The following is a 930,760-nucleotide window of genomic DNA, read 5'->3' as shown; positions in this document are numbered from 1 at the left end:
AGCGACGAGAATACTTTTTGTGTGCCAAAAAAACAAAATAACGACTTTCTTCAACAATATTTAGTGATGGGCGATTTCAAAACACTGCTTCATGAAGCTTCAAAGCTTTACAACTCTTTTGTTTCGAATCAGTGGTTTGGAGCGTGTATCAAACTGCCAAAGTCACACCCCCCAGTGGTGAACCATTGAAATTTCGAAACACTTATGTAAGGAAGCCTCGTTTACTGAAATCATGTGACTTTGGCAGTTTGATAGTTTGAAAGTGTTAATTATCTTGCTGTCAATGGAGGCCTCACTGAGCCATCAGATTTTTTAAAAATATCTTAATTTGTGTTCTGAAGATGAACGAAGGTCTTACGGGTGTGGAACGACATGAGGGTGAGTAATTAATGACAGAATTTTCATTTTTGGGTGAACTAACACTTTAACAGGACAAAATGATTGGAGAAGTCCAACATGTCAACAGAGAGAAGTCTGTGAAATCACTGGAAGATCTACATTTTAAGGTAAAAAAAAAAAAAAAAAAAAATGAAATGCATAGATGAATTATTCATAGTAAGATCAATAACGTATTTAGAAAACAGATTTTCTTTACTATTTCATTTCCTTATATTATTAATTTGTTATCCTTTAATATATTTAATTTTCGACTTTAATATTCTTGATTTCATATTGTATTTCAGTCTTCATTTTGCACCATTTGATAGTTAAAATAATTTTAATCAAATCTTGATATTTAAATAAAAAGAAAATATTGTGCACAATAATGGACAATGGACTTTTAAAATCCCAAGCAGCTTGTCTTTAATAGTGTGTATTTGTACTTTATTGATATGACAGTGATACTACACTTTAACAGAATGAAGAGCATACAAAAATAGTATCATATATTTCCATTACAATTGCTATAAATGAACCTTCTTTTCCATGCATTTCACAGGTTTTGCATGTACATGTACAGGGTAAAAAATAAGGATGAGGAGGGGGAAAAAATCCAGAATTCTGAATGAACTGACAGTCTGAGATAAAAACTTGTTTATATACCTGTATTAATGACATATAGGTGTTAAGAATATGGCTCACAACAAGCAAGAGCTATTTGTATAAAATATCAGCTACGCGTGAAACAATTTTTGTCTGCTCGATGGTGTACGTAAATGATTGTGGGCTAAAATATTGGTCATATCTACATCTACATCTATGTTAGAGATTTTGAAAATATATTAGGTATTATTTTACAGATTAGTGTTGAAGAGGGTTGTTTTTTATGCAATGCTATGGTTTGAATTACTGCCTTTGATCAGCCTCTCCTCTCATGTGGAGCGAGAAACAACATTCAGGTTATTGTTTGACGTTTTCTTTTCAAGCCAGTCTGAGAGCTGTCTGCGCACTCTCCGCCTCGCCATCATTCACAGCGGTCCTGGCTCCTTTCGCTTGGCTATGCCCTTGTTCTCTTCGGCTTCAGGGTCACGGCAGGTGCACTCATCGTGATCGCAGTCCACCCCGAACTGAATGACCTGTCAATCAAACGGACACACTTTTACAAACAGCGTCCAAAAAATATTCGGCCACAAACATCTGATACGGTATGTGGCAGCCACACGCAGTCTTTGAACGAGAGATCAAAGTGTGGTTCTGTAATTCGGCTCGAAAATACATTGCAGTAGATCAAAACAATGAACAATACCTTTTTCCAGATGTGTGATCGATATCAACTGTTGACTAAATTACTCAAAATGACCAATAGAATAAGTCTATTGAAGAAATATGTACAAAAACTTGGGGAATGGTCTGTTCGGGTGTTTATTTTCATAGCTAGAAAATTATAAGGATTGGGGTTTTTACACTAGAAGGATTGCTAGGATTGATTAGGACATTACGGTCATGTTCAGTGCTGCAGGGAACGAAAGACAGAAAGCAAGCCCGACTGCGAGCAGATGAGTAAAGGAGGTGAACACATGTTAAGAATCAACAGGAGGAGGTTCTCGTCCAGGATTCGTGCCATCACCACAGGTTACAAAATAAACCCAAATTCCCAGCTAAGCGGCCTACTGCAGGAAAAGTAAATATGAAACTAGAGGATAAGGGCTGATTTCACCTGATGCTTATGGGATGCAATTGTCCAATTGCAGTCCAATTGAGTATATTCAAATAATCTAAATTATTAATGCGTTTTAAAAGGGACCTATTATGTCCCTTTTTACAAGATGTAATATAAGTCTTAGTAATATAAGTTTTAGCTCAAAATACCCAACAGATCATTTATTATACCATGTTGTAAATGCCTACTTTTTAGTGGAACGAAAAACATGCTGTTTTTGTGCATGTGTCTTTAAAGGGTTAGTTCACTCAAAAATTCTGTCATTAATTACTCACCCTCATGTCGTTCCACACCCATAAGACCTTCGTTCATCTTCGGAACACAAATTAAGATATTTTTGATAAAATCCGATGGCTCAGTGAGGCCTCCATTGACAGCAAGATAATTAACACTTTCAATGCCCAGAAAGCTACTAAAGACATATTTAAAACAGTTCATGTGACTACAGCGGTTCAACCTTAATGTTATGAAGCGACAAGAATACTTTTTGTGCACCAAAAAAACAAAATAACGACTTTTTTTCCAACATTATCTAGTGATGGGCGATTTCAAAACGCTGCTTCATGAAACTTCGAAACTTTACGAAACTTTTGTTTCGAATCAGTGGTTTGGAGCGTGTATCAAACTGCCAAAGTCACGTGAACCATTGAAATTTCGAAACGTTTCGAAACACTTATGACGTAATGAAGCCTCGTTTACTGAAATCACGTGACTTTGGCAGTTTGATACGCACTCCGAACCACTGATTCGAAACAAAAGATTCGTAAAGCTTTGACGCTTCATGAAGCAGTGTTTTGCCTCATGAACTAGATTGACTAGATTTTGCCTCATGAACTAGACAGACTGTTGAATAAAGTCGTTATTTAGTTTTTTTGGCGCACAAAAAGTATTTTCGTCACTTCATAACATTAAGGTTGAACCACTGTAGTCACATGACCCGTTTTAAAAATGTCTTTAGTACCTTTCTGGGTTAATTATCTTGCTGTCAATGGAGGCCTCACTGAGCCATCGGATTTTATCAACAATATCTTAATTTGTGTTCTGAAGATACACAAAGGTCTTACGGGTGTGGAACGACATGATGGTGAGTAATTAACAACAGAATTTTCATTTTTAGATGAACTAACCCTTTAAATGCAAATGAGCTGCTGCTCCCCACCCCGCTTTCCAGAAGAGAGCGGAGCCTCTACAACTCGTACCTCAGATACTCTGCCAAAAACTAAAACATCTGTTTGGTTTTGATTATCATCTCTTTCACGGTCACGCTCACGTGACATTGCAGTTCTTCATCATTATGAAAGTTTATTATTTCCATGCGTTTTTAAGCCACATCAGTCTCAACTTCTGATATATGGTTTTCTGAGCACACACATCCGAAGCATGCGCAGAGTATTAAACTAAGTTCTCTTTCACGTCTCATTATGCTTAAACTGTCAAATACACACAAGGTTATGCCAAAAACACAAAGTTTACATAAACACAGTCGGTTATGCTTGTGAACAAAAGCAGCAAGTAAAGAAATCACATGTGTATACTAGATCTGTGTATTAAAGTGAAAGCAGCGTAATATGCAGTACCTACTGCTGTATATGCTGTTAATATGAATCAAACAACAAAAGAAAAACAGAAAATCACTCACTGCTCTTGACTGAATAACTTCAATACATTTCTTACTTGAATGCTGCTGTTAAATGCTTTGGTGAGGAGATCAACATGGCTCACTCAGGGCAGGGTCTATGCTAATAGGACAGAGTCCGTCAGCAGTCGTGGGCGGGGCTTGTGCATTGCATAGAAACTGCAAACGGCTTATTCTGAGACACTGCTTATGATTTATGGGGATTAAAATAAAAAGAGTGGGTGGATTTTTACCATTATTGGGTGTCTGTGTATACACATTTATGTTCAAACACCATGTAAAAGTGAATTTTGCATAACAGGTCTCCTTTAAAATACCCAAATATTTGCTTTCGGATCACCCACACAAAATAGAGCAATGCAGAGTATCTCTGCATATCATTTTGTTTCCTGTGCATGTGGAAGGTATTTGGATGCTAGAAAAGGAGCTGAGGGATGAGAGGAATTTGTTCTTTATTGTCCAACCTTCTTTCTGGCTGTCATCCTAGACGCTCTTAAACCAGGCTGCCCCACCAACGTACTCGGACTTTTCCATGGCCTGCGTAAACAGAAGCATGGCAGCTCCGCCGGACCTACAGTGGCAGGATGCTGTTCCTCACGGTTTATTTCACTTTCTCAGAAGCTGCTTGTTTTACAGTTGCCCGTGACCGCTGACACCTGGTCCTCTGCTAATAAAAGCTGCTCTATTCAGTCATTTATTTATGACAGACACTTTCCTCCGAGCTCATTCTCTCTATGGGAGAACACGCCACCTGAGTGCCTAATGATGTGGGCGACGTTCATGGAAAGGGTTGACAATGTGGTGGTACGATATGAGACAGGCACTCTGGGAGAGGGATGAGAAAATGACTATGCCGCATAGGATGAACGAAGATGAGAGGAATAGCCTTTCAGATGAGCTTTAGAGGGTTTGATTTACCTTTTTAGATGAGAGAGTGGACGGACAGCAGTCTCCTCCATCATATTGGCAGTAAGCACGATTATTGATTGTGTCGCACCATCCATCTCCTCCGAACGGCTGCAAAAAAGTGTATTTAAAGGGTTAGTTCACCCAACAATGAAAATTCTGTCATTAGTTACTCACCCTCATGTCGTTCCACACCTGTAAGACTTTCATCTTCGGAACACAAATTAAGATACTTTTGCTTCGAATCAGTGGTTCAGTGGTTTTTGATGAAATCTGAGAGCTGTCTGACTCTTCCATAGACAGCAATATAACCACCATCCCTTTCAAGGTCCAGAAAAGTACTAAAGACATTGTTAAAATAATCCATGTGACTGCAGTGGTTCAACCTTAATTTTATGAAGCGACGAGAATACTTTTTGTGCTCAAAAACACAACAAAAATAACGACTTTATTCAACAACTTCGTCTCTCCCCAGCCATTCTTCTACGCTGTTTACGTCCAGACCAGCGCATCCAGGTTCTACGTCAGAACGCCGACTCATTAATTTTATGAAGCGATGAGAATACCTTTTGTAACCTTTAAAAAAAAAATAAAGATTTTATTCAACAATATCTCCTCTTCTGTGTCCTTCTCCTACGCTGTTTACATCCAGCACTTCCAGGTTCTACATCAGAAAGCCGACTCATTATTGGCCGGCTTCTGCGTCAGTATCACACGCATGTGTTGTGCTGCTCACGTCAACAGTGTCGGCCAATTCTGACATAGAACCGGGAAGCGCTGAACATAAACAGCGTTGGAGAATGACACAGAAGAGAAGATATTGTAAAACAAATAAAGTCTAAAATCAGGCTCACATTATATGCAATTAATCTAAGAATGAATCATAGTATATTATTAATTTTACAGAAACTAACTGGTTAACTATAGGCTTCCATATGCAGAACCTTACAAAACAGTTTACGTACATCCAAACAACCTGAGCAGACTGAACCAGTAAATGTGCCCTTAAAGTCTTTTAAAGGTTCATGCATGAGTTACTTCATTTTACTATGTACAATTAACAGTTTTCTCTGAACATGAGGCTGTGCGGATGTTCTTTGAATCTCAGAGGAATGAAATGCATGGATCATGCCAAAATGGATTTCTTTTACACTTTATGGTAGGTGGCATTTCTCATTTATTCATTTCAAATAAAATTAAATTGCATCTGTTATTCCAGACAAAACTTCCTAACTTCCTTGTACTTCCTTCAATGTCATTACTTCACCTGTGCGAGAGCGTGGACACCTGTTTTGCAATGCCCAAGGGAGCGAAGTCCAACCTTCTTGAGTGGACTACAATTATCAAATTTAACATTCATAAACACTTTTAAAATGTGTCATAATGCCTTCCTAAAGGATTTTTACCTAACCTAAAGGATCTGATGCCAATAACAGGAAAACAAGAGCAGTCTGCCAAAGATACTTTTGGCTCTCTTATGCTTGTGGAGTCCTTTCAAAGAGTCCAGCTTCTACCTGATTTCACATCCCTGTGCAAGAGCAGCTGGCGAGGAGATCTCTGTAGAATTTATCCCTGCTAAACCTACACCCAATCCAAAATGTTTTTCCTGCCGTGCTCTCGTTCTCCAAGTCATAAGCAATAGCATTTTTCATTCTTCAGTTTCAAGCTTGTGTATATTTCATTTATTTCTTTATTCTTGCTCTCCATCCCTTTTATTAACTTAAGCACATTGCAAATTTATTGGCAATTACAATTTGAAACCAATCGCACTACCTTGTGTTTAAATGAACGTGCTACACATTACAAGTTAAATATCTGAATCTAAAACACGTGCGTTATTAATGTTGTTTTAGAAAAGGCTGGAAAAAGAAAAATGACCTAATGCCTAAACTAAAGAATCATGTAACAGTAAATGGGAAGGATGTGTGGAATGCATCTGCCCTGGCCAGCAGAGAAAAACTGCCAGTGAATGCTAAACAACGCTGTAGTCAACCATCTGAAGCGCTACACAAAATCATCTGACCTAGACCTCATGTACATCTGGCACAAAACAAAACAATAGTCAGGAAAAGTCCAAATCGTGACCGCCGCAGACACGCAGATGACCACAAAAATAGACAATACCCTCTTAGAAAAAATGGTACAAAATCTGTCACTGGGATGGTACCTTTTAAAAACGTTCCAATATGTACACTTTTGGTACCAATAGACCAAATTGGAGCAGATGTCTCAGTTACGTCACTTGCAGCTGCGCTCGCATAGTGGTGGCAGAAAAATAGTGGTAACAAGTGGTGGAAAATGTGCAAAATCCACAGAATAAGAGAAAAAAAAAATTGTTGTGCCTTTGGATGTCAGAATCGGAATGCAAAAAATATAGTCTTCATTTTTACAGAATACTGTCGTGGAAGACGCCCTTTGAAGCTAAACGCAGACATTTATGTTGCAAGTCACAGACTGGATTGATGAAACCTTCAATGATTAGTCTACTATTAAAGCATGCATTTGATGTAAACAGTAAGTAAGTAAGAGTCATCAGCCTGAAGGGGTTTATTCTGAGATAACCAGCTGGATGTACATTATCCCGCTTATTACAGGCTACTTGCCACATCCGTAAATAATTAGACATGAAATACTGTATTGATCTGAGTCGAAATATTTTATTAGCTATTTAAACGCAAAGCTTTCAGGGAGAGAGCGGTTGCTAGCGCGGCAAGTTCAAACTAGACAGACATTTAAGGGATACGGTACATTCACACCACTTATTAAATGGCATTTCGCCAGTTAAATAATTATGGGGTTAAGAGATATTGATCTGAGATGAAACAGTTTTAAATCATACCTGTTTGTTATCTTATAATCCAACAGTGTACAAAACAATAGTCTCAAAATGGCAGCAGCTGCGTTTGTATGAAACAAGAGAGAGCGAGTCCACAATACTGGATGACATAATTAAATAACTGTACACAAAATTATGATTTGACTGAGTTTTAATATTTTATTAGCTCACCAAACGCAAAACTTCGACAAAGAAAAAACGTTCCTAGCAAGCGTATAGCACTGCTGACTTCAGTAACCTGGATGAGCCTGTGCTATCTGTTTTCAGCGGTTGTTATCAGGGAATAACATACCGCTGGATGGCACGATTGACCAATCAGAATCAAGTATTCCACATAGCCGTGTAATAAGTCTACATAATTTTTATTTCACAATTCTGGCTTTTTTTCTTGCATTTGTGTGTTTATATCTCCCAGTTCGGACTTTATAACTCACAGTTTTTGAGTTTATATCACAATTCTGAGGGGGAAAAATTCAGAAATGCAGAATATACGTGCAATTCTGAGGAAAAAAAGACAAAATAATGAGTATATCTCACAATTCTGTTTTTCCTTCTGGGAATTGTGAGATATAAACTCGGATTTGCGAGAAAAAAAGTCAGAATTGTGAGATATAAACTCAAAATTAACTTTTTTTTTTTTAATTCTTTATTGAGTGGCTTCCACAGACTGCTACTGCATTTTCTACCACCAGATAGGCTCCGCCCATACGTCCAACGTCATAGCTGTTTACAAACACAAAATAGGTCTATATATACCTTTAAGGTATTAATATGCACTCTTTAGGTACAAAGGTGTATCGTGTGAGTGTATAATCTAAATCCAGCCTGCAAAATAAATCACATTTAAGCCTCATGTCTTTCTTCATAATTAAACTTCCTAAATTGTTACATTAAACTGACATCCCCAAAACTTGCTCATTCTTTCTGTCTTGACTAAATAGTTTTAGGTTACACTTTATTTTAAGGTGTCCTTACAGTGTAATTATACATGTAAGTACTGAGTAATAATACATGTACTACATGTATTTAGGATTGGGGTTTGGTTTAGGGTTAGTTGCATGCAATTACACACAATTTACAGTTATTACTAAATTAACTACATATAAGATGTGTAACAAGGACACTGTAAAATAAAGTGTTACCTAGTTCTATTTTAGGCATAAGGACCTGCGGTGTAATTTATTTTCATCAGTGTTTTGAGACTTAATAGGAAAGACACCATGACCCTACTGTAATCCGATGATGAATATATATTTATCTCAGATAGCCTACTGCTCAGTGTAAGTTCAAGCCGTCCACTTTGAGGTATCTATCCTGAAATATTTTTTCCTGGCCTCCTCTCAAAGAGGGGCTTTCGGAGGCAACCCTGCTATGTTTTTGGGCAGTATCCAAAGCATGATTTAGATTACAGAAATTTATTGAAAATGAAACCCCCTATGAGTCACTTAAAAAAGATGTATTTTCAAAAACATAATTAACCCCTAGCAACAGTTTCTGGGATGAGCGTACGCAATCTGAGACATCGGAGAACAACAAAACGGAATCGTATCTGAAGCAAACAATCGAGGTGTCTTTTCACCTTACATGACGTTGGGAGAAATTGAATCCCTACTGGAGCGAGGGAGGACACACTCCACAGGTTGCCTGACCGACCACATCTAATGCTAAGCGAAAGATAGAATAAACAAAAACTCCATGGCAACAACATGTTTTCATGGACAACATTGTTTTGAGGCCCCATGTTAGTGCTGGCATCTCACTTCACTGAAGTATGCGCCCCTTGATTGGCTCTCTCCAGAGTTCCCAAAAGACTACTAATTATGTTCCCCTCCATTTCATTTCTAATGTAAACTTTTCCTTTTTGTCTTTAAATGCAAGCTGAATATACTGAAAAACAAATTTTAGGTAACACACCACAACAGTGAAAGGGTGAATGAAGTGTTTCCAGGTTGTTGTTTTTTTGTGTGTGTCTTGTCAACTTTTCCCATAAAATTAAGATGAAGAAACCCAGCGCATGCCCTGAGAGGAATCAAATGACCATTCTTTTAACCATATTTGCAGCAAGGAATGTGAACAGTGGTTCTTCAGTGGACCTGTGTCATCATCTGTAAAGTTTCTCAAATGGAGCCACACAAAAAGGGGAAAAAGTTGACTCAAATGCTGGTTTGAAGCAGCCAAATAAATTGTGCTTGATAGTAGCAGAGAGAGAGAGAGAGAGAAAAAAAAAAAACAATTCCACAGCTCAGAAGATCATAAACAAAATCAAAAGCATTCATAATACAAGGGGCAAATCAAGACCAAGCAACTAAACACAATCTGAGGGGTTTCAACAGAACTGAATAATACATGGAGACCTTTAATTCTTGAAGAAATCATTCCGTTAGCATTCACATTCATCTGAGAGACAAAAATTCATGGTCTCCTCCAGAACCAGAGTTACAAGAGCAGACTAAACGTCTACCTATGATTGGCCTTGTTGGTTCAAAATAAAATATTAATCATGACACATAAACTAAAGCATAACCTAAGCCGACCTCTTCACTTATCATCAGCCTATAATGGGAAAGACCTTCTGGATGCGGTGCAGAGCAACTGGAACATGTGCTGTGGTATAATTTATATTGAGTCTCCAATATAAAAGCAACTGTTTTGCTTGGTAACAAACGAGGGCAAGAGGAGATGAGAGGGTCTGGCAGATATGAGGGGTATTTGAAAATCATAAAACATCCCTCTACAGGAATGGTGTTCCAAAGTAGAATGAATAGTTCATAAAACCTGTCAGCTTTAGTCTGAAATATTAAAAAATATATGGCATATGGCATACTAAAAATGATCAAATCTGATGTTCTTGGGAAAAAAAAAAAATTGCTACTGCTACTGACATGCTACTGACAATAAAAATGAGATAAAATTATATATATATATATATATATATATATATATATATATAAAACCCTTGTGTTGTGTTGAAAACCCTATCACACTTATGGTGTTCCCGGTCAAAAATGACCAGCCTGCAAAAAATTACTTATTAATCTCTCGTTATGCTACCTTATCATCAAATATTGGATTTAATCTTTTGTCAGCTTGTTTTCTTTCAATTAAGACGGATTTTGTGTTTATTTTTGGAACTGATTGATCGTAGGCCTTATTTATTTGAGCTCACGTACCTCCGTTTTTGAGTGAAAAAAAGTGTTTTTTGTGGATAATTTTGTCAATTTTGCACAAAATATGAAAAAACTATTTGCACCATTTATCACACTAGTGCGCTTTAATGTTTAAATATGAATTTTGTTTTGAAATGGTTTTATTTTGTTTTTATTTATTACAAAATGGCACAAAATCACACTTCTTGTGTTCCCGGTCAAAAATGACCGGCCTGCAGAAAAATAACTTATAAATCACTTGTTACACTATTTTATTACCAAATATTGGATTCAATTTTTTTGTCAACTCATATTCATTTTCAATGAGCGGTCATTTTTAACCAATATAAGCTCAGATCAATGAGGCCTACAATCAATCAGTTTCAAAAATAAATACAAAACCTGTCCTAATTCAAAGAAAACAAGTTGACAAAAAGATTGAATCCAATATTTGGTGGTAAAATAGCGTAACAAGTGATTTATAAGCTATTTTTGTAGGTCGGTCATTTTTGACCAGGACCACCACAAGTGTGATTTTATGCCTTTTTGTAATAAATAAAAACCAAAATAAAAACATTTCAAAACACATTTCCTGCAAAAAACACTTTTTTCATTCAAAAACTGAGGTGCCTACTCTCAGATAAATGAGGCCTAAGATTAATAAGATGCAAAAAGAAATAAAAAAAAACAGTCCTACCTGAAAGAAAACAAGCTGACAAAAAGATTGAATCCAATATTTGGTGATAATATAGCATAATGAGAGATTTATAAGCAATTTTTTGTAAAAAAACGGTCATTTTTGACCGGGAACACCACAAGTGCGACAAGGTGAAAAACCTTCCCCAAAAAAGTACTAAAATTATCAAAAAATTTTTGAGAAGTAGTTCTTGTGTGTGAACAAAGTCACAAAGTTTCAGTCCAATGCGATAACATTAACTAGTATTTTCGGGAAAAAGAAAACCTTGTTTTATGTGTTTGTTTTACTGTATATGTGTATATACAGTATATATACAGGATATATACAGAGTACAGTACAGTACAGTATATATATATATATATATATATATATATATATATATATATATATATATATATATATATATATATAGTCAAACCAAAATTTCATCAGACACCTTCAACATTTCATTCATTAATACAGTTTATTCACTATAGTTTAAAAAAATGTTAATAAAATATGACAAGATCTCAGAGTTAAACTATGTCAGATAACACTTAAGCAAAACATGGTCAGGTCAAAGTGTCTGAATAATTTTTGGTTCCAAATTTTTATCAATTTTACTGGTAGTCCACTTTATGAAGAATTTTTGGGTATAATATGTCAATTACTATCCTCACTTACATAAATGAACTATAGTGTCCTGCACCCATTAGTAAAAATATATCAAAAATATAAAAAATGTCTGAATAATTTTTGGTTTGACTGTATAATAATATATATATATATATATATATTTTAAACAATTTATCCAAGTTACTAACATTTGAATGGCATACTGTTTTAAACACCGCTCCACCCTTTCACTTTCAAGACACGTCCCCTGACATCATTGACGGAGCTAAAAATCCAGAGAGAATTGCAATAAACAGTCATCCATTATTTTCCAAAACACTCGACTGTTAATTTCAACACTATTTTCGCTTCCAGCCTTCACATGACTCTGCTGCGTTACTTCTATTGACTTTTAGCGAAGCCTGGTATGTTACTTTCGTCACATATCATTTGTGATTATTTTACAACTGGTTTAACGCATCCATCAGTTACATAACATCCTTTAAATTTCCTCTGTCCAACTGACCTGCACACACACCGATAGATCATTCATTTGCTTTGGCACCTCAGCACTATGATTGTTGACAAAGTCTGATGAGTTAGTGCTTGGGGTGAATTTAAACAGGATTCTGTGAATTGTGGGAAGGACTCTGGAGGAACAGAAACTGGAATAATATGTTTTATGATCATGTATATACCACATTTTACAGTGGCAATGATATTTTCATTCGGTTTTACTTTTGTGATAAAAGGAGCGCCGGTAAGAATCAATCTGTCAGCATGCTGTGGGAAGATGTGGCACGCAGTCCATCAACCATTGCGCTAAATGTTTCTCTTGGCCATGAGAAATGTTCAAGATGTCTCCATACAAGAGCGGATGGTGTCGGAAATCCCTGACAGCAAAATGCCTCATTGCTGATGTAAATTTAAACTCGGGAATGTGTAAACCAAGAAATACACAGACAAAATAAAAATAGGAAACAAAATGATTCTATTTCATGACCCTTTGGATTGGGTTCATCACCAGCAACCTCAAGTATTGCTCTCCAGCTCTGAATTCCTGTGGCCATAAATGGCTTCTGCGAAAATCACTCATGAGACATATTACATGCTACTAGCTTGACCTATTATGCTTTATTTATACATGCTTTTAAAAAATGTTTCAATGTATCACAGGAATTGATTTGGGAGTTCCATATATAGTCAAACGGCCCAGTTAACAGACGTATATAGCGTTATGATTACAGAGATAGTGAAGAGCAAAACAGGTTCCCCCATCCGCGCATTGGACCACCATGACACAATAATTGGACCCTAAAACTAAAACAATCAACACCGTCGTCATTCATCACTGATTATGGTGCTCCCTGTTCCTCCTGGACCACCTCAATGCTCTGCTGGTGGTTATCTATCAGATTGTCAGAGTGCTCTTTCCTCTCTAGATCTGACAGGGAGCAGATGTGAACTCTGCCGTTTGTTTCTACGTCTTCCATTGAACACCATAATACTGATGGCGTACACTACAAATCAGTATTATAATACAGTTCTTTCACTCTGATACTGTTTCAAACCCAAATACTGTAATTTTTAATCAGTGGTATTTATTTAAAGTAGAATTTTTCAGTTTTCTTTGCCACACAAAAGATTTAGCAGTTTTGTGTGCAGAACAAGATGTAAGTTGTTTTTCACAAAAAATCTCTTTTGTTGTAGCTTACAGATCAAATACGGCATCAAATTCTCATTCATCTGTTTTTTAACCAAGTATCACTGATGTAAAATAAATTACATACATATATATATATATATATATATATATATATATATATTATATATATATAGAGAGAGAGAGAGAGAGAGAGAGAAAAGTAAAACAATTTAATTAGAAAAAATTCTTTAAAATGTACGTAGAAATATTTTATAACATTATGGGCCCTATTTTAATGATCTAAGCGCATGGTCTGAAGTGCATGGCACAGGTGCACTTAGGGCATGTTCAAAACCCCATTTCTGCTAGTTTAATGATGGAAAAAATGGCCGGCGCACCAGGCGCATGATCCAAAACGGTTGTACTTAGTCTCTTAATGAGTCATGGGTGTGTTTTGGGCGTAACGTGCAACAAACCAATCAGAGTGTCATCTCCCATTCCCTTTAAAAGCCAGGTGTGCTTGCACCATGGCGAATTCGCTATTTACATGGCGGAATATAGACACCCTCAACCTGACGAGTCAGTTTTAATACATGTGTGCATTGCCACAATTGAAAAAATAAATACTGCGCCATTGACTTTAGATCAGGTTTTTGTTGGTCAGTGCGCAGTCATTTTCAGTTGCCTCAAAATAGCAACACGCCAACAATGCGCCTGAACACACCTCGTTTTCAGACCAGCGCGCCGATGGGTGAACAGATGGCCGTGAGTACATTTGCTATTTAAACAACATCGGCGTTTACATGCGCGTTCTTAAGCCAATTATTCTGAATAAGTCGACAACGAACGTGGTCATGTAAACACGGTAACCCATTTTCTTTTATCGGAGTAAGGTCATAAACGGCTTAAGCATAAACCGGTCAGAACAGGTAGTTTTTTGGCTCTCATCCGATTTTGCACGGCATGTAAACACATTAACCTGCTTTCTGTCAGCTTATTGAAGTGTGCATGTGTGATATGTGACAGAAACGCATCCTTAGTGCAGATTTAAATGCATCCAGACAGAGCGAGCGTTTTGCAAGAAAGGAAGAAGGAAATATATTGCAAACGTAGACTCTTTCAAGACCCAGAAACTTGTAAAAATGTGTTCTCATCTCTCGTGAGGCAGAAGTAGAAGTGGTTCAGACAAAACGCTGCATCTGTTACTGCATGAGAGAATAATAGCCTTTATGAGCTGTAAGTTTCTCCCTGACATGTTGCAAGCTTTATTTAACATCACAACTGATATAACATATGGAATACTCGGAGTCAGATACGCAAATGATTATTTTTGACGTCAGTTTACTGGTTTGCATGTAAACGTGGAAAACTGTTATTTTTTTTCAATAAGCTGATATTCGTTAGTTATCAGCTTACTGGTGTGCATGTAAACGTACTTCTTCGGGCTGAAACTAGCAAAAAAAAACACTTGCGTCACGTCTGCCGTCACATTGCGCAGGGTGCATGATAGGGCCCTTAATCTTTACTGTCACTTTCGCTCAATTTAATACGTTCTTTTATTATATTGTCAAAAAAAATCTTACTGATCCCTAAACTTAAACTAAAAAATGAAAACAATAATAGATTAAATAATAAAAAAATAATAATAATAGATCAATTTTAAAAAATGTATCCAAGTCTCACACTTCATTAATTTAAATGGCATACTTTACTAAACACCTCTCAACCCTTTCACTTTCGAGATAAACTGCTTGACATCACTGACAGAGCTAAAATCCAGAGAGAACACAAAAAAAAACAAAAAACATTCCACTGTTAATTTCAAGACTTGAACCATAGTGCTAAAGTTACATGGACTACTTTTATGGTGCTTGTATTCTTTGTTTTTATCCTTTTTTAAGCTTTTGTTCACTATAAACTGTTGCTATATGGAAAAGAGCTGCATAAATATTTGTGTTCTACTGGGAAAAAAAAGCATTTTGTAATGATAAGAGGGTGACAGAATCCTTTAGATTCTAGAAAGAACCTAGAATCATTTACATTTTGCATAAAATCGCATTAGCTCCCAGAGCTTTTTTTTTCTTGTGCAATACTGTACTTGTACACCTTTGACCAGAAAGACTTCACATAATATAATTGGCACTCACTCACCTCACAGGACTGAATGCAGTAGATCTGTGCTGGATTTGGATGCCACTTCAACATGCCAGTGCAGACAATACTCTTTAAAGGGAAGAGAAATAGAGGAGCAAGAGAGGGAAGGGGACAGGGTTAACTTACTGCATTGTAATGAATGATGACATCATTAAACAAAAAATGTGATTTATTACTCTTGATGGAGTTCTTGTAACATGCATTTTTTTTAAAGAGGAAAAAGATTAATTTCTATTTTATTTTGACTTTTCCAGAAATCTAATAATATTTAACTCAATTTTAAAAGACAAAATCAGCCATGGTGCCTAAAAATAATTAATATCTAATAACTATGACATATAAAAAGAGTTCTCTCTGTCCTTTCAATTTGAACAAATATTTCACTGATTTGACGTTTTCTCAGAATTGGAAAGCTGACCTGTTTCTACAGCAGAATTTCTGGAAAGAAACTTGCTTATCTCTTATTCATCTCCCTCCTACTGTGACCTTTCCTCCATCATTCTTACCCAATCTGCAATACTTTGGACAACATTCCTGGAAAGCAGGCTGTTCTTAGGGGTGCTGATGTATCTTTATAAACAATGGGAGTCTGACACCTTCAGAGGCGTCATGCTTGACGTGTGGCTCTTATAAAAACATCACACTGTAATCATTAATCACACAAGCTGATATGACAGCGAGAGACAGAATCAACACTTTCGCAGAGAGATTTCAACGGTAAGGTGAGTTGAACCTGGTTTTGGAGTGAGAAACAAGGTAACCCAATCCAACGTATCACTCTGATGTGCCAATAATATGATTCCAACTTTGTGTCCAAAGTATTAAGTCTTGCAGGTCCTCTGCCTCTTAGAGCCAAATAATCCCCCACCCCCACCCCAGACAAATATCAGAAAAGTGAGCAGTTTTACATTTGATACATGTCAAACACACCTCATGTCATGATGTGTGGAACAGGGGAAAAAACACATTTCATGTTAGTCTTAGAAAAGGACTGCAAGGGACATTTTTGCGGGTCAGCCTTGACTACATTTAAAAGACATTTTTTGCATGCAAAAACCTTTTGTGTGGGGTTTGAATTAGTGGACAAGGACCACTTGGTCCTTAAAGGGGACATATTATGCCCCTTTGCACAAGATCTAATATAAGTCTCTGGTGTGTCTGTGAAGTTTCAGCTTAAAATACAGAACAGATCACAAATGTGCCGCTATTTGGGTGTGAGCAAAAACACGCCATTTTGTGCGTGTCCCTTTAAATGCAAATGAGCTTTCCAGAAGAGGGCGGAGCTTTAACAGCTAGCACTTCAGATATTCAACAACAACAAAGCTGGAGAATCTCACGCAGCCAAAATGTCACACAGCCGGTAACACTTTACAATAATGTTCAATCCGTTATAATGCATTATAATGCAAACTAACAATGAACATTTTCACAGCATTTATCAATCTAAGGTGTTAGGGTTAGATTTATCAATCTAACTCTAACCCTAAATGATAATATATAAATATTTATTTTCATAATACAGTTATATGTGAGAATATTTATAAATATTTAAAATGTATAAATACACTACTGTTAGTTGCTAATTCATGTTAATATAGTTAACAACTTTTGATACACAAATGTATTAGAATGTACACTGTGTGCAGAATTATTAGGCAAGTTGATTTTCTGATCATATTACTAATGCAATACTAGAAATTGCAAAAGTTAATACTTGACCAATGGACAGCAAAATGCTCATTGGGTCAGCAGGGTCAGACAAAAACAGGTGGAAAAGAAAAGACACATGTTGACTGCAAAAGAATTAAGAATTAAGGTGAAGAATTAAGTGTGAAACCATCAGGAACCCTTTAGTCTCCAGAGCCACCATTTTCCAGAACTGAAACCTACCTGGAGTCTCCAGAAGTGCAAGGTGTCAGGATCTCAGAGACTTAGGTTAGGTACAGACTTGATAAGAATCACAAGCTGAAGTGTTGTAAAATACATGAAGACTGTTTTTTTATAGGCTTTATAGACAGACAGATTGAGAGTGACTCTTGAAGGACCAGCACCACATCCTCTTGTACCACTGTTTGAAGAATTTATCTTCCAATTTGGCAGTAAGTTTTGGGAGTTCAGTTTTGCAGAGATGGACTAAAAATTATCTTCCAAACCTTACTGCCAAATTGGAAGATAAATTCTTCAAACAGTGGTACAAGAGGATGTGGTGCTGGTGCTTCAAGAGTCACTCTCAATCTGTCTGTCTACAAAGCCTATAAAAAACAGTCTTCATGTATTTTACAACACTTCAGCTTGTGATTCTTATCAAGTCAGGGTCATTTTTTAGGATTCTTTACCTAAAATAAGTCCCTGAGATCCTGACACCTTGCACTTCTGGTAACTCCAGGTAAGCTGCAGTTCTGAAAAAATGGTGGCTCTGGAGACTAAAGGGTTCCTGATGGTTTCACACTTAATTCTTCACCTTAATTCTTTTGCAGTCAACATGTGTCTTTTCTTCTCCACCTGTTTTGTCTGACCCTGCTGACCCAATGAGCATTTTGCTATTAACATTTGCAAGTATTAACATTGAAATTTCTAGTATTGCATTAGTATTGCATCCTTCTCATGAGCATTTAATAATTTTTGACTTTTCAGTGTGAGTTAAATCTCTTTTTTGGCACATTTTGCCTGTAAAAGAAAACCTGCCTAATAATTATGCACACCTGAATATAAGGCGTTTTTCATTTCCAGCCTTCATGAACAATTATATATCACTTATAAATGATTAAATACAAAATTAATAGTAGTTATTAAGATTGACGTGGTTTGGAATTGGTAAAATGTGCTTGGAAAAGAAATCAACTTGCCTAATAATTCTGCACACGGTATAGAAATTAAAATAAATTGGCTTAAATTAAATTAACATTAAATTAGATTGTTAGTTCATGATTTCCAACACAAAGACTGCATATAAAGAGTCCATTAAGACTTGAACTTGGAGTTTGGTTAAAGAACAAGAACAGCCAATGATATCAAATAACAATTTGTGGCAAACTGGCCCGACCACCTCACCTGAACCTTGCTGGGAAGCATCCAATGCTCTACTGTATCAGCGCTGGAGCCATTGGCTAAGACCACAGGGTCACTCAAGGCCACAATGCATGTTGGGTAACAGACTGCACCTGTCATGACACAAAGCGAGCTTTGCTTTAACCATGATTTGCATCTGTTGAATTTATTCATGTGAGCACATGAATAGCCAAGCTCCAGACTAGTCATCCATAGTTGAACAGCTTGGCAGGTTGGCACTCAAAAGTATCCTACTGCATGCAACTGACTGTGGTCTAGCGGCCCAGGTATGTCTAGACTGCGCATTAGAAAGGATCCATGCAGTAGCCTAAATATATTACCAAATAAAACCAATATATTTAAAAATACAATGCAGAAGAAAAATAGTAAAGATGCATATTGTATTATACGTATATTCAGACAAATAACTGAGATGGCCAAGAAAAAGATTTCTTAGAAATCTCCTGACTAGTCATTTCCATATTTTAAAAGGGTAACTTTGATCTGATAACCAAACTGGCGAGTGAGCAAATTTTTTTGCCAATTTAAATCCTCACCCACGTCAAAGCCCTCCTCACAGATGTATTCCACCAGGTTAATGTCAAGAGGAGCCTGGCATGATCCTTCTATCTTCTTACACATAGTGAAGTTCTCAGTCCATCTGCCATCTTTGGTGCATCGAATGCTGGACTGAGGGAACAAACATATATGAGTGTTTAATTACAGTAGCATTTGGGAATACACAGATAGAGCTGGCCTACAAAGTGCTACAATACCTTTTCTATTGGATCGGGACACTGAAGCGTGCAGATACTATCAAAGTCCAAATTGTTGGTGCAGGTGTACATGCCCTCAAACATCGGGGGAAGAGGAGGGCATGTGACAGGTGAACAGCTGCCCTCTTGCCACATCCCACCCTCCAAACACTCCAACCTCAGAAACTTCCTGAGAAAAACAAGTCATTATCATGAAGGAGGGGTAATTCATAATGTCAGTACAAAAGCATTACTTAGACTGTGTTTCTAAGGCCTACACTACTAGATTTATTAAGGTATTAGACAGATTTATCTTTTTATTCCTGTAATGCCAAAGCTGAATTTCCAGCAGCCGTTATTCCAGTCTTCATTGTTACATGATCTTTCACAAATCAGTCTAATATGCTGATTTGATGCTCAAGAAACATTTCTTTGTTTACATGTGCACTAATAATGCGATTATTTCTCATAATCGGAATAAGGTCTTAATCGCAGTAAGATGTTTACATGACACGAGCAGAACTCTTTACTCCAGTTTACATGCAATTTTCAATACGTTACTCTGATTATTCGCTAATAAATATGGTTATACCAAACACAGATAGGCATCCAGTATGTATGTTACCGGCCATTTTTTTCTTCGTGTTGTCTGGATGAAGAGACGGAGCAGAGATTTTGCAGCGAGTTGTGTTGACAGAGTTTAGCGATTTGGTGAAGAGAAAACTTCAGAATAATGTCACGGAGTTCATTCATGAAGTTGTGTGAACGATACACGGCATCCGTGTACATCCGAGCACACGCGCACATTGGTCAGAGCGGTAATAATGCGATTAAGGTGTTTACATGCCTTTATAAAACGAATAGTTCCGGCCCTTGATTCTGATTGGTTGAACCGCGTTCGAAGCTGTTGTAAAATTCCTGAAAACATACAGCTGACCGCATTTCATAAGTATCGCTGCGCTACTGAGTGTGTATGTTGCTGCATCTGTCTTAGCATTAGCAACCACTCTTAACAACGTAAACTGTTTGTTCTCAATTGATTTTGTTCATTGAAGCTTACTGCATTATGTAGAAGAATATTGTGAGAGAGATATCGAGTGACCGAGTGTATTACCTGCATTCAGATTTAGCATTTTCCTTCAGGTCCTATGTTCATAATAATAAATTTGTTTGAAGTTCACTGCGATCTTGCCCTTTTAACATTTAATGGGTTTTCCCGTGCCCTGCTGACACTGACAGTGCTAGTCAAAGCATGCGTTTTGTTCCGTGTTCACAACAAGTTTCAATATAACAGTCTTTGCGACTGAGTGACTCGCTCATAAAAACAATCTTTGCTGCCATCTAATGGCGTAATAAATGTAAATAATAAACTTTTGTTGCTGTTCACAGTCAGGGACTATTTTTTCTAGCGGAAGGAAGGCTTTTAATGATTTTACTTCATTAAAATTGCATTGATACATATGTTTTGGCTTTAATATTTGTATTGTGTGGTAACTGTTTAATAAAAGCATTAAGCCCTGTGAAGTCGTGGTTTACAGTGAATTTAAGGGGGTTTTAGGCACTCCGCGTCATGCCTAACAACGCCCCTTAGCTGTTATAAAATCACTGTAAACCACAGCTTCTTGAGGCTTATTGCTTTAGTTTATTGCGATTAAAATCGGCATCCACCTAATTTAATGCGATGGTTACTACGATTATGAGCTTAATCGCATTAGTTTGATCGAAGTATTGCGTTTACATGAGGTAAAGTTTAATCGCAATATTGCCAACATCCAATTATAATCGCATTATGAGGGTACATGTAAACGTGTATTTTTGTGGAATACTTGACACATTTCTTTTCAAGATTCTTTGATTGAATAGAAAGTTCAAAAAGCATTTTTTTTTTTTTTTTTTTGTAACAATAAAAAATACTTTAATGTCACTCGAGCAATTTAATGCATCCATGCTGAATAATTTAAAAAATCCTATCCTATCTTAACTACCTGTGATGCTAGCATGTCGCTAAGCAAACAATTCAATAGGTAACGCACAAATATTGGTTAAAAATCATGCCTTTTTAAATAAACTGAACTATGTTGTATTAAGTGAAAGTGAAGTGTAGCCAAGTATGGTGTCCCATCCAAGTGCACACACACAGCAGTGAGTACTGAACACACACACACTGTGAACATGCACCTGGAGCAGTGGGCAGCCATTTTTGCTGCGGCGCCCAGGGAGTGATTGGGGGTTAGGTGCCTTGCTTAAGGGCACCTAAGTTGTGGGTAATGAGAGAGGAAGAGACCACTGTTCATTCACTCCCCCCACCTACATTTCCTGCCGTTACTGAGACTCGAACCCACAACCTTCTACTCACAACTCTCTAACCATTAGGCCACAACTGCCCCACAACTTAACAGTACTTAATACTGAATCTTACTTTTGTTGTTTACAAATAGAGAAAGCTTTCATTTTGTGAATACACTTTTGATGCCCCAAAAAGCTCAATAATACGGCCAATAATATCATTACAGTAAGCACACTGTGAAATTTAAATTGTAGGTTCTCTATCTGCTTCTGGTCTGAATTTTTGCACAACATGCATGCAGCAATTACTATGTTTCTTGAATGACATTACCCTCCAGCCACAGGGGCTTTATTCACATCTAACCCATGTGACAAACCATATGGTACGTCTAAATAGCCAATAAATCCTGAGGAAATAAATTGGGGTGTAGTGTTCATTGAGAAAGATCATACGGAAGCACAAGCTAAAACTACCTTGATAATAGCATAACACCTCTCTTTAGACCATCATAAACCATTTTCTGAACCTTCATAATGAAATGCCTTTTAGAGCAAACATGCCAATGGTCTTAATAAACAGGATCATTTAAATGGCTTTATGAGACACGTTGGCTATCGCTTCTGGTATTAATGCCCAATTAAAAGCAGTTAAAAGACACTGAGGTATTTTACCAGCCATTTTAATAACTCATAAAGACGAGGCAGGTGCAAAAGCTAGTCCCCTCAGATGTGCTAAAATATGCTATAGCTTGATTGGATGGAATACCAAAACAACACGCCATCAGACCATTCATCAAAGTACACTGCTGACTCCATCGCTGAAAGATATTTGAAAACACATGGAGAGAGATTTTGATCTTATTAGAACCATGTGAGCAACCTAGATGCTGGAAACAGATATTTTTCCTTCAAAATTTGTCAACACAGTAACCTATGCCTAAAAATTAGTTCAAAATATACAGGTTACAACTCACTTTCTTGGCTTTTTGTTGAGAGTGATGTAATAGCCCGAGTTGCATTTGTAGAGGCACACAGTGCCCACATCATGCCTGCCTCCACGACACTGAGGAACTAGTAGCATGGCATTGGGTATGGAAGGTGGATTCGGACACTCAATCTTGCAGTAAGCCTCTGGGTATGACCATAGTCCATCCTCAAGACAAACCAATGTGTCACTTTCACCTGAAAAACAGATTTTGACATGAAAACTGCATTAAAATAAAACAATCACCGTCTGGTCTAAGACTATCAGTAGCTAATTGGTTGAGGTCTCTTCAAAAGAGAGAGTCGGTTCTATTATTTCTGGGAGTACACAGCTTAATCATTATTTTTAAAAAAAGTTTCACAATATTTTTCAAGGTAAGTTTTTTTTTTTTTTTTTTACTTCATTTTTTTATATATCAGGACAGTACTACCCTGACATTTTTTACTTCATGCCCCTTAAAAAATATAAAAATTAATTTTAATACACATATTAAAACATGTTTATCATGGAAGAGGTGTATTGAAAAAGTGATTTTAAGAATGAAATGCATTATAATACATAATAAACTAATAAAAAAAGGACAAAAAAAAAAAAACCCTCATTGAGTTTGTGTAGGTATACATTTTTTTCCAGTTATATAAAAAGTCATATATTTAAAAAGCATTCTGTTTCTATTAACTCAGAAGAGAAGTATTGTACTAAATTTAAACAAAATTGCCTTAAGTGCACATGGTCCATTGGCGCCTAAGGCCTCAAGGACTCTCTCATTGTACTATTATAGTAACATATCTAATTAGATTTTAAAGTTAAAGTTCTAAAGCAATTTTATTGGTCAATAAAATATAATGATTCCTTTGCAAAGTTTTTTAAGGTGTCTGCATACTTTGTAGCCATGATTAAATTTAGTAATACCAAAAATGGCTGCAAACTGCATTTTTCCAACATACACGAAAAGTTCTAGCTTGCGCTACTCCAAAAAAAAAAAAAAAAAAGGCTCTCACTAAGTACATAAATCACTGCATTACAGTTGTGTTAATGTCAAGTCATGAATAGATTTTAAAATGCCTCCCAAAGGAGCACTACAGCCATCACTGTAACACACTACAGTACAAGAACCTTGCCATCAAGACCAATAAGCATAGCTACTAAGTGATGCAATGTCCTGGACCTTCCAGTGAAGCCACTGACCACAGACTGCACAAATCCCTGCCAAAGAAATAATTTGGACCAATCCATCAAAGGTCTGCATTTAAAACAAATAGTGAAAGCGTGAGGACTGGCCCCTCGACCCCTGAGCCACCTTGCCTTAGCAGGACTCCTGCTGTCCAGGATCAGGAGGGCCAGGTGCCACCCTGCTCTATGCTGTTTAAAATGAGGCGCTCTCTGGGGGCTTCAGTAGTATGGGATAAAACGCGCTCTTGTTCTCGCCTACTTGCATGTTTCCTACCTCCACCTGTGTACTGTTCTCCTGCAGCTCAGGATTTCTTTCCTATTTACACAGCTAGGAAAGATGGCTGGAATCAGAGCCAGACCGATGCAAAGTTCCTGAATGAGTGCAAGAGCAACACTGACACACAAATGAGTATTCTGTATGCATATATAAGCACACACACATATCTAAATATTTAGCCTTTCAGTGTAAAAAAAAAAAAAAAAAAAAAAAAAAGTTAAAAAACAATTCTAGGCAACATGACTGATTGGGATTTTATTAACAAATGTACTTCGTTGACTATCACTGTGGTTTCTCATCATCTGTATCATGCACAGCTTTAAGTCACTATTTGTGAATGAGACAACATCATGCAGCATAAAGATGTTTACAATTATTTTTACTGTATACATAAAGACCCTTTAACACATAAACCATAATAGCGGTGACAATCAACAAACACATCAATAAAGTAAAAAAGAGCTCTGAATATTACCACATGCCAAAAAAGAGATGAAAACAACAACAGTATAAAATGAAAAGAGCAAACATTAAACCAATAATCCTTAAGAATAAAAAAATATATATCATATCATATCCAGCTAGCTTGACAGAGTTGCCTGGAAAACACTTACATATTGAGCAATATAACCATGTAATTTATGCAGCAATGCATGCTGGGAATATGAAAGTAACACTGTAAGTAGCAACACTGCTCAATATGAAAGTGTTTCTGGGCAATTCTGATGTGATGTGAGATGTGATGTGGGATGTGAAGTGTGATGTGAGATGTGATGTGAGTTGTGATATGATGTGATGTGAAATGTGAGATGTGATGTGAGTTATGATGTGATGTGAGATGTGATGTGAGATGTGATGTGAAGTGTGATGTCAGATGTGATGTGATGATGTGATGTGAGTTATGATGTGATATGAGTTGTGATGTGAGATGTGATGTGAGATGTGATGTGAAGTGTGATGTGAGGTGATGTGAGATGTGAGTTGTGATGTGAGATGTGGTGTGAAGTGTGATGTGAGATGTGATGTGATGATGTGATGTGAGTTATGATGTGATATGAGTTGTGATGTGAGATGTGATGTGGGATGTGAGGTGATGTGAGATGTGATGTGAGATGTGATGTGAGCTGTGATGTGAGATGTGGTGTGAGATGTGATGATGTGATGTGAGTTATGATGTGATGTGAGATGTGAAGTGTGATGTGATGTGAGATGTGATGTGAGATGTGATGTGAAGTGTGATGTGGGATGTGGGATGTGAGGTGATGTGAGATGTGATGTGAGTTATGATGTGATGTGAGATGTGAGATGTGATGATGTGATGTGAGTTATGATGTGATGTGAGATGATGTGATGTGAAATGTGATGATGTGATGTGAGATGTGATGTGAGATGTGATTATGTGATGTGAGTTGAGATGTGATGTGGGATGTGAAGTGTGATGTGGGATGTGAGGTGATGTGAGATGTGATGTGAGATGTGATGATGTGAGTTATGATGTGATGTGAGATGTGATGTGAAATGTGATGTGAAGTGTGATGTGAGATGTGATGTGAGTTGTGATGTGATGTGAAATGTGAGATGTGATGTGTGATGTGAGATGTGATGTGGGATGTGAGGTGATGTGAGATGTGATGTGAGATGTGATGTGATGATGTGATGTGAGTTATGATGTGATATGAGTTGTGATGTGAGATGTGATGTGGGATGTGAGGTGATGTGAGATGTGATGTGAGATGTGATGTGAGCTGTGATGTGAGATGTGATGATGTGATGTGAGTTATGATGTGATGTGTGATGTGGGATGTGAGGTGATGTGAGATGTGTTATGATGTGATGTGAGATGATGTGATGTGAAATGTGATGATGTGATGTGAGATGTGATGTGAAGTGTGATGTGAGATGTGATTATGTGATGTGAGTTGAGTTGTGATGTGGGATGTGAAGTGTGATGTGGGATGTGAGGTGATGTGAGATGTGATGTGAGATGTGATGATGTGAGTTATGATGTGATGTGAGATGTGATGTGAAATGTGAGATGTGATGTGAGTTGTGATGTGATGTGCGATGTGATGTGAAGTGTGATGTGAGATGTGATGTGAGTTGTGATGTGATGTGAAATGTGAGATGTGATGTGTGATGTGAGATGTGATGTGGGATGTGAGGTGATGTGAGATGTGATGTGAGATGTGATGTGATGATGTGATGTGAGTTATGATGTGATATGAGTTGTGATGTGAGATGTGATGTGGGATGTGAGGTGATGTGAGATGTGATGTGAGATGTGATGTGAGTTGTGATGTGAAGTGTGATGTGAGATGTGATGTGATGTGATGATGTGATGTGAGTTATGATGTGATATGAGTTGTGATGTGAGATGTGATGTGGGATGTGAGGTGATGTGAGATGTGATGTGAGATGTGATGTGAGTTGTGATGTGAGATGTGGTGTGAGATGTGATGATGTGAGTTATGATGTGATGTGAGATGTGATGTGGGATGTGAGGTGATGTGAGATGTGATGATGTGATGTGAAGTGTGATGTCAGATGTGATGATGTGATGTGAGTTATGATGTGATATGAGTTGTGATGTGAGATGTGATGTGAGATGTGATGTGAAGTGTGATGTGAGATGTGATGTGAGATGTGATGATGTGATGTGAGTTATGATGTGATGTGAGATGTGATGTGAGATGTGATGTGAAGTGTGATGTGGGATGTGAGGTGATGTGAGATGTGATGTGAGTTATGATGTGATGTGAGATGTGATGTGAAGTGAAGTGTGATGTGAGATGTGATGATGTGATGTGAGTTATGATGTGATATGAGTTGTGATGTGAGATGTGATGTGAAGTGTGATGTGAGATGTGATGTGAGATGTGATGATGTGATGTGAGTTATGATGTGATGTGAGATGATGTGATGTGAAATGTGATGATGTGATGTGATGTGAGATGTGATGTGAAGTGTGATGTGAGATGTGATTATGTGATGTGAGTTGAGATGTGATGTGCGATGTGATGTGGGATGTGATGTGAGATGTGATGTGAAGTGTGATGTGGGATGTGAGGTGATGTGAGATGTGATGTGAGATGTGATGTGAGATGTGATGTGGTGATGTGATGTGAGATGTGATTATGTGATGTGAGTTGAGATGTGATGTGCCATGTGATGTGAGATGTGATGTGAAGTGTGATGTGAGATGTGATGTGAGTTGTGATGTGATGTGAAATGTGAGATGTGATGTGTGATGTGATGTGATGTGGGATGTGAGGTGATGTGAGATGTGATGTGAGATGTGATGTGAGATGTGATGATGTGAGTTATGATGTGATGTGAGATGTGATGTGAGATGTGAGATGTGATGTGGGATGTGAGGTGAGATGTGATGTGAAGTGTGATGTGAGATGTGATGTGAGATGTGATGATGTGAGTTATGATGTGATGTGAGATGTGATGTGAGATGTGATGTGAGATGTGATGTGGGATGTGAGGTGAGATGTGATGTGAGATGTGATGTGAAGTGTGATGTGAGATGTGATGTGAGATGTGATGATGTGAGTTATGATGTGATGTGAGATGTGATGTGAGATGTGATGTGAGATGTGATGTGAGATGTGGTGTGAGATGTGATGTGGGATGTGAGGTGAGATGTGATGTGAGATGTGATGTGAAGTGTGATGTGAGATGTGATGTGAGATGTGATGATGTGAGTTATGATGTGATGTGAGATGTGATGTGAAATGTGATGTGATGTGAGATGTGATGTGAAATGTGAGATGTGAGATGTGATGTGCGATGTGCGATGTGATGTGAGATGTGATGTGGTGATGTGAGATGTGATGTGAGTTGTGATGTGAGTTGTGATGTGATGTGAGATGTGATGTGTGATGTGAGATGTGAGGTGATGTGAGATGTGATGTGCCATGTGATGTGAGATGTGATGTGAGTTGTGATGTGAGATGTGATGTGTGATGTGAGATGTGAGTTGTGATGTGAGATGTGGTGTGAGATGTGATGTGGGATGTGAGGTGAGATGTGATGTGAAGTGTGATGTGAGATGTGATGTGATGATGTGATGTGAGTTATGATGTGATATGAGTTGTGATGTGAGATGTGATGTGGGATGTGAGGTGATGTGAGATGTGATGTGAGATGTGATGTGAGCTGTGATGTGAGATGATGATGTGATGTGATGATGTGATGTGAGTTATGATGTGATGTGATATGTGATGTGAGTTGTGATGTGAGATGTGATGTGAGATGTGATGTGAAGTGTGATGTGGGATGTGAGGTGATGTGAGATGTGATGTGAGTTATGATGTGATGTGAGATGTGAGATGTGATGTGAGTTATGATGTGATGTGATGTGAGATGATGTGATGTGAAATGTGATGATGTGATGTGAGATGTGATGTGAAGTGTGATGTGAGATGTGATTATGTGATGTGAGTTGAGATGTGAGATGTGATGTGATGTGCCATGTGATGTGAGTTGTGATGTGATGTGAAATGTGAGATGTGATGAGAGATGTGAGATGTGATGTGAATGTGAGATGTGATGTGAGATGTGATGTGATGTGAATGTGAGATGTGATGTGGTGATGTGAGATGTGATTATGTGATGTGAGTTGTGATGTGATGTGAAATGTGAGATGTGATGTGTGATGTGAGATATGATGTGAAGTGTGATGTGAGATCTGAGTTGTGATGTGAGATGTGATGAACGATGTGATGTAAGATGTGATGTGAGATGTGATGTGAGATGTGATGAGAGATGTGATGAGAGATGTGATGAACGATGTGATGTAAGATGTGATGTGAGATGTGATGTGAGATGTGTGATGTGATAATAGGATACAATACAATATAATAAATATGATATGATATATGATATGATTTTTACAGTGTTTATCTTTTTTGCAAGATTGTAATGTACTATTTCCTTTAAGATAATCCACATGTAAGATAATAAAATAATTAAACAAATACAACAATTTATAATTGTATCAATAAATAAAAATTCAATAATATTTTTTATCATTTATTATTTGTTTGCAGTAATATATTTGCACTGTTAGTCTGAATACAAAAAAAAAAAAAAGTAAAAAGGAAGGCTCATGAGCGCAATTACTGGTTTTATTTTATTCCAGTGTACAAGATACTCAAAAGAGACACACAAGAAAGGCTCATCCACAAATCTACTGTTATTGACTTACAGTCTTATTATTTTAGAAAGAAAGGAAGCCCAAGGACTCACAGAAACAGACATATGCACTGAATGTAAGTGGTCCAAAAACCCTCAGGTCTTACACTGTAGCCCAGTTCCCATCCTCACCTTGCAGGATCGCCGGGGCGTTACAGGAAAAGGTGCACTGCTTGCCGAATGTGGTGCCCCAGGGACATGAGAAGGAGGCAAAGTAGACATGTGACTGAGGGGGTGGGCCGCAGTCCACTGGCTGACAGCTCACTACACGGTCCCAAACTCCACGCACACAAATCAGCTCCGCTTCCGTCTGAAGAGAAGGCGAAACAGACAGAGAAACACAACCACTAGTAAAGTCGTAGTTGGCGACAGGTTCATTAGACAACATGACACAGCATCTTAGATAATTTGATGAGAAATGTGAGCACGATTTGAGACAATGACAATGTGAACATAATTAAGATGTTTATGTTCTCCACAGCTATGGGAATATTCTTGAAATCTACATAATCTGAATAAACTGAAAGACGTGTGTTCCTGCTCGTCTTCTGGAAATACTGGAGATGCTCTTGCCTTTTATCACACTGCATTTTTAGTAATTCTCCACAATAATTTAATCACCTCCTTAACAATAACAAACAGGAATCTGATGATTTGGAAAATGTAGGTCACAAGACTTACAAAAGTAGGCCACAACCTTCCTTTTAATGTTTGCAAATTGTTTCTTGATGCAAAACAGTTGTGAAAAAGTCAAGCTATTGAATAAACACTGTCTATATCTAATATCACCCCAAATTATCTTTGTTTGGACATGCGCAGATATAAATGAGCCTCCAGTTATGGTGGACTTTCTGAAAAAGGTGTTTACATGACCCGATTAAGCCAATATTCCTAGAAATCTGAATAAGACAGCTGGCATTTGGCTGTATTAATCAAAATATTGGGTCATGTAAACATGTTTACCTGAAGCTTACCTAACTGGAAAATTACTAATCCAACTAATATCAGAATGTTCTTGTGCATGTAAACAGTCATTGTTGAGATCTCTGCAGAAAAGGTCACCAATTGTTCTCATTTAATCGTACTGCTGTTTAGCAGAAACTAGATATCATATAGGGTTCATCACATCGGTTGTAATAAAAGACTATAAAAAAATCTTTAGAATAACATGCATTTACTGTACATGAGAAAATACATGGATTTGATTCTGAGAGAAAGAGAGAGAGAAATAGGCAGTTAACAATTCTTGTACACACTTGATGAGAAGGAAGGCCCTGGCCTTGGAGAACAGTGAGCGTATAGCCACGATGACAAGACACAGAGCAGTGTTTAGAGTCTAACACTGGAGTACAGTGGATTGAAGCGTGTTCGACGCTCAGAGGACTGCATGACTCAGTACTGCACAGCCTATGCACACATCTAAGTGAGAAAAAGACATATTAAGCTTGATTATTACTGGCAGACAAAGACAGATATCATATCTATCGTCAAACATGGAGGAATTTTTTCTATTTTTATGTGTGTATAATGTGTTTGAGTATGCCTTTATATAAGAGGGGGTCGTAGATCATCCAGGTAACGACACACAGTATTAAGAATTGAGGGTATGTAAACTTTTGAACTGGGTCATAAACGGGGTTATAAATTCAGATATTTTTTGTCTCGTGGACTATATGTAAACATCTTTTATGTAACATATCTTATTCAGGACAGTACTAATTAAAAAAATAACATGCATTTTGTATGATCCCTCTTATTTTGTTAAAATAATTAACATTTTGCAGATTCTGCAAGGGGTATGTAAACTTTTGAGCACGACTGTATGTACACTACCATTCAAATGTTTGGGATGAGTAAGATTTTTTTTTTTTAAAAGAAAGTAATACTTTAAGTACGGATGCATTAAACTGATCAAAAGTGACAGTAAAAAAGTTTATAATGTTCTGTTATAATGTAGAACCTAAAAAAAATGTATCCTGGATTAAAAAAAATATCAAGCAGCACAACTGTTTTCAACATTGACAATAATAAGAAATGCTACCTGAGCACAAAATAAGCATATTAGAATGATTTCTGAAAAGTAATATGACACTGAAGACTGGAACAATGGCTGCTGAAAATTCAGTTTTGCCATCACAAGAACAAAATTACATTTAAAATAAAATTGAAAAAAATATTAAAATGGAAAAGAGCTATTTAAAATTATAATAATATTTCACAATATTTTTGATAAAACATCTGCAACTTTGGTAAGAATAAGAGACTTATTTCAAAAACATTAAAAAAATCTTGCCGACCCCAAACTTTTGAACAGTAGTGTATATATCATGTGCAAATGTGCGAGTATGTGTGTGTGCTTGTAAGTTGTGGGAGACCCCACCCTCAGCGCACCCGGTCAGGGCAAAGGCGCTGAAGTGACAAGATGTACGCAATGCAACCGCCAGCACTGCCACTTGAGAGGAGGAGAAGTTCAGCTGCACTGCTGAAGTCTGGAAGAACGGCACACTCAGGTTATGAGTCACATTCACCACTAGGGGGTTACGCTGACATGACAGCTCGTACGAACCTGTGGACAAGCACAAACAACAACATGTAAAATTCACACAAATACTATAATACAAAGATTACAAACTTTCCCAAACAAATTATAGATATTATATGTGTTACCAAGCATGTGTTTATTCCCAGTGGTGTCACACAGTTCAATGGTCACTGTTTTCTTGCAAGTTTCCCCATGCCAACTACCATCATAGGCGAGGTAGATAATAACAGAGGCTGCTACACCCGGTCGCTCAAATCCTACCTGCAAAAACAATGTATCAGTTTCAGTAATGGTTATATACGCAGTGAATATTTTACTCCTTGACTAACATCATTTATTAACAGTGTGAGTGGGCATGGATGGCACATAGAAATTTAAAAATAGTAATATAAAATATAGAAAAATTATGAACATACATTACTGTTCCAAAGTTTTGGTCAGTATGTTTGTTTTAATGTTTTGGAAAGAAGTCTCTTATGGTCACTAAGCCTGATCAAAATATGGTTAAAAGTAATATTGTGAAATATTACAATTTAAAAAAAAAAAAAAAAAACTATTTTCGATGTTACTATATTTTAAAATGTAATTTATTCTTGTGATGGTAAAGCTAAATTTTAATGCCACATGATCTTTCAGAAATCTTCCCAATATGCTGATTTTGGTGCTTATTATTATCAGCGTTGAAAACAGCTGTGCTGCTTAAAGTTGACATGAAATATAAGTTGTGATTGTCTTTTCTTCCCTATTGTGATGTATATCTGAATGAAACAGCTACTCGACACAGGATAAAATGTAGGGTGGGACATTGGGAATTAATTGGATCATTGGATTGTTGTTGTTTGCTATTGCTGCGAACTCATTTGATTGACAGGTTGTCCCGCCCACGTGTCGATATACATATGAAGACTTCAGATGCAAAAGTCTCTAAGTGCTGTCTGAAATTTTCTTATAAAATGAGCATTTTTATCAAGCTTGTATGTTTATGTTCAGTTAATTCACTTTAATGGCAATGAAAAGGACCTATTAATTGCCATTAAAGTGAAATTACTGAACCTAAATATACAAGCTTGATAAAAATGCTGATTTTAGAAGAAAATTTCAGACGGCACTTAGAGGCTTTTGCATCTGAAGTCTTCATATATATACACACATATACACATATATATACAGGTGCTGGTCATATAATTAGAATATCGTGAAAAAGTTCATTTTTTTATTGTAAATTATTTTAAAAAATGAAACTTTCATATATTCTAGATTCCCTACATGTAAAGTAAAACATTTCAAAAGTTTTTTTTTTTTAATTTGTTGATTAGAGCGTACAGCTAATGAAAGTCCAAAATCCAGTATCTCAAAATATTAGAATATTTACATTTGAGTTTCATTAAATGACCATCCCTACAGTATAAATTCCGGGTATCTCTTGTTCTTTGAAACCACACTAATGGGGAAGACTGCTGACTTGGCAATGGTCCAGGAGACAATCATTGACACCCTCCACAAAAAGAGTAAGTCACAGAAGGTCATTACTGAATGGGGTGGCTGTTTACAGAGTGATGTATCAAAGCATATTAAATGCAAAGTTGACTGGAAGGAAGAAATTGGGTAGGCAAAGGTGCACAAGCAACAGGGATGACTGCAAGCTTGAGAATACTGTCAAGTAAAGCCAATTCAAACACTTGGGAGAGCTTCACAATGAGTAGAATGAAGCCGGAGTCAGCGCATCAAGAGTCACCACACTCAGACATCTTCAGGAAAAGGACTACCAAGCCACTTCTGAACCAGAAACAACGTCAGAAGCATCTTACCTGGGCTAAGGAGAAAAAGAACTGGACAGTGAACAGTGGTCGAAAATCCTCTTTTCAGATAAAAGTAAATTTTGCATTTCATGTTGAAATCATGGTCCCAGAGTCTGAAGGAAGACTGGAGAGGCACAGAATCCAAGCTGCTTGAAGTCTAGTGTGAAGTTTCTGAAGTCAGTAATGATTTGGGGGGGCCGTGACGTCCGCTGGTGTTGGTCCATTGTGTTTTATCAAGTGCAAAGTCAATGCAGCCATCTTCCAGGAGATTTTGGAGCACTTTATGCTTCCATCTGCTGACAAGCTTTATGGAGATGCTGATTTCCTTTTCCAGCAGGACTTTAGCATCTGCCCACAGTGCAAAAACCACTTCCAAGTGGTTTGCTGACCATGATATTACTGTGCTTTATTGGCCAGCCAATATGCCTGACCTGAATCTATGGGATATTTTCAAGAGAAAGATGAGAAACAGTCGATCCAACAATATACAGACGATCTGAAGGCTCAATAGTGCCTCAGCAGTGCCACAATCAATACACAACACACATATATATATATATATATATATATATATATATATATATATATATATATATATATATATATATATATACACACACACACACACAATGCAATACCCCCGGGAAAAAAAAAAAAAGAATCAATGGAAACCCTTGTACATTTTTTACAATTCTTTGATGAATAGAAAGAACAGCATTTTATTGAAATAGAAATCTGTTGTAACATTATAAAAGTCTTTACTGTCATTTTTAATCATTTTAATACATCCTTGCAGAGTAAAAGTACAAATTTATTTAAAAAAAAAATAAAAAATACTGACCCCAAACTTTTGAATGATAGTGTACAAAAATAAAACTAAAATAAAACTACTCAAATTAAAAGACCATTTGATTTCCTTTATTTTATAAAACGTTCAAAATTTACTGAAAATACATGTGCATTATTTAAAGCTGCAGTCCATAAGTTCTGCCTCTTTGTCGCCATCTCTGTTTGAAACCTGCAATTGCAGTTATTTGCGGAATTATCATCTTTACATGGGTTGTGCATCGGCACGGCTCAGCACGGATGAATCTAATGTTTTGAGGAGAATGTGTGGCTGTCAGTCACCGCACTGGTGGATGCTGTACTTAGATTGTAGTCTTGTAAGTATGACCAAAATAAGAATTTTCACTGGAAAATGTCATCTAAACAAGTAACATGTCTGCCACTTTTGTTCTGACCAACTGAGGAAAAAAAAGCATTACAATAAATCACGCTGCCAATGGTGATTAAATCTAACGATCGCTTAGCTCGGATCACGTCAAACCGTGCAAATTATTATTATTGTTATACTTAGTTCTCAAATTGTTAATGTTAACAACATCAGCATTGCGTGACAATTTGTATTTAGTGTGTATTAGCGTTACCTGTAGATTCAAATTTCTGTACAGTCTAATCTCAAACGTTAATTTGTCATACCATACAATCCGCCATCAAAATAAGTTTAATTATTCCAGCTGCTGTGAGAAAAGGCAATAGATGATGCATCATCTGTAGCATCCTCACATGCCATATAGCCTACTAGCTTGGGCTCGTTCTTTATGTAAACAGACGTGACGTAATGATGCAAAAACGAACGGCTGCATGCTCGAATTTCCCACGGAAACCTACCAGTACCACTCGAATCAGAAAACATTATTACAAGCTTACCGTTGTGAATCGAGCTAAGGTAAGGAGATAGTTTTGAACACTGGCTGGTTATGTACTTGCTCAACAATGATTTTGAATAATTTTTAACCAAAAAAAAAAAAAAGTTACAGACTGCAGCTTTATGGTTGTCAGCAGAAGGGGAAGCTAATACTTATCAAAAAGGCCCAATATAGACCTGATTATTTTGATAGAACAATCAGTAAAATTCAAAGTCTTTACCCTCAGCATTCGTTCACTGAGCATGTGTGTGTACCTTTAGCCAGACAGACTGATCCTGAGTATAGTAGCTGTTCAGATGGGCAGTACAGGGGCTCCATGCGTCATGAGTCATTACTTCATTTATGTCAAAATACTGCGACTTGCACATCTGATAAGGAAACCATAAAAAGAAATGTAAAATATATATGATTTCAACAATCATAATGGTTTGTTTTTGTTCATTTGAGTGGTTAATTTGTGATGAGGGTCAATAAATAAATTGTTCATAACGGGGAATGAAATATAAACAGTGGGCTTAGCTGGAAGGGCAATACTTGTGTACCTGAGTGAGCACAGGCTCCCCAGTCACCCTAGAGGCAGGGCATCTCTGGTCCTGATGCGAGCCTGAGGCGGTGGACGCCCACTGATCACTGAACCCCTGGGGAGTGAAAAAGCCACAGTCCCGGATGCTGGAACCTCTTTCAAACTCCTCACACACCCCATCCCCTTCAAACACGTAGCACAAGTTCGGCTGACCTGAAAGAGACAGAAAAAGTAAGAGAGAGTGAACACAAACTCATCATAAGAAACAAGTAATGACTCCACTGCCAAGTTGTAATTGTGTTTTCATAGCAATTCAGTGAGAGTAGGTTTCACTTATGTGTGAATTGAAAATAAACAGGAACATGATTTCACTCAGACGATTAAATAAACAACCAAGGCGTCACATTAAAATGTGTGGATGATGTCATTACATATGAATGAGTTATGACAGAAGTGCACTTGGAGGTAAGAAGAGAATTAGCATGTCATTAAAGTCAATTCGTTAGAGAGGGGCACGTGCGAATGACATCAGAGACTTGCATGAGCTCTTGTCTGAGAATGCTGCAAGGTAAGAGGAAGATGACTCATTGGTGGGAACAGCTTATCAAAGGCAAGGGGCTCAAAAGGGTTCTAACAACAAATTAAAAACACAAGCATTTGATTGGCCGTCCCTGCTGCAGAACAGCTGACCTAACCCACATGCCAAAGCCATGGATTTACTCCTAAGCTTTGTTGATCTTTGCTCCCCAAATACACTCGTAGAGATAATATATAAGAGCTCCTAATGTGGCATTAGAGTAAATATCGCAAAAAAAGCCATTCCTGAATGCCCTAAATCCACAAAAATGTGGTTACAAGCTACTATGAAAACACTGGGATGTTTGAGGCATGTGAGTCAGTCGCTGCTGCCTCTGTGGTCATGTTTGAATTAGACACTTCTCATGCTTCATACTCATAGAAAATATAGCGCTTTCAGTCACGAAAACAACACTGACTAAATTGGTGCTTTTTTCCCCTAACATTTTCTGTGAGTCTTTTTGAATTGTTTTACTCTCACTCGAGTACATTTTGTAACAATGGCATATACAGTTAGATAATATAATTGTTATGAAGATCAGTTGCAGCCTACAATATACTGAACATGCAACACTTCTGACCGTTTCCAGTTGTGTGATGGCAGAAAACTGAAAATATTGAATGAGAACATCTTATTTCTATGAAATAGCACCAGTTGTGTTACAGTAAATGACCTAAAATCCTGGATAGAATTAATCTTTGAATACCTCTCCAAATATATTGCGCAAAGATTCAAACTGAATGATCAGACATTACAGATTCTGCTGTCAAATTACGCATAATTCATATTGGGAAAGTGTTTTTTCTACTACTTCTTTTTCTGGTCAGCCTTGAAATAAAAACAACAGTGATTTCTCGATAATCCACACCTCAATTACATGAGAGGAAAAGGTTTTTTATTTATTATTTATTTAAAATATCTTTCATATTTGTCATTATACAATGTTGATGTTATAAACTGTAAACAACAATTTTAGCAATTTGTGAAGAAAAAAATTGTCAGTATACTAGATTTTGGAATAAGTATTTTATACTACAGTATCCATATAGAATGAAAACAGTAATATTGTGAAATATTCCAAATTAAAATAATTGTTTTCTATTTTTATATACTTAAAACAATGCTATAAAAATATGAGCAATGTATTGGTCAATCGACCTTCCTCAGGTCGTTTTTTTCCCTAATTTATACTGTACTTTCATTCCACGCACCTACAAATTATTTCTTAATAAATATTAAAATATATATTTTATTCCTGAAATGGCAATGTTTAATTTTCAGCATCATTACTCCAGTCTTCAGTGTCACATGATCATTTAGAAATCATTCTAATATGCAGATTTGGTGCTGAAGAAAAATGTATTAGTATTATCTATGTCGAAAAGGGTTGTGTTTCTTAATACATTTGTGGAAACCATGATCATTTTTTATTTTTTTTTTTTTGATGAAAAGAAAGGTTAAAAGAACAGCATTTATTTTGAGGACAAATATTTTGTAACATTGTCAACAAATTGTCTTTACTGTCATTATTGATATTAAATGTATTGATATTAAATGTGTAATATATAATATGCAACAATTAACTTTTTTGTTGTTGAACTAAACATTGTTTGTTTGTACAGTTTCTGATCTAAAGATTATAGATAATGATTTTGGCAATATTAAAAGAGTAATGATTCTCTGATGACAGATAGAATGGATTCAGGAATTTGTCATTTTCATATAATCCACAATGCTTTTCAGAAGGAATACTCAAGATATAATCTTATATCACGCTGAAAACTTTGGGGCATTTTTATTTTTTATTTTATTTTTTTCAGAATATGTGCACAAAATAAAGACAGGCTCATTTGACAACCTCCACATTTTCTTCTTAATTCAGTTTGAGAGAGAAAAACAGTAGCAGAAGAATCCAAATCTACAGGAGACAGCAAAACTATATTGTATTGTATTGTTTTGCCTTGGTTTGTTTTGTTTTGAGAGCTGGTTATGATTATTGCCCTGGTTTATTATCCTGTGTGGAAGTTTTCTGGTGCTTCTGTTGTGGTGTTTACAGTCTGAGGGCCAGAGTTCTCAGTGGACAGTGAGAGTATTTGTTTTTGCAAGAGTGACTCACCATGACACTTGAAACCTGGTTCAACATGGCATTTTTTTGAGCAGCCGTCTCCATCTAAGAGATTCCCGTCATCACAATCCTCAGTCCTATGGGGGAAAGATAGCGATGCCAAGAGTTACAGTTATGAAATATGTGGAAGTTCTTTGGCTATGCTTCAAAACATGAAAGACAACAAATACTCAAAAATATGAAACATTCTTTAAAAATGACTAAAGCCCATAACATGCAAAGCCTCTGACAGACCCAGTAAGTTTATACTGACCCCTGTAGTGTGCCATCACCACAGAAATGTTCTCCATGAGTGTAAACCAAGCCTGGGGAAAGTTCACTGAACAAACCGTCCGACTCCACCTGGATCCTGTACAGGTACTGAACATCCCTCTGCACATCACTAAGCAAACACATGCAAACACATTCAGAAAATATACATAGTTAGTAAAGTGATGAGCAAGTGGTGAGAACATTAATACACTGAATCATTCCTTTAAATGATTTGTTAAAACACTGTTCAAAATCACAAAATCATTCAGGAATAAAACACTACAATTGTGTGTTGCTTGGCATTCCAACAGTTCTGCTGTGGCTTTCTTTGGAACCATTTTTGTTGGAGCACCAAAAACAAAGTAACTGGCAATATTGTGTTTACAATGTTACTCGAAAGTTACTCAGTATTAACTTGACAATGAAACTGAAACAACAAATATATACACTAATAATAATTATATACATATATACACACCGATCAGGCATAACATTATGACCACTGACAGGTGAAGTGAATAACACTGGTTATCTCTTCATCACGGCACCTGTTAGTGCGTGGGATATATTAGGCAGCAAGTGAACATTTTGTCCTCAAAGTTGATGTGTTAGAAGCAGGAAAAATTGGCAAGTGTAAGGATTTGAGCGAGTTTGACAAGGGCCAAATTGTGATGGTTAGACGACTGGGTCAGAACATCTCCAAAACACTCTTGTGGAGTGTTCCCGGTCTGCAGTGGTCAGTATCTATCAAAAGTGGTCCAAGGAAGGAACAGTGGTGAACCGGCGACAGGGTCATTGGAGGCCAAAGCTCATTGATGCATGTGGGGAGGGAAGGCTGGTCTGTGTGGTCCGATCCAACAGACGAGCTACTGTAGCTCAGATTGCTCAAGAAGTTAATGCTGGTTCTGATAGAAAGGTGTCAGAATACACAGTGCATCGCAGTTTGTTGCGTATGGGGCTGCATAGCCGCAGACCAGTCAGGGTGCCCATGCTGACCCCTGTCCATCGCCAAAAGCGCCAACAGTGGGCACGTGACCATCAGAACTGGACCACGGAGCAATGGAAGAAGGTGGCCTGGTCTGATGAATCACGTTTTCTTTTACATCACGTGGATGGTCGGGTGCGTGTACGTCGCTTACCTGGGGAACACAAGGCACCAGGATGCACTATGGGCAGAAGGCAAGCCAGCGGAGGCAGTGTGATGCTTTGGGCAATGTTCTGCTGGGAAATCTTGGGTCCTGCCATCTATGTGGATGTTACTTTGACACGTACCACCTACCTAAGCATTGTTGCAGACCATGTACACCCTTTCATGGAAACAGTATTCCCTGGTGGCTGTGGCCTCTTTCAGCAGGATAATGTGCCCTGCCACAAAGCAAAAATTGTTCAGGAATGTTTGAGGAGCACAACAATGAGTTTGAGGTGTTGACTTGGCCTCCAAATTCCCCAGATCTCAATCCAATCGAACATCTGTGGGATGTGATGAACAAACAAGTCAGATCCATGGAGGCCCCACCTCGCAACTTACAGGACTTAAAGGATCTGCTGCTAACATCTTGGTGCCAGATACCACAGCACACCTTCAGGGGTCTAGTGGAGTCCATGCCTTGATAGGTCAGGGCTGTTTTGGCAGCAAAAGGGGGACCAACATAATATTAGGAAGGTGGTCAAAATGTTATGCCTGATCGGTGTATATATATTAACTAACAGACCAAACTCACCCTCCTGAAAAAAAAAAAATCATAATCTAATTTTTCAAGTCTAAGAAATCCATTTCATTTAATGCCCCTTCAAGAGAGAATCTGAGGTGTTTTCCAAAATCATCTCAGCTTCTCATCCTTATGCTGAAGGCCGTTGTATGCATATATATATATATATGCACATACATACACTGATCAGAAAAACTTAGTGTTCAAAAAATATATATATATTGCTTGAACGCAGAGTATGAATTTGAAACACGCAGCAGTAATACTTGATCTAAGCTATATTTATTCTTAGGGTGATCTCAAATCTAACCTTGTTAAAAATGGAAACGACCTTTTAATGTTGAGGGTATCACTGCATGTCTCACTGTGATGTACCTCAGGGTATCGATCTGATCTGATTCAATGACCCTATAAAAAGAGTCTCATCATGATTGCCAAGGCTTGTTTGATTTCAGTCATTTTCCGGCTGGAGGTAAGAGGATGCCTAGCTAACTGAGCGCCATCTACTTTCTCCAGCAGGTCTTATTACTCAACAAATTGCCCTTATTAATTATGTATTACTTCCAGGGACAGGGAAGGGGAGATAGACTACTTAAAGCTATTGTTCTGAGGTCGCAAAGGGAGATCCAATGAAGGATTCTGTGCAAGTGATAAGATAAAGTCATACTTCTCTCTTCGTAGCACAGCCGGTTATAGAGAGAGGTAGTGACCTACAGCACAAGATCTCTTCTGTTGAGGTAAAACATTTTATTTTGCAATTGTACACTAGAATAGCCATTAGACTCTTAAAACCTTCATCTCCATGACATAGGAGAACATAGTACACTTGAGCTTAAACACACCAAATGTTGGGCTTGCCTAACTTTAGATGTTTTGACCTTCTTGACTGTATCCAACAATTTAAATCATTCAACAAAAAACATAATTAAAAAAATAAATAAATAAAAATAAATAATGAAAATAAAGAAATAACATTTAGACCCTTTTTACAGCATAACAAGTACATAATCTAATCTAATAAACCATTATATATATATATATATATATTTTTTTTTTTTTTTACTTAACTGCAAATTACAGTTATATATATATATATATGTTCAAAAAAAAAAATCAAGGTTCCAAAAAACACCAAAAAAACCTCAATGTTCAAAATATTTCAAATGCTTTTCTTTGTGAGTTTCTAATCATAATCATCAGAAATTACATTTTAAAATATATTAAAAAATATATTAATGTATGTTTGCTCATTTATTTCATACAAAATAAGGTTTTATGCCCTAAATGTTGGTGAAACCGCAAACCTCACATAAAACGAATAGAAAATAAAACCCTCATATAATATTATTACGGGTTCTCTTAAGGTTAACGATCAACATTTTCTGAAGGTTAAGCACTTTCCTTCACTGGCAATGTGAAAAAAGAACAGAATATCTTTATTACCCTACCCAATTCATGGGAAGTGCTTTGTTTTTGCTGCAGACCTCATGGTGGCACTGTAGCACACTTTCCCACAAAACCATATTTAATCCCACTCCCATTTTTTCCCTCTTCTCCTTGTCACTCTTTTGTCTCCCATGCCAAACGACAGGTTTCTCACTTACTGCACACTAACTACACTGAGCACACTACTCTCTCTTTAGCCAGAGATTGGAAACAATTTTAGAGCAGCTACAAACAGCCACGGGTGTTTACTGTTTCTACGGGTAAAGCGGTCACATTTGGTTTATATTCTAGGGTTTCATTGTACCATTCTCTCTCTCTCTCTCTGATACAATCCGTCTTTCTTTCCTTTCCCTATCCACATAGCTCAATTCCCAGTAGAGTTTCCAACTTTCGGAGCTTACAGGACTTGTGGAAGGAACTTTTCTGGATATGTTACATTCTCTGATCCACACTATTAATCTCTGGACATTTTGACCTATTGCAAGTACTTGAACAACAATCCAGTGCCCCGTTGATGAATTTCTATTGGAACAAGCAGAATAAAATGTGACAGGAACAGAACAGAAATTGGCTATGCGTTGATACTTGTAAAATTAATGGCTAATAAAATGACAAAGTCAAATCTATGATATTGTTATTCTTCAAAAACCGTTGCACAATACTTGAACAGTTATACGCTGAAGATACAATTCGATGACAGATTTAGAAACGCAACATATTCAGCATTTATACTTAAGCCAGACCTAAAAATAATACTCCCAGAAATACTGTAAATCAACCAGAAACACAATGAAAACATGACAAAGACATCATTATTTGAAAACGCTTGACAGCATTACTAATGGCTCACCAATTTCAAATAAATATTTAAAAATATAAACTTTAATATGGTGTCCACATACAAAATAAAGTGCTCTTATTAATCACACAGACACAAGCTCCTACCTGTCAGTGTACGTGGGCTGTGTGACAATGACAGGACTCCTGTCCTCTCTGATTGGTGGCTCTCTGATCACTCTGTAGAGAAGGGGGCGGCAGCCAGAGCACAGAGGATTTTGGGGTCGCGAGGTCAGCAAAACAGCATCAATCTCAAGCTTCTTGTCAAAGGTGGAGATTTTAATGGCCTTGACCTTCTTACTAGTGTGTAAATGGAGTGTCAATGGAATATCACAGAAAGCATGCTTGGGACCTGTGTTGACCGACTCATCATTCTCCATTATGAACATGATATTAGCAATTGCTTTTTGATCTGTGGAAAAAATGTGGAATAAAAGTATTAAAAAAAGAAAAATCTTACTGACCCCAAACTTTTGAACGGTAGTGTATATTTCCATAATGCCAGGTGTTTTATATGTTCAGACAGTACTCACTGGCTGAGGTGTAGGTGATCCAGACGGTCAAGCTGTCAGGGACAACCGGGTGAAGGAAGTGCAATTCCAACACGCAGCCCTCAGTGTGAGGGCACGGCGTAGTCATGTTGGGCTCATACAGGTTGACTTCAGGACTCCAGGCTTGCATGCTGGGCTCACATGGCTGGTACACATCAGGGGCCCCTGCAAAAACACACATGCAAACCTCATCCAAAGCCAAAAAGAAAATACTGTAACTTGCCATCAAAAGATGAAGGATCTTTTTGGCAACTGGGACATACACCTGGAAAGATGAAATAATTCACTGCAATAAAACTGGCATATTAGACCTAAAACAGCATTTCCATAGCAATGCATTAAAAAACTTGACAAAATAGTTGACTGCTTTGCACAGTGCACTTACATGTGCACTCACTATCTCTGTTTAAAAACCTTGTGAGCTGCCATACTGCCTACATAGCTACTTTCTTCTAAGGCAGCATACTGTCATGAAAACGGATTTGGAATGATTTGGCATACAGCATGCAGCAAATTCACATGATACACAAATTGACCTCACGCAAAGGATTCCAAAAGATATGGATGTTAGCATGTTGCTAAGCTAACAATGGGGTAGTACCATAGACTGTAAAAAAAAAAAAATGTGGACGTAGTGTCCGTGACATCACCCGTAGGTTTCTGAAAAGCATTTTTGAAGCCTAAAGTGGGCCGTCGCCATCTTGGCAACGTGTCACTCCCAGATAACTGAAAATGGGCAAAGAGGTGGGACGTGGTTGGAACTGAGGTGTCTGCAAACATGTTTTTTTTCTGCTGTAAAGTTGGGCACTTTAACATGGGGCTCAATGAGATTCTGCTCTCTTTTGGAGCCTGTCCCTAGTGGCTAGTCGTTGAATTGCAGTTTAATTTAAGTCACTTCCGTATTGGCTTCAAGCGAAACGGGGGGAGGTTGCCACTTGGGTAGTACACAAAAATTAAATATGAGTAATTGAGTAAAAGTCATTCATTTTTATTGATAATTTTCAGTAGTGAATTAAATGTAATTAATTTAAAATATATTAAATTGTTTAAATAAAACTATCTTGCTTTTTTCATCCTCTTGGATTTATTGGGGGTTTTTTTATTGTGAATGTAAATTGTGCTCATCAAAATGTATTCTGGGATTGCCTTTGTGAAGGATATGCAATGATGCCTTAGAATTAAAGGGGTGGTTGATTATGATTTCACTTTTTTAACTTTAGTTAGTGTGTAATGTTGCTGTTAGAGCATAAACAACATTTGCAAAGTTACGACGCTCAAACTTCAATGCAAATGGAGATATTTTCTTTTAAATAATTTGCTGTTTAGGGACTACAACAAATGGCTAGTAGGTACTACAACAAGCTTCTTCCCGGGTTAGTGACATCACTAACCCTAAAATTTACATAAACCCTGCCCCCGAGAACACGCAACAAAGGGGGCAAGGCCATGTTGGGCTGCTTTAGAGAAGAGGAAGGGTTGTTGTAGTAGAGTGTTGTTACCATGCCGTCATTTTACACTGGACTGCTTCACAAACAAGGGTCAATTCAAAACTGGATTTGCACAAAAGATTAACATGACGGCACATGCTAGTCGATGAGTTGAATCAACTCCACAGCAACTACATAAATTTATCCACTAAGCATTCAGAAACATCCAGATGCATTATATACACTGTAACTTCTTCCTGAGTCTCTCCATCAGTGTCCGACTCCGGTTTGAACAATGTAAGGCTGAACACCGTTAATGACAATCATCATTTTGGCTGCGTGAGATTCTCCAGCTTTGTTGTTGTTGAGCAAATGAAGCACAAGCTTTTAAAGCTCCGCCCTCTTCTGGAAAGCGGGCCGGGAGCAGCAGCTCATTTGCATTTAAAGGGACACACACAAAAACCGCGTATTTTTGCTCACACCCAAATAGGGGCAAATTTGACAAGCTATAATAAATGATATGTGGGGTATTTTAAGCTGAAACTTCACAGACACATTCTGGGGACATCAGAGACTTGTGTAACAAGGGAGACAGCATAATTAAGTTGCAAACCTTTTTATAACAGTATTTGCTTGAGGAGCTCACCTTAAAATGCTGCCTCCACAGGCAGTTCACTAGGTTTTGGAACCAAGCAATTCTGCGTGTTTATTATGAACAACCATTTAATCTCTTGAATCTTCCATCTTGTTATGACAATTTTCACAAAAAGACGGGATGGGAGGCAAAGAGGGAGAAACCGAGTGAAAGGGAAAACAGAAAGAGAGAGTGTGTCTGGGAAAAAACACATTTCTTGGCAATGGATGTGAAGCACATTTCCCCAGACCTCAATCAACCGTAAGACCCAGGTGCAACTTGGCAAAGGAGACAGATTGGCGCCTTAATTGGGACAGACAGGGCTCACAAAATAATTTATTAAACTAAGAGTTAATGTCCTTGGTGGCCTGAAGAACAGAAGCAAGACAGGGGAAAGTGATCCCAGGAGCCCTGGGGCAGCACTCAAAGAAACACATTGTGGGACTTCACTAAGAATCAACTGCACCCACTGATAGCGACATTTATTGCACGCATGATCAACGCCACCTTGGTTTATATGCCAGTGTTCAGATATGGTGAATGCAGCAGACTACTGCAATCTGGCACAGTTTTCTGGGAGTGTACAGCATCGCTAAACAACCTAACTTTTTAATGTTTTTCATATATTTTTTTAATGTTTGTTCACCAACCCTTTACAATGCGAGTAAATCACTTGCATATGCAACCAAATTTCATGCTAGGGGACTAAAAAGTGTTTTTAATTATCCAATGGCTAGTAAATTGTATGGTTTCACTCACCTGTGATTGAGTTAAAGGCAAAAGATAAGTTTAGCACATAAAATTTCATTACCTGCTGAGCTTTACGCACCGTCGCTTGGCTGAGAGCGCCCTCTGTTGCTTTCTCTTATACACCCACTCAAAGAGAGAGGCTTACATGCAATGTAAAGATAATTGAGGAGCTAGATTTAAATGCAGGGCTCGACAATAAGGGCTGCCAAGAGTTGATGGAACTGTCACTGTCCTGATCAGGCAGAGCTACATCAAGTTTATCATTTGCACAAGTTTGTAAGCCTTGCCTATCTTGTCAATTGAGTACTCGCGCACTGTGTGAGAAGTTTTGTGCACACACATTCGAAGCGTGCACCAAGAAAGTCTCGTCTGACAGCACACGAACACTGAATTGAGTCCTCTTTCATGTCATCTTGTGCTTGCAAAATTGTCAAAATGCCCATCTTGGCAAGTATCCTAGTAAATAGTCGGTTATGTCTTAAGTGTAGAGTTATCAAAAGTACCGACTTCGGTACTGAAATTTAAAAAATATGACGCTGTGAGCGCTGTTAAGCGGATTCGTAAACACCTCTGATTGGCTATTGTGTTCACGGCTCATCGGATATGTCTGTGATTGGCTACAATGATCAACGCTGTAAAAACATTGTAAATAATCATCAATGAAGCTTTCCACGAAGCGCTTACACAGATACACACGGGAGCGTTTGAAAGCAGGCATCTATTGCGGACCAGTCCTCTGATAGACGCCTGCTTTCAAACGCTCCAGGATTACATACCCGCTCCCACTTTCAAAACGCTTTCAAATTCAAACACATCGTGTGCTTTCAAACGCTGCCGTGCGTTGATCATTGTAGCCAATCACAGAGGTGTTTACGAATCCGCTCAACAGCGCTCAAAGCATCACATTTTTAAAATTTCAGTACCGATAGGTACCGAAGTCGGTACTTTTGACAACTCTACTTAAGTGAATGTAAATATTTGAGAAAGACAACACGTGTACAGTATCAGTATACTGGATCCATGCATTATGTCTTAAAGTGACAACAGCCTAATATTCCTGCTGCTTTCTGTGTTTTTAATGTTAATAAAAAAAAACAATAAAAAAAAAAACATGCACTGCTCTTGACTGAATAACATTTGTAACTTTAATAAGGATTCACATATATATTTAATTTATACAGTGAAAGACTATGCAGTTATTTTACATTTGATTACTTTATTCAATTTCTGCACCTAATCTACGCAATCCGTGTTTAACTACTGTTAGATATACCCAAAAAACCTGAAAAGTACTGTTTATTCAATTTGTATCTTTGTTAGTGTTTATTTGTGCAATTCATTGTATTAGTAAATTAGTAAAATCAAAGGCTAAAAGCATGCTTGTCTACATCACGTCAAGCTTGTTTATACTGATTTGTTTGTTTTTAGCGGAAAATTTACTCAAAAGTCTCAGCCTGCTCTCTGCATCCAAAAACAGTGTTGTTAATTGCTCCAGGCAATTAGCATTGACTTTTTTAAATAAACCAATAAATAATCTATAACAAATATCATTTACATAGAAAGGAGATGACACAGCCTGGTTAAACTGGACTGCAGGGGGTTAATTAATAAGCCAGGCACTTTTGCGGCAAAAGTGAACTCATCCCATTGGGTATTAATGTGAAGAGCACAAGTGTTACTATCAGGCCATGTGAACTCCCTGCCTCCAAAAGGTTTTACAATGATAGATTAAACTGCACTCTAGGTCGAGAGAGAGACAGATAGACAGCTAGAAGCCTTGAGTCACAGAGCGCTCTTTTGCACCCAGCGTGGCCTCACATGTGTGGATGTGTACAGGGTAAACAGCAGCAGGCCAAGGCAAACCATAAAACTCAATTGGTCAGATAAACAGAGCGAGGGCCTCCACACACGGTAGAATTAATGACTGTATCAGATGTGGTGTAATGCTCCCGCAGGGAGAAGCAATGCGGCAAGATCTGTGAGCGTGTCATCCTTCCTTCTTTCAGCAACTTTAACCAGGTCTCTGCTTTGCTCTGACTCAACTCTTATTTCTCAAAAAGCTGCCTTATGGTACATACCGAGGCTACGGTACAGGTGAGCAGGGGTGCATGTTACAAGATGTGAGATCTGAGATCCAAGTATGATTTGTTGGTAATAAATTGGCCTGCGCTGATATAGATATCAAATGATTCACCGTGGTATTACCGTGAGCATTATTTCATATTACACAAATAGTGTTGTCAAATTGCTCTTAAAGTCTTTCTGACGTGATTAACTGACCGACAAAATAATTCACATTAGGTAGTCATCATGCACTTCATCATGTTTTTAAAAATAAACCAAAAACAATAGGTTACCGTAATTTATTACAGACCTGAACCAATGGTAGTAAATCTCATTCATCATTAATATCGCAAAGATATTGTTTTCTTAGAGATATATATTTTTATTTTCAAATTTAAGGCTTCATTTCTCATCAATCTGTTTCTAAAAACAAGCCTCCAGGCCAAAAATCACTCTCCACTACCACCTAACTGGATGATTTTATGTTTGACCTCTCTCATGATACTCGACTTCATACATTTTGGGTGGACTTTTCAAAGCACAATCTTATCCGTGACACGTCAGTGAGTGGGCAGACCAGATGCTAAGAGATTCCTGATTAGAATAATCAGTAACATCTGTTAGGTGAGGAATAAAGTTGAAAAGCTGCACAGGATACACATCGCTTTTTATGATGGGCCGCTTCTGGACGCCACCCAACATTACCAAAACTTGACGCTGTGCCAAGGGCCTTTTTTACTCATTGATGGCAAAGAGAGTGTTCTTTATCCTGGCAATTATGATTTAATGATTTATTCCCTAAATTTTTCCAGACTTGCATGCACCTGGCCCGCATGAGACTGAACGATCCACCTGAATATGAATGCACAAGCTCGGAGAAAGAAGCCAGGGCTAAATTCTCTCTATCCTCATTAATCAAAGAGCAGGTATTGCTTTTTACATTGACGATCATTCGTGACATATTCAGTGGTGTGTTGAGGATCAAGCACACGTCCAACAGCATTTATGTCAGAGACGGCATTCAGTCATGCGCTCACCATATTACAATTCATGACATATGCTTGTGGAAGAACTTTGTTGGTTCCTGATATAAAGACTATAATATAGCAGTTAGTTCCGGTCTTCTGATTTGATTGCCTTTTCAAGGGTGTTAATATACAGTCCAACAGCAGTGAGCTTTTTTTTTTACTGTTTGTATTTGCACAAGCACTAATGTTACTAATGTTATAATAAAGAATGACTGAGTACTAACCCACTGCTTCCTCCGGCGTCCAGTATCCAGTGGAATCACAGGCGTGAGGAGAAGTGGCCTCATGGGCGTACTGATGGAGCGCACCGTTCTCATCACAGAGATGGCAGTATATGCCACCCTCCCTACACAGACACAGAGAACAGCTTTTAAATAGTGCACAAAGTCAGTGATATATCAGAAAATGGGGGGCTAAAAATATTTTTTCATCCTGCTTCGAAGTGTCATTTACACTAGATCACTTTATGCACTTTTATTGATAGTGAGCGATCTGATGATTAAAAGAATATGTGTAAAAGGCCTCCAAAACACATTTGGATAGCACATACAAAACATGGCAAAACTACATCCATCTATTTCCATGTGTTTTCAGGTAACAGAATGAAATTACTAAATTTGAATAAGTAGCTGTGGAATTTCAAGGGTTAGTTCACCCAAAAATGAAAGTTCTGTCATTAATTACTCACCCTCATGTCGTTCCTAACCCGTAAGATTTTTGTTCACCTTCGGAACACAAATGAAGACCTCTTTTACGAAATCCATATATAGACAGCAATACAACCACCACTGTCAAGGTCCAGAAAGGTACTAAAGACATAGTTAAAACCGTTGACGTGACTGCAGTGGTTCAACCTTAATGTTATGAAGATACGAGAATACTTTTTGTGCGCAAAAACAAAACAAAAATAACTTTATTCAACAATGTCTTCTCTTCTGTGTCAGTCTCATACGTTGTTTACATCAAGCGCTTCCAGGTTCCAGGCTGACTCATTATTGGCCGGCTCCTGCGTCAGCATCACATGCATGCATCGTGCTGCTCATGTGATCAGCTTTGGCCAATACTGAGTCGGCATTCGGACGTAAACACGGAAGCCTTCACTGTGCTTACTGCGGCACCTGCGCAAGGATAATGACAAGGAAGAGAAGAGATTGTTGAATAAAGTCTTTATTTTTGTTTTGTTTTTGCGCACAAAAAGTATTCTTGTCTCTTCATAACATTAAGGTTGAACCACTGCCATCACATTGACTGTTTTAACAATGTCTTTAGTACCTTTCTGGACCTTGACAGTGGTGGTTATATTGCTGTCTATGGGCGAGTCATATACCTCTTGGATTTCATCAAAAATATCTTAATTTGTGTTATAAAGTTGGACAAAGGTCTTACGGGCGTGGAACTACATGAGGGTGAGTAATTAATGACAGAATTTTCATTTTTGGGTGAACTAAACCTTTAACATCTAGTAAAACTGCATTGCTGGCCTTAGTAAATACAAAGTGAATTTCTCAAAAATAAGAAGTAATACAAGAAATAATGTAACATAAATGCATAAACATTTATATTGAGAAATTTTTATTTCCTCTTTGTTTTCTGTATGTACACTCCTTACTTTACCTGTGGGCAAGTGGCCCACTGACTGGATACAGCCAATGAATTGAGACAGAATCTGATCCTTGACCAATAACCACTGGTGCAAGAGGAACGGGGGTGGGCTTTCTGCCATGGAGCCAGGCTTTGTAGACCAAATCAATATAGCAGTGCATCCGAGCTACTTGATTGGGTGTAAAATGGTTTGTACAGTCATCATCTGTAATAAAAAAAAAAGGTTGACATTTTTTACATTTGATATTTCCATGGTTATTCACATGTGTGATTAATTTGATTGAATGAAATCGAATTTTACCATTGAGGTCTTTGTGTATATACTACTGTTTTTCTTTCGAAAGAAATTGCTACTTTATTCAGCAAAGATGAAATTGTTTAAAAATCACAGTAAAGACATTCAAAATGTTAAAAAGATTTCTACTTCAAATAAAGGCTGTTCTTCAAACTTTCTATTTATCAAAAAATCCTAAAAAAGATACTTCTTTAAGCAGCACTAATGATACTAATAAGAAATGTTTCTTGAGAAGCAAATCAGCATATTAATATGATTTCTGAAGACTGGAGTAATGATGCTGAAAATTCAGCTTTGCCATCACAAGAATATATTACATTATAAAATATAAGGATCAGGGAAAAAATTTTATATTAAATTGTAATAACATTCATTATTGACTATTATTGATTAAATAAATGGATTTGAATTATATATATATATATATATATATATATATATATATACATACACACAGTGCTCAGCGTAAATGAGTACACCCCCTTTGAAAAGTAACATTTTAAACAATATCTCAATGAACACAAAAACAATTTCCAAAATGTTGACAAGACTAAGTTTTATATAACATCTGTTTAACTTATAACATGAAAGTAAGGTTAATAATTCAACTTAGAGAACAAAATTTTCAGTTTTACTCAAATTAGGGTGATGCAAAAATGAGTACACCCCACTGAAAATCTCTGGAGCAAAGCTAAATTTTAGACTACAAATGTCTAATTTAGCAAGAATTCAACCACAGGTGAGTCTAATTATTCATTACACAGGTGTCCAGCAGACAGTTGACTATAAAAGGGTGTTAAAACCCCTTCCCATTTCATGCTGTCAGCAATGGCACCACATGGAAGAGAAATGTCACAAGACCTGAGAAAGAAAATAATTTCTTTACACCAGAAAGATGAAGGCTACAGTATCTCACAAAAGTGAGTACACCCCCACATTTCAGCAACCATTTTAGTTTATCTTCTCAAGAGACAATACTATAGAAATGAAACTTGGATATATTTTAGAGTAGTCAATGTGCTGCTTGCAGTACAGATTTACTGTCCTCTGAAAATAACTCAACACACAGCCATTATTGTCTAAATAACTGGCAACAAAATTGAGTACACCCTAAGTGATAAAAGCTGTACGGCATTTAACCATGCAAAGCCACATGTCCTATTCATAATGTTCATGTTTTTGTCTGCTTGACAGGACCATACAAATTTTTGTATCCTATATTAGAGCAGTTAAAATTTGGTGCTTTGAGCACAATTCTCTCATACTGACCACTGGATGTTCAACATGGCACCTCATGGCAAAGAACTCTCTGAGGAATTGAGAATTAGAACACCCTGAAGCTGAGTTACAGCACAGTGGCCAGGGTCATACAGGGGTTTTCCAAGACGGGTTCCACTCGGAACAGGCCTCGCAAAGGTCGATCAAAGAAGTTTAGTCCTCGTGCTGCACGTCAGGTGCAGAAGCTGGCTTCAAAAAACAGATGCATGAGTGCTGCCAGCATTGCTTTAGAGGTTGCAGAAGCGGAAGGTCAGCTTGTCAGTGCTCAGACCATACGCCGCACACTGCAACAAGTCGGTCTGCATGGCTGTCATCCCAGAAGGGAGCCACTTCTGAAGGTTGCTCGCAAGAAAGCCCGCAAACAGTTTGCTGAAGACAACCTGTTCAAGAGCATGAATTACTAGAACCATGTCCTGTGGTCTGATGAGACTAAGATAAACTTGTTTGGCTCAGATGGTGTCCAGCATGTGTGGCGACGCCCTGGCGAGGAGTACCAAGAAAATTGTGTCTTGCCTACAGTCAAGCATGGTGGTGGTAGCATCATGGTCTGGGGCTGCATGAGTGCTGCTGGTACTGGGGAGCTGCGCTTCATTGAGGGAAACATGGATTCCAACATGTGACATTCCGAAGCAGAACATGATGCCCTTCCTTCAGAAACTGGGCCGAATAGCAGTTTTCCAACATGATAACGATCCCAAACACACCGCCAAGATGATAACTGCCTTGCTGAGGAAGATGAAGATGAAGGTGAGGGTGATGGAGTGGCCAAGTATGTCTCCAGACCTGAACCCTTTTGAGCTCCTGTGGGGCATCCTCAAGTGGAAGGTGAAGCAGCGCCATGTGTCTAACATCCAGCAGCTCTGTGATGTCATTATGGAGCAGTTAAAGAGGATCCCAGCAACAACCTGTGCAGCTCTGGTGAATTCCAAGCCCAGGAGGATTAAGGCAGTGCTAGATAACAATGGTGCTCACACTTTGGACACAGTTTTGACATGTTCACTTAGGGTGTACTCACTTTTGTTGCCAGTTATTTAGACAATAATGGCTGTGTGTTGAGTTATTTTCAGAGGACAGTAAATCTGTACTGCTATACAAGCTGCACATTGACTACTCTAAAGTATATCCAATTTTCATTTCTATAGTATTGTCCCTTGAGAACATATAATGAAATGGTTGCTGAAATGTGAGGGGTGTGCTCACTTTTGTGAGATACTGTATAATCATATAATATAATATGTAATATATAAAATCATACTGATGCCAAACTTTTGAACGTGTAGCGCATATACACTAACATGTGTAACTTGTACCACTAAGTTAAACACTAACATCAGTATTTTTAAAATGAAACTGGTTCATCTTGTTGGGCAAACACAAGCAGTAAACTGATCGTGACTACCTGTGTAACTCATGTAGTTGTTGTACGGTGTATTTTTGTATTGGGTAAGGCCACATGTGTCATTGACTGGATCAGGGTCATGACAAGCTTTAGATTTTGGCGTTGGTGCTGTATCGGCACACAGATCTCCAGTCTCCATGGATGCAGTGGTCTCTTGACAGGGGTCATCACATGACTCGCGTTCACTCACACCCTTAAATACATGGTACAGTCCCAAAATATGACCCATCTCATGGATCATGGTGTTGTTGTGTCCTTTGGTGCCAAAGTAGGAGGGGTTAAGAATCATTCCACCTGAAAAATGAAACAAATTGACATCTCTGCAGTTGATTAAACAATATAAACTTTAACCTGAAAGAACACTGAGGTGTAGATTCTCAAGTTTAACTTTAATCTCAAAGCCAGAAGTCTGTGAGTATATCAAACTAATTTGTTCTGAAATACTGCTACATAAAATTTATCCTGTAAACAGGACCACCGCAGCTAGGATTACCAGAAAGAACAGTACAATATTCTAACTACTTTCAGAACATTACAATAAATTTAAGATCCCACACCTGCTGAATGGTACCACATTGGCATCTGGTTTTATATCTAAATAATATAATAGATATCTTAAAACAGTGTGACATTTATATCTGCTTAAAATCCATGCAGATGTTCAGCTGTTTAACAGCAAATATGAAATGACATTGTGAGAATAATTTGAATATTTTTTGTTATATAGAACTTATAGTTTATACATGTTATTAGGTTTTAAAGCATAAAAAGAATTTGTTTACTAATTAAAAACAGAAGTTGGTTTATCTGGCAATCTGCGAAAAGCTTTCTATTCTAGATTTGTGCTCCACCACAGACAGGCCATTACGACCTTTTTATTTAGGAAATATCCATGTTTTATGGGAGTTCAGCCAAACGTACAGAGCTTGGCTAGACACATCTGACAGACACAGCTCATTTACAGTTACACCACAAGATCAGCAGTTCATGCTATAGTCTGATTTTACTTAGAGCATTCAGAGCAGTAGTTTGACCTTGTTCCTCAATAGACATCAAGGAACTCTCGCAAATAAGCTCATGATTTATGTGGAATTAAACCAAGGCAGGCCGTCGCCCAAACCCATTCCATAAACCCGAGCCCCCTAATTTATGAGAAACTAATCTTGCGTTTTAACCTCCATGCAAGTACACCGAAACATTTGTGGACAAAGATTGTCTTGCACCAAAGACGGTAAATCAAAAGCGGAGGTGGATTATGAGCATTATAAGAATGGAGCCATATCTCTGTGTGATTCAAAGCAGTGTGGTCAGTCATTCATGAATTTTATGTTACCTTTCATGTCTCAGACCACCTCTGGAATCTGTATTAACCATCCAAGCTGAATAAAAAAACAAAACTAACTTTTTGAATTTAAGACTCAACACTCTGGTCAATCATTTTTATGAACATTTCATGGCTCATTTTTCCTTTTTAACTTGACCTGCCATGGTTATTGGGATACAATTCTTCTTGGGTCTGTTTAGATCATTAAAGAGACAATTGAGAGCAAATAAAACATGACAGGGTGACCCCAAGGACCCCTTCCTGAAGAGGTTAACTTTGTAATTACGACAGGCTGGCTGGATGATCCTGTTTATTACATGGCTACCAAATAAGACAATATTAGTGCAATTATACAATTTAGCGGTCACAAAAATTTGACAAATAAGTATCCAGTGTCAAGTAATCAAGAGAATCATGAAATAAGCCAAATTTGGGGCTCTTAAAATAAATCTTTAAGGGGGTACAAATATAATACACAGCAAAATCCCCAGAGTTAAATCAACTCTGCTCAGAGAACATATGGTCCCTCCCTACATAGAGTTAAAATAACACTGAAGCAGAGTTAAAGTTAATGAGAAAATATGCTGTTTGTGGAGTTGTTTAATCAGATCTTGAGGGATTTAATGTCTTCTATCTTCAGTTGATTTCATCTAAGGCTGTGGCTGGAAGTCATTTGTAGTTATTGTGTTTCTCTTCAGTGATTCTGCTTGTTAACAGCAGGTGTTCATCACTAATGCTCAATCATAACTTAATTAATCTCATTAACTTTAACTCTGCTTCAGTGTTACTTTAACACTATATAGAGAGGGACCATATGCAATCTGAGCAGAGCTGATTTAACTCTGAGAATTTTGCTGTGTATGCGATTCAAATATAACATATAAAATCAAATGAATTGTATTAAAATATGAAATATAAAATTGACTGTTATACACTTTGCAATAAGGCTCAGTATGTTAACATTAGTTAATGCAACATGAAATACCAACAAACAATACTTTTACAGCATTTATTAATCTTGGTTAATGATACATGTTCTAATATATTTTTACATTTACAAGTTTTATAAATTAAAGCATTTAATGAAACAATAATATATTAATAAAGTAGCATCTAGATAAATAAATGCTGTGAAAATGTTGGTTTGATACCTAATAAATTAACTAAATGTTAACAAATTGAACATTAATGTAAATTTTTATCACTTATACTTTAGAAAAGACTGTAACCACATTCAAGCTAACAAAAAACAAGTTGGCGCTAATTACTCATGCTAATATCGGTTTAAAAGTTCACATTCTACACACAGGCCAAAATCATCTCATTAACAAAAGCTATAACCCAAAAAGCCAAGACCTGATCATGTATCCTGAACCAATGGGCGGGGGACTTATATAAGAAACCTTCCTGCTTGAGAGAAATCTCCTTTTTAAAGGAGCTGGACTTAACCGAGACCATTTTAATGAGCTCTAAAACACAACAACGACGGGTACTATAAAATCAGCTGGCAGTTGGATGGAGATGGCAACAGGGTAATACCTTCCTTTTGTTTTTGTTTGGTTGTTGTCGAGTTCCTTTTCTTCTCTCCCGGTGGACAGCCTTAATGATTAAGGGGCAATCTACAGGGAAATCTATGCGTGCTGCAAGTGTTTTCTTTTATGCTTGAGATTACGGCCCATTAATCTCGTAAAGGCAAACACAGACAACAAGGAGGAAGAGACAAGAATTTGTTTCTTTAAAGAAAAGATTTAAGGCGATCGGGGAAAAAAAGCAAGTCATGAACAAGATGATGTATGGCATTAGGTACAAAAAACACATGTGCAGTGGGGAATGTAGCGACTGGAAACAACTGAGGTCTTAACTTGACATTGTCCATGGTAGAATGAACCCAGTTGGGAATGGAGGCCAAGAGGCAGATCTAACGAAACGTCTTTTATTTTGAAATATTAATTTGTCTTTTATTTTAAAGTTATCTTGTCTATTTTTTATCCCTTCTAAAAACAGGCATAGTACCAACCTCTTCACTAGCGACTATGCTGAGCTATGACGCCAAATGTGTGGGAAAATATAAATCCATTTCACGCTTTTAAGAGCATTTAAAAAAACAAGCAATAAAACATCTGATATAATGTGGTAAAATATTTGTGATTTATAGGTTACTTGCCTTTTGAAAGGCCATCAATAGAAAAAGATGCTTTTAAAACCAAATGGTGTAGTTGCGACATCTACCAGCAGGGCCTGACCAATGCTAACCAGCCAAACCTTGGGTGAGTTCTCCACTCAAGTCTAGTCTAGTGTAGTTCAGTCTAGTCTAGTCTAGTCAAATGACATCATGTTTTTAGTTTTCATAGTTTAGTCTTCAAGGCATGTCATAGTTTTGGTATTTTTATTCTAGTCTAGATCAGGGGTTCTCAACTCTGGCCCTCGAGGTCCACTTTCCTGCAGAGTTTAGCTCCAACCTTTATCCAAACTCATCTGCCTTTAACATTCTAGTAACCCTGAAGCTGGTTCAGGTGTGTTTGATTAGAGTTGGAGCAAAACTGTGTCCAAAATGACCCCCTATTCCCCTAAATAGGGCACTATTTGAGGGGACAGACATTTGTAGTGGTGTCCGACGTTACCGAGTGCACTCATTCAATCCCACAATGCACCGCAACAACGAGTGTGCAACCAACTGAACTGAGTGTGTCAGGTAAGAGAGACATACAAAATGTGCAGAGCATTGGGTCCCGAGGACTGGAGTTGAGAACCACTGTCTTAGATGACATAGGGGTGAGTAAACTATCAGGACATTTTAAATCTTAAGTGAACTAATTCTTTAAGGTTCATACATGCTAGTTTTCATGACAGAGCTCAAGATAAATCTTTTCATTACTACTGGAGTTGCCAGTGTGCTAGGTTTCAAATGATTATTAAACAGCAAGCACAAACTATGCAAAAGCAGCAGCCCTTTCAGCGCACTCAGTGTCCCAAATTCACTCACTCGTTTTCATTCACTCCTTCAAGTGGACTATATTAGTGGACTAATGTAGGGAACAGTGAATGAGGGTATAGGGGGCAATTTCGAACACAGCACAGGAAAGTGGACCTCAAGGGCCAGAGGTGAGAACCTCTGGTCTAGATGTACAATCGACTACACCTAGAATGGTGTAGAGCATTCTAGTTCAGTCTAGTCTAGCTGAATCATGTCTATGCTTATAGTTAAGCCATGTTTTCATCATTAAATCTTCATGTTCACATCATGTTCACATCTCCTCATTTCTAATGAAACTGGACTTGGGTTCTTCACTTTGTCATGTTCATGAGCTCTTGCGTTACATTTGAGTGGACATCTTACCTTGATGAGTAAGAGCTTCTTTTGCCCATGGCCAGGTGGCGACCCCAGCAAGCTCCTCACGTGCTGAATTATTAGCGAAGAACACGTTGAGAATGTCTGAACTGCTCAGATGAAGCAGCTCCTTCAGTTCCTTTATGCTCAGATAAGCCCTGGAGCAGAGATATTGACACACAGTCAAGCACTTTGCATATAAAATAAGTTATTATTAAGGGGAGTGCCATAAGTAAGCAATAAGGTACAAGAGGCTCTGCAGTATCATGAATAAGTCACGGCTGAAGGGTGTTGTTAGGCGAATATTAAAGCCAAAAATATGTATCAATGTAACTTTCATGAAGTAAACTTTCACTAAAGCATTAATTCCGCCGGTAAAAATAGTCCCTGACCGTGAACAGTAACAGAAGTTACATTATTACGCCATTAGATGGCGGCAAATACTGTCTTTATGAGTGTGTCAGTCAGTAGCGAAGACTTTTACATTGAAAAGACTGAACTGTTGTGAACACGGAACAAGACGCAACTGACAAATGCTTTGACTAGCGCTGTCAGTCACGGGAAAACCCCTTAAATGTTAAAAGGACAAGATAATACATCGGACATTTAAACAGATTTTTTTATTATGAACATAGGAAAGACCTGAAGGAAAATGCTAAATCAGAATGCAGGTAATAAACTCACTCACTCGATCTTTTTCTCACAATTCTCTTCTACATAATACAGTAAGCTTCAATGAACAATATCAATTGAGAACATTCAGTTTACGTTGCTAAGAGTGGTTGCTAAGGGTGTTGTGTAGTGATACACAGAACTGTTGGGTGAAGCAGTCATAGCCGTGTTTTATTCAAATAAAACACAGCTATTGACCAATCAGAATCAAGGACAGGAACTAACCGTTTTATAAACATGAATAAACAGCATGAAAACCATTGGCCAAAGGAGAACTGGCCACTGACTAAGTCTGGTATCTCCCAAGTTTTTCTTTTTTTTACCCTTCCTTTTTTCTCCATTTCAGTCTCCTGATGGAGTTTGGGTTTCTTCCCACCAGGGTTTGACATTAACACCCACCAACCCTCCAAACACGGTCACTCAAACAAGCCTCTTTGGCTGAATTTTATATATAATATAGGCTATACATTTTTCAATTTTAGTCTTTTAAAAAAGGCATCTGAAATAATAAACTGTGTGCAATGTAATGTTGTCAAAAATATAGATTTTTTGATAAATATCAATACTGAAAAAAAATACTTCCAATACTCATTTTCTGCAGAATAGATACATGATACCAGCTGCCCTTTCTCGCTCTCTCATCTCTATGACAGCGAGTTGACACACAAACCCGCCTCCCCTCACTCACTCATTTAATTTGCTCCAAATGAATATTGTTGGTGTTACAGAGCTTGAATTTCGGAGTGGGATTGCATGTATTGTGCATAATTTTACTCATTCCAGCAGACTTTGTGCTCACACCCGAAGTGCCGGTCTTGGCGAGTAGTCATGTAAACACAGTCAGTTATGTTTTAAGTGAATGTAAACACGCATGTGTAACAGTATAATGGATCCATGCGTCAGGACTTAAAGTGACAGCAGCCTAATTTACCTGCCAAATTATGAGATGATATTAAAAATATCTATATTGCAGTTTTTCCCATGGTATTGATGTCAAAATTATGGTCAGTGAAAATGCTGAGTGGCTAGTAACTTTGAAAAAACACTAGCCACAGTGCCTGGTGAGCAAAAAAGTTAATGTCAAGCCCTGCTTGCCACTATCGCCTTTGCCTTGCTTAGTTGGGGGCACTTAATGTTCAGTAATATTATTGATTTGACTGCACTGACAATATTGGATGAGAGCCAAGCATGATCTGAATTTAGCAGGAAGATGACAACCATTTTCTGCAGAGCTGCTCAAGCTGAAGTGAACTCATTTCATAATTGATGATTGATACACAGTTATTGAACTGAATTAAATCAACAGTGAACTGTCTTTTTTAGAGCTGCTTTACAGCAGAATTAAATTCTGTTTGAATCATTGATCATTATTTCAAAGTTATTCAAAGATCAAGGTTATTCACTTTTTCTTTGATGGATTGAGACTGTCAAATCAAGATTTAAAAGGGATTGAAAATTTCAAATTTTACTAAATTAACGGTTTAAAATGACACTTATACGATGGTAGATGCCATCAGAAGCAAGCAAATGGAATTTGTAAGAGAACTAACATAAAATTTACTGTGGTACAATGTCATATACAGTGTTTCTAAATTTGCCTCAACTTTTATTAGCAGTTTTATTAACAACAGTCATAAAAAAAAATCACTTTATGTCAAAATGATTAGAGATTATAATTGTTCGAAATGGTTATGGCGCATGAAACGACTACCCACTTTTTTATTCCACTCCCAGCTGTGATGAATAGCCATAGAGGTGCTTTGAAGTGTGATGTTAACTTATTTTTACTTTGGAATATGTCACGTGTAATTTTTCTCGTTTGCTTTCATAGCTGCTTAAGCCTTTGCACCTCATATCATTGGCCTGTTGGTTTGAAGAGGTCCGGTTCTTAATGCCCTTTGGATCATGCCGAAGGGGTCGAGCCCATTAGCTGAACCACCTACTGTTTCTTGGACCCGTTCCATGCGAGAATAAACCAAGCATCGTACTTTTGACGTCATTTTTTATTAAACAAGCAAAGGCTGAGCCAATCTTTTTGAGTGCTCAATTTGCCTAAATCTCTCCTATATGGCTAATTCAGTAAAATATTTCAAATGATTTAACAATTTATATTCACATGACTTAAAGGTGAACAATGTTCTTTTCTAGATGTGTTCTGGAAAATAAGTGTTTTGGACCATAATTTTTTGTATAGTGAATTATTGTTGATAGACAAGTAAAGTCAATCAGACACAGAATACTGGCAATAAAACGCGTTTAGCAAAAGTGAAGGTTGCACATTATGACAGGTGATTTAAATTTACTGTTTTTTTTTTCCTTAGTCACAACCACTTAGCTCTGCAAAAAAATAATGTCCTTAATCAGTATTTTGTCTTTCCTTTTTAATCATATACTTAAAATTAGTCATAAAATTATGTTAAATTTATGCTTAAATAAAATATAGTTAAATATAATAGTTGCCAAAGGGGTAAAACAAATCAGTTTAATTTGAAATATATTCTCTGAAAACAAGTTATGTTATGTTTTAGTATTACTTATTTGTTTTATTAGCAATTCATCTTCAATATTAACAAATCAAAATTTTGAGCTGGGGAAGTTTCTGAAATTTGGTTTATTTGACATAGAATGACCCTATTAAAAGTACAAAAGTTTGTAACATAGATGTATTGACTTGATGTGTTGAATTAACATTCCTCATGGAAAGACGATGAATTGGTTAAAACAGGAAACAAAATGCACCTAGAATTCACTGCAGTTATCCAAAGTCACTTAACTAAATCAGTAAAGTTAAGTGTGTAATTTCTCAACAAATAATACATTACCAAACATTTTAAATCAAATCAATGCATCTAAGTTATACAATTTTGTACTTTTAAGCAACAAATCACATTTTACAGTGTAAGAGGCCAAATCAAATAATATTTCGGCTGGATTCAATAATCATTTTTTTTTTCCCCAAACAACTCTCAGACTCAAGCCTTAAATAAACACTTCCTTCATGCCCGGACATTAGTGGTTAACTAATAACTGTAAGCTGCGAGTGCAGACATTTACCAGTCCAGCTTTTCAATATGTTTAAGAAAAAACATATTTCTATACAGATCAATCAAATCAATTATCCATTATCCCAAAAAAAACCAAAAAAACCAAAAAAAAAAAAACATGTTGTCCGTTTCTCCCTAAGCTTTCACACAGGGGAATCTAATACCAACCACAAACCAACTGATGCCACAAAAATGCTTATTCAGGGAACAAACACAATATGAAAAAAACAACAGCAAATGAAAATGTCAGCACAGTCCTCTAATCTAATCAGAGCAATCACATGTGTCAGGGAGACTCGGGTTGGTCTGCACTCAGCACCACGGTTTGACTGGCACAGGGTGTAATTCTGAGACTGAAGTGGGTTCTGCCACAAAAATGAAAATTGAAAATAAACTCAATATTTGCCCTCTTAACCCTCACTCATTGACTCTTTTGAGACATTACAAGGTCAAAACCTAGTGAGGTAACATTATATTGTAACATTGTAACATTATAAAAGCCTTTATTGTCACTTTTAATGAACTGAATGTGTCCTTGCAGAATAAATGTATTTATTTATTTAACCTCACTGACCCCAAACTTTGGAATAATACTATACATACATAATTGTACTTGTATAATCATTTTATACTGTATAATTTTACTTACTGTATATATATTTTACTTTAACAAAGTTTAAAAGCAGGTGTTTACACTTTCTGAGTGTTTCCTGGGAGGTATTCCAGAAAGCAGGTTATGTGACATACAGTACAGTAACACTCCGGCTGTGGCGTTATGCAGGGAAGGAGACCAGAGGCCATTACACGATAGGCTGAGAGGTGCCACACGTGATTAAGTTAGCCGTTACACTTTCTCCAATGGTAAGAGATAAAGACCCTCTCATCTCCCTATAATAATACAATCTCTTGTAGAATGGCACGCTTTTTCTTAGCGTCTGTGTTTACATGGTGAATCATCAATTCGTTGCTCTGTTGAGAATGTCTGGTGTGTTAACTGGGAACATACTCTGGGTTGGCTGAACTTACTCCTGGACGCGTGTTTTGGAACCAGCATACCTCGAGTAAGCAAGGTTTGGGTTAATCAACAGAGAATTCAGAGTATATGTGATGGTAAGTTAACCTTGCTTTCTGGAATACACCCCGGATGTTAACACAAAGTGGTTTTCCCTGTGCATGAAACTGGGATAGAATGAAGTATTTTTATGAAAAAAAAAAAAAAAAAAACAACACACTACACACTTCACCTTTCAGGTGGAAACAATCCTTTTGAATAACACAGGAAAAACTAAAAAAAGCAGAATGAATAAAGAAATAAATGCATCATAAATTGCTAAAATTGCTAAGCATCTATCAAAGTTAATTACTAAAGAGAAGAGATATCAGGTAGTTCAGTTCTACTGGCTTAAATGTCTGGACTAAAATGTCTTTGCTTTCTTCTCGTTCCATTTCTGGAGCTTGCCAAAAAAGCACCTGGTGGTTCCCCTGTGCTGTTTCTCTCTGCTTCAACAACAAATTTGAGTAGTGACAGCCATTGGCAGGTCCTCGAGCTTCACTGCCCAACAGCAGATACCTGGGCTATAACTCACACAGCAAAACATTAAAATCCCAGACCTCCACATAAAAAGCACGCTATACAATTGCCATCAAAATGTCATCCCTGCATTAATTCTCTGCAAAATCTGAACAGTTGCCTTAAGAGATATGCACAAGCATGCTAAGGAAAGACCTCTTAGTCTATGGTCCCATTGGCTATTAGCATTTGTACTTATTGACATCATATTTAGAGAAAAACAAGTCCAGTGAAAGAACCTTTGGGTTACCTTTGGATAGCTTATTGAATATGGATTGCCAAGGACAGCATGCTACTCTAGGCTACCACTACTACAAACTGTTGGCCTTGACAGAATTAAGGAGGTCTGAAATTCCCTGAAGAAAGCTATCTTTTTAAGCATTCCCATTCATCTCAATGGCAGTTGCTCGGCTGGCACAGGATCGCAGGGAAATTACATCATGACAATGTCCCAAGCCCTTCACTAGTGACTATCCTGATCTGTGTGAAAGTGAGAAATATCCATTTCACACTTTTACGAGCCTTTCAAAACAAACTGGGAAATGGTAAAACAATAAAATATTAGCAACAAATCAACTACAATTCAAAAGTTTGGGGTCGGTAAGATTTTTATTTATTTATTTATTTATTTTTTTTTTTTTAAAGAATTCTCTTATGCCCACCAAGGCTGCATTTATTTAATCAAAAATACAGTAAAAAAAACAGTAATATTGTGAAAATATTATTACAATTTAAAAGGCTATTTATTATTGTGATGCCCAATCTGAATTTTCAGCAGCCATTACTCCAGTCTTCAGTGTCACATGTCCTTGCTGAATAAATGTATTAATTAATAAAAAAAAAAGCTTATTGACTCCAAACTTTTGAATGGTAGTGTATGTTGCTTATTATTATTATTATTATTATTATTAATATAACTATTTATCAACTACTTTTGAATGGCTGAAAGATTGTCTGCAAAATGTGTAGTTACATCATCTACCACCAGAGGCTAACAGGCCATGATAAGCAGTCAAACCTCGTAGAAACAGCGTTGAGATGGCGTTCAACTGATTTATTATCCACCAACGTTGAACAGAAGAAGAAAAAAACCTTTGCATGTGGATTTTGGCTATAAACTTGCTGTTGTCCACTTTAAAAGTGTCCCAGGGCAAAACTACCAAAAGAGTGTAGACCACCATCCAATGGTATCATTGGGGCTTATTAATCTCTATAGGAGCCCTTTAGGAACAGATAGGCGTATCTTGAAGAAAGCTTGTTCTCAAGCAACCATAAAATGACAACAGCTGGTGGCTGAGACACAAGGTCTCATAGCACACTGAGTCTGGAACAACACTTCCCAGACTGCATCTGGAATTTTGACATAAAAGCAATTTTATCCTGCTATAAGATTCAGACTGAATATGATTAAACATTTATGTGAACATGCATATATGCAATAAGTGCAGTCTGAATTGCTAGCAAAAAGGTAGGAAGTTAAAACGATGCTTTTATCACCATATATCTTAAGTACGACTAGTACTAGTACGACTTTGTGAGTGTCTACTTATATATATGTAGCATTAGAAAAAATGAAAGAATCTATGACAAGCCATCAAACAATCTGTACGGGAGCAAAACTGTCCTGCCTTTCACAATGAATAGAGCCGAGACCTCTGGTTTTGTTGTTTAGCCACATTAAGTGTATACTTTGGCTCAATTCTACATCCAAGTTTTGCATGCTTTTTAAAGCTATTCCAGAAGGCCGATTTGTATGCTTTGCATGTTGAGTAATACAAAATGCTCTGACAATCTTGGAAGGACAAAAAAATGAACACTATTTCACAATAAGACACTATGGTTTCCTTTTTCCTGATGCTGCTGTGAGAACATTTAACAAGCACATAACTTTTGTCAATTTCTTGAACTCAAAAAAAAAAAAAAAAAAACAGTTTGTAGAGATCCTCAGCGAGGGATAGGGAATGCTTTCAATCATTTTGTCTTGGCCTTTAAGACCTAGCACTTTAACGCACGCAGTTTTGGTAGGAATGCATCTGCTAAGGATATAAATGTACACAGTTGATGTAATGATGTGGTAGTCGACTATGGTACCTGCATCGATTTCAATAGAAGCAAGCAGTCAGTCAAATATCATCCTGAGGGTTTTTTGCTAGAAAGATTTTGCAATCTTTGAGTTAGGACCAAAACAAGAACCCCCTTGCACATCCCACTAAAATTATGCCTGGGTTCAAGTTAGTTGCCAAAGTGGAACCATATTGAAGCATAAGCTTACCTCTGAGGAGACTCTGGATCAAAGCAGGTCTTTGCGACATCTGTGACCTCGGGGTCACAGCAATCACCATCATCGTAATCATAGTGAATGCTGTTGCACTCTGGGTTGCAGACTCCATCTCTCCGCTTCCAGTTGTAGCAGGGCCCCATGCGCAAACAGTCGCCCCCATCGTGGCCCGTGAGAGGATGGTCGCACTCGGGATCACATTGGCGGTTCCCCACCTTTGCAATGTGGCAGTTGCTGAGGACGAAGCGCCGTTGGAGGGAAGAGTTGTAGACGCTGTGAATGCTGAGCTCTAGTGTAATATTGTAAGGACGGAAGGCATCTTCCAAGGCTTGGTGTTGGAGCTGGATCTGCTGCAGAGAGACTGTTGGGTCAGCGCCGTCATCCTTACAGATGTTCACGATGCGGTAACGTAGGCGCTTCTCGGCTCTCAGTTGCCAATGCTGGTTATAACTGAGGGCGATGTCGGCATTGTCACACACAGTCACGCCGCATGGAGGCGGCAGAAATGGAGACACAAGCTGTCTTTCTGGGATGGGAAGAGCCACAATGACTGGGTTGTGACGGTCTTTGTAGGGCGCCCACTGTTTCTCGACCTCTGAGAAATCTGCCCACTGGGACAGGAGGGGAGATTGTCTCTCTGCATGGGGTTGGTGACCTTTAAAAAGTGCTTCGTGAGTGTGCGCATAACCCCAAAGCGTGACGCCTCCCAAATGCCCGCGGAAACTGTGTTCATGATCAGACTGGTGTCCGCCGAGCAGAAGCAACCGACAGGCCTTGATGTAGGGGCTGTACAAGTCACCTGACTGTTCGCTGCTCTCGCCGACCTTGGCGTTGTCTACGTACAGCGCCATCTTGTGGCCGTCATAACTGGCCACCACATGAGTCCAGCTGTTGGGCTGGTAGCGCTGGTGTCCGACGATAGTGGTGGATCTGAGCGCACGATCCGTGCGAAGGGAGAAGAAAAACCTGCCATCTTTTCTTCCTGTAGGGTCTGCCGCTCGAATACCGACAGACCAGCCTTTCTCGCTCAAGGGATACGAGCAGTTGTCAAACACGCCTAGAAAAAAAAAAGTCAATGAACAGAAACGTAGCTTCATCAAGCACAGAGTAATTGTCATTTAATTATCTGAAGAGTTTAAGAGTTTAAGTCATTTCCATTCAACAAATCCACTGATATTCCCAGCTGCCTTTCGTACGGCGCAGTCACATCTGGCAGCCAGATGTTACCGTCGAAGGACAGAGAGAGGTCAGGGAACCCCTTCACCCTCCCAACAACACACGCACATGCGAGCACATACACACTCGGGTGCATTATTCCCTGCAAACGGGAGAACGAGAGATGGGCAGCTTTAAACAAAATATCCTGAGGGACGCAGACCACACTGAAATTTCATTCATTGGAAAAGCCTGCCGATGTGTGTGCGGGGCTCCTGCGTGTGACAACATCTGCTAATTTCTGTGTGTATCAGCCCTGAAGTCATGAATTTGAAGATAAACCTTTCCAGAGTATGATCCACTTGGATGGTACTACATTTTCAAAGCTCGGGTTCTTATCTTACTGTTTTTATAGTGTCGGTCTCCCACTAAATAAAGTAGTAGTACCTCAAACTTGCCCGGAGTGCTGAGTTTGGCTCGAGACGAAGTGCGCTAAAGAAATACTTTATTTGTAAGACTGTATGAGTGATGGCTTCGATATGATAAGTGTTTCTGAGAGAAAGGGAATATTTTTGAATAGCATCACTTATTAGCGAAAGAAAAGTTAGCACTGAAAAGACCACTTCCAGTAAAGCCTTTGAACGCTCATTTGGCAGAGTGGGTGATTTTTTATTTATTTTTTTTAACTGGCTTTATAACAATAGATTCGTCCACTGATTGTTAAAAGAAAGCTATTGACCTCAAAAGGAGCTGGAGTGAATGTTCACACGATTTTAGTGATGACAAATATGTCAAAGTGAAATAATACAATCTTAACAATAGCTAGATGGTAGAACCCCTCATTTATTTAAGAGGTTTGTGAGATTTCACGTCATTGGGGAAAACTGATTTTATCCAAGTGGTGGATAATTTTAAAATGGAATATCTAATGCTCTCTTTGAGGTCTGACGGATGACTCATCAGTGTTAGAAACAGATGAATAATATTTGCACCCCCTTTCGCCTAAAAGCATGTATTTTGGCATCTATGGTAGAGGAAAAGCCTCATGCAGGTTACAACCAGAGAACTCTGGGCTTTGTTCTCCTTACTGGGAACTGGTCTCAGAAGCACTTCCAGATATAATCATTTCCACATTGACCCACCTCAGCAGCCATTCAAAAATGCACATTTACCTGATTATGAAAGCTCCCTTGAGGGATCCGGCACCTTCTGTGATGTTCCACACCTTATTTTGTTTTTGTAATCATCATATGTGCATCGAAAGTCAACTCAGTCAAAATCGTACATCAAAAACCTAGCGACTAACAGTTAGGGAAAACCTGGAATGCTGCCGTAAGCCCTACAATACGGTCCTCTATAGAAATTAAATTATTTTAGTGATGGGTTTGCAATGACAAATAAAAAATAAATATAAATAAATTATATATTTCCCTTATTTTACATAAAATAAAATATATATTACAAAACATTAATCGCATATCAGCTTTGCATGTGAAAAAAACCTACTTCTGCTGCAAATGAAATGTTTTAAATATATCAAACTATTGAGCTGATTAAGGTAGCTGTCAATGTGAGGAGTACGGTGTCCAGACCATTCTGCTTATGAATCAAGTGATTAAATACAGCAGACAGGACACACTGAGACTGAGCAGGTGGTGGCCACTTGTTCCTCTAACCCTCCGCCCTTAGCAGCACTACTCATCGTTTGCACCTCGTAAGCAGCTGATTTCCCCATTCTCCTTTCATCTGCTTGTCAGCTGATATCCTCAAACAAAGGCCTCTTAAATGAAACAACAATGTGTCAAAGTGTGACACAACACAGATTCCACCGCACACATTTGATGCACTTGATGAACTGAGTCGAGTTTGAGGAATGAATCTGACTTCCCATAATCATTTTGGTCTGCATGGCTCTATGCCTTACAGCAGTATTTATTCTGATTAGACATTTGCTAATTGTGAATTATGTATCCTTCAAGTAATAACTGCTGCTTTTAAGTAATAGCCTATGACAATTTCAATTCCTAGAAAACCAATTTTGAAAGAAAAAAAAGAGAGAGAAAAGCTGCATCTCAGCTTCTAACATGAAAAAGAGTGATTTCAGAATATGAGAATGATGTATGAATGAACACCCACCTGCGATGATGGCAGGATTATTCTGACCGCCTTCCGGCTTGACCCACAGCTCTAACGTGAACCTGGAACGAGGAAGTTCTATGCCAAATGCAGGGTTCATCTTTAGTTGCTCCGCCTGACCGCTGAAATACACAGCTGTCATCCACTTTGCGGGCACATCGCGTACATCGGCCCTCCATAGCTCCCCAGCAGTGCTCTGCAGCCCCTCTTGCTCCCCGGAGTACTCATCACTATCTGTTGAGTAGTTGATGTGGTGGATATGGGCGTCTGGGACTTCTTTGTTGAACTCTGGAAGGCTCCGTGCAACCCTTCTTGATGAGGACAAGCTGTCTATCAAATCACCACCCTGATCTGTCTGTAAAGGGTGTCCTTTTGATATGGATTTAAGGGGTTTGTGTGACTTAGTAGATCCAGGAGCAGTGACCCCCTGTGACTGTTTGCCTTCTTTCTTCCATATGATAGTCTCTTCTTCATATTTTTTCTTCTCATTACTATTCCAGTTAGTTAATTCAACCGCATTTGTGTCACTAGAGCTGCACTCACCTGAACACGACCTCCCGGTTTTAGTTTTCCTTAAGTGCAAGTCTATCAAGCGAGCGTACTTTCCAGTCATGCCCACTAGGGGGTACTGCTGCGCCGTGGAGAGCGGCGGCCGCTTTCGGCTGATTGAGCCGCACTGCTCACCATCTAGCGCTCGGTCCGCCTTCTGTGCCAGTGTCCGCTTATACTTCTGGATATGATCTGACTGAGCGCTGTTCAGCGGCCAAGCATGAAATACTGCAAGAATAATAGCTAATAGTCTAAAAATCATCATTTTATTGAGGAGTAGGTGTAGCTTTTAAAGTGTGGACATTTGTTTGTTTGTTTGTTTTGAATTGCACTTGGGAAGGGAACTAATGGTTGCTTCGCTTAAATTGATTTGGGTGCCTTTTCTTTATCAATGATAGCATATACTGTCTTTAAGTTACAATAGTAATGTGTATCTTTTTTACTGTTTAAAAAAAAAAAAAATTGTAATGACAATGGAAGTCGAAATTGTCAGTGCATCAAGGTGGATAGTCTGTTCCTCAACTAATTTACCATTTATGCAACTGAATGAGTACCCTAACTGACAGCAAACAGTCTACTTTAAGTGCTTAGCTCCAAACACAACATCTCGTGTCTCGTGGATCTCCTCAAAGCTGTCTCTGTAGCGCGCTCTGGGTCTAATTGTCATTCACTTATAGTTCATTTACGCGCGCAATAATGTATCCTCATTGTGGTCGAATTAAAGTGATAGTATCGCGTTTGACTGCAGACTTACATAGCTTGCTGTCTGTACAGTGTAAGGTTGTTTGGAGAGATGTGACGCTGGATAAAGGTTATGTGAGGTTGCCACCTTTCACCGGCGCGCAATGGGTCGCGTCCAAATGATCGCGGTCACGCTTCGTCCTGCGAACAAACCGCCAAAATTTTAAAATAAAAAGTTTGTCGAGGTTTATTCTAACAGTGGAGTGTTTCAGGGAGCTGTGAAAGTCCGCTTAAAAAGATTTTATTTTCACAAAATATGGATCAATATCCAATAATGTGAAGGCACTGAAAGGAGATTTGTCTTTTTGCCATGCTGCTCCAAGTGAAAACGACTCTTTGGATCACCTTGAGATGGTGCGGAGACTCCTCTTGCGCTCCGTGTGTGTCTATATTCCTATGCTCAGTCCCGCTGCACGCGCTCTCCACATCTCCACATCAGATCAAACTAACGCGCTAAACGTTTTATCTGTTTCCTCCAGCCTGACATCACAAACCCAGCCCCTAACCCAACCATTAGGAAAGAAAACTTCACCCAGGTCCAACCCAGCCCCTGCATGCATGCATCTACTCTCACTTTCTCCCCCAGTGCCATTGACACCTACTTCTGTATTGTAATGCAAGAGACAGCACATCTGCCTGACAGCAGGGCTGAAACGCTGCACAAGTAGGAAAAGACAAGTGAGGGATGTGTAAACACTGAAAAACAAGGATGGACCAATGGCCAATTCCAGAACACTCTCTCTTAGAGAGAAGTTAGGGGGAAAAAATGCTGAGGGGAAAAAAAAGGCAAATAGTCAGGTGGATCTGTTTTGAGTTTTTTTACTCAGAACATTTATTTAATTTAAATTGATTTATTTAAAAATATTAATAATAATATTACTGCCGATCCTGTTTCTACCTGCATCTTAAAATGCTGAATTTTACAATATGCCTTGAAATATCAAATTTTGTGTATGTAAATATATATAAAATAAAATAATTTAAAACAAATAAATATTTAGGACAGCTGCTAAACTGGGCAATTTGTATTTTTATATTAAAATAAAATAGCTTTAAGATTAATTTTGATACAATAAAATGACTAAAAATAATATTTAAATAATATTACAGCCAATCCTGTTTCCACCTGCATCTTAAAATGCTGAATTTTACGATATGCCTTGAAATATCAAATTTTGTGAAATGTTATATATATATATATATATATATATATATATTATATATAATATATAGTAGATAAATATAAATAAACAAAATAATTTAAAAAAGTTAAAATAAATAAATATTTAGGACAGCTGCCAAATTGAGCAATTTGTATTTTTATATTAAAATAAAATAGTTCTAAGATTAATTTTCATACGGTAAAAAGACTAAAATTACACTTTTAATCTAATCTGCCAAAATCTCTCACCAACACAAAGAGCTTTTCTGTACTAAGATAGTTAACTCACTGCATCATTAATTTTAACTGCAATAAAGTACCAGTAAAATCTCATTTTAATAAACACGAGTAAACTAGTTAACCATAGATTAATAGCTGTTAACGAGTAAAATTTTCTTGTGGATATAAAACATTAATATTTGGAAGGAATTCTCCCTTTCTACAAAAAAAAAAAAATAATAAATAAATAAATAAAATAAATGAAGGCCTGTGAACACAATTTACCATCTAGGTAAAATGTAATGTATCACAGGCTAATTCAGTATCTATAATTTATTTCTGTGCCTTTATAATACCTGAGATGCAGTCTGTTACTACCAAACACATTTTTCCTGAATTTCCTTACAATGGTGTTCAGTTGTGAAACGGTTGGAGAGAGACGACTGCATCATATAATATGACTCCAGTAAATGTATAGTAACTATTTCTGATTATTAAAATGACTATGATGTGCCGCAATTTTCCCTGTGTGGAAGTTTGCCTTATTCCCATGCTTTTTCCTTGCAGTGAGAGTTTACTAATAAAATCTAAGAGAGTCTTTTGTTCTTGTTACTCTTTCTCGGTCCGAGAATTATTTTATTCCGATATTATTTCTGATTATATCTAAGCATTTCAAAGGCAATTCTGTCCTATTTCTTCTCATGTAAAGAATCTAAAAGGATACAGAAAAGCTTATATAGCGATCTCAATCTATTCAGAATCATAAAGTGCCATTGTATAAGCACTTTGAACTACTTTGAACATTAATGTTAGTGTGCCATATTTTTTACAAAAATATTCACACTTTCAGCTGAGAGTTCAAACATATCAGTGTTTGCCTGCCACATTTAAATAAATAAATAAATATGTGGTCAGAGTATCTTTACTGTTTTGTACAGTGAATAATAGCCCTGAACGGCATTCAGCACCGCAGGTGCATATAGAGTGATGTGACTTGCAAATGAGTAGATTTGTGACCCACAACAACTCAGCAACCACGCACAACATCTCACACCACAATGGTCAAAAAGTTAGACATGCCGCTGTTTAATTTCCGAAACGCACCAGTTTTTGCCTCACCGTTTTTGTCAGGCTCAATTTGCAAATGGCCCCGACTTGGGGTAACTGGCAGTTATGGCAGGGGCCCCTTCGGGGTTAGAAAGGGCCCTAACAGTGGGAGGTAAGAATTCCGCAACCAGCCCAAGGATCTGCCCGCAAAACATTCAGCTTTTTTGTATCAAAGTGCTTTGAGACAGCTGCAACTGTGTAAAAAAAAAAAAAAAAAAAAAAAAAAGTGAATGGTCGCTCCCGGGCCTCACCCCCCACTGCAAAGGACCTCTAAGAGATTATCCTTCATTTGAGACTGCCCTACCCCAATCCAATTCTAAATGACCAGAAACGCAATGGGAAAATCCAACCTGATGTGCTGGACAAATAACAAGGAGCCTAGCGAAGTTCAAAGGCAACCCCCTTCCTTTATCAGCAGAGGTAGAATCAAAAATAGACACTATAAATCTGTTGCAGATATTTACTACATTTTCAACCAGTGACAAAACTGTTATTCTATCACTTGGGAGACACAACTAACTTCCACAGGGAGCAAATAATTCCACAGAATAGATATTTGAAAAGATACAGTGAGGGAAGCAGGTGTGCACTGTGTGAACTATAACGTCATTTCCTAGTTAGTCATGGCTGGCTTGGCTTTAAGACTGGATTATTCTGAGTGAGCATCTGACGGCATTTTTTTTTTTATTATTTGCCTTCCTTATGTTCTAGATATACCTCAAAAACACGTCTCAGTGGACTGCTTTGCAGATGGAGTCGCTGTTCATCTTCAACAAGCCAGGACTCTATAAGTTTTTCTAACCACTTTTCTTGATGCTGTGAAAACAAATAAAAAAGTTTTGTGTGTTTCAATAGTGTTAACATTTCAAAAGATTCTGTGACCCTTTAAATAAAGTGGTATTGTCTCATAGTACTGCCTTTAGTATTGTCTCATAAAAGCACTTTAATGGCATAATACCTGTATGCAGTGCTGGGGAAAGTTACTTTTAAAAGTAATGCATTACAATATTGTGTTACATCACTTTTGCTTTACTTTTTCTCACCTGGGCTGTGCTTGCTTGTTTGTTTTTTTAATAACAACAAAAAAGTTCTATTTTTGGCCAATGTTAAGGCCCTTTCACACCAAAAGTGAAATAAATAAGCCTCAAGCCCAAAGTATAGTTCACTTTTTACGCATGAGAGTCAGCGCACACTGCGCGTGACGCAAATTTTGTCATCAGAAGAGTACACGTACCGCCGGATTTTGTAACCATGCATTCTTGTAAAGCCGCGGTCACACTAGACTTTGAACGTGCGAAATTTCATCAGATGCTGCAACGGTTGTGATATGATGTCACAGTCTATAGCCTCTTTTTTTATAAACAAGAATTCAACATATAACATATATTAATAAATTCAAAATATAAAAAATATACAACCTACTCGACTTTACTGCAAAAATATCATTCTTTTAATTCAGCCAAGAGGTCATGCCGTGACGAATCAATTTTTTACAGGTCGCACGTCTTCACTTGATGCGAATTCGCAGATCAGAGTTCATCAAATTTCCATTCGTGCGTATGAATGGAAGTAAATGGGACGAAAAGTGACCGCACCTTAACTCGTGGCGAGAGACTGCGCATGCGTCGAACGCCGGTGTATGCGTACGAGTCAAATGAAGTATACTTTTCAAAGCTGCGCGTTCGACTGTGCGTGTACACTAACGTACGCGTAAAAAACGAAGTATACCAAGGGCTTCGGGCTGAAGGAAATGTATATTTACGCCTGTACAGTAGAGGGTGCAGCTCAAACAAACCTATCAGCTGTTGCTGCAATTCTGGATTAAAGAAGAATAGGATAGAGGACAAGGAAGTTCAACACTCTTATTTCTAAATCTAAAGTCATTTTTGCTTATTAGTATGGTTGAATTGGATCATTGAAGGTCAGCAGCAAAGACACTGGTTAATAAAGTGATATTAAATACATAAAGTATCTTTGTGTAATTTAATATATTTAATTATTACAGGTTTGTTTAAAATTCTGAGATTGCATTTTACTGTTTTTATTCATTTACTACATACTGAATGTTTTCGTGCAAGTGTGATGAGTAAATGCATGTTCACATTTAGTATAAAACTACAATATCCATCATATTTACACACAACGCTAGTCTGCACTTACTATATTTCTCTCAACGTGGGGACAGGAGAGCTGTCAGTCAATAAATGTGAAAAAAAATAAATGTTGCATTACTTATTTGAGAAAGTAACTTAGATATTTTGTTGTAAATTGAAAAAGTAATGTGTTACTTTACTAGTTACTTACTACTTTACTACTACTTACTATTCTTACTATTCTACTACTTACTATTCTTATTACGTAACTCAAGTTACTTGTAATGCTTTACCCCCAACACTGCCTGTAAGTGCATCATATATCTGTTTTATACGCTTGTATCCATATGAAAGTGTGTTTGCATATGTGTGTGTTGGCAGGTGGGAGGCGGACAGCTGGGAATTGTTACTCATTTTCCTGCATTGCCCATTAATATCAAAAGCAGACATCTGATCCAATTAAAGTGCCTAATGTTTTAAAAGATTTAATTTTGTTATTGTTTTTAGGATCATTGGATCTTCACTCCAAGCAAATGATAGGTGTGTCTCAAATTAAATGATACGTTTTTAACTACAGTAAGAAAGACAGTCACATAACAAAGTCGTAAAATCAATCCAGGCTATGCTTTTATCCAGAGATTAACAATAGAACTCATAATTCTTTTGCTTTATAAGAACAAAGACATGAATTCAGCATGATAATAACAAACTAACTTTTTTTTTTTGCGTGGTGTAATTTACCACTTTTCTTCCAAAAGACACATTGTTCTCAACAGTGGCAGATCAGTCAAGTATCTCCAATATATTTGAAGTATATTATCAGTTAAAAGGGGTTTATTTCTCCCTTTAGAGCCATAACAGAAGCACTAGAGATATATAAATGTTTGAAATGGCAACCAAAGTTAGCCCATTTGTAATTGAGGCACCGCACTGGCCAATGTGAGCCGACACAAATCATCCAGACGTTTTGCCCGATCCCCTCCTTTGAGGGCTTATCCATTTGGAATTTAAGTTGGCTTTAAACTCTTCTGTTAACTGTATTAACAACGCCAGCTATTAGAGCTTAATTTCCTATGAGATATAAGTAAAGAACATCTGAATCAACAAAAGTAAGTGTTGGAGAGCTTTGAAGTGTGGTCCATTATGGAGGTCAGGAAGGGAGAGCAGTGCTGTAATTAACTCATTGCATGTGAAGAAAATGATCTGTACTGCCAAAAGAACATATAATAGCGGAGTACAATGAAAATAGTATCAGCAAAGCTTATCTTTGATATGGTTCCCTGTTAAATATATATTATAAGATTATTTCTACACATGTCCTTCAGTCAAATTAATGTTCTGCAAGCTATCTAGTAAATCCGATAGCCTGAAATGACAATGTTTCCAGCTCATAAACTGAATAAAAAACTGTTGATTCCAAATATCATGGACAGAGAAAATCCTTTATAAAATCTATGAATAACAATGTAACTAATATGTCTATCTAAATATATTTAAATAAAATATAAATTACTTAGAAATAACAATTATCTAAAACAAATGTTTTAATATACCTGAAACACAAGTTACAGAGATATTAAATGGATTAGCATTTCAATTCAATTATGTGCTAACTAAGTGTTTAGCTGATTTTAATTTGTCTAAATGAGTGTTTGAAAATAATGACAGCCAAATAGACGTACCGTGATATGCGAGTGTCCTTGGTTGAATCTAGCTGTAGTGTTTCTGAAGATATAATAACTCCCCCTGCTGTGTAAAATGAAAACTTCAGTCATGAGTGTCTGTAGGAATTAACACGGACAAGCAAAGAAAGCTAATCAATCGTAGCTGTTACACTGCCATCCAATCTCGATGAGAACTTAATGCAAATTGTACAATGACAGAACATGGCTGACATTAGCTAATCTTGCTAATGTCCTCAAGCTCTTCGGTGATTGCCTGGTTAACATTACTATGAGGAAAATATTGTAGTCTCTAAATGTACGCACTGTTGCAAACTATTTTCAAGGGAATGTAGCTAAAGCCTGTTCAAAATTCGCTAAATGTCGTTAAATGACCGCGTGCGCTAATTAGCATATTCACTGCGTCATTACATCGCATTTGCATTCTTCACATCAGACCTTTACATTTGTTTGTTTCTCTTCTACTTTCTGTGCTCTATTTTAATACTGCCGAATTGAGACAAAAGCTTTTATGCTTCAAGGACACAAAAGCACAATGAATGTAGCCTATTATAAAAAGTAGTTCATTCATATATTCCAAATCTTCTGAAGACATTCTGTGAGATAAAATGGCTGAACTGATTTAGTCATTATTCACTGATATTCTTTCCCTACAGTGGGTTGTTGACCACTGTAACTGAACATTGAGTCATTACTCCAGTCTAAAGTGTCACATGATCCTTCAGAAATCATTCTGATACACTGATTTGATGCTCAAGAAACATTTCTTATTCTTATCAATGTTGAAAACAGTTGTGCTGCTATATTTTTTGTGGAAACCATAATTTATTTTTCAGAATTTTTTGAAAAAAAAAAAAAAATGGCTGAAACATTTTTGAAACGGCTTCAGAAGACTTGGAATATCGTACAAATATAATATGGGCTACTTTAATGACACTTTTAGTGCTTTTCTGTCCTTTTGAATCTTGAAAGATTCAGTACCTGCCTGGTCATCATCAAAGCAGGTAAAAGAAGAATGAAAGCTATGTGGGTTTGAAACAACATGAGCGTGAGTACATGATGACAGAATTTTTATTGTTGGATGAAATATCCCTCTATGAAGTCTAATGGGACAGAGCTTCTGGTCAAAGAAGTCTGATGACAGAGAGAAAGTATGGTACAAGATCAGAGAAGATATTTTGGATAGAGAGGGCAGGTGGTCACACGGTGGGTGGTAGAAAGCTGCGCAGCGTCTCCTCTGGCGTGGTCTCAAATAAGTCTGGATCAGAGTGGGTTGTGTAAAGGGCTGTGGGTTACTGATGTTGACCACTCTGTTTTTGAGGTAGATGAAGAAGGGGGAACAGGTTGGGGGCTCTGTTTCTGTTTTCCTAAAGCCACAGCTTAAGGCAGGGCAACATTCTGACTACACTGCTCAGGATCTTATTAAAGAGGTAACAAAAAAATAACCACCATTACTTTTCCATGTTGGCTTATCAATCAATCAGTCAATTTATCTATATATCTATCTTGGAGAACACCAATATAACATATATTGTATATATTATGCATATTGTTCAGCTTATTATGACATTATCAACACAACAAGCTTTTGAATTAGCTACTGTAGGCTATTTAGTAACATGGAGAAGATATAGTAACATCTTTGGGAAGATTTAAATTCTGATTTGTTAAACCTATAAAATAGAAAAATTATTAAAATGACTAATCATGATTAATCTTATGATTTTTTTTTTTCCAGTTCATTTTAAGGAAAACCAAAGCAAAGCCAATGTAACGGTTTAAATGTTTTATAAAGTTGCGTATATACCATGGATAGGCTATACACAAACAATTTAGTTGATAATCCTCATTTTATTATATTTTTATAAGTAAAACTAGGCCAGTGGTCAATATTACATAAAGAGACTTTCGTGTTGCCCCAAAACAGTATAAATTACATGAAGTCATACCTGAAACATTGATGCCGCTTTGTTTTTAACAACATAATGTGCTGCATAAGGACGATGGTGACTACTTCAATGTTCTTGAATGATTTACCTAATCTACGACGGTTAGTTGTCCTGAATAATTTGAGAACTGCACAGCGTCTCCTCTGGCATGGTCTCAAAAAAGTCTGGATCAGAGTGGGTTGTGTATAGGGCTGTGGGTTACTGATGTTGACCACTTTGTTTTTGAGGTAGATGAAGAAGGCGGGACAGGTTGGGGGTGCTCTGTTTCTGTTTTCCTAAAGCCACAGCTTAAAGCAAGGCAACATTCTGACTACACTGCTCAGGATCTAAGTAAAGAGGTAAAAAAAAATAACCGATAGACCACCATTACTTTTCCATGTTGGTTTATCTATCAATCAATCAATTTATCTATATATCTATCTTGGAGAACACCAATATTGCATATATATATTGTTCAGCTAATTGTGACATTATCAACACAACAAGCTTTTGAATTAGCCACTGTAGGCTATTTAGTAACATGGAGCGTCTTTGGGAAGATTTAAATTCTGATTTGTTAAACCTATAAAATAGAAAAATGATTAAAATGACTGATCATGATTAATCTTATGATTTTTCCCCCAGTTCGTTTTAAGGAAAACCAAAACAAAGCCAATGTAACGGTTTAAATGTTTTATAAAGTTGCGTATATACCATGGATAAGTTATACACAAACAATTTAGCTGATAATCCTAATTTTTATTACATTTGTATAAGTAAAACTAGGCCAGTGGTCTATATTATATAAACAAACAGTTCGGGTTGCTCCTACACAGTATAGATTACATGAAGTCATAACAGTTACCTGAAACATTGTAGCCGCTGTGTTTTTAACAACATAATGTGCTGCATAAGGACGATGGTGACTACTTCATTGTTCTTGAATGATTTACTTAATCTACGACGGTTAGTTGTCCTGAATAATTTGAGAAACAACCAATGGTTTGGATAGATTGTTTTGATTGATACCTGCAGTTTTCTTCCAAGCCAGTAGGTGCCGCTGAACTCCGAGTCACTCGAACGTTTCATTCGGGGAAGTTCTCGCGTGAACATCCTGCAGACAGTGGATTGAAATTTCTAAAGCTCTCAGAGTTGTCAACAAATCTCTGCGGAGCTGCATATCCACATTAGCATCGAGCTGACCCAATGCAAACCTCTTGCATAGAGAAGAACCGTATCAGCTGTGCTCAAATAAGCGCCTTTCAGTGCTAGGAGTGCGCTTGGAGGAAGTTTCTGGTTCTTTTCTCTTATCTGTGTCGCTTTAGCTAGTTAGCGTATCTACCACAGCCGCCCGGATGCGGTGAAGCCCCGCAGCTTTAGCTTCAGCTCTGGCCTTCCGACGTGCACGATCGGCTTCAAACATGTCAAGCACTCGACAGCAGCAGTCTGGCGGTGCAGCGGGGTCCGTCCCCGGGACGAGCTCTGGGAGTATGAGCAGCAGCGGCGGCGCCGGTGTAGCGAACAGCGGGAGTGGCGGCGCTCAGAACGGGAACAGTTCGGGTAACGGGGTGTCCTCGCGGACTCTGGGCTCGGCAGCCGAGGGACAGAGCGCTCGACTGGGCTCGTCAAGCAGGAAAAGACCCCTGTACAACGGTCTGATCAATCCCTATGAGGACAAGAGTAATGATTTTGTATGGTAAGTGCATTTACCGTCCCTGCAGAGGTCTAAATTCACTTGATAATGAAGTTTTTGTTTGTTTTGAACAATTTCCCACATTAATTGCAGGTATATCTGGCGAATCCTGTGATTTACTCCGCACTTAATCCTGTAATTCCATGGATAAAGCTAAATGATAATTGTCAACATGGTGTTAAAGGGATAGTTCCCCTATAAAGGAAAAGTCTTGTCATTGTGTACTGCTCACCATCATGTTGTTTTGATGTTACATGTTGTTCATCATATTTTTTTTTTTTTTTTTTTTTTGCGGTGTACAAAAGGGAATGTTACACTTTCCCCCGGTTTCACAGACAAGGCTTAAGTTAGTCCTAGACTGTGTGTTTAAGCCGTTTTAACTGAAAGCAACTTGCACTGACATACCTTTAAAATATGTCAGTGCCATTGTTTTCTCTCAAGAGCTCACCAGTAATGTTTTTTTTTTTTAGTGTACGTTTATAAAAAGCTACTTAAATATCCTAATTGATCTAAGGCTTAATCCTGGCTTCTGTGAAACTGGGCCATAATGTTAGAGACTGACAGTTTGTTGTCAAAAAGTTGCCAGAAAGTCATACAAGTTTGATGACAGATTTTTGGTTGAAATTGTACATCTGACACACTCAAAATAAGAGTGTTTTGAAACGTTTGTGTGTATAGAGATAGAGATCTGTTTGCCCCTTCAGTCAAATTATGCTGATAATATAATTTGTGATGTTAAAATAATAATAATAATAATAATTTTTTAATAGTGGCCTCAGACTTTTAAGCCCCTCTGTATAATTCAAAACAACAGTCAAGTCTGAGCTTTTTGTTGATGTGTTGGAAAAGGGAAGCAAGCCTTGCATGTCATGATTTTGTTTTGTTTTCTCAACAGCCCTATATGTTTTGAGATGATTGAGGAAGCTCACATGACAAAGTGTGGCCACAGTTTCTGGTGAGAAGCACTTGTTCTCTAAACCGAGAGTTTATTCTTGTCTTTTCGTGTTGCATTTTCTAGACCAGTTATAGGTTTCAATCAATCAATCATGTCTTCATTTCTATTCAGTTATAAATGTATACGACAGAGTTTGGAGGACAGCAACAGGTGCCCGAAATGTAATTATATCATTGACAATGTGGATCAACTTTACCCCAACTTCTTAGGTATGTGTATGCTAATGCATATCAGTTGTTTATTTATTTATTTATTTTGCATACTTGTCTAATTCGACATCCTCAAACCTTATTGTTACCACATAAACTAAATATTTCTATATCAAATAAGACTTTTGGTTGATTTTTTTTTTTTCAGTCTGAGAATTGCTTAGATGACATGATTCTCTGATTATTTTACAGTGAATGAACTGATCCTGAAACAAAAACAGAGATCTGAAGAGAAGCGTCTGAAACGAGATCATCCTGTAAGTGCATCCCGCTCACCATTTGTATAATGAGTGGAAACTATTTAAACAAATTTGATTGACTTTTGCAGATAGTTTATAGCACATTAAATGATGTCTTATTGTTCATGTTTTGTATGCTGTTTATAGAATGGAACCAAATGGCAGGTTTTCCAAGACGTCCTTGGCGCAGATCAAGAGAATATGGATTTAGCCAATGTCAACTACATATTAGAGTACCTGTTGCAAAAAAAGAAACAACTGGAGGCGGTGGGTATACTTTTTATAGATAATATTACTGTTGGTGCAACATTTCTGGGTTCTTCAGATATATTATTCTTTATATTAGCATTTCATTCACATTGAGCTGAAACTGACTGAAAAGTGCTGCCTATGGTGTTGAAACACAGAAGACTGGTGGAGATTGGTATTCTGTAGATTTTGTTTTAGGTGGATCAAAATAAACTCAAATTTGACAAAAATTATGATCACACAAACCCTAATGTTACAAACCACTGGTTTTAAATTCCAAAGCGTAACTGCTGTGACAAAAATAAGGCCAAATAAACCACCACAGAATGGTACATACTCAGTCCTTGTGAAAGAATATGCAATTTTATAATGCTGAAAAAAAATTACAATACTGATAAAATATGTTTTTAAGTGAAAACAACATTGGTCAAAATCTGATCAATTTCAAAATGTTACATATGTGATCAATTTATAATAACCTTTTATTAAAGCTTAAATCAGCATTAACAAGCATTATTACAGTATATAATGCTTAAAAGATCAACATGCAGTACTGTTGATTGTCTCTAAAAGCTGCTTGTGTGAAGAGCCTGGAAGCGTTGCTGATTGTCGTGTGACGTCACAATAATTTGTATTTTAAAGGGACACAAAACCTCCTGCTGTGTGACTCATAAAGACCAATTGCTTGTCTTTTGCTGATCTTTCACTGATTTCTGTCCATAGGAATCACAAGCTGCTCAGCGCCAGATCTTAATGGAATTCCTGAAAGAAGCCAGAAGAAATAAAAGAGAGGTTTGGCCTCCACATCTATTTTTAAAATGTTGAATAATGCACAGTTGACAGCTTTGAGGTCATTAACTCAGTCTCCCTGTCTTCAACAGCAACTGGAGCAGTTACAAAAAGAACTGAACTTTTTGGAAGAGGATATCAAACGAGTTGAGGTCAGTTTAGTATGGTGACCCAGAATTGTCAGAGATGGGAACTTGGTTATTTTATTTATTTATTTATTTATTTTTAATGGTCTAGCATAGAGCAGTGTTATTTTGTATTTTTAAGGCGTTTTCCTGGCTCGTTTGGAGCATTTCCCAGCAAACATTTGGATGTTTAATGACTCAGAAAAGACGTCCCTCCAACATGTCCCGTCATGGTTAAAAAATAGTTCCAAAATGACAGTTGAACGAACGTCTTTGACGTTATCTTATTAATTAAGTTATGAATTGTTATATATTGAACTACACGTAGCTAAAAGTCAAAGTAACAATTATACATGCAACCCCAGAGAATTGTACGCATGTACAAACGTATCTGAATGCATTTTTAGGAAATGTTCTGTTACATATTTTTACCGATTTATGCCGTCCAACTGTGACTATTTTTGGCCAGGGACATGACGTTGCTGTCGGACCAATGTTTGCTGGGTTTTTTCGGAACCTGGTGCGTTTTCTTCATTATTTAAGTTAGTTTAGGCATATATGAACATGGCAATCGTGCTTTGGTCTGCACCAAAACAATCTCTTTGAGATTGCCTGAACGAGGTGGTCTCGGCTGAATTGAAAACAAACTCTGTGGCTGTTCGGGTGAGAAAGGAGAAAGCAATCTGACCCAACGGATGAACAAACCAAGCGGTATCATAATTCATAACATGAAAAGTGTTATATAAAAAGCAGCAGTGTCTGATTCTGTGAGTTTTTGTGGTTGAAAACCAAAGAGCGCATCTTCATCTGAGTAATTGCTCTTCTCCATGCATTGCAAGAATGCTGTCCAGATGAAGCCTTGATTCCTGCTCTAACTGCATTATAAATTTTATATATACATAATTTATCAGTCAGAGCGGGAAACAAAGGCTACATTCATATAAGTGTTTGCTTGTCACCTCAGCTATAGATAAAACCACAATAAGCCTGCAGAGCAAACTTGTTAATCCATCTTGATGGATGACGCAGTCATACAGGGGAAACTCTGACCAATAAGAGGACAGATTTACTCGCATGTGATTTGCATAAACACATTTTGGTATGCTTTGAAATGTTGCCTTGTGAAAGCGAACCAAACCAAGAAGAAAATGCAACATTGTAATAAATTAAGTCCCTGTTTCTTAACAAAGAAAATTATCTACAGGTGTGGAAATTAATATATTTACATATACGAATAAACACTACTGTTTAAAAGTTTAGGATTGGTAATATTTTTTTAAAATGCTTTTGAAAGAAGTGTCTTATATTCAGTATTTGTTCAAAAATAACAATTAAAACACTAAAAACAAGAATAAAGTGAAATGTTATTACAATTTAAAATAACTTTTCTATTTGAATATATTTTAAAGAGTAATTCATTACTATGACGGCAAAGCTGAATTTTCAGCATCATTACTCCAGTCTTCAGTGTCACATGATCTTCAGAAATCATTGTAATATCCTGATTTGCTGCTTGAGAAACGTTTCTTATTATCAATGTTGAAAAAAAGTTGATTAATTTTTGGAAATTGTAATTTTTTTTTTAAAGATTTCTTTGATGAATAGAAAGTCCAAAGGAACAGCATTTATTTGAAATACAAAATCTTTTGTAATATAAATGTCTTTACTGTCACTTGTGATGGGTTTAATGTGCTTTTCTGAATGAAAGTGTCACTTTTTAATAGCAGTGTACATCTGATGCGTATGTTTATTTTAAGGAAATGAGCGGTGTGTACTCAGTGAGTGACATGGACCCCAATTTAGACAGCACTGTACCCCAGTTTGAAGCTCCCTCACCTGCACCCAGGTAAGACCTTACTACATTTCATATTGCAGGTGCACTCAGTATTTATTTATTTATTTATTTCCCATTTAAAAAATAAAATCTTGATTCTGTCTACAGCAGTAGCATAATAGACCCCACAGAGTACATTCAGCCCCCTTTTGGTGGAAGCTCACAGGTAACTTGTTTTAATGAATTGTTCCCATTTGGTTATAGCTGGTTCATATCCCTTGGAGTAATGCTGATATTCTCTTTTTTCATGTTATTACTTTTAGGGTAAGAGACAAACATGGTACAACAGCACTCTGGCGTCACGGCGGAAGAGACTGACTGCACACTTTGAGGATCTCGAGCAGTGTTATTTCTCCAATAGGATGTCTCGAATAACAGGTTGGTGATTCAAAGCAATATATTCTGTTTATAAATCTATAACTCTGTAATATTGTTACATTTTACACAATCGCTTTTCTTGTTAATAGATGACAGCAGGACTGTTAACCAGCTGGATGATTTCATGGAGTGTCTATCAAAATTTACCCGTTACAACTCTGTGAGGCCTCTGGCCACCCTCTCTTACGCTAGTGACCTCTATAATGGCTCCAGTATTGTGTCCAGGTAAGGCTGCAAAAAATTACTTGAAGTGGTTAAGACCACATGTTGTTGGACTTTAATCTTTGTTCGGTTCCTTTTTTGAAGTAACCAGCAGAGGGTAGTATTGTATTACTGAATAACATCACAGGTACTGACTGAGAGCATTTTGAGTACTGTCTATTTTCCAAAAGTTGGAATTGTGGCCTGTTTCAAGGTGTTCTTTTAATGTATATCCAGCTTTTTTTTTTTTCTTCTTCTTCTTTATTTTTAATAATTTGTTTTTCTTTTAACACATAAATCCTCATGATCTCCATTCCTGTTTCTTAAAGTACATTTATTACAAAATATCCAAATGCTTATCTTTAACCATGCATTCTCATTAATCAGTCATTAATTACACTGATTACAGTCTTCTGAACCTTAAGTACAACATAACACCTTAACAGTTTTCAGCTTATTTATAGTTGAAAGTAATAGCTTGTGGTTTAATGGTATTAATTCAGATGTTAATTCAAAACTACTCTGACTGATAATTTTAGTGAGTCAGCCAGTTAGGCTGATTTGTTTGGGCTTATTTACAGGTGCTGGTCATATAATTAGAATATCATCAAAAAGTTGATTTATTTCACTAATTCCATTCAAAAAGTGAAACGTGTATATTATATTCATTCATTACACACAGACTGATATATTTCAAATGTTTATTTCTTTTCATTTTGATGATTATAACTGACAACTAAGGAAAATCCCAAATTCAGTATCTCAGAAAATTAGAATATTGTGAAAAGGTTCAATATTGAAGACACCTGGTGCCACACTCTAATCAGCTTATTAACTCAAAACACCTGCAAAGACCTTTAAATGGTCTCTCAGTCTAGTTCTGTAGGCTACACAATCATGGGGAAGACTGCTGACTTGACAGTTGTCCAAAAGATGATCATTGACACCTTGCACAAGGAGGGCAAGACACAAAAGGTCATTGCAAAAGAGGCTGGCTGTTCACAGAGCTCTGTGTCCAAGCACATTAATAGAGAGGCGAAGGGAAGGAAAAGATGTGGTAGAAAAAAGTGTACAAGCAATAGGGATAACCGCACCCTGGAGAGGATTGTGAAACAAAACCCATTCAAAAATGTGGGGGAGATTCACAAAGAGTGGACTGCAGCTGGAGTCAGTGCTTCAAGAACCACTATGCACAGACGTATGCAAGACATGGGTTTCAGCTGTCGCATTCCTTGTATCAAGCCACTCTTGAACAACAGACAGCGTCAGAAGCGTCTCGCCTGGGCTAAAGACAAAAAGGACTGGACTGCTGCTGAGCGGTCCAAATCTCTGATGAAAGTAAACTTTGCATTTCCTTTGGAAATCAGGGTCCCAGAGTCTGGAGGAAGAGAGGAGAGGCACACAATCCACGTTGCTTGAGGTCCAGTGTAAAGTTTCCACAGTCAGTGATGGTTTGGGGTGCCATGTCATCTGCTGGTGTTGGTCCACTGTGTTTTCTGAGGTCCAAGGTCAACGCAGCCGTACACCAGGAAGTTTTAGAGCACTTCATGCTTCCTGCTGCTGACCAACTTTATGGAGATGCAGATTTCATTTTCCAACAGGACTTGGCACCTGCACACAGTGCCAAAGCTACCAGTACCTGGTTTAAGGACCATGGTATCCCTGTTCTTAATTGGCCAGCAAACTCGCCTGACCTTAACCCCATAGAAAATCTATGGGGTATTGTGAAGAGAAAGATGCGATATGCCAGACCCAACAATGCAGAAGAGCTGAAGGCCACTATCAGAGCAACCTGGGCTCTTATATCACCTGAGCAGTGCCACAGACTGATCGACTCCATGCCGCGCTGCATTGCTGCAGTAATTCAGGCAAAAGGAGCCCCAACTAAGTATTGAGTGCTGTACATGCTCATACTTTTCATGTTCATACTTTTCAGTTGGCCAAGATTTCTAAAAATCCTTTCTTTGTATTGGTCTTAAGTAATATTCTAATTTTCTGAGATACTGAATTTGGGATTTTCCTTAGTTGTCAGTTATAATCATCAAAATTAAAAGAAGTAAACATTTGAAATATATCAGTCTGTGTGTAATGAATGAATATAATATACAAGTTTCACTTTTTGAATAGAATTAGTGAAATAAACTTTTTGATGATATTCTAATTATATGACCAGCACCTGTATAATTAGCTTTGACAGATTCATTAAAAACAACCAATAAATAAATAAATAAAAGTAATATTTTCAGAAATTTGACTACAGGTCTCGCTGTATGTATGTTCATCGATACCAGCAAGGACAGTGTCTGAGAACAAGATTCAGGCCTTTTTTTTTGGGGGGGGGGGGAAGAAATTAATACTATAACCCCCGGTTTCACAGACAAAGCTTAAGTCAGTCCTAGACTAAAATGCATGTTTGAGCTGTTTTAACTAAAAGGAACTTGCACTGACATATCTTAAAATATGTCAGAGCCATTGTTTTGTCTCAAGATACACCAATGATGTTTTTTTTCTAGGGTACATTTATAAAAGCTACTTAAATACCCTAACTGAACTAAGGCCTAATCCTGGCTTAGTCTAAGCCCTGTCTGTGAAACGAGGCCTAAAAGATTTAAATTTCAAATAAATACTGTACTTTTGATAAGTTCTTTTCATCAAGAAATCCTGTAAAAGATGTATCATGGTTTCCACAAAAATATTGAGCAATACAACCGTTTTCATCATTGATAATAATAGAAAATGTTTCTTGAGCACCAAATCGGAATATTAGAATGATTTCTGAAGGATCATGTGACACTGAAGACTGGAGTAATTATGCTGAAAAATCAGCTTTGCCATCACAGGAATAAATTCCATTTTAGAATATATTAAACTATAACAGTTATTTTAAATTGTAATAATATTTCACAATATTACATTACATTTAGCATAAGAGACTTATTTCAAAAATGTAAAAAAAAATCTTTTCAGACCCCAAACTTTTAAACAATAGTGTATATTTCATAGGGTACACAGTCTTTACACATTCAGTTCAGACTGTAAGTTCTGTAAGTTTAAACGATTTTCTTTTGTAGCTTTAACTGTGCAGGAAACATGATCCGAGTGGAATTGTGTTTCTTCTGCATCGGTGAAAGATGGCAGATGTTCAGGAACTGTTAATGAATCCGAACGTCATGAAAATCATTTGGTTCAGTTCTCAATTCCCAGCCATAGTATTGGGTTTATAAATATAATTACTGGCTCAAACCAACCGTAATTTTGTTATTTTATGTAATCCTCAACTAGCCAAAGAACCTTGCTCGGGTTTCATCACACCAACATTTTACAGACATCCTTGTATCTGATCACCTAAAGCAGCTGAGAGGCTGTTTGGATGCATTACAGCTCTTGTCTCTTTCAGTGTCCGTGTTTGAGTGGAAGTAGAGCAGATAATGAGCATGCACAGTCAGGAGAACTCGCTGTGCTAACACTTGTTCTGTCTCCTCTCTTTCCCCTCTTTTGCAGCATTGAGTTTGACCGCGACTGTGATTACTTTGCCATTGCCGGTGTCACTAAGAAAATTAAAGTGTTTGAGTACGGCACTGTGATCCAGGATGCTGTGGACATTCATTATCCTGTCAACGAGATGACATGTAACTCTAAAATTAGGTATAAAGAGTGTCTGAAATCAGGGGTTGGCCTGAATGTTCTTGGTGGATTTATGCAGTAGCTCAACAGTATGTCACATTTTCTTCTGTCTTGTCTCTTTCCAGCTGTATCAGCTGGAGTAGCTACCACAAAAATCTGTTGGCGAGCAGTGACTACGAAGGGACTGTCATTCTTTGGGATGGGTTCACGGGGCAGAGGTCAAAGGTCTACCAGGTACCCTCATGTGCCGGGCTGCACCAGATAACGTTCATTATTCTTGTACCCCTTTTAGTAGGAGAGCAATTTATTACATTTTCCTACAGGTCTACATGTCATATTTTGTTGTAAGAAATGTACATGCCAAAAAAATCTTACTGACCCCAAACTTTTAAACCGTAAATGTGTTTGTTTTGATGAATGATTAATTTCTTAATTATTTCTTCAGCTGAGGAAAAAAAAATATATATATATATATATATATATATATATTTTCTGTGAAAACATGTATACATAAGCATATTTCACATCTTGCCCAACATTCTTTTCTTAATGTGCAAATTAAAGGGTATAAAAATAATAAAAATACGTATAAATATACTGTAGGCTATGCTGTACATTATGTGTTAAAAAAAAGATTAAAAATCTAAACATTTTAAATTAAATGAAAAATTTGAAAAATTGAAGCACAAACTATTTTCATTATCAATTTGATTAGTTGTTGCAGCCTTAAATACATTAACATTGAGATGTGGATTAATTTTGAATTTAATATGCAATATAACATAAGGCATGTGATTTGAAGTTCCTTTAGACTTAATCTAAGTTAGATTCTGATTTTCCACAGGAGCATGAGAAGCGGTGTTGGAGTGTCGATTTCAACCTTATGGATCCGAAGCTCTTAGCATCAGGATCAGATGACGCAAAAGGTATTTTTGCAACTGAACTGTTCCGATCAAGTTATTTGATTTAGGATTCTTAGAGATATTCTTCCATAAATACTTATGAATGCACTCTCTTTATTCCAGTCAAGTTGTGGTCCACCAACCTTGACAATTCAGTAGCCAGCATTGAAGCTAAGGCGAATGTATGCTGTGTCAAGTTCAGTCCATCCTCTCGATATCACCTTGCCTTTGGTTGTGCAGGTACATAATTAATTCGAATCGATCTTTTAAAAGATTTACTTCCCGCAAAAATCGTAAAACTTTTCAACTCAATCTAAATCTTTTCCAGACCACTGTGTGCACTACTATGACCTGAGAAACACTAAGCAGCCCATCATGGTTTTCAAAGGCCACAGGAAAGCAGTGTCCTATGCAAAGTTTGTCAATGGAGAAGAAATTGTGTCTGCGTATGTATACACTGAAAACTTCTGTGCTTTTTATTTTATCAATGGATAATGCATGTCTCTTTATATTTATATTAATGCTGTCAAAATTTACGTGTCAACACATGTGATTAATTTGTTCAGATTATTGCGTAAAAAAAATATTTAACGCAATTAATGCAGCATCCATTGTTTTTCCGTCATCCTTTAGCTAGCGTTACGTTATATGATCATGCATACAAGACACAAAAGAGAATGCAGTGCTGTCTGTGAATGTCCTGTCTGTGAGACGCATACGACTTGTGCGCACAGAAAGCCACTTCAGACAGCGCGTCGGTGTTCTGACGAATAATGCTACCCATTAGATTGTGCTACCAACACTATATTTGCATTGTTTTAAGGGTAGGTTTATTCATTCATTAATAAATCCTCAAACCTCATGAATATGATGTTGGTAGCACAATCTGATAGGTAGCATTTTTCGCTGTTGAATTGTGCTACCTACCTACAGTGAAAGACAGTCTTTTGCACAGGAACTGACAAAAACACACAAAATTATATCAAAATGCCAGTTTTGTTGAGTATCCTTGTGAGCACAGTCTTGAATGAGTTAAATAAAGGTTTAAATGAACACAAAAAGATGTTAGAAAATCCGCGTCATGTGCGGCAGGTCTTAAAGTGACAGCAGCCTAATAAACCTGCTACAGTCTGCCATTAATGTTAAAGGAATAGTTCACTTTCAAATAAAAATTTCCTGATTATTTACTTACCCCCATGTCATCCAAGATGTCCATGTCCTTCTTTCTTCAGTCGAAAAGAAATTAAGGTTTTTAATGAAAACATTCCAGGATTATTCTCCTTATAGTGGACTCCAAACGGTTGAAGGTCAAAATAACAATTATAGTGCAGCTTCAAAGGGCTTTAAACGATACCAGACGAGGAATAAGGGTCTTATCTAGCGAAACGATCGGTCATTTTCTAAAAAAAATCAAAATGTATATGCTTTATAGGCACAAATGATCGCATCACAAGTGCTTCCACCAGAACGCGATTCCGTATTCTTCAAAAAGCTTACGCTAAATGTCCTACACCTTCCCTATTCAACTTACGGAAGAAACGGAACTGGTGCCGCGTTCGTTCCGTAAGTTGAATAAGGAAGGCGTAGGACATTCAGTGTAAGCTTTTTTTTGGACATCTTGGATGACATGGGGGTGAGTAAATTATCAGGAAATTTTTATTTGAAAGTGGACTAATCCTTTAATCAAAGAACAAAAGAAAAAGAATATCACTCACTGCTCTTAATTGAATAACTTTTGTAGCTTTATTAAAAAATTTGTTGTTTCTACATTAATTTAGAGAATAAATGTGAAATTATTACAATCTAAAAATATATTAAAAACTTTAATGTTAGGTGTGATTAATCGCAATTAATTACAGAAAAATGATTGACAGCACTAATATTTTTTTATATATATATATATATAAGTAAAAACAGTCATGATAACTACCTAAATTCCTATATCACAAAACATCATCTATTGGAACAGTATCGGCTTACAGTGTTACAAAAATATAGATTATAAATTGGCCTCAAATTTCCTAATCTTTAAATGAACTATGATCCAAACCGTACCATGAGAAATCTGAACAGTTACACCACTAATTACAAACAAATTTTGAGTTAAAAATCGAACATCGAAGTGAAATTGTGACATCCCCACAGCTCAACGGACAGCCAGCTGAAACTCTGGAATGTGAACAAGCCTCATTGTTTGCGCTCCTTCAAAGGCCACATCAACGAGAAGAACTTTGTGGGTCTGGCATCTAATGGAGACTATGTAGCATGTGGTGAGTGGCACTATGCAAATTGATTAAAAAGGTTAACTTTTGGCACAGAAACAATTTGAGTCGGTTTATAATCAAAGCTGTGATAATTCTGTTTGAACATTAAACTTCCTCTGATCATTCAAATCAGTTTATTATTAAAGAAAAAGGAGAATAAAACAAACTTTTACTCTGTAATAAATAAGTGTGAAAACCCTCAATAATGCTCTCACTTCATACCCCACAGGAAGTGAAAACAACTCGCTGTACTTGTACTACAAGGGGCTCTCCAAGACGCTGCTGACTTTCAAGTTTGACACTGTGAAGAGTGTCCTGGACAAGGACAAGAAGGAGGACGACACCAATGAATTTGTCAGTGCCGTGTGCTGGCGAGCACTACCTGATGGGGTATGATTCGGTCTTATCTCACTCACATTTGACAAGATAAATCACTGTTCTAGTACCAACAGTAGAACATGGACTGGTAGGGCTGTGGGGGCACATGGGGACAGAACTGAACCCGTTGGTACATTAAGGACAAGTAATGACAGGGTAGGATAGGACAGTGGGTTGGGAGGAGGTTGGTGTGCATCCGCTTTCAGAAATCCATGCTTATTATACCCACACTCCTCTGCTTCACTGTCTAAATACTGTGGTTTGCAGTAAAAGGCATTGATATAAAGTCATCTTTCAGCCCATGGCTAATTTGCCATGTGCAGTGCTGTATTTATTAACCAAGAAGATTTATAATGTTTGCTCTCCTCTTTAGCAGGAAGGCCAAACAGGGATGTCACGATCATGACATTTTGTGAGTGATTTAATTGGCATGGCTTTCTTTAAAGGGTTAGTTCACCCAAAAATGAAATTTCTGTCAATAATTACTCACCCTCATGTCGTTCCAAACCCGTAAGACTTTTGTTCATCTTCAAAACACAAATGAAGATCTTTTTGATGAAATCTGAGATATTTATGTCCCTCCATAGACAGCTATGTGACTTTGATGCTTCAAAAAGTTCATAAAGAGATCCTAAAACTAATCCATTTGAATTGAGTGGTTCAGTCCAAATTTTCTGAAGAGACTCGATCACTTTATATGATGAACAGATTGAATTTAGGCTTTTTTTCCACGTATAAACATTGATCAGCAAACATCAACAGAAGCTCCAACAAACCTGATTGACTCGTGAGAACAACCCTCTTGCGGAAGCTCAAATGTGCTGCGTAACACACGAGAATGAGCCTCACTGGTTCTCGCATGTACAGCAATCATGCTTGAGCTTCTGTTTACCATAACTGATGTGTTGATGAATGTTTATATGTGGTTAAAAGCCTAAATTCAATCTGTTCATCATATAAAGTGATTGAGTCTCTTCAGAAAATTTGGACTAAACCGCTCAATTCATATGGATTAGTTTTACGATCTCTTTATGAACTTTTTAAAGCGTCAAAGTGGTAGTTGCGTAGCTGTCTATGGGGGGACAGAAAGCTCTCAGATTTCATCAAAAATATCTTCATTTGTGTTCTGAAGATGAACAAAAGTCTTACGGGTGTGGAACGACATGAGGGTGAGTAATTAATGACAGAATTATCATTTTTGGGTGAAATAAACCTTTAAGAATTTGTAGGCACATTTCACAGGGGCACAATGATATGAATAACAGTTTTTATTTTTATTCCAATATTGATATATTTACTAATGTCCTAAATATTTCTCTTTAGGACGCTTTAGTTTTTACTTTTCCAAATACGGCCAAACTGAATGATGTATTATAGTATTATAATATTGATTATTATTATTATTATTATTATTATAGTAAATGAGAATGTTATTATAGAATAGTGATATTTCTAGCCTAAAATCTTACTTGCGTAATTTCAAGGCATCCCTATTAAATTGGTGAACCTACATTTCGGATGATGGAAGACCTTTCAGTTTCTGTGTATTTAATAGTTTTTTTCCATGTATTCTTCATTTTGTCATCTTTCATTGAGAGTAAGTGGGTCATCTCCCCCCGCCCCCCCTTCTTTTTTTGTATCAATTAACTTTGTATGACATGTTGTGTCTGTAACGGCCCAAAATATTTGCCTTTTAGTGTTATTTTACTATTATGTATATAGTATTTATTAATATTTTGAATTAGTTTTTATTTTTTCAGTATTCATTTTAATTTTAGTTGAAGTTTTAGTATTTTCTTGTGCTTTTGTAATTATTATTAGTTAACTATTTCTATTTAGCTTTAATTTTGTTTTAGTTTTAGCAAGTTTAGTACTTCATCTTAAACTTGTTTCAGTTAGTTGCCAAGGCAACACTCACTGAGACATTCCCAGTTGATTTGGAGTGCTCGCACAACTAAATGTGCATTTCATGTGATTTCTATTTTTACTTCTAATTGCACTATTTGAATTGCACTATGCCATTAGAACTGAAAATGCACAGTAATTGTGGTTCCCAAAAGAATTAACATGCAAGTAATTTTAATCAAGCCTAATCAGCTCAGAAAAATTAGAAAATGCATAATGTGGATTCATGTTTGCCTGATTTATCAGCTGAAACCCCTATGTAAACATTACGTCTGCTTCCAGATCCCTTGTGTATTATATACCTTTTATACTTGACATTTTCCTAGAGAAAAAAAATGACAATAATTGTGTGCAAAACCAATGTGCTGACCAGACTGAATTTCTGCTTAGTGTCTTGGTCTTAATTAATTGCCTTTCTCATCCGTACATAAATTATGTAGAAGTAAAATGTCAAGGCCTTTTTGTGAGTGTATAACAATAATGAAACACAAACTGAGATTTTGAGTCTGGAATGACCAGGACAGTTTTTGCCAAACATCCCAAACATGCAAATACATTCTGTCAGACCACCTTCCCACCCGAGATTCAGTCAAATACTGTTTGCCACATTCTGTCAATGCACTCATTTCTCTGTTTTGATCCTCAGGAGTCAAATGTGTTGATTGCAGCCAACAGTCAAGGAACAATCAAGGTGAGCTGTACTGCAAAACAAGCTAAATGGCTACATAAAAATCGATATTTATTGCCGAGAGCTCTGTTATTACTAAAAGCAGGAGGATTTGTAGTCACATTCGCTCAGTTATTGAAAATTGCAACCGTTTTTCAAAACTCTGAATTGATGCTAAGCATGAATTGTGCCCTACAAATGTTTTTCTTCCATTTCTGAAGGTACTTGAGCTAGTCTGAAGGTCCACTCGAATCAGTCGTCGGCGCCTACTAAAGAACTGTTGCTTCACTGGCGGGTTGATGGAAGGATGCTAAAGCTGGGCAGAACTGAAGCAAACATTTCCAAGGAAACAACCAGCAGAACTGGTTTTTAGCAGCATTATATTTGTAAAAGACTCGATCATTCTGCATCGTCATACTACCGCTGTATGTGAGACGAGGACCTGTTTGTGCTGACAGGGAGAAGAGCATGAATGCCTTTTTGAATAAATTGTTGAATAAAGGTATTAACAAGTTGTTGCTGAATAACTGAACATCTTTAAACGTGGAGGGGAAGAAACATTCTCAAATCTTTACTAGAGGTAATTCTAGCCAGAAGAAGAGCTATGAGACATTTTAAGGCCAAAGCACAAGACCATAACACAATGAAATACTTTTTGTTCTATAAATTAGCTGTCTTTGATTCTTTTGAGCCTGTTGTATCCATTTACTTGTTTGTTTTGTTTTTTGATAAACTGTCTGTTTATCCATAAGATATGTGTGAGCTTTGGCATATTCCAATGGTCTCCCCAAATGAAATTACAGGACCTTCTTTAGCTTTTCTGTTGGTTAAGTGGACATGTTTATATCAAGGGTATTTCTAGGTATACATAATATACTCTTAATTTGGTGCATTTTGAAATGATTTAATTGTCCCAGGAAATCCTATACTCATCAGACAACCTTTGCATGAGATTCTTCTCAGTTTTTCCATGATTAATATTTGTCTTTATTCACTATGATGCCCAGGGCTCTTTCACGTGGTCACAAATGATCAAACAAGGACTAAATTATAACTCGTCAAAGGCTTAATGACACTATGTGTACTTCATTGGGATTATTTAACATCACCCATAACATTGCTGCTCTTTCATCTTCTTGTACAAGTGTTATTTATTTTAATAATTTATAGAAATTGTGTGAACATTGGACCCATAATAGCCTTTAGGTTTCAAGCTTTATTTGTAAGTCCTCTGTTGCATCTCAGTAATTCTGTTTGTTTGTTTATTTACTCATTTTAACATTCATTTGAATGAATAAATGATTTTTTTCCCCTTTGGTTATATACTGTGTTTATCTTTGCATTTCTGCATCAGAATGTATTTAGACTGTAATATAGAGAACATGAGGTTCATACACTTTCTATTGCAGACAGATTTTTATCAGGGTAATTTTACTGACTACACTCTCCACTGTATCATCTTGTACAATAGTTTCCTGGCAATGTAGAAGTTTGGCAGTGACATGAAGATAACTTCATTAGCACTTGTTATGGGATGGGTCGTTCTTTATATGCAGTACATTTTATATCCCTGTCATGTCTTAATATATTGGATAAAAATGAAAATCTGTAAAGATGAAATCATACTAGTTTGTTTTCTTTCATCACAATGCAAAATATGCAAAAGTATGTTATAAATTCTGTATGGTTTTGTGGTCTTAGCTGGTTTGTCTCACTTTAAAACATCTATCATGTCGGATAAAACAACAGACATCAGCATGATATCAAAATATTAAAAGGTGGTTCGAAAAATATCAAAACTAACATTTAGTTGATGCTCTCGCGTAAGCAAACTCTCAATCCCTCACTGAACAATGGCTACAGTAACTTCTTTTCCGTCCTTTTTTGGTTTTGTCATGTTTATTTTATTTTTAGTTGAGCCTTAACTTGAACATAATTTGAGTAGGGTATTCCATTTTATAGTAATACTGCCTTAAATAACAAAATAAGCATATTCATTCTAAGTGAAGTTAAAGAGATATTACATGACAGGAATGGCCAGTTTCTTCTATTCTGAGAAAGTGGCTAGAAGGAAACTACTAAGTAAGCTTGCTAGAAGCCATGTGATAAAACAGTGTGACGCAAACAAATTTAGCCTGACAAGCTGATAATGGCACCCCTACTGTCAGGCATGGAGGCAGCAGCATCAGGCTGCTCGAAATAAAATGCTTAATACTATTAAAGGCAACATGGACGGAACCAAATATAGAGAAAACCGTGAAAAAATTTTAAGTCACCTGCAAAGGGCAGTTTTATTTTCCAGTAGGTCAATGACCCAAAGCACAAAGGAGGATAACAGAAGAAAAGGAATTTAGTATCCAATAATGGCCCAAAGCCCAGACTCGAGTCCAATTGAAAATAGGTATTACCTGAAAATTACCCTGAACCGGCACTCTCTATCTAATTTGGCAGTTGAAGCAAATTTGCTCTGATTAATGTGCCGTGATTCCACAGTCTAAAATGAACCCTAGAAGACTTCTGGCCTTAATAGTTGCTAAGTGACTATGGACAAGTAGAAACATATTTTATGAATGAGAAATTAATTAATTCTTTGAAAATTAATATTCATAAATCTGGTAGTTAAGGAAGCCTGTTTCTATCTCAGACAAAAAAAAAAAAATAATAATCAAACGTCATTTCGAGAAACTTTAAAACAAGATATCAAGTCTGATTGTGAGATATGAAGTTACACTATAAGAGACTGTGAGATTCAGGCACATTATAAAGTCACATTTCAAGATATAAAGTCAGATTATGAAATATTGTGACATATTAAGTCACATTTTGAGATATTAGAATTCAGAAACCCTTGTTATTAGCGACACCGATGGCCGTTAAGTGAACTGCAGCCAGCAAGTTATTGCTCGTGCTCGCACTCGTGCGCACACTTCATAACATACAAGAGGTTGAATGTGATTCAAAGCACCAATACGTTCTTCTCAGAAGTACAAAAAGAAGTTGGAAATACCTTTACAGCGATACAGACTCCTGTTAACGAACATCCAGAGCGACGTTTAGATGAACATGTTTGTGCTGCGCGCTTCAAATAACAAAATGGACGCACAACTGACAGCAGCGAGAAAACAGCAGTTAAGAAAGCATCTGATCATGTGGATATGCTTGCACCAGCTCTGAAATTCACGGCCATCTTGTCGACAGATGAGGTAATTAAAATTACAGTTATGATAGTTTGATTTAAAGTAGGCTATATGTGACTGTAGTAGACTATATAGATGTGAGACTAGTTTTAATTAATCCCTTTTCTTTGCATGACACAGTGACAATGCATTACAGAATGGCACTTTCAGCAATGGCATTATCCTGAAGCATTCATTTTTATGTGTCATTGTAGTTGACCTCGTTAAATCATTACAGATTATCATTGTTTATGTCACTGTTATACAGAAAACTTTATTATATATTTTAGTTTGTGTTGTAGTTAATGTTGTGCTGTGCATTTGTTGACTAGTGTTGCACACTTAGAATGGAAGAGAGGCTCTCGGGAGAGCGCGTAAGCGTCACATCCTTTTGATTTTCCCGGCAAAAACGTCCCGACTGCCGAGTCCTTCGCATAAAAATCAGCCTACAGGCTTTCAACCAAACCCTAGACAACCTAGTTTTTTTTTTTTTTTGTACCTTCGGTAGGCTACAACCTCTTTTTTTTTTTTTTTACACATTGGCAATAAAAAGCGATCAAATTCACATTTTATGTCTCTTTTTGATGATTAAAGTCAAAATATAAGACAACGTCACATTTTGAGATATAAAGTCAGGTTATAAAGTCTAAATTTTAAATATAATGTCAGATTAATGCAATCACATTTACCATTACTCTGAGGCATAAACAAGCTTGCAAAGGAGTTTTACTAGGAGGAACAAAAAATGAAGGGGGGTAAATACTTTGTAAGGGTACTGACTGTCTCACCAGCCATTTAAAGGTCAAGTCTAATAAGATATCGATTAGAGTATGTACAGGTTTTTTCCCAGTTACAGTATGTTCATTGCCTGTAGCTCAGCTACCAGACCAGTACTGATAAAGGGCTGATAAAAACACCTTGAAAAAAGTATTGCAGTACATCATGCCTCACAGTTATATAGTAAAGTGTATGAATGTTATATAACCTACAGTTGGTCATAATACTGGTACATGCTTTTTAACCCTCCCTCTTAACTTAGTCTTGTGTTATTTGCTTCCGAGTTAACAGCTTCTTTTGTGTGGCATCTTCCTGTGAAGACCTGAAGTCTTAGGGCTCTCTTAGGGTTGCTTTGATGTAGAGGTTTAGTGAGTCTCCAGTACTCAGTTAGACCACATCATTAGCGCATGACTCAGAGGAAGCCAAAAAAAGAGGAACGAACGGGAAGCTTCCTGAGACATGAAGAAATCTGTTGATCTGGCCAGTTTGTTTATTTGTTAAAGCGAAATAAAGTGGAAGTTGCAATAGTCTGTCCTTCCCTGTTGTGACGTTTATCCGAGTGAAATGGCTTCTTAAGCAAGAAATAGATGTAGGGTGGGACATGATTTTGTCTGATTGGATTGTTGGATCAATGTGGTTTGCTATTGCTGCGATCTCATGTGACTGACAGGTTGTCCCGCCCTCGCAGCAGAAAGAGAAAACACATCATTAGAGAAGAGATGTCATTGCAAGAGGGAGAAGTTATTTTACTTAAAGATTATAAGGGCACATGATTTTTTTTTTTATTTAAATAATGGTTTACACAGATAAATCATTTAGAATAGTGCAATACTCCATAAAAAATAAGAATTGTCCATTTTGATTTCACAGTGACCTTAAGAAGCACTTTTACATTGTTAAAATGACACCATGTCATTAAACTTGTAGATTTCTGTGGTGTGCTAGTTCTCTTTCATTCTACAATGAGTGTACAGCACCAGAACATTCATTATTGGATAACATTGAACTAACTAGCACACTAAGGATATATAACTTCTGTCTCAGCATTTCTATCAGGCAATCAATATGAACCATGCATGCACCTGTCTGGCTTGTTCCTTTCCAAGATATAGATTATTAAGGAAAAGTTTCCGTTTCAACCTTTTCCCTATGCTAGTAAATACATTAGGAGTAACCAAACACTAATCCTTGTTTTATATAAGTGATCTAGAAAAACCTTTAATGAGCTAACATACAGGTCCATCAAATGAGAAATTCAGCCTTGCCGGTCAAAGCGTAGCTCCAAGAAGCTTTCTTCCTCTCTCAAGACTAAAACCATTAAAGGTTCATGCTAGCTGTAGTCATGAATGCTAAACAATGATCTAATTTAGGAGCGGTGTTCCATGAAGCTCTGTACAACAGTTCATAAATTACAAACATAAAAATGCCCGTCAGTCTGAATGGAAGAAAGATTGAATCTCATTCCATTACCACGACACCACATTCTGCCTGCGAGCATCGAAATAAGAATACAAAGAATCCGGACAATAACAAAATGCCTCTCTTTTTTATCTCTGACAAGCAGAACGTAGACAAAACATTATATGGTGTTATCAGACTAGTTCAAGTCAAAGGCAATTCTCTGCTGTTTTAAGGTGGATAGTCAAAGCTGTTCGAAATGATGTACAGTATGTGCAAATGCAGCTGCTGAATTTTCACTACTTTTTGTACTAATGTTGTTTTTTAGTTTTTTTAAAAGAAATTTCAAATTTTCATTCAGCAAGGTGGTTAAATTCATCAAAAGTCACAGTAAAAACTTACATAAAAAAATGAATGCTGTTCTTTTGAACTTTCTGTTCTAGGGCTGCATGATATATCATTTTAGCATCGATAACATGATGTGCACATCCGCGATAGTCACATCGCAGGATGTGCAATGTCAAGTTTTGGTATTGTAGTTCATCTGCACGGACCAGGCACCATGGTTCGAAACGCACCTGATTCTCTGATTAATTGCAAAGTTTAACCATCATAGGGCGAAAGTTTATTATTTGCACGTTTTAGGTCCTGTCAGTTTAAACACCCAAGCAATTTTAAACCATTCGACTGCAAGATGACACGAAAGACAAGTCAATTTGGACCTTGCACTTGCACACATAGAGCAGCACAGACAGCAGGCGAACACCTAATTCTGTTCTCTTCCGCTTCTATTTTTGCTTGAATGGACAAGCACTGTCTTGGTGAGTTTCCTCATAAGCACAGTCGCTTATGGCTTACATGAACGTAAACAATTGAGAAAGAAAATGGATGCATATCAGTATATTGGATCCATGCATTTGGTCTTAAAGTGACAGCAGCCTAATATTCCTGCTGCTGTCTGTGTCATTAATCTTAATTAAACAACAAAATACAAAGAGATAATCACTTTTGAAGATTAATTATATTTAATTTATACAGTGAAGACTGAGTGTTATTTTACATTTGATTATTGAATTTCTGTACCTTACTGTTAGACTTACCTGAAAAACAGAAAAAAGCACTATTTATTTCATTTGTATATTTCTATTGTATTTACCTATGATTGTAATTTATTTTTCTATGCAGACCCCTACAAAATCACCCCAACCATTCTAGAATGATTAATTCTTTCCAGATCTATTCATGTCATCTGTTGAAATTGTTTTCATATCGCAATATGTATTGCAGAAAAAAATCGCGGTGTCTGTTTTTTTTTTTTCTCCAATATCGTACAGCCCTATTCTATTCATTAAAGAATCATGAAAAAAATTATCAAAATATTAAGCAGCACAACTGTTTTCACCATTGATAAAAACAAGAAATGTTTTTTGAGCACCAAATCAGCATACCAGAATGATTTCTGAAGGATCATGTGACACTGAAGACTGGAATAATGGCTGCAGAAAATTCAGCTTTGCCATCACAGGAATAAATTATATTTTAAAATATATTAAATATAGAAAACAGTCATTTTAAATTGTAATAATAATTCACAATATTACTGTTTCTTTTGTATTTTTGATCAAATAAAAGCAGCCTTGGTGAGCATAAGAGACTTCTTTCAAAAACATTTAAAGAATCTTACCGACCCAAAACTTTTGAACATAGTGTACACTAAAAAGTTGCAATGTGTGGATTTAAATCTTGCAGATGCTGAAGTTATCCTGAAAAAATCCTCTATTCTGAGAGCCAGCTCAATTAGCCCGCTGTACATGAGCTGTGATTTTCCATAGCAACATTATTGCTTGGCTGTGCAGTCCTGTAGCTCAATAACTTTCCTATGCTCTAGGGTTTGCAATCCATTTGGCATCTAACATCGTATTTACATTGAAATATGCAAACATGAATTGCATATGCATGTTTACATTTACATGTAATTTGCATATTCATATACTGCATGTATATGTTTACATACACTATGGCTGAAATTGTGTGGACACACCAAAGCTATGTGTGTTTATGGAGCATTTAAGGTTCAAAACGATTGACAATAATAGGGAGTTTTTCTTTTTGCTGATATAACTGCATGCACTTTTCTTGGAAGGATTTAGACTCTATTGGAACATGGCTGCAGGGATTTGCTCCCATTCAGACACAAGCAATTGGGTCTGGCTCGCAGTCGGTGTTCCAATTCATCCCGAAGGTGTTCAGTGGAGTTCAGGTCTGGGCTTTGTGCAAGTCTAGCTCTTCCACACCAGACTCAGTAAATCATTTCTTTATGGCACTTGGTGCACAGGGGTATTGTCATGCTGGAACAGAAAATGGCCCTCCCCAGACTGTTGCCACAAAGTCGGAAGCACCAGGATGTCATTGTATGCAGTTGCATTAGGATTTGTCCTTCCTGGTTTTAAAGGCTTAACATAGACCTTGCAAGAATTCCATACCCGGGGCATTCTCAAAATATGGTGAAAGTCTCCTTTAGATTATTTTTTCATGAAAATGATTTAAACATTGACTTATTTTTTATATATTTTGTTTTCCCAGGTTAAGAATTAGATGCTTGGATTGCAAAAAAAAAAAAAAAAAAAAAAAGGAATTAACAACATATGACTCTTCACTTCATGTCATTAGCATTATTATTTTTGAAAACTTGTATTTTGAAAATACAAGTGGAGTAATGGCTGCAGTAATGGAGTAATTTGCAGTAATTTGTCAATTTATAGGTCAAAGTTCAAAAGAATTTTTTTTTTTTTTTAATGAGCACCAGCCCTGTTTCTCAATGTGCATAGTATTTTCTTCTAACTTAGATGTTAGATGTCTTCTAACTTATCTATATATATATATTGATACAATTAATGTTTTGATTTTGTGAGAATTTGCCTCTGGTGACAACTCTTGTTTTGTTCGTGAAATACAGTAAATATAATTACAGGTAACAAATGTAAAGTTTTCCTTAGCTATTAGTAATAATTTCAAGATGTCAAAATACATAACATCAGCTTTTATGGGAGAAAACTGAATTCAATTTATGAATACACATTTTGTAAGTCAGATTGTCACCATATTTTTGCAAATGGTCCACTCGACGCCTTTCACTTTGCAATGTGGGCAGCGTTCCCGATTTCTCTCAGGCAACAGCTTGCACTTTAATTCCCTCCGGTCTGACCGAGTTCTTACTCAGAGCCCAAAAAGAATCGAGAGAGGCAGGAAGCTGTCATTGCCATCTTTAAACTTTTTTTGCCTGGTTAAATGATGCAAAAATTGGCAAACTTCTTTCTCTAGCCATCTTATCTGAATTTGGTCAACAGAGAATCTGCTTTTTATTTTGGTCCTGTCAATGCTGTAATCCCGTCTGCCTAAAAAGATGGCCTATCCTCTCCACATGGCTTTGTGCAATTTGTGATATTATATGTATTGCAGTACAGATAAATGGACACAGATTTTTGCAACATTGATAAATTGCACCATAGGTATGCAAAAATGTCAAACAACAAGAAATATCTTGAAAAGCTTCACTTCAAATCTTACATTTGGTACAGTTGTTATCTTGCATTAGAAAAGACATTTTGATCAGTGTCATCTAAAGTGTGGAAAATTTTCATCTTTTATTAATGGTGAAGCTGGTATCTCTGGATATGTTGTAGTATAGGCTACATCTTAAATGTTTCATATGAATTACATACAATATTGACTATATATTGCCTATATACAGTGTATTGACTATATTGCTCCTCAATAGTTACTTATGCCACATTAATTGATTTAAAGAGATAGTTCACCCAAAAATGAAAACTCAGTCATCATTTACTCACCCTCAAGTTGTTCAAAACCTGTATGATTTTCTTTCTTCTGCTGAACACAAAAGAAGATATTTTGAACTTGAAGAATGTCAGTAATCAAACAGCATTGACTTCCATAGTAAATGATGCCAAAATTTTCATTTTTGGGTGATCTAACCCTTTAAGGGCCACTAGATTTCCTATTGTCCTCAGTCAGTAGTATTATGAAGGTATTATGAATAAATATTATCTAGAAAGTATAAAAATATTAATTAATAGGAATATGTTAATACAAAAATGTTATGACATTCAGAAATCTTTGTCATTGAAAAGAATCATTGAAAAGGCTTCAGAATACATACTGTTAATTATTCTAAGTAAAAATGTTCCCAACTGAAATAACAGTTTTTCAGACCATATAATGTGACTTGCTGGTATCAGAACAGAACACCAAAGGACCCACATTTCAGAAAAGACAGTATTGCAAGAAGATTGCATTCTGACTTTTTCCTTGCACCTGCTTCATGGGTAAGATGACCTCTAACCGAATACAACCGTGTACATTAAAATTTCAGCACTGCTTTGAAATGACTTCCTGATATTCCAAGTCCATGCTTCTGTTACAGACTTTAATGAGACAGTTGGTACCATAATACTAGGGGTGTAACAGTTCTCTGTAAAAAAAACTAATAATACTGTTCTCCACACACGTTTCGGCACACACTTGTTTGAAAATAAATAAAAGAGACAGACAAGAGTTAGGCTAATGTATGTTTCTGTCGATGGATACACATTCTGGCTTCCCCTAAACTTTGTTCAGTGTGGGGAAAATTTGTGCACTCACCCGAAGCGTGGATGCGGAAGCACGTGTACAGCGTGCAAATATTGAGTTCTCTTTCAAGTCTTGCGCTTGAACGGACAAATTCACACAAAAATTATGTCGACATTGCAGAGTATCCTAGCAAACATAGTGGGTTATCTCTTAAGTGAACTTAAACACTTGAGAAAGAACACATGTGTTCAGTATCAGTGTACTGGATCCGTGCATTATGTCTTAAAGTGACAGCAGCCTAATATTCCTGCTGTCTGTATGTTTTTAATGTTAATCAAACAACAAAAGACACCTCACTCATTGATCTAAACTGAATAGCTTTTGTAACTTAATAATTAATAATGATTAATCTTTATTTAATTTATACAGTGAAGATTATATGCAGTGTTGTTTTACATTTGATTAGCTACAGAAAACTACTGTTAGATACCTGAAAAACCTGAAAAGCACTGTTTATTAGGGCCCGAGCACCGATGGTGTGAGGACCCTATTGTAATTGCTCAGTCAATTATTCTTCTTCTCCGAAATTAATTGCATTTTTTAGGGCCTAAACATGCTCGAAAACTCATGAACTTTGCGCATGCATCAGAAGTGGTGAAAATTTACGTCTGATATGTGTTTCAGAATTAGGTGTGGCAAAATGACTCAATAGCACCACCTACAAAATTTCAATTAAGCGCCTTTCGCATACAGGTATGAAATTCGGTAGATAGATGTAACAGCCCAATCCCTACAAAAAAGTCTCTTGGAGCAAAATCTGAAAACCCAACAGGAAGTGAGATATTTTGAATTTTCTCTGCAAAATTTTTGCAGTTTTTGCCATTACCAGATGTTGTACTTTAACAAACTCCTCCTAGAGCTTTAATCAGATCAACATCATATTTGGTCAGTCTAATCTTAAGGCCTTTGTGACATTAAATTGTGAAGATCTAGAGTTTTCACCGAAGGGCGTGTCCGTGGTGGCCTGACAAAATTCGATGTTTCGCGATGAAACAGAAAGTTGTTGTAACTCGGGCATACAATGTCTGATCTGCCCCAAACTTCACATGTTTTATTAGAGTCCTAGCCTGAACACATCTACATGGCAATATTAAGTTACAGTCATAGCGCCACCTGCGGGCAACAGGAAATTACTTGTTTCTCACTGTGATTAACTCCTCATTAACTCCTCATAGAGATTAAACCAGATAAACACCATATGTTGTCAGTCTAATCTTAAGGCCTTAGTGATGTTAAATTGCAAAGATCTTGAGTTTTTGCTGAAGGGCAAAAAGCCTGATGTTTAGCCACAAAAGAGGAAGCTGTTGTAACTCAGGCATACAATGTCCGACCTGCCCCAAACTTCACATGTGTGATTAGAGTCCTGGCCTAAAGACATCTATATGCCAATATTCAGTTAGTCATAGTGCCACCTGCTGGCAACAGGAAATGGCATGCTTTACACTGTAATTCACTCCCAGGAAAACATTTCAATATGCCACAAAGTACCAAACATACTAGAAACATGTTAAATCATGCAACACTTGGCTAAGTGCTAGTGTTTGCGATTAATGCCATGAAACAGGAAGTTGTTGTAACTCAGGCATACAATGTCCGATCTGCCCCAAACTTCAGATGTTTGATAATAGTCCTGGCCTGAAGACATCTACATGGTAATATTCAGTTACAGCCAAAGCGCCACCTGTTGGCAGCAGGAAGTGTGGCACTTTAAAATGACTTCACCATAATTCTCCTGTATTTTCTCGCTTACATGCATGTCGCCCACTGTTCACTGATTTCCTGAGGCCAACGTGTGGCGGTGAGACCGGGTGCGAGTTTATCGCTGCTTGCAGCTTTAATTTTATTTGTATCTTTGCTCTACTGTATTTATTTGTGCTGTTGCTTGTAGTTTGATAATTTGTTCTTATTTTCTTTATTTTTATTTGACAGTAGTCCTTTTTGCCCTGAACATAGCACATACCAAACCGTACCAAAACTGTGATAAAAACCGAACTGTGAGTAATTTGAACCCTTGCACCCCTATAGGATATGTGGCATTTAGTCTCTGTTTTCGTTTGCTCCTGGATGTTGTTATACAGCTGCAGTGAAACGCTAGGAAACAGAGGTTCACTGACAACATGTGGCAAACAGTGAAGCTCCAACCACATGCTCTTGAACGCACACATCAGCAGGAGCTGCCCCGTCTCGCAGACTGCTGTCCCTGAGCCCGCTGGGTAGGAAGAGTAATTGGATTTGATGAGAGGGAGGAGAGAAAAGAGCGCCTATATGTGCACGCTTAGATTCTCTTAGTCATACCACACACTGCCAGTAAATTCACTGAGGCTGGCTTTATCGGACTGACAGTTTGAAATTGCCTGTGTCTTCCTAGAAGGTTTAAACCAATTAGAAATATTACTATTATATACAGTGAATGTTTAGGATAAATTGATAAATTAATGTTTATCTTTGCAACAATAAACACTGATTATTGTCAATCGGCTTATCCAAATGAATGCGCCATGAATGAATGATAGTCTTCTTTCCCGGCAATCCGGTTCCTGTTAAAGGGTTGATTGAAATGGATGAAAATTTCTGCCAGCTTTTAAGGTAGGGGCAGATATAACACTCTAGATTCCTTTAATCAAAAATAATCAGAGTAAATGATGACACTTGTTCAGCACATGCACATTTTCTCTGCTTGAGAGAAAATGGTGCAATTGTTTCATGATTTTGAATTCAAATAATATCTATTTTATCTTGGTTGAAAGTTAAGACAGTTTCTTTCACTGACACTATACAAGTACGTGCAAGATTTTGTCTTGACTGTGAGGTCGGTGGCAATTTTAACACTATGAAGTAAAAACTGTATGACTAAATTGTTTAATTAACATTATTCCATCAAAGTACCTAGTTAAAACTGTTCAAATGGGTTTAACTTATTTAGATCATTATAATGCTTGTCCTACTTTACCATTATAATTTAGGCTTTTGTTTTAATCACACAATATTCCTGGCAGCTAAAATAATTAAAGGTTAAAAACCATTCAGTTAGTATTAAAGCAATGATATGGGTGCTCTGATGCGTGATCTTATTTAAGATACACTGGGTTTAATTTTCATCCTTTACAATCGCTCATAATTAGTTGTATTCAATATTACAATCATATCTTTCTCATGTAGTTTGTTTTGCGGTCTGTAAGTTATGAAGGGCATTGTAAAAATGTTACAATAATCCCTTTAGGCACATTGAAGTTTGTTGTCTTTCTTAACATACAGTATTCCCCAGTCAAACATGCAAAAAATATTTTTTATTTTTTTATTTTTTTTATTTTTTTTTATTTAGTTTGTTTTTCCCAATACTCAGCGGGTTTATTTCTGACATTATAGCTATTTTTATGCATTAAGTGACTTTTTGCACAGTCCAACAATTTTAACCACTTTTCTCCCCACATTTTCCATCATTCATTTACAAAAAAGAAAAAAATAGTAATTTAATCCCATCTGGAAGGCAAGTGATATCAGCTCTATCTATAGCACACTAGCTGCGTGTGATGTATTGTAGGGTCACAGGTGAGCAGTGCTGTTGGAAAGTGCCAAGACCTTTATTCCCAAGGGGTTCAATAAAGCGGCTTCAAGGAGAGTCAAAGACTTACCTTACAAGATCTCCTTAACAGTCGGCTTCCATAGCACCAGTTCCTCCCTGGTTACCTGCCCTGCAATGGGATTGTTAGGTCCCAAAAGAAATCTCTTGAAATAAGTTGTCAATTGCACTCACTCTGTCTATCAAAATGATTGGCAGCAAGAAGAACCCACTGAATCTGTTATGAACAAGAGGTTACAGATGTCTGTCTAAAGCTCAATGTACTGCTAGAGTACATAGAAACAAATTGAACAACAGACAAAATACAGAAACAGATAACTGAATGAAAACCATGTCATGACAAAGTGAAAGATGAATGCCTTTCAAGGTAGATAAAGGTATTTATTTCATAGCCCTGTTACCTGTTTTGAGAATAAAAAAAAAATGATTTTATTTAATTTTATTTTCCCATAGCCCAGTTAGCTGTTTTATTTATTTATTTTATTTATTTTTCCATCATAACCCTGTTACCTGTCTCTTTGCATGTATTTGAGAAACAGCGCTCTCAGCAAAGCGACGGCGAGTCGTGCGCCTTCACACTTTGCGGTACATCAAATACAGGTACGCTGCGCATCCATTGAGCTGAATTGAAATAGTACAGATTGCTTGATGGAGAGTGAAACTCTCAAGCGCTTAGTCAGAGAGTTCAGCAAATGAAAATATATGCTAAACGTATACTAATTTTTTGTCTCTAACACACACACACACACACACACACACACACAGGTGAGTAAAATCAAAGAATTTTTTAGCGAATGGCTAATGATAAACATTATTTAGTCGCCCAGAGTGAAGATTTAGTCGCATGTCATAACCGTAATTATGAGATGGCAACCCGTGAGCAGACCATGCTGTGTCTAAAATATAACACAATATTTACTTCTTATTAATGTAACTGTTGTATAAAATTAAATCACATTTACACTCATGCTGTCAAAAACAGCACTCATGTGATATTGCGCTCGTGATATTGCTTAACTATCATGATATAAATATGAGACAAAAACTCATACAGGGGCATTTTTGAACTGATATCTTGAATTTTAGGGGCATTCTAACGTCATTCTGTAGGTGTCATCATGCAGCGAGTTGTTGCCCTGGATCATGTTCGTCACCAATCAACTTTATGAAATGTAAGATGAACTACATAGGTCTGTGGTGGGGCGGGTCTGTTAAATGCGTTAATAATTTTAACTATAATTATTTATTCCCATAACTAATTAACTTAACGCATTAAATCGACAGCCCTAATTTGATCATATTGGTTTCTAATCATAATTGAGTGTAGTACTTCTGAAGAAAATGCATTTTGCAGTACATTCCTGGATTTCTTTCACAGAGCTTACTGTCAGATCACTAATGGTCTTCATTTATGTTATGTCTAACAGTTTAACCAAAAATGTGCAAGGGCCTGCTTAAAATCTGACGAAAGTATTAAAAAATAATATTCTACAGAAGAGATCACATTTTTAAGAGATCATTGTTTCATGATTAGACTCATTTTTCATGAGCTCTCTGCCTCTCAGAGTAATGAAGCCATTATTGCCTGACCTTGAGGGCCCCAGTCAAGGACGGCACATTGACAAGTACTCAGCCATGCCCACAGGCAGGCCTACTTTCACTATTCTGCTGTATACACACGTAATTAGATTTTCAGTTGTCAAAGCACATATCACGAAAGCACACCCTAACCCTCTGCCCCCATTTAAGCAGAACAACCACTGGCCTTACGAGTGCCCGGCCTTTCATTTTAAAGAGTTAGATAAGAAAAAAGGCTGGTCTCCGACATGCCCGTTCCTTTATTGTTGGTCATTGTGGTAGCTTAGACTAGTAGAATGACCTTAGAAATGTTTATGGATAGCTTTTCAGACCAGAAACTAAAAACTAAAACTGCTTGTTCACTTATCTAGACATAGGTCAAGTTGTTTCCAAAGACCATTAGCTCCAGAACTGCTGAATTGTATTAAATGTGGTGTAGACCTAATGATCTGGTGCACAAATAATGTCAAAGGTACACTACAGTGGATTTCTCATTTTATTCTTTATTGGAAATGATTTATTGAGCCAGTATGTATAATTTTTTTTTATTTTTTTTTATCATACATAATGTTTACAAGTGTTTTTTTTTTTTTTTTATGTTTGGATTTATTGTACACTTAAACGTACAAGACACTTGAAAGTATTTACAAAGTATTGCACAGCTCTATAAATGTAAAAATGTTTACAAATACCTAATATAGGCTATATTATAAATATAGTTTTATAATTACATTTTATTATTTATCCCTTTATAGGTAACACTTTATAATAACTGCACACTATGAAGAATTAGTTAAGCATTAGTAAACAGTCAATTCATCATTTATAAAGCATTAATAGACATTAATAAGCAGTTTATAAATACACCTATAAATGCTTTGTTCTTGATTTATAAGCATATCTATAATGTGTTTAATAATTGTATTTTCATACTTTATTAATGATCAATTTATCATTTCTAAATTAAGTATTACATTTTTTACAAACCAGTTATTTAGGAGTTGTCAGTGGTTCATAAGATCATTTAGGAAATGTAAGTAAATGATTAATAAACTATTTAAACGTACATTTATACATCTTATTATTTAGACCTATAGTAATAGTTACTCAGTGTGTTAATAAATGCTTTATTAATACATATTCCTACTGTAATTCATGATTAATTCAGGTAGTTATAAAACATTTAGAAGTGGTCAGTTAACTATTGTTGTGAGCTCATCTAAAGTGAGGACTATTCATGCCTCGTAAAGCTTTACAAAGGAGATTTAAAGGCTCAGTGATCTTCTGCACTACTGTTCTCTAATGTTTTAAAGTTAGTACTGAGGTAGTTTTAACACTATGAAATATTTTATTACATTATTATTGTATTTTGGCACTCCTGTAATCCAGTGTTGGCACTGGTAAATTTTTATTCAGCAATGTTTACACTTTACAGAAATTTATTTTTATATCAGATTGCAAAAGCTTAGTTTCATTTTACTGCACAGTTATGTTTTCTGGAGGAGTACAGGGATTTTTATTTTCTTTGAAATTGCAGAGGTTTACTTTTAATCAAGTTACCTATCGTAAAGATTCATTTTTTTTTTCTTGAAATAAATATTTCTATGTTCTGTATCTCTTAAATCTCCTTTATAAAAGCTTTACGAGGCATGAATAGTTCTCACTTTAGATGAGCTCACAAAAATAGTTAACTGACAACTACTAAATGTTTTATAACTACCTGAATTAATCATGAATTGCAGTAGAAATATGTATTAATAAAGCATTTATTAACACACGGAGTAACTATTACTATATGTCTAAATAATAAGATGCATAAATGTACATTTAAATTGTTTATTAATAATTTACTTACACTTTATAAATGTTCTTATGAACCACTGACGACAACTAAAGAAATGGTTTGTAAATAATGTAATACTTAATTTAGAAATGATAAATTGATCATTAATAAAGTATGAAAATACAATTATTAAACACATTATAGATATGCTTATAAATCAAGAACAAAGCATTTATAGGTGTATTTATAAACTGCTTACTAATGTCTATTAATGCTTTATAAATGATGAACTATTTACTAATGCTTAACTAATGCGCCATAGTGTGAGTTATTCTAAAGTGTTACCCTTCTAAAGCAGCTATTAAACTTAGTTAATGTTAATCTCAACATTTACTTATGTAAACAATATTTACATTTTTTTTTAAAAGTTAACATTAGTTAATGCACTGTGAAATAACATGAACATTTTTATTAACTAGTGTTAACAAAGGTTACTAAATGCAGTAAAAATATATTGCTTATTGTTAGTGTTATTGCATTCATTTAAATAAATGAGACTTTATTGTAAAGTGTTACTGTAGTTTGTATTATATAAAAACTAATAATCTATTATTAACTAATAATCTACATATACAAACGAGATAGTATGTGTACATGCTAACATGAGTTTAAATGTTGGAGGTTTTTCTAATTTACTGAATAATTTTTTTTCATAGTAACATTACGTTTGCATTGAAAATCTCAATTATTTTCCATCAAGTCATACAGCTTTTTTGTTTTCTATACCATTAAGAATGTCCTAAGATTCCAAAGTAGATAAAAAAGGAAAAAATAAAAAGTCTTTGGTACAAATCAAAGTCATGGGCCTGAATGCTTGCTGGCCAGGTGTGTTGGGAATCGGTAAGCCTTTCATTTGCTGATGAACCTAGTGGCACTAGATCCATCAAGCCAGCTGAAAAAAAAAAGAAAGAAAGAAAGAAAAGAAAAAAAAAACACTGCCTCTTCCACTTTGATCACTGGGGGCCAGATGATAGATGACTGTGAGTGTGGTGAGAGTGGTAAGACCAAAGTAATATAATGGAGGGAAAAAAGCCTCAAGCCTCATTCTACTCAACACTGAAGTTCTTCTGTCGGAACACTGAACATTTCAGTAAAAATGCATCACCACTCTTTGCTGAACCATTCACTTTCTGCTTTGTGTTGTTTTTTTTTAACATTTCATGTAGCTTGTGTAACATTCAGTAACATATTTCCCCCCCTAATTTTTCTTCCAAAAAGACACAAAGAGGTTCAGGATAGCCCCACTTGTCACCCACCCTATAGAGAATGAATGATGACCTTACTTATGGATCACAGCAATCATGACACGGCTGTCTCCCAGCAGGGTGTGTCATGGTGGCAATGCTCCTCAAGGGCAAAAACCTAGAACAGCACACTGACACATCGCAGCGTCCCAGTGGCCACATTAATTACCATCCATGTGATTCAAATGAGGAGAGCGATCACGTGGCCTTTCTTTTTCTGCCCTTACACAACCCAACCCACCATCTCTTTCACTTTGGGCCTTTATGTATTATAGACTGTGATTAATGTTGTCCTCGTCTCAGAACATGTCAAGTTTATCTGCTCTGCTTCACTTAGATTGCTGCCATTTTCAGGGGTGCAACTGAAGTGAAACACTGTTACTCTTCAATTAAATTTATTAGAAAATGATGTAATATATACCTTTTTGTTTTCATAGATCTTCTGTACTAATTTATGTTATCTTATCATGCCTACTTATGGAATTACTGAATTCAAAGGGTAAGCATGCTGTAAACCCTAATGCTCAAAATAATTAATTGTTTTGAGTAGGACAAACTTAAATTAAACAAATTAGTACTTTTATGAGTATTTAGCACTTTCTTTTTCTTTCAAGTTCACAGAACTGATATATTTTAAGTAAACTAAAACGGTTTCATTGTTTTGAGTTTTATGAACTTGTTGCTTTTAATTTAGATGAACTTAAAGGGTTAGTTCACCCCAAAATGAAAATTATGTCATTATTACTCACCCTCATGTCATTCCACACCCTGAAGACCTTCGTTCATCTTCGGAACACAAATTAAGTTATTTTTGATAAAATCCGATGGCTCAGTGAGGCCTGCATCGCCATAACACTCCCTTTTTCAATGCCCATAAAGCTACTAAAATCATATTTAAAACAGTTCACGTGACTACAGTGGTTCAACTTTAATATTATAAAGTGACGAGAATACTTTTTGTGCACGAAAAATAACAAAATAGCAGCTTTATTCCACAATATGTAGTGATTTCAAAACACTGCTTCATGAAGCTTCGAAGCTTTACGAATCTTTTGTTTTGAATCAGTGGTTCAGAGCGCCAAAATCCCATGATTTCAGTAAACGAGGCTTCGTTACGTCATAAGTGTTTTGAAACTTCGATAGTTCACGTGACAGTTTGATACGCGCTCCGAACCACTGATTCGAAACAAATTATTCGAAGCTTCACGAAGCAGTGTTTTGAAATCGCCCGTCACTAGATATTGTTGAATAAAGACGCTATTTTGTTATTTTTGGTGCACAAAAAGTATTCTAGTCGCTTTATAATATTAAGATTGAACCACTGTAGTCACATGAACTGTTTTAAATATGTTTTTAGTAGCTTTCTGGACATTGAAAAAGGGAGTGTTATTGCTGGCGATGCAGGCCTTACTGAGCCGATTTTTATCAAAAATAACTTAATTTGTGTTCCGAAGATGAACTAAGGTCTTACGGGTGTGGAACGACATGGGGGTGAGTAATTAATGACATAATTTTCATTTTTGTGTGAACTAACCCTTTAAGTTTAACTGAAACTGGGCTGGGATTTCTATTTCACAGGATGCTTTGCCCATGGCGCTCAAAAGGGAGAGTAAATGCTAAAATTAAGTGTGATATAATGCAAGATTAATGTTAAGTGGGAGATTTAGTAGTGATTAATGGTTTGTTATGCTAATTTAGAAGAGTTTCTGTTAATGTGGGTTTTTGGAGAGTTACCATCGGTGACAAGTGGCACATGCGGCTTGGTTTGAGGGCATGTTAAATTCTTTATATTTACACTAATAAAAATGTTTATACTGAGGTTGCATGATAATTTTAAGTTAAATGTATGAATTAATGTACTCAAACTTTTCAAGTTAAGTACAAAATAAGAATCTGATTGCCTCAAATTTTTTGAGTTTGCCAACTTATTTGGATTTACAGTGTGATGAGATTCCATGAGTCAATTTATGAATTGATAAAATACATTAGCTGCATCCGAAATCGAATACTTCTCTACTATATACATGAAAAACAGTATGCGAACAGAGTAGTATGTCCGAAATTCATAGTATTCGAAAAACAGTAGGCGAAAAGTACCCGGATGACTTACTACTTCCGGTGAGATTCTGAAGTGCGCATACAATGGACACTTTACTATCCCATGAGGCCATGGGAGAGGATTTGTGAATGGAGTTGAAGGAACGTAACTGACGCTGGTAGGTCATGTGACAGTAAAAACATGGCGGATGTAGTAGGTCCGAATTCATTCATATAACATACTCTTTTAATGGTCGTGAAGTAAATTTAAATTCAAATGTACTCAATAGTACGCGATTTCGGATGCAGCTATTGTTATTACATTGAATTGTTAGAATGATAACAATATGAAATTAGCTTTTTGTTATGGTGTGCATAAGGATCTGAACAGATCTGGTCTCCGATCTGGTAATTCTTGATGTCTGTGGCAGAGATGTCTGGTTAATAGAGCTTAAGTGGAATTAGCTGTCAGCCTGTGGTGAGAAAACACCACGCTTGCACAGACAGAGAATACATTAGTATTGTACAATCTTATGACATGCAAAACTTGCCTCCAAGGTCTGATTAAAAGTCAGAATTTATTTCTTTTTTAATTTTTTTTTTTAATTTATTTGGAAGCTGAAATGATTCTTCAGATTTGTCTGAAGTAGAGGAGTAATACAGCACATTACTGCAGTCATGGACAGTGGAGTTCAGGCATAATTTAGAATTCCTATCCATTCTCCTTACATAAAGGGTTCAAGACAGTCATAGTACACTGACAATGATTTGTTCATTATCCCAACTGTGGTTTGATGTGAAATTGTTTCTGCCTGAATAAAATGTAATTCAAATCATCTTTAACTGGGCTTAAATGACAGTGAGAGACCAATAAATGATGAAAAAAGTAGATTTCTTCACCATTTCCCTCGCTGCCTGTTCCTGAAAAGCTCTGATGCTGATTCAGAGTACATATGCAATCTTGCTGAACAACTTTTCCTTAAGACACACAAAACTTACTCAATTGTTATATTTAAAGTGGAATGGCTAATGATGTAAATTAAAATAGCCTGCTCGTCCAAATCAGGACTACAAAGGCGAGACTCTGAAAATGTTCGACGAATGAAGCTTACATAATTAGATGTATAACACTTTTAAGCATAATTGTCATTTAATTTGTAATGCCACATCAGCTGTTAATGCGTAATTATTCAGAGCCTGTTTCAGGGACAGATTAAACCCATTCACAACTAAATTGCATTTTAAATCCATTGAAAATCCTTTTTTTGTGTGTGTGTGTGTGTGTGTGTGTGTGTGTAGACTATACAGGACTAAATTTGAACTACATCCAAAAATATTTTTTGTAATGTATATATTTGGAAGTGAAAGTGATGTGACGAATTTGTGCTCTGCATTTCACCCAAGTGCACACACACAGCAGTGAGTATTAAACACACACAACACCGTGAACACGCACCCGGAGAAGTGGGCAGCCATTTTGCTGTGGCGCCCGGGGAGTGATTTAGGCCAGAACTGCCCCAACTGCCCACTAGCCATTAGGCCACAACTTTTATATATATTATTAAAAAGTACTTCTGCATTCCTGCACATTTGACAAGAAAAAGTGTATCTTTTGACATTAAAACAAATTGTACAATCATTTGAAGCATTGAAATCCCCTGACGTGATCAAACTAAACACGCACTAAACAAAGAGGAATGGTTAAAGAGAAAATGTGAGCAAGTAAAGAGAAGCGACACCTCTGTATAAAGTAGTCAAAACACAAATAAAAGAAAAATACGACCTATATGCAAATGATCCCAAATCCATCAGAGTAAACCAACAATATCAGGACGTCACTGAGTTAAACATTTCCCCAAGCAACTATTGCACCCTTTTATAAACCATTAGAGTGGATGAGCTATGCTGCGCTGTTTACATCCATGGGGAATATTTAAAACCATTTATTATTCAAAGTCTAAAAGGCTCAAATGTAAATGTATATCTCCACAGAGCTGACAATAAGTCTCTCAGCTTGGGTGGGCTGAGAGAAGCTTTGATCACAGCATATACCCATAGACCCTTGGCTTACTGTAACTATAGAAACCTTAGCATTACATACATGATGACAGTGTTGCCTGAGGTAGCCCTACATGGCTTAGCGAACCACAGAAACATTCTGTTTTCATGGCAGCTTTTGATTGCTTCCGTCTGTTTGTGTTTGTGGGCCATGTGATTCTCTCTGGTGACCATGAAGAACTGTTTGAGAACCTGAACTGTTCCATTCTTTTGTCTGTTTATATGTATAGCCTTAATAGAATTCCCCTCAGGAGGCTGAGAGCACCACTGCAGCCACAGTGAGATGATGTATGCCTTATTCTTATGCCCAAACAATTTCTAATTAGTTTACCTTCTTTCCTTTAAGCCAATGAGGTCCTACTGCTTTGAAATTCTATTGCTTTTTTTCTCATGAGTATGAAAGAGAAGTAGAAGATCATTAACCTATGTGTTTTTAAGGGGGCAACAGTGATATTTATGGATCACGTGGTTCTTTAGGTGAGATAAGTCTTCACCAAAAGGAAGGAAGAAACCTTTTGCCAATTTATGTATATGAAAATATGTGTAAGATGTGTTTGTTGTGTAATTTTTTTCCAGTTGGTTTGGGGGCTTGGATTCAAATCCTGATCGAATGCATTTTTTTTAAAAAATTAAAATTTACCGAAATTGAACTCAAACTTCGAGTCATCGATCGTCATCCATTTTTGTTGAATTACAAAAGCTACTTTGATGACTTATTTCCTTTTGTTTTCCACAGGAATCTTAAGACTGTATCTTAAATTTACAGTGTGTATATATACCGTCAGTAAGATTTAAATTGATCAAAATTGGCCGTAAAGACATTTATAGTTACAAAACATTTTTTATTCATAATAAATGTTCTTTTGAACTTCAGTTTCCACAATGGGACTTGTGACGACTGGAGTAATGGCTGCTGAAAATTCATATATCAAATATATATTTACTGTAGATTTAAAAAAATAGAGCTGTCAAAAAAAGATAAGCTTTTTTTTTTTTTTTTTTAAATTATATCACCTTCACTCATAAATACTATCCAAATAACATTCCAATTAAATGTTGAAGAAGGACAAAACTGGATGTATGAGGTGTACTTACTTTTTCACAGCACTCTATGTTAACACTGGGATGCAAATACGTAGCCCTTTATCGTAAAAATTAGCATTTAACTGCAAATTATAGCAATATGATAGATTTAAAAATAAAACTCCTTCCCGCCTCTCTTTTGGCGTACCACAAATGCCTGCAAGACTCAATTATACGAGAAATAAATTTTTATAGCACGGCAGAATGATGCTGAGTGACATTGAGATTAATCCAATAGAGCCGCAACACATTACGCCGTAACCACTTCCCCTGTGCCGCGGATCTTTTCAAGCCCAGAAACATTTGTAATGAAATGGTTTGTATTGATCGAAGGACATTTAGTGGGACAAAGGTGCCTAGTATCGATCCACCTCTTTTGGGGCATCCAGTCAACGTGACTATAACATGGCTGGCTATTTAGTGAGCATGCAGAGAGGCAGGAGGAAGCTTCTCAGATGTCTGCTGGGACAGTGCCAGTTATAAAGGGCTGAAGAGATAATGAACTTAATGCTGCCGGGCATCATGGGGAGTTTAAGTGAGGTTTTCTGCAGCAGAGCCAGCTGGACTGTGGTGACTGTGGCATGGAACATTAATCAGTGGTGCCCATTCAATTCAAAAGAGCTCATTTATGTCCTGGATTCTGGTGGGATTATAATAAAATAAGGATATTTTTTGGGGGGGGTAAAGGGAAAGTTGTGACAGTTTAATTAGTTCAGCCAGCAGTCTGGCATGAGATGGCAAGTGTTTTAACAGCAGGTGGTAATTTCTATCCATTGGCATCCCTGACGAATTTCCATTTCAAGCTTTTTTAGACTTGTTCTAACTATTTTGGAGCTGATTTAGCTGGTGGACCAAGTCTCACAAGCATCCTGTGACTGGCATCCAAAACACAATATATAACTTGTGGTAAATACCCTCTACAAGTAGTTGTGGAAGGTATTCACAAGTATCTGCAGTTTGATGCAGTTGCCTTTATTGAATTTTTAAATGTGTTTTCTACAGATAAATGACACCATTTGCAATCTGATGACAGTAAAAATCCACTCTTCAATGGCCTTCAATGCAGTTAACAATTTTGTGTTAATAGCTTGTACAGTGCAACTAACTAATGTATGAAAAGAGAAGCTTAAGCATTTAAATCGAGCCAGAATTCCATGCTTTATTATTTTCACTATATTCATGTCTTTAACCTTGATGCAATGGCATAAGCAAAGCAAACAAAACATTAACACTGCAAAAGCATAAATCGTTTCTCACATTCAACTCCCAGTAGTCCAGGGCACTTTCGTTGTTAGCAACTTTAAATGCAGTGTTTTGTTGTCATATAATGTGGTGAGGTGTGATAAGTATTTGATTGTCTCTACAAGAAATGTCATTTCATGATTATTCATGCTGTTGATGTTGAACTTTTTTGTCATTTTGCTATAATGCACAATGTTTTACTCTCTAGGGCCATCATACTGAACCCTGCAATTGACAAAAGCATGTTTTGTGCACTTTTGATTTTTAAGCTGACTGCTCAAACATATTAAAACTATTATTTGGTTGCCAGTGCTTTTATCCATAAATTCGCCTTTAAACCCTTTTTATATGTAGTATGCAAATGATGATTTTGGAAAGCTGCACGTCTATCAGATAGGCTGGTAATTATAATCATTAAGAGTGGAAGGCATGGACATCATCCATGTTGAGCTGAGTTTTTTCACAGCTGTCAAATGACATGACTTCAAAACATACCATCTACAAAGAGGTACACACATTACTGTTCCCAACAACAGAACGGCAAAACAAACTCACTTCTATAGGGAATTTTGTTTTGAAAGCCTTAATCAAAATAACAGATCTTTTCCCTGTATAACCCAGAGGCCAACAGAAAGTTGCTATCAGGTTTTTGTACTGACGCTGGGGAATGTTTGAAGAATGTTCAAATAAGCCTTTGGGCATGATAGCTAAAACAAACTGACTTTAAAGGTCTTCTGACAACCCAATCTTTAATATTAGTGGTCCTGATGGCCTCAAGCTCTTGAGCGATTTGTTTGCTTAATATTGCATCACAAAGGATCACATTCTCCTAATGTAATTGGCTGCAATTACCAGGCATCAAGTTGCAGTAATGTTTATTTAACCATCAGCCATTTTAAAATGACCACAAAATGCAGTATATACTGTTACTGAATGACCAGTTGGATATAAAATCAATAACTTGCAGTTATGGGCCTGTTAGGATTTCATTTATATTGGTAGGGCTGGTTATCAATGTAGAATTCCCAATTTGATTCTGATTCATTTGGGCATATTTCAGTCATTTTTTTCAGTATGACATAAATTATTTCTATGTTAATGTTTAGGCAGGGCAGTGTTTTAGACATTGTTTTTTTTTTTTTTTTTTTTTTTTTAACTATTCACACCTCAAGAATTATTCATTTCGAAAATCGTGTTACTTTTTGCTTTACATGACATAACGCTCTGTACATTTTCGATCAATCTTAGGATTTTAAAAATGTACATTGTGTTTGATCTAATGAATTATTAATGATTAATTAAAAATTTACACAGCTCTTTAATGGTAAATAAAATTTTCAACACTAAAGAAACTAAGCTTGAAGTACACTAAAGTAGATCACATTCTCTTTTTAACTTAACTAATTTATGAGTTTCATGTTTACACCAGAAGAAAAACACCTACCTAATGATCGTCAAAATAAGTTGAAAATCCAGTGCAGACAGCTTAAGGGAAGTGGATAATTTTGGTAAAGGTTTTGCTTTTTCAGTAAATGTCAAGCAACAGTGGAGAAACAAAAAGAGTAATTATTCATAATTCAGATGAAAAGTGCATTCTGTTAAGTCTACACTCCTGGGCAATAAAAGAAAATGCCAGAAATGTCAAAATATTTAGTGGTCTTTTAATGGTCTTAACCATTTTAATCACAAACCACTGGTTAGGAAATTAGCAAGACTTACATAAATACTGTAGATAAGTAACTTAGCACGGAATAGCCTTCCCCAACTTGCAGACAGCTTTTTACAGGAGGAAAAGTCAGTGTTGTTCCACTCAAAGTTAATGGCTTCAAACAGTTCATGAGTAGTTGAAAAATGTGTCCCAGTTCCTTTAAGTTTAATGTGAGACCAAATATTCACTACTGGACTCGACCAGGCCAAAATATGAGCCTGATGGACTTGCTCTGTAACCACTTCATGGTTGTCTTTGCAACTTGGGCAGGAGCATTGTCTTGTTGAAAAATAACATCTGATCATTCCTCTTTAGAGAACAACTTTTCATTTGTGGGAACCAAGCCATATATTCTCCTGTACTTCAAAGCATTAACTGACTTTTCACAGTGAAGCAGCTCACCAATATCATCAGCTAAAAAGTCTCCTCACACAATGACACTCTTCCTCCATGCTTCACTGTGCTAGAGATGCATTTATTATTATATTTCTAAGCAGATTTTCGTGTTGGAGCATCACCATGCAACTAGTGTTTCATTGTGATTCATCACTTCACACATAACTTCCCATATTCTGCCAAAAACTTCATTGTCTTTTATGTTTTTCTGAGACAGCAATGGCTTTTTAAGTAATGCATTTGCATAAATTTAGCTAACACATTTTGGGCTTGGCCCTTTTTTATTTCTTATTTATTTTTTGCCCAGGAGTGTATTATTTCTGTGTTCAGCAAACAGAGTCATATTGTTGAGTCATGGTTTACACAGTAACTTAATAAGAAATATGCTTTTAGTAGATTGCAGCGAGGAAACACTAAAATGAATTAACTGGCATCAGCGAACAATGGTTATCCTCAGAATAGGGGAGAGCAGGGATAATTGTAATGCTTGGTAATAACTTAATGCACAATGCATATACTCACCATAGTCATATCAGATATGTGAAGGTAAATGTGTATTCCTTCCTTCCTTGTGTTTTCTTTCCTTGCCCATTTTTTTAATAGGGATGCACTGATGTATCGGCCAATAATAGAATTATTTTCACTATCTGCCATCGGCTGATTGTTTAAAAACAGATGATGATCAGGGCCGATTACCCTGTCAGTCAAAAGGGGGTAGGAAAATGTGTCAGACTGCAACTCAAACTTTTTATTTTTTTTTATTTTTAAATGTCTCTTGTGTTGAATTTAAGGCTGTCAAAGTTAATGCATCAATAGCCGCATTTCCAAAAAAAAAAACTATTTCAAAATTATGGCGTTTCCATTAACCAATGTTATGCAACTAAAACGTTTTTTTTTTTCTCTTGCGATAAGTCATTCCAAAAATCATGGCAACGGATGTTGGTAGGTTTACATATATCCCAGCCACTGCACTAGCCATTATTTTTAATCAAAGGAGATGTAGGTGTGTTATCCATGTATTTATGGCACAGAAAGCCATATACTTGGGAGTGGCCAATAAGGAGGTGTTTCTTTCTCCCTCTCACCTGTGTTGAGGTCTTGATAGATTCAAATTGTGGCATTTCATTGTTGTTTAGAATCCAGTAGTCCCGTAATTCTTTTGTCTTTTATGAGTTTAATGAAGAACTCTTGTCTTCTGTCCAAACATGCCGTGCCCTTTTTAAAAAATGATTGACTTTTACATACGGCAGATGACCTGTAAATGCGAAAGAAAATGTTTCCATTGCAGTTTTGCAAAATATTCCTTTTTCGAATTGCCTGAAAAACCATCTCATGCGAGCATAAAATTTATTTTGCAATATATATGGAAGTTTTTGCAAAATCAACGTGTTTCCTTTGAGCATATTTTCAATTCGGAATTTCAATTTGCGCAATTTAAAGGGTAATGGAAACACGGGTAATAATGCATTAACTCTTAACTCTTAAATGTGAAGTGACAGATTGCTGTAGTGCCTTAGTTCAAGCAGCAGTAGGGAGCATGAGTCTTTTCTTCCACTTTAATACAAGTTATAGCACAAAAAACATGCATGAACATCAAAAGGTACATTGAAAGAACTTGTATCATGTCTCAAGTAATCACTCAATCAGCGTTTCGACCGCGGAAAGACATCAATAAAACAGCTTGTAAACAGTGTCACCTAATGTTGCATTTACTTCAGGAAAGTTGTCCAATGTTCACAGTTTGTTAGTTAGCTATAATAATAAAAACACTAGCAATTTCCGTTTTATCCTTACTTTAATAATAGTGTAAATGAGGCATTGATTTAAATTACTGATGTATTTCACATGCATTTAAAAAGTGTCTCTTTTGGGATTTAAATTTGATTAAAAGTATGTAGTTTATATGTTAGCTTGTCTGTCTTGCTCTATATAACAGTAGCTTTAGAATATGAAGGCCTGTGCATCATAATCTGTGGATCAATCAATGGAAATTTTAATGTATTCAATTTACCAGTAGTCTGAACATTTTCTGAAAAACTGAGCAAAAACCAAGTGTTACTTTTCATTCTCTCCCTAACTGATTTATATAAATACATTTTCCATTTCAAGACAATATAGTATTATAAGCTCTTACAAAAGAAAATGAATCAGCACTGATATTTTATTACGTTAACAATCCACTTGCGCATTGCGGGAGATCCATTTGCATACCCATATGTGGTTAATTATAATGGGCAATGAATATTGGTTTTGAGTTGTAGGTCAGAGAGATTGACTGCAACAAGAAGAGCACAGCAAGTTCCTGAATATGGGAGTCTTAAGCTAATTGTACACTTTGTGTTGTGTACTATTTCTAGTATAAAAATCATGTGAAATCTAGCATAAAGGACAATGAGCTAGCCGCAATCTGTACTGTACATGTCTGTATATACTCTGCAAAATGCATGTGCTATGACCTCAAGACCTACCCTTTTTCATTTTAATTTGCTTCAAGTAGGTGTTCTTGTGTAGAATTGCAGTGCAGAACAGTAATTTGGTATAGAGAACAGAAGAAGAGCTTTGAAGTTTGAATGGCACTAGGTGACGTAAGACCCATGCATCTTTTACAAATGGCCTTTGGAAGACAACAAATAGCAAAATGTATAACAACAACTGTGATTTCATCAGCTTGAGGACACTTTTGTACAGCAGTATGGGTGGTTTTATGGAACAGCTTATAATATTACCTGGGCTGTGCATATTGCCTTTCTCTCTGAATAATTGCAGCCTCTCAATCAAACGTTCCATCTGTTGAGTAGTGACACCCACACTGCCAGCCTGTAGCTCATTTACCTGATCGGCTCTTTGTGCAGAACTCTCCTACTCAGCAAGATTTTTTTTCCAGGAATACTGTTGACTACAGTGTTGGGGTGGGGTGAACTTGAAGAAATAGTCCCCTATAATCATATATGAAAAGACGTAATGAACAAAGAAAAACCTGCCTGCTGATCAAAGACTTGTATAAAGCCTGCTACAGATTGTGTGATTTCGGCAATCTTTCGGTAATCCGTAGGCTATGATGCAAGTTAGTAGTATAGAAGAATAAAATATCATCAACATGCGCTAGTGGTAAACAAATAAAAAAGATTAATCGCACTTTGATGATGTGGTTTTTATGTGCGCTGAAAAAAGAGGAAGCGAGTATATGTACGCGGTCATGGCTAGAGGATAGAAGCCAACTTGGTATGCCAATTTTGCAAACGGATCTTGAGGTAAGTAGTTTCAGAGCCATGTCGCGTTAATCAATACGCCATTTAATGTTACATTTTTATTGGCTAGTCAGTGGTCGTAGTCGGAGCCATGACCACAGAAATCGCCACAGTCATCTTTCGTCTGGGACAGCCAAAAAATTTACAATGTGTACTGGGCATAAGGTGTAAGCAATGCTGAATTTAAGCACCTTTATAGTGTTTCTGTTGCCATAATGAGACATGAGGAGTCATATTCGGATTGATTTTGAAAGATTACGCAAAAAAAAAAGACCCTTGAAAGAGGAAATAACTACACACCACCAATGTACTCATTTCTCGTTATTTAAAATGTGCCTGCAGTGTGGTATGAATAAAGTATATATTTAGTAAAAACAGTAATATTGTAAAATATTAATACACTAATTTAAAATAACTGTTATATATTTTAATATATTATTTAAAAAAATAAAACTTATTTCTGTGATGGTAAAGCTGAATTTTCAGCATCATTATTCCGGTCTTCAGTGTCACATGATCCTTCAGAAATCATTCTAATATGTTGATTTGGTGCTTAAGAAATATTTCTTATTATCAATGTTGAAAACAGTTGTGCTGCTTAATATTTTGTGGAACCTTTTTTTTCCTTTTGTCTTCATTGTGGTATTTGATTTAATTAAATTCATTATTTTGAATACAAATCAAATATTACCTGTTTGACAGAACTATAGATTAAAAATATTATTTGGTTTTACCAGTGACATTTAGGGTGGAAGAAGAGGTCAAAGGTCTGGATGATAACAAATTTTGGTAACACTTTACAATAAGGTTTTATTAGTCAACATTAGTAGAACTAAGAATGAACAATACTTCTACAGCATTTATTAATCTTAGTTCATGTTAATTTCAACATTTATTAATACGTTATTAAAATCAAAAGATGTGTTTGTTAACATTAGTTAATGCACTGTGAACTAACATGAACAACTGTTTTTTATTAACTAACATTTACAAACACTAATAAATACTGTAACAAATGTACTGATCATTGTTAGTTCATGTTAGTTAATACATTAGCTAATGTTAACAAATGAGACCTTATTGTAAAGTGTAACCCAAATTTTTATTCCCTCAGCATCAAGTGGAGAGTCCTTTATCGACCCTAAAGTGTGCTTTCATGATTCAATAGAGACTGAGACTAGCATCTGATTTGCATTACAATCACCTTTATATTAATTGGCAAAGAATTTCTTTGCATGTTCTATGAAGAACATTGTGTTAAAGGTAATGCTTTAATGAGTGTCCAACTATACCAGCCATGCCAGATCCTGCTGCTGGAGATTGACTATCCTGTAGAGTTTAATTCCAGCTCTAATCAAATGCACCTGAAGCAGCTAATCAAAGCCTGTTGAGAGGACTTGAAATTTATAGGCAGGTGTGTAGAGCAGGGTTGGAAGTAAACTCTGCAGGAAGGTAGATTTTCAAGAGTGTGACTGCACACCTGGGTAGGGTTACTCCAGCTATTCGTAAGTTCTTTCTTAAATTGACACGTAAAGTCCACACTAGAGGCTTAGAAGCTACTAGCTAGTTTGTAACTAATACTGTACTTTATTGGGTTGCACCGTTTGCAACCCAATAAAGGGTTAGTTCACTTTCAAATGAAAATTAGCCCAAGCTTTACTCACCCTCAAGCCATCCCAGGTGTATATGACTTTTTTCTTTCTGATGAACATAATCGGAGAAATATTAATAAATATCCCGGCGCATCCGAGCTTTATAATGGCAGTGAGAGGGATCAACGAGTATGAAGCTGAAGAAAGTGCTTCCATCCACATCCATCCATCATAAACGTACTCCACGTGGCTCCGGTGGGTTAATAAAGGCCTTCTGAAGCAAAGCAGTGCGTTTGTGTAAAAAAATCCATATTTAAACAAGTTATGAAGTAAAATATCTTAGGGCTGTGCAATTAATCGTATTTTCGATTTCAATTTCGATTTTGGCTTCCAACGATTAGGAAAACAAGATAATCGAGATAAAACGATTAATGTACCGCTGCTGCATTCCGTTCAGCACACCTTCCTTTCCTTCACAGTGGTGTGCTTTTATTCCTCCCTAACCCGAACTTAACATCCAAATCAGCCGAATAAGAGAGGGACGTAAAATGCAGTCTACTGGTGCTAAACTTCGGGATGTGCTTGATATTAAACATAAACCGTGCTATTAAAAGCGCATTAAGCCGCAAAACGGACACTGTTCCCTAGGCGGCCACCTGTGCGCGCGTTCCGAGACAGTGCGGAACGCGCATAAGCAAAGGGCTTCAGATACGCGCCTAAATATAAAATATATCGAAATGCTGTTTTGGTAAGTATCCTCGTAAATGCAGTCAGTTATGTCTAAGTGCACACTGAGAAAGTGTGTGTGTGTATTGCTGCCTTCACGTGCTATCGGAAACTTAATAATTACCACTTCTGAAGTCGTGATTACGAGCTCATCGCGTTCATGTTGCGAAATGAAAGGGTGTTCATGTGCAATTTTTACCTAGGAAACTCGTATTTACCATAATTCCGAGTCCTCATGTAGGCAGCATAACAGTAGGCTTATATTGGGTCCGTGCAACTCTTAAAGGGACAGCAGCCAACATTAATGATTGCTAATGTCATTGTAAATCTAACAAGAAAAGACAAAGATAAAATCACTCACTGCTCTTGAATGAATAACTTTTTTTAGTTTTAAATAAGAATTAGTCTATATTTAATGTATACAGCAGTTATTTTACATTTGATTACTTTATTCAATTTCTGTTGAGTATTTCTTATCTGAATACCACTGTTAGTACATCTATCTGAAAAACCTAAAGCACTGTTTGTTTCATTTGTATTTTTGTTCTGTTGTATTTTTTGTCTGCTTTGTTTGTAATTAGTTTCTTTGTTCTTATTTAATTGTTCAGTGTTTATTGTCATCTGTAGCTGTTTTGAGGACTTTTTACTTACATTAATTAACCTAGTATTAGTTTTTGCTGAAGTATTGATAATTGTGAAATTTCACTGACATTTAAAATTACTCATATCATGAAATAAGACTTTGATCATTTCACCCACCAATAATCGTGTTAAATAATCGTGATTTCAATATTGAAATTGCCATAATCGAGCAGCCCTAAAATATCTAGCTTCACCAGACCGCCTTCCACATTCAATGTACGAAGAAAGTGGAAAACTCTTGCAGTTCACAAAGCTTACGCTACGTCCTACGCCTTCCCTATTCAACTTACGGAAAAAGTGTAACTGACGTGACGCCAGTTTACGCTTTCTTCGTAAACTTGAATACGGAAGCTAGATATTTTACTTCATAACTTGTTAAATATGGATATTTTTTTTTACACAAATGCATCGCTTCGCTTCAGAAGGCCTTTATTAACCCCCCGGAGCCATGTGGAGAACATGTTTATGATGGATGGATGTGGATGGAGACACTGTTCTTCAGCTCATACTCATTGGTCCCATTCAGTGCCATTATAAAGCTCGGATGCGTCAGGATATTTATTAATATTTCTCCGATTATGTTCATCAGAAAGAAGAAAGTCATATACACCTAGGATGGTTTGAGGGTGAGTAAAGCTTGGGCTAATTTTCATTTGAAAGTGAACTAATCCTTTAAGGCAGAACGTACAGTAGTTAGTAGGTCATAAGTAAAGTAATGTGTAGTCGCATAATATGACGTTTACCCTCAATTATCAAATAGCAGCCTACAAATATGATTAAACATAAGTTGTGTTTAAATGCTGTGAATTTCAGTTTACCCTTCATTCTTATTACTTATTTTACCTCACGTAACTAACGGTAAAAATAAGTTTCCATTAAATACGATACTACAAATGCTGGGTTAAAAACAACCCAAGTTGGGTTGAATATGGACAAACCCAGCGATTTGGTTGTTTTAACCCAGTGGTTGGGTTAAATGTTTGCCCAACATGCTGGGCAGTTTTATTTAACCCAACTATTGTTTAAAAATTACAATATAGCTGGCTTAAAATTAACCCAAAATAGGTTGGAAATTAAAAATCAGACACATAATTACTAGAGGCAACAATAATAATCAAAAGGTCAACATTTATTAATTGTTTAATTATTATTCATTAGACGTATTAATAAATGTTCATTTATTAAACATATTAATAAATGGTAATTTCCAACATACTTTGGGTATATTTTAAGCAAGCAATACAGTAATTTTTAAACAATAGTTGAGTTAAATAAAACTACCCAGCAGGCTGGGCAAACATTTAACCCAACCGCTGGGTTAAAACAACCCATTCACTGGGTTAAAACAACCCAATTGCTGGGTTTGTCCATTCTCTGGGTTGATTTTAACCCAGAATTGCATAGAAAAGCATAGTAAGTGTTTTTATATGTAAATAACTTTCTGAAACTAATTAATAAGGATCAATAAATAAATACTGATACAAAAAAACAAAAACAAAAAAAAAACATGAGAAATGACTTAAATATTTAGTAGTGAGTAAGTTGTGCACAGCTGGTGCAACCGGCCCCTGTACTCTAATGTATTCTATGGGTGTACGTGCCGATCGACAAATAGTGCTCTGCGATGTGGACTTCACAGGCTGCTTGGCTATCATGAGGTTTCAAATCACATGGAGCATATATGATCAGTCTGAAGGACATTGCAAACAGCATAGAGAACAAGTGTACATCAAAATATCACTTCACAAGAAGCGGTGAAGGAAAATGTGTGCGTGCTCCCATGCTCTGACTCATTGCATTGCTTAAACTTAACATGCAATACACACCACCTAAGTACTACACAAAATTTGGATAAAATAAGCTATTTGAAAAGAAGTTATACCACTTGCATTTATTTATTTGGACTTAATTTACTTTAAGAGTTGTTTCTGGCAGTTGTTTGCTAGTTGGCCTATAAAGCAGACAAGTTATGTGATGTTACAATGCATTTATCATGCTCACACATTAAGTCACCGTTAAAGACACAGTTTGTTTTAGGAAATTGATAGTAATTGATATTTTATTAATGTTTTTAAAGATCTTATACTCATTTGTTGCTGCTGAATATAATAGCATCTTCTTTGCTCAGGTTGCTTTCACATGATTGGAGGATTCAGCACTCTCTCACAAAACTCTGAATCACAGATTTTTATCAACTCTGTTGACTTACAAAGGATTCGAGTCAAGGCATGGATTTCCCTGGGACTTTAAAGATGCTGCATAGGCATTTTGCATGTTTCCTTTAAAGAAACGGTCATTCAGCCATTGTTGAATCTTTAAAGACATTTTGAGTTTAAGTTCGGAAGGACATATCGATTCTACATTAACAGACCTGTGATGAAACCGAGGTGTTAATTAATCAGACTCTGTCAAAGCCCATATGCGAGTTAAGTTAGTGTGACACTCTCTCCCACTCAGTTTCTCTCTGGCTATTTTCCTTTGTCAAAGTGTATCTGTGACTGCAGCCTGTAATTGGATTATTGGCATTGGCAGGACCGCATGTGAAACAATGAGAAAAGTGTATTGATCACGGTCTGCCTGTACCTTCAGTCAGCATGACATTGGCTAATTTAAAACTCGTCTCTGAAACGGGGATGTTGAGATCCCGCATTTTCCCAAGAATTGCCGCAGGATTCACAGATTAGATTCAGTAACTATCTAGTTTGATGGGATTGCGAGCTTAAAGGTTAAAATGTTTTATTTAAACACAACTTGATGTGTTTTATTTTATTTTCTACTGCTGTGTGAGCCTGCAGGATGTTTAAAGTTTAATGGATTGTTTTCGAAGCTCAGTTTGTTAGCTGAATATCTCCATGATTTTAAAAGTGTTATTTTTTTATATTAAAATATTTAAAAAACTTGCAGAGACAACTATAGGCAGGTCATTCATACAGTCCAAAATTTATTCAGACACCTTGAACATTTCATTAATTAATTCAGTTTATTCACTATAGTTTAAAAAAAATGGTAATAAAATATGACACGATCTCAGAGTTAAACTGTGTCAGAGAAAAATCATCTTAATTATGTCAGATAACACTTAAGAAAAACATGGTCTGGTCAAAGTGTCTGAATAATTTTTGGTTCCAAATTTTTATCAATTTTACTGGTAGTCCACTGTATGAAGTATTTTTGGGTATAATATGTCACAGTTTACTTTATTTTGTTATCCTCACTTACATAAATGAACTATAGTGTCCTGCACCCACTAATAAAAATATATCAAAAATACAAAAAATGTCAGAATAATTTTTGGTTTGACTGTAGGTTGATTTCCACAAATAATATAAATACTGTTGCTCTGTGGTTTTGTTTTGTTGGCATACACAACATAACTCTTGCCTAGATTTTTTGCCCCAATTTGCAGTTTGGATGAGTCAACGTTAGTTGCCAAAAGACAGAGCCAGTCTGCAGATTTTGTTCAGTCAGAGTTGACAAATTTAGCAGAAAATCGCAGTGTGTGATTATATTTAAAAAAAAATATGGTCACACTTTAGATTATGGTCCAATCCTCATTATTAAAGGGTTAGTTCACCCAAAAATGAAATTTCTGCCACACCTACTTCTGCCACAAAAGTAGTGTTTTCCACATCTGTAAGATCTTCGTTCATCTTCGGAACACAAATTAAGATATTTTTGATAAAATCTGAGAGGTTTTTTTTCCCCAAAAATGCAAAAGTGAGTACACCCCACTGAAAGTCTCTGGAGCAGAGCAAAATTTTAGACTACAAATGTCTAATTTATAGACAGTTGACTATAAAAGGGTGTTAAAACCCCTTCCCATTTCATGCTGTCAGCAATGGCACCACATGGAAGAGAAATGTCACAAGACCTGAGAAAGAAAATCATTTCTTTACACCAGAAAGGTGAAGGCTACAAGAAGATCAGCAAAGCTTCACTTATCAGTCAGAATACTGTAGCAAAAGTGGTACAAAAATGTAAAAAAGATGGAACTGCAACCATCTCACAGAGACGTCCAGGTCTTCCACGGAAGTTAACACCTCGACAGGAGCGTCTTCTGATGAGAAGCGTTGACGAAAATCGGCATGCAAGTTCACTGCAGTTATCTAAAGAAATAGAAAGCCAAACTGGGGTGACTATTTCCCGTGACACAATACGGCGTACACTGCAGAGGAATGGCATGCATGGGTGCCGTCCATGAAAGAATCCTCTCCTAAAGCCCAGGCACAAAAAAGCCCGCCTAGAGTTTGCCAGGGCTCATGCTGACAAAGATGAAGACTACTGGGACTCTATACTCTGGAGTGATGAGACCAAGATAAATGTTTTTGGAACTGATGGCTTCAAAACTGTATGTTGTCGCAAAGGTGAGGAATACAAAGAAAAATGCATGGTGCCTACAGTGAAACACGGTGGTGGCAGTGTCCTTATGTGGGGCTGCATGAGTGCTGCTGGTGTCGGGGAGCTGCATTTCATTGATGGCATTCAAAAGAGAAGATGCTTCCATCACTCCGTGCCCTTGGGCATCATGCACTTTTCCAACATGACAATGATCCTAAACACACATCTAAGGCCATTGTTGGATTTCTATGAACACCTATGGGGAATTCTGAAGAGACAAGTTGAGCATCACTCTCCATGCAGAATCCAGTCTCTAAAAGAGGTCATTCTTGAAGAATGGAAAAAGATAGATGTTGCAAAATGTTGCCAACTTGTTCATTCCATGCCTAGAAGACTTGGTGCTGTCATTAAAAATCATGGAGGCCATACAAAGTACTAAATGTAGTAGTTTTTGTTGTGGGGTGTACTCATTTTTGCATTACCCTAATTTGAGTAAAACTGAAAAATGTGTAATCTAAGTCATATTATTAACCTTACTTTCATGTTATAAGTTAAACAGATGTGATATTAAACATAGTCTTGTCAACATTTTGGAAATTGTTTCTGTATTCACTGAGATATTGTTTCAAATTTTACTTTTCAAAGGGGGTGTACTCATTTATGCTGAGCACTGTAAGTGCCACATTCAAGGTCCAGAAAGGTAGTAAAAACATTGTTAAAATAGTCAACATGACTACAGTGGTAATAATGAAACAAGCCACTCTGAGATGCAGAAAACATTGTTCTACAAGTCACACGCATGTGCTTCACTATAAAACACACAGCTAGCGCATATATTTATATAATTAAATTGGAGCATTTGCAATTTGAAAATCGCACTAAATAAAGCAATATTGTGATTTGGTAACACTTTAGTATAGGGAACATGTATTCACTATTAACTACGACTTTTCCCTCAATAAACTCCTAATTTCCTGCTTATTAATAGTTAGTAAGTTAGTTGTTAAGTTTAGGTATGGGGTAGGATTAAGAATGTTTGTCTGTTTGTCTAATCAATGGAAGATGGGAAAAGATGGGAAACCTGTTTGAAAACAGTTATTATTTTTACAATTCCATTTGGTGATGCTAATGACGCAGAAATTAAACACTTCAGCTTTAAGATGACATTTTAATAAGAATACCCAAGATGTCGAGATATCATTCAGTGTAGGCTGTGCTAAAGAATGACTTTATGGAAATTATTTCATAAAATCATTATTGACCCTTATTGATTCTTATTGGTCATTTGTCCAAGGGCAGGAAATCTGTGGTTTTCAATTGCATCCCAGGCTCACTGGAAAAATGTACCTGTGGCAGTATTTCTGCAAAATGATATTACATTGCTTCTTGCATGGTCCATTCTGAGGCGCTAAAAGTTTTATCCGAAACAGCTGAACATGAATCTGCCAACATTTTATTATGTTGGTGGTTGTATGTATCACTAAAAGATTAAAGCTGTATCGCATTTGAAAATACTGTACCACCTACAGTACACTAAACCCTACCCTAAACCTAATTGATAACAAAAGCAAACACAGATAAAACATTTTTCCTGAAGCAACCATGCCATTTTAGCTGCTTCTTTGTGCTCTTTTCACAAGTTTATTATGCCAGACAAGTTGTACATATGGAGCTGGTTATGTGATGCAAATTTTAAAATGTATTAGTTTACAAATCCTGCACTATGGTAAAATTGTTTTGAGGTCATAACATAGTAACGTGCAAGAAACAGCATGAAAATAAGTCTGTATTAATAATCTGCCCCTGTAGTCATAATTTGTGTGAAAACGATAGTTGTTGGTGTTTTACTGCCACTACTGTTCATTTGTGTCTGGAATTTGCAGTGAATTGTTTGCAAAAATGTAGGTAGAGGAAGGTTTTTCCAATGAGACTCTCAGAACTCAATTTTGAGCTCAAAAAAAAAAAAATGCCTTAAAGGGTTAGTTCACCCAAAAATTAAAATTCTGTCATTAATTACTCACCCTCATGTCGTTCCACACCCGTAAAACCTTCGTTCATCTTCAGAACACAAATTAAGATATTTTTGATCAAATTCGATGGCTCAGTGAGGCCTGCATTGACAGCAATAACACTCCCTTTTTCAATGCCCATAAAGTTACTAAAAACATTTAAAACAGTTCATGTGACTACAGTGATTCAACTTTAATATTATAAAGAAATGAGAATACTTTTTGTGCACCAAAAATAACAAAATAGCGTCTTTATTCAACAATATCTAGTGATGGGCGATTACAAAACACTGCTTAATGAAGCTTCGAAGCTTTATGAATCTTTTGTTTTGAATCAGTGGTTCAGAGCGCCAAAATCCCATGATTTTAGTAAACGAGGCTTCGTTACGTCATAAGTGTTTTGAAACTTCAATAGTTCACGTGACTCTGGAAGTTTGATACGCACTCCAAACCACTGATTCGAAACAAAAGATTTGTTAAGCTTCGAAGCTTCATGAAGCAGTGTTTTGAAATCGACCATAACTAGATATTGTTGAATAAAGACGCTATTTTGTTATTTTTGGCGCACAAAAAATATTCTAGTTGCTTTATAATATTAAGGTTGAACCTGTAGTCACATGAACTGTTTTAAATATGTTTTTAGTAGCTTTCTGGGCATTGAAAAAGGGAGTGTTATTGCTGGCGATGCAGGCCTTACTGAGCCATCGGATTTTATCAAAAATATCTTAATTTGTGTTCTGAAGATGAACAAAGGTCTTACGGGTGTGGAACAACGCGAGGGTGAGTAATTAATGACATAATTTTCATTTTTGGGTGAACTAACCCTTCAACCTGTTGAAGTGAACAGTTATTTCTATAGTATAGGCTTTGCAAATGGAGGGAGCTTCCAAAATTTTCAGAGAAATGTCATTTTGCACCATTAAAATGTGACTTTAAATCCATTCACTGTGTGGAATATGGAAAGCTTTGTTGTTTTCCCCTGCGCACATGACAAGTAGCCAATACGCAGCTTACAAAACAAGACTCACTTGAGGATGGTTTTTATGAGCACTTGTTTATGAAAACCATAAAGATTACTGGATTACTTTGTCAGAAAAAAAATCTATTGAGATAAAGTCGCAGTAATATTTGTCTTCTTGTAACATTGTAGCTGTTTGTTTCTTTCTACTTAAACTCATTAATATTGTCACACAATAGTAAAGCTGAAAAACAGTTTCCAATTTTCAAGCGTCTTTGCAGTGTGAAGAGCTTAGCTACATGTTACCTGTGTGGGAGTGATTGTGTCCTTAATACTTATGCATGATTAATTGCGTTTACACAGTGCTCTTGCTAACCCTTGACATGCTTAGAGCAGCCCAAGGGATCTTTTGCTTAAAGTAAAGAACTTACATTTATTTTAACAGCATTGCAGATGGAAGCTGTTTATTTGTAGCCTCTGAACATCTGCCGTTCTCTTAGGGTATTAATATTATGTCAATAAAAAAATGCTAATTATGATCAGATTAAAAGAAGGTTTTCGGGAATGCAAACGATGTTTTACCTAAAATGTTTTCGTTTCACATCACATGGTTTGAAATATTCTGTAAGTGCTTGACTAAACACTGCAGTTTCTTTGAGAAGCGCATAGAATTAGAATGAGAAGATCAGGCCACTGTACCATGGCAATTTGGAGGGGTAGATCAAAGATGGCTGCTACAGAATTGCTATGATACCAGATATATCTCTATGGTGACTGTGCAAGCGCCTACTGTGCCGCTGTAAATCGTACAAATGGCATGTCGACTAAGCTTTGGGGCAACACTGCTTTCAGCTAGAAACAGTGAAACTGAATGAATAAATAATGCTTTTGCCTTGTTTCTAGATGTGTTGTTATTTTGCTTTAAAACACAAGACCGGCTGCAGTGGTTCTCAACTGGTTGGTCATCTAAACATCCTGACAACAAACAACCTCACTTCCTCTATTTTTATTTTTTAGCATCCAATCAAACTCTACCATATTCTGGCACATTTTCTGATTTCATCCACACTGTGAATTATGTCTAATAAATGAATATTATAAATACTGTACAGTAGACCGCTGTGCAGTTACTCAACCACTTAATTGTCCCTGTCTGACTGAAATAAAATTATATTTATAGCAACAAGTCCTGAGCATATGTGGATTTGCTAAGGATTGTATTTATTCATTTAAATAACTTCTGACTGTTACATCAAAGTCAGCTTGTGATTATTCTGAGCTCTTGCTTACTTACCGAAATCATCTTGTATTTCTATCTACTCTATATGTAGATCTACATGCTAACATTACTGTACACTACCATTCAGAAGCTTGGGGTCGTAAGATCTTTTAAATGTGTTGGCTCTCATGCTTAAGAATTATACAGACATTACAATTTAAAATAAGTGTTTTCTCTATTTTTAACATATTTTAAAATGTAATTTATTTCTGTAATAGCAAAGCTGAATTTTCAGCTTCATTACTCCATTCATTCATTCTTTATTTAACCAGGATAAAAAACTCATTGAGATTAAAATCTCTTTTACAAGAGTGACCTGGCCAAGAAAGCAGCAACAATAACATAAACATACAAATACACATCAAGACAGAAAAATACAATCAAGGATCACAACAGCAATTTACCAAAGGATAAAACACATAATCTGTGAAAAGTAACTTAAACTCATTTAGTGATGGAAGCATAGTCAGCTTTAAGATGTTTTGTAAGGTATTCCAAGCACTAGAAGCACTGTAGTTAAAGCCTTTTTTCCCTAGCTCTGTTCGAACTCGAGGAACTTCAAGATATAACAAATTGTACAGACATTTGTGTTTTGAAAAGCTGAGAGACAAGATGGAGCTAGACCACAAATAGACTTATAACTAAATACCAATTAAAAGTCATATAAAGCAGAACTCTGTAATCCAATAGTGGTAAAAAGTTTGCAGGTACCAAATATTTCCTTGCACTAAAAGAAAATAAAGATCTGTTTCTGAAATAAAAACCCAATTTAAGCTTAAGTTTAGAAAGTAATTTATCAATGTGTGGCTTAAAGGTTAATTGACTATCAAATAAAATATCCAGGTACTTATAACTTGCAACACATTCTATTTTTGCTCCCTGGGAAGATATTATATCAGGAAGATTGCTTGATAGAGCTTTAGAATTTGAAAAAAATCATTAATTTAGTTTTATCTATAATTAAAACCAGTTTAAGTTGACATAGACGAGACTGTACAATATCAAACGCTGATTGTAAATAATGAAGAGCTTGTGAAGCTGATGAAGCATAGCAATAAATAGCAGTGTCGTCTGCATAAAGATGGTACATTGGGAATGTTAGCACAAATATTATTTATATACAAAGAAATTAAAATGGGTCCCAGAACAGACCCCTGAGGGACACCTTTATAGACTGACAAAACAGATGAGGTACAACCCTTTAAAAACACACACTGTGTTCTCGCTGAAAGGTAGTTGGCAAACCATTTGATAGCATTATCTGAGAAACCAACAATGGCCAGTCTTTTTAGAAGGATGTCATGATCAGCTGTGTCAAAAGCCTTCGATAAATCAAGAAAAAGAGCTGAACAAATTTGTTTACAGTCTAAGGCATTTATAATATCACTAAACACTTTCATGGCAGCAGTAACAGTGCTATGCTGCTTTCTAAAACCAGACTGAAAAGGAGATAGAATATTATTTATTTCCAGAAAAGTTTTTAATTGCTCATTCACTAATTTCTCCAAAAGCTTAGATAAAACACACAGTTTAGATATTGGCCTATAATTGTTCAACTGCAATGAATCCCCCCCTTTAAAAAGAGGAGAAACAAAAGCAGACTTCCAGATCTTTGGGAGTTCGCATTGGGAAATAGAAAGATTAAATAAATAAGCAATAAAATCAGCTGCTAGCTTTAAATAAAATGGTTCTAGCTTATCGGGCCCTGCAGACTCAGGACTTTATGGACCCGAGAAACAGAGAACTGGGTAAGTTCAAATTTTTGTGTAGTTAATTTACATGGAACATCAATTGAGGGTACGGTAAGAGAATGGGCTATTGCACGGTTACTTCCTGGTTGTCGTTAAGCCAGCTCGGGCATTTCCGGTGAACTGTTAGCTGTTCATTCTGTACTCGCTGTACATCGAAACAAAACCATCAGTGGTTGACTTTTTAATGTTGTATTCATATTGTAATGCAGTTATCACATTTACCTAATGCCAAACCAGTTTGATTGATTGCAATAAAGACGAAGCTATTAGGACCGTGTCTGTAAATAGACACACACACGCATTTTTTTCCCCAGCACTTCAAATGTTATTTTTAATGTGATGACCACAAACATTACTTGTTCATCCTTCTGAGATTGTTCCCATTGTAAAGCCGAACATTTCAAAATGTAGGAAATTCAATATTTGATAGAAAACACTTATTTAAAAATAAAAAAGACAATAATTACCACTATAACCAGCAGGTGGCGGAGTAGCATTTATTTGTGCATATATCAGCCATTTCCTCTAATCGTTTTTCACCTAGTTTCGTTTTTTGACTAAATATTAAACATTATAAAATAACTAGGTTTAAAAATACATTTTGTCAATGTGAAGTATGAAGTGCTCAGAAAATCTTATGAAAAACAATAACTTTTCTTGTGAATGAATTACACAGAAAGTGAGCACCGCTCTTTCCCTTTGTAATCACTGAAGCTGTCAGTCAGTGCAGCACAAGATCAATGATTTCGGCACACTTGTGAAAACACACAATTTATTTAATGGATCAAACTAAAGTGCACAATAAATATTTAATTTTTGACGCTTTTTTCCACACGAAAGTGTAAAAACTGATGGTCGAATTGAATTTAGCCGAAGAGGAACACTGAGGTACGTCTTTATTTATTTATTTTTTATGCTGTTTGAATAACTAAATTAATGCTATGCCTGACTATTTAAGTGACTATATTCTGATTATAAACTAAGTTTTAGACTATTGATGCTCAACACACCAGCAAATGACATCTCACTGGAAGTTTTCGAGCTGGCTTATATTATTGCGGAAGTTCTAAAGAACACTCCATGCATATAGTCCATTAGTCATAGAACAGTTTAGAGACTGAGATTCAAATAAAGATATAAAATGCTCGTTTAAACTATCTAAAATAACTGACTTCTCTGTAGTCAGGTGATCATTTTTAGTAATAATTTTATTAATCTCCATATTATCAGCTCGAGACAATGACTTGATTGTTTTCCAAAAGAATTTGAGGTCTAAATTTTGGACGTTTAGTATTTCTCACAGCAGCTATGACACAGTGATCACTAGCATTATTAGCAAATATACCTATGTCTATATTTATGAGGTGCATTAGTCAAGAATGGGTCTAGTAAGGTTGATTTTTCTGAACATTTAAGATTTAATCATGTGGGACTATCAATCAACTGTGTTAAATGAAAGGTGTCAAAAAAAGATTTAAAATTATTTGAAACAGAAGATAACCAATCCCAATTAAAATCACCGGCTAATAATATTTAAAACAGGCGAAAAAACTGTTTCCATTGCAATTTTGCGAAATGTTCTTTTTTTTTTCGAATTGCCTGAAAAACCACCTCATGCGAGCGTAAAAACGTTTTTGCAATATATGGTATTTCTGCAAAATTGACGTGTTTCCACTGGGCATATTTTCAATTCGCAATTTCAGTTTGCGCAATTTGAAGGGTAATGGAACGATACATATTGTTGCATTTTTGTGTTGCGATATATTGTGACACGATATATTGTTACACTTGACTTGTACAACCATGTTGATTATACTTAAATATTTAAGGCAGCCAATGAACTTAAGTTTGTAAGTTGAAATAGATGGAAGAGAGTTGTTGGTTTGGAGACAGTTACCTTGGTTACTTTTATTGCCAGCTTGTACACTTGCTCTTTGCTTGTAACTGAAGATGACTGTCAGCTGACCCACAAAAGGGTGCTGATTAGGCTATGATTTCCCCCCCATGAATTTCAGTGTTGTGGTGCCTGAAATTATAGGTTTTATTTTTGTAATCACTGCAATTTCCTGACTTGGGTATTCAGCAGAAAAGTTGAAGGCCCTGCCCATTCATAACATGAAGAGTATGAATGAGGTACACGACAAAACCAGCTAATTATATCTTTATATAAGGCAGGCACAAATAGTGCTAGGTAATCAGGAAACTCTCACAAATACATCAAAAGATGTTTTTGAGGACATATAATGTCCTGCTCTGTTATCATGGTTGCATTAATGAATAGATGATGAAAAAGAGATCAGCAAAAACAACGAAAATGCAGCAGAAGCACAACAGTTGAATTGAAGAGGAGTGGAATTTAATGCTTGTTTTTGCAAATCAAACTCGACACACCCTCATCTTGAACAGTACTTCATGTTCAGGGCTGAATGATCCTTATTCAGTGTGTGATTCATTGAATAATGATTCATTTTCTTAATTATAATAATTATAATCATCATCATGTCGTGATTTCTCAGTGATTCTTTCTCTAATAATCAATAATACAAAAGCATAATAATTATTTCTGTGAAAATATCTCACAGTCATTGACTAAGTGCCACTAAGAGATTCTGTGCAAAATAAGATATTTTGAAGAACTATTTTTGTCCATAAATTCAGTGGGATCCAAAACAACACTGGACCCCATTGATGTATATTGAAAAAAAAAAAAAAAAAGTTTTTAAAGTGTCTTCTTTTGTGCTCCAAGGAAGAAAGTCATCATTCCAGTTTAGAATGACATGAGGGTCAGTAAATTATTATTATTTTTGATGGGTAAACTTCTCTTTAGGATGCAAAAGGAGATGGGTGGTTTTGTATTTTTATCAAATTTGTGTATTGTGATTCCTCATGTAACACTTACAGCATGCACATTCAAAGCTCACTTTCACCAAACTCTTAAAGATGTTCAAGGAGCTCTGAGTCTGTGCTGCAAAAGCTGTCGACTCTCCCAACCTCTGACTCGAGCAGAGCAACAACCAATACACAAGCACTATCACTATTCCATTGCTGTCTTTAAGCTTTGCCCTCTATTTGTGCTGACAACCCATTTAACACTCTTAATGTAGCTGGTGGTCTACTATACAGGAACCGGAGGCTCTAGGAATTCCAAAAAACTATGAGCGCTCTCAATTATTCATCATGGTATTGCAGGTTTTTCCAGATGCCTGTTATTGTTAGAAGCAGCCCACTCTTTAGCACAGTGAAGGCTTTATCACAGCTTAAAGGGTCAGTTCACCCAAAAATGAAAATTCTGTCATTAATTACTCACCCTCATGTCGTTCCAAACCCGTAAGACGTTCCTTCATCTTTGGAACACTAATTAAGATATTTGTGATGAAATCCAAGAGCTCTCTGACTCAGTAGACAGTAATTTGACCACCACTTTCAAGGTCCAGAAAGGTACTAAAGACATCGTTAAAATAGTCCATGTGACTGCAGTCACATGAAGTGACGAGAATACTTTTTGTGCGCAAAAATGAAACAAAAATAATGACTTTATTCAACAATATCCTCTCTTCTGTCATTCTCTTACGCTGTTTACGTCCAGCGCTTCCAGGTTCTACGTCAGAATGCCGACTCAGTATTGGCCAAAGCTGATCACGTGAGAAGCACAACACGTGTGTGATGCTGATGCCAGAGTCGGCGTTCTGACGTAAAACCTGGAAGCGCTGGACGTAAACAACGTATGAGAATGACACAGAAGAGAAGATATTGTTGATTAAAGTCATTATTTTTGTTTCGTCTTTAGTACCTTTCTGGACCGAGTCATTTGTCTCTCGGATTTCATCAAAAATATCTTAATTTGTGTTCTGAAGATGAACAAAGGTCTGACGGGTGTGGAACGACATGAGGGTGAGTGATTTTTGGTTTTTTTGGGTGAACTAACCCTTTAAACGGATAGTTTACACTAAAATTCATTTACTCAAACCTGTGGACTGTGTCTGTGGACTTTACAATAAAGGTCCTTATAATAAAAGACTATAACTGTATGACAAAAAAAAATCATAATATCTTCTTTTGTGTTTCACAGATGAAAGAAATGGTTTGGAACAACAAAAGTGTGAGTAAGTGATGACAGAATTTTCATATAGTGCACAAGACTGAAGCTAAGTGTGCGACTAGTCTGTGACAAAAAGCTGTGGCAATGGAATTGAAGGAATTACCCAACTAGTAATAAGATAATACAATATGAACATAAATATTTCTTTTTCTGTGTTGTGGGAAAACCTTGCCTCAGGTGAGAATCGCAGCATTTAGTGTAATTTACCTTGCGTGTCGCGCCACAGGCGTGTTGATTTATTGACAGATTGTTATATCACAGCCTCTCAGCTGCGAGCACTAATGCTGATTGTGCAAAATATTTCCTGAAAGGCAAGTTGAACACTGTCACCATGACAAAATGATGAAACGTATCAACTAATAATAGTCTGACATCCCCCTAGGAGGTGCTATAAAGGTTCTTTTCCAATTTTGATTTGTAAAGACCAGCGCAGCGGGGATATGACTTCACCTTCTCTGTTTGTATTCATTTGCTTCAGACTGCCTGCTGAAACATTAATGCCTGTCTCAGTTTCACTGTTTCTCACTGAGGTAGGGGTCCCGCTGCCCAGCTGACAGCACAGATTGCACTTTGCCCGAGAGGAAGAGAGAGGCAGTGAGAGTGAAAAATATTCCGAATTTTAATGGAAAAATAATGAAAAGGTCAGAATATTGTAAAAAACTTTTAATGTGATTGCATGTAATTTAATTGTTAAAGAAAAAAATAATGGATGGTTGAATATACATATACATATTTAACCATCCCTTATTATTTTTACAGTTAAATTAACTGTAATCATTTAATGTCCCATTAAAATTTCTTTACAGTTTTGTCTTTGTGATCTTCTATTTTACCACTCTATTATGGTTTTTGTCCCGACCATAGATGTCACTAAATCTCATCTATATATTACTTTTATATATTACTATATTACATGAATGACAACAAAATTAATAAATCATTAAAAATGTATTTTATATAATTTATATTACAAGATTTTTTTATATATATTCAGAAAAAATCAAATGACAGTTGGGATAAATTTACTCACTGGGCTTTTTTCAAGTAGTTCAGAAAATGATCACTTTTATATGGAAGCTTGTTTCCAACACAGGATAAAATTGGCTGAGTTATAAAGGCCAATTCTGGGGGGAAGAAGACTGACTTTCTTTTCAGAATTGTGAGTTTATATCTCACAATTCTGACTATAACTCGCAATTCTGAGAAAAAGGTCAGAATTGTGCATTTGTATCATGTAATTCTGACTTTGTAACTCGCAATTGCAACTTCATATCTTGCAATTCTGACTTCATAACTCACAACTGCGAGATTATATCACGCAATTCTGAGGAAAAAAAATCAGAATTGCAAGATGTAAACTCGCAAATATATTGCGAGAAAACAAGTCAGAATAAATAAGTTATAACACAGTTATAACACAGTTATAATTGTGTTATAAGAGTTAAAAAGTTGCAAGTTATAAAAATAAATTGTGAGTTATAAAGTCACAATTGCGACTATAACTCACAATTGTGACTTTGTTTTGCAGTTCTGACTTCAAAACTCACAATTGCAAGATTATATCATGCAGTTCTGAGAAAAAAAGTCAGAATTGTGAGATGTAAACTCGCAACTATATTTTGAGAAAAAAAGTCAGAATTGTCAGAGAATGTCGAAATTACCTTTTTTATTTTTGATTCAGTGGCAGAAACAATCCTCCATACTTTTAAGTTTTGTGCAATGACAACTAAATTAGTAAATGTTTTCTTTCATTTCCCTTAATAATATATTGGATGATGCATCATCATTGTGTGTCTGCAAAACTCATATTGGAATATGCTAGCAGTAAATGCACACTCTTCTTAGACAGGCATATTCCACTATATATATAAAAGTACAGATTTTATCTTATTTGTGTAAATAGGCTGGTATATTAACATCTCATGAGTTAAAGATATTGTATTGAACTCTAAAACATACAGGCACTAAAATAATGCCTCCTGTAATACCTAAAATGTTGTCACTGTATTTTTACAGTGAATTTGTGCCAACAAAAGCTGCCAGCTTTTACTGTAAATTTAACAGGCTTTTTATATAGTCTGTGAGAGAGAATCCACATCTCATCCTTTTGTCTCTCTCTCTCTTTTCATTCTCCTCTCTCCACAGCTTTCTCTTTCAGAGCGAAGCCGAACTGAAGCTAGTGGGATTAGTTCTGGACTGGCTACTGTCGGCTATTGGAACACCCTCTAGAGGCTGCAGGAGGAGAACGCCAGTGCTGGCAGATCAATACAATGGGAGAGAGAGAGAACGAGAGGGGGTAGAGAGGCATTAGGAAGGGAAGGAGAAGGAAAGAGAACGAGAGCGGGGGGGTGTCGCTGGGTGAGGGAGGGAGACAGAGATAGCATGCATTTGCGTGTGCGAGAGAGAGAGAGAGAGAGAGAGAGGAGGGTGCGAAAGACGGATAGACAGAGAGAGACCGAGTTAGAGCGAGAGCAAGGTGCACACGCTGCTCAGCCTCCTCATTGCAGCCGCGACAGGCAGCCAGAGAGGAGCTCCAATCTAACTGGTGGCAACAATAGACTACTGAAAACACAGCTTGAACGATCAATAGACCTTTGCCAGAAACATTGTGAGAGGGAGAAAGCTGCTCAAGGACCAGGGTGGAGCAGATAAGGTGAAGATCTGAGGCAATTACAGCACCGGCTTCCAAACCTAGGTAAGTTGAGCTGCTTGCGTTTAATAAGTGCTCTCATAGTGGCCGTGCTGTTCCTGAGGGGACTGATTGGGGTTTGTGTCTTCTGCATCAATCAAAAACATTATCAATTTGAGCTTTAGACCGAATATCAGGTTACTGAAGTCTCATCAGGGACAAGACCGTAACCAAAGCTGTATTCTTGTTCTGTTTGAACATGTTGATTTTGTTAAATCAGTACTCTAGAAGTAGTATCAGTATGCAAGTTGTTTTTAAATGACTCACAATTGCAAGTATACAGTGAGTAAAAATATTGCATGGATTGTTTTAAGGAAGTTGGTTTCATATGCTCTTTTGATGCATATTATGATTGGAGAACTTTACTTTAAGTAATATCTGTCATTTAGATAATGACAATGAATATAGTTAAGTAATGAAGAATATATTTAGAATTGTTGGAATAGAATGTTCTATATGATGCATGCAAAATTCTATGGAAGTATATTAGCAACTGAAAAATTATATACATATGTCACAAATCTGAATATCAGTATTGTCAGTATCAGTTTAAAAGTTTTTTACTTTACTAGTTACTTGAAAAAAGTAATCTGATTACATAACTTGTAATGTACTAGATGTAGAACAAGTGTTTTGGGTCAGCTCAATTACTTCAAAGTTTGACATATCACAGCAGTTTCCCTCAAATCTAGATGTAGTTTGTTTCAAGAATCGATCAAGTATGATCTGATTGCTCTATGCCTTTTTGAATAGATGTTTTCTGAATGCCAGCCTCACTGTACCCCAGAGTGAGCAATTATTCTGTGCAGTGGGAAAACTTTCCATCCAAATAGTTGGGGATGCTGTTATGGGCAGATAATGATGTCACATCCATCCTGTGGATAAACTGGCTGTTTATTTCTTCCACTATATCCTGTGGCACCATTTAGAAATATTCTCACACTTGCTGTTGTGCATCCATTCCTCCTCCCTGCAGAGCTGCACTGTGAGGGATATTGTCGTATTTCTTAAGTGTTTGATTTGTCAAAGTCAGTTGAACATATTGTCCATGGGCAGAGAGTGTGGTATGGGCATGATATTAAAAATCTGGTGTGGGGGATCCTTTCTGCAGATTTATAGCTGGGAGGATAAATCTTAACACCTCAGCTACGAGACCTTTTCTTCACCGCGCTGCCATGCGAACGGATGATACCGCACGCCTCCCCACATAGTGTAAGATGAGAGCCCAGGGGTACATGGTAATCTCTCCGTAGGTAGATCACACCTCTCCGCTGCTCATTCCTTCCTTCCTCCTGCTCCTCTTTCATTAGTCTTAGGCATGATTTCAAAGCTTTCCCTGAGTCTGAGAATTCAGATAACGCGCTCTGCTCCCACTAGCACACAGGCCTATCTATTAAACATGCAGCCATCAGAAGGTTCTCTCTCAACCAACACAGTCAAATTTATGGAAATGTAAATCAATAATGTTGACCAACAAATAGTACATTTTAAAATGTTTGCTTTGGCTGAAATGGCAAATGGCACACTCATTGTTAGGACAAAGGTACTGAGAATGGCACTAAAATGGACATAATTCTATTTTAAAAATGTCGGCAAATTCAAATGATGCTTCCACACAAAAGATATTGTGAAAAATTCCTTAATGTTTTTTTTTTTTTTCTCTCCATACAATGAAAGTCAGTGCGGTCCAATGTTGTTTTGAACCCCACTGACTTTCATTATATGGACAAAAGCAGTTAAAAATTCTTCAGATTCTTTTATGTTCCAGAGAAAAAAATCAGTCAGTTTTGAAATGACATGAGAGTGAGTATATGTATGATTACAGAATTTTCATTTTTGAGTGAACTATCCATTTAAGATGATGTAACACAAGATGTAATGACAAATCATGGCTCTCTTTCTGTGCTCGTTATTAGTCCGCAGAGCTGTTGTCTATCCATCTTAAATTTCTGTTAGATTGCCTATGCCATATCATTTATGGTGAAAATCTATATTTTATTCAACTGATTTTACAGTAAAATATTGATACAATTCAGTGGGGTTTTTGTAAGTAAAAAATATTAATATAATATAAAAGCATCTTCACAGTTATATCTTATGTTAAAGGTGCAGTAAGTGATCTGGAAAATGCTAACATTAGCCTGCTAGCATTTAAAAAGCATACAATCTCACCCTCCCTGTAAATCGCGGTCCAAAGCCACGCCTCCTCCAAAACGCATGACGCACTCACACACAGCTTGTCTCGGCAAAGCATCACAAGAGATGGTGTTAAACTACCTCATGTCTCAAAGCACATAACATTACAATAATAATGAATGTAAACAACTTAGAGAGCTTGTACCTGACTTCTGCAGATTCATTTCGGTGTTGATACTGTTGACATGGATACACATAATTCTGAGTCTGACTGAACAGCTCTGGTTAGAACATCACGGGTTGCCATCTCTTAATTACAGTAGTTATGGTGTGAACACAGCATAAGCTCGTTGTTTTGATTCGGTAGGAAATGTTAAAATGTGGCTGCTGTTTGTTTGCGGTGCTCCGTGACTGAAGTCTGTCTACATAAACTCGGCATAGCATAAAATGCGCTGAGATGTATGATGTCTGCGTGAACAGGGTGCACGAAGGTGTGTAAAAACACATTGTATTATTTAATTCAGAGCGAATATAAAGATTTTGATGAATATTTTATGGCCGCACACCTTTCACAGATGATATACATTTATATATAGACCATATAGACCATTTAACGTAGTGATTGCTATCAGGATATAAGGAGACTTTCAACCAGTATAACAAAAAAAAATGTTTCTGTAGAGAATCACCTATTGCACCTTTAATCATGATTGTATAATAAAATTTGATTTTTCTGATACTTTTCCCTCTAAGTGAGATTAATTAACATGTAGCGGCACGCTTGTGGGTAACCAAATAGCACAACTGTGTTAGTCTATGAGGAAATTAATAATTTACATAATATTTCAGTCCAGGGGCTTTGCCTCTGCACAATGCCCAGCAGTGACTGTTGCAGAAGTTTCCTCTACTCTTGCTATTAGACTGCTAAATGGTAATTAAACCAGGGCCCCATTTGCATGTGCTCTGCGGAAGAACGTGAACATTTAAAAAGAAATCGGGCTGCATATATTGGACCACCCGTGGATCATTGTCCAAAATGAAAGCAGGTTGAGGAGGCTGCTCTCTATGCACTCCCTGTTCAACTGCCACTAAATGGCTTTCAAGTGACTACTTTTTTTTGACATTGACTTAAATGCAGCATAGCCGATGGATCCGTTTATCATAACGACATGTTATTGCAGTTTATGTGCATTTTTAATGCGCTCCTGCTGTTGAAATTACCCTTTTGAGCACTATTGTTCTCAATTTAATTATCAACCCTCAACGTTCAGCATAAGGCAAGGACATGCTAGGCGACAAAAACTGTTGTTGCTGAAGAAAATTGTACCATATAAAGGAGGCATTTCGCATTCACCCCATCACACATGAAGCCATGGTCTGTTGTGTCATGGGTTCAATCTGTTTGATAAATGCTTCGCCGGCTCCGAGCTGTTTTGGTGTTCACCTTCTGATAGCCAAGCTAGCTTTAAATAATACCTGGGTACAAAGAGAGCAAGTGATGGAGAAAGAAAATACCTATCCTGCCACACAAAAGTGTCCTAATCCTCCTCAGCATTCTTGCAAATGATTCCCAACTCATGTTCAATCAATAGGGGGAGCCGGTGAGCTCTTGCTTTGGTTTGAAAATGTGTTTGTGGCTTGATGATCATTTCAGAACATCAGACAATGACTGAACTGCAGTGTGATGCTCTAAATTAATGGGATTAATGTTTATTTGGCTAATCTGATTAGTGAGTTAATCGGATTGAACTGTTTCAGAGTGTGCAAGAAATCCTGTAAGTAAAAAACAGATTCATCAACATTATTTAAAGGTGCAGTGTGTCATTTCCACACCACTAGCGACACCAAACAACATTATGAATGTATTCAAATATGTTTTAAGCACTTACTCCATCTGCCATTGTTCAGCAACCGTAGTCCCATCCCAAATTTATTCCAGTGAATAATAAAATGGCTCAGTTGTAACATAATGCAATTCTTTTTAGTGCTGCTTGTAGTGAAGAAATTACACACTTCCCTTTTAAATGTTCTGTAAGAGAATATGCTAAGTTCTGCTGGACTTAGCCAATGAATTAGATTGCATACTCACATAAAAACCCAACCGACCACAGACATGTCAGACAGCTCGAAAGCGCAAAAATGATTTACTTGCAGAGAGCATTTCTGATTGGCTAAAACACTGTGTTCTGTGCATTTTACAGAGCCTGTCACAGAAACAGGTGTGATTTCTCAGGACACCTATTTCAGTGACATCTGTCAGGTAGTTGGAACATTTTATGCTTGGTATTAAAAAAAATTATAAATAAAAATGGCTTACAGCACCTTTAATAGTGAAAATGCAACAAGTCAGCACTTTAGGTTTTGCGTGTGTTTTTATTGGCCTTATATCAGGTATACCTGACGGGTAGCCATGCAATTTAAGATAAATTTCCAACTACTTCCATATTGAAAAGCTTTGCTGAGCCAAAGAAAATCAGCAATCAATATAGGGCTAAAAACACTGTTATATAGTGCTCAGTGACAAAGAACATTTGACTTATCAGCTCGCATTCGATCAGGGCCAGCTAACAGGGCGATTGATTGCTCTGTAAAGCTCTGGAGGAAATGGAAGAAATGAATAAATCAGGAGTGATTTACAAACGCACAGATAAAAGCCAGGTATTTCTCAGCTTCTATCAGGAATGGTCAAGCGTGTTGATCTGCTGTGTATGTGTTCGTAAAGAAGAAGCAGCTAAAAGAGGACAGGAAGTGAGAAGACAGTCAGTTATGTTCATCAATACTGAGTGACAGACAAATAAGATGTTTATTTGTTTTGTTAATGATGCTGAATTTGAATGCTGAAACTGAATTTGTTATTATGCGAGTATACACCGATCAGGCATAACATTATGACCACTGACAGGTGAAGTGAATAACACTGATTATCTCTTCATCACGGCACCTGTTAGTGGGTGGGATATATTAGGCAGCAAGTGAATATTTTGTCCTCAAAGTTGATGTGTTAGAAGCAGGAAAAATGTTGAGCGTAAGGATTTGAGTGAGTTTGACAAGGACCAAATTGTGATGGCTAGACGACTGGGTCAGAGCATCTCCAAAACTGCAGCTCTTGTGGAGTGTTCCCAGTCTGCAGTGGTCAGGATCTATCAAAAGTGCTCCAAGGAAGGAACAGTGGTGAACCGGCGACAGGGTCATGGGTGGCCAATCCAACAGATGAGCTAAAATTGCTCAAGAAGTTAATGCTGGTTCTGATAGAAAGGTGTCAGAATACACAGTGCATAACAGTTTGTTGCGTATGGGGCTGCATAGCCGCAGACCAGTCAGGGTGCCCATGCTGACCTGTCTACTGCCAAAAGCGCCAACAGTGGGCACATGAGCATCAGAACTGGACCACGGAGCAATGGAAGAAGGTGGCCTGGTCTGATGAATCACGTTTTCTTTTACATCACGTGGATGGCTGGGTGCATGTGCATCACGTACCTGGGGAACACAAGGCACCAGGATGCACAATGGGAAGAAGGCAAGCTGGCGGAGGCAGTGTGATGCTTTGGGCAATGTTATGCTGGGAAACCTTGGGTCCTGCCATCCATGTGGATGTTACTTTGACACGTGCCACCTACCTAAGCATTGTTGCAGACCATGTACACCCTTTCATGGAAACCGTATTCCCTGCTGGCTGTGGCCTCTTTCAGCAGTATAATGTGCCCTGCCACAAAGCAAAAATGGTTCAGGAATGTTTGAGGAGCACAACAATGAGTTTGAGGTGTTGACTTGGCCTCCAAATTCCCCAGATCTCAATCCAGTCGAGCATCTGTGGGATGTGCTGAACAAACATGGAGGTCCCACCTCGCAACTTACAGGACTTAAAGGATCTGCTGCTAACATCTTGGTGCCAGATACCACAGCACACATTCAGGGGTCTGATGGAGTCCTTGCCTCGATGGGTCAGGGCTGTTTCGGCAGCAAAAGGGGGACCAACACAATATTATGAAGGTGGTCATAATGTTATGCCTGATTGGTGTACATTAGGGCTGATAATTTAACATTTTCATATGATTATTAAAAAATTAATTGTTAAAAATCACTGCAGGCAAAAGTCAGTATGGAAAATGTTGGGCTTGGAGGGTCATCGTGTGGTTCAGGAAAACATTTCTTTTGAGTAGTTACCTTGCCAAGATAGGCAACCAATTAAAAAACACAACCATTGTTTCTTAATAAACACAATTAATAGACAAATAAAATTAAATACATGTCCAAAAATGCAGAACCTGATTTCACCAAGTGCAGCATATTCCTGGATTAACATCTTAGTTGATCTTGGAACAACATTCCAATCAGATTTGAGGGATAAGTTTACAATTTATGTCAAGTTTAGGCTTAGAACCAGGGTTAGGTGCTTGTACATCAGTGTTTTCACCTATCATTTCCCTCTGATTTTAGGGTTAACTTGAGTAGGGTTAGGTTTAGGAGTAGGGATATGGTTAGGATTACATTTTCAGACAAAATATGTTGACCCAGGAACGTGTCTAATTTTGCAAAATCAGGATGTACGTCCAAAACAGTGCGAACCAATAAAGATTAATCCTCAAATAAATATGAATCTGTGACCTCATTTTGAATTGCGCCCTTATTCAATGCATTTGTTGAACCTTTTGCTTCCTTTTATGGGATTTATTTGTGATTTAAATATCATGCAGTTCATTTGATTCAAGTATATTAGTGGTTTTCTTAGTCTCTCACATTTCTTTTGATGTCCAAACTGGTTGGTATATGTTATTTCAAAATTGTTATGTCTGCACACTGTACAGGCCTTTATGCCATTGGTCTTAAACAGCTAAAACTTGTTTAAATACTACAGTCCATGCAGTTATTGCACCAAAACTGTGATTAAAAGTTCATACTTTGATTTGATCTGAGGCATACATACTGTATACATTCAAGGAAAAGAAAAGAAAAAAATCAGGTTTTTTTTCATTTTTAAATTGCCTATTTGTTTATCTCATCCTAAAGATACTGATAAACAGAAATGCTATCACGACTTGTAGGGACTGTCACCTGCCAAAGCTGGCAAAAGTAAACTTTTCTTTTTGCTAAGCATTCGGTTCACAATTTTTTTTTTTTTTAATGCAATGCATTATCTATTTAGTCTAGCACAGTAATTTTAGATTTCCAGTGTGGGTGAGGTCACATTTATTTCAGCCAATCAGGTTTGCTGCAGATCTTGTGCTTGTTAATTGGCGTGATTAAGGAGTAAAACAATTATTTGCTCCAGTGAAGATTCCATCTGTCTTCAATTAGTTAGAATTGTATCATTAACTTAATATGTTATCTGCTCACAAATTTCCTCTGCTAAATGTTTGGAATGGAAATGTGCCGACTCGTTGGTCACATTTTATTTGTAGCTCTGTAAACGCGCACCCTCAGAGATACGGATGTGAACCCACATGTAATATTAATCTTTCTGATACAATGTCATTTTCGAATATCGTTAGTGTAACGGATGTGTTCTGACAGTTCAACTGGATTCTGGAAGAGACATTGTCAATGAATGCTGTCACAAGCAATCATTGACAATGTGTCAAATCTATATTGCTAAAGGACACAGGGTACAGCACTCATGCAAACTAACGCTTGGCATGTTAGAGAGAGAGAAAAAAAACCTTAGATAAATATTTTCCTTTTTTAATTTAGAAAAACTGCACACCAAAATAGTTTGTATTCATTATTTCAGCCCAAGATGGCATAAAATTAATGATTTTATAATGACTTCTAGCCAGTGCTAGTAATTACAGCAGTGGAACTGATTAAGTTCATCCAATAATTAAACAAATATCATTGATTTCCCACAGAGACAGTCCAGTTCCTGAACACATCCACCATCCGTTCCTGCTTCCTGTTCCCCCTAAAGCAATAGGCCAATCAGATGACTGCGATTTGAGAAGTGCAGTAAAAGTCAGACACATTGATATTCTGTGCAACAGACTTTCCTGTCCCTTTGTCAATAGATAAAGATTGAAAAGACATGGTTTGTTGAAAAATAGATATATATCACACAGCTCTTCTGTTGTAGCAGGAATCGGCAGATCTGTTATGTGGATATTTGCTTTGACCTACTGTTTGTAGTTGTGTGGCTGGCTCATGTTAGTCTTTCACTCGCTAGTTCTCCCCATCTGTGCGGGCAGATGGATGAACACTCCCACATAAAGTTTTCTTTGCCAATTGCCATCCTTCCTGCTTTGTAGTTAAAAGAAAAAAACTGAAGCATTTTTGGATCCTTTGTATCTTCACTAAGCGGTCCAGCTATCATTTCATTGCTGCTTTTATGGACATTTCAGGCTAACCAATAAAGTCTTGATTTGTCAGCTGAATGCATGCGAATGATATCAGTGTGTGTCTTATTTGAATGGACAAGTGCATTCAAGTGATCGTCTGGGAGACTTGATCTTTAAACAAAAGCCCACACAATTGCTGACGAGCGTAATATTTAAATGGATTCTGCCTGCCGAACAGAGTTGGGGAGGAATTGCGAGCAGACTCAGAGATTTACATTCAAATACGCCGCAGCAGTGCTGTGTTGTCATTTGATGTAAATTCCTTTGGTCAACATTGTGTTCGTCGTAGAAAGAGCTGTTTGTAGATGCCTCTAGGCATTTCAAAGAGACTTCTAGGACAGTCTTTAAAACGATTAAAGGGATAGTTCAGTCAAATATGAATATTCTGTCATCATTTACTCACCCTCATTTTGTTCCAAATCTGTATGACTTTATTTCTTTTCTAGACCACAAAGGAGTTAATATATCCATGCTGCTTTTCTTCCATACAATGAAAGTAAATGGTAACCAGAGACTGTGAAGGTCCAAAAATGACAAAAAATACACCATAAAATTACATTTGTGCAATTTGAATATGTGCATAAAATTTGTCAGGTCGTGATTGCTTAAAGTCGGCATGAAGTGGAACTTGCGATAGTCTCTTCTTCTCGTATATCCGAGTGAAACGAATTCTCGAACAAGAAAAAATGTAGGGAGGGACATGATTTTGTCCATTGGGAATTGATTGGATCATTGGATCGTTGTCATTTGCTATTGCTGTGATCTCTTGTGAGTGACAGGTTGTTCCGCCCACGTGCCAGTGAACGTCATCAGAGAAGAGAGCCATTAGAAGTGGGAGGGGAAATTATTTTGATTAAAGATTACAAGGACTAGGGTTGTCAAAAGTACCAACTCGGTACTGAAATTTTATAAAATGTGATTATACCAGCTTGGTGAAGAGCATCAAAGGTTTCTATTTACAACATGTTTTTGAAGTGTTGTTCATTGTAGCCAATCACAGACATACTGTATCTGTTGAGCGCGTGAACACAATAGCCAGTCAGAGGTGTTTAAGAACAGCGCTCAAAATGCTAGGGAGAAATGCTAGTATCGTCATATTTTTAAAATTTCAGTACCGACTTGGTACCGAAGTCGGTACTTTTGACAACCCTAACGAGGACAAATGAGTAAAAAAAATAATAATAATGATGTGCACAGATAAATAATCTATAATAAATACTGCAATATTAAAAACAAGAATTGTCCATTTTGATTTCATAGAGACACATGAAAACCAAAGAACCAAAGACGTTTGGCAACAATCCTGTTGTGATGCATTATTTGAATATACCACAACAAATGATGTAACATTTTGATCCTTTTCTCACATAAAATATAGCAACATAGCAAAAAAGTAATTACATTTACTGTGCTGTTTTACATTTTTGAAGTTATTCATCATTCACTTTCATTGTATGGAAACGAGCAGTGTAAAATATTCTGCTTAAATATTCTGCATATCTCATTTTATGTTCCGCGGAAGAAAGAAAATCATACTGGTTTGGGCAACATGAACAGATTTTTTTTTGGCAAACTACCTCCATGCTGAATTCTGTGAAAAAATAAAAATAAATTCTAAATAAATAAAGTAATACTATGCCGAGTTTCTAGTAACATAAAAAAAACTGCTCAAGAATTCAACCAGCAAACAATGGGTTATTAATTCAACACAGCACTTCCAATATCTAAAAGTATAATGTGATTTTTTTTTTTTTTTTTTTTTTCTTTTTCTTTGCACATCACAAGTGTCATCCTACTATTCACAGCTTTTTTTCCTTCAGGTTTGTTCCTCATAAACAAGCAAGACACGTCTCCTTCTCCCCACTGCCATGAAGCTGAAATGGCCTGTGCATGTTTTTTAAGCGGTGTTAATGTGTGCTGGCCTGTGGAACACACATCCTTGGAGAAAACATCTCCAGTCTGATTAGCGTTTATAAAATCTAGCCACGGTCTGCGCAGTCTGACTTCATATTTCACATTACATTAACCCACCAGCCCAGCAAGAAAGTACAATGAGGCTTTTCTGGGCCAGCAGTTTGCGCATGTGTTACAGTGGAAGAGCTGTTATGAGGGAACGGACACTAGAATTGGCAACAGGTCTTTGTTCTAATCAGGCTATCTTGAATAGGCGCTTTCCTTTTTATTTTTTAATGGATAGTTCACTCAAAAATGATCAGTTTTGTTATTATTCACTCACCCTTTACTGTACTGTATGTTGTTCCAGATCTTATGAAACAAAAAAAAGGTGTAAAGAATATCCACTTTTGGATATTCTTTGGCACTTTTATTATATTTATCCTGATTTTTCTGTCAAAAATGTCATGAATTAATCATTCTTTTGAGTCATAACTTTTTAATGAATCAGTTGATCTGGTTCATAAAACTGGTCTGAGTGGTTCATGAATCAGACTGGTCTGACTCAATTATCCAGTTAACAGCTCACGCAATAATGACTTACTCAAAATGGGTTAGTTCACCCAAAAATGAAAGTTCTGTCATTAATTACTCACACTCATGTTGTTCCACACCCGCAAGACTTTCGTTCATCTTCGGAACACAAAGGAAGATATTTTTGATGAAGCTTTCTGTCACTCCATAGACAGCCTATACAACTACCACTTTGATGCGTCAAAAAGCTCATAAAGAGATCGTAAAACTGATCCATATGAATTGAGCGGATTAGTCCAAAATTTCTGAAGACACTCGATCACTTAATATGATGAACAGACTGAATTTAGGCTTTTATTCACATATGTTCATTCATCAACTCGCACATCAGCTGTGGTAAACGGAAGCTCAAGCATTTCCTTGACGTTGAGGTTCATTTTCGCATGTTACGCAGCACATTTGAGCTTCCAGAAGAGGTTTGTTCTCACGCGTGAAGCAGGTTCAGCTTTTGTTTATATTTGCTGATCAATGTTTATATGTGAGTAAAAGTCTAAATTCAATCTGTTCATCATATACAGCGATTGCATCTCTTCAGAAAATTTGGACTAAACCGCTCAATTCAAATGGATTAGTTTTACAATCTCTTCATGAACTTTTTGAAGCATCAAATATCAAGTTGCGTAGCTGTCTATGGAGGGACAGAAAGCTCTCAGATTTCATCAAAAAGATCTTCATTTGTGTTCCGAAGATGAACGAAAGTCTTACGGTTTAAAACAACATGAGGATGAGTAATTAATTAATTTTCACATTTTTAGGTGAACTAACCCTTTAACTTTTGATCTGTTTGTGACATAAAACTAACAAAATGCTTCGTATATGGACTGCTTTTATGATTTTTTTAATATCCTGCAGTCCCCATTTGTAATAAATGAATAAAAGAAAACATTCAAAAATTCTCTTTTTGTGAAGAAACTAATTTGGGAAGATGGTAGAATTATTATTATTTTTTTAACTTATATTTAATGAACTAATCTATTAGGGATTATTTTGTGATTCATGCAAAAAATGTTTGTTCCTCAGCTTTACTATAATAAGGAGCTATTTTATCAAGGCGTCGTTCCAAGTGTTTTCTGTAATTGTTCCAGGTGTTTCATCTTTCTAAAGAATGACTTGTTGGTTGCAGGTCAATCAGTGTACCAGATGCAGCCTACAAAAGCTTCACTCAGTACAGGTGCAATATCAAAGACATTTTGTGAAAGGCATCACAATCTTCACAATCTAAGCCTTTGTCATGTGTTGTTGTGAGGTGAAGCTCTCGCCATAGGACATGGGTTTGCTCTGGTGGCATATTTGTTATGCGCAACTGATTTATATACTGAAGACAGAACAAAATGACATTTCCATGCGTTACGCTCGATATTCACTTGACCTCAATGTGTATTGACTTTGTGCACTGTAGCGAGACAGAACTGACCAAACAAAATGCACAAAAAATGCTTTGACCTTTTACTGTCCATGTCCAGATCAGGGACAAAGCGATTGAACTATATCTAAAAGCACAAATGCATAAATTATGTATTTTAAAAGTGTATGTTAGTGTAAATAAAGTAATAAAGAACACTGGGTTTCCATAAAAAAAAAAAAAAAAAAAAACAAGCTCCAGTTTGGAGAAAGAAAGAAAAATCAGCTTTATACTGCTCTCACAGACCAATCCTCAGAGCAGTCAGTATAGGCACAGCTTCTTTGTATTCTGTGAACATTCAGCTTTGCCTCTGAGTTGAAATAAGAAGTTATTCATGTGTTCTATTTGTTTATTCATCTATTCATTATCAATTTGACTCTGTCCTTTTTTGCTGCATCAAATCCAGTTTTGTTCACACACTTTTTGTTCATCAGCAGGCTAGGAGACTAACAGAATATTATTTCTTTTTGTTAAAAAAAAGGATTACTTGCAATTTTTAGCATGAAATCGAGTATATTATTGGATACTGAACTTTCCAAAAATGTTTTTGTTATTTGAAAATGTTTTCTCTACATTTTACTGGTAAAATTGCTGATATTTAAGACATTTTAGTTGTAGTAGATGTTAGATTTATTTTTTTAAATGTTGCCTCCTTTCTCTCTGCGTTTTCTTGGCAAAATACTTTTCTTTTTGTTTGAAAGTGTTGCCCGTTTTTACTTTACTTTTTAAGATTAATGATATTTAAAACATGTAATGTCTCACCTAGTAGTTGTTTTTATTTGAAAATTTTTGTCTCCATTTTACTGGCAAGGCATTAGTCATGTAGTGCTTTTCTTTTGTCTTTATTTGCATATGAAATTAGCATGCTTATGAATTAGATTAGTGTACTTATTATATCATGGCCATTGTACTGCATCTTTTGCATGGTGCCCCTTGGGTGTAGTGCTGCCCCCTCCTGAACATGGTGCCCCTGGGTATGTGCCCAAATACCCATATTATTAATCTGGCCTCGGGATAGGAAGCCTACCAACATTTTGTTCCTGCTTTATGGGTTTTATTAATCAATTATCTTTAGCAAAATAGCCTACATTTTTGTAGTAGTCAGTTAAACTGGTTTAGAAACACATTTTACCCCACACTTTACAACCTGCTGCTTGTTGCTGGTCACTGAGTCACATTTTTAGACCCACAAGATGTTGAAATCACCATAGTGAAGATGAGAAGACATCTGTCTATTGAGATAAGGCACAAACCATTTCAGAGCAGAATGGCAGCCTTCAGTGCGCAGGCACACGGTGGTTTAAAAAGCAAGAAGCCTTTGAAGTTTGATTATTCAAATTAAAGCTAGCGGAGTTAAATGAGAGAAAAGTGAACTGGAAACTCAAAAACAAAAACTATTGAAGTTAAGGAAAACCCAATCCCTTATTTTAATTTGGTATTTTCTTAGCTAACAGCATTAGCAGTAGAAATACAATGCTTGCATTTGCAAATTTGACACTTTCCTTTCCAAAACAGCTCCTGCAGGACTGGTGCCCGTGCAGACGTTTGTGCCGACCCGGTTGTACGCTATCCAGCCTGCAGAGCCAAGAAGCCCTGAAAGGAATTAGATAAATGTTTTCCGGGAATATTTTAAGGAAAAGCGTGAGTCGTGCAGAGGCAGTCATGCTTGAAATTGAGTGAAATCACATATTCAGGCAGACATGTTGGATCACATACACACTTATTGTCTGCCTCGAGTGATCGCCCTCCCTCCTGTCCTCTAGCCGTTCTTATATCACTAGAATGAAGGAGCAACTCATGGGCTAGAATCACGAAGAGCCGATTGTCGTGAAGCACTTCAAAGGTCACTGCTTTTCTAATCTGACCATAATTTTCAATGCACACCTTTATGGTGGAGAGACCTTCGGACTGGAGAATCAATTATGTTGCCAAAGAAATGGTGAAGTGGGGGATAAAAAAAGAGGTCAAATTTATATCATTAAAATCCTTTTGAAGAGGAAGAATGAAATCTCAGTGGACTTCCCCAGTGTTCATGTTCTTGAGAGAAAATGAAATTTTTATCCTGGGTAACATCATTGCAGTACTAGTTTAGACCCCAGACTCCACATATACGCAAAAACATTCAATACAGTTTGCATCTTATCATATTCTTATTATATCAGTGATTTTCAGTGATCAGTGTTTGCATTATTTAATGTATTAAGTATCATTTACTGCATTAGGTATCACAATTTTTACAGCATTTATTAGGTTAATGTAATATATTCATTTATTTATTCATATATATGATGATGATGATGATGATAACAACAACAACAATATTTATTAAACAATAAAACAGTAATAATAATAATAATTATTATTATTATACCAGTAAAAAATATTGTAACACTTTACTAAGTTTGATTTTTATTGAAATTTTTTAAATATTTTCTTTATTAATTGAAATTTAATTGCTTTTAATTGAAATTATTTCTTTACTACTACTAATAATAATAATAATTTATTATTATTATTATTATTATTATTATTATAGTAAAATAAATATTGTAACACTTTACTATATGTTTGAATTGTATTGTAATTTTGAAATTATTTTCTTTATTGAAATTTAATTGCTTTTAATAGAAATTATTTTCTTTAATAATAATAATTTATTATTATGATTATTATGATTATTATAAATTATTATTGTTATTATTATTCTAGTAAAACAAATATTGCAACACTTTACTATAAGTTTGAATTTTATTGGAATTTCTGAAATGATTTTTTTTATTGAAAATTAACTACTTTTAATTAAAATGATTTTCTTTAATTTTATATATATATATATATATATATATATATATATATATATATATAATAATTTAATATATATATTATAATATATATGTATTATAATAAATATATAATACATATATATTAATAATAATAATATATATATATATATATATATATATATTATTATTATTTTATTTATTTATTTATTTATTTATTTATTATTATTATTATTATTATTATCCCATTAAAGTAAATATGGTAACAGTCTGTAATTTTAAACAATTTTAAAGTACATAAAATATTACATTATTATTATTATTATTATTATTACTACTACAGCTATTACTACTACTACTACTATTTGTTGTTGTTGTTCTTTGCGGAGTATACCAACCAACCCGACACTACAACATTGGCTCAACAAATGTTGTGAGTTTGGAACAGGGCTACAGGTACGGTCACATTTACAGTTGTTTGCAAATTTTCATCGGCAAAATCCAGTCATTTCAATAGGAATCCATGCAATCAAGATTTTCTCGTGAGGGTGAAAAATATCCCCATGCAGATTTGACAAAGAGATTCAAGTTGGTAATACGGATTTGCCGCACTGACCAACAGAAATCTGCTTTTGTGATAGCTGTATACATCACAACATGTTCTCCAACCAATACGACCATATAGGTCGTTTGTCACTTCCCTGAAATACGACCCATAGGAGCGTTTACTAAAGTTGCGCCCCTATCGACAACAGGACATTTTCATTTTAATGCATTGTTCCCTTTTATCTGCGTCATATTTCGGGTTTCGCGTAGCTCAATTGGCAGAGCATTGCAATAACAATATGCAATCATGTGATCATGCAATTGTGGCTTTGATCCCAGGGAACGCATGTGCTCATAAAAAGTATATGCACTATAAATCACAGGGGGTAGGTTTAGGGATGGGGTGGGTGTAGTCGTTAATAAAAAAAGAGTTTTGCTAAATGGAAATATGAGAAATGGTGTAAAATTCCACACATTGCATTTAAATGAACACGCATTTGATTGGTAACGACAGTCATACGTCATTTCATGACGACAGACGTAACATGACACTGTCATTATTTTTACGCTAGCTAGAGGGCGCATGACTTTAAAATGTAAATATAGGTCGTAATAAGGTGCTTGAAAAACGACCTATAGGGTCGTTTTTTTGTTTTTTTTTGTAGGACAGTCTCATACATCACTACAGTACTGACAATAAACAATTAACCTTTTTGCTTGCAAAAATTCGCTAATGTGACCACACATTATCTGTTTGTCCAACAAAAGGCAAACAGCAAGGGGAAACCTATTTGAGTTGATCATTTCTGCCTTTTGATTTAGTGGCACCAATGGCACAGAAATTACACACTTCAGATTTAAAGGCAGATATAAAAAGAATAGCTTTAGAGAAATGCATTTGATTACAGTGAACTACATGAATACCATTTCCTGTAATCTAACCAAATGTACCTGTCCTTTCATTTGGTGCAGCTGCTCATCTAAAGACTTAAGCACTATATCTGTCTTCACTGTGCTGCTCAAAGTATCCAGACTGCTCAAATAGAGACAGATACTGCTCTGTGAAGAAGTTGCAGCCTCATTCACATAGACTTCATTAAAGACATTCCTTATGGAAAGGGTTTTAGCATATTTCTAAAGTTGTCTTTTTGTGTGCCGTGATCCAGTTTAAACAAGCCTGAGCAGCCACAGTTATCCAATTTCCATTTACCTAATTTTTTTCGGAACACTGCTTCAAAATAATCTAAGCTCGCTATGCTATTAAACAACAATAATAACAACAACTAGTCCTTGTTCATTGTGCCATATCTGTCAGTTGCAGTGCGCTGCTGGTGCCAGAAGACAAATTGGTGAGCCCAAATTACCCAGCGATACCCTTATACTTATGTTCTACAGGGGCAGACCTCAATATATGGAGTAATGCAGGAATGATCAATAAACACCTCTAGGCTTTTCAACTGTTATGTTCTCAACAAGCATAACTGTTATCAAGTGCAAGATCAGAATTTTTGCTCTTTTAATAACATTTTGGCCCACCAGTGCATTGAGGTTTTCAGCAAAAGAACTTATCAAAAAAAACTTGCATATATTATTCATTCAGTGTTGCATAGGTTTGTTTATGTTGACTGTAATCCTAGGAAAGGGTTTGTGGGACACAGAGAGCCACTTTAATGAAAACAACATCATACATTATTCTTCAAAGAAAGAAAAGAAGGGCATTCTCTATAGACCATATCTGTTCTGCCGCTGTGTTATTCATGTTGACAAGCAATGTTTAATGGCAGTTTGCTACTAGTTTGCACTAATGTTTAAGAAGTGGCACCTTTACTTTCACTGATATTTAGATTCTAACCATTTTAAACTATTTTAAATCACAAGAATGTATGTGAAATCTGTGAAACTGACATTGATGTTTTTCATCAAGAACATATGTGTGTGTAGGGATTTCCTGAGCCGCTCTCAAGGATCACTCGAAAGTGATTTATTTACTGTTTATTTTTATCTACCGCCAGGCTATCTGAGACGTCGTTGCCATAAAGCGTTGCTATGGGTTGTGTTTTGCTTCAGACTTAACTGACAGCTTGGCTTTCTGATGCTGTATGCACTGTGTATATATACTGTACAGTGTTTATATATGCAGCGTGTGTATATACTCAGTGGTACACATAACTTTTTTGGTCTAGTCTCAAGGGCGCACCTGGAGAAGTTGCTAGGTAATCAAACTTGGTGCTCTCCTCACTATCTTCTTTTCTCTTGAATATGGTAGATGATGAAAATGATGTTTTATTTTATTTTATTTTATTTTATTAACATTAATGGCACAGACAACAGCAAGAATATTAGGCTGCTGTCACTTTAAGACGGAATGCACACATGGACTGAATATACTGACACACATGAACTGTTTGCTAATGACATAACCAAGAGAATACTTTTGTGTGTATGTGTCCTTCTAGCGAAAGCAAACGCGAAAGAGGAATCTATTCGGTGTTCGAGCGCTGTCTGAAACGTGCCTCTCTCTCTCACGGGTGTGGCACAGATAACAGCTTGCGAGTCCTGATTTTCGCCTCTTCTTCCTCTTTTAAAATCGTTTGAATGTGTTAATTGGCGAGACAAAACACGTCCAAATGATAAACTTTCACTCTATGATGGTTAAGCTTAGCAGTTAATCCGCGAATCACATGCGTGCTGAACCGTTGGGCCTTATCCATACGGATCACGGATTAACTGCGATCCGTTGCACCCCTAATAATTAAAGAACACACTTATCGTCATGATTGCTATCTTACCAGAGATGGAGAAAAATCCTACTCCAGTAAGTAAACGTGTCCCTGTGAACCGGTCCCCAAAATTGTTGGTACTCAAAAGCACTTCCCTCTATACGTTTCTGATGCGCATCATTTATTTTTACCACACATGCACACCAGTTATGTGCACCCCTGTATATACTAACGGAGGCTTGGTCCAACTGTCAACTTGAGATTTGAATCCGTGGCCCTGGCATGTGAGGGGCCCTCAACGATCCTGAAATTATTATAATTATTATTATACAATTGTGCGCATATACACTGTGTCTGCGCTATTTCTATGTTCGCAAGCTTTGGCACACATCTGTTTAGGCGCCTCCTCCAAGCACAGCAATTCGCATGATTTAATTGGTTGTCTAGGAACGTTGCAAAGTGCTAAATGGCTGTGAGGGAGACCAGATGCGCGGGACTCCGGAGTGTGGTGATCTTCGAATCGCGCCGCCGCCGTTCAAGCTAAGATCAGGCAAAAAGTAAACAGTCATGGAAAACAATTCCTCATAAATTTCTTTCCAAAGAGACCAAGTGAGAACCTATATTGTTCGAGCGAGGTGATGGCGACCTATATGCCGCTGTTTACGTTGTGTAAATAGATGCTTGCTGAACGGTAGTCTGCATTTTCCTACATAATGAGAAACAACTTGTTTCTAAGCCGGTAATAAACGCTCTTATCGTACTCTAAATGCCGAAATAACACGAAAAGTGTGTGACAAATCTTTAGAGATAAATTGTAAATATGGAAAACAATATGTAAACGATGTTTGTGTGGATCTTGCATTATATTAATATGAGCAAACTTGGTCATATAGTTTTAAGATAGCGTGTGAGGATAATAAACTAAAAAAATGTATGTCAAAAACAATTAAAAACATTAAACACTCACAAAATTCATCACAAGATCCAGGCAGCTATTGTTTACAAATCCAACACACTTTTAACGTTTTACAGAAATGACAAAAATTATTTAAATTACATAAAAATTGGCCATCTCAGTAAGTCATGAAAGATTAAAGTAATATCACAAGTGTCATTATTTCTACCATGTATACTACTCAGCAACTATTCTTAAACTTTACACATATTATGATAGCATAAATATCAGACATGTAGCCTAATATATGGCTCAGGATAATATCAATCCTATGTTCATCATGCTTGTAGAGGTACCTACAATGTTAAATAGCTTAGAAAGATTGTAATGTTTTGGAATACAAGGCACAATGTCTGTTAATAAAACACAAAACTGTCATTTTTATGTCAAATATTACTGGGGTGCTCTATTTATAGCACAATTCAAACACAAGAGTGTTACGTGATATATAGTACAACTGTTTTTCTATCAGTGAGTGCTCTGTGTGTAATTGTGCACTATTATTTAAAAAGTGTATAATACTATATATATATATATATATATATATATATATATGTGTGTGTGTGTGTGTGTATATATATATATATATATATATATATATATATATTAAGGGGCCCCCACACATTGTCTTTGTGTAGGGCCCAGGAATCAGTGCTACACCCCTGACTGTTATACATGCGTTTTCTTTCTCAACTGTTTATGTTCACTTAAAACATAACTGACTGTGTTTACATGAATACTCGCCAAGACCGGCATTTGTGTTTATTTGACTGTTTAAGTGCAATAAGCAACGAAAAAGAACTCAATTCAAGCCCTGTAACAGCAACAATATTCATCCGGAGCAAATTAAATGAGTGAGTGAGGGGAGGAGGGTTTGTGTGTGACATTGAAAAATGAAACGGCATTGAAAAAAAACAAAAAACAAATCAAGATTTTCACAAAATATTAAACAGCGCAGCAGTTTCACCATTGATAATAATAATAATACAAAATATTTTTGAGCATCAAATCAGCATATTAGAATGTTTTCTGAAGGATCATGTGACACTGAAGATTGGAGTAATGATGCTGAAAATTCAGTTTTTAAACATGTATAAATTCATATTTTTATAATAGTTTTTCATACTTTATGTCTGAGTCTGGAACAAAGGTAAAACAATAAAACCTCATAAAGTTGACAGTTTAAAGTGACCTTCATATACCAAAATGAAAAGCTGAAGTCTGTTAGTTATAATAAAAATGTGCAAAGCTGTGGGAAAGCAGCCCTTACTCGCTGTATTGGTTAAATAGTTATATTATATGAGTGGTTTTAAATTTAAGCTTTAATATAAAATGTAATTTCTTTCTGCGTATAGTTTCTTTGAACTCATGCAAAAAGTAACAGGAGAATGGGGCTAGGTATTAAAATGAAATAAAACTGGTTTGCATAAATTTTGTTTTCAATTAGGCAGGGAAGTGAGGCCGAATATTGGGGTGAGGTGAGGAGCTGTATTTTTAGACAAAGCCAGCCAGTAGTGTCAGGACCTGCATAAGTAGTTCTCATTTCTTCTGTCTCAGATGTCTCAGAACTTCACGACCCCCACAGCCCCTGTACTGTCGATGCGGTTGCCAAGGAAACGGGTGTCAGGCTTAGATGAAGGGTGTTGGAAATAGACAGGGACTCTCAGGTCTGCTGCACCCTCTGTCCTGTGTTTCCCATTAGGTGTGGTCTGCACCGCTAACACCGATGGCATCGCAGTAAAGATAAGGACATGCATTATGAGTTTGTGTGCCGTTTTGCACAAAAAACAGGGTCTTTTTCCCTCCTCAGGAGCCGCTTTATGAATTCAGCGGTGGCAGAACCGGACTATGAATCAGTCCACTGAGTTGCCAGATCATGTAACCACTCAATAAACTGCCAAAAGTCCAGCTGGCGATATCCCAGGGCTGCCGGGCAACTGCTGTAAATTAGTGCCCGATCCGACTCCCTGCTGACTAAGGAACAGTGTTTAGACTCTGTGTACCCACTGGCAAAAAACAGCCCACCTGCTCACATGAGCTCAGGTCTGTGGCTTTTCATCAAAGTCGCTTGTAGGAACAGGGCAAATGTTACTTCACCAGGGCAACAAAAGGTTCCCACTTTCAGTTAAACGGCTTCAGATGTCGGTCTGCCTAGATAGAGTCAGCCAAAGTGTACGTGGAGAATGTGTGAGTGCTTCAATCCAGTGAGGAACTGTTTTCAATCCTGTTCAATGACTGTTTGGCTTGACACTGAGAGTGATAAAGGCCATCAATACATTAGCATGGGTATAGACGGCCATGTTGTGATGCTCTGCCATCTTCTTTCTTTAATGCTGCTGTGCTTGTTTATTATTGCTGGATAGCTGATGTGATTCTGTGAAAACAAAATTAGTTTAATTTAATTGTAAATTATAGGAGTCAATCTGTCTGCTTGGCTCATTGTCTTAATTGCCTTCAACCTACATTTGTTTACTGGATTCTTTCAACTCTGTCATTTGATGAAATTAAAAGATACATCTAGTCAAAATTCCCACAAAGTCTTTTCTTTTTTCTTTCTTCTTTTTCTATTTTCCTTTATTTTTCATTGCCTCTCTTAGCTTTTCCATTTTCTCTCCTTTCTCTTTTTCCTTTTTTGTCTTCTTGATCTCTTATCAGATCTCTGTCCTTTTCTTTGCTGTTTTGTTTTCTCCTTTTTTAGCTGGTTGGGCTGGAAGACTAGAACAGCTAAAAACCAGCAAACCATTGTTAAACCTGGTTTAAGCATGTGTTTTTTTTTGTTTTTTGTTTTTCATTTAGTTGTTTTTTCCTGTCCTTTCTTTTCTGCTCACTCTTCTTCCTTTCTTTTCTTGTTCTTTTCTTTTTTTCCCTTTCCTTGCTTCGTTTTCCTTCTCTTTTTTTTCTTTTACTTTCTGGCTTTATCTTTTTGCTTCTTTTTGCTGTTATTTGGCTGGTTTTAGAGAGGTTTTGGGTAGTTTCCTTTTCCATTCCATTCCATTTTCCTTTTCCTTCTTTCTTTCCATTCCATTCCATTTCCCTTTCCTTTCCATTTGCTTTTCCCTTTCCTTTCCTTTCCTTTCCTTTCCTTTCCTTTCCATTTTCCTTTTCCTGCTTTCTTTTCTTTTCTTTTTCCTACATTTCCTTTTAATTTTCCTTCCCTTTTCCTACATTTCCTGTCCATTTTCCTTTTCCTTTTCCTGCCTTTTCCTTTCCTTTTCCTACATTTCCTTTTTCTACATTTCCTTTCCATTTTCCTTTACCTTTCATTTTCTTTCCTTTTCCATTTCCTTTTAACTTTCCTTTCCTTTTCCTATGTTTCCTTTCTATTTCCCCTTTCCTGCCTTTCCTTTCCTTTTCCTACATTTCCTTTTCATTTCCCTTTTCCTGCCTTTCCTTTCTTTCCCTTTTCCATTCCTTTCCTTTCCTTTTCGTACATTTCCTTTTCCTTTTCCTGCCTTTCAGCTTCCTACATTTCCTTTCCTTTCCTTTCCTTTCCTTTCCTTTCCTTTCCTTTCCTTTCCTTTCCTTTTCCTATATTTCCTTTTAATTTTCCTTTCCTTTTCATACATTTCCTTTTCCTACATTTTCTTTCCATTTTCCTTTCCTTTTCATACATTTCCTTTTCCTACATTTTCTTTCCATTTTCCTTTCCTTTTTTCATACATTTCCTTTTCCTGCATTTCCTTTCCTTTCCTTTCCTTTCTGTACTGCACTGTATATTTTCTCTTCTCTTCTCTTCTCTTCTCTTCTCTTCTCTTCTCTTCTCTTCTCTTGATGATCATAGGGTTGCAGTAATTCTGTACCAACAGGACTTTGCAGAACAAGAGGCAACATTGTTTACGCCCCACTTTTCATGCTGGGTTCTGTAATCAGCCTTTATTTCTCTAGATCTCAGCGTTACTAATTATTCAAAACTCTTTTTGGTATCGACAGGCATGGGACAATTGCTTCTCCAGTCACACGTTTTAAGCAAACACTCTTGTCACGCTTCAAATACAGAGCAGTCAGTAGCCATTTAAGGGGTAATAAAACACTAGATCCCTGAGGAAAAGTGGTCGGCGCTATTGGCAGAGGAAGCCGAATCTCAATACCTCTCTCTCCACCACATCCCCTTTCTCACTGGCATCCTGCACCTGCCAAGCAGCTGAAACTTTTGCACCGTCATGGAGATGTCAACAGCGTTACAGGCCAAACGGCACTGCCACCTCAGCGACAACCATCAAATCCCTCTGAACTCCTTCCAAATCCATCTATCTTCCTAAGCACCCCCACATGGCTGGCAGATACTCAGCTTGGGATGTGGGTCTTGGCCGGAGAGTTCTCCTCTCATCTCTCTAAGCTCGGAGAGCTCTGAAGTGCATGACTGGGGCCAGCAGCACTGCTTCTGTACCTGCGTTTGAACCTGCCATCCTGCTGAGATGCAAACGTCTCCTCTGGGACACCCTTGCTCATTTTGTCTGGCTTTACTGTCTGTCTCACTTCTGCTCTTCTGACTCACAGGTGCTGGGTGTCACTTTCATCTCAGTATCCTACCTTTTATTAACTCATAACTGGGTTGCTGTGTGCCTCACTGCTGTTCGTACACACTGATAAAAAGCCAATTTACGTTGTGACATCACACTGGCCTCTTGTCACAGCATTACCCTGTGTAGTTGAAGCAAAGGTTTATTGTAACGGCTGCACAACCAAAAAATTTGATTATAAGATCTCTTCACCCCCCAGGCATGCAAACATGGCAGTCACGCGGCTCTTAGACGTAAGCTTTTCTTTGACTGTTAGCGTTTTTAAGACTGTCTTTTTTGCATATTTTGCACCTATTGTTGCGGGTGTATCATTGACATATAAAAGTCTAGACCCTGAATATAAGACAAACCCGATTTTTCAGATGTATTTCTAAGAAAGAAAAAAACCCCACTGTCTTATATTCAGAACAATATGGTAGTATCCACTAGGGGTGTAACGGTTCTCGTACAAAATCTAACCGTACTGTTCACCACACACTGTTCGGCACGCACTTGCACCGCGGTTAATCTAAAATCTGACGACGCATAGGCTATATAATATGATTTGTTGAAAATAGCGTGTAAAACAGACAGTTCTGCTAATGTATGTTTATGTCAATGGATACACATTCTGGCATCCCAATATTTTACAACAGCGATGATCAAAAAAACATGGACAGTCACTCTATGTAAACCTTGTTTAATGCCAGTGCCGTATGCTCGAACATGACTAGTTCTTTTCCAAAGCGTGCACATGGAATGCCACGCCTCAGACAGCGCGCAAATATTGAGTTGTCTTTCAAATTTTGCACTTGAACAGACAAATTCATACAAAAATTATGTCAGCATGCCCGTCTTGATGAGTATCCTAGCAGACATAGTCGGTTATGTCTTAAGTGAACATAAACAGTCGAGAAAGACAGCGCATGTGTACAGTATCAGTATACTGGATCCGTGCATTAAATCTTAAAGTGACAGCAGCCTAATATTCCTGCTCCCTGTGTTTTTAATGTTAATCAAACAACAAAAGACATGGAAATCACTCACTGCTCTTGATTTGAATAGCTTTTGTAACTTTAATAAGGATTAATCTTTAAATTATACACTCAAATATGCTATGCTATTTTACATTTGATTACTTTATTCAATTTCTGTACCTGAAAACTACTGAAAAGCACTGTTTATTTTATTTGTATCTTTGCTCTATTGTATTTAGTTGTGCTGTTGCTTGTAGTTTCATTACGTGAGTAATTTGAACTGTTACACCCCTGGTATCCACACTGTCTTACTAAGGAACAAAGTGCTGTGTACCAAGAGTACAAGCAAAGGCATAGGAGCGAGTACTGTTAGCGCCAAGCCTGTTTTTGTTACTTGTAGAAGAGTAAATTTAGAAGAAAATATAGTGAAAATGCACTATAAACCTATATAACAATTTTTTTTCAGTATATACTTTTATAAATCATTTTTAAAATATATATTTTTAGAAATAATAATAATGATAATGAAATAAAACATTGCTTTAGTAGCTATAAACTGTTGTTTATAACCACAGATTAGGTTTTGGTTTCCATTCTGTGTAGATTCATTTACCACATATTGCAAATTTGTAATAATTTGTAATCAGTAGCTCCTGATAACCATTTTATAATTTGTCAATTATTAGTAATTGCATATTGTAAATATACAGTGTGAAAGCCCAACACGAGCCTATACACTGCTGCTTCGCTTACATGTCACTTGTATGTGCAGCGTCTCAGACCGGCCTCGACTCCAACCCTCTGTGGCTTGGCTCTGTGGGGGTTGGTGGTGCGTTTGTGTTCAAGGAACTGTGTTGAATGATTAATTGTATAGAGAGCTGTGAAAATCACTTTGTTAATTGTGTGGGAGGTTGAAGGAATAGCACACAAAGATTTCTTCCAGCTTCTACCCGACTGCTTCGCTTTACAGTTTTAGAGCTGTCCATATAAATCTATGTTTTGAAAGCGTACTCATGAAAAACAATTAGGTATAAGCTACTTGTAATTCCAGCATATTTGCTGGAAAAAGAATAGCTCAACATGTGCATCATAACGCATATTTATCAAGACAGAGAGCATATGAAGAGCACAAGCAATTTGTATAGGTACACAATTTATCAAAGGCAATTGTTGCAAAGCAATACTCATAAATTCCTGCACTCTCTTATATATGCATAGAAATTCTCTCCAGGTAGAGTTATGGCTGGGAAAAGATGCCTTAGTGTATACCTCTTCAATTCACAGTACTTCAGTCTTTGACATGAAACAAATAGGTGTCCTTATATTGCCATTTATAGCCTGTCCTGAATAGAGCTCCTCAGGAAAAAAATGCCATTGTATCTGTGTGTAAATGCAGTTTGGATGGAGGGGGGAGCTCATTTACTGTGCTGGCCTGATGAATGATATTGCTTACCGAGTGTACAGTTCGAATATCACCTTGTGTGTGAGAGTGCATGATTGTAAAAGCAGGTATTTGAATACAAGCTTTAAAGCAAATTAGCCAGTGAGCCAAAAAGAAACAGGTCTCCAGACTGTGATGAAAATGCTTTCAAATGCAGCAAAAAAGTAAACATTTGTGACAAAATTTTAAAAAACAAAACAGTCTGGATATCTTTGAGTGTATCCACATAAGAATTCATTAAATTCGGGTGTTTGCTCATGTTTCCTGCAGGCAGCACCAAACACACCGAGAGCATTTGAAACCAGTTCTTTAAAATAAGTAAGTCGTTATAAAGAGCAGTTACTGAGTTTACAACTGACTCCCTCACTGAACCCAAAGTCATTTTTCGGTTAGATCCATTTGTAGTTCTGTTCTCTTGGTTCTTTTGGTCAGAACCAAAAAAAGAAAATGATACATTTAGTCCTGGTTCACTCAGGCCACGTTCAAACTGTCAGTTTTTTAGATTGACAACCCCATTTACTTCAAGGTGTGAGTCTCGAAATGTCCCGTTCACACAGCAACTTACAGTGGCGTCTGGAACACTGGAACGTGCAGCAAGAGTCAAGCCCATATTCTCTTACTAGTAACCATAACGACAGTAACCAATGTAATATTAAAGATGGCGACATCCATTAAAACTGAAAAGTCTCATCACTTTTGACATGACAAAAGACCAATTGAACCATGAGTTCATCCATTCAGATTTCATTAACCAACAGCAGCATCAATGTAAACACACGCTAGCTGGAGTCTTTAACTATTGCACTCGCGTGTCACATCCTTTGCGACGTCTCCCGCATGACACGGCACAAAACTGATGGGAGCCGCTCCGGTGGAGGACGGTGACTGGATCTAACACCTTAAGATAATGCACAGCACATATTTCTGTCGTTGTAAGTTACCGAAAGCGAAAACACACCCAAAACACCTTAGAAGAGCGGCTCTCTCGCACTGTATGACGTGATAGACAACTAGTTGTCCATTCCTGTTCCGTTCACACAGTGCAGGATTTCTAAAAATGCGGTTGCGAGTCCTGAAAATTTACGGGTGTGAGTTCGGTTATAGAATGCGGTTATAGAATGCGGTTATCACTCCCATAAATAACCGTACTGCGTGTGAACGTAACCGTATTAAGACTCAAATACAAGACTGACAACCGTACTCTGCTGCTGTGTGAACGTGGCCTTAGCGTTCATCACACTGTCATTTTTTCACACCAAACCTAAAGATATATGATTTATGATGTATATTTTGCGATTGAACTTACAGAACATTTAAAACAATACTGTGTGCTGGGCTAAACGTTCTCGTTGTATGTGCGTACATGTGATGGTGTTTTTTAGCAGCTGAGAACTCACAAAGAGCATATAAAATGTGAAAAGGAGTCAAAACAGCACCAGGAAGTCCTCTTTTACACACAAACTGAGATCTGCTGCAAGAAGTTGCCGGTTCCGATGCCTGTACCAAACTGTAATTGGCAACATACTGTAGCTCCTATAATGAGAAGAATTGTTGTGCATTCTGTTCTTTTTTGGTTTGATTCTTGTGACGTCATGTCGTGTTTCTGGTTCATTTAGATGTCTTTGGTCAGTATTGCATTCATATTTTAGTCCTTGATTGGTGTGCACTGGGTTCAGATGGCAGCGTTTACACTTATTCCAGTGAACAAAGAAATCGCACCAGAGTTTTTTTGTTTTTTTTAATCGTTCACGACAATGTTAGAAGATGCATATTCACAGCATATTTCACTATTCAAATACTATACAAAATTTTTTTGGATTATTGTTTGGCATGAAACATTTATATTGCACAAATACAATCAGGATCAGGGGAGTGACATCATCAAATAGAAAAAAAAAATACACATACTACATGCAGCCAGAAAAAACAGCTTTATAACTTTAGAACTTAAATTGTCATATTTTATAATAAAACGTTAATTCATTAATCACTGTTAGAAGCTAAATTAAGAAGATGTGCACTTATTAAAGTGAATCACTTCTGAAATCTGATTTAGTGATTATGATATTTAGCAACTAAAAAAAGTCTCCAAAATGTTTCATTTTAGGAGCCGTATAGCTCAATAGTCATTTTTTTTTAGTCTGGAGCCCTGAGAAATGCTGATATTTCACTTACATTCCTACACACATACAACAGTTCAAGAAGCTTGTGTTCATTAGCGAAGTAATGAGCACTGAGTTATGATGGAGTTTTAGAATTCACTCCATAAACCCCATAAAGCCAATCTTTGCCAAAGAAAAATACCTCCTTGTCACAACCGAGAGGAAATATCACAGCCATATTTCACATTTTATTAACATAATTTTGAAGTTGCCCAGGGCTAGATTTGTATTTATACCGCGTGAGCGCCCTGGTTGAATCTCAGCTGAATTAAATTCAGTGCCTCAAAGTAACTGTGACATTTTGGCTGCATAAATATTATCCTCACCCTCTTGAACACTGATTAATTACAAGGCCTCCATAAACTAAAGGCAACAGTTGCTGGTGTGTTTGCTATATTATTGGCTTTCCTTCAGTTTTTCATTTTTCACAGTCTGTATTTGTGGTCTCTGAGAACTGCCCAATTAATGTAATGTGCTCAAGTCTTTAATGCCCACTCTATTATAAAGCAGTTAAGGATTCCTTTCCATTCAGGTTTCCCCTGCATAACTTTGCCTGATCTTTCTGGAGGTTTTTCATCCATGCATATTTAACTGCATGGGTCTGTACAGTACAGAGAGAGAGAGAGTCGTATTTTTGTATGGCTTCTTTGGTGCATTGAATGCCAGTTAGTTTGTTCAAATTCAAATAGATGGAACAGAAACTTCTGCTGTTATTAAACAGAGCCTATAATCATGTCAGTCACACTGAGGTTAAACTATAGAAATTCACACTGAGATGCACAAGTTTAAAAGCAAAGTGGGGTTTAACAAGTCCAAATCTCGCAAAGCTCCTCTTGTAATTCAGCAGTGTAATCTGCTGTCACATTCTGATCATGTCGTGTTACTTCTGCTTCAAAGGGCTCAGTACAAGTGGTGTATTCTGTGTGTGTGTGATTTCTGTCATACATTGTCTTAAGAGAATATTAGACTTTGCAGAATGTCACAGTTTATTTATTTAATTATTTAAATGGAACATGTTAATTTAATGTGTTGAAAAAACTGAGCACAATTAATTATAAGTTATGTCCCAAATGACACACTATACAGTGTGTACTTACACACTATGTACTCAACCATGTAGTGTATGAATTTTATAAGGTTCTTTTGTCATTCAACATTGGAGTCCAGCTGCGACTGTTGAGTGCATGAAGTGTCCAACATTTGACGCTTTGTTTTTTCGACACTATTTATACTACAAAACATTGCATAATAGTGCACAAGTACGTGAATCGGAACGCATCTAAACTTTAACTTGAAGTTACATCTTAAACATGTACTGCCACAAACCTTTTGATGGGTGCTCATGTGTATTATTCTGAGCCTTTTAAGAAAGCAAAGACATTGCTATATATATATATATATATATATATATATATATATATAAAACAATGTTAGAATTACGTCAGGTTCCTGTGACTGGTAGGTTTAGGTATAGTGTAGGGAAGGACGATAGTATATTGAATCAACAATTAGGGTGTTTTCACACCAGAGCGTTTGTTTCAGAACCTGGTACATTTTCTCCCTTGGCTCAGTTCGTTTAGGCATATGTGAACACGGCAATCGCGCTCGGACCCGCACCAAAACAATCGCTCCGAGATCACCTGAATGAGGTGGTCTCGGCCCGATCGCAAACGAACTCTGGGGCGGTTCGCTTGTCCATTGGGTTGGTCCAACCCAATGGACCAACGAACCAAATGATATCATATTTCACAACGGGAAATGTCTTATATAAAATGCAGCAGTGTTTGATTCTGTGAGTGCGCACATTAGTTACTGCAGTTAAAATCAAAGAGCGCCTCTTCATCTTAAATGTTGTGTAGTCGCACTACTCCGTGCAAGAACGCTGTCCCGACGAAGCCTTGATTCCCGCTCTAGCTGCATTATAACATTCATATAGTGTTTGAATGTGTCTTGACACAGTCTATTAGACAGCGCTGGGAGATCCAGAGAGATCACACTTGAATTAGTACGAATGTAGTACATAATTTAACAGTGAGAATGACGGCTGTTTGCATGTGTATTAACAGTAGGTACTAAACAAGCCACAATATGCACATGAAGTGAACTTGTTAATCATTTTAATGAATGACGCAGAGCAAATTCTGACCAATAAGGGGACAGTTGTACACCAATGTGACTTGCATAAACACATTTTGTTACACTTTGATATATTGTGAAAGCAAACCGAAGCAAGAAGAAAATGCAACATTGTAACAAATTAAGTCCCTGTTTCGGAACAATGCAGTTGATCTACAGGTGTGAAAACACCCTTAGTCTCATAAAAAAAAAAAAAATTGTTCTTGTGGGGTCCACAAAAGTCAGAGATTCCATATTAGATTCCATATTCTGTATCTGTTTAATATTCTGTATAACAAAGTAATAAATAGAAGTTCACATACACACTGTTATTCATCATTTTGAGGACATTCCATAGGTGTAATGGCTGAGCTAATGACATTTTCTATCCCCTACCCTTAAACCTACTTTCTCCATTTTTACATTTTCAAATAATATCATACAGTCATTACGCGACATGGATGAATGATAAATAAAAAGTATTTTATGCCTGATAGCACTAAAAAAGAGTTGATAAAAGCGCTGTATAGGCTACGAACTCAATTCGGCTCTGACACGCTGACCGACTGGCTGCGGATTCTGTGCATGAGTTTGCCGCCTGTCAGCGCTCGCGCGTGCATACCGAAATGTGTTATATTTCTAGGCTTATTGGCCTTGAACGGTCAAATACGCACATAATTTTGCCTAAATGTCCATCTTGGTACTTATGTCTTGAGTGAACAAATTTGAGACGTGTGTCAGTGTTGGATCCACTCATTACAGTAGGTCTTAAAGTGAAAGCAACCTAATATAGGCCTAATGTCACGATCACCGTCTGTTCCTGTCAGTTCCTGGACTCCATTTCCCATAATCCTCCCTTCCAATCACATGCACACTCCACACCAATCACCAATTGCCACACACACCTGCAGATCATTACCTGGACTATTTAAGTCACACACACACACTCTCTCACCGCGAAGTCTTGATTTGCCCCGGTGATCATTACTAAGCGTTTCCTTGTGGACTGTTTTCCTGGTTTCCGTTGGATTGTTTATTCTTTGTGATTCTCTGCTGCCTGCCCTGAACCTTGCCTGTGTACTGGACTGTGTTTGTTTGCCTGCCTGCCCTGATCTCTGCCTGTGACCCGATACTGTTTGTCTGCCGCCTGCCTCGACCCTTGCCTGTCCCTGTTTATGTTCTTGCCTTTGCCCCTGTCTACCTGTGTATCTACTATTCTTAATAAAGCTGCAAATGGATCCCCGCTCTGCCGACCCATCATTACACCTATACCCGCTCCTGACTGTGTCGTTAATATTAATCAAACAACAACAACAGGCGAAAACAAACAGTACTAAAACTTAAAGCACTGTTTGTATCTGTATCTTTATGTTGTATTTATTTGTCCTATTGTAATTTGTTTATTCTTATTTTATTGCTAACTGTTTACTTGATTATTAATTGCTTGAGAACTTTTTATAATTAGGCATTTGCTTATTGCTGTGGCTTACCTGTAAGATTTTGGTCACATTTCCCACCGTAAGTGATCATGTTATTAAAGCTAGATAGCCTAATACACCACTGGACTAGCCTTTTTTTTGGCAAGACACCACAATAAACAAGATTTGTGTGTTTCGTCTGTTCTATTGCCATGCATGACTACTGTGCATCTAGCATAATACATGGTAAATGTTGTATTCTAATTAAAAAACATCGCAAATTTTTTCGCAAATTTCTGAAAATTACCACCACAAAATCAGTCATTTTGATCGCAAAAATCACAAAAAAATATCGCGAAATCCTGGAGGGACTGATCATATATGATTTATAAGTTGTTTTCCTAAGTAACTTAAGTTGCTTATTGCAACATTCTTATATTCTCTCAAAAGAATGTATGACAGAAATCATTGAAAAAAAAAAAAAAAAAGAATTAAATTAAAATTAAATTAAACAAATTAACTGAATATCAAAATAATCATTTCGTTCCTCACTTTTGTCTATTTTTCTATGTAATTTACAGGCACTCTGTAAACTCTCATGGCTGGTGCTTGTTCTTCACACAGAGAGTTTGCCAATTAGTGTCAGTGGTATGAAATAGTGTCAACGAGCGTTCAAGCAGAAGTGTTTTTATTGTGTGGTTGGGAAATAACCAAGTGGGTGGCGGATGTTACGCATAGTGGAACAATTCTAGCTGTAAGCATACTAGTGTGGGTGGGATTGAGGCCCTAATGTGGGTTATGACCAGTTGTTTAAAACACTTGATTAGGACGAGTGTGAGTTCACGGCAGTAGTCATCATTAAGGGATGTTAACATTGACTTCTTTGGCACAAAGATGATTGTAGTAGTTTTGAAATGTAAGCACAGCAGCCAGTGTTTGCGGGGTGTTGAAGATATCTGAGAGGACATCAAACAGCTTACTAAGGTATTCTCTCAGCACTCTGCCAGGGATTCCATCTGGGCCAATACATTTCCATAGGTTGACTTTTTGCATTGTCTGCTAATCTCAGCCACAGACAGCACCTGATCATCATTTGGAGAAGTTGTATTCTTGGCTGCAGTGTTGTTGGCAAAGAATTGGTTTTACATCAGGTTGGGGGAGCTCCAGGTTTGTGCATAATTCAGAATTGAAAATGTGGCTTCCTTTCAGTTTGAGAGCTGAAGTTTGAAATGGCCACGCCCCATGGGAAGTTGAATTGGAATGATGTTTTTTTTTTCATCCTGGTCCACAAAAGCAATTCAATCAATCAATCAATCAATCAAAGTTAAATTTAATTAAAATTGAATTAAGCATTTGTTTGCTACCTCAGTTCAATTTCAGGAACTGAGCTGGAAGTCATTCTAAAAATTTCTGAATGGTAGACAACCCTGGAGGGTTAACAGCTGTTATTGAAAAGTGGGCGACACATTACATAGCTTGTCAGCCTGGCTCATGAATATTAATTAGGTAACATGGCAGGTAATTTGGTGACAGCTATATTAAGATTATCACTTAGCGTTCGCATGTTCGTTCAGTTTACCATTGGCGCAAGCTCTGTTTTAAAGCTCTCCTTTTAGTTGTCTCACTAATCTGATGTACCCAATTCAGATCATGAAAACACTCTGCTAATGAGCTAATGTGTTAAATCTGGTGTGTTAGATAAGGGAAACATCCAAATTCTGCTTTGCTGGAGGGTCTAACACTGCTTTCGGTTCTGCCATATGTACTGGCAGTTATTAAGCTTGGATTTTATATGTGTATGCAGCTTCTGATCTGTTTAAGTCAAAAGTATCCTTTGAAACTGAACTGGTCATCAAATATAACCCCAAGATTCCTTGCTGACCTATCTGACATGCGATCTAACAAACAGTTCATCAGTAGATCTGTGTGGTCAATCATTCACATACAATACAGTATCTGTCAATAACACATAATTTGTGTTTTAACTATATACTCATAACCCAGAAAAGGTGTTTTTTGTACTGATTCTATCATTTTAAGGTGTGAAAGAGTTAAAAAGAGAGCTCTGTTGAGGAAAGGACATGTTCATTTGGAGCAAGGTTACAAAGGTGACCAGTGAGCACACTTTCTCTCAAGCTTGGAAATAAAGACTGTGCTCACTGATACAGATTCGTACACAAGGTCAGCAGCATCCAGCGATGACAAAGAGGCCTGGGAAATAAATATACACAGTCCAGCCATCACTATATCACATTACTGTAGCAGGACTCATTGTTTCTTCCCTGAGTGAATGTCCTAGCCCATTATCTGAATTCTAACCAAGGCACTTGCTACCAGAATCCTTTACCAAGGAAGAGGGTTGTGCAAAATTTAGAATTGCAGTACTGGCTTCCCAAGGACTTTCAGTACTTGGAATATAAAGTGAATTGACTACACAGCACTATGTATGTCCGTCTGTCCATCTATCCATCCATCCATCCATCCAACCAACCAACCAACCAACCAACCAACATACTTCAAGCTTTTCAGATTATTTTAAACTTTTAGATAGCTGCTATAAAATGTAGTTTTATTTGCACGTTTCCAATACCACTAGTCATCTATCTGTCACAACTTAGTCCACAAAGGATGACAAAGAGTAAGGTATCCATTCAAATAGTAAAGTAACTTTAATTAAACCACACAAAAGAGAGTTTCAAAGTAACAGTGTACTCAAACAGATGATGAGTGGGAACACGGGCTGTGTCTGAAATCCCCCCCATACCCTTAAATAGGGCACTATTTGAGGGGACAGCCATTTGTAGTGGTGTCCAAAACCTTAGTAGATGTTATTGAGTGCACTTATTCACAATGCACAATGCACCACAATAACGAGTGTACAACTGATGTACGCTTGTGAGAGTCGCGTGTTGAACTTGAATGAATTCCCGTGTCTCGCCTGAAGATGGCGCCTGCAACTGAATCATCCATCCATACCTTTTCCAAACCGCTGATTCAATAATATCCATACAGGTATAAATTCCTTTTTAATTGATTATTAAATTGTTTAATTATGATTTATGCATGCACGTTTTTTCTTTGAACACTTTCAAACAAGGCTTTGTCAAGCCAACATTCAAAGTTTTTCTTGAATATTACAGTATGAAAAAAGTATTTGAATTAGAATTCAATTTAATTATATTTGAAATTAAATGTAAACTGCATTTCTGCATTCTGTTTACTATTTAAAAGTCTCAATTCAAATTGTTGCACACAACCCTTCCAGGCAAAAAGAAGAAAAAAAAAAATCATAAAGAAAATGTTCAGTCAGGATAAGCTTGGCTATAATGGGATAAATCTACCAGAATGAGTTTTGTTGACCAATTTGTTGACTGTGACAACAGCTTACACTATAACAGTTTTTTTTTTTTTGAAAAGAAGGCTTTTAAAAAGTTTTAAGATGAATTTCTCTTTGTTGAGCAAAAGGCTTTCATCTGAAAGAGTGTAACACTGTCTTTTTGAGATACTCATGGGATTCATGCTGTCTGAGGAGTGTAGCAGACGCCTCACCTCCGATTTTCAAAGGAGAAATGATGCATGTCTCACCCATGATGGAGTACCTTGGGATTATCCTATCAAACATGAATTTGTCATTTTTGTCAAATCCTCTTTGAGCAGACAAGGTTTTTTTTTTTTTTTTTTTTATAAAACTCAGAGTACAAATTCTCAGTTTGGTCTTCTGAGATGCAAGAACTATAAAATCACCTTCTACTGCTCAGCCATCACTAATCAGTGAAGCACACTATAGGGATTCAAGAGACTGTAGGTCAGTGTGTCCGCAAACACATTTGTATAAAATCCTCTTCTTATCTATAGCCAAGTTTTCAGCTTTGCAATAAATCACAGTTCTTCTTAAGCAAATCAACACAACATCCTTCTCTCTCCAAAAAGTAAATAAAAACTTCGAAGCTTACTTTGGTGAAGTGGGGATTTAATTTCTAAAGATTGGTTTAGCAGAAAACTCATAACATTAATATGGATCAAAGACCAAGGCTTTGTTTTTCAAATTGACTGAGATTAATGAAGGATGCGGATTTTCTCATTAATTATTTGCGGAAGAGTGGTTTTACTTATTAAATATGTGTTACTGTCAAATTATGGTTTGGGAATTCAGCCATGTTATTGCTGATAGGACTGTAACTGTGTTTAGAAGCTGCAAGTAACTAAACCTTTCTGAAGGGGATGCAACTATACAGAAAGTGTGTTTTGAATCGCAGAGGATAAGGAACAAACAAAAGCTAAAGATAAGCAAAAACACAGGGGAGGCATCAGGCAAGTAATGCCAGAAAGAGACGGTTTGCCCTCCTGTTGTTCATCCTTTGTTGAAACCATTGTTTGATATGAAATACGAATTAAAGAAGCACTTGAGCTTTACTGATGGGGCTGTGGTGTACAAAAGACAAAAAAGGTTGGGAAACACTATTTCTAGCTAGGTTAAATGGCCATTGAAAACTCTGTTGCAGAAACTTTCCTTTAGCCTACAATTTATCGCCATATACAGCAGGGCTGTGGAGCTTGCCATTAATTATACATATGGATATTTAAAAGAAACAGAAAAAATGATCTCATAAATCTCATAAAGGGATTCTCTGAATTTTTCTGGCTTATATATCAAGCACAATTGTCGGAAGGAGATCTAAAGGACAAAGGCATTCAATAAATGATTAAATGAAGTATAATTACTGGAGAAAACAGAGTGCCATTTCAGACTCTGCTTTCATGACCTTTAAACAGCTCTTCAAACAGCTGACATTTCCTGCTTTCCTTTTTAAATAGTCCACATAGAAAAACATATATATATATAAATAGAGAGAGAGAGCATTTTTGTTTACATTACCACTTGAGTGAGTCATTAGTATCTCACAAAGAAAAAGGCCATACAGACCTATTCAAAATCCCAGGACCCCCAAGCTTTTTGGGTCCTTGAGATGTAGTGGGGCGGACGGTGGCCGAGAGCTTGATGAATGGGGTAGGAGTACCCCAATCAATACTAACCTGAACTGCCCACACAGAAGAGAGAGAGGGAAGAATTGGGACAGGGTGGTAAATATGAGCTTAACAGATGGAAGCATCTGTGTTTGTTTGAATTAGCTTCTCTCAAGAGTTTTTCAACATGGTATATGCCTGTGTCGTAATGACACATTAAATCTGTGGTAAGACAATGTCTTCTGTCAGTGGGAGCATTTCCTCTTATGAGGCAAAAAGTGGATATTGTTACTCATTAAAATCCCATCAGCCTAAATCACAGTATTCAGTTTTCTAGAAATGTATGCCGTGTATGGAGTTATTATCTGAACTATTAAGATGACTAATTAGTCATCTTTTTAAAGTTCATCACACAGATTATTGTAAGTACATGGATATAAAACCTATGCATGGCTATGATTAAAAAAAGTTAAAAGGCTTAGTTCAAACAGTCTAGAATGTGTACAGTATTTTATTAATTCATTGGTCTGTAGGTTGTTATATTAAGACATTTATATTATATATAAGGTATGAAGTACGTACCTCGGTTTTGGGGTCACTGTTCGGTACGATTACGGTAAAATAGGAAAAATGGTCACACCTTAGTTTAGGGTCCAATTCTCACTATTAACTATCTATTAACTATGACTTTTCCCTCAAACCCCTAATTACTGCTTATTAATAGTAAAGTAGTAGTTAAGTTTAGGTATTGGATAGGATTATGGGATGTAAAATATATGGTCATACAGAATAAGGCATTAATTTGTGCTTTATAAGTACTAATAAACAGCCAATACTAGTAATATGCATGCTAATAAGCAACTAGTTAATAGTGAGAATTGGACCATAAACTAAATTACCGGACAAAGGAACAAATCCACAATGCTAGGTTTCTTTTATTTTATTTTGAACAGTGCAAAACAGTTTGTTCAACCTAGCAGGATTTAGTCCCCCCTGAGGTAGTTAGTACAGTAACTCCACTTAAACTATATTTCATTAAACATTCAAAGCTTAAGCCCATCCCTCCTATACTTAATTTTCCATGTTCCTCAAACAGCACTGTATTACGGCACGCACCCCCTTCTGGATTGGAGCGTGGATCGCCTGTGACTGACTATTCGTCGTCTGTTCATCAGCTTTTTTGCAGTCAAGATTCTACAGTATGTGTCTATAAATTGACCCTAATAAATATTCAGTGGAGTTAAAAATGTGACAACTATCCCTGATCTCCCTTTATATTTAATTATTTCTTTATTTATTTGATACCAGTTTTTATAATCTAATCTAAATTTAAGTTACAAAATATTTGCTGATAGAAACTGACAAACACTTAACTGACAGTATATCCGCACGTTCAGTGCATGACATCTGTGCCACATCTGTGCCTACACTATTCTATTCTCCTGGCAAGGACGATGATGATATGGAAATATCAGGAGGGATAAGTCCTGCAGTTTTATGTCATTCCATTTGCACCTAAATCCTGCATTTAAAGGTCACATCAATAAGTCTTTCTTTCAACCACATGCACCACTAATCATTCAAACTCACGTCTGTCATCACAGAGGACTAATGTGCTGTCTATAGATCTGTTCTGCCTTGAGGGTCACCCTTCACTTTTAAAAAGTGTCATTGATTCCTCTGCTTGCACACCAAAGTTCAGGGAATATGTGACATCCTGTCTCAATCCGTATTTTATCTATTTAAAAATTAAGGCAACAAATTATTTAAACACATTTAAGTGTAATAAAATAATTTATGATTAAGTGGAAACAATACCAGACAATCATCTGAGAAATATAAGCAATATCACGTGAGCATGGTAATCACAGCATTGCGAGTGTGATATTGTTGATCAAGTTATAACTTTATCCTGTTTAATTATCACTTTGTTTTTGTTCTACCAACACAAACAGTTAATAAAAAGCCACAGCGGAACCATTCAACACACAGTAGTTGTGTTTCATGCATTTTTTAACTAATTGGTCGAATAAATGATTCAATGACTCACATATAAAAGACACACTTGTTTAGTTCCTGAATGAATCAGCTTGTTTGAACAAATAGTGATTCAATGACTCACTCATAAAGACTTTTTGCCACCTATTGGTGTAACTATGCAACCTGCACTCCTAAAAATAAAGGTTCCCCAAAGAACCTTTCAGTGAACAGTTATTAAAAGAACCACTATTTTCTTAGTGTGAAAAAGATTTTAATAATCTATAAAGAACCTTTTGTGCAATGGAAAGTTTCCATGGATGTTATTTTCTTCATGGAAGCACCGATGCCAACGGTCGGTGAAAACTCTTCACCACTAATAGATTGCGCAAACTTTTAATAAAAACAGTATCTAATATCATCTTTGTCTGTATGAAAAAATAATTATTCATGCTGTCAGTTATTCAATACATAAAAAAAAATCGCAACTTTGGGCTAATGAGTAGATTACATAGGCCATCAAGTGATTTATTGTAATAAGCATTTCCTATAAATCATCAGCATCATATTCATATGACAGTTGCTAAGGTTCTCCTGAGTTGTAGACCATCACCAAACAAACTAATGGGGCCACATAATTCTGCATATATTCTCCAGATTGTTGTTTTTATGTCTTTTGTAATGCTTACTTTAACTGTATTTTGCAGTAATGCATGGTGTTGTTTACCAATAATATATTCCGTAGAAAAGAGAAACCTTTTTGAGAAACTGTTAAATGGAGGATGGTTTTGCACTTTAGTTATGAAATGAAAGACGTTGCTTATTAGGTACAGAACAACCATTGGTAATTTCTCCCTCAAAAGAAACATTTATAAGGGGAACAAAAATAGTGCATAATTATGTGTTCTTCAGCATACTATAGAGACTTTGTCTAAGTAAAAGCCTTTCCTAAGACTGCTAGCACCGGAAGGATTTGCGCTAGATGTAACGCCTTTCTATTCTATTCATTTCTGTTTTTAACATGCCCACATTTGCATAACCAATGTCCAAGTGTTGTTATGCTTTTATGACCCTTTTAACCAAAGAACCAGCCTCTTCAAAGCAAACGACATAGAGCATCAAATGGTGGTTTGGGGGCGTCTGGCAGAGCTTAATGTTTATTTTCAACCGTTCAGATATTTGTGTTACAGTACGGTTCTCGCTGTGCTTGTTATGAATTATGAAAATGACTGAAATATTATGCAACTCACTCTTAAAAGGTTGAGTTTCCACCTTTGAGAATTTGAGAAAAAGGTTAAATCACTACATTGGATGGCTTGATGAAAATAATTATGATGCTTTTTTTTTTCTTCTTATTTCAGAAGACCACTGGGGACTTTGCAGAGCATCAGAGGGTAAGTGTGAAGAGAAAGATGTTCAATGCTTTTTAATTAATGCAAAATGAAATCCATTTATGCAATTTGATATATAATTTGCCTATAATAGCTAATTTTCTAACAAAAAGTACAAAACCAGATCTGTTACAGAACGCCTCACAGGTTTTTTTTTTTAACTTAGTTTTTCTTACTGCATATATAAAGAAAGAATTGATAAAAATCAAATCCAAGTTGATGGCAGTGGAAAAAAAGCAAAGAATTTGAAGGTTCACTGCAATAGGCGACACTTTCTTGTCAGTCTAACAAAAGCATCACACAGCCTTGTGTTGAAAGGTCAGCGAGGAGAATCTTTATCACTATCAATCCTTCATTGCAAAGTAGTGTTTTTGTCTAGTCCTCCAACAAAAACAATGTTGATGCAAATAGCAGCGTACAGTGTAACAAAACAGCATCTCAATCTATTTAATTGCTGATTTTGCTTCACAGAGAAATCGTGGTCTCTAAGTAGCTGTCCAGGGTGCTAAATCAATGCAAAGACATCACTCAGTGCTGAAGCTCATCTCCTCTCCTTCCTAACAATCATTTTAGTTGCCTCTGTATATGAGAGATGTACATAACAATCAGGAGGAAAAATACCCCCGTTGTCTGGCCACTCCCCATACCAGTCACACTTAAAGGAACACCTCTCACAAAACAAGTGTCATAAGTGGCCCACGCTAGAGAAAACAATTGCAGCCTGTGTGTGATTACAAATAGAGAGGAAGTGTAAAAACACCGCACTGTGCATGAAATCAATGGAGTCCACTGCTTTTTCTAAGTCCTGCTAATGCACTCAGCCTCATAAAGGATCTTTATTAGACCCAGACTGGGGCACTTTGTCAGGTCTTGATAATGTCTCAGAGACTGCTGGTAAAGAGCAGGGCCCAGATGAAGAGTGAAACGGAAAAATTAGTGGCTGTCCCCAAAAGCAAATTATAGAAGATGGATATTTCACATAGGCTAGTTTTTACACAAAGTACACTACTGTTTAAAAGATTTCTTAATGTAAAGTTGCTTGTTCTCACCAAGGCTGCATTTGTTTGGCCGAAAATACAGTAAAAACAGTAATACTGCAAAATAGGGGTGCGACGAGACAGGTAGCTCACGAGACGAGACACGAGATTGAGTTCGCGAGAAAGAGACGAGACAAAATTTTTACACAATATTTTTAAGGAATCCTCAATGACGAAAACATGACTAGAAAAATAGTCTGCAGGTAAATTTGAAATATTTTAACTAATCATCTTGTAATCAATGTCATTTCAGTTTTACTTTCTAAATATGAATGATCATATGCAGTAAAAGACAATACTTATTAGCACTGTAAAAGGTTTTGCCACAAACTCAACTGACTGGCTCCTCTCCTGTATGACTTCACACAAGTATCTTCAGACCTTGCTGTACATGAATCATGAGCTTCTACAACTTTTGACCTTCTAACTGAACTCCACAAATTGATCATAGAAATAAAAACAGTGTAAATAAAAATGAATAACACAGTTTTCTCTTAGTCTTATTAAGAGCAAACAATAAGATGCAACCATAAGTCATCAAATAGAGACCAAATTTTTCTTCAAGCATGATACAGATCTAAGAGATGGTTACAACTACCCAGCCCAGCCTAAGATAGCTTTCATATAGACCCTTTTCACATTTCCGGGCTTCTCAGAAGTGGAAGTCGTCATAGTTGGGTAAAATTCTATAGCGATGAATGAGAGAATACATTAAATATATGTTTCCATTTGCTCAAATAGCACAAGAAAAACTCCACAATAGTGTTTTCACAACTTTAACAAATAGGAAAAAATAGAGAGTGATTGATAACGGCAGTCAGAAGAGTGAAATATGTCATTTTTACTGCCACTCCCATAGCCGCTGTATTGGAAACACCCTCACAGCAGTGTTAACTAGGTTTTTGTAATTTGATGCAAAGGTAATATAATACTAAGTCTATTGTTATAAATGTACATAGGTTTTTTTTTTAAAAAAAGAAAATATAAAAATCTATCGGAAGATATTTGCATGCATCAGGAAGCCGCTTTCAAAATGCGGGGTATTGAAATCGCACTCGCATTTTACTTTTGTTTTCGATTTTGCGATCGCACGTACTCTGTGAATAGGGAGTGGCGGTGCTGAGCGTGTGTTCTACAAGATAAGACATTTATCAGACGCTTAGGCTCTGTTGTGCAACAAATCCTCCGCCATGGTCTTGTCAGTCATTTCGTCACTTACTCTCGTCACGTGATCAGTGAGCTCTGATTCCTGCTGCGCTACGTATGACTCTGTGTTGGATGAGCTGGATGGAATTGAAGCAACTGTTATTCAACTGTATTAAATGTTTTTTATTTCTATAAAAAGCAAAATGACAGTGGAGGCGTGATGTAAACATAGCGGTGGCATATTCTATCCTAATTTCACCCTCGCACTCTGTCATGGCATTATCGCAAGACAGCTTTTCACCTCAATGAGAAATCTCATCACATTTTAAACTCTCTCTGTCACACCCCCACTACAAAATATTATTCCAATTTAAAATAAATGTTTTAATATATTTTAAAATGTTGTTTATTTCTGTGATGGCAAAATTTAATTTTCAGCAGCAAGTCTTTAGTGTCACATGATCCTTCAGAAATCATTCTAATATGCTGATTTGGTACTAAAGTAACATTTCTTATTATTATCAATGTTGAAAACAGTGGTGCTGCTTAATATTTTTGTAGAAACCATAATGCATATTTTTCATTATTCTAGAAAATTGAAAAGAACAGCATTTATTTGAAATAGAAATCTTTTGTACCATTATAAATGTCTTTACTCTCACTTTTGATCACTTTTAATGCATTCTTGCTTAATAAAAGTATTTACTTCTTTAAAAAATGTTAGTGTTTACATGCATTTAAAAATTAGTTTTTAGTCAGATAATCTAATCTAAAAAGAAATAATCTTATTAAGATGTCATATAAATGCTTAGTAAAAAAATAATAAGTTGTGATTCATAACACACTTTTTAATAAAGTGTCTGTAAACTGTATTTAACACTAAGGACAGACTGTACTCTGCTTCTGTGTGAACATGGCCACACACACAGCTAGACCTTCTCCATCCATGATGAAAATGGATGGATTCAGGGTCCTGAGTTCAATCCACAGAAAGGCTTTTGTAGTTAAAAGGCCAGACCATTATAGTACGGCATGGCCTTTTTCAAAAGCATTTGGCAGAAAGTGGATTAAGTTATTGATTTGTGGAAAATGTCACAGCATAAATATTTGCGTTTTAATGCAGTACAGTGCAATCAGTGTTGACTTTTCTCAATGAGTTTTTCATTTCAGCACTACAGCTGGAGCGAGCAGAAACTGTTGCCACAATTCATGCGCTTCTCAAATAAGGGCTTATGTGTTTAGCATAGCTGAATGATTAGCATGCAAAACGAAATGAATTGCTTTCATTGATTGAGTTTCACACTGTCATTAACAGCAATGAAGACAGACAAGAGGCCATGGATGACTTGGCTCATTGTGGCGGAAAGCCTTGACGTTAAAACATATATCTCGTGGGATCTCACTTAACCTTTTTGTTTCGCAGTTTAAACGTGATAAATGACTGCATTAAATGAAAGTGAAACATTTTATTATCCTTGACAGTTGTGGAGTACCTTGGGTTTCAGGCCTTTTCTTTTACGTGTAGTGGAATTTGACTGAGTTCATTGTCATTTACTGGTATTATGTGTTGTAGAATTTTTTATTTATTAATTAATAGCATTAATCGCCATCTCTGAAACTTTCTTTGGCTCAAACTTTAAAACTAGGTCATTTTTGGAGAATGATTGAGGTAGTCCCTTTGCTTATATACTTTTTCCCCTTAGGGTCAGTCCTAAGAGATCCTTTGTAGGAAGTTTGGAGGCCATTATGTCACCAGGACAAAAGGGGAAAGATGCCATTTTAATTAAAGTTGGCAGATTTACCATCCACATAGGGTTTAAAACATCACCCGTCTGTGCAGATCGAGGCCGAAGTACCAGCGATAAAAATGATTTATGCTAGCCAGGGCAGCGGAGAGATTTCTCTAGGGGATTGGTGGAGGAATTAGCACAGGCATTGGAAGGCTGTACTGTAATGAGGAGGAATGACATTAGATTCATACCCTTAAAAAACGAATGGTGCAGCCGGGCCAAACAATCAGTTACTGCCTCAACATGGGCCCAAGCCCTGCCTAGAAACTTATGTTTAACCTGGGATTAGAAGACAAAAGATGGTAGATCAGGAAAAAAAAGATTCCAGATTAGACTGTCTCATTAGACTGTTTAATTACTTTCAAACTCAAATTAATTGCATATATCAGTGCTGTATTAACTAAATCTAAATCTATTAAACATTTAGTTTTTGGTAATTGAAATAAAGTAAAATATAAATATTAGATGAAAAACTTTAAACTTAAAAATCTTAAACAAAAATTACAAATGTTTCTTTGGCAACTAACAGAAATAAATAAGTGTAAATACTAAAACTAATAAAAATAAATCTAAATAGAAAAAAAACTAATAAAAATGACAAAAGCATGTAATAAGATTACTAAAACTTAAAATGAAAATGAAAACTGAAAACAAAATTAAAGCTAATTTAAAATATTAATAAATACTGCCATACTATTTCAAAAAATCATCAAAATCATGATAAGACATTGGATTACTGAAGTGGCTGAATGAAATTAATAATTTTTTTAATTTAATGACTCGCTCCTTAAGACAGTCACTTGTTTCATTTCTGAATGAATCATTTGAAGCGGTGATTAGAGAGCAGACAGCTCTGTATGCCTTTAAATCGCTCTCACGGTACTTTGATGTCATACACCGATTGGTCTACGCAGTAGTGTCGAACAAAAGTACTGACTTCGGTACCAAGTTGGTACTGAAATTTTAAAAATGTGACGCATTTTTGAGCGCTGTTGAGAGGATTTGTAAAATCCTCTGATTGGCCATTGTGTTCACACACTCATCAAATATATCTGTGATTGGCTATAATTATCAACGCTTCAAAAACATGTTGTAAATAGACATCTATGACGCTCTTCACTGAGCGCTTACACACAGGAGCATTTCCATGTGCTTTTTTGATCACTGTAGCCAATCACAGACATATATGGCTAATTACAATGGCCAATCAGAGGTGTTAACGAATCCTCTCAACACCGCTCAAAGCGTCACATTTTTAAAATTTCAGTACTGAATTGGAAGTCGGTACTTTTGACAACACTACTACGCAGTGCCACTTTAAGTCGAAAACACCTATCGTTTTTGAGCAAATTGGTTGAATGAAAGATTTAATGACTTACTCATAAGTCACTTGTTTAGTTTCTGAATGAATCAAAACCTGAAAACCTGAAAAAAAAGCCCTACCACTAATACGTATATCATACATTTCTTTTTTTTTTTTATTGACTTGCTTCACATTTGATGCTCTAATTCAAGCTCAAAATGTTTGTAATTTATTTACAGAGGAGAGGGCATGAATAAATGTGTTAAATGTTTTATTTAATAATTGTTCTAAATGAGTATATTAAACTGACAGCTACTGATTCTAGAGGAATATTTTAGATACACTGGTGCACAGTATACTGTAAAATATGTTTACAGCTAAATAAAATCATAACTACAGTTCCAAGATATATTTTAATGAAATATTTATAACTCTTCATCTAGTAAAAATCATTATCTTTGTGGCTGTAGGATCTGCAGCTCTCTGTTATATTGGAGCCAGCCTAAATCCTTTAATTATAATCCTGATCTTCCAATTGCACATCCTAGTGTGCTTTCAGCTAAAACTGGGAAAAGAAACAAAATATATTTTCTGTAAACAAAGAATCCAAAACACTTGGACAGGTTCCCTTAAGGACACATCTTCACATGTTTACAGTGAATGTGTACCAAGGAAAATGAGAGCTTGTTTTGTTGATATTACCACTTTGACCTCAGCACAGTTATGAGTCAAAGACTCGCTTTCATAGCGCTCAGCTGTTGGTAATGGTCTCAGAAGCTCAGTTTCCATGCTTAGCTGGTTTTGAGGAAGAAAGGTAAATGTTTGAAGCATTTATGTGTGCAAAGGGTATGCAAAGACTCTAGGCACCAGATGCTGGAGACATGAAAACAAGACCTTCAAAAACATTACACTCCCTTTGTTTCTCCACCTCAAACAGCTCATTCTGCTGAGAGTCCCTCTGTCCCAAGAAACTGAGCTGAATTGATTCTCTGAAAAGATAATCATATTATTCCTCTCCCCCATGGAGAGACAAGGCGATTGCATCTCAGGCGTTGTGTTGTCTGTCAGCACTGGAATTTTTAATTAGCACCTGGAAGCTTATATTTTATGCCTCCCCACGGCACATTTGAGAGGAGGCCAGGCGAGAACTGTTCATGTAACCATTTGGAACGTCAATACTGTCTCCACACGAGTTAGTTTCTCTTGAAAAAAAAAAAATCTCTGTTTGTAAATAGAGATGGGTAATGGGTTACTAGGTCAACAATTGTAAGCACTTCATGTTTATATATTCAAGCTTAGCATTGTGTGAATCATGCATTTTTTGATGATCTGGACTCTAGGTCCTAATATATGTATTTATTTGCATTGTATAGCAGTGGATTTCAACTGGTGGGTAGCTTTAACAGAAGACATTGGGTCTTATTCAATAAGAATGTGTATGCATGTGTTTGTATGCAAAACCTGTGTGTGACAAACATTATAATAAGTTCCCACATTAATTTTATTCTTTAGGATAAGATTTAGAACGTCTCAGGTTACACATGTAACCATGGTTCCCTGAGAACAGGGAACGAGACACTATGTTGAAACGCATATGGGGAACGCCTCCGCGTGAACTGGTGTCTGAAAACAATATCAACTCACAACAATCCTATTGGCCGGCGACAGCCTATGACGTCATCATAGCGCGACCCGGAAGTATATAAGGAGCACCTAGAGAACCAGTCAGTACCTCATCGTCTGAAGGGACTGTTCAGCAGGCAGCCCCGATGCATGGCTAGGAAACGCAGTGTCTCGTTCCCTGTTCTCAGGGAACCATAGTTACATACGTAACCTGAGACGTTCCCTTTCGAAAGGGAACTCTACACTGCGTTGAAACGCATATGGGGAACAATATACCCATGCCGCCATGCTTGAGGGGAGTGCATGCCAAAAATGGCTAGACAAACGTCAGAACTAGCAGCTTCAACTGAAATGCCAGAACCACTCCCTCTATGGGTCATACATAGGCTGTCAGTGACAGCATTCCCTATGACCAACAGCCCAAGCTATAAGCCTCAAAGAGGCCTTCCACAGAAGGCCTACCAAGGCCGCTCAAAAGCTTCTGGAACCAAACTTCTTTCCGAAGAAGATATCCAGTAAGAGTGACTGCAAAGAGGCAGTAACCAACTCAGACCAGAGCGTAGAGATGGGCATCCCGGAGAGCAGGACTCAGCTTAGCGCTTTTTACCCTTACCAATGAGGGGAGTAACGATCTGCTCAATCCTAGGATCTACTCAGCACGTGATTATTTGCACTGAGGAGGCTGTGCACTCTAAAGGAACCCAACAAGGGGAGTACATTTACTAGCCTGTTGCCTACTAGACAACGGCACCAGGGAGACTTATCAATTGTCTGCTACCTTAGCTCCTATCTATTTTGCACCTACACCGAAGGGACAATGGGCCTTGGCCTGACAACTCTGATAAGAGGAGGCCAGAACTAGGAAAACTACACTCACATAACAGGGGTAGTATAAAAAGGGCGTAAAATGCTACAAGCAGACCGCCTAAACCCTAGTTCTAGCCTAGGCCAGCTATAGCTGTGGGCCTATAAGGCCAACACATAAGCATAGATCTGCCTGGGGCTAAGAAACAACAGCCTCTACAAACGACTCTCAACTGAGAGGAGGCAAACTCTGAGAATACAAAATTTCTAAGTAAAGCTCAGAGGAGCAAAGCTCAACCCAAGCACACAATGTCAGGCGGCCTGTAAGGCCGACGCTAAACATAGATCTATCTGAAGTTAGTGAAAGCTAATCTCAAATCTCTAGCATTTACCAGAGGAGAAAGCTAATTAACTAAAAGGTGGCTAACAGTGCGGCTTAGTTAAAGCCGACATCTGAATAAATATGAACGGTGGCATTCATTACTTCAAGGGGACAAACAAAGTACTACCCTAATAATATATCGTTACAGCCAACCTAATGGAACTTCAGGGCCCTTAGTCTGCATCCTATACAGGAAACTGATCATACATATAAATATAAAGAGACCTACCAAGCCAATTTCAGCAGATCTAACTGATATGCTTACAAACAGACATTGTGTGTAAAGCAACACCTGACTGACCTGCTGCCGCGTATAGAGCGTTGGAGCATACCTATATCACGAGATAGTTGCACCCATCTCGTCAGTAGGAGGCATCGACGCATACTCATACTCACTCCATCAACACCAGCCAATTAACCTGCTGATGTTGATGAATGTGAGCTGAATACAGGTCCTTCCATGCCTTCTCGATCTCAATATGAAGGTCAAGAAGGAACGGAAAGCTTACCGTGGCTGGAGGATTATGGCAAAAAAGGAACCGCTCGACGAACAATCCGTGAGCGGTTTCTTTCTTAACCTGCTCCAATGGCGGCCGCAGTCTGCCAGAGGCGCGTTCCTTAATCTCACACAGCTGTACATATGCGGGGGCAGGGTGGCTTTGAGGATTCAGGAGGCTCACCATCTTCATCCTCATCAGCCATCTCCTGCTCTCTTGTTTGGCTTAGAACAAGAAGAGCAACTGCTGCTGAATCTAATGATATCATAGACAACACATCATCATAATCACACAGCTCTCTCCCGTCAGCCGTCGAAGGTTGCGGGGAATTTCACCCCTTCAACTCTTCAACAAGCTTCAGCTGAGAACCCCATGATCTAGTCTCTACTCTGCCTCAGCAAGAGTAAGACCCGAACCATTAGGTGCAGCTGCCGGTCCTTCTCCTCTCGAGGAAAAGACCAGAAGAGAGTGGAGCATTTTACAAGTAAAACACACTCACAATAACAAACAGACAGATCCCTCAAGAACTGCCAGTACATGCTCTTTTGTTCTCATAAAAGACAACGTTATAAGTTATGTGTGTGATCAGATGTCAACACTATGGGACACGGATGTACACACTTCCTGAAATGTTTGGCAGACATAAATTGTCTTCGATTCGATATCGTTTCAAACAGAACAGTCCCTGAAGACGAAAAGATACTGACTGGTTCTCTAGGCGCTTCTTATATACTTCCGGGTCGTGCTATGATGACGTCATAGGCTGTCTCCTGCCAATAGGATTGTCGTGAGTTGATATTGTTTTCAGACACCGGTTCACGTGGAGGCATTCTCCATATGCGTTTCAAGCAGTGTAGAGTTCCCAACTGAAACCACACATAGAAAAACTACAGACTCTGAGTGACCTTGAAAATGGAATTTGTTAAGTATGTATATAAACTAGCTTTCAAAATTTCAGGGTCAGTAAGATTTGTTTTAAAGGAAATTAATACTTTTATTCAGCAAGAACGAGGATAAAAACTGATCAAAAGTGACAGTAAAGACACTTACATTGCCAGAAAAGATTTCTATTTCAGATTAATGCTGTTCTTTTGAACACACTCTTCATCAAACAATCCTGTTTTTGTTTTGTTTTTTATTCCAATTTCCACAAATATATATATATATATATATATACTGTGTATATAATCGGAGTGTCTATTTACACTAAGTGCAAATAGCGTCCCTTGTTGGCATACACTATTTACACTAGTAGCAAGTTAGGCTTGCAGACCTGGCTTTTAACGTGATCGACACGGGTTCAAATCTGCCTTTTGCCAAGCTCACTGTTTTTCCAAGCTCACCCATTTTCCCATCACATATCACACCAGAAAGGCATTTATTTTCAATGAAAATGAAAATGAAAATAATGTTCTAAAAGTGGAAATTAACTGCCTAATGAGTGTTTAATAATATTAAAAGTGTTTATTGAGTAGGGTTAGGGGAAGGTGTACGGAGGGTTTTTATTCTCCTAATAAGGCAGCAGCATCCATTTAATAATTTTAATAAATATAATCATTTACACTCTATGATATTATTGCATCCTGTTAATGTACAAAAATACTGAGGTGCAAATAGTGTCTGCCAATATAAAATATATAGGCTACAGCTAGCATCTAATTACTATTTACACTTATTGCAAAGAATTGATACTTTTACATGGTGTAAATAGAATCTATCGCAATTGTGAACAGTGTAAACAGCATATCGCAAAGAAAATGCTGCTATTGTCACTTAAAGGAACACTCCACTTTTTTTGAAAATAGGCTAATTTTCCAACTCCCCTAGAGTTAAATTAATCAATTAATTAATAATCAAAGAAGTTTGCTGCCGTACCATGGGTGCAGCAGGTGCAATGATATTACGCAGCGTCTCTCACAAATGTCTCCATGGTTGCAAGGCATGCTCCCTGTGCAAGCAGGGGATCACAGGCGCTGCGTAATATCATTGCGCCTGCTGCACCCATGGTACGGCAGCAAAGTTCCTTGATTATTACGCCAGAATGAGAGTACAGTTCCTGGCCATATCTGCCTAGAAAATCGCAACTTTTCATTTTCCGTCGATCTTGGTACACAGTGTAACTACAGAATAGTCAAGTTTTAAATAGGAAAAATATTGAAGCTCTTTGGTCATTTTTGAGCGAGATGCTAACGGTCTAATCAGATTCAATGAACTATGCTAAGCTATGCTAAAAGTGGTTCCGCCAGACCCGGAGATTGGCTGAATGGATTTGAAAAAGGTAAAACTCAACTGTTTAACTCTAGGGGAGTTGGAAAATGAGCCTATTTTCAAAAAAAGTGGAGTGTTCCTTTAATGTAAATAAAATATATTGCTATTTGCACTTAGTGTAAATAGCGAAAATCGCATAGAAAAAATTTTTCAATTCAATTTTTTTTTTCAATTTTTAGTACATCGTTGAAGTCACAGCAATAACCAAACGTGACAAAAACCCTTGAGAAATGTGGACTGGGGCTGCTCTGATGTATTCATACAGCATACATCTCTTCAGCCTTAGTTAACAGACTCCACCTTGCATGTTTATTAGTGCTCAGGCATGCACAGCAGCGGATGTTGAAGTTATTCACCCTGAGAGTGATGGGAGCTTCCGCCACTCTGCGCAGCGTGGACAGCTAGGGTCAGTTTAATTGCAAACGGGTCAAGCAATAATGAAAGCCTTTCCCCTCGTGAACAACCACAGGGCAGCGGCAGAGACTGGCCCACACAAAATACTGCATAAAGTTTGTCTGGCTCAATCTCTATTGGTTATTTTTCAGCCTGTCACGAAGTACGCTGATATTAACGACAAATAGGTCTTGCAAAGTGCTATCTAAACAACTTTGTGATTCAAGCGTGCTTGTGAGTCTCTTTTGTTAATTACTAATTGCCAGGATTAGATCTGAGATCCATTGCCTCATGCATTTTAAATGAGGTGAGTCTCAATGATTTCTTATTAGTGCCTCTGCACAAGCACTGCATTCAAGGTGTATCGAGCTGCTCTAAGTAGAGCAAAAAATAGCAGAATGCTCTTAATAAGATTTTTTTAATGGATAAAATACATTACATTCTTTTCTCTGTATTGCTGGAATCTAATATGATGAGTCACCTTGATTGTGAGGCTAAAACACATTAATTCACTTCTTTGTTCTAGCACATTCTCCTAAGAAATGGATACAGCATATTGAGGCTTTGTTGACCTCATTTACAGATAAATAATTTTTTATTCAAGCAGAGGAGTGACCTTGTAAAAGAGCAGCTTCGGATATGCATCATCACACTTACCAAACGCTGAATACGACCTGGTTGAATGTAATGCATTCTGTTCAACACTGTCACGCTCAGAGAAACAGACATCGGGAGGGAAAGTAGACCTAAATATTTAAACAGAAGGAGGTCAAAGGATACAGTGAAAGCATCAGTTTGTTTAAAAAGTGATAGGGACAGTTGCAGGGAGAAGGGTGCACAGATGTGCTGATTTGTATCATCACAAAATGGAAACATCTTAGCTTTTGAATAAAAATTAGGTTATGCACTAACAATTTAAAAATTAATGTTTTGATAAATAGTCTATATGGTAAATCGACCCGTATTTGCTTATTTCCAAGTCTAAAAGTGTCCAAATCAATAGCAAATTGAGTCGGTATTTTTCAAATACAACAAAGTTTTCATTTCTCTGGCATTTGAGGGAATAATTTTTCATGCTGATCAAATCAAATGCTCAAATATTCATTCATCTGCCACTGTTGGTCCTGGGAATTTGTAGCACAGCAGATAAATGGATCAGTCTGAATGTTAAGTAGCATTTTTTATTTGAGTACATGGGGTTCTGGATTCAAATGTGCCCTAATCTAACTTTTTATTTTAATAAATCAAAATTGCAGTTGTACAGCATCATGAGTGTGGTACGTTTATTTGCATTTTATTTTGTGGTTCCATTAGAATGGATAGCGAGGTGCAGAAATGCAATAGATTGGGACACGCTTAATTATTTGATAAGAAAAAAAAATGGCAATTAGACCAACCTTACCAGAAACTGTTTACTCCTCTCTTGCTAAATTTCCCCAAAAACGTTGTCACTCCTCATTGACATTTGATATGAAAGACTGATGTGTTTTTTTAATCACCTGTATCACAGGTATATGTAGCTCTGGTCCCATTCTAATGGAGTGTGGGTCTGCTTTCTGTCTTCATTACAATACAAAAAGCTTCTACCATTCCAGCTTGCTTTAGCCTCTTTGAAGATAAATGAAGAAGAAATTTTTAACACATTCCTCTTCAGCTAAGAACCTTCACATCCTTCACATTATATTCCCACCCACCTGGAAATTAATTGGTACTCTCCGAGATGGAAAGAGAGTGAAATTCAGGCTCCATCTGCTTGTTCCTGCTGCCATACGTGCACATTAATTCTACACATCTCTTGCTGTGCTAAAATAATATCCTGATTCTTGCTTTTCTAAATAAGCACAGCAGAAAAGCATTCTGGCTAATTTGAAGCTGGTAACAGTGCAGAGAGTGGAGAATGAGGGTTTTGGCTTTGAAATTGTAGGTATGAACCACGCTCTCAAAAAGGGTTGGGAATCGTCAGTATTTTTCTTTTCTAAATACCGAAACCGAATGACGCGGTTCCCTTCTCAGTGTTCTCGCCTACGTGTTCTTCCTCTGATGTGGAAGAAATATCGAACATACTCTGATATAGATTACTGCAATACTTTTCAGTTGTACCACAATTACTAGATCCACAGCGCGAAACAGGCAGTGCATTAAATGTAGTCTGTTTCCCGAACGAATGTCTAATGAGACGTTTCTTTTCACTGAATCAAAAATGGACATTTCAAATAGTGTAGTCCAATTACTAGGGCTGCCCCCTAATAGTCGACTAACCATTAGTCGATGAGAAGATGCTTAGTCAACCAAAATTGGTATTAGTTGGTTAGTCACAGAACAAAAAAAAAAAAAAAACCTCCGCAGGAAGTGGCGGAGTCACGCAGTCTGTGACGGACAGATTGTTAACGGCAGGAAATCAAAACATTCGCCTATCATGCATCATTCATTGACCTCAAATATGGCTTATCACTTAAAACATGTAAGTAGTAGCAACTTTACAAGTCCACTCGCACTAACGTTAACCTAGATAAATGCGCGCTATTTTTTGGCACATATCCAAGTGTTTGTGCGGAGAGTGCACTTACTGCATGACATGGAGGCGCCAATGCAATCACTTGCGTTTAATTTAAAATACTCCATCATTTTTTGTTCATACAGATAAGAATAATCCAACATTCGAAACTGTAAATGGTTTGCTTTTATTTTTGTAAACTCACAATAACAGCAAAATGTTGTGCTATTGTAAAATAATAAAAACAAACAGGATGCGTTTTCTGCCGTCTTGGTCTCTGTGAACTTGAGCGCATCACAAAAATGAACTGAAACTCAGCATATACTTTCCTCACAGACATGAGAAATATATATATATATATATCACTTTTATCAATAAATTATTAAAACGTTCACAGTCTCCTTCTGTTTTTTTTTCTACGCCACATTCATCATTACTTTTCCCGCTGCAAGCTTTATGCGTGCGTTTGAGCGCTGATTAGGCTATGTATTATATATAGCCAATTAAAGGCTCATTATTATGATTTACTGTATATGGTTTATTAATATAAATGCGCGATTAGTCAGCTAATCGCTTAAATGAATGACTAGTAGTTGACTCGAAAAAATTTTTAGTCGAGGGCAGCCCTACCAATTACAGAGCGAGTCGGTTCCTTTTATTTAATCAAAAACATACAGTCCAGTGTAGTCCAATTAGATTGACACATATGATTTGGTTCTTTTTACTTAATCAAAAACATACAGTGCTGCCGGTTTAGTCCATTTCCCAATCGAACGAGTGAAAAACGAGTTGCAGCCAACCATGTAAAATGACAACTTTTGCAAAAGCCTTTGCCAACTAGTTGCATCGGCAGTAGAGTTAATGAACATGCAAGCTGTAACCCTAATATGACTAGTCACATTAATCATCTTTCAGCAAGTCATTTAGGACTTCTTGGCAAATGTTACTGTTATCTAATTAATATTTCATATCGTTCTTACACCCTGGGTAGAAAGCATATCGAAAACATGGGATGGCCTTTGATAAGGAAAGAGCCAGTCTGTGCATAGAAATCCACTAATGACCCTTTTCCTTGTGCTACAGCACTACAATATATACATTTATGAAGCAATTGCATTGATGCGGAAATCCTATTTCCACCCACAAGAAAATAGTTTCACCTATCTAGCATTGTGGGATCATTGCACATTCCTTTTATTTTAGATTCACTACCTCACTAGATGGACTTGATGCATCCAAGATGTTTAACAGAACCTCCATTTATTATATAACCATGCATTTATATACCACATTACCCCAGGGATGACTTTAAAGAAGAATTGGCTGTTCCTTACAGACAGTATATTGGGCTAACACTGCATGTTGTGTCTGAAAAAGAAGCAGAGCTTGGGTGCAGGGTACATTACATCAATCATGCTAATCCTCCTGTTTCGAATCAGAGAGCCAGCTAAGCCAGAGGGAAGCAGTTGAAGTTCTAGAATCGCTCTTTGGAAGACAAGCCTGTAATTTGATAAAAAGTGCAGGAAGGGTGAAAAGGGATCTGAGAATGAGCTGTGTGCCGTATCATTTCTGTGATGAAAATTGTGATGTTAACGCCGCCTGTAAATAACGTCTGCAGATGGCTACTCCTGTGGTGTTTGCACAGAGGTTGTGGCACAATTCTTAGTGGTACGAGGTGAATACTGATTTCATAGGACCGATTAGTGTTGGCGGAATATGACTGGACTTTAGAATAAATCAAAATTAATTTATTCTCAGAACTGGACCATTGGCTATACCTGTCCTTACATAAATTGATTATTTCACCTCTATAGAACAAGAGTACAAACTATTAATGAAACCACCTAATGTGTATCCTGAACAAAGAGAAATACCACTATAAGTACAAATTATCCCAAGGCAAGATTTCTTTATTACTACATTATTCTCAAAACAATAATAATAATAATAATAATAAAAGCATGTTAAACCGAACAAAATGTTCAAATATGCACAGCATCGCAGTGCATTTTTCTTCACTAGTTTATTAGATTAAGTCGGTACACATTTTCTAAATCATTCTTCAGTGAGACTTAACCTGAATTGAAAAATAACAAACCCTTTAAGGAACTGTTAGTTTTAACATATTCCCCTTTAAATCACCAAGACATTATTACATGGCCAAGGCACTAGACCATAGGTAGATGTGCTTGGCAGAACTAAGTTTGGCTTTCTAATTACTCCTAATAGGAGGCCTCTATCGATTCTGTGAGTGTGCATTGATTGGTTGGATTTTAAAAAGGCATGTGTCTAGGCCCCCTCTATGAATGCCTCAGAGGCTGAAGCGGACACCCCCTGCTGCGACAGGGAGACATCGATTTGCCAGGAAAACAATGTGCGTACGTGCACATCCAGATGGCAGCCAATATTGGCTAAGTGTTTGTTTTTATCTGGTGCAATCAGAGGAACTTCCTCCTCGCAGCAGAGCAAGGTGACTAAAGATCAGTAGGTAGAGTTGTAAGCAGGGCTTGACGTTAATTTTTTTTGCTCACTGGCCACAATTTTGACAATGATACCATGGGGAAAAACTGCCATATAGATATTTTTAATATTATCTCATAATTTGGCAGCAGGTATTTTAGGCTGCTGTCACTTTAAGACCTGAAGCACGGATCCATTATACTGTTACACATGTGTTTTCTTCCTCAGCTGTTTATGTTTACTTAAAACATAACTCACTGTGTTTGTGTGAATATTCACCAAGATTGGCATTTTGACATTATTTTGTGTGTATTTGACTGTTTAAGTGCAATAAGCAACAAAAAAGAACTCAATTTAATACTGAGAGGTGGCTTTATGTGTGCGCACTTTGGGTGTGAGCGCGAAATCCGCAGGAATGAGTAAAATTTTGCGTGATACGCGCAATCCCACGCCGAAATTCAAGCCCTGTAACACCAACAATATTCATCCGGAGCAAATGAAACAAGTGAGTGAGGGGAGGCGGGTTTGTGTGTCAACTCACTGTCGGAGAGATTAGAGAGTGAGAAAGCGCAGCTGGTATAGTTTATCTCTTCTGCAGAAAATGAGTACTGGAAGCATTTCAGACATTTCAGTATAGATATGTAGTGAAAAATCTATATTTTTGAAATTGCATTGCACAGATGCCTTTTTAAAAGACTACAATTAAAAAAAATTCTATTATATATAAGTTTCAATTTGCCAAAGTGGCTAGTAGGAGTGACTGCGTTACACGCCACTGCTAAAATCCACCCGTATTTGGCGGGTTGGCCGGTGTTAATGTCAAGCCCTGATTATAAGACTTACTGGTTAAAGTGTGATGCTTCAAAATTCTTTTTTTTCTTCTCTCTCTCTCTCTTTTCTTGAACTGCCAATTTGTTTAATTTTTAAAAGCAAATTAGTAGAAAAATTTGTAGTTATTTGAAAAAAATCCTTACTGTCAAATTTGCTCAAGTTGGGGGCATGATTAATTGCTTTTTTTTTTTTATTATTGTGTTATTTGCTTTACAATTGAATTAATACATTAAATTAATTAATTAATACATCAAAACTAAATTAATACATCAAAATGACAGCTCTGTTTTTTCCTGAATTGTACTTTACTACCACTGTACTTTGAGCTCTGACTCTAGACAATCTACTGCTAACAATGCAATAAGTATTCACTGCCAGTTCCAGCACTTATTGCCTGGGGAGAAGGAGGTGATGTGCAAAGCAAGGATGGCATGATGTAATACAGGATCAGTCCCATTGCAATCAAGGTGGATTTAAACCATAGCAAACAGAAAGGCTGAGGGGCACTACTCTGAGTCACTGAACATCAATGGACTGAAAGAAAAAAATAGGGAAAGATAGAGACTGAATGATAGAGGGGAAATCAATATACATGTTCTGAATAACTGGCTGAGATGTTCAACAAATATAACAAGCAAACTCATTATTTTGATGTTCAGTTTATCTTTATAGCTTCCTTTCCAGGGATAGTTAACCTAAAATCATCATTTACTTACATGTTGTCTGTATGACTTGCTTTCTTTTGTGGAACACAAAAGTTTTGAAGAATGTTCATGGCATGCTGCTCTCGTCTATACAGAGAAAGTGGATGGTGACCAGGGGACGTCAAGCAACAAAAAGGACAATAAAAGCACCATAGTAATCCATATGACTTGTGCACTATAATCCAAATCATCTGAAACCATATGATAGCTTTGTGTGAGGAACAGATTAAAAATCTTGTTTGAGAATGGTTGCCATTCACTTTCATTATATGGAAAATCAGCATGATCCTTGGAAGAAAGAAAGACATACAGGTTTCAAAAGACTTGAGTCATTTTCATTTTTTGGGTGAACTTTTCTTTTTAAATGTCAAAATGCAATGTTAAATTATGTTTGCATTTTCTCATCTTAATATTCAACTGCAACAATTTCTCTACTACTTAAGTCATTCTCATACAAACCGGATATTGACTGGAGAGAAAGGCATTATGGAAATTAATTACATCCAAGCAAAAATAAGCACATTACAGAAACCTTTCTTTTTTATGCACAAAAACACTGTCACAGATAGTTACCACTACCACAATTACAATCATGCCAGATCTCACTTTGATGTGCTTAAAATGTCAAATGGCTGCTTTACATTCAAATCCATCCAATTTCCGGCAGTGACAAGCGTTAGACACAAGATGGATAAGTGGGTGGAATCTGGATTTAAATGAAAGTAAAATCGTTCGCTCCACTAATGAGACATGAAGCCATTTGGCTTCTTTCACTGGAGTCTGGTGCATGTCATGCTTTGGTGCATTGCGTACCTGTGTCCTGCTTGATTGCAATTTATTTTTAGGATATGGAGACTGTGGGGGCTGAATGAATGAACCTTTTTCTTATGTGACAGAGGAGAAAACAGCTGCAGAGTTGGCAGCAATCTCTCATGGACATTCCTTTGTCCTTGTGGACATCAGTACTGTGCAGCATACAAATAATAAACTGGAATCCACTCAAAAGATTGTTTTATATATGTTATTTACAATGAAAAAATGATCTAAGAACGAAGATTTGAGATCTGTGTCCCGCCACAGGTGCCCAAACAGTCAAAGCATTCTGAGTCCTGTGGCATTATTCAGCTAAAAATTCTGACAAAAATGTTGACCGATGCAGTAAATTAGATGTCACAGAAAGGTCTTAGAGCTTGTTCTGGTGTTATGATCATAAAAAGATCATAAAATTCAGTGATGGGTAAAATAGAAATATGGTTCAAGGTTGGCGATTGAGCAGATTGACAGATCGTATACCAGTAAAACCCCAGCATGCTCAGATGGAGTAAATTTGTTATGTCCTCTCTCAAATAGAAGTTATGTCTGGTGTACTAATTGAAAATTTGGGGCTTAACACAAAGTTTGTAAGTTCATATTTACTCAACAGGTGTGCAACGAAATGATTTCCTCATCTAATATGGCATTTGTTTATAGCTGCACCATCTTGAACTGTAAAAGTTATTAAGTAAATTACAGTGCAGAGTGATGCGAGCCAAACTATGGACTGCTAAGGGCCTCCAAAGCCTGAGGCCATGTGGTCTGATATTGCCAGTGAAAGCTGGACACCAAATGCCTACGCGCACACAGTACAAACTTACAACTCTAATACGGCAAATATGGCACGATCTGACCACTACCCTGAGGTACGCTCAGTATATAAAATGTAACAAGACCATCTAACATATTACATTCCTTCAAAAGTTCCTAGCTAGAGCTGATGCCTAAATTCAGCTATATAAGCTTATCAGCTACATATATATGTATATATGTGTGTGTGTGTGTGTGTGTGTGTGTGTGTGTGTGTGTGTGTGTGTGTGTGTGTGCAATTTGAATTTTCACATTTTTATCAGTGTCTAAATCATGTCAAGAATAGAACACTAATTAGACCTCTGTGAAAGCTGTCCTCCATTAAAAAGACGAGCACCAACTCAGTTTTATGATTATTTAATATATTCATATTATAACATTATAGAGACTACCTTTATGAACACTGGCAATCTTCATTCTGTGATTTAAAAAAATTGTAATCTGTCTAGACAGCTGATTTTCCATGAAGACAAGAAAGTTATTCCAAAGCTCGGATAAGAAGGGCCCACCTCATCAGGTGCAATTTCACAGAAACTGTCACAGTATTTAATTTCCCATTTCCAGTGGCTGCCTCCGACCAGAACTCACTGGTTTAAGACAGAGCAGAATAGGCCAATAGCATTTAATTGCCTGGTTTTATGGCAACTGCAGAGAAGTAATAGCTAGTCAGCAATTCTGTCCACATGATAGATTCTGCTGATGGTTGTGGGCTCTACAGCAGTGTAAGGAGGTGTTAAGACAGTAATGCTGGGTTAAGGAAGAGCAGGTGAGGCCAGCAGGCAGGCCAATCCACATATTCTCATCATCTTCATCAGCTGCACTTCCCATGGCTCTCATAAACGCTAAAGCTCACACTAGCTTGCTTTGATATTATGGATGTGCCAGGATGATGCAGGCCTGTTGAGATAGAGGGATGGGAATAAAATGTAAACACTGCTCTATTGTAATGTTTTCTTAAAGGGATAGTACATCCTAAAATGAATTCTGTCATCATTCATTCAAAATCTGTATGATTTTCTTTATTTTGTGATCAGCAAAAAGGAGAGTTTTGACTTCAAAAGTGTCTCATTTTAATGTTTTTGAAAGAAATCTCTTATGCTCGCCAAGGGCTGTATTTATGTAATCAAATGCAGTAAAAATAGTAATATTGTGGAATATTATTTGAAATAACTGTTATAGTTTAATATATTTTAAAATGCAATATATTCCTGTGATGGCAAAACTGAATTTTTAGCATCATTACTTTAGTCTTCAGTGTCACATGATCCTTCATTCTAATATGCTGATTTGCTGCTCAGGAAACACTTCTTATTATCAATGTTGAAAACAGTTCTGGTTAAAATGTTTTTGTGGAAACTGTGATAATTTTTTTTCAGAATTCATTGATGAATAGAAAGTTCTAAAGAACAGCATTTATCTGAAATATAAAATATCTTTACTGTCATTTTTGATCAGTTTAATGCATCTTTGCTGAATAACAGTATTACTTTCTTTAACATGACTCTGTGCGTGGCTTTTGTGGTGCTTTTGTCAGTTTGGAACTATAAAAGAGCAGTGTGATCATTCTGTCTAATATATCTTTTGATGTTGCATGGAAAAAGAAAAGAAAAAAGAAAATCATATAAGATGATGGTGAGTAAATGATGACAGAACTTTCATTATTGTGTGAACTATCTCTTTAATTCTCTAAATTGGGCCACAAACACACACACAAAGCACTTTTTTTGCATTATAGACACATTACAAATGGGATTGGATTGATCGACTTTCCGTCAGATGGCACACAAATATCCATAATGAAAAATGACTGCATGCATATATCTTACCAGAGATCCAGCTGAAAAGCATCGTTCAAAAGGATGTGGGAGGGGCGCAAGCTGTCTGAATAAACCGTCTCCTCTACTATTGACCTGAGTGCCAAAGCACAACAGCAAACACAAGGTATCTATTATTGTCATTGCAGTGTTTGCCAGCAACAGAGAACTGCTGATACTGATGTATACTAGAAAAGTGCTATCAGTTCAAAAAGAACTCAATCTCACTGACACAGCACCAGGAGTCACAGCATTCCCCCTTGGACTGAATCAACACTGTATTTTGAGGCGGACAACATATTTTTTGTTTGTTCTCCTCCTTTTGTCGATGTATTAAGTTTGCCAGTAGATTCTGTGAGCTCTGTGATGGAAAGAGTTGAAAAGAATTAGTGGATTAGTTATAGTTGGATAAATTACCAAAGGGCCTGTGCCTATAAAAAGAAAGAGAAAAGAAAAACTGTATGGTGTAAAATTAGTATATTTAATAACAGAGAAAAGGAAAAAATAAAGTGCTGGATTATAAACAATGAGAGTATATTTTGCTATTTTTCTTAAAAATGTGCATTCTGGAAAATGGGCCAATGTGTTTGAATAGCATTAGGTGAATATGAATATTTCATGACAAAACAATCTCTGACCAGCCACTGGGGCATTTGCTGCTCCCTATTAGCAAAGTCATTAAAACTCACAAAAGACATAAAAACAATGCTAATTAACTCTTATCATTGTCTTTCTGGTGCAAGTCCTGGGAAAAAAAAAAAAAAAACATGAATTTCGAACTGGCCTTTCATCACTAACTTCATTAATAATGAACACATTCAGTATTATAAAAATACTGCAGTTGCTCAGCCTTCATTTTTAAATGTTTGGATGCAATCTTTGAGGTATAACATTTTTGTTGAAATAGAAAATCATCGATCCCAGCACTTTTTTAGTGCTTAAAAAAGCCCAGCATAATAATGCCACTTAAAGGGTTTGTTCACCCAAAAATGAAAATTCTGTACATCTAGAGTAACAATGCATCCTTCATATCTCCGAAAAGTCTTTAGTTTTGTCATATTTATAAAAGATAGATGCGCTAAACCGAGTCTTTCCGAAAAAAGCCGAGATCCTGGAGGCGTGCCTGCCGTCAGTGCTGTGGGCGGAGCCAAAGGGTCATGAGCGCGCTCAGCTTCTGCGTAGAGATCGCATGCTAGCTGCGACATTATAAATAAAAAGGGAACAAAAACGTTCATGTTGTTTACATTATATGCACTTGCAGATGAACGAAGGTCTTACAGATGTGAAACAACACGAGGATGAGTAATAAATGACAGCATTTTAATTTTTGGGTGAACTAACCTTTTAAATGTCTTTTAATAAGCTAATACAAAAACAAACAACATACCAAAGCAACCTGTACTCCTCTTTGACACTAAACTGCCATTGTCTATTTATAAATGCAAATGGCCAATCTTGATGGCAAGAACATTTTCTCACTTCTAGACTGTAACACTTAGTGTGAATAGCATCTACCCTCTTTTAGAGAAAATAGCTGATGCCTAAATACATATGATTAATTTGTAGTGGCCCAACAACACTTTTGCCATTTTGCATAGCTTTTAATATAGCAAATGGGATAATATCTTTAAAGTTGGCTTAGTAATCATAAATTGAATGATGGCTTTACATGAAAGGTATCAAACCTGGCTGGAAACCGAAAGGTCCACAGTAATACACCATCAGTCTCAGTTGGCTTGTTACTATGCATTGAGAGAGTGCAACTTTTCAGCAGTTCAATCTTACGAATGGCTTCCCAATGTCACAAGTAATGGACCTTTACAACTGAGCATGCTTACATATTTGTCTCAGGTCTGCCAAGTAGTCTTACGATAACAGATTGAACGGGTACCTGCTTTTAGCGTTCGGTGGCGCGTTCTGTGCCTCGAGGCACTGACTTATATCCATGTCCTTGATAGAGCTTGATAGGCATTGACAGGTGAGTGTAAACGCAGCGCTGCCCTGCCTACCTGTGACTGATGTTGAGCATTTAATGTGCATCAGCGCTTTCAGATCTTATTATGAAGCGTAAGCTGGTATGTGCCTCGGCCTGTTCGGGAAAATCCTTGAGTCTGCTCACACTTCCTCCACTTTTTCCTCATAATCTCATTGAGATCTGTCAACTAAATGGCCATTATGTTTTCAGCCCTCAGTGAGCATGATGCATAGGCGGCAGTGGAAAATCTGACTCGGGTTCACTTTAAATCGAGTTGAGCTAACGCCGTTAGTGTAGATGGGAAAAGGGCTTATCCTTGAGAGCTTTTATGCAATGGCATTTTGTGGGGATGTTTATAAAGCATCAGCGGTAAGCGGCGATATGCATCATCACCTTGCTTCTGGTCGTTCGGTTACGGTGAAAATTGACAGTTTGTATTTCTCTTGAGTCATTTTATTTGGTTTAACGTGAGCTCAACCAAGGAGAAAGGGTGAAATCTTCCAAATACATGGTCCTCTGCAAATTTCAGAAATGCACGGGTATCTGATTATCTATTTTCCACGGTGGATTTTGGCTCTCGCATTGCAAAACTTGCCATTACGCCACGGTGGCATTGACGCATTTTGTAATATCTGAACTGTTACTCTCACCAAGAAATGACTGACTGCCAGGAAATGTTCCAAACAGTCTTTTTTCCATTACCTTAACTACCCTATTAATCAGCTAGAAGAAAATGAAACATTCAGAAGTCAGTTGTCGGCACCATATTTAAGCATTCAAGAGAACGAGAGTGAGAAAGTGCTTAAAATGGGGAGTAAATGTAAATCCGTATAGGCCCCTATTGTATTAGTTAGTTTTCCTATTATTTTATGAGAGACTGTTTATTAGAAGCTCAAAAATCATCTTAAATATGCATCTTGGGCTGTGGAATATTATTCCAAACAGGTCTGGTCTCTAAGCACGAGTATACATATTAAAACACATACACCACAGGGGGTTAATAGAGATGAGAATTTCTGCTTATTTGCTTTTCCTTTGTCCGGTGTGAATTTCCTGTTTGGATGCTTGAAAATCACTGTTGCTGAGAAGGCCAATGACCAAGCCATTATGGTCCAATTACATTGGAAAGGACTCAATCACTCAGACATTGTGCTAAAATGGTCACCATTTCGTTCCAGCAACAAACCTGCAGAAAAGGAACAGAACAAACTCAAAATGCAGGGGAAACTAGGGAGAAAAGTTTTCTTTTTCTGCCAGGCTTCTCAGCTTAAAGAATAAGATTCTGAATAATGAAAAGTGTTTCTGTGACTAATATGGGATTTTCTATGACATTATAATAGCAGACAACCATTGTTAAGGCCTTCACTCATAATTTCAGCTCCTACTGCAAATCTCAACCTCTTTATGAGTGTATTTATGGCAGGTAATAAGATTCTTGAAATATGTTTTAAGATCAAGATCTTTATTTGCATATTTTATTGCCATGATAATCGTATATTTTGGTGAGTTCGGTGGGTGGTGTTTTCATGGGGATTTGGGTGAGTGGCCAACCCTCATCCTGAGTTGAGCATGCAGTATTTCACACATGGAAAACAGCCCCCAGTAAAAATGACTTTCGATTACTTTTGACCTTAGCTGCAAATGACTTCCAGCTGGAGTAATCCATTGCTTTAAACATCAACTGTGCCCACAGATTTAGTTGGGCATGACAAAGTATCCTCCTCATTTAAATATCTAAAAATAGATTAATGTGCTCCTCAAACTTTCATGCCAAACCAAGCATGATGGATGATATACCAAAGTAGCAGCCCGTGATACCAGCGTTCACTGTGCTCAGTGCACACACAAACGCAGGGGTCTTGTATTTCTTTTTATTTTTTTAGGGTCTGCCTTTGTTGCTGCTACTAAGCTGTTGCACCCTCTTGTTCTGGCTGGAACAAAGGAGCTGACTAGAATTAATGTGAAGATGCAAATAAAGTCTCATCAGCAGTTTGACATTATTCAGTCTTTAATGAAGAGCTGATGGGAGAGAAGAGTATATTTATGTGACCCACCTCTATAGAAATACAGTGTTATCTCACTGAGCTACTCTCCAGTGTTTCAATATCAGATGGTGGTCAGGCAATTAAAAACGCCCCTAAGAAATTACTGCATGCAGAGATAAGTGACCTTGCACATGTCCTGATGCTTTTTAAAAGATAGTGTAGGTGGAAACAAACAAAAAATGATCAGATCTTTGGGCTCGTGATCTGTTTAGGGACTGATGTTAGAATTTTTTTTCTCACTGAGATGATTGATATTCTTGCTAGTGGGTTGAGACATAAGAGCTCGCAGGTTGGTTTTGATATATGAATAGCAAGTAAATAATGCTGAATGCAAATAATAAAACGCAACTGGAGACATAATTGTTAATAAATGTTTTTACTGACTTTAAACAAGAAACACTTTCTGTATCTTTTATTGTTGATATCAAAAACCATGCATCCAATCAGTTGCAGTTTTGGCGCACAACATTCATCTGTCTTTTTTGTAGAAGCCATTGATTTAGGTCGCCAGTTGGTGTCCAATGTAAATTTGGTGTAAAAAGAACCTCTTGGTGTTAAAGAACGTCATCTACGATTTTCGGTAATTACAGGCGGTGTTGATTCAGACCAAAATACCACAATTCAATATTGAGTAACTTATATTTTAAACACAATAATGCCAGTTACTTCATGTATTTTGCGAAAATATTTCCAAACGAAGTCAAAGCAGAATCAACCTCGTCGTCTCTGAGCAACACACAGTAGCTGTGTTTTGTTCAACATGTTCTCCAACCAATACACCTATATAGGTTGTTTGTCACTTCCCTGAAATACGACCCATAGGAGCATTTACTAAAGTTGCGCCCCTATCGACAACAGGACACTTTCATTTTAATGCATTGTTCCCTTTTATCTGCGTCATATTTCGGGTTCCGCGTAGCTCAATTGGCAGAGCGTTGCGATATATAACAATATGCAATCATGTGATCATGCGATCATCGGTTCGATCCCAGGGAACGCATGTGCTCATAAAGTGGATATGCACTATAAATCACACGGGGTAGGTTTAGGGGTGGGGTAGGTGTAGTAGTTAATAAAAAAATGAGTTTTGCTAAATGGAAATAGGACAAATGGTGTAAAAAGTCCACACATTGCATTTAAATGAACACGCATTTTGATTGGTAACGACAGTCATACGTCATTTCATGACGACAGACGTAACACGACACTGTCATTATTTTTACACCGGCTAGAGGGCGCATGACTTTAAAAAGTAAATATAGGTCGTAATAAGGTGCTTGAAAAACGACCTATAGGGTTGTTGTTGTTTTTTGGAGGACAGTCTGGTTTTGTTGGTCTGCGCAGTGCCGCTTTAATTCGAACACACCTAGGCTGTCCAAAATCGCCCCCTGTATCCTTAAATAGGGCACTATTTGAGGGTACAGGCATTTGTAGTGGTGACTGAAACCATAGTGAATGTTATCGAGTGCACTCATTCAATCCCATTATGCACCGCAATAACGAGTGTACAACCAATGTACACTCAATGACTAAAGAATACCCATAATGCACTGTGATGGTCACACCGAATGAATTCCTGCACCACGGAAGATGGCGCTCACAGGTGAATCATCCATCCATTTTCCAAACCGCTGGTCCAATGTCGCTACAGCGTAATATCATACAGGTATAAATTCCTTTTTAGTTGATTATTAAATTGTTAGTTTCCATGATAAATCGCTTCATTACTAGCTGCCAGTTTGCTAAGTTTCAAATAATTGTGTTAAATAATTGTATTAAACAGCAAGCACAAACTATGCAAAAGCGGCAGCCCTTCCGGCACTCTGTGTCCGAATTCACACACTAGTTTTCATTCACTCCTTCAAGGGGACTGAATTAGTGGAGTAATGTAGGGAATAGTGAAAGTGGGTATAGGGGGGCGATTTGGACACAGCTCTAGGGTGTTTGAGCGAATCGATTGAATGAATGATTCAAAAATTTGCCATCAACTACAATTGCTTTAGTTTCTGAATTAATCGATGTGTTTGAGCAAATTGATTAAATAAGTGATTCTAAAACTCACTCATAAACACAGTTGCTTGTTTCGTTCCTAAATGAATCGATGTGTTTGAACAAATTGGTTTTGCACTAATGCATAGCCAGTCAAACTGGAGAACTGAAACTAACTGTTGCATAATTATAATACAAAATATATGACTTATGCACATATATGAGTTTGTACTGTCACTGGGAGGCAGTTCATGTGGAGAGCAGAAAGGGATACTGGTCTCAATCCAGTTGAACTGGGCAGCTTCCCCTGATGAACAACCTCGTATGATCCACTTTCCAGCACCAAAGTGGGCCAATAGATCCCTCATCACAGACCAGAGTGTGAATGTCCTGAGGCCAGCTGGGACCTGTCAAACCAGCCCTTCTCCCTGCTGACCAACTGAAGTCAAGTGAAATATTGAGAACTGGCTTCGTGAACTACGCTGGTCCATGATGGACACTTCAAACCAGAATGTCCTTTTGATGATTTTCTCATCTAGAATGAGATGGTAATTGGTGTGATTGGCTCAGCCTTACTTGGGCTATATTTGTTCATCCCACATATGGCAATATCTATAATTTATCAAAGAGGACAAGAGCAAATGGAGGAGTTCATAACATTATTAATCACCTTGTACAACGTGCGGTTTTGCGTGATGGAGTATTTGGTATAGGCACTGTTAAGTGCACTCTCACTCCAAGAAGAACAGAAAGACGTGCACTGCAGATGACCATGATCCAGGGTTGTTTTGGGGGGTTGAATTTTGTGTGTCAGTTTGACTTTGATTCTGTGTAAAAATCAATTGAGCTATGCCTATCTCTCTGTCTTTCTCCAAGGAGACACCCTTGTATAAGTCTAAGGACAGCTTGTGACAGTTGTGACAGTTTTTCAAGCTCATTGAGTGACTTGGTGTGTGTGTGTGTGTGGGTGTGTGTGTGTGGTGTGTGTGTGTGTGTGTGTGTGTGTGTGTGTGTGTGTGTGTGTGTGTGTGTGTGTGTGTGAAAGTGATGACTGCTGTCAGAAAATTGAATTCTTATTAGGTTTCTCAGAGGCGATAGACAGCTACCACTGCAACTGCATGTTGAGAAAGCATGAATTAGTTAACACAGGTCTCACATTCACACATTTGCCACCATTTATCACATATTTCAGAAGACATGCAAACTTGACAGCCATCACAAATAAATAAACAATCAATATTGTAAATAATTTGAACATTTGGAATGGTAAATATTTACATAATTTTACCAGTACAGTCAGCTGTACTGACTGACTGGCCCCATGCCATTTACTTAAATTGCAATTAAGCAAAAAGTGTTAGTTGCACTAAAAGTTACCAACAAATGAAGCTGACTAGATTCAAACTAAAAGAAATTATTTTTTTTTTTTAAATAAATAGCGATTCAAAAAAATTCTAATTTCCTAAAGCTGCATATGTGTGCCATTTGGTGTGATTTGATTCACAAGAATGAATCATAAATCATTTAATATGAACTGATTCACACAGCCCATATGAAAGAATAAAAAGAACCAATTAGCGTGAACCAATTCATCACTTCTTTTAGACTGAACTGATTCACAAGAAGGAATCAGAAAGAACCGTTTGGAGGGAACTGATTCATTTGAAGCAATCAGATGATCCAATGCTAAATTTAAGAGGAGGAATCATTTAGAACGAACTGATTCACTAGAATTCAAATTAATTGAAGTTTATTTATATAGTTCTTTTCACAATACATATTGTTTCAGAGCAGCTTCACAGAAAATGCATTTTTAAATGTTACAATCAGGAAGAATTGTTGATATTAAGAGATGAGTGGGTCAAAGTAAATATGGCAGTAAAAATAATATAAGATAACACAAGTTATGTGGCTCGTAAACATCATGTATTTAGTTAGAGCAGACATAATGAACATGTTAGGCAATGATTACAGCATGTGATCGTAATGTTACAATATAAGGATATTATTTCATTAGTTCAGTCATATTTTACAACAGTAGATATGAGAGAAAGAAACATTTAGGGGGGAAATGATTCACTGAATCACTCGGTGGATATGACGTTGATCTTGAGTTGATCTGTTCTGTAAAGCAGCGTGTGCAATGACAGTACATTTGAATACTTAACTGTACAACCAGAAAAAGTAGCTTGTCAAAAAAGAAAAAGAAAGAAAAAGAAGCTACAGCATCACAACCTTTAGTTAGTAACTCACAGCACTGGGAGAGTTCATTGTGTCTCTATTGAGCTTGTCTTTACTCTTAGAAGAGAAATTGGTCACTTTTCTCCTCATGTATGAGCCTTTGAAGTGAGGTTCTGGCATCAGTTCCACAGTCCCCTGCGGTTCCACAGTCCAACCAAAGAACATTGGGTTGCTATACCTCATTTTCCAGGCTCTTAAAAGGCCCAGCTCCAAAATCTGTTGTCGTGCAGACAGACTCCAGAGAGCTCTGGGGAGTTGCTTTCCAAAGGCTCCATCACACAACTCTATAAAAAACGCTTTGCACAACCAGAAACCAAAGGCGAGGGTAACTGAAAAGAGGAAGACATGAAGACAGAAAAGGGAGCAGTGAAATGCAGAAAGAAAAAAGGAAAGGTGGTGGAGAAGCGGGCAAGAGAGAGAAGAGTGCAAGGAGGGCAGAAGAGAATAGAGAAAAGGAAAGATGGAGAGAGGACAGGTTGCTGTGTCAGTACAAATATGGCATTCCATTGCTTCGCTATGCATTTTACAAGAGCACAGAGCAGTTCAATTGATTGTTTCATAGTTTCTTAATTAGCATTCAGCAAAGTGCCCTGTAGTCCTGAGGCCATGTGTCCAATGTTTTGAGGCAGGGCAGGACTTGCGATTTACGCAACTATCTGAACACTACACGGTAAACAAGATTATTGTGCTCGCTTTTCCTCTTTGCTGCTCACATTGATAGCATCTGTGTGCATCGATGGTTTCCTCAGGCCATGTTTACAGCAAATGTTCTGGGTTTTATTTTCTTTTAAAACAGGCCTGTCTATATTAATGAGCAGAATATATGCAGAAGAACAGCTCAAAAATGCACCTTTCCCAGCTCTTTTCAGCATAAACTAAATCTGTATCTTACATTACAGCAGCCAAAAGAAAACTGATCCTGTTTAAACTGTCCTTTTTAATCCCATATTGTAAAACTGAAGTTATAGTTCACCTCTCTGAAGAACATCCAAATGCAATAATGGCTCAATAGAGATTCACTGAAGATTATAGGTTTGGGTTTTCTCACGGCTTCTCTTGCCGACCTGATGGAAATCTGTCTGGCTTTTGCTCACCTTTTCCTTTCTCTGAAAGTGTAGTGATCTTACTAACTCTGGGTAGCTCTACTTGCATATTCTCTTAAGGGGCTTTCGCGCTGAACAGTTATAGGAAATAGCCACTAGGATAGTTCCCTGAGAACTAATTTCTCCTTCGGGCTATGTTCCTGGTTGCATTCACACCGGAAGTAGGAACTCTGAAGCAGCCAACAGCAGCGTCTTTAAGCGCGGCATTTACAAACGCTAAAAACCAGTGGATGGAAGATGCCGTGATCGGAGCTGTGTTGTTGTGTGTCCTGGGTTTCGTGATAACGGGGATGGAATGTAAACGCAGAATTTATGCGACTGAAAGATCAAAAAGTGGAGCTAAGAGACTAAATCTCCTATGACAACTTTCAGTATTACATATCATCGAGGCGGAAATAAGAACACAACCCTGCAGACAACAGCAAAAAGCCGTTATCATTGTTTTCCATGTTCGTGAAGTAAATATGTTTACACTGCTTTTTAAAAATGTCGGGTGCTTGTGTTTGACATGCGTTTGACCAATCAATGTACACTCACGTCACTGATAGTTCCGATAGTGCTGGTTTAGACCTTACTCTGAAGTAGGAGCTAATATAGTTCCCCCAAAAGGAGTTCCTAGAACTAAAATCGTTACTAGTTCCTGCAGTGCGAACACAGAAAAATCCGGGTACTTCAGCCAATGGTTCTAGGAACTATGAAAAGGTTCCTCCGGTGCGAAAGCCCCTTTTGTCAAATGTTCAGGTCAAGGATCACTGATTGAGCAAACTCACATTTCTATGAACACAAACTTAAAGAGTTAGTTGACCCAAAAATGAAAATTCTGTCATTAATTACTCACCCTCATGTTGTTCCACACCCGTAAGACCTTCGTTCATCTTCAGAACACAAATTAAGATATTTTTGATCAAATCCGATGGCTCAGTGAGGTCTTCATTGCCAGCAAGATAATTAACATTTTCAAACACCCAGAAAGCTACTACAGACATTTAAAACAGTTCATGTGACTACAGTGGTTCAGCCTTAATGTTATGAAGCGACGCCAAAAACAACAAAATAATGACTTTATTCAACAATATCTAGTGATTTCAAAACTGCTTCATGAAGCTTCAAAGCTTTACGAATCTTTTGTTTCGAATCAGTGGTTCGGAGCGTGTATCAAACTGCCAAAGTCACGTGATTTCAGTAAATGAGGCTTTGTTAAGTCATTAGTGTTTCGAAATTTCAACGGTTCACCACTGGGGGGCATGACTTTGGCAGTTTGATACATGCTCCGAACCACTCATTCGAAACAAAAGATTCATAAAGCTTTGAAGCTTCATGAAACAGCGTTTTGAAATCGCCCATCACTAGATATTGTTGAATAAAATCGTTATTTTGTTTTTTTGGCACACAAAAAGTATTCTCGTTGCTTCATAACATTAAGGTTGAACCACTGCAGTCACATGAACTGTTTTAAATATATCTTTAGTACCTTTCTGGGCATTTGAAAGTGTTAATTATCTTCCTGTCAATGCAGGCCTCACTGAGCCATCGGATTTTATCAAAAATATCTTAATTTGTGTTCTGAAGATAAACGAAGGTCTTACGGGTGTGGAACGACATGAGGGTGAGTAATTAATGACAGAATTTTCATTTAAAAGAATTTTCACCCTTTAAGTACTATGTGAGTGGCATACATGTAGTGCCATGTTTTGGTTAATATCAATATTTCTGTAGTTAAGGTAAATAATTCTGCCGTTGACTGGTCCTTCTTCAGATCTGTGGAATGACCCTTTAAAATGCATGCAGTGTGATTCAAGCATATCATTTGGAATTTAATCTTAAAACTTCTCACATTTGTAAAGAGCTTGGAACTCCTCTGATTGGTTACATTATCAGTAATATGTTCGAAATCGAGATTTTAATCAGTGATGTCAAAAGTAGGCCACTCTTAAAGCTTGCATTCATGAAACAAAACATCTAGATGTTTACTTTGAGTGAAAACTGAATCTTTTTGACAGTCTCTTCTAACCATTAAATTGTAGTGCACAGACAGATTGAAAGCAACCAACACATATCCTATCACAATTCACAATTAAGTTGTATGAACTAAACAATTGTACAAATGTTCTTTGAATAAATGCAAACTGTTTGTAATTAGTTTTAATTATGTATACATGTCTTTAAAATTCGTCACCTTGGAATTAGAAGGTTCTTTCTGCATTCTGAGCAGTTTTGAGATATTGAGCTTCAAAATTTTTGCATTCCATTCAACTTTGTAGATACAACCTTTTTTGTCTTCTGAATAAAAAGTCCCCCACAAAAAAAAAAAAACATCACATAATGTAAATAAGTTGTCACAGAATAAGAATATGTGAATAACTCAATTTTGACAAAAATGTCAGATAGAACCTTCCAAGGGGACAAATTCTATTTCTCACAGAACTGTTCTAGGTTATTAATTGTCTGCATAATAACAAATCCTGAGTGCCTGATAGAATCAACGGAGTTAAATTATTACAGCATTATCTTCATTAGCATAAAGGAATGAATATCAGATTTGGTGTCTGCTGAGTTCTGAGAGATAATACCACACTTGTGGTTTTCTGTATTCAGATTCTGTGATGCGTGATGGAAGAGGGTTTCTGACCTCCTTAGACAAATAAAGCCGATGCTGGTTTAGCTATGAGGCATAAAAGTGCTTTTAATAAGATACTGCAAACCCCCTGCACATTATTTTCAGGCTCCCAGGCCCTTTTATACTCTTTTTGAGAGAAGCTTCTCCTATGAATGCAATGGAAGAACAGAATAAGCCCGTGTACTTTGTTCTTATGTGTTACACTGAATAGTGCACTCTCATCAGAATCAAAACTTTTTTTTTCTTTCTACTTTTCAGGTTTTAAGTTTAAAATCATTTTGGCTGTCTTTGATGTCATAGCTTTACCAGGTGAAGGCTGATGCTTTACCTATAGTAAAGAGTGCTATTTTAACTTAGCCTCAGAATTCAGAAAAAAAAAAAAAACTTTAAAGATAAAAGCAAAATCCTGAGGCCTTAGCGAAAAGGAAAAAAAGTAATCCAGCTTCCTAGGATGAAAGCTCTTTTCAACCTTTTCTGCTTTTTTTTTCCCAGGCTAAAGATAGCAAGTATAATTTCATTGCAAATGTGCGTTTAGTATGTGCACATTTAGACATCAAAAAAAAATAAACATCTTGACTTCATCAAACTGAAAGACATGCATGCGTCTGCATGGTTTTTTTTTTTTTTTTTTTTTTCTTAATATAAACAGTGATTTAGGATTTTGATTGGGTGGCATGTGGAAATGGCAGATAGCCATGGATATGGAGAAGCCAGTTCTTTCTTATTTAATACGCAACACCATTTTAACAAGGAATCGCCCATTAAAGAGAAAGGAAAATCCTGTGATTCGCTGTGTTGTACTAAAGAGTGACTGAGAGAACGAGGGAGATAAATATTACCCACTGTCTTACCACAGGAAACATATTCCTTATTCACAGTCTGTAACTGGTGAATGAAATTCATTATCGCAAGTGTCGATCATAAAAGACCAAGCCATGAAACTAATATTAATTAAAATTTGACAGGTTTTATATCAAAGCTCTGAGGTGTGGCCATGGTTGCAGGCAGAACGCTGATACCGGCACTTTTGCAGGAGACCTTTCTAAATGGGAGGGTGTGGCGATAGATTATTCAGATACACGAATGCAACAAAAGGCATTGTTCGACCTGTTGAATTTGCTGCTCTGATAATTCAATTTCATTCTCATAACTTCATTATTATTTAATCATCTATATGCAGCCACAGAGGACACTTCCATTAATCATTTCTAACCATTAGACGTACTGACCAATCAAAAGTGTGTTTGCTCTCCAAACATAGTAAGGCACGATTAAATGTCATTTACAAATAGAAAAGAACCCTGGCACAACTTTACTAAAAGATGACTTATAAAAACTAATATTTAAATACAAATGGATTCATAAATCATTGAGCAATGTGGTGCTGAGATTTCACGCTTTTTGTCAACACATACTTTAATTCCAAGACAAGCAATTAATCTTAATCAGATTTAATTGAACATCACCATTCCATATGTGAATCATTTTTCACTTATGAAAACACAACAACATGTGCCATTTTCATTACCATACTTTTACTGTGAAATATTTAAGCAATGTTGCACACGCATGAGTCGATACTCGATATTAGTCACTGTAAACTTAACAAACGTCCTAATTAACACTTTTTAGCTGGCTTTACTTAATGTGCACCAATTTGTTAAACTTAATTGCATAAAAAACTTGATTCCCATAAAATATTGATAATATCTTGCAAGAGACCTTATTAGTTATTGTGTAGACATGCACAGATGTCAAGATTTAGCATGCACAACACAACAATGGTAACCATCAAATAATAATTTGAGAACATTGGAAAACCAATTGCTAAACAGCAATTAAAAAAAAAGAGTGAACAAACGACTGCGTAAGTCAGAATAGAACTTGAGGCTCAGAATAAGTATAGAGAATAAATAAAGAACACTCACTGAAATCTCTAAATTGTATGAACTAAGTTCAGTTTGTCAAATACTGTGATACTCACATTTTTTGCTTACCTATAACTTTCGACACCACTTAAATACTGCAGGATGGAAAACAAAAGAAAAAGAAAAAACTTAAAGCTGCAGTCCGTAACTTTTTTTGGTTAAAAATGATCCAAAAACAATTTTTGAGCAAGTACATAACCAGCCAGTGTTCAAAACTATCTCCTTACCTTAGCCCGATTCACAATAGTAAGCTTGTAATAATGTTTTCTAATTCGGGTGGTACTGGTGGGTTTCCACGAGAAATTCGAGCATGCCGCCATTTGTCTTTGCGTCATTACGTCACGTCTGTTTACATAATGAAGGAGTCCCAGCTAGTAGGCTATATGGCATGTGGAGGATGCTACAGGCGGCTGATCATTTATAGCATTTTTTCACAGCAGCTGCAATAATTAAACTTCTCATTTTGATGGCAGATTGTAATCCAGAATAGTCTAAATGACAATCATCAGTGACAACTGAGATTCACCCGTAGTCAAAAACAAAAGACTTCGGACTATGGAGTGGCTACAGAAATTGAAATCTACAGGTAACGCTAATACACACTAAATACACAATCACGCAAGGCTGATGTTGTTAACATTAACAATTTGAAAACAAATTATAACAATAATAATAATTTGTACGTTTTGATGTGATCCGAGCTAGGCGATCGTTAGATTTAATCACTATTGGCAGCGCAATTTATTGTAATGCTTTTTTTCTCAACAAAATTGGCAGACATGTTACTTGTTCAGATTACATTTTTCCGGTTAAAATTCTTATTTTGGTCATACTTACAAGACGCAGAATCTGTGATTCCGAAGTACAGTATCCACACCGGTGTGGTGACTGACAGCAAACATTAGATTCATCCACGCTGAGGAGCCGTGCCGATGCACAACCCACGTAAAGATGATAATTTTGCAAATAACTGCAATTGCAGGTTTCAAACAGAGATGGCGACAAAGAGGCAAAACTTACAGACTGCAGCTTTAAAATGCCCTGGCATGAGGACACTTGTGGGATTACTCATTTTATAATCTGTGAAAGAATTCACAGAAAGAACTGCAGTTTTACTGAGCTTAATGGCTCTGGCTATTGGCTATTTTAAAAAAGGGGAGGAGCTGTCCGATATGTCCCGCCCTGCCTTCCTGTTTCAGTGTAAATTCCGTCAACACATTGAATAATGCTGCACTTTTCAAGGCACTTCAGTGGACCTTTAAGATAGCTAATTATCTGTGTTCATTATGCATGAGCTGAACTCACACCAACATGAACATTGTTTTGCAAACAACAGAAAATATAGTACTTTGTTTACATCTTCTGACATGCATAAATGTGCACAGTGTATTCATATTGTTTGTACTTTTATACTGTATGTTGTTTATGACTCTAACCCTTCTACAGGAGAAAAAAAAAACATTTCTCAAAGCTGATTTTTTTTCCTGCAGAAAGATAAAAAAAAAAAAAAAAAGTGTGACAACAGTTTCCAGTGACAGGCGATAAATGGTTACGGTATGGGAATCTATCTGCTGCATCAACACATCGGAAATGGGATCACCGAAAGATAACAAATTATAGAGAAATGGTGCCATGGCGATCCCTCTCTGTGATGCTTCACTGACATACTGTAACTGGCAGCACAGGGACTGGATGTGAGGCACAGGACTTCTGTCATGTTGATGCTGAAGCTCTAGGCCCATGAATCATATGGGAAGACTAGAGAAATTTTACAATGGTTATCCTGTTCAAACAGTGAAGAAAAAGTGTGGGTGGCAAAAAGCAGAAACCCAAGTTTATATTGGTCCCTCATGAATTTTTAAAATTTCTTTTCAAGAGCAAAAGAATTGAAAAGCTACTGCAAGCGAACTGGCCGCACGGTTGATTGTAGCACTTCACAGGTTGTGAGAAGTGATGGAAGGTGAGCCAGAAAATGAGCACCGGCATCTTTCGGAGCTGGTTTGCGTAGATTGTTTGGCGTACCATTGAATGGATAGAGTGTGTTTGTTTCGAGCATGCTCTATTTTATTCATGTATTCATTTTGTGGATCCATTTTGTTGTGCCTACACAGCACTATTTTTGTTCGGCCAGCCTCCTGCATGCTCTGCTCGCTGGGAAATTATTTACATTCTAAAAGTTTGCTTACTTTCTCTTCCCGAAATGCCTCAGTAGTTTAGCCTACCTCTGAGGGAATAGACACAGCATTATTTATATTATTATTTATTTATATTTTTTCATTATTTCATACAAATCCTGACTATTGTTTGCTTATTGTGGACTAAATATTTAAATTCATTCAGACATGGTATGTGTCCTTAGGGGAAATGTGCTCTGTGGTTTATTTATTCAGCTCCAATCAATATCCATATGCATATTGGCAGAATCGTGTTATAGGAATTATGCACTTAATTTACATCTCTCCAGAACAGTGTTAAGCCTCAGTCTACCCTAAAGCCACCCCTGTAATGACACTGTGCTATGGTCAGAAAGAAAATTAAATACTTTCACATTTGTTCAACCTCACTGTTGACAAGCAAAGCCAGAAATACATTGGCTTTATTTTGGTGAACAACATCTCTCCCTCAGGAAGAAATACAAAGATTGTGGCCACACTGATGAGAAAATAACTTCTGATTCAAACAGTAAAAAGGCTGCTAGCCTATACAACCAAGAGGGTAGAATTTAGTAGAGACGCTAGGTACATGTCCTTACCCATATCCAGCGACTATACTGAATTGTCCCTATCAATAATCCAGACAATTAAAATATATTTATATGCAACCACTGTTGTTGTAATTCTAGCTGCATCTGAAATGGCTCATATCATTGGCATTGAAATTACCTGAGAAGTCAAAGTAAATACGTTCAGAAACCTGGATGCGCTCTTTCAAGGACATGCATTTAATGCATGAACAGAGAACATAAATTAAGTGTTTAAACATACATTATGTAGGCCTGTGTACTCTGATGTACTCTTAAGTCTCTGTTAAACTGCCTCCTTGTCGTCATTACTTACTGTACCATTAACTTATAACATTACAGAATTGATTAATTGAAGTCAATATAAGCTAAAAACCTTAATGTCAATCCCTGAATAACGCTTTTTTTTCCAGTTATGAATGTATGCTTGTTTAGATATATTATCATAAAGCACAGAAAGCTAAATTGTAATGCTGTTGGTTGCATAATCAAGATAATGTTATGAGTTATGAGAAAGTTCCTACCTGTAACTGTGAATAAAGACTTTAGATGACATGAAATTGCGATTAATAGTATATTATAAATGCAAAAAAATGCTTTTATGTCCCCACCAGTGTCAAAATCAAACCTACGCCCTTGTATACAACAGTTCAATAAACAAGAAGCTAATATTGAGTAACTTACATTTTAGACACATCATTGACAGTTACTTTGTGTAGATTTGTTCCGCCTTATAAGGAAAATATAATAAGCAGGATTTAAGGGAGTACAGAAAAAAAAACACAACAGTATTATTATCATTTAATTTATTGTAAAGTAACTATCTGCAAATTATATTTTTTAAAAAAATCATATATGTGTAATATGTCAAAAACGGCCTTTTCAATGTTTCTTGTCTCGTCACATTCAATTATAAATTACATGAATCATTTAGCCTAAAAGATAGGCTACTTTCAATTCAAAATAGTGAAATTTCACAAAAAAATGTGGTAGTTTGCATCATTGGATATTACTGTTTGTTGTTTAACATTTCCATCACATAACAGTTGTCAAATTTTAAATGGTTATCTACGTACAACTTATCTTGCACTCTTTCACCGTTTAAGTCTGCATGAAACGTACTGTAAATTGTGAAAGTCTTTTCTTCCCTTTTGTGACATATATCCTTCATGAACAAGTACAAATGTAGGGCAGGACTTGATTTTGTCCGTCAGGAATTGATTGGATCATTGTTGTTTGCAATTGCTGTGATCTGTGACAGGTTGCTGCAGGACGGGAGAGGTTATTGTCCCGCCCTTGCGGCAGTAAACACCAGGGTGACCACCGGGTTATTGCTGTGTTGCAGGATGTAGATGTGATTTTGTGGGACAATGTGGGAAATGTGCGAGAGAGAGAAATTTACTACTATTATACTATGCAAATATTTATTTACATTATTTGGAAAGCCTATATTTGCCATTACATTGGATGATAAATCGCTAGTAAGCTTTGTTAATTGTGACTGGCCCTGTGACTGACACTCAATTTGCCCAGGTTCGAGAGATACAATGTAATTTATTTTACAGGTAATTTACAGGTTTGATCAGGATGTTCTTATCCAGTATGTGTCTAGATCAGTGGTCTTCACTTTTTTTTTTTAAATGAGAGCCACACTGATAGGACAAAGTCAATAGGAGAGCCATTTTTACCACAAAGTATCAAAAGTTACATCCAGCACATGAAAAAATACTATAGTAATTTATTGTAAATACTCCGATTTATTGTGTTTTTGAACCATACTATAGTAAATTGTAGTATACGATATTATAGTATTTAAAACACTTTGTTAATGATTGCTACAGCATACTATTAACTATAGTGAACTGATAAGCTGTAATAAATACTGTGGTATACTTTAGTTTTTTACTGAAGTAAACTGTAGTGAAAAGCAGGATTACCTTAATGCTGGGATGAGCAGAAGCAAGCATTTCCATGACTTTCTTCATGCTGTATTTGTAGCTTGTTTTTGCAATCCTTGTGAGGCATGCAAGATGTTCATTGGTGAGGGGGTTTCTGTTTTGTCTTTATAGTGTTCATGGTTGAGAATTTTTTGGATTTTCTAGACTATTTTAAGTTGTAAAGTGAGCAGGATATATTAAAATGTAGCGCACGGATTTGGACAGCCGGTCTCTCTCGGAGGGTTTGTGGAGCCCTCCCTAGCTCTACAGCGCCCCACAAATTTCCGCAGGAGGCTCGCAAGCCACGCAATGAGTAACACTGGTCTAGGTGAAGTCCTGACTGGTGTGGCTGTATCACGATTTTTGATGATGTCCACACTGATACCTTTGATCTGTCCAGTCGTCATCAGAAATCATCAAAAATCCCTTCTATGATTGTGTTGGTTGGCTATTTTCCCTTCTCTTGCTAGAACATGACAACTTTTGATTCATCCTAACAATGACGAGAGCAGTATTGACATGCGGAAGAGCATCAAAAATATCAAAGATTGAAGGGAGACAATTTGTCCCACATCAGTTGTTTCGTGTTTCGTTCCTGAATGAATCAGCGTTTTGGAACAAATCATTTGAGTGTATGATTCAATGACTCACTCATGAAGTCATTTTCAGCCATGTACTGCCATGAGGATGTTATTACTTATTTTTGTTTATTATTGTTATTATTTATTTAATATTATTATATAATATATTATTTATTTTTTTTATTGAGACTTTTGTTCACCATTCAGGGGTTTTGAGATTTGAAATGAATTATCTGGGGTCTGCAGAGAAAAAAAAAACGTTGCCATAGTGTGTAATTGTTTCAGGCATGTGTTTTATGTGCATAAGTTAATTTACGAATGCCTGCTGGGAGTGTGCATGAATGCATATGTATGGTTCAATTCATTGATGCACTTCCTCTTTCTTCCAGGCGCAGGTTATCCTTCTGTGTGGAGAGACAGGAAGAGCATAAGCACTGGCACATAAGGTAAGATAAGACTCAGTTTGTGAGAGCAGTGGTAATATATCTCTTACAGCTGTATTTCTCAGTATACATTGTGTGTGCGTGTGATAATATTCATTCACGTATTTATAAATAAGGTAAGGTCTGGTAAGTCTTTTGTAAAGTAAGGTAAAGTAAAATTTGTAAAGTCTTTTGACATGCCAGTTTAAACAATTTCCTATAATTTCCTGTATCAAAGGTGTGTTTTTAAAAATGTTCTTTGACAGTTTTCACTTACATGTGATTTTTTTAACTCCTTACTTGAAGCCTGTAATTTTTGCTGCTGTGCCCACTTAAAAGGTTAGTTCAATGAAAATTCTGTCATTATTTACTCACCCTCATGTTGTTCCAAACCTGTAAGACTTTAGTTCATCTTTTGTTCAACACAAATTAGGATATTTTTGATGAAATCTGAGAGACCCCTCCATAGACAGCAGTTTAATTACCACTTTCAAGGCCCAGAAAGGTAGTAAAGACATCGTTAAAATAGTCCATCTGTGTTCTACGTCAGAACACCAACTCAGTATTGGCCAACGCTGTTCATGTAAGCACCATGACAGATGCGTGTGATGCTAACGCAGGAGCTGGCCAATAATGAGCCGGCGTTCTGACGTAGAACCCAGAAGCCTGCAGTGTCTACAACATGAACAGCGTAGGAGAATGACAGGGAAGAGAAGAAACTGTTGAATAAAGTTGTTATTTTTATTTTGTTCATTTTTATTTTTGCACACAAAAAGTATTCTCGTCGCTTCATAACATTAAGGTTGAACCACTGTAGTCACATGGACTATTTTAACGATGTCTTTACTACCTTTTTGGCCCTTGAAAGTGGTAATTACATTGCTGTCTATGGAGGAGTCAGAGAGCTCTCGGATTTCATCAAAAATATCTTAATTTGTGTTCTGAAGATGAACGAAGGTCTTATAGGTTTGGAACGTCATGAGGGTGAGTAATTAAAGACAGAATTTTCATTTTTGGGTGAACTAACCCTTTAAGTTCATTCTTTTTTATGTGCTATCTCAAGCAAACAAAAAAAAGAAGAAAAGAAAAACTTTTTGTTGCTAAATAAATGTCCTTTTTTTTTTTAATCCCTGGAGGACCATGAGCTCATTATCACACATTGCATGCACAGTAGAGTCCAGGTCTACTGAAGACTCAGCATTTGCTTTTGTGAGTTGCAGGCACGAGTGAGGCATCCAACAGATTGAAATGTTCAGGGAGATGCCACGGTCTGTATCTCACAATGGTAAATGAGGATTTCGGTATGTGACTCAGTGACTGGGTCCCTTGAGGGGGAGGCGACTTGGTATTTTTAACATCTTAATGAAACGCTGAGAGGGCTCCTAATTGCGGCGCGAGTGGGTAGGGGAGAATAGAGGTGAAGTGACAGCGCTGGAAGCCTTTGATCTGAGAACTCTAATCAATGGGGATTAGTGTCCTTTAGCTCTGTGCTGCGCGATGTCTTTGACAGCCCCATGACTCTCATATTAATGAGCCATTAGCATGGCTTGAATTAAGAGAGATACCAGTTCACAGATCTCTGTGGATAAGAGTGCACTTTAGGGTGACACTGATAACTCGTGGTTGCCTGTGGTGGCCTGCCGTTGTCGATCTGTTAGTCAGTCCGAGTCATCTAAGAATAGTGTCTTTAATCTATAAGGAGTCCTAAATGAAGGGTGGCAGGAGCATGTTTATTTAATTACGCTGATCGCAATACAAAGATATATAATCAAGTCCTGTTGCACCTCTCAAATGATACCCTCAGACCTTGCGACACCCCCCCGCAACTGACAAATGCTTTGACTAGCGCTGTCAGTCACGGGAAAACCCCTTAACTGTTAAAAGGACAAGATAATACATCGAACATTTAAACAGATTTTTTATTAGGAACATAGGACTGACCTGAAGGAAAATGCTAAATCTGAATGCAGGTAATAAACTCGCTCACTCAATCTATTTCTCGCAATACTCTTCTACATAATACAGTAAGCTTCAATGAACAATATCAATTGAGAACAAACAGTTTTCGTTGCTAAGAGTGGTTGCTAAGGGTGTTGTGTAGTGATACACAGAACCGTTGAGTGAAGCGGTCATAGCTGTGTTTATCGTGAATAAAACACAGCTATTGACCAATCAGAATCAAGGACAGGAACTAACCATTATATATGTATGTATATATATATATATATATATATATATATTTTTTTTTTTTTTTTTTTTTATGGCAGAAATATTAAGAATATTTTGCATGTTCTGAGTGGATTCAGAATGAAATAACCTTTTTTTTTTTCATCAAAACTGATGAGAGATCTTTTTTTTTCACAGTCAGCTTTTAGAGGGGCTCACATGAAAGACAAGAGAGCAGAATTCTCCTAAATTAGAGTAGCAAAGAACAGCAAAACCAATGCGATCCACATCAAGTGTGTGTCAATTGGGATTAGGCCATCTCACCACCTCCTAACTTTACCTTTATGTCATTAATCAGGTGAGAAATTCTGAAGCGTTTACAGTGTCTCCCCATGGATCATATAAACATGATATAATCTGTCAGTTTTCATATTGATGGCTAAGAAAGAGAGAACTGACAGTGAAGGCTTGAGAGCTTTGTAATGTTATTCAGACAGGTGTGTTTCGAGTTCGGAGAAGGATCGAAATCTAGCGACCTGAGAAAGACAGCAGTGAGAGATCCCTGATCAGTCTGAGCCCAAGCTACTCAATAATGAATGTGTGGGAGTCATATAATCCGAAAACATGTCTGATTTTACCCTCTAATCCATCAGCGTCTCGATATCTGTCAGCATCAGGTGCACCATCCGAGACAGTCCTGTCTTTTTTCTTTATGCTTTATGTTATATCTACACTCTTATCTCTACTGGCAGCTTACACAACCACAGATAAACATACAAAGAGTTTATATAGTATGATCAAAGACTTAACTTTGTTTGGCAGTGCTGAAAACAAAAGGTGTGTGAATGTTTGGACCATCACTGAGACGTTGGATTTTTAGAAGGATATGTATACTACTATATACACTCTAAAAACAGATGGTTCTTTGAAGGTTCTTTACACTTAGTAACAGTTCTATTTAGAACCACATGACCCTGAAGAACCCTTTACATGCTGAAATGGTTCTTTGTGTTAGAGTTTAGGGATCTTTTTTCCCGCCTTTTTGATTTTCAAATCTGTAACTGTCAAAGCCACATCATTACTGGTTTTCTGGAGCTTAGCCATTCAATTACATGGACTGTCAACACACTCTCAACAGGTAAATGATTTCTTTCTTAAAATGTCTACAAATTTTAACTTTCAAATTGTGACTGGATTCCTACCAATCACCTTTATCACACTATTGAGGTCCTATAGCACTTTCAAAGCATGGTTCTTTATGGAACCTTATAAAAAGGGTTCTATTTAGCACCAATAAGGGTTCTGCTATTGTTACAAGCTGAAGAACCCTAATTTGGTACTGTTTAGAATTTTATTAGCAATATTTTTTATAATGTAATTTATATACATGTTCCTAAAGAAATCATTCTGACATGATGATTTGGTGCTCAAGAAATGTTTATTATTATTATCATCAATTTTGAAAATGGTTGTGCTTTTTAATATATTTGTTGAAACCATGATACGTTTTATTTCAGGATTCTTTGATGAACTTCAATAGAACAGCATTTATTTGAAATAACAATCTTTTACAACATTATAAATGTCTTTACTGGCATGTTTGATCAGAATTGATGCATCACTGCTGATTTTTTTGTCTTTTATCTTTCTGACCCCAAAATTTTCAACGGTATATATACGTTAGACAGATAAATATACTTTACTATAAGTGTCATATTAGGGTGAAAAAATAGTTTAATAAAATAACTTCTTTGAATCTCACTTTTGAGTTATTTCTTACTTTAAAATGTGAAGTTTCTTCCTGTAAAATATGGATATCTAATCAACCACATTACTTTACTTTTAAAAAAATCAACTATGACATATATATCAAACAAATATATCAGAAATCATAAATTTTGGATATGGTTTCCCCCACTGGAATTATATAAAGATCAAATTTTATGTGCAGTAGCAGGGCTGTAAATACTGTATGCCATATTGGTTGAAATCTAATATTAAGTGCAAAAAAAAAAAAAAAAAAGAAGGAAGGAAAGATAAATCACCCCTGAAAAAGTATACACACACTACTGTTGAACTTCAAATAATGTAAATATGACAAAGCAGTGCTACATGCACATATAAGATATGCTTAGTATCAGATGTGATAGAGTGTACTGTCAGTGTCCAGTGTCTTTATTTTGACCTCTAGGTAACTTTACTCTCTTCCTGATATTCAATGATAGTCTATCTTAGAACAGAGACATTTCTGTCTTTTCTGAAAGCCCAACAATAACTGTCAGTTTGGGGAGTAAAAGAAATAGAGGGTTGTGAGAGAAAAAGATGAAAGGTAAATATCCTTCAGAAAGGGATGGCAGATAATAGCTCTTTCAGAGGGGGTTGAACTTGAAGGAAAGTGGGTAATATGCTTTGTCATACACAGCTCCTGATAAGTTATTCGATTCACTGACATATAGGAGAGAGAAACATTGTGTTATAGGGAGAGCACAAGCAATGATATCACCACAAACACTCTGCCCGAGAGGCAGTAGAAGCTTCTGATATATTCAAAAAGTTATGAAAGATTTATTCATATCTTGCCAAACTTGCTCAGCACAGAACTACACATAGCAGGACTTCACTGTAATCAGTATTTCAGTGATGCAATAATTCAAGGTCTAACCCAGACAAAAGCAGTCGTCAGATGTTTTGCAGTTATAATGGGTTGTGCTATTGTGCCAGGACTGCCGAAAATCATGATGAGTTTGACTCAACTTTTGGCATGAAAATGAACCAAAAACATTTGCAGCATTTTCAAGACAATCAGAATGAGACAAACAAGCCTAAAATGCCAACAGGTTGTGTGCCATTCGGAAGTAAATTTAGAATGCCTTTAATGTTCCAATTCAGTTCTTGAATTTAAATTGATAGAGCATATACGGCACAGAAGTGTAATTCAAATTTGAATTTAAGAACTACTGTAAATGTACATTTTGTGAATGTAAATGTATTTTTTTTTTAGATAATAGTACTTTTTCAGTATGAATTGCACATATATATGTTATCATTCTGAAATATTTTTTTAATAATCAGTGTATTTCATTACATGGTCCCACTTTATATTGGCCTTAACTATGTACTTACATTTAAATTAATCATTTGATACAATGGACTTACTGTGTACATACATGTTTTTACATTGTACTTATATTTAAAAAAATACCTGCATGTAATTACATCTTTAATAATTTCTGTAAGTACAATTATTATTAAACTGTTGACCCATCCCTTACACCTTAACCCACCCTTAAACCTACCCATACCACCAAACCGGTCCCTAACCTTACCCTTGTCCTGCTCAATAGCAGCAAATTATTGCATATTATTATTATTATTATTTATTTTTTTATTTTTTTATTTTTTTTTTGACATTATTGAATGTATTAGTTTAATTTGCTGAGAAGAAAATTACATATCAGAGAATAGGCATAATTAGTCAAAATTCATGAATATTTTATGTTCATTATTTATGATTTGAATTTGTTCTGTAATTTGTTTATGTTGAATTTCTTGGAATTGTAAATTTCTCTTCCATTCCAGTTTTATCTCATGAATTGAAAGCGAGCCAGTTCTTCCAGTTGGAATTTTGTCTGACTCTGAATGGCGCTTTTCTTGAGCTATAGCAAAATAGTGGAGCAGTTTATGAACAGTTATTCTTGGTGGATTGAGGAACTGAATGGACACTTTGTGCAGGGAGCTTCTTGAATGTAAATGAAGTCTTTGAACATCTCTCTTGCTCCCTTTACTTAGAGGTTTTGGTGTGATGACATGCATTTTTACCTCCCGGGTTCTCTTAAGAGTGGCTGAAAATAGCTACTCCTTAGTCTTTCCTTTTCAATTCAGAATAGTACCAGCATGACAGTACACACCTTTTGAATATATATATATATATATTATGAATCACTCTAACCCAAGCCAGGTCTAAACTCAACAGTTTCCCACTTTATTCTGAAATGAAAATGAAAACTCAAGCATAAAATTAAGTCAATCGCATTTCTCTATTCACAATTCACTCATGCAAGAAATTGGCAGGCGCAAACAGAGCAAGGACAAAGGACAGTTAAAAAAATAAATAAACAAAAAACACAACTGTCATGAACAAAAGACTATTCAACAATGTTTTGGTACAATGGTTGCAATCAAATGACCACAAGTTTGACCTTATCCATAATTCTATATGACTATACTCTATTTATTTTTTTGACACAAATTCAACATTGCTTATGAAAGAACTTCTAGTATATATACTACTCCACACGATGGGCATTTTGACATCTGTGTGTGCGTGTATTTGACTATTCAGGCGCAAGGAGAACTGATCGTGCGCGCGAGAGCGCTTCTGTTGTGTGTCATTCAGCGCGATTCCGCCTATCCCGCCTTCACTAACAGCAAGTTAATCGATAAAGAATTGTGATTGTATTGTAATTTTATGATACGACGAGCTTGGCTACCTTTCATTTGGCTGTAGGCTGAAATTATATTCAACCCACCAAAGTGGCTAGTGGGAGTGTCTGTCTTACCCGCCACAGCTGAAATCTACCCGCATTTGGCGGGTTGGCGAGTGTTAATGTCAAGCCCTGATTACAATGTACTTATTGTGTTCATATTGTATTGCAAAACACTTTTGTTGCTATTGAGGTGGGATACAAGTAAGGTTAGGGACAGGTTTGGTGGTATGGTTAGGTTTAAGGGTGGGTTAAGGTGTTGGGGATGGGACAACAGTGTATTTATAAATTTAATTACAGAAATTTAATTACAAAGACAAAAGCAGAAAACGAAAACTGATGCTCTCCGTATGTTTTTCTGTCATCTCCGGCCGTTCATATGTAGATTGCGTGAGCTTATTTTGACCATTAGATCGAAAGATCTGAAAAAACTACATTCATACATTCATTCTACATTCAAAACATACATTTACCCATCCATAAATCCCACCCTCGAAGATATCAGGGCAGAAGTGGTTGAAAGTGGACAAAAGAGACGGATTAAAACACCAGGTGAAAACAGGATGTGTCTCCCTCGTCCACTTGTGATCCAATCGAACAAAACACATCTTAATACCAGGTGGAAACAAGGCCTTAGAGACAGAGAGAAAATGTTTAGTAACGTCTGTGAGTAGCAGCCCCTTTTGTGAAAAGGAGTGTGGCCTTCACATTGTGCTTTTCTAAAACACTTTTCCTTGTGTCCCAACATGCTTAAATCCACGTTGCCTTGGGAACTCTTGAGTGTGAGTGTGAAGGAGGCTGAGAAGTGAAACCCGCTGGGTCGCAGGTGCTGGAAATGAACAGTGTCCAATGATCCTGAAAGACAAGGCAATTTGGCAGGCACCGTCGGAATAATGAGAATAGAATGGTAATGTTGCGGGGCTGAGCTCTCTTGCAGGGGCGTTTGTGAGCCGGGCCGAGGCCAGCTTGCATGCACATCGAGGTGTTTACACATTAACCTGCACAAATAGGGGTTGCAGAACCCCCAACCATCCACCTAGATGATTGTGTCTGACTGAGGGTAACGCTCACCTTGCAAAGTCGTAGTACGGTTCCTTACACAGGCAAAACAGACATCTCTTCATGTCAGTCTAGCAAGTGCAAGCAGAAGATACCACAGGAAGCAGTATGAGGAAAACATGTCGAAGTAAGAGAGATTGAGAAAGACAGAGCGAGAGAAAGAGGACTCTCCAGAGAGGGATAAAGAGATGGATGAGGCATAGCTGTCTCTTAGGGGAACTGCTCCTCATGTTCTCTCAGACGTGACATATAGTGAATCTAGATTAGACGAACTTGAAATAAAGGAAGAACTCTACTAACCTGCTGCCAGATGCACCATGGCCAGCTGGAAACATCCTGTAAAATGAGGAAAGAGGGAGACTTAAGACCAGGGGCTGGCTGCACCAGCTGTGCAAAAGTTACAACTTAGACTAGTTTTGACATAAATGGGCACTAAATTACAACTACTAAATATTTTTGTGTTGCACCATTAAATTTAGTTAAAGCGTAACTCTATGTATAAAATATATATTTCGCGGAAGCCTCTGATCAGGAGTAAATGTTGGAATAAAATATCAGACTGACTAAACTGCATTAAAGGGATAGTTCACCCAAAAAATGAAAATTATCCTGTAACTTTTTCACCCTGTATCCTTTCTTCTTTCAGCCAAATACAATTGGAGTTATATTAAAAAAATATCCTGGCTCTTCCAAGCTTTATAATGGGAGTGAATGGTGCCATTTTTTTTTTTTTTTTCAAGCCCAAAAAAGTAATCCATACAGTTATAAAAGTAATCCATACAGCTTCAGGGGGTTAATAAAGGCCTTCTGAAGCGATGCGTTTTTGTAAGAAAATATCCATAATTATAACTTTATAAACTGTTATCACTAGCCTCCAGTAACATCCGTCCACACATTACGAGAGAGTCGAGTTCCGGCGTATGATGTAGCCGTAGCGTAAGCTTAGGTGAGAGTAGATGCCTCTTGCGGTTCAAACAAATAGGGCTGGACAACAAACTCAAGCTCCTCCGACATTTCTCTGTAAAAATTCTCATTTTAAACTTCTAATTCATGACCGGGGTTTTGTTTTGCTCTATCCTCTGTGCTTCCGCTTATTTATTCCTTTGATGGCAAAGCTACATTTTCAGCTGTCGTTACTGACCAGTCTGATGTTCACTCATGAGCTACTACCAAAACAGACAAACGAATGAATTAATAAAGTTATGTAAAATAAAATATTAGGTTAGTGTACTGTACCTATGTTTACTATGATAACTATGTTTACTATAACTGGGAGCGTCAATATATATATAAAATTATAAATTATTTTTGTGAATCCATAAGTTTTACAAGTACATTTTGATTTATGTGTTTTAATTAAGACACATAAAGATCTTATCATTAAGATAGATCTTCAAAAGCCTTTTTTTTTAACCATTTAGAGTGTGTAACGACCACAGGTTTGACCTTTTCCATAAATCTATATAAAATAAACTGTCAAATAAAAATAAGATTTAAATAACTACAATAATGCAGTTAAAGGTACACTAGTGTATGTAACTTTTTTGTTCAAATTCAATGCATCATCAGTCCTTCTTCAAAAACGTGTTTTTTTTTTTACTCAGATTGACTATGGTAAGCCTATAATAGGTGTTTATATTTTAGACCTAGCGGCATGGTTTTCACGAAAAATCTGTATATTCGTAAATAGAGAAAAGGCGCTCCTGTTACTTTGACATGTGTATGGTATGGGAGTGGCATAGGTTAGAAAGGTTGACATGGAGCAGCTAAAACTCAAACCTCCAGGGAATCGTAATAAAACATGAATCAACATTGGCTTGGCTTTTCGGAGATGGTGAGAACTGAGGGATTTGAAATGTTGTAAAAGTGACGTTCTATTATTCAACAGGTGAGTAAGGTATTTTATTGAACAGATAAATTGCCATTGTTTATTGCCATACATAGCTTTCTAACAGAGTTCATTGTAAAGTATTATTTATTGTGAAGGGTCATTTCATTATGGTAGCGCTGTGCTGGAATTTATTCTCAAGGAAGTACCGTGTCTATTAAAGGGGGGGTATCACACACAGTTTCTGCCATGTCTGCCATCTCATGTTAATCTCGAGTACCTATAGAATAGTAGTGCATCCTTCATATCTCCAAAAAGTCTTTAGTTTTATCATATTTATAAAAGATACATACACTGTATCGAGTCTTTCTGAAAACAGCCGAGCTCCTGGAGGTGTGCCGTGTGAGCGGAGCTAAAGAGTGACGAGCACGCGCAGCTTTTGCATAGCGATCGTCTGCAAGCTATCAATGGTCAGCTAAACAAATGTATTTAAACACACACAATACACCATCGCATTTTCCCTGGATAACTTTTGAATCACTATAATGAATATAGCGTATAGTGAATAATGAATTTATGAATTCACTACGTTCATGTTGTTTACATTATATGCACTTAGGCGCCTATTGCCAACAAAACAGACATTTGAAGCAGTTTTACTCACCACCTGCGGTTCAGACTCATGACCGGGATCATTACTGCTGTGACCACTCCATCTTTCAGTTTCAAACGATCTGTAAATCCAGCGTAGAACTGGGCCTTGTTTATGAAACCATAAGCGCCGATCCTAAGGGCTCGAGCAGCCACGGAAAACATATTCTCCATTCATTTTAACCAATAAAAAAGTGATTGCAGCTATCAGTTTCTATGGTTATTTTAATAACAAATATTGAGAGTACATCAATGTAATGCGTGAGAACAAATCTCTCAGCTCCACTTAACGCTGGGTTCTTTGGGAAGCAAGGTTATCTTTCCCTCACAACCAAAAACACACTTCTTTGGTGACATTGTTGTTTTTGTGAAGTCCTGTGACCTGTGCAGCGCTGCCGACGACTTCCTTAAAGCCGAACACGCGTTGATGGGCGTGCTCTTGCCCTCTCACTCTGGTCGACGTGTATGCACGCGCTCTTCTGGGAGAAGTGCCCGTACTAGTAGGATTGGGTATCGTTTAATTTTAGCGATTCCGATTCTGCTTATCGAATCCGGTTCTTATCGATTCTCGGTTCCGATTCCAATATTTTTTAATGGAGAGAAAAAAAGAGCAAATGCTTCAAGAATAATGTTTTTACCTTTTATTCTTGCCACATTTAGGCTATAACCAGTAGGCTGTAACTGTTAACAGTGACAATTCGTCTAATAATGAAATAAATAACACTTTCAATAAGGAATGATCAGAAGCGATTACAAACCAAAACTATTTAGGTATAACAAAAAAATACAACATAAAATATACAACAAGCAGTTGCTATTGGAGGCAGTAACGTAAGAGAGATTAAAATGCAAAGTCAGTAATATTGAATACATTAGTACTCCACTAGGCAACAAGTGACTGCTTAAAAATGAATTTTTCACTGAATCATTAATTCAAGAGTCGTTCAAAATGGTGGATCGTCCATTAACTAAACAAGTATTTATGAATAAAACAGAAAAAAATTAATTTTTAAAAAGTGATTGAATGAATGATTCAAATTAATATAGGCTAATTTTAAATAAACTAGAACATGTTGTCCTGTAGCTGCCTGAATGTATTTAGTCATGATCACTATTTAAAAAAAATAAAGTAAACAAAACTGATTGTCAGTTTATCCAGAATTATCCGGCTCTAATTTGAAGGTGAATGTCTGGGCTAATTTGAAAGCGAAGTTTATGAGGATTTGGAAGAGTATTTTTGGCACAGAAATACTCCGTCATATGTCCAACTCGTGTTTTGAAACTTTGGCCATGTTTAGCATGAGAATCCCCCCCCCCCTTTAATGAGTGTAGCTATAGTAACATCTTCAGCTAGTCAGCTTGATATCCTTTCCATCTAAACTGGTTAGATCTCTATTAGTGAATGTTTTATGAGCAGTAGGATAATCTCTTTTTTTTAAACTATTTTTTGTTATGAGAAAGAACCATATTCATCCACACAGTCATGCAGAGCCTAACCACAACCTAAACACTGTTCTTCTGCAAAAAAAATAAAAATAAAAAATTGACCAAAAGTTAAAAGGGCCAAAAGGTAAATTTATTTATATATATATATATATATATATATATATATATATATAAAATGGCAGCTGTATAAAATGTATCGGTGAATGGCACCTTGACACATTGTATTTAACTAACTTGACATATACTGGCTTCTATCAAATACAGACTTTTTTCATGTGCAGACTACTTCAGCTTGAGCCGACAGACAGCAGCCGAAGTGAGAGGGAGCAGAGGACTATTTTGAAAAAAGTTTCCCACCTTTATAGTTAATTTAAGCGGTGAGCGGAAATGAAAGAAACTTGATGAGTGATAGAGAAGTGAATGTTGATCTGAGAACTGTCTGCCAGGATCCGCCACTGAACAAACTTAAAATGAATGATAAAACACAGACTAGTTATTTGAAGCAGAGGCACTTGTGTTTAGGTCGGGAAAACGTGTTCTCATTTTAATGTGAACTAGAAAACAGACTTGAAGTTTTGAAAAGCAGAAAAACAAGGAAAGAAAAAAGGCACAGGGGTTTCATTGAAGCCTTGCGTCTGTTATTTTGCTCAGAAAATCAGCAAGCAGTGTTCACTCTCAACTAAAACTGTGTCAGGCAGACATTAACGCTGTTTCAAAGTTATCTTATCCAGTTTCATCTATAATGGCGTTTTTACTCTTTAAGACCAGTTAGAGACCGTTTACATCACGTTGGCACTGTAGCTCTTAAAGCAATAGTGCGCAGTTATGTTCCTTGCTATCTTTCCATTATCAACAAGGCTTTTCCAAATGCAGTGCGAAGCCAACAAACATTCCCATCTGTTATCTTGGTGAGAGGTTAATGCTTTTGTTGACCTCCTGATGCCCTAACATCATGTGGGCTGCATGTCTTTATCACAACTCTGCTGTGCACGCTCTGTTTTTTTAAAGTCCCCTGCTTTTCTCTCTAAACAAATCATGGCTTAAGAACACAACAAACATTTACTGAACCATAGGAGAATTGTCCAGCAGGACACAGGAGAATTACCAGCTATCTTTGAAGACATGCAGGCATCCATCAGGCTACTGCTTGAAAAATTACGACTCATCTTCAAGCCTGTAATGTGGCGTATTCATATCACCTTAACATCTGGAAGAGCCATAATTATCTGACATCGTGAAATACAGTCATTCATGCTTTCAGCTCTGACATTTCAATCAGTGGTGTGCTTGTGTTCTCTGAAGAATGGATGATGTGTCGTGCAGGTGAAAATGAGCTCATCACAAGGTTTCAGTAGATTCAAGCATGCACATTGCTGAAAAATCAAGCTTAAGCTGGTATTTCTTTTTTGCCCCAACACCTGTTGAAGACATGACACCAACCCCTGCGAGGACTTCAGATGACGCAAACTCTGAATCAACATCCACCAATGCTAAATGTTCTATATTGTACTCTGTTATATATTGTTTTGGAGTGCACTGGAAAGAAAAACTAAAACATCTCAAATTACTTTTCAGTTCATACAATTTTTATTTCTTGAACATCTTGAGTCAGCGTTAACTCTTGATGAAGAGGAAGAAAGAGATTTAAAATACTGAAATTATGTTGTCATTATCTCAATTGTGGTGGAGCTGGTCTTATTTTGAAAAACAAGAATATGTCATCTCACCAAAAGATGATAAGGCGCTTTTCAGCAATGAGAAGATATTGCTTCGCATTCTTAATTTCTTTCTTAAACGTTGTCAATTTCCTGTCTCTTTAAATACTATAATAATGCCATTATACTTGCACTTATATTTAACTTTAGATAGTTCTAAAGGAGTTCAAAGTTTATCAGTAGCAACAACATCCACAGAGCAGAAAATGCTGTTTAAATACCAAGGAACTAGGATTATAATACAGGATGTTACATCAGCTCTTCCAATATAAAATTCAGGCAATAATGATGCAATTGTTCTTTTCTTAGTTATAAAACATCTCTTTCCACCATGTATTCATCAATTACAGATCTGCAGCATAATTTACATTCATTTGAAGCAGAACATTTGCAGACCAGTATTTGAAAAAATCTTTAATTTATTTGCTTGGCTATGTAATAAAATAAAAAGTTATTTTAGAATTAATTATTTACAGTATTAACTTTTATTTTTATATTTTCAGTTTTCATTTTAAGTTCTATCAGCAAACGGAATGAAAGGGTTGCAGCTTTTTAAACATATAATTAATTGTGTTAATTAGCACATTAATATGGCACTGTTAAAATAGATCTTCATCTCAAGATATTGGCATAATTCTTATTTCTGTTAGCAATGACTCTTTTCACAAATGTACCGCTCAAAAGTTTGTGGTCTATAAGATTTTTTTTTTTTTTTTTTTTTTTTTTTTTAAGAGAGCTCTTGTGCTCACCAAGGTTGTGTTTATTTGATCAAAAACTATTTTCTATTTTAATATATTATAAAATGTAATTTATTCCTGTTATGGCGAAGCTGGATTTTCAGCAGGCATTATTCCAGTCTTCAGTGTCACATGATCCAAAAATCAATATGCTGATTTAGTTCTCAAGAACTTTTTTTTTTTATCAGTTTTGAAAACAGTTGTGCTACTTTAACTTCTTTCATACTTCCCGACACTCACGCTGTCAGTTCTGATTGCAGTTCTACCATGTGGACAACCATTAAAGGGATAGTTCACCCAAAAATGAAAATTATCCCATGATTTACTCGACCTCAAGCCATGCTAGGTGTATATCTTCTTTCAGACGAACACAATCAGACATATATTTAAAAAATATCCTTAGTCCTCCAAGGTTTATTATAATGGTTGTGAATGGCTGCCCAAATTTTAAAGACAAAAAAATGCACCCATCCATAAAAAAATTAATCCATACAACTCCAGGGGGTTAATAAAGGCCTTCTGAAGCGAATCGTTGTGTTTGTGTAAGACAAATATCCTTATTTAAGACTTTATAAAGTAAAATAACGAGCGTGACAGCCATACGCATTCAATGTACGTCCAAAAAAACTCTAAAGGATTAGTTCACCCAAGAATGAAAATATTGTCATTTATTACTCACCCTCATGTCCATGATCCGAATCACTAATTCGAAACAAAAGATTCATAAAGCTCAGAAGCTTCATGAAGCAGTGTTTTGAAATCGGCCATCACTAGATATTGTTGAAAAGTCATTATTTTGTTTTTTTGGTGCACAAAAAGTATTCTTGTCACTTTATAATATTAAGATAGAACCACTGAACTCACATGAACTGTTTCAAATATGTTTTTAGTAGATTTATGGATCTTGAGAGTTTCCAATGGCTTTGCTCTCAATAGAGGCCTCACTGAGCCATCAGATTTCATCAACACTATCTTAATTTGTGTTACAAAGATGAACGAAGGTCTTACGCGTGTAGAACGACAAGAGGGTGAGTAATTAATGACATTATTTTCATTTTTGGGTGAACTAACCCTTTAACTTCCACGACGTAGTACACAATGACATGGCCGTCATTAACGTTATGGCATTGTGTACTACGTTGCTGAATTTATTGCTTTTTTGACGTACATCGAATGCGTATGGCTGTCCCGCCGGAAGCTCGTTATTTTACTTTATAAAGTTTTAAATAAGGATATTTGTCTTACACAAACGCATCAATTCGCTTCAGAATGCTTCACATGGAATAATTTTCATTTTTGGGTGAACTATGCCTTTAAGTGACTGGAAGAAAAATCCTAACAAGAAACATGTCCTGTTGAAAAGTAAATTAGGATATTGGGAAAAATGCACAGTCGACGGGCCCTGTGGTCTTCTCTGTCATATTTAATTGAGAGCTCTACTAATTGAGTCTCTTCGTCATTCAGTCTGATGGCACTCCGTTCTCTTCAAAGGCAAAGGGCTGCTTGGCAATGCCAAGATCTCCAGTCAAAGAAAAGTTTCCCATCAGCCCATTATAACAAGAGAAACGCGGAGTTGTCTGCATGACCCGTTCTGACTTCTCCTTTGAAGGCGGCATGGGTAAAAAAACAGAGCGATTCATGAGAGAGAGAGGGTATGTGACAGTCTCTCCAGTAGTCTGTGGTTTCTGTATGGATCTCTAGTCTCTCTCATCTTCTCCATTAGAGAAAATACTAGACCATAGGAAAGACATTTTTCAAATCTCAACAGTTTAGAGGAAAGGACTTTTGCTTTGTGATTTTTAAAACAGCATTGTTTTGGCTAAAATTTGTGAAGCAGACTGTTACTACTATGCAAATTTAGAAGGTGTGAAATTGGTTGTGTAATGTCAGACCGCTTCTGTGCGAAAGAGAAGTGAAGTTTGCCACCCAGCCATGTAAGAGGCAGGATGGAGGCGGAATTAACAAGCCACCTGCTCCAGGGTCCAGTGCCACAAATAAAACGAGAGCAACCCGCTTAAACACACCCCCAGGCTCTGACAGATAGAAATGTGACTGGAATATATGACTGTACAACCCTATAATAATGTATTAATTCATTTGTGTCAAATTTTCAATAGATTTATGTAATTAATATGAAAGTACTTTTGAATTGTTAGTGTAAAGAGGCCATATTATGCCCTTTTACAAAGTCTTAATTTTGTTTTTGGAGTCTACTAGAGTAGGTTTTCATGCTTGAATGTTCAAATCACATTATTTTTCACATATTTTACAATGTTGCAGCACCTCTCTTCCCAGTCTGTCAGTAACAGTCTGTTTAGTTCCAGTCTCTATGAAGCCCCTCCTTACGAAAAGCTCAATGTGCTGTGATTGGTCGGCTGGACCAGTGTCTTGGGATTGGTCTTCTGCTTCCAGTCTGTTTCAGAAATGTCACGGCTCTCACCATAACCGCGTTTGATCCAGGGTGGAAAAAAACATGTCGACAAACATGGTGACGACACACTACTAACACAACTCTATCAGGCCCCGCCCCCTTTTTTGCATATGCTTTCAATTGTAATTTATTAAATGAGGAATATTGTGATGTCTACTTTTCTAGAAGAAATCTCAAGACTATAATCAAGGCAGTTCAGAAACGGTGTTTACTGATATGAAGAATAACTCCCTTTGGAGTGGACTTGTGCTTTATAATGTTGAAGACCTTTTTCATGCTCAAACAGCAAATTACAAACTAAAGAAAGCTGAAAATGTAAAAAAGCATAATAGGTTTTCTTTAAAGCGAAGTGAGTGATTGGAATTGATTTTGATGGATGGATGTTTTGTTCTCCACAAATGAGTTCTTATTCCATAAGAAATGATGTAGCACTGGACATTTACTTTTAAGTCTCCTTTTATCCAGGTGATTGAGCAGTGATAAAAAGAGTTTCTTCGGTAGGGAAGAGAATGTCTGCCAGTCCAGGAAAAATAGAAAATGTCAGAGGAGATTATCACTCTGACCATAGCCCCAAAGACCAGGTGTCAGTCTGATTCAGTGATTTATTTTAAAGTTTGCTCTTGTCCTTAGTTCTGTTGCTGATAAGGGATTATGGAAGATTTGAAGAAAATTCCTACTGAATCAATGAACTGTATCAACAAATTTCTCAATTGAATTACTCCAATATTTTCTCATGCTGTAGGTAAAGCTTCTGGGTTAAATCTCTACAATTAAACAATTTCAGCCAAAAATATTGAATCAATATAAATTCTGCTCACCAGGTGTGGCTTTGTGTTGATTATATATCACGGCTCAACAGTTAAAATGGTCTGATGGAACGAGGCCAGTGTGAGAGGATTTGGATGAGCTGACAAGAGCTGTCACTTCCCATAAACATTTGGATTTCTCAGCATTGTTTTTGCAAATTAAGCTGATTTATATGTCACCAAACTGACATTGTCTACATTTGTTGAAATTGCAAGAATTAATTGTGATAGTCCTGGAAGCATTAGTTCGAATGGGCTGAACATTATAAACAGTTCATAATACAGTGGGTAAAATAAGTATTGAACACAACAACATTTTTTTTTTTTTTTTTTTTTATTGAACATGGTTTCAATGCAGCAATTCACATAAAACTTTGAACAGACATCGATATTAACTTAAGAAAGCTACACAGACAGAGAAATCATAATTTTCCAATCCATAAAAAAGCTATCTGTAACAAAGGGAAATGACTCAGGAAAAAAGTATTGAACACACTAACTGAAATTGTATTTAATAGTTGGTGGAAAAGCCTTTTTTGCAGTGACAGCTTCAAGGTGCATCCTGCATGACCAAACTTTAAATCTTGAATATTCTAGGAGTCTCTCTTGTGAATTTTGATTTTCACTTCCTTCCACAAATGCTCTGTTGTTTAGGTCTGGTGATTTACTGGGACATTCTAACAACTTTATTTTCTTCTTCTGGAACCAATTCAAACTCTCCTTTGCAGTGTGTTTTGGATTGTTGTCCTGGTGGAAGGTCCACCAAAGTCTCATCTTCATCATCCTGGTGGATGGCAACAAATTAATCTCAAGAATTCCCAGTGCATGGCTCCATTCATCTTCCCTTTAATAATATTGATTCTGCCAGTACCATGAGAAGAGAAACAGCCCCATACCATGATGCTTCCACCTCGAAAACATCACTCTTGATATGGAATTTTTAGGGTCATATGCAAAGCCATTTCTCCTGCAAACATGGCATGTGGGATTGTTGCCAAAAGTTCGATTTGTGTCTCATCTGACCACACTAAATTCTCTCAGTAGTTCAGACCTTTACAAATGGTGTGTAGAAAACTTCAAATGAGCTTCAACATGCCTTTTCTTCAATAATGGAGCTTTCCATGGTGAGCCTGCATGGAGGCTGTGGTGGTGGAGTGCATTTCCTATTGTTTTCTCTGTGACAAACCGTACCTGCTGCCTCCAAGTCTTTCTGGATCTCTTTCCGAGTGGTTCTTGGGCTACACTTCTGACTAACCTTCTGACTCCCTGATCGGAAATCTTGTGAGGAGCTCCTTTGCATGGCCAGTTGATGGTGGAATGATGTTCATTTCAGTTGTGGAAAATGGACCCAATGGTGCTTACAGGAACATTTAGGAGTTGGTTCTGTAACCAGTACCGTTGTTATGTACGGCAAAAATCTTGTTGTGAAAGTTTTGGGAGAGCTCTTTGCCTCTACCCATCATGAGATGTCCAATACTTGCATTCAGAGATGGGTAAGGCTTTTTCTAACCTAACAACATGCACTAATCCAACTGATTCTAATTTGCACAGGTAGGAGGTAGAACTACTTAGTGAAATTTGTTGCTTTCTTGACTTGCCTTGCCTTGCCTTAGTGTACTGCTTTTTCTTAGTGTGTTCAATACTTTTTTCCCATGTCATTTCACTTTATTACACATAACTTTTTTATGGATTGTAGTATTATGATTTCCTTATTTGTATTGATTTCTTGAGCTAATACCAACGTCTGGTCAAAATTTTTATGTGAATTGCTGCATTGGAACATTGTATAATAAAAGAAAGAAAAGTTAACGTATTCAGTACTTATTTTACCCACTATATATGACCCATGCTGGCAAAATGAGTTGGAATGTGCACGGGCTAATTTCAAGCTACAGGCAAAACAAGTGAAAAATCAATTTTGGTCGAAATTGAGATTTTCACAAAAATGAGTTCTGTAAAGTAAAGTGTAAAGTGCAGCATTCCAACTTTGTGAATATTCATGGCGAATTCTCGATGGCATGAGTCTGAACCAATGAAATGTGATTGTCAAACTCATGCAGAAGTAAACAAAACGATCTTACTTGTGCTGACTGTCAGATCCGAAGCTCGCGCACAAAGATGCCTCGGACAGCGCACAATCCCGATATACACATATACACAGAATTACAGTATTTCAAAAGGTCTTGGTGAGTATTCACACAAACATTATCTTTTATGTCTTAGGTGAACGTTTGGTTAACTGTTGGGGAAAAACTTCTGATGTGTAACATTATATTAGACCCGAGTGGTACAGTAGTAGGTCTTCAATATATAGGCTGTCTGTTTCATTAATGTTAATCAAACAATTGTGGAATCATGGAAAAAAAAGTTGAATATATATATATATATTCCTAAAGATATGGGTTTTGACTTGGTTTGTGCTAAATCTAGTGGTATTACCAGGGATTTTTAGGTAGTTAGGTGATTTTGTTTTGGAGCCTTCAGAAAACTTGATTTTTCTCAAAATTAACTTTGCTGACTTTATCGACGTCAAACAGGTGTAGCTCAGTCATTTTTTACATTTTGAAGGTTTTTTTTAATAGAGAATGTGTGAATAACAATAACTAATTTTGCAGCAGAGGTGTTTTCTCTGAAGGACAAAGATGTACAGTACAAAAAGTATTATGAAATAGTTGTGTACCAGTGTTATTTTAGTACTGTTGTTCATATATTTTATAGCGGCTTGAGAGGTAGACACAGTGCCTCTTTAGCTTTTCTTTACTTCAGGACAGCGAGATAGTAAGGAGTGACTCAATGACACCCCCCCCCCCCCTTTAATATTTACAAAAATTGTTGCTAAATTTGTCAAATACAAACTTTATCATATTTGTGTTGAGGACAGTGAAAGTATTAGGAGGCCTAGTGAAAATATTGCAGTTGTTGAGTGCTGCTATTTTCTTTCTTTTTCTCTAGAGCTAAAAATGGTCTCTTCTTGTCCACAGTGCCAATCAGAGGTCTATTTGTGGAGTTGATGATCTCGCCCTAGTGCCCGAGTTGTGATGTGGGGGTGCACCATGGCAATACAAGGCTCAATAGTGAGCCTTGCTCTACTGTTCTTTGGGATTCAAGCTGTTCCTAACCCCACCAACAAACTAGTGAGGACCACAAGGGTGAGACGACAAGTTCCAGAAGGTGGGGGTCCCCCTAGTAACCTGACCCAGCCCATGATCTTCAATCATGTATACAACATCAATGTACCTCTAGAGTCACTCTGTTCAGTGGACCTAGACACAGTACCAGGCCCAGAGATAAACAAAGGTACAACTGGGAGTGACAAGATGCCGACGGAGTACACAGAAGAGACAGTAGACTCGGACAGCCAGGTGACCTTCACCCATCGCATCAATATCCCTAAGCAGGCCTGTGCTTGTCCTGCGGCTGCCACCATGGAGCAGCTGGCTAACCGCATAGAGATGCTGGAGAGGGAGGTGTCCTTGCTTCGAGCACAGTGTAGCTCCAGCTGCTGCGGAGAGAGCTCTGTTATGGGTAAGTTTATGCATCTGAGGTGGATACACGTTGCTTGCACATCCTGCAGTATTATAGAATGTTATGTGTCTGGGATCTGACTGGATTTGCTCATTCAAGCATGTTTTCTGTTATAGTATTTTGTAAGAGATACATTTTTTGTGGTAGCACTTTATTTTATGGTCTTTTAACTAGCTTATTAGCATGCATATTACTAGAATATTGGCTGTTTATAGTACTTATTAAGCACATATTAATGCTTTATTCTGCACAACCTTATTCTACATTCTTAATCCTACCCAATACCTAAACTTAACAACTACCTTACTAACTATTAATAAGCAGTAAATTAGGAGTTTATTAAGGGAAAAGTCATAGTTAATAGTTTATATGTGTTTCCTATAATAAAGTGCTACCATTTTTGTTTATGAATGATCTAAGTAAAGATTACTTCAAAATGTTCAAGCAGTTTAAATCAGGAATTTTAAACTTCTTTTAGGGGGACTAGATTAGATAAAATAGGGGTTTATGTTATTGTATTTTATTTTTTGCCCCCTATTGTAACCATAGAGAATGTATGCACAATACATGCTTTTCTAAAGCTAATACAGTCCATAATCATATTTTTGCTCCTTTAATACAATTTTTAATTAAAACTAAAATTAAATACAGGTACATAATACCATTAAAGTTTGGGGACGGTATTTTTTTATATAATACTTAAATAAATAATACTTTTATTTAGCACGAGCATATTAAATTGATCAAAAGTGACAGTAAAAACATTTATAATGTTACAAAATATTTCTATTTGAGATATATGCTGTTCTTTTGAACTATCTTGAATCTTGAAAAAAAATGTATCACGGTTTTCACAAAAATATTAAGCAGCACAACTGTGTTCAAAATTAATAACAATAAGAAATGTTACTTGACCACCACATTTCAAAAGGATCGAGACTGTCCTCCTCCAAAAAACGACCCTATAGGTCCTATATTTATGTTTTAAAGTCATGCGCCCTCTAGCTGGCGTAAAAATAATGACAATGACGTGAAATGATGTATGACCGTCGTTACCAATCAAAATGCGTGTTCATTTAAATGCAATGTGTGGACTTTTTACACGGTCCCTTACCCGCCATTTGTCCTATTTCCATTTAGCAAAACTAATTTTTTTATTAACGACTACACCTACCCCATCCCTAAACCTACCCTTAGTGATTTATAGTGCATATACACTTTATGAGCACATGCATTCCCTGGGATCGAACCCACGATCATATGATCACATGATTGCATATAGTTGTATATTGCAATGCTCTGCCAATTGAGCTACGCGAAACCCGAAATATGACGCAGGTAAAGTTTCAAATGAAAGTGTCCCGTTGTCGATAGGGGCGCAACTTTAGTAAACGCTCCTATGGGTCGTATTTCAGGGAAGTGACAAACAACCTATATGGGCGTATCGGTTGGAGGACATGTTGGAAGGATCATGTGACACTGAAGACTGGAGTAATTGCTAGTGAAAATTCTGCCTTGCCATCACAGGAATAAAATACATTTTAAATAAATTAAAATAGAAAACCTTCATTTTAAATTGTAATAATATTTCACAATATTACTGCTTTTACTATGCTTTTTATCAAATAAATCAACCTTGATTGGCATAAGAAGAGACTTCTTTCAAAAACAACTCTTATCGACAGTTTTGAACAGTAGTGTACTAATTCAATTTATCAGAGGCCTTTGGATTACATATACATACAAAATTAGTATATAATCAGCAGTATTGACAAGAAAAAGAGAAAATCACTGACAGCTCTTTGTTGGAGAACTTTTACTTTAATAAGCCATCTAAAACTGTACGTTAACACTACATTAAGCTCAAAAAATGAAACTGTTCAACTCATTTTAATTATAGACTTGCTTCTCAGTCAGGCTCGAATAGCACTAAATCAGTAAAGTTTCATCTAATAATCATTCATTAGAACTCAGAAACTATTTTTACCACTTTCTACCCCAACATTTTTCCTTGTACCTGTTTATGTTGTCATTAAATAGGAAACTATACTGAGTTATCCTGGGATAGTTGTGTCACCCATAGATAAACTTTCATCTTAGAAGTGTAAATTGGTGCAAAAAATAAAAATAAAATAAAGGTTATAGCACTTTAAGATGCAAGTTATAACATACAACACAACCATTTGAAGAGTCATTATGTCTTGCTGTAGCTAAATATACATAATCAAATATCAATGGATATATTATAAACAGACAGTATCTTTAAAACACCTGGTTGTTTTATAGTGGATTATTTAAACTCAACTTCTTGAATCAGTTTCAAGTGGCTTTGGCTCGTTAGTGGACGAAAACAAAAGCGCATCCTGGTCCTTCTGTCGGTTATGATGTGACTGCAGTGCTAAGTGAAGTAGAGGCTGTATTGTGCATTGACCCATAGGGACAACAGAACTGTGGACGGTGGTAGTGTTGTGCTTGTTTAACGTCTCAAAGGGACACTCGAGTGGATTCACACCTGCAAACCTTGGCTGTTGAGCCTTTCCAGGGCAGCTAAAAACAGCTGAAACACTGCAGTAGTAAAGGGAAAAGTCATATTAAGCTATACAAATGAGGTTAGATTGTGAACTAGATTAATTACAGTACTGCTGCTGGATAGGTCTTCCCCTCAAGCCTTTGATAAGCCCTCTGTTTGCTGAATCAAACCAGGCTACATGTGCTGGAGCAAATAAGATTGCAAGATATTGCCTCAGAATTATTATTTATTTTTTTCTCCTTCAGCTTAATTTTAGTCCAACCTGATGAAAATGGAATGAAAAGGAATAGCTCTCCCAGTGTGAATTCTGTCATTATTTACTCGAGCTCATGTTGTTCCAAACATCTCTGATTTGGTTTCTTTTGAGGAAAATGTGTTCATTTTTGACAGACATGTTTAAACGAGTGTTCAGGATAACAAAAAGTGAGGTGGATGAAGACAAAAAAAGCACAACAAAATTATCATGAAATGGTCTAACTTGTTTTGACACCCATAATAATAAATTTGTGTGAGAAACAGGCTGTAATTTAAGTCGTTATACACTTAAAATCATAGAGTCTGATGAATCAGTTGACCCAGGTCACAAAACCGATCTGAATGAATAATTCATGAACCAAACAGGTCCAGTTCTTTATTTAAATCACAAATTTACTTGTTCAGTCACAGTGTTAAAGTGCCCCTATTATGCTTTTTCAAACATTACCTTTCATGAAGTGTTAATATAGCTGTTTGCAAATGTAAAAGGTCTGCAGTTTTAAAGATCAAAATGCACATCAAATAAAGTTATTTTCTCCTAAAAGAAAGAACTGATTCTGAACTGCTGAAATGAGCCATCAGCATTTCTAGTCTCACTTCCTGTTGCATACCTATATAAGAATGTAACAAATTTGCATAATTCCAACCTATGCTCTTCATTGGCTGTTCGCGAACAACATCTACTTTGACCCGCCCTCAAACACTGTAGTTGTAGCTGAGGCCCGGAAGAGTTTGGTTCGTGTTGTTGAGATGTTGAGAAGATGCTGTTTTCAGCGCTGCGAATCCACTTTGCATGCAATTCAAAAGGATGGGGACTCGTGCTGGAATTGATACATAAAAACCAACGGCATCTTTCGTATCACTGTGTATTGAGTACTGGGGAAGCCTCTGGTCCAATCAGAGCAGAGCAGGCTTGCAGAAAGGAGGGGTTTAGAGAGACTGAAACCGTTTCAGACACTGTGAGACATCAGTTGATGCTGCAATGTATATTATGAGAAAATTAAAGTGTTTTTTGACCTTGGATGCATGTAAACCTATTGTAGGAGACCTTTAAAACAAAATTAGGAACCTTCAAAATAGCATAATAGGGGCACTTTAAAGGATTAGTTCACTTTAAAATGAAAATTACCCAAGCTTTACTCAAGTCAAGTCACCTTTATTTATATAGCGCTTTTAACAATGCAGATTGTGTCAAAGCAGCTTTACAGTGATAACTGGAATATAATTTTGGCTGCACAGCAGCTCTTAAAGTAAATGGTCAAAAACTCACCTTCAAGCCATCCTAGGTGTACTGTATATGACTTTATTCTTTCTGATGAACACAATCGGAGTTATATTAATAAATATCCTGACACATCCAAGCTTTATAGTGGCAGTGAACGGGACCAATGAGTATAAAGCTCAAAAAATTGCATCCATCCATCATAAACGTACTCCACACGGCTCCAGGGGGTTAATAAAGGCCTTTTGAAGTGAAGCGATTTGTTTGTGTAAGAAAATTATCCATATTTAACAAGTTTTAAAGTAACTATAAAGTACGTTTTTTTGCACTTTCTTGAGCTTTATACTCGTTGGTCCCGTTCACTGCCACTATAAAGCTTAGATGTGTCAGGATATTTATTAATATAACTCAGATTGTGTTCATCAGAAAGAAGAAAGTCATATAGGATGGCTTGAGGGTGAGTAAAGCTTGGGGTAATATTCATTTTAAAGTGAACTAATCCTTTAACGGTCACCATCAGTCAAAATTTCTCATTGACGTTAGCATGAGTAAAATGATGGCTTTCATTTTTGGGTGAACTGTTTCTATAACTTCAACACATTTGCTCACTCTTAGGTCGCTTGGACTTCGTCCCTCAGTGTGGCCATGGCACCTTCAGCATGGAGGTTTGTGGGTGTGTTTGTGAAGAAGGGTGGATTGGCAAGAACTGCTCTGAACCCCGCTGCCCAGATGACTGCTCCGGCCAGGGCATTTGCATCGAAGGCGAGTGTGTATGCGACCGTAACTTTGGCGGTGAGAACTGCTCAGAGCCTCGATGTCCAGGTGATTGCTCTGACAGGGGGTTGTGCATTGATGGTGAGTGTGTTTGCGAGGAAGCCTATGCTGGGGAGGACTGCTCGCAGGGCAGATGTCTGAACGACTGCTCAGATCAAGGAACCTGTGTGAACGGAACCTGCCAGTGCAGATCCGGCTTCCTGGGGGAAGACTGCTCTCTCATCTTCTGTGCTAATAACTGCAGCCAGAAAGGGGTGTGTAAGGATGGTTTCTGTGCCTGTCAAGAGGGATATACAGGAGATGACTGCACTTCAGGTCAGTGTTCAACATGTATGGTTGAGTACAGTAAAATATATTATATAATGTTATATAATATTAAATATGTTATAAAATGATTTATTGTATATTTCATTACTTGACATATAATGTCTGTATACCCAGCCTGCCTTAAATCTGCTTTGTAGCTTCAAATACAGTACCGGTCAAAAGTTTGGACACATTTTTAATGTTTTTGAAAGAAGTCTCTTAGTCACATGATCCTTCAGAATGATTTCTGAAGGATCGTGTGACACTGAAGACTGGAGTAATGGCTGAGGAAAATTCAGCTTTGCATCACAGAAATAAATTATATTTTAAAGTATATTAAAATAGAAAACCATTATTTTAAATTGTAATAATATTTCACAATATTACTGGTTTTTTTTTCTGTATTTTTGATCAAATAAATGCAGGCTTGACGAGCATGAGAGACTTCTTTCAAAAACATTAAAAATAGTAAAAAAAAAAAAAAAAAAAAAAGTAAACTTTTGACCGGTACTCTACATTGATAATAACATGACACTAAAATTATGCAATAAACATGAAAAATAAATAAATAAATAAATAAATAAATAAAACGTAAAAAAAAGAAAGAATGTAACAAAGCACACATCAGTGTACATAAGTGATTAGAAATAAGAAACAATTATTTAAATATATAAATATAATAAAATGTGATGCATGACTTTTGGGTTTAAATTATAAGGCGACTATTTTTTATAATTTTAACTTTTTTTTTCCCTTTTAAGGAAACAGTACATCCGTTGTCTTGTACTGTCATTTATACAGTAATTCATGCCTTAATTTGCAGCAATTACATGTGTTGTTCTGTTAAATTTAAGCATTTTTTCATCATTTTAACATTATAAACACCTACTAGCTTGCTGTATTGAAACAGTACAGCAGTACAAGAGAGTAGTTAACCATTCCCCAGGACTTTCTGCTGGATAATTCACACTTTCCGCCTTGTATATTGCAAGTGAATATTTAATGTCTGACCCACTTGGTGTTCTTTGGGCATTTAAAATCCATCAAAGAAGAAACTAAGCCATAACAAAAGCTTGTTTGAGAAAATACAAACATAATTTCTATCGTATATATTCTTTCTCTTTAAGCCAATTGCAGATAAACAAGCCACTTTATTAAGTGAAGTCTAAATGCGACTGGTGTATTGTGTTTCCACTATCAGTATAAAAATCCTCTCTGGGAAGAACAGTGTCCGTTTCCCTAGTTACGGGCACACACGACAGATGCTAAACCCCATGGTAGGCCCCCCGCTCCTCGAGTCATGGCTGTAAAATTGGTGACAACTCGCAGCGTAACACCATTCATTTGTCAAAAGTCACATTCACTGGGGAAGATGTGTCATATTAACCAGGCCAAAGCAATTTCTCCATCACGCTTACTCAGGTTCACAGCTAGTTCGTGGAAAAGGCTGTCGAAACCCCACATCGCTGAAGACAGCTGTCATCTCACGAGTGGGAGAGGGAAGGGCAAATCATATTACCAACCCAGTTCTCTCCCTCTCATTTTCTGCAAGACTGAGTGGAGGCAAAATTGCTTATTTCATTGCAATTAGGAGAAAATAGTGAGGTGTTGTGTGCGAGAGATGGTGGAATACTGCAAGTGGCTGCTCAATTATTACTCTCCACACAGCTTCTGAAGATTCGCTGCTCTCTTAGGTCTTCATATTATCAAGGGAATGAATTAGGATATGGCTTTTCTTTCAGTTACTCTATCCAATTTTCTCATTTCATTAGGCAGATGAAACCGTAAGCAAAAAGTATTTTGCAAACAGGTAGCGATTGGGGGGAAGACATAATCAAGGAAAGAGGATGTGATGAGAAGTTCCTTTTTTGAAAATTTCAAAGCTTTTTTTTTAAATGTCTTTCTTTGACAATGACCTTTTTTTTCATTAGCTGATATGTTCTATTCAAGGAATCAAATTGCAAACATTAACATAGCTCTATACCTGCTTTTACCAACTCTTTTAACTATAATTGAACAAAAGTAATAGCAATTTACACTGCGCACTTTGCCAAATACAGTCTTGAAGTTATTCTAAAAGACTGTTATCTGACATATTGTTGCTTTAGTGCATGACAATCAATAATCTAGACAAGCAGGGCTGACCAAGCTGAGAATAAATCCAGTTGGAATGGATTGAGAAATAACTGCTTGAATTTGTGACGCTGTGTTGATCTAAAAATTAACTCACAACACATAATGTAAATACAACAAAACTGAACAATTAATAACTTGTTTGAGAAATGTGTCAATTATTTTAAAATATGTTTCAAAATGCACAAATGCTATTTTGTTAGCAAAATATTCTTTTAAAATATATACAAAGTTCTGTCATGAAACTCTAGATGGCACAGGCTAATAGGTTCTTTAACTCAACCTGCTCGTAATCTGTCATTATCTATAGGGCACAGCTGATTGGTTCCTGCTGTATCAGTAGCCAATGAGCTTGCGTGCTCAAACTTCAAAATACTTTGGTAGCATTGCTTCAGAAACCCTCCTCCTTCCCCAGCTCCACCCGTATAGATCTGCTACGGGTAATTCATGTACGCTATATTGTAAAACAGCAGCATGTCTTACTTGCTCACAGCAGCATGTCGTGAATGTATTGGCAGTAGCAAGTCCCATACTTGCTCTGCAGCAGCAGCAATAACCTACTGCAGCAACAATAAAAGCAGCAACAGCAGCGTAGCAGATCTATCCTGCCAAGACCAAACATAAAACATACCCATTACCACGCCAAACACAAATATATTTTGCGACAGTTTACTATAACTTTTTTTGTATTTATGTATTTATGAAAAAACCCTATGTGCTGACATAATAAGCTGGATATGATATTTCTTGTCAAAAAATTGCAGTCCACTTTAAAATTGGTTGGTGCGGAGACTTCTATTTAGACAGACCATTGTTCCCTTTTTGTCTAAGACTGTATCTGCTTCGCTTCCTGGCTTCTTTTCCCTCCTTAAAAATAAAAAGTTGAGCTTGGCAGCTCGATATGGGTGAAAAGCACAGATGCTAGAGTGATAAATTTTGCTAAGTACGCACCCTGGGACTTTTTTTTTTCTCTGTTTTGAGGGGTCTGTTGTAGAGGGGGAACAGAAGGAACACCAGCCTGTCCTGTTCGTGTGGAAGGAGCTGAATTGCTTCTTCAAGTCCTTAGTAATTCCTTAGGGGCCACTTATAGCTACTCCTATGAGCCCAGTATCAAGAGGAAGTCTCGTGTGTTCTGTGGACCTGGGATGCTTCTTAGTCTCATGGGTAGCCCAAGTGGGATCCTCCAAACTCTTTTTATAATTAGCTACATTTTCAAACTTTTCAAGTTCATTACATCCTGGAACATCAATGTCAGATAATACTGCTGATACATAACTACATAACAATACTAGCTGCGATTATACACATTATTATTATTATTATTATTATTATTATTATTACAATTTAAAATAATGGTTTTCTATTTTAATATACTTTAAAATATAATTTATTCCTGTGATCAAAGATGATTTTTTATCAGTCATTACTCCAGTCTTCAGTGTCACATGATCCTTCAGAAATCATTCTAATATGATTATTTGATACTCAGTTATTATCAGTGTTGAAAACAGTTGTGTTCCAATATTTTTTTGGAACCTGTGATTCTTTTTTCAGGATTCAATGATGAATAAAATATTAAAAAAGAACAGCATTTATTAAAAATAGAAATCTTTTCTAACAATATGAGTCCTTACTATCACTTTTTATCAATTTAACACATCCTTTCTGAATAAAAGTATTAATTTTAATGTTTTTTAACCAAACTTTTGAACAGTAGTGTATATTCTTACAAAAGATTTCTATTTTAAATAATTGCTGTTCTTTTTAACTTTTTATTCATCAAAGAATCCTGAAAAAAGTATCACAGGTTATAAAAAAAATTAAGCAGCACAACTGTTTCTAACTTTGATAATAAATCATCATATTAGAATGATTTCTGAAGGATCATGTGACACTGAAGACTGGAGTAATGGCTGATGAAAATTAAGCAGAACCAGTAACCAGAAATAAGTTATATTAAAATATATTATATTAAAAAAGTATATTAAAATAGAAAAACATTATTTTAAATTGTATTAATATGTCACAATATTACTGTTTTTTTCTGTATATTTGATCAAATAAATGCAGGCTTGATGAGCATAAGAGACTTCTTTCAAAAACATTAAAAATAGTAATGTGTCCAAACTTTTGGCCGGTACTGTATATATTATAATCTAACAAAGATGATATATATATATATATATATATATATATAGGTAAATGCTTCCAGTATGATTCACCTCAGATCACATAAAAAATACATTTTCCAAACAGTCTCCTAAGAATGATTGCTTTTTGATCAGAATGATTCATATTCATATGATGCATTTGCCCTTTTTACACAGTATCACCTCCTATGAATCTGCAAGTTCAGGGAGTGTCAGAGAACGCCATTGATCTGCAGTGGGAGGGGCCAGTGTTCCTGACAGACTATCTCATCACTTACGCCCCTACAACCCCTGGTGGAGTCCAACTAGAGATCAGAGTCCCAGGAAACGTTACCAACACCACCATCAAAGGGTTGGAGCCGGGTCTGGAATACAACATCAACGTGTACGCAGTGATCGACAATATCATCAGTGCCCCTATGAACACCTTAGCCTCCACCTGTGAGTGCACTTCTCTCCTGAGAGCTCTTTTATTCAAATAACATCAGTGTTTTGGTCTGATAAGGCTTTAAAATGTCTGAGGTATTTTGCATATATCTTGAATGTGACATTTTCATTGTAAGTGCATCATTGTTACCCAAGCATGACCCAGGTTTAATAGACCTGGATGAGAGATTACACACTCCTTCACAATCCCATTTGCACACACACATACCTCATGTTACTTCTTCAGAGGAACAACTGGCTGTCTTTGCCAACAGGATATGATTAGACACCCACCACCTGGTGAGTAGCAGTGCCAGATTGGCAAAATGCTAGAGGGCCTTTCGTATACAGTCACTGCCTGTCAGCCTTGAGCAAAACGCCTCAGCCTAGAATAGAACACATCATAACAAATATTCCATTATTTGCGAAAAGCCAGTTGGGCATTCTGCAGACAAACACTAAGCACCACTGACTGGCCTTCTGTTTCGTACATTTTCGCAGGTAATTCAGAGATGATAATTAAGATAATCGGAACTTAATGAATTTGAAAGAAATTGCTATTTGCATGTGGCATCTGGCTGGCATCATGATCTGGCTTATACTTCTGAGATATTCACCTAGTGGAGCCATAATTTCTATAATCTAACAAAGATGAGACTAATGTTGAACATTGTTGCAAATTTTCTGCAACTGAATTATATGCTTGCGATAGCTAAAATCCAGTGCAATTATTAATAGGGAAACATTGCAAAAAAGGAATGAATGAGAGAAAAAGGAAGGGTTGATACAATTTAAAATAACTAGTTTAAGTTTTATAGTTTAATTTGTTTTATAATTTATTCCAGTCGATGTTGAAAATGGTTATGCTAGTTAATATGTTGTGGATACATTTTTTCCAGTATTCTTTGATTAATAGAAAGTTCAACAGCATATATTTGAATGAAATTCTTTTGCAACATTTTAAATGTTTTTCCTGTCACTTTTGATCAATTAAATACATCCTTGCTGAATAACATTATTTATTTATTTTATTAAAAGGGGCCCTATTATGCTTTTCACTTTTTCAATTTTAGTTAGTGTGTAATGTTGCTGTTTGAGCTAGGGATGCTCCGATCTGCATTTTTTGCCTCCGATACTGATACCTGGGCTGGGATTCAATATTGGCCAGTACTGATCCGATATTCAAGTAATAATAATAAAAAAAAAAAAATGCTGAATTACCTAATAAACTCTATGTGTGGAAGAGGCTGGGATCATTCTTTTGTGCAAGGCATCAGTCCAGCTGACTCCTTCATCCATGACTCAAGACTTGTTTTTCATGAGTGTTCTAGTCATACATGACATAAAGTAAATATATTTATATATAAATATAAAATTAAAAGACATTTCTTTTAAAATTATAGCGGTTTATTTAATGAGGCAGCAACATATGATAGATAGGACAAAACAAAAAAGGCTATTAACAATCTTTCATTGCGCAAAAGTATTATAATATGAGAGCGTTTATGCGCATCCCGTGTGCAGAATGATGCGCTTGAAGCAAAACATGAGTCACAGTGCGCAGCGGCAGCGCTCCGCATTTTAAAGTTCAAAGCACAAAGAGAAGACATATTGATGCGTATTACCGGTATATCTATGCAATAGTTTATTGAGTATTTTCTTTTAACAGTTTCAAATTTCAGTTACTGTGCGCGTGAAGAACAATTCATAGTGCTCTCTACTCCAGTGTTTTGATCTAACAGACACCCGGTAGAAAGTAAAATGATTTAGAAACCGCGATAAACTTCAACAAGAAAGTCCTTTATGTAAAACCATAGACCTTTGTCTACAGTTCAAGTCTAATAATAGAAACATTGAATCATCTTGGAGAGAGTTTCATTGTGTTGACTGTCGTAACCGAACGCGACACGCAGTTTGAATGCAGATGGAAAATGACTGACAGCCGCAGCAGAGGGAGGTATTTACGTGAACTTTAAATATTCGTCTGTACCTCACATTAATTACTAATTAGTAATTCTTAAAATCTCTATAAACCTTGACCAGATAGACAATAGAAAGGAAACTCTTTTAATAATAAACTATGGAATGGCTTCAGAGCACTTGCACGGAAACTTTATGGTGCTTTTTAATGTTTTTGTGCCTTTTGTGGGGCTTAACAATAACCCAGAATAGTACACACATAATATTGGATTTGAATAGGTCCCTTCTGACCGATACCCAATCCGGCAAAAATGGCAGTATCGGAGCCGATACCCGATCTGAGTATCGGATCGGCGCATCCCTAGTTTGAGCATAAAAAAGATCTGCAAGGTTACAAAGCTGAAAGTCCACTCCAAAGGGAGATATTTTATTTAACAGAATCCACTTTCCAAGTACTACAACGAACGACTCATTTTTTCTGGGTTTTGTGAAGTCACAATGTTACTCATTTAAATAATCCCGCCCATGGAATATGCAAAAAAGCTTCCAGGACCTAAGAGGATACAACGCAGGCTATGCACAAAAGCTTTTCCTGAAATGGAGCAGTTCCCACTTTGTCGGGACAATCTGTTGTCAGTGGATCACAACTTGTTCCAAATATAGGTTTTATGTTGTTGGTTCAATGTAAATTTAGCTCACCTGCTAGCCAACATTAGGGTTGATGTAGTGTTTACTGTAGCTTTTGTATGTTCTCGCTTTTGTAAGGCTGTTCACTGCCCCTTAGGAAAATTAACCATGGTTTTGTGATCAATTACTAGTTTTCCGACAAATATCATGATTAAATGCTGTATAACATTATCTAAAATGTATCTAAAAAAAAAGCATACCACTCTGAAATGTCCTGTGAAATCCGTGCTTGCAAAGTCTGTGCATGAAATCCCTTCTGCGCGATCCTCTTGTTTGTTAACATTCTAAACTCTGAATCAGGCTTGAATTGGTTTGAAATTGACAGCATCCTTAAAATTTACATCTGAGAAGAGCTCGCTGTTATGATAAGGGCCGTGACATTTCACAAACACACGCTAATGGGAACTAAACGGCGCGTTCGAGCCAGACTGGGGAGAGATGAGCTGTAATAATGTAAAATTTGTGAAAACGAATGTGTTTTTTGAACAATCAAGCATGACAGCATATTCTAGTACACCCCAAAAAAAACTTTTAAAAAATATATTACTGACCCCAAACTTTTGAAAGGTAGTGTAGGTATATCAGTGACAAGGAGAGCGACCGTGGCTGCTGACTACTGTTAAAGTTTATTTAGCAACTTATTGTATGACTGTACATTATCGCTTACTTACAAACCTTTGTATGTCATCATATACATGGAATAAGCAAAACGCTCCCGGCAGAGATAGTGTTTTATTACTGTTTCCTTGAAATTATTTTCAAATCCTCTGGAGGCTCTTACTATTATAGACACTGAAAAGGCTGAAGGTTCACTTTTGTGTACTGTGAAATTACTGTAATACTATTTCCTGACTTCTATTATTTGGATTTCCCGACTTCATGTGTTATAAAATAAATGTAAACTGATTAAAGACACATTCCATATTGAAAATAACTGAGAAAAATAAAATAAATCCTGAATTTATCCGCAAAGTAAACCTCTCTGTATCTGCTCTCATTGCTCCCTTTTTACAGAGCTAAAAGCTGAGAGTAAAGATCTGCCTTGGCTGAGAAAAATGTTGATTTATTGAACACACACAGGACGGAGGCCAATAATGCATCAATCTGTACCTTTTAGATCTCTCGAATCCAGACGGTTTACTCTTCAAATCCATCATGGAGACATCCGTGGAGGTTCAGTGGCAACCCTTAGACTACTTGTTTGATGGTTGGGAAATAAGCTTCATTCCCAAGGTAAGGCTTTCCTTAGAAGGTCACACTTCATTTGATTCTGCCCCTGCTGTAGCTCTTGGCGTAACAACACAGAGGTTCTGGAATCTTGTAGCATTTGTGGACCATCCACCGCATTGTATTCAACAACAGTAAACAAGGAAACTGCAATGTAAGGTTTTGACAGCCATCTGTGAACAGCTGATATATTAATGCTTTTTTTTAAGCCAAAGATGATTCGGTTTCTGACAGGTGCCTCTCAGTGTGATAAATGTCAATCTGTCCGTGTTTGAAAAAGAATTATTTTGCATCATGGCAGGAACACAATACATCCAGGCAGAGATGTTCACACTAATCCCCTTTCAAATGTTCCATCTGGAGAAAGGACAAAACATTTTCAGCGTGTGCATACTGCACCCTCAGAGGAAGAAGAAAAACGTCCAGCTCCTGCATGCCAACAAAATGTGGAGCTTGTGCTTGGTGTCTCATTATGAAATAGCAGTGGGAGACATCGGCGTATGCAAAACAGCATGTTTCCTGTGCAACATACCTGTCATTTCACATCGGGGTGAAACATCTCTCCCTATGTATAATAGCAAATATGCAACAGAGCCCCTGAGGTATTTTGTTTAGTTGTAGCGTGACTATTAAGACCAGCCATTGAATTTGTGAACATCATGTTTCCCTCCAACAAAAAGATCTGACATATCAGAGGTGTGCTTGAGTGTAATGGATAGCAGTAAAGTGGGGATTATGGTTTACTTAAATGGTTCACACAAAGGATTTCCTTCAGCCAGCAGCAAATAATAGGCGCACTACTTAGGGACCCTTGAGAGTGCAGTTTTCTGTCCTGTGCTGGGTCTTATCCCACTGTCTTGAGCTACATTCAGACTGCAGGCAAAATTGGCTGGAAGTGGCTTGCTTTTTTTACCATTGGATGGATGGATGGATGGATGGACTTCCATATGTGGTCCTAAATCACATACTGGTCTGATGATTTGCAGTGCGACCTCACTCTGAAGTCATATCGGAATTCATGTGACATTTACATTAGTGTTGTCACGATACTGGAATTTCCAATTTCGATATGATACCTTGACAAATATCGATATTCGATACCATTTTCGATACCACGCAGAAAACTGCCATATATACCGCCATACAGATTGCCAATTTGTTATCTCGTCATTTATTTGATAATTTAGGTAATTTTGTTGCAGTAGCTTACACGCAGCACAGGGAGGCTTTATTTGAATCATTGACCTAAATTTACTATAAAAATTTTTTTTTAAAAAGACAGGTAAACAGTCAGTAATAAAATAAGAAAAAATAAACAAATTGCAAACGATAGCACAAATAAATACAATAGAATAAAGAGACAAATGAAATAAACATTGCTTTAACTTTTTCAGGTTTGTCTAACAGTATTCAGGTAAGAAATGCTACAGAAATTAAAGTAATCAAATGTTAAATAACACTGAATAGTCTTCATTATAATAAATATATACAGATTATAATTAAAAGTTACAAAATGATTCAGTCAAGAGCAGCGAGTGATTTTCTCTTTGTCTTTTATTCTTTTGTTAACATTACAGACAGCAGCAGGTTTATTAGGCTTCTGTCACTTTAAGAGTATACACACGGATCCTACATACTGTTACACAACATACGTTTTCTCAACTATTTACGTTCCAAAACTGACTGTATTCACCTGAATACTCAGCAAAAGGGGCATTTTGACATAACTTTGTATGTATTTGACCTTTTAAGCACAATAAGCCATAAAAAAGAAGTCAATTTGGTACTCGCGCGCTGTTTGAGTGACGGCTTTATGTGCGCGCCACTTATATATATCAGTAGTTTTGGTTTGAGCGCAAAACCTGCGGGAATGAGTAAAACTATGCACAAAACAATCGTTTTTCAAACGGACTGCCGGAGCGAATGAGACGAGGAGGCGGGTGTGTGTCAGTTTGCCTTCGGAAAGAAGAGAACAAGAACGTGCAGCTGGTATCGGTGTATCGATACTGCAGAGAAGAAGTATTAGAACCGTTTCAGATATTTCAGTATCGATACATATCAAAATATCAATATTTTTGACAACACTATTTTACATCACTCTAGATCAACATGCGTCACAGTTCTGCTGACTGAGTCACTCCAAAGATTTTACATACCGGTAGTTTTTTGGTCAAAGTTAATCACTGGAGGGACAGTGAGCTGTTATGCTTATAAGAATTACGATGACAGCTCTATACGAGCAAAACTTTATGAGAACACTTTTCTCTCTTTCTCCTCATTCTTTTGTGTGTTCTCTTTATCGCTTCTACACAAACTTCCCTGACATGTGTGGCACATTAACTTATAAATATACATGTAAATGCTGGCTTCAGTAGCCTCCATGTTTATCCGTGAGTCCATGACCAGTTCACACTCGAATGATGAACAGAATGATAATGTGAACAGCCACACAAAGAAACTGGATCTGAGAAATAAATCAGAATTGAGCACTAAGGCTCAAAGAAGGCTTTGCAGTGTGAATGTAGCCTTAGCTTTCAGCTAAATCCATAGCCTATGCCCTGGCAAAGTGAGCTCTGGGTGGTTCATGAGTCTCATAAATCCTTCATTTTTGGAATGAAAGAAGAAAATACCTTGGAAACAAAGTCAAAAGCCTCTTTCCGGAGAATAGGACGTGAATACAAAGAAGCTGATGTTTGGGTGTGTGTGTGGGGGGTGGTTATCATGGTGCACTTCAATCTTCCATCGGTAAGAGGGTTTGCTATGAGTACCGTGCCAACTCCAGCACACCACTGGGGAAATCATATTAGAAGTGGAAGTCCCATCCTCTGTGGATTTAATCCTACAAAGCGTAAGAGCCATTCTGATTTTCCACAATATTGTAATGGATGCGAGGGCAGAGACAAGTGTGCGTTCACAGAGTCAATGGCAAAGAACATGCATTTTAGAACAGTCACATCTTCTGAAACCCTCAAGCACTTTGATATTGCTTGATTTCATAAGCTTCCAGGGGAGGTTAGCTGATGTCTTGTGGGGTACGATGCAACTCACAAAGTTCTCTGCCTAAGCAAGTTGGGGGAAAAAAACAAGACTTGATTCAATACATCAAACATCTGGCGAAACGCATCTCCACTGAAATTTCAGCAGCATCTTTTTTTTTTTTTTTTACACAGCCGACTGCCTTCTGAAAACAATCTCGATGTACTGTTTGTTCCTGCATGCCTGCCTGCACTTTGATGCCAGAATTGTGAAATGTGATATTTCTGTGTGTGTTTGTGTCTTTTGCACGTCAAAGGACAATGATGGCGGGATGACAGCACAACTACCCAGTACCATCACGTCGTTCCACCAAACAGGGCTGAAGCCTGGAGAAGAATACACTGTCAACCTGGTGGCCTTGAAAGACCAAGGCAGGAGCCTGCCTGTTACTGCAACCGTTATCACACGTACGCCTCCCACTAATTATACTACATTTATGCATTTGGCAGAGTTTTATTCCAAGGGATTTGAAGTGCACAGGTTATATGCTTAGTGTATGTGTGTTCCCTGAGAATCAAATCCATGACCTTGGCATTGTTAGCACCATGCTCTACCAGCCGATCTATAGAAACACCCACGCCTCACTGTTTCATTCTCCAATAACTCGATAGTTTTGTGTTTTTTTTTTCTTGAACTTTCTGTATATATCTTTGATTTTGAATGATCTACCTAGAGTGTTTGGTTCATCATCCCAATACATGCGATTTCTCTTTTCACCTACAATGTCATTATATTGCAAATCGTCAATAAGTTCTAAGATTTCATAGTGCGACTAAAGCACTTTGTACAGTAATTGTTTCTGAGGAAGAACATTTGCATGGCTCCACAGTGATAAAACTAATGCATTCTTGTTGTAATTAATTATCTAGGAACAAGGTTTGTCATCAGTCGTTAAATGTTCCACCGTGTTCCAACATGAAATTGAGGAATCAACACTGGACACTTCTTGTCCACTTTGTTTGTACACCGATCAGGCATAACATTATGACCACTGACAGGTGAAGTGAATAACACTGATTATCTCTTCATCACGGCACCTGTTAGTGGGTGGGATATATTAGGCAGCAAGTGAACATTTTGTCCTCAAAGTTGATGTGTTAGAAGCAGGAAAAATGGGCAAGTGTAAGGATTTGAGCGAGTTTGACAAGAGCCAAATTGTGATGGCTAGACGACTGGGTCAGAACATCTCCAAAGCTGCAGCTCTTGTGGGGTGTTCCCAGTCTGCAGTGGTGAGTATCTGACAAAAGTGGGTCCAAGGTAGGAACAGTGGTGAACTGGGTCATGGGCATCCAAGGCTCATTGATGCACGTGGGGAGCAAAAGCTGGCCCGTGTGGTCCGATCGAACAGATGAGCTTCTGTAGCTCAAATTGCTCAAGAAGTTAATGCTGGTTCTGATAGAAAGTTGTCAGAATACACAGTGCATCACAGTTTGTTGCGTATGGGGCTGCATAGCCGCAGACCAGTCAGGGTGCCCATGCTGACCCCTGTCCACTGCCGAAAGTGCTAACAGTGGGCACGTGAGCATCAGAACTGGCGAGTGCTTCGCTTAACTGGGGAACACATGACACCAGGATGAACTATGAGAAGAAGGCAAGCCAGCAAAGGCAGTGTGATGCTTTGGGCAATGTTCTGCTGGGAAACCTTGGGTCCTGCCATCCATGTGGATGTTACTTTGCGTGCCACCTGCCTAAGCATTGTTGCAGACCATGTACACCCTTTCATGGAAACAGTATTCCCTGGTGGCTGTGGCCTCTTTCAGCAGGATAATGTGCCCTGCCACAAAGCAAAAATTGTTCAGGAATGTTTGAGGAGCACAACAACGAGTTTGAGGTGTTGACTTAGCCTCCAAATTCCCCAGATCTCAATCTAATCGAGCATCTGTGGGATGTGCTGAACAAACAAGTCCGATCCATGAAGGTCCCACCTCGCAACTTACAGGACTTAAAGGATCTGCTGCTAACATCTTGGTGCCAGATACCATAGCACACATTCAGGGGTCTAGTGGAGTCCATGCCTTGATGGGTCAGGGCTGTTTTGGCTGCACAAGGGGGACCAACACAATATAAGTAAGGTGGTCATGATGTTAGGCCTGATCGGTGTATGTATGGAGTACATATTTTATTGAAATTAAATTTCTTATTACTTAATTTCTTACTACTTTTGTTATCCTTAGTTGTCTGAAATAAGTATGCTCGTCAAGCAAGCAAGTTTTGTGAGACAGCATAGATTCTCAGTGTGGAATAGCAGAACAGGTTGCTTCATCATTAATGGAGACAAAAGTTTGCAAAGCAAACAAATGCTCCTCGGATGGATGCACAATACAGGGGGGTTTAGTTGCATTCTGTGTGCAGAGAAGATGAAAGAGAGAACATTGTGAAGTGCTTTTCCCTTCAGGTTACTCAGCCAGCTGAGTCACTAGTGTCTCTTTTGTAGCTGGAGTTGACAAGTTGGAAGTGGCTTGAGCAGTGATTTCCTCCACCCATCTGCCATGTCCTGTTGTTTTTTTCCCCTGTCCTTGGTGCTGAAATCAGTGTTAGTGCAGCAGTGAGGCTGAACAGAGGGCTCACCTTCAAACTATACTATGAATACAGTCATTTTACTGTTAGTCTGCTGACAGTGTGTTGTCAGAACGTAACACTATTGCAAATATGTCTGACAAGACATTCAGAAAAACATACAGTCAGTGATATAGGGCACTCACAAAGGAAGGTGTGTAAATAGTCCATTCAAAAGGTGTGTGAGAGGGGCTAGACTTGGCTGGGAAGGCATAAACTGCAAGGAGGTGTCACAATGCTTCAGCTAATGGAAAATGTCACCATGATGAATGGGTGAGTCTGCCAGCAATTATGCACTTAATGTAAACTTCACCCGAGAATTCTTCTTCTGTCACTTACAGACAGGAGGATTAGATTCAATTGAACTTTTCATGGACAATTGAAATTACATGTCTGCTGCGAAAACGCCATTAATTTCTACGGGCCTCACCGTCGAGCATAATTAAAGAGACATTAATTATGCATGCGGGTCCATTAATATTTCACGTGTCCACTGCGGATACCTTATTGGATAAAGAAAGACAAATTTGATGTCATTTAATTATTTATGTGTGCAAAGATTTATCTATCCCCGGAGAAAGCCCGGAACGACGAGCTTTCGCTAAGCACACGCATGGTTCCTCCTGAGTTTGCAAGCTGCTTCACAGTAATTATGCTTAAGCGCTAAAATACAACATTTTCAGTAAAAAATAAACAGTAATCTATTGCCTTGTCTCTGGTGTGACTAGACTTAAAAATGAGACTATGCTGGTGTGCCTTGAATAAAACCAAGAAATCACCCTTGTGGATTGAATAGGCTGTGCATAGAACTTAAAGTAAATATTCCCATGAAGCTGACGTGACATAATTTCCTAATTTGCTTGGGGTTCCTCCTGAACCTTTGTGTTTGATTAACGGGTCACATTTTGTAGTTGTAATATCCTTTAGAGAGTCACAATGGCATCATGCGCGATTTATGCTTTGGACTCGTCCTTGAAAAGGGAAATGTGGTATTCAGTGCAGTCTCACCTGGTCCAATTAGTAGCGTTTTACATATCATAGCAGAATGAGGGCGAAGTTGGCGATGAGGTCAAAAGTACCAGAGAATGTTCATCTTCCTTCACAATACCTGTTTCTGAGGCAGATGGTCATGTTGCCCTATATAAAGAAGCAGGTTAATTATTCACACAACAAGTTAGCATCTTATTAAAAGAGCCTGTTGGAGGCTCAGCATGGCCACTTGGTTCAGTCACTTGAGTGTGGGTTTGCCTGCTGTCAATATCTGGAAAATACTTTCTCATTAACTGTATTGAAAACATGGATAACTTAAAGGTGAAGTGTGTAATTCTCAATATGAAGTTTAATATGACTTCATTGTATACACTGTGGCTCTCAGTTTTTAAAGATTGTTTGGTTTTAGTGGTCCAACATGGAAACTTTTGACTTAACCAGTGGTGCAGGCCATTGGACTACCTGTTTGTCCAAAGAGGTCAGCGTTTGGCTGCTTAACATGGTCTAGTTAGCTGTAATAATACCATAAAGAGCATCTTTCTCCATTGACAGCTGTCCATGTCTTCTGATTTTACCATGTTTTCTGACAAAGTAGTATTTTTTTGCAAGAAACATACATCATAAAAATTTCAATAGATTATAGTAGCCTATAGTTTTGCTGAGCAACTATTATAGATGGGGGCAAAAGAGGTAGTTTTTGGAAAACCTGTTTGGGAAAAAAAAGCAATTTCATTTGGTACTTTTTGTGCCACATAAATTACACCTTTAAAATCTCAGACACAGTCACATTTCAGTATATTTAAAGTTCAAGCTTAACTTGCAAATTCAGTGTTATCAGGTTCTGCACATTCCTACAACATTGCGCTTCCTCATTTTTAAATAAGTTTTGCCACCACTTTTTGACCCTGCACCATTTCTTTGGTAATATTCTAATGATGTGATAAAGAAATAAATAAAATAAATAAATTGACACTGCATCCAATAAGCCATGTTAGGTCTATAGCTCAGGGCTATGTTTTTGTGTGAAAAAAAAATAAGCTTTAAACAAATTCACATATTTGCTTGTTTGTATTTTATCTTTATTTGTATTTAATGGTACAAAAAGGGATGTTTTTATGCCCTTCATTCATCACAGCATTTAATCATCCAGACAGATGAAATTAAATTAAAATCATCAAATAAATTCCCCTAGGCTCAAATGTCAAAAAAAAAAAATCTCTAATGCCACTTTTACCATGTTCTTTCCTTGTTGTTGCACAAGGGTTTTAAACCTTTACAGATTCAAGAATCTTTATCCTTTGCTAGAATTTTTTTTTTCAATATCACTTTATAGTAACTACTTACATTTAGATCATAATGTGTATCAGATCATTAGTTTTTTTTTTTATTAAAAGAGTTTAAAATGTCAGGAGTTTTCTATGTCTTCTCAATGGACCCCCTGCCGTGCATTTACAGGCTCCCCGGTGTCCACTGACTCATGATTGAAGACTTTTCTCATTTCATTGATGTTGTCTTATGTTTTTTCTTCAGTAATCGATGGCCCAACACAGCTTATTGTACGAGATGTCTCAGACACGGTTGCCTTTGTGGAGTGGAGCCCACCCAAGGCTAAAGTGGACCAGATTATATTGCGGTACGGGCTGGTAGGGGTGGACGGACCAAAGACCACCTTTCGCCTGCAGCCCACTCTGAGCCAATACTCCCTCCAAGTACTGAGGCCTGGATCCACGTATGAAGTATCAGTTTGTGGAGTCCGGAATGGCACTGAGAGTGGAGCCATTTCCACAGAGTTCACGACAGGTGAAAGAAAGCAGTTCTGACTGTGTAAATCAACTTTCTTCAGAGTTTAAAGATTAAAGATCTTTAAGTGAAGTAGGTCTGCTTAACAGAAGTAAACATTTGTATTCGATTCAAAAAATGCAACATGATAACAGAGCATGATATCCATTTTGTGACCAGTTCATTATCGATTATATCATTTTTCTCAGAAATTGATGCACCAAAGAACCTGAGAGTGCTGTCAAAAACGTCCACTAGCCTGGAGCTGGAATGGGACAATAGTGAGGCAGATGTAGAAGGCTACAGTGTGGTCTACAGCACTCTGGCTGGCGATCAGTATGACAAAGTCATTGTCCCGCGCAACGATGGCACCACCACCAAAACTACTCTCAATGGTAGCTCAAACCTAACCTTTTCCTTTATTCCATACTACTGGAATATATATATATATATATATATATATATATATATATATATATATGTATACAGTGAAACCAAAAATTATTCAGACATTTTTGATATATTTTTACTAGTGGGTGCAGGACACTATAGTTCATTTATGTAAGTGAGGATAGCAAAATAAAGTAAACTGTGACATATTATACCCAAAAATTATTCAGACACTTTGACCTGACAATGTTTTCTTAAGTGTTATCTGACATAATTAAGATAATTTTTTTCTGACACAGTTTAACTCTGAGACCTTGTCATATTTTATTACCATTTTTTTAAACTATAGTGAATAAACTGTATTGATGAATGAAATGTTCAAGGTGTCTGAATAAATTTTGGTTTGACTATATATATATATATATATATATATATATATATAACAATTCAAAATGGTTTTATTTATAATAAAATTGTTGAGGCCGATAGCCTCATGGGCAGCATGGACTCCCAATTTGTTTCCTGTCCCCTGTCCAACTGTACTGAATCTGAATAAAGGCAAAAATGTCTTCTTTTTTTCCAATAAAATTCATTTAAAATTTACAATTAAAAATTCTTTAAAATTCTTTTATTTAAAAAACAATTGGTTTAAAATTCAAATTTAAGATTAAAAAAGCTTTAACATTATTAAACAGCTTGTCATCCCACATTCATATTAATCATAACATTTTAAATTTATAAATATATCTTTTATATATATATATATATATATTACATTGTCACTATGATGAATTGAGGTCTTTGAGTACATCATAAAGGCATTACAATAAGGTTTCATTAGTTAACATTAGTTAACTACTTTAGTTAACATGAACTAAGAATGAGCAATACTTCTACAGCTTTTATTAATCTTAGTGAATGTTAATTTTAACATTTACTAATACATATAATGTTGTATTTGTTAAATAGCTAATGCTCTGTGAACTAACATGAACAAACAATGAACAGCTGGATTTTTATTAACTAACATTAACAAAGATTAATAAATAATGTTACAAATGTATTGCCCTGTTAGTTTGTGTTAGTTAATACGTTAACTGACAAATAAGACCGTATTGTAAAGTGTTACCCATTTATTCTATTATTAACTTCTCCAAAAACGTGAATGGTGATTAATATTACAGTCAGTGTAATCTTTTTAGTGCTCTTAAATATTCGTACACAAAGTACAGTTGTAGTACAAATTTGTTTTAGATTTGCGTGGATACAGGCCATTTTGACTCAGTGGAAAATTTTAAAGTGAATCCTCAACCTCTTTTAAATTTGCTGCCATGCTGATTTTTTTTTTTCTCTTGAACAGCTTTTTTGTTCAAGTAATCAACATTTCTGACAATAAGTGTTGAAAATAAGTGTATTTATGTTTCTCAAATGTATTACATGTTACATCAAGGTGTTTGCTCCTGATGTTTTTCATCTCATTATGAGTTAATTGTGAGCACCCACAAATCTATTTTTATGCTTGCTTATATAGTGACAACAAAATAAATTGCTCATGTGCTAAATGTATTGATCTTTTTTTTTATCTCTCTCTTTCATTTGCTCTTTCACTTTCTTTCTTCTTTAGATTTACTGCCTGGCACTGAGTATGGCATAGGAATTTCAGCTGTTGTAGGTGCCAACCAAAGCACCCCAGCAACGATGAATGCCAGAACGGGTAAGCTAGAAGCTTATGGGTCTGCCGTTGCCATATCACAGTGAAATAAATTTCTTTTCAATAGTATGGAGTTTGTATTCCTGCTGCAGACCGTGCAAATCTGTTTTTGCCGGTAGAACTGATATATGATGTTTGTGATGGCATAAAAATATGCTCAAGGTTTACTGAACCAAACAGTTTAATATTCCCATTACAAACCTTGAAACATCCTCAGTGTACTCTGTAATTTTTAGGTCTGGATGTCCCCTTGGATTTGACTGTCACAGCCTCCACTGACAACACCATCACGCTGTTGTGGGGTACAGTGCAGGGGCCTATTGACCACTATAGGGTGACCTACACATCCTCCACTGGAGTCACAACAGAGCTTACGGTGCCCAAGGACGTCACCACCACCACACTGACAGGTCTAGAGCCGGGCACAGAGTACACCATTACAGTTGCAGCACAGAGAGGCAGGCAGCAGAGCACTGCAGCCACTATTGATGCCTTCACAGGTAATTTGATCTTTTGGGAACTCGAGTACAGGAATCACTGTTGAGTGTCCAAAGCACTGCCTCATGACATGACATGTCATGTCAGTTTTGGCCAGAAGTCTCTCGTTAATCTCTTCGATAATTGCATGAGGAATGCAGCATGGTGTAGGAGTAAGACTTTTGCTTCAGTGTTAACTCTTTGCAAAGAAAATTCAACAGCTCCTGTAGATTTTTTTTTTTTTTTCTCCAGCAGGTTTGTTTCTAGTCACTTCTAATCATCTTTCATCAAAATTCAACCATACATCTGTCATTTACTTCAGGGGTTCCCTTTTTTTTTAATCAGTCGAATGAACATATTTAATCATTTTGCTTATGTAACATTTTGTCTATTGTTATCACTTGGATTTGTCTGGCTTATCAACTCTTATATATCTACAGCATCAAGATTTTATCATATTTCATCACCATTTCCACTTTTCTTCATCCAGTCTCCATTTGCTTAATATCTACTAATAAGATCATGTGATTTGTTGATAGCCCTAATTAAAAAAGTATGAAATTAAAATGATCAAATAGAAAACCGTTTATAGATAATTTTCTTTATTAGGGATGTCAATCAATTAAAAAGAAATTTGAAACAATAAATTGCATATATTGTAACTGTATGAGAAAATTAAGACAATTTATAGCCATTACTATTGTGGCAGACAAGTGAATTATTAAATTAAAATATAAAGACATTTATATTTTCACATCAAAAGGACTAAAGGCGACTGTCAAGTAGCATGTGCATTCTGTCTATTTTCGTCATTCAAAAAGGGAAACCGAAACTAGGACTGCAGATATACAAACTGTAAACAAAGCAGAGCTTGCTTACCATTTTGAACATCAATCATACTGATCACATTCTTCATTCAACTCTGCTCGTGTTATGAAAATATTCGTGCATTTGAATGCTCAGGTAAGATGACCTAAAATTATAACAGCCTTCTGTTATACCGTCTTGACTTCTTTGCTCGCTTTCATCAGTTTCGCTTTTAATCTCGTTCACCGACTCGTTTGCTAAGCTGAACAGCCAATCAGAGCTCTCTCTAAATGATGGCCCGAGGCCGATTCAACATTCTGAATCGGACCAAAAAACCCTGTCGGCGTCCAACTAGTGTGGTGTGTCCTAGCCTTAAAGGGATAGTTCACCCAAAAAGGAAAATTATCCCATGATTTACTCACCACCATTCTTTCAGACGAACACAATCGGAGATATATTTAAAAATGTCCTGGCTCTCCAAAGATTTATAATGGTAGTGGAGGAGGGGCGAATTTTGAAGGCCAAAATAAATGCATCCATCCACCATAAAAAATAATCCATATGGCTCCTGAGGGTTAATAAAGACCTTCTGAAATGAAGTGATGTGTTTTTGTAAGAAAAATATCCATATTTAAAACTTTAAAAAGTAAAATAACGATCTTCCTGCATACGGCCGTACGCATCGATTTACGGTGGAAGGGTGACCTCTGACCTGACTCATGATGCAATGACACAGAAGCTCAGAGGATAGAGCAAAACAAAACACAAATTAGGAGTCTAAAACGAGAAATTTTAAGAGAAATGTCAGAGGATTTCGATATAAGAGAAGAGGAGCTTGAGTTTGTTGCACAGCCCTATTTGTTTAAACTACTCCTACATCCTGCGTCATACATCGCGCTAGGGGTTACTCATTTGGCACAAGTCGACTTGCATAGTATGCGTACGGTCATTTGGCAGAAGCTAGTTATTTTAGATTATAAAGTTTCGCTTCATTTCAGAATGCCTTTATTAACCCCCTGGAGCCATATGGATTATATTCATGATAGATGGATGCATTTATTTTTGGCTTAAAAACAGGCCCTCCGTTCGCTACCTTTATAAATCTTTGGAGAGCCAGGATATTTTTAAATACATCTCCGATTGTGTTCGTCTGAAAGAAGTTAGTCATATATACCTAGGATGGCTTGAGAGTGAGTAAATCATGGGATCATTTTCACTTTTGGGTGAACTATCCCTTTAAGACGCAGTCTTAACATAATGGCTATGTTTACGCCACTTGTCCCCTGTGAGGTTTATTTAAAAGCTGTTTACACAGGACATGTTTTTGTATTCCATCTGTGATAATTTTTTTATTATTGTTTTTCTAGTTTTTAGAACGCTGCTTTCTCTTTCGTTCTTTTTCTCGTTTCATTCTGCACTCTGTCCAGCTTTTTTTGGCTCTGTCTGCTCTCGGTAGTGTGGTTTGGTGAGGTGTGTTGGCTGTAACAGTTGTAAAAAAAGAAATCCCTTTTTATGGGATTTACGGGATTTTTTTTTTATTATTATTATTATTTCGTCATTATTTCATTATTCCATCATTAATTAATGTGCTAAATTATTGCATTAAACAGCTCTAATTTAACATTTCTATCACAGAATTCGGGTTAGAGAATCCCTTGTTGGGAAACACTGCTTCACTTCATTACATTTTACATCTACCAAAGAAATAACTCTTCAGGTTTTATCTTCCTTATGCATTTTTGTCTTTGTTGTTATCACTCAATCACTTGCTTTGGCCTGGTGCATCAACACATTTACATCTACAGGATCAAGATTGTATCATAATTCATCACCATTTTTTCACTTTTCTTCATTCAGTTTCCATCATTTGCTTGATATCTGCTGTGTGGCTGCATCTCTTCTGCAAACTTCATCCGATCACCTCATTGTTCTTCGTTCTTGTATTCTTCTTTCCTCCTTCCTGTGAGGATGTGCCAATCATTTAAGAGATCTTTAATCACAGGAGCCACCATTTCGTAATATCATTGTTGTCATTCAATTTCAGGGTTCCGCCCTATCACGCAGCTCTTCTTCTCTGAAGTCACATCTGATTCATTGACTGTGGCGTGGAGTGCACCGGCACCGCCTGCTGACGCATTCATCTTGAACTACAGTGCTCAGGACTCGAATGATGATTCTGAAATTGCTCTAGATGGGTCCAAAACCAGAATCACCCTCACTGGTCTCCTGCCCTCCAGGCGGTACACTGTTACCTTGGTTACCATGCACGGCAATGTGACCTCAAAGCCAGTAATAGGCTCAGTCACAACAGGTATTAAGACTAATGAATGTGATTCTCAAGAATATTTTTTATACAGTATGTCTGAGGGAGTTAAGTGTGTTTATTTAATGTCTGAAAATATATATATTTTCTTATTTTATCAATTGATTTTACACATTTTTACAAACTAACCCAATGCACAATGCACTTTTCTTAAACAGAAGGGCTTTTCACACTGTGCTTACCCCCGGGTTATCATCATTCTAAACCCTGCTATTAACTCTAGGTAGAGGAACATTTCACACTTGTAATTTAGAAGGGGGTGTGAAACAATGCAGTGTTAGAATGTTACAGCTAGATGTTTAGAACCAGACAGCCAATAGCATGCCTTATATTCACATGCTTTGGACAGGCACGGAAACATAGCATATTGCATAAACGTTTAAGGGGAAAAATGTTAAATAGCAGCGGAAAACGCAACAATTGGAGTGGAGAAGAGGCCGTTTCATTTTTACCTTTTTAGTCGGAAAAGTCCATTCAGGAAAAACTTGATGGTACATTCGGCAAAGTGATAATATGAGGATGTGCGGTACTTGAGACTTTATGTAAATGGATTGCTGCTGCATTTGTCCAATGACACTGACACTGCAACTAAGACTTTTAACCCTGTTAAAGGGTTAGTTTCCCCAAAAATGAAAATTCTGTCATTAATTACTCACCCTCATGTCGTTCCACACCCGTAAGACCTTCGTTCATCTTCGGAACACAAATTAAGATATTTTTGATGAAATCCGATGCCCAGAAAGGTACTAAAGACATATTTAAAACAGTTCATGTGACTACAGTGGTTCAACCTTAATGTTATTAAGCGACAAGAATACTTTTTGTGCACCAAAAAAACAAAATAACGACTTTATTCAACAATATCTAGTGATGGGCATTTTTAAATGCTGCTTCATGAAGCTTTACGAATCTTTTGTTTCGAATCAGTGGTTCGGAGCGCGTATCAAACTGCCAAAGTCACATGATTTCAGTAAATGAGACTTTGTTACATCGTAAGTGTTTCGAAATTTCAATGGTTCACCACTGGGGGGCGTGACTTTGGCAGTTTGATACACGCTCCGAACCACTGATTCGAAACAAAAGATTTGTAAAGCTTCGAAGCTTCATGAAGCAGTGTTTGGAAATTGACCATCACTAGATATTGTTGAAAAAAGTCGTTATTTAGTATTTTGCTGCACAAAAAGTATTCTCGTCGCTTCATAACATTAAGGTTGAACCACTGTAGTCACATGAACTGTTTTAAATATGTCTTTAGTACCTTCTGGGCATCTGAAAGTGTTAATTATCTTGCTGGCAAAGGCGGCCTCACTGAGCCATCGCATTTCATTAAAAATATCTTAATTTGTGTTTCAAAGATGAGCGAAGGTCTTACAGGTGAACATTTGAAGGTCTTACATTGAAGGTCTTACATTTTTGGGTGAACTAACCCTTTAGATTAGTACTCAAAAATGGTACATGCACCATTTTCATGAAACATTTCAAATTTCTCTGATCCATGCTTCTTGCATTCAAAAACAGTTGATTCAGACAACAAAAATGCCATATTCTCAGAAGCACATGGCATGCTGTCAAATAGCACCATATTGATACCTGCTGGGTTTGTAATGCACACAGCACAGGAAGTTCAATTTATGAAATTATCAACTATTATGACTTTGCTATTTGTATTAGAGTCATCAGTGAAAACCTATTATTTTGTGATGGTGGCCTATTACCATATTCTCCATTTCTGAATCCAGTTGTTGAGTTCTTCTCTTATTACAGTAGATATAAAAAGTGTTAAACCACAACCTTGTGACAAAGAAACTCTTTTCCAAGCAATAAAAAAGGCCTGCAGAGATATTGAAGTACATTTGTGCCATTTATGGATTCAGCATTCACACTGTTCTTTACTTAAATCCATTACTTGAGAAATGCATATTGTTTGATGTTAATGAAATTCTCTGGCTTAACAGAAATTAGAGGGATGATAAATATGTAAATTTACAGAAATTTCAAGAAAAAGAGCTATCTTTATTGAGAAGAAAAATGAAAATGACACTTCACAATGAAATGCAGTGCTGTACTGACAATAATGTGCTACATTATGGACCGTTTTACTAAATTAAGAGACTGTTTAAATGGTTGTGTTAATTCTTATACAATCCTTCAGTTTGTGGAAATCGATTAAGAAAAGTGTAACATTTGCATGTTCACACTAGATTCACAGTGTTTCGTTTTATTAGGGAACACTTTAAGGTTTTTATATTTGTTTCCATTTTATAAATGTCACAAGACAGTTATTTGTGAGCGTGCGCAGAACTATACCTGCTGTATTTCCTCATTATGATTCCTGCACACAGCTGCACAGCAGATTTTTCACCCTTTTGTGTCTTAATTAATTCAACAGTATGTAATCCTCCCCTAATTACCTCTCTCTGAATGTGGAGGTGTCAAGAATAATTCAGCTGTTCTGTCAGTGAACTGATATTTGCAGTTGCCAAAGGAGATATTGTCTCGGAGCTATTTCTAAACATAGAAATCAACTCTGCAGAGGACCACCTGCACAGCAGCTTGATTAGTTAAATAAAGTAAAAGTTTCAACTTTTACTTTGCATGATATTATTATATAAAGATGGGATATGTACATGAACACTTTAAGTACTTGCACCTTTCATGGTCTGATGTGTTTTAAAGCTTGTTAGCTTAGAAATGTGTTTAGTACATTTTCGACATGTTCCTGCTTTAGTTAGAAACCATATTTTCACACATTAACACTCTTTACATTAGCATAAGTGAATAGAAGGTCACCATATGCTCAACAATAAGAAACAGAATAAATGGAGATGGAACAGACTGAAAAAAAGAGTTGTTCTTTGTGCCCTTTATACAAAGTCTGAACATATATTTATTGACTGCTCTGCTGAGTGGAAAATAAATTAAGATATGCATACATGAATAATCACAACTCATTTACTGAGGAATATTTCATCCTGAAAGCATTTAAATGAGGTTGACAACCTGTTTATGAATTGCCACCCATAGTTTATGAATTGAATGCATTAGTCTAATGAATATGGGGAGGTGTGAATGGCTTTCCACTCATTTTAAGGACTGGCCACTTCAATAATGGCAAGATTAAATCTGTTTATTTCCCTCTCAATTGTCAGAAAGCTCCAGAACGACTGTTAGTCTGTTTAGCTGTTTTCAGAGGCAGTCTAACCTTTGCTTTTGCAATGCTAAGAGCTATTGGGACAGATAAACAAATCATGAAAGAGTCCCTGCTGGACAGCAGCAGACAATAACAATGTAAATGTCCTTGTGAAGAGTGTCGTGTGTCCAGCATACTCATACTCCTCCTTCTCTCTAGGGCCTGTTGACAAACACAAATAGGAAATAAATGACAAGAGAAAAGAAAAGAATTACAATGTGTATTCCTTTGAAATGAATAACACATGAAGCATGCAAATATAATGGAGACTAATAATAATAATAACAACCCGTAAGACCTTTGTTCATCTTCGGAACACAAATTAAGATATTTTTGATGAAATCCGATGGCTCAGTGTGGCCTCCATTGCTAGCAAGATAATTAACACTTTCAAATGCCCAGAAAGCTGCTAAAGACATATTTAAAACAGTTCATGTGACTACAGTGGTTCAACCTTAATGTTATGAAGCGACGAGAATACTTTTTGTGCACCAAAAAAACAAAATAACGACTTTATTCAACAATATCTAGTGATTTCAAAACACTGCTTCATGAAGCTTTGAAGCTTTATGAATCTTTTGTTTCTAATCAGTGGTTCGGTGAGCGTATCAAACTGCCAAGTGTTTTGAAATTGCCCATCATTACACTATTGTGTATTGTGTATGTGTAATTGTTAATATTTTTTGAAACACAGTTTATTCCTGTGATGGCAAAGCTGAATTTTCAGCAGCCATTACTCCAGTCTTCAGTGTCTTTAGTGATATCATTCTATGTTGATTTGGTTCTGCTACATAATATTTTGTGGAAACTGTGGTACATTTTTTTCTTTAGGATTCTTTGAAAGTTCAAAAGAACAGAATTTATTTGAAATAGAAATATTGGTTACTTTATTTTAAAGTGCCGTAGTTACATTGTAATTACTCAAATAAGTACTGAGTACTATTAATTAACTACATGTACTTAAGATAGAGTTACAGTTAGGGTTAGGATTTGGTTTAGGGTTAGTTACTTGTAATTGTGCATAATTTACTGTTATTACTATAGTAAGTACATGTAGTAACATGTAACTACGGCACTGTAAAATAAAGTGTTAACGAAATAAATATCTTTACTGTCACTTTTGATCAATTTAATGCACCCTTGCTAAATTAAAGTATTAATTTCTTTCAAAAAAAAAAAAAACTTTTAAACAGTAGTGTAGATTTCAATGAAATATACTTTAGTTCTTACTCATGGTCATCTTGATGCAGGAATGGATCCTCCCAGAGACATGACTGTGCTGTACGTCACTGAGGAATCTGTAACCATATCATGGATTCAGCCACTCGCACCCTTTGATTACTACAAAATGTCTTACCAATCACCAAAAGGTAATTCCTCCACAGTATATTTAAATCATGTTGAACAAATTAGACAAATAATCCAGCATTACTGTTTGTAATCGTCTCACAGGTAGGATGGACAATGTGGTGATTGACAATGATGTCACCAACTACACCCTAACCAGCCTCCATCCAGCAACAGAGTACGAAATCAAGCTGAACGCAGTGAGAGGAAGCCAAGAGAGCAAGGTCATCACCACTACTGTCTTCACAGGTATTTCTGTTCTCAGTCAATTACTCAGAGACTAATCACATACTACTGCACATTCTCCAGACTAGTATTCTAATTTACCCTAGGAGATGTCTTTTGGTATTTCGTGAAGGATGTGCTCTCATAGCCTCGTTCGTCACAGAACTTTGATTTGATAGAAATGTGGATGACAGTCTGAGGAATGATGCACATCATTTACCATGTGATGAGTACCATCTCTCACCCTGTGCGTTCCGCCCGTCCTCTGGGAGGCTGCCAGCCATCTCGCAGAAGTGAAATGAAATTTTACTAATGGAATCAGTGATCAGTAGGGATGCTTACCTGCCGTCGTACTTGAACAGCACCACACGGCGGTGACAGGCACCTAGTACTATGATTGGATTGTGTCTCGTTCACTAATTAAAGTTCTCTCACAGTAAATTTCCATCAGATGTTGTGCAGAAATTTGATCTTTACCCTGCTGATTAAAACTCTTGATCATTCTAATGAGGATTATTCTATTCTAATTATATATATATATATATATATATATATATATATATATATATATATATACAGTCAAACCAAAATTTATTCAGACACCTTGAACATTTCATTCATTAATAGTTTATTCACTATAGTTTAAAAAATGGTAATAAAATATGACAAGATCTCAGAGTTAAACTGTGTCAGAAAAAAATTATCTTAATTATGTCAGATAACACTTAAGCAAAACATGGTCAGGTCAAAGTGTCTGAATAATTTTTGGTTCCAAATTTTTATCAGTTTTACTGGTAGTCCACTGTATGAATAATTTTTGGGTATAATATGTCACAGTTTACTTTATTTCGCTATCCTCACTTACATAAATGAACTATAGTGTCCTGCACCCACTAGTAAAAAAATATCAAAAATGTATGAATAATTTTTGGTTTGACTATATATATATATATATATGTGTGTTCTCACACACACACACACACTACCATTCAAAAGAAAGTAAAAGTATGATTTTTTTAAAAGAAATTAATACTTTTACTCATTAAGGATGCATTAAATTGATCAAAAGTGACACTATATACAAAATTTTTAATGTTACAAAATATATCTATTTTAAATAATCTTGAAAAAAATGATTACGTTCAATTATTACGTTTTCTTATATATATATATAAATATATTTTTGATAATATTAGTAAGAAATGTTTCTTGAGCAGCAAATCAGCATATTAGAAATGGCTGATGAAATTTCAACTTTGCCATAACAGGAATAAATTACATTTTAAAATGTATTAAAATAGAAAGCAGTTATTTTAAATTGTAATAATATTTCACATTATCACTGTTTTACTGTATCTTTGATCAAATTAATGCAGCCTTGGTGAGCAGAAGAGACTTATTTCAAAAACATTAAAAAATCTTGCCGACCACACACTTTTGAATGATAATGTGTAGAATTTGTTGAATAATAATAATAATAATCTATGTATTTACTTTTTATGAATTAATGATATATAGAGTGATTTTAGATTATTATTATTATTAATATATTTTTATGTATGTATGTGTGTGTGTGTGCATATATATATATATATATATATATATATATATATAATCTGATAATCTGTAGTATTTATAATTATATATGTGTAGTGTGTGTGTGTATATAATATAGAAAATAAATAAATATCATAAAATAATTATAATTATATATACATATATAATTATATATATATATATATATAGTCAAACCAAAAATTATTCAGACATTTTTTATATTTTTTATATTTTTTTTACTAGTGGGTGCAGGACACTATAGTTCATTTATGTAAGTGAGGATAGCGAAATAAAGTAAACTGTGACATATTATACCCAAAAATTCTTCATACAGTGGACTACCATTAAAATTGATAAAAATTTGTAACCAAAAACTGTTCAGACACTTTGACCTTACAATGTTTTGCTTAAGTGTTATATTTAACTTTGCATCTCAATCGACAAATCTCCTGGACAGGTCTTTGTTCCAGCTGTGCATTATATCACTGAAATGAATTAATTAGTCTATGTCTCAAGCCTAGAAAGTTAACTAATTAGTCATAGCATTTGATGTAGTACAATAGAACAAACAGATGCTGGCCTTTGCTTAAAGACTGCTGACTTGCTTAATAACTAGGTAGGAAGTGTTTGCCTATACATCAAAACACAGCTATACTCCCCATCGCAACTTAAAGCCTGACAGAATTGTTCAAAGCTAATAAAAATATGGCAGGCAAACAATCTCAAGCTGCCTGTGTTGACAAATCTCGCCAATGCTGTAACAATGCAAAGTGACGAGCGGCTCTTCCTTTAAAAAATGCATCTTTTGGAAACAGCTTATTATTAATGGGATATAGAAAACAGTCTGGCTTATTTCGGCTGTTATGTAAAGAGTGACAAGAGGGGTTGATAAAACATGATGTATCTGGTTCACGGGTATGTTCTGGTTCACAGCTCTGCCTAATGACCTGCTGGGGATCATCAAGTTCACGTTCATTGCATAAGGGAAAACTGATATTCTCCTCCTAGTCTGTCAGTGCAGGGCATGTCAAGACGTGGTAAAGCAGAGAGATGGGAAGGTGCGATGGGGATTTTGCCTCTGATTTGCTGTCAGGCAATGGAGATCAGCTTCTCTGGAAGGTTGTGAGAGGGACTACAACTTCTTGGAACAGAGTCAACAGTGTCTAATGGGAGGGTCAGCTCTCTACAGCTATAGAAGTGATATTGCAAGAGAGGCTGGCAGAACAAAAATGTGCGTGGGACAGGATGGGAAGACGGTAATGTGCGATTACAGTCCACTGACCTCATCTAAGAGGACGTACGCCACAGTGCAAATAGGAGAGTGAGATTTTTCCTGTCTGAAAAAAGAAAGGCCATCTGTGAAAGTCACAGCATGGATAGATGATTACAGAGAACAACATTTCTCGTTACTCATTTGTATGGAAATGCTATTGAGAATGAGCTCTGCACACATTTGACTGTCTAATTTCCCCCTCGATGTCGGCTAATTAAGGAAATTGTGATCTTCTCCAGCCAGATAATCACAACAAATTAGTTCCAAGCTGCTGAGGTGCTCTAATTTTAAATTGCCGCTGAATATCGTTTGCACGGGGGGGGGGGGGGAAGGTGAAGATGAAACTGCTGCCAATTACCTTGGCTGAGCTTATCTCAGACTGTCTGTCTGTAACCTGCACGTAATCCTCTGTTCCACACAGCTATGGACATGCCTATGGAGCTCACCGCATTGAATGTCACACCTCAGGGGGCTCTGCTACGTTGGAACCCCCCTGTTTCCAGTGTTGATAACTACGTGCTCACCGTCACCCGTAACCAAGGTATGTGGAGGCCATTCACAACTCTGTGAATCTTTCATCAGCATCATTTGCTCTTTAAATCAATGAAATGTAACTTCTCATGGACAAAAATATGCTGCTTTGCTATTTCAGGTCTGCAGGCGGCAGAGAAAAAAAAAACAGTGCACATATGCAAATGGATCTTACTAAATGACAATAATAAAATGCAATTAACCATATAATCATGGGTAGTTAGGATGGCTAAATAGATTGGCTTATCAACTTTTAGAAGGGGAGAAGAAAAAGCTTCTTGTGTCTTTTGTTTTTTGACATCAAAGATGCACGTCCAATCAAACTCTACCATATTTTGCATCTGTAACTTGGTAGCCAAGCTAGCCAAATTAGGTAGATGCCAACATGGACAGGTTGCTTGACATCCTTAAAAATCATCAGCAAATCTATTTTAGGTAAAAAAAAAAGAAATACAACCCAGACTATGTGAAATATGGTCTCACCTACACAGAGGATAAACATTGTTGGTACTGTGCTGACCACAGTTTATTTGTACGGTGAATTATTGTCTTCTGAGTGCATGAAACCATCCAAAAAGTATGTTTAGAAATCAAAATTGTCATTAATGTTAATAATTTTGTATGTTGGTGGGCAAATGCAGTTCATGGTCATATTAATAAATTCAGGTATTGCAATTTTTGTATAATAAAACTGTTGTAATATTTGTTGTTTAAATGTCAATTCAGTTAATATTTGACTTATAATAGGTATAAAGGGACAGTTCACGCAAAAATGAAAATTCTGTCATCATTTACTCACCCTCAAGTTGTTCCAAACCTGTATAAATTTATTTTTTCTGTTTGAACACAAAAGAAGATATTCTGAAGAATGTTGATAATCAAACAGTTGACGACAGCCATTGACTTCCATAGTAGGAAAAAAACACTATGGAAGTCAATGGCTGTTGTCAACTGTTTGATTACCAACATTCTTCACAATATCTTCTTTTGTGTTCAACAGGGAAAAGAAACTCATACAGGTTTGGAACAACTTGAAGGTGAGTAAATGATAACAGAATTTTTGGGTGAGCTATCACTTTAAAAAAAAATATATGTTTCCAAGAATATTTGCAAACAAAACCCTGGCAGTTCTTCACTTGCATCTGCACTAATGGATCTTACCTTTCAGTTACTGCAGACACCTTCTTAGTGGAGGGTAGCAAGCAGGAGTACCAGCTGAGTCAGCTTATTCCCAGCACCACCTACTCAGTGGCCCTTTATGCTACCAAAGGTCCTCTCACCAGTGGCACTGTCATCGCCAACTTTGTCACACGTAAGTGCTCCATCTCTGTGCCCTGTGTTCTAATTACAGACTAGAGGAGGTTGAGACCTCCTAGTTCCAGGCCTAATGTTCTTTAACCTAGTTGCTCAGGAAGGTAGAGCTAAGGTAAAGAGAAGAGTCCAAACAAAAGAGAAGGAGTGTCTTCTTTTATTGCTTCTTTGGGCATGTGACTACACCAAACCTGAGACATTCAAACTGACCCATCAGATATTGGTTAAATATAACGCAATACATTTAAAAGGTTGGCGTGCAGTGTTCTGCTGTTTTGCTTTGTTTTTTGTACTTTGAATATAAATTACTTTTCACTATGTTATTATTGTATATATTACCGTTTAACAGTTTGGGGTCAAAAAGATTTTTTCAAGTGCTGTCGATTTAACGCGTTAATTAGGTTAATTAATTATGGTAAAAAATAACGCATTAAAAATTATTAACGTATTTAACGCACATATATCACATGAGTAACTAGTGCAATATCACACGAGTGCTTTTTTTGTACCGAATTGCAAGACTGCAAATGCGATACTAATTTTATACAACAGATCAATGAATAAGAAGTTAAAATTGTGTTATTTTAGACACAATATTGTCTGTTTTTGCTCAATTTTGCTAACAAAAATATAAAGACAAAGCATAACTGTTCATCTCTGGGCAACACACAGTGGCGTTTTATTTCTGAATCCGCTTTTTGAACGAATCGAGAAAATGATTCAGTGGGCCATTCATAAAGAGAACCATTTACTTCACTCCTAAATGAATTAGCCATTTGAACAAATTGAATGAATGAATGAATCATTAAGACATTTACCACCATCAAATGGCAGTTTTAGTTTCTTATTAAGAGTTTAATTTAATTAAAAAATAATTTCATATTTCCATATTAATAATAAAAAAAATAAATAAAAAAAAAACATTAAAGGTATAGTTCACCCAAAAATGAAAATTCAGTCATCATTTACTCTGTAACCTTATGGTCACTTGTGTAATAAATTCTATGTTGAATCAAATAAAATATTTATTTCTGAAGCTACTTTTTGTAATGTCCATTTGATGCTTTACACAATAATGACTTTAAATAATATTTTGCGGGACATTTCACAGTCAAATTTGATGTGCGATTAATTTGCGATTAATTAATCCCCACATTATGTAATTAATTAGATTGAAAAAATGTAATCGCTTGACATCCCTAATTTTTTCTGAAGGAAATTAATACTTTTATTCAGCAAGGACACATTAAATTTATCAAAGACATTTATAATGTTACAAAAAAATTTATATTCAATAAATGTGTATCACTGTTTCCACAAAAAATATTAAGTAGCACATCTGTTTTCAACATTGATAATTATATAAAATGTTTCTTGAACACCAAATCATCATATTAAAATGATTTCTGAAGGATCATGTGACTGAAGATTGTGGTAAATTCAGCTTTTTAAATTATAATAATATTTCACAATTTTACTGTTTTTGATCAAGCCTTGGTGTGCAGATGTATTTAAAAAAAAAAAAAAAAGTTAACATTTTACCGACCCCAAAATTTTGACTGGTAGTGTTGCTTATAGTGCCATGCACAGACTGAGAGTAGTAACTAGTAGCCGAAACCATTCAAGGAGCAGATTAACTGTACCATTAATATTAAGGTAATATTTATTTACATCACTGTAAACAAATAAACAGAAGCTTAGATACCGTATAATTTGGAATTGAGTGACAGGACTTTATAACTATCAAGTCATAGTATTTTTTACTTTAGTGCCATGTTTTTCAATCCTTCTGCTGATGGCCCACATTTTGGGTGTCTCGGTAACCTGATGTACCCTTACAATGTCTTCAGGTCATGGAGCACTGCACTAATGAGCTGATGAGTTGAATCAGACATCCGAATTGTGCTGAGATGAGCAGGATTGAGAAACACTGGTTTAGTGGCAGTTAAAGTTGCTGATTAAATTTCAGTATTATCTACAGCTTGTTATACACTGTCCCAGTACTCTAATTTGATTGGACAACCAGCATCCCAAGAGTGCTGATATTTAACCTATGGTTACGCATTACCTGCAGTCCAACCACAGCTGCGAAGACATTCAGTAAAGCAGCACTCGTGCTTAAATATCCAACAGACAGCTGGAAGATGAAGCACTTCTCTAACTATACTATCATCCTCTACTTAGATGTGAAGCAGAAACAAGGCCGTTATTTTGGGGTTATTTTTGTAGTTTGTGTAACAAAATACTGATGTCAGCAAAGCTCCAATTCCCATATGAGAACAGAGAGGAGATCACTACCCATCTTTCCTCACAGTGAAGTTGTTCGCGGAGAGAGTCGAGCTGTCTTTCCCACACAGAAGACTGAACTAGAACAAGTAGCGGTTTCATTTCAAGCTGCTTTATTCTGCATTGAAACTTTCAGCTCATCTATTAAAGGAGGGTGGTTAGGGCCGGGCCGCTTTCAGATGCATTAGACCTCAACTTTAATCAAGCGGCCCTCCCAGAATACTTCATTAGTTTGGATTGTTTGGAGGAAATTAATTTGTACATAAAAGTGTCACAGGCCATTGGCTTTGCACCCCCAGTGCCAACTCAGTGACGTGCAGAATCTTGACACATAATCGCTTGATGAGGTTTGTTGTGTTCATTTGCCTCCAAACTTTTTTTTTTTTTTTTTTTTCTGGCTACTTAATGACAATTTAATTCGGAAACAGTTCTGCTCTAATAACAGTGGATTTAGATCCTGCCATGCTCTGATAAAAATGTAACAATGTTTTATTGGTTGCAATGCCTGAAAAAAAACGTAGCTGAAATTACCATCCTGCGGTGTTTAAGAATCTGCCCGCTTCCACCCTGAGGGAGGTGAAGCGTCATAGATGCATCATTTTGGCATTTATGAGGAGGCTTATGGAAGCTTAAGGGGATAATTAAGATGACAACAACTAACAAATTTCATGCTCATTTCAGGATTAGTGCTGTCTGTCATTTTGATTTAGATTACAGTTCTAAATTCATTGTTAAAGAGATTAAGGTGAGGACAGGAATATGAATGTGTTCCTCAGATACACACACAAGCATCTCTCTCTCCGTTCATCCCTGATAGAATTTCAATCTTGATAGGTGCACTTTGTTCATTTGCCTGCTCAGTCAATTTAAAGTAATGGGAAATCAAGAGCAGAATGTTTAGCCGAGTCTGTTAAGACAACTAGAAATGTACATTTATATCTATGCAAATGTTTGGGATGGTAAAATTCTTTTTTTGAGTCTCTTAGGCCGTGTGTCCACTAAAGTGTTTTTAGCCAACCGAAAGGCCAGTCGCTCTGCTGAAAATGCCTATCTGTGGGCGCATTATAGCACTTCGGCAGCACAGCGTTATTGTTTTTTTTTGTGTGTGTGTGTGTGTTTTTCAGTTGAGACGCTTTGCTTGCTGTGGATCATATCCGCAGCAGTGTTAAGGCTGATTTATACTTCTGCATCGGACCTACGCTGTAGCCTCTACGCAGTAGGCTACGCATTGGTTTTCATTTATACTTCTCTGTCATTGTCCGCGTCGACATGCGATTACACATGCAGAGCACTAGGATGCAGTGTCCACGGGCATGTTGATGGTGTAATCCACAGTATCAAGGCAATCACAGCGCTTACGGTCTGCATAGAAACCTACAACATAGCTATGGTATAGGTTTGATGCAGAAGTATAAATCAGACTTTACTAGTATCCCATTTCACATATAGTTTGTTTCTGTATTGTTTCTACATAAAAATGTCCATACAATGTAAAGTATTTGCTTTGGCTCTTGCTTTAAATTATTTTGTTGCATTATTACGCTTGTTGTTGTCATCTGTTGATGTTGTACAAGCAGAATTCGGTGGTTGGTCGGTGTTGTATTTGTCCCACCCCTCCTCCACTGCGATTGGACGGCTGGTTAAAAAGTGATGAGCGCTGCATTTTACCCAAAGTTGAACATTCTTCAACTCTCAGCGACCGGTAAAAAAGACTCAGCGCTTCAGCGTGAAATAGACGCTCAACGCCTCATCACGCTGCTGGGGCCTCATTTATAAAATGTTGCACAGAAACCGTCCTAAATTTGATCTTACGATCATTTCTCAGATGTGCGTACGTGTGATTTATAGAATGAATGGACACACAGAAAATGAGTGTACGCCTCTCTTTCAGATGTGATATCTATAAATCGCAAATGATCTTGAACTTGCGCACAGCTAAATGGTTTCAGTTCTCTGCGTTTTAAACGACACCTAATTAATGTCATTTACATATAAAAGATCACCAGTCATCGTCCAAATCCTTTAATTTAGAATGCCGAGCTGCAAGAATAGCTTAAATTTCCAAAAACCTGCAGTAATCTGACAAGGAAAAGTGCGTACGTCTGCTCAGATCCTGACGTGGCTCTAAACACTTTTCCACGTCAAAGACCGTTTTTATAAATATGAGCATTGGCGTGGATTTAAGCGTACGCACACTCTAAGATCAATTCTGCGCATATACGCACACTTTATAAATGAGGCCCCTGGTGTTTTAAAACATGACACTCCAATTGAATACAATTGGAAAAATATGCTAACCTTGGGGAAAAAAATGTTTTGGTTTATACACAGCCTAAGGCTGCATCTATTTGATCAAAAATACAGTTAAAATTGTGAAATATATTTTTACCATTTAAAATAACTTTTTTTTTTAGTATATTTTCAAATGTAATTTATTTGAACTTAGGTGTGTATATGAGATATTGACCTCATTTACAAATGCAGAATTGAATTTTCAATGAACATCCCTCTACTAACAAGGTGACAGAAACATAACATTGCAAGTAAAATTTTACAAAAAAAAAAAAAATCCATGTTGTTGAATTTGTCATATTTTATTATATAGTCAGCCACCAAGAAAAATGCACAAAAAACGCTTAATAAATAAAACAACTCGATATATACACAATATATGGTATGTAATATATATAATACTGGCTCTCACTGCATACATATGTTTGTGTGTAAAACCAGAATTACTTGTATTTTAATTATTTTAATTTTATTTTAATTATTTAAATATTATGTTCTGATATGACTTTCCATGCCTCCATAACTCTATGATAGTTTCTTATTACAATGTTGTCTCGTCTGCAAGTGCAACAAATCATTTCATATCTAGGACATTTCATACCTTTAGTTTCAGAGAATGAGAGGTAGGATCGGAGAAGGAGAGCTGTATTTTTTAACGCACTGAAAAAAAAAACACATTAATACATCAATTTTTCTGCACATAGACAGCAGATGGCTTTTGAAGACATGCAAAAGAAGCATCAGCATTTGTAGTATGAAAGGAAAGTGTGTGTGTGTACGTGTTCAGCTTGTGTGCTGATGCTCTGCTGGAGGGAGAGTGGCATGTTGACTGATAAGAGATCACGTTGAGAGACAGGACGCCGGTGAACACACACTAATTGTCTTTCCTCTGAAGTGGATCTGTCAGTGTGCCTGAAACATATACTACACACACTGCCATGTGATTTATTTTGTCCTCAGGCAAGCGAGCGGTTTACATGCCTCCAGCGGGTGTGCTGACACAGCTCCAAACGTACACACTGATACACAGACAAAACATCAGATAGTGAAAAATCAGCTGAATGTCAGGAGGGGGATGGTCTTTTTTAGCATGCTCTGTTAGGGTAGCTTGTCGGTTTAAACCAAGCAGGTTTGAAATACCTGTAAAAAACTATTCATTAGCATTCATCTCAGTAGCATTTTCTTGGCATTAGACCCCTGTGAAATCTGCTGCCTTTGCTCATGATTTCTGAAGCCAGGCTGTTTTGAGCCAATCACCGCTACCATAAATGCCATGTGACTAAGGAACTGCAGGAAAATGATGACAAATTAAACACACACACACACACACACACACAAAAAAACATTATTTTAAAAGCCCTCCAAAACAAATGGAGGACTTGCAAATTTAATGTTGCTTGTAAAATGTTATATTGTCAGAATACATTCATATTTTTAAATGCAGTTTGGGGTAGGTAAGGATTTGAACAAAAATAATCATTCAGCAATGACACATTAAAGGGTTAGTTCACCCAAAAATGAAATTCTGTCATTTATTACTCACCCTCATGTCGTTCCACACCCGTAAGACCTTCGTTTATCTTCGGATCACAAATTAAGATATTTTTGATAAAATCCGATGGCTCAGTGAGGCCTCCATTGACAGCAATAACACTCCCTTTTTCAATGCCCATAAAGCTACTAAAACATTTTAAACAGTTCATGTGACTACAGTGGTTCAACTTTAATATTATAAAGCGACACGAATACTTTTTGTGCGCCAAAAATAACAAAATAGCAACTTTATTCCACAATATCTAGTGATGGACGATTTCAAAACACTGCTTCATGAAGCTTCGAAGCTTAACGAATCATTTGTTTCAAATCAGCGGTTCGGAGCACTAAGTAACTATTAAGTAACATAGTAACTTAATAGTTAGCATAAGTAACTATTGAAGTTACTTATGACATAATGAAGCCTCGTTTACTGAAATCATGGGATTTTGGCACTCTGAACCACTGATTCGAAACAAAAGATTCGTAAAGCTTCGAAGTTTCATGAAGCAGTGTTTTGTAATCGCCCATCACTAGATATTATGAAATAAAGTCGCTATTTTGTTATTTTTGGCACACAAAAAGTATTCTCATTGCTTTATAATATTAAAATTGAACCACTGTAGTCAAATGAACTGTTTTAATATGTCTTTAGTAACTTTCTGGGCATTGAAAAAGGGAGTGTTATTGCTGGCAATGCAGGCCTCATTGAGTCATCGGATTTGATCAAAAATATCTTAATTTGTGTTCCAAAGATGAACGAAGGTCTTACGGGTGTGGAACAACATGAGGGTGAGTAATTAATGACTGAATTTTCATTTTTGGGTGAACTAACCCTTTAAGGGCTCATTTACACAGAACGTGTTTTTGATTGAAAAATGCAAGACGCAGGCAATGGAAAGGGTGAAAAAGGTCTCGAGACGTGTTTTTTTAAAAGCTGAACTGATTTTAACTTGAGTGCCGCGTTTTTAGAACGCCATGTCATGCTCGAGATGCTGCAAAAGACGTAACACGTTAGCGCAATGGTCATACACATCCGTCTAGCGCGTTTACATAGAAAAACAATGGAAAAGTAGAGCATTGGAATGGAAGAACACATTCTGTGTGAGCGGCCCCTAAACTGATCAAAAGTGACAACAAAGAAATTTATAATGTTACAAAGGATATTTTGTATTCTTAAACAAATATCATCCTTATATTCATCAAAAAATCCTGAAAAAAAAAACATATATCATGGTTTCCACAAAAATATTAAGCAGAACAACTGTTTTCAACATTGATAATAATAAGAAATATTTATTGAGCAGCAAATCAGCATATCAGAATGATTTCTGAAGGATCATGTGACACTGAAGACTGGAGTAATGATGCTGAAAATGGTGGAATACATGGAAAACTGAAATTTTTGTCATATTTTATTATATACATAGTCAACCACTTGAAAAACAGCTCAATAAACAAAACAGCTTAAAAAAAAAAAAAAAAAAAAAAAGTAGATCTGTGCCGTCCAAACATAGTCCAAACATAAACAAGCAAATATTATTGTCTGACCAAAAAAATCAACCTTTACTGTAAACTGTAAGTTAATGGGGTTTTACAATTTATGTGTCCAGTAGACATCTATACAGTATTTTTCTCGGAAAGTAAAGTCTAATGTAGTGTAATGTTTCTTGTCAAATCTGGTATGAGACTTTCTTCTAACAGATGTGTTTTGTCTATAAATTGCTTTGACTCTTTGATCTTTGTTTAAACAGCCATGGATGCGCCCCAGAACTTGACAGCTAGTGAGATTAACCATCGAAGTGCCCTCATATCCTGGCAACCACCCATCGCGGACATCGATAACTACATGCTGACTTACAAAGCAGCAGACGGCAGTCGAAAGGCAAGCATAATGTGGATTTTACCTTGAGTGACAAATACAGATATAAAGTAATGCAATTGTAACACATATTTAGAAAACGAAAATAGGAAATAAAAATGCATGAATTATAGTGTGAACATTTTATTGGTGGTTTTGGTATTTTGCTGTTCACATTTCTGTGCTCGCTGCATTTCAGATTTGAACTTTAGTTGATGTACAGCCTGATTTATACTTTAAAAATGCTGGGTTAAAAACAACCCAAGTTGGGTTGAAAATGGACAAACCCAGCGGTTGGGTTAAATGTTTGCCCAACATGCTGGGTAATTTTATTTAACTCAACTATTGTTTAAAAATTGCTGTATTGCTTGCTTATAATGAACCCAAAATTAACATTTATTAATATGTTTAATAAATTAACATTTATTAATATGTCTAATAAATGAACATTTATTAATAAGTTTAATTAATACAATAATGAAAACAATAAACATTTATGAAATTGCTTATTAATAAATGTTCACCTTTTGATTATTATTGTTGCCTCTAGTAATTATGTGTCTGATTTTTAATTTCCACCCTATTTTGAGTTCATTTTAGGCCAGCCATATAGTCATTTTTAAACAATAGTTGGGTTAAATAAAACTGCCCAGCACGTTGGGCAAACATTTAACCCAACCGTTGGGTTAAAACAACCCAATCGCTGGGTTTGTCCATTTTCAACCCAACTTGGGTTGTTTTTAACCCAGCATTTTTTAGAGTGTATAAAAACTTCATACTTAACAAACTACATCCAACAGAGATCAACCATCTAATCCAATAGATTTTTAAATTGGAAAAGCTCATTCAAAGCTTATTCATATTAATTAAATAATTTTACAAAGTCATTTCAAAGTCTATTAAAGACTTCCCTGAAACAATTTCTCTGAAATTATACAGTAAATACAGTATCTGTTTCAAATAATTGCATTACTTTTAATGCATGATCACTGTCCTATAATTTTTTTAGCCTGACTGGAAAATGCAATGATGGAAATGACGTTGTGGATTATAATCTTTAGATTTATGTTGTTATACACAGACACACACGATCAATGCAACCGAACACTCTGACCTAGTAGCCAACTGTTAGTGTTTGTATCCGTCCAGTGGGTGTCAGTGGTGCACAGATGATATAAACCCTGCTGGTGCATCTTACACATAAAAGCTTTCTCTTTCCATTAGAGCCAGGTTGGCATCTAATCCTGAGAGTTTTGATAATAACAGACAATATGGGAATTACCAAAAAATAATAATGCAGTGTCAACATCCACTATGTGTTGCCTCAGCCTTTATTTCAAATTCAGGATTGTGAAGGAATCAAAATGAGAACATATAAATGGAGCCAAACAGCAGCTTCCCTAATACAATTACCTGCTCAATATCCTCTGCATACTGAGCAACCTTGATGCAACTTCATTAAATCACTGCTGTGCTGCATAATTCACATTACACGTTGATCAAAAGGTGTGACTTTTCCTTGAAAAGGATGAATATGGAATCAAATGTGCCAAAGGCTTTCACTGTCCATCCAGGTCCATGATAAATCCTCAGAGTAAAAGTTCTAAAAAGGCACAGAAAATGAGTGGCACATTAGTTTGATAAAAGTGCATTTCTCAAAAACAAAAGAGGGGAAGTGAACTGTCATGAGCTAAAGACCAAAATAGAAACGCCGTTTCTCCCCAGCAGCACCAGTGCCTGATAAGACTCTTCCTCCCCCATCATGGGCTTTAGAGCTGCCAATCATATGGAAGAAAAACACTGGGAGGAAAAGCATTGTATGAAAAGCTCCCAACAGTAAGCTGCTTCGGATCACAACAATTTGCCAGGCAGTTCCTAAAGTGATTGTGATCTATGTTCTGTTTGTTTATGAGGAATATCTTTCCTTCCCACAATGCTAAGAGCTTCTGTTCTTTGTATCTCTAGGCATGTTTTCCACAAAACCGCTCTGCCGCCGAGCAGTTCTTTGTTTAGTTTTGGTCTACGCTGTTTGAACAGAGGTGATGTACTAATGCCTCGACGTGCCTGCGGATCAGTAGACTGTGTTTGATTGTGTTTTAGGAGCTGATCTTAGATGCCGAAGACACATGGATCCGTCTCGAGGGGCTGGCGGAGACCACCGAATACACTGTGAGGCTGCAAGCCGCCAGAGGATTAGAGACCAGCGCCATTGTTTCTACTTCTTTCACAACAGGTGCAAATCTTCCACATCTCCTGTAAACTTCAGATCGGGTTCGTTCACCTCATTAGGTACAAACGCACACTATCGCCCCATCAACGTCATCAAGTGCAAATCAGTAGCGACACATTCAATGCATCTGTTCGCATCTTGCTTCACCCTCATTTATTGCCTTGTGTTTCTGTGACTTTACAAGCACCCTACTTCCAAAGATAGCATTTCATAACGTCCCAGGCAGAAATCAACAAATTTATACTCCATTGTCGTGGCAGCGATGCAAATCACCGCTCATTAACCTCCCAGTGACCCTTCGCTTTCTTTTGCTCTGTTGTTTTGTATGTTTCTTAACCCTTTTCCTCCACAGGAAACCGATTGTTTCCCACGCCTCAGAACTGTGCGCAACACCTCTTGAATGGAGAGTCCCTAAGTGGAATCTACACCATCTACATCAACAGAGACCTCAGCCAAGGTGTGCAGGTTTACTGCGACATGACCACCGACGGAGGCGGCTGGATAGTGAGTGAGAGATCTGACTATGACATCTGAGCCCTGTCTGTATTGTCTGTACGTTTGGCACAATGTATGATTTACACAAAATCCCACAATGCCATATTTTAGGACTGGCCCCTGTTGAAATGACCAGCTTAGACAAGCATTTTTGTTTTTCAAGTTAGTGCTGGAGTATCCAGCATAGCCATGCTGTTCACAAGCAAACAAGTAGATGAAACATACTGTTTTAGGTTAACCAACCAGAACTTGGTGTCAACACCAGAACATATACAGCCAGAGTCCAAAATATCTGTCTGGCAGGTGAATAGAGAAATGAGAAAGTTTATTGGACATAAAGATGTCTTACTGGCCATACAGACTTACACACACACACACACACACACACACACAGACATATATATAATATATATACACACACACATATTATGTAAACACAAACTTTTATGATAGATGTGATTAATTGATTTGACAGCACTAATATATACATATATATATATATATATGGTCAGGTCAAAGTGTCTGAATAATTTTTGGTTCCAAATTTTTATCAATTTTACTGGTAGTCCACTGTATGAAGAATTTTTGGGTATAATACGTCACAGTTTACTTTATTTTGCTATCCTCACTTACATAAATGAACTATAGTGTCCTGCACCCACTAGTAAAAATATATCAAAAATATAAAAAATGTCTGAACAATTTTTGGTTTGACTGTATATACTTATATACATATGCTTATATACATATACATATACATATATACATAAAACAACGTAAATATTACAAAATGTGACATTAAACAGGTAAAGTTACAGCGGGAGTCCGCGTCTCTCTTGCCTCCCCTGAGCCCATTGACTTTTAACAGACACCCTAAAGCTTGCATTGGGTTTGATGGGGAGTAATTGAGAATGAATGGGGGGAAGTCACATGAGAGGAGGCAATGCCTCCATCGCACAATGATTGGATATGATTGGTTATGGTTGAAAATGATTGGATTGTGCTATAAATCCCACTTCTTGTTTTCGTGCGCGTTCACGTCTTTGCAAATCGGTATAAATGAACAAAATGATGGCGTTAATGGGAAGACTTATTAATAAGTAATCAACTCACCTTTTTAGATAGCACCGCTTTGTCACGTCAAAATCAAACTTGAAATGGCCTGAAGACATGATGACCAGTGTTTACCGAGCTTGATGACTGATGATCCGAAAATAAGTTGACTATTAAAAAGAACAGTTGTATGGAGGACTAAACCTATGGAGGACCAAACCTGCAGAAATTAAAAATAAATAAATTATGTATATTTAACCAGGAAAATGTGACAACATTAAGTGTAACTGGGACATGAATTTACATTTGATTTATAAAAAAAAATAAATAAAACATTAAGTGAGGACTTTGCCTCCTCATTTCGGAACATCACTGCACACCACTGATATATTATTATTTAGACATTTTATTATCATATACAAGATCATTTTATTATTACCACAAACAAAATAAGCCACTCTTTGCCACTCATTAAAACCACATGGAAGTCTGGAGAAAAAAAAAAAACTATTTCTGATGATGCCTTTTACTCCTGAGGAAAAAAAAATTTCTTTAGTAGACATACACCACTTACATCAGCAAAGGTCAGACTATCGATTTTATAATTTGACTTGAACCATATAATGATGCTGCTCCCAATAAAGTTAGCGGCCAATTGGCAAATATCTATATAATCACATTTGGCAGATCACAAGTGTAAATTTTGGGCCTTGTCTGTATCCCACACCAGAGACCAGTGTCCAAAACACAATTGCCCATTCTGGTCTTTTCAGCAGGGTCTTTTCTGGTCATGACCACCAACACAGCTGCCTCTATTGCAGATGCCGTCATCCCAAAGTAAAATGACACTGTTGGGATAAATTGCCATTCATGTGCTCCATATTGCCCTAAACGCATTATATTTAATTGGCATAGAGTGTTGTGTGGTAGCTGTACCTCTGCTGATTGTGTTTCAGGTGTTTCAGCGACGTCAGAACGGTTTGACTGATTTCTCCAGGAAGTGGAGTGACTACAAGATCGGCTTTGGCAACCTGGAGGATGAATTCTGGCTCGGTGAGAAGACGTAAAATACACTTGAATTATAGGCAGAGCAGTTAGAGCTGTCTGGAAAAAAAGCGTGGTGACCCATTAAAAATATGGTCGTTTTAGGCCTCATTAATCTCTTCAGGCAGATCTAAATTTGATCAGCACTTTTCTCGCAAATGTATGAGTTTTATTTAAGCATCAATCCCTTTAAATGTAACTCAGTGATGAGTGCTCTTGACTAGCAATCAGAAGTTTGCTTCATTTAAATATTGCATAGGCATTTTGGAAAACCATCTAGCTCAATCCTAGTACTTAACTCTAACTTGCTCCAGGGACAGTGTAAAACTTTCCTATTTGCTTGCATTATACGGAGCACACTTTCAAATGAGGGACAGTGTTGTGCTGTTCTGAATAAAGATGAAAATAACACAAAGTCTTCTAGCGCTGTGAGAGGCTGCATCAAAGCACCATCCTTTGAAATTGTCCATGTGCCCTTCTGCATACGGTATCTAGTGTTTGTGTGGGCTCTGTGCTTCAGGACCCCTCAGTCTGACTCTCAGCTTTCAGATTCTGTTTAAATGATCCGGTAATTATTTTCATCAAAATCCAATTTGATGGAAAACAATAGAGTCCCTTTTCCTTTTTATCCCTGATGCATAAATCTTATTAGAAAGCTATAATTATATTCATTAAAATTCGGGGGGAAAAATGGCATTTGTGCACAGCACGGATTTCAGAGCATTGTCTCAATTACAGATAAAAAGTAAACATTACAAATTATGCCTCTGCAGACATTTAGGCCTGGATAATATGTATAACTATATTTAGTGTGGAAGGAGCTCATTTGAAAGATTTCAGTTCCTGAGCAGAAAGTAAATGCTGTTTGCAGCAGTGCTGCATTGGACGCGTGCACATGCCTTCTTGGAACGTTTAAAGAGCGTTGTCTTCACATACTATATACACATAGACATTTAAAACAATGAAATCACTTTGTGGCTGTTATGTTGGCGTAGTCATTATTGTGGTAAATGCAACTACTGTAATCACATATATGCTTTCTTACCAAAGTAATAATTAGCAGCGCTAGGCGGTATATTCTGTGTGACCAGTAGGTATTTTATTATAACCCTGTATAACCACAGCGTGAATTTAAAAAAACAGATACCAAGCTGAAAATAGCCTATTCTGTGTACTGCATCATAGATGAATACTTACATTATTTATATATATATATATATATATATATATATATATATATAGTTTTTGTTTTTTCAACAGTGAGACACTCTGCTTGTGTCTGGTGGAAATATGGTGTAACTATAGGTTGGTTATGGTTGTTTATGATATCACAACTTTGTTTATGATATCACAACAGCTATTTATAAAATTCTGTGTTGAATCTTTTGCTTTTCAACCCAGCTGTTATGTAATGTGAAGCTGTTTTTGTAATGATGAAATTGTCATTCATTTGGGGAAAATCTTTTGTTTTCGTTTGTGTCTATCAAGTTCCATATACAAATCAAATTAAAGGGTTAGTTCACCCAAAAATGAAATTTCTGTCATTAATTACTTACCCTCATGTCGTTCCACACCCGTAAGACCTTCGTTCATCTTCAGAGAGGTATATGATTTGTCCATAGACAGCAATTTAACCGACACTTTCAAGGTCCAGAAAGGTACTAAAGACATTGTTAAAACAGTTCATGTGACTACAGTGGTTCAACCTTAATATTATGAAGTGACGAGAATACTTTTTGTGCAGAAAAACAAAACAAAAACAACGACTTTATTCAACAATCTGTTCTCTTCCCTGTCATTATTCTTACGCAGGTAAGCACAGTGAAGGCTTCCATGTTTACGTCCAAATGCCGGCTCAGTATTGGCCAAAGCTGATCACATGAGCAGCATGAGGCATGCTAGTGATGCTGACGCAGGAGTTGGCCAATAATGAGCCGGCGTTCTGATGTAGAATCTGGAAGTGCTGAACGTAAACAACGTATGAGAATGATGCAGAAGAGAAGAAATTGTTGAATAAAGTTGTTATTTTTGTTTTGTTTAGTATTCTCGTCGCTTCATAAAATTAAGGATTAACCCCTGCAGTCACATCGACTGTTTTAAGAATGTCTTTAGTACCTTTCTGGACCTTGAAAGTGGTGATTATATTGCTGTCTATGGAGAAATCCTCTCGGATTTCATCAAAAATATCTTAATTTGTGTACCGAAGATGAACGAAGGTCTTGCGGGTTTGGAACGACATGAGGGTGAGTAATTAATGACAGAAATTTCATTTTTGGGTGAACTAACCCTTTAATAAAGGCTGTTTTAATTTTTTATTATTTGTTCTATCAATCAAAGAATCCTAAAAAATTATGGTTTTCACATTAAGCAATACAACCGTTTTCAACACTAATGATTAGAAATGTTTCTTGAGCACTAAATCAGCATATTAGAATGATTTCTGAAATAAATTACATTTTAAAATACTTTAAAATAGAAAATGGTAATAATAAAAAATAGAAAATTTTCAATTGTAATAATATTTCATAAAATAGATGTTTTACTGTATATTTGATCAAATAAATCTTTGTTTAACATTACATTTAACAGTAAGATATTGTACACCAAAATACTAATATTTCATACTAATACCACGATTTAAATAAAATGCTACCTTTATATACGACTTTGGTTATACCACATAATCTACTTACTTTGTTAATATACATGAATTACAAAAAAAAAAAAGAAATCCTTCATTGTGGCCCCTGAGCTTTCAAAAGTCATCCACCCCTGACATATTGAATTATTGAGAGTATTTTTTTTTTACACATTGTAGCATGTACTACACACCTTTCCTTTTAGCTGCAAACTTTTACTGACCTACAAACACTGTCTGTTTATCAACCACACACCTCGGCAGATAAACTTTGCTGCCCTGCTCCATTCAAGCATTCAAAGAGGAGAGCATGTCTGTTTTCCTGTTCTGCTTCTCACTTCTGCACTTGTAATTCCTTACCTGGTCATGACACACAGTTACTCCTGAATGGTGTATTTAAGTAATGGGGCTGGGGTTCAACCATGCAGATAGGACAGTGCTGTAGAGATATGGTGTTATGGAAGAAGGCACAAAGTAATTCAGAAAAGTAATAGACTCCGCTGGTCTGTTTGCCATTATTCCATTGCAAGAGATTTGCAGTCTTCCTGAACTGAGAAAAAAAAAAAATTATTTTCTTTGCAACACATTTGAAAATTAGAATGTTTTTCCTCTGAGGTCACTGGAATGATTTTGCATTTTCAGTTTCTACTTGAAATAATGCTATGATAATTGGTGTACAGACTGTTCTTCTACCACATAAACCAATCTAAACCAGACTAAATGGTTTAAAATGGTTAATTTTACTCTCCAACACACATTTCACTGGCTTGTTTTCCAGTTAAAAATATTTATTAATTATATTGATTCTTTTTTATTATTACTATTATGTTGATTACACCTTGGGTAAATAAATTTTCCAGTTTTAAGCAAAAATCGTATAATATTTAGTGAGGTAAATGCTTAAAACAATGCCATTAGGATAATAAAATGTGAAGTGTGCTGTTAAAGTGCAGTACTCTGCCCAAAATGCTGATAAAAGTAATAAGATTCTGTAGTATTTTAGATATCATACCATGTGATGCCTGGCTGATTTTAATCAAGTAAAAACACACTCACTTGCTGAGATTGTACTGATTGGGTCTGTAAAAAAATAGCGTGCATGCTGCTATTTAATGAGTCCCCCCCCCCATTTTTTTTACTAATCTCATTACAACAATGGCTGCCCTTAAAAATGCTCTTCGGCCATGTCTGGTGATTCAGATCGTTTCCCCTCACTGTTACAGTTCATCAGCCTTCTGCTTCCTAGGTTCATTCTATGACTTTAAATCCTGAGGTGGGTTTAAGGGCTTAGTTACAGTTCAGCACATCCTTGTAGACACTCACGAAATAGATGGAGTTCTATTATCAAGAGACATCTACGCTATCAAAAAGTGATTGTGTCTTTAGCCAGACAGGGCATTTCTCCACTGCACAGTCAGAAAATTTGATTATCTTCAATAAACAGACTGTTTATCTGCAGTCTTTTGCTGCTTATCTTCACAACATATAAGAGTCAGAGAGAGTAAGATGGACCACCAAACAGGAGCACTGCTTTTATATTAAATTATGGGCTCTTATCAGTGTGGACCATATTTGAAGACAACATTTTCACATGTTATAGGGCTGGAACACAGAGATGGGATGTTTGGATGGTAGATAGGTGTGTTCCTATGAACATGTTTTTTTCCATTTCTCCATGCAGGGTTGGACAACATTCAGAAGATTGCAGCTCAAGGTCGTTACGAGCTCCGCATTGACATGAAAGATGGCCAGGAGTCCGTATATGCCAACTATGACAGGTTTTCCATTGGAGATTCCAAGAGCCTCTACAAACTGAGGATAGGAGAGTATAATGGCACTGCAGGTGCGGCCGGAGGACATTTGGGCATTTATTTTACATACATTGAAAGGAAATTCATTTCTGTCATTAATTACTCACCCTCATGTCGTTCCACACCTGTAAAGTCTTTGTTCATCTTCGGAACACAAATTAAGATATTTTTGATGAAATCCGATGGCTCAGTGAGGCCTCCATTGACAGCAAGATAATTAACACTTTCAGATGCCCAGAAAGCTACCAAAGACATATTTAAAACAGTTCATGTGACTACAGTGGTTCAACCTTAATGTTATGAAGCAACGAGAATACTTTTTGTGCGAATCAGTGGTTCGGAGCTTGTATCAAACTGCAAAAGTCACATGATTTCATTAAACGAGGCTTCGTTACATCATAAGTGTTTCGAAATTTCAGTGGTTCACTACTGGGGGGCGTGACTTTGACAGTTTGATACACGCTCCAAACCACTGAATTCAAAACAAAAGATTCGTAAAGCTTCGAAGCTTCATGAAGCAGTGTTTTGAAATCACCCATCACTAGATATTGTTGAATAAAGTCGTTATTTTGGGGTTTTTTTGGCGCACAAAAAGTATTCTCGTCGCTTCATAACATTAAGGTTGAACCACTGTAATCACGTGAACTGTTTTAAATATAACTTTAGTAGCTTTCTGGGCATCTGAAAGTGTTAATTATCTTGCTGTCAATGAAGGTCTTACTGAGCCATCGGATTTTATCAAAAATATCTTAATTTGTGGTCCGAAGATGAACGAAGGTCTTACGGGTGTGGAACGACATGAGGGTGAGTAATTAATGACAGAATTTTCATTTTTGGGTGAACTAACCCTTTAACTAATAGATATCAGCTTACTTCGCCGGTTAATTGATTACATTAAGAATATTGTATTACACGTTTTCTAAAATGTTTCAATATGCAAATTAGGTGTTATCTAATTAAATATGCACTAATTTGCATACATTTCTAGAACAAAAATCTGAATATTGGATGAAGTCAGGTTTAAAATTCTTGTTTCATTTTTTTTTGACATATTAGAGTCAAAGGTTTTTTATCTCTCTTTATTACTCCATAAATCAGAAAATACTGTCAACAGCCAGAAAAACGTTGTATAAAATCAGGCAAATTATATATCAACAAACCCCTCTTAAAACCTTCAGAATATAGATGGGAATAAAAGTCTGGTGTATGTAAGTTCTGCTGAAGTGGAGATTTCTGACTCAGCAGGAGAAAAATCTCATGTTGAGAAAACGGCCTTTAAAGATATGTACTGTAATTGAAATCTACAGACACAAATAGATAAAGTCCTATAAAAGATACACTTAAAAATGTATTTTGGTTGTTTTCTTTCCACCAGTCTGAAAAAAGCACTTTATGAAAAGCCAAAAAGTGACAGAAATTGACAGGTGTTTGAAAAAACAGTGTTTTTGCCTGAAGTGTCTCCCATTAAACATTTAAAACAAGCCAAAGATGATCTCTTCTTAGTGGTTTTGTATATTTAAGCATATTTGTTGTAATTATGGTCTCTTTTTTACCCCAGGTGACTCTCTGAGCTACCACCAGAGCAGACCTTTCTCTACCAAGGACAAGGACAATGACATCGCTGTCACCAACTGTGCAATGTCCTACAAGGGGGCCTGGTGGTACAAAAACTGTCATCGGGCCAACCTTAACGGAAAATATGGAGAGTCCAGACATAGTCAGGTAAGCCAGGTAGTCCTAAGCCCTGGACTGAAAGGTCTGGTATATCCACATAATTAGCCTAAAGTTGCGGTCACATTTACTGTTGTTCTGTGAATTTTCTCAGGCGAAATCCAGTCAATTCAGTAGAAATCAATGCAATAGGGAATTTCCAGTGAGGGTGGAAGGTTACTGGATTTTCTGTGTTGACCAACAGAAAGCTACTTGGTTTGAACGTCCAATGCTCTGTGTGAGCCGTGCTTCATACTGTACATTGCTAAACTATTGACCTTTTTGCATTTGGCTAATCTGATAAAATGCATTGTTTCCAACACCTATACATGGAGTTGCAATCTGCCTACACATGCAAACTCTTACAGGAACTTAGTACCTTGATTGCTATCTTAATTCAGCTATTTAATCTTACACCTTAAGCCTTTGTGAGTTGTGACTCACTCTGTGTGGTTTTGTTTGCAAGGGCAGGCGCTAAAGACAGGAAACATGCAAGAGCTTTCAAAGCAAACTGAAAGCAAATAAAGCTTGATATGTGAGAGTCACAGGCCAACGGATAAAAATATTCTAGATCCGTCCTTGCTCAATTGCATTGTGTCATGTCCTGTTGTTTCACTGTCTGCTTTCATTTCAGCTTTCTCACAAACGTTAGTGAGTTGGTGTAGCTTATAACCGATAAGGTCTTTTTTTTTTATTGGTGTCTGTGGCATTTATTCACAGAAGCAGAGGTTAACACTCTAATAAAGTTTATAATAAAAATATTCTTTTGAGAGATGTTCTTGACTTTGTGAGGTATTTCAGTAGTAATAACATTGAATTGCAATAGGCAATTGCTATTTGTACATAAATTGTATCTTTTTTGCATTTGGATAGATACTGAAATGTACATTATCAACATGATAGAATCCAAAACATTTTTCTTTTGTTAACTTACCTACGAATTAAACAGATCTTTACAACTTTTATGGCAAAACTGAATTTTTTTTTTTGTATTTTTATTTATCGGCTATAACATTAAAATAATTATTGGCTTATTAGTATTAACTAGGATTTTAATATCGGTGCATCCTTTATATTCTTTGAACCTCATAGGATTCATAAACATTTATACACTTCTTAAGTTGTATGTACATAAGAGTTATGCTAATACAATGTTAGTATGTTGATTTTTTATGTTTCATTGTCTGTCTAAACATATGACAGTGTATCTGTACTAGAACCACACTTTATGTATAAATACCTATAGTACGAATTCTAATGAGATCACATTAGTTAATATAACTGTTTGTGTATTAACATTATATGTGTTTGACTTCTGCAGGGTATAAACTGGTATCACTGGAAAGGCCATGAGTTTTCCATCCCTTTTGTGGAGATGAAGATGAGACCTTTCAACTACCGCAGCATCAGTGGCAAGCGGAGGAGGTCCACCCATTAATCCACCGTCCTACTAGCTGTTTCTATTTTAAAACGGGGCAACGAGGACACAAGGAGCGATGTAACTTATTTAAATCTTTGAATGACAAAATCCCTTTGACGAATGTCTGTTGTAAATTGTAAACTTTGAGGTTCGGTGACTTTCTTATGTGTAATGCTATTCGTTCAGTTCTGGGAGAATGAAGACTAGGTAATGTCTGGTATTGTTCAGCACGTTTACAGTGTGAGGCCTGCAGAAAGAACCTCATTATTAAGTGAAGAAAAGAGATAATTTCTCCCTTTGAGATAAAAGATTTTAGAAGAAAAATGAATGCCCATAAAAATGAGATGCTTCTATTTTTATAAATGATGAGAAATACCTTTAAAAAGTAACTGAATGATCTTCATGTTCATGCGACCAATTACAGTGTTAGATTTTGCATTTACTCCACCCTGAAGCCAACACTATTTCTTTTATTATTTTTTTGTAATTTCATCTCATATTTAAACTTACATTAACTGTTGAAGCATTGCAGGGGATGAAGTTCTTACACTGTTGCAAATACAGGGTTTTCTGAAAAGACAAAAACACAAAATGCTATTATCATTGAAACCTCAGAAACCAAAGAATTTTTCAGTATCTGAGGTCAAATCAATGGAAGCTTGTTTCTGCCACTGATTACAAAAATTAAAAAGGTAATTGCGACTTTTTATCTCACAATTCTGACTTTTTTCTAAGAATTGTGTGATATAAACTCGCAATTGCGAGATGTAAAATCATAATTGCATGATATAAAGTCGCAATTGTGACTTATAAACTGAATTGCGAGTTATAAAGTCAGAATTGCGAGTTATAGTCAGAATTGCGAGATATAAAGTCGCAAATGCGAATTATAGTCAGAATTTCAAGATATAGTTGCAATTGTGAGTTATAAAGTCAGAATTGCAAGATATAGTCACATTTGCGAGTTATAAAGTCAGAATTGTGAGATATAAAGTCACAATTGCAAATTGTAGTCAGAATTTCAAGATATAGTTGCAATTGCAAGTTAAATTCAGAATTGCGAGTTATAAAGTCAGAATTTCAAGATGTAATCGCAATTGTGTGTTATAAAGTCAGAATTGCGAGTTATAAAGTCGCAATTGCGAATTAAAGTCAGAATTTCAAGATATAGTCACAATTGTGAGTTATAAAGTCAGAATTGTGAGATATAAAGTCGCAATTGTGAGTTACAATCAGAATTGCGAGATAAAAAGTTGTAATTGTGAGTTATAAAGTCAGAATTTCAAGATATAGTCGCAATTGTGAGTTATAAAGTCAGAATTGTGAGTTATAAAATCAGAATTGCGAGTTATAAAGTCGCAATTGCGAATTAAAGTCAGAATTGCGAGATAAAAAGTTGTAATTGTGAGTTATAAAGTCAGAATTGTGAGATATAAAGTCACAATTGCAAATTGTAGTCAGAATTTCAAGATATAGTTGCAATTGCAAGTTAAATTCAGAATTGCGAGTTATAAAGTCAGAATTTCAAGATGTAATCGCAATTGTGTGTTATAAAGTCAGAATTGCGAGTTATAAAGTCGCAATTGCGAATTAAAGTCAGAATTTCAAGATATAGTCACAATTGTGAGTTATAAAGTCAGAATTGTGAGATATAAAGTCGCAATTGTGAGTTACAATCAGAATTGCGAGATAAAAAGTTGTAATTGTGAGTTATAAAGTCAGAATTTCAAGATATAGTCGCAATTGTGAGTTATAAAGTCAGAATTGTGAGTTATAAAATCAGAATTGCGAGTTATAAAGTCGCAATTGCGAATTAAAGTCAGAATTGCGAGATAAAAAGTTGTAATTGTGAGTTATAAAGTCAGAATTGTGAGATATAAAGTCGCAATTGCGAGTTAAAGTCAGAATTGCGAGATAAAAAGTCACAATTGTGAGTTATAAAATCAGAATTGCGAGTTATAAAGTCGCAATTGCGAATTAAAGTCAGAATTTCAAGATATAGTCGCAATTGCAAGTTAAAGTCAGAATTGCGAGTTATAAAGTCAGAATTTCATGATATAATTGCAATTGTGAGTTATAAAGTCAGAATTGTGAGATATAAAGTCGCAATTGCAAGAAAAAAGTCAGAATTGTGAGATAAAAAGTCGCAATTATCTTTTAAATTGTTTTATTCCATGGCAGAAACAAGCTTCCATACAAATCAGACTAAACTGAAACAAAAAAAAGGAATTACTGCAAATGCTTTTCAATCAAATAATTTCTCCCATATTTTATTTTAATTGTATTTTATTTTAAATTGTACGATTTTGTGCAAGGCTGATTAATAGTAATAATATGACCATCCCACATCAGAGTTTTATTTAGGTCAGTCTAAAAGAACATATAAGCTGGCCTGAGAGCACTGATATGTACATATGAAGAACTCATATGGAGAAATTTTACATAGCTCTGTCTCACACTCCATGCTTTAGAGTGTTTCAAATGTTTTTGTTCCTGTAGACTTAGAATAATTGTGTCCATCTGTGTCTTGATAAATCGTCTAGGTTAATAGCAATTCGTAGTTGAGTGCAGGAAAATTGCAGTCTGTGTTTGCCACTGCAGTACTACATGCAGAGTGAAGACCGTCTGAAGGGTTCTTTTCATACATGTTTCTATTCCTTTCATACAGAGTCATTCTAAAATGCAGTTGGGCAGACACCTGCTGACAAGCAGTCAGGCTTGAGCTTTCAAGACTTGGCGTGTAGGTCATAAAAGCAATGCAACTCCTAGCGCAACTTAGAACATAGTCTTTCTACTTTAACTTTTTGTACCTGACAAAACTATATGATTTCATTCTGTAGTTTAACATGTCCTCAATGTATTTTGTACAGTGATTGAAAGGTTTGTGAAGGAGTACAACCATGAGATATTTTTTCTAAACCTTTCCTCATGCGCTGTAACACTTACCTCATGCTGCAAATGATATTTCTTTTTCTAGTAGCACATCTCTCTTTCATTTCTGAACTAGAGGGTTTTTTGTCTAATTAGTTCAATGAAGTTGTAATATATTGTTTTCTATGTATTCTTTTTTTTTAAATATTGAAACAACAGTAGCATAATACAGATAATGCTAAAATTTCATTAAAACGTTTAAAGAGTTACATTGGGCAAAACCAAAAGAGAATTTTGAAGAATCTTTTTGGGTGTCAATAACGTCAAATGTTATTGTAACCACAGAAAATACTACAGTAAGTGGTCCCAAACACCAAAATCTTTGAAAAGTCTTTACATTTATTTTTAAGTCAGATTTAAAATTCCAGTTCTTCTGCTTCAGTATATCTGCATGCTCTGCCCATTTGTGTAAGGCCATAGATAAATATTCTCCAGTTCTCCAGCGTTCTGCTTCTCTAACAACACCTGTTTCCCATAGTCACAAATCTCCTAATGAGCCTCTTCTGAGAGACAACACTATGATGTTTTCAAAGAGTATCTACCCTTTTCCTTTGCGTCTATTTTTTTCTTTACTTTTTGAAGGATAACATTAGAGAGTGTAGCAACAGCTGGGATGGGAACTAGAAACCAAGTAAATTCTTAATCAGCTCAAGCTAATTGCATTTAACACTGAAAATGACTTACATTTTGCATGCACCAGAAGGCATCATTTTCACTGTTCTGTGGAGAACATGGGTGGAAATATGTGTGCCTTCTTGTGTTTTCTAACTCTTTTCTTAAGCAAACTAATTGTTTGTAAGTTCACAGGAAGCAGCCCTTCTAGTTATTAATGATAAGAGGAACAGAGACTTCAGTTTGCGTAAAAATGATTGAGACCACTTCTCAAAAGAGAGAGAGAGAGAGAGAGACGGGCAGATTTTCCTTCATTATTCATTGACTCAGCATATGGTGGAGACACTTGAAGTCCCCTCCATTCTGACATGCCTCCTATCCACCAAACCACTTATGGCTCAAGATTCACCATAGAAACTCATGTTACACATAACACTTGGAACTCTAACTCTGTGTTATATAGGCAACTAGGTCATTTTTACCACTCTCATGTACATTTATTTAATTTTGAACATGATAGGATATTGTAAAAATGCCCTACATTTTGTACCTAAGTGAAAATGTGTTTAGCATGAACACTAATGAAGCAGGTAATGTGTGGTCTCTGAGACATTTCTCCCTAACTTGCTAACCACATTGTCAGATAACCTCGGATATTATTGTAACAGATCGGATTAGCTCTAGTTGAACTTAAAATGTGCTGTATAGTTCCTTTTTTAATACATTTTCTACACATTAATAAAATATTTAAAATACAAAATCTGAGTTTGATTGTGAAGTGATTTGGGGGTATTTGTAAAGCACCACTGCAGGTTGCGTAGCCGATTAAAAGCCTATGAACGATAATCATTTTGTTAAACATACTCATCCCGCATATCTGTAAAACAGTTGCTAAATATTTATTATACAACAGTTAGCTGGGTAGGACCTGATTACATGTAATCTGGATTATGTGATCAGATTCCAAAAAGTACTTGTAATTACTAGATTATATTACATTTTAAAATACTCATAGTCAGACTACAGTTAGTTTTACTGATTACAGTATCTCACAGAGGTGAGTACACCCCTCACATTTTTGTAAATATTTTATTATATCTTTTCATGTGACAACACTGAAGAAATGACACTTTGCTACATTGTAAAGTAGTGAGTGTACAGTTTGTATAACAGTGTAAATTTGCTGTCCCCTCCAAATAACTCAACACACAGCCATTAATGTCTAAACCACTGGCCACAAAAGTGAGTACACCCTAAGTGAAAATGTCCAAATTGTAAAGTTGTCCAAGCTGTACACTCACTACTTACATTGTAGCAAAGTGTCATTTCTTCAGTGTTGTCACATGAAAAGATATATTAAAATATTTACAAAAATGTGTGGGGTGTACTCACTTCTGTGAGATACTGTACTTGAATACATATTATTCACACAATGGCAGTAAATCATTATTGATTCAACCTAATTCTTCTTTTTCATGTTTTAAATATTACTTTCTATAAAAAATAATAAATTTAAAAAAGCATATCGCTTATATATATATATTCAGAAAGTTTTCTAGTTTGTGAAATTGGATACACAGACCAGCCACTAGTCAGGTGGCTGTAATTACATGGAAAATTTAGTGAATCACAAAGCATTTGATCACTGGATTTTCAGAAATCATTTCACATTTAAGAAGTGTTTTCTCAATATTGCATATCAAATTGGCTCCTGACAAACAAATTATTTGAATTATCGTTCAACACGCTTGTCAGTCTGTGCATTTGTGGTCGGGGGAATTTTTAGGATTTAGTCTTTTTCTGGAGGATTCACTGATATAGCAGTAGGTAGCCAAGTTTATGAGTGAGTCATTGAATCATTCGCTCAAATGATTCATTCAAAACATTGTTTCATGAAAAAAACACTGTGTTGCTTGGAAACATGAAACTGTTGTCACTTTATATTAGGTGGCCTTACTACCATGTACTTGCATCAAAAAATAAGTATAATGTATTTATCATGTTCATATTGTATTGCAAAACACTTTTGCTGCTATTGAGGTGGGACACAGGTAAGGTTAGGGACCGGTTTGGTGGTATGGGTAGGTTTAAGGGTGGGTTAAGGTGTAAGGGATGGGTCAACAGTGTAATTCTAAATGTAATTACAGAAATCATAATTATCATTATAGTATATTAAAGAAAACGGCACTAGGATTCACTCCTTTTTAACAAGATGTGAAGCAGTCGTGTGGTTTTGCAGGTGAAAGAAGCTTCAGATGTACTCAAGTGCTTTTGGCAAAAACTAATAGAGCTCAGATACTGTACTTCAATGTGGAAGCACTTTGGATCTAATGTGTCGAACACAACATCGCTGTTGAACTGCTGTTAGTCTGAATATGCATGGCCTCTACATAAAAAATGTATAGGAATATACACTCCTGTAGGAAACGTCGAGAAGAAATGGGACAGTGTTGAGTACAGAAAGGAAATAGAATCAATGGTGGTTGCTTGGTGACAGAATTTTATATACCGTTTTTACTCTCCTACTGCTGCGTCATACGCTTCACAGCCATAGACACACTCTTGCTAGGTGTTAATTTATGATCTAAAAATACATAAGAAATCCTCTTTGTATGTGATTCTGCTCAGCGTTACAGCTGTAATAACCCCTTTTATCTACACAAGGCGGGTGGACAGAAGTCTTGAACTGACTTGCTGGGGCTTGTATTAAATAGCATTAATGCTTGCCTTTTCAATGCTTTCTCTGCAGTATGAGGTAAAATAAGAGCCATGCCGCAGGTATTTACTGCACGCTTAAAGTGGCCCGATAATGCACTTTAGAGCCCGATCACCAACCGAAAGGGCTTTCGAAATGGTTGACCCCTCCAGCCTCAGAACCTCTTTGCTCTATTATCAGAGCTCTAGGTCCCTGTATGCACCGTACCCAGGGTGAGTCTGATGTAAGTAGTCAGTGTACACCACCCCCAAATCTTCACAAGTCACTGAACGCTGCAAACTAATCACTCCTGACACCAGAATAAGAGGCTGGGCGGCTGCCTGTAGGAGGACTCGCTAATGGCAGCACACACACGGGGTTAAATCCAAAACCAAGTTCATATCTCTGGAACAGCTTCAACAGAACAAGTGGAGGGGGCAGTTCGTGCACATACTGTGGAGGAACACCGGCAATCAATGTACATCTGAAGGTAAGGTTCATGCAGTTGCAGGGAAATGAATAGTTTGCTAAAAGAAGTGATGTCTTTTTTTGAAAATTCTTTTACATGACCTTGACAGGTCAGCGGGACTGAGAACTGAAAAAAGAAGAAAAAAAAAAGCCGCCTGCTTTTAAAGCAGGAAATTGGCATACTGTAATGGTGTTATTTACAGCTATAAGTGTATAAGTTAATGTTGGTTCATCAGCCAGGTAAAAGCATTAAAGCTTATTTTTAATATTAAGATACTATTACCTGTCTTTAAATACATGTATTTCAGAATAAGATTATTCAATCCTACCGGTATGTAAAGCACTTTATGGTTCCTTTAGGCTGCAGTATAAATGCTAAATTAACTACATAGTATTAAGAGCTTTCTTGAAATCATGAATTAGTCATTAGTTAGAATAAGTTCATATTGCACCTTATTTTGTGACAAGTGCAAGATATTGCTTGGATTTCTAGTGCACGCTTTAACTTGATGGATGAAATAAAGCTCTTAGTACAAAAGCAGGCTTTTCTGAGTTCTTCAACCATGTTGGAATTCATGCTCTCAGGCAACATCAACCTTGTATTGAGCACGCCCGAGCTTTTGTCCTTTTATCAAGATGTCACAACATACAGTGCAAAAACCACAAAAGTGCCCTTTAGGACTGGAAACCCAATAATAAGCATGTGCCCGAGGCCTTTTATGGGATGCATTATTTTGAAACTATTTAGTCTTTTTGGCCTCAATATGGTTCAGGCTGAAGCCAATCCTTGAGCGTGTTTGATCCAAATGAATCAATCTGTTTTAAGCTTTGTGTTGTCAGCTGAAAAGACGTAAAACAGAATGTTGGAACTTAAAAATGATACTGACCTTCTTATAACTCTTATAAAAAAATTTTTTTAAAAAACAGTGAATTGTGTTTTAGTTCATGTTCTCAAAAGCAGAAGCAAGCATTCGCACATTCAGCCACAATCTCTGTAATCTCTTTCTTCAAAGTTGCTTGCTTATTTTGAGTCATTCATATTCTGAATATCAACAACACAGTCATATGTTTAGACTAGCTAACATCATGAGATATTGTGTTGAGATAAAGACTGTAGCAATAATCTAAATAGAAATCTGAATGTTTGAGATGTCTTTGATAATGTTAAAGGGTTAGTTCAGCCAAAAATGAAAACTCTGTCATGAATTACTCACCCTCATGTGCATTTCTGCAAAACATTGAAAAATGCTGATAACCAAACAGTTTCTGTTCCTATTGACTTCCACTGTATTTTGTTGTCCATATATAATGAAAGTCAATGTTAAATTGAAACTGTTTGTTGGCAAAATTCTTTGAATTATCTTCTTTTGTGCTCCACAGAAGAAAGTAAGTCATACAGGTTTGGAACAACATGAGGATGAGTGAATGATGACCATTTTTATGGATGGACTATCACTTTAAAGGGTTTGTTCACCCAAAAATGAAAATTCTGTCATTAGTTACTCACCGTCATGTCGTTCCACACCTGTAAGACCTTCGTTCATCTTCAGAACACAAATTACGATATTTTTGATAAAATCCGATGGCTCAGTGAGGCAAGATAATTAACACTTTCAAACGCCCAAAAAAGGTACTAAAGACATATTTAAAACAGTTCATGTGACTACAGTGGTTCAACCTTAATGTTATGAAGCGACGAGAATACTTTTTGTGCGCCAAAAAAAAGAAAAATAATGACTTTTTACAACAATATCTAGTGATGGGCGATTTCAAAACACTGCTTCATGAAGCTTCGAAGCTTTACGAATCTTTTGCTTCGAATCAGTGGTTCGGAGCGTGTATCAAACTGCCAAAGTCACGCCCCCCAGTGGTGAACCATTGAAATTTCGAAACACTTATGAAGTAACAAAGCCTCGTTTACTGAAATCACGTGACTTTCACGCTCCGAACCACTGATTCTTTAAAGCTTCATGAAGCAGTGTTTTGAAATCGCCCATCACTAGATATTGTTGAATAAAGTCGTTATTTTTATTTTTATTTTTTTGGAGCACAAAAACTATTCTTGTCACTTCATAACATCAAGAAAATTTAAATTTATGACTATAAATGTATTAAGAAAATGTATGGTTAAAGAATATGCTTGTTTTATGTTTGTTTATTTATGATGTCTTTCACATGTCTTTAAGCACAAATTCTGTTTTTTAAAGTATAGAATAAAGCCCCTTTTGCATTTTACTGCGATTAAATGGTTGGTTATCAGCAGAACAGGAAATGAAGCAAAACAACAGTGATAGCTTATGATAAAAACAGACCAATGTTACATAAATATTTAATCAATTAAAAAGAAAAAAATATGCGAATAAACAATTCTTTCATGAAGTAGGAAGTTCTATTTATAAAAGCACATAGATTTTGATCCATAAATATTCCATTTATTACAGTACTTATTATTTTTCACCTCTCACAGTATACTGATCTATATATAAATGTGACAGTAGGAGGGATGGGTGGGGTGGGTGAAGACAGGAAGCTCAATTTCAAGGTTCAACACAAATTCATATGACTGTATCTTTGCATAACTTCTAAAAGGAGTAGTTCCCTGTTTTGAGAAATGTGGCCCTCCAAAAGTGCAGTAATAAAATGTGTAAACAAAAAAACAAACAAACAAAAAAGATTACCTCATACTTGGTTTGAAATGAAATGGCATACAAAAAAGTTTTAAAAAAGTAAATTACTCTGAGCTGATTCTTAAGTCCCAGCAGTATAGAAGGTTAGGAGGGAGTAGGTCCATTTATGGCAGGCACAGCGAATTCTCTGGTCCCTCCTCTTGTTTTCATAGCACTGTTCTGATACATTTCATTAGAATGACTCATGAGCTTCAGTTGTGACTGGTTAGGAACGGCCTGGACTATATTTGGATTCAGAGGCAGCCTGCTTTATTTTTCATTAGAAGGACTGCACATAAACTTAACACCCTTATGTTTCCGAAGCACACTCTGTGCCTTTGGGATGTGCAGTATGCTGCTTCTGAAAGATCCAATCAGAGGACAGAACGTCAGACAGAAGGATGGTGGAAGAGGCTGGTAGAGAGGGATAATTTTTGAGTCTGCCTTTGTCTTGCCTCAGCTTTTAGCTCTTTAAAGTTGGGTGTGAATAACCACAGTAACGTCTTGAGTCTTAACCTCAAGCTTGTGAGACATTAAAGATGAGTCCAGGTTTTACAAAACCCCAGTCTGGTAGAAGGCGTATTTGTCATGTTAAATCAAACAAGACTTCTCTTGGTTTTATTTTAGTTCAACAAAGCAGCCAAGACAGTCCTAATTGTGAAAGTTGGAAATGAACATCAGCAAGGTTGGAGATCTTCCGGTTTGAGATCTTCTTTTTTTACTTGGTTGAATAAGAGAAGTTCAAGTCTCAAACATGCCCAAAATAAACACTCAGTTCTGCATTTCCATACTTGATAGATTAAAGCCCACAGTCTTTGTGCTGCTTAATTTTGGTTATATAGTATACTATTTGATTAATTAATATAATTATTAAATTAATAATATATATAATTAGTAATAATTCATAGGAAATTAATACTTTATTTAGTAAGGATGCATTAAATTGACCAAAAGTGACAGTAAAGACATGTATAATGTTACAAAAGATTTGTATTTTAGATAAATGCTGTTCTTATGAAAATTCTATTAATCAAAAAATCCTGAAAAAAAAATATATATATATCACAGTTTCCACAACCATATTTATCAACACAACTGTTTTCAACATTGATAATAAAGAAATGTTTCTTGAGCAGCAAATCAGCATATTAAAATAATTTATAAGGATAAGGATCATGTGACCAGTGTTGGGGAAAGTTACTTTTAAAAGAAATGCATTACAATATTGTGTTACTCCCTAAAAAAGTAACTAATTGCGTTAGTTACTTTTTATGAAAAGTAATGTGTTACATTACTTTTGCGTTACTTTTTCTCACCTGGGCTGGGCTTGCTTGTTTGTTTTTTAATAACAACAAAAAAAGTTGCCAAAAAAAGTTATATATAACTATAATATAACTTTTTTTGTCAAATGTAAAGGGCCTTTCACACCAAAAGTGAAATAAATAAGCCTCAGGCTGAAGGAAATGCATATTTACGCCTGTACAGTAGAGGGCGCAGCTCAAACAAACCTTTAAGCTGTGCTGCCATTTTGGATCACAGAAGAATAGGATACAGGAAAAGTAAGTTCAACGCTCTTATAGAGTACTCCAGAGATGACGTGTTTTTGTAGGCCAACCTGGAAGTTAGCGGCGCACGGGTTCCCTCGATCGAAAGCCTATGCATTTTTCCCATAGACTTTTGGAAATTTGCAAAAAATAAGCTCTGTGTTTAACAAAGGGTTTTGACACTTACACGTTTTGTCTATCAAGATAATTTTTACAAGTTAACACAACATTTATAAATTTTGAAGCCTAAATAAAGTCGTCAGATATAAAAAGCTAACAGTAGGCTACAAACGGACTATAACACACCATGGTCGCGGATCAACGTCACCACCACAAAGCTTCCTCAAACGTTATTTAAAAAACAACTATATTTAAAAACGTGTTTGCTGATTATGATCTGCGCTGCGTATAAATACTTACCCACATTTTCATGAGAAATACTGCCCAAATGTCCTGTTTGTCATGATGACGTCTAAAGTCCCCACCAAAGGAAGTAGTCCCTTTTAGCAATTTATAAGCAACCGCCGTTTTTAAGACACAATAAAGGTTTAAAAAAATCACAAGCAGGTTATAACTGGTGTGTTTTATGTCATAGATCAAAACATGAAAATATTTAGAGGCTTTGTTAACCACAGACCTTATTTCAGGCGATTTAGCAAAAACCCATTCAAAAAACACATTGATTTTATGGCGTTGGAACCGGAAGTCCTAAAATGCTAACTCGCTTCCGGGTTTTGCCTACAAAAACACGTCATCCCTGAGGCACTCTATAGGCAACTGTTTTGAAGACCGTAAATTTCACCGCCGAGAGGCTGAGTAGGGGAAACTAACTTGTCAGACGCACTTGCTGATAATGATCATGAATCCAAAGACTGCGTTTTGTAGATTTTGTTTATTAAACAAACAAGGTTGTGCATCCAATACGTTCCTTGATTGTTTCAACAGCTTATGAAATTGTGTCCAAAAATCATGATAAACTGCATTATAGCGGTCAGCAAAAATAAAACTTCCCCCATCACCCCCTCTCTCTCCATGCCCAAACAGACAGGTGAACAAATGATATACTTTTGCTACTTCCGCCACCACCACCACCAGGTGCCATAATTACCGTAAGTGACCAAAAAAAATGTGTTCAAAATAACAGAACTATACCTGGCTCTTACAACTCTTATTTCTAAATCTAATCTAAAGTAATTTTTGCTTATTTGTATGGTTGAATTAGATCATTGAAGGTCAGCAGCAAAGACGCTAGTTAATAAAGTGAAATTAAATAAAGTATATTTGTGTAATTTAATATATTTAATTATTACAGGTTTGCATAAAATTCTAAAATTGCATTTCACTGTTTTTATTCATTTTGAGAAATACTGAATGTTTTTGTGAGATGAGTAAGTGAGATGAGTAAACACATGTTCATGTTTAGTCTAGAACTACAATATCCATCATGTTTACACACAACACTAGTCTGCACTTAGCCTATTTCTCTCAACATGGAGACAGGAGAGCTGTCAGTCATTAAAGGTGCAGTGTGTAATTTTTTTTATGTCAACAGGTTCCACGTAACCGGGTTATGTTGCATTTAACTAACATTATTTATTTCAGTAAACTTAAGTTTAGTACATAAGGTTAATTCAATGCCATTGAGTTGAATCAGGTTAACATTCTTAATTTGTCCAAAACTATTAAGTTCAATTATCCTAAAATTAATATCAAACAAAAACTAAAATAAGTAATTCAGTTTAATTGATTAGTTTATTTAGTGAATGCATTCAAGATCAATTTTTACAACAGTTATCTAAGAATAACACTTTATTCTGTAAAGACTTTTATTGTTAGGCGTTAGCCAGAAGATGGTTTTGTTACAAAAACAAAGTAGTTGTTTTTTCATTATTAAAACAACTTTAATTCTTGTTAGCAGGTCCTTAACCCATGCAAGCACATGCTCTACACTTCACCACAATGGTAACCTCAAAACCATTAACATAACTGAAACTTTTAAAAACCAACATAATAGAACAGTAACCATTAAAAAGACACTCCATTTTCTCATCTTGCTAAAAAATGCTTAAAATAACACTTTATTTCAATATCCACTCTCTCATTTCAACCCCTTTGCAAAGCATGATGGTAAAAAGTCCTGTTTGTTTAACTCCTGGTTGGGTTACTTGATTGAAACATGTTATTTCAATAGTCAAAAGTCAAAGAGTAATCGTTTCAAGTCAATATAACATGAATCAATCACATTTAAACCAAATCAAAATAAATTGTTTAAGTAAAGTGAACAGCATCAAAAATCATTTTTTTGAGTGTGCGTATTCAACGTAATGACGATGCAAGCCTCTAAAAACACTTACGATTTAGAAGAAGAACAACATAGTGACTAAACGCGCTCTGTAGATTGTTTGTCCATTTAGGGCTGCTGTAGAAACATGCCGGCGCATAATGGCGACTTGACTTGTAAGGGGACCCGCGGTCTATGAGATAGAAATGGCTCATTCTAAGGTAATAAAAACATAACAGTCCATTATGTAAGGTCTTTATGTACTACTGAAAACATAGTTATGTATATTATATTACATTTCTTCCAATAGATCCTCCCACATTTTACACATTGCACCTTTAAATGTGAAAACAAAGTATTCGGAGTTAAAATTTTACATTACCTAAAGTCAATTATAATTTTCCTTTTCAAATCTAATTATATCCAATGCCTTCTTTTGGAGAGTGTATATTCATGAGTGTGAGTAACTGTTCACTGTTCATTTTCTAAATGTTGCAAAACAACATTTAGATTTTATTGAACTTCAATCTAAAGGCACACCAATTTTTTTTAAATTATAATGAGAAAGCATTTTAGACTATTCTCTCACTCCTCCAGTTCCTCCATGTACATTCAGCATGACATCTTTTCATGCTGAAAACTTTTTCGTGGGCACTATGTAAACACAGTAACACATTTTCCCCTCCCTTCGTTCTGTGACATCACGGGGAAGTTGAGTTTATAAAGTAACCACAAGAATGCAGTGTGTGTCAGGCAAAAGAGTTGCGAGCAGACAGAGGGCTCTTTCTTATAGCGTACGGCCTAGAAAGACTGAGAAACAGTGACTCAACTCCTCCTCTCACACGCAGGCTCCAGGTACAGAAGCGGATATGTGCTGTTCCTGCCTTCCAGTCAGAGCAGCAGATTGTGTTGCTGAAACCAGGGTTATGTGATGCCTTTAGAGACGTCTGGACTGACCCCTGATCACAGCCGGTAAGGTTTAATGCTTCTGGGCTGAGAAATGATGGATTACTGTCATGATGAGCATCTGTTTGTCACATGTGGCATAGCTGAGAACAGCTAACTCAATTCAGGCCATATGCCCTTTTAACTTCTGAGTTCCTCCCGTGTCGTGACTGACATTCTGAGTAACGGAGAAGCTTGTGGACATGCTGAGAAATATGTTTTTCTATTTTGATATATAGCACATGTGCATTCTGCTTAACTGCTTTTCTGGCTGATATTCCTTATATAACTTGACCTTTTCCAGATTAGACCTGGCAAAGATGTGGTTAAGCTCATTCTGTTTATATTACCGCCTGGGATTGTTCACTCTACTTTAAAGTCTGAGAAATATTGCTGTTTGGCATCACCAAAGTAGGAAGGCAGGAGATACAAATCATTCATGAATATAAACTGGGCACTGTAAATGCAGGGCAGGTGGAGGCTTATATGGGCTCTTTAAAAGTCCTCTGCTTTTGTAAATATTTCCATAACAGGTCTAGAAGCAAGCAAGTGTTTGAATATAAGACAGACGCTTTAACTTTTGTTTAATACAGAGCTTCCAACAGATGAAACTAAGCGAGTGCAGCTTTTTTCAGTCATGTTCGCCCTCTTTCTCTCAAACACATTTGCGCCCTGAGGGCCTGTGCTGTATTTAGACATTGTCCTCACTTGTGGAAGGTTAATCATGTCCCTGTATTTGTCTTTTTGAAATGTGTTACATTTGGTTGCGAGTCTCAGGAAAAAAAAAAAAAAAAAGCCTTTACTATCTAGGTGAATCTAACAAACGCTTCACAAAATTCAGAAGAATTTGACTTGATGAACGACATGTCTTTGCACGTTACTGATGTTGTCAGTGAAATTCAGAGCTCCATCCTGGCTTTGTGTGAAGCTGAGAGTGTCTTCCTGTTTAACATTCCTCTGCGGATCTGAAAATTACTTAAAGTGATTGTTCTTCTTCAGAAGGGTCATGCTGAGGAGGTGAAGGATAAAAGTAAGAAAGGAGAGCTGAATGCTCTTGAAGTCTGATGCAAGTCTATGACTGAAACTTCAAAATGGAAACTGTGATATGATGTCTTTCAGCGTTAAACTTTGAGTTTTTTTTTTTTTTTAAATTGTCTCTATTTGAGAAGAGAGTTTCCTCTTACATAGGTGTTTTTCACAGCTGAAAGATTCTACTGCACAAGTTTCCTGTTGTGAAACTGTCTGCAGGAAGCAGGGCAAACACATTGCACAAATGAACCATGCACAGCCAAAACAAGATGCTGAGGCTTCATTAAACTTGTGCAACACAACATTTGGAAACAGGTTTTTTTGTTCCACAGTGAATTTGTGAAAGAATATACAGTCAGACTTTATATTAAGTGGCCTTAACTACTATGTACTTACATTTAAATTAATCGTTTGATACAATGCACTTATTGTGTACACACATAATATGAACCCAATAAGTACATTGTACTTATATTTTGATGTACATAGTAGTTAAGGCCACTTAATATAAAGTGGGACCGAATATTCCTAACATGTTAATCTCACTTTTAAATGTGCTCTCTGTAATTTTTTTTAATGAAGGCAAAAAATTCTGTGCCATTTTGCTATAACATGCCAAAACACCCAAAATACACATGTACGTGTTTATTTTATTTCAGTCTACATACAATACTTATCTTTAAATGTAGTTTTCTCAAAATTGAGCTTTTCTCTCTGAGCCAGACATTTTGGAGATTTTGAGGATTTTTGGATGTCTCTTTTTATCGCTGCATAAATCAGAGAAGAAGAAAAAACTACCGTCCAGAAAAAAACTGCCTTGTTTTTAGGAAGAAAATGTTGTATAAATCAGGCAAACAATATATAAACAAACTCCTGTGTAAAAATATAGCCAGGAATAATCCTGGAATGTTTCCAGAAAAAAATTAAACAAGAATTTTAAACCTGTCTTTACCCAATGTTCAGATTTATGGAAATGTATGTAATGTAGCATATTTAATTTGATAATGACTCATTGTCATATTTAAACTTAGTGTTTTAGAAAACTTAACAGCTGAAATACAAAAAAAAAAAAACTGTCTTAATGTACTGTGATTAATCAATTGGGTGAAATCTATTAGTTAAAATTTTGGTCACACTTTAGATTAGGGTCCAATTCTCACTATTAACTAAGTATTTACTATGACTTTTGCCTCAATAAACTCCTAATTACTGCTTATTAATAGTTAGTAAGGTAGTTGTTAAGTTTAGGTATTGGGTAGGATTAAGGGATGTAGAATATGGTCATGAATAAGGCATTAATATGTGCTATATAAGTACTAATAAACAGCCAATATTCTAGTATATGCATGCTAATAAGCAACTAGGTAATAGTGAGAATTGGACCCAAACTAAAGTGTTACCAAATTTTTTGCCCTATTTATCTGTGGTGTCTTGACTTATAAATAATTACTATAGTTTTATACCTAAAGAAATGAACAGCACTTATGGGCTCTTTTGAAACACTGCTTCATGAAGCTTTGAAACATCTTTTGTTTCAAATCTGTAGTTCAAAGGTTGTATCAAACTCGCCAAGTCACATGATTTCAGCGAAGGAGGCTTCGTTAACGTCATATTGTTTCGAACCTTGGTTTCGAAACATTTCTGTATTCTCATGATTCACTGATGGGAGGGGTGAGCTGAAGCTATGAATGAGCGTCTAATGGTTTTAACTGATGTTGGGTCAGTTATATAATGGAGGTTCTTTTTTAATTAATTTAATGAATTTTCATACAAATTTTCCATGTATAAATAGAGAATTATATAAACCTAGTTTTCCAAGTCATGCCTATAATAACACAAAATAAGCATCACACATTAATAAAAGAACACAACTTTTACAGAACCTTCATATTTAATGGTATTTAATGATTAATTTGTAGATGGCCTTCAATTTGACATGCAAATTATCAATAATCATTATAATAATCATTACTAACAATTATTATAATACATTTACACTTTACTTTATATAGTGCTTTTGATTTTTCAGGAAAAATAAGTATATTGTCCAAACCCTGAGGCCGGGGATCAACTTAAACTTAAACCTGTAATAGCTACATCAGTTAAACAAATTTAATTAATGTTCAAAAAATTATGTTACTGTTGACATGTCAAACTGTCATTTGGTGGATATTCCTACCATCATTGTGGTATGTGTGGTATTATTCACTGGTTCTTAGGTCCTTTGAAATAATGCATTATCTCTCATTGTTTTTGGTAATATACGTGACCCGTGCTGGCAAAATGGGCTAATCACGGGCTAATTACGAGCTACAGGCAAAACAAGTCAAAATGTCGATTTTGGTCGAATTTGAGGTTTTCACAAAAATGAGTTCATTAAGCCCTCATCTAGCAACCCAAATGGTTCAAATAGCAATAAAATATCTAAAAATATCTTTATTTGTATGTTTTCTGAGAGGAGTAGGCCAACCTTTCCTTTGACCATGAAAAATGCAGTTTTTCACTGTTCGCTTCACCACCCCTCAGCAACTTCCTCATTAGTCCAAGTTTGGTATCTTTTTAAAGCGCAGCATTCCAACTTTGTGAATATTCATAGTGAATTTTTGATGGCACGAGTCTGAACCAATGAAATGTGGTTTTTAAACTCATGCTGATGTAAACAAATCAATCTTACTCACGCTGACTGACAGATCCGAAGCCCTCGCGCGATCCCGATATACACATACAAACAGAATTACAGTACTTCAAAATATTGAAGTAAAATATTGGGGGGAAAAGTTGAATATACATATATAGTATATTCCTATAGATATTTAGTTTTGACGAGGTGTGTGCCAAATTAGGTGGTATTACCAGGGATTTTAAGGTATGGTTGCTAGGTGATTTTGTTTTGGAACTCGATTTTTCTCAAAATTGACATTGCTGACTCCATCGACTTCAAACAAGTGTAGCTAAGTTATTTTTTGTTGGATTCCAACAAATCATACATTATTTATGAAGGTTTTTTTTATAGAGATTGTGAAAATAACAATAACTCATTTTTGAAAATTTGCTCATTGCGACTTATTTTGCCAGCACAGGTCACATATTTATTATTGTTATTTGTTTGTTTGTTTGTTTGTTTTAGTATACATTGATAAGTTAAAGAAATTATTATTTTTTTTTTTTAAATCTGAAATAACTATCAATCTACTTCTACAATCTGCAATATAAAGCTCATCTCATCAAGTTGATTTTTTTTTAACAATGCACATATTTGCCATTTAAATATAAAAAGTGCATAAAAATATGTATCATGACCCACTCTGAAGCTTATGGTTTGTCCTGGTTTGACTCATGTGGCTGTGCACTCATGACTCTGTCCTGCAACATTGATGAGAGTCAGAATACATGAGAGACAAGGAATCACTGGAGGAGCCACAGCTGACTTAACTTCTGCTCTCTCTTTTTCTCGCTATTTCTCTCTCTCCAGAAATGCCCCCATTCCATCACATCTGTGAGAGTCAAGGCAGAAGAGACTAAAATAGAGTTGGAGTCTCCAGAGAGACTGATGCTGAGAGGAATCCACCCAGCATAAACACGACCCACGATCTCCGCAGCCAAAAGATATGAATCGTCAAAAGTCAAAGCGAAACATCTCATAAGCAATGCTTTGTTGTTAGATCCCAAAGGCAAGGCGTTTTATGAGATGAATGGTGAGGTTTGAGATTAAAGCAATAACTGTGAGCATTGAGGATTTTGAAATTGTCCATCCATCATTTATTACAACTGGCTTGTGAGATATTTCCTCAGGATGGGACTTGCTATGACATGAGCAGAACATTTACTGCGCTGAAGCAGTGTTAGAACTGGCTCAAATGGACAGTTTCTTGATCTCTTGATAGAAATCCCATGCTAATTACTGGTTTAATCGGATCTACAGTGGCTTTACATCTCAGATCGCATTGGATTTGATCTCTACAGGGATTTGAAGAACTCTTGCTGAACCATGAAGGAGGCAATCGTGCAGTTTTTCAATGATGTATGGACCCTTGCTTCATCCAAGCATGACCAGAGCATCTACAACACGGTTTGCCTGGTAGTGCTTCTGACTCTGCCGCTGGTTGTGCTCTTCACATCTGTGCTGGTCTGCTGTCATTGTTGCTGCTGTCGTCATGCCAATGGATGTCGGTGCTGTCGCCGCAAAAGCGAGACCTCAGTGACAAATGTGAAATCCGAAAAGAAGAAGAAAAAGAAAAACGGCAGCCAGAACAGTGAAGACTTGTGGATCTCTGTCAAAGCAGATCCCATGAGTAGTGACAGACTTGCACTCACTATGGTGTAAAAAGCCACATTGAACATGAGCAATTTTATATTTATTTATCTTTATGGTACATGTAAAGGTACAAAAGTGTTACAGCAGTGTTTACTTAAAATGTGCCTGAATGTAAAAAGAAAGAGAGAATTTCAAGAGACTTTTTGTATATAAATGAAATTTGGGAGTGAATGAATGTGCAAGAATATGTTATATGATGTGTGTGTGGTCCTGAAAAGCTTTCCCATAACCCACATTTTAGGTGAAAAGAAATGCAAATCTGTCATTATACAACAGTTAATCCGGGGCCTTGGATTTGATTTCCTGAGCTGTGTTTTTGCATTTGACTGCACTGATTTACTATTGTTTTTTTGTGTAAACATGCTCTAGAGCATTATTGTGCTCACGCCTTTCTTGAGTCTTGCGCATGACATGGCTTTCTAAAAATGTGGTGGTTAATTAAAAATAGTTCAACTTTAAAAGAAAAAAAGCTCTAGACCTTACGTTTTTTCATTTCACTGCCATGCGTCTGCCACGCAAAAACGTGTTCTGTGTGAATGGCTCCTGATAAACAGTCCAAAAGCACCGGGACTTTTTACTGTTAGTATCACTCCGCTTATCTGCGTTTGTTTGTTCCGGTGGGGATTTTCAGAAACTCTTTCAGCATGATACATCGCTTTGCCAGACAAGTGACTGTCTATGAATAAGTCTTTGAAATCATTCATTCAGCGAAAATAGACTGTCTATATAAGCGAGATTGATTCATGAGCAAAACTAGTGACCATCTATATAAGTGAGTCATTGAATCATTCACACAATTGATTTGTTCTAAAACACTGATAAAAACCACCGCTGGGCTAGCAAATGCAACAGTTGATTCTGGTTTGGATTCATTTGAAATTTGTTTGTTTGCGTAGCAAAAACACACAAATGAAAACTGCATTGCAATATTCTGTCTAAAATGTAAATTACCGTACTCATAATTAAGTTTTTGTTTATTCAGCTGCTGTACAAAAGAAATATCACACTCACTGTCATATTGTTTGTCTGAATATCATGTGATTACCTGCGATATTCGATCAAAACAACAGTAACACCATGTCCTAACCAGACGCGACGCGATGCCGCGACACGATAAAAGGTGTCTGTTGCATGTTAATCGGAGTTTTTGTTCTAACAAGCCACGACGGCGACACTCGACGATTCTACTTTAGAAACGGTTTCTTTGTTTTTTTTTTTTTTTTTTTTTTTTGCGACATCGCGGCTGGAACAACAACACAAAGTATGTAAATGATAATCTCAGGTACTGTTTATGTGCTTTATTTATGTTAAAAACATCTAATGTGAGTTTGAATATCATTTTGTGTGTCTTTAATAGCTGTACTGAAAGCAACAACGGACAGTTCACCTCAGATCTTCAAAATTAATAAAAGGAAACAAGAACGATCAAACGGTCAACTCATTGTGAACAGACAAGTGTATTCTATGACAAAGATTGTTTTCAGTAACTATATTTTTTTTTTATGTATATATTTTCAATAATGTTAAAATGGTGTAATATTCATGAATTTGATTATGTACTTACCCATTTCGTTGCGAGTGCCGTTAGTGGAGCTTGCCGAGAGAGCCCGTCCACTTGCTCTTCTGATTGGCTGTGATTTTTGATTGACTTTATCGTGTCTCATAGTCGCGTCGCGTCTGTGGACAGACAAATTGTTTGTCGCTGGAATCTGGTTAGAACACGGTGTAGCAGCCAAGTGCTTGATTAACATTTCGAATCGCACCAGAAATATGTCAGAATTCCAAAGAGCTCACCACAGTTACAAACGGTTCTAAAAGCTACACTTAAAACCAAAATGTTTCCCAAAGATGTCAAAGACTTCTAGTGATGCACTAGTGGGTTGCAACCACTTGTCCTTCACTCGAAGGATGCAATGCATTTAAAATGACTTGCTTTAAATGGCTTCAGAAATTGATAGTTTCCCACAAAACAATTTCCCTATAAATATAACCTGCCTTTCTTACTGTCAACCGACTAAACCATTATTTAGAGAAAAAACATGTGGCGAGGCTGTTATGTTGGCTCTGTGACGCATATGGATGAATTTACTAGAGTATAGATCAACAGCTCCATGACACTTGTCTCATAATCTCCTCCTAAACTCCTCTGTTCACAATGGAGTGAAAATTATACCGTTCTCAAAACTCAGACTGATGGATACACCATTATCATCACAGTTGTGAGTAATTGGGCCTGCTGATAAACAAACTTTGATCTTCTTGCACTTTTCAGATGCAGGGATGTTTGCAGTGCCGTAATTAGATGTTTTTGTGGGTACTTCAACACATTCTGATTATGCATGTCAGAAAGTCATGCATTAACACCCATCATGCTCTTTTTTCACTTAACTGTTGTGTTTGACTACCACGTATTTCCATATTATCGGGTAAAGCAACCACTGAATTATTCATTGCGTAATCAGTAAGGTTGGGTCATACTTGCCCTTCATTGATTTTGGTTTCTGGCACAGCTGGATCAAAGGAGAACATTTTTCATTTGTTTGAACAGCAAAGCCGTTAAGATCTGTTTCCTGTGTTCTCGTTCAACATATGTGATGGCAAAGCTTTGATCAGTCCAGTTCTGCATGAAAATGAGTGTCAGTTTGTATGAATATGCTGAAGCAGCATTCATCCTTGTCATTGCTATGCAGGTTGATGCATGCAGATATTTTCAGCTTTGTCATTTTTTGGGATGTTTGGGGTGGGGTGGGGGGTGGGTGGATATGCAAAATTAAATAAAATTATTTTTATATTTATTGGCCTGTATTTAGTTTTTTTATACCCATCAAAGTTAATGAACTTAACTAAAGGAACACTATGGCCTATTTACACTATTTACACTGCAGGTCTTGATGCCCTATTCTGATTTGTTGACTATATCCTATTTTTCAGAACTGCACAAGCCCTGAAAATTGAAGCCAAAACGTTTCTATCACCCCCAGGTGGCTGGATGCAGTATAGGTCTTAATCCCCACTCTTTCCATGGGACGCAAGACAAACTAAACAATCAAATTACACTTCAAATACATTTTTTCAAAGATGGTTTCTGTCATTTTAGGTAGTTTTTATCATGCTGATTTAAGTTCAAGTGTTCGTTTTTTGTAATAAGTTTGGTTTTAGTTAGTTATTGGATGCTATAAAAATAGGGGTGTGACGTCATGATTGACAGCTGAGATTGACAGCTTCTCTGAGTGAAGTAGTCACTGAGGAACCAATGGACTTTTTTTGGGATTTTCTGAAGGAGATTGGAGCATTAACTCTAATTTCTACATTTCAATAATTGTTTATTTCACACCGACATGAGTTGTTCTGCAGTAAACTGTACTAACTGATTCTCATGTGAGTCATGTGATTGCAGATGGTGTCCATGTGAGCTGACATCATTCGCCACCCGACTCGCATTGAGAGGGGAATATCCGACCTGTCCGCTTGCATGGCAGATGCAAATGGGGAGGAAAAAATCTGAGTTGGGTCACTTGAACCATGTAATGTAAATGCGGCTGAACTTTTGGCCCTCTAGCGGTTAAAAAACAAAACTGCATGCATTTTGTAGAAGAACATTGTTTTTATTGTGCTTCGGCTCTGCATGACTGTACGGATGATGAACATGAGCCTTCACAATAGATAAAGATATCTGTTCAATAAAATACCTTGTTGAGTAATAAAAACAGCATCTCAGCCTTGCTTTTACAATATTGTGAAATATTACTATTTCAAATTCCTGTTCTTCTCGCCACCTCGAAAACAAAAGCCAAACCATAGTTTATTCTCATTTTATTATGAGCTCTGTCACGTTCTCTTTTTGCCAGCAGACTTTCCTCTGTTTTAAAACAGGTGATTCCCTGGAGGTTCGAGATTTAGGCTATGCCACGTCCATACCATACACGCTTCATATGACGATATGACGAGACAAGAACGAGTGTGTACACAGGTCTAAAACACTTATTACAGATAATATATGTCTTTGTGTCAGAATCTATAGACCTATAATATGGTATTAGCAAGGTGTGATAGATCTCCTGTATGTTTATATGGAGGGAAAAAAACACTTAGTGAACATTTTGCAGCCATGGACACACCCTACTGCTGCAGTTTTCCATCACATAACAGTCCTGAGTGTCAGGAAATTCTCCTCTGGCTGATGGTTGTGCACACCCACTGCCCAGATCCCTCCACGCAAACAGACCTTGTTTTGTCTCATGCCCCAGCTCACACTAATGCAGTAGGGGAAGGTGGGGAGAGGAAATATAACAAACCCCATTCAAAACAGTGATTCAGCCATGGACTGATGAGGGAAAAATTAACCACGCAAAGCTGCAGGCTGAACACATGAGGCCTGTAGAAGAGCCAATACAGTCTTGCTCCTGCTGAGGCTGATATGCCTCCTTCTGATGTCAGTTCCTCTATAAGAACAGTTATTTTCCCGGTATGATCTAATCTTATATTTTTGGTTACTCTGAGGGCAGCCGGCCCACTGCAGAGACAATGATGCTGAAATGCTGCAATATATGGTGTAATTTTCTAATTTCCCATCATTTTTGGCTGTAGAGCCAGTATGTGTATGAAAGATTCCAAATGCTTTTTATTTCAACAAATTTTATTTCTGTAAAAATATGTGACACTTAATTTGGTGTCTGTGTCAGGAATTATAGTACAACTACAGTACACATCCAGATGGAAGACATTATAGCTTAACCTCTGTTATAAAACGTCTTTTTATGCATGACATTTAAATTTAATCATAACTGTCAGCTATTACGATGGGGAAAAATCATTAATATCCATTAAAACCTTTAGAAATTATTATACAGTACAAAGTCCTTTGTTGCAAAACACTGTTATAAAATAAAAAAGAGCTTCTGTGAAGATCATAATACAATATACCCTCACTTACTTTGAGTTAGGAATGGCACTGTGATGTCAGTCATGCTACAAATTTTGCTTTGTTTTTTGGTTTTCTTTCATATACAGTGTGTATATATACTAAATTGAAGTAAAGCATGTTCAAAACATGTTCTATTCAAAATCTGCCTTTTGTAACATACAAAATACAGTTACACAGCATATAATCTACAGCGGCTACAACTAGAGTGGCTTTCCTGATATGAAGACAGATTTCAACCTGGTTTGATCCAATTCCCTCAAGTTTTGGATTATATTATAACATTTTGTAGTTTTTGTCAAGTGATTGTTAATACACAGCTACCCTCCTCTTCAGTGACCTCTTCTGTCTGCCCGCTGTTCCCACTGGCCGGATCTTAATTTCTGCAAAGTCAAGAGACTGCAGGTGCCCCTTCCATGGCTTCCAGTTTACCCCCTGGAAGACAATCAGGAATGTATTTATTACTACTGTACTCATTCATTATATCATTGGGGAGCATCTCTGAGAAAAATATAGTGGTATTTTTTCTGTTCATGTTTGCTGGTATTTTAGAAACGCTTACAAATATGCACTTTTAAGCTGGCTATTATTAAACCTCTTATTAAAAAAACCACAACTTGATTCTAGAGAATTAGTCAATTACAGGCCGATCTCGAATCTACCTTTTCTGTCAAAAATGCTAGAAAAGGCAGTATCATCACAGCTATGTTCCTTTTTGGAAAGAAATGGTATCTGTGAGGATTTCCAATCAGGATTTAGACCGTACCATAGTACTGAGACTGCTCTCATTAAAGTTACAAATGATTTGCTCCTATCATCACATCGTGGTTGTATCTCTCTATTAGTGTTACTGGATCTTAGTGCTGCATTCGACACTATCGATTACAATATTCTTTTGAATAGACTCGAAAATTATGTTGGCAATAGTGGAATTGCACTGGCATGGTTCAAATCATACTTATCTGACCGTTATCAGTTTGTAGTAGTAAACGAAGAGATGTCATATCGATGTTCAATATGGAGTACCGCAAGGCTCAGTACTAGGACCGTTGCTTTTCTCATTAATGCTACCCTTGGGAGATATCATTAGGAAGCATGGCGTTAGTTTTCACTGTTACGCTGATAATACTCAGCTCTATATTTCTTCGCGCCCTGACGAAACTTACCAATTTACAAAATTAACGGAATGCATAGCTGATATAAAAAACTGGATGACCAGTAATTTCCTACTACTAAATTCAGAAAAAACTGAGATTCTAATTATTGGACCAAAAACCTCTGCATGTAATAACCTAGAACACTTGATGGCTGCTCTGTTAAGTCTTCGTCGTCAGTTAGGAACCTGGGTGTGCTCTCTGATACCAATCTTTCATTTGAAAGCCATATTTCTAGCATTTGTAAAACCGCATTCTTCCATCTTAAAAATATATCAATTAATGACAGAATTTTCATTTTTGGGTGAACTAACCCTTTAATTTCTTTCAAAAACTTCCTAAACAATAGTACTTTTGGGCCATTTCTATTATAAAAGTGTCTAAAATGCCAAAGTTAACACTGAAAATTTTTAAAAGTTGGTACCCCCTGACACCTAAGCTTAGTTTGACATTTTGTAAAATATTTTCTACTCTTTGTGGCCTAAAATGTTGTTTTCAAACATTTAGTATACCTGTTAGCCTCACAGAAATAGGGGTTCTAATGGGAACATAAAACTCCAACCAACTTGCAAGTATTGTCTTATTTGTGAACTTATGAGATCTGATAGATTCAGGACACTGCTTTTCCTCTGAATTATTGGGCTATTCTGTGCGAGTGGCTTGCCATCAGTGTTGTAATTTGAGAGTGCCCTCTGCTGGTATTTACATCTCATTACCGTGGATTACATGGCATAACTACACCAATACACACCACTTATTTTTTCAAAATATCAGTCAGCTTCAAAACAAAAGGATCATAACTCACCATACTGTGTCTGTTATCCCCAAATCTGCCGTTCAGATTGGCCAGGTGGCAGTTCTTGTACCACCAGGCACCTTGGTGAGTCAGAGCACAGTTACCAAGCGCAATGTCATTGTCTGAATCAACTGTGGAGAAAGACCCTCCCTGGTGGTAGGTCATGGCATCACCTGTGCACAATGTGTTATTAATAACATGACTTTGCTTCATATAACTTTGTAGGCATAATCAGATAATCCAGCTCACCAGCGTTTCCTTTGTAGTTGCCAATGGTAAGTTTAAACTTCTGTTTGGATGGTGCTACTTTGAAGTTATCGTAGACGGCATATGTCCGCTCTGATCCCAAGCCCAAATCGAAACGCACCTCATACTGTGTAGGAGTATTAGTCAGCTCGTAGATCTTTTCCAAGCCTGATAAAAAAACAAAACAAAAAAAAAAAAAAAAAAAAAAAAAAAACCCACAAGCATCAGAGCAGCTCAAATCAATATCTAGTTCAGTATGAACCAAAGAATTGGGAAGTGAAAGGTTTCAATAAGCGTATGTGAAATCTTAATCAGATATACCGAGCCAAAATTCATCTTTCAGTTCTCCAAAGCCTTTCATATAGTCTCTCCAGCGCTTCATGAAATCTAATTTGCCGGTGTTTCGTCTCTGGAACACCTGTGGTTGATGCATTGGATAAGTTGTTAGATACAACACTCATACTGTAGATACAAATTGAATGAAAAAATAAGACAGGAAGAATATTTCATAATAATAACGACACGCACAATCCAGCCGCCACCATCAGTTGTCATGTCACAGTACACCTGCATGGTTCTGCTACGGTTGTTATTGATGTAGATTGTATAGATGCCACTCTCCATGTTCCCATTCCTCATAATCTGAGTGCAGTCCATTGGGAACGGGTAGGCCATCCCCACTAGAAATAATGGCAATTCAATGAATCAATGATGCTTTCTTTTTCTATTAACTTTCTTTTATTTAATATTTGGTGAAAATAATGCTTGGTGGTATGTTAATACACTAGGAGTCAAATAAAGGTGTGAATTAAGGAATATGGTATTGCATGTATTACCTGTACTAAATGTTGTCTCCACTACCCTACTCCTCTTCGAGCCCCTGTAGGCAATAAGGGTGACAATGTACTTCTTCCCCATTGCAAGGCCAGAAAGAGCAAATCTATTGTCCTGAGCAGTCAATGTTTTTTCCACAGTCTAAAAAAAACAAAGCAGAGAAATTAATCAAACAAAGAAGAACTCAGTTGTGTCTCATTGTATCATATCAGATCAAAAATGAAAATTCTGTCATTAATTACTAATTACCCTCATGTCGTTCCACCCCTGTAAGACTTTTGTTTATCTTTGCAACACAAATGAAGATCTTTTTAATGAAATCTGAGAGCTTTCTGTCCCTCCATAGACAGCTACACCAACGCTTTGACGCTTCAAAAAGTTCATAAAGAGATTGTAAAACTAATCCATAAGCTGCTTGATGCGTGAGAACAAACCTCGTTGTTTCTTGCGGAAGCTCAAACGTGCTGTGTAACACACGAGAATGAACCTCATTGGTTCTCACATCAATCAAACATGCTTGAGCTTCTGTTTACCACAACTGATGTGTGAGTTGATGAATGTTTATATGTGAATAAAAGCTTAAATTCAATCTGTTCATCATATAAAGCAATCGTGTCTTTTCAGAAAATTTGAACTAAACCGCTCAATACATATGGATTAGTTTTACAATCTCTTTATGAACTTTTTGAAGCGTCAAAGTTTCAGTTGTGTAGCGGTTAATGGAGGGACAGAAAGCTCTCAGATTTCATTAAAAAAAGATCTTCATTTGTGTTCCGAAGATGAACGAAAGTCTTACAGGTTTGGAACGGCATTAGGGTGAGTAATTAATGACAGAATTTTCATTTTTGGGTGAACTAACCCTTTAAACAAGGAACACTTTACAACAAGGTTCATTAGCTAATGCATTGGGTGTCTAACAATGAACAATCATTTTTTTTTACATTATTTTTAATTTATTACAGCATTCATTTTATATTGAAATAAAATACATTCACTACCATTCAAAAGTTTGAGGTCAGTAAGATTTTTATAGAGAAATTGTTACTTTTATTCAGAAATGATGCATTAAACTAATCAAAAGTGACAGTCAAGACATATAATGTTACAAAAAAGTTCTATTTCGATCGCAAATAAATGATGTTCTTTTGAACTTTGTATTAATTAAAGAATCCTGGAAAAAAAACGGTTACCACAAAAATATTAGGCACTACAACTGTTTTCAACATTGATAATAATAATAATAATGTTTCTTGAGCACCAAATCAGTATATCAGAATTATTTCTGAAGGATCATGTGACACTGAAGACTGCAGTAACAATGCTGAAAATTAGCTTTGCCATCACAACAGAAAAAGTTATTTTAAATTTAATGTTTCACTAAATATATATATATATATATATAGAGAGAGAGAGAGTAAAGAGAGAGAGTAAATGAGTAAATCTATATACAGTGCTCAGCGTAAATGAGTACACCCCCTTTGAAAAGTAACATTTTAAACAATATCTTAAAGAACACAAAAACAATTTCCAAAATGTTGACAAGACTAAGTTTTACTCAAATTAGGGTGATGCAGAAATGAGTACACCCCACTGAAAGTCTCTGGAGCAAAGTTAAATTTTAGACTACAAATGTCTAATTTAACAAGAATTCAACCACAGGTGAGTCTAATTATTCATTACACAGGTGTCCAGCAGACAGTTGACTAAAAGGGTGTTAAAACCCCTTCCCATTTCATGCTGTCAGCAATGGCACCACATGGAAAAGAAATGTCACAAGACCTGAGAAAGAAAATCATTTCTTAACACCAGAAAAGTGAAGGCTACAAGAAGATCAGCAAAGCTTTACTTATCAGTCAGAATACTGTAGCAAAAGTGGTACAAAAATTAAAAAAAGATGGAACTGCAACCATCTCACAGAAACGTCCAGGTCGTCCACGGAAGTTAACACCTCGACAGGAACGTCTTCTGATGAGAAGGGTTGAAGAAAATCGGCATGCAAGTTCACTGCAGTTATCTAAAGAAGTAGAAAGCCAAACTGGGGAGACTATTTCCCGTGACACAATATGGAATCCTCTCCTAAAGCCCAGGCACAAAAAAGCCCACCTAGAGTTTGCCAGGGCCCATGCTGACAAAGATGAAGACTACTGGGACTCTATACTCTGGAGTGATGAGACTAAGATAAATGTTTTTGGAACTGATGGCTTCAAAACTGTATGGTGTCGCAAAGGTGAGGAATACAAAGAAAAATGCATGGTGCCTACAGTGAAGCATGGTGGTGGCAGTGTCCTTATGTGGGGCTGCATGAGTGCTGCTGGTGTCGGGGAGCTGCATTTCATTGATGGCATTCAAAAGAGAAGATGCTTCCATCACTCCGTGCCCTTGGGAATCATGCACTTTTCCAACATGACAATGATCCTAAACACACATCTAAGGCCATTGTTGGATTTCTGAAGAAGAACAGGGTGAAAGTGATTCAGTGGCTCCTGATCTGAACCCAATCGAACACCTATGGGGAATTCTGAAGAGACAAGTTGAGCATCACTCTCCATGCAGCATCCAGTTTCTAAAAAAGGTCATTCTTGAAGAATGGAAAAAGATAGATGTTGCAAAATGTCGCCAACTTGTTCATTCCATGCCTAGAAGACTAAAAACCATGGAGGCCATACAAAGTACTAAATGTAGTAGTTTTTGTTGTGGGGTGTACTCATTTTTGCATTACCCTAATTTGAGTAAAACTGAAAAATGTGTAATCTAAGTTATATTATTAACCTTACTTTCATGTTATAAGTTAAACAGATGTTATATCAAACTTAGTCTTGTCAACATTTTGGAAATTGTTTTTGTGTTCATTGAGATATTGTTTAAAATGTTACTTTTCAAAGGGGGTGTACTCATTTACGCTGAGCACTGTATAGTGTGTGTGTGTGTGTGTGTGTGTGTGTATATATATATATATATATATATATATATATATATATATATATATATATATATATATTAGTAAATTAAGAAATTAAACAACATTAATACATGCTGTAAAAGCATTGTTTATTGCTTGTTCATATTAGCTACTGCAATATTTAATCTTAACATATGATACCTTGTAAACTAAGTGTTACCATTAAACGGATACAGTATGCAATTGAACAGGTTTCAAAAGCTGTTTGTGTGTGGAGCAAACCTGCATGCTGCCATCCTCAGCTCTGTAGGTCAGGATGTAGCCATCAATATTAGCCTGAGGAGCTTTCCATGTAATAGTGGAGGTTTCAGTCTGAACATCAATGGCTTTGAGATTCTTGGGTGCATCAATCTCTGCAGATCAACAAAAAAGTGCTCGGTTGAATGAGGCCGACATTGTGTGTCTGGAAATGGTCATGAGAATACAACTCATTCTTAATGAGCTCTTAATAGATGAGAAATGTCTCTCCTTATAACTATGAGTATTCGCATTCCGGTTAGTGTTGAAAAATGATGGATTCTTCCTCTTTAAGCTTTCTGTGCATAATTAATTCAGTTATCACTACTGCTGAGACAAGACCTTAGCAAAGACCTTCGTCATGCTTCATTAGACATTTTTAGGCAGAAGAAGAAAGCACAGGCACAGAGCCACGCTGCCTGCATGAATCAGATAACCTGTTTCAGCCTCAGTTGTGGCTTTTCTGCTTGAGCGAGAGCCTTTCACAGCCCAGACGTAGACTGTGTAGAGAACTCCCGGCGTCAGACCAGTGAACCTGTAGGAGGTGCTGTCAGCTCCTACTCGGACCTCCTGACCAGAGCCGTCTTTAGAGCTGTAGCTCAGCATGTAGCCATCAATGTCAGCCTGCACCTTGTCCCACGTCACCGACACTGAGTCCTCGCTCACCTCTCGGGTTAAGAGGTTAGTAGGAGCATCTATATCTAAAAAGCCATTTGTACAACAGTGTTAATACTTCAAGGAAGTACTTTTGTTGGTCAGCTTCAGTTATTTTTCCATTTTCTAGGGTTTATCTCAAGATTAAGAGTTGGCCAGTGAAGTTTTTTATATAAGAGACATGAAACTGTTCTGTTGTGTGAAGTACTTAAGAAGAAAAGACATCTATGTACATTCTAGAGGCATGTTTGTCATTGACTCTAGGACTTGAATGTTATTGTGCATGTGATTTCAGAACATGTTGAGATTCTTGGGCGCATCAATCTCTGCGGATCCTTGTTGACCCTAGAACAACATTCCAATCAACTAATCAGATTTGAGGGATAAGTTTACCATTAATGTCAAGTTTAGGCTCACAACAAGGGTTAGGGGCTTCTACACCATTATCATCACCTATCATTTCCCTCTGATTTTAGGGATAAGTTATGGGTAGGGTTAAGCTTAGGGGTAGGGATATGTTTTTAGACAGAAATGTCAACAAAAGATCCAGGAACACGTGTTACTTTTCAAAATCATGGTGATCAGGACTCAAACAAGTAAACCTTTAGGTGGCGCTGTAGTTTTTTCTCATATGCCCAGAGCTTTGATTGTAACATTGATGTCTCTCAGTTCTTTGGTCAAAGGTTAGTAGGAGTATGTAATTCTAAATTAACAGATGAGACATTTGATTAAAGGTGAAGCATGTCATTTCTTCACCATTGTTAAGACTTGTTACCTAAATTCAAACTGAATGAATAAAATAAACTAAAAATCTTTAAGTTGAGTTTACTCTAATGATTGACTAAACCAACACTAAAATATAAGTTAATATAATGTATATGAGTTTACAGTACTCATACTTATTGGTTTTATCAGGTTTTACAGTGCACTAGTGGCAACAAACAGAATTGCCAAATTTCTTTTTTTATTCTTTTCAAGCAGGTTTCCCAAACTCTTCTCTATCTATCTATCTATCTATCTATCTATCTATCTATCTATCTATCTATCTATCTATCTATCTATCTATCTATCTATCTATCTATCTGTCTGTCTGTCTGTCTATAAACCTTCAAACTTCAAGGCTTTCTAAACTTTCTACACAGCTATATGAATTTCTTTGAATTTGAATTTATTTTAATTCAACTTCCTTTCATATTCAAATTGCAATATTGCATCCGGTTAGTTTCCTCAAATTCTTTTCAAATTCAATTCTGAATGGTGGATAACCCTAGGATATAAGTATTTTAACATTGAAAAAATGACACACAACACTTTTAATGCTCATTTCTACATTACAGACATGCATGATTGAACAGTTTATCTGTAGAAACATAAGGCTACATGTCTGAGTACAGCACAACAATCACTGGAATTTAGGGAGGGTAATTTGAAAGTCAAATTTAGTGCATCAGAGGAAAATCTCTCCTCAAAGGCCTTGTTAAAAGCCTTATTTCTGCAATCAGATAAACGGTTCAAAACAAAGAACTCTGTGTTAGTTTGCATGAGCCGATTGGAAAGACAATTCAAAAACCTGTTTCTGCTTCTGTTGAGCTCTTTTTGCTGGAGCGAGGGCCCTTGATGGCCCACACATAGACTGTGTAGACAACTCCAGGCTTCAGAACAGTGAACCTGTAGGAGGTGCTGTCAGCTCCTACTCGGACCTCCTGACCAGAGCCATCTACAGAGCTGTAGCTCAGCATGTAGCCATCAATGTCAGCCTGCACCTTGTCCCAAGTCACCGACGCGGAGTCCTCTGTCACCTCCCTGGTCATGAGGTTAGTAGGAGCATCTATGTCTAAAAAGCCATTTGTACAACAGGTTAATACACAACATTGCTGAATTAAAGCCATGCAGGTATAGGCAGTGCAGCAGAGGAGATGTAAGATGATGCATGTCCATGTAGAGGAATCCTTTTCATACTGATACATTTAATGCAGGATGCAGATAGCAATTGCTATTATTTCCAATCACAGTTTGACTTAATTTCCCTCTTGGATCAGTAAAGTTTTTTTTTATCTAATCAGATGTTGGTTGCTTTTTTAAAAAGTTGAGTGAAAATAAATTACTTTAATTAATGTAAATTTGAAAATGCTCTGTGCTTATGAAAAGTGCAATTTTCTCAAATTAGTGTTCAGCTTGATTGATGGAGCCAGCAGGTTCTGTTAGGACGTTGCAATTCATCACTACGACACAGAGACAGCACTGAATGCTTTATAATATATTTTTTTTTTTTAAATCATGCCTTATATAAATGTCTTATATGAATGCTTATGGGATTTTTTTTTTAAATATAAAGTATCAAAACTGGCAAGAATTTCTTGCAAGCACTGCAATTATATAAAGTTATAAATATGATATAAAGTTATAAATATTATATATATTTATAACTTATTCTGTACTTTTATGCTGTTATTTTTTGTTGTCATTTCAGGAACCTCCAATCCACATTATTAAAATGTAATCGATCCTGAACAATGACAATAACGAGCTACTTTTTGACTACCTCAAATTTGTCAACCTGATTGATACTTTGAATTTAAATTGAAGATTTACACATTAAAGTGAAGCAGTAACACAATACAAACAACGGTACGGTAAAATATGGTAAAATAGAGTAGAAAAAATATCATGCTCAGACAGTGTGAATTAACATTTGCACAGAGCAAACATGTTCCGAGATGAGTGATGGTTGAATTATTGTACAATCAACAGAGATGCTAATGCACTCAGTATAAAATATTAACATAAAATCTGCATTACTACATTACATATTAAAATATCTGAAGCTAATTAAGTCAACTACAGTAGCAAACATTATGAACACTGTCATTTGTAAGTTCAGGCACCAGCTACTATAAGCAACATGATTTCCAACAAAATAATCTAAACTTTAGGTTCCCTGATTCCTGTAAGCAAATCCTCAAATATTCCACTGTAGATCTTCCATTATTCATGCAGTTTGTTATCACAGTGTAAACAGAAATACACAATGAGGCTCACACTATAGTGCGCAGATTTCTTCTAAAGCTCTTTAGATGCTGTAATGTGAGCAGTGATATATGGTTATGGAAACCCAACAGAGGATACGCATGGCTACATTTGTTATATATCCAAGTGCTTCTGTTTGGGTTGTGTTTCCTGACTCTGTCTGTCAGCTGCTAATGCACTTAGAGCATCTGGTTTACCGTCTACAGCAGCAACCACTAGAGAAATAACTTTCTCATTCTCTCTTTTAAACTTGAATTGCTATGAAGGAGTCTTATTATTACAGGGTTGGCAGTTTAAAAGAGCTGAAAAAACATCACTTCTATATTTGTTAATGATGCTTCATCTTATGGAAAATGGAAAATACTATGAACATTATGGCTCCATGATATGGTGTTGAAAACTGCTGCTTGCAACACTGATTCCCAGATAACATACATAGAGATAAAATGCGTACCGTGCATCTGCCAAATGCACAGATGTAAATGTTTTCTGCAAGGCATGCATGCAAAAGCCTTGTTGGAGAGACAAAATCTCAGTCAAAAGAAGTAAAATCAAGCAAGGAAATGACTGCTTAGATGCACATGAAAACAATGAACATCTGAGAATGAGAATGCCACTCTTCCATTCGGTGAGAAGCAAGAAAGATCAAAGCCCAGTGGCAAGATCCCTTGAGGGAACACTTGAGATGAGGAAATAAAAGCAGAGAGGGTAAAGCCCCACATCCTCAACCAGAAGGTGAACAGCTTACCCGTCTCGGCCTCAGTCATGCTCTTCCTACTGGAACGAGAGCCCTTATAGGCCCAGAGGAAAACTGTGTACAGGACTCCTGGCTTCAGAGAGGTCAGCTGGTAAGACGTAGCGTCTGCTCCCACTTTAATTTCTCCGCTGGTGCCCTCTGCAGAGCTGTAAGTCAGCATGTAGCCATCGATTTCCGCACGTACACTGTCCCACGTCACAGTTGCGGAGTTCTCTGTCACCTCCCTGGTTGCCAGATTGGTTGGGGCATCAATGTCTGTTGGATAAGTCAAGGCACTCGGATAAATAAATACAATGCTTGTTGTACAAATAAAAGAGAAAACACTTTCTGTATTAGTATTTTGTCCAGAAAAAAACATTTAAACAATTTCAATTAATATTTAAAGGATAGTTCACCCAAAAATGAAAATTCTGTTATTAATTACTCACCCTCATGTCATTCATCTTCAGAACACAAATGAAGATATTTTTGATGAAATTTTAGAGCTTCCATATACAGCTACGCAACTACCAGTGTGACGCTTCAAAAAGTTCAAAAAGAGATTGTAAAACTAATCCATATGAATCAAGCGGTTTATTCCAAATTTTCTGAAGACACTCGATCACTTTATATGATGAACAGATTTAATTTAGGCTTTTATTTACATATAAACATTGATCAGCGAACATAAACAGAAGCTCAACCGAACCTGCTTGATGCGCGAGAACAAACCTCTTGCGGAAGCTCAAACGTGCTGCGTAACACATGAGAATGAACCTCTTTGGTTCTTGAGGAAGCTCAAACGTGCTGCGTAACACGAGAATGAACCTCATTGGTTCTCACACATGTCAAGCAAACATGCTTAAGCTTCTGTTTACCACAACTGATGTGTGAGTTGATGAATGTTTATATGTGAATAAAAGCCTAAATTCAATCTGTTCATCGTATAAAGCGATCGAATCTCTTCAGAAAATTTGGACTAAACCGCTCAATTCATACAGATTAGTTTTACGATCTCTTTATGAACTTTTTGAAGCATCAAAATGGTAGTTGAGTAGCTGTCTATGGAGGGACAGAAAGCTCTCAGGTTTCATCAAAAATATCTTCATTTGTGTTCTGAAGATGAACTAAAGTCTTACGTGTTTGGAACAACATGAGGGCGAGTAATTAATGACAGAATTTTAATTTTTGGGTGAACTATCCCTTTAAATCCTTGCACACAGTAAAATCAATAATATTTAAATATATATAAGATAAATGTACCATTTACTCACAATTGCATATGATAAAAAAGACTTTTATTATATTTTTAAATGATTTATTAACTAAAGTATTTTAATAAATAATGCTTAAAATATTTGATATTGAAATATTTATTAAACATGATACATTTACTTTTTTATATATTTACTCTAAACTTAATACATTTACTTCCCACACCCCCATATTACATGGATTTTTTTAAGTTACCTGACAAAACATTTTTACAGTGAATTGATTCTTCGTGAATACATTATGGCAACTTTTAGTATTCCGTATGCAAGTGAAAGTAATGATGCAGTTAAGATTTTTATATTTCATCAGGCTTATGGATTCTCAATTATCAAGACCTGAAGAGCTGAGGACGTGCACAGGGTCATATAGGCAGTGCAGTATGCATTTGTGAGCAGCTCCACTGGAACCAAGAGAGTGCCCAAGCAATGCAACGGAGGAAGTGAGGAGACAAGGAAAAGCAATCATCATTTAGGCTACCGTTCTGTGACTGCGGCAGGGTTAGCCGAATGTCACCATGCTATCCGCATCATGGAAACTGATTCCCGATGCCTTCCAAGATTGCTAGAATCCACAGCTCTCATTTTATGCTCTCTGATTGCCATGGTGGGCTTATCATTTTTGACTTGTCTGGGTTTGAGACATGGACCAGAATACAAAACAACACCTTACACTGGACAACAGACAATGCCAATGCTAAACGCATTTGCGAGACATTGAAAACTTCATAATACTGCAATCGCCTAGTCAATATCTCATTACACAAACAACCACTCATAAACTGCGTTATGATGTGCCAAGCAGCTCTTTTCTGTGTTATTTCTTATACACATAATATGTGCTTTATCAAACAGCATGCAGCCAGAGGGAATGAGCCGAACTGCCAAATGTATCTCTATTCCTGTCTCTGACCACTGAAGTATAGTCAGATTAGAAAATATTTCTCCCAAATTTCTCTGGACACATATCTAGCTTCCAGGCCAAGGTACAGCAGGGGAGAACAAATAAGCTGAAGGCACTTTTCTATCATGGAAAACTATTTATCCATCATGAAAATCAGGACAGAATTAATGTCTGTTTCGAGATATGCGCTGTAGATTAGCTGTGAAGATACACTTCAATGCAAAATGATGCACAGAACTCGATGCCATTATTCAAACACTGGTGAGTGCATTAATTTCATTTAGCATGAGTTTTAATATAAGAAAAGAAGCTCAGACTACGATGAATATACTTTAAGTATACACCGATCAGGCATAACATTATGACCACTGACAGATGAAGTGAATAACACTGATTATCTCTTCATCATAGCACCTGGGATATATTAGGCAGCAAGTGAACATTTTGTCCTCAAAACTAATGTGTTAGAAGCAGGAAAAATGGGCAAGCATAAGAATTTGAGCAAGTTTGACAAGGGCCAAACTGTGATGGCTAGACGACTGGGTCAGTTTGTTGCGTATGGGGCTGCATAGCCACAGACCAGTCAGGGTGCCCATGCTGACCCCTGTCCACCGCCGAAAGCACCAACAGTGGGCATGTGAGCATCAGAACTGGACCACGGAGCAATGGAAGAAGGTGGCCTGGTCTGATCATTCACGTTTTCTTTTACATCATGTGGATGGCCGGGTGGCTGTGCGTCGCTTACCTCGGGAACACATGGCACCAGGATGCACTATGGGAAGAAGGCAAGTGTGACGCTTTGGACAATGTTCTGCTGGGAAACCTTGGGTCCTGCCATCCATGTGGATGTTACTTTGACACATACCACCTACCTAAGCATTATTGCAGACCCTGTACACTCTTTCACAGAAACGGTATTCCCTGGTGGCTGTGTCCTCGTTCAGCAGGATAATGTGCCCTGCCACAAAGCAAAACTGGTTCAGGAATGGTTTGAGGAGCACAACAGTGAGATTGAGATGTTGACTTGGCCTCCAAATTCCCCAGATCTGAATCCAATCGAGCATCTGTGGGATGTGCTGAACAAACAAGTCAGATCCATGGAGGGCCCACCTCGCAACTTACAGGACTTAAAGGATCTTCTGCTAACATCCTGGTGCCAGATACCATAGCACACATTCAGGGGTCTAGTGGAGTCCATGCCTCAACGGGTCAGGGCTGTTTTGGCAGCAAAAGGGGGACTAACACAATATTAGGAAGGCGGTCATAATGTTATGCCTGATCGATGTAGAGCTCGGGGTACGAAAGACACGAGAAACTCCTTTGCATGCTTTTGTGTGTGTTTGTAACTATATTTTGTAACTATATACCATAGGTACACTATGTAAATGCAAAGTGTACTATGTACACTATGGTAATAGCTTTTAGTAGGTTAAAAAAACATGTAAAAGTTAATATTTGCCTTGCTCAAGAGAAAAACAAACATCTGAATCATTTGTTTTAATGATTTTGAAAGACCTTCTTGGTAAATAAAGCTTTAAGTAGTGCTGATCAAGATGTGAGGGCTTGTTTACCCACTTCTGGGACATTAAGTTCTTTGAATCAGTCCGATCCAATGATTCTTTCAACTGAACAAATGATGCATTAAACTCCCTTGTGGTGGCAGGAGGTAAGGACACGTTGATTTCAGGGTAGAACAAAAGTCTGCAGGCAGATTGAATGCCTTCAATCGTAGAAGAAACATCCCCTATTGAGCAATTTTATTCTTTTTACAGAGGCTTTTCATTTAATTTAAAGTTGTTTGTTTATGGTTCCCAGGGATTTTAAAAACTCCATAGTGCTGTTCAAGTCATTGATGCTAAAAGAAACCAGTTTGGGGGGCCCTCGTAAAGCCCACAATCAGATCTATAAATTTCACTGTTCATTCTCAGGTCAGTGAATGCTTCAGTTGTAAAACATAAGGAATTCTACATTAAAAAGTATGGTCACCCAACATTGCATTGGATAACAAGAAGAACAATATACACCCTGGTTTCGCTGTGATGCACATTCACAAAATATGCCATGTCCATGAGTATGCATTGAAAAACCATTTCCTGTTCCTACGGTTTGGTGAGACAAAGTGTGGGAGTAACTGGTGCTGTAATTCATAAGTTGCTGAGCAGAGGGAAAATACTGTCTACCGGAGGCCCCTCTAATAGCCGTTGTAGCTGTCAGGAACAGACTCAAAGGATGTAGTGCTACCTTAAATTTAAAGGCACAGTCAGATATTAAATTCACACTAACTCAAGCACTTTTTGAAAATGAGAATTTCACTGTGGCTCAGATTGGGTAACAGAAATCAGATGGGTCTTTATATAAAATGTACAATAACACCAGGGCCGGTGCGACAGGGGGGTGGGGTCGCCCCCTCATCCCGGACTATCCTGCCCCCTCAGTCAAGATGAATGTGAAAATGGATTTCAATGATTAAATACAATAGACTATTAAAAAGAATAAATTGCAAAGTGCATATAGGCTTTCTAGCATTAATATTAGGCTACTATAGCAACAATTTGGTTAAGGACAGTCTGTTTCGCAGTCACATTTTGACATTTACCTACAAACTTCCTGCGACACGAAGAACGCAGCTCTAGTGAGTAAGCTAAAGGTATGATGAATTATTTTTTTTATGTTTTAAGGGCTAGGTAATTGGTCCTAGTTAGTTGACTATTTCACTGTATTGTTATTGTTTGTCACTGGTTGCAGTTCAGGCTGTTCTAACTTGCGACAAAATTATGCATCTGTTAAATACGTCACAATGAGCGTGTGTTTCATAGTAAAGCAGACACAATTAATTACTTTTGGTGGTGCTGGTATCATGGTAACTTGTCTGTATTGATGGTAAAACTGTTAAAATTGTGTATCTAAGACGTATTTATATATGGTGGCTTAAACATGTTTTTTTTTTCCATGGATATGGAAAAAAGGATGGAGTCGAAATTCACTGCTCTGCCATTTGTATTTGCACAGTAGCTTTTAGGGTGTGTTCACACTTGTAGTTCGATTCTCTTGGTTCTTTTGGTCCGGACCAAAAGAGAAAATGATACATTTAGTCCTGGTTCACTTAGCGTTCACACTGTCATTTTTAACACTGAATCTAAAGATACAAAAAAAAAATGTATATTTATTTTTATTTATGACATATATTTTACGACGGAACTTGTTGAACATCCAAAACAATGTTGTGAGCTGGGCTAAATGCACTTGCTGCAAGTGCGTATATATGATGGAGCTTGTGAAGAGCTTATAAAATGTGTAAAGGTGTCAACACACATAAATGAAGATCTGCTGCGTGGAGACACGGTTCAGATGCCTGTACTGAACTGTAAAGGGCAACATCGCAACTATGACAAGAAAAAACACGTATGCTTGACATTCTGTCTTTTTAGGGTCACATCTTGTGACATCATGCACTGTTTTTGGTTCGTTTACATGTCTGCTCCGGGTTGTGTTCTTATTTCAGTCGAACCGCACCAAAGTTCTTGTTTGGTGCGCGCCAGGGTTCGGATGGCACACTTATTCAAATGAACTAACACAGCAATCGCACCAGAGTTCGTTTTAATCAAACCAAACTTGCCAAGTGTGAACACGCCCTTAGTTTCATCGCTGTAGTAGTGTCAGGTGTTTATGGTCCAACAAATATGTGAATGGGCCACATATGTTTTTCTGGCTGGGGATAATTTGAATTACGTCATTGCCCCCTTTCATTAATCCACTGGTGCCGGCTCTGAATAACACCCTAACTATTTCTTCTAGAAGCCCCTTATTAGCAATATACAATCATTCTGAGCCAACATTCAAAAGATCCAACACAGAGCTAAAGGGTCCAGCGACTTTTCTGGAAACACCCCGACTGTGTAAAGTAAATTTTCTTTGCTTGGAAGGGAGTAGCGCTGTAGGACTAATATGAAGTCAGGTTTTAGCTAACTGACAGGGATCAAATAGCCTGAAGAAGCAGTGTGCTTTCGGCTGAAGCTCATTTAAAGTGATAGTTCACCCAAAAATAATTAGCATTCTATGTACTCACTCTCATGTTCGAAACCTGTATGACGTTCTTTCTTCTGTGAAAAACAAAAGATGCTTTGAAGAATGTTTCAACTGTTTGTTTCCATACAATGAACATCACTGGACTTTAATACTATGGGCAAAACAAAACACATTTTTCAAAATATTTTATGTGCTCCACAGAAGAAAGAAAGTCATACAGGTTTGGAATGGCATTAAGGTGAGTAAATGATGACAGAATTTTCATTTTGGGGTGAACTGTCCCTTTAAGGAAGCCAAGGGCCTCTAAGAACAAAAGGATCTCAATTAAACCAACACCTAAATAGTAGACAGCTTAAACACGAACACTTGCAGCTCATGTGGTACACGTGTGCCTGTATTTCTGTTACAATCAATTATTTGACCACTATAGGATTTCATATTTTTGCTATATTTATGTAGCTACTATTGAAGGGGTGCATTCTCGAATCCATTGCCACTTCAATATATATCCTTTTGTAGTGTTGTCAAAGTCGGTACTGAAATTTTGAAAATGTGACGATACCAGCATTTCTGTAGTACCGGTAAGTACCGAGAATCCGGGTATATTCGGTACCCACTGATAGGGCTGTACCAGTATTTACTTGAATATGACACAAGTGAAGCACAAAGCTTTGTTTACAAAAGAAATAATAGGTTAGCAATTAAATGTGACATCGCAGTCATGGAAAATTTTAGTTCATGCCGAATGAGAGAGGTACGTGAGTCCATACATTTAAGATTTGTATTCTGTTTTGCGAATCATGATCTGGTCACCCTATTAGCAGAGAATTTAACAATATTCCATTAGTTATTCCACTGAACATGGAATCTCTGTTTCTTTTCCCAAATCTTCACTCACGCAGGGGATTATAACGTTTCTTCCTTTCGTTTGCTTTTAGGCCTATTATAGGCTATTCGCATTCTTTACTGTGGTAAAGTAGAAAAAACACCGAAGGACAGGAACCTTTTTGCTTGCACGTCAGTTTCTATTTAACACAGTTTGTGCTTGTTATTAGACTTTATAAGGCGCGTCAAGTTTATTTGTATAGCACGTTTCACACACTCTGGTGATTTTTACTTTCGCTTTTTTCTGGCAGAGCTAAATCAAATATAGCCTGAATGTGTGAAGATAAAACTCGCTCTTCAGACCTTTTACAACAAGTGTTAGTTCCTTGTAACATCAGGAGATAGCATGAAGATATTATTAAAGCGAAATGGTCTCTTTCCTGCTCGTGTCCCACATCCCTCGCAAAGAGCAGAGCGGGAGGCTATATGACGCATTTTTGTGTAGAAATAAAAAAACGAATGTTTTTTTTTTTTTAAATAATATTTAACTTTCTTATTATTTAGGTTACCATTATTTACCGATATTTATTTCATAGTTTTACAGGCTGTAGTGTGTCGTTTTATTGAAGTAATAGCTAAAATAAACACGCACGTTTGTTACAAAATGGATGTTTGAGCATTTTTTTTTTTTTTTTTATATTTCAAAAATTCACACTAACTCAAGCACTTTTTGAAAATGAGAATTTCACTGTGGCTCAGATTGGGTAACAGAAATCAGATGGGTCTTTATATAAAATGTACAATAACACCAGGGCCGGTGCGACAGGGGGGTGGGGTCGCCCCCTCATCCCGGACTATCCTGCCCCCTCAGTCAAGATGAATGTGAAAATGGATTTCAATGATTAAATACAATAGACTATTAAAAAGAATAAATTGCAAAGTGCATATAGGCTTTCTAGCATTAATATTAGGCTACTATAGCAACAATTTGGTTAAGGACAGTCTGTTTCGCAGTCACATTTTGACATTTACCTACAAACTTCCTGCGACACGAAGAACGCAGCTCTAGTGAGTAAGCTAAAGGTATGATGAATTATTTTTTTTATGTTTTAAGGGCTAGGTAATTGGTCCTAGTTAGTTGACTATTTCACTGTATTGTTATTGTTTGTCACTGGTTGCAGTTCAGGCTGTTCTAACTTGCGACAAAATTATGCATCTGTTAAATACGTCACAATGAGCGTGTGTTTCATAGTAAAGCAGACACAATTAATTACTTTTGGTGGTGCTGGTATCATGGTAACTTGTCTGTATTGATGGTAAAACTGTTAAAATTGTGTATCTAAGACGTATTTATATATGGTGGCTTAAACATGTTTTTTTTTTCCATGGATATGGAAAAAAGGATGGAGTCGAAATTCACTGCTCTGCCATTTGTATTTGCACAGTAGCTTTTAGGGTGTGTTCACACTTGTAGTTCGATTCTCTTGGTTCTTTTGGTCCGGACCAAAAGAGAAAATGATACATTTAGTCCTGGTTCACTTAGCGTTCACACTGTCATTTTTAACACTGAATCTAAAGATACAAAAAAAAAATGTATATTTATTTTTATTTATGACATATATTTTACGACGGAACTTGTTGAACATCCAAAACAATGTTGTGAGCTGGGCTAAATGCACTTGCTGCAAGTGCGTATATATGATGGAGCTTGTGAAGAGCTTATAAAATGTGTAAAGGTGTCAACACACATAAATGAAGATCTGCTGCGTGGAGACACGGTTCAGATGCCTGTACTGAACTGTAAAGGGCAACATCGCAACTATGACAAGAAAAAACACGTATGCTTGACATTCTGTCTTTTTAGGGTCACATCTTGTGACATCATGCACTGTTTTTGGTTCGTTTACATGTCTGCTCCGGGTTGTGTTCTTATTTCAGTCGAACCGCACCAAAGTTCTTGTTTGGTGCGCGCCAGGGTTCGGATGGCACACTTATTCAAATGAACTAACACAGCAATCGCACCAGAGTTCGTTTTAATCAAACCAAACTTGCCAAGTGTGAACACGCCCTTAGTTTCATCGCTGTAGTAGTGTCAGGTGTTTATGGTCCAACAAATATGTGAATGGGCCACATATGTTTTTCTGGCTGGGGATAATTTGAATTACGTCATTGCCCCCTTTCATTAATCCACTGGTGCCGGCTCTGAATAACACCCTAACTATTTCTTCTAGAAGCCCCTTATTAGCAATATACAATCATTCTGAGCCAACATTCAAAAGATCCAACACAGAGCTAAAGGGTCCAGCGACTTTTCTGGAAACACCCCGACTGTGTAAAGTAAATTTTCTTTGCTTGGAAGGGAGTAGCGCTGTAGGACTAATATGAAGTCAGGTTTTAGCTAACTGACAGGGATCAAATAGCCTGAAGAAGCAGTGTGCTTTCGGCTGAAGCTCATTTAAAGTGATAGTTCACCCAAAAATAATTAGCATTCTATGTACTCACTCTCATGTTCGAAACCTGTATGACGTTCTTTCTTCTGTGAAAAACAAAAGATGCTTTGAAGAATGTTTCAACTGTTTGTTTCCATACAATGAACATCACTGGACTTTAATACTATGGGCAAAACAAAACACATTTTTCAAAATATTTTATGTGCTCCACAGAAGAAAGAAAGTCATACAGGTTTGGAATGGCATTAAGGTGAGTAAATGATGACAGAATTTTCATTTTGGGGTGAACTGTCCCTTTAAGGAAGCCAAGGGCCTCTAAGAACAAAAGGATCTCAATTAAACCAACACCTAAATAGTAGACAGCTTAAACACGAACACTTGCAGCTCATGTGGTACACGTGTGCCTGTATTTCTGTTACAATCAATTATTTGACCACTATAGGATTTCATATTTTTGCTATATTTATGTAGCTACTATTGAAGGGGTGCATTCTCGAATCCATTGCCACTTCAATATATATCCTTTTGTAGTGTTGTCAAAGTCGGTACTGAAATTTTGAAAATGTGACGATACCAGCATTTCTGTAGTACCGGTAAGTACCGAGAATCCGGGTATATTCGGTACCCACTGATAGGGCTGTACCAGTATTTACTTGAATATGACACAAGTGAAGCACAAAGCTTTGTTTACAAAAGAAATAATAGGTTAGCAATTAAATGTGACATCGCAGTCATGGAAAATTTTAGTTCATGCCGAATGAGAGAGGTACGTGAGTCCATACATTTAAGATTTGTATTCTGTTTTGCGAATCATGATCTGGTCACCCTATTAGCAGAGAATTTAACAATATTCCATTAGTTATTCCACTGAACATGGAATCTCTGTTTCTTTTCCCAAATCTTCACTCACGCAGGGGATTATAACGTTTCTTCCTTTCGTTTGCTTTTAGGCCTATTATAGGCTATTCGCATTCTTTACTGTGGTAAAGTAGAAAAAACACCGAAGGACAGGAACCTTTTTGCTTGCACGTCAGTTTCTATTTAACACAGTTTGTGCTTGTTATTAGACTTTATAAGGCGCGTCAAGTTTATTTGTATAGCACGTTTCACACACTCTGGTGATTTTTACTTTCGCTTTTTTCTGGCAGAGCTAAATCAAATATAGCCTGAATGTGTGAAGATAAAACTCGCTCTTCAGACCTTTTACAACAAGTGTTAGTTCCTTGTAACATCAGGAGATAGCATGAAGATATTATTAAAGCGAAATGGTCTCTTTCCTGCTCGTGTCCCACATCCCTCGCAAAGAGCAGAGCGGGAGGCTATATGACGCATTTTTGTGTAGAAATAAAAAAACGAATGTTTTTTTTTTTTTAAATAATATTTAACTTTCTTATTATTTAGGTTACCATTATTTACCGATATTTATTTCATAGTTTTACAGGCTGTAGTGTGTCGTTTTATTGAAGTAATAGCTAAAATAAACACGCACGTTTGTTACAAAATGGATGTTTGAGCATTTTTTTTTTTTTTTTTATATTTCAAAAATTCACACTAACTCAAGCACTTTTTGAAAATGAGAATTTCACTGTGGCTCAGATTGGGTAACAGAAATCAGATGGGTCTTTATATAAAATGTACAATAACACCAGGGCCGGTGCGACAGGGGGGTGGGGTCGCCCCCTCATCCCGGACTATCCTGCCCCCTCAGTCAAGATGAATGTGAAAATGGATTTCAATGATTAAATACAATAGACTATTAAAAAGAATAAATTGCAAAGTGCATATAGGCTTTCTAGCATTAATATTAGGCTACTATAGCAACAATTTGGTTAAGGACAGTCTGTTTCGCAGTCACATTTTGACATTTACCTACAAACTTCCTGCGACACGAAGAACGCAGCTCTAGTGAGTAAGCTAAAGGTATGATGAATTATTTTTTTTATGTTTTAAGGGCTAGGTAATTGGTCCTAGTTAGTTGACTATTTCACTGTATTGTTATTGTTTGTCACTGGTTGCAGTTCAGGCTGTTCTAACTTGCGACAAAATTATGCATCTGTTAAATACGTCACAATGAGCGTGTGTTTCATAGTAAAGCAGACACAATTAATTACTTTTGGTGGTGCTGGTATCATGGTAACTTGTCTGTATTGATGGTAAAACTGTTAAAATTGTGTATCTAAGACGTATTTATATATGGTGGCTTAAACATGTTTTTTTTTTCCATGGATATGGAAAAAAGGATGGAGTCGAAATTCACTGCTCTGCCATTTGTATTTGCACAGTAGCTTTTAGGGTGTGTTCACACTTGTAGTTCGATTCTCTTGGTTCTTTTGGTCCGGACCAAAAGAGAAAATGATACATTTAGTCCTGGTTCACTTAGCGTTCACACTGTCATTTTTAACACTGAATCTAAAGATACAAAAAAAAATGTATATTTATTTTTATTTATGACAAGAGCAGAGCGGGAGGCTATATGACGCATTTTTGTGTAGAAATAAAAAAACGAATGTTTTTTTTTTTTTAAATAATATTTAACTTTCTTATTATTTAGGTTACCATTATTTACCGATATTTATTTCATAGTTTTACAGGCTGTAGTGTGTCGTTTTATTGAAGTAATAGCTAAAATAAACACGCACGTTTGTTACAAAATGGATGTTTGAGCATTTTTTTTTTTTTTTTTATATTTCAAAATTTATTTCATTGAGGTATATATATACACACAAACATACACACACGCTCCAAATATTTATATGTATGATTACCATATTTAATATGTTTTTAAAATAGGCTATATAAAATAGTAAAATAGTTTCAACAGAATTTGCTGTGGTACCGAATTTGGTACGGAGAACCGTAAAATGTTTATGGTATTGGTACCGACTACTGGAATTTTGGTACCGTGACAACACTATCCTTTTGAGTGTTTTGTAATCAAGTTATTAATCAACCCTTCTAAATATTAAACAATTTGATGACTTCTTCAATCTTATGAGATTTAAGTATAGAATGAGATGTCTTTTCACTGGAACATGCTCTCACCTTGTTTTTGAGAGAAGCACCCAACACATGTTAAAACATATATTGAATTTTCTAGCTGACCAGGACAGCCTAGTTCACTGGGGTCACTCAGGCCTGTCTCCTACGTGACCAATTCACAGTTAAAAGCATTTACTTTACTTCACATTTTCAATCACTAGAGAATATTAATGACGAATATTGCCTGAACCTCTTACTGAGAGAAAGTATGTTTTGGGAAAGTTTCCTGATCAGAGCTAGAGTTCAAACAACTCCAGCATTGGAGAAGAAGCTGTGTATGTGTGTATGTCAGTATCTTTTGTTATACATCCTGACCTTAGTGAGGTGAACAACTGACACCCAGGGGAGATGAAATGACCATCTTCAGATAAACTGAAGCCTAGAAACACTGATTCATGGCCATGGTGGGTCACTTCTTACCTAAACCAGGACCCCTGCTGTCATCCGTATAATCAATGGAGATATGCTTCGAACTATATGTCCATGTGTGGAGAGATCTTCCAAGTTTATCTATGTCTTAACCAATGAGAATCATTAAACCTGAAGTAATAATGTAGTTTAGTGACCTGTGTTGGAGCAGTGGGCAGCTGTATTTTTGGTGTGGCGCCCGGTGAGTGATTGGGGGTTAGGTGTCTTGCTCAAGGGTAATAAGACTGGACGAGAGCGCTGTTCATTCATTTCCCCCACCTACATTTTCTGCCGGTACTGAGCTTCGAAACCCGCAACCTTCGGTCCGACTCTCCAACCATTAGGCCACAACCTCAAGGACAAGGTCTCCCCATTGGGGAATCGAATCCCGGTCTTCCACGTGACAGGTGGAGATACTGTCCACTAAACTATTAAGGAGCTTTTTGATTGCATCTCTGACTCCTGGTCTTTATTCATCATATCTGGTCCTCGGGTCTTAACTGTAAATTTCACTACACTGTCAATTATTTTCACACTGAGACATCACCACACTTGCCTCACAGCCCTACATTCATCCTTCGAACTGATCGGCTGACTATGAGACTTGGCAAACTCTAATCGGCAGAGTCAGAGTACAGCTTCAACCACCTTTGGCTAAGAGCTGAATTCCCATATGTAAATAGCCTGACAAAGTAAACTATATTTATGCTTACAGCAATAATACAAAGACCCAGATGCTGCTGAATACAAAATCTAGCATTTCCCTGCCCTACATTTGATATATTAAAGTCGTCCTATGAACATAACTGCGGTTATGTATGATAAGTTTTCTTTGCAACCATAATTTTGTGTCTTTAACCATAATTCTGAAGGGATGATCTTATTATTGGGCCAAAAGCACTGACTCATAAATATTAAACAGGGAATATTACAGCTCTTAAATAGCCATAAATATTAGTCCAAGCATTTAGGCTATGAAATTTAAGCCTAAAACATGAAAAATGACTTTTAATGATTTAAGGGCTATGGCTAATTGACATTTTAATATGGGGAATATTATATGAGCAGTCCATCAGAATTATTCTGCAACATTTCCAAAAGGCACAGACATACACAAATCACAAGACTTCTTTTCATTAGACATCATTGCACACATCTAACGGGGATTTACAGACCACAATAGTAATTTATTTCCACATCATTTGACAGGTTTAGTTAGTATAAAGATCTCATTGTTGGCAGACTATCAGCTCTACAGCATACTGGAGCACTACCTTTTAAAGCTCCAGCCACTAAGATACCTATAATAATACAGAAACCGATGCCTCTAGGGTTCTTCATGAATATTTGTTGGTTTTGGACATGTGTATTTTTTCAGAGCAAGAAATGTTAGAACTGCCACATTTCAATGGCCCTGGGTAAAATAATAAAATGGATTTGTTGTTTTTTCAGTCAAGGAAGCAATTTAATTGATTTATGGTGACAAGGAAAATATCTGTCTTATGCACTGGGTTGTAAAGATTTTAACTACCATTGGACACTGAATCCTTTCAGAAGAAAATATTTTCTGAGAGTAAAGTATGAAAGCATGAAAGGACTCCCTCCATTAAAAGATTGTTGTGGTAAAGATTGCTATCTCTAGCATCAACATCAGAACAATAATCTGATTTCTGCATCTATTTGTCTCTTTTATTTTTCGCTTCCTTAATTTCTTCAGTATATTTTAAAGTTGTAATTTCTTTACAGATGTAGGTCAGGTTTCATCTACGTTGTATGCACCAAATGTACCCATAAGAATAATAAAATGTGACACAACGAAGCGGGTTCATAAACATATTAAATATTAATGTTGTATAATAAAAAAGTATGACCTTAAGTCTTACAGAAAATCTAAAAATGCAAAAAGGTTTCTGTCTTGTGTTTAGGGGACAGAAAATATCATTAGCTCAATATAAAAGCCCTATAGACGTCAATGGAAAGTCCCCACTGTGACAGAAAAACAAAAGTGGAAACTCATAAATTTTATTTTCCACTTGATGCATTGCTAACAAAGCATATTACTAACCTGTGACCCCTGTGGTGTACGATGGCTTGCCTTCAATTTCACCTTTGATCGCTTGTACACCTATCTGATATTCTGTTCCTGGGTTGAGGCCTGAAAAACACACATTCATGTTGTTCTCACTACACAGTCACTGAATTCAAAATACTCTGTCTGAAGCTCAGGGACCCATGACAGCAAATGGATGCATTAGACGGACTGACCTACAATGGTGTGCTTAGTTCTGGCCTCCTGGCTCATTGCCACGTTCTCCTGTCCTCCCTGACCATCAGAGCTAGCATGGGTCAATTTGAAGAAGTCCACAGCGATCGCAGGGTTCTTCCAGTCCACTTGGATGGAGTCCTCTGTCTGGCCCAGCACCTTTATTCCTTCAATACCAGAGACCTCTGAAGAGAAAAGCAGATCAGGGCAATATCTGTTATGCACAGTAAACAGCTTAAAGCCATTTTTGTTTATGTTTCACTGTGCAATATGACAGTGGTCTTTCTCTTTACACTTAACACTCGGTGTGAATCATGCAAAAGCAAACATTTTGTTTACCAGTGGTATTGCAAAATTACCCTATATTCTCTGAATGTATTTGTCATCCATGGATAATTTTTTTCTTTAAAATCTTGAGATCTTCACAATTTATTGGCACAAAAGCCTTTAGATTAGACTGACCAAATATGATGTTGATCTGATAAAATCTCTGGGAGGAGTTCGTTAAAGTACAATGTCTAGAAATGGCAAAAACCGCAAACATTTTGCAGAGAAAATTCAAAACATCTCACTTCCTGTTGGGTTTTCAGATTTTTTGTAGGTACTGGGCTGTTACATGTGTCTACCAAATTTAATACTTGTACGTGAAACATAATTGAAATTTTGTAGGTGTACATCAGATTTGTACCCATATCAGGCGTAAATTTTCACCACTTCTGACACGTGTGCAAAGTTTCATGAGTTTTCGAGCATGTTTAGGCCATCAAAAATGCAATTCATTTCGGAGAAGAAGAATAATTGACCGAGCAATTATCACTATCGGTGCTCGGGCCCTAATAAATTAAAAGTACGGTAGGCAATTTGTTTTATAAACACTTTTTGCTATATTGGTTGAAACTCTCTTCACGTCCTGATAGCAATCATTACATCCTGATAGCAATCAATAATAGAAGTAGTCTAAATATTAAAACATGTACACATATGTTCTGTCGAAGTCTCAGGGCCAAAAAAAAATTTGGTCCGAATGCAATGATAGGATGTCCTACATGCCTATCAATATATGTATTTCCAGCAAACAAATAGCAGCCGCCTTTTACAGTTCCTCCTAAACTAAAACAATGAGCTTATATTGCGTTCATGCCATGTCGTAACCATAATTATGAGATGGCAACCCGTGACAAATGAATCTGCAGCAGTCAGGTGGCATAAGTAAGAGCTCTATAAGTTGTTTACGTTCATTATTATTGTAATGTTATGTGCTTTGAGACATAAGGTAATTTAGCGCCATCTCTTGTGATGCTTTGTAGAATCTGTTGTGTGCGTTCATGTGTTTTGGAGGAGGCGTGGCTTTGGAGACTAGCTAGCTAGAGTGATTCTGCTGCAGTGACACTTTTAGGTGGCAAACCATGCAAATTAATGCAAATCCAAATGCTGTTTCTTTCATATTTTTGATTGGATGTCTCTGGTACTCCTCTTACAAGCATCTGTCTTCAACATTCTGCCAACAGATGACAGAAATGAGTTACAGCCATGTATTTTACCACTTCAGACTGAGTTGGCCCTTCTCATCTCTGTGAAGGAAATGCTTACTTTCAAACTATTTGTTAACCAGTGACTGACAATGTCCCATGCTGACCATTTATCTTTGTCATCACATTCAGATGATCAACACTTTCTCAATGTGCTGTAAGGGAATGTAAGACTGACCACATCAAAATGATGTAGTGCTCTTCCCATTGTTGCACAACTGCAAACATTCATTTCCATGAAAATATGTTCTTGGCTATTCATTGAACTCTACAAGCTTAGCTACATCTGGCATTGTGGTTAACACAAATACCACTATTTCTTTTTTTTACAAAACACTGGAGACATAAAATCTATTTTAAGCTGTAAATAAATAAATAAAACCCCTAATACTGCATGATTACAAGTATATCTGTAGCATTTAAAGCAATTAATCTTACCGGTTGTAGCCACTATCTCATCAGATTCACTGTTAATGCCCCTGATGACAGCGTACACCTGTACTATGTACGTGACTCCGGGTCTGAGGCCTGTGATTAGGTAGGAGTTTTTCGTGTTTTCCACCTGGACCTCTTCAATGGCTCCCTCGTCTCCCTTTGGATAGTAGGACAGGATGTAGTACTCGGCTCCTCTTACAGACTCCCACTCCACCAGCAGGGATACATCTGTGACTTTGATCAGACGGAGGCCTTTTGGTCCTAGAACTGATGTACAAAACAATGTTGTAACCACAGGGAGTTCATAAGCATTCTTTTACATCAGATAACATTGGGGTATTTTCATGAACTAAATATATTTTGTTATTTTTTGTTCTTTTCACACGAACTGCAAAAGACTTGCACCCTGAGTCATGTGGGCCACTTTTATGATACATTTATGGTGCTTTATTTATTTATTTATTTTGCCATTTTAGAGCTTGACAGCCCCAGTCCCCATTGCCTTTAATTACATTTAAAGTCCCCCTGTATCAATAATTTTATCCCTTAAAACTCATCTTTGATCACCAAAATTACATATTTAAACTTTTTTTCCTGTGAAACTTAGTTGAATGTAATTCTACACCCTTGCTTCATTTAGTATACGCGGAACCATGAATATGCAACTTAGCCCCGCCTCCACTCACTCACACCAACTTAGAGATCCACTTGGTCATCTTGCTGAGGTAAACACTGCACAATGGTATCGCTCTTTAAAATGTCGGACACATAATGGTAATTAATACGATTAGCCTTCTTCTTGACTATGTTATCAAACAGCTAATAATGTGTTGCTAATGTTACACAAACCATGTTCTCATTTGCCACCTCAGAGTCAAACAGCTGCCTTGTAAAATCAGTATCCAACGCTTTGAACAACTTAGAACATCAGTGGAGAAAGGCATATAGTTCATAACATCGTAATACACCCATTATATCTACCCGATTTTTTCATATCAACAGAAAAATATACCGGGATAACCTGGCTTCTTTTGAGACTTCCTTGCGCGGTCAGTTAATGATATGCTAAAGCTTGCTGGTACGTTGACGTGATTGGTTACAAGGTAGTTTGTGACGTCATAGACACCAGCATTTTCAAACTGCGTTTTTAAAACTGTCTTTGGTTCACTGCAGTTTTACATAGAAAATACTCAGCAATGGTGTTGACTTATGAATTTGCACATGGTTTGCTTTAAAGCATTTTAAAAACACCACATAGACATAGAAACAACATTAAAAACTTGATTTTCACCACAGGGGGACTTTAAAAGAATCTTCAGATTTTGTGTCCCTCAGAAGAAATAAAGTCAGACAATCTTGAAATGACACGAAGGTGAGAAAATAATGACAGAATCTTTATTTTTTGGGTGAACTATCCCTTTAAGAGTTTCTATTTCCCAGTTCTCTTCTTTCATTTCTTAAGCTTGTTCACATTTTTGCAGCTCATCTTGCCAAATACCAGGTGATCCTGAGGTTTACTGAACATCTTAGCTGGCTATTTTAAGGAGATCTTACATTTTCACTCTGGTTACTTTGTGGTTTCAAGCCTCCATCAATAAGTAGGGATTTGAAAAACTGCACATCAGAGGAGGAAGAAAACAGGGAGGCCCCAGTAACAAACCGAGGGCCCCAGAGTCAGACAGACAGTCAGCAGCCCAGGGAGTGAAGTTTCCATTAACACATTACCCACCGGCTTACGGTGGATTTAAGGAAACACTGTTAGAGGGGGGAAAAAAATCAGGGAAATCCATGAGGGGGTGAAAAAGGGTGCTGTGGAGACCGCATTACCCAGGAAAGAATGAACAGCAGGACTGGACATTGTTCCACATGGCGAGGGGGCAGGAAGCCAAATGTTTTCCTTCAATACTACAGGAGCCTTTCCATCCAGTGGCAGTTAATATGGCCATTCCTGCCGTTCTCTCCAGGGTTTGCCAATAACAATTTCAACCGTAAATAATACCCCAAAAGGCCAGCAGAACTAATGAATTATCATCAGCCAGCTGGAAAGAAAGCATAAGTGCCGGAAATGCATGTTCCCACTGACTGATTGTATGGGATAACCAAAGCAATTAAATTACAATTACAACACAGTTCTGTTTGGACTTGGAAACACTTGCATAAATCAAAAGCGGTGGTTCTTCTAGCCAGAGAAACATCAGCCTGACACTTTAAGTATCTTTAAATAACCATAAATGCTGTTTTAATTGTACTTTATTGTGATCTGTAATAAATATACATTTTTATGATGTCACAATCATTTTATTTTTTTTATAACAAAGCTGTACAGACGTTTTATGCAGTGTCTAAGCCTGTGGCAGCAGCAGTTGTTTTCATAGAAGGTAAATCTAATCTTCAACATCTGCACTGTGTTGATCTGCCATTAAGACATCCACCAAAACCCACTAGACTCATTGTGGTCGGAACAAAGTTGCCACACTGATCTTTTGATGATCGACCACATTTACAATTAACGTAGAATCGTTTCATGGTGTTTTCTCCGTTTTTTTCACACAGGTCTAATCTGTGTAGGATTGTAATCACTTCCACATAATCCAGTCAGCCTAGGCCTGGAACACAAATGTCTTTATTTATACAGTACTGTTCAAATTTTGTTGTTATTGTTGTTTTTGAGAAATGAAGAAGAAATGAATATTTTTTAACAGCAAGGATGCCTTAAATTGATCGTTTCCTATTTCAAATGTTCTATTAATCAAAACATTTTCCAAAAAAGCAACACAACGGGTTTCAACATTGATAATAATAAGAAAATATTTTTGCCTTAAATCAGCATATTAGAATGATTTCTGAAGGATCATGTGACACTGAAGACTGGAATAAGGATGCTGAAATTTCAGCTTTGCATCACAGGAATAAATTACATTTTAATATATATTAAAATAGAACAGTTACTTAACTGTGTTAAATTATCACAATATTATTGTTTTGTATTGTATTTTTGCATAAATAATTTTGTAATAATGTATTGTAGAAGGGTTTTGAAAGGAATATTCTGTTTGTTCTGTTATACAAAAACATGTCATATTCACACATTTCTGTTCATTTTTACTCTGTTCTGCCAGATGCATGATATAATAATGATGCATAAAAATAATTTTGGACATTGTTTTAGGTATTAAAAGTACTAAAACATTCAAACCCTAATAAACACCTCATAGGCCCTGTTTACACCTGGTATCGGATCACAAGTGGACGAGGGAGACATATTCATTTCCACTTTTTAATCCGTCTCTTTTGTCCACTTTCAACCACTTCTGTCCTGATTTCTTCGAGGGGAGGGTCTATGGGTGGGTAAATGTATGGGTTTTTTCAGATGTTTCGATCTAATGGACAAAATAAGTTACATATGAACGCGCCCGGAGACGAGGGTGAAACATACGGAGAGCAGCAGCTTTCATTTCTGCTCTGATAGCCACTATACCACCCCGAATGCTGTGAAATAGTGAGAGAACATTGTGCTTGGTACGTTTCTCGTCTTCAAACCAAACTTGGGTCTTCAGCTGACAAAGTTTAAAGTCCCATCTGGCTTTTGTGGCGGTTCGACCACATGAGTGTTTCCACTACGAAAGCAATCCGATCAAATGCGTTTTCGACTACCTCTGAAAGTGGTCGAAAGCGGACAAGCTCAAAACATTTTACACCCCATTTACATCTGTATTTATCCATCACACTTGTGATCCGATCAACCAAAACACATCTTAACACCAAGTGGAAACAGGGCCTTAATATAATACCCCCTATATTTTTCATTTCTTCTGGTGTTCATTGTATAACTTTTAAAATCATCATCCTAGAATCCTCATAAGATTTTACAAGTCAGACATCCCCATATACGCACGAACGAGTGTGTTTTATTAACGATGGCTGTTCCCTTTAGCGTTAGATATGGAAAATCTTTCAGACAAGTTATGGACAGCTGAAACCCTCAAGTAATATTCCAAGGCCAATTAGTGTCAAGATTATGAGAATGTAACAGCTAAATTGATCTGTTTGACTAGTTTGCAGTGCTTGCTTTTAACTCCCTACTATTATCATTCTTGGAGTAAATTACACTGTGCCCTAACTCCCCTAAGAAGCCATTTCAGAAGTGTTAACACAGATGATATGTCACACCCTAAGGCTCTGGCCATGGCTAATATTTTTTGAAACTCAGCTCATCTATCCATGCATTCCAACTCTGAGGCACTCCACTTCTATCTGAAGGTCTGAGGGCGAAATGCATGGAACAGAAAAGGATTGATGAAAAACAATTCCCTTGTGCAAATGAGGCCTATCTTTTACTGTTTTCTTCCAGCAGGAGACTGAAAAAGAGAGTTAATACGAGCAAATGAACTACCTCAAAGTGTTCAATTAGCTCTTATGTTATTGGAAAAGTATAGGAGTAGCAGTAAATTTACTCTGTAAAGTTTGCACAATGTCGAAGCTTGAACTAGAAAAGTTGCCCCTCACTTTGTTATCTTGCAAAATCCTCGCAAATAAAGCATACATATAAGTTTGAGAGGCATGAGCTGTATTTTAGTACACAAAGTTTCTCATTGTATGCTTTTTTTTCTTAAATGCATTAATTTGCATTGATTTAACTCATGTGTGGCTTGTTGGTTCAACTCAAAAAGATGAGTATATTGTAATAGAAAAACTTGATTGAGATGCATTATTTGTGTTCCTGGAAGTTGTAAGTTTCCAGAACTTAAAGGATTAGTTCACTTTCAAATGAAAATGACCCCAAGCTTTACTCACCCTCAAGCCATCCTAGGTGTATATGACTTTATTCTTTCTGATGAACACAATCAGAGTTATATTAATAAATATCTTGACACATCCTAGCTTTATAATGGCAGTGAGCGATACTAATGAGTATGAGTTGAATAAAGTGTCTCCATCCACATCCATCCATCATAAATGTACTCCACGCGGCTCCGGGGGGTTAATAAAGGCCTTCTGAAGTGAAGTGATGCGTTTTTGTAAGAAAAACATCCATATTTAACAAGCTATGAAGTAAAATATCTAGCTTCCGCAAGGCTGCCTTCTGTATTCAAATTACGAAAAAAACAGAACTGGTGTTGCGTCGGTTAAGCTTTTTCCGTAAGTTGAATAGGGAAGGTGTAGGACGTAGCGTAAGCTTTTTGAACTGCGAGATTTTTACACTTTCTTCGTAAGTTGAACACGGAAGGCGGTCTGAAGGAAGCTAGATATTTTACTTCATAACTTGTTAAATGTGGATATTTTTTTTTACACAAACGCATCGCTTCGCTTCAGAAGGACTTTATTAACCCCCTGGAGCCGTGTGGAGTACGTTTATGATGGATGGATGTGGATGGAGACACTTTCTTCAGCTCATACTTGTTGATCCAGCTCACTGCCATTATAAAGCTTGGATGTGTCAGGATATTTATTAATATATCTCCGACTGTGTTCATCAGAAAGAAGAAAGTCATTTACACCTAGGATGGCTTGAGGGTGAGTAAAGCTTGGGCTAATTTTCATTTGAAAGTGAACTAATCCTTTAAGAATAGTAAGTAAGCAAGCCAAAACAAACCACAAAAATCAAGTAAATATTTAGTCATTTTTTCAGCATAATTTACTTAATGTAAGATTTTTTTTAGGTAAATATAGCAAATAGCATGACCAGTGTAGTCCAAATTCTGAATGAACCACTATAATTAATAGGTTACTTTTGTAAATCACGCACATACAGCGCAATCAGGGTATTCTGATTAAAAAGAGAATGACCCTTATTAGTGTGTTCACTAAGTGAAAATAACAGCATTTTCTTTGCACTAAGTGTAAAGATGCTATCCTCTCCCCTAACCCTACACCTAAACCTACCTGTTAAACACATTATTTCTACTAATAAATGCCCATTATGCCCTTTGTTTTCACTTTTCGAATATTGTTCGAAAAAAGGCGGATTCGAACTGGGGTCGGTCGCATCAACGCCACGTACCACTGTTCATGTTATCAGCAGGACTTCTTTTTTGTAATTTTATCTGGCACAATCAGACAATAGTGGGCGGAGTTAGTGTAAATAGCCTCTGCTAGCAAGGTGGTGTAAATAGACACTCAATTATATATATTTTTTTCTGTAAACCAACTTCACATTTTCACACTGAAGACAATCTTACCCATGGAGCAGTCGATTCCGAAGAATCCCTCATCGCAGATGCACTGTCCATCCACGCAGCGTCCATTACCTATGCAGTCATTCGGACAGGTCGCGACACTGCAGTCTTCTCCTGAGAATCCACTAAAGCACACACATTTGCCATCCACACAGTGGCCTTTATCTTTGCAGTCGTTGGGGCATGTGAGCTGGCTGCAGTCATGGCCGGTGTAGCCTTCATAGCAAACGCAGCGTCCGTCAACACAGCGGCCGTTATCATTGCATTCATCAGGGCAGGATGAGATGGAGCAGTCTGGACCCTCCCAGCCTGGGTTACACTTACAACTGCAAGAGTCATGCTGGTACGTGCCATGCCCACTGCAGCTGGTGTCCACACCTAGCAAAGGAGAATAGTCTTAACTTACTGTTAAGAAAACATCACATAAAGACAGGGGTTAAATGAGATTTTGTAGGTTGGGGAACCCTAAAATCTGTGATTCTGGTGCAAGATATGAAGTGCTGTCAAGGCTGTCAAGACAACAATCAACTTTCTTGACATGTTTTTATCTTGTTCAATAGTAATGCCTTTTAAAAATTCTAAATTCAAATTTGAATTTCAATTCTAGTTCCTGTTTGATACCTCAATTCAAATTCAAAAATGGAACTGAAACATAAAATTCTAAATTCAATGCATTCTAGCTTAAAATTCTGCATTCTAAATTCAAAATAACATACAACTCTGCTATTATTAGTAGTAGTAGTATTTTTAATCGAAGGTGCCAGAATGACGTTCCTGATCATTCCGGCCTAGTGTAACTGATCACATACAAAGTTAGTCTATATTACAGATGTATATGTAATTAGACAGAAAGGCTGGTAAGACAATGCATTTTGGACTTTTTTCATTACGCACTAAAATGTTCAACTATCTTTCTCTTACCATTTCAGTGGCATCCAACTCTTGGTGATTCTATGGCCATCTCTTGCCATAAGCAAGAGACTGTCCATGAATTTTCTTGGCAATGATTTTTTTTTCCAGGGTAGGTTGCTAGGTCCTTCCCCAACCCTCCCCATTACATGGCATGGGACTAACACACACACACAGACAATTTAGCATCTTCAATTCACCTATATTTTTGGATTATCAGAGAAACCGGACCACCCACACAGGGAAACTGCAAACTGAACATGCAAATTCCACACAGAAAGGACTCCTGGCTTAGCCAGGATTTTAACCAGGGACCTTTTTGCTGTGAAGTGAAAGTGCTACCAAAGTCCCTTTTAAGGAAAGTCTTTTCACTTGGTGGCCATATTTGCAACGCCTCCAGGCAGCTATTTCGGGCATCCAAGACCAAGTCCTATCTATTTGAATGAGGGAATCCTGAAATCTCATAAACTGCTTGGCGAACTCACAATTAAATAACATATTTCAAACCAGCAACAAAATCTGACACGAACTGTCCCATAAATGTTGTTTCTTATGCTCAAATAGCGTTCAAAAAAAGTATTTTTCAGGCTAGACCAACCAATGATCTTATAATGGCAGCTGCAGTGATGCAATGACCTTATCAATCAGTGATTGGCTCATTTACTTAGAAGGCGGAACATATTCCGCCATATTGCACGTTGCAGTTTCACCCATTCATAAGTAATAGGCGTGAACCGTCTTTCTGTATCTATAGTCCTTGGTGCTACCCACTGAGCCACTGTGCTGCCCCCCCAACTGTGCACTACTAACTAAGGTAGATTGATTTTTAGTTTCTCAAAATCATAGAATAATCTCTTCGGTTAGTACTACCTGACCCTCCTCTGCAGCAGCCCTGAGCGCACTGGCCCTTTAGGTAGGTGACTTCCTCCTCCAAGCCATTTACACGGTACAACAGAGCTTTGAAATCCTCCGATTCTGCACATCCACAACCAGCCGACTGTAGACGTATGTTGTGTTTGAAGACAATGTCATTCTCTCCATTCACTGTGACTAACTGTCCTTCTGAGGCCTGGTCCTGGGACAGCTGTCCCGCCTGAGAACCCTGCTTACAACCCGAGTCAATCCTGTAGACATGGCTGAATGTGACTTCTTTCTCTGCAGGAAGCACCTCCTCGGACAGCACAAGATGGGACACCATAAAGAGCATCCCCAGAAGAAAGAGACCTCTCTTCAGCCGGCTGAATCTAACAATCATGGTTTCTGAAAGAAAGCAAAAGAATCTTATGATGATTGTGTGGTTGAATTTACAAGCATTTCTTTCTCAAAATATCAAACTTTCCTTATGGTTTGTGGTCTCATCTTCCAGTAAGGAGCTTGATTTGCATGCTACACACATGAAAATCAATGCGCAAGACATCACATTATGTTTAATGGAGCGAAGTCTGTTTTACAAGGCCAGTGTTATAGATGTCTGATCCTACAGTATAGGAACTGGGCAGACCATATGTTTGCCAAGCACATTCCATCAAAACCATTAATTGCACATCCACAACCACAAGGGCTTCTGGGAGCAGAGAACCCTTCTAACTAAATGATGTAATCCCCGTGACAATGATGTCATTCAAACATTTTAATACATCTCTGTAAAGTAGGATGTTTTACAAAAGAGAAAATGCATGGTTTGAAAGAGCCACCTGGGACTTGTTTGTTTTAAAAACTAAACTGTGAATTAAAATAACCTTCTTCTCCTGAGCACCAGCATGAAGCAGGGACCCAGCATACGTTAATGTAATTCATTACCAGTAAGTAGTCGTGAATCTTGTGTGGTCTGCGAATCTTGTGTAGGGTTTTCTCTTTAAAGACTGATTATGTGGTTTATACTAAAGTTAATTATAATTGTATACGGCAGATCTTTAAAAATTACTTGATAAATTAGCCTACAGCATTCTCATATAACTAAATCAGCTATAAAATGTATTATAATGTATTTAAAAATTAAATATAACATATTAAATTATATTACATAATAAAATTTAAATATTAAATATTTTAAAAAATTTTTAAATAACTATTTAAGTATCTATTGTGATGGATACATGGTTACATGAATATATGCATATATAGAGAGAGAGAGAGAGAGAGAGTATATAAAAAATAAAAGTATAAATCAAAAAACTAATTTACATGCATCTGATTGTTGTAGCTAGACAGCATATAGAACTTGAATAAAAAATAAAAAAAAATTAAGAAATACGCGTAGAGACACATATATCTAGCTATTATGCAATGCAAAGGCGAGGGCCCCTGAGAGCCTACAGGACCTAAAATGACAGTCATCTCCTCTGCTTTTACAGCCAGATGGTTTCACTGACACTGCATAACCTGTGACAACAAAAGATTAATGTCTATAGGCCACTTTTCCCTTATGGATTTGAATTATGACCTTTTATCAATCACAACATATAAACGGATAACGTGATAAGGGGATGCTGACAAATGGCTTAAAAATTCAGTACCACATTGCACCCCGTTACTCAGTGTCATTGAATTTGTAATTTATACATCCCACGCCTTGTTTTGAACATTAAGAAAATTCTTGTAAATGTGGCGCTTAAATATAAACACGGAACAACACACATCAAAGTCCAGAAACAGATGTGGAATGACAGAAATGCAGAAATGAGAAGACAGAGCACTCCCTCAGGACCAAGGTAGAAATGTGAACAGAAGCACAGAAAATTCTGGAGCTCATGCTGTACGGATCAACCAACTGAGAAGAAAACAGTGCTGGCGGCTGTTGTTTTTGACAGATTCTCTTTTGCAGATGTGGACAGCTATTCCATCGCATAGGGCTGGGAAGACTTCTAACGGCCATTTTGTGCTCATAAATTTCCAAATAATAACTTTAAATAAACTATTAAAGCAATATGAATCATTCACTAAATGCATAATGTCTCGCCAGCCAATATATTCTTCACTGTTAAAAAAAAAAATCGTGCTGTTTTTACAAAAAAAATCCTGGCAGCTGTAGTTGCCAGAATAATTCTGTAAAAAATACAGTAAAAAAGCATATTTGCAGAACAACCTGTAAATTGTACAGTATAAAACTGTAATTTACAAACAAGAAAATTGCACATTAAACCCAGTAATGCACACAAAACGCCATCACGGTAACACACATGACTAAAATAATACAATAAACATTCATTAAACAACAGAAGATGTAACATAAAACCCAAATGTGCATAAATGATAACAAAAACTATTAAGAAACATAAATATTTAAACGAAATACTTTCAAATGTGGTGTCACAGGGAATGTCAGTTTACAGTTTTTTTTTAAATTATAATTCGTTTTTTTTTTTTTTTTACTTCTGTACATTTAACAGTATTTTACTATAAAACAATTACTTGAAATGTCCAGTTAGATCCTTTACAGTTTTTCCCTGTATACAGTATGGGAACTTACTGTTAACCTATTAACAGTTTTTTTCCGTAGCGTTTTTACAATATTTTACAGTGTTTTCAATGCAACCCAGATATACATATCAATAAATGTGCAATTGTAGACATCAATACTTACAACAAATATTAGAGACTTCAAAAACAACATCAATAGCCCAAACAAAATGTCCACACAGAGCAAAACAATAATCCTAACAGTAACCACACAACAAATCAAGTCTATTAAGCAATTTGTGTCTATTTGGGGGAATAACACGTGTTTTTATGTAGATTTAAAGCCATTCACATCTGTGACTCATACTGGAACAAAGTATTTCCCTCTGCATAATCTCTTCTAATTGATGCATCATAATAAGAATACTCGACACACTGGGAAACATTTAAACACTTATCCACTGAGCTCAGACAGGCAGGAGAGTCTCTCCATGACCTCACAGACTCTCTGATGACAATTAGATTGGATGGTGCAGTATTGAGGCATGGAGTGGACCGTCCTGCCGTAGCCCACATCACAGGCCCAGACACCACACACATGCTAGAGCTGCAAGGCCCTTTGAGGGTCTCGTTTATTGCTTTCTGTCAGAGGCTTTTATTTCATGTGCGCCGTTTCTTTTTGCTCTTTTATTTATCTTGGAGAGGACACTGGAAAAGACTGCCAACTTTCTTCTTCCATAGCTACGGAGGGGATGTGTGAGACTGCATGCACATACATAAACGCAGTAAAGAAGATGCTCTGTTTCTATCACTATTAATTGAACAGACAATACAAATTGCCCTGCAAAAAACACAAAATACTTATTGCCCACATTTTGCACGTAACTGGCCAAAGCATGACATAAAAATTGTTGAGCACGTTCCATTCATTTCTCATGAAAGATGTTGCACTCTCATGATTTATCTCATGATTCTCACCCAATGGGCTACACTGCAAAATATATATAAATGTGATAACTGTAATCAGATTCCAAAAATTAAGTACTGGCAATTTGATTATATTACATTGTAAAGTACTTGTAATCAGACTAGTTACTTTTTTTTTTAATGTACAAATTCACATCATTTCATATTTACAGTACATGCAATGCAGAGATTTCCCAACTTTTTTGTCAGCTGAAACTCTTTGACCTAATATATTTACTTGAAGTACAACCTGAGATTTGCACATTGACAGAAACACTTCTAATAACAAAACATTAATCACTACCAAATCTCCAACATTAATCTTGCACCAAAAAAAATTATATAACACTTAATTTTAGCATTTACTCTCCCTTTCGAGTGCCATGGGCAAAGCATGCTGGGAAATAGAAATCCCAGCCCAGTTTCAGTTAAACTTAAGTTCGTCTCAATTAAAAGAAATGAGTTCATAAAACTCAAAACTATGAAACAGTTCAGTTTACTTAAAATATATCAGTTCTGTGAACTCGAAAGAAAAGGAAAGTACTCATTTGACTGAACTAATTTGTTTAATTTAAGTTTGCCCTACTCAAACTAATTAATTATTTTGAGCGTTAGGGTTTACAGTGTAATAAAGCTGCATTTCCACCGAAATTACCCGGAACAATTTGTCCCAGGAACTTTTTTCCTCCCAGGCCTATTGCTAGCTGTGTTTCCATAGCGGTCTAAAGTACCGTGAAGATAGACCAGTGACATAGGACTGCGTGTGATTTTCAAGTTCCCCCTGGATTTCATCCTCTGCATATAAGCTTAATAAAGCCTGAACCTCATTGTCATCGGTCGTATTTTTTAAACTCCATTGTTGATTTGAATAGCAAACAACTCTTACTGCACGCAACGCAACAGACTTTAAAAAACGATGGTTGAAATAAAATGCTGGAGTCAACCAATCAAAATGCTGCGTGAACTCAACCAATCAGCATGTTCAGCGCACAAGTCTCACCCCCGAAAGTTCTGGAAATTTCAAAAAAGTTTCTGAGGGAGAATTTTTTACCCAGGACTTCATTTAGACCCTGTGGTCGAAACACACCGAGTACCACCCCAAAGTTCCTAGCTACTGGGGAAAGTTCCTGCGGTGGAAACGCGGCAATGATAAAAGTCAGGTCAATGATAAAAATTATTTAATCTTTTTTTTTAGTAAGTGTTTTATTGAATTATTTATTTTTATTTTACATCTTACATTTCATTTGTATGATTCATTAAATTATTAGCTTTTCATTAAACTCACAAACCCCCTCTTTCACGAACCCCAGTCTAGGAAACCCTGACGAAATGTAATATTTAATGCACTTCATGTTTTGATAAAGGATGGAATATATTTTGTATTTTTATATCAATATGGTACAAGATTACCCTATTCAAATCAATGTGATAAACAAGTTAGCTCAAAAGTAATCTTAAAGTAATCAAAAAGTAGTCCTGAATGTGTAATGTAATGGATTACGTTACCAACTACAATTTTGTCATTTGGAATCAATAACCAACTACAATTTGTAGTTCTTGATAATATTATTCCCAGTACAATATCCTTAAAAAAATATACATTTTCTGAATTTCTTCTAGCAAAATTAGCATAAGATATTAGAATAACTAATAGTTAATATTAAGAATTTTTTCATCATAAACATCACTAATAGATTTATGGTTAAAACTAGAAAAAATATAATAATAACTTAAGATATTCTTTGAAAATAATTCTTATTTTATGCCTTTTTTGTGTAGTGTAGATAGAACATTCAAGAATCACCTTGAGTTTTGCAAGATAATGTCCATTTGGACACAGTAATGTTTGAAAATTTCTTTTCTATACCCAGTGAACAATTCAGCAAGCCGTGCCCAATGAAATCCCTGCAACAGCAAATAGTGGAAAGGATGCTTAACAGAGCCTGGTTCAAGACATAGAAGAGATGCAGACATCTAAGTGGCCGTTGGCTGTTTTCTGTTGGATCTCAAAACCAAGTCAAAACATAATCTTTCAACACTGTGACTGAGACTTATTCATGGCTTTTAGGAACTACAAGGGCAAAGACTTACAAGCAATAAGGCATACAAACAGACTGTGAACAGCATAAATCACATTCTGAGAGGGGAATAAATTGAGTGAGGTAGAGGGCGGGAAAACAGAGAGCCAGACTGTGCCGTGCCCTCTCCTCTCCTGAGACGCATTAGGAAAAAGACAAAGACAGTCTGTTCCTCTGCATCTGAAGCGGAGCCCCAGTTGCACCATTAGGAAGGAGATTCAGGGCTTACCGATGCAGAGAGAGAGAAGAGGAGGAGAGGTGAGGAGTGCAGACTGCAAGCCGCAAACATGCAGCACCAGTGATTTTCCCCTTTGCTCTTCAGCTGATGAGAGCTGAAAGCAATTAAGCTTAAGTCTAGGTACAGACTCATTTCCTCTCCTCAGTATGTGCCACTGGGAATGAAACCACAGCAGCTTTAGAGGATCTTTCAGATGCTCAAAAACTGATTCTGTTAGCCTGTAATGTGCAATGTGCAGGCAGCATATAGTAAAAGTGGGCTGTGTGCAACATCTGCTGTTCATCTGATCTGGGCTTCTGATAATACCTGAAGCCAACACAGTAGCGTTTCCTCCTAATCTGGCAGGCGAAGGGGATGTTGCTTAGATCTTGTGTAAAAGTGGGGTCCGAATAGGTTAAGTACTACGCACATGCCTCAGAAAAAAAAAAAAAATGTAGAGATAGAACGAGCAGGAAATAGAGAGAGTGTAGATGACAACCATATTTTTTTCTGTTATAGCAGTATTTGTCAAACCCTAACAAAAAAAGAAAGGCTTTAGTGTGCAAATCGTGCTGCCCAGGCATCACCTGACTTCAAACATATTTTTCCACTATTATGCATTGTCCATTGGGACACTTGTCACTTGTCAAGACTGGGACACCCATTGCTCTACAAGATTTATGAATCAACTGGTCATTTTAAGGCTTTTATTGACCACTTTTGATTGAATTGAAGCTGTTTGTACTTTTAAACCAGAGATTATTGTCCCATATGACAGATGTGACCCTGGACCACAAAACTGAGATTTATACATCATCTGAAAGCTGAATAAATAAGCTTTTGTTAGGAAAGGACAATATTTGGCCGAGATACAACTTTTTGAAAATCTGGAATCTGAGGATGCAAAAAAAAAACTAAATATTGAGAAAATCACCTTTAAAGTTGTCCAAATGAAGTCCTTAGCAATGCATATCCACTCACAAAAATACATTTTTAATATATTTACGATAGGAAATTTACAAAATATCTTCATGGAACATGATCTTTACTTAATATCCTAATGATTTTTGGCATAAAAGAAAAATCGATAATTTTGACCCATATTGTTGGCTATTACTACAAAATATACCCGTGCGACTTATGACGGATTTTGTGATCCAGGGTCACAAATATGAATCGCTGTCAATGTTTTCAATATATTTATCTAAAAAGAATACATTTAGCAATGGTTCTTAGTACTGAGCATGAACATTTAGCACTTAAAAAAAAAAACCAGAAAAATAAACAAAAATTTTAGTTTTAATCTGATCTATTAAAAATAAATTACTTTAATGTGATTCAGACGGTTCACATTATATTTTTCACTTTAATAAAACTAGTTAATTTAGATTTTATCATAAAGTACATATTAAATTGCCTGTCAAAACATGTTTAGTGTATAATTAGCAAGAATTGGGAAATTAGAAAAACAATTACTAAGCAATTATTAATAAAATTAAAGTTTTTACAATTTTTTTTCAAAGTCACTGCATGATATCCACCCTCACAAACATCATAACATAATTTAATGTCAAATAAATAGAACATTTTCATGGTTGTAAAAAAGTAAGAAGTTCATGCACAGGCAATAGTGAAGCTGCAGATGTCTTACCCCAGAATATTCCCTGCCACAGTAATATCCCTGCTCACTGACTGACGCCTATTACCGCAAGCACCTGTTTACAAGCTCAGACTAGGCATTCAGGGCCCTTCTGACCAGCAATGTCCCGGGGAGTCCTCCAACTCTCTGCCTTCAAACAGTTTAAATGTCCTCATTGCAGCACTGAGCCAATGGCCAGCCTGGGTGTGGCTACCTCCAAAACTCAACCATAGAGGACAGAACTGAGGGAGGTAATGTTGAACATTGTCTGGAACTTATTTCATTAACTTAACAAGAGTGCCCCATGCATACGCAATCCCTCACAGGTAGATTTTTATGAACGTCTTTTTATTTCAGGGTTTTTCTTACAGTGGCAGTGCTAATCAATCTATTTTCCACGAATTGTGATATAAATATATAGCTACTGACAGGCATGTAGAGCCAAAGTCAACACAGTCCTGAGCTTAAATACAGCACCAAACGACACGGTTATAAGAGCAATTTTTTTATGTGTACTTTCCACAAATTTTTTCCTCTTGATTCAAAAACTTGTATAACTTTACAAATGGAAATTGATTCCTCATCTAATTTACAACTTTTGGTTTTGTGCCGTCTAATGAAAAATGTTCAACGTTGAACATGTAAAATGTTCAATTCAGTGCAACATCCACACATATGCACATTTAAAGTAATAAACTTCAGCATAACAGCCCTAACAAATTGATTTTCTATCTTCCTGCATATCTGCACTTAAAAGCATTAATATTATAAATAATTAAAAAACAATATATATAACAATAAACATGACCAGTGACCAATTAAACTGTTTGGAGAAACTCCACACATATTTTTCTGTCAGCCTATAATCATGATTTTAAGTGGAACAGAACAGCAATTATCAGAAGTCATCACTAAAGTTGTTTGGCTATAATTTCCCAGGCATCTGTTGATCACTTGGTGTTGTGTTACACTGAGGTGAAATACTTGGGCTGAAACTGGAGAGCAGGCCAGGAGTAATGTTTTTTAAAGACAACCAGGGGTCCGGCTTTATACATAATGTGGTCGTATATTCTTCCTCAGACTGATAGCAACGACAGTAGCTTCCTCTTGGACCGCTTTCAAAGGACGTTGTCATTGAAACAATCACAATTACAGGCCTTCAGTCGCACTGCAGCACTGACATACTCAATGTTTCATTTTTAAGGGCTAAAAGTAGAGCCTGAGCCCTATAAAAAAATCTTTGGCACACCTGATTGTCTCCATAAATATTTAGATACTTTTACATGTGGTTGGAATATGTAGGGAATAAGAACAGGGAGAAATTGTTCGGTAGTCAGGAAATGTCCAGCCGTATGCTGAAAAAAAAAAGTCTTGCTAGTTTACAGTACCTCTCACTCAGCAGTGATTCTCTGAGTAAGTGATTGTGTCCGTGTCTATGTCTTTAATTACTGCTGAAAAACACAGTAAACACTGTTACTACTGTTTTTTTTGGACGAAAGGCGGACTTAAGTTAAGGTAAGATTTAAGTCTGTATTTAGTCATGTATAATGATACTAATACAAAATCTATGTAGCCTTTATGCAATATTTCATACAGATTTCATACTTTGCTTTTTTGATTGCTTAAAGTACATCTCTACTCAAATAATGGCTAGATTTAAAGGGATAGTTATCCAAATAATAAATACTGTCATCGTGTACTCACCAACATGTCGTTCAAAACTGTGACTTTTCTTCTGTGGAATTTGCTATATTTTAAGTCTTCTGAAATCATATCATATCATAGCTGTGTGAAAACATTCAGAAAGTGAATCATCAGTTTTAATTTTAGAAAACTACTAACTTTAAATAAACAACTATCATTATTTATTATTTTAATTATCATTATCATTATTTATGTGCTGCTTGTGGGTGAAAATAGTGGATTTTGTTTCCTTAAAGTAATTTAAAGGGTTAGTTCACCCAAAAATTAAAATTCTGTCATTAATTACTCACCATCATGTTGTCCCTCACCCGTAAGACCTTCATAGTTCATCTTCAGAACACAAATTTAGATATTTTTGATGAAATCCGAGAGGTATGTGACTCCTCCATATACAGCAATATAATCAACCCTTTCAAGGTCCAGAAAGGTACTAAAGACATTGTTAAAACAGTCGACGTGACTGCAGTGGTTCAACTTTAATGTTATGAAGTGACGAGAATACTTTTTGTGCGCAAAAGCAAAACAAAAATAATGACTTTATTCAACAATCTCTTCTCTTCCCTGTCATTATCCTTACGTAGTTGACGCAGTAAGCACAGTGAAGGCTTCCTTGTTTATGTCCGAATGCCGGCTCAGTATTGGCCAAAGCTGATCACATGAGCAGCATGACGAATGCATGTGATGCTGATGCAGGAGCCAATAATGAGTCGGCGTTCTGACGGAGATCCTGGAAGCGCTGAATGTAAACAACGTAAGAGAATGACACAGAAGAGAAGATATTGTTGAATAAAGTCATTATTAGGGCCCGAGCACCGATATTGTGAGGACCCTATTGTAATTGCTCAGTCAATTATTCTTCTTCTCTGAAATTAATCCCATTTTTTAGGGCCTAAACATGCTCGAAAACTCATGAAACTTTGCACACGCGTCAGAAGTGGTGGAAATTTACGTCTGATATGGGTTTCAGAATTAGGTGTGGCAAAATGGCTCAATAGCACCACCTACAAAATTTCAATTCAGCGCCCTTCACGCTACGTTTCACGTACAGGTAGACAGATGTAACAGCCCAATACCTCCAAAAAAATCCCAGAGTGCAAAATCTGAAAACCCAACAGGAAGTGAGATATTTTGACTTTTCTCTGCAAAATTTTTGCAGTTTTTGCCATTGCCAGACATTGTACTTTAACAAACTCCTCCTAGAGCTTTATTCAGATCAACATCATATTTGGTCAGTCTAATCTAAAGGCCTTTAGATGTGATGTTAAATTCCGAAGATCGGCCTGACAAATTTCGATGTTTCGCAATGAAACAGGAATTCAATGTCCGATCTGCTCCAAACTTAACGTTTGATAATAGTCCTGGCCTGAAGACATCTACATGGCAATATTCAGTTACAGTCAAAGCGCCACCTGTTGGCAGCAGGAAGTGTAGCACTTTGAAATGACTTTGCCATAATTCTCCTGTATTTACTCGATTACATGCATGTGGTGCGAGGGCCTTTTCATCGCTGCTTGCAGCTTTAATTTTTGTTTTGTTTTTGCACACAAAAAGTATACAATGTCTTTAGTACCTTTCTGGACCTTGAAAGTGTTGATTATATTGCTGTCTATGGACAAGTCATATACCTCTCGGAAATAATCAAAAATATCTTTATTTGTGTTCCAAAGATGAACAAAAGTCTTACGGGTGTGGAACAACATGAGGGTGAGTTAAGGACAGCATTTTAATTTTTGGGTGAACTAACTCTTTAATATACACTTCTGGGATCAGTAAGATTTTTTAAGGTGTCTGTAAGTCTCTTATGCTCACCAAGGCTTGGCAAAACAGTAATATTGTGAAATATTATGACAATATTAAATTTATTAAAAGTCTTTACTGTCACTTTTGATCAATTTGCTAAATAAAAGTATGCATTTCTTATTTTTTTAAAAATCTGTATACTAAAAATAAATTTTTTCAAGTGGCCATATTTATTTACCACTTGAGTACCAACGAACTATGCATTAGAATGATATATACGTTTGAAGTCAAGCTCTGGGTACCGCATGTTTTACATGTTCCAGAGAGCTTTAAATCATTTACCCTTTGAGCAATACACATGTTTGAGGTCCCTCCTGACATCCTCATATATATATCAAACCAGTTCCCTTTTGAATTATTTTCCAGTTTTTCAACACTAGCATTGAGATGATACCCACAAAGGAAATATGGCTTTCATCTGTCACTCATTTTTCACCAACGGCCCTCTCTCTCTGTTTATTTGAGAAGAGGATCTGTATACACTGATTAATGTCTTTGGCCGCCAGTGTTGTGTACAAGAATGCAGCAGAAATGTGGCATGGCGTGAAGCAGACTTATGGCTTTTACCATGCTTTTTATGAGGCAGAGGCTCAGCAAGAGTTTGTGCATGAAGGAAATGGGGATATATTCCAATAAAGACTACGTGATGGGGAGGAAAAATGTTGATTGCTGTGCTGTAGGTTTATGATGATCACAATTACTTAGCAATAACCTGTAGCTATAAAAACATAAACACAATTTATAAGCAGACTACACTTTAGACAACCTCAGAGGAGTACTTTTTTTTTTTCACAACCCAACTCTCTTCTGTTGAAAGTTAAACTTATTACAGCGTGTTTGTTTTGAAGTCTACTATAGAAGCACAGAGACTTGAGGCTACAAAGACAAGCTGCAAGGAAATCTATCAAAGTAAATAAAATCTCTGTACTTAAATATATTTAGATGGAATGCTTCTGGGTTTTATTAGGCTGGTTTTGAAGGTCAACCCCACCATAAGAGAACTAAGAGGGAAAAAGAAATTTAAATCAAAGCCATAAGGTCTCAAGTTCTGCAAATAAACCTTCTACCAACTTACGTGTGAGACACATATCCAATATTCTACATCACACTGTCAACAGTAGGCTTTGGGTTATGTTATCCATTCATCTATCTGCCTGTCTCCAATGCGGGGATCATAATAAATCTTATACCACCGTAAAGAACGGAAGCTTTCCAAAGCAGTGGTAGGAACCGAATGGGATGTGTTCCAATATTGTCCTGCAATTCTCTGCTAAATGAACCGAGGCATAGTTAACAATAACGGCTGGAGAAAATATGATCCTACTAATAACGATTTGCTCTTTGTAAAGTTGACTGATGGCCTTAATCGCACAAACACACTTAAGTAAGATTGTTGTTGTAACTCAAAGCAGGAATATGTATGGCAATAAACACACCAGCATGCAGGTGACCTTTAAGTTCAGCACAAAAGGCATTCTTCACATTCATGCCATCTCACTGAATCAGACCTATGTGAGGCGAATTTATTTTAAATACATTGCAGGACTCTTTGGGACAGCATGTTCCTAACATGAAAAATGTAAAAGAGCTTCATTGCTCTATCAAGGGTAATGGCTTTTGACAGCCTTTCACTTCTTAAAGCTAACAAAGACGGAATGTAAATGCAAGACTCAAGAATAGACATCTTTATCTACATTCAGTAATTCTGTGGTGTTAAAAGAGTACTGTAAATGCAAACAATAACAAAATCAATCAATCAATCAATCAATCAATTACAGGGCAAAACAAATTACCTGTAAGGAAATATAAATTATTATATAATTCAAAACATAATTTTAGGCACCAGATTCTGTAATGGACCTTAGTTAAAGTAGACACCATTTTTAATGAGAGCCTCTGAATTTGTTGTAGTTAGTAAGTTAACCTTGATTAATATCACTATATTATTTGCCCTTTGACAAAATGTAGTTCCACTATAGTTGATTCAGCAGTAGTTGGACAGACCAAAAATAAAATTATTGCATCATTCCTATTGAAAAGTTGAGCTGAGCTCAGAGCAGCTAAACAAGTGAAAGGAAAAGGTTTAAAGGCACAGTATGTAAGTTTCGCCTCTAGAGGTCGCTTATTCAAAACAATAACAAATATATATATATATAGTCATGTGAAAAAGTTAACACATCCTATTGAATTACATGGTTTTCTGTATCAGGGCGTAATAAAAAATCATCTGGTCCTTGGCAGGTCTTCAAATTTGGAAAATAAAACCTCAGATGAATAACAACACATGACAGATCACACTGTGTCATCATTTATTTAACAACTAGGCCAAAATGGAAAACCCATGGGTGACAAAGTTAGGACAAAGTTAGGGTAAGTAATGGTCAGGCACTGCTAATTAAATGCCTTTGATTAACTGATCACCAGCAAGTGTGATCAACTCTATAAAAGCTGAAGTTCTGGCAGTTTGAGCCTCTGGAGACCTCAGGTGTGTGTTAACACAATGCCAAAGAGGAAAGATATCAGCAATGATTTTAGAGAAGCAATTGCTGCTGTCTATCAATCTGAGAAGGGTTACAAGGCCATTTCCAAACAGTTTGAAGTTTATCATTTACAGCGAGGAAGATTATTCACAAGTGGAAAACATTCAAGACAGCTGCCAATCTTCCCAGGAATGGACTTCCCAGCAAATTCAGCCCAAGATTAGAGCTTGCAATGCTCAGAGAAATTGCAGACAACCCAAGAATTACATCTCAGACTCTACAGGCCTCAGTTAATGTTAAATGATAAAGTTCAAGACAGTACAATTAGAAAAAAGACGGGACAAGTATGGAATGTTTGAAAGGGTTGCCAGGAGAAAGGCTCTTCTCCCTAAAAAAACATGGCAGCACGGCTTAGGTTTGCAAAGCTGCATCTGAACAAACAATAAGATTTCTAGAACAATGTCCTTTGGACAGATGAGACCGAACTGGAGATGTTTGGCCATAATGCACAGCGCCAAGTTTGGTGAAAAACACAGAGCATATCAGCACAAACACCTCATACCAAAAGTCAAACATGCTGGTGGAGGGCTGATGATTTTGGGCTTGTTTTGTAGCCATGGGCCCTGGGCACCTCACAGTCATTGAGTCGACCAGGAACTCCTTTGTATACCAAAGTTTTCTAGAGTCAAATGTGAGGCCATCCATCCAACAGCTAAAGCTTGGCCAAATTTGGGTCATGCAACTGGACAATGATCTGAAGATCACCAGCAAATCTACAACAGAATGGCTGAATAAAAAAATAAAAAAATCAAGGTGTTGCAATGGCACAGTGAAAGTCCAGACCTCACCCCGACTGAAACGCTGTTGCGAGAGCTGTGCATTAACAAATGCTCACAAACCTCAATAAACTGGAGCAACGTTGTAAAGAAGAATGGGACAAATTCCTCCGGAACGATGTGAGATACTGATAAAGTCATACAGAAAATGATTACTTCAAGTTATTTCTACTGGAAAGTGGATCCACAAGCAATTGAATCATAGGGTGTCCTAACTTTGTCACCCATGGCTTTTCCATCTTGGCTTTATTTTTGTTAAATAAATGATAACACAGTGTGATATGTCATGTGTTTTGTTCATCTGAGGTTTTATTTTACAAATTTTAAGACCTGCCAAGCACTAGATGATTTTTTGTAATGTCCTGATACAGAAAAGCATGGAATACAATAGGGTGTCCTAACTTTTTCACATGATATATATATATATATATATATATATATATATATATATATATATATACACACACAGGTGCTGGTCATATAATTAGAATATCATCAAAAAGTTGATTTATTTCACTAATTCCATTCAAAATGTGAAACTTGTATATTATATTCATTCATTACACACAGACTGATATATTTCAAATGTTTATTTCTTTTAATTTTGATGATTATAACTGACAACTAAGGAAAATCCCAAATTCAGTATCTCAGAAAATTAGATTACTTAAGACCAATACAAAGAAAGGATTTTTAGAAATCTTGGCCAACTAAAAAGTATGAACATGAAAAGTATGAGCATGTACAGCATTCAATACTTAGTTGGGGCTCCTTTTGCCTGAATTACTGCAGCAATGTGGCGTGGCATGGAGTCGATCAGTCTGTGGCACTGCTCAGGTGTTATAAGAGCCCAGGTTGCTCTGATAGTGGCCTTCAGCTCTTCTGCATTGTTGGGTCTGGCATATCGCATCTTCCTCTTCACAATACCCTATAGATTTTCTATGGGGTTAACGTCAGGCGAGTTTGCTGGCCAATTAAGAACAGGGATACCATGGTCCTTAAACCAGGTACTGGTAGCTTTGGCACTGTGTGCAGGTGCCAAGTCCTGTTGGAAAATGAAATCTGCATCTTCATAAAGTTGGTCAGCAGCAGGAAGCATGAAGTGCTCTAAAACTTCCTGGTATATGGCTGCGTTGGCCTTGGACCTCAGAAAACACAGTGGACCAACACCAGCAGATGACATGGCACCCCAAACCATCACTGACTGTGAAAACTTTACACTGGACCTCAAGCAACGTGGATTGTGTGCCTCTCCTCTCTTCCTCCAGACTCTGGGACCCTGATTTCCAAAGGAAATGCAAAATTTACTTTCATCAGAGAACATAACTTTGGACCACTCAGCAGCAGTCCAGTCCTTTTTGTCTTTAGCCCAGGCGAGACGCTTCTGACGCTGTCTGTTGTTCAAGAGTGGCTTGACACAAGGAATGCGACAGCTGAAACCCATGTCTTGCATACGTCTGTGCGTAGTGGTTCTTGAAGCACTGACTCCAGCTGCAGTCCAGTCTTTGTGAATCTCCCCCACATTTTTGAATGGGTTTTGTTTCACAATCCTCTTTCCAGGGTGCTGTTATCCCTATTGCTTGTACACTTTTTTTCTACCACATCTTTTCCTTCCCTTCGCCTCTCTATTAATGTGCTTGGACACAGAGCTCTGTGAACAGCCAGCCTCTTTTGCAATGACCTTTTGTGTCTTGCCCTCCTTGTGCAAGGTGTCAATGGTCGTCTTTTGGACAACTGTCAAGTCAGCAGTCTTCCCCATGATTGTGTAGCCTACAGAACTAGACTGAGAGACACAGTTTCTACAGAAGTAAAACAAGGGTATCAAGGGTAACGCGGATATGATGTCATTGAAAAGCGGACCAATGACACAGACTGTTACACTGGTAAAAATTGCTGATTTCTCTGGATTTAAACATTGGAAACATTTGGGATGATGTAAGATAACATTGTTCTACTGATGTTTGGATATTTTTATCCAAAAATCTTACATATTGTGCCTTTAATTGGTTGGAAAGAATATAGACTCTGGATGTCTAAACATGCTTTAAATGATCACAGTTTAACGCTTCTTACTGGCATATTATCCTTTTAGTTAGACAGGTTCAACCCATTTTGTATAAATCTGTAACAATAGTGTTCTTGGAGAATTTTACCAAGCATCATACACAATTTTCATTACTTTATTTATGAGACCAAACAAAACACCAACGTATAAGCAAAGGCCATCAAAACATTATATATCTGATAACAGTATCCCAGAGGTACTAAAAGAGCTCACCTCCCTCCCAGAGAGCAAAGCTCGTCTTCTCTCACCTGTTTCTCATTGGCACCCGAGGTTCTTTCCTCCTCAGTTATAATGTGATCTGGGACACTTGACTCGAAGCATGCTGTTTCTACCCACACTGCATGGCCCAAAAATACATTCTTTCTTTATAGGTATAGCAGAGGTCAAATCTCTGGGAGAAGTGTCCCATATGGCATTAGAAACTGACAATCCAACACCACTGGTTCTTTTCACCATTTCTGAATTGCTGTTTTCTTTTTCTTTGTTTTACGTTCTTGTGCTCCAGACAGACTTTTCAGTGACAGGTTGCACAGTTACGCCAGTAGGTGGCAACAACTGACAAGTATATGAGTGAATCCTTAAGTCATTAACTGAATTGATTCGTTAAAACACATTGATTCATTAAGAAAGCAAATAAATTAATGGGTTTACGAGTGAGTCATTGAATCATTCACTAAAATGATTCATTCAAAAACACTGATTGATTCAGGAACGAACGTTCACTTGGAAGCACAGAAGAGTGTGAAAGAGTGTGATATGATGAAGAGCTGTCCTGTAACATATATCAAGATCAAAACACTGAGATCTAAAAATAGTTATCACATTACCACATCATCACATTAACAGTTTCCACTGATTGTTATTTATCCTGTAACTATCTGATCTGTCCTTTAATCTGCTTTCCCAACAGGCAATTATGACAGCATTAGAAAGCTTCAGATCACAATTTAATTTATAAGTACGCAACATGATTAAATGTCTGCTGCCTCCTCCAGAGAGATTTCTGTTCAACACTGTCACAAATATTCACTAAATAAACCTCTCACGAAACCTTATTGTCAAGCCTATGAAATGAGCCCTAAGAAATGTGAGCACATTTTAGACCTTATGTGCCAGACAAACAAGCACACAGCCATCTTTAGGATTTTATGTTTGAACTTCCATTTTTTGTGGCAGCTCTGTATATTTCTATGGCTTCGCTGTCGAAGAGTAATTAGCTGGTGAAGTAGATTTACTTATTGTAGAGTTAACAAAAGTTATCATGAGCATTGTAATGTTTGAAGCGGATCTCATATCAAATGTTAGTAGACCGTGAAGTTTTTTTAAAATGAGCAGTTCATTCATAAATTCGTAAGATCTTATCTTCATGCTGTGGAAATGCAAACCGGAAAACAGAACACAACGAGCGCAGTGCTGAAAAGGGGCGGGGCTACATAAGGTATACACCATAGATATGTATACATATCTAGATATATATCTATGCTATAAAAAAAAAGATTTTGTCCAATATGAAATTTCTAAACATCCTTATAATATAATAAAACAAAATAACAAAATGTTTTAAGTAAATATATTTTATGAAGTAAGTTTTTCTTGCACCACAATTATAGTACACAATAGTAAGTTTCTAAGTAAAATATTTTTCAGAATATTTAGATACACTGTAAAAAATAAAAAAAGTACTGGCAGCTCATTGCCTGGACATTATCCAGTAATTTTACAGACATTTCCGACAAACCTAAAACGCAACTCAATGAAGTGCAAAATTCTAAATATAGGTAAAACACCAGTAAAAAATAAATACGGAAAATTCGGTTAAATTAATACAGTACATTCTGCCCTATTTTTACGTATTTCTTAGAGGGTATTCTCAAGTAGAGAACCAGACAAAATACTGATAAGTATATCAACAGTTAAAGTGTAAGTTTATTGCTTTTACATTAATAAATGGCCTCTCACTAGCTGAATGCGTTGTAGCCAGAAGATGGATATCATTCAAGATCATGTTTGAAATGTTTCCAGAAGTCTAATCAAATGAACTAAAGTACTTCACCAGTCACATTCTCCATGATAAATTAGATATCCCCTACCCACCCACTCAGGTGGGTGTGGAAATACTACACTTCAGCTGTCCACAACTCCATACATCCACATAGTTTAGATTTACTGTTGAAAATAATGCACCATGGCATGAGGAAATCAGTCAAGCAATCTCGCTTCTAACGGCAGCTCTACAGATTCAATTTACCATTTTAGTTAAATGGTTAAAACAGGTCAGAAACACATGCTGACATGCACACGTCAGGGTTTTTCTCTCTCTCTGCAGACCATTCTCAATTACCTGACTCAATAAAAGAAGCGTTCTTAAAGTTTACAGACTCTACTACAGTATTGTGTTGGGTGACTCCGCTCCACTGAGTGGAAAAGGGTAGAGGGTGCCCTGAGAACACACTTCCTGTTAACCTTGGTGGTCCCGTTGAATGAATTCACAGATGGCCGTGCAAAAAATAAACTCTAAAGAGGCCTAATTTCCCAGTTATCATTTTATATTTCATTTTGGATCCGACTCCTCATAAACGTCCATGGGCTGTGTTTGATGGGATTAACAGTTAGGTTTGGAAAGCGGGATCGCTCTGATTGTGATGGTTGGCCGTGCGAGGTCCATTCCCTCTGATGTCTCTATTTCTTAATCTAATGTCAAAACCAGACATGCATCAAGGACAAAACATTAATCAAATCCTAGTCGTGCTTCTTTGCAGAGATTAGAGGTTGAATGTTTAATAAAAAATGACACTTCTGGGAGTCATTCTAAGAGCCCTTGTTTGTTTACTTAAATTGATGATCAAATTAAATGGGACTTTAGGATGGATTTTTTCTATACATCAGTTTCAGCATCTGTTGAACAGAAGAACCGGAGTGTAAAATGCAGATAAAAACATGCACTGACCCTTGGAGAGACAGAGGAACAGGGGCTTCCGACAAAATATAGACTCGTTCGGCGAGGGGTAGTCATCGGTCCCCAGCTATTTGATTGACACGGTCCTGAGGGAGCAATGCAGTACATTCCAAAATTCAGTAAGGCCTTGACCTCAAGTCCAAAAAGGACTTCACCTCATAGCTGGAAGGCTGCCTGAAACAATAGTAAGCGTAATGGAAATGTTAGAGAAACTGCATTCATATTCATTTGCGATTCATTTTGTTAAAAAATTCTAGAAGCTTCTTAAATATAGTTACTTTGATGGTCCACTTTGGACACTTTACTAACTATAAGTAACTGCAACTACATGTCAACTAACTCTCATTAGAGTATAAGTAGACTGACTGTTAGTTTAGGGTTAGGTGTCAGGGTTCGGGTTAGCAGAACAAGTTGACATGTAGTCGCAAAGTATGTCTGTTGGGGAGCATCATACTCTAATGAGAGTTAGTTGACATGTAGCTGCAAAGTTACTTATATGTTTAAAGTGGACAATCAAAATAAAGTGTTTACAAACAAAATATAATGTTAGGGGTTTACCACTCTCTAAGCAGTTATGAATTACTCTGCCGTCTGAAAACATTTAAAGCCACTGGTCCAGAACGCTAGTTCTTGGAAACCAAACAATCTTGAGGTTACATATGTAAATCACCTGTTACCACATATGGTAAAGAGCTCAGAACATGCATCTCCACACATGTGGAACATTTGAATTTCTTCTAGTGAAATTTGTGGGAACTTTCTGAAAGATGCTTCCTTCAAGTGCACCTGGGAAACTCGGTAAGGCGTTAATTATTACGACATGTCACGCATTCAAGTCAAGAAACGTAACACATAAGTAGCCTAAACAAAACAAAAAATTACTTTGTAAAAAGTAAACCTAAAAACACCAACATCTGATTAACAAACTGATAAAAATATTTATTAAATTATAAAAATATTTATCCATTATTCATACATAATATGAAAACTAAATGTGACCCGTGCTGGCTAAATGAGTAGGAATGCGCACGGGCTAATTACGAGCTACAGGCAAAACAAGTCAAAATGTCGATTTTGGTCGAATTTGAGATTTTCACAAAAATGAGTTCATTAAGCCCTCATCTAGCGATCCAAATGCTTCAAATACCAATTAAACATCTAAACGTATCTTTATTTGTATGTTTTCTGAGAGGAGTACCTTTTCTTTGACCATGAAATCAATCTTCCTCGCGCTGACTGACAGATCCGAAGCCCTCGCGCGATCCCGATATACACGTAAACAGAATTACAGTACTTCAAAATATTGAAGTAAAATATTGAAAAAAAAGTTGAATATATATATTTTCCTATAGATATTTGGTTTTGACGAGGTGTGTGCCAAATTTGGTGTTATTAACAGGGATTTTAAGGTAGCCTGGTTGCTAGGTGATTTTGTTTTGGAACCTTCAGGATTTTTCTCAAAATCAGGTGTAGCTCAGTCATTTTTTATCGGATTCCAAAAAACTAATTTTGAAGGGTTTTTAATAGAGATTGTGAATATAACAATAACTTATTTTTGAATTTGCTAATTGCGACTCTTTTTGCCAGCACGGGTCACAAATGTTTGTTACATATAGCAAACTGTGAAATTAATAGCCTACTTGTTGTCTATCAGCTATTCTGTATAAAATACCTTTAAAATTAGCATGTAAAATTAAAATAACTTGCAAAATCCTTTATAATTCACCCACTCACTGAACTCTAGAGATTATAATTTACATGATAGATCTAAATAGATCAATGTTTCTGCAATGTTTCAAATCAACAAGTCCCTTCCAAACTCATGTGTCATCTTGAATTCTGAGTTTGCCACTTGTAAAAACAACTTTGCTCTGTCATTCATGTGCTCAGAACTCATAATGATGATATTGGACACAAGAGAAATGACAGAAGAACACTTAGATGTTGAACAACCATGTTTAACACAAGGAGACTAATCATTTTGCTAACGTCGTTCTTTCACTTTCTCTGAGCTCATATAAAAAGCATACAAACTGATACCCACAAACGCTAGACTGCCAGCTTCTTTTCTTCTGTGTGTTAAAATGCTGACTTTGCGAGGCCTAATAGTGGCGTTAGAATGAACAGCCCACACAAGTAGCTCATGAAAATGAAATAGCTGTAATAGCTAAACTGATTTGAGCTTTTTGTGATTTCATTTAAATGAACCAGTAGTGTTTCAGTGATGCTAATATAAAGAGGATATGCACATATGCATGAGCAACTCTTCCTTAATCTGTTTTCTGTGAATTGAGAGCATAAACATTAAACAGCAACAATTTAGCTAAGAAAATGTCAATCTCAAACTCATTTGGTTTCATGTCATTCAAGGTTCAGTTTTGCTTCTCATTTTCACATTCCAGTGGGAATCAGCCTGGAATGGCTGAATATGAATACAGTGGAAGTGAAGCACTTCACAGTATGTTTAATTTTTTAAAAGAACAAAGAGCAGAATGAATCTGCTTTGTTTTTAGAAAGCATTGGTCTCATTTAAAAGCAGCTAGTGGGGTTTCAAGTGGCCTGGGAATGTAAGGAAATTTATTGAAATAATAAAATAAAAATTAAGCCTACGCTTCAGAAATATTCAGAAGAGCAGAGTTGTAGATATTAGATTCAGCTTCAAAAGAGCAGCTCATGCATGTCACTGTATGGCATCCTGCTTTATATTGGTGAGTTTAAAATAAACAGATGTGCTGTGGGTTTTTAGAATAACAATATTAACGCCCACGTTTCATGTGGAGTTCTTTAAAGTGTATTTTTCATGTAAAAATGATTTATGGGCACATATCACAAAAACTTTCATAAAAAAACTGATGCAAAGACTCAGAAAAGGATTTTTGCTTACGAAAGTTATCGTCCAGAATCATCCAGAAATGGCTCATGAATTAAATATCACCAAATTACATTATTAGGTTTGCTTGAGAAAACCACTACTGATCTACTATATAAAATTCTTCTTCCTCTGAGCCAAAATGTGAACAGTATCTCTTAGAGCTTTCAAGCTACAACCACCAAACTTGGGTCAGACCTTCAGACTGTTCTGACTTGGGTTGCTATATTTCTCTTGCTAATTCATTCTAAAACATGCAAGCAACATGCTAATTCATACTAACAAAATGCTAATTCTTGCTAACAACATGTTAAAACAGGTTAGCAACATGCTAATTCATGTTAACAATGTGTTAAAACATGCTAGCAACATGATAATTCATGGTAACAACATGTTAAAACATGCAAGCAACATACTAAATCATGCTAGAAATGTTAAAACATGCTAACAATATGCTAAAACATATTAGCAACATGATAAAACATATTAGCAACATGATAAAACATGTTAGCAACATGCTAAATCATGCTAACAATATGCTTAAAAATGCTAGAAAAATGCTAGTTCACGCTGGCAGCATGTTAAAACATGTTAGCAACATGCTTAATAATGCTAGCAATGTGCTAATTCATGCTAAAACATGCTAGCAAAATGCTAAATCGAATTTATTTATTGTCTATATTTAAAAATATTTAAAATTTAAACTTCAAACTATTTTAAATGTAAAACCTTCAAACTCCAAGCTTTTAAAACTTTTTTAAACTTTCTGGTCAGGCTTTCTCAAGCCACTTCAAAGTCTGTCATCAAACTTTACTCATCTAGTTTCCAGTTTCAATTCAAAGTTTTCAAAAACTGTTTGTAAGATTGTCTACTTGTATTGTTTTTGAAGTATTGTCATGCAAAATATTTTTACTAATAAATAGTTCAAAGTATTTCAAAAGTTCAAAAGTTCAGTTGATTTTGATTTTAACCTCATATCATAACAGTTGGTTAATAGAAGTATAACCTGGTGTCTAGACCCCTACAAGATCTGTTTTCCACTTTAATTTACATAATGGGTCTTCTTTGTAATCATGTTGTGCAATTTGACATATGTTAGTATTTTTCTCAGAACACATCTCCCAGTATCTTTTAACAAAGGCCGGTTGCTTGGGAAATTCTAGAGGAATTTACAGTTATTATGAATGCCTTGGGGTTGAACTCTAACCAATGTCATGCAGAGAAGCACATAAGGAGCCGTTTGTTGGTTGATTTTTTTGTTGTTGTCTGCTTTTTTTCTTTTTTTCAGTTGCATTGTTTTATTGGGTGATTAATTCTGTGGCAATGACAGATTGGTAGATGAGCTTAAAAAATGGCAATGTAAACTTCATTAAGTATGAAAAGAAAAAATGTCAGCAGATACAAAATGAGCAAGCTTACCTCTGACATCCAGCTGTGAGGGAGGAATTTTAAAACAGAAGTTTCGCTCTCTCTCCTGTTTATTCTCATAGTTTGTAGGCCTATAATATGCTCAACAAATTTGCTGTCTAAACATGCCCAGATTCCCTATTTGTTGTACAGCCAGTCTGCATTACAATCAGACAATTGTCTGTAAGAGAGCTTGTTTCTCTTGTATTGAACTGCTAACTAACACAGTGCATGTATAGGATGCTGGTGACCTCACAATGTGTCAAAGGTTTCTAAGATGCAGGATGTTCATGTGTCCACTGCATTTTCACTCCTGAAAATGTCATTTGTGAAGACCAACCTGTACAATTGAGCCAAATGATGCAAAAGTTTGTTGTTAAATTAAAATTATTAGCCAATGATGCATGACAGGTTAATACTAGCAGGTCATCCTGAGACAATAGGTTAAAATTAAATAAACCCTTGCTGATTATGGCATGTAGGGTTAGTTCACCCAAAAATGAAAATAATGTCATTTATTACTCACCCTCATGCCGTTCCACACCCGTAAGACCTTCGTTAATCTTCGGAACGCAAATTAAGATATTTTTGTTTAAATCCGATGGCTCAGTGAGGCCTGCATAGCCAGCAATGACATTTCCTCTCTCAAGATCCATTAATGTACTAAAAACATATTTAAATCAGTTCATGTGAGTACAGTGGTTCAATATTAATATTATAAAGCGATGAGAATATTTTTGGTGCGCCAAAAAAACAGAATAACGACTTATATAGTGATGGCCGATTTCAAAACACTGCTTCATGAAGCTTCGGAGCGTTATGAATCTTTTGTGTGGAAACAGCGGTTCTGAGCGCCAAAGTCACGTGATTTCAGCAGTTTGGTGGGGGGTTTTTTGGCACAAAAGATTCATAACGCTCCAAAGCTTAATGAAGCAGTGTTTTGAAATCGGCCATCACTATATAAGTCGTTATTTTGTTTTTTTTTGGCACACCAAAAATATTCTCGTCGCTTTATAATATTAATATTGAATAATTAATGACAGAATTTTCATTTTTGGGTGAACTAACCCTTTAAATCAGTGGTTCTCAACCAGGGATTCGGACAGTCTTGGAAAACATGGATATATGAGGCAGCCTATATTTATAAGTGTGATTTCTAGACCTGGAAAAGTCATGTAAATTAATAAAAATGTAGTTATGTTAAGCTCTAAACAGATCCTCATCCTTAGTCCTTATCCAGTAAATAACGAATGAAAAAACACATAAAAAAAAGTAAATAAATTGATTGGTCAATTCAAGAGTGGGAAGAACATTAAAGAACAAAAGAACTCCTAAAACATCAGGAATCTTTAAATTTTTTATTTTTTATTTTTTTAATTACAGAAGCTATGATTATAGATTAAAATAAGTTTTGACAAAACTAGGACAAGGGCCTTACAATATTGTTGTGGACAATGAGTGGACTTAAAGTCAAAAAGGTTTAAACCTACTGCTTTAAATGCATATGTAACATATATTACAAAGACTTTACACATACAGATCTTTCAGATTTTCTCAAAGTGTGTAACATTTTAAGCATGTTTGTTTGTTTAGGTCTTGTTTGGGGTTTTCAGGGAAGTGTGGTCCAGGGACCCCCAGAGGGCCGCAAGGGAGTGACAAAACAAAACAAAAACAATGTACAATAAAATGTAATTTAAGTGAATAAATAAAACACCACAGTACTATAATGAGTAAAAAATAATAATGTAACAATGAAATATTTAAATATTTTCCAAATAATATTTTGACATTATTGATATGATTTTTTTTTTCTTCACATTACATATTGGGTCTTTATACAAGAAACTACATAGATGCCTTTTAAATTTTAGGGTGGGGGTCCTTCACATGAGGATGGTCATATTCAAAGGTCTGTGGCATCTAAAGATTGTAAACCCCTAGTCTAGGATTGTAGTTGCAGTTGTTGAATTAATAGCTACATTCTGCCACTATCTGGCTGTGCACCGCAATTACATACAAACTATTTTTAACTGTATTACTGCTCTTCACACTTTCTGAATTGTTTACTGATTATTGTATCTTGTAAATCCGTTTTCATACAATACTATTTTCATGGCTGGTGCTCATACCTACAATCCTGGACTTTAGCCTACAACAATGAGTCGCAGTCTATAAATATAATTCACCAAGACAACCATCCAGACAAAGACAGTTGTCGACATTTTCAGCTATATCCTGTCTCCTAATTTTTGCAAATGATTTCCTACTGTTTAAGAGCGATAACAATATGAACAATGCTTGGATGAATATTAATATGACCATTAGATGGCAGTAATGATTAACTAAATTCAGTTCCGAACCTGCAAACCACCATCGAGGTTAGTGCTGGATCAACATGGCGGCATGGAAGCTCCTCAGCACGGGGATGGGGTTCCTGCAGTCGTCCTTGCCGGTTTGTAGACAGGTACATTTACTTTAAAAATTCAAATTTGTAAATTCAAAGTCTGTTAGGGCTTTTAATGCACTGTATTTGTGTGTCGATGGTGTATTTAATGCGATCCCGTTGGACACTGTAATGTTAGACCAAGTGATACTGGTGACTTTAGTAGCTTATGTCGGTCAGAAAGATTAATTTTTAGACCTGACAAAATGTATTTTAAAATGTAAAATATCTCATCTGGTGTTCTTCAGGCCTACAGAAGTTCACTTGGAGTGGTGGAGCAGGTCAGGAGTTACTATGTTGACTGGAGGATGTTAAGGGATGTCAAAAGGAGACAAATGGCATTTGAATATGCAGATACGAGACTGCGCATTAATGCCATTAGGAAGAATACTATTTTGCCCAAAGAGCTACAGGTACATTCAAAGTCTTGCAGTTTCACTAAAGTTCTAGTTTATACTCTGTTTTTTATGTACATAAATGGCTTACAGCCTCTAAATAGCATAAAAGTATTTTTAAACCCATTTACACAGTCATTAACCTTTATTTTGACCTAAAGCGATAGTTCACCCAAAAATGAAAATTGTGTCATTAATTACTCACCCTCATGTTGTTTCACACCCTTAAGACTTTGTTTCATCTTCGGAACACAAATTAAGATATTTTTGATAAAATCTGAGAGCTTTCTGTTCCTCCGTAGACAGCTACGCAACTGACACTTTGACGCTTCAAAAAGTTCATAAAACTAATCCATATGAATTGAGTGATTTAGTCCAATTTTTCTGAAGAGACTTGATCGCTTTATATGATTTTGGCTTTTGGAGGGACAGAAAGCTCTCAGATTTCATCAAAAAGATCTTCATTTGTGTTCCAAAGATGAACGAAAGTCTTACGGGTTTGGAACGACATGAGGGTGAGTAATTAATGACAGAACTTTAATTTTTTTGAGTGAACTATTCCTTTAATGCAATGAATGAAATGTCAAAATATTACTCTGAAACTAATAATAATACAGGCCATGTCTTCATGTTTATGTCATTTAGGAGATAGCTGATAAAGAAATAGCTGCACTGCCTCGAGACAGTTGTCCCGTGCGCATTCGCAACAGGTGTGTGATGACGTCACGTCCACGTGGAGTGAAGCGCAGGTGGCGTCTTAGTCGCATTGTTTTTCGGCATTTAGCGGACCACAACCAGATGTCTGGAATACAGAGATCAATGTGGTGATCAACCATGGGATTGTATATGTGGTCATTTGTACAATCTTGTCATTCAGTGTATGATCTTTACAACATATGAATGAACTTGAGCTTATGCCATAAATGAAAGTGCAAAGATACAAGGACCTGCTCAAATGTTGTATTTTTTTCTACTAAATTGATTTAAGATATCACATTGTGACATTTTTGTCTTCAAATGATGGCAAATCTAATATAACTTATGTTATTGTGTATATATAATAAAAAGGTGTAATGTGCTACTTTTGTGTTTTGTGAATTTATTTGAATTTATTTTATTTATATATATATATATATATATATATATATATATAATTACAAAAAGAGTAAGATATCATTTAAACTACCTCTATCAACAAGACAAAGAGCTTTAAATAATTTATTGCATGTTTTTATGAAAATGTATTCACTAATTTGTGCATTTACAGATGAACACTCCTTACAAGCCAGAGTAAATTAGTACATTTTAGCTAAATACAAATATTTTGTGGGTGGTATATATATATATATATATATATAATGCACATGCATACATATAGTATTTTACTTGATAAATTATAAATTTAATAATAAATACATTTGTAATGTAATTCATAAAGAATTCATTATAAGAATTATTTTATTAATAAGGACTTTTATTTTGACATCACATAACGCGGAAGCAAGAATCTTTCTAGAAACAGCGCTTCATGTATATCAGTGGACACGCCGTGAAGGACTGAAAGCAAAGATCATTTTCATAACTTCAATAAAATTGTTGAGGACAGTTTCTCCAGGACAGCGATGGACACCAATGAACTGGTATAATAAGCTGTTTTTCAGTGTTTTAGTCATTTTAATGGCATGTAGTGAATATATAGCGATCCTGTCAGGTTTAGTCTGTATTGAACTGTAAGCCTCATGCAATGGCATAAAGATGCTTGAAGATAAATGTGAATGAAACTCATATTTTACAAGGATATTTTATGAGATAATATATATATGTTTGGTGAATTAAGTATTACTAGGCAGTGAGTTGACAGCTGAACTCACCTGTCCTGTAATTGAGCGTGTAAATATGTCCCCGAGCTTGATCTCAGATTTGACTGATTTGTGTCTCTAGATCGCCGGTCTTGAGAGTGATTTGAAAGAGATTGCGAGTCTGCTAGAGAAATGTGAACGACAGCGCGTGCGGGACGTCTTAACGCAAGAGCACAAGAAGATAGAGAAAGAGCTGGCACAAAAACGACAGCAGAAACTGCAGCAAGCCAAGAAAGACTCTGGAGACAAGACTGAAACAACACTCAAAGGATACACAGTCAAAATTAACAATTATGGTGCGTTCCTCAGGATAATAGGTATAGGCTATTCCACCGAAACGCATGGTCTAACAAACATGTCGTTTGTCTCAATTTTAGGATGGGACCAGTCTGACAAGTTCGTCAAAATCTACATCACACTGAAAGGAGTGCATACTATTCCAGCTGAAAATGTTGAGGCTAACTTCACAGAGAGGTGTGGTCTCGCATTAAACATTGCTGAATTTTGGTTTGTGTTGTAATTTTTATTATGGTAAAATCATGGACACATATTTCAGTAACACTTTACAATAAGGTCTCATTTGTTAAGATTAGTAAATGCTTTACCTAAGATGAACAATGAGCAATATTTTTTTAAGCATTTATTATTCTTTATTAAAATATTAGTTAGCTAAAATAATGATAGATGGTAAATGATAGTCCTTTCTAAATATATGGTCAAGTGACATTATTTACTAGGTTAAGTGGGTGAAAATCTTTTTGCATCGTTGTGTTCTAAATGGTCAAACACTGCTTTCATGTTTTTACAGAGGTTTTAATGTTCTAGTCAAAGATCTGGATGGGAAAAACCATCAAATGACAGTCAACAACCTTTTATTCCCCATTATTGTAGCAGAGAGTAGTAAAAAGGTTTGTTACTTTCCTAATGTTATTGTATATTCTATTGGTAAATTGATTTTTTTTTAATGAATAAAAAATTGACCGTTGTGAAATGTATTTCTTTACAGATAAAAACAGACATGGTCCTTGTCATGTGCAAGAAGAAGTCAGCAAAAAAATGGGAATGCTTGACACAAGTAGAAAAACAGTCTAAGGAGAAAGAGTGAGTTCAAATGCACACACTTTCAGTGTTTATTCATTTTTCTTTTAAACATTTTTAAGTTTCTAAATTGAAGATTTATGCATAAAAGTAATTAATATTATAATGTAAATGAATATGATCCAAAAGACATTTGCAATCATGAGTTATGTTCAATACTGGGTATTAACTGCTTACATGTAATCTGGATTACATAATCAGATTTAAAAAATGTAGTACTTGTAATTAGATTATATTATGTTTTAAAATGCTCATAATCAGATTACCGTTCCTTTTCACTGATTACATGATTACATGGAAGTAAATTAATCATAATTTATTGATTCTCCCTAATTCTTCTTTTTACTCTTACATTTTTTTAATAAAGGAAAATTTATTCATTTTAATTTGACATTTTTATGATTTAATTAATCATTAGTTTTTCGTCAGCTCACAATCCCCCTGCAGTTCTTTCATTAACCCTATTTTGGGATACCCTGGCATAATGTAATGCTTAAAGGGAGGGTATCACACACAGTTTCTGCCAATCTCATGTTAATCTTGAGTACATATAGAGTAACAATGCATCCTTCATATCTCTGAAAAGTCTTTAGTTTTGTCATATTTATAAAAGATAGATCCGAGATCCTGGAGGCGTGTCTGCCGTCATTGCCGTGGGCGGAGCTAAAGAGTCACGAGTGCGCGCAGCTTTTCGCATTATAAATAAAAAAGGAACAAAAACGTTTGTGGTGTTTACATTATTGCCAACAAAACACAGACATCTGATGCAGCTTTACTCACCGCCCCCGATCAACAAATCCAGTGCCGAATTGGGACTGGTTTACAAAGTATTCATCACCGAATTCCCGGGAACAAACAAACATACATGCACAACTCTGTTGCTGCCTCGGAAAAACAAGCTTCATCCTCTGTTCCCTTAACGCTGGGTTCTTTGGGAAGCTGAAAAAGGTAATCTTTCCCTCACAACCTAAAACACACTCCTTCGGTGACAGGAGCTGCGTCTCATTTCGGGGGCTGCGTCCTTCGGAGATCGCATTTGAAGGCTGCATACGTCATAAAGGATGTCATATTTAAGAAAAGTAACCGTAATAAAATTGACTGATATTCATTGTGAGCTGAAAAATACTGTAATTTCTTTCTTACGTTGCAATCTAACAGTTATTTTTCTTAAATGAGACTCCCTCGATGATGTATGCAGCCTTCAAAGGGTGCAGCCCCTGAATTGAGACACAGCCATTGTTGAAAAATCTCTCAGCTTCCGTATCCCGGACGAAACGCGTTGATGGGCGTGCTCTTGCTCTGGGTGATGTGTGTGCGCATGCTTATCAGGGAGAAGTGCCTATACAAGGAATTCTGCTCTCCGAAAAAAACTCTCCGAATCCTGTACTGAAACCGGAAGTAGTGTATTTGGCACAGAAATACTCCGTCATACGTCCAACTCGTGTTTTGAAACTTTGGCCATGTTTAGCATGAGAATCCAACTCTTTAACAGTGTAAATAAGTCAGAATGCATGAAATAGCATTACACTCCCCCTTTAAAGGATTAGTTCACTTTCAAATGAAAATTAGCCCAAACTTTCCTCACCCTGCCCAGCACTGGTTATGTTTATTATTATTATTATTATAAAACGAGAAGAAAAAATATTTGACTGCAGTATGCACTATTATCAGAGTAACATGAGCATCATGCTAAATTTGGTTCTGCAAATGATGTTTATAAGTCATAAATGGTAACATATCTGTTTCAGCAAACCCAACATGAATGAGAACGCTGATCCAAGCGAGGGGCTGATGAGCATGCTGAAGAAGATCTACACCGACGGAGATGACGAGATGAAACGCACTATCAACAAGGCCTGGGTTGAGTCTCAGGAGAAGAAGGGCAAAGCAGATGATCTTGACTTCTAAACCAGCTTATTGATTCGCTTTCACATTCACAGTGAAGGACCCAAAAATTCAGCTGCTGCACACGTCATTCCACTTTATTTGGATTACTTTATGTATTTTTTTACTTTGTTCCAGTTAAATGCAGCTATTACAGAAAGATGTTTTTGAAGTGTTTTCATCCCCATTGTAATTCATATCAACGAATGTTCAGTGGATTTTCAGTCTACGTTATTCTTGCACTTAGGACCATGTACCTAAAAAGTGGAAAATGAAAATAAAATAGAAAATTGTAATTTATCACTTCGGATGTTGTTGTTTTTTATGGGGGTAGGTGCCCAAATGACCCATGCTCATGCAGTATGATAAAATATTGCTGTGATGCATGAATGCGTTGTGCGATCAGGCTGGGAACACAGTATCTATACTAAACTGTGGATATGAAGGAAAGGAAATTAGTTTTTTTTTTAATTATAATTTTACTACGATCTCAGACTGCCTTTCTAGAGCAGGGGCTCTAAAAGTGTAAAAGGACTCAGAAGTAATAACATGTTGTTCCAGGAAATCCCTTATATGGACAAAGGCTTCCAGCTAACGTAGCTGAATAAAAAGCAGAAACTGGATATTAAGGAAAGCAATATTTGTTGATTATAATTTATTACGCTCTCAGACTGTTTTTTAGAGAACATAATGTGCAAAAAAAGTAGTTTACTTATAGTTTACAAGCCACAAGGGGGCGCATGAAACCACGATTTTCAGTTTTCAGTATATTTCACAATGACGTAATTTGGCTTCATCCTCATGATGTAAATACAGTCTGAAAAAATAGACGCAAATCAAATGTGTTTTAAACATACCGGCTATGAATGTTACATTACGATAAAGTAACGGCGGCCATCATATTTCATATTTTGTTTTCACGCAGTATGACATGAAATTATGAATTAATCCTCGCAAAGAATTGCATGAATTTTCACTTGACCAGTTATGAAATAATGCAAAGTTGAATTAATAATGCTAAACAAATAATTAAAAAAACTTTTAGTGTCATCATGTCGTTTTGTACAAAAAACCCTAAACAGAGGAAAATAGAAATCCAGTGCAAGTCATCCGGAGATCCATAATCCCGTCAGCCGTGATTGGATGATGTGTTTTCCTATCTTTTCATTCAGTTTTCTCCAGCACTTTCATATGCGTCTCTCTTATCTTTGATTCAATCTCCACCAGCCAATGACATTGATCCTTTCCAGACGTCGCCGTCTTTCGCCCCGCCTCTGCCCATGACGTCACGAACGGTTTATATACTGGTGGCCTGCCGGTGTCCGGGCATGTTTGATTCACGGGACTAGAGAACTTGGCCAGACTTTGGGACTTCACATAAGGAGATTATTTTCTAGGGCGAAGGATCTATATTAATGAATGGATCCTGCTTGTTTTACCACAGCGCAGCGTCTTTCCTGTAAAATGATGAATCCGGATTTGTTCAAACCGTCTCAAGCGGTTCAACCGCCCGCCAAGCCGAACCGGAGTAAATCAGAGCACGTTAAGACGGAGATCGCGCAGGTGGTGGTTGACGCAAAGACTGGAAGATCGTACTGTAAAGGAAAGCTTTTGGGAAAGGTACCACTCTTTTATGTATATATATTTACGCAGTGAATCGGTGCTGAATAAATTATGCCTTTTGTAACTGACTCTTTTATCGCGTTTCCTGATATGCTGCTCAAACGTGGATGGTGCGCAATGTATGTGTCTCGTGCTGGTTTTGTGAGGTTGTACATGGGTGCACCAGAACCACTGGACCCGCAGTCCGCCCTGTCTGTGTTTCTAGAACCTACCTGCTGGTTGTTCCAGTGATTCCATCAAATTTTGAGCCGTTACATATGATTTTCTGCAAAGACAATCTTTGCGATTTTGGATTTGACTGGATTTCAATACGATTCCGATGTCAGGAAAAGATGAATGACTGAATGAATCAATGCATTAATGGAAATGATGCTGCATTGCTCAGGATCAGTGGAACCAATGACCACTGACACGGTTTCCTTCTCTTGTTTACAAAACAAAGCTATTCTTCTAATTAGACGGTTGATTATTAGAAGCCTCATTAATCCCAGTTTTTAAAGTGCCGCATCATTGTGCGATGCTGGAAAGGAGGGGTTGGTTGGTCTCGAGGGAAAAGAATACGTCATTCCTTTGTACATGTGTTGGGACCAGGGTCAGAAATTAACTAGGGATTGGGGCAAAAATTACCAGAGATATTTGAAATGTGGAGATGAAGAAATTGTTTGAAGAATATTTTGCATGTTCATTTTATTTTAAAGGAAAATAAGTGTCTTCTGCGGATTTTAGCCTATGGTGAATGAGATGTGACAGCTGATCACCACATTCAGATATCATTCTTGCTATATATCCTGCAAAAAATATAAAAATTAAAAATCTACCAACAGCTACAAAACTGGTTGAGCTTAATGGTAATGAGCTGTGCAATTTAAACCAACTAATTTTCTTTCTTTTTTTTTTCCCCTTAACAAAAATGTTGTGTTGTGCTTGATTTAGATTTTTATTTTTATTTTTTTTTTAGATAATAGCTATAATTCTGTTTCAATTGAAGCATTTTCAAAATGGATGACACTGCTTATATATGGTGCAAAGGGTAAAAATGGCCCTTAAAATCAATTCCTGGTTGCAAATACTGTTTGGGACATATTGAACTCCATATAAGCTAGACTGATTTTTGACATCAGTCATGTTGAAAACATGAATCAAGCATTCAAACATGCTTGTAATCTCCAAAGATAATGTCTTTTTTAAGCAACTAGCTAGTTTTTCAGTCAGTCATTGAGTTTGAACGGGCACCTGCAGCCAAACACTGAAGTTAATCATCACCTTGAGTTGAAACTCCAGCATTTTTTTCCCCCCTATTGACACATTCTGAGTGAATTAACATAAAATGGGTTTTGTTTTTAGGGTGGTTTTGCACGATGTTACGAGATGACGGATCTTGCCAGCAACAAGATGTATGCTGTGAAAGTAATTCCTCAAAGCAGAGTGTCAAAGCCACACCAGAGAGAGAAGGTAATGGATAATGACTGTTTGCACATGTGAATCATCATATTTCTAGCTTCCTATTTAACGCTTACATTCATCCTTTTTGTTGTAGATCATTAATGAAATCGAGCTTCACAAAAGCCTCCAACACAAGCATGTGGTGAAGTTTTCCCATCATTTTGAGGACCAAGACAACATTTACATCTTCCTTGAACTCTGCAGCAGAAAGGTGAGTTGATATACCAAGAACAGAGCTCTAATGGTCACATTTGGTGAAAACAAGGCACTGGTTCTAATCCTGCGCTTCATGTTTTCAGTCTCTGGCACACATTTGGAAAGCGAGACATACATTGACCGATCCAGAAGTACGTTACTACCTCAGACAGATCATATCTGCGCTCAAATACCTCCACAACAAAGGCATCCTCCATAGAGACCTCAAACTAGGTATTGTTTTTGACTCTTTAGCCTGCTGTTTGAATCCTAGTATGACATTCAGTTGGTTTGATAATGCTCTAACTTGTTTTTGCAGGTAATTTTTTTGTGAACGAAAACATGGAGTTGAGATTAGGAGATTTTGGGCTGGCAGCAAAGCTGGAGACAGTCGAGCAGAGGAAGAAGTGAGTTTGCTTGCCTTTATCCTCAGTAACTTTCATAGAAATGCGCTTGATCAGTGTGCTGACATGAAATGCTCTTTTCGCAGGACTATCTGTGGGACTCCAAACTACTTGGCACCAGAGGTCTTAAACAGACAAGGCCATGGGACAGAGTCCGATGTTTGGTCGCTGGGTTGTGTAATGTAAGTCAACTCTATTCCATGGTTATTGTGTAGACCCAGGGCTTTGAGTTCATTTTTAAAATAAAATACTTACTAAAATGATTAATTTTTATGTTTACTTGCATATCACATGACCATTAACTGTCATCAGACAACATTGAATGTGTTCTTAAATACTTAAAAATACTCATTTAAAATCTCAGGGGGTAATTATTTAAGGTCAAATATCGGTGTTGACTAATATATTAATATTATGGAAAGTCCCTGCTTGATTTATGTTGGATAAAATGTGACAGCCTTGATGACAAGCTCTTTTCTTGTCTATTTAGGTACACACTGCTATGTGGGAATCCACCATTTGAAACCTTAGACTTGAAAGAGACCTACAAGTGTATTAAGGAAGTGAAATACAGTCTTCCCCCATCCCTCACTCCAGCTGCACAGAAGCTGATCTCCGCAGTCCTTCAGAAAAACCCCTGTGACCGCCTTACACTGGATCAGATACTAGCCCACGAGTATTTCACAAAGGTTAGTAATCATTCATCAGTGTCCAAATGCAAATCCCTTTTAACTTGATTATAAAGAGCAGTTTAAGTGTTTACTTTGTTCTTAACCAGTTCCTTATTTTAGTTCCTTATTTGGCAGTCCTCTAATCTACCTACTATTTCCCTCCCTCAGGGCTTCACTCCAGAAAAACTCCCTCCCAGCAGCTGTGTGATGGTGCCTGAGCTTAATCCACCCAGCCCTGCCAAGAAATTCTTCACCAAGATGGCTAAAAGCCTCTTTGGTAAGAAAAAATCAAAAGGTATGTACCTCTTCGAGCCACACTTTTTATTTGAGATGTTTGGAAAAGTGTTATTTTAATATTCGCATACTTTTATTATCCATCTTTGCTTGCGATTTTATGTTTCCAGATTATTTTAATTTTAGTATTAACTTTTCATTTTCATAGTATTAGGCTGTTTTCTGTTATTGACCTAAAATTGTCATTGCAGCTGTTGAAAAGTCCCCTTGTGAGGAGAAAGATGACATTTCCAAACTGGTGTCAGGCATGGTGAAGCACTCCATCGGGCGGCAGATGAGCTACAAGACAATGGGAGTGAACGAGGTAATGACGCGTTTTATAATTCTGTGCATTAGTGTGTATTAATAGTGTGGCTGCTTTGAGCGTAAACGTCAGCTCCGCAGCTGACTCATGACTGTCGTAGAAATCTGCGTCAGTATGTATGCAGTTTTGCAGTATAGCTAAAGTGGGCTCCTGTGGGGATGTGTTTTGAAAGCCGCTGTAGATGAATAATAGAGTGCAATAGTCCAGCTATTGTGCTGAATGTCTCAGAATAACACTGTACTGGCCAAACCCAAAATTATAAAACCAAACCCACACAGTCGCTCAGTTAATCGCATGACAAAACGCTTGAGACGCAAGATTGGAAAATGAGTGTTCACTGCGAATAATAATTGCTTAAAAATGAGTACAAGGAAGTACTTATGATTTTAAAAACATTGTGACTTTCTCTTTTGATACTTAGGTCACTTCTCCCACAGTTCAGCTAGCAAGTTCTGGCCCTTTGGACACCCCAGCCGAGGAGGAGTCCCGGAAGTCTGCATCTCGCTCCTTCAAAGGGACCGTCGCCAGCAGCACTGATGGTAAGGGACCGTAGCAGCTGATTTGCTCAGATATACAGCAGCTAATAGTTTTACATGCGCATATTTGCGGCCTATTTTATACTCCACTTGCATACTCTTTAGACTCAACCCCTTAGGCTTTCAGAGGCCGCCATTAAAAACAAGTTTGTTCAAAAACATCCTGGCCTATTTTGTTTTTATTTTCTGAGTTGAGCAGCAAGTGAGCATAAGAATTCTTTGGAGGAAACAAATTTAAAAACTTGCTGACTTTTTTTTTTTTTTTTTTTTTTTTTTTTTTTTTTTTTTAGGGTACTGTTCAAATAATTAAATTTCTGCCCATAAATATTTATTTATCTTTTTTTCCTTTTTCCTCCTCAGCTTGTGACGATATCCCTACCCCTGCTGCTGTAGCCGAATCTGCCATGAAGGTTCTTAGCAGCTGCTTGTCTTCCATGCCAACAGGTTTGTTCCCACATTCTGTTCACACTGAGGTTTTAGCGATGGCCATTTTCAAGGTTTACTCTTAAGCCATTGATCATGTACTCAAATATTGTCCTTCCCTCTTCCAGCTTCAAGAAACCCACCCTGCCTTTCCAAAACCAAGCCTTTTATCTGGGTAACCAAGTGGGTCGACTACTCCAACAAATACGGCTTTGGATACCAGCTCTCCAATCAAAACGTCGGCGTACTCTTCAACGAAGGCACTCATCTGAGCCTGTGTGATCAGCGGAGGTACGTCAGCTTTTTCTAATGAGCCTCCAGTTTGGCATTTGGACTGCGCTCTTTTTGATCAACGTAGTGCTTTACCCTTTACAAAATCTCAGCTTTTGACCAAAAATTGTGAAATTCTAATTCTCTTTTTATTCTTCCGCAGGACTGTACATTACTGTCTGACAAACAACAAACACTTTAGCTTTCCAGCTGACGCTTTACCAGAGAAGCTCCAGAATCAAAAACACATAGTGGATTTGATGGCTAACTACATGGAGCAGAATCTGATGGAGGTAAGTCCAGAAATTAGTATTAATTAGTATTACTAAATTAATATTTTAAATGATATTTAGAAGTTTTTCTAAAATAAATTAAACTGAAGTTCAGCACTAGCCTTTTACAAATTGTATTATATAAAAAAAATTAAAATAAATAAAATATTTAAATGATTAGATATTATTATAATTAAGTCTTATTTTAAATATTTATATATTCATATTTTTAAATCATTTATAAAATCATAAATCGGTTTAAAATAATACTAAATATTTAGATAAAGTTGTATAGTTTTTTTTTTTTTTGTTGTTTTTGTTTTTGTTTTTTTTAAAAAAAGTTTCTTTTTGTAGGGTGGAGACGTCAACTGTGAGAACCAGCCACATCCAAGCTCTTCTCCATTACTTCTGCAGTGGATCAAGACTGATCACGCCTTAGTCATGCTCTTTGACAACCGAACCTTACAGGTAAGTCTCTGATTGTGCAGGAACGACAGATGAAACATTGACAATTTGGTCACTGAATTTCTTTGGCCGATACCGTTCATAACATTCCCTCTGCTTCCGCTCTCCTTCCCAGGTTAACTTTTACACGGATCACACGAAAATCATCTTGTGCAAGACTTCGGACTCCTCGTACCTGCTGACGTACATCAGCAAGGAGCGCGTCTCTTGTTCCTACCCTCTGAACGTGCTTTCCGAGTGGGGCTGCTCTCCGGAGCTCCGGCAGCGGCTTCGTTACGTGGTACAGCTTCTCCAGCACTACACCAACCCATAATGAACCCCGCGGAACCGCTGTTCTGCTTCGTATTACGATTTGCTGCTTACCGCTTCCATTTGGGAAGCAAAAAAGGACTATGACAAAGAAAAATCAGGGGAAGCTTCCACGTTGCCACGAAGATCTCCTGTCCTTGGTCATCGGCTGGCCTCTTTGAACTATGGTGCACTATTTTTGTTTGGTTTTCCTTTTTTGCAACTGAGCCTACACCAACAGTATCACACTACCAGCTTGACTCACAGTGTGCACAACCAAAATTTGAGCCCGTTCTTTTTATTATTTTGATTTTTAGCTGGACTGAAGTGCAGATGGCATAAAAATCACAGGGTTCTTAAGCGTCTTGCTTTTGCTCGCAGTGTCCCATGCACTGCGCAAGATGGGCTTGGCTTTTTATGCTCGATCACTTGGCTTTTTTTAAAAAAAGACTTTTATTTCACTAAATAGTACACAAACAAGAGCTACGCACACCAAATGGTTATTCTTTTAATGAGATTAGTTTTAAAGATGGCAGAGGTGAATAGCTGAGGTGGAACTGTAATTCATGGAGGAGCAGTTAGGAGTGGGAGTGACTAAAGTGCCTTTCTGATGGATTCCTCTGTGCAATAATGGCCCTGTATCTCAAGCTTAAGTCACAAAGGGAATGAGACGGGCTTTATAGAGTCTTCATATTTGGTTTACCAAGTGAATTAGGCAGGAGTGGGGGAAGAAACACTACAAATACACACCTGATATAAGCTTTTTGCTCTTAAAAGTTATTATATCCTTAATGTCTGTACTTGAGGAAAAAAAAAAAGACTATGTATTCAGTGTGCCTCCAGCTTTGTTTACTTGACATGCTCCATCATAAGTAATCATAATGTCCTCAAAACTGTGACCATGGCTGTAAGTGATGTGTTTAGAATACCAACATTGTGAAAGCCATTACCCTCTCAGACAAATCCTAAGTAGTATTATTAATTAATTGTGGCACGTGTTCTATTTATTTTTTTATTTATAGTTTTTTATTTATTGATGTAACATAATTGTACGGTGTCAACACTGGGAAATGTTCAGTATGATCACTTTTTATGTATTGGGAGAGTGGGGGGGAATAAAGTTTATTGAAAATATAAATGTTCTGCGTCTCTCATGATTAAGTTGACTTTTTTTCAGTTTTAAAAGGAAAAACCTAAAAATGTAAAACTTGATATACACTGTGTGTGTGTGTGTGTGTGTATATATATATATATATTACATTACACAAGCCACTTTCCATTTTAAAGGCAAAAGTTATACTTGTATCTATAATGTTCTTGAAGCACAATGTTTTTTTTTTTATTTTTTTTTTTATATATATTTATATATAATATACATACAGTGGTGGTCAGAATTATTGGCACCCTTGGTAAATACGATCAAAGATGACCGTAAAAATCTGCATTGTTTATCCTTTTGATCTTTAATTCATAAAATTAGCAAAAAACTAACCTTTCATTGAAGGAAAAGAATTGAAAGTGGGGGGAAAATCACATTATGAAATGTTTTTCTCCAAAACATGTTGGCCACAATTATTGGCAACTTTTATTCAATACTTTTTGCAACCTCCTTTTGCCAAGATAACAGCTCTGAGTCTTCACCTATAATGCCTGATGAGTTTGGAGAACACCTGACAAGAGATCAGAGACCATTCCTTCATACAGAATCTCTACAGATCCTTCAGATTCCCAGATCCATGTTGGTGCTTCTTCTCTTCAGTTCACTCCACTAATTTTCTATAGGGTTCAGGTCAGGGGATTGAGACAGCCATGGCAGAAGCTTCATTTTGTGCTCAGTGACAAATTTTTGTGTTGGTTTTGGATCATTGTCCTGATAGAAGATCCAACCACAGCCCATTATAAGATTTCTAGCAGAAGCGGTCAGGTTTTGATTTTTTATCTGTTGGTATTTGATAGAATCCATGATACCATGTATCTGAACAAGATGTCCAGGACCTCCAGCAGAAAAATAGGCCCACACCATTAAAGATCCAGCAGTATATTTAACCGTGGGCATGGGGTACTTTTTATCCATGTGTGCACCAAACCCATCTGGTGGGTTTGCTGCCAAAATGCTCTTTTTTTTAGTTTCATCTGATCATAGAAGCCGAAGATAATTTTATTTTTTATTTTTTTAGGCTTTCTGAGACTCAAGACTCAACTAATCTCTGCAATTCTCCAGCTGTGATCCTTGAAGAGTCTTCGGCCACTCAAACTTTCCTCCTCATCGCGCATTAGGACGATTTAGACACAGGTCCTCTTCCACGCAGATTTGTAACATTTTTAGTTGATTGGAACCTCCTAATTATTGCCCTGATAGTGGAAATGGGGATTTTCAATGCTTTAGCTATTTTCTTACAGCCACTATTTTGTGAAGCTCAACAATCTTTTGCTGCACATCAGAACTATATTCTTTGGTTTTACTCATTGTGATGAATGATTAAGGGAATTTGGCTTTTGTGTTTCCTCATGTTTTTATTCCTGTGGAACAGGAACTCATGGCTGGACAATTTCATGTTCATGATCACCCTGGTGTGCTAAAAAAAAATGTAAATATGAATGGGAATATACTTCAAAGATATTTACTCATAAAAAATTCTAGGGGTGCCAATAATTGTGGCCAACATGTTTTGGAGGAAAACATTTATTTCATAATGTGATTTTCTCCCCACTTTCAATTATTTTCCTTCAACGAAAGGTTAGATTTTTGCTAATTTTATGAATTAAAGATCAAAAAGATAAACAATGCAGATTTATTTTTATAGTCATCTTTGATCATATTTACCAAGGGTGCCAATAATTCTGACCACCACTGTATATATATATATATATATATATGATATACACATACACGTATACATACATACACATTTGTGTTACGTGCAATTAATCAATTTGACAGCACTAACATAAATGCTTGTTTACATAATGTGTATTTTATATATATATATATATATATATATATATATAGATCTGTGTATAGCTACACATAGTCATTTGACAGAGTCAAACCAAAAATTTAGATATTTTTGATATATTTTTACTAGTGGGTGCAGGACACTATAGTTCATTTATGTAAGTGAGGATAGCAAAATAAAGTGAACTGTAACATACCCAAAAATTCTTTATACAGTGGACTAAAAAAGGTAATTGCGACTTTTTATCTCACAATTCTGACTTTTTTCTCAGAATGGCAAGATATAAACTCACAATTGTGAGTTATAAAGTCAGAACTGTGATATAAACTCACAACTCTGAGGAAAAAAAGTCAGAATTGTGAGTTTATATCTTGCAATTCTGACTTTTTTTCTCAACTCACAATTGCGAGTTTAAATCTCGAATTAAGTCAGAATTGTGAGACAAAAAGTCGTAATTTTTATTTTTTTATTTAGTGGTGGAAACAAGCTTCCATACATAAGAGACTTCTTTCAAAAACATTAAAAATTTTCAATTTCAATCCAGTTGACCAGTAGTGTATTTTGTGTTATTTTATTTCTTTGAATTTTTAAATGGATTTGTTTTAAAGGTATGCATTTTGTACACGCATAATAAGGGCGGTTGATTTAACTTTCATTCAAAGTACATGCCGTGTACTATAGCCACAGCAAACAGCGAGGGATTTTGGAAAACAGCAGATGTGTAGTTGTCAGTGTTGGGGTTGATCAGGCTACGGCTCGCCACCCTTATACCTTGTTTACCGTTCTGCCCGACCACCACCTGGCACACAAGTTTGTATCGTGGCGGATTGACATCTTTTAGCTTACTGAGAACTAGATCCGCTACCATCTGACACAGCTGGCTACAACTGTCAGGACTGTAACTCACACCTTCCAAATAACTATCCAAAGTGGCCTGTAAGATCTGCTGGGTCCTGCTGGCGCTGAAGTGGCACCCTGGTTCTGGTCCCATTCTGTAGGTGTTCTCCACATAGACCTCTTGAATGGGTTGGTGAAGGTAGAGTCCAGAGAAGCTCACTCTTCCTCCCTGGTGCCAGCCGGCGAATGAGAACCGCTTGCCGATGGAGATGTGGGAAGCGCTGACGTTGGGGCTCAGGAACGATGATTCTGACGAGAGACACGTCATGCCTCTGAGGAACAGGGGTCTGTGGTGGGGCTGGTCCTTGGATTGGTCTTTGGAGCTTCGGCGGGTGGAGATGGAGCCCAGACGTCGCCTCGGAGGCCCTAAGGCACCTGGTTCTGTGGCCAGGGAGTGATTGAACTGAGCTAAAGTCTCCTGTGACAGAGGTAGAGGCTGATTGGCCATGATGAAGAAATCTGTGAGGAGACAAATCACATTGTATTGATATATAGCCTTGTTCAAAAAGTGATTTTAATCATTTCTTCACTATCCACCATATTATTAATGTAAGAGCGGTTGCAGCCATTTGTAACCTGAATGTAAAAGTCTTCTGGTGTCATCCGCTTCCATTTATTTTAGCTGTGCAAAAACAGTTCTTCATGCTAAATTATGTTTTATTAAAGGGATAGTTCACCTAAAATGGGTCATTATTTACCTGTATGAATTTCTGTCTTCTGCTGAAGACAAAAGAAGATATTTTGAAGAACCAAACAGTTGATGGACCCCATTGACTTCCATAGTATGGAAAAAAAAAAAATACTATGGAAGTCAATGGGGTCCATCAACTGTTTGGTTACCCATATTCTTCAAAATATCTTCTTTTGTGTTCAGCAGAAGAAAGAAATTCATACAGGTTTGGAACAACTTGAGGGTGAGTAAATGATTTTCATTTTTGGGTGAACTTTCCCTTTAACAAAGTTCGGGAAGAGCACATTCAGATAATCAACCTAATTAGCACAAGAGGAGGTATATATATATATATATATATATATATATAGCCAAACTATCTCTATCCCACCACAGCTTCCCAGCATCCCTCCACCACCCAAACTCCTCAATCTTAAATATTTCCTATCCCAACCAGGGATGTGGGGAGTACTCAGGGTTCGGGCCAAATTCTGAGCTTGGAGCCCTCCCATCGGACAGCACGCCAAATATGCATACTTTTTCTATATCTGATTATATGTAAGGTTGAACTCTTGAATTATCATAACATTTTAATTTATTATCCCAATCCTAAACACATTGGTTTGTATTGCAAATTGTTTTACAGTTAGTGCACTTTGTTATTCTTCTAGTTATTTACCTATAATCTAGCACATTCACAAAAAATAGCTTACTTCCACTTTACAAACTAAAGTAGATACATTTCATAAACAAATTATATATAGTCTAACATTAATTTTGACTAATTATTGTAGTAATAAAGAGAAAAAAATTACACAAAAACAAAATAAGCACATTTTTTTTAATTAAAAATTTTAATAAATAGTTTTGTTTATTATTTTTATACATATTTATGATTTATTATTTTTTATTTTATTATATAAATATTTTAAATAATATATTATGTTAGTATGTTATGTTTTATTTAAAATATATATTTAATATTTATATTTTTATATATACACAGCAATATAATTTAAAGGGTTAGTTCACCCAAAAATGAAAATTCTGTCATTAATTACTCACCCTCATGTCGTTCCACACCAGTAAGACCTTCGTTCATCTTCAGAACACAAATTAAGATATTTTTGATGAAATATGAGAGGTATATGACTCGTCCATAGATATAACCACCACTTTTAAGGTCCAGAAAGGTACTAAAGACATCGTTAAAACTATCGACGTGACTGCAGTGGTTCAAAAGTGACGAGAATACTTTTTGTGCGCAAAAACAAAACAAAAATAAGGACTTTATTCAACAATCTCATCTCTTCTGTGTCATTCTCATACGCTGTTTACGTTCAGCACTTCCAGGTTCTACGTCAAAACGCGACTCATTATTGGCCGGCTCCTGCAACAGCATCACATGCATGTGTCGTTCTGCTCACGTGATCAGCTTTGGCCAATACTGAGCTGGAATTCGGACATAAACACGGAAGCCCGCACTGTGCTTACTGCTTCACCTGTGTAAGGATAATGACAGGGAAGAGAAGAGATTGTTGAATAAAGTCGTTATTTTTGTTTTGTTTTTGCACACAAAAAGTATTCTCATTGCTTCATAAAATTAAGGTTCAACCACTGCAGTCACGTCGACTGTTTTAACGATGTCTTTAGTACCTTTCAGGATCTTAAAAGTGGTTATATTGCTGTCTATGGATGAGTCATAAAACTCTCGGATTTCATCAAAAATATCTTAATTTGTGTTCTGAAGAAAAACAAAGGTCTTATGGGTGTGAAACGACATGAGGGTGAGTAATTAATGACAGAATTTTTGAGTGAACTAACCCTTTAATTTAAAAAGGTTGCTACTGAACCAACACTGACATTGAGAGACTACCATAATGGCATGCAATCCAACAAACATTCAGATTAGTTCAATAAATGTGTTTTTTTTTTTTTCTTGGTTTTTTTTTCAAAGGCTGATTCTTACACTACTTGCCTAATCCTGAATATCAATCCTGTTTAAAGCTTTGCAAGTAGCAATAGTTATTTATCATTATTAACCCTAAAGCTCCATATTGTGTGCCAACCCTGTTACATTGTAAAGGTTGTTGAAGATCAATGTTAAAATGTCTTTCCTCCTAGCCTTAACAGCCGGGGCAAATATCATTGCACCACATCTCATTATTTACTGTCAGCATTCTTGTGCGTTGTGCCAAGAACAATATTCTTCTGTAAAAGAAAAAAAAAAATGCACAGAAAATGCAGGGACAGACAAATTCTACTTTTTCTCAGAAAAGGCATGAGGCCTTTTAATTTCAATAAAAACTACATTAGAATTCCCAATACAGTTTAACAGTGATGAATGAGGACAATGTTCCATTGATTTTTTTTTCCCACACTTTTTATCAGTGTGAAATCTGTCAAATAAAGTTCAGTATCCTGTTCATTATATCTGTAGTAAGTCGTTGAGGCACAAACGACATCGGTTCTTGAGAATTACCCATGTATTTGTTGAAAAATATGTGAACTTACTGGAAGGTTGACTCTGTAAAAGAGGTCATGCAAGTTCAATGGTTTAAGTCGTACAGTCGAAGTCAGGTGTGAGACTAAGGGCTTTTCCCAGTAACACAAACTCAAATTTTACTATTGATTCCTCGACGGCACAGATTTCTGAATTAAATAATTTACTTGAACCAAACGCATTTATATGGATCTAACTTAAAAGGTAACTGAGATTTAACAGTTATAGGAGAAACCACTGCTCTAGAATTTGCCCCTCATAAATCGATAGTTATGGCATGCATGTACTCTTTGTAATTTGTTATTCTTTCTTATAAACAGTGTCTGGCTAGAGCTGCCATCAGGGGGGAACAACCAGGAACATTGTCCCAGGCCCTGTGACTAGAGGGGGCTACTAAATCAATGCTTCTGAGTGTATGGGGGCTGGGGTCCAACGTTATAATTTTGTCCCGGTCCTTTTAAATTCGACTCTGCGTACAACAAAATCCCTTCAAAAGGTGTTTACAGAGGGTCATTAAAAAGGTCAGACTAAGGAACAGTGAGAGAGACAATATGAGTATGATGAGTCACAATTTCAACATAAGAAAAACAATGGTGTGTCAGCTGAAAATGAACCAAATGTGTTTCCAAAAACACATGAATAATCCTAAACAGAGTAGAACCAAAGTCTTGAATTCGAATGTATTTGCGCCTAAAAATCAATGACCTGAAGTTGTTTGTGAAGACAAAAATGGGCCAAAATACCATCAAACTATACTATTTGTAGAGATGCACCGATGTATCGGCTAACAATCGGTATCGGCCGGTAAAAGCTATTATTATCACTATCAGCCATCGGCCGATTGTTTAAAAACTGCCAATGATCAGAGCCGATTATATCCTGTCAATCAAAAGGGTGCGGAAAAACGTGTTCAAACTGCAACTCATACATACTGTGTGTGAAGAAAATCACTCTTGTGTTGAATTTTAACGCATTAACAGTTTAAAAATAGTGACGTTAAAGCAGGCTCTTTTTGACACTATGAATCACCCGTAGTTCAAGCCAGGGTTGCCAGGTCTGCGTTTTTTTTTTTCCTACATCAAATATTATTTGTAGCTTCTCCCATCCAATAATTGCAAAAAGATTTGTGCTTTATTACATCTGATAAGAATTAAAGTTTCAGTTTTCAAATTCTGTCCATTTTATCATGAAATTCAAACCATAAATGGCGTTTTGACGCTCTTAAATGTGATGTGTCAGATCGCTGTAATGCGGCAGCTCGGAGCGCGAGTCTTTTCTTCCTCTTCAATACAAGTTAAAACTTCGAAAAACATGAATGAACATCAAAGGTATGTTGAAATATATTGTACAACTATGTATCATGTCTCATGTAATCACTTTATTTGTGCTTCAACCGCGGAAAGACGTCAGTAAAACAGCTTGTGAACAATATGTCACATCATGTCACATTTACCTCAGGAATGTTTTCCAATGTTCACAGTTCCTTAGCTACATACATATAAAAAACACTAGGGAGGAGCTTATTTACTGTTAAATATATGTTTGTGCAAATTTGCCATGAAGACAAGTGCTTATGAAAACTACCTTATGTGATAGTAAGTTTTATACATTTCAGTTTTTATTTGAGTGTAATTATTATATCTGAAAATGAACAGCAGCTGAATATAATACCTTTGCTGTTAATCGTAACCGTTAATATTGTAGTGTACCAAATGAGAGGGTTCCCTGTATAGTTTGCAACATTATTTGGGAGAGATTTTTTTTTCCTTAAGAAAAACCAAACTATCAGTATCGGTATCTGCTGATATCATTCTGAATAATCGGCTATCGGTATCGGCAGAGAAATTTTGTATCGGTGCATCTCTAACTATTTGGAATGGATCTATTTGCACATTAAAAGCTTTGTTAGGTTTTTGTTGGATTCTTTGGTCATGGCGGCACATGCTAGTCGATGAGTTGAATCAACTCCACAGCAACTACATAACTTTATCCATATAGAAACGTCCAGATGCATTCTAAAAGTTGTAACTTCTTCCTGAGTCTCTCCATCAGTGTCCGACTCCGGTTTGAACAATGTAAGGCTGAACACCGTTACTGACAATCGTCATTTTGTCTGTGTGAGATTCTCCAGCTTGATGAGCAACCGAAGCGTGAGCTGTTAAAGCTCCGCCCTCTTTTGGAAAGCAGCCGGGAGCAGCAGCTCATTTGCATTTAAAGGGACACACACAAAAACGGCATGTTTTTGCTCACACCCAAATAGGGCTAAATTTGACAAGCTATAATAAATGAACTGTGGGGTATTTTGAGCTGAAACTTCACAGACACATTCTGGAGACATCTTGCGAAAAGGGGCATAATAGGTCCCCTTTAATGGTTGATTTGCCCCGACTCAAATGAATGGTTTCTAAGACACAGCTCGAGTCCAGACCTAGATCATTGCAGATGATGACAACAACTGAAAAACATTACAATTGATTTTGTGTATCAGGTGTAATCTGTTTCATGGAAGCCAACCCAAAGAGCTTCTTTAAGAGAATGAGGTGCTTTTTAATGTATGAAACACTTTTTGATCTGCACCTTCAAGGAAATTCCCACCTGTCTGTACAGTGAGATGTTGTTAGACTCCTCAGATTGAGTCAACAGAGTACCACACCTCAGGTTCACCGCTCTTCTGCCTTTTTCCGTCCGCAGTCTTTGCTGCCACACCACTCTTGAGTGATAATGTGCCAACACATACATTTACACCACAGTTTACCGCTCTACACTCATGTAGAAGAGTTACAGCAAGCAATGACAGCGCATGAAACACATGAAAGTACAGGTATTGGTAGAAGAGAGAGTACAAATGAGTCTTTCATTTCTGAGTCACTAGAAAAGAACAGCAAGCTGTTGCACATCCTCACTCAGATAAAATCATTTCATCACCGCCTTTCTCCTCGCTAGTGACGGCCCTGAATATGAGTATTTATGTGTCAGGTTGACATTTCTAAATTTACATTGGAACTTGTTAACATTCATTACGTCCCATTACATATTACAAATATAAGCTGTCTCAGAAACTCCACTCAACTTTTTAAAAATCTATTTTATAGTATTTTTCTACTATATGTTTTGGTCAAATTGACACCAAACATAAACAACACAACTATACTATTTTATAACAATATAGTTTCTAAATAAGTGCATGCCTACTTTGTGAGGGTTAAAGCTTCAAAAAGTAGCTGACCTTTAAATAGGTTAGAGAGCTTAAAGAGAAAAAAATTGGTACATTTCCAAAATTATAATATTATTTTTACCCTTACATCACTAGAGTCTCTGGAACTCCCAACATAAAAACAATAAAGTCAATCTCAAGTGATAATATGACTGCTGCATCTAAAAAAAAAATCACCAAAATGTTTGTTTAGTGTAGTATTCAGTATCGCCAAGATGATGGGTTACCCTAAATGTCCTTACCCGTTTAGGAGCTCAATAAAATATGATTATTGTCGTATTCCAGTGAGGGACTCTCTTCTCAACTAATGTTGTCACTAAGTGGTCCATGCTCACTGTTGCGAGTGCATCTCTAAGTAAAGAGCGATCCCGTAAATTATTGTCAAAATGGGCTACATGGCACACTAAACAACGCCCCGCAAGCCAGGCAATCATTCACACAGTGCTTTGAATAACCTGGATATCTGCCACGAACTTGCTTGTAGTCATGGAAAGCCTTTTATTTTAACCTGCCACTGTAGCCTGATTGGCTTATCATCAATTAAGGCCGATGTCCAGTGTAGTCATGGGTAATCAAATGTATTTTACCAGTAACATACAGTTTTTGTTTGGTAAATGTTTTGCTATATGGTTATTTTTGTATTTCCAATAGTGCTGTGGAGCAAAGGGACTTAGTGTGTCACACCGTATTTGAGAGAGAAAAGGTGCTGATCTCTGGTTGCCAGTGGGCGGTATCAGGCAGAACCATCTGTTTCCACTGCAATCAAGAGGAAAAGGGGGGCTGCAGTCACATTCAAACGCAAGCAGCTCATGAAACGTACCTCTGTGCTGATTCTCTGACTCACTAAACCGATCCCAGCAATATCAGTGGGCTATTTTGCTCGTATGAGAATTATCTCAAAGAATATCACTGACAAATAATGGAAAAATTGTTCATAATCATGATAATATGCGTAATGTCAAACAGATCTTTCACATGCTCACCCCAAATTTACCTCTTTAATCTTATTGTTGTTAGTCATGCGAAACACATGGACATTTGTGAGGAAGTTGGAAATAAATGACAGAAGCGCACAGATCAACAAGTTCTAGCATGCCTGGACATGTCTGGAGATGTATCAATAAACTAGTGGAGTTTGAAAAGTGCTGTCAAGCAAAAAATACAAACAGTGGAGACAGTTGAAAAGGCAAGAACTTTGAGAGGGGAAAACCATACAGACGGAAAACTATATTTCTTCCTTAAATCAATTAGTAGATGGTCGCAGTATACAGAACTAAAACTTTTCTGAGGAAAAGGTATAGTGTTTGCCACCAAATGATGCTTTTAGTGACTGTTATGTATACCAACCTCCTACACTGAAAAAATTATTTTCATGATTTGTTAATAGAACATTTCAACTTAATTCAACTTAAATAAATTAATGTGGCTCAGATAACATAATATTTTGAGTTTCTGTTGATTAAAACAATTGCCTTCATTGTATTAACTCAAATTTCGAATTTCAATGAACTCAAAATTTTAAGGCAACCAGGTAACTTACTTTTTTTTTTTTTTTTTAAGTTAAACCAACAATTCTTTTTTACAGTGAGTGTTTATAGAGTGCTGCAGGGATGAGGTCAAAACCTGGAGGAATAATTTGCGCGTGGTTCCCTTGAGATTTTTCTAAGGGTTTTTTCAGTTTATCAGTGACATAAGGTGTGTAGTAAACATAAATTGACCATATTTTGACATTTTGAGCTCCACAATGTATATAACACACACCCATATCAAAAAAGCGAATTTTAAAGCTGTTTATTAAAAAAAAAAAAAAAAAACTGAATTTTCAGCATCATTACTCCATTCTTCAGTGTCACATGATCCCTCAGAAATCATTCTGATATGCTGATTTGCTGCTCAAGAAACATTTATTATTATTATTATTATTATTATCAATTTTTAAAACAGTTGGGCTGCTTAATATATTTTTTCAGGATTCATTGATGATGTATAGAAAGTTTATTGTATAGAAATTTGAAATTGAACTTTTCAAATAGTGTAAAAGTTTTTATTAATTTAATCCAATTTTATTAATTTAATCCATCCTTGCTGAACAAAAGTATTCATTTCATTCATTCATTCATTAAAAAAAAATGGCATTTTCAAGCCATACCATGCACACCCATTCGTTCTGTGTATGAAACATTGTGCATTTAATTGTGATTCAGAAAAGAAGTTAATCTGACACCATGATTAAAGTCAATGAAAAATGCATCAGCGTAGGTCTCTGAATAATGCAGAGGAACAGAATACTTTGATGTGATAATAGGTCAAAATGTCAATTTGAATCTGAATCTGTCTTTTTTTAAACTATGGATTAAATGTCCTTAAAAGCAGTTAGAGAGTGTATCATCTAATATTTAGTAGCAAAGATGAGAATCTGTTTAGTTGTTTGAAAAAATGATTCAACTTTCCATTAAAAAATCAGATTAAACACACTTTGACTTGTAGATGGGTGGTAACTTTATCAGAATAAATTACTTTAAATCTGCACTGTAGCTTTTTCTTATTGTGATACTTCATCTAAAAATGAAAATTGTGTCATTCATGTCATTCCAAACCCATGATTTTCTTTCTTCTGTGGAACAAAAAATGTAGTTTCAATACCAGTTAATATTGACCGTAACTATTAACCTTCAAAAAAGCCAGTTCTTTTCAATGAACTATTCAAAGAACTCATTCGCAAATCTTTTGTGTTCTGACATTTAAAATGACATGAGGGTGAATAAATGATAAACTATCCCTTTAAAACAGCATTAAAGGTCTCAGTTAAAGGATTTTCTCATGATTGACAAGGTTATCTCAGCTCCAGTTTGAGTACAGGCTGATCCAGTGCTCCTTTCAGTTGGGTGACATCATTAGACCTGAAGTACACAGTATTTCAACTGTGTAAGGCTAGAGTCCTCAGGCCCTCTGAGTACAGATAAAAAGTTAACCTTGGTGTTGAATTCCGGATTGGTGTGTTAGTGCTAACTCCGTGTGCATCTAAATCACATGTTGAACTAGATAATGCTGACCCTTTACATCAGTCTCTGTGGTGCTTGGTATAGGATTTGAACAACCCCTAATCATATTAAACCTCAATGTAACGTGTCCTCCGAATGACACATCAGATGGTCAAAAATCTCTTATATGTCATTGAAGAGTATAGAGACCTATAGAGTACACTATTTTAGTATTTATTGATATTTTGAATTATTTTTATTTTATATTTTCAGTTCATTTTAGTGCAGGTTTTTAGTAATTTTGTTACGTGCTTTAGTCATTTTTATTAGTTTTTAAATATTTCTATTTATTTTTATTTGAGTTTTATTTTGAGTAATTTCAGCACTTCAACTTAAACCTATTGTATTTCAGTTTATTGCTAAGGCAGTTTTTTTTTTTTTGTAGTTTTCTAATTTCTAACATTTTTAAGTTTAAGTTTTTCATCTAATATTTATATTTTATTTTATTTCAATAAACAAAAAATAAAATTTAATAGTTTTATTTTTAATTTTTAGTAAAAAATGGCCACTGATTCCCTTGAGATTTTCCTATGGGGTTTTATGATTTTTTTTTTTTTTTTTTTTTTTTTCAATTTATGAGTAAAATAACGCCTGTGGTAAAGATAACTTGACGATACTTTGACGTTTTATTTTACAGCACTGCACACACTCACACCCCAGACATTCTTAACTTGTTACTTAATAAAAACATAAGCTTCATATCACATAAAATAAAATACCTTTTAAATATTTAAATAGAAAACAGTTCGCAATATTACTTTTTTTACTATATTTTTGATGAAATGCAGCCTTGGTGGGGATAAGAGACATCTTTCGTAAACATTGAATAACGTAATGTTTCCAAACTTTGACAGGTACTGTATTAACTCTTTGCTACCTTGTTAACTGTGACAAAAGTATGAAATGAAACTCATGGTTTTTAACCTATCCGACTTTGTCTCATAAATATCCCACAGCTCTCATAACCTGACGTTGTAGTCGTTTGATGTTTTGAGTAAGCCTGTGTGAGTAAAAAGTAACAGTAAAAAGCTGGGGTGCGTTTTTTCACTCTGACTATAAATCCAGTGTCACCCACTTGCCCATATTTCCAGAGCTAGTCTTAGAACTAGTGATTCACATTCGGGAACCACAACAAAATGGAGTCAGACAGGAGTTTCGTTTCCTTTTGACAGCTTCCTACATTTCCTTGGCCCAAACTCGCTGTGCCCTGCCCCCTCCTTGGCGGAGTTCAGCTGGTGGGCTGTGCTGAGAGTCACTGCTGAGTAACACAAACTGTGACACTGTTGGCCAGGTGACATCACTCATATGCTCTACAGTAGTGTAAATAAACCGAGAGATCCTTATACAAACACTGCCTGTGAATGAAGGGCTCATCCCTTATTTTTTAATAGCTAGCAGGCTTTAGTTACATAAAAACAATTAAAGGGACAGTTCAGCTGAAACATGAAAAGTCTGTCCTCATGTTGTTCCAAACCTGTTTGACGTTTTTTTTTTCCTCCATACAAAAAAGTGGAGTCCAATGTTGTTTTGAAATCCACTCATCGTATGAAACGGTTGAATTATTCTTACAAGTCAGACAGGTCTGAAACAACATAAGGGTGAATAAATGAGGACAGAATGTTCATTTGTGGGTAACCATGATTTTCTACTTACTGTTGCAAGTTGTGTCAGTGGGTGGGCCATTTTCATGCTAGAGAGCATTTGATTGGACCAAATCTGTGAAAGACTAATACAGCTTTTGGAGCAGTGGTTCTCAACCTTTCTGACTCCAAGCCCTCCTTTATTTAACACCATTTCCTGAAGAGACGCAACGTGAAGCCGCGACAAGCGATAAAAGGTATCTTTTCCAAACCTTAGTAAAGCGCAAACCTTAGTAAATCAGCTTGCATGATTCATTTAAATATCCTCCTCCCATAAATATTGCATCTGAAAGGAAAACTCCTACAAATGCATATACAATAAGGTCAACTGCAAAAATAACCCCGTCCACGCCTTTTCAGTGCAAATTTTTCACTGCATGTCTTTCCTGACAGTAGTTTAACACCAAAAGAGGGTTTGAGCTGACGCAAGCTCTTTGTAAATCTGGCCCATAGACTAAATGCTACAAAACTCCATTTGGGATTTTATGGTGCATTTAAGGGAAACCTCATGGTAAGCAACACAAAGAGGAAGTGGTCAAACCAAGTGAAAGAGAGATTGCTGATGTTTAGCAACTGGTTTTAATTATTAACTTCCTCAGTCCCACCACATGGCAACACTCTGAAGACCAAACAGGGCCTTGTCCGCTGGCTTGTTCAGTGTTTCCTGACAAAAGCAGGGATTGTATGGGCGGTGGGTGATGGGAGACTGTCGTGGACTTCCTCTGGACACCGACACAGGCCCAGGGCAGGGCTAGATAAGCAGAGCTTTGTGTTTAGGACCGTGTTGAAGAATTTTCAAGGAAAGCCCCCTAGTTTGTCTCAGCAAAAAATAATGAGGGCGCATTTGTTTGTGAAAGGGGTCTGTCATTAAACCAGAAACATGTACAACAAAGTGTGAATGAACTGATTCATGCACAATTGGTTAAGTGTGAAATCGCAACTTCCTTTTTTGAGTCTGGTTTTTCTTTATTGCACATGTGATGAAAGTCACACTGTTGAAAGTCTGACTTTTAACACTGTTTTCTCAGTTTTTGGGTCAATGCTATCACCCTAAAGACTGATTTGTCTTACTGCAGAGCTTCGCTTCGACTTTCAAGATCTGATGCGTCAGCAGCAGGGTCATTTGATGAAAACATTAACTAATAGGATCAATACTGCAGGAAAGATGTTTCTACAGCAGCCAAGGATGTGGACACCTCTTATTACTTGTTGTTTGTTTCTGGCAAAGTTTTCTCTACTAGGTATTCAGATCAGATTTTGCTGTGTTTACCACACCTTCAATTCAACACTAAAGGTTAAAAAAAAAAATAATAATAATAGGGAAATATATGTTTCTAATTAAAAACATATTCTGTTTAAACCTTCAAATGCTAAACTGTATTTAAAAATGTACTTCAAGAGGAAATAAAATCTTAAAATACACCTTGGGTAAATGCAAAATGTATTTTTGTAAATATATTTTGGACAATATAAATATATTTAGATGGAAATAATTTTACAAAATGGCCATAAACATATGGGGAAATTAAATTATTTATGTAAATATATTTTCTGCTGTCTATATTGTTGTACGAACCCCTTTATTTATTTATTTACTCACTCGTTAACATTCAGCTCAGCTGTAGATACAGAGGGAAAACTGATTTCTCATACGCTGACACAGGCCATCTATCAATAATCACATGTAACATGACACATGGATGGCTGATCTTTGCTTAAGCTGTGTATTATTAATAACTTATTGTCAGTATGACCCGCTCTCCCTGCTCATTCACCATCTGGACTGGAAATGTATCATTGTGACAGCCATGGAAATTTGACTGGAATTAATACATAGGTATACAAAATGCTTTTTAAAAATTTATGTTTCGCCTTGTCCATGTACTATGCAAATGAACAAAAGTCTGAGACGGGTTAATAAAAAAGGAAAGAGGACAAACAAACAGCTTTGAAAAGTTTCAGACTATACTTTCTGGTAAAGTACAACATCTGTCCTTGGACTTTTTCCATTTTCACTCTCTCTTTCTTTGAACATTGTCTTTTTACAGGCTCAAATATTATGCCAGACCAATAAGACATTCCAAAGTAACAGATAGGGGGAATTCCCACAACATTCCCTGCTGATTATTATGGCAGCCTGGATCCCAGATGCACCTCACAGCAGCACTAACTGCTTGAACTAAGTTCAAGAATAAAAACATCAGTGGATTTATGTATCTCCTACATGTTTAGACAAAGAGATTTACTTCTGTTAGACACGACTTTGTACTTTCCCTCAAAGTACAAAGTTTTTGTTCGACATACATAATTTATCAGTAAAAAGAAAGATATCTTATTTTGGTGACCCAAAGCCAAGATTATCATATTGAATTTTTGGAAACAATCTCATGCATTTCTCTAATCAGAAGCATTGACGTTCAAGATAATAACACTGTTGTTCCAGCTATTTTAACAGATAAATCTTTAAATAATAAACAGTTGATTTCCGTAAAACTAACATGGAAATATAGACTAAAATGAATTCAAAGAAGCACAACTGTATATATATATATATATATATATATATATATATATACACACACACAACAGTGCTTTCTGGTTCTCGAATCTGATTGGCTGAGAGGTCTTTCCAGCCATGTGATATTGTACCAGTATAGCCACAGTAACCGTTTCAACATTTGAATCACTCCGCTGTCAGCATTCTCACAGCGAGTGTCATGGTGGAGGAGCAAACCCACCATATTTTTTTAGATAATACTGTTATTTTGTAACGGAATGTAGTTTTAAGAGTTTTTTAGGTGAGAATATAGTTGTTTAGACCTCCGATATGCGATAAAAATAGCGCCTATATGAACATTTGTTTAAAGGCGAGCTCCAGGCCGTCAGCGACCATTCAGTGCTCATGGTCTTATTAATATATTACTTCTTCCAGAGCTAATAGATTTGGCTTAAGGGCTATATTAATTTTCATAACTTTACATTGAAATTAAATCTTGTACTAACTAGAGCGCTGCTTTTGTACGTTTGACTGAACTGTTTGCTTGTGTTTATTTCCAATTTTACTTCTTATACTGTCATAATGGCTATTGTTGTTAATTTAAATATTATTGTTCAATAAATAATATTTTATATAAATAACATGCCATATTTTTTGGTATTGAGAGAGAGTCTGTTAGTGATTTCAACTAGTCTAAGAAATCCATTTCATTTAATGTCACTACTGTCTGGACCCTTCAAGAGAGAATCTGAGGTGTTTCCCAAAATCTTCTCAGCTTCTCATGCTCATGCTAAAGGCCGTTGGCTCAGCTCATAATGAGACACGTTACTGTTATTAGCTATACACAGTCAGGCAATGCTGAGTTGTTCAGAACTGAACTTTTTTTTAACAGAAATATGTGGGTGTTTATGCTTGATTCGTTGACAGGGTATTTCAGAGGTGACATTCAGAACAGTGGGTGGTTACGGTTTTCAAGGTGTGCAACACTGATGACAATGTAATCGAGGGAGACGAGATCATCACACGCTGAAACAAAAAGAGACTGAGGGAGGTGAGACTGTGGGCGGAGGACAAGTGCTTTACTCAGTCAGAGGAAAACCCAACAGGGGCCTTTTCTAACAATAATAATAAAGAGAAGATGATGTTCACAGGGCCTAAAATTAACACTCGCCAAGCGCCAAATGTGAGTAAAAATCGATCGGTGTTGGCGAGTGTATGAAACCGTGTCAGTCGTCAGATAGCCGGTAAATTCTAACAATGCAATGTTGTGAGTACATGAACAAAAGTGAATGACGCTCTGTACAGTTGATGGTCAGTGCTGCATCATCACGAAAGTTTAAATCTTTCCAATGTAAATATTCAAGTGCTAGAACACGCGAAAGGGAATTCGTCACAGCGCGCAAACAGCTCTCTTTCATGCCTTACCGGAACAGACAAATTCACACAAAAAATGTCAGTTATGTCTTCAGTTGAGAAAGAAAACGCATGATCCATGCGTATATTCGTTCTTAAAGTGACAGCATCCTAATAATCCTGCTGCTGTCTGCATTTTTAATGTTAAAGGGTTAGTTCACCCAAAAATGAAAGTTCTGTCATTAATTACTCTCCTTCATGTCGTTCCACACCTGTAAGACCTTCGTTCATCTTCAGAACACAAATTAAGATATTTTTGATGAAATCCGAGAGCTCTCTGACTCGTCCATAGACAGCAATATAATCAACACTTTTAAGGTCCAGAAAGGCACTAAAGACATTGTTAAAACCGTCGACATGACTGCAGTGGTTCAACCTTAATTTTATGAAGCGACAAGAATACTTTTGTGCGCAAAAACAAAACAAAAATAGCGACTTTATTCAACAATATCTTCTCTTCTGTGTCATTCTTATACGTTGTTTACGTTCAGCACTTCCAGGTTCTCCGTCAGAACACAGACTCATTATTGGCCGGCTCCTGCGTCAGCATCACACGCATGCGTCGTGCTGCTCACGTGATCAGCGTCGGCCAATACTGAGCCGGCATTTGGACGTAAACACAGAAGCCTTCACTGTGCTTAAGTCGTTATTTTTGTTTTGTTTTTGCACACAAAAAGTATTCTCGTCGCTTCATAACGTTAAGGTTGAACCACTACAGTCATGTTGACTGTTTTTAATAATGTCTTTAGTACCTTTCTGGACCTTGAAAGTGTTGGTTATATTGCTGTCTATGGATGAGTCATATACCTCTTGGATTTCATCAAAAATATCTTCATTTGTGTTCCGAAGATGAACAAAGGTCTTACAGGAGTGGAACGACACAGGGTGAGTGATTATTGACAGAATTTTCATTTTAGGGTGAACTAACCCTTTAAATTTCTGTACCTGAAAAGCACTGTTTATTTCATATGTATCTTTGTTGTTTGTATTTATTTGTGCTATTGGTTGTAATTTGATTATTTGTTCTTTTTTAATTACTGACTGTTTACTTATCTTTAATAATGTAGGCTATTAAAATGATATTAGTTAGGCTAGTAGTTTTAACCGTGGTATCGAAATTGGAATAGAGGATAGTGAATTTTCACTAGCATCTAAAATACTGGTGTCATAATTGCCTGTTTTTGTCTCATGGCTGGTAAAAAATACTGTAGTTTTGTCCGGTACATTTTCTTAAGTCACTAGCCATTGGCAGGTGTGGCAAAAAAAAATTGTTTTAGGCCCTGGATGTGTACTTAATAAGAATACAGTTAATAAATAAATAAAGTGTGCTTAAAATATCTTTGAAAAGAAGTATTAATACCTTATAGCAAGGCTAATAAATAAATAAATAAATAAATAAAGACCTTGTGTCTCAGAAGTGTGGAATGTAAGAGACTTCTCTTGCCATTCTTCTGTCAGACCGGGACAGCCCCGTGCCTGTCTCTCCAAAAACTCCCCTGCTCTTTCAGAGTCATAAAACAGACATCTCTCAACTATCTTCTGCTCATTTTTCTAGAGTAGAGAAAAAGGGAGTAAAAAAAAAAACACAACAACAAAAGAGAACAAGAAATCTACTGGGGAATTTATTGTACTTTCTGCTGTTCCAGACTGCTTATGAATAAAGCATTATAATGCTGGGATGTTCTGTGTCATAGGTAGCATTATAGAACTGTTTAAAAAAAAAAAATACTACTGCTGCTGTGCTGTCAAAACACAAACTAGTGATATACTGATTATTGGATGTAATTTCCATGAACACAGTGTACTAAATGCATGTTGGGTTTTCCATATGTATATTTTTCCCCTCATTAATTCTACTCCCACATTACATTTAGTGTACAAATGTTTGTATATGCTGTGTTTGCATGAAAGTGTGTAAGTGCAAAGACCTGCGTAATTCTATCAAGCTGATAAGAATCACAGATCTAACCCTGGGGGTTATTTATAACACAAATAAACATGCCCACAGAAAACTAATAGTGAAACAACAGTACAACCCCTCAGTTTCACACAGTGGAAATGTCCATCCACAGACTGCACTGTCACCACAGTTACAGAGGAGTGTTACCATATCTCAACATGACATTTGTTGGTATGTCTCCTGACCTTATAATATATATGTTCCTATAGAGTCTGATGGTAGCATTATAACTAACAATACAGCACTAAATAAAAATACATTATTGGGTGAAATATTTGGCTCTTTTTAAATTACACTAAACTTTTTCAGCAACACTTTGTATACATAAAAGTGACCCTGGGCCACAAAACTAGTCATAAGTCGCACGGGTATATTTGTAGCAATAGCCAAGAATACATTGTATGGGTCAAAATTATCGATATTTCTTTTATACCAAAAATCATTAGGATATTAAGTAAAGATCATGTTCCATGAAGATATTTTGTAGATTTCCTACTGTAAATATATCAAAAATGTATTTTTGTGAGTGGATATGCATTCCTAAGGACTTCATTTGGACAACTTTAAAGGTGATTTTCTCAATATTTTGATTTTTTTGCACCCTCAGATTCCAGATTTTCAAATAGTTGTCCTATCCTAACAAACAATATATCAATGGAAAGCTTATTTATTCAGCTCAAAAAATGTACCCTTATGACTGGTTTTGTGGTCCAGGGTCACACATTACATACTAAATTGAATTATATTATATATATATATATATATATATATATATATACTCTTGACTACTCCATTTAGGAAGAATTCTTTCACCAAGCATGTCACAATGCGTTCTAGGATTGCTTAATTCACAAAAGATACATGTGATACTGGTTTTGAATTTGACCAAAATTAGGTAACTTTTAAGGAAGCATAATTTTGCTGCCTAATGTTCTTTGCTGTCTAGTTTAGGAACAGATAATGTTAGTGTGTGTGTGTGAGACTGTCTGTGCCTACACAGTAACACTAGTGGTGTTAGTTCATTTGAGTAGGAGGCAGGTGGTACGTCTGGAGTGCAGGTCCATGTGGGTGACCTTTTCGAGTAGATTAACATAGCGTGAGGATGCTCTGAGGTTGAGAACGGAGTCTTACCACTAAGGGTCGACTGAACAAAAACAAAGATGCTCTTACTGTGTTTTTAGGTTATTTTCAAAGCTCTCAGGCGATGTGCGGCGAGAGATATTGCTTCAGGGGATTACCTTAGTAATATAAGAGCTATTAAAGCTGGCCAAAAGATAAAATTAGTTTTTATGGGAGTGACAAGTGAAACTCCCTTATGTCTATCTGTTGTAAAAACATAAAAATTGGCGGCTCGCCTTGTGAGGGAATGTTTTATGGGAGGAAAGATACAGCAGGAATTCAACTTATCTGTGATATATTTTGACACGTCTGGACTCTTTCTGTGTTTAGCATCACAACTGTTTATGAGCCATTCCTTTGTTGCTCAGGTCTGTAAAAGACACACTGCACCTTTATAAATCAAAATCAATGTCCTTCTCAAATCTACACGGAACAGTGTGCTCTTTCACCTGGTACATGAGAGGCTGTGATATGTGAGCAGAGCTGTGATTTTACTCATCTAGCATTTGCATGAGCACTCTGCTGATGAGAAGCAATCAAATGAGTCCAAACTCCCTCAAGAGAATATCTCTGAGCCAGCCAACCACAGCCCAAAATACTGCTGTCTGAAACAAGCTTTCTGTTGAGAGGACACTGTTCCTCCTTAGGATTGCACCCTGATAAAATGAGGATCTTATCGGTTAAAAATACAGAGTCAAGACACCACATGAGACACATGACGTGTGAATGATTAGATTGAGTCATGTCTTTGCAGGACATCATCATCAACAACAAGATAATTCATGGCTTCGATATGTGCACACCTGATCTGTGTCTGAAGTTATCATGAGCTTCAAAATGACAGGGTGGTAATGGATACTTTATGGATTGCCAATTATTTGGATCACCTAGATGAGTGTTTGTCAAGACTGATTCTGCAAACAGGGATGTTCCTGAAGCCTATAGAAATGTGGACAAATATAAAAAAAAATCCAAGATCAAAAGTAACACAATATTTTTGATGGGCATATTTAAAATGACAACACAACTGTGAGACTGTAAAGCCAATATGATGCTGCTGTCCTTATTATTCATTAAGCTAAATCATATATTTTTAGATATATAAAGTTAGATATATTGTACCTCTCTTACTATTTCTGTCATATCGTTTAACGGCAACATTAGTAAGATTGGCAAGCTACGCTATTCCACAGCTCTAATACATTGGTTCATTTTTCACTCCAAAGCCCCCCATTGTCAAAGACAATACTTGAAGGCCCCCAAGATATAAGACTGAACTACCCAAATATGGAAAAAAATAGGAGTGGCAATAAATTAAAATTCAATAAAATAATTATAAATAATTTAAATAATTAAATTCCATAATTCCAGAGGTTCTACCATTTTACACCAATTAATTACAATGTAATTATAGAGTTTTTTTTTATTATTATTGTTTTCTGTACTCACAAATAGACATTTCTACTTAATAAAATATTTTAGAGCTTGACAAAGCTAGATAAAAATATATTCATAATAAAATTGCCCATAACTTTATAAATTTTCATTAATTTCCATAACTTTTCAGGGTCTAGAAATCACACTTTTAAAATATCCTCATACATCCAGGTTTTCCAAGACTGTGGGGATCTTGGGGATCTTTTTCCTACAAAAACCCATCGCTTTGCTTCAGAAGGCGTTTATTAACCCCCTGGAGCTGTATGGATTACTTTTATGATGGATGGATGCACTTTTTTGGGCTTCAAAATCATCGGCACCATTCTCTACCATTATAAAGCTTGAAAGAGCCAGGATATTTTTAATATAACTCTGATTGTGTTTGTCTGAGAGAAGATAGTCACATACACCTAGGATGGTTTGAGGATGAGTAAATCATGTGATCATTTTAATTTTTGGGTGAACTATCCCTTTAAGTACGGTCAAAAAAATGACATACAGCACCTTTAAAGGGACAGTTCACCCAAAAATGGAAATTCTGTCATCATTTACTCCCCCTCAAGTTGTTCCAAACCTGTATAAATTTCTTTGTTCTGCTGAACACAAAGGAAGATATTTAGAAGAATGTTTGTAACCAAGCAGATCTCACCCCCCATTAACTACCATAGTATTTTTTCCCCTACTATGGTAGTCAATGGGGGGCGAGACCTGCCTGATTACAAACAATCTGAGTAAATGACGACAGAATTTTCATTTTTGGGTGAATTATCCCTTTAAGTTATGGACATGTTATTTCTGAATGTTCTCTGAACATTTAAAATGTCAAGTTTTTTAAACGTTTTGAACATGTTTTTTCTTGGTTATGCGAACTTTAAGGAAACATTCCATTTTATCATTCTGCAAACATTTTGAGAATGTTACTTTTGAATGTTTTCTGAACATTCTGAAACATTCTGAGAATGTTACATGAACATCCAACTAAAACGTTTCAAAAAATTGTTGTATAAACAATATAAATAAAGTTTTTGTGCTAATGTTTTGAGATAACTTTGATAACTTTGAACAAATGCTCTATGAACGTTACTGGAGCCAAAGTTCTGAGAATGTTCCCTGTTCGCTGGGATGGCAGAAGTATTATGATCGGGATCGGATTCATACTACACACTTGCATAAGTCAAGAAGTTCTTCATCAAATTCAGTACATGATATGAAATCAGTAGTATCTGGATGCATCCCCTGCCAAGATCGATCATCTTGCTAATCAGACATGCACAGGTGCAGAAATCAGCCCTTGAAAAATGGAGCATTTGCCCCCCCACCATGTACTTCGCATTTACTTCCCGAAGCACCACAGGCCTGCTCTCTGTATTAATCTTGCAACATTATAGCAGTGATTAATCAGGGTACAGTCTGCTGAGACTGGCAGAGGGGCTTCCCGGCGAGAGACAGAAAGAGAAAGAGCATCGGAGAGAGAAAGAAAGAGACAGAAAGAGAGTGAGTAGTTCTCATTTGCTCATTGTATTTCCAGTCACACATTATCTCCTCAGGCAGCCGCCCCCACCCCCTTCTTTTCTCTTTTTCTCTGTCTTTTCTCTCCCTCTCTCTCTCCCCCTCACATCTGTTTCCTGGGGTGATGTTCATGTTGCTACTTACTTTCCAGAGCACATTTGATTCCATCCAGGGGAAAACCTGGTGTGCTGGAATGTCCAGGCACCAGGTGCAGCAGCATTCTCTGCTTTTCACATCAAGGCTTCATGATCTCTATGCCAAAAAAAGAAGAAGAAGAAGGAATAATTAGTGTACACACTAATCAGTGCTTGCTACTGAAGAAACGGCTCTATGTAACCATTAAACACCGCTTTATCATAGGCAAATGATTGTTTAGGGATTGTTTACTGCTGTGAGCTGACTGTGAACATTGAATAAAAAATAAAAGAGGGAGTCGATTTACGTAATTAAGCATCAACACATCTACGCAGTTAGATGGGACCCCTGTATGGAACTGTTCCTGTTGCCATGGGAAACCTCCAAACCTATCATCACATCAAGGATATGATGAGTCATCCACAGGCAGATCCATATTTATACTCCGTCACCCTGGTCGGTTATGTCCCCCACCCCCATCCCTCTCGCTTTCCATATATGTTTATTAGCCGGATGTAAGATCTTAGCAGTAAAGCAAAAACAAAACTGTGAGTCAACTTCCTTTGGTGTGTGCTTCATGAATAGATTCAGTTATAAATATTACAGATTATATTACATTAAAGTTTATAATCATATTCATGGGTCATGGTTCAATATAATATATATTTATGCTACCATTCAAAAGTTTGTCTGTAAGATTTTTAAAAGTTTCTGAGCATTATGCTCACCAGTGCTGCATTTATTTGACCAAAATACAGAAAAAACTGTAATATTATGAAATATGATTACAATTTAAAGTTTGTTTCAGGATTTTTTAATGAATAGAAAGTTCAAAAGAACAACAAATAACATTTTTTATAAGTCTTTACTGTCACTTTTGATCAATTTAATGCATCTTTGTTAAATAAACACATTTATTTCTTTCAAAAAATATGTAAAACGATTTATATAAACGCATTAAACAATTTATATTACGCATAAATGTTTAAAAAGTTTAATTGGCATGTCAAAAAAAAATAAAAGATTAATATTGCCTATATATACAGATAATTTAAAACAAAATAATATTATACAAAATAATGAAAAAAAAATGTTAACCTTAAAATGTGTTTTATATTATTTTATTGAAGTCAAATATATGAACATCACTGAATCAACCTAAATATATTAGGTTATACCAACAAAACTTAAGGTAACTGCTATAAAATATAAAAAATAAATAAAAAATAAAATAAAATAAAATAAAATTATATATATAATGCTGTGGTATATAATAAAATATTTTTTACATGTAATTGTACATCCATTCACATGCTGTGGTAAACACAATACCATCATTAGACACAAAATAGAAGAACAGACTCGAAAACCAAGAGACTCTTAGATAATGTAGCTGAAACAAAATACAGTGCAATTATGTTCTAAATCACTGGTCTCTTTGAGCAGAGGGTAATGCTGTTTTGGTGGCAGACACACAGGGTGATTTCCCATGCTGTGTGTGAGAGGAATGTAAACAGTGGGGTGAGAGGGCTGACACCATGGGTGTCTGAGAGTGTTTTCCTAAGCCCAGTCTCTCCTAGCTTTACAGCACGTAGGTGTGAGATGCTGCACAGTTAATAGCACCCTTCGAGTGAAATAACGCACCATGCAAGCTTCTCACACAGGCAGCTGACACCTTTCTAAACACTGCACAGGCTCGTAAAGGCCTGTTTCTCTGTGTGTGTCAGCAGGAGGGAAGACTTTTATCATCTTGACTGGCTTTAATATAGATTCCACATGGAATGTCAAAACGGCTCCGGCCCTGTTCCTCAACTACACATCAAAGTAAAGAAGACGGATGGTTCATGAGCTCAAGATGTCTAGAAGCGGATATTCTAAACTTTGACCCTTGAGTATAAATGCTGAGGGTTGTGCAGAACTCATGGTAGTCCTTGCATTCATTCATTAGCAGATCGTTATAGGTTGCAGAATGGTGCAATGGCACTGACTCTCATCGTTAATAACTGAAGTGATTCAGAGAGTAACAAATATAAGAGGTGTTTTAAGGGAATGGTGCCAACATGTGATGCATGGGTGTTGAGGAGAAAAACAACAACAGCCTTGAATATCAATGGCCAGGCAGCTTGTATAAAGATCCATTTATACTGTGAATGAAAAACAGTGATAGTGAAACAAGATATTGTAAATATATATATATTTAATTTTGAAAACAACATATTACAATATCTTGTTTCACTATCACTGTTTTTCAGTCACAGTATAAATGGGTCTTTATAAATGGGACAAATAATATATAATATATATATTATTTGTCATTACTAAAGAAGAAGAAGAAATTAGTACTTTTATTTAGCAAGGACACATTAAATTGACCAAAAGTTAAATTAATGACATTTCTAATGTTACAAAAGAGTTCTATTTCCAATAAATGTTGTTCTTCTTGAACAACATTTCATCAAAGAATCCTGGAAAAAAAAATCCATTATGGTTTCCACAAAAAATATTAAGCAGCACAACTGTTTTCAACATTTATATTAATAAGAAATGTTACCTGAGCACCAAATCAGAAAATTCAGCTTTGTCATCACAGGAATAAATAAAGTTAAAAAAATACTAAAATAGAAAAAAAAAAAAAATCGTAATAATATTTCACCATATTATTTTTTTTCTTGTATTTATATGATCAAAAAAAAAAAAAAAAAAAAATGCAGCCTTGGTGAGCTTAAGACTTCTTTCAAATAAATAAATAAATAAACCTTACAGATCCCAAACTTTTGAACACTATATAGTGTACATTTTTCAAACATTTTTTTTTTACCCAATAATAGAATATTAGATAGATATCCTGGCTTCTCTTGAGACTCCCCTGCTAGTTCACTGTTAATAATATATGCTAAAGCCCGCCGGCACGTTGACATGATTGGTTACCAGGTAGTTTGTGACGTCACAGACACCAGCGATTTCAAACCGCGGGTTTGAGACTCTTTCTTTCACTGCAGTTTTAAAGAGAAAATACTCAGCAATGGTGTTGACTGATGAATTTGCACACGGTTTGTCTTAAAGCATATTAAAAACACCACATAGAATATAAACAACATTAAAAACTCGATTTTCACCACAGGGGGTCTTTAAGTAAAGCACTGATTCACCACTTACCATTACGCCTAAAGCTTTCAAACATAATGTCTCGAAATCAGGGAGTTGAACTCAGTTGCCCTGACAACAGCAGCAGCCAGGTTCCCTGGTCTCTGGCCAATACGTCACACACACGGAGTAATCACAGAATGAGCTCACTGAGTCTGAGCCGGAAATGAATGCGTGTCTATGAGTTTACCAGAATCATCAAACACATCGACACTTGTGACACATGACATGGCCCATCATGACCCCCTTGACGACAACACACTGCTGTTTCATTCTCTTGGATATGATTTTATGTCTGTTAATCATTCTTATTATTGGTTCTGTGCAATGCCCTAATTTGCTATTGGATGAACTAATTACAAAGACTATTCCCAAATCACAAACAAAGTTTTATTAATACAGTATCTCAATAGTTTTTCCAAAACAGCAAGGATATTAAATGTCAAGCAGGCTTCTGTCTAAAGTGATAGTTCAGCCTAAAATGATCACGTCATTCCAAACCTGCATGACTTTCTTACTTCTGTGGAACATAAAAGAAGATATTAGTAACCAGATTTGGTTACTATTCACTTCCATTGTATTGACAAAAAAAAAAGGAAAAAAAAAATCTAAAAAATCTTCTTTTATGTTCCACAGAATGATGACAATTTTCATTTTTGGTTAAACTATCTTATATGAGGGGGCTTTCACACTTGGTTCGATTGCCTGGTCTGAACCCAAGTTCGATTATCCCCCCTCCCCCTGCTGGACTGTGTTCAGATTACATTATTTGGGTCTGAACCGTGGTGTGTTTGCGTCATCAAAACAGCAGCTGTTTATCCAGTTGCTTGGTAACGACGGCGCAGGAGAGGCGGCAAAATGCTTAGCGTTGCTCACCTCACTTTTATATTTTTTGTTTTGAACCATTGGTTTTGTTTCCAAAGCTTAAGTATGTAACAGCACTTGCGTCTATCTGTTGCAAACGTGTTGCAAATGCTCTAAAAGAACGCTGAAGGCGAGCAGAAATAAGATACAGCTCTCTGCTTGCAGTGCGTCAGTCATGGTCACTAGGAAAGTGAGTGAAACACACACAAACACACATTTTTATCAAATCATACTTCATTAAAGGGATAGTTCACCCAAAAATGAAAATTATCCCATTTATTCACCTTCAAGCCATCCTAGGTGTATATGATCTCTTTCAAAGGAACACAATCGGAGTTATAATAAAAAATATCCTGGCTCTTCCAAGCTTTATAATAGTAGTGAATGGGGGGTGCGTTTCTGTAGGCCAAAATAATGCATCTGTCCATCATAAAAAATAATCCATATGGCTCAAGGAGGTTAATAAAGGCCTTCTGAAGCGAAGCGATGAGTTTTTGTAAGAAAAATATCCATATTTAAAACTTTATAAACTAAAATAACTAGATTCCGGCGGACGACCGTACGCATACTGCGCAAGTCGACTTGCGCCAAATGAGTAACTCCCTGACGCGATGTATGATGGAGGATGTTGGAGTAGTGTAAGCTTAGACGCTCTCGCAGTTCAAACAAATACGGCTGGGCAACAAACTCAAGCTCCTCTACTCTTATATCGAAATCCTCCAACATTTCTCTTTAAAATTTCTCGTTTTAGACTTCTAATCCTCTGCGCTTCCGCATTCGTCATTGCATCATGTGGCGGGTCAGAGGTTACTCTTCCGCCGCAAATTGATGCAAGGCTATTTATTATAGTTATTTTTCTTACAAAAACCTATCACTTCTCTTCAGAAGGCCTTTATTAACCCCCTGGAGCTGTATGGATTAATTTTATGACGAATGGATGCTTTTTTGGGGGCTTCAAAATCTCGCCCCCCATTCACTGCCATTATAAAGCTTGGAAGAGACAGGATATTTTTATTGTGTTTGTCTGATAGAAGATAATCATATACATTTAGGATGGCTTGAGGGTGAGTAAATCATGGGATAATTAACCTACATTTGAGACTATGAGCAATGAAAACCAACAAATGAGCAATTAAATGTTCCTCTGGGTAACTATACTTACTGCAAATAACCAACATGCTAAAACTATTAAATCTATCATGAACATCACTTCAGATACAACAAAGCTTTAACTTTTAGTACCAGATCTAAAAGTCAGCTTCCCAGAAAACATACTCACCAAAGTGAGTTTTTAATCAGAGGAAAGCATCTGAACAGGTCAGAACAGCTGATCTAGAAGAAAGTTCACATGGGCCACATAAGCACTGAGGCAGGAAGGCATGTAGCCGAGCTCTATTAAATTAAGTGAGTAAAGCAAAGCAGCCCAAATGATGAATCATGCCTGCCACCAGCAATGTGCACCTCTCCAGAGCAGAACTAAGTGAGAGAAAGCCGTATAATTATGTAAGTGAGCTGAAATAATCCAGGGAATATAAAAAACAAAGCCTGAATAAATCATAAGCTATTTGATTGCTTTGTCTACTGTAAGTGGATTCCTTATTTCTGCAACAAAGAGATCTACATACTGGCACAAAAAAGCACACATATACACACATTTATAATTCAGGAGATCAGCTTAACAATGAGTCTGTGCCTGCCTGTCCTGGTGATGTGGGAAAATCAATAGGAATTTTCCATAAAACAAGATGACAGCAATAAAAGATTTACAGCAGAAGGATGGGACCATTGCCTGCCGTCACAGCTTGTTTTATATGGTGGCCAATTAAAATTGTGAACATAAAATACCCTTGAGATTTTGCTGAGGTTTTGATTTCGTTTCACACCTTTTGCTGACAGGAACTCATATTCACACTGAGGAGTACACAGAGCATAAATCTGCATGAAAGTTAATTCATGTAGATCAAACTGTGTTATTGTTGTCATCTAAAGTGAAACCTAAATGAAAACATTTTCATTTGAACTGAAACAAAAATAAAAATGGCCACAAATTATTTTTGTTTTAGCTTATGGTACATTGCATAAAACTTTTATAACCCGCCTGCTAACAATGATAAAGTGAAAACTAACAAAAACTAAATACAATTTAAAAAGATAATAAAATAATAAACAAAAATAGAAATTCGCAAAGACCCGCCCCCCTTAATAACTCGCTTTGTCCGACAAGCCATGGCGCTGTCACGCCACACAGAGTGAAAAATACATCGCGGAGCAAAGAGGACACTGACAACACTTCGACAGACAAGACAGAGCAGGTTACTTATGATATTAAACAAAGTCCCAGCTTTCAAATTGTGTAATTTTTTAAGAAATTCGAACAATAAAAGCCGTTTTGTGGCTCTTTAATGTGTCGTGACAGATTGCTGTAGCCCTCAGCTCAAGCGGCTCGTGAACCGATCATCTCTTCCTACTAGTTAATTTATAGCATCAAATAAACATGAATGAACATGAGAAGGAATGTTGTTTAAAACGCGGAAAGATGAAATACACACCATTTTCAAGTTCAAGTCCACCGAGGTTAATCTTCTAACTCCTGACTACTTTGTCGGACAAAATGGCGGATTTGGCGTTATGATTGGTTAGATCGCTTGTCAATCAAACTCACGGCGAAGGGTCAATTCCAGCACCTGCGTTCAAAGTCATCAAGGTTTATTTAAAAAAATAAATAAATATTTGGCACACTTGCCAAATCTGCTTCCTAAAGAATGCTTACACACATCTATCATTATACATAACTATCATTTTTGTTTCTGGTTTTGTCTGACAATGTGTCCAAGTATACACTTAAGTCGTAACCAGTTATATCTCAGATATGTCTACCATCAAAAGCATTCATTAACAGATACTACGCTAATGGAATGTTTCAGGAATACCTAGACATTTGTTTCTCTTTCACGAGCATGAAATATTTTCTCAGGGAGAAGCAAATACCTGCATATTGTTTGTTTTTAAACTGTGATCAGCCCTTGAGCACTATAAAGTTATTCAGCACTTCAAATGACAACATCACTGACTGTGTTACGCAACTGCCTACATGTGATACATGTGAGCGTTCAGAGTCCTTTGCAAGTTAGACTCACATTAATATGGGAATAACACTTTTCTGTTTTAGAAAATCGAATTTTTAAATGCAGGAAATCCTTTCCATTTTATCACATTCTACAGAGAATATATTGATAATATGAATCACACTTAAAGGGACAGTTCACCTAAAAATGAAAATGTTGTCATCATTTACTCACCCTTGTGTTGTTCCAAACCTGTATGAGTTTCTTTCTTCTGCTGAACACAAAATAAGCCATTTTAAAAAATGTATATAACCAGACAGTTGACGGCACCCATAGTAGGAAAAAAAAATACTATGGAAGTCAATGGGTGCCGTCAACTGACTGGTTACCAACATCCTTTAAAATATCTTCTTTTGTGATCAGCAGAAGAAAGAAACTCATACAGGTTTGGAACAACTTGACGGTGATTAAATGATGACAAAATTTTCATTTTTGGGTGAACTATCCCTTTAAGATCTGCCTAATAAACTGGATCTACAAAGCAGGGAAAACGCTCATCTCCTTAAGCCAGTGCTGAATCAATATGCACCTGACAGAAGATCAATGCTTGGCGTCATTTCTCTGTTTGCTGTGTGGTAATCTGCACTGTAAGGAATTAGGTTACACATCACATCCTTGAATGGACTTCCTGTTGCCTGCCCGCTCGTTTGCCTCCGTTCGCTCCCCTTCAAATTGCATCCATTCAGTTTCAATGGATTCCTCTAAGCAGTATTTTTCTATCCATTCATTCGGTCATGGAGTTGCATATAATGCATGTGAAAACAGCAGGGTTTGAACAACAGTTCAAAGCCGAAGTGCTTACACAGAATTATTCAGAGTCCTTGAGCGTTTCCGTGCAAGGGTAATTGACTGCTTTGAAATGCTGTCGGAGCGTACAGCTGTAGCACTGAAGTCTGAGACCGATTGCAATTTCTATGCTAGCGCTGTTAATGAGGCCAATGTAATGCAGTGCATCTGCAACAGCACACAGGCCACAACAAGTTTAATGGTTGACAGCAGTGGACTGCTATTTGTTTAAGGATTAAGAATTTGTTTAAGAATTTAGCAATGTTTCAATATGACCTTGTGATGTAATCCTCTAGAGAGGAATGCCACCTCAAAAGAGATTACAAAAGAATTTGCCACGCACTGACACACAGCTTTGAACCAAACGTGGATTCATAAATGATCGTTCAGTCTTCATTTATCTCATGTTGTTCCAAACTACATGAGTTAACTATTATAGTTAACTAAAACTAAAACTATGAACTGTTTTGTTACTTGAAATAAATAAAACAGAAATAAAACAATATATAATTTAAACTAATTGAATTTCAGCTAAGTGACAAGGCAACATTATTCATTTTTATTTGATTTAAAGGGATAGTTCACCCAAAAATGAAAATTATCCCATAACTTACTCACCCTCAAGACATCCTAGGTGTATATGACTTTCTTCTTTCAGCCAAACACAATCAGAGTTATATTACAAATATCCTGGCTCTTCCAAGCTTTATAATGGGAGTGAATAGTAACTGAGATTTTGAAGCCCAAAAAAAGCACATCCATCCATCATAAAAGTAATTCATACGGCTCCAGGGGGTTAATAAAGGCCTTCTGAAGTGAAGCAATGCGTTTTTGTAAGAAAAATAACTTTATAAACTATAATCACTGGCTTCGATTGTATTTGGCTGAAAGAAGAAAGTCATATGGATGGCTTGAAGGTGAGTAAATTATGGGATAATTTTCATTTTTAGGTTAACTTGATGTACTAAAATAACATAATAAAAAATCAATAAAACACTAAAGAGACATAGTTTTTAAAAACAGTAACTAATAAACAATTACAATGAATAGGAAGTGAAGTTTTTAAGCTTCAATAAGAATGAAAAAAATACAATGAAAGAATCATAAACGTAATCTATGGCTTATGTGTTTTCATATCTTCCGAAGACATTTGATAGCTTTGAACTGAAATTTACTGATATTATTGATATGTTGATAACTGTTAATCACTCAGTCAGAACTAATGGTGTGTTTCCAATTGTCCTCGGATGTGGAAAAGTCCTTGTTCCCAGTAGGAACGTTTAACTGGAACGCCTCCTCAAGTCAGAGTTGCGACTGGGAAACTCAGGGAAGTGCAATAATCCTGACTTCAGAATCCAATATGGCTGCTCAGCGCATCAACCGTAGTGAAAAGGTGTAATATATTGTTTATTAGCACTATTTTTCTGTGTCTCAGTGAACTCAGTGGCTCTATTTGTGGCATGACTTTGACATTATCTGTGATTAAATATCACTTTTTTATGTATTTGTATTCCAAAAGATCAAGCACAACAAAGGTTTGCCTGGAGGCGTCCATCTTAGTTTTCTGAGCTGCGTACTGGAACGCAGTCACCTCTCATGTGACATCATTTCCAGCTACAACATCCCTCTTCCGAGGTAAATGGAACACAGCATAAATCAGTCTGATTCATGAGTTACTCAAGATTTGAACTTCTCTGGTCGAGCTGTACCTGATTCAAAAGACTGGTTTGTCTACTTATCAAGCATTACTATTTAAAAATCAAAATTCAGTCTGTCTCACATAAAACTATTGCATTTGTTGTCTGTTTTTCCCATTTTGGAGCTTCACAGTCCTTTTATTATATTGAAAAGGCTGTAGTATACTTCAAAAATTCACCCGCTGTGTCCCACAGAAGAAAGTCAGTTGGTAATGACGAGAGTGAGTAAATGATGACAGAATTTTCCTTTGTAGGTGAACCAGCCCTTTAACATCAAATATGCATTGAGGACACAGTGTGATTGTTGCAGGTCCTTGTTGGATTCCTCTCCTCACTAACTGTGCTAAAATAACCCTTCAAACATCTAGGAGCAGGTGCAGAAATCAATCACAGAGATCAACATGAAGCACCCTCATCAGAGTAATTAGCATTGCTTCACAAGAAGAGAATCTGAGGAGAGACGTGCGCATGGAAAATTCGAGAAAGAGAGAGAGAGAGAGAGAGAGAGAGAGCATACATATAATTGCAGGGCTCAGACTCTGACTGGCAGAGATGGTCTGATGCTCCTAAAGGAGCTCCATGAATATGCTGCAGCCCACACACAGATGGAGAGGGGCAAACACACTCAGACAGTGCTGTGACACAGCAAAATGATGTCATCTCATTGTAGACGTGCGCTCCATTCATAATCGCATCAGACAAATGCCCGCTCGCGTTATGTATGCATTTACAGGAGCAGTCAATGTAAAAGTAACTGTAAGTGCTTTGGGTTGTAGTATCTTTTGAATTACAATACAGAGTTATAGTTCTGATTATAGAGTAATTTTCTCTGTTTCCTGTAAAACAATAAGCCTGCTTGCTTTTGCCCTAGTGCACATATGATCTGAAATGGACAACAAAATCAATATACAATACAAAAAGAGAGGGCATTTGGCTAAAGGTGAAATGAGTTTTAGTACAAACACATTGTGGAAAGTTTCAAAATTTGATGATGATACAAGTCACACAGCCTTTAGATCACTTATGAGTACAAATGCAAACTGTACGGATTTCCACAGGCTACAATCCAGCTCTAAGTACATTTTCTTGTTCTTTCAAACTGTCAAAACATATTACCTTACCGATAGGCCACTTCAGACAGAAAACAGGGGTGGAAATTTAGCATAACCCAGCTAACAGGGAACATTCTCAGAACTTTCTGACAAGGTTCTCTCAAAGTTATGTACAAAATAGAAATGTTAATATAATGTTATCTGGTCTTTAATAATGTTCTAAAAACATTAGCACAAAGAAAAAAAAACATTTTAGTTTGACCTACATCTAACATTTTTTGAATGTTACTACTTGTTTCAGAATGTTCAGAGCACATTCAAAAGTAACATTCTCAAAATGTTTGCAGACTGATAACATGGAATGTTTCCTTAACCTTCCTTAACTTTCCTTAACCAATAATAATAATTAAAAAAAAATGTTTTTAAAACATTTTGAAAACTGGACATTTCAGAGAACATTCAGAAATAAAGTTTTCATAACTTAATGGGAACAGTGTTAAGAACTGATAACTAGGCTATAAAAATACAGAGACAGAATGATTTTCATGACATTAAATTCCATTTTATTGTTCTCACAAATGCATTCTTTCAATGACGAGAAAGGAACATTTTACTATTCTGAAGGTGTTTCCTGTATTACTATAGCGTGCAAAACACAGAAAGACTCATTGAGCAAATGTCAGCCAGTCATTTTTAGTGAATCAAAATCATACAGCATGACCAGAGTTCAATTCTCGAGTGAGTGACTCGTATGAGCAGGTTCATTTCAGTGAATTAAAAAGATAAAGTGCACCAGAGATGTCTAATTTCAGAGCTAATGACTATTGAGCCACTTCTTTTTTAGTGAATCAAAAATTCACTAAAAATTGATTCCATAAGAGTAATTCTGTTGGCAACAGAATTACTTTTCTAAGGAAACTTGTTTCCGCCACTAAATAAAAAATAAAAAGGGTAATTGTGACTTTGTATCTCACAATTCTGACTTTTTTTCTCAGAATTGCGAGATTTAAAGTTAAAGTCAAAAAAAGTTATAAAGTCAAAATTGCGAGATATAAAAAAGTCGCTATTCTGAGTTTTGAATCACAATTCTGACTATAACTCGCAATTCTGACTTTGTTCTCAGAATTGTGAGTTTATATCTCACAATTTATAACTCGCAATTCTGACTTTATATCATGCGATTCTGGCTTTATAACTCGCAATTGTAAGTTTATATCTCCCAATTCTGTGATTAAAAAGTCAGAAGTGTGAGATAAACAGTTGCAATTACCTTTTTTATTTTTTATTTCATGGTGGAAACAAGCTTCCATACTTTTCTGCTTTCCAAATATGTCTTCCTCAAATTCAAAAGTGTTAAGTACCCTGAATTGGAACCCAAATCATTACATTTTTTATGATTACCATTCATATTTAGCAACTATGCAAAGTGAATTTTGGAAAGGATAGAAGGAGGCCAAGAAGAATCAATGGCAGATGTATGTTGTTAGTATTCATGTGACCCCCTACAAGACCCGTTTTGAATATCAGTATGTTCTGTGTTTACACGCTTGGTGCTGCATGAAAAGCGGCCTTGGGTCCAGCAGTCTGCAGACTCATCTTGGCCTTTGTGACGTAGCGGTCTGGCTTTTGTGTGGTCTTGACAGGTGGGGTAGACACACTCTGTCCGGAGGTTTGGAGCAGCGAGAGGGGTTCATCCCCCATCTGCCGCTGTGAAAGTGGGGCACGCGACCCTTGTAGCAGCCCCTCCCGACACAGCCTTCGGCGGTAGAGTGAAAGAGGCCCAACGGCGTTGAGCACACAATAGACGAGTCTGCACGTCTGTCACTTTGGGCGTATAACACAGACCGGAGGCCCCCAAACAGTCCTTTTAGCTTTTTATTTAATGAAATGGAGTGTGTGTGCGTCTGTACACCTGTCACTGCATTGCCTTGGTTACTCCTTAAAGGAATGCTATTTCATGGTGTCTTTCTGTCCTTATGTGTTCATGCAAACATAATATAGCCAAGGGCTCAGCACATTTCTAAAAGCACAACTGCAGCGAACACCTGATACAGCCCTGACGAGTAAAAACTCATTTGCCCTTTCATTAGAAGTTGAACCTGGTTTTACACATTTAACAAGCCGGCAGAGCATTGAAGTCTTTCCGAAGGGCTTTTCCTTAGTGACATTTTGAGAGAGAACATGTAATCTGCACCTAAAACTTTTCTCATAATGTCAAACAATGACTAGAGTTTGCCAGGTCTCTACTTAAAAATGAAAAATTGCTTTGTAAGATAAGGTAGAATAACATACAACTTAATAGAAGTTTCTCAGTTGTCAAACAAAAGGTCAAAACAAAGCTTATTTATCAAGCGCTCAACATGCAGCCATTATTTAAATTCAATATTAAATAGATTGCAAATGAAATGTTATGCAATGTTATATAATGTAATGGCATTTGTATGGTCCAAAAAACAAACAAGCAAAATAACAAATACAAATAAAAATCAGAAAAAAAGTAATAAAAAAAATCACAGAAAATGTCAAATTGTTTATTATGTATATATATACATACATACATAATATATTTATTTATACATATACACACTACAAAATGTTCAAATGTCTTAATAAAGAACTCTAAAATTGCTGTATATTGCTAAAACATTCACTCTTAAAATAACTGTAAAAAACTAAACAGATTTACAAAGTAAAATACCGTTTTCAATTGAAACAGTAATATACTATAAAACAATGCATTCTGGGTAATATTATTAGTAGTTTTCGAGAAAGTAACATATAGGCTACTTTCTCAAAAATGACAAATATCACCCAGAATGCACTGTTTTTATATTAATTCTGTATATTACGATGCATTCTGAGTAATATTATTTGTCGTTTTTTTAAGAAAGTAGCCTATAGGCCTCTTTTCTGGTATTTTACTGTGTAAATTTTTTCTTTTTTTTTTTGTCATTTTTTAAAATGTTTTGCATGCACACCCCACTAAATATACATACTTTTTTATAAATGTATATTTTAATGAATTATGTAAATTACTTATTAAATGTATTTTATTTAAATGTTTATTTTAGAAAATGACTTGTTGTTGAAATGATGTGGAACATTCTGAAACAAGACACCTCATGTCAAAAAGGTGTCAATCCCAGTAGTGCATTATTTTAAAAAGCCTAAATATAACTTTTTCTATCTCTGTGTCCTCTATATCCCTCCCACACCTTTAAAACCAACGGCCACAACCTAGTTTAAAATGATAATGTCTGCAGACCAGAGAACTGAGTTTTAGCTTGGAGGAAGTTGTGGTTTGACCTGTGCCATTTTATAAGTTTGGTTCTAATGATATCAGTTGAGTACTTGGCATTATGTTCTTTTCAGTCTTATACACAGTGTTTGACATGTGAAGAAGAAAAACTAACTGATCTTCTCTGTCTTTAGCCATTGGAAGTGCCATTGGAAGTTCCTTAGCAAGTTTATGATACACTGTGAAGAAGACATTAAACTGATTTTGATAATGTCTGGGGCCATGCCATTTTCTATAACTGATGTTGTCACTTTAAGCTCATACTTAAAAATACTTTGTGTATGCATTCTTGAAACACCCCCTCACATCCACAGGAAGGATATCCTTTACTGGCTGAGAAACAGTGACAGACTGCGCTCAGATTGTACATGTTCTAGCGCGGGAGAAAAACCCGTTAGAGTATCCTTTGGAAAAGGCTAGTCAGTCAGCATAACATCCCCTTCATCCACCACAAACAAACACACTCCACATGCGTACCCCATTCATACTCGTACCTGAATCCCACACACAACATGATTAATGATGACAGCAGCTGAACCACACCCCCCACGTCACATCAAGAGCAAACTAAAACTCTCTTTGGGACAGATTTAATCTACTTTGACAGTGGGTCTGTAGCAAGTCTGACTGTCAGGCCATGAGTGTGTGCAATGTAGGGATCTGCAGTCTAAAAGAGCTGACCTTTAACATTTCACCCCCCGAACCCTGGCAGCTGTCTGTGAAGCCAGTTCAGAGCTGCCCCCATCTGTCACTGACCCCCGGACGTGCAGGGGGAGGGATGTCTCTTTATTTCATTAGGCGGAAAGAGAAGAATGCCATTCTCTTCGTTTGTTAGTGCACTTGTTTGTTATATAGTGTGATACAAATATATAGCAAAATAGATATCAAAATAGATAGATAGATAGATAGATAGATGTTTTCACAACAGTTATATATACTGGATGGATGGATGGATGGATGGATATTTTCACAACAGTTATATATACTGGATGGATGGATGGATGGATGGATGGATGGATGGATGGATGGATGGATGGAAAGATGTTTTCACAATAGTTACATATACTGGATGGATGGATGGATGGATAGATGTTTTCACAACAGTTATATATACTGGATGGATGGATGGATGGATAGACGTTTTCACAATGGTTATATATACTGGATGGATGGATGGATATTTTCACAACAGTTATATATAGTGGATGGATGGATGGATGGATGGATAGACGTTTTCACAATGGTTATATATACTGGATGGATGGATGGATGTTTTCACAACAGTTATATATACTGGATGGATGGATGGATGGATGAATGGATAGATGTTTTCACAACAGTTATATATACTGGATGGATGGATGGATGGATGGATATTTTCACAACAGTTATATATACTGGATGGATGGATGGATGGATGGATGGATATTTTCACAACAGTTATATATACTGGATGGATGGATGGATGGATGTTTTCACAACAGTTATATATACTGGATGGATGGATGGATGGATGTTTTCACAACAGTTATATATACTGGATGGATGGATGGATGGATGGATGTTTTCACAACAGTTATATATACTGGATGGATGGATGGATGGATGTTTTCACAATGGTTATATATACTCGATGGATGGATGGATGGATATTTTCACAACAGTTATATATAGTGGATGGATGGATGGATGGATGTTTTCACAACAGTTATATATACTGGATGGATGGATGGATGGATGTTTTCACAACAGTTATATATACTGGATGGATGGATGGATGGATGTTTTCACAACAGTTATATATACTGGATGGATGGATGGATGGATGAATGGATAGATGTTTTCACAACAGTTATATATAGTGGATGGATGGATGGATGGATGTTTTCACAACAGTTATATATACTGGATGGATGGATGGATGGATGAATGGATAGATGTTTTCACAACAGTTATATATACTGGATGGATGGATGGATGGATGTTTTCACAATGGTTATATATACTGGATGGATGGATGGATGGATGGATGTTTTCACAATGGTTATATATACTGGATGGATGGATGGATGGATGGATGTTTTCACAACAGTTATATATACTGGATGGATGGATGGATGGATAGATGTTTTCACAATGGTTATATATACTGGATGGACGGACGGATGGATGGATATTTTCACAACAGTTATATATACTGAATGGACGGATGATGGATAGATAGATGGATGGATGAATTTTTCACAACAATTATATATACTGGATGAATGGATGGATGGATGGATGGATATTTTCACAACAGTTATATATATACTGGATGGATGGATGGATGGATGGAAGGATGGATATTTTCACAACAATTATATACACTGGATGGACGGATGATGGATAGATGGATGGATGAATTTTTCACAACAATTATATATACTGGATGAATGGATGGATGGATATTTTCACTACAGTTATATATATTGGATGGATGGATGGATGGATGGATGGACAGATGGATGGATGCACACTCAGGCAGACAGACAGACAAACTATATATATAATTATTATATTATTTACACATTAAATATTATATAATGTGTAAATATACTACATCATAGACATAGACACTATATTCATATTTACACACACAAAAGCAGAGTTTTCAGGCAAATTATAAAGTGAAAAGAGAACCTTGATATCCAGCCAAGGCACTAATCAAAAGATCCAGATCATGCCTAAGAAAATTATCCCAAATTTCCTTATCCCAGACCTACTTCTAAAATTACATTACATAAACTGATTTGTGCACAAAACAAAGTTGAATACAGAAGGGGGTTAAACTTGATTATTTAAAGCTGTACTGCACAAAGACTCAATTGAGAAGTACCTCTCTGAGCTCCATAAATCCCTAATGCTAACTGCGGTCGAAGGAAGCTTAGAGTGAACTCTCACTGGAGGTAACATAAGACGGCACATTTTCTGAGAAGCAGCACACACACACAGCATAAGGAAATGTAATTTCTAGTTGATGCATCACTGGTATCAGACTCAAAGAATACAATGAATGAATGGAGGTCAGTCCAGTACACGAATGCATTCATTGACACATCAATAGACATTGATACGAATGAGAATTTGAGTGTCTTTTAACACACTTTAAACAATGTCAGTCTCACAAGACATTACAAGTGAAACGCCACTAATCAGAAATATGCTTGTGGCAATTAGTCATTTCTGAGATCACAGTATAAACAGTAGACGTTAATGCGCCCAAAGCTGTTAGCGTTCTGCCAGGTTGAGAGCCGGAAGTGACTCTTTAAGGTGTGTAGAAATCTCTCTTTCATAGTTGTGAGATCAGAAGGGGAGGGAAAGAGCTCTGGGAGCCGTGGGCGGTTGTGAAACGCCAGGAGAACACTTGCCGTGACGCACGGCGGCTGCTGTCACAGACAGGATCAGCTCGGGCTCTGCGAAGACAAGGTGTGAGAGGAAACCCTGTTCTGGGATCGCTGTCTAGCTTGTGTGGGTGGTATGGTGCTTACTGTTGCCTTGGAAACAAAGATGATCCGACTGCCACAGTGTTCCCGTCCTGTTCAAACATGCAGTGTGCATGCAAGCATAGATGCATACACATACGTAATAAACAGTGGCTTTATCTTTACTGTAGCTAAAGGGAGTGTCTGTTTGCTGTATCCATGCACTTTACTTCACTGTATTGTGTGAGTAATAATCGGCACTCGTTTATGTCTGTGAGATGCACTTTGACAAAGTGTGGTAAAAGACATTTGGCTTTGAGTGTTTACAAGGTTCCCAGGGCTCCATTGACACTGATAAGGAAACAAACAAACATGTGCCTAAATTGAATATGCTTTCTAAAAGATACTGAATGTAATCTACACATATTTGCTTTCATCAGTTCCCTTTTATTGGTATCATTACAGCCTCGATTCCCCTTACGCAAATAGAGGAGACATTCAGTAAGTTTCGGATGAAATATAAAAACACTCAAGCGTGATCATTTGCACATAAAGTAGGCTTCATTTAAAAAGGTAGTTCACCCAAATATGAAAATTGTGTCATCATTTCCTCATCCTCATGTTGTTTCAAAACCTGTATGACTTTCTTTCTACTGTGAAAACAAAAGAAAATGTAATAAAACTATATACACTGTAAACTCTAACGCTCAAAATACTTAACTGGTTTGATTAGACAAACTTAAATTTGTCTAAATACACATACTTTCTTTTTCTTTTGAGTTCACAGAACTGATATATATTAAGTAAACTGAACTGTTTCATTGTTTTAAGTTGTATGAACTCATTTCTTTTCATTTAGACTAACTTACGTTTAACTGAAACTGGGCTGGGATTTTTTTTTCCCAACAAGTTTTGCCCGTGACACTCGAAAGGGAGAGTAAATGCTAAAATTAAGTGTTATATAATGTTTTTTTGTGCAAGATTAATGGTAAGGGAGTTTTAGTAGTGATTAATGTTTTGTTATGCTGATTTAGTTTCTGTTAATGTGGGTTTTTGGAGAGTTATATCATGGTGACAAGTGGTGCATGCTGTTTGGTTTGACAGCAGGTAAGTTACATGTTTTAAGTTGATGTATACTCATTCAGTAAGTACTATACCATGCTATTGTTAACAAGTTAACAAATTAGCAAGTTGGCATTTTCTGGATTAGTTTGTTATAGCTAGCAAAATATTTATGTTGAGATAACCTGATCATTTTAAGTTAAATGTATGAATTAGTGTACTCGAATATTTCAAGTTAAGAACAATAAACATGTATGAGTACAAAATCAAAATCTTACTAAGGGGCTGTTTACACAACACCATTTTCAACTAAAAACGTAAAACTTTTTATGCGTTTTGGACATTTGTTTACACGACAGGGGCGTTTTGGGTGCCTGAAAACGCGAACTTTTTATAAACGGGTTTCAAAGTACAAGTTTTTGAAACAGTTCCATGCGAATAGGGATTGTTTTGATAATGGTGTTGTCTGTACACGAAAAACTGAAAAGGAAAACTTCTTCATTTTAAGCATATCTTTGTCAACTTATTTTGTTGACAACTTATTAGGGTTTACAGTGAAGTAAATAACTCATTTGATTTGCAAGAACTCAAAATAAAAAAGTTAATTAACTAAATCTTTTATGTTAATTGCTATCAAAATGTATGTACTTCAAGTTAGGAGCAATTAACATGCATGAGTACTACAAACTCAAAACTTGATAGTTCTGCTTACTTAAAATTAGGAACATCATAACTCAAAGAAAATGATTTAACTGATTACCTCAAATTTTTTGAGTTAGCCCAATTTATTCAGTTTTACAGTGTATACTGACCATTTTTTACATGCAATTACAGTTAATAGGGTATGTAAATGCATTATAGCATCATAAAACGTAGTTCAAACAAGTCTTCTGAAGCCATATGATAGCATTGATGACCATATGTAAGTTGCTATTCATTGCTATTCATGTTCTTTTGGCTCAGATCTTTTCAATGAATCAGTTGATTCAGTTCACAGAATGGAGCAAAAGACCTGAAATAATGCATCTTTCACTGTCATTGTGAACTATTCCTTTAAACTCTTTTGCAATTTATCATTCTGTCTAGCCAAAAGTTTTCTGATATTGTATGATGCATGTTTTGCACAGACACCACTAATTATCTGATTGTTCTGATTAGGATAATGCTCTAGCTGTGTGTTATGGTTTCAGTGCAATGTTGCCATCAGCTATAATTTTACTCAAATACTTAGCTGGAGCTAAGCTCCCATTTATTTTTACTTCTGGTTGCTGAACCCTACTAAAAGTGTCATTTAATAAGCTCCTTTTAAATGTGTTGGGTAATTCATACAGGCTTGTTTATTTGTTTCTTTTGTAACCAGAGCAAAGTGTGATTATTCAAGTCCACAGAATGATCTGGATTTGTGATGATTTCAGACTTGACACAGAATAATAATTGCACCACCATGACGAACATCAAAATATGTTGATTTCATTCTCTCGACCCTAAAACCACACATGACACTTCTTTAGTAGTGTCTGAAATAGCTTGTGGTTGCGGCTGGCGTTGCAAACATGCACAGAAAAGGTGTGAATCTTAAATATATGTGTAAAAACTGAAAACAAGCCTAACCTAACTGCGTCAAGTGGCTGTTTTGTTTGTGCCAACATAACCATTACATTTCTCGAGATTTATGCCACATTTATGTAATCACTCAGTCTTTTCTGAGTACTGAGGCAAGTACATCTACGTAGAGCAAGTCAACAAACAACAAGCAGACCACATCTGACATATTTTAGACTAGAACATAGTTATTAACTTATTAACTTTCCTTAAAGGGGTCATTGATAATGATTTCACTTTTTTTAACTTTAGTTAGTGTGTAATGTTGCTGTTTGAGCATAAACAACATCTACAAAGTTATGATGCTCAAAGTTCAATGCAAAGGGAGATATATTCTTTTAATTAAATCGCTTTTAAGGGATTACAACAAATGGCTGGTAGGGACTACAACAAGCTTCTTCCCGAGTTAGTGACATAATAACCTCAAAATTTACATAAACCCTGCACTCAGGAACACACAACAAAGGGGGTGAGGCCATGTTGGGCTGCTTTAGAGAAGAGGAAGAGTTGTTGTAGTAGAGTGTTGTAGCCATATCTTCATTTTACCCTGGACTGCTTCACAAACAAGGGTCAAACTTGCACAAAAGATTAACATGACGGCACATGCAAGTCGATGAGTTGAATCAACTCCACAGCAACTACATAAATTTATCCATTAATCATTCAGAAACGTCCAGATGCATCCTAAAAGTTGTAACTTCTTCCTGAGTCTCTCCATCAGTGTCTGACTCCAGTTTGAACAATGTAAAGCTGAACACCGTTACTGACAATCCTCATTTTGGCTGCGTGTGATTCTTCAGCTTTGTTGTTGTTGAGCAAACAAAGCGCAAGCTTTTAAAGCTCCGCCCTCTTCTGGAAAGCGGGCTGGGAGCAGCAGCTTATTTGCATTTAAAGGGACACACACAAATAAAAAATTTGCTCACACCCAAATAGGGGCAAATTTGACAAGCTAAAATAAATGATATGTGGGGTATTTTGAGCTGAAACTTCACAGACACATTCTGGAGAAACAGTTAAAGTAATTATGCCACAACATTTGACAAAATAAAGCTTTTTAGAGAAGGAATGAATTGAGTTAAAACACTTAACCCTCTCACCACATTTGAACACATTAGGAGCATCTACCAAATGAAATACTGTTGAAAACCCCAAAAAGAGGGAATATAGGACAACCATAATCAGGACAAGCACAAGTTTTGCTGCCTGCCACCCAGATAATCAGCCACCCAGGAGGCTTCCTAAATGGAGGGGAAGACTTTCACCAGTATCGGTGAGAGTATACAGAGCTTGTTATCGTAGAGGCAAATGTTCATATAATATGTTCTGTGAGGGAAAGTGTTTGTGCCTTTAAAAAATTGCTGAGAGAGGAGGGTGGAGCAAGCATTATAATTGGTCAATCATTCTCTCTCCTAAATCGTTAGAAATTTCTACACTCATTCTTCCAGATAATCAATCCTTATGCCATAAATGTATCTTTTAGGATAGTAGAGGTAGACAGATTCGGAATAGGATCTTATTCAGGCACAAACTTGCATAATCTTGAACCAAAAGCTCTTATATCTCATCTAAGAATCTATTTGTAATACTACAAATTATTTCTGGATTTGCTAAATAAGGAAAGCAGAATATGTATTTTAATGTTTCGTTATGCTATTATTCATTATATTTAATTGTATATTTTATTAGTATTATTATTAAAATCACATAATGTCATCGTCATGTGTCATTACTAGGCCCAGACAAAATTTGCTGCATTTTTTATTGAATTTCTGCACCGATTTTGTTCTGCAAAATGGATCTAAAGCGCAAACCTACATTATGTGTGGGCCTAGACATTTGTACATACAGTACACAAACAGGAAGTGTTGGTTGTTATGATTAAATAAAATCCAGCTAAATAGTTACAGATTGCTGATTAATACCCATCTCTATCTATATATGGGACTGTTTCATTAATTTTTGAACAATTAAATTGTGCATATTAAGTGAGGACATATAAGGTCATAGCCTACTTTATGAAAGCATTATGGTTTTATTACTCAAGATCCAAATATTTAGCAATGCCATTTTCCTTCAAGGAAGGATCTTTACATTTCTCTTAACCAAAATGTATTTTCCACCTGACCCAGGATGACTTTCACTCTAAAGTGAAAGAAAGATACAGACGTATAGAGTGAAAATAAAACAGAGCAAAAGGAAACAGATTAGCATAACCACAAAACCCCTCTTGCACAGGCACCAACACACATAACAAGCTGCTCAGTAAACAGCTCTCCTTAGCTAACAAAGCCAGAGGTGCAACTGTGCAAACTGCATCAGAAATCACCGGTACAACCTTGTGATCACATATGCCTCATTCTATAGAACTTATGAAACCTTATAACTTGGTGACAAAGGCAAAGAGTTTGTTGGGTACTTTTCTCTGCAGGGTATTATTACAGTGCAGCAGAACTCAGCAGTACACAATAGAAGAGAACATCATGTGCTGACGACAATCAGTGGCACTCAATTGTCCTAAGTTCTGCTTTTGTGTAAATACCCAAAGCCATTCCTACATTCACCCATTGGATCGTCACTGAAAGCTGATGTAAAAGGGGTTATGCATGACCTTAAAGGATGAAACACTGATCAAGGTCAATGCTACTATTCAGTTTTGACCTTTTGTCTTATTCAATTGTTGATGCAGTCTGATAAGTCACACTGTCTCATTGCGATGTCAGTGTAAAGGTTACAGGTTACAATCAAGAGAAGAAATCAACCTATAAGAAGTATAACGCATGTAAAAGAGATACTTAACTGTGTCTAGCTCCAGAGGGACCGTCCCTGCAATCAGCATGAGTGTCAGTTTGGTTAAAAAGAATCTGCTAAATGAAAAGAAACAAAGATACACAGAAGAGAACAAAGGGATTTGGTTTGCTGTTATTCTGTGCGATAGTCTAAGTCATTCACTTGATTAGAAAGAAAGTTTACATGAAATTTCATGCAACTTGTCAAAGGGTATTGTTTGGTTATGTAGCCATAAAACACTATTAAAGTATCATACAAATAGTCCATGATTTGTACTATATTGCATGATTTGCATCTGAAGCCATACGTTATCATTCACATGTTGCATTTAAAGGCACCATATTTGAATGCACGTGGATGCAAACAGTGGACGAAAAGTTTTTTTTTTTTTTTTTTTAAATGACTTAAATTTCTGTTTCTGTAACAGAATTTTCATTTTGTGTGTTCTTATTTTCATTTTTCATGAGTGCCATTTAAGGAATAACCTAAAAGCATGTCATGCATAACTATTATAAAATAAAATAAAATAAAATAAAATAAAATAAAATAAAATAAAAGATAGACAGACAGACAGAGAGACAGACAGACAGACAGGCAGATAGATAGATAGATAGATAGATAGATAGATAGATAGATAGATAGATAGATAGATGAGCTTTCAGATGCAAAATATATGGACGGACAGACGGATGGACGGACAGACAGACAGACAGATAGATAGATTAGATAGATAGATAGATAGATAGATAGATAGATAGATAGATAGATAGATAGAGCTTTCAGATGCAAAATATATGGATGGATGGATGAATGGATGGACGGACGGACGGACAGATAGATAGACAGACAAATAGAGCTTTCAGATGCAAAATAAATTAAAATGGATGGATGGATGGATGGATAGATGAGCTTTCAGATGCAAAATAAAATTTAAAATAAAATAAAATCTAAAGATAGATAGATAGATAGATGCAAAATATATGGATGGATGGATAGATGAGCTTTCAGATGCAAAATAAAATTTAAAATAAAATAAAATCTATAGATAGATAGATGCGAAATATATGGATGGATGGATGGATGGATGATGGATGGATTGATAGATAGATCGATAGAGCGATAGATGAGCTTTCAGATGCAAAATAAAATATAAAATAAAATAAAATGGATGAATGGATGGATAGATAGATAGATAGATAGATAGATAGATGGATAGATAGACAGATAGATAGATAGACAGATAGACAGACAGACAGACAGACAGATAGATGAGCTTTTTAGATGCAAAATAAAATAAAATTAAATTAAACGGATGGATGGATGGATGGATGGATGGATGGATGGATGGATGGATAGATAGATGAGCTTTCAGATGCAAAATAAAATATAAAATAATACAAATAAAATAAAATCAAATAAAAGTACCAGAATGTGCTAGAACAAAAAGATGGCAGAATGCAGAACTCTCCTGACTCCATAATGTTCTCTCTCCCCTTCTGGCAGAGCTCAATGAAGCAATATGTTTGAGATGTGGGGCACTGGACCTCACCCAAACACACATCAAGGTGATGAATCTGTGCCCACTGCAGCTGGAATGCAGCACTGCCTAATGACAGTCAATGGAACAGGGAGCAACAAAAATCATCAAAATCTGCTTGTGTATTATCATCATGATGGCAGTTGTTGTTGTCGAGTATGTGCCATAAACACCACCTACAACATGAGCATGTGTAAAAATAATCTAACGTATCTTATGTCATTACTTAGGGCTGTAAAATTTGGTTTAAAAAATCATATTGCTGCTGCTTAAATATCACTTTAAGCAGCTGAATGTTTTTGAATAAGAAACTCAGATAACCTAAAAGCATAATCTTCATAATGAGACCGCAGGTGTAGCTCACCTCTGATTTCACTGGAAAGAAATGTTTATGTATGTCAACCGTGTTACACACAGTTAGCTGAACACACAACCCATTTATAGATGCATCCTGTGGAAATGTCTCTCAACAAAGACACCTGTGTTCGTGAAACACAATGTTTGTTTACGGCCTCTTTGCTATCAGCATTATTTGTGTACTGTTGTTTCCTTGCGTTGGATTGTTTCTATGCAGCATGGCCTTTTTCTGATATGTCAGCTTCCTGTTGACTTTTGTGGTTAACATACACACTGCAAAGTGAGATCATCATCATTCAAGACTAAAACTGTTTTTCCAACCACTTTCTTTTCCATCGAACAGGTCACATGGTTTGAACTTGTGAGGGTTGCAGACATGTTAAATCATAACTAGTGTCAACTATACTTCTTTGATTTTCAACTAATTCCACGACTACCTCTAACTGATTCCAGACTGATTTGATGTGATGTTTTACTTTGTGTAACACTCAAACACATTCAGTGTTAAATATTGAATATTCTGAATATTTCTTAAGCAGGGCTCAAGAAAATCTGACCTGGAACATAAATGCCATAGATCTGCTAACATTTCATTAGTGACCTTGAAAGTGCAGAATCCCTGTAGTGAATAATTTTATCCCTTAAAACTCATCTTTGATCACAAAAATGACATATTTAAATGTTTTTTCCTGTGAAAAAAAAAAAAAAAAAAAAAATCTTCATGCCTTAAAATAGCTTGAATGTAACTCTACACCCTTGCCTCATTTAAAGGTCACCTATTATGCTAAATCCACTTTTATACGGTGTTTGGATATAAATGTGTGTTAGCAGTGTGTGAACACAATCATCCTACAATGATAAGAAGCCACCCACTACTTTTTTTTTTAAATCCCCATTAAACCAAAGCAGTCTCATAGAGTACCTCAGGGATGACGTGTTTTTGTAGGCCAACCCGAAAGTTAGCGGCGCACGGGTTCCCTCGATCAAAAGCCTATGCATTTTTCCCATAGACTTTTGGAAAATCGCAAAAAATAAGCTCAGTGTTTAACAAAGGGTTATGACACTTACACGTTTTGTCTATCAAGATAATCTTTACAAGTTAACACAACTTTTATACATTTTGAAGCCTAAATAAAGTCGTCAGATATAAAAAGCTAACAGTAGGCTATAAACAGACTACAGCACACCATAGTCGCGGATCAACGTCACCACCACCAAGCTTCCTCAAACTTTATTTAAAAAACAACTATATTTAAAAACATGTTCGCTGATTATGATCTGCGCTGTGAATGAATACTTATCCACTTTTTCATGAGAAATGCTGTCCAAATGTCCTGTTTGTCATGATGACGTCTAAAGTCCCCACCAAAGGAAGTAGTCCCTTTTAGCAATTTGTTAGCAACTGCCGTTTTTAAGACACAATAAAGGTTTAAAAAAATCACAAGCAGGCTATAACTGGTGTGTTTTATGTCATAGATCAAAACCTGAAAATATTTAGAGGCTTTGTTAACCACAGACCTTATTTCAGGCGATTTAGCAAAAACCCATTCAAAAAACACATTGACTTCGAGGCGATGGAACCGGAAGTCCTAAAATGCTAACTCGCTTCCGGGTTTTGCCTACAAAAACACGTCATCCCTGAGGTACTCTATAGACCTTTTGTAGCTCCGCGCCTTTTTCAGCGCTGCGCTCCTTGTCTTTTGACTTCCGTTTGTATTTCCAAAGCGATCTTACATATTTATGAATGAACTGATCGTTTTAAAATCTTCCCGGTCTACTGACATTTGTTAAGACATCTGCTTTAAACATACAATGCTCATAATAACTTTTGTTAATTCTACAACAAGTAAATTTACTCCACCAGCTAGTTATTCTTTGACAGCAATACTATAGAAATATACAGAGCTACCGCAAAAACGGTTTATTCTGCTGGCAGGCCATTAGATGGCGATAAAACACTATAGACTGAACGTAATGCGCATGTACATGACGTCATCATTTTCACAGATTCGCGTTTTTGTTGTTTACACGGAGACCGTTTGCAAAAACTTGCAATTTGAAACCCGTTTACAAAAGTTTGCGTTTTCAGACCACCAAAACACCGTCGTTGTGTAAATGAATGGCCAAAACCCATAAAAAGTTTCCCATTTTTAGTTGAAAACGGTGTTGTGTAAACGGCCCCTGAAACTTGTTTTTTTTTCACTGCAGTTTTAAGGGGACAGTACTCAGCAGTGGTGTTGACTGATGAATTTGCACATGGTTTGTCTTAAAGCATATTAAAAACACCACATAGACAACATTAAAAACTAAAATTTTCACCTCAGGGGGTCTTTAAATATTTCTCTATATGACTTAACTTTTCTTGTTCAAGAAACCTTCCAAATTCAAAAAACTTTTTTATCTCCAATTTAAAAAAAATTAAGATTTTCAGTGTGGACTTTTGGCGTTTGATTACAGGAATACATATTATGGTGATTAAGACAATGCAAATCATTTAGTAGGACTTCAAAGAGTTTAACTAAGAAAAGACTGTGAACAACTGTAACTAAAGTCAGCGCATCACCAAAACCAGAGTGATGATCAAGAGATACCGAGGTGCATACCCAGAGAATTTCCTACCCTATTGAAAGGCATCACGAGGTATGACTCTGAGTTATTGGGTTATGACAAATCAAAATCTCAAGTAATACATTAGAAAGACTCTCTTTGTAAGGTACAAATCCTATTTTTAGAAATTGTGGTTTGAAGAACTAGCATAGAAACACACACACACACACACACACACACATATATATATATATATACACAAACTTTTATGTTAGATGCAATTAATCGCGATTAATCACGATTAATCGATTTGACAGTACTAATTTTTTAAAAAGAAATTAACACTTTTATTCAGCAAGGATGCATTAAACTGATCAAAAGTGACAGTCAAGACATTTACGTATAATGTTACAAAAAATTTTTTTTTTTTTTTTTACTTTCTACAATCATGAAAATAAAACGTATCATGGTTTCCACAAATATATTATTGCTAATAATAAGAAATGTTTCTTGATTAAATGATTTCTGAAAGATCATGTGACACAGAAGAGTACTGGAGTAATGTCATCACAGGAATAAATTACACTTTCAAATGTATTCAAATAGAAAATTGTGATAATATATCACAATATTAATGTTTTATTGTATTTTTAACCAAATAAATGCGGCCTTGGTGAGTATAAGAGACTTCCTTCAAAAACGTTAAATATCTTACAGACCTCAAAATTTTGACGGTAATGTATATCCATCTATCCATCTATCATCCTCTCACCCATACATATACCACCATTCAGACCAACAACCAAAAATGTCTTTGTTAGACTTGATTTAACTCATGTTATTGGACTTTAAATCATACCTGATACTAACAATTCTCACTCCTAAACCACACACATAGTACTATTACTCAGTCATAATGTCATTCCAAACATAACAATCATAGAAAAAGCAAGTTATATGGGTGAGTGTAACAACCAGACTGGTTGGATCACGGCCTTTAAAGTATAAAATGCTTTAAAGAATGTGAAATTCAGCATACAAAGTGGTTAAACCTGTACTCCCTAAACAGGTGTGGCTGAAGTTTCAGGAAGAGAGGAAATCCAACATTATGAGTCGGCAGAAACAAACATAAAGACTGAAACTTCCCCATCATCGGCCTTACAGCTTAAAGAAATAGCATTTCTCTTGGGATCTCTCGCAGTGGAAGACGTCACTTAGACGTCAGGCTGTAATCCAGTGCAGAAGAGTCACTGTAAAGCGGCGGACATCACTGTATTCTCAGGACCCGAAAGCCTTTTACTCATTTCCCGAGCCCAGTCTAACAGGGTTATTTTTAGTGCGCCGTGATTCAGCCATAAGTGCAGTTTGCAGAATTCAGGTCAAGCCGAGGCCGATTACTAATTTCAAGGAAGAAATGTAAAACAGACACGGAAGAATGAGGAATATGGCGTCAGAAACAGATTATTTTAGATTAATAGGGCAGAAGGTCAGCGCTTCATTTAGGATAAGGCAAAATGAAAGTTTTTTCATCCCTGATCGAAGGCCTTTCGTTTATTCGCTCTTAACAGCTTTAGCCTAAATTACATTCTTGGACAGATTGGCAGAAATGGAGCTCGGTGACTCTAGTAAGATGATGTAATGGACTTGCACAGCAATACAAGACTGCGTTGATTCTCAATCCACTATGATTAGCCTTGGGACCAAGCTGGTCAATGTAAACGCGTAATTAAAACATTCATCAGTTACAAAAGCAGCGTCCTGGACAAAGAAGGGCTGATGTAAGCAGCCGCAACCTACATAAATGCAAAGGCCTATGCTGTATTTTAGCCACAAGTGTTTGCTATATTATGGCACCTATCAGTGAAATCTCTGAGGCTTCTGCCCCAGGCATATTAGTTCTCCTTAGACAAGCACAGATGTTGTTTTGGCGTTTTAGAGAAGTGAAGCATGACTGCACAGGCTTTAACGGCTCTCAGGACAGATGCTGACAGTCCACGCTTTAAATGGTGAAAACAGCCAGACGTGTATTTGTCTCACCATAACTTAGAGAATTTGAAACGGTTAAGTGGTCTACTGAACTGGTATTTGATGGTTCTAATAGGCTATTGAAAGCATTTATAGATAAACAAGGGAGCACATGTATGTGCATATACTGTAGCATGTTTTCTTTCATTTAAACCTGTAAAAATCCCAGGAGGTTTTCTGTTTTGAAAGTGTTTTAACTAATGTTATGACAATTATAAAATAAAATAATAAAATAAAACAAAATAAACCCTGCAATGCACTTTCTGTGACACTATGACTAGTGATTTAGAGAATGGAGGTATAAAATAAAAAAATAAAATAAAATAAACCCTGCAATGCACTTTCAGCGACACTATAGGAGTATAGTGGTTTAGAGAATAAAATAATAAAATAAAATAAAATAATAAAATAAATCCTGCAACGCACTTTCCGTGACACTATAGGACTATAGTGGTTTAGAGAATGGACAGGTATAAAATAAAATAAAATAATAAAATAAAATAAACCCTGCAATGCACTTTCCACAACACTATAGGACTATAGTGGTTTAGAGAATGGATAAATAAAATAAAATAAAATAATAAAATAAACCCTGCAATAAACTTTGCGTGACACTATAGGACTATAGTGGTTTAGAGAATGGATAAATAAAATAAAATAAAATAAAATAAAATAAAATAAAATAATAAAATAAACCCTGCAATAAACTTTGCGTGACACTATAGGACTATAGCGGTTTAGAGAATGGATAGGTATAAAATAAAATAAAATAATAAAATAAAATAAATGAAATAAACCCTGCAATGCACTTTCCGCGACACTATAGGACTATAGTGGTTTAGAGAATGGATAAAATAAAAAATAAATAATATAATAAAATAAAATAAAATAAAATAAAACCCTTCAATGCACTTTGCGTGACACTATAGGACTATAGCGGTTTAGAGAATGGACAGGTATAAAATAAAATAAAATAATAAAATAAAATAAACCCTGCAATGCACTTTCCACAACACTATAGGACTATAGTGGTTTAGAGAATGGATAAAATAAAAAATAAATAATATAATAAAATAAAATAAAATAAAACCCTTCAATGCACTTTGCGTGACACTATAGGACTATAGCGGTTTAGAGAATGGACAGGTATAAAATAAAATAAAATAATAAAATAAAATAAATAAAATAAACCCTGCAATGCACTTTCCGCGACACTATAGGACTATAGTGGTTTAGAGAATGGACAGGTATAAAATAAAATAAAATAAATAATTAAAAAAAGTTTTCACAAGACCACTGTGGCACACAGACATAACTGAAATGTAGCATCAACACCAGTCTTCCATATCTCTCTCTCTCAGGCTTGGCTGACATATCTCTGTGTTTGATTGTGCTATTCCCTTTCCTTGGTTTGCCTGCTCCTAATTTTCCTATAATTCCAGACCCACATCATAAAAAGTTTCCTGCTTTGGCTTAAAATAGAGCAACTGGAAATACAGTCATGTTATTCATTGAACACACACATGCTACAAATAGACTTCAATGACAGAGCAGGACTTATAAGCAGGTCAGGAGTGGACACTTGAAAGCAGGGCGATGACATGAGTCAGAACCTTTGACACAGATCCATTCATTTCGCATTCTTTACACACCACCATTAACACACACTCTCTCTGTAATGTGATCCTTCCATGCCTTGAGCAATGCAACTGTCAGTGTAGCAAGACATGATGTTACTAATATCTGAAAGTAAATGATGCTTCTCTTGTAGAGTGAATTCTACCACATCATTCCCTGTGTCATATCGTTTAATGATCTGATGCTAATGATGGAAACCAATATTGAGTTGAGGTAACCCAGAACTGCAATAGCCGTCAGGTGATGAAACTAGTCATTATTTTTTTTAACAATAAACGTTCCTGGTTTTAGTTAAAATGAGGAAGTTCTTGTTTGTTGGAATGTACAACGCCATTACGTGTTGACAAAAGTGAATTTGCACTCTTACAAATTTCCCTGTGTGACTATCAGTTGACTTTCCATTGCTTATTATCATGAGAGAAATAACCAGAGCATCATATGATTATTTTTTCCCTTTTAAATGAAATATCACAGATTTACCACAAGAAATGTCCCTATTCCTTATAATTATTCCCCTCTTCCTCTCATTGAAAAACACTGTGTAAATACTAAATGAAGTGGAATCAAAATAAAGGACTTAAAATACATATTTTATCTTGATTATGATCTTCCTTTTCAGTATCAGTTCTTTTCCTAATGTCAGATGAGAATGTAACCACCCTTCGCGGTCTTTCTATTCATTTTTAAAAGTATTTCTTTCTGTGTAATGATCCAACATAAGTCTGTTCTATGTACATAAATATTCCTGCCTGAGATTCCAGCTAATAATTTTAGTTTCTAATTTGAAAATGACATTCCTCAACAGACATAAGTGTTTATACAATGTGCTTCTTTTCTTCTTCTTCTTAGGATCTTCTTTGTATGACTGGCCGGTATCAACTAGAACAATTTCTCAGCTGATTCTCAGCTCTTCTTATTTCATAAAACAAGCAACAGCAACATCTAGTGGCCAGTGAAAACAATGACCAAAATGGCTGCCCGGTTGCTATAGAGACACGTCAAGCACAACAACATCACTCTTCCGCAAGTCATAATGCGGTCAGCTGAGGAGAAAACTGTACTTTTATGTGCTTTAGATAATGATGTAGAGGGACTTAAGCGTCTTTTGGAAAGCAAGAGGGACACCGATACTCAGGAATCGGAGAATATTTTGTGGGAAAAAGATGAGGTGGGACGAAATGCGCTGTTTACTGCGTGTACCTTAGGACGGAGCGGCATCGTGCACGAGCTCGTGCAGAACGGCGCTGACGCCAATGAATTCACAGCGCGCGGTAATTAGCGGTGAAAGTTACTTCGTTAAAAAAAAAAGTACTTATAGCTTGGCTAAGTGAACTCCTGCAGTAAAGGTTGTTGTAGATTGAGTTATTTAGCATAATAAGACAGGATGGAAAATATTACTCTCATGTGCCCGACTGAAAAACCTAAACTACTACTAAAACTATTCTGGTTTGCTGGTCTGAGCTGAGTTAAAGGGATAGTTCATCCAAAAATGAAAATTATCCTATGATTTACTCACCTTCAAGCCATCCTAGGTGTATATGGCTATCTTCTTTCAGAAGAACACAATCGGAGATATATTCAAAAATATCCTTGCTCTCCAAAGATTTATAATGGTAGTGAATGGGGGGCATGTTTTGAAGCCAAAAATAAATGCATCCATCTATCATAAATATAATCCATACAGCTCCAGGGGGTTAATAAAGGCCTTCTGAAGCGAGATGATGGGTTTTTGTAAGAAAAATAACCATATTTAAAACATTATAAACTAAAATAATAGCTTCCGGCGGACGACTGTACGCATACTGCGCAACTCGACTTGTGCCAAATGAGTAACCCCCTGACGTGATGTATGACGCAGGATGTAGGAGTAGCATAAGCTTAGACGCCTCTCGCGGTTTAAGCAAATATGGCTGGGCAACAAACTCAAGCTCCTCTTCTCTTATATCGAAATCCTCAGACATTTCTCTTTAAAACGTCTTGTTTTAGACTTCTAATTAGTGACCGGTGTTTTGTTTCGCTCTTTCCTCTGCGCGTCCACGTTCGTCATTGCGCATGCGTCAGGTCAGAGGTCACTCTTCAGGTCGATGCGGACGGCTATCTGCCAGATGCTAATTATTTTACTTTATAAAGTATTAAATATGGATATTTTCTTACAAAAACCCATCACTTCGCTTCAGAAGGCCTTTATTAACCCCCTGGAGCTGTATGGATTATATTTATGATAGATGGATGCATTTATTTTGGGCTTCAAAACATGCCCCCCCATTCACTACCATTATAAATCTTTGAAGAGCCAGGATATTTTTTAAATAAATCTCAGAATGTGTTCGTCTGAAAGAAGATAGTCATATACACCTAGGATGTCTTGAGGGTGAATAAATCATGGGATAATTTTCATTCATCACCATTAATAGACAGTATAAACTGTTGCACTGAAGAACAATTTGCTAAGAAATAATCCATATGGTTCATTATAGGCTACTCACCATTGCATTGTTCTGCCATGTGGGGTCAGCTGGACACTTTGAAAACTTTGGTTGAACTCAACGCTGATTTTCAAGCTACCAATTTCCGTGGAGAGAAGGCTGTTGATGTGGCCCGGCGTTATGACAAACTGGACTGCGCAGAGTATCTGGCATGGGCTGGTGAGAAAGTGAAATATTTCAGCACATAAAATCTTGTTGGGATTAATGCAGATGATTTTTTTCTCCTAACAGAGGCCAAACAAAGTTTGCAAGCATTAATACAAGAAGTCAGAGACATTTTAGCTGATCAGGAGAAAGTTCAAGGAAAGCTCAGTAAGGAGGACAAGGTAATTCATTATTCATTAAATCCATAGTGAAATAGTTTCAGATTGATGAACATTTTGAGCTAACCCAAAAGTACACATTGTCTAATCACAGTTTGTGTGTTTGCTAATAGAACGTGTGTATAAACACCTGTTCGGCAAAATCAGACTGGATACACAAAACCAAAAATGCAACAATTCAAGACTTTATTGAACAGAAGAAGCACCTCGAAGACGTACTGGCCCCTATTCTGCTGAAGCTTAACACACAATGTGAGTATCTGATTTATATGATATGGATATAAGCTAACAAACATTTTATAATTATTTTATACTTTTTCATTGACCCCAGTAGCCTACACTCAAAATGCTGGGCTAAAAACAACCCAAGTTGGGTTGAAAATGGACAAACCCAGCGATTAGATTGTTTTAACCCAGTGGTTGGGTTAAATGTTTGTCCAATGTGCTGGGCAGTTTTATTTAACCCAACTAAAAATGACTATATGACTGGCTTAAAATGAGCCCAAAATAGGTTGGACATTAAAAATCAGACACATGATTACTAGAGTCAACAATAATAATCAAAATGTGAACATTTATTAATAAGCAATTTAATAAATGATTATTGCTTAATTATTATTCATTAAACTTATTAATAAATGTTCATTTCCAACATACTTTGGGTTCATTTTAAGCAAACAATACAGTAATTTTTAAACAATAGTTGGGTTAAATAAAACTGCCCAGAAAATTGGGCAAACATTTAACCCAACCACTGGGTTAAAGCAACCCATTTGCTGGGTTAAAACAACCCAGTTTCTGGGTTTGTCCATTTTCAACCCAACTTGGGTTGTTTTTAACCCAGCATTTTTTATAGTGTACATTTCTGCCAAATATGTATTTATTCTATCTAGATATTCTTGTCCTTTACTTTTTGTTCCCTAAATGTTTTTGTGTCTTGTTTATTTACAGCTGAAGCCACAACGAAGACAAGAAAGCATTAGAACTACACTGCAAAGAGGCATTAATTTAATGTTGTTCCATAACAATAAATACAAATATTAATACAACTTTCGGTTACATTTACTCAATACATGTTATGCATTTAGTCTTTTTAAAGATTAATAATTAAACCCTTAGATGAACATTATATGATCCCTGACAGACACATTGTAAAATTTTAAATAAATTTGAAAATTTACATTTAATGATTTTAATGCTTAATTTAGAACATGAATTGTACTTTTTCTAAATGAGCAATAGAGGGAGACAGAGGCCGCCTTTCGTGTTCTGCTAAATCATCTCTTAAATATCTCCAATATTGAATATTACATATATTTTTCAATCAGGGATATGGCTACAAAATATGTTCTTCAAGAACTAAATGCAAAGCCTATTAATGTCAAATCAATAGAAAGACCTTTTGTGACATTTTTGAACGAGGATAACCAGCAGATGTCTCAGAGACTCGATAATCAGGCCACATCTGTCTTACAATGTCGACCGATCCTGTCAAAGTCTCAATTCGTCCTCTTTCAAGGTTAAACAAATACATTATACATTTCTGAACTTGATGTGTTAGAACTTACCAAATTTACAAGTAGTAAAAACCTGACTGAAGCGGTTTAAAACATAAATGTGTGTTGATCGATTCTCTCGGTCATCCTCTAGTTTCCCCTGAATCCCAGCGCACGGGCTGGCATTGGCATGTGATTGAGGTGGAAAAGCGGTCTGGATTTTGAAGTGTGAAAAGGGCTGTCTGTCCTCACCACAGGGCAGGGAGGAAGGGAGGGAGTCCCAAACAACGAGTCACACTTAAAGTGGACGACAGAACAATAAATAGATACTTGCTGTTATTTTGATTATTTTTGCCGCAAGGACAATGCAGTAAACTCCTGTCGTCGATCCAGGAAAACCGACGCCTGGATTCATTCAATTATTACTGCTGTTTCCACGACCTGACTCATGGACACAGACCAGCAACAGCAGCTCTTCCGAATATAACGTTGAGACCTGCTGCTTGTTTCTTTTTTAACTTTTGGCTGCTGATTCGGTTTACGAAAACTAGGGTGATCTAAAACTTTGCACTTTCGTAATTTTTTTTGGCTTTGATAAGTTTTTTAATACACTATCAAAGCTTATTTTATTAATATTTCCGTGTTTTATTGTATTTTATTGCCGACTACGTAGCTACAGTGTAATGTAAACACAGATTAGAGTCGCGCGTGCACAATTTATATTCCGACTGTGGAAAAAAAAAGACAAATCATGGGAAACTCCAAACGTTTAGTTTGAACATTGTCATACTACTGTCGCTAGTTTATCTGGGTTTATTTAAACTACTTTCAACCTGTATGGTTTTAAGCTCAGTGATACTAACCAACACAAACGAACAGAAAACATTGTGACTGAGGTTATCCAGCCACGCGCGTGGAAATCCACCGAACTGGAGTCTTTACCTGGACGTTACCGTGGAGGTGTATCGAGCATGGAGACGGATTCGGTAACCGGTGGCGACGTGGACTCCGTTCAGGGAGGCATGATTTCTTTAGACCCAGTGGTCGATGGGATTTTGATGGACTCGTTTTGCCAGCAGCAGGGATGGGTGCGGGTGTACGGTAAGTGATATTCAGTGGCCGCGTTGTTTTCAGATTTGTTCACCTTAACACCTCGATGATATAAATCACTATTTAAAGATAATTCTGAGCTTAAATACATTAAATAACTAAACGATTTGGGGTTTTATTTTCGATTAATCTTTAATACCGAAGGGAATTCAGAGTCTTATGTTTACCGAAGCATTGTCAAACAGGACTGTTTATGGCAAGCCGTCTGACATTTAGCCTATTCCTTTTCAGGGGGAGTTTGTAGCCTTTCATCAGTAGCCCACTGGGGCACAGGCCATTTGTTTACTGTCCCAATACTCTCTCTCGCTCTCTTTTAAGTGTCTAGCAGCACTTAACCATTATATACTAGTATTTATTCTTCTGCCGCTATAGTCATTCTCAATACCGACAAGTAACGTTTCATTGAGACAAATGGCATTTGTTGCCATTTAATTATATAGCGATCTGTCATATATTCATATATCAGCTATTCGCTTTCAGCTAGTATGTATTTCAGTTGTTGCTGGTTCCCAATTCAACTGTTTTTTTAATTTATTTTTTTTTATTTTTTTTTAGAAAAAATGTTAATTGGATTTTAGTTCTTATTCTTTAGTTGCTTGTAGCTGTGTAGCTTAGTAGAACAACTGGAATACATCCTAGTTAGAAGTGAATACTTGATGTATGACCCACAGACCTTTAGAATAGTTACTAGTTGAGATACTAGTCACTATTGGATTGTTTACCAAAAAAAAAAAAAAAGTATGAGTAGCATTAAAATAGATACAGGTAGTTGTATGGAATAAATGTTAAAATAGCTTGCCATAATAGCTCAGCTCTAATAGAAACATATTGGCTTAATGGTTCATTTTCCTTCATGTTTCTGATTTTTACTAGACACTTCCAACTTGAAAAGATTTTAGGTTAAGTCATATGTGCTAATACATTATACAGTGTGCCTGATTTACTACACTTTTTGTTACTTCCTTTTAATGTGATTGATTTTTACTGTAGTGTAGTTGGTAAAGAAACAATGGCATGATATATGATGGATTCAAATGTGTGTATTAAGATTTGTGGTTAAGGGATGGGCTGTGTAGAAAATCTTGGTTATACATAATGGGTTTGAATGTTGATCTGGTTTTGGATGTTCATGTCTCCTAGCTGTAATAGGAGATGGGTTGCAATATGGAATAGACAAAGGTTTCATTGCATTGTTGACACATGAAAATGTGTTATTGTCATGGTTTCAGGTAGAGATTTAATGGGGGATTGTTAGTTTGTTCATTAATATGGACTATTTTTATTCTGATTTACAAAACTGAATAATAGTGAGCAATGGTTTCCTGATTGTGTTGGCAGAACTGTGTTGTTAAATAAAGCTTCTTTAAGGCTGTGTAGACCCTATAGACATGTTGCCAGGGGCTGTTGTCATGGCAGCCTGTTGTCTTCTTATTTAAGGACGTAAGTCGAAACCAGGGACTTCACATGAAAGACAGGACATCCAGTTCTGTCCACCCACTAGGTCTCTGTCTCCTCATTTCATTTTCCATTTCCCACTAATTCTAAACTGAACCAATTAGTTCTGAAAATTATAAACCAACCAACAAATTAAAGGTTAAGTTCCACTTAAAATAAAAAGTGTAATCATTTACTCTCACCCTCATGTCATTCCAAATACTATGATTTTCTTTCTTCTGTGGAGCACATAGAGGAAAAATAAAGGAATTTTACCTGTTGTTTTTTCATTGCTATTACAATGAGCTTCAAAAAAAAAAGGACAAAAAGCGCCATAAATGTGTCCGAAAATTGGTCCACATGACTTTTCTGAAAATATATGATAGATATAATAATCTTGACATCCACCGTATCTCTTTTTGACTTGTTCATAGCGATTCCCAATTTGATCAAGAATCATTGTTTTGAGACAAATCTTTTGTATGAAATGGTGATCCAGTTCACAAAAATCAGTGTAAATGATGTAAAGGGTTAATTCACTCCAGAATTCCTAATAATTTACACACCCTCATGTCATACAAGATGTTCATGTCTTTCTTTCTTCAGTCGAAAAGAAATTAAGGTTTTTGAGGAAAACATTCCAGGATTTTTCTCCTTATAGTGGACTTCAATGGGGACCAACGGGTTGAAGGTCCAAATTGCAGTTTCAGTGCAGCTGCAAAGGGCTCTACATGATCCCAGACGAGGAATAAGGGTCTTATCTAGTAAACGATCGGTCATTTTCTAAAAAATAAAAATGTATATACTTTTTAACCACAAATGCTCATCTTGCACTGCTCTGCGATGCGCCACTCATTACATAATCATATTGGAAAGGTCACGCGTGACGTGGGCGGAAGTACCAACCCAGTGTTTACAAAGTGAACTTGCAAAGACTAAGTCAAACACCCTTTACAAAAAAAGGTAAAACAATGATGTCAGACGAAGTTTGAAGTCGTTTTTCTCCCTACGTCACGTGTGACCTTTCCACCGTGATTACATAATGTGTGAAGTCATGGACGCGCATCGCAGAGCTAGTGCAAGACGAGCATTTGTGGTTAAAAGTATATACATTTTTATTTATTTTAGAAAATGACCAATCGTTTCGCTAGATAAGACCCTTATTCCTCATCTGTTGAGCCCTTTGAAATTGCACTGAAACTGTAATTTGGACCTTCAACCAGTTGTACCCCACTGAAGTCCACTATATGGAGAAAAAACCTTGAATGTTTTCCTCAAAAACCTTAATTTCTTATCTACTGAAGAAAGAAAGACATGAACATGAATCTTGGATGACATGGGGGTGAGTAAATTATCAGGAAATTTTAATTCTGGAGTGAACTAATCCTTTAATGAATTTCACTGATTCTATTATCCAGTTTATTCAGTGATTCAACTTACTGGATAATGAATAATCAAGCTATTTTGTGATTTCAGAATATAGTCATACGGACAACCTTATGACACTTATATAGTAGTTTTTGGAAAACCCTCACAATTCCGAGTAGCTCTCTTTCCACATAACAAATCAAGTAATTCAGTTTTGGAACAAAATGAGTATGAGTAAACTATGATACAATTTTCATTATTGTGTGAACTATCCTTTTGTTTTGACATACAGAGAAGTTTAGTCTTATTTTTCCAAGCCTGTACTGGGAAAAAGTTCAAATCCAAATGACGTGTTGTTGTTGTAATGCGTAAAGAATTCTCATATTTTCTCAGCTCATGTGCTGTCCAACACCCTATGACATAATTTTTGTTTCTTTGGTATTAGTCTTTAACTCACTAAAGTCCCACTGGTGTAAGCGCTCACCCACAGCGAGACAGAAATGAGTCATTACAGACCGTCCGAGAGCAGTCAGACCTCTCCCCCCCCCCTCTCACATTAAAGCAGGCCTCAGCATGGATGTCATATCATCCATAATTAAATGACCACGGCAGCTACATGCTCATCATGTTAAACATCACTTTCTCAGATAGAGTGGAAGTGAATCATGGAGCAGGGGCTTTCGTTTTTGTGTGTCGTTCATTTATTAACTTCTTATTCCTGGGAAGTCTTTTTTTCTGTTCATAGCTGTATGTTTTTTATGTCTGAGGAAACTAATAACATAACTGTTCTGTTATAGTTCATGTTCCTCCCACAGGCTTGCTCAAGGGCCATTTGTGTCCTATGTGAATGGTGCTTATGTGCTTTAATTGGGGGTTTGTATTGCATTAGGCATTCTATTCGGGACCCTTTTTGTGTTTGTTGTTGCCTAGAGTTATGCAAGTAAAAATTTTGAAATATATAAATGCACTTCCTCTGTTCGTTTACACAAAGCTTGAGGTTGGCGGGTGCGTAGGTAGTCCTGTCAAATTTGGCATCTGTTTGGGCCTGCTAGTTCAAAAAGTTAGCCTACATCCACCAAGCTTCTTACGTCATGTCCCTCATACTAAAATGGAAAGGTACGGGATGGTTCTGCCATGGTGGATGAAAGTGAATGCTGATGAATGTTTGTGAAGTTGCTGCTTAGATGTGTTTAATCTTGTAGAGGAAGCCGAGAGAGGGTGGGGATGGGCTGGAGTGAATAGTGGGATTGTGTTAGCGGCGGGCGGCTCAGGATGTGCGCCCTGCTGCACTACCTCCCCTCCACCCACCGTGAGCCGCTCGTTAGTTCATTGTAGCTGTCAGCAGACAGGGCTGGGACTATGATGTAAGCAGACCGTTCCGAGAATGACCTCAGTGGACTGGATTCCAAAATTCCAGAGCAACCGGCACCAGTGCGTTCATCACGGCATTCCAGAGCTGAAATAGCTCAATAAGGATGCTAGTCGGCTTCTCTCCCACTCACTTCCCTTATGTATCTGTTAAGAATAATGTTTTCCATGCCAACTTGCCTATTAATGGACTTGTTTTGGCCATGGCGGCTGTTCTTTTCAGTGATGATTACAAAACATTTCCGTGTGGAATTTCAGTCAGAACTTAGGCAGAGCTGCTAGTTGACATCATGGTTTCTTGTTCTTCTGATCTGTATGTTCAAGTTAGGGATACACTGCTTATAAGTTTTTTGGTCAATATTAAAATTCTATAATATTTTGTGTGCTATATATATATATATAATATATATATATATATATATATATATATATATATATATATATATAAATAAATAAATAAAATAAAAAGAGAGAGAGAGAGAGAAATGAAAAATGGAAATTAATTTTGAAATCACCTTTTAACAGTGTATTAATTAGTGATGATTAGCGTTTTAGATTAGTGTATTCAATTAAAATGGCTAAAGTATTCTAAATGTAAAAAGAGGAAATGAGCTTGCACAATTAAATATCCAATATTACCCAATGTACACTACTGTTCAAAAGTTTGAGGTCTATAAATTTTTTTTACATATTTTTAAAAGTAGTCTCTTATGCTCACCATTTGATCAAAACATACAGTAAAAACAGCTAGATTGTGAAATTTTATTACAATTTAAAAATAACTGTTTTCTGTTTTTTATATATTTTAAAACGTAATGTATTTCTGTGATGGCGAAGCTGAGTTTTCAGCATCATTACTCCAGTCTTCTGTGTCACATGATCCTTCAGAAATCATTCTAATATGCTAATTTGGTGCCTAAAAACAATGTTATTAAATTTGAAAACACTTGTGCTGCTTAATATATATATTTTTTTTTTTTGTGGAAACTGTGCTACATTTTAGCATTCTTTGATTAATAGAAAGTTAAAAAGAAAAGCATTTATTTGAAAAGGAAGTTTTTTGTAACATTATAAGTGTCTTAACTCTAATTTCAATCAATTTTATGCATCTTAACTGAATAAATTTATCAAAAAAAAAAATTACCCACCTCAAACTTTTAACAATAGTGTATATATCCAATTTTGATGCTGATAAATAAAAAATAAAAAATCTTATTGACCAATAACTGATTCCAATAGGGCTGCCCCGACTAAAGATTTTTCTAGTTGAGTAGTAGACGTTCATTTAAGCCATTAGTCGACTAATCGCACATTTATATTAATTTAATTACTTTAATATACACTGGAGGGGGGGGAATACTAAACCATAATGAGCCTTTAATATATACATTTGCAAGAAAACGTATGTGAACCACTTGCAGAATCTGTGAAAATGTAAATAATTTTAACAAGATAAGAGAGACATCTTTTATGTAAAATATCTTACTCAGGACAGTACTAAATAAAAAATAACATGCATTTTGTATGATCTCTCTTATTTTGGTGACAGGGTGAAATTATTCACATTTTCACAGATTCTGCAAGTGGTTCTCATACTTTTTCTTGCAACTGTATATAAACGTAATATAGCCTATTCCACGCTCAATCGCACGCATAAAGCTTCATGCAGGTTACCTAATCAGAGAGTATTTGTTTTCTGTTTGAATTGGTTCATGTAAAACTAGACATTTGAAGCTTTCTATATTTCTGTACTATACTTCAGCTTCCACACTCCGCACAAACATTTGAATATGCGCCCAATAGTAGCGCACATTTATCAAGGTTAACATTAGAGCAAGCAGCCATTTAAAGTTGCTACAACTTACATGTTTCAAATGATAAGCCATGTTTGAGGTTGATGGTTGATGAGGTTGACCACAAGGACCCGCCGTCCTTGGACGATCTGTCATTCATGGACTGCGTGACTTCACCGCTTCCTGTGGAGCTTTTTTTTTTTCTGCAACTAACGACTAATAAAATTTTGTTCGACCAAGCCTCTTCCATTCGACTAACGTTTAGCTCTAGATTCTGATAATATGCTGTGCATCCAGGGGTCACTAGAGCAGCAGCTGTGTCCAGTTTTTGTCTGCACTTCTGCATCCAAAGTCCTGTCTAAAATTCACTTGCGAAGTCAGATTTAATTGAGTTTCAGTGACTAAATGTGTCCTTGACTTGCCTCTCTATTAATCCCTGATTTTCAGTCTATTAAGCACCTTATAGATGGGGATTAGGCCCCATTTAATGTGGATTGTGGATGCTCACTTCATGTCATTTACTTAGAGAAAGACCCTTGTGTCTAAGCTTATTAAAGTTTAGCTGGAAACAGGAAAATGGGGGGCTTATCTTCTAGCACTAACTCCTGAGGAACTAACTGGGATAATGACAGTTTTTCAGTGATTTCTGTCACAAAGAGTGATGAGTAGTGAAGAACACATGCTGCCTAGTCAAGATCCTCATCAAGTTTGATGCAGTGCCCAGGTACTCCACACCAGCATGTTGGTGAGTTGCCTGCGGTGCTCAATGTTCAGTTTGAAAAGCCCCTTAATTAGAGAGTCTGCTGAATCGAGTTCACTGTAGTCACAAGAGTTTCACATGCTCAACTCTGATGTTCCAGGCCTCCTGCTTTGCTTCCTTTCACAACACAAGGCTGTCTCAAAGGTGTCTTTGTCTCTGTAGATCTTTCAAAAGAGCATGCTGATACTTCTGGGCAAGTCATCTGTGTTTAAAAGTTAACATATATTATTTTTTAAATGTTTTTTTGAGTCCATAGAGTGTGGCGCTCTGCTGTTTCCCAGGAGACGAAGGCAGGTATCTGTCAGTTCTCCACCCTTTTCCTTTCACTCACAGAGACTGAGTGGCTGGAAGACAATGTTCTGGGATTCCAGGCGTTACCTGAAAACACAGGAAGCCCCCTTTCCTGTTTTCAGGCCCATTCCTGATCATTCTTGGATAAATATTTTGCTCTTCGTCTTGCCACAGAACATGGTGGTGATGAACATTCTAATGCCCTATTTATTTTTTTTGTATTACATGACTTTCTGGAATACTTGATACTTATGTCAATCACATCATTGTGTGGTCAGATATTTTTCTGTAATGATCTCGCTAGACTGACTACTTCCTGTGCAACCAGTTTCCTGCTTAGATGTGCTAGTTTCATATCATGTATTACTTTGTGATCTCTTCTTCTCACAAAATAATGTGATTTCAGATCAATATTTCATGCTCATTTTTTATTTATTTGGCAAGTAGTCTTGCAATAAGCAGGGTAATGTACAGTAAGGTAGTTATTATCACTAAATAAACCCCTTTAGAATGATACAAGAACCCTCTGTTTCATTTTGAGGTCCTAATCTTATTTAATGAACCTGACTGTACATACTTTTTACCGTTGTGATGCACTGAAATATTTTTTTACTCAAAGTGAAGCAAAAATGTTCATATCAAACTATCCTTCGTTTGAAGTAACTATACATTTAAAAAAAAAAAAAAAAAAAATTATATAAATATTTTTTTTAACTGAATATATTTAGAATGTATCATTTTATATATTTAACATTTTATATCTGACATGCCATTAAAAGCCCATACACAAACAATAATATTTTTAAATTATTTTATATTATATTCAATTTTTTTAAATATTTTTATGTGTTAATGTTTTAATTACTTCAATTAATATGACTTTTGGCTTGTAGTTTTTGGCATAAAATGTTTAGTGGCCACAATGCTGTGCATTGCTACTTTTTATATTATATTATTGCTACTGTACAATTGACCCTTCGCCGGGAGTTTGATTGACAGCTGATCTAACCAATCATAACGCTGAATCCGCCGTTTTGTCTGACAAAGCCAGTCAGGAGAGTGAACTTGAAAAATGGTGTGTACTGACATCTTTTCGCGGTTGAAACAACATTCCTTCTGATGTTCATTCAGGTTTATTTGATGCTATAAATTAACTAGTAGGAAGAGATGATCGGTTCATGTGCCGCTTGAACTGAGGCGCTACAGCGATTTAAAGGGCCACATAACAGTCTTTTATTGTTTAAATTTCTTTAAAAATTACAAAATTCATATCAAAAGTAACCTGCTCTGTCTTGTCTGCCGACGCGTTGTCAGTGTCCTCTTTGCTCCGTGATGTATTTTTCACTATCTGAGAACATGATGTGTGGCGTGAGGCTTATCGGACGTAGCAACAATAACTAAAAGGGGGTGGGTCTTTGCGAACGGTCAATTAGCTTTGTTTTGCTTCCTGAATTTAGTGTGAAATTTGGCTTCTTTCCAGTGATTTAATGATTTTGTCACTGTATTAGCTAATAACTACACACAAATTAACTTTTGCTATAACTTTTTTCCTTTATAAATGACTTGGGAATGTCTGTTTGAACACTTTTATAACCTCTGCAGCTTGTGTTCTCCCATCTGAACATTAATTCCACGTGTAAGAAAATAATTCCTTCTACTCTGGGCTATTGATTAGAGCGTGTCAGCAGACCGCTGGCATGTGCTTCCTTTCTGCTCTTTTAAAGACTGATACAGGAGTGTTACTTACCCCCTATGGACTCGTGTGGATTGTTAGGATTGATTGGCTTAATTGGTTTGATTGTGATAACACCCCTAAGGTTGAACAACATCCTCTTGTTAACCAGCTCATGTCTCCGCATTAGAAATGCACTGAGGATTTGGTGCCTTTGAATTTCTGTGGTTGGAATGAGACTCATCTGAGCCCGTAAGTAGGCCAATCCAATTATAATGCTCCTCAATTTGTATTTATCCTGTGTAGCTGTGTGCATTCAGAGATAATTCATTAGAAGTTGCTCAAGGTCGCACTGTATCCTCCAAGCAGCGTATTCTTTTAATTAAATGCTCTCTTGCCCCGGGTTAATGTAACTCATGTGTTTTATCACAGCCCTTTGATGGATGTGATTCATTACGGGTGAGCAGGTCGAATGCAAAAATGCATCAATAAAGCTTCCGCTCATCTGGGATCATCTGAGCCGAGCTGTCAAGAGGGAAATTTATCTCCTCTGGCCTGTATAGTACACCTGCCATTGATAAAGATACACATGGTTGGCAGATACGAGGAAGAAAATGAGCAAGAGCGAAGGAAAAGATGAGGGATGAAGGAACATGAGAAAGACAAGGCTGACTGATTGAAGATAAACCTTCAGGTTCTTTTGTTTAATATTCAGCACTGCTATAATTCATGACAGCTCATTTGGTAGCCACTTCCTCGTCGTAAAAATCTAGATGGTAATTTTCCACCTGTCTGCTCTGATTCACCATGACCAGTCTGAGGAAAAAATGCCTGAAATAAAACCGAGAATAAAAGCAACGTTGCACTCGGACTTCCACAATCTCGTGTTACTGGCAGAGACTCATGTGACGCCAAGCGGAAGGTTATTTGATATGCCCTCATAGGAACCAGAGCCCTTAGTGTTTCGTTTTCGCCATCAGCAGCACCTTCACAACAGCCTGTTCTGAAGCTTTTAATGTTTGGCTTTGTAGGTGCACTTAAGGCAACCATATTTATTTTGGAAGGCTTGACATGTGTAATCATAGAGCCAGAAGGGATTTTGACATATTGCATTGCAAAAAATTTGAAGCATGTTTTGTAGAGCTTCGGTCTACCCAGAGTTCAGCGAATGGTTTGCTCAGTCCACTAAGCACATATAACGCAATGTCTGTCATACACAATGCTTCACTTCAGATGGCTTGTTTGAGGAAAGCATTAGGGACTGAATGACATCATGATGCATAAAAAGACCCCTCCCATTAGAAGAGCTAGCATTTGATTGGGTGACATGGTGACATCAGCTGTGTGTGTCCATGTGTGTGCTCTCTGGCATGTCTTTCTCTGGGAGATTTGGTTGGTAGGTGTAGCTGCTGTTTTGTAAAGGGCTTGATGGCAGTGGTTGCATTAAACCAAGCATTATTTATTTTTCACAATCACATTACTATAAAAATTAAAGATTTTTTTTTAACTATATCATATTAGGCTACCTATAATTGGGAAGGGTGCTTAATTGTTGTCAATTAATGGGGAAAAAAATATGTTTTTAAAAACAGGCTTCATTTTCTGCATTTCATATACTACCATTCAAATGTTTGGGCTCGGTAAGATTAAAAAAAAAAAAAAAAAAAAAAAATGTTTTAGAAACATGTCTTTATTCTCACCAAGGCTGCATTCAATCAAAAAATACATTAAAACAGTAATATTGTGAAATATTATTAAAATTTAAAGTAACCGTTTTCTGTTTTAAACTGTAATTTATTCCTGTGATTGCACAGCTGAATTTTCAGAAGCCATTACTCCAGTCTTCAATGTCACATGATCCTTCAGAAATCATTCAAATATGCTGATTTGCTGCTCGAGGATCATTTCTTAGGCCACGTTCACACTAGTGTTGTCAAAAGTACCGACTTCAATACCAAGTGAAATTTTTAAAATGTGACGCTTGAGTGCTATTGAGCGGATTCGTAAACACCTCTGATCGGCCATTGTGTTCACACGCTCAACATATATGTCTGTTATTGGCTACAATTTTCAACGCACGGGAGCATTTTAAAGCACACAGAAGTGTTTAAATTTGAAAGCGGGAGTGTTTGAAAGCAGGTATCTATCAGTGGACCGGTTCGCTGATAGATGCCTGCTTTCAAACACTCCTCTGTGTATATGTGTAAGCACTTGGTGAAGAGCGTCATTGATGTCTATTTACAACATGTTTTTGAACTCGCACCTGTGAATTTTCAGGACTCACGACTGCATTCTCGGAAAACCCGTGCTGTATGAACAGAACTGGACTGGACAACTAGTTGTCTGCCATGCCATACAATGTGAGAGAGACGCTCTGCGTTGCACAAACTGTCTGTATTGTGTGTTGTGGGTTTTCATGTGTGGTTTTGGTAACTTACATTGACGGAGAAATGAGCTGTGTGTTATCTGAAGGGTTTAGATCATGTGACTGTTCTCCACCGGAGCTGCTTCCGACAGTTTTATGCTCGACTCAAATGATTCGCTCTTGACCCAGATATAAACACCGCTGTTGTTTAATGAAGATTTGACGGGTGAACTTGCAGCCCGATTGGACTCTTGTCCTATCAAAAGTGATAAGACTTTTCAGTTTTATGGACGTCACCATCTTTGAAATTACTTTGGTCACTGGTAAGAGAATAAGGGCTTGTCTCCTGTCCTGTTGCGTGTTCATACAGACAGTATTTGAGACTCTACTGTAAGTTGCTGTGTGAACAGAACATTTTAAGACTCACACCTGTAAATAAATGTGGTTGTCTGTCAATCCTAAAAAATGACAGTGTGAACAAAGCCTTATCAATGTTGAAAACGGTTATGCTGCTTAATATTTTTGTGGAAACCATGACACTTATTTTTTCTGGATTCTTTGAATAAAATAGTAAGTTCAAACTGATATGAAATAGAAATTTTATACATTATATAATTCATTTTTGGTTAATTGAAGGCATCCTTGCTGAATAAAAGTGTTTATTTGGGGGGTGGAGTCACCAATTGATTATACAATCAAGCAAATATAGACGCAAAACCAGTTGAGAAACAACGACTAACCTATGTTCCTTCATTTTAATGGTGAACTATTATCCCCAATGTGGATACCAGCCAATCCTGTCAGAAATGATGGTCAGTTCTTACTCTTTGAATCAGAATGACGTGTTTCAGCCTGATAGTCATTCACGTTGTGCGCTGTTTGCTCTGCGAATGACTGATACCAGTCACAGATCACACTTCACTGCTTAGCAATGTTGTGCAGACTGCCAAAAGAGAGCAGAGCACGAATGAAAGGCTGAAGAAAATCAGACTTCCCTTAGTCATGCACTTTACAGCTTTGCAGACCCTAAGGATATTAGGCAACTCTGAAAACCTCATTTGATTCGTTGATCGAGGACGGCTAAATGGGGTCAGCCGCTGTGGGCTCCTCAGAGTCTGACTGACCGAAGTCAACTGTGGGAAGCATTCAGAGTTTTACCATGCTAATGCACAGCTACAGTACCACAACTGAAAAAGCTCTACGGTTACTGCATAAAAGATTTCAGATGCCTATCACTTAGTCTGAGATAAGACCCATTGATGTGGCGCCCTTGCATAAATAGATGTCTGCATCATTAAGACGTTGAAGGTATGTGCATATGGTGTGCATATTTGTAGTTCAGTTTGCTTTCAACGATAGATATCTATTTGTGTACATGAATGCATTGTGAGTCTTGTTTTGTGTATGTGCATCTCCGTGAAATGTCTTTCCAGGTCCGTCTCATCTATTTTGCACAAGACCTTTAGTCTTGTGTTTCCACTCAGTCTGTTACTATCTTATCAGGGCTCTGCAGCAAACGGCTTTTGAAAACAGCTCAGCTGGACTGGACACGTACAGTGAGGCAGGTGAATCGGAGCTCTTGTTCTTGACATCCTTTTCCCATGCAACCCTAAAGAGCCCACCAGAGATGAGCCACAAACAATAGGTCATCAGTTCTACTCCAAAAGAGAGTCCTCATTTGTTCTTAGTTCTCAATTGTAAAGGACCATCCACACAAAGACCAAAATATTTTTTTAGGAAGAGTTCACCCAGAAATTAACATTGTCATGTCAAAAGTTAGCATCACTCTGGTTCAAAAAATAAATAGGATTTTTCTAGAGATCAGGATTTTTGCAGCCAATACCGACTACCGATTTCTTGTCATCATGATTGGTCAATACCGATCCCATTCCCGATCATTCAAGCTTTATATAGCTAAGTAATATGTAAGCTCAGTGTTGACTGTCACTGTTAAAAGTAATGGCTTAAAACAAAACAAGGTATCATCAAGTACATGGTCTCATTTGATAGAAAACCTTTCAAATTTTGGCCCTGTCCACACGAACATGGGTATTTTCAAAACCGCAGCTTTTTCTATGCGGTTTGGCCGTTCGTCCACATGCAAATGCGGTATCCAGTCACTGAAACCGAACATTTTTGAAAACTCCTGCCAAGGTGAAGATTTTTAGAGACTCTGGTCACAGTGTTGTTGTGTAGACGGTGAAACCGGAGAGATTTTGACTTGTGACGTCGTAACCAGGACCGATAATAACTTTTTTTCCAGGCTTCTGATTGGCCGACATGGCTTTACAGTTCGGGATATATCGCCACCTGTTGGTTTGGCATGCTCTTGACAGCGCTTCATAGCGTGGTTTTGCGTTTTCATGTGGACGCGATTTGTTTTTTTTGTTTTTTTTTTTAAACGGAGGACGAAAAACTCTTTATAAAAATACCCATGTACATGTGGACTAGGACTTTGGAAAAAAATACATTTTGATCATGCTTGGAGATTCTTACGTTACAACACTGCTGAGAAAACCACAGAAAAAGTGATGCAATTTATTGATTTTTGTGGTGTTATTCATGCTTGACATGATGACTATTAGAAAGTATATATAACTTGATTTTAAAATCAAGTTTGGGCTTGTTCACAATCACATCAACTGCATCTGGGCTAAATTTTGTGCTGATATCTCAAAGCAATCAAAAGTTATGGCATTTGGAACCATGGTAGCCTTTTAATCAAAAGTCCACAAACCTCTCCAAACAAGTGTTTTACTGAACATTAGAACTACTTACATGTGTAAACGCCACAATAAAGCATAAAAATATTTATACTCGCATAGAATAGGCAACAAGTAATAAGATCCTGGTTGATTAATGATGATCTTCCAGCGCAGTTTCAAATGTACACTCTTATTCTATCATCATCATCATCATCATCAGTCCCATGACCTGGTGTGGTCATCGGGTTGCTGCTCTGTTGAACATCTGACCAGGTTCCTCCACTTGTCTCGGTCATGTGCTAGTGCCTGTGTCTCTGCAATGCTTTCCCTGGTCCATTCTGTAATGTTGTCAGCCCACTTCTTTTTTTGTCTGCCTCGTCTTAAGCCACCTGGGACGCTACCTTGGAGGATTGTTGTGGACAAGTTATTGGCTCTGACGACATGCCCGTACCATTTCAGCTTTTTCTTTCTAACTGCAGTGAGAAGGTCTTCATACTGGCCTGCTTCGCACCTGATGATGTTTCTCACGGTTTCATTTGTGATATGGTCCTTGTAAGAGATGCCAAGGATGGTTCTATAGCATCTCATTTCTAGTGCCTGGATTCTTTATTGCAACTCTGCTGTGAGGGTCCAGGACTCACAGGCATTTAAGAAGACAGAGAGGACAAGTGATTTTTGTTTTTAGAGAGAGATTTTTGTCTCTCCATACAGGTTTCAGCTTTGACACAGCTGCTGCTGTTTGCGCTGTTCTTGTTAAAACTTCTGGTTTTGACCCCTCTTCGCTGATTATAGAGTTCAAATATTTGAAATGACTCACAGTTTCCGGTTCTTGTCATCTAACTTTTGCGTGATTGCGTGACTTCAGCGTCACCTCTATTAAGCTTCCAACAACTTTTTTAGTCTTTATTTAAAAAACATTTTCCCTTTTGAGTTAGAATAGTTTGCAAGAGTGCTATTATTAACAATGAGGCTGTAAATGCGCACTAGTGAGTAGATGAATTTTCCTGTTTGGCGTGATGATGTTTAATGTCCCCGACAACCTCTGTAGTCCCATTTAGCCACTTGTTAGCAACATCCTTTTTCAAGACAAGTAAAAGCAAAGCTTTAAAAAAAATCACAAAGGGGTTTTACTGATGTATTTTATGTCATAGAATAAAACATGAAAATATCCTGAACTTGTGTTAACCACAGACCTCATTTCAGGCATTTAACCAAAAACTCATTCAAAAAACCCATTGACTTCAGGATGATGGAGCCAGAAGGTTTTTTCTTTTTTTTCCATTCCTGCAGCACTCTATTTACTCAATGTCATGTTGTTCCAAGCCTTTGTGAACACACACACAAGATATTTTGAAGAATGTTGGGGTCCAAACAACATTGGAGCCCATTTACTTTCATTGTATGGACAGAAACACTAAGACTTGTTTTAAAACATCTCAATTTTGTTCCATAGACAAACAGGTTTTGAACGACATGAGGGTGAGGAAATGATGACAGACCCAAGTTTCATTTTTAACATGTCCTCTCCTCTATAATCAGATGATGTCCACTTTTAATGTTTGGGCTTCAAAATCGGAGCAGCTATTTCTTACATTTCCCACTTGTAACTTTTTTCAGACGTAACATTGCATACAGGCTGTTGTTGATGCCTAACCCTGTGTGGGCCTGCTGTATGGAGAACAAGATGGAACATTTTTTTTTTTTTTTTTTTTCCAGCCTCTAAACAGGGGTGATGTCTGGGGGTGGCAGGATTTCCCCTCCTTAAGAGCCAAAGCAAGAGCGCTAACCTATGTGTGGGCTAAAAATACACACTCCTCTGTTTCTGGGGGGTCTGTCCTTTCTGAGTGAAAAAAAAAAAAAAATGAATGGAAGAATTCGTCCATGTCTGTGTGTTTACTGCACTAATGGGATGTTGCTAGGAACTAGTGCTGGGCGTTACATCAGATATTCTCAATATATTTACTGCAGTGTTTTGATGCTTATATAACACTTAGCAACATCGTGAATATCATGATTATTTAAATGCATTTGTTTTTAATTACTTTTTATTTTTTTATTTTTTTTTATTCTTAAGTCGCAAGTGTGAGAGCATTAGAATGGATGTTTTAATTAATAGCGCCTCTAATTTTTTTTATACTTCAGAACAGTTTGTTTTTGTGAATCAGGTCAAAATTCTGATTCAATTATGTTTACGTCAGTTTCATGCATTAGAATTTTTTTATCAAAATACATGCAAGTTAATATTGCTGTTTATTAATATTCATTGTTATATTGGTTCATATAACAACTTGTGTTAATTTAGTGGATAGCATGTCTTGATTATTTTGAACTAGGTTTTTACTGTTTAAATTCTTGTTCATTTTGAATAGAATTGGCTGCAATGGATCAAATGGCAGGTATATAATATATATATATATATAATATACAGTCTGTATAATATAATATACAGTCAAACCAAAATTTATTTGGACGCCTTGAACATTTCATTCATTAATTCAGTTTATTCACTATAGTTAAAAAAAAAAAAAAAAAAAAGGTAATAAAATATGTAATATAAGATCTCAGAGTTAAACTGTGTCAGAAAAAATTAATCTTAATTATGTCAGATAACACTTAAGCAAAACATGGTCTGGTCAAAGTGTCTGAATAATTTTTGGTTCTAAATTTTTAGCATTTTTACTAGTAGTCCACTTTATGAAGAATTTTTGGGTATAATATGTCACAGTTTACTTTATTTTGCTATCCTCACTTACATGAACTATAGTGTCCTGCACCCACTAGTAAAAATATATCAAAAATGTCTGAATAATTTTTGGTTTGACTGTATAAAATATATATAATAAATAAATATATAAATATAAATATAAATATATATATATATATATATATATATATATATATATATATATATATATATATAATATATATATCTATATATATATAATATATATATCAGCTTTAAAACTATTAAAACATTTCTGTTCTTTAGAATAGTTTTAGTTGATGATGATAACCCTGCTTCAGGCCTTCATGATATGATTCATGATCTTTGTTGTCTTTATCATCAGTGACCTTCAAAGGTTACAGTGCATTCTAACCACTGGTATAACTTTCATGCCTTGTGGGGGTGTGGGTCTTTTTTGATGTGGCCTTGTGTCCCCTCTGCCCCCAGATTTGTAGGACGTAATTCTTGAGAGGTGCTATTATTAGGATAGGGGTGTGTGTGCATGCCCTGTCCCTCCTGGTTTCCTCCTGCACTAAATAGTATGAAGCTAAAAAAAAATCACTCCAACAAAGCGGTGGTAGGTGTAGCCGGAGGCCTTGTGTCATTACTTCCTGTGGTCAGATGTGTAGACAATGTGTCCTTTGCCGCAGAGGTTGGTGGGGTTTTTTTTTTTTTTTTTTTTTTTTTAGGGGATTGGTGAGTGGAGATTTGAGAGGGGGAGGAAGGGTACGACAAGCTTTGAGCAATGTCAAAGCAACAAATGTTATCAGTCCTGCATTAGCACTTCTTTTAAGCAGTCGTAATAGCTTGCGTACTGAAACTTATTTGCTTTGTAGAATAACTGAAACACTGAAAGGAAATGTAACCTTTGCACTTTTTCAGATCAGATTGTGGAGAAAGATAATGGCATTTATCTGAATCTCACACTCACAGCAGTGGAGAGGGATACTGGTGTTTAATGATTGCTTTCATGCATTGCCTCTAGGCACAGAGCTTGTTTGATGGCTGTAACAGGGTGCTAATTGCTGCTGTCCAGACTGGACTATAACAGGGAGTCTGAATTCTCATCCAGGCAGGAAATGGCTTCACCGACTTCTTCATAAATGGTATAATCTAATAGAAGCTCATGGATGTTGCTCTTTCGCTCACCTGCGTTTAATGCTCTGCATTATAGACAAAAAGGATTTATGGATGACCTGCATCACCCACATAAATAATGTGAAGTTCAATAGCACAGATGTTGTGAAGCACGTCTGACATTTACTCAATCTTCATTTACCATATTTGAATTCTTGCACTGAGCACCAAAGAGACCACACTTGAGTTTCTTTTATCTGTGTGTAGTACAGATTACAGTGGATTTAGGTTGACCGATTGTTTTTTTTTTTTGTTTGTTTGTTTTTTTAAATGGCTGATACTGATTTTAGAGGGGAGAGTGGCCAGTAAAATCATCATAATGATATGCACAACCAGTCAAAAGTTTAAAAACCTTATTTAGCCAAATTTGGTTTGTTTGCTTATTCAGAGTCTTAGGCTAAAATGCTTGGAATAATTTTTATTTTGTATATCTGTGCTTGCACATTTAATTCTTTTATCCTCTTTTTTTCCTACGTAATTCTCATCATTTGATATTTTTGATGGCTTTAATATTATTAAATGTTGTATGCCCAGGTCTCCAGTTGAAATTGACATCATAATCTACAGAAGTGTCAATAATCCACTGGGTTAATCTCAGCAGAGATTGTGGTCTTTAATATTCACAGCTTTGACCTTTTGTACTAAATCCGTTGCTCTGAAAATGTACTGCCCAATCCCAAAATCTGGCATATGACAGGGAGTCCTGGAGACAAACTGTATGTTTCTTCTTAAAGTCACACAAGGACATATCTACATCATAAACTATTTTTTTACAGTGGCTTGGTTATTTAAAAAAAATCTGTTTGTAATGTTCCTGATTAAATATTAAGGAAATATACTGACAACCATATTTAGACATTTTTAGCTCTGCAGAACACAAAAGATGATATTTTGAAGAATGTTAGCAACCAAACAACTTTAGTTACCATTGACTACTTAAAAACCTTGTCGCATTGAAAACCCTAGTTATCAGCATTGAAAGGATCAGACTTGGAAGGAATTTTTTTCTTTAAATTTCTTATTGGTTCATCGGTCGCTCTTGAGTTCATTGGGCTTTTGTACAGATGTGGGTGTGCTGGAGTGGCGCCGACATGCTGTTGACCGCCAATATGTTAAAAAAGGATATGATTATCAACCTCTTCATGTAATCAAGATCAAAATTACATTCATTGTAATCATGTCTCCCTTTTGTACAATACTTTTCATCTTCAAATTACTGTTTTACTAGATATCACAGCTGCGATTTACTACAAACATAGACAAGTATAGTAATAAAAATCCTAATGCTGTTATACTAAATATCGGTTCTTAACCAGTTAAAATATTGCAGGGCTCCAGACCAACATTTGGGAGCAGTAGCTCTGGTGCCACTAAGTTCTACAGATAGTGGCACCAGCACCTGTTTTGGTGGCGCTGGGGGGGATTTTTAATCATAAAGTTCATTTTAATCATAAAATTATTATAGTTTTGCATTAATAAGTGCAGTTACTAATAATATTGTTTGTTTATTGGAAATTTGACAGCAAAACACTGAGATTTAATTGACTTTAGTGTTGACAAAAGTATCGACTTCGATACCAAGTTGGTGCTGAAATTTTAAAAATGTGATGCTTGAGTGCTGTTGAGCGGATTCATAAATGGCCATTATGTTCATGTGCTCAACGTATATGTCTGTAATTGGCTACAATTTTCAATGCACGGGAGCATTTGAAAGCACACGGAAGTGTTTGAAATTGAAAGCGGGAGTGTTTGAAAGCAGGCGTCTATCAGTGGACTAGTCTGCGATAGACGCCTGCTTTCAAACGCTCCCTTGTGTATCTGTGTACACTCAGTGAAGAGCGTCATTGATGTCCATTTACAACATGTTTTTGAAGCGTTGATCATTGTAGCCAATCACAGACATATCTGATGAGCGCGTGAACACAATGGCCCATCAGAGGTGTTTACGAATCCGCTCAACAGCACTCAAAGCATCACATTTTTAAAATTTCAGTACCGACTTGGTACTGAAGTCGGTACTTTTGACAACACTACAACAGTAACATGCAGAAACCTTAGTAACAGTGTCACATGACCGATATCAGCCCACGAGTAAACTCGTTTTGAGCTCGTGCGGCGCTGTCCATTATTGGTCCAAGCTGATAAACAGTCCATGCAGTGCAGCTCAAACGAGTAGCATGGTTTCGTTCCGCTTTTGTTTCGTTTGCTGTTTTTCATATGCAACAGAAATGGCAGATCTTGTCAGTTGGGCAATGTGGTGGTCACACCAGTGTGACCTCCTAACAAAATTTAGTCGCATTGGCAAAAAAAAATGTTGCAAAAGGCAACCATTTGGTCACAGTCTGAAGCCCTGTATTGTGGTGTCAGAAATATGAAACGTTCATATTTGTTCTTTTTTCTGAGATGTTTTTTTTTTGTAATCATTTGCAGGAAAATACCTTGAAATTTCTGTTTTATTCAGTGACAACATTTCTGTTCTTTGCCAGTTTCACTTTGCTATTATTTTTAAAACATATATTTTCATCACTAGCTTGTCTTTACAAATGCGTATGACATACATTCTCTCGACCTCACACTGGCGAACCATATTCTCTGAAGTTGGGGTATTTTTATTTTTTTTTGTTCTTTTGATTTTACTTTCATGAAACAGTTGGCGTTGAGGCCAACCACAGATTGAGGCCCTTGGATGAGTATCACATGCGCTGATTGGACAGTGAGGCAAAGTGCTTCTACGCACACATATATCTGACACCTATTTCCTCCCAGAAAGCCTAGCAGCAGCCCAGAATCCAGGAAGTGGTGGCTTACTAGTGGACGTCATGCTTCTCGCTGAGAAAGACGAGAGACATTTGCTCAGAATGTTTCTTTAAGGCGATCTCGTGGACGTTGTTATCCGCTATGTCAGGCATCAAATTTAGAGCATTATGTTCGGATAACTTGATTAGATCCAGCATAGCTCATCGAGATGAGACTATGATGCAATTGGTAGTGTTTGAAACTGACTGAAATTGATTTTTGGCTTCCTGCTTCGTGATATTGTTAAGCTTTTTTAGCTTTTCTCTCTTCATCAATCATGAGTTTACCACGGAAGGCCAAACTGGAGGAACAAACCGGGTCAAACAGGAACCCATCACGCAGTTCGTCTGGCAGGGAGAGTGCTCGTCGCTGGCGTCTCCTCAGCAGGCCTTGGCTAAAACACCGTTCAAATTCAGCCCCTGAGGAGCCCTTGGACATACATAACAGAAGGATCCTGGCCGGACGGGACATGCGCACACAGAGCTTGACATGGTCCAAAAGCAGCAGCAGCAGCATGGCTCCGTCAAATCCCCCCATCTCCAGGGTCCACAGTCTCCCGAATCCTCAGAGGGTCACCAACCGCGGTGTCCTTCTGGAGCATGCCAATCTTCAGAGGGACTGGTTATCTCGCAGCTCAGCCCCGTATTTAAGATCTACATCTGAACCGGGGAATGAAATTCATACTGAGACTCCACCGCTCAGACGGGTGCCAAGCTCTCATGCGTTTTCAGGGATTCTGCTGTCCATGTCAAGACGAATTAGTCGAATTTTAAATACCTCCCCTGAGCCGGCTGTTGGACAACTTTCAGAAGACGGTAGGAAGTTTGATTAATGTTTGATTAAGGCACATCAGGGAAGCAACCACTCTACCATTTACACTAGATTATGTTGGAGAGTATTTCTTTTTACGTAGTAGTTTTGATATTACAAGCAACATAAATGTTCTCACTTGATAGTTTAACTGAAGGACTAGTGTCTTAAAGGGATAGTTCACCAAAATATTTCAATTCTGTCATCATTTATTCACCCTCATGTCTTTCCAAACTATGATTTCATTGTTCTGCGGAACACAAAAGATGCTATTTTGAAGAATTTTGTCAACAGTTTTAATTACCATTGCCTTTTATAACAATAAAAACACCAAGACATTTGTCAGCTTCTTCTTTCATGTTCCACAGAAGAAAGTAAGTCATGCAAGTTTGGAATGACCTGAGGGTGAGGAAATGGTGACACAGTTTTTATTTTTAGGTGTACTATTCCTTTAAGTGCAGCCTCCACATTGATTTGTTTAAAATTTGGTTCAGTCATTGGACTGGTTGAGCACTGATTTTGTCAGATGTGTAGCATGTACTGTAAGTGATGTTTTGACTAACTTCAGAATGATAAAGCACAATGAGACAATCATGGGTTAAAGCCTGTCATATTCAGTCAAATCATGCATCAGTGAAGGTGAATTACACTTACTTTTTGAGTAACATGATGCTTCATCTTTAAATAGAGATGTCATCTATTGAGCTTTCTTGTATTTTTCCAGTGTAGATGTTGCTTAAATAGAAGCATGTGGTGTTTGAGTCTAATCTGATTGTGTACCAGAAAACACAAAATTGAAGCTCAAGCTGTGAATATGGTGGCAGTAGCTTTAGACCTTTAGAAACATCTTTAAAGGGTTGGTTCTCCCAAAAATGAAAATTCTGTCAACAAAGGGTTATGACACGTACACGTTTTGTCTATCAAGATAATCTTTACAAGTTAACACAACATTTATACATTTTGAAGCCTAAATAAAGTCGTCAGATATAAAAAGCTAACAGTAGGCTATAAACGGACTATAACACACCATGGTCGCGGATTAACGTCACCACCACCAAGCTTCCTCAAACTTTATTTAGAAAACAACTTTATTTAAAAACATGTTCGCTGATTATGATCTGCGCTGTGTATGAATACTTATCCACTTTTTCATGAGAAATGCTGTCCAAAGGTCCTGTTTGTCACGATGACGTCTAAAGTCCCCGCCAAAGGAAGTAGTAGTTTTTAGCAATTTGTTAGCAACTGCCGTTTTTAAGACACAATAAAGGTTTAAAAAATCACAAGCAGGTTATAACTGGTGTGTTTTATGTCATAGATCAAAACCTGAAAATATTTAGAGGCTTTGTTAACCACAGACCTTATTTCAGGCGATTTAGCAAAAACCCATTCAAAAAACACATTGACTTCGGGGCGATGAAACTAGAAGTCCTAAAATGCTAACTCGCTTCCGGGTTTTGCCTACAAAAACACGTCATCCCTGAGGTACTCTATTACTCACCCTCATGTCGTTATACACCTGTAAGACCTTCGTTCATCTTCAGAACACAAATTAAGATATTTTTTGATAAAATCCGATGGCTCAGTAAGGTCTGCATCACAAGCAATAACACTTCCTTTTTCAATGCCCAGAAAGCTACTAAAAACATAGTTAAAACAGTTCATGTGACTGCAGTGGTTCAACTTTAATATTATGAAGTGACGAGAATACTTTTTGTGCACCAAAAATAACAAAAATAGCGACTTTATTCAACAATATCTAATGATGGGCGATTTCAAAACACTGCTTCATGAAGCTTTGAAGCTTTACCAATCATTTTCGAAGCATTGGTTCGGAGCGTGTATCAAAGTCACGTGAACTATTAAAGTTTCAAAACACTTAAGACGTAACGAAGCCTCGTTTACTGAAATCATGGGATTTTGCTGCTCTGAACCATTGATTTGAAACAAATGATTCGTAAAGCTTTGAAGCTTCATGAAGCAGTGTTTTGAAATCGCCCTATCACTAGATATTGTTGAATAAAGTCATTATTTTGTTTTTTTGGCGCACAAAAAGTATTCTCGTCGCTTCATAACATTAAGGTTGAACCACTGTAGTCACGTGAACTGTTTTAAATATGTTTTCAGTAGCTTTATGGGCATTGAAAAAGGGAGTGTTATTGCTGGCGATGCAGACCTCACTGAGCCATCGGATTTTATCAACAATATCTTAATTTGTGTTCCGAGGGTGAATAATTAATGACATAATTTTCATTTTTGGGTGAACAAACCCTTTAAGCTTTCCTTATCTACAGAAGATTACTTCTTTCTTTAGTTCATTAAAGATTATTTAAGACATTAGTTTGTTTTGTTTGTGACCATTTAAGAAAGGACCATAATATGTCAAACCCACAGAATTCATGAATTCAGTTTGAGATTTAAAGTGGTAGTTCAGCCAAAAATGAAAATTGTCATCATTTATACACTCGCATTATTCCAAACCCATGAGACTTTTGTTCACCTTTGAAATGCAAATGAAGATCTTTTTTTAATAAAAACCTGAGAAATTTTTGTCCCTCCACCAAAGCTTTGATGGTTCAAAAGGTTAAGAATTGAGCAATTTAATCCAAATCTTCAGAAGAGACATGGTTGCTTTATATGAAATCGTTCTGGTTTTATTAAAAATATCTTCATTTGTATTTTGAAGATTAGCAAAATTCTTATGGGTTTTGAACGACACAAGGATGAATAAACGATGACAACATTTTAATTTTGTGGGGAACTATCCCTTTTATTGTTGCTCAATTGTTGCTCAATTTTTATTGTTGCTCAACATTTTGGCTTTGATGGCCAACAATGATGGCCCCCATGGAATGACCTGCTAAATGAATGGAAAATAATTAAGATTTCTAACATTTTTTTTTTTTTTTAATTTATTTATATTCTATTTTTTTTTTTTTTTTTTTTTTTTAATAAGGGGAGAAATTTGTAAGTGCACCTTGAAATTGATCAAATTTTAAGCCTAACCTCTCCATTAACTCCATTAGCATTTGCAGGTGAAATGGAAAAACATTAAATCATGCTTCTCACTAACTGAGTAAACACCTTTTCCTCTTTTAGATTCACTTCCCCCTTCTCGCTTTCCAACTTATCGCTCAAAACTTCCTATCACCATTAACATAAATGCTAATTAGCTAGCAATGAAATGAAAATGCATAAATTTGGTACAGTGCTAAACCAAGCGAAAATGTTCCCTTTGAGCTCATAGCTCCACACTGGCTCTGATAAAGTAATTATTGCTTTCGGCTCCTGTGATTCAGATCCCTGGGTTTGCATGGAGTTTGTGTCAACAAACCACAGGGTCTCAGCAGGAGTTTGACACCCTTCCTAAGTCCAGCCATTCCAACTTTTTCCTCCATTCCCTTAGAAATGTAGGAAGCAGCTCACTCGCCTCCTTTTGTATGCTAATACATGTTCCTGCAAAGATACAAAGACAGTGGGCTTGCCACCTTTTAGCCTTATTACCCTTTGAAAGGCTGGAGCAGAGGTGGTCCACAGAAATCATGAGAAAGGACCCCGTGGAATGGATTTTTTTTTTTAGTGAAAGAGAAAGAACTCTACCTTCAATAAAGCCAATTTCCGTGTTAAAGTGGAATGTAGAAAGTGCTTTCTGACACATTAGTAAACACAGTCCTCATTTAGGTCTTCTCGTCATGGGCTGGTATCTCCAGGAATGCCCCAGCCTGACAGAAACACAGTGGGTGGTGAGAGCAGATAGTCTTAGACCTGCAGCTGAAAATGGGGCACTGCTGAATTTGCAATCCCAGTGTCGTGCTTGAGATAACTTTGTTCTGCCGTGTAGATATTCCCCTAAGAGTTGGCACTCAAACCTTTGTCGTTCTGTGTCTTAAGAATGAGAGCAAGGAACGGTAAAGGAGCAGGAACAGTAAAGTCACTCAATCCTTTAGGGTGCAAAATGCTGCCAATGAAGAATAAACTGGCTTAAATACAGAGAGGGACTGGTAATATTTATTTTTTTATTTTTTAACACATTTTTACTTTTGCTGGATCTCCCCAACAATGCCAGGAAAAAACATTGGTCCGAATGCAATGATTGGACGAAAATTTTTGGTCCTGAGACTTCAACAGAAGATGTATGTACATTTCTTTAATATTTAGACCATTGATGTGAAGAGAGTTTTAACCACTATAACAAAGTGTTAAAATTTCTCATTGGTTCATTGGTCGCTCTTGAGTTCATTGGTCTTTTGTACAGATATGAGTGTGCTGGAGTGGCGCCGACATGCTGTTGACCGCCAATATGTTAAAAAAGGATATGGTTATCCACCTCTTCATGTAATCAAGATCGAAATTACATTCATTGTAATCATGTCTCCTTTTGTACGATTCTTTTCATCTTCAAAATGCTGTTGTACTAGACACACAGCAACGATTTATCAGAAACCTAGACAAGTGTCATGATAAAAATCCTAATTCTGTTAGACTAAATGTCACTTCTTAACTGCAGGGCTCCAGACTAACATTTGAGAGCAGTAGCTCTGGTGCCACTAAGTTCTACAGATGGTGGCACCAGCACCTGATTTGGTGGTGCTGGGGGGATTGTTAATCATAAAGTTCGTTTTAATCATATAATTATTATAGTTTTGGATTAATAAGTGCAGTTACTAATAATATTGTTTGTTTATTGGAAATTTGACAGTAAAACACTGAGATTGAATTGACAAAAGTACCGACTTAGATACCAATTTGGTGCTGAAATTTTAAAAATGTGATGCTTGAGTGCTGTTGAGCGGATTCATAAACACCTCTGATTGACCATTGTGTTCACGCGCTCAACATATATGTCTGTGATTGGCTACAATGATTAACCCACGGGAGTGTTTGAAAGCACATGGAAGTGTTTGAATTTGAAAGCGGGAGTGTTTGAAAGAAGGCGTCTATCAGTGGACCGGTGTGTATCTGTGTAAGCGCTCGGTGAAGAGCGTCATTGATGTCTATTTACAAGCTGTTTTTGAAACATTGATCATTGTAGCCAATCACAGACACATCTGATGAGCGTGTGAACACAGTGGCCAATTGGACGAACATTTTTTGGTCCTGAGACTTTAACAGAAGATATATGTACATTTCTTTAATATTTAGACCACTTCTATTATTGATTGCTGTCAGGATGTGAAGAGAGTTATTGCTGTGAGCATGTAAGACATGCTGCTGCTGCACATGCAACATACATAAAATAATACCTGTAGCAGATCTATACAGGTGGAGCTGGGGAAGGTGGAGGGTTTCTGAAAGCGCACTGCAGACAGCAACACTACCAGTATTTGAATGTTGAGCCGCAGCTTATTGGCCGCAGATGCATCAGCATCCAATCAGATGCGCTATGCAGAGGACGATGCAATTGCCATTTATTTTATTTTAACGTATCCATTCCTTAAGTGAGAAAAGACAGGATAAAAAAATGACTATTTAGATTGCAAAACAGACTTTTATTATTATTAGTTTTATTATTATTAAATGTTATAGCACTAATAATAATAATAATAATAATAATAATTAATAATAATAATAATTAATAATAATAATAATAATAAATAATAATAATGGTCTAGAGATGATGATTATGATTGTTGAGGTTGTTTAAGCATTTATAATGCATATGTATTGTTATCTTATTTATTGTTGTAAAAGAATTTTGTTAAAACAATATCACCGTACCATAAAACAGTAGTGGTCAATGTCTAGGCTTGAAGCACATGCACAGGCGGTGAGTTTATGTAGGAGTGGGGGATATAAGGAGAGAGATGCAAATGTTCCAGGCATGCTGACTGCAACCTATTTAAATATGTAACAATGTCTCCGTGGCGGAGTGTCGCACTTGTGAGGTGAACAAAAGCGTGTGCGCTCAGTGCCCTGACTCAAGCACTGCCTCTCTGTAACAATGGAGGAGAGGAATACCAGCATTGCTAATTATTTAACATGACAGATGTCGGACTGTGAGAAATGCGTGACCTCCTTGTGCGACGTTAACGTTTGAAGAGCGTAAAACAACACGTAGCCGTGACAAATGTGCTAATTTCACACAAATTTAAAGAAGTGAAATTGATTTTCTTCTTCACTGTTTTTTTTAAAAAGACATTCCAGTACTTGCAGAGTCAAGTTTGGCAAATGTCAAATTAAACACAGGCTGAATTTCACAATAACGCAAGTGATTCCCATTCAAATGAAGTCAAAATGTTATTAATAATTAGATTCAATTCATGGGGTCTAGTGTCCTAACACTGACTGTAACTCATCCCTCAACATGCACATATTTAGAGGGGCTCAGCTGGGCGGAGCGCATGTTTTGTAGGCGTCTTTTCTAAGCTTTTTCAGGGAGTCACAACTGACTGAACAAATCAAGCCTTTCAGATTTTAAGAGGAAGATGTTTGAGCGTGCAGATTAAAGGGCAAAGGGACGATAGCGTGTCGTCTCTGAGTTGCTTCACTAGAGTGGCACAATGGTAAAAGGCTTGTGACGCTGATGCTGTGAATTATGAATGACACGAAGCACTCTCCTGTCACTGCGATGGCACAAACCCACAAGCTCCATTCTGCTCTTTGGAAGCATTTTGTGCAATTTTGCTTTAAGGAAGTGACCCGAAAGGGCACCTTTTATATTTCTAAACAAAGTTAAGGTTCATTTAAAGAGAAAGTGAATCCATTTAACAGCAGGAGTTCTTTGGGCAAGTTTGACTCTAGCATGGCCCAGAATTATAATATAATATAATATAATATAATATAATATAATATAATATTTAGTGCTGTCAAATGATTAATCGTGATTAATCACATCCAAAATAAATAGTTTGTGTTTACATATGTGTGTGTACTGTGCATATTTATTATGTATACATAAATACACACGCATACATGTATTTAAGAAATATTTACATGTATGTTTATATTTAAATATAATTTATATTATATATAAATAAGTATATTATATAAATATAACATTTGTTAAATATATACATTATGTTATAAATATTCACGCATACATGTATTTATTTAAGAAATATTTACATGTATATTTATATATTTTAAATATTATTTATATTATATATATAAATATATAGATATAACATATTTGTTAAATATATACATGCATATGTGTGCTTATGTATACATAATAAATATACACAGTACACACACATGTAAACAAACTTTTATTTTGACAGCACTAATCATATTATATTATGTTTTATGTTTATGTTTATGTTTATGTTTATGGTTGTGGTGTTGTTGTGTGTTGTGTGTTGTGTGTTGTGTGTTATGTGTTATGTGTTATGTTATGTTCCAATAGTTATTTTAATTTTAAATTCTGTTTTAAATATTTATATTTAAATTCTGGCTAATACTGCAATGGCCAATATTACATTACTATTAAAATAATAACAAAAAAACCCATAAAATCAGTAGTTTTAAATGCTGCAAGTGAATTTTGTAATTATGTTATTATAATGTACAGTATGAGAATTTCTAAATATTACATTTAACAGGTCTAAATATTGTCTTTAAGTGGGTGCTAAATGATGGCAAATGAAATCTAAATGTAAAAATGGGGAAAATTTATATAGGCTATTTGTTCAAATATAACAAAAAATCTAAAAATATAAAAATCCAAAATTGATTGGTAACCATTATGTTACCGATATATCATGCAACCCTACTTGTAAAGCATTGCTTTGGGGTTTTTGTGTGACGGAGTGGTGTCTAAATCCCAAAGTGTTTATATTTCTCTACGGTTGCGTGTCTGCCCTCATATGTCCTGAGGTCATCATGGGTAAGAGTAGAGCACTGCCCCACCTCGCCCCGCAGTCAACAGCTGTTCCTCCCAGGCCGGACAAGTCCCTGTTAGATTACTGATTAACCTGTCCCAGCACATTACATCCTGCTTAACCAACTGTGTCAAAACAAAGTCGCAACTTCCCCTAAGCATCCCCACTTTGTTCCTCCAGCTGGAAGCTCCACAAATGCATCCTCACAGAGCTGCAATCATAGCCCAATCTGTTAATTGCAGTCATTTCCTCTCTCTGTAGACCCAACTCCCCCATCTCCCCAGACACCAATTAAAGCTGCTAATTTGAAGGGCTTATGAATTGCCATCCCAGAGTGAGATGGCTATGGATGTGATGCATCTGTAGTGGGATTACACTGAATTTGTTATTAAGATCTGCATTATTTGATTCCTTCACTTTGCTGTACATTTCATGTACAAAAAAGTGCCATGGTATTGCTGTTTTGAATGGTGTTTTATAAGTTTTTTGAATCTTTATTTGTACAAGTCTATTAAGTTTATTAAACTAAATAATAATCTAAATAGTTCACTTGTTAATAATTTTGTTAATATAATGCATGGTTTTGAAAAGTTTTGAAACATTAAATTTTTTTTATAATTTTAAAAGAATTCTCTTATGGTCACCAAGGCTGAATTTATTTAATCAGAAATACAGTAAACATGTAATATTGCAAAATATTATTACAAATTAAAAGAACTATTTACTATTTGAATATATTTTAAAATATAATTTATTCCTGTGATGCAAAGCTGAATTTTCAGCATCATTACTCCAGTCTTCAGTGTCACATGATCCTTCAGAAATCATTCTAATATGCTGATTTGGTGCTCAAGAAACATTTATCATTATTATTATTATCAGTGTTGGAAACAGCTTAATATTTTTGTGGAAAGGTGATACTATTTTCAGGATTCTTTGATGAATAGAACATTTAATAAACAGCATTTATTTCCATTTATTATTTTGTTTTTTATTAAATGTATTAAAGCATTTATTAAATATAAGTAATTTGTAACATTATTAATGTCTTCACTGTCACTTTTGATCAATTGTATGCATCCTTGATGAATAAAAGTATTAATTTCTTACCACAAATATTTGAATGGTATCGTTTCCACAAAAATATTAAGCAGCAAATACTGATGTTTTCAATGTTTGATGTTATCAATGCTTACAACATTGATAACAATGATAAGAAATGTTTATCAAATCAGCATATTAGAATGATTTCTGAAGGATCATGTGACACTGAAGACTGGAGTAATGATGCTGAATAAATTACATTTTAAAATGTATTAAAATAGAAAACAGTTATTTTAAATTATTTCACAATATGGCAGTTTTTAATGTATTATTGATTAAATAAATGCAGCCTTGGTGGGCATAAGAGACTTCTTTCGAAAACATTGTTTCCAAACTTTAGAGAGTTACTAAATAGATATATTACATTAATACATTTCATATTGTGATATAAGAGTTTTGTCATACCACTCACTCCTTGTATATGTTAAAGTACCAGTGTGATTGCTGTATGAATATGATGAGCGGATGTGCTTGACAGAAACATGGTACTGAACTTTTTTTTTTTTTCTTTCAGTGCCGATATGTCTGTGGTAAAACATTTGCTCTCTCACGGTTTCATATAGGCTATTTATATAACACGAGAGCAGACATTCAGGGGTATAGCAGTTTCTGCACCACACCTTTTCGCTCTTTTCTCTCTCTCCCTCTGTTATATACACACTACATCATGCACAATTTCCCTGTGCTGACTCTAATGTTCTTCCACTTGTATTGTCAACCTGCTGTGGCCACGTCCCTCCCTCTTTGCTGAAGCATTGTTATTGGACAGGCTGTTTGTGTTTAAGGGTTGTTGTGGAGACCAGGTGGTTGGTCACTGTGTTGGCTCATGAGAAGGCAGGAGGGTGACGCTCCACAGCCTCCACAACTGAGTGACACAAAGCATCTTCTGTTCTCCTTCGCGGTCTGTTTGTGTGTTTGTGTGTCAGGGTGTGCGCACACCTGGCAAGCACTGTGGGAATTTGGCATTAGGACGTATATGAAACTAATGAAAGTCCAATGTAATGAAAAGACGCATTTGGGTGAAAGATCTCTTTATAATCAGCCAATTCATGTTTCTAATCTGTGCTATAGACTGGATGTTTGCGTAGCTACTTAATAGGGATGTAATTTGATTTATTTAATGTATATTGTATGTAGGGTTAGGGATCAAGAGCACTATTATACAGAACCAGTTTCATTAGAAATAAAACGGGATGAATGGTTTTCTATTGCGTGAAATTAGTATGAGCTTGCAATTGCTGTGAGATTACAATACGTCTTGAATTTGATGAAAGGGAATGAATGCTGTAGTGTACAACAAAGGCAGTAAATGGACACAGTCAAATCTTTCTATTGTGGGACCAGTATAGTCCAATTGGTGAACAAATAACTCTCATAAGTGGTTCTTTTTATTGAATCTGTCCAAAAGGCTTATGAATCAGTCGCAACCTTTTTGAATTTTCAGTTTGAACCATTCTAACAACTCCTTCACTCACAGAATCATATTTTAGTACCAAGAATTATCAGTCTCGGCGTGGAAACGCATTTGCATTTTGCAAGGGTCGCTTTAACGTGTCCAATGTAGACAACCTCAAGCTGTTGCGGCATTGTAGGCATGATGTAAGGCAAATCCTGTCAATCCAAATAATAAAATCATGGTGGAATGGCACCGTAAGAGGCCGTTACGGCAAATACAGCACAATATATGGGTCAACGACGTGACAGGTCATTTTTTTTTTCCAAAGGCCTTAATAATAATAAAAAACAAAGATATGACATCCAAAGTATGTAAGGTAGTACAACTCGAACTCTTTTATTAATTCCAAAAGGTTTTAATTATATTTTGCTACATATAAAGGTATTTTAAAGATTTATTTATTTAAAGTGTCAAAAGGTCATTCAGTTTAACCGTCCAAAGGCCAATACAGCCATTTCATTTGTGATTAAAATATCTTATTATGTAATAAATATTTTTTATTCTGGCATGATTTTATATCATCATATATCAACATAGTGCAAAATAGTATTAAAATTATGTGTAGAAGTCGTTGATTTGTTATGAGAAAGAATGTCCGGAAAAATGAAATCAATGAAATTCATTTGGAGTAACCAATATAAAGGGACCATTTCGGTTCAAGTCATGCGGTCAATATCATGTTGTGACATCTTTCAGACACCTGCAAAGGACCACATGGTCATGAAGCAAAGCAACTAACTCACTTAACTATTTGAAAAATTCATGTTTTCACTCGTACACATGTCCCGAAAAATCCGGTCGTTTGGTACAACCACTATAAAACATGGAAAATGATGTAATATTTTAAAAACTTGTACTAAATATGTTTAATTGTCCTTTTCTTAGCTTGCTAGCTAGATATCAGCCTGTTAGCATTGTTTGAAAATATCGTCATTCGGTATAACCAGAGTTGTCATTCGGTAAAACCGAAATTTTGGTTAAAACGAGACTCTTTTTGGTGACAAATTTTGTCCATCTTATAAAAAATGACAAAAGCAGTGTTAATTGATTATAAAAAACACAATCTCATTGTTAACACTTAATAAAACTTATTAATTATAGCTCCATTATGGTTTTTTTTTTTTTTTTTTTTTTTTTTTTTACACTTTTAAAAACCTTATTCGTCAATGACCCATATACAGCAATTTTAAAAAATACAGTAAACCTCTGTAAGTGGTGTTTTGACGTCACAGAAAATTTGGGCAAGGGAACATATAGTTAATTGAAAAGGGAATCAGTTATTTACTGTAAAGAGAATTTCCAGAATTATACTGGGCGATATATATAGTAAATAACTGTACAAATTACATAAATGTCTAACCGTGTAGTAAGGACTAGAATATAGTGCAACACAGATTTCTTGTCCTTAGTAATTGTATAAAGACGCCACACCATCAACATCCGTATTTTAGTTCTGCAACAGCTAATGCTTCTCTGTTGCCTCACTTCATTGCACTTCTGCTTTCCTCATATTTCCACAATATGCTAAGAACCACTTTTACAGAGTGGTTTGTCATGAGAAAACACAAGAGAAGCAATGTTTTTCCATTTGTGCTCAAACAATCAAATAGGCTCGTAAAGTGTTTGTGAATCGCTCAACTGTATGAACCATGTTTGCAACAAAAAAAAACAATGGTTGACGTGTATAATGTAACATCTGACACTACTTATTTAGATTAATTGATATCTAGTCTTGAGTTAACAACTATTATAAATCATACATAAAAGCATGAACAGCAGCATTTAAAGGAATGTACTTTAAAAATGATGTCAAATAGGGCTGTCAAGATTCCTAGATGCACTTTGCCCGTGTTGATCAACCGGCAAAATATCGGAAGTGGCACATTCTATGGGCAATAATCCATGAACCGCATTATTAGACCATCTTCAAAGATATTAAAACCATTTAAAACTCATAATATAGCATAGTGCATAGGGTCGGTTTTTCAATGACAAAATGACAACGTTTGGTCTATTAGTCACAATGTCTACGCCATCGTTTGACTTCAGATGACTTGGAATATAGAAGATAAGTCATATGGGCCAGTATTATTGTGCTTTTTGCCATTTTGGAGTTTGATAGCAAAGCACACATTGCCATTTACGTTAATTTATATGGCATTAAACAGTTCTTCAGAAGTTCACCTTTATGTTCCACAGAGGAAGGTCAGTCATGGGTGAGTAAATAGTGTACAACATGAGGCTGAGTAAAGAGTGTAAAGTTTCAGGTGAACTATATAACGGTACATGTATTCGGTTCATACAGTCAGACGACGATTACAGTCAGTCACAGGCGATTCACACTCCAATCCAGAAGGGGGCACATGTGGTAATGCAGTGCTGTTTGCTACCAGTAAAAAGCGCAGAAGAACAGGCGATCTATGCATATATGTTTACATATAATCTCTCAACCAGTGTTTCAACTGCAGAAAGACATCAATAAAATAGCTTGAGAATAATATCTCACGTAGCATTACATTTACCTCAGGCAAGTCATTCAGTGTCCACAGCATGTTATTTCACCAGAGAAATGAACTCTAGATGGGAGCATTTCACTAAATATATGCACTATATTAGCATATATATTCATTATATTTACTTTACCTGTTAGTAATGTCTTATTATTTAATATACTGTATGTTTAAATAAATTTGTCATGAAAACAAGTTAACTGTGTAAATTAACATATTTCAAATAATTGAATAATAATATTAGATTTAGAAGTTCATGCAAAACCTGCCTTATGTGCAAATTTTTTTATTTGAGTGTTGATTGAATAGTTTGGGCTCTTGTTAATTGTAACCTTTAATATTATAGTAATGTGCAAGACAGGGCTTCCTGTATATAGTTTCTTGACAAAGTGGTGTTTTAAAAGCAGGAGCCGGTTAAGTTTTCTCCATGTTGGCAGTGATTAGCGGTCCCAGGCATTCCCTCGTCTGTAACCTCATCCTGGACAGGTGGTATGACCTCTCCTTCAGCTGAAGACATTCCAGGCAGGGCTGCAGGGGTTAGGATTACCCTTCACCAGACACATGCGAGGCTGGTCTGGGCCTCAGTGGGTGTCTGTGATCATAGAGATGTACTTTGGGTCAGTGTCACACACATGTTCCTCACCGATGTTTGATCTGCTTGTGACATGACTGCTTGCCAAGTTGCTCTTGCACATATTATGATGTGAAGAACATGGTGTACCACATATGCAGATGCAACACTTGCTTGACTCCTCTGTTTTACCATTTTCATACTTTCATGCACACACACAATCTATTGCTTAACTATTACCTCAGATGTCACACAAACGTGATAATATCAAACATATCACATCATCATTGTGAATCATACATGGAGCTTTCATTTTAACAAATGCACGCTCACTTCCTGCTAGTCTATCTGAACTTTTGCTGACCTCTTGGTTATTTGTGGGGTCCAGCTCCATTACGGGGTCACAAACTGGCAGCTCTTGGATCAGCTGGCAGCCACCCTGCAGTAATTGTTTTCATGCTGTGCTGCTGCACAAACAAACATATGGGAGCACGTATAGGACCATTTCCAGGACACCCACATGGTTACTGTCTTATTACACCCTTTCTGGAGCCCAGGTGTCTTTCTACACACCACGGCTCACTGCTGTTAAAAGAATTGCCCTCATGGATCAGTGTGGATCTTGAAAGCCAAAATTATCAGCTCAGAAGCCAGGGTATGATGTTCACATTTTTTAATTTGCTGTAGTCGTAGGGATGGGTCATGATTAGCCAGACTTTTGTTTGGCTGTTGCACCACATCTCACACTTTTTTCTGTTATTCCAAGCTTTGCAATTTTAATATGGTGCGTCAAGTTAAAAGTAGTCCATATTTTTCAAAACAGGTCATAAAACATTTGTTCCGTTCCATTCCATACTACTTCTAGCTGCTACAACACCCTAAGAAACATGTTCGATTGGTGTCAGGTGAACCTGGAACACAGATTAGTCGACTAGTCATTCAAGGAACCCATGAATAGTCATTTTGAAAATATGTAGTTTTGCACATCCTTATTCAGAGGAATGGCTTCATTTGTGTCTGTCATTTTGTGTTTCTCTGCTGTGGTGAACTGATCTAGCCTTTGGTTCTGTGGTTGCGTTTCCCTTCCAGAGAAGTGTTAGTTCTCTCTGGTGTATTTTTTTTTCATGTCTTTCCTATGAAATACTATGGCAATAAATTAGTTTAGATAAAGATATACTGCCTATTTTGTGAGGGGTTTAATCCCCTTGCCTCTTGACATTTTAACCGACCCATCTGTCATTTCAGGGCTTGATTAGTATGTTTTCTCACTTCAGAGCTGCCGTCCCCTTTCACAGAGCATGTTGGGTAACATCCTTTGCATGTACTCTGTCATTGCTGACGCTGCACTTTGATCTAGGGAATATTTGGAGTGAAAGATGAGTTCGAATGAGGATGATGGACATGCTGAACTCTGCAGAAATAACATTTGTGTTGAAATGAGTTTCTGCAAAGGTTATGTAACAGGACTTTTTGAAGGACTTTGTTAGGGCAGATGTGACTTTCACACTAGATTTAACTATATGTTCCCTTGCCCAGACACCCCAGGGAGGGGTCTTTATATACTTCTGCTATATTTAGCAGAAGATCACAGTGATTAGCAAGTGTTAAATGTTTTACCTTCTCATTGGACTAGGGTTACTCTAGTTGTTTTGCTATTACTTTTAAAGGCATATTCCTGGTTAAATACAACTTAAAGGGTTAGTTCATCCAAAAATGAAAGTTCTGTCAGTTATTACTCACCCTCATGTCGTTCCACAACCATAAGACCTTCATTCATCTTTGGAACACAAATTAAGATATTTTTGATGAAATTCGATGGCTCAGTGAGGCCTGTATTGCCAACAAGATCATTTCCTTTTTCAGTACCCAGAAAGCTACTAAAGACATATTTAAAACGGTTCAGTGTTTCAACCTTAATATTATAAAGTGACAAGTATACTTTTTGTGCGCCTAAAAAAATAACGACTTTATTCAACAATATCAAGTGATGGGCGATTTCAGAACACTGCTTCATGAAGCTTCGAAGCTTTACAAATCTCTTTTTTTGAATCAAAGGTTTGGAGCGCATATCAAACTGCCAAAGTCACGTGAACTATTAAAAAATTTCGAAACACTTATGACGTAACAAAGCCTCGTTTACTGAAATCACGTGATTTTTGATGCTCTCTCCCAATGATTCAAAACAAAAGATTCGTAAAGCTTCGAAGCTTCATGAAGCAGTGTTTTGAAATCGCTCATCACTAGATATTGTTGAATAAAGTCGTTATTTTGTTTTTTTGGCACACAAAAAGTATTCTCATCACTTTATAATATTAACGTTGAAACACTGAACTGTTTTAAATATGCGTTTGAAGATCATTTTTCCCATTCACGTTCATCCATGTAGAAAAGTAGCATGAGCATGATTTAGACCAGTGGTTCTCAACCTTTTTGAGGCTTAAACTTGGATAAGGATAAGGATTTTTTAACACATTTTTACTCTATTTTTATAGTCAGGATAATTTTTTTTTTATCTTGGCTTTCAGTAATTTACATGACTTTTCCAGATCTAGAAATCACACTTTTAAAATTTGACATCCTCACATCAAGGTTTTTCAAGACTTGGGGAACCCTGTTTTTTCAAAGAAGGGTGAATTAAAATAAGAAATATCTTGATTTTTAGCTGTTTTAGCTTAATTTAATGCTTGTTTTGTCTTATTTTAAATGAGGTCCCCTTGAAAGTTTGCTGATGCTCTCTAGTGGGCCCCAGCCTCCTGGTTAAAGGGATAGTTCACCCAAAAATGAATCATTTACTCACCCTCAGGTTGTTCCAAACCTGTATAAATTTCTTTGTTCTGCTGAACACAAAGGAAGATATTTAGAAGAATGTTTGTAACCAAGCAGATCTTGCCCTCCATTGACTACCATAGTAGGAAAAAAAATACTATGGTAGTCAATGGGGGGCGAGATCTGCTTGGTTACAAACATTCTTCCAAATATCTTCCTTTGTGTTCAGCAGAACAAAGAACAAAGAAATTCATTCAGGTTTGGGGCGAGTAAATGATAGAATTTTCATTTTTGTGTGAACTATCATTTTAAAAACCACTTAGACACCAGTAAAGATCAAATAATGTTTTATGTGCTTATATTTGTGTACTTAGAAGTTCATTGCTGCAAGTATTTGTTTTTAGAAACTGATGGATATTTCAGAATTACGGTAATTGGCACTGTGCCCAAGATGCTGTTGATAGAGCTTACATTCAGGGTTCCCATAATCATGGAAAACCTGGAAATATTAGGGGAGCGTTTGAAAATATTCATTCCCAGGCCTGGAAAATCCATAGACAAGCAATACAGTGTTAAAAGTCATGGAAATGAGTTTAGTTTATGGACGCTCATGAAGCTGAATCCTCCCTGAGCTGCAAATCAAATCTCAGGCTTTTCTTTTGGAGACGTCTGTATACAAATAAATACATTTATTTAAATCCGTTAATTCCAATAATTGGTACTAAAAATAGAACTGGAAATCTTCCTCAACAACCTCTAATGAATGAATTTAGATATACTTGTTCAATCATGAACGACTGAAAAAAATCATGGAAATATCCCTGTATTTTGCATTTCACCCAGAATATTGGTTTATCCTGGGTTTTATAAAGCTCTCAAATAGTTGTCATAGTTTTGCATAATATTGCTACAAATTAAGTTAAATAAATGTATGCAATGCCTAGCTTTCCATATGCAATCAAGACTATTTCAGTGAGATGTAAATGAGAATTCTGAGCTCTGAAAGCACTATTGAATTCTTTCCAAAGGCAAGAATAAAGGCTTTTGAGAGGCTGTTCCATCTGCTGGTTTTGCGAAATCTCTGATCCTCAATGTTCACTGGCCTTTTACTCTCCCCAGAGAAAAGCAGTGATTTGCACATAGCTGGTATGAACAGGCGCAGGTGAAGCCCTCATCCTCACTAGAATGTTGAGGCGATGAAACTGTACGGGATGCAATTAAAAATCCTAATAATAAATCTCCTCTGGCGCTGCGTTGACAGTCGCTCCACCGTGTGGCACAGTAAATTATGCTGGCTGATGAAGTTTAAATAATTATTATGAAATATAAATAACGATTTAAATAATGATACACAGACAAGTATGATATAAAATAGACAAGTATGCTAGTGGTGCAGATTTTACACGTTTTGGTGTTATTGAACAGGGTTATGTTCAAATCTCTCCTGCCTAGGGAGTCTCAATATGCGTAGATAATTATGGAAGATATTGTGTTTCATCAGATGGAGTTGTCAACTGCTTTCCCAACAGCTTCACACGTCTCTTAATGGCATATGAGATCTCTGGAGAAGACACTTTATCTCACCCGTCCATATGTTATATGCTGCCACTGTGCCGCTGAGCGCGAGCTGTCGTCTTAAACAGACAGGCTTTAGATTGGACTGGCTCCCTCCACTCCCACACATTTCACCTCCGTCTTTCCACAGCCGTCTTGAGTGGAGCACTGCCAGTCTCCCTCGTTTGCCTTCCAGCACTTATCCAAACACCCATTAAAACATGTCTGTTTACACAGTTGTATGCTTGTTTGCAGAGCAGTAAATAGAAGAACAGTTTGTTTCGTTGTCAATGTTGAGCTCGATCTCTCCCAACCTCTTTTGTTCATACCTAGGGTGGGCTGGTATAATTAAAAGGGATAATTCACCCAAAAATTACATTTCTGTCATCATATAATCATGCTCATGTCATTCCTCGCTGGTATGACTTTCTTTTTTCATAAAATGTTAGTGTATGTTGCCAACTGAATCCTAATAACTTCTGATTCAATGTTTAATAGCAAAAGCAACATTAAACGAGTTGGTAATTTTGATTAATTTTTTAATCTGTCTGAATCAAAGAATCATTTTAAAACTTTATTTATTATTTAATCTATTTTCTTTAAAATGTTTTCATAAATATGCTACCATTCAAAAGTATGGGGTCTGCAATTTTCGCTTAAGCTCACCAAGTCTGCATTTATTTGATCAAAAATACAGTAAAAACAGTAATATTATTACATAACTCTTTTCTGTTTTAATATATTTTAAAATGTAATTTTTTCCTGTGATGCCAAAGCTGAATTTTCAGCATCATTACTCCAGTCTTCAGTGTCATTTGATCCTTCAGAAATCGTTATAATATGTGGATTTGGTGCTCAAAAAAAATAAATTAAATAAAATAAACTATTAGTATCAAAGTTAAAACAGTTGGATTGCTTAACATTTTTAATCTTATTAATATTTCAAAAATATTTCTAATATTCTTGTAGAAACTGAGATACATTTTTTTCAGGATTCTTTGAATAAAAAATCCAAAAGAAAAGAATTTATTTGAAATGGAAATGTTTTATAACAAATTTCTTTACTGTAACTTTTATTCAGAAAGGATGCATAAAATGGATCAAAAGTATTAATTTTCAGTAAAAAAAAAAAAAAAATTCTAAATAAAAATAATTTCTTTAAAAAAAAAAAAAAAAAAACTAAACTTTTGAACAAAAATACTGGTGTGTGTATAAATGGAAATTATTAAAAAGATTTTTTCCCCGTTTATTTAATTTAGCAAAAAAAACATGCCTTGATTATTTTTAACTAGATTATACAATAAACAATTGAATCTTCTTGTCAACTTTGGTTTATATGACTAAAATGGTTTATCTGATTTAAAAAAAAAAAAAAAAAAAAAAAAAAAGTAAATATTGAGATATATATCTATATAAAAAAACTATGAAAGATATCGACCACTTCTTTTAGCTATTTCACCAAGCTCTTTTCACACCAACTTGGCTTTTTTTCTAGGTCTCTATTTTAGTCATTTCGCTCTTTTTCAATCTTTCTATCAGTTCTCTGTTCGCTCCATCTTCTGATCTTTATGTTGTTCAAAGAGCCAGTGTTTTTTCTTTCTCCCTTGTGCGTTTTCATCCTAACATTGCTTTAGGCTAATAACTTATGTGGAACATATTCATGGGGCAAGACGATTGCGTTCAATAACCAAGCGGGGATGCAGCAGTCACACCCGTCCTCTTGAGACACATTGCGTCACTTTCTTCTGCGTCTCTGCGGTGTTAATTTAGTCATGTGGCCTGGGAAAAACTCGAGTACGGCCACAATTGGCCCAGTCGCCTGATCTAGAGTGACATCAGGGCGGGCTGACCCCTGACCTTGAATCCTGACATGTTCTTTTTGTGTCTCGCTCTGGTCAACCGTACAGCAAAACTGTCAGCCAGAACTGATTGATGAAGCTTAGCGAAGGTCTAAATGATCAACTAATAGACAAGGAGGACCGTCAGGCTTTTTGTCAGTAATGTTCTCTGACAAGTGTTTCCACTCGCTGGTATGTGACCATTCCCAAAATGTACTCTTCCTGTGTTACTACCTACGCATCTAATCACTCAGTTCTTGCTTTCAGAAAGCAGATGTTTGCCCCTAAGAGAGTTGGTTTGTTCGCTCTGAGAGAGATGCAAAGAATTATGAGCTTCCTGGTGTCATTTTTCCCCCCACACTGAGATTGACTCCTTTAAAAGAGGTGGATTGCTGGAGCACATGAGCAACACTGTAAACTAGTGTAACGCTGCCCTCTACAGGCAGCAGTGTGCAGAACACTTTACACATTTGCTCTTCAAAGGTGAAATTTAAAAATGTTTATTCTTAATACAGTTCTCTGGTCTTATTGTGCATGATGTAGCATGTTTTTTTCAAAGAAAAATGTCTCTAAAACAACTGATTATGGCCTAGAAATGTTGGAAGCTCTATGCCATTGTGTGACACTGTTTGTCCAAACAATGGAGGACCGTTTTGGTGACAGCCCTTGTTTTTACAAGTTTGTTTGGTGCTGCTAGTGAAGCAGAGATTGTTCACAGTGGCATTTAATGAGTCCAATGTGACTCATTTTCTTATGAACAGCATCATTGTCTGGAGTCTATTTTTGTGAGGTAAACTGGTGATTAAATAAAGAAGAGGAGCGAGTTTGTCCCTCTCTGAGGACCCATGTCTATTTCTGCAAGATGTGAGGGAATATATAGTCACATTTTTAGAAGTTCCATTAAAAGCGTTGCTCATTCCTGAAGTTTTAAACTAAAGAGAATCGTTGCTAAAATGAAGAGGGCCTGTTTTTGTGGCAATCCTTTTTTATGGCAACCAATTCTGAGGTGTCTTTTCTGTCCCCTGTGCACAGATGTGAAAGGGCCGGCCAGCCACCACTTCTCCTGCGGACAGTCGCCATTCACGGAGCCCTGCGTTTGGGAGAGGAAGTACTGCATCCTGACGGATAGCCAGCTCATCCTGCTCAACAAGGAGGAAGAGGTGAGAGCGCTCCTTCCCTATGCTTTATCCCCTCATTCTTCTCTCTTCCTCTCCCTCATAATGAAGCGTGAAGGACGGATAAAGAGAGGCACGCAGCTGATGTTTGTGCTTTGTTGTACGTTTCCCCTTTTGAGGGTTAAATGCATTGCTTACGGATGTAATTTATTGACCTGGATGGGATTAGTTTTCCAAATGACATATGAACTATTAATAGAGCTGTCCTTGACTAAAGATTTTTGTAGTCGACTAGTAGTCATTTATTTAAGCGATTAGTCGACTAATCGCATGTGTATATTAATAAGCCAACTAAATCATAATAATGAGCCTTTAATTGCCTATATCAAACGCACACATGAAGCTTGCCACAGTGCACAGGCAAAAGTAATGATTATGAATGTGTCATGAAAAAACAGCAAGGAGACTGTATTAACATTTTAATAATTTATTGATACCGTTTTTAGTGTTTTCGGCTGCAGAGATTAAGTCGACGATGCTGACTCATCATGGATGTGCATATACTGTGTGCACGTTTCATACAAATTACATAATCTAAGAATATTTGTTTTCCACTTGAATTGGTTGACAATTGCTTGACATTTCAAGCTTTCTATAGATATATTTCTCACGTCTGTGAGGCAAGTACACTGAGTTTTGGTTTATTTTTTGACATGCTTAAGTTCACAGAGACCGAGACGGCAGAAAGCGCATCCTGATTGTTTTCTTTATTTTAAAAAGGCACAACGTTTTCTTGTTATTGTGAGTTTACACAAATAAAAGTAGACACTTTACAGTTTTGAATGATGTATTTTTTTTTCTGCGACTAACCGACTAATACACTATCAGTCAAAAGTTTGGAAACATTACAATTTTTAATGTTTTTGAACGAATTCTCTTATGAACAAATTCTCTTATCATTAAGGCTGCATTTATTTCATAATAAATACAGAAAAAACAATAATATTGTGAAATATTATTACAATTTAAAATTATGGTTTTCTAATTTAATATACTTTAAAACATAATTTATTTCTGTGATGCAAAGCTGAATTGTCAGCATCATTACTCCAGTCTTCAGTGTCACATGATCCTTCAGAAATCATTCTAATATGATGATTTATTATCAATGTTGGAAACAGTTGTGCTGCTTAATATTGTTTTATAACCTGTGATACTTTTTCAGGATTTTTTGATGAATAAAAGGTTAAAAAAAATATCAGCATTTATTTAAAATAGAAGCCTTTTGTAACAATATACACTACTGTTCAAAAGTTTGGGGTCAGTAATTTTTTTCTTTCTTTTTTTTGAAAGAAATGAATACTTTATTCAGCACGGATGTGTTAAATTGATAAAAAGTGATAGTAAAGATTTATATTGTTATATTGTTATATTTTAAATAAATGCTGTTCTTTTTAACCTTTTATTCATCAATGAATCCTGAAAAAAGTATCACAGGTTCCAAAAAAATATTAAGCAACACAACTGTTTTCAACATTGATAATAACTGAGTATCAAATCAGCATATTAGAATGATTTCTGAAGGATCATGTGACACTGAAGACTGGAGTAATGATGCTGACAATTCAGCTTTGCATCACAGAAATAAATTATACTTTAAAGTGTATTAAAATAGAAAACCATAATTTTAAATTGTAATAATATTTTACAATATTATTGTTTTTTCTGTATTTATTATGAAATAAATGCAGCCTTAATGAGCATAAGAGACTTTGTTCAAAAACATAAAAATAGTAATGTTTCCAAACTTTTGACTGGTAGTGTACAATTTTTGGTTGACTAAGCTTCTTCTAGTCGACTAACGATTAGTCGAATATTTGCGGGAAGCCCTAGTTATTAACATATGTTTGTGATTCGAATAAAATCGCAAAGCAAATTTACCTGACCTTCTTAAGGAAAACTAGTCCCGTCCGAACAGTGCTGGGTAAAGTTACTTTTAAAAGTAATGCATTACAATACTGCGTTACTCACTAAAAAAGTAACTAACTGCGTTACTTAGTTGCTTTTTATGGAAAGTAACGCATTACATTACTTCTGCATTATTTTTTTCTCATCTGGGCTGTTTGTTTGTTTGTTTGTTTGTTTTTATAACAACAAAAAAGTTATATTTTTGGCAAAATATAACTTTAGGCCCTTCCACACCAAAAGTGAGATAAATAAGCCTCAGGCTGAAGGAATTCACGCCTGTACAGTAGAGGGCGCAGCTCAAACAAACATTTCAGCTGTGCTGCCATTCTGAATTGCAGAAGAATAGGATACAGGAGTAAATGTATGCTCACCTTTAGTCTAGAACTAGTCTACAATAACCATCATGTTCACACAGCGCACACAACGCCTCTGCACTTACTCCCGATTTCTCTCAACATGGTGACAGGAGAGCTGTCAGTCAATATATGGGAGAACAAAGTAAATTGCGTTACTTATTTGAAAAAAGTAACTTAGATATTTTGTTGTAAATTTAAAAGTAATGCATTACTTTACTAGTTACTTGAAAAAAGTAATCTGATTACGTAACTTGAGTTACTTGTAATGCGTTACCCCCCAACACTGCGTCCGGTCTAGACGTTTAAAGAGCCTCGTTTTGCAGTTTAATGATTTGTCCTCTTCTGCATTGAGTTTCAGCATCACTCTCTGTGTGCAGGGCAACCGATTTCACCTTGAGGTTATGAAAGGGAATAATCAATTCACTTAATGTATTGAAATGGTTTCTGATTGACAGATTGCTTTCAGATTCATTTAAACAGTTAGTTAATTAGTAGCAATGTTAGGGAAAAGGACTTTCTTACCCGCTGTTAGAATGTGTACCCCAGTGACCTGCACCTACTGACCTCTGACCTCTGACTTGTTCCCAGATGCCATCTGAGGTCCATGAAAGCCCCATAGCATCCTCGTCAAAGGGCCGCAGCCTGAGAAGGACAGTCAGTGTGCCCTCTGAAGGACAGTTCTCAGAGTATCCACCAGAGGGAACCTCCATGTTAGGTAAGAGCCATGTGGTGCAAAATTGCACTATGCACTCTTTCAGGCAGAACAACCATAGAATCAGTTTCCTATGACAAACCTGAATATGTTACAGAATTTTGATGGGGTTATCAGATAATATATTTAATTGTTCATGTCCATTTCCACCTATTTTTACATTTAGATTACCTTTGGCATCATATAACAGTTCTTAAAGTTTATTTTTAATTTAACATTAATAACATTAATAAATTGTTACATTTTAAAATGTAGTTTTTAGCAAATAATAACTAAAATGTACTGTTGTATTTGATACAAGAGTAATATAGAATATTATTATCAGCTATGTATCAGTTGTCAGACAAGATGAAAATCATAATCAGCTTAAGCTGTTAATAATCAATCAATATTGTGACGCCAGTATTCACTGTAATTTGTGTTTTATTTTCTGAGGTATAAATATAGTATTTTAATATAAAATATTTAGCATTTATTAGATGTAAGATCAACATAATTATCGGCTTAAGCAATACATTTTCTGAATGTATTTTATACTAGTTATGCTAAGGCTAAATTTTTATCAGCTAGAAACTTCTCTTTTGCAGTTTATTTAAAAAATATTTTAATAACCTTTATGCAGTAATCATGAACCACTGGAAATGACATTGGTCAAAAGGTGTGGAAACGCTGATTCAAACAATAACAGGACCTATAGTTACTTTTGATGAGGCTTTTTTGTTCTGACTATAGGGTTTCAAAAATGAAGCTTATACCGGGGGATCAAATGGCACTCTTTTAGCATTTACCGTAGCTTTAAGATGTTGTTAAGCAAGCACGCTCACACTGCAGCTTATAGCACACAGATTTACGCACTAGCAGGCAGAGCATGAGGTGAATGAAACGAAATCACGTCAGTCGGTGCGTTTGTAACACCAGGGCCATTACTCTGAATCCACTGCCACAAGTACAGAGGATCAGGATAACAAAGCAGTGGATTTAAAAGGCAACACCGCAGGCTGGGCTTAGAGAAACATCAGACTGGGGGCGAAAATATGCATGCTGAAAACTGCGAAATATTTCAGAAAAACAAAGATCAGTTGTATGACAAAATCAAATGCATAATTCAACGCATATACTGTACACGAGACTTGCTTTTGTCAGTGTTTACTCACTCTCATCTTGATCCAAACCTGTATGACTTTTTTTTTTTTTTTTTTTTTTTTTTTTTTTTCATCAGTGAAACACAAAATAAGATATTTTGAAGTTTTTGTTAAATAATCAACATTGGAACAACATTGGACCCCACTGAATTTCATTGTATGGACTAAATAAACAATGAGACATTTTTCTGTGTTCCACAGAAGAAAGTAAGTCAAATAATTTCAATGGCATGAGAATGAGAAAATGTTGCACAATTTTGATTTTTGGATTAACTATCCCTTTAATGAAAACTGAGTCATACGGACGCTCCCTACCCAGTGCAAACTGTTCTGAAAGCAAATAATTGGGAATAAAGAATTATGATTCACACCCCTCTCTTTCACTTTTTATTTCCATCTTATTCATCCCTCCATATCCGCACTTTTTCCTCATAACGTTTCGTTATGTTTGAGTAGCTTTGGTACGTTTGGATAGATTTGATCCCGCGACCTCCGTGGGCCGGGCGTGCTTGTGCGAGGAGGAGTATGGAGGAATGTAATTCCATGGAACAAAACTCACTGTTGTCAATGTGTTAGTTTTCCCTCTGTCTCTCTCTCCGGACAGTGTTGCTTTCCCTCCCAGGCCTGGGGGGGCCAATAACTGAAGCTGCCCCCTGACTGGTCTCACAGTCAGCGCCAGTACGTGCGGGGGTGCGGACACTGACCCAGTGGGCCGGTTGCTAAAGGCAGCGGTCAGAGAAATGCACAAATCTCTGTGACTAAGAGAGTCATTCATTCTGCAGACCCTCCTAAGCTGCACCGCCACAGATTCAGAGAGCGAGAGAAGAGGGTTATTTATATGTTAATGTTCGCTCTGTTTGACAATGAGACACTCTGCAGCCGGGGCGGTGAGGGAGAGTCCTGGATTTCTGTGGCCATTCAGAACAGGTTGAGTCTCGAGAGGCTGTTAGATTCACAGCAACAAAAATTTAGTGAGATCATATGTGGGTTTTAGTTTGTATGGTTTTGATCTGTGAATCATACTTTTTTTTGTTGTTGTTGTTGTTGTTGCAATGAGGAGAGAGATATCACTTACTGAAGCTTCAGATCCGTCTTTCTCACAGTTGTCAAGACGATGAGTTTCTGACTTCTCTTACATAGCAAATAGAGATATTTATAAACCATGTTTGGATTGGTGATGTTGGTTTTCATTTTTCTCACATACACACACTATTGTAACAAGGAGAAAATCTGATTTAAAAGGTTCGCTAAAAAAACACAAAAGAAGACATTGTACGGTTTTTATCTGTACAATGAAAGTAAATGGGGTCCAAAACAACATTAGACCCTATTGACGTACATTGTATGAACAAAAAAGACATTTTATCTTGTGTTTTTCACAGAAAACTTAAGTTGTAGAACTAAAAGAGGGTAGTATATGATGACGAAATTTGAATTATTAGATGAACTATCCCTTTCAAATTCAATATTTGAAATAATAACATCCAAATGTACCTCTGTGGTAAAAGTAATGAAGCATTTAATAGACTAAAATAGAATAATGGATATCTATTTTGGTAGATGAAATGCGCCTCATTATATTGTTGCACTACATAATATGTCCAATTGATTTTGCTATTTATACGCATTGAGGCGATGAGGATGTCTCAGCTTTACAGATCTACTAATATTGTTCCCCAAGTCTGTTTTCCCTGAAGGTCTCTGTGCAACATTTTGTTTAGTATTTTATTGAAAGAAATAAAAAGGATGAAAATAGTTCCGTGAGCAGTGTCATGGGGCATGCTGTCCTGGAAAATTCACTTTTTACGTGGTGGGCGAGGCAGATCAAAAGAACTTCCTGGCATATTTAGGGCAAGAAAAAGTGCTACTAGTATGTTTGATAGCCGAATTTCTTTGTTTTGCTCTGGGGGGAAGGAATTAAATATTATTATCTGCTCTTTAAGATTATAGTCATTGTAATATTTGCATAATGAACTGCGTTTGGTCTTCTTTCATTGCAAACTAAATTGTGATTGCCAACGTCATTTTTCTCATGTTGCATTTTTCTCCTTGACCATGTTTTTAGGAAACCATCATTTCTAAAAAAAAAAAAAAAAAAACTCATAATGTTTGTGCATATTTTGTTTTGGGGTGAATTTTAGAGTAGAGTAAAACAACAAAATTGCAATGCTGGGCCTTTATTAGGATTACAAAATTTCACCACATAGGAATATAGAGTTTGCTTTAACTTTCTCAAAACCTTCCCAGCAAGTTAGAAGGCTGAAATTCGGATATGTTCATCCCAGAGCATTCCTCTGTCATTCTGTAAAGTATCAGGATCCTGTAACATCCCTTCACCTCACAGACTCCCCTGTAAAATAACTCCAAATACATAGTTATAGGCTTGGAGTGCAGTTGCCTTGACCTCTATAAAGCTTTTCCACTGCGCTAGAAGACAGAAGCTTCAGTCTGTTCATCTGCGCATAAAGTTTAATCTCTGTGTTGAAAATCATTTGAAGTAGTTTATCTCTGATTTATTGAATCGACTCTGTTGTGTGAGTAACATTTTAAAAATTGTTAATCACCAAGTATGCATTTCTGCAACATTCTGATTCTGTAAATTGTCTCATATTTTATACATTTTTATGCAATGTTGCAGTATTATCACTAAATTTCCTTAGAATGGCAAGGGAAAACTACAGATCAAATACCTGAAGATTGCAAAATTTGATCTAACACAGCAATGATGCCAGTCGGCAGTGACCATATTGTGTGACTTTGGCATGCTGGGAGATTCAAATTGCAATTATTTCTCTGCCAGACTTGTTGCTATGATACATTTCACACGTGAGCTGCTGTTATATGTAGCTTCAACCCTTATTAAGTGAAACATATGCATTATTTAGTCGATTTAAACTGCAGTTCTCTGAGGGTTAACTATCTATAATATTTTACACTCAACCAAATTTCATTTACTTTTTGTCTTTTGAAAATGCTACTCTAGTTACAGTATTTTTCTGCTTTCTTATGACATTAGGCTCTGTTGATTTATGTGACTTGTTGTTTTGAATACAACTTCAGTATGAAATAGCATTCAACACAGTGCTGTTGCTCAGAAAAATGAGTCGAGTTGTACATCCAGCTGCTTCACTTCCCCCATTCATTCCACTATATTGTTATTCACTACTGAGAGTTTCCGGTCCTTTCTCACGCATGTAACAGGTGAAATGTCTTACTTGTGTTACACAATCAGTGAAATACAATAGTGCAACCATACTTTAAATTTCTGGTCATGTTGATTATCATGGTCAATGCTATATTTATTATGACTATTTCTTATATGGATCACAAAATGAGATGTTAGGGACTGTCATCCTAATCCTTGTATCTTTTTTTCCCATACAATGAAAGTGAATAATAACTGAAAATAAAGAATATGTGTATTTATGTACTGTATGTGTTTATCGTTAGTAGTATAGTATAAGTACGTTTCTGGTAACTTGTGTCTGAAGATGGACAGTGTGCAGTCGTCTATAAATTAAAGGATCCTCAGAAAGGACAGCCATTGTTGTGATTTTTCAATAGACGGAGAAAAACGTAGTGGGTTTGACTGGATCAGGCTCAGGCTTTACTGCATTCCTCAGTCAGTGAAGGGGGTGTGAGAGACTTCACTCACTAAACACCGGCTCGGCTCATCTGCTCTCTGGGATTGTTTCATTTTGTTTTCGAGGAGGGATGTGACTATAACTGATTTGCGGGATCGATATCAACAATGGAATTTATAGGTATGTTTTCCGAAGCACTTTATATTCACCGGTTGTGGAGCCACACGGCAGTTAGTTTTAAGAGTGAGTTGAATTGCCGCCGCATATTGTTCTTTTGGTCTTCTACTAAGGATATTTATTTCTCCATGCTTTTCGAGCACTACATTTTAAGATTTCCACCCTTGTTTTTATTTTCCTCTTTAATGCAGCCTATTGACGATGTAGTGTGTATTCAACAGTTGTCTGAAGTTGAAACTTCTTCACCGTTGTAACCGAATCTAATTACGTTTCTGTTTACGATTCGCAACCGATAAGCGATTATTTTTGGATTTCATGATGTGGACATTTTATGAACATTTGTTTTCCCGCCGTTTCGGAGGGAACATCGTATTAAAATACTCTGAATCTAGTGTTTGAAACATACAACGTGACTAGTGTAGTCCGATTCGCCAACGAATGATTCTTATGAGTCGGTTCTTTGTAGTGAATCACTAATACACAGGCCAACCGAAGTAGCCCGTCTCCCGAGCTTTTGAGTCGGTTCAGAATATGATTCACTAATTGAATCATTCAGAGAGGTTACTAGCATACTGAATCGCATGTAGTTATTTATATCGTCGTTTTAAACCATAAATTGTTACTGTTTTATGTTGTATTTAAAGCTTGTAATACTTTAATCAGTAGTGTTTTATAAAAATACATGAATGAAATATGAAGTGCTAAAAGAATCGTTAGTGGAACCAGAATCGTTAAGAGGAATTGAAAGCAGAAATGTTAAATTCCTTAACTCAATCCTCATTTTTAAGGGGTCTGGTTTTAAAAATGGACATTTTCATTGTTCGGTTTAACTAGAGCCTAATTTGGATTAACAATGGCTCGTTGTCATCGTGCTTTTAGAAGAACATTAGAAGAAAGCATCGATTCTTCCGCTTGCCTGCACCTCTATCCTTCATTAACGGTCACCCCTCATGGCGTCCACTGCTGTTATTTATTTATTTGCCCTTTTAATGTCCTCTATCTATGGGATTAATCACAGCACAACACCCTGAATTTGAACTATATTAATTAATAAGTAGTTATAAAAGTACATATATATATATATATATATATATGATATTTATTTATTTATTATGGAATGGAATGGATAAGATTTAGAGTAAGCTGTGGTCACAAAGAGATTGCTTTCTTAGAAATGCCACCAATTTTTTAATTGGTGAAGAGACCTTCCAATAGTTTTGCATGCCAAAAGGAAAATGCATGAGTGCCATTGCCATGAGTTTTCAATTATAAATATCATTCAAACTCCCTCCGGATTTGAGATTCCTAAAGCATATTGAAATAGGGTTGTCATGGAAAATGTTATTTGGATGTAAACTCCTGCTTGGAGTCATTCAATCTTTGTTGTTCATTGCCCTGCCCACGTCTAACAAGATTTTTAGGCTGCCACTGAGTCCTGAAACTTGCTTTGTGGCTCTGGACACTTTGAATAGCATCATCGAAACATGACAGTCATCACATAATATTTGCTCTGTTGTGTATGTAGGCCTAAGTGTTGTAAGTGGAAAGGAAGTGTGTACACCGTATGACCCTTGTTTAAACCTCACCACTCTTTTAACACCTGATATTAAACTTGAAATACCTGTCTGTGGGTTTCCGCCATTTTTAACCAAACCTGTTTGACATTTAGATTCTGAGGCGTCATAAACTAAAACAATGCAAGTTCTGTGAGTTGCAAGGATTTTAACATAGTGCGCCACACCTGTCTGCTGAGTGTAAGAGTGGATGTACTTCGTGTCTCCAGTGTCACAGCTTAGAGTTGTGAAATCACTACATTCCAGACATTTGGAATTACATGGAAACAGATAGATGGAAAAGTAAATAGTGAAAGAAGTCTTGTCATCAGGAAAGGAAGAGAATAGATACACTGTTGTGCTTCTGTTTGCACTTGTTTCATTAGATTACACATTCTCAAGAGCAGTGGTATTTAAGGTGCACCAACCTGAACTGAAATGGCAGGGCAAGAGAGAAATTACTAGTCTTAGTCAGCAAACACTTCTGGAAGTGTTCTGTTGCGCCATCAATCTGTTAATATATTTTAGCACCACAAACAAAAGTTTGAAGTATCGTAAACCCAGCAATAAAAAGAAATATAACCTCTCCTAAAATGCTTTTGGATATCTAGCTAAAAAGAAAAAAACAATCATTGGGGATAACAGGCTGATGGATAAAAAGTAGTTCTGAGTAAATCCTGTCCGGGCACAGTGGTTTCCACTAACTGACTAAAACTCCTACATTTTGCAGTGGCTTTTGTACAGGATTTTCCCATAGCTTTACAGTCTCTGAGCATAATGATGCAGAGAAATGCTGCAGTTGCGTGTGGCGAAAGCATAGAGCTTTGCTCCACTTCGCTGTTGCCTCTGCTGTTCCACTAAATATGAATAATTAATGCCCGGCCTGCACATTTCATATCAGGTATCATCATCTTTACTGTGATGGTGTGGAGCAGCCTTTTCATGTATTCCATACTGTTCAGACATGTATTGATAAGTTTGAAGAAGGTTTCTCCTTCTGTAAGGTCTTGTTCTTCTGGTCATGTTGGGACAATGAGGAATTATTAGGAAAGCTCAATCTTGAACAAGGCTCAACAACAAGAAAAGAATAATATATATATATAATATATATATATATATATATATATATAATATAATTTTATAATTTTCACGTCCTGCGCCACATTGTTTAAATAGCAAGTGCATTTGCGCCCATTTGTGTGCCCATGAGCGTGCTGGTCTGAAAACGAGGTGTGTTCAGGCGCATTGTTGGCGCATTGCTATTTTGAGGCAACTGAAATAGACTGCGCCATTGACCAACAAAAATCTGGTCTAAAGTCAATGGCACAATATTTGTTTTGTTATTTAAAGAGCATGTTGGTAATATGTGCCTATAGGCATGTGCACAACGTGCATACACTCTGCTTATTACACACACAGGGACGGACAGCAGCACACAAACATGCTAAATATTAAAAGTAAAAGGATTACAATGTAAAAGATTATTATTGTGTGCATAAAGATAAAAATGCTTTGGTGGAATCCAGCTTGTCCTGTAGATGGTCTGATTGCGCGCTTTAACCTCGCGCATGAGCAGATCTGTTTCCTCGCTAGAGAAGCGTTCCGTTTTTCCGCTTGCAAATTCCGCCATGTAAATAGCGAATCCGCTATGGCGCAACTGGCTTTTAATGGGAATGGGAGATGAGACTCTGATTGGTTTATTGCATGTTGCGCCCAAAACACACCCATTACTCATTAAGAGAATAGGGACAACCCTTTTAGACCATGCGCCGGGCACGCCAGCCATTTTCCCCGTGGATTCGGACACGCCCTAAGTGCACTTGCGCCGTGCGCTTTAGACCATGCACTTAGATCGTTAAAATAGGGCCCATAATGTTACATTATATTACAGTTTAAATACAATTAAATTTATATACTTAAATTGAGGCCAGTGAATGTTGGAAAGCCAAGTTGACCCGTTTTCTTGCCTTTTTTTTTTTTTTTTTTTTTTTTTCTGTGGTTGGTGGACGATGAAATGGCTGAAAAAATCTGAGACTCACAATGAAGGAGAGACCTAACCACCCTAGCATTATGGCTTCGAGTTTTGCACAATGCACAGACAATCTCCACCCAGAAATTGTAAAAACCTAGTTTCCCAGTGTCTCCCCTACAATGCATCCATATATCAGTATATTTAATGATGGTCTTCTCATCCATGCAGAGAATGATGGATAGTATTAGTGCTGTTATGCTTAATGTTGCAGGGAGTTCGGCTCTAGAAAAAGCATTGTGGCAAAATCATAGTCTTTTTTTATCAGCTAAATCCGTATTGATTCATTTACACCCTCCAAATGGCATTTTACCACCGTTTGATTGGCCATCTCAGAGGGCAATAAAAGGCAATACGGTGTTGCTCTAACTAAGGATCACCCTTTCTCACCATCCCCCACCCCCTATCCACCAACACCAGAACACCCGCATCACTTCTAATTACAGCCTGGGTCCTTGTTTCAGGTCTTGCTGTGTTCATTTTAACCCCTCTGTTATCTTCAGCGCTGTATTGATCTGAGGAAGGGCTGGGCCAAATCAATGCAGTAAGTGGATTTACAGGGGCAGTTGCAGCCTGCAGGGCAGGAGAGAAGGAGAGACACTACGCTGTGCTGGAGGGGCTGAGGGGCTGACAGGGAGACCTGTCGACTCTGACGCCAGGGGACAGAGGACAGTCAGGGGCAGTCTGACCTTGGGCTGCGCATAGTGAGGAGATGGATGGGCTGAGAGTTACAGAGAATGAGAGAGACAGGAATAATTCTAGGTGTGATGTAATAGCTGTGATTTAAGGGAACTAAATGAATGTGTAGTCACTTAGAATAGCTGGTTTGTCCACGCTGCCTGCTTTTTTGGGGCTGACACAGTGTACAAAGATTCACACAGCTTTGGATTGAGACCTAAGTTGGTCTCTCTTTGCATTGCTAAGCAGTGAACATTTTTGCTATAGCACTTTTAAGACTATCATCAAAAGGTGTTTTTTATACTATGTTTTGGGTTGGGGAGGGTAAAATTTTAGTTGTTTAGGCAACCATATTTGCAATGCCTCCGGGCAGCTATTTCGGGCATCCAAGACCAAGTCCTATCTATTTGAATGGGGGAAATCCTGAAATCTCATAAACTGCTTGGCGAACTCACAATTAAATAACATATTTCAAATCAGCAACAAAATCTGACATGAACTGTCCCATAAATGTTGCTTCTTGTGCTCAAATAGCATAATAATTAAAAAAGCTTATTTTTCAGGCTAGTCGAGCCAATGCGCATGTGCAGTCCTAAGCGCGAGTCTCAGGTTTTTATGGAAACTGGAGCTTCTAACAGCAGCTGCGGTGACTCAATAACTTCATCAATCAGCGATTGGATCTTTTACTTAGAAGGCGGGACTTATTCCGCCATATTGTGCGTTGCAGTTTCTCCAATTCATAACTAATAGAAGTGAACCGTCTTTCTAAATCTATAGTCTTTGACTCAACTGTCGTAGCTTCAGTTACGTTGCAGAGGGGGAGAGGCAACCAGACTCCAATGTTGAATGTCAAAATAACCTTGAGAGCATAGTGTGTAGTTTATTTGAGACACAACTAGCGTCATCTTGACATGTCAACAAGACGAACCAAACTCTTCCAGGTCCCAGCTACAACTACAGTGTTTGAGGGCGGGTCAAAGTAGACATTGTTCGCGGGCAGCCAATGAAGACCATAGGCTGGCATTATGCAAATTTGTTACATTGTTATGTAGGTATGTAACAGGAAGTGAGACTGGAATTGCTGACAACTCGTTTCAGCAGTTCAGAATCAGTTCTTTCTTTTAGGAGACAATAACTTGATATGTCGTGCATTTTAATCTTTAAAACTTTGCAGACCTTCTACATTCACAAACAGCTGTATTAATACTGCGTGAAAGGTAGGCCTAATATTCAAAAAAGCATAATAGAGGCACTTAGGCACTTTGAATGTCTGCGGTGTAAAGATCTCAACAGGTTTATGATGATGAAGTGAACGTCATTTATTCACCATGACCTTTATTGCAGTATAATGCATTTAAACCATTGTTTATCATTGGTTATTTTTGTTTTTATTTTATTTTATTTTTCCCAAACTATGCAATGCCATTGGGTCATGTTAAGTAACTTTATTTCTTTACATTGTAGATTTTACGTAGCAGTTAGTACATATACTCCCAGTGGTGGATGAAATACACAAATCAAGAACTTGAGTAAAAGTACAGATACCCTAATAAAATATTACTCCTTTTCAATTTTACTTGAGTAGAAGTACACAAGTACTTGATTTTTAATGTACTAGCAATAGCCAATAAGGAATATTATGCAGGCAATTCATATTTATTGATCTGCAAGGAAGAAAATAATACAAAATTAAAATACTCTGATGAAGTACAGATACTTGAAAATGTACTTAAGTACAGTAACTAAGTAAAAATAATTTGTTACTGTCCACCACTGCACACTCCAATATCTTGAGTTGTGCTAATGTGGGCAGCCTTAGTTTGAGTCTGGCTTGCATCATTTCCTGATCCCAGTCTCCTGATAGCAGCTGATATTGCTTTATTTGATTTAAAAAGGATTTTGAAGGACATGCTAAATATAGCACATGAAGTCGTGCACCATACCCTTTCAGTTTTCAGTCCACATGCAGTCACGTCCAGCTAATAGCTAACATGCTTTGACCTGTGTAATCTGACACATGCTTGTGTTTCCTATTTATTCTGCTACTTCTCTATTCTTTAACGACCTCTAAAACACACCTCATGCCAATGACACGAATTCACATGCACAGCACAAGCCTCCAGAGCAGTGTCCCACATGAAGTACGAAAACAAAAGTCTCGAGGCAAAGAGCGCCTCTTGGTTTTTCCTAATGTGCAAGGCTGCAGCAGGCGGACGGAGCCAGATGCGCCGAGGAGGGGGAGAACAAGCAAATGAGAGAGAGGAGAGAGAGAGAGAGGGATGGGAAGTGCTTGCAGTTCTGCTGAGAGGAACAGAGGAGTGAGGTTACAGCGATTGATTGAGTAAATGCGGTAAAATCTCTTCCGCTGGTCTGCCAAAAAAGAGAAAGGGAAGAGGCTGATAAAGTGAGAAGTAGGATTGCTGCCCAGAGATACGAATAGAGAGAAGAGGATGGACTGAGACGGGAGAGAGAGAGGTTTAGCAGAGGACGTTTCAGTCTTTGAGGGAGAGCGCTTGGAGTGCTGGTACGGAGAGAGAGGAAGACAGTAAGATGTGGCAGTGAGCCACAGCAGGACAATGAAGAGGCTGCAGTTTATCAATGCTGCGGAATCTCTCTCAGAGTGATGGACAATTAAGGGGAAAGCGCTCAAGCTCATTGGACGAGGGTGATGGTCACTCTCCAGCCAATCCAATGGTGACCAGCTCCATTTATTCAGCAGGTGATGGGCAACAGCTGTGATAGAGGTATCTTGCTCGCTCTCTTCCTCTTTCTCAGCTGCGTGTTATTAGATTAACTTTAATAAATTAAGTTATCGTCCTGCTCTCAGACTGGAGGGTCATTAAAAAATCCATAATGATTGAAGTTGGGTTGAATATGCTGTTAGAAGTCATTTCCCGTTTGATAAGTTGTCCGTGTACATTCAGAGGCGAAGCGAGGTGGTGTTTTACTGATTTTTGATTTGCATTTACTCACGTTTATGCATCTAGCTTTTATCCAAAGTGACGTAAAGTGCATTGTTTTATCACTATGTGCAATTACTGGGATTTGACCCCATGATCTTGTGTTGCTAGTGCCAAGATCGTAATATATAAGTACCACTGTGCTTAGTCATAGGGATTGGTGCGGTTAGTCAAGTTCGGCACTGCAGAGCTCTCGCGCAAGCAGCAACTTCACGGAGAGTGTGTGTGATGTACGTAAGAGTTTGATCCGAGGAGCTTTGTTAATACAACAAGCAGTCTTCAAAACCCAGCTGTGGCTGCGAAGGAGAAAACGTGAAGCAGTGTTCTGGTCTTGTATGTTTTCATACAAATTTAATCGCATGCACATATATTTCTCAAGGGAAGCTGAGCAAGTTGAGATGCTATATGAAATATTTTTCTTGCATCTTGAAATATCAAATAGTTGGACAGACTGCACAGAATTTGATCGGGCTGCAAAACAGGTTGAACTGCTAAATTTAGCTGTTAATCAATGGTTCTCTGGAGATCAGCCAAATGCGAGGGTGACTGATGCGTAGTTTAAGAGACATTACATCCTGTTCATTTGATGAGAGGTTTGTTGAGTGCATGTATATTTTTTAGATATTAAAGCGATAGTTAAACCAAATCGCAGTGGGCAGTTGTGCCCTAATGGTTAGAGAGTCAGACTTGTAATCTGAAGGTTGTGGGTTCGTGTCTCACATTGCTCTCTTCCACACTCTTTACCTCACAACTGAGGTGCCCTTGAGTAAGGTGCCTAATCCCCAATAACTCCCCAGGTGCCGCAGCAAAAATGGCTGCCCTCTGCGCCGGGTGTCTGTGTGTTAAACACTCACTGCTGTATGTGTGCACTTGGATAGGTGAAATGCAGAGCATAAATTCCGAGTATAGGACACCATACTTGGCCTTGCGAAACTTTCACACTTTCAAAAATAAAAATTTTCATCATTTACTAACCCTCATGTTGTTCAAAATATGGTTGTGCGATGTGTACCAAATTGGCATTGGACAATGTTTACAGTGAAACATTGCGATGGACGATGACATCAGGGTAGGGGGGTTTAACTCGTTGTTTTGACGCACTTCTCACTTCAACTAGAAACAGTAAAATGGTGCTACCGTTCTGTCTCGCGGATGCGGACCGCGGTTCGCCATTTGAATATCAGTGGTTTAGTTCGAATCCAGTGGAATCACAATGCTGGCTCAACATCATGATGTCTGGACGATGGCATCGGGTTGGGGGGTTTAATTCACTGGAATGAATTTAAAACACTTGCTCTGCTCCGCGCCAGTGGACATGCACCGTTAATGTCTGGAGAAAGAGAGAACGCGCACAGAGCTGGAAGGGCTTGAATGAAGCGCGTTTGGCTTTAGATAAAACTACTAGAGGATATAGCACTGAAATATCATTGCCGCAAACGATCCTGAGTGCTTGTGGTGTGATCCGCACCGCTATTTTGACGCGCTGATCACTTCAACTAGAAGCAGTAAAATGGTGCTACCGTTCTGTCTCGCGGTCCAGATGGAAACATGCTGGGGTCCGGAGGCAGACTGCGGTTCGCCATTTAAATATCAGTGGTTTAGTTCGAATCACAATGCCAGCTCAACATCGTGATGTCTGTCAGCATCGGCGATGGACGATGGCGTTGTCTATCGGCCCAACCCTAGTTCCAAATCGGTATGACTTTATTGCTTCTGTGGAACATGAAAGAAAATATTTTGAAAAAATGTCTGAAAATGTTTTGTTTTTACCCCATTTTCTTTGATTGTACGGACAGACGCCGTTTTTCAAAATATCTGTATCCCATAGAAAAAAATAGTCATACGGGTTTGGAATTTTGCGGTGAACTATTTCTTTAAGCTCTTTATTGTGAGTGGTGGAGGGTTTGATCTTGAGCAGTGGTGGGCAGCTCTCCAACACACCAGGCACAATCTGTATTGTATGGATCCACTGAGGCCTGCAAGCTGAAACCAGAACCAGCGTCTTGGCCAAAAGACCTCTGGGTCAATTTCAACAGTGTTTCTTGATTCAGTGCAGACGCTGAGAGGCGGGAGTTCTGCGGCTGTTCCTACTTGGTGATGGACTGGGTTTTTATTTCTCAGGGTGAATTAACTCATTATGGGGTGATCTACACATCAGTGAGGAGGACGGCCCGAGGGGTGGATGTCTGGGAGTCTGTGCGGATGTAGGTTACGTCCTGCTCCATCCTTGACACACATTGACTGCGGGCTCCCTGCAAATGCAGAATAAATCGGTCTGAGGAAATTAAAAATAAACTTGGCTATGGAAGGAAAATGACTAATATTCCACTTAGAGAGTCCATCCACTTCTGAGAGCACAGGGTGTCCATCTGGAAGCCTGGTGGCGGCAGGTAGAGTGAGCGTTTATGAGTGGATGGATGAGTGGTTTATTAAGAGGTCTTAGTGAAAGCTTTGTGTTAAATCACTCTTTTAAACCTGTCTGACTGGCACTTTAGCCAGGCGCAAGCTCTCTGTTAGCGACCCGCTGGGCATCATTAGGGGAGAGATGGATTTACAGAGGACAGGTGACTTTATTAGACCCCAGACTCTATTTAAGATCGGTCACAATCAGTCAGGGGTGTAGAGACAGTTTAAAGTTTCAGTGCCAGTGGGGGGCACAGTAAGTTTGCGGTCGGTAAGCCAAGGCTGCATTTATATTTGATCAAAAATACAGTAAAAACAGGTATATTGTGAAATATTATTGACATTTAAAATTATGGCTGGCGATAAATGATATCATATTGACATCGCAATAAAAGTTATGTAGATAACGATGATAAGGTCTGGATATTTTTACTCAAAATGGATTAATCACACAGCAGAAATAAACGTGACAACAGCCAGTCAGTGCATGTCGCTAATATGTGATTTCTGTGTGTCATTTCAATATACAAAGACATGAACACATGAGCTTCATCTCCAGAGCTGTTTTGAGAGTCACTTCACAAGCTTTTCACCGTTTCATGAGGAAAAACTACCATCAGATACAAACTGAAAGATCTTTAAGACAAACCATCAAAATAAATGTTCGGTTTAATTTCAAGAAATTATGACAGAAATATATTACTACTGTATACTAAAATGTATTTCTCAAAGTAATAATAATAATATTTCTAAGGAATATCATACAACTAAGATATTTTTTTCATCCATGTTTCAAATGTATACAGTTCTGTATACATTAAAAAATAAAAATGCAATGTTTTGTTGTAAATTAATTGATATATTTTCATTTGATTACATTTTAAAAGCTTGATTACATTGTTAGTTTATATAAATTTGTATTAAATAATAAAACGCAGATTCCCCCAAAAAATTCAATGGAAAACACAAAATTTAGGGGAAAATAAAATGGATTTCATGGAGCCCTGAATTAAATGGTAGCTAATCTGTGGAGTTACATTCATTCAAAGTCTATATGTGGAAAGCATTTCCTTCCCCAGTAATGGTAAATGAATATCGTGATAAATGTTGTTATCGTATGATATGGGAAAAAATATTGTGATCAATATTTTTGGTCATATCGCCCAGCCCTATTTAAAGTAAGTGTTTCCTATTTTAATACATTTTAAATTGTAATTTATTCCTGTAATGTAGAAGCTGAATTTTCAGCATCATTACTCCAGTCTTCAGTGTCACATGATCCTTGAGAAATCATTCTAATATGCTGATTTGGTGCTCAAGAAACATTTCCTATTATTATCAATGTTAAAAACAGTTTAGGTGTTTAATATTTTTGTGGAAAGCGTGATGCTTTTTTTTTCTGGATTCTTTGTTGAAAAGAAATGAATAAACTATTATAAATAATATTATTGTTGTAAATATTTAACAATTTAGAAAGAATGTGATATGCAACAAATCCAGGCACCAAACCTAAATCTATTTAATAGCTGTGCTGTTATCGAAAACGATTGTGTACCAGTTGGAACATATCAGCCAATCAGAATGCCCCAATGTGTGGTAAACCATAATATAGATCTTAGCTATAACATTATAAAATAAATATTGATTTTGTGTCAGCCATCATTTCTAAATGAGTGCTTCCACAGTGTAATATTTGGTACAAATGTTGATTCCACTTATAATGATTCCTCTGTCTGCAGTATCAGTAATTTATCACTCGCAGCAAACTCCCTCCTGGAAGTGATCCACAGTGGGCTACCCCTCTGTTACAGCTCTCCTACTCAATGTTTTCATAGTTCTCTGATCTTTAGTGTGCATATTAAAACATTTAAAGACATCATCCTAGTCTCTCTGAAGATTTTCTGTGGTCTAATCAGTTCTTTCCTCTCTTCTCTCACAGCGGAAGCGTCTGCCGAGCGCTCTCCCAGGCGGAGGAGCATATCGGGGCTGGGCAGCTCGGAGAAGAACATTTCTATAGATGGCCCCAACTCGTCACCCTTCAAAGTGCCTGTGAGTTCATTCAGCAAAACTCATATTAGCATTACACCAGCTCATCATCACATCTCATTGACCTCAGTTACTTCTCCCAGTCTGCAGTGCCAGCACTCTGTGTCCTTCAGCCATTAGTTCTTCTTTAGGCCTCAGAATGACTTTTTGTGTGCTATTAGAGTGTACTTGGCTGCTTTGCCTGCCCACCAGTGTACAATGTCCAGTAATTTTTTAAGTGTATAATCATTTCGGCTCTCATTTGTTAACATTAGTTAATGTATTAAATAACATGCACTAAAAGTGAGCAATATATGTATTTTAAACATTTAATGATGTTTGTGATGTTTGGTTTTTAATCCTCCATTGAAAGCAATGAAATTACCACATTCAAGGTCCAGAAAAGTAGTAAAAACATTGTTAAAATAGTCAACGTGACTGCAGTGGTTCAACCTTAATGTTATGGAGCGACGAGAATACTTTTTTTGTTGAATGACGACTTTATTCAACAAATTCGTCTCTCCCGTCATTCTCCTACGCTATTTCTTCCATTGCAGCGCTTCCAGGTTCTATGTCCGAACGGCGGCTCAGTATTGGCCGATGCCTGTTCACGTGAGCAACACAAGGCATGCGTGTGATGCTGATGCAGGAGCCGGCCAATAATGAGTCGGCGTTCGGACGTAAACACGGAAATGCAGCACTGCGCCAACTGTGTAACAGACTGACAGAGAAGAGGAAAAATGGTTGAATAATGTTATTTTTGTTTTTGCACACAAAAAGTATTCTCGTTGCTTCATAACATTAAGGTTGAACCACTGCAGTCACATTGACTGTTTTAATGATGTTTTTACTACTTTTCTGGACATTGAATGTTGTAATTTCGTTGCTTTCAATGAAGGATAAAAAAAAAACCTCGGATTTCATCAAAAATGAAGGTCTTACGGGTGTGGAACGACATGAGGGTGAGTAATTAATGACAGAAATTTCATTTTTGGGTGAGCTAACCCTTTAATGTAGTTAACTAGTTAATAATATTACCATTATTTTTAATTGGTTCATTTGAAGTCTCTGAATGAGCTGAATCACGGGAATGAATCAGACTCAGCTATGCTACATGACCATTTAGGAGAGCATTTGATTATTTGATTGCTCACTCAGCTGTAAAGCTTTATGCTCAATTCCGTATTACATTAAATAAACAGTGATGTAGTGTTTTGTTACGTTGCACCACTAAATTCTGGAAAAAGTGACTAGAAAAGCTACACTATTTTGGAAACAACGGAGCTGCAGTCAAAAACGTAAAGGGATAATTCAAACAAAAATGAAAATTGTTTCCATGTTTGCACTCTTGTATTGTTCCAAACCCATATGACTTTTGAATGATGAATGACAACAGATATTACCAAAATGTTTGCGTAAAACTATTTTTAACTTTCATTTAAAATAGCAGCTTTAAAGGGTTAGTTCACCCAAAAATGAAAACTGTTACTGTTTACTCACCCTCATGTTGTTCCACACCTGACATTTTGTCTTCTGTGTAACACAAAAGAAGATATTTTGAAGAATGTTTCAACTGCTTTTTGTCCAATGAAAGTCAATGGGGTCCAAAAAAACTCCTGACCCCTTTGACTGTATATATGGACACAAAAACACACTTAGATATTTTTCAAAAAAATAGTTCCACAGAGGAAATATAGTGAAATTAAATGAGTAAATTACTTTACATACATTTTTGTATTGTTTCTTATTAGTGTTGCTACTGTTAGTGAGTCCCCACCATTAATCATCTTCTCTTACAAGAGGCTGGTTACATGTCACACTGCACTGAGTAGAAATAGACCAGAATTCCTGCTTGGGATAAATGCCCCACTTTAATTACCCTCTTGAGCCCCTGATTAGTGAAGCGTTGTCCTCCTCCGTTTATCTCCAGCCACTAATGGTCTTCCTTATTCCAGGCCAGTTCTTATACACGAGGACAGAATGATATACAGTATGTATATATATATACACACAATATTAACTTGTACCTTTTTAAGTTTGCATGTTTTTGCAGATTTTGTGCAGTGTTTTCAACGCCGCATTGCATGAACAATGAGCAAATACTTCCTCCGATACGTATACTGTAACAAAGGCACATTCTGGAAATAGTATGTGCCTCAGAGATGCATTAGAAATTGTTTGATGATATTTTTAACCAGGCAGGAAGTGGGACAAGGAAGATATTTATATCCACAGCATTTCTGTGTGTCATTTTATAAGTGATTAATCGTGCAAATTTGTCTCCCTGTCACAAAATTCCTAGACAAATAAACTGATTTGGAGCACTGAGATAAAAGACTTTGATGCTGGATGTGTCTTTCTTAATCTGAAGTCTCATTACAGCTCAAGTCATTTTCTGTGAGGAATATAGAAGCGTTGATTGACAGGTGCATTGGGATTAATGGGCTCTGTTGAGACAGCATATAATTAATATATGAATTATGTGAAGACTGCATTGAAACCTGTCAGTATAAAGTGGAGGAGCTTGTATGTTATGATACTTTAGCAGTCGTCACATGATTCCCAGAGGCACTGTTAAGAAAGACTAACTTCCTATTAATGCCAGTGATATTAAGATTGAATGATTTTTAAATATTGTGGTGTTTACATACTTCCACGTGGGAATTTGACAGACATTTTGATCTTTGTAGGTCAATTTTCTCAGATGCCCTTTCTTTTTTCTAGTTTTTCAGACTTTATCCAGCGACTCCCTCCACATTACTTTGTCTCACAGTGCTTCATCACTCTCTCTTCTATCTTTCACCATCTCTCTCTATTTCACCTTTCAAACATAAAGCTTTCTCAAATCATCCCTCTGATGATGAATGACTAATTTATCACATACTTTCTATCTCATCACTGCTAATGGCCCTTTTACTTGCCAAACGGTCTCCTACTTATAGTCTGGCACTTATCTGAACAGGACGGATCTTACTTTCCCTGCCCTATTTTTTTTTTAGACAGTAAGTGTCATTGTACTGTATGATTTTAATGTATAGCCGCTCAGCTAACCCTACGACAGACTACTCTAGATTTTCCTCCTTCCTCTTTTCTTCAGAATATTAAATTCACTGTAGACAGTGTTAGACAGCAGTAAGGCCGTGTTAGAGCTGCATTTATTTATTTATTTTAAAAATCGAGATCACAGTTTTCCTACAATTCTGAATAGACAACTAAACAAAATAATGGAATTTACTAGAGGTTTTTAAATCACTTTGAATGAATGTTTCAATAGGCCCTTTCACACATACAGTCTTTACTGGTAGTTTACCGTTGAGAGATCATGTGTAAACAGGACCTATTCAAAAATACCTGTAAATCGTTTCTGGCAATTTACCAGTATGAGAAGTTGTAACATAACCAGTAAATCAATAGTATGTTTACTTTTCTCACTTTGTTTTAATTATGAGCAGCTATTGAAAAACGGTGCTGGCTTATACACCGATCAGGCATAACATTATGACCACTGACAGGTGAAGTGAATAACACTGATTATCTCTTCATCACGGCACCTGTTATGGGGCGTTTATAAATCGTGCTATTCGCACGTAGTTGGACGCTTGAACATTTTGAGTTTACTTGCTTCATTCGCGCGTGTTCAATTCACTTCACAACAGACATGAATTCGCGTCATGGGAGGGGCTTCTGCCAGGCGGCTCCAGTAATACCAGAAGGCTGAAATACAGCGAAGAAGCTCAGTTTGCTGGCTTTAGCTAGCTTGTAGTCTCTCTCTCTCTCTCTCTCTCTCTCTATATATATATATATATATATATAGCTCAAATTAAGTAAAGAGCGTTTTTAGAACTTACCAGATTGTCCGACCTCCTCACTCACTTTCTTCCAAGCAAGATCCTTTTTATTTCTGTTTCTATAAAAGTACGAAGATGTGTCGTACAGCTCCGGGTATCCACATACAGCGACGATGATTTTGTCCTCCGTGTTGTTTCGGATTTCTGCCTCCGCTCACTGTGTTAGAAGCAGGAAAAATGGGCAAGCGTAAGGATTTGATCAAGTTTGACAAGGGCCAAATTGTGATGGCTAGACGACTGGGTCAGAGCATCTCCAAAACTGCAGCTCTTGTGGGGTGTTCCCGGTCTGCAGTGGTCAGTATCTATCAAAAGTGGTCCAAGGAAGGAACAATGGTGAACCGGCGACAGGGTCATGGGCGGCCAAGGCTCATTGATGCACGTGGGGAGCGAAGGCTGGCCCTTGTGGTCCGATCTAACAGACGAGCTACTGTAGCTCAAATTGCTCAAGAAGTTAATGCTGGTTCTGATAGAAAGGTATCAGAATACACAGTGCATCGCAGTTTGATGCGTATGGGGCTGCATAGCCGCAGACCAGTCAGGGTGCCCATACTATAGCAACCAATACTATACCAACTACCAACCAATACTGTACCAAACTAATACTATAGCAACTATTATGAATCTTGTGTTTTTAAGAGCAAAATTGCATTCTGTGTGACCATCATGCCTGTCACTCAGAAGAAAAAAAAAAAAACTAAAATGAAACTAAAGCGCTTTTCCTCATCCAGGTAGATGAAGAAAACCGCTTCACATGTCATTTTTTTTATTATTGACATCACTGAGGTTACTGTTATTTTGGCACCGATGTGTGAATGGTATCTTACCGGTAAAAAGATGGAACGCCGTTGCTTGTGTGAACAGCACATTTTGAAATTTACTAAAAAAGTTGTATCTCTTGAATGAATGATTCGATGACAAATACATATTTTAACAGTCACTTTGTCACTGATGTAATTGTTACAATTTTTATTTGAAGTTTAATAGACAGCCATATCGTTGTCATTTAAGAATAAGATTGCGTGGGTGTTTGAATCCAGATTGTTTTTTCAGTTGAGAAGCTTTGGTTACTATGATACGGATGGATGATCGCAGATATATTCACTGCAAAATCGAATACTTCTTTACTATACAGTCTGGGAAAAACAGTACGGCGAATACATAGTATCTGAAAAACAGTAGGTTAAAAGTACTTGTACTTCTGGAGTGCGCATTCAGTCTGGTTTCAGAGTTACGTCGTGGTCACGCTAGACTTTGACACGACGCTTTTGACACTTTCACACGAATGGCCATGATATGACGGCAAACTCTGCAGTGTCTTTTTTATAAATATAAAAATATACAGTCTACTCAACTATACTGCAAAAACATTGTTCTTTTTATTCAGCTAAGTGGTCAGGTCAGAGTTCACCAAACTTGAACTTTGGAACGCAAATAAATGTAAAACTTTTTGCACGTGCTTGTGTTTGCTGTCTGACACATTCACATGTGTATGAATGGAAGTCAATGGAATGAAAAGTGTCGTGCGACCGCCCCTTTAGAACAAAATATTATGATTATTATTGCTAATATTTATTTATTTTTGTTGCTCCTCCTACTGACTAATAACACTCTCACACTGGACATGAATGAATAAGCCTATGCAGAGGTTTCTTTTTTTTTTTTTCTCCTTCCTGTTTTGCTGAAAGTAACACGCCTTGTAAGAACAGCTCATTCTGACCCAGAACCAAATATTACTCACATTTATATCCGCAGGTGGCTGTTTGAACTCTCTGACTTGGTTACTTATTAATATTTTGTTTTCCTCCAAGACATTGAGCAAGCACTGACAGTGCTACAAGCAGACGGTAAACTATTCAGCCGGCCTTGGCCGCCCTTTATGAGTCTGTACAAGTGCATTTTCACCGCCAAGATAGACTGATATGTCTGCTGAAATGGTCTGTTGGATTTTACTTCAGCTGTCTCTCCTCTAATGTTCAAACCTGCTTTGGAAAGGTCAAAGAAGTCTTTACTAAAGTTGTCATCTGCTTTTTTGTGATGATGCCATTGTCTCCGTCATATGTTCTCAGGGTCTTTCAGCGAGTGGACTCCATGTATAATTGATCATGACTTTAAAGTTGAATATATAGACGCTTACTCATGAGCTAGCCTGAGTCATGCAGGGCAAAGCCACACACTCAGCCGTCATTCAGCGACTGAAGAACTTGAGTTTCTTAAAGGGACACACCTGACTTTCTCTATTCTTCTGCTTCACAGGGTTTTTTAAGTAAACGACTGAAAGGATCCATCAAAAGGACGAAGAGTCAGACAAAGCTGGACCGCAACACAAGTTTTAGACTCCCATCACTACGACCAACAGAAAATGACAGGTACAACTTGCGCTGGTTTGTTTCTGAAATGTATTCAGAGGAAACTTTGACTGAACTTCAGTCAGTGTCCTTCAGTCTTTTTTGTGTTTCCGCCCAGAGATGATAATCTATCAGATAATAAAATCAAAGCCGTTTTTATTTCATATTACACTGAGGTAATAATGGTAATAATGTAAAATATGTTTACTAGGGCTGCCCCCGACTAGTAGACGTTCATTTAAGCCATTAGTCGACTAAAAACACATTTATATTAATTTAATTACTTAAATATATACTGGAGGGAGGACACTAAACCATAGTGAGCCTTTAAAATATACAAGCGTAATATAGTCTATTTCACACTCAAGCGCACGCATAAAGCTTCATACAGATTACATGATCAGAGAGTATTGTTTTCGATTTTTGAATTGGCTCATGTAAAAGTAGACATTTCAAGCTTTCTATAGATATATTTCTCATGTCCCTGTGAGGCATGTAGACCTATACGCTGAGTTTCGGGTTTATTTTTGTGACGTGTTCCAGTTCACAATGACCGAGACGGCAGAAAGCTCATCCTGTTTGTTTTTTTTATTTTATTGTTATTGTGAGTTTACACAAATAAAAGTCAACCCTTTACAGTTTCGAATGATGTATTACTCATACTTTAGCTTCCGCACTCCGCATAAACATTTGAATATGTGCCAAATAATAGCGCACATTTATCTAGGTTAACTTTAGAGCAAGCAGCTATGTAAAGTTGCTACTACTTGCATGTTTCAAATGATAAGCCATATTTGAGGTCGATGGATGATAGGCGAACATTTGAATTTCCTGCCCGACATATTTTAATTACCACAAGGACCTGCCGTTAACGATCTGTCTCTCATGGACTGCATGACTTTGTGACTTCCTGTGGTGTTTTTTTTTTTTTTTTTTTTTTTTTTTGGCGACTTTGCGACACCACTAAGAAAATTTTGGTCGACTAAGCCTCTTCTCATCAATGTTTAGTCAACTATTAGGGTGCAGACCTAATGTTTACTTTTTCTCGCTTTCCTTTAATTATGAGCAGCTATTTGAAAAACGGTGCTGGCTTATATAACAAGGCCAACTTTTAAATTCATGCATGTGTCTTATAGAGAACAGCTGGCTGGAAAATATGCTGTGCTGGGACCTGGCATAACATGAGATCTGTTTTAAAAGAAATTTTAAACCTTTCAGGCAGTCTGACAGCTCTCTGGCAGAACTGTTCTGGCAGTTCATCCCTAATGAAGCTAATGCGTCAAAGCTACGATTTAAACTGCACTTGCTGTACCAGTCAAAAGTTCGGATACACTTGACTGAATTTGTTTGGCATGATCTTAAAAACCCTTTGACTGCACTTAGTGTTAGCTTTTTTTTACTGCCCCATTGTGGATTGCACTGACTGTCTGACACATGGTTTGGCTGGTTAGCATGGTCCAGTTCGCTATTGATCGTCGTTCAAAAGTTCCTACCAAGTGTGTTGCATAAGTCCTGAAAAGTGAAACCAAAGCATTTTGATCGCCCCCTGGTGGCTGGATGCAGTATAGGTCTTAAACCCTGCCCTCTCCATGTAATCGAATGATACGTGAGACGAACTAAAAAAATCCAGTTACACTTTTCCAAAGATGGTTGCTGTCTTTTTAGGTAGTTCTCATAACCCAGACGTATTTTCAAGAGTACGTTTTCCCAGTACGTTTGGTTTTAGTTAGTTATTTGATGCTATAAAAACTGGGTGTACCGTCATGATTGACAGCTGTGCTTTCGATTGAGTCTGCGGGAATATGGGCGGGACTTTGATGACATGGCTCCACCTCAGGATCACACTGGAAAAAAAAAAATATATATATTTTTGCTGCTTGTTCAAATTACTTAATAAAATTTGAAAAGTTAAGAAGTTCCTTTCTGATGAAATTAAATCTTTATTTATTTTATAAAATAGACCCAACAAATTTTTCTCTATTGATCATCATCGAAAAGTTCTCATTAAATAAATTTTTTTGCTTCGTTTTATAAAATAAACCCAAAACATCTTTCTTCATTGATTGCCATTCAGAAGTTCCCAATCATTCTGATTAAATAAAATTTTTAATTTTACCCTTTTTTTTTTCTTTTTTTTTTTCAGCCGCCTTTGAAATGAATGGCTTTCTCTAGGTATTATAGACCTCCTTGGTCCGACACACTGTCCACCTATAAGATGTTAGATCACATGGACAGTGGATCTTTGTTTTCTGTCATTTGATTTGTCAGATTTACTTGTGATTTAATTCCTCTCGATGCTGCAGTTGGGTGTGTAAGTGCTGTAAATCTTGCTTCAGCTGAAGGATTAATGGATAAGCAGGGATGTTAATAGCATTAAGGAAAGTCACTTTTGTTTTATTATTATAGAATCAGTGTGTCACAGGCCTGAGGGATGAATTAGGGCTGGTTACCTGTGGTGACGAACCAAAAGTTGCATTTCCACCCTTTTTGTTTATGTAGTTGGAACAGGATGGAGACTGTGGGCTCTGGCTGTGATGTTACTGCTGTATCTGCTCTCTCTGTATACTCTAATGGCCACAGCTGCTGTGGTTAGACTACAGATGAGGAGGAGGTGCGATTCTAATCATGCTGATTTCTCATGCTGCTCCTTGTGGATTGAGTGCATCTGTTTGTAAGCAGCTCTTGCTCATAAAGTAATGCTTGGAAGGAGTGTGTGTGAGTGAGTGAGTGTTGTGGTGCATGTGAGAGTGCGTCTTTGTCACTGTAGCTAAGACAGAGGAACTGCATGTGACATTTCGATTGAGATGAATTAAAGCTGAACTCTCAGCAGACATCTGTCACTGCATTCACACATGCACTTATGGGCACGTGTGTAGGTGTGTTTAAAGGGATAGTTCACATAAAAATGAAATTATTATAACTTATATAATCTACCATTCAATTTAGTTTGGTAAGATTTTTTTCAATCTTTTTGAAATAAGTCTTTTATGCTCACCAAGGCCTGCATTTATTTAATCAAAAGTACAGTAAAAACTGTAATATTGTGGAATATTATTAAAATAAGTGTTTTCTATTTTAATTTTATATATATATATTGTTGTTATTGTGAGTTTATACAAATAAAAGTTTCGAATGATGTATTCCTTTTATCTGTTTGACCAAAAATGACAGAGTATTTTAAGTTGTTTCTGCTGTTATTAGGAACAAATTATATATATTTAAATTATATAAATAATATAAAATTATATAAATTATACAAAATCATATATATTTAATTTTATTTATATATATATATATATATATATATATATATATATATATATAAAATTAAAAATGAAATTTATTTGTGTGATGGTAAAGTTGAATTTTCAGCATCATTACGCTAGTCTTCAGTGTCACATGATCCCAAAAAACGTTTCTTATTATTATCAATGTTGAAAACAGTTGTGCTGTTTTGTGGAAAAGGGTGATATACTTTTTAGGATTCTTTTGATAAATAAAATGTTCAAAAGAACAATATTTATTTGAAATAGAAATCTTTTGTAACATTATAAATGTCTTTACTGTAGTAAAATGCCTTAACTGTAATAAAACTATTAATTTCTTTCAAAACAAATCTAACTGATCCCAAAATTTTAAACGATACTCCATTAGCATTATCTACTTATCGACCATAAAAGTATCCCATACAACTTTGTTTTTGTTTTTTTTTTTGTTTTGTTTTTGTTTTAGGACTTCCTGTACTCGCTGAAATATGATTTGTTTGTTCAATGTAGTCAGTTTCCAGTGTGTCTGCATCAGTTGCTTTAATATGATATAGTTGTCACAATGACAATGTCAAGAAACTTTCTTCCACAACAGCTGACAGTAGCTCTCAGTGGAAAGAGAAGATGGGAGACTTGAAGTTTTGCACGACATCTCTTCAAGGTGGTGAATTTTAGAAAACAGCAACGTTTATCGCTTTCATGCATATACTGTCCAAAACCGCTGACTCATTCACTCATTTACTATTGACCACACTATATAGTGAATGTCATGTAATTCGCTGTGTGATAAGAGAGTGAGTGTAATGGTTCAGGTGTTACAGGGTGACATATTGGTGCCTCCGTATTACCATATATTTCATTTTTATCTCAAAATATACTGATAACCACCATAATACAGATGGTAAAACAAAAAGAAATAAACATTAAATAACAAAATGTAACACAAAAACCCTATACATCATTGATAACAAAAATAACAAGAAACAAAACTATTTATGCAAAATATATTGTAAGTTTATTATTTTCACTATAAATTATATGGCAATTTGACAGTATTTTACAGTGAAATTATAATATGTTAAACCATTTATAATTTACAGCTTTATTACAAATATTTTTACAGTGCATTTGAAACAGATTTCATTTGCATTTTAGGCTTCAAAATGTTTTGTTAGATGTACTGAAAAGCTAAACAAAGCCAAAGAAAATGCACCCGAACTCAATTGGTTGCCACATGTATTATGAACGTGCCAAGAGCATCCAGCTAACTAAACCTCTTTTCAGATAAGACCACAGTTTTCTGCTTTCTTAGCTTCGCTGAATGGCTGGCTATGAGAAAACATTTGAACTTGTAGCTGAAAGGGAAATGTAAATAGCACATTAGAGGCTTTGAAGTAATCGACCTTTGCTGTAGCAGAATCACCTCTCACTATGTGGTCTGAATGAAAATACTAGTCCTGTATTCATAGTAGACTTGGAAGCTTTGACTGTAAAGAGCTTGAATGTGGCACCGCAGTCCCGACGGACTGATCAGATTTCCTGGATAATGTGGGAGAGCTGTGTCCAGATACGGGCTGACTGTGCACTGATCTGCTTAGCTGTCGGAGTCAGCGCAGGTGAAACGTATCGAGAGCTGGAAGTGAGCCCTGCATCAGGAGTCAAGCTGCTGTTTCTGCATCAGCTGTCCGATTCAATGTACCACGCCTCTGTAAATGGAGATGGAAAGAGATACTGGTAGGATGGAGGAGATGGATAGATGGACAGATATCTTTAACTTCACATTGTCATATGCGGTTGCATATAGTCTGACAAGCTACAAGCAGTTCATTTGGGATGTGGCTGAAAGTCAGATTTGGAAGGTTCAGTAAGTGAGTCAAATCCGTAAATATGCGTACAGATTCAGTGAGTTCATTTGGTGAAAGATTCATTAGACTAGTGTTGTCACGATACTGGAATTTCCTTGAAAAATATTGATATACAATATCATTTTCGGGGAAACTGCCATATATAGTGGCATACAGATCATTTATTCTCTTTTTTTTTTTTTTTTTTTTTTTTTTTTGTACATTTGGGTCATTTTGTTGTAATAGCTTGCACGCAGCTTATTTGAATCGATGAACTACATTTACAAAAAAATACCAGTAAACAGTCAGTAGTAAAATAAGAACAAATAAACAAATTGCAAACGTTAGCATAAATAAATACAATAGAATAAAAAGACAAATGAAATAAACATGGCTTTAACTTTTTCAGGTTTGTCTAACAGTATTCAGGTAAGCATACTACAGAAATGAAAGTAATCAAAAGTAAAATAACACTGGATAGTTTTCATTGTAAAAATTAAATACAGATTAATGCTTACAATTAAAGTTACAAAAGTTATTCAGTCATGAGCAGCGAGTGATTTTCTTTGTCTTTTGTTCTTTTATTAACATGACAGACAGCAGCAGGTTTATTAGGCTGCTGTCACTTTAAGAGCGTATGCACGGATCCAATGTACTGTTACACAATATGCGTTTTCTCTCAACTATTTATGTTCTAAAACTGATTGTATTCACCTGAATACTAGGCAAGACTGGCATTTTGACTTTTTTTTATGTATTTGACTGTTTAAGCACAATAAGACATGAAAAAGAAGTCAGTTTGGTACTCGCGCACTGTTTGAGAGGCGGCTTTATGAGAGAGCTACTTCAGCGGTCAGTGATCAGTGGTGCACACGCTTTTGATGTGAGCGCGAAACCTGCGGGAATGAGTAAAATTATGTGCAATACAAGCATTATTCAACTGGAGCGAATGAGACGAGTGAGTGACAGGAGGCGGGTGTGTGTCAATTCGCTGTCAGAGAGAAGAGAGCGAGAACACGCAGCTGGTATTGGTGTATTGATACTGCAGAAAAGGAGTATTGGAACCGTTTGAGATATTTCAGTATCAATACGTTTCGAAATATTGATATTTTTGACAACACTACATATTAGACTGATTCAGAATAACTTGAACAGTTTTTTTTTACTAACTGCGCGTCACTTTTTTCGTACAACCAGAGAAGACATGCTGTCTTTTGCATTATTCCACAATATCTGGGCTTTATTACTGAATTATATGTAATTCTGACTGGCAGATCACTTAATGGATGTTTTGATCTTGTGTTTGAGTTCTGTTGGGATGTGAGCCGGATGTGAGCCAGATGAGAGGCCAGTCATTGTGGTAATCTGGTCAGCAAGCATCACCACAATTTCTCATAAGGAGAGAAACTGATGCCAGCAGATTTACTGGGCACTTTACTCCTGGATAGTCCATGTTGTGTGACCAACTGTCTGATCGTATGTGCTGTGTCATTGGGTTCAAACTTATAGCAGCTGTAAACTTTAAAACAAAAAGAGATATATATAGACATGTACATTGTATATTCTGTTCAAAAGTAAAAAAAAAAAAAAGGTCAGTGGTGTTGTTTTTTAGTCATTTATTTTGAAAAAAAATAATAATAAATTATTCAGCAAGGATGCATCACTGGTAAATTGACCAAAAGTGACAGTAAAGACATTTATAATGTTACAACATTTTTCTACATTGTTCTGAGCAGCAAAACAGAATATTAGAATGATTTCTGAAGGATCATGTGACACTGAAGACTGGAGGAATGGCTGCTGAAAATTCAGCTTTGCCATCACAGGAATAAATTAAATTTTAAAAAATATTAAAACAAAAAAACAGTCATTTTAAATTATAATAATATTTTGCAATATTAATGTTTTTACTACATTTTTGATCAAACAAATGCAGCTTTAATGAGCATAAAAGACTTCTTTCAGTGTGTGGGTGTGTGGGTGTGTGTGGGTGGGTGGGTGTGTGGGTGTGGGTGTGTGTGTGTGTGTGTGTGTGTGGGTGGGTGTGTGTGTGTGTGTGTATGATGTTGTAGATATGATTGTGTTTTTCTCCTCTGGTCTCATCTAATGACTGAATCCTCATTAAACACAAAGCCCAACCATGTGAGTAATGTCAAGGTGTGTATGCTGTGCAAGTGTGGCGGTAGTGCAGGTGTGAGGTGTATATGTGTGTGTGGAAGTGTTTAAGATGTTTGTGTAGTCAACTCATCCCTCGCTCCTCAGCTCCTCATAGGGCGGTCCCCATGGTAACATTCTCACGGGGACTTTGCATTGGCCAGCCCTCATTCTTGTTTATCACAGCAGCTTTCTGCCGTCCTCTTTAACCTCACCTGAGCTACGGTGAAGTAGCTCTACACCTGCACCAAACAATGAAGTGAAAACGCATAATACCTGATTGGAGTCGTCGTTTCTTTTCAGGAATGCGATAATATCCTGATATGCTCTTGGGATACTCCTTCAAGTGGATCTTTAGTTGTTTTTCGTAGGTATAAACTTTCTTTCTGAAAGCAGTGAGATTCTGGAAGTAGTTTCTTGCATGTCAGAGATTATATATTAAATATTGCTTTAACTACAGTAAAGAAGTATAAATGGGTGTGTGTGTGTGTGTATGTGTGTATATATATAAAATGATATTATTGTTTTTATCGCTGAAACTCTCACTCTCTTATGTTTGACTGCCTCCTTGTGGCCATACCCTGTAAATTCTTTTTTTTTTTTTTTTTTTTTATTGAATGACCTCAACCTTAAGTTCATAGGAAATTATAAGGATTCTTTCTGAGCAGAAACCATTCGTCATGGTTCTTATTTGCATCTCAAATCTCCTGAGGCTGAGGACACTGTGTAGTTAATGAGGAAAGACACTGAAATATCAGAATCGGAAGAGAGGATGTAATTATTACTAAGTGATCTGGCTGAATCTTGAGTAACTAAGTTAAGGTTTCTGTTATTTCTGTGTGCTGTTCTAGGTCACGAGGCCTGCCCAAATTGAAGGAGTCCTGTTCCCATGAATCTTTGTTGAGTCCAGGCAGTGCTGTTGAAGCTTTGGATCTGAGTATGGAGGAGGACGTCTACATCAAACCTTTACACAGCAGCATTCTAGGACAAGACTTCTGCTTTGAGGTACAAACTTTGCCTCTAGCATTATCAAATTGACATTTATATGTACACTCCCTTTCAAAGGTTTGGGGTTGGTAAGATTTTTTTTTTTTTTTTTTTTTTAATGTTCTATTTGAATATATTTTAATTTTTAATTTTTAATTTTTAATTTTCATAGTCACATGATACTTCAGAAATCATTCTGATATGCTGATTTGATGCCCAAGAAACATTACGTATCATTATCAGTGTTGAAAACATTAGTGCTGTTTAATATTCTTGTGGAAACCATGATACATTTTTTGGGATTCTTTTGCAATTTAAATCTTTTGTAAAATTATTAATGCCTTCACAGTCATTTTTAATGCATCCAAGCTTAATAAAAGTTTTAATTTCTTTAAAAAAATCTTTCTCAACCCAAACTTTTTATGCATTTATATTTTGTGAACCCTGTTTAACATACCATGATATATGAATATATAATGGTATTGAATTGATCTTTTGTAAGTCGCTTTGACCAAAAGTATGGATGCACCAATATGAAAATTTTGGCCGATACCGATAATTCTTTATATTTGAAAGCCGATAACCGATATATTGGCAGAGAATTCTAAATCCAATTTTTTATATCATTTTTGAGAGGCTGATTACAAAAACAAAGTTTCACTATTAAAAGCCATATCCCAAGCACACAATTATAATGTTCTTCTCATTATAATTTTATGTAACCTATATGACAAACTTGCGCTGCACAAGTTGCACTTTGTGAAGTGACTCCATTCATATTTCAAGCCATTCAAAACCATCATGGTGAACATTGTGCATCTGAAGTGTCTCAGCTGAAGGAAATAATCCATTATTAATCGGCATTGATATATCGGCCAAATTTTCTTATTGTGCTGATAACGATAACTTTAAAAAAGAACATATCAGCCGATACCGATATGGTGGCCGATATATTGTGCCTCCCTAGCCAAAAGCATCTGCTAAATTAATGTAACTGCAGTCAAACTGGACACAGGGTTATAATGGATGCATTTCAGTTCTTTATAACATATTATTTAAACGAACGATAAACTTTATGAATGAATTGCTGAATTTCTCCCCTTCCTCGTGTAGGTGGCGTACTCAGGTGGAAGTAAGTGCTTTAGCTGCTCCTCTGCTGCTGAACGGGACAAATGGATGGAGAACCTCAAGAGGACTGTGCAGCCTAATAAGGTGACCATCAGATGCTTTGTTTTTTGTCATTTTTAATCAATACAAAACCACGCATGCTTGTTTCATACCTAAAATGAGCTGCTGTGGTTTAATCAGTGTCATTCCATCACCAGGACAACTGCCGGCGGGCGGAAAACGTCCTCCGTCTGTGGATCATCGAGGCCAAAGACCTGCCACCGAAAAAGAAGTATTTCTGTGAGCTGTGTCTGGATGACATGCTGTACGCCCGCACCACCAGCAAAACCCGCTCCGACTGCCTGTTCTGGGGGGAACACTTTGAGTTCTCCGGCCTTCCAGCCATGAAGAGCATCACTGTACACATCTACCGTGATGTGGATAAGAAAAAGAAAAAGGACAAAAACAACTACGTGGGTTTGGTGAACATCCCCGTGCAGGGAGTGATGGGAAGGCAGTTTGTGGAGAAATGGTATCCGGTCAGCACCCCCACCACCAGCAAAGCCAAAGGTGGAGGCCCCTCCATCCGCATCAAATCTCGCTTCCAGACAGTCTCTATCCTGCCCATGGAGCAGTACAAGGAGTTTGCGGAGTTTGTGACCAACAACTATACCATGTTGTGCTCTGTGTTGGAGCCCGTCATCAGCGTGAAAAACAAAGAGGAGATGGCCAGCGCGCTCGTGCACATACTGCAGAGCACGGGACGGGCGAAGGTACGATGCCAGTTAAGTTCTCATTAACTTTAATTAGCCATAAATCACTTGTTTGACTAAACTGTCTTTATTAGGACTTCCTAACGGATCTGGTGATGTCAGAGGTGGATCGCTGCGCTGACCATGATGTGCTGATCTTTAGAGAGAACACGCTAGCCACCAAAGCCATTGAAGAATACCTCAAATTGGTGGGACAGAAGTACCTACATGATGCACTAGGTAAATTAAAGGATTACCCTGGTGTTTTAAAAGGAGGTTGATTGTGCTGTTTGCCTGCTCTCCTCTGGGAAAACGTTGCTAATTGAAGCTTGTATAACTAAGACCCTTTACTGTATGTTTGTTTCTGCTTTGTAGGAGAGTTTATTAAAGCCCTGTATGAGTCGGATGAAAATTGTGAAGTAGACCCATCAAAGTGCTCCAGCAGTGAGCTTCCAGAGCACCAAAGTAACCTGAAGATGTGCTGTGAGCTGGCCTTCTGCAAGATCATCAACTCTTACTGGTAAATAACTTTCAATTCCAAAACTGAACCAAATATAACAAACAAGACTACCGTTCAAAAGTCTGGGGTCTGTAAGATTTATTTATTTTATTTTATTTTTTGAAAGAAATGAAAGAATTTAATACTTTTATTCAGCAAGGACGCAATAAATTGATCAAAGTGACAGTAAAGACATTTATAATGTTACAAAAGCTTTATATTTCAGATAAATGCTGTTCTTTTGATCTTTCTATTCATCAAAGAATCCTGGAAAAAAAAAAAAAAAAAGTACACAGCTGTTTTCAGCATTGATAATATTTAGAATGATTTTTGAAGGATCATGTGACACTAAAGACTGGAGTTATGATGCTGAAAATTCAGCTCTGCCAACACAGGAATAAATTTCATTTGAAAATATATTCAAATAGAAAGTTATTTTAAATTGTAAAAACATTTCACAATATTATTGTTTTTGCTGTATTTTGGATCAAATAAATGCATTCTTGGTGAGCTGAAGAGATTTCTTTCAAAAACATTAAAAAATCTTACCGATCTAAAACTAAAAGGTCCTGAAAATATCATGGAAATTAATAAAACGTTGAATGGAAATTTTTCTAGTTGTTCTCAGCTGAAATGTTTGATATAAATTACTCCTTGTGAGTATAATCTGCATATAATGTTTTTTACTTTATGCATGTTATTTATTTTCTATGACTTTTCCAGTTGTTTATGATTTCTAAATAAGAATGTTCTTATTCAGAAATCATAAGCAACTGGAAAGGTCATAAGATTAATACAATCAAGATTAGATCATTATAAACCTTTCCAGTTGAATAACTTGGTGGCGTTCTTTATATATTTATTTTCCTAGAATTAAAAAATTCAGATTTACTCTATTGTTTGCTGTCAATAGGTTTTATTCAGCAAGGATGCATTAAATTGATCAAAAGTGACAGTAAAGACATTTATAACATTACAGAAGATTTCTTTCAAATAAGTGCAATCATTTGAACTTTGTATTCAACAAAGTATCCTGAAATAATCTATCATGGTTTTTCAAAACATTTAATAAAAAAATCTTACCGTCCCCAAACTTTTGAACTTTTGTATATGTAAGATTTTTGCCAGGATGATTATGTAGTTCACAATGCTTCTACTGGTAACTACAAATCCAACTACAATGTGCTTGTTTGTAGTTTGTTCATATGCTCATGCTTGTAGTTGCATTAGTTTCATCCTAACCCTTTACTGTACAGTGTGTTTCCACGGGAACTGAAGGAGGTGTTTGCATCATGGAAGCAGCAGTGTCAAGCTCGAGGGAAGCAGGACATCAGTCAGCGTCTAATTAGCGCATCACTCTTCCTGCGTTTCCTGTGCCCTGCCATCATGTCCCCATCCCTCTTCAGTCTCATGCAGGAATACCCAGACGACCGTACCTCACGAACACTCACCCTCATCGCCAAAGTCATCCAGAATCTCGCTAACTTTGCCAAGTATGTCATGAATACTAGATTTTCAAATGTTTACTAGATAAAATTCAAAACAGATTTTTGGCATTTTGAATGTGAAATAGTAGAGATGCAACAATGTATCGGTCACGGATATTAAAACATGATCAAAACAGTAATCTATTTTAATGACAAAAGTGATATTGGAATCAGACAATAGTTGTTTGTTAAAATCTGTATCGGCCAAAATAAATCCTAACAGTGCATTACTAGAAAACAGGAATTTGAGTCAAATTTAAATGTGAAAATTGGAACTTAAGTAACATTTTGATTAGAGCAATCAGATTAGCGATTTACATGATACTTACATATTCAAAATAACCAAATTCTGATTTAATGTTATGTATTAATTTTGTAATATTCTTGTGCATGTAAATGCAGTCATTGTAAAACTTCAGTGTCTGTTTGCCTTCGAGCACTTTTGGAATTTCTCATGCATTTCTTATTCTCTGTTACATCAGATTCGGGAACAAAGAAGAGTACATGGCTTTCATGAATGAATTCCTGGAGCACGAGTGGGCTGGTATGACACGTTTTCTGCTTGAGATCTCAAATCTTGAGACGATCTCCAACACCCCAGGCTTTGAGGGCTACATCGACCTGGGCCGCGAGCTGTCCGTGCTTCACGCACTACTGTGGGAGGTAGTGTCTCAACTGGACAAGGTACTGCAATCCCTCCAAATCTATATACTGCAACAATACCTCTTACAATGAAATCTACTGTAGGCTAAAGTCTGATTTTACAAAGATTTACAACAGCTGAGGTTCTATTTATTCATAAGACGTGACAACAGGGGGTTAAAAACGCACCTGCTTACCACAGAGATGTAAACCTCTTCACTCAGTAATTTTTTCTTCATTAAAAAGTTTTAGATATAGAAATGAACAATACTTACAAATGCAACATGCACAAAAAGAATATTACTTGACATAAACAAAAAAAATTACTGAGTGCACCTTTAAAGGTTTATTTCACCCAAAAATGAAATTTCTGTCATTAATTACTCACCCTCATGTTGTTCCAAACCCGTAAGACCTTCATTCATCTTCGGAACACAAATTAAGATATTTTTGATGAAATCTGAGAGGCTTTTTATCTCCCATAGAAAGCAATGTAATTACCACATTCAAGGTCCAGAGAAGTAATAAAGACATTGTTAAAATAGTCCATGTGACTACAGTGGTTCAACCCTAATTTATGAAGCAACCGGAATACTTTTTGTGTTCAATCACGTGAACAGCGTAGGCCAATACTGAGCCGGCGTTTTGACATAGAACTCGAAATGCTGCACTGTTTACACTACATCAACAACGTAGGAGACTGACAGGGAAGAGAAGAAATCGTTGAATAAAGTCTCGTCGCTTCATAACATTAAGGTTGAACCACTGTAGTCACATGGACTATTTTAACAATGTCTTTACTACCTTTCTGGGCCTTGAATGTGGTAATAATGTTGGAGTCTCGGAGGCTCACGTATTTCATCAAAAATATCTTAATTTTTGTTCTGAATATGAACGAAGGTCTTACGGGTGTGGAACGACATGAGGGTGAGTAATTAAAAACAGAATTTTCATTTTTGGGTGAACTAACCCTTTAAGTATTAATTAAGAGCGCCCATGTCTCAAAATCAGGAAACACATTTCATACCTCAGAGGTATTGCCGCAAATGTTTTATGTTGAGCTGTGTGCTTTATGTCAGTAACGCTTGATCCCCACTAAACGTTGTAAGGATGTAGCTGATTTTAAATGTTATCTTTACAGTACTGTTAAGGGCTTTGTGTGACCAAAAAAAAGCTTTGCACTTGTTTGCATTGTTGTTATTATTATTAGAGGTTATCCTCGAGGTTAGTGTCCCTGTTTAAACTGAAACAGTCTGTCTGATGGCATTGGACACAGCGCGTTCACGCATTCCCACGTGCCCTTCCCCTAACTCTTGCCGACCTGTTGCGTCTGGAGCATGGTTTTGTTTGGTCTGCGATTAAAACCTCCCTGCACAATGTTTTGGTTTCCTGTCATGAGTTAATTCATCTCAACCTTTCTTTTATCTTGTCTCAGACATAACCTTCTGTTGTTGTTTGATGCATGCCCTGCATTTGACCATTTTACCTTGTTTTTTGGTTTGTTGTTTTTGGAATGGCTTTTGTCATTTTTGTAGAAGCATGTGTTTGGTTATTCTTTTATTTATCCCTAATTTGACTTTTTTCCTTTTGTTTTCTCCTCTTTTTACCCATGCCACTATACATTCCACCCTTTCCTGTCCGACACACTGTGTCTCCATGGTAATGCTGTCCTACCACCAATGCATTATGGTGCCTACTATCTCAACCAACCAAAAAAAAAAAAAAAAACCTCCTGCCAACCCACCAATCTGCCATCTGCACCCTCAAACTCTCGGGCTCCATGTGGTTGCCCTCTGTGGTCCGTAATGTGGTTACCATGGTAACGCACCAACCCAGGGTGACAATTCCTTCCTGCAGGCGACGGTGGCCAAACTGGGGCCCCTGCCGCGAATCCTTGGCGATATTACCCGCTCGCTGTCCAGTCCCACCCCCATCCAGCAGCAGCTCAGGCGCTTTCAGGACCATAGCTCCACTCATGACATCAGTGGAAGTGTGTCCTCAGGACTGCAGAGAATATTTGAGGACCCAGCAGACAGGTAGGACATAATTTTCTTTATTTTGATATCTATGTCTCCTGTGCTACATTCCAAATCTTCTAACGCCATACTTAAGGAAGATGTATCATAGAGGTTCACATATCTTTAGACCTCCTTGGCTGAAAAATCACTTTGAAGTTGGCATGAAAAAAAAAATCTATCTTCTGAAGGCATGTTATTGATCTTATGTCATTGAACTATTCATCCATGAATGTTTAATTTTTTTGATACCATGTTTTTAATTAAAATTGACTCCGCTTAAAGTCGCCATGAAATCAGAATTGAAGATTTTTGGCTTTTAGTATGAATATGTTAGCCTGTTATTTATAAGCTAGTGTGCTCCAAAACAATGACAAAATTCACATTTAGAAGATATAAGCATTCAAAACTTATAGTCTCTGACTTCTGCCAGTATGGATCAGTGATTTTGATGACATCGCTCTACACTTAAGCTTCTCATCAGATTTTCTGTCCAATCAAATGCTTTCTAGAATCTGAAGCGTCCCGCCCCCTACATTATAAATAGACCCTGAGATGCGTCTGAAATCGGTCACTTGTTCAAACAATGACTACTTTCTACATGGTGAATGGCATATAGTGCACTATATAGTGGATATGGAACAATTCAGACAGTGTAAATATGCTTTCAATTCGGGAAAATTAAGTCTGGTTTCATGTTAGTGTCATGTGAACCGCCACAGCTCCAGTCCAGAGACACGATAGCAGGATCATATGCGCGAGTCGGCGCAGACCACAAAATGTATTGGACCCATTTGAATTCTTCACAGAATGCTATATTTTAAAGCGATTATGGAGAAGATTAGGGGGAGAAACGGTTAGAGATTTGGAGGAAACTGAGGTTTTACCGAGCTTAACGGCTCTGGCCAAGCCGGCTGAGCTGTGATATAAACAAAACGCTATTGGCTATTTAAAAAAAGGGGAGGAGCTGTTCGATATGTCCCGCCCTGTCCTCCTGTTTCAGTGGAAATTGTCAACACACTGAACAATACTGCGCGTTTCAAGGCACTTCAATGGGACTTTAAACCCTAGTGCCTTCCTTACAATTGACTGCAAGCTCGCATTCAAATCTTTGTCCAATCAACAACCGATGAATTGAGGGAATTGAGTCCCTGCCATAATCCGTTTCACTCTGATGTACTTCAAAATAAAGAATAAAAGATCTGTTGCAGCTTCCGTTTCATCACAGTTTTAAAAAGGCTTCATAACAGATGGCTGGCAAGCTTACGTATACTTCTCTGAGAAAGCCAATGGTTATAGGACAAAGAAAGATCACAATGCAATGTCACACCAATGTATTGTACCTGTATGTTACATTGAATCTCCGAAACACCTGAGACTGAATTTGACTATTGAATCATGTGCCATAGTATGACCGCATTATTCTCATATATTCATTCTTGCATATCTCGTTCCCCAGTGAAATGAGGAGCATCAAATCTCCTGTCCAGGAGCACATGGAGGCCTTAGTCCGAGGGAAGCATCCTTTATTGGGTCAGCAGTCCTCCACGCACAGCATGAGCTTCTCTGACAAAGAGGAGCGAGACAGCCCACTCCCGAATGGACGCAGCATATCTTTAATGGACCTGCAGGACTCTTACCTGGCACAGGGGCATCCGGTTCCCAACCCTCTCAATGAAACCCCTCCTAGATTAGGCCGAGTGGGCTCTCAAGCTTCCATCGGCCCTGTCCCTCCTCCACACCTCCACCAGCCCCCCGTCCATCCGAAAGTTCCCCAGCTGAGGGACAACTTGCCCCAGAGTGCCCCGCAGGTGCGTCGCCCTATCCACCCCTCCCTCAGCCAGCAGCGCAGCCTGCAACCGTTGTCTTTCCAAAACCCCGTTTACCACCTCAGCAACCTGCACGCACAATCCACGCACTCGACCCAATCCACGCACTCCGCCCAGTCCCTGCAGCCGGACTCCAGCTCGGAGAACCTGAGCACGGGCAGTTCTCGGAGCGCCAGCCCCAGCGCGTCAGGTGGCAGGGGAGCCACTCCAAGAGCCCGGATGCCCTCCACCAGCAGCGTGGAGGAGGAACTCAGTCGCAAAAGCATCCAGGGGCAGGAGACACCTCCTCCCACGGCACGCTGGCACCCGCCCCTGGCAGACCAGCACTCGGGAGCCCAGGTGGTGGCTGTTCCGAGGCAGAGCAGCGCGGGTACGGCACATATCGTGAAGGTGGAGCAGCAGAGTCGAGGAGTGGGGCTGGTGGCAGGAAACGCAGGGGCGCGAACCCCAAGGTCACTCCCTCACAGCGCTTCCCTCCGTAGTAGCAGCAGCGTCAACACAGAACCCATGCAGCCGAGCGGTGAGAGATCCAGGCAGCAGTCCACGTGCTCCAAAGACAGCTCGGTACCAGGAGGGCGAGGCAACAAACAGGTAAAGAGGAAAGAGAGTTTGCTTTATTTTTAAATGTTTGAGCCCAAATAATGCTTTGTTTGCTTGTGTCTTTAAGGTCCAGTCACCTGTAGAGTCAGTCACCATGTCTCCAGTGGAGCGAACTGCTGCATGGGTCTTGAATAACGGCCAATATGAAGATGAGGAAGAGGAAGGCCAGAGCAAAGACGATGCCAAACATGTAGAGAAGGTACTAAACTCGATAAAGAAAAAATGCCTGCAAATAAGCATTGTAAAAGGTTTTAACATGTTCTATTCTTCTTCTATAAAGTACGAACAGGAGATCTCAAAGCTGAAGGAGCGTCTGCGGACGTCTAGCCGGCGACTCGAGGAGTATGAGAGACGGCTACTGGCGCAGGAACAGCAGATGCAGAAGCTGCTCTTGGAATACAAAGCTCGATTGGAGGACAGCGAGGACCGTCTGCGCAGACAGCAGGAAGAGAAAGACAGCCAGATGAAGAGTATTATCTGCAGGTGGGTTTATGAACAGGCAGAGTATGAGTAAAATTGCACTATTCATTAAAGAGTGGAAATCGTACACTTTTAATTGCAAAAACAACATTTAGTAAAGATCAAGTAAAATCCTTTGATATCTGTATGTTTGCTGTTTAACCATTTAAAGGTCATCTAAGCCATTCAATCTGGGGTCTGGAGACCCTAATTTATTCTTTTGATGGCAAAGCTGAATTTTTCAGCATTATTTCAGTCTCACATGATCTTTCAGAATTTATTCTAATACGCCAATTTGGTGCTCAAGAAACATTTTTTATTATTGTTATTGTCAATGTTGAAAACAGTTGTGCTGCTCAATATTTTTGTGGGAACTATGGCCCTGTTTACACCTGGTATTAAGATGCGTTTTGGTCGATCGGATCACAAGTAAATGAGAGAGACATATCAGTTTACACCTGGTGTTTTTCCGTCTCTTTTGTCCACTTTCAACCATTTCTGTCCTGATTTCTTCAAGGTAAGGGTCTATGGGCAGGAATATGTATGGGTTTTGTTCAGATCTTTCGATCTGCTGAAGAAAATAAGCTTGCACAATTTACATATGAACGGCCGGAGATGACGGAAAAATAGAGAACAAAATCATGCCGAACGCTGTGAGTGTGTGTTAGAAATCAGGAATGGTGAGAGAACATTGTGCTTGGTACGTTTTTCGTCTTCAAACCAAACTTGGGTCTTCAGCCAACAAAGTTTAAATCCCGTCTGGCCAGAGCGCTTCCCATAATGTCTTTTCTGGCTGAACACATTCGACCACATGAGCGTATACACTACGAAAGCAATCCGGTCGAATGCGTTTTCGACTACCTCTGGAAGTGGTCGAAAGTGGACAAGCTCAAAACGTTTTACACCATGTGCACACCTGAATTTAGCGTCCACTTGTGATCCGTTCCGATTCATTTTTTTTTTTTTCTATTCTTTGAATAGACATTTCAAACAAATAGCATTTATTTGAAATTGAAATCTTTTATAACATTATAAATGTCTTGTAACTGATTTAATGTAGCCTTGCTGAGTAAAATTTATTTAGTACTAAGTTTTTTTTTTTTTCCATTTGACCTTTAATTCATCATATACACAATATGTAAAAAAAAAAAAATAAAAAAAAATGATTTGTAATTGTGCAACCATGTGAAATCTGACAGGGTGTTGTCATTTGTGGTTCATAGGCTGATGGCCGTAGAAGAAGAACTGAAGAGAGACCATGCGGAGATGCAGGCGGTCATAGATGCCAAACAGAAGATAATTGATGCACAGGTAATGCAGATGTCCATATTAACCAGCATGATAAATGCAAGGGAACTTTAGTATGAGTTTGGAGATCATCTTAGTCTATTGTCTGGTTGTGAGGTGCTGGCCTGTGTGTGCTGCACAGTGGTATGCTTTGAACTCCCTGCTAAACCTCAGATGGTATTAAAGCAGGCTGCTGACTGGCTCATTGTTACTGTGTCCTACTGAATTCCAGGTCGCTAATGGAACTGAGGTAATACCAGCAGGCAAGTACAAGCAGACAGTTCTGCTCCTGCAGAGCAGCTAGGCTTATGTAAGCGCACCCCACTCCAACACCCATGCCCGGCCTGAACCTTTGCAACACTTAGTCCTCTAAGCCATTTTGTTTCTCTCCACTTCAGACGATATAATAAAACAATGGTTAAAGGTGAAGTGTGTAGTTTTTCAATGTTAAAAGATGTTCTATCCAAATGTAATGTGTGGAGACCACTATAACACAGCCATTTGTAGGTTGACTTAAATGGATAGTTCACCCAGTAGTTCAGATTTTGAAGCCAAGAAAATGCATCCACCCATTCATCATAAAATTAATCCATACGGCTCCAGGGGGTTTATAAAGGCCTTCTGAAGTGAAGCAATGGGTTTTTGTAAGAAAAATATCCATATTTACAACATAACGAACTATATCAACTGGCTTGTCTGTACGCATCGCCTCGCTTCAAAAGGCTTTATTAACCCCCTGGAGCCGTATGGGTTATTTTTTATGCATGGATTTTTTTTAGGGCTTCAAAAGGATATTTTCAAGGATATTTTTAAATATATCTCTGATTGTGTTCATTTGAAAGAAGATATATACACCTAGAATGGCTTGAGGGTGAGTGAATCATGGGACAATTTTCACTTCTGGGTGAACTATCCCTTTAAGAACAGTGTAAACACTGGTTTTGTGTTTTTAACATTGTTTGATCGATCAAACAAAAATGTATAAAATAATGTATAAAAAATTAATTGAATGGGGGTATAGGCTAAGCTACCAGGCTAACAGTTAGCTTGCAAAATGTAAGCGAACAAAACAAAAAATGCCAATAACTGGAAATGTGTATTTTTAACAAACTATAGCTTTTTTTATAAAATGTTAGATATAATAATATAAAATGTTATTGTATGTAACATGAATAATATATTACATTTAAATGTAAATTTTTATTAAATTAATATTTAAAGGTATAGTCCACCCACGTCAGTATTTACTCAACATCATTTCATTCCAAACCTGTATACATTTTTCTTCTGAGGAAAACAAAAGAGTATATTTTGAAGAATGTTGGTAACCGAACAGTTTTGGTTCCCATTGACTTGCATTGTATATTTCGTCCATACAATGGAAGTCAGTAGGAATCAAAAATGTTTGTTTACCAGTATCTTCTTTTATGTTCCACAGAAGGAAGAAAGTCATACAAGTTTGGATGACAGTTTCATTTTTGCGTGGCCTATCCGTTTAAATATTAATTAAAAATCGCATTTAAATTTTAATATTATTAATGTTACATATAATAATGAGAATGAGAATTTTCATTTTTGGGTGGCCTATCCCTTTAAGTAATAATGTTATAATTACATTTAAAAGACATTAGCTGAATATAATAACAGTTCATCATAAAAGAAGTTTTGTAGAAATCATTAAAAAAATCTTTCAGCCCATGAAATCATTTTGGGATTGTAGATGGAATGAAATTGTTCATGACAACATTAGTGTCAAAATTACACACTTTACCTTTAAAATAGATATTTGAATATGTTTGCATACTTCAGCTTTTTGGTCGTAGCCTGTTTTGTCATTTCACTTTCAAAATTCTCTTTGGGGTTAGTGAACGTTCATGCTTTTCCCACCCTTCAAAGCTGTCAGAGCATCTTCCTGATGTTTAGTGCTGTTGAGGAATGTGTGTTATAGGGATCGCTCCTAGCAGATTCAGTACCTGGTATCTGTGAGCTCTAGCTTTGGCTGCTGTTTTTTTGTTTTCCCTCCTTTTTTTTTTGCCTAGTCACTTCCTGATTGCCCATGCTGCCACACTCCCAGCACCCTAGTCGGTGTGTGTGCACTCCACACAAATTGCCACTGCCCTCTGCAGATAATTATTTTATAGTGTAAAGATGGTCTCGCTTTTACTTCTCTAGTTTTGTCTATGCAAGTTGTTTGTGCAGGATTTGAGTTGTCCTCTTTTTGCTGTCCTCACAAACTTGCCCTTTTGTGTGTTGTGTGTGTTCTTTTGAAGGCAGATTCTTGTAGCACATGTGATTGCCTGACACTTGCTTGACTGTTTGTCAGACTGCCACAGATTATAAAGCCCCCTATTCATGTCAACTATTGTTTGCCTTATTGAATTTATCTTCATATGAAGTTGATTTGGTTATACTTTTAAAAAATATACACATGATAAAACATTAAATTTATTGATTTTGTTTTATTTTTATTTATAATGTTTAGTTTCACCATGTATGTCCACTTTTTTACTTTGAATATTTTCATTATTTCACATTCATAATTTTATTATATTGTTTTATTTGTGATCTTTTTTAAAAGAATATTCATGGTTAAATACGATTAAAAGTTAATTATAATTTTTGGGGTAATTATGTGTGAATAAAGACTATTTAGTTGTTTCAGTTTAAAATGACAATATACATTTTTAGTTTTAAGCAAGTTTTTAACATATCATATACATACACCGATCAGGCATAACATTATGACCACCTTCCTAATATTATATTGGTCCCCTTTTGCTGCCAAAACAGCCCTGACCTGTTGAGACATGGACTCCACTAGACCCCTGAATGTGTGCTGTGGTATCTGGCACAAAGATGTTAGCAGCAGATCCTTTAAGTCCTGTAAGTTGCGAGGTGGGGCCTCCATGGATCGGACTTGTTTGTTCAGCACATCCCACAGATGCTCGATTAGATTGAGATCTGGGGAATTTGGAGGCCAAGTCAACACCTCAAACTCATTGCTGTGCTCCTCAAACCATTCCTGAACCATTTTTGGTTTGTGGCAGGATGCATTATCCTGCTGAAAGAGGCCACAGCCACCAGGGAATACTGTTTCCATGAAAGGAACTGACTCCTTATTTTTTATCAGAACCAGCATTAACTTCTTGAGCAATTTGAGCTACAGTAGCTCGTCTGTTGGATCGGACTACACTGGCCAGCCTTCGCTCCCCACGTGCATCAATGAGCCTTGGCCGCCCATGACCCTGTCGCCGGTTCACCATTGTTCCTTCCTTGGACCGCTTTTGATAGATACTGACCACTGCAGACTGGGAACACCCCACAAGAGCTGCAGTTTTGGAGATGCTCTGACCCAGTCGTCTAGCAATCACAACTTGGCCCTTGTCAAACTCACTCAAATCCTTACGCTTGCCCATTTTTCCTGCTTCTAACACATTAACTTTGAGGACAAAATGTTCACTTGCTGCCTAATATATCCCACCTACTAGCAGGTGCCGTGATGAAGAGATAATCAGTGTTATTCACTTCACCTGTCAGTGGTCATAATGTTATGCCTGATCGGTGTATATAATTACATATATACAGAATAATTTATGTAAATTAAATTTATGTAAAATTGTGAGCTCCTGTCTTCTGCATCTAAATCACCAAGTGTGGGTTGTAATATTTAACCTTGAATATTCCTTTAAGTCATGTTAATATCCACTGTATTTAACTTTTGACCTCCAGATTTTGATGTACTTCTCTCTCTCTCTCTCTATCTTTTGCAGGAGAAGAGGATCAGCTCCCTGGATGCAGCTAACTCTCGGCTGATGAGTGCCCTCACTCAGGTGAAAGAGCGATACAGCATGCACAACCTCCGCAATGGCCTGTCGCCCACCAACCCCACCAAGCTCTCCATCACAGAGAATGGAGAGTTTAAGAACAGCAGCTGCTGATTGGTGCTCAGGACTTGATGATCCGTGCCGATTGGTGCTCCAAAAACAGATCACCGGCACCGATCGGTCGAGTTCAACAGGGACAGAGTATCCAGACTACATGCCTAAAAACTGACTGACTACTGTATAAATGTGATTGCAAGGAATGTCTGGTTATTAATGTATATAAACGTTATCTAATATTGGTTATGTACAGAAATGCTACTGCAGAGGAGTGTTTTGAAATTGCGTGGGAGAGTTAAGCGTAGTATCGGTTCTGAGTCAGTGAGTTTGTGTTTTTTTTAAGACTGATTTACGCATAAATGCTGATTTAAGATTGCAAAAAGATTTTTAATTATTGCCTAAGATATATGAAGGAGATGTACATATCTTAAAATAGAATTGTTTTAAAAGAAAATATGAAGAAAAGCACATAGGTATCAGCCGTAGATGTAAATGTCCGCAAGTTGCAGAATCTGACAGGCAGAAATAGATGGAAGGCAATTTTATGCACTCAGTTTTCTAACACAAATTTTCTATTTTTTTTTTTTTTAATTATTATTTTATGTTATCATCTTGCAAAAGGTTGTTACATCTAATTTTTAGGTGACTAACTGAAAGGACATGGTTAAGGCAGCCACAGTTCAATTGCAAAATTACAAAAGATCTTGAACATGATATTTAAGATTTTTAAGTATGTGTTCATTAATATGTTACTAAAAAAGACGACTAAAGCAGTGGGTTTAATGAATTAAAATACCAAACTGAATTAACGGTTTTTATTTTGTCAGATATGTAGGCTTTGACTGACTTAACTTTTTTCCCCCTGGGTATCTGACCAGAGTGCTGTGAAACCACCAATCTTCAGTCTCACTGCCCTCTTGTTCTAGACAGCCTCACTGCCCTCCTTCTGATCCTCTTTATTGTTTGTCGGTTACCTTTATTAAAAGTCATTGTTTTTCCACTGTGTTCTCACACTGTCAATATGAGCATCAATGCCTTTAACCTTTTGTGGCACAGAACTCCTCAATGTTTGCTGTTCTTGTAGCAATGTACTGATGGTCAGTCTCAAAGTTGAAAGCTGAGCATTGAATAAAGATGGATTGTGGCCTCATTGATCATTTTGTCTGTGTGTGACCTGAAAATGATTTATCATTTCTGCTTTCTCTTCCTTTCATTCTGCCTTATTGGCATTATTGCAATATTACAAAAAATATTACAAATATTAGCAAAAAATATTAAAGGGTTAGTTCACCCAAAAATTAAAATTCTGTCATTAATTACTCACCCTCATGTCGTTCCACACCCGTAAGACCTTCATTCATCTTCAGAACACAAATTAAGATATTTTTGATAAAATCCGATGGCTCAGCGAGGCCTGCATTGCCAGCAACATAATTAACACTTTCAATTCTCAGAAAGCTACAAAAGACGTATTTAAAACAGTTCATGTGACTACAGTGGTTCAACCTTAATATTATGAAGCAACAAGAATACTTTTTGTGCGCCAAAAAAACAAAATAACGACTTTATTCAACAATATCTAGTGATGGGTGAGTTCAAAACACTGCTTCATGAAGCTTTACGAATCTTTTGTTTCGAATCAGTGGTTCGGAGCGTGTATCAAACTGCGCTTCGAACCACTGATTCGAAACAAAAGATTCAGTGTTTTGAAATCGCCCATCACTAGACATTGTTGAATAAAGTCGTTATTTCGTTTGTGTTTTTTTTGCCGCACAAAGAGTATTCTCGTTGCTTCATAACATTAAGGTTGAAGCACTGTAGTCACATGAACTGTTTTAAATATGTCTTTAGTAGCTTTCTGGGCATTTGAAAGTGTTAATTATCTTGCTGTCAATGGAGGTTTCACTGAGCCATCAGATTTCATCAAAAATATCTTAATTTGTGTTCTGAAGATGAACGAAGGTTTTACAGGTGTGGAACGACATGAGGGTGAGTAATTCATGACAGAATTTTAATTTTTGGGTGAACTAACCCTTTAAGCAGCACAACTGTTTTCAACATTGATAATAAGAAATGTTTCGTAAGCACCAAATCAACATATTAGAATGATTTCTGAAGGATCATGTGACACTGAAGACTGGAGTAATGATGCTGAAAATTCAGCTTTTCCATCACAGGAATAAATTACATTTTAAGATATGTCAGTACAAGTTGCTTTCAGTTAAAACAGCTCAAACATGCATTTTAGTCTAGGACTAGCGTAAGCCTTTTCTGTGAAACTGGGGGTCATTGTATTCGGAGGATTTACATTTGGTATTAAGTGAATATATGAATATAGAAATGTCTAAATATAACGAGAAAGATAAAAAAAAAAAATAATAGAAAAAATAATAAAAACATCTCGGATGAATCAAGAAATAATCTACAGTTAGCCTTCATTGCTCCAAATAAATAGGAACTGACATTCAATTATTTTGATGAATCTGCCTTGCAGGGATTGATGTTGCGCTGGACTTTATGCTGCCCTCTCAGGACTGCATCACTTCCTGTTCCTGTTCTGTGTTTACCGCAATGCTATTTGTCCTGTAACACACGCACTTTTCTGAATATCGTGTACGTCTTGTTTGGATTTGCGTGAGAGGGTCTTTTTCTGGTATGATACAAACGTAAATTAGTTCATCTTAATTTTATGTAATAGTTTTATTTTATAGTAATTTTCTAATATGGCGCAGAGACGCCTGTAGGGGGCTAGCTAATGTTAGCCCATTCATTGCAGCAGACTACCTGCGAACATATATCCAAAGAAATCTGTTTAAATGTAATGTTATCTTTTAAATGTATGATTTTTTCCCCCTTGTGCATACAATTTAAACTCTTATCTTATTTAAACCATATTATTGAGTTAGTAATCTAGATAGATACAGTTGTTCTCGCCGTACGTTACTGTTTATCGTTTTGCATTCGCTTTTGCACTCAGTTCAGTTGCGTTTATCTCTGAGAAATGTTTTTTCCCCCTTATCGTTATATTAATATTAATCTAATTCACATGCAGGCCGTCAACAATGGCGGACATTAAGAACTTCCTATATGCTTGGTGTGGAAAAAAGAAGATAACACCGAACTATGACATCCGAGCAGCTGGGAATAAAAACAGACAGAAATTCGTGTGTGAGGTGAGAGTAAGGCTGAGGCCTCTATATAAAATTTATATATATATATATATATTACACATACACATACACACATATAGATGCATATATATACATTATATGTGTGTGTTGTAGTTGGAGAATCGTTTTAAACCATGTTTCTTCCTTAAGGTGCGTGTGGAGGGTTACAATTACATTGGCATGGGAAATTCCACCAACAAGAAGGATGCTCAGTCCAATGCTGCCCGAGATTTTGTGAATTATCTTGTTCGGACGAAAGAAATAAGTCCTGCTGAAGTTCCTGCTCTAGGGGTCAGTATCACATCTATGTTGACCACAGCTCATCTGTTGTGTGTTATGAGGAAGGTCTGAGTTTACGTTTCTCATTTTCAGGCCTGTGTACCTGATGGAGTTAATGAAGAAGGTGGTGGTGGTGGTGGTGGTGGTGAGTTTGGAAATCTCCCATCCAACTGTCCACTACCTCCACATCTGGCTGTGAAGAAGGAAATTGGTGAGAGACTTGGAATTAATCCAGTAATCAGTTACTAAAACATATCATCTGCTATAATGTAATGCAGTATCTGCTTTAGATGTTGCTTTCTAAATATTTAGTCAGAATACACAGCTACTTGTAAATGGCTGTCAATGGACAGCGATGGTTTTTGTCCACAGATTGGTGTAGTTATGGCATCTAGCAGTTAGTAGTTAGCAAACTGACTAGTTGCATTGACACACTGTTTTTTTTAAGCCATATTAAACATTGACTAACGCTGAATTCTTCCTGTGTCTCAGAACCTTCAGAGCTTTCTGCACCCGTTCCTGGAGTCACAGGTTTGGGCTACTCTGGTTTTGGTAATGCCCAATGGGAGCGAGGAGCCAACCTGCAGCAGTATTACTCTAAGAGAGAGGAACAGGAAGACAAAGCGGTATCTCTTCATTTTTAAGGAGTTTTCTGTGTAATGACCACCATTATAGAACATTTCTGAGAATTAAGGGTTCTTTTCTTATTCCCCAAGACCCTTGAATCAGAGGAAGTTGATCTGAACGCTGGCCTGCATGGGAACTGGACTCTGGACAATGCCAAGGCCCGTCTGAACCAGTTCTTTCAGAAGGAGAAAAACCAAACTGACTACAAGTACAGCCAAGTGGGGCCTGACCACAACAGGTCAGAACATTCCCATTAAATACAGTCATTTACTACAACAGCTTAGTTTTTAAAACCCGTTCCACCTGCTGTTTGAGAGATGCCTTATTGTAATGTATCAAGGGTTTGTTTTTCTGCTGGACTGAAACAACAACAGAGAACTCCTTGATGTGTATCTAACCTCAAGGAGATCTCAGACAACAAAAAGACAGTCTCATCTTGGAGGTTACCTTACAAAATCAACAGTGTCATATGGGTGAATCTCACGAAACTTGTCAAGAACATGTCCAGGTCATATTTCACTCCAGAGTCAAAAGAATGAATTATAGTAATGAAAATTGATAGGAATAATATACTTAATTGCCATAATATCACAATGCAAAAAAGTAATGGTTCTAAAAACAGTCTGTATGATTATTATTATTATTATTATTATTATTAAGACATTGATGTCTAGGGTTGGTTTGTTTTTTACCAATTCTGATTCTTCTGATTCAAAAATTTAGATGTCAAACATATTTATTCTACCATGAACGAAAATCAGCAGCCTAAAGAAAACTTGGACGAAGAACTTTTTTTTTTTTTTTTTTATATAATTTTAACAAAAATACCACAGCAAAAACTAGACTTAATTTCAAACATTATTAAAGGCAAGTAAACAGTCAGTAATAAAATAAGAACAAATGAAATTGAAATCATATGTAAAATAACACACAGCATAATTATCTTTTTATAAATAAATCCTTATTAAATTATATATATTACATTACAATATATTATATATTATATTAATCCTTATTAAAAGTACAAAAGTTGTTTAGTCAAGAGTAGTGAGTGATTTTCATTATTAATGACAGACTGCAGCAGGTTTATTAGGCTGCTGTCACTTTAAGACCGAATGCACGGATCCAATATACTGTTCATGCGTTTTCTTTCTCAACTGTTTACGTTCACATAAGACAAAACCAACTTGGTTTACGAGGATATTTTGACATAATTTTGTGTTTGTCCGTTCAAGCACAAGGAGACACGAAAGAAAACAGTATTCACGCACTATATGAGAGCACAGAAAACAGTGCGCGAGTGCCGAACTTACTTCTCTTTCGCATCTTCTTGCACTTGAATTGTTTAAAATCACATTAAAATGCTCACACAGGAATCGATAAGCAGAATCAAAATGTGAGTCTTGTCGATTCTTGGAAATTTGGAACCGGTTCTAAAATGGAACTGGTTCTCGATACCCAACCCTAGTTACATCCATTCAAATATATAATATTATTGTTGTTGTTTTTGTTGTTATATTTACTTGATTTTGGGGTGAAATATGACCTGGACATGTTTTTGTGAGATTCACCCATGTAGTATGTAATCTTGATGGAGGACAACGGAGATGCCAGAAATCACAACCTTACATGGGGGAAAACATGTGACATGACTTAGGCTACACTAAGAGGTCACATGGTGAAGTATATGATTGGTTGGGTTTAGAGGTGGGAGAGGCAAAGTAATGTCTGGTTGTGATTTCTGATGTCACTCATCCATCAGGGGTCGACTTCTCCAGTACCTAGAGAGGAATAACTCCCTGTTTAGAAGTCTGGCAGAAAAACAAACCTCAGGATGGGTTGTACAGACCCAGCGCTGAAATGTCACTCTGTTGATCTCATGTGCTGTCCAGTTAAGAGGTCAGTTTATGAGGTTTGTTTGTGCTACATTGTTATCATCTGTGGGCTAAATGTCATGTTTGGATGTCTTGATTTTAAATCTTGCTCTATTATAGGAGTTTTATTGCTGAGATGACAATCTTTGTAAGACAGCTGGGTAGGAGTAAGTATCAGAATACTTCGCAACCTTCTACGTACTAAACTATAAGGTCAAGGGAAAATAGTTTCACATCAACAAACAAAAAAGTTGTGTTCTTGCTAATGCTGTCCTACTTTTCCAGAGGTTTGTGCACGTGAGCATGGCTCTACAAAGAAGCTGGCTGCCCAGTCTTGTGCACTTTCTCTTGTCCGTCAGCTTTACCATTTGGGGGTTATAGAAGCCTTCACAGGACTGACCAAGAAGAAAGAGGGAGAAAGTGTGAGTTTAACACCCCAGTTAAACTATCTTTGAGGTCTGTGTGTTTATTGTGTTCTCTAACTTCCTGTTTGGGTTGCTATGACAGGTGGATGTTTATGAAGTGAATGTCAGTGATGATCTACAGCAGCAATTGCACAGTATTGTGCAAGAACTTGGCATCCAGATCCCTCCTCCTGTAAGTGTTGGACAGAAAACCTACAAGACGTATTATTAGTGACTTATGAGTATGTTCCAAAAACTTTGTTTGACCTGTTTTAGCCTCAGGACCCCAGCAGTCCAGTATCTCTGGTACAAGGGAAGTTGGCTCACTTTGAGCCCTCACAAAGGCAGAGCATGGCGGGAGTGGTGCCATGGTCGCCACCGCAGGTCAACTGGAACCCCTGGACCAGCTCCAACATCGATGAAGGACCGCTGGCATTTGTGAGTCTGCTGTTCTGCAGTGAACTTTTCTTATTGAATGATATTAATTGAATTTAGTGTTATATATATACTTCATACAATTGAAAATGTATTGTACTTATTTTTGGTTTGCAGTGTACCCCAGAACAGATCAGCACAGACCTGCTGCAGGAGCTCAACTATCAGCTTGAACAGGACAAAAATCTGCAGACGGTGAGCTAAAAACAGCATTTAAAGACTCAATGAAATCAAAATTGGAGTTTTGTGGGTTTTACTTTTAGTCTGGGTATTAGCTTTGAGGGCATTTACATGTTTTGAGTATTTTATTTTGAAAGCATTTCACATTTTATAAAGCAAACAAAGAAACAATAATACTAAACCCCCCCAATCCCATTATGTCATACAAAAGGAGTAAACTGTTTATATTAGGGGTGTACACAAACATGACGATCCGGTACGTACCTCGGTATTGAGGTCACGGTTTGGTACGGGTTCGGTACAGCAGGGGAGAGAAAACGAAACATAAAATTGCTTCTTTTTTGTTCTTTTTTTTTTTTTTACTAAACAGTGGTTTATTGAACAAATTGTTTCTCTCTCTTTAGATAAATTCAATTATAATTAACATTTTCTTAAGTAATAAAAAAAAAAAAAAATCTATCTCAGCAACAGAGCCCAAATTAAATTTATTTGCCATTTATTTTTAGATATAATAATCAACACTCAAATAAAAAAAAAAACATGTTAACATAAGACAGGTTTTCCATTAACTTCCATTAATCTAATTATAAAATTATTTTTCTACTCTAATTAATTTTTGAAATATCATTTACACGGTTACTGTCATAACTTGTTTTCATGTCAAATTTATTTAAACATATATTAAATAAGACATTACTAACAGGTAAAGTAAATATAATCAATATATAAGCTAATATAGTGCACATATTTAGTGAATCTCCCCTCTAGAGTTAATTTCTCTAGTGAACTAACATCCTGTGGACACTAAATGACTTGCCTAAGGTAAATGTAATGCTACGTGAGATATTATTCTCAAGCTGTTTTATTGATGTCTTTCCGCGATTGAAACACTGGTTGAGAGATTATATGTAAACATATCAATGCATAGATTGTTTGTCCTTCTTCTGCGCTTTTTCCTGTTGTGGCGGTTAGCAAACAGCATTGCATTACCACGTGCGCCCCCTTCTGGATTGTAGTGTGTATCGCCTGTGACTGACTGTATTCGTCGTCTGAATTCATGAACCGAACCGTGACGTCCATGCCGTGATAGTTCGGGATAAATACATGTACCGTTACACCCCTAATGTATACATATAACACGAATGATGACTGCACTGTTTGATGTTTGGTTGACCAATCATCAAAAGGGGCGTTTAATTCCTGCCCACAAGTAGAGATTGAATATTCAAGCTGTTTATTTTTTTTTAAAGGTGCCGTTTTCTCATTTTTCTACTTGGTATTGTGAAATCAACTAGCATCATGTTCTTTTTACAGATTCTAGAGGAACGAAGTCAGCTGCCAGTCAAGAACTTTAAGGAGCAAATCATGTCCGCCATTCACAATAGCCCAGTGGTCATCATTCGTGGAGCCACCGGCTGTGGAAAGACCACTCAGGTTCCTCAGTACATCTTGGATGAATTCATACAGGGAGGCAGAGCATCTGAATGCAATATCGTTGTTACACAGGTGAGTCTGTTGAAATGCTTAATTATTTTGTGTGCTCTGTCGCCACGAGGAGACCCGTTTTGTGACTTGCTTCTGCTGCCGTTCATCCTCCTAGCCGAGACGTATCAGTGCTGTGTCAGTGTCAGAACGTGTATCTTTTGAGAGAGGAGAGGAGGTGGGGAAAAGCTGTGGTTACAGTGTGCGTTTTGAGTCTGTCCTGCCCAGACCTCATGCCAGCATCCTCTTCTGCACAGTTGGTAAGTTCCACTTCTTAATCTCTGACTGCAGCACAGGGCTGGGCGATATCACTAAAAATGTCTTATTCACAGGGGTTTTGCTGAGGAAGCTGGAATCTGGTATCCGTGGCATCAGTCATGTGATTGTGGATGAAATCCATGAGAGGGACTTAAATGTAAGTCCAATGTTACCATACCATATCAGCAGGTTAGAGAGGTATCCTGTCTCACTATATTCACGAGTGTGTTTTTCTGTCCAGTCTGATTTCCTGTTGGTAGTGTTGAGAGATGTGGTCCAAGCTTACCCTGATGTGCGCATCATCCTCATGTCTGCCACCATTGACACCACCATGTTTAAGGAATACTTTTTCAACTGTCCTGTCATCGAGGTGCATGGACGTGCACATCCTGTACAAGGTCAGAAGCATGTTTTCACAATGCACTGTATTATAATGTAGTTTTAATTCTTTAATATTAACATCGTCTCACAAATTGGATTAAATATTCCTTAAAAATAAGTTTGGAAACCCATTGCTCAATAATAGAGCATTAATTTGGAATGTGTTGACTGTGAATCACTATATTAAGTCATTTCAGATTATAATTTGTATTTTTCGATCTCCAGAGTATTTCTTAGAAGACTGCATTCAGATGACTCAGTTTGTACCACCACCAATGGACCGGAAGAAAAAAGATAAAGATGAAGATGGTGGAGATGAAGACGTATGTTTTTTTTTTTTTTTTTTTTTTTTTTTATTTATTTATTTATTTTATATTGGGTGCAAAAAAACTAAAATATTATTACCCACTTATTAAAATATATGTAAAATAAAAGACAAAAAAATAAAATTAAATATGGCTTTTATGCAGTCATTGATTGATTGGATTAAAGTACAACTAAAACTGATTTCAAAAACATAGTTAAATGAAGCTGTTCATCAACTAACTAAACATTAGTTACTCCACAACAGTGTTCAGGTGTGCACATGACAGTTTACTTGATCATTTCAATAAATTAAATGAGCCTAGAAAATGCTTGACCTTTCTATTTCTGTTTTCTACAGGTGAACTGTAATGTCATCTGTGGACCCGAGTATAGTCCTGAGACCAAGCGTGCCATGTCTCAGCTGAATGAAAAGGAAACTCCATTCGAGCTGATTGAGGCTTTGCTGAAGTACATTGAAACGCTGCAAGTACCGGGGGCTGTGCTAGTCTTCCTGCCAGGCTGGAATCTCATCTATTCCATGCAGAAACACCTGGAGATGAACCCACACTTCGGTCTGTAATTTAATGATATTCTGCTCACACTCAAATGAAATCTTTCCTCCTGATATTTTGACTTGTATCTCCTAATTTCTTAATGACTAATAGTGATTCCTCCAATATTTTGTCCCTCTAAGGCGGTCATAAATACCGAATCCTGCCCCTTCACTCTCAAATCCCCAGGGAAGAACAGAGGCGAGTGTTTGAGCCCGTCCCTGACGGTGTGACTAAGGTCTGTAGAACTTTTATTGTTTAGCTTAGGAATTGATGTATTAATTTGTTGTAAACATTTTTTTTTTATTACACCACAGGTCATTTTGTCCACAAACATCGCTGAGACCAGCATCACCATCAACGATGTGGTCTTTGTCCTTGACTCCTGCAAGTAAGCAGCTCCTTTTAATTAAAGAAATAGTTCACCCAAAAAATTAAAACTCTCATTTATCTCTCATTTACATGTCATTCCAAACCTGTATGAGTTAAAGGGTTAGTTCACCCAAAAATGAAAATTCTGTCATTAATTACTCACCCTCATGTCGTTCCAAACCTTTAAGACTTTCGTTCATCTTCAGAACACAAATTAAGATATTTTTGATGAAATCTGAGAGATTTCTGACAGCTACTTAACTGAAACTTTGACGCTTCAAAAAGTTCATAAAGAGATCGTTTGGTTATCATTGACTTCCATTGTCTTCATTTGTGTATTGCAGAACATATAAAGTCATACAGGTTTGGAATGACATGAGGGTGAATAAATGATGATGATTTTTATTTATGGGTGAACTATTTCTTTGGTGTACACTTATATTCTCTATATGCTCTGTTTTGTCCACAACTGGCTTTAAAATACCAAATATGTTTCATTTAGGCAGAAAGTGAAGTTGTTCACTTCTCACAACAATATGACAAACTACGCCACAGTGTGGGCCTCCAAGACCAACCTTGAGCAGAGGAAGGGGCGAGCTGGCCGAGTCAGACCAGGCTTCTGCTTTCACCTGTGCAGCAGAGCTCGTTTTGAAAAGTATGAAATGTCATTCTTCAATTGTAATGATACCTCAGACAAAATCAAACTGTATCTGAAATGTTGATGATTGCAATGATTGTTATGCAGACTGGAGACCCATATGACTCCAGAAATCTTCCGCACGCCGCTGCATGAGGTGGCCCTTAGCATTAAGCTACTGAGACTGGGTCCCATCGGGAATTTCCTGTCCAAAGCCATTGAGCCGCCTCCATTGGATGCCGTTATTGAAGCTGAACATACGCTGAGAGGTACAGCTTCAGTGTCTTAATGTTATTTATGTTGAAGTGAACCAAATCTAACAAGCCTCTGTTGTTCCCCAGAGCTGGATGCTCTGGACTGTAATGATGAGCTGACTCCACTGGGACGCATTCTGGCCAAACTGCCCATTGAACCACGTCTGGGAAAGATGATGATCATGGGATGCATCTTTAAGTAAGTTTATTCATTCAACCTTGGCTGTTTATGAAATCGGTGAATCTCACAAAACTGTCAGGGCACATATAACCCAAAAATGTAAAATTTACAAAAAGATAAAAAAATATAAATAGACATGCATATACACTACTGTTTAAAAGTTTGGGGTCAGTAAGGTTTTTGAAAAGTCTCTTTGTTCACCAAGGCTTGATTTATTGGAAACATGATACACTTTTTTTCTAGGACTCTTTGAATAAAAGTTTAAATTAAAAAAACAGTTATTTAAAATAGGAAGCATTTGTAACATTATAAATGTCTTTACTGTCACTTTTGATCAATTTAATGTGTCCTGAATAGTTGTATTAATTTCTTTCAGTTTCAAATCTTACTGACCCCAAACATCTGAATATTAGTGTATTTATAAACATGCATATTATATAATACATATTGAAATGTGTATTATATAATTTTTCTTTTTGTATATACTTTTTAATTAGCTGTTTTTCCCCAATTACCTGTTGTATTAACCTGTATTTATGTATGTGATTGTGCTGTTTAGTGTTGGAGATGCAGTGTGCACCATCTCAGCAGCGTCCTGTTTCCCAGAGCCCTTCATCAACGAGGGAAAACGTCTCGGCTTTGTTCATAGGAACTTTGCAGGCACACGTTTCTCAGATCACGTGGCTTTACTCTCTGTCTTCCAGGCCTGGGATGAAGTCCGGTGGGTCCAGAGGGCATTGTACTAAATTAGAATTCTGACTGTATTGTGTGTGTTTTGTTTTGTATTTACATTTTAATTTCTTGAGGGATTCACAATTTGAATGGATCTCAATTTTTCAGGATGGGAGGTGAGGAGGCAGAGATCAGGTTTTGTGAGCACAAGAGGCTGAACATGCCCACTTTGAGGATGACCTGGGAGGCCAAGGTCCAGCTGAAGGACATCCTTGTTAACGTTGGCTTCCCTGAAGGTTAAACTGTGCTTCTAAATGCACTTCTGTGTAGTGCTACTGTTTATTACAGTGCACAGATGTTGTTTTGAGTTTCTGAATTGGATTTTTTATTTATTTTTTTTTCTCCCTTTCTTGTAGAGTGCCTCCTGAATCAGGTGTTTAACAACGTGGGACCGGACAATAACTTGGATGTGGTGATCTCTCTGCTGACATTTGGCTCTTACCCCAACGTGTGCTACCACAAAGAGAAAAGGAAGATCCTGACCACAGAGGGAAGAAATGCTCTCATTCACAAATCCTCAGTCAACTGTCCTTTCAGCAACCATGATATGACATATCCATCTCCCTTTTTTGTCTTTGGGGAAAAGGTTGGTTTTAAAGTCTTGCTTGAAACTACTATTTTTATTGTTTCTACTTAATTTAGACTCAAGACTTAAATTACATAATTCCATAATTTTATACATTCTAGTCAGTTGCAGGTGATATTAAGGAGTGGGATATTCTCATTCTAGAGAGCATTTGATGGAAAAATTCTATATCAAATAAATGCTGTTCTTTTGAACTTTCTATTAATCACAAAACGTATCATATTTTTTCACAAAAATATGAAGCAGCACAAATGTTTTCAACATTGAAATGATTCTTGAGCACCAAATCAGCATACCTCAAACTTGTGAACGGTAACCCTCTGATCCTCTTCAGTCAAAAATGACCGAAAAATTTAACGTTTTGAAATTTAATTTTTTTTTGCTTCATCAGAATGGGATGCCACTTGCATTAGCTATGTAAATACACAAAAAAAAAAAATCATGGACATGATTCGGATATGTTGAAGTGTCGGAGAAAAAAAGTCTCACTTTGCTCCTTCGCAGTCAAAAATGATCGACATAGGAAATGAATGGGAAATGCGAGAAAAAAAAAAGAGAAAAAAAAAACTCGGATAATCTTTTGGTGGTACAAACTACAATTCAGCCACTGTACAGGAAAAAAGTGCACAGCAATGAAGGGGTGAAACACTAAAATGTCAAGAGTGTAAAAGACACATCCATCCCCCCACACCCACACACATATATATATATATATATATATATATATATATATATATATGAACTAGCATGACTATAACACAGAGCAAGTTTTTGCAAATGTGTGAAATAAAATCAATAATTCAGCCACAAAGCAGTTAAAAAAAAAAAAAAAAAAACGGCAAAGAAGAGGTTACACAAGAGCACAAAACAGGCACACCCACTCACACACTTACAAACATGCACAGACACACACACAACACACTATTATACACACAAATGAACTGGTGTGGCAGTAACAGTATGGTAAAAGTGAGCTAAAATCTCAAGAGGTTGAAATCAGATCAGACCCAGATTTATTAAGCTGTGATAAAGCATACCTGTTCATTTTTGTTACATTTTTATTGAATTTTGATGTCATGTGTAACAAAATGTTGTCCTCTGTGTTTAGGTTTGACTGTAGTAAAGTTAATGCAAAAACTGACACTTCAACATTTAAAAAAAAAAAAAAAAAATCTAAACCTTAACAAAAAGTAGTCTTTGAGAATGTCTAAGTATAAATCCAAATCCACAACTTAATAAAAAAGTATTTATGTCTGAAAACCACTAGATGATTTATAAGCCACTTTATATAGAACTATGTAGGAATCTTGTGGTTACACCATGGCATTATATACGTTTCTTTTTTTTACTCCCACCAGATGGCACTAATCTGCCTTCAAAAAAATGGATTTTAAATTCATTGTCTCTATAACATGGACATGAATATTTAACATGGAATACTGCTTTAAAGGTGCAGTGTGTAAATTTTAGCAGCATCTAGCGGTTAGGTTGCGAATTGCAATATAGAGAAGCTACGGTGGCCAATACAGGACAAAGATATATATTGAAAAAAAATTGTGTATTATTTTCAATGGGGAAAAATAGCTAATATAAATTGTATTAATATTGCATAGTATCATAAAATACCCTCAGCTTTAAATAATGATCAAAAAAATATTATTGAGCAAAAACGTATTATATTGTTATGTTATATTATATTTTTTTTCGACATTTAGGAGTACACAAGTTTAATTTTGTCTTTGTAATTACAGATCCGAACTCGAGCCATCTCTGCCAAAGGAATGACTCTCGTCAGTCCTCTTCAGCTCATTCTGTTTGGCTCAAAGAAGATCACGTCTGATGGAGAAGTTGTTGTGCTTGATGATTGGTATGTTTCTAATGAAGCGTTCGTTGATTCTTGAGACAGGAATCCAAACCAAATACTTGATTATCAAGAATATTCCTTCCTTCTATAGGATCAAATTGCAGATTCCCCATGATTTAGCTGCTGGTGTGGCAGCTCTGAGGGCAGCAATGGAAGGCCTGGTGGTGGAGGTGACCAAAGACCCAGAATATATTAGAAGTTTGGATCCCACGAATGAACGCTTGCTGAACGTCATTCGACTTGTGTCTAGACCCTCGTCAGCAGGCATCAACCTCATGGCCACTAACCCACGGTGAGATAATTGAACCTATTTAAGATGAAGTTACCTTTTGACCTTGATGTGTTACAATTAATTTTAACGCATCTTATCTTTGGTTTTTACAGCTTTGGAGATGGTCCACGTCCACCCAAGATGCCCCGTACTGATTTTGGAGGTGGTGGAGAGTTCAGGGGCCGTGGAGGCGGAGGAGGATACAGAGGTGGCGGCGGTGGATCCTGGTCTGGTGGAGGATACAGAGGAGGTGGTGGATACCAGGGTGGTGGAGGCGGCTTCAGAGGATCGGGAGGGTATCGTGGTGGTGGTGGCGGCGGTGGGGGTGGATACAGGGGGTATGGTGGGGGTGGTTTCAGGGGATCTGGTGGATACAGAGGATCTAATGGGGGTGGAGGATACAGAGGATCTAATGGGGGTGGAGGATACAGAGGATCTAATGGGGGTGGAGGATACAGAGGAGGTGGTGGAGGTGGTGGAGGAGGTGGAGGTGGTGGAGGAGGTGGAGGTGGTGGAGGATATGGAGGAGGGAGGGGATTCAGAGGTGGGTGGGGCGGAAACCGGGGTGGTTATTAAAGTTGAACGTCTGAATATCTTTGAGATGGTAGAAAATTATGTTTGTTTTGTTGTTGCTTTGTGTTGGTTCTCAACCTTTTCTCATTTTATTGTATGAAAATAAAAAAAGCATAGGGAAAAAATGAAACTGACTGCCAGATAATAGTTATTAAAAATAGCTCATTTGTGACCAACAATGCATTTATCATTTTTAATAGATGGCAAATACATGTTAAATGTATTCTAATAAAATGATTTCTTTTGTATCATCTTTTGTATGATTTCTTTATTACATTTAAATAATGTGTGTACTCTTGATCTCTCATGCCCTCTATAAAATGAGTTCATTTACAATTCAACCATGAAGTTACTGGTGAGAACCAGAAAGTTTCCAGATGTGTGGTTTTGCAGCAATGTGTATCTCCAGCCAAGTTTTTTTTTTTTTTTTTTTTTTCTATCTAGATTGAGCAACATTTTTGTGCCCTAAAACAAACAGCTAGTAGTTTATAATTGTGCATTTTCAGACATTGTGAAATTTCACAATAAAATAACACATTTACATTTCATAATACATTGCTGATTGATAAATGATTGATGTGCATTCAGCATGTGTGACACACTGATATATATGAGTTACCGTAAATGATTATTTTGTCTACCAAATATCTTTGATTGAGCAAAAAAATCCATGGCTCAAATACAGCTAAACATTTTTCCCCCAGTTTCACAAACGAGGCTTAAGCTAGTCCCAGACTAAAATGCATGTTTGAGCTGTTTTAACTGAAAGCAACTTGACATATCTTAAAATATGTCAGTACCATTGTTTTGTCTCAAGATGTACACCAGTAATGTTTTTTTTAAGGCACGTTTGTAAAAGCTGCTTAAATGCCCTAATTGAACACTCCTGGCTTAATCTAAACCCTGTCTTTGAAATCGGGCCTTAATGTGTTGGACCAGAGTGCTTTGAAACCACCAATTAATACATATAATTATATATTAGCAAACACAGTTTTAATCCTTTAGATTTACGTTTATTTTTGTCTAATTAAAGTGTTTGGTGCGTAAAAATAAAATGTCAAAACATTTTTTAATTTTATTTATCTATGTAAGTACCTCATATCTGACGTTTATCGAGGAGTTTGCTAATGATTACCGATAGAGGGCGCTTTAAAACCGCAGCAGAGAATGTTTATATGTGAACGTTAACTTGTCAATTATTTAAAATGTATTTAATTGCTTAATTGCTATCATTTAGTTAAACACTGGACTAACCTAAACTGCAAATATAATTGTGTTTCATAGTGTAATTGCAAATATAACTGCAAATACAAACAGTGTGCTGTTTTTGTTTACATTTTTACTTAGTTCTCAAATATGATTTACTCAATAAAGCAAATCTGGCACCACAGAAGAAGAAACAAATCGAGAGGATGCTTGACATATCTCTAGGGAGAATATAATCGTAGCCTCCGGGTAAGATGAGGGTACATACCTTTTGTATCCTGGATAGACGAAGTCCCCTTCGAGAACAATTGCTGATGAATGTGTTTTAAGTTTTAAGGCAGCGGTGAGACAATGCACTTCCTGGGCATGCCTGAGCCTGATGCAGCAGGGCACTGTCTCAGTATGGGGAGCTGGAGTGAGTGTTTGACAAAGTGTTGACACACATTTCTCATTTTGACATAGGGATAAATCTAGCTCTCATTTCCCCTGTCCTGGATGAAGTAAGACTAGGTGATTGATTGATGGATGGACAGAAGTCTAGTAGAGAGCTCATTGCCTGAGGTCAGAGGTGTTATTTATTATTGCTATAGCCTAGACATCATATTAATATTCTTAACTTTATAGCTTTTTAAGTAGGCCTATCATTTGATTTTTATGAGGAAAGTGTACATTTCTTTCCAACAGCTTTTTTAAATCCTATTTAGTGAGATGCTAATTTGACCAATTAATCTCGCTGGGAACTGATTGATTGAGTTGTTTTGTTCTTTGATCACTATTTGATTAAATCGTAATAGCATTATCTAAAGAATGTCTCTGAAGGCTGGATCTGATCGCTGGCAGTCTGAGAGATCACTGAGCTCATGCAGAGCATCGGCATCAAGAGCATCAAGTCTTATCAATGCCACACATACCTTTGCTGATAAATCAGTACTCCAGCTCTCGCTTTCCAATCAATCCATAGAGCAAGCTTTATTTGTGAAAATCCAATGCACTCTAATAAAAATGCTGGGTTAAAAACAACCCAAGTTGGGTTGAAAATGGATAAACCCAGCAATTGGGTTAAATGTTCGCCCAACCTGCTGGGTAGTTTTATTTAACTCAACTCTTGTTTAAAAATGACTATCGCTTGCTTATAATGAACACAAAATATGTTGGAAATGAACATTTATAAATATGCTTAATAAATGAACATTTATAAATACATTTAATGAATAATAATTAAACAAACATTTATTAAATTGCTTATTATTAAATGTTCACCTTTTGATTATTATTGTTGCCTCTAGTAATTATGCGTCTGATTTTTAATTTCCAACATATTTTGGGTTCATTTTAAGCTAGTCATATAGTCATTTTTTAACAGCTGTCCAGCAGGTTGGGCAAACATTTAACCAAACTGCAGGGTTAAAACAACCTGATCGCTGGGTTTGTCCATTTTCAACCCAACTTGGGTTGTTTTTAACCCAACATTTTTTAGAGTGTGAGAATACAACATTTTTTTTTTTTTTTTTGAGATCTGTATGAAGGATTAACTCATCTAAAAATGGATAGAATGAGTGTGGGACGAACGTTTAGTTGGTCCTCTATTACATCTTTGAAACAATGCTGGTAAAATATTAATAAACAGCTCACAAAACGTAACACTCAGCTATTTAAAGTTTCGGATACACCCTTGCCTGGTAGAGTAGGTATATATAACCTCGCTCTTTGACTTCTGCTCTCAGCAGCAACAGCTATCATCCTCTAGTTATTCATAGCACGTGGGATTCATCCAGAAAGTATGTCTCTGAAGATACCACAAGATAAATGTGAATGTAAAGATCTCAGAAAAAAAGTTTTTTTAATGGATAGAAGTTTAATTAGGCCTACTTATATTCCTGTCCGCATATGGACAGCTTATCTAAAGGATTTTTTTCTGGGATTAAACACATATGTGACCCTGGACCACAAAACCAGTCATAAGTCGCACGGGTATATTTGTAGCAATAGCCAACAATACATAGTATGGGTCAAAATTATCGATTTTTCTTTTATGCCAAAAATCATTAGGATATTAAGTAAAGATCATGTTCCATGAAGATATTTTGTAGATTTCCTACCATAAATATATCAAAAATGTATTTTTGTGAATGGATATGCTTTGCTAAGAACTTAATTTGGACAACTTTAAAAGGCGATTTTCTCAGTATTTTGATTTTTTTGCACCCTCAGATTCCAGATTTTCAAATAGTTGTATCTCGCCAAATATTGTCCTTTCCTAACAAACCATACATCAATGAAAAGCTTATTTATTCAGCTTTCAGATGATGTATAAATCTCAGTTTTTAAAAAAAAAATTTGACTGGTTTTGTGGTCCAGGGTCACATATTTGTTTAAATATTTAAGAGTAGGTAGTGATTAGTTCATCGCTCCGTTGAGAATCTGTGAGGTATGAAATTCAGTCCCCGCCCACTCCTGGACTTGACTGGGAAACTGACCAATTAGAAAAGTGCAAAACCACGCCCATACCGCTTTCGCCACGCCCACGCATGTCTCCCTGTCCATTCGGACTTGCCTTGTTTAGCGGGCCGGCGGTCCATCAAAGCATCCTTCAGGCGGAAGTAGACGTAGGGATTTTTTTTTGGAAGTACTTTGACTTGCGCACTAGCTGCCAGGGTGTAGTCGGATATAGTCCCTTTTCTCCAAAACTTTTTTTCTCCATGGCGGTGGTTACAAAGCACCAATAAAGTGAAGGTCTGCAAGAGAGAAGTCGCGAGGAGATTAAGCCACAACTGTCGCTTTTTTGGAGGTGAAGCGGTTACCACCATTTTCCGCATGAGTTTATTTATTAAACCACAAACTCGGTAGCTGGCGAGTTACCGCAAACTTTTTAAAGACTGCGAGGATTTAAGGGATCAAGACAGTGACTGTAAGCTACGTGAGCTCGCATAAACTAAAGGACACAATGTCGGTTTTTAGCTGTTTGTTATTATGGACTTTGTGGGCAGCGTGTAGTCATGGAGCGATGGATGAATGTACAGACGAGTTCAATCGGCCTCAGCGCTGCATGCCAGAGTTTGTTAACGCCGCTTTCAATGTAACCGTGGTGGCCACCAACACTTGCGGCTCGCCGCCTGAAGAATACTGTGTGCAGACCGGGGTTACGGGAGTCACAAAATCATGCCACATTTGCGATGCCTCGGACCCCAGACAGCACCACAGCGCTGTTTATCTCACCGATTACAACAACCAAGCGGATACCACCTGGTGGCAAAGTCAGACTATGTTAGCGGGCATCCAGTACCCGAACACAATCAACCTGACCCTTCACCTGGGTAAGCAGCTTTCACTTACATTCCCGTCAAATCGAGTTACAAAATGTTTGTTTCCCTGAGTTGTGACAAGTCCATTTAACATGTGTTGCTTGAAGTTAACCAAACAATTGTTAATAGTAGTATTTGAGTGGCTAGTATCTGTTTTATTAGTATTACTCTTCCTTAGAAACTAGTCACTATTGGAATACTTTGTATCTATACTGTTCATTCTAATAGTTGCCAGTATGCATTCATTGCATGCATAACTTCCTTTGGAGAAAAATAACTCTTCCTCTGTTACTTCATTGTTACTGGTAACAAATTGCATTTCCATTGAAATCTTTGGATGTTTGTGATTTAGATATTAGCTATTCACTAGTAACTATTAAATTGTTTATTAGTAGCCTATTTATTTGATACTTTTTTAAGTTTTCAGTTTAGTTGCTTGTATCTGGGTCAAAGACATTTAGATGTCCGCATCAATAGAAATTTACAAAAGTTATTTTATATACATTGAAAGCACATTAAATGCAAGTAAAATGTCTACTTTTAAGGTTTCCAATAACTTGGGAGGATAAAATGTCAAATTGTGGGTGAAATAATGTTCCATTTTCATTCAGTGTAACACTTATATTTATGTAAAATTGGAACAACATACTTATTCTGACCTGTACGTATTAAAATATATAAAAGAATAAGTGCGCATACTAAATTTTATTGCATTTTAAATTTTTGCTGACGAATGGGCAAAACATAGGATAGTGGCAAATGTTAAAAATGTAAAATTACAAGTAATTAGCATTTGGGGTGAAAGTAATTAGTCTTTAATATGGCATAAATAGATTTTTTGTTGTAAATATCCCTGACTCTGAATGACATTTTAGTGAATGTCATCTAAACCATGGTAAAAATTGATATTTAATTTTTGCTCAGAAAAACAAAACAAAACATATTAAACAGGACCCATTCTAAAGTAATGAAAAACAACAATTCAAAGCTGCATTTCACTTATTGTTTTGATGCTTGAAAACCCTTTTTCATCTTTGACCCATCAATCTATTCTAGTTTTCCTAGTACTCAAAGAATAGACGATAGTAGGATACCTATCTGTTAGACACTAGTGTGTTTTTAATTTTACTAGTAAGATATTTTTAAATTAACTATTAAGTGTCCATTCTTACTATCACAAGTAAAAAAGCTCTTTATTTGAACTAACAATGAACAGTGCTTCTACAGCATTTATTAAATGCTATTTCAAAATTAATACATTTTAATAGTTGTATCTGTTAAGATTAAAAAATGCTGTCCTAAAAATATTGTTAATTGTTAGTTTATCTAATGCATTAATGTTAAACAAATGAGGCCCTTCTCCTACAGTAAAGTGTTACCAAAAGCAATTATAGTGAGGCAGTAACTAACAATAGATGTTAGTGTCTCATTAATATTTATGACTGTCTAATTAATAAGTACAAGCAAAGCAGAATCTTGATCATCTCAGATGTTGAATTGTAGTTTTTTTGCATTATAACAGATCACCTAGTCCTGCTGCAGAAATGCATTATGAAATAGTGATGTTATTTGATAGCTTTAGGCTATAAAAATCAGCATGTTTCTAATTGTCATGGTTCAAAGTTATTTTTTTGTTATATTGTGCTGTTGTCATATACTGGATGTCATTAGGCGCATTAGTCTTGAATAAGACTCGAGTTTAATTGTCTAACTACAAAAGGGCTTGATTTTAAAAAATCCTCGATTGCAGTTTGCTCTTGTCGATTAAGTGTTGTGCTGAATTCTGACCCCCCACCAGATTGTTACCCCCCCCTGAGTCCCCAGTATAGGTAGGTCTAGGATTAGGTGTGGGGGTGGGGTTAGGATTAGGCAACCAGGTAGCCTCCTCAACAAGGGTGGTAATAATTTAGCAGGGAGATTAAATTCGGCACAACACCGACTGAAAGTTTTCAAAGGCTGCACGATATATTGAAACCATTTAAAAATTATAATAATATAGCGTAGTGCTATTGTGAAATCACAAAGGCTGCGATTCACTTAAATAAATCTGTGTGCTGCGGTTTTCAGGATGAAGCGCGATGCTTTAATTTACATGCGTCCAGATTACGAATTTCTTCCATCTCAGAGTGACTCTGTTCACAGTAAATGCTGCTCCACACGAATTACAATTAATTAATTAATTGTTTATATTATGTATATTACAAGATGTATTTTAACAGTGTTGTTCAATAAAACCATGACTACTTGCTTTTGATATCTTATATCAATTATTATTGCCTCATTGTTATTATATATGTATTTTAAGTCATTTTAATGGTTGTTGTTTACTTGGGTCTATTTTTCTTACCCCCAAAAAAAATCCAATATAATCGACCAATTACTCAATTACCAAAATAATCGCTAGGGAAAGCCCTAAACCACAATTTTTGACAGTTCTGAGGGCCGTCGTGGAGAAAGCTAACCTAATGTTGGGTACACACCACCAGATAATCGAGCTGATTTTGGGCTGATTTCTCCCCTTCCGACAATCCTAGGTAATGTCCCGATTGTCATGATGGTTCCGTGAAACGAAACAACATCCAATCAGAAAGCCAGCTGTCAGAAGACTGAAGCATAACAAATGCAGTCATGGCACAGCACAAGTAAAAACCATGTTCCCGACGACTTCACGCAAACCCTTTTCTTTTTTTCCGTGAATTTTCTGTCAAAATCATTCATCAGTTTCTTCCTGCCTATCGTCCGCCATGTTTATTCTGAAGTCTCGAGAGATTTTGCGAGATTTCCCGCGTTCACAGTCAGGACTTTGGTTGAAAATCTGTTCGTGGGTGGTGTGCTGTCTTTGTCACATCACGGCACACCACACGCTATAGGAGCAAAACGGTTAAATCTAGGATTTTTTGTCCTCATATTTGTGGTCTCTTACATTTTGAAAATCTTTCAGTGTGTACCCAACATAAGAAGGTCATATGAGACACATATTCTGGGTTGAGAATCTGGGTTTTAGACTGTTTTAGATAATATAGAGCCTCTGTTAGACTTGGCATGGAGTGGCCTCTCTACTAGGCGGTGAAGTTGTGCGCATTACGCGAATCATTGAATTTCTGCCAGCCTAAGCAAAACGATTGGGTTGCAGGAGGAGGTTGTTCTGGCTGTGGGAAAAGAGCACTAACATAACTAATTAGTAGAGTCCCAGCAAGCCATGGTCTCTGTATATTCTCTTTCCCAGGTAGATTATGCTATATCAGTAGGCCAATAGCCAAATGTGAGTAATAAGCATGTCTAATGAGCTGTAATCAGTGTGTCAATAAGACATTTGCATTTAGATAATGGAAGAGGAAGTGATTTTGCTTTTAATGTTCCTATCATACACTTGGCTAATTAGCAGCCATTTGTTAGCACATGGTCTATAACGGGCCAGTTCAGTCAGACACCTTTTCTTCTAATTCACTTTAGTTCGTCTTAATTTAGGCATTTTGCATTTGAAGCATGTTATTAAAACAGTGTGAAACTGACAGTCATATAATATTTGATGCTTTTCATCTTAATTATGTGCCCTCAAGTAATGAAATTGGGGTAAAGTGGGTTTTTATGCACATATAGGAATTTGAATAAAATGTTATGCAAGTTTTTCATGCAATTTGAGCCATGCGTCGTTTTTATGCAGTACATTAAATTTTGCTTTAAAATAGTGAGATACACATCCAAAATCTGTAATCGATTGACTTTGTGTATCTGCACCTTTTAAGATGAATCGCTTATTTGTCGCTTTCGATGGAAATGTCTGCTAAATGATTAAATGTAAATGTACACGTTGTACCAAGAACTGAAGCCAACATCTCAGAGAAGATTCACAATTGTTGATTTACATTTTTGTTCTGTTTTTTTTTTTCAAAGCGACTCCGTAGGTGGGAACCCCCAAGAAGTCTGGGTCCCAGCCATAAGCTTTTATTTTATGTGCTTTGCCTTTGATGGCTTTTATGTTTATTCTGCCTTCGTTTGGGATGGTCGAGGCGGAAGCAGGCATGTCTTAACTTGACACTGCTGAGTCCTGTGAGAGCGAGGAGATTTGGCCTGGCCTAGCAGAATTAAGGGGGGGCGAGGAGAGATGAGGAGGGTAGATTTACTAGTATTGAACACTTCTGTATGTCCCACACTTGTGCTTTATTAACCAGTTCTGGCTGGCCTGTCACGCTTCAAGAATGTGATGATACTGAGAAATGTGAATCACCATCCAGACACTGGCTAATGAAGACTTGCAGACATATGCAGCTGTACTTGTACAGGCAAATAGACATAATGTGGTGGTTTGAAGAATGGTCAGGTTAATGGAAGATTGCTGATGGTGCCTGTTTTAAATTGGCCTACTTGTCAGACAGAGCCCAGAGGGATTGTAAACATAAATCTAGCTATGTTGTGTCATTCCTAGCTAGAAGTGGCGGATTATATTTCTGTTGTTAGGACGTTGTTTTTTTTTCCAGAATCGTCATAGATTTCAATGTTATGTTTAGGGTTCAAGACTAAAACAATGACTAGGGAGCTAAAGGATTTTGTAAAGCCCAAAGTATATTTCGGCCATCCACGTTCCGCGACAATCCGCACACTGTCCACGTGACACAAATTTCATCGTTAGGAGGGTCTGCTGACATCTGCGTTGTGTGTGCACCCATAAGGTGTGCGCATCCATAAGGTGAATGTTGAGACGGAAGAGTCCACTAGGTGGCAATACACAGTTGTGATGTATTGTGCAGTAGTCGAACAAGAGTGCAGAAAGAGTGATATAAAACACGCTGTTCCAAATACAGTAAACAAACCAAACTATAATTCTCCATTCTTTTTGTTTTGGTTCTTCTTCTAAACTTTGCATGAAATAGCAGATCGGCTACCTTTCTTCTTCTGTCCTTCTGAGCGAATGTCCTGTAAATGACCAGTCTCAGTGCTGCCCTCTGATGTTTTGTAGAGTATAGAAAAGCAATTGTTCTGCACATGTGAAGCTCACCCTGAGATTTTAAGTAAAATATTTTTTTTTTTTTCAAGTGTTTTACTTATTTTAAAGTAAATTTTTTATTATTTAAAGTCTGCATGAAATGAAAATTCACCCTTTCTGTTTCCTAAATGGATGTTATTGATCTTATTGTGAAGGATTTATCAGTGCATATGTTTAATAAAAAAAGACCTTGTAATTTTTATTCAAAATGCCATATTAACATAACAATGTCTTACAATGAAATGACAGAGTTCTCTCTGGGGACGTATGCCACTATGCCAAACTTCTCCAATCATTTTTAGTCAGTTTAAATCGCGGCTTTAAAAGCTTTTCATCAACTCACAAAGCGTCTGCAGCTTCCTCATGAACCTCCATAGGTTTGCGTACCAAAGTTTGGGAAACACTGCATTACATGAACGTTTCTTTGTTTGTTTCAAAAATGACTCTCGGTTCAGTGAGGGAATTGATTTGTGACTTCAGTAACGGCTCTGAATGATTCTAGAAAGTGAATCTGATTCAAGTAGTGAGTTCAAAGCTTTTTGTGAATCTTTTTCTTTGACTGAAGTTTGTAATAGTCATTTTTTTTCATGAAAAAGCTTTCTAAAAGCTCTGTAGACATCTAAGTACATTGAGGGATGTCTTGTAGAGTGTGATCCTAGTCAGCACACTGGCTCTTATATGGAATTTACGTTGAAATATTTAACATTTTTGTCAAAGGTCTATATTTTTTACAGTATAGATAGAGGAAAAAAGCTCATAATTGTACTAGTCTGTTACTTCCAGCTGCCTTTATTATATAGTAAGTTTGTCTTCAAATCGTCTTGAATTGGCAAAGTGCATTTCAGATGAAGTTTTTTTTCTCCAAAACACCCTTGGGAGCATTTGTGGAGAGTGAGAATTTCCTTTCATCTGGTAAACTGCAGCATTCAGTGATTCATTAACTTGAGCTTGTGAATGGCCCTTATCGTGCCCTGTTTCCTCCCTCACTGATAGAAAGAAGTCCACAGTGCTCACTGCAAACTGTCAGTCCGTGCCTTGCATTTTACTCTGCATCATATTGTTTTCAATGCTTGTCATTTTTGATTTCATATAAATGAAATGAGTTAGTACACTCCTTCATGGCTCATTTCGCTTGTTTTGAGTTTGTAACGGTACTGAATTCATATGCTGTCCTCATGTGCGCATTATCAGGAGCTGTCCTTGTTTTCACTTCTGTTTTCAGGGAAAAGGGCTGGTCGAACATCTGCCTCCTAATTGTTTAAATCTGGGAAAATTCTGGTACACACTCTCTGGAATACAATGTGTCCCTTTTAATGCTGTCTTCCTTTAGGATTTTTATTTATGTGTCAGGAAAAAGCTTGTTTTACTTGGAGCTAATGGGCATTTACAGTATGTTAAGAAGGTTGACCTTGACGAGAGCCAAACTCTTGGCAGAAGAACTTGCTCTCAGTTCTTGTTTTCCTCCTCTCTTTGTCTCTTTCCTGTCTCATCCTCTCTCTCTCTCTCGTGATTTCTCGAGTGAGAGGAGACGATGAGTGTTAGCAGTGTGGGAAACTGAACAGCAGAATGTTTCCTGGGCTCTGGGGTCCTCGTCTCTCATCCCTTAGAGGCGCTTTTTTTCCCCAAACTCCATCAAAGAACTTGTCATTTCTGAAGGACCAGATGGTCCAAATTATACCAATCTGAGTGTAGGGGGTTGGGAAGAAGAGCGCGCTATCTGGTTTGAACCTATTGTTATTCTCTGGAAGGTATGATCTCAGTGTGGGAAACTTGTGTTTATGAAACCTTTGTAGTCGAGCTGTTCATGTAACTGCACGATTTTGTTTTACTCCAGTTGTCATCAGGCCTGTTGCTGCGTTTCCCCTTTGAGACGAAATTGGCAGTTGATGTTGGATTTGTTTGGAATTCTATCACTATAGTAAATTCAATCCAAGCTAATTTGTTGTTTCCACATTTGCAATGCCACTACTGTTAGAAGGCAATGACTTGGACTATTTGGTGGCTCTAATTGTACAGCCAGGGGCTGGATTTGAGCTTCGGACCACCCAGGGTGGACAAAGTGCAGAATCTCCCTCATTTCCTGGTGATAAAGCCATTGTGAGCCACTAGTCCTTTCCAGGTTGTGCAAACGTGTAATGAAAGAGCCCACACTGGGTCTGTGGTGCCAGCGATTGGAGCCGTCAGACGGGGAGCTGTGGGTATCGTGTCTCTTAAGAGAGCGTTGTCCAGTGGGCCCGTTTGACTGTCAAATAGTGGAATAAGCCCTCGGTGGGAGGGGGGGCACTGTTTGCTGCCCTTGCCATCACTGATTAGTGCTCGTAACAAATGACTGGACCCCGTTAAAAGTTAAGCTCTGGAGATTTAACGCTAGTTTGGCATAAATAAGCCTGTCTGCGTGATGGGTGAGAATTTCTAAATGCCACTCTGCTGCTTTTCTGTCTGAGTTAGGTGCTTGAGAAATGTTTAAGGGTTATTCTTAGGCTATTTCCTCTTGTATTTTTTGATAATTTTTTTACAGAGAATTTCCAAAATTAAGAGATCCTTCAAAATATTTGAGAACATAGTTCTCTTTGGGATAAAGTGAATTCTGTAAATTGCAGATAGTGGGTATCCACACAAATATTAAATTACGATTTCTGTAAAACTCAAAATTTTGGCGAATGATTATAACCGATTGTTGTTGTTTTTTAAAATATATTTTGACTGCTAACCAGGGGTGCATTTACTGAAAGCATTGGCTGCAACGATTTGGTGTTCCCGAAACTGACGAAAGAACATTTGTAAACACATCGTGACTTTATGTGGTTGGAACTACAGCTCTCGAGCTGTGGTTTGAAGCATAGTTTATTTGTTGACGTGGACTTAAATAGTTTAGGCTCTTGGGCACAATAAGCAAGCTAACATTCACTACTAGTGTTGTCAAAAGTACCAACTTCTGTACTGAAATTTTAAAAATGTGACGATACCAGCATTTCCCCCTAGCATTTTGAGCACTGTTGGGCAGATTCTTAAAACATGCTGTAAATAGACATCAGTGACGCTCTTCACCGAGCGCTTACACAGATACACACGGGAGCGTTTGAAAGCAGCCGTCTATCAGCGGATCTCTAATATATCCACTGATAGATGGATCCGCTGATATACGCCTGCTTTCAAATGTTCCCGTGTGTGTCTGTGTAAGCGCTCTGTGAAGAGCATCACAGTTGTCTGTTTACAGCATGTTTTTGAAGCGTTGATCATTGTAGCCAATCACAGACATATCTGTTGAGCATGTGAACACAATGGCCAATCAGAGGAGTTTAATAATCTGCTCAACAGCACTCAAAATGCTAGGGGGAAATGCTGGTACCATCACATTTTTTAAATTTCAGTAATGACTTGGTACCGAAGTCGCAATGAATCAAACATTAAATAAAGCAAAATGACATGGAACAAAAACAGTGAAGTAATCATTAGATGACGTTCGTTACAGCAGCATTTTGGAGATCTCGAAGAGCTTTATTAGCTGAAGTTATTTCTCCTGCGCATGATGTCATTAGCGACAGTCCTTTATTTTTGAACCACTGTGGTTCAAACGACAGAGGTGCGACCATATTATTACGGTTTCGGGAAACAGTTGTAACTAGTTAGTTAGCTTCTCCAACGATTCATCGTACTATGGTAGTTAATCAGCGAGTTACATCGTTTTGCGCACCCCAGTATATTTACTAATTTGATTTTGTTGTGTAATACTTTTTAATGTATTTTTGCAATGTAAAAGATGAATTGGAATTGGAAAACATTTTATTGGCCAATATATTAAAATTCTGTACTATTTTGTCTAAAGAAATTTAAATACAAAACTAAAGTAAATATTTTTATACAGTTCGTTAAGTGAATATAGGTATCACATCATTAGAATGTTTGTACAATGTTGAAAAGTAAAAATTAGCAAATCTCAAAATGAATATCCACATATAACAGTGTAATTAAATTCTTTGAGTTTTGAAGTTTAACTTTAAAGGGTTAGTTCACCCAGAAATGAAAATTCTGTCATTTATTACTCACTCTCATGTCGTTCTACACCCGTAAGACCTTCGTTCATCTTCAGAACACAAATTAAGATATTTTTGATTAAATCCGATGGCTCAGTAAGGCCTCCATTGCCAGCAAGATAATTACCACTTTCAAATGCCCAGAAAGCTACTAAAGATGTATTTAAAACAGTTCATGTGACTACAGTGGTTCAACCTTAATGTTATGAAGAGGCGAGAATATTTTGTGCACCAAAATACAAAACAATGATTCAACAATATGTAGTGAAGGGCGATTTCAAAACACCACTTCGTGAAGCTTCGAAGCTTCACGAATCTTTTGTTTCGAATCAGTGGTTCGGAGCACGTATCAAACTGCCAAAGTCACGTGAACCATTGAAATTTCGAAACCCATATGATGTAACAAAGCATCGTTTACTGAAATCACATGACTTTCACTCTCCAAACCACTGATTTGAATATATCTTTAGTACCTTTCTGGGAATTTGAAAGTGTAAATTAACTTGCTGTCAATAGAGGGCTCACTGAGCCATCGGATTTTATTAAAAATATCTTAATTTGTGTTCTGAAGATGAACGAAGGTCTTACGGGTGTGAAACGACATGAGGGTGAGTAATTAATGACAGAACTTTAATTTTTGGGTGAACTAACCCTTTAAGTGAATGCTAGATGATGGCAAAAATATTCTAAATGTAAAAACAGTGGAAGTATTCAATATCGAACGGTACCAGAAATGTAAAACAATTAGTAATATCAGCCAATAACCAAAGTATTTTTCATGCCTATGGAAAATCTGTAAGCCTCTTTTGTTTGTTTGCTTTTTCCCAAACAGAAAGGAAAGACTTCATAATTTCTAGTATTACTGCTTTGATGTGTGTTCAAGGAGGAATGGAAACTTTCCCACAGTTGACCTCCCTGTACTTAATTCTCCCCTTTTTTTATGCACAAACTGGATGTACATTATTTGTCCTTGGTCTTTCAAAACCTTGAGGCTTAGTGCACTCAATGCTCTCAGCTCCACCTGCAAGCAGCGTTCATCTTGTTTGGATTTGGCTCTTCTCAAATGTCTTTGATTGGGCACGTAGGCAAGCCTTAAAGTACGAATAGGCCACCCTATTTAAGTCTTTACAGGTGATAACATGCGTTAACCTCCAGTCTGATGACGGCATATGTTTGCAGAAGACTTTGTTTCCTTTCTGCCAGCTCTATATTGTCAGAATCAATCATGCAGTTTCAACCCTCATTGTTTTGTCCCTTCTTCGTTTGATCTGGAGTCTAGACTTGTATGGAAATGTAGTTCATGCTGAGAATGTGACAGCTCAAACACGTGCTAATGCATGAGTTGAATAAGACTGTGCGGGGGTTATTCTCCAATCCTGTCATTCACAGAATGTTATCAGAAGCAGGAAAATACTCCCATGAACACAAGACACACAGCAGATGGCCTTTGGGTTGATGCCAAAGTAAAATCAGCTCTCTGATATGACCTAATATGACAGATGTCAACAAGTTCATCTAGCATTTAGCCTGACTCATGGGGTAAATGTACTCAAACTAGCAGCCTTTTTGTGATTAGGCCTTCAAATAAGGATCAGCATTATTCTCTTTCAGCGTTATTTTATTTCTCATTATTCTCTACAGTTGTAAATGTCATTTCGCCATTGGGTAAAACTCAAGTTTAGACAGTATTTAACTTTCAATTTCCCACAAATAGGTGATGAAGCAGCTGTGTAGTTTACTGACACCTCAACTTAAAACATGCTCTTTAAAAACATATCCAATGTCAGGTTCTTCGCTCTGTTATTTTCCAACAAAAAGTACTTCAGAAGCTTCAAAGCGCTGCATCCAGGTATTGAAGTGTGAATCTGATCTCCCGACTTTCTTGTAGATTGTCAGTTGCCAAATACAGCTGTTTTCACACATAAACAGAGCTTCACAAGCCAGATGGGAAGAGAAATGTTGTCCCAACACAATGGGGAAAAACTCAGTGTATTTATTATTCTTCATTAGTTCTTCCAGCACCGCCATGCTCGAGTGCTTGAAAGAGCTGGGAGTGTATGTTTCACAGCTGGCTCATACTTTATGAAAATACCCTCCCTCAGGCATCAGTGATAGCACATGCTTTTACAGTGAAGCATGATTTGAAAGTAGAGTATAATGTGAGGTTTACAATCAGAGAGTGAGACAAACCGTTCCTTTTCCAGTGCATGCTACAATAAAAAAAAATGTTCAAGTTCAAGTGGATTGGTTACGGTCAGTGAGTTTGATTATACACAACAATTTTTTTTTCCTTTCAGAATTTATGCTTGAACACCAGTAAACGTGACATGAAATTGGAGTAAAAGTCAAATCCAGGTGTACAAATTTAAGAAAAACCTATTTGACAAACCTAGATGATTGCATATAACTCTAATTTATTTGACAAATATGACTTAATTATGTTTTTTCCTGATAAAATGGCGTTGTTTAAACTTACATGACCTTGCACATTGTTGGGTTGTATTCAGTGTAAGACTGTGCTTGTAAATGCACTCAATGGAAGTGTACACATAAATGTAGATATGATTTTCTTGGCAGCTAATACTTGATAATCTACGGTATTGCCTAAGATATATTTTTGACTTGGACATGTTGATACAGTAGTCTACATTTTTCATGCTTTCAGAAATTCTTAATTAATGCAAACTTAATTCCCAAGCCACCTATTCATTACTTCAGTTAAGATTAATAAAATTGGTTCAAGATAAGATTATTATGGTCGGAAATTCACTTTGTTTTCAAATGCCACACTTTCCATGGTTAAATCTGGCTTCCATTAGCATGTTTTTTGGAAAAATATCATGTTCTTGAAACAACACCATAGTGTTCTTTTCCTCTTGTGGCTGGGCAAATAGTTGTTTTAGTCCGTCGTATCTTAGGTCCTATGGTTTCCTGTGTTATGTTATGTTATGCTGCCTGGAAAACAAACCCAGCTCTTTTTGACAGAATATTAAACAAATGATCTTCTGTCAGTTTATTCCATGAGAGAAAAAGAATGTCATTTGGCAAACCTTGATGGTTTATTGTTTGACTCTTGAGTTATTTGACTTTTTTCGATCATTTATGGTGATCAATTCCGTGCTTTCAGAGGTGGTTTTCATTTATTTTTCACAGTGAGAGAGCCACATTATGTATACCAGTTTTATGTGGCTTTCCACCTTTTTTGCCCTTCACTGCAGGCTGGATTTCAAGAATATTTCCTGACCCACAGTCCATTGCATGAGTCAGATTTTAGACAGTTCCTTCACACATTCCTTTCAGATTATTTGTCATGCCAACCTTGCATAGAACTCATTCATCATAAGATCATTTTGTTCAGCAACACTTACTTGTCAAAGGAAGAGTTTTATGCATCCAGAAATAGATTACGACAGAGAACAAGTCACATTATAGGGTCAGACAGACAGGTGGAGTCTTGGCCACTGAATCAGTAATATATCACATCACATTTTTACATGGCCCTGCTGCTTTATTAGTAAAGATGACCCACTTATCTTGTATGTTTTAGAATATTCTATTCATATTAAACTTATTTTTTATAGGATTTCTAACCTTGCTTTTTAAAGCAGGTCTTGTAAAGATTTCTCATGCACACTCTGTTGACCAAAGGTCACTTTGGTTTCCGGCACGATTGTAATCGGAGTCTCAGCAGTCACTTCCTTTTGTCTCCCCTGTCCAAACACGATCACCTCCCGAGGAATAACAAAGCAAATTCTGCACTTTGTTGTGACATTCCTCCTGCCTTTGTGTTGGATAATTGGCCAGAATGCTAGTTTGTAGGGCTAATGTGGAAGTAAGGGCTCCAAACTCTCAACAAGTCAGTTCAGTCTTATCAGAAGATGCACTCACACATTCCTATAGTCCATATGAGCATGTGTCTGCTGTACTGCACTCTGTTATCTCGGTTTCATTTTCATTTATTATTTTACCCCCTAAACTCAGCTGATAATTGCTTTCCAAGAGAGAATGAATTATCGCTCACAACTGTTGCTATGTGATCAAAACATATGGCTTTTGTTTTAAAGTATTTCAGGGTAAAGTAAGTAAATACATTGTTTCTTGGTTGATCATGGTGCTATATTGATATACTAGCACTCTTTGTAACCTGTAATTTCAGTTTATTAGTTGCATATTTTATTTTTTATATTTTAATTGAATATTTTTGTTACTTCATTTGATGAAATTCTTTGGAATACTTATTTGAACTTCATTGTTTTGTCTTCTTGATGCAGTTCATTGTTTACCAGGTACATATCTATGCTCTTGTTTACATTCACATTAAGATTTAGTGCTGATTTATGGGTATTATGCACATTGTCCACATTCAGTCCAGTTTGTCGTTGTCTGTCTGGGAAAGTTTGTTGTGCTCAATCAGAGGATCTTGGAAGCCGATTTACTGTATCGTCCTGCTTTGGTTATGACTGCCTGAATATCAAAGATTATTTTTTATCTTAAAACGACCTCTGAACTCCTTCTCGCCTTATATGTAGTTTCTGCTTAAATCGTAAAACCACATAGTCTTGTCTTCAGCAAATTTGAGAGCAGTAAGGATGAAGGGAACTTCACCAAGGAGCTTATTAAAGTAAAAAGGTATAGCTGCTTAAGGAATGTCTTGAATGGCTGCTCTCTCCTTAAGCCTCTTGAATGAAGCACCGTCCCACCGGAGAAGCCTCAGCAGTGTGTGTGTGTGTGTGTGTGCGTGTGAGTGGATGTCAGGGTCCTATCTTTAGATCTGAGGCATGGGCCAGTGCTCCCCCTCTATCTCTAGCCCACCCTCTTCAAGTTCTACTTCACAAAACCCCTTTGTCTTCTTTTCTTTACATGGGGGAAGGGTTATCCAGTAACTGGATTAGTCTTTTTGTTTGGTTATTCCTACTTGTCTGTTCATACACCCCCCACCTTTCAGTCTGCTTGTTTTTTCCCCTCCATCCCCTCATTTTCCCTCTTTCTTCTCTTCCTGGCTTTCTTTTTCAAACTGAAAATTCTTAATTAGAACTCACTCTCAACTTCATTGCCCCATCTTAGAGAAGTCTTCATCTGGATGAGATGTTAAACACCAAATTTACACTCTAAAAGCTTAACCACGGCCTGTGTTTGTAGTCCATTCATCACTGTTTACTTTGAAGTTGAAACTTAACATTCCTGCCGTTGAGAGTAAATTAAAGGGCCGGGAGCGGCTTGAAGGGGGGCAAAGTGCTCCGTTTCAGCAAATTAGAGCACCGTTTCTTCAGTGTCAATGGTTGTCACCAGGACGTTGTGTCCATCTCTTGCTATTGTCCCCGAGGGAGGGGAAGCACGAGAAGCTCGAAACGTTTTCGAATAGGAGATCTTACCCCAAGCGGGATTATAAACTAACACTCGCCAAACGTCAAATACGAGTACAAAGTGGATTTGGAAACTCCAGTTTATACCAGATGGTAACTTTTTTTTTATTTTTTTTTTTTTTTTTAATAAATGATGCAATTGGAATTTTAAGGTTCTATCTGCATTCTGAGCGGTTTTGAGATATTGAGATTCAGAGTTTTTGCATTCCGTTGGACTGTGTGGATAGACTTTTTGTTTTCTAAATAAAAAGTCTCAATTTACACAAAATCGCATAATGTAAATAAGTTATCACAGAATAAGAATGTGAATAACTCAATTTTGACAAAAATGTCAGAACCTTATAATTCCAAGGTGACGAGCTGTCAAATTGTAACAGGTGTTAATCTGACGTTTATGATGTAATTGACAAGCGATTTCGAATCAAAGAGCAAAACCATCTTCTAAATTAAGCATCATAACGGCGTGGTTTCTTTTACTAAAGTTTTTGTGAATATGTGGAATTTTTCTCTCATTATTTACGTCAATGCACTTAGCAGACGCTTTTATCCAAAGCGACTTGCAAAAGAGCCACCAAAATCAAAATATGAGAAACAAAATCATAATCTGTCTGAGCGTTTGTTTTTTTTGGCAGGCACCATGATTTGTTTCTTGCCAAAAATATACTAAAATTTATAATATAGAATATAAATAATAATAAAATATATATATATATATATATAACATTTTGGCCAGGCAATTTTCCTAAATCACTGTCTATTGGTAAGAAACTTAATATTTGACCCTTGGTACAGAAGGTTTGATTAAATGTTCTTTCTTAGTAACGTCGTGTGTTATGCATGTTTTTACAGGTGTTCCTGAATATTCAGTGACGCTGTATCTCTTGTGTATTATTAGTCTTTTTAGTTGTGGTATTAACTAGGTACACTCCATTACCTACAGTTAGGGATGAGTCCACTCTGGAATGTCACTGACCATAATGTGACCCATGAGATTTGATTTAGTCATTGCCTTTGTATCTGATAGATGGTCTACGTGCCGAAACATGCTATACTTCAGCATATGGTGCCCTCAGGACACACTTGACTTGTACCCCTACGCCCATACTCCCTTTTTCACTGGCCCATTATTGACTCCTGACCCCTTTTAACTCCAAAACACCCTCCTTGTTTCACCAGTGAGATCACAGAGCCGTATTGGCATTGTATGGTATTGGCAGTATTTAATTGCTCTTGCAGAAAAGCCCTGGTTATTTGTTATTGAAGTAAGAGGAAATTAATCCAAGGCCAGAGTTTCCATATGCAGGATTTTGATACTGTTGATATCAGCGATCACTCGTCATGTGGAAATGAAGTTCAGCTCTCTCTGTATTCCTCCTTTCTCATAATTACATGCATCAGCTTGAGATGGATTTAAAGGCTTTGTACAGCATGCCTCCTTGACCTCATAAAACGCTGTAAGTTCCTGCAGCAACAAATATTTAAACACAGTACAAGCCTGTGTAATGCTAGACTTGAAATGCAGGCTTTTTTTTTCAGCAAAAGTTTGTTTCATGTCTATAGTGAATTACATGAAAATGGTTTTATAATGGTAGATATGCTCTGGCCAATTAATCTGCCAACATTTAGCCATTTGATTATATTGGCACTGAAATCTGAATTCATACATCTGTTTTCATTTTTATTCTTAAGTAGTGTTTTTTTTCTTCATTATAGATTACCATATTGAATGAATAGTCTTGGTATCTGTTAATTTTTCAAAATTCTAAAACTTCCAAATTCTAAACAACTTTTTTTTTTTTTTTTTTCTTATATTTTCAAATGTTATTTTTTTTCTGTGATGTCAAAGCTGGATTTTCAGCATCATTACTCCAGTCTTCAGTGTCACATGATCCTTAAGAAATCATTCTAATATGCTGATTTGATGCTTAAGAAACATTTATTATTATTATCATCAATGTTTAAGACAGGTGTGCTGTTAATATTTTTATGGAAACCATGATTTTTTTTTTTTTTTTTTTTTTTTTTTTGAATAAATTCACAAGAACTAATAAACTAATAAAAGTCATGACATGTTTTGGTGTGAGAATCAGTTGGCCTTTGGTCAGTATCTTGTACTCAGATAAGCTGAGCGCAGACGAGGCACCGGTAGCGTTAAGGATCTTGTAGCTGTCAGATGATAGCGTCAGAGGTTAGTAATTAACATTCAGGGTCTGCTGAAGCTCTTCTCTTCTGTCTGTCAGATGTCTAGCCATGTGATTACTCCATTCAATTTAGACGGGTTTTTCCTCATTGTCTATTGAAAATATGAGGAGCAAGAACAATATATTACAGTGTTGACTGTCTTCCAGACGTTACCAAATAATATCTCAGTTCAGCTGTATTTTTCTGCTTCTGGCGATACAGGAAGTCTCTTGCAGAAGACAGACACAGAGAGATGTCATTTACAATTCAAGACATTGCAAAGTTAAAAAGAATGTGTTTGAAAAAACTGTTATTACTGTTCATGTATGTTGTGGCACAATCATGCTTAGATACAGAAAGTAGCAGCAATCTTGCCACAGTCTGCCTGCCTTTTAGCCATTTTCTGTACCTGAGACTCTGGGTACTTTCTCTGTGCATTCCTGCAGCCTTGTTTTAGCCGTAGCAGCTGTCTTGTAGCAGTCTATGTTCAGTTAGTTTTCGGGGCCAAATTTAGCCCTGGCAGACTGATCTAACCTGACTTCCATTCTTTTTTTGCCCTGAGAGTTTGCTAGTATAGCATGTGCTTGACGTTCTGCCTGGCACCAAACAGCATTTTCAAGTTTGTGCTCATTAGCATGCCTAGCATACTCTCCTGAGCCTTCACACAGCCAAAGACAGTATGAGGTGGAGGAGGAGACTGAGTGACCACTCAGAGAAAAATGAATGGGAGAAACTGCAATGCTGTGTGTGTGTGTGTGTGTGTGTGTGTGTGTCCTGTCCATCTGTCCATCCATCTATCATTTAAAAATTATTCTCCTTTTCGACATACAAATGCGAAATGCAGTAACCATTCCAACACTGAAGATGAACTTTATTTATTTATTGGTTGTTTTATTTTATTTTAACATTTAAAGGTGGGGTTGGCAATTTCGGAGAGGCTAGCAATAGCAATTTAGCTTTGAAAGCTTAAAGGGTAATTCACCCAAAAATGAAATTTCTGTCATTAATTACTCACCCTCATGACGTTCCAAACCCGCAAGACCTTCGTTCATGTTCAGAACACAAATTTAGATTTTTTTTATCAAATCCGAGATATTTTTTTATCTCCCATAGAAATCAACGAAATTACCACATTCAAGGTCCAGAGAAGTAGTAAAGACATTGTTAAAATAGTCCATGTGTCTGCAGTGGTTCAATCTTAATGTTATGAAGCATCGAGAATACCTTTTGTGTGCAAAAACAAAACAAAAATAACGACTTTATTCAACAATTTTTCCTCTTCCCTGTCAGTCTCCTATGCAGTTGACGCAGTGTTTACGTCAGAACGCCAGCTCAGTATTGGCCGACGCTGTTCAACTGCATAATTTCATTGTTTGTGTGAACTAACCCTTCAAGACCAAATTCATTCAGACCGAATGCAATGATTGGACCAACATTTTTTGGTCCTGAGACTTCCACAGAACATAGAGCACTGTGCAAAAGTCTTAGGCACATCAGTATTTTCAAATTTTTGAATACACAAGGAGTCTGACAACAGCTGGTGCTCGACGAGGAAATCTGATCTCACCATCATTGAGTCTGTTTGTGATTACATGAAGAAACAGATGAAACTGACAGACTAAATTCAGAAGAACTGCGGAAACATCTCCAATACGCTGGAAGAATCCGACCTGCAAAGATACAGTACTGTGAAGAGTTTTAGACACTTGTGTAAAAATACTGTAAAGTGAGGATATCAGTTAACTTCTATTAACTAAATCAAATCAGTATTTGGTGTGAACACCCTTTGCGTTTAAAACCGCTTTTGTCCAGGTACACGTGCACATAGTTTTTCAGGTAGCTTTGCAGGTCGGTTTCTTCAAGCGTATTGGAGATGTTGCCGCAGTTCTTCTGAATTTAGTCTGTCTCAGTATGTTCTTCTGTTATTGATTGCTATTAGGATGTGAAGAGAGTTTCAAACAGTATAACAAAAAGTGTTTATGAAAAAGATTGCCTACCTTAGCTTTAATGCAAATTCGGACAAAACAGTCTAAATCAAGTTGCACATTGTAGAATTTTAGCCATGGTACCATTATAATACCATGGTATTATAAAGATTTCTTCTTTTTCATTTTTCCCTAAAGCCAAATTGGCCATCTTGGATCTTTTTAGTGTGACATGCTCAATGATAATTGCCTTTACAATGAGTCTCAGCCTCCGGTACAGCTTTGTGAACTGTTCACGTCAACAGTTTTAGATAAATTAATTGACATCATTGCAAAACATTTGACATTTACCACTTAAATTCTGCATTAAACTTTTGGTCAGCCAGCATTTTATGTAGTCTTAGTAGTATAGAAAGATGCAGAGTTAGGTACAGTACTGCATACTGTAATGTGATTGGCTAAAATCTGAAACCTTCGTTGACTCTTGTCTAACACATGCTGGTTCAGACTAAACATCACGATTATCCTTCTAAGAAAATCTTTGATGAAAATCTTCAAAAACCTGCAGCCAACAGGCACATCTGTGATGAGAGTGGCGAATGGGTGACTTTGGGTAATTTTGTCTGTTAAAGTAGAGAGATAGTGAGACGTCTCCTTCCTCTTATCACTCTCCGAAAGGACCCTTTGAAAAGAGCAATTATCCCCTTTGGATCTGTGCTGTATCTTTTTTTGCTTTTGTAATGGCTGCTATCAGCGGTCCTGCTGCTGGCTGTCTGCGCTGTGTTTTATTAAGGGAACAGCTGAGGGTGACAGACAGGAAGTTGCCAGCTGAGTGTTGAACCTTATTGGAAACGAACACAGTGATGGTGTTTTAAATATCACACCCAGACAGTCAGCTTTAATATATTCGAGCCTCTCAATGTTGATAGTCTGACATCTTATTGCTTAAAGCGATAGTTCACCCAAAAATGATAACTTTGTCATTTACTCACCCTCATTTTCGTTCCAAACCTATATGACATTTTCTTTTGTGGAACACAACAATATTTTATTTATTTATTTTTTTTTTTTTTGCACATTGAAAGTCAATGGAGTCCAGTGCCATTTTATACGAAATTTGGACCGAAATGAGATTGAGAAAATGATCTAAAAAAATGACTATACCTATACTTATATCTAATTCACTTATTATATCAGTTATTTCCAAGCAATAGTACCGTATAGCAATAGTTTTTTTCTCCACATTACCATAATCGGAAAAAAAGTCATTTGTTTATGATCTCATTCCTCCTCATTCATAAACCCTGACCTGTTAAAACCACAATCCCGGCCATAGCTGAACCCTGGGCTGTGGGAATGGGACCGAATGAGTGGTTTAGGGCAGAGAGAGGCTCCTGACCTCCGGAGGCACCGTTGAAGGAAGTGCTCTGGACTGTTTGTGGGGGGGCTTGTGTGTGTGTGTGTCTTCCTCTTTGTCTGATTTGTGTTGCACAGGAAATTATTAAATGCCTCAGGGAGACCTTTCTCCTAATTATAGACACAGTCTATGTGTTTATGTGTGTATGAATGTGACAAGATGGAAAGAGATGCATTGCGTAGGCATGTAGACACTTGCAGTGTAATTTTACTTTGTTTTGTGTAAGGAATGATCCTCGAATGGTAGATGTAAAGGGGGCAGAGAGGAAAAAGTAAAAAAAAAAGCCATAAACTGATAATTTATGGAGAATGTGTGTTTTACACACAGGAGACTGAAACTCTACACTGAAGTCCTCTTGTTAGTGTCACACGTGAAGGCATTTACCACAGCTGCTCTCGATAAGTTCCATTCACCAGACGCACGTCTGACGCATATGACCTTGAGCTTTAATGTGAGCAGGTAACTGTTAGCTATGCAAACAGGATGTTTATCTGTTTGTTGTAGAACATTTGTTCATCACCATGCTTTTTTGGCATTTTCTGTCGTTTAACTAGTGATGGACACTAAAAAACTCCATGACAGCAATGTTCAATCTTTTTTCCTAACAAAGTTCATTAATGATTACACATGGAACAGCTTAATCTTTTTGATTTTGTGATTGGTTACATTATTTTTGGTGTTTGAATTTTCTACAGTGAATCCAGTTTTTCTAGGTATGCTCCATTTTGAAGTATTTCTTTAACTTAAAGTTATTTGTGAGTGCAGTCTCTACATTTTTTTTTTTTTTTTTTTAAATACCTTATTTTTCCTTATTACTATTAAAATTTCATAGAAAAGTAATCAAAATTAATATACACAAAACAATATATTTAGGATTTACTTGATAAAATCCTAACACATTTTACTGCTGTTATTATCAAGTAAAATCTACTTACTATTGAACTTAACATTCATAAAGAAATTAAATATTACTTAATTCATTTAATTTCATAACTTATGTGGATTCTATATAAGTTAACAAAGAAAATAAGTAACTTTTAATGAAGTTTAGCAATGCTTTTTACGCAAATAATTAAACCATGCTTTTAAAGTGTGAGCTTTACTTAGAAACATCTAAGTTAATAATACAATAGATATTGTATAGACACCATATCTACATATTAAAATGCGGCACTCACCTGAACACAGAGACTTCAATACTTGGCACACAGTATATACAATGATTGTAACATTCAATAGATCGTTTTTGAGTATGAATGTGTAATTTTGAGAAGAAAATGAACTCCAGATGTCACAAAATCGCAAGTTACTGAGCCTAACAACAAAAGCAATGATAAAACAGTGTAAATACAGCTGGAAAACAGCAAAAAAAAAACCTTATTAATTATTCATGCCCCAGTGCATGATGGGAAGACCAGTATCAGAAAAGCTGAGTAGGTTTTACTTAATTTTATATTGTTGATATTTACTTGAAGCTTGAATTGAGTACTAATATAGAATTTACTTTTGTTTTTTTAAATTCTTGTCTGTCTGTCTGTTTTTGAGTTGTCATGCTCCTTTTTTCAACTAGACATTGTTTTTTTGTGAGTATGATCTCTATAAAACAATTATTAAAATTCCTTATCTAGTCATCATAAACAACTAGAAAGTAAGAGCATCATGGAAATTCATTGGTCAGAAAGTGTGGGAACCCTGAAGCAAGAACATTTAGTCTCCTCCAGTACTAACTGGACTAGTAAATCAAAAACCGAGTTCTTGAGTCAATAAAACACCCTCAACGCCCATCTCTAGGCTCATCAGCACAGTTCTTTAGTGAGCGCTCTAAATATTTGAAAGTTTCAGAGTTGGCTCATTGACCCTGATGATGTTGTAACCCTGAGAAGTCGGAAGTTTAAATAAAGGATGTAAATAATATCAGGGATTGTTATTTCTTCGACCCTTCACTTAGACCGTGATCCAAGTCTTCTTGAGAAAGCCCTTAAAATATCACGTACCCCAGCACAGGGTGGGTTATTTGAGGAGGAGGACCGAACGAGGAGCTTGGCAACACTTCAGTAACTGTTTATGCAGCTGTTGCATGTCCTGCATCCATGTTTAAACATGCATCCTCTGTGTTTAACAGTGTCCACTTTTTCCGTGCATGATCTTGAAAAGGTTTAAACTGCCTCCTCCCATTTCCCAAGTTCAACTCCTCTAGAAAGGTTTGAGATTTTTGTTGGTTTGGAACGAGGCCGTCGCATGCCTTGAAGGCTTGAAGTTAATGAACGGTGAAGTGAGTGTTGAGCCAAGGCATCCTGTAGAATAGATTTTGTCAATGTAAAGTTATGAGTGTTACTGAGTTTATCATTAACTCTTCTATATACATGTGCAGACCTGAAAGAATGAGAAGAGGCGTTTCCTTATTTTTCCTTCACATCAGTTTAGCTCAATCAAAAGTATTTGTTGCATAGTGTATGAAGAAAAAGGTTATGATGTGGTTCTTACAATGAAAATAAATGATTTAAAAGCAAAAATGTGAACTTAATCATTGTATAAATTAAAAACTTGTTAAAACATTACTTGAGCTGTGAGGTTTTTCTTGTAATTTTTATGGTTGTTTTCAGGGTTTTGTACATTTGTCATGGCAACAAAGTTGTAAAATTCAATATAACTTTACACAGAAAAGGATAATAACTGTTTTTTTTTATTATTCTAAAATCATGTTAACATGCATTTTGTTGATGTTTTGTGGCTTAACATGTAAAGATTGACCTCATTCACTTTCGTTGTAAGTGCCATAATGTAACCCAGATTTTTGCTGCTTTTTAAAGAAAATAAGAGACAAGCCAATTTTTGTGGTAATCAACATTATACCAATTAACATTATATCATATAACCAATTAACATTATATCAATTAACATAACTTATATATTATAAGTTATGTTAATTGAGCTTAACGTGTTTTGAACTTAGAATATTCCTATAGTTTGGGATGTTACTGATTGACTATTTACAATGACGTTTAAAGGGGTGTGACATGGATTTTGTTTATTATTTTAATGTTCCTTGAGGTTCACTTATAATGTTAATAAAGTTTTTGCACAAAAAAGCAAATATATTTGTGGAAAAATACTAATTTCTAGCGTTCTTTCTGACCCTCTGTATGAAATGATCTATTTTTAAGGGGATGCTCCTTTAAAGGGTTAGTTCACCCAAAAATGAAAATAATATCATTACTCACCCTCATGTCGTTCCACACCCATAAGACCTTCGTTCATCTTCAGAACACAATTTAAGATATTTTTGATTAAATCCGATGGCTCAGCGAGGCCTGCATAGCCAACAATGACATTTCCTCTCTCAAGATCCATTAATGTACTTGTCAGGCTTGTATTATACAGCCAATGTTACGATTGGGTAACGTTATTGAATAGGAAACAGCATCAATGGCCTCTCGTGACTGCATGCAAGTGAATTTTTTGAAAACATTATCCAATGCTCAAATGCTCACGAAGAAGAGCGCTGAAGAGCGCTTGTGCGTTCAGCTGAGTCTGAGAATGTACTTGCACCTCAGAATGCTTTTATGACGCGAGATTAATGTAAATAGCCGACTGTAAACACCCTTGTAATTCGCTTCAAACTTTATGAATGATTATAGAAGGTTCAAGTGGTGTGTGTAAGGAATTGGAAGCAAGCAGAGTATGGCTGTTTCTAAAGCATGCAGTGCCATCTGCTGTTAAAAACTAAGCTCAGAATCGCGATGCATTTGGAAAATCTCAGAATCGATCCAGAATATTTTCTCAATTTGCGGTGCATCGATTTATTTCCCAGCCCTAAAAAAAAATGTAATTTACAGACAAAGCATTATGAAATAATTTACTTACAGTTTGTGATTCATTTGCTGTCAGATCCAGTACAGTTGTCTGCTTCATCTTTCAGTAAAACTTTCTTTGCGAACTCTCCATTACACTGTGCCTCGTTTACAAAACAAAATGCTCCGAACAAACATATAATCTTCCAACGTGATCCGGGACACCATTAAAATAAACCATCCACTTGTTTCCGATGCTGGATCCTTTTGAAGTCTGTACAGGGATGCAAACCAGTGGTATAAACTGGATGCCTCAAAGCGAACTTTCACATTCTTTTTGCTTTTGACGCGACGCTCATATCCAGTGTAGGCAAATGTCTGCCGTTAAGTGTCTGAACGCCAGTGGGCGGAGCCTATGGTGTGATGATGATAACTGTTTGTCGATGTCTTGCTCTGGAGGCAGACATATGCAAATGTATTTGCCTGTGACACATCACAGATCCCGCAATATCAAAATTAGCTGTTTTTGGAGCTTGATTAAATAACTGCTTTGTTTATAAGGAGGACGTTTTAAGCTATGAAACTTGCAGGGTGTTTAAGACCACTTATGTCAAAAGTACACCAAGGCAAATTTGATTTCTCATCTAATGACTCCTTTAAGTTTATATTCTGTGATTTGCAGGTGACCTTTCGCAGTCTGACTGGCATGCTCACTTTTACTATTTTTAACACTAGACTGAACAAGACCAGACTAGTTAGTGCCTAGCTTCTCCGGCTGTCTAGAACTCAACAAGCTACCACCATGTGTGGAGTTACAGCGCAAGAAAATCCCATTGTTATGACTAGTCGACCACAAAGTCTTGTCTATGAATGCTGTCTGATGTGGTTCAGGGGAGGTTGCGGCTAGTGTCACTGTGCGTCTGCACTGTAATGTGGTTCAAAACGCATCAGTGCCTTGAAGCTTTGCCTTAAAGCTTCCCCTTGAATCAGTGATGACAGCTTTTGGTTTCGTGCAATAATATTCAAAGTAAGCCACATCTTTGATTTTACTCAATACTCTGCAATGATTAATGGTTACATTTTAATTAAAGCAATGCTCGTCTGTAAAGTCGACATTTCCTAAAGATTAGTTTTTCCAATCTGATCAGTGTGATAATAGATGTAATATACAGTATGGCGGTGATCCGAGTAATGCAAAGTGTTCATTTATACACATTTTTGTTGTAGCACACAATATTCAAGAATATTATTGATTTTAGAGATGTATACAGCAGAATTGAACTCTGTTTGCATCATTGAATCATTCTTTTCCTGTTTATCCCTGTAAAGCTGCTTTGAAACAATCCCTATTGTATAAAGCGCTATATAAACAAGTGACTTGGGAAATGTCCTTTTAAATTTTTGTTAATGTTTTGTCATGTCATTAATTTCAGTTCATTTTACACTAAAATAATGCATACATGTTTTTTCAACAGAAATGCTTTGGTTGCCAGTAATGAAGCAACTGACAAACTATAATATATGTTTTTTCACAATGTTGAAAACCCTCAACTAATTTAGCTCATGTTTACCTGCTTCATTTTTGAAGGAAATGTAATTGCATTGTTGGTGCAAAATTACATTACAATTTCTGTTGTGATGGACTCTGTTTTAATTAAAATAATTTATCATCATAGTATGTCTTTTTCATCCCATTTCATAAAATATCATCATACTTAGAAATTCTTTTTTAATTTTTTTTCCCCCAGTAAAAGTTATTTTTACATTTACATTTAAATACCCTATTAATTAACAGAAATGCTGATCAGACTTTAGACTGCACAAATTGTTGCACAGTTGTTCCTTAGGCAAGAACGACCTATTTATATAGACTACTGCTTATACACACCTGTATATTTGTATGTGTCTCCATTATATGACCCTTAAATATTGCAGCTGGCCACTGAAAGACCCATAGTGGTTGACCTCCATGTGCAAAAAACAGGATATGGGATGTGTGATCTATTGCAGTATTGCAAATGTTTGTTGTTTGCGCCTTTTGACTTCTGGGTTGTGCAGTCAAGGTGGGTCTATTGACCCTGTTTTACTGTGTGTTTGCCCTGGTTTCCCACACTATAACACACATTTGTAGCCCCATATGATCCTGGGTGGCCATCGCTGTCAACTCACAATAGCTCATTTTGTTTTCCCATCCACAGTTGTCCTGTTTGCCTGGAACAGTGTGAATCGGGTTACTTCTAACTGGTGTGAAAATCTCTTGATTGTAATCCAATTATTTGTTTGATTCAAAGTCCCTTGATGTTAAGTAAAGTCTTTGAGTTGTGAAGTGATGTATTGATTTTGTAGTCTGGCTCTTGATTTAACTTTTCATTCCCTACAAGATGCCCTCCAAAGAGATGTTTGGGTATTGTTGTCCACCAGCAACACCAACACGCCTTTTCGTGTCAACACCAGCCATTAGTGATTCTCACACCAGTGGTCCCATGATCTGTCTGCTCTGTAACGAGTCAGGGGGCCTCAGGCGTTAAACTCAATCATTAATTCCCACCCTCCTTTCTGTTTTTTCATCCTCCCCTCTTCCTGCCTCCTCCACCCTGTCCAGAGAGCCACCCTAGGGGTCCCCCGCACTCCCCTTTGAGCTCGGCACTCCCAGAGCTCAACACCGTGAAGCTGTTGACTTCTCACTAAAGAGCGAGCAAACAGCAGGTCCTGAATAGGTGCTTAAGTTTAGGTGAGAATAGATCAATGAATACAGGGTGGCTTAAATGGGTCTTATCAGAATGAATTCATGAGGGTTTAACATGCGAACTCTTAAGTGCATAAACTTGAATGGATCATTTGGAAAATATATTGTGATTGTTGGAATGGAAAATCCCTTTTATGAAGTTTGTTGTGAAATTTTACTGTCTAATCTGCTACTTTTGACATTTTAAAAAGTTCATAAAGAGATTGTAAAACTAATCCATATGAATTGAGCGGTTTAGTCCAAATTTTCTGAAGAGATACAATCACTTTGTAAGATGAACAGATTGAATTTTGGCAATCGAGCGAATAAAGTGATCGAGTCTCTTCAAAAAATTAAACCGCTCAATTCATTTGGATTAGTTTTACAATCTTTTTATGAACTTTTTGAAGCATCAAAGTTTCAGTTGCGTAGCTGTCTATGGAGAAACAGAAAGCTCTCAGATTTCATCAAAAAGGAATTCATTTGTGTTTCGAAGATGAACGAAAGTCTTATGGGTTTGGAACGGCATGATATACTTCGGCCGTCCGCGTTCGTGTACCGTCCGCATGACGTAATTTTCATCATGCGGAGGGCTCGCGGCCGGCCGCACACCCGTCCGCGTGCAGCCCAAATTTCGAGACCGCGCGGACGGTGCGCGTGCAACAGCGCATGCGCAAGCAGGACAAAAGAGTCCACAGTACTGAGCACAATGTGTCTTCTCCGATCCTGCCCAGCGAATGTCCCGTTGATGACACGATGTCTGGTAAAGAGTATGTGTCGAACTCGGTCATCCGCGTGCATCCATGGTTTAGTATACTTTGAAAGATGAGCGGACACGACTGCGCGCGAGACGCGTCCGGGCATGGAAAGTGAAGTATACCCGGGGCTTAATTAATGACAGAATTTTCATTTTTGGGTGAACTAACCCTTTAACTGCTCTCATGACTGAGCAGCACTTTGAAGAGAATCTTGCTGATACACTATTTAAGATGCTTGTGTTATTTTACATAATATTGACTAAAATAACTATCATATAAAATAATTAATAAAATAATAATTGACCTGAACTTGATAAAAAAAAAAAAAAAAAAAAATCTAAGATAAACAGGTTTATATATTAGAGAACAAATTCTTTGTTTCTGCAATCCTAATATGGTATTTTTAAAAATAAAGAAATTGTTAATAATATGAATAAAAAAAATGAAATCTGTGCATCTGCACTCAGGCACTTTGTTCACAGCATTGTCAGAATAAAAGTGCTGCTTGCCTATGATGCCTATCGGCCAAACAGAAAAACTTATCAACCAATGTCAATAATTAAAAAAAAAAAAAAAAAAAAAAAAGTCAAATATCAGCTGTCGACCAGAAATAATGATTGAAGGTGTGGACACAGGCTTTGTGCTCCATTGATGTCTGTTTGTACCCCATGCAAATGTAATAGTGGAAAAGCAAGATCATGCAAAGAAGTTGTAAAGTTATAGCTTGGTCAACTTGTTGTCAAAGTGTGTGACTACACCAAGTTCACTTGTCCAGTGCGCAGATGGGTACTGATTTTTTTTCTTTACCTTATCAAATCCAACACTCTCTGATTTGTTTAGTAAAGGGCTCGCTGCTCGACTCTATGTATTCTGCTGCATTCCTCAGATTCCTCTATTGTAATGCAATGCATGCCACCCTCCTTCTCTACACCTACCCGCTGTAAAATCAGTAGTGCATGGTCAGTTCCAGTACTGAGTGTAGATTGGTTTAATGTAAATTTATTCATTCCTCACCATCTCGTTCTCTCACTGTTTTCTCCAAATGAGCTGTCGAAGTAACTATTTTGCATCAGTAACAGAAAGGGAGGTGTCTGTGTTGCTTGGGTTACAGGTTAAATTGGGCTTGACTGTTGCTGGGAAGCCATGTTTTTACATGACTTAATGTGCAAAGGACTTTGGAAGTCTTGAAAGTTACTCAAAGGTTAATTAGAAGATTGAGCAATAAATGTTAGATCAACAAGTGTTAGAGTTCTCAAAACAAAACGGCTATTTAACAAAATAAAGGTCCCATTAGTGTTAAAATAATTTGTTGGTTTGGAAATCAGTTATGTGTACTACTGACAGCTGTTTCCCTCCTTTGCCAGGAAATAAGGCTTGAAATTCTGTAAAAAGTGAAAAAAAAAAAAAAAAAAAAAAAAAAGTATATGTGTGTGTGTGTATATATATATATATGTATGTATATGTATGTATATGTATGTGTGTGTGTGTGTGTGTGTGTGTATGTAGGGTGAAACAATTGAAAAGTTGGCCAATGACACAGTAAGCATTTTGTTTCCTCCGTCAACCTGAGCAATCCCAACTGTGCTTATTTTAAGCATATGAACGTGCAACAGTGCCACAAGGTTAAATGTATGTTTTGTTCAATTAAACTTTAAATAATATAAACCATTCTTTATACCTTTTGTGAAATGAATTTCAAGAATTTCCAGAACTTTCTGTCTGGTCACGCTGTACAGGCTGATAGCGTGTGTTGCGGGAGTGTGGATGCTAACAGATGTTCGACATGTACTCACAGCAGGCCGATGGGCAGATGGTGAAAAATTATGTTCGGGAAAAAAACTGTCATGCCCACACATTTAAAAAGTCAAAGCCGTCATTGTTCATCCCACCACGGAAGAATGCAGTGAGGTCATGAGAGGAAGTTTAATTGGACTATAGCTTTGGGCTGAGGCTTTCCCTCCGGACAGCCCCCCACTCATGTACTCGTACAGCAACCCCTAATCCTTCTAGTTCCCTGAGGGTCTCTCTCTCTCGCTCTCTCTCTCGTGCACCTCCGGCTGTGTTCGAGAGGTTTGGAAGAGTGCTGAAGGAATGCCAGAGAGAGGTCCAATTTCACAGTTACCTCACCCCATAGACCGTCTTCCTCCTGGAGCAAACAGGCACACCTTGAGATAGTCATAGTTGAAATAGTTGAGTAGAAAAGGTGGAAATTGTCATTAGTTTAATTAGTTTTTTGTATTTGATTGTATTTTGTGTTCAACAAGATCTGCTGTATGTCATTGTTGTTTGTGTCGATATCATCTTCGTGCGAGAATGATGTTGATCGCTACTTTCCGGCATACACCACGCCTATCAAGTTAGGGTACTGTTGGCGGTGGAAACGCAAGCCGGATCAGGTTTTAGTGTCCCGAATCGTACTGTACTGTACTGTACTCTACGGTGGAAACAAGCCAAAAGAGTCATATTTCACACCAAAATTTAACTTGTTTCCAGTTGTACTTTTTTTCATGACAACAAAGTACATTTTCTCGCTAAATTCTCAATTCTCATCTAATTTTCTGTCTAGAAACTATTTGAAAAATATCTGAAAATAGATGGTTGTGCTTCATTAGTTTTAGTTGTGATAACGCAATAAAACATGGCAAATTGTGCAATCATAATTTTTGGCCTGGCTGTCATACAAAAAAATTACAAATAAATGTAAAACAAAAGAGAAAAAAAAATATTAATAATTGATTATGTTGTAGCTTTTTCCAGCTTTTCTATGCATTTTTTTTTTTTTTTTTTTTTGCATAGTAAAATAAAACCTGTAGTTGTAATTTGCCCTTTTTTGCCAAATAATTTTGACAGATAAATACTTTAACCAAGTAATGATTTTGTTCTTGCCTCATATTTAAAATATTAAAAAAAAAAAAAATATTCCTCATATTTGAGATGAATGGTTGTGCAAAGGTCAACTATTGAGAAATGACAGAGGACTGTTATGAACTGACCAACGCCTCCCCTCAGCCCCGCCAAGAGAGGCAGGCCTGAACATACAGGGTGTAGCTCAAATCCAACTCCTTGTTCTCGTGGGGAACGCCAAACAGAGCAAATGGTTTTCCACGCCATAAATTCCTCTGAGAAATCTCAGTCCACCACATGACATTTTAGAATGGCTTATAATCAATTTAGCCACGATTGAAACATTCACAGAGCAGTAAACCCACAACAGTAAAGCTTTCAGAGTTGTTTAGATAACACAGCCACTTATTCAGAGCTTTATCCCGTCCTGTAAACAGCTTTGTGAATTACTGTCGTCCCCTGCGAGCCAGTCAGCCTGGGGCCCGAGACTCCATTTGCTGCCTTGTTGAATGGATGCATCTTTCTTTTGTTTTAACAGAGCAGTAGCTCAATTGTCGTTGGTCTTTATCACCTCAAACATCTCCAATAGGGCTTGAAGGTGTGAATTCATAGCATGGCCTTTGGCAAAGTGCTCCACCTTTTTTTTTTTTTTTTTTTTTTTCCTCCCAAATCCTGGAATTTCAACAATGAATGGCATCCCTGATTGCAAAGATCTGGATCTCACCTTTAAAACTTATGAATGGGCAGAACTCCCCCACACAATGAGACCTGTGCATTAGTGTTTCATTTGTGATTGGGTAGTTATTTGGTGTTTGTTTTAAGAGGATTTAATTAGGGCCATGTGACAGTTGCATACCAACAAGACTGACCATGTTATTGTGATGTGATTTTCAGAGCCGGGCCTCTTGGCAGCGCCTCCTTTTGAAAGAAGACTAGTGGACGGCCTCTCCATTTCAAAGGCCTTTTCAGTTTAGTCATTTCCCCCATAAAACTTGGATTTACCTTCAGCTCACAACTAAATGCGTTTGACACTTTTAAAAGCTAAATCTTTTGCCCTCCGCCTTGCCAAGCAAGCACGCACACGTTCTTTGAGAACAAACCCCTCTTCTTCATTAGACAGGCATTCCTAACAAAGACATTGTTTTAGTTTTTGTGTTTTCTTTTCACTCGCCCTAATCAGAGTCTGGCCACCTTGTTTGAGGAGGAACTGCTAAGCAGCCATTGAAAACTCCAGTGGGAGTGAAAACTCAGGGATGTAGAGTATCTTCTGTCTTATTTGTTATTTTCTTTACTCTCAGTTCCTGAATGTAGTCTCTCTCTAATGGCTGATGTGTTCCCGTCTCAAGGCTCCGTCGTTCCCCCTCTCCGGTCACTGTCTCCTCTCACGCTTGGTTTAAAATGGATTTATGGCAGTCAGCTGCTGCTTTTCTTCACTCACTTTTCAGTGTTGGACTCATTCTGAAATATTATAATATATGGCGCCACAAGCACAATGCGCACATCTGTCTGTGGTGCTGGTTTATAATTCAAGCCATGATGGGTCTAAAACATAAAGTGATTCAGCTTGGACTTGCAAATGTTTAGAAGGACAGAGGCCATGGGTGAGGCCATGTTGGGCTGCTTTAGAGAAGAGGAAGAGTTGTTGTAATAGAGTGTTGTTGCCATGCCGTCATTTTACGTCGGACTGCTTCACAAACAAGGGTCAATTCAACACTGGATTTGCACAACAGATTAACATGACGGCACATGCTAGTCGATGAGTTGAATCAACTCCACAGCAACTACATAAATTTATCCACTAACCGTTCAAAAACGTTCAGTTTCATTCTAAAAGTTGTAACTTCTTCCTGAGTCTCTCCATCAGTGTCCGACTCAGGTTTGAACAATGTAAGGCTGAACACCGTTACTGACAGTCCTCATTTTGGCTGCGTGAGATTCTCCAGCTTTGTTGTTGTTGAGCAACCGAAGCGCGAGCTGTTAAAGCTCCGCCCTCTTCTGGAAAGCAGCTCATTTGCATTTAAAGGGACACACACAAAAACAGCGTGTTTTTGTTAACACCCAAATAGGAGCAAATTTGAACAGCTATAATAAATGATCTGTGAGGTATTTTGAACTGAAACTTCAGACACATTCTGGGGACACCAGGGACTTATATTGCATCTTGTAATAGGGGCATTATAGTCCCCTTTAATTAAAAATATAGTAAAACAGACTAAATTTTCATGACACGTGAACTTGTAAAAATGACACACTTGTAAAAATGACACTACAATGTAAAAAGTATTAACTGTGAATGTAATGCATCCTTGCAATTTCTTTCAAAAACATCTTACTGAATAGAATAGAATAGTTTTTATGTTTTGACACACAAGCCTCAGCGTGTTGTCTGAGCCCTTCTCTCATCTTTCATAATGATCAGTTAAGCCACACTGAACCGCACAGTGGCATTTCATGAACTTCCTCACCTCCTTCGGAGGACATGCCTTAAATTTATTGGCACACATCCTTTCCTCGTCCCCTTTTATACAGTTGGCAAAGTGTTTTGCTCCCCTAACCCTCTTAATTAACTTTTTCAAGATCTTTTGATAATATAAGCAGATGACATTTTGAGTTCTGAAACAGTGTTTTTTTTTATAGCACAATAACCTCTTTTATCACAAAAGATCATGGGAAATTTTTCATTCTATGACCCCTTTAATGCGGCTTAATGTATTTTTCTTTGACTCAGCCTTGCGTCTCATTATGTACTTGTTTATGGCTGCAGTTTTTGCTCAACCAAGATGATTCTCTCATTTAGCCATGTCTGTCTTGCATTCTTTGATTTAGTGACAAGTTTCATCAAACATGTCTCTCCCCCATGGTCCTTGACGTTATCTTCTCTGTTTTACGTCTTAGTCTATGTTGTCCCCTCGCTTTTGATCATTTGCAGATGTTCCCACTGTCTTTTTCAATCTCTCTTTCGGTCTGCCTGACCCCCCACACTGGCGTCACTATGTGCGGAAGCACATTCCAGTCAGTTCAGCAAGCTCTCGCCCTCCTCCCACCTCAACAACTCCTGTCACAAGTTGTCACAAAGTCTCAGTTTTGGTCAAAGGTATGAGAATGAGAGAAATTGCATCTCAATGAGTCTGTTTACCAAAGGCTGATATCCAGAGATTGTGACCTTGAGCAAGGCACATAAACCAAGGTCGCCTCAAGGGTGTTGTCTCGCTAAGGGTTCTAATTCGTCCCAATGTGACAAGTTATCTATACTAAGCACAACATCAGAAGTTATTTGATGTTTTGTAGTTGTGGAAAAGGATTTTAGAACAATAAAAGACTACTTTGTAAGGAAGAAAAAAATTTATTTGGTGAAGATATGACTGCATGTGTCTGTTTGAATGAGGACAGATTGTGAAAGACAGGAAGTGGAGTAGGTGGTCCTGTCTGATAACTGATGTAGCTGTGCTTGACATTTCCAGAGATTTTGATGGTGGATATGCCTGAGACAGTTTGATCTGAGCGGCACGGAAAGGATTTTTGTGTGTGTGTGTGTGTGTGGTTATATCCGTCTTTTATCTATTCAGCCTCACAATGGGGAGCCCCACAGTTTTTATCATCAATACCCTGATTGTTCTGGAAGAAGTGGTGGAGTTCCTCTTGTTCTTCTGCTCAGGGCAGTCTTGAACTTGAAGGGCTGGGTAAAACCATGTAGTGCTTTCGTTCATGTGCCACAAAATGTATAACACACTTCATGGACTTGTTGCAGATTATTCAAGAGTGAAATAATTTGTCAATATTTCTTGAGAAAATATCATACCTGCGAACTAGTCGCTTTTCCGCGAAATTCGTTGTTTTGAATCAAAATACGTCATTTATGTGAATCGTGTAGATCCGGAGAGTTTTTTTTGTTCGGGGGTGGGGGGTGTCAGTGTGAGTTTGCAGACACAATAAATCGAAAATGGGCTACTTTCCCATAGACTGGAGTGAGACCATAAACGTCTCTGGAGCTGTCGTTATCTTTTTTGGCGCTCTGTGGTGTGACTGACACATCGCTGTAGCGCTTCAGTTCAAACAGAGGCAGAGCGCACGTGAACCGATCATCTCTTCCGCTTAACTACACGAAATAAACATGAATGGATGTAGGATGAATGAATAAAGAAGGTATGTTGAAAGATCCAGTACAACTTACTGAAATCCGTATCATGTCATATGTAATGTTAATCGATCAGTCATTGTTTCAACCGCGGAAAAGCGCCAATAAAATAGCTTGTAAAAATGTCACATTTACTGTAACATTTACCTCAGAAAAGCTGTTCAATGTCAAACTTGGTAGTCAGCTACCAAGCTAAATGAACTTAGAGAGGAGCATTTTGATATATATCCACTGTGACTATAGGCCATTGCATATTCATGTACTTAACATGTGCTTCAATATTGAATGTATAAAACCATTTTATGACGCCCACCATTTAAATGTTTTGGCCGATATTAAAAACGAATAGAAACAGTATTAAAAACAAGTAGAAACATAATTGTCATTAAAAATGTATTATAACGTTATTATAAAAACTTCTTTATGTGTAATTTATATGTAAGTAGCTTACAAATCAATTAATTTTAACACTTAATATTATAATGATGTACCAGCTGTGGTTCCCTGTATAGTTTACAGCATTAGTTTGCCATGTACTGTACCTGATAGGCCCCAAATTAAACAATATTGAATTCAAGGTATTCAAATAGAAATCAAATCGCAAGCTTTTGAATCAAAATCTAATCCAATTGTGAAATTTGTGTCAATGCCCAGCCCTAGTATCAATAAATGTTTTTTTGGTTTTTTTGAAGCAAATGTTGTTTTTTCCATTTATTTTCTTGTGGGAGTGCACCAGAATGCTTAGTTTATGTTAAAATCACGAAAATGTTCTCCTGGGGGAGGATCCCCCCAGACCCCACTTACTATTATTTATTTTCTAAACATGTCACCTTTTTCACCACTTTGGAGTTTGCAGGTATGAAATATACTTAGAGATCTAACAGTCGGAGACTGAAAAATGTTGGCTTTTTTCATTTAAACCTGGTTAAGAAAAAGTTTTAAGATTTTGAAAAAGTTACTACCATATTTTTCCGAATATAAATATTTTTTTTCTTACAAATACATCTGAAAAAACAGGTTTGTCTTATATTCAGGGTCTAGATATTTATGTCAGTAATTCAGCCGCAATAAAATGTGTTGCCAAATATGTGTAAAACGAGTCTGCGAAGCGTTAAAGTGTTAGAAGATCGCGAACGCAAAATCAGTCTTAAAAACGCTAACCGTCAAAGAAAAGCTTACCGTCTAAGAGCCGCGTGACTGTCATGTTTGCTCGCTGACGGGACCAAACTTCCCCCCGTACGTGATTTCAAAACTACAATAAGATTTCACTTCTACTGTTAATAAAATTTTGATAGGTTACATGGTTTTCACTACGAGATGGATAACCTAATTGTTATATAATTCAGATGCGCTACAGGTTATTTTCATGGTATGCCAAAAAGTGTTTATTTTTAAATGTGATCGTTGGTACGTTTAACCTGTATTTATCATACTTTTCAATTCAAAAAGCCTTACTACTACTTTTTTTTTCTGCATTACTGTAGGTCACTAATCAAATTAGCTAATTTAAATATTATTTATATATACTATAAAATGTAATATATTGTATTACATTTTAAAAACACAAAAATTTAACCATATTCACTAGGGGTCACAGACTTTTGGACCCCATTTTGGATTGAAGTCTTCATCTGCATTCAGTGGCAGCAGTAATGAATAAGTGATTAGGTGCAGAGGAATTTCCCATTAATGGTGGGATTAAAGAGCCCTTCAATTTGCCTCCATATGAGCCTAATTAGGTGGAGGTTGTGAAAAGCTTTAACTAAAACCTCAATACATCAGTTGACTTCACCCCAGCATCAGTTCATGAGCAGAGAGAGTGACTTTTCCCATGAAGATTATAAAATAAAACCAGCAATCACTCAAAACCAGTAAGACTAAATGAAGTTTACTTTCACAAATCTCTAATACTCTGAAGTATAGTGTAATATATTTTGTATGTTTCATATGTTCTAGTATGTTTTCCATCCATACGCACAGAGTCTCACAGCTGGCACACACTCTCAGAAAGAGACTCCATCTGCAAATTTTCTCAACTTCAGGAGACACCTGTGGCTACTTCCCCCACAGCTGCAGCCGATGATGGCTTAGGTCTGCGTAATGTCTGCTTTGTTGACCCAAAGAGGAAATGATTAATTGCCCATAGGATGTGCAATATTTTTGGGATCACGAGAACATCAGGTTCCCATTTATTTTATTTTTTTTTTTTTTTTTTAACCCATCTCCATATGTTCATTAGGACTTCTTTCTTTGCTCTGATATCACCTTTGCTGCAGTGGTATAAAGCAATTGGACATGATTGTCCTACTTTTATCTTTCCGCCACATCGTTTGAATCAGGCCTCCACCTTAGTTCTCTTATTCCAGTATGGAGACCCTGAAATCACACCCTCTCAGTCTCCAAAGGCTTTGTGACAAAGATGAGATGTCATCAAGTATAAGTTCAAAGACGGTCCAGTGCAACACCCCCTACAGGGCCTGACCCTTTCCTCTTCGTGTGCGCCCTGGCTTCAGTCATGCCTTTGAGCTCCAGCAATGCTCCAGTAAACACTATGAGTCAGTGCTCAAGTGCTCTTTGTCTGTCCTTCTGAAGTGCGTTGACTACGTGAAGGGGCTTTTTTGTTTCCCTCTCAGCCAGCTTCTGGCTTGATTCTTCATGGCTTTGCCAACAGATTTGGTTCGTCTTGTTTTGTGAGGATGCCGGGGAGACTTCAGAGGTGAGACATCAATGATGGCACTGTTCGCCACAACACCAGAGCAGTCAGTGAAATACATGCGCGACTCGCATGTGAAGGCTTTAAGGCATTGCATTGTATGGGTATTAGGTTTTAAAAGACATCCTGCTGTTGTCGGATCCATGGCGTAGCTGTGTCAAACGTGGATGCCTTGGATTGTTTCTGGGTACAAAGCAGGACTTGATTAGTATTTGGGCACAGCTGTTCCCAGCCTTTGTTTCAGTGCACCTGAACTGCAATGAATTACAGTATGATCAAGAGACATATTAAAGTACAATTTGGCTTAAAACATCTGGATAAGGATTGTGAGTAAGAGTTATTCACCCGATTGCCAAAAAGAGAGCAGAATTTAGCCCCATTAGAAATATTGACAACTATAAAACTGTTGCTGGAAAGTACCTTTGACTCACTGTTGTGCTGTCTGAATTTGTGTTTGGAAAATTTCCAGTGTACATGCATGGAAATATTATCTTCTTTCATAAGCATGACAGTCATCATTTTCACTCTTTTGCAAGAACTTGTGTAGTGATTCCAATAATTTTTTTTTTTTCTTCTTCTTCTTTTCTTGTTTCTGGCCACTCTTAAAGGGATAGTTTATCCAAAATTTTAAATTTTGTCATCATTTACTCACCCTCATTCAAACCCATTTGTCTTTATTTCTTATGTAAAGATGTTTTAAAGAATGTTTTCAGTTTTTGCCCATACAGTTAAAGTCAATGGGGTCCAAAATAACATTGAGTGCGTTTACATGCACCCTCATAATGCGATTATAATGGGATTTTGGCAATATTGCGATTAAACTCATGTAAACGCAATACTTCGATCAGACTAATGCGATTAAGCTCATAATTGTAGTAACCATAATCTTAGTAACAATAATCGCAGTAACCGTAATCGCATTAAACTAACCTTAATCAACCATAATCGCATGTAAACACCTTAATACATAATACCTTATTACCGCTCTGACCAAAGTGCGTATGTGCTCGGTTCAACACGGATGCCGTGTGTCGTTCACTCCGTGACATGATTCTGAAGTTTTCTCTTCTCCAAATCACGAAATCTGTCAACACAGCTCGTCATATCTTCATCCAGACGACGCGAAGAACGCGACAGCAGCGTAGGCAAACCCGACATTGCGATGTTCATCACGCCACCAAATAATATCCAGTACGTCCATAAATGTATTTTGAATTTGATGTGAGTAGATTAAAACAATTGCTGGTAACACACATACTGTATGCCTATCTGTGTGTGGCATAACCATTTATTAGCGAATAATCAGAGTAATGAAAATTGCATGTAAACTGGAGTGAAGAGTTCTGCTCGTGTCATGTAAACATCTTACTGCGATTAAGAGAAATAATCCCATTATTGGTGCACATGTAAACATAGTCATTGTCTATTGTATATTATGATATTTTGCTAAATATGTTCTTTTGTTTTCTGCAGAAGAAGTCATACAGGTTTGGAACAACATGAGTGTGAACATGAGTTCATTTTAGAGTGAAACTTTTAAGCACTGTTTCTTTTTGTATCTGTACTTATTGCAAGTGCAGGTTCACTCAAAAATGAACATCATGAATTTGAGTTCCACAGGAAGAAAAAAAGCGCAAGGTTTTGTTTTTATGGAACTTAAAAGAAATTGTGTAGCAGAATGTGACGAGCTGGTCACCATCCATGTCCATTGTATAGAAAAGAGCAGCTCAAAAATGGATGAAGTACCAACAGAAATGTTTTGTATATTCCTGGCTTTCTAACATCACACAATAGTTTACGTAAGGAAAAGTCAGGAAAAAGAAGTATAGACTAGTTCTCTGAGATTTTTTTTTTTTTTTTTTTTAAAGATTAAAAAAATATCAAAAAAAAAAGCAGAAAGTCCACACCCTGTTGTAAAAATCTCTCCCACTTCTGTTGAACTTTGACCTTGAAAGCCTGATGTGTGCAGGGAGCTCCTAAAAGTCAGCAAGTTCATTTTCAAGTTAACAGCCATAATGCCCTCAGAGACTGCTGCAAGGAATGAGTCTTTTTGTCATTGCTTTACATCAGTCCCTGCGCTTTAGCTGTAGTTTAACTTTTTGATGCAATCTCTCAGTCTATTTACTTAACACACCGTTGTCCCTAGATTTTGCGGATTTGTTTGGAGAGCAAATTCTTTACTAAAGCAAACATTGGTTCCCCCCCCCCCCGTGGCCCTGCTGAAAGATGGTGTCATTTTCTTCACACTAAATGAAGGATGCCTCTTTATGCCTTTTCCATTGGCCCCTGGTTACAGTCTCTCCCCAACACACATAGCTTGCTCAGACATGCAAAAATATGTTTTTACATGCTCTGTATAATTGCTGGAGGACCTCGTAAGCTGTTGAAAACCAGACAAGCACAAAAAACTAAGCTTCTTGTAAAAAAAAAAAAAAAAAAAGTGTGTGATTATGCACTTGTCGTTTTACAAGACAATGTTTGATTGCATGTTATGCATTAAAGAGTGGAAAGAAGAATTTCAAGCTGGTTGATGATTAAATGATTCCAGTCATGGTAGAGAGATAATTATGTACAGAATAAAGAAGTGAAAAACCTTAAAAAGGAAAAAAACGACTAGTTTAAACACACGTGCCAAGCTTTTATAAACGTACTCCTTGTATTCATGCTGTTTTCATGTGTTTTTTAAAAAAAAATATTATCTTCGGAACACAAATTAAGATATTTTTGATGAAATCCAAAAGGTTTTTTTTTATCCTCCATTGAAAGCAACGAAATTACCACATTCAAGGTCCAGAAAAGTAGTAAAAACATTGTTAAAACAGTCGACGTGACTGCAGTGGTTCAACCTTAATGTTATGAAGCGACGAGAATACGGAAACACGGAAACGCAGCACTGCGCCAACTGCGTAACAGACTGACAGGGAAGAGGAAAAATTCTTGAATAAAGTCGTTATTTTTGTTTTGTTTTTGCACACAAAAATTATTCTTGTCACTTCATAACATTAAGGTTGAACCACTGCCGTCACATTGACTAACCCTTTAAAATTAATTAATGAGTACCAAATCAGTATTAGAATGATTTCTGAAGGATCATTGAAGACTAGAGTAATGATGCTGGAAATTCAGCTATTTATTATTTACAATTACATTTAAAAATGTATAATAGAAAATGTTTATTTTAAATTGTAATAATATTTCACAACATTGCCGTTTTTAACTGTATTTTTGATTAAATAAATGCAACCTTGTTGCGCATATGAGACTTCTTTAACATTAAAAAAATCTTACCGACCCCAAACTTTTGAACGGTAGTGTGTGTGCTGTAACCATGAAATAAAAAAATAAAAAAATGTCTTTACATTTTGAATGTCAAAATTATTTTAAATGTATTTTCAAGGTAAAAGTATTTTTATGTCATGTAATGAATTATTAATTTGTAATTATCATATTTTTGGGGGAGTCACACCATCTGACACAACCTGAACCAACCCCAAAAAAATATCAAAATTCATTTTAATTCAGAAACTAAAAACATGCTCATCGTAGAATTGCAAGTCATTGTATGTATGAATTTTATTGTATTTTCGAATAAATAATACAAAAAAAGTCGACAATTTCTAAAGTGGTTATGACCCTGCTTCCTACAGTAGCTATAGGGGAAAAAATGAGCTGAACAATAGAAATTTGAGGACAAGGATTTGCAGATCTTATCAGACAGGAAGGAGCTCCGAGGTATTTTGAGCGGAACAAGGTTATGTTTGCATGGCGTTACGCCAGCTGTGTGTAATATCAGGCTTGTCTGCTTAACCTTGATTCTGTGCAATCTTTCAGAGATGTGTGTATGTTTGACACCTGCGTTGCTGATTTAGTGTCTTATCCAGTCCTTGAATCCAGCTCTATCTTTAGTGGGCCGTACTCAAGCACAGATTGTTTAGTAAAGAGAGCGTATGGTATCCATCCAGTCATCTTCCAGCTTTATCTGAACTCCGTTCTACCTTTAACTCGCAGACACTACTGCCAGCCTATCGATGTGATATCTGCCTTGCATTCTCTGTACATTATAGAACATGTCTCACTGATCTCCTCTTCTGTGTTTACCTAAATATATGATCCGATACGGTGAGGATGTGCAGCATATGTTTATCTGTGACTTTCCCATGCAATGCATGCTGATTCTGCTAATTTTCCATTTGAATATTAGGACTTTCTGATGATCTGTTCAGATTCAGTGATTTATGGTGTTAAATTTTAGTGTTTAAAAGGAATTAAATTATTCAGTGATTTCATATTGCCTTCTCTTTTCTTCCAGGCAAGGCTTTCGACATCACCTATGTGCGTCTGAAGTTCCACACCAGCCGTCCTGAGAGCTTTGCCATCTACAAGCGCACCAGTGAGGACGGGCCCTGGATTCCCTACCAGTACTACAGCGGCTCCTGCGAGAAGACCTACAGCAAGATCAACCGCGGCTTTATCCGCACGAGCGAGGACGAGCAGCAGGCTCTGTGCACAGATGAGTTTAGCGACATCTCACCCCTCACCGGAGGAAACGTGGCCTTCTCCACGCTCGAGGGCCGACCCAGCGCATATAACTTCGACAACAGCCCTGTACTGCAGGTAAAAGTGTCTTCTATCTCTCATTTTGTTATCTCTCTTGGTCGCTCGCTCTTCTTTGATTCCCCTAACTCACTCATGAAGTCAAAAGCGATCACATCATTCGCAGTCTCAGACATAACAAAGTTATTGGTGGGAATCGAAATCTCAGTTTCCAGATGTGTGGTTGTGTAGTAATGTGTGATTGCAGCCAAGTTACTTTTCCAAGATTTTTCTGTCCAGATTGAGCAACTTTCTGCAGCCTAAAACAAAACCACTCATAATTTAGAGCGGTTTTCATGTGAGAGATACTGTTTTTTGCAAAATATAACAATAAAATAACACATTTCCATTTACCATATTTTCTGGAAAATAAGTTCTATAATAGCAGAAAATAATAATAATAATAATAAATATTCGTTCAAATAGTAATTTTTCTCTCAACAATTTATTAATTTAATAAGAGGTAGTCCTTTTTTTGAAAGAAGTCTGTTATACTCACTACGGAGGGTGTGTACTCACTTTTTTTTTTTTTTTTTTTTGAATTAATAATAAATTGAATTATAATTTTATTTACTTTTTTTTAATTTATGTAAAAATCTTTTTTTTTTTTATCAATTCAATGCATCCTTGCTGAATAAATTTAAAAAATCTTTAATGACCTCAAACTTTTTAGCAGTAGTGTACTTTAACCTGTTTTATTTTATTAAAAAAAAAAAAAAAAATTGTTTTTTGTTTTGTTCTATTTTATGCCCCGTGGCTGAGTAGTTTGCACCATTATTTTGTTGTTTCATTAAAGTATCAATTTTAATGCTCACAAATAGGTTTACTGTGCGTTTTCACGTTCTAGCCGTTACATGCCACAGAAATACCAGTATTATTATTACATTATTTCAGTTAACCAGAACTTGATATACTTCCAGAGACCACAACCACACAAAAAAACATTTTTCAGACTAATTAGCTGAATAAGAGACAGACGCTCAGCCCAAACTGAGCTGAGTCAGTCCTTCCGCATGCTGACTATGGAATTTGTTGTCAGGCAGGGAAAACGGCCTGCACGCCGAGCCAAAACAAGATGCTGCCCTGGTTACGGGGAGGTGAGAAAAGGTTAAGTGTGTGAGATATGAGCAGGAATGGGTGGACAGCAGATAATGTATGGCTGAATTCATGTGTGGAAGCAGGCAGGCTGGTTGGAGTGTGTTCGTGAGACCCGTGGTGTGATGTCCAGGTGGTATGTCGCCTCCCGCTCGCTCGGCACAGCCAATAGTTGCAACATGTTACTAGGTGACGCCCCCAGATTTCCCACCCCGTCCTGAATGTGCTTGGCAGCACACAGACACAGCTGGAAAAGAGTGTGTGTGCATGGATGATGTGCAGTGTGTACATGCAAGAGCTGGAACACTGTGATCTGATTTGGGTCTTTTTGAATCATTTTTTTCAGTTTCATTTCACCATGCACTTTCACATGTTGAACACCCAAGTCATTATACCCAAGTATTTTGGGAGCTCTTCTTTAGTGAAATGAGACTGCACCATTGGTTACTTGATTAGTATTCACATTTCACTTAAACACTTGTCGAAATATAGGTATGTATCACCAAATAAGTGCTTCATGTGGTCATGTGTAATGTTACCTTTACCAAATGTACAAAATTAGTACTGTCGTCAGATGCTTCCAAATCAGACATCTCATGTGGCGTAAAACTATTAATATCAAAGCCCCGAAACTCTTTTTATAGGAATGGATCTGTTTCTGTGGGTTTAGGTGGCTGTCATGTCTGCTCCAATATAGAAGCATGTGATGAGTAAAGATGACAAGGTTTGTTTGTGGACTTTTGGAAATGATCCACAACAAGTTGCTTCACTCGTCATCTGTCATCATTAGTTGATAATTAGCTGTTACTTTTTTTGTTTTATGTTTCCATGCAGTGCTGATGATCTTGTCATATTGCATTTCTTGGTGACTAGAAAGAGTTAAAGTGAAAGTGCCCTCAAAAGTCAAAACCCTGTCATCATTATGTTGCTATGTATTGTGATATACAGTCAGTGATATACAGTAACTGTGATATATAAAATTATACAATGATATCTAGTGTTGTCAAAAGTACCGACTGCGATATCAAGTCAGTACTGAAATTTAAAAAATGTGACGCTTTGAGCGCTGTTGAGCGGATTCGTAAACACCCCTGATTGGCCATTGTGTTCACGCACACATCAGATATGTCTGTGATTGGCTACAATGATCAGCACTTCGAAAACATGCTGTAAATAGACATCAATAACGCTCTTCACTGAGCGCTTCCTGCCTATTTTTAAAATTTCAGTACTGACTTGGTACCACGGTCGAAACTTTTGACAACACTTATGATATATAAAATCCGCACCTTGAAATAATTGATGGTACTGCCCATCCTTAAAAGGTTAGTTCACCTAAAAATGAAAATTCTGTCATTATTTACTCATGTCGTTCCAAACCCGTAAGACTTCTGTTCATCTTCGAAACACAAATGAAGATCTTTTTGATGAAATCTGAGATTTCTATCCCTCCATTGACAGCTACGCAACTGACACTTCGACGCTTCAAAAAGTTCATAAAGAGATCGTAAAACTAATCCATATGAATCAAGTGGTTTATTCCAAATTTTCTGAAGAGAATCAATCACTTTATATGATGAACAGATTTAATTTAGGATTTTATTCACATATAATCATTGATCATCGAACATAAACAGAAGCTCAACTGAAACTGATTGACGCATGAGAGTAAACCTCTCAAACGGGCTGCGTAACACACGAGAATGAACCTTCTCGCATGCAAACATGCTTGAGCTTCCGTTTACCACAACTGATGTGTGAGTTTATGAATTTTATTACAGATTGTCTGCGTAACTCTTGCTTTGGGTTGCGTCTTGCTTCGGATTTGATATCCGGATAAGGTGTCAGAATGACTTAAGGAAGTTTCCTCCTCAGTTCTAGCAGGGGTTTAGTGGACTGAAGATGTTCACTGTTGTTACAGGGTTGCCTGGCTCCACTTTAAACCCCTGTGCTAATCTGTCAGTCCACTTGTAAAATAACAACTCACACGGTTTATAGCAACGCTGGAGGAAATGCTTGCAAAGTTTTTAGAAAAGGACTAATGCCTTGATCTGAGTCATGTTTTCTTTGGTTTCTGAGATTGTTCCCTTTGGCACTCCCAACATGTGGCCAAAGCAAGCAAAGTTCAGCTGCAAGTAATGTGCAACATCATTCTAAATGATTACATGCTAAACGCCACACGGGTGTTTTTCTTTTCCCATGAAATCTTTCTGCAGACATTACAGTGACTCAAAGTGACTCTAGCAGGTTTGGTTTAGATTAGAGACCTGAAGATTTATTTTCTTTAAATATCTGCACACAGAACAGATGGGAAGAATCCTTCCCTGCAAAAGTCTCCAATAATTATTCCAAAAAAAAAAAAAAAAAATCTCTTTACATGCTTATCTATGACTGACCTTTCTCTATCTACATTCCTCCATGTTGTTATTGTTTCTTTTTTTTTTTTTTTCTTTTTTTTTAAATGCCTAATTTGTAACACCACTGTTTTCTCTCTATCAGGATTGGGTGACTGCCACAGACATCAGAGTGACCCTGAACAGATTAAACACTTTCGGAGATGAAGTTTTCAATGATCCCAAAGTTCTCAAATCCTACTACTACGCCATCTCAGACTTTGCTGTGGGAGGAAGGTACGTTTTCAGTTTTAACATCTGCTCTCTGAACATAAGTTTAAATCAGCATCTCCAGCTGTTCTGAACGTGGTTCTTTGTGTTGCTTCATTCTCCCGTGTAAATATGTCAATATGTAGTTTGAGACATTCACATATCTGCCTTGTACTCAAACCAAGGATATCAACAGCTCCATCTGGAATGCTGGACATGTGACCTGAAAGATGATATGAGTTTTTTTTTCAGTGTGCAAACAAAAGAGATGAACCAACGCTCTGAAAGATTATATCGTTGCAGTGTGAGTTTTCGCACTTTCAGAGAAAAGGGTTGATTGGGATGTAGTGGAACAAGCCTTTTCTTACCTCACACGGGTCAAAAATAGCACAAAATGTCTTGTTTTAAACCATTTTGTTCAATTGTGTATATATACATGTATATAAAAGGACCAAAAGGAATTCCTGTGCAGTTATCTTAACTCAACAGTGAAAGAAATACCTCTTTATTTCCTGTCTGTGGAATCTGTAAACTATGACAGTAAGCTTTTAAGATGAAGGACATGCTGAAGAAGCCCTTATACGGGATCAGAGCACTGTCGAGCAAGTGTGAAACATCTCCTGGTGCTCCATTGCATGTCTTTTTACCTTAATCTGTTTGAAATGTGGAGCAGATTTCCATTACACAGCCCACATTCCCTACATTCCTGCCTGAGAGTGCTGGATTACAGAGCACAGAGGAACTGGAATGGGGCGGGCAGAGAGTCTGGAAAGGGAACAAGGCTGAGGCTGAAGGGAATAATTTACACCTGCTGCCTCACGGCCTCAGTGCTCCTGTCCAGCAGACAAATCAGCACTGAATGGCAGTTGGATGTGCCTCATGTGATCTGATAACCAGAAACGTAGTGTCTTGGGAGTTTTAATGCATCCCTGATAAGTGTATGTTAGGGAAAGAATGCATGTCCGATGAGTGCATATCCTCCACCGAGTTATTATTCCTCACGTCACCTTTTCCATAAGGCTTTGCCAAATAACACCTGAAACAATGTGTACGAGGTGGCTTCAGCTGCACAAGCCCTCTCTTGTTCTGAGGCTTCTGTCAAAGTGTCTGTCTAGGTGAATATACTCTCTGATGCATGTTCATGACAAATTAAAAGACGAATAAGTCCTCTTATGTGCCCAAACTCTGGCCCTGAATGGATGTTCAATTAATTTTGGTAATCTGGCAAAGTTGCAAAGGAGCTTTAAAACTTTTTTAAAACAATTTTTGTTTCCCTCATATATTGTTACTTTGTGTTGCTTTCTGTCCAAGTTGCAAATGTAATAATTTATTGCAAACTTATTGCAATTTAATGCAAACAATTGGAATATCATGTAAATAAAAGCAACGTTTCCGTCCAATGTGTTAAAGTGGAGAGAAAAAAAAAAAAAAAGGTGAAAAACAGAAATTGAAGATGAAGCCACTGACACTTTTATTAAATGTTCCACATTTTATTAAATGGGAGAGAATAGACATTTCAAGGAAGTAATAGTAGCCAACCATTGGAGCAAATTATTCAATCACTTGACTTTTTTTGAACCACATATTGTTATTTATGCTGTAAATATGTTTCCATTGTAGTTTGTCTTAGAATATTTACTTAAAATGTATACTGTTTAATTGTGTCCCTAAATTTGCATAAAAATACTGGAATGGAACTGTCAAGCTGCAAAACTGGAAAAAAAAATTATATATATATATAATTTTTTTTTTTTTTTTTTTTTTAACATACATTGCAAGAGGACAAAAAAGTAGCCCCTATGCTCTGTTTACAATTGTCAGTAAAGAATTTAAATTTCAGTCTGTTCCTCACACAAAACTATCGTATGACTTCAGAAGACTAGAAATATAGTCATATGGACTACATTTAAAGGATTAGTTCACTTTCGAATGAAAATTAGCCCAAGCTTTACTCACCCTCAAGCCATCCTAGGTGTAAATGACTTTCTTCTTTCTGATGAACACAAATGGAGATATATTAATAAATATCCTGATGCATCTGAGCTTTATAATGGCAGTAAGCGGGACCAACGAGTATGAGCTGAGGGAAGTGCCTCCATCCACATCCATCCATCATAAACGTACTCCACACGGCTCCGGGGGGTTAATAAAGGCCTTTATTCAGGTCATACTCATTGGCATCTCTCACTGCCATTATAAAGCTCAAATGCGTCAGGATATTTATTAATATATCTCCGATTATGTTCATCAGAAAGAAGAAAGTCATTTACACCTACAGTAGGATGGCTTGAGGGTGAGTAAAGCTTGGGCTAATTTTCATTTGAAAGTGAACTAATCCTTTAAGATGCTTTTATTCCTTCTGTTTTGGCATTGCATATGAAAATACAAATGAAATGCATTTCCAGCTTGATATTCTTTAATATGCAGTATTTACTGCTGGTTAAAAGACTTGGATGAAAAACGGTCTGTTCAAAAGCACTGCATACCGTAGTAGTACTGTACTGTACTGTACCTCATACTCTTGCCCACTGTATCAAAGGACAGGCAGGATAAAAACACAGACATCAGCCACTCAATCTGACAACAAAGGTGCAGTGACGTTTCAGTGATAGGCTCAACAAACATCGTCAGAGCTCTGTGTTTGAACAGCTTTGCGGCACGTTTGTGCCTGCTTGGTTTCTTGTTTCGCACATCAGCAGCAGGATGTGTACACATACAGTAAAGTGTGCCCTATCATTGTGCGGTGGGCCTTTGCACCTGACCGGTCTGTTACCTTCCCCCCTCCCCACCCAGGTGCAAGTGTAATGGCCATGCCAGCGAGTGTGTGAAGAACGAGCGCAGCGAGCTGGTTTGTAACTGCAAACACAACACAGAGGGAGCAGACTGCAATAGGTGCAAGCCCTTCTACAATGACCGTCCCTGGAGAAGAGCCACTGCTGAAAACCCCAACGAGTGTCTGCGTAAGTCTTTCGTGTTTTGTCAACTCTTTCTAAAGAAGACTAATTTCGCTTCCAATCGTTTTTCCTCATATAAAGGAATAGATCATTTAAAAATTAAAATATGATCATTTACTCACCGTCATATCATTCCAAACCTGTATAAATAAAAACATCCTTTTTTATACTGCCAAACTTTAATACATATTTAAGAATATCATAACCTTTTGTCGAAACAGACTTGTGCACTATATTCCAAGTATATGTTCGTATATGGGTCAATGACGTGACGGGTCATTTTTTTTGTCCCAAGGCCTTAATAATAATAAAAAACAAAGATATGACATCCAAAGTATGTAAGGCAGTACAACTAGATCACTTTTATTGAATCCAAAAGGTTTTAATTATATTTTACTACATATAAAGGTATTTTAAAGATTTTGAAGTGTCAAAAGGTCATCCGGTTTAACCGTCCAAAGGCCAATACAGCCATTTAATTTGTGATTAAAATATCTTATAATGTAATAATTGTATATATTTTTTATTCTGGCATTATTTTATAACATCATATATCAACATAGTGCAAAATGGTATTAAAATTATGTGTAGAAGTCGTTGCTTTGTTATGAGAAAGAATGTCCGGAAAAATGAATTTCATTGATGTCATTCGGAGTAACCAATATAAAGGGACCATTTTGGATCAAGTCATGCGGTCAGTATCTTGTGACAGGATGTGACATCATTCAGACACCTGCAAAGGACCACATGGTCGTGAAGCAAAGTAACTAACTCTCTTTTAACTAAAATTAATGTTTTAATTTGCTCATACGCATGTCCCGAAACATCAGGTCATTCAGTGCAACCGCTATAAAACATGGAAAATGTTGTAATATTTTAAAAACTTGTACTAAATATAAAATGTTTGATTGCCCTTTTGCTAGCTAGCTAAATATCAGTCTGTTAGCATTGTTTGAAAATATCGTCATTCGGTATAACCAAAAGTGTCATCGGTAAAACCAAAGTTTTGGTTAAATCGGATGACTTTTTTTGGTTACAAATTTTGTCCATCTTGTAAAAAATTACAAAAGCAGTGTTAATTGATTATAAAAACCACATAATCTCATTGTTAACAAATTAATTATATCTCCATTATGTTTTTTTACACTTTTAAAAACTTTATTTGTCAATGACCCATATACATCAGTTGTGTACACTACCATTCAAAAGTTTGGGGTTAGAAAGTTTTTTCCACCTTTTGGAAGCTAGCAATATAAATCATCTTTCCATGTAAAATAAATCTACTTTCCATGTATGAAAAACAACCTCAGAAAGATCATTTCCTTTTCTGTCTCCTATTGTGTAATACGTAGGAAGATGCAAAATCCCACCTGTTTGATTTCCTCTGTCATGAGTACATGTAGAACTACACTCTGTCCCCACAGACTAACCTCCTCCATACTGAGTCATTTTTGTTTTCTTTAAACTGGAGTCATATTGTGAATGGAAGGGGTTTCTGGTGTCCTCCCTCCCCTCATCTGGACACATGCATCCAGGCGCTTCCTGGAAATGCATGACTAATGTGGACATCTGATGTACAGCAGCCTGAGACCCAATGTTCTCACGCCCACACAGCTCCTGCTCCTCCATCATCTTATTTCCACTAATGTGTCTTGTATCCAGCCAAGTACTCAGGCAGAAGTCCTACTCGAAATCCTGATGATTGCGAAACCACATCTGCGTAATTCAGCCTAGTTCCTCCCCAGATTTTTCAGGCATTTATCTTATGTGCAAATGTGATTGTCTGTGTAATAGGCACATTAATGCCACCCCTGGGAGTTTATACATTGAAGTTCTGACTTGAGGTTGTGTCTCTATTTCAGCATGTAACTGTAACAGAAAGAGCGCAGAATGTTACTTCGACCCCGAGCTGTATCGTGCCACTGGACACGGAGGTCACTGTCGCAACTGTGCCGACAATACAGATGGGCCGAACTGTGAGCGATGCTTGGACAACTACTACAGAGTTCCTTCCGGCCAGCGCTGTCTTTCCTGCAGCTGCAACCCTGTTGGTGCGTAACAGCCATACTGCAGGACCAAGGTTGAAGATGCATAAAAAGCCATGCATATTTTATTTTATTTTATTTTATTATTTAATGATTTTTTTCTTTTTTTGAATGTTTTTTCTTTTTGTTTGTTTGTTTTTTGTTTTTTTTTCTTTGTTTCGGGGTTTTTTTTCACTCAAGGAGCTAAAATCACAAGGGTTCTCACAAAACTCCAAAAATACAACGCTGACCGTTCAAATTCAACAAAGATGAACAAATATATACTGTGATATGTGAAGGTGCCAGTAGGGATTATTTTATTTTATTTAAACATCTTGTTCTGGTGTAAAATTTGAATAGTCCTACAGAGTTTGAAACCATTTATTTTATTGGTTCTTCATTTCCAGGTTCTCTCAGTACTCAGTGTGACAACACTGGCAGGTGTAGCTGTAAGCCGGGAGTGATGGGAGATAAGTGTGACAGATGCCAGCCTGGATACCACACGCTGACGGAGGCAGGCTGCAGGTAAAGTGCTTTAACGTGTCCATGCTGGCATGCTGGGCCTAAAACTAGATTTTTGCTGCACCTGAAAATTTTTTGCCGGCCGTGAAAGTAATGACACCAAAATTTTAGGTACCAGTGAAAATTCACAATTCTCTACTCCAATTTCAGTACCACAGCTAAAACTACTAGCCTAACTAATATAACTTTAAAACAATATTAAAGACAAGTGAACAGTGAGTAAAAATAATAAGAACAAATAATCAAATTACAAGTAATGGCACAAATAAATACAGTAGAACAAAGATACAAATGAAATGAACAGTGCTTTTCAGGTTAGTTTTCAAGTATAGAAATTGAATAAAGTAATCAAATGTAAAACAACACTGCATAGTCTTCACTGTATAAATTAAATATAGATTAATCCTTAAAGTTACAAAAGTTATTCAGTCAAGAGCCGTGAGTGATTTTCTTTTTTTTTTTTTTTTTTTCCTTTGTCTTTTGTTGTTTGATTAACATTAAAAACTCAGACAGCAGCAGGAATATTAGGCTGCTGTCACTTTAGGACCTAATGCACGGATCCAATATACTGATACTGTACACATGCGTTGTGTTTCTGGACTGTTTACGTTCACTTAAGCCATAGCCAACTATGTTTATTAGGATACTACCCGAGACAGGCAATTTTTTTTTTACATAAATTTGTGTGAATTAGTTCGTTCAAGCACAAGAAGACGTGAAAGACAGCTCAATTCAGTGTTCGCACGCTGTCTGAGATGTGGCTTTCTGGGCACGCGCTTCGGATGTTTGCGCACAGAAAACTTCCCAAGCTGCGTGCAAGTAATGAATTGAGTTCCTTTTTGTGTCTTCTTGAGATTGATACCATTTCATATACTCTCCAACGGCAATTTTTCATTTGGCGCTTGGCAAATGTTCATTTTAGGCCCTGCTGGCATGGCTTAAACCACCAATCTAGCACATTTCATCTTTAATTTTTTAACTTTTTAAGGACCCCAGAAGCTGTCGTTCTTTTCTAGAAGGTTATATTAGAATGCAGACTTGACAATCAGTGTCTTTTAAAGTTGATTCCCTCTCCTTGACTTTATTTCTCCCTCTTTTCCTTCTACAGACCCTGCTCTTGTAATCCGGCTGGAAGCACGCAGGAGTGTGATGTCCAGACTGGACGCTGCCAGTGCAAGGAAAATGTGGATGGATTCAACTGTGACAGGTCAGACTCATTACTTTACCAAACATCCATGCACATGTTCACCCACACACACACAGTGGCTACTGTTGTGGCTTTTTAAACACCTTCGCGCTGTTAGCATTGTCCATACTTGACTTGTTCACAAGAACAAAAGTTATAATTACTGGGTTTGTTTAATATGTTCTCAAATTAGAAGCTAGTCATCAACAGAATTAATTCTGACATCAACACTTCAGAAGCTCCATAAAGATGGTCCACTTTTCAGCTCCTGCTCTGTTAGGAGGATGTCTGTCAAAGCTTTTATAAACAGACGTTTATAAGGGGCGTCTGACGTCTACGCCGTTTTTCTTAGGGAAAGTCCCTATGTGGGTGACACACAGAGGATCTGAGGCCATGTGTGTGTCTGAGAAACAGAATTAGGACTCTCAGTGTCAGATGGAAGAGAAAATAGCTCAGGGATGGCAAAGGTTTCCCAGCTGAGAGCCCTCAGCCAGACCATGTAGGGCCTCCAGACTTGCAGTCACCAAAGTTTAACTAGCTTGTTGTTCTGCCTGTTGACTGTGATGGGCTATCTCTACATATTTCATTGTGAGTCTTTAATTAAGGGTGATTTGAATTTTAAAAATAAAATGAATAACACAATAAAAAAAAAAAGAATGCAGTTAATCATAGACTACACACTATAATTCAAAAGTTTGAGGTTGGTGAGATTTTTAAAATGTTTATGCTCACCAAGGCTGTATTTATTTGATCAAAAAATACAGTAAAACTAATATTATGAAATATTATTACAATTTAAAATGACTGTTTTCTATTTTAATATATTTTAAATTGTAATTTATTCCTGTGATGGCAAAGCAGAATTTCAGCATCATTACTCCAGGGCTGCGTTCAGCCCCGACAAAATGTTGCAAAACGTTTTTTAAACGGAAACGGTAGTGCGTTGAACACCCCGTTCTGATGACGCAAGAGTTGCAACTATGGCAGCTGAGAAGGCCATACAATTTTCTTTTTGAAGAATATTTTGGAGCCTGATGAAATCGGTATAAATACATGTTTAATACTGCAAAATACGCTCGATGTTACAGTCACTGCCCTTGCCGTCCAGAATAAAAGAGAACATCCCAGTCGAGTGAAGGGATTTGTGGAAACTGTGGTTCCTAATTATTGTGATTCAAAATTTGCCTTTATGTTTATGAAAGTTTATGAAAGTATCACTCCACAATACAATAGCAAAATATATAAGTATAATATTTTTATGTTACATTAATCAGTGTCTAGCACACCTTCCTAAGGAAAGGATATGGACCAGAAGACATTGCAATTACTAAATGATATTTAGACAGACTTAAAGAAGTTCCAGATCTATACTTGTGCTCTTATTATTTAAGTTATTTTGCCATTAATGTAAATAAACATGTGCAAACAATATACTTGCTCTTGTGAATTTATTTTGATGTTAATTACATTTACAAGCTGTTTCTTTAATACTGCGTGGTTTTATATGCATGTTGATACTGATTGGGCTGACATTTTTGACACACCTACCAAACAAGAGAAAACGTATCTCAAACCCGTTGCACACCATTTCCAGGAAACATGTCGCTCATCCCGGAAACTGTGACCAAACATTGCGCACCGGTTTCAGCTTGAACATGCCCCAGTCTTCAGTGTCACATGATCCTTCAGAAATCATTCTAATATGCTGATTTGCATTTCTTATCAGTGTTGAAAACAGTTGTGCAGCTTAATATTTCTGTGGAAACCTTAATACATTTTTTATGATTCTTTGATGAATAGAAAGATAAAAAGAACAGCATTTGTTTGAAATAGAAATCTTTTTGTAACATTATAAATTATAAATTTAATGCAGGATTATAGTAATTTCCTTTCAAAAAAAATCTTTCTGACCCCAAACTTTTGAATGTTTATTAAGAACCATTACAATAAATTACAGTAATTACAAAAATTCAGTATTATTTTTGTTCACAAATATTGATATTTAGTGGATTAAACAGCATATCATGACTTTTAATTGCCAACCCCTAATTTAAACAACCATCCCAAGTATTTGATTTTTGCATAATCCCAGCTTTTCTGCTTGTCTTTGCTTTGCTTTGCACTTTGCATAAAGAAAACTCTAACCTTTCACTCACATGTCGGCTGTGCCATTCCTCACAGTCACCAAGTTTGGCCACACATGGACAGGATAATCCCTGCAGTATATACTCATGAGACACACAGACAGAGGGGGAGAAATGAAAAAGACAGGTTCAGTAAGGACTAAAGAGAGTGTGGCTAAAGCTCCAGCTCTTGATTTATGTGTGACTTGTTTTTAGAAGCTCAACGATGATCTCACTGATGTTAACTGATGACCCGTTTACTTCCCTCACTCCACATGTTATGACTTAACATGTAAGGCCCGCATACAAACCCAAAAACAGTATTTCTCAGTCATTTGGTGCTGAATAAATTACATTGCACAACTCCTTTTGTAAGAAGGTTTTACAAATGGTGAAGTTAAATTTAAAAATCTAGATAAAATCTAAGAGTGAATTAAAATCTAGATGAATAAAACTGTAATAATAATTTTAATTCAAATAAATAATTAGTATGACATTTATTAAAATACTTGAAATGTCCCTCATCAGTAACTTGTCAAATATTAAATAAAACTAAAATCACAAAATAAAGGGTTAGTTCACCCAAAAATTTAAATTCTGTCATTAATTATTCACCCTCATGTCTTTCCAAACCCGTAAGACCTTCGTTCATCTTCAGAACACAAATTAAGTTCTGAAATCTGAGAGCTTTCTGTCCCTCCATAGACAGCTACACAACTGACACTTTGACCCTTCAAAAAGTTCATAAAGAGATTGTAAAACTAATCCATATGAATCGAGCGGTTTAGTCCAAATTTTCTGAAGAGACTTGATCGCTTTATATGATGAACAGATTGAATTTATGCTTTTATTCACATATAAACATTGATCAGTGAACATAAACAGAAGTTCAACCGAACCTGATTGACGCACGAGAACAACCCTCTTCCAGAAGCTCAAATGTGCTGCGTAACACACAAGATTGAACCTCATTGGTTCTTGAGGAAGCTCAAACGTGCCGCATAACACAAGAATGAACCTCATTGGTTCTTGAGGATGCTCAAATGTGCTGCATAACTCAAGAATGAACCTCATTGGTTCTTGAGTGTTTTTCGGTGTGTATTTTGATCTTAACACCTTTAACCTTATTATTTATTATTCTCAGGTTAGGTAAAGTAAGTTGAGTCTGGCCTAAATTATAAGCATTTAAAATTACTTACAATTTGGTCAGAAGACTCCTCTGTGGTACGTTCTTGTTCAAAGTCTTAAAACACTATAAATCAAGCCAAGGTAGGCAGCTTTTGTAATCAATTAAATTTCTTTTAATTGGTTACTTTTCTTTTTATAATAAACAAAAATGTAAAGGCAAATAAAACTTCATCATTAAGGTATAAAATAAAGTAATCACTCTTTTGAGTCAAAGGTGTAGTCAGCTCTGGGCTTCCCATCTTCAGCTTGGGGTTTCTTGTTCTCAGCTCTGGGCTTCTAGGCGTCGGGGGTACTGACGTATCAGTATCCGAAGAGGCAATCAACTCATCAGTCTTTTATACTCCTGCTGTTTATTGCAGACGTTGGGTTATCTTCTTAATTGACGTACGTTGTAACTTTCCTAAAGTTTCCAGATCCTTCTCAAGGCCTCGCAGGTGCGAGCTGTCTGGCTTTTGTGTCCTTGAACTCCAGTAAACTCAGCCAAGATGGCTGATGTCCTTATAAGGTTCTAGGAGTAGAACCACAGTTCTGTGTGTCCTTGAGCGCACACACATAGAACAACACACATATCCAACAATAACTGTACATCTCTGGCCATACAGTATAATACATTTCTTAGAAACAAACAAAAATAAATAATAATAATAATATTGTAAGCAATGCCTAATTTTTAATACATTGGCCAAATGTGTAGCAACAGACTTCCAAAATCTAAACAAGGAGGCAGGGTAATTGCATTTTCTTGATATAATACAACACCCCCTTCATGCAATTATCCTGACTCGTTATTCAACATTCTCAAGCATAGTTGTGGCACACAAACGTTGTTCACTTCAAATTTTAACAGTAACATGTACATTCGTTCATAATTCTTAAACTCCTTGGTTAGTAACACATTCATGTAACATTCCACCCAGTTTTCTGCTTCCCATAATTTTAATAATCAATTATATTTCTCCGTACAGTATCATTTAAGGGCAAAACTTTGTGCTCTGCTTGATTTTCAAGTATAAGCCAAATTTGGATCCTACAAAGAATCCATTAGTTACTTCAAGCACACTTCAGGTCCTCCCAAAGGAAGGTGCGGCTCCTCCCCTGGCTCAGACAGTTTGCAGAAGCCAAAGGGGATCTGAGCTTCCAGGCCATGTACCTTGGAAACTTGGGCCGTCTGCATTCCCTCGGATCTTTTGGGCACAAAATTAGTATCTGGGGTGATGTTTCTTGCTCCAACTACAAATTAAAATACCCCATACATTTAACCAATTCAAACAAAAGTTGCAAAAGGTTCCTTATTCATCACTTTGTAAATATCTAATTGCCAAACTCTGGGTGAAATATTTTCAAGCAATTAATTCCATTCAAAATTGTTGCACTTATTTCAGTAATCATTTCTTGAGCATTTACATATAATACATAGTAAATATGCACATTACAAATAATATATTACAAAAGGGTTTCTCTAGTTCATTCATTATTCATTCAGTACATTCATTATTTTCAAAACAATCCAGTAATTAAACCTTTGTATCAACAGTAGTCTTTCTGATATTTTTCTGAATTATATTCAAACATAAATTATACATTCTATATCAAAAATCAGTTTGTTTCTGTAAGGTTCCCATTGTCAATTTTGTAAACAAAATTTGTCTCCCAAGCTTAAAATTTACCATAATTTAAGCCTTTCATATTTTAAATTCAAAAATTTACAAATTTATCTTATAACCTGTACTACAATCATAGAGTTTCATCTTCAGTTACCATAACACATAGTTTAACTTCCTTAATATACTATATGTAGTGACTTTACACTAAGGAAATATGCTATTTTCACACATGCAAAGAGAATCTAATTGCTATTACACCAAGTGCCGACAGCCGCTGCCTATACTATATATTCATGTCTCTAATTCACATAACGACTTCCAAGTATTTAAAGCATAAACCATACTTTTAATAAAGTAATTTCTTATAATAGATCTTTAAATAAATCCCCATTATAAGGTTCATCCTTTGGTACATCAGTATCTGGTGGCATCTTATACTTTTGTAATCCTCAAAACACACCCCAGAAATTAAATCGTCTTGTCAAGAGTTCTCCCCCTAAAGCTCTCCTGAGTTCCAGGATTTCCTAAAGTGTTTCACTGACCCCAGCTAAGGTCTCAGTGCTGCTGGAAGCAGTGCTGTCATTGCTTGCTATCATAGTTTATCTTATAACTGAATAAGAAGCATATACACACTATATAGGACTCCTTATGCTACTTCTGCCCTTTCTTTCAGGGGTTCCAGACTCAGTCAAAGCCGTTCAGTGCTCTTGGTTTCTAATGAGAGCTTGTTTGTCCTCCTTATCTGTTCTCTTGCTGTGTTCATACACCGGTATGATAAGCCTGCATCCATCACAGCAAAATGACTTGTCATTTCAAATATTACAATATGTCTACTAACACATCTTATTTATAATAAGCTGATTTTCAATTATTCATTTAATTATGTTGTATGCTATAATAACATACATAATTAACTATAGTTTTGGCTGCTTTCTCAGTTTATTGACCGTCCTTGTCCAGTTTCTCTCTTTTCAGTCGTTATAGTCCAAATCTTCTCTTTATCTTCTTTCTACATATGAGAATATATTACAATCTAATATAATAGATAGTGAGGCATATATTTTCCTTAATTTCCATCATCTATTTTAAATGACTCTCTCTAAATATTATTGGCCTATATGCTCTATATGCTATCATCATACTTATCCATTGATTAATATTACTCTTTCAAGGTTTCTGCATATTGTCACTTTTTAAATTCTGTGCACAAAAATGTTTTCTCAAATAATATACTGTCCATATACTTCTGTCAACATATATTTCTTCTCAACCATGAAGTATTCCACTAATATTAACATACATTCTATATTTAAGTGTTGGCATATTTATTCAATTATTTTTATTATGTTGTTTATTAATTTATTTAGACAATCATTTTCATTTCTAACTCTTACTGCAAGCACGAGGTAATATTATGCTGTCCATGCATTATCTTACAGTATCCTTACTGTTTTATATCACCACATAAAATTAATTTTCTTATGCTAGAATATTCTTCTACCTGATTACTTCACAGTAATTAATAGTTTTCAAAATGTTTGTTTCAATATTACCACATAAGCATCATAATCTTAACTTTATTATGATTTTTAGGATTTGTCTCTGTTAGATTTTCTAAAATTACATTCTTACACAATTCAGTATATTTATTTTGTCATGAATGTTAAACTTTGGCAAGTCTGACCAATGTTGCTATAGTGTTTACCTTCTCTTTCCCTTTTCCAAAATGATTCCAGCTTTTAAACAAATATATATATACTTTTCCTTCTTATCTACAAAATTTTAGTTTCCAGTAATGTTTCTTTAGGTTTATAAAGTCCCTTTTCGTTTTACAGTGTATAATCACGTGTTTAAGTACTGCCTTCCTCTACTCATACATCTCTATCTGAAAATCCTCCCCAAAACATCTTGTTGTTTTAGTCTGTAATACTAATATCATTGAGGGTTTTCGGCTTTTACAATATTTACCCCTCATTTACTTCATATATCTTCCAGTGGACTCTAGTTTACCTAGTGGATTCTTCATACCATTGTATACATATATAACTATCCCATAATTTTCAGCTGTTTTCATCATTTTATATTTAATTAAAAAATGTATCTTAGGAATTTGTCTCAATGTTTACTGTTGCCTGTTTTAAACCAATTAGGTATTCCTTATTTCATTTAATTTCAATACATTTGGTGACGCTCTTCTTCAGTGCCAATATGTTTTATAACTTGCATTTTCTGCCAAATCCAAATGATCTTCCTTTATGTAATATTAAATATATTTTTCCACTTTTCTGTAATACAAACTTGTAGATTTTCCTACAGTAACATTCTTATATTTTTTCTCACATTGGCTCGATTCTTCCAATGTTGTATTTACATGCAACAGAGATATATCTGTTCTTTATAGCAGAAATTATTATTGCTACTTTTTTATTCTTTTGCATTCAAAAGCTTTGGTCAATTGTACAATCAGTTGTACAGTAAAATCAACTAAAAGCCACATTCCTGCTACATTTATAGTTATTTAAAATTAATAATTTATCCCACAAAAATTGGTTCTTATTGGCTGGATGTTTCTACATTTCAGCATTATTTTTGTTTTTTGCGCAAAAATTTTGTATTTGAGGCACTTTTTAAATCTTCATCATATGAGCTGTTTACAGCTGCATCTACTTCTAACCTCAGTCCGAACTTTTCAGCTTGGAATATCTTTTACAAAGGACTGCTAACATTTTATTAACAAAAACAATCAAGCACAGTGGATTTTCTTTATTGCCAGTTTCTTTTCAAACAGGTATGTCTTTTTCTATTATTGATATCCTATTGTATCAATATTCAAATCTATTGTCTAATGTTCTATTGTTTAATGTATACATTAGAAAATCTGCTTTAATTGCACTAACACATCTTCTGCTTAATTCTGTCCAGTTTCATCATCCTCTTTTAAGTGTGAATAGGCTTCACCATTCGACATATCCCAATTTTAATGTAACCCATTAAACTATATAATTTATAACTTCTTTTACCATCAGGCACCTTCAGTATTATATTTTATAATATTTTATAAACTGTGTATTTGTCAAATTCCAAAATACTAAAAACTCAACCACATCAATCATTAATAATTTTTTCATTTTAAATCATTAATCATTGTTTTTATATGTATCCTCAAACTTTACTTCCTAAGCAATTTGAGTACAACCTCTACAGCTTTTAAACATTTTATTCTTTATAAAAGACTTCAAAATCAAATGATTAAATACACATTTCAGCTACCATCCATCCTGAGTGTTTCCTTGGCTAACTTGAGAGGCTGGAAGGATGAAAGGATGGACATTTAAACTCCTTTAAAACTTTCTACTATTAAAAAACCTAGCTCACAAATTAAAATAACTTTTAATCTAATAATATTAATAATTATTATTATTTAAAGTAAAAGCATTTTCCTTTTCCTAAATTTCTTATGTATAGACCTAACATTGTTATCTAAATTTATTTAAGATCAGTTTTCCATCTCTTATTCTGTTTTTCTATCATGGATTTTTCCTTCAGCTCAAAGCATTAAACTAATTTCTTACTGCTAATAAATTTTATAACCCATTATAACAGTAATTCCATATTTTACTTAAATAGCAAAATAAAAAATTATATTCTTTCTTACCTTGTGGTAGCAAAGTTTTTCTGTAGAAAACCTGTGGTATTTCAGTCTCTCCCTTTTTTAAACTTTTCTAGGCTTTTCTAGTCAATCATTCTCAAGTAGCCTCTGTTTTCTACTCTCAATCTTATTTTTTTTCCTAAACTTAATTGGACTGCTAATCACTGTTTTAAGTTACTCTATTGTATTAGCAATTTTTTCCCTCTGTAGTTATTATTTCCTTTTTTATTCAGGACTAAAGTATCCTTAGATTTGCAATATATTAGGCTATACAGCATGTTTTGTAGCCTTTTCTCCCATCACTGTATAGACTATGGCACTTTTCTCCCAAATTTACTTTTTTTTTTTTTTTTTTTTTTTTTAATCTTCTGTTGATTTGGTTTTTTTAAATCTTTTTCTTAACTTTTCTTAACTCTCTCTAGATTGTACTGTCATGTTATAAACTGAGATGGTGCTAAGCTTCAGCTTTTCTTTCTTTCAATTTATTGCCCTTTATTTTTCTGGTATTTTTCAACAATCAGTCTATAAGTGTAATTTAAAAATTTAGTTATTACTTATCTCAATGTCACTTTTCTTTTATCCATTAATATTTCTCAATAATAACCTGTTTAATTTATTATATTAATTCCATTATTTTAATTAAACTTCAGTTGATAGAGGTCTGTCTTGCAGGGGCATCTTCGACTCATCTTCGACCCCTGTCCACATAAGTTTTAATGTCCTTTCCCTTTAACTCTTACTGATTTACTGACAAAATATAACTAACCCCAGTTATATTTACAATTATAATTCCAATATTCTTTCTTGTACACTATTCTGTTCATCATTGAACTCCGGGGGTTAAAATCCAGACTGGGATCATCAAAATCCCACTGTTACTTTGGTCTTTTTCCAACTCTTTATCTGGGCTCTGAAAATTCTCTCTGCCAGTTTTAACACTCTCTTGGCTTTTGATATTCTTGCTGGCATCTTACTTTCTCTAACTCTCTTTTCAGAATCCATTTTTTTTTTGTTTTTAATGACAATAGATCTAAAACTTTAGTTACTTCTTCACCTATAGTTCCTAGTGCATTAAAATCTGTTTCCCATTTTAGACCCTCGGTTTGAGCAATACGGTTAAGGGTGAACACCGGGCTGACTTTATCTGTCCGTAAGTCAAATTTCTGTTAGGCACAACTTTCTTTGCCCCTCTTTTCTTAAGTATCTCTTAAGTATCTCTTTTCTCACTATATCAGAATATTTGTTTTCCATCTTTAACCTCAGGCTAATCATTCAATATTTAAAGTGTTACTTTTACCTCAACTATTATATACAGTAGTTTTAATATAATATATCACATTCTCTGCTTTCACTATATCAACGGTATCAGAGTCAAATTCAAGCTCTGAATACAAGCTCTAACTCCTCTGGCTCTGTCTCACCCTGACTCTTGTAAATCTCTCCCTATTTCAGGCTTCTCATACTGAAGTGCGGATGGCTGAGAGGGCCCTGGCACATCATCTTTTCTCAGATGATTTTTTTTTATAGTTCCTACTACTTTGCATTGTTGTTGTGTTTTTTTTTTTTTTTAATAAGTTTATTGTTAACAGTCTATCTTCCATTATCTTCATTGTCTGGAAATTCAAATTATATTCTTTCAATACTACAATATTATTACTCCTTTTTAACTATTCTTTAACTTTCTATTAAAAGAAAAGTTATCAGTTATCACAACTATTGTTTTCCAGTCTTTTAGCCTCTAGCGTTCTGATAGTATTCTTTTTGGCACTCTACCACACCTATAAGAATGTAAAACATTTTCTTTAGCTTTATGTATCAACAGTACCTATCACATTTTCCTTTTCTATGAGCCTTATACTGTAATTTTATCACAGGTACACATTTTCCCCATTTCCACTTTTTCTTCTTGTATAGCTGCTAGACCTACCTCAGTCTTTAAGTTTTGACCATTTTGGTCTGTCACAGGAGCCACGTTCCATTTCTAGAACCGGTGTGTCTGCTCGAAAGGCTAATTTTTCTTTCTCATGGATGAGCCTAAACACATTGCTGGATTTTTGCTGGGCTCTCCCTGCCATGAGCAAAGCGTCCTTCACTAACAGGTCTTATCTTTAGCTCGTCTCTGCCTCTCATTCTCTGAGGCTAGCCATGTGAGACTTTCTGTCTCTCCTACAGCTTTCTTAACCTTTACGGCTCCCTGGCTCGTAAAGTTATCTGTTCTACACGCGTTCAACCCTTTCTGGGCCGTCTATAAATAATCCCTCTAGATTATTTACATTTTGGGTCTTACAGGTTACCTGGTGATTCACTAGCTTCCCAAGTTTTTACATCTAAAACTCAAGCGCACGAGTGCGGAAGCGAATGGGAAAGCATTGCTCGATCGACCGTGGCCAGGGGTTGATGGATCAATGCCCCACGTTGGGCGCCATGTTTTTCGGTGTGTATTTTGATCTTAACACCTTTAACCTTATTATTTATTATTCTCAGGTTAGGTAAAGTAAGTTGAGTCTGGCCTAAATTATAAGCATTTAAAATTACTTACAATTTGGTCAGAAGACTCCTCTGTGGCACATTCTTGTTCAAAGTCTTAAAACACTACAAAATCAAGCCAAGGTAGGCAGCTTTTGTAATCAATTAAATTTCTTTTAATTGGTTACTTTTTTTTTTTTATAATAAACAAAAATGTAAAGGCAAATAAAACTTCATCATTAAGGTATAATATACAGTAATCACTCTTGTGAGTCAAAGGTGTAGTCAGCTCTGGGCTTCCCATCTTCAGCTTGGGGTTTCTTGTCCTCAGCTCTGGGCTTCTAGGTGTCGGGGGTACTGACGTATCAGTATCCGAAGAGGCAATCAACTCATCAGTCTTTTATACTCCTGTTGTTTATTGCAGACGTTTGGTTATCTTCTTGATTGACGTACGTTGTAACTTTCCTAAAGTTTCCAGATCCTTCTCAAGGCCTCGCAGGTGCAAGCTGTCTGGCTTTTGTGTCCTTGAACTCCAGTAAACTCAGCCAAGATGGCTGATGTCGTTATAAGGTTCTAGGAGTAGAACCACAGTTCTCTGTGTCCTTGAGCGCACACACATAGAACAACACACATATCCAACAATAACTGTACATCTCTGGCCATACAGTATAATACATTTCTTAGAAACAAACAAAAATAAATAATAATAATATTGTAAGCAATGCCTAATTTTTAATACATTGGCCAAATGTGTAGCAACAGACTTCCAAAATCTAAACAAGGAGGCAGGGTAATTGCATTTTCTTGATATAATACAACATGAGGAAGCTCAAACGTGCCACGTAACATGAGAATGAACCTCATTGGTTCTTGAGGAAGCTCAAACGTGCCGCGTAACACAAGAATGAACCTCATTGGTTCTTGAGGAAGCTCAAACGTGCTGCGTAACACAAGAATGAACCTCACTGGTTCTTGAGGAAGCTCAAACGTGCCGCGTAACATGAGAATGAACCTCATTGGTTCTTGAGGAAGCACAAACGTTCTGCGTAACACGAGAATGAACCTCATTGGTTCTTGAGGAAGCTTAAACGTGCTGCGTAACATGAGAATGAACCTCATGGTTCTTGAGGAAGCTCAAACGTGCTGCGTAACATGAGAATGAACCTCATTGGTTCTTGCGGAAGCTCAAGTCTCTTCAGAAAATTTGGACTAAACCACTCAATTCATATGGGTTAGTTTTACAATCTCTTTATGAACTTTTTGAAGCGTCAAAGTGTCAGTTGTGTAGCTGTCTATGGAGGGACAGAGCGTTCTCATATTTCATCAAAAAGATCTTCTTTTGTGCTCCGAAGATGAACGAAAGACTTACGGGTTTGGAACAACATGAGGGTGAGTAATTAATGACTAACCCTAATGACTAAAATTCTACATAAACTAGGGGTGTCCAAACCTGCTCCTGGAGGGCCACTGTCCTGCAGAGTTTAGCTCCAACTTGCCTCCACACATCTGCCTTGATTAGCTGGTTCAAGTGTGTCAAGTGTGTTTAATTGGGGTTGGAGCTAAACTCTGCAAGATACTGTAGGTTTTGCAGGTTTTGAACACCCCTCACATAAACCTGACAAAAACCAACTAGTCAGCTTTACCAATCAACTAATCAGCCATCCTGTCTCATTGCTGATAAACTTTTGCATCTTACTCTCAGGTGTAAACTGGGCTACTTCAACCTGGACCCCCAGAATCCTCAGGGATGTACTCCATGCTTCTGCTTCCAGCATTCCACTGTGTGTGACAGCGCTGATGGCTACAGCGTGCACAAAATCACCTCCGTCTTTGACAGGGGTGAGCATCCATCCAGTAGTCAACACCCTATTTATACTAATTTCTTGAATGTGGTTGTCAACAAATGTGCCACTGTTAAATCAACCAAAGGACTGTAACATGGAGAATGAGTAGAATGTGTTATATATGTCACTGAATAGATGATGAGGGCTGGAAAGGACAGCAGAGAGACGGCTCCAGTGTTCCTGTGCAGTGGTCACCCACCTCTCGAGAGATCTCGCTTATCTCAGAAGACTACTTCCCCATCTACTTTGTGGCTCCAGGTATAATAACGGATGCAATTTCCTCTGTGTGATAACTGAACATTGATTGACAGTAAGACATGTGTTGGTCTAATCACCTGGGATGTTTTCTTTTTTGTTTCTGTAGAGAAATTTCTTGGTAATCAACTGCTGAGCTATGGTCAGAACCTCACGCTGAACTTCAGGATTCAGAGACATGACGCTCGACTGTCAGCAGAGGATGTTGTGCTGGAGGGGGCGGGGCTTCGTGTTGGTGTGCCGCTTATTGCCCAGGGCAATTCCTACCCAGGAGAGGAGACACAAACCTTTGTGTTCAGGTGAAGCCTTTGAGTTTAAAATTGGAACAAGTATTCAATTCAAATATTTAATTGCAATGAATCTCTCAATTTCTTTTCTTAAACATCAACACATTCAAATATTCTATAATGGCTCTAGTGGCCATTCTGTATTTTCAAATAAATAAATAAAAATAAGTTTGTTTGTTTTTTTTTTTTTAAATGTTTTGGAAAGATGATCACCAAGGCTATATCTTTTTGATCAAACAATATTAAATATATAAATAATAAATATTATTACTATTTAAAATAACTGTTTAAATAAATAGAAAGATAAATAAAATAGTAAATTCCTTTATTTATTTTACTGTAATAAAGATAAAATAAGTTATTAAAATAACTGTTTTAAATAAATAAAAAGTTAATGTTGTAAATTTATACATTTATATACTTGTCGAATGCATCAAAATACATTGAAGTTAATTGCATGCATTAATGTTACATTTTAAAGGGGTCATGAACTGAGAAATCAAAATTTCCTTGAGCTTTTGTTATGTAAGAGGTCATCATACTAAAAGAATATCCTGTAAGTTTCAGAACTGAAAACTTCCTTGTTAGTCCAAAAACAGCTTTTATTGTAACCAAGCCCAGATAATGACTCGTTGTTGAATGTGCCTAAAAGATAGGTGAAACACCACCTCCGCAGAAGAAATCAACTTCATCAGTGCAACGTTAGCCCCGCCCACTGGCATGTTAGTAAGATGACGAGGAGAGAAGATCACTATAACAGGACAAAAATAACATTTACCTTTCAAAGGATCCTAATGCTAGGAATATGGTTATTTATGTTCAACAATGTAATGTCTCAGTTGAGCTATATTTAGTTGTATTCGGTACATTTCACGGTGGATTCTTTGGTAAATCAATCGCATTTCGGTGCAGGCTTTGCAAACAGACTTTTCCGATATGGACTTGACAGTAATGCCACAACATGTAAGTAACTGTGTTAATTACAGTCAGATGTTCTTTGTCTTTGTGTCAGGAAATCAAACCAGTGACTAAACGGTCAACTTCACATTGTTTCTCTTAGTAGAATGAAAATAATCTGTTATTTAAACGGTGATTAAATTATATATAGAAAGCGATCAAAGAACGCTCCCTTTACAATCGCTGGAGCTGTCAATCAAACAGCACGAGTTTATCAGTGACTGAGTTCTGGACATGCGCCAAATCTCCCGTTTATTCAACAAATCTCTTATTTGCATCATGTTTGCACTGTTAGTTATGATGAAAGCATTCGTTAGTGTGCAGAAATTGAGTTGCAATGACGAGATCACTGCGCTCAACATGTCTGTGATCGGCTTCATGCTTATCACTGCAACCTTTTATGCCACGATCTAAATATAATGCCATAGATTTAAATGTAATGCTATAATCAACACTTTTCACAATTAGTTAACCTTGAGAGCTGTAATAGTAAAAACGTGCTAAAAGTTCAGCAAAGATGTTCAGCAAATGTGCCAATCACAGCAGTGGGCGTTTACACTGCCACGCCCCTTAAAACAGAGCGTTCAAATCAGAGGGCTAAAATCAGGGTAGGAAAAATACCTTTTATTTCTAAATTATGACAATTTTTGATGTAAAAATCATACTAACATTATAAGTGCACCCCAGGAAAACAATAGAACAATGCAGTTCATGACCCCTTTAAGACTTATTTGTGCTGTAAAGATGAAATATTTAGATTTCATTGTCAAATCAATCTTTTGCAAATCAATTGATTTAAGCACATAATAGCTTATCTGCTGTCCAGTTGCTTGTAATGTTAAATATCATCTATTTCGTCATTCAGACTCCATGACACCACGGACTACCCTTGGAGACCCCCAATGAAACATGCCGACTTCCAGAAACTCCTGCACAATCTGACTTCTGTTATGATTCGTGGAACCTACAGTGCAAGAAGTATGTCTACTAATTCACTAAAGAAAAGCTTTTGTTTTTAGTCGCTCTATGAAGACAAAATATAAATGTTTTGAATTCTGTTTGATTATGATGACCTTGAGTTCTGTTGCGAGACTCTTAAGCTAATCTTAACTGATACTTTAACTAACTTAATTATATTTCTGCTGTAGGTGCTGGTTATTTAGACAACGTGTCCCTTGTGACCGCCCGCCGTGGCACTGGAACTCCAGCTCGTTGGGTTGAGAAGTGTACGTGTCCTCAGGGTTACGTGGGACAGCATTGTGAGAAGTGTGATCTGGGATACAGGAGGAGCCGACCTGAGCTGGGCCGCTTTAGCTCTTGCGAGCCGTGCAACTGCAACGGACACAGTGACACCTGTGACCCTGTGACAGGTTTGCCATCACAACTGACTTATTTGTATTGCATTGCCATAGTGTTGATATATCATTTACTTATCTGCTCTCAGGAGACTCAAGCCGGCAGGATCCACCCAAACTCCACTATATACATACTAAACTGCAGCAATAATCAGAGTAGTACTAGTGTTACTTTTGGCTTTGATGTTTGTATAATGTTGCCATCTTGTGGTGATGTGTGGTATTACAATGTGTCTTTGTTTTGTACTTGCAGGAATGTGTAACTGCCAGCACAACACCGCCGGCATGAGCTGTGAGAGGTGTAAGGATGGGTTCTATGGTGACTCCACGGTTGGCTCTTCTTCAGACTGTAAACCCTGTCCCTGCCCAGCAGGTGCCACGTGTGCTGTGGTGCCCAAGACCAAAGAGGTGGTCTGTACAAACTGCCCAACTGGAACCACAGGTACAGACTCATAGCATTCAATCTGTTTAAAGCTTATACAGTATGTAAATATTACAGCACATAATCATCCAAACTTTAACACTCTCCAGGTAAGCGATGTGAACTATGTGACGACGGCTTCTTCGGGGACCCTCTTGGTGAGAAAGGTCCAGTCAGGGCATGCCGGGCCTGCAGTTGCAATAACAACATCGACCCCAACGCTGTGGGCAACTGTAACCGAGAGTCGGGCGAATGCCTCAAGTGCATCTACAACACCGCCGGCGTCTTTTGCGACCGTTGCAAAGAAGGTTTCTACGGCGATGCCCGTGCCACAAACGTAGCTGACAAATGCAAACGTGAGTTAAACAGGAACAAAGTGTTTTGGTTTTTTTTACTTTCTCAGAGCTAGAAAAACAAGGTTGTGCCAGCTTAAAGGAATAAGCTTCTTTTTTTAGTATATACCATAGTAAGAAAGTAATATATTTAAAATACATTTATTTCATACTAAGTATAGTTCAAATATATTAACATATTTACTGACATATCACTTAAGACTTACTGATATAAAAATTATAATTAAACTTTATTTGGAGTCCTACTTGTGCACAATGCACATTTCTTAATATAAAGCCTAAAATGTGTTTTAATGTCACTATTGATAAGGATTGTATGAACTTTGAATAATATTTGTCTTTAAATGCAAGATATTTAAAGTTTACCTAAAGTATACTTTCAATAGTTCCACTTTAGCACAATCAAATATACTATACAAGTAATATAGTTTTATATACAGTCAAACCGAAAATTATTCAGACATTTTTGATATATTTTTACTAGTGGGTGCAAGACACTATAGTTCATTTATGTAAGTGAGGATAGCAAAATAAAGTAAACTATGACATATTATACCCAAAAATTCTTCATACAGTGGACTACCAGTAAAATTGATAAAAATTTGGAACCAAAAATTATTCAGACACTTTGACCAGAACATGTTTTGCTTAAGTGTTATCTGACATAATTAAGATTATTTTTTCTGACACAGTTTAACTCTGAGATCTTGTCATATTTTATTACCATTTTTTAAACTATAGTGATTAAACTGTATTAATGAATTAAATGTTCAAGGTGTCTGAATAAATTTTGGTTTGACTGTAAGTAAATATATAAGTAAATCTTTAGTTGGACCTCAGCACTACTTCAAAAAGTACAAAATTAGTTGTTCCAATTTAGCAGATTTTAAGTATACCAGTTTAGTATACCAAAAGTACAATTGCAGGGTATTTTTATTAAATACATAAATATATAAATGTATAAGTAGTATACTTAGCATTAAATAAATGTATTTCAAATACATATTAGTATGTTTATTTTTCACTAGGATATAGACACACTAGCATTCAAAAGTTTGGGTGTTTTTTTTCTTTAAGAAATTAATACTTTTATTCAGCAAGGATGCAAAGGTGACTGTAAAGACATTTATAATGTTACAAAAGTATCAAATAAATACTGATCTTTTGAAGTTTCTATTCAACAAAGAATACTGAAAAAAAAAAAAAAAATATATATATATATATATATCACAGTTTCCACAAAAATATTAAGTTTTCAACATTGATAATAATAAGAACTGTTTCTTGAGCAGCAAATCATCATATTAGAATGATTTCTGAAGGATCATGTGACTCAGAAGACTGTAGTAATGATGCTAAAAATTCAGCTTTGCATCACAGGAATGAATGAAGTATTTACATATATTAAAATAGAAAATACTTATTTTAAATTGTAACAATATTTACTGCATTTTTGATCAAATAAATGTGGCCTTGGTGAGCATAAGAAACTTTTTTCAAAAACATTATCAACCCCAAACTTTTAATGTATATTATTATTATTATTATTATTATATAACTTATTTATTGTTCCACCTCTGCAGCGTGCTCGTGTTCTCCGTACGGTACAGTAGACGGGCAGACAACCTGCTCTCAGGTGACGGGCCAGTGTCAGTGTCTTCCACACGTCATTAACAGAGACTGCGGTGCGTGCGAGCCCGGATTCTACAACCTAAGGAGCGGCAAAGGCTGTGAAAGGTATTTGATCTAACCCTCTTTTCGTATACCATATTGCAAACAACATACCTACATGTTTTTAAAACCTTTAAAATCTTTGAATTTGTTTCCTCAGATGTAACTGCAACCCTATTGGCTCCACAAACGGCCAGTGTGATATCGTTACCGGCCAATGCGAGTGTCAGCCTGGGGTCACAGGTCAACACTGTGAGCGCTGTGAGGTCAACTTCTTTGGATTCAGTTCATCGGGTTGCAAACGTACGGTTTCCTGCTATTTTACTATATCAGCAGTTCTACCAAATACAGTATTACTGTATAATTTATCTTACATTTTCAATTTGTTCCGTGTACCATTGGTTTGTTTTTGCAGCTTGTGACTGTGACCCAGAAGGCTCTCAGTCCGCACAGTGCAAAGAAGACGGCCGTTGCCAGTGTCACCAAGGCTTTGTGGGAGCTCGCTGCGACATGTGTGAGGAAAACTACTTCTACAACCGCTCCGTTCCAGTCTGCCAGCAGTGTCCCAACTGTTACAGCCTGGTCAGAGACAAGGTATGAGGTTGTCTTATGAACCCAGGACTGTTTTTTTTGTTTGTTTGTTTGTTTTTTATATAAAACGGAAGAGACAACTTCTAATACATCTGTTTTCTTTCTGTGCAGGTGAACCAGCAGAGACAGAAGCTTCTTGACCTACAGAATTTGATTGATGGTCTGGACAACAGTGAGAATACAGTGAGTGACAAGGCCTTTGAGGACAGACTTAAGGAGGCAGAGAAAACAATAATGGACTTACTGGAAGAGGCTCAGGCTAGCAAAGGTATTGTCTGTCATTATTTTTATATAAGACATTTAAAGGATTAGTTCACTTCAGAATTAAAGTTTCCTGATAATTTACTTAACCCCATCCAAGATGTTTGTCTGTCTTTCTTCAGTCGAAGGTTTTTGAGGAAAACATTCTGCATATAGTGGACTTCAACAGGGTTCAACGGGTTGAAGGTCCAAATTGCAGTTTCACTGCAGCTTCAAAGGGCTCTACATGATCCCAGATGAGGAATAAGGGTCTTATCTAGCAAAACAATTGGTCATTTTCTAAAAAAATATTAAAATTTATATGATTTTTATCCACAAATGCACATCTTGCACTGCTCTGCGATGCGCCACGCTTTACGTAATCACATTGGAAAGGTCATGTGTGACGCGGTAGGGCGAAAAACTTCAAAAATCGTCCAACATCATTGTTTTACCTTTTTTTTGTAAAGGTCGTTTGATGTAGTCGGCACTTCCACCCACGTCACACGTGACCTTTCCAACGTGATTATGTAATGCGTGGCGCATTGCAGAGAAGTGTAAGATGAGCATTCGTGGTTAAAAAAGTATATATATTTTTACTTTTTGTTAAATTACAGATCATTTCACTAGATAAGACCCTTATTCCTCGGCTGGGATCGTGTAGAGCCTTTTGAATCTGCACTGAAACTGCAATTTGGACCTTCAACCTGTTGGTCCCCGGTAAAGTCCATTATATGGAGAAAAGTCCTGAAATGTTTTCCTCAAAAACCTTAATTTCTTTTCGACTGAAGAAAGAAAGACATAAACATCTTGGATGACATGGGGGTGAGTAAATTATCAGGAAATGTTTATTCTGAAGTGAACTAATCCTTTAATAGGACTTCATATTGATTAACTACATAAAATAAGAAAAAAAAAAGTAAAAAAAAAAAAAAGAAACTAAAAGAAATTGACTGATTATACTTTAATAGTGTTAAATGTTTCACTTTACATTATAATTATTCTGTTATCTTTCATTGTTATCATACAGAAGTGGATAAAGGCCTTTTGGACCGTCTAAACAACATCAACAAGACCCTGAACAACCAGTGGAACAGACTGCAGAACATCAAGAACACAGTGGACAACACGGGAACGCAGGCGGATAGAGCACGTAACCGAGTCCGTGATGCAGAGGACCTGATCAACACTGCTAGAGAGGAGCTGGACAAAGCAAAGGAGGCCATCAGTAAAGTGGTGAGATTTCTACTACCTCGCCAAGAGAGCATGTCGTAATACTCCACAAACAATTTGAGCTAATGGTCCTGTAGTCCAATAAAATGTCTCTTAATTGCCAATATTTCTTAATTTTCATCCTGTTTGACTGTTCCCGTAGGACATTAAAATCCCCACAACCTCTGGAGATCCAAATAATATGACACTTCTGGCAGAGGAAGCCCGTAAACTGTCAGAAAAGTGAGTTGTTACAGTATTTAAATCAGTGTTAATATGACTTTTTTATACCACCCAACACAGTTTTATATAACCTTTTCTGTGGCTCTTTGCACAGACATAAAGCAGATGCCGATCAGATTGAAAAGATTGCGAAGGACGCCAATGACACTTCCACAAAGGCTTATAATATGCTAAAGAAGGCTCTTGATGGTGAAAACAAGACAAGCAGCGACATTGATGAACTCAACAGGAAGTACGTCCTGGGCATCACATTTTATATGACTTTCTTTCTTACCAAAGCATCTTACAAAATGATGAAATGTTTGTGTGTGTGTGTGTGTGTGTGTGTATATATTATTTATATATTAGTATATATCATATATGTATATGCAGTATATAATATGTATGTATGTATATGTGTGTTCTCCATTTTTAATTTACATTTTTTTATATTATTGTATTATAAATTATTATATATTCTGATTTTAAGACATTTAGTGATTTAGTGATTTAGTGAAGATTTTAATATTTAGTGATTTTTATATGCAGATAGTCATGCTTAACAACTGTTCTTATGTGCTCAGATATATTGAAGCAAAAGATCTGGCCAAGACCCTGGAGAAACAAGCTGCTAAAGTACACGCTGAAGCAGAAGAGGCAGGAAACAAAGCTCTGAAGATCTATGCTAACCTGACCAGCTTGCCTCCAGTCGACACCAAAGCTTTAGAGGTGCTGATTTCAGAACTTTTTCTAATTCTTGTTGAATTTACACAATCAGCTTGGATGCATCTATAATGAAATTCTCTTGAATTTCCCTCAGGATGAGGCCAATAAGATCAAGGAGGAGGCATCAGACCTGGACAAACTGATAGACAAGACCGAGAAGGAGTACAACGACCTGAGAGAGGACCTGAGGAGCAAAGAGGCAGATGTCCGCAAACTACTGGAGAAAGGAAAGACCGAGCAACAGGTACATGAGATTTGACTTTTATGTACTTGTTTTGTCTCTGCTCTATGAAATTAGTTTTCAAATTGTAGTCATGGTGGTCTAAAATAAGAAAAGATGAGAATATTTAGTTGCTTTTTAGTTCAGCTGCTGTTTCACATGGGTGATATGTAAGAGTGGAGTACATGCCATGAGGCCCAGGAGCCACATAAATGATACTGATGAGAGACGAGTGATACCACTGGTCATAGTCCATAGTCTCATCCTAATCTGATTGAGTTAAATGTCATGTTCTTAATGAAAGAGCTGAACCATGAACTCAGGCATTGTGGTATGAAACCTGCTCAGAGTGTAAGTTACTTTTTGAGATGATTGATAAAGTTTGGCATTTTATAAATAGCATTTTCATGATTACTTTAAGACTAGGGGATGTTTACAATATTGCATATTTGTTCACCCACAGTATTGCCTGTCATTCTTAGAAGTAAATATGTTCATGATAAACACAGTAAATGTCTTGTCAGTGCAGAGTTTTAGCCAGTCGTGTCATTGAAGACAGCGGTGCAAAAACCCAGCATGTTCATACTCACTTTCTGCCCCTGTCTTCTTCAGACGGCCGATCAGTTGTTGGCACGTGCAGACGCAGCGAAAGCTTTGGCTGAGGAGGCAGCAAAAAAAGGCAAATCTACCTTCCAAGAGGCCAAAGACATATTGAACAACCTCAGAGGTGAGGGGTCATGGTGCCTTTTATATATATCTTTTTCTAAAATAATAATAATAAAAAAAAAGAAAAGAAATAAAAAAATTTTTTATTTATTATATATAAAAATGATATCCAAATAAATAAAGATCTAAATAAAATTTTAAATAATATATATAAGGGCTGTCAATTAATTAAAAAAATTAACTAATGAATCAAAATTTTCTGTAATTAATCGCACCTACTGTAATACACAGTAGTCAACATTTGAAGTGGATCAAAAAAGTTCATCAAAGTTGTCCTAAGAACTAAGTTGTCCTAAGAAGAAGGTTTTAGGACAACTTTGATGAAAGGTTTTGATCCACTTCAAATGTTGACTACTGTATTTTTATATTGAAATAATTTCACATTTAATCTCCAAATTAATGTTGAAACAACAAAGACAGAATATTTTTAAATATTTGATCTAACAGGTAGGACGTATAGAGAATCAAAGCAGTTATCAAACACTTCACAGTCTTCACTGCATAATTTAGATTAAAATATGGATTAATTTTTATTAAAGCTACAAAAGTTATTCAATTAAGAGCAGTGAGTGATTAACATGATTCTTTGATTAACATTAATGGCAGACTGTAGCAGGTTTATTAGGCTGCTGTCACTTTAAGACCTGCCGCACATGACGCGGATTTTGTATTTATTTAAGACTTTATTTAACTCATTTAAGAGGGTGCTTATGAGGATACTCAACAAAACAGGCATTTTGGCATAGTTTTGTGTTTTTGTCCATGCAAGTGCTGTCTGAAGCAGCTTTCTATGCTTACGAGTCGAGTGTGTGTCACACAGATGGCACACCAGTACCACACTGCGTTCTCTTTTGTGTCTTGTCGTGCTTGAATGGTTTAAAAGCATTTGCATGAATCAGAGAGTGATCATATAATGTAATGCTAGCTAAAGGATGACGGGAAAATAATGGATGCTGCGTTACCTGTTGAATATTTGTAACACATTAAAGTGAAAAAATGAACCACATGCATTAACATGTTAATTTTGACAGAACTAATTTTATATATATATATAGATAGATAGATAGATAGATATGTAGATATATATGTGTGTGTATATGTATGTATGTATGTATGTATATATATATATATATATATATATATATATATATATATATATATAAATGTGTGTGTGTGTAAATTTGTTTTTTTTTTTTTTTTTTTTTTTTAATGGATATTTATGTATTTAGATATTTATTAATATTTGTGTCTCACTTTTAGACTTTGACAAGAGAGTGAATGACAACAAAACCGCTGCTGAGGATGCCATGAGGCGAATCCCAGAAATCAATGCGACAATTAATGAAGCCAATGAGAAGACCCGAAGAGCAGAGGCAGCTTTAGGCAACGCAGCTGCAGATGCTAAAGAAGCCAAGACAAAGGCAGAGGAAGCCGAGAAAATCGCTAATGACGTACAGAAGGTACATGTTGAGTTTCAGATGAAGAACATCACAATCATAAAGTCCTGGGATGTCTGTACCTTTATCAAACAGTCACATCGCAGCTCCAAAATAGAAAACTTATTTATTGCATATTCTCACCAAATGTGATGCTTGGAGCCATGTAGCTCCTCTTCATCAAACAGTGCCTATATATACTAAACTGTGGACTTACTTTGATTTGCATTTTCTTAATCAGGGTTCGGCGAAGACTAAGGCAGATGCAGAAAAAGCTTTTGAGGACACCATGAGACTGGATGGAGAGGTGAACGATATGATGGACCAGCTCACAGCTGCTGAGAGAGAGCTAGAGAAGAAGAAAGCAGAGGCGGTCGTTGACATGATGATGGCAACCATGGTGGGTTATGGACTGTTTGTGTACAACTTGTTTTAATACCTCATTGCAGACTTTGTATGTTTATTGACTTTGCTGTTCTTCACAGGCATCTGATAATGCTAAAGAAGCTGAGGGCAATGCCAGAAAAGCCAAAAATGCTGTCAAGACAGTGCTGAACACAATCAATGAATTATTAAGCCAGCTCGGTAAGACTATCTAGTTGTTCATCAATATTCCACATTTTTGTGATGGATACAATAAACAATAATTTTCTTTTCTGTGTTTTAAAGGTGCAATGTGTACATTTTAGGAGGATCTATTGACGCAAATGCAATATAAAATACATAACTGTATATTATGAACTGTTATGTTTTTATTACCTTAGAATGAGTCGTTTCTACATACACCAAGGTTCCCCTTACATGTTAAGTCAACATTTTGCGCTAGCATGTTTCTACAGTAGCCCTAAACGGACAAACTGCTCTACAGAGCACGTTTGCTCGACTGGCTACTCTCTGCTGTCTCAGACGATGACATCTTTGTCCTATGTTGGCCACCGTAGCTTCTCTATATTGCAATTCGCAATCTCACCGCTAGATGCCGCTAAAGTTTACACACTGCACCTTTAAGCATTTCAACTAGCTTGAAATAGTCCTAACTATGTGTATTTCCTGTGTCATGCAAGATCCCATTCCTCTTCTTCAATGCCTGATCAAAGATGTCATGCTAATCAAGAGCTTTTCCAGTTATTGGCAGTGTTATTTTTAACTAAAACTGTTAAAAATTGTTCTTAAAAAATAAATCTGAAATAAAGTAAAATATAAACAGATGAAAAACTTAAACTTCAAAAAAATGTGTGTGTGTGTGTGTGTGTATATATATAAAATATGGAATACACAGAAAAAAATTGGTAATTGAAATGATGAAATATAAACATTAGACTTAAATCTTAAATGACATTAAACCTATAACATATTTACTAAGACTTAAACTAAAATTTGCAAACTGAAAATACAAAAATAAAACCTTGATATATAGTATATAAAAAAAAAAAAATATATATATATATATATATATATATATATATATATATATATATATAAATATCATATAAATAATAAATGGTATTGATAATAAATGTAATTTCCCCATTATATTGTGCAAGAAGAATGTAGTTCTGTGAAACGTGGTGACGTTTTAACACACATAATTATAACTTCAGGCAATAATTATGCTCCTCTTCCAGGCAACATCGATAAGGTGGATCTGAGCAAGCTGAATCAGATTGATAACGCTCTAAAAGAAGCCAAGGACAAGATGGCAGGAAGTGAGCTGGACAGGAAGCTGAAGGAGTTGAATGACATCGCCAAGAGCCAGGAGGACATGATCGACGACTACGACCGCCAGATCCAAGAGATTCGAGCGGACATCGTTAACCTCAACGACATCAAGAACACTCTGCCAGAAGGCTGCTTCAACACCCCGTCTCTAGAGCGGCCTTAACCTCCACGCCACACGCTACGTCTGCCTTACACTCCCTGTGTTCTTCAACCTCGTCCCACACAACCCTCAACCAAAACAGGCTTTGTTTCCTTTCAAATTCTTTTACTCGCATTTTATTTCCTTTTATTAGGTTATTGTTTGTTTGTATTTCTACACGTTTCTTCGAAATCATGTTTTACAAACAGAAGACAAAAGCAGCTTTTAATTTTTTTTTTATATGCAGAAATGCTACGTGAAGAGAACTCCAAGCAATGCCGCTCACCAGCCGCGTGTGTTTGTGTGTGTGTGTGTGTGTGTGTGTTTGTGCGTATTTGTGTTTGTGTGCGTGCGCTACAGTCAGCTGTTAGAGGCCTTGAACCCACATGACTGCACCACCTCCAGCTCTTCCTCTCAAACCTCTCTGATCTTTACAACAGAACCAGAATTATTTGACGTAATCAGAAGCCAAGGCGTTGGTTTGAGGAAGTTTGCTACTTAAGCTAGTGTATATCATCATCGGTAACGCTATTCGCTCAAAGCTAACAGTGAAGGAATCTTAATTTGCTCGTAATGTACATCTACTTTCGCCCCTCGTGCTAGATTTGATACTGAAAAAGAGCGAGTCGTACACGTAAATACAGTATTTCAGCTCATGTGTATATAAATTGTTCAGTACTAGAAGTCCCTGCACGGCTCAGATGATTTCATACATTTTATGGTTGCGAGACATTTCAGTTTTGTGTTTGGTGTTTGTTTTTATTTTTTCAGACGCTGCTGCTTATTACAGGTGTCCTGCAAATCACATTAACATGAGCAAAACTCAACACTATGCAACTTTGTACATTGGCGTAGCAAGACTTTTATCTGATACACTGGTGCTAATAATTATTTCAAATGTTATATTTTTGTGTGAATGTTTTTTTTTTCTTCTTTTTTTATTATTATAATATAGAGTTGAGGAACTGTTATTTGTGTAAATATGCTTAAATGATTCAGGAACGGCTGATTTTTAAACCCAAGATCTAACCAGCCACCTCATCGGCTCATTCATGAGAAAAAAAAAACAAAAATCAGCCAAAACTTCTGCATAATATATATAATTATATATATATATATAATATGTTCTGTGGTATAATACGCTTGCCTGTATACATGGCTCAGTGTTGCATCATAGCTCTATCATTTATTTTATTTGTGGTTCATTTTCAGCGGATGGTGATGCATAATGTCTTGACCCTTTAACTTGCACACCCCCAAACATGTCTGAACATCCACATGTCTCTAATATTTCATATTTATCGGAATGATTTGCTTTACTTGAGATGGGAAGCTTAATCACGTGTTGATAGTTAACCATCTTTTTTAGTGCCTAAACTTTTGGACGTAATCCTCTAAATGTGGATGTTGCATTAAAGAGTTAAAGAGGTCTTTGAAGTCCAAACGATGGTTTAGTACATTTCACTGTTTGTTGCTTACTGTTACCGTATCAGTAGTTCCTTCAGTTACAGTCTTACTCGGACAGGTTTGCTGAATTTAGCAGTTCCTCAGCTGACAATGTCACATCGAGAGATTCAACTATGGAAAGTGCCACTATAAAAAACATCAGACATATTCTAGACCTCCCCTCTCTACCACTGTGGACATAAGTGCAACACGTACACGTTTATGTATAAAACAGTATTTTTAATTTATAATGTATCAAGTATTTGTGATCTGTTGTTCTACAGTTAAGAGTATGTGTTTGCTGCACAGTCTTTATGTGATCCTTTGGTTTTAGAGAGTGTAATGGTTTTTAAAGACTCCCTTCCCTCTGTTTTAATCAAGGCATTAACAAACACACTCACAGGACCTGACACACCTCTGCTCGATACCCATTTGCCTGTAAAATCAATCGTAACATTTGAATAATAAACAGTGGTTATTACAGGACTCGACAATGTGTGATTCTGCTTCATTTTTATTGTATAATTCATGAGTGTGGTTTAGGTATTTTCTACATTGTGGGGTCAAAATGTCTCCAAAAAGGCCCGGGTATACTTCATTTTCCTTTTCATTTGCGGTTATCGAAACGTCTTTTTTTTTTTTTTTTTCCCTTATAAATTTTCAACAGATATAAATGTTTAGCCTTTCAAAGTATACTGCTTTGACCATGAGCGCGGAAAGACACATTCGGCACATACGCACTATCTAGTGGATTTTGTTTTCAAGTGCTCAAGAAAAAAGAAAAAATTACACCTGAATCAGAATGAAAAATATCATCAAAGTTTTAACAAACTTATTTTTCTTATTATTAATGAGTTTAAGAGATTTAACAACAAGCAAAATCTCAGCAAGGGATCCTGCGGACCCTCCTGATGATGAAAATTACATCATGCGGGCAGCCGAAGTACTATACTTTGGGCTTAAAGATAGTAATATCAGGAATATTTGTCCTTTTGGTGACATTTTTTGGTACCCATGAGGAAAACAGCTTATAAATCATACTAAATAATGTTTTTTGAAAATGTACAAATGCAGAAAGTTTTCTGTGTTTAGGGGGAGGGGACAGAATATACTGTTTGTACAGTATAAAAATCATTATTTCTATAGAAAGTCGGTGGTTTTCAAACATTTGAGGCCAAAAATATTGTGAGATATTTATTTTCAAGTATGTAAAAACATTTAAAGTGTACATGACATGAACACTTAATATATGCAGATTTGATTTTTATTATTGTCAGTTGAATAACATTCAAGATGTATTACGGTTTCCACAAAAATATTAAGCCGCACAACTATTCTCAATATTAATAAAAATAAGAAAGATTTCTTAAAGGGGTCATATAATGCCACTTTTACAAGATGTAATATAAGTCTCTGGTGTCTCCAGAGCGTGTATGTGAAGTTTTGGCTTAAAATACCCCACAGATCATTTTTTATAGCATGTTAAATTTGTCACTTTTTGAGGGTGAGCAAACAGGCTCCGTTTTTGTGTGTGTGTCCCTTTAAATGCAATAAGAGCTTGTGTTAGCAGCGCCGATTACCTCAAGCTGACTCATGGAAAATGTTCAGCCTTTTATGTTCAAACCAGAGTCGGACAATGATGGAGAGACAAGAAGAAGTGACAACATGTAATATGCAACAGGACGTTTCTGAATGGTTAGTTGATTAATTTATGTAGCTGATGTGGAGTTAACTATCTTAAAGTGCCTACAGAGCCAGAGAATATATGCTGCATGAATAGATAGAACTGATATAGTTTAGTTTAACTGTATAATTAATTGTTTAATTATAACCTTGTCATCTTGCTTTTATGACATGCTAGTATTGCAATAACATGGCCTCACCCCCCTTTGTTGTGTGTTCTCGGTGGCAGGGTTTGTGTGAATTTTGGGGTTAGTGATGTCACTGGGAAGAAGCTCGTTGTAGTTCCTACCAGCCGTTTGTTGTAGTCCTTAAACAGAGAATTCGTTTAAAGAAAATATCTCCCTTTGCTTTGAACTTTGAGCGTCATAACTTTTCAGATGTTGTTTATCCTCTAACAGCAACATTACACACTAACTAAAGTTAAAAAAGTGAAATCATAATCAACCACCCCTTTAACAGCATATTAGAATGATTTCTGAAGGATCATGTGACACTGAAGACTAGAGTAATGGGCTACTGAAAATTCAACTTTGCCATCACTTTAATAAAATTGAAAGAAAACATATATTTAAATTTGTAATATTTCACATCATTACTGTTTTACTGTGTTTTTGATTTAAAAAAAAAAATCATTCTTAGTGAACATAAGAGATATGCTTTTATTAAAAAATCTTACCGACCCCAAACTTTTGAATGATAGTGTATATTCAATTAAAATGCTGACTTTAATAACCCTCAGAAATGAATTTTGTAAAATCATTTTTGTCTCAAATTGTCCATATAGCACCCTCTTGCAGCATTGCCAGGTCCCAGAAAAAATTCCAACCCAAAGCTTCCTCAAAACCCACCCAAAAGGAATGAAAACTAGCCCAATTTCCCACTGTCCCATCTAATCATAGACAGCTGTGTTATTTATTCTGTTTTAAATTTTATTTTGATAATTTTAGCTAGACTTGTTTATATGTAACATATGCACATTATTTTATCTGTATTTTATTCCTCTTCATTCGCTACATTTTAATTTTTCTTGTACTCTTTCTTTGATTTTAATCTTCAACATTTTTCATGATAAATTTTAAAATTATGGCTGGGCAATATGACCAGAAATATTATGACAATATTATTTTTCCATATAATATGATATAGATATTTATCACGATATTAATTTACCATTAATGGGGAAGGATATGCTCTCCACATGTTTGTTAGACCTTGAGAATGAATGTAAACATAACTTGTTTGTTCACAATTAAACTGCATTAAGCCACCTTTTAATTTAGGGCCCCATTAAATCCAACCATTTTCCCTGTGTTTTATGATTTAATACAAATTTGCCATCAACAATAGTGTTTAATGAAATTAGTTAATAAAACAATTAATTTACAACAAAACATTGCATTTTTATTTTTTGTCAAATAAGATGCTGCATGACAGATCTGATTTTCATATTAGAACATGGATGAAAAATATCTTGGTTGTATGATATTCCTTACAAACAATGGTAATATTATTATTACTTTGAGTCGTACATTTTACTATATCATAGTAATATATTTCTGTTAAAAATTCTTCCAAGTTAAAGCAAACTTTTATTTTGGTGGTTTGTCATTAAGTTTTTTCCAAAAGAAATGGTTAAAGGATTAGTTCACTTTCAAATAAAAATTTCCTGATAATTTACTCACCCCCATGTCATCCAAGATGTCCATGTCCTTCTTTCTTCAGTCGAAAAGAAATATTTTTTGATGAAAACATTCCAGGATTTTTATCCTTATAGTGGACTTAAATGGTCTCCAAACGGTTGAATGTCCTTATTTAACTTACGGAACGAACGCGGCGCCAGTTCCGTTTTTTCCGTAAGTTGAATAGGGAAGGCGTAGGACATTTAGCGTAAGCTTTTTGAAGAATACGGAATCGCGTTCTGGTGGAAGCACTTGTGATGCGATCATTTGTGCCTATAAAGTATATACATTTTGATTTTTTTTAGAAAATGACCGATCGTTTCGCTAGATAAGACCCTTATTCCTCGTCTGGTATCGTTTAAAGCCCTTTGAAGCTGCACTGAAACTGTAATTTTGACCTTCAACCGTTTGGAGACCATTGAAGTCCACTATAAGGAGAATAATCCTGGAATGTTTTCATTAAAAACCTTAATTTCTTTTCGACTGAAGAAAGAAGGACATGGACATCTTGGATGACATGGGGGTGAGTAAATTATCAGGAAATTTTTATTTGAAAGTGAACTATTCCTTTAAAATCTCTGAAGTGCCTCAGAGCAGTTCTGGAGATAAAGTGCATGTGTTCATGTCCTCTCATGTTGAAAACGCTGTAAGCGTCTCACGTATATTTGAGTTTGTGTAGTAGGCTAGATGAAACTCCACACGCAGACACGCAAAACATGCAGACTCATAAGCGACGTGCTTTGACTGGCTGTTGTCGCGTTCATTTCTGCTGTGTGAAGGCCTCGAAATCTCTGCTGTTGGTGAAACTCATGTAATAGTTTGTGGTGACATCAAACGTACCCCCATACCGTCTCTCCTCCGTCCGGGGATTGCCAGGTATCCATTTCAAGGATACTACACATTAGTAAAATGATCCTTTGTCTACACATAAACTTTTTTTTGCGGCCGCGGTACATTATTAAAGTAGCCCAAAAACCGCAGCCCACGGCTCTGCATTTTTTCCGCAACTGCATTTTCAAAATAGCCCAAGTGTGCGGGAAAACCGCGACCCTGGCAACTATGCCCTTTTGTGTCCTTCTGTGGGTTTCTAAAGATTGATTCTTTACAATTCATTAATTAAACCTTAAATTCACACCATATTCATACAATAATAGCAGTGCAGTAAGCACTATTTATTTCCTTATTGCTGTACAGGAAATGACACAGAGTCATTACCAAATCTTGTTGGTCGGTATTATTACAGACAGATTCATGAGACACAAAATCAGCACTATTAGCAATATCGTTTCTTAACTACATTTAGTAACACTTCGCCATGACTCAGCGGTCATCATCGTATGCGGTTGCACATCATACACAATAAACTCGATTAAATGTGTTTCTCTCCTTCTTCCACAGGCCTGAAAGTACAAAATGTGACCTAGACACATAATGAAAAGCATTGTGCCAGTTTTGGCCTTAACAGACTGTAAGCAACTTAGTATTTCCAAAAGTCATTTACATCTTTGACATAAGAGCCTCTCTTTTAATATGCTGGCATTCATTAATCTAAAAAAAGAAATAAAGAGGGCTTTTCTGATGACTAGATTGAAAAGAACTATCATCTGCAGAGTCAAATCTTTGAATCAGTCGAATCATACGAGTTCATGATTTTTATGGTCGTTCGGCTAAAGTTAAGTTTCTGTTAACACAAAATAACTGACAATAGCCTCAAAAAGTATTGAACAGCTTTATTGACATTGATGTTTCCATGAAGAAACGTCAACATCCATGGAAACTTTCAATTACACGAAAGGTTCTTTATAGTGGAAAAGGTTTTTTTGTAGATTTTTAAAACGTTCTTCACTTGGTTCTTTTAAGAACTGTTCACTAAAAGGTTCTTTGGGGAACCAAAAATGGTTCAATGGCATCACTGAGAAAACACACTTTTTTGGAACCTTTATTTTTAAGAGTGTATGTCATTTTAATTTTTCTTAATAGATGACAAAATATCAAAACAAATTGTTTTGCAATGGCTTTTAAGAAATGTGTTCTTCATTTTGAATATTATATTTGTTTTATCAGTTAAAACTTTAAAACATTTGGCTACTTTAAGACATTCGGTTTCCACTTTACAATAAGTAGGAATAGAATTAGTGGAGGTGACATTAATAATTTACTTTTAACAGCGTGAAACCTTTTGGATTTACACTTTAGATACTGTAGCACGTAAGGGATTAAATTAAGATTTTGACATTCGTCTGTTTCTTTAAGGTTTTTTTTTTTTTTTTTGGTTCATTTTGGTATTATTATTATTGTTATTAAGCTTGTATGTTTAGAATTAGACTTTCACATTTAGTATTTCGTATTTTTCTTTTGCCTTTTGTTCCATGGCTTTATGATTTTTGTTTTCTCTTAATAGGTCATGTGATCCTTGATTAATCACCTGTCAGTATATAAGCTTGTTGGTTCAAATTTTTAATTGTTTGATGAAGAGCCTGTGTGCTCAAAACAGTCCATTATTAAATTTTTGGAGCCTTGGTGTGCCGACTTTTTTTTTTATTTATTTTTTTATCATTTAAAACGTAAACATTTTTTGTAAAATGTTTTGTTTGGAAAGTGTGCTTGTATTTTTCTTTATACATAAAATAAATATAAATAAATACATATTTTATTTTATTGTCATCATTATTTTTATGTTCATTGTCACTTTATTTTAATTCTTTTATTTTAATATATTTTATTTTAATTAATTAATTTATTTTATTATTTTATTTTATTTATTACTTTAAACAGATAGCATATTTAATGCACTGACATTCATATATTTTTAAGTGTGACATAAATGTCCAGAAATGTTTTGTTTGGAAAATGTGCTTGTATTTTTCTCAATACATGAAATATAAATAAATACCTATTTTATTGTATTTCATTTTTTATTTTATATTATCTTATTATTATTTTATTTATTATTTTAAACAGATAGTATATTTAATGCACTGACATTCATACATTTTTAAGTGTGATATAAATGTCCAAACTCCTTTTGAAGCCATTATATTCACTCCAATCAATTGTTGCAAAACTTATAAGCAGTGTTTGCTTGATGTAGCTGCTGAGTGGCAGGTTATTTCTTGTATTTTGATGATCCTCAGTGATCTGAGATTTTCTCATTCTCTCCTGTCTGTCACTGTTTTTTGATCCTGTCCTGTTCTAGTGTGTGTGAGGGTGTGGCGTTGGCAGAGTCCTGCGAGAGGTAGATAGGGTGTGCTTTGCACTACGCCATGCAGTTCTTTGCGGCCGGAGGGAAAGGGTATGAGCATGTTTACCTGCAGAGGTTTTAGGTGGGGCTCACTGCGTCTGTGTGAGGAACAAGGTGTGGAAGATAAAGACGTGTGGCCCTGGATGTTTGGGTGTGTTTTGGTAATGTGTAGCTGAGACACCTCTGACTCAGCCTATCTTCTCGGAGAGTTCAAGGCAGGGCGTAGCCGACTGCACACACTAGAAAATTCACTGCCCTGAAGCGTTGCATTTTTCATGAGTGGATGTTCTACAGTGTGACTCTTCCAGTGCAGTTCAGTTTGCGCCGGAATTTTGATGACAACTGTGGTTTTGATATCTAAGCAACATTCAAAGATCTAATGGCTTTTATTTACTACTCATTTTCAAGATATGATTAAAAGATGGCAAATGTCATATGATTCAGTGCCACAGTAAGTCAGTATCCAGTGATTCACTGCCAATTAAGATAAAACTAGACATTAATTAATTAAAGGCCACAAATACTAAATAAGATACCTCACAAAAAGTGAGGTACTTTACAGACTTTTTATGCCTGTAGTTCTTCAAATTCACTTGATGTATTGAATGTTTTTAATGTGCCCAAACTTGAAATGCAATTTCATTGTGGATCAGTTGTTCTAGTTAATGTACCCATAGATGATTGTGTGGTAAAGAAGAAAACTGCAATCTCAGACTGTTTGTGATTGCTATATTTCTATGGCTTCAGTTTGGTGGCTTGGTCTTCTGTTTGGGTGTGGTTCTCTTGCCATCATTCTGTTGCCATGGTGGAAACTTCTAACACTTTAGTCCTCTAAATAAATAAATAAAGATAGATAGATAGATAGATAGATAGATTTTTTTATGAAAATTATCTTCTTTTTTTTTCAGGTCAAACGGAATAAGAAATTATCTTGATATTTTCTATATCCGTAACTCAAACATTCATGAAAGTTATATTTATATATAGACCCATATATTACCTCAAAAACATACTTGAAAACTCTTTTGAAAATAAGAATTAAGTTTTGTACACACATATTAAAGTTTTTTTTTAGTACTTAAAGGTAGGGTAGGCAATTTCGGAGAGGCTAGCAATAACAAGCTAGCTTTGAAAGCATGAGATCCCGCCTTCCCTTCAGAGCATCTCCAAAGCCACGCCTCCTCCAAAACACATGAACGCGCACAGCAGAGTCTGCATTCTGCAAAGCGTCACGAGACGAGAGACGGCGTAAAATTACCTCATGTCACAAAGCACATAACATTACAATAATAATCAACGTAAACAACTTGCAGAGCTCTTGTACCACCTGACTGCTGCAGATTCATTTCTGCGTTGATAATGTTGACGTAGAAACACATAAATCCAAGTCTGAGGACATCTCGGTTTGCCATCTCGTAATTACGGACCGAATGCAGTGATTGGACGAACATTTTTTGGTCCTGAGACTCCCACAGAAGATATATGTACATGTTTTAATATTTAGACCACTAAATTATAGCCTACTTTTATTCAATTTGTATCTTCTGCTGCTTGTTGCATTGTCACTTTATTAATAACAATATAGTCCTACTATAGATCTTGCATATTAAGCAAAACAGAGCACAGCCTCAAGCATTAATACATTTAATACCATAGTGCACACTTAGATCTAAATAATCTCAGCATTTATGAACAATGGGTTTAATTGTTCTCGTTCAGGACTTCTGGTAGCTAGGCATTTAATCAAACACGTCTTTATGTGAGGAATGGCATGATACATTTCCTATCAGTCTGTGAATCACTCATGAGTAAATATACAATTGAGACACGGAGCTTGACGTGCCCGCGCTTGTCAGGTTGAAAGTTTTTAAGTGCCCGCGCAAGGATCAGCTGGCACAACCATTAGGTGTCCGTCTCGCACTGAGGACTAAACAGACAGACAGTATCCTTAATACCGACCAGACAACATAAAAGAGAGAACGTGCCGTTAAATCTTATTTCTTGGATGTGGAAAATGAAGAGCAGTTGGATCTTTCTGTGCGCAGTTTGCATCTGGTATCCAGTTCACGGGACAGTTCAATGTAAGTGAAGTTTCGCCTGGATATTAATTCTTTTTTTTTTTTTTTTTTTTTTTTTTTGACAGTATAGGTCTAGTGTGTTGACAAGTGGTAGCTACATAAAGGCGTTAATTTGCTTGGCAAGTAGGTCTATAGCTAAAATCTGATTTGTAGACATGACTTTTTTAATGACAGTAATCAGCGAATATAATAAGCAGATTTCAGAATAAATTCCAGTCTAAGAAAGCTTTAATAAGGCGTCAAAATGGGACAACTAAAGTAAGGTTTAATTTGAATTTAACATTTCTTAAATTCACATTTTTTTTTCTGTTCTCTTCATATATTTAACCATGTAAATTTATATTGTGTGTTGATATTTGGCATCGTAAAAACAACACCAGTTAAGTGATCAGAAAGTGTCCCACATTATACCTGCATTAATAACGTGAGTTTAAAATGAAATGAAATTAAAATTAAAATGAGTTTTTAAAATGATAAACAGCATATGTCTATTGTAAAAATTAGTTTTTAAAAAATCAATTCTATAATTATTACTATAGCCTACACGCAGTTTCTATGGCTTATGACTTAAGATTTTTTTTTTTTTTTAATACATTTAAAAACTTTTTTTTCACAGTACTATTAAGTGATCTATAAAAAAGCTAAAAGGCGATAAAAATGGCGATTAAATTCTTGAACAAAAATGTTGGGGGAAAAAAGTCCATGTTCATGTCGTTACATAGAAAACGCGTTTAAATACAGTCGCGCCGCGACCCTCTGCTTTCAGCGTCTCGCGCATGCGCCCTGCTTTTCTCCTTTTCTGCGAGAATGGCCCCTTAAATGTAAACAGCTCACATTGTTATGGATTTTTTTCCCATTTCCAGGCTTCTCAGAAGCGGAAGTCGTTCTGTTTGGGTAAATTCAGGAGACTACAGAAAATATTATTTTTGCGTTCCAATTTGCTCCAATATCAAAAGACTAAAATCCACGATAGTGTTTCCACGACTTTCCAAAAGAGGAAAAATTATAGAGAGGTTAATTACGGCAGTCAAAAGAGAAAATATCAAAATTACGGAGACTCCCTCAGCCCTAGCATTAGCAGTGCTAAATATTTAACGTTAATTTAATGCCAATGTTATGTAACACAAAGTAGGCTAGTGTTATAAATGTAGCCTACATTATTATTATTATTTTTAAATGAAAAAATATAAAACTTAAAACTGGAAATGCAACATCAGTCTGTACAAAAAGTCCACTGTTTATTTAATCTTGACAATAAAATTCAAACAAACGTCCTGTAAGGATGACACTTGTCTAATAATTAGTTTAGTCTGTCATTGAGAGTTTTGTTGCTGCCTGCCTGTGTTGCTCACCTGTGAGGGGACCCTTATGTTACCACATTAGAAGGAATGGAATGTCTGTTCTGAGTGGATGAGGTTTGGTTCCTGCTGACTTGATGTTAATGCATTATACCGTTGCGATAAATTACCTGTACAAGAGTGAGCTTGTCCTACTCTATTATATAACATCTATTATCGTCTGTGTGTTCAGCATACTGTAGGCCTGGCTGAACATAGTCAAGGTTGTTTTATTGCAAGTAATCCTACATGATATAATGTGCTTACACAGCTGAGGGCATTTCTCTTTCCCTTTCAAAAAGTTGTCCTCCCTGGATGTCCGGTGTGTCTTTCAGATGCTTGTTGATCCTCAGACATTTGTGGTTTTGTCATTATATGCTCTGGTAGCTTATGGTTTGTGGGTTTGAGTAATTGTATCCTAGAGAGTGAGTGAATATACCTTTGGGTGGGGTGTTATTTACTGCATTGGTGGCAATTGTTTGTTTTTATAGGTTTAAGATGGTCTTTAGATGATTTTTTTTCCCATGCTCACAGCAGTACCACTAAAAACTTGACTGGCGCCAGTTTACTTTAACAATCTAATACTTGTTTTACAAAGACTGTAAAATGTCTACTTATTCAGCAGATTCCTTAACCACAGAAAATCTTTACAGAGGGCCCTCTTTGAACAGGGAAAAGTTATTGACATAAATTAACCCATCTTGGCATGTTGTCTTGCAGCCTCCAGTGTTTGTTCATGTCATGGGAAAGCACAGTACTGCAGAGCAGATCGTCTAGGATTGTACTGTATAAACTGCCAGGGAAACACCGAAGGGCGTCACTGTGAAAAATGCAAGGAAGGATACTACCACCAGAGGGCAGGAGACAACTGTGTGGCTTGCAACTGCAACACCGCAGGTGAGCTGCTGCTTTAAGATGAAGTGTCATTTTTTATTTTCCAAAATAAACATTTATTTACTCTCCTGTTGTGTTCCAAGTTATACAGGAAAGAATTTTTCTTTTTTGGGATGGACTATCTTTTACCCCCGGTTTCATAGGCAAGGCTTAAAGGGATAGTTCACCCAAAAATGAAAATTATCTCATAATCTACTCACCCTCAAGCATTCCTAGGTGTATATGACTTTCTTCTTTCATCCAAACACAATCAGAGTTATATTAAAAAATATCCAAGCTTTATAATGGGAGTGAATGGTGGCCGAGATTTTGAAGCCCAAAAAAGTGCATCCATCCATCATAAAAGTAATCCATACGGCTCCAGGGGGTTAATAAACACCTTCTGAAATAAAGCAATGGGTTTTTATAGGAAAAATATCCATATTTAAAACTTTATTAACTATAATCATTGGCTTCCGGCAACGGACGTACGCAAGTCGAGTTCCGGCAGAAGAGTGACCTCTGACTCTTTTGTTTAAAAATGTTTCAAAATCTGCCCCAAATAGTATTTGGACACGTAAGCCACACTTAGAAATATCTGGGGAAAAAATCAAACCAAGTGGCATCTGCAAACAAATGATCCTGAAGCTTTTCTCAGAATTGACTTGACTTTTCTAAACCACTTTGTCATTTATTTTTAGCCTGCTTGGTCCCAAGGTGATATTTGTTTATAGGCTATAATGCAAATATAGTTAGTTATACGTTTTTAATTGTGGTTTAAGAGTCCAAATTTCTTTGGGGCCACTGTATATTATATTAGGTGGCCTTAACTACTATGTACTTACATTTAAATTAATTCATTAAAAAAATAATTAACATTTGATACAATGCACTTATTGTGTACATACATGCTTTTACATTGTACTTATATTTTAAAAAATACCTGCATGTAATCACATCTGTAATTAATTTCTGCAATTACATTTATAATTACACTGTTGACCCACCCTTAAACCTATCCATACCACCAAACCGGTCCCTAACCTTACCCGTATCCCACCTCAATAGCAGCAAAAGTGTTTTGCAATACAATATGAACACAAGAAGTACAATGTACTTATTTTTTGATGTAAGTACATGGTAGTTAAGGCCACCTAATATATGCATGTATGCTTTGTTTTGTTCAGGTTCTCAAGGACCAGTCTGCAACAATGAGGGACGGTGTACGTGTAAACAGGGAATTTATGGAGACAAGTGTGACCGCTGTCAAGATGGCTCTCAAGTGACTCCCAGTGGATGTGAGCATTTGAGGTGAGAATAATGAGCCTGACTGCTATCTGACTATTAATATGCAAGTTTGTTTGGTTCAATTAATGCTCTTCTCATGCAGGCTAAGCTGTCGGTCACGTAAAAATGGCCGTCTTACGTATAATACAGAGGAGTGTCTGCCCTGCTTTTGCAATGGCCATTCAAGTGTGTGCTCCTCAGCTGAGGGATATTCCATTCACAACATCACTTCAACTTTTGACAATGGTGAGCTTGATGTGTAATCTCTGATTTTAGTCAATCAAATTTGGTTTTAGTTGTGTTTGTTAATTTTATTTGTCTCGTCTCACAGGACCTGAAGGCTGGAGGGCGGCCACTGCTCAAGGAGTGAGCCCTTCACAAGTGCAATTCAGGTGGTCTCCCACTCACAAAGACCTTGAGGTTATCTCTAAGGAGATCCTTCCTGTTTATCTGTTTGCTCCCGGTATGATGATTACTTTTTTATTATTATTATTAATTATTGGCAATATCAGTAATCATCAATGATGCATTACTATTTCCTTAACTCTTGTGCTTCTGTGTTTAATATAGCATCTTACCTGGGGAATCAGGCTTTGAGCTACGGTCAGACGCTCACCTTCTCTCTGCGTCTGGACAGAGGTGTCCGTCATCCTTCCATCTCTGATGTCATGCTGGAAGGAGCAGGTCTTAAGGTGTCTGCTTCACTAGGGGACTTGAGAACTGTGGTGCCCTGTGGCAAGAAAATCACCTACACATTCAAGTGAGTAACATTATACTAGATTTTTATGATTTCTAAAAGAAACTTGAGTGGTTTTTACCCTGGTCCCTGCTTCTTATTAAGACTTTGTTTTTTAGCGATGCATTATATATGGGTTCCATATCAGTTATTGCCAATGTTTTGATTTTGTTTTGTTCAATATTGTATATACACTACCATTCTTTTCTTGTGCTCTTGTGCTCACCAAGGCTGTGTTTATGTCATCAAAAATACAGCAAAAACAGTAATATTGTAAAGATTATTACAATTAAAAATAACTGTTTTCTATTTTAATACATTTTTAAATGTAATTTATTCCTGTAATGGCATAGCTGAATTTTCAGCAACCAGTCTTCAGTGTCACATGATCCTTCAGAAATCATTCTAATATGCTGAATTGGTGCTCAAGAAGCATTTCTAATTATTTTCAATTATCAATTGAAAAATTTGTGCTGCTTAATATCTGGAGACTGTGATAAATTTTTTTAATGATTCTATGATGAGTGGTAAGTATAATCAGTTTAAATGTGCATGCTCATTTCCCTTGTTTTTATACTGATTATCTTAGTAGTCATGTAACTCTCACGTTAATCATTAAAAACAGTAATACATTTAATAACACTTAAATGTAATATTTAGCAAATCTCAAAATTAATTTCCATATTTTCATACTATACATTGTAATGTTGTAATGCCTAAATTCACATGTGACGTTTAAAATGATTTTTTTTTACTTTTTTATTTGACAAAAGAGTATAGAATTTTAATATCTACAACTTTTTTAGTTAGCAGCCATAACATGAAAATTATGATCGTTATGAAAATTACTATTATCATTATCGGCCAGAATTGGTACAAACTGATACAAATTTTTAAAGGTATATGGTTTAAGCCCTGGGTTTGCTTCGATTTTTTTAAGTGTACGCGTACTGTCGATTGCACAGCCTTACAAAGTATACTTCATTTGACTCGTACGCATACACAAGCGCTTGACGTATGCGCAGTTTTGAGCAATTTCTTTCCACGAGTTACAACCCATGTAAACATATTTGTGTTCTTTAATGCTAGAGTTGCCTCCATCGTCGCTGTAGCTTGCATGCGTTCCGGTCTGTTCTGTTTATGCATTTTTTCTTTGACTACCTTGTGAATCGATGCCCCCAGGGCACGGTTTGCCACCTTGTGGATAAACTAATTACTGCAAAAAAATTAAATGCGCATGTGCGATCTGCGCGTACAAGTATGCACAGTTACAAAAATCCAGCGGTGCGCCTACAGTACGCGTGTACTCTTCTGACGACGGAATTCATGTCACGTGCACTCGCGTATATGTAAAAAGTGAAATCTGTTTGGGCTTTAGGCTGATAATAATTATTACCATACTTCACAGACTGGACGAGCAGCCTGGCAGCAAATGGAAACCGCAGCTCTCATCCACGGAATTTCAAACACTTCTGAGCAATCTTACAGCCATTAAAATCAGAGGAACATTTGGTGAAAATGGTGAGTGTTTAATCCCTCCACTCCACTGAGCTGCATGTACTGTTTTAAACATGTGCACACAGAACATAATGTCTGGTTTCACAACAGGACGTGGGTATCTGGATGACGTCTCTCTGGTGTCAGCTAAACTGGGTCCCGGCACCCCTGCAGTCTGGGTAGAAAAGTGCAGATGCCCTACTGGTTATGATGGACAGTTTTGTGAGCGCTGTGCCACTGGATACAGGAGGCGTTTCCCTGGTCAAGGCCCCCGAAGCCCCTGTGATCCCTGCTCCTGTCAGGGTGGAACATGTGATCCAGAAACAGGTTTGTTATTTCAGTGTTTAGTGCGTATTTGTGTTTCAGTTATGAAGAAGAAGCCTGAGCTGAGAAAGGTGGATTTGTTATGTTTACAGGAGGCTGTTACTCGGCTGATGAGATACCAAATCTGCAGATGTGTCCTAAAGGTTATTATGTAAACCGCCAACAGCCCAACTCCTGCCAGAAGTGTCCGTGTCCCGAGGGTGAGGGTTGCTATGTTATTCCAGGAACCCAGGATGTGGTGTGTGCCCGCTGTCCCCGGGGGACTACAGGTGAGGAGCACGGAGCAAAAGAACAGGGAAAACATCACGTGAATGCTTCTTAAAGGGATTGAACAGCCAAAAATGAAAGCTATTTTTTCTCTTATGGCTTCTCTTTTCAATATAATGAAAGTAATTGGATCTGTCAAAAAAGCTCTATAAAAGTAGCATAAAAATAATCCATACGACTCATGCACTAAATTTAGTGAGGACCTTTAAATGAAATTTAAGATTCGGTATGATTGTAGACTACATTTACTGTTAATCATCATTGAGCTATTCCCCATGTTTACTAATGTAACATTTTTAAAGGCTCTCGTTGTGAAATATGTGATGACGGTTTCTATGGAGACCCCCTGGGAGAGTACGGCCCTCCCAAACAGTGCCAGCCCTGCCAGTGTTACGGTCACGTGGACCAGAACGCCGTCGGCAACTGTGACCGCCGAACTGGGGAGTGTCGGAAGTGCCTGGACCACAGCACCGGCCCCCAGTGTGAGAACTGTGAAGATGGATACCACCACATTTACCCCACAGACCCCTGTCAGGGTACAGACAAATACTGTGACTCTCGCAAGCCTAAATATAATGTTAAAATCCATAAGAGTGAAAGCCATCTCAGTTTTTTCTTTCTTTTCTCACTGTAGCCTGTAACTGCAATCGTCTGGGCTCTGTGTCAAATACATGCAGTGATAAAGGCCAGTGCAAGTGTAAGGAAGGTTACGATGGACTCAAGTGTGAGAAATCAACGTGTCCATCCTGCTTTAACCCAGTCAAGAGCAAGGTAAGACACTGCAGAACGCAAAACAAAATAATGAATTACTACAATTTCAATTATTTGATTAAAAATACACTAAAAACAGGAACATTGTGAAATATTATTAGAATTTAAAATAAGTGTTTTTTATTTGAATATATATTTATAATGTAATTTATTCCTTTGATGGCAAAGCTGAATTTTCAGCATCATTACTCCAGTCTTCAGTGTCACATGATCCTTCAGAAATCATATATTGATATAGAAATCTTTTGTGATATTATAAATGTCTTTGCTGTCACTTTCGATCAATTTAATGCGTCCTTGTTAAAATAATAATTACTTAAAAAATGGTAATGTATAAAATTTATATATATATATATATATGAATGATGTAAAAACACTCACATATATATATATATATGTATATATATGTGTGTGTGTGTGTGTGTGTGTGTGGTTCAGGTATTCACTATGTTATGGGGACCAAATGTCCACACAAAGATGGTAATACCAGTAATTTTTGACCTTGTGGGGACATTTTATTTGGTCCCTGTGAGGAAAACAGCTTATAAATCATGCAAAATTGTTTTTTTGAAAATATTAAAATGCAGACATTTTTCTGTGATGGGTAGGGTTAGGGTTAGGGGATAGAATTTACAGTTTATACAGTATAAAAATCATTATGTCTATGGAATATCTCCATAAAACATGAAAACCCAATGTGTGTGTGTGTGTGTGTGTGTGTTTGTGTGTGTGATTTAACCATAAGAAAATAATGATCATTAAATTGTGCTATCATGTCAAAATAAGCACTTTACATTCTACGCTGTGTGAAAGAAAAGATGAGCGAATCCTGCTGGGTTTGATGATTGTTTATTATCTGGAGAGTGATATAACGGTATGTTGCTTTGGATCTTGAACACTGACTGTGTGGGTGGAATTAAATGTGTTGTTTGCCCAGGGACCAGCAGCACACACAGTCAGGACTGATCTCATACACAATCTCATTGCTGTTAACTGTAGTGCATTTACCAAACCTATATAACAAGAGGAAAAACGCCTGTTCACTCAAGGTTAAAAATGACTGAAAACATTAAATGATGACATTTAGTGTTGGATCCAGGCCCTGCACAGCTGCTAAAGTAGAGGTATATGGAAAATGTTGACCATTTATGGTAGATAAATGTTGATCTTTGTGTTTTATATCAGATTGAGGTTTATGCACGACAGCTGGAGGAAATGGAGGATTTATTTAAAGGAATTGGAGGTGATGATGCTCCAATCAACGATGCTCAGACGGAACGGGCTATCAGGGCCGCAGAAGTCATGGTGCAAACCCTGAAAATCAGAGCAAATGAACTCACAAGTGCGAAAAACTTTTGTTTCATTTATTTTTTCTAGTTAGTTTATTTTCTATTTTTAAGACTTATTTTTATATCACATAGATACAGAGAGACAGCTTCAGGATAAACTGGTGAGCATCAGCCGATCCCAACTGAGAGAGGACAGAAACATGGAGGCTTTGTTGACAACAGTGGATGGGATCAGAAACAAGGATCAGCAGTACAGAACGGAAGTTTCAGAAATCCGTAAACTCATCGGTGACATCAGGTTAAAACTGCAACAGGCCAAACGGGACATCCAACAAGCTGTAAGTATTTCATTATTATATTTTTATGGGTTTTATTATATTAATATTGAATTCAATTGAATAAGTTAACTAATTAATCGCAAATATTTCTGTAATTAATCACGATTAATCGCACCTAACGTTAAAGTTTTTAATATATTTTTATATTGTAATAATTTCACATTTATTCTCCGAATTAATGCAGAAACAACATAAAGACAGACTATTTTAAATATTTGATCTAACAGGTAGGAAATATGCAGAATCAAAGACTTCACAGTCTTCACTGCATAATTTAGATTAAAATATAGATTAATTTTTATTAAAGCTACAAAAGTTATTCAATTAAGAGCAGTGAGTGATGTTCTCTTGATTAATGACAGAATGTAGCAGGTTTATTAGGCTGCTGTCACTTTAAGACCTGCTGCACATGACGCAGATGTGACATCCTATTTTCTCACAACTCTTTATGTTCATTTAAGACTTTATTTAACTCATTTAAGAGTGTGTTTATGAGGATACTCAACAAAATGGCCATTTTGGCATAATTTTGTGTGTTTTTGTCCGTTCAAACACGAAAGAGAACAATTTGTGCTACCCGCTCAGATTTTTTCCCACTAAAACGTTAAGTAGCACGATTAGACAGCGTTGTCTAATGCTTGAATGGTGTAATAGCACTTGAATGAGCATTTTTCTTTAGTATTAGGTTTTCAGCCGGGTGTTGAAAGGTGACCTATAGCCTAACTATTGCATAGCCTTAGAGGGTTAATAAAAGTATAATCATTGTTGTTGTGAAAATTCTCATTGTTTCCCTCATATGTCTATTTCAGGAGTTTCCCTCAGGTGATGCGGTGCCAGGTGCTGACACCTTGTCTGATTTGGTTCTGAGAGCTGCTGATCTTGCTGAGCAGTATGTCATGTGTTTTTCTCAAATACCGCAAAACAGTGAAACAACACAACATGTTGTGATCCATAATTGCATATGCATTAATAAGAGGCTTTAATAGATTTCCAGCAGTTACACATTAAAATGTGGTTCTGAACTGTTTTAGCTCCAGGACTTGTTCCAGATTTTACATGGAACATCAAGTGAAGACATTATTATTGTACAAAAGTAAAAAGTCATAAATCAAACACTGAAATGATTGGACCTTCTGCATAAGCACATCAACAAAAAAAGATTAAAAGCTGATAAGCCTGTTTATTTTGCTATCATAACTACGCATGATTATTTAGTTGCATTACTTGCATTACATTTGTTGCATTATTTGCATTTAGCGTTGTTTTTTCACCTGCTGTCCTTGGTAAGATAGTTGGGAACCATTCAAATGCATTTAACCATTGAATAGACCTCAACTTTTATCAGCAGTACATATGTTATGCATTGCAAAAATATGTGTAAAACTGACTGTTTTTTTCTTGCCTAGGCATCAAGGTGAGGCAGTGACGGTGGAGACCATTGCAGCCAATTCTCTAGCAGAATCTGAGAAAGCCCTAGAGCTCATCCGTGGCGTCATCAACCGAGAAAATACGGTCAAAGACAAGGTCAAGGACCTCAAAAGACAGTAAGTTGCTTATAGCTGAAATTTTGTATGAGAAGCACTGTTAAACCAGATTATCAAGATAGTACAGAACTGTTCTATCATCACTGTGCAGAGGTAAAGACTGTGACCTCACTTTCTAATGATGTTGTTCTCAGGTATGAAGCAGATGTAACCAAAGTGCTTAACATGGACAAGAAGGCCATTCAACTAACTGATGCAGCTATACAGGAGAGCGGAGTAGCTCAGAACACTCTGAAACAGTTATCTGACCTGGAGAAGACACTTCCAAAGCCTCTGACGGTAGTGAATATGGATTAAATATGTATGCATGTAGAAGTAAAAATAGGGGAATACAGGAGCCTCAGTTCTTTGCTCAGAAGTTAATTATCTTCCAGAAGACATTTGCTGGTGTTACTGGAGTCTAAAAATATATACACTATATAAAATGAACAATGTGTTTTATGACACAATTAAAAATAAAGGCATTACAATGAAAGCATCAAATACGACATTTCACTTACCTTGCATTCAACATAAAAAAATATTAATAAAAACCGAATGAACTACTACAACAGTAAAAAGAAGTTCTATATATTACTCTAAATTATCACAGACTAAGTAATTTTAGGTTCCTCTGAAAATGAATGTGTGTGTTTTTGTGTAAGACTATTGCGTTTCTGGAAGTTGTTAGTCTAAATCTTTGTGTTTCTGCAGAAGGACATTGCTGGTGTGGTTTCCATGTTTGACAGTCTGAAGGGTATGGTGGAGGGGAATTTATCACAATACCAGGACTTTCAACAGAATATGCTCAGTGAGCAGAAAGAGACAGAAGATCTGTTAAAAAAGGCCAAGGCTTTCCAACAGGTAAACAAGATCCTCTGTTAAACCTTCCCTATATGCTCAGAAACCATTGATGTGATGACATGGAAATGAGCTTGATTTTATGTTGATGATATTCAACCAAGAATTTGCAACAAGATTTACTTGTATATCTCTGTGCAAACATCAACCTTCAGTGCATTTCCTGGGATAACAGGAAACTTAACTCATGTTTTTATTTGATTTAAGGTTCAAGACAATCTTTTTGCCAGGGCAAACGCAGCTGAAGCAATCAAAAATACATCTCTGGAAATCTTTGCCAACAACAAAGATAGTCTGGATAAGACACTAGAGACGCTCAAAGGTACGGATGAACACTGGACTTTTAAGCTATTGAGTATCATATACACATGTACTACTGTTCAGGATTTTGGGGTCGGTAAGATTGTTTATGTTTTTGAAAGGAGTCTTTTCTGCTCGCCAAGGCTGCATTTATTTGTTTTAAAATACAGCAAAAACAGGAATATTGCGAAATATTATTACAATTTAAAATAACTATTGTTAGCAGCGTTGACGGGCCTGAGCCCCAGTGGCACCGCCACCCCGGTGGCTTCAGGGCAACTGTGCATGACGGGCAATATGCATTTAAACTGGGTAAATGTAAAAGAATTATGTCAAGATATGAGACTTTTCCTGTTTCCCTTTTTACCTTTTTTTAATCGCTCACCATAGCAACACTGTTTGAGATATCCAATATTCGTTCACAATTTAACCTCTTCAATGTCTTGCTACCATGTTCAGAAAGTTTGGTTCTGAATCGTATGAATCCCGTAGGAGTAGTAGTTAAAAATTAAGAGCCTGATTATTAAAAAAATTCACATTCAAACCTAAATATCTTACTTCCTGTTGGTTGGAGCTAATGACTGTAAATTAGAAAGTTGTCCGGCTCAATGATAACAATAGATGTACCGAGTTTGGTGACTTTGGGTAAAACTAACCACCCACTTTTGTCAACAGGTGGCGCTACAAAGCTCCCTCTCCATTAAATTGTTATTTATTCCTTTGATGTTAAAGCTAAATTTTCAGCATCATGTCGCATGTCTTTCGGAAATCATTTTAATATGCTGATTTGCTGCTTAAGAAACATTTCTTATTATTATTAATGTTAAAAACAGCTGTGCTGCGTAATATTTTTGTGGAAACCGTAATGTTTTTCAGGATTCTTTGATGCATAGAAAGTTCAAAAGAACAGCATTTATTTGAAATAGAAATATTTTGTAACATAATAAATGTCTACTGTCACGTTTGATCAATTTAATGCATCCTTTGCTGAATAAAACTGTTAAATTATTTAAAAAATAAAAAGTCTTACCTCCCCCAGATTTTCGAGCAGTAGTGTATACATCTCCAGATAATGTTCTGTCATCATTTAAACTATCCAGCACAATTAACCTTAAATGTCTTTTTTTGTCTTTCCTCAGGGTTTGATGACCAGATTGGTGCTAATAAGGATCTTGCCGATGCCGCCATTGCAAAACTGCCTGCTATCAATGCCACCATCCAGAAGGCCATAGCTGACAACACTAAGACTCAGGACATTTTGGATGCAATGTCTGTGCCCTACAGAGATGCTCAGAACACTATTGACATTCTTACAAACACTGCAACCAATCTGGAGGTATGGTGACCTGTTATCTTGAGTGTTTACCTATTTCATTTCTAAAAACAATATTTGTGCCAATGCCATTATTACATAGATTTCACAGAGAGACCAGTTCATTTTCTTACAATGTGTGTCACAAGTTTACTAAATGACCCTAGTTGAGTGGGCCTATTTGAATCGTATACAGAAAGTTTTAAACGTGCTCACGGGGTGCTTCTATGTGTCTCCACAGGGAATATCTAATTCTCTTCCGTCGTCTTCTAATATTTTGGAAGCTGCCACTAAACTGGAAAAGGACGTGGATGGACTGAATAAAGACGCATCTATAACTAGGAACACACTGAAAGAAGAGAAAAACAAGGCAAAAGCACAGATAACTCAAGCGAAGGATGTAAGAATGTCTGCTTACATAAAACTATTGAGAACGCTATTTGAAATCTTGTATACTTTGGAGATACATGCTAAATTTTCTTTTCTCCTTTGTCAAATCAGGCTGTCATAGAGTCCAATGGGGCGCTTGAAAATGCAAAGAATGCCAGGGATGCTGTTAGTGATACTTTAAAGACGATCACTGATATTATGAGCACACTGGGTGAGTTATAATTCACTACATGCAAAATATGCAGTCAAGTAAAACTCCAGCGATGAGCAGGGATTCACTATGACTATACTGTTGCTTTCCAGGAACTCCTGGGACAGTCGACAACAAACGAGTGGCTGACCTAGAGAATGCCATTGCTAAAAGCCGCAGTCGCGTGGAGAAAGAGCTGAAGCCCAGACTCAAGGAGCTGGAGGAGAAGGAAACCCAGCAGAGAGACACCATTCTAGGCATGATCAAAGACATCAACACCATCCTGGATGACATTGCCAACTTAGAGGAGATCCGTAAAAACATTCCTAATGGCTGTTACAACATACCACCTATTGAAAGGCCGTAAAGGCTTTGGGTTACTGCAGGGCCAAATCACAATGTTACATAGTTTAACCCTTGTGCATCAGTTTAAAAAAGTTACTCTGAGATCCTTAGAGGACAAAAATGTCCATGTCAAATTTGAAGCTTGGGAGCACAGACTTAAAGGGATAGTTCACCCAAAAATGAAAATTTGATGTCTATCTGCTTACCCCCAGGGCATTCAAGATGTAGGTGACTTTGTTTCTTCAGTAGAACACAAATGATGATTTTTAACTCCAACCGTTGCCGTCTGTCAGTCGTATAATGCATGTCAATGGCAACACAATCTATAAGAGTAAAAAAAAACATGCACAAACAAATCCAAATTAAACCCTGCGGCTCGTGACGACACATTAATGTCCTAATACACGAAACGATTGGTTTGTGCGAGAAACCGAACAGTATTTATATCATTTTTTACCTCTAAAACACCACTGTGTCCAACTGCGTTGCGCATCCGGTTGGTGAGGTCTGAACGCACTCTGACAACGGAAGTGATGTCTCGCACTCATTGAAGCATACACGTGAGACATAATTTCCGTTGTGTTAAAAATCATCATTTGTGTTCTACTGAAGAAACAAAGTCACCTACATCTTGGATGCCCTGGGGGTAAGCAGGTAAACATCAAATTTTCATTTTTGGGTGAAGACCCTTGGCAGATTGTTGTTGAAGTAAACGAAAAAGACATAGAGGTTAAAGTTTTTGAAAATGATTTACGAACATTATTTTATTTAAAATATCTATTTTATGAAACATGTTAAACAGTTAGAAAATCAAAGCCATAAATGTAAAGAAGCAAATTTCAGGTTGATATCTCAAAAAATGAGCGTTCAATAAGATTTTCTTTGGGCGCAGTACCAAATTTTCCCCATTAGATGCCAGCAAAGCTCCACTGGTGCACACAGTGGTTGGATTTGTGATTTGCAGTACAGTAGAGTTTTTCTCTCTCAAATTTACACACACACACGCACATTTTTTTATTACACACATACAAACCACACTCTGACATCCATACCAACACACCCACACAATTATACGTGCATAATTGGCTCTATAATATGCATAAGCAGAAAATAGGAATAAAGCCAGAATTTGCTTTATCGGCCAAACCTGAGAAAATGTCACCATCTAGTAAAAAAATGTAATTTTGAAGCCAACAGAATGAAAGCCTATTAACAAAGACTGCATTATTTTATAGTTAAATAACCCTGGGATTGAAAATTGCAGTTTTAATGGGTTTCATTGGGGACATTTTTGTCCTTAAGGTCCTGAGAGGAACTATTTTATGGACCTAGTGTAAAACAGATTGTAAAATAAATGGGGGTGAAATAGTAAAATTTCAATAAAAAATACACATTTATGCAGTTGGCATTAACACAGGCAAAACGATCAAAAATGTCCATAAGGACGCACAAGGGTTGATCTATGAACTTACTGAGGCTACTTTTCAACTAAAAGAGTGTTTGTCATTTCATGATTTTGTACTGTATGAGAGATTTTGTTTTTAGTATTTATTTTTTGTTTACTATATATATTTTAATTTTGAAAATTCTTACTGTGAAGTTTGAAATGAGGTAAATGATATTTCTGTTTCGCTTTTGCATGATTGCCAAAGACATTTCCGTTTGGGTAATTAATAGATAAATATATACTTTATATAAAACTAATTGTTCTTGAGAAGAAGTAACATCCAGTTGCTTCTCCATCTGTTTCTGCATCTAGTGAAAAACATGAAAGAAATGCACAAAATAACAATTTTCATTGTTTTGATTTCTGTTTTGTTTTATTAAATTCAGTATTGTCATCAAGGACACGAGTTATTGTCATGGCAGCATACTTTTTCAGTGTTTGAATGCTTATCGAGTAGCCACTATAAAGTAGAAATATATTCATATATGACATTACGCAGACACACTTATACATGCTTTTCACCAAAGACGACTAATTTACAAAATGAATAATATTGAAGATCTAAAATTAAGATCTGCAGTTTTAGCATCTTAAAAACAGAACCCTATAATCTTACAAGGAGATTTTAATAGTCTGAATCTCTATAATCGATTTAAAAGCAATGAAAATACAAGAAGAAACAATATCATCAACAACAATTGCTCGTGAGTTTGAATGAAGGCATGATGAATGCAAGGAAGCAGTGAGGATTGTAGAGGTACAGAAGAATGCAGCATGCCAAAACCATGAAAAAATATATTATTTGTGGTGTATTTCCCACAATATTTTTCTTATTAATTTTTACATTGATAATAAATTGTTTTTAAGTCTTCTAGTGATTCCTGATACACCAGTTGCTGTGGTGGCTGCTCAGCAAAAATAGAAATAAAATCATGAAATGATACTGATACAAACAGTGAGGTATCAATGTGTGTTTAAGAATTGTTTTTGTATCCTTTCCAAAAAATGAAATGGGGGTGTTTTATTTACTCCATTAATGTCTGTGATAGTGTACATAACCAACAGCACATGAGGTACAGTAAACCTAGTAATGTATGAGTTGGTTACACAAGGAATATTTTGTAATGTTACAATCTCAGTACTGTTATACGTTTTATATTTCTGAAGATTAACATTCTGGCTTCCAGTTTCATTAATGAAAGTCTCTGGTTAAAGGGTCAGTTCACCCAAAAATGAAAATTCAGTCATTAATTACTCACCCTCATGTCGTTCCACACCCATAAGACCTTCAGAACAAAAGATATTTTTGATCAAATCCGATGGCTCAGTGTTTCGAATCTGTGGTTCGGAGCGCCAAAATCACGTGATTTCAGTAAACGCGGCTTCATTACGTCATAAGTGTTTCGAAATTTCAATAGTTCACGTGACTTTGGCAGTTTGATACACGCTCCGAACCACTGATTCGAAACAAAAGATTCGTAAAGCTTTGAAGCTTCATGAAGCAGTGTTTTGAACTCACCCATCACTAGATATTGTTGAATAAAGTCGCTATTTTGTTTTTTTTTGGCAGCACAAAAAGTATTCTTGTCGCTTATTAAGGTTGAAACACCGTAGTCACATGAACTTTTAAATATGTCTTTAGTAGCTTTCTGGGCATTGAAAAAGGAAATTATCTTGCTGGCAATGCAGGCCTCACTGAGCCATCGGATTTTTCAAAAATATCTTAATTTGTGTTCAGAAGATGAATGAAGGTGTGGAACGACGTGAGGGGTGAGTAATAAATGACATAATTTTCATTTTTCGGTGAACTAACCCTAAAAAGTGATTAAAATTATATGTCGTATTTCACCTATTTGTTCGTGCTGAAATCATATCATATAAAAAACAGTAATCACAGTAATATATCCAAGTCTTCTTATCATAAAGCCAGAGCCTTTTGTAAACTTGCAAAGCCGCTCAAAATTAATTATGCAATATACACATAATTCACTGAATCTGTTATTCTTCTCATCAAATACACTTTGATTCATTTATAAAGGTGATAGATCGTTTTATGTCAGCTCAAATCATTTTAAAAGATGTCCCAACAATCAAATAGCTTTAAAAAGAGTTACTTTATGCCCTTGTCTAACGTGAACAAACAGCTCTCGAATGGTGTCAGTGTGGTCTCTTCACAAAACAAGCACAATGTGAAAGGAATCGAATGGTTTGATGCAGAGGCAGTGACTGGCTTTACAAAAAATCACATCTGTGGCATGTTAGTATGCAAATGTCAAGAAACTGGAGCTGTGTGAGAAGTAAATGTGCACAAAAGCAAAGTAAATGAAATTGCATTCTTTAATGTGCAACCAAATACTCCACGTATACATGAATGCACATTGAAGACAAAACATTCAGGCATAATACAGTATATGAGACTGCAAACGAACGTTTTTTCTGTACATACAGTTGATTGATGAGTAGAAAATGTATTTAGAGATGAGATGAGTCTAAGCACGTTTTTTTGCAAACACTGTAACCACAGACTACGGTCTATGTGGTAATTTAAACACTCATGCGCCGAAAGAAAACCCTTAGGCATGCAACTACAAGAACAGAGAGCATCAAATCAACAGCAAAGGCCGACATTATAGCAGGCAATGGTTTAATTCAATCAAACTCTCTTTTTCTGTCATGGTGTTGGCGAGGCTCATTCCTCTTCCTCCTATTGGGCACCTAAGCCCACCCAGTCCCTTAAAGCTGATTGGTGGAGCAGATCCCTCAGGCACAGTGCTGTACATCCCAATGAGACACGAGTAAGAGGGGAGGACAGATTAATGCTCCTCTACATGGGAAAGCAGTGGTAGCACAGGAGGATTATACTCTAGATTACACAGAGAGACAGACAGGGACGATTGACGAGTCGGAAGTGGACTTCCGCACCCTATCCAGAAGCGTTGATGTAGAGCTGACTCTGCAGGATGTAGTCAATGACGGGCTGGCTCAGGTAATCCACCACATGACCGTCACCGTGCTGAAGAGCCAGTCTGGTAAGGAGAAAGGGAGAGGGTTAAGGCCCGTTAACACCAAAAACGATAACTATAATGATTACTATATTAGCGTCCACACTAGCAGACGATATCGTTCTGTTTATTAAAGAGATAGTTCACCCAAAAATGCAAATTCTGTCACTCTCACTCTCATGTCGTTCCAAACCTGTAAGACTTTCGTTCATCAAATAAAGATATTTTTAATGAAATCAGAGAGATTTCTGTCCTTCTGTTGACACTTTCAAGCCCCGGAACGGTAGTAAAGACATAACAAAACTAATCCATGTGATTTAACCTAAATTTTATGGATGCAAGTACTTTGTTTGTGCAAAAAACCTTATTTACCACTTTATTTACAAAATATTAAGCTCCAACGCATTCGTGAGAGCAGATGTTGTTGCGTGAACGCGCGTTGGATATTAATGTTTTGTAAATAAAGTGGTAAATTATGTTTTTTTGTTTTGTTTTTTTGCGCAACCAAAGCACTCGTGTCACTTCATAAAATTTAGGTTAAACCACTGTAGTGTAACAATTATGCGTAGTTAGTTTCACTTTCATCAACTCTTAGGCCCTGTTTCCACCTGGTATTAAGATGAGTTTTGTTCTATCGGATTACAAGTGGACGAGGGACACACCCCCGTTTACACTTGGTATTTTAATCCGTCTCTTTTGTCACCTTTCAACCACTTCTGTCCTGATTTCTTCGAGGGGAGGGTCTATGGGCGGTTAAATGTATGGGTTTTTTCAGATGTTTCGATCTAATGGACAAAATAAGCACACACAATCTACATATGAACTACTGGAGATTACAGAAAAACATACAGAGAGCATCAGCTTTCATTTCTGCTCTGATAGCCGCAATACCACCCCGAACTCTGTGAAATGGTGAGAGAACATTGTGCTTGGTGCATTTTTCATCTTCAAACCAAACTTGGGCCTTCAGCTGACAAAGTTTAAAGTCCCATCTGGCTAGAGCGCCTCCCATAATGTTTATTGTGTCATTAAGTGAGAGTAGGCGGCTTTTAGTGGTTGTTCGAACAGATTCGACCACATGAGAGTTTCCACTACGAAAGCAATCTGGTCAAATGCGTTTTCGACTACCTCTGGAAGTGGTCGAAAGTGGACAAGCTCAAAAAGTTTTAGACCCCGTTTACACCTGTATTTAGTAGTGATGCACCAATACCAAGTTCTTGTACTTGTACTCGTAAAAATACCCCCGATACCAAAGACCGATACCTCACGTGACGTAACTGACAGAATTTTCCGTGCACAGAGACACCGACGGCAGCAGCAGAAACAATGTCAGCCTCAGGGGTGTGGAAATACTTCAAAATGAATGATGACAACCCACACACTGCGAACTGCATGCTTTCAATCAAAATTCGTTATCGATTAGTGAAGGCGGGATAGGCGGAATCGCGCTGAATGACACAGACCAGAAGCGCTCTCTCTCTTTCCTTGCGTGCGATCCCAGTTCTCTCCGGGTGTGCCTCATACATCCTGAAAAGTGAAGCTGCGGGCTCTTTGATCGCCCCCTGGTGGCTGGATGCAGTACAGGTCATAAACCTTGCCCTCTCCATGCAAGCGAACGGGACTTGAGTCAAAACAAAAAAATAAATTACGCTTCAAATAAAATTTTCCGAAAGATGGTTTTGGTCATTTAAGGTAGTTGTTATCACGCTGATATATATTCAATTGTTCGTTTTTGTGATAAGTTTGATTTTAGCTAGCAATTTGATGCTATAGAAACGGGGCGTGTCGTCATGATTGACAGTTGTGATTGACAGCTTCTCTGAGGACTGTCGGAGCTTCGAGGGGAGATTGAAGATATATAACTAACTAATAATTTTCGATTTCTGTGTTATTTCACACCGACAAAATGAGTTGTTCAGTGGTAAACTGTACTAACTGACCTACAGGATCTGACTGATCACTGAACTTTTTTCGGTAACGGTAAATGTGGTCTTTATAAGCGAATTAATAAATGTTATTAGTTAAGATAACACGCCTAACGTTAGCCATGTCGGGAAAAAGCAGGTGATTGTTATCTGGCAGTTACTAATTATTTTTATGGGTATAAAATAATAATTAGCAGGACAAAACTAATGATAGCCTACTCTAATTAATTGTAGAGCACTGTCTACAGCAATCGATCTCCTGTAACGTTAGTTCAACTTTATTTAAAATGGCAGGACCGTTTATGACATTTTAGAGTTGTTTCTAGTGGCATATTATATTGAGTTTATCTACTGAATTTGCTGTTTCAAAAATATTATTGCTCTAGAAACAGAATAGCCTATTATTTTATAGGTAGAATTTTAAATTGTGTATAATTGATATAGCCTATTTTAAATACATCAATGATGCCGCAGTCGTCTGGGCGGAAGTTTGATACCGTGACTCCGCCTCCAGGCTCTACTGACGATTCCTTCTGAGCATGCCAGGCTCCAAACTGACGTTTTTGCGTAACATGTCAACGCACATCGTCGTACATTTTACATTCAGTTCATTACAACGGAAGGAAGCAGCGTTGTGGCGTCCATCTTTTTTTACAGTCTATGGTTCTCTCAGACAGCGCGCGATCAGTTCTCCTTGCGCCTGAATGGTCAAATGCACACATAGTTGTCAAAATGTCCATCGTGTGGAGTATCTCACGTAAATACAGTTGGTTATGGCTTAAGTGGACGTAAACATTTGGGTGAAAACAGGATATGTGTCAGTATCCATGGATTCGGTCTTAAAGGGACCGTAGCCTAATTAAATATTTGTCATTAATGTTAATAAAACAACAGAAGATGTTAAATAAATGTATACATGGTAAATAAACCTACTGTATCTGAAAAACAAGTTTATTTAATTTGTATCTCTATAGTATTTGTTATATTGTTTGTAATTTGTTTGTAAATTTCTTTTTATATAACGACAGTTATATATATTGGTAATTATGCCCTTTGAAGGTTATTGGACACTATGAAATTTTTGTTCTTTAAGTTTGTGACAAGCACATAAAAATTATTTCTTTTTTCATTAGAGTAATAATAAAGAAGCTGTACTACATTCATTAGTCTCACTGTGTTTGGAAAACTGCAACATCACCAAAAAAAAAGAAAAAAAAAAGAGAGAAATTAATAAATGTATAGGCATCGGTATCGGCGAGTACCAGAAAAAAAATATCGGTACTCGTACTTGGTCCTTAAAAAATGGTATCAGTGCATCCCTAGTATTTAGCGTCGTCCACTTGTGATCTGATTGACCAAAACGCATCTTAATACCAGGTGGAAACAGGGCCCTAGTTTGTTTATCATCACTCACCTGTCTCCTTTATTCACTGTTTCCTGCCACTAGTTTGTCTTCTTCGTTACTCATCAGTTTCCTCGTTTGTAACACCTGTGTTTAGCCTATCATCTTTGCCAACGCATGTCATGGAGTCACATGAATTACTTTAATGATGTCTTTACTACCTTTCTGGGGCTTGAAAGTGGTAGTTGCATAGATGTCTATGGAGGAACAGATACCTCTTAGATTTCTTTAAAAAGATCTTCATTTGTGTTCTGAAGATGAATGAAGGTCTTACGGGTTTGGAATGGCATTAGGTTAATTAATGACAGAAATTTTATTTTTGGGTGAACTAACCCTTTAAGCATGCACTGCAGTTTTGTTGTCTGTCGCTTTAAATGCTCAAGCTTTTTACAGCAGGATGGATTTTGATTGGTCACTGTTTTTATCTTTCATTAGCTAGAAAAAATAGTTCTGAAAGTGATTCCAACAATATCGTTTCTCTATTGTTATCGTTATTGTTGTGATGTGGACTCTGCTATTTTATATTTAGAATTATTTTAAGAACTCTATCTTTATCATTATCATTATAGTTATTGTCCTTGGTGTGAACGGGTCTTTACGGTACAGAACGAATAGATGAATGATGCGGAGACAGCAAGAACACACACCTGCTCTTGGTGGAACTGACGACTGACATCGGGTGGTCGATCTCATCCTTTACCACAATTATATTGTCCTGTGAGAGGAAACCAAAGCCGTTTAAACATCACAAAAAGCAGTTATGCTCTAAACCCCCTGCATTGACTGCGTAGTAAAATAGACACTAGATGTAAATAAGTTTTCACTAGTCAATAATGATAAATACCAAAGGAAAGCAAATAGCTTAGTGCTAATACCTTATGCTTTCGGAGAACAGATGAATGGTTCATTATTCTTTCTGTGTCGACTCCATCCCGAGGAACCACCACTATCCCAAAATCTCCAACAATCACTTCCATCTACAAGAATATAATAATCAGATATTTAGTTCACTTTAGCAAATACTTCTTTTTTAAAAATTCATCAATGCATGTTATTCTAAAGTTTTTAGGGTGCCGTTTGGGACAAGGCCATCGGTATGCCAGTAGGTGGCGACAAGTATCTTTGTGAGTGAGTAATTTGGATCATTGGCTCAACTGATTAATTCAAAAACACTGATTCACTCAGGAATGGAACAATTGACTCTCTTAAGATTCGAACGCAGCCTCGAAAGATGCAGCCTCTGAATTGGGACGCAGCTAATGAATCAATTGCTTAAAAGATTCGTTCAAAAACACTGATTCACTCAGGAATGGAACAAGTGACTCTCTTAAGATTCTAACGTGGCCTCGAAAGATGCAGCCTCTGAATTGGGACGCAGCTAATGAATCAATCGCTTAAAAGATTCATTCAAAAACACTGATTCACTCAGGAATGGAACAAGTGACTCTCTTATGATTCGAACGCGGCCTTGAAAGATGCAGCCTCTGAACTGGGATGCAGCTAATGAATCAATCGCTTAAAAGATTCGTTCAAAAACAATGATTCACTCAGGAATGGAACAAGTGACTCTCTTATGATTCAAATGCGGCCTCGAAAGATGCAGCCTTTGAATTGGGGGGGAGCTAATGAATCAGTCGCTTAAAAGATTTGTTCAAAAACACTGATTCACTCAGGAATGGAACAAGTGAATCTCTTATGATTCAAACATGGCTTCGAAAGATGCAGCCTGAACTGGAATGCAGCTAATGAATTCAAAACACTGATTCATTCAGGAATGAAAAACACTAATGCGTCTGAAATGAGCAATGCTCGATTCCGCTTTCGAGCAAATTAAATAACCGGCAACGTGTCTACAATGTAAGTACTCAATATTATCTTCTTGCTTATTGAACTGTTAAATAAAAGCTTTATTGCAATCGCAACCGTGCCATTGATTGGTCTGAATATAAACAAAACTGTGACTACTTGAGACGCTGCTCACTCTCGCGCGTGATATTGCTTTATTTTTAGGTGAACAAACAAAATATGTGCAAGAATAATATATATTTTTATACATGTTTGTGTTTAAGAAAGAAAGGAAGAAAGAATCATAACTTACATCACTTTCGTTCCACAAGCCAGGGATACAGAAAGATTCCAGAAGATCGCTGCCACAAAGGAGCAGGATACGCAACTCTGAACAAACCACAATCACAGTTACACATCACACCATAAAAATCTCAAGACAGTAATGAGATGTTTTTCCTTCGCTTTGGGGGTAAACACAACAACTTTGATAAGATGAAAAAGAAACAAGACACATTTTCCCCAGGAGGAGGAAGATTGAGGCACTACACAGCACACAGACGCCTTCTTCACCACAGTATATAAACAAACACCATCACATTTAATGACTTTATTATAGAAAGATTTCTACTGTTTTGACTATTTCTCTGACAACTGTTTGTCTGTGTTTGTCTTATTGGATGTTATTTATATTTTCCTGAGGAGAAATACCCAGTGATTTTTTTTCTTCTCCCTGGGCAAACTCGGTATTTTCTGACGATGACTCAAAGTGACAAGCAAGAACTGATTTGAAAACCAAAACCAAGGGAAGGAAAATCACATTGTCTCACCAATTTCCTCGTAGCGCATTGCTGTACCAAGGTTGGCATTTTCATCTGTTCAGAGAAAAACAGAAAGGCTTGAGAGGTCACAGGGATGATTGATTCATTGGAAGTCACCACAGTCATGTAAAATTGATACACATCCTGTGTGAGGCGTATGAATAATTCAAAATAATTATACAGAATTATGTGATTTCTGCATGAACCCAATGACAAAGCAGTGGCATATCGCTGTGTTATAGACCTCTTTTCTCCACAGTTTTATATTTACACAAATTGGAAGGGGTTGAAATGGTGGCATTAAACTTAAATAAGTAGTTTGGGACAGATAATTTAATGCATTAAATTTGGTGTGATTAATTATTAATAAAGCTGTTCTGTTTCTGAACACAAAAATTCAATAAATAAAGTGACTTTTTGTAAAATCTATTCAGTGCTTTTGTCTGTCATAAATAATGTAATGTCTTAAATCATCTTCATATTTTTGGCATATGTTCATATATAAATATTCAAATATTAATCTGCATGTCATGTAATAAATTCAGTTCAAATAAAAATTCAACTAGTCGGTGACAGGTACAGGTGGGCCTACATTTAATGCATCTATTATATTTATATTTGTATTATATAGCATTTATATTTTGTATATGTGTGTTATGTATTAAATTTTGTACATGAATATATCAGCTTACCAACAAAGGTAAAACGATCCATGTGTGGGCGAACACAACAAATTTTACCCAGGCTTTCGCTCATCTTTCCCCAAAGCTTAACTGGAGAAAAAGAGACATCAGTCAATCACGAAAGACCTGTTCTCCAGAACACCAAACATAACAAACAAGGGTCACTTACTCGCCACAGACTTGTTAGCTGTGTTTTGGTAAATAGGAGACGTCCCATTTTGGGGCTGGCCAATCACAGGGGTTGTGGAGGGTGTGTTGACGTTGGACAGAATGCATCCTGTGACTCTCTGCAGAGGAACAGCTCAGTTTATCACTTCAAGATGGAGTACAAGTAAAAATCTTACAGCATTCAGACCGAAATTGGGACTAACTTTCATTAGGTCTCGGTGATGCTCCAAAACACTGCAGGTGGTCTGCCAAGTGTCCTGGTAGCTCTCCCAAGGATCCACTCTGCAAAAGACCATTAATCCATCAGACATTTTATGTCCGTTCTGAAATATATAAGCTATCAATCATCAATATAGCTCAAGGATGCTGAAGTATACGTAAGTGCTGCATAGCATTTTTATGAGGGTGTTGCCGAGCTTCATTTTGGCTGATTGACAGTTACCTGATCCAATCAGACGACTGAACTGCCAACTGACACATGGTGAGACGATGTCTGCTTGAGACAAGGCCCTAGAAAAGCAGAAAAGAAACCAAAACAAGGAAAAGTGAGTGCTTTAGCATCCACCTACCAATAAAGAGAATATTGTAAAGCGTAAGGAAGGGAACCCTGTTTGATCAAAATAAAAGCCATTATTCAAACATTTGCCTTTTTTTAGATCAGGGTTCAAAACACAATGATTCCTGAAACTGTTTCTTTCACACGTTATGCCTTTGCCGACAACGGATTTAAGTTGGAATGACTGAATCCTGCTTCCTAAAGCATTTATTATTCATATTTTGATGCTAAGAGAGAAGAAAACTAGGCTAAAGTTCTTTTTAATTCCAGTTTTGGTTACAGAGTTCTGCTGATTCGTATGATTCAGATTAAAACCTTATATACACAACAATATACAGGAATCTACTTAAATAACTAGTAGAGACATGTAGTTTGTTCACATTTATGAACATACAATTTGATGTCACATTTACCATTTTCACAGGCGAAATGCAGTTCAATAGGAATCTACACACTTTGGAATTTCGCGAAAGAACCTCCCACGCAGATTTAACAACAGGTTCGAATTTGACATGAAAATTCGCCCATTTTTACCAAAAGAAACCTGCTTAATTTGAAAGTGACTTATATGTAAGCAGTGCTAGATAATGGACCTTTTTCCCCCGTGAAATTTCCTGAAATTTCATTTATGTCACCGCATGAAATCAAAATTGACAACTCTTATTTTTTTATGGAATATTGTAGTATTTATTATCAATAATTTGTCCGTGCACTTCATTATTTTTTTAAAATTCATGTGCCCTCGTAATCTTCAATCAAAAACATTAACCTGCCATCCCACTCAAAACGACTCATCGTCTCTTCCTGTCACATGCTATGGCGCGAGGGCAGAGCTATCTGGAACTGCCAGCAGATCCAGTGACGTAAGGGGAAAATTCTGTCGCTGGGGCTGATGCCAGTTATTGGGGTGTACAGTACCCTCAAACAGGAACCTGATGGAGGACACGCTTAGTCAGTCAGGCTGCGTGTCTACTGAAGCAGAGCAAGCGACCAGAGCGTTTTTTAAGATTCATTCCTATGGAAGTTGAGCATCACGCAACGCGCGAACGTGAGGCTCAACTTCATAGGAATGAACCGAAAACGCTCGCTCGCTTCTTACAGTAACGTGAGGGTGCTCGCAGTGAGTCCGGTAGAGAGAAATCCCCCACAACTGACTGCAAACGGGCATTCAGATCTGCCTCCATTTTGTTAGCAATGCCCAACTTCCAACGATCCAATCAATTCCCGAAGGACAAATTAAGTCCCGCCCTCTCATTTCAGATGCCGTTTCACTCGGATAGATGTCACAGTAGAGAAGAAAAGACAATCGGAACTTCTGCTTCATGCCGACTTTAATGGACTATAATTAATATAACAGTGCAAAAACAGTGGGAGATTTCACTGTTTATGTGGGATTTCTAGTAAATTATATTTTCAGGTTACATAGCTATATGATGACTGAATTGTGAACTCGAGTACTAAACCAATTTCTTCAAAAACATTGATTCATTCAGGAACAAAACAAGTGGCTGTCTTTATGAGTGAGTCACTGAATCATTCCCTCAAACGATTTGTTCACAGCACTGATTCATTCAGGAACACCATTACATGATTTGCTCAGAATGGCGAACAAAGCAAAAATTGACAAAGGAACAGGCAATGTGTATCTAAAAATTTTACACACAATGATGGTCTGAATATCAACACGGATGTGATTATCTGCAATAAAAGAGGCAATAGCACTCTGCTCCTGTGATACTGCGTGAATATTAGGGGTTGAACGACTTCAGGTTTTTAAAAGTCGACATTTATTTGATTAAAGTCGAGTCGACATCGACATCATTAATGAACAAATAAGTGGCTGTTCACACAGAATGCGCATTTCCATTCCAGTGCTCTACTTTTCCATTGTTTCTATTTAAACACGTGCTAGACAGACATTTATGACCGTTACGCTCCTGTCTTGCGTCTTTTGCAGCGTCTCGCACATGACACGGCATTCTAAAAACACGGCGCTCAAGTTCAAATCATTTCAACTTTTAAAAAAAAACGCGTCTCGAGACCTTGCGTTTTCCCCCCATTCCACTGCCCGCCTTGCGTTTTTGAAATCAAAAATGCGTTCTGTGTGAATGAGCCCTAAGTCTGAACCTCGAGCTGAGACAGCTATGGCATATGACGCTGCCCACAAATATTGCTCCTACATTATTTTTATCAGTTCTTTTGTTTTTGGGTCATTATATTTCTTACAGATTTCTGTTCGTTGTAGATCAGATACAGATATAAAGTAGCACAGTAAAGATTACATTTATATGAATGCATTAGTGAGACAGCGATTGCATGTGAATTAATTCTACCTGGCAGCTTCTCTCTACAAATAGTTAAGCTGTGGGTTTTAGTTACTAAGATATATACATGTTAGAACTTTCTAAGCTATTTTATTGATAAATCACAGAACAGTGTTGACAATACATTTCTGCGCTACTGAATGATTCTGTGAGCATGCGCGAACGCCGATTAACTTATGTGTACAATAAGCTGTTTAAAACGCGCATTCATCCGATCAATATTGAGAATCCAGACGGTAAAATCAAACATATCTTGTGGAGCGCTCTTGGAGTATGCATTTGTTTGTCCTTAACTGTTTGGATACTGTGCGTAAAGATGGACTTCAAAGATTTCTTATCCTGCTGCGCCCTCTATAGGCCATGACCAGCGACTAGTCGACGTCATGCTTAAAGCGTCATGGCAAAGTCGACTAGTCGATTAGTCGGTGCAACCCCTAGTAAATATACAATACTAAAATGACTTTAATGAACAGATACTCTTACCGGTTTGCCATAGGAATCGTGTACAGGTGAGATGATACCCCCGATCACAATGAATCGTCCAGTCTTGTGTAGGTACTCTCTGGCTTTTTCTGCAAACCAAACAGGGTTACCTTATTATCTCATGGTCATCATTTGCCTTCTGTAACACACAATGCCCTGTTATAAAGGTACACTCTTAAAAATAAAGGTTCTTGAAAGTTCCATGAAGAACCTTTAGCATTCATGGAACCTTTTCATTGCACAAAAGGGTCTTTACAATGGAAAACGTTTCTTTAGATTATTAAAATATTCTTCACACTAATATGAAAATGGTTATTTTAAGAACTGTTCACTGAAGGTTCAAAACAACCCTTTTTGGAACCTTTATTTTCAAGAGTGTAGCTCGGATAAAAGGAATTCTCTTAGAAACATAAGAAAGTGAAACAAGGTCTTTTATGTGAGGACAGCACCTCTGTTTCAACTCTGATGACTGATATGTGATTTCTCTCACGATGTAAGCACAGTGCTTCATCTGTCTGATATAACCTCACACCCCCAGCCCCATCAAAATATTGACAAAAGTGAGCATCAGAAACAAGATCTCCTGCTGGGGAATATAAGGCAGATGTGTATATAGATGAAATAATCTGACGTCCTAAGCAAATATCTCTAGTGTGCAAAAGAAACTACAAAGAAAGGAAAAATGAGGCCACAGTGAAAAGCAGAGCGAAAACCAACATATTCAATACTTAAATGAAATGCTAGGATTAAAATGTATTTGATTTAATGTTAAGTATTTTTATTGGTTTCAGACAGCCTGCTCGAAACCACTGATCTCGTCAGAAGCACTGCTCAGAATGAGCCATAAACCCATTCTTATTTTTGTGCCTCAATATATGCAAAGGCATGCAGTAGGAGAAGAAGGCTTCAAAATTAGGTCATGGACGCACAGATGCTTTTGGCTTCAGGGGAAAACAGCAGAACTGTATTGATCAAACTGTGCTGGTGGTGCTGGTACTGAGAAACACAGCTGCAGTAAATGAATTAAGGAAGGTTTTTTTCAATGGTATGTTTAATGGCTCACTGAAATGTGGAGATGGACAAGCCAATGGAAGAAATCTCTCTCTGGCTCTCTGAGTGTCTCTTCCTTTCCCACTTGCACTCTCAGTCAAGGTCCTGTCACATACATGTATGATGGTATAATTGCATTTCAGAGCAAACACAGCCAAGCTTTAAAGGGTTAGTTCACCTAAAAATTCTGTCATTTATTACTCACTCTCATGTCGTTCCACACCCGTAAGACCTTTGTTCATCTTCAGAACACAAATTAAGATATTTTGGATGAAATCCGATGGCTCAGTGAGGCCTCCATTGACAGCAATGTCACTGAACCTCTCAAGATCCAGAAAGTTACTACAGACATTTAAAACAGTTCATGTGACTACAGTGGTTCAACCTTAATATTATAAAGCGTTGAGAATACTTTTTGTGCACCAAAAAAACAAAATAATGACTTTTCAACAATATCTAGTGATGGGCGATTTCAAAACACTGCTTCATGAAGCTTTACGAATCTTTTGTTTCGAATCAGTGGTTTGGATCGCGTAAACAAAGCCTCGTTTACTGAAATCACGTGACTTTGGCACTCCGAACCACTGATTTAAAACAAAAGAGTCGTAAAGTTTCAAAGCAGTGTTTTGAAATCGTCCATCACTAGATATTGTTGAGAAGTCGTTATTTTGTTTTTTTTGGCGCACAAAAAGTATTCTCATTGCTTTATAATATTAAGGTTGAACCATTGTACTCACATGAACCTTTTTTAAATATGTCTTTAGTACCTTTCTGGATCTTGGGAGGTTCAGTGATATTGCTGGCAATAGAGGCCTCACTAAGCCATCGGATTTCATCAAAAATATCTTCATTTGTGTTCCGAAGATGAACGAAGGTCTTATAGGTGTAGAACGACATGAGGGTGAGTAATAAATGACAGAAATTTCATTTTTGGGTGAACTGACCCTTTAACCCTCATGCTCGTTTGAGATTGATGAAACTTTATTTTAAAATACAAATGCAAATTTGTTTAAGATGTACCTAATCAAACTTGTAGGCAAATATTATGTTTTATTATGAAATAAGCGTGTTTTTCAGACAAATTCTTACTATTCTGTCATTAGATAATACGACACAACAAATTAAAAACAAGGAGTGAGAACACAGAAAGTCTTAACATGTGAAAATTCATTGCATTTATTCATGTCGTACACCTGGGGTCCCAAAACATTGGTCATGTTTAATATTTTATGGAGTATATCTAAGTCAAGCTGAAATTCTGTTTCTAAATTCTTAAGTCATGAAGTATAAAACCAATGCTTTCTGAGCTCTTAAAGGGACAGTTCACCCAAAAATGAAAATTCTGTCATCAGAGTTTCTTTCTTCTGCTGAACACAAAAGAAGATATTTTGAAGAATGTTTGTTAGTTGATGGCACCCACTGACTTTCATAGTAGGAAAAAAATACGATGGAAGTCAATGGCTACCATCAGCCATTCTTTCTTCAAAATATCTTCTTTTGCGTTCAGCAGAAGAAAGAAATTCATACAGGTTTGGAACAACTTGAGGGTGAGTAAATGATGCCATAATTTTCATTTTTGGGTGAACTGTCCCTTTAAGGCCACAGGGTCCCCCAAATGAAACATAAGGGGTTAATTAACTTGATTGTTCATGTTCATGGTCGTTTTTTCCTTTAACTATGCAGGCTCATTGAAACACTTTTGCTTTTAATTGGTTTTGGTCATGAATGTTTATAGAGCAGTGACCTTCTGTCCTCAGCTCGCCTCTCTATTTTTAGTTACGATGATGATTTTACTAGTAGGTTTTCATGCTGTGACGCATTATCTGTTCAACTTTTTGAACATTACTGTCTTCTTTTAAATGTAATGACAAACTGCAGTGATAAATTCATTACACTTTCAACCACTGAATTTCAATTTGAGACTCATAAAATAAAGACATGTCTAAAATTGTGAAAGTTAAATGGATGCTAACAAAAAAAATAAACATTTAAATACATAAATTAAAATCCAAATAGTCTTAAACCAAGCCCATAATTTATTTAATTTGCCATATGCCTAAATGTATATCAAAATCTCATTCCTCAATGATCTATATGACGCATGAAGGTCGGTCTATAAAGTCTCTTTGCAGGACAACATCCAAGTTTTAACGTAGCATATAACATGATTTTAAATGTACAGTAGATTGTTATTTGTCTCTTCATATAGGCGCTCTAGCATGCCAAGTATCCTTCCCAGAAGTAACGATTAATTGCACTTGTTGAAATGTCATAAATCACAGATCTATATTGCTTGCGTCCACAAAACTGTGGATTAATGTAGAGATTTGTTTGCTAAACCCGCGGCTGCGCAGCACCATCATCTGAACTGAGGGATGATTTGATCATTCTGGGCTCTGAGGCCGTCGCCCATTTCAGCACCTTCGCTTTGGACAGCGATAGACAATAAGAATTCATTACAGGAACATAATCGATCATCAAGCGTGACATCACAATGTCTGAAATCACCACGGTCACCATAAACGCCTTTACATACTCATACAACAAACGGCTGAATTGAAAATCAGCTCGCGCATCCACTCCCTCTAGAATAGGCGAAATACTTACCGAACATATGAATGTGTCCCTTCGTGATGGGGTTGAAACTTCCACATGACAGCAAAATGACATGCGTTTTAGTGGTCTCCGTCATTTTGAGTGAGTTGATATATCGTTTTTTAACATATGTCGCGGATTTTAAGGCCTTTTGTTTTGTTGTAAGACCGCAGCAAGAGGCGAGGTTCATTAGGCTGCGGCAGGCGCGAGAGGCAGAGCGTCACTGTGATCTGTTCCTGCGCACTTAAAGGAACATGCGCGTAGGGATCCGAATCAAGGGGTCTTGGTTCCGAGTCATCTTTAAAACGCGCGTGTTTCCTCAACGGTTCCGCTTCTTTTAGTACGCGGTTGAAAAAATACATTTAGTTAAAAAAAAGAAGAAGAAATTTTTTTTTCGTGTTGCATGTACTTCGTATTGCAGTCAAACAAAGCAGAAAATAAACTAATATTATTTTTTATTATTATTTTTTCAAAGACGATTAGAGCCGTTTGCAGTTGTCACTTGCAACCCTGTAACACATATAAATTCTAGAATTGTTTATTACAAAATCACACAAATCAGGGTTTTGATTTGTTATTGTACAAACAGATTATGTGAGTGTATATACAGTGCTATTAGAAAGTCATCATACCCCTTTGAAATAGTTACTTTATTTGTCGCCTGAAATCAAATCCCATTCCAAAAAAAAAAAAAAAAAAACTTTTCCAGCTTTATTTACAAATTTGGCCTTACAACATCAAAGTAATGTTAGAAAAAGCAACAGTTCTGAAAATTAATAGAAAAAAATTGAAAAACTAAAAACAACCCAAGTTGGGTTGAAAATGGACAAACCTAGCGGTTGGGTTAAATGTTTGCCCAACATGCTGGGCAGTTTTATTTAACCCAACTATTGTTTAAAATGTCTATATGTCTGGCTTAAAATGAACCCAAAGTAGGTTGGAAATTAGAAATCAGACACATAATTACTAGAGGCAACAATAATAATCAAAAGGTGAACATTTATTAATAAGCAATTTCATAAATGTTTTTTGTTTAATTATTATTCATTAAACTTATTAATAAATGTTCATTTATTAAACATATTATTAAATGTTAATTTCCAACATATTTTGGGTTCATTTTAAGCAAGCGATACAGTCATTTATAAACAATAGCTGAGATAAATAAAACTACCCAGCAGGTTGGGCAAACATTTAACCCAACCGCTGGGTTAAAACAACCCAATCACTGGGTTTGTCCATTTTCAACCCAACTTGGGTTGTTTTTAACCCAGCATTTTTTTGAGTAGGGGTCTCCAAACTCTGTCCTGGAGTGCCACTGTCCTGCAGAGTTTATCTCTAACCCCAGTTAAACACTCCTGAACCAGCTCTAATTAGGCAAACTAGAAATTTCCAGGCAGGTGTACTGAGGCAAGTTGGAGCTAAACTCTGCAGGACAGTGGCCCTCCAGCACCAGGTTTGGAGACCCCAGCTTTAGAGTGTAGAATAACAGGGATGGAAAAGTCATCAGTCCCCTGATTTAATTCTTCATAGAGCCACCTTTTGCTTTAATTACAGCCATTCATCTTTTTGGATATGTTACTAGCTTTGCACATTTAGATTGGGGAATATTTGCCCATTCTTTCTTGCAGAATTGCTCAAGTTCAGTTCAATTCTGTGGTGAGCGGTGATGGACTGCTCTCTTCAAGTCCATCCACAGATTTTCTATGGGATTTAAATCAGGGCTCTGACTTGGCCACTCAAGAACATTCACCTTCCTATCCTTAAGCATTGCGTTGTTCTTTTGGCGATATGTTTAGGATCATTGTCGTGTTGGAAGGTGAATGACCTGCCCATCTTCAGCTGTCTAGCAGAGGGACGCAGGTTTTCCTCAAGAATTTGGATATACTTGGCAGCATCTATTTTCCCTTCAATCCTTACCAATCGACCCAGCCCCGCAGAAGAGAAACACCCCCCACTGCCAAACATAGCACTGAAGGAAAGAAGCCTTTCCTGAAAAAGTGCCACACTCTCGTTTGTGCTATGCAAAAACACACCTGCAAGACTCTGATGCCACCTGGCAAAAGGTGCTATGGTCTGATGAGACCAGAATTGACCTTTTTGGACTTAAGTCCAAGTGCTATGTTTGGCGAAAAACAGAAAATCTGTGGATGGACTTGAAGAGAGCAGTCCATTGCCATTCTCACCATGGAATTTGACTGAACTTAAGCAATTCTGAAAGGAAGAATGGGCAAATATTCCCCAATCTAGGTGTGCAAAGCTAGTACAGACATATCCAAAAAGATTAATGGCTGTGATTAAAGCAAAAGGTGGCTCTACGAAGGTGGCAAAGTAGTACTGTACACTTAAAGACTTAAAGCTTTTGAAAAAATATTAGCAGAGGCAATTGTGTATGCCAGAAATGGACACAAATGGGTGTTTCTGAAAAGCCTCACAGCTTTCCTTTTATAATATTATAGTCTATTATCCCTCCTAAATAATAATAACAATAATGATAATTTATTATTGTAGAAACAGTAGAGTATCCCCTGTTGGTAAAATTCATTTGCACCCCAACACTAAAAATACATTCGAAACACATGTGCAGACAAGCAGTCAGGAGAGGCAAGCCAGTGGCCCTCATTAACACTGGTTGCCTCTGTCTCAGACAAAACTCCTACGGCTGTAAGGTGTAAGTCCCCCTCTGGATTTATCTTGCTCTATTTTCATACCAGTCATAGTCATCAGCAAATATTTGAAACTCCAGAATAATTAAAATTCCAGTTACTGAACCAAGCTGCTTGGATTAATCGCTTCTGCTCTCTGATTATTAGCTTCTGCTTGTATTATTCTCATCTGTAATTTTCTTTGGATAATAGCGTCTGCTGCATGCAATGAACAACTGTAATGAGCCCTAGTTGATTGCTTGCAGCCTATAGAAACTTACACCTGAACAACATTGAATCAAAGCCACTGCTGTTAGTTCAGCATTCGATGTATTCCATTTGGTGTCTTATAAAGGAATAGATTCAACATTTTTCCTCACATATTTAGCATTGCATCAGTGATGTGTTTATCATCACAACCTCAACGAACACGTCCTTGATGACAGGCGTTTGAATTCAAAGCACTACAGTCACAGCGTGACTCATCAAGAGCACAAGCTCTCAAACATGTTTCAAATGGGGAAAACAGCTCAGTTTAACAAATCATTATATCTGAGAATTTATAATGGATTTTTGTTTGTTTCCCACCACATAAGGAAATATAACCATGCGGGAGTCCTTCCTTACACAAAACCCTCAGAATTATTAAAGTCACCATGAAATCAAAACTGATCGACACATTTTTTTTGATGGAATATTGCAATGTTTATCATAAATGATTTATCTGTGCACATCATTATATTTTTTAAATTCATGTGCCCTCATAAAATACTCACATGAGATCATAACAATAGCAAACCACAACGATCCACCGATCCAATCAATTCTCTATGGACAAAATCAAGTCCCACCCTACATTTTTTCTTGTTCGAGAAGCTGTTTCACTCGAAAATATACATCACAAAAGGGAAGAAAAGACTATTGCAACTTTCATTTCATGTCGAAAAAAAATGTGTTTCTCACCCCACCTTCTAGGATGTTTTTCTACACTAAGAAGCTGATGAGTTGAATCAGGTTTCACTTAGTGAGACATCGAAAACATTGGTGGTTCCCCAGGACTGGAGAAACACTGCTTTTAAACATATTACACAACATATACAAGGTTTGTGCAAATAATTTGACACAAGGAGGGTGGGGTGGTTTCAGATAAGCAACCTTGTCAAATGTGTTGAATTTGCCTGAAAGCGATTTGAACAGCATTTGAACCTTAATGTGCAGTGCTAAAATTTAGTCTGATTTTCAGAGATAGCATGTCTTTGATTTGACACATTTCTTTTTTTATAGTGATTACTCTTTAAAACATATATTGGATGTAGGGATGCACAATATATCGGCCATCATATCAGTATCGGCTGATTCATGTTAATTTTTAATGTTATCGTTATCAGCCCAATAAGAAAATTTGGCATATATATATAAAAGCCGATAAATAATGGATTATTTCCTTCAGCTGAGACACTTCAGATGCGCACTGTTTGCCATGATGATTTTGAATTGCTTGAAATATGATTGGAGTCACTTCAAAAAGGGAAATACAGTTATGTATACAATATGAACAGCGCAAATCTGTCATATAGGCTACATAAAATTATAATTATATAAAATAACATCATTATAATTGTGTGCTTGGGACATGGCTTTTAATGGTGAGACTTTTGTTTTTGGAATCAGGCTCTCAAAAATTACATAAAATTTGGATTTGGATTTAGATTTATCGACCAATATATTGGTTATCGGCTTTCAAATATAAAGAATTATCGGTTATTGGTATCAGCCAAAATTTTAATATCGGTGCATCCCTAATTGGATGTTTTCTTTTTATTATAGAACAAAATAAAAAAGTTACAGTCGTCTTAGGAGGAATCGTACAAAACAAGCACTGTTACAGATGAGAGCAAAGGAATTTCCAGGAAAAGACAATAATGATGATACTAGCAAAGTAAAAACCCACAAATAAATAAATCAACATAAAATAATTAATATTTAAGTAAATTAAAACAGTACAAAGCACCTAATTTATTGGATGTTGGTTTAAACTCAGCAGGAATGTGCAGTTAGATGTATTGCTTTCGGCGTAGCACAGAACTACCCCTTTGATATGTCTACAAAAATTTGTGAAGTCAATCTGTATGTGAACCCTCAGCTCAGTCTTGAGAAAACTATTTTGCCTTGCTGCAAAGTCTGTATATGGACAACATATACTTTTTTCGTTTTGTTCTCTTCTATTAGGTAATATTTTCACGTTTATCTAAGTATTTGATTTGCTATGATTGATGTTTTCATGGTTACCTTTGATTTATATGTTCAAAATTTTGGACAAAATCTGAACAAAATATATATATGAACAGTAATTACTGTACGTGAGCTAGGGGGCGGGGGCCTGTGACGTAGTTCAGCGCGCTCTTCTGTGTACGTCTGGACCGTTTTCTACCAATGACGATGTGATGGACAACATGGCGCCGGGAGTAGACTTAGCTTGTGGACCTGTCGTTGTCTAAAAGACTGGCGATCCGACAGGATGAACCTCTGCGCCCAATACTTACGGTGAGTAAATCTGGACATTCTCAGACTCGAACTGGCGACCGAGTCCGTGTTTCTATCATCTAGGCCCAATGTGGTTTATCGGAATGTTGTTCAGCTATCATTGGCTGTCAGTGCTAGACGCTAGGCTAGTTAGCATGCTAGCCTGTAAACGAGACACGAAACTGAATACAAACAGAAGTGGGTGACGTATTGCCCTAACGATTACCAAAAAACATTGATAAACGGGTGGTTAGGCAAATCGCGACATTCACTTGATCTAACCAGAGTTCGTGTGTACATAGCAACTGTTGTAGGAGGGCATGCTAGGTGCTGTGCTATGTTAGCCCGCGTTAGCTACAAACATACCACTGGATGAAGTCAGAAAACAATCCGGTTACACATGCTCGCTACATTAGTCACATAAGGCTTCGGGTGAATAATTATCTTTTTTAGAAAAGCCTGAAAAAACAAAACAAAAACAAAACAAGGATTCCTATGTTGCGTATCTGCTGTACATAGGTTTCCATTTTCCTTTCATTTCAGGTTTAATACTGAATTACAGCGATGAGCCATTGGTGACAGTGAACTCATAATTATTACACTTCTATAAAGCTGCAATGTTGTTTTATGTTAGTTATGTGGATGACAAGTGTGTTTTGACTTGAAGTGACAAGTGTGTTTTGAAGTGTGTGTTTTATTCGATAGTTTAGTTTTACCTTTAGCGCGGATCGATTTGGACAGATAATAGACATTCAGATCAAAATCAACATATTTCTCAGGAGGCGTCTTATCTGTGTGAATGTCTGGTTTGCAAGGCAGTGTTTTTTTTTTAGTATCTGACGTGCTTCAATAACCTTGATTTGGTTCAAAACAGTGTGACATGAATCGACCAAGGGAGTATGTAAATAAATTTGGCGGCTGATAATGACTAATCCAGGCTATTTGATCGTGAAAGGTTGTAAGCTGTGTGTACTGAGTAGATGTGTTTGCTGTTGAGGAGTTTTGGAAAGGAATGATTGTGATATGATGACAGTCGGATGGCACATTTCAGCTTTAAAGTGATTGAGCAGAGTAGATGACTTCAGTAATCTGGTTTTGGACCTGCTGACACGAGGAAAAGAGACAGCAGAAAAGCTTTGTTGTTATGCTTTAGTGTCATCTAGGTTTGCATAACAACATTTAACCTGATCCAGATGTGCGGTTTCGTTCTGCCTGTTTTAACGTGACGTGAGATTGCATACAAATAAATAAACATGTTTGGAAGGGGCTTTTGACAACATTAGGCAGGTACTTTTTTCAAATCTTTGAAGTGGTACAAAAATGATGGGGTTAGAATTGTTCCTTTATTCCAAATAAATCAATATGAAATGAAAGTAAAGAAATTCACAAGAAATTAAAGGGTTAGTTCACCCAAAAATGAAATTTCTGTCATTAACCCTCATGTCGTTCCACACCCATAAGACCTTCGTTCATCTTCGGAACACAAATTAAGATATTTTTGATGAAATCCGAGGGTATCTGATCCACACATATGCAGCAACGTCATTGCGCCTTTTGATGTCCAGAAAGGTAGTTGAAAACATGGTTTAAAAAGTCAATGTGACTACATTGGTTCAACCTTAATGTTATGAAGCGACGAGAATAGTTTTTGTGCGCAAAAACAAAAATAACGACTTTATTCAACAATTTGAACCGTTGTCATACTATTGAACTCAGTGCAGACTTCCTTGTTTATGTCCGAACACCAACTCGGTATTGGCCGAAGCTGAACGTGAGCAGCACAACGCATGCAATGCTGACACAGGATCCGGCCAATAATGAGCCGCATTCGGACGTAAACAAGGAAGCCTGCGCTGAGTTCACTACGTATGACAACGGTTCAGATTGTTCGTCGTTATTTTTGTTTTGTTTTTGCACACGAAAAGTATTCTCGTCGCTTCATAACATTAAGGTTGAACCACTGTAGTCACGTTGACGATTTTATCTACCTTTCTGGACGTCAAAAGGTGCAATGATGTTGCTGCCTATGTGTGGATCAGATACCCTCGGATTTCATCAAAAATATCTTAGTTTGTGTTCCGAAAATGAACGAAGATCTTATGGGTATGGAACGACATGAGGGTGAGTAATTAATGATAGAAATGTTATTTTTGGGTGAACTAACCCTTTAAACACATTCACAAATAAATGAGATCGACAAATATATGTTAGGATTTTCACCAAAAAAAAGCATATTCACAAATAAATAAAATGAGATTTGAAAATAAATAATCTTATTTCTAAACGACAATGATTGTCCTGTATATTAATCCTTGACAAAATCACAGCGTAACATTCAGATCTACGTTGGCGTTGACACTGATCCAGAGAAAGCAGTTGTCATGTATTGGTTTAAACAGCTTCACAAACAGTCTTTCAACCACACAGATTCGTTATTTCTGTTACACATATTCATCTTATCACAAAAATACTTGGATAAAAGTTTGTTGTTCAGACATAAACACTGATCAAAATATAGCAAATCACCATTTGAAAGTAACTTGGCACATCAAATAATGATTGTATCATTTATATCATTACACCACTAGGTGGCGACAAATTACTTAAATATATTTGTCATTGAATCATTCACTCAAGAGATTCGTTCAAAAACGCTGATTCATCCATTAATGAAACAAGTGAAGCATTTGAGTGAGTCATTGAATCATTCATTCAACAATTTTTAAAAATAATTCATTCAAATTAATTTAACATTTTTAAATAGACTGCAATTAACATTTTGTCAAAACCTCTAGTACAGTGGTTCCCAACTTTTTCCAACTCACGGCCCACACAATCAAACATGCAAGTTTCCGCTGCCCACTGTAAAAATGAACGGAACCGAATTTTTGTGTCGCGTGGGTTAATGAGGGCTTCAAAATGGAGATTGTTAACGACTTTGAAACAGAGATTGTTAATAGTCTTTATTAAATAAACTGGCAATGAACAGAAAATGCAGATAATGGGTTACAGAGCCCAAGTCCGGTTCCAGAATAAAATCAGGTGCTCTGCCCTTAATGCACATATATCAGACTTTTGTCCCGTCCACTATGGTCATTATGTCAATCATTGCAATTACAAGAATGAATTGCGCATTTGCAGCTTGTACATGGCCGTTAATCAATGAAGCTTTCTGCACTGCACAATAAGTCACTTTACACGTGTTTACACTTTGTTAAAATGAGAGGATTTGTGTGCTAGCATAACTCAGCAGTGAACAAAAACTCTGGCGTTTTGAGCGGTGAGAGGATTCTGACTAACTTAAACACCTAGGTCATTCTGTGTCAAATCAACCAAATTTCGGAAACTTCCCGGCTCAAATTTTTGATTTTGTTAATATTTTTTCTAAAGAAAGACAAACATAAATAGTGATGAAATCCAAAATGTTAAATGTCACATGTATATTTACTGAGTAATCTGCTATTTTGTAGAGGGGGTCAAAATGACAATTTTCACCTGAGATTTGAAGCCAAATTACAGGGGGTAAAATGACTTTAGAAAGATGGCAGCATCATCATTTAATTTTTATGCAGAGATTGGTAGGTCTATTAGCTAAATCTGTTTACTTTAGCAATCAATAGCCGCTTTTCCACCGTCGGGCTGAACAGTTCTTAGAATGGTAAGGATCGGTTCCTGTTGTGTTTCAACTTGAGCCTGCTTCAGCACAGCACGATTACAAACCGTTCTCGGCCCAGAATTCTCGGCACGGTTGTCTAACCATGCTGAATCGTGCTGGTAGAATCCGTGAAGTGATGTCGCCACTCAGGATTGGTCACTTGTCTGTTGCCTGGTTTCTCTGTAGCTGGCTAAGTGCTCTATTTGAGCAACAGAAACACAAATTACTAATAAAATTAAAAGAAATATCTGATCATCATCCTCCATAATGTGGTTGTTATTTACATCTCATATAACCAGTAAACCATTGCATTACCAAGGCACTTTTGTATTACATTCCAAACACCGGCTGTTATCAGCCCCACAGTGGAAAATGAAACCGTAACCGTACCAGCTAGCCTGGATTGGCACGGAATGGAACGGTTACGCAGTGAGAACCGTTCGGCGCGATGGTGGAAAAGCGCCGACAAACCTGGTACTTTATAATTTTTTTTTGTTAATTTGTTTTAAAAAATGTTGTCAGGGCAAGTAAATATCTGTACTGACGACTTGACCGGGCTAGCAAAAAAATAAAAATAAAATAAATAAATAAATCAACTACAAAAATATCAAACAAGAAGTTATTATTATTGCCAATGACTTTGCCAAAGGCTTTTTTATGAATATTTCTATGTCAATTAGACTAGTGGCATTGCCTTAATGTTGCTGTGTATCATCACTTTAACAATGTGCTTATTGGTCCATTAAGACAAATAAAAATTGTGCAAAATGGCCTTGAGTTTGTGAATACATAACATTGAAGCCCCTGAACTGCAGTGCTGTTGTGCTCGTTATAGAGATGTGTTCACCAGACCTTGTCCAATGATTCTGTCTTAAATCATCTCCTCATTAACATATTCATTTCTTGCTTTGAGCAGGCAGGCAGAGGCCCTGAAGGCTGACATGACAGGTATGTGCTACCATCTCTACTTTAGTCCATTTAGTTAGAACTTTAAACATTTGTCAATCTCTTTTTATTTCTTAGCATGCTATTTTGATGTGCTTATCTAACTTGTGATGTTTATAATAATAATAATATAACAGCAATGGTCATAAGTTGCACATATTATTAGAATTATTGATGTGATGTATGAGCTTGCTTGGAGTCTATTGCTGTGTTTCATATTTGTCATCTTATCCCTGTCACTTTGGTAACCATGGCATTGGATGCGGTTACTAAGACGTGCAGATCTTTCTCCAAATGAACTGAAAGGCGCTGTTAGACACAGTCAGTCACGTTCTACAGTGCGGCTGCAGCATTAGCTTTTTAACATGTTCCACTCCACATGTCATGCAGATTCTAAGCTTGGTGCTGCGGAGGTCTGGACATCAAGGCAGGCTCTTCAGGACTTGTACCAGAAAATGCTGGTGACGGACCTGGAGTACGCCCTGGACAAGAAAGTGGAACAAGATCTGTAAGAATACCAATGATAATACATTGCATAATGATTTGCATAATTTACATGTATCATGCCTTGTCTGAGTTTTGAAAATATCTGTTTTGTCCCCCAAATACTTTTGTTTTAGCTGGAACCATGCTTTCAAGAATCAAATAACAACACTACAGAGTCAAGCTAAGAACAGGGCCAACCCCAATCGAAGTGAAGTACAGGCCAATCTCTCCCTGTTCCTGGAGGCAGCTAGTGGATTCTACACACAAGTAAGTAAAGTATTGAAATGATATTGTAATCACAGTTTGCCATGGATATAGCCATAGCTGCTGATATGACATCAAATCATAAATAAATAAGGAAGCTGGTTGTGGTTGAAACAACCACAAGCTTGTCTCTGTCACATGACCAGTTGTTATGTCAGTGTGTTATTCTTTGTTGACTGTTTTTCCCATAATCTGTAGTGACCTTAAATAAAATCTTTCTGTATTCTCAGTTGTTGCAGGAGCTGTGCACGGTGTTTAATGTGGACTTGCCATGCCGTGTGAAATCATCTCAGCTTGGCATCATCAGCAATAAACAGAGCAGCACCAGCGCCATAGTGAAGCCCCAGCCCAGCTCCTGTTCCTACATCTGCCAGCACTGTCTCGTCCATCTCGGAGATATTGGTGAGGTCCCTCAGGTCGTTTTTGTAGCTAGTTTGTGGAGAGCATTAGCAACCTGCTCTTCTGCTTTTATAAATATTAAATATTTGGAAGCTTAGAAATGAAAAAGAATGTTATTCACTGGAGGATTTCATTTGTTGTGGTCTATTTTGCGCAACCCACAGCACGTTATCGGAACCAAACTAGCCAGGCTGAGTCGTACTACAGACATGCAGCTCAACTTGTTCCCTCAAATGGTTGGTATCTGTTTCTGCTTGTTTTTACATGCTCAAGCACGCCACTGATATTTGAAAATAAAAACGAATCAATTAAAAATGAATTTTTTCTTCTCTAAGGTCAACCTTACAATCAGCTGGCCATATTGGCCTCCTCCAAAGGAGACCACCTTACAACAATCTTCTACTACTGCAGGAGCATTGCTGTCAAATTCCCATTTCCTGCTGCCTCCACCAACCTACAGAAAGCTCTTTCCAAGGCCCTTGAAAGGTCAGAATGTCTTACATTTATAGGATCATAATATTTTGCTCACATTATCCTATACACATATGAAACTAGTGCTTAATTCCCTTGCGTCTCTTTAACCCACAGTCGTGATGAGGTCAAAACGAAATGGAGCGTGTCTGATTTCATTAAGGCCTTTATCAAGTTCCACGGCCATGTTTATCTCTGCAAAAGCCTAGATAAGCTGAACACCCTGAGAGAGAAACTAGAGGAGCAGTTCCAGGTGCAGTCAAAACCACCAGCTATAGCACTTCATATAATTTTCTTAGTCTGAATTTGTGTACTCAGATATTCTCCTTACTAATTCGCTCCACAGAGGCTGATTCTTCAGAAAGCCTTCAGCTCCCAGCAGCTGGTCCACATCACGGTAATAAACCTGTTTGAACTGCACCACCTCAGAGACTTCAGCAATGAGGCGGATGAGCACAGCTACAGCTCGGACGAGCAGATCAGCTGGATCCAACTCCTTGGCCTCTTCAGTATGTCTTTATCTCACTTCTCCCAAACCCTGTCTTATGGTCTTTTTAAAGGGTTAGTTCACCCGAAAATGAAATTTCTGTCATTAATTACTCACCCTCATGTCGTTCCACACCCGTAAGACCTTCGTTCATCTTCGAAACACAAATTAAGATATTTTTGATGAAATGCGAGGTTTTCTGACCTCCCTATACACAGCAAGGCCTCGAAAGGTAGTAAAGACGTGATTCAACCTTAATTTTATGAAGCGACGAGAATACTTTTTGTGTGCAAAAACAAAAATAACGACTTTATTCAACAATTTCTTCTCTTTCCTGTCAGTCTCCTATGCTGTTGACGTAGTAAACACAGTGCAGCACTTCCGGGTTCTACGTTTTTGAAAGAAGTCTCCCCAAGGCTGCATTTATTTAATCAAAAATGCAGTGTAAACAGTAATATTGTGAAATATTATTATAATTTAAAATAACAATTTTCTATTTGAATATATTTTAAAATGTAATTTATTCCTGTGGTGGCAAAGCTGAATTTTGGCAAAGCCACTACTCCAGTATTCAGTGTCACATGATTCTTCTGAAATCATTCTGATATGTTGATTTGGTGCTTAAGAAATATTTCTTACTATTATCAATGTTAAAAACAGTTATGCTGCTTAATATTTTTGTGGAAACCATGACTTTACTGTTAACAAAAATTCTTACTGACCCCAAAGGTTGAACTTAAAACTGATTTGGGAGTGTTGAAATTTAAATTACAATCTAATTGTAAAAAAAAATACCGATAGATTGTCCTTATAAAACCTGTAGCCTCTGCCTCATAAGCATTTTTTTTCAGCGTTGTAATTGAATTGTCTTTCCCTAGTGTCTTTCCTGGGCGTGATGCTTAGCCGAGCTTTACTCAATAAGAACCGAGAGGAGATCATGGGGGAGTGCCCTCTTCCTGCCATCAAAGTGTCTCTGGATTGGCTGAGGCTTCGACCCAGTGTGTTTAATGAAAGTGCCATGGACAAGCGACAGTAGTAAGAAAGCCTTCTTTTTTTCCTTCCACTATAGGGTCGAATGCTATTTGAAGATGTAGGTTTCATTTCAGTTTCAAAACAAAAGCTCTTTTTCAGTAGTTCAGTAGATTTAGCATTTTAATGTGTTTGTATTTGGTATTTATTTGGTCTCTTTAATCCACAATCTGCATAATCCCAACAACAATACCCACCCTTGCACGCCATGTCTGTTTTTTTTTGTTTTTTTTTCATGATGATTTTGATGTATTGGAAACTGTTAAAATGACACATCTTTGGCATCTCACAGCATCTGGCCATGGCTGGTGTCCATTCTGAACAGCTTTCAGCCTAAGGAGGAGGATGTGTCTCATGCGTCAGGTATGAGTGCTGCATCACACACTTATATTTGCTTATGATATATCTTTTGAATGGTTCTTTTTGTTAATGGCCATGATTGTTTGTTTCACAGTGATTCCACTGCCTGAGGAGTTTGAGCTGCAAGGCTTTCTGGCCCTTCGCCCTGCTTTACGGTAAACTTTCATGCTAAATTGATTACTGTTCTTATTTTGACTTATTTTATACACATGACTGTTTTAGCTGTATTTGTTCTTTAATTATTCCAGGATGCTAGACTTCTCTAAAGGGCATCAGAGTGTCGTGGTTGGCAAAGAGAGCCTGTTAGTTCATTCCCGACACCAGAGACTCATCAGCCTGGGCAAGTGGGTGGCTGACAACCAACCACGGTGAGCCGTTGTTTCACTTTCATTCATTTCTTACTCATGACTTTTTCAAACTTTTTTGGACTTTCCTGAAGTTTGGCACATTCATTTAAAAAACTGTCTTTGGTTTCTAGCTGTAAAATATGCTTTAAAATGTAAAAAGTTTGATGTTCTTTGTCGTTTAAAATAATTTTTTTTCTTTTTTTTCTTTTGTTACCTTTTCTTTTGTTCTTTTTTCTTATTCCTTTGCTTTTTATCATTTGTTTGCTATTTTCTTTAATTTATTTTCTTTAACTTTGTCTAATTCAGATTTTTTTTTTTTTAAACTTTGTCACCTATGTTTTAAAGGGTACCTATTATGCAAAATTCACTTTTATAAGGTGTTTGAGGTGTTTTACACACAATGTGTGTCCATAGTGTGTGTAAACAACCAGCTTGTAATCGTAAAAATCCACCCACTCCTTTTTTTTATAATCCCAATAAATCATAAACAGTCTCTCCAAATGCCTGGTTCCAGATTTCCCCCTACTCTTACGTAAGAAGCCCCACCCATGACTGGTGACGATCTGCCCTGTTAGCATAGATCCCGCCCTGAGAGATCCGCAGCAGTCTTCCATTTGTTTACTTGCTGTAGCAGTTGGAGATATATAATGTGTGCCAAAAAAAAAACATTAAAAATGTTCTGTTATTAGATGTACCAACGAACATAAGAGCATCTGCATCTGAGTCACTGAGGACACCATGGTTGAATTTAAATTTAGAAGGAAATGTGCCGAAGAAAGTCAGTAAAGTGTTATATATATTTCATGACGGTATATGCTAGTTGAAGAGTTGAATGAACTGCACAGCAACTACATAAATTTATCCACTAACCATTCAGAAACATCCAGATGTTGTAAAGATCTAAAAGTTGTAACTTGTTCCTGAGTCTCTCCATCAGTCCAACTCCGGTTTGAACAATGTAAGGCTGAACACCACTACTTTGATAATTGTCATTTTGGCTGCATGAGATTCTCCAGTTTTGTTGTCGTTGAAGCTCCGCCCTCTTCTGGAAAGTGGGCGGGAGCAGCAGCTCATTTGCATTTAAAGGGACACACACAAAAACTGTGTTTTTGCTTACACCCAAATAGGGGCAAATTTGACAAGCCATGATAAATGATCTGTGGGATATTATGAGCTGAAACTTCACAGACACATTCTGGGGACACCAGAGACTTATTATATTACATCTTGTGAAAAGGGGCATAATAGGTCTCCTTTAATATTTTTCTCAGCTTTTTGCTGGCATATGTGCAAAAAAAGTAATCTTTACTTTTGGTATCAACAGGTTGATCCAGTGTCGCATAAGTGATGGCCTTCTGCTCTTCATCACTGATATCCCTGAGATGGTTGTGGAAGAGCCACAGGAAAAAGACACACCTGTCCTCCAGGAGTCCTCTAATGGTGAGCAGACCCCCAATGACAGCACCCAGGGCCTGAAGTCAGTCCTCTCCGCCGGAAAGAACCAGAACAGTGCGCTGGATGGCAGTGAGAGACCTGTGGTCACCTTCAAGGAGAACATTAAACCTCGAGAGCAGAGTAGAGAACAGAACCGGAGCCAGCACCAGAGGGATGCAGGGAAGGACAGAGCTGCATTTAACAAAGGAAATGGAATACAAGGGAAGAGTGAGCAGAAGAAAGAGGGCAAGAGAAAGAGTGAGGTGAAGAAGAACAGTCATGATAAAACAACGGATGCTGGGAAACAGGTAAGGGAAAATCACACAGGAAGTTGTGCCTCATTTTGCTGTAATTCTTATTCCAATGTGTAAACACTCAAACTGTCCTTTTTTTTTTTTTTTTTTTTTTTTTTTTTTTTTTTGATACAAGGTGAAGACGCAGACTGAGATGAGGAAGACTCCAGTGTCTGAGGCAAGGAAGACTCCAGTCACACAGACTCAAACCACATGCTCTTCACAGTTTATCCCCATCCACCACCCTGGAGCTTTCCCGCCTCTGCCCAGCAGACCAGGTACACTTTCATACATGCCACACCTGAACATTATTACACATTGCTCATATTAAGTCATTGCTAATTTTCTCATGTTTTTCCTCCTTCAGGCTTCCCTCCACCAGCATATGTGATCCCTCCTCCCGTGGCATTCTCCATGAGCCCGGGCTTCACCTTCCCCACAGGTGTATCCGTACCTGCACCCTTCCTCCAGACTGCCTCCCACCCTCAATCTGCCAATCCGGTGCAGACAGGGAAACCCTCACACATTCCCTACAGCCAGCAGAGGCCCTCGGGCCCTGGAGCCCTAAACCAAGGCCCTCCCCAGCCTCAGCAGACACAGCCGCCCCCTCCACAACCATCCCAACAAGCCTTGCAACAATCTGTGCAGCTCCAAGTACAGCAACAACAACAGCAGCAATCGCCCACCAAGCAGAGTTCTCAGCTCGGCAAAAGTCCACCACATCATCACAGCATGCAGCAGGTAATGTGTTGCCTTTATTTTAAGCATTTGGTATTGCATGAATGCCTATTTCATTTGCTCTTGTGATGCTGAGGTTCAATATCTGCTCTCCTGTTTCCTTGACAAGTCCGATTACCATGGAGACTACATAGAAACATGGATGTTGCTGACCTTGTTGGGTAATTTCTCTACTTTGTCCATTTTATTTTGTCCTTGCAGTCATACATGCAGGTGCCTGAGCAGCCTGGTCAAATGTGGAGCCAGCACCAAACACAGCCCACCATGCAGAAAATGCCCATGCAGATGCCAGTCAAACAGCCTTTCTTCATGCCCACCCAGGACCCAATGAAACTCTTTGAACACCCAATGAGCATGCAGCCCCCTCAGCCCAGCATGGACAAGAAGATGAAGTTTCCAGAGGTCAAAGTGCAGGATTTCTACTGGGAGCCACCTTACCATATGGTTGGAGAGGGCAGGAGCGGAATGGGGGACAGGATGGGCAAACGTCAGCCTGGAGTTTTCTGTCCCGACCAGGAGAACATGCCCAGAGGCCCTCCATATGAAGTTAGCATTCTTTGTTCTCTCTGTCTATACAGCTGTTGTATGTTACAAATGTATGTTCAAGAAATGAATGTCAAGCTTAATATAATATGATAATAGCATACTATCATATTACTTGGCTTGGAATTTAGTATGTAGTATGCATACTTTATATAGAAAATAACTATAAATTAGTATATATATTTTTTTTACAAATATTTCAATCTAAAAAATATTCATATTTAATAAAAATACACTATATTTATTTATTTGAACAAAAATAGAATTAACAGTAATATTGTGAAATATTATTACAGTTAAAGATACAACGAAAAGGCAGAAGCAACAAATACGTTCTTCTGTATTTTAATGTATAGCAAAGTGTTATCGAAAAAGAAAAAATGTAGGACTTGGTTCTATGCACCTGTTGTTGATTGGACTTTGAGATGTGGCTGTTGCACTTAAAAAATGTACAGGAGTTTGCTGAGGTGAGGCTTAAATGGAGTAAATAATTGGAGAAGTCCTGCGTAGTGCATAAGTAACCTGAGAGAACTCTGTTGTTTTCACCAGGTCAAGTTATGACATTTTGATTAATTAAACATTACAATGTCATGCATTTAGAAAATAGATAGGGTGAAATTTTTATTATGACAACTATTTTATTAACTTTTTTTTTTTTATAACTATTTTGCAACTATTTGATTTTTTTTTTTTTTTTTTTTTTGAATTTTTTTTTTTTTTTTTTTTTGACTATTTGATATTTCAATTTATTGTAATTTATTCCTGTGGTGGCAAAGCTGAATTTTCAGCATCATTACTCCAGTCTTTACTCCACATGATTCTTTTTATATGATATTCTAATATTCTAATATCAATGTTGAAAACAATTGAGCTGCTTAATATTTTTGTGGAAATCCAGAATTTTGTTTTCTGGACTCTTTGAATAGAAACTTCAGAAGAACACGGTTTATTTGACATATAAATCATTTGTAACATTATAAGTGTCGTCACAGGTGCTTTTTATCAATTTAATGCATGCTTTTGAATGGTAATGTATTTTTTTTTTAATTTATTTTTACTTAACTGCCAAGAGTTAAGACATTTTAATTAAATTTGATTAAAATGTTTTAATTTCCATTTTAATAACGACATAACTCATTAATTTAAAACATGCAACATGAGGTTGAGTGTAGTTCATAAATGTTTTAACATTTATTGTTTCATAATGCGTTCTGTTTCACGTTATTTATTCATAGCATTCTGCTTGGTGCAGTGTTCCCTAAGCAGTAAGCAAGTATTCTATTGTGAACACGACCCCAGTCCTCAAATCTGTCGATTCCTTCCACTTGCCTTTGGTTTATACAGGCTCAGCCTCTGAAAGATATCGGTTATGACTCTGACTGTCATGGGTTTTCCAGCATAAGCTGGAGATCATTTACATCCACATTGGTTTTTATTTAAACTTGATCTCAGCGGTTGTTGAGAAGCACATGCTTTCTAATTTTTCATCTCTTCTTTCACGTTTCCACCTTTGTTTAACTCTGCTGTGAAGTATTCTGTGATTCATTTTTGTGTTGTTTGAAACACTATTTTACATTTGAATCAGTTAAAGAGCAAAAAGTCGGGTTGGGAATGGCGCTGATCTTCACAGGCTGCTGTTTTTCTCTCAGATAGCTCTGACAGGCTGCTTCCTATTTTCTTACATCCTGTTTCTCTCATCCCTTTTCCTCCCTCCCTCTCTCTTTCTCCTTCCTTCCCCTTTGTACCTCGTCTCTCACTAGGACAACAAGAGCTCCCCTCTTCTGCCCCCAGACCTGTTAAAGACTCTGGCGGACTTTGAGGAAGAGGAGGAGCTGCTCTTTACTAAACCTCATGATTTCTACCAGGCCTTGGCTGGCCCTCTTAATTCTGCTCCTGGAAGGAACATGTTTGTATGTAGCTCTCCTCCTATCATATCGTCTGGCGGGAGTGGATAGAGAGTTTTCATATGAGCTTTTGTGGATAAAAACAAACTGGTCCCGGTTTATAATACCAATTGAAAGTTTGGACATAACTATGTTTTTCCATATATTAATAATCGTATAATAAGTCATTGTAACTTAGAAACAATAACATAGAGATGGCATACATGTAAGAGGTTTTGAAAGAGGTTGTTTATATTTGAATTAATATCTAGGTATAAGTTATATTTGTCTATTTAAAAAAAACTGATTTAATAAGCCTTTAGATTTCAAAAAGGTTTTAAGAAAAACAAATTCAGTCTAATGTGTCCAAACGTTGGACTTGTATCATATGTGTAGTGTGTTATATGTACTATATCTTTCATTTGTTATAACGTGTGGCTATCTGGAAATATAGTTTTTGCTAGTACTGTGGTTTGCCTTAAAATGATCTGTTATCTGTTGGAATGCATGTTCTGCAGAGTACTCATCTTTTGTGCTTCTCTCTTTCTATAGTTGCCAAATCCGTCGCGACTAGACAGTGGAGCTGATGTGATTGGCCAGTCCTCTCTTCTCCCCCGATTTTCCATTCAGGTAAAGCTGCTTTGCTTTTTCTCTACCAAACGAACACTTTAGTCCTCCTTTGCATTGTGGATCAAAAGTCACCAGGTGGCAGTGTTGCCCTTTAAAACATTTCCAAATTTTGTATTTGCTGTGCTGGATGTTGCTTTATTCTTACTTGCCAATCATGCACTTGACTGGTAATGTAATTAAAAGTTGTTGTTTTTTCTGACTGGTTATCTTTTTAAGAAGTTTAAATCTGGCTCCTAAAATTTCCTGATGCTATTCTCTCCTTTTTCTGTCCACTCTCTGCTATTTATCAATACAAGTGGCAAAAAGGCCAATAGAATATAGCAGTGCAAAATGTTGTTTTTGTTGTTTCACAGGAGAGCTCCTACCAGAACAACAGTATTTTTAGCGAGGCATACGGTAAAAATATGGCCCCTGCGTCTAAGTCAGATGCACCCATGATGCACCAGGAGCCCTCACTCTACTCCCTATTTGAAGGAACCCCATGGTCCCCCTCCCTTCCTGCTAGCTCGGGTACCATATTGTGATTTTGATTATTCTGTAGAATGTGAACATTAACTAGATGGACATCATATAATGAGAATTCATTTCATTCATAGCCTCTATTTTAGATTTGTACATGTGAACTAGCAGCATCAGTTTATGAATAATCTGTTCTCATCTTTTGTTATAGATCACTCAACACCAGCCAGCCAGTCCCCTCACTCTTCCAACCCAAGCAGCCTGCCTTCATCCCCACCCACCCACAGCCACGGCTCCCTGCCCTTCTCCAACTTCGGCCCCATTGGGACGCCTGACAGCAGAGACCGGCGCGGAAACGACCGCTGGAAGGCCGATAAGACTGGTAATTCCTATGCCGAGAACATACTCTACTGGTTCTATGTATCTCTTATAGTGGTTGACCTATATATTGCCAAGGCAGTAAAGTTGTCAAAAGTACCGACTTTGGTACCTATCGGTACTGAAATTTTAAAACTTTGTGACGCTTTGAGCGCTGTTGAGCCGATTCATAAACACCTCTGATTGGCCATTATGTTAACATGCTCATCGGATATGTCTGTGATTTGGCTAGAATAATCAACGCATGGCAGCGTTTGAAAGCACACAAAAGTGTTTGAATTTGAAAGCATTTAGAAAGCGGGGGCATTTGAAAACAGGCGTCTATCAGCGGACAGGTCGCCCGTGACTATCTGTGTAAGCGCTTGGTGAAGAGCATCATTGATGACTATTTACAACATTTTTACAGCGTTGATCGTTGAAGCCAATCACAGACATATCCGATGAGCCGTGAACACAATGGCCAATCAGAGGTGTTTACGAATCTGCTCAACAGTGCTCGAAGCGTCACATCTTTAAAATTTCAGTACCGAAGTCGGTACTTTTGACAACAGAGCAGTTATATTTATATATAGCCAATTCGATTTTTCTGTTTGGCCAATAAGTGTCATGAGCAGGACTTTTATTTGTTATTTTAATATATTTGTATACATTTATATATATTAAATATTATGGTATTTTAAAAAATAAAGAATTTATAAGACGTTAGCATCAAGAAGTTGCTAAAATATAAATTTGAGGTTTTTTGATACATTTTCAGATGGCTTATTTGCAATTTTAGTGTTAAATATTATGTAAAATAAATTTAAATGCAGCATTCTTATTTACTATTTTTAAATGAAATAGTCTGATAACATTTATCAGCCACCACTAGCCTCTTCGTCATTTTAAGTAAGAATTAACTGTTAATAATATTTGAAAATGTACATTTTATGACTGGTATGTAAATGACTATCTTCAGGTGTGAGTGGCTTTGGGTTGGACTACCTGCCTTCTGCCTCGTCCTCCTCTGTGTCAGAGAACAACAGCTGGCACCAGGGGGCGCCAACCAGCAGCTGGGCAGCCCAGGACATGCCAATGGAGGACTCCTCTACTGTCCTCCTTGACAGTTTCAAGGTAGCACGGGATGGTCATGTGTAGCATTTGGCGTTGTATTTTCTACACAATCACAGAGTTCTAACCACAGATGTGCCACAACACATTGTTAGTGTTTTTTTTCTTTGGTCTTAAATTTCCATTTTTTTCAACCCCTTTTCCTGCAGTCAATCTGGTCGAGCTCTATGATGCAGCCCGGTCCGTCTGCGCTGGAGCAGCTCCTGATGCAGCAGAAACAGAAGCAGCAGCGCGGCCACGGCAACATGAACCCGCCACACTGAGAGCCCACGGGAAGACGCACTTGTGTCAAACATGATTCAACAGAAGAGGTGAAACACCACAAGCTCCAATCGGAAATTTCCGGCATTATCTGCGCGCGGAGACTGGAGACGGCGAACGATGTGAAGCGACAGGCTCAAAATGAACCGCTCGCCTGACCGACGAGGGACGTGCAGCCCTCTCCTCTCCTCTCTCTCTCTCTCACTCACTCTGTCTCTCTCCCTGTGCCTCTATGGCATCGAGAGCGTGCAAGCACCTGACCTGTCACGCTGCTCAGCACGTAGCCGCTGCAGAACACTGACTCTGAGGGGACAAAACTCTCTCTGATTGCCACCTCGCTTCCTCTGGGGGTCAAAGGTCACTCTCCTGTCTCATCTGGACTTAAGACTCTGGACTAGACACCCTCATGCCACCTGCTTAAATCGCTGTGTGCGACCGATACGCCGCACGTGGAGGAGTTGGGTGTGGGCGTTTATTGATGGCAGATGTGGTTTTACGAAGGACAAAAAAAAGAAAGGAGTGGTTTTGTGTTTTATTCCAAGTCTGGATTCATTTTCTCAGAGGGATTCGTGTCGCTATGTTCAGAATAAAAAAAAAAACGGAATGAATGAAGGATGATGCAATCGGCGTGAACGTGCGCTTCTAGAGAACGCGCTCGGATATTAGGACTTAGATTGACACAGGCATGGATCATGGTGTTGTCATGTACAGTCTGCTGATTTGTAAGAAGAGTTTGGTGAACGGGACAGGGAACGTCTCTAAAGTTCGAACCATTATGAAGCTCATAGCGACATTATAGCTCAATCAGTATCGAGCGGAGTTGGGGGTTAGATTATAGATGTAGGATGTAGTATCATTAGCTGCAATAGAGACTGCAATTATTAACAATACTGTATTTTGTGACTTGTTCTGTAGCAGTTTTAGCTCTCTGAAATATTATTCAGTAAATATGTTCAATAGTTTACTGCTAACGGGGGAGTTCATTCGCTATAAATGTGTGCCTCCTCCTTCTCCCTCCTCTCCTCGTTTCTTTACTCTCTAGCTTACACGCATAATGGCTTCTTTTGTTCATGTTCTGCCTTTTTATTAATAGTTTTAAGCTTTATCAGCTCTCTTTGTGCCTGGTCTGTGTTTTCTCTCTTCCTTTTGTTCTTTCTCTATTTTTGTTTTAAGAAAACGTTAGCATCGCGATCACGTTGGCACTCTAGGGAAGATTTGGGGAAATTAGGCGAACGGGTCCAGCTGGGACGCTGTTAGCTTGTCGGAAAGGGATGCGAGCCGGGGAAGCCCATTTTCCCACAGCAACCTCACAGCCACTGAATTGTTCTCCTTTCAGGTACCATCTCCACAGGAACTGTACTCGGATCGCTTTAAAAGCCACAGAACGTACACAGAAAGGACGCTTTCCCGCGCTCCCGTTTCGCTTAGCACTAAAAAAAAAGAGGAAGAGCGTCAGCCCGATTACTGCTTCACTCTGAAATCTTGTAACGAATATCACCGGCTGACTCAGGTTAGCGTCACGTGACTTAGTTTCTCATGCGATTGCGTGCTAGAAAATGGTCACGTAATCATAGACGCCCTGTTTGCAGCCAGTTTTTTTTTTTTTTTTTTCTCCCCGCTCAAGGTCAAAATCGAATACTGTTTTGAAAATGAACGGTTCTCTTTTCAGTAGAGGATATAGCACTGAGTAGGCCTTCGAGACCTTGTTTGGGTGCCACTGTTTGGTAAATGTTCTGGGGCCAGGGGTTAGTGTTGAGATATCTATAATGCGTTCACGGTGGTTATTTCTTCCTGGATAAGCAATGCGTTTTTGTTCGGCGAAGGTTTATATGAAAGACATACTCTTGTATGATGAGAATAAAGCGTGTTTTTATTTTTGAGTAGAGAACATTTTATTAAAGACAAACTTTAAATGATGTGTCTGTTTGCCGTGTGATTGTGCTTCTCTTGTTGCATTTAAAATTGTATTTAAAAAAAAAAAAAAGAGGAATAAATAATTACATGGAACCTTAAAAGTTGAGTTAGGTCAAAGTATAATTTGCAAAAAAAAAAAATAAAAAAAAAACTATAAGCAAAGCAAATTTTCAGCGGGAGCCGAGCGCCCCATTTTGTTTTCCTTTTAGAATCGTTCAGCAAGGAGTTTCAGAAGCCTGTGCTCTGATTGGTTGCTGTGGACGCCTAACATTCTTTTATTTTGGATGGACTTGTAGTGCACAGTCTTGTGTGAATGTGCTTTTTTTTTTTTTGATACCCTGTATCTCACTGCATTGTAAATGTGGATTTTTTTCCCCTGTTGTCCAGTATCCATCTTTTAACTGTGGCTTCTGTAGTGATGTACATTACAATGCTGATCACAGGACAACAGCCTTGCGCCTTTGGGCCATAATATAACATTCCAATACTAAAGCTAAAAACACAAAAAAAAAAAATAAATAAAAAAATAACAGCCAGCTTTTTACATTAAATTTACCACTATGAAGGTTTGTCCCAACCCTAAATTGAGTCTGCCACTCTTGAAATTCTGCATGAAATCCATCTTTCAGAATGCCTTGTATTTTGGATGAGGGAGATATCCAGTTGAGATTTTTTTTTTTTTCTTTTTTTTTTTTAAAGAGGATTTTGTCAGGGAATAGTTGGGTTTGAGGATATCTCCTTCTATAATGGGCTTGATTTATTGTGTTCTTGTCTCTTTGTGGACAGTTGTAAACGCTGGAATCAGCTATGCCTTTAATAAAATAAACCATGTCCTCATATGCAGACTTGGGAGTCTTTTCTGTACCTCACACTTGGATTTGTCTTATTCCATCAGGACACTGACGACTCTTACCTGCAACATGATTACAGGGTCATACATTTAAACAGTTTTATGCCTTGACTCAATATCCTTTGTAGCTGTTAAAAATGTTTGCAATATCAACCATATCAACCATTAAAATGAACATTCTCCCAAAAGTAAATTGCTTATTTTCCATGATTCCTGTAGCTCCACCCCCAGGCTGGGTCTCCTCTCTTGATAGTGAAATTAAGTTTTATTGGAAAAACAAAAAGTCTCATATAAAATTAACCACCTTGCAGAGGCCAAAACAACATGGAGGACTTGGGGCCCCAAATTTCTATTTTTATTTTCTCTCTCAGCAGTTAATGTATATTTATCACTGGACCCGCAATTTAGACTCTCTATGGTTAGATATTGAAAAAATGTTTTTGAAACAATTAGATATCCAATATTTATCATTTATAGACAAATCCTTGAAAATGCATCCTGGTTATAAAAACAATATTACCATTTCTACCACAATGAATGCCTGGTGGAACACTCATAAGGAATTAATTATAGCTTGGATTGATCAAATAATACACCCCTATGGCACAATTCTGTGTTTCTTATTAATAATAAACCTATCCACTTTTCATCATGGAGTAAGAGAGGAGTAACCAGCTTGGGTCAGTTATATACTGATGGCCTGTTTATTCAACCAAATTCAACTAAAATATAATATTCCAAACCAGGCCCACTTTCAGTACATACAAATGAGAGAAGTAATAAGACAATTTGTTGGATCAAGGAACTTAAAAACCTTTAATTCCCTCTTTATCAAGCCTTTTTACTCTTAGACTGCAAAAAAGACTGCAGCAATTAACAGAACCGCTAGTAAATGACATGTTATTTTGTTTAGTTGTCTGTTCAGAATTGTGGGAGAATAGTGATCTTTATTTAAAAAAAATAGTGATTCTCAAATTATCTTGTGCAGCTCTACATACTAGTGTACACATACTTGGACCAAGATGGTGTATTGGGACTTAATGATCGTATCTATTCAGAATATTTCATTTCTATTCTATACATCTTCATGGGAGAAATATGATACATTTGTGTCATGAAAAAGAGGAAGGGGAGGAAATTGTTTTAGGGGGGAAATGGTTTGTTAAATGGACTGTGATATAATTTGGTAACCTATTGCTATAGGCTTCAATAGTAGGTAATGCATTAGATTTCATTAATTAATGTCCATCTATTTTTTTCAGTATTATTTTGGATAAAGTTAATTAATAAATGTATTCTTTGTGTTTGTTAATAATACATTAATGTTGATTTACAGCTTACTTAAATCAGTTAAAATTAATAAACGCTGTAAAAATATTTTACGTTCTTTGAAAAATAATGCTTTAGTTAAAGAACCTCTACTGTGTTACCATTTATTTTCATCAATGTCCAGTTTATCATAAATCTGAGTAGGTGCAAAATTGACTTTATAATTACGAGAGGGAAATGGGGTTTACTGTAAATCACAGAGGAAAGAGCTGTGAAGTTGATGCTGTCTAGAAATGGAATGAGACGTGTTGTTCTTAGAACACCTTTCGGCTCCTCACCCACTTCCTGACAGGAAACCAGAGTGGTTGAAGACCAGATTACCACATACAGCAGCTGCCTTATCATCTCTCTCCTTAATGCAAACTCTATTGAACCGTTTTTGCCACGCAGTATTTCATTGTGTACTCAGGGGGCACGTTGAGTCAATATTTGAGTAGCCCCTACAAAAACTCTCAAGTCATTTGATTTCAAAAGGAATGCATTTCCTACCCTGTTAGTTTCAGTTTGACCAGACCCTCAGTCATGGCCTGACAGCTATTACCACACTACCATAAATCACTAACACACTGTCAAATTGCACAATTCATAATATGAAATTGTAATATTGTTTACTGTTCTGCAGACTGAAGTGAGAGTCAGAATCAATGTCTTTGAATTTAAAGGATTAGTTCACAGGACAACAGCCTTGCGCCATTGGGCCATAACATTCCAATCCTAAAGCTAAAAATACAATAAATAAATAAATAAATAAATAAATAAATAAATAACAGCCAGCTTTTTACATTTAATTTACCACTATGAAGGTTTGTCCCAACCCTAAACTGAGTCTGCCACTCTTGAAATTCTGCATGAAATCCATCTTTCAGAATGCCTTGTATTTTGGATGAGGGAGATATCCAGTTGAGATTTTTTTTTTTTTTTTTTTTAGAGGGTTTTGTCAGGGAATAGTTGGGTTTGAGGATATCTCCTTCTATAATGGGCTTGATTTATTGTGTTCTTGTCTCTTTGTGGACAGTTGTAAACGCTGGAATCAGCTATGCCTGTAATAAAATAAACCATGTCCTCATATGCAGACTTGGGAGTCTTTTCTGTACCTCACACTTGGATTTGTGTCTTATTCCATCAGGACACTGACGACTCTTACCTGCAACATGATTACAGGGTCATACATTTAAACAGTTTTATACCTTGACTCAATATCCTTTGTAGCTGTTAAAAATGTTTGGTAGCAGTATGAAATATGCTTTGGTCATTGCTTCATGTCTCACTTCTGTAAGTATATTTCTAGTTGATACATTTATATTATATATATATATATATATATATATAGAATTCTGCAATGAGGACCATCTCAAAAAAGTTGGTTGCCTATACAGTAGAAAGGCAGAAAAAAGTTTGTAGTCAACATTTCAAACTGGATGACCACAAACACAGTGTTTAGCCAAACTCTCAACATCATATAAACATTTAGAAGATGTCTATCAAGGGTTAGTTCACCCAAAAATGAAAATTCTGCCCATTATTCACCCTCATGTCATTCATTCCACACTTGTAAGACCTTTGTTCATCTTCAGAACACAAATTAAGATATTTTTGATAAAATCGGATGGCTCAGTGAGGCCTCCATTGACAGCAAGATAATTAACACTTTCAGATGCCCAGAAAGTTACTAAAAACATATTTAAAACAGTTCATGTGACTACAGTGGTTCAACCTTAATGTTATGAAGCAATGAGAATACTTTTTGTGCGGCAAAAAAGAAAATAATGACTTTATTCAACAATATCTAGTGATGGGCGATTTCAAAACACTGCTTCATGAAGCTTCGAAGCTTTACGAATCTTTTGTTTCGAATCAGTGGTTCAGAGTGTGTATCAAACTTGTTTTTTTTTTGTTTTTTTTTGGTGCACAAATAGTATTCTAGTCACTTCATAACATTAAGGTTGAAGCACTGTAGTCACATGAACTGTTTTAAATATGTCTTTAGTAACTTTCTGGGCATCTGATTGTGTTAATTATCTTGCTGTCAGTGGAGGCCTCACTGAGCCATCGGATTTGATCAAAAGTCCGAAGACTTGCTGACAAATAAATGTGAATTTCCTGGTCCAGGTAGCACGGACAGGGAGTAAACATTGCCCATTTACTGTACCTGTACTACCGACATTGTAACATTACAAAGTGGGTTGAAAATTGGCGAAGTTACATGTTAAACGTTAAAACATCGCAATCTCATTCCTAAATGATGTAGTGATCGAGATAGAGTAAATTACCTTGGAAAGTGACTTCTGACGCTTCGAATCAAGATTGTATCATAAATTATCATAAATCTGAGTAGGTGCAAAATTGACTTTATAATTACGAGAGGGAAATGGGGAAAATTACTGTAAATCACAGAGGAAAGAGCTGTGAAGTTGATGCTGTCTAGAAATGGAATGAGACGTGTTGTTCTTAGAACACCTTTCGGCTCCTCACCCACTTCCTGACAGGAAACCAGAGTGGTTGAAGACCAGATTACCACATACACCAGCTGCCTTATCATCTCTCTCCTTAATGCAAACTCTATTGAACCGTTTTTGCCACGCAGTATTTCATTGTGTACTCGGGGGGCACGTTGAGTCAATATTTGAGTAGCCCCTACAAAAACTCTCAAGTCATTTGATTTCAAAATGAATGCATTTCCTACCCTGTTAGTTTCAGTTTGACCAGACCCTCAGTCATGGCCTGACAGCTCTTAACACACTACCATAAATCACTAACACACTGTCAAATTGCACAATTCGTAATATGAAATTGTAATATTGTTTACTGTTCTGCAGACTGAAGTGAGAGTCAGAATCAATGTCTTTGAATTTAAAGGATTAGTTCAATTTAAAACGAAAATTAGCCCAAGCTTTACTCACCCTCAAGCCATCCTAGGTGTATATGACTTTCTTCTTTCTGATGAACACAATCGGAGTTATATTAATAAATATCCTGACGCATCCGAGCTTTATGATGGCAGTGAGCGGGATCAACGAGTATGAGCTGAAGAAAGTGCATCCATCCAAACCAAAATGTACCCCACACAGCTCCAGGGGGTTAATAAAGGCCATCTGAAGTGAAGCGATGCGTTTGTGTAAGAAAAATATCCGTATTTAACAAGTTATAAAGTAAAATATCTAGCTTCTGAATTAACTTATGAACACAATTAGTACAAGTATGCATATGGTGTGGTCCATTCTACCTTGAAGTGCCTTTTTTGAAATATGTAAAGATCAGTTATGTTGTTTCTGGTAATAAGGAGCCAGCAATCAAAGTGAACATTTGTTCTGGATCTTATTGCAATTATTTTGAATATCATTTTTATGTTTGTATAATTTGGAATGCCATTGGTAAGTTATGTAATACAAACATACTAATGATATTAAAAATAATAGAAATTCATTGCACTAAGAACCAGTATTATAAACATTATTGCATTTTATTATATTGTTTCTTAGATTTTGGGGCTCCAACTTTCATCATGTGTGTATATATATAGTTGCAATCAAAATTATGTAACCCCCTTAACCTGCAAGACATTTTGGTGCTGAGAACAAAATTGTATGAAAACAGTTCATCAAAGGCATCAGTAAACTATTATACAAAGTTTATTAATACACATTTGAGTGATTCCTAGAATGTAAAGTTGATGAAAAAAAAAAAAAAAAACTGGCTCTAAACATATGTGTACAAAATTATTCAACCCCCAAAAGTCAAATTTTGTGCAGAATCTTTTATTCTTTATAACCTCCAATAAACGCTGCCTGTAAGTGCTTTGAAGCTTCTGTCACCTATCTACTGCAATCTTGGCCCATTCCTTGCTTGAAAAAGCTTCCAGATCACTGATAGTCTTTGGTTTCCATGTTACCACTGCTTTCTACAAAACGAATTCCGGAAAAGTTGGGACGTTTTTTAAATTTTAATAAAATGAAAACTAAAAGACTTTCAAATCACGAGCCAATATTTTATTCACAATAGAACATAGATAACATAAATGTTTAAATCGAGAAATTTTACACTTTTATCCACTAAATGAGCTCATTTCAAATTTGATGCCTGCTACAGATCTCAAAAAAGTTGGCACGGGAGCAACAAATGGCTAAAAAAAGCAAGACATTTTGAAAAGATTCAGCTGGGAGAACATCTAGCAACTAATTAAGTTAATTGATATCAGGTCTGTAACATGATTAGCTATAAAAGGGAAGTCTTAGAGAGGCAGAGTCTCTCAGAAGTAAAGATGGGCATAGGCTCTCCAATCTGTGAAACAGTGCGTAAAAAGATTGTGGAAAACAATGTTCCTCAATATCAAATTGCAAAGGCTTTGCAAATCTCATCATCTACAGTGCATAACATCATCAAAAGATTCAGAGAAACTGGAGAAATCTCTGTGCATAAGGGACAAGGCCGAAGACCTTTATTGGATGCCTGTGGTCTTCGGGCCCTCAGACGACACTGCATCACTCATCGGCATGATTGTGTCAATGACATTACTAAATGGGCACAGGAATACTTCCAAAAACCACTGTCGGTAAACACAATCCGCCGTGCCATCTGCAGATGCCAACTAAAGCTCTATCATGCAAAAAGGAAGCCATATGTGAACATGGTCCAGAAACGCTATCGTCTCCTGTGGGCTAAGGCTCATTTAAAATGGACTGTTTCAAAGTGGAAAAGTGTCAGTTCAAAATCCAGCATCTCTGATGGTATGGGGGTGCATAAGTGCATATGGTATGGGCAACTTGCATGTTTTGGAAGGCACTATGAATGCTGAAAGGTATATAAAGGTTTTAGAGCAACATATGCTCCCCTCCAGACGACGTCTGTTTCAGGGAGAACCTATTACAACAGCATGGCTTAATCGTAGAAGAGTCCGGGTGCTGAATTGGCCTGCCTGCAGTCCAGATCTTTCACCTATAGAGAACATTTGCCGCATCATTAAACGAAAAATACGCCAAAGACGACCAGGAACTCAGCAGCTGCTGGAAACCTATATCAGCAAGAATGGGATCAAATTCCAACACCAAAACTCCAGAAACTCATAACCTTGATGCCCAGACATTTTCAAAATGTTTTAAAAAGAAGAGGAGATGCTACACCATGGTAAACATGCCCCCGTCCCAACTATTTTGAGACCTGTAGCAGGTATCTAATTTGAAATGAGCTCATTTTGTGCATAAAATTGTAAAATTTCTCAGTTTAAACATTTATGTTATCTATGTTCTTTTGTGAATAAAATATTGACTCATGTGATTTGAAAGTTGTTGTGTTCATTTTATTAAAATTTAAAAAAGTCCCAACTTTTCCGGAATTCGGGTTGTACAAATTCCACCAAATATTTTCAAAGAGATTTCAATCTGAAGACTGTACATTCTAGGAATCACTCAAATGTGTATTAATAAACTTTGCATAATAGTTTACTGATGCCTTTGATGAACTGTTTTCATAAAATTTTGTTCTCAGCAGCAAAATGGCTTGCAGGTTAAGGGGGTTGAATAATTTTGATTGCAACTGTATATATATATATATATATATATATGTATATATATATATATATATATATATATAATGGGGAACCATTTACTCATCAAAATTTCTTCATTATTCTTGAAATGTGCAGTTTTAATATAAATCAGTAAAATGTAGTTAAATGTATAGTTAAAATTAATCTAACACTTTATAATGCCTGTGTTACAAATATTATGTTAATATATAATATTAACATAATAAGAGATTAGGTTAATATATATTATTAGCTCCAAAGTAATATGTAAAGTATAGGATCTGTAGTATTCCTCACTTACTCTTCTTATTGTATATCTCTAATGTAAGGTAAGACCAATTATTTTCTAAGAGTTTTTTTTGAAGAATTTTCATTGAGTGTTTTAGACACCAATTTCTCCATATATTTTGTGCAAAGTTATTCTGTTCCATGTGTCGTTGGTTTGCTCTTTCACACAGAGGAAGACTTGGTTTTTGTTTTGAGTTGTGTCATTGTGGACTGGGGTACCACAGTGATTTATTTCTTGCTTTGTCTCATACAAAAACCTCACCGAGTTAAAATGGCTGCCACTGCGCTGAACGATTCTTCTGAGGTTGTTCTGTCATCTTAGATGTGAAGATTTCCACTGCAGCTTGGCATTTCATCTCATGGCTATGGATTTTTAACATAGTTTTAGTCAAATATGTCTATTCAGAAGACAGCCTTTCAATCTTTCTTCTGTATAACACAACCCCCCAACATGGGGCACAATTGCGTCAGGTTTTTGTATTGAGGTTTTTCATTGTGACTGGAGTACCACAGTGATACATTCGTCGTTAGGGACTGTACAAAATCTCATAGCACTGTTTAGAAACAACATCTGTTTATAAATTGTATTTATGGCTTTAAACCAATATCTGACTGAAAGACTGAACGATCACAGGTTTGATTCTCACAATCTTGTTGTTTTTGTTTTGAAGGCTTTTGTTCCAGTCACCTGTTTATATCTCAATGGAGCAGACATGGGTTTATCATGAGGACGGACTGGCAGATGGAATTGTCTTTGAAAGAAAATCAAACTGGATTTTTTCAACAGGCTATATCACATCAAATTCCAGATGAGTCTATACTATATTTCTTAAGATTTAAGGATACTTTCCATTACCAAAGGATATTGTCAGAGGGCTGAATGAAGTGCAGATCCTCTAACCTTTGGAGATCCCATCCGTCTCACGGTAGAACCAAGTAAGTAAATCCACTTTCAATATTATTATAATGCAGTTTTCTAACCCATGCACCTGTTTTTGTGAAAACATGACCTTTGCATAGTTGGTTGTCGTCAAAAGGGCTCAGTTAGGTCAGTTTGTCAGTCGTAATGCAGATGTAGGGTCAGGAGCGTTTTTGTAAGGGTTACGTTAGCCGTGCATTTTCAGCTACTGACACTTTAACATTCGGAAATCCGATAACCCTCACTGTCATACCAAGTAAGTACATCTTTTCAACTATTACAAGCTTTTACACCACCAATTGTGCTGTAGAAAACAGTGGAAAACTCCACCAATTAGGCTCAAATGGTGTCTGTTAGTTGCTTAGTTAGTTGTGCTGCCGTGTTGCATTCGGCTTGTGAGCGCAGTATGTTAACTTGACCTGTTGCTCTGGAAAAAACATTTGTAGTAGAGTAATTATATCTGTTCATAAGTCTAGTGATGTTTTATGCATGCATAGATGATTGCAAGGTTTTTTTCACTACATAATGAGCATAGTTTTGCAAATATCACATGGGTCATTCCGTATCAAATTAACCAAATGTCAAGAAACTTCCCTGGCTCAAATTTTTCAGTTTGTTCTGTAGAAAGACAAACATAAATAGTGATGAAAGCCAAAATGTTAAATGTCACAGATGTATACTTATGTATAAGTAATCCGCTATTTTGTAGAGGGGGTCAAAATGACTATTTTCACTTGAGATTTGGAGCCAAATTAGAGGGGTGTAAAAATGACTTTAGAAAGATGGCTGAATCATTATTTTATTGTCACACAGAGGTTGGTAGGTCTATTAGCTAAATCTGTTTACTTTAGCAATCTTTGTTTCATTATATGCTAACGGCGATGGTTAAAAAATGGGAAAAAGCATGTTGTAAAAAGTTTGCATGTTGTAACTCAAGAAGTATTAAAGATATCTTAATATCCTTTTAGATTCTGGTTCTTAACAAACTTTTCTTTTGAAATCTTAATTTTAAAGGCCCTCGATGGTTCAATCCCACAGATATGGAGATCTTAATGCGCCTCCATGAGTAAATTGGTCAATTGTACTCATTTTCAGTGGTCAAAATCCAAATGTGGGTCACTTTGCACACAGCTGATACTTTTTTCTTTTATAAAGGAATATCTGAAGAACAAATAATGTTAAAACAGAAATGTATCTCGTGTTTTTCTATCAACTCAATTGCATCGAACATACCTGTCTGAGTACCATAGATATTCCTTTTCTAAAGTTTGCATGCCTATATCTCTAAAAGTATTCAAGATATCTTAATATCCTTCTAGATTCTCATTCTTAAAAAACTTTCCTTTTGAAATCTTAATTTTCAAGGCCATATATAGTTCAGTCCCATAGATATGGATATCTCAAAGAAGCTCCATGTTCAAATTGTTGAATTTGATCCATTTTCAATGGTCAAAAACCAAATGTGGTTCATTTTGCACACAGCTGATTACTTGTTGCATTTAAAGAGGAATGTCTGAAGAATAAATAATGTTTAAACTAGGAATGTATCTTGTTTCCCGCTATCAAAAGAACTGCATAAAACATAACTCTCTGAGTACCAAAAATCCTCTGAAAATGGTTAAGTTGAGGCACATTTGAGCAAGTTGAGCATGACTTGCTCTTAAAAGTGTATTTATAAGAATCTATATTTGAATCAGTTTTAGGGATATTTAGAAGAAATGCTTCTGAAACTACCTAAAGAGAGTTAAAATATGCAATATCGTAACTACATTTTGCTGCATTGACATCCCTATATCTATGAGATTGAACCATATAGGTCCTTAAAAATGAAGATTATAAAAGAAAAGTTTCAAAAGAACAAGAATCTAAAATGACATTGAGATATATTTAACACTTCTTGAATTAAAGACATGTAAACTTCGGAAAAATGTGTTTTTGGCATTCAGAGAGGTGTTTTGTATTCAGTTGTTTTGATTGAGGGAAACAAGATGCATTTCTTGTTTTGGTGTTATTTGTTCTCCAGGCATTCTTCTTTAAAACATAATAACTATCAGCTGTTTAAAATTACCTACATTTGGTTCTTGACCATTGAAAATGGGTAAAATTCTCACATTGGGGTCAAAATATCTATGGGACTGAACTATATAGGGCCTTTAAAATTAAGATTACAAAAGAAACATTTATTAAGAATGAGAATCTAGAAGGATGTTAAGATATCTTGAATACTTTTAGAGTTACAGGCATGCAAACTTCGGAAAAAGAATATTTATGGCACTCAGGTATGTTCTATGCAATTGAGCTTATAGAAAAAAATTAAAATACATTTCTAGTTTTAACATTATTTGTTCTTTAAATTTTCCTCTTTAAAAGAAAAAACTATCAGCTGCTGTATGCAAAGTGACCCACATTTGGTTTTTGGCCACTGAAAATGTGTACAATTTACCCATTTGCTCATGGAACCGCATTAACACGTCCATATATCTGGGGTTGAACCATCGAGGGCCTTTAAAATGAAGATACCAAAAGGAAAGTTTGTTAAGAACCAGAATCTAAAAGGATATTAAGATATCTTTCATACTTCTTGAGTAACAGGCATGCAAACTTGAGGCAAAAAACATTTTTACCAGTCACTGTTGGCAATGAAACAAAGATTGCGAAAGTCAACTGATTTTACTAAAAGACCTACCAATCTCTGTGTGAAAATAAAATAATGATGCTGCCATCTTTCTGAAGTCATCTAATTTGGCTCCAAATCTCAAGTGAAAATTGTCATTTTGACCCCCCTCTACAGAATACTCAGAAAATATACATCTGTAACATTTAACATTTTGGCTTTCATCACTATTTATGTTTGTCTTTCTACAGAAAATATATTAATAAAATAAAAAATTTTAGCCGGGGACTTCTGGTTGAGTTGACATGGAATGACCCACATGTGAAGTTTTGTCAAAGGATTGAAAAACTGATGAAAACTGTTTATTTGTCTTTGCTTAGAGGATGCTAAACCTACTCCTCCGGTTTTGTCCATCTTGTCCCCTTTGGACAAAGGACAAGATATTTGTTTGGCGGCCGGGTTCTATCCTCGAGACAAGACTATGATTTTGACTCCGGGAAGTAAAGAACTAAATACCAACAATGCAGTCCTGTTCAAATCCAGCAAAACCTATTATTATGCTGGATTCAACGGTGAAAAACTCCAAAAATGCAAAGTGGATGATGAAGAAGTAGAACCAACACCAGATGACGATCCTGTGGCAGGTTTGTACTTAAATAGATAAGTATTGTTTCACTTTTATTTTATGTGATTTCTTTCTTTTTTTTTTTTTTTTTTTATATATATATAAAGTATTGCACTTTTTTGAATGATTTGTTTTCTACTTAATTCTTATTCTGTAGAAAATCCTACAAATCTGAAAGCCAACCATTCTTGTCCAACAAGTGCTTCTAGTGATCCTGTCTCAAAGTTCTTAAACAGCGGTTAGTAATAAAATACATTATATTATATGCATGCGACATACATATCTTGCATTTGTGAAGTTATCTATAGATATATATATATATATATGAGTTATATGATTAATTTATTGTTTGAATTTTTTTTCAGATGATCCAAAAATGAACTCCATGACCCTTCTTGTGACAGGTCTGAGAATTCTACTGGCTAAATGTGTTGCAGTCAATGTATTAATGTCTGTGAAGACATTTCTGTTTTAAAATATCAATTCAGCGAATCGAATTTTTAACAGACGCTTGATCAGATCCTGCCAAACAAACAAATGCGATTATAGTGAGTCACATGTCAGTAATTTTCTATATTCTCTGTCTATTAATGTTAAATGGAATGAAAAATACAAATTGTTAGTAATAGTTTAAATATACAGAACATAGATGTTGACCTTATAAACATTTCTGAATTCAGTGTATTGCTTTCCTATGTTGTGTGTTTTCAGCTTTTGTTGCAGACCTGTGCAAATTAGAATTTTAATTTTTTTGTAAATCAACAGTATAATTTTTTCATAGTTGTATCACAGTGTTTAAAACTTTTATATTGTCTAATTGTGTTATTGTTTGCTATTTGACTTAACTAATGAGGCTCTGATCTTTGCATGTAATATAATCTTTTTTCTTAAAATTAAATAATAAAATGGCTTCATGAAGGAGAAGTTTCATGTGAGTGTGTCTAAACCACAGCTTTAACAGCACACTGGTGCTGTAGACAGACTCTAACCACACTTCTGGATAAAGATCTACTGCTCGCTTCGGGTTCCGAGAATTAGTGTGTTTTGCTGCTAAGTTTTTTCCGCTCAGTGCCTCTGTGATATAAAGAGAAAAACAGCTGTAAAAAGTCTTGCATCTACAGCTTCTTGCAACTACAGCTTCATTTTAATTAATTACTTAGCTTTATTACTTAACTTAGTTTAAAAAATAAATATTTCATAACTGTTTGTCAAACCACTTTTTTAATGATGACATTCACTAGTGTTTTAGATCGGTAAGATTTTTTTAATGTTTTTGAAAGAAGTCTTTTCTGCTCATCAAGGCTGCATTTATTGGATGAAAAATACAGCAAAAACAGTAATATTGTGAAATATTTTTACAATTTAAAGGGACTGTTTTCTATTTGAATATATTTTAAAATGCAATTTATTCCTGTGTTGGCAAAGCTGAATTTTCAGCATCATTACTGCATTCTTCAGTGTCACATGATCCTTCAGAAATCATTCTAATATGCCGATTTGCTTCTCAAGAAACATTTATTATTATGATCAATGTTGAAAACAGTTGTGTACAATTTTTTTTTTCAAGATTCTTCAATGAACAAGTTCAAAAGAACAACTTTTGTAACATTATAAATGTCTTTACTGTCACTTTTGATCAATTTAATGCATTCTTGCTCTATAAAAGTATTACTTTCTTTAATTTCTTTCCACTTACTGACCCCAAACTTTTGAACAATAGTGTATAATGTTACAAAAGATTTATATTTCAGATAAATGCTGTTCATCAAATTATTCTGATGTTCACAACTGTTTTCAACTTTGATAATAATAAGAAATATTTTTTGAGCATCAAATCAGCATATTAGAATGATTTCTGAAGGATCACGTGACACTGAAGACTGGAGTAATGATGCTGAAAATTCAGCTTTGACATCACAGGAATAAATTAGGCTACACTTTAAAATATATTAAAATAGAAAACAGTCCTTTTAAATTGTAAATATTTAAAAACATTTCAAATATTACTGTTTTTGCTGTATTTGGGATCAAATAAATGAGGAGCAGAAGAGACTTTTTTTTAAAATAGGCTATTCTGATCTAAAACTTTTGAACAAAAATCTCTTCAAAGCAGATATTTTTTCTGTTGTATTTACAAATCACTTAATTTTATTCATGAATTATTAATTAATGTATGTTAAGTAAGATGTTCTCACTGACTCATTTCATTGACAGTGAGCTCATTTAGGACCATTAAAAAAAAAGTGTACTGCCCTCTTGTGGCCGACAGTGGGATTTTGCATGTCTCATGCTGCTTGTCTGAACAGGCAGACTTGAGTGACCCCTAGTGGCCGCCTGAGCTTTGGGACCATAAGTAATTCCGCATATTCCACGTTTTGCTTGTGTGTGAACACGTAAAAGTTGTTTGGCTTGAGGGGATCCATGGTTCGTGTCCGGCCTGGTTCATGTCCCGGCTTTACCCCGCTATAAGAGGACTCGCAAAATAACATGTGCTTTTGCTTGATGTATCCAAAACAAAGAGGCATGAGATTTGGTTACAGCAGAAGAGTTCATTTAGAGCTTGTTAACATTCAGTTTTAATATGCGTTGGCAAAACAAAACCGAGTAAAAGAAAGGCAAATGTTATTAACCTATTTAACACACTGCTTCTGTAGGTTAACAGGAATGCACAACAATAAATAGGCCATGTGTCACGGTAAAACTAGGCCAGTAGAACACTGATGTCTATATGAAGAGGTGAGTTACCATGTATTTCCCATGATTTGAATGGTTTCTTCACCTAGTCTAAACTGTTCTGTTAGACAGGTGTTTCTTTAATTCTCTGGTTTGGAATTATGTTTTAGCAACGTTTGAGAAGTGCAGCTAAACTCACACATTCAAAACACTGTTTCTTGCACAGGAAGTGCAGGAATATATCCCAGGATCTGATGTAAATTTGGAGTAGTGACACTAAGGTAAGGATTTAAACTGCTACAAAATTAAAAATGTATATATTGAATTTGTTTCACCACCACAGTAAAATATGTTTAAATGTATTAGGTTGTTGCAACACAGCCCTGATATTCTCATAGATGTCAGTGATTTGCCATGGCTACTAAAGACTCTTGGCTTCATTGTAATGTGTTTCAGATCAAATTTAAGAAATCCTTCTATTCTGTAATGTAGAAACAATAATTAAGTTTTCAAAATTTGAAAATATTTGTTTGGCATGCATTTGATAATGCTAAAATTTAGGGGGAAAGTATGTAAAAAATTGAATTGTATTGAGCATTTTAAGATATTATCATTGATCTTGAGAGTTTGGTAAATGATGATGTGAAGATATCCCATTTAAATCCATCTTCTTTATCTCTATATTGTAGGAAGAGGTTTTATGTATGCGAATGCAACACTGTGGTCGTCTGGTTCGGGCTTCAACTTCATTATAGGATCTGGAACAAAGTTAATTGTTCACTCCAGTGAGTATTATTATTATTTTTTTTTATATCTTTTGTTGCTTTTATAGCAGGAAAAGTATTGCTTTTAATTATTATTATTATTATTATTTATTTATTTTTTTTAAATCAAAGGGTAATGGGATGAGTGCAACATTTTCATATCATATGATAATTCACAGATTAAATGTTTTGTAATTTATCCATCTTAGTTAGCACATAAAAATATTGATCAGTTGAGGGTGTTTGCACTGAAGGATATTTGACATGGTGTGTAGTGCTGTGTGAATGATCAGGGATTCAATAAGATCATTTTTGGCACCGGTACAAAACTTCTAGTGGAATCAGGTGAGATTTATAATTCTTTATTGCTTTTAAGTCTTCTGTAATGCAAAAAAAGTGAGCATTACTCAATTTATAAAATAATGATTCACTTCTTAACTCATTTAAAACCAGTTACCTCTCCTCTGAAGGTGTGAAGGAGATAAAGTGCAAACTGCATTCTGTCTGCATGTGACTGTATATTAGTCACAAATGCAGTGTTTGACTAACGTAATGACTAATATAGTTCATAATGACTGTGGTTCATTATTTTTTTATTTTATAAAAATAGTTTGAGTGGCAACAATCAGAGGGAAATGGCTAGAAAATACCTCTGAAAACGTAACATGAAATATAACACATCATCAGTGTTTAAATGAGATAAAGTGATTGTCGTTGTGTTGAGGAGTTTTTGTTAAGCAGTGTAGCTCTGTGAGAATGCTATAGGGGTTAGCCAGGTCATATTTGGCCAGGGCACCAGCCTCTTTGTGGAACCAAGTAAGTTATATTTATTTGCCTAACAATTAATTTGGTAACACTTTACAATAAGGTCTGTTTGTTAGCATTAGTTGAACTAACATGATCTAACAATGAAAAATACTCAAGTAATCTTAGTTAATGTCAAATTTAAAGTTTACTAATGCATTATTAAAATCAGTTATCTGTTAGTAATATTTAAGAACAGTTACATTAAGAAAGATGAATAAATTCTGTAACAAATGTATTGTTACTTAATGCATTAACTAATGGGACCTTATTATAAAGTGTTACTGGTCACTGAATTCAAATAGGGTTAAAAATGAACATTGGTTGCAGGTCTCATTTAGTGGTTTGCATCTAAATAGCAATCTGTTGAATTGTAAAAGTAAAGTGTTAGTATATTTTTGTAAAAGCTACAATCATGTTGCATGCTGCAACTGCATAGCTGTTATATTTGAAAGACTTTAGTATTCGGTTACTTTTCTTTGAGCTAAATCCAATTTCAGTGTACTTGAAACTTCAATTTTTTTATTGTTGAAATATTTTAGAACGTATCCATCTTCAAAATGTAGGCCTACTGTTCGTTGGGTTTCTGTTATGGTGTGTAACTTTGTGTGACTAGAGGGAATGACAAGCTTAATTTTGCAAGTGGCATGAAACTAATTGTGGAATCAAGTAAGTTCCTGCTCTCTCTAATCTTAAAAGTAGTAGAAATGTGACTTTTAAATACTAAATAAGCAGTTTGCAAAAAGTAGTTTAGTAAAATTCAACATGTATTTTGTGTATGGTTTAGAGATGCTTGTTTTTGACACACTTCTTCAAAACATACATAAATTGGTCTTTATTTTTGAACACTTACGTAAATGTTAGGAACTTAATTTATCCTACAAGCATTCTTGTTGGCACTGCTGAGCTTGGAGCTCTGGAGTTAAAACATCCTATTTGTAACATAAAACATGGCAACTTTTCTTGAACAAACAAATCTTACCAATAAATGTAAAAATATAAATGCTCATTGCAATCTTTTCTGATAGGCAGCATGTGGTTGTAGAGATTGCTTCTCATGCATAGGTTTATGTATGGATGTGTAGCCATGTGTGAATACTGGCAGCCTTGGAAAGATAATTTTTGGTCAAGGAACCAAACTTTTCATCCATGCAAGTAAGTTTGCACTTCATAAATTCAATAATTGCAAAATCTTCAGAGTTGTGTGTTTTATCGTATTTTTATTATTATTATTTTTTTTGCATTAACTCTTGAGAAAGTTCTTTGAGTTTGGCAGTAGTATTGGTCTTGTAATTGGGCTAGTAATCCAAATGTTGAAGGTTCAAACTATATAAAAGGCGATTGATAAACTGGATGGTTGCTGAAAGTCCTATTACGTGTAGGTTTAAATCTATGCTTTGGAAACTAAACGTTAATTCATTACATGCATAATAAGAAAATGCTGTGAAAATAAATAATAGTAATTATAAAAAGTGTATATAAATAATTAAAACTGATACATAGTTGTGTTGGGTGAACAGTAGTTGTGTTTGGCAGTATTTGGTATGGAGTGTCTCTTTGTGTGACTAATAGTGCAGACAAAATCATTTTTGGGAAAGGAACAAAGCTGCTTATTCAATCCAGTAAGTAACATAACTATCATGTTTGACAATGGAAACTAAAATCTGTATGAATTATATTAATCTTCTCAGTTGTTAAATTCCTGAGCAATGTACTTACTAAATGACACACAAAGATACATAGTCAAATTCTTCATTTTAAATTCTAAAAACAAAGGTAGGTGAATTTCTGCATTGGTTTAGTTTCTATCATTTATTGTACAGTGGAAATGGTTATTGTAGTGGGGAAGTCTACTGTGTGAATGTTGCTGCTGGCAATAAGCTGATTTTTGGTCAAGGGACCAATCTCATCATTGACTCAAGTAAGTAAGAGATGTAAAAGTATGCCAGTAATAGAATATAACTGTAAAAAAAATATCCAGTGAGGGAAGCACAATGAGGTTTTTAAATGGACATGAATACGGCTAGGGTTAAGGTAATATTTGGGAGTGGGACAAAGCTTGTTCTTTAGAAAAGTTTCCTATTTGGTCAGAGGATTTTTTTTCTCCCTCTTTCTAGTGGATAGTCAATTCAAATTATTTGTTTTGGCCACTGGACTGTCTGTAGGTCAGTGGACTCGTGGACTGTAGGCTGTAGTTGCATCAGAGCATGTGATGTTACAAGAACATCAAATAGTTTGAAAAGAGAAAAACAGAATTTTTCTGTTTTTCAAATGTGTGGAAAACAAATCAAGTCACCTTTATTTCTATAGCGCTTTATATATCAATTTTATCCATTTTCATCAAAGTACACCGATTTTTAAATGAGATGTGTAAAATATTTCCTTACACACGCTGATTTAAAAATTCTACCTTGAAAGTTTAGATCTTTCTGCAGTGATTGAGTATTTGATAAAGGCTGTAGTGCTGTGTGGATGCAAATACTAACAAGATGTTCTTTGGCAGTGGAACAAAACTCATAGTTGAATCAGGCAAGTATTTGAGTAATTTACAACAGAACACTATGTTCATATTGTGTCATTTGATTAAGTTGTGTTGTTACAGGTAAGCTAAAGCTATAATGGTTTTTATCTCATTAGATCTTTGGCATTTAAGTTGCATTAGTTTTATGGTAGAGTATGATCATCTGATGCATATATGATTTGAACAGAGTCTTTAAAAAGCTGTCAGGTGTATATTGTTCAATAGGTTTAGTTGTGTGTGGTAGTTCAGAATGATAGATCATAAAAGGTTCACTGTCCCCAAGTAATTTTGGTGTGAAGATTACATGAAATCATCATGAAAATACAATGTATTTACTGTAGCCACTTATTTTGCCTAAGTTTAGTGGATGAGAACTAATAGGCTGTAATGGGCAAAAAATATAGTGATTTGCATTGTGTGAATGCTGGCGGTGGATATAACAAGCTGCTCTTTGGGTCGGGGACAACTTTACACATTTGGTTTAAGATGGTGCATTGCATTACAAATCTACAAAAAAACAAGGATATTAAAGTGCATTAGCTTTATTTCAGTCATAGTTGAATTGAAATGAATTCATGTTATAAATATAGGTACACCATTATTTTGTTCATTGTGAAAAATTATACAACCCAATAATATCTTTAAGGAAGCATGTAGACAAGATGCAAATACACGTTAAGTGCACTTAAAGAAATTGGAGGGGAAAAAAACTAAATCGCATAAAAGTAATTATTGTCGGGCATTTATATTTGTGCATCTTCGCTTTATGTTGATGCCATGAACATTGGCATGTATTTGTTAGAGCACAAAGCGCTGTGTGACAAGTAGTGGGGGAACATGGAAGATTATTTTTGGAAAAGGAACAAAACTCATAATAAATTCAGGTATGTATGTATCTTAAATATAAATACACAAAGATACCCAGTCTCATCACACCTATAGACAATATTGCAGTGTAAAAAGCTTGGCTAAAATGCCCAGTTGAATCTAAATAATGATTAATATTTATATTGATATTGCCAGCAGGTTGATTTCAAAGCCTCTACATTTGTGTTACTAAAGCAAACAAACTTTTGTTCCTCACTGGATTCATTTATTCAGCTTCAGTATCATCTGTACAGGTGAAGTTGTATTTTGTAATTACATCTTTAGTTATTAAACACTTGTAAATGTGATGAGAGAGTATTTGGTATAGGCTGTAGCTCTGTGTGAATACAGGAGATTATAAGCTTATATTTGGTGGCGGAACAAAACTCATTGTTGAACCAGGCAAGTATTTGTTTCTGAAAGTTGCAAACCTTTGCTTTATATACCAGGTATATGTTTGCATTTGGTTTAGTCACGTGCAATGAGTTTTCTAATTTTTCTCATTTAAATCACTTTTTTTTTTTTTTAATGCAGCACATGCATTGCAATGAAATAAATAGAGGGATAAATTGAAAACGGGTGAAAGCATGATCTCTGCTGGTCTTTTGTTACATACCAACTCATTAGGTTCATTTATTTGTAAAATCATTCATGAACTGCGCATTTTTTACAGTATTGATGAAGAGTATATTTGTGAGAAAGCAGGGAGTTATTGCTAAAGACGAAATTGGTGTGTGACTACTGGAGACTTGAAAGTCTATTTCGGCTCTGGAACTAAACTAACAGTTGGAACCAGTAAGTGTTTTGTATAGATTTGCATACATTCCTAATTTACTAGTATCACTTTTTATAGAGAAATACATATGTTGCAGAACATGTTTCAACAAACTTAGTGTGTCAGTGTGATGAGTTTTATGCAAAATTATAGTGCTTAATACCTAGCACAAGTGAAAAATGGTTGTTGTTTTTTGCTTGTTTGTTTTTATGATATATGAGATGATAGTCATAGGGTTTTTGATTTGTGCTCTGACATTGTGTGAATGCTGGAGTTGGAGGAAAGGTGTTCTTTGGAACAGGCACGAAACTGATAATCCAAAGCAGTAAGTTCATAAGGATCAGTGATGCTTACATTAAATTGTTTTATTTTGTATTTATTAGGTTAAGAATCGAGTGATTTTAATTAAAATGCAGCAAATACACTGAAGATTATCTTTGGGACAGGCACTAAATTAACAGTCAATGCCAGTAAGTTGATTATTCTTGGCCATGTTTACTTCAGAGGAATAATTAAATAAAGTTTATTCCATGTTGATGTAGTCTTCAGGAAAAAATGACACAAATTAGAAAACCTGTTTTAATAACCTGATCATTCTGGTTAAGTTCATATGTTTCTAGACAATTCTGTTTTGAAGCTGCCCCTTAAACAATCAGCATGTTTTTGTGTAGCTGTATATCTGTGTGTGACTTCTTCTGGAGCACAGAAAATAATATTTGGAACGGGCACAAAGCTCACTGTAAATACAGGTAAATAATTTCTATTTGCACTTTAGATTTAGATCACATCTCTTAAATACTCAAGCTAACATGCAAACAAGAATAATCTTGTATCCTCTTGCACTATTATTAAGAGTGCAAATAGAAGTGCTTTATTTAATACTGGAGGTACACTTTAGGAAAAACGTGAGAAAACAGTAAATTTAGTAATGTATTTAAATAATGCTAAGCATATGTGTATGTTTAAATAAGGGAAATGTTAATGTAGAGTTTGTGCTGACAGTGAGGTGCTCAGATAGTGTGCTATAATGAGTTATAGTTATGACGCTTCACATTGTGTGACTGATGGATATGGAAAAGTGATCTTTGGTTCTGGCACAAAATTACACGTTAGTACAAGTGAGTATGCAGAATCAGATACATTCTACTGTTACCAACTTTCCTACATTGACCTATAAAATGGATTATAATTGCTCTGGCAATTATGCCAGAGCCAGGGGAAAGATGCTAAACACTAGTGCATTTTTGCTCTAAACAAAGTTGATCCATGAAAAAGTGTTGCCAGTCACTGTAAAAAAAAAAAAATCTGGTAAAATTTACAGTAAAAAACGCGCAGCCGTGGTTGTCATAAATTCATCGTAAAAAAAATACTGACAATGTTTCCAGTTTTACAGGATGGCTTTATATTTTACAACTTGTATATTCATTAAGTGATGTAATGTTAATCTACCTACTTTAACTTCCAAAATAGTTAAATTACCGTAAAATGTAACCACGAGAATAGTAATTCATAGTTTTTACTTGCAAAAAGCATCAATTTGACATTATTTTACAGTTAAATTACACATAATGTGATGTTAAACCATTAAAAAATTTCACCGTATATGGTAAGGTAAGTTATAGTTAACCAATTAACATGTTTTTATTATAGCATTTTTATGGTATTTTACTGTAAACGGAATTTTTACGGAAACGTCTTAAATTCTATTCATCATTGTCCATATCCTTATATCCTCACTGTTATTAAATACAAAGGTTTTTGTATTTATTATTTAAAATTTGCGAAATCTTAGTCATTAGTTTGGATTCACTTCATTGGTTTAAATGTAGAAAGTTATTGTGATGGTAAACTGCATTGTGTGACTTCATCTGGACTCTATCAAATCTATTTTGGCTCTGGAACCAAACTGATAGTTGAGACAAGTAAGTGTCTATAGAGAAGTAGAAACATCACAAACCATTTCTAGATCCAGATCATGATATAATTGTGAAATTGCTGTAATTTAGACACATGCATAGTCTCATTGCCACTTTATTTTTTCCAAGTTCAATACGTTAATCAAAATGCTTTTAATTAGCAATGATTAGTTCTCACTTTGACATGAATAAGTTGGCAGGTGAGTTGATTTTAGTTCTTCAGGACAGTTTTTGTTCAGTGATCTGGTACTGTGTGACTACTGGAGGTGGAGGCTACAAGATTATCTTTGGGACAGGCACAAAGTTAATAGTTGAAAAAAGTAAGTTTGTTTATATTGGATTATCAGTGCCGCGTTAAGGTGTGCAGAATTCTTCATTGTTTTGTTCATTTGTGAAAAGCAATGATTCATCTATCTATAATTTTTCATTTAGTATTGAAAAGGTTACCTCATTTTCAAATTTCTAATGTAGTACTTTTGACAAACCGTAGGTATCGGACGCTATTTCTTGGGTAAACCCTGTCTTACATGATGAACAAATGTGAGATTTTTAAGCTTTATTAGTAACGCTTTTACAATAAAGTTACATTTGTTGACATTCATTGAAATGAAATGTTAAAAATGTATTAGTATATGTAGAAATTAACATTAATCTACGTTGAATCTTACTGTAAAGTGTTGCCGCTTATCTTAAATACAGTAATAGCATAGTGGAGGTTTCTGTAGAGGCAAAATATTGTGTGTGTCTCAATCTGGAGGCATGAAAATCTTTTTTGGCTCTGGAACCAAACTGACCGTTGAAAGTAGTAAGTGTTTTGCCAGTCTAGAAATTACACACATTATTCTATAGTATAAAAATGCATTCTTCCATATGCACGTGAGCTGGAAATTAAACACAAAGAATAAAGTTAGTAGTATATAATAGTATATAACTTAGGTTATAGCATAAAAGGAACAATCCAATGTAGGCAATATATGCATAAAGTCATATTAAGTAATATTTTGGTCAGATGTAATTGAGGTTTAGATAGAATTGTCTTTACAGAACACACCGTATACTAATTATGTGTGTTTGACAGAGTTTAAACTGAATATAGATTTGTGTTGCATGTGACAAGGGATTTTGATGTGTGCTGTGGCATTGTGTGAATACTGGAGGTGCAGGAAAGCTAATTTTTGGGAGAGGCACAAAATTAACAGTTGATTCAAGTAAGTTCATTATGTTTAACGCTACTCACATCAACATGAACGCTTAATCTGGTATCTCTTAGATTATGTGAAAATAGCACCAATAGTTAAAACTAATGCAACTGTGTGGAGAAGAAAGTGTTTTTTCATCAATCTAAACATCTCTTTTGTCAAAGGACACTTTCTGCTTGATTACCTGCAAATGTCATATTTGAGTATAATTAGTGCAAATCAAGTTAAACTTCTCTGACTTTCCTGGTTATCGTTTGAAACAAAATGGTAAATGTACATTCAATTTAAAACATTCAAGGCACATCAGTCGTTTGGGAATAGATTTCAATAAATAAAAACTCTTGACTATAGCATCTCTGGAAAATCTATATCAGGTTAAAATGATTTAAAACATACTTGTTTTATTCAGCCAAAATGCATTAAGCAATATTAATAATAATATGTAGCCGTTACACAAAAGTTTAACAGAGTGATGGAGGGCACTTTGGATGTCTCAGTAGTTTTTGCTGTTTGGTTTTTTAGTGTGTGAATACAGGTGGACTCAATAAGCTTATATTTGGGACAGGCACAAAGCTATTCATTGAAACAAGTAAGTTAATTATAATCACCATTATGTTGAGTACAACAAATTTCAGACATTGTTGACATTGTCCCAGATTTAGTAAATTAAGAGAGACTTTGGTTTTGGGAAAAGCTATTTGTTAACTAGTGTAAATGTTTGAGCATTTAACACTTTAAAATAAGGTTCATTGGTTAAACATTAGTTAATGTATTAACTAACATGAACTAATCTTGAGCAATACATTTGTTACTGTATTTACTAATCTTCGTTAATGTTAATGAAAATACAGTTGTTCATTGTTCATGTTAGTTCAGTGTATTAACTTATGTTAACAAGATTTTAATAGTGTATCAGTAAATGTTTAAATGAACATTAACAGCGATTAATAAATGCTGTAGAAGTGCAGTTCATTATTAGTTCATGTTAACTAATGTAGTTAACTAATGTTAACTAATGAACCTTATTGTAAAATGTTACCGCAAACTCTATAAGCAGTCAGCATGTTTTTGTGTGACTGTTTAACTTTGTGTGACTGGTAATGCAGAGAAACTAATATTTGGGAAAGGCACAAAACTGACTGTAAATGCAGGTAAAATTGATTTAATTTTGCACTTCTTTATGATTCACATCTTTCATGTTCTCAAGAGAGCATAGATATAAGTATATATGGTAACACTTTACAATACGATCAATTTGTTTACATTAGTTATTAATGCATCATGAACTATGAACATTATTTACAGTACGTATTAATCTAGGTTAATGTTAATTAAAAAAAAATACAATTGTTCATTGCAAATTCATGTTTGTTCACAATACATGTTAATTTATGCAGTTGTATGTTAAAATATGTGTAAAGGGTAACACTTTAGTATAGGGAACACATATAAACTATTAACAATGACTTTTCCCTCAATAAACTCCTAATTTACTGCTTATTAATAGTTAGTAAGGTAGTTGTTAAGTTTAGGTATTGGGTAGGATTAAGAATGTAGAATAAGGTCATGCAGAATAAGGCATTAATATGTGCTTAATAAGTACTAATAAACAGCCAATATTCTAGTAATATGCATGCTAATAAGCAACTAGTTAAAAGACCCTAAAATAAAGTGTTACCGTATAAATTAATATTAACCTATATTATTAAATGCAATAAAAGTATTGTTCATTGTTAGTTCATGATGACTAATACATTAGCTAATGTTAATAATTGCATAATAAGACGTACTTGCATACACAAACTTTTACAGAACAACTTTACAACACGCATCTTGCAGCATGTTTTTGTGTAGCTATATCACATTGTGTGACTCAGACAGGATTACAGAAAGTGATATTTGGGAAAGGCACAAAGCTCATTGTAAATGCAGGTAAACACTTCGTTTTATAACTCTTATACATTCTTAAAAGAACATGGACATAAGAATAAACTTACATATTCCCAAATATAATAGATCATTTAGACATATTCTTATACAATTCAAGGATACATTTGTCAGTCAAAATCATTACATATCAGGTATCCAGCTCATGATATAAAATTAATTAGGTTTATACATGTTCAATAAGTATATTTGACAATCTCAAGAGAAATTAATACACGCGTGTATAAAGAATGCCAACAAAATAGTGCATATACTTGGACAGCATTTACTATAAAATACTGGATAATTTAATAAGATTATCTTTTGTGTAGTGAAAACCAATCATGAAAGATTGATTGAGCCGTTCAGGCCAGATAGTTTTTGTTTGGTGGTCTTACATTGTGTGACTTACGGAGGTGGAGGCAATAAGATTATCTTTGCCACAGGCACAAAGTTGATTGTTGAAACAAGTAAGTTCATGATTATTATTCCGTATTGTGTGTTCTGAATTCATTGTATTTGATTTCGTCCCTCTATAATTGTCATCAGTCTGCAGGGGAAAAAAAGTATTGCATAAGTTAACCTCTTGTCAGATGTCAAAGTTAATCCAGATGGCCATGTTTCGGGATGGATATTTGTGACATTTTACTCATTACGCTATCATTAAGAGATGGTACGGCAATTAACTGAATATGAAAAAGAAAACAAAAACAGATCATGAATAGGAAGCATATTCATTTGACAGAATATAAAATGAAGGTATAGTTAGTATGTAATCTTTAGGGCAGATACTGTAAACAATACTACAGCATAACAATTCATTTTGACTTTAGACCCAATGGGAATGTTGGATCTTATGGACAGAAATGCACTAAGCAAAATACTACAGTACTCTGTCATTTTTGCACAACACATTGCAACTAAAATGTTATAATATGGTTTACATTCAGATTGTTTGTCGGTCAAACATCTATTTTATTATCAGATGCTGAGTTTCATCTACAGGTATCTCTAGTTTTTGCTGTTGGGTTTTGTAGTGTGTGACTGGAAGTGGTGGATTAAATAAGATTATATTTGGAACAGGCACAAATCTGATTATCGAATCAAGTAAGTTAATTATTACTCAATATACACCAAAATATCACTGACAGGACATTGTTTTATGTTTTTTCTTAATTGGGATAAAACATAAGTAATTAATAGCACAATATCTGTTAGCATGAGAGCAGCTTTAAAGCCTAAATTTATCATTTTTTGTATTGGAGCTCTATATTTTTGTATTAAATTCAATATTGGATTTGTGTTTCCCTTAAGCAGTCAGCATGTTTTTGTGTAGCTATATACCTGTGTGTGACTGACACTGGAGTAAAGAAAGTAATATTTGGGAAAGGCACAAGGCTCTTTGTAAATTCAGGTAAAACTCTTTCCTGCTCTTTTTTTCATATCAACTTATTTTAAAAGGACTTACAGTACATAGAAATAGATCAAGGTTGAATTACAATATGAAATTTGAAATTTAATTATAATTGAGTGGAATAAGAGGAATTGTTTAGAAAATCAGTGTAAAGACAAACATTCTCGGCGTCTAACATGCGTATATATGTGTAACAATATGTGTATAACTAGTAACCAGTTAGAGTTATGACATTTCGTACTGTGTGAATGATGGAAGTGGATATGGAAAGCTGATCTTTGGCTCTGGCACAAAATTATATGTTAATGCAAGTGAGTACACAGAATCCCACTTATTTGGTTTTTATTAATGTTATAGCTACTGTTGTTAACTTTACATAAAAATAGGAAACAACAGTAAAAGATTGTTCCAAAAAATAGAATGTGTCAGATATATAATAGCAGGAGATAAAACTTTATTTTTTAAATTAAACTTTAAAATACGTGAAAGCGGATCCATAAAAACAGAGCGGTGATAAACGTGTTAGAAGGTTTTAGTTGTGTGTTCTTATGGTGTGTGACTGGAGCTGGAGATAAGATTATCTTTGGGACGGGTACAAACCTGATAATCGAAAGAAGTAAGTTTATTAATGTGTGTTCTCAGGTATATTCATATCCAACAATGACCAATACTTCTACTGCATTGATTAATCTTAATGTTAATTTACTGATACATCTTTAAAATCAAAAATAATATCTGTTAACATTAGTTAATTCACTGTGAACTAACATGCCAATAAAGAAATATAAAGAAAAAAAAATACTGCTAATTGATAGTTAAATTTAGCTAATGCATTAACTAACATAACAAATGAGACGATATTGTAAAGTGTTCCTGTTATTGGTTTGGTAAACTGCACTGTGTGACTTCATCTGGTTTCGGGCAAATTTATTTTGGCTCTGGAACCAAACTGAATGTTCAAACAAGTAAGTGTTTTGGAGGCTAGTAAAAACATTGGTAACACTTCAGTATGGGGAACAATTCTCATTTTTAACTAGTTGCTTATTAGCTTGCATATTGGCTGTTTATTAGTACTTATAAAGTGCATATTAATGCCTTATTCTGCATGACCAGATTCTACATCCCTTAATCCTATCCAGTACCTAAACTTAAATGCTACAAAAACTACCTTACTAACTATTAATAAGCAGTAAATTAGTTAGTTTATTAAGGGAAAAGTCATAGTTAATAGTGAATATGTGATCCCCATACTAAAGTGTTACCAAAACATTTATGAATTTATTACATATCAGCAATGCATATTAAGATAATAATTCAAACATATGTAGTCTTTAAGAGAAACTAATGAATATTTAACCACACATTTAAAATGCTAAAATGGTTCATTAGCATTGCGCTTTTATGCCAAGTGTCATTTACTACTACACTTTGTAATGCATATTTATTTCCCTTTATCAATGACAAAGTCCTTCGGGTGGTTTTTGCTTAGTGGTCTTATGTTGTGTGACTTCTGGAAGTGGAGCTTACAACAAGCTTTTCTTTGGGAAAGGCACAAAGTTGATAGTTGAAACAAGTAAGTGTTTTCGAGGCTATTAAAGAAGTATAAAAACACTTTTTTATACGTATGTATGGAATGCATAACAATTGACAATTGTAATAAGTTAAACGAAACTGATACGTATTTAGTCACACATATACCAGACCAAAATGGTTATTTACACATGTAGTTTACTAATGGTCATTCATTACTGTGCTTTAAAATACATTTTATAATTACAACTTGTCATATTAATCTTTAAGATTCACTGAGGAGAATTCATTTTCACATCGGTAATTTTTGCTTAGTGGTCTTACATTGTGTGACTTCTGGAAGTGGAGTTTACAAGCTTATCTTTGGGAAAGGCACAAAGTTGATAGTTGGAACAAGTAAGTGCTTTTGAGACTAGTAAAGACGTATAAAACAGGAATGCATATCAATAAGTTAAAGAAAACTGATGCATATTTAGTCACACGTATACTAGACCAGTGTAATTTACTAATGATCATTCATTAGGCTACTGTGCTTTAAAATGCATATTTAAGACACCTTATAACTACAAATTGTCATAATAATCATTGAGATTTATTACGGAGAATTAAGTTTCAGGTCAAGTAGTTTTTGCTTAGTGGTCTTACATTGTGTGACTTTTGGAACTGGAGCTTATAAGCTTATCTTTGGGAAAGGCACAAAGTTGATAGTTGGAACAAGTAAGTGCTTTTGAGGCTAGTAAAGAGGTATAAAACAACCCATTTTTATGCATATATCAGAAATGCATATCAATAAGTTAAACAAAATGGATGCAAATTTATTCACACATATACCAGGACCAGCAAAATGGTTATTTACAAGTGTAATTTACTAATGATCATTTATTACTGTGCTTTAAAATGCTTATTTAATATACCTTAAAACTACAAGTTGTCATATTAATCGTTAAGATTCATTACAGAGAATTAAGTTTCAGGTCAGGTAGTTTTTGCTTAGTGGTCTTACATTGTGTGACTTCTGGAGGTGGAAATTACAAGCTTATCTTTGGGAAAGGCACAAAATTGATAGTTGAAACAAGTAAGTGCTTTTGAAGCTAGTACAGAGGTATAAAACAACACATTAAAATACAAATATAGGGAATGCATATCAATAAGTTAAAGAAAACTGATGCATATTTAGTCACAAGTATACCAGACCAGCAAAGTGGTTATTTACAAGTGTAATTTACTAATAATCATTAATTACTGTAATTTAATATGCATATTTAATACACCTTATAACTACAAGTTGTCACATTAATCATTAAGATCCATTATGGAGAATGAAGTTTCAGGTCAGGTAGTTTTTGCTTAGTGGTCTTACATTGTGTGACTTCTGGAAGTGGAGTTGGCAAGCTTATCTTTGGGAAAGGCACAAAATTGATTGTTGAAACAAGTAAGTGTTTTTGAGGCTAGTAAAGAGGTATAAAACAACACATTTTTATACATATATCAGAAATGCATATCAATAAGTTAAACAAAATGGATGCAAATTTATTCACACGTATAACAGGACCAGCAAAATGGTTATTTACAAGTGTAATTTACTAATGATCATTCATTACTGTAATTTAATATGCATATTTAATACACCTCATAACTACAAGTTGTCATATTAATCATTAAGATTCATTACGGATAATTAAGTTTCAAGTCCGGTAGTTTTTGCTTAGTGGTCTTACATTGTGTGACTTACGGAGGTGGAAATTACAAGCTTATCTTTGGGAAAGGCACAAAGTTGATAGTTGAAACAAGTAAGTGCTTTGAAGCTAGTACAGAGGTATAAAACAACACATTAATATACAAATATAGGGAATGCATATCAATAAGTTAAAGAAAACTGATGCATATTTAGTCACATGTTTACCAGACCACAGTAAAGTAGTTATTTACAAGTGTAATTTACTAATAATCATTTATTACTGTAATTTAATATGCATACTTAATACACCTTATAACTACAAGTTGTCATAGTAATCATTAAGATTCATTACGGATAATTAAGTTTCAAGTCAGATAGTTTTTGCTTAGTGGTCTTACATTGTGTGAATTCTGGAAGTGGAGCTTACAAGCTTATCTTTGGGAAAGGCACAACATTGATTGTTGAAACAAGTAAGTGTTTTTGAGGCTAGTAAAGAGGTATAAAACAGCACATTTTTATGATATCAGAAATGCATAGAAGTTAAACAAAACGGATGCTAATTTATTCACACGTATACCAGGACCAGCAAAATGGTTATTTACAAGTGTAATTTACTAATGATCATTCATTACTGTAATTTAATATGCATATTTAATACACCTCATAACTACAAGTTGTCAAAATAATCATTATGTTTGATTATGGAGAATTAAGTTTCAGGTCAGGTAGTTTTTGCTTAGTTGTCTTACATTGTGTGACTTACGGAGGTGGAACTGGCAAGCTTATCTTTGGGAAAGGCACAAAATTGATTGTTGAAACAAGTAAGTGTTTTTGAGGCTAGTACAGAGGTATAAAACAACACATTTTTATACATATATCAGAAATGCATATCAAGTTAATCAAAACAGATGCAAATTTATTCAAACGTACACCAGGACCAGCAAAATGGTTATTTACAAGTGTAATTTACTAATGATCATTCATTACTGTGCTCTAAAATGCTTATTTAATATACCTTAAAACTACAAGTTGTCATATTAATCATTAAGATTGACTAGGGAGAATTAAGTTAAGTCAGGTGGTTTTTGCTTAGCGGTCTTACATTGTGTGAATTCTGGAACTGGAGCTGGCAAGCTTATCTTTGGGAAAGGCACAAAATTGATTGTTGAAACAAGTAAGTGTTTTTGAGGCTAGTAAAGAGGTATAACAATACATTTTTGTACATATATCAGGAATGCATATCAGTAAGTTAATGACAATTGATGCATATTTGTGACCCTGGACCACAAAACCAGTCATAAGGGTACATTTTTTGAAAGTTGAGATTTATACATCATCTGAAAGCTGAATAAATAAGCTGTCCATTGATGTATGGTTTGTTAGGATAGGACAATATTTAGCCGAGAGACAACTATTGAAAATCTGGAATCTGAGGATGCAAAAAAATGTAAATATTGAGAAAATCGCCTTTAAAATTGTCCAAATGAAGTCCTTAGCAATGCATATTACTTACAAAAATAAATTTTATGGTAGGAAATGTACAAATATCTTCATGGAACATGATCTTTACTTAATATCCTAATGATTTTTGGCATGAAATCGGTAATTTTGACCCATACAATGTATTATTGGCTATTGCTACAAATATACTCGTGCGACTTATAACGCTTTTGTGGTCCAGTGTCACATTTAGTCACACATATACCAGACTGAAATGGTTATTTACAAGTGTAATTTACTAATGATCATTCATTACTGTGCTTTAAAATGCTTATTTAATATAACTTATAATTACAAGGCATATTAAACATTAAGATTCATTACGGAGAATGAAGTTTCAGGTCAGGTAGTTTTTGCTTAGTGGTCTTACATTGTGTGAATTCTGGAAGTGGAGTTGACAAGCTTATCTTTGGGAAAGGCACAAAGTTGATAGTTGAAACAAGTAAGTTTATGATTATCAGTGCTATTTAATGTTTTATGATTTCCTTTTCGTCACTATTTCATCCTGTTCCCTTGTTCCAGAGAGAATTTTTCCGAAATAACTAACATAATAATGACTGTAGCTCTATAATTTATCTAAGATCTGTCATTTAACATGGCATCAGTAAACTTTTCGGTTTGAAGTTAATACTAGGATGGTCATATTTTTAGGATATTAAAGAAGATTCACCCTGTACCCTGCCTTACATTATGGAATGAATACAACATGTACATTAAGTGAAATTTAATAAGCTTTCTTTTACAATTTTAGTGGCAGAGGTAACTCGTATTGTTGAGGAAGTTAATGTAGAGATGATATATAGTGTGTGTCTCAATCTGGAAGCTGGAAAATCCATTTTGGTTCTGGAACCAAACTGACCGTTGAAAGTAGTAAGTGATTTGTAAAAATGTTGAAACATTTGTGGCAAATTATTATTTCCTCCAAAGTATAGATTGTTAAATGTATAAAGCAGTACAATGTACAGTAATATGCTTAACTTATAATTACAAGTCATATTAAAAATTAAGATTCATTACGGAGAATTAAGTTTCAGGTCAGGTAGTTTTTGCTTAGTGGTCTTACATTGTGTGACTTCTGGAAGTGGATTTAAGCTTATCTTTGGGAAAGGCACAAAGTTGATAGTTGAAACAAGTAAGTTCATGATTATCAGTGCTATTTAATGTTTTATGATTTCCTTTTCGTCACTATTTAATCTTGTTCCTGAGAGAATTTTTCTGAAATAGCCATTGTAGCTCTATAATTTTTCTAAGTTCTAAGTTTACTATAATTTTTGTAATTTAACATGGCATTAGTAAACTTTTCAGTTTGAAGTTAATACTGGGATGGTGGAGGATGATTTACATTATGGAATTAAGATATTAAAGAAGATTCACCCTGTACCCTGCCTTACATTATGGAATGAATACAACATGTACATTAAGTGAAATTTAATAAGCTTTCTTTTACAATTTTAGTGGCAGAGGTAACTCGTATTGTTGAGGAAGTTAATGTAGAGATGATATATAGTGTGTGTCTCAATCTGGAGGCTGGAAAATCCTTTTTGGTTCTGGAACCAAACTGACCGTTGAAAGTAGTAAGTGATTTGTAAAAAATGTTGAAACATTTGTGGCAAATTATTATTTCCTCCAAAGTATAGCTTGTTAAATGTATAAAGCAGTACAATGTACGGTAATATAGAAGTAATACTGACCTGATATGATAATGAGCTAGATATTAAACATCATACATTTTTAGCTATAACTTTGAACAGATTAATAATATTGGCGAACATTAATTGTATGCAAGAAGATTTGTATTATTTTGGTTAGATGTGACTAGAGTCTTGCTATAGTTTGAGGGATTTTGCTGTGTTGTTTCGTACTGTGTGAATCTTGGAGGTGGACAAAAGCTTATTTTTGGAACAGGCACAAAGCTAATAATTCAAACAAGTAAGTTTTTCTGTTATTTTTAATTATACAGTTGCACAGTATTTGCACAGATTTCAACTTCTGCAGGGATTTTATTTGTTTGTCATTTAAAAAAAAAAAGAACGATTCTTAATCAATTGTAAGAATTACTAGTGTTGTTGCTGGAGAACTTCTCAAGGTACATTTATCTCAAGGTAAATGATGTTGGTCCACATTCAAGGAGAGTTTTGTGATTTTTCTGTCTATGGTCCAGCATAGTAGTTTCTGGCATGTCTTCATTATAAATAACTTTAATTTAGCCCTCAAAAACGAATCAATCTTCCCATGTTCCCAGTTTCTCAGTATTGATTTAACTGGAGGATTTCACTGGATTTTATTGTCGATGTTAATTCAGCAAAACCACATTAATTCAGTATGTTTAATCTGCAAAATATTTTTTGACGAAGGCATAGATCAGTGACTTGTGTCTCTAGGGCTACAGTTTTTGCTCTGTGGTTAGATACTGTGTGAATACTGGAGTTAATGTCAATAAACTACTCTTCGGGAAAGGCACGAAATTGATAATCGGAACAAGTAAGAAAACAAACAAGTTCTTTACGTTTAATAATTATGTGATGAAAGTTGTTTTTGAACCTGATAAGTAAATCTCATGATCCCTATTTAGAATGCACATAATTCCCATGTATGTCTTAAAATTAATATTTTTTAATAAGTCTTAATATTAATATTAAGTCTTAGTAGCCTTAATATTACTTGTAGTAATAAGAAGTGAATAAGTATCAAATGATTACACTTTAAGCTAGTACGTGGCAAGAACATACACATTTGAAGTCGGAGATGTTTTTGTGCAGCAATATAATCCTGTGTGACTAACACTGGAGGTGGTAAAATGATATTTGGGACCGGAACAAAGCTCACAGTACAGTCAGGTATGGCAAAATAGTTTATTTCCCAATGTATTTTCCTTATCTCTAAAATATCCTGCTAGATCTCCTGTTTTAAGCAAAAATCATCATATAAAAGTTGACCACATCATATTAAGAGTCTGATTGTAATTGCAAAAAAACAAACATATTTAAAAACGATTAGCAGAACTTTAGGCGAGGAAGGCAGGGTGAAATTGTTATGAAGCTCAGCACTGTGTGACAACGAACTATGGAGGAAAATTTGTACTTGGCGAAGGAACAAATCTAGTTGTTGATACAAGTAAGTGCCTGCAATTGCAATTCATAGTCAACAACAATAAAGCATATTGTGGATGTGCATTTATTGTCATATTGTCGTACTAATGATGCGTTATCCCAGTACAAATGCCCTCAGGCACACCACAATAGAAAGTTATAGTTATGAGGTTATAGTTATAGTTATGCTACTGGATTTGGAAAGCTCATCTTTGGGTCTGGCACAAAATTACATATTTACTCTAGTAAGTCTCTACAATCCCACTCCTCAAATCAGATTAATATACAGGTCATGTTCTGCGTTGATGTGGAAGATGTGATTAGAGATGCTTCTTATATGTAATACAATGGTAATTATAATATAAAATGTTGTTGGGTGTTTAACATCGGGTTTAGTTTAGTTGCGTATATTAAACTTTTGGAGAGGCGTTTTTCTTGTGTGGCAATTATTTTTGAAAGAGGCACAAAGTTGGTTATGAAAAAAGTAAGTTAATTATAATTCACTATTTCTTAGATGAAGCTGTATTGTCCTTTCAGTGTAGTTTGATGCTGACTTCTGCTCTTGGTGATTGAGAGCAGTCAGAAAATGTCATGAAGTTCAGTACTGTGTGTCTAATAACTTTGGAGGAAAACTCATTTTTGGTCAAGGTACAAATCTGCTTGTTCACACAAGTAAGTGGTTTTGTATTTAAGTATTGCAATATTAAAATATCCATTATTTGATATACATAGTGCATACAGAAAAAATGTAAAAGTTCATAATGGAAGTAGTTAAATTTGACAAGATCAAGTGTGAAATGGATGTAGAAAAAGAGAGAATGCATGAGAAAGAAATTAAATTACAGCTATTGGCCACTGAAAAAGCTATAAATTACCATACAATGATTTATCCACACAATTTTATTTGAAGTATAATAGAAGGTAGATGTTTTTTTTTACCCTGGTAGATGTCCAGGAATGTTAAAAACAGTGTATCAATGGCCTTAAATACATAATACATACATATTTTGCTAAATGTTTTGGTAAAAGTCAAACAGTCCAGTATAGAGAGTTATAGTTATCAGGTTTAGCACTGTGTGACTTCTGGAGGTTCATTCGGAAGGATAATTTTTGGGTCTGGCACAAAATTAGACATTCACACAAGTGAGTATCAAGATCCTACCCATCTATTCATATTCTATGTATTGTTTCAAACTTTCTTATCTTTTTTAGCCTATATAACAAGACTATTGTTTTGTTCTATTAAAAAAAATCTATCGGGTTCGTCAATATAAAGTAAATGGATCATTTTCCAAATGGAGTTGCAAAATGCTGAATTCCTACAAATGTTTGTAGAACGGGGTGTTTTATGTGAGTGTGTAGAGTAATTGTTGAGAGGAAATGCAGTGTGTGACTGGATCTGGAAACTGGAAAATAATTTTTGGCTCTGGAACCAGACTTAATGTTGAAACAAGTAAGTCAAGTGATGAAAATCTACACTCTTAAAAATAAAGGTTTTAAAAGAGGGTTTTTGCAACGATGCCATAGAAGAACCATTTCCCAAAGAACCTTTCAGTGAACAGTTTTTAAAAGAACCATTTTTTCTTAGTTTGAAGAACATTTAAATAATCTAAAGAATTTTTTTTCAATGTAAAGAATCTTTCCATGGTTCTGTGGTTCTTCATGGAACTATAGATGCCAATAAAGAACCTTTATTTTTAAGTGTGTAAATGTAAACGAGAAAAGGATCTTGCACAAATTCAGTAGAAAGTACTTGCAGCTATTTTTCTTATGAACATTTTTCACAGTCCAGCACTCATTTATATAACATAGATGACTGTTTTTTTTCTATTTTTATATAAAAGAAAAAAAAAACTTGAATTTTCTATATTATAATTAAAAAAAAATAGAAACCTCACACTACAGTCGAACACAGATAAAGCGTAATGTGGCTGTAGAGTAATTGTAAGGGGGAACTGCAGTGTGTGAATGCAGCTGGAAACAAAATCTATTTCGGTTCTGGAACTAAACTTCATGTTGAAACAAGTAAGTGATAAATACATTACCAAACATGGAGTTGTAATAAAGTTATCTTTGGGACAGGCACAAAATTAATAATTGAAACAAGTATGTTCATTTTAATTTTGTTGCATATGGCGACAATAACTTACGAAAAGCTTTTTTGATGTTCGTTTAAGATGAAAAATATTCATCAAAATATTATTTCAGATATCTTACTTTAGGTTCTCAGTAGAATATTATCCACATAATGTTTTCAGATTGAAGTTTAAGAAGTTCCCATAAGTAATTAGCATGTTTGCTGTTTAAAAAAAATGTAAACACTTAACCCTATATAATGCTTCCAGAGATTTCAGTATTTCAAAAAAAATCGAACAAATAAACAAACAAAAAACAACCCACCCAAACAAACTCAACTGCAATAGAGTACTATTAAAACTAACTTTATTTTGAATGCAAAACTTAAAAATAATAATTTCCTCAGGCAGTATAAAGTGGAAATAATCTCAAGAAGTAATTAGTATGGTTGCTAACACTGTGTGTCATATTCTGAGAAGATATACTTTGGTCAAGGAACAAAGGTTATCATAAACTCAAGTAAGTAGAAACAAACCAATCTGAGCTATTAATTTATTATTCGATGTATAGTGTCTGTTTTCTGGTTGCTTTCCAACTCAAAAAGTCAGGTCTCTGATATCTTTGGACCATGCAAAATAATAATAGTAATCAAAATAATAATAGTAATGTCTTGGTTTTGTAATATAATTCACTTGTGGAGCTGTAAAGTTCTGTAAGACTTGTTTCTCAGGTCTGATAGATTTTGTCGTGCAGTCTAATACTGTGTGACTTATGGAAGTGGAGCGAATAAAGTTATCTTCGGGACAGGCACAAAGTTAATCATTGAAACAAGTAAGTTTGGTTTAATTTCTGTTGAGAATAGTTAAAAGAAAATGTACCTGACGTTTAAGCAAAATGAATGATATTTTAGACACAAAACATTAACCCACACAATGTCTGAAGCTTAGGATGTTTCCCATAAGTAGTTATGTTTCATGGCTGCCTTATAATATGAAAAGTTACATTTGGAAAAATTAACAAAACTTAATTATTTAGTTCTCATGTGATGTAAAATGTCGGACCTCTGGCTGCTTTTCAAACCAGAATGTCTGATATCATACAACCATTTTTATTAGTTATACTAATGTTTTGGTTTGTCATTTAATTAGATATAGATTAATATAGGTTAATTGTTTCTCTCAATTGATTTCTCATTTCATAAAGTCAAACAGTCCAGTATAGAGAGTTATAGTTATAAGGTTTAGCACTGTGTGAATTCTGGAAGTTCATACGGAAAGATAATATTTGGGTCTGGCACAAAATTAGAAGTTCACACAAGTGAGTATCAAGATCCTTACCCATCTATTCATATTTTATACATTGTTTAAAACTTTCTGATATCATACAACTACTGTATATGATTCTGTTTTGACAGCAACATTTTGAAAAAATCCTTTTTTAAGTTCTCAATAGTGCGACATAACCCATTGTGAGTTCTTATAGGTTTTACTAAATTAACTGGTGCCACTCATTACTGTATAAATAATAATCTCAAGTTTTTGTAAAGACATAAAACTGTGTGTGACTAACACGGCAGGGGCGTCTGATATTTGGGAAAGGAACAAAACTTATTGTCGATTCAGGTATTGCTAAAATCTATCATCACGTCATTTTTATTTTCTTATTTTATGTAATTATGAAATTTTCGGTAACACTTTATATGGTCTCATTTTTAACAATAGTTAATGTGAAACATGAACTAACAATGAGCAATACATTTGTTACAGTATTTATTAATCTTTGTTAACCTTAGTTAATAAAAATACAGCCATTCATTGTTCATGTTAGTTCACAGTGCATTAACTAATGTTAACAAATACAACTTTTAATTATAATAATGTGTTAACATTGACGAAGATTAATAAATGCAGTAGAGGTATTGTTTCTTCTTAGTTCATGTTAACTAAAGTAATTAACTAATGAAACCTTATTGTAAAGTGTTACCAAATTTTCTTTTCAAAACAAAGTGGCAATTCCGTTTTCCATAATCCTTTAATTTCAACCGGTGTGTTCAACTATTTATTGTTTTTCTTTAGTCATCTTGAGCCTCATTCTAGATAGTTTTTGTTGTGATGTCACTGGTTGTGTGAAAACTGGGGGATATGAGAAGATTATCTTTGGAACAGGAGTAAAAGTGATAGTAATGTCACGTAAGTTTATCAAATACTGACAAGTTTTGTTTGATAAATCGGTAACACTTTACAATAAGGTTTCACTTGTTAATTACTTTAGTTAACATGAAATTGAAGCATTTATTAATCTTAGTTGAAAAACTTTCTCTTGAGATTTTTGAAACGATGCGTCTTGCTGTGTGAATGTGGGATTGGAGAAGATAATTTTTGGAAAAGGCACACAATTACTAATTGAGTCAAGTAAGTGTACTGGATCAGTGTTATTGGATTTGAACCAAAATATAAAGTTAAATTAATAATATAGAAAAAAATAGAATAGATATTCTTGATATTTGCAAGCTTTAGTGTTGTCTTATACAGATATAGACATCAATTAATGTAGACCAACATTCAAAGTATCCTATTTCAAATGTAAAAAAGAAGCATTAACATGTTCGCTAACATTAACGTATCATTGATCAGTTCTTGTATCCCTGGGAATTGAAACATTGACTTTGGCATTGTTAGTATCTATAGGTATATATGTTTTACTATAGATTTTATTAATTCTAATGCACTAAGTAATTGCTGAGGTGTTAGCTACTGTGTGACTTATTCAGGGGACAAAATAATATTTGCCTCTGGAACATCATTGACTGTTCATTCAAGTAAGTGTATATAAGCTATTACAGTTAACTGACAAAGTAAAAAGCTTTATCACACATTTTCACAATGTGATTCTGACCCTGAAGTTAAGGATTCTACTGAAGTTCACTATACTGTATAGATAATTTATGACCGTAAAACACTTTAAAAACGTTGAATCTGCTTTATATTAGGGAAATCTTTGTGGACTAAAACTGCACATTAGATATTGCCAAAGTTTGCACTGTTGTGTGACACTTGCTGACAAAATTATATTTGGTCAAGGCACAAAGCTGAATGTCGATTACAGTGAGTATTTAAATCATCTGTATTACACATTTATCATTGCTGATATTTAATATTGTAGTACTATTGTCTTAAAACAATATAAAAATTAAACATTACTTAAACAGTTTAAAAATATTGTTTGACAGTGAAACAGTAGATGTATAAAAATAGATAGATAAAATTAATATTAAATATTTGCAGGGAAAAAACTGAGTAATCAATGTATGTTTTAAAAATGAAACTTTGATGTCAGACAGTGTGAATAAAGGAACTTGGAAGATTAGTTTTGGGAAAGGGACATCTTTGTATAGTACAGTCTTTAAGACTTAACAATAATAGGAGAAATGTTTAAAAGACCAAACGGTAATCTCAAAAGAATATTCAAACCCTAAAATATATTATATATAAAAAGTTTTACTATTTATAATCAGCATGTATATCAAACACATTAGCCCCAGTGGATGGTAAACTGGTCATGTTTTTGTAGTGATTGTTTCTGTTGTGTGGATGCTAGTGCTGGGAGAAAGATCATTTTTGGTCAAGGAACAACTTTAAGAGTTGAATCAAGTAAGAGACTTTGAATACCACTTTTTAATTTCTTCAAAGACCAGTTTAATTAAAAAAAATAAGACTTTATCAATAAGTCTTTCATCAAATGTGCACAGATGGTGATATTCATAGCAATCTGAACCCACAATTTGAACTTCAAGTTTTCAGCACAGATAAACAAAGCTACGGCTTTTAAAGTCAGTTATACATTACATTACTATCTTGGTGCTTTGGTTAAATCTTTTTATATTTATATTTAGATGATAACTGTTAAGATTGATCAGTAATGGTTGTACATAGGAAGGTGAATATTACTGGGGCTTGAACAAGCTTGTTTTTGTGAGGGAGATTTCTGTTGTGTGAATATGGGGGCTTCCAGGATATTTTTTGGAGAAGGGACAATGCTGCATGTGGAAGCAAGTAAGATTCCCATTAATGCTGTTTTTATAGCCTATAAAAAGGTTAAAGGTTGTTACTTGATACAGTGTGATATATGATAAACTCATATTTAGTCAGGGAACACAGATACATGTCTATTCCAGTAAATAGATTTATTGGATATACATTAGTAGAGCAGTCAGAAAATGTCATGAAGTTCAGTACTGTGTGTCTAATAGCTATGGAGGGAAACTTGTTTTTGGTCAAGGCACAAATCTGCTTATTCACTCAAGTAAGTGGTTTTGTATTTAAGTATTGCGATTATTAAAATATCATTTGTTTTATATTCATAGTACATATAGAAAACATTTTAAAAGTTCATAATGAAAGTAGTTCAAAATTGGACAAGATCACGTGTCAAATTATGTAGAAAAAGATTATAAAAGGCTATAATTTATTATACAATGATTAATCCATACATTTTTATTTGAAATATAATAGAGGATAGATTTTTTTTTTTTTTTTTTTTTTTTTTTAAACCTTAGGTGTCCAGTAATGTTAAAAACTGTATCAAAGGCCTTAAAAACATAATATATACATATTTTGCTTAATTTTTTGGTACGAGTCCAACACAGATTACAGTGTTTAAATGTATTACACACTTATTGTTGCCGACAATTAATATTGTAGTACCATCATCTTAAACCATATAAAACTGAAAGATTACATAAAACCATTTAAAAATATGACACAGTGAAACAAGTGTGGATGTAGACTATGTATAAAAATAAAAATAAAAATTAATATCAAATATTAAACATGTATCTTTTTAATAACAGGTTTTAAAAATGAAACCGCTGTGTTTTTGCTGTGAGGTCAGGTAGTGTGTGAATGATGGGACCTGGAAGATTCATTTTGGAAAAGGGACAACTTTGTATGTACAGTCAAGTAAGAGATTTATTTTTATTTTTAGTAGAGAAAATAGTCAATAACTTACATTAATTTTAAAACCTAACCTTTAAGACTTAACTATAATAGGTTAAATAAAAGACCAAACAGTAATCTCAAATGAATATTCAAACCCTAAAATATATTATTTTACCATTTATAATCAACATGTATATATTGAACCCATTAGCTCCAGTTGATGGTAAACTGGTCATGTTTTTGTAGTGATTGTTTCTGTTGTGTGGATGGTGCTGGGGGGAAGATCATTTTTGGTCAAGGAACAACTTTAAGAGTTGAATCAAGTAAGAGACATTTGGTTTCTGTTATTAATAATAATAAAAAAAATAAGACTATCAATAAGCCTTTCATCACGTGCACAGATGGTGATTCATAGCAATTTAAACTACAAGTTTTCAGCACAGATAAACAAAGTCAAGGCTTTTAAAGTGATTCATAACATAATTTAATTGAAAATAATTGAAAATAGTCCTTGTTGCCTGTGAGGAAGAGTTTTTTGAAGAGATGTTTGTTACTGTGTGAATCAAGGAGCACAAAAGATCATCTTTGGATCAGGGACGAGACTGTTCATTGAACCACGTAGGACAATATTTTTATTATATTCTATATATAGTTACAGTACTCTTTAAAATGTTATAATTCAGTGATAAAAATTATCATGGCAGCAATCCAGTAATGGGAAAAAAAAATTTGTTGAGGGTTCAAACAGTGTGTGACAACAAATTTAAAGATCATATTTGGAACAGGGACAAAGTTAACTGTTGAAACCAGTAAGTACATACATCGATCTTGATGTTTTGATTTATATTTAGACAATTCATACCTATTCCAGTACGTTCATTTATTGGATATTGATTAATGACATTGTCAGTATTTATGTTAGTAATGCAGTTGTTTTGAGTTTCATCTCATGTTGCAGCTGAAAATACTTCAAATACTTCAATTTACATGAACATCGATAATGTTGCAGTTTTAGTCACAATCAAAATAATAAGAGCAGTATTTGACCTCTCAAAATCATAAACATCCAAACAGACAAGTTAATAATTAGAGCTCAAATATTGAAATTAATACTCTTAAATGAAATCTCAGTCCCTAAAATATAATTTTTACACTATTTTATTTTACAGCTTATCAACACTTACATCATAATACATAGTCCCAATTCTTAGTAAACTGGTGCCATTTTTGTAGTGATTGTTTCTGTTGTGTGAATACTGGTGCTGGAATGGGAAAGATCATTTTTGGTCAAGGAACAACTTTAAGAGTTGAATCAAGTAAGAGTCTTTGAAAGTTTTTTTATATATTCTGCAATAATGGAATGCGATAAATACCATGTTTTAATTAAAAAGAAATATGAAAATAATATTGCCATTGAACCATAGAAACCGTATAAACTTTTAAAAGGAAAATTTGTTCATCAAATTATATTTATTTATTAATAGGCACTCAAGATATCTTGATGACTTTGATCACAAACACATAATCTGAACTACTGTACTTTATGAAGGGCGTCCTCATGAACATTTTGTCTCAGTGTTTGTTACTGTGTGAATTATGGGAACGACAAGATCATTTTTGGAAGTGGAACAACACTGACCGTTGAATCTCGTAAGACAAATATTCTTCATCAGTATATCATAGATGTGCGTAACAGACCATAAAATCATCATCCATTACTGAAATAATGTCTTCATTATACCACAAAATATCTGTTTTACCTTAAGTCAAAGTAACTTAAAAACAAAACCTTTAAGATTTAACAATAATAGGCCAAATATTTGAAAGACCAAACTAAATGTAATCTTAAATTAATATTCAAACTGTAAAATATATTTTTTAAAAATTACCATCTATAATCCAAACATATATCAAACACATTAACTCCAGTTGATGGTAAACTGGTCATGTTTTTGTAGTGATTGTTTCTGTTGTGTGGAGGGTGGTGGTGGAGCGACAAAGATAATTTTTGGTCAAGGAACAACTTTAAGAGTTGAATCAAGTAAGAGACTTTGAATATTTTTTACATATATTCTGCAATAATGGGATGCGATTTTGTTTTTTTTTGTTTTTTTAAATGTTTAATAATTAATAAAAAGAAATATAGTTAAACTGTAAAATATATATGTATATCTTTAAATTACCATTTATAATCAACACTTATATATTGAACCCATTAGCTCCAGTTGATGGTAAACTGGTCATGTTTTTGTAGTGATTGTTTCTGTTGTGTGGATGGTGCTGGGACAAAGATCATTTTTGGTCAAGGAACAACTTTAAGAGTTGAATCAAGTAAGAGACTTTTAGTTCCTGTTGTTAATACTGATTTTTAATTTCTTTAAAGACCAAACGAAATACTTTATCAACTAGTCTTTCATCACATGCGCACAAATGGTGATATTTATAGGTATTTGAACACACAATTTAAACAAGTTTTCAGCACAGATAAACAAAGCTAAGGCTTTTAAAGTAACATCATCAGTGATTCATAACATAATTTAATTGAAAATAATGATGTGGAACAGAGTCCTTGTTGCCTGTGAGGAAGAGTTTTTTGAAGAGATGTTTGTTACTGTGTGAATGATGCAACACGAAAGATCATCTTTGGATCAGGGACGAGACTGTTCATTGAACCACGTAGGACAATATTTTTATTATATTCTATATATAGTTACAGTACTCTTTAAACTGTGAACACTATAAAAAGGTTAAAGGTTGTTACTTGATACAGTGTCTATTCCAGTACATTCATTTATTGGATATTAATTAATGGCATTGTCAGTATTTATGTTAGTAATGCAGTTGTTTTGAGTATCATCTCATGTTGCAGCTGAAAATACTTCAAATACTTCAATTTACATGGATAATGTTGCAGTTTTAGTCACATTACACAAAATAATATGAGCAGTATCTGACCTCTCAAAAAGCTGAAATTAATACTCTGAGTCACTAAAATATCATTTTTACACTATTTTGTTTTACTGCTTATCAACACTTACATCATAATATATAGACCCAATTCTTAGTAAACTGGTGCCATTTTTGTAGTGATTGTTTCTGTTGTGTGAATACTGGTGGTGCAACGAGAAAGATCATTTTTGGTCAAGGATCAACTTTAAGAGTTGAATCAAGTAAGAGACTTTTAAATTCTTACATAAATTTTCAATAATGGGATGCGATTTTTGTGTTTTACCACGTTTAATGATTAATAAAAACAAATATATATTGCCACTGAACCATTGACATAGAAACCGTATTAACTTTTAAAAGAATAATTTATTCATCAAATGATATTTATTTATTAATAGGCACTCAAGATATCTTGATGTCTTTGATCACAAACACATAATCTGAACTACTGTACTTTATGAAGGGCGTCCTCATGAACATTTTGTCTCAGTGTTTGTTACTGTGTGAATTATGTGAACGATAAGATAATTTTTGGAAGTGGAACAACACTGACCGTTGAATCTCGTAAGACAAATTTTCTTCATCAGTATATCATAGATGTGCGTAACAGACCATAAAATCATCATCCATTATTGAAATAATGTCTTCATTATACCACAAAATATCTGTCCTACCTTAAGTCAAAGTAACTTTAAAACATAACCTTTAAGATTTAACAATAATAGGCTAAATATTTAAAAGACCAAACTAAATGTAATTTCAAATAGATAGTTAAACTGTAAAATATATATATCTTTAAATTACCATTTATGATCAACACTTATATATCAAACACATTAGCTCCAGTTGATGGTAAACTGGTCATGTTTTTGTAGTGATTGTTTCTGTTGTGTGGATGCTGGTACTGGAACGGGAAAGATCATTTTTGGTCAAGGAACAACTTTAAGAGTTGAATCAAGTAAGAGACTTTTAGTTCCTGTTGTTAATACTGATTTTTAATTTCTTTAAAGACCAAACAAAATACTTTATCAACTAGTCTTTCATCACATGCGCACAAATGGTGATATTTATAGGTATTTGAACACACAATTTAAACAGGTTTTCAGCACAGATAAACAAAGCTAAGGCTTTTAAAGTAACATCATCAGTGATTCATAACATAATTTAATTGAAAATAATGATGTGGAACAGAGTCCTTGTTGCCTGTGAGGAAGAGTTTTTTGAAGAGATGTTTGTTACTGTGTGAATGATGGAACACGAAAGATCATCTTTGGATCAGGGACGAGACTGTTCATTGAACCACGTAGGACAATATTTTTATTATATTCTATATATAGTTACAGTACTCTTTAAACTGTGAACACTGTATCAAGTAACAACCTTTAACCTTTTTATAGTGTCTATTCCAGTACGTTCATTTATGCGATATTAATTAATGACATTGTCAGTATTTATGTTAGTAATGCAGTTGTTTTGAGTATCATCTCATGTTGCAGCTGAAAATACTTGAAAAACTTTCATTTACATGAACATCGATAATGTTGCAGTTTTAGTCACAATCAAAATAATACGAGCAGTATTTTACCTCTCAAAATCATAAACACCCAAACAGACAAGTTAATAATTAGAGCTCAAATACTGAAATTAATACTCTTAAATGAAATCTCAGTCCCTAAAATATCATTTTTACACTATTTTGTTTTACAGCTTATCCACATTTACATCATAATATATAGACCCAATTCTTGGTAAACTGGTGCCATTTTTGTAGTGATTGTTTCTGTTGTGTGGATGCTGCTAGTGGAGGGACAAAGATCATTTTTGGTCAAGGAACAACTTTAAGAGTTGAATCAAGTAAGAGAGATATATATATATATATTATTTTACAAAAATTCTGCAATGATGGGATTCGATTAATACCACATTTCTTTAAAAGGGAAAGTATATAAAAATAATATTGCCATTAAACCACTGACACTGAAACAGTATAAACATTTAAAAGAAAAATGTATTCATCAAATGATATTTATTTATTAATAGGCACTCAAGATATCTTGATGTCTTTGATCACAAACACATAATCTGAACTACTGTACTTTATGAAGGGCGTCCTCATGAACATTTTGTCTCAGTGTTTGTTACTGTGTGAAATATGGGAACAACAAGATCATTTTTGGAAGTGGAACAACACTGACTGTTGAATCTCGTAAGACAAATTTTCTTCATCAGTATATCATAGATGTGCGTAACAGACCATAAAATCATCATCCATTATTGAAATAATGTCTTCATTATACCACAAAATATCTGTCCTACCTTACGACAAAGTAACTTTAAAACATAACCTTTAAGATTTAACAATAATAGGCTAAATATTTAAAGACCAAACTAAATGTAATCTTAAATTAATATTCCAACTGTAAAATATATTTTTTAAAAATGACCATCTATAATCAACATGTATATCAAACACATTAGCTCCAGTTGATGGTAAACTGGTCATGTTTTTGTAGTGATTGTTTCTGTTGTGTGAATGTTGGTGGAACGGGAAAGATCATTTTTGGTCAAGGAACAACTTTAAGAGTTGAATCAAGTAAGAGACTTTTAGTTCCTGTTGTTAATAATGATTTTTAATTTCTTTAAAGACCAAACAAAATACTTTATCAACTAGTCTTTCATCACATGTGCACAAATGGTGATATTTATAGGTATTTGAACACACAATTTAAACAAATTTTCAGCACAGATAAACAAATCGGCTTTTAAAGTAACATCATCATCTTCATCAGTATATCATAGATGTGTGTAACAGATCATAAAATCATCATCTATTATTGAAATAATGTCTTCACTTGTACCACAAAATATCTGTCCTACCTTAAGTCAAAGTAACTTTAAAACATAACCTTTAAGATTTAACAATAAAAGGCCAAATATTTAAAAGACCAAACTAAATGCAATCTCAAATAGATAGTTAAACTGTAAAATATATATATATCTTTAAATTACCATTTATAATCAACATGTATATCAAACACATTAGCTCCAGTTGATGGTAAACTGGTCATGTTTTTGTAGTGATTGTTTCTGTTGTGTGAATACTGGTGTTGGAGCGACAAAGATCATTTTTGGTCGAGGAACAACTTTAAGAGTTGAATCAAGTAAGAGACTTTGAAAGTTTTTTTTATATATATATATTCTGCAATAATGGAATGTGATTAATACCATGTTTTAATAAAAAAGAAATATATATAAAAATAATATTGCCATTGACATAGAAAACATATAAACTTTTAAAAGAATAATTTATTCATCAAATGATATATATTTATTAATAGGCACTCAAGATGTCTTGATGTCTTTGATCACAAACACATAATCTGAACTCCTGTACTAATATATATATATATATATATATATATATATATATATATATATATATATATAAATTTAAATGACCATTTATAATCAACACTTATATAATGAACCCATTAGCTCCAGTTGATGGTAAACTGGTCATGTTTTTGTAGTGATTTTTTCTGTTGTGTGAATACTGCTGGAGGGACAAAGATCATTTTTGGTCAAGGAACAACTTTAAGAGTTGAATCAAGTAAGAGACTTTTAGTTCCTGTTGTTAATACTGATTTTTAATTTCTTTAAAGACCAAACAAAATACTTTATCAACTAGTCTTTAATCACATGTGCACAAATGGTGATATTTATAGGTATTTGAACACACAATTTGAACTACAAGTTTTCAGCACAGATAAACAAAGCTAAGGCTTTTAAAGTAACATCATCAGTGATTCATAACATAATTTAATTGAAAATAATGATGTGGAACAGAGTCCTTGTTGCCTGTGAGTTTTTTGAAGAGATGTTTGTTACTGTGTGAATGAAGCAACACGAAAGATGATCTTTGGATCAGGGACGAGACTGTTCATTGAACCACGTAGGACAATATTTTTATTATATTCTATATATAGTTACAGTACTCTTTAAACTGTAAACATATTTTACAGTCATTTCTAATTGATATAATTCAGTGATAAATTATTGACCATAGCAGCAATCCAGTACAGGGAACATGAATTTGTTGAGGGTTCAAACAGTGTGTGACAACAAATTTAAAGATCATATTTGGAACAGGGACAAAGTTAACTGTTGAAACCAGTAAGTACAAACATCGATCTTGATGTTTTGAATTATATTTATGTGATTCCTGTTATAGTCATAACTGATGGGACAGTAATGGTTGTACATAGGAAGATGAATATTAGTGTGGTTTGAACAAGCTTGTTTTTGTGAGGGAGATTTCTGTTGTGTGAATACGGGGGCTTACAGGATAGTTTTTGGAGAAGGGACAATGCTGCATGTGGAAGCAAGTAAGATTCCCATTAATGCTGTTTTATAGGTAGTCTATAAAATGGTTAAAAGTTGTTACTCGATACAGTGTGATGTATGATAAGCTCATATTTTTTTAGGGAACACGGATAGGCTACATGCCTATTCCAGTACGTTCATTTATTGGATATTAATTAATGACATTGTCAGTATTTATGTTAGTAATGCAGTTGTTTTGAGTATCATCTCATGTTGCAGCTGAAAATACTTCAAATACTTCAATTTACATGAACATCAATAATGTTGCCATTTTAGTCACAATCAAAATAATACGAGCAGTATTTGACCTCTCAAAATCATAAACATCCAAACAGACAAGTTAATAATTAGAGCTCAAATACTGAAATTAATATTCTTAAATGAAATCTCAGTCCCTAAAATATCATTTTTACACTATTTTGATTTACAGCTTATCAACACTTACATCATAATACATAGTCCCAATTCTTGGTAAACTGGTGCCATTTTTGTAGTGATTGTTTCTGTTGTGTGGATGCTAGTGGAGTGAGAAAGATCACTTTTGGTCAAGGAACAACTTTAAGAGTTGAATCAAGTAAGAGACTTTTAGTTCCTGTTGTTAATACTGATTTGTAATTTCTTTAAAGACCAAACAAAATACTTTATCAACTAGTCTTTCATCACATGTGCACAAATGGTGATATTTATAGGTATTTGAACACACAATTTAAACTACAAGTTTTCAGCACAGATAAACAAAGCTAAGGCTTTTAAAGTAACATCATCAGTGATTCATAACATAATTTAATTGAAAATAATGATGTGGAACAGAGTCCTTGTTGCCTGTGAGGAAGAGTTTTTTGAAGAGATGTTTGTTACTGTGTGAATGATGGAACACGAAAGATCATCTTTGGATCAGGGACGAGACTGTTCATTGAACCACGTAGGACAATATTTTTTTTATATTCTATATATAGTTACAGTACTCTTTAAACTGTAAACACTATAAAAAGGTTAAAGGTTGTTACTTGATACATTGTCTATTCCAGTACATTCATTTATTGGATATTGATTAATGACATTGTCAGTATTTATGTTAGTAATGCAGTTGTTTTGAGTATCATCTCATGTTGCAGCTGAAAATACTTCAAATACTTCAATTTACATGAACATCGATAATGTTGCAGTTTTAGTCACAATCAAAATAATACGAGCAGTATTTGACCTCTCAAAATCATAAACATCCAAACAGATGTGTTTTTGAATGCTCAGTCAGTAGTAAACAAGATAATAAGAGCTGAAATTAATACACTCAGTCCCTAACGTATCATTTTTACACTATTTTGTTTTACTGCTTATCGACATCTACGTCATAATACATAGACCCAATTCTTGGTAAACTGGTGCCATTTTTGTAGTGATTGTTTCTGTTGTGTGAATACTGGTGGAGCAAGAAAGATAATTTTTGGTCAAGGAACAACTTTAAGAGTTGAATCAAGTAAGAGACTTTTAAATTTTTACATAAATTCTGCAATAATGGGATGCAATGTTTTTTTTTCACATTTAATAATTAATAAAAACAAACATATATTGCCATTGAACCATAGAAACCATAAAAACTTTTAAAAGAATAATTTACTCATCAAATGATATTTATTTATTAATAGGCACTCAAGATATCTTGATGTCTTTGATCACAAACACATAATCTGAACTACTGTACTTTATGAAGGGCGTCCTCATGAACATTTTGTCTCAGTGTTTGTTACTGTGTGAATAATGTGAACGACAAGATCATTTTTGGAAGTGGAACAACACTGACCGTTGAATCTCGTAAGACAAATTTTCTTCATCAGTATATCATAGATGTGTGTAACAGACCATAAAATCATCATCCATTATTGAAATAATGTCTTCATTATACCACAAAATATCTGTCCTACCTTACGACAAAGTAAGTTTAAAACATAACCTTTAAGATTTAACAATAGGCTAAATATTTAAAGACCAAACTAAATGTAATGTCAAATTAATATTAAAACTGCAAAATATATTTTTTTAAAAATGACCATCTATAATCAACATGTATATCAAACCCATTAACTCTAGTTGATGGTAAACTGGTCATGTTTTTGTAGTGATTGTTTCTGTTGTGTGGATGGTACTGGAGTTACAAAGATCATTTTTGGTCAAGGAACAACTTTAAGAGTTGAATCAAGTAAGAGACTTTTAGTTCCTGTTGTTAATACTGATTTTTAATTTCTTTAAAGACCAAACGAAATACTTTATCAACTAGTCTTTCATCACATGTGCACAAATGGTGATATTTATAGATATTTGAACACACAATTTAAACAGGTTTTCAGCACAGATAAACAAAGCTAAGGCTTTTAAAGTAACATCATCAGTGATTCATAACATAATTTAATTGAAAATAATGATGTGGAACAGAGTCCTTGTTGCCTGTGAGGAAGAGTTTTTTGAAGAGATGTTTGTTACTGTGTGAATGATGGAACCCAAAAGATCATCTTTGGATCAGGGACGAGACTGTTCATTGAACCACGTAGGACAATATTTTTATTATATTCTATATATAGTTACAGTACTCTTTAAACTGTAAACATATTTCACAATGCTGCATGTGGAAGCAAGTAAGATTCCCATTAATGCTGTTTTTATAGCCTATAAAGCGGTTGTTACTTGATACAATGTGATACCGTATGATAAACTCATATTTGGTCTGGGAACACAGATACATGTCTATTCCAGTACGTTCATTTATTGGATATTAATTAATGACATTGTCAGTATTTATGTTAGTAATGCAGTTGTTTTGAGTTTCATCTCATGTTGCAGCTGAAAATACTTCAAATACTTCAATTTACCTGGATAATGTTGCAGTTTTAGTCACATTACACAAAATAATATGAGCAGTATTTGACCTCTCAAAAAGCTAAAAATTAATACTCTGAGTCACTAAAATATCATTTTTACACTATTTTGTTTTACTGCTTATCAACACTTACATCATAATATACAGACCCAATTCTTAGTAAACTGGTGCCATTTTTGTAGTGATTGTTTCTGTTGTGTGAATACTGGTGGTGCAACGAGAAAGATAATTTTTGGTCAAGGATCAACTTTAAGAGTTGAATCAAGTAAGAGTCTTTGAAATTCTTACATACATTTTCAATAATGGGATGCGATTTTTGTGTTTTACCACGTTTAATGATTAATAAAAACAAATATATATTGCCATTGAACCATAGAAACCATATAAACTTTTAAAAGAATAATTTATTCATCAAATGATATTTATTTATTAATAGGCACTGAAGATATCTTGATGTCTTTGATCACAAACACATAATCTGAACTACTGTACTTTATGAAGGGCGTCCTCATAAACATTTTGTCTCAGTGTTTGTTACTGTGTGAATTATGCGAACAACAAGATCATTTTTGGAAGTGGAACAACACTGACTGTTGAATCTCGTAAGACAAATTTTCTTCATCAGTATATCATAGATGTGCGTAACAGACCATAAAATCATCATCCATTATTGAAAAAATATCTTCACTTATACTACAAAATATCTTAACATAAACTTTAAATATTTAGCCTTTTATTGTTAAATCTTAAAAAGACCAAACTAAATGTAATCTCAAATAGATAAACATCAAACCCATTAGCCCCAGTTGATGGTAAACTGGTCATGTTTTTGTAGTGATTGTTTCTGTTGTGTGAATGTTGGTGGAACGGGAAAGATCATTTTTGGTCAAGGAACAACTTTAAGAGTTGAATCAAGTAAGAGACTTTTAGTTCTTGTTGTTAATACTGATTTTTAATTTCTTTAAAGACCAAACAAAATACTTTATCAACTAGTCTTTCATCACATGCGCACAAATGGTGATATTTATAGGTATTTGAACAAACAATTTAAACAAGTTTTCAGCACAGATAAACAAAGCTAAGGCTTTTAAAGTAACATCATCATCATCATCTTCATCAGTATATCATAGATGTGTGTAACAGATCATAAAATCATCATCTATTATTGAAATAATGTCTTCACTTGTACCACAAAATATCTGTCCTACCTTAAGACAAAGTAACTTTAAAACATAACCTTTAAGATTTAACAATAAAAGGCCAAATATTTAAAAGACCAAACTAAATGCAATCTCAAATAGATAGTTAAACTGTAAAATATATATATATCTTTAAATTACCATTTATAATCAACATGTATATCAAACACATTAGCTCCAGTTGATGGTAAACTGGTCATGTTTTTGTAGTGATTGTTTCTGTTGTGTGAATACTGCTGGAGGGAGAAAGATCATTTTTGGTCAAGGAACAACTTTAAGAGTTGAATCAAGTAAGAGACTTTTAGTTCTTGTTGTTAATACTGATTTTTAATTTCTTTAAAGACCAGTATAATAAAACACAACATAAAAATACTTTATCAACTAGTCTTTCATCACATATGCAGAAATGGTGATATTTATAGATATTTGAACACACAATTTAAACAAGTTTTCAGCACAGATAAACAAAGCTAAGGCTTTTAAAGTGATACATAACATAATTTAATTGAAAATAATGATGTGGAACAGAGTCCTTGTTGCCTGTGAGTTTTTTGAAGAGATGTTTGTTACTGTGTGAATCAAGGAGCACAAAAGATGATCTTTGGATCAGGGACGAGACTGTTCATTGAACCACGTAGGACAATATTTTTATTATATTCTATATATAGTTACAGTACTCTTTAAACTGTGAACATATTTTACAGTCATTTCTAATTGATATAATTCAGTGATAAATTATTGACCATAGCAGCAATCCAGTACAGGGAACATGAATTTGTTGAGGGTTCAAACAGTGTGTGACAACAAATATAAAGATCATATTTGGAACGGGGACAAAGTTAACTGTTGAAACCAGTAAGTACAAACATCGATCTTGATGTTTTGAATTATATTTATGTGATTCCTGTTATAGTCATAACTGATGGGACAGTAATGGTTGTACATAGGAAGATGAATATTAGTGTGGTTTGAACAAGCTTGTTTTTGTGAGGGAGATTTCTGTTGTGTGAATACGGGGGCTTACAGGATAGTTTTTGGAGAAGGGACAATGCTGCATGTGGAAGCAAGTAAGATTCCCATTAATGCTGTTTTTATAGCCTATAAAGAGGTTGTTACTTGATACAGTGTGATACTGTATGATAAACTCATATTTGGTCTGGGAACACAGATACATGTCATCTCATGTTGCAGCTGAAAATACTTCAATTTACATGGATAATGTTGCAGTTTTAGTCACATTACACAAAATAATATGAGCAGTATTTGACCTCCAAAAAGCTTAAATTAATACTGAGTCACTAAAATATTATTTTTACACTATTTTATTTTACAGCTTATCAACACTTGCATCATAATACATAGACCCAATTCTTAGTAAACTGGTGCCATTTTTGTAGTGATTGTTTCTGTTGTGTGAATGCTGGTGGTGCAACAGGAAAGATCATTTTTGGTCAAGGAACAACTTTAAGAGTTGAATCAAGTAAGAGTCTTTGAATATTTTTACATAAATTCCGTTGAATCTCGTAAGACAAATTTTCTTCATCAGTATATTATAGATGTGTGTAACAGACCATAAAATCATCATCCATTATTGAAATAATGTCTTCATTATACCACAAAATATCTGTTCTACCTTACGACAAAGTAACTTTAAAACATAACCTTTAAGATTTAAAAATAATTGGCCAAATATTTAAAAAGACCAAACTAATTGTAATCTCAAATTAATATTCAAACTGTAAAATATATTTTTTAAAAATGACCATCTATAATCAGCATGTATATCAAACCCATTAGCTCCAGTTGATGGTAAACTGGTCATGTTTTTGTAGTGATTGTTTCTGTTGTGTGGATGGTGCTGGAAGGACAAAGATCATTTTTGGTCAAGGAACAACTTTAAGAGTTGAATCAAGTAAGAGACTCTGAAAGTTTTTTTTTAAATTTTTTTTTATATATTCTGCAATAATGGAATGCGATTAATTCCATGTTTTAATAAAATATATATATATATATATATATATATATATAATATATTGCCATTGACATAGAAACAGTATAAACTTTTAAAATAATTATTCATCAAATTGTTTATTTATTAATAGGCACTCAAGATATCTTGATGTCTTTGATCACAAACACATAATCTGAACTCCTGTACTTTATGAAGGGCGTCCTCATGAACATTTTGTCTCAGTGTTTGTTACTGTGTGAATTTTGCGAAGAAGATCATTTTTGGAAGTGGAACAACACTGACCGTTGAATCTCGTAAGACAAATTTTCTTCATCAGTATATCATAGATGTGCGTAACAGATCATAAAAATTATATTAAAATAATGTCTTCATTTATACCACAAAATATCAGTCCTACCTTAAGTCAAAGTAAATAAGTAACAGTTAGAATAAACAAAATACCTGTGCTAAACATGTACAAGTCATGTAAATTGTACAAATTTAATATAAATTAGATATTTTAATATTAAATATTAATACTGCTGAAAATACGATTGACAGTAGAAGGCCTTTTACCAACCTGTATTGGTATGAAAACACTATGATAAAATAAAATATTTAATAATGTTCTCTTTACAATTGAACATGTAGTTGAAGTTTTCACTAAGGAACAGTTTAGAGTATTGGATCTATTTACCAAACTGTAACACAAGTTTTTGTGAGGGCTGTTTATAATGTGTGACTTTTGGTGCAAACAAGATCATCTTTGGAGAAGGGACGATGTTACATGTAGAAGCAAGTAAGAGTCTGATCATGATTTCTTATTTCTTTTTTAACCTGTTTGTGTCCAGCGGACAGCATTGGTAGATTGTAACTAAATTTATTAGGTGTCAGAATTTCAGGCAAAAGTAAAATTAATGACTGCCTAGGCATTGCAGTTGACTCCAGACATTATTGCTCTGGTATTCAACACAGTGTGAATTATGGCAACAAGTTCATATTCGGTCAGGGAACACAGCTTTATGTTTCTTCCAGTAAGTACAATGCTTTTTTCATAATCATAAGAAATATAAAAAAAGGTAACACTTTATTTTACAGTGTTTACATGTTACATGTAGTTACTATAGTAATAACTATAAATTATGCATAATTACATGCAACTAACCCTAAACCAAACCAAATCCTAACCCTATAGTAAGTAAATGTAGTTACTTAATATTGCTCAGTACTTAAATGTGTATTTACAGTGTAACAAAGACACCTTAAAATGAAGTGTAACCAAAAATTATATTAATAAATGTATAATGATCATATATATTGAATATATTGAGTTATTGAATATCTTGTCAGCTTAAAACAGTAAAGAATGAAATAATTTGGAGATGGCATTTCTAATCGTGTGACCAGTACAGTCTCTTTACTTAACAAAAGTATGAATAATATCTACTACTGTTTGTGATGTCCGAAGTCATTCTATGCCAATGTCAGCCATGAATACATAATAAAAAAGGTCAGTGAATCTGACAAATCATAACAAAGAAACAAAACATGAACAATTTACAAATTTAGCTCTAAGATAATCAAAACCTGACATTATCACGCTCTTTTAATGTGCTTGGAGAGTTTTTGTTGAGGCCTTTGTTAGTGTGTGAATTATGACAAGATCATATTTGGAGCTGGAACAAAGCTGACTGTGGAAACTCGTAAGACCAAACATTTTTCTATGAATTCATCTTATTAATACATTAATTAATACAGTATTAAGTCATACGATACTTATTACAATATTAATACGCTTCTCAACATTATTTTTTGCATTGCATTTAACCTACCAGATGAAACAGTCCAAGTATAAAACTTAAAAAAAAAAAGTGTTACATATTCTCTTATACGAGGAAACTTAGACATAGTAATAAGTTCATGGCTGTCTTATGTGACAAAATGGAATAGAAAAATTTTGTAATGTAACATTTAAATTAGTAGATTTTAGTCATGTTTATAAATACATATATAATCTGAAGGTTTTATTAAGAATTAATTTGACATAATTCTTATTAATAATGATCCCAAAAGAAATACTGAACAGTTTCTAAGTCATGTAGCAAGTTTTTGTAGTTAAGCAGATAGCTGTGTGACAACTGGAGTAAAGATAATATTTGGAAGTGGTACTAAACTTATTGTTGAGTCAAGTAAGTGGATTTATTTCATCAAACTTGTTCCTCCTTTTGACTTAAATCTACTATTTTTATAATGGTCAATTTGAAAAAAATTAACAGAATCCAAAACATTTATTTGATTAATTTATATTTTATTAAGACAATCCAACATATATATATATATATATATAATGTTCAAATCTCAACATAAAGTACTGTTCAGGGATGTTAAGACACTATTTAAATCTAATTGTAGAAAAACGCTAGACCTAAAGTCTCACATCTGTTGACAAATATATGTTGATTCAAATATGTGCGAAAGCTCAATACTTCAGTACTTTAAAAAGGCACAATTGCTATAGTCACTCTATTTGATATCACAAATACAGTTTTCATAAACGTACTATATGTGCTACATTAGCTTAGGATGGTTATTGTATACGTCTATAGCAATGTGTGACTCAATCTGGAGCAAGAAAGATCATTTTTGGAGAAGGAACTAAACTGACCGTTTCAGCCAGTGAGTATTCATATAATTCAGAGATTTCATTATAACTTTAGCTTTAGGTTTCATTAATATGTGTTTACACATTGATGATCAGGAAAGAACAAAATCGTATTATTCATAGCGGCACATTTGTATTATTGCGTTTAGCAGATGCTTTTATCCAAAGTGACTTTGCAGTCAGGGTACTTTTTTCTTTTAACTTTAACTGGGCATCGATCCATGACCTTGGCGTTGCAAGTGCCATGCTCTACTCATTGAGTTACAGTAAATCTTGTCCATACACAAAACACATTTGTGAGTGCAGTTATTTGTGTTTAGTTGTGGAAGTTGTAAGTTTTTGCTATGTAGCTAGTGTCTGTGTGACTAGTAGCTATAAGTTAATCTTCGGAAAGGGAACACAAGTGCATGTTGAAGCAAGTAAGTGATACAGCTTTACCCTTTATATATATTGTACATATGTTTTATGGTTTAAATCTCTTTTAATATATCTATATATATATTTGGAAGACGCTTTTATCCAAAGCAACTTACATTGTATTCAAGGTATATCTTTTTTTTCAGTTCATTCTCTGGGAAAACCCATGATTTTGTCCAACCTATCTACTTTTTTGGAGAAATCTCATTATCATGAAAAACTGAAAAAGCTGACATAACTTTATTCCCCTTATAGTTCTACTCTTCTTTCTTTTAATTGAAAATAATGTTCATTTGGATTTTTGTAAGTTGTGTAGTCACACAACTAATGGCAAATGATGGGGAAAGTTTAAGAAACCTGTTTGAAAACAGTCATTATTGACCTGACATTCAGAAATGACACTTCACCCCATAATTGTAAGCCCTGTAATATAATATATCCCCATATATCACAAAACAAAGTTGGAACTTTGAATGTTTTGGGACCCCCTTTTTTGTTGAGAGCTTTAGCAGTGTGTGTATGGTGGGACAAACAAATTAATTTTTGGAAGTGGAACTTTGCTCTCAGTGGAATCAAGTAAGAAGCATATTTTTTCCCCAATCAAATTTACTTTCATGTTAAATTAAATTAATGTAAATTTAAATTATTGCCACACTGCTTGTTATTTTTTGTAAATCTTAACAATTTGTTATATCGAATTACTAATCATTCAATATAAAATCACTGAAAAATCACTTAGTATAGCACAAAATATACCTTAAACTTTAACCCTTTAGGAGCAGTTTGTTCTCCAGCATGGAAAATCATCATCACATACAAGACAGACAAATACAAAACATCAAAAAAAAAAAAAAAAAAAAAAAAACCTACCTAAAAATCTACATTTTCCTACGCACAATGTTACACATCAAACCCACATCAAGTATTATATTGCATTATGTTTTCTAATTGCATCTATACAACACTACACATCTACACTATACTATATATAACAAAAGGCTGACATAGTGTCAGTTACATACGAATGATAAGTTATTGATAGTGTGTATGTCAGTGTGTGACATCAACTGGAATAGGAAAAGTTATATTTGGAGCCGGGACCCAGTTGAAAGTTGAAATTAGTGAGTATAGTGTCCAACATATTAGCATATTAATAACTCTTTTATGTTTACCTTCACATGATGTGCAGTGTATTTCTGTCTTTTGACATTGACTCGTTCATTGAGTTTTTGTGCTGTGGTTAATTGCTGTGTGTATACTGACAATAAGATCATATTTGGAAAAGGGACCCAAGTAGTTGTCACTGCACGTAAGTCACATTATGATTTGTCTTCAGATACCAAACACTTAATATGTAGTTTCTCATGACCAAACGTGCCAACAAAAGTCTGACAAAAGTAGCAAAAAACAATACTTTTTATTCCTAATCCCAATCATCGTCTTCTACTAATGAATTAACTAAAACAGTTTCTCAAAAGTTATTTTATTCATGAAATGGGAAACACAGCACCTACTGATTAACTATGATCTCGCAAATTCAGTGTAAAATTACAAAAGTGAGGTTATGCAAAACATATGAGAAATTCTGTTCATATTAGCTTTGTAATAGTACACTAGTTAATGTAATGACTACATGTACTGTGTGAATGATGGATTTAGCAAAATCACATTTGGATCTGGGACAAAATTAATTGTTCATTCAAGTGAGTTATTTTATGATCTTTTATTTATACATGATTTTGTACCAACTAATAATATTAAATCTATATGTCCATACACTATACATACACATTTACACTACACTATATACACTATAATATTAAAATAATTTATTATAATATTCAATTGCTTAACGACTTTAAAAACTTTTGCACAGTGTCTCAAGCATTTAGCATTAGGTATTTGTAGTGAAGTTGGAGGTTGTGTGACTGATGGAGTTAGAATAATATTTGGCAAAGGAACAGAACTCAAAATACAGCCGAGTAAGTGTGAATTTTTACATCTTAAAGTTAACATTTTCAGACTAATGATGCGCATTTAAATTCTGAAATCAATCAGTTGTGTTCTATATATACATTTTTTTTCTATTTTTAAATTAGTTTCATTCTTTTCCATGCAGTGTAGAAATCTTTTTTTTAAAAAATGTAAGAAAATAATTAATATGGCAGCTGTGCTACGGGTACAGTTTTTGTGCGCACTGCTTTCATTGTGTGACAACAAACTGGAAAGTCATTTTTGGTTCAGGAATTAACCTCAGAGTTGAGCAAAGTGAGTATTAATCAAAGCATATTTTAAGTTTTTCTTAGCTCTCGCCTCAGATTAGATAAGAGATTTTTCAAGTATGTTTAGTTAGGACATCTATTATAGCATTAAATAATTTAAAAATAACTTATTTGATATATAGTTTGGCATTGCCATATCCAATCAGCTTTGTGTTTTAGATATTTTAGTTTTTATGCAAGTCAGATTTTAATGGAACATATTCAGCATCTGAAAAATGCGAGAGTTTTTGGTGCATGTCTAAAGGCTGTGTGAATACTGGCTATAAGATTTTCTTTGGCAGTGGAACCAATCTTGTCATACTATCAAGTAAGTTGCATTTAAAAAAACAAAAATAATATTCATTAATCATCTGTTTTTGTTCCTTTCGTTAATATGATTTCACATTAAAAAAAAAATAGAGGTTGCGCAAATAATTCAAATGTTGTTGGATTACTTTGTAAACTTTTGTTACATGTAATTAAGTCAATCAGATCTTCATTTAAAAAATGATTAATTCACTATCATGTGAATTATGGCCTGTTTGAAACATGACACGAGTTTTTGCTTCACGCTCAATGTCTGTGTGAATAATGGCAACAAGATTTTCTTTAGTAAAGGAACAAAACTCCTCATAGAAGCAAGTAAGTTCAGAGCATTTGAAACTTAAATGACATTGGGTAGTTTGATGCAAATAATCATAGTTATTGATAAAATTATACTGTCATTCTTCACAAAAACATTAATGGAGCTAATCATTCATGTTCATATATTACTATTAAATTATAGTTAAACACAAGTTTTACTTAATCAAAAGCTTCATAACTTTATTAGGAAAATTATGTTTCATGACAGCTACACATAAAAATGTGATTTTGGTTTGACAAATATGAAACTTAAAGTCTATTGTAATTGACTTCTGCTCTTGTCAATATAGTTCTTACCAAAAGTAGCTTGCATTAATGCACAAACTATATTGTTGAAGATTTATGGAAAATGACAGTATTAAGTAAATATTTAACAAGTGTTCATACATGATAGCACACACAAGTTACTGTAGTGAGTGTATATGCTGTGTGAATCAAGGACTTGACAAGCTGACATTTGGTTCTGGGACAAAATTAACTGTTAATTCAAGTGAGTTTTACCTTTTTTCACCATTCTTTAACATTACCTTCAAATAGTGCTAAAGAAAATCATCACTGTTTAGCAGAAAAGTCTTTTAAAAAAAGTTATATATTATTGCAAAAAAACAACAAAAGTCCCTCCTCCCCCAAAGATTGTTTAAGTACTTGCATTTATTTAATTTATTACATAAAATAAAATAACTTAAATCTCACAACACTCCAAACGAGGCTAGATGGTTTTTGTAATGGACCCAGCCCATGTGTGAATAATGATCGAAAGATAATCTTCGGGACGGGGACAATACTCACTGTAGAGACAAGTAAGTTTGCATTGCTAAATGAATAAAAATCCATTAAAGTAAAAAAAAAAAAAAAAAAAGATATAAATACCGAATATCAAAACTGATATGCAAAAGTACTTGAAGTGGTGTAATTAGTCTTATATAATATATAATGTAGTTTAATAATATTTGCACATTGCAGCTTAATCTCAGGATATTTTGATAAAATATTATTTATATTGTAAATAATTTGTCATCCTCCTAAAAACAACCATTAACCATTGAAAACAATGAAACCATTATCGAAATATAATAACACTCAACAAGTTTGTTAATCCTATAAATGGTCATATACTAAACTCTAAGTGTGTGTATTGTTGGATTTTTTTTAAAGTAGCTTTTCAATGTTCTTTAGAAAGGGGACCAAACTTGTCGTACAAACAAGTCTTAAGTTTTAAAATCTTACCATTATGAGTAGCTTTAAAATATAATGTCAGGCTAAACTGGCTCCAAAATTATAATAAGAATTAGAATATGCTCTTCTAAAGATAATAGACAGAAATATTACATGATCAAACCAGTTATTTCTCATTTCACTTCAGTTTCCCAAGAAAGATTAGGTCAGTAAGTTTTTGTAACTAAGTCTGTCCATGTGTGACTATGGGAAATAAAATGATCTTCGCCACAGGGACAGAGCTTATCATAGAAAACAGTGAGTTACTTGAGATATATTTTGCTTTATCCTTTCAATTTAGCATGTTTAAAACTTGCTGTGTTAAATTATTTTACATTTGTCTTCATATATCATTCCTCGTAATACATAAACACAGTGTTTGGAGAAGAAGCTAAATAGACAGTTGAAAAGTGTATAAAATTAGTACTGGTCATAATCTAGCTTTTATAAATGCTGATACTGAAACAGCTGGGATGTCATTAGTGAATTTACTAGCTAGATTTGACCTGTTACACTGTAATCTGTAAAGATGGTTTATTTCCATACTGGAAGTCTTTAGTTTTTGGCACATAGTCAAAGGGTGTGTGAATGCGAATAAGATTATCTTTGGGAAAGGAACCAAACTTGTTGTGGAGACGAGTAAGTAATGCATATCTGTTTAAAATTGAACTCAATCATTCAACAAACTTTCAAAATGTTTATGATGTTTTAAAAGTATATGTGATGTTGACAAACAGTCAAGATCATAAATTCTTAATTTCACAAAAATACATTTGCTAATGGTTAGTTTATTTTTATGTAAATTATTTGCTTATCATAATCAGTTGCACTATTCGTTTCTTACAAAATTGTATAGTCATATCTAAAAATATTATATATTGACCCCCAAAAGATGGGACCTCACTTGCCAAACATGTTCTGTGGGTAAATGTACTGTACTGTAGCGATGTGTGAAGAGTGGGTACGACAAGATCATATTTGGGATGGGCACCAGTCTCATTGTTACTTCAAGTAAGATATTTTGATTCAAAAGATAACATTGTTTTGTATAATAGAAAAATATGATCCTTAACATATTTCTTTTAAACCTAAAAAAGATGAAGAGAAAGTTCATTATAAAAAACACAAAAATCCATAATTAATATTTGCATAAATCAAAGTGCTTCCCAAATGCATACAGTATATTCAATAATTCAGTTTTTTGGTGACTTTCACTTAAAAGTATACATATTTGAAATCCATACTATAAATTTTACAACTCTAAAGGTCATACCAGCTACAGTAACATTAAATATTATTATATTATAGTATTATAATAGGGTTTAAAATGTTTCATATATTGTGTTGCTTGTTTTCGCTATATGGTCAATGACTGTGTGAATGATGGATTTAAGATTTTCTTTGGTGAGGGGACCAAAGTCATAGTACAGTCAAGTAAGTGAAAATTTTTCCAAATTATACACTTAATTACTTCATTCAGTCAGTTAAGTCAATCAAATTTTCATGTAAATAGATGAATTCACTATCATGTGAATTATGGCCTGTTTGAAATATGACATGATAAGTTATCAATAGCAGACACAAGTTACTGTAGTGAGTGTATATGCTGTGTGGATCAAGGATTTGGCAAGATGACATTTGGTTCTGGGACAAAATTAACTGTTAATTCAAGTGAGTTTTTATTTATTCATTCTTATACATTAACTTAAAAATAGTACTAAAGAAAGTCACTCTTCAGCAGAAAAGTCTTTTAAAAGTGAAATATTATTACAAAACAAAAGCAAAAACCCCAGTGTGATTACATCTGACAATGGTTGCTAAAGTACTTGCATTGATTAAGTTATTACATAAAATAATAATAATATAACTTAAAGTTCACATCACTATAAATGAGCAGATGGTTTTTGTAATGGACCCAGCCCATGTGTGACTAATACTCAAAAGATAATCTTCGGGACGGGGACAATACTCACTGTAGAGACAAGTAAGTTTGCATTGCTAAATGAATAAAAGACATTAAAGTAAAAATGTAGTTTTATAATATATTTTTCACATTGCAGCTTAATCACAGAACATATTGATAAAATCTTATTTAAATTAAATGATTTAACATCCTCCTAAAAACAAACCATTTCCGTTATCAAAGTATAATTAAACACTCAGCAAGTGTTTGTTCATCCTAAATAGTCATATACTTAAGTGAAACTGTAAGTGTGTGTATTGTTGTAATTTATTTTTCAATAGTGTCAGAATTTGAGTAAAGTTTTTAGTTCATAGCAAATGATTGTGTGAATGTTGGGTATCAAATGTTCTTTGGAAAGGAGACCAAACTTGTCGTACAAAAATTTGATTAATCTAGCTAGATTTGACTTGTTATACTGTAATCTCTAGAGATAGTTTAATTCCGTACAGTATGTAAAAGAGCTGGAAGGCTTTAGTTTTTGGCACATAGTCAAATGGTGTGTGACTGTGAATAAGATTATCTTTGGGAAAGGAACCAAACTTGTTGTGGAGACGAGTAAGTAATGCATTTCTGACAGTCAACATGAACGAATACTAACCTTAGAGTTCAGGTCAAACTCATGTCCAAAAAACACCAAATCTGTGTTTTTACTTGTTTAAAATTGAACTCAATCATTCAACAAACTTGAAAAATGTTTATGACGTTGTAAAAGTATATGTGATGTTTACAGTCAAGATCATAAATTCTTAAAAGTTCACAAAAATACATTTGCTAATGGTTAGTTTATCTAAATTATTTTCTTATCATAATCAGTCTTCTCTTACAAAATTGTATAGTCATATCTAAAAATAAAATATAATCACCCCCAAACATGTACTGTGGGTAAATGTACTGTACTGTACCGATGTGTGAATAGAGGGAACAACAACATCAAATTTGGGATGGGCACCAGTCTCATTGTTACTTCAAGTAAGATATTTTGATTCAAAAGATACAATAGTTTTGTATAATAAAAAAATATGATCCTTAACATATTTCTTTCAAAACCTAAAAAGATGAAGGGAAAGGTTCATTATAAAAAAAAAAAAAACACACAAAAATCCATAATTATTATTTGCATAAATCAAAGTGCTTTCCAAATGCATATATTCAATAATTCAAGTTTATTGGTGACTTTCACTTAAAAGTATACATATTTGAAAACCATACTATAAATTGTACAACTATAAAGGTCATACCAGCTACAGTAACATTAAATATTATTATATTATAGTATTATTATAGGGTTTAAAGTGTTTCATGTGTTGTGCTGCTTGTTTTCGCTATATGGTCAATGACTGTGTGAATGATGGAAGATATAAGATTTACTTTGGTGAGGGGACCAAAGTCATAGTACAGTCAAGTAAGTGAAGATTTCTCCAAATTATACACTTAATTACTTCAGTCAGTCAGTTAAGTCAATCAAATTTTCATGTAAAAAGATTAATTCACTATCATGTGAATTATGGCCTGTTTGAAATATGACATGAGTTTTTGCTTGTTGTGGAAACGAGTAAGTAATGCATTTCTGACAGTCAACATGAACAAATACTAACCTTTTAGAGTTCAGTTCAAACTCATGTCCAAAAAACACCAAATCTGTGTTTTTACTTGTTAAAATTGAACTCAATCATTCAAACAAAAGATCACAAATTCTTAAAATTTCACAAAAATACATTTGCTAATGGTTAGGTTTTTTTTATCTAAATTATTGGCTTACCATTATCATAATCAGTTGCACTATTCTTTTCTTACAAAATTGTATAGTCATATCTAAAAATATAATATATTGACCCCCAAAAGATGGGACCTCACTGGCCAAACATGTACTGTGGGTAAATGTACTGTACTGTAGCGATGTGTGAATAGACAGAACAACAAGATCATATTTGGGATGGGCACCAGTCTCATTGTTACTTCAAGTAAGATATTTTGATTCAAAAGATAACATTTTGTATAATAAAAAATATGATCCTTAACATATTTCTTTTAAACCTAAAAAGATGAAGTACAGTTAATTACTTCAATCAGTCAGTTAAGTTAATCAGATTTTCCTTTTAAAAAGACTAATTCACTCTCATATGTAATGTGTATCATGTGAATTATGGCCTGTTTGAAACATGACACAAGTTTTTGCTTCACGCTCAATGTCTGTGTGAAGAATAATGTCAACAAGATTTACTTTAGTAAAGGAACAAAACTCCTCATAGAAGCAAGTAAGTTCAGAGCATTTGAAACTTAAATGACATTGGGTAGTTTATTAATGCAAATATTCATAGTTATTGATACAATTATACTGCCATTCTTCACAAAAACATTATTGGAGCTAATCATTCATGTTCATATATTACTATTGCTAGTTAAATTATGATTAGACACCAGTTGTATAATTTTCAATTGATAAAAAGATTCATAATGATAACATGTAAAAATGATTTTGGTTTGACAAATATGAAACTTAGTCTATTGTAAGTGACTTCTGTCATATGTTAATATAATTCTTACCAAAAGTAGCTTGCATTAATGCACAAACTGTATTGTTGAGATTTTGTGGAAAATGACAGTATTAAGTAAATATTTAACAAGTGTTCACACACGATAAGTTATCAATAGCAGACACAAGTTACTGTAGTGAGTGTATATGATGTGTGAATCAAGGACTTGGCAAGATGACATTTGGTTCTGGGACAAAATTAACTGTTAATTCAAGTGAGTTTTACCTTTTCTTTTTTTTTTCACCATTCTTATACATTAACGTTAAAATAGTACTAAAGAAAATCATCACTGTTTAGCAGAAAAGTCTTTTAAAAGTGAAATATTATTGCAAAACAAAAGCAAAAGCCTGAGTGTGATTACATCTGATAGTGGTTGCTAAAGTACTTGCATTTATTTAATTTATTACATAAAATAATAATAAAAAAGCTCACAACACTCCAGATGAGGCTAGATGGTTTTTGTAATGGACCCAGCCCATGTGTGAATAATGCTCAAAAGATAATCTTCGGGACGGGGACAATACTCACTGTAGAGACAAGTAAGTTTGCATTGCTAAATGAATAAAAAGACATTAAAGTAAGAAAAAGATAATGATATGCAAAACTACTTGATGTTATAATCAGTGGTGTTTTGTAATTAGTCTTATATAATGTATAATTTAGTTTTATAATATATTTTCCGATTGCAGCTTAATCACAGGATATTTTGATAAAATCTTATTTAAATTAAATGATTTAAAATCCTCCTAAAAACAAACCATTTCCGCTATCGAAGTATAATTAAACACTCAGCAAGCGTTTGTTCATCCTATATAGTCATATACTTAAGTGAAACTGTAAGTGTGTGTATTGTTGGAATTTATTTTTCAATAATGTCAGAATTTGAGTAAAGTTTTTAGTTCATAGCAAATGATTGTGTGAATGTTGGGTATCAAATGTTCTTTGGAAAGGGGACCAAACTTGTCGTACAAACAAGTGAGTTTTATTGTCTTATCGCTCTTTTTGGTTTCTAACGCCATTATGAGTAGCTTTAAAATATAATGTAGGGCTCAACTGGCTCCAAAATTCAAATTCAAACTAGAGTATGCTCTTCTAAAGATGATAGACAAAAATGTTACACGATCAAGTCAGTAAGTTTTTGTAACTAAGTCTGTCCATGTGTGACTAGGAGCGATAAAATTATCTTTGCAACAGGGACAGAGCTTATCATAGAAAACAGTAAGTTATCCTTTCAATTTATTAAGTTTAAAACTTGCTGTGTTAATTTATTTAAAATTTGTCTTCATATATCATTTCTTATAATACATAAACACAGTGGAAATTAATGTTTGGAGAAGAAACTAAATAGACAGTTGAAACAAGTGAGTATGAAATCAGTACTGAATAATCTAGCCAGATTTAATTTGTTATACTGTAATCTCTAGAGATGGTTTAATTCCGTACATTATGTAAAAGAGCTGGAAGTCTTTCGTTTTTGGCACATAGTCAAACGGTGTGTGAATACGAATAAGATTATCTTTGGGAAAGGAACCAAACTTGTTGTGGAGACGAGTAAGTAATGCATTTCTGACATTCAACATGAACAAATACTAACCTTTTAGAGTTCAGTTCAAACTCATGTCCAAAAAACACCAAATCTGTGTTTTTACTTGCTTAAAATTAAACTCAATCATTCAAACAAAAGATCACAAATTCTTAAAAGTTAACAAAAATACTTTTGCTAATGGTTAGTTTTTTTTTATCTAAATTATTTGCTTATCATTATCATATTTTGTTTCACTATTCTTTTCTTACAAAATTGTATAGTCCTATCAAAAAATAAAATGTTAATGCTAACCCCCAAAAGATGGGACCTCACTTCCCAAACATGTACTGTGGGTAAATGTACTGTACTGTAGCGATGTGTGAAGAGTGGGTACAACAACATCATATTTGGGATGGGCACCAGTCTCATTGTTACTTCAAGTAAGATATTTTGATTCAAAAGATAACATTGTGTTGTATAATAAAAAATATGATCCTTAACATATTTTATTTAAACCTAAAAAAAGATGAAGAGAGAGGATCATTATAAAACACACAAAAATCCATAATTAATATTTGCATAAATCAAAGTGCTTCCCAAATGCATACAGTATATTAAATAATTCTACAGTTTAGAGATAACTTTCACTTAAAAGTATACATATTTGAAAACCAAACGATACATTTTACAACTCTAAAGGTCATACCAGCTACAGTAACATTAAATATTATTATATTATAGTATTATAATAGGGTGTAAAGTGTTTCATGTGTTGTGCTGCTTGTTTTCGCTATATGGTCAATGACTGTGTGAATGATGGAAGATATAAGATTTACTTTGGTAAGGGGACCAAAGTCATAGTACAGTCAAGTAAGTGAAGATTTTTCCGAATTATACACTTAATTACTTCAGTCAGTCAGTTAAGTCAATCAAATTTTCATGTAAATTGATTAATTCACTATCATGTGAATTATGGCCTGTTTGAAATATGACACGAGTTTTTGCTTCACGCTCAATGTCTGTGTGAATAATAATGTCAACAAGATTTTCTTTAGTAAAGGAACAAAACTCATCATAGAAGCAAGTAAGTTCAGAGCATTTGAAACTTAAATGACATTGGGTAGTTTGTTATTAATGCAAATATTCATAGTTATTGATACAATTATACTGCCATTCTTCACAAAAACTTTCATGTTCATATATTACTATTGCTAGTTAAATTATGATTAGACACCAGTTGTATAATTTTTCCATTGATCAAAAGATTCATAACTTCACTACAAAAATTTATATTAATTACGTTTCATGACAGCTACATGTAAAAATGTTTTTGGCTTGACAAATATGAAACTTACAGTTTATTGTAAATGACTTCTGTTATATGTTAATATAATTCTTACCAAAAGTAGCTTGCATTAATGCACAAACTGTATTGTTGAGAGTTTGTGGAAAATTGCAGTATTAAGTAAATATTATAAGTAAAAAATTCCGTACATTATGTAAAAGAGCTGGAAGGCTTTAGTTTTTGGCACATAGTCAAAGGGTGTGTGAATGTGGATAAGATTATCTTTGGGAAAGGAACCAAACTTGTTGTAGAGACGAGTAAGTAATGCATTTCTGACAGTCAACATGAACAAATACTAACCTTTTAGAGGTCAGGTCAAACTCATGTCCAAAAAACACCAAATCTGTGTTTTTACTTGTTTAAAATTGAACTCAATCATTCAACAAACTTGAAACATGTTTATAATGTTGTAAAAGTATATGTGATGTTGACAAACAGTCAAGATCATAAATTCTTAAAAGTTCACAAAAATACATTTGCTAATGGTTAGTTTTTTTAATCTAAATTATTTGCTTATCATTATCATTTGCTTTATAGTCATATCTAAAAATAAAATGTAATGCTATCCCCCAAAAGATGGGACCTCACTGGCCAAATATGTACTGTAGGTAAATGTACTGTACTGTACCGATGTGTGAATATTGGGAACAAGAAGATCATATTTGGGATGGGCACCAGTCTCATCGTTACTTCAAGTAAGATATTTTGGTTCAAAAGATACAATAGTTTAGTATAATAAAAAAAATATGATCCTTAACATGTTTCTTTTAAACCTAAAAAGATGAAGAGTGCTTCCCAAATGCATACAGTATATTTAATAATTCAACAGTTTAGTGGTAACTTTCACTTAAAAGGTTACATATTTGAAAAGTATACTATAAATTGTACAACTATAAAAGTCATGCCAGCCACATTGAATATTAATATAGTATACTATTATAATAGAGTTTAAAGTGTTTCATGTGTTGCGCTACCTGTTTTCGCTATATGGTCAATGACTGTGTGAATGATGGAGGATTTAAGATTTTCTTTGGTAAGGGGACCAAAGTCATAGTACAGTCAAGTAAGTTAAGATTTTTCCAAATTACGCGGTTAATTACTTAATTTTATGCAGTTTAAAAAAAAATAAAAATTAATGCTAAATATTCAAAATCGATTTAAGTACAGTCAAAAATGCACTATGAAATATACACCAAACAAGAGGTTGGTTAAAGTTGTATTCTGGGTAAATGTACCATGCTGTACTAATGTGTGAATGCTGGCTACGAAAAGATCGTATTTGGAAAAGGCACCAGACTAACAGTTGATTCAAGTAAGTTTGCTGCTACTTACAGTAAACTAAGAAAGAGAGGTGCATGCAGTCATTTTAAAATTGGCAATTTTGATATTTTAATCAAACTATTTGATTGTTAGTAATAATACAAAATGGCTTCTATCCGATTTTGATCTACTTTAGCTAAAACTTTTTTCACATGAAAAATAAGAATCTTTTATATGACTTTAAACCATAACTGCCTCCATGAATTGCTGACTTACAATTATTCCAATCCATATTTATTGCTACCGTAGCTTGCATGACCTTTATAGTTGTACAATTGATAGTATGCTTTTCAAATATGTATACTTTTAAGTGAAAGTCACCACTAAACTGTTGAATTAGATTCCAAACAAACAAATAAAAGCCCTTAATGTTGGGCTTTAACGTGAGGACAGTATAGGCAACATGTTTACGTGGTCGAATAAACCACTGTGTGACTCAAGGAATTAACAAAATCATTTTTGGAAAAGGCACTCAACTCACTGTGCTTTCAAGTAAGTGTAGATAAAGCTTGCTTTTTTATTTTATGTTTTTTAAAACTGTATTCCCATTATTTTCCCATTATTAATGAATATTATAGACTTAACATTCATATGACACTAAATTGCACTGTGGAAAATTGACAAAAGAATTGTGATCTTACTTTAGTAGTCTAAAATTTAATAGTTGTACACAGTTAAAATGGCCTTTTATGTGATCACTTATAAGTATATTAGGGCAAGATGTAACATCAACAATAATAGCCATCCAAACAACATCAATACAGTATTTGGAATTATAGTTGATACTTAACACATAAATTATAGTATTATTTCTAAATTAGATTTTAGGTGATAACTTATATCCCAATTGGTGATTATATGTTGAGCAGCAGTTATGTGTTGATGGTCAACAGCTGTGTGACTCAAAGTGGATTCAAAATTATATTTGGAAAAGGCACTAAACTAACTGTGTTTTCAAGTAAGTGTGACTCACTTCTTTCAAATATCACATACCTTTTTTAAAATGAAATATGCACATTTTTATGGTTTTTATAAGAGCAATATGATTATTATCAGAACAATAAATCAACAGTGATCTCCTAATCTTCTTAAAAAGATGTAAAAATATTAATCCGGGAATTAGTACTTCATCATTTTTCTTGTAATATCATACTTAATTCCCAGATAATACATTCAAAACTTACAGCTTGTTGTAAACTTTAGGAACGACAACTATTCCTTTGTCGTAGAAACGTAATAGTTAAAAACTGATAGTTTTCATTCTACCCCACTAAACATTGATATAAATGGATGTTGTTCCTTCTTTAAAGTTTTCACACTGCATCTTATTAAAGAGGGATTGTGACAGAATTGCTTGCAGTGCTTTTGTTATCAGGATATTGCTAGTTTTTAGTCTATGGTCAATGACTGTGTGAATGCTGGACAAAAACTTTTCTTTGGCAATGGGACAAAACTTCTTGTACAAACCAGTAAGTTTTACTTTATTCTTAGTATGAATGCTTGAATGCTATTATTGAAACTAAATTGATAAACTGGTGAAAAGAATTGTGATATTACTGTAGTAGTCTAAAATGTAATAGTTGTGCACAGTCAATATGTAATCACTTCCAAATATATCAGGGCAAGATGTCAAGTTTGAACTTATAAATGACTTTTGTGCGACTTGATACCTTGTGACAATAGTTATACAATGATATATTGATGGTCATTATTCCTCAAAAATACGTTTATGATAGTGAAAGAAAAAAATACTAGATTTGGGGTACTTGGACTGAAATAATGAATGAACTTGGACCCGGACACACTCGGGTGGACTTGAACTTGACGTGAACTCTGCAATTTTACCGATTACAGTCGAATCCACGTCATGTGTAACATGAAAGAAAAATAAGTAACAACATAAAATTAAGAAAACAGTACATTAATAAACATCTCTCACTCAAACTCAGTTGGTTAAGGGCTTCGACTCGACCCGTACTAGACATGGTGGATTCGGGCCTAACACTAAAATATACCCTCAATTTTGTGTTAAAATTGGAACAACAATCAACTATTTAGGTTTTAAGGTGAATCTTTATTCCATTGTTGTAAAATCTTCTCTATGTTGTTCAGCACCATCAGGATGTCGATACTTTTTTATACATGATGAATGACTGTGTGAATGATCAGATTAGAATATCATTTGGCAAAGGAGCAAAACTCATTGTACAGTCAAGTAAGTTACAACATCCAATATTCATACCAGTATTTATTTAAAACTGCTAGTTATCTCATATTTATGTTACATAAAAGAAAATAATGTAATGTGGAGGTATTTCTGATAAAACTGCGAGTAAACACAACTGATGTATTGCCAAAAAACAACAAAAAACAAAACAAAAAACAAATACAAACAAAAACCACCAAAAACATGCTGTCAACATAATTTTCTAAGAACGCAACTCAACAGAATTTTATTAGATTTGTCTAAAGCTTCAGTCTGTATTTTTATTTATTTGTAGAAATGAATAATATATCAAAAATGAGTTTAATATAAATATATCCAGCGTACAACAGTCCATATTGGACTGAGAATAAATGTACTGTGCTTTACTGATGTGTGAATCCTGGCAACAAGATCATATTTGGGACGGGCACCAAACTAACAATTACTTCAAGTGAGTTCATTTTTCAAATGATCATAAGACCATATTCTTGTAGGGAGTTTATTTGGCGTTTAATAGCTGGCTGGTTTTTAATGCTTGATGTTTAATACTTGTCAGTCTAGTATTGCATCATAAATACCAAAAACAAACACTGCTGAGCAAATTTAGTTCTAATTGTTAGCTTCAGGATAATAGTAGCAAAATATTTAGTTTAAAAGTGTGCGCTTTATAGTTATTTTTAAAGACTGAAAGACACAGTCCATGTACACACTGTTAGGACTGGTTTTTGGTATACAGTCGATAGATGTGTGAATGATCAATTTAAGATGATCTTTGGCAAGGGGACCAAACTTATAGTACAAGCAAGTAAGTTTTTTTCTCTAAAATTCAAATAATAATATTAAACTGCTGCAAAAAACAAACTATACAATTTATGCAATAGATAATATGTAAGTGATGATAGGTTCTTTTATTTTCTAAATATTTTTACAGACATTATCATCATATAATGTTCTCTATTGTGTTTTAAATAGAGTACAGTGGAAAATTAGCATTCCTGTAAAATATGAGTAGATCAGATAATTGGACTGATGTCTTTGGAAAAGACACAGATTTCAGAGTGGAGTTTAAAAAGCTTTTTTTATTTTATTTTAATCAACTCGGACTGTGTAAAAAGAAAGAAATACTAGCTTAGACTGCATGTAAAAAGAACAAATGAACTTGTTCTTAGGATTTCCATCATCTTAACCGTATTACAAATCTTTGGGATCATCAATTTATGTAACATCAACAATAATAGCCACATATTGTAGTGCATCCAACATCAATATTTGGAATAAAGCTGACATTTAACTGATAAATTAGTTTAATTATTTCTAAATTAGATTTTAGATGATAATCCAATTGAAGAAAGGAAAACGTTCTTCATCCAGGATGATTATATGTTGAGCAGCAGTTATGTGTTGATGGTCAACAGCTGTGTGACTCAAGGTGGATACAAAATTATATTTGGAAAAGGCACTAAACTAACTGTGTTTTCAAGTAAGTGTGGCTCACTTCTATCAAATATTGCATACCTTTTTATGAAATAAGCACTTTTATACCAATAAATCAACAGTAATCTCCTGATCTTATTAAAAAGATGCAAAGGTATTTATCCAAGAATTAGTACTTAATAATTTTTCTTGTAATATCATACTTATTCTTTATTAATATCATTCTTAATTCCCAAATACCTCTTAAATACCTTCAGTTTGTTAAACTTTAGGAACAACAACTACTCTTTTATTTTAGAAAAAAAAAACAGTTAAAACATTTTATTCTACCCCACTAAACATTGATATAAATGGATGTCGTTTCTTCTTTAAAGTTTTCACACTGCATCTTATTAAAGAGGGATTGTGACAGAATTGCTTGCAGTGCTTCTGTTATCAGGATATTGCTAGTTTTTAGTATATGGCCAATGACTGTGTGAATGCTGGACGTAAACTTTTCTTTGGCAATGGGACAAAACTTCTTGTACAGTCGAGTAAGTTACAACATCCAATATTCATACCAATATTTCACTTTATGCATAAAATGTTTATTTAAAAATGCTAGTTATCTCATATTTATGTTATAGAAAAGCAAATAATGTAATTGGAGGTATTTTTTTGATAAAACTGCTAGTAAACACAACTATGCAAGTTTGATTATGCAAAAACAAAAAAATACAACCAAAACTAAATACAAACAAAAACCACCAAAAACATGCTGTCAACATAATTTTCAAAAAACGCAACTCAACAGAATTTTATTAGATTTGTTTAAAGCTTCAGACTGTATTTTTGTTTATTTGTAGAAACTAATTTCTCAAAAATGAGTTTAATATAAATATATCCAGCGTACAGCAGTCCATATTGGACTGAGAATAAATGTACTGTGCTTTACTGATGTGTGAATCCTGGGAGCAACAAGATCATATTTGGGACGGGCACCAAACTAACAATTACTTCAAGTGAGTTCATTTTTCAAATGATCATAAGACCATATTCTTGTAGGGAGTTTATTTGGTTTAATCACTAGTATTGCTTAACAATGTTAATTTCAATATTTTAAAATTGAATATAATAGAACGTAATTATGAGTATAGTATAGATGAGTGTAATATTAGAAGTTCGCATTACTTGAAATCTGTTTATTCTTAGATGAGTGTTATATTTTATTCACTTATAGCTCTCAAAATGATCTCTAATTCTGTGATATCTGACTGATAAACACAGGATAATATGAACATCTGTTTGCCAACATTCAGACAAAACATGCAAAGAGTGATACTTTTACTATGTATCCTGTAACAAAATGTTTTTAATACTTATAATGTATTATTAGTTCAAAGATGTTTAATACTTGATAGTCTAGTAGTTTGATTTGCATAATAAATACCAAAAACAAACAGTTTTTTAAAGACTGAAAGACATACAGTCCATGTACACACTGTTAGGACTGGTTTTTGGTACACAGTCGATAGCTGTGTGTATAATCAATATAAGGTGATCTTTGGCAAGGGGACCAAACTTATAGTACAAGCAAGTAAGTTTTTTTTTTTTTTTTTTTTTTTTTTTTCTCAAAACTTCTAATAATATTAAACTGTAAAGAAAAAAATGAACTAGTACTTCATCTTAACTCTAATACAAATCTTTGGGATCATCAATTTATGTAACATCAACAATAATAGCCATTTATAGTACATCCAAACAACATCAAACAATCGTTTTAATAAAGCTGACATTTAACTGATAAATTAAATTATTTCTAAATTAGATTTTAGATGATAATCCAATTGAAGAAATGAAAACATACTTCATGTTGAGCAGCAGTTATGTGTTGATGGTCAACAGCTGTGTGAATCAAGGCGGATTGAAAATTATATTTGGAAAAGGCACTAAACTAACTGTGTTTTCAAGTAAGTGTGGCTCACTTCTCTCAAATATCGCTTTTTTAATGAAATATGCACTTCTTATGATTAGAACAATAAATCAATAGTAATCTCATGATCTTTTTAAAAAGATGTAAAGGTATTTATCCTTTATTAATATCATTCTTAATTCCCAGATAATACATTCAAAACTGACAGCTTGTTGTAAACTTTAGGAATAACATCTATTTTTTTTTCTTAGAAACATAACAGTTAAAAGCAGATATACAAACATTGAAATAAATGGATGTCGTTCCTTCTTTAAAGTTTTCACACTGCATCTTATTAAAGAGGGATTGTGAAGAATTGCTTGCAGTGCTTTTGTTATCAGGATATTGCTAGTTTTTACTATGTGGCCAATGACTGTGTGAATCTTGGACAAAAAATTATCTTTGGCAATGGGACAAAACTTCTTGTACAAACCAGTAAGTTGTACTTTAATCTTAGTATTGAATTTAATCTCTGATAAATCCATCATTTCATCAACCAGCCGTGACTTTGATTGTGTTATAAATGTAGAATTACCTTTGTCAAAATGCATTATGAATAGATTTATGATATAAACTATCAAACAGTTCTGTTCAGTGATGTTGGACATTGGGGTAACTAAACCAAAAAAGTAAACTGACAAATGTAAAAGGATAAAAGTGCCAAACAAAACCATTGTGTGAATTCTGGGCTCAACAACAAAGTCATATTTGGGTCAGGCACCAAAATAATAATACATTCCAGTAAGTTGTTTTTATCTTTATTACTAGTTGTTCAATATATTCAGTATGTATTCATTTGTCAGGCACATTGAAAGATGGCTGCTTTCAATGTTTTAAATTATGCAATTATTAATTTGACACACATATTTTAACTGCATTACTGAGTTGCTCTAACATCAAAACGAACACTGAAGTTTTGACTCGCCATTTATTGAAGTATTTATAACACTGACAGTCACTGTGTGAATGACAACTCTGGCAAAATGTTATTTGAGAAGGGAACTCACTTATTTGTACAGACAAGTAAGTAAAACCTTACTTTTGTTTGTAAATAATTCATCTGAACATCAGATTTAAAAACAAAATAAGGAAATCAAGTAATTTAATAACGAAAGATTACCCTCATGGGCTGTAAACAGAATGTAGAATAAATGTAGAATTACTTTTGTCAAAATGCATTATTATAGGTTTATCATGTAAACTATCAAACAGTTCTGTTCAGTGATGTCGGACTTTGGTGTAACTAAACCAAAAAACTGACAAATATAAAGGCCTTGAGTAGAAAAGGATAAAAGTGCAAGACAAAACCATTGTGTGAATACTGGCTTCAACAACAAACTCATATTTGGGGCAGGCACCAAAATAATCATAAATTCCAGTAAGTTGTTTTTATCTCTTTTTTTTTTTTTTCACATTGTTCAGTATATTCAGCATTTATACATTTGTCAGGCATATTGAAAGATGGCCGCTCTAAAAATGCTGAGAACTTTAAAGACACAGAAGTGTTTGTGTATCTAAAGTACTTTATAGGGATGCACATTTATATCAAAATTACACTTGTGCCACCAGTCCATCATTTTTTTATGAATGAAAAATCCCTTTAATGTAGAAGAAAATCATTATAGTTATTAAGTTGATGTTGAATCTAACATGACAGAGGATGTGTCTGCTACTCATGGAAGTTATGATCACACTACTAACCACTGTGTGAATAACAATAATTACAAAATAATATTTGGGAAGGGGACACAACTCTATGTAGAAGCAAGTGAGTACAACCGATTAATATTATAATATATGTCAATATGTCATCTTTCTCTCAAACTCAGTTGGTTAAGGGCTTCGACTCGACCCGTACTCGACATGGTGGACTCGGGCCCAACACTAAAATATACCCTCAATTTTGTGTTAAAATTGACAATCAACTATTTAGGTTTTAAGGTGAATCTTTATTCCATTGTTGTAAAATCTTCTCTATGTTGTTCAGCACCATCAGGATGTCGATACTTTTTTATACATGATGAATGACTGTGTGAATGATCAGATTAGAATATCATTTGGCAAAGGAGCAAAACTCATTGTACAGTCAAGTAAGTTACAACATCCAATATTCATACCAGTATTTATTTAAAACTGCTAGTTATCTCATATTTATGTTATTAAAAAGGAAATAATGTAATGTAGAGGTATTTTTTGGATAAAACTGCTAGTAAACACAACTGATGTATTACCATTTTGATTATGCAAAAACAAACAAGCAAACAAACAAAACTAAATACAAACAAAAACCACCAAAAACATGCTGTCAACATAATTTTCAAAGAACGCAACTCAACAGAATTTTATTAGATTTGTCTAAAGCTTCAGACTGTATTTTTGATTATTTGTAGAAATGAATAATATCTCAAAAATGAGTTTAATATATATGTATCCACCCTACAGCAGTCCATATTGGACTGAGAATAAATGTACTGTGCTTTACTGATGTGTGAATCCTGGGGGCAACAAGATCATATTTGGGACGGGCACCAAACTAACAATTACTTCAAGTGAGTTCATTTTTCAAATGATCATAAGACCATATTCTTGTAGGGAGTTTATTTGGCGTTTAATAGCTGGTATTGCTTGTAACAAAATATTTTTTTAATACTTGTAATGTATTATGAGTTCAATGATGTTTAATACTTGATAGTCGTCTAGTAGTTTGATTTAATTATAAATACCTCTTGCACAAAAACAAACAGTTTTTTAAAGACTGAAAGACATACAGTCCATGTACACACTGTTAGGATTGGTTTTTGGTTCACTGTCAGTAGCTGTGTGAATAATCAAAATAAGATGATCTTTGGCAAGGGGACCAAACTTATAGTACAAGCAAGTAAGTTTTATCTCTAAAATTGTAATAATCACTTAACCATAATACAAATCTTTAGGATCATCAATTCATGTAACATCAACAATAATAGCCATTTATTGAAGTAACCCCAAATGACATCAATACAATCTTTTTAATAAAGCTGACATTTAACTGATAAATTTATAATTATTTCTAAATTAGATTTTATATGATAATAACTTTTATCCCAGTTGAAGAAATGAAAACATACTTCATGTTGAGCAGCAGTTATGTGTTGATGGTCAACAGCTGTGTGAATCAAGTCGGATACAAAATTATATTTGGAAAAGGCACTAAACTAACTGTGTTTTCAAGTAAGTGTGGCTCACTTCTCTCAAATATTGCATACCTTTTTTAAAATGAAATATGCACTTCTTATGATTAGAACAATAAATCAGTAGTAATCTCATGATCTTTTTAAAAAAGATAAAGGTATTTATGCTTTATTAATACCATACTTAATTCCCAGACAAATACATTCAAAACCTTCAGCTTGTTGTAAACTTTGGAATAACATCTATTGTTTTGTCTTAGAAACATATCAGTTAAAAACAGTTTTTATTCTACCCCACTAAACATTGATATAAATGGATGTCTTTCCTTCTTTAAAGTTTTCACACTGCATCTTATTAAAGAGGGATTGTGACAGAATTGCTTGCAGTGCTTTTGTTATCAGGATATTGCTAGTTTTTAGTATATGGTCAATGACTGTGTGAATGCTGGACAAAAAATTATCTTTGGCAATGGGACAAAACTTCTTGTACAAGCCAGTAAGTTGTACTTTAATCTTAGTATTGAATTTATTCTCTGATAAACCCATCATTTCATCAACCAGCCGTGACTTTGATTGTGTTATATATGTAGAATTACCTTTGTCAAAATGCATTATGAATAGATTTATGATATAAACTATCAAACAATTCTGTTCAGTGATCTTGGCGTAACTAAACCAAAATAGTAAACTGACAAATATAAAAGGAAAAAAGTATCAAACAAAACCATTGTGTGAATTCTGGGCTCAACAACAAAGCAGAAACCAAAATAATACATTTGTGCTACCAGTCCATAAACATAAATGTTTATTATTATTATTCATTATAAATCCCTTTAATATAGAATAAAATCATTATAGTTATTAAATTAATGTTGAATCTATTATGATGGAGGCTGTGTCTGCTACTCATGGAAGAAGTTATGATCACACTACTAACCACTGTGTGAATAACAATATTAAAATAATATTTGGGAAGGGGACACAACTCTATGTACAAGCAAGTGAGTACAACCATTTAAATATTACAACATATAATAATAATAATAATAATAATAATAATAGCATTTTATTTTCATAGGATTTGGTATCTAATCTGGTATCTAATCTAAGTCACAAGTAGTGAAATTTAATATTAAATTTACTGTACCACCAAAGTTTTCAGAAGATGTTTTTAAAACCCACTTCATCCACAGACTTTAGTTATGAATCTAATTATTAATAGAATTTACTGTAATGTCAAAGGAAAGAGTTTCCTATGTATTTCTGTGTTGGTGTTTGTAATTGTGTGACTCAAAATACAGACAAACTGATATTTGGGCAAGGGTCTCGGCTCACTGTGTTATCGAGTAAGTTATGATTCAGTTATTTACAGTTTACTCTAATGGATATTACACACGTTCTTTTCACTAATCCACCAATAGGACAGGTAGTCGTATAGGCCTTACATGAGATTTTCACAGCTCGTTTTATTTAATGTCATTTATTTATTTAAATTAAATCTATGCAATTATTAATTTGACACACATATTTTAACTGCATTACTGAGTTGCTCTAACATCAAAATGAACACTGAAGTTTTGACTCGCCGTTTATTGAAGTATTTATAACACTGACAGTCACTGTGTGAATGACAACTCTGGCAAAAAGTTATTTGCGACGGGAACTCACTTATTTGTACAGACTAGTAAGTAAAACCTTACTTTCTTTTGGAAATAATTCATCGTAACCTCAGATTTAAAAAAACAAAAAAAACAAAATAAGGAAATCAGTTAATTTAATAAAGAAAGACTAGGCCTATCTGCTAGTTCAAATAAATGGACTGAATAAATTTCAACGTTGCACTTGTCCATAGAAAGTCCATAAAAAATGAAAAATCGCTTTAATATAGAAGGGAATCATTATAGTTGATGTAAAATCTAACATGATGGAGGATGTGTCTGCTACTCATGGAAGTTATGATCCCACTACTAACCACTGTGTGAATAACAATATTGATAATATAATATTTGGGAAGGGGACACAACTCTATGTAGAAGCGAGTGAGTAAAACCCTTTAAATATTATAATATATAATAATAGAATGTTATTTTCGTAGGATTTGGTATCTATCTTTAGAGTCATGAGTAGTGAAATTTAATATTTAATTTACTGTACCACCAAATACCACAAGTTTTCAGAAAATGTTTTTAAAACCCACTTCATGCACAGACATTAGTGTTTAATTAATCTAATTATTAATAGTGTAATGTCAAATTACAAAACTCATGTCTTTATACGTGTCAAAGGAAAGAGTTTCCTATGTATTTCTGTGTTGGTGTTTGTAATTGTGTGACTCAAAATGGATACAAACTGATATTTGGGCAAGGGACTCAGCTCAGTGTGTTATCGAGTAAGTTATGGATTCAGTTATTTTTTTGCAACTACGTACATCTCAACTTATTCTACTAACCCAAACCCTGACACCTAACCCTTAAACTAACAGTCTACTAAGGGTCTACTACAGTCTACTAATACTCTAATGAGAGTTAGTTGACATGTAATCAGTTATAGTTAGTAGAATGTCTAAAATGGACCATCAAAATAAAGTGTAACCCTGAGTGACTCTAACATCAAAACGAACACTGAAGTTTTGACTCGCCGTTTACTGAAGTATTTATAACACTGACAGTCACTGTGTGAATGACAACCTCGGCAGAATTTTATTTGCGAAGGGAACTCACTTATTTGTACAGACCAGTAAGTAAAACCTTACTTTAGTTTGTAAATAATTCATCTGAACATCAGGAAATCGAGTCGTTTAATAAAGAAAGACGATGAGCTTTAAACAGAACAGCTTTTTCACACAGTAGTCCAAATAAATATGTAATCATGTTTAAAGATTTTGACATCAGATGTTTATACCTAAATAACATTTAGATACAAATCAGTAGTACAGATCTTTAATTTAAGGATAATTGTCGAAATTGGGAAAAATATGTCCATATGATCCATATCTCTTTCTTACAGATCATATTGGAAATTTGTAATTACTTTGTTTATCTTATGTTTTATGTAGTATACATGGGTACCATCCAAATGGTTTTTGTACTGAAATATCAATCAGTGTGACTTCTAGCGTTAAAATAGTCTTCGGAGGAGGGACAAAATTAACAGTACAATCAAGTAAGAGAATAATATATTTTAATCAAAGAACTCTGATAATGTTGTGTAACTGTCTCGATTGGTTGGGTATTTCAAAATAGGGTTAGATAAAGTACAGTCGCACGTTCATATTCCTAAATTTGCAAGACCACTACTTAAAACATCATTTTAACATAATCTGAACACACAAACATACTTCAGCATTTGAATGAACAATTAATGTTTTACCAAGTAACCATTAGCAGTACCTCTTAAGCATTTTTCATAAATTCAGTCATTCATATGGCGAAATAGCTAAATTGAGAAACTGAAATACAAATTGTAATCAGTCAGCTGCACATTTGACAGCCTAGATTAACCAACCTGTATTAACTTTCAGTAATAATTCACTTTCTAATAAGTCTTAATGGCACATTTTTCACTAGTGTTATATGTAATATTACAGGTTATATTCAATTACGTTTTGTTTAGCACTACTGAATGGATATACTGTACGAACTTCTTTTGAGTTGGTTAATTTGATAAGCATCTAAATAAGGCTAACTGTCAAGTTTTATTTGTATTAAACAAAACTTGATATTGTTTTGAGTTTGTTAGGAATAACAGTACTTACAGTATAGGACATTACGCATGTGTCATTTTGGCCACATGTATGGGATTATTATATGTGTGCCAATCATTGTGTGACTAGCACTGCTAACAAAATCATATTTGGCAAAGGGACACACTTATCTGTGCACTCAAGTAAGTAGCAACATATGGATGAGAATCTACTTTATAATATATCTTTTTGTAATAATTTAACTTACAATGCTATATGCAAAAAAAAAAAAAAAAATAGCATGGATTTTCCAATTTAAACAAGTGATACCTTTAAATGACATTTATTTGAGTTTAAGATTCTAATAATAAAAATGTAATCGTTATCCATTAAGGAAAATGTAATCGTTACCCATTACAGCAAAGAAATCCTAAAGAAATACAATATAATCAAAATCCTTAAAAGCAATGTAGAGTTTACATCTGAAATTGTTTTATTAATTGCAGTTATAAATATGAATAAACCATTATGAACTAGTCTACTCATTAGGCAAATTGTGTTGATGTAATTAAAAGCTCTCTACATCTCAGCATAACTGCCAGAAGCATTGTATTACCCAGACTAGATCATGTCAGTAAGAGTTTGGATCTTGAATAAGACTGAAGTTTCTATGTTTAAGTTGATTTATGTTGGCCGTGTGATCATTGTGGTATAAATTCACTAACACAAAGCTAAAAAAAAGTCTCCATTAGTGAACAGAGATGGTGCTATGCACTAATGATATCTTATGGGTTTTCCCATACAGTATGTTTAATTGCTAATGTGACATTTACATTTTATTATATAAAAAAGTAGTGGTTTTCTCTGGAAAACAACTAAACTTTGACATTGAAAGTCTGAATGAGTTTTTGAGATGAGGTATCAGCCTGTGGGCCTAGAAAAATCTGTTGGTACTTTTGAAGTAGGGTAAGAATTTGTCATATTATAATATTTTAAATGTTGATTAAGTAAAAGGACTTTGGACTCATTGATTTGAGGCAAATATACTATTCTGTTCTATATTCTATTCATTCAAGTTATTTTCGACAATAAGACTTTTTTTTCCATTTTAATTTGAAATGTCTGACTGGGAAAAAAAAAATAATTCAAGTGAAAATGCTTTTGACATATGTAATCACAATGTTTATTGTCAGTGAATGTACTTTCGAATCCATTTAAGCTGCCATGAAAGCTAATTACATATGACAAAATGTAATTGCCTAATTTTTGTCTGCATTAAACGCATATGCTTTGTTTATGAAACTAATGTGTTCGGATTTTTTTTTTCTTTATGTTTTTACAGAAGAGACAAAAGAACCAGTCTACTACAGACATAACGGATCATGTCTGGCAACTGACTTCACGAACCATAAAGATGTACCAAGCGTTTTTACACCAGTGCGATATACAGGCAAAACCTATGAAAAGTACTACAGCAGCTTTGCCTTTAAAGTTGAAGATAAAGTCTGCAGTGAAAAAGGTAGGAATTATCACATTCAATTAAAAAAAAAAAAAAAAAAACATTTCCATTTTAATTCCTAAAATATTTGGTTGCAAGAGATTAATCAACTTTTTTTTTTTCCAGATTCAGAGTGTAAAGGTGAATCATCTGGTCAAAGTGACATGGAATTAGGTAAGCGTTTATCATTTTAATCACACATTTATAGTCTGCTGTACATACATTACAATAACTACACTCACATAGATTTAAGATTGTAAGGCTAGTAGCATTTTAAAAACAAACACATTTGAAAAACTGGTGCTGGATCGTACTGCATACATGCTTGGTTGTGCAAAATACATGGTAAACCCTATAGATATACTAATTGTATTTCATTTCTGCAGATGAAAAAATCAACTTCGTGTCACTGGGGCTCTTTTGGCTAAGAATTCTCCTTCTGAAGACTGTTGTGTTCAACATCCTGATGACTTTCAAAGCGTGGATGAGCTAACGTGAGTGAAGATGTTATATCTTGTGACAGTGGGTCTCATTCACTAACTGCGTGTTCACATATTTGTTTGTAAAAACATTTGCAGTTGCACTTATAAATTTAGGATAACATTTAAAACTGAAACCATACATTCAAAAAAAAAGGCAGCGGCTATTTGCATTAAGTGCAAATAGCAGTAGATGCTATTTACACTGTGTAAATAGCAACAAAAAGTATTTTCTTTGCACTAAGTGCAAATAATGTTATCTGCTATTTACACTTAGTGAAAATAACAGTATTTTTGTTAACACTTTATTTTACAGTGCTGTAGTTACACGTTACCACATGTACTAATAACTGTAAATTATGCATAATTATGAGTAACTAACCCTAAACCAACCCCTAACCCTAACTGTAATTCTATAGTAAGTACATGTAGTTAATTAATAGTACTCAGTACTTATTTGAGTAATTACAATGTAACTACGGCACTGTAAAATAAAGTGTAACCGTATTTGCACTAATTGTAAATAGTTGTTAGATACTATTTATACAGATTGCACCTCAGTGTATTGTAGTATATTATAAAACAGTATGCAATAATAACAACATATTCATTGTATATGATTATATTTATTCAAATCATAAATAGATGCCATCTTATTGGGACATTACTTGTCCCTGTCTCTAATCCTACCAGATAAACACTTTATTCCCACCTTTAAATACCCATTTTGCACTTTATTTACACTTTTCGATTATTTTTATTTAAAATAAACATTACTCCGAGCTTATATGTGATAGGAAAAGGGAGAAAAATGAATTCGGGAAAAGGCGGATTCAAACTCGGGTCAGTCGCGCCAAAAGCTAATGCTACCAGCCTTACTCTCCACATAACTGCTCCTGTTTTCAGCAGGATTTCTTTCGTAATTTTGTCTGGCTCAATCAGACAATAGTGGGCGGAGTTAGTGTAAATGGCCGCTGCCAACAAGGCAGACTGTTTGCACTTGATGTAAATAGACACTTCAAAAAGAAAAAAGTAGTTCAGGCAGACTAAATTTATTTAACTAAAATGTTGCACAAACTGGGATAGGTTCTAAAATTGAAGTCAAACATAGTCCAGATCTTTATAAAAGGTATTTGAGTATCAACTGGTTGTGAATGGCACACTGGGATTTACTCGAAGATCTTGCTGCACATGCTCAAACATACAGTAAGTATGCAACTTGTAATCATTAGTGAATGAGACCCAATGTTTCATTAGCAAACCCTACAAAATATGTGCTGTTTTGTTTGAAGAATTACAATTTGTCTATTATTTGTCTTTCAGGTCTCACAAATCCAACAGTCGTTCTTCATCAGTTGGATTTATCACAGTTCCTTCACCGAAGACAACAGAAAAAGCTCACATTTGACCACATTCGAGAGCCGTTAGATCTGCACCGTTGTTGTTAAATGTTGATCAAGGGATTATGTAACCTCCCTCAGTTATGCTATAGTGCTTATGGTTTTAAGAATAATATACTGTCTACACATTTGAATGTAATGTGTTTATATGCTTTTACTGTATAATATGGGCTCAACTATTCTAGGTTAGGATACAATAGAAGTATATGCCACCATTTAGTTGTTTCTAATTTAGCAACTTAGACTTAGTTTGTTTAATTTCTCTTTATTTTAATGATTTCTACATTTATTACCTGTTATTTTGTAAAATTTATTTTTAAATTACTTTGAAGCTGGATTACATCTGAAGAATTCTGTCTACATAGCTTTCATTTTTTGCAACATATTTACATACACAATTAAGTTGACTTGTGCTTCCTTCTACAATGGCAGACTTTCATTTAATAATCACTGTATTGTGCAAATCATATGAAAATAAAATGCATAAATGATCAACTCTGCGGCTCTGTGTATTATAAACACACAAAATCCAACCAGATTAAAATCTATATGTATACTTACTGGATAGTTCGCCCAAAAATGAAAATTCTGTCATCATTTATTCACCCTCAAGTTGTTCAAAACCTGTATGAATTTCTTTCTTCTGTTGAACTCAAAGAAGATATTTAGAAAAACCAAACAGTTGATGAACCCCATTGACTTCCATAGTATGGAAAAAAAAAACTATGGAAGTCAATGGTGTCCATCAACTGTTTGTTACCGACATTCTTCAAAATATCATCTTTTGTGTTCAGCAGAGGAAAGAAATTCATACATGTTTGGAACAACTTGAGGGTGAGTAGATTTTCATTTTTGGGTAAACTATCCCTAGAATGGATCCTTGATTTACCATTAAGATCACTTGATCTAAATGATAAGCAAATGTATTACAATGAATGAGAATGCATTAAAATGACGTTTTGTGGTTACACCTTATATTAGGTGTCTATGTACTTACAGTACATATAAAAAAATAGGTACTGTCATCATTTACTCATCCTCAAGTTACCAAACCTGTATGAATTTTCTGCTGAACACAGACTATAATTTTTTCCATACTATAGTCAATGGCTACCGTCAACTGTTTTGGTTACCCATATTCTTCAAAATATCTTTTGTGTTTAACAGAAAATAGAAATTCATAGAGGTTTGGAACAACTTGAGGGTGAGTAAATGATGACAGATTTTTCATTTTTGGGTGAACTATCCCTTTAAGGTGTAATGGGAAGGGTCAACAGTGTAATTACAAATTATAAGAATATATTCAATGTCTAGCTTTCCATATGTAATCAAGAGTGTAACAGTGAAATTAATTACAGTTGTAATTATATGCGGGTATTTTTTTAAATGTACAATGGAAAAACATGCATGTACACAATAAGTACATTGGGTAACACTTTATTTTAGAGTCCAATTCTCACTATTAACTATATGCTTATTAGCATGCATACTACTAGGATATTGGCTGTTTAGTAGTATGCCTTATTCTGCATGACTATATTCTACCTATCCCTTAATCCTACCCAATACCTAAACTTAACAACTACCTTGCTATTAATAAGCAGTAATTAGGAGTTTATTGAGGCAAAAGTCTTAGTTAATAGTTAGTTAATAGTGAGAACTGGACCCTAAACTAAAGTGTGACCGTGCATTCAAATATCTCGATCGTTCAATAATCTCAAATGATTAATTTAAATGTCAGTACATCAAAGTTAAAGACATTTGGTTTAAAGTGGGAGCAGTTTATTAACTGCATTAACAAAAGGCAATGACCTAAAATTTAACTTGGATATGAAACACTTATAGGTTTATTGAAAGTGTACCAGAACATTAAATACTAATAATCTTTCTCAAAATGACCAACTTTGAAGTTTTTTGTGGTGTTTACAAAACAAACTTGTCAAATATGCAGACTACCATTACCATTCTTATACAGGCCTACTCCTTTGCCATCGAAAATGAAATGGCCACTAAAGAAGAAATAACATGTAGTTATAAGAAGTTATAATAACATAGACATAGTTTAGTTTGTAATAATACAAATAAGGAGAAACATGTAAGGAACTGCTTTATTTGTGATGCCCTTTCATGTCTTTTACTGAATTTGGTTAAAAAAAAAAAAATCCCTACATGTTATTGTGTATTGATCATGATTGCACCTCAAAATCTTATATATTGGAATAAAGACAAAAAAAAAGATTCTACTAATTATCTACTGACTTTTTAAATCTTGCAGACAAAACTTCTGATTATCTGGCACTACACTTCTGGGACTAGACAGCTCAACAATGATAACATAACATGCAATACTACACACATTTCTGGACCTTTAACTAACAAAGAACATGCCTGCAAACCCATTTCACTTAACTCCACAGTCTCTGTGTATTGAGACTCGTCAGAACTCACCGAGTCGCAAAGCATTCTTGGTACCCAGCAGCACTGTAATACTTTACAAAGTCAAAGCAGTGGAAAATGGAAGACAAAACAAGAGTGGAAAACAAAATTCTAACCTATCATTGAAGTAAAACAATAGAAAGTGTGGGGAAAATTTCATTATGAAATAAATGTTTTTCTCTAGTTCAAGTTGGCCACAATTATTGGCACCCAATTTTTGCAATGTCCTTTTCCCAAGATAACAGCTTCTTCTATAATGGCTGATGAACTCAAGAGATCAGAGACCATTCCTTCATGCAGAAACTCTCCAGAACCTTCAGATTCCCAGCTCCATGTTGGTGCTTCTTCTCTTCAGTTCACTCCACGCATTTTCTATAGGTTTCAGGTCAGGGAATCTCATGGTTTTGATGTTTGTCTTGGATCATTGTCCTAATGGAAGATCCAACCACGGCCCATTATTGGATTTCTAGCAGAAGTGGTCAGGTCTTGATTTTTTTTATCTGTTGGTATTTGATAGAATCCATGATACCATGTATCTGAACAAGATGTCCAGGACCTCCAGCAGAAAAGTAGGCCCACAACATTAAAGATCCAGCAGTATATTTGACCGTGTGCATGAGGTACTTTTTATGTGTGCACCAAACCCATCTGGTGGGTTTGCTGCCAAAAAGCTCCAACCATGGCCCATTATTAGATTTCTAGCAGAAGCTTTTTTTTTTTAGTTTCATCTGACCATAGAAGCCAATCCCTTTTGAATTTCTAGTCGTGTCTGACAGCTGAAAATGCTGGAGTTTGTTTTTGGATGGTGCCAATAATTGTGGCCAGCATGCATTGGAGAAAAACATTTATTTCATAATGTGAGTTTCCCTCCACTTTCAATTGTTTCACTTCAATGAAAGGTTAGAATTCTGTGAATTTTTTAGATAAAAGATCAAAAGGATAAACAATGCAGATTTATTTTCACAGCCACCTTTTGCTCATATCTACCAAGAGTGTCGATAATTCTGGAGTTGACTGTATATTGTAAAAGGTATGTTGATTATCCATCCAGATCTGTTGTATTATATGAAAGTCCAAATGTAATTACAAAGAATGAGAACAGATTTAAATTATAAGGTTTATGTTAATATCATTATGAAAGGCAGTGACTTTAAATGAAATGCAAGTATAGATGAAACACTTACCAGGTGTACTGAAAATGGTTCTTGATTTGTGTGATTTTGTGTTAACCTGAAAGAGAATAGTTAAGATAATTTGTCATGTCAATGAGTCCATTTAGGTTTCTGCTACACAAAGGCCCGGTTTCACAGACAGGGCTTAGCCTAAGCCAGGATTAGGCCTTAGTTCAATCAGGACATTTAAGTAGGCTTTTATAAACGTACACAAGAAAAAAACATTACTGGTGTGCATCTTGAGACAAAACAATGGCACTGACATATTTTAGGATATGTCAGTACAAGTTGCTTTCAATTAAAACAGCTCAAACATGCATTTTAGTCTAGGACTAGATTAAGCCTTGTCTGTGAAACCAGGGGAAAGTAATTGCGTTTAGTCTAGGTTTAGGTTTATGTTAAAAAAAAACTAATTTGCACTGTGGAACCACTGGCCACCGCTGAATCAAATGAAGCCAAATAACTATTTTTAAATGTGCCAGTTAGTACTAGTACTTGTAACATGACAGCATGCTAAATATAGTTTAACTTACTATTATGGAATGAGCAAATTTAAGATAAGGCAAGTTTCTGTAATAGTGTCAGCTCAGTTATTTCTCATAAAGCAAAACAATACACACCATACAGCAGTTACACTGCAGCCACCCACAACTGATTCATAATCTCTACTCTTGATAACCACATAAAATGAACAACATGAATTCTTCTAAATCTCCGATAAACCTGTACATGAAACACTTATGCCCCCAGTTTCACAGACAAGGCTTAAGCCCAGTCCCAGACTAAAATGCATGTTTAAGCTGTTTTAACTGAAAGCAACTCGCACTGACATATCTTAAAATGTCAGTACCATTGTTTTGTCTCAAGATGCACACCAGTAATGATTTTTTCTGAAGTACATTTATAAAAGCTATTTAAATGCCCTAGAACAGGCCTACTCCTGGCTTAGTCTAAGCCTTGTCTGTGAAACCGGGCCTTAAAGTTAAACGTTAACTCTCCTAATGCAGTTGAAAAGAATTCTGGGAACTTGAAATTCACTGTTTAGATAGCTGTCAGCAAAAAAAATGTAGGCCTAACACAAAATGATTAACTTTTACAACCATTTTACAAATTTAAGTGGACTGCAATTATGACAAGATGTCCAAGAAATATGTTGCTTTAGCTTCTTTTAATAAAGGAAAGTGAACAAGAAAAAAAAAAATTGAGTACACACAAGAACTTGTATTAAATTAACAAAATAATTGTTTAAATGGACTTGTTCTATAGTCTTGTTGTACAAATCTAAATTGTGTAAAAAAAACTTCACCTCAATTTAATTGAGATAAAGTTCATTGAACAAACATATCTTTAGGTCTAACCAGCAACAGTACACATCATGCAATGTTACAGTGTTCTTTATTATTATTTTCTTTATTAATTTTTTTATTTTATTCAATTTTATTTAGCACAACCCATGCTCAAAGCACATGAGACTGGTCATTGCACAAAAACTGCAATATGAAATATAATGAATCATGTTCCCAATCCATAATCTAAGCAAAAGCTCCAATTTTCAGCACAATGATAACACCAAAAACTTCCAGCAACAGAAATGATTTACCAAAGATCTGATTCAGTGTAACCCAAGTAAACTTTCATTTTACAAATGTAAGTAGATTGAACAGAATGTAATTAGGTTGTGACAAGAAATGTACTTGAGTAAATTGAACAAACAATTCATTATTCAGACACTGTCATTCGGGACTAAAGCATGTGACAATGCACTATGGATATTATTCTTTTAGATCCTATCAAATTTTAGGTATTAACAGGATAATGAATCGGATAGGAATATCAGGAAGGTCCAACAATAGTCTACTTGTACTCTCTGAAACAGTGCTCTTGGTCCAGTTCTACACTACAACATTCATTCATTTCCTTATTATGTTTAAGCCCTAGTTGATGACACTCACAAAGAAAACTACACAGATTTGACCTCATCGACCTACATAGTATATCTAGGATGGAAAGGAGTGAAACCCGTACATCCTGGCCACCTGACACCTTCAGTTTATTTACAAGGACACGTTTTCCACATTATTTTTTGCTATCTGTCATATTTAATCTATAATGACTTAAAATAATTAAAATACACACATTAAAATAAATAAATTAAAATACATAGCTGACTGTTTAGTCTTGTGTGCTATGCTATGTATTTTAATTCATAATTAAACTGTTGAGTGTTCACGACTGAGATACTCCTTATGATCTTCTGACTTCTAATGTCAAAGATTCAGTGTAACCCAAGTAAACTTCCATTTTACAAATGTAAGTAGATTGAACAGAATGTAATTAGGTTGTGACAAGAAATGTTCTTGAGTAAATTGAACAAGCAATTCATTATTCATGAACTGTCATTCAGGACTAAAGTATGTGACGATGCACAAAAAGACACATGTGGCCAGTGTTTTTGCTCCTGAGTGAATGCTGTTGCTCAGCATGATGATAATGTCACCTTGTATTGCAACACATTTGCAACATTGTCACACACTGTACAAGGCTAAATAGCACATTAAAATATACCAAGCACTGACAAAAAAAATAGCTTTAACTACACATGATTTTCTCAATCTTAGCAGTGCACAGGCCCATATGCTCTTTTTCTCATGCATGACTTGCTTTATACTAATGATTGTGCATCTCAGTTTGCAGACGAGATCACTGGTTGTTGACCTAATTTCAAACAGCAACAAAACCACATGTTGAGAGGAAGTAAGCTGCCTGAAGACAACAATCTTGAATATAAAATGATTTTTGACTCCTAAAAAACATCCAAACTTAGAAATACACCATCATTCTATAGACAGTATTCTTTTAGATCCTATCAAATTGTAGGTATTAACAGGATAATGAATCGGACAGGAATATCAGGAAGGTCCAACAATAGCCTACTTGTACTCTCTGTAACAGTGCTCTTGGTCCAGTTCTACACTACAACGTTCATTCACTTCCTTATTTTGTTTAAGCCCTAGTTGATGACACTCACAAAGAAAACTACACAGATTTGACCTCATCGACCTACATAGTATATCTAGGATGGAAAGGAGTGAAACCCGTACATCCTGGCCACCTGACACCTTCAGTTTATTTACAAGGACACGTTTTCCACATTATTTTTTGCTATCTGTCATATTTAATCTATAATGACTTAAAATAATTAAAATACACACATTCAAATAAATACATTAAAATACATTGCTGACTGTTTAGTCTTGTGTGCTATGCTATGTATTTTAATTCATAATTAAACTGCTGAGTGTTCACGACTGAGATACTCCTTATGATCTTCTGACTTCTAATGTCAAAGATTCAGTGTAACCCAAGTAAACTTCCATTTTACAAATGTAAGTAGATTGAACAGAATGTAATTAGGTTGTGACAAGAAATGTTCTTGAGTAAATTGAACAAGCAATTCATTATTCATAAACTGTCATTCAGGACTAAAGCATGTGACGATGCACAAAAAGACACATGTGGCCAGTGTTTTTGCTCCTGAGTGAATGCTGTTGCTCAGCATGATGATAATGTCACCTTGTATTGCAACACATTTGCAACATTGTCACACACTGTACAAGGCTAAATAGCACATTAAAATATACCAAGCACTGACAAAAAAAATAGCTTTAACTACACATGATTTTCTCAATCTTAGCAGTGCACAGACCCATATGCTCTTTTTCTCATGCATGACTTGCTTTATACTAATGATTGTGCATCTCAGTTTGCAGACGAGATCACTGGTTGTTGACCTAATTTCAAACAGCAACAAAACCACATATTGAGAGGAAGTAAGCTGCCTGAAGACAACAATCTTGAATATAAAATGATTTTTGACTCCTAAAAAACATCCAAACTTAGAAATACACCATCATTCTATAGACAGTATTCTTTTAGATCCTATCAAATTGTAGGTATTAACAGGATAATGAATCGGACAGGAATATCAGGAAGGTCCAACAATAGCCTACTTGTACTCTCTGAAACAGTGCTCTTGGTCCAGTTCTACACTACAACATTCATTCACTTCCTTATTTTGTTTAAGCCCTAGTTGATGACACTCACAAAGAAAACTACACAGATTTGACCTCATTGACCTACATAGTATATCTAGGATGGAAAGGAGTGAAACCCGTACATCCTGGCCACCTGACACCTTCAGTTTATTTACAAGGACACTTTTTCCACATTGTTTTTTGTTATCTGTCATATTTAATCTAATGACTTAAAATACATGATTAAAATACACACATTCAAATAAATACAATAAAATACATAGCTGACTGTTTAGTCTTGTGTGCTATGCTAAATATTTCAATTCATAATTAAACTGTTGAGTGTTCAAGACTAAGATACTCCTTGTGATCTTCTGACTTCTAATGTCAAAGATTCAACGTAACCCAAGTAAACTTCCATTTTACAAATGTAAGTGGATTGAACAGAATGTAATTAGGTTGTGACAAGAAATGTACTTGAGTAAATTGAACAAGCAATTCATTATTCAGACACTGTCATTCAGGACTAAAGTATGTGACGATGAACAAAAAGACATGCTATTTGGCTTGTGGCCAGTGTTTTTGCTCCTGCTGTTGCTCAGCATAATGCTAAATTCACCTGGTATTGCAACACATTTGCAACACTGTCACACTGTACAGCATATTAAAATATACTAAGCACTGACATAACTCCAACAATTAAGTGAACATAAAGGTCTTCCTTTCTTATACTACAGTATCACTTGGAGCTCTCACATACATAATTATTGATTTGTTTTAAATGTAACTACACATGATTTTCTCAATCTTAGCAGTGCACACACCCATATGCTCTTTTTCTCATGCATGACTTGCTTTATACTAATGATTGTGCATCTCAGTTTGCAGACGAGATCACTGGTTGTTGACCTAATTTCAAACAGCAACAAAACCACATATTGAGAGGAAGTAAGCTGCCTGAAGACAACCATCTTGAATATAAAATGATTTTTCACTACTAAAAACTTAGAAATATATTCTTATTATGTTTAAGCCCTAGTTGTTGACACTCAAAAAGAAAACTACACAGATTTGACCTCATTGACCTACATGTATCTAGGATGGAAAAGAGTTAAACCCGAACATCCTGGCCACCTGACACCTTCATTGTTTATTCCTCCAAGTCATGACTAATGTAAACAAGGTCACATTTTTTTTTACCTTGTTTTTTGTTGTGTCATATTTCATCTAATGACTTAATTAAAATACACACATTAAAATAAATATACATTAAAATACATAGTCGTGTGTGCTATGCTATGTATTTTAATTCATAATTAAACTGTTGAGTGTTCAGGATTGAGATACTCCTTATGATCTTCTGACTTCTAATGTTTAAAACATTGGACTTTTATTCAATGCTGCACTTTACCTGCACTGAACTCTAGATATGAACTCTAAATTGTGTCTTTGTAACTTTACATTTAAAACTTGCCTGACATTTTGCTTGTGTACTTTGGTTCACTCAGTAATTTCCCTCAAAAACATTTTACACATAAAAACTGTACTGTAATATGTTTCACATACTTTCACATGAGATGAATTACTCATAATAATTAATAATAAAAGCTGTTTTATGTTACATGGAGTGGACCGCTCCATGAGGAACTCGCATGATCAACTCATTTACCCTCATGTTATTGGACACTTTTTGAAGTTAAGTGGTCAATTCATGAGCTAATTTGGAATATTTTCTCTTTCGACTCAATTTCACTCATTCCATGCGTCTAGTCAGTGCACCTGCTCTACTCACAAGTCAGTCTGGGATGATTTTACAAATCTTGATTGGTCAGAACAAAAGTATTTTAAGAAGCCTTATGTACACTTTTGCTTGCAGAATTAATTGTGTCAGTCTGCAGTGATATTAAAATCAGAGACAAATTCTCATAAAAGATTAATTTTCCAAGATGATATTTTTCAAGATACTATCAATAACATCTGACAACATGTATTATTGATCAGACTAAATTATATCTCTAAATAATAGGCTTTATGCCAAACATCACATGAACAAACAGGAAAACAGGTCTCATTGAATCGGCTTGTTGGAGAAAGTGTTTTATTCACGGCGATAGAGTTTTATTCGCTTTAAATATCTAAATATTAGTGAGAAGAAGAAAAATACAAAACTTGCAGATATCAATCTGCAAATGTGATGGATGTCAGTTATGCTCATCTTTGCTCACTACTTTGAAGGATATCTCGAGTAAAGCGGCTCTATATTTAAGGAAGCACATTCAAAAGACCTGCACCACAAGTGATGTGACTGTTTTTAAAGAAAACTGATTTTTTTTTTTTTTTTTTTTTTGTGCACAACCGTCATTTTTTCTTCTTTTTTTCAAAATAAAAACACCAATGATGTGTAAAAAAAAAAAAAAAAAAAAAACCCCATAACATTTAAACAGTCTTCTCTTCCTCTGAACTTTGACCTTGGTATATGTATATTTTTTATACATAGGCCTTTTTTTCTGTATTTTAAAATTACATAATTTAACAGTGATTAAACTAATTACATGAAATTGAGGGACAGACATTCTTTTAAAATGATTGGTAAAACTTTATTTTACAATGTCGGTTGGTAAAGCCTGTTTATGTATAAGCCTCATATTTTTGTCTATATTCGTCTGCATTGTACACTATTCTAAATGATTCTTTTACAATGTCTTTGTTACACATGTTACATGCAGTTACTGTAGTAATACTAGAAATTATGCATAATTACATGCAGTTAACCCTAAACCAAACCCTCACCCTAACCCTATAGTAAGTACATGCAGTTAATTGTTATTACTCAGTACTTAAATGTATAATTACACTGTAATACTGACACCTTAAAATAAAGTGTAACCAAATGATTTATATTATTAAGTCTCGTTTTTGTGCACTTACTAGTTTTTGCACTAAAAGAATACAAACAAAATAAATACATAAATAAATGCATTTCAGGCACTCTTTTAAAATATGTAAAAACAACATGTTTCATAATTTTATATTGTTTAATTAAATGTTAGGTTATAAAATTATGCCTTTTATATAGTGTTTCTTGAATATTTGAAATCTTTTCATGACAGAAAATTCAAGTGATATGTTTAGGACCGTGTTTTATGAATGACCCAGTTACGGCTCACAGCGAATTGTGCATTTATACAATAGCACTTCTTACTGCTGAAAGGTGTAACAGGTTTTAGGTTTCTTCTAGAGTCCCTTCAGATGGGACTCGTGGTGGGGCCTCCCCTGCCTGGCCACATGCTGATGATTATGGGTGGCTGTTGTGACGGATACGGATGGGAGGTGTCATTGCCACATAAAACATATAAAATTTTAGGCCAAAAAACAACAAAATAATAAAATAAAAATGTCCTGCATATCTTATCTGTACAAAAAGAATAACAACATATATTGTGATATTTTTTTAGCGAGTGATGTTCCCCTTCAGGCTGACTGATATTCAGTTTCAGCTGTGTGGTGTACAGGTTTGCATTTCATTTCAAGGACAAATGTACAGTATCTCCTTCCTACGTTAGTCTGTTATTTATACTTTTCATTATCGATCAGTCAGTCTTTAAAGAGAATAGTGTATTTAATCTTAAGTCTCTGTTTGTCTGTTTCCATGACACAGGACTGGCAGCATGTCAGTAAGTGAAGCTGACCTGCTGTATGTGATCTGATGACTGACTGGGGCAGATGGTTATCACCCAGACTGATGCCTCATACACAATCCTGTCACTCACAGGTCACATTTGTCACTCACATGCATGTGTTTTCACACACATCTTTGAATTCCAAACAGTGTTTTTGAGCCCTTGAAGGGCACTTCAGGAAGAGGACATCATTTGTAGGGGCGTTCAAAATGGAAGTGAACAACAGAATCCTTTTACAAAGGGCCCTTCCACATGTCTGTTAGCGAAGGGTACATGCAATGGTCACTTCAAGGAAGTCATTTTATTGTTTAATGTCATGTCACCCAGGCACTGCACTCATGGTAACATTCAAGGTCAAGATAATGAGGAAATTATGTTGTTTTTCATTGCTCCCTTCTCTAAGTGCAATCCAAACAGCTACATTATAACATACAAGTGCCTTGCTCTCTCCAAAGTAGAGCATAGGGATTTTTTCACAGGTCCATTTGACTTAAGGGGGTTTAGTCTGTTTTAAAATAGAACATCTGTATATATATATACAACTCAAATTGAAAATGATATTTAATTTTGTAGCATTATTTCATTGTGAATGTATGATCTTGAGTCTCGCATATTTGTGAAGAACACTTTAGGCACAAATAGAATAGCGTGGACCAATGGGAAAACCTCCTAAATACACCTTTTTATGAAAAATAATTTAAGGATACTTGTAAAAATGGACAGATCTAGAATATTTATTTTCTCATTATTCTAAGATCAACATTCTGTGCCCAGTGTTCTGGGCCTTGCGTAGCTTCCATTTTATTTCGATAGTCCACTTTAGACAATCAATTAACTCTAAGTAACTTACAACTACATGTCAACTAACTGTCATTAACTTACAACTACATGTCAACAAACTGTCATTAATTTACAACTACATGTCAACTAACTGTCATTAACTTACAACTACATGTCAACTGTCATTAACTTACAACTACATGTCAACTAACTGTCATTAACTTACAACTACATGTCAACTGTCATTAACTTACAACTACATGTCAACTAACTGTCATTAACTTACAACTACATGTCAACTGTCATTAACTTACAACTACATGTCAACTGTCATTAACTTACAACTACATGTCAACTAACTGTCATTAACTTACAACTACATGTCGACTGTCATTAACTTACAACTACATGTCAACTGTTATTAACTTACAACTACATGTCAACTAACTGTCATTCACTTACAACTACATGTCAGCTAACTGTTATTAACTTACAACTACATGTCGACTAACTGTCATTAACTTACAACTACATGTCAACTAACTGTTATTAACTTACAACTACATGTCAACTAACTGTTATTAACTTACAACTACATGTCAACTAACTGTCATTAACTTACAACTACATGTCAACAAACTGTCATTAATTTACAACTACATGTCGACTAACTGTCATTAACTTACAACTACATGTCAACTAACTGTTATTAACTTACAACTACATGTCAACTAACTGTTATTAACTTACAACTACATGTCAACTAACTGCTGTTTGAGTATTAGTAGACTGTTAGGTTAAAGTTAGTAGAATAAGTTGACATGTACTTGCAAAGTTACTTATAGTCAGTAGAATGTCTGTTGGGGAGCATCAAAATAAAGTGTCAGCAGATGATAAGCAGACAGTCTACTTATTCTGTAATGACTGGTAGTTGACATTAAGTTACTTTACTGTAGTAGGTAGAATGTCTAAAGTGGACTATCAAAATAAAGTGTTACGCTTGCACGTTTTGGCTTTATTGGTGTGTTGAGAACAGGTTTTGCATTCGGGATCAGACTCATTTTCAATTTGGCTGCACTATGTCAAATTATGTGACTTTTGTGACTTATGCATAGTGTTATCATTTATACACAGTGTAAATGTTATGAAAAAAACACAATATATAATTGTTGATGCTTTTAAAAATATGAAAATCTGAGAGTTCAAATTTTTGGGGTGTACTGAAAAACCACAAGTAATACAACTAAGCATGTATGTTAAACCAAAAAAAAAAAAACAAAAAAAAAAAAAAACATCTGTAAATAACGGGCAAAAAAGTACACGCCCAAATTTCTAAACTTGTCCACATCATCCGGGAAGTGTGTTGTGTTTTCCATGGTTTAAAACCAGAGCTGTGTGAAGCGGAAAACCGAGCTCTCGAGATAGACCAGCTGTCAGATCTATGCCTGTAAACCCCACACAGACATAAACCCCACATCCACAGCACCTGTTTTCCACGCAAACAAAATCACTCACACTTCCTGTTGATGTTTTTCTGTGTCATCTTCATTCGAGGATTGCAAAAATAAATAGGCCAATTAAAATTTAAATGTAAATATATTACTATCTCGCAACGCAAGGTTTGAGCATGCAGGTTCTTCATGGAATAAAGGTTGGTAAAGTCTATTTATGTAATTTCATATTTTTGTCTATATTCGTCTGCATTGTACACCATTCTAAAAGAAGTTTTAAATTGTGCTCTGTCTTTTTAAAAGTGGTTTATGATGATAAAATGTTAACAACGTAGCATTTTTGGCTCCCAAAGAACTTTACAGTGATCTTTCAATGTAAAGAATCTTATTTCCACTATAAAGAATGCTTTGTGTAATTGAAAGGTAATGTTTCTTCATGGAACAATCAATGCCAATAAAGAACCTTTATTTTTAAGTGTGTGTATTTTTTAAATTATATATATATATTTTTATATTAAAGTCCAGCTATTTTTATAGGCTGTCTTCATTAAATACAGCAGATGAAGACATGATCGTCTGAATAAAGACATTGTGACTCAAGTTCCATTATTCTGTTTTCATTGAGGTGAGTGTGTCTGTTGTCATTCTCTTTTATACTAGGTCTACCCCTTGCACTACAGCCTTGTGACCTTAAATACTGTACATGAGGTCAGGATGATCTCATTACACCTTTTGCAAAAAAAAAAAAAAAAAATACGTTCATTGTCATGAGACATTTTAGGGGCAGGACAATGATCACTCTGTTGGCTAAGAAACAACATTGTCACAATGTCGAATCCTCTATTTTTTTATTTTTTTTTTCAACTTTAAGCAAGCTGACATCTCTTCAAATGCAAGCTTAATGAGTGACCTATATTGACATAACACAATATTTGATTGATAGATAAACAATACTGCTCTAAGGCCCTTGACTGGCTCTTTTTCAGATCTGAAAGGAGAAAGAATGAGAAACCGATTAAGGATTTCAAAGTGATTGCAAGAAAATATGCAAATTAAGAAAAACTAATTGTGAAACAAAGTTTACCCATAGTTTCTATTTAGTAATAAATGTTAGTAATGAGTAGGGATTTATCAGAAATCAGACGAGACACTGCAGGTAAATAAGGGAAAAAAATGAACTAATAGTTATCACCATAATACAATAAAAATTGCAAACATTTCTTGTAATACAAGTTTTTTAAAATGCTATGTTTAAATATGCAAATGAGGCATTATTTACTTAAAAATGAGCTAATTTGCATACATTTCTAGTACAAAAATCTAAACATTGGATGAAGTCAGGTTCAGAATTCTTGTTTCATTTCTCTCTTTTTTTTTTACATATTAGAGTCAAAAGTTTTTACAGAGGGGATCTCTTTTTATCACAGAAAAAAAAATAAATTTTCAAAATTTTTCTTTGAAATAAAATGTTGTATATAATCTGGCAAATTATATATGAACAAATCCCTCTGTAAAAACCTTCAGAATATCGATTAAAAAAAAAAAAAAAAAAACTCATTTTGAGAAAATAGCCTTTAAAAATATATATTGTAATTGAAATCTATAGACACAAATAGATAAAGTGCCAAAAAATAAATGCTTAAAGGTGGATTTTGGATGTTTTCTTACCACTAGTTGGAAAACAAAACACTTTATTAAAAGCCAAAAAGCCCAAAATCTAAAAAATGATTGTTAAACAACAGCAACATAACTACTACTAACTTGGTGATAAATAAATGCAATAAATAAAATCATATTTATTTATTTTTTTAGCACAACTGAAACAAATGTGCAGAGATAATATCAGAATAATGTTTAACTGGAGCTGTTCGTGGGAAATATAAATTACACAGAATATTAACTAGGATATTCTTTTACTTTATTAAAGCTATTTTTGACAATTCCATCTGTTAAGATAAGATTAGGTAGAGGGGTTTTGAACTAAAATTGAAAATTATAGCATTATCTTTAATTGCATATATAAATGAATGTATGTGCATGTGTATGTACAGTCCTTTTTCATTATGTGCTGTAATGATGCAGAAAAAATAATATTTTATGCAAAATAAAAGTGATAAAAAATAGTATCAGCATTATTAAAAGTCACCTTGGCATCATTTTGAAAGTAGGTAAGTGGGATGATTTGAATCAAGTGTATTAAACGCATGGCATAGCATTTTAAAATTGAAAGCATAGAAAGTATAGGTGAATTCTGCATTAAATCTGTATGATATAAAAATATATAAAAACCCACACGGAAAAATCTTGCACTGTTTTTCCAAAAGTAACAGAGAAACATAAATGGAAATTTGTGTCCTGATACTATCCACCCCTGACTGTTGTAAAACATCAGAAAAAACTGACAGTTTTGAATATGCATTTCAGATAAATATAAGTTTTACACTTCATTGTGTCTTTGACAGTCACATTCATGTTGCTTTGACCTGAATGCATCTAAAAATATATTTCACTATATAATGAAATGTATGAATGCTTTAAGCTCTGTTTAAAGGACTGAAGTGAACAGTTTAAACTGCAGCAGGAGATACAATGCTATTCTTATTGTGCAGTTCACATCATAATTATTTTACTACATGCACAAGTATAAATGTTTCATGATGCTGGTTCTGTAATAATGCAAGAACCCAGGCTATAAATTATGTAAAATAAATGTGATTTACTGTATTGTTCTTATTATACAGTAATTATGTTTGTCACCTCAAACGTCTTAAAGCTAACCTCTGGCATCATTTTGAAAGTAGGTAAGTAGGATGATCTGAATCAAGGGTTAGTATTATTTTCCACAGGAAGCGGGCGCTGTGCAGAAATAAGACATGATAAAACTTCCTGCCTACGTCACAGACGTCTGTGGTTGTTTTTCTCTTGTGCGAGGCAAGCAAGACAGGATGTGTGTGTTTGCGCATGTGTGTGTGGGTGGGTGACAGAAATGAGGACAGGAAGACTGATGCATGCACATTTGCACATTTTGCAGCTTGCAGAGCGAGAGAGAGAAATGTAGCACATGCATGACTTTGGCCTATAATATGAGCCTTATAATCTGTCATCATGTAGGATAGGTTACCTACTGTTAAATACTGTTAAAAACACACTTCCTCTCTCATTAGGATTTTTTCACTGTTGCACCTACTTTATACATTTATTGTATTATTCATAAACATTATTAATAACTAAAACAGAGTGTGTGATTAGTCATAAAAGCACATCAAATGTGCATCACATATAAAAGGCACTACAAGAGAAAGAGTGATTTAATCATTTCTCTGAATGTTTTTTTCCGATGCTTAACCTTTGTGCTTTCCTTGAAAGTGTGATTCATGATAAACATCTTGCTCATTTTAGTTAAATACGTACCGGTATAAGATGCACACATGTAGATGTGTGAATAAAGGAGAAATTGTGTTACGGTTTTAAATGAAGCATTTATTCATTCTCTTTTTGCAGTGTATTTTGTTTTGTACAAAAATATCAAAGATATGTTTTGTTTTTAATTATTTTAATCATTATTCTATTATATAGACGTCAGTATTTCATGATATGCTGTATGTGCATGCGCATTCATGTGCAAAACACATTCATGAAGTCATGTACAGTTCAACAGATCTCTAAAGTGTCATCATTCATCTGTGGTTTGGACTAATTCCTCAGTAAATCTGCAGGACTGCTGATGAGAGGACAGTGACAGAAACCTCCAGCAGAGGGCCTACAGCAAGATCATCCTCCCAGCCAAATCTAAGTATATACTGCCACCTATTGACATTATTGCAATCTGCAGTTCTGTGCTTACAATTCTATGTCATACTTAAAAATGAACACTAGATAGCGCCATTGCTTTATTAATCACACCTATGTGTCAACCTAAAAAAATTAAGTTTACTTGAATCAGAGATTTGCTTTGTCTGACATTGGATATTGGCATAAAATTATCAGTGTTATCATTGTCTTATAGTTCAAATTAGTTAATATATTTTCAAATTATTTAATAAAGCAACTTAAAAGGATAGTTCACCCAAAAATGAAAATTCTGTCATCATTTATTCACCTTCAAGTTGTTTCAAACCGGTATAAATTTCTTTGTTCTGCTGCACACAAAGGAAGATATTTGGAAGAATGTCAGTAACCCAACAGATCTCACCCTTTTACTATTATAGTAGGAAAAATAAATGGTAGTCAATAGGGGGCGAGGTCTGTTTGGTTACTCACATTCTTCCAAATATCTTCCTTTGAGTTCAGCAGAAGAAATTCATACAGGTTTGGAACAACTTGAGGGTGAGTAAATGATGACAGAATTTTCATTTTTGGGTGAACTATCCCTTTAATATAACTTGCCTACATAGCAACAAGAACAATGTATTGATTGTATGCAATGACATGCAGCTTTTATGATTAGGATTGTTTAAATCACCCTTAAAATCAGCATGAAACGTAGTTGTGATAGTCTTTTCTTCCTGATTGTGACGTGTATCAGAGTGAAACAGCTTTTTGAACAAGAAAAAACGTAGGGCAGAACTTGATTTTGTCCATCAGGAATTGATTTTATTATTGGATCTTTGTGGTTTGCTATTGCTGTGATGTCATGTGAGTGACAGGTTGCCCCGCCCTCGCACCAGTAAACATCATCAGAGAAGAGAAGAGATTTCGCTGCAAGACGGAGGGGAAGTTATTTTGATTAAAGATTACAAGCGTAAATGAATTTTTTAAAATAATTATAATAAATACTACAATAATCCATTAAAACATGAATTGTCCATTTTGATTTATTGGTGACTTTGAAAGGTCCTATAACAGAAAATCATTTGGTCCTTTCATGCTCAATAATAAGAAACATCATATTGGCTTTTAGCTTTAAGAGTGTCTGGTTTTATTGTTGTATACAGTCAGTGTTGGGTGTAATGCATTACTATGTAATTAATTACTTACCTTGAAAATGTAAACTAAAAGATTACTGTTCATTTTTTTGTAATTTTTTGTAATTTATGTTATTTATGATGTAGTTACATTAAATACTGTATAGACTATAGAATAATTCTATATAAAACAACAGTGGATTTAACATCAAAATTTAACATCTAATTTAACATCTCTCCCTTTAAATACTCTGACCAGTTCAAGAATAATTTATGCAATTTCATATTATTTATTTGAAATAATTAAAAGAGCATTTTCATGTCTATCCTTATATTGTTTAACTCAAGGTTGATATGGGATTTAGAGAGTAATTAGTAATAAGTAATGCAATACAGTAGCCTAATTAGAGAGAGCAATTAGTAAAGTAATCCAATCTAATTACACTGTTGAAGATGTAATTAGGTACGCTGTAAAAAATTATTTTCATGATTAGTTATCACAACATTTTTTCTTTTGTCAAATCAATTTCAGTAATTAATGTGGTTCAGATAACATAATATTTTGAGTTTCTGTTGATTAAACCAGTCGCCTTCATTGTATTAACTCAAATTTTTAATTTCAAAGATTTTAATTAAGGCAACCAGGTAACTTACTGTTTTAAGTTAAACCAACAATTCTTTTTTAACTTTTTAGAGTAACTTACCCAGCACGGCATACAATTCACTATAAATTATTGTTTACAGTTACTGAATTATATATGTATAATTTATCTTCCCACCCCCCTTTGTGTGTGTGTGTGTGTGTGTGTGTGTGTGTGTGTGTGTGTGTGTGTGTGTGTGTGTGTGTGTGTGTGTGTGTGTGTGTGTGTGTGTGTGTGTGTGTGTGTGTGTGTGTGTGTGTGTGTGTGTGTGTGTGTGTGTGTGTGTGTGTGTGTGTGTGTGTGTGTGTGTGTGTGTGTGTGTGTGTGTAGACAGGATCAAATAGAAGAGGTTGGGGTGATGAGGAAATGACCCGAGACAGATTAATCAGCTATAGTCCCTAAACCCTCTAAGATATTTCAATCCATGCGTTCCCTCAAGTTTTCCCCTAAGAAAGAGCATCTATTAGGAATACTGAAAGTATGAAGTATCATCAACCAAAAGAACATGACATTGTACATGATATTATCAATGTGCATGGTATTTTGTAATGTGATAGGCTACCCCCAGTCTAGTCCCAGACTAAAATGCATGTTTGAGCTGTTTTAACTGAAAGCAACTTGTACTGACATATCTTAAAATATGTCAATGCCATGGTTTTTGTCTCAACATACAGTAATGTTTTTTTCTAAGGCATGTTTATAAAATCTACTTAAAGGATTAGTTCACTTCTGAATTAAAATTTCCTGATAATTTACTCACCTCCATGTCATTCAAGATGTTTATGTCTTTCTTTCTTCAGTCGAAAGAATTAAGGTTTTTGAGGAAAACATTCCAGGTTTTTCCTCCATATAGTGGACTTCATCAGTTACCAACGGGTTGATGATCCAAATTGCAGTTTCAGTGCAGCTTCAAAGGGTTCTAAAGGGATCCCAGCCGAGGAATAAAGGTCTTATCCAGTAAACCAATCTGTCATTTTCTTAAAAAAAGAAGAAGTGTATACTTTTTAACCACAAATGCTCGTCTTGCACTGCTCTACAATCTGCCACGCATTACGTTGGAAATTTTTTTTCTTTTTTTTTTTATACCATTATGGTGATTCGTGTTCCTTTTTTGGGCACTTGGAACTTTGTTTTTGTTGTTCTCTTCATTTTGGTGCAGCTGTGCATCAAGAAATCACAGTTTATGGTTTCAAAGGAAGAAAAACAATAAATAGATCACTTCTAAAAGGTGATCTGGTTTTTAACTGAACATTGTTTAGATAAATGTTTAATTTTCATATTCAATAATGATGTTTTAAAATTTTTGTGTTAACACTGATGTTATGAACATCTTGTGAAACTTTTAAGTGTGTATTTGTAACAATGTCTTGTATAGCTGACAGCACTTGAGTCACACACAGATTTCAACATTCAGCATGCAAACCACAACAATGGTAACAATTAAATTTTATTTAAAGTAAATTAAGTACTCTCTACAGTTCTTTTTTTAGTTACTAGAACTCTTGTGTAAGTGAACTATGCTAACTTTACTTGAAGAAAGTGTGGAAACCAATTGCACATAGTTTTTTAGGTCTCCTTAGCTTAAAATGGCAGATTAAAAGAGAGGATATTCACTGCAGAGCCATAACCTCCAGCTCCCCCTCTCTCGACCTACTGTGGGCATGATGGGTGGAGCTGCATCCTCCAACCACACCCTAACCCTACCCATAACCCTATCTCTCCGCCCATTAAACAGGCTAAGCTCCACCCTTGAGCTCCAGAGAGGTGGAGCTGGAGGTCATTTTGCTCTGCAGCAAGCACTGCTTGGATTAAAACCATGTTGAGAATAATAGTATTTAAGATGTTTGCAGAGCAACTAACACTGTTAGTTAAATGGAATTCCTCCAGTAATCTTACTATTAAATCTTAAGCAAGTGTGTTAACTAGAATTGACATTAAACTAACTTGATATTTATTAATTTACTTGGGAAGAGTTTGCTTTCTTTACTTTTAGCAGGTTATTAACTTATGTTTTCCCTTTAAGTTTGCTTTGCAAAAGTAAGACAATCGGTTTCCAAACTTTTTTTTAAGTAAACTGAACTTGTTAGAATTTACAGTGTATGGAGAATTATCCTGGAATGTTTTCCTCAAAAACCTTAATTTCTTTTTGACTGAAGAAAGAAAGACATGAACATCTTGGATGACATGGCGGTGAGTGAATGATCAGGAAATTTTAATTCTGAAGTGAACTAATCCTTTAAATGTCCTAACTGAACTAAGGCCTATTCCTGGTTTAATCTGTTTGTGAAGGCCTACATGTTTTAAGTTACGTTATGTTCTTTTATTGTGGCCAGGTGGAGTAAACAAAGCACCTTAGAAAATAGTCCAGACATTACACAAAAAGAACAAAAGAAATAACTGCAATAATTACACTTAGTGCATTTAATTGGACTGCATTTAATAAGATATTATTGCATTATGAAACAATAATAATGTTATTATAATTATGTCATTATTATTATTACTAGTATTGTGCTGATTGTAAAGTATCCAACATTTCTGTTAACAGAACAGAATAGAAAATTGTTTTTGGGTAATTGAAAAAAATAACATTGCACCAAAGCATTTTGAACGAAAGGTGGTGCTGTTGGCCTTTTTTTGACTAACCATTTAGCTTGATGGATATGGACATGGTAATCAGTACAGAAAACAAATACATTGAAAAAAACGTTTTGGTTTCTCAGGCAACAGAACTTTCTTAGATTACAGAATAATTCTAGATTAAATAATCAATAAAACGTTTGCCTTTTCATTTTAATACAGAGGCAGAATTGTCAGTCCTATACATTCACACAGTTATTTAGGAGAGTGGCCATATTATTTAACTGTATTTTATATACGAAGTTTTCAGGACGCATAAACACTCCATGGCGAACCCCTGTGTGGACGGAACCGTACTGGACTAACCCGCGAGAAATTTTACGTTCCCAGAACATTCTCAGAACGTCCCCACTGGTGTTAAGGACGTTGCCTAGTAACGTTCCCAGTACGTTCAGAGACGGTCACGATGTGGAGTTATTTTAAGGTTTGGAGGACGTTATTTGGCGGACATTCACAGAACATTCAGGACGTTCAGAGAACCATATTTTATTTGGAAATGTTCTCAGAACGTCCCTACTGCCCTTTTCTTTAAAATGCAAATCTCTTGCAGTAAGTCATTAGCTGACAACAGCACATGCATAAGTGAATGTAACTGCTGTATCACTGCATCAGCAACTACACAGTTACTGTCTTTAAATAAAGCAACATGCAGCAGAACATCAGTGTTTCTGGATCATCACTGACTGAAGCACAGGCTCTACTCTCCAGCACGATGGTAACATCACAAACTCAGATAACAGAAAGAGAACATTAAACACTTACAGATCTCTCTAGATCTCAGCATCTTCACTTATTATAAACCACTCTGACATTATTTCTTTCATACAAATCTTCTTAATGAGGTGTTGATGTTTTATCAAAATGTATAAATGTCACCATTACGGAAGAAAGCGTTTGTTTTAGTTGGGCTCCTGACACTTGACGTTTTAATTTTAATTTTTGTCCAATTGTCGTAATTCTGTGTTTTTAAAGCATATTTGTTACAAACAAAATTGTGAGGGGGAAAAAAAAAATCTGATCAGTTGGTTGCTCATTGTTGATGACTTCATCATACAGCAGCTTTGTTCACTGATCTCTGAATATTGTGTTCTTTCATGTAGTCCTATGATAATCCATAAAATCCTGTCCTGCTTTGATATTTTGAAGGTTTTTGTCATTGCGCAGAAATTATAATCAGAGAGGGTCATGTAGACTCACACAGACATCAAGATTCTGCGTATGAACCTCAACAATGCTGACAAAATTTTCAGATAAACAGATCAGTTCTGAGCATCACAAAACAAGCTACTAAATTCACAAAATAATTTTTTGTTTATTGTCACCATTGTTGAGGTTCATGATGTTTGTGTGTGAGTTTAAGAGACACTACTCAAAACTCTGTATTATAAGCTTCAAAAAATAAATAAAACTTGTAGAAAAGAAAAGACTAATCTTTAATTAACACAAAACTAACAGTTAACACTCAGAGTTCAGCCTCTGGAGTGAATCAAGATGCTCCATGATGACTGAGGCACTATCATTAAACAACCAGAATCATCTGATCAGAATTTTTCTTGCAAGCTTTATTAAAACAAGCATATTTTATGCTTACATAAAACAGTTAAAGCAGGCAGAGAAAATCTAACATTAAAAATTCAAGAATCAAGAGCCCATCTAAAGCAAATGCTCACCTCCATAATGGTGACTTCAAACTTTATAATTTTCTATAAAACGTAGAAGGCGACGTTCTCCTTCCACAACGTTGCCTAAAAGTTCTCTAAAGGTGACGAAAATTCTGAACCTTTACAGAACACTCAGGACGTTCCTAAAACGTCCTTTTTTGGTAATGAAAGTGCTGCAGTTCAAGGTTCCTTATATGACTTTAGGGGGATGTTCCATTTTGGTTATTTTATGGTGAAAAAAGAACGTTACAAAGAGGACATTTGGGAAGTTAACAGAACGTCCTATAGTAATAGTCCCCTAAACATTCCCAGAACGTCCTGAATGTTCCCTGAAGGTCCACCAAATAACGTCCCACAACCCTTAAAAGAACTCCACATCGTGACCGTCTCGGAACGTACTGGGAACGTTACTAGACAACGTCCTTAACACTAGTGGGGACGTTCTGAGAATGTTATAATATTAAGTCATGAAACAGAAGTTTCGATAGACTTTTCTTTCCTATTCTGATGTGAAATGGCTTCACAAACAAGAGAAAGTGTAGGGCGGGTCTTGATTTTGTCCATTGAGAATTGATTGGATTGTTGTCATTTGCTGTTGTTGTAATCTCATGTGAGTGACAGGTTGTTCCAGTAAATGTCGTAAGTGAAGAGAAATCACTGTAAGTAGTTATTTTGATTAAAAATTACAAGGAGACATGAATTAAAAAAAAAAAAAAAAAAAAAAAAAAAAAGATGCATGGATAAATCATACTCCATAAAATATTCCATTAAAAAAAAAAGAAAAAAGAACTGTCCATTTTGATTTCATGGTGACTTTAAAAAAGGTATTAGTACATCCAGCAGGGGGTGCTCATCTTGTGGTCTGTGTAGATCTAATGCGTGGTCTAAGAGGTAATAAAAATCCCCCATATAATTTGACTACACCACATTTGTCTTTCACCTAAATGGTGGGACTTTTGGTGCACTCAGTGTAGCTGCTGTCATGTGCTGGTTGCAGGACTCCAGAATGTGAACATGGTGGTTAAGGTTGAGGTTGAGGTTGTTCTCATTGATTCATAAAAAAATGCCTTTTCCATGCCGAAGATCCCCTCTGGACGTATCTTGCACTTACAGTTACTAAAAAGACTGAAGAGAAAATAAACACAAAATATAAACACCAGTATACTTTTCACATTGAAATATGTTTACATTTCAAATGCACAGTCCCTCTGAATTATATACAGTAGAGGGGTTTTTGTACGGTGTATGTGCGTTTCCTGTTACTGTGGGCCTCAAAGCACAGTAATACACAGCAGAATCCGTAACTGCTGCAGAGTAGATTTTCAGATGAACACGTTTTTGTGCTTTATGAAGTTTGATTGACAGACGTGGATGAGGTGGATTGGCTTTTGTCACATATTCAGAAGCTTCATCATTATTAGAAACTCTGATCTTGATCCGGGTTTTTGTCGGTACCAGTGCAGACTGTCTATTGAGCCTTCATATGTGCATGAGAGCGTAATGTTTTCATCCTCCATTAACACTATGGTGTTGTTATCTGATTTGATTCCATACCCAGTGGTTTCACCTGTAAAGACATAGATTTAGCACATAATACTTAGCACTGAAAGGGAAAAAAACAGAAAGTAGTTGTCTTTTTTACCCAAGCACAAGAACTGAAGCTCATTTCTTACCAAAATAATAGAAAAGTATGAACAAACACAACATTGTTTTTGTGAAGATTTCTCAAGAGCACTGATAGCTCTCTCCTGTCTTTGGAGGCATTGTGTCATCTGTTCTTCTGTTTTGCAGTGAATTTCCCCTCGGCTAGCTCCGCCTACTTATTCTCATATATTACTTTTACAGCATACTTCAAAAGCTCTTCATGTTCTTCCCCTGTGCAAAATTTGGTACAGAGCTTCATTGTTTAAAAATCAGCATAAGTGTATTAGGTATGCAATTTAATATCCAGTATACTGTATGCTGAGAATCATCCTTGGAATATGGCATAGCCATTTCTTGATATAGCTTGCATCTGCTGAGAATACTGCCTTTTAAGTATAAGTAAGTAGTATTTAAGTAAGTAGGTAAGTATTTAGTCAGGGTTTGGACTCACTGAAATGGTGTAATTAGAGTTTTCTGTTCTATTATGTTCAAACTTTAGAGCTGATAACTTGCTTTATGTTAAGTTTTTAAATTGAGCATCATGATCTTCTGCCTTGAATATAATTTCTCATTGAGTTTTTGTAGGGTGCAGTAGTGTTTCCTGTCACTGTGGGCTCCAGGGCACAGTAGTACATGGCAGAGTCTTTCACTTCTGTAGAAGAGATCGTCAGATTCATATGTTTGATGGCTTTATCAGCTGCAGCGGTCAGACGGAGAGAGGGCTCTGGTTTGGGGATGGTCTCTAAGTAAAATATTAGTTGTTCAGGTTTGGATCCTGGATACTGACGGTACCACTGCAAATTATTAACATTGCCAGTGTAGTTGCATTTCAGTGTAACATCTTTTCCTTCCAAAACATCCTTTTCTGTGAATAATGGTGTTATCACGTCTGCAGCAGCATTCCCTGTTTAAAGCAAAGAAACAAAATAATAATTTCTAATGGACAAATTTTAATTGTCAACAGCATAAAAAAGGGAAAAACATTTCCACAGTAATTGTTATGAATCACTCACCTTTTAGCAGAGAAAATAAAATGAATACCAGGAGCAACATCTGCACTAGTAAGAGACAATGACTTTGAGACTCAAGACTCACAGTTCTCTACTAGAGTATAAGTGACTCAATGTAAGTCTGTCTCTGTTTTAAACAACTGAACTGAGACTGAACTAGAATGACTCCTAGAGCTCCATCTTCTGGCAGAATGCAGATAAGATCACTTTTGCTACAATATCTAATTTTTTTCTGGGCTGCATCTTAAACAAATAAGAGCTTCCTGAAAAATGTTTGCCCTAATAAATTACACAGTAAGAAGACTAAAAATGATTAATCAAACAAATATTTTCACAAAAAGTATTTGAATGTAACAATTTTTGGCAACACTTTCATTTCGATGGTCCACTTTAGATTATTGACTAACTATATAAGTAACTACATGTCAACTAACTCTCATTAGAGTATTAGTGGACCGTCTGCTTAATATCTACTAACACTTTATTTTGATGGTCTCCCAACAGACATTAGACTGACTATAATTAACTTTGCAACTACATGTAAACTTATTCTAACCTGAACCCTGACACCTAACCCTAACTTAAAAGTCTACTGCGGTCTACTAATATTGTAATGAGAGCTGGTTATGTAGTTGGAAAGTTACTTATAGTTAGTGGAATGTCTAAAGTGGACCATCAAAATAAAGTGTAACCCATTAATGTCCAGAGATCTGACTGATTGCACAATTTATGTTTAGTGCAAAGTCAAGTAGCAAACTTATGATAGTCAATTAAACAAAATCTCATCTGCAGGAATTTGTTAGGTCTATAGACCTATAAGGAATGTTTTTATTTATTTATTTTGTTTTATTAATTTTTGTATTACAAGCTGATGTCAGGGACCACCTGATTGGTTCCAGGTTTTGCTTAAATAATTTTTTTCTTCCATGTGAGTTCATGTAAGTATGTGTGTGATCCATTGAGTAAATGACCAATAATTAACAAGTAAATGGTGCTCTAACATTTGCTAATATGGTTCTCAAAGAAAGGCAACACTATACAGCAGAGGAAAGGAAAGAGGGGAAAATACACTGCATTGGAAGAAGCTCCTCCCTCTTAGAATATGTATACAATATACAAGAAATCTGTTTTTGTACAGTGTAGATGGTTTTCCTGTGACTGTGGGCTGCAGAGCACAGTAATACACTGCAGAGTCTGATACTGTAGCAGAGGAGATCTCCAGATCCACACGTTTATCAAGTCTGATGGACATATGCGGGTGAGGTGGAGAAGCTTGAACTTCAGTTTTAGTAGACTTCACAATCAGCAGCAGAAACTCTGGTCTTGATCCAGGCATCTGCCGGTACCAGTGGAGACTGTAAGCTGATCCATCAAATGTACAGGACAGACTGATGCTGCTTCCTTCAGTTAAAACTACAGATGGTTGATCTGGTCTGATGACATTCCCATTCGCTTCACCTGCAAAGACATTAAAGAATCAAGCAATGTAATGGATTCAGTTTAGAGCAAAGCAAATGGAAATTTCTTTTATATATTTTTGTGATGTTCTGAAATACAGAGCAAAATGTATATGAGTAATACTTACAGTAACTGAGGATAAATATTAAAACAGAAGTGATGAGTAACATGTTTCTGTAGTTTGAGTTCAGATTCTGTCAGTATCATCAGTATGAAGGGAAGTCAATGTTGTGTATTTGATTTATTCTGCAGGAGTCGACAAAACATTGAGCTCCTCCCACACTTACTGTACCTTCTTGCTCATCTTACCCTACAAATACTGACTGTATAGGAAGAAGCTGTAGTCAACAACCTAAAACTGCCATTATGCCAGTCTGATTCATCTAATATTACACTCTTTATTAAGTGGACACACAATTGCTACATGTTGGAATAACTTTTAAAAGCATTTACAACTGGTAGTGTGTCCTGATTCTCTGAAATATTAACTATTAATATTAGACTGCCTCTTAATACAGATATGAACAGTTCATTAATGCTTGAAACATTTGATAGTTGTACAGTGCTACTGTTTTTAAATCAGCATTGAGCATCATGATTTTCTGCCTTGAATATAATTTCTCATTGAGTTTTTGTAGGGTGCAGTAGTGTTTCCTGTCACTGTGGGCACCAGGGCACAGTAGTACATGGCAGAGTCTTTCACTTCTGTAGAAGAGATCGTCAGATTCATATGTTTGGTGGCTTTATCTGCTGCAGCGGTCAGACGGAGAGAGGACACTGGTTTGAGGCTGGACTCAGAGAACAATATTAGGTGTTCAGGTTTGGATCCGGGATACTGACGGTACCACTGCAAATTATTAACAGTGCCAGTGTAGTTGCATTTCAGTGTAACATCTTTTCCTTCCAAAACATCCTTGTGTGTGAAGAATGGTGTTATCACGTCTGCAGCAGCATTCTCTGTTTAAAACAAAGAAACAAACAAAGAAACAAAAATGAATAATTTCTAATAGACAAATTTAAATTATCAACAGTATAAAAAGAGGGACACATTTCAGCAGTAATAGTTATGAATCACTCACCTTTTAGAAGAGAAGATATAATGAATACCAGGAGCAACATCTGCACTAGTAAGAGACAATGACTTTGAGACTCAAGACTCACAGTTCTCTACTAGAGTATAAGTGACTCAATGTAAGTCTGTCTCTGTTTTAAACAACTGAACTGAGACTGAACTAGAATGGCTCCTAGAGCTCCATCTTCTGGCAGAATGCAGATGAGATCACTTTTGATTTAATATATCATCATTTCATACTGGATGTGCCTTACACAACAAATAAGAATTGTTGGCCTAAGAAGATTGAACATGATTATTTGTATCTTAAATGACAAATAATGGCCTAATATTTTAGCCTAATAAATTATACAGTAAGATAAATGATTATTTGAACAAATATTTCAAAAAGTATGTGAATGTAACTTGTTTTTCTAAATATAAGGTCTTTAACTGTCCAGAGAGATCTGATTTAAGTTTACTGTGCAAAGAAATCAAACTTATGATAGTCAGTTAAGCAAATTCTCATCTACAGAAGGTTGTCCTGTCTATAGACCTATAAGAAACTTTTGTTTTATTTCTTTTATTTTATTAACTTTTGTTTAATTAATACAAATTAATTTTTATGCTTAGAACCTAAAAGCTGATGTCAGTGACCGCCTGATTAGTTCAAGGTTTTGCTTAAATAAATGTTTTTCTATGGAATGTGAGTTCATGGTGAAGTAAATTGTAGTGTTTTGTTTGGTAATAGCAGCCTAAACCCTCTGGCCCTCTTCATTTAGGGGTCACACTTGACTCCTCCACGGTCAAAAGTTACTGAAAGCTTGAAATTAAATTTATTTTTCATTAAGGAAAACCAATGTAATACAAACCAGATTCCAAAAAAGTTGGGACACTGTACAAATTGTGAATAAAAAAGAATGCAATGATGTGGAAGTTTCAAATTTCAATATTTTATTCAGAATACAACATAGATGACATATCAAATGTTTAAACTGAGAAAATGTATCATTTTAAGGGAAAAATAAGTTGATTTTAAATTTCATGGCATCAACACATCTCAAAAAAGTTGGGACAAGGCCATGTTTACCACTGTGTGGCATCCCCTCTTCTTTTTATAACAGTCTGCAAACGTCTGGGGACTGAGGAGACAAGTTGCTCAAGTTTAGGAATAGGAATGTTGTCCCATTCTTGTCTAATACAGGCTTCTAGTTGCTCAACTGTCTTAGGTCTTCTTTGTCGCATCTTCCTCTTTATGATGCGCCAAATGTTTTCTATGGGTGAAAGATCTGGACTGCAGGCTGGCCATTTCAGTACCTGGATCCTTCTTCTACGCGGCCATGATGTTGTAATTGATGCAGTATGTGGTCTGGCATTGTCATGTTGCAAGATGTCATTGTCAAAATGCAAGGTCTTCCCTGAAGGAGACGACATCTGGATGGGAGCATATGTTGTTCTAGAACTTGGATATACCTTGCAGCATTGATGGTGCCTTTCCAGTGTAAGCTGCCCATGCCACATGCACTCATGCAACCCCATACCATCAGAGATGCAGGCTTCTGAACTGAGCGCTGATAACGGGGTTGGAATAATGGGTTGTCCTTGTCCTCTTTAGTCTGGATGATATGGCGTCCCAGTTTTCCAAAAAGAACTTCAAATTTTGATTCGTCTGACCACAGAACAGTTTTCCACTTTGCCACAGTCCATTTTAAATGAGCCTTGGCCCAGAGAAAACGCCTGTGCTTCTGGATCATTTGTGCTTTGGATATGGCTTCTTTTTTGACCTATAGAGTTTTAGCCGGCAACGGCGAATGGCACGGTGGATTGTGTTCACCGACAATGTTTTCTGGAAGTATTCCTGAGCCCATGTTGTGATTTCCATTACAGTAGCATTCCTGTATGTGATGCAGTGCTGTCTAAGGGCCCGAAGATCACGGGCATCCAGTATGGTTTTCCGGCCTTGACCCTTACGCACAGAGATTGTTCCAGATTCTCTGAATCTTTGGATGATATTATGCACTGTAGATGATGATAACTTCAAACTCTTTGCAATTTTTCTCTGAGAAACTCCTTTCTGATATTGCTCCACTACTTTTCGCTGCAGCATTGGGGGAATTGGTGATCCTCTGCCCATCTTGACTTCTGAGAGACACTGCCACTCTGAGAGGCTCTTTTTATACCCAATCATGTTGCCAATTGACCTAATAAATTGCAAATTGGTCTTCCAGCTGTTCCTTATATGTACATTTAACTTTTACATTTAACTTTAACATTTAACCGGCCTCTTATTGCTACCTGTCCCAACTTTTTTGGAATGTGTAGCTCTCATGAAATCCAAAATGAGCCAATATTTGGCATGACATGTCAAAATGTCTCACTTTCAACATTTGATATGTTATCTATATTCTATTGTGAATAAAATATAAGTTTATGAGATTTGTAAATTATTGCATTCCTTTTTTATTCACAATTTGTACAGTGTCCCAACTTTTTTGGAATCGGGTTTATATATTTTTGTTCAATTATATATATTTTTAAAGATTTATTTTTGGTGTTTTTACCTTTATTATGATAGGACAGTAGCTCAGCAGGAAACAAAGTTGGAGAGACGGAGGGGGACGGGATCGGGAAAGTTCCACGAGCCGGGACTTGAACTCAACTGCACCATATGTCAACACGCTGCCCACGAGGCTATTGGCACCAACTCAACAATATTTTGTTTTATTTTATTTAGAATTTTGAGGGGATTTTATGATACTATGCAATATTTATACAATTTTTATGAGCTACTTTTCCCTATTGAAAATAACATTTATTTTTGTAATATATTTTTATATACATTATTTTTTTATTAATACAGTATTCGATGTTAAAATAGAGACAATGCACTTAAAATACAATTTTTGAAGGTAGATTAGTGCAATCTGGTGGGAGTAAAAAAGGAAAACTTATGTAATGCCATGGTGTAACCTTAAATTAATACATTGTTTAAATTAATACATTGTTAGCTAACTGCGTGATTTGTATATGTACATTTTTGAATTTACATAACTTGGACACAGTCACCTCTGATAACAGATCACTCTAAATTGTAATGTTGACATGCATTTTCTGTAAAGCTGCTTTGAAACAATATGTATTATGAAAAGCGCCATTCAAATAAATGTGAATTGAACTGAATTAACCGCTAAATGTCTGTATAGTTCTATATAAAGTGGCTTATAAATTCTCTAGTGGCTTTTAGACATACTTATTTTTATTAAGTTGTGGATTTGGATTTATACTTAGACATTCTCAAAGACTACTTTTTGTTAAGGTTTAGATTTTTTTTTTTTTAAATGTTGATTTGAAGTGTCAGTTTTTGCATTAATTTTACTACAGTCAAACCAGAACATAGAGTAGGACATTTTGTTACACATAACGTCAAAATTCAATAAAAATGTAACAAAAATGAACAGGTATGCTTTATCACAGCTTAATCATTCTGGGTTTGATCTGATTTCAACCTCTTCTTTGAGTCTTTTGGCTCAATTTTAACTTGCTACAGCCACACCAGTTCACTTGTGTGTGTATAATAGTGTGTTGTGTAATAGTGTGAAGCCAAGTGTGACTTTTTTTCTCTGCTCTTTAACATATCTGAATCATGTCCATGATATTTTTTGTGTGTGTGTGTTCACATAGCTAAAGTCACCAAGTGTCCTCCCATTACGATGAAGCAGAAAAATTACACATTTGAAAATGTAAAATTTTTCAGTCATTTCTGACCCAAGAGGCCCAGAGGGTTAAATGGCCAACAATTAACAAGTAAATGGTGTTCAAACATTTGTTTAAATGGTATAAAAGCAACATTATACAGTATATTAAATATTTTAGAAACTTTTTTTTAAATTGAGCATCATGATCTTCTGCCTTGAATATAATTTCTCATTGAGTTTTTGTAGGGTGCAGTAGTGTTTCCTGTCACTGTGGGCTGCAGGGCACAGTAGTACATGGCAGAGTCTTTCACTTCTGTAGAAGAGATCGTCAGATTCATATGTTTGATGGCTTTATCAGCTGCAGCGGTCAGACGGAGAGAGGACACTGGTTTGAGGCTGGACTCAGAGAACAATATTAAGCGTTCAGGTTTGGATCCGGGATACTGACGGTACCACTGCAAATTTTGAACATTACCAGTGTAGTTGCATTTCAGTGTAACATCTTTTCCTTCCGAAACATGCTTGTCTGTGAAGAATGGTGTTATCACGTCTGCAGCAGCATTCTCTGTTTAAAGCAAACAAACAAACAAACAAAAAATGAATCATTTCTAATGGACAAATGTAAATTGTCAACTGTATTAAAAAGGGGAACACATTTCAGCAGTAATAGTTATGAATCACTCACCTTTTAGGAGAGAAAATAAAATGAATACCAGGAGCAACATCTGCACTAGTAAGAGACAATGACTTTGAGACTCAAGACTCACAGTTCTCTACTAGAGTATAAGTGACTCAATGTAAGTCTGTCTCTGTTTTAAACAACTGAACTGAGACTGAACTAGAATGGCTCCTAGAGCTCCATCTTCTGGCAGAATGCAGGTAAGATCACTTTTGATTTAATATCTCATCATTTCATACTGGATGTATCTTACACAGAAAAAAAAAAAATTTTTGGCCTAACAGATTATACATTAAGAAGATTGAACATGATTATTTGAACAAATATTTCAAAAAGTATTTGTAACTTTTTTGTAGTAGTAATAAGGACTGTCATTGTCCAGTGCAAAGTAACAAACATGATAGTCAGTCAAGCAGAGTCTCATCTGCAGGAATTTGTCCTGTCTATAGACAGAGTATGTGTGTTCATACTGTACTGATTAACTTAACGTATTGTAGATTATAGTGTGTTTTGTTTGGTAACCCTGCAAACAAGCCTGCACTGGCCATTTACGGGCCCACTTACAGCTAGCATAAGGGCCCCGAGCAGGCTGCCAGTGCAGGGCCCCTGAGAATTTGCTCATTGACAAAAAATTGGCCCCTTAGCGCTGGCCCTGCACGGACAGCCCTCACTTAACCCCCAGGAATCCCTCACTGGTCACACACATGGCCCGCACTACTAATCTACAACAATAAATCTGGCAGCACAAGGTGCCACACATTTACCATTAATGAAAATAACAGTTAATGGTCATTAAAAAAGAAATGGTCAATGACTGACAAGAGAACCATGCAAATATTCCCTAAATCATACTCTGTAAAATATAAATCTCTTTGATTCTGACCACAACATGATGATTAAATCATCAATAAATAAACAACTTCACTTAACTATAATTTCTCTTGCAATTTTTGCTGAAACAAATGTGTTTCAGAGCATGGGAAATGAAAGTGGGCTGCCTACACAAAACCTGCATGGGCCCAAAGGTACAAAAGTTGCTCTGGGCCTGAACGGGCTGGCCCACACTGGGCCATCATGGGCTTAATGTGGGCAGTTCGCTAGTGTGGACTGCTCAGAGAGAGCCCGCAGTGAGCCCAAATTAAGCTGTGGGCCTCGCTTGAGCAAGCCCGCACTGAGCCTGTTTAGGTTTGGTCTGGGCTGGCCCTAGCCCACTGTGCCTGCAAAAAGCCAGCATGGGCCCCACAGGGGCATGTTTGCAGGGAATAGTGGCCTTAAACGACCAATAATTAACAAGAAATATGGTGCTCTAACATTTGCTAATATGGTTCTCAAAGAAAGGAAACACTATACAGCAGAGGAAAGGAAAGAGGGGAAAAGACTGAGTAATACAGATATGATCAGCACATTAATGCTCAAAATATTTGATAGTTGTACAGTGCCACTGTTTTTAAATCAGCATTATGTATCATGATCTTCTGCCTTGAATATAATTTCTCATTGAGTTTTTGTAGGGTGCAGTAGTGTTTCCTGTCACTGTGGGCTCCAGGGCACAGTAGTACATGGCAGAGTCTTTCACTTCTGTAGAAGAGATCGTCAGATTCATATGTTTGATGGCTTTATCAGCTGCAGCGGTCAGACGGAGAGAGGGCTCTGGTTTGGGGATGGTCTCTAAGTAAAATATTAGTTGTTCAGGTTTGGATCCGGGATACTGACGGTACCACTGCAAATTATTAACAGTGCCAGTGTAGTTGCATTTCAGTGTAACATCTTTTCCTTCCAAAACATCCTTTTCTGTGAAGAATGGTGTTATCACGTCTGCAGCAGCATTCCCTGTTTAAAACAAACAAACAAAACAAAAAAATCATTTCTAATGGACTAATTTAAATGGTCAACAGTATAAAAATTAGAGGGAAAAAACATTTCCGCAGTAATAGTTATGAATCACTCACCTTTTAGCAGAGAAAATAAAATGAATACCAGGAGCAACATCTGCACTAGTAAGAGACAATGACTTTGAGACTCAAGACTCACAGTTCTCTACTAGAGTATAAGTGACTCAATGTAAGTCTGTCTCTGTTTTAAACAACTGAACTGAGACTGAACTAGAATGGCTCCTAGAGCTCCATCTTCTGGCAGAATGCAGGTAAGATCACTTTTGCTGCAATATCTCATCATTTCATACTGGATGTATCTTACACAACAAATAAGAATTTTTGGCTTAATAAATTAAGAAGATTGAACATGATTATTTGTATCTTAAATGACAAATAATGGCCTAATATTTTAGCCTAATAAATTATACAGTAAGACGACTGAAAATGATTATTTGAACAAATATTTCAAAAAATATGTAAATGTAACTTGTTTTTCTAAATATAAGGTCTTTAACTGTCCAGAGAGATCTGATTTAAGTTTACTGTGCAAAGAAATCAAACTTATGATAGTCAGTTAAGCAAATTCTCATCTATAGAAGGTTGTCCTGTCTATAGACCTATAAGAAACTTTTGTTTTATTTCTTTTATTTTATTAACTTTTGTTTAATTAATACAAATTCATTTTCATGCTTAGAACCTAAAAGCTGATGTCAGTAACCGCCTGATGGGTTCAAGGTTTTGCTCATTTAGGGGTCACACTTGACTCCTTCACAGTCAAAAGTGTCTGAAACCTTGAAATTAAATTTATTTTTACATTTATATTTACATTTACATTTAGTTATTTAGCAGACGCTTTTCTCCAAAGTGACTTACAAATGAGAATAGTAGAAGCAATCAAATCAACATTAGTACAACAGTATGTAAGTGCTGTGTCAAGTCACAGTTTCATCAGTAAAGTGCTCGTAGCTAGGTTGGGTTTTTTTTTTTTTTTTTTTTTTTTTTTAATATATACGCAAATATAGAAAATCGAAAAATGAAAAGTAAAATACAAAAAAAAAAAAGTGCTATATTACTGGGTCAAGTGTTGACGAAAAAGATATGTTTTTAGCAGTTTTTTGAAAATGGCTAAAGACTCAGCTGCTCGGATAGAGCGTGGTAGGTCATTCCACCAACCAGGAACAGACCAAGAGAAGGTCCGTGAGAGTGATTTTGTGCCCCTTTGGGATGGCACCACAAGACGCCGTTCACTTGCAGAACGCAAGCTTCTGGAGGGCACATAAGTCTGAAGTAGTGGGTTTAGGTATAGTGGTGCAGAGCCAGTGGATGTTCTGTAGGCAAACATTACAGCCTTGAATTGGATGTGAGCAGCAATTGGCAGCCAATGGAAACTGATGAAGAGAGGTGTGACATGCGCTCTTTTTGGTTCATTAAAGACCAGTCTTGCTGCAGCATTCTGGATCAGTTGTAGAGGCTTGAAAGTGCATGCTGGAAGGCCTGCCAAGAGAGCATTACAGTAGTCCAGTCTGGATAGAACAAGAGCTTTGACAAGAATTCGTGTGGAAAGCTCCGATAGGAAGGGTCTAATCTTCCTAATGCTGTACAGAGCAAATCTGCAGGACCGGGCCGTTGTAGCGATGTGATCTGTGAAGCTTAAACAATCATCCATCACCACTCCGAGGTTTCTGGCCGTCCTGGAAAGGTCATTATGAAGTGTTGGGTTGGCACCAACCACAAGCAGTTCCGTTTTTGCAAGGTTGAGTTGAAGGTGGTGGTCCTTCATCCAGGCAGAAATGGCTGTCAGGCAGGCTGCGATGCGACCAGCAACTGTCGGATCATCTGGTTTGAATGAGAGGTAGAGTTGTGTGTCATCAGCATAACAGTGATAGGAAAAACCATGTTCCTGAATGACAGATCCTAGTGATGACATGTAGATGGAGAAGAGAAGTGGTCCAAGCACAGAGCCCTGAGGTACCCCAGTAGCAAGATGATGTGACTTGGACACTTCACCTCTCCAAGATACCCTGAAGGACCTACCCGAGAGGTAAGACTCGAACCACTGGAGTGTGGTTCCTGAGATGCCCTTCAACCTGAGGGTTGACAGGAGGATCTGGTGGTTAACTGTGTCGAAAGCAGCAGACAGATCCAGTAAGATGAGTACTGATGATTGTGAAGTTGCTCGTGCCAGTCTCAGGGCTTCAGTGACTGAGACCAGGGCAGTCTCAGTTGAGTGGCCACTCTTGAAGCCAGACTGGTTGTTGTCAAGGAGGTTGTTCTGTGTGAGATAAGTAGACAGTTGGTTGAACACAACTCTCTCAAGTGTCTTCGCAATGAATGGAAGAAGGGATACCGGTCTATAGTTTTCTAAAATCCAATTTTTGAAGGTAGATTAGTGCCATCTGGTGGGAGTAAAAAAGAAAAACGTATGTAATGCCATGGTGTAACCTTAAATTAATACATTGTTTAAATTAATACATTGTTAGCTAACTGCGTGATTTGTATATGTACATTTTTGAATTTACATAACTTGGACACAGTCACCTCTGATAACAGATCACTCTAAACTGTAATGTTGACATGCATTTTCTGTAAAGCTGCTTTGAAACAATATGTATTATGAAAAGCGCTTTACAAATAAATGTAAATTTAATTAACCGCTAGATGTCTGTATAGTTCTATATAAAGTGGCTTATAAATTCTCTAGTGGCGTTTAGACATAAATACTTATTTTGTGGATTTGGATTTATACTTAGACATTCTCAAAGACTACTTTAAGGTTTAGATTTTTTTTATTTATTTTTTGAAATGTTGATATGAAGTGTCAGTTTTTGCATTAATTTTACTACAGTCAAACCAGAATAATGGAGGACATTTTGTTACACAACATGAAAATTTAATAAAAATGTAACAAAAATGAACAGGTATGCTTTATCACAGCTTAATCATTCTGGGTCTGATCTGATTTCAACCTCTTCTTTGAGTCTTTTGGCTCAATTTTAACTTACTGTTACAGCCACACCAGTTCACTTGTGTGTGTATAATAGTGTGTTGTGTAATAGTGTGAAGCCAAGTGTGACTTTTTTCTCGGCCCTTTAACATATCTGAATCATGTCCATGATTTTTTTTTTTTTTTTTTTTTGTGTTCACATAGCTAAAGTCACCAAGTGTCATCCCACTACGATGAAGCAGAAAAATTACAAATTTCAAAATGTAAAATTTTTCCCAAGAGGCCCAGAGGTTTAAATGGCCAACAATTAACAAGTAAATGGTGTTCAAACATTTGTTTAAATGGTATAAAAGCAACAATATACAGCATATTAAATATTTTAGAAACTTTTTTTTTTTTAAATTGAGCATCATGATCTTCTGCCTTGAATATAATTTCTCATTGAGTTTTTGTAGGGTTCAGTAGTGTTTCCTGTCACTGTGGGCTGCAGGGCACAGTAGTACATGGCAGAGTCTTTCACTTCTGTAGAAGAGATCGTCAGATTCATATGTTTGATGGCTTTATCAGCTGCAGCGGTCAGACGGAGAGAGGGCTCTGGTTTGGTTTCGGCCTCATTGAACAATATTAGGTGTTCAGGTTTGGATCCGGGATACTGACGGTACCACTGCAAATTTCTAACATTGCCAGTGTAGTTGCAGATCAGTGTAACATCTTTTCCTTCCAAAACATGCTTGTCTGTGAAGAATGGTGTTATCACGTCTGCAGCAGCATTCTCTGTTTAAAACAAACAAACAAAATAATAATTTCTAATGGACAAATTTTAATTGTCAACAGCATAAAAAAGGGGGAAACATTTCAGCAGTAATAGTTATAATTCACTCACCTTTTAGCAGAGAAAATAAAATGAATACCAGGAGCAACATCTGCACTAGTAAGAGACAATGACTTTGAGACTCAAGACTCACAGTTCTCTACTAGAGTATAAGTGACTCAATGTAAGTCTGTCTCTGTTTTAAACAACTGAACTGAGACTGAACTAGAATGGCTCCTAGAGCTCCATCTTCTGGCAGAATGCAGATGAGATCACTTTTGATTTAATATATCATCATTTCATACTGGATGTATCTTACACAGAAAAAAAAAAAAAATGTTTGGCCTAACAGATTATACATTAAGCAGATTGAACATGATTATTTGAACAAATATTTCAAAAAGTATTTGTAACTTTTTTGTAGTAGTAATAAGGACTGTCATTATCCAGTGCAAAGTAGCAAACATGATAGTCAGTCAAGCAGAGTCTCATCTGCAGGAATTTGTCCTGTTTGTAGACAGAGTATGTGTGTTCATACTGTACTTATTTACTTAATGTATTGTAGATTATAGTGTGTTTTGTTTGGTAACCCTGCAAACAAGCCTGCACTGGCCCTTTACGGGCCCACTTAGAGCTAGCATAAGGGCCCCGAGCAGGCTGCCAGTGCAGGGCCCCTGAGAATTTGCTCATTGGCAAAACGTTGGCCCCTTAGCGCTGGCCCTGCACGGGCAGCCCTCACTTAACCCCCAGGAATCCCTCACTGGTCACACACATGGCCCGCACTACTAATCTACAACAATAAATCTGGCAGCACAAGGTGCCACACATTTACCATTAATGAAAATAACAGTTAATGGTCATTAAAAAAGAAATGGTCAATGACTGACAAGAGAACCATGCAAATATTCCCTAAATCATACTCTGTAAAATATAAATCTCTTTGATTCTGACCACAACATGATGATTAAATCATCAATAAATAAACAACTTCACTTAACTATAATTTCTCTTGCAATTTTTGCTGAAACAAATGTGTTTCAGAGCATGGGAAATGAAAGTGGGCTGCCTACACAAAACCTGCATGGGCCCAAAGGTACAAAAGTTGCTCTTGGCCTGAACGGGCTGGCCCACACTGGGCCATCATGGGCTTAATGTGGGCAGTTCGCTAGTGTGGACTGCTCAGAGAGAGCCCGCAGTGAGCCCAAATTAAGCTGTGGGCCTCGCTTGAGCAAGCCCGCACTGAGCCTGTTTAGGTTTGGTCTGGGCTGGCCCTAGCCCACTGTGCCTGCAAAAAGCCAGCATGGGCCCCACAGGGGCATGTTTGCAGGGAATAGTGGCCTTAAACGACCAATAATTAACAAGAAATATGGTGCTCTAACATTTGCTAATATGGTTCTCAAAGAAAGGAAACACTATACAGCAGAGGAAAGGAAAGAGGGGAAAAGACACTGCATTGGAAGAAGCTCCTCCCTCTTAGAATATTTATACAATATACAAGAAATCTGTTTTTGTACAGTGTAGATGGTTTTCCTGTGACTGTGGGCTGCAGAGCACAGTAATACACTGCAGAGTCTGATACAGCAGCAGAGGAGATCTCCAGATCCACACGTTTATCATGAAGACTGATGGACATATGCGGGTGAGGTGGGTCCGCTTTGACGACATATTTAGAAGACTCAACAATCAGCAGCAGAAACTCTGGTCTTGATCCAGGCATCTGCCGGTACCAGTGGAGACTGTAAGGTGATCCATCAAATGTACAGGATAGACTGATGCTGCTTCCTTCAGTTAAAACTACAGATGGTTGATCTGGTCTGATGACATTCCCATTCACTTCACCTGCAAAGACATTAAAGAATCAAGCAATGTAATGGATTCAGTTTAGAGCAAAGCAAATGGAAATTTCTTTTATATATTTTTGTGATATTCTGAAATACAGAGCAAAATGTATATGAGTAATACTTACAGTAACTGAGGATAAATATTAAAACAGAAGTGATGAGTAACATGTTTCTGTAGTTTGAGTTCAGATTCTGTCAGTATCATCAGTATGAAGGGAAGTCAGTGTTGTCTATTTGATTTATTCTGCAGGAGTCGACAAACATTGAGCTCCTCCCACACTTACTGTACCTTCTTGCTCATCTTACCCTACAAATACTGACTGTATAGGAAGAAGCTGTAGTCAACAACCTAAAACTGCCATTATGTCAGTCTGATTCATCTAATATTACACTCTTCATTAAGTGGACACACAGTTGCTACATGTTGGAATAAGTTTTAAGGCATGTTCAACTGGTAGTGTGTCCTGATTCTCTGAAATATTAACCATTAATATTAGACTGCCTCTTAATACAGATATGATCAGTACATTAATGCTTTTAACATTTGATAGTTGTACAGTGCTACTGTTTTTAAATCCACATTGTGGATCATGATCCACTGCCTTGAATATAATTTCTCATTGAGTTTTTGTAGGGTGCAGAAGTGTTTCCTGTCACTGTGGGCACCAGAGCACAGTAGTACATGGCAGAGTCTTTCACTTCTGTAGAAGAGATCGTCAGATTCATATGTTTGATGGCTTTATCAGCTGCAGCGGTCAGACGGAGAGAGGGCTCTGGTTTGGGATTGGCCTCAGTGAACAATATTAGGTGTTCAGGTTTGGATCCGGGATACTGACGGTACCACTGCAAATTTTGAACATTGATAGTGTATTTGCATTTCAGTGTAACATCTTTTCCTTCCAAAACATGCTTTTCTGTGAATAATGTTGTTATCACTTCTTCAGCAGCATTCTCTGTTTAAACCAAACAAACAAAGAAACAAAAATGAATAATTTCTAATGGACAAATTTAAATTGACAACAGTATAAAAAGGGAACACATTTCAGCAGTAATTGTTATGAATCACTCACCTTTTAGCAGAGAAAATAAAATGAATACCAGGAGCAACATCTGCACTAGTAAGAGACAATGACTTTGAGACTCAAGACTCACAGTTCTCTACTAGAGTATAAGTGACTCAATGTAAGTCTGTCTCTGTTTTAAACAACTGAACTGAGACTGAACTAGAATGGTTCCTAGAGCTCCATCTTCTGGCAGAATGCAGGTAAGATCACTTTTGATTTAATATCTCATCATTTCATACTGGATGTATCTTACACAACAAATAAGAATTTTTGGCTTAATAAATTAAAAAGATTGAACATGATTATTTGTATCTTAAATGACAAATAATGGCCTAATATTTTAGCCTAATAAATTATACAGTAAGACGACTGAAAATGTTTATTTGAACAAATATTTCAAAAAGTATGTGAATGTAACTTGTTTTTCTAAATATAAGGTCTTTAACTGTCCAGAGAGATCTGATTTAAGTTTACTGTGCAAAGAAATCAAACTTATGATAGTCAGTTAAGCAAATTCTCATCTACAGAAGGTTGTCCTGTCTATAGACCTATAAGAAACTTTTGTTTTATTTCTTTTATTTTATTTTATTAACTTTTGTTTAATTAATACAAATTCATTTTCATGTTAAGAACCTATTTGTTTACAAGCTGATGTCAGTGACCGCCTGATTAGTTCAAGGTTTTACTTAAATAAATGTTTTTCTATGGAATGTGAGTTCATGGTGAAGTAAATTGTAGTGTTTTGTTTGGTAATAGCGGCCTAAACCCTCTGGCCCTCTTCATTTAGGGGTCACACTTGACTCCTTCACGGTCAAAAGTGACTGAAACCTTGAAATGAAATTTCTTTTTCTTTCAGGAAAACCAATGTAATATAATTTTGTTCAAAAATATATATTTTTTTATATATATATATATTTTTTTGTGGTGTTTTTACCTTTATTATGATAGGACAGTAGCTCAGCAAAGTTGGGTGGAGGGAGGGGGACGGGATCAGGAAAGGTACACGAGCCGGGACTTGTACTCGGACGCCTGAAGTGCAACTGTGCCATATGTCAGGGCTCTGCCCACGAGGATATTGGCACCAACTCAATAATATTTTTTTGTTTATTTTATTTAGAATTGTGAGGGGATTTTATGATACTATGCAATATTTATACAATTTTTATGGACAATTTTTCCACATTGAAAATAATGATTTTTTCCTGATATATTTTTACATTATTTTTCAGTTAAAACAGTATTCCATGTTAAAATAGAGACAATGCATTTAAAATCCAATTTTTGAAGGTAGATTAGTGCCATCTGGTTATGTAATGCCATGGTGTAACCTTAAATTAATACATAGTTTAAATTAATACATTATTAGCTAACTGCGTGATTTGTATATGTACATTTTTGAATTTACATAACTTGGACACAGTCACCTCTGATAACAGATCACTCTAAACTGTAATGTTGACATGCATTTTCTGTAAAGCTGCTTTGAAATGATATGCATTGTGAAAAGCGCCATTCAAATAAATGTGAATTGAACTGAATTAACCACTAAATGTCTGTATAGTTCTATATAAAGTGGCTTATAAATTCTCTAGTGGCTTTTAGACATAAATACTTATTTTGTGGATTTGGATTTATACTTAGACATTCTCAAAGACTACTTTAAGGTTTAGATTTTTTTATTTATTTTTTGAAATGTTGATTTGAAGTGTCAGTTTTTGCATTAATTTTACTAAAGTCAAACCAGAATAGTGGAGGACATTTTGTTACACATAACATGAAAATTCAATAAAAATGTAACAAAAATGAACAGGTATGCTTTATCACAGCTTAATCATTCTGGGTCTGATCTGATTTCAACCTCTTCTTTGAGTCTTTTGGCTCAATTTTAACTTGTTACAGCCACACCAGTTCACTTGTGTGTGTATAATAGTGTGTTGTGTAATATGGAGCAGTGTGACTTTTTTTTCTCGGCCCTTTAACATGTCTGAATCATGTCCATGATTTTTTTTTTTTTTTTTTTTTTGTGTTCACATAGCTAAAGTCACCAATTGTCATCCCATTATGATGAAGCAGAAAAATTACAAATTGTAAAATTTTTAGGTCATTTCTGACCCAAGAGGCCCAGAGGGTTAAATGGCCAACAATTAACAAGTAAATGGTGTTCAAACATTTGTTTAAATGGTAGAAAAGCAACATTATATAGCATATTAAATATTTTAGAAACTTTTTTAAAAATTGAGCATCATGATCCTCTGCCTTGAATATAATTTCTCATTGAGTTTTTGTAGGGTGCAGTAGTGTTTCCTGTCACTGTGGGCTGCAGGGCACAGTAGTACATGGCAGAGTCTTTCACTTCTGTAGAAGAGATCGTCAGATTCATATGTTTGATGGCTTTATCAGCTGCAGCGGTCAGACGGAGAGAGGGCTCTGGTATGGGGCTGGACTCAGTGAACAATATTAGGTGTTCAGGTTTGGATCCGGGATACTGACGGTACCACTGCAAATTTCTAACAGTGCCAGTGTAGTTGCATTTCAGTGTAACATCTTTTCCTTCCAAAACATGCTTTTCTGTGAATAATGGTGTTATCACGTCTGCAGCAGCATTCTCTGTTTAAAACAAAGAAACAAAATAATAATTTCTAATGGACAAATTTTAATTGTCAACAGCATAAAAAATGGGGAAAACATTTCAGCAGTAATTGTTATGAATCACTCACCTTTTAGCAGAGAAAATAAAATGAATACCAGGAGCAACATCTGCACTAGTAAGAGACAATGACTTTGAGACTCAAGACTCACAGTTCTCTACTAGAGTATAAGTGACTCAATGTAAGTCTGTCTCTGTTTTAAACAACTGAACTGAGACTGAACTAGAATGGCTCCTAGAGCTCCATCTTCTGGCAGAATGCAGGTAAGATCACTTTTGATTTAATATCTCATCATTTCATACTGGATGTATCTTACACAACAAATAAGAATTTTTGGCTTAATAAATTAAGAAGATTGAACATGATTATTTGTATCTTAAATGACAAATAATGGCCTAATATTTTAGCCTAATAAATTATACAGTAAGACGACTGAAAATGTTTATTTGAACAAATATTTCAAAAAGTATGTGAATGTAACTTGTTTTTCTAAATATAAGGTCTTTAACTGTCCAGAGAGATCTGATTTAAGTTTACTGTGCAAAGAAATCAAACTTATGATAGTCAGTTAAGAAAATTCTCATCTACAGAAGGTTGTCCTGTCTATAGACCTATAAGAAACTTTTGTTTTATTTCTTTTATTTTATTTTATTTTATTAACTTTTGTTTATTTAATACAAATTCATTTTCATGTTAAGAACCTATTTGTTTACAAGCTGATGTCAGTGACCGCCTGATTAGTTCAAGGTTTTACTTAAATAAATGTTTTTCTATTGAATGTGAGTTCATGGTGAAGTAAATTGTAGTGTTTTGTTTGGTAATAGTGGCCTAAACCCTCTGGCCCTCTTCATTTAGGGGTCACACTTGACTCCTTCACGGTCAAAAGTGACTGAAACCTTGAAATGAAATTTCTTTTTCTTTCAGGAAAACCAATGTAATATAATTTTGTTCAAAAATATATATTTTTTTATATATATATATTTTTTTTTGTGGTGTTTTTACCTTTATTATGATAGGACAGTAGCTCAGCAAAGTTGGGTGGAGGGAGGGGGACGGGATCAGGAAAGGTACACGAGCCGGGACTTGAACTCGGATGCCTGAAGCGCAACTGTGCCATATGTCAGGGCTCTGCCCACGAGGATATTGGCACCAACTCAATAATATTTTTTTGATTATTTTATTTAGAATTTTGAGGGGATTTTATGATACTATGCAATATTTATACAATTTTTATGGACAATTTTTCCACATTGAAAATAATGATTTTTTCCTGATATATTTTTACATTATTTTTCAATTAAAACAGTATTCCATGTTAAAATAGAGACAATGCATTTAAAATCCAATTTTTGAAGGTAGATTAGTGCCATCTGGTTATGTAATGCCATGGTGTAATACGTTGTTTAAATTAATACATTATTAGCTAACTGCGTGATTTGTATATGTACATTTTTGAATTTACATAACTTGGACACAGTCACCTCTGATAACAGATCACTCTAAACTGTAATGTTGACATGCATTTTCTGTAAAACTGCTTTGAAATGATATGCATTGTGAAAAGCGGCATACAAATAAATGTGAATTGAACTGAATTAACCACTAAATGTCTGTATAGTTCTATATAAAGTGGCTTATAAATTCTCTAGTGGCTTTTAGACATAAATACTTATTTTGTGGATTTGGATTTATACTTAGACATTCTCAAAGACTACTTTAAGGTTTAGATTTTTTTATTTATTTTTTGAAATGTTGATATGAAGTGTCAGTTTTTGCATTAATTTTACTAAAGTCAAACCAGAATAATGGAGGACATTTTGTTACACATAACATGAAAATTCAATAAAAATGTAACAAAAATGAACAGGTATGCTTTATCACAGCTTAATCATTCTGGGTCTGATCTGATTTCAACCTCTTCTTTGAGTCTTTTGGCTCAATTTTAACTTGTTACAGCCACACCAGTTCACTTGTGTGTGTATAATAGTGTGTTGTGTAATATGGAGCAGTGTGACTTTTTTTTCTCGGCCCTTTAACATATCTGAATCATGTCCATGATTTTTTTTTTTTTTTTTTTTTTTTTTGTGTTCACATAGCTAAAGTCAACAATTGTCATCCCATTATGATGAAGCAGAAAAATTACAAATTGTAACATTTTTAGGTCATTTCTGACCCAAGAGGCCCAGAGGGTTAAATGGCCAACAATTAACAAGTAAATGGTGTTCAAACATTTGTTTAAATAGTAGAAAAGCAACATTATACAGCATATTAAATATTTTAGAAACTTTTTTAAAAATTGAGCATCATGATCCTCTGCCTTGAATATAATTTCTCATTGAGTTTTTGTAGGGTGCAGTAGTGTTTCCTGTCACTGTGGGCACCAGAGCACAGTAGTACATGGCAGAGTCTTTCACTTCTGTAGAAGAGATCGTCAGATTCATATGTTTGATGGCTTTATCAGCTGCAGCGGTCAGACGGAGAGAGGGCTCTGGTATGGGGCTGGACTCAGTGAACAATATTAGGTGTTCAGGTTTGGATCCGGGATACTGACGGTACCACTGCAAATTTCTAACAGTGCCAGTGTAGTTGCATTTCAGTGTAACATCTTTTCCTTCCAAAACATGCTTGTCTGTGAATAATGGTGTTATCACGTCTGCAGCAGCATTCTCTGTTTAAAACAAAGAAACAAAATAATAATTTCTAATGGACAAATTTTAATTGTCAACAGCATAAAAAATGGGGAAAACATTTCAGCAGTAATTGTTATGAATCACTCACCTTTTAGCAGAGAAAATAAAATGAATACCAGGAGCAACATCTGCACTAGTAAGAGACAATGACTTTGAGACTCAAGACTCACAGTTCTCTACTAGAGTATAAGTGACTCAATGTAAGTCTGTCTCTGTTTTAAACAACTGAACTGAGACTGAACTAGAATGGCTCCTAGAGCTCCATCTTCTGGCAGAATGCAGGTAAGATCACTTTTGATTTAATATCTCATCATTTCATACTGGATGTATCTTACACAACAAATAAGAATTTTTGGCTTAATAAATTAAGAAGATTGAACATGATTATTTGTATCTTAAATGACAAATAATGGCCTAATATTTTAGCCTAATAAATTATACAGTAAGACGACTGAAAATGTTTATTTGAACAAATATTTCAAAAAGTATGTGAATGTAACTTGTTTTTCTAAATATAAGGTCTTTAACTGTCCAGAGAGATCTGATTTAAGTTTACTGTGCAAAGAAATCAAACTTATGATAGTCAGTTAAGCAAATTCTCATCTACAGAAGGTTGTCCTGTCTATAGACCTATAAGAAACTTTTGTTTTATTTCTTTTAATTTATTAACTTTTGTTTAATTAATACAAATTCATTTTCATGTTAAGAACCTATTTGTTAGTTTAAGTTACTTATTAGTTCAAGGTTTTACTTAAATAAATGTTTTTCTATTGAATGTGAGTTCATGGTGAAGTAAATTGTAGTGTTTTGTTTGGTAATAGTGACCTAAACCCTCTGGCCCTCTTCATTTAGGGGTCACACTTGACTCCTCCACGGTCAAAAGTGACTGAAACCTTAAAATGAAATTTCTTTTTCTTTCAGGAAAACCAATGTAATATATTTTTGTTCAATAATATATATATTTTTAAAGATTTTTTTGTGGTGTTTTTACCTTTATTATGATAGGACAGTAGCTCAGCAAAGTTGGGTGGAGGGAGGGGGACGGGATCAGGAAAGGTACACGAGCCGGGACTTGTACTCGGACGCCTGAAGCGCAACTGTGCCATATGTCAGGGCTCTGCCCACGAGGATATTGGCACCAACTCAATAATATTTTTTTGATTATTTTATTTAGAATTTTGAGGGGATTTTATGATACTATGCAATATTTATACAATTTTTATGGACAATTTTTCCCCATTGAAAATAATGATTTTTTCCTGATATATTTTTACATTATTTTTCAATTAAAACAGTATTCCATGTTAAAATAGAGACAATGCATTTAAAATCCAATTTTTGAAGGTAGATTAGTGCCATCTGGTTATGTCATGCCATGGTGTAACCTTAAATTAATACATTGTTTAAATTAATACATTGTTAGCTAACTGCGTGATTTGTATATGTACATTTTTGAATTTACATAACTTGGACACAGTCACCTCTGATAACAGATCACTCTAAACTGTAATGTTGACATGCATTTTCTGTAAAGCTGCTTTGAAACAATATGCATTGTGAAAAGCGCCATTCAAATGAATGTGAATTGAATTGAATTAACTGCCTGATGTCTGTATAGTTCTATATAAAGTGGCTTATAAATTCTCTAGTGGCGTTTAGACATAAATATTTATTTTTATTAAGTTGTGGATTTAGATTTATACTTAGACATTCTGAAAGACTACTTTAAGGTTTAGGTTTTTTTTTTTTTTTTTTTTTTTTGAAATGTTGATTTGAAGTGTCAGTTTTTGCATTAATTTTACTAAAGTCAAACCAGAATAGTGGAGGACATTTTGTTACACATAACATGAAAATTCAATAAAAATGTAACAAAAATGAACAGGTATGCTTTATCACAGCTTAATCATTCTGGGTCTGATCTGATTTCAACCTCTTCTTTGAGTCTTTTGGCTCAATTTTAACTCACTGTTACAGCCACACCAGGGGCCTCATTTATAAAATGTTGCGCAGAAACCGTCCTAAATTTGATCTTACGATCATTTCTCAGATGTGCGTACATGTGATTCATAGAATGAACGTACACACAGAACACGAGCGTACGCCTCTCTTTCAGATGTGAAATCTATAAATCACAAATGATCTTGAACTTGCGCACAACTGAATGGTTTTAGTTCTCCGCATTTTAAACGTCAACTAATTAATGTAATTTACATATAATAGATCAACAATCATTGTCCAAATCCTTGGCGACCTGCAAGAATAGCTTAGATTTCCAAAAACCTGCAGTAATCTGACCAGGGAAAGTGTGCACATCTGCTCAGACCTTGACGTGGCTCTAAGCACTTTTCCACGTCAAAGACTGTTTTTATAAATATGAGTTTTGCCGTGGATTTAAGCGTACGCACACTCTAAGATCAAATCTGTGCGCATGCACGCTTTATAAATGAGGCCCCAGTTCACTTGTGTGTGTATAATAGTGTGTTGTGTAATAGTGTGAGGCCAAGTGTGACTTTTTTTTCTCTGCTCTTTAACATATCTGAATCATGTCCATGATTTTTTTGTGTGTGTGTTCACATAGCTAAAGGCACCAAGTGTCATCCCATTACGATGAAGCAGAAAAATTACAAATTTCAAAATGTTAAACTTTTCGATCATTTCTGACCCAAGAGGCCCAGAGGGTTAAATGGCCAACAATTAACAAGTAAATGGTGTTCAAACATTTGTTTAAACGGTATAAAAGCAACATTATACAGTATATTAAATATTTTAGAAACTTTTTTTTAAATTGAGCATCATGATCTTCTGCCTTGAATATAATTTCTCATTGAGTTTTTGTAGGGTTCAGTAGTGTTTCCTGTCACTGTGGGCTGCAGGGCACAGTAGTACATGGCAGAGTCTTTCACTTTTGTAGAAGAGATCGTCAGATTCATATGTTTGGTGGCTTTATCAGCTGCAGCGGTCAGACGGAGAGAGGGCTCTGGTATGGGGCTGGACTCAGTGAACAATATTAGTTGTTCAGGTTTGGATCCGGGATACTGACGGTACCACTGCAAATTTATAACAATGCCAGTGTAGTTGCAGATCAGTGTAACATCTTTTCCTTCCAAAACATGCTTGTCTGTGAATAATGGTGTTATCACGTCTGCAGCAGCATTCTCTGTTTAAAACAAAGAAACAAAATAATAACTTCTAATGGACAAATTTAAATTGTCAACAGCATAAAAAAGGGGAAAAACATTTCAGCAGTAATTGTTATGAATCACTCACCTTTTAGCAGAGAAAATAAAATGAATACCAGGAGCAACATCTGCACTAGTAAGAGACAATGACTTTGAGACTCAAGACTCACAGTTCTCTACTAGAGTATAAGTGACTCAATGTAAGTCTGTCTCTGTTTTAACAACTGAACTGAGACTGAACTAGAATGGCTCCTAGAGCTCCATCTTCTGGCAGAATGCAGGTAAGATCACTTTTGATGCAATATCTCATAATTTCATATGGATGCATCTTAAACAACAAATAAGAATTTTTGGATTATACATTAACAAGATTGAAAATGATTGTTTGAACAAATATTTCAAAAAGTATTTGAATATATATTTTTTTGTAGCAGTAATAAGGACTGTCATTATCCAGTGCAAAGTAGCAAACATGATAGTCAGTCAAGCAAAGTCACATCTGCAGGAATTTGTCCTGTCCAGTACAGTGTGTTCAGACTGCACTGGTTAACTTAGAGTATTGTAGATTATCTGTGTTTTGTTCTGTAATTGTGGCCTTGAATGACAAATAATTAACAAGAAAAATGGTGCTCAGAGAAAGGCAACACTATACAGCAGAGGAAAGGAAAGAGTCACTGAGTCACTGCATGTGAAGAAGCTCCTCCCTCTCAGAAATATGACTTTATACAGTATACCAGAAACCTGTTTTTGTTTGGCGTATTTATGTTTCCTGTCACTTTGGGCTCTAGAGCACAGTGATACAATGCAGAGTGCAGATACAGCAGCAGAGAAGATCTCCAGATCCACACGTTTATCATGTGTATCATGTCATATATTATATCAGTCCCCAAATAACAACTTTGTGCCAGCCTGGATCCAGCCTACATTTGCCATGAGTGGTATGATGATCTGGCCCACACATGGTGTGGAACAACAGTATTTGGGCAGACTGCTATTGTTTACCAGAAGTGAACCACCTGCAGAACAAAACAATGCATCAGATCAACCAAAAGCAAAAAAATAAACCAGAACTGAAAAACTAAAAACAACCATGAGCAGAAACTAATCACAATGACAAACACAGATATGAGCAATCAGCGTATGAATCTCAACAATGGTGCCAACAAAATTTTCAGACAATCAGATCAACTCTGGACATCACATAAAGCTATTAAAAGACAGAACAAAAACCACAGCAAAAAATAAAATCTTGTAAAGAAACAAAACTGACCGTCGTTGAGATCTCGTGACCGAACAACACCAGCTGTCACAGAAATCTCATAACGAAACAAAACCTTCCATCATTGAAATCTCGTAAAGAAACAAAACTGACCTTCGTTGAGATCTCGTGACTGAACAAAACCGACAGTCATTGAAAACTTGTAAAAGAACAAAGGAACAAAACTGTCCGGCAATGAAAACCGTCATTGAGATCTCATGATTGAACAAAACCGGCCATCACCAAAATCTCGTAACCGAATAAAACTGACTGTCATTGAAATCTTGTAACAGAACAAATCTGACCATCACTGAAATCTTGTAATGGAACAAAACCAACTGTCATTAAAATCTTGTAAAAAAAAATAAAAAAATAAAACTGTATTGAGATCTCGTAACTGAACAAAACTGACTGACAATGAAAACCGAATGTCATTGAAAGGAACAAAACTGAACGTCATTGAGATCTTGTGAACGAACAAAACCGGCCATCACCGAAATCTCGTAACTGAATAAAACTGACTGTCATTGAAATTTTGTAACAGAATAAATCTGACCATCACTGAAATCTTGTAACGAAATAAAACCATGTCATTGAAATCTCGTAAAAAAAAAAAAAATACTGTATTAAGATTTTGTAACTGAGCAAAACTGACTGACAATGAAAACCAACTGTCATTGAAATCGTCTAAAGGAACAAAGCTGACCTACACTGAGATCGCATAACTGAACAAAACCGGCCATCATTGAAAACTCGTAACGGAACAAGACCAACCGTCATCTCGTAAAAGAACAAAACTGATTCTATTTGAAATCAAAACCGACTGACACTAAAAACCGACTGGCAATGAGATCTCGTAACGGAACAAAACTGGCCATCATTGAAATCTCGTAATGGAACAAAACCAACTGTCCTTAAAATCTTGTTAAGGAACAAAGCCGACCGTCATTAAAATGTTGTTAGGAAACAAAACCAAATGGCATTGAAGTCTTGTAATGGAAAAAAAATGGCCATTATTTAAATCTTGTAAAGGACCAAACTCGACTGTCATTGAAATCTCATAAAGGAATAAAACTGACAATCATTGAGATCTTTTAATGGAACAAAACCGACCGATATTGAGATCTCGCAACTGAACAAAACCGACCATCATAGAAATCTTGTTACGGAACAAAACCAATTGTCATTAAAATCTTGTTAAGGAACCAAGTAGACCATCATTAAAATCTCACAAACAAAACAAAACTGAGTGGCATTGAAATGTTGTAATGGAAAAAACTACCGTTATTGAAATCTCATAATGGAACAGAACCAACTGTCATAAAAATCTCATAAAAGAACAAATTGAGATCTCGTAACTGAACAAATTTGACTGATTGACACTGAAAACGGACTGTCATTGAAATCTTGTAAAGGAATAAAACTGACTGTAATTTAACTCTCATAACAGAACAAAACCGACCATCTTTGAAATCTCGCAAAGGAACAAAACTGACTGTCACTGAAATTTCGTAATGAAACGAAACCGACCATCGTTGAAATCTCATAAATGAACAAAGCTAACTATTTGCTTTTATTTTTTGCTGTGGTTTTTGTTCTGTCTTTTAGTAGCTTTTTGTGATGTCCAGATTTGATCTGATTGTCTGAATATTTTGTTGTCACCATTTTTAAGATTCATACACTGATTGCTCATATCTGTGTTTGTCATTGTAGTTTTCTGCTCATGGTTTTTATCTTCAATCTTCTAACTGATTTCTGCAACACAGTGCGGTCTCATGTTGCAATAAAACAGGGATCGTAATTTAAATGTATTAATAGCACAACACAACTACTACATTCAAATGACATCAGTGATTAAAGCTATTACAAAACCATCAATAGATCCATTTCAGTTTTCTTTGCTACTGCAAATGTGTTTGACAAACACACTATCACAGCAGCCAGCAAATACAAATATATTATAAGAGTTAAGACCCCAACTAATGGAAACACCAATCACCATTATGGTGACTTTAAATGAAACAAACATGAGCAATAAACTTCTGTAGATGAATGACAGAAATAAAGTCAATCCGTCTAGTAATATGTGAAGCTGTAATGCTGTTTGTGGAGTTGTTTAATCCTCCTCTGCTGAGATCTGGAGAGATTAAATGTCTTTTATCTTCAGTTGATTTCATCTAAGGCTGTGGCTGAAGTCAGTTGTAGCTCTTGTGTTTCTGTTTGTCTCTTTTTTCTGTTCTCTTCTTTCCATCAGTGATTCTGCTTGTTAACAGGCTTGTTAATGCTAAGATGATTCTATAAATAATATAAAGATTTTGTGGCTCAGATAAGGTCCAGTTCTTTTTATTTATTTGCTCTTGGCTGACATGTGGCATTGCTATGGCCTGCTTGTGGCTCAGATCTGGCAAACAGGAGCAGTCCATCCAAGTGCCATCACATGGCAGATGTAAGCAAAGGGAAAATGTTTATGTATTTGTAATATATTTTACCATGTGTGGCAAAATGTATAATTTCTCATTGAGTTTTTGTAGGGTGCAGTAGTGTTTCCTGTCACTGTGGGCTCCAGGGCACAGTAGTACATGGCAGAGTCTTTCACTTCTGTAGAAGAGATCGTCAGATTCATATGTTTGATGGCTTTATCTGCTGCAGCGGTCAGACGGAGAGAGGGCTCTGGTATGGGGCTGGACTCACTGAACAAAATGAGGTGTTCAGGTTTGGATCCGGGATACTGACGGTACCACTGCAAATTATTAACATTGCCAGTGTAGTTGCAGATCAGTGTAACATCTTTTCCTTCCAAAACATGCTTGTCTGTGAATAATGGTGTTATCACGTCTGCAGCAGCATTCCCTGTTTAAAACGAACAAACAAACAAAAATTTATAATTTCTAATGGACAAATTTAAATTGTCAACAGCATAAAAAAGGGGAACACATTTCAGCAGTAATTGTTATGAATCACTCACCTTTTAGAAGAGAAGATATAATGAATACCAGGAGCAACATCTGCACTAGTAAGAGACAATGAGTTTGAGACTCAAGACTCACAGTTCTCTACTAGAGTATAAGTGACTCAATGTAAGTCTGTCTCTGTTTTAACAACTGAACTGAGACTGAACTAGAATGGCTCCTAGAGCTCCATCTTCTGGCAGAATGCAGGTAAGATCACTTTTGTTGGAATATCTTACACCATTGGTGCTCAGCTGGTTTGGCCATGTCCCCCATGGACTTTAAGTCGCTACTCTGTTTTTTTTTTTAATTATTATTTTTTTTTTATTTTAAATTGAACCTAATATAACCAAAACATCCAAACATCCAATACACATAAGGCATTTAATTATATTTTTCTGCACCACTTTGAATGTACAATGCTTAAATAAGCTATACTATTTATAAAAGTTGTTTTAATTATATTTTATACATGCATAGTGTAGGATTTAAATTAAATTTCGCTTGATCAGGGATGTCACTTGACTATATGTCATCTTAATACATTTTTTTAATGGTTATTCTCTTATTACAGTTTTTCTCAATCGATTTGACACATTTCTCCAAAGTAATGTACCTGTTCTCAAAACAGTTAACACAGTGATCTGAACACACTCTTACATTTGGCAAACAGTTAAACTTTACTGCAAAATAAAACACTGCATTTTTGTTTCTAGTAATGCATTTATTAAAAGTAAATACTAACATCAAAACTACAGGCATATTGTCTATTGATTTTGGAACATTTTCAGCTGTGGATGTACAAATACACTAAGGAAAACACACTTTTATTGTAATGTTTTTCCAACAGGTTTTGTTAGCCTATATGGGTCACTGAGGAAATAAAGCTTCAAAACAATGTTTTTTAAAAATCTTTAAAAAACGATGTAATGCATATTTTTAAGTCATGAACAATGTGTTTAAACAAGTTTCAGTTGTTACATAACATTTCAAAGTGTTTATTTTTTAATTTTTAATTTTCTTAACTTTTTTGTCAGGTGGTACAACCATTAATATCTACCCATACTTGAAATGATCTGTTTTTATCAGTATTTGAGAGATATCTGCATCCCTTTTCGCTCTGCCACATGGGGTCTTCTGGATGTTGCATTACAGTATCAGGCTTAACGTTATTGCCTTGTCAGTTGATAATAAATTATTTGCCGTTGTGCCACCCTGACATTTGAGAATATACAAATTGCCAAGCAAAAGTTTTTCAATTATCTCAACAATTTTTGTTTATATGTATATTCAAACATAACATTATGCCAAAGTATTTTATCTTGAATGTCTTATAAACAAAAAATAAAATTTGGGGGCTGAATCCAGAATCCCCCATACCCTCAGATAGGGCTCCTCAGGTCCAGGACTCAGAACCACTGAATTAGAGTAATTCTGATTTCATTTGAAATCCACCTCTCCTCCCTCCCCTTCCACCCTGCTGTCTCAGCTCTTCTCCAAACCTCCTTTGGAGTACTTCCTCTTCTCTCCTCATATGCAGTATGATCTCCTTCTATATGTTCCACTCTTCCTTTTCTTCTCATTACACCCCTTCCTCTACCCACACCACCACCTTTACGCTTACACCTCTTTATTTCCCTCTTCTCTTGCATATTTTCTTGCGCTATGTATACCTTTTATATTTTCCATTTTACATAATGCAATTATGATAAAAGTGTAAACAGATAGGAAAACTGAATTTCCTGTGTTGTGTGTATTATTAGTCAAGCAGATATCAGTTTGGGGCTTGTTTGTTGTGTTTGGACAAATTGTACATAAATGTTTGTGAATTGTGTAAAGCCAATAAAAAAAGCTGTGATCGTTTTTTCCTGATTTATTAAAGTATTGGGTGGATGTATTAACTATTATGAAAACATTTGAGAACTTTGTGCATAGTGTTTCGAGAAAATGATTCACATGATTTGCAGTTTGTGTGAAATGAATGAAAACTTACAATATGTTTAGAACAATTACAAAGTGTTCAGATCACTGTGTTAACTGTTTTGAGAATGAGTTTGGAGAAATGTGTCAAATCGATTGAGAAAAACTGTAATATTGTCATATCATGATCTGAAGTTTTTTTAAATTAAACCTAAATTATTTTGAGCTTAGCCTAAATGATCTCATTTTTGTTGTCAATGGATAATAGTGGTCTGTAAATTTGTGTTGTATTTTGTAAGCTTTTATATTTTGTTAATGGACGCAGGAATTCACATAAATAGTTAAAATATTGTTTTTATTGTGAAGTGAAAGGTTGACCCTTGGGGTAATATGTTTTAAGTAGAAATATTTTCCTAAATATAGGCCTACCTATATAACAAATAATTTAAGGAAGAATAGGAAACGAGCTGTGAGAAGAGTTGTCATAATGAAATAGAACGTTGTGTGCGCTAATATAATCTTAACACCGCCGAGAGTGTGAAACCATATCCTCAGTTTTCTCAGTCTTCTCATTGCTTATGCTGTTCGTATTATGGAGTTACCCGAGTCAACTATGGCACTGAAGAGAAAACATAGTTCTAGCGCTCAGGTGTACGACTCTTACTGCAGCACATCCTCAACTTTCAGCACCGATGCGGCTAAAAACCATCAGCCCGTTAGTGTTGTTGAGGACAATGAGATGCCAGTGAGAAGGAGGAGGAGGTTGGATAGTTTTGAGAAGCCGCCCTCTCTTCATTTTTGTGAATGGAGCGGCAACTCAGACCAAGATACCGCTGCGAAATATGAGAGAAGTGCTGAGGGTAAATCAAATGACTATTTGAAAATGTCATTGAAGACAAGTGTCATTAATTACTATATGTTACAAATCCACACCATCACACATTATATCAAAATACAGCTGAAGTTTGATCAAGGAAATGAGCATATTTTTTCCTAAGACATGTCATAAATATTTAAACAAGGATTAAAAAAAAAAAAAAAAAAAAGTAAAAAAAAAAACCCTGAAGAATCACCATAATATGAGTATGCAATGTTTAATAATTATTGTTATTCGATTAAAACATGCTTTTATTCAATATCCCCCGCTTTAGATCAGAATTCTCTACAGTACAGCGCCTGTGCTCTAGAGGATGATGGTCCCAAGCGGACATCTTTTAACATTGGCAGAAAGAGAAAACGAAGTTCTCACAGTGTTCAGGTGTACGACTCCCATCAGAGCACATCCTCAACATCCAGCACTGATGCGGCTGAAAATCATCTGCCGGTTAGTGTTGTTGAGGACAATGAGATGCCAGTGAGAAAGAGGAGGAGGTTGGATAGTTTTGAGAAGCCGCCCTCTCTTCATTTTTGTGAATGGAGCGGCAACTCAGACCAAGATACCGCTGCGAAATATGAGAGAAGTGCTGAGGGTAAATCAAATGACTATTTGAAAATGTCATTGAAGACAAGTGTCATTAATTACTATATGTTACAAATCCACACCATCACACATTATATCAAAATACAGCTGAAGTTTGTTCAAGGAAATGAGCATATTTTTTTCCTAAGACATGTCATAAATATTTAAACAAGGATTAAAAAAAAAAAAAAAAAGTAAAAAAAAAAACCCCTGAAGAATCACCATAATATGAGTATGCAATGTTTAATAATTATTGTTATTCGATTAAAACATGCTTTTATTCAATATCCCCCGCTTTAGATCAGAATTCTCTACAGTACAGCGCCTGTGCTCTAGAGGATGATGGTCCCAAGCGGACATCTTTTAACATTGGCAGAAAGAGAAAACGAAGTTCTCACAGTGTTCAGGTGTACGACTCCCATCAGAGCACATCCTCAACATCCAGCACTGATGCGGCTGAAAATCATCTGCCGGTTAGTGTTGTTGAGGACACTGAGATGCCAATGAGAAAGAGGAGGAGGTTGGATAGTTTTGAGAAGCCGCCCTCTGTTCATTTCTGTGAACGGAGCGGCAGCTCAGACCAAGAGACCGCTGTGAAATTTGAGAGAAGTGCTGAGGGTAAATCAAATGAAACTGTTTTCTATTTCTAGAGCTTTCTAAGTCTACATAAAGTTCATAATGTTCAGGTATATACAAGTATCCATTAATGGGACCTTTAATGTTCAATATCCCCTGCTTTAGATCAGAATTCTCTACAGTACAGCGCCTGTGCCCTAGAGGATCATGGTCTTCAGGAACCTGCTTCCAGCGGTCTTGACGTCCTTCCTCCTGCAGATCAGCAGGTTCAAACCCCTCCAGCTCCAGTCCACCTCAGTCAGTGGACGTGACAACTGAGGGTGAGTTTACAGCCATAACCTCAAACATTACACTCACTGCTGTCCATGCTTGACATTTCATGTCAACTAAAATGATTCATCTTTTGACAGACGACATTCTGAGCCGGTATGAAATTGGCAGAAAAGCTCGGTGAGGGAGGATGCGGATCTGTCTATGAAGGGAAACGCTTGGAGGATGACCTTGAGGTAGTCATTTCCTTACAATATTTAGCAAATTGTTTTGTCTCATTATGTCCACTATAGTCCTTTAATTGTATATTATGTCTCCTATGTAGTGCACTTGACATGTTGAAAATTGTAATTGTAATTTTATGTTTTGTTGATCAGGTGGCAGTGAAATTTGTCAAAAAAACGCCTGAAGACATGGAATACATCAACATTGTAAGTAGGCGACACTTTTTTCATACTTAGAACAATTTTACCAAAACTGGTAAAATCCTCCAACTAACATTGATCTTTCTTCTAGCCTGGTCATCCCACACCCCTTCCATTAGAGGTCGGCCTGTTAACTCTTGTTAACAGGGGTCCCAAAGTTCCAGAGATCATTGAGCTGCTGGAGTGGCAGGACCAACCTGACCAATACATCATGGTCTTGGAGCGTCCCCCATCCTGCCAAGATCTGTGGGATTTTCTGAACAATCATGATGGCATCCTCAATGAGGACACAGCACGGTTTATAATGACGCAGGCAACAATGGCCGCTCACATGTGCTGTCATCGTGGAGTTTTCCACAGTGACATTAAACTGGAGAACCTGCTGATCAACACAAAAACACTCGAGGTCAAACTGATCGACTTCGGGTGTGGGGATCTCCTGCAAGAATCTGCCTATGATGTCTTCTGTGGTATGTGTTATGCATCAAACCTGTAGTTTGGGACTTAAATTGTAGTAGTGAGTTAAATCGTATCTTAATCAGACGAGACATCGTCCTAATCACTAAAAACAATGCCTCACAACTGGTTTGGCCATGGATTGATCTCACTTTTGATGCACCACTGTTATGAATCAAACAACTAAATTATTTAATTAAGTTAATGGATACAGAGAAAACACGCTGTAGTATTTCAAGCTAACTCATCAGTCAAAATCTCTTTCTTTCAGGCACAGATGAGTACTGCCCACCTGAGTACGTCACAGACGGCAAGTACCACGGTAAACCAGCTACTGTGTGGTCTCTGGGAGTGCTCTTATTCGTGTTGGTGTGTGGACGCTTTCCAGAACCCAACGACCTGGAGATGATTTATGATGACATCTGGTCCGAGTCTGGCTTGTCAAACGGTAAGATGACATTCATCATATAAAAGATGATCAGTTGTAATTCTAAATCATCAAAACAAATGAAAAAATTAGGTAAAAGTAACGCCAGTGCCAAATTGCTTTATAAAAGATAGCTGTTTGAATAATTTTTTTCTGGACATACACTATAGAATGGACAAATCTTAATACAAAGACAGCAGGTGTAAAATTTAAAGTAATAATCTGACTCTCTTTCATTGTTCTGCACAGAATGCTGCCAGCTGATTCGATCCCTCCTGCAGAAAAACCCAAGATGGCGGATTGATTTGAGGAAAATCATTTTCCATGAATGGTTTAAGGTATTAGGCCTAAGATCAGCTACAAATGATTTTGAAGATGAATTTGCTTTTCATTTTAATGATTTTAGAAATGTCTTCTAATTGTAATGTATGTAGACTATAACCTTGATTTCTTTTTTTGTTTGTTTCAGGTCACAGAATAAGACATGAAGAGGAAAATGAAAATAGTGCACATGAAATGGAAACTTTAGCGCAACAGTTCCAGAGTTCCTTGAGTCAGCATCCTGATACAAGTGGCCTTGGCTGGTGACCCTTGGCTTGTGGCAATAATACAAGCATCTGGAGATATTACGTGCCTAGAAACAGTACAAAAATCCCCCGTCATAGCCGACTTTAGGCATAGCTGCATGTCATGGTCAGAATTCCTCTCTTGGAAGAGAAGTTCATGTGAAAGCTACTCTTTCCAAGGCCCACTCCCACTTTCCACGGCACTGGATGTCACAGAATTTCCCGCCTTTGGCCGCTCTATCACTCTACTTAGCATCTAGCAGGCTGATATGTGTGGTCCCACAATGCTTTAAGAAACTTGGTAGCATCTGGCTCCTTAGTTTGAAGCAGTAATATTTGCATCTAGCAGTATTTGGTGACCACATTGTAAATGCAATGTAGATAGTGTAAATTATATTACAAATCTTGAATGAATTGTTTGCTTGTCTGTTTGCTATTGTAAAAACTTGGTTGTTATTGTTCATTTAATATTATTGTACAATAAATAATATTTTATATAAATAATATTGGCGTACCTGGTATTGAGAAATGGTCTGTGTGTTAGTGGTGGGGATTTTTCAGCAACTTCAGTGCAGGTTACATTGACTTGACTTAGAGAATGAAAGCTCTAACCCAGGCAGCAACATAGTCTGGCCCAGATCCGGCGCACATCTGGTACATGTGGATTATATGCGGACCAGATGTGGGCCGGATCTGTACAGACACTATGTTGCTGTCAGGGAACAGACACAGGTAATCACATGCTCTCTCTCTCTCAAAATACGGTATCTTTTCTTCACTCAATAGCCTACAAGACTTAAACAACAAATAAAATTGAACATGATTCTTTCAACAAATATTTCAAGTTGTAATAAGGACTGTCATTGTCCAGTGCAAAGTAGCAAACATGATAGTCAGTCAAGCAAAGTCTCATTCTTTCTTTCTTTTGTTGATAATTTATGTTGTGTCAGTCTGGTTTATTTGATATTATGTTTGGGCACTGAACATGTAGATTTTAAAATAATTTAAAATGAGTAATTATGGTACCGTATGTCCTAATGATCTGAAATATCAATCATTATTATGAGACTATACCTCTTAAGAACAGCATATTAATGTTTGTTGCTGTTACTTCAAGTTTTTGTACAGCACAGACAGTTTTTTTTTTTGTCACTGTGGGCTCCAGGGCACAGTAGTACACAGCAGAATCATCCACATGTGTAGAATATATTGTCAGATTCATACGCTTGTTTCCTTTATCGGCCACAGCATACAGACGAAGCTTGGACTCTAACTGATCATTGGTCTCAGTGTTCATAATCAGAAACTCTGGTTTGGATCCGGGATACTGACGGTACCACTGCAAACTGCGGACAGTGCCACTGTAGTTGCAGGACAGTGTAACGTCTTCTTTTGCTAAAACATGCTGCTCTGTGGATAATGAGGTTATCACATCGGCATCAGCATTCTCTGTTTAAAAAAAAAAAAAAAAAAAAAAAAAAAAAGCAGACATTCAAATTCAAGGACTAAGTAAGATTAACATTTAAACAGTCAAAGAAAAAAATCTGTACAGTAATTTCCTATTTGGAAATTATTCTTATTCATCACTCACCATTAAAAAGTGAAAATATCATGAGAATTAGAGTGGAGACTTGCAGTTTCCTCCTAACTAACTCAGTTTATATCTGTGCTCTCTGTTTTGAAATAACTGAAATAAGAGCTCCACCTTCTGGCAGAACTCATGCTAAACTAGGTCTCTCTGGTGTATATCTGAACTGAGAGACTGTAGAATGTGTATGGTAAACCCCTGGTTAAGTTTGCCAATGTTTCTTGTTGGATGTAACTAAAACAACAAATCTGTACAAATGTAAATGGACTATTTTTGATAAATCCATGGCACAGTTATTCTACAGCAACATGATGAACAGATTACATGTCTATCTACAAAAATAATGATAAATCTCTTCAGTAGCGTTCAAAGGAATTCATTACTCAAGGTGGAGGTCATAACTGAGAATGTAGAATAGTTTTGTGGGTGATAAGGATTCTATAAAAACTCCCTGCGACAAGATATTTATATATATATTTAATTGTTTCTACATCCTTTTCAGTTCATTTGTTGAAGACACATTTCTCTATGAAAAATTACTGGTATGTTTAAAAAGGCCATTATTAAAAGAAATATAGTATATTCAACAACTCAAGCCTGGAAAGACCTACAGTGCTTTGAACTTTAATAAACTTTGTCAAAACTGAACTGGACATGGAATGGTTTGAAAATTCTTAAAGGTATTTTGAATTTACCTCAAGCTTATTTCAAGGAACAGGATATATTTCTTGTGTGCTGGATGGTGATCATTTGTCTTGGTATTTTGCAGTCCCTTTTTGTATTGATTATAACTACATTCTTAACCCATTCTAAAGGACTTTTCTCTTTCAAGGATGTCCTTGCTAAATACAATTTGATCATGGTCAATAATCTCATAATGTACATTTAAATGCCATATTAGCAGCATAATGGAATATCACAGAGAGATCATAAGAGTAGAAAAAGTATGCAATAGACAAAAGAAAAAAAGGTTTTTGTACAGTGTTTTTGTGTTTCCTGTCACTGTGGGCTCCAGAGCACAGTAATACACTGCAGAGTCTGATACTGCAGCAGAGGAGATCTCCAGATCCACACGTTTATCATGAAGTCTGATGGACATATGCGGGTGAGGTGGAGAAGCTTGAACTTCAGTTTTAGTAGACTTCACAATCAGCAGCAGAAACTCTGGTCTTGATCCAGGCATCTGCCGGTACCAGTGGAGACTGTAAGCTGATCCATCAAATGTACAGGACAGACTGATGCTGCTTCCTTCAGTTAAAACTACAGATGGTTGATCTGGTCTGATGACATTCCCATTCGCTTCACCTGCAAAGACATTAAAGAATCAAGAAATGTAATGGATTCAGTTTAGAGCAAAGCAAATGGAAATTTCTTTTATGTATTTTTGTGATGTTCTGAAATACAGAGCAAAATGTACATGAGTAATACTTACAGTAACTGAGGATAAATATTAAAACAGAAGTGATGAGTAACATGTTTCTGTAGTTTGAGTTCAGATTCTGTCAGTATCATCAGTATGAAGGGAAGTCAGTGTTGTCTATTTGATTTATTCTGCAGGAGTCGACAAACATTGAGCTCCTCCCACACTTACTGTACCTTCTTGCTCATCTTACCCTACAAATACTGACTGTATAGGAAGAAGCTGTAGTCAACAACCTAAAACTGCCATTATGTCAGTCTGATTTATCTAATATTACACTCTTTATTAAGTGGACACACAGTTGCTACATGTTGGAATAACTTTTAAAAGCATTTACATCTTATAGTGTGCCCTGATTCTCTGATATATTAACTATTAATAATATTAGACTACCTCATAATACAGATATGAACAGCACATTAATGCTTGAAACATCTGATGTTTGTACAGTGTCACTATACATATGAAGTTTTTGTAGGGTTCAGTAGTGTTTCCTGTCACTGTGGGCACCAGGGCACAGTAGTACATGGCAGAGTCTTTCACTTCTGTAGAAGAGATCGTCAGATTCATATGTTTGATGGCTTTATCAGCAGCAGCGGTCAGACGGAGAGAGGGCTTTGGTTTGGGGCTGGACTCTAAGAACAATATTAGGTGCTCAGGTTTGGATCCGGGATACTGACGGTACCACTGCAAATTTTGAACATTGCCAGTGTAGTTGCATTTCAGTGTAACATCTTTTCCTTCCAAAACATGCTTATCTGTGAATAACGGTGTTATCACGTCTGCAGCAGCATTCTCTGTTTAAAACAAATAAACAAACAAAAATGAATAATTTCTAATGGACAAATTTAAATTGTCAACAGCATAAAAAAGGTCAAAACCATTTTAGCAGTAATTATGAATCACTCACCTTTTAGGAGAGAAAATAAAATGAATACCAGGAGCAACATCTGCACTAGTAAGAGACAATGACTTTGAGACTCAAGACTCACAGTTCTCTACTAGAATATAAGTGACTCAATGTAAGTCTGTCTCTGTTTTAAACAACTGAACTGAGACTGAACTAGAATGGCTCCTAGAGCTCCATCTTCTGGCAGAATGCAGGTAAGATCACTTTTGCTGCAATATCTCATCATTTCATACTGGATGTATCTTACACAACAAATAAGATCTTATTGAAGAATTTTCGACCTAAAAAATTATACAGTAAGAAGAATGAAAATAATTATTTGAACAAATTTTTCAAAAGGTATGTGAAAGTAACATTTTTTCTAAATATTTCACTGTCCAGAGAGATATCTGATTGATTGCACAATTTGTGTAGAAATCAAGTAGCAAACTTGTGATAGTTAAGCAAAGTCTCTGTAGAAGGTGGCCCTGTCTATAGACCTATAAGGATTTTTTTTTTTTTTTGTTTGTATAATTAATACAAATTCATGTGTTTACAAGCTGATGTCAGGGACCGCCTGATTGGTTCAAGGTTTTGCTTAAAGAAATGTTTTTCTAGCATGTGAGTTCATGGTGAACTAAATTATAGTGTGTTTTGTCTTGTAATAGTGGCCTTAAATGACCAATAATTAACAAGTAAAAGGTGCACTTATCATTTGCTAAAATGGTAGTTCTCAGAGAAAAGCAACACTATACAGCATATTATATTGTTTACAAGCTCTTTTTAAATTGAGCATCATGATCTTCTGCCTTGAATATAATTTCTCATTGAGTTTTTGTAGGGTTCAGTAGTGTTTCCTGTCACTGTGGGCTGCAGGGCACAGTAGTACATGGCAGAGTCTTTCACTTCTGTAGAAGAGATCGTCAGATTCATATGTTTGATGGCTTTATCAGCTGCAGCGGTCAGACGGAGAGAGGGCTCTGGTTTGGGTTTAGACTCAAAGAACAATATTAGGTGTTCAGGTTTGGATCCGGGATACTGACGGTACCACTGCAAATTATTAACATTGCCAGTGTAGTTGCAGGTCAGTGTAACATCTTTTCCTTCCAAAACATCCTTTTCTGTTAAGAATGGTGTTATCACGTCTGCAGCAGCATTCCCTGTTTAAAACAAACAAACAAACAAACAAAACAAAAAAATCATTTCTAATGGACTAATTTAAATGGTCAACAGTATAAAAATTAGAGGGAAAAAACATTTCCGCAGTAATAGTTATGAATCACTCACCTTTTAGCAGAGAAAATAAAATGAATACCAGGAGCAACATCTGCACTAGTAAGAGACAATGACTTTGAGACTCAAGACTCACAGTTCTCTACTAGAGTATAAGTGACTCAATGTAAGTCTGTCTCTGTTTTAAACAACTGAACTGAGACTGAACTAGAATGGCTCCTAGAGCTCCATCTTCTGGCAGAATGCAGGTAAGATCACTTTTGCTGCAATATCTCATAATTTCATACTGGATGTATCTTACACAACAAAAAAGAGCTTAGTGAAGGATTTTTGCCCTAATAAATTATACAGTAAGAAGACTAAAAATGATTAATTGAACAAGTATTTCAAAAAGCATGTGAATGTAACAATTGTTTTCTAAGTAATAAGGATGTTTACTGTCCAGAAAGATCTGATCAATTGCACAACTTATGTTTACCATACTATTTTTATATAATTAATTTTCATTCTTACACCTGTTGTTGTTTTTTGTTTGTTTTTTTTGTTTTTACAACCCAATGTCAGGGACCACCTGATTTGTTCCGAGTTTTGCTTAATGAAATGTTTTTCTACCAGTTAACTTAGAGTATTGTAAATTATAGTGTGTTTTGTCGTGTAATAGTGGCCTTAAATGACCAACAATTAAAGGGTTAGTTCACCAAAAAATGAATTTCTGTCATTAATTACTCACCCTCATGTTGTTCCAAACCTGTAAGACCTTCATTCATCTTTGAAGCACAAATTAAGATATTTTTGATGAAATCCAGAGAGCTTTCTGATCCCCCATAGATAGCAACATAATTATTACAACTTTCAAGTCCCAGAAAGGTTGTAAAGACATTGTTAAAACAGTCAATGCGATTTCACTGGTTCAACCTTAATATTATGAAGTGACGAGAACACTTTTTGTGCGCAAAAACAAAACAAAAATAACAACTTTATTCAACAGTTTCTACTCTTCTGTGTCAGTCTCTGACACTGTTTGTGATGTAAGTGCAGTCAGCGCTTCTGGGTTCTACATCAGAACATCGGCTCAGTATTGGCCCGCTCCTGCATCAGCATCACATGCATGTGTCGGAGACTGACTCGGAAGAGAAGACATTGTTGAATAAAGTTGTTATTTTGGGGGGCTTTTTTGCACACAAAAAGTATTCTCATTGCTTCATAACATTAAGGTTGAACCACTGTAGTCACATGGACAATTTTAATAATGTCTTTAGTACATTTCTGGGCATTGAAAGTTGTAATTGCATTGCAGAAAACTCTCGGATTTCATCAAAAATATCTTAATTTGTGTTCCGAAGATGACTGAAGGTCTTACAGGTTTGGAACGACATGAGGGTGAGTAATAAATGACAGAAATTCATTTTTTGGGTGAACTAACCCTTTAACAAGAAATATGATGCACTAACATTTGCAAACAAGTTCTCAGAGAAAGGCAACACAATACAGCAGAGGCTCCTCCCTCTTAGAAATATGACTACAATATACAAGAAATCTGTTTTTGTACAGTGTAGATGGTTTTCCTGTCACTGTGGGCTGCAGAGCACAGTAATACACTGCAGAGTCTGATACTGCAGCAGAGGAGATCTCCAGATCCACACGTTTATCATGAAGTCTGATGGACATATGCGGGTGAGGTGGAGAAGCTTGAACTTCAGTTTTAGTAGACTTCATAATCAGCAGCAGAAACTCTGGTCTTGATCCAGGCATCTGCCGGTACCAGTGGAGACTGTAAGCTGATCCATCAAATGTACAGGACAGACTGATGCTGCTTCCTTCAGTTAAAACTACAGATGGTTGATCTGGTCTGATGACATTCCCATTCGCTTCACCTGCAAAGACATTAAAGAATCAAGCAATGTAATGGATTCAGTTTAGAGCAAAGCAAATGGAAATTTCTTTTATGTATTTTTGTGATGTTCTGAAATACAGAGCAAAATGTATATGAGTAATACTTACAGTAACTGAGGATAAATATTAAAACAGAAGTGATGAGTAACATGTTTCTGTAGTTTGAGTTCAGATTCTGTCAGTATCATCAGTATGAAGGGAAGTCAATGTTGTCTATTTGATTTATTCTGCAGGAGTCGACAAACATTGAGCTCCTCCCACACTTACTGTACCTTCTTGCTCATCTTACCCTACAAATACTGACTGTATAGGAAGAAGCTGTAGTCAACAACCTAAAACTGCCATTATGTCAGTCTGATTAATCTAATATTACACTCTTTATTAAGTGGACACACAGTTGCTACATGTTGGAATAACTTTTAAAAGCATTTACAACTTATAGTGTGCCCTGATTCTCTGATATATTAACTATTAATAATATTAGACTACCTCATAATACAGATATGAACAGCACATTAATGCTTGAAACATTTGATGTTTGTACAGTGTCACTATACATTTGAAGTTTTTAAATCTGCATTGTGGATCATGATCTTCTGCCTTGAATATAATTTCTCATTGAGTTTTTGTAGGGTGCAGAAGTGTTTCCTGTCACTGTGGGCTGCAGGGCACAGTAGTACATGGCAGAGTCTTTCACTTCTGTAGAAGAGATCGTCAGATTCATATGTTTGATGGCTTTATCAGCTGCAGCGGTCAGACGGAGAGAGGGCTCTGGTTTGGTTTCGGCCTCATTGAACAATATTAGATGTTCAGGTTTGGATCCGGGATACTGACGGTACCACTGCAAATTTCTAACATTGCCAGTGTAGTTGCAGATCAGTGTAACATCTTTTCCTTCCAAAACATGCTTGTCTGTGAAGAATGGTGTTATCACGTCTGCAGCAGCATTTTCTGTTTAAAACAAACAAACAATTAATCTTTTCTAACGGACATTTAAATTGTCAACACTATAAAAAGGAGGGGAAAATCATTATTTGGCCTAACTGACAGTAATTGTTATGAATGACTCACCTCTGAGAAGAGAAAATATAATGAATACCAGGAGCAACATCTGCACCTTGAGAGTCGAGACTTATAGTTCCCTCCTAGAGTATATGTGACTCAACATCTGTCTGCTCTGTTTTAAACAAATGAACTGTGACTAGAAGGGTTTCTAGAGCCCCACCTTCATTCAGAATATAATGACGAAGCTGAATATCACTTTAGCATAGCATCAAAACACAACAATTTATGGGATTAATAACATATTTTGCTTCAAACTCACTTTATAACATCAGTCAAGTGTTTGAAATAACTTCCTTCTCTGATCTGATGTGGCTTCATATGAATGACAGAAACATCTCTATCTGGAAGCCTTTGTTCATAAAAGGGATTTCCTGAAACATCATAAGTTTTATTACTCCTGTGAGTCTCACTTGTGGACTTTATGAGCGAAGGTGTCCTGTATGAATGAAACAGACATTACATGAGCCTTCATAATGCACACATCTCGTCATTTTGGGTAAAAATAACAGTAATAGCAAAATAATAACACTAAAGTTGTTTGTAACATTGTAACTTTTTTATTTGCTCTTATATTATTTTTCAGTATTTCTACTTGTACTCAAGTGAATTATTTCTTAAGCAGCAATACTTAAGTGCAAATTTTCAGTATTCATTCCACCTCTGGTAAATTGGAGAAAAACTGTGACAGGTGTGAAAGCGACTCGTATTATGCAAAGAATATGCAAAGTTTTTGCATGGTGTTGAATGCTTTTCCTGTCACTGTGGGCTGCAGGGCACAGTAATACAGAGCAGAATCATCCACCTCCGTAAAAGATATGCTCAGATTCATACGTTTGATTCCTTTATCGGTCACAGCAGACAGACGAAGCTTAGGCACGGACTGATTTTTGCTCTCAGTGTAAAAAATTAGGTGTTCAGGTTTGGATCCGGGATACTGACGGTACCACTGTAAATTTTGAACATAGCCACTGTAATTGCAGGAAAGTGTAACATTTTTTCCTGCCAAAACATATTGCTCTGTGAAGAGTGACGTTATAACTTCAGCATCAGCAATCTCTGTTTAAAAAAAGAAGAAGAAGAAGAAAAAAAAGAAATCATTACAATTCATGGATTAAGAGTACATAAACAGGTATTTTACACATTAACACAATCAAAAATCTGTATTTTTCTATTTCTTATAAATCACTTACCCTTGAGGGGAGAAAATATAAAAAAAAAACAGGAAAAACATCTGCACCAACAAGCAACAAAAAGGCCTTTGGCGACCTTCCTTAACTACCTCAGTTTATCTCTGTGTGCTTTGTTTTGAAGTGATTGAACTGAGAGCTCCACCTTCTGGCAGAAAGCATGTTAATATAGTGTAAATCAGATGATACAAATGATAGACTGTGCTGAATGTGTGTGGTAATCACTGGCACAGTCACAGCTTTCTACTGGATGTTTCTAAAATAACAAAGGTGGGCAAATGTTTATTGACTACTTTTAGTTATTGTACAGCATGATGAAAACAACATCTTCAGGAGAATTAAATATTTCAGAAGATTAAAAGTTCTGGATAGCTATTATATGTAGAAATCAAAAAGGCCCTTTCACACCAAAAAATGAAATGAATAAGCCTCAGGCTGACGGAAATGCAAATTCATGCCTGTACAGTAGAGGGCGCAGCTCATACAAACATTTCAGCTGTGCTGCCATTCTGGATTGCAGAAGAAAGTTCAACAATCTTACTTTAGCAATTAAAAAAAAAAAAATTAAACAAATGTGATGTTTACCTAAAGTCATTTTAGCTTATTCATTATCCAATTCAGATCATCGAAGGTCAGCAAGCGCGATTCTTTCCACAGCAAATGGACGGGTTACTAAATATTACTGTAGTACTAATATATATCTGTATTATGTAACGTTGCCTTAATCAAAAACATTTGTTAACTTCAGCATCGCGTGATACTATTTCAAAGTAATTTCCGTCATTTTGACAGATAATAAATTGCATTTACCTGTGAAAACTAACCTGAAAAGAGACGTGAGGGTTTGAGGAGAAAAAACGAGAGATTGTTCGTGCAGTCCAGTCAATTGTTAATGGGATATATATATCGTAAATTAAATCGGTAGAACAGACCACAAATGTGCAGATTATGTTGTCCCTTTTCATACTATTACAGCGGAATGCAAAGAGAAAAAATAATCATGAGGAAAAGAATGCAGCGACTGAAAAGAGCTCTTATATTCTTGAACATGTGACGTTAAAAAACCAAGTATTACGTTATTTTCATGATGTCTGAAAATAAAAGCATAAAGGAAAAATGACAGCTCGTTCAGTCAAACTGACGGATAAGCTTTATTTGTAGGGTAACCCTATGATTTGAAATGATTCGTTTCAGTCTTTTTGAATGGAAGTTCCCCAAACCGGAAGTGCCACCCATAATTCAAAACGCAGTACGCTCGTCGGGAATAAGGTGGACACTGATCCTGTTTTTGCAAGTGAGATGAATAAATGCCTGCTCATATTAGCGGGTTTCTCTGTTTGGTTGCACAACTGTTTGTTTAATCATGTTTGCACAGCACACGCAGCTCTATAAATGCATATTAGCGGGTTTCTCGGTACAAAGTGAACATGTTAGCACGTGGCACATTAAATGATTTTCTGCTGTGACCTCCATGAGGTCAAATTGCTCCAAAATATCAGAGAGAATGCTAACATCTCTCATCCTTCTGTCAACATGAGTTTGAAAAAGCACACTAAACTGAACCAGGATGGCCTCAAACAGCAAACATTAGCCTAGGGCTTTGTTTTTTCAAGTTATGCCATTCTTTTAATGCATCATAGTTAGACTCAAACTGCTTTTAAATGTATGTTATATTATACCATGTAACTTATATTGAAGCATTTTATTTATTATTTAAGAACCGTGAATCGTTTCTTATTCAGAAACAGTTCCATGTTTTTAACGGTTTGTATACACAATATCTGCACTATTCAGCGAAACCATGGCTGTGTCCGATAGCTGAAAAATACTGCCTCTGCAGGCCAGATACAGAGATAGGAAAGCAAGGCATTTCTGAATTCAATGCTTGTGCCACATCTTGTCTACTGAGGTACTTCTGATCAATTTTTGAAGGCAGCATAGATGTATCCTTTGCCATTTTATGATATCCCACCATCCTGTGCACTTGATTCACAATAGTTGTTTTCCAAATCTTATACTCCTGTGAAATTTTGACTCCCCATGCACCTGATTGGTTAATTTGGTGGGGTTGCTGCTACCTGAGGGGTCTTTATCTTTAAAGCCCACACCTAATCCTAACCCATATGCAGGGGAGTCATAATTTGAGAGACAGATTTTGATACCACACCATGACAGGTGAGCTAAAAAATAAAACTGCTGTCTGAAAGTTGAGGTTGGTGGTCAGTTTCTGTGTAAATGTCCATTTTTGACCAGCTTTTTCCACCTTTTGTCATCTCTAGAGATAAATTACTATTGTAGAAATTAAATATTCACTAGTTATCACCAAAGCTCTCTGTTAGGTTGTAGATCATTAAACCATTATGCTGTCTTAGGAGCTTGTCTGAAATCAGTTTCGTGAGGAACTTTCGTGCACAAACGTGGCCTGAAAAGTTATTGCCTGATAGTCGACTGCCTAAGCATTAGGATGCAACCACAAAACCAGTCTGATTCTCAAATGAATGGCTTTATGAGTCGGTCATCTTTAGTAAATCATAAACATGCAGTGCGACCATCTGATTCTCAAATTAAAGAGTTTTAGGAGCTGGTTCTTTTTAGTGAATCACAAACATATAGTGAGACCAGTTTATTCTGTTTCCAGAACGAATGACTCTTATAAGCCGGTTCTTTTTAGTGAATTGTAAACATGCAGCATGAGCAGTTTATTCCAATACTTGAACAAAAGAGTGTTATAAGCCGTTTTGTGACCAGATTAGTTGGATTCCAGAATATACGACTCTTATTAGTTGGTTCTTTTTAGTGAATCAATTTAAAAACAATTTAAAACTACTAAAAAATCCAGCATTGCTGGTCACCAGATTAAAGCTACAATATGTAAATTTTTCATTGCTAGAGGTCACTCATTCAAAACAAAGGCGTAGCTTGATGACACCTTGTGATGTTGTCTTCACGTCTACAGCCGGTTGAAAAGAATCAGGACGGGACTCGGACATAAATCATGTTCATGGATGAGATTATTAACCTTACTGTAGTACGAAGCAGAGCAGGGGCGAGTTCTGTGAGAGCAGAAACAAGGTCGCTGGAGCGATTAATAATGAGAGACAAGCAGGACACGCGTCTTGATAGCAGCAGAACATTTATTATGCCGCAGTGGCCGCTTCCGCTTCTTCCGGTCATTCGTATGTGGGGTAAAGCAGCACTGTTTTATCATATTAGATATATTTGTGTGTTGAAAGTTATTATAATGCTACTATGTGCTTTCACTCTGTGGCTACTATGAGACCCCTGCAAACATGCCCCTGCGGGGCCCATGCTGGCTTTTTGTGAGCACAGTGGACTAGTGCCAGCCCAGACCAAACCTAAAAAGGCCCAGTGCGGGCTTGCCCAGGCGAGGCCCACAGCTTCGGGCTCACTGCGGGCTCTCTCTGAGCAGTCCACACTAGCGAACTGCCCACATTAAGCCCATGATGGCCCAGTGTGGGCCAGCCCGTTCAGTCCCAGAGCAACCTTTGTACCTTTGGGCCCATGCAGGTTTTGTGTAGGTAGCCCACTTTCATTTCCCATGCTCTGTTTGACTGTATTGTTGTACAGTATTTTCTGTTTTCTTAAATTACATACAAATGTATGTAAAATTACAAAAATAATCTGTAATTAATACAATTAATACAACAAAACGGTTAGATGATAAAACGGTCAAATCTGAAAACACTGTCACATGACCAGCAGCAGAACATTAAACTGTAACAGATCTGTCTAGATCTGTTATGTCACCGTTATGGAGGTGAGCATTTGCTTTACTTGGGCTCTTGACCCTTGACTTTTCAGCATTAGTTGTTCTTTGTCTGTTATAACTGTGTTTTTTTGTTTTTTCTTTTGTTTTTTATAGCAAAAATTGCAAGAGAAATTCTGGTTAGATTAAGATGAAGCTCTTCAAAAAAGTTCTCAAATTTATTAGTTTCATCTGGGATTGTGATGGAAGCAAGGTTTTTTTTTTTTTTTTTTTCCTCAGGGAGATTTTGTGTTGAGGAAACAATAATACACAGCAGAGTCTGATACTTTAGCAGGGCTGATTTCCAGTTCCATGAGCTTTCTGAGTTTGTCAACTTTAGGAGAAAACCATTGGGCTGATGGATCTGCTTTAACTGCATCTCCAGACTCACTGATGGAGAGAAGGAGTTCTGGTTTGGATCTCTGATACTGACGATACCACAGTAGATTGAGAACAACACCGCTGTAGTTGCAGGAGAGAGTAACACTGTTACCATCTTGAGCTTCTTTTTCAGAACCATGAGATGTTATTACATCACCAAGAGAGTCTCCTGGAAAGAAAACATAGTAAATTCACTATTGTGATCAGACAAAAGTAATAATAACATGTTTAAATCAAAAGAGGTGGTGATGAATAAAATAAATGAATCTCACTTGCAAGTACTGCAAATATTCCAAGTGCACAGAGCAGCATGATGGAGTGAAATGACAAACTCAGATGTGTCTTTTCTCACTGAAACACTGTGATTTAAGTCTGGAGCTCCACCCTGTGGCAAGATTTGACCTTCCATGATGAGTCTTGAGCTCACTGTGTACATGAGGACCACAGAAATGAGAAGAACGCCCTCTGCTGGGTGAAAACAAACACGTTCAGACCTTCATGAATCACTGAGGACTCGCACAGTATCTGTATTTTTACCCTCTATAAAAGACTTCTGTCAAGATAAAAGATCCTCGTAAGCACATCAGCCGACACCCCAGACGTCAGCACATCAGCCGGCACTCCACTGCCGGAACTGATCTGCATGTAAGATAACTTGTATTTTGCAGGATTATACTATTGGAAAAACTCAAATGAAAAGACAAAGTCTCTTTTGTCTCACTTTAAGTCATACAGCACCTGGCAAAACAGTTCAAAGTTTTCTGTAGAATTTCAGTCATACGGAGATGTGGACCTTTGACTATATGAATGCACCTGTTAAGACTTGTTTCAGCAAAAGGACAGACTATTGTGGTGATGATGCATATGAGACAGGATGAAGTAAGTATTTAGAGCTTTGTCTTTCTTTGATGATGACATGGGAGGTTTTTGTATGATGCAGATATATTTCCTGTCACTGTGGGCACCAGGGCACAATAGTACATGGCAGAATCTGCCTGAACAGCAGAGGAGATCTTCAGATCCACTTGTTTAATATCTTTATGAACTTCAGCTGAAAATCTGTCTGGTCTATTTTCACTCATAGCTCCACTTTCGAAAATGTAAAGGAGGAACTCTGGTTTGGATCTGGGATATTGTCTGTACCATTGTAAATTCTGTACAGTACCCGTATAGTCTTTGTAATTGCAGGACAGAGTAACAGTCTCACCAACAAGTCTATTTTCATCCTCTGACAAGGGATTTATTACATCTGCCTCTGTGTGACCTGTAAATGGAGAATAAAAGCCTAATTAGATCATTTAAGCATTAACTAAATCGTAGAAAGTATTAGTGAATAAGTAAAAAGTAACTGATCTAGATGTGAGAGAAATATACATCTTTATCTTACCAATAAACATCCACAAAAAACTGAGGAGAGTGAAAATAATCATGATAGCAGATATCTGAAGAAGAATCTGAAAGACTTGAGTATCATTCAGACTGGATGCCTTTGAATTCTGACAACCTCCTTCAGATTGAAATGCTTCTACATCTTGATATTAAGCTCCGCCTTCTGGCAATATGATTTACTTCTGTAATGGAGTCTTTATAGGCCCTGTCCCAAATGGAATCCTAAGCTCTTGTGGTCTTCCTCCAAGTCCACACTTTTGTGACGTAATGCCGCTTTGACTGTTGGGAAGTCTGCTGTGGAGAAAGTTAAAAAACAAAATTGCTTTTGGTTTAAGAAAACAAAATTGATAATTGGTTACGTAGAGATCTGTGTACTTTAGGCAGAGTCCTATATCGAAGGTTTATCTAAATTTATTTTCCCTGGCCTTTCTTTATTTGTTCAGGATTTCACTTGTAAGGAGATTAATAGGTTGTTAGTTCATTTTTGTTGGAAAAATAAACATGGCCAGCTTAAAAATTGCTGAGAAGAAATCTGAAGGAGAGTTTGAAATGCTTGATTATGTGGATATAAATAATCCCTGCAAACAAGCCTGCACTGGCCCTTTACGGGCCCCAAGCAGGCTGCCAGCGCAGGGGCCCTGAGAATTTGCTCATTGGCAAAATGTTGGCCCCTTAGCGCTTGCCCTGCATGGGCAGCCCTCACTAGGCCCACACTTTTAAAATACAACAATAAATTTGGCACCACAGAGTGCCACACATTTACCATTAATATAAAAAACAGTTAAAGATTGTTAAAAAAAAAAAAAAAGGTTGATGACTAGCAGAAATGACTACCAAATGAAAATATTCTAAATCATACTTTGTGAAATGTAAATCTTCTTGAATCTGACCACTGTATGATGACAGAGTCATCAATAAACAAACAGCTTCTTCTAACCAGAATTTCTTTTTGTAAATTTTTCTATAACAGATGTATTTCAAAAACACAGTTACAGCAGTCAAAAAAACAATAAAGTAAGGAAGTCAAGGGTCAGGAGCCCAACTAAAGCAAATGCTCACCTCCATAACGGTCACGTCAAACTTGACTATTTTCAATAAAACATCAACATCTAAAAGTTTTGTTTGAAAGAAATAGTCAAACTAGATTGTAATAAGTAAAGATGCTGAGATCTAGACAGATCTGTTAGTGTTTAATGTTCTGTTGCTGCTGGTCATGTGACAGTGTTTTCAGTTTATTTAAATAAGGAGATTTTACTTTAATTTTATGGTTTTTGATTGGCAGCCTTTGCTGTTCTCTATAGAAATGTGTGTTGTGTTGGTAGGCCTACTTGAATTCATTAAAAGAGGTTCTTGAGTTACTGATGACTGATTTAGTCACAGAAACAACACACAGAATACATGTGCTTGTTAAACATCAAAGAAAAGCATGACTAATATGCAGAAAGATTATGTACTGAGGAAAAGAGTTTCCTGTCACTGTGGGCACCAGAGCACAGTAATACAGAGCAGAGTCTGATACTTTAGCAGGACTGATTTCCAGTTCCATGAGCTTTCTGAGTTTGTCAACTTTAGGAGAAAACCAGTGGGCTGATGGATCTGCTTTAACTGCATCTCCAGATTCACTGATGGAGAGAAGGAGTTCTGGTTTGGATCTCTGATACTGACGATACCACAGTAGATTGTAAACAACACCGCTGTAGTTGCAGGAGAGAGTAACACTGTTACCATCTTGAGCTTCTTTTTCAGAACCATGAGATGTTATTACATCACCAAGAGAGTCTCCTGAAAAAACAACATACTAAATTCACTATTGTGATCACATAAATTGAAAATACTAAAACTTTTAAGATCAAAAGTGTTGGTGATGAATAAAATAAATGAATCTCACCTGCAAGTACTGCAAATATTCCAAGTGCACAGAGCAGCATGATGGAGTGAAATGACAAACTCGGATGTGTCTTTTCTCACTAAAACACTGTGATTTAAGTCTGGAGCTCCACCCTGTGGCAAGATTTGACCTTCCATGATGAGTCTTGAGCTCACTGTGTACATGAGGACCACAGAAATGAGAAGAACGCCCTCTGCTGGGTGAAAACAAACACGTTCAGACCTTCATGAATCACTGAGGACTCGCACAGTATCTGTATTTTTACCCTCTATAAAAGACTTCTGTCAAGATAAAAGATCCTCGTAAGCACATCAGCCGACACCCCAGACGTCAGCACATCAGCCGGCACTCCACTGCCGGAACTGATCTGCATGTAAGATAACTTGTATTTTGCAGGATTATACTATTGGAAAAACTCAAATGAAAAGACAAAGTCTCTTTTGTCTCACTTGAAGTCATACAGCACCTGGCAAAACAGTTCAAAGTTTTCTGTAGAATTTCAGTCATACGGAGATGTGGACCTTTGACTATATGAATGCACCTGTTAAGACTTGTTTCAGCAAAAGGACAGACTATTGTGGTGATGATGCATATGAGACAGGATGAAGTAAGTGTTTAGAGCTTTGTCTTTCTTTGATAATGACATGGGAGGTTTTTGTATGATGCAGATATATTTCCTGTCACTGTGGGCACCAGGGCACAATAGTACATGGCAGAATCTGCCTGAACAGCAGAGGAGATCTTCAGATCCACTTTTTTAATATCTTTATGAACTTCAGCTGAAAATCTGTCTGGTCTATTTTCACTCATAGCTCCACGTTCGAAAATGTAAAGGAGGAACTCCGGTTTGGATCTGGGATATTGTCTGTACCATTGTAAATTATTTGGATTAGCCGTATAGTCTTTGTAATTGCAGGACAGAGTAACAGTCTCACCAACAGGTCTATTTTTATCCTCTGACAAGGAGTTTATTACATCTGCCTCTGTGTGGCCTGTAAATGGAGAAAAAATGTCGAATTAGATCAATCAAACAGAAACTAAACCATAGAAAATATTAGTAAATAAGTAAAAAGTAACTGGTAGATTGGAGAGAAAAATAAATCTTTATCTTACCAATAAACGTCCACAAAAAACTGAGGAGAGTGAAAATAATCATGACAGCAGATATCTGAAGAAGAATCTGAAAGACTTGAGTATCATTCAGACTGGATGCCTTTGAATTCTGACAACCTCCTTCAGATTGAAATGCTTCTACATCTTGATATTAAGCTCCGCCTTCTGGCAATATGATTTACTTCTGTAATGGAGTCTTTATAGGCCCTGTCCCAAATGGAATCCTAAGCTCTTGTGGTCTTCCTCCAAGTCCACACTTTTGTGACGTAATGCCGCTTTGACTGTTGGGAAGTCTGCTGTGGAGAAAGTTAAGAAAACAAAATTGCTTTTGGTTTAAGAAAACAAAATTGATAATTGGTTACATAGAGATCTGTGTACTTTAGGCAGAGTCCTATATTGAAGGTTTATCTAGATTTATTTTCCCTGGTCTTTCTTTATTTGTTCAGGATTTCACTTGTAAGGAGATTAATAGGTTGTTGGTTCATTTTTGTTGGAAAAATAAAAATGGCCAGCTTAAAAATTGCTGAGAAGAAATCTGAAGGAGAGTTTGAAATGCTTGATTATGTGGATATAAATAATCCCTGCAAACAAGCCTGCACTGGCCCTTTACGGGCCCCGAGCAGGCTGCCAGCACAGGGGCCCTGAGAATTTGCTCATTGGCAAAATGTTGGCCCCTTAGCGCTGGCCCTGCATGGGCAGCCCTCACTAGGCCCACACTTTTAAAATACAACAATAGATTTGGCAGCACAGAGTGCCACACATTTACCATTAATATAAAAAACAGTTAAAGATCATTAAAAAAAGAAATGGTTGATGACTGGCAGAAGTGACTACCAAATGAAAATATTCTAAATCATACTTTGTGAAACGTAAATCTTTTTGAATCTGACCACTGTATGATGACAGAGTCATCAATAAGCAAACAACTTCTTCTAACCAGAATTTCTTTTTGTAAATTTGTCTATAACAGATGTATTTCAAAAACACAGTTACAGCAGTCAAAAAAACAATAAAGTAAGGAAGTCAAGGGTCAGGAGCCCAACTAAAGCAAACACTCACCTCCATAATGGTCACTTCAAACTTGACTATTTTCAATAAAACATCAACATCAAAAAGTTTTGTTTGAAAGAAATAGTCAAACTAGATTGTAATAAGTAAAGATGCTGAGATCTAGACAGATCTGTTAGTGTTTAATGTTCTGTTGCTGCTGGTCATGTGACAGTGTTTTCAGTTTATTTAAATAAGGAGATTTTACTTTAATTTTATGGTTTTTGTCTGGCAGCCGTTGCTGTTCTCTATAGAAATGTGTGTTGTGTTGGTAGGCCTACTTGAATTATTTAAAAGAGGTTCTTGAGTTACTGATGGATAATTGAGTCACAGAAACAACACACAGAATACATGTGCTTGTTAAACATCAAAGAAAAGCATGACTAATATGCAGAAAGATTATGTACTGAGGAAAAGAGTTTCCTGTCACTGTGGGCTGCAGAGCACAGTAATACAGAGCAGAGTCTGATACTTTAGCAGGACTGATTTCCAGTTCCATGAGCTTTCTGAGTTTGTCAACTTTAGGAGAAAACCATTGGGCTGATGGATCTGCTTTAACTGCATCTCCAGATTCAGTGATGGAGAGAAGGAGTTCTGGTTTGGATCTCTGATACTGACGATACCACAGTAGATTGAGAACAACACCGCTGTAGTTGCAGGAGAGAGTAACACTGTTACCATCTTGAGCTTCTTTTTCAGAACCATGAGATGTTATTACATCACCAAGAGAGTCTCCTGAAAAAACAACATACTAAATTCACTATTGTGATCACATAAATGAAATATTAACATTTAAATCAAAATAGGTGGTGATGAATAAAATAAATGAATCTCACCTGCAAGTACTGCAAATATTCCAAGTGCACAGAGCAGCATGATGGAGTGAAATGACAAACTCAGATGTGTCTTTTCTCACGGAAACACTGTGATTTAAGTCTGGAGCTCCACCCTGTGGCAAGATTTGACCTTCCATGATGAGTCTTGAGCTCATTGTGTACATGAGGACTACAGAAATGAGAAGAACGCCCTCTGCTGGGTGAAAACAAACACGTTCAGACCTTCATGAATCACTGAGGACTCGCACAGTATCTGTATTTTTACCCTCTATAAAAGACTTCTGTCGAGATAGAAGATCCTTACATGCATTCCTCTTAAAGCTGTTCTAAAGATTTATAGATTTTTAGTTTTTTTTACAAAAATGTAATAAAATAAAATAAAATTGGAAAAAATTGGAAAACATTAATTTTACGGCGTTGAAGCTTTCTCATAAAAGAGACAAACTAAAATGTGTGTATGCACATAGAAATTACACATTTTAAGTAACCGAAGTCAAAAGTCAAACTAAAGTTTTCCCACATACCTAAAATACAACTTAAAGAAGGGGTTTGATTATTTATTGAGATGTCAAACTGAACTGTAAAATGAATAACAGTACAGAATCACATGACTGGAATCAGGTTTTTGTACAGTGTTTCTGGTCTTTCTGTGACTGTGGGCCTCAGAGCGCAGTAGTACAGAGCAGAGTCTGACACCTCAGCAGAAGAGATTGTAAGATTCACTTGTTTTTTGTCTTTTGAATCTTTTGCTGACAGACGACGAGAAGCCTCAGATGACTCTGAATTTTCATTTACAAGTATCAGGAACTCCGGCCTAGATCCCTCATGTTTCCGATACCATAGCAGGTTATTTACAAAACCACTGTAGTTACAGGACAGAGTCACATTGTCACCTCTGAAAATATGTTGTTCAGAAGACAATGGCTGTATTGTGTCAGCAAAGGAATTTCCTGTATGGACAAAATGCTTCTGTATTAATTAAACTGATATTAAGCACTTGTGCACACACTGACATAAAATAAAGTTTCATTTAATAAAAAGAATAGAACAAGAAATTATTTACCCATGAATAATGACAGTGATATCCAACAAAAGAGAAGCATGATGGTTTGTGATGAAGAGTGATTGTAAAGCTATCAAAGCAGGTTCACTCCATCTGAATCAGCCTTTCACACGTTCAAGTCTTTGTGAATTTGCTCCACCCTCAGGCTGAGACTTTATCTTCTCTGATAGGCTGTTTTTCTCTCAAAATGAAGACCTGACAGCGTTTCATTAGATTTAAACATGTTGCATCAATAATTTGTTGTGGTGTATTGGATGTGGGTGTTTCACAGTTTTGTGTAATGCAAGATTAATGTATTAAGTTTTTGTACAGAGCAGGTGTGTTTCCTGTCACTGTGGGCACCAGGGCGCAGTAATACACAGCAGAGTCTTTCACTTCAGTAGAGGAGATCTCCAGATCCACTTGTGTCATTTCTTTTTTGGGTATCGCTGTGAGACGTAAAGTGGATTTATTTGAAACACCAGTCTCTGTGTGAAAAATAAGGAACTCTGGTCTGAATCTTGGATATTGGCGATACCACTGGAAGCTCGGCCCAAAGCCGCTGTATTTGCAGGAGATAACAGCACTTTCTCCAACTGAAACATGCTTTTCCGGTGAGAGAGATTCTATTGTATTTGCATCAGCGCTCTCTGTAAAAGAAGAAGAGAGAAAATCTGTTAAAGTAATTATTGTTCAACAGAACTGTTACTGTCACATGTCCAGTCTATTGGTACTGACACTGATGCAACAATGAGCGTTAAAGTATTACTTACCCTTAAGCAATGAAAATACCATCAAGACTACAGTAAACCTGGCCATTGTTCAGTAGAATGAATGCTTTAAGTGTCAAACTCAACTTGGAGTCAATCATATTTAACTTGAGCTGCTTTCTAACAACAGGCTGCAGAGCGCCACCCTGTGGCAAGGAAGTGGACGACAACGCATTTTTATTTTGTGTTGGGACTATTCATACAGAAATTGTTTTCTATGATGAAAGATTTACTGTATAACGAATCATGAATACAGTTATCTTCAGTGATTAATGTAAATATAAGAAGAATTTCAGAGATTAAGTAACAGCTGGATTAGAGTTTAGTCACAAATGATGCTGAATCACATCATTGAAACAAGTATTCTAATGAACAAACTGCATTAAATTAGACAAAAATGTGAAATAGAGGAATTTTCACTATAGTTGATCAGATGTTTTTGACACCATGCAATATTGGTAATACGTCTCTGTGTTTCTTTGATGTGAAGAAGCTAGTGTGTTTTTGTTCACTTAGATTTATTTGGTCACTTAACAGTGTTTGATTGAAAGACATCGGGCAAATGTTCACAATTGAAAATTTTAATTTACTATTTAACATCACGGTTTTATTGCTAAACCTTTCAAATTCATGTTTAATCTGATTGATTATATTCCAGGTTTTTGTACAGTGTTCTTGTGTTTCCTGTGACTGTGGGCCTCAGAGCACAGTAATACAGAGCAGAGTCTGATACTGCAGCAGAGGAGATCTCCAGATCCACACGTTTGATCTCTTTTGTAGCTTTTGCTGTCAGACGGAGTGAAGGATCAGGTGGATCTGAATATTCTGTGACAAGTATGAGGTACTCTGGATGGGATCCAGGATCCTGACGATACCACTGCAGATTGTTTACATCACCGCTGTAATTACAGGAAAGAATCACATTTTGACCTCTGAAAACACGCTTTTCAGAGGATAATGGTTGTATTGTGTTTGCAGAGGAATTTCCTGTAAAAAAAAGGGGGAGATTCATCATTATTCATTAAACAGAAGACTAATTTATCATCATAAACACATGTATCGGTTGCTCTAACTTCAGACACACACTATATATTCAGTGTCTTTTTCAGCTTTTAACATCAAAACACCTACCTATGAATAAAAACAAAATCCAACAAAGAAGAATCATGATGGATGGTCTACAAAGAGGAAGTGAAGTAGAGTGACTCTGAGCCTCTTCCACACTTTGTGAGAGCTCCACCCTCCATCACATGTGTCTTTCCTCTACCTGAAGAAAAAAAACACATTTTGATTGCTAATTTATTTGATGTAATGTTTATTAGAATAAGTTTATTAATGGATAATGTTTATTGTGTCTGCAATAGACATTTCTTTAAAAAGTAACAAGCACTTCCATGTATTAAAAGCACATCTTGTGCACTCAATGGAAATAATGTTATAAAATACAGAAGCTTGTTCCTTTGATGCACATAATTGATCAAAATAGTAAAGAAAATTTTAGATCATATTTATGTAGAAAAAAAAATCTTTATTTCAATCTTTTGAATGGTTGTGGGAGAGGTGTGGTTCAGATTAATGTTAAGTGATCATCATACTGTATGTCTGGTTTTTGTACAGTGTAGAAGGGTTTCCTGTTACTGTGGGCACCAGTGCACAGTAGTATATGGCAGAGTCTGCTATTTCAGTTTTGGAGATCTCCAGATTCAGCTGTTTTTTGTCCTTTTTTGCTTCAGCGATATGACGGCCTTTCTTAGCTGGATCCTGATTTTCAAAAGCTTGCAAAAGAAACTCTGGAGCAGTGTTGGGATGCTGTCTATACCACTGAAAACTCTGTATATTACTTCCACTGTAGTTGCAGGAAAAAGTCGTCTTTTCTCCTTCTAAAGCATGATTTACAGTAGACATGGGTGTTATTGCATTCGCAAAAACACTCTCTGAAAGATGATATGAAGAACATAAGAATAACTCATTGCACATTCAGTAGTTATATCTGTCCATTTAAATTTAATTTATAGCAAATAAGAGTTATATTAACAGAATTATATCATATTAACAGAATTATGTCATATTAACAGAATATCAAAATACCTGTTAGAAGTGCCAGAACTGTGAGACAAAAGAACAACATTATGACTGAGAGAGATCATAAATGAAAGACATTTAGAGCAACACAAGATATTTTGAACTCCTTTCTGTTGCTCGCATCATCATAAAGCTCCGCCCACTGAAGCTCTCTGTGGATTCTGGGTAATTAATAGTGGCAACGATAAAGCCAAGATATCTTTGCCACAAGAACAACCATAATTCTACCATGATTCTTTCAGTTAACTACTTCTATTTACACCAATTACACCAATTTAATGAAACTTTTGAACAAATATTCCATGTAGCATCACAATTCATTTGAGTTAAAGAAAGAAAGAAAGAAAGAAAGAAAAGAAAAATAAAAGCATGTAAATGAATAAGGATTAGACAATGCTGTTAAAATACTTTTAGATGGAGTTTGGCATGTCACAGTACAAGTACTTTATTCATATAGATTATTGAATAATCAAACATTGCTTTGTGAGTTTGTCAACTTTTGGAGAAAACCAGTGGGCTGATGGATCTGCTTTAACTGCATCTCCAGATTCACTGATGGAGAGAAGGAGTTCTGGTTTGGATCTCTGATACTGACGATACCACAGTAGATTGAGAACAACACCGCTGTAGTTGCAGGAGAGAGTAACACTGTTACCATCTTGAGCTTCTTTTTCAGAACCATGAGATGTTATTACATCACCAATAGAGTCTCCTGAAAAAACAACATACTGAATTCACTATTGTGATCACATAAATGAAATACATGTTTAAATCAAAAGAGGTGGTGATGAATAAAATAAATGAACCTCACTGAAACACTGTGACTTAAGTCTGGAGCTCCACCCTGTGGCAAGATTTGACCTTCCAAGATGAGTCTTGAGCTCATTGTGTACATGAGGACCACAGAAATGAGAAGAACGCCCTCTGCTGGGTGAAAACAAACACGTTCAGACCTTCATGAATCACTGAGGACTCGCACAGTATCTGTATTTTTACCCTCTATAAAAGACTTCTGTCAAGATAGAAGATCCTTACATGCATCCCTCTTAAAGCTGTTCTAAAGATTTATAGATTTTTAGTTGTAAGTTTGTAGAAAAATTTAATAAAATGAAATAAAACTGTAAAAAAATAAAAAATATTAATATTGTTTCTGAAGCTTTCTTATAAAAGAGACAAACTAAAATGTTTGTATGCACAGTTTGTATGTTGTTGACAGTTCCTCAACAACCGTCCATACCGGCGTGATCCTCAATACGATCCTCAATTGGATGGAACTGAAATAAATACTTTTAATGTTGCGATCCTATTGGACTTATGATAGCAACCTGAATTGTAACAAAGCACTGTTGGCCAGAGGAGAACTGGCACCCCGACTAAGCCTGGTTTCTCCCAAGGTTTTTTTCTCCATTTTAACACCAATTTGCCACTTGTCTGCCACCTAATGTCACCTGATGGAGTTTGGGTTCCTTGCCGCTGTCGCCTCTGGCTTGCTTAGTTGGGGACACTTGACTTGACATTTGATATTCAACAGTGCTTTTGATCTGCCTGCATTGACACTATTCTTTAAGAGCTGCTGTGCAGCCTAACAATGTACCAGTTATCAATGTAAAGCTGCTTTGACACAATCTACATTGTAAAAAGCGCTATATAAATAAAGGTGACTTGACTTGACTTGACATAGAAATTACTGAAACACCTTGTGTGAAGATACACTGCATATTTTTTATCCATTTTAAGAAATTGAAATCAAACATCAAATTAAAGATTACCACACACCTGAAATACAACTTAAAGAAGGGGTTTGATTATTTATTGAGATGTCAAACTGAACTGTAAAATCAATAACAGTACAGAATCACATGACTGGAATCAGGTTTTTGTACAGTGTTTCTGGTCTTTCTGTGACTGTGGGCCTCAGAGCGCAGTAGTACAGAGCAGAGTCTGACACCTCAGCAGAAGAGATTGTAAGATTCACTTGTTTTTTGTCTATTGAATCTTTTGCTGACAGACGAAGAGAAGCCTCAGATGACTCTGAATTTTCATTTACAAGTATCAGGAACTCCGGCCTAGATCCCACATGTTTCCGATACCATAGCAGGTTATATCCACGGCCACTGTAGTTACAGGACAGAGTCACATTGTCACCTCTGAAAATATGTTGTTCAGAAGACAATGGCTGTATTGTGTCAGCAAAGGAATTTCCTGTATGGACAAAATGCTTCTGTATTAATTAAACTGATATTAAGCACTTGTGCACACACTAACATAAAATAAAGTTTCATTTAATAAAAAGAATAGAACAAGAAATTATTTACCAATCAATAATGACAGTGATATCCAACAAAAGAGAAGCATGACGGTTTGTGATGAAGAGTGATTGTAAAGCTATCAAAGCAGGTTCACTCCATCTGAATCAGCCTTTCACACGTTCAAGTCTTTGTGAATTTGCTCCACCCTCAGACTGAGACTTTATCTTCTCTGATAGGCTGTTTTTCTCTCAAAATGAAGACCTGACAGCGTTTCATTAGATTTAAACATGTTGCATCAGTAATTTGTTGTGGTGTATTGGATGTGGGTGTTTCACAGTTTTGTGTAATGCAAGATTAATGTATTAAGTTTTTGTACAGAGCAGGTGTGTTTCCTGTCACTGTGGGCACCAGGGCGCAGTAATACACAGCAGAGTCTTTCACTTCAGTAGAGGAGATCTCCAGATCCACTTGTGTCATTTCTTTTTTGGGTATCGCTGTGAGACGTAAAGTGGATTTATTTGAAACACCAGTCTCTGTGTGAAAAATAAGGAACTCTGGTCTGGATCTTGGATATTGGCGATACCACTGGAAGCTCGGCCCAAGGCCGCTGTATTTGCAGGAGATAACAGCACTTTCTCCAACTGAAACATGCTTTTCCGGTGAGAGAGATTCTATTGTATTTGCATCAGCACTCTCTGTAAAAGAAGAAGAGAGAAAATCTGTTAAAGTAATTATTGTTCAACAGAACTGTTACTGTCACATGTCCAGTCTATTGGTACCGACACTGATGCAACAATGAGCGTTAAAGTATTACTTACCCTTAAGCAGTGAAAATACCATTAAGACTACAGTAAACCTGGCCATTGTTCAGTAGAATGAATGCTTTAAGTGTCAAACTCAACTTGGAGTCAATCATATTTAACTTGAGCTGCTTTCTAACAACAGGCTGCGGAGCGCCACCCTGTGGCAAGGAAGTGGACGACAACGCATTTTTTATTTTGTGTTGGGACTATTCATACAGAAATTGTTTTCGATGATGAAAGATTTACTGTATAACTTATCATGAATACAGTTATCTTCAGTGATTAATGTAAATATAAGAAGAATTTCAGAGATTAAGTAACAGCTGGATTAGAGTTTAGTCACAAATGATGCTGAATCACATCATTGAAACAAGTATTCTAATGAAAAAACAGCATTAAATTAGACAAAAATGTGAAATAGAGGAATTTTCACTATAGTTGATCAGACGTTTTTGACACCATGTTACCATATTGCTAATATTGGTAATACTTTATGTCTCTGTGTTTCTTTGATGTGAAGAAGCTAGTGTGTTTTTGTTTACTTAGATTTATTTAGTCACTTGACATTGGACAAATGTTTGCAACTTAAAATTTTAATATACTATTTTATTTAATTTAACATTTTTTTTTTTATTGCTAAACCTTTCAAATTCATATTTAATTTGATTGATTATATCCCAGGTTTTTGTACAGTGTTCTTGTGTTTCCTGTGACTGTGGGCCTCAGAGCACAGTAATACAGAGCAGAGTCTGATACTGCAGCAGAGGAGATCTCCAGATCCACACGTTTGATCTCTTTTGTAGCTTTTGCTGTCAGACGGAGTGAAGGATCAGGTGGATCTGAATATTCTGTGACAAGTATGAGGTACTCTGGACGGGATCCAGGATCCTGACGATACCACTGCAGATTGTTTACATCACCGCTGTAATTACAGGAAAGAATCACATTTTGACCTCTGAAAACACGCTTTGCAGAGGATAATGGTTGTATTGTGTTTGCAGAGGAATTTCCTGTTAAAAAACTCAACCTGGAGTCAATCATATTTAACTTGAGCTGCTTTCTAACAACAGGCTGCAGAGCGCCACCCTGTGGCAAGGAAGTGGACGACAACACATTTTTATTTTGTGTTGGGACTATTCATACAGAAATTGTTTTCTATGATGAAAGATTTACTGTATATAAAACACATTTTGATTTCTAATTTATTAGACATAATGTTTAAGTTTATTAATAGATAATGTTTGTCTCTGCAATATTTATTAAATACTGCAGCTCTGCACTTATATTTATTTAAAGCACATCTTGTTAACTCAATGGAAATAATGTTATAAAATACATAAGCTTGTTCCTTTGATGCACATAGTTTGTCAAAATATTAAAGAAGATTGTAGATCATTTTTCAACACTGAAGGATTAGTTTAATGCTGCTGTTGATCATGGCAGTTTGTGATAACATATTAAAGTATATTTCAATCTTTTGAATGATTGTGGGAGAGGTGTGGTTCAGATTAATGTTAAGTGATCATCATACTGTATGTCTGGTTTTTGTACAGTGTAGAAGGGTTTCCTGTTACTGTGGGCACCAGTGCACAGTAGTATATGGCAGAGTCTGCTATTTCAGTTTTGGAGATCTCCAGGTTCAGCTGTTTTTTGTCCTTTTTTGCTTCAGCGATATGACGGCCTTTCTTCGCTGGATCCTGATTTTCAAAAGCTTGCAAAAGAAACTCTGGAGCAGTGTTGGGATGCTGTCTGTACCACTGAAAATTGTTAATATTACTTCCACTGTAGTTGCAGGAAAGAGTCGTCTTTTCTCCTTCTAAAGCATGATTTACAGTAGACATGGGTGTTATTGCATTCGCAAAAACACTCTCTGAAAGATGATATGAAGAACATAAGAATAACTCAATGCACATTCAGTATCTGTCCATTTAAATTTAATTTATAGCAAATAAGCGTTATATTAACAGAATTATATCATATTAACAGAATATCAAAATACCTGTTAGAAGTGCCAGAACTGTGAGACAAAAGAACAACATTATGACTGACAGAGATCATAAATGAAAGACATTTAGAGCAACACAAGATATTTTGAACTCCTTTCTGTTGCTCGCATCATCATAAAGCTCCGCCCACTGAAGCTGTCTGTGGATTCTGGGTAATTAATAGTGGCAACGATAAAGCCAAGGTATCTTTGCCACAAGAACAACAAACATAATTCTACCATGATTCTTTCAGTTAACTACTTCTATTTACACCAATTTAATGAAACTTTTGAACAAATATTCCATGTAGCATCACAATTCATTTGAGTTAATAAAAGAAAGAAAGAAAGAAAGAAAGAAAGAACAAAAGAAAGAAAAGAAAAATAAAAGCATGTAAATGAATAAGGATTAGACAATGCTGTTAAAATACTTTTAGATGGAGTTTGGCATGTCACACCAGAGGAGAAACATGCCTCAGTACAAGTACTTTATTCATATAGATTATTGAATAATCAAACATTGCTTTGTGAGTTTGTCAACTTTTGGAGAAAACCAGTGGGCTGATGGATCTGCTTTAACTGCATCTCCAGATTCACTGATGGAGAGAAGGAGTTCTGGTTTGGATCTCTGATACTGACGATACCACAGTAGATTGAGAACAACACCGCTGTAGTTGCAGGAGAGAGTAACACTGTTACCATCTTGAGCTTCTTTTTCAAAATCATGAGATGTTATTACATCACCAAGAGAGTCTCCTGGAAAAAAACAACATACTGAATTCACTATTGTGATCACATAAATGAAATACTAACATGTTTAAATCAAAAGAGGTGGTGATGAATAAAATAAATGAATCTCACTGAAACACTGTGACTTAAGTCTGGAGCTCCACCCTGTGGCAAGATTTGACCTTCCATGATGAGTCTTGAGCTCATTGTGTACATGAGGACTACAGAAATGAGAAGAACGCCCTCTGCTGGGTGAAAACAAACACGTTTAGACCTTCATGAATCACTGAGGACTCGCACAGTATCTGTATTTTTACCCTCTATAAAAGACTTCTGTCAAGATAGAAGATCCTTGTCAGCACATCAGCCGACACCCCAGACGTCAGCAGGTCAGCCGGCACTCCAGACGTTCTCAAGCCAGCCGGCCTTCCGGCCTTCGCACAGTATCTGTATTTTTACCCTCTATAAAAGACTTCTGTCGAGATAGAAGATCCTTACATGCATCCCTCTTAAAGCTGTTCTAAAGATTTATAGATTTTTAGTTGTAAGTTTGTAGAAAAATGTAATAAAATGAAATAAAACTGTAAAAAAAATAGTAAATATAAATTTTAAGTTACTGCAGCTTTCTTATAAAAGAGACAAACTAAAATGTGTGTATGCACATAGAAATTACTGGAACACCTCGTGTGAAGATACTGTACATTGCATATTTCTTATCCATTTTAAGAAATTGAAATCAAATGTCAAATTAAAGATTACCACACACCTGAAATACAACTTAAAGAAGGGGTTTGATTGTTTATTGAGATGTCAAACTGAACTGTAAAATGAATAACAGTACAGAATCACATGACTGGAATCAGGTTTTTGTACAGTGTTTCTGGTCTTTCTGTGACTGTGGGCCTCAGAGCGCAGTAGTACAGAGCAGAGTCTGACACCTCAGCAGAAGAGATTGTAAGATTCACTTGTTTTTTGTCTTTTGAATCTTTTGCTGACAGACGACGAGAAGCCTCAGATGACTATGAATTTTCATTTACAAGTATCAGGAACTCCGGTCTTGATCCCACATGTTTCCGATACCATAGCAGGTTATTTACAAAACCACTGTAGTTACAGGACAGAGTCACATTGTCACCTCTGAAAATATGTTGTTCAGAAGACAATGGCTGTATTGTGTCAGCAAAGGAATTTCCTGTATGGACAAAATGTTTCTGTATTGATTAAACTGATATTAAGCACTTGTGCACACACTGACATAAAATAAAGTTTCATTTAATAAAAACAATAGAACAAGAAATTATTTACCCATCAATAATGACAGTGATATCCACCAAAAGAGAAGCATGATGGTTTGTGATGAAGAGTGATTGTAAAGCTATCAAAGCAGGTTCACTCCATCTGAACCAGCCTTTCACACGTTCAAGTCTTTGTGAATTTGCTCCACCCTCAGACTGAGACTTTATCTTCTCTGATAGGCTGTTTTTCTCTCAAAATAAAGACCTGACCAGTGAAGAGAAAAAAAGTGACTATGAAAATCACTGCTGTACATTTCTTCCAAAGATATAACTAACACAAATATAGCAGGTGCTGGGTAATAAAAAAACGTGAATCATATAGCTCCTCTGTCTGGCAGAATACAATATCTGGTATAATATTATCATTCAGTAACACATTTTTCTAGAGAACCTTGCAAGCAAAAAAAAAAAAAAAAAAAAAAACACACACAGTCTCTGTCTCTTTATAGTAACTATAGGAGCAAGCAACCAATTAAGTGAACAAAAGTAAACTAAAATCTGAAGCAAAGTAACAATGTCTTGCAGCTCAAATTTAAACATGTCAGTCTCTGACATTTAAGCTGACAAAATAACATCAACCTAAGGGCAAAATCTGACCTGCGCAATAACAATATTGACACAGAGAATTAATCTGCATGTAACATACAACTCATATTGCAGGATTATACTGTTGGAAAAACTCACAAAATGAAAAGACAATGTCTCTTCTCTCTCACTTTAAGTCATACAGCGCCACCTCCTGGCAAAACAGTTCAAAGTTTTCTGTAGAATTTCAGTCATGTTGAAGATGTGAACCTTTGATTATATGAATGCATGTTATAACATGTTTCATCAAAAGGACTATTGTGGTGATGATGCATATGAGACAGGATGAAGTAAGTGTTTAGAGCTTTGTCTTTCTTTGATGATGACATGGGAGGTTTTTGTATGATGCAGATATATTTCCTGTCACTGTGGGCACCAGGGCACAATAGTACATGGCAGAATCTGCCTGAACAGCAGAGGAGATCTTCAGATCCACTTTTTTAATATCTTTATGAACTTCAGCTGAAAATCTGTCTGGTCTATTTTCACTCATAGCTCCACGTTCGAAAATGTAAAGGAGGAACTCTGGTTTGGATCTGGGATATTGTCTGTACCACTGTAAACTATTTGGATTAGCCGTATAGTCTTTGTAACTGCAGGACAGAGTAACAGTGTCACCAACAAGTCTATTTTCATCCTCTGACAAGGGGTTTATTACATCTGCCTCTGTGTGGCCTGTAAATGGAGAATAAAAGTCTAATCAGATCAATCAAACAGAAACTAAACCATAGAAAGTATTAGTGAATAAGTAAAAAGTAACTGGTAGATTGAAGAGAAAAATACAACTTTATCTTACCAATAAACATCCACAAAAATCTGAGGAGAGTGAAAATAATCATGACAGCAGATATCTGAAGAAGAATCTGAAAGACTTGAGTATCATTCAGACTGGATGCCTTTGAATTCTGACAACCTCCGTCAGATTGAAATGCTTCTACATCTTGATATTAAGCTCCGCCTTCTGGCAATATGATTTACTTCTGTAATGGAGTCTTTATAGGCCCTGTCCCAAATGGAATCCTAAGCTCTTGTGGTCTTCCTCCAAGTCCACACTTTTGTGACGTAATGCCGCTTTGACTGTTGGGAAGTCTGCTGTGGAGAAAGTTAAGAAACAAAATTGATAATTGGTTACGAAGAGATCTGTCTACTTTAGGCAGAGACCTATCGATGGTTTATCAAGATTTATTTTCCCTGGCCTCTCTTTATTTGTTCAGGATTTCACTTGTAATGAAATAAATAGGTTGTTGGTTCATTTTTGTTGGAAACAAAATGCTCCACCCTCAGACTGAGACTTTATCTTCTCTGATGGGCTGTTTTTCTCTCAAAATGAAGACCTGACAGCGTTTCATTAGATTTAAACATGTTGCATCAGTAATATGTTGTGGTGAATTGGATGTGGGTGTTTCACAGTTTTGTGTAATGCAAGATTAATGTATTAAGTTTTTGTACAGAGCAGGTGTGTTTCCTGTCACTGTGGGCACCAGGGCGCAGTAATACACAGCAGAGTCTTTCACTTCAGTAGAGGAGATCTCCAGATCCACTTGTGTCATTTCTTTTTTGGGTATCGCTGTGAGACGTAAAGTGGATTTATTTGAAACACCAGTCTCTGTGTGAAAAATAAGGAACTCTGGTCTGGATTTTGGATATTGGCGATACCACTGGAAGTTGGGCCCAAGGCCGCTGTATTTGCAGGAGATAACAGCACTTTCTCCAACTGAAACATGCTTTTCTGGTGAGAGAGATTCTATTGTATATGCATCAGCGCTCTCTGTAAAAGAAGAAGAGAGAAAATCTGTTAAAGTAATTATTGTTCAACAGAACTGTTACTGTCACATGTCCAGTCTATTGGTACCGACACTGATGCAACAATGAGCGTTAAAGTATTACTTACCCTTAAGCAATGAAAATACCATCAAGACTACAGTAAACCTGGCCATTGTTCAGTAGAATGAATGCTTTAAGTGTCAAACTCAACCTGGAGTCAATCATATTTAACTTGAGCTGCTTTCTAACAACAGGCTGCAGAGCGCCACCCTGTGGCAAGGAAGTGGACGACAACGCATTTTTATTTTGTGTTGGGACTATTCATACAGAAATTGTTTTCTATGATGAAAGATTTACTGTATAACTTATCATGAATACAGTTATCTTCAGTGACTAATGTAAATATAAGAAGATTTCAGAGATTAAGTAACAGCTGGATTAGAGTTTAGTCACAAATGATGCTGAATCACATCATTGAAAAAAGTATTCTAATGAAAAAACGGCATTAAATTAGACAAAAATGTGAAATAGGGGCATTTTCACCATAGTTGATCAGTCGTTTTTGACACCATGTAATATTGGTAATACATCTCTGTTTCTTTGATGTGAAGAAGCTAGTGTGTTTTTGTTCACTTAGATTTATTTGGTCACTTAACAGTGTTTGATTGAAAGACATCGGGCAAATGTTCACAATTGAAAATTTTAATTTACTATTTAACATCAAGGTTTTATTGCTAAACCTTTCAAATTCATGTTTAATCTGATTGATTATATCCCAGGTTTTTGTACAGTGTTCTTGTGTTTCCTGTGACTGTGGGCTCCAGAGCACAGTAATACAGAGCAGAGTCTGATACTGCAGCAGAGGAGATCTCCAGATCCACACGTTTGATCTCTTTTGTAGCTTTTGCTGTCAGACGGAGTGAAGGATCAGGTGGATCTGAATATTCTGTGACAAGTATGAGGTACTCTGGACGGGATCCAGGATCCTGACGATACCACTGCAGATTGTTTACATCACCGCTGTAATTACAGGAAAGAATCACATTTTGACCTCTGAAAACACGCTTTTCAGAGGATAATGGTTGTATTGTGTTTGCAGAGGAATTTCCTGTTAAAAAAAGGGGGAGATTCATCATTATTCATTAAACAGAAGACTAATTTATCATCATAAACACATGTATCGGTTGCTCTAACTTCAGACACACACTATACATTCAGTGTCTTTTTCAGCTTTTAACATCAAAACACCTACCTATGAATAAAAACGAAATCCAACAAAGAAGAATCATGATGGATGGTCTACAAAGAGGAAGTGAAGTAGAGTGACTCTGAGCCTCTTCCACACTTTGTGAGAGCTCCACCCTCCGTCACATGTGTCTTTCCTCTACCTGAAGAAAAAAAACACATTTTGATTGCTAATTTATTAGATGTAATGTTTATTAGAATAAGTTTATTAATGGATAATGTTTATTGTGTCTGCAATAGACATTTCTTTAAAAAGTAACATGCACTTCCATGTATTAAAAGCACATCTTGTGCACTCAATGGAAATAATGTTATAAAATACAGAAGCTTGTTCCTTTGATGCACATAATTGATCCAAATAGTAAAGAAAATTTTAGATCATATTTATGTAGAAAAAAAAATCTTTATTTCAATCTTTTGAATGATTGTGGGAGAGGTGTGGTTCAGATTAATGTTAAGTGATCATCATACTGTATGTCTGGTTTTTGTACAGTGTAGAAGGGTTTCCTGTTACTGTGGGCACCAGTGCACAGTAGTATATGGCAGAGTCTGCTATTTCAGTTTTGGAGATCTCCAGATTCAGCTGTTTTTTGTCCTTTTTTGCTTCAGCGATATGACGGCCTTTCTTCGCTGGATCCTGATTTTCAAAAGCTTGCAAAAGAAACTCTGGAGCAGTGTTGGGATGCTGTCTGTACCACTGAAAACTCCTTATAGTACTTCCACTGTAGTTGCAGGAAAGAGTCGTCTTTTCTCCTTCTACAGCATGATTTACAGTAGACATGGGTGTTATTGCATTCGCAAAAACACTCTCTGAAAGATGATATGAAGAACATAAGAATAACTCAATGCACATTCAGTAGTTATATCTGTCCATTTAAATTTAATTTATAGCAAATAAGAGTTATATTAACAGAATTATATCATATTAACAGAATATCAAAATACCTGTTAGAAGTGCCAGAACTGTGAGACAAAAGAACAACATTATGACTGACAGAGATCATAAATGAAAGACATTTAGAGCAACACAAGATATTTTGAACTCCTTTCTGTTGCTCGCATCATCATAAAGCTCCGCCCACTGAAGCTCTCTGTGGATTCTGGGTAATTAATAGTGGCAACGATAAAGCCAAGGTATCTTTGCCACAAGAACAACAACCATAATTCTACCATGATTCTTTCAGTTAATTACTTCTATTTACACCAATTTAATGAAACGTTTGAACAAATATTCCATGTAGCATCACAATTCATTTGAGTTAAAAAAAGAAAGAAAGAAAGAACAAAAGAAAGAAAAGAAAAATAAAAGCATGTAAATGAATAAGGATTAGACAATGCTGTTAAAATACTTTTAGATGGAGTTTGGCATGTCACACCAGAGGAGAAACATGCCTCAGTACAAGTACTTTATTCATATAGATTATTGAATAATCAAACATTGCTTTGTGAGTTTGTCAACTTTAGGAGAAAACCAGTGGGCTGATGGATCTGCTTTAACTGCATCTCCAGATTCAGTGATGGAGAGAAGGAGTTCTGGTTTGGATCTCTGATACTGACGATACCACAGTAGATTGAGAACAACACCGCTGTAGTTGCAGGAGAGAGTAACACTGTTACCATCTTGAGCTTCTTTTTCAGAATCATGAGATGTTATTACATCACCAAGAGAGTCTCCTGGAAAAAAAACAACATACTGAATTCACTATTGTGATCACATAAATGAAATACATGTTTAAATCAAAAGAGGTGGTGATGAATAAAATAAATGAACCTCACTGAAACACTGTGACTTAAGTCTGGAGCTCCACCCTGTGGCAAGATTTGACCTTCCATGATGAGTCTTGAGCTCACTGTGTACATGAGGACTACAGAAATGAGAAGAACGCCCTCTGCTGGGTGAAAACAAACACGTTCAGATCTTCATGAATCACTGAGGACTCGCACAGTATCTGTATTTTTACCCTCTATAAAAGACTTCTGTCGAGATAGAAGATCCTTACATGCATCCCTCTTAAAGCTGTTCTAAAGATTTATAGATTTTTAGTTGTAAGTTTGTAGAAAAATGTAATAAAATGAAATAAAACTGTAAAAAAATAAAAAATTTTAATATTGTTTCTGAAGCTTTCTTATAAAAGAGACAAACTAAAATGTTTGTATGCACATAGAAATTACCACCTCGTGTGAAGATACACTGCATATTTTTTATCCATTTTAAGAAATTGAAATCAAACATCAAATTAAAGATTACCGTACACCTGAAATACAACTTAAAGAAGGGGTTTGATTATTTATTGAGATGTCAAACTGAACTGTAAAATGAATAACAGTACAGAATCACATGACTGGAATCAGGTTTTTGTACAGTGTTTCTGGTCTTTCTGTGACTGTGGGCCTCAGAGCGCAGTAGTACAGAGCAGAGTCTGACACCTCAGCAGAAGAGATTGTAAGATTCACTTGTTTTTTGTCTATTGAATCTTTTGCTGACAGACGACGAGAAGCCTCAGATGACTCTGAATTTTCATTTACAAGTATCAGGAACTCCGGCCTAGATCCCTCATGTTTCCGATACCATAGCAGGTTATTTACAAAACCACTGTAGTTACAGGACAGAGTCACATTGTCACCTCTGAAAATATGTTGTTCAGAAGACAATGGCTGTATTGTGTCAGCAAAGGAATTTCCTGTATGGACAAAATGCTTCTATATTAATTAAACTGATATTAAGCACTTGTGCACACACTGACATAAAATAAAGTTTCATTTAATAAAAAGAATAGAACAAGAAATTATTTACCAATCAATAATGACAGTGATATCCATCAAAAGAGAAGCATGATGGTTTGTGATGAAGAGTGATTGTAAAGCTATCAAAGCAGGTTCACTCCATCTGAATCAGCCTTTCACACATTCAAGTCTTTGTGAATTTGCTCCACCCTCAGACTGAGACTTTATCTTCTCTGATGGGCTGTTTTTCTCTCAAAATAAAGACCTGACAGCATTTCATTAGATTTAAACATGTTGCATCAATAATTTGTTGTGGTGTATTGGATGTGGGTGTTTCACATTTTTGTGTAATGCAAGATTAATGTATTAAGTTTTTGTACAGAGCAGGTGTGTTTCCTGTCACTGTGGGCACCAGGGCGCAGTAATACACAGCAGTGTCTTTCACTTCAGTAGAGGAGATCTCCAGATCCACTTGTGTCATTTCTTTTTTGGGTATCGCTGTGAGACGTAAAGTGGATTTATTTGAAACACCAGTCTCTGTGTGAAAAATAAGGAACTCTGGTCTGGATCTTGGATATTGGCGATACCACTGGAAGCTCGGCCCAATGCCGCTGTATTTGCAGGAGATAACAGCACTTTCTCCAACTGAAACATGCTCTTCTGGTGAGAGAGATTCTATTGTGTATGCATCAGCGCTCTCTGTAAAAGAAGAAGAGAGAAAATCTGTTAAAGTAATTATTGTTCAACAGAACTGTTACTGTCACATGTCCAGTCTATTGGTACCGACACTGATGCAACAATGAGCGTTAAAGTATTACTTACCCTTAAGCAGTGAAAATACCATCAAGACTACAGTAAACCTGGCCCTTGTTCAGTAGAATGAATGCTTTAAGTGTCAAACTCAACCTGGAGTCAATCATATTTAACTTGAGCTGCTTTCTAACAACAGGCTGCAGAGCGCCACCCTGTGGCAAGGAAGTGGACGACAACGCATTTTTATTTTTTGTTGGGACTATTCATACAGAAATTGTTTTCGATGATGAAAGATTTACTGTATATAAAACACATTTTGATTTCTAATTTATTAGACATAATGTTTAAGTTTATTAATAGATAATGTTTGTCTCTGCAATATTTATTAAATACTGCAGCTCTGCACTTATATTTATTAAAAGAACATCTTGTGCACTCAATGGAAATAATGTTATAAAATACATAAGCTTGTTCCTTTGATGCACATAGTTTGTCAAAATATTAAAGAAGACTGTAGATCATTTTTTTTATGTAGAAAAAAATCCTGCAAGTTTAAGAACACTGAAGGATTAGTTTAATGCTGCTGTTGATCATGGCAGTTTGTGATAACATATTAAAGTTTATTTCAATCTTTTGAATGGTTGTGGGAGAGGTGTGGTTCAGATTAATGTTAAGTGATCATCATACTGTATGTCTGGTTTTTGTACAGTGTAGAAGGGTTTCCTGTTACTGTGGGCACCAGTGCACAGTAGTATATGGCAGAGTCTGCTATTTCAGTTTTGGAGATCTCCAGATTCAGCTGTTTTTTGTCCTTTTGTGCTTCAGCGATATGACGGCCTTTCTTCACTGGATCCTGATTTTCAAAAGCTTGCAAGAGAAACTCTGGAGCAGTGTTGGGATGCTGTCTGTACCACTGCCAACTCTGTATAGTACTTCCACTGTAGTTGCAGGAAAGAATCGTCTTTTCTCCTTCTACAGCATGATTTACAGTAGACATGGGTGTTATTGCATTCGCAAAAACACTTTCTGAAAAATGACATCAAGAACAAAAGAATAACTCATTGCACATTAGTTATATCTGTTCCACCCTAAGGGTTATATTAACAGAATTATATTATATTAACAGAATATCAAAATTAAATACCTGTAAGAAGTGCCAGAACCGTGAGACAAAAGAACAACATTATGACTGAGAGAGATCATAAATGAAAGACATTTAGAGCAACACAAGAGCTGAGTGCAGATTCTGTGGAAATGTTTTGAACTCCTCTCTGTTGCTCACATCATCATAAAGCTCCGCCCACTGAAGCTCTCTGTGGATTCTGGGTAATTAATAGTGGCAATGATAAAGCCAAGGTATCTTTGCCATAAGAACAACCATAATACAGATTCTTTCCATTTAGTACTTCTATTTACAACACAGATTTTTCATATAGTTTTAGTCTTTAATTTAGATACACAAAACCATCTCACCCAGATGAATCAACAAACTGAAATGTAAGTAGATAAACATAATAGTTCATCAACCAAGTGTCAGAATCAGATGTTTCATATACGCGCACTTCCACTGCTACATTATCACTTTAAGATCCTTATACCGACCATCACTATCACTAAATGTTTGTCTCAATATTTTTTTTCTTCGCTCCTCTCTAGTTTCTTTTGAGATATTTAGTCTGTAATTTTAGCAGATCTTTACCAACAAATTTTCTCTTTTGATATTTTTTATCTTATACATGACGAGAAGGATTAGATGCATCTGAAGATTCTGTGACAAAACTGTTGATTCTGACTTATATTCTCTCATCTGTCATTAAAAATTATCTATCAAAATTGTCCCATGTTTCTTAATGGTCACCATTCTCAGAATCCTGGGTAAGATATTTCCTATATTAAAGTGGCGTTTTATCAGACAATGGAAAACAGATATTTTTGGATATTTTTATAAATATATAATTAATTATAAAATTATAAGTTTATAATACAAATATAGAATTATTATATTAAGAGTTTATACAGTGTATAAAAAATCACTACAGACAAATATAGCCACTATCAAAACAACTGTGTATTTTCCATCTGTCAGCACAGACAACTTCATATCTGTAGCCTCTCAAAATTAAACTCGTGAGCGCCACCTTCTGGCTGCCCGAACATTTTTTATTTGCTCATGTTTTGAGCTGTGTTAGAATCAGTCTAGAGCAGGGGTGTCCAAACTCGGTCCTGGAGGGCCACTGTCCTGCAGAGTTTAGCTCCAACTTACCACAACACACCTGGAAGTTTCCTGTATGCTTAAAAACCTTGATTAGCTGGTTCAGGTGTGTTTATTGGGGTTGGAGCTAAATTCACCAGGACGGTGGCCCTTCAGGAGCAGGACTGTACAGAATCAAATAACTTCTTGGGTAATTTAAATGGTTAGTTCACCCAAAAATGAAAATAATGTCATTTATTACTCACCCTCATGTTGTTCTCCACCCCTAAGACTTTCGTTCATCTTCAGAACACAAATTAAGATCTTTTTGATTAAATCAGATGGCTCAGCAAGGCCTGCGTAGACAGCAATGGTACTTCCTCTCTCAAGATCCATAAAGGTACTGAAAACATATTTAAATCAGTTCATGTGAGTTCAGTAGTTCTACCTTAATATTATAAAGCGATGAGAATATTTTTTGTGCGCCAAAAAAACAAAATAATGACTTTTTAACAATATCTAGTGATGGCCGATTTCAAAACACTGCTTCATGAAGCTTCGGAGCTTTACGAATCAAATCAGTGGTTCGGAGCGCCAAAGTCACGTGATTTCAGCAGTTTGGCGGTTTGATACGCGATCCGAATCACTGATTCGACTCAAAAGATTCATAACGCTCCGAAGCAGTGTTTTGAAATCGGCCATCACTAGATATTGTTACAGTGAGGGAATGATTTCTGTCAATGTAGGCTCTAAGGTACATCATTCTACAGCTGACAAGATTCTGTCTCAACAAGGTTTGTGCACTGAATGTCAGATGCACACCTAAATGTGCTTTTCTATTCAGAAATAAAAATAAAGAAACTATGCTCCAGACCTGAGATCCTGCATATACCATACAAGAGACAAACCATTGACAGCTGGAGCCTGCAGGTCATAGTTTCATTTTCAGCCCTATACAATACGTACTTCTGGGATGTGTAATTTAAAAAAATATGAATACATTCTAGTTAATTCTATTAGAAAATAATTACCCTCCAAACCCTCTCTGAACAAAATCTATGCATTAATCTAAACTGCAAACTGATAAATGAATACTTTTTGCTAATCTTACTGTTGCTTTGTTTTCCACATGCGTGACATGTACTGTAGCACCAGGATCAGAGACAGAATAATCAAGTGTATGTCAGGTTTTTGTACAGTGTAGAAGGGTTTCCTGTTACTGTGGGCACCAGTGCACAGTAGTATATGGCAGAGTCTGCTATTTCAGTTTTGGAGATCTCCAAATCTAGTTGTTTTTCGTTCTTTTGAACTTTAGCAACATAATGGTCCTTATGCTGTGTTCCCAAACCTTCAAAAGCTTGCAAGAGAAATTCAGGGGCAGTGTTGGAAGTCTGTCTGTACCACTGAAGACTCTGTATGTTACTTTCACTGTAGTTGCAGGAAAGAGTCGTCTTTTCTCCTTCTAGATCATGCTTTACAGTATATAGGGGTGTTATTTCATTTGCAAGAACATTGTCTGGAAAGAGAACAACAGAAGAAAATAACTTTAAGTCAGCATCAGAAAAATATATTTTTATATGCTCAAAAACAACATGTATAGCTTATATATAAAAATAAATCAATCACCTGAAAGAAGTGCCATGACTGTAAGGTAAAAAAACAGCATCCTAATACTGGGAAACAGAAAGAGCAAGTGCCTTCCGTGTTTCTTTTGTAGCCACACCCTGTGACTGTGAGACTTTACTGAGTTCTCAAATCTTAGTCACTTTCATACATTCAAATCTATTGCAGATAGACATGAGAACCAATAAGATTTCTGTGCTGTTTTTCTTCTCTTCTCTTGTTCTTCTTCTCGAGTCTGTGCATAGTGAACTTGGAGCCTGAGTCTGCGCAGTAGTGAGCACGAAGTGGAGCCGATATCAAGGTCCCGCACACACTCCCGCAGAATCGGTTAATACTGCAGAACAACTCATTTTGTTGGTGTGAAATAAACAATTCTGGAAATGTAGAAATTTAAAGCTCCAATCTCTTCCTGAAGATCCAGAAAAAAGTCAGTTGGTGCTTCAGTGACTACTTTGGTCAGAGAAGCTGTCAATCTCAGCGATCAATCATGATGTCAAAAACTCGTGTTTTTATAGCATCAAATAACTAACTAAAAACAAACTTATTTTAAGAACGATCACTTTAGCGTGATAAAAACCTAAAATGACAGAGACCATCTTTGGAAAAGAATAGTGTAATTTGACTGTTTAGTTTGTCTCGCATCCCATTAGATTACACGAAGAGGGCGGTGTTTATGACATATACTGCATCCAGCCACCTGGGGGCGATCGAGACACTTTGACTTCACTTAACAGGACTCATGTGGCACGCTTGGAGAAACGTGACGGTGAGAGTAAATTAATTATTTTGTATCATGCCTGCAAAGCAGTATCACATTATTTATTAATTAACGTTGGGATAAAAGTGCACAGAGCAGCATGATGGAATGAAAAGAGACTCATATGTTTCCTGACTGAAACAATATGATTTGAGACTAGACTAGAGCTTCGCTTGTGGCAAATTAAAAATACGAGCTAAGTGTTTTTTCAACCTTAATGAAGTATTATATTTTAAAGTACATATGCTGGTGCTGCATACAAACAGTTTCATTTAAATCTATACAGTATGCAATATTTTATGTGATTTACCTGAAAATAAATTTATTTCACAATTGTTAAAATTCAAGAAAACAGTGATGAATATATCATGATTTAGATTTCTATGATCATTGGCAATAATGCTTATAGCTGACTTGCTTATGTATATGAAGACTTGTGTGACTGTGCATGAGAGGAGGAATACAGTGCGTAGAGCACAGCGCCCTCTTCTGGGCTGAGTGGGTGACTTTACTTTTGAGACAACAAACAAACACATTAAAAACTGTTTAAATTAACTGGTTTGGAAAAAATATTTTTAGTCTTTGATGACTTTAACCATTTCTGCTGATGTTATTATTATTATTTTTTTTTTTAAGTGTAATACATCCCAGGTTTTTGTACAGTGTTCTCAGGTTTCCTGTGACTGTGGGCTGCAGAGCGCAGTAATACAGAGCAGAGTCTGACACTTCAGCAGAGGAGATTGTAAGGTTCACTTGTTTGATGTCTTTTGTAGCTTTCGCAGACAGACGACGTGAAAGATCAGGTTCTGAATATTCTGTGACGAGAATGAGGTGCTCTGGTCGAGATCCAGGATCCTGACGAAACCACTGCAGATTGTTTACATCGCCACTGTAGTTACAAGAAAGAATCACATTTTCACCTCTGAAAACATGCTTTTCAGAGGATAATGGGTATATTGTGTTTGCAAAAGAAATTCCTGTAAAAAAAAAAGAGAAATGTATGTTTGTTAATAAAACAGAAATTAGATCTTGTCATCATAAACTATGCATCGGTTTCCCTAAAATTAACTTGGTTCACATGCCACATTCTCTGGCTTTTATTCTTCAGCATGTTGGGGATGATACCCTGAAAATTAGAACACTTCTTACCGATGAATAATGAAAATATCCAATAAGAGAGAAACATGATGGATGATCTTTGGAGAAGGAGTGATGACAAAGTCAGTAAATGTAGAGAAACTTTGGATCACCCTCTTAGTGAAAGAGCTCCACCCTCTGAGTCTTTACTCTCTGATAAATCCTGGGCTTGTATATGTGTGACAAGACTTCAAAGAGCTTTGTTCAATATCAGATGCCATCATTTGTCATTCTTCAGCAATATGACGGCCGTGCTCAAGATGTAATTAATGTTTTTTGTTGTTGTTGTTTTTTTTAGCATCTCAGGTTTTTGTACCGTGTAGAAGGCCATTTAGGATTTTTATGTTGAGTAAATTATTTAGGCTATTTCGCCTGCAAAGCAGTATCACTTTACTTATTAATTAATGTTGGGATAAATCTCATCTGCAAGCACCAAAAATATGTGCCTAGACCACAGCGCCCTCTTCTGGGCTGAGTGTGTGGCTTTACCTTTGAGACAACAAACAAACACATTAAAGGGTTAGTTCACCCAAATATGAAACTTCCCTAATAATTACTCACCCTCATATCATTCCACACCCGTAAGACCTTTGTTCATCTTCAGAACAAAAATTAAGATATTTAGAGATTTTTTTTATACTCCAATGAAATTACCACATTCAAGGTCCAGAAAAGTAGTAAAAATATTGTTAAATTAGTCAACGTGGCTGCAGTGGTTCAACCTTAATGTTATGAAGTGATGAGAATACTTTTTGTGTGCAAAAACAAAACAAAAATGACTTTATTCAACAATTTTTCCTCTTCTCTGTCAGTCTTTTACACAGTTGGCGCCGTGCAACGCTTCCGTGTTTACATCCAAACGGCGTCTCATTATTGGCTGGCTCCTGCGTCAGCATCACACGCATCATGCGTCATGCTGCTCACGTGACCAGCGTCAGCCAATACTGAGCCGCCGTTCGGATGTAGAACCTGGAAGTGCTGCAACGAAAATAGCGAAGCAGAATGACGGGAGAGATGAATTTGTTGAATACGTTTGTTATTTTTAAGGTTGAATCACTGTAGTCACATTGACTATTTTAACAATGTTTTTACAACTTTTCTGGTCATTGAATGTGGTAATTTTGTTGCTTTCAATGGAGGATAAAAAAATCTCTTGGATTTCATCAAAATATCTTAATTTGTTTTCTGAAGATGAAGTTCTTATGGGTGTGGAATGACATGAGGGTGAGTAATTAATGACAGAATTTTCATTTTTGGGTGAACTAACTGTTTGAATTAGCTGCTTTGGAAAGATATTTTTAGTTTTTGATGACTTTAACCATTTCCGCTGAGGTTAAAAAAAATCAAAGTTAACACGAGTGTAATGCATCCCAGGTTTTTGTACAGTGCTCTCAGGTTTCCTGTGACTGTGGGCTGCAGAGCGCAGTAATACAGAGCAGAGTCTGACACTTCAGCAGAGGAGATTGTAAGGTTCACTTGTTTGATGTCTTTTGTAGCTTTCGCAGACAGACGACGTGAAAGATCAGGTTCTGAATATTCTGTGACGAGAATGAGGTGCTCTGGTCGAGATCCAGGATCCTGACGATACCACTGCAGATTATCTACATTGCCACTGTAGTTACAAGAAAGAATCACATTTTCACCTCTGAAAACATGCTTTTCAGAGGATAATGGGTATATTGTGTTTGCAAAAGAAATTCCTGTAAAAAAGAGAGAAATGTATGTTTGTTAATAAAACAGAAATTAGATCTTGTCATCATAAACTATGCATCGGTTGCCCTAAAATTAACTTGGTTCACATGCCACATTCTCTGGCTTTTATTCTTCAGCATGTTGGGGATGATACCCTGAAAATTAGAACACTTCTTACCGATGAATAATGAAAATATCCAATAAGAGAGAAACATGATGGATGATCTTTGGAGAAGGAGTGATGACAAAGTCAGTAAATGTAGAGAAACTTTGGATCACCCTCTTAGTGAAAGAGCTCCACCCTCTGAGTCTTTACTCTCTGATAAATCCTGGGCTTGTATATGTGTGACAAGACTTCAAAGAGATAAACGCTTTGTTCAGTATCAGATGTCATCATCCGTCATTCTTCAGCAATATGACGGCCGTGCTCAAGATGTAATTAATGTTTTTTTGTTGTTGTTGTTTTTTTTTAGCATCTCAGGTTTTTGTACAGTGTAGAAGGCCATTTAGGATTTTTATGTTGAGTAAATTATTTAGGCTATTTCGCCTGCAAAGCAGTATCACTTTACTTATTAATTAATGTTGGGATAAATCTCATCTGCAAGCACCAAAAATATGTGCCTAGACCACAGCGCCCTCTTCTGGGCTGAGTGTGTGGCTTTACTTTTGAGACAACAAACACATTAAAGGGTTAGTTCACCCAAATATGAAACTTCCCTAATAATTACTCACCCTCATATCATTCCACACCCGTAAGACCTTTGTTCATCTTCAGAACAAAAATTAAGATATTTAGAGATTTTTTTTATACTCCAATGAAATTACCACATTCAAGGTCCAGAAAAGTAGTAAAAATATTGTTAAATTAGTCAACGTGGCTGCAGTGGTTCAACCTTAATGTTATGAAGTGATGAGAATACTTTTTGTGTGCAAAAACAAAACAAAAATGACTTTATTCAACAATTTTTCCTCTTCTCTGTCAGTCTTTTACACAGTTGGCGCCGTGCAACGCTTCCGTGTTTACATCCAAACGGCGTCTCATTATTGGCTGGCTCCTGCGTCAGCATCACACGCATCATGCGTCATGCTGCTCACGTGACCAGCGTCAGCCAATACTGAGCCGCCGTTCGGATGTAGAACCTGGAAGTGCTGCAACGAAAATAGCGAAGCAGAATGACGGGAGAGATGAATTTGTTGAATACGTTTGTTATTTTTAAGGTTGAATCACTGTAGTCACATTGACTATTTTAACAATGTTTTTACAACTTTTCTGGTCATTGAATGTAGTAATTTTGTTGCTTTCAATGGAGGATAAAAAAATCTCTTGGATTTCATCAAAATATCTTAATTTGTTTTCTGAAGATGAAGTTCTTATGGGTGTGGAATGACATGAGGGTGAGTAATTAATGACAGAATTTTCATTTTTGGGTGAACTAACTGTTTGAATTAGCTGCTTTGGAAAGATATTTTTAGTTTTTGATGACTTTAACCATTTCCGCTGAGGTTAAAAAAAATCAAAGTTAACACGAGTGTAATGCATCCCAGGTTTTTGTACAGTGCTCTCAGGTTTACTGTCACTGTGGGCTGCAGAGCGCAGTAATACAGAGCAGAGTCTGACACTTCAGCAGAGGAGATCGTAAGGTTCACTTGTTTGATGTCTTTTGTAGCTTTCGCAGACAGACGTTGTGAAAGATCAGGTTCTGAATATTCTGTGACGAGAATGAGGTGCTCTGGTCGAGATCCAGGATCCTGACGATACCACTGCAGATTATCTACATCGCCACTGTAGTTACAAGAAAGAATCACATTTTCACCTCTGAAAACATGCTTTTCAGAGGATAATGGGTGTATTGTGTTTGCAAAAGAAATTCCTGTAAAAAAGAGAGAAATGTATGTTTGTTAATAAACAGAAATTAGATCTTGTCATCATAAACTATGCATTGGTTGTGCTAAAATTAACTTTGTCCACACGCCACATTATCTGGCTTTTATTCTTCAGCATGTTGTTGAAAACAAAAAAACCCTGAAAATTAGAACATTTCTTACCGATGATAAATGAAAATATCCAATAAGAGAGAAACATGATGGATGATCTTTGGAGAAAGAGTGATGACAAAGTCAGTAAACGTAGAGAAACTTTGGATCACCCTCTGAAAGAAGTGAAAGAGCTCCACCCTCTGAGTCTTTACTCACTGGGCTTGTATATGTGTGACAAGACTTTAAAGAGATAAACGCTTTGTTCAGTATCAGATGTCATCATTCTGATATTGTTTAAAATTTTAGAAAGTTTGCCTAAGATGTTATTAATGTATTTTTCAGCATCTCTGGTTTTTGTACAGTGTAGAAGGGTTTCCTGTTACTGTGGGCACCAGTGCACAGTAGTATATGGCAGAGTCTGCTATTTCAGTTTTGGAGATCTCCAGATTCAGCTGTTTTTTGTCCTTTTGTGCTTCAGCGACATGACGGCCTTTCTTCGCTGGATCCTGATTTTCCAAAGCTTGCAAGAGAAACTCTGGAGCAGTGTTGGGATGCTGTCTGTACCACTGCCAACTCTTTATATTACTTCCACTGTAGTTGCAGGAAAGAGTCGTCTTTTCTCCTTCTACAGCATGATTTACAGTAGAGAGGGGTGTTATTGCATTCGCAAAAACACTCTCTGGGAGAATATAAACAACAGAAGAAGTAATATTAGTAATTATTCCTTCGTTAATATACTTTTATAGAGGTATATAGATATATTAACAAATGTAAATATCAAATGTAAATACCTGTAAGAAGTGCCCAAATGGGGAGGTAAAACAAAATCATTATGACTGATGGAGATCATATACAAAATGAGATTTGGGGAACACAAGACTGCCCTCTGCTGCGCTCATTCTCACGAGCTCCACCCAAAGGATTGTGGGACCCTCTGTTGATTCTTAGAAATTAAGTGTATACCGATTTCACACAACAGACAAATGAGGAAATTACCTCTCACTTCTTTATTGCCATTGCAATATGTATATATATATATATATATATATATATGTATGTATATTGGGTTTGAAAATGTTCCCATATTTCAAACAAAACAAGTAAAGGCATCCACATAATATGTTTTTTTTTTTGTATGGGAGATTCCTGTGAATGTGGGCTCCAGTGCGCAGTAGTAGACAGCTGAATCTTTACGAGCAACATTTGAGATCTTTAGATCCACTTGTTGGAGGTCTTGATCAAATTTGTCAGTAAATCGTGATATGGCTGGTCTTCCGTTTGGATAGCTATAGAAAATGAACTTTAGTTTTGATCTGGCATATTGTTTGTACCACTGCACATTTAGCACTCTTCCAGTGAATCCCTTGTAACTACAGGATATTGTTACATTTCCACCTACAACAGTGCTCTTTATAGGTGACAGTGGGAAGATTGCATTTACCTCTGCCTCACCTAACAAAATAAAAGATTCCGATTCAATTCAACATTAATTATACAGTATTTAGAGGAAGACAAAATGTGTGTGCATGAGTTTATCTCACCCAGATGAATCCATAAAGTCATAAGTATGTAAATAAACATAATGGTTGATGTATAAGATGCCAAAATCAAGATGTCTGTTTCATCATATAATATGTGCGTCTCCACTTTTGTGAGATCCATTCAGAGACACAAAACTCCACCCTATGAGTCAGATGACTGTCTCTAGTACAGTATTTTCTTGTCCCGCTCTAGTATATTTTAGACCAGGGTCTTTCACTTGAGTACAGGAGGTCTTTCTTTTGTAGCTTTTACTAATAACTTTTCATAGAAGAAGAAGAATATTAGGGCACCTTCGGTAATTATATCTGTTCATTAATATGCATCTTTTATAGAACTATAGATGTATAAAAGAGATCATGTACAACATAACATTTAATTGGAGAAACACAGGACTGTCTTTTGCTGTACCTGTTCTTACAAAGCTCCACCTAAAGACTGTGGGACCGTCTGCTGATTCTTAGAAATTAATAGATGACACAGACATTTCCCACCACAGAAATCTGAGGAATTGTCTGTCACCGGCAGCCTTTATTGCACACAATTTTGTTTTCTTTGTCCTCCTTTTAATATCTTTTAGACCAGGGTCTTTCACTTCAGTAATAGATGAAAAAAAGCATCTGTATTGCCACTTTCACTGACAAGTAACAGTTTAATCACAAGAAATACTATCATGATAGTGGAATGTACTGTATATGCCCGCCACAGCAACTTTCAGAGCGTTTAGATATGATATATTTGTTTTTACCTGAAACCGCTTACAATATAATTCAAAATTGCTTGACCTTGATCTGCTTAGCTTTCCAGTTATGTGCATGTTGTGGTTGGATTACACAAATATATTACACAAATATATATTTTAGAGCATCATACAATAAAGACACAGATTTACTATTTAGTGTAGTTCATCAGTTAGTTTAGTTGTTCACTCTTAATTTTGTACAGTGGTTTTGTGTTTCCTGTCACTGTGGGCTTCAGGGCACAGTAGTACATTGCAGAGTCTACAAACGAAGCAGAGGAAATCTTCAGATCCACATGGTTTTTCTCCTCATTTATTTTAGCAGACACTCCAGGTATTGGAGGGTCAGCTGGCTGCTCAAGATTGGCTTCAGTAACCAGAAATAAAAACTCTGGTTTCGAGCTGCTGTATTGACGATACCACAGGAGAGAATCAGTGCTGTAAGTCCCGTTGTATTTGCAGGCCAAAGTGATGGAGTCTCCATTGGTAACAAGTTCAGATGAGGAGAGAGGCGCTATTCCTTCTCCCCGTACATCACCTGAAACAGGCAGAGCATTGCAGTTTATTACTCAGTCAACACTAATTATTAATGCCTGATGACTTATATTTGGAATGTTTACTTAAAAATGCCACATATCTTACCTGAAAAGAGAAGAATGAAGCAGACATTGCATAGAAACATCACGGATCCTCACAAGCAGCCACACTTTATAATTGACGGATTCTGAGCACTGTTTCCTTTTTTAAACTGTTACACCAATTCAAATCATCTGTAATATGAGTGAATACTGCCATCTGCTGTACATTTTATGCTATTACTGTACTGATTACTAATTAATTTGCATTACTAATTAAAATAGCTATTTAAGGACAAGTAGTTTGGTATATTTGATTTTAAAACAGTTGATTTTATACCAGTTTATATCAGTGCTACAGATGAAATCTAAGCATCACTGCTGTGCTGACAAAGCTACAGTGTGTTATGAGGCATAAAATGGAAATAATGCCACCATGTGGCTGCAGTAATGAATTTAAATCAATCAGCTGTGAGAGAACAATGTAATAATTCATAATATAGCATATTTAGTTGGACATCTTGAATGTTTTGCTTTCCCAAAGAAACTTTTTGCATTCGCGTGCAAAATGTTTGTATTCCCCCGAGAAATTTTGCATTCGCTCTCAAAACTTTTTAGTTCTTTGTGAGAGTTTCTTGGGAGAATGCATAAGCATTGAAATATATTTTTTCCTCCCATCCCATATTTTTCCACCACCATGTCCCTTTTGGAACCTTTATTTTTAAGAGTTTATGTTGTTTGAGGGTTTGCAATATAGTCAACCAATTTATATAAAAATAAAGTTGTTGGACACAAAGAACAGAGTTACTTGGACCACCAAATCCACAATCTTGTCCTCTTGTATTGCAACAGAAACTTTAGTCATATTTATAGTCATATAGCGCTTTCTTTTCACGTGCAAACTCCACGAACGTTTGCTTGGCTGACATTGAACAAGCCCTGAACTTTTGCCGATACGCTTCCAGAACCAATTCATAAGTTCGCAAAACAGCCAGTTTCACAACATCGTAATTCAGTGAATCCTCAATTGGCAAAGCCGCACACACCTCTTGGGCTTTGCCAATGAGATTGCACTGCAACAGTAATGCCCACATATCTCTGGGCCATTTTAATTTACCCGCTCGAAAGCCACAAAGTACTGTTCTGCAATGGTCTTATCCAACGTAGGCGAAAGAGTGAACTTAATTAAATCGAATTCCATGTTAACATGGTGCGAAAAGATTAGAATGAAGAGAGACAAAATAAAATGGTGACCAGTTACAGGACAGAAGATATTTTCCTTCCTTTATGCATTCATGTCAACTTTAACCTAAAGCCTTGTCCGCAAACTCATATCTATTCATTTTACCGTGTACAGCATAAGGGCACTAATTTGATAATATTCATGCATATACACTATTTTTACATTATTTCTAAAGCTATTTTTAATCATTTCTTATTTATGGAAAGTACTCCAATCAGTTCAATCAATTTAATCTGCTCAATCTGCAAACTGAAATCACGTATATATGACAAAAGACAGATATGTTGTTTCTCTTTATAGAGGTTTTTGTACAGTGTTGATGTGTTTCCTGTGACTATGGGCTGCAGGGCGCAGAAATACAGGGCAGAGTCTGATACTGCAGCAGAGGAGATCTCCAGATACACTTGTTTATCATTCATACTCATTTTCCCATCCATTCCAGGGATAAGGGGATCTGCATATGTTAGATGTTTCGTTTGTGACTCCATGCACAAATTCAGGTCTAGATCCAGGATACTGTCGATACCAGTGCAGACTGTTTGCACTGCCATTATATTTACATGAGAGAGTGACCGGCTCCTCCTCAGTGACATGAACGTTGCTCTGCAATGGTCTTATTGACTGCGCAAATGTATCTGCATAGAATAGAAAACATTCAGTTAGAAAGAGTAACAGGATGAAGGCATTCATAAAAAGTAAATCAAATGGCAAATTAAAACTTTCATAAAATACAATTAATTACTATTCCGGTTTTAAACAAAGCTAGTACTGTATGTCACTTACATTGTGTCACTGAAAACACAAGCAGGCAGCACAGGAGCATCATCTTGAAGCACAAATGAAAACTGCAGACAGAATTGTGAGATTTTTGTGAGCTCCTTCAAAGCTCCACCCATAACAATCAGTGAAAACATTCAAGTCATTTACATATGCAATTTAGTCTTGAAATAAGTTTGACACAAATACTATTTCATTAACTGAAGAATGAATGAATATTAAAAAATGAGGCTATAATTCAATAATAAAATGCAACTTTTATGAAAATGAAAAGTTTTGCAAATGTATGTAAAGTCTGCCTCTTTTTTTTGCAGAAAGTCTTTTTTTTTTTTACCTTTCTTTCAAACTTTCAAAAAAAAAGAGAAAAAAAAAGAGATTTTTATAAAGTTTAAGTCAAAATCTTTATTTAAGCGTATGATCACAACAGTGATGTGAAACCAATTCTCTTAGATTAGATTATATAGAAAGTTAAGAACATATGTATTTGTCTCTTAATTATTGTAGTCATACAAGACATTTAAAAGTCTCCATGAAACCAAAATGGACAATTCTTTTTTTTTTTTTTTTCATGGAATATTTCAGTATTTATTATAAATGATTGATCTGTGCACATCATTTTTTAAAATTCATGTTTCCTCATAATCTTTAATCAAAATTACTTTAAATAACCATTTGCAGCAACACCTCTTCTCTGATGACGTGTTTACTGGCAAGAGGGCAGAACAACCTATCACTCACATGACATTAAAGCAATAGCAAACCGCAACGATCAAAACAATTCCCAATGGACAAAATCAGATCCCGCCCTACATTTGTTCTTGTTTAGTAGCCATACCACTCAGATATGCATCACAATAGGGAAGAAAAGTTTTATGCTGACATTAACATTACTCCTCTTAGGTTTTTGTACAGTGTGTTTGCTCTTCCTGTCACTGTGGGCTCCAGGGCGCAGTAGTACAGCGCTGAATCTGTGACTGCAGCAGAAGAGATCTGCAGATTCACCTCCTTCTCCATCTTATTCACGCTGGCATTCAGTCTTGGGAAAGGGGGAACTGCTTGTATTACACTGCCTGATTCATAAACAAGCAGCAGAAATTCCGGTCTGGATCCAGGATATTGTTGATACCAATGTAAACTACGTACTTGGCTATCATCATATTTGCATGAAAGAATGACTGGCTCTCTCTCAGTGGCATTTTTTATGGTCTGCAATGGTGTTATTGTCTGGCCAACAGATTTATCTGCAAATAGAGCATGAGAAACAGTCATCAGGAAAAACAAACAAAATGTTCAGCCATTATCTGCAATCTGAGCAGTTACAAATTATTGCTTTTTTAAACATGTATTTATTTAAATAAATAGTAATGTTTTTTTGGTGCAGATAAAATATAATATTAAAATAAAATAATATAAATTAATGAAAAAATGACATAATCCTACTCACCCTGTATGGCTAATAGTACAAGTAAAAAAAGAGATCTCATTTTTGCACTGCTGAAAAACAGACTGAAATCATATAAGAGATGAATGCCAACACAATCTCTTGAAGCTCCACCCACATATCTCAGTGTGATTATGATTATATAAAACATGTCATACATGGAAGACTGTGAAATCCATTTTGCTTATTAATATGTAGTTTTCATGAGTCTTCTCAAGAGATTTCTGATGTCAAATGTGACAATGATATCAAAATGGCAGCTCTTTGACAACAAACCTGAGTGTGTAAAGTACAAATAATTAATAATGCAGATATATCAATATTTTGGTATTTATACTCCAGGAAATCTCTGATATACAGTAATAAGAAGAATTAGAAAAACTTTCTTTACGCAGCATAACATAATGTCAAAATGCACTGGAAAAATTAGAACTAAAGTGTCTGAAAATGTAGACTGTACTGGTTTGAATTGTGAGAGTGGTTTACATTTCTTAGAATTCTGCTATTATGTATTTCATAATGACAAAAATATTCTGTGTTCTTGAACACAAGGTCAGTTGTTGTAAAGGAGATAATAATGAGACAAATGAAACTCAGAATAGCTTAATCATTAGCTTTAAAGTGCTGGATCAAAATGCTCAAATGCAAACGTGGATAATCATCCAATATTTCCTGACCACCGAGCAGAGACACTGAACATGGATTTCAACTTCCAATTTTAATGCGTCTCAGTTTTGTACGGTGTTGATGTGTTTTGTGTCACTGTGGGCAGCAGAGCACAGAAGTACAGAGCAAAGTCTGTCCCTTCAGCAGAGGAGATCTCCAGATACACTGTCTTATCTCCCATGCTCATTTTGCCATCCAGTCTAGGAATAGGAGGATCTGCATATACTACAGTCTTCTTGGATGACATAATGACAAGGAGCAGAAATTATAGGCCTGATCCAGGATATTGTTGATAACAAATTACATTCTGTACAATGCCATTGCATCTGCATGACAGAATGTCTCCCCCTCAGTAACTTGTGTTTGGCCCTGCACTGGTGTTATTGTCTGTGCAAAACATTCATCTGCAAAATGTGTGTTGATCAAAAATAATAATTAAAAAGTGTGGTGATTTATCACAAAATCAGACAGAATATTCAGTCATTATCTAAAGTCTGAACAGTTATGAATTATTGCATTTTTTTTAACCATGTATTTACAAAAGAAAAAATAGTGATGTTTTTGTAAATATACCAGTATTCAAAATATAATAATAAAATAAAATTTAAATGGAATAACAAAATAATGAAAAACTTAATCAAAAATCGTAATCCTACTCACCGTGTATGGCTAATAGTACGAGTAGGTAAAAAAGAGATTTTGCACTGCTGAAAAACAGATCATAAGATGAATGCCAACACAATCTCTTGAAGCTCCACCCACACTGTAAACCCCAACCCTTAAAATAATTAATTGGTTTGAGTAGGACAAACTTAAACAAATTAGTTCAGTCAAATTAACTTTTATGAGTACTTAGCACTTTCTTTTTCTTTCAAGTTCACAGAACTGATATATTTTAAGTAAACTGAACTGATTCATTGTTTTGAGTTTTATGAACTTATTTCTTTTAATTTAGACAAACTTAAAGCAACACTGTGTAAATTTTTTGTGTTCAAAATGTACAAAATTTATATGATGAGCAAGTACATCATGAATCCATTTTCCAAACTGTGTTTTTGTCTTATCCTGAATCACTACGGTACACCTATATTGTGCAAGATTAATGTTAAGAGAGTTACCATCATGGTGACAAATGGTGCATGCGACTTCGTTTGAGAGCAAGTATGTTATATTGCTGCACTCATTCAGCAAGCGCTATACCATAATTAGCAAGTTGGCATTTTCTGAACTAGCTTCTTATAACTAATTTTACATTAATAAAAATGTTTACATTGGGGTTACATGATAATTTTAAGTTAAATGTATGACTGTCAAACATTTCAAGTTAAGAACAATTAAAATGTGTGAGTACAACATAAAAATCTACCAGTTCTGCTACTTAAACTTTGAATTTCTTAACTTAAAAATTGCCTCGATTTTTTTGAGTTTTGCCAACTTATTCGGGTTTACAGTGCACATATTTCAGTGTGATTATGATTACATAAAACATGCCATACATGGAAGACTGTGAAATACATTTTGCATATTAATATATAGTTTTTCATATGAGAAAAAGATTTATGATGCAAAATGTGATAATGATATTGAAAGTAAGCAACAAACCTGTGATCACACCATACTTCATTAATGAATAATTTAGATATATCAATATGTTTGTATACATATGCCAGGAAAATATGCAGTAATGAAAAAAAGAAAAGAAAAAGAAAAGCTTTGATCATGAGCATAAAAAAGTCTGAATTGTTAGAATGTTTTTTTTTTTTTTTTTTTTTTTTAAATACATAAATCCCTATCTATTGAATTGGCTCTATTACTTTCTCTCCTCTCCACCTACAGCTGGTGTGTGGTGAGCGCACTGGCACCATTGTACTGTGGCTGCATTCATTCAGTCAGATACATTTCTTTGAATTCTGGTATTATGTATTTCATAGTGACACATATTCTGTGTTCTTGAACAAAAGGTCAGTTGTTTTTTTAAGGAGACAATGATAAGATCATTAATCATTGGATTCCAAGTGCTGGATTAAAATGCCCAAATGCACAATCATCCAACAGTTCCTTAACATTGAGCACAGACACACAGATTTCAGTTTCCTCATTTTTGCACAGTGCGTGTGTGTTTCCTGTCACTGTGGGCTGCAGGGCGCAGTAATACAGAGCAGAATCAGTTAATGCGGTGCCAGTGATCTCCAGATCCACACGATTCTTCTCCTCATTTAATCTAGCAGATATTCCAGGAATTGGAGGCTCAGCTGGTTGCTTAAATTTAGCTTCATTAACCAGAAACAGGAAGTCTGGTCTGGATCTCGGGTACTGACGATACCAGTGGAGAGCATCTGTAGCAGTTGATCCATTGTAATTGCAGGACAGGGTGATTGTTTTACCTTCTGAGACAAATTCATTAGGAGAGACTGGTGCTATTCCCTCACTAGAGACATCACCTAAGAGAAAGACAGGAAGAAAGATGGGAATAATGAACGGAGATGAACAGAAAAGTGAAATACTCAGTATTGTATTATTCTCAGTAATGTTTATTTGACTAATTGCATTTATCTTACCTATTAAGAGGGAGATAAGACACAGACAAAATAGGAATATCATTTCTGACAGGGAAAAAAATGAACAACTATGTTGAACTATCTCTGAAACCTCTGCATGCCTGAAGTAAATGCAGTACCTTGTATCTCTTCCTCTCATGTGCCCTTTGAAGAATTAGTTCAGTTTATTTTCATTGTTGGGTAAAGAGTGCCCTCTTTTGGATAATTTCAGACATCACAAGTTTCTACGTGCCTACTGTAAAAATTTCACATTGGCCTGTGGAAAACATTTCAGTAAAATAGTCAATCAAATCCAGTAAGGACGATTGTGAATATTTGAACTTTCTCATTTTGATGCTTTTAAGGAACCAGAAAATTAGCTGACCCCAGTTAGTAACACATATTACATCAAATTACAGTGCAAACTACGTTGTACGTCACAGAGTAAACACTCACACAACAGGAACATGTGCCACCTCGTGGTGATTATTGGTTTATTTTAAGCAAGTTTATTTATTGTTTTGTTTATGTTCTGTATTATTCATTGCACTTTGCTGTTCACATACTAATACACTTTTTTTTTTTCAACTGAATGTAACTTAAATGCTTTAATCTCATTTAGCTAGCAAGAATTTATATTTTAGAGAAGGCAAACCATTGTATAATATATTTTATAGTATATAAGGATATAATCAATTATAGTATAATTCATTTAATTATTTTTTGGAGCTTATATTTTTATAACTAATACCAAGTTCTGTCATGAAACTCTAGATGGCGCAGGCTGATGGGTTCTTAGCGCAAGCTGCTGACAATCACATTGTTAACTACATGGCTCAAGCTGATTGGTTCCTGTTGCATCTGTAGGCAATGAGCTTGCTGCTCAACATTTAAATAGTTGGTCAATGTTTGCTGTAGCAGTTTTCAGCACACTTTCCTCTGAAACCCTCCACCTTCCCCAGCTCCACCTGTATAGATCTGCTACGGGTAATTTCATATATGCTATTTGTGCAAGAGCAATGTAGAATGTATGTACTGACAGTAGCAAGTCTCTGTATTTGCTCTGCAGCAGCAGCAGATCTTTTCTGCCAAGACCAAATACATTAGCATTGTCATATCCATTAACATGCTAAATTCTTCCATGAGCTGTCATGATAGAAATTATTTTATGATCACAGCTGTGCATTTCTGAGTTCCTGCTCTAAAACAATAATCTGTAGAGTATAAGCAATTAATTACAGCATAGTATAATGCAGTACTTTGTATGTAATTTACTCATAGTGATTTAATGTCAACACCATTTGTTTATTGCATATGGAGTGTGGTTGGAGGTTTTTGTACAGTGTTGATGTGTTTTCTGTCACTGTGGGCCTCATGGCACAGAAGTACAGAGCAGAGTCTGTCACTTCAGCAGAGAAGATCTCCAGATATACTGTCTTATTGTTCATGGTCATTTTGCCATCCAGTCTAGGAATACGAGGATTTGCATATATTACAGTCTTCTTGGCCGACTCAACGACAAGGAGCAGAAATTCCAGTCCTGATCCAGGATACTGTCGAAACCAAAGTATATTCTGTACACTGACATCATATTTGCATGACAGAATGACTGTCTCCCCCTCAGTAACTTGTGTTCGGCCCTGCACTGGTGTTATTGTCTGTGCAAAACATTCATCTGCAAAATGTGTGTAGAACAAAAATAATAATTGTAAAGAATTAAAAGTCACGTAAAACTGGTGAATTATCACAAAATCAGACGTTTGACATTAACAGGTGCATTATAGTTGTAGTTATAAATATATTAATGTTTAAACTGGTCTCTTACATACCCTGTGTTATTGTCAGCAGAAGCAGAGAGCACAGGAACATCATGACTGCACTGTAAAACACAAATGATGCTTGTGATTGAGAATGACAGTCTCTCTTGAATCTTTCTCAAAGCTCTACCCACATCTCATCATCTGAGGGCTCAATATTCAAATGAAATTGACCAGGAGAAATTAAAGCTTTATTTTATCTGGGTGTGATCACACATTGCAAAATCAATGAATAATACATTTTGACATTTTAAATATTTTTTTTTTTAAACCTCAGATTCAATTATATGCTCTTCTTAAAAATGTTCTGTAGAGAGCTGTTACATTGTAAATTCAGCACTGTTGCTTTAAAAATTGATAAAAAATGCCAAACCACAAACATTCTGATTTACATATACTGTAAGTACAGCTTGTTTGGGGTTTCATTCATTTTGTTCTGAGATTACAGTAAAACTACAGTGGACATTTGAAGTACAAAACACATCGTAGTTTTACTTTCCCTGCATTGTTACTTTATGTTGTGGTAATTGTAGGCCTATTGTTTTTTATGAAATTAGACACCATCAGTGTTTTTTTTATTTTTTTCATTTTTTGCCAAAATTTATAAATGAATACCTTATTATAGTAATAATAATATGCTATAGATTGTACATCGTAGCCGATTATCTGCTAATTCCTTTCTTATACTTTTAAACATGTTAATGACACATTGTTAATCAACCAAAATTTGACAAACTAAACAAAAATGGTTTACTATTATATTGTTTAAAATAAATATAATTAAAAAAAAAAAATTACAGTAATGATTTTTTTAAAGTGCGTTTCTAACCACTTTATCTCAAGTGTTTTTCCCCTTTTGCAAATAGATTAGATGTATAGCTTTAACGTACATGTCTATTTTAGTTTCAGACACCTGCAGGTGTTTCCACACACTCATTATGGCCTAATTTTTCTGTAACCTATATGAGGTTTGGTGAGTCCTCTGCGCTTCAAATATAGACAGAGATGGATATCGGTTCAAACTAGAACTGTGCTAAAATAGGTTATTCTTGAACAAGAAGCAGCAGAGTGACAACTTAAACTTATATGATGAGGAGATGTGACTTAACAACATTTGACTTGATTGTACAAATCAATAAAAAAAAATGCACAAATTTAACTGAATTGATTCAACATACAGTATATGCAGTACATGAAATTGTGTTATATAAAATAATAAGAGATGTTTTCAGAGAAACATATATATATATATATATATTTTTTTTTTTCAAAATATAGAGGCCAGCACTCCACTCCATTTGTTGAATACATTTGTCTCTGTTTCAGGTTTTCGAACAGCGTAGTTGTGTTTCCTGTGACTGTGGGCCTCAGAGCACAGTAATACAGAGCAGAGTCTGATACTGCAGCAGAGGAGATCTCCAGATACACATGTTTTGTATTTTTATTAATTCTTGGCGTTAAACGCTGTGGTATGTTTTCACTCATCAGCCCAGTTTCATAGATGTAGAGGAGGAACTGTGGTGTAGATCCGGGATATTCAGTGTACCACTGGAGAGTATCAGGCACTCCACTGTAGTTACATGTGAGAATTACGCTTTCACCCTCCAAAACTTGTTTTTGTGACTCATGAGACGTTATCATGTTTGTCAGGATGTTACCTATGAGAACCAGTAAAATAAAATTAAACAAACCAGACATAAAATTGCATAGTAGAATAAGAAATATATTTAATAAATCACAATTTCTGCTAAAAGAAATTCTAATCAGTACAATTATTATATAATTTAAGTAATTAATTCTGAGAAATTAATCAAAACTCACCTATATGAAGAACCAAAATAACAAAGACAGTAAGGTACATGTTGGCTGATGTTCTTACAAAGAGTGACTGAGATGTGATTCCATTCATCAACAGAAAACAAGTCAAATTCAAGCCAAGTCAAACTAATCAAAGAGCGCCACCTCTTGACACAGTGATGAACCTGCTGGGAACCATTGAAACTTAAATGATCCTGTTGCAGTTCTCATTCATCTGTGACAGGAACTGATGCACAGGCTCTTTCATCATGACAAACAGATTCACCATTGTAAAAAAGGAATATAAAGATCAATAGGACCCTGTAAACATGAAGGGACATTTTTAGACTAAGTAATAATTATGCTTACACTTTATTTGGTAACACTTTATTTTACAGTGTCCTTATTACACATGTTGCATGTAGTTAGTGTAGTAATAACTATATATGCATAATTACATGCAACTATCCCTAAACCAAACCCTTATCCTAATCCTACCTCTATAGTAAGTGCATGTAGTTAATTATTATTACTCAGTACAATATTACAATATTAATACACTGAGTACAATAGTACTCAGTATAATTACACTGTAACAAGGTGACATACTTTACTGATTCAAATAAGTACTGAGTAATATTAAATAACTACATGTACCTATAGAGTTTTGTTGTGGTTATGGTTTGGTTTAGGGTTAGTTACTTGTAATTATGCATAATATACTGTTATTGCTATAGTAAGTACATAGTAACGACATGTAATTACGTCACCTTAAAATAAAGTGTTAGCAAATTTACCACACTGTCTAGAACTACAAAAGCTTGCAACATATTGCAATATATTCAGTGCATACAAACAAGAATTGGAGCAGGTCAATGTTAAAAAAATAAAAACAATAAAAACAGCGACAATGCACAAAATTCGCACCCATTCGCACCCATTCTGATTTTCGAGAGCTATGCCCCAACAAAATGAGCTCATTGCTGGATAAATCCTCCAGTAAGGACATTTCAGTTAAATTAAAATCTCTGCTTATGTATCTGAATTTCATTGTCAGATTTATTACTTGCCCTGTTCACAAAGTCAGAAATGAACAATAAATAAAAAATAAAAAAATAAATTTGACCTCTTTTAAAAATACCCAAACACCTAAACAAATGGTCTTTGGTAATGATACTTTACCTCATTTTAATTTAACACAATACTGGCAATTAATTAACTTCAGTCAGTTATACAGTATTTTCACCACTAAATAATGAATAGATTAAAAAAACAAAACAAAACAAAAAACTTTACAATAAGATCCCATTAGTTAAAATTAGTTTAATGCATTACTTAACATAAAAAGAGCAATACATTTGTTGTTAACATTAATAAAAATACAACTATTCATTGTTAGTTCATGTTAGCTCAGATCCATTAAATAATATTAACATATTTAACTTTTGTTTTTAATAATGTTTTGGTCAATGCTGAAATAAGCATTAACTAAGATTAATAAATACTTTTCATTGTTAGTTTATGTTAAAAAATGTTTAACTAATTACTAAGAGATAGCGCCCAGTTGAATGAGGTAATTCGCTATTAGCTAATCAGTAACTAATATTTTTTTCATACCTCTCAGAGGATTAATAAGAACTAAAGTTAATGAAAGTATTGCATAATTAATTCTAAAGTAAAGATCATGGTAACCCACTAGTAACGACTCAAGTATTACCATGATCTTCTCTTTAGAATACTGGCCAGTATTGGTAGAAATGGCCAGTAATTCCTTTAGAAGGATGTATTAACACTTGAGTCATTAATTATACATTAACGATGGAACAGTATTCTAAATTGTTACCAAATTAACAAATGAAACCTTATTGTAAAATGTTCCCCAAACAGTATAACTGGAGTGTGATTCAGAACAGATGAGGTAAAAATGTATATCCAAGAGGATGCAGTGTTTCTATAGTATTAGTATATTTTTCAGTACTTAAATCCACTTTGTCAGGCCAGATTCAGGTTTTTGTACAGCGCTGTCGGGTTTCCTCTCACTGTGGGCTTCAGCGCACAGTAGTACACTGCCGAGTCTGATACTTTCGCAGAGGAGATCTCCAGATCCACAGAGGTTTTCTTTTCATTTAATTTCACTGACATGCCAGGCTGCACGATTTGAGACTCCCCGCTGTTTTGTAGTATCAGAAGAAGGCAACGTGGACTTGACCTTGGATATTGACGATACCAGTAAAAAGAAAGGGCTGAAGAGTAGTTGCAAGATAATGTGACTTTATCCCCACTCTTCCTATAAACCTCAGTTTGGACAGGACTGATGAAATCTACACAGCTGCCACCTGAAAAAGAGAAATGAGTATTTGTAAATGTTCGTTCATTATGGTGTTGTATTTTGGCTGATGTTTGCGAACCTGACTTCTGGAGGATTTATTGCACAGGAATAATAATCTCACAATGAATAAATAATTCTGAAAAGTTTGTGGTTAAGGGGTGGAAGTTGTGAAAAATAATCAAATATTGAGCTACTCACCTCCGAATGTAGAAAGAAAGCTTAGCAAACAGAGTAACATTGTTCAGGCCGATGTTCTGACTGACAGCTCAGTTTGTAGCTAATCTATTTCAAAACCACATCCTCAGGATGGCCTAGATAGTGTCAGAACACTAAAGCCCCTCCTACTGACCCCAAACACACATGTTATAGGTTTAGAGTTGGGGGTCCAGTTTTTAGAGACAGTTTCAAAATTATCAGCAGAACAAACATAAGAAATTTAAGGTGAATATTCTGATTCTATTTTATTTTTTATTTATCCATAGAAACTTACAGCAAACAAACTCAACTCAAAGCCCAAACTTATATGCAAAATATTATATATCTAGACTGATTATATATCCGAAGATGAACAAAGGTCTTATGGGTGTGAAACGACATGAGGGTGAGTAATTAATGACAGAATTTTCATTTTTGGGTGAACAAACTTTAAAGTTTGAAATGTAATGTGACTAACCTCAGGAGAAAGACACTAAAACTTGAGATTTAATACAAAGTTCTGTCATGAAACTCTAGATGGTGCAGGCTAATAGGTCCTTTAACGCAACCTGCTCATAATCACATTGTTATCTATAGGGCACAGCTGATTGGTTCCTGCTGTATCAGTAGCCAATGAGCTTGCGTGCTCAACCTTCAAAATACTTAGGTAGCATTTGCCTTAGCAGTGCAGCAGCTTCAGAAACCCTCCACCTTCCCCAGCTCCACCTGTATAATTCATGTATGTTATATCGTACAGCAGCAGCATGTCTTACTTGCTCACAGCAGTGTGTTGTATATGTATTGGCAGTAGCAAGTCCCATACTTGCTCTGCAGCAGCAGCAATAAAAGTAGCAGCGCAGCAGATCTATTCCTCCAAGACCAAACCATGTCAACATTGTCATACCCATTACCATGCCAAACACTCCGAGAGTTGTCAAGACTGAAGTATATTTTAGTAACATATGTTTCATGCCTGTAGCTTATAGTGGGTTCAAACTCTAATACTGACAACAAGGATTGCATCTTCCAGAGGGATTACAGTTTTATTTAAGATTTTGGTCAATATTTAGATATTATATAGCAATATCTGGATACACGTTCTGCATTTCATCACTGTTGTGTTCACAGTATAAATGCTGCTTCATTAAATCGATTAATCTCTTGGTTTTGGCTACTGTATCAGTTGCAGGTGTTCCCACATACAGTAATGGTTATGGCAGATAATTTGTCTGGGTTTGGTTAATACTTTGATGTTTTTAAGTTCAAAGAATGTGTGTTTTTGTACAGCTTCTCAGTAACTTTGTATCACTGGGTCTTTCCAAAGAGCACAGTAATAGAGAGCTGAATCTTTCAGTGCAGCTGCTTTGATAATCAGTTTAGTGGATGTTCTGGTTGTAGATGATTCAAAATGAGGATCTGGTATATTACTCCTGCCGTCTCTTGATCGAGCACCTTTCCACAGTAAATACTGTGGCTCACTGTTAGGAAACTGTCTGTACCAATAAAGATAAACATATTCACTGTTTGTTTCATATGAGCAACTTAATGTCAACCGGTCAGTTTCATTTCTAATAATAACAGCCTCATCTGGTCCAATGCGATCACCAAGAGCAACTGAAAAGGAAATAAAAAATGTTATGTGAAATCTTTGATAAATATAAATTCAGTCTTATTAAGCTTTGAAATGATACATTCATATGAAAAATTCATATACATTTTATATTAAATACCTGATGTAGCGATGACAATTAGTACTAGTGATCTCCTCATCCTGAATTTACTGATCAGTTGAGTGCTTCTGTTCGCAATCCCTTGATGATTTGTTTCTGTGTAGTCTGTGTAAAGTGGTTGACAGTACAACATTTCAACTATATGCATGCGCCCTCTTGTGGCATGTGTGCAGACTCTCTGGTCTCATGGTTTCTAACATCTAAGCCGTTTAGCTTTGAGCAGGTTTTTGTATGGTGTACATGGTGTTTCCTGCCACTGTGGGCTGCAGTGCACAGTAATACAAGGCAGAATCCTTCACATCTGCAGGGAAGATTTTCAGATTCACCGTCTTGTTTCCCTTATGAACTGAGGCTGTGAGCCGAGGGTGAGGAGGTGTAGCGTTCTGCATTTGTCCCGACTCCATGATTAGAATCAGGAATTCTGGCTCAGAGTTGAGGTATTGACGATACCACTGTAGATTATTCATTGACACGGTGTACTGGTATTTACAAGAAATAGTCACTTTTTCTTTGTCCTTTGCATGGACAGCAGGAGATGTTGGAGTAATGCTGTCTTGTATACTGGCACCTGAGAAGAATGTTGAATTAGTCATTTAAAGCATTTCAAGCAAGTCACATCAACTTACATTTATTTGTATAGCTCTTTATACAACACCAATTGTTTCAAAGCAGCTTCACAAAAATAACAGTGTTGCAAAATTAAAGTTATGAATTTAATTTCAGCTGTAAAGCAGCTCTGCAAGACTGTTGTCATTATTCAGCTCAGTTTAGTTCAGTGTTGATTCAGTTCAGTTCATTACCTGTGTCAATGTTACAAAACAACTAAAGTTAGCTGCTAATGTGGAAAAAAAGTAAATGCATGTAGGTAAAGAACAGAAATCTTACCAATGAAGGCCATTAAAACTAGTAACAAACAGAAAGACATTGTTTTGAATGATGGTTTCCTCACTGAGCTTTGCAGAACTGCCATAACAGCCTCCTTCAGACAACTGAAGCTCCCAGCCAGTGCTTTCAACACCCAATCACAGTGCAGTGATGTCTCTGGCAGGTGTCACCAGATGCTATAGACTCTACATAGGGCTGTTACAAACTCATAAATTGTTAATGTAAATTAATGTAGCTGACATATGTTTGTTTTCATAATTTTTCCCCAGGAGAAATTAGTGTAATTATGTTGATCCACAATATAGATATAATTTTTTTTTTTTTTTTAAGATTTTTTTCAATATACCAAATAATATAATAATAAATGTTCCCTAGAACCTTAAACATCAGTGG

The 930,760-nt window shown here is 36.1% G+C and overlaps 17 protein-coding genes, 6 long non-coding RNA genes, 2 pseudogenes and 12 gene segments (V, D, J or C); 17 read left to right on the top strand and 20 right to left on the bottom strand.

The window, feature by feature from the left end:
- Nucleotides 1–787: 787 nt before the first annotated feature.
- pappa2 (pappalysin 2) lies at nucleotides 788–71,271 on the bottom strand. The gene is made up of 23 exons (XM_051865047.1): nucleotides 69,496–71,271; nucleotides 66,199–67,261; nucleotides 58,650–58,798; nucleotides 53,989–54,282; nucleotides 51,029–51,221; nucleotides 49,639–49,760; nucleotides 43,494–43,676; nucleotides 43,069–43,372; nucleotides 38,970–39,098; nucleotides 38,708–38,793; nucleotides 36,034–36,227; nucleotides 35,746–35,859; nucleotides 32,109–32,244; nucleotides 31,833–32,007; nucleotides 30,698–30,860; nucleotides 29,574–29,751; nucleotides 22,779–22,986; nucleotides 19,540–19,708; nucleotides 19,321–19,453; nucleotides 18,767–18,876; nucleotides 15,713–15,784; nucleotides 4,656–4,754; nucleotides 788–1,517 (listed from the first exon to the last, which is right to left on the bottom strand). Exons 1-23 carry the CDS (start codon nucleotides 70,307–70,309, stop codon nucleotides 1,410–1,412), a joined length of 5,196 nt encoding a protein of 1,731 aa, XP_051721007.1. The 5' UTR covers nucleotides 70,310–71,271; the 3' UTR covers nucleotides 788–1,409.
- An 8,850-nt stretch (nucleotides 71,272–80,121) lies between these two features.
- On the top strand, nucleotides 80,122–96,709 carry cop1 (COP1 E3 ubiquitin ligase). Of its 2 annotated transcripts, none has more exons than XM_051865068.1 (20): nucleotides 80,122–80,672; nucleotides 81,565–81,624; nucleotides 81,736–81,833; nucleotides 82,026–82,090; nucleotides 82,220–82,339; nucleotides 83,045–83,113; nucleotides 83,203–83,262; nucleotides 84,993–85,081; nucleotides 85,178–85,235; nucleotides 85,333–85,447; nucleotides 85,537–85,672; nucleotides 89,150–89,293; nucleotides 89,398–89,506; nucleotides 90,120–90,198; nucleotides 90,298–90,414; nucleotides 90,503–90,620; nucleotides 92,320–92,444; nucleotides 92,668–92,828; nucleotides 95,368–95,412; nucleotides 95,610–96,709. In XM_051865068.1, exons 1-20 carry the CDS (start codon nucleotides 80,398–80,400, stop codon nucleotides 95,625–95,627), a joined length of 2,061 nt encoding a protein of 686 aa, XP_051721028.1. In that variant the 5' UTR covers nucleotides 80,122–80,397; the 3' UTR covers nucleotides 95,628–96,709. The 2 variants fall into 2 exon arrangements, with proteins under 2 accessions (XP_051721028.1, XP_051721020.1); XM_051865060.1 differs by having other exon boundaries at nucleotides 80,125–80,672; nucleotides 90,117–90,198.
- Nucleotides 96,710–145,186: 48,477 nt separating this feature from the next.
- tnr (tenascin R (restrictin, janusin)) lies at nucleotides 145,187–309,193 on the top strand. Of its 2 annotated transcripts, XR_007926226.1 has the most exons (25): nucleotides 145,187–145,495; nucleotides 185,760–185,792; nucleotides 226,504–226,560; nucleotides 246,841–247,384; nucleotides 252,007–252,480; nucleotides 256,932–257,195; nucleotides 260,905–261,020; nucleotides 264,307–264,457; nucleotides 269,127–269,396; nucleotides 269,585–269,770; nucleotides 271,390–271,479; nucleotides 271,713–271,976; nucleotides 274,805–275,071; nucleotides 279,524–279,643; nucleotides 279,726–279,869; nucleotides 283,097–283,216; nucleotides 284,375–284,518; nucleotides 292,383–292,513; nucleotides 294,590–294,722; nucleotides 295,072–295,223; nucleotides 297,224–297,320; nucleotides 301,631–301,792; nucleotides 303,319–303,482; nucleotides 304,792–308,674; nucleotides 308,725–309,193. XR_007926226.1 is itself a non-coding variant. In XM_051870686.1 (24 exons), the coding sequence occupies exons 4-24, from the start codon at nucleotides 246,898–246,900 to the stop codon at nucleotides 304,906–304,908; spliced, it is 4,053 nt and encodes a 1,350-aa protein (XP_051726646.1). In that variant the 5' UTR covers nucleotides 145,187–145,495; nucleotides 185,760–185,792; nucleotides 226,504–226,560; nucleotides 246,841–246,897; the 3' UTR covers nucleotides 304,909–309,193. The 2 variants fall into 2 exon arrangements, 1 of the variants encoding a protein (XP_051726646.1); XM_051870686.1 differs by having other exon boundaries at nucleotides 304,792–309,193.
- A 2,237-nt stretch (nucleotides 309,194–311,430) lies between these two features.
- On the top strand, nucleotides 311,431–324,845 carry LOC127494538 (uncharacterized protein KIAA0040). 2 transcript variants are annotated; one of them, XM_051860520.1, is made up of 3 exons: nucleotides 311,431–311,618; nucleotides 318,936–319,059; nucleotides 323,534–324,845. In XM_051860520.1, the coding sequence occupies exon 3, from the start codon at nucleotides 324,050–324,052 to the stop codon at nucleotides 324,383–324,385; it is 336 nt and encodes a 111-aa protein (XP_051716480.1). In that variant the 5' UTR covers nucleotides 311,431–311,618; nucleotides 318,936–319,059; nucleotides 323,534–324,049; the 3' UTR covers nucleotides 324,386–324,845. The 2 variants fall into 2 exon arrangements, with proteins under 2 accessions (XP_051716480.1, XP_051716472.1); XM_051860512.1 differs by lacking the exon at nucleotides 311,431–311,618 and having other exon boundaries at nucleotides 318,819–319,059.
- A 2,869-nt stretch (nucleotides 324,846–327,714) lies between these two features.
- On the bottom strand, nucleotides 327,715–391,029 carry tnn (tenascin N). Of its 6 annotated transcripts, none has more exons than XM_051860450.1 (17): nucleotides 390,952–391,029; nucleotides 384,307–384,489; nucleotides 365,046–365,435; nucleotides 363,270–363,644; nucleotides 357,094–357,357; nucleotides 355,129–355,311; nucleotides 354,929–355,018; nucleotides 339,953–340,216; nucleotides 337,748–338,011; nucleotides 335,961–336,224; nucleotides 335,509–335,639; nucleotides 332,330–332,468; nucleotides 332,022–332,173; nucleotides 331,815–331,911; nucleotides 331,497–331,661; nucleotides 331,257–331,420; nucleotides 327,715–329,732 (listed from the first exon to the last, which is right to left on the bottom strand). In XM_051860450.1, exons 3-17 carry the CDS (start codon nucleotides 365,428–365,430, stop codon nucleotides 329,607–329,609), a joined length of 3,063 nt encoding a protein of 1,020 aa, XP_051716410.1. In that variant the 5' UTR covers nucleotides 365,431–365,435; nucleotides 384,307–384,489; nucleotides 390,952–391,029; the 3' UTR covers nucleotides 327,715–329,606. The 6 variants fall into 6 exon arrangements, with proteins under 6 accessions (XP_051716410.1, XP_051716394.1, XP_051716428.1 ...); XM_051860434.1 differs by lacking the exon at nucleotides 390,952–391,029 and adding an exon at nucleotides 385,514–385,642; XM_051860468.1 differs by lacking the exon at nucleotides 390,952–391,029 and adding an exon at nucleotides 385,514–385,642 and having other exon boundaries at nucleotides 335,961–336,090; nucleotides 337,878–338,011.
- Nucleotides 390,869–392,510, top strand: mrps14 (mitochondrial ribosomal protein S14). Of its 2 annotated transcripts, none has more exons than XM_051860489.1 (3): nucleotides 390,869–391,055; nucleotides 391,283–391,447; nucleotides 392,075–392,510. In XM_051860489.1, exons 1-3 carry the CDS (start codon nucleotides 390,987–390,989, stop codon nucleotides 392,255–392,257), a joined length of 417 nt encoding a protein of 138 aa, XP_051716449.1. In that variant the 5' UTR covers nucleotides 390,869–390,986; the 3' UTR covers nucleotides 392,258–392,510. The 2 variants fall into 2 exon arrangements, with proteins under 2 accessions (XP_051716449.1, XP_051716458.1); XM_051860498.1 differs by having other exon boundaries at nucleotides 390,910–391,043.
- A 414-nt stretch (nucleotides 392,511–392,924) lies between these two features.
- Nucleotides 392,925–396,570, top strand: cacybp (calcyclin binding protein). The gene is made up of 6 exons (XM_051878219.1): nucleotides 392,925–393,069; nucleotides 393,371–393,584; nucleotides 393,666–393,762; nucleotides 394,097–394,196; nucleotides 394,295–394,389; nucleotides 396,135–396,570. Exons 1-6 carry the CDS (start codon nucleotides 393,052–393,054, stop codon nucleotides 396,292–396,294), a joined length of 684 nt encoding a protein of 227 aa, XP_051734179.1. The 5' UTR covers nucleotides 392,925–393,051; the 3' UTR covers nucleotides 396,295–396,570.
- A 1,012-nt stretch (nucleotides 396,571–397,582) lies between these two features.
- plk3 (polo-like kinase 3 (Drosophila)) lies at nucleotides 397,583–404,596 on the top strand. The gene is made up of 15 exons (XM_051880694.1): nucleotides 397,583–397,890; nucleotides 399,238–399,345; nucleotides 399,431–399,547; nucleotides 399,636–399,765; nucleotides 399,851–399,938; nucleotides 400,022–400,117; nucleotides 400,426–400,624; nucleotides 400,775–400,901; nucleotides 401,092–401,204; nucleotides 401,626–401,743; nucleotides 402,101–402,184; nucleotides 402,292–402,454; nucleotides 402,597–402,726; nucleotides 403,060–403,173; nucleotides 403,286–404,596. The coding sequence occupies exons 1-15, from the start codon at nucleotides 397,690–397,692 to the stop codon at nucleotides 403,481–403,483; spliced, it is 1,986 nt and encodes a 661-aa protein (XP_051736654.1). The 5' UTR covers nucleotides 397,583–397,689; the 3' UTR covers nucleotides 403,484–404,596.
- On the bottom strand, nucleotides 404,266–462,064 carry LOC127505262 (dynein light chain Tctex-type 4). Of its 3 annotated transcripts, none has more exons than XM_051880705.1 (3): nucleotides 461,922–462,064; nucleotides 428,460–428,567; nucleotides 404,266–407,771 (listed from the first exon to the last, which is right to left on the bottom strand). In XM_051880705.1, the coding sequence occupies exons 2-3, from the start codon at nucleotides 428,533–428,535 to the stop codon at nucleotides 407,068–407,070; spliced, it is 780 nt and encodes a 259-aa protein (XP_051736665.1). In that variant the 5' UTR covers nucleotides 428,536–428,567; nucleotides 461,922–462,064; the 3' UTR covers nucleotides 404,266–407,067. The 3 variants fall into 3 exon arrangements, 2 of the variants coding, with proteins under 2 accessions (XP_051736665.1, XP_051736672.1); XM_051880712.1 differs by lacking the exon at nucleotides 461,922–462,064 and adding an exon at nucleotides 451,342–451,403; XR_007927680.1 differs by lacking the exons at nucleotides 428,460–428,567; nucleotides 461,922–462,064 and adding an exon at nucleotides 413,942–414,085 and having other exon boundaries at nucleotides 407,625–407,771.
- ankrd45 (ankyrin repeat domain 45) lies at nucleotides 460,447–463,431 on the top strand. Its single transcript, XM_051880729.1, has 5 exons — nucleotides 460,447–460,706; nucleotides 461,913–462,080; nucleotides 462,153–462,247; nucleotides 462,358–462,496; nucleotides 463,196–463,431. Exons 1-5 carry the CDS (start codon nucleotides 460,469–460,471, stop codon nucleotides 463,225–463,227), a joined length of 672 nt encoding a protein of 223 aa, XP_051736689.1. The 5' UTR covers nucleotides 460,447–460,468; the 3' UTR covers nucleotides 463,228–463,431.
- Nucleotides 463,432–464,333: 902 nt separating this feature from the next.
- Nucleotides 464,334–556,548, top strand: rasal2 (RAS protein activator like 2). Of its 6 annotated transcripts, XM_051880654.1 has the most exons (19): nucleotides 485,245–486,079; nucleotides 506,723–506,850; nucleotides 509,718–509,844; nucleotides 526,307–526,416; nucleotides 532,494–532,606; nucleotides 540,701–540,854; nucleotides 541,950–542,048; nucleotides 542,162–542,716; nucleotides 542,791–542,935; nucleotides 543,071–543,215; nucleotides 544,451–544,687; nucleotides 545,164–545,365; nucleotides 547,160–547,359; nucleotides 548,798–549,758; nucleotides 549,835–549,966; nucleotides 550,048–550,250; nucleotides 551,450–551,537; nucleotides 551,746–551,776; nucleotides 555,284–556,548. In XM_051880654.1, exons 1-19 carry the CDS (start codon nucleotides 485,542–485,544, stop codon nucleotides 555,313–555,315), a joined length of 4,200 nt encoding a protein of 1,399 aa, XP_051736614.1. In that variant the 5' UTR covers nucleotides 485,245–485,541; the 3' UTR covers nucleotides 555,316–556,548. The 6 variants fall into 6 exon arrangements, with proteins under 6 accessions (XP_051736626.1, XP_051736614.1, XP_051736605.1 ...); XM_051880666.1 differs by lacking the exons at nucleotides 485,245–486,079; nucleotides 551,746–551,776 and adding an exon at nucleotides 464,334–464,841; XM_051880645.1 differs by lacking the exon at nucleotides 551,746–551,776.
- A 1,332-nt stretch (nucleotides 556,549–557,880) lies between these two features.
- Nucleotides 557,881–571,059, top strand: dhx9 (DEAH (Asp-Glu-Ala-His) box helicase 9). 3 transcript variants are annotated; one of them, XM_051880627.1, is made up of 28 exons: nucleotides 557,881–558,047; nucleotides 558,447–558,567; nucleotides 558,715–558,855; nucleotides 558,937–559,054; nucleotides 559,336–559,469; nucleotides 559,560–559,708; nucleotides 561,465–561,511; nucleotides 561,630–561,766; nucleotides 561,852–561,941; nucleotides 562,025–562,186; nucleotides 562,301–562,378; nucleotides 563,678–563,869; nucleotides 563,964–564,105; nucleotides 564,178–564,260; nucleotides 564,345–564,501; nucleotides 564,710–564,807; nucleotides 565,149–565,362; nucleotides 565,485–565,579; nucleotides 565,659–565,732; nucleotides 566,216–566,368; nucleotides 566,459–566,619; nucleotides 566,692–566,803; nucleotides 567,345–567,506; nucleotides 567,626–567,753; nucleotides 567,874–568,103; nucleotides 569,855–569,970; nucleotides 570,059–570,259; nucleotides 570,352–571,059. In XM_051880627.1, the coding sequence occupies exons 2-28, from the start codon at nucleotides 558,457–558,459 to the stop codon at nucleotides 570,812–570,814; spliced, it is 3,948 nt and encodes a 1,315-aa protein (XP_051736587.1). In that variant the 5' UTR covers nucleotides 557,881–558,047; nucleotides 558,447–558,456; the 3' UTR covers nucleotides 570,815–571,059. The 3 variants fall into 3 exon arrangements, with proteins under 3 accessions (XP_051736587.1, XP_051736577.1, XP_051736596.1); XM_051880617.1 differs by having other exon boundaries at nucleotides 557,944–558,060; XM_051880636.1 differs by lacking the exons at nucleotides 557,881–558,047; nucleotides 558,447–558,567; nucleotides 558,715–558,855; nucleotides 558,937–559,054; nucleotides 559,336–559,469 and adding an exon at nucleotides 561,233–561,369.
- Nucleotides 571,060–574,611: 3,552 nt separating this feature from the next.
- On the top strand, nucleotides 574,612–654,502 carry lamc1 (laminin, gamma 1). The gene is made up of 28 exons (XM_051914681.1): nucleotides 574,612–575,331; nucleotides 616,499–616,803; nucleotides 620,377–620,507; nucleotides 623,274–623,440; nucleotides 625,297–625,485; nucleotides 625,866–625,983; nucleotides 627,089–627,187; nucleotides 639,899–640,035; nucleotides 640,176–640,298; nucleotides 640,405–640,594; nucleotides 642,405–642,517; nucleotides 642,688–642,909; nucleotides 643,148–643,336; nucleotides 643,426–643,671; nucleotides 645,252–645,405; nucleotides 645,500–645,642; nucleotides 645,755–645,933; nucleotides 646,042–646,198; nucleotides 647,201–647,406; nucleotides 647,546–647,625; nucleotides 647,720–647,857; nucleotides 648,189–648,333; nucleotides 648,425–648,574; nucleotides 649,163–649,277; nucleotides 650,537–650,736; nucleotides 650,954–651,112; nucleotides 651,198–651,297; nucleotides 652,338–654,502. Exons 1-28 carry the CDS (start codon nucleotides 574,962–574,964, stop codon nucleotides 652,592–652,594), a joined length of 4,782 nt encoding a protein of 1,593 aa, XP_051770641.1. The 5' UTR covers nucleotides 574,612–574,961; the 3' UTR covers nucleotides 652,595–654,502.
- On the bottom strand, nucleotides 637,274–639,892 carry LOC127523690 (uncharacterized). Its single transcript, XR_007932914.1, has 2 exons — nucleotides 639,209–639,892; nucleotides 637,274–639,157 (listed from the first exon to the last, which is right to left on the bottom strand). It is a non-coding gene; the product is annotated as an uncharacterized LOC127523690 (long non-coding RNA).
- A 7,917-nt stretch (nucleotides 654,503–662,419) lies between the features above and the next one.
- On the top strand, nucleotides 662,420–678,182 carry lamc2 (laminin, gamma 2). Its single transcript, XM_051875224.1, has 22 exons — nucleotides 662,420–662,700; nucleotides 664,755–664,931; nucleotides 666,095–666,218; nucleotides 666,298–666,440; nucleotides 666,526–666,657; nucleotides 666,765–666,954; nucleotides 668,339–668,451; nucleotides 668,539–668,754; nucleotides 668,844–669,020; nucleotides 669,321–669,554; nucleotides 669,653–669,789; nucleotides 670,975–671,131; nucleotides 671,211–671,416; nucleotides 672,226–672,305; nucleotides 672,823–672,960; nucleotides 673,095–673,239; nucleotides 673,654–673,803; nucleotides 674,008–674,122; nucleotides 675,240–675,436; nucleotides 675,654–675,812; nucleotides 675,914–676,013; nucleotides 676,106–678,182. The coding sequence occupies exons 1-22, from the start codon at nucleotides 662,625–662,627 to the stop codon at nucleotides 676,357–676,359; spliced, it is 3,420 nt and encodes a 1,139-aa protein (XP_051731184.1). The 5' UTR covers nucleotides 662,420–662,624; the 3' UTR covers nucleotides 676,360–678,182.
- Nucleotides 678,183–680,103: 1,921 nt separating this feature from the next.
- On the bottom strand, nucleotides 680,104–694,819 carry nmnat2 (nicotinamide nucleotide adenylyltransferase 2). The gene is made up of 11 exons (XM_051875237.1): nucleotides 694,591–694,819; nucleotides 690,934–691,022; nucleotides 688,013–688,080; nucleotides 687,774–687,852; nucleotides 687,572–687,689; nucleotides 687,412–687,492; nucleotides 686,729–686,773; nucleotides 686,212–686,288; nucleotides 684,989–685,090; nucleotides 684,761–684,828; nucleotides 680,104–680,810 (listed from the first exon to the last, which is right to left on the bottom strand). Exons 1-11 carry the CDS (start codon nucleotides 694,766–694,768, stop codon nucleotides 680,708–680,710), a joined length of 1,008 nt encoding a protein of 335 aa, XP_051731197.1. The 5' UTR covers nucleotides 694,769–694,819; the 3' UTR covers nucleotides 680,104–680,707.
- Nucleotides 694,820–699,611: 4,792 nt separating this feature from the next.
- Nucleotides 699,612–718,669, top strand: smg7 (SMG7 nonsense mediated mRNA decay factor). Of its 2 annotated transcripts, XM_051917045.1 has the most exons (23): nucleotides 699,612–699,767; nucleotides 704,318–704,349; nucleotides 704,737–704,854; nucleotides 704,967–705,099; nucleotides 705,327–705,498; nucleotides 705,660–705,731; nucleotides 705,831–705,981; nucleotides 706,084–706,219; nucleotides 706,313–706,475; nucleotides 707,332–707,488; nucleotides 707,775–707,845; nucleotides 707,937–707,997; nucleotides 708,091–708,210; nucleotides 709,514–709,931; nucleotides 710,053–710,194; nucleotides 710,284–710,657; nucleotides 710,856–711,200; nucleotides 712,958–713,107; nucleotides 713,633–713,710; nucleotides 714,064–714,220; nucleotides 714,381–714,551; nucleotides 715,506–715,660; nucleotides 715,807–718,669. In XM_051917045.1, the coding sequence occupies exons 1-23, from the start codon at nucleotides 699,742–699,744 to the stop codon at nucleotides 715,918–715,920; spliced, it is 3,516 nt and encodes a 1,171-aa protein (XP_051773005.1). In that variant the 5' UTR covers nucleotides 699,612–699,741; the 3' UTR covers nucleotides 715,921–718,669. The 2 variants fall into 2 exon arrangements, with proteins under 2 accessions (XP_051773005.1, XP_051773014.1); XM_051917054.1 differs by lacking the exon at nucleotides 712,958–713,107 and having other exon boundaries at nucleotides 699,613–699,767.
- Nucleotides 717,940–721,260, bottom strand: LOC127524962 (uncharacterized). The gene is made up of 2 exons (XR_007933219.1): nucleotides 721,106–721,260; nucleotides 717,940–718,697 (listed from the first exon to the last, which is right to left on the bottom strand). It is a non-coding gene; the product is annotated as an uncharacterized LOC127524962 (long non-coding RNA).
- A 4,872-nt stretch (nucleotides 721,261–726,132) lies between these two features.
- On the top strand, nucleotides 726,133–730,896 carry LOC127505148 (uncharacterized). 2 transcript variants are annotated; one of them, XM_051880495.1, is made up of 4 exons: nucleotides 726,133–726,756; nucleotides 729,734–729,997; nucleotides 730,136–730,216; nucleotides 730,344–730,896. In XM_051880495.1, exons 2-4 carry the CDS (start codon nucleotides 729,835–729,837, stop codon nucleotides 730,451–730,453), a joined length of 354 nt encoding a protein of 117 aa, XP_051736455.1. In that variant the 5' UTR covers nucleotides 726,133–726,756; nucleotides 729,734–729,834; the 3' UTR covers nucleotides 730,454–730,896. The 2 variants fall into 2 exon arrangements, with proteins under 2 accessions (XP_051736455.1, XP_051736458.1); XM_051880498.1 differs by lacking the exon at nucleotides 726,133–726,756 and adding an exon at nucleotides 726,844–726,995.
- Nucleotides 730,897–731,997: 1,101 nt separating this feature from the next.
- Nucleotides 731,998–733,352, top strand: LOC127500176 (uncharacterized). The gene is made up of 3 exons (XR_007926278.1): nucleotides 731,998–732,714; nucleotides 732,878–732,932; nucleotides 733,341–733,352. It is a non-coding gene; the product is annotated as an uncharacterized LOC127500176 (long non-coding RNA).
- A 49,738-nt stretch (nucleotides 733,353–783,090) lies between these two features.
- On the top strand, nucleotides 783,091–805,203 carry LOC127500166 (T-cell receptor alpha chain C region-like). The segment is given in 5 exon segments: nucleotides 783,091–783,133; nucleotides 802,674–802,850; nucleotides 802,956–803,003; nucleotides 803,216–803,323; nucleotides 804,632–805,203. Coding segments are annotated over 4 exon segments (360 nt in total).
- A 13,844-nt stretch (nucleotides 805,204–819,047) lies between these two features.
- Nucleotides 819,048–836,499, top strand: LOC127502027 (uncharacterized). The gene is made up of 2 exons (XR_007926763.1): nucleotides 819,048–822,054; nucleotides 835,846–836,499. It is a non-coding gene; the product is annotated as an uncharacterized LOC127502027 (long non-coding RNA).
- On the bottom strand, nucleotides 829,354–830,867 carry LOC127502022 (uncharacterized). Its single transcript, XR_007926762.1, has 3 exons — nucleotides 830,765–830,867; nucleotides 829,781–830,655; nucleotides 829,354–829,674 (listed from the first exon to the last, which is right to left on the bottom strand). It is a non-coding gene; the product is annotated as an uncharacterized LOC127502022 (long non-coding RNA).
- A 2,610-nt stretch (nucleotides 836,500–839,109) lies between the features above and the next one.
- Nucleotides 839,110–854,885, bottom strand: LOC127499743 (T cell receptor alpha variable 21-like). The segment is given in 2 exon segments: nucleotides 839,110–839,474; nucleotides 854,784–854,885. Coding segments are annotated over 2 exon segments (405 nt in total).
- Nucleotides 847,789–849,095, bottom strand: LOC127502001 (T cell receptor alpha variable 25-like). The segment is given in 2 exon segments: nucleotides 847,789–848,785; nucleotides 848,896–849,095. Coding segments are annotated over 2 exon segments (405 nt in total).
- Nucleotides 854,886–858,438: 3,553 nt separating the features above from the next.
- On the bottom strand, nucleotides 858,439–860,170 carry LOC127499738 (T cell receptor alpha variable 25-like). The segment is given in 2 exon segments: nucleotides 858,439–858,803; nucleotides 858,919–860,170. Coding segments are annotated over 2 exon segments (405 nt in total).
- Nucleotides 860,171–861,434: 1,264 nt separating this feature from the next.
- LOC127499722 (serine/threonine-protein kinase pim-3-like) lies at nucleotides 861,435–865,364 on the top strand (annotated as a pseudogene).
- A 2,215-nt stretch (nucleotides 865,365–867,579) lies between these two features.
- On the bottom strand, nucleotides 867,580–868,357 carry LOC127502016 (T cell receptor alpha variable 18-like; the record flags this gene model as incomplete). The annotated part of the segment is given in 2 exon segments: nucleotides 867,580–867,893; nucleotides 868,021–868,357. Coding segments are annotated over 2 exon segments (357 nt in total), but the record flags the coding sequence as incomplete, so codon positions are not given.
- A 9,730-nt stretch (nucleotides 868,358–878,087) lies between these two features.
- Nucleotides 878,088–879,300, bottom strand: LOC127505705 (T cell receptor alpha variable 18-like). The segment is given in 2 exon segments: nucleotides 878,088–878,591; nucleotides 878,695–879,300. Coding segments are annotated over 2 exon segments (354 nt in total).
- Nucleotides 879,301–879,851: 551 nt separating this feature from the next.
- Nucleotides 879,852–882,313, bottom strand: LOC127505695 (T cell receptor alpha variable 12-3-like). The segment is given in 2 exon segments: nucleotides 879,852–881,593; nucleotides 881,700–882,313. Coding segments are annotated over 2 exon segments (408 nt in total).
- Nucleotides 882,314–883,928: 1,615 nt separating this feature from the next.
- LOC127505698 (T cell receptor alpha variable 12-3-like) lies at nucleotides 883,929–884,934 on the bottom strand. The segment is given in 2 exon segments: nucleotides 883,929–884,594; nucleotides 884,696–884,934. Coding segments are annotated over 2 exon segments (408 nt in total).
- Nucleotides 884,935–887,087: 2,153 nt separating this feature from the next.
- LOC127504633 (T cell receptor alpha variable 21-like) lies at nucleotides 887,088–887,768 on the bottom strand. The segment is given in 2 exon segments: nucleotides 887,088–887,494; nucleotides 887,639–887,768. Coding segments are annotated over 2 exon segments (390 nt in total).
- A 298-nt stretch (nucleotides 887,769–888,066) lies between these two features.
- On the bottom strand, nucleotides 888,067–889,017 carry LOC127504653 (T cell receptor alpha variable 18-like). The segment is given in 2 exon segments: nucleotides 888,067–888,441; nucleotides 888,596–889,017. Coding segments are annotated over 2 exon segments (396 nt in total).
- Nucleotides 889,018–895,132: 6,115 nt separating this feature from the next.
- Nucleotides 895,133–896,524, bottom strand: LOC127504661 (uncharacterized). Its single transcript, XR_007927418.1, has 2 exons — nucleotides 895,660–896,524; nucleotides 895,133–895,546 (listed from the first exon to the last, which is right to left on the bottom strand). It is a non-coding gene; the product is annotated as an uncharacterized LOC127504661 (long non-coding RNA).
- A 17,789-nt stretch (nucleotides 896,525–914,313) lies between these two features.
- On the bottom strand, nucleotides 914,314–917,019 carry LOC127499585 (uncharacterized; annotated as a pseudogene).
- Nucleotides 917,020–920,106: 3,087 nt separating this feature from the next.
- LOC127498230 (T cell receptor alpha variable 14/delta variable 4-like) lies at nucleotides 920,107–921,763 on the bottom strand. The segment is given in 2 exon segments: nucleotides 920,107–921,518; nucleotides 921,636–921,763. Coding segments are annotated over 2 exon segments (483 nt in total).
- Nucleotides 921,764–929,691: 7,928 nt separating this feature from the next.
- Nucleotides 929,692–930,490, bottom strand: LOC127499574 (T cell receptor alpha variable 18-like). The segment is given in 2 exon segments: nucleotides 929,692–930,050; nucleotides 930,368–930,490. Coding segments are annotated over 2 exon segments (444 nt in total).
- Nucleotides 930,491–930,760: the final 270 nt, after the last annotated feature.

Source organism: Ctenopharyngodon idella, chromosome 2 (genome assembly GCF_019924925.1).
Source record: "Ctenopharyngodon idella isolate HZGC_01 chromosome 2, HZGC01, whole genome shotgun sequence".
Lineage (NCBI taxonomy): Eukaryota > Metazoa > Chordata > Actinopteri > Cypriniformes > Xenocyprididae > Ctenopharyngodon > Ctenopharyngodon idella.
The sequence above is the reverse complement of the archived record's forward strand: the minus strand, read 5'-3'. Positions and strand labels throughout refer to the sequence as shown.

Bases quoted from the DNA above. Each gene is read 5' to 3' on its own strand.
- rasal2 (XM_051880645.1), top strand. From the start codon at position 485,542: ATGAGTTTACCACGGAAGGCCAAACTGGAGGAACAAACCGGGTCAAAC. The intron at 526,417-532,493 runs GTGAGTTCATTC...TCTGCTTCACAG, and splicing joins CGTCACCCTTCAAAGTGCCT to GGTTTTTTAAGTAAACGACT. The intron at 549,759-549,834 runs GTAAAGAGGAAA...TGTGTCTTTAAG, and splicing joins GAGGGCGAGGCAACAAACAG to GTCCAGTCACCTGTAGAGTC.
- LOC127494538 (XM_051860520.1), top strand. From the start codon at position 324,050: ATGAAGGAGGCAATCGTGCAGTTTTTCAATGATGTATGGACCCTTGCT.
- LOC127505148 (XM_051880495.1), top strand. From the start codon at position 729,835: ATGATTTTGACTCCGGGAAGTAAAGAACTAAATACCAACAATGCAGTC. The intron at 729,998-730,135 runs GTTTGTACTTAA...CTTATTCTGTAG, and splicing joins AGATGACGATCCTGTGGCAG to AAAATCCTACAAATCTGAAA. The intron at 730,217-730,343 runs GTTAGTAATAAA...ATTTTTTTTCAG, and splicing joins CTCAAAGTTCTTAAACAGCG to ATGATCCAAAAATGAACTCC.
- lamc1 (XM_051914681.1), top strand. From the start codon at position 574,962: ATGTCGGTTTTTAGCTGTTTGTTATTATGGACTTTGTGGGCAGCGTGT. The intron at 642,910-643,147 runs GTTTGCCATCAC...TTGTACTTGCAG, and splicing joins CACCTGTGACCCTGTGACAG to GAATGTGTAACTGCCAGCAC. The intron at 645,643-645,754 runs GTACGGTTTCCT...TTGTTTTTGCAG, and splicing joins CAGTTCATCGGGTTGCAAAC to CTTGTGACTGTGACCCAGAA.
- tnr (XM_051870686.1), top strand. From the start codon at position 246,898: ATGTGGGGGTGCACCATGGCAATACAAGGCTCAATAGTGAGCCTTGCT. The intron at 279,870-283,096 runs GTATTTCTGTTC...TGTTCCACACAG, and splicing joins CACCACTACTGTCTTCACAG to CTATGGACATGCCTATGGAG. The intron at 292,514-294,589 runs GCAAGCATAATG...ATTGTGTTTTAG, and splicing joins CAGCAGACGGCAGTCGAAAG to GAGCTGATCTTAGATGCCGA.
- plk3 (XM_051880694.1), top strand. From the start codon at position 397,690: ATGGATCCTGCTTGTTTTACCACAGCGCAGCGTCTTTCCTGTAAAATG. The intron at 402,455-402,596 runs GTACGTCAGCTT...ATTCTTCCGCAG, and splicing joins AGCCTGTGTGATCAGCGGAG to GACTGTACATTACTGTCTGA. The intron at 403,174-403,285 runs GTAAGTCTCTGA...TCTCCTTCCCAG, and splicing joins TTGACAACCGAACCTTACAG to GTTAACTTTTACACGGATCA.
- cop1 (XM_051865060.1), top strand. From the start codon at position 80,398: ATGTCAAGCACTCGACAGCAGCAGTCTGGCGGTGCAGCGGGGTCCGTC. The intron at 80,673-81,564 runs GTAAGTGCATTT...TTTTCTCAACAG, and splicing joins AAGAGTAATGATTTTGTATG to CCCTATATGTTTTGAGATGA. The intron at 90,415-90,502 runs GTACATAATTAA...AATCTTTTCCAG, and splicing joins CCTTGCCTTTGGTTGTGCAG to ACCACTGTGTGCACTACTAT.
- pappa2 (XM_051865047.1), bottom strand. From the start codon at position 70,309: ATGATGATTTTTAGACTATTAGCTATTATTCTTGCAGTATTTCATGCT. The intron at 22,987-29,573 runs GTGAGGATGGGA...TCTGTTTTTCAG, and splicing joins CGCCCCGGCGATCCTGCAAG to GTGAAAGTGACACATTGGTT. The intron at 19,709-22,778 runs GTGAGTTGTAAC...TGTTTTTCTCAG, and splicing joins CTCAACAAAAAGCCAAGAAA to GAAGTTTCTGAGGTTGGAGT.
- smg7 (XM_051917045.1), top strand. From the start codon at position 699,742: ATGAACCTCTGCGCCCAATACTTACG. The intron at 705,100-705,326 runs GTAAGTAAAGTA...CTGTATTCTCAG, and splicing joins CTAGTGGATTCTACACACAA to TTGTTGCAGGAGCTGTGCAC. The intron at 705,732-705,830 runs GTTGGTATCTGT...TTCTTCTCTAAG, and splicing joins TCAACTTGTTCCCTCAAATG to GTCAACCTTACAATCAGCTG.
- LOC127505262 (XM_051880705.1), bottom strand. From the start codon at position 428,535: ATGCTGCTGCACCTGGTGCCTGGACATTCCAGCACACCAGGTTTTCCC. The intron at 407,772-428,459 runs GTAAGTAGCAAC...GTCTCCTCACAG, and splicing joins AATCAAATGTGCTCTGGAAA to ATTTCTTCATCATGGCCAAT.
- lamc2 (XM_051875224.1), top strand. From the start codon at position 662,625: ATGTGGAAAATGAAGAGCAGTTGGATCTTTCTGTGCGCAGTTTGCATC. The intron at 669,021-669,320 runs GTGAGGAGCACG...ACATTTTTAAAG, and splicing joins CTGTCCCCGGGGGACTACAG to GCTCTCGTTGTGAAATATGT. The intron at 669,555-669,652 runs GTACAGACAAAT...TTCTCACTGTAG, and splicing joins CCCCACAGACCCCTGTCAGG to CCTGTAACTGCAATCGTCTG.
- mrps14 (XM_051860489.1), top strand. From the start codon at position 390,987: ATGGCGGCATGGAAGCTCCTCAGCACGGGGATGGGGTTCCTGCAGTCG. The intron at 391,056-391,282 runs GTACATTTACTT...GGTGTTCTTCAG, and splicing joins CCTTGCCGGTTTGTAGACAG to GCCTACAGAAGTTCACTTGG. The intron at 391,448-392,074 runs GTACATTCAAAG...TATGTCATTTAG, and splicing joins TTTTGCCCAAAGAGCTACAG to GAGATAGCTGATAAAGAAAT.
- tnn (XM_051860450.1), bottom strand. From the start codon at position 365,430: ATGATTGTTAGATTCAGCCGGCTGAAGAGAGGTCTCTTTCTTCTGGGG. The intron at 336,225-337,747 runs GTTTTTGAATTG...ATGGCTTTTTAG, and splicing joins CTCAACAGAAGCAGAAACAG to ATATAGATGCTCCTACTAAC. The intron at 332,174-332,329 runs GTAATACATGCA...CATTATTTCTAG, and splicing joins GGAGACAACATTTAGTACAG to TGGGGATGGCCTACCCGTTC.
- cacybp (XM_051878219.1), top strand. The intron at 393,585-393,665 runs GTGCGTTCCTCA...TCTCAATTTTAG, and splicing joins AGTCAAAATTAACAATTATG to GATGGGACCAGTCTGACAAG. The intron at 393,763-394,096 runs GTGTGGTCTCGC...ATGTTTTTACAG, and splicing joins GAGGCTAACTTCACAGAGAG to AGGTTTTAATGTTCTAGTCA.
- ankrd45 (XM_051880729.1), top strand. From the start codon at position 460,469: ATGCGGTCAGCTGAGGAGAAAACTGTACTTTTATGTGCTTTAGATAAT. The intron at 460,707-461,912 runs GTAATTAGCGGT...GGTTCATTATAG, and splicing joins CAATGAATTCACAGCGCGCG to GCTACTCACCATTGCATTGT. The intron at 462,081-462,152 runs GTGAGAAAGTGA...TTCTCCTAACAG, and splicing joins AGAGTATCTGGCATGGGCTG to AGGCCAAACAAAGTTTGCAA.
- dhx9 (XM_051880617.1), top strand. The intron at 566,369-566,458 runs GTATGAAATGTC...ATTGTTATGCAG, and splicing joins AGCAGAGCTCGTTTTGAAAA to ACTGGAGACCCATATGACTC. The intron at 566,620-566,691 runs GTACAGCTTCAG...GTTGTTCCCCAG, and splicing joins AGCTGAACATACGCTGAGAG to AGCTGGATGCTCTGGACTGT.
- nmnat2 (XM_051875237.1), bottom strand. From the start codon at position 694,768: ATGAACCTCGCCTCTTGCTGCGGTCTTACAACAAAACAAAAGGCCTTA. The intron at 686,289-686,728 runs GTGAGACAATGT...TGGTTTGTTCAG, and splicing joins AATGCGCTACGAGGAAATTG to AGTTGCGTATCCTGCTCCTT. The intron at 680,811-684,760 runs GTGTGTGTTCTT...TCTCCTTACCAG, and splicing joins GTCAGTTCCACCAAGAGCAG to ACTGGCTCTTCAGCACGGTG.